Source organism: Hirundo rustica, chromosome 6 (assembly GCF_015227805.2).
Source record: "Hirundo rustica isolate bHirRus1 chromosome 6, bHirRus1.pri.v3, whole genome shotgun sequence".
Taxonomy (NCBI): Eukaryota; Metazoa; Chordata; class Aves; order Passeriformes; family Hirundinidae; genus Hirundo; species Hirundo rustica.
This window is the reverse complement of record NC_053455.1, coordinates 41,938,444-42,977,115: the sequence shown is the minus strand read 5'-3', so window position 1 is coordinate 42,977,115 and position 1,038,672 is coordinate 41,938,444. Positions and strand designations below refer to the sequence as shown.

The 1,038,672-nt window shown below is 37.2% G+C and overlaps 1 protein-coding gene and 1 long non-coding RNA gene across 9 annotated transcripts; both read right to left on the bottom strand.

Moving 5' to 3' along the window:
* Positions 1–79,546: 79,546 nt before the first annotated feature.
* Positions 79,547–587,928, bottom strand: LRRC4C (leucine rich repeat containing 4C). Of its 8 annotated transcripts, XM_058421147.1 has the most exons (9): positions 587,618–587,928; positions 578,642–578,736; positions 576,684–578,259; positions 369,711–369,800; positions 289,461–289,599; positions 176,622–176,707; positions 175,250–175,379; positions 129,845–129,977; positions 79,547–82,117 (listed from the first exon to the last, which is right to left on the bottom strand). In XM_058421147.1, the coding sequence occupies exon 9, from the start codon at positions 82,073–82,075 to the stop codon at positions 80,159–80,161; it is 1,917 nt and encodes a 638-aa protein (XP_058277130.1). In that variant the 5' UTR covers positions 82,076–82,117; positions 129,845–129,977; positions 175,250–175,379; positions 176,622–176,707; positions 289,461–289,599; positions 369,711–369,800; positions 576,684–578,259; positions 578,642–578,736; positions 587,618–587,928; the 3' UTR covers positions 79,547–80,158. The 8 variants fall into 8 exon arrangements, with proteins under 8 accessions (XP_058277130.1, XP_039924255.1, XP_039924258.1 ...); XM_040068321.2 differs by lacking the exons at positions 289,461–289,599; positions 576,684–578,259; positions 578,642–578,736; positions 587,618–587,928 and adding an exon at positions 377,084–377,126; XM_040068324.2 differs by lacking the exons at positions 289,461–289,599; positions 369,711–369,800; positions 576,684–578,259; positions 578,642–578,736; positions 587,618–587,928 and adding an exon at positions 303,783–303,797.
* Positions 587,929–905,254: 317,326 nt separating this feature from the next.
* Positions 905,255–909,860, bottom strand: LOC120754756 (uncharacterized). Its single transcript, XR_005701544.2, has 3 exons — positions 909,823–909,860; positions 908,980–909,126; positions 905,255–905,424 (listed from the first exon to the last, which is right to left on the bottom strand). It is a non-coding gene; the product is annotated as an uncharacterized LOC120754756 (long non-coding RNA).
* Between the last annotated feature and the right edge of the window lie 128,812 nt (positions 909,861–1,038,672).

Here is a 1,038,672-nt window from a genome sequence, read left to right as displayed (position 1 = left end):
TTTTACTGTAAGGTTGGAAAGACTTATCGGGCTGGGTTGCTAATCAAATTGGCAAATTCTTATTATCAACAGCCATTTCAGGATTTTGCCAAAGCTCCAGAAGCAAATATTTTTGGAGGTCAAAGGGAACTTTGTATTTCTTGCTAAATTTGCTTTTAAACAGTTGCAAAAGTATTCTCTTTCATATGCAAATTTGGCCTGAGCTTTGCATAAACCCTGAATCGCTTGTTGGGGGAAGGGGTCCCAATTACTGTGGACAGCACCCCCTCTTTTTGACTGTTGATATGTGAAAGGGGTGGCAGAAAAGATGGGATCGCTTCCTGCTCCCGGGTTCCCGGCTTCCCCCCGACCCCGGGGTGTGGGAACCGGGACTGTGGGCGGGGAAACCGTGGGAACCAGGGGCAGGGAGGGGCTGGAGGCTTGAGTCACACAGGGCGGAGTTGGAGGGCAGAGGTTTGAGGATTGGGGGCGGAGTCAGAGGAGAGGGCAGTGCCGGGGGTGGCACCGAAGGGAGGGAGGTGTCTGGGGAGAAGAAGAGATTGTGGGAAGGAGGGACAGACAAAGGGAGAGACTCCTTGTGGCTTGAGACCACATGGCTCCAGCCATTTTGGACAAAGGAATCCCCTCCATCTTGTGACTCCCCCACCTGGGGAGCACTGAGATGGGAGGTTTTGAGCACTCAAACTGCCTGCAAAGGTACAAGATGGGGAAAATTCACAAAGAACTGGCCTTTTTCCCTTTTCTTTTTGCTTTTGCAATGCAAACTTAATTTTTAAGCTATAAAAAGCAAAATTTGCATTTTCTTTATCATTAGAGGAGCCAGATTCAACCATTTTTTCGTTATAGCCTCCCAAAATTCTGGGGAGCTTATTTGCTCTAATGATACATGTGGAAACTGAGAAAACAGCCACAGAGTTAATTTTTTCAGCTGTTTCTTTGAACAATCGATCCCCCCATCATCCAAGGCACTTAAAATTTGGTAATAGACTCTTTTTTGAGACACAGACAGCCTAGCACCCATTTCTGGCTCAGATTTTAAGTTTTTGCATCCCCTTTAACTGTGATTGGGAAACTGAAAGTTAAAAAACTCTCCCTGTAGAAAAAAAAAAAAAAAAACAAAAAGGGGAAACAGTTTCCTTTTCCACCCCCCCAGGCAGCCAAAGGAATGTGCTATTAAAGCACTGAATCTGAAAACAAAAACCTTCCCCAAAAGGGATTTTCCCTGAGAATCAATGCCTCTTAAAATTTTTTTCCCCTTAGAAAACCGAAAGTGATACTCACCAAAAATCCAGCTTTCCTTTCCTTTCTTTCCCAATCACTCCTTTTGCCTGAGACTGACCCTTTTTGCCAGTCCTGGATCCCAGGGTCATCTTTCCACAAACATGTAGTCACTATCTCTGGGAGCAGCTTGCTATTAGGGGGCTTCTTTGCAGCATTCCGATGGGATTTTTGAGTCCAAAGGAGAAAACTGCAGCCCTGGCCTGTGGAATCCTGTGTTTCAGAGACTCCACAGCGAATGCCAAGCCTGATGGGTCTGTCTCTGCGTGGGTGGGCTACATTTCGTGACTCACGTACCTGCATGAGATTCCTCGGCCACGTGCTCCCCAAGTGGTTCTTCCAGCTTTTTGGGAACCTCTTGTGGCTTCGAGCCACACATTAGGCGCCAGATGTGGTATTTCTACATGAGACTAGACAACTGCCGATGGCAAAAGGAAAGAGTCTGCTCTCTCTCACCAGGTGGAATATAACAGCTTTATTCTCGAGTCCTGCCCTTCCTGGCTGGAGCCCTTCCCGGTGGCTCACCAGTGCCAGAGAGCCCTAGGCCCCACCCGTCCCAGGGCTTTTCCCCTGGGGGGAACGGCCTAGAGTCAGGGACAAGCCACTACTCCATCAGGGAGAAAGTGGGAGTGGAAGAGAGTTGGGTTACAGCTGAGCAAGGACAGACCACGTGATACAGATTACAAATCCGATGAAACACAATATAAACCCAATTAATGCATTACAACACACATGAGCTCTTCAAAAGAGAAATCCAAGTTTCAGTGTGATTGCTTGCTCTTTTGTACCAATTGTCTGGGAATATATACCTCTCCTCCAAGGGTTCTACTTGTTATAATAATAAACAATACATGCTGAGTGTATCACCTTGAATATAATTCATTTCTTTAAAACTTATAGCAAGAGTTCACTTTTGAAAGCTGGAAGTCCATATTCTTTCAGAGAAAGAGCAGAATATGGGGTTTTGGCCTCTGTATAAGTATTCCACACACACAGCTTCTGCTGTCTTCCATAGAAGAAAGAATCTTAATAAAAAAGTTCATTAGTAGAATTACCAATTGACTTGCAAACCAAAATTAAATTCTATAGCCTAGATAAAGACACTTTTTTAGGAAACAAAACTCTTTTTTGGTATTTCCTTGTTTTAGTGACTACTATTTTTGTGATTCTTATGCCTAGATATGAAGCACAACATGTGTGGCTTAATTATTAGAGTGTGTACTGAAAAGTAAGTGATATAGTATTCAATGTCTTGAAACACTTCCATAGACCTAATTTTCAGGTATCAGAAATTATTATTGTCTTCTGAACTATCAGATATTTCTTGTCATTCTTACAGTTTGAATATCAAGATGTACTATGTACTGCCTATAAAACTCCTTTAAAAAATGAACATTTATGGACTGACTATACATTATTTAGATCAGATTCCAGCAAAACATTAATAATTAATTAAAGCTGCTATCAAAGATGCCATGAAAGTGTTCTAATTTTTAATAATATAAATGAAGATATTATGCAACACATAATGCCCCTTTACAATGGTTTGTAAAGCACACACACTTATTTTCCAGAGAATCATCTGTCTCAAAGTGAAATTTGCATTTGTGTAGACAGGCAGCATAAGGCCTGTGAACTACTTATTTTAATTCAGTTACAAGCCTAAAATAAAATATAATTGGAATGTAAACATTGCATTGATCTTGTGTTGTTTCAAAAAACAATAGTAAATATCACACTTTTTAGTAAAAAAAACAGAAAGATTTTTCAGATAATTTGACTTACACTTGTCCACAGATTCTGTCTTATTATCTTCTACATTTAGGGGTCAACAGAAAAAGAAATCATGAGCTGTTGAAGACAGCAATTCAGAAGACAAAAATAAGTTTTTGTTTAACACCCTGCCAATGCTGCCATTGTGAACACTAGCAATCAGGAATCATCAGTGCCAGAGTCTGCAATGGATTCAGTCCAGGGCTCCAGATCCAAAATCAGTCTGTCATTGACTCTTTGTTAATATATAAATCATTTACTGAAGCATAGCCAGTCAAAACAGAATACCATTTGTGCGCACGTGAAGGTCTGGCTGTTCCTGCCAAGAGTGACTCATCTTTAAGGGCCACAAAGAAAATGAAGGCTCAAAATGCATATTTAAGGCCTGATTTTTTGTTGCTTGGAACATGTATCCACATTTTTACCTGTGCAAAATACTGCTTGGTTGTTCAGAAAGTGAAACATTTACTCACATAGAGGTAGAAATAATATCAATTGTAAAGGAATCTGCAAGTTCACAGATTATACCCTGAATGCATAAAAAACCCACAAAACCAATGCCTTATTAAATTATTAGGATATGTGAATGAGGTAAAAATGAATGATTTTTCATTATATTTTGTGTATATCATTGCAGAAGAAATACAGGGTTTATGAACTGACTCATATACTCATTGTTTTTCCTAGATGCTGTACTAACAGAAATGGAAGAGAGCAGAACAGAACTGCATTCTGTGAACATCACTTACACACTGGCAAATGCAACCCTTAGCTGTTTATCACATATAGCACTGTAATGAGCAAAAATACCTCTCAGAATCAGAGGTGTAATTGTTACAGCAGCTGTACATGCATAACAAAGACACTGCCTCTCTCTGTCTGAAGGATTATTGGCACCTTAGATGCAGATAGTTACAAACAATCTTCATATGTGTTTGTAAATCATTAATATGCCTGCAGCACTGAGACTATTCTGGGTGCTGAAGATGATTGTAAGGTTTCTGTGAGTACTCCAATAACATCAAAAAATCACAAATTAAAAGTGCACATTTTTCAACTATGACCCTGCATGCTAAAAGAAAATAATGCAGTTCTGGTGCTCTGGCAGCAAAGGGGTGGTTGTGCTCCACTGCAGCCTCAGTGGCATCTCATTAGGGCAAGCAGCACAGATGACAGACCAGAGATGCAGCAGAGAGCAGTCAGTAAAATCACTGCTGTATTTCAGGATGCCATCAGTAAAGGGCCTCAGGATGATTCTGTCTGGACTATGCTTTGGTCTTTAAGCCAGACAAAATCTAGGTCAGAGTTGTAAAGAGCAAAATCAAATGTAACACCTTACAGGCCTCCCTACATTGCCATGGCATTAAGACTTCCCCACCCCACCAAGTAACAATTCTGTGGTTGTTCAGGAAACCCAAAATATGAATGGGACCTTCTGGTCTTGTCAACAACTATTATTGACTCATACTGGTGTTGATCCTTAGTCTGTTCCAAGAACTAGAGGCAGAGCAGTTTTGCAATTAGGTGCCTGCAAAATTTACAGTGTACAGGCCTTGTTTATCTTGAATCAAGCCCTCTTTAAAGTCAAAATTGGGAAATTTTCCACAAATATTATTCTTCTTTTTGGGAAGAAAAATTCGTAAGATCAATATTCTTTATCCACCTAAACTTGAGCAAATATTTTATCACACTTCAATAAAGTTCATGACATGAACATGGAGATACAAACACTGACAGACAAGAATCTAAGAAAATTAATAAAAAATTAGGCAAAACTAGGAGTATTTTACTTCAGTTTGGGAAGTGCAAGGAGGGTAACCAGTGGAAACCAGTAGAAACCAGGAAGAAACTGTAAAAGAATTGAATGAAAATGGCTTTGAAATTTTGTAAAGTCATATGAAGGGATACAATCTATTAATTCACAGTCTTAATTTTGAGAATAAAAAGATTAACAAACACAAAAGAGAACATGATAATTTGCAAAGACGCCCCAAGAAAGGCAGACAACTGCTAATTTACTCCAAATTCAGTTCTGGTTGTGTGCTCCATAACTAGAATTAAGACTATCTCACTTCGATGCAGAGAAAGAATGACCAAATGAAAAACAAGGTATGGTTTATTTTAAGATTTGTTGTAGAGAAACACCTCTTGAAACCATATAATGATTTTTCTGACAAGAATCCTCAAACATCCAAATAGCATTCAATTTAGTTTTATATGACTGATTATATCAAGTCAATTCAAGGATTTTATTGAAAAAAAAATTAATATTTATAACTTCAATAAACTTAATATAGAAGTCAGGTGAAAACCTAAATGTGCTAATTTCCTATAATTTATCCATATCTGATTAAGTACAAACAATATACATATTTGTAGAATTTTCATGGTTTTAAGGTAGAAAGTAATGCAGTATATTTCAGGAATTCTGGAAAACTGAGACAACCTGTATTGGATTATAAAACACTGGACCATAACACAGCACAGAACTTCCAAAGAATTCCAGAACTGCAGAATGGTTTGAGTTGGAAGGGACTTTAAAAGTCATTCAGTTCCAACTCTCTTACCATGGACAGGGATGTCTTCCACTAGACCAAGTTGCTCAGAGCTCCACCCAATCTGGCGCTGAACACTTCCAGGGATTTACATATTCTATTAAACAGTCCTTTATGCAAATAACTCACATTATCCAATCTTCATCAAAATTTAATCTCTAAATAAAACAAAATGTTCCTGAAAAAATACTTTTTCTTTTTTTTTTCTTTATTCCCTAGAAAGAATTCCCATCATTCAATTAATGCATTTAACACTGAAAAGGACTGGTTTACTTTCTTTAGTATTACTTAAACATTAATTTAATAAGAAAGAATTTGCCATATCCTGTTTTTAAAAAATAGCCTTCTATTAATGCACTTTATGCTTGAGCATTTCATTAAGTGTAACTCATGAACAGACAGGTTGGATTAGTTATATATATATAAAGATATATTACAAGACATTTTTGGTTATCATGAAATAACTTTTAGACAGATGAAATGTGTCTGAGAATGTTAGCTAAGCAGCCATGAGAGTCAAGTCATAATTATATGTACTTTGTTCTTTGTTCTGCTGTACTACGTGTGATCTGGAATTTAGATGGGTGAAAACATTCCTTTTCCTTCCTCCCTGCGATACAAAGGGTGTCATTGCTAAAGTCAGAAAAATCATCAACAGCTTCACATTGTGATTCACTGTCAATTTTCAAACATTTGACAACAATTCATCTTTTTAATGCAGTTTCATTTCTGACTTGAAACTGCATGAATACACAATGGGTTATTTCTTTTTCATACCTGGTAACAAGCGGCTATTGAAAACATTTTGCTATTTCCATGACTTGAAGGAGGACTGCTTGCAGACAAAATACATTTCCTTTTAAAATAACAATTTTAAAAACGAAAAACAACCCAAAACCACACAACCAAGCAAACCATTAATAGCTTTCTTTGCTAAGGGATACATTTGTGTTATACTGGAAATTCATGGAATTTTTGAAATATCAACTAGTACCAAGATACTAGAAAAATGGAAATCAAGAGATCTAAGTGGATGATGTCTGATGAAATTGAAATATTTTTTTGTTGTTTTGTATTGGCCATCACCTCCTATATATTTCTAAATTGTCTCATTTTTAATAGCTAATATTTTTGAAGAATCCTATTCCTACAATCTACAGCAGAATATTTTTAAGATCATTGCATTTTCAGCCTTAGGCAAACAACAACTTATAAAACTTCTTTAACCTCTTCCCAGTGTTTTGACTAATTGTGGCTCTCCTTGATTGTGTCAGTGGCAAGATCTGATTGCAATACTACTTAGATTTCATAAGAACACTTTTAAAGTTTATTCCTTTCCCCAAATTTCTCACCTAGGCACTAAGAAACTCACACCTTTTTCCAACTCCACCAGAAATTTCAAGGCTGCACTCTGAAATCTCACTGACAGCTGAGAACAGATCAGCACTGCAATATAGCCAAGTCCCCTGCAGAAACTCCTCACCATCAATAAAGATTTCCTTACCAGGTGCTTCTGGTAAGCCACAGAGGTCATATCAGAATGAATTGATTTACATTATTGTTTGTAAAGTACTCCCTGTTTTTTTTCTCCCAAATAAAAACATTATTATCTCCATTTTGAAGGAAGTGACAATTACTTTTTTTTGTAATCAATATTGTTATAAACTGCCTTTCACAGTTTTGTTCCTTTTACATAGGTATATTGAAATATAAAATTCTAAATTTGAGTATAATATTTTTAACTGAGTGCAGATTTAACTATTTCAAACACTAAGATTAACATTGTTTTTAGTATTTAGTATTGTGTTTCTTTAAGTTTAACTTGACAGTAAAGCAAAACTTACTGCTTACAGACTTATGCTATATTCTGGCAGTTATGCTGTTGCTCTGTAAATATGTACTCAGTGGATTCAGTCTTCACTTTATTCACACAGTAAATTAATTAAATGAGTAATGCCTCTTTAATAAAGGGGAGGTTATCAGTCTGTTTGGACCAGAGAGGGAGTCGCTGGTGCTCAATCATGACTTCTGATGAATGCCAATTTGACACACATGGGACAGTCTTTCCATTGTGCCTTCTGGTCTGTTTCCTTTTCTCTGTAAGTTAATCCCTTTCCTGAAGGGAGAACAACCAAAGAATAAAAAGGACCTTAACAGACCATGAAGCAGTCATTTCTAGAAAAAAAAGCAGTGAGCCTAAATTTAATCTGTTTTGTGGTTCAGAGCTTCTATCTAGGGTTTATTACCATACCACAAGATCAAGAATTCTGTTTTCCTCCTTGTTTTGCTTGAACCTTGACCTCATTTTCTGCATTGAACAGTAACAGGATTGCATAAACATCCATGACCCTTTGGTCCAATTCCATCCAATTAAATTTACACAGTGCTAAAATGTTCTTGTTCAGATTTCAGTTGTCTATCTAAATTTAACAACATACTTTACCATCTTTTATGACATAAATATATGTCTACTGCCTGCATGGTGGTAATACAAACATAGCAAATCCTACAATCGTGTGATGCACCACCTTTTCCACATCTACAGCCTTTTATGCATATATCATAATAATTTAAACATCTGCCATTTTTAAGAAGCATTTTAAAAACTCTTATCTCAGTTGGCATGTATTAGGTTCCAAATGACCATAGCTCCTCACAAATATTAAATACATAACCAGTGATACTGGTGATGTATTTATTTTCATATATATATACATTGTTATGTACTGTCTAAAGCATGAAAATTCAGTAGATTATGACTCATCAAGAATAAAATCAGAATATCTATTGCAGTGGAAAACAAAAGCTCTGCCTTTCTCAAGGACAGAAAGAACAGGTACACAGTTTGTAAGTCAGTGGAGTATTCAGAACATTCTGTGATTCAAAGGTTTAAAAAGAGCCTTTAGATTATGGAAGATCATTATCATTATTCATGTTCACCTACGAAAAGGGCCAGAAGGAGCATCTAGGGTCTGTCAGTCTGGCTTTCTCTGGCTGAGAAAGATCATGGAGCAGATCATCCTGAGTACCATCATATGGCACGTGCAGGACAGCCAGGAGATTCAGCCCAGCCAGCACAGGCTTGGGAAAGGCAGGTCCTGCTTGATCAGCCTGGTCTCCTACGACAAGATGACTTGCTGAGTGGATGAGGGAAAGGCTGTGCATGTTTTGGAGGTTGTAGAGAGGCGGGTCTCCTTTCCCAAGCAACATGTGACAGTACAAAAGGAAACAGCCTCAAGCTGAGCCAGGAAAAGTTTAGACTGTGTATTAGGAAGAAATTATTCTCCAAAAGGGTTGTTACAGGTTTCTGAGGGAACTGATTGAGGTGCCATCCCTGGAGGAACTTAAAATGCGTGAAGATGTGGTGCTTAAGGACACAGTTTATAATTGTTGGACTTGACAGTGGTAGGTTTACAGCTGGACTTGATGATCTTAAGGTTTTTTTCCAACCTAGATGATATCATGGTTTGCTCCTTGATTCAGAGAATCCATGCTGTGACTCTGTAGGACTTCAAGACCCAGAAACTAATGTTGTACTCACAGAGAGAGAGAAGCACCTTGAAAAGCTCATTATTTTCATCATAGCTTTCACTAGGTTTTTTGACTGTAGCAGTGAAATATTGTAACTATGAAAGACACAGCAAATGACAGTGTTGGGTGTCAAACACCCTCACACAACACTAGAAAAACATAACCCTCTCACAAAGCTATTCTTTGAATTCATAGGTCATTCACTATCCATGTTTTAGTCCAATAGTAATTAGCAATGGAAGTATATACCAGCTAAATGTGTTCAACGAGTATTTATGTAATGTTTATGGTTTTCTTAATTATTTCAGAAGTAACATTTGGTAGATTAGAGTTTATTCTGAATAAATGCAAACCAAATAAATTCCTATCACTCAATGCATTTTAGGCACTTAATAGCAACATTTAACCACAGAAGAAAGTTGTTCTCTTCCATATTCCAAGGGATATCAGGGGATCAGGGGCAAGAGATGGGGGGGGTAGGGGGTGCGGCAGGGAAACGGGGACAGGAAGAATAGGGTGAGGAATGTAAACGTCTTGTACATTTTAATGCTTTCAGCAGATTTAACTAAATTTTTCCAGATTCTAAGCTATATCTCTATGGTTGAGCAAATCTCTGGCAGAGATAAAATTCTGCAATGTATCTGTTTCTTAAGAAAGGTATTTATCTAACCACTCAGTGCAAATATCTGTGAAATGCTAAGCTGTCTCAGCCTCCTTCCATGAAAATGAAGGCTACTCAGCACCTCAGAGAATGAGCCTCAAGCTAGTACAATTCATCACCCATTTCTTCTTACATTTCAATGTAATTCTTTAGATAAAAAAGAAAGAAAATCTTGAAGAAAACATGCAGTTGGTAACCCACTGCAAATATTTATGTTAAGTTCTTCATTTATCCAAAGATATGTGTATCTCACCTGCTCTTATTTGAAAAGACTAGAGGTAATTCATTATACCTCATATAGCTTTCCAAATTATATTTACGTTTATGAAAAGAAGAATTACCTGGATAAAATGGAAAAGCTGAGCATCAAACTCAAGCCTTTTCATATTCAATTATGTATTCATCCAAGAGTCATATTTTCTAGTTTCATTATAAAAACAAACAAACAAACAACAGAAACAAGTATAGGACATAATTATGCAGAAAAGAAGGCTTGACAGAAATTTCTAAATCAATAGCTCAAATCTAGGGAGAACAGAGAGTAATATTTAAGATGAGCTCAAAGTAGACTCAGAGTTATTGATTTTACTCCACTACAGCACATTTCCAGCACTTCTATTCTCTGCAAGTCTTATGGGTATAATTATTCTGTCCTTCAGGAACTATACTGGTTAAAGCAAAAATGACAAAACTGAATACATTTTGTCTTATATTTTTTAGTACCATATTGCCCTTTAATACTGCGTAGGAAGCTTTTTTTATCTGTCATTTTTACATACTTAAGAAAGAAGGAATGATTGAAAGTGGGTAGCTCTTGACAATTTTCAGGTAGGCTTATTCTTTCATAAGCTGTGCATCCAATGTTCTTATATAAACCTAGTACGCTTCCTGTTGTCAGGGCATCCCCAAAAATAAAGACAACAATGACTTCATTTTCTCCTGTCAGTTTTTCTACTTGTAAGAGAGGATAAAAATTATATCTACCAGCTAACAAACCTACCACACAAGATGTAGGGGAGGATGAACTTGTTGACAAGCTACATTCTGGAACCCTAGTAAAGATCAAACATCTATTTAAATTTGCAATGCATGTGGATTTCTATAAAATTGTATACATGTCAGTCCTCAGTTTTAATTTGAAAATAAATAGTTGCTCAAAGTTGAAATTCTCAGTCTTTGCTAAACACAAAAGTAGAGGCTTATGTTTCAGAGCCATTGAACAGCTGTGAAAATCAGGACACCCTGGGAGTGTGCAAGTCTGCTAATCCATGCAACACTAACATACATTCACAGGATGCACAGTGGCTGTCAGGACATTGCTCATTATACTGCTGATGGAGTGTGCTGGAAATTATACCACATTATGTGTGGTGTACTCATCCAACGATCAGAGGAATGTGTTTCATTCTTTTCGTAGGCCAAACAGCATCCAGCTGACACATTATTTTGTTTGCAGATGCTCTAACCACAAAACTATGGAAGATGATCTCCTCCTGATTTAGTTAATACACTTTCTCATGATATAAGACTAATAAGGCTAGTGACAGAAAATACAAGACAGCTTATGTTTCCTCTCTAAGGCCTACACAGAAGGCCTAATATGTATTTAAAAATATTGCAGTGTTAGTGTTTCTGATGGAGTTTTAGACTCCCTTGAGCTGCACCACATGTAGAAGAGTAGAAACATGAAGCAAATATGCAGTACAACATCAACAATTTTATACACTGGAAGTTCTCTGGGTTTTAATGGCTTATCCCTTGCTGTACTCCCTTGTGCTACTTATGGAATTCTCTGCACTCTGTATGATGTGCCGTGTGCTGTAAGATTTAAAGCGCACAATACACCAGACTAAGGCAAAAAACTTAGACACATCCTTTTTTGCAATTTTTACTAGGACATAAGTAAACTGAAATCTCCATCTCTATGTGAACCGTCTTTAGAAACCTTGTCAGAAATGTTATTCTTCTTGTCTGAAAGAAATTGAAAAGGATTTTCAAAGCAACGCAGTGAAAGTGCAGCATTCATTTTCCTTAAAAATAAATTCTCCTTCACCAAAGTAGACTCATAAGACATAAATATTCTGTAAGATTAATTTTTGGAGAAAAAAAAATCAGTAATTTTCTATGTATGTGTAAAAAGATGGAAAGCCCATATTCATAAACACATAGACATATATATATATTATATACCTAAAAATCTCGCAAAGACTGTATGAAGTAGAATATCATCAGGCAGGGAGCTAAGGGAGAGATTGAGATCTAGTGACTATTTCATACACATATAAATATATGCCAGTTTCCACATAGAATTGTTTCTTATCAGCATGCCATGATTTTGTATTCTGATGCATTATAAAAATTGGCTCAGTCTGTGGAATGTGTTAAATGGATTTTAGTTCCACATTAGTAATTATACACGTAAGTATGTCACTTGATAGAAAGACTGTTCAAGCTGGTTCTGCCAATTGAGATCATTTATGGCATACATCCCCACTATCTTAGTCCTCAATAATGAAAATGTTTGATTTGCTATTTATATTTTCAACCAATAAAACTCATTCTTGTGTTTTGGGAAATACTGATATTTTAGATGTCCACATTTGTTCAGAAGGCCTACTAAGCAGCATTTTTTAAATTATATTATCTTCGTATTATCCCCACTATCCAATTCCCATACCTCCTTAGCTAACTTCAGGGATAATTAATCAGTATTTCAAACAGGTTTTATTGAGAGTCATCTATCTGTTGGAAAGTTACAGTTTCTATGTGTTGCAAATACCCACACATTTGCCTCTCCTCATTAGGAAAGATCCCAATTCTGCTGTACCTCATAAGGACATATAAAATGATTCTACTAGCAGCTCAAATCACTTTAAATTTAATGATTCCAGAGACCTCGTTTTCTCTGAAGAGTCTAAACTACCATAAATCACAGGAATGACATGCCCTTTCCCATTTACCTCACTAGATCATAAAGTTAGTAAATCACAGTTGCCTGAAATGAGAATTTGCCATGGCTTTTTAAAGATGATTGAAAAGGGGGAAAATCCAATTAGTTTAGGCCGTAATGTAAACTTTATAAATATATAGAGAACTTCAGAAGAAATAACAATCTTACACTTCTCATACTCAATCCTTGCAATATTTAGATGTTTTCAGCTTCTGTATTTATACTTGCATCTTAGATATAGGGTTTCAAGATAAATGAGTGTTTCTTCTTTGAATTCAGCACAAAAACCATAAACTTGTTTGTAGGCATATACTTTAAAAATTAATAGGAGCATTATATTAAAAAAAAATTATTGGCATAATATGCAAAGACTTGAACCCTAGTATTTTCCATTCTTATTGAAATGTATTTTCTTAACATTCTCTTGGCAAGCAGTCATATATCACAAATTATTTTATTAAAAAATGCTCTAAAATGAAGTATGCATATAACTTTTAACAGAAATGACATATCACTGTAGAGAAATTAAAGTTTTTATCCGACGTCCCATGAAGTCAATACAGTAATTACATTCATAATGCACTTGTGGTGGCTATTTGAGTGTTAGACTGAGGAAAACTCTCTTCCAAAATGGCTTAGATTTGCTACAATAGACAGTTGCAAATGGAAGTGATTTTGAAAGAGAATGTAATTAACTTGATTTCTCAAACTTTGAGTCTTTTAGAAGTTATAGAAGTTAGATAAACTGATTTTATCTGAAGTCACTAGCAATGTATATGAGATAAAATAAGAATCATGTAGGAAACATTAAAGAAATTGTTTTTCAGAACTGGAAAATTAAACATTAGTAATGTGAGGACTCTTTTCATTGTACGAAAAAACATTCTTTTTTTATGTTTGTTCCAATATAAGCTTCTGAACTGGACATTTAGGGTCTATACCCTCCTTCAGGCTAGTAGCATACAAATATAGTTAAACTAGGTTTTTCTTTAGTTAGCATGTTTTAACCTTTGCCTGTATGTTTTTCTGTATCTGTGTCTCTCCTTGTTTTTCTTATGTTTAGAAATAATAAAAACACCAGTGTAGTTATTGCTATATAGGTTGAATACATTCTTTACAATTCCCACCTCTGTAATTTTTGTCCTTTATTTACCAGCTTCTTTAATTGGACTCAAGTAAAACTGCCTGCAAAAAGCTTTCTATCAAAGCCTGTGCATACTCAGTGCAGTAGTCTCGACCTCCATTTAGTTCCCATTCTTTTTCCTTTCCTCTTTCTGCCTGTTCCCTTGACAGCTGCTGGTTATTCTGCCTGGCTACTGTGTACTCTTACCTTCTCTCTGATTCTGCTGCAAGACGTGAGTGTTCATCACCTCCTTCCTGCCTGTGCAGAGGAGAGCACCCCACTGCTAGGACGAAGTTATGGAGTTCACTTTCTTCCTAGTAGCTGGTGTGGTTCTGTGCCCTGCGTTAATGACTTGAACAGGGCTGAGAACACATGTGGTTGATAACACAGCTCTGAGCAGTGCTGGCACAGCAGTGATGCCTCCTGTTTTGCTCTCTACCGCCTCTGCCTCCCCGGAGTGAGGAGGGCTTGGGGGAGGCAACTGTCAGGACAGCTGACCCCTACTGACCAAAGGGATATTCCACACCATTTGATACTGTGGTTAGCAGTAATAACTGGGGAGAAGATGGAGAAAGGAAGGGACGTTCATAGTTATAGCACTTTTTGTCTTCCCAAGCAGCCATTACATGTGCTGAGCCCCTTATTCCAAGAAAACAGCTGAGATCTGCCTGCTGATGGCAAGTAGGGAATCAATTCCTTATTTTCTTCACTTGCACACACAGTTTTTGCTTCTTTCATTAAAGTGTCATTGTCTCAACCCAAGTCCTTTTGCCTTCTTGAATTTTCTTTTCCTTCCCATATCCTGGGACAGAGGACTGATCTAAATAGTGGGAGTTTAGCTGCTGGCAAAGGGCAACTGACTGCATGGTCTGTTGTTTATCCAATCTAGATTTGTGTCACTTATTGTCACAATTTTATCTTCTGTTTCCATATTAAGTTATTCCCAAGAGTCCCAGTCTCTTTTTTTTTCTGTGCAGAAAAAAATCTCAAGACTTTAGTCATGAGTTTTCCTCATGGATGTCTGTTCGAACACAGCTAAGGTAATTCTCTGACTCTTCCCTTCCATGAAGCCTTACTTGTTACCATCTTAAATTGAAAACTCTGAACACCTGCAATATGTGCCCGTCTTTCAGGTTCATAAAAAGAACATTGACTTTGACTTCAGTGCTTCATGAATAAGCTATGCCAAAATCCTGATTTTTTTTTTTTTTTTTTAAGACGAATAAGATTAACCACTTTTTGTCCATTTTAACATCCATCTGAGTTATTATTACGCTTCAGCTACCATCACACACTTTCTCCAGAAAAATTCTGTCTTGACCCAGTTGTTTCCATGCTCATGCAAGGACCATTTTCCAAGAAAATTTACTGTACACTGTTTAAACACATAGAGTCTAATCTACGCAAAATACATTAGGCAGATCACAACTATAACAGAAATGCATTTAAGCATTCATTCAGCGAAGTACATATGGTCAGAAAGGCATTTAAGTGTATGTTTAGACAGACAGCAATTAATGAACTACTGAACCATACACAGCACAGTGACAGAATATTTGCCTATTTCTTCGACTGTCCCGAATGCCCACCTTAATAAATAATGAATCAGACAGCTATTATCTGATCTTCTGAAGAGATTGCAATATTTTAAAAAATGTCTTGCACTTTTGTCTCTCCTTCATGGTTCATTTTGATAAGAGAGCACTAAGTACGAATCTAGACCCAATAAGTTATGTGTTATGTACAGTAAGATAGATCAAGCAGCATGTTCACCATGAAGAGAACCTGAGAGTGAAACAGATAACTCTGGCAGGGAAACTAATTGCTAGAGCTGATTGAACATTGTAAAACATAGTGTATATATATTTATTTAATATCAAATTGCTGTCTGGTTCAACCATACACCTTGTTAAGTCTTATTCGTGCACATCTGTGGCGGGTAGTTTTAATTATCATAAACTTTTAAGAAAAGTTGCCCAGTATATAAGGTCTTATATTCACAGGTGACCAAAAGCATCTGTGGCACAAAAATTTTTCTTTTTATAAAAGATACTATTATCTGTACAGTCAGAAACCATGATGTAACAATGATTTAGAAGATAGGAGAGAGCCCACAATATTCAAATAGCATTTCTAGAGAAGAACATGTGTCACATGTCTACATTCCAGATAACAGATGAGATTAATGTCCACCTACTTATTGTCTAGAGATACTTCTAGACATGTAGAAGTGCTAGGAAACAGCTTATGATGGAAATACTTGTGGATTGTCTCTCTCACGGAGCCCTCCGACTCCGTTCTTGCCCTGGCTAGCTCGAGAGACAAACCACAGTTCACAGGAGTTTCCTCAGGGTCCCAAAACCCAGGACCGGCCGAGAACCTTTCTCCTAGCAGAGAGAGCGACACCCCATCGATGGCAAAGGAAGGTCTGCACTCGATCCGAGGGTGAAACCAGGGCTTTATTCATTCTTTCTTCTGTGGTCCTGCCCCAGTCCAGGTCAGGAGTCCCATCTCACTGCCTGAACCAGAAGGATGCCCAGGCACGCGGTCTGGGACTTATATCCAGGGAAGGGGCTAAAGGCGGAGACAAGCCACTACCCAATCAGGGATAAGGTGGGAGTAGAACAGGGTTGGATTATATTCAAGGAAGGAGACTGGGGAGATGGGCTGGGGGAAGGGCAGGGACAAACCGGGATATTACATTTTCCAGGGGAACAAGGGGTACAGAAGAAACCATTATAAAACCCAATATAAAAATGAAATACAATATGAAACCAAATAACACACAGCAACAAATACTTATACCTTAAATTTGTTCTTCTTTTTGTACAAGGGTAAATTGCTTCATCAACAAAAATGAATAAAGCATGTTCTCAAAGAAGACTAAAAGCATGCTCAATTCATGTTGAATATTCACTATGGCTATTTAGTTATCTCCTGTCTTCAGTGCAATACTCTGACCCCTTTTCAGTATCAGCCGCTTGCTCTTGTCTATTGCGAGTCCTTAATGGAGACAAAATCCAAACATTAATGGAAATAGAAAGCTCATCTATAATATGACACACACAGTCAACACTAGGTATCTTTCCTGACAGTAATGAATTTCCATTGCTGTAAAACACCATTCATGCACAGTAAGATGGAAGATCTTAGCACTTTTATGAGTCAAAGGAATAGAAAAAGGAATGAAATGGACTACCTGTAAGAGTCCTGCTTAGCTTTTTACATTATCTCTACTTAATTTTTAACATTATCTCTGCTCTCTCTATATAAATATATATACGTTTCTTTACTTCAGATATGCAAATGACTTGTGATTTGAAAAAATTATTTTGAGTCAGCAGAAATTCCATCTGTGCCTTGAGAGAAGAATAGCTCCTACTGTTTAGAGCTGATTCATTAACCATGTGCACAATACCGTGGGCAGATCTTTAATTGCATTAGGTTCTGATGAGAATCTGTGTCACTATTTCTTATAGTGATTACATTTTCTTTAACTTGCAAAATTTATGATGTGCTTATGTGTGCATTATGCACTTGTGGAAGGACATTTCAGGTTCAGAAGGTCACATGAAACTAGAATATCAACAACTTTCACTTCCTATTTCTCACCTGCCTCCCTGTTGGGGTATGTATACTTCCAATCTGGCTGCCCAGGATGCCCATAAAATGCATGGAGTGACTTAAATAAAAAGAAAACCAAACCAACAAACCTTGTCCCACACCCCACTGTGCAGCCCCCCCCACCCCTCCACAAAAAAAAAAAAAAAAAAGGTTTTCTACAATCCAGGAAGTCACAGGGAGTATTTCAAGAAAAGTAACAGTTCTTTGCCTCACTTTCTCAACCACTTACTGCCAGTTATTACATGGCCACATCTTTACTGGAGTTACCCACCTGAACTATACTTAGCTTATAAAAAGACAGCAATACTGCTGCTTCCTAAATGCTCAGCTAGGTCAGAACATAAGCAGATATAAGCTTTTACATGTACTGAGAAGTGTCACTTCCCTTGAAACTCTCCTACATTCTAAAAAATATTTAAATTATCATTGAACCACTTAGAATGGGGGAATACTCTGTCACCAATGAAGCAGACTTTCAGTCTGCTCCCTGCATCAGTGAGTATCTAAGTATAGCATAATCCCTGTGCTCTTTGCAAATTGTTTTTTTTCACAGCTGAACTTTTATTAGAATTAAGAAACTTTCTCTTTCTCATTTCCAACAAAAATGGACCATCCCAGGCCTTTTCAGTTTATTTCTGGTAAGCACAAATTTCAATAAGGTTGCTGGTGCTACTGTCTTGGTTTTGAAAGACAGTTGTCTGCCAAGGAAAGCTAGAGCCTCCCTTGGAATGGAGAATGTAAACCCCTTCCCTCCAAAGTATTATAATTTTGCAATTAGGGGCTCTCAGGTAAAGATATGGGAATAGTAATAAAAGTTCTTTACTAGGAATATTAAAAAAAAAAAAAAAAAAAAAAAAAAAAGGAAAATACAAATACAGTAGTACAAAAAAACCAAGCAAGGTAGCAAACAAAAAATCCTGGAAAACCCTGACAGGGTCAGGGATATGACCTGGCACCTTGGTGGTCAGGGTGTTGGAAGCAGCCCAAGTCCTCCTAGAGTAACAGATGTGGTTCTGTGGAGTAGAGATGGTCCTGTATAAAGTCCAGTGGTGACAAGATGGGTTCAGTCTTCCTCCAGGAATCCAGTGGGAAAACCGGATACCTTGTGTCCTTCAGTCCCAGTTTTTATCTAGCTGGGAACAGCTGGCTGCTCCCCCACTGCGTGGAGGATCTCACAACGGGATGATGGAATGTGTCATGTCATTGGTGGGCCCTAATGGCCCATTATCAGAAGATGTCCCCCTGGAGGATGGAGGGGTGGTGAAAGAGATAAGAAACACTGCCCCACCTGGTTTTAATGCCTGTGCCATTATCAGAAGGCATTCCCCCACCTCCCCCCTGGGAGGGTGAGAGAAGGATAAAACATCTCCCAAAAAAAAACCAGCTTTCAGCAGATGAAATAGAATACACATTTTTAGGTTACTTAATCCAATACAGCTACTCAGCAGGTTTCTACGATAATAAACACAGAACAAGGTGTTTCTAAGAAAAAGCAATTTTTTTTTTTAGTTCTTTTTTTATGGAACAATTTTCCAAATGTTAAGACTACAATCCTGTACTAATCATCTACTGCAAAACATTCAAAGGTCCATTCTGACTCCCAAATCCAATATTTATCATTAAAGTACCTATCTTTTCTAAATTGTGTCACATCCAGCTCCTCCAGAAGGATGAGCACACGTAGATACAAAAAGTCCACATTTTAATTTCAGAAACTCAGTTGACCCAGCAGCTAGAAATAAATCCTTGAAAAACTTTTATGCGATTCTTCCTTATTAAGAAAAAATAGTTCTGTGTGACCAAAAATGAGAAAAGACAGGAATTTGGCCACTTGTTTTCACCTACTGTATAAAACACAGAAATACTAACAAATAATATATGGGAGAATGTTTCCTCTGTGTGATCTTACACCATTATGGTGCCTGTGATAAGGAAGTAACCTATACTTTCTGAAATCTAGTGAATCGATTTCCTAAATTCAGGAATACATTGTCTTGTACAAATACAGAATCAAAAAACTTCACTAAAACTTGAGGGAGGCAGAGAGACTTTTTTTCTGGAAAGCAATAAAAAGTAAAATGGGATGATCCTTGTGCACAAGTAATTTGATGTTACAGTCTTTTGATCTCATTGGAGGTTTTGCCTATTTAAGATAAGAAGCATCTAAAATTGTGGCTTGTATCTGTTAATCTCTTGTTGTGTTTTAATTTGAGGGATTGATATTCCTTGTCTCTGTTATTATCTTTTTGTTTCTCAAGACTTTTCATATGTTTATAAAATCAAATACTTGTGTTTGTCATTTCACAAATACATAAACACCTGATTGCAGAAACTCTTGCTCATCTTGCGCAGACATATATCATAAATGGGGGAAAGAGGAACTGTTCTGACAATTCAACACCTTCAAAATTTAATGTTTTTTTCCTCTCTGAAGAAACTCCTGATTGCTTGACTTCTTGTGAGATGTTTCTGGGGGCTGAATCATCAGTAATACAGACTGCTACGCTCTGGGATTCAGACCCAAGAGGATTATTGTTGACTAAAATGAGACCTGAAGATGTTCTTCTCTGCAAAATATTCCAAAAGGGATCACTGTTGGCTAAGAGAAACCTGGAGATGCGCTCTACAAAAGATTGTGCCAACATGACTTGACAAATGTCTTGAGATTTCAGATGTTTATAGTCTAAAAATATTGAAAAGAATTATTACTGAAGCAAGAAATTTTAATTGTTTGTGTCATTGACAGGTTTTTGTGAAAACAGAGTCACTCAAGAGTATTGATTTTGCAGGAAAAAAAAATCTGGTAACAGGAATATAAAATAATATTCCTGCCAAGGAAGTATAAAATAGCCCTGATAGGAAGATGCATTATATTATTTCTTTACATGTACAGAGTTTCTGAAACAAAAATTAGTGGTAAAATATATATACATAAAAAAATAAAATAATTTTAAAATTTTTTTTCTCTGTTATTTAAGAATAAATATTCTGTAAGATAATATTAATATAGTCAGCTCTAAAGATCTTTAATTGTTTTGAATGGTTTAAGAAAATAGATAAAAACATATAAAAAGACTGTGTATAATGTCTAGTCCACTTGGAGCAGGTAATCCCAAAAGATACCATTAAGACCAAAATTCAGACTTTAAGAAAAGATTAAAAATTGAAGGTTTATATAGTTGGTAATACAAATTTTAAAAGGATGGTGGGGGGGCAAAAGTGTGAGAGATCGATTTTCAAGGGAATATATAGAAGTTAAATGTTTAATTCTCCCTAAAATCTGAGCTCCAGGTTTATATTTATTTTATACAGAAAGACATTAAAACTATGAAAAACCTTACAAAACTGGAAATTAAACACTCTGGAAATTAAATAACATATTGGCATGGTGTACTATGCATAGATAATCTACAGCATAAAGACTACTTCAAGCCATGTGTGAAAAAAGAATTAAGCTGAATCAGTCAACACCTCTCCAACACCAAGAAAACCAAGGAGGATAAAATTATTTCTATTATTTTTTCTCCTACTTCTTATTATCTCAATTCACAATTACTAATTTGACATGATCTAGAGGATAGCTTTATCAATTTTTACATTTGTATGTAATATTTCGAGATTAATTAAAAAAAAAAATCTTATGAAGAGGCAGAAAAAAACAGACCTAAGTTTGTTGCTAAAACGATCATATTTGTGAACAGCAAACAGCTCATATTTAAACTTTGAAGTGTAAATATGTACCCATAATTACATTTTAATAATTAATTAACATTCCAATCTGAAACATGAAACCCACTGATATATGATAAAAAGGGAGGGCAGGAGGGAGGACACAGGCTGGAAAGTCTGGGAATTGTAGGTGGATGATTGATTTTGACTGTGGGGAAGGTGAATACTAATGTGCAGCAAACTTTTGTCTCCTAGGACATTTAGTTAACAAGTCATTCCAACACTATTTTTGCAGAACAGGTACCTGCTTTGTGGTTTTCTTGCAGTGAAGTTGCCATGCATGACTTGGAATCTGATAGACTGAAGCTCTTCACCATGACTGACAAATCTAATAAAAAAATAGGAATATTGTCCTAATCCTGTTCCCAAAATTATTCTTTGTTTCATAGAAACAAGTGGCATGATTAGAATTTTTAGCTGTTTTCTAAGATCACAAAAAGAAGGCAAATTCACACTAATGGTGCTCAGTCTGTTTTTCAGGATTTGTGACCTCCATCTTGCACTTTTAGCCACTGTGAATACACAAAACCTCACATTTTGACCCAGTTTGATGGTTAGAGTCTATATGAGGATCATTAATGACATTTTCAAGAGGTCTGAAGAAGAGGTGCTCAGTTCTTGTGACCATAAACTTCAGCAGAAAAACAATCAAGTTTAATATCTTACACTCACCTACTAACATCTCTCTCTCAGTCGCCTCTTGGCAGTCAAAAATATTATGTGTTTTCATGAAAACTGTGCTCTCGGTAGGGCAAGCCTTTTAGGTCTGCCTTCAGTAAAAAAAATATTTAATTTGCATATGCTAATTTCAATTTGCGAGAGACAATCGCATAGTTATGACCCTGAAAAAGACAAATAAAAAGGGGGAAGTAAAAGTTCAGGAAGGATCACCTCCAGTTATAGAGATTACACCTTTGAATACTTTAAAATGAATTGTAACTATATTTTAAATCATCCTGTCATCCCTCTGGTGTTAATACAGGTTTAGCTACTCAGGGTGTCTTTTTATTAATGATTTCAAATTTCCCTTTGATCTGAGGAGCAACACAAATATTTCCTCATTATTCACTGTTCTTTCCATTCCTAAGATACTGGAAATTTTATTCTTGTCTTAAGTACCTTTGAAGAAAGATTCTCTTGAATGACAGAAATGAAGCAGCCCAGAAGAACAAGTAAGCACTGACAAACAAAGGAAATTTTCCTTTTTACTACCTATTTGATAAGTGTTTACTGCAACTTCTGTGTGTTTCAGGTTTTTTGCCCTACTGTGTGAGCATGACTCCCCCAGTTAAAAACAGCATCATGTTCTTTTGGCCCATGCCTCCTGTGTTACCTGTGTTACTACTCCTGGTGCGGCTTGTGCTATCATTCCAACACGAAAAAGAACAAACCCTGTTCCAGTGCTCTTGAGCAAAGGCTGAGAGCACTGTCTTGAAATTGTAGAACAGCTGAGCCTGAGGAAGGAAGAAGCAGAACACTGGAGCCTTGGCTTTAGATCTGAGTAGTCTAAATGACTTGTGAGGGTTTGGTGGGTTGGGTGACTTTTATTACTTCTACGATCAGAAGGTTTAGATCTACTGCCACAATGCATACCAAAAGTCAATGAGGCTCACCCAATAATTCCTGTGTGAGGCACGAGTGAAGAATGTAAGTTTACATCTTTTTACTGCAACAGATCTCACTTCCAATCTAAACTTACAGTGTTTACACTTCACTCTCCAGAGGTTCCATTTCTTGGTAAGTTAGAAAGCCATGAATTATTAGACAATTCTTTCTATCGCTTTGACTTTGTTTTAGATTAATAGAAAAGGGCTTCTTAACTCTAGAATTCAAAACTTTCTGTGCACACCAAAAAGTGATGCTATGTTTTCATCACAGATAGAGCAGATCATGACAGAATCACAGAAGTCCATAGAAATTAACATTTTAACAAGTGCCTGAAAGGTTTTTTAGAAGCAGTGAACCAATTAATGAGGGCCATAATGTCTGTGTTGTCCTTGACAATGAGAAATTGTAACATGATCTGGCAAGTTTTATGAAAAATGAATCTGCACATCATTCAAATACAAATATAAACCCATATGCATACTTGTAGAATTATAAACTTGGCTTACAGAAACGACCATGAAATTAAGGAGAGGTTTGAAAAGTAAATTCATTCTTTAAGTGAAAATAAGCATTCCCAAATACTTCTCTGTTATATTTGTGCAGCAAATTACTGCTCATTACTGCCCAGTTTTGATTCAGCAGTAGATTGCATTGTGATGTTACCACATTCAACTCAAATCTTACCCAAGCAGTTTTGCTTTTCTGTTTTCTTGCAAAGGAGTTTTTGATTATGTCACATAAACTGGGGAAATTTACTCTATTTTCATTATTGGAGAAGAAATAATCTCTTCAATTACATTATTGCAGATGTCCTAGGTGGACTTGTGTGGTCTTTTGTTTTCCTCCCCACACCTACCCTTTGGGTCACAATGCTTCATTTGGAAAAAGCTTCTCTCATTTTTATATGTGTCATTGCAGTGGAATGTGCCATCAAAACTAACAGTGTGAGGCTCACTTTTGGGGTTTACATCAAAACAGCTTATATCAGGTTTACTTTGGGGATTCACTTCTATTTATCAAAGTACTTGTTATTTAGATATACAGTTTAGTATTTTAAACATTCGTCAGTTTCTTACATATTCAAAATAAAACAAAGGCAGTTCAAAAATGCTAGCAGCACCAAGAGTAAAATTTAATTTTCCAACAAGCTGAAAATTTTGGGTTGCAAAATTTTGTGATGGAGACAGAGTAGGTGGAGAGTTGAGAGAGGTGAGCAAAGTGTGAGGGGAGAGGGGGAGGACATGGGGAGAGCATATGGGAAGGACCTTCTCTCTTTTAACATATTTCTTGTCTCCTCCTATCACCAGAGCTCCTGACAAAGTAAAACCTGCTGTTGTTAGTGTTGGGGGAAGAACAGTGGGCTAGATAGACCTTCAGTTCCCACCTAATAGAGCATTTGTCAGGTTCTCAGTTTTTCTCACTAGAAATCTAAAAAAAGGAAAATTTTCTGGTAAACATGGTAAAACAGTGAGAAATGTGCACACTTAAACACACATGTGTTACTTAGACAAGTATCATGCTCAAAGACTGAGAGTAAACCACAATGAAAAAAAGTTAAATTATCAGTCAAAACCAATGATTTATTCCAATGTCAACCTATTGCCACTACCAGATTTTAACCACATGATCCATGATCCCATGACTGTCTGTAGTCATTCTCTGATCTCCAGCACAGGACTATAATGACTGAGAAAACAGACAAAATAAAATAAGAAGGAAGTCGATAGCAAATCCTAAACTGGAATTAGCACAATTCAGGACATCTGTTCCTAAGTGAACATTCTCAAACAAGCAGTAACATCAGAAGTAGATTTTATTTGAACCTTCTTCCGTTGTCATTATTATTCCCAGCTAGAGCACAAGAATTGGATAAAGTATACCAATAGTAGTTATGTCAGCAAAGTACATAAATATAAAATTCTTGTACTTACTTTATCTAAACATGCATTAGTCCTCCCAAGTATAGTTTTGGAGCAAGGCCTGTGAGTCTCAGTTTAGCATCCCCTGCCTAGAAGACACTGATCACATTCCTGTTCTTTACAGACTCCTTTCTATTTGATAACAGTAAAATATTTTATTCAGTTATGCCAACTAATAAATAATCCAGATGGTTTTGTGCCAAAGACATGTCTTTCTTATTACTACTTCACAAAGTTCTGTATCACTTTTGAACTTTGTCACCTATTATTTGGTATGCCCCTTTCAAGCCATGGATATTAAATAGCACATAGGCAATGAGCAATTACTTTGTTCTCTCTCTAAAAATACAGCAACTCAGTTTGTGGTAAATTTTTCAGACCTATTACCTTGCTCCTTATTGTGTATTACATCGATTTTGTGTTAGTTTTTTCTGTAAGTTAAAAAGTAATATTATACCATACTAGTACTACTGTGAAAATTCTTTACTCTTAAAAAGTTTCTCAAAGGTCTGTCATTGAGGGGGGATTTTTCCTTCCTTTTATTAATTTTCCATGAAGTAGTTCTATTACCTTAAATGCTGTAATTTTCCTTTTTTTCTTGGTTAGCTATCCATTTCCTTCCATTTCTACTCTTAACCAATATATAGTTTAAAAAATATGAGTGTTTTCCACTTTTTTCTTTTATATAATAAAGTTGTTTTAACGTGACTCCCAGAAACCTTTCACCTTTTCCCTTCTGGTATTTTTTCTTTATATTATTAAGATCACAGTTCTTCTCCATAATGAAATCATACCTAATGAAAAGTTTTTCCTACACCTTGGACAGCCTGTTTTGACTGATGAATATGTAATCTATATTTTTTAGAAATTCTAATGATATTTCCCTTTTGGTAAATATTCTAGCAAGCCTCTCAGATTAAAATCTCCTGTGATAACCAAGGTGTGTCATTTTCTTTTTATTCCTAAAATAACAAATATGTCCTTAGGGAGCCAGTCATCATCTTTCAGCCTCACACAGAAAGAGACCTCTTGAATAAAATGTCTCCTGATTCTTTTCATCCTCTAACACAGCCCATCACCACTGATGCTATCATTCTAGTCATATGAATCACACGATCAAGCTTCATTAAAGGCAGGTTTCTCATATATGTGCTCATAGATGAGTAATTTCTCAGGCTCTGGACTACAGTCACCACAAGAATTCCACCAAAGAATTATGGTTCCAATTCATAAAATCTCTGTGTCAAAAAAATTTGAACTTAATCTTTCGTCTTTCACTTCTGCAAGCACTTCAATGTGAAACCACAGCTGGTAGAAAGAAGGCCCTGGCCAGTAATACCGTGCCACTCCTCTTTAATGCAGTTTAAGCAATGTTTTGCAATCTTCCCGTGGGATAATGGACTTCTCACTGGGCTTGCCCAGACTAAGCCCAGACTCATCTTTCTCTCTGAACCCATGTGTCATTTTCATGATTGCTAGTTATAGTAATCGTGTTTGGTTCCTGTGTTGGTTTTTATTTTTTTTTGCTGAGATGCCTACACAGTGCAATACTAAAAGCGCAAAAAGCATCGGAAACCCTGCTAATGGGATGCAAGATAAAATCATATTTTCTTCAGTTCATTTTCTCCAGAAGTACTTTTCCTTGCTTTCATATTTGTTTTGAGGCTTATAGTTTAACCTTTTTCGCACCGTGGCCTATACATTCATTTTCATGGCTCAAATCAGCCTATTTGCAGCCTATTTTCACCTTTCTGAATTGATCTAACCAAAAAGACATTTTCTTAGCAGTTGCACTCTGTCCTGTAAAGTCTGTGCAATCAGAGTGACAATTTTCAACCAAAGCCGAAGAGAATTCAACCAACCAATTATATCATCCTGAGCATAGATATTCATTTGATAAACTGTTCACTATGACAGTGAGGGGAAACAATGATCATTTTTATGTACCTTGCCAAGCTGTCTTAAGAACTTAATCATAAATCCTCAAATAATGACACAGTATGTCCTTTTTTTCATCCATTTATGTTTGGTGTAGTAATTATTAATGTGCTTCTGTAATAATTAAGTCAAATGCAAATTTGCCACCCTTATTAATTTCATAACTAACAATTTTCCATAGGATGATGATGGAAACTCTGCTGATTGCCTGGTCGCTCCATGCTGAATTCAATCACCTCTTTTAGGTAAACAGAATTACATGGGATTTGTTAATGCTCAAGGCATGGAGAATACTCCTGATGCAATAGCACCAATTAAAATATCGAATGTCTTTGGAAATAATATAGTTCTAACACTCTGTCCTCTGTAGCTGCAGAGATACTTGAAAGTGATGACTTGACATCATGATCTACTGGGAAAAATGGGATTTAGATTGTAAAGTCACTAAATTTTATTTTATTTTTATGAATTTTTCAGTCAATGTCTGTTTTTAATAAAAAATGTTTCCTCTTAAAAATTCTTTATAAAATTAAGGAGACTGTTTGCATAGGGAGAAGTAAAAAAGCCTCCAAAACTGTAAAGAAAGAAAATTTGCTGGATAGATATTAAGGTATAGACAACAGGTACATCGGAGCCTGACTTTGCAACAATACAGATCAGGATAGAAAAAGGACCTCAGGATCATGGGATGCTTCTAACCATCATTGTCAGAGAAGATATGTTCATCTCCTGATGCCTGCAGAAAGAAACTTGGATCTGCAATAACTCACAGTAAATTAATCATAAAACACAAAATATAATTCACTGCTCTCTTCTTAGTGACAAGCATAGCACCAAACGTCAATAAGTCAGGCCTTGATCCAACAAGATTCTTTAAAATTTTGATTAAACATACTCAATGTTTAACTGGTATTATCTTTGACTACTTTTTTTTTAATGTTGGAGGACATGATTGTGTGAATGTAATTGGATTTCTGTGGCTAAAAAGAAATTTTATATAATGATGAAAAATATTTACTTTTTATATCATTCTGTAAAATGCTCATATTTGGAGATGATAAAACGTGAAACAGAACAAGCTCTTCCAATCAGTAAGTGGCAATCAGGTTACCTGACATGTCAGAGATGACACAGTTCTTTAGAATATAAAAATAGAGAATTGTCTGTCTTCATCAGACTAAAAGGAAACTCTTACTATCCCATTCCTAATGGAATTGAACTTCTTCTGCCAAGACAAGGGCATTTAAAGCACCCTAGAGAAGAACTCAGAGAGGCTTATTCTAAGTACCCACCACCAATACAAAACCACACTGTCTTCACATTAGGTTCTCTCTTCCCTAAACAAAACCACAAATGAATAGCCACCAAATTTCCAGTCCTTCTAGACAGCTAGACTGTAGTAACTGAAGTTCATATCCAATCAATGTAAATGTTATTAGGTTGTGTGTTCCATCTTGCCTGTTTTAGCTGACTGGTTTGTTGAGTTAGTGCACAGAAAAGCAATGTACTTAGCTTTGCTTTCAAGGACTATGGATTACCAAGTGACAGAGTCATTAAAACTATTCCTAAGGAGAAAAAACCACAATTGACGCTAACATTAATCTTAAAAAAACCTCCATCAAATTAAGTTGGCCGGAGGCACTGACTGCATGTATTTTTAAAAATGATTATGAATAGTTCTTAGACTATTTAAAAATCACCCAGATAAGAAAGAAGGCAAGGAACAAAATAATATGTGCAAATGATGGAAAGCAGAAGAACATATACTCTATTTGGCAGAAGGTAAAACTACTATGAAATAGTAATGCTATCCGTATGGGGGCTGAACATAAAGGGAAGGGAAAGAGCAGCAATTTCAACTTTTCTGCAGAGAGGAACAAAAGACATTTTATAGGACAAGATTATAGAATTGAAAAGAAGTCCCCAGTTCTACCATGTATAGAGGAAGGAAATACAGGACAGGTTTGTATCAGACTGTCTATGATCCAGAGTTGTCTTTATACCAGCGTCCAGCAATGTGTGCAGATGCAGATTAAATGAGTCATTTCAGATTTCAAATCTATCATTTGCCAATCTGTTTTGTTTCATTTTACGTAGCTATGTACAGTTTCCCTGTTGGCCTTTCTGATGAGATTACCATAGGCCCTTATTTAAGACCATCACTACTAATAGTGTGTGCAGTGTCCAAAAAATAGAGAGACAATCCTTATATCAATACCTAAGGGATTCTGGCAGTACAACCATCATAACAAAATAGAAACAATGGCTATTTAAAATTAAAATGAGACTTCTGGACAGCTACTAAAAAGAATATTTTTAAATGGTACCTGTCTCTTCTAGTAACTTAATATCCAAGATCACACTGGGGATAATCTGAGATTTGAAGACAATTTTCTTTCAAATAAAAAGAAAAGAACGAAATATAGCACATGACCAGATAATAAAAATGTCTCTGGAAACAAATTATCCACCAACAATCCAATTACTTGTTGCTTGCAGAACTTCAATCTGTTAATTATCTCCATTCATTCTGAGTAACTTCTTCATTACTGAGATTCATTACAGGTCCATTCAGGTCCCTGAAACTATTTAACACCTTTTGTGTCCAAAAAAAGTACAGCATCATCAAGCTTTCAAACCTCAAAGTAGGGTTTTGTCCTTGGATATATTTATGTATTTCCTATTGCAGTCAAATAATTTGGAACACGATAACTGATCCAACAGGACTTTACTACTTTTTCACAACTTAAAAGATACTTCTTGCATTTTTATGATTTCTAATATCATCTGGAGATTAGAGACAGTTTGATCCCTGTCTGCCAGAAAAACCCCAAATCTAATATCCACATACAATGAGACCTTTCTGATTTCATCATATTGGCCCCCTCAATATGGTTCAGTACATCCAGGACAGTTAAGTTTTCACATAAGATTATTTTTTTGAGAATGTATCCATTTATCCATGGAACTATGTAAAGATTCTGATTTAAGTGGAGGTATTCTAACAGACACTCAGTATGAAAACTGCACTCAAAAGATTACAATCACCATTAGAATATAAACACAATGTAAAATTTAGCTATTGAGTGTCCTGAGGAGTTGTAGGATCTTTATTGCAACACAACAATTTGCAACAACAATTGGGCACTAAAAAAAAAAAAAAAAAAAAAAAAAAAAAAAAAAAAAAAAAAAAAAAAAAAAAAAAAAAAAAAAAAAAAAATCTATTCCCACAAAATAGCAAACTGAGCAGCTTTTTAGGAAATATTAAGGTTTGGGAGATGTTCGGATCATTCCTGTCAAAAACACTGAGAAAATACAACTGAAACTAGAAGTAGATGATATCTTTACTTGAAATTCACAAGAACTGAAAGAACTTTAATGATTTTGACTTTGATGAGAGAAGTGAAAATTAATGACCTTCACTACTTACACAAATATTAATTTGACAGTCATCAGGGATCAGGAAAATCAGGGTATTTACTTAGTAAAAGGGCAAGTCAATGCTTAATGGAAAGCTGAATGTGAGTCAGCAGTGCCCTGGCAGCCAGGAGTGCCATCTGTGTCTGGGAAGGCATCAGGCACATCATGGCCAGCCAGGCAAGGGAGGGGATTGTCCGCCTCTACTTGCTCAGCTTGAAGAAGAGGACACTGAGAGGAGACCTCACAGCAGCTTACAGCTTCCTCACTAGTGAGGTGACCAGTGCCAGGACCTACGATAATGGCCTGAAGTTGTGTGAGAGCAGGTTTATGTTGGATATTAGAAAAAGGTTCTTCTCCCAGAGGTGTTTGGGCACTGGAACAGGCTCCTCAGGGAAGCAGTCACAGCATCAAACTGACAGAGCTCAAGAAGTGTTGGACAATGCTCTCAGGCATAGGGTGGGATTCTTGGGGTGTCCTGTGTAGGGCCAGGAGTTGATATTTGGTGACCCCTCTGGGTCCTTCCAAATCAGATTATTCTATATTATATGATTTATGTGTGTATTATATATGATTTTATTGTCAAAACATGTATTAATCTTTTCTCTGTGTTTTTGAAGAAACATACCCTTCAAGTTGACTCTAGATTTAAAAAACTCTGAATTGTGTGAAAACATGTCACCCATGGTTGCATATTAACTCAAAATGGTTCATCTTACACAGCTAAGCACTGAAAAGAACCCATCATCACCCAACAGTTGGCATGGTTTTCTGAGAATTCTAATGTTGTAATCAAATTTGTCTCAGTACAAAAAGACAGATCTGAAATCCATTTGTTCATAACACGGAATTATTCTAAGCGTGGGGATGGAAGTTGCATGGAAAGGTAGATGTTGTCTCCCTCATCTGTGTGTTGTAAAGACACCCTTCTTTTGAGAAAGCAGACTTAGGAAAATTACTGAAGTATCTTAGATCCTAAGCCAAAAATACTTTATTCATAAAACACTCTTCCATCATGAAAATATCTCTGTACATTTTAATAAATAACCTCTTCATACACTCTATAATCTACACATCTGGAATTGTGTAGGCAATATAACCTACTCTGCAGTTGGATACTAACAGCAAAATTGATACTGTTATTTTCTAACAACTTAGAAAACAATAATGTAGGCAAAACAGACTTTTTCAGTACTGTAATTCTCTTATATCCCAGCTTTTAAAAGCACTGACTTTGTTATTCCAAAGGTGTCTGGATTTTTTTTTTTTTAAGCTAACTTATTTCACCTATTTTAGGCTGCATTTGAAATCAAGAAAGCTGAATTGCCATACTCTGTATCTTATGAACACCTATCGCAGTGTGTTACAGGTTAAACGAAGCCGAAATGACTAAGACAAGTTTTGCTTTTAGAAATGCAGTGTAGAATAGGGAAATTTATCTTTTTTACCAGTTTGTCTGCTTTATCTCAACTGACATCAGGTAAGTGGCTCTGCAATGCCCTCTGTGTATTTCAGTGTGAACTTTCACTTACAGCCCTGTTCACAACCTTTGCTCTAATAGATTGCCATATATTTTTTTAAGAGGTTAATAGATGGGAAAACTCACAACTTTTACTACATTTCAGGAGCTCAGAAGAGAAACATTTCTGTAGGAATTTTAACTTCATTAACAAAAAGATATTTAGAAGGTTTCCAGCTATGCATTCAGTATGCCTGATTTTTCCAAGATCACAATTGAAGGTTTTAGAATTAGTACCTTAGATTTCTCAAACATTCATTCTGCTAGAGAAATATGATTTTGCCCCTATTTTCATGTGGATTTTACTACTGAGAAAAGTGTTTGACTGTCTAGAGATCAAAGCCTTTTTTCCAATATGCAAAAGAGTGATATAAGTAACAGCAGTTGCAGCATATCTTCCTTAATACTCCTCATCGATACTACTGTGGTCTATAAGAGGACATTTTGGATTTCCTCCACTTCCAGGAGAATAAGAAGACTTGTGAAGACATTATGGAAACAGAATATGACCACTGAATCTTTAAAATCAACACACAAAACACCTAGTATGAGTAGCAGACCACGAAATACATTTGTAGACTTAAGACTCATGAAAAAAATTAACCACTTATAATTACTCAAGAAACAAAAGAACAGCAGATCCCTCCTTCCCTAGATAGTCTTCTGCCTATAAATTGAAGACATTTGGTCTGCAAGCTTTGGAACATACGGAAAAACCTCACATGACTCCCATAGCAGTTTTTATATTTTGGAATATTTACTCTCCCTTAGCGTGCAAAGCTACTGATTATCTCTGACACTGATTTCCACAAGAACCTGAGAAAACATCCAACCCAATATGGACTTGGTCTTTCCTGCAATACTGTCACCTAAAAAGCTGTAGAGTTAAAAAAGAATTTAAGTGCAACAGAGATACATTCATGCTGTGCTGACAGCCACAAAGATGCCTTTCCAGGACTCTCTTGCTACAGTAAGTTAGGAAGCAGAGCTTACATTTTGCACTTACATTACGGTTTGACAGTTATGATAATGGATCCTATTCCAGTGTTTATGAAAAACCTGCAACATGCCAAGGATGTCTTACAGCTTTGGTTGCATAACAGGCAGCTATGAGCTGTTAGTGTGAGTTATACAGAGTACATTCACAGAGTTAGACAGGTTACTTTAAAAATTAAAGTATTTATATGTAAGAAGTACTTTAAGATTGAGGAACTGCTAATACCAGATGGAAAAATGTTTACTGGAGCAAATGAATTATATTGATATGAGAACAAGCTTCTAAACTTAGCTCCCTGAAAAGGATGTAATTTCCAATAGCTGATCAAATAAAAACTATTTTGAGATATATTAGTCAGCCTTCTTGGAAGTCTATAATTACTGAATCATTAGTTGGGTTGTCATATGCAAAATCTGATGCTAAATAGTTTTTATTTCTTACTTTTAATTTTTTTTCTCTAAGTCATGCTAAGGAACAAAAAATGAAATAAATTACTGTATGTGGAATAAAAGACTCACTGAAGTTTCATATCACTATTTTCAGTGCCAAGAGAAGATAATTTCCAAATGGACATGTGTATATTTATTTAGGAAAAAGGACATGAATTCACAGGGTGGTAGTGTCAGCCAATAAAACTTAGGAAGAACACCCTATTAATCGTTTTCCAATTCTACCACAGTCCCAAATTCTTTAAGCCATTTACTTCAGCCTGCACAACTGATAGCTGCAGAACAGAGATTTGATGTTAAAGTCACTGCAGGTTAAAGGGTGGTAATTAGTCTGAGTAGAACATAAAAAAAGGGGTCAATGCAAGGTGTGTAAGGAGAGTTATTGTCAAAAAAGGGCCAATTTGTTTAAACTGTATAACCTCAGAGAATGTCAGTCTGAACTTTCTTCGTTTGTGTTGGTTGCCTTTGATAAATTCAGTGAGGAAGCCTGCCAGCCTCATACCAAGTTACTGGACTGAAGCCGTCCACTGAAGACAGCATAAATGAAAAGAGAAAATAAAGTAAAAAATCCAAATAAAAAATGAAGAATTTATCAACAATAGGTTAAAAAATATCTCTGGGAATCAATAAAAAGTTGAATGTTCAGTGTTATATCTTTTCCAGAGCATATTATTATCCTTGCCAACTTATTGTTAACAGAACAGCACCAAAGGCATGCACAAATATTACAAAAGATTTAAGGACTCTGTTTAAATTATAACCTTCCAAATTTATGGGGAGATGATATTGGCTGGGCATTTTATAAACTGCTAGGCCCTTATCAGTGAAAATCATTCATATGCATGCTCTTAACCTTGTGTGTATCAGCAGCCTCTGGCTGTGCTCAGTTTCAAAGGTCCATTGTCCTTCAAGTTACACGTTTGAGCATGCAAAGAGAGGCTCCAGGCTCACAAAGAAAGGCTCCAGGCTCACAAATAAAGGCTCCAGGCTCACAAGTTCTGTAGCTCACACCTGAATCTAGAACGGTCACATCTACTTATCTGATAGCAAAAGCTCCCCTGATTATTCCCAAGGAATGTTTGACCTTGCTGGCATAGATCAAACCCCACTCACACAACCTGCTAAGAGCTGTTCCCAGTTGTCACTTTGCATAGCAGAAACATCACTTTGGGAACAACAAGACAGTTTAGGAATGTAGACAAGAAAAGCCATACCATTTGACTCACAGCCAGCAAATACTTTCTGGCCTAATAATTGTCCTTTAGGAGACAGACTCTTCTAGCTCCATTAAACTAACTGAATTGTCACCCTTTTGCCTAACAATTGTTACAATTGCTGTCATAATAAGAAAGGTAAGAGAACATCATCCCCAAATACAACTGGAAAGATTATCTTGTATGTAGGTATAAATGTTTCCTAACTGTACACCAGAAGCAGAGTTGCACTTTCTTGCAAATTCCTGAGCTCCGGGGTGCAAGGAAAAGGGGTGGTTGAGTAGGACCATATGAGCATCTTATATAAGATGCTCATATATATGCATATAAGCATCTTGCTTAAAGTTGGGGTTTAGTGTTAGTTTATACAGTAGCACTTAAATATTTCATGCACTGTGGTGCCTTCCAGTTCCAAAAAATCCCTAAGAGAGAGTAGGCCTTAGTATTTTTTTTACTGAGACTACTCCAAAGTATTGCAAATGCATTGAGTCTCTACCAAATACTGGGTTTCCCTCAATTCCCCAAATTCCTGGTTTTCCAATAAGTGAATTGTGTAGGAATTCACTTATTCAAATTCATTCACCTTGCAGCCAGTAGAACTCTTCTATTAAAAAAAAGTTTATAGATTTAACAGGGAAAAAATGAATAACATATTTTGAGGTTCTCATTAATTTTACTCCAATCTTGGAGAGTGGCAGAAATGTATTCATTTTAGATTTATAAAAGGCACACTCTGGACACAGTGATGTAATTTACTTAATTGAAAAACAAACAGAATAAAGATCACTCTAAACCTTGTCCTCTCATTATGCTACCTCTGGTGTTAGAATCAAATGGAAATGATACATAAGATTTACAACACATAATGAATGTAAGGATTAACACACTCTGTCCTCCTCAGACCAACTAGAAAAGCTGATTCCAGTATTAATGACTCTAAAGCAGCATGCTTACCAATTTTACATACTTTCTTGGAATTAACTCCTAGATTCTTTTTGTTATCATTCAGTAAAGCGAACAAAACTGTGCTTCAGTGAAATTGGGCTAGCATAAGCAAAACAGGCAAGAGCCAGACCATAACTTGTTTTCCACTTGTAATTCAAGACTACAAACCCTCAAACTTTGCAGTATATGGAATATCTTCCAGCATTATCTGTACCCCTGCACTACCTGTCTCTAGAGATGCTTATAAATGTGATATATGAACTCATAAGGTGGCTGCTTCAGATCCAGTGCAGTTTAGGATCAGTGTTAATGTTGTATAAAGCAGACAGCAAGAATTTGGCAGTCACCCGCATGTGAATAATTTTTCAAATGAGGGTCAGCGGCGTAAAGTAGAAAAAAAAGTTATTAGATCATAGTTTCCAACTTAGTGAAATCTCTGTCCCTGTAACCTTCAGTCCTCAGATTGCTGAGCTGCATGAAGAACAGTGCTCCTATATGGCAAAATAAAATATTTTACTTCAAATACAATATATGCAGGATATTTCGGTGTAACTAAATTTAACAGAACAGAGCATGTTGGAAAACACAGAGCACCAGCTGTCAGCACCCAGAGCTGACATGGTTATTCTTTGTTCAGTTAATGATCTAGGTTGGTTCATTGCTGTATTGCAGCCTAATTAGAGTAGAAGTTATATGATCACTTCTTTCACCAAGCCTCTGGCTCTATGGGTCAAATCCTTTTTTCAGTAGCAAAATTCTCTCATTTCTATAAATGTTGAGCTCTAGGTTACAGAGGCAAGAACTAGGACTAATTTTCTCATTCTTGTTCATAATTCTAGTGACAGAATTTTTGGGGTTTTGCACTCTTTAAGACTACCATTTCATTTAAGGTCAACAAAGTTATATGATGTGGTAGAAGTGAAAAGTTACACCTTAGACTTCCTTCTAGACAACCAAATACTCTGAAGTACTTAGGTCCCAGGAAAGGAGAGATTTTGTAATTGCTTTTTTGAATGTAGAATCTAAGTAGCTCTTGACACAGCAATCACAGAGGGGATGGCCTCAAACATTTCTTTGAGTTTGTTCTCAACTGGAATAATATGTAACAGGCTCTTGAAATTTGACAGAGATAGGAAAGTTTTGACTCAATAGGATTAAATGAGGTTTTGTGTTATCAAAAGCCAACCCAACCCACACAGACCATTTTTTCTCTTCCTACTGAGCAGCAATGGAAATTTCATAAGAGACTCCACTAATGAAACAAGATAATAGTGAATATTATTAGGGAACAAAAAAACAAGTTCTCATAAATGCCAATTATGAGAAGTATATTTCATATACTCTGTATGGAGAGTCCCATCGTACATGTTGGTCATGTGGAACTATTAAACTGAAAGACACTGATTTTTCTTAGATAATTTGGGCTTTAATTAATCACTTTTTGCCTTCAGATTTCTGTCATTTTGTACAGATTTCAAGACAGTACTGACTGTACTTAGTCTGGAAAGTGCTGGGAAGAAAAATGAATGTGAATATACTGTGAAACAACTTTTGAGAAACATACTTACAAGGCACTTGCTACAAGTACTATGAACATTTTGAATGTTTAACAGAAAGGTCACACTTGCATCTAGTTTTACACGTGCAAAGAAATGCTACTGAGGCACCTTCGAAATTTGTGTTTTCCCTAATGAACTAAGAAAAAGCTTTACTACAGACACTTGTACTGACCTTCTCTCTAAAGTGTTACTGCACCACACATCAAGTAGTTATCTCCTCAATTTGTAATATAAAAGTCCATTTATAGCACAGAATAATGGGCATATTTCATTTCCAATTAAGATTATTCATCTGTTCACACCCACTAAGATTTCTACTGTGCTTTTAATTTAACATTGCTTACTTTAATGCACCCAGTTTAATCACACTAGCATCAGGAATCAGATCATTATAACCAGAGCTGTACCGAACTAATTTAATCTTCTTGGGGGTGAAAAAAGAGAGTGTGAGAGAACATTTTAGATTCAAAGTACTTGGGCTTTTCTTTTTGTAACATTACTTACATCTCACTTCATATTTCAAAATTGCTCAAAATGATGAGGCTGGCATGCCAGTTTGACTATGTTGGCTCCAAAAAAGCATCAGCTCTCCATCCAGAACCCTACAAAAGGAGGCAGATATAATAGAGAGAGTTGATTTGACACAGAGCTTGTAATCAACAACAACAACAAAAAGAATGTAAAAACAAGAATAAAGTTCATTAAAATTCTTTGGATTTGCACTTTTGCATATTTCAAAGGCACCACAGAATTTTTTTCAATGTCTGTGCATTTCTGGGCAAGAGAGATCCAGATCCCGGCCATGTGGAAGATTGGGACTGAGGTGTTCTGAGAAAGATGCCTCTGGAGTATAGGAAAGTTACTTTAGAAACTTGCTCAGGCTGAGATCAAAATGATTCATTGAAGAAGTAGAGAGCTACAGATAAGAATTACTACTGTTCGTGATACACAGGAGAGGTGAAGGAGCATGAGTCCTGACATTGCCAATACAGGAAGGGCTTAGGGCAGCAGTGAATCACGGTAGCAGCTGAAGGATCCCCTCTCACAATTTTCTGCTACAAAAGCATTTCCAGGACTTTAGTGTCATGGTTGAAAGATATGATTTTAGAAGTATACACAATTTAGGGTTAAAACTTTGCTGCTTGCTCATTTAACTTCAAACCTTTCACTCAAGGAAACAGAGGACTCAGGCTTGTTTTCTCGGTAAGAATTATTTTGCACCATGTGGAGGAGATTTATTCACTACAGCAGTTAGTCAGCAAAAACTTCAATCAGTACAGAAGAAAGAAAGGTTACTTTCCAAGGTGAAAGTTTTAGGCTGTGAATATCCCCTGGCCTAGGAGATGCACTGTTTATTGTACTGAACTACACCTTATCTGCCTACAGTGTTTCAGGTAAGTCCCAGGCAAGGAGCGCAGAGCAAAGAAATGTTATTATAACAACTCTTGACTCTGTACCCACTTTGAATGGCAGTCAGCATAAAGAAACACAAGCTTACCTGTGTAAAAATAACCACTGAAGAACAGAAAAATTGTAAACTGGGATGGGACGATATGCTGATCTCCATCAATACTGAAATTGTGAAACCTTAATATCAGGTCCAGCTTTATTTATATGCATCTCTGACAAAAAGTCCTAGCAAAGGAAGAATTTGAAGGAGCCACATGCATGAGCAACATGTCTCAAAGGCACAGAAATAAATTTCAGAAAGTGTTTCAAGTCAAGAACAAAATGCAGTGTTAGAAGAGGAGTTTTGAATATGAAACAACCCCCCCAAACAACTAAGGTATGCCACAAAATGTAGAAATGTCTATTCTCAAATACTTTCAGAGTCCACAGACAAAACAACGTGCACAAGAGTGCAACTCATGTCAGGAAATAAGGAACAAGTTCACATAAGCAATTTTCATTAGAAGAAATTGTATTTTCCTCACAGGCTTTGCGGCACTAGTTGCTTGCTATACATCAGCTTGTTGTTGTACGGGCAATGAAGCTTTTCCTGTCAAACCCAGTCAGCCTTCATTGTTTATGGTAATGAACAGCATAGTTTTATCATTTGTCTCTTCTTAATTTCAAATGCTACTGTACAGGAAGTGTTATACTTCTTGCTGTAAAGCACCTCTAATTTTCATGCTAGCTTGAAATACTTTTTCTTGTTCATCTGAAGCAGATTAATTTTATTTTTTTTTTATTATTTTCCTGCAGGTGCTTTACAAATAGCATTCTCTTTATGGGTAAAAGATTGTAGGAATATGGACATACATCCATCACTCCTACAAATAGTTATCACTAGCAATATATAAAATATCCCTATAAATCCTCAAATTATTTCTGTATAAATTTTGGAAAATTCCAAGGAACCACACACCTGATATAAAAGTGAATGCACTTTCAAATATTTTCTAAAAATATGTCTACCTTCTTACCAAATGCCTGTTAAGAGAGATTTCTTTTCCTTTCCTACAAAGGAGCCATTTCCTTTCCTACAGAGCCAACATGGTCTTTTTTATGTTAAATACATTGCAAGGGTTGAATGGTACCTTCCTGCACTCCAAACCCATAGTTATTCTAACAAAAGAGTTGACACTTGAAGTTTCCAGAGATACTGTGGAAAGGCAAATCCTAACCAAATACCACGGAAAGGAATTTGGAAGATCGAGAAAAGAATTACAAAAAAAAGAAGAATTTAAATAATTAAATTCAAGACAAATCAACATTCTGCAATAAACTGATTTTTCTACGTTAATTCTGCTTGAGGTTGGAGCACACTAGTAAGCACAAGGGTGGGGGGTTAGTTCAGTGCTGAATAGTGCTATGAATTAAGAGAACTTGATTCTGCAGAATTGTCAATCTGGCCTTTTCACAGAACATGAAGTTAATTAAATAACAAGATGAAAGCATTTCTCTGCCTCAAATTTTTTTCCCCCGAAAGTGATAGAATATAATTGTGCTCACATAGGTAAGAAACTCCTGTAAAAAACAAAATCTATTAATCAGTTAATCAGGCCACACTTCAATAAAACCTTTAATGCTGTGCATCCAGGGGTGCTTCACCAAAAGGCAAATTAGAGACTCAATTAATTATGAATTATTTTAATAAATTATTTGTAACCCTGGATTTAAAGGAGATATACATATGCCAATGTAACAAACCATCATGAGTACAGGAACTCCAAAGCTATCATGAGCTGCAGGTGGAAACTTCATAAATAGAGGAGGCTAAAGATTGGTTTAATCTGAATCTAGAAAAAATCTGAAAGTTCTGAATTTTGAAGATCCTAATAGAAATCTAACCCCACAAGTCAAAGAGGAGGAAGAAAATATAATGTATTAACTCTGCAAACTTTCTAGTGATTACCAGCATGCCAGATACTTTCAAAGTTTCAAAATTCACTATAAAAGAAAAGAAAAGAAAAGAAAAAAAAAAAAAAAAAAAAAAAAAAAAAAAAAAAAAAGGCTTAATGGCTATGAAAAAGAATACCTTACTGCAGGATTGAAGCTAATGAAGCTAAGTAGGTCACTTCATATATGCTCTAGTAGGAACACAGACTGAAGCCAAGTGCATGAATGAACATCAAAAACCCCGGCATCTTCCTTTCCAGCTATGTAATGTCCATGCCACACTGCCCTACTCAAAATGTGAAGGTGTTGCTGTGCCACATTCCTGTGAAGGACTGATGCAGAGATTTGAATGGCACCTACAGATTTATTAACAATTTGTTTTTATGTAAGCATACTGTGTTATCTTCAGTGTAATTAAAAAAAAAAAAAAAAAGTTTTAGGCTTTCTATTGCTTGAATAGTTGTAATTTACTAGAAGGTTTTTTTCATTTTACATGAGGGGGAAAAAAAAATTGTAAACTGCAGTCTTCAAAACTCCCTGAGGTACTCAAGACAGCTATGCAGTCAAGGCAATAAAATGTTGTACAATATCATTATTTATATGAGAATGAAAATAATTTTAATATCTGTGGTACTTGGGTATCATCAGCTTTGTGCCTTTTGGTTATATGGGCATCCTCAGCACCACACAATCTCACTCCTGTCAGCGCTGGTTTTAGCCCTCAGTGCCTCCTCACCCTTTCCAAGACAGTGAGCACTTACAAATGTCTCTGACACCTTCCCATTGCTCTGCTTTGTCTGATAAGATGGTGAAAGCTGCCCCAGGCATGTGACCAGACTTTCAGAACTCAGGAAAGGATGACTCAGGAGAGGTAACACCACCTTTGAAAAAGAAAATGTAGAATGGAGAAAAGGAAGGTGAGCAAAATCTGGGACATCTTAATATTTAGCGGGATGTCACAGAGGCATAGAGCCCTCTATGAGTATTTCTCATCTAAAATATTTTCAAGGGGAAAATTCTTACAGCAGCTTACATTAAAATATTAGTCTGTCATCTTCTCTGTAGACTGTAGACTCAAGTGAAAAATCATATATTGTCCCAAAATTGTCACATTGTTTTTGGAAAATATTTTTCCCAGATGCAAATTTTTTTTTTTCTGCCTAGGTAATTTCATAACATGATACACTACTGTTCTCAACTAAAAGATTTCAAATAACTACCAAGATAATTGTTTTATCATTGTAAGTCTGCTAGCCCTGTGTTGCATGTGAAACACATTTTCCTTTTCTACTTTCATTCATGTAATACCTTTTGGTTTTTTACTAACTACCTTACCAAAGGTACTTTCCTCATTTTTTTTTTACTTTTATCACCAAAATTGCCCATACAAAGTGGAAAAGATGAGTGAATTATGATCAAAAATCAGAAGTAAAATAGCAGGCTTTGTCAAAACAAACAGCAGCTGTAGTAGTCATGGTATATTGGTACCAGCCCATGAGAGAATTGTTACACTGTTGGAAAAATTCAAGGACTCAAGGGTAGGAGTAGAAAATGAAAACTGCTAGAGGGTGTGGAAAGAAAGCAGACGTGGGGATACCATAAAGTGAGTTACATTTGGAATTTATTATACCCAGCTGGAACAGGCTAAAGAAGAACCTAAGTCCTGAAAATTTCCACAGCTTCATTTACAGGACCATTTAAAGTTTAATTTAGCTCAGGCAATGGTTTTTAAATTGCAAATTAGAACAAGGCACTGATATTTTTAATTTGTCCCATTGCTTTGCACTCATCAAAAGTGGTATTAAATCTCCTGAGTCCTTCGCACAACACAAATACCACCATTTGCCTAGAGTATTTTTCAGAAACTTACACGTACTTCTGGTTTGTACCTGATAACATGAAAGATATGAGATGGATAACACAAAATGTAAACAAAAAACTGGATTTCATGCAAATCTCAGTCTAACCCAAAAATCTGCGGTAAGGGTGGTTATCCACTCCAGGCATTCAAACGTGGAGATAAAGCTTATTATAAGAACCAGAACTAATAGCATATACATTCCATCAAAGCACAAAAATATTTTACAGTATGGCTTAAAATCAACACCTAGTCAAGTTTGTTCTTTCAAAAGCCATTTCTGAGAGTTTTAACAGCTGATAAACTGTGGTGAACAAAGCATCCCCAGTGGAACACCTTAAAACACTCTGATGTCTCACCAATCTACTGTAAAATCTCTAATTCACTGGTTTTAGTCTGTTCTAGTTCATAAATGACATAATCAGCAGCTGCTGAACTGCAGTTCTAATAAGTCACTAGTGCTTGTAGCAAACTTTGTGCCAGACTTTACATAATTTAGCGACATTTAGTAGTTTCATTATTTATCATTATTATTATTCACTTATTTGTAACAGTATTTATTCTACCTTAACAAGGTACCATGCTGTTTAAGTCAAAGACAATTATAGCAGCATAGTTCCTATACCTGCTTTATATACAGTGAAATACACAAACAGGTGCATTTTGATCTTGAAGACCTGTGGTCATTTGTTGTCTAGAAACTCTCCTCAGCCTTTTGACTTCCCCTCACTGAGGTCCCCAGACATTAGACAGAATTTCGAAGTTTAGCATGCTACCAGTCCCTTACTGACAATGAGTTGCAGCAGGGAACCTCTCAGCCTCAAGGAGTGACCTTGGGAGGTGCCCCTACTCAAGGGAGATGCTGGCAGGCAGCCTGCTGACATTCAGGAGAGCTCAACAGGCCCTGGGCTGTCCACTGTTTATAAAGTAAGATGATTCATTTATATTTGCATAGAGGCAAGACATCTGGGTCACTGATCCAGATAGCCCTTGGCTGCCATGCTGCCACCTGCCCCCCAAAGTCCAGAGTTGGCTGGATGCAGCAGCCACCACTCCTATGGGTGGCTATGGCTTTAGCAGGGCAGTGGAAGGCAGGGAAGCCACACTTCCCTCTTCCTGTAATTACCCCGAGGATGAATGGGGTAATTACAATTTCAATGTCTAACTGAGACACAGCAAATGAGAGCTGATGAATGTGTGGGCCTACATCTGAGGAACAACGAGCTCTCAAGTGGGTGGGAAGCTCAGAACTTTTTTATTGTAACCAACATTTCTTATGAAATAGTTTGATAGCTATGTGAGGAACGGCTGGAATTTGTTGAGACCAATAGGCTAATAGTCCGGGGAGAAAAGCAACACAGAAACACAGATTCACCGGGGTCATGCTACCATGGTTCAACCCCAGACGGCAACTGAGCCCCACGCAGGCGCTTGCCTGCTCCTGCCCACCTCCAGTGCAATGAAGGAGAGAATTGCAAGAGTAAAAGTGAGAAAATTCATGGATTTAGATAGAAAGAATTTAATAGGTAAAGCCGAACAAGGAATTCACTCACCACTTCCCACAGACCGGCAGGTTTTCAGCCATTCCCAGGAAAGAGGATCACGCGTTCCTGGGGAAGACAAAGACAGAGTACTATTGCTCTTTCTGATCCAAGTCCATAGACTCACATCACAAAATCCATCGCAGTGTATATAAAAATGAGATTATTTGGCTTGTTTGTTTTCTATATGGTTTATGTTTTCACCTTGTACTATAATTGTTAATATCATAAATACATTTTCTTCACACTGAAAATAATAAATTTAAAAGAAAAAAGCCATTTGAGAATTAGGAAGTGTCAAAAAAGTTCAGAAATTCTATACAGTGCAAATAATAGTTCCAAATACAGGGACTAACAAGCAGTTCATTTCTGCAATGCATTTCTACTAAATCCAGTAATCTGAAGGATCCCTTTGACACCTGTTAAAATCAGTATGCATTGGCAAAACTAGCACAATGAAAGAATGCTTAAGTGGTCTAAGATCATACATGCTTTTTACTTTACTATAGAATTTTGTGAAGTATGAATATTTACCTAAGCAAACTGAAAGGTTGTTTTTTACCTTAACTATAGTACAGTTTGGAAAATGGTCACATGATCTTATCTGCAGAAAATGAGAAATCCTATTGAAAAACACTATAAGAAAAAACAACATTTTTTCTTATTTCAATACTGCAGGATTAAACTGTGTTACTCATTGACAATGGGAAGTTTATATAAAATGGGCTGAATGTTTTTTTTAAAAGTTAATGTTATCCTGAACTATAAGAATCAACTTCTAAAATTTTGGAAAGAAGATTAAACTTCAGAATTCCCTTTGATTTTACAAGCATCCAAAATGCTAAAAACAAAGACAAGAATGGATGTGGAAGTGCTACAGCTTTGTCTGAGACATTAGGTATTGGACATTATTGTATTCTTTTGACACTACACATACACACTCCCCCACACAAATAGAGCTTGGGTCTGTTTCAGCACCAGAAAAAATCCTTGGCTTCTTTTTACCTAAAATGGAAAATGCTTTTTACATTCACTTTAAATAGAAGTTGAGGAGAATTTGAGGCTATATAAAAGCAAAAAAGAATAGAATGACCAAGACTATTGTATAAAATATAATTTTTAAAATTTTCTGTATTTCTATTTTTCTTATATTTTGTGAGATATATATGCTTGCTATAAACATAGAAATTGTAATTAGGTATATTTAAAATAATAGGCATTTAAATTATCTTTTTAGAAGGGAAAAAGCTATTAAAAAATAGAGATGCCAGATAATTAAAGCAAAATAAATGGATCTGGGGTTGACTCTTCTTAATTAATTGCATTCTAGTTGGGTGCAATCTACTTGTATTCTCTTCAGGGTTGTAACTTAAGATGTGTCGTTGCAGTGCTGCTTACAAATAAGAACCTATGCTACCTTCTGATGGGCAGCACAACTTGTTATTAAACTTTCAGCTTAACTGCATATAACAAGTGATGGCCATTGATAGGATGAGCTCTGGCTGCCCATCCAGCTTGAAAGCATGCAGATTTCAGAGTTCTGAAATGTCTCTTCTCTAACTTCTGAAGCCTGAAACTGAAGAACACTATTTACTTTAGAAAACCGTCAGCCCTGAATAATGACTTCCACATCAGTGCTCCTCTGTAAAGCACAAAGATTTTTAATTTATATTCATTACATTAAAAATGTTATTTATCATCAGGTAATAAATAAAACAAATTCATAAACAGCAACTTATGTAAAATGAAAAAAATATGATTACTAGATTGGGAAGCACAAGTGCAAAACTGAAATAAACTTAATTTAGTTTTTCTCAGATTCCTTGTACTTTCTGTGGGTTTTTAAGCAGAGAGTTTTAAATTCTTGACTTATATTAAGGTGTTAAAGACATCAAATAATTCAGTAATGGCTTGATTTTCTTTATTGCTATATTTCTTGAAAAAAAATGAATAGATATCATTGAATAGAAAATCCTGCTTGAAGCTATGTACTGTGCACTCATCAAAAGATCATAGCTCTAGGAAAATAATCAGAAAAAACATTTTGTTCCCCACAGCAGCAAAATAAAAGCTTTTTTTTTTTTTTTTTTTTTTTTTTTTTTTTTTTTTACTTCCAAGACACTACTTATAAACAAAATATAAAAAGATTAATAGAACACAGTCTGTAGATACTTTCTTACTCAGAAACAACAAATACCTTGAAGTGTACTGTGGCTGTATCATTGCTATCATTTTCTTCATGTGTTTCAAGAACTTTATTTGCTCTCATTCAGCAGTGGAAATTGTCCATCTTGTCAGTCGAGAAATTTAGTGTTAGTGCTTGGCCTTAAAAAGTGCTGGGAACTGCAAAGATTAATACAAATGGAAATTATGAGTATACTCTAGCAGCTATAGATGAAATACAAAAAATGTATTTCCTTGATTCTCTCTTGTCCACGATGCCTTCAAAACAGATACCTTTCCCTCAAGGCAATAATTAATACTTACAAGGAACAGTGTCTATAATTCCATGAAAATAACAATTCTTTTTTATTCTACCCCCACTTTATGTGCTTGGAAAAAAAAAAAAATCCCTCAGAAGGACATAGCTAGCATAAAATCAATGAACTATAAAGCTGGATTTGTTTTTGTTGTTTATCACTGAATGTGAGAACACAGGTTCAGAGTCTACTTTTTATTTAGCTGGCATAAAGTCCTTGACAATCAACAAGAAACTACTGGAAATTACTCAACTTTTAAGAAATATATCAGCTTGTAAGACTAAACTAATTTTAATATTCACTAAATATGAAAGGCAATTATTTTATTTTTTAAAATTACTGTAACCCCACAACTTTCTAGATGGAAATAATTCAATCCATACAAGACTCTCTTACAATTTCTGAGCAAATCATACCTAATTCCTTGGTTAACTGCTGTTTTTCTAATTTTCAGCTAACTGATCATTCCAACATATATTCTGCCCCACTATCACCAAAACAAGGAACTTTTCACAAGTGATCTTAATAGAGTATTAAAAATGAAAGGAGAAAGAAATCTGGAATGTACTTTAACTATCTGTTATATAAAAGTGAGATAAAGGTGAGAAAGGATCTCTCCAACCATGGTTAGTAGATATCTCATTTTTCAGAAGTTTAATCTTATAATGCAGACTTTCCAGGAAGGGAAACAAAACAAAACAAAAACAAAAAACCCCACCAAACTAACAAAAAAACCCAAAAAACAAACAAACAAAAAACAAAACAAAACCAAAACAAAACAAAACAAACCCCCTCCAAAATAAAAAATCAAGCACCTGCATATGCAAAAAAAAAACCCAAAAAACCAACAAACCCAAGGCATTTGACTACCAGTGACTGTCACTTGTCTTTCATGGAGCTCCCTGGCTCCGTTTTGCCCTGGCTAGCTGGAGACAGCAACAAGATAAAGGAACTGCTTTGGGTCCTAAAAACCCAGGAGTCAGCCAAGGACTTTCCCTTTCCATGAGAGCGCAAGACCCGGTTGGCGGCAGAGGAAGGAGGAGTTGGACTTGATACAGGGGCAAAACTAAGGCTTTTTTTCAGTCTTTCTTTGGTCCAGCCCAGACCTCTGCCCCGTCCAGCTGCCTGAATCAAGTCATGCTGACCTCCTGTTCCAGGCTTATCTGCAGGGGAGGGGCTAAAGGAGGGGACAAACCATCACCCAGTGAGGGATAAGGTGGGAGTGGAACAGGGTTGGAGGGACATTCAAGGAAACCAATGGGGAACATAAAGGGAGGAACCTCCTTGGCTCTTGCCCTGTAATTCGATGTCTTTACCTGAGCTCTCCAGAAGCCAGGAGGAACAGCTGAATGACAGACAGGGCCCATAGGAGGGGACTGGGAGGAACATGGGAGGATGGACAGGGAAGGGCAGGGACAATCCTCGGGATACAACATTTTCCAGGAGAACAAGGGAGTACAGAACAAACCATTGTAACATAAAACCTAATATAAAAATGAAATACTACATGAAAACAAATAACACACAGCAACAAATTATAATGAAAATTCATGAAAGCTAGATATTTTAAAAATGAGTAGTAAAAAAAGCAGTTGAGTTGAGCTCATATCTAGGCCTGAGTAAGTCTATATTAGTACAGTCCTGATTACTTAATGCCATTTAATTCAGCAAACTTTACATAATTTTTTTCACCGATGTAAGATGTATTGAACTTATATAAGTTACTCTGAAACACACTTTGCTCCTGACTATACTGGTATAAATTAAGATCAACTTCAAAGAATTCAACACCAAGATCAGCTTTAGAGAAGTCAGCATCAAAATTATGAAGCTGTTATTAAGAGCAAAATCCTTTTAATTTGTTGCCATCATTTACCATTTAATGTTTGGATGTCATTTACATACAGAGCTGAGATGCTAAGATGTTCATCACCCTCTTTTTATTATTATATATTTAATTACATTTGCTTAGAGTTCCAGATGGATAGCATGGTTGAATTAAATTTCTTTATAATGAGATGGACATGTTTAAGTCCCCAAAAAGTTTAATGTCATCTGTAATTTATTGTTAAAATACAGGACACGTATAAGTTGAATCATTTTGTTTTCCAGTCTGGTACAAACGTTTATAGAAAAAAGAACCACAACACATTTTCGGGTAAAATCCTTGAAAGTTCTATGAAGATCAAAACTGTCTTTATCCTCTAAAGTAAAAGGATGGAAACCTGAAGGTCTCTGAGTGGCCATTTCACTTTGGCTCAGCCTTTGAGTGGTGACTTCCTTGTGGGTTCTCATTCATAAATAATTTAAGTTGAATCTTTAAGTCACTTATATAATTTAAAAGAAGCTTCATTCCAGCCTCCTTATGGGCTAAATTCACTCCTAGTCAGCTTATCTCCATTTATTCTAGTGCTTAAATTGTCCTTCAGCTTAAGCAGTTTTCTTCATCTCTGATGTTTATCTTGTGAGACATTCGTAGTGAACAATCCTCTCCCCTCTCAGTCTTAGCTTTACTTGGTTAAACCTCACTTTATTCTAGTCCATAAAACAGGTTCTCTCTTCTCTTGATAATTTTATTTGCTCTTGTCTTTACCTGCTCATCCTAGAATTTAGCAGCCATGGACACTTGCTCTGGATGCATGCTTACTAGTGATTTGTACAGTGGTATCATTATCTCTCTGCTGGATCTTAAACTATTTTTCCTGTTACAGTCTGAAACTATATTTGATTTTTGAAAGCAGCTTGCTCTTGGCCGGTTTTAGTCTTTTCTAACTGCGTTCCCCCATGTTGGAATACACATTGCGGAACAATCTGATCTATGATTAAAAAAGTAATAGGTCTGAAGCTGTATTAACACATGTTTAAACTTATGTAGTATATGAAGTTGTTAAACAGATTCTTTTTAGCAGAAAAATACTGTACATAAATTAAGGTGTTTATTATCAGTGAGACAAAATTTGCTCAACACACTTGGCACATCATGGAGTGTCCAGCCTCAGACAAAATTTTGAGTGGGCTTGTTTTATGATTTTTAAACAAATATTTTATGATATTGTTCTTTTCCATACGTTTTCAGCACTTCTGTTACGTACAGTAGTTTGGATCAAGGTATTGCAACATTTTTTAATAATGAACTGTTAACCTTAAAGGAAGCTTGAGCAATCATGGTGGTTTGCATCGTCTCAAATATTGTTCATGTGTAGAAAAATTTTGACACTCTATTTAGATGTATTTAAAACGGTGTTATTGCTCTGCTCTGTGTGATCTCATTAAGGCTCTCTAGCTAAGCTGGCAGAGCAAAACACTTGGTGCTGAGGACTCAGAGTCCACAGTGACATTACAAATGGGGTTAACTTTGGATTGGAAACACGGCAGGACAACTTGCACAACTGGAGTGCTGCAGTGGGTGGCTATAAATAGGGTGGAATGTTTATGGATGAGAATCAGGGGAAAGACCAGCAAAGCAGATATCCCACTGGGAATCTGTTACAGACTGCCCAACCAGGATGAAAAGACAGATGAAGTACTCTATAGGCAACTGGGAAAAAAACATCTCACCAGTCACTAGTCCTTGTTCTCATGGGGGACTTCAACTCACCAAATGTCTGCTGAAAGTACAAGATGGCAGGGAGAAAGCAGTCTGGGAGGTTCCTGGAGTATGTGGCAGACAATGTCCTGACAGCTGGTGAATGAGCCAGTTTGGGCAAAGGTGTCCCCTGGACCTGTTGTTTGTGAACATGGAAGGACGGCTGGGTGATGTGACAGTTGGAGGCAGTCTTGGAAGTCTGTTGAATTATAGACTTTTTCCAGACAGCAGACCTTGTCCTGTTTATGAGACTGGCTGAGAGAGTCCTTTGGGAGGCAGTCTTGAAGGGCAAAGGAGTCCAGGAAGGCTGGACATGTTTCAAGAAGGATATTTTGAAGGTACAGGAGCAAGCTGTCTACATGTTCCAGAAGACAAGTCAGTGGGCAAGAAGACCAACCTGTCATAACAAAGAACTTTGGCTAGAACTCAGAGAAAAAAAAAAAAAAAAAAAAAAAAAAAAAAAAAAAAAAGGGTTTATAACAGTTGGATAAAGGGGTAGGTAACTCAGGAAGAGTACAAGGATGTTGTGAGGTTGTGGTGGGCCAAAGCCCAGCTAGAATTTAATCTGGCTGCTGCCGTAAAGGAATTTTTTTTTTTTTTTTTTTTTTCCCGAATACATCAGCAGGAAAAGGAGGTCTAGAGAGAATTTCCATCCTTTATTGGATGAAGGGAAAAACCTAGTGACAAAGGATGAGGAAGAGGTTGAGGTACTTGATGTCTTCTTTGCCTCAGTTTTTAATGGCAAACCCAATTGTCTTCAGGTTCCCAGGCCCCTGAGCTGGGACAGAAGGTAGATACAGGGAACAGAATGAAACCCCCATAATCCAGGAGAAAATGGTCAGCAACCTGCAGCTCCACTTAAACACACGCAAGTATATGAAGCCAAATGGAATCCACCCAAAGGTACTGAGAGAGCTGGGGGAAGAGCTCACCAATCCACTTTCAATCATTTACCGGGAGTCCTGGCTCACCAGAGAGATCACAATTGAGTGGAAGTCAGAGAATGTGATGCCCATTTACGGGAGATGTTGGAAGGAGGATCCAGGGAACTATGAGCCTGTAAGCCTGACCTTGGTGCCAGGGAAGGCCATGGAGCAGATCATCCCGAGTGCCACCACATGGCATACACAGGACAGCTGGAGGATTAGGCCCAGCCAGTGCACGTTTGTGAAAGACAGGTCCTGCTTGAGCAGCCTGATCGCCTTATGAGAGGGTGACCCATTTAGTGGGTGAGGAAAAGGCTGTGGATGTTGTCTGCCTGGACTTCAGTAAAGCTTTTGACACCATTTCCTGAAGGAAATGGCTTCAAGTTTTTCCAGGGGAAGGCTAGACTTGGTATTATGAAAAAAATTGCTTCACTGAAGGGTGTAGAGGCAATGGAACAGGCTTCTCAGGGTAGTGGTGGAATTCCTGGAAAGATGCTTAAAAGACATGTAGATGTGACACTTAGGGACACAGTTTAGTAGTGAGCAGGGCACTGCTGGGTTAATGGTTGGACGTGATGATTTTAGAGGTCTTTTCCAAAATTAACAACTCTATCATTCTGTGACCTCAGCATTCCTGTATATGAAAAACTGCTTTTTCTGCTCCATCACACAAGCCCCAGAAAAGCTTTGATGATAACAGTGATTGACTTCAATAACTGTTAGTTAAAGCAACTGCTGTGTGTGCTGTAGAAACTCTTATATGACCTTCTCTGAATTGATTAAATATGCTACCGATTCAAACTGATCAGGATCCATATCCTTTTGCCTAACAGTTGCAGAAGAAAACAGACCTTCCTAGGAAGCCACAAAGCAGGCAAGCCAGGCTTTCCCTTACAAAGCATTTGCTTAATTTAAATCTGGGGTGAAAGTAAGGTTAATTGTCGTTATGCCAACATTTTGTTTATGTGTGCCTACACAAACAGATTGTGGTGTTTAATTGCACTGTACCTAATTTATTAAAAGCTTATCTAATAAAGGAACATGAAAAGGTTTTTTTCAGAGAATGGTTCTTGGTTCTTATCTCAGGAAGGACTGTCACATACAGATTCATATACACATATGTGTGTATATACTTTTAGTATTTAGGTGTAATATATACGTTTGGTAAACACACACATCTGTATTGACAGTTGAGGAAGTTGCCATAATCTTCTACCTTATTTAATCTTGAACTAAGAACACATGCAGTCTAAATCACTGATTTACAGTTATTTTCACCTCCCAAATCTCAGTTTGTCTGTCTGTAAAACTGCATTGGAGGCAGACATGGTCTTTCCACAACAACTAATGGAGCACTTGGGACCTATTTTAGCATCTGTAGCATCTATACTACCTATAAAACTTAGTAAATACATTTGAGGAGATGCTTCTGGGGGAGAAAATATTTACAGAATTGGACTGATGCATCAAGCATAATAAAACATAGCTGAGTAGTGAAATGGCAGATTGTTACAGCCTCCTAGTTTTAACACCTATTAAGAACAATCTCTGATGAATGCCAGAAAATACAGTGCAAAATACTAGGCAGTCTCCTGCCACATGAAGCCTGAGTACAAGGACACTGTTTATTAGTGAGCTCAAGCAGCTAAAGGCAAAGTGTTTTTGATAGTGTTGGCAAAACCAATCACTTTAAGCCGCTGTGTTCATATAGAATGACTCTGAAGACACCGATTATAGCCCAAATTATCACTGCTGGTATCCCTGTCATAACTGACTGAAAGATGCCAGCTATAAAAGGAATTCTAGCATTTTTTCCAAGGCTTCATTCCCTCACAGATAGGGAAATTATGGTAAAACCTTAGAGCCCAATTAAGTTAACAGACTTGGAGCACAGGAAGCAGAATAAGGGTTTGTTCAGAATGTAGCTCTCCATAGGATATCAGCAGTGGTTGCCACTGCCACATGGGTCCCTCTGTGCTACACAGTGCCACTGCCTCTATCATCACAATGAAGGCTCTACATGTAAAAATGAGCTGGGTAATTAATCACAAATCTTACTAAAACATTAACAAGAAAGAAAAGTTCTGGTGCCACTTCTCAAAAGTATTAGGCTGTGCCCATTTTATTCTACTTTTTCCTATCAATTATGAAGCAGTCATTATATAAAGATCTGGAATGAACTAAGTTGCCCTACTTCCCATGTATCTCGGTGTAATGCATTTGCTTTGGAAGTGGTTGATTACAAATTGTTAATCCTGAAACTATAGAAGAAGCTATTGTGGCTTTATTTTAAACACACAGTTTACTTTTTCATGTCTCTAAGTACTGTTCCATAATAATTTTCCCCCTCCCTGTGAATGAATTTCCTTATGCAATTTACAAGTCTCTTTGGTATATTAAACCCTATTAATCTAAGGTAAGCACAGATATTATCAAATCTATTGAAATAATGAAGTTGTGAGAGAAAAGAAAGGTACAGAGGATTTTTATCAATCAAAGACATTGAATATTAAAAGTCCATTCCCTGCACAGTAGGATCTCTCAGTTCACCCAAAGGAGCCTTTGGACTTTACAGAAGCCATTCATAATTAAAAGACAACCTATTGCTTACAGAGGAGGCAACAAGACTGAACCACTTGCTTAATCCAATCTTTACCTGCAGTATCGGTATAAAGTTACCAATTCTGATCTCATTGTCAGCTCTGTAACTCACCTTAACTCACCTCATCTTCAGAGAGAATGCTGACCGCTGCTTAAGGTTTCAGCTACAGACTGAAGGATGTCTGCCCAGCCAGCTTGTTGATCCATCTTGTGTTTTACTGAGATGTGCCTGGTCCTTCCTAACTTTCACCCAGGGCTGGAGGACAGTCAACCCACAGTACTGATTTCAGAAGCTTTAGGCAGTCAAAGCAATAGTCTGAGACCACAGTTTATATTTCTTGGCATTTTATACTTCTTCACAATAACATTTGTGAAGTGAGAGGATAATACTTCCCTGCTACAGGCATTATTTAGATGCTGTGATATGTCTGGTTCTATAATGATTACCACCATTAGGGCAGATAATTTGACACCAAGAAGCAGGCACCAGAGTTATTTTTGTTACAGGGTGAACTCAGTGCTCTAGAGAATGGTGTCTAGTGCAGAAGGACTTCAGAACTCTGACATGAGTGATTTAAAAGCAGACAAAGGAGCAAATGCATAATGCATTTTAATAGGTACTTATATGTTAAATAGTGGCAGTATATTATTCTGAGACATAGCTTTGAATTTATAAATTCTTTGGATTTATATACTTTTTAAAGCTTTTTGATCCTACTTTTTATAATTAAAGCAATGTGGCCTAAATGCATGTAATAGAAAGTGGCAGAACATTCCAACACACCTTTGGGAACATGATTGTGTGCTACTTCTCGCAGCTTTGTTTAGTCTCAGAAAATTAATGCTAACATTGATAAGCAACAGTCATAAATTCAGGTCAGATAGTGTTGCTTTGTTTCATTCAAAGAAAAAAGTCATTTCAACTGCTTACTCTGCTGTGCCCAAAAGCTTGAATAACACCCAGGGCACTCAGGCAATGGCCATCAGGGCTTCATCAGTGGATCATCAAATTAAGCTTTATTTTAATGGTAATTTATATGTGTACATGTAATTGTGGTGAGGAATGAGTACAGTTTCACTTGACATTTTGGTATCTGTAAATAATAAACGGATTTGTTTCTTGATAGCAGGATTGGTGACTTAAAAAAAAAAAAAAAATTCTTCCTTAAGAACTCACAGGGAGAAAATGTATAAATCTCTTATTTATTTTCAGGTCTATAAGGAGCAGAGCACACGTTTCAAGATAAATAAATTTTGAATAACAAATGGATCTGACTAGGTAAACTCCAGAGACCTCTAACAAGATACAGAGCATTTCACTCCTATGACTCTAGTTTGAAATTAGCCCAGGTGAACAGAGAGCAGGAGTCATTTTCATCTAACGTCTGTTCAGCAACCTACACAAAATGAGTTGCTGGGGTTTAATGCATGCATCTCCTTGGGGTCACACAGCTGCTTTTTATAAACCAACATTAATCAGTAGTCAGCCTGAATTATGAATATGCACAGACAAACCAGCAGTAGTATGCAAAGTAGTCCGCATGGGAAAGAGACTAACTAAACATACACAACACTCCAAAAGATCTGCTGCCATTCAGGAGAAAAATCTTGAAAAAATCAGTACTGGTATTTCTTTGAAATCATCAACTCAAAGCATGAAGCTCAAAAACAATCAGAAAGGCAAACATGTTCAAAGTTATCAGGAAATGTACAGAGATAACAGGAAGCATCTTCATTCCAATGATGTTAGTTCCACACCTGGAAAAATTATTTTCTTTTTTCATTGTCTCATCATAAAAATACTGGCGATCTAGAAGAGTTCTTAAAAACATTCCTAGAAAATACAAGGGAGCAATGATAATCTAATTTCACACTAATTGAAAATAGAGAAAAATTAGTAAGACAATTCCTCAGTCTGAAGCAGGGTCAATGAAGAGGACATATGAAAAAAAAAAATTATATCATGGATGGCATGAAGAAAGAGAATTGGCACGTTTATTCATTTTTTCCACATAAGAGAAAAACTAGGAGACATTAAATGAAATCACTAGGCAGCAGGTATAAAATAAACAGATGTGCTTTTCCATGCTATAGGTAATTACATTATGAAACACATTGACACAGGATGTTACAAACCCAAAATGTGTTTAGAAAGTGGCTAGAGAGGTCCGTGGAAGTAAGGGTCATCAAGGATAATTAACACAATGTAGTTGCAACCTCTTGTACTGGAATGCCCAAGCTGTGATTACAAGTAGTTTAGAATATAAGCTTGGAGAAGTGTATTTCTATGCTACCATTTCATTTTTATGGTTTCCAACAAGATATTTCTCCCAGGCATCTACCATTATCTGTGCCAAGAGAGGCTTCCAGGTTGAATAACATGGCTGTTTCTACAACAATCTAAAAAGTACTGCTTGCCTATTATTTTTGTAAATATATTCAAATCAAAGTAGCAATTGTTTATTGTGGCAAACATGCTTAAAAACTATCCAGCATATGACAAAAATGAGCATAGGAAGCAAATTATTCCTCAAGTGAAAAATACCTCTTAGAGGTTTGATTGGTTGGTTCGTTGGTTGTTGTTTGTTTCTTTGTTGTTTGTGCCTTTTTTTTTTTTTTTTTTTTTTTTGGCTGTGATGTGGGGGTACTAAATGCAGCTTTCTTCATCATTAATGCAAAGCTGCTATGACAATTGAATCTCTAAATATGCAAACTGAAAAATATATGGCGAACTTACTGGAGCAATAACATTGAGTTCAGAGGAAAATCTGTTTAGTACTTCAGGAAAAAACCAGAAAATATCTTCAGCATCTTGTACTTCATAGGAAAAATATTTGTTTCAAATTTAGCTCTACAAATGCCACTATTTTATAAAGTCTAAAAACTGAAAGCACTCATTTCAGATTATCTCCGGTAGTATCCATTATATTATAATTAAGAAATGGATAGGAAGTTCTATTCACACTGAAATTATCCTGTCCTTTATGTAAATTGGAATTGTGTTTTATAACTTTTTTTTACCCTGCATTTTCAAAATAATAATTTCTGCCTACATTTTTTATAGAGGAAGTTGCCATTTTCTGTCTTCATGAAACCAGCTATGTACATGCATATTATATATTCCTTCTGTACTTACTTTCCCTGGACTTTGTAGTTTATCAGAATTAAAAACCATGAAACCATGACAATTATTTTTATTCCTTTATGTGTTCTTGTACATAAGTCTATCATATATAAAAACTAACCATCCAGCATTTTCTTCTTTTAAATCAATAGGTTGTGTTTTCAAAGAATTTTCAAGCATCTGGCATAAAAATGTCTGCATTTTGCTTCAACAGAAAGGGCATTGCAACTAGAGTTGCATACGGGTCAAGACAATGGCGCACACACACACACACATATATATATATATATATGTATGTATGTATGTATGTGTGTATGTATGTATATGTATGTATGTACGTACGTGTGTGTGTGTGTGTGTGTATGTGTGTGTGTGTATATATATATATAAAAAACAATTTTTCTCAAAATCTTAAAAAATATAGAATAACAGCTCACATTGATTTTTATATCCAGAAGAATATTTAACTATCTATATGTTTAACTTAAGAATGTTTAAGTATCTATAGCCAAAATTTTCAAGGGAAAAGAAGGAAAAAATATAGCAGTTTCACATGCTGGCACTAGTAGAACAGTGCACCAGTAGAATTTGCCATTATTGTCGTAATCAAATTTGAATGTCTGGATCATTATCACACATAATGGATGGATTTTTTTTTTTTTTTTTTTTTAAGTACTATTTCTTTCTATTTGATTTGAAGTACTGTTATGCATCATGAAAAAGGATTTTTGAACCTGAAATCTGAACTCATCAGTCACTGGGAGCTGCTTATCCAGGCTATTAAAATAATTTTAAGTACATGTCTGGTTAAATTTGAAGCTAAAATGGAGATTTTAAATCTTTTAGCTGTCAAGTAACAAGGGAGCTTAAACATATTTATGAAAGCTCACAAAAAAATAGATGATCATTACCAAACTGAAGGCTCTTCCCATAACAATGAGAAGCCACTGACAACTGACAAAACCACTTTAAGGCTTCCACACTGGGAAATTAAGTCCTAGCTCAAGGGGAGTAGAAACTTTACGCTGACCCTAAATAGCTTAATGAACAAACATCAACACAATAGAGAATAGTTAAACAGCACTATTCCTTCTAAAATATGGAGATGGCTTCAGTTATCTTCCCAAACAGCTACCGGGATTAAATTGTTTTAGAAAATGATAAGATATGCTTGAACATTTTGTGCAATCTTCAAGGAAAATATCCAATCAGGTTGACAGTTTGAAAGTTAACTTCTACGGAAATGCCCTTTAAAACTCCAGTCACCAGAGGCTGCAGATCTTAAAAAAGAGAATGCAGAGGTTAATGATGTGAAGATGACAGACAACCTTAACCAACCGATAATCAATACTGAAACTATGAATATTGTACAAGAATAGACTCCCAAAAAAACACAAGTCTGTGTGGAACAGTTTTTTACTAGGCAATTTTCTACAATCACTGCCTCTCCTTTTGTGACCATGATCTCTCTCTCTCTCCAGCAATTATACCTATATTTGAAAACAAATCCCATTTTGTATTTACTTGTTTTCAATTAATTTGTATTTTCACTTGTGACAGGATAAACTTTTCTGGGTCTTCTGTTATGATCATATTTATCTAGCAGACTAACTGAATAATTCATATAAATAATGCAGCTTATTTTCTGTCTTTTCCTTTGCCTTTTGTAACACAGAAAATCTCACCTCATAGATTTTATGAAATTATGAAGATAGCAAAATGAAAGAAATATAAAACATCATTGTACCTCTAAATATAACCCTCTTGCTAGGGTGCTAGTGTACTCAATGAAGAGGAACATATAATGGGACAAGGAGGAACAGCTTTAAACTGAAAGATTAGATGCTGGGTTTAGGTTAGAAGTGTCCAGCGCCAGGTTGGACAGGGCTTTGAGCAACCTGGTGTAGTGGAAAATGTCCCTGTCCATGGCAGGGGGGGTGGAATTAGGTGACCTTTAAGGTCCCTTCCAACCCAAACCATTCTGTGATTCTCTGATAATACAGCTCTGGTTTTGAGACCTGCTTCTGAAAATGGACAAGGCAGCCCAACATCTGCACGCGTGACTGTGGAACTGCATCAGTATGCAAGTCTTCCTCTATTTCCATAATTTTTTTTTTTGCCTTCAGTTAATTAAGTTCTCCCTAGAATGTCTGACTATAGCAAGATAATCTCAACTTTGCAAAGATTAACCCCATTAATACCAATTAACAGATAACAAAGAAGGCTTTTAATGTTTTACAGTGGCGGGCTAAGGAGGACGGTTCTGAGGAGGATTAGAGGGGATCACTTGTATCTGTAGTTTATGACATCTCATTAAATAGTCTGTAATAACCATCAAACATTTTATAGTGATGAAGTTGTAAGTGTTTAAGCAGTGAGTTCCATTACCACAGTGAAGAGGAATTTCTCTCATACAGTTTAATACACCGGAAAGGAGGAAAATGACAGGTTCTACAGAAAGGCTCAAAGATGACATCAGAAGCATCACAGGTTTTCAGAATTAAATCTAGGCTTGTTTCCTTGTTTATAGTAAAAAAACCCAACAACCCACAAAAAAGCCACCCCCAAACTAACAACCTGCACCCACTTCAAAGCACTCCAAATTCAACAGAAAAGTTAGCTTTTTCCTGATTATGGATAATGACTGCACTGACTCAGTTTCTTTTTTTCATTTTATCCTAAAAAAATCTCTGACCACTGTCAATGAATTAATACATTTTTCAGGATTAGAACTTCAAGCATTTTGTATTTTTTTCTCTGAAAATATGAAGCATGTATTTTTAAATAACAATAATTTCAGTCTTCCTAACAATGAATTCTTATAAATTTTTACTTAATTGAGAATAATTTTCTTCTCTGATACAGATCTCTACAAAAAATAGTAAGGAAGGACCCCTGTCCTGAGACCTTTACAAGGGACATAAAGAAACAGATATTAAAATGAAACCTTATTATCCTATGTTTACTGAATGAATTTATGAACATTTAATATATTGTTTCCTCAAACTCTACTGTAATCATTTCTTTCTCCACTTTCCCATCAATATGCTCAAACTCACATTAGAAAATAATGTTATTGAACATATTAACATCAGAATTTATTTCATAAACAACATTCAAATCAGTAGTTTGTGGGGTTTGGTGGCTTTTTTTTTCCCCTTTCAGACACAGAAGTTAAAAATATGTCAGTGGAGGAATGCATATTAAAAACCTTGGGAAGCGTACTTAATATTTTTAGTGCAGACAGAAACTGCAAAAGTAATTTTTTTTCCTCTGTACAAGCCAGTACCTTTGCAGGGCATAAGAAAAATAGAACCTTGCATATTTGATAAGAGCCAATTAATCTCCAGTGTAATGCTCTCTTCTGCTTTGCCACCCTCCTCTTCTTTCTACTGATATTTTATTCTTCTTCCAAAGATCTGAGAATATAATGGGCATAGAAGATGCCACTCTGGCAGGTTCATGTGAGGAGATGCCACTGCCAGACCTTGTCACACCAGCAGTTATTGCATTTCAGTACCTATGTCAATTTAGCAGAGAAACCTATATAAATACAGCGACCTATATAGAGTCTGCTTTGCTGAATTGACACTATTGTTGCGTGCATTGCCTCAGAGCCCCCCTGCTCCCTCACTTCCTTCCTGCTTGTTGCTAGGTAACCAGAAGGATTTCATAAGCCAGCCCAAAGCAGGTTTTCGATTTTGGGCATAACTTGTTAACTAGCAAATACAGAAATCAGAATTCGCCATCAGACCCTGCTGGTAAAATTACATCTTGAGGTTGTGTGTGTATGTGCCCATTGCTGGGCCCCAAGGCAGTATTTTTGTCAGAACAGAGCCATGGTGCCTTTTCCACATATTCCACAGGGATATCAACTGTAACCATCTGCTAAAAAATTACATTATCTCCTATCTGAACATGATGTACCTTCTCAGAATTTTGAGTGGCCATTATGAATATTGTGCTATTCAATAACTGATATGTCAAGCATGCTTTAAAACTTCAGATGAAACAAAACATAAATAGATACATATATTTGTGTATATATTTTCTTCATATTTTCATGTAAGCATATCTCAGATTATTGTGGAAATAGAGAAATTACGCATGTGTATGATTTTTTTTCACTTCTAGCGAGATTCAGAAGCACCTTTGAGAAAACAAAATAAAAAGAAGCACATGTGCCCATCAACCTCCCACAACAAATCTGGTTACAGCATATTTTTGCCTTCATGGTATAGCCACAAAGTTATAATGGCAATGTCAGAGTGTATTAAACTATCTGTAATTGCAGAAAGGGATATTTTACAGCAATTTAATTTCTCAATTGGACAAGATAGACTTGTATCGTGCTTATTACCTTCTCCTTTACCACAGAAGCACTCCCTTCAAAACTAATTTCTGACTTTCCTTCTCCAGCACTTGCCATTGAACTTTCTATTTGACAGCCTGGAGACTCTTTTGTCTGCCCCAGTCTTCCAGGATCTGCTTCAGGCATTTCTTTTAAATGATAAATTTTCTAATAGACTAATAGTCCAAGGTTACCCCCTTACTCTTTCATAGAGAAACATTAGAAAATCATGTATCAGTGCAAATTAGACAGCTTCCTGCAAATCACAGATTTTCTGAGAGGTGATAACACTGTTCACTCAGTCACTGGCTTTTGCTACATCCTGTCACTTTAACATCACATCTCTTTATAAGAAATTCCCTTTGACTCCATTAGACCTCTTTTCTCTGTTACCTGAGAAGACCAGCAGTGACAGAATTCTTCCAAGCCACAAACAAGCACTCAAAACACAATAATCAGGAACTGGGGGAAAAAAATAATGATGCTCCACCTGAGTCCTCTGCATTGTTTGTATTATGTAAATTATAATGATGCCAAACAATAAGCAAGTGCTCTGCAAGTCCTGTGCTCAAGATGACATGCTTGCTTCCTGGCTGTTGAAATAGCTGTAAGGAGCTAAAATAATCCTCCTGCGCAACAGACAATAGCAAATATTTTCAACCCCCAGAAACCTGATCACAGGATTTATCATAAAAACTTACTTTACTTTTCAAAATATTGCATTTAAGTATGCCATAGCATGAATGATTTTATTGACTCTACCATCTTTAAGTCCTCAGTGTCTTTGAAATTAACATCAGGAACAGAATTCCCTGTTTACAGAGTTTTAATTGGAGGTCAGTAGATATACTCCAATTTGATTTTATGAGAATCTGTATGCAGAAATCTGTATCACCATCAAAATATCAGAGAGAACCACCATAACATTTAGAAAGCCCTTGTGCCAAGACATAGTGCCCATTGCTTCATTGTGAGCAGACTTGGTCATCTTCTAGTATTGCCTGTCTCAGCACGGATGAACCACCAAGCATCAAACACAGCTCCAGCGATTCCCAGGGGAAGTTTTTGCTCAAATGATGATGTGAGCAATGTGTTTGGGACTCACATCAGCACAGGTGTTTCTAACCCTAGAGCAGAAACCACAGAAATCGGTCAAGAAGATAGGAGAAGCTCTGTGTCAACATGGTAACCCCGTCATAGCTTGAGCTTCCATTTAAGAATTTCTTTCAAATGAAGAAGACCTGATCTAAATATGTCACTGATTCTTGTTTCCAGAAAATCCATGAATGTAAGTGATTGCACACCTCAGCCAAGGGTAATTCCAAAATATATGATCAAAAAGACACTAAACATTACATATTCAGCTGAAAAGGAGCCTGCATTTCTTTGGGCACAAATGCCATAATATCTCATAATTTTATCTTTATTTTATCTGTATTTTATTTCACTTAGCAGATTTCTGGAGAGAAAATATTAATCATTGTATTTAAATCATAAATCATGTATTATGCATAAACATTGTTATGTCCATATACTTGGAAATATTCAGGAGGTGAAATTCAAGATTAAATACTAGAACATATTTAAAGGGTAAATTGCACATAAATGACTGAAAAAAGTAACTGCTTCTAAATGACTACATTGTTCTTAGAGAACAGAATTAACCTTGAAGAAAAAGTTCATTAAATCAAAAGAGAGCAGCATTTTGTTTGCATGGTGAAGAACTGGAAAATCGATAAAATGGTCAAACCCTACTATAGCCAACAAAAAACTGCCAGCAAGTTCCAGTAAAACACTGATAGTACCTGTCATAGCTAGGAGACACGTTTGCAAAGTGCTGCATCCTCACGTACATTTTCTGAAAATGAATTTATGTAAGAGAAAATATTTTGCATCTTACATTAAGGGTTAAGCCCAAAAAATACATTCCTTTGAACTGAAGCCATTCACTTGTACAATTGTGCAGAAGAAAATAATAGGATTTGATTTAAGAACTCTTGATAGAAAAGGCTTGAAAACTGTTCAGTGGATTGTTCAAAAAGGAATACTTATTTGTTACTCAGTGAAAGTGACTCTAAGTAGTGGCAGAATTTGCCATCGAAAGCAAATATCCTGGGAGACAATTTCACATGCCTTTGTTTACTTTTTTCTGGTGTTGGCTCCACTGAAAAACTGTAAAAAGAACTGCTTTCCATTGACAAGAAAGAAATTAAACCAAAACAAATGATAAATAAATAAAACAAACAAACCACTAAAAAATCCTGATAAGCTTTATAAGAGTCAACATGGGATGAATTTTGCATGGGTCTCAATGTTTTCCTTTATGATATATGAAAAGGTTAGCACATCCTTCAGCATTATTCAGCTCTCCTCAGACCATTAAGATATATAAATATTACATCTATTTCATTGCTTCTCCCTAGAGTATGCTTTCAAAAAGAACAAATAAATAAGCCCAAGCTTCTTTTTTCTTTTTTTTTTTTTTTTTCATTTACTTTTAAAAGTTTGAGCTCACTTAATGATAAAGGACTACAGATTTTCCCCAAAAGCTTTATAGCCTTATTTAAAGAAAAATGTTATTCAGTGCACATGCTGCACATGAGAGAAAAGAATGTTGGTAAGACTGTTTTTGGTTTCATTGAAGGTATTCAGGAAAGCAGTTCCTCACACACATGTACATACTCACATTCAGCCTCCTCCAAAATGTGAAGCTTCTGGCTTCTTTTTCTCCTTGCCAAGGTCAGGATGAATACACGGGGAATGTAGGCTTTGAGTTCGGACTTGGATGTTTATTATTTCTTATCTATTTACAGACTCACGAGCCCTGAGCTCTAACTAGCAAGTTAGAGAAAAGAGGTAAAATGGAGTACTTCTCTATCTCTACCAGGTCTTTTCAAGGACAATCTGTCCAATTATGGAGTGACACCTAAATTATTTTTATTTTAAATCCAATAACTATCTACTTGAAGTCCGCAATGCGACTCCATTGGTGATGCAACTCTATCAACCAATTACAGAAAACCACCTAAATCCATGAAGAAGAAGGAAGAAGAAGGACGAAGAAGGAAGAAGAAGGAAGAAGAAGGAAGAAGAAGGAAGAAGAAGGTGAAAAAGAAGGAGAAGAAGAAGGACTCAGAGAACACAAAAATCCTCCATCTTAACTCATATGTATTACTATATACTAAAATCCCAAAATACAAGTTTCCAGAATTCCAACACTAAAACAGACTCAATCATCAACTTCAAATCAAAAAAACATATACTACAAGAAATCAAATATGTGTCAGTCCTCTTCATAACAGTACTCTTCATTAAAAACTCTAATATTAATAATTATGCTCACAAACTGACAACTAAATAAATAATAAAAAACCAACCAACCAACCAAACAAACAAAACAAAAAATAACAAAACACTTTGAAAGAAGTTTTTAAATTCCAGTATTGTGGGAGACAAATTCACATTGGCAATGAAAATCAACCCACCATTTATCTTCATTATGAAGCCAAACTTCCTAATAAGTTATTAATCTTATGTTAAACCAAAAAGTAATGGGTTTAGACCCACTATTTCAGTTTTAATCAGTTATATAGAAGATACCTCACTCCTCTGGAGATTGTGGGCTTCCATGTGCCTTTTATGCATATCCAAATTTTGGTTACTTGCTTTCTGGAAGAAGTGGGACACCTGACACAATTTCATGCTGTTTGATCTCAGCACCTTCTGCAGAACTACCCTCTCCCATATTGCAACTTCATACTGCAGAAAAATGGAGCTAAAAAATCACATACTTTTAAAAATTTTTGCTTGAGTACATTTTTACCCCAGTTCCTCTTCAAGGTTAGGTTAACAATCTGTCCATATTAACCACCTGTATGCAGCAGTCCTAGCAGGGCTTTCTTCCATCTGGCTGCTGTTTCCTGTTCTATTTCCTTATTACTTCCTTATATTATGCTGTTTTTCTATGTAATATATCATATTCATATTTGTTCTCACATACATATGGAAGCTGTGCTCTGTAGTCAACTTTCTAATCTGGGCAGGTCTAATCACAAACACTTCAAGTTATTTTAGCTTCAGGAAACTAAAGATGCACAAAGGCGAATATAAATATTCAAGAATACATACATATATATCTCTATTATTATATATATACACATATTCTTGTATATATATATTCTGGTATGTATATATAGCAAAACTGGGATTTGAGAGTGGGATGCATGGGAAAAAAACAAAACAACAAACATCCAAACACCAGTAACTTAAGGAACCAGAATCTTTTTTGCAACTCAAAGGTGTATGCTCTGTGGAACCACTCTTTTTTCTGCAATTCCTTATTTCTTAAGTTTATAATTAACAGATCAAACTATTAGAGAACAAACTGTAACCCATTTTCTGCAAAGGGTGCCAATATTCAAAGTTTGGGCTTTGAAAATTCCACACTTAAATACAATTTATTTTATGCCATTAAAGAATATTTTTTCTAAACTCTTTGTAGGTAACATTCCCATGCCAAATTGGCCGCCGGTAACCTTCCTGCAGACTACACAGTACCTGTGGAATATCAGAACAGCCCACATCACAGACCTCATCTGGCACTACTTTCCTTCAAATTCCAATTGCAAAGAGAGGAAAAGTAAATCGAAAACTCAGAAAGATGAAGGAGAGCCTGTTCCAATATAGAAGGCATGCATTTTATTACCTGGACTTGAAACTCACTCTGGTTTTATTGCTGGAAATTATTGTACAGCTATTATAAAAGAGAAGATCTAACACTCTTATGTATTCAAATAAAAGTACAGATTTAATTTACAGGATTTCAATGAGAAGTGAAAGTAGCTCTTTGCAACACAATTCAGAACCAGCACAGTTCAATTTTTTTTTTTTTTTTGTTATAAACATTCTCTGACAGGTGAGTTATGTTCTTTCTTCCACATTGCAGTGGAATTGATTCATTGGCAAAAGAGTGTAATTTAATCATTTCTAGTCTACATGACTTACAGCACAAAAGAGGGTTAATAATCTTAGAAGCTTGAATACATTTTAAATATAGTTTATTCAGAAGTGAGATTTCCAGTCTCTTGGGTATTGCCTCACAATTCCTGTTTATATCTTCAAATAATTACTGTCCAAAACACACTCAAAACTAGCTCAGTCTATTTCTTTATCTACTCTTTTTGACAGTCATTGCATTGAGGGATGCAACGTAATTGTGTTATTTCAGGCAATAAAACGGTCATCCCCCATAGACAAATAATCAAGCAATTTAAAATGTGGTCATGGTTGCCTGAGCAGCCAGTTTTTGATTTCAAAAGGCCTAGCTACATAACCCTGAGTACCTTGTGCTTTTTAAGGGAAAATCCTTTCACAAAATAAATATTACCCGGGGGCATGGAGGAAGGTATAGAGCATCTACTGTTTTTGTAAAAATCTTGTCTGTTCTCTGGATATAACAACACCAGAAATTCCTTAAACTTCAGTGTTTTGCGTCTCACACATACACACAGTTTCCTGTCTGCTTTTCATATACACACATACAGGTGTGGGGTACTTTTGGGTAGGTTGTTTTGTGTGGTTGATATATATATATATATATATATATATATATATATATATATATATATATATAAAATCTAAGACTTAGAGCTGGATATTTTGTTAATTTATTATGATACTATGAAAGCTATGCAATGAAGTTAATAAAGCCTACAGATGAGAAAGTCATTGGAGAAGGCTGGAAGACAGGTGATAGTTACAGTAAGAGGAGCATTGTTTTGATAGCATAAAACTTATTTATACAGCCTTCACAGTCAGTCCTGAGGCACTGAATTCAAGTTAAATTGACTGATGTCACATGTACCAGTTACCAAGTTAGAATGTGCAATTTCATCTACCCCATATTTGAGGTTCTTTGGTCGAGAATTAGCTTGGTCTTCTTGAAAAGTTTAAGCCAGAGCCAGCTGTAGCAGTTAACAGATGATAGCATTTTGGTTTGGACTCTTTTAAATGAAGTATCAATATCGTATCAGGTAGCACAATTCTATTGAGTGTATATAGCAAAGGACCCATAAGACAAAGGAAGAAGGGGCAGATCATGTCCTTCTCCTTTACTGATTTCTCTTTAACCTCAAATCTGATTTCCCTTAGGCCTTTTCTTTGTGGAGAGATCTATTTTCTAGCTTTTTAAGATGCGCATCCCACTCCATTCCAGGACCTGCTCTTGGTGTCTTTCCCTCAGCCACAGGATTCCTTCTCAGCATTCCCCTCAGCATCATTTACACCTCAGGGTATGCACAACTTCATTTGAAGGCAAAACCAATGTGACCCAACACCACAGCACTAGGCAACAACCAAGGAAAGGAAAAAAAAAAAAAAAAAGCAGGAGCTCAGACATTCACTGAACGGCTTTGGTATTGTTCCATATTATGAATCTCAAACTGTGATTCTGATAAAGTACAAATGCATCGTCCAGCACCAAGCAGTAAAGCAGCATGAACAGGGTGATTCCATCAGACTGGTGCTTAATGAGATCACCTATCCCAGCAGCCTACAGCCTGCAGCTCGTGGCCGCTCTCCCCTTTGCATCAGACCAGCTGCACAACTTGCTCTCAAATCCTTCCACAACATATTCTCTATGAGTTCCTCCAAGATAAGGCTTTCTCCTCAATTTTTTTAGTTGTAATGAAGTCCCCTTTTCTCACAGTTCAGACCACAGACAACTGACAACTGCTCAGTCTTCTTCATGGACAGCTTTTCATTACAAAGCTTTTTTTTTTTTTTTTTTTAATAATAATAAAAATCTGAATGCTCTTAAGTCAGCAAAATCCCCAGAAAACCATAACTAGGATGAAAATAAGTCCTCTCAGATATTTGATATTTTGTAAAATCATATGAAATGTTTCATTTATCTCAAGAAAGAAACACTGCAAAAGTAGATTCTATTCTTACTTACATTTGTTATTGACACTTCTCTCTTAACTCACATAGACAATGAAAACAACAAAACCATACTTGCTTATACGTTATTTTTCTAGACAATCATTCATGATGGCAAAAAAAATAAAAGTACTTTTTAACCATGTAACTCATTTCTCCTAAATTAAGACCTGAAACATGGATGCAAATACTTTGTTAGTAACTTTTTATCTGTTTCAAAATTATTTTTCTTCAATGACATTGTCCAGGAAATTTTATATGTTGCTTTGGGAAAATGATTTTAGAGCCAGGAAAATGTGCAGCACTTTGGAGAGCATCACTATCCCCCTGGTTTTTCCCTGGTTAGGCTTTTTGGGTTTTTTTGTTAGTGAAATAAGGAGCTACAGAATATAACTTCCCTTTCCCCTGTTCCCAGAAATGAACACTATTAGAAGACAGTAAGTCAAATTTCCCCCTCATATCCACGTCAGATTTTTATCATATGCTGGTCTGAGAGAATAAATCATTTTACTGTTGTCATGCAGTTGTTTGCCTCATTATATCTTCTTGATATTAGAAAATTTGCTGGCAGAAGCAATGAGACAAGGTTAATAATCAGGTAAAGAAATACACTTAAAATGTTTAAGCTCTGCTGTTTATGCAAGATTTACTCAGTGACTCTACTGCTGATAATAATTTATTATTAAACTAAGATTTAAGAAATATTTTAAATACAAATAACTTTCATAATCACTCATACTATTCAGTGTTTATACTGCTCTTTTATATTTAGCCATTCTACTTTGGAAAAAAAGAAAACAGTTTCTGTTTAGCTTTGCTCTGAGCCCACACTGAGCCCAAAGATCTTGAAAAATTATTAAAAATACAAAAATAAGAGACTTTTAAATATCTTTGCATATACTAAAATAATTTGTTTTCTAAACAGATAAAAGGGAAGAGAACTGATACTAGAATTATTTGCAGATCAATATCCCACCCCTTGCTCACTGTACCCTTCACTCAACTCACTGCCAGCTGCAAACTCCTCAACACCTCTGAGTTCCTAGGAAACCTAATTTTCCATCACGAAAGGGCACAGCTCAGTGCAACATCCCTGCAGGGTCTCAGCAGGCTTGTTTATCCTCCTATCCATGAGCTGCAAGGACCTCCCTTCCCAAAAGGTGCCCAAATATATGCTGGGGAAAAGCCCTGGCAGAGGAACCCCACGCCCCAGGTGTTCACCGCACTCACTTCACAGGGGAGGAAACAACCCAGACTCTGCAGCAACTTCCCTCTAACAGCTGAGGAGGGAAATTGTGAACAAATATTTGTAAATTGCCTGAAAGTCTCCAGTGGAAAGATTTAGTGAAGCAATGAATTACATCAATTCCTCCTTACCGTTATCAGCATGAATATCCCCTCTGTTTACAACATGGAGTTAAGTTCTAGCTTTAATGTGTTATTTCCTTTCCATAAAGGTTTTCTACCCTTTAGTTGAATCAATTTTCTTGAAGATGGAACACTTCACAGTCCATATTTAAGATAAGATTGAAACAGATAAGGCTGAATGTGCTCTTAAAGGTCAAAAAACACCCACAAACATCTGCAAAAGCTTACTTATTCAAGAGAAATCTTTTATTATGAAGAATAGAGAAGAAATATCCTACAACTTTTCCCAAATTAAATACATCCTCCCATCTCTGCATCTCTTCTGTTTTATGTATGTGTGCCTGTAGCTTTCTTGCACCCCTTCACTTTCTTCCTAGAGAATGGAATCACTGATTGCTTAGGCCTTTCTAGCAAAGCTGATGTTTGAGAAAGTTACAAGAGAAACAAGGGTGTTCCATTATTTGCTCACATCTCACTCCACATGACTGTACTGTCAATGCCTTTGACTGCTGTCACAGGTGCACAACAGGCACTAGCAATGCCATATTCTTTAAATACCATAAAATCCTGTGTTAGTTTTACTTGGAGACAATGACTCATTGACGCTTCCATTTGAAATTCTCAAAGAGAAGCATTTAATGCTTGAGAAACATAAAAGAAAAGAAAAATAGTCCAACCCTAGCAAAGAGAGCAACAGCAGTAATGAATAAACTTCACACTGCTTTTAGTGTCTGTGTTTCCCAATGCATTTTGCAAATGTGGATATTGCTACAAAAAGTGAAATTAAGAGTTTTTACATTACAAAGACCAGTGGTAAAACTAGAATTACTACAGAAAGAGATATTCACTTTCTTCCACTTTCAGATACAAAAACTTGAGTACTCCTTCCCACTGTCTATAAATAAGGAACCAGTGTCCCTTAAGAGAGTAGATCCTCCAGACTCACTGCACTGTATCCATGGAGTCAGCTCTTACCTCAGGGATAGGGGGACTCTGTCCACACCAGAACTTTTTGGTGAAAGCCTCTGTGTCCCATTTTCCTCCTCTGCCACAGATGCCAGTGGGCAGCCTAACCACACAAAGAAAAGTGCACTACATCTCCTCTGCATCTGCATTGCTTTCCACAGCAGACCTGATGAAAAGCATCAAAAGAGCGAACTCATGTGTGTGTATACATGTGTGTGTGTGTGTGTGTGTGTCTACAATAGAGAAATGAATGGATTTATATTTGTTTCTAATATTTTGTGTCTTCACTGATATATTTCTCGTAGTATTTTTTTCCACGGGCACTTTACTCAAACATTGTCTCTGCCTATGGAGCTAGATGATCTATAGGTCTAGATGATCTATAGGTCTAGATGATCTATAAATTCCCTTCCAACCCAGGCCATTCTTAGAGCAGACTCTATGCTTATCTGGATGCACATATGTTCTGGAAGTAAAATCACCAGCTCCTTTCTTCTTGCCATTACTTGTCCCATTCCTTGGAAACACCCTGAGAAATGAAATAGAATAAAAAGAATTAATCATGTCAATTAGGATTCCAGAGAAACAAGGTTAGTAGAAGTTTCCATAGGGGATGGAGAGAGAGCAGTATGTATCTAAACAATAGACATATAGTGATGCCACTTTGAATTTTGAGTAACTTACCCTGCAAAGACAGGCTGTCAGCTGTCAAACAATTTGCAGCTGCACTAAGATAGAGCCCTTGATGGAAACTTAAATGAAGATATCGAAATTTAACCCAAGGCCAAACTCAGAGGCAAGAGGTATCAATCCTTATTAACCCATAATGAATATCCTGTGGCCTATTTGCAATGTGTCTGGTATGTGTCTGATAGAATTTATATCTTAGAATAAATGCCAAGCAGAGAACTGCATTTGTCACAGAAGACTGCTTGGAAGAGATGAACACTTCTCATGTACTTCTGGTGAACCCTTAAAATCAAAGCTGCAACACTGTCACAGGTGAAGCAATGTGAAAAACTTGGTTCTCAGTCCATCAGTTCTCCTAGGACTTAATTAACATTTTAAAAGAACAAAATAATTTCCCCTACTGAACCAATATAGCAACACGTCAGATCACAACTTTAAAATTAAAGTAAAGCAGCAGAACACTACCAGTGGATTAGATGTGACAAATTTGCATAACTGTAAAATTTTGGCATCATTCTTAGCAATGTGCTTCCATAGCTGTGCTATCAGTATTTAAAAGGCATTTAAAAAAAGACCTATGATTATCTGTGATCAGCACAAGGAAAATCCATTTAGAAGTAGGCTGATCCAATTTTTCAGTGATATCAACTAAATGACAATCCTGTGGCACTTCCACCAACCATGCATGAAACATCGTTGCAGCAATCTAAACTTCCAATAGATTTCTGAAATTTTAAAATTTAAAAAAAGCTATTAAACAAAAAAAAAAAAAAACCAACCAAAACAAAACAAACAAACAAGCAAACAAAAAGAGCAAACCTCCAAACAAACAAAAAGCCAAACAGCTTTATATTCACTTGGGTTGTGTATTCAATCCTGTTTAGAGGAGACAGAGTATAATTCTTCTCGTCTTCAGAGGTAACATCTTCTTGTGTTAATGCACAAGAGATTAATTACCTCACTCCAGTCAGGCTGTTCTGCTGACATCCTGCAGCCAAACCACAACTGCCACAGAAACCTGGAAAGATTGAATTTACCACGTCGTGCTGCTGATCCTCAAAACAAGTGCTGGGCTGTCACACTGTGGGCCTGATATTTCTGGGTCTGAGAGATTTTAGCTCACTAGTAGCTGCTAAATTTTTCCCAAGGAAAAACTTCTCAAGAAAGCTTCTTCTCAAAACAATCTTGACAAACAACTACCCTTTCTCAAAACAATCTTTCTTTAGGTGGTGTTTTGCTGTTTCTCTAGTTTCACCAAAGGGATTGGAGAGGTGTTGTTCCTATTCACCAATCATGTTAAGTTTGTATCAGAACACCTTATAAAAGGTAGTAAGAATTAGACAATAAAGCTTTTTTTCTATGCTCTTTGCTTTCTGAAATATTTGGAGTCTCTCATCTTTCTTTTGTGTCCTATAATGACAGCCATACTGTTCTGCACTACTATTTACCATCAACACTTCCAAGTTTGTGTGGAGGGAAAATTCCTGATGACCATAGTGACGGACTCTCAGTTAGAGACAGAGAATGATACAACCAAAAAATGCTGTGAGGGTACTGAATGAGACCAGATACTATCAGGAAGTTTGGGATGAAACACAGCATCCTACAACCCTGCATGGAGAAAATACATAATAAAAAAACCCTCAGCTTTTTAATTAAAATAAAAGTTGAGTGAAAACTGGAGGTACAGAAAACCGTTGAAGCCGTAAACAGAGACAAAGGAAGAGGCTTCTAACCTGAAACATAATAAAATCCATTTAATATTAATTTGATAAGGGAAAGAAAATAGCATATTCATAACCTAATGAGTAATGAAAAAATTACAAATAAGACTTATTTGGGGGTCCTACCCTTTTTTTTTTTTTTTTTTTTTTTTTTTTTTTTTTTTTTTTTTTTTTTTTTTTGTCAGCAAATTAGAATGGAAATAAGAAACTAGTAGGGACATATAAATCTTGCATGAAAATAATAGGGATAACTTCCACCTTCCGGAATTTCATCATAGTGACAATTTTTCTATTTTATAATTTCCTTCTATCATTTTTTAAAGGCAATAAAAAGCAACCTAAAACAAAACAAACAAACAAAAGCATGCTACAAAATTACCACATTTCACAAGGCATTTTTCCTTTTCTTTTTTCCAAAATTCCAAGACAGCCTAAAATGTTATCCCCACTTGAGGAGATAAAGGGGAAAAAATGTAAGCCTCTTCTTAGTTCCTAATGAAAAATATTGTATTACTGAAAATAACTTCAAAAGATAAAAATGGAAATTCTAGTAAAATAATTACTTCACTACTGGCACCTTTGTTCATTCTATGCATTCTAGTGCTTCTTTCAGGTTGATTTTTATAAATCCAATTTTAAAATCAGCAGAAGGTAATGTTAAAACTATATGCAGATATTGTCAGTTGTACTCTCCCAGAATGCAAATTTCTACTTTTTCTTTTGGGAAATTATTTTCTACTTGAAAAGTATGAGCAGTTTATTTTTTAGAATTCCAGCTTAAGTCTCTAGCTACAGTAATCTTTAAGTGTCCTAGTAGAACATCCTAACAACCTAAATAGTTCCCTGTGATATTTTTGACCCACATAGGCCTAAGGAATGTTGCTTTTATTACTTTTAAAACAATCCATAAAAGAACTTCCAATGTGATGTACTTAAAACTAATTCATCAATGGGTTCATCTATGATCCAGCTATACCACGGAGCACAATGCACAAAATGAAAATAGCTTAATGCTCTTCTTCAACTTCCTTCATATTTTTAATGTATTTTTTCTCCTACTGTAATGTTATTTTCTCAGGACACTTCCCTCACCATTAGCACTGCATTTTATTTTATTCTTCGTTGCCTGGTTTAGCCCTTTTATATTTTATTGTTGTGCGAGGTGGACAAAAGCTTTTTCTGCAGTACAGAATTGATTGCTTCCCCACAGGAATGTCAGAAATCAGCAGGGAGTTGAAAACATAAACATCCAGAGCCAGTGTTTCTCCAGATAGAAACAGGAGGGGACAATATTTCCAACAATAATTACTTGTGTCCATCTTGATGGAAACACTACTGACACAGGAAATAGAATTTATTTTTAAAAAATGAAAATAGGAGAACAACAATCTCTGTCAGGGAAGTTTTAGCAAAAGCCATGGAAGTTGTCAGTTCCTCCTCTTTTTCAGTCTGTAAAGGTCATGATGACTTTGTTTAGGCATTTGCTTTCTACGAATATTACAGTATTGCAATTTTTTGCAAATGTCTTTTTGGTCTGGTTTTTTTTAATGTTGCTTTATTCAATTTGTAATCCTTTCATAGTCTTAATATTCAAAGGCATTGATAAGGCTTTCAGGTCTTTATAATTTGATCTAATTCTTAATTTTGATCTTTCTTCAGCAAAAAGAAACATATTCCAACAGGGAAAAAAAAAAAAAATTACCATGTAAGATAGTTAATTAATGCATGACATGTGACCAACAACCTTAATATTATATACAATACTCAAAACATATACATTATTATTGAAACTACTTTGTGTTATCAAATAGGAATGAGTTGCTTAGGAATTAGTGAACTTAAACACCGCGTACTGCAGAGGCTCTGCTTAGGAACACAACACTGACCTTTGTCTCACTGACCACTGGAATTCACTCCCAACACAGGCTGGGCAGGTGGGTGCCTCAGGAAGGCACTTTCAGAAAATGATAACTGAAGAGCTCAACAGAAATGTTGAGCCCAGGAGGGCAAGGAAAAGGAAAACCTGCTTGATACCACGTGGGTACTGAACAAAACCAGAACTCAGCTTTCCACCTCCTTTTTTTGGACAACTAACTGTCTTTTTCAGGAATTAAATGAGCAAATTGAATCAAATTGAATTACATCTTATGGAACTAAATTAGTTATAGGGGTTGGATTAATTCTCTGGTCCACTAACTCCAGTTCTGTTTTACTAGATTCTGTCTTGGCTCATTTATTCTCCCTAATTTTCTTTTCTTATACATTTCTTCCTTTATTTCTTTAATCTCACTTGTAAAATCACTTTTTAAATAATGCACATATACAGACCCATCTTCATGCAGAGCATTCCAAGATTTTTTTTTTTTTTTTTTTTTTTTTTTGTAATTTAGTTGCATTTAACTGAGCTACTGTGAAATGAACAGAAGTATTTTTTCAAGTCAATAGTATTTAAAACGTTTTACTAAAATAAAATACAATTGCAGTTTATATTTTAAATTTGATGAAAATATAATCCAAGCTTCTCCAAACTAAGACATTAATCATGTATTGCTCTAATAGCAGAGAATCGAAGAAACTGAGAATCTATCTCTCACTGCACAAGCCACTTCAAATAGATTGAAAAAAGCCCCAGAGAGCACCAGACATACACCTCCAATAAGGGGAGTTCGGATGATTTAAGAGAATTTGCTTTCATACTGTGTGTGAGAATTTGTTGTGCAGCTGGAAGTCCAGAATTTTATCATACATGTACTACAAATGAAAGAAGAAAACAGAAAAGTATGGATAAAGCAGTTAAAATCCTTGCAGAACCTGCAGGATACACAAAAAGTAACTAATTTTTGAGTTTGCAAATTGTGCTGTTAGAAAATACATAAACATTTTTCTAGTATATGTAACTCACTCTTCTTGCTCTAAACATTGCATCTTCCTCTTCCTTTCATTTCCAATAATACTCTAATTTATTCTGGCTTGTTGGAGTTATTTTTCCTGCAAAGAATTTCTATCTTAACAAAATATTTTTTCAAAGTTATCAAAAATTACAAACTATTTTTCTCTTTCTCATTTTATGAAAGATGACCATAAAATTATCTGATGATGGAATCAATTCAGTGTCTCCCCCTCATTCCAAAATTTCATACCTCGCTGGAGTTACACTACATGAAAGATTTGTCTCTTGTGAAACTCAGTCAGAATTCAGTGATTTGGCCCTTTGGAGAGCACTCTGGTTACCAGTCTGGGTGTATAATATAAACATGAGAGCAAGGAGTAAAACCAAGACAAATTAAACCAAATATTTCCTTACACATTTCTGACCTAACAAACTCATGTTTTATTCTTACTGAAATAAACAGCATGTATTAAGTACAGATCTCATTTGTCTAAATAGAGCTAATACTGAAAAACTACCCTAGAGTCAATCAAACCAAGATCCATATTTTTTCAAAACATGATTTTGCCATTTGTATATTTCTTACATTAATTTCCTTATTCTTCAAGTTTTCCATTGTTTAGTGTGCATTAAGCTTTACAACCTACTTGTGATTAGATGTGGTAAACACATAAAAAGGAATTTTGCTCATTTCTAATCAAACACTGCATGTCTGGACCCGAGCTATTAGGTGTTATGCTGATTACTTCTGCATCTGTGCTCTAAAGAGGGGAGCAGTCGATGAGGTTGTTCCTAACTCAAATCTCTTCTGACCTGCTGTGCTCTTCCAACCTAGACACAACCACAGTGTCTCCATGATGCACCACCATAAAGGAGGTTGCAGGGCCAACAGGAATTGCAGATTTACCTGGTAGGATTCCCAGCATTTCCCCAAGCCCATCCATCCCCTGCTGATGAACCTCCTCCATGACAATGATGGTGGCTCTATGTGTTAGCTCTTCATAATATTAATATACAATATCACCTCTGTAATAAAATATCCACCACCACCTTTGGACTAACTGCAGGTCAAATTTTAGAAATTAGATTTTTCTTGGCAACACCAGAACAAATGAGAAAAAGATAAAATAAATAGTCCTACTAAGAAAAATTAAATAGTTCTACTAAGAAAAAGAGAAATCCAGGCACTAAAGACTAACGGCCTTTATTAAATCTAGAAAATAAAGATAAATTACTTATTCTTTTGGTATGAAATTGCAAAGTAGCTCCTAACATTCCTTAGACTTTCACCTCCTGGGGTTTAAAAAAAAAAAAAAAAAAAAAAAAAAAAAAGTAAGAATTTCAAAAATTATGTATTTAGCTCATATAAAAATGGGATATAACCTTTAGAGAGTGGTGAAAATTTGAAGAGATTATTCCATTGAAAAGACTACACTAATGGTCATGCCTGACATAAAAGCTTGCAACAGCTGTTATGAAATATTTTCATAAGACTGTAAAGCTGGTATAACAAAGTACAATATTGATTTACTTGTCTTTTCTCTAATTCTGTGATCAATCTGTGATCAGTGGGGACAGGGAATCTTTAAATGATTAAATATGATTTTTAACGTCTTAGGATATTTTAGAAAAAAATACAATTATTCTATTGCTTTTCATATATTTAGCCCTTTTTGAAGGAAAATAGTGTCCATCTTCTATGATGAATTGAATGGAACTCACTTGGTTTTCTTTTCACATGTTATTTCTGTATATGGCATGATTCACAAGACTTGATGAAAATTCCAGAGAGAAAATGCTTTGCAGTTTCTATTTGTACAGGACAGCAGACAAACTTCTTCAAACTCCATCAAATGAGCTGAAGAATAATTCATCATTTCTCATGAGCCCACTAGAAAGCGATAGACCATAATCAAGAACACAATTTTTTTTGCACAATTGTTTTACATCACACAAAATGTGGTCCCCTGCAAGAGAAATTTCATTAGAGCTTTCTGTCAGTTATGCTCTGTCATACATTCCTTCATTCATACATACTCCTTCCTAACATTTTTGTCTCTGGACCAGTAACAGGAGGCATTGGCATGTGATTTGAACACCAAAACAAGAGCACAGCACTCCTCTCACTTTATTGCAGAGCCCAGTTCATAATTCAAACGATGATCTTCTCTAAATCTGGGATTTAATTCACCTGCAAAAGTACTGAGTATTTTGTGGAATTAGGAAGGAATCAGAAGTGATATCTGTGGCTCCAGGAAAAATAGGGAACATGATGGGAAAATCATAATAAGATTGACAGGTAACACATATATACTTACCCAACCAAACATAAACAAATGCTTTTCCTTTATGCTTATTATGAGCAAACAGAAATATCTGATTTTTTGATTTGCCAATAAAATCGGATTACACTCAATCAGAATGAATATATTATTTAAAACAGTCCCTGATAGTATTTTGTATCACTGCAGAAAGGATCAAAGATTGTCACTGATCCAGTGTTACACTTGACAATAACTATTCCTGTTTTCTTATAGGCCTCCTAATAACCAACTTTAGGGTTAGTAAAATACTTCATGTTTATAAAACCGTGTTGATCATAACTGCTTTTGCAAATATTTGTTAGAGTAGCCATAAATTGTTAACATAAATCCATTAATTACAGATTTAAATAGTCCAGATTTATGTTTCCTGAATGGAATTTTTTTCAATTTTCAGATTAGCATTGGCCATGGACTGACTGTAACTAGCCAGATGGGCAAGGAACACAAAAGAACATGCAACTGGAGTAGTTTTGTACAGAATCTACCACAATGCTTAAAAGAAATCACCAATGAAACACTTGATTGCACTCTGAAGAAGCAGGTAAACCTAGGAATCACAGCTGCAATATTTTACATTCAGGTCCATCTTTTCCCTCTATTAAAATTCCCTTTGAGTAGATATTATTCTTCATGCAGCATACCAAAGGATAATGCCTTTCCAAATGTTTCTTCAAGATTGTTATAGAACTTTGGGTTTCATTTGGTATTATACTTCTCAGACTCCTTGCAGGGTGTGATTCATTGTCACCTATCCCCATTGTGTCCTCTTTAAATCAGGCCTTTGTGCTACAACATTCACTTGCAACCTTGAGAAGTGAACGTCCAACAGGAGATGTTTACCTCCTCAACATATCGGAATTCCATCTTAAATTTACAGGATACAGGTATATTTTTCATTGGGATCTTCATCCTGCATGCTAGTTGTTCCACACTAGAAAGATCCAAACAGATTTTGCTAAGAATATTATTTACCCAGCACAAGACCCCCAAAACAACTCAGTAATGTGGCTAAGAAAGAAAACAGGTGAAAAGATGTTCAGAAATTTCTTTTTCTTCCTAATTGAAATCATCCTGAAATGCTTCTGTTCAGCTGCCAATGCACAAAAAATTTAAATTTGGCAGAACTTCTGCTTGGAAGAACACAGTGTCCTGAAGTGGGTTTTCTTATGGAAAGCCTTCCTTTTAGCTTTCAGTATGCACAATGTCCACCAGTGCTACACCAATAAGCTAAATCCAGATTATGTATATAAACAAAAAGGCAAATGGTGTGCATTTCCCATTGGTAAATAAGTCTGAGTTTAAATTAATGGAAACAGGGTACTATACAGGGAGTCTATTTGTCATGCAAATTACAATAACTTATAATATCTTATGATTTGTCTGACTTTGTTCTATTTTTTAAACCCAAATCCTCAAATTTCTTCCTGTGACTTACTTCATGAACAGCATTTTGATTTGATTTTGCACATAGGGATACAGCTCTTATTACAGGTATTATTATGGCTAAGCTTCTTTCATGTTTGTGCCCAGAAGTCCCAGATCAACTGAACTGGAAACCACTAGCTTTGCTATAAAGATGGATTTTCTTATTGACAGTTATAAATAATAAAAAACAGAAAAAAAGTTCTAAGTTTTGTCTAATAAATTCAGTGACAACTGAAGCTCCTTGGAAAACTTTTCTGGCATTGTGAAAAGCATCTTGTGGTGTAACAGATAATTCAAACACCATTAGAAGGAATGATCTCAATCTTGCATTAGAAATCAAACACCCTTATTTGCCAGTATGTTGTTTTCATAAACTAAAATGAAAACTGTGATATCCTTCAGTAATGATCCAAAATGTTTTAATTATTCTCTTTAAAGTGATTGTGTTTTGGACCATCAGAGCAGATTATCATAAGAATTTTAACAAACTTTTGATCTTTAAAGCCACACTAAGAATGAGCTATATCCAAGTACAGAAAAAAAACAATATTTTATTTATAATCTTAGTTTAGTGTTTGAACTACAAATTCTGGTTCTAGAATTGCTTAAAAGATCATGGGTTTTATAGGCTTTCACAAGTAAATTAATTTTTGGTTGGTTTTTTTTTTTCTTTTTTTTTTTACTTTTTTTTCCGTTTTTTTCACAGAATGGTGCTTTTGGTAGATACAGAGCAAATCATTACATGGAGCAAAAAAAGGTTTACTTGTTTTTCTCACTCTCAAAGTTACTGTTATTACTCCATTCTCTGCTGAATAATTTCAGAACGGGCATGAGAAAATAAAAGAAAAAAGAGAAAGTGACAAAATAGACCGAATCTCACCACTAGAATTCACCATAAAAATTCCCAAAGTGTAACAGAATTCTTACAAAATTTCCTAGATCAGTTCTTTTAGGGAATCAAGATCTCCTATGAAAAATATGGCAAATGGGAGTCAGGGTAGGTTGGGCAGGAAAACGGGAAGGAGGAGGGTAAATAACTGCAGCAAAAACAGGTTCTGAGGAATACACATAATTTTGTCTGCTTTAGATCACAATAGAATTTTTAATAAATAAATTTCTTTTTCTTTGTAAAGACACTTTTGAAACAGTAGATTTAGCCCAGTCATTTGTGTCATTTGTTTTATAAACCACCTTTTGTTGTCCCCCCACCCCACCCCTTAATGTCATAAATGTTTTAGATTTGAGTCTCTTGAACATTGTCTTTTGAGTTCATTCGGATCAATAACGGTTCATGCACTGAACTGTGTATTGAATTTATTGTGTTAACTGTTGTTGTGTGGTTGAAAGGAGATTTATAAGAGTTATAGTGATTTAAGTGCTCATGCTCTATTGCTGGCATGGGCAAATGACTCTCTATGGGTGTGTCACCTGTAAGCTCATCATCCACATTAATGATCTCTACAGTCCGTGTTGGAGCATGATGGTTCTGCCGGTGATGCTGCTTCCTCATTTTGTAGAAAATTACGAGCATCACAGCAGCCATGAGAGTGATAGCCACAAAACAACCAATTATGATTTTGGTAGTCTTCATAACCTCATCTATTCCTGGGATCCCATTGTTTGCGTCCGTCACAGGAATGGTGAATGTTTTTTCTGTTGATCTTGTGCTCTGTGGAGTGAGTGAGGTTGTCATGTTAATGGTTTCCCAGTTGGTAACTGGTGTGGGCCCAACCTGCTCTGTGGTCTGCGCCTCATCCTGAGAAGGTTCCACAGTCTCTACCGTGACGGTTGAAAAGTACGTGTAACCAGGGTTATCCAGGGCGGTCACATTCAGCGTGGCAGAAGCCGTGGTATTCCCAACAGAGTTACTCACCATGCACGTGTACAAACCCGTGTCTTGCACAGTTACTTTTGTAAAATTTAATGTGCCATCACTGAGCACAGCAATCCGAACTCTGTATGCCCCATGCGTCATTACAGATCCATTTGGAGTAATCCAAGATACGGAGGTCAGGGAGGTCGATGCCCGGCATTTCATCTCTGCAGCCATGCCTTCTGTGACGTTGAGGTCTGCTGGTGGCTCCACTATGACTGGAGCATAACATGTGAAGTAATTCAGGTCCAGCTCACCAATGTACCTTCCTTTTAAACTGGGAGGCGTGTGGCAACGGGCACAGCATGCAGTATTGGAGGGTGCCTTGTCTTTAATCCACCAGCTGAGCCAAAGGATATCACAGTTGCAGTTCCAAGGATTGTGATGCAAGTGGATCCTCTCTAGGCGGAGTGGTGTGAACAGGTCATGAGGCAGTAGTGTTAGATTGTTGTGTGCCAGGTTGATCTCTACAAGTGACTGAAGATTATCAAAAGCATTCCTTTCTATCACTTGAATCTGGGACTGTATCATCCACAATTTCTGAAGATGCATTAACCCTTGGAAAGAACCTGGCCGGATGGCAGTCAGGTGATTCCCAGAAAGATCTAACTCATCCAGTTTTACTAGTGGAGTAAGGTTAGGAATCTCTCGAAGATTGCACATGGCAAGGTTCAAATACCTCAAGTTGGACAGACCTTCAAAGGCACCTTCTGAGATGTATGAAAGCCTTTTCAATTCCCCCAAATCCAACCTCCGGAGAGAAGGGATTCTGTTAAAAGCATAAGAAGGGATGCTCTCAATGGGGTTGTTTCTCAACCACAGTTCCTTCAGTTTTGACAGGTATACAAAAGCCCCATTTGGGATAGTGGTCAGACGATTGTCAAAGAGTTCCAAAGTGTTGAGATTGGCCAGACCATTGAAAGCCCCTATTTCAATTGTTCTGATGTGATTCCTGCTGAGCTGCAGGATTTCTAGGTGCCTCAGATGTTTGAAGCTATTAACTTTAATGATTTGGATCTGGTTCTCATGGAGATTGAGTAGCCGGGTGTTGGTGGAGATGCCGTCTGGCACGTCTCTAAGATTTTTCCGTACACAAATCACCTTACTGAACTGGTTGCTGCAGGAGCAGACAGAAGGGCAAGTTTGAGCCCTTACTAGACCAGCCACCACAAGAAGCTGAAGAGCCAACAGCACCACAAGCAGGGGGTCAAATAGGGCCCTGTTAAACCTAGGACCTATCATTATCTGCTGTGGATGTAAGGTCATCTTGTTCAACATTCATAATTTATTTGGTGTTGGTCCTTCTGGAGTTTGAATCGTCTGAAAGAAAGGAAGAAAGGAGAAGGAGAACATTAAATTAATCTCAAATAATTGTGTTCCCTTAACAAAGGCTTCTCGAGTCCTTTCAGTCAACTCTATCAATTTCTTGAAATTCGATAGTGAGAGCAGGCATAGTTTCTAATATTATTTTTCTGTACAGATATGTATATCAGTTGCAACCGGCAGTGAGATAAGAAATAGCCATACATTATTTCTCCTGCACATTCCAATGTACAATGTACATAAGTGGATGGCAGATAAGAAGTTCAGCCACAATGAATACCTAAAAGCAATGTATCTCATGGGGGGAGTAGAAAGAAAGGACAAGCATCTCAAAAGGCAAAAGTTAGTAACATAGGAATCTATTAAGATAGGAACGATCAGAGTATTCAAGGTGCTAACCTTTTTTACACATTGCAAGACAAGACAACAGATAATATGAAAAGAAAGTGGAGACCTGTCTGGTATGGGTAAAAAATTTTATATAAACATGATTCCTGATTCAGAATTTAACTAGAAGTCTCCAAAACTGAGTGTCATGCAGATGACAGGGCAAGATCTTGCCTATCAGAATAATAATAATAATAATAAATAAGCATGCTGATGATCATCATCATCTAGTTTAATGATATGTCCTCTTGAATTCTTTTGTTTGGCACCAGCAGCAGAGAAACACCCATTAACAAATGTATACTGAACACAGAAAGGAGAATAGCCATTTATTTAAATGATGAAAAATATCCCTGTAGCTGCAGGGTTGGCAGCTACATTGGCACCTTGAAAAAACACTCAAAAAATTCTTACTGCAAAGGGGAAAAAAAACCTTTACACCACAAATGATCATTACCATTTTAAGAACTTCAGTACTGATTCATGTGTGGCAGTTTTTATAGTCCCCAGCCTTCGGTTCATTTTCAATCTGCTGCTCAGTTCAAGATTCCTCTGTTGCTGAGATTAATGAAATTTCTTATAAATCAGCCAAAAGTGTAGTCTTAGAAATTACAGCAAGCTTGAAGCGTATTTATAACCTAGAGCACCCAGATGGATAGTACATATATATTCAGTAAAATGAAATACCATAAGGCAATGGTTTTCCACTCCAGGCTCCAAATTGATTCATTTTGGGTAAAAAAAGAGATGTTTCTTAAAAAAAAACAACAAAACAAAACAACAAAAAAAACCACACCAAAACAAAACGAACAACAAAAACCCCACAAACAAACAAACAAACAAGCCATTTAAAAAAACAACAAAACAAAACAAAAAAAAAACACATTAAAAAAGCACCCCCTCAAAAACAAAAACAAAAACCCCACAAAAAGCAAACAACAAAAACAAACAAACAACAAAAAACCAAACCAAACCAACAAACAAAACCCCACCAAACTAAAACCCAAACCAGGAAAATATATTAACTTTCATCTCACAGAAATTCATTTAATGAAAGACTTTTTCTTTCCTAATTATATATTCAGACATTGTGTTTTTGAGAGTCCATTTCTGCATTTTTAAAAGACCTGCTATAACAGTTTAGAGCTAGCAAGTGTTCTCATCTAATTTTTAATAATTTACTGCAGAGAAAGCCAATATAATGGTAAAAAAAACTATGAGGGGAACTAGAAAGTCTGGGCTGCATCTATATGTTTGATCTCTCTGTATGTGCTATTTATAAAACATCACTCTTGTTATGAAAGATTCATGAAACTAATGTGTTTTGCAACCTTGAGCAAGTCACTCAACTTTTCTCTCTGCAGCTTACACTTCAGTCCCATGGCTCTGGAAAACCCTGTGGCTGTAGTGTTAGATGTTACTGCTACCACCCCTCCATCCCTTCCCTCTGCCAACATCTGTACTACTGAGAATCAGCTTCATGGGTTTAGGATAATGTGCTAGACTAGATGAGGAGTGGATGCTCTACACACCTTCCTTTTCACTTCAGGCTCACAGGGTCGCTTATCTCTTCAGAGGTGCTGAGCAGCATGTATGGAGAAGCTCTCTAAGCGCCAAAATTCACATTTGCTTGCAAAAGTCCAAGTGTAGTAAAACTATCTTCAAAAAGCATGTGCAAAGGCCATAGTGCCCATCTTTCTTACACAGTTATGAAGAAAAACCTATTGTGGTCAAAAGAACTCTGTTAGAGGCTGAAGTTTAATTTAAGGTCCTTAGTTAAGATCTGTGACCCACTAATTTTGATGCTGAATAGTAATTAACCATCATCTGTGATAGCTAATTTATTGTATTAGCATTTTTGTCACTTTTTTTTTTTTTTTTTTTCCCCAGTAATTTGTTTTTTCTTTCTCATTTTCAAAATTCTTCTAAAACTTTTAACCCAAGGACTTGGGCTGAATAATGAATTTCATTAGCAAGTAATAAAAGAGACACAGAAACACAACAAACCAAATATTTTACCATTGCATTGGTGCAATGTTTTTGTCTTCACTGAAACTGGGATGAGAACTCAGCCATCTATGTCTGCCTTCATAGCTCCCAGTTATCCTCGTGTATGAGGCTGGTGAGGCACAGGCAGCATGTGGGGCTTGCTGAGGTACAGGAATCTTCTTCTCAGACCAATTCACTACTAAAGGCCAGCTCTGTCATACAGTTTCTTTACCTTTATTTTTGTGACTGTCTGCTCTCAGTCCTTTATCCTGGATTACCTGAAGGACCAGGAAAACTACAGCATTTGTAGAAAAAAAGGGACAGAGAAATAAGAAAGGCCATGGGAGAGCAAGCACCCTCAACATCAGACTATGTCTGCACCAAGTCCCTCCGGCTGCTCTTTCCGAGCCTCCATAGAGCTGATGATCCTAAGCCATGCTGTAAGCACTCCAAGGCACTTTTCTCCTGTTCCAATTACTTGAACCTGATGGCATCTCCCAACATTTCCTTTACCTAGTTCTTCATCCAGCAAATCTTCCTTTTTCATCACTACACATACACTCCATGGGGAAAAAAAAAAAAAAATCATTTTACTTGAATGCAGTACATCATTACAACAAATAAATTATCCAGTTATGAGACTGATCAGTAAATGTTGTCTAACCCAAACCAAAATACTTCTGTGTCTCAGTTGCCAAAAGATTTTTGAAATAAATGCTTTTATCTTCGTAAGATAAATTCCCTATATCCTTCCCATTTTTGGTTATTGACTGACACAGTGAATCATTCACATAGAACAGCTTTTTCCTTGTACTGAAGGCCAAAATCGCCTGTGGCTTTTACATTTACTCTTCTCCCTAGTCCTGTGCTAGGGATGTCTCAATCAAACATATGCCTCAGTACAACGATCTGTCAAAGACCTCCAGGGAGATCTGACACTGTCAGGTTTCTGTAAAATTCAAATCTGTGCATACTTCAAATATAAGTTTGGTTACTGACTAAATGATAGCTTCTCTGAGTCTATAATTTTGAAGATAGGATCACAATTTTGTGATATGTGAATACAGAGTTCTAGATATGTTTTCCCATGTTTCACCTTTCTGTGTCTGTCTAAGACATAGATGGTTTAATACATAAGTACAGAATATCAATATTGCCATCCCTCTGCAAGATTTTCCTGGAGGCAATGACAGCAAACTTAGTTTTGCAGCCACCATTTTATTTAACTTTGGATTTATTTATATTACTTGACTTTCTCCCCTCTTTGGCAATACAAGAAGCAAAATGCACTTTTTAGGACAAGACCACACCAAGTGGACTTGGTGCTGCTAAAGTACAGGGGAGCTGATGATCCAATAAAAGTGACCATGACCAGCGAAAATATACTAGACAACACCTTGCTAGTCCTCACTTCCAGCTAGTGAGGTTTGCATGAGGCTGACATACGGCACTAAGATTCCTAGTGGCAGGAAGAACGTAGTAAAAAAACCCCTTTCTTTTATACTGGTGGCTTTCCAGAGCTCAGAGCTTAAATATTCAGGAAGTCTTGGTGCAGGTATTTCATATCAGGATAATTTTAAATCATAAATATCTTGGAAATAGCCTGGAAAAAAAATTAGCTAGCATAAAATCACAGTGGAAAATTAATTTAAAGCCTTGAAGGGTGTTATGGAAATATTTTAATGGGCTTTACATAAAGATCCATCTGGAGCTCCGTACAAGAGTAATTTACTATTCAATACCTATTTATGCTAGAGACACATGAAGGTTTAGATTTACAAACCCACACATGGAACACAGACCATCAACCAGCTTCTTTAGTCTTTGTTGACACCTCTTCGTCTTCTAAGTAATTTTTTTTCCCCATTTTTCTTGTACCAAAATAGCAACTCTATGGTCAATTCAATACCACGAGTGCCCTCTGCTGTACAGTCAAAACTTTAGCGTAAAATGTTAAGAATTTCCTTACTGCACAGTCGGTTTCCCAGACACAGTACAATTATCAAATGTGTTTCCAAACATGACCTTAAGTCCTTCTGTGGCACTGCTCTAATTACCAGAGCATATATCATCTGTTTTCTTAGCACAATAATGTATATTCTCTTTATGGCCATGGAGACATTTCCAGACATATATAGAGAGTTGTTTGGTTGGTTTTCTATTTGTACAGAAATAATTTCTTTTTTTCTGAAATTGACATTTGATATGCACGTTCTCCTCTGCACAGCTTATCTGACTCTTTGTTACTTGATGTGCTACTCATTTTCCTCTGAGCTAAAAAGAGTGCCCTCTTAAGATCCAGTGCAGAAGATGAAGCAAGGAATAACAGAGATAATCTACCTCTGCAGCGATGCACAGTGCAGCTTTCCTTAGGGACAGCTTGAAGGATGCTGTAGCTACCCTATTGAAATGTAACTTTGCCAAATGTGTATGCAGAGATACCTTCCTTATGGGCATTGTAATAGTACCTTTTTTTTTTTTTTTTTTTTTTTTTTAAATTAGGTCTTGGGCCTCATGTGCTTTGTTCTCCTTTTGCTATACCAGGAGAAAGTGACTATGCTCCCTCTGATTGCTAAAGGATTTTCCTGTAATGGGGGGCTTTGATAACAGAAGAGAACCTCAACACCATCTCCAAAGATCTGCCTAATGAGGTATGGCAGGTGTCAAAGATATTTCCCCAAGCTCCAGTGACCCTTAGCTGGATCACCGGCAGTTTAGTTGCGGTTGGCAACTCCTACTTTGCTTTCTGTCTTTTCTGTGGGTCTGTGAATAATGGTCCCAGCAGCAGAGATGTGCAGTGCAAAGACCATGGGTTTATCTCAATATATGGTGTAAGATACAGAATGATCTAGCACACTTTGGTTCATGCTGTACAGCTGCCATGAAAAAAAATGAGATGTGATGTTATATGTACTGTATTGAAAACATACACAGAATTTACTAAGTATCAGGTGCTAAACTATCACAGTAAAATTATGTCATCACAATACATCACAGTGAAGTCTCGGCTGAAGAACTATTAAATCACAAAAATTCTCCCTCAGCCATGTCCTAGAAAATTTCAGGATGAGAAGAATTCAAATCACTTTTTTCAAATTTTTTCAAGTTGAAAAATATGTGGATGCATTCAGAAAATGCATCTTTGCTTCACTCTGTATAGCACAGTTATGTATGCTGTATCTCACACCCTGTTAAAGAGGTTTTCTGAGAGAAAAACCTTTTGCAATGATATCTGCATTTTTTCAAAAAACAAGCCATGCTACAGTTGCAAATTAAACAGCAGATTTCCAAACATGTGAGGAGGAGCTAGGTGCATCAAGCAGCTAATTATGCTGGCAAGTCTCTTCCAGTAGCATCAGCAACAGAGAATTGAAAATAGTTTCTGTAGGGAACAGAGCTTGGAATACAGCAATAAAAGTAGGTCCAAATCCCAGGATGACCTTATGCAGAAGTAACTCTTTTGACTCTCTTTTCAGGAATTCTGAATGCTCCGAGGGCCTGAGACTGATCCCCTTTTGGCAGCAGTGCCAGCAGAAGCAGCCAAGGGAATTTCAGTGTAGAGACACGCACACAATATGCTTTAGCTGCACAAAGCACTGAAACACATGAGGGTTAACCTTCATCCCAGAACAGAGACTGAACTGTGGGCAGGGAGTTCCACTGGGGTCAGAAATCCTCTACCAACATCTGCTCTGCAAATGCTCCAGCAGCCTCATGTGTGTGTCCCCATATGGCTGTGCACGGTTGGGCCGATGGAACCACGCTGCCAGGGATTCACTCACCACAACCTCCTGCCCGCCTCACCTCCCCTCTTCTCTCTCTGGAAATACCTTTCCACCTGGCTGAACCCTCAAGGACTTGAGCTCTCAGTTCAAGAGCAGTGCAAACAGTTTGCGTGCTGTTCCCTGCCCCTACACAGTACAATGATACCATTCTCTTTATCCACGGGATGCTTTTGTCATCAAAAAAGGAGCGCATGCTATGCTCTCAACAGAGAACTACAATGCATCATCATGCAAAATCAGTGAAATGGTTTACAGTAGATCTCGTATCTTCCTCTTCCTAAAATGATTTTTTTATTTCTTCATGGATTGACTCCTGTCAGAGGTGTTTGGCTTTTTAAAAACAGATTGGTTTACAATGAAACCCTATGACTGTGATTATAGAACTGGATCTATGTTCTTAAAAATCAGTTTTCCTTTTTCACTGCTGTAGGACTTTAAAAGTCTCAACAACAGTTAAGGGAGCCATTGCAATAATGTCTAAAAACCTGGGAGGTTTCAAAGCCCAGCAGTTTTTATCTATTTGTTTTTTATTTTATTTTTAGTTAAATACGGTGGACGCCAAAGCAGGCTAAATAGACAGCCCTGCAATGCAAACTGATTACTCATGAGACCAGACAAATCAAAACACTCACAATGCAAATTATTCTCCTCTTTATACGTTCCATTGTTTTGTTCTGGGACATAGTTCCGTGGCCTCTTGAAGCATTTAAGTGTAGGAGGCAGAGTGGATATTGCTGTCCCTTAGACACTTCCCAGTTCTCTCTTGCAAGCCTTTTAAGACTCAGCTGAATCACTAGGACACTGATCTGAAAGACCTAAATGTGATTGGACACATTCAATCCTCCTGAATCACCATTGATTTCAGGGGAGTTCAATCAAGGGTGAGTTTGACCCAGTCTGCCTTTTCCTTCTTGTCTTTCATTTTGTTATACAGAAAACAGCTTTATTTCATCCACCTCATTTTCTAGCATGTTTTCTTGTTTCCGCTCTCATTTCTTCCAAATGTTTAAAGTTTTCTATTTAACATCAGGTAAAGGAAATTAACACAAAATAAAAATTTTAAAAATGAGAATTTGTGTGCATATTGGTCCAAGCAAAAATATTTTCATTTTAGCTAGAAATTCAGGTATTTCACAATGTTCGAATCACAATCAGTCTGGCATTTCTCTTAATTTATAAATATAACTTTACTCTTAAGTATAATTCATAGTTTGTATCCTCAATAGAACTAATTTCACAGGAAAATCATAGAAAACCTCAGATGATATGTAATGAATATTTCTTTAGGTCAAACAGATTTCTTAAGAGGAATTATATGACTTCTTTGTTGTCCTCTCCCTGGATGTCACTCCAGGGAGTCCCTCCAAGGGTGATGAGGACAAAACAATCCTAACCTCTCTGTTCAGACTGTTCACAGCAGTATAAATAGGAGCAATCTGCAAACTTTTCACTATGAACTAATATTCTTTCACAAAATCCACCACAATACAGCTTGGTTCTAGTGTACCCAGAAACATTCTAGAATTTTAATTGGAATTAACTTTTAAGTGAGTTAATTCTACTGCATTGAATATTAGTGTGGACATTCTTATTTAGAATTTAATTTCAGCTAAATTGAATCAAGGCCACTGTAACTTCAATTAAGAGTGTCCATAAAAGGATGTAATATAGTTTAGTTAGTCCCTTTTCAAAGTTAATTTGGATTCATTTTCTCGAGACCCCGTGTAGACATTAGTAACTTTTGTTCTGTATTGATTCGGGCTTGATTCAAACCAATTACATAAAGTTAAAAAGGTTTTCTACCTTATCACTGATCCCCCTGGGTTACTGAAGTTCCATTTTACTTCACTAATTTAGTTGGTAAAATACATTTTCTCTGTAATTTTGTTGTTTGTTTCATCTCATATCACCTTCTGGACAGATATTTATGTAGGGGAAAACAGGCAACTGAAAAATAGAAATTTTACAATAGCCTGATAATAAAATTCTCTTAATTACAGAAGTCTGTCACGGCACCTCAGGGGCCCACCATGATATAAGGGGAAGTCATACAAGCACCCTCAAGATTTCCCTCTCTTATGGCAGAAGTATCTCAGTGAGCAATAATTAAACTGCACTATTTCTATAACTGCGCTTTCTTATTCTTTTTTCATTTATTATCAAACTAAAATCACATATCCATTTTAGGAAGGCATCTGATAACCACAACAAAATTAGCATAACAACAACTCTTAATAAAAAATCATGTGCTGTTCTAAAGCACTGGTTCAAAACAGTGCAGGTTTTAGTCCTGTCAGACTGGGGTTATTTTCTTAAATATTTTAATATTTTTTGGTTATAGCAGTGATTTAACAACATTTATTTTAACACAGTACAATGATACTTTATTTCAAACAAACTAGTTTTGGTCTGGTAGAATATTATAATTTTTATACATGGAAACATTAATTTGTAAATTAATATCCTTTTCAAAAGTGTGTTAGAACATTTCAAATTGGCAGGTAAAAATCTGCACTCTAAGTATATGTAATATTAAAGTTTGTGTCTTTTCAAAGATGGAAAAGCTAAAGTGTGCAAGGCTCATGGAATCCAAGCTATTAGCCCTGAGTACTTCCAGAATTTTCTCACTACTCACAAATGATAAAAGCAGATGTGGGAGATGTCAGGTCAGAGCAACCTAAGAATGCATATACAATTGTAGCCAGTATAATGAAGAGAAAAAAACAAACAAACAAAAAAAACCACAAAAAAACAATTAGAGTACACACCTGTACTTAAGAAAGTTTCATCCTTACCCCAGAAAACTGGAACCTAGTTTTTAAAGTCCGAAACATAATTTCCTAAATTAAAATATTTGCACTTGTCTCCTGAATGTGCTAATGCTGAGTATTCTTGTCACCCATACACATCATGCTCTGAGCCTTAACGAGCTCTTGACCTCAGCAGATAACATAGACAAGTATACAAAAATATTTTAGTTTGATGAACAGGTTTTCTATACTTTCTATACTTCTCTATCTCTTGGCAACAGAGATACTCTAGTAAAATCCACAGTAATTTAAAAAGATTTGAAGATTACTTTGATATTAGCAAATCAGAGAATTGTCCATTTCAGTGGCATTAAAAGATCGAGTTTGTACCATAACAACTGCAGTTTTTCAAATCCACTTTCTATTAGGTAAAACAGAGGAGACTGAGGAATTAAAAGAAACTACATTAAAGCAGTATATGGAAAACCTGCATCAGTGTTTTTCTGGAGTATGATTTAAAATAGGTATCTGCCTAAATACTTCTATGCCATGATGATGTGTCAAGAATGGAGTTTTTCTATTTTCCTTTTTTAAGTGCTGAATTATTTCATGGTGAGTTGGAGAAGTGCTTGGTAGGTATTTCATAACCTTGATAACAATAGGCTATATTGCTGGTATGTATCATTTCAAAATACCTTCTGGGAAAAACATACCCAGCTAACAACACACTAAAACACCAGAGTCCATTTTGCGTCATTGCATTTGTAGCGGCTAACTGAGTCCGAATTACTCCCTCATTCTGTTAATAAACAAAGCAACAAAGAGAAAAAGAGGCGCGAGTTAAAAAGTTAAGGCTTCAAATAGCCTCGAGTCTGGCAAATGATGGTTAAACTTCTTGTCCTTGTAACTATGGAAACCCCTTAAGGTAAGAGTGGAATACAGGCACTTTGTGGTCTGCAATTTACAAGCTGTTTATTTAATTATGAAGGAATATGAAACTGTTAGGGGCAATGCAATTATCCTACTGTGATAGTGTTTTGAGAGAAAAAAATAGGTACAGAGAAATATAAGAAGTTAATTTTTTGGAAAATTACTTGTTTTAGGACTTCTGTGAAACTGCAGAACTGCAGCACATTGTTTTTTACTGAAATCTGTGATTTTTTTTTCCCCCAAAGAGAGTGAGGAGCCAGAATTAGTAATACGACACTTTGCCATAATACCCCTCAGTAGATTCATAGTAATTATGTCCATTCTATGCTTCATGAACAAAACCAATGTCAGGGTGTATTTCAATTAAACCCTAGGTGTTACCAAGGTGCAGTACAGCCAGAATAGCAAGCACATTATTACCAGATCTATCACTCCTGGGCAATGAACAGGTCACAGGTGCTCTTGTGCACAGCGTTTGTACACCTTTAAATATTACAAGTGGGAGAATGTTTCCATTCAATTTAGGAGGCAGCTAGTGAAATAAAATTAAGAGTGAAACTATGTGACTCAGGAGGACTATAACAACTACTTACAAGTATTTTCCTGGATCTGAACAACAAACTTTGACCTGAGAGTTCTGTTATTGGGAATCACATGAATGTGGCCCTTTGCACACAATGGGAGGTTTTGGTGTCAATCCGTCATTCACTGGATTGCCGTAATTAGAGGTCAAACATAAACACCCCACAAGGCCTCTGGAATAAAGACTAGTAGTATTATTCTCATTTACAGCTGAAGAAACTGAGGCAATAATGGACTAAATCAGTTGCCAAAATTTAGCATGTGTATATAAGACACTTTGCAAACATGAGATTCACCCTGCACACTGGCCAGATGCAATACATGTATTATCAACTGTCTGCTGCGAGTTATTGACACTCTAGATGGAAAATCTGAAGAAATACTTTGGGAGTTTGAAACTGCAATTTGTAATGCTATTCCTACTTGAAACTCATTGGTTGTCTCTTCTACCCAGAGAAAAAACCACAGACATCAGTCCAGATCACTTGAGACGCAGTCCAATCCTTGCAACAATGATAGTGATAAAATTATTACAATGATAAAAGTTGAAAGAAAATTCCTTCCATAGGACTGTATAACTGACAAAAGGTGGCATTCATTATAATTTGGGGCCAACTAAGGAGATGTAAGGCCCTTGAAGAAGAACAGCAGTGCACCTTCAAGGAACTAGCCTCAGTAGCTGAAGAAGGAAAGGGAAGACCAACTAGATTTAACTCCATTCAGCACCAGTCTTCATGCCCAGCCATCCAGTCAGGTTTTTACCCAACAAAGTGTTCACCTGTCTACACCATGGGAAGCTAGTTTCTCCAGGAAAATGCTGTGGAAGACAGCGTCAAAGGCTTTACTAAATTCCAGGAGGACAACATCCACAGCCCTTTCCACATCCACTAGGTGGATCACCTTGTCACAGAAGGAGAGCAGGCTAGTGGAGCAAGACCTGCCTTTCCTAAACCCATCCTGGCTGTGCCTGATCCCCTGGTTGTCCTGTATGTGTTGTACAATGGCACCCAAGGTAATCTGTTCCATGACCTTCCCTGGCATGAAGTCAGATGGATATAAACTCTACAAATCTCATTTTCATTAGCTGTATTCTCTCAAGCGTCAATTCCTCTCTAATAACATATGTTTCTGACTTGGTAAAGGACTGATGTTGTTTCATGTATTACAGTACTGTTGAAAGATAATGTTTCAGAAACAGTTTCACCCTAAAGTGACCAATTACTAAAGTTTTAATTTCTAGATTCCAATAATTAGTTCATTAACCCCCAAATATCTTTGTGTAAATCATAATCATAGGGTCACACATTCACGTATAAGACCACATTTGGATTTTACCTTGAAAGGGAATAAATATCCTTCTCCTTCAGCTAGCTTAGCTTAGTCAGGCACTGGAAACAAAAATAAAGAGACAGAACTGGGTCCAGTTTTATAACTGTGTCAACCACTTCAACATGGCAAAATAAAATAATTATCTATTTTTATTTTAACCAGTTTTAATTTTATTCAAATGGTAAATTAATTCTGGAGCAACTTAATATTGTGAGCATTGTGTTTCTACATGTGCTGAAATATGACACTTGCAAAATCCTGCACATCCATCCCAATGTGTTTTCTTGAGGCATCCAAGACATAGTGCAATATCTTTTCAGAATATGTCATCTGAGTCAAGAATTGATTGTATAGATCTGCCTAGCAGGTTATGATTAACAAAGAGAGCTTTGAATGCAGCTTGGTGAAAATCCAAGGCTTTAAAGGAATTTGTGAGAAAATGTGGCAAATTATATGAGTTATTCTCTCTTTCCAGACCACCTATAAATCCAAGAATAATAAATTATAAAGATAGAATAGATGTTATTTCTCTGGAACTTTATACTACAGTAAGCCTTATAGAGAAAAATAACAGATTACTTTTCACATAAACATGGTTTTAAAATTATTTATTTAACGGAATATTTTCTCTATGTAGGCTCTTTATAGGCTGCTTGTCAAAATCACTGGCCAAATCCAAAGTATTATTACACCAATGTGAAATTCATATCAGATCCAGGAAAGCTGGCTTATAATACTTTAGCAGATGACAATTTTCACCACGGTGCTGTACATATGCTCTAAGATACCAACAGGCTCTAATGCTGAGTATCAGTGGTGCTGCCGCTTGTTCAGCTCTTCAGACTCTTAAATGCTGATACTGTATTCTATGTTCATGAGCTCACCACACACTTGTATTTTTAAATAGGTCCATGAGAAACTATCACAGGTAAAAATTTACTCCTACAGAAACCAAAGGGAGTTTTGAATTTGGTTTCAGTGGAGTCAGGACTCTATGCCATATATCAATAAGAATTTGCTATATAGTGCCAATTGCAGATTATTGCTGATGTAAACACTAGGGCTTTGATGAAATTCTTTTAGGACAGTGTTCAGGGAGATGGAAATGTAATTTTCATTTAATTAAAACTGTCACAGAACACAAAAGGAAAAAAAATAGTAACTGAGACAGCTAAAAAAAGAGTTCCTATATATAAAAGTCAGCTATAAAAACCAGTAATATATGTCAATATATTAATGCAGCTGATTTAAAGCAGCTGTCATACCTTATGGTAACAAATAGCTTCCAGAAAAGGAGAACTTTACTGATAAAGACCCAAATACTGAATTTAGGTAATTGTTTTTTTTTCATTCTGTTCATTGAAAGTTACCATTGGCAACACATGATCTGGTCAACAGTTAAAGATAATAATAAAGCACAACATAACCAGTGAAGCTTTCATTCAAACTCATGCATTTCTACATGCATGGCTATACCTAACAGATCTAAAGATACCTCAAGATTATTTTTAAAGAGCCCTCATTTGTTTTCTATCAAGAAAATACTTTCTGAATTTTTGAATTCCAACTTGCTTTAATCTGAGCACATAAAAAATACTGTTGAAGGACAAAAGTGTTAATGAGTCTAGTTCTCTTTGGCTCAAAATTATTTTCTGGATTCTTATGTATACTTCCTACTCCAGAAAGATGCATGAGGACAAGAACATTAAATATTTCCAAGGTGTCATTAGCAGGCGTCCATGTAAGCACATATAGTGGACATAGATAATGCAGTGCTCCTGTGAAGTATCTGAAAGACTTTTGGCATAATCAGGCACTCTCTCACCAGAGTATTTCACACCAGTTCCATGTGGTTGTGAGCTACTAAACGCAGTGATAAATATAAGTGCTAATTTGCATTTAAATATCAATGATACCCAGTATTTATATCCCCAACACAGCAATGCCTTGCAGACCTGCATCACATAGTGGACTTGTTAGACTGGAAGATTACACAATTAACTGTAGACTGGATTTTGCTATCTGCCTATAGGCAAATATAGTTCTTTGCCTATTTCTAGATGTATCCATTTGTGCAAAAATGCCTAATGGCAGCTATTACCAAGTAATTGTCTGTCATTGTCTGCCTTTGATCCGCAAGAATGGTTTTAAAACTTGGGTTAAAGCATCTTCAGAAAAGCACCTTAATTTCTTTATTCATATTGCTGTTCATATGTTCAGTACTTAAGAAAGCTCAGAAAGCGACAAAATGTAATCACAGCAACTAGAACCAGCAAAGACTTCAGGGAGTTCTGTCTCACATTCTTCACATAGAAGCACAGAGATTTCCTTTACTAGACCTGATTTCTGAACTCGGATCTCAGAAGCATTTCATGGAAGACAGGACAGCTGCTGTGTATCAGAGATAAGGAACATGCACAGATTTAAGAATTTCCTCTAACACTGCAGCCTTAGATCTAAATCTAAACTATGACTAGCTGGGAGGGGATGATGGAAAAAAAAATTATATACAGAAAAGAAAGTGATATACATAACATTTTCCTGTGGCTGCTCTTTATAATTTTTTTTTCCTTTTCAGTAGAGTGAAGGCAACATTTTTCTTGGTAATTCTAAGAAATTGTCTGAACTTAGTCCAATTTCCCAGATGGGATAAACTGGAGTTGTTTCATTCAAGTCAAAGGAACCAGATGATTTTTATTCCAGTTGGAGTTAGTGATCCTTGGTACCATCTAATCTAAACTTATCCATTCTTGAAAAGTAAGATTTCCTGGAAGACCTTAGAGCAGCCTTCCAATACCTAAACGGGGCATACAAAAAAGCCGGAGAGAAGATTCTTACAAGGGTATGCAGTAATAGAATGTGAGGAAATGGCTTTAAAATGAAAGAAGGCAGATGTAGATCAGATATTAGGAAGAAATTCTTTACTGTGAGGCACTGGAACAGGTGGCTCAGAGAAGCTGTGGATGCCCCATCCCTAGAGTTGTTCAAGGCCAGACTGGATGGAGCTTTGAGTAACCTGGTCTAGTCAAAGATATCTCTGCCCACAGCAGAAGAGGTTGGACTGGATGATCCTTAAGGTCACAAAACCGTTAAGGTCCCAAACCATTCTATAATTTCATGGATTTATGAATATCAAGAGGTTCAGACACACAACTGCTGTGAAAATGGAGCTTTTTAAAAATAGGCTTAGAACGGTTAGACAAATTAGACAAAACTAACTGTTTTATTTTAACTGTGTAATAAAGAATACTGATTGCTGAGTGATGAAAATACAGTAATCATATCTTGAGTGGACCTAGTTTTAGTTCTCAAGAAATAAACTTTCCTTTTTCTGAATAATGAGATATTTATTTTCTTTTTCTCTTTTTTCTTCCTTAGTGCAATAAATTCTAGGGTTGCAATCAAAATTATGAAAAAAAAGAAAAAAGCACACATAATCCACACCAAGGAAAGACAGGCTCTTATCTCCTTCATTACAATGTTGTCTGGTGTACATGGAATTTAAGAGGTTTTATACTGACTAATAGATGGCAATCACTTAGAGTTAATATACTGACTTTTATCTAGGTGTTTCCCTGTGTGTTTTAAATCCTTCACTAAAAAAATAACATCTATCTATCTATCTATCTATCTATCTATCTATCTATCTATCTATCTATCTATCTAATCTATCACAGTTACTTTATTTCCCACTGAAAACGAAGTATTTCTGGAGAGATTCATAGCAGGTTTTTTATAGTTTACTATGTTATGATAAGAAATACTGAAGGCTGTTGTCTTCAACTGAAATCAAAGGCAAACTTTAGAAATGTGGGCTATATATCTATGCTCAAATTTGACACACAGTAATTAAGGTAAACTTCCCTAGTGTTTTGGAAAATAGATATTTGGAAAATGATTCGACTCCAAGTGGAGTGGATTTCTCATTCACCTCTATCATGTTAAAGAACAGTTATTTCTGTCAGAACAGCACTAGAGCACTGCTGTAGAATTAGCTTGGGAGAATAATCTGCTTTTATGAATTTGACAAAATAACTTCTTTTAACTTTCCATTTTGTTCAGCAGGTGCAACAGAGACACAAAGCTAGGCACCCAATGGGAAGAGACTGGTACCCTGCATCCTGTAGTTAACAGTAAGCTAAGCACACTGATAATCTTTCTATCAGTATTTGCAGAAGCATGTGCCAGACAGCATCTTTTCCCTGGCATTTGTCCTGAGTGAGACAGTGTGTGAGAGATTACTTGGGAAACAGCCATGAATTATCCTACCTCTTCCTCAGAGAGTAACCATCATTTGGTGGGACCTATAACATTCAGTATCTGCGGTCCAGACTGCCCTGGGCAACATTTCTTACATAAAACAGGTAACAAATTAATGTTCAGTGGCAAATGCCAGGATTTAAAGGTCACTCTATAGGCAACCACAAGAGGAGAACAAGGCTATATTAAAATCTTTTCATGATGCTTTATAGCTGTTTAAAGAGGGAATGTTTTCTGCAGCTCCACAATGAAGCCCAGCAAGACTTCAGTATACTGAAATCAGCAAAACAGATTCATAGTTTTTCCTTAATGTATAAAAGTAGCATAGTAAGGCACCTTTAAATTTAATTAAGGGTCTTCTAAGAACTGATGAAATTCATTTCTCCTTCTTAAAGAATACCAAATCCTTCTTTAAAATTTACTTACATTCTGGTATCCAAGTTGTCAGCAATTTATTTTTTTTCCTAAAATGTAGTACAAATTACTAAGTTCAAAATTATATAGCAGCAAAAAGAAAAGATTTTTTTCTTTTAATGGTTTGAGGTGCTTTTCTTCTCACCAGGATCCCTCACATTTATACTAAGTACAGCCTCATTTCTTAAAATGAAATTTAACAGGCCATACTTAAGAGTGAGAAATGCACTTAGTAGACCATATTCAATTTCTCTTTGATATTATTCTTTATCTCTAAATTTTTACTAAAAGGCAAAGTAGGAACATACTAGGAAATGAGAGGAATAATTTTATTAGTCATTGCTGAACAATACAAACAGAAAATGCAAAACCAGCAGACAGTGTACCTGGAAGCTGGTAAAGAGCTACTGCTGTCCTCATGAAATTCTGATTTTCAGACAATTGATTCAAGGATTTTGAACTGGTCTTGGCTTCACCTTCCTTGCAGACTGCAAGGAATAATGACCAATTCCATTTTCAGTCCAATGATCATTGGCCATGCCACTCTGCCCATTATATAGTGGCACAATCATCAAAAGCATGAATAACTTTCAAAGATCCATACTTCATACTACAACTAAAATGACCGGACTTTTTATGCCTCTGAGAAAAAGGTCCTTTTTTCCTGAACACATGCTGAATTTTGCTATTTTTGGAATGTTCTCTCAATGGGAAGTTTCAATATCAATTCAATGCATAGCGATCACTTCATTCAACACCAAATTAGTTATGGATGCTGAGCCAGTACTCTGTGTCATGAAGAATGCCTGTAGAAAGTCCTGACTGTGCTGTAATAGTGGTTACTGTCAAAAATAAAATTCACAGTCCAGATCCACAGCTTGTATAAATCAGTGCAGCTTCACTGGCACAGGCTCTGTCTCACTGCATCCATTTAAATAGTTTCTCAAACTCCTGATTCAACATTTTTATCCAAGTACTGGTTCAGGTAACTGTGGGCCAAAGTACATACACTTAAGAAAAGCAAGAACAACAAAGGATACCATCTCTCTCTGTTCACTGTTAATAAGCATTTGTACAAACAAGTCAGTCTTTCACGGATTTCTCCCCTCTATACCTGTCTACACGTAGCATCAGATACCTGAGGTATCTGAAAGATCAGTCTTCACAAGTTAATCTTAAACCTGTCATAGAAAAACAGAGTTAAAACTTGGTTTTTGTAAGCAGCGTAGGGATTTTTTACCCTGCCCCTTGATCATTCACACTAAAACTGAGTGGTGTATGGGACATTTGCCATTAGTTGCAACACTTAGTTGAAGAAAACTACGTCCTGTGCCACAGCTAATGGGGTAATTCCTGGAGTACATATAGCAGAACTTTTGTGTTGCAATACGGAGGATTATAAATTTACACACTGCCACTAAAAGATGCTGTTGAAGTCATTATTCAGTCTGAGCTAAAGCTGATTTGATCTTGAAGCTCAGCAGAGTAGCTTCCTGACTCAAGATCACAGAATTTTAGAGTTTTTCTTAATAAAGGGTCAGATTAAAAAAAAATAAATAAAAATAAATCAGGGGGTGTGCGGGGGAATCAAGAAGCTCATTTAAGCTAATTACTACCACCATATCTGGCTCATTAGCACCGCTAACTCATGTGGCATGAAAAACCAACTGAAAAGGTTACACACCATCAAACTAAACATGAAAAATACTCTTTTGTAATTAAAAATGAAATAGAATAATTGATTTATGGTCAGTTAGTCCTATTTACCTATTAGTGGTAAATAGATAAAAAAATGAAAAAAAAAAAAAACCCACAGAACTTGTGAGAAAAAAAAAAATTAGAAAATATATCTTCTTAATAAGCTACTTTTTTTTTTTTTTTTTTTAAACTTCATCTCCTCCCCTCATCCAAAACTATTGCCAAGAGAACTTACTGGACAATAGCCTGTTATGCAATACCATGAAATGTGCACAGTGGTTTTGATGATAATAAACTATTCAAAAGCCTGGAAATACTTTTAGCAGAGCCTGGAGATAAAATTCTAAAGAATTTAATTTATACAGGCTTTACAGGAGAGTTTTATCCATTCTACAAGATAACCTCCAACCACTATCTAAAATAAATAATTTTAGTTAGATTCTGGGGAGGAAATACTGGCCGCAGTAAAATAATTAGAAAAATATTTTCTTCCCACAAGGGGTTCACTACACTCCGTATGTTTTAAGAAGAAAAGAAATGCAGTCCTGTTCAATTTTTAGAAGATCTCTATTCTTTTCATACCTGTTAAATGCTACGTTGGGTCCTCTCTCATTCATATGTATTTTCTCGTGAGTTGTTTAGAGATAAGCACAAATGCACGCAGATTTAAAGGACTGAAGCCAGCATGCTTCTATATAATTAAATCTTTAATTAATAAAGTAGGAGTAAGGTACCTACCTAATTTTGAGGGTCTGAGCCAAAGGTAATCTTTGCATAGTTCGTAGTAATTTTCCTAGAGTTTTAAAAGCCTTCTGTTGGGTTCAGCTGAGTAATATATAGATCATCCATTTCTAAGCTAGAAAGGGAGCCGTGTTGTGATGTCCTCTATCCCTAATTTAGGGTCATCCACTCCTCTATCTGGAGTGTGTGCACTCCAGATAGAAATAAGAAAAAATTATGGAGTGGAGAAAGTGCAGAATTATAGTGTGCAGTAGATGTTTATGCAGAGGCTCTGAAACCATTACCAGTCCTTTGAGACAGTCCAGAGAGACTAGGATTCAACAACCTGAATATTGTGCCATGCAAATGAAACTGAATTGCTTCTGGGGAGAGGTAATGAAATGGGAAGATGAGTGTCTTCGTTACCATTTTCTATTTCATAGAATAATCATGCCTTTAAGCTGCTGAGACCAGTTCCTCAGATACTTGTTTGCGGTGTGGGGTTCCAGACAAATCACGACATTTGCAAGTGCTGTTTCATCCTGCCAAGGATATTAGCCCAACTGACTCTCTATTCTGTTGGTAGCTGAGAGGTGAATATATAAACATACCAAAACATATGTATTTCATAGATACGCACAATAAAAAAGAGATAGGGACTGGAATTAAAGTCTCAAAAGAGGACATTAACTCACTTGCCTACTGACTCACCCTAGCCTAGCCCTTGTTTGAGGATAGTCACAGGATCCATTAATTTGAAATCTAATTATGCTCTACTACTAAGCACAAATGCAGGGAACTGCACGTACCCAAGGAGACATTTCAAAGAGCTTTCCTCTGTGGAATGTCTGCCATACCTATTTTTAAATCAGGACCCAAGATTTTGCCTTCACTGAAATGAAGCTAATCTCTGCACAGTGAACCAAAAGAGCATTCCCTTAATTAGCGGTGTCTGTGTTGGGCCAGACACAAACATGAGAGAATTACATTCCAGTCCCCAGAATTACTCAAAATCTCCTTCAAATGTGTCTTGTTGAATTGGCAAATATATGTTCTTATGTGACTAAAAAACTCACTTTAAAAAGAAAGCTGATAGCTCAGTGTTTTAATTACATTAAATTTTCAGTTCTGGTTTATCCTTTGCGCTTAACAGCATAGGGAAACAAGTTTATCAACACAGGAACAGATCTGTGTAGTCTGTCTAAAATTCACCCCAACTTTTCTAATATGGATTCACACGGGAAATCTTCCTTCCTTTTTATAAAAACAGTTCTTATGGTGCAATTGGTACCCTTATATCCTTAAAAAATATTATAGGTGTTTCATTTGGAAACGCAACCAGCGGCATAACAGAGGTGTACAGATCACTGCAGCTGGGATTCATCATGCACTAAGACAAACTCCTAAAACTCTGCGTTATCAAAGATTTAATCTAAAAATTTGTCACCCATGGTTTTAGTCCTTCTGAAACCTTGAAAATCAAATTACATTAAACAGAACATTTTAGTCTTACTGTCAGCATAAACAATTCAATCAAAATTATCACAGCCAATAAAAATCAGCAGAGATCACAGGTTTTAAAAAATTACCTGATCACTAGACCAGGGAAATCACTATCAGTTTCTAAAAACAGATGTGGATGTGCTTTTATAACCCGTTAAAGGTATCTTAATTTGTTCAGTTATCAGGGTTCCCCTATTTCACGTTGGTGCTTTAGAGGAGTTTTATCTGAACACAGTGTTCCATACCAGCAGCCCTCAATCAGCAATAAAATATAATGAGCCAGTGTTAACAGCACAGTGTGCTAGGTCTAGCAGCATGTCAGTCAATGGTTTTGTTAGTTTGGCCAGGAAAATTCCTACTTGCTTTTAAATTCAGGTAGATAGAAAATACCTTTTTCACCAAATCTGTGCTGCAGATGTCATCTCTGGCTCTCACTATGTTTTTTCCCCAGACCAATTAAAGACAGCTTGTCATTATCGCTAAAGTATTCCTAAGTCCAGCTCCAGACACAGAAGGGAGTCATGGATTTATGGTTTATTAGGGAATTAGCTGGGTTTTCAGTTCCAAGGGCACCCAGAGCCAGTAAAATAAACTCTTCCCTTTTGGCACATAGAGTTCTCCAGTTACATTGTTAGGTGCTTTCAGCTTCATTTGAAACATCAGGTGCTGGTCATTGCTTAAAGCAAGATGCTAGATATCATGGATATGAGACCTGATCCAATATGGTAAAATCTCTCCCTGCAGGAAGCAGACATCTCTCTAGATAACTGCGGGTGCTGCCGTGGCGATCACCCTGCATGCAGTGCCGTGTCTGCAGGGGGAATTTATGGACGTGCTCTGAAGGCAAAGGAGGCTGGAAAGCTGGGGGCAGAGCAGCCGGAGTGTGGAAACATCGTGGATGGCCAGCAGTCCCCATCGGGCTGTACCGCAGCAGAAAATGAGAATGCGAGGGAGCTGCTGACAGCCCACACACTGGATGATGGGTTTCTTTCTGAAATGAGGAAAGTAAAACAACACTCAGCAGTGATGAAAAGACGTAAAAGAGCAGCCCTGAACTATCACTTCTTTCAGTGTTGCAGGGACTGGCTCTGTGCCCAAGGCAAAATTACATCTAAACTCTCACAGGCAGCTGAGCAGCTGAGAGGGAAATGGTGGTGTGTGCAGGGACTATCTGAGTTAAGTTCCCATTTCTAATTGATCCTAAAAGAAGCTGAAGATTCCAGCCTCAGGATTCAGCCTAAATGTTATGAATGTGGTGTTTTTTGGTTTTTTTTTTCATTTTTACAGTCTTGTGCAGCTAAATGTAGTGTTGTGAAGTGATACCAGAATGTCCCTATAGGACACGTGAAAGTTCTTATTCAGGAAAGCTGCAGCTCACAGAAACAGTTCCTCAGTGCTGTGCTCTCACATTTGCACTCCACTAAAACTAAGGAACCTCTACAAACACTGATGTCCCCCCCCAAAAAAGCAGCTGGTCTCTGCTATTCACCAAGAGGTATCACCAGGGTAGAGGCTTGTCTGGATTTAAATGTGGGGGTCAGGGGTGTTTGTTGGTATTGCGAATATCTCAAGAGTTTTAAACCCACAACTTTACTGAACTGAATAAAAGAGCTACAGAGCCCTGCAATTCAGAGCATGCATTGATATATTTATTGAGATGAATTTAAAAGAAAGCTCTGTTACACACAGGTTATTTTATAACTGCCATCTGTCAAGGAATTCTGTATTTTCCACTAGAGCATTTGTACAGCCCACTCTCAGGGATGGCAACAATGGAAGAAAATAATCTCTAGGTTGACCCTATAAGGCAGTTCCTCAACTGTTTCCCTGCATATGAGGGAATGTATGAGTGAAGCTACAGATGGGCCAGCTCCAAGACAGACAGCTATTTCATTTTTTAAATGACGAACAACAGAAAACATTGCCAGCCATCTAAAGCCGCATTGTTAGCTATTTTTTATGCTGAGTTAGGGTCACTGCCTGTGAAATCAGTTTGTCTGAGAATAATCAACATACTGTTCTCAACTATTTCCAGGGGAAACAGAGCTGGTTTTGTTTCCTGTAATTTCAAGTTTAATTTTCTCTTCTTAATCTGAGTTTTAAAGGATCTCACAGAAGTGTCAACTCTGTGTTGCTTGATGAAGGAATTTCATTAGTCTAAGGTGACATTTTAGGTTTTGTTTAAATCATTTCTAGTGTTATTGCTTCCTGCAGAGAAGGATTCTTTTAAATCACCAACACATTGCTGTGCAGAGTAGAGACCTCCCTTGGCAGGATATGAAAGAAAAATCACGTACTGATAGCTATTCATACTCTAAAAGTGGGCAGAGAGTGATGAGGAAAAAAGCAGTCAGAGAAACTCAGAGCATGGACAATTTTTGCAGAAAGAGTAGTTAGAGGACAAGGCATGTTCCAAAGTTGTTGACGAAAAGCTTTTCACATAAAGAAGCAATTAAAACTCCCGTGACCACAGTTCAAAAATAAATCTATGGCATTTCCTTCTGCACCACGCTTAAAACTAAGTATGTATATGCATAAGGATAAAATATGAGTGAACGCATTGCAACTTCATTTGCATCAGCAATATCCTTTAAAAAGAATTAGAAATATTCAGCAAAAAATTATATAGAAGAAAGGCAGAAAACTGTCACAAGATTCTTTAGACCACAGCTGTCAGTCTGTCTCTGTATTTTCCAAATTACCTAGCACTCCTACAAATTTACACTTACCCCAGCCAGCTTGGCTTCATTAAAATCAATGCCCAGTTCACAAATTCTATGCTATTAACTGTTCTAAAGTTGACTCTTAGAAAGCAAACTCAAGTGCCTGAACATAGCATGCTCAAAATGTATTTTAAAGTTATTTTACTGATGGGGGCTACAAACAAGATTTAAGCATTCAAAAATGTAGCAAGGTATAGAAATTTTTGACAAAACTATTTTTATATCTTCTAGCTCCCTGTCTTTTCAGCTCAAAGACAAAGCATTTTTTTTCATTACTTGTTTTCATAGATCTCTCTACAGCTTAAGATCTGTCTAAAATATAGTTTTTTCCTTCATTAAAAAATTAATTTTTGTTTATCAGAAAGATCTTGAAGAGCAATGTCAATATCAATAATGAGATTATCAAAGCCATTTGACACATCTCTAAATATGCGTTCTTTAGTTATTTATATTTTCCATTAAAGAAACAACTATTACAGGAATGCACGGTCATCATAAAATTTAATTTAAACCCAAGAGATTATTTGCCTCTTTTTCACATTTTTTTCTTTATATTTTAACATTTTCCTGCAGAGCTATGATCAAAATTAACAGCATTATGTTGGGACATGAACTGCAGAAACAAAATCTTATTGGTGTTTATTCATTGTCCGTGCTGAAGAAAGTGAAAAGCACACATGCATTAGCTATAAAAAATCTGTCTGCTTTAATAATTTATGCTGTTATTATTAACACTGTATGAGCAGGCATGTTTCCCAGGACTCTCTATACACAAAGCAGAGTTCAAAATTCATGTATGTCCTGTGGCCAGGCTTTATTATTGCATGAAAAGCAACAAATTAGCTTACTATTTAAAAATATGAATGTTTCTGTATAGAAGTCCTCAAACTCAGCTGCTGGTGTTTGTCCTTCCTCAGGATGCCTTAATCTCTTTTCTTTTTAACAGAGCCATTCCTACTTCTTTTCTATTTAGGTCATGATAATGAGTTACCTGCTTTGGTGAGTCATTGTGCTGCCATTGACAGTCCTTACAATTTATAATGACGTATTATTTTTAAGTGTCAAATTATTTTACCATCCTGCTGTCATACATGATACTTTCTGCTCTTTAAAATGACTACTGGCCACACATATATATTGGAATTTGCTGCAGAATTTGCTACAGTCCATGTGCAAATATCCACTGTTTTTTCTGTTTTTAATAAAATAAAGCCTGACTTCCCTGAGAGTTAATGGTCATCTCCTAGATTTGATTTTATGCTTAGTTGGCTGAATAATAAGATTGGTCAGGAATTTTACAAGACTTTTTTTTTTTTTTTTCCTTCACAAAATCCTTGGCAATAAAACAAATTTGCCAGAGTTTCCAGTGGAGTGGGAAGTCCAGAAAGTGTGTTGGCCCTATATAGAGATATTATCTAAGATCATCTCTCTCTCTGCTGCAGAGTGAGGGACCTGGTGGTCCTAGAGATTGATCCTTTGAAGTTCCGTAAATCTGGATTAAGACGATTCTCAAAAATTCTTCTTGCCCATATTTGCAGCTAAGCTTATGTAAGAAGGAATGCAGGTTTCCAGAGCATCTCAGGAATCTTTATGTTTTAGTTCTTTTTCTGGCTTCAGTTTGCTTGAAACAGTATCTTAGACTTCCTAGCATGCATGGAATTTTTGACGTTTATTCTGAAATTCGTTTTTCTCTCTTATTATTTCTTTTTGAGGTAATTACCTTCATCATCCATACAGTTTTACTGCAGAAAAGGGATAGGGACATGTACGAAGAACAGGATGGTCAGAGGACGGCAAAGACAATTCAAATAAATGCATCTTGTAATGCAGAGAAACAGCTGTGCAGAGGAAGACTGAGATGTAACAGTGGTTAACTCTACTAAAGCAATTTTATACCAGTCAAAAAAGCATTTTAACATGAGGAATTATTAGGGAAAGAATAGAAAACAAAAGCTTTGCCGTTCTCTCTTTAAATGCATTATTCCCACAAGGCTTTTGACACTGTTTCCTGTAATATTCTCATAGGTAAGCTCAGAAAGTGTGAGCTGAATGAGTGAAAAGTGAGGTGGGTTGAGAACCAGCTGAGTGGCAGATCCCAGAGTGTCGTGATCGGCAGCACAGGGTCTGGTTGGAGCCCTGTCACTGGTGGTGCCCCCCAGGGGTCAATACTGGACCCAGTCTTGTTTAACTAATTCATCAGTGACTTGGAGGAAGGGGCAGAGGCCTCCTCAGTAAATTCCCTGCTGACTCACAAGCCAGGAAGAGTGGCCCATAACCCAGAGGCTAAGTGAGAGACCTCCTACAGAAATGAAAAAGGGGCTAGGACACTGATATGAGAAGAAAATGGAAAGAAAAAACACCAAACAGACTCTTTTAGACATGGGGAGATTTACAATTTTGCTTTTCTGCAAGATTTTGGGACTTAAATATGAAGACAAGTGTATGACTAAAGAACAAAAAAGAAAATGCAGAACACATCCCACAAAGAATGAGCAATGTTCAAGAAAAAAAAAAAATCTTAAATACTAAGCATTGATGGCGTTTGGAGCCAAGAGAACATAATTAACCCTGTTCTTATTGGATTGATATCTGCATTTGGAGTTGACTGTAACCAGATAGTTACATTTATAATTTCCTTTTCTTAAGTCCAATATTTAAAAGAATAAGAGCCACAAACTTCAAGATATCTCTCTTAGTTCAAACACTGTATAAATTTGTTGTCAGTGGAGGTGTTTTCCAATAACAGAGCAAAATAATACGCAATTCTACAGATGGGCTAGAAGTCTGAAAGAAAAATTCTGTCAAGTATTTCCAGTGGAATTCTACTAGACAATACACTGTGCTCTACCACAGTACAAACAAAATACTTAAGTAATAGCAGGATTCCTCACTATTCACCAGGAATGCAGATAGAAATACTTCATTTTCCTGATTTTGAACAGTTTAAATACTGCCAATGCTACGCAGATTAGATGAATAGATGAATAGAAAACAGTGAATTCCTTTCCCTACTAAGTGGGCTTCAAAGTTAACACTCATGACAAGAAAATGCAACAAACAGAAATATTTGATGCAAGAATGCTATAGACACATATATGCCAACATGTGCACACATTTCTATGCACACATATAAATTTTTGTTTCCCATTCCCACACTGTCTAGATTGTTTCTACTGCCTAAATCACTTTGAGGAGACGAAAAAAGAAAAGAAAAAAATTGTGCTTTATACCTTGATTATGTATTTGACCAAAATTTTGGTGCCAGCAATGGAATTTGATCAGTTTTTTGAATCCTTGATACAGTTACTGTAGCTATTGAAGAACTGACATGTTAATTGCCACTGCAACTTTTTTTGTATTAAATATTAATTCTTTACTTATACCCCAAGATTCAATATGGTAGAACATCTTCCAGAAGCTGAAATTGCAAAGCACAAATACAGGAGCAAAGCAAAACCTAAAGATACAGAGAAGTCAATCCCTGAAAACAACTCACTTTTTCCTCCCTAGCATTTATTATTTTTGCATGGCATAATGTCGTCTGCTCATAATCTCACAAGCCAAGATAAACCTTGATCCATCCTTATTCCAAATTCCACATATTCAACACAGTTGAATTTGTGTTGTGAATTTGTGAAATCACAATTTCTGATTGTCTGAAGGCAAAGTTCCATCTCTTTCCAACCCACTGTGTCAGAATTTTGCTACTAAGTGTTTTCTAGTAAATAGTCATGGAGGTTTTTTTTGTTTCAGTTGGGTTTCTCTCTCTCTCTCTCTCTCTTTTTTTTTTTTTTTTTTTTTTTTTTTTTTTTTACCTAGTACTATTCATTACAAACTCGGGAGCATTTTATGAGAGTGCTGCATAAGCACTAAACTTCATTATATTTTGACTCAGTGTTAGCCTAACTCTGGTGTTAGAGAAATCAATGAAGTGGGTGCAAAGACACTTTCAAATATCTTTCTCCTATTCGTCATAGACATAATAAAATGACAACTCAATTGAAAGCCTTGGAGTTTACATTCATTGAACTGAATGTCTTCTATGTTTCGGAGTTCAAAGTATTTTTAGTTTCATGCTCCAGAGTCATATAGGCATTTTTGTGCACTCATATCTTAATTACATTGGTTTCTCCGCTTTTATTTCTCGAGGATCTGTCACAAAGACTAAAATTGTTGTTCAAAGCACATCTAAGGAAGAAGGTGACTTCAGGGTTCATTATTTAATTGATCAAACAGCCTGCTAATTAAATGTATCTGGGCCTTATCAAAGTAGAGACATGATGCAGCGACACAGTGAAACTCTCAGCATGGCGCATGAGACTCTCACCATCAAGGCGAATGGAGCTCACTATGCTGCTTAATTACATTAAAGCTAAGGTTTTCCAAGGAGCCTAGCTGAGAGAACTGGCTGTGGATCTTATGCTGCTCTGGATGTGTAAGACTGTGGTTTGGAAGTGCCTGAGTCTTAGCAATAAGCTCTCTTTCACATGATGGCTCTTGCCAAGCTGGCTTGACTCAGCACATTTGAGGCTAGTGTAAAATCTGGGCTGAATGACCTGAGTGAATGGCCTTCTTCATGGTTCCATAGTCAAAGCCAGACATATGGATCTCCCATATCTCCAGTGTTCAATAACCCCCCTTGTTTTCATTGTTTAAAAGTAATGAGCTGCAATGAGATCTACATAAACTGCCTTGTGCACTTCCTTAACTCTAAAGCCAGTAGTGTTTTCTTTTTCATTAAGGCCTATCCCCATTCTGAAAGTAAAAACAAATAGCTGACTAATCGCTATAAATCTGCTAATGGCAATGACTCATGTCAAAAGAAAAGATCGGGGAAAACTACTCTCCACGCTTTTTCCTACTATAAGAAAAAACAGCAACTGTATCCATTGAGGAAAGATTTAACAGTCTAGACTGATAACATGGGTTGGAGACAGATTAAATATGTTCTTAGATCTATCTGAATAATAGGTAAGGCTTACTGACTGAAGGCTAATCTACTCAATCAAGACTGATGTATACTTTACACCCAATGTTTCTTATGCAAAGGTAAACTATGATATTTTTCATCACAGGTATTGCATTTATTGCAGTAACATCTGGAACTGCAAATCATGGTGGTAATACTGAAAGAATCGTACCCCCAAATGAACTTAACAGTGAGGACAGAGGCAAGCTTACTTGTTTAATCCCATGAAAAAATCAAGAGCACATCTATGACCCAAGCTCTCCAGCATCAGTCTTCTGCTTGAACTTGTGGGCAAAACTCCAATTGTTTAATGATGTGGATAAAACTTCTAAAGCGTGGCTCTGCCTGGTGTCACTCTTGGTTAGTGAACAGTTGTATACTGCTGCAATATAGATTGCCCTGGAGCCAGCACAGTTTCCCTATTACTTTATAGAGTGGCATCTTCAAAATGGAAGAAATTAGCCACTGATTATGATCACACACTGCTGCCACATATCCCCTAATTGTTTGAGTATTTTCAAACTTCTCACTACTGTGAGAGATACATAGCAATAACCTCCAACCCAGAGAAATATCTTCTGCCAAAGAGGACATTTGCAGCCATTTGCTTGGGTAGAGATCTCCAGTTATAATTCATATGGAAGTGTTCCCCTAAGTCCAAGTATAATGGCTCTTACACTGTGCCTCTAAAGCCAAAACCAGAAATAGATAATATTGTTTTATAAATCTGAAATAAATAAAAGTAGGTGCCAAAGTAAAGATCGGATGAAATTCACTTCAATGTAAAGAGAATGGGAAGTAAGAATAGAAGAAAAAAGAAATATTAAAAGCCTATGTTTTTACACAGATTTTGCAGTCAAGTCAGACTTCAGGAGCTCTAACTACAATTATATTTGCAAAAATTGTAAATGTTCCTGGGAAGCATCAACTGGTTTTAAACCACCTCCCTTCTAAGATTAGTTCAACATGTTTACTACTATCTCCCCAAACTTGACTGACATACTCTGGTTTGAATCTTAACCATTATGGACATATCTAGCCACTGTATCTGAGTTTCCTGTCAAATCCAGTGTCATTTCATAAGCTCCAAAGGTTGTTACAGCAACAGAAATTACAACATAACCCCTTTGAATGAAAGCATTTTAGTAATCAACAAAATTTTTTGTTGAAAGTTCATATGCATGTCATGAAGAAAGCATGCACATAGAGTAATATAAGTTTGAACATATATATGAACTAAAATATGAAATTCCAGTTTTGTTATCAAAGAAATTTCGTATCTGACTTGCAGTTTTCAGAGGCAGCAGGCCATTAATCATCAGTGTTACTCAATTCCCAACAGCCTTTTCTGTTATTTAGTTTACTTTTGAGTTATTTGTACAAGGAGATGAACCAACTGGTTCTAGCAAAAAGGAGCATTAGTTCAGAGACAGAAGTTGCCTGCGGTTTCAAACAATTAGAAATTTCACTACTAGATGGTGTCAAGGACACAGATTTGGGGAAGGAGCCTCACTGGGTAAACCTGTAAAGTTTTAAAGTATTTAGACTGGCAGAAGCTGAGGGACCTGATGCAGATTCAGCCAAAGGACCCTGTGAGAATTCATCTTTACTTCACAATTAGGGCAGTCAAGGAAAATTCAGGGAATTGGAAGAGCATGTAAAATAGGCAGTAACACTAACATTATGAGTCAAGCAATAGTCTTCATACCCTAGAACTTGAACTACTTCTTTAGCAAGAACAATGGTTTAACTTTATAATGTTTTGCTGTATATGAGACAGAGGAAACATCTCTGTTTTTTCTGAATCCTCTAGTGTGCTTCTGCAGGCAATCAGCAACTTTACTTGTTCCAGGAACCTCTTTTGCAATGTTTAAAATCTTGAGTGTTCATTAGAAAAAAGCCAAAGCCAAAAATATTTTTTTCTCGTTTTGATTACAAAGGATTGCCATTTTGGGATTTCTATCTCCCTAGAGGCTTTGAATTTTATAACTTTCTTTTTAGAGATTTTGTAAGAGAAAAAACATTTAATCATCAAGTATTCCATAATATGCTGTTTATAATATTATCTTGAATAGAGGGAGAAAGCTTTTTGGTGTCTTTTTTAAGAGTTAATATAGACCCATGGGTGGCTGTTAACTAGTAAATAGGAAGTCTGAGAAGTTTCATTGAAGCTAACAACTTACCAAAGTCATTGTCTAATTAAAAGACTTCTGATTTGACTTTTTCTAAGCTTCCAATAACATACAGGAAATCTAGAAGGCAAGAGCAGGAGATTTGTTTCATGCTTGCATTCTATGCCTTTGCCAAAATGTCACCTTCCTTCCTGTTATGAAAAGAGACATCTAGCCCTCAAATTCTGTCTTTATTAGATTTCACAGCATTCAAGAGAGCACATGTATTTATTGCACCAACATGGCAAATGTCTAGCAGCCTGCAAGTACACAGAAAAAGTACATTTACAGAAGCAAGGCAACCCTCCTTACTCTCTGCTACTGAAATGTGGGTGCTGCAGAAGAACATTAATAGTGATATTTTAAAACATATTGGGCACGTTACAAAGGAAAATAACAATAAGAGTTCCTGGAGGTTGGAGGGAACACTTAAGGGATGGAAATAATACATTGTGACTTCAAAATTATTTACTTAGATGTTCTTTTGAAAGGGGTCATTGCCTCTCCTAGCCGAAGCTCACCTCAAGCAGGGAAAGGTGGGAGGCCTTGGCACAGGCACATCAGTGGCAAAACAGGGAGAGTTCAGATCTCTGACTTGCAGCTCGATTTATTTCCTCTACAGCAGATTCATCATTTACTAAATGAGGCGTTGATTCATCCAGATCAGTGAGTACTTGGATTCGTCTTATTCCAGCAACCTGTATTTCACTTTTTTTCACAGTTTTAACAAATACAGTGCAAAATGCTCAGCCAAATGAGAACAGTTTTCTTTCCTTTCGAAAAGCAAATGATCCTTGCATGATTTGCAGTTGCTGTATTAATTATGAAAAAAATCTATTTACTTATGATTTTTCTAAGCTACTCCAAAAGTAAAACCATTTAAATGTTGATTCAGTTTCAGTGCCCAAGAGAACTGCCCCCAAGGAATCCCAGCCACTGAATCACTTGAAAATGCCCTTGTAAATTAGCAAGCATTGCACAAACACTGCTGGCAAATTCAATCATTTCTGTGTCATGCTGCATTGTTAACTCCTGCTCACTTAGAGAGCTGAAGTTCACTCTGCCTTGATTCAATGTAGGCTGGTGAGATGATATGAATTACTTTGGTTAAGTAGCACTGACTCTATTAATATTTAAATACAGAGAATAATAAAACCAGAGCAGAGAGACTTAGAAATTAAACAACCGATTGCACGGTGTTTCCTCATGTTCTTTTCTTAATATCCATCATCTCTCCAACAGTATTTTTCCCTTTTAAAAATTCATTTGTATTTAATGCAGAGCTATTAGAAGAAAGAAATGCAAAAGATCAAGGTTCAAGCTACAGTATCTCTGATGTCTCTCAATACATATGGGGTTTCAAAGATTGACCAGGGTCAGAATTCTGAAAACAGATACTTTGCCTAAGCACAGATGTCAGCACCTTTTAGAGATGTTGCTATATAAGCATTTTCAGAAATCTGAGCCTTGATACAATAAAATCAATCTCTTGCTTATTCTTTGACTGATTGCTTCCTAAATTACAGGAAACTGAGAAAAATATTCAAAACTATAATATCACACATATCCCTCTAACAACAAAGGCAACAACAGTGTGTAAAGCTATCATATGAACCCCATGTCAAAAATAATTCCTACTATATTCCTATTATGAAACTCAATCACACCTTCAAGTAGCAATTTGTTAGTTGAGACCATACAGATAAAGGATAAAAAAGCTAGATTTTAGAACTTATTCTCATTTATTATAAAATGCTTCCTAAATTTTAGACTTCATGAAATCTTACTTATTTTGATCATGTTATAAACTCATCTCAGTGTTTTATATGGTTACATAAGTAAATTTTTAAAATGCCTGAGGTATTATTGCAAATTAAATATAAATACAGGAAAAAAGACTGTGTCCTAGTTGTCCCGGGGTTTTTCCAAGATTAGGAGACAGTGCAAGATTCTATAAAAATAATAAAAAAAAAACTTGCTACATGACTTTTCATTTCATCAGGGTTAAAAATGTTAACTCTCGGAGGAGCAGTGAGGATATAATTAAAGTTTGCAGATGCTGTGTTTCCAATATTTGTAAAGGCGTGTGAAAGACATGCAGAATAATTCTTACTATGGTATTACAAGTGTTATTATCTGACAGTCTATTAATGTTTTCCCCATTTTATTCCCTAAACTCAAGTAATGCTAATAGTGTTCTCAGGCATATTATAAAAGTTCGGCCTATTCTGTTCTTTTAGTTTTATAAACTCACATAAATTGGTATCAACTATATTTGTATAGATAAATAGAATTTAATCCTTTCTCTAACAATAAAAAAAGTGGTTAAGCAATAGCTGGGTAAAGAACTCTAGCCTCGATTGGCTGCTCCTCCTACAGCTAATATTTCAGCTGAGTAATGAAATTAGTCATCTTGCATTAGATATAACAGTGCCAGGCAAATCGTCAGTGATGCCAATAACTTGGCAACTTTCTGAAAAGCCACTTCAGCTGTTAAATCGTCCTAGTTCCTCATTCTCATGAACTTGCTAGAGGAATAATTTGAAAATAAGGTGATCTAAAAATCTATAAAATAGAAATAAAATGCAGTACTTTGCTCTAACACAGGATGAGGATGCTATTCTTGGGTCCTGATCTTAAAAGTACTTGATACAGCCATGTTTTTACTTATGTATGAGATGCACTTACATTGTGACATAAGATTCTTGTCACGTAAGAAACTGGAGTAGATTTTAATATAGAAAGGAAATTGAAACGGACAATTTACTGTGGAAGTGCTTCCATGTGAATCTCATGAAGTTTGAAAAGGCCAAGGGGAAGCTCCTACACCTGGGTCAAGGCAACCCCTGGTGTCAGTGCATGCTGGGGGATGAAGGGATTGAGAGCAGAGAAGTGCTGAGGGTAGTGGTGCATGAAAAGCTGAACGAGACCCAGCAAAGTGTGCTTGCAGCCCAGAAAGCCAAACGTGTCCTGGGCTGCATCCAAAGCAGCGTGACCAGCAGGGTAAGGGAGGGGATTCTGCCCCTCTGCTCTGCTCTTGTGAGAGCCCACCTGCAGGGCTGTGGAGTAATATTTTATGCTACCAAACAGTATTAATAATACTCCACATGTTCAGGCCTCTGTAAGACTCTCACTGCAGGGTATATCCCTCACCTGTAAACAGCACATTTTCACTGCATGCTTCTAAACTGCAGACAAGGTTGAAAGGAAAATAATCTACATTTTTCAAGGGGTTTACTTTAGAATGAAGGACTCCAGTGGTTCATATGGAGTATTTACAATAAATCTTTAAATTCTCTTTGATACATCTATGCCCAAGAAACAATCATTACTTAGAGGTGGATCTGAGAAGTGAAAGAACTTAGATATGACCCACAAAAGGAAGGTCTATGTGTGGGGAGAGTAAAACAAAGTAACATTTCCAAATCCATATGATACTGGGCTGAAACACAGGAAATGAAATAAATTGATTGCTATGACTATTGCATATTTATAAAGCACCTTATAAATGGGAACTTCAAAGGATTTTTCAAAGGATTCTTTAATTACATCACAATAATCCAGTGAATTAAGTATTATGGTATTCATTTTAAGAACCATTAAATTTAGGCAGCTTAAATGTCATACCCAAGAGCGTATATACAAAACAGTGGCAAAAAGAACAAATTGGGTCCCTCAGTTTTCTTGAAGACTATGGGCTGAGGCTTCAATTTTCTTTTATGAACATGACAGTAAGAAAAGTATATGTTCTATCCATGAAAGAGGGTTTTGACCATCGCAGATTTAAAAGTAAGCGCAATAAAACATCAAAACCCAGTGAGAAGCAATGAGCATACTGAGCCTGGAAAACTTGGTAAATAAATAACAAGTTTTACCTCTGATTTGTGATTTAGTTATCAACTGAGACAACAGCCTAACATGAACTATTTTCATAGTAGACATTTTCTGGATACTGACCTGATCATAAGAGGCAAAATGAGGTGGAGATGATAACTGAATTGCAAAACAGGCAGATTAAGAGATGGCATAGGTTGCAATCAGTGGCAGGTTTCAACAGCTGTCCAGATAAGTGCTGGAATCCATTACACTGGATTAAAAAAATGTCACCAGTGCAGCAGCCAGTCAGATTTAGTTATAGTAGTTTCAAATAGAGAAGAGGTCAGGTTTCATTAGGATTATTCCTGTTTCCTTTTAACATAGTTCCCAGAATATAATGGAAGAAGTTATACAGTGGTATAGTTCCAATTTTCACAACTTGTCATATTTCTTCAATGCACGCACCACTGTCATTTTAAATACTTATCTACAGCATATATTTCTGCTGCAGCTTTGCTTGCAGCAATGTAATTGCATCTCCCACACTGCATATATCACTTAAGAAAGCAGTTAAATTTAAAAATTCCAAATCTATAAAACTTGATTGCCACTGAGTTCTTCAACAAACAGTATCTACCAAAGCCTAGCTTGCTTGCTTCTGCTTGCCATCTTTCCCATTCTTTTCAATTCTAGATATTCACCATTGATAACTTGTTGCTTATTGTCCACACGTCTAGTCATAGCTCCTCTTCAAACCACCACACTTTTTGAAGACATGAATTGATGTAAGTTACCCCTGAAACCCCAGTATCAAATCAAAGTTTCCATATTAGTTTTCCTTGTTCCACCCGAAAGAAGAAAAAAAAAAAGTCAAATCATAGTATTTTTAAATACTACCTCTTAATTTTCCATCATTAATCTTAGAGGCTCTAGCTCCCCAATAGCCAGCTTTTTGCATATGAGGGTCATGAGTAAAGCAGCCCTACTGATTAACTTCTCAATTATATATATGTCCAGGTATTTTCTGAGCTCAGAGTGTAACAGGCACTAGAATCAGAGAGAATTAAATGTATTTGAAAAAAATATTTGAAAATAATTTTCTATAATCTTGGTTTCAAAATGCAGCTAGTTTTTCTCTTACAATTATAATATGCCAAATATCTACACCTTCAGACATAAAAGTTACGTATTGCAGCATCAAGCTAGAGATGAATTTTGAAAAGCACTGGTCACCCTAAAGCCTCACAACTTGAAACAACACATAAAAGTACTTAGACTCTCACTGTATTGGTTATTACTTGAAGTGGTACAACAAAACTCTGGGAATGCTCTGGAGCTCATAAAAAACCTGGTATTTAATGGAAAGGCACATGAACTCTTGCTAAAAGATGCGGGATGTGTTGGAGCAGTACAAAGTAAGCCCTGCAGGAGCTGACTTTGGTCTAAGGTTTAAACTTTCTGTCTTATTTTCTTGGGCTTCTCTCCTGTTCCCTCCAAGTTATATTGGAATACTTTCCACATCGTATGGATTGAAGTAGCCAAAATTGTCAAATTCAGTTGCTATGTGAACATATATTAATGAAAACAATGACAGAAAAGAAACCAGGAAATAAAACATAAGAAAAGAAGAACCCCTTGTATACTTTAGAATGGAGAAGGCAGACACTGCATGATTGAACTAATTTCCAATTATAGTCATATCATGCATGAAATTTTACCCTGTTATAAAATTGAAAAAAAAAAAAAAAAATCAGTGTATATACCTGATATTTTTTCATCATACCAAGCCCACACTCTGATATTGAGGGCTGTCTTGCAGCACCCAAAAAAGCTTAAAATTTACTAATAATTTAGTCTGATAAGCAATAACAGCAAGAACATTTAAGATGAAACCAGATTGGGATCGGTACCAAAAAGATGCTGAGAAAAAAATTAGGCATGCTTTTAAGCCTATATCCCTCAGTGGGTAATATAAGTAAAAACAAAGCAAAGCAAATCAACCAACCACAACAACAACAACAACAACAACAACAACAACAAAAGAGAGAAACTGCAGTCTTTTGTCCACTGATGGGGAAGAAAATCCATTCTCTGTAAGTAATATGATCCCAAACTCTAGATTGGAAACCAAGCCCAACAGTTTTCAGCACCTTACATCATCCTCCCCAAATATAGAATTCCTGACAATTCACAGTCCTTACAGTGGAAGAGGAGCCAGCTCCTCCCATAGCAACACAGGTTTGGCACAATTTTATGAAACACATATCTCTGTCAGTAAAACATAGTGTAAAGATAGCTAAGAGCAAGAACTAGGTAAGAGGGCACCATCTTTATGTCATCACTTGTCATTCCTTGTCCTGAGGTTCTGTCCGATTGGATCTCATGTCCTTGGCTTCCACCTACTTGTGCCTAGGTAACTTGAAGTGTTTAACAAGTTCTGTGCATGCATGGCTTCACATTCCTGCCACAAATCTCCTAGTGGTACCAGTACTCCATGTTGCATTTCTCCTGATGGTGTTCCAGAGGAGCAGAGGCATAAGAGCAGAGCAGACGACACATTTTATTCACAGAAAGGTGACATCTGAGACCAAGTAGGGCACTAGATTAGTACTGTTTTCCCTGACTGTGAGTCATAAATCCCTTGGAGGTCTCACAAAGGTTAAAAAAGAGAGCTATCAGTGAGCACCAGCTCAGTCCCTGCAGGGCTGTGAAATAAGAGACACTATTATTACTTACTTCAATTTTTACACTTCCCAGAAAACTCAAATTACCTTTAATTGCTGGAAACAGTTCAGCTCCTCCAAAATGAAGAAGTCAATAAGCACAGTTGTTTTTCACTCCTCTGTCCTGGAGGGACTTGTTAATACTGATTAGTGAAGATCACGCCAAAACAGATGAGCTGAGAGGGTCTTTAACTTTCAGAAAGTTAGCTAAATGTAATCAATAAAGTAAAAGATCTGAGGCGAGATGGCAAGGGAATAGACCATTGTTCCACAGCCATTTCTCTTGGCAACTGTCTTTCTCAGGAAGATCCTGCCTCCTGTGTCCCCAGCCAGGTTTCCATCCCCTGAACACACATTTGGTTGTGCTGGTACAATTGCACTCACTGCAGAGATTTCCGGGAAAGTGGTTTATAACTCTCAGGCTAATAACAAGCCTTCCTGTAAAAGCTGAATACTTTTAAAATAGATCTTTCTATTTCATCGAGCAACCCCATTAACAGTCATAGGGGCAAACAACAAGGGTGGAATAAACTTAAGCAAATTGCACTACTCTATCAGGATGGAATGGAAATAGAGCTAGAAGACACAAGGACAAGGACTTATTACTGACTAGAACACCAATCTGGAAGACAGAACGACAGAGGATGTCAGAAACCACTGTACATAACTGGAGTACAGAAGGACAGGGTGAGTCAGCAACATGAGAAATTAAAAAAAAAAAAAAAAAAAAAAAAAACTTCATTTTAATGCAGACAAAAATCAATGAGATGATGGTAGAATTGTTTCCAAGAAGAATTGTTTTCAGTGTTTTCCATGAGGTCTTAAAAAGGACTAAACATGATGAGGCTCGTGAAAATTGCAAGGATAGAACTACAAGACAAAGCAAATTCAGAAGCATTGATTAAATGCAGAATAAGAGTACATCAAAGGAAACCAAAAACATCTCTTCAGAACTGCAGGAGGAAAAAATTGGAAAGCTAATCAATTTTCCTTTTAGCTTATATAAACAATACCAAGTTAAACCAAATGACATATTATAAATGCATACCTCTTTCTTTTGGAGAGAAACTGACAGAGTGTAAAATATGCAAATAGCAGCACAAGTCAGGGCATCGGGAGTATTTAGTCCTTGACATCCCTTCTTTTTGTACTACCTACTGTCAGAGGGAAAAAAATCAGGTCTAAGGAAGAACCCTCCTTTCTCAGATGCACTGCTGAGCTGAACTCAATAGTCTGCTTCCTCCCTGTGTGCAGATCTCCAGCTGTTTATCCTGGGAATTCTGAGTATGCATTGAAAGAATTTTAAATTCCTAATAATGGCTAGGAAACGTGTGTTATATCTAAAACACAAGCAATGTGCTTTAACAAAAAACAAAACAAAACAACAACAAAAAAGGCAAAGACAAACATTCAAAAAAATATCCCAAAATGTCTTTGCAGTTCCTTTTTCAAGTCATCTTCTGCAACGAATGAGGCAAGGTCTGAATGAATGGTGAATGTAAAGGAAGGAATGACTAAAACATGATCACGCACTTGAGAATATACAATAATATTTATATTGATGTATGCAGTATAACCATTCTATCCCTCCCACATTTTACTGGAAATATAAAGGATTTTCTACTAGAGCAATTCTTACTACATCCCTTTTGAAGAGGGGAAACAAAGAAGGTGAAGTATGGCAAATTTCTGGCTCAGAAAATGAAGAAAGTAAAAAGTAGAGCTGTTAATGGATTGTGCATGCACACTTTTATAGGAGTAACACAGCAAAAATCATTAAAGAAAATTGAATAAAATAATAAAGCTAAGAAGTTCCAAATTAACTTACCATTAATAAATTTTACAAACCTCATAAATTTAGTTTCATTTTAATGCTCAAAATAATTAATAAAGATATATAGAGAGAAGGGTAAGAATCAACATAGTTGTCTACATATCCAGTTCAACATAATTACTTACATGCACTGAATTCATAGGCATGACTAGGGAATATGGAGCCTTTTCAAGTGAAGAACATAATGGACAATAATGAGACTGAATTTGTCCTTCTCATCTGCAGGGCACAGGAGGTAATAACTGTGCTGTCTTTGAAATGACAGCGTGGCAGGTATGGTTCTAAGCACCATATGTCAATGGTTTTGAAACTTCCCTTTGAACTGACATAATTTAATTTTTTTTTTTCCCCCCAAATAAAACCTAACTATTGTAGCAAAACCCCAGCTCTTCTGAATTCTAAATTAGCCGATCCTAAATTTCATTTCACTTGTTTACAACACTTCTGAAGCTTATGCTTTATCTATAGTAATGTGGAAATCATCAAGATCCATACATACAATTTCATCAACACTCAAGAATTTTCTGTCCAAGCTAGCATGAAAGCAAATTAAACAAAAATTCAAGTGTGTACATATCTTCATATGCCTGGATGGACAGGCAATATATTATAAAGCCAAAGCTCTATCATTCCTCTTGAAAGTCAGAGAGGGTCTTTCCATCAGAATTAAGAGGTTTTAGATCAGGCTGTGTTTACCATAGTCCATTCTGTTCTTAAAATATTCACTTTTTCCTCTTCCCCTTTTTCCTGTCATAACTTCAGAGATAAAAGTCGTAAATGCCCAGAACACATGCTAAAATCTCTTTCTGAAACTAAAAATGGAAGGTATATGTTTCATTACAATAACAAAATTTTCTCATCTGAACGATCCCTAAGTTAGTTTTCACATGTTCCTTGACTACATTAATAATTTGAAAACAGAGGGATTAATAATGTGATATCCTATGAGAACCTGTAATATATTTTTTTAAGGAAGTCAGTTCTAAGTTTGATGGAACAAAGTCTCCTTGTTATTTCTGTTGACAGCATAGCTTAAACTCAAAAATTCTCTGCAAATTCCACATTAGACTCTACTACAGGAAATTCTCTGTTCACACTTGGCTCAGGAATATATGAAAGTTTTGGCAAGTAAGGTAAGTAATGTCTAATATTCCATATCCATAAATGAAGGAAGCTGAAGAACACATTTAGCAAAGTGGAACAGAAGATGCATGCCAATAAGTTGAAGCAAAGCACTCCTAAATAGAAGATTAGCTTTATATTTCTCGCACATTCGATTAAACCCCATGAAAATCTGATTTCTCTTTTCACGTTATAAAACCTTATTCACGTCGTGTTTTTTAATCAAGCAAAAACAGAAAATAAAAAGATGAAAAATACATTGATTGTGAATGGTTGTACATCTTGTTTATTCAGATTTTCTTATTAAGCTTCAGCTGTTATTTGAATCTCATCAGCCTGTTATACTGGGACAGTGGAAAGGTCATCAGAAACACATTTCTAGTGGCATTTTGTCTGAACAGACCCATTAGAAGGAAAAAAGGCTGGGAGAGGTACAGAAGAAAACAGCAATGAAACCATACTTCACAAACATGGAGTGAAGAAAGGAGGCAAACCATCATTTGAGCTTGATCCACTGCTCAAGAGATTCATCAGTGAGCACTCTCTGATCACCTGACTCTGACATAGCAGAGGCACAGCCATGGTGGCATTGTTTTGCACCAATACCTAAACTCAGTGTATATTTTCTGCTCTTTTGCTGCTAATCAGGTAAATAAGAAGATTGATGTAAGCACGTGAACGATCATTGATTTCACTCTGCAACCACCCAGGATGCACAAAGTTTATATGCAGTTTGAATCTGTTATTGCTAATACAGATCAATCCAATTCAGCGTGCAAGCCTCATTTTTCACTTTTTTCTTTTTGGACCATGACTTTTTATTTTTTTTCCCCTTGAAACTGCATTTTTAAATGATCAGCAACTCAGTATGAAATGACAATTTCTACTTACAGAGCCCTTCTTCTTCATACCGGTAATTTTTAATTTAACTTTTATGTGCAGTAAAGGAATGGATTACAATGGCTCCCAGATTTGTCACTAGTGGATATTTGCCAACATTAATTATTATTATGGAACTCAGCAACTGGTTGCAATGATTAATATATACTTAGAAGAGATCAGGACAGGACAATTAGGAAGATCTCTTGCTTATAACTCAAAACATAGTGGGCTGTGTGGTACCAAAACTATAGTATTCCTAGCAAAACTAAATAGGGATACTTATGCAACTGAACAATATTTTCCAGTTTAGCTATTAATCCCTTGTTGTAAAAAGTGCTGCTTTAGTTTTCAAGCAGCATGTGGGACTGGAGACAGGACCATCCTTGCCTCTCTCTATGCAATGTCCATAACTAAGACAGCTTTTCTTTGTTTAGACATGTTAAGGTAATTTTCAATTGTAGTATCTCAGATCCTCAAAGGGCTATAAAGATATGCAATAATAAATTCAAAAGGGTAAGTGGAGCTTTCTGTGGGGAAAATAGCCCAGGTTTCCAGATCAAAGACAGTGGGGAAGAGGTTTTACCCCCCAACTTTCTTAATGCTGCATCTCTGTCTTTGTAAAATTGGAGTTATGATCAAACAGAAGTTGAAAAGATAAATTACCTACACGTTTTCACTTATACTGCTTCTAAACATGAAATTTTGCTATAGAATCAACATTCAGAGAAGCTGAGCATGCTTGTGCTGCTTGGTTATTAAATAAATTAACAAGTGTGCTTTTTTTTTTCTGATCTAGTGTGTTTTTCTGTATTCATCAGAGGCTCATTGTGTACAGTGTTACTTCATGTATCTAAACGACTGAATGACTCTTAAGTCAAATAGTCTTTGAGTATTCAGCCTAGTAAAAAAGTTTTAAAATAAATAGAAGTCAATAGCTGTAAATCAAGAGGATTAAATACATTGCTTCCCTCATTGCAGCATCTGAATGATATAGACCTCTCTTTTATTTTGTGCTCAAAAAGCTCATTTCATAAAATATCAAAGTCACTGTCATAACATAATAATGTTAGAAAACTATTAGAAATAATAGTATGACAAAGTATAGCAATCGACTTGGCCAATAAAAAGCAATGCTGTAATATATTAGAAATATATTCACAGTTTTGTTCTGTTAGCTGCTATGTTCCACGTTCTATAAAATCATCCTTGTTTGTACTGCTCATTTGCTTTACATAAAAAGTGCAGGGGTTACCCTCAAAATAATTTTGGGGTTTTTCCAAGTCAGTTAAAATATCTGTATGACTGAAATGAACAATGACTTACTGGATTAAAGCAGTTCCTCAGCCTGCAGAGGCACAGAATACCCATGTCTGCCTGGTGATGTGGGCTTCCTCTTTGCCATCTGCTTCTAAGCAGGAGGAACAGAGAACTGTTCTGCCAGAGGGAATTCCTTCCCAAAGGCTGATACTTGGCATTCATAGTTCCCATAACAATGCTTAACAGAGCAGCAGGAAGTGCTCTCAGCACCCATGTCTTGAGGTGCAGCTCCTTTTCCACTGCCCACATATTCTTCTGACCTTTACCCCCAGCCACGCTGACAGCCCTACTGTCTCGCTGTGATGCATCTTGCCTCCCAACACAAGACAGGCTTACACAGAAAAAAGTTATACCTAGCAAAATCTGAGATTAAGGCGTTAAGTAAAGCAAGCAAACGGAGAATTGTGAGATAAAAATAAACCCCCAAACCCACCCTAAAACACCTTTCTAATCTATGCTTACAAGTATGCTTCCTTCATATCCCTCTTGCACATTTCCTCCTACGTGCTCTTGCTCAAAGCCCACGTAGACACAAATTCTGTCTCTTCCCCTAACTTTATGAGGTTCTACAAGAACAACTTCCATCTCCAGATACTTTGTTATAGATTTAAATACCCTGGGAAGTTCTAGCTGCAGTCAGACACCTTGAGTATGTAAAGTGTATTCATTTGTTTTGTTAATAGTCACATTGCCTAATCCAGACTGTTCAAGCTTCAGTTCTTCACTGTTTCAGATTTCAATAACTTCATGATAAATATTACATCAGACACTGGCTATAAACAAAAGACGTTATGCATCTGATTTATGGTGTCTTAACAATTTCTCACAGAGATCTCACCTTCTACAGCAGATGCAAATGTCACCTCAGTAAAAAGTGATCTACTTGATGCATTTGAGAGTAAATTCTTTCCTTCCCCTTCACCCTGCTCTAATATGTTCTCTTTTGTAAGAAAAAGTTTAAAGCAGTTTGGAGCTGATTTTTTGTTATCTATCAATTTTATCTTGCCAAATCAACAACTAATGTTTTCCAAATCCCCAATATGTCAGGGGAACAAGGGAAAAAATAATTTCTATTTGGTATTCAGATCAACTCTTCCACACCCGGTTTTATTCTACTGTAGTCAAAGAAAAATTTCCACTAAAGGAAGTGTTAAAAATTTCAAGACATAATTCTAGAACAGTACGGGAACCACAACATTCAGAGGGAGGTACCTGAACATCCAGTCTTACAAAGAGTTAAAGCCACAAACTGTTCTCCTTCAGTATCAGATGACAATTTTTCTGCCACCTACCACAATAGAACTTGAGAAATGAAATGGGAAATAATAATTTATCAAAGAGGAGCATAATTGGAAAGAAATTAAATAATAACAGAGAAAAAGTAATAGGAAAAAATGGCAGATGAACAAAGTCCAACCCTGCAGAGATGAGGAAAAGAAAGAAGTAAATTGAGACACCGAATCATTGGCATTCTGACACACTAAGGGGACCAGCTTTTCAACCACTTTTTAATGAAAGAAGAATTTCACACAGGAAGTTTAAACAAAAAGAATATGAAGCATAAGAAATGTATTATAAACAGTGTTATTGGCTGTGGAGAAAGTAATTTAAATGGCATTCAGTAATGCAGGTGAAGGCTTTCTGGTAGCTCATCTTTCATATTTGATTTTTCAGATAATTTCAGAGATCCAATGGTCTATCCTTGTCATATCACAGTCTTTAGTCCTTTTGTGAAATATTGAAAGAATTGCTGCTGACTTGTCCTGTCTCTATTTGACTCTTAAGGGTTATTATTGACTTTGGTTCTAGGGGTTCTTTCTTCTAAGACAAAACCCTTGAGATCTCTTGGTGCTGTCTTGCCTGCTAGCAAGGGGCACTGCCAGTTTTGCATGCTCATGCTGTGTGACTGTAGTCTTATTAATCTCCAGCTGTGTAGAGCTAGTTTTGCCCACACAGACATTCAAGAGACAAGCTTTGTTCTAAACATGGCTTTGGGAATTGTTAGGTGAAAAGAACTTTTGTTTTGATTTGAATATCTCATTTCTTCTGTTTCAAACTCTGGGGCATGCCTCATTTTCAAATGGATATTTTCATTATGTTTAAGAACATCATTAATTCTGAAGCTGTATCCACTTCACTTAATTTGAAAGGTATGGGCTTTTCCGTAAATCATGGAAGACAACTCGTTTCTCAGCAGTTAAAAAACAGGAAACAAAACCAAATCCTGCATTGACTACTATGACTTTACTATGAATACCCTCAAAGGGGAACAGTGATTGAAAATTCAGAACCATTCATCTTAAATTTTACCAAAAGAAAATATTGATCATACAGACCAACAACGTGCAGCCACTTGTAAACTGACCAGCCAAAGAAACACAGAAAGAGCTATATTTGCTAGGACAGTGTGAAACATTTGTTATTCACACCAGAAGAGGAATCTGGTCAGAATTCAAGGATACATTCTTAGTATTGATAACAGATCAATATCACTAGAGCCCAATGAAGATGAAACTCTCTTAGTGAAAATATGCATTACCTTTTACCATCAAGATTTCAAGTTATATTAAAACAGCACTCTTATCATCCCCTAGCTTCAGTCAAAATGGCATTTCAAGAATAGTTCACATGAAACACAATTTAAGCAGGGGATCAGAGACTGAAACATCAATCCATTAGGCTTCCTATTCCTCATGAAATCTTAAGAGTCGAGAAGTTCAGACTTCACTTAATACGTTGCAGATGAAGATATCATAACGACGCCCCCTCTAATTTCAATTTCCTTCCTTGTTTTTCTTGAGGGCTTGTAACTTCTTTACCCAGTGTAATGCCTGAAATCCAAATTATTATCTATGGCATTGAGGCTGGATTCATAGAACCATAGAACCATTGGATTCATAGAACTGAATATCTCACAGGACTACCTAAAACTAAATCGTGTGACAAACAGCATCATCCGGATGCTCCTTGAACTCTCTCAAGCCCAGGGCCTGAACACTGCCATTGACTGGTTGTGAGGAACCTCCAACCTGAAGTTCCTCTGGGGCAGCTTTATTCCATTTCCTTGTGTCTTGTTGCCAGTCATTAGAGAGAGGAAATCAACACCTTGCTGCCCCGCCAGAGGAAGTTCCAGACTGCAGTGAGATCAGTCACCCCAGTCTTCTCAAGATGAAAACATCAAGTGACCTTAAATGCTCCTGATAAGTCTTGCTCTCAAGACCTTCGACCATGATGGTTGCCTGTGAACACAGACTAATAGTTGGATGTACTTCTTTTGCGGCCCCCAAAACTGCACTCAGTACTCAAGGTGGGGCTGCAGTTTAGGGTGGCACAATAATCTCCCTCAATCACAGTGATGCTGTGTTTGATGTACCCCAGGACACAGCTGGCTCTTGGTTACCCGGGCACTGAGTATTCAATTTGCCACTGACCCCGGTCCCCAGATCTCATTCTGCAGGGCTGTTTTCCAGACTCTTCCTCTGATTTGTACATACAAAAAACATTGACCTGCTCCTGCTGGAGAATACTGCACTTGTTCTTGTGACTCAAATTGCAGAAGTTTGTGGAGAACTGTTGCCTGTGGGATGGATTCACAATGGAGAAGCCATCTCCCTTGGGAGAGACCCCATGCTGGAGCAGGGGAAGGACTTCTTTCCCTGAGCATTGACAGAAACAACTTGGGATTAACTTATCATAACCCCCATTCCCTGTCTCCCTGTACTGCTGGATGGGGGGAGGTAGAGCTGGGAATGAGGGAGGGATGGGGAGACGGTGTTTTTGAGATTTATTTTACCTCTTGTTGTCCTGCTCTGATTTTGTTAGTAATAAGTTCAATTAATATCCCCAGTCTGAGCCTGTTTTGCCCATGATGGTAGCTGGGGAGTGATCTCTCCTTGTCCTTATCTCAACTTCTTAAATATTCTTTATATTTTCTTTCTTCTATCCAGTTGTGGAGCAGCTTTGGTAGGTGCCTGGCATCTGTCAACTCCACTACACTGCTCATGCTGTGTATATTCGTATAAAGGCATTTCAAATGTGCTCGGGTGTACTCGGCACACCACCGAGCACTCGGAAGCGCCTGCCAGCACACCATCCCACAAACACCCGCATGCTACTCCCAGGCTTTTCTCTTGTGAGCCTGGGTTTACCCCTTTCTCCCTTCAAATCTAATTGAAAGCTCTTTTAATGGCGCCTTAACTATTGGGAAAAGATCCTTTTTCCCCTTTGAGAATGGATTGTCGCTAAAGCATCAACAAAGGAACATTACAGAAGTTCCATGAGAGTCTGCCCACAGTGCAGGTAGAAAAATACAACCAAAAAGACATCTGAAACACAGTAAGGGATTGACACTGGATCCTCTGGATCTCAGACCTGTTCCAACCATAAGCAAGCTATTCCTCTCTTTTGTTTACAGTAAAGTACCTGAGACAAATTGGTGCAATTTTTTGCAAAGACTACTGGGCCCTCACTAAAAAAAGCCGTACAAACTCATTTCTACTAGATAATAGAAAAGCAAATTCAGTCTAGAGAAGCTAGGCTGAATTGATTAGCAGCAAGTTTGAGTGGAAGATTATTGAAAAGTAGATCATACACTGAAAACTATAAGCACATGTATAAATGCAGGAGTCAAGGCCTCCCTTTCCCGTATGAAACATTTCTTCTGTCACAAATTTGTGAATTGTAGCAGTGGATTATCTGAACTGTTTTAATGAATGGTTGCCAAGGAGCTGGAGGGAGGTCATCAGCAACAAAAAGGAAGGTATTTCCCAGACACATTTGAAAGCCTAACCTAGTATTCAACCAGCCAAAACATCTATACTGAGCAAAGAAAAAATATTTCCCCATTAAATGTTATTTTATGTTTTTTTGGTGTCTCATGAGATGTGGGAATAGATCCTTGCAAAAACTTTTCCGTCAAAAATCCCTTGCATTCTCTACCAGTGTGATTTTCCATTGTTATTTTTCTTGCACTCTGCATACATTAAGGTACATTAATAAAGGAAAGAAGCAAGGCAGTCTGTCAGATATTTCAGAATGTACCATGGGAAATTATCAGTTTAGGATGAGTGAACAAAATCTATTTGTTCAGCAAACTTAATTTTAGCTGAGAACCAAAAAATGAGTGTATAGCATGGACATATGATAAGTTAACTGGGCTTATAAATACACCTATAGCCAGGCTTTTGGGACAGCAGAAAGTGTTTTGATGCTCCATGGCTCAATTCTACTTTTTAACATGAAAGAGGAAGCATCACAGTTACTCTGAGGGATGAGAGATTTTTAGTTTGCACATTCTCTTGGACTTCTGAAATGCTAAGAACAAGAGCATCCATAGTTAAGGCTTCAGGGTAGGAAGAGAGTCTCCACAAACAAAGTAGCTAAGGTGAGACTGAAGGAATCAAATAAAACAAGATTATGTACTTTTAAAAATCAACTAGTAGCTCTCCCTGTGACAGAACATCTTACTCTGCTAAACTGTTATAGGGCTTATAAACTGGCATTTTCAGGGTTTTAATTCCTATAAGGAATTTCTTAGAAAGTTACTGTAAATTTGTGATTTGTATTCTTTAACAGGTCCACAGGAAAACAAGAAAACCCCTGTAAGATATAGCATCCAAATTCCCTCTCATACAAGGATGGGAATTGAAACTCAGCTCAGTTTAAGAAGCTCTGGAAAGATATTCAGGAGACACTGTATGAGCAGCCAGACAACAAGAAAGGTTTGTGCTCCCCTTCCCTACCAGTTTTCCGCCATGCATTCCAGCATATCCATGGAGCCTGAAAAGCTGACTTGCATACCAGTATCCTAACATGAATTACCTTTTCAGTAGGTTTACCGTCTCGGGAGGTGATGTTTCTCCTCGCTTCCCAAACTACCCCTGGACCTTCTCATCCTACTAGCCCACTGGAGACTGTTCCACAGAGCTGCCTGGACCCCCCCACAGCATCCACCCTGTGGAAGAAACACAGATTGAGAGACTGTGGTACAGCAATTAAATCATCGCTAGACATAAACTGAAGACATTGAGAGAGAATAACTGAGGTAGACTAAACCATGATCTAGAGTTGTCACACACCATCTGAGAAGGGAGGGGAGTTGTGGGATTGCAGTGTCCCCCCAGTGCATGTAGGCATGACAGAACTGCTGAAGGCACAGTTAATTTCAAGAAGGCTTTTAAGGCACAAATATAAACAGAGATTTCAAAGGCAGAGATTAGTCAATAATGTGATCACCTAATCTTGCAGATGACAATCTTGCCTGTTAGAAACGCCTGTATTTTTGCATGTGTAGCAGTAATAGGAAGGTGGTGTTTATTTCTGCATTTCTGCATTAAGGAGTAGCTTCATCATACACCACACAGGGCAAGGTGGTAGAAATTAGGTCTTTTCCTGTTATTACTGAGTGAAACATGTCTGTGTACACCTCTTGAGGGCAAGGCATTCCTTCCAGCATTGGAAACTTTCTTCTGCCAGTCTTATATGCACACCATGGTAAAAATTAAAATTGGAAAAAAGATTAAAAATCAATTAATTTGATAACTCTTTTTCAAGTTATAGCCTCTATATACTGCATCAAATTTCTGCATCAGCAATAAGCAAAGATCAGAAATAATAACCATGCATAAAATTTCATAGCTTCAAAATGCAGATAGGTACGAGATATAAAACAGACCTTTTAAATCAAAGCTTTTAAAAACATTATTCATTTGCTAAGGAAAAATAATTTCTACTGTCTCTTGTTTATGACAAAAGACAATTGAGTAAATGATGACTTCAGATAACCCATAAGTCACTGATTCTGTTTTTCAAAGACCTGCCTGCTTTCTCTTCCTTTGGCCTTGGCTGCCTAGCAACCTCCACAGAGCTTCCTTAGTCTATACTGATTCTGGAGAGTTTTCATTTATATATTTATTTATGAGAATGTCTATAAGGAGGATACAGAAACAAAGAGCTGTTTGTTCCTTCCTTCTAACATTGGATTCCAAACATGTCATGTCTGTCTAAGTGAAGGGCACAGTCCTGGGTTTTGCAGAGAGGTACCTGCCTCCTTGATTTTGCTTGGGAACTAAGCAAATCTCACTTTCTGTTAGACAAAAGCTTAGTCTCTGTAGGAAGCTACTGATGTAATAGGCACTGGTATTTCTTGCCCTCCCTGTTGGTTTGATTCATTGATAAGTTTTCTCACCCTGAAATTCTGGGTGTTTATGGAAGGTTACAGTGCTCATGCAGCCTGCAGCTCTTACTTAACATGAAGAGAGTTTGTGCTACTGCTCTGGGTCACCAACAGTTCCAGTGTCAGCCAAGTTCTAGAAGGAAATGGAGAATAAAGTTGATCTGCTGTATCTGAGACTCAAAACAGAACAATCTGGAAGATTTAGATGGGACTGCTTGTTAGTTAGAAACAGGATATGGACTGTCTTTCTCTGAGGCAGCCAACAACTTTGCATGGAAAAGACTATTTCCTCAGGGATTTTTTTTTTTTTTTCCTTCATTATAAGTGCAAAATTGAGGATGTCACAGAAAATATCCCTATGCTACATTAAGAAAATACTTATTCTCTTGCCAGTTCTATTCAATCAGCACTTTGTAAATACTCTATGTCCTTATCAACACAGCAATCTCCCCCAACAGAAAAAAAAAAAAAAAGAGAGAGAGAGTGGAAGAGATGGTCAAATATGTGCCCTGAAGAGCCTAACAAGCTCTCTCAAATGATGTGGTAAAGAAATGCCAGGTATTCATAGCCTGCAGTCACATGGTGGAGATGTGGGGCTTGTCTGTCACTATTTCCAGCCCTGAACTCAGATGGAAGAACTTTCATTTACTTCTGGATCAAACTGAAGCCTGAAACACAACAAATCAATATGTCTTAAGATATCTCAATATGCCTTAATCACTTAATTCCATTTTTCTTCTGATTAAGTTGACCTTTAGCTATGTTTTGTCCTTAAAGGATGTGCAGGGGATCTGTGACAGAACATAAATCTGAAATCAGATTTTCTAACTTCCATTCAATTTCTTACCAACAGAGATACATGCATAAAGATTAGGTTGTAGTAAGTTTGTAGGATTGTGGAAGCATTTTTAAACCTTGATGTTTACATATACTTACGCATCAGTAAAAAATTATTCCTAATTCAACTGTAGGAAAAGAATATATTTTTAAAAATCTCCTCGATATTGTTAGCAAGCAATAAAAAATTGTGTGTTGGGTGGTATATCAATGTCCAATGAAATAAAATAAGAGCAACAACATGAATGATATTTAAAAACAGCCAGCTGGTTAAAAGAGTGACATTTTGTAGATCAACTTATGAACAATGAAAATATCCATAGAAAATAAAATGGGCAAAATTATTCAATAAACAAGAAGAAGGAAGTTACTGGAAGGAAACAGAGGTCTGGGATTTCTTTTTTCTATTTGTAGGCTAACTATAAACAATTTTCTTAGTTCCTTTTCCTCTGTCATTCCACACGGCAATGTAACTTTGTAGTTAGCAGCAAATATCTCAATTTATACTCCTCTGAGTTATTGTAATACAAATAAACTCCAAATATAATCAAAAACTAAGTAGTTGCTTATTGGAAATGAATTTCCATATGTATGTTAATTTTTCACAGATCATGATTATTATAGCAAAACTTGAGCATGTTGTGTTTCCTCCCCTTAAAAAGTATGATCACAATTACATATGTTTTTAAATGTTAAGTCAAACTCTGAAAATAAACTTACTGAAGAGTACCAGAAGCACAGACTTATATGTCTGTTTTCCCACTTACTCTCATGAGAAGTCTGCTAAGTTGTTCAAGAACATGTAAACAGACAATAGAGAAAAATACTTTTTCATGCATCTTTATATATATAAATATATATATGTAATAGGGTTTTCTAAAGAATGAATACATTGAACCATGTCAAAGCAGATAGCAAAGGAAATTGAACCAGAGAAAATGAAGTTTCTCAAGTTATATGGAAAAATAAGTTGCAAGCAGCCCCAACCAAAATTTCAGAGACTATAATTAAGTACTGAATCTACTACATTTACACTGGAAAACCTCACCTGCCATGCACTCATGCACCCAAAAGAGTATAACAAAAAGAGAGATCCATCCTTCCTTCCCAAAAGAGTATACCAAAAAGAGAGTGAGTCCACCTGTCTGTCCATCCTTCCTTCCCTCCCTCCCTCCCTCCCTCCCTCCTTTCTTTCTTTCTTGAAAAGAGAGAGATGCAAGTTGCTCTCATTTTCTGGATATGGACTACAGAAAAATGAAATGCTAAGGAGGGTTTGGAAAAAGGTCATTACAAAAGAAATGAAGCTTTAGGGGGGAAAAGAGAACAAGAAAATTACTGTCAATATGAAAGTCAATCTTTGCTTGAATTACTAACTCACCAAGGACAATTGCAAGAAACCTTTTGAAAGCAATCAATAGTGTTATTCAAAAACACAGCTCCTCATTTCAAGGGCACTGATTTTACTTAAGACAGGCCAGTAACTGATCAAAATTTGGTCTAAAATATTTAAATATTTTCTAACAATTCATTATGGCAGTAAGTAAGAAAAACTCATTGAAGTTATAACCCAGCTTTTGTAACTGTTCTCAAAGCAGCTTTATTTTTATAGATTGCAAAGGGATGAAAAGAGCTGCAGTAAAAGGAAGATTTATTAAAGAAAGACTAAACGTAGTAACACACGCTACCATGATGACAGTAAAGAACATAAATAAGCAGAGGAGAAAACACAGTTACCCAGTTTCTTCTATTTTTAATAAATATCCCTAACAGAGAAACATTCAACTGCCAAAAGAAAGGACATTGTTGTACTTTGTTACTACTTCTCGCCCTGAGTTGCCCTTCTAGAAGAGCACAAGTTTCTTGTAGATTCAAGACCTTATCTGCCTGCTCCTGAAGTCTTGGATATCCTAGGATGTGTGAAATAGCATTAAATTCTGTTTATTATGAATCTGAATCACTTGCAGTCTGTTAGTAGAAATGTGTGTGAGCTCTGGGTACTTACATATTAAGTAACAAGAGTAAAATCAGTAAAACAGAAAATCATAGTGTGCTATGCTCACTTTCAGCTCAGGGTACAAAGAGAAAATACTAGAAAGTTCCTTAAAGAAAAGTGTCTGTATACAAATTCTTTACTAGCAGTAAATATGAAGAACTTAGAGTTAAATCTCACCTCTGACTGCTGACTCACTGCGCAGTAAAACAAGCTACTGGTGTTTCTTTGATGGTTAGAAAAGGTGTCCTTGATGGCTTTCATTCCCTTCAGGTTTTAGATATTCTGCTATTTCAGAGTTCTATTTTATTTAACATGCTTAACAGAATAGAAATTTTTTTAGATTTCAGAATTGGCCGAACCTCCATAAACCCTGATTATTTATGGCCAAGGTCATAGCTACATTTTCCCCTGATCTTTTAGCTTAGTTAAACCCTGAGTAAGGATTATTCTCCTGCATAAAACCTGTACTTTCTATATATACTGCAATTCTCCTTTTTCTTCTTTCAAGAATGCCAGATGGAAACAAACCAAAGAATAGTTGCATGCCTGGTATGCTAATATTTTTATACTTCTGCATTTGAGTTAAGCAGATGGGGATTAGATCATTCTGCATGGATATCTCTCCAAAACCAGTTTGGACAAGGTATACATTCTAAATTCTAAAATAATTTTCTCTGTGATCTGCTGCAGCAAAAATATTCATTTATCCACTATTGATTGAAAATGTTTTTGCACATCTAATCAATAAATGAGTTAATATGTGTTAAACCAATCTTCTAGACTATTTGTCTTGCTCAGCCTAACTACTACAAAGCTGTGAGTGATTCATTTCAGAGCAGCAGTACAGTGTGAAAACCAGGCTGGTGTCTTTTTAATGTGAGTGTCTGTGTGTGCTTATAAACACAAAATGTCATTAAAAATATTTTCCCCTGACAATATTTCCCCCATTTTAAGATCAGTTCTATTGACTTGTAGTAATGGTCTCTAGATACTCATCTGACAAATGGCTGTTTAATTCATTTTTTACTATAATAGATTTGACCTGGTTTGTTCACCTATAAATACACATTTTGGTGCTGTAGACAAAAATCTGCATTTGTTTTAGCTTTCATCCCTGCTGTGTTTGTATAACACAGTGTGATATTCACAAACAGAAAGAAAAGAGATTGAAGAACATTTGATAGTGTTGTCTAGCATTTTAAACACAGCAAAATAAATAAATTAGTGCCCACTTCATCAAGTGCTAAATTCAGTATGGCTGCAATGAAACAGAGGCTGGGCCAGAGAGAAAAAAAATCTTCATCTTTGGTGGAAAAACAACTCATGTTGTTAACAAAGGAATAGGATGAGTGCTACTGAGTCTACTGAACTGATAATTTTAAATCTATATTCACCTTCCCTACTAACATATCTGATGTAGCTCCAGCTTAGCAAAAATTATAAGGAATTTTGCCATACCAGAATGTAAAATCGTCAAAGGATGAGGATCTTTACTTCTAGAAAAAAGGAAGGTGACAGTCTTAAAAGATCTAGAGCCATAGAAAAATTCAGAGAGGAATTTTGAGTTCCATAGTCCTACTTTAATCACAGTAAGACACAAGTAATTATTTTTGAAATCTTTTCAAAATGAAAACTATAATTCTCTATTATTAGTAGTATTGGTATTATTTATGTGAATTATTCCTATTTTCTATTCCTCTGCTGGTGTATATGTTGCTTATGTCAAAATTCTGCGAATCTTTTACCTACTTAATACCATTTTATAGAGTTTTCAATCATTGATTAGAAATGAATTTATGTAAATCAGCTTCAGAAACAAAGCATGGAAGACAATTGGCTGTCACTAAATGACTCTAAAGATCTGTTCTAATCCAAACAATTTTATAATTCTGTCACATGAAAAGAATTACAGGATGATCCTTCTCACTAGTTCATGTGGATACTTCCTAGTCACTATTCATTTCCCACATCAAAGAGTTTTGAAATACAGAAAATTTCAATTATATTAATAATGCAAAATACCTACCCCCTTATTTAATCTATTTTCTGCCCTTTGTACCCTCAAGGTTTTGTGAAAGAAAGTGACATCATGTGCTGGTGTTGCACATGGGAAAAAACTTATTCTCCAAGTTATCAAAAGGAAAGATTTTGAAAGATGCCCGCTTTGTAGGTGAAGAACTCCTTTCAGAAGGATCTGAAGAACATGATTTATTTTACAATATATGTGCACAGTCACATATCATTGTTACTCTTGAGGTGAATGTGAGGTGGAGACTGACAAGCAGGTACTGAAACACAGCTAATATTATTTCTTGTAACATCCTGAGTAGAAATAGCTGAAGCTTGCACTGCTGGAAGGTGGTATGCACTGTTATGTGCAAAACAACAGGGGAAAATCTCCACATTGCTATTGAAAACTGAAAAAAACCAAAAAAAACACCAAACAATCGGTGTAGAGCCATTAGAGTTTGAAGATCCAAACATTTTCACTGAGTGCTATTGCAACAGTGTAGTCTACTAGTACAAAGCAAAGTAGTTAAAATATCAGTCATTTTCTTATCTGCAAATTGTTCATAAATTTGTGATGTATTTTTCTGCTAATAATGATGGTTTCAAAATTTTTCCAAAAATAAATATGTCTAAAAGCAATTAAAACCTAAAATTTAACAGATTGATGATGTGTGATTGGTTATATAGTACAATGTTGACGGTTCAGACTGGATGATCCAACTTTAACAGATAGAAACATGCAAGAAAAGTATTTTAACATCTTTGGGGAAAGAAACTGAGGCTTTTAACTTGAAAAGGACATAAAAATAATTTTCTCTCCTTCAAAAAGATGCTTTGGAAATTACGTTCAATTTAAAACTAGTTCTCCTCCTTCTGAAGAGTAAAAAGGGAATAGTCACCACATCTCTACCAGGAACATTTGCTTCCTGTTACACTGACTACCAAGATGTGAAAAATACCATCAGTTCCAGCTCAATACTCTAGTTTTCCAAAACTGTCAAAACCGTACTCATGCAAAAGAAATATTCACACAAGCATAATGAAACAAACTGATAGAAAATGGCACAAACGTAACCACAGGCAGTGGTGCCCAGCTTATGAACCCTCATTAAGATACATGGACTCAGCTTGTAAATTTCTCTCTCTGAAATATGCAGTGCCTATTTTCACATTGCAAATTTGGAATCAAATACAGTTAGCATCTAGTAGGCCTTATAACATCTCAGAGCAGACTTAGACTTTGCAAGCAGGTTATCTAGTTCAGCATTTTAGAAATATTTGCAAGCAGAATTTTATCATCTCAAGTATTAATTTATATGGTCTGGGAATCACAGTTGTACCTGCCTTATATATGCATTATTGACACCTTTTTATTGCAAATAAAGAATGGTGAAATTTGCAGAAATATCCCTTTTCATTTTTTCTTTTTTTTAATTCTACACTGAAATTTAGTCTACTTTTTTAGCTACAGTGCAGTACATGTGTAACAATACATAAAAATTTGTTTAACATAATTAAAAGTGTGTAGTACTCACATATCCTAGGGAAAAAAGGTTGGTTATTTAAAAGACCAGGAGTGCAAACTTTCTTCTTTTGCATATAATCTAGTAGGTAAAGTACTTGCAAGGAGCAAGGGATACTCAGTTCAATTTCTCCTTCAGTTTGAACTGAAGCTCTTCCAGAAAAGAAGTTTATTTCATAGCTTTAAGGTTGGAAAAGACCTCTATGATCACCAAGCCTAACTCTCAGCGAGCACCACCACAATGTCCACCCTAAAACCATGGCTTCAACTGCCACATCCGCACGTTTTTTGAACCCTTCCAGGAATGGTGACTTAACCATTGCCCTGGGCAGACTGATCCAATGCTTGACAACCCCTTCTGTGAAGAATTTTTTCCTAATAGTCAACCTAAACCTCCCCTGGCACATCTTGAGGCCGTTTCCTCTCTTCCTGCCACTAGTTACCTGTGAGAGGGGACAAACTCCACCTTCCTACACATCTTTTCAGGTGGTTGTAGAAGTGATAAGGTAGACTTCATGCACCTGAAGCAGAACTATGCTTGCTAGCCATGTAAAATTTCTGGGGACAGAAGGAAAAGAGGGCACACACAAGGTGGTGATCTGGACATGGAAAGATGGTATTCGGTTCTGATTCCTTTATTTGGGATTATGACTACAGTAACCAGACTATATAAAATGTACCTTCAAGATCAGTAATCCAAAACTGGTCTGGAATCAATTGTAGTCTTTGAAGACTACCTCAGACATTGTTCACCAGAGTATTACAAAGACCTTAATCTGTGGATATTAGATAAAACATATTGATTAATATCTTGGGATACACCCCAGAAAACAAGTTTGTGCTCCTTAGCTGCACACTCAAAGCATACAAACCTTTTGAACAGAGCTCAAGAGATTTCAGCTCAATTAAATCTACAGTAGACAAAACCTCTGTATGTATTCTTGCTTGCCTAGTCATATTTCAAGAAGGATGAAGACAACACCTCACTGACACCTATCATATATTCAGCCTCCTGAAAAAAAGACTGTTACAAGTTTTAAATTATTAAATTATTTTAAATTATTATAGGCTATAAACTTTATCACTTTTTGAATTTCTGTCTTAGACATCCATAACATTTTGTGTGAAAGGTCATTTTTATCCAAGATTAGATGAAGTAAAAAATGAGGGAATAAAAAAAATAATCACATCTTTTGTGACTGCAGTTGTCCCGGCCTGGACTGTACAGCAATTTGTGGGGCAATTTCTCCACAGAACAGCAAATTGTGCTGCACAACTTCTTAACTTGTCAAGCAGCAGCACACATTGACCAGGGGACCAAGTTCAGGACACGAGGTATAAAATAAAACTTGGACCATGTTTCATGCTTGTATTCAGTAACATAAGGAAATACACAACAGCTATACTGAACTCATAAGTAGAAACAAAAAAAAAATAAAAGAACACATCCAGAAACAAATAGTTAGGGAACTTTGCAAACATTTCAAACCACAAATTCAAATGACAATCTACATGCTTCAAAATTTCAGCAGGTATCAATATATTAAAGAAGGAACCTCTATTTTGCAAAAAACCAAAAACAAACAAACAAAAACAAAAAACAAACAAAACCTAACAAAAATAACAAGCCAAACTCTGTAAATTTGAAATTTGATAGCAAATTCTCATGATTTTCCCCCTTTCTTCAAATACTCTTCAGAAATAAAATTTAATTCTTGGCTGAGATCCAGTATAATCAGTCCAACTTTCAACTTGAGAAGCAGATATTGTACCCAAGTGACTAAAAACCCCAAGACAACCCACAAACCCAACAAATTATGATGCTATCAGACTTCAGAAACTGGAGTTCAGAGACCATCATATTTGTGACACATCTTTGTCTAAGATGGTGAGTTTAGTGGTTTAGAGAAATATTAAATTCTCTCATGAAGAATTTCAGATTTCTTTGCAGGTAATTCTCCACATTTTCCCTGATTTCACCAAGCCTGTGGCCAAAATCTCATAGTAGATGAGTACAGCACCCAAGCTCCTGACACAATCACATGGAGACAGTGATTCCAACATATCCAATTCTCCATTGATTCTCTTGCCAGGGGTTACATGTTATTATCTCCAAAGTCTGTGTTTTCTTCAATTTAAATAATGCATTACAGTCATGAGGTGAAAACTCATGTTTTGCTTACTTGTTAATTAAAAAGTAGATGGAATACTTGAGACATGTATTACTAAACTTTTTTTTTTTTTCTTTTTTGTTCCTGTCAAGAAGTTTAACACAATTTGTGAAAGCTTGGAAATGCTAGATGTTGCAATTTTACTCATATTTATTCATTAGAAAAATCAAAATTAAGCCAAGAAAATTGACATATAGTTCTGAAAGACAGTTCTAGAATGAGACAGAAACTTGCAATCCCCTTAATTTCTATGCTTAAAGAATAATCAGCACAGAGAAAGAATACCTAATTTACAAACATTCATTCAATTCTTTGCTTATCAGCTAAGGTAGTCAAGAGAAATGTCATTATACAAAACTGATGTTTGCCTCAGTAGCAGCGGGAATAAGAACAGAACACTCTATAAACACCTCCAAGGAATTGATAAGGAATGATTGCAGTTATCGGCATCAGAGGCATAGACAAGGCGCCTCTCACCCGTTGCTAATGCCACAGGCTACCCAATCACTCCACCTGTAATGACACCCACAGGAAAATATCTGGGACCATACCCTGCATACTTCCAAAACTTCCAGCATTGAGCATTTCTTCCTCCTAAATACATATTGCAAAAGATTTTCTATGGAACTATCAAATTAATTTATATACTCATAATTCAGTGGATTCCTGGCTGCTGGCTTCTTTCAATGTCTTAGAGTAGCTAGTAGCTAGAAAATTTATTTTACTTCAGGTGAAAGAGTTCTCTGTCTGTGTAAAAGGAGGATGCAAATTCTACATTGTATCTTATTAAGTTCCAGATGGCCACAGACAGAAGCACAGTGACAAACATAACCTTCCTGAGCAATCACAAATATGCTGTGAAGCACAGCATATACAGCATACCTGGACTGTTACCTTGACTGACTTTCTAAGTGTGAATTACTTCTTCAGAAATTAAATAATCGTTGAGTTAGCCCATGGGTTTATTGCTTTCCTGACTCACACATACAGATAATGGTTCCGATTCCCACCCTAAGAAATATGCATAGCACAGGAAGATTTTGCTGTACTGCAGCCACGGCAGGGCTGTTTAAGCAAATGAAAATGTCTCCTTAAGAGCTGGCTTCTTTCTGCGCTTGTTCGCATCTCAGAGAAATAGAGTTAATGCTACGCTCCTGTGAGTGCTTTATGCATTCTGACAATCCAAACGAGGTTTGTCAGGAGAGGCTCTAGGCAGCATGGAACTGCTGCAATTTTACATCTCATTGATTACCGCAGTGGGAATTGAAAATGGTTCTCTGCTTTCGACATGATATTAAAAACACTGTTGCAGATCTCAGAAAAATATGCAGGTCCTTCCTTCAATGAAGGGAAAACTTCGTACAGCATTATTTCCCCTTGAATTTGAGTCAGGCCCATCTGACCTTTATGAAGGCTAATAATAAAGCAATAAGGTGACACGCAGTAAAGCATGTCATTGTGTGAGTCGTTCTGCAAGAGGATACATGAAACAAAAGGGCAGTTCAATACCCTGAGGCTTTAGGTATGTGCTTGTTTTGTGGTGTGTGCACCCGGTATACTGCTGGCATTACAGAGTACACGGGAACTCACATGTCACAACAAACAATACTACAAGAACAAGGCCTAAAAACAACTGTAAGAAAATTAAGATTTATTATTACTGTCACACTGCCTTTGTCACTGGCTGGTTTGATGTGTTGGAGAGGTTTTCTATGAATTTTTCAGAAGAATGATTGTTGCTTTTACACAAAAATCTCGAATCTTTTCTGTTCCCATGTCTTCAGTGATTTATTTTTGCTGGATCTAGCAGTCCCCCTCTACAGAATGTTGCCATTTTATAAGGGACGGACTCACATTCTAAGCACAGCAAAACAACCCCAAAAAAACACAGAGAATAATCTACAGTGACAGCAGTAGAAGTTTGTTCTACTCAGAGATTGCAAATGACATATGTAGTACCATGTGCTAAGCAAGCTGCGATAGTCACTAACCCTTTGAGGTGCCTAGCAACCCTCAGCAGCGTTCAGGAGCAAGAGAAGATTTTCAGCACTCAACAGAATTAAATTCCTAATAAAATTGTTTACTCAGAATCCTAGCAGACCTCAATAGTTTCTAAAATCAGGTAGAAGAAAGTATACTTGGCACAAGACCATTAGTGCCCTGGTTTAGGGCAAATTTAGGAAGAAATTTACTGCAATCACAGCGTCAAACGAATTTAATTTAAAAAGGAACTATCTGTATTTAAAAATAATGTCAGGCTTACACAGCTTCCAGTAGGCTGGTCAGCAAACTAGGAATCAGAAGATCAAAGCTCTGAATTTCATCATATCTTACTGATATTTTTACTGTATTAGATCTACATACAAATACCTATACCAATTCTTTACGCTTACATACAATTCAGTTACATTTTCAGCACAAACACCATATAAACAATTGGTATAACAGGCAACCTAATCAATGGAGTTTGAAATGATGCAAAAATTGAAAACCAAGTTTCAGTAAATTATTGACATCTGTGGTATTCCCACCAGTAATATCCAATCACAGGAAGCTGGATGAAAAAATTAAACACAAGCCTTTCCAGTGACTCACATTAAGACATACTGGGATCCATGCATCAGCTAAAACTAAGTCTTTATGATAAAGAAACATGTCATTTAATTAAAAAAAAAGAAAAAAAAGAAAAAAAAAGAAAAAAGAAAAAAAAAAAGGCACTCAAGTGCTCAAATGGCACTCAAATACTACCAAGTAGTCAATAAGACCTAAGCTATATGTGATGACAACTGGTAGTTTGATCAGTAGAAGGGTTGGAATAGAAAATCCCTCTCACAGACCAAAGGTAGCTTTTGAAAATTCACAAGTATCTTGCCCTTGCTGGAGAATAATTTGATAGAGGCAAGAGTCTGCCTAGAAATCCAGTAAGTAACCTCAGTAATCATCTTAAGACATAAAAGAGTAAGAATACATTTGTACAAAAAATATTGTCTTGGATTTCTTGATCCTTTGATGTAAAGCAAGATAAAAACAAATGGAACAAAGCAAAATTATATGGTGATGGCACAAGCCTCCTGATTCCACTTGAAAAAACTGAGTTTTTTCAAGAACAGAAGTCATCTGCTAGCCAAATCCAGCAAAAATTTAATTTTTCTGTAATAAGAAACTCTTTCACGCAAAACTTTGTGATGTGTGCAATTGCCTTCGTGCCAGCTGTTCTCACCTATTGGTTATTGGTCTGCTGGAAAGGCATTAATATGAACTTTAATACTAGTGGAATCATTATCACCTTTGGGGTTTTTTTTATATATACATATATAACCTTACTAACCTATCACCTACAAGTTCATATGGTGATGGTGCTTCATAGAACAAAACCCACTGCAAACTTTTTGCTATACTAAACACAAAGAATAAGCTTTTCTATGTTTTTGGGGTTTTGTTTTGTTTTCTTTTTAATTTTTGTACATGCCATGTATCTATATATACTAAACATGTACGCATACTAAACATGTGTATATACATGTATATATACTAAACGTGTATCTATATATACTAAACATGTAAAAACCAAACTCAGAAATAAATAAGTACTTTATACATGTCAATTAATTATAACAGTTTCTAACACCAATAAAGAGTTTTAGATTTGTTATTCCTCAGTACAACTGGTTTCAGCTGTTCCAGAAGGTCATCAGCTGCTACGAAATGCCTGACCTGATGATAACAGTCCCTAAGAGTTCAGTAAAGAAAATAGTGAAATAGTGATTTCATTAGTATAGCTCCTACACAGAGAGTGTTGGAATACTATTGAATTATAGAATGTCTGAGGCTGGAAGGGACCTCTGTAAACTATCTGATACAAAACCCATTCTCAAGCCCCCAGATGCCTCTGGCCCTGCACCAGTGCAAGGGGTTGTTTCTCCTCAGGTACAGAACTTTGTATCTCCCCATGCTGAATTTCTTGTGGTTCCCCCATTTCTCCAGCCTTTCAAGATCCCTCTGGATGGCAGCACAACCCTCTGAATATGCATACGTAACACGTTCTTGGGTCACTTGTTTAATATACTGCTAATTTTGTGACTTCATATTTTTTTTTGTTTACTTCTTCCTACGAAATATAGAAACATTAACACTTTCCCCTTCTTTTTTTGCCATTTTCTGAATTGATAATGTATGCATTATGTGGCTTTTTAGCAGAGACTGAATTTCTTTCTTAATTTCTGGGAAGTATCTATCACATTACAAACGCTGCTACAGGAATAAAACACTGCAGCTTGGGCCTATTGGCCTCACAATGAATACTCTTCATCTGAATGCATTAAATCATATAAAAAATGTGATATAATAAATATCGCATTTTTTAATATGGTTTAATGCATTCAGATGTAATGGTGCTCTACTGAAAGTCGATGGGTCTAAAGATCTGAATTAAAGCCAAAAGAATTATTTTGTTCTTGTTCTTGTTTTGGCTGGTTGGGATTTTTTTTTTTTTTTTTTTTTTTTTTTTTTTTTTTAAAGGTACCCGGTGATGGAAACCTTAGGGCCTGAACTTCAGGGTTAATGAAGTCCAAGTGAATTTAATGTTAGGCATCATCAGCATTTTGTAAATTCAGATTTTGCAGGTACTTCAGCTTGGTTACTTGCATACCATCACATCCAACACAGAAAATTAAATAATGTACGGCAATCCACTCCTTTGAAAAGGATTATGTAATTTTAGCCACCTTTAAAAAAATGGAATGACTGTAATCAGTGAAAAACAATAAAGTATTTCATAAATTGAATTCTACATAATTTTTAATTTTTATTGCACCATTATTCACATTATTTTGCATTTAAATGAATAAAAATTAAATAAAACAGGTATGAAGCTTTGAACAACCTTGAAACATTAAACTACAAATGCATTGTTAATACAGATATACTGAATCTCATTTATGCTGTATTAGTGGCAGTCTCAGTATAAAGAAAATGTCTAGAAGAGTGTTTCAAAGGTAATTGACAAAAATACAAATTTTCTCTCAATTCTTCCTTTAGGGCAGAGGGAAACCAAAAACTTGTCCTTTGCCCCTGCTCTTTTCCACTGACAAGGAATGACAGCCTCTGAGGAGGAGATACTGCTGGTCATCACAGCCTTGATCATGTATATGACACCTGAAGGAATTTTGGATTCATAACATTATTGGATGACAAAGGAATTTTACCAGTATATCTTGAATCATTTTAGTCCATCATCTCCTTCATATACCTTCCACGAGTCTGATGCAATCACAGGTGCAAAGTCACCGTAAGTCTAAGCAATCTTGTAACCAGAATGATAATGACAAGCAGGATATTCAGAGATGAGAATGACCAGAAAATCTCATTTTATAAGTCCAACATGACTAAAATTAAAAAAAAAAAAAAAAAAAAAAAAAAAAAAAAAAAAAAAAAAAAGTTATTTTATGACTATCTGAAGGTTACAGATCTTGAGGAAGAAAATTTAGCGTGATACAGTGTGACTGAAAGGCCAATGAAACAATAGTATGAAATGAAGGTAATAAGCTGAATAGCAGCAAAACACTTCATGAGACTGAAATCTATCCAATAGAGACATAATTCTGTACAGCAGGAACATTTGGAAATAGAGTAGACAAAGCATGAGACAGTATGAAACAATTGTGTACTGATGACACAGAAGGCTAAATCATCTATATTTGCCTTTTTGTCTTTGAGATTACTTCTTCTAGTCAATCATTCTGGAGCACCACTACATTTAAACACCTCTTTCTTTCATTTTCTTTCTCCCTTCCTCTTCCTCTTGAAAGCACTATCAAAATAGATGTGACCTCATTTCCCTTCTTTTTCCTCTGGCTTTAAAGGAACAATCTGTATAATCACTATGTTTACCCGAATGTTTTCACATTTGGTTCTTTATATCTGAAAACCTATTTTGAGCAACATCTGGACACAGTGTTCAACATTCCTCTCTTAAAATGTAGTTTTCTGTAGTCACATGTTTTTTATAAGGTCACCTATCACAAAAGTCAGTGACCTTATAAAAAAGTAGATGAATGAGTGAGGAAAGATTTGGGCTGGAGAAAATGTTAAGTATCATGACTGTTTACCACAACCATATATCTATATACAAAGTTCATTCACAAAGAATAGACTAAGGCTCTTCCAAAGAGAGCAAAAAGCCTAGAAGCCTGCAAGCATTTTAGACAAAAGCTTTAATATTAATACAAGTCTAGAAAATAGTATTCAAAACTCTTGATGACAGAAGAAAATAAATGCTTCTGCCTCCTTGTTAAAAAAAAAACCAAAACCAAAACCAAAACAAACACACACACACACCCCCCCCAAAAAAAAAAAAAAAAAAAAAAAAAAAACCCCCCCCCCCCCAAACAAAAAAAAACCCCAACAACAACAAAAAAACCCCACCAACCAACCAACAAAAACAACAGTTTTGGCTTTACTGGGAAACTATTTTAAATACAAGAATATTTTTACATGTTTGTTGAAATGCTCTGTATCTTCTAAAGGGAATGTGGGGATGTGTAATGAATTTCTATGATGCTTTTAGTAATATTCAATTTTTTTCCAAGATTTTTTCAAACATTTTTAAATGTCAAAGAGAAAAGGAAAAAAAAACACAAAGAAAAATACATATAATAAAAAATGAGGCATAATTTAAACTCTTTGTTAAAATTCTCAGCAGCTCTTATCAACCTTCTCACTTCAACTCCAGAAAAAAATAACATATTTTGGCTGATAGTCTGAAAGTATGATGTAAACTCATATATTTCACACAGTCTATTAAATTAGTCTTAAATGCAGATGAAATTCAGCAATTGGCAGAATGCACTGAAGACACACAAGAATGGAATAAGGGATTCTGCATAACTGTGACTGTGTGGGGAAGAAGATGTGATAGAAAAGTTTACTAAATAAAATATTTAAAAGTAAACAGGTAATAAGTAAATACATAAATAAATAAATAATGAAGTAAGAATAAAGTAAGATTAAAATAAATAATAAATAAGTAATAACAAAGTAAAACATAAATAACTTGTGGTACTACAATCTTATGGCCCACTGATACTTTGTGTATGATAGAAACCTGCAGAGAGCAGGAACTCTAGACAGAAGAATGTACAAAAATTACTTGGAATGAAATTTAGCTTTGTATCCCTGAAAAACTATGCGTACTGAGTTAAGTTTGGAAAAAACACCCTACAGAACACTACTGAGGTATTACTGGTTCCCACTAAACACTAATCTGGTTTGAATTCAAAGAGATCTTAGAGTTTTTGTTCTCTTACTTATAATAAAATGAAAGGAAACTTTGAAATTAAAAGTCATTTCAAGCAGAACCACCCCCCCCAAAAAAAACCAAACCAAAACAAAAACCCCAAACAAAAACAAACAAACAAACAACTCTAATCCAATGACAATATTAATATTCATTTCTGATTAACAGGAAGAAATGTTAAGGCAGTCTATTGAAGTCAAGTAGGACCTGGTGAGGTTCTTGCTTTGGTAACCCTTACCACCTCTTGGGATAGATACTGTGAGACAAGTGGATGATTGCTTTGCAAAAACAAATGGTTTAGCCTAACTTGACTCCATCATTTGTAAAGGACAATTAAATAAGAAATTATTCCCTTCAACCAGGCTCATTTCTCATTTTAGGGCAATTACAGGGAGAACAATACACAGTGATAAGTCTATTATTTTCTGAACATTCCACATTTTAATATAGATTTTTTGTTGTTGTTGTTATCTTTACAGAACACTGAGAACAGCTAAAAAAAGCTGTTTTACATAAAGTCCCAACTTGACAGATTTTGGAGTTTTGTTCTGTTTGATCAGGTTATTCTCAATATGTTCTGGAAACCAGGAGCCAATCCTCTGAGCGAAGTATGACTGACAAAATTGAGTTATGATTGAAATCTAGCCTTGCTCTAATGGAGATACGGTGACAAATAACTGCAGCAGCACTTGGATCCTTTAGCTGCTATGTCCTGGGCCCAGGCGCTCACTTCTGGTTGAAAACCAGAAGGGTACCACAATATTTACCTCTGATGCTATGCTTATAGAATCATCAGTAATAAGAAAATACTGTATATTTATCATATATTTGCAAACCAGAAAAACTATGTGACTCTACCAAGGAACACAGAGAAAATAATATATTTTAAAAAGACAGTTATTCTTTTCTTTAATGAAAAGGGGAAGTGAACTCCAATTTCTTGAATCTGGAAAGAAGCAATCTAAACCCAGAACCGTATTTTTCAAATGCCGTTGCGTAGTTCATTTCCTGAAAGAGGGGGATTTTGAAAAACTTAAGGCCTGAGTCAACAGAAATATCTGAAAGTTCAAGGAGTGCAAATGCCTGCAGCCAGCACAGCTCAATACAGGCAGACTGACTGTTCAAGCAGAAACTCTGAGGGAGAGAACTGCGAGGTCCTACTGGATGCCAGGCTGAGCACAAGAATTTCCACTGAGTACTTTGGAAGGGCAAGTGGTCATGATGTTCTGTAATAGTCCTTTCCACACAATAATGTCCAGATTTTGTGTAATTATAAAATTAGCAAAACTTGCACAGATGCATTCACAAATATTTTCTCTTAAATACGCCATAAAATAGATTAACAACTTAAAATATGCAAGAATTAAGTAGAAGTTTAACAGTTTTATGTTGTTTGAAGGGTTTAGGCACTCAAATTTAGAAAAAAAAGTCCAGAAATCTCAGAAAAAAAATAGAAAAAAGTAAGTGTTTTGTTATCTAAACGTCCAACTTAACAGAAAAATACATAGGGGAAAAAACACCAATTTTTTTTTTTTTTTTTTTACATAATGGATATACTTTTAAAGGTGCCATAAATTTTATATGTTATATAATCCAATATTACGCACAATAATTAAAATTTTAAAATTAATAACCACTCTTTTGAAAGAACAGAATGCTTATTTCTAAACCCACTTTCATTTGTTTCCCAAGGCTCTAAAAGGTGTCGAACAACTCCAGCCTCTAATGGCTTTGTAATCCTATTTTGCACTTGGCTTATTACAGCAACTTGTTTTTCTCTTCAATCGCTCAGTCCTGCACGGTAGAGAGATCTAGTCCTAACCCAGCAAAGCACCCTGATTCCTGCAGGTTGTATCCAGATCTCAGTCTTCAAACACTTCCTTTTCAGTAAGGATGATAGAAGAAGTAGAAGGGAGAGTCTTAACACTGCTTTGCCAACACAGAAGAAAGCGGAAAAAGGCTTATGTAAAGAAGGTAATAAAATGAACAGATTGCAATAAATTGTTTTCTTTATGGATCAAGGCATTGTCTGATTTGGAACTGTAACTAAACCACAATTCCCTTCCTGAGATTCTTCTTGGATATTCCTTTCCCTAATGAAGGAGTTGAACAACTGTTCAGTCTAGCTTTTCATTTACTCTCATCTGTATTGTTTTCCCATGCACAACAAAATAACTTGAATTTTCAAGATGGGTTTTTCAGATACGTGTGAGTCTTATGTTCATGAACTGATTATACTTTTTAATACATTTCTTTGCTTTCATATTTGAGTTACCTAACCCCAGGTGTTGGGGGTTTTGTTACTCCATTTGTTATTAATTAATATGTTTATAATAATCTATAGTATTTACATATAACAGCTGCTAAATTTTGCTGCACTTACTCTGCCCTACACAAAAGCAAGTATAAATTTATTGCTTTTTAGAAAAAGGACTCCATTTTATGTTAATAAATTTTACGTTAATTCCAGAATGTTAATTCACTATGGAATTCCTTCAATCCATTTTACTTGTACTCAGAACAGTGGTAGGAGCATGGGAAAAAAAGTTATAGGAAATGACACTTTCTTTTAAGAATTAACACTGCATTAAATGTCTTTGGATGAAGGAGGGATGAAAAGGGGAGAAATGATTCTTTTAATGCCTGGGGCACTCTATTTGGACTTAGATAGGCTCTAATGCATCAACATGAACAATGAGAATAATTATTCAATGACTTTTGATTTAATTTTCTTGGCCAGCGCTGGGACACTGCAAAAGGAACCCAGATGTTCCTTGATTTCACATTTGATATTAAATGATGTTATATTTTCCTCAGTGCAACGCAGGGAGTTACTAAGACAGCAAGTTGGTTACTACCTATGTTCTCTGTAATACTCCGATCATAGCAAATCAAAAAGAGATTTTATAAAAGAATCAGGTGAGGAAGAAAGATAAAGCACACCATGGAAATGCTGTACATGCCACTCTGATATACATACAGCAGGACTGGACTTAGGGTACCTGTGTTGTACATACATAGAGATTGGATCTAGCAATAAATGCAATTGCACAGCTAAGTTAAACTACATTTATCAGTTCTATTTGATCAGTGTTTGTAGAGCCTGTACCATAGGACTGCGATCATTCATCTTCCAGTCTATTCAAGCACGCTGACATAATCTAACAACATAAGCTTTGAAAAGATAAACATAAAACCAAGATGCACTAATTCTTTTTTATTTGAAAGACAGGTCTGATTAAATACATTATTTATTTTATGTTACAAGTCAACAGTTTTTAATGGTATCATAGGAGCTGAAACCCATGAAAACTGAAGCTTTTAAGATTCTTTGACATGGGGAAACTACATATATAAAGTGTTCAGGTATAGGTTTAGCTGCCTTACCCAAGAACTAAAGTTTGAGGGCTTCAGTTTATACCCTCAGTTTATACTACAGATAATGGTGGTAGCTAATTCCCATGCCTTCTGCAATAGTGGTGATAAAGAAACTAGAAACACAAACTCCATAAAATTTAAATTGAGGATTCTTTGTCCCAAGGCACTAATGTTGTGTATGCTTGTTGTTTGAAGAGAATTTGCCCCAGACCATCACTTCTTGCTTTTTAGTCATGGTGCATAACACTGTCTCCCATTTACTCAAATTTCATTCACATTTATTCAAGAAAATTAAACTAAATAGGAATACCTATTTACACTGTTTGGTTAAGTCTGCTAGTAGTATGAGCCAAAATACAATGATCTTTAAAATTAATTTACACTTTAAAAAACAGGATTTATTTTTTATTTCAGTTCTATTAAAATATTGCAGATTAGTATTTTAAAAAATATTTCTACTTTTGCACCTACTGCCTGAAGAATGATAAATGCTCAGTTTCATTCATTTTCCATCTGGTAATAGGCATTACTTCCTTCTAAAGATGACTGATGTTCTGATCACATTTCAATGCAAGAAAGTATAACCAAATAAGGCCAGAAATTTCCATTCGCTTCTGTGGTATTTCGGCAATACTTGTTCTGAAGAATGTTCTAGTTTTTCACCCATATTTAGAAAACGTATTGTGTACCCTGGTGAGATAGTCTGATTCTTGCCAGATTTGAACAAAAAGGCAATACAACGTTAGATAATTTTAGTCATAATGATACTATTCAGTGGAATCACAGTTATGCAATGCTATGTTTTCACATCATTGTGGAGTTGTGTTAGGATACTAATTTCTTGGCATTATAGCCCATTTATTTTCATTTATGAACTCAGAGGGTGGAGGGAAATTTGCCATGCTAAAATTTGAAGCAGTCCTTTAGCTTCCTACTTTGAGTCCACTGTTGCACATACACTATTGCCATAATAGCGAAACAACTCTGCTATTTCAGAACAGGCAAATCAGATGGATTTAAAAAACAGAGGAACACTGTCAGGAATTTTTTGATGAATAGTAAAGGAGAGGAGTTTAATGTGCAGAAAAGTAATGTAAGAAGCAGATCTCCCTTGTGGAATGCAAGCCAAAGCAAAATCCAAAAATAAGTACCATTCTCTTCATCAGCTAAAACTTATGCAGACATCTCTTAACCTAACACCCACCACAAAAATAAAGAAAAATACAGTATGTTTGGGAGACAAAAGTGTCAATTATTTTCTTTAAATTCCTAGACAGTCATTGCTCTGACTCATCCAATTTTCTCAGTTTAATAAAATATGACCCAGTGGGAGTAGCCTGTTGCAAAATTTACCATAACTATCTTCTGTCTCCAATGTGAGAAATGAATTCTGAACATGTGGACAATTTCTCCTTTATTTGTTCAGTTAACTGTTGAGGTACCTCTGTAGAGGTAACTTCTATCCTGATAATTCTGGCAACATGGAAATCATGCAATGCACAAAACTTTGATAAAGATCTCTGAATTCACGTGAACTTTTCTGAGAACTTTAGAAGAGGATGAAATTAAGATGGAGGGGGGAGAGAAAACACTAGAATAGTTATGAATAGAAATAGAAAGCCCAGAATAATTATGAAATCAATAACAATTAAGCAATTCACAAAAGCTACTGAAAGTACCACAGCACCAAAAGACAAAGACTCTGTGTTAAACTCAATTCATAAAAGATACTTAATATGTCAAGCAGAGAGGCAAGCAAGCAGGCGATATCCATTTCCATGTTTCAATTGTGTTGTTACCTCCACAGACAGTCATAAATAAAAATAAAAATAAAAGGGAAATAAAGGAAGGAACTTAGTACTTCTACCCTCTCCCTAAGTCTGATAAAATTTTATTGTACTATATATGCAATTTATAAGCATTTTGTAAGTGATTTATGTATAAGCACAGTACACTGGAAACATTACATTCAGCCAAACTTATGATCTTGAAAACCCCTTCTGAAACAAACACTTTTTACTCATCAGAGTACTTCTGATTCAGTAGCAGACATGCCTTCCTGTGCAAACTCATGGCAACTGACAATGTGAGAAATCGAGACATCACCAAGCCCTTTGGCTGTGCTGGGAGCTTCCTGGGGGTAGGTTGGTCACAGTAAATTGTCCTTAGCTGTGAATTTCACTTTCCTCCCGAGACTCTAAATCTCTTGACCTCTGAGTCACATTTCAAAGTCCACATACTCTCCATCTGCTTGTTTGCAGAGAAAGGAGAGGATGAGCGCCTGCAGTACTAGAGAGAAGGTTGAAAGGAGATGATTTAATATCAGAGATTACGCTACCATTTCAATAACAATGCACAACACCAGTTGCTGACTTTATACCTTTCCATGCATGTTTGTTATAAATCAATAAGCAAATACTGTCATGACTAAATACCTCTGACAAAAGATAAGGTTATCTACATCAGGTCCTAGATAAGACAAGCAAAACTCTTACAGCCTCTTGCAGATATATTATACTTAGCAATTGGCTGTCTAGATCTTTGTCACTGATTTGATCCTAACCTTCCAGTAAGACAAAGTAAAGGAATCAGTGTCCTGGGTTCAAGGTAAAAAGGGACATCTCTATATTAGTGGGGTGCTATAGAAACTTCTCCTCCATCAGTAGGAAATGGTTCATCTGCTAAATGCATAACAAGTTGGCACATCATTTCAAATGGAAACAACCAATGTTATGAATTATGATAAAAAGAACTTTATAGCCTTAATGCTTGTGAACATTGAGAATTGGCAGAGTAGATAAAATTTCACAGTGTCCAGTAAAAAAAGAATATATGCTTTTCAACCGCTATAGTGTATGAGCTGAAAATAAATTAATAAGAATTTTGGTATAGAATATGTAACAAGCCTGATAAGGTTTTGCTTGAATGCTCCTTATTTACTTGTTTAGAGCTAGAATATTAAAATAATATTTAAATAAGCCTTGCAATTATGTACTCTTAAGATTAAGAATTTGTGAAGGCTTATGATTTTGCTTAATTTTAGGGAAGGAAATTTTTAGTGGCTTTTTTTTTTCTTTGTTTGTTTTGGGTTTTTTTGTGTAATTCACTTCATGCCCTGATTAAAGTAAGTTAATAGGAAAAATGTCACTAAGAGTCTGAATATAAAAAAAGGGTATGAAATTGTTGGTAGATCAGGAAAAACCTTTCTTATCAATGAAAAGACAAGAAAACAAAATTGATCCATGTATCCAAAATTATTTAATGAATGGAATATTTAAGATAAAAGATGTATGTATTTTTTTTGTTTTCATCTCTTACTCTATGCAGAAACACTGTTTTATTTATGGTCAGAGAGATTGCAATAAAAACTGTACTTACAAAATGTCTTTCATTTGAGTACCTTTCACAAAACTTAAATCCTATGTTCACAAAGTCTCTCCTTAATTCCCACTCCCACTTCTTAAACTACATTAAATTTGTTTTGGTATCTGAATTCTTATAAATAGAGTGTTGGTTGCATACATTGTGGAAGGATCTGTCCTGCAATATGAGAATATAATTTCTCGTAAGTTACAAAGTAAAAAGGAGCACATTGAGTCTGTGTTGTTTGTTTCAAACAAAGAGTAAGAGGCCACAGAAAGGTCAGAGTTAAGCAATCTCTAATAGTGCCCACTACGAGACTGACCATTCCACTATATTTAAATGTATCTCCTAATTGCATTCCTTTCAAAAGGTATAATTTGAAATGGTAAAGGGGAGAAAGATGTGAAATAAGATCGGTTTTCTTGCTTTTGGGAGATGGGTGATAGTTTCATTACTGGTTTTGGAAATAACACATTCTTAAACCTTTCAGAAAGCAGTTCCTTTTTTACCTAACTGCCATGTAGTTGATGTTATAAATCATCAGAGATCTAGATGACTAATGTGTGGAGATTTATATCCGACTCCTACAAAAAACAACAACAACAAAAAAGCGGGTACTTTGTTAAATATATATAAAAAACACTATTTCCCTGCGACTTTTCTACAATGCAACCACAGTTGCAAAAAATCATGACTTTAATATGTCATAAGGCCAAATGCACTCCAAGACTTTCAAGAGCAATCTATCCACTTAAACACACATACATACACTTATAGAAATATACAGCTTTAGGAGTGAAAGTAGTTCAGCTTATGCCAGTGAAATTAAACTGACAGCTCCTCTAGTACATTTCTGCCTCAATATAGAATCTGTTTTAGTTTCAGCGAGGCTTCATTTTGGTCCATAGCTCCATCTGTATGGAAAAGCTGACAAGAACAGTGTTGTATCTTGGAAGTTTTTTAACTTTTCATTAAACAGAGCTATAGAAAAGCTCAGAATCTGGCAGCAGTTCTCTTTCCTCCAGTCTCCTCACACAACTCTCCCCAGTGCCATGATCATTCAGTGATAGTTCTAGTCTTCCAGAGACCTCTGGCAGCAAAGTACTCATTGGAAGCACAAAAAAGAGAAAGAGCTTGGGAACACTGCTGCCACTGAGGAGAGAGGTGAGCTATTGACAGACAATATTCATAAGGACCTCTACTCAAAGATTAAGGAACAGCCCTATCACAGCTACATTTTCTAGTAAGCAAACCAATTCTGTGTTGGTCTCTGTAATCATGTGGCTGGTCCCAGGCTAGGTCAATGGTTTGAGAAGTAGTTACATGACTTTCTGACTAGAGAATTTGCAGAAGGGACTGGGAGGGAGGTAAGAGAAAACAACCACCCCAAACAGGATTTCAGTAGTAGGGAAATTTACTGGTTTCTGCTGTAAGGGAGCAGTAAAGGATATTCAGTCCTCTTCCTTGAAAATCCAGGACTACATTATATGGAACACATGTGGAATAATGCATAAGGATTAAGATGGGATATGAATCTTCAAAATGCTGATTACTACACTGACTACCTAGACAGATATTCTCAGCCATTAGTAACAGGGCTTCTGGATAATATAACTTAACATGCACCAGCTATGCCAGCAATCTTAGTGAAAGCTCAGTGTAGGTTAGTGATTTATACTCATGTGAGGCACGCTGTTTTCTCCTATAAACAAGCAAGTGAGATCACCCAACTCATTTTTATAATTCCTGTGAAAGCAATGTTATCTATCCAAAGGCAGGGTAAAGGGCGCAAAAAGGAGAATACAGAAAAGAGTAGCGAGGTAAGAACTGTCTCTAAACTCACGTGGAGCTTTCTAACATCAGGAATGTCCTTTGCTACCTCAGAGAATATCTTCTCACATTCCAGGACCTTTTGGACTAACCACTCAGCTCTAACAATCAAATGGTACAGCACTCCAGGAAGGCTCATGAATGGAGGAAGCCGAACTTATACGAAAAAATTGACTTGGACTACAGAATTCTAAACAGAGAAAGTGAACATCAACCTCATCAGTAAGTATGAAAGATGTATACTTATTTCAGATTTCCATCACCAATTTTTTTTAGAAATTTCCATCAGCAATTTTTAGTGCAAACAGTGTCCAAGGAAGGTCAAGAGTAGCTAGAAATATTATGATATAGCCCATTGAGACGGCATGTACTTTCAACCTACACTACCAAAAAGCTATTATGCAGAGATGCAGGGGAAAGTTCACTTAACTCTCTCTTCCTCTCTGTTTTCCCAAAACTTAGAGAGGAATTAGCAAAAGAAATAAATAAGTAAAATCAAGTCCACAAATGGAGTCATTTTATGAAGACAGAAATGCACATTTCTTGTCTGAAATATTTAGTAGCCATTCACAGCAAGAAAAGGGTATGTTCAAAGCAATCTTTAGTGTCCTGTAAGCAGAGAGCATGTTGGATGTATCATCTTTGACACCTCTATATTTAGTCAATTTCACGCCTGGAAAGTAGTCTGGCATCTATTGCAAAAGAGGTACCATCTGACCAACTATTGCAGAAATTCATATCTGGATTCATATCAGAAGCCTGGACTGGATACAAGCTCAGAGACAATCATTTTAGTGGTGTTTTTTTTTTTTTTTTTTAGTTAGATGTTGAACACCTAGATCAGCTTAAACAAATGGAATTCTTCAAGCTGGAGGCCCAGGTTGCTGAAAACAAAGTGTTTCAGAAGTACAATACCTAAAGCTTGCAAATCTCTATGCTACAAAGAGAAAACTCTGAAGGAGATAGAAGCTTGGTCACACAAAAAAAGTTTGTGGATCAGGTACCAAGTGAAAAAGTAAATACAAATGATTTTTGTTCACTCACAGCACAGCTTTCAAAATTCATCTTTATAGAACATTTCAGGTTTGACAAATTCACAGATTTCAAAGGACGTTTTTCCAACCAAGCAGAAGTCTGAGGCACTGAGTCAGAGTACAGTCATAAAGTGGCAGATGACCCCAAAACTTCTTTGGTGTTCTGATAACAATCTCAGCAGAGAGGGAATGATGGATTGCAGAGTGAAAATCCTTTGGGTTGTTTTGCTCATAGCAAGCTACACATATCTGTTGATGACAGGATTAGAAGCCTGGTTATAGATGCCTAGGCTACCTTCCTTCTACCTGCAGGTACAGGGACCTAAGAATCATCTACTCTGGCTTCCTGAATTATCAAAATATACAAAACACAATAAGGTACGCTTCACTACAACAGTCTTCCACAAAGACAAGGACCCCAATAGATAAAGAAAATGCTTCTCTGTGAATTTAAAAAATGGAAAATTATATACCCTTAATTTCTATTATGAATTTATGAGACCTCAGCTTCCATCTATTGTTTCTTCTTAGAACTTGGTATATCACAAAACATTTAAACATCTTTTTTTTTTTTCCTCTTAAATTAATCACATCAGTTCTTGAGCTTCTTAATGAATAGATTGATGTTAAAGTACTACATTTTTCCTTTTTATTCAGCACTGAATATTTGTGTGGCTCTATTCTTTTCAACAATTTTTTTAAAATGTGGACAAATTCAAATTCAAACACCATTCCAGTTTTCCCACTGACATTGGTAAAATCACTATTCTGTTTCTCTGGAATGTTATAATATTTTTTATCACTAGCACTGTGGGAGCCCATGTGGAAGTTCTTGCCTGTTGCAGTCTCATATTCTCTTCAGAGTTGGTTTTCCAGATGAGTGTCTCTCATTCAGAATTTGTCCTTCTTATATGTAACATTTTGTATACTATATTACTCAGAATGCCTGTCTTATCATGCTGCCTCACTTGGTCTCAAGGAAAAAATTCTCAATTCATGTGATTGAAATCACGTCACTATGGCCAACAACATTTAATTAACTGGCACGCTCTGCAAGCTCAGGAATAATAAAATGAATAAACCACCATACTAGACACTAAAAAAAGTCAATAAATATCTAATTTTTTTTTTTAAAAAAAAAACTCTAAAAAACATCACTCAGATATCCTCACAGGCAGTGCTGGTTATGAGCACATTCACACTCCTGGGAGTGCATACTTCCCTGCTTGCTCACTCTGCTTCTTGAGACACGGGTTTCCAACTCTGGGTGTTCCCATGCTGTCTGCCAATGGACAGGCTGGGAAGAAAACACTTCCCAGCCCATGCATGCTCTTACAAGGTGCAGCTGACCCCGTGCAGTCACTCCACCAGATGTGTGCTGGCTCCTCACAGTGCCCAGCACAGCTTGGTCAGACCAAGCCAAAGGTTGTGATGAAAGTGGTCAATGTCCAGCAGCATCACAGAAGTGTTTTTACTGTTTCTCTAACCTGTCCAGCCATTCATGCTTTAAAAGCTTCATACTTCTTTCAGACTCTTAGTCAAGATTTGTTTCATGGGTTTTTTTTTAATTATTTTTTTTATTATTGGAGGGGTGCTTGTGCTTTTTCCTAGTTTAGGGATTTGTTTCTGGTTTTTTGGGGTTTTTTTTTTTGTTTTGTTTTGGTTTTTTTTGTTTGGTTGGTTGGTTGGTTGGTTGTTGTTGTTTTTTAGTTCTCTTTAGCATTATCAGTTTTGGGAGATGTCCTCTCAGTTAGCTCAGTTAATCTTATTCACCCAATTTACCCTCATGTACCCATCATAACAGACATTCTTATCAAGGTCATTTTGCTAACTGTGGGCCCTACACTTACATAAAGTGTAAGTACATTAATTTTCTGTCAATGATTTGTCTAGAACATTGGTACATTTATTGTAAAAAGAGTTACAATATTTGTATAATGCATTAAAAAATATTTCCTCACAATACTTACTTTTAAACATCTTACAAGTGCTTCTAAGCTATTTAAATATCCTATGCTTTTTAAAGTTTGAGTGTACTTTATTTCCATGGTAACTTCTATTTGCCAGCCAGGCAGTGTAAAAGCACCAAGTTGTTTGCTTGATAGAAAATACTTCCCATAATACCATACTATTGACATTAAGATTTTCCCTGCCTTAAGTTTCTACAAGTTGAATTCTGTATTGTATTTTCAGTTACTTTGCCTAAAATATGTGTCTTGGGAAATGGTCAATGGTTGCCATGTCCCTATATGTTTCACTCATGCCATTAGAATATTTTCTAGATACATAGTCTAGACAACTTTTGTAAAAAAGTAAAACATTACTGTTGATTTAAGAATTATTTGTCCCGTAATAAATACTCCCCAAAAATCCTTTTTCTTCTTTTCTCTTTCCACAATAAAATTTTAATAATAATTTTTCCAGACAGAGAATAGAAATATTAATTGAATTATTCTGACAGTTATGCATCACTATTGCCACTTGCTCCTCACAGGATGTGGCCAATGAAAACAATGAGAAGAACAGCAATACTCCCTCATTTCTCCCAATTCTCCCTTATTTCTCCCTTGCAGCTAGGAAAACGAATAGAACAAGTGCCTGGATAATTTAATAAGACAATTTGCAAATCTTCTGACTTTTGTAATGCCCAATCAAAATATTGCCACTTTAAAGACGAGTAAATTACTGCAAAATCTTGGCCTGCTATAGTCAGCAATCTTGCTCTAGCTCTGATTATAATTTCAGCCATCATTTCCATTGTTGTAGAGATTGTTTTTGGTGACCTGTAAGGTAAAAAGACCCGTAAAAAGACTCATTCTATTATTAACAGACAACCTTTTGCAAAAGCAACCCATTGAAATATGAGACCATACAACTGCATCTTTTCTCCTTAGAAAACACCTTATTTCTGGTGTATTCTAAGACTACAACACAATCACAATTCTCTCCTATGACACCAATTGTAATCCTTTTATACCTTATTTTTTTTTAAGAGGTTGTTATATGATTTCCTCTTTTTTTCCCTTCTATGCACTAGTTTGTTTTGATTACCAGTATTGGTTTAGTTAATTTTTTTTTTTAACTTCCTTTTCCCTTGTTTTAGACAGACTCAAAGTCAAATATGAACTCTTTTACAAGTTGGTTTTTTCTATGGCAAAACAATATATTCCTAGAAACTGACCAGTTTATACTCACAGCCTTCTGTTTATTTGTCCTTCCAAATCAAATTTTCACATAATATTCCTCAGGTTTAGAAGACAGGTATTTATGAAGCAGCATCATTTTTATCTTTGACTTGCCATAGGCAGTCATCAACTTCATCTTCCTTTGCCACAAAAAAAAAAAAAAAAAAGTCTTATCTGGATGATATTTTAAATTAGATGCAGTACCTTTTTGTGATAGGAATTTATTATCTGTACTTCTTTGTAACTCTTAACGACATTCTACTACTGCTGCATTACATTTTCAAATACATCCTCAAAGCTGAAATTTCCTATTAGAAAATGTAATTTTTTTTTTTTTTTTTTTCCTCACATGTTATGGAAAGTTACCTAAGGACTAAGCCATCCTCCACAAGAGTTTGATTCAGTAGTCTTTAACAGATACCTCCAGGCCTTTACTTTATGTATGTAACTCAATCTTCAGGGTCAGACCACTCAGGAAAATGCACATTACAGAAAGAGGGATATCAACATGAGCATTCACTGAAGGTGAGGTTTTCTGACCTCTTTCTGGTTCAAAGGAGAAATCCATTATGGTTTTAATTCCCTGCACCATATACAGTCAAAATTCACACGGGCGTTAAATGCAATAAAATTCTTACTGAAGTAGTAGACTGTGCACTGCATATGAGCAACCTGAAAGGCTAATGGGGTCACCATCTTTCCCCTCTGGTAGCTGTGTCATCACCAACCTGAACAAAAATGAACCTCAGTTCCTCAAAGGATGTAACAAATACAAAAGCTTTCCTCCAGAAAAATAATATATAACCACTTGTAGAAGAAGCTGCCCATCCAATAAGAGCTCACAAACTGAGTAGGGGAAAAGAACATCCTTGAAAAACCCAACAGCTAAGAAAAGAACCCTTAACACAGCATGTATGCCCTTTGGCAAAGAAGCCCATGGAATTGAATATATTTGTACATATTTCATTTGAAACTTGCATGTATTGAGGAAGGGAAAAGTATGATTCCTTAACCCACTTCTTTCTGTCCCTGTACAACCTCTTCTAGCTCTTTAAAGGAAAAAGACAGCATTTTTTTTAAACTGATTATAACATGTCACAATATTCAGTTCTTGACATACATAATCAATACACAGAGATTACACCATTCTAAGGACTGAGAATTCAGACTTAAAAGAGGTCATTTAAAAAACAGTTGTTTTTGTTAATATAAGGTGAGGTTTTTCTGTGGCAGTGAGATTAATTCATCAATTATTCCATTACATGCAGATGAGAAAGATGCACTAACAACTGGAATGTCAGCAGTCATGGCAAAGGAATATGGAACCTTTGGAAATTTTGAAGCTTGTAGTGTATTAACTCAAAACGGGATTTGGATTATCTTTTTTATATCAGTAAATAGAAATATTTATTCTATTATTTATCTCTGGAAATAAAGAATAAAGAAAACAAAAACCTACAGAGCACGATCAGTCCTGCTGAAGTAATTACTGAATATCTGATTGAGATCAGTTGGAACAAAACTGGGTTTATGTTGGCACAATGACAGAAGAAAAAGAAACACAAAAGGAATTAAACTGGTTGCATGGAAATGCTTCTACAGAACTAACTTGCTCATACATTTTACAATGCTAAATGACAGCTAAAAATGGGCATTAGTGAATAAAAAAGCCCCAATTCTTTTAATTAATTCCTGCAGGAGAGAAACCTCACTTATACCAGTTCATGGAGAGACTGTCATCTTCTTCTCTTACATGAATGGTCCACTAATAGCTGTTTTTGGAGATTAACAAGAAAGTAAAACGTTGGCCTATACCTGCTGAAGATGAAGCTTTCATCCTCTACTCCCTACCATAATATGTTCCAATCAAGACACTGGAATCTGATGATCTTCAGCAATTTGATGAGTGGGCACAGTGCACGAGAAGTGAGGTGTGAGTAGCCCCCATCCCAGTCACAGATGGCCACCTCTTCACCATTGCAAAGATTCTGGGGTAAACTCAAAGTACATGAACAGAATTAGTGCCTGCTTAAGGTCTTAAAATAGTCTTTAGCTTAAGATCATGTTTAAGGTGTGATGATAAGCAGTGTGAGGAAACCTGCACTGTTATAACTCTTGCTGCCCCCCCGCCCCCAGACTGGTAACCAGGCTCTTTGTGTGCTTGGCTTTATTTCCCATGTAACATGGCATGGGAGGGAGGAGATTACTGCCATGAAAGCAAAGAAAGGCTCGTAAGCAAAACAAAAATGTGCTGCAGATCTGAAGGACACTAATACTTTCCGGAACTTACTACCACTGTTTTCCAGCATCAGGTCAGATCCTTTGGGCAATCATTCTTATATATATGGTGAAATAAAAGCACCAGTCCCCGTGCCTTCTAGAAGTCAGGTCATACTATACTGTCCATATAGATATGAAAGGAAATCACATCCCTATTTCTGAGGATTATTTTAATGCACAGGACTGTATGAATCCCATAATCCCATAGCTGTCAACTAACTGATTTCTCAAACACAAATAGCATTAATGAATGCTCTGAATTGCTGCTGGCTTGCAGAGAAAACATCATTTATTTAACTTATATTGCTGTGAAATTTCTGAGTAAGCTTTACCTAGCTGCACATGAAATAATTGTTGATGGAATCTTTTCCTTTGTTTTGAGGGTGGTTGGTTTCCTTTTTAATTCTGCTGGTTCCTGGTTATATTGCTCCCCCACAGTCCTGACATAACAAGTACAAGCTTGGCAGCAAAACTATGGTAGATTTTATTCAGTGGTCTGATGCTGCCTCTCTCCCTTTTACAGGCAGCAAAGGTAAATCTTGTCTTAGCACTGTGAAAACAGAATTTCAAGACTTATTGCAGTGGTGGTAGTATTTAAATTTACACAAGCTACGCTATATACCTGAAATGCATTTTAATATGCCCAAGGAACGGATTCAGTCCTGGAAAGTTCATTGTCGTTTCTTCTAATTGACAGCGACTGCTACACTTTGCTTGCCTGCAGCTATCCAATTAACATATCACCACTACAAAAAATATTGTAATATGCTCAATGTCCGACAACAACAACAAGTCTCACACTCCACTTCTATCCAGCAATTTCCTTCTAATTGGGTTTCCAACATATTAGTAAATATCAGTGAAGAGCATACAGGCAGTTATGCCATCAGATAATGCAGCCTGCAAACACCTTTTCCTATTGCTGTGCAAAGTTCTGCTGTGGAGAGATTCCTGGTAGTTTAGAATATCGAGAGAGACACGGAGAGGGAGAGGGAGGGAGAGAAGGAAAGCTCAACTCCAGAAGTGGAAAACATGTAACTTGTGCCCCAAGATATCGCTATGGCAACATTTAAACAATGAACAGAAAACCCTGCAGGATTCTGTTCTCGCTTCCTTGGATACCAAATGTAAATCCCGATTCTCCTTTATTGTGTGAATGCACAAGCGTCTGATTTTTGCCTTTTTTGCTAACAGATAGCAAAGTATCCAGGCCCCCTACCAGGAACTACGCATTAATTCACTTCCATGTACTGCAGCTTGTGAATATGCAACCGAAACACGCCACTGGCAAAATCATCTCCCCTCTTGTGGCCCCATTTCTACCCCTCAGGAAAAAAAAAAGAAAAATGACCATGATAGTACAGTTAAATAACAGGTACTCCCCCCCACCTTTTTTCCCCCGCCCCCCACTGGATAAAATCATTAAATAAACCACTCTAAATTGTCACAAGCCAATCCTCAATGTCTTCTGCCACGACAGGAAGTAGAGGCAGGATACTTTCTGAGGGCTACTTCTTCTCCAAGCTGCAAGACTCAAACATGCTTCAAGGCTGCCTTCCAGATCAGCATGACTGCTGCTATCCCTAAATCCTTCTCATTTGGGTTATCCTGTGGGAGCTGAAGGAGGCTTGTTTTGTTTTATGTTTTTTCACAGAGCAGCTGGCAATGGGATGAAAGGCCCCTGAGAACAGTAACCTGAAGTCCAGTCAGCTTCATTACTCTAGAAAATACTTAGTAGGTGCCAACTGCGTATCTTTAGAGTAACTTCATCCCAGGCTGAAAACAGCACTAATTCCATCAGCCTTCCCTCTCCCCTTGTTCCATCACCAGCTATCAGAAACAAAAGCATATCTCCAAGCCAACCTGAAGCCACTCTGGCAAGACTGAGATGGAGGCGCTCGCTCTCATGCTGCTGCTGTGCACAGTGCACTCCTTCACTGAATATACAACTTGCATAACCTGCCGTGGGATTTTTCACCAGCACCAAGCTCTCTCAAAATATGCTAAAATCCTGTCCTGAGCCTCATCTGAAATCTTCCTGCCTCATATTGCAACAGCAAGAATCTTCATGCTAAATGGGAGACAGCTTTTTGGGTCACAGGCAAGTAATTTTGAAGCCTACATATAGGAAGCCATAGCAACACCTCTGGAATCCCTTTGCTTTTCTCCAGTCCCACACAATTGCTTGTATTGGCTCACATTTATTCTTGGGTCTCACCTAATCTGAAAGCTCATTTTTCACTTGTCAGTGGCATCAGGCTGGGAGATATTGTGACACAATTTGCCGCTCCAGCAAACTGAACCTGCTTCATTTCTAGATCAGTACAAATCACTCCTGACATGAGAAAAGACACAGAGCAGCCACCCCTTGCATTAATAACTTACATTTTGCCTGAAGTTTGAGGTATGTGATCTCTGACCTTCTGGAAAACAATTAGACCAAACAGAGCAGGACCTCCCAATACAGCTTTATCTTTCCTCCTGTAAAAGCATTTAGTACATAACAGCTTCCTGTACTGTGCCAAAACCCCAGCTGCCTGGGGTCCCTACCAAAAGTATCATCCATGGTTTGAAGAGGAGACAGCCCTCAGGACCAGCATATGCCACCGAATGACACACCTGTGCTCACACACCTGTGAGGGAAATAGCAGAGACAGCCAGCTCCAGCCTCTGGTTGAGGAGAGATGTGGCTTCTCACTTAGCTGGATGTTTGGATGAATATGTTGGCTATTTATTTTATGGTCAGCCCTTCGGGCTCTGGATAAGGCTCAGCACAAATGCTGAGAAATGCTATACTCCTTCCCACTTTGATATTGAATGAGTTAAACTCTGGGTTGTTCCGTGTGTCTTTTGGCTACTGTATTAAGTGAATGATTCACTGAAGTGTGAAACTGTTGCCTCTTTGGAAGCAGACACACATCCCTAGCTTTTAAATGTTGACAAGGTTTGCCTATTTCAGCCCAAACCATTGGCTAAATTTTCCCAGTGCTTCCTTATCATGTCAAGGAAATACTCCTGCTAGTTATTGCACAAAATGAATGGGGCACCTATGACAGCTTTCTATTGTCCAAAACTGGAGTTGTTCCATCAAATTTTCTGTTTGTGTGTTCACTTGACAGCAATCCAGGGAAAAGCCTGGAGATGCCTTTTCCTTAGCCAGCTTCTTTTTCCTTCGGTAATTACTGAGCAGCAGCTTAACATAAATTTAGCTTTTCTATTACTGCAACTGCTGAAGTAAGTGTAGCCCACAACAGGGCACAGACTTATCATGATACATGAAGGAATGCACAGGAGAGAGTTTTGCGCTTATTTTCAGATGCTGACAAACTTATTACCCATTTAGTGTCCCACTAGGGAACACGGGTCCAGAGGAAAAAAAAGGAAGCTAAAGCATTTCACACTAAAATGATTTAGCTACATTGAGAAGGATGAGAGTAATTGGAGCTGGAAGGAACAATTTTTTCTGTTCCTGCTTTCTTCTTTTTCTGAGCGCAACTGCACAAAGGGTCTGATTTGTTTGCGTGGCCATACAAAAACTCCCAGAGATTTCCTTAGGAGCAGAATTGAACCCTAAATCTTAGTCCTTTTGAAGTAGCCAATGTTTTAGAGGCATGACCTCCAAACAGAAGCACATGGGACACATTTGAGAGGCAAAAGTTCTCATTTCCATTATGCCAAAAGATTCAGGACACTTACAGGAAATAACAGTAGTGATGTAAGTGAATGAAGAAGGGGGGGGGGGGGGGGGGGGGGAAGGAGGAGGCTAATAATGGTTTATGTATTTATCCAGGGAAGTCACAGCTCTGTTATTTGTTGTTTCATGCAGGCAGCTTATGAAGTGAGAAATGCTGCCAGAAATTAAGAGCTAAAATTTGGGTCTACCAACACTTCTTTCCTTCCTGACTACTCTCCCCTTCTCCAGAACACTGCTGCTAAAGAAAAGTAAAATGAGTGGCAAAAGCCAGTTCTGCACCTTACCTGCCCCAAAAAAAGAAAAAAAAAAAATCTAAAACAAAAACCTACCCATTCTTATTCATTGGCTCATTTAATTAGTTGTTTCCCTCTCTCATTCTGCATCAGTTTTGGCCTAATACCCTCAGTTGGAGCCTTAACATGTGAAGGCCTGGGTTGAAGAGGGCAGAGGTGAGGGAGGACAGAAGGGGAAGAAAAAGAAATAAAACTCCCTACCTATGAGCTCTGCAGTTATGCCAAGAGAGGGGACTATTTTAAAGGGAGGATATCAGGTTATCCTCCCTTTATTCCACACTCCCACACCACATTTCTCCAGGAAGGGAGAGATTTACTGCTCTGTTACACATAATTGCTAATTTGTGAACCCCACCATTTATAAGGCACTTTTTAATTATTTTCATTACCAGCATAATAAAAAAGAACAGTCTCTTGACACCTCAGAATCTGCTTACTGCTTGTCAATCAAAGTCAATCTCTTTCAACTGTCATGAAAGTCCAAAGAGACCCTGAAGAATTCACCACAAAACCACAAAGAATTTCCTCGGAGATCTGGAGGGCATGGGTGGCCAGTACAGCAGTTCTCTAAACTCCCCTTCAATAGAAGAATGTCCTCTCCCTGCCTGTTACTGTCCTTTCTTAGCAATGGAGTGTAAAACGTGACATTTCTCTCAGAGCTGCATCCTCAAAATCCATTAAAAGCTCCTGCCCCAACCCCTGCCCCCCCCCCACTCCCGCCAAAAGTCACCCTTCATCTCCCTGCTTGATTATAAAATGCCCCTGTTAACACACCATATTGATCTGCAATGTCAGACTGGACACCAGCATTCAAATTAGAGCCTTGAACTATTTTAAACACTTAGTAAAAAAATAAACAAACCTCCTCTGTGCATCTAATTCCATGCAACTTACATCCATTTGTAGAGACTGGGCAATCAGGCAGCACCCCCCACTCATTCCAAGGGCTTCCTCAAAAGGTTTCTTTGCTAGTGAACATTTACAGATGCTATAGAGACACACAGGCAGGTGTCTGCAACACCCTACCAAGGCTCGAGTTTTAGGAATTTGAGCTACTGTGAGAATTCAGTTCTATCCTCATTCCTCCCCTTCTCTCTTCCCACCCCCCTCTTCCCTCCAGCCATTATCAAAATACAGCCAGGTTCTTTATTCAGGTGGGGGGAAAGACAGAGAAAAGCGGAATAAGGATGAAAGATGAGGGGCAATGGGGCACGTTTCCTTTTCCAAAAAAAAAAAAAAAAAAAAAAAAGGAAAGTGTACTCACTGTATCTTCAAAGACTATCCAGCTGGAAATCCGAGTGATTATGAAAAACCAGGGTGGGGGAGGGGTTAGAAAACTATTTCATTTCAGCAACCAAAGCAAAATTAAAATCAAGAAAGGAAATAAAATAAAAAGGATATCCAATTGCAATTTCAGTCCATACAGGTGCCAATCCAACCCAACACTGCTGAACTCTCCCCCTGTGGCAATTTGCTTTCTTCTTCTCTGTCCTTTATTTTCTTTGTGGCTTGCAACTTTTCTGCTTAAAATTTCTGTAGTGGTAATGTTGACGGTAGCCTTCACTGAAGAATAATGGTTTAAAACAACAGGAAAAAAACAAAAATCCTTGAGGAGGATGAATGGTCCTTTTCCTTTCCGAAACTTTTCATTCCACTGTGGATTGTTTGCCTAGTTTCCTTTTTCTAAGGTTTTCTGCCTCTCTGGCTCCACTGCTCCCCATTTCTCTATCTGCTTTTTCTCTGGAGAGCAGGAATAACTGTATTTCCTTTTAAGCAATCCTCCATCTGTATTCTTCTAATGTAATTTTGTTGTGACACTTAAGATCCAGGTCTTCCCAGGCAATTTTCTTTTTCCCCCTTCTTTGCTGCACTATCAATTATCCAATCCATGTGTCTCCACATTAGAATGGGGATTCCCATTCTTCTTTTCCTCTATACCCCCACACTCCTTTAGAAAAGAATCTCCTTTTGCATTTAAATTTTTATTCCTGTCTGTCAAAACAATAAACTTTTAGTCTCTCTCCCCCCTCGCCAAAGATCTGATTAGATTTCCAATCACAACCCAGTGCGCAATTGGATTTTTGATTTCGGCAAGAAGCCAGCAATCCACAGCATCAGCACCCTCTCCTTGTTTCAAACTCCACGTTATATCCTTTTGCCTTCCCTCCAACTCCTCTGCATTTTCATAATTTCACATTAAATGAAATGAAGGAGGGAGGGAGTAGAGAGAAATGCAAGGTTCCCACCAGCTGTCAAGAATAAATCCATCACCTCGTTATTTTTTAAACACTTGGGATGGGTATTTTTAACGCCCACTCTCGCCTTTGCCCCCCCACTTCTCGAAATCCTTCAGACGTTAAAACTCCCCCGATGGGGCATAAAGAAACCCGAGAAGACGCGATTTGTCCTCTCAGCTGTAGATTTCAGAAGCGCACTTTGCTTTTCATTTTAGCTTCCTCTCCATCTTTTGTCCAGCAGCTACGTGAATCCAGAGGCACCGAGATGGATAAACTTCTATTTCTTCTTTGAGGAGAGAGAGGGAAAGAGAGACAGGAAGAAGGATGAAAGCTCTCCCGTCTCTGCCTCCCTTTCTGTGTTTCAATGCAGGTCTGATCTCATTTCCAAGCTGAGCCTGGTGTATTTCAGATGTACGAGTTGGATTTCCCCTCCGCACAGCAGTGAGTTAGTCTCCCATCTTCTTCCACATGCCAGCTATCTTCCCCCTTTTCTTCCTTCCTGCCTCCTTCCCTTCCAAGATGACACAGTCCCAGAAGCGCAGACGCTTCTTTCAGCTTTTAGTTTCATCCCTGACACGCATAGCCCTTCGCACAGCCGAAGCGCTTCCTTCCTCCTACGAGCTGCGGCTTGAATTCTCCCCGTGTGTGCATGTAGGGATGCATGTATGTGTATATCCAGCTCCTGACAGCTGCTGTCGTTGCTGGGAGTAGCTCCGCTTTCCAGCCGCTCTGGCTTTCTGCTACTCCCCACCTTTCAGCGGCACCCTAGGATTTGCAAATGTCCCAGGGCCGGTCTCTCTGGCTACACTCCTCCTTCTCCCCTTCCGTTCTCTCCCCTCTTCCTCCGTTGTGGTTTTTAGGGTTTTTTGGGTTTTTTTGTTTACTCCCCTCTCTCCTCTTCTTCTCTCCCCCCCGTTCCCTTTTTCTTTGCTTGTGATCAGTAAAATACAATTACCCAATTACCTCCCATCATCTTAGCACTGATTGGCCAATTGCATTAACACTTGATGTCGGGGAAAGGGGCCGGGAGCTGCTCCGACGTGGCATTGCTGCCACCTGCTTGACAGACGGGGAACAAACGCAGGGTTACCTTAAGAAATCTCCAACTCAGAAAGCAGTAATTGAAAAACAAGGGATCATCTGAAGGAAAGGAATGTCAAAACTCATTTTCTTAAAAGCCTGCCTGATTCTGACAGTTCAACCAGCGTTTTCAGGTTCCAGTCTAGCCGCGGAGGCAGAGTAAATGACGGCAAAATGAAATGAGGTATAAAGTTGTCTTTGCAAAAGAAGTACAGGGCAACCAGTATTCACAGGTACCAGCTCTGGCCACAGATGCACCGGCGTGTTAATAATGTGAAACAAGGTATAAAGTTATCTTTACAAAAACTGTAACAGTAGAAATAATTTGCATTGAAAGACCATCTGCTTTCCAATTACAGAAATCAATGTTTGTTTAAAACTTGTATGCAGACACAAATCACCTAAAACTATATTTTGGCAGCTGTTCAAGGGCAAAAGCTCTTTGAACAGCTTCAAGGTTTCAGTGAGTTTAGGTCCTATCTTCAGCAGGCTGTGACAGAAACGCAACAATGCAATGTCCAGGCTCACCTATTGAATCTGACACAGTTTGACTGGAATGACTTCTGACACGCATTTTGGTGTTTTGTGAACTGGCTCCCTAGTTTGGGTTACTGAAGTACTGGCATGTTTGCTATGCTCTTACCTGCTTACCCAGGCATATTAGATGTACTTTTCTTTTTTACTTAAACTGCTCAGAATTGGGCTTGTGTCTTGTTTCGGGGATCTAAGTCCAATGCAAATTTTACAGAAAATTTTGCATGTGTAAGGTCAGATACACTACTTGCTTCATGGAAACAGCATATGTATGTGCTGGCATTTGTCTCTCTCTAAATCAGAAAAACATTATTTCTAGATCTAACTCCTCCACACAACCCCAGAAAAGAATAAGTCAGGTGCTTCAATGGTGATTATAGCAAAATTCAAATATTAAGTAGTAACTCTGAGTTATCCTATACATAAACTAATATAAGTAGCTCTTTGCTAGTCCTCTCTCAAATAGTCAAGATGTGTTTGGTAACCTTATTTAGGCTTCAGCTTTCATGTGAAATTGACATACTTAAAAATAAAATAAAGTACTATGTCATATTAGCAGTTTTTCTAGAATTTTAAAATCCATAAGCTAGCTGAATTCAGTCAAGTAACACTTACTGAATCATTAACATTGACTTTCAGATTTATTCTACTGACTCAGCAGGCTTTCTGGTGAGAAGGTCCTACTAGTTACCTACTACTAGGCCCTAAGCAACTGGAACCAGGCACAATTAGCATCTGATCTTCCTGTCCCTGAAATCAGTGGCAAACTCAAGTTACCTGCAATGGGTGAAAGGCTGAGTGCATAGTAATAATAAATAACTCCAGCCTAGCAGCCTTTCAAAAACAAACAAAAAAAAAAAGTCTCTGCGGTGTTTTGGGGAAGGTTGCAAGTGTGGCAGGAGATGAAGTTGCTGACAAGTAACAATCTTTTTCTAAATTGGTGAGCTTATTTTGTTCCTGTCTTATTCACTGATGCTGCTGGTGTATTTTGGGTCTACAAACATCTTATGGGAGTCTTTTTCCTTTTACTCCTCAAAATTCAAAAAAACACAAGGTTTTTCTTTTTCCCAGAAGGATAAAAACATCACAGTCTAATAAGTTTCCTCCACTGTTTTCTCAAAAAGTTCCTGAAAATTTTCCAGCTACTATTAAATAATCTGTGAGTGAAAGGGAAGGTTTCTATAACAGAATAAAACAAATATATAGGTGTCAGGTGCAGAAGATACATAATTTTGGACATCCAATCAAAATCTAAGACACAAACTCTGCTATAGCTACAGTAACTCTGTTGATACAAAGTGATACTTATGATAGAAATGTGCACATTTTCAAATTACATCACAATACACATTTCTAACAGATTACAGCTTAAATAGATTACATATCTCTCTATATACAAAGATAATATATTTGCCGGCATACATGTGACTGAGCAAAAAACTATCAAAACTGCAACATGCTCTAGGCTATGATATGGTCTCACTTAAAGTTTATCTTTAATACATCAATTAGGCTTTATCACCTAATAAACATAGAAGATAGCATGATTAGCTTCTTAGAACATAACTTTAAAGCAATCTAGTTTGCAATATTTATAGGATGACATTCCACGCTACATGAAGAAGTAACTAAACAAAATTTTTAAAAAAATATGTTAATTGCATTATCAGTTTTACATGCATATATATCACATGTGTGTGAAACCCATTTAAACCAAAAATTTTGGTAACATCACAATAAATCATTCCTTAGTCAAATGTTAAAAGGCTATCAATAACTCTGGACAGAGCTGCTACATTTTTCCTGCAGCACATTATATGTTGTTGCCTTGCAAGAGAAATGTTTGTATATTGCCTTCAATCTTGCCCAATCCTGAGTATGGAAGGATAACAAAACTCAAATGTATGTACTGGCAAATCTTCACACAATAAACATGAACAACAGATTGCTATAAATATTGTTATATAGATTGTTTTCTTTTCCAGCAGACAAGGCCAGTTATAGAACTGTGTGCATGACTAACACTGGAAGAGATTAGTGGAAAAGACCAAATAGTCACAGTACTCAGTCATTTGGTGGAAGAGAAACATGGCTAAAGCTTAGGAGAAAAGGATTCTGACCATAAACAAAGGAGAACAGAAACATTATAATTGAATAAACATAACCAAATTTTGAGGAAAAAACAGTAAAACCAGACTGTTTTACTTGGACAAACTGAAAAGCAATTGCAACATTTTCCCAAGTCAGTTGACAGCCCTGCCTTCCTTTTAAATAAAAAATGAGGAAAACATAAAGAAAAATGTGGAACATAATATTCTTCTTATTTTATTTAGCTTTGCTGACAAGAATCTGCTTGCATATGGAGAGAGTACTTGAATTCTCTTATAGCTTAGTACTTTCAAAAGGAAATAAAAACTGCTGGCAAGCATACTTTTGACTGCACGGATCTAGGATCAAGCTCCTTAATCAATCTATGAATTCAATTGTGATCCTAAAAGTCTCAGACTATATAAAATATAGCATCTATTATCTAACAGGAAGAATGAATTTTCTATTGTAATTGGAGCCCACTGTACATAATTTCTTGTTTATGTGATTTCAGTGATGGTTGTTCAATTCTTTTAATATGACAAGCACTAAAATCAGGTGCATAACCATCAAAATTAGAAGCTGACTGATACTGCCTCATTTATTAATTTTATGGGGTTTTTTTCTGATGTTTACAGTTCTAGTGAGTTGGGGGTTTTGTTTATTTGTTTGTTTTCAGGTAATTTCTACTGGCTCATAGTGGCTTGGAAGAAGTAAAAGATATCTTCCAGGAGAATCTGGGTAAAACCACAGCAGAGGATCTTGGCACACAGATGTGTACATGACTGCTCAATAAATTCATCTCTTCATAATATCATAATAACAGCTATTTCTGGCAAAGATGGAACTGAACGGTGGAGTTTGTTGTTCACATTTGAAGGGAATCACATTCTCAAAACTTCTGTATGTTTATTGCATGTTCCTTGTGCAGTTAGATTAATAGGACAAATTTGGAGTTGTACATTTGTACAAATTTTCATTTTCCATGCTAACCATCCATGAGTGAAAGCAGCTTGCTGTTCAGAGAGACTTTCTAGGATTTCTCCTTACAGAACTGAGTCACATATTGTCAAAGTTTCCATTATGTGGAGACAAAACCAGTTCCCCAGGCTGATCAAGAGGCGTGCCCTTGCTCAAAGAGGTCTAATGGTATCCTGGGCTGTACCAGGCAAAGATTGCCAGCAGGTCGAGAGAGGTGATCCTTCCCCTCTGTTCAGCCCCAGAGAGGTCACACCTGGAGTGCTGTGTCAGATCAGTGCAAGAGAGACATGGACAGACTGGAGAGAGTGCAACAAAGCAGTATGAAGACAACAGACTGGAGAATCTTTCCTATGGGGAAAGGTTGGAAGAACTGAGACTGTCTAGCCTGGAGGAGGCTCGGGGGAATCTTACTAATGTCTACATGTGCATGGAGGGAGGGTGCAAAGAGGATGGGGCCAGTGGTGCCCTGTGACAGAACCAGAGGCAGTGGGCACAGACTGAAACACCAGAGATTCCCTCCCTCTGAATATCATAAAACACGTTTTACTCTGACAGTAAGTACTAGCACAGGTTGCCCAGGGAGGTTGTGGAGTCATCCTCCCTCGGTAATATTCAGAAGCCATCTGGACGTGGTCCCAGGAAATTTGCTCCAGGTGAGTCTGCTTGAGCAGTGGGGATGGACTACATGACCTTAGAAGGTCCCTTCCACCCTCAAGTATTCTATGATTCTGCAATTTAACAGTCCGTAGAAGTATTTACACAAAAGGAAAATAAGAAACCTCATACTTAACTGGTAAAAATATTTTTTTCTAAAGTGCTCTTAGTTTCCCTTATTCACTGTGGGTTTAGGAGAGTTATGTGTTTATGATTCTACTCTGCACTAGCAGAGGGTATCTTTCATTTTATAAAATGAATGATGCTTTGAGGAAAAAAAAATATGAGAAAGAAAAACTACTAACAGAAAAAAGGTAAATATTTCCTAATTTTGCTCCTGGAATTCTGTTACAGTTCTGACTAGGACATATAAATTTCAAGTGTTTTCACTCTGTAACAGTTCTGAGATTACCCAAATCCTATAATTTTCTTATGTCACTAATTTCAGGCTTAGAATTCAAATTGAAGAATTCTTTCCTTTCTAGGTCTGAGCGCCATTGACATTAAATTGTGGTGAATTCACTCCATAGGTAGGAATAACTCCTTTGATATCAATGGACCATCTCTGTATTAATGCAGGTGTGAATAAGAATAGAACATTCTTCATTTCATATCCATGGCCCATTTAATATGTATTTGGTTCTCTAAATCACACAATCATAAAATCATTGAGGTTGGAAAATATCAATAAAGTGAAAAAGAAGGACTATTTCTTTTAAATTGAAATTCTGAGAATGTAAAATTTAAGAATATAGAAAACTAAACTTGGGCAGGAATGAACCATCTGTTTGAAAAAGTATTTTTATAGTGTGACAGATTTTTTCCCTCTGTGAATATTAAATAGCAAAAATATGATACTTTGACACAGAGATTAATGTATCAGACAAGCTAATTTCTTCTCCTGTGGAGTTATTGTGACTGGAAAATAAAATTTCCACATATTGAGAATTAAATCCTAACCACATATGCTTCAAAACTTTAATGAGAGACAACCTAGCAGACATATTTTCCTACCTTGTTTAGCATATGTTTAGCATATGTTTAAAGTAAAATTCTGATACAGGGAAAAGATTTACAATTTAACTTCTGAGCCAAAGAAAAGGTAACATTCAAGATCTCTAAATTTTAATCATAAAAATCATAATGGTTTGCTTCAACCATGCAAAGAAAGTTACAGCTTTCCATAAATTGGGAAGAAAAAGAAATGTTGCACAGAGACGGCAAATTGTCAAAATGGAGAAAGTAAGAAAATTTTGTGGCATAAATAACATTTGCGAAGGAGATAACTTTAATTTTCAAGATCTCTTTTCAGGCACATATGAAATAAATTACTTCAACTAAATATCTTCAGCTTCTACTACGTCTATGTCCAACACTGGGGAATTGTCTTTACATGTGAAAAAAATTTCACTTCATCCCCATTTGTCAATATGAAAAAAAAACCAAACCTGAATTTTCATAGTGATTTTTTTTCTTTAAATTAATAATGGCTCATCCTTTTTTTTTTTTTTTTTTCCCTCCATTCTAGATTTGTCTGAATTCAAATAGATTGAAATACTACAATGCATATTACATAAGGACCTGATTTCTTACCGTTGGTACTTGCGGGACTGCTGCTAATGATGTGGACATCAAAAGTGCTATTGCCAGGAATGAATGGAATTGTATTTCCACAACCTTTGCATGACGGACTACTTGATTCTCTGCACGCCTGCCACTCTACCTGTAAAATGGAAATAACACTTACTGCATGTGTTAAACAGGAAGGACTCACTGTTATTTGGATTAGGGAGAGTAAAGATTTCCAGGAGCCTCAGTGCATGACCTAACCCCATAATCACCACATGATTATGGTGCACTACACCAGGCAAGGCAGATTGGAAAATATAAGGTAGCAAACAGGGTAAAAACTCACGCCTCTAAATAATTATCATTCTTTCCTGCACCCTAGAAGTCAATACCTGATATTAAATACTTTAAGATCCCTGAGTATGTAGTAATATAAATGTACATTGACAGATGTTGATTTAAACTAGATGGATGAGAAGTCAGGGAACAATTTAGGCTCTAGAAATGAACGAAGGCAAGAAGCATTGTGTTTATACTCAGAAATGTTCTGAACTATGGTATAGGTTACTTCAAAAATTACTCTGCAACCTTGATTTCTCTGGATTTTCTCATCAGGTGCTCAGCTCTCCCTTCTATCTCCACATACACATTAAAACTCTGCATCATTTAAAGAGCGGATGAAATACCAAATCATCTTTCAGTATCATCTTAGAGAGATGGGTGAAACATCACAGGACAATTATGAGCCTCTTGAAACTCTTCCGGAATTTACTGGGTAACTGCCAGTCCTGAACAGACCGATAGTCTGTCTAGTCCACTGTAGTGTCATTTTTAAAAAGAATACAAGACTATTCCATGATATATTGTTCCATAACTTTCACTTCACAAAGCAGTATAAGTGGAAAAATAGCCAGTTTTCACTGGATTTGCACTTAGGCCCTGGAAATGTTACAAGTGGAAAAGCTAACTCTGTATTTTGGAGACAATGAGAGGAAACAGGTTAATATGAATAAACATCTTTGTCCCCATCAGGGAAGGACCCTTTAAAAAGTTCTTAAAAAGTCTGTGGTTGAGAAATTTTCTCATCCTTTATTGGCCCCACCTTAGACATCCTAATAAGAAATTGCTGTCAGTCACAAGTGGTGAATGTGATGGAAAGAACAATTATTATTTAAAGTTTATTTTTTAATTTATTTTTTATTTTTTATTAATATAACATTTATTATTTATTGTATTTATTTTATTATTTTTTATTTTATAAATAAACAAGAATTTCTTTTTCCTTTTTCTTTTTTCTTTTTTTTTTTTAATTTAATGATAGTTTATGCTAAGTTTTCCTACAACTCTTTGAACTTCATTCCCAGGTGGAATGGCACAGTACTAAATCAAAACTCACCTTACTGAATCACATCTGATCTTCAAGTTCTAGGGAAGAGTTTCTTGTTAAAGGGATTACTTCTGGTGATGAACAGGATAAAACACCTGTAATGGATGAAACATTGTTTTAAGAAGCTGCACATCATGAATGTAATAATTGTTTGAGTGTGGGGGGAAAAAAAACCAAAACACAAGAGGTGATGCACGGAAGTCTGGATTTTATCCAAAGTTGTACTAAATGCTTTTCGGTTTTTCAGACCTTCTTCTATTTCTCTCTCCTTGCACTTTTGTCCTAACTTAGACTGAGACTGCATTTCCTTCGAACTTTATTTGCTTTACACTCCTTTGTGCATGTAGGTGGAAGTACAAAACATTAAAAAAATATATAATTTAAGAGCTGAGGAGCCCTATTGGCTTCAAAAATCACAGTACTGATAGTTTTTGAACAAGAGGAAGGGCTAATATTAAGAAAATTGGAATAAGAGCTGAAGACCACTTTTCCAAAAGTTCTTCAAAACTTAATGGAAAATACATTTTGTAAAAACAAGGAAGTCAAGGGATCTGACCTTTCACTTAAATTGTTTCAAGTGGACCTTATTTTCAAAAGCAGCACAGAAATATTTGCTAAATCCGGCTCCAGTTAAAATGTGTTCTCCAAAGATGAGCCATCTACCATGAGTCATTACTTTTGGAAAACACATTTAATAACTCCATACATGAAGGCATAGATCTAGAAGCAGGAGTTAACCATCTACAATCCTAAAGCACATACAGTAAAGTTTACTAACATTTCTTTTCTTGAAGAGAAATTTAGAAGAAAATATTAAGTTCAAAGAAAAATTTTAATACCATTTCTCTCAAAATTAAGGTTGCAAAGCTTTTTCAACTTCATATTAAAACCTGTCCCAAGAAATATTATAATTAAAGATGAATTAGTTTGTTTTCCTCTATTTAATGCTCCTACCCTCAGTTTTATTAGGAAAAACAAACAAACAAACAAACAAACAAACAAAAAAACCTATCAATTGTAATTTATTTATATTAAAATAAAAAAATATATAAATGGATATATATGGTTCAAAAGTGATATTTTTTAGAAAATTATTTTCCCTTAACATTTCATCAAGAATCCGTACAGTTTTTGAAAATCACAGAATTGTATGGAAATTGCTGTTTCTTTTCCTACATGACTACTGCAGACATAAGAATTGAAGATTGGTTTGTTTCTGCCTTTTTTAGAGATATATAATCTATGTTCAAAGATGTTTATCATGACAAATGTTAATGTTTAAATGCTTTAATGTTTAAATGTAATTGGCATAGGGGTTTTATGGTCATAAAGATTTAAGGAATAGACATTTATATAAAATAACATTTAAAAAATGTATGACAAATAATTGACAAATTTTAGATATATATTCAAAAATGAACTAGATTTTAGATATTAGAAAGTATATACTTTTAGAGAGATTGATGCAGATTGGTCCTTGAACTTGATAGTTTAGGATTTTCTGCTTGTTTGTAGGCAGAGCAGTATTGGCATTGTTCCCATTAAATTAATGTGTTTAAGATCAGAAATTCTTATTGTTCACACAAGAATTTGCACTGGCTGAAATTCTCCAATTTTAAATTTTCTGAGCAATGTCAGAACATCACAAAACCTGACTTTATTCTACAAACAAAATCTCTAAGAGATATTTTAAAAGGTGCTTAAGCATGTGGATTTGGAAAATTCTGCGATTTACAGATTTTGTCTAAGTGCATTAATCAGCTAACTCCCATATGTTTTCATTTTTAGAAGCCTTCCAGAAAAGAATTTTTTTTTCCTTGCTAATATAACAGAAATCAATAGGTTTTAAATGTTTTAAGGTCCATGCATAACCTTGCAGGGGTAAGGAGTATATCTTACTGGTAGTCAGCACCATCCAGGTCAATTTAATCACACTGATATTGATGACTATCCCATTTTTTGAAAGAGTTAATTTCCATTCCTTATCTCTTTCGAACAGAAGAAAACGAGCAGCTTGTCACTATGATATTAGGTGGGAGGCAGTGCATGGCAAGATATGAGTCAGTCATTAAGCCTGCTGGTCAGTTAAAAAAACCCAAAAAACTCAAAACTCAAACTACGACTTGTTATAATGACTGGGGCAATTCTATGCAGAGAGAATATGCATTAGGCAATTTATTCACAGATGGGAATTTATTTCCAGAATATGCTAATACTGAGACAGGGAAAACATTTGAGATACCTCTTCTGTAGGTTGCTGAAGAAAATTCCAAGTACCTGTACCTTAGACATTCCTACTTTAGCAAACTTATTGATGTTTTCTCTGGGCTAGTTCTGTGTTATACCCATGCCCCTCCTTGGGATTTGATTCTCTAAGTTATTTAAGCGGGATATTTATAGGGCAACCATGCTGATGAAGACCTTGTATGCTAGGCTCTAGAATGACAAGAATTTCTGCTTTGGTTAAATGAGAACAAGTATATAAATATATCTCAGCCCTTTGTCACAAAAGTGTGTGGGAGAGGCACATTAGGCAAGGTGCTAGAAGTGAGGGAAGCTCTAACTACTTGCAGCTATGACACATTATTTTTCATTGCATGGCGTGTCACTCAGACTGTCATAATGCACAGCAGAGAGCATGCACATTATCAGCGCTGAACAGCATCCAGAGGGGCTGCAGAAGCCCAGGTCATTTGGGGGAAATACTCTGTAACAATCCAGGCACAAGTTTGCTGCTCCTTGCGAAACGGATCCGGCAACACAAGCGAGGGGACCATCAACTGATTAGTAACAACCAACAAAAATAATCCATTACCAATGGAGACACACCTAAAAGGGCTTCCTGAGGTCAGAATTCTGTATGCAAAGTAGTCACTAAATATTTTCCAACAAGATATATCAGTCTTGGAGAAAGCTATATGAATAATGAATAGGTCAAATGCTCAAAAAGTTTCATGGGTACGAGTTTCAGCGCAGTGCTTTGCACTGAGGAAAAAAAGGTTAATCAAGAGTAAGTAGAATCTGCAGAGTCAGAGGAAGCACAAATAGAAAAACCTAAATTCACCCAAGAAAAATGAAAATAAATAAGTCAGCAAAGTAAGGAAATCAGATATAAGCATCAGTTTCAAACATATAGACGCAAAACAAATGAGTCAATTAGACATGGCGGTCTGAATTCCTTGAATATGAAATTATCAAGTTATAGATATTAAAAAAAATCAAACACAGTTTTATGTATTTGAAAATTAGCGCTCTTTTTTTTTTTTCCCCCCCCCCCAGAAAAAAAATTGCTTCTTTGAGTATTTGCAGACAATGAAATCACAATGGGCAAATTTATTTTCCAGGCCCATCTTTAAAATGGTTGCAGTATTGAGATAACTTCTTCAACTTTTCCGCTTTCTTCGTTTTTCTTTCCCCATATAGAGCAGTACTCACTGCTTAGGGATTTTGGTTTTGCTTGACTTTAAAGTCGGGCTTTGGCAGAAATTCAGAGAATCCTCAAACAGGCTTATCAGATCAGAAAGCATTAACTTAGTACCATCACAACCAGCCCTATGGCAGCTGGTATCAGCACTTCCACACCTTATCTATGCTCCATTCATGATATTTCTTCTAAAATACATTTGATAATATGACAGAAGTCATGCAGCAATCTCCCTTTTTAGACCATGAATTTGAGCAGTAATGACTGAGCATTTCCTCAGAAACTAGTAAGAGGAGGTAACTATCATGCTTCTCTATCAAGACTATCAATTGGTTAGTAACATTATAATATTTATCTATCTATAAAACCCTGTAAACTTATTACCTTTCAATTAACAAAACACCCGTACATTAAGTTGTATTGATGCAGGTCTTTTCATTGCACTGTGTCTACAATCTGTGTATAGGAATCATCTTACAGACCCACAAAACATACCAGCCTTGTAATTTCTGGTAGCTGATTTGCAGTAGTACCGCACAGAACGTTCACATCAAGAGCAAGAACTGGGATTTGCGTTCAATTTCTTTCAAAATTTTAGTACGCAAAAGACAATAATGCCACTATCATTTTTTAATCATTATTCAAAAGACACTGATGTCAAAGGACCTGAATAAAACTTTCTAACTTGATCAGGAATTTAATGGTCTAAGCAGTACAAAGCATGTTCCTCATTGTGTGACCATTCCCTAACTCACTGAACAATTTGAGACCAACAGTAAGCAAGCAATTTAGAATAACATGGCTGAGGGCAAAGGTGATATGGGAAGGTCAAGATGACTATAAAAGTGAAAACTAGAAAGGATTTATGTATTCATATCTTCATTAAAAAGTCAATTTCTTTCAATAAGCATTGCACCATGTATAATTAATTTTTCATAAGATTCGGAATTGTTATCTGATGACTTCTAGCAAAGTTTGTTATAAAAACCACCTCATCTTTCCACTTTTAATGGAAAAAACAAGCAAGTTAAAGACAAATAAAAGAGAGAAGAAATATACTGTTGCTGTATGTGATTCTCTTTCTAGAACCTTCTTGGTTTGGGATTTTGTTTTTTGGGGGGTTTCTTTTGTTTGTTATTATTTAAATAATATTTTCAAGGGACAAATTAAATTACAGTCATCGTTTTGAGAGGGAAAGAGTCATCCAGTCTATTGTCCTCAAAATATATCTGATTAGAGCAAGTGTCTCAAGGCACATCCAGCAGAGACATACAACACCTACAAGAGCTCACAATCTCTATGGCATATCTTACTGCTTTTTAACCACCCTAGAGTTTTAGGGGTTTTTTCCCCCTATTATTAATATGAAAAGTGGTAGCTACAGTGAGAGAGGATTTGCTTAGGAATGCTGCCCATGCTGTCCTGAGAGCTGAATTCATCATTGCAATGCTGGTAATCGATGTCTATTGAATAGGAACATACGACATGATTTACAGGAATAAATAGCACCTGCTATGGTAATCTATGCACTAGAAATGTTTCACAAAGAACAAAATATTATACTTTTAAACCTAGAATGAAAATATTAAAAAGGCAACCTTAAAACCAGAAGAGCGGGATCAAGGAATCAAGAATGAAGCGAGAACATCTGTATCTCCATTACTTCAACAAGTTTATTAGCTAAAGAAGTGATGATCTTTATGCAAAATTGTCAACAGGGCGTTGTGGGACATCTGGTTTGATTCTCTGAGTTTTACTTATATCCTGCCATTCCACGTGATACTCTGGTGTCCTGGACATATTCACTATTGAAAATCAAGTTAGAAGGAATTATCCAACATAAAAACGTTCATCACAAATCCCAGTCTTCCAAATATACAAAATATAACTGGTATACAATGTATAACTTTTACACAAATGTGTCAGAAGCAGCTGTGTTTTCGTTTCAAAACACACTGGATAATTCCAGATGAAACTGGTCTACTTTAGCCTACATAAATTTATACTATTATATATGGCAAATGTTTCTGAATTATTAGAAGTCAGACTAAGAAGACATTCCATGAAAGATAAAATGCAGCAAATCTTAAAATCTTGATTAGAAAGTATACAAAGATTTCTATAATACACTGATATGTAACCTTAAAGTAAGACATTTAATCACAATAACATTATATACAATACAAGATTTAGTCATAGATAATTTTAAGATATGAATATGCTAAGAAAGATATTTACCGAGATTATAAAAAGATCCTGCTGTTGAATGATACTTGAAAAAACTTAAATGGGAGGCCAAATGTTTACCAAGGATTTATTCTCAGATATTTCTCATGATTACCAACCAGTTCCTACTGGACCTGCTCAAGCAAGTTGTCCTAGGTTACAATGTAAGATGTGCCCAAAGTATGTATTCTATCACCATCTACATGAGCTGTTGAAACTAGGTTGGGCAGTGTTTCCCTTGCCCCCTTCCTCCAGACTATCTTCTGTTAATGGCCCATTAATCCCCTGCTGCATGACTCATAGGTAACTCCCTCCAGGAGCTATCTCTGTTTAATAGGCCATCAAGGACCCATTGCAAGACTGATACAATGATATCAGCCCATTGTGAGATGCCCCGCCCAGGGGGAGGAGCCAAGCATTCCCACCTGGATATAATCTGGGATTTGGGACAGCACAGGCAGCCTTACCCACTGGATTCCCAGAGGACAAGAGCTACCAGACCTTTCTGCGGGATCACTGCTTCGACAAGACCACCTCACCTGGACTGCTACCACCACGGTGTCCTGGTTGTATTCTGACTCTGTCAGGGATCTTTTGTACCATTGCATGTGTTTTATTTTATTTTACCTTTTTTTTCTCTCCTATTGTTTTTTCTGACTTGGAGTCTCTCGCTGGTTTTGCCTTCAAGCCAGCACACAAGTATACACAATGACTGCCAGAATTACCTTAATAAGAAAAGCTGAATTGCAGGGCCAGAAGTTGGACTTCAAAAACCCTTGTGGTTCCTTTCCAACTCAGAATATTCTGTGATTATATATTATTTATTCACCTATATAAAATGGTTGCCAGCTATTCTTGTTTTACACATACATACATATATGCGTATACATACACTTACTTTGTCTGCCCCATTCAAGCAGAGAAAAAGAAAAAAATTGTGTGCAAATATAGCTGTAGAGAAAATATCTTGGGGGTGTTAGTAAAATTTAACAGGTATCATATGAGGATAGAGAAAACTAAATTATCAGAAGACATGAAAAATCAACTAGGAATCAGTATATAAATTGAGGTATTTCCTGACAACTGTCATTCTTATGCCAAAGTTCAGATAACCTATGGAGATGTCTCACTCTAACAGTCCTTCTCTGCTGCCTGCCAGCACTATCAAAGTGCCAAGGCCTCTGAAACAAAACCAACTGATTAAAAAACTAGAGCAAAAGGAGACCAAATTGTTTCCTTATTATGTCATTACCTGTTCACAACAACTGTGTATTGCAAAGGAGATTTATGTAATGCTGTATCATCAAGGAACTTACTCCATACGGGTTTCAATAAAGGTGAGACTGATGCAGAATGCACTTCTGTCTTTGGATACCCTTCTTCCATGTATATATGGCAGGACCACAGACTTGTAAAGACTGTCTGGGAGACTGCAGAGAGATATTTTGACCTATGTCTACTGGGTTGCACATGAATTATACTAAAAATTATACTAAATAGGTTATTTAAAGAGTTGTGATGCATTGTCAACAACTCTTAAAATATCTGTTAGTAATCATAAAAAAAAAAAAAAAGAAGTCTTAAATAAAGCAAGAATGATTTCTAATTTTTATTCCCCAAAAATAAAAAATTAAAACTGTAAAAGACAATCCTGTACCTCCTCCAGAACACAGCTGGTAGGAGAAAATAAGCAAGACTAACTTGCAAGCTTATTATCACAAATCATTCTTGGCACCTCTATGAGTTGAAGCAAAAATGTAGCTTAATTTACAGCAACAGAAGAAAATTGGAAGAGTGGGGCGGGGGAAAAAACTTACTAGCTTTAATATGAAACTGCAACTTTCTCCAAACTGCACAGTAACCTTGATTGTGATTCTAGTTCCAAAATGTTCAAATTACCTAACAGAAATAAACAAACTTGTATGTTCCCTATTCCAGGTAAATTCAGCAATACATGAGTCAGCTCTCGATTTTCTGCTTGCCCTCAATAACCACTCTAACAATATTCAAATCTGTTGCTATGTAATGTCACTTCACAGGAAAAAGTGTTGCACACAGACTTTTCCAAACATTTGTATTTGTATGACCTTAAATTACAAAGCACATATTTTATGACTGCATTTTTCAGACTTATTTTAAATCCTGACACATGCGAATCTATTCATCCTTGAATAATTCTCAAGTTACTAGAAAAGTACAAGACAAAATGAAAACACTCTAAGGTCACTAGAATTTGCCAAAAACAGCCACCTTGCCACTAGAATTGGAGTAAAACCTCTGATTTCACACATCTACTTCTTGGATGCACCATGCTTTAATGGTCTGTATGAAGTAAGTACCAGGGGGAAAAATCAATTAATTTCCCTTAGCAAAAAATTCAGACTATTTAGCTCAGAGTGATTTTGTGATATTGTTGCACTTACTTCTCATGGACTGGCTCCCACATAACCATAAACAGTTTGTCTGCCTCTTGAAAGTCATTGTCATTATTTTAATGTTAATTAAATTAAATTTATTTCATTAATTATTTCAGTTAAATTAATTTATTTCATTATAGTTTCTGTTTGAGGAAAACAACTCATTCCTGCAATCTATGGGAAAATCACTGCTGTTTTGTACTCTGAAAGTCTGAAGAGAGGCTGTAAATAGCAAAAATATATTATGAATATTTTCAAGTGAGAGCAGTAGTACAAACCAATCTGTTAGCCATTTCAAAACTATGAAGAAGTTATTACTTTGAATACCAATACAAAAGAAACACTGAAATTTAGAAATAAAGTAATTTTATGAGTGTAGTGGTTTTATGTTCACTAAATTCTGGTCTTAGTACTCACTCTTTTTCTGTGGGAGAGAGACTAGGAGAAAAACAAAGCAGGCTCAACCTTAAAATTAACAAATAGTTTATTAACATACACTAAAAGAATAGAAAAAAAAAGAAAGTTGGAAAAAAACTAAAACAGAATGAAACTTCAAAAACACTCTTCCCTCCCCTCACAAACTGTTCCGTTTCCTACAAAACAACATAAGGAGACAAAACTTGTAATTTTCAGTCAGTTTCACTATCTGACAATAGTCTTTCATCAATTCTTTAGGGGAAGAGTCTCTCTTAGAGTCATGGATCCCCCTGACAGCTTAGAACAGTTCTCTTGTGGGTTTTAAACTGTCACAAAAACAACCGCCCGGAGAAACCTGCCTTTGTGACCCTCCCAGGAGCAGTTTCCCAAGCTGCTTATGGGTCATGGATCTTAGACTTTAGTGTACTGGGGTATCACCTTTTAAAAGAGGAATAACTCCAAAGCAAAGGATTCTTCACCTCAAGGTACAGAGATAACTTCTCACTTCTTCACTGGGGCAGGGGGCTTCTCATCTTTATCTCTGTTCAAGCATCTTATAGGATTGATATTACTCAGTCCATCACAAATCCACACACAAATCTAAACAATCGTCTCCCCAAATGCATATCTTTCCAATGATTTAAAGGAATGATCTAAATGTAGAGTTAATTTTCATGGCTCAAGTAAGAATAGAACAGCCAACTCTTCAACCCTCTGTCTCACTCTACTGACTTCATGCTGGTTTTTTTCTTTATGTTCACTCTGTCCTTTCTTACCCTCTCAGAGAAGGGCTAAGCTCTGGAAGCTTCATGTTGCCAGGAAAGGGTTAAACCTGCCCAGAGTATCTCCTCTCTCTCTGTAGCTCTTGGTGTTAGATGTTCAAGGCCGAGCTGGTGAGGAAGGAAGAACTCACAGAAACATCAGAGATTGGAGCACTCAGGCAGTCTGGAATCGTAAAAACCCAGGCAAGATCATAAATGCCTTCTCAGCCCACCCCTCAGTGTAAATCGGGGTGGCCTTAGCCTAAATGGTGCCCATAGCTCTTATCAGGGCCCAGCAGAGATCTCTCCCTGCTCCAGAGAAGTCTGAAGAAAGTAGCTGTTGTAAAGCAGCAACCTCTCCTTCCCCCCTTTCACCCGGGAGCCGATGGAATCCGGCCAGGCTTCAGGTCAGTTCCCCCCAAAAGTGGGGAGCTGCAGGTCCAGCTCGATGTTACCTGTCTCTCTCTGGCCAAAGGAAAGAAGGAAAAGGACCCACCTACAGGAAATCAAGGGCTTTTATATGGTACTTCCCAAAGTCGTAGCCAAAAGTTTTCAGTGGTCAGAACAGATGCCAATATTCCAACTAACCGTCTGATAGGTCCCTGTCTCTTCCAAAGCAATTCCCAGGTCCTGACCCGGAGAATTATTCTACATTCTTCTATAACTAAAAAACTAAACTGTACTAACCCATGACAATGAGGTTTGAGCATAAAAATAAATTTTACCTTGAATCTAGAAGCCATCTATCACATTTTATATTTAGAAAATTAGTTCTTTGAAGCAGGTAATGATTTTACTGCTCTACTTTCTCTCACAAGGTAGCCAGTTATCCTTTTTGATAAGCACTCTACATTTTTCAGGAAGAATTAAGTAATAGTTATTTTACTATCTTATGGTCAAATATTTCAGTGTCTATATTAGAATGAGATTTCCAATAACATGGAAAAACAGGTTACATCACAAACACATATCCTACAGAAACCATATCCTATATTATCCAACATATTCTGCCCATATTCAGCATGGATTGCCACTGTTTGCAACAACTTTTCATGTGCTGAAAACTTTTATTGTTCTCCAAATTCCATAACTCATTCTTTTCTTTCCAATGTCACTTGTTTCAGGTCTCTCTGAAATGCCAGCTTTTTAGACCTTCTTTCTCCTCATTGCCAAGATATGTAATAGCTCCTTTTAGAAGCTGAATTTCAAATTTCTTTAAAACCCTCAGAAATCCAAAGCAAAAAATCTACATACAAGATCAAACAATGTGTCTTTTGTTCTGAAATTATTTTTTCAAGATTGGTGTTAATAGAAAGAAAATGAGAGAAAATTTTGTTTTATTTTGACACCAGTATACTTTTTCTTTTTGATTTTGAATTTAAAAGGATTAGCTGGAAGATCATAACACATGCATGCACTCATAATTTTTGTCTTTCAAAATGAAGAAGTTTTACTCAAACTCAAAGGTTAAAATACCTTTAAATAATCTCAAATTTCTAATTATTAGCAAATACACAATCTGCCCTTAGGAAATAACTTGTTCATAAAAAATTGTTTTGCCAAGATTGCCACGTACACATTTAAAAACTATTTGTGAAAATATCAATTAGGTTATAAGTGTTTTGTCCATTTCGTCAAGTATTTCTGGGTTATTTTCTACACCATATTCTGCATTGCTTTGTGAGATTCAGTGTTAAGTAACTCCCAAATCATTCCAGTAACATAGCTATTATTTTGTTATGCAGATGGTTCTGTCTGTATTTAACATTATGATTTTCATCTAGTATTTGTTTGGTTTCCATTCGTTTTTCCCATCTGAATCTTCTGTATTAAACACAGTACCATGTCTCCGAAGGATGAAAGAGCACATACCAACAATTTAATCACCCTTCCTTAAATTCACATCTGAACAATACATTCCAGATACCCACATTTCTAGATATTTGTAATTTAGATCAGCAATTTAGGACAGAGAGAGAGAAAAAAAAAATAAATATTATAGCAAAAAATGAAGATGGGAAAATGTCACTGTATGTGACTCAGAGTGATGATTTTCAACTGTTCGTTCTACATTTGAAATGAGACAAAGTTGATGCATGACAGGGTACAAGAAACCATTGCATGCAGTGATATCTCTGTCATTCCCACAAAAATGCCTGTGTGGGCTGTAATAGGACAGAAAAACTACCCTCTGAAAATATCTTTAAGTATATTGCTGGGTTTAATAAGAGCATTAGTGCTGAGTATCATCCTACAGTGCTTTTTCAGCACTTACAATGCATGACTTTTTAAATCTTAGAATGAAGACCACATACTCTCTGTAACTGAATTTTAATGAATAAAAAGTCTGTGGAGAGAAAATGAAAAGTAAAAATACTCAACTCATCACATCATCACTGATCATAAAACTCGAAAACCTGAGTTTTGTAATGTAGGCCATACTATCTGAATAGGCATAAATAGAAAACTTATATGTCATGTTCAATTGCCTTCACACTGACTTTCTGATATTATAAAGAGAGAAGCCACATCTCTGCTTATGCAAGATTGAACTGTAATCTGTTTTCCATTTTGTAGATTCCTTTTAAGAACGAGTTAATGAAAATGAGTGTATTCTTGTAAACTTAATCATTCTAGGCTGTTCTGGGAAGTTACAAAAAGATTCTGACATGCATACTCACTGAGTGCTTGACATGAGAAGGAAGCAAGGACTAATTCCAAAAAAAAGCACGGAGGAAAAGAATTCTGAATATCTTATGTTCTATGCAATTCTCAAACCCACTACATTTTAAACAGTAACTTTTGGTACCTACAATCCTAACCAATGAATTAATTGCAAAATTATTGAGTTCATCTCAATGAATTTTTTGAATTATATTTCCAACCAGTAGTTAAAACTTCATAAATGGCAACTCATAAATCAAAGGTCAATCAGGGTCTTGGGGGCTGTGGTATTCAAAAATACCCCACAAGTTTGCAACCAAGGCTTGCACTTGGAAACCCTTCAGTGTCCTACTAAATCCCAGATTTCTTGAACTGCTCAAATGAATAATTTTTCCTTGTTCAGGTTCAGTCCCTTCTCCCATTGATGGACTTTCAACTGCAAATAAATTCTTTAAGGATTTCTCTTTCTTCAGTAAATACAGTAATGTTAACATGGCAGAGTCTTTTAAACTAAGAAGGAAAGTTTTTCTTCTGCTATTAGAAACCTTATTCTAAGTTTTACATTCTCTTGCATTTTACATACAATTAAATAAATTCACTGCAGAGTTTTAATACTGTGTGAGTCATACCTAATTGCAAATCTTTTGGAAGATCTAGTCCAAACACAACGAGATATTTATGTTCATAGCAGCTCTGTTTCATATTGAGAAAGATTTTTAGGGAAAATATTCTCATTAGCCGCATTTCCACACCAACGCCCCCCACAAAACACCAATAAACTGACCCACCCTCTGCAAAAAAACATGCCAAACTGAAAAAACTCCAAACAAAAAAAACCAACAAACCAAAAAAACAAACCAAACAATACTTAGGAGGATAATTAATAATCTCAGTGAAAAGCACTTAGATTCTGAAGTTCCAAAAAAGTTTGTGTGATAATTAGCTAATTCTCTAGTTTTAGGATGTCTGCTTTTTCTTTAATTTGAACACCAGAGTAATGAAGACAACTCTCTGCCATGTGCTGAAGACAGCTGCATGCTGAACACAGTTTGTATTTCAGTAACCACACAATACTCCTACTATCAAAGATCCTAATTCATAGGGATATGTAAAATACAATATACAGTTGTGTAGAGACCTATCAGAAGGCCTTAGCAACCACTTACAAACCACTTAACTTTAACTTGAGTCTATGGCTCTTGTGTGAATCTTTGCACAGTGACTACTTCATCTGCTAGGACAAAGCAGACCTCCTATATGTAAAGTTAATAGCAAGCTATAGGTAGGATAATTCCTATGTCTGAGTGATGTGTACATCAACCAACTAATTATAGTCTAATACTTAGTGACCACACCTAGAACATCTCATTAGGCAAGGGATGTTTATGTCTTTCAGAATCACCTCTCTGAAGCTCCACATCAGTCAGGTCCTAATCACTGAACTTTCAGGACATTTTTCTGATCTTGCCTGTACTTTGTCATTTATCAGTATTATTGTGTTTCAGCTTGGCTGCAGTGTGAAAAGAAGAACCATGAATAAACACCAACTAAATCTTGCTACAGAACCATTATCTCCACACAGCCTGCAACATTTCAACAACTAAGTCAGAAAGCCAAATTTACCATCTTAACCTGCAGTAATTTCACTCTTCGATCCCTTGAAAACTACCTATAAATAGACAAAATAAGTAGTGATAAGCTTGAGGGGCAGAAAAATCAAGTAAGTTGTTAATAAAATTTTATTATTTTAAATTAATCTATTCATTGGGTAACTTGAGGCATTTTTATTTTCTTCTTTAATTAAGAAATATTATATTCCATATAATGAGCAGAATAATTTTTAAAGCAGTACTGCTTACGAAAATAATAAACTGAAATTAGATTGTTTTAAGAGATTGAGGCACTTTCACTATGAAATTGCTGAAATATTCCAGAAGATCTAAATACTGAATTGATAAATCCAGTTGCCTTCATGAACAGTTTCTTTAGTGAATTATACTGGCATGCTTTCTATTTTACTAATTAGCTGATGGATAGCAGGAAAACTAGCAAATAGCAGTGGAAGAGATTCAAGAAATTTCTATATTTACAAAGGCAAAAAAAAAAAGGCATCAAATTCTGGCAAACCCTGTAATGAAGGATAGCATCAAGAAAAATTCAAAGTGAAAGATTTTTTTTTATATTCAATGCTCAAAGAAAAAATAAGTCAGGATTAGAACTCAATTTGTGTTGCTGCATCGGCATGCATAAGAGTGAGCATTACTCATTCAGCATTAAAGTACAGATGGACAGACCATCATGAAGCGATTTTGTTAAACTTCATGAAATCTATCTCAGCAACCATTAATAATAACTACTAGGCATATTTACTTGGGATCACCAGGTCACAAAGGGCATGATAAACATGGTGACACGTTCCTGGCACGACTGAGAAATGAGTTTTGGCCTGGCTGAGGTCTCCCATATGTGTCGTGTAAGCCCAGCTAATGAGGCAGGACAATCATTAAACTTGGGTGAATTAATATGACATGAATAGGAGAATCCACAGATGCAGTGACAGAGATGAAAGTAGGTCACATTCTCACAATTTAAATAGAAACAGTCTAGACAGCATTAGCATGAGCCTCGTAAGACTTGCACTGAAACCCTCAGCACAAATCTGTAACATCTATTATGGCTGACAATAAATATAAGAATAAAACAACAAAGAAAAAAATCACATATACATAAGATGAGAAAAAAAAAGAAAAACTGCTTCAGTTTCAGCTGTCATTCAGCATTCCCAATAAATAGGATTATATAAAAGCAATATAACAATTATTTTGAGGTAATTTCCCTTCAAATGCTGGTGAGTGTAACAAAAAATATACATCTCCCTGTTATTTTACCAGAGTATTGAAAAGGCTTGTTTTCTCTAAAGCTCTTGGCAGAACACACAATTTAGAAAATGAAAAAGGCCTCGAATAACCCACCAAAAAAGGTGCTGTATAAAGGAGTAAGAGCTCCTTGTTCCTTCTTTTCCTTCACCTTTACTCTTTGCTTATTTTAAGAGGATAAAATGGCAATGTGGAGTGGACACATGAAGCAGCAATGAATGCCTAACATGACAAAATGAGACAGGAAAAAATGTTCTCTGTTTAAATAAATGCAAGGATAATGCTTACACAAAAATAACAACTGTTTATGATTCAACATTTGTATAATATGTGTTCTGAGCACTTCCCAGGTAAAGCTTCTATTCAAAATTTTTTGTACCACAGAAACTTTTTCTGTATTGTGCACACCCCCCCTACCATGAAATGGAGTGATACAATAGCCAACTAATTTTCAAAGTCATGGATATTTCATAATGTGTTGTAACGAGAGGATATTTTTGCAGTAATAAATGGGTTATCTTTTTAGTGCCGGCTTGATCTGTGTCCCAGAAGTAGAAGTACTTACTAATAAAAAATGCTTTTCAAACTGCAGTATCTTCTATGAGAAAAGGTGTTAAGCTTTGTTGTATGGTCATGTTCCATTTTGGATAGTTATATTCCACCAAAAAACCTGTACTAGGCTACCCTATTTTTTTTTTTTTTTTCTCACTCTAACATTCTTTATGAGAAAAATAAGATAGAATGTAATGGTTAATAGTCACATTTTTTAGCATTTGCCCTTGATTTTTACATGTTCAAGAAACATAAGTCTGTGTACCTTATCTGTACTAGGTAAATACAGAAGTACCACAGGACTCAAACCTTGAGTATATAAGCAAAAGAATATATTGGAATCATACACCATTGAGTAATTTCATCTAAATCCACACATATTTCAAATATGTTTTAAGCAAACCCACATTTTATATATATGAAATAGTATTCATTTACCCACCAATTAAATTCTACAGTTGTTTCAAGCATAGAAATTAGACTTTTTTTCCTGTCATCCCCAAACAAACAACTATGCTTTTTTCAAGGAGATAGAAGCCCCTTTGTAACACAGTTAAGAAAACCAGAATTATTCTAAAATGGCAAAGGGAAATATTTCCGTCTAGAAACAAGGTAAATATTTCTACTTTAAAGTTTGTGTTTTTCCTTTGAACTACCATTAAAAAGGTAACAGTAATAATAGATATTGCCTGGTTTTTTTGTTTGTTTTTTTTCCCAGTGTCCATATTGTTTCTTATTAGAAATCTATTCAGTGTGTTTATCTAAGTACATGTATATATACCAGCTTTTCATTACTGCTTTTAGCTATCCTTTCAAGACACATGCACAATTTTGGTTTTGACAACTGCAAGGGTTGAAGCAGCAAGACTCAAAGGTGAAAAAAAAACAAATGCTGCCATAAATCTTGTGTCTTGAAGATCTCAAGATGCAACACAGAAATAAGTGATGCCTTCAAACTCTCCTTGGGCTCAGGAGAGCCCAAATTACTTGGAGAGTTCTGAGGAGTAGACTGACTTTATTATACACATCAATATCAAATGTTACGCAAGTTGAAGGGCATCTGTCTTGGGCTTATCTTTATATGATTCTTAGCCATGGGTTTAAACCAAGATTCTCCCAGGGAGATTAAACAGCTTAACAGCCAGATGCTGCAGAGCAGTAGTTGGCATACGTAGAGCTGATAAAGTTACTGACTCTGAAGTGAACAGAAGAAACTGCAAATGTTCCCAATACTTAAAATCAAAACAGCAGAATGTATAGGTAAAAACTTTTAGCTGAGTAGTGTGTGGATTAAAGCAGAAATAAATACCAACTGGTGCATGGACATTTAGACTATATGGGTTATTTTGATATCCAGCTGTTCCACTTCCAATTATTCCAAGTTACACCAGAGTAGACAGGAAAGTAGGCTTCTGCATTTAGGAAGAGTTGTTACTTCCAGTTGCTAAAGTCCTGAGAGCTCTCTAGATGGGCCAATAACAAAGCTTTCTGAAAATTTTACTGAGAAGTATTCTAAGTATACAGGAAGTTGAATCGTCTAGTCTCATAGACTGCCTTGATTCAAGCAGCACCATAAGGATGACCCAGATTGTTACTGGTGTCAATATATTTTTTAAAAATTATAACAGTTAATGTAAAATACTCTATTTTTATGAATTCTAATTAATATTCTATTCTAATGAATAATAATATGTCAGAAAGAAGGATCCTCCCATATTTCCATGGTCAGTGGCTGTACAACATGAACAGAAAAATTGTTTCTCAGACACTGCTACATTAACTTTGCAGATAACATAAAACTATGTTGATTTTCTGTTGGAGTCCAGGGCATTCCTTTGGTTGCCCTGGAGGGTCAGGGACCTGGGCAGGGGGGTCTGGGACCCCAGCCCAGAGCTCAGAGAGACACTGGCTTTGATTTCAGTCCATGGGAAAAACTTCCTACACTGAGAGAAGGTTTACAGGCCACAAGAATGTGAAAAAATAGTAGTTTAGCTTATCACAGGGTGAGAAAATAGTAATTTTAGGTTCCTAGCATTGAAGTGAATGGGGACAAGATGGAGAATCTGAGGCGTTGTCTCCTTCTCCTTCTCCTTCTCCTTCTCCTTCTCCTTCTCCTTCTCCTTCTCCTTCTCCTTCTCCTTCTCCTTCTCCTTCTCCTTCTCCTTCTCCTTCTCCTTCTCCTTCTCCTTCCCTCACTCCATTGCTGCATTGACGTGGCACAAAGTAGTTAGTGAGGATTGGGTCAAAGTAAAGATGACCTTTTTAGTAATAGTGATAGACATTGGTAAGAAATAGTAAACAAGAAATACATAGCAATTAGTATAAAAGATAAGGACAGCCCAGCTCGGGGGGAGACGTGAGGAATCCATGCAGCTGCGAACATCTTGTCGGACTCCGAGAAAATTGTAAAATAAGAAACAATAAACGAAGTATGCAACCTTGAAAAATCTAAACCTGAGAACTCCGTCTCTTCCTTCGGCTTAGCTCAGAGCTGTGCAGGGGAGAAAAAGACCCTGAAACCACCTGAATGTCGGGGAAAGCCCCCGACAATTTTCATTGCAAAGTAACTTTCTGGATGCATCTTTGCTATGGATAAGTGACATGAATAATGTCTTGATTTCCTCATCAAAATACTTCATTTTGTACTCAACAGTGCAGCCTGAAAAAATAGATCCTTCCTAATTTTCAGGAGGAGAAAAATTCAGCAAAACAAGGACAGCCATATTTTCAAAATTTCAAAAGTCCTCATTTGAAAAACCTCACCTGTGGTATTCGATAAATACTGCTGATTATTCTCGGTTCAGCAGTGCAGAATTTAATTAAAAACAAATCCAGAAAAAATTATTCCTGGAATACTCCCAACGCCTTTAACAAAATTTCAGGGAGCTGAAAGCTCCTTGCAGAAAAAGACCTAGAAGTTATTCTTTTTTTTTTTTTTTGAAGTCACCTGCAGCAAACAGGACAGCACTCATTTTTCCCCTCAGAATCACACCACCATGAATAACTTTTTCCCAAGCAAGTTACAGTAGGGACTGGCAGGCCAACAATTATGGTTTCATAGGTGAGGATATAGTATATGCACTGCTGTAGTGACAAAACTATAGAAAACCCTCTAATATTAAGCCAGTGGGAGGAAACACTCCGTCCATCTCAGCCAGAAGACAGCAGTTTTTACTGTCTATATGAAATAAATTAGCATGTTTCTCTTACCTCTCAAGGAAAAGATGCCAATGTCATAGGCAACACCAAATTTAGAGCACAGGCCAACATTTTTTGCAGCAAGACAGAGACTGTGACGCCCATAGAGGAAAAGGTTATGGTTCAACTCCTAGAAGCAATCCCTCTGGAGACCTCTTATGGGGTTTACTGAGTGGCAGAAGGTTTTACTGTTCCTGTCTGCTAGACTTTTGCTGCAGATAGACAGCAGGATTTCAGCATGCAGTTTGCCTCTTTCTATCAGCTTCTAAATTCTATTAAAAGTGCCTATGGCACTCCTCTGCTAGGAAACATTTAGCACTGTCACAGACACTCATTCCGAGAAGCCATTTCAAGGCACCAGAGTGCTTTTTAAAACCTCTGCTGTGTATGCATGAGCACCAGAGTCTGCCAGTACCTGCACACAGACACTATCAGAAAAAACTACTAATGACCTCCATACACTAACACAGAGGAAACAACAGAAGTGAAACCTTGCCCTCAGTTATTTTAGTTACAGTTCTGTTATTTTGAGAGAGCACTTCTGGCCACGTTCATATTTTATGCAAGACACTTTTTCCCCCAGGTCTGTTTTTTCTCCCTATATATACATCACGGTACCTCACAAGAAAAGGGAGCAGTCATATGTTCTACTCTGACAGTAACATCTTTCGTGAACATACAAGTACAACCTATCTGACATGCTATTTCAATTTCAAAGACTCATCTTGTCACTTCATAAGCAAGTCCACGGTCAAACCAAAGCAAACAAAATCAATGGATTTTGTGACAGTAAAGACCTCCAAACACTGGAGCAAAACAGTGCCATTCTGCTTGTCCCCGTATCTCCATTACTTACCCAAAAGTAAAACAGGATTTTAGGTCATCTACAGATTCCCCAAACAAGTGAATTGCAATCTGAATCAGGGCAAGGCAATGAGACTAAAGGCTTCAAATTTATGTGAAACTCCATTCTTTACACTTAGGGAAAAAAAAAAAAAAAAAAATATATATATATATATATATATGTATGTATGTAAGTATTTAAAATACAAATAATAAAATTCCAATGAGATACAAATTATCTTTTGCTGAATATTATTGTCATTAGCCCATATGATTTTTATATGAATATAATGCCTTAAATTTCTTCCCTAATTTGAATACAAACAATATCTTTCCAGGTCCAGTAAGTAGTTATTTGTCAGAGCTCTCTATTGAGATGATAGTAGTAAAACTGTAATTCTGATGTGTATGTGGAAGCTTTGCAAGATTTATGCATATTCTACCTTTATTTCCACTCAGAAAACTTCATAGGAACTGAAATCTCTTCATCTTTTTCACACTGAAGTTATTAGTTTAATTGGCAACAAAAGCTCCAATTTAATCTTTAATTAAAGGCAGAGAAATAACAACAAAAAAAAAACTACCGTAAACATTTCATCCCTCAAAACTTAATCAAGAAACAAAGCCAGAGTGGGACTGAACAGTAGATGTGAAATATAAACATTCATTTAGTTAACCCATTTGAAGGTGTTTTCCTCATTACATTCACAACCACCAGTCAGGTTGGAAGTTAAATTACTACCTGCTGGTGACTGTTTAGTAATTTACATCAAAATAGGTGGAGATCTCAACTTCATGATTTCCAAATTGTTTTGAGAGGTGTCTGGTATTTAGACAATTCAGCAAAGAAGCCATTGACAGGGACTTCTGACTCAGTTATTTCAGTAGAGAAGGAAGTTTTCTTTAGTTTGTAGTTTTCCACTCCAGTAGGTTTTAAAATATCTCTTATGATTCACATTAAAGAAAGAGGACATAGAAAAGAAAAATAATGCAAGATACAGAAATGGTTGAAAACACTGAGATTGTTGAAAGGGAAAACAGTGGTGCATAAACCCCTTCTTCTTTTCATTTTTCTTTTCTTTCAAGAAGAATGCTTTTATGATTGGAGCAGAATTTAATAATGTTATAACAGAAAACCCTGACCAATATTCAAATAGCATACTGAAATCTTGCAGAATTACCCTGACAATCAGATGAACATCCCCCAACTATTTTTCTGCATTGGCTAGCTGCACAATTCATATTTAAATGTATGATTGAGAGGATTAAGAAGAAAAATGCCATTTCAGACTATGAGAGCATTGTAGTCAATAGATTAATTTTATTTAGAAGACAATTTTGTTCCCAGGTGAAAACTGTTTATATCTTGCAGTAGTTTAAAGCAAATTACATTATATTGGGGGGGGGGGGGGGGGGGGGGGGGGTGGTGGGGTGGGGGGGGGGGAGGGGGGGGAAGGCAAAACAAAAAACAGGGGGGGAAAAAAAAACCAAACCAAACACTGGTAACAAAGGAAGTTTATTAGGTAGATACAAGTTTTAAAAGACAACCTACTTTTGCCAGTGTTATTAATTAGCCTATCCTTCTTACACAATCTTAAAAGCAGGATGTTCGAGTAAATGAAAGCTACTGTATTTACAAGTTTAAGAGGAATCCCAACAGTCCTCCATCCTTTCATGTGTAATTGCTGCTTGTGGAAGTAACTATTGAAGGCTGTGGCTGGGCTGAAGGCACCTGGCTGTGTTCCTAACTGCACTCAGATGAAATGAGGCAGAGATGAGAATTACTGAAAGTGAAATCTCTACTATGTTCTTCCCAAGCGTTATTTTGGTTTCTCTCATAAATCAAACCTATAAAGCTTCTCTGATTTTTCAGTGGTTGCCAATAGAAACTATTAGCCACTCATACTAGGTGGGAGGCCAATATGTAATAGGATGTAACCAAGAATACTATTTTCCTAGAAATAACCTGACATCTAGAAGAAAAAAAATAATTTCTTCCTGCTCCAAACACGCCTTATAATGTAACTGCATGAAATAAGGACGGGGGAAAACTTTCAGACCCAGGGCCTGACACATCCAATATTCCTGTCCCACTCCAATTATGCAGGAGGCTCACACCAGCGCTCCGGTGGTGGTTCGGTGGTAGTTCGCGGTGACAGAACAAACACCCGCTCACACGTCCGGGGAATGTGGGCGAAAGAAAAGAGGAATCAGTTAACTCATTGAAATCAATCCCTTTGTGCTCCTCTCTCAGCTCCAGAGCACTGCCATCCGCAGAGCTGGGAGACAGTCTGCTGTTCAGGCTTCCACAACTGCCTGACCTTTCCTCTAAGCACATGAGCCTACAGCAGATCCAGCCTCAGCAGTCCTTCGGGGCCCTGGACTTTGCTGAGTTTTATCCAACAATCAGTGTTCTGAGCCCCAGGCAAATCCTTCAGTGCTGCTCTTCTTATCACAAAGTAATTACCTGGCCTTTCTTATGGCTGGCTTGAATTCACAGGTTGAACTCACTGGAAAGGTTACAGAGTCAAAAAATAAAATTAGAACTTCTTTTCAGTCAGTTTTCCTGACTTCATACCAGATGGAGTCAGCAACTTGAGAAGTCTGACAGGCAACTTGACTGAGTCTATCAGATGGTCAACTGATCATTTTCATGTTTGCCAGAACGTTTAGGGATAAAAAGCAGAAGCATATTCTATTGACATTAAAATACATAGACTAGAGACAGATTTCTGAAATAACACAGTAAACCACTCCAGAGTGGGAGGCCTTTTTGCATAAGAATTGCAGACTTTCTCTCTAAGCAGAGTGACTGTTGTCTACGAACGCTAAACAGTTTCATGCAGAGTTTTAGTCAGGGCAAATGCTTTGTGAAACAGAAAAGAAGACATTTCTCTGAGGAGCTGATTTATTTGCTTTCCAAAGGACAGCATTTGACTAATTACCTACAGAAGCATGGACTAAGCCCTGGAATATCTGTATGCTATGCTTTGTGTTGTTCCAAGCATGCTTTTGTTAATAGAAAGCAAGACAAACACTGAAATCTGTGACATTTGCACACCACAACTGGATTAATTCCAAATAAATTCATATTCCTGGACTACCTGAATTTATTCAGTTGAGATGCTGTCATACCCAATACAGATCCAATAGGGTCCTTCAGCAGCCTTTCACTGAGGGCTATCCTGAGGGCCATCACCTTTCTTCTTACTAGACTAGAAGCTTAGAAAGAATATATACAAAACTATATACTGCCAATAATCTTTTTGTTAAATATATTGCAACTCTTAACATTTCTAGATAATACAATATAAAGCTACACAGTAAAAATAGCAAATACACATTGGATGCATTGATATTTATTCCATTTCACATTAAATGGATTTAAATTTAAAAATCAATGGCAATCCTCCCTGCCCATCTGTTATATATATCTCAAATTCTAAGACATAAAAGAAAATCAATGTTTCATATTTTGTTTTTTAGGCAAAAGCCCCCTTCTCATTACTTATGAAGGACCTTTTCTGAAAATATTATTTTGGTTAAAGTTATAGTAATTCCTATTAGTGGATGAAGATAATGTGTAACTAATTAAAGAAATGCTATGCATTTCATCTCCACCCATAACATTTTTGTATCAAGAAATAGTTAAAAATATTACATATAAGGTATTTTAATTTCCATTTTTCATAATGGGATCTATGTTATTTTAATACTTTGATAAAGATTTAAAATTGTGAAACAATACTTGTTATATTTATGACTGAGGGAAGCAGATTTACTTCTGAAAGCAAAAGCCCTCAGGAACAAAACATTTAAACATACACAGTTGTGGAGGGGGTTTAATTCCTCTATCATCACATGTAGTCCATATGTTGTAATTCACACCCAGACTCTGCATATATATACATATATATATTCACTACATATTGTCATGCATATAGAGTTGCCAGCATAATACATGTATGCAAAAAGTAGCAGATATGGCTACTTATTTTAGGACAGTAGTAGTTTACAACTCTCAGATTTTCCCACTTAAGGATTTTTTTTTTTTTTAATAAGCTAATTCAATATCCTATTTTTATACATCAAGCCAGTTGTCTTCCTCCTCCTCAGTAATATGTACTTTTTTGGACTGATTTATGTAGATTTAATATTGTACCTGTGCTATATAAGTAAATAACTTTAATTTGGCCATCTGCCCCATATAATATATCTCCAAGGCCATACTCAGGCTTGCACTCAGAGGCATCAGGGAGGATATCTAATGAAAGTTTATGAGAGCAGCAGATGTTCATTCATGCTGTTTGATGTCGGTGAGATCTGGAACTTTACCACTAAGAAATCCAAGAACAGAAGTCACAAACACACTACTACTCAGATCAGTATTAAAACTGGAAGGAATTTATGTGCAGGTAATTCCAGGAGCTTCTTTAGTAGTTTACTTCTCTTTGCTGTATTCCCTTCTCTTACTTGTAAACAGAACTCAGAACTCACCATTAGTCATACCCGTTTTAGGAGAGCTGTGCAAGGCTTTTGAGGCTTGGAGGTCTTAATATAATCAGAACCTTCTTACCATGAAGTATCTTCAACTAGAACATAGGAACTTAACTGTTTATATATGTTGTACTTAAAATTAACCGAGTAGAATGGTAGTTTCATTCATATGAAATGTAAAAGAAAATAAAAAAACCCCCACACATATATCTTTATCACATATTCAATAAGTGATAACAGAAAATTTTGTGTTTGTTTTTTAGCAATGAAATAGTATAAAAATATTCAAGGGCCTAAATTATTTAGAAGCATAAACTTTGTTTTCCATAGTGTAAATGGCACTCACAGACCTAAAACTAGTTGGTTTTAAATGGGTTTCTGGTTTCTACTTAGGTAATTAATTTATGATTAAGAGAATTAGGCTCCTAAGTCACCTAACAACCTTTAACAAGTTTTTATTAATTAATAATTAAATTCACAAGTATTAAATGAATACTTACATGACAAATCCACTGACGGATGAAAAATTATTAGAAAGGATTGATTGTCTGCTGATACACTTCCATTCTGGTCTCTGAACCATCATTTTCATAAAAAATATTCCCAACTATTAACCTTCCTAGGAATAAATATGAGTTTATCATATCAAGAGAATTTAAGACTATCTACTCAATACCTTACTATCAACTAATACCTTATTACTTATACTGTATTATTATGGCTTTTTCTTTGTAGTGGAGAAAGAAGATACAGGTAGGACAGTTTCAATGAAGGAAACTAGAGATCTAACATCTACTAAGATCCATATAGATTAAAATATAGATATAAATATTCAGAGAAAGAACCCCTCTCAGCAGGTAAAGTATTTTAGTTGCTAGATTTTTACCACATACATTAAAAATCTCATTGATTTCCATTACACAAGTGACTGTAACCTGAGAGGAAAGACAAATGGAAAAAAGAGTTTCACACACTTCACTGGGCTTTAGATTAAGTTTTTAGTGACCAACAGGTCAGAGAAAGTATAGAATGCATCATGTTAAAAAATCAGGCTCCCACGAACAATTATCCATTGTAAAAATATATTCACATGGTATTTGCAAAACTTCCTTTTCCATAGGTCATTTCAAAGGACATATACATATATACATTTTAAAAGGTTACATTAACTGGAAAACACACACAAGACAGAAGAATTTCCTAACTTTATTTTTCTATGGAAACACTGAGCTTCCTCCACAATCCATAACATTCAGTCAGAATATAATTATATGCAAGAGTGAATTAAAGGCACAGCAGAAGCAAATTATTCATGGCATTCCTAGAGGTGACAATAATAATTATAGAAGGTAAAATTCCTGTTCTTTTACATATTCACCCTTCTATGCATTTATATCTCATTTTCAAGGCATTTTGGTTTCTAGTAAAATGCTTCCAGTATTGTCAAGTTTTCATTTTTGTTGTGTTATGGCTTATTGTGGACAAGGCAGTACTAAAACAAAGTGAGCAACCAACCTACAGATAGATATGTGCAAAATTAACCTTTTTTCCACGGAGTCATGTCTTTTTGTCTTAGAAATTTTCTATCTTATTTGAGTGTTATGCTTAGTGTTTTGTACATCATGATCGAATAGGCAAGTCATTGAAGACCAGAAATGTTCTTTCTCATACCCAGATCCTAATTAGCCACCTTGAAATGCATTTTTTTTTAAATGAAAGAAAAAGATTGTGATGTTATTAAAAATAGAATCTTCCCAGAACATTGTTTTATCTGTTATAGTTGTTGTCTATCTGCTCCCCTTGACTTTATTCATCAAGGCATTTTTGGAAAACTGTTTTGCTGCATTGTGTGACATAATGAGGGGGTAGACACTCTTAAGGAGTCATGCCTCTTAATTTTTCTTGATGAATTATATTATGAATCCCTGCCCTGACTTTATTAGAATCCAAATGGACAGAAACAGCCTTAATGTCATAAATTAGGTAATACTTGCTAGATAAATGCAACAAAGACAGTGAGAAACTAACTAAACAACAACAACAAAAATCACTCTTTTAATTCACACATTAAAGCCTCAGTCTTTCAGTCTTCTAGATAAGTCCCCATAGCTTGTTGGTAAAATCTCCAAATCAACCCATTTGAAATTTTATCCGAGAAATGCTATGATGCAACAGAATTACCTTTTGGCTAGACCACTACTTCTCCTAAACTACAGAATCAAAACAGCATCTTCCAGGAGAAACCATGTGTCCGTACTGTGGCATTTAGTAACTAAGAGCATAAGTCAAATGAATAGACAGATTAGATAAAACTATGTTAAGGATAAATTAAGTATTGATAAACTTGATAAAACATGATATTACTCTGGTGTGCCACAACACAGAATGACATATGGCAGAACCAAATGTCAATTTAAAATGCTGCAATGTGCTACAGACTTGAAACAGCATGGCCATGTGACAAGAATCCTAAATAACAAAATAAAAAAAAATGTAAGAGTTGTCTCTAGTAATGAAAACTTCAAGCTTTCAGTTCTAGTTTAGCCAAATATAAGGCTCTAGAAAAACAAACAAACAAACAAACAAACAAAAACCACAACACACCAAAACTAAACCTAAAAACCAGTAAATGTGATTATTATCTCTTTAGTTAAACCTTATCTCAATAAAAAGACTTCTGTATTTGAACACTTGCTAAGAATGGGGCTCAGGACAAATTTCAAAGGAAAACTAGTAACCAACATTAAAATTGTTAATTTCACAGTTATGGTCATTGTCACTGATCCACTCCGGAAGACCAGTCCTGAAGAAATCTCATGTATGAATGTACATATAAACAATGAGAAAAGTTTTCTGCTTTAGAAACTGTACAAGAATAAGAACACATCACTGAGATTTTAAACTCCTGTATCCATAATACTACCGTGGTCCATTTACAAATCTTATTCCCAATCCACTGGATGTCTGTATGTTGGCAATTACAACAGCCTTTTAGTCCTTTAAAGAGATTTATTCTACAAACAAACCATGATCCTTTCTTAAATATTTTTTATATCAATAGAGATATTTAATCAAAATTAACTTCATACTTTTTTAATTATGGGCATGATTTCTCTGCTTCTAGCAGAAAAATAAGATTCAGAAGCATGGTAGAAGCAGACATGGCGTATGGTTGAGAGTAACACAACCATTTCATACATCATCTGCTGCAGTTGTGATACATGTTTTCATTCTCATGAGAACAGAACTATACTTTCTACCAAAATGTACGGTCTTCACAAATTGTCAGGATTTGACAAGGGACTCATCTAGGAAAGTATCAGAAAAAGAAAAAGAAATTATTTTTCCATCTAAGCACTTGGAATCTGGATCTCAATTGAAATACTCTGAGAAATGAAGATATCTGCACTACAGAGACAGTATCAGCTTCACTTTCACGCAAAGAGCAAGTAGGTGAAAATGTATTATTCAAAGAACTAAAAATAATAATAAAAAAATTAATAAGCGTGATTTTTACAGAAAAAAAAAGGTGGTGGTTAGGATGTAATACTATCTAAGCTGGCTGCCTAGAGACTGATATAATTTTCTTTAGCTAGAGTGCAGAGTGTCTCACAAGCTTTCCAATGAACTAAAACATGTAAGAACCATTTAAAGAGATGACAGGACATTAATTAATTTAAAAGCTCCTGAAAAGCCTGTTAGGAAGAACACTATATGAACAGAATTTTTATTGGAGCTGTGACAGATATATAACAGCTTTCACATTAGCTCCCCTATTTTACACAGTTCTCCCAACAATCACAACCACTTGCAAGCATTTCACTGCATAACACCCGACACCACTCCAGGCTCCAGAACGGGACTCAAAAATACAACCAACCAACAAGGTCCTTACTACTCTGATAGTGGGAAAAAATTCCTTACTAATCTCACTCACTGACTAATGATTGCTATAGTCCTGACACAGCTGATACCAGACTTCTATCACAAGCCATGTTTTTTCCATACATTTTATGCCAGACATTTTTTAAAAATTCAAAGAAAGGAAAATGCACTAGTTACTGTGTTCCTCCCACCTAAGACACCAGGTTAAAAAGAATGTGTGCGTATTTAAAATTTATGCTTGGGACCAAATAAATACAATGAAGGCATTGTGAATGGACAGCTATCACATCTTTTCAAGGACATCAGCTGTTCAAACTTTCATCAACTTAATATGTCATTAGAAGACAGGAGGAAAATAAAAATTATGACCAGTAAAAGGCCCAAACATGTTTTTAAGAAAGAGAATCAGGTTCTGTGAGATTTCATATGACCTACCTGTCAGGCAAGTGATCCTGTGAGCTCTAGGTGACGGTTAGATAAATATGTCAGGAATTAGTTACTATCATCATCTTATTTTTAAAGATGGAGGTAGCCTACTTGTCCTTTTCAGGTCTCTTTCAACAGAGTCCCACTCATCCTGAATGACTGATATACTACTCAGAGTAGGTTTCCTCGCTCTATAACACAGCAAAACCTATTTAGTAAGAGTTATTATCTTTTAAAATACTGAATTAAGAAAAACTATAAAGTAGCTAAAGGGAGAACTTATTATAAATCAGTGGAAATAAAGATCTTGGATGATCACCACTGAATTTCATAACTTAGGCAGGATAAATACTACACACAGTTTTGGCTACTAAATGTAAAAAGTAACTGTATTGGCCACTTCCTTGTATACTACTTCTAGCCATACATAGTGGTAGCACAGCAGAAAATAAAAAGCTTCACCTCATATTTAACTAACAAGTAATATGGAACCTATTTCCACAGCCTTGATGTCAATTTACATAATTGGCATTAGAGCTAATTGAATAAGATTCAGGGCAAAATAAGTGAATTTCTGGTTCATCTTTTCCATGCGAGTAACCTGAAGTTTGAGTTACAGTCGTCATATGTTAATGTAAAAATTAAATTCGTAGTTTTACAATAACAAAATAGCAAGCACTCTTAAACATATTTCTAAAACCTTTGATATTATAACAAAAATAATTGATCTAGACAAGAAGCAGCATGAGAGACATTATTATTTCTAGCTGAACAACAGACTGAGTTAGAGAAAAGCAAATGTAGACAATCTACCAGCTACGAACTTCTCTTTTTAAATGGCAGTACAAAAGAACGGATGGATTCAAGATAGATATTGGACAACTAGAATATAAAAAAAAATGGAGATCTGCTACTAGCCATCTGGAATAAGTTTCTTCTTACTTGCCTGAGTATCATGTTTTAAGAATTCAAGCTGCAGACACACTGAGGTAACCCAAAAATCATTTAACAACTTGACATACAGATAGAGAAAGAGCTGAGGCAGGAGCGATGTATGTGGTTCCCAGGAGGATAATCCACCTGAGCTATAGCATTTCCAAATGTGCTGCATAATGTAAGTATTAATAGGACACAGGTGCCTTTGCTGTTGCATAGAAACAGGTGCACTGAGGCGAATCAAGCTATTTTTAATAATTTCCATTTTAGACAACATAAAGTGGAGATACAAGAAATTGCATCCAAATTCTGAAGTGCCTCTTGCTGCCCACCAACACATGGGTCTCCATGCTTTGTGTTCATTATCATGTTGGATTAAACACCAGAACTGGAGAGAGGATAAAACCTTGGTGTCAAAAACTAGTCCAGGAAACACTACCATTCAAGCATATCTACCAAGAAAAAGATCTATAAAAGCAAAGAACTATGCCACTGGAAGTTTAACTGACATGCAAATTAACCAAATGAAGTTAATGTCATAAAAAGGAAGAGGAAAAAACAAAAGATCATTACATATGCTATAATAGTATCCTTAGCTTGCACTACAGCTTAAAATCTAAGTAATTTTGTAAAAACAATATGCTACCTTTACTGCAGACTGCTGTAATATTATTGCAATACAGTCTTAGGCTCTGATTGCAAAACAATGCTAGAGCAGGATTAACTGTACTTGGATAGAAACATCACAAAAAACATGGAGTATTTTTGAATGCAGTATCAGCAACTTATTAGCCAGGTTGGAATCCTTTTTCCAGAGAAACCGTCTAAGCTTGGCATGTAAATCCTCTGATGAACATAACCTTTTCATCCCAGATTCATCACTAGCCACAAAAAGTTATTGAAATGGCGTGCCTTTGGAGAAAATCTGGCTATCATTGGTTCTAGAGTCTTAAGAACTAATCATAGTCTGAGGATATTACCTACATTTTCAGCAGGATCTTCTCTGTTTCCTCACTTAAACTGTTCTAAAACATTGTTCAGTGTTAAGAAACAGCTATAGTATTCCAGCAGCGAAATAGCTCATTTAACTGCTAAGTACATGATAAATAGCTTCAATTATTTGCAGTCCAAAGGGGCAGTGTTTTATGCTGATTAAAGATTTGATACTTTAAAGTCAGAAGAATTTGCCCTAATAGCATTTTGGCTGCAGAAAGTAGCTACCTTTTTGTAATAGATATGATCCAAAAAATCCAATTCCTGGGATATGCCTCCCTATTTCTGCAGGATCCAGCAGCATCCCCATTGCAGCTCCAGTACATCTCCAGTCCAAATGAATGCAAAGCTTTTTAGGAGACTCTGAAGGTAAAAAATTCCATAAAAGAAATCATAATCACAGTCTATAAAACAGTAAAGCCTAAAGATAAAGGAGAAATAGAGATGAAAATGAGGATACAGATGGGTAATTAAAATTGTGGGTTTACATCTGTTATTACAAACCAAGACCTGCATTAACCCTGACCATGGGGGTAAAAAAAAAAAAAAAAAAAAAAAAAAAAACACAATGCTGAAAAGCATGAGAACCTTCCAGTACATAGTGAAATACCAGATACAGCCTACATCATGAATTTAATACAGAACAAGTGTCAAGAAATAGAAGACTTAGGGGATGGAAAATTTCAGGGTAATTTCTCATTTTCTATTGAAAAAAAATATAATATTTGTGAACAAAAAGAAATCAGCAAAGAAGGATTTTTTTTTAGTTAATAATTATTAAAAGAATTTGAAAAGGTAGCTTCAAGAGAACAACGAGCCAATCCTCAAGCAGGCAACCCTTGATAATTATGAGCCCTTCATTTTTCCATATATCAACAGCTTGTTATGATTTCTGGAGAGTTTATGCAAAAGTTCCCTACTTCAGATAATGCATCTTTCTTACAATGAATGGACAATTTTATATTAAAGAAACAGAGAGACTCATTTATGTTTCTATGTTTGCTGTTGATTTCCTGTGTAATTTTGTATTTAATTTCATTGTACATTTCCCCATCTGTTTTGAGAATGCTACGATACTACAATAATAGTAGAAGACCACGTAAGATAGTAGACATATGTATTGCAGCCTTCTTTAGCAACAGAAAATTCATGGCTTTTTTCTCCTTGGGAAGATAATAATGGATGTGCAATTTTAACGTCCTGAGAAGAAATATTTTTATCAGGGACAGTGTATGTTGATTAACTGCATAACTGTAGAATAAAAATAAATGTCAGCGCCATTAGGTGAGAGCTTGTAGCTTTTTTTAGTTCAAAACTTATAATCCAAAATTGTTAATGTATTATATATTAAAAAAATAATTAAATATGTCTGTATAGAGTCTACACAAATAATGCCTATACACAGAAAATACATTTGTAAGAAGAACATTCTCAAATTACATCCATCACACATTTGTGTGCCTAGCATAGGACATACTTAGCAATGTATGTCCTCATGGGATTAAGTTCTTGAGACGACAGAGGTTAATCTGTTCATATTCTCGAAAAAAGACAATTAATATTAAACATTTTAACCAAGATCAATCTAATTTTCTCAGTTTTTATATTATTTGTCGTTAGCCCTTTGCTTAATTCTATTCTGCACTAATCAGCAAGACCTCTAAAACTGCTTCTCTAAAATTCCCTAAGATTTTTTTTTTTCATTTCCTGTAAATATAGTCAATATGAAGAAAGGTATTTATACATTTTCTTAGGAAGGAATGCGGAATGAAATTAACAGTATCATAAAACAGAACTGACTGAATGTTGAAAATTGCAAACTGAGTCAAAAGAAAATCTAAATATTCCCAGAGTTAACTATTTTTCCTTCTACTTCAGGAATTTACATTGGTCCGCTTTGTTACTTTGCTTTCTCATAAACTGTATAATATTGTTCTTCCAACAAAAAGACCAAGACCAGTGCTTTGCACACTCTCCCATTTGCTTAACTCAGTCTGAACTGAACTGGATGAAATCTTTCAGCGTGTTGAATGGATGTTACTTTAAAGCACTGAGAGCACCTCAATCCTCAGGGATCCTGGTGTTAGAAAAGGTAGGTTTAAAGAAGGGCAAAGGCCATCCTCTCGGTCATTACCATTCTCAGACGCAAGCCTGTTGCTCAGCAGGGTAGCATTCATGGAAACTACACTCAGCAGCGTCAGCTCTTTGACAGATGGCTCCCCCCTTAAAGGGGGGCAGGCTTTTTGAGAAAGACTTTTCTCCTCATTTCTTCTGCCTAATACAGGAAAAGATGAAGGTACCTCTAAACACAAGGGAGGACTCGAACCTTGGTCTTTGAAATAATTTTATCCACTGCATAAGAGACTCTGAACTTTTTTTTTTTGGCACAGTGAGCAAGATAAACTGTAGATTTATATTTTTCTTTAGTGCAGACCAAGGTATGTCAGGGGAAAGAAATGGTATCTGTGTACTCACTTGACAGTTAATACAACATGATATCATTACTAATGTTAGGCATATATTAGTGCCTTAAGAACTTTCAGTGTTCACTCCCCAACTGATTTATGTTTTTTTAACTCAGCTCATTTGTTTTTTGGTTTTTTGGGTTTTGGGGTTTTTTCCACTGAATATAATCAATGTTAATAAATGAGCTCACTATCTGCAGCAGAGTATTTTCAATTCCTTCTATGTATTTACTCAGAGCAGAAGCTGAAATCAGGGACTTATAAAATAATTCTTTCATTGTAGTGGTGTGAGAGTTGTTTTATTAAGTTATTAAGTTATTTTTGTAATGGTTTAGTCCACTGTACCCCCCTGTGTTATGGAATAGTTTTCCCCCTTATGAGTTAGGTATTTAAGCAGACGTTTTCTGTCAATCATTCCTTCCCTGCACCTGTCCCTGTCAATTCCCCCCCCTCTCCTCGTGGTCGCCCTGTCTGTCACTTCGAGACCCTTCCCTGGATTCTGGAAAGATCCAGGAGAGGTGTCGTGTGGTAGGCTGGTGCCCAGGGAATCCCCTCCTACCCTCCTGTGATTTGTTAATGGTTCAGAAGTTGACACCCCATGTTACACCCCTGTGTTCCCTGGTTGGCTGACCCGTTGTCAGCCCTCCCCCGTTTATAAGTGGCCGCCAAGCTTTGATCTCTGCTCTCTCTGGGCAGCAGTGGTCTGAGGCAGAGCTCCTTGCCGGACTCCCCTTAATAAACTACCTTCTACCCTGCCTAAAGAGAGATGACTCTTTCTGTCGCCGCAGTCGCAACTCCATCAGGTCCGCTCGCTGGTGTGGGGAACGAAGAACTCACCGGGAGGAGGTTACTCGCCCTGCCTGTAACCCCGACCGATCCACGCTGCCGCAGTGCAGAACTGAGCTAGCCTGCGCGCCTGCCAGGCGTGAGAGGACACTGCTATATTTCATATTTAAAAATGCAAAAACACATATTAAGTTGCTGCTTCCTGAACTACAGAAGAATTATTACAGTAATTTAAACACCAAATTTTTGCAAATAACCAGTACATTGGAAGAAGATACCAATCTGATTTCAGACAAGTTAAAATGTGTTGAAAATAAAGCATTACTTACCCACTCAGTGTAATCACATTTTATCCATCTTTTATAAGTGTTCAGAGAAAATCACAGGAGCAAAACATAAATAAGACCTGTATGAAGAGGTTTATTATTGTGGCTTTTGAAAATAAATAAATAAATAAATAAATCAGTGTTTATCTCAGCAGGTAAATTGAGGTCTTCCAATCATGAATTAATTTGGAAGAGAATCATAAATTACACAGTGAAACATAACCTAATTCTTAAGTGACATAAATTTAAAATTCAATCCTTTTCTTCCAAAACTTTGGTAAAAATTTAAGATGAAACTTCATCCAGTTTTATACAGTACTAGAAGAAATAATATTTTAAACTAGATTAATTCATTAAATGTTTCTACCTTTTATTTTCCTACATGGGTCTCATACCCTGTCACTACCTTTCAAAGAAAGCAAGAATACACAGACAGAAAATTTTGTCCAAGCCTTGTGAGTCAAGATGTGAGTATGAATTTAAAAAAAAATCACAAATATTCTCATTAATACTTGAGACTAGAAAGGGCAGAGACTAAAGACATTTTACAGGTCACATGTGCAAGAAATCACGCGGAATTCACAACCAGTTCTTTCAAGCCAAATTAAAAATATTCAATAATTTTTTTAAAAAATAGTTCAGTCTATTCATCCAAATAAATAGCACAGAAATATAAAATTGACTAATAATCATTTAAAAAAAATAAATATAGAAGACTATGGGAAAGGGCGGTTTGTTGGTTTTTTTTTTTTTAATAGAGGTTTTGCAGTCTATAAACAAATACTTTGTAAATAAAAAGGAAATACTTATGTTCTTATAGTACACACTCTAGTGGGAAATTAATAGTGAATGTAGTCTGATGCAAGTTTTATCATCAGCATTCCTATACTTCAGACATTTGCGAAGGATGTCTCCACTTTTCCAGTGACAACAGGAAAGAAGATTATGAGACAAGATGAGGCATGGTCTTCTAAATAATGTCTTAAAACATATGAGCTTACTTACATTACTGAAAAAACAGTTTACATGCATACAAGACAAGGTTGCAACAGGATTACAACATGCCGGCTCACATGGCTTATCTGATACAATGGAAGTTCTGTAACATTTTCAAACCCAAAATATTTCACAAAAGGCATGGAAAATAAAAGCTTACCTAAAAAATAAAACCCTGTCTGAAAAGTAGTTCAAAAGACATAATAAAATCTAATTTTTCCTCCCATCTAGGTAGGAGCCATCATTGTTACCTAGATGAAAACTGTTGTATTAGTTATATATTGTCCTAATGCTGGCAACTCTGCAACATAAAGTATTGCAAATTACAAATTTCAGACTCTTGCCTCTAGACAGATGAAGAGATCAAGATTAGTTGTTTCCTTCTTATTTCTGGAAAGGTATGCACATGGAATTAGAGATGCACTTCAGATAATGGGTCTTGGATAGATTTATACTTTTGCCACTTCTTTGCAAAAGGTCTTTTCTCCCACCAGACATCTTAGATTATGACTTGATGTGCGTACAACTTTGATACAGATACTTTCAAAACAACATCTAGAGCAACATCTGCTCTAGATAGAAAGACAGACATTGTCACAGAGATTTCTGATGCTGTGAAGAAGTGAAGAAGTAGGTGATTGCTGTGAGAGCAATCACCTACTTCAATCAAGAGTAAAAAACAACAAAACCAAACAGCAGTCACCACCTCATAATCCACAGTCCATACAATTGGATAATTAGAGTGATTGCTGAAAATGCTGCAAGCCAAGATAAACTTGGGGATTTTAGTGAAGGCAAGCCCCAAGCCTATCATAATAGTTTTCCTGTTTGTCAGCATTTGAAAACAGCCTATCTATTTTCATTTCAGCTTGAGATATTTAAATTCCTTTGATTGGTTGAGGTGTGCAGCATTTATTTCCTGATTTCTTAACAGCTAAACTAATTCTTCAGGAATGAACCATTTTAGTGTGCTAGATTGAAGTAAGCCACTTCAACTCATCAATTTAAGGTAAACTAGTAAACTTTCATTTTTATTGGACGACTTCTCTTTCTACCAAAATTAATGCTAGTACTATAGCTTGACTCCAAAATGTATTTCTGCACTTGTTAGCAGCTAAAATCACATAAATTATTTAAGATTGATTTTTATTTCAATATTAAAGCTAAAAACTATTAGTAAGCACTACTTTATAATTTAAACATGACAACAATTCCATTGTGTAAACCAAATTATTACAGAGAATCCAGTAATAAAACAGGCCAATTAACTAGCCAGAACATTTTAAAAATATTGTTTTCTTACAATTAAATATGGTTTTAAAAGATTGTTCTCTTGAATTAAAGTTTAAAGTAAATATGCTGAAGTTTATTCAGTCATTGGAATTGAAAAGAAAATTTTTAAAAAATCATTTTCAAGCAAAGGTTCCAAAGGACACAGTGTTCTTGCAAGTAGTGTTGTTTAGGGATAAAAATATATATTGTAAAACATGACATAAATTTCTAATCATTATTCAGTTAGAGGAGCCAAAGTTCAAGCAATTACAACATATTTGAAGGTGGAAGAGGACTCTGGAGATCATCTCATCTGAGCTCCCTGCTCAAAGCAGGGTCAACTAGAGCAGGTTCCCCAGGATAACATTCCACAGCTTCTCTGAGCAACTTTTCACTGTATCACCATCCTGACAGTGTAATTTTTTCTTCCCAATGTATAAATGATATTTTGCAGAGGTAAAAACATGCTGTAGTGCAGAAAGTGGAAGAAAATTGGTCTTGATGGCTTTCAAAGGCTTCAGAAAATAAAGTAAGATGAAATGTTCAGCTCAAACAGTAATCAAATTCTAGATGAAAAATTCACATTTTGGCTGGATATTTAGAGGAATGATGTTTGGATAATTTTATAATAGGTATGGAAGAGGCTTTGAACCTGAAAGTTGACATAAAACTTCTGAACAAAAAATTTAGAATATTGAATTGAGATTCGCACGTTGACTCAGTTACATCCAGTTCCAAAGGATCCAGTAAATCAGTTCATCACAATTATGTTCCACTGTCAGGCTATTTGACAGTGGTACTTACCTACAATTTTTAGTGCTAAATTTGGGGCTGGTGTATGGGGCTGATTGTGCCTGCCTCATAAAAGAGAATGGCAGAAGAGTTGTCTGTATTCAAGTTAGCCAGTTCAAAAGGTCTGTTATAAATCACAAGTTACTTGTTGATCCCCTGATCATCATTAGATACTATATGATGCCTTCTTTTCCTAAAAGACAGGAAAACATCTTTCTTTTTATAACCCAAGCTCTGAAAATAATTCTTTGCATCGTCCTCATTGACTGACTAGCACACTGCAGCCATTGCACCCCCTTTAGAGGCGATTATAGAGCTCGCCCATTGATCCTTTTACCAAAACTCAATTCATTCTGCTAAACTATATCCTACATATCAGGTTCAAATAATCTTTACTTATAAATCCTCTGACCTTCTAATCATTTGCGTAGCTCTTATCCACACCTTAAAAATGTTTATCGGTATCTGACCTCAAAATTTTAGAGGTGGTAGGATCAAAGAATAAAGTTCAACTTATGGGGAAGTATGTCATCAATGTGAAGAAGAACACTGAAAAAATGCATAAATGTTAAGTGGAGATTGTTTTTCACCACTTCTACCATCTCCTTTGAGAATTACACCTAATCATAAAGACGTAGAAAATAAACAGAATAACAAGAAAGTAGAACAAAACCAAACCAAAACAAACAAAAAAAAAAATTAAACAAACAACAAATTAAAACAAAAAAACAAAACAAAACAGATTAGCCCTGTCTGAATTCTTTAATTTTCAGTAGAAAATATGGATTGGCATTAAATTTTTATAGTTGCTATGAAAAAGCCACCTGATAGATATCAATAAAATTTGAATGAGATTCCTTTCCTCTATAATCTAGTTCATAACTGCATTCCATTTGCAATCTAGCTTGTGTTTGTATCTCCTACTGATTAGAAGTTGCAGAGTATCATGAGGGGGGACTAATTTAATCTAAATACCTGACCTTTCAAGATGCTTTAAAAACCTTAGCAAATTTACATCTATTAGATCATGAACTTCTCAGAGGAGCTGATATATTTAAATATATATCTAGTAGAATTATTGCTAGTAACACACTAGGAGCAAAAACTAATGATTAGCATACCTTGCCATTATCTACTTTTTAAAAATAGATAGGCTGAATCACCATGTGCCAAGTGTATTTTTACATTAACAGAGTAATTTGTGGGAACAGATTTGTTCCCATGTACCATGTGGGTACTTTACACTCGGATCCTACCAAAAGAAGATTCACCACAGAGATGAAGATGCATGAAGATGTGATAGGCCCTACAAAAACTGTTCTCTGTGTCAGCTGGCTGGATGCAGGCTGTAACTTCTTATAAGGTAAACCAGAATTGTAAATCTAAAATAGCTGATTCTTCAGAATACTATTTCCCGTGAGCTATTAGGAAGCAATCAACCTTGCCTAATGACATCTTTCAGTAGTCAAATTCCAGCAAAGAGGACATACAGTGCAGTTATTAAAGACTAACAGTTAATTCAGACTAGTTTGGAAAATAAATATTTCAAGGGAATTTTGCAAGATATCATTTTCTGAAATAGCACCTCCCTTCAAAATATGCTGATAACTTTAAAGGTTTTGTTAGCTCTTTTAAGAAAAGTTAATCATTATAAAAGACTATAGGAATTCCAGAAACTGAGAACCTCTGGCCACAAGCAGGAATAAATGAAGATTTGTTCACTTTCATCTGGCATTCCTTGGGCAATTTCTGCATAAAATAAACTCAGCTTGAAGGAGAGAGATTGAAAAAACTGCTCAGGTGCCAGTCGTGACAGCAGCTGAAACTCTTTTTTCCCCTGCCCATGAAAACCCCTCAGTATGTAAAAGTTGGGTTACAAGGAACAGTCACACATAGGAACAGAACAATTTTTAAAACCAGAAAAACTGTTAAGGACACAAATAATTTCTTCAGAAATCAAGGATGAGAATAAAATGAACTCAATTGTCTACCACTCTGACTTGTTCAGAACTTAACATAAAAGACTATGCTTTGATTTGATGGTAATTATTTTCCTGTAATAGATGTGATGAACAAGGCATTCTTGATATGACTTTCAGAAAACGAGAACTGTAAATTCTTGTTGCATTTGAACAAACAAATTCAAAGGATGTTTTATGATATATTTTGATGTGATATTTTAATCAAAAATCAGTTAATTTTTTATGATTTTCCAACCTTATTGCTGAAATCTTAAATCAATTTTTAACATCCAGATTTTGCAAAACCAATTTATACATTTTCATAATAGCTTAAGAAAATAGCTATAAAATATGTCAGAGTTAATTTCAAAGAGAGAAAACCTGCAATTTTTATAATAAAAAAAATCTGCTAAAATAACTTTTAATCTTTCTGTTGCTCTAACTTCAGGAAAAATTCCTTTAAATGCATAAAAAACTCATCCATTTTCTGTATTTTCTCCCTCAAGCATATTTTTTCTTCCTAAAAGAGCACAAAATTTGAAATTGTATTCCGATTAATTATTGTTGTTTGTTTCTTCAATCTTATACATATCTACCCATAGTAATGAAAGGGCTGAAACCCAGCACAGGCAGCAAATCCATTTTCATAGTGTACAGAGATAATAATAAATCATCTTAAGGTCCAGGTTTATTAGAAATGACTGAAATACATTACAGGGCAGCAATAACTTCAATGGTTGGTTTGCCAACCAGTGGTGTGGAATTAAAAATGCATTAAAATTTATAGAAAAGAAAGTAAATAGCAGAGAGTTTAGATTGGTTTTGACATAGTTAAATGAAGCATTATTTCTCTTTGTGTGGTTAATAAAATAAAACTCTACAGAATGTGAGAAACATTTTCTTTTCAAAGTTGAAAGGTGAAAAAAAATCCATTATTAATTAAATTTAATGCTTATTCCCTCCACTGCATGTCAATGATGCATTTCAGAAGAGAAGTGCAATGAAAGGTTCTTCTCTTTTCTTCTCCCGAAGCCACTTCTATAGATTTTAACGTGTTCTGTTCCAACTTTGTAGGTACAAGTGTAAAACAAACACACATTTGCACAGGAAGACCTCTTGTAATAATAGCATTAGTAGTAGTAATAATAATAATACTAAAAAACCCAATTATATAGTTAACCTTACTCACACAAATTTCCCAAAATTTTCCAGAACATTGCCCATTTTTTTCCAGAGGAGCAGGAAAAAAATAGGAATGGAGACATAGGAACTACCTGTTTAAGATATACTCCCTGAATAAGGAAAACTCTTTGGGAACGGTGGGAATGGGAGTTAATTGTCTTAGGGCTCAGTTGTCCCAGGGAAACAGGGTCTGGCATTGTGGCTGAAGAGCCGTGCACTGTTGAGCTGAGTGCAGGAGTTTCAGAGCTCACAGAACCACGCTTGTTTTCACTTTCTATAGGAACAGGTAAAAAGGCCACTTACAGGGTGCTTTGTCCCATGCTAATGCTTTAGGAAGATATGAAACTGTCCTTCTATAGTCTGTCCCATATCCTAGAGGTGGCATAAGCCAACACATGTGCCTAAATTACCTAATAAGCACTAATGAGAACAAGCTATCAAAATGTACCTTTTTCATCAGCTGAGGCACTAGGCATGGCAGAAGCAGGTAAATGCCTTTAATTTTCAGGACTATTTCAGCTATTTCTGACTACGGTCATTCTTCATTAGCTTTCAAACTACAAAGACATGCCTATCAGATAGGGCAAAAGGAGGGAATAAATCTCTACTGGTGTTACTGCGAATTTTTATGCTCACTTTGCATTGACCAAGAAGACTGCTTGGAAAGAAAGAATGAAAAGAAAGAAAGAGGTCATTCATTGTAACCAATGGAGAGAGAATAATATAATTTCAGAGGTGAAATATAATTAACCAAATTGTATTTGATTATGACATGAAGGTTATCAAATTGATATTCATAGTGTCAAGAGTCTTATTTCATGGTTTTAACGTTGAGCATGGTCAAGGCTTTCTCTATCTGCATGTCTAGAAACACTAAATAAACATCCTGGAAATATTCCAGAAATATCCTTAGAAATAAGCTGAGAAATACCCTTACAACTTTCCCACCCCACCTCCCTATTGGCACGTGTTATTTTCACCTATTTTCCTGGTTCTGCCCGCTCAGCTTCACATTCTCATTAGGCCATTCATACTGTAGAAAAGTTATTGCAGTTGACTCTGTAAAAGTCACATCAACAAAAAATATCAGCTTTTTCTATGCTATAGACTGGCCTCTATCCCAGCTTATGGACAAGTCTGTGTTGTTTGGGTTTTTTAGGCAACATATTACTGAAATTCTTGGCAATATCCCTAATTTCAAGCAAGAGGTCTCCCGAATTCCCAATGATAATGTTTGTTGTGATCATACCAAATGGCAAATCATTAACTTCTTTACCAGTTCCAATGCTTTCTTTTAGCAAATAAGTCATTTGGAAAAATCATTCATGAAACAAGCTCCTAACTCTACTCTCACTGAAATAAAGGAAATAACATTTACAGGTACAATCAATATGTGAATACAAGACTGAAAGACAAGTGGTTTTACCTAAGTCAAGGAAAATAGAAGACTTTTCTCAATGAAAAATACATATATCTATGAACAGACATCAGATACATCATCATGAGAACTGCTTCTATGTATCATTAAAATAAACCCAGATTGAATCAACAAAAATTTATTTAAAAAAATGAAATTACCATCATACTTGCACCACAGTTTAAAAGATCTGTTTAAGAGTGGAAAATGCAAGGTTGGTATTATTAATTTTACTGCACAAACTGCACTGCAGATACAGTAAGAGAGCTGGAAATACTTAAATATGCTATAGGTAGTCAATCGATGCAAGTTGGATGCTTCAGGAATACAAAGTGCTAATCTCTGCTTGTCATAAAGAAGACTCTTTAGAGCAGCTGTGAATATTAGAAGTACACAACTCACAGTGATACATGCTGGATTTCTTGAATCTTATCTTCATCTGAAAAAAAAAACCCAAAAACAAACCAAACCAAACCAAACCAAACCAACACAACAAAACAAAACAAAACAAAACAAAACAAAACAAAACAAAAAAAAAAAAAAAAAAAACCAACCAACAAAAAAAAAAAACCAAAACCAAAACCAACCAACCAACCAACCAAATAAACAAACAAACAAAAACAACACCAACCCAAGAAAACAACACTTTGGATTTTTAAGATATTGGATTGGTCAGAAATATAAGGATGCTTTGTACCAGGTTATATCAGCAATTTTCATCCAGAAAAATAACTTTTTTCTTTTTTATTTTTTCCCTTAATTTTTGCTACAGTATTTAATAGGGATAAAGGAATTACTGACAAACATCCATAACAAACCATCCATAATCATCACAAACAAAGCAGATGTGTCCATACTCATTTTTTGTAAGACAAGGTGAAATGTGAGATGTGCCTATTTCCCATAACAATATTGTAATATGTCTAAGCAGGATCAGATTCCCACTTGCCTTTGTATTCCCTCAATTTCTCAAGGTTTCCAAGAAAAATGAACATTTACCCTTTGATATTAAACACAAGGTCAGACAGAATAAGTGGTTGCAAATGTCCATTACTTTCCTGTCATCTGCTCAATTAAGGTTTCCAGCTGTCAGTATCTAACATTGCCTCACCATTAAAAAATTAAGGGACATTCAGATGCATTGATCTGTATCAAAAGCATTTTAACAGGGAAGAAAAAAATAATAAAAAAAAAGGCAGAAATTATAATTTTCTGAAAGTGTCAAAATTATTAGATGAAAATGTCAGATGACAGAAAGGCACAGAGAGCTCCCTCAGAGCTGCTCAGATGTCAATTGGTGTAAATAAGTTAATTGTTGGTGCACTCACCATTACTACTCAGCTTTGATCAAGCAACTTAATTTGGTCAGAAAGGTAAGACATTTTAGAGTACACAAAGGGCATGTATATGTGGGTTTTCCACGCAAATACTTTTTAATTTTTATTTGACACTTCTAAAATAAAACTGACAAGATATGTATTGACCAATAAAAATATGTTAAATATACTGGAACCAAGGGCCATAGCACGGAATTAAATATTGTGATGGTAAAATATTCTGGATATAATGGCATTTGATTAACTTTTTATTCTCTTCTATTTTGGAAGTTTTACAATCAATTGAAACAAAATTACCCTTTTTTCTTTTATCACATCTAGAAAAATCTATTATTTCCCAAGCACAAATATATATATATAATAAGTGTAAAATAAAAATAAAAATGTTACCTCTAAATATTTATGCTACATCACTTTTGATGGGCTTTTTTGTTCTGCTTCCTATTTTTTAGTCTTTTAGAATCTCTTATTACAATTTAACAGAAGAAAAAATACATTTTCTGTATTAAGACAATGTCTAATATAAGACAGTCTTCAAGAAATAAATTGTTTGAAAGGCAGTAGCCACTATAAAAATGCAAATCAAAAGTTCTAGCATTTGAAAAACAACTATAAAAGAGAGAATAATGAACGACAGATTCATATATCAAACATATATGTTCAATATATTTTTTTGCAAACTGATTGTAATTAGTAGTTTATTGTTTCCTTAAAGCTGTTTCCTTAAGCTCCTACTAGTTCAAATTCATGGCAGGGTATGAGTAAAAATTTCAGATTTTCACTACACAAGGATCATATTTTCAAATTTATATAGTCAGATAAAACCAGACAGGAAGCCAGAGAGGTTTATGGAAGATCCAAAACAACCACTGTCTTTTGTTTAATACCCGGATGAAATAAATAATGTTGATTTTTGACTAATACTCTTTTCCTGGATTCCAAAAATCATTTGTATATCTGCTGAGTTGTTTTTAAAAATTGGAAACCTTTGGAAACTGAAATGTTGTTCCATTTGTCACCTCCAAAGAAACAGCAGCTATACAAGAGGATAGTCTGCCTGTTTTATGTAATTAAGGTGCATGCACCCTTAATTTCAAGTTCAGAGCAGAGGAATACTACCTGTACTAAGTTATGCAAACCTAGAGAACAACCATTCTTTCACATTTTGGTTTCTTGACTATTTGTCACCCTGGTGACAAACAGTAAATATTTGATTTTCTTCTTAAATTCAGATACAGTGGAAATCTGCTTTTATACAACACTGAAATTTTATGTTGGGATTTTTTCAAAGTGAGATGAGGGCAGCTGGGATAAAATCACTTTTAGATAACAGTCTAGACACTTTTAAATCATGTTGACTGTATGTGTATGTAAATATATATAAAAATTACTTTATAGAAATATTTCAAGCAATATTGAAGTCACTATGATAATTACTACCTCCTGCAATAGAAGATTTTCTTTTAAGCTGTTTTTTAAACTGAATATAGTGCTTTCAAAAACACAAGTCAGGCAACCTTGAGTCAAAGTCAAAAATCTTGTGGGTGGGACACACTGTTTATATATTTCATTTAGGCAACTAGTCTAATGCTGAACAACTCACTTCATCTTGCCAGATAATTAAAGGTTTGGAAAACATTTGGATGCAGTTGTTATATACATTATTAGAGATAGTTCAGTAGAATGTATAAAGATAGTAAAATACTACTGATCAAACTAAGTGTTGTAAAATGTTAAAGGAATCTGAGGAGTTAACATCAAATTAAGTTTCTATTAGTCCCAGGCTTAGATGCATGCCATGTGAGAAATGAAAGGTTTCCTAGATACCCAAACTCTTCTTTCTGCTTTTGTGGTGTGATGGGTTCGTTTTTGTGGCACAGTCTAGAGATATCCCTTCTGGTATAGGAGGTAGCCCTTACAGAAGGAACACAAAAATAAGAGTAATAATTGTTGATACAGTCACAGAAAAAAAATCAAACAAGATGAAATGACCTGTCTCAAGCTAGAGACTGGGACTGAACTCAACTCTGTGGCATAGATGGGAACAGAATTGAAACCATCCAAGCCTCACAATGCTGCTGGTCCTCTCCTGTGCTTCCTGACCTCAAGCAGCACCCTTAGCCATTGGATGGACATAGATCACCTTGGATCAATAGTGCTCCATGAAGGCAAATTACCATGAATATGCAGCCCAGAAAGCACTCTGCTGTGTAATAAGTACGCCTGGTGTTGCTGCTGTTTGTCTTCTAATTCTGTTCTATATTCACTCAGAGGCAAAGCTAGCCCATTGTTCTTGCTTCTCACAACGTGCTGAACATGCCATTTCACTTCTGTTTTCCAAGGTGCAGTGGAAACAACAGGCCGCTGTATTACTGTATTGTAATGCATTATACTGCATTTTCCTCCCTTCTGTTAAAGAGAAGCTGGTATTCAGAACAGATGATATGACACTGGCTGTCTCAGTAGCAGTATCTCCCCACAACTTCCCCCAAGTAAATTCAGAGAATAAACTGCACGATGCAGACATCTCCCTTTTAATCACCATACTGACTATAAAGCTTTCTCATTATCTAATGAATGTTTACTATCTTGTGGGTAGCATTGGAGGTAAAAAATACTCCACACTCTGATTTAAACACTACATTAAAAGAGGCAAGAAAAGGATGTTTCTGAGGTTATCTTTAAAGGCCAGTTCAAAATAGTGATTTGGTGGCATAACAATTAAGTTTGACATATATTGTACCCTTTATAAAATACATTCTGCTTTTACTAACTACGGAGAAATATGTAGATACTCAGGTAGTCTGAAACTAAAGCCAGAATTAGCTCAGTACGGATACACACAGACAGGAAATACTTTGGAAACTTTAAATTTTGGTGTCTTTAGGGAGAATTTCTGCCCTCTTTGAGAGCAAGTATAGAAATACTACCCTCTAAAATTCTGATTTCTTAGTTGGTGCACTGATTTTGTACTAATGCTGTGTTTAAGAATGACTGTCCACTTGCGCACCACATTTTATCAAAAAAGGAGTAGTAATAATTGCTCTCTTAACTATGAGGTGTATTTTTCTAAGTGTAAACGACCTTGATATTCATATACAGTAACATCTGTCTAAATGCCAAGTATAATCCTTTAAAAAAAGGCTTAACTATTGGTATACTTCAAGCCTGGAGTCTGGATACACTGTCCCACTGTTTGAGAACTGGAATCACAAAATACCCTCTTCTCTTTCCTCTTGGATTGGGAGCAAACCTCACTCCATCTGAACAGCAGAACCCACATTTCCAAAGCTCTATCCTAAAATATGCAGCTATGTGGTGAGGTAGCAAGGGGTGTTGTGCTCTCACTGCACAAACACTGATGGCTTAGATGGCAAAGCGGAGGAACAGAGTAACTGAATGCAGGGGGGTGGCTGGGTAGAGAATAGAGTAAACAGAGTTGAGCCACAAACGATTGCTTATTTCTTCATTGTTTAATTATTTTGATGAATACTTATCCTTCCATTATTGTGCAGCAATTCATATTTTCTGTTTTGCAAAAGAAAACCCTACACGCTGACAATAACCCCTTTGAACCCCTTAAGGCTTGAAACTAGCTGGAGAGTCAATTTCCTTTATGATAGGCTGGCACTGGGGTATTAGCTCATGTTCTCAGTGGTCAAGCAAGGGTCACTGAATTTTAGCATCACTGTGGCCTTCTACAGCCTTTTTGAAATGTACAGTGAGATGAGCCTGAGAGCTCACTGCAGCAATATGAGGGTCTGAATCTTCTCCCATTTTTTAAAAAAGCAAAGGTAGGTACTTGAGGCAGGAAGCTCTGTTTGTTGTTGTGATGAGAAAGTTGATTAATTTACTTGCTAGTTTACCACAGTGATTTTCTAGCAGACTTTTCTTTCCCCAGCACAGGCATGAGTACTAAACTATAGAGCTGTGCAGTACTTTGGAACAAATTCAGAGTTTAGAAGGGGCAGAGCCAACATAGTCCCCACAACCAGGAAGAGAGAATGCAGACAGATCACACAGGCAATTAAAAGAGCTAAAGTAATGGAATCTGGCTTCTAGCTATGCCTTATGGATACCAGCTTGAAACTGTAGCATCCATAAAATAATCCATATTTTATTAAGAGTGCTTAGCATTGCTGGGCAGACTAGTTTTGTCCCTGTCAGAGACAGAACCATTGGTCTTCTGGATGATCATTAATTTAAAAGAAATGACCATTAAGAGCTTCTAATCAGCATAAACTCCAGGCAGTAAGATGAATTTTAGTTATAGTCAATATATAAATTTCCAGCCATTCAGATAACATTTTATAATCAAAGTAAATGGCTTTTGTCATGGTTGACTGCATACTTGACCCTGATGCTCCTCCTGTCCCACATTTCTCCTGATTGTTGTACACTGACCTCTCATAATTTTTACAGTCCTGTAAGGTGATGAAGGAAAGATGAAAACTCATTTACACTGTCAAAGACAGAACTTTTCAGGGTCATGTGGCATATATCATCCTCGCTTCTCTGGGACCCCCGCAATTTAAGTCTGCCCTCACAGTCAGCTAGAAAAGTGAATACTTCAAAATGAGACACTGTTATCATTCAACAATTATTCATGATGGAATGCAAGCTCAATGAATCAGAGTGGATATAAAATACTATCAAACTGTATTATATTACTGTAGGTCACTCCCATACTGTCTTTTTAATGTCTTAATTTTAGCTTGCTTCAAATTCCTTCATAAAGTACAGAGCAAGACATCAAAGATTGTTGTGTTGATCAATGGAAAAATTTTAGTATTCACAGTACTAAAGCAAAGTAATTACAAATCAAAAATAAAGAAGAAACTCTCTAATTTGAAAAAATATAAGGAAAAGAACTTAAGAAATTAAAATACAGTATTAGCTACATTTGAATTTGAACAGCATCTGCCATTATTTATAACAACAAAAAAAAACACTACAAAAATTGCGCCGAAATATTAACAAACACAAGCAACTCCTTCTCCTTACAAAGGTTTGCTTTTAAATTTCAATGTAATATTTTCTATTAGCTTTAAAAGCAATCTCACAAAAACATAAGATAGGTATTTTCCAAGTAATATGGTATAGCAGGTATAAAAATAGTTTAACACTAAAGAAGACTATGAATTTTTCACAGCATCTCCTACAGTAACAGGATGAATTCAATCAGAAATAGATTAACTGTCTCAACTGCCCAAAACAAAACCCAACCAGAAAACAAAACGTAAAAATACCTGGAAATCCATAGCCATGTGTTGTGAGAAAACATCCAGACCCATCAATCACCACTGAGCTCTATTTACACATGGCTTTAATGGGCAAATTCAGTGTAACCATGCAGCAGACTAGCAGCATATGCTACCCAACTGCTACCACCTTCATGCCGTTATAGGAAGCAGCATGTGTACACTCATGCAAGCTGTGCTTGATCTAAAGATCAATGTGGACATCAAGTGATCCTCTGATTAAAAGCAACAGGATATCCCAAAGAACAGGCTCATCAGTTTTATGGAAACTGGATCCAAATATTTTTTTTAGTTACTTTTCACTACCTTCCATGAGAAAAGAGGAGAAAGGGATGAAAAAGCCAACTCTTAATTTATCTTTTGACCCTCAATATATAAAGGAGTGTAGATGATACATTTTCATGAAAAGGAATACCTATTCCTTTAATAGTTTCAGTCTTGTAATACGAAAAAACATAGTACCTGAAACCATGAAACCTGGTTTTATGGTCAACTTAGATCATTAATAACCAACCTCAAATTTTTTGAATGCTGTCATTTCTATAGAAGTGCATTTTCCTGGCCAAACAATCTATTTTCTGCTTCTTCGTCACTGTGAAAATACCTGATTCAGGAAAAACAGAGAATCAATAACAGGTTCAGCAACAACTATATTGTACATGCCACCATATTAAAATGAAAGGATATGGGAAGTCTGCATTTTCAGATTTTGAAGTATAGATTTTCAGTGAATATTGGTGAACAGATACCTCCTGGCTAACACCCATGCCAAAGGAACAAAATGCAGGAGAGTCATATTGTTGTTGAACAACTCCTTCATGGTATCTCTGCACCCCACATACATTACAGTGAATTAATCCAATCTTTGATTTACAGAAAATCTTTAGGTATAGAACAATATTCTACTTCATGTCAAACAGGCAGTTGATGTTTTTCACTCACATGATAGCTGTCTCAACTGCATTTTCCTATGCCACTCCAGCAAGGAATGCCTTCACAGGTCAACAATATTTCCTTAAGACTTGCAGTATATATATATACTGTGTCCTTCAAGCAGAAGGGATAGATAAAGTAAAATTGAAGCAGTGCATACAAAAACAGTATCCCACAAACCAAATTCCTATCTTAGAAAAAAAACAATTTAACTTAATTCAGTTCTAAATAAAACCAATTTTCAGGTGTAGGAATGGAAGAGGAAGAGTGGACTACCCTCTTAGAAAGCTAGAAAATCTGGAGGCCCTGAGTTCTGGATAACTACCCTTCAGAAGGATCTCACTTTTTATATAGTGTTCACTGTCTGATGATGATTCCAAAGATTTACCAAGTAGTTGGGGAGTTTTAGGAAGAGTTTATAAGCAGGAAATGTCAATGGTCCACTTATTTTGTTACTAGATGTTACTGGGCTGAGGACATATTGGGATGGCAACAAGGTAATGTTCATCATTAGCATCCTCTAGCAGGTGTGTTGGTCTTTTTTTCCTGTAGCTGAAATTCCTCAAAAGTTATGTCTCTCTTGTGCACCCATAAACTCATTATCTTGTGTAATAGATGTCTTTAGTCTTCAAAAGTTTCACAGGAAATCTCTCAGTTCCAGTCTGATGTCACCAGTAAATAGGAGAGTAAACTCTTGTCTAATCACTGTTCCCTACCATTCACTCCTCAGGCAGTAAATGCCATGTTTAAAAATCCATCCAAAATTTCCATTTTCTGTATGTAGAACTTGCTTTCAAAAGCTCCTCTTTGCACAATACCAGTGCTATCTTCAAAACTGAAATAAGAAGTGCACATCTGTACTTGCAGGGTATTTTTGGTCTCTGCTGGCCAATTCATTTTATCTGCAAATTTAAAGCAATGCAGTGAGAAATATTAATAAAGGAAACACTGATATTGATGGATAGCTAAAAGTACTGAATAACAAGAAGGGATATTCTCTCTTTTCAGCTGATCCCATTTCCACACTCCCTGATCCCCTTGTCCCACACTGCCTCTCATAATGTGTGACTATTTTTATAAATTTCTGAAGAAGTAACATACTTATTTAGTCTTTATAAAATTTTCCAGTATTAGGGACAGTGTTTAATCCTATTTTTTGTTCTTCTTTCACAGGGCTGGTAGAACTAGAATTTAAGGAGGAAGATGAGCAATAAAGATCATGTGTTGCATCCTGTAGCAGATGTCACGAATAACTGGGGTGGTGCATTTCTCCACCTCCTCAGGCTGCTCTAAAATCTCAGGAATTCTCATTAGTCCCCAGCTTTGAGCAATGAGTTAGGCAATACCTCTTCCCTTGACCTTATAAGAAACTCAAGATAATATGGGGTATATAGTAAGCAATAGAGTGAACCTTGCCATCAAACTTAGTCCTGCTGTTGCAAATTTGTATTTTACTGACTTTTGCTGATACTTTTTACCTCTCCCAGTGTTTCTTTAAGCGACCTAAACCAATCATTCATGACATATATGTGAGAAACTCTTATGAAGTAAAGACTACAAATATATTACACTGTATTATTTAAGGAACTTCCTAACATGAAAGATTAAATGCATTTTGGTAAAAAACATTATTACTCTAAAAGAAACCATGTTCTATATCTATCTTGGAGACTGTCATTTTATATAATCACCAGAGCTCCTGTGAACGAGTAGTTTAAATGAAAATGCATGATCACCTGCCATCTCTCTATCTATATGTTTTGTTATGTAGTACTCTGCATCGCAAGTTTTTCCTAGAGAAGCAGAAAAAAAGATAGACAAGTCAAGTTCTTATGGTTCCAGACAGTCCAGGATCCTCTTAATCCATATAAACCTTAAGGATGTGCTCTGGAATAATTTCAAGCAGATGTAGACGATAGCTTTATATTTCAATGTCCGCAAAGAATCGCTAACTGAATCTGGTTTGCTATTAGTCATAGGGTAAATGATGAAAATGAATGTGAGAAATTAATAGCAAGCACAGACAGACTTCATCCTAAACTGTCATAGCTATGACATATCAATATGACTCTTTCAGCTGCCATGTAACTTCTCTCCTGGAAAATGTGCAAATATATCTAAAATCTAACAGGCACAGATCCCAGTGTCCTTTATCTGAATTGAGTATCTCAGAATTGAATATCCATCAGTTCTCTGAAAGGCCATGGCTGCATTACCTTCTCCCAGAGACACATTTTGAAAAGAAGGCAGCTGTAGCTGATCCAGGTTGCAAATCCATCCTATAGAGTCAGGACGTTTCATTAACCTGGCTTTAGCTTGACCTAACTAGTTACAAGTTTGTTTTTTACTGAGACACATGCAAAGTAAGTGTTACTGTCCTGAAACATACACAAAATAAATATAAAAATACACAAAGATAACAGTGAACTTTTATGGTCATCAATGTCAACACTTTACAGTCAGCAATCAAATCCATACCAATCCTGAAAGATGCCCATAGTTTCTAATGACTAAGTCTTCCAATGCACACATGATAAGGAATGCAAAATTTCTCCCATGATGTCTTCAGTAAGTTCAAAGTGATATCCGGGATCTGAATACTAGAAATGTCACATGAACCCAGAAATATCTAGTCTATATTTACACTTAAATGAAAAAGCAACCAATAATTTGACCAAATTTGTTAGTCTGTAAGTTAATGTCTACTTTTACAACAAACTAATTTTCAATTCAAAATAAAGATATTCTTGAGATAAAATAGCTAGTTATGTCCCTTGGAAACTTACTTAAAGTATATCTTGTTTTCATTCACAGAAGTTTGCAGTAAAATTTATACAAATCCCTATTGCCGTTTCTGCCAGTCATGTTCAATTTCCCACACTCTGTCAACGTGTCAGGAAGAAAGCATTATGCCTTGTTAAATTACATTACAAGTAGAACCTTCATCCCAAACTGAAATTGCTATTGCATTTACATTTTTGCTACAAGTGCTTTGACCAGCACTTCCGTGGTGATACTCTGTGTAACAGTTCAGAAATATACACAAACTATAAATCTGAAACGATAATCAAAGATTTTAAAATAGATTTTGGATAGCCTTTATGCTTAATCTCCTGTTAGGTAGAAGATAATTTAAAAGGAATTTTTTTTTTTTTTTTTTTTCTGAACAGGTAGAGGGGATTCTAAAAGATTTGGGAAGTCACCTGCCTCCTGTGTCATATGAGAAGGTTATTTTACTTCTGCATAAAGCATTTGTTGCTTTTCTCCCACTAATTGGCATTGCATCTATCTCATTTCCATTGTAGTGCTTTCAAGTTACAGCCCTGAAGGTGTCATGTTTAATTTACTTAATGAATATATAATAATTTGTCTGTTCTGCTGCTTTATGGTGCATAAATTTCAGCTAGATTCTTCATCTGCAATTTGCTTTCAAGGAAAAGATATCCTAAACTTGCACAGCTTGAGGTAAATGACAGCACTTTGAAGAGCAAAGATTGACCAAAGGGTGGAGACACACGTCACCTGCTTTGTGACCTAATTCTATATTTTACTTGAACAAATAGATTCATAAAAAGGAAATATTCTCACTTCTAACTACTGAATTGTTAGTAGCATTTTAGTATTTTTGAAGAGTAGTTTGTTTGTAGTATTTTACTGGACAATGATAAAAAATACCCCAAACCCTCAAATTTAACTCAAAACTGTTTTTCTTAATTTTTCTGCTCTAAGAAATTCTGCAAAAAGTAACCATTTAAAATTTTTGTTCTTGGTTATAGAGAAGGGAATCTATTACGGGCATCATTCAGAGCTTGCTCTTGAGCTCAAAGTGTGAAAATAAATAATTTCTTATTTTATTATCAGGTTTGTTTGTTTGTTTTAAGGCAAGCCCTGCTGTCATTTACACTGATAAGAACCATAGTATTTGGAACAAGTCTTTCTGTCGCCCTAGCGCCAAACACATTACATATTTTTCCTCATTCTCTACCTTTAACTAAATACTTAAAACAAGATTTTCACAATAACTAATAAAGGTATACTCTAGCAACAACCAAACTGGTAGACTTCTTAAAACAGAAAGTCACTGAAAGAGGAGACATCGCGTAGAGGACCACAAAACTCATCTGACTGGCAAAAAAAATTCTACAAAGGTGGTGTGAATTCATCTTAGACATGAAAAGGATACTAATGGACCAGTGACAAAAATGGATTTGTAACTACTACTAATACTGTTGCTGGGTGTGGGAAGAAGTCAGGATCAAGAGTGCACAGCTGAAGGGTTTTCTGGCAACTCATTTGCAGAGAGTTCTGCTCTCCGAGCAGCTGGAAGAAATATCGCAGCTGTTACAGCCCTGACAATCAACATGCTCTGCTGAGGATGACTGCCATGCAAACAGTCCTTCGTGGCATACACAGCATACTCCATTGGCTGCTAAGTGGTAAACAAACCAGTCTGGGATTTCCTATGCAAGGAGTTGTCCTGCTGATACTGGAGAAAGCTGGTTCTAATCCCAGTTTTACAAGCCACACTTCATAATTAAAAATCAACATGAAGTGCTGCGGGGAAGATTTTAATTTTTTATCTGGACTCATTTAGTTGGCTCCAAATGTATAGTAAATGACAGAGAACTGCATAAGGTATAATCTTCTGTGCAAAGTCCTTTAAAGATCTCTACTCAGAGGAAAGTAAATCAGAACATACTGAATTAGCATATGGAAAAGCTCATAGCTTATCGAACACATATCCCCAAAAAGATAAGAAAGTCAGGAAGCAAAAAGCAAAGTAAGTTCCCAATGATAGTGGCAGGTCCCAGAATAAATGGGCATGCTAGACACATAAAGATCAGAAACATGATGCACAAGTGATTATTCTGGTTCAAGACATGTTCTCCTCCTGAAGTTATAACAGATGGGCCATAATGAACAGATTCCTCCAGTGGGAAAACTGGAAATTGAAGGTTGGCAAATGAATTACAGAATAAAAGACTTAAATATTATTTGAATGTAAAGGTGGTAAAGTCCTAAACCTATATTTATACAGTTGTTTCTCCCTTTAGGAATTGCAAGAAATTTTATTATAAAGGACTCCAGTTTAGAAAAGTATACCCTAGTATAGAAAAGTATCTTTATGAACAGCCAAAGTATAACTCTCTAAAAGAGAGAACAATTAAGAGGATTAAGGTTTTGGGGGTTGTTTGGGGGTTTTTGGCAGAGAAGAGGGTGGTGGGAAGGTAAGGTGTTTTGTTGTGTTTTTTTCTATATCAGTGCAATAGAGAGGCATCAGACAAATTTAATACAAAATACAATCATCAGGATTCAGAAGGAGGCTGAAATCTGAGGTTAATACTAGATTTATTGAAAAATTTGCTGGTTGAATTCATTCTATAAGGATCATAAACAGTCATTATTTTCCAGCTGCTAAATCTTCAAAAAGATGAGCAACAGCTATTGAGTCCTAACTTCTCAAAGTATCTGAAATCAATGTTCTTTTTGAAATATCCTTAATGATAAAAAATAACTGTCCCTCTCATATGACAGGACACATTATAATACTGTGCTTACAAAAAGGATTTATTTTGGTAAGGATTTTTTGAAGTACGAAGACCTGAAAATCCAAATTATTGTATTCAAGTGAGTTCTTTCCTGCTTATGGCTGATAGTATCAAATATCTCATAGTTACAGTCAATGACTGCTGTCCAACTGGAGATCAATGATGGTCCACATGTGTTCCTGAAATTGAGATTCCTCTGGACTTGGCATTGGGACCAGCACTGTTGGATACTTTTATTGATGACACTGACAGGGGCATTGAGCACATCCGCAGCACGTTTGCCGATGACACCAATTTGTGCGGTGCAGTTGGCACACTGGAGGGAAGGGATGCCATCCATAAGGACATTAACAGGCTTGAGAGGTGGGCCCATAAGTTCAACAAGGCCAAGTGGGAGGTCCCACACCTGATTCAGGAGAATCCCAATACAGACTGGTCCAAGAATGGATTAAGGAAGAGCATCCCTGAGGACTTGGGGTGAAGGTGAATGAGAGGCTGGACACAACTCAGCAATGTGCACTCACAGCTCAAAAAGTCAAATGTATCCTGGACTGCATCAAAAGCAGTGTGGCCAACTTCCCTTCTACTCTGCTCGTGTGAGACCTCACCTGGAATAACGCATCCAGTTCTGGTGTTCCCAATATAAGAAGAGCATGGACCTATTGGAGTGTGTCCAGCAGGCACACTGATGTTGGCCAGAGGGATGGAGCACCAACAGGAAAAGAGAGTTGAAACGATTGAGCCTGAAGAAGAAAAGGCTCTTGGGAGACCTCAGCATGGCCTTACTGTACCTAAAGAGGGTCTGCAAGAAAGACGGAGGGGGACTTTTCATAAGAGTATATAGTGTTAGGACAAGGAGGAATGGCTTTAAACTGAAAGAAAGTAGGATTAGATGAGACAGTAGGAAGAAATTCTTTACTGTGAGGGTGGCGAGGGCACTGGAACACATCATCCAGAAAACTTGTAGATGTCCCATTCCTAATAGTGTTCAAGGCAAGGTTGGATGGAGCTTTGAACAACCAGGTGTAGTGGAAGGTGTTCCTATACATGGGAGGGACATTGGAACTAGATGATCATTAAGGTCCTTGTCAACCCAAAACACTTTATGATTATATGGTTCTATAATTTCTCAGATGAAAAGTGAAACATTATAATTTTTAAATGATGGATTAAAAGAAAAATAATTTATCTTCAAACCGTTCCATATTATTTCTCATTAGAACAACACTAAGTTCAATATCAGGTACAAAATATTTTGTGAAAGCACGGTGGTCATAGTTCAAATCTTCCATTCAGAAAGTTCATTTAAATAATGAGCCTCTGTAGAATGTCAGCAATCTAAGAACACCCACATAAGTTCCACAAGATTTTGTGTTATTATATAGAATGTAAGAAGAATTATCACACCTAATTAAGTATTGCAGATACAAAGAGCTTTGTTTTGACCTTTCGGCAGCCTTTGAGTTTTGAAGCTTATCTTCAAACTAGCTATTTATATCAATAAACAAATAAGGTCTGATTTTTCACCACAGAAATTTCAGACCTTACTTTTTCAAACTGTTATAATCATCATAGCTAGAAAAAATGAAATGCGTGCAAGCTAGCTACAGCTGCAAGGTAGTAAAGAATTTGGGTCTTTGCAATATTAAATGCTCTATTTACATTCATTTTCCTTGGTATACATAGTAACAAAATATTTAGGGGAAAGCAAATTTGGATTAAGTGTGATCTAAATCCAGCTCCCAAAGATACCAGAACTTCCAGATTCAGAAACTTCTTGTAGAGAAATGAAACTAATAGTAATATCTACTTTACCTAAATATTACAAGTAATAATTTTTAAACATAGAAATTACTGAACACATAAATTTTTTCTCTTCTGTTCTCTTCATATCATTTAACTGGCATCCTAGACTTCTCAGTATGACCCATGGTTTGCTGTAGTTTCACCCTTGCATTAGAGCTCAAAACTACCCTGAAACAATTCTTTTTTATCAAAACAAGTGGCAGAGACTCAAGTACCTAAGGGGGACAAGTTTGGTGTTTTAGCCAGCTACATGTAACTGAATAATTTGTAGGTCATTCATTCACAGAGGAGGTGGGGTCACTCACTACCTTCCTTGGTTTACACTCAAACCACCTGTAGCTATGTCACTGAATAGATACTTTTTGTTAACTATTAATTTCAAAACACTACATCTACTCTGGAAATCACTTCTGGACTTTTTCTGCTGGATCTTCGTTTCTTGAAAACTGTCTAGTAGTAAGCGCAACAGGTATTCTGTAAACATGTGTTTCTAGGACAACTATATACCGATATTTGTATAATCTGACTAGATACACCAGATGGCTTAATTATAAAAACTAAATTTGCCAAATAAACATTACTTCTTGTTTTATACATGCATTTTCCTGTCAATAACTTGTCTTTCCAAGCAAAACACTTTTGTGTAATAGCTTATTATATTCCTTGAGAAACAAGAAATATTTAACCCTGCGGCATTTGGGCCATCATTATTTATCAACCAAATTTATTAAACTGACGAAATGACCTTTTGGACAATCAAAAGAGAAAAAAAAAATTACACTACAGAATAGCACATGTAGCATGCACATTATTTGTTAGTCATTACGATCTTCCATTTTAAGTCACACACGGAAGCAACTGAAATCAGGAAGTAGTATGCACAACACAATGTAGGCTGTGAATTCTGCCCCCATGCAATTCATGGAAAAGGATTAGCTAATTTCTTATTAATCTAGTGATCTCCCATACTGTGAGGCTGCAGAATTTATTAATTTTGGCTTTTAATAGCCTTTTACTCCCTGCTATGTTTTTCTAGGTATAACTTTAAAAGTAATCTCCAATATATATACAGTAAAAGATATATTGGAAAAATACTATTCAAAAGTATTAGAGAAGGCTTTTCACTCTCAGAAAAGGGACCCTAACCTGAAATGCTTATTGTCCACAAAACACAGATACACTGGTCACACAAAAAACGTACCACCTTATCTGTTTTACCTAAAGGATTAGAAGCTGGATCTGATCTGGGTGTGATTTCAGTCTATGGATATATTTGCATGGAATCTTCATTGATCTTCACATCTCTTTGCACACATCTTACCTCTAACATTCATACAATAAAGGGAAACTGGTTACCAGATTTACAATAATGAAATGGATAATTTTCCTTTTTATTTTTTTTCTTTTTATTACCCTTGATCTTTGATAGATGGAGCTTAAATAAAATACAAACCCATCACTAAAGAAGAGACACGCTTTGCAAACCACAAATTTAATCCAGAGCTGGAGAAGGTTCCAAAACTTGACTTAGTACCTTCATTCTCTTTAAGTATCTTCACACAACCTTTAAGTTCTCTGCCCACAACATCACAGCTTGCATATATGTTTTTACATAACTACTGAGGTATGCCTTTTTTTTTTTTTTTTTTTTAAAGGAAAAGATAACCATTCATTAAAAAAACCTAAATATATTCTTTCTGAATCTGGATAGTGGATAGTGAGATATGATGCAGTTGACTTCCAACATCACACTGCTCATAGGACATTCAATAGGCAAGAAACAAATATGTGGAGAAGCAGCCAGCCCAGAAGAGATAAGCATTCTCAAAGTATTTGGAGGAACTTTGCTTTCTCAGACACTCTCCCCATGTGAGAATACATCTCATTGCATTCCCTGGAGCATGGAAGCTGCCACAAAGGTGTTTTCATCTAGGATAGCTGTTTTTAAATCACCCTCATATCCCTTTCAGTTTTTATCTGGCTATTACATGAAAATGAGCCTTTCTGCATCACTTGCCTTAAAATTGTATTTCATTCTAGGTAAAAAGCAATCTTTAGAACTCCTCTACCAATGCTAAGGTTGTACCAAACAAATAGCACAACCAAAGGTATAGAGTCTTCATATGAATCATGATGTGTTTTACACTCTGAAGGCAGCAAGTGGTGTGAGGTAATTACAGCCAGCTGAATTATCTGGATGCTACACACAGAGTAGTTTTGTTGTGCTAGTGGAAAAACAAAATCAACACAAAACAACAGCAAACTCTGTTAACATATTACTTCTCTCCACCTACCTTCCAATCTTAACTATTTTTAAAAGAAATTTGTACACATCCCTGCCTCATACACACACTTTTGATGGAATCTGGAATGTGAATGAGAAAGCAATAGGATACAACCATAAAAGGCACATAACAAACACAATATGCAAATTTAGAGTAGACAATTACAATTTCTGAACCCCCAAACAATGTTTTCAGATCTAAATACAGTCTAATCATTTAGACTTTGTCAAAATGCTTATGCCTCCCTTCCAGGAAGGCACACAGGTGTACAGCTGCCAAGTCATTCCGCACAGGTGAGGCTTCACCCGGTAATCCAAATCAAAGAAAAATATCCTTGCTACTGTGTTCACCACACCTCTCTTCTTCTCAGCATGCTCTACAGCAGAGCATTTCACTGTGCTCTGCTGCACAGAGTGCTGGCACTGCACTGGAGCTCGGATCCAGCATCATGCTTAAACATGTACTTAATCTGAAATGTCAGAGACATCACAGAATACATGAATGGGTTGTGAAGGGAAGCCCAGAGTGCAGCCTGAAGGGCAAAGCAGTCACCTGCCAGCACTGCTCACTCCAGAAAAATCTACAGGGCTGATCTGGCATGTACATGTTCATATTTAAAAGAAGTAACAGTGGTTATTCTAAACGCTCACCTCGAAGTATGCAAACCAAATGCTGTGCATCCCCTAGCAAAACCATCTACTTCTGCAGCAGTAAATTCAGGATTTTAAAAAAATACTGTTTCTACTCATCAAAGTCTTTCTTACACTGAATTCTGAAAGAATTCTTAGGTCCCCAAATACAATTAATGATCAGGTTTGAAGTAATCTAATCTCAGTCTTAAGCATAGTCTGTCTGAAAGGACAGACTTTAGTACTAAGTATGGAGCTCAGATTGTGCAGCAGTTTTGATTTTAATAGTATTGTTCCTGTATACATGGTATACATATGTTCACAAGTTGTATTGTATAATGTTTTAAAATCACGCAGCTGAGGTTCTGTAGGAAATATGTTCCCTCACCCCCTCCCTGAACACACTGAACCAAGTGGAATCAGCGTCCTGGTTCTTAGTCATGTAGCAGTTTCATATGTGCACTGGGAGCAAACATATTGTGGGAATGACATCAACACTACAGAAAGGTTAACAAAACATTACCAAAGACAGACACTTCATCAAAACCCTCAAAAATTCACACAGACTTGCAATGAAACTATTCATATCTTTGAAAAATTTGCACGCTGAAAGAGCATTCAGCATATCCTAATTCCTTCTATTTCATTGGGAAGAAAAAATCTCTTTTTTCTGTAATCTTTGTATCAATTTCTCACTAAATAACACAATTTCTGCTTCAGCCTCATATGGTCTTCAACATTTTCACAGTTTTGCTTAAAAAATTGAAATTACTTCACCTGAATGTTTCTTTGTGAGTCTGTTTCCTTCGAAATAACCTTGTTCCAAACACGTATATTTTGCAGAACGAGACGCTGTTCAAACCAAAGCAAAGAAACAAAGAAAAAATTCTCTAAATCATTAAGTGAGAATACTTCTCAATCCACACAATTACTTCATTAATTAATTTAGCCATCAACAAGGGGGCTGGGGAGGGGGCAAATCTTACTTGAGGTCTTGTGAGCCCTTCCCTGACAAGATCTACTGACAAAGACTAAGCATGCAAATATGAAAGTGCAGGCTACATGAGAAAAGATTTTATGAGGAAGTGTCACCCTTAATCATTGTGTACCACGGCACCTTAGACAAAATATCGTGATGTATCTCACTCAGTGTTTTTGCACTACAGTTCTATTTCAGCTCTAGTTTGTATTTTAACAAAATATTTTCATTTTAGAACTGATTGATAATCACCGACTGTAGTGTAGTTACCTCTCAGTGTCATTTACAAATTTAGATCAAAAAGATTGTCCTGCCTCTACCTAGAATTCAGGATATCTAAACACTCATATCTACATGCATGTAGTCTGATTTCCAGGGCTGTTAAGCCTTGCTATTTAAGGAAATTATGACAGTTAACTATCAAGCACTTAAAATCTAAATCAAGACATCCAGGGATTCTTGATTTCACTACAAACTGTCTTGTAAATGTGAGTGACTGGAAGCTTGCGAAGAAGTCATGGAATCTTAGATCACTGTGTACAGTGACTCAGCTGGAGGCTGACATGGCGGTAGGTAAGCATCTCAGACTATATTAAAACACGCTAGAAGAGTCATGAGTATTATAATTTTTCCAGTGTGTTACAAAGAGTATTGCCAAGTCTCACAATCACCATTTTAGGAAGAAGTGCAGCTAGAGACAAAGGTTAAACCATCAAATATGAATGATTCACAGACACAGCTGTGGGCCAAAGAGGTTTTTTTCCTCTGTATCTTGAGAATATGAATTGGATTGATGGTCAGCAATCATACCTCTCGCATCTTTAAAAAACAAAAATGTTTTGAGTATGATCATGTGAGCCCACTAAATGGCAAGACATTCCTTCTCTCCCTGAGAGAATTCTGGCGCAGGTTAGACCAGGTGTGCTGTCTGACCTGGAGTATCCTGCCTTCTTACAGAGGCTACATCATCTGTGAGACATCAGACCTAAGAGCATAACACTGTTCACACTTCTTTCACTTCAACCCCCTTCCTCCCACTTACAGCCCTGTTCTAGGCATTGTTTTTCACACATGAATGTCAGAAGCATTATAAAACTCTTTCTAGAAACACCAACGATTATAAAAAAGTGTCTCATTCTTCCCACATAGGAGCTATGAAAATGGAATTAATGTGATACTCATTCTAAGACATCAAGCCTTTCTGAGAGTCAACGTACACTGACAGCAGTTTGGGCTGAATACCACACTGAGTTCACTTGGTTTACAATTAATGCTAATGCAATGAGCTTACTTTTGTCAGCCTGCAATGTCACAAATATCTATTTGATTTAAGGTGTTGCAACGGATACAGAAATGAGAAGTTTGTCACCACCACTTTCTGTCAACATTTCCAAGTTATTTTAGACTATTTTACCTTAGGTTCTAAGCAAGAATAATGGCAATTTTTTTCATCTCAGTACTAATTCAATACTCCATGTCAGAGGGTACAATTGTGATGACAGTAGCACTGATGTTCCCCTGCTATAGATCCATTTATTAACATTTCCATGTATAGATGAGATGAAATTGAGAAACACATCCAAAATAAAACTGTTTAAAAAAACATGCTCTTTCCAAAAACTATTTGCAAGAAAACTCCAGACTTCACGAATGTATTTGTTATGCAAATAATTATGGCTTTACTCCTGCTATATTAGCTCACTACAAATTATTTTCACAGTGCTTGGTTAGCATACAATTGATTATGCAATTGTGCAGCGTTTTCTTAGAGGGATTTTCTTTATCAGTTTGAGTTACTTAGATACTCTGTTTCCTTCCATCACAAAACTTTTTTTTATTCTGTCTCCTATTGAGAAGTATGACATATCAAAAAATGAATATACATTTTTTTATGATGCAGAATCCTAAATAATATATTTTTATCATTGCTATCATACTTTAACTTGTTCACTTATTGTGCTTTCTAGCATGGATTTTCAAACCATTAATACAGAACACAAAGAATATTATAAGCAAAGTGTGTTGTTGTTTTTTTTTCTCTCTCCAATTTTAGCACAGTCAGATGGACAAAATATTTTCAACAGGAAACTACTTTTCTTTGAGCTCCTTCAGGCCTTCATACTTAAATAAAACATAGATGGTTATTAAGTGTTCTTCAAAAGATATTGGAGACTGCCCAAATCCTTTTTCCTCTTAATATCATAACTCTCGATCATAATAAAAATATTTGGGTGGGTTTTTTGTTTGGGTGTGGGTTTTTATTTTGTTTTGTTTTGCTTTGTTTTGTTTGTTTGTTTTTGGGGTTATTTTTTATGTAGTTGTATTTACTAGATGTTGTTCTAGAAGATAACATATTTGGATTAATGCAGGATTTTTGCTTTTAAAAAACTTGCTAGTGGAGCATATATTAGCAAACTCTTACTATAGATGAAATGTAGAAATGTAAAAATCAAGGTCGGCTTTCAAAATGAAAAAAAAAAGCAAAAAGCACAACAATTCTATTTAAAAGTAAATAGTTTCAATTGCTGTGGAAATTGTTTATTTATTGGATTCTCAGACTTAAAGAACAGAATCACTTCTTCAAAATACAATGTATTTTGCTTAAGAATGGCATTAAGGATTGGTTTAAGAATATAAGTGAAATACTACCTGGTTTTAAAGTGTGAGTATCTTCACATAAAAGTACTTCATCTTATGCAAGTAAGATATTTTTTCTTCTGACATAATTTAAATGCTCTAAATCAACTTTTGGATACACTTGGATGATTCCAGGGACTGTATTAGAACTTAAATTTTAATACTTTGAGTCACATTAGAGTATATTAATTAGATGCCTGAGTAACCTAAAATTGATGGCAAGTATATACCCCTGAATATCAATTCCTCTCAATATGAAGAAATGAAAATAACTTTTTTTTTTCTAAGCTTGCTGAATAAAAGAAAAAAACAGTTCAGACTTGAGAATCTGAAAAATTTTGTCATGCATTAAAGACTATCAGCAGTCTATTACACAGCCATTAAGCAAAAATGCATATTTATTAAATGAGGATGTTACACTAATAAAATTAAGCAATAACATATTTAATCAAGCTTAGAACCAACTCTCTAGACTATAAATTTGAGTAATTCTCCAGGTAAAAGTATTCAACATAGTGTATGACACAAAGCATGCTTACCTAGCTCCCATTATTCCACAGTGAAGTTAATAATACTGCTTCTCTATCTTATTGAGGCAAAAAAAAACCTGAAAATCAGTCAAATTACTTTTCAGCAAAGCATTCTGATTCTTAATACAAACACAATATCAGACAAAAATTCCTATGAGTAAATATAAATCTGAATGAAATTCACACTAAATTCATATGCTATTGGAAGAATAACACTAGGATATTATTAGTGTGAACAAGAATCATAATCATAGAATGACTTAGATTGTAAGGGACCTTAAAAGCCAATTCTAACTCTTTCCTTCCCATAAGCACTTTCACTAGACCAAGTTGCTCAGAGTCCCATTCAATTGGGCCTTGAAAACTTTCAGGAGTGGGCATTCACAACTTCTCAAGGCAACTGGTTCCAGTGCCTCACCACCCTCAGTAAAGAATTTCTTCCTAATACCTAATCTAAACCTAGTCTCTTCCAGCTTAAAACCATTCCTCCTTGCCCTGTCACTCCATGCTCTTGTAAATAGTGTCTCTCTGTCTTTGTTGTATGTAAATATTCATCATATCACACTATTCTGGCAATTATTTTGAGGTCCTCTTTTCTATCTAGACTCCTCATTGTTAAAGTGAACTCTACTGAAGTGTTTTTGATAATACTCATTCCTGTATCTGAGAGTGAAGAGCTGGGTAGCTTACAACATTCCGTAAGTGTCTGCAAGGGCTCTTCTCTGAAAGAATTTCATAAATTCCACTGATCAGGAGGTCACTTACAAACATACCATGACCATATTTACATACGCATCTCATGCTTTTCTTTTATACATGTCTGTTCAGGACTCAGAAGTAGAGGAAGACAGAGACTTATTGGGTCTTAATTTACGCACCCTCTCACCCTCAGTTTCTGGTGACCACTGGGGAATCACTCTTAGTACAACATGGTACAATGTCTCAGCGCTCACTGTCCAGCCCTCAGGAAGTCTGAGAAACTTGCAGAGAAGTGATGGTGCAGCATTGGAAACCCAAATGATAACCAGGCTCCAGCAGGTTAAGTAGGGAGCAATGATCTATCCCAAGATGAAGCCACATTTTTTTAGTTCTATGATCATTATGCAACTCTTTCGTCAATGATGTATTCACTACAGTGATCTAATTCAAATCTATTTAAATCAAATATATGAATTGTTATTAGCAAAACTAAAATAGAACCACAACAGATTCACATACAGCTGAATTCAAACTAGAACTGATGAATCTGCTCTGTTTGATTTCCTAAAAATGAGTTCATAGTCCACCTCTAATTTAGATCATGAAGTTCACACAGAGAAATTTGGTAGCAATCAGGTGTGAACAAAGGATGTAGAAAATTATTGATCATCTAGTCTCACAATGTGGATGTCCTCTCTAACTGAGCCTTCATAGCAGCAAAATGTTTTAATATTTTTTATAATGAATGCTAGAGCTTTTCAAACACTTCCATACAAATGGAGAATGTAGGTTACTAAGATTCTGTGGTCTGATGAGAACACAGGCATAATATGTCAGAAAACTATGGTCAAGTCCAGCTCCACCTGAATTTGGGCATACACTTTCACCCCAGATCACTTCAAATCAGGCAGGACAGCATCTTTATCTCATCCCACTTTAAGTCCTTAGTTTTTTACTGCATATTTTTGCTTTCTTGAAGAACGTTTCATTAAAACCAATTTTTTTTCCACCGCAGATTTTGGCTGCAGTGAAAGAATACTAGACATGAATTCAATGGACAGGAAAGTGCTGACCTGACAAAGCACTTCATCAGGAATCCATTTATGTCTTTTGCACGTTACTGAAGATGTGGTCATTTGTGCCTGTATACAGAGGTAAAACCCTTATTTAAGATCTTTTGTTTCATCTCTCTTGATCACTGAGTTCTACAATCCTGATCCCTTGACGTTATGGCAATTAAATATGGACATTTTTTCAAATCTCACTCACAGCCTTTTGTCATGCTTATCTTTCCATTTTACCTCAAATCCCATCACTACACAGCATTAAAAAAATATTTTTCTTTCTTACATTAGAGCACCTAAAAAAAAAATTCTTTCAATATCTGAAGCTTTCTTGCTATGTTCCCCCGATCTTTCCACAAAGATGCTTTGTACAATAATGCTTCCCCATAAATAACTTCCAGAGCATTTTAAATTTGTATATATTTACACATATGTTTAGTTCCATCCCATTATTTTAAAAACTGTTTATAATCTTACCCATAGTCCAGACAGGCCACTAACCCTGGAATCATTCAGGTGATTAGCACCTGTTGCCACAGACACTGATGCTATCAGTAATCACGAGTTCCTCGCATGTTACTAATGGAGCTTCAATCCATTTCTTCTTTCCTATTTAGTCTCTTGCATATTTTATCTACAGCTGTGATTGGGAGTTCTTTTGGGGAGGGAACACCTTTGTTCTCTGTCTACCAGTACCTAGTATAATGAAGCCTTTTTTTTGAATTTGACTCTTCTATCAGTGGAAATAGTCATAATGCTGCAAAGAATTTTGTGTTGCTGATGGATGACTGCCTAATTCCAAATCATACTCAGGCACTCACGAAGGTGCCTGATTGCTCAGACCCATAATAGGATCTCAGGTGGGATGACATAACATGCAACAATTCTGCCAGACCACCAGCACCATAAAATCAAAAATTAGCATTCAAAAATGTTCTTTGAAGAAGCTTTAGAATGCACTCACACCTTACACTGCCACTTATTCCCTGTTTCAGTAGGACCTGGGGAGAAACAGTGAATTATCTTGCCTTCGTTTGTCATAAAAGTAGTTGAGCATCAAACAGGGAACCATACTGAAGATGTTCCTTTAGGGCTAGTCTATAACTCTTGTTTGCAGAAATGTTTTTTCCATTTCTGTTACAACATCTTTCCAAGTATAATTCAAAGAATTTCTTGTGTTTGCCCAGGAATTTTATGTGTTCAATTTAGTAGCAGGAAGTCGTAAGATATTTCTGGACATGCTGGAGACATCTGCTGTACATGTAGTTATATAATCTACGATTCATTCATAAGGATTTCAATGTTAATTGGGAAATCAGATTATTAGCCTTATTTCTGTCTTGGACACATTCAAGAAAACTGTATTTTTTAAACAATCTGGAATGGCTAAACCCCATAAGGCAATGGAAAAAAGTACTAGGTGCCAAATTACATGTTAGCACAGTGGTTCTGCAGCACCCAGTGATACAGACCACACATGAATTTTGCTGAAACAGGCACAGAAAGACAACAGTTGTAAACCTACATCTTTCTGTAATAATAAGAGAGACAAAGAGAGAGAGAAACTAAATTAAATCTTCACATAGAAAAGCACTGCTCAATAACAGAACATCGTAGGTGCATTTTTCTCTATTCCTTTCATCAGTGTTTGGCCAAACTCCCACAGATCTCCCAGTAGTTATTAGATAAAACATTCATCTGCCTTTTCACCACTCTTACAGCCAGAGGCATCACCTTAAATAAGCTGGAATTGAACATGACATTTAATGTCAAGCTCAGCGCTGCTAATACGATCACAATTGTCTCAGGAAGAACCTGTAGCATGACCCCTTTCCTGACGTATGTGAGCTGTGTATCCTTCTTTGTGTCCTATTCAATAGTCCTTGCCCAGACATTCTACACAGCTGATACTGAGTAGCTTTTTTTGCTCCATTTAATCCCCAAAGCAAGTTGTTAATGCCATTTCCTCATCACTACTACCTCTTCCTCCAGTATTCAACACACCCACAGCTGCAATCTCATATGAGGATGTAACAGTCAGTCACAGTTTTCTTCATGTAGCCAATGAGTGGTGCTGTTTGGTTTTTTTTTTCAATTTATAAGGGGAAAAAAGTAAATTTTATGCCCTTACTCATGAATGCTTAAAAAACTTTTGTCTGGCAATAGCAAAGAAGGTCTTTCCAGTACATGAGTTACATCAAGGCAGAGAAAAGGAAGTAGAAGACAATGAATAATGGCAACAGCTCTACAATTTCTGCTTCACCAGGACAAAAAAACCAAAACCAAAACAAAAACAAAAACAAAAAACACCACCTTTTTAAATGTTTATTGACATAGGATGTATTTGCATCAAATTATGAACTTATAAATCTACTGCATTGCAGATGGCAACAAGGGGAAACTGCAAAGCACTCTGTTGAAAGCCTGTCACAAAAAAGCTGCTTTGGGTTACCTGGTTTACTCATAATTCACCATCCTTAAATATCAGTGTCCTGGATTTTTTTTTTTTTTTTTTTTTTTTTTTTACTATTTATGGATCTGCAGAAATGATGAAATTCAAAGAAACCCATTAGAGTTCATTAAAAATAACACTGACTTTGGGGAGAAGGAATAGAATTCTATTCCCATTTCCAAGAAACAAATGCAAGACAGAAATCAAAAAAGACAGCTTGGAACTTTTAACAAAGTGCACACAGAAGGATGAGGTGGAGGCCAAGCAGGTAAGATCCTGGTCAATATTATTGTTTCATAGCTTTAAAAAGGTGGAAATCCCTTGGAATAACAGGCTGGCTTGTTAACAAGTACAGTGTTCATCATGGGGATATTAACATAACAGCTGGGATGTCTGATTGCCACTTCATCAAGTAAGGGACATTTCAGATGATTCTGTTGAAATTAGTACAAAAACCTCAAGAAACGTAGTCATTGTAAATAGTCCTTTGTATGATTTTCTGTTTTTCTAGTGATGAGTGTCTTGGTAAATATAGTTTAGAGACAGAAAACAAATTGCTAAAAACATACACATGTTTGGCCAATAGCAAAATATACTCAGAAACCTGATGAAATTATTCTCACTTACAGATGGCAGCAAACAAGTAGACAGCACTTTCTATAATAACTTAAACCTTTAGAGGGGGATTATTTTTTCACTCTATTTAAATACCATTTGGGGACTTACCTCTGATTTAGCACTTTGCTTGCCTGTGGAATTAAACAGATTTCACACTATTCTCTTGTGTTCTGATGTCCCATGAAACAACATAAAGAAATATGATCAAGATAACATATTAACTTCACCAAGGACAGAACCTTAATCTTATTCAACTATTTTGGTGTTTTATATTGCCACAATTAACCAACAAGAGCTTTAAACAGAAAAATCAATAGCTCCAGCAAAATCCCAGCATAGCTATAATATTCTTTATCCTACTGTAGGTTAAAACTCAGCTTGAAGGGATAATGCAATGAGGTTGAGACAAAAATGGTGGGTTGTTTTTTTTTTCTTTCTTTCTTTCTTTCTTTCTTTCTTTCTTTCTTTCTTTCTTTCTTTCTTTCTTTCTTTCTTTCTTTCTTTCTTTCTTTCTTTCTTTCTTTCTTTCTCTTGTCATTATCAGCAGTGCTAGATGGATAACTTAGAATAGAAAGGACAAGAATTGGTTTTTTCCAAATTATAATGGCAGACCAAATTCATCTGGACTCCAGTGGAAGCTAAACCTCTGACTACAAATATGTCTTGCAAAGTGGTTCACAGGGGCACCACAGAGAAACTCAGAGGGCCAAATTTGGTCTTCAATTGAATGAATATTGATTACTTTTAGAAATAAAGGATATGGTGGATATGACTTACTTGAGTCTGTGTCCTGACCTTGAATGACAACCAAAACTTTTTAAAAGTATAAAATTTACCATAATTAATGGTGTACCAAGGTTTTCATCTAAGCTTAGCAAGGAATAAAATGGGAAACTTGAATTTCAATACCTTCAATTAAGTCAGATTCTGACTTCTGTGAAAGCTAGGGACAACTTTCTCTCTTATTTGTGTTTTCTGTTTTTACCAGCACCTTACATGTTTCATCAATTTAAGCCAAATGCTATTTTTCAAGAAACTCACTTCTCGTAAACATTCTGTTTTGCCCTTAGTCACAACAAGTTATTGAATATATTTGTTAGATAATTTGGTCCAGTTCAGTGAACTACAGCATATTCTCAAGGGCCACTGGTTTGAAGCAATTCTTTTCTCACTTTTCTCACTTTTCTCACTTTTCTCACTTTTCTCAATTCTTTATTTAAGTTGTCTCAAACTTTTCTTCAAGTCAGTCTGCTTTTAAAAGAACATCACCTTTTCCTAAGACCTTTTTCTACAATCACTCTAACATTGTTGCTAAATATAGCACTAATAATCACACGAATTCTAAGGCTGGTTTTTTTAAAAAAAAAAAAAAAAAAAATCATCAAGGTACTTTATAATATTATTTACAAGTTATGGTGGGAGCAGCCTACAAGTAAGATGGAGAGGGATGGTTCTCAAGGGCATGTAGTTTTAAGACAAGAAGTAGTGGCTTTAAAATGAAAGAGGGTGGGTTTAGATTATGAGGAAGAAACACCTTTGAAGGTGGAGAAGTACAGGAACAGGCTGCCCAGAGAAGCAGTGGATGCTCCATCCCCAGAATGGTTCAAGGACAATTTGTGTGAGTCTTTCAACAACCAGGCAGAGTAGAAAGTGTCCATGGAACTGGATCTTTATAGGTCCCTTCCAACCTAAACCACTCTAAGGTCCTAAATCAAGCAGCAATGCATAACTGTGTTATATAGGATTTCTGAATGTTAGCACATGAAGCATCCAGTATTAGAATAAGTGGTCTCACTGGAACTCAGCAACAGCAAACTATGACACCTATCAGAAAATTTGGGCTGAAAAAATTATCATTTCAGAAGCTATTTTTAAGCAGGCTCAACACTCAAGACAACACCATTTCCCCTCCACCCCCTGAGTGATGGAGAAAATGAGATGTCAGCAATCAACACAGTCAACACAGATTCAATGCAGCATCTGACAGCATTTATGCTAATAACACTTTCTTGTCCCACGGTCCACAGAAATATGCTGTCAAAGCTCCACATGCAACTGGGACATCTCACTATGGTTTCTCTCACCCTCAGATGAGAATCTCCTGACAAAAATTTGAAGATACTGTTAAGCATTCTTGTTTACCAGCGTAAATTCAACATTTGAGGAATCCATGATCCAAACTTATGTAAGTAAAGATTTGTTTGCTACAACTTTTTTGAACCAGTTGGACATATGATGTTCTATTAAAATTTCCTAACAGCTGATCATGAGATATTTAAGGTTTGATCCCATTCTGCTTCACTGAGCATTAAACATTATATTTCTAGCCTCTTCAAAAGAAGTTTGTATTTCACAAAAGATATTTTAGACCACATCAAAAGATGGACAAGGAAAATATTTCTACTTATTTCAAAGTTTTTCACTTAAATGTCATAATTAGATGTCCAAATACTTGCAGATTTTTTTCTTCTTACCTTGTACAGTGGTACCAATTTTTTAGTCAGGAAGCAAATTTCTGTGGGGTCAGTCAACAGAAAAATATCCCCATTATATTCAATATAGGAAGTATGGTGAGATATGTTAAGCGATTCCTCTACAATGTGTGACTTTAAATACTACAGTGCATTCTTGTTAAGAGAAGGAAAGAGAATGGATATGAGAAGATCTGGTAATTTTTTTTTATTATTTGGACACTATGTTAATTCGACAGGAGAGAGGAGATATATTCACGTGAAAGTCAGCTGTTAATTTTCACTTCAAAATATACAAGAAATGTTTGAAAAACATAAGTATTTTTCAGATTCAGATTACAAATAGTTCTTATTTTGAAAGTATTTTCTATAGAAATTAGCCTGCATTCAAGGTCTAAATAGACAAGAAACATCTGGAAAACAAAGTGAAAAAAGTCAAGCTTGGTATTATTTTGATTTTCAGCTTGTTAAGAGGGCCAAAATCAGGAGTACTGAGTAATTCTGATTTGCAATTCTATTTAGATACTATATGCTAGAAAGTGCACTGTTAGAATCTCTACAAGAACACTGTGTCATGCACTTGAAATACCAAATCAGTGTTTACACTAACACTCAGGAGTTGTTTTAAATGTGTACTTCAGGATAGCACTATGCCTAAATCATGCCATACATCTATAGATAAATGAGTGCGTTGCTGTTTGCCACCCCTGTAATAGGCAGCTGCTTCACTTTCCAGGTCTAGGGGTCCCTTCCCTTGGATCTCAACAGAACTGGATCATTTTGCTACAGAGGAACCCCTACTAATACACTATTTTTCTTGCTTCAAAAGAATTTTAAACATACTGTCAGGAATTTCTCAACAAGCTCAGCTGAGGACAGCTAAAATACTTCATTTTGCAACCTTGATCTTATTTTTTGATTATTTTTTTTCAGAAAAATTTGCCAGTATTTCAAACTAAAAATCTGGTATTTAAAAAGAAAATAATTTTGAAACACGACATTTCAACACTTTTAGAAATCTTCTCCTTTCCATTCTATATATTATTTCAAGTTGATTGATTAATCAAAACTATTTCTGGTGTAAAGAATTTAGTTTCAGCAAAACAAAAAACAAAGTTTTGGCAAAGATGCAAAATGAGAGTAATTTTCTGCTTTTAAGAACAATCTTCTCACCACTAAGAAAGTAAGTTTACAATTTACTTGTTGATATAAAACCAGTAGTATCAGGCATTGTTTCTCAGGAAATTTCCATGCACCATATGACATATCAAGATGAACCTCTTAGACTCATCCATATTGCAGATAGCCACAACCAATACCAGCCTAAGTGATTTTTAAGTAAAACTTAGAATGGATAGACACAATGTTTGGAGGGTATTTTTAACATTTGGGAATACAGACACCATGGTAAACACTAGAAGTAGTGCTGCATCTGCAAGATTGCTCCATACTATCTGAATTTTGAGAAGATCAGACCCTGGGTTTAGAAATTAAAACATTTATTGAATTTTTTATTTAACATATTTTGTGTGTTCCAGATGACGTGGCAGCCTGGTGTAACTGATGACTGACAATATCTGGGATGTCTGTGTCTACTGGGCAAATGGACTGAGACAGCCTCTTAGAATATATTCCATTAGTTGTTCTCCTAGAAAGGATTTATTCTAGTGACTAAAAAACAAACAAACAAACAAAAAAACAAAACACACTTTTGTAATTCCTTGAGACACCAATCTCTATTATGATGCTATTCTGGATGCTGTCTCACAATAAGATTCTAACTAAATAGAGCAGGATTCCCTACCAGATTCCATGAGGAATCAAACTGCTGGAAGCTGAAGGTTTTGTGTATGCCTGCCTTTCACCTGAGTTTTGCCTTAAAACATTATAAGGCAGGAAGTAGGTTAATGGATTTTCTTTAGGATTAATGTAGCTAAATTAGCCCACTTCACTCCATGAAAATTCCCAGTGACTGCTGAGCCACTTACTAATGAATACAAGTATAGGTAATTACTCAAGTTGCTTGAGTCTAGACTGTCTGCTTCAGCAGTCAGTGACAACATGGCCAATGGGAGCATTAACCATATTTTACTATTCCATCCCTGTGGGAGATTAGGGACAGGCGGTCGGAAGATATCGCGTTGTACGGGTAGACAGAACCCCTCCCTCAACACTTAGTTGTTTAGCGTCCTTGATTAGCTAAGCAACACCTCGTTTGTAACGTAAGCAGACGGAAGTGATGTAGCAAACAGAAGTTTTATAAACCCATGTAACCAGTCAATAAACGCCATTTGCCCTCCACCACATTGGTGTCTGTGAGCTGATGGACTGAGCAGCCTGGGTGTGGCTGCCGTGTTGTTCCTGAACAAGGTCGCTACGCCTCAACGGAGGCAGCACATCCCAAGAGGAAAGGTCTTTCAAAAATGCCACGTCTTTTTGCACATTAATGGCTTCCTACACTCCATACATTTACAAACTGTGGTAGGTTGTGCTATAACAAAAGAGCAGTAAAGATGCTACGTGTAATAGCATAGAATCTCTTTCTCGAGTAAATAGTTTATGTGTCATACTAAATAAAGTGACAATAATTTTGTAAACACACTACATACGGTTGGAACAGGGAGTAGAAGATATATAACATAAAGTTGTATACATTTGTTTCTTTTGTTTTTGCACCTTAGCTTTACTAGGGTTTGGAAGGAAAAAGAGGAACAGATTGACTTCCTATACAAGAACACACAACCTTGGAAGTTGTTTAAAAATAAGAGAACTATAAGCTTTTAAAATCATTAACATGCAGAATAAAAAAGCTGTATTTTATCAGAGGAGAACAAAGCATGAAAATACTTAGAATATTATTTCATTTCCAGTTAGATTTGTCAGGGTCCATGTTGACTCATTGAGCTCTAGCAGGAAGAAAAGCAGAAAGAGAGGAAAGCCTGGAAGTGCCTTTTGGAAGGTTAGTCTCTGATCCTCATGTAAATGGTCAGATACTTATAGAAAAGGTACAACAGTTTAAAACACACCTTTTTTTCCAAATACTTTCATGTTAAACAAACATAGGTTTGCCATGATTAAATAATTTTATTATAGACTATCACAGTCATAATTCAAGGGGGAGAATTGTAAAGTGAGAACACAGATCAGACCTGCTGAATGATCTAAGCTGAAGAACACAACTGCATTCTATGGACTGTTTCTGCCACACGCACCAGATATTATTAGAGTGCTGAACTTGAGACTTCACATAGATAGTGAAAGTACCTATTTCAAGACTGCATGCAGTTTATGAAATTAGCAACCACATGAAAACTAAGTGAAATAATTCAGTATTATTCTACTAATTTATTACATGGCTGCTGAACCCATGAATCAAATGAAGTCAAAAAAGGCAAAGGCCTCAAAACTGTAACTCACTCCCTTATATGCTTTTTCATGTTTCTGTTGCACAAACCGCCCTTTATTTTGGGTTTAGTTTATTCTGGTGGCCTTGAGCAGAAAGTAAGAGAGCTCATCAAAGGTAATAAAAGAAGGAGCCAAGCACATCTGTATTTATTTGCCTGAACTAAATTAATGCAGTTTAATTTCTGTTGGGTTTTTTTTGCCCCTCAACTAAGTATATTTATAAGGCAACACAGAAATTGTCTCTGACAGTTTACCCTGCTTTTTCAGGGAGATGAATAAGATGCAAAAGGCCACTGTCTCAGTAGAGCACTCAGATTTCATTACTGATAAGGACAGGCATGTACAAAGGGCTGCCCTTACATAAACTTTGTCCATTTCAAATTATGTTGAGACCTATGTTGGGACCAGAAAGTTTCCAAATGCAGAGACTAGATTACAAGAGTACCAGCAGTGATCTGGATCCATGTGGAGAGTGTTTACTGTTTACATTTCAGTTTCTCTGCACTAGAGGCACAAGACAGATGCAGGGAAAAACAGCAGCTTTGCCATCCCACGTCTCTGCAACCAGCCTTATCACTGATTTACTTGTAATTTCCTTGTAAACATATTCAGAAATCATTTATACATTTTGCAAACATGCCTTCAAGTGTAACATATACAACCTGAATACCAAACAGCATTTGAATTCTAAAAACATGGCAAGAATTTTCTACTTACACTGTTATTCATGTAGATCAGAAATGCACAGACCTTGAAGTCAGTGCGGAAATGAGTCAACATGCTCAAAGCTTTAATGCCAGAGTGAACCATAAATATATTGTTTAGAGAAGTTCAATGCCACAGAAGTGCATGATGACAGGTGTTTTATACTTTCTTTAGGTGACACGTTTTATTTGTAAATTGTTGTGATCTCAATGCCACACTGATCTTTTTCATAGGCTTAAGTGAATATTTGGTAAATAAAACTGGTCAATAAAGATATTTTTGATAGAAATTCTGAAATACTCCAAGTGTATGAAACCACGATATTTGTCTTCAGTACTGATTAAATCAACTACAGCTAGATATTTGGATATGAAAGATGATTTGGTGCATGTAAACTACCTTTTATTGAAAGGTATCACACAGGATTAGCTATATTAATTTCAACTAAATAAAAAACACAAGAAAGAGAAAAACATAAGACAAATACTTCAAAAAAACAGTGATCAATAGATTTAAATACTAGCTTTTTCTTTGGATGAGTAGAAAAGTAACAGTTAAAAAGTAAATTTTTTGTTCGGATACTAATGATATCCTGTGAAATCTGATTTGCTTTCTCCAAATGACATTGAAGCTTAAACAAAACCATTGAGTACTGCACACAAGTCTCCCAAGACAGCCAATATTTCATATCAATCTGCTGATAATTCTTATGGAGTCCATCATAGTCATGAATATACTTTTAAGCTGTTATATTACCCCTTTATATTTCAAAAACGAGGCTACCATTAATTTCCCATTATTTTGAAGTACTGTGGTACTTCAGTTTTATCCAAGTCCTGCAATGCACAGGCCTGTCTTCTAAGACTGAATTACTACGAGAAAACAAAAATTTAGTCTGCTTCTTTTGCCCTTACTTAAAAAAAAAAAAAAAAAATTAAAAAAAAAATAATAATTGCTCTTTCATGGTATTTGTTGTTACCAATGAGGGTGACATTAAAAAAATACCTCAGACCCATAAACCTAATTGGATACCAATCACCTGTTATACCTTATAATATGATAAAAATTTCTACTGTCTACTAAAAATTAGAGAACACAGGAAAATTAAACAGAGCATAGTGTAAGAACACATCTATACAGACCTTTTAGGAATTTATTTGGAGATAAAACAGTACTGACATCATGCTTAGGGCTGCTTAACCTCTGTAAACTGAGTACTCAGCACCACAAAGTTATATTTCTAGAAACAGCCTGTCCCACTGAGGTCCTCTAGTCTCTGTAAAACAGGAATTCACTATTTTCACGAGAGCATAAGGAGCTCCCAATACTTAAGGAAAAGCCAAGTAATACTTTGCATGGAAACATATTTTTGTATAGTGAAACTGTTGGATTCCCAGTAAAGAACTGAGCTTATCAAAAAAAAGAAAGAAAAGCAAGCCAAAAATTCCAGAATTGCCTAAATATTACACCATTTTCTGAAATACTACACTCCAATATACTATCTACCTACCTGCAGAATGTTCAAATTGTTATCTGTCAAAGAAGTATTAAGAGTGGGAAGGACTCTGGAGATCTCCAGTCCAACACTCCTGTGTTTAATTCTATCTATAGATGCAGATATAAAAACACACATACACAAATATATGAAGGTTTTCACACGTATATATATATACACACACACACACATATATGTATATATAGGTTTCTACAGTTTCTATTTGTACCTCTTGTTATTTGGTTGTAGAAAGTTCCAACCATCCTTTGCTCTTAAGACAGCACAGGGGAAGGCTGAGAAAGCAATCACACCACCTTTTTTCAGGAAAATCTCAGCAAAGCTGTGCAATTGTCCATTAGCTGCTGACCATATGCCTCTGAAACCTTTTTTCAGCTACTCATCCTCTTATAAAAGGCATTGCACTTGAAATCCATATAGCTCCACACTAACTGATTCAAAACAGCTTTGCAGCCAACAAAATTATTTTAATTTCAATACTTCTGCAGCGGAAATATTATACTTTTATAACTGAGTAACAGGTGTACAACTCACTTACTCATGGAATACTTGAATGGCAAGGTGACAAACCATTAATCTTCACAAGCACTTTGCAAGTGTTTCACTATTCTTTGATTGCAAGTGCTTACTTAGCATCCTGGGTTCTTATGAGGAGGTACTCTGCTGTGTTTTGGTTTTCAAAGACGGCATAGAAGCTGCTCTAGGACAAACAGGCCTAGCTACACATAACTACAAATCTTCATTCTTACTATCTTTCCTTCTTCTACCTTAGTGTAGGTTCCTCAGAACCTTGACTGATACTTTTTCTTATACATGCAGATTTTCCCCAGGATTTTGAGAAAACACTACAGAAGAGAGGAACTGTTGTAATTAAAACCATCAGAGACCCATGTCTTACCCATATGGATACAGATAATCTCTGTCGTAAGTAATGTCAAACTCATACACCATAGCAGGTCTACCTTATAAAAACATTAAAATGCTCCCCTGGCAATATTAATTTTAATGCAAGTGTACTCCCAAACAAATAGAGTTTCTTTTGCAGCCTTGGAGATGTTTGAACATCTTACACCCACAGTTTTGTCAGTATCCTATATCACATCATCCATCACAGATACATAAAGCTACTAAGACAACTAAAGAGAAAGGCACCAGGAGCATGGCTGGAGGCTGTGCATTTACTTGCTCAAGCGTTTTGGTTGCTCACTGAACTCATATACCTTTTATGGTTGATTACTTTCGACAACTACCTATGGAAATTAAAAGAAAATGTTGGGGAAAAAAATGGGCTTTGTGGGAGATGAATAGACAAAACACGTACTGTGTCTCCAGTCAGTTATTACACCTGAAGTTATACCTTCTTTTTCCTTTACTTGCATTTCAATTTACACAGTTCCATTCTCAATGATGCATCATTATCTACGAAGCAAATTCCCCGGACAGTCATACACTTTTCAGAAGGTCTGTGCATCATCTAACCTGTAATTTCTCATTTTCAAAGCTGAATCTAACATATGGCTATATTGTTATATTTTTGATTTCGGCAATACTTGTCTGACTGTGGTATGATACAGACTGTAAAAGACAGATCATTGCTTCTGTTATGATAATATTTTGCCTTGATCAATATTTTGCCTTATTTGTACTGATTCTGGTGGAGCCCTGAGTGCTCTTGGTTGAGAAGAAGTCTGTCAAGGCTTAATTAAATAAAAATTATACCTGAAAAAATGCTTCAGTAGTGTCAGTCACTACATTACTATCTTCATTTGCTCTAGCTGAGTTAGATTTAGATAGCCTCAAAATTAAAAGATTTTAAACTATGTATAAACTTAAAATGTAGTAGAATTTCTAATATGGAATGACTTAACTCCACAAATGACAGAATAATGTTAAAACTATATTTTTTTAAGTGTGGAGAATGGAAAGCACATAAATTGTCGATGTCTTCATGAAGAAAATCACAGACCTGTGGCAGAGAAATACACTGTTACTTGACAAGGGCACTAATCACTCTGTACACATTTTCTGCCAGTAATGGATGTAACCGATTCTTCCTGCTTGTTACACTTCGTCTAGTAATCAAAAATTCATATACTGTAACATCCACCTTTTTGCTAAATAGACTCAAGCCCAGCTCATGGGAGCTGATGTTACCTTCTCCACAATTAATTTCTACGTTACTGCATGATGAAGTCAAAGGAAAATATTTTCTGAACTTCTTGTCCCACAGCCCTAGGTTTCATCTGGAAAAAGTTCTGCCAGAGCTACATGGATTACTGCCATAGTCAATTCAAATGCTGACTATTTTAACTTTTTAATCTAACTGGAATAAAAAAGCTTAGGCTATGGGACAGAAACTTCACACTTCAAATAATCAGAAATACTCTTTTAATGATGGGTATTTTATGGTGATTTCACATTTACAGGCAGCAGTGCTAATGTCATTCTTTGTGGAGAAAAGAGAAATGGCACAAAGCCGTAGGATCCAAGTTTTTCCTCCCTTTTTTTTTTTTTTTTTTTTTTTTTTTTTTTTTTTTTTTTTTTTTTTTTTCCTTTCTTTCTTTCTTTCTTTCTTTTCACTTTAGATGTCCAACAGGTGATTGTAGGAAAACCACTACTCTAATCTAATTATGCTCACTGAAATAAAATGCTAAGAGGCAGCTCTGGGGGGAGAATGACAAAACACATTTACATAGTTGGCACTACAGATTTTATTTAATTTAGGAAGAAAGGCCTGTGAGGCTTACTGCATTGTCAAAAACTGTAAGTATAAAAGTCCCTTCAGTATTTCCTAAAGTGCTAAGTAAAAAGTCCTTTGGATTCAGAGGTTATCTGACCGATGAAATCAGTCTTCATAGCCTTTCGAGCTGATCTTTGGAGGATAGATATGGTGTGGGCAAACTATATCATCTTGAAAAGGGTTTCAGTAGCTTCACTGGGAGAAAATCGCATTCAGCTCTAGAATTCCCCAGTACAACCACAAAAGACTTGTTCGTAAATTCTAAAATAAATATACACGCACAATAATTTTTGCCTTTCCATGAAAAGTTCTAAATGCTAACAAAAATAACTAGATTACCTTCTTCCAGATCTATAATGCATTGCAATGTGTTACATGCAGATAACGTACATGTGAAATAGTTCACCCAGTGTTTTCTCCTACCTGGCTGATCAAAGTATCTCACATCGATATGTATTCAAAGAGCTTTCTAGAATAGGCACATGGATTTAATCATCAAATTATCTAAATGCTTTTTAGAACAAACAGATTACCATGGATACTATCCAGACCTTACACGTGATTCCTAGACTCACTGAAGAAGATACGGAGCAAATGAAACAGCTTGAGAAGGAAGGCCAAAAAGCATGAAGGTGTTTACCTCATATGAGAAAGGATGGATTATGGTCTCCTTTTCTTGTACAAAACTCAAAAAGGATGAGACCAAAAACAAAGTGAAACTAGAAGTGCCTGCTAACTATCTACTAGCAACACAAAACTTCTTCATCTGTGGAGCAAAGAAAAGTGTCCCTTGGTGCAGTTGCCAGGTGGGTTTAATCCTGTGTCAAAATATATAATCTGTCTTTGAATATAGTATTTCAGGAGTAAAAATGCTTTTATACAAGTTGAAACTTCTTTTAGAGATATTTCTGTATACAATAAGCTTTTCAGCTAAGCAATGGTGTCATAGTTTTAATTTTAAACTGGGCAGAAACACCGATTAATGTAGTGGTTTCACGTTCACTAAATTTTGGTCTTGGTACTTACTCTTTCTGTGGGAGAGAGACTAGGAGAAAAACAAAGCAGGCTCAACCTTAAAATTAACAAATAGTTTATTAACATACACTAAAAGAATAGAAAAAAAAAAAGGAAGTTGGAAAAAAACTAAAACAGAATGAAACTTCAAAAACACTCTTCCCTCCCCTTAAAAACTGTTCACTTTCTTACAAAACAACATAAACTTGTAATTTTCAATCAGTTTCACTATTTGACAATAGTCTTTCAGCAATTCTTTAGGGGAAGAGTCTCTCTTAGAGTCATGGATCCCCCTGACAACTTAGAACAGTTCTCTTGTGGGTTTTAAACTGTCACAAAAACAACCGCCTGGAGAAACCTGCCTTTGTGACCCTCCCAGGAGCAGTTTCCCAACCTGCTTATGGGTCATGGGTCTTAGACTTTTGCATCCTGGGGTGTCACCTTTTAAAGATGAGTAACTCCAAAGCAAAGGATTCTCCACCTCAAGGTACAGAGATATCTTCTCACTTCTTCAGTGGTGCAGGGGGCTTCTCATCTTTATCTCTGTTCAAGCATCTTATAGGATATTACTTTGTTCATCACAAACACCTTTGCTTAAATCTACACACAAATTAAAACAATCATCTCCTCAAATGCATATCTTTCCAATGATTTAAAGGAATGATCTAAATACAGAGTTAATTTTCATGGCTCAAGTAAGAATAGAACAACTAACTCTTCAACCCTCTGGCCCAATAGTCTTTTCACTCTTGCTTTACTGACTTCATGCTGTCGTTCATTATGTTCACTCTGTCCTTTCTTACTCTCTCAGAGAAGGGCTGAGCTCTGGAAGCTTCATGTTGCCAGGAAAGGGTTAAATCTGCTCGGAGTCTTTGTCTCTCTCTCTGTAGCTCGTGGTGTTAGATGTTCAAGGCCTCGCTGGTGAGGGAGGAAAAACTCACACAGAAACATCAGAGATCGGAGCACTCAGGCAGTCCGGAATCATAAAAAAAACCAATCAAGATCATAAATGCCTTCTCAGCCCACCCCTTGGTGTAAATCAGGGTGGCCTCAGCCTAAATGGTGCCCATAGCTCTTATCAGGGGCCCAGCAGAGATCTCTCCCTGCTCCAGGGAAGTTTAGAGAAGGTAGTTGTTGTAAAGCAGCAACCTCTCCTTCCCCCCCTTCACCCGGGAGCCGATGGAATCCGGCCAAGCCTCAGGGCAGCTCCACCCCTGCCAAAAGCAGGGAGCAGCAGGCCCAGCTCGATGTTACCTGTCTCTCTCTGGCTAAAGGAAAGAAGGAAAAGGACCCACCTACAGGAAATCAAGGGCTTTTATATGGTACTTCCCAAAGTCGCAGCTAACAATTTCAGTGGTTAGAACAGATGCCAATATTCCAACTAAGTCTCTGATAGGTCCCTGTCTTTTCTAAACCAATTCCTAGGTCCTGACCTGGAGAATTATTCTACATTTTTCTGTAACTAAAAAACTAAACTGTACTAAGCCATGACAAATGGATAAACTCAACTTCATAAAATTTCTTACCGTTTCAAATATATTTCAAAAGCCTATTGTAGTCTTGTCCTTTATTCTAGCAACTCAATTTAACAGAAATTTTAATGTTACCAAAAACATTTTGTTAAGGTCCCTTTTTATAATCTGCACATTTGAAGTAGCTTTTTGTGCTAATGGAAAATCCATTACTTCTTTTTCATTTGACACTTGGAGAGGTTTCATTTTGAACATAATAAACAATGAAAAGCTTAAGCTCACTTTTTCTCCTTTTTAAAGGTGAGAATCATACATAGATGCATGAACTATAAACCATGAAGATAAGTGGCTCTACAGCTCAGAAACTAGAAATGAAAGATCCAAAATGGTCTGCATCCTTTTACAATTCATGTTCTAATCTCAATATTCTCATTTGTCTTCTTATGATATTTTCAAAGGGAACATTTCAGCTACTAAAAAAATGTAATAAACAGACATGTAATAAACTGAGAAAATGGTTCCCTTAAGCTTTGGAAACTTTTATCCAAAATCATGCAGTCGACAATTCCAACTAATATGGTATGCAGTATGATGCTTACAGTATCTGGTCTCTCAAATATAGCATAGGCATGACACCATTCTGATGAACAAAGTAATCCTTGTGTGATGAACACATATGCATTCACAAGCTGCTTTCAGATGTATTTAGTTATTTAAATATGTAGCTATCTAATGAAAATCAGTGTCTACACTACTCAGTATGCTATCTCCAACAAAATATTTTGCTGATTTCATCATTGACCATTTTAAAACTGTCTTATTTAGGTACTGGATGAATCAGGGGAACTTCAGAAGCATTGTAGGACTAATTATTTGAAAGAAAAAAGGAAGGAATAAGAAACATTCTCCTTCTAAAGGCATTTTAAAATCCAAACCATACTGAATTGACACAGCAAGCAGTCTGAAAAACATCATTACTGCCTTTTCTACAGTATTTCAACTTCAGGACACATCGTACCCTAGCTTTTGGTGGTGGAAAACCTTCAATCTAGCCTTCCAAACTTAGAACTGAACACTACAGAAAATAGACCAAGTCAGAAAGGATACTCAGTGATAATTTCACCAGTAAGAGTCTTGTCTCTTTTGCAAAGAAAAAAAAAAAAAGAAAAGAAAACAAAAACAAAACAAAACAAAAAAAAAAAAAAGAAAAACAAAAGAAACAAAACAAAACAAAACAAACAAACAACAAAAACCCACCAAAACCTTAGAATACAAAAACACTATAAATAGTTTTGAGGTGTACTTGTCTTACCAAATGGATGCAGCAATTGTGTGCCAGCTAGATCAGCCACTGGACAATTCAGAATTTTAAGATATGACCTGATTTAGGAAGGTGTGTATCTTTAACATATAGCTTACCATATATACTGTGCCATGAAGATATATCACATGCATATTATCAAAGTCTGTTTTTCTAGAACAAGATAATTTGTGGTTGACAGTCACTGTGAAGGTCAACAACTACAACAGTCATTAGCAAGAGCAGTAGCCTTGATTCAGTTAAGGCTATCCTAGGCTATCCTAGGCTATGTGTTAGAAACCTTGTACCAAGTGCAAAAAGATCTCAATTCAGTCGATAATTGTGTAATGCACTTAGAGTAGAAATGGAGAGCAAGTCCTATCTGCAGAATGCCATGGGGCCTTGCCATGAGATCCACTCTGATGAGAGCAAGAAAATCCCAGCAAGTACTTCCACCGAGAAATGACTACACTTTCAAGAACTCTTCCCCCAAATTCATAATCATTCTACCAGATGAACAGGTAAGCAAAGTTTTAGCATTTCTATTACTCACCAGATTTCTATTTCTCTATCCATGTTACAGAGCAGGATTTGGCACTAGCTAATATAGGTCTTATAAATTGTAATGAGAATGACAGGATTCTTTGCAATACTAGATCCAGGAACTACTCCCAGTGACATTCTCCAAACCTGAATAATACAATTGCTTAGCTGGCTTGGATACACTTGTGGAAGACCAACAATTTGTGGAAATGTTATTTGGTACTGTCTGGTCTCATGTCTGGTGTGATAAGCCAAAATTATTTCCACAGTAAAACATTCCTTAAGGCAATCAGAATCAACACACAGATAACAGACTGAACACAGCAATCAAGAGCATGACAGCAATCAGTGATATGCCTTTAGTCCATACTTGTCCCTTTTTCCAGTAACTGCACTTTGACTACTGATTGTGACCCAGTGGTGACAAAAAGTACTGCATGAAAATTTGGTTCCACAAGACAGGCCACTATTTATGGGTATTTTCAAACACTACTTACAAGTCAACTGCCAATTTGCAGCCCAGTTTCCAATATTAGAATGTCTTCCAAGACCAGTTTTTGTTTCAATCAAATTCTAAGTGTCCTAATACAGCCACACTTAATTTCTGTGGCTACTTTCAGAAGTGAACTTTTCCTTTCTTCTTATGTATCATGTCTGGCATGGTAGAAATGATACCACTCAGATATAAAGTCTGGTTTAACAATATTCTCAAGAGGGTTCTGAAATATGCCTATATTTTAAATATAGGCATATATTTTAAAAAAACCCAAATAACCCCTTTGCTTCCTCGCTCTGCTTTTGACAATCGTGTCACAAAGCATGAGGAGGCAGCTTTCACAGATAGTAATTCTCCCATCATTCCTCATCACAGGTCTGAACGCAGAATGATCATCTAACAGGTTAGCTGCTCCCTAAGTGACGAGGAGACAGAAGACAAATGAGATTAAAAAGGTGAGCAAGAGAGAGCCCCATCAGAGAAGTAGCAGAGATAATGGCCAAGTTCAGAGAAGAGTGCAGATCAACAGGGAGACGCATAGCCATAGAAAAGGACTTAGATGAAACCAGGAAAACAATCTGTGGGTCAGAGGCAATTATGGGAAATCAGGGTGAGATATTATCCAGAGGTCAGAGAGGAGGTTCAGAGGCACAGGACAAGGTCAAGGTAGGGATGGAATCTGTGTCTGGGCACACAAATGGCTGAGCCAGCCAGCAACCAACACTACCAGCACAGCTCAGAGAGCAGCTGAAGACTCCAGACTGAGCCAACACAGAGCTCTTTGGTTTACAGAGATGTGGACAGAGGCCAAAACTGAGGCTGGTCTGGGCCATTAGAGCTATTAGTACACTCAAGGCCCCAGCCTGGATGATCTTGGCCACCTGCTCATGATTTGGAGATAACCTAACAATCTGTGGGGATTACACAGTTTTGTGGACAATGCAAAAGAGATACTCCAAATTTGGCAACCCTCACTGGAAGATCTTCCTTGGACATTCTTATCCTTACCACTCAAAGAAGAGGGCAATATTTAATTTAAACCAAAAGCAGGATTTTTTTTTTTTTTTTTTTTTTAAGTTTAAAACAAAGCACCTTCAATATACAGTTTTAGCTGTGCTAAGATAGCACTCAAAACGAGATTAATAGGATTCAGATAAGCATTAGTCTTAATAGGCTTAATGAGAACATGTGAAATAGAATAATTTTAGAGAGAGATAAATCCTCAAGCTCCAAGGCATATTTCAACCAGGAAATGAGAGAAGCTAAAAAGTTCATTCCATTATGATTCACTTTTCAGAATAGTCATGATCAGAAAAGAGCACTTGAAAACAAAGAAAACAGACAGCCCTCTTCAGTTTTTAAAAGGAACAACTTATATGCAATACAAACTGTTCTCATACTGCAGGGCTTTTAAAGTTCCCTCTTCCTACAGTACTGTTAAAACTATGGATGTTTTTCCGATGGTGCAAATACACAAACTTTACCATTCAGATGCTGAATTCTGTAGCTAGTACAGGAGTCAGGAACTTGTTTTTGTGGATCTAGGATCTAGGATCTTAGCCTGTGTCTAATTTCCCCGTTTGTGCAAGATCATTAATAACATCTTTCTGGTTCACGGTATAATGAATATTTTAACAATTACAATAGATGAAGATATTAAAAAAAAATCAGGGCAGAGCCGACTAAGAGCTGGATTAGAATTCACCAAAACACATGCAAACCACCAATGATCAGCTTTCAACCATTACCTTACTCTCTTCTGTCCACCTACAAAACAGAAAATCTCAATTTTCAGCAAGGCTTTAAGATTGGGAAATCATGAAACATTCAACCCTAGGACAACACAAGTGCCTGGGAATTACACTAATTTGAGTGGGAGCATTCATCTGCTAGAGGTAGGAAGATTCTGCAGAGGGATGTGGAAAGGCTGGATAGATGGGCCAAGAACAACGGTATGAGGTTCAATAGGATTAAATGCTGGGTCCTGCACTTTTGGTGCAACAACCCCAGGCACCACTACAGGCTTGCAGAAGAGTGGCTGAAAAGATGCCCGGCACAAAAGGACCTGGGGGTGCTGAATGTGAGCCAGGGTGTGCCCAGGTGGACAAGAAGGCCAGTGGCATCCTGGCTTGTAGTGAGAATAGTGTGACCAGCAGGACCAGGCTGTACTCGGCACTGGTGATGCTCTACGTTGAACCTGGTGTTCAGTTTCAGGCCTGTCACTACAAGAAAGACATTGAGGTGCTGGAGCATGTCCAGAAAAAGGCTGGGGAAGGGTCTGGAGCACAAGTCTCATGAGGAACAGCTGAGGGAGCTGACGTTGTTTAGCCTGGAGAAAAGGAGGCTCAGGGGAGACCTTATCACCCTCTGAAGTCCCTGAAAAGAGGTTGTAGCCAGGCTTGGGGTTGGTCTCTTTTGTCAGGCAGCTAATAACAGGAGAGAGGTCATAGTCTCAAGTTGCGCCAGGGGAGGCTTACATTGGATATCAGGAGGAATTTCTTCACAGGAGGGGTTGTTAAGCACTGAAGTGGGCTGCCCAGGAAGATGGTGGAGTCACCATCCCTGGAGGTGTTCAACAAATGAATAGACATGGCACTTAGTGCTACTGTCTAGTTAAAAAGGTGAAGATAGGTCAGTGGTTGGACTTGTTGATTTTAGAGGTCTTTTCCAACCTAAAAGATTGATATCATTGATTTTGTGTGTGATTAGGCTGCAAAATGCCTTAAGAAATTGGTCTTTATCATGTGTTGACTCCATCAGCATCCTACATAGATAGGCTTTTAGTCAGTTCCTTGACTTATTTCATGACCAAGACTCCTGCAGGAATACACCTCACTCCTCCCTGGCACACTTCTCATAAGCTGTTAAAGTACATAGTTCTGATGATAAGATTTTCTCTGGCATTAGATTTTATTTATGTCTTCATACTTGAAAGTATGCTTTCTCAAAGCAAGCCTCTTAGCTACGAGAAACAGGATGAAGACTCTTTTTTTTTGCAATGCATTAGAACAAAGCGCCCCTTAATGGCTTGACAGCCTCCACACTAAACTGAGCCTTATTTGCGTAAGGAGAGAAGCAGGAAGTGCATGGAGACAGATGGGTGAATATTAATTAATGTTTATAAGGCTGAGGAAAATAAGCAGTTGAAAATTTGTAATACCCTCTTCCCAAACAACCTTGTCTTATTTACATTATAATGTAATACTGGAAGACAGAATGTACTAAATGCATAAGGAGCTACAAGCTTTATGTTAAGTATTTCTTGAAAGATAAGGACGGGAAGATGAACAGCTAAGACTATTCCAGCTCAGCTCCTCCAGACACTGACAGAGGGCAAAAGTAATTTCTTGCATGATAGAGATATAACCAGAAAACTATGTTATTAACTATGTTATTTAAACTTGCAGTTAGGTGGAGATCCCAACCAAAATTCACCAAAAAATAGAATTGTAATGCTATTAGTGAAAATCAGATCTGGTTGCTCATGAGACACCATAGATGGAGATATGAATACTAAAGGCTGGATGTCAGTATAAAGGCTTATTGCCCACTGTTTCCACATATTCTACCTTTCTGGCAAACAGCTACCATTACTGTGAAGCTCTTTCTCACTGTCAAATTAAGCACAGCACAGTAGCTGTGATGCTAAATGTATGCCATTCAGCATAACGTATGTATGCCATACGTTATCTCAGAACAGAGCTGATCAGGTACAACCAAACATCACATCTGCTTCAGCTCTGAAAATGACTGTGTGTCCCCGGACATAACCAGCACGGTATTGAATATATTGTGTAAGGAATGTGGCTGCACTTCCCCTACAAAGCCAGTCCATATGCTGAAAGACTGCACTAATTATGTCCATAAAGGGAATCTACTGTGCATTATGCATTAGATATTGGCACACTAATGTTTTGCTGATATTACTGCATTCTTGTACAATTTTTTTTTGATAAGCCTTCATTAAATACCTATTCATCACACTTCAGTATGAAAAGGGCAGCTTTTGCATGATTTGAAGATTATGGCAGTATAATAAGTTAGATGAAAGAACAGCCTTGAAGTGAGAATAAATTTTTCACAATTTTCAGGCTTCATTTCTTTTTTAGGCAGGAAGAACAGGATCTAAAATTGCATAACTGTATAAAAAAGCTATATCACTGATATACAATAGGATGTTATTTTGTTCACAACCAATAGCAACTCAATGGACCTGTTCACATGTAGATGAGGAAAGTCTAAAGTCCTATAAATTTTGCTGTGAATTAATTCACAATGTGCCAGCAATGACTCTGAAAAGTTGATAAATTGGAATTGTCCCTTCCAACTCAGCATATTCTATGATTCTATGATTAAGAGTCCACATCATTTCCACCACACAGACCTGCCACGGCTACTAAAAAGGTAAAATCTTAAAAAAGAAATGGGGAAAAAAATGTAATAAGAGGGAAAAGGAAGGAAAAAGTTAAGAGAAAAAAAAAAAAAAAAATTGAAAAAATTACCAAGATGAAGAAGGAAAAGGACAATAAAAGTTTCCATAGTATTCTAGTTAGGTAGATCCTTAACCTCAGGGAAATTGAGAGATTTCTATTGAATAGCAGCAACCATTTTAAAAACTGGAATTATATCTTTATGCAGTGTTTACTGCTCCTGCCAAAAATTGATACACACATTTTTTAGAAATACATTACTTCTTTCCTTTTAATTATGATCACCATTTTTTCATTATGCTAAAGCTGCATTTCCCCTTAAAAAGAATTAAGAATTGTTTTTTCTGGAAAGAATATATAGAGATACAAAAATTATATATTTGTGTGTGTGCATGTATTCATGCCTAGTATAAGCAAATATCCTCTAGGCCTATATTCAAGGTTCAATTAGAAATAAATAAAGAAAAATATTTAGACATGAAGCACAATAGATTACCTGAAATCTCATTAAAACCTTTATCAGAGTGGGAAATATTACGAAGCTTCATCCCCCTCTTTAGTGAAAAACCAGATGAGGCAGAGCTCCTAGACACCTGCATGGCTTTTTATTCTATACAGAAGTCTGTCCCCCACACTCTTGAGAAAATGCAAGAACTGGTCATTCAGGACTGTGCACCAAGGAAACATGGTCTCTGAGAAATGGCACAAAAAGGTTTGGCTGTGTCCTCTTGAAAGTTCATTGACCTCGAGGTGATTCTGTGATACTCTTCCAATTTCACTCCACAGAGGTTCCCAACAGAAAATGGTGATGCAAGAGTGGACGGTGAAACAACAAATGCCACTAGCTGAAACACCCAGATTTTCCTAAGTTCCAGACCCATGGGTGTTGGCTCACAGTATAACATTTCAGATAGAAATGTTTGTTTAAGGAAAGACATAGATTTTGGAAAGATCCTCTAACACTAGGCATCTTCAAGCTTTAAAACACAGAGAACTTTTACTTGACCAAAAGAAATAATAACATTTCATCTCTTGGATTCCCTAGTGACATTTAGATATCAACAGTATTATGGTAGTCATACTTACTCCAGTCACAGGCTGAGAAGCCTTTCTAAACTTTGTAGTCTTCATTTTTAGCTGCATTTCATTCTTCTTTAAGCACACCCCCTTCCCTCCCTCTTTTTTCATTTTTTTTCCTCTGAGCTCCCTCAGAAATCTTTCTCTACTAGACTTTTAGAGCCGTACATCAACAACTCATCTCTTCATTTTTTACTCCTTTAAAACAGTAATTCTTTGAACCTAGTCTGAATAAAAAAGGGTTGACATATAGTCATGCTATTTTTCTATTTAGACAACTGTCTTCCAAACTCCAGATCATGTAAACTGTTTAATATCTTCTGAGTACAAGACATAAGGAGAAAAAATATGATTAAAGAATAATAGAGGATTGACATATAATCACAGCAATAATTCACAGACTGTTCACAGATTGATTCCCAAGTTTATACCTCAATATAGAAAAAGGATGATGCAGACAAAAAACATTAATATGTTTTTGTACTTTGGCTTTATATGTAGAGAAAAAACCCAAACAAGACAATTTCAGACTGTTGAAAGCTATTGTACTTATTGAACGAGCCAAGACTTATTTACACTATATCCAATTTTATGACCCTCAGAAGATAACAGCAAAGCTATATACCATCTCTAGAGTAGATGGTTAGTGTTAAAATGGAATATAATACCAATCACCCCAGTGATTGGTACTAGCAGTCAGGTTTTTACACAAACTGTTTCTAATAATAAAGAAAATATAGATGTTTTACGTAGTGGGCAGAAAAACTAGAGAGAAAAGTGGAGGTAGAAAAGCAAAAGCATTAGAGATAGGAATAAATTCAAAATTGTTATGTAGTCACTGGAACACAAATGCAGGTCACCTAATATCAGGAAGATTATCAGTCATTTATCTGTCTCAAATGTTATAAATAACATGTAAAATATGTTTTGATTTGCCTCAGAAGACACTGCAGTCAAATGGGTCCCCTAGCAGCTGTAGCACCTGTGAGTATAAATCACAAGATGCCCAGTAAAATTAGGTTTTTAAATTAAGCTGGGACAGTTCAGAAAGGAACAGTCTAGTCAGCTCTTAGCTGTTTCAATCTGAGTGAATAGCACGGGGGAAGTAGAGGGAGGGGGAATAAAAACAAATTATCCAAACCACACAGAGAGGAGCTGCTTTTTCCCCTGTATTCCTTGATAATAAACTTAGAAGATTTTGTTTAACACTACTGCTATACCCTTCATAACAATTGAATGTGAGTGCCTATTTTACATCTTCATTCAGATTGCTCCCTATATGATTAACAGAGAAGCTGGAGAATTTGAGCTCATCAGTTGAAGAAATGAGAACTGCTGGATCATGTTTCAATATTTATCATGTGCTGGACAATCACGTATATAAATTTATAAAAGTGAACTCAAATCAGAATTTGAGTGTTTAGAATTATACTATAGCCATGCATAGTTTAGTGGTTTGATATCTCTCAGATGCATCTGTTAAACAAACACAGGTAAAATTGAAAACATGCTCTGCTAACAGAGTTTTGAAGACAAGCTTATCAATATGTAAACAATATGAGAAGGTCCTGAGCTGAAAGCTGCAACAGGAAAGCAAAAGGTTATTTTCTATAGAATTCCCCAATATATGCTGAGTCTTCAGATTCCAGTGTCGGCATAACATGCACATGACTTTTAGAACAGGTTGCACCATTTGCTTTCTCCTTACATAGGCAATCTAAAGAACTGTCATCCTGAAGGAGCAGAAAATTTGAGCATTTCACTTTATTCCAGTGTAGAGATGAATGCATATCTAAAGATAAAATAATAAATGTTGTACACAGTAGCCCTTAGGTACCCTCAAGGGATAAAAGGTTGTATGTAAAAGTGAAGAATTGTTTTGGTTGTTTGAAACGAGCCAAGATAGATAATTACTGGTCCAATTTAGAGAATGAGATGAGAAAAACGGAAGGGCTTTGGATGATGAGAGTTCTAATTCTAGCTTCTGCTATTACAGCCTTTTATGATTGAATTGCTACTATTTGATGAAGCATTTACTCCTAAATGACACTGCTGAAGACACTAATGAAGCAGGAGACCTAGTGAGTTAAATTAACATTTTTAACTTTAAAAAGTTATCATCATTAATACTAATTATGACACAGAAGGTATAATAATTACGACAAAACTATCTAGACTAACACGAAATTTCATGGTTGTTCATTTGAATGACCGTGAGGCAAAGAAACATTGGGAAAATGTCTTTGTCTATGCCCAGTCAATTTGCATAATAGCAAATTTTAGTCATTCATCCATTCAAAAATCAGCCCTCTCAGCTTGCTGAACCTGATTGTGAGGGTTGGTTCTGAGAAAGCTCTTATTTATGTAAAATTGTTAAAATGAAAGCCTTTTAAAGCCTCTGTTCACACACGCACAAAAAATTAAGTTTTATCATAAAAGAAAACACAGGGTTATATTAAAATCCAAAATTATTATGAACACCTGATGTGGTGGTGCAAAAGTTATTTTATTAGGTTTTTAAGTGTTTTATATAATTAATTTACAGGTTTTTATAAGGAGTTTTGTAAAATGGTTTGTTCCCTGTACCCCCGTTCCTCCCAATGGTTCTTACCCCTTATATTGCTGTCAGTCCCCTCTCTCTCTCTCCTTGGGCGCCCTGTCTGTCACTTCGGGACCCCTCCCTGAATTCTGGAAAGTTCCAGGGAGGGTGTCAAGTGATTGGCTGGTGCTTGGGGAATCCCCTTTCCCCCATCGCAGATTGGTTCTCCTGTTGAATGTCTACATCCCTAGTTCCACCCTGAGTTAACCTGGTTGGTTAATCTGTTGTTACCACCTCTTGTTTCTCCCCCATTTAAAAGTTACTGCCCGACCATTGTACGGGGTCCCTCTTGAGCAGCAGTGGTCAGGTGTGGAGCTCCCGTTTGGTCTCCCCCTTGATAAAACCCTGTTAATCCTACTCAGAGAGTCGCCTTTCTATCCATCGCCGTGGTCGTGACTACCAACAAGTCCGTCGCAGGGTGTGGGGAACCAAGATCCTGCAGGGGGGAGGGAGCTAGTCGAACTAGCGAATCTGACCTAAAGCACGTGTGCCGCGGTGAGGAACTGAGCTAGCCCGTGAGCCTGCGCTTCCACGTGCACAGCGGACACCACGACAACCTGATTAAGTTGCCACACAGATTCTTATTCAAAATTAACTTTCATTCTCCTAATGGCCACTTGTTTATTTAACGGATTAAAATAAAATTTTATTTCCTTTTTTTGCCAGCACTTGCTTTTACATTTATCCTGTTTTGTACCACAGCCAAAATACTTCTAAAGAATGGAAACGCCTATGAATTTCCCAAAGAATTGACAGAAGTTAATGTCCTTGCATTCTAAATCTAACCCAGAAAATTGTAATTTCAAAACCATGAATGATAATACTAATCAATAATAAGTAACTGAAATCAGTATATATTTGTGCAGCTACTGTAACACCTTATCCCATTTAATTGCTGATACCACAAAAGTATAAACACCTGGGAAGTCACGCCTGTTACATAGCATTAGTAATTTAAGACCACAGTAGATCAGAATGGGAAGACAAGTTCCTACACTCATATTTGCATGTATTATTTTTACATTTCTATTCATTCACACAAGTGGTATGTGTTAAATACATAGGACAGAACTGTTGCCATCAATGTAAAAATTCAGAATCCCTGGAAAATTAAAATAATCTGATATTTGAATTTAGAGGTTATAGTGAGTCAATCAAACACTTTTAATATAGAGATAACTTTGCTATATTTTAAAATGTTCTCTCACTATACTTTGATGATAGAAACTAAAGATGGAATATATTATTTGATTGCTTGTAAATTTTGAAGAGGAGGCAGAGTTCACTCTAAAACCAAAAAAATTATTTTACCTATAAAAGATTCTAGACCAGTTTTATATAATAAACGTCAATCATATAAATGAGAAAATTTAGAAACTATCACTATATTTGATTTGTTGTGTGATGATAAGGTGGAGTTTTTTTATTAATCTACTCTTCTCAGAAGCTTCGGTGTCACTTAGAGTACTCTGTGTATTTTATTCTGCAATTCTAACTACTAGCTATTTTTAACACATGTAAGACTTGCATTCTCTACCATGACTGTGACACTAAGGAAAACCAATAAATACCCTAAAATTTTCAATATGAGAGAGTCACAACATACAGAATGACTTCCACAAAGCAAGTCCTTATCCTGACTAGATCAGATTTTCTGCAGCCTTTTGTCCCTGAAGTAGTGAAAATCAAGGGAAAGCACATACAAGGCCAAAAAACTGCTACAAAGCAGATGCTACCACACTGTCCCCAGTCCTGGCCTGCCCAATACAATGATGTTACCCATTCACACTTCAGTACCTAAGCATCCACTGCTCCTGACACTCTTTAAAAAACTAGAGTAAACTCATTTTTTTTCATGAAATGGCATGGAAATAAATGTTCTCTGCCTTGTAAATGAGCAATGAAATTATAAATTAATGGTAAAATCCAAAAACATGGCAGCCAAAATGATCATCGTCCATGCCCAAAGCCTCCCACTCTCTCTACATCTTCTCAGCTTGACAAATTGCTTTCTCTGCCTAAGTAACCCAAAGATTTCATTCTGGTTGGAGCATTCAGTTAACATTTAAGTCCTTTATTTAACACTCCATCCCCTCCTGATTTTTAGTTTCAAGACTACTCATCTGTGCGAGCATATTGCTTAAATGTCAGCTTCACAACCCCTTCAGGTTACAGCAACACTATCAACACTTCGGCACGTCTTCCACTTGTTGTACAGTGCAAGGATCTCATACACAGTTTTTACCCCAGACCATTCTCACTCTTCACATGACCCTAGGAGAGCTTCTTGGAGTAATTTCTAAGTCAAAATAACAGCTGCCTATAAGATTACAAAACCCTAAGTACTCACATTCCTTTTAAGCAGGAAGTATTCTCAGGGAGAAGGGAAATTCAGTTCTGATGCACAAATAATAAAGAAAACCAATAATATCTAGACTATGCAATTATTGAAACACAAGTCTTTGCACAGACAGCAGCTGTTACTCTTTGTATGTATAAATTATAAATAGGGGCTCCACAAAGTGTAGTGTCCAAAAGAGGCCCATGTAGATGGTGAGGGCCTGTAGGGGAAGTCATAGGAGGAATGGCTGAGGTCACTTGGTCTGTTCAGCCTGGAGGACACTGACAGAAGACTTCATCACAGTCTATAATGTTTTTGTGAGAAGAAAAGGAGGGAGACACATCTCTATCTGGTGACTGGTTCTGATAGAAACCAAAGGAGCAGAACGAAGATGAGTCATCGGAGGTTTTGGTTGGATATTAGGAAAAGGTTTTTCCCCCAGAGGGTAGTAGGGCACAGGAGCAGGCTCCCCAGAAAAGTTATGTCAGCATCAAATCTATCAGAATTTATAAAAGATTTGGACAATGCACTCAGGCACATGATGAAGTTCTTGGAGTTGTCCTGTGTGGGGCCAGGAGTTGGACTTGATCCTTATAGGTCCCTTTACACTCAGGATAATATTCTATGATTCCAAGCACAATTGTTATATGCTTTGTCTACTGGCATGAGTTGATTCTGAGAACACCCATGAAGACCCACAGATGTTCTGAAAGTGGAATAGCTTCTCTGAGGTTTACAGTTTTTCATCTTTCTTTATGGTTCTTGAAAGAAAATTTCTTACATATCAGAGCTCTCTCTTTCAATCTGGCCCTTTACATGGGCTCATACAACTGCCATTTTACTTTGTACAGACAAAACTGAGAGAACTTATTTTGTCTTCATCCAATTATTTTTTTTGCACTGAAGAATTGATATTGCTGAAAATTCCTCCAGCAGCTTGTAAGTCCACATATACTCCACATATATTAAAATATCAATCTTACATTGGGGGGGAGCGAGAAAAAGAAAAGAAAAGAAAAAAAAAAGGGCATTTTTGTCAGAATTATTTCTCAGATTTCTGTAATTCTTTGCTAGGGTTGTTTGGCCACCCATGTGTAACAGCAAGAGATTGAATTCCATAACTATAATGAGCCACAAAAAAAGAGCAGAAGACATCAAAGACAATTGTAATATCATATCGTATGAGAGCAAGGAATTCCTTTCATACAGTTTCCAGATCACCCTAGAAAATGGAACTATGCATCCCCAGGAATGAGAAGAAAAAAAGAAATCTTCAAAATACCATCACAATTTAAAAAAAAGGACAGAACAATAAAAGACAGCTATACTAACATACTAACCTGATAGCCATAGTAACTTGAATGGATGAGATTACATTTTATTCTGATCCTAAATATGGAGAATAACTTAAAACTAAATTTACAACAACAAAACCTAAGGACATACCAACAAAACAGGACAAATTAACTCCTGTGTAACTTGTTACTATATTACCTTCCACGAGTTTTGGTTCTAATAATTTAAAACCTGAATTGTGCAACTGCAGAAGAGAAAGAAGAAAAAAACTCCAAACCTTGACCTCAATAAATGACCAGGAAAGCTTTGAAGTTTAAAATTAACACAAATAAAAGTGTAAATTAGAGGCTGCCAAGACTACTTTCAACATCCTTTAGATAAAATGGAACATCAGATATCAATATGTTCCGACTTATGGCAGGAATAGTTGGACGTATTTACATGACCCTTATTTCAAACCTCACCTTAAAACCATTTAGTATCTCCGACTCTACTTGGAAATCATTTTAGAACTTCACTTCATGACTTATTACAGACATTCTTCAGTTTATAATTGGTTAATAATAACTTATACCATTTTAATATTGCCTTTTAACATAGTTATTCTCCCTCTCCAATATGTTTAGAGAAAACCACATTCTCTCAGCTTCAGCTGGACTACAATACACAGACCATATTGTTGCATGTTCTCTAAACTGCCATATCACTCTCCCTACTCTGAATGTACTCAAAATCACATTATTTCTTAATATATGTATCTGATGTGTCACACTACATATTACCCATCAAAAGATGACACTAGTATTCCTCTAAGGCTGCTAACAATTCCCCATGAATGCCTTCTAGAACCTTTGTCATTTCCCTGCTACCTAAAGATGCCAGCAATCATTCTCTGACCAATATGTTCAGATTCCCTCCTTCTCCCATCATCTCCAACTGGTAAATCCCCAGATTATACCTACATTCCTAGTAGAGGTGTTCTCATGCCAGACCTTGCCAGACTTTATTACTGGATTTCAATTTAGAGCAATTACTCAGAACAAGATCTCCCTGGTTTTCACTGTTGAATGATACCATCAATCTGTGCCTAATTACAGCTCTCACACTTTTGAGTGCAGCCTTGTCTAAGAAATAATTTATCATACAAAAAAGATATGCAGTTGTATTTTTACCTCTGAATCAGAAAAAAATATACAAGTTTTATGTTTTTTTTCTTTCCATTATGTTTATGTGCCTTTTACTAACAAATCAGTATTCTTTCTTACTAGAACTACTGGCAAATCCATATATATTCATTTATTTATATTTATTTATATATGCATATTAATATACAAGTATTTTTAAGAAGTATAAAATATTGTTTTCACCTTACTCTGTAATCAATGCCTTTTTTGTTCATGTAAGTATCTGGGGAATTATTAAGAAGTCATCAAAATATTCTGAATCATTCACCAAATATTAGATCAGCATCAAGGTAGAAAATTCAATAAATATTTCCATAACATTTCCAATAGAAATTAATGCAAACAGTGTATCTATGGATAAGGCTGAAACAAAACAAAACAATGAACAAACAAACAAACAAACAAAAGCCCAAAGCAGCAGTTCCTTTCTAAGGTGCTGTTTAGATTAATGACCTTTTTTCTATGAAAAAAAATCCTTTCTAAAGCAATCAGCTCTAGAGAGTATAGAAACAGAAATACATTTAGAATGACTGGGAACTAATCAATCAGTCTGAGTGCACAGAAAAATGACATGCTACATGATCTTGACACAGATGACATTGCTTTGTAAGCAAAAACATTCAATGGGCTTAGTCCAGTTGATGAGATTGGGGGACTGGCTGCTTTCCTGTCTGTGTGACACATCCAAAGCAGGGCTATATTCCTATGACATTTACTGAAGAGTCACTCTCTGTTCTTTATTCAGAAGCACACAGATATGAAAACTAAATTTCCAGAAGCCTTATATGCATGATCTGAAAAATCTATGGTTATTTGGTACCAGATTCATGCTTCACATCCTCTCCTAACAAATCAGGTTCATAATAGATAATTTATTATTACTCTAGAGAGTCTTACCAAATAGGGTATGATGTTTGAATCAAAGTGGGGTGCTGAACATGTGCCAAGGAAGGCAGCAAAAAAAACTACTTCATCATTTCAGCACTTCAGCCTTCTATTATGATTGCATTGGCACCTGTCCTAATGCATAAGTGAATTTAATCAGCAGCAGTGCTATACGGAAGGTGTGCTGTATGAACCTTGAATTTAAATGTAAAACATTCTGGATAATTTTCCACACACTATATGGAAATTAGTGAAGTTCACACACTTGGCTGCCTCTAAATCTGAAAATGTCACAGATCTGCACGAAGAGTTGAGCAATTCTGAAAATTAATGACTGTCGCATATGGCCATAAGATATTCCTAGTGAGTTAGTGACTTCAGGTTAGTGACTTCAGCTACAGGAGATGTTTAACTCTGCAGCAAACCTACAGTTCTTCTTTTCAAAGTTACCTAATACCCAATGCTCAAGAGAAGCAATACCGCATAACTACAAAGGCAAGATTATTCCACCTTCCCTTACTTAGTCCACTGCTTTTCAACAAAATGACCAATGGAACATTAAGGCTTAACTCTCACTTTCCTCTGTATGACCTGTTTCAGCTTCGCCCTCTCTTCTTATGAAGACTAGAAGAGCCTGTGAGGGTAAGGGAAAATTAGCACTTCAAAAGCTGTAATACAATTACTTGGTTGTAATCACTCTCATTTTACAATGTCTATAATTTTCTTCCTATCCCTCTGCCCCCATCACGGTCTTCCTTATATCCTCTTATATGCTCACTCTTTTGTATCATAGTTGGGTTATCATCTATGTTACAAACAACATGATAGCCCTATGAATAAAAAATATTTAATAATTCTTTAGATAACATTTAAAATGCATAGAGGACCAAACTTCCTATCCTAGCACCCTAGCTCACATCATCCTAAAGTTAATAAGTTATTAACAGGTAAGTTGGTGTAATAACAGATAAATAGAAAACTACATAAAACTAAATCTTCTGTAAATAAATTGTTTCACTTCACCCAAGATCAACAACTTCGCCATTGTTTCAGTCTCCAGTTGCCCCGTCACCACAGCCCCTCTGCCCACACCACATAGCTGATTTATGTACATTCCTCTCAAGCTGCCACACGACCAGTTTTGCAAAACATTTCATCTCCACAGTTTTCAGTGGATTGCAGCATTCAGGAGCCCTCTCTTGGCTGGAAGCTCAGTGGGTATCTCAGACTGCCGTTACATCTCCAGAAATGGAAAATCAGTGGAGTCACTTATCAGTCTTAGTTTCCAAGGCAAGGTTTTCACTAGCAACTCTCCAAAACAGAACTACATACACAGCAGAGGTACAACCCTCCTGTAATTCTTTCCATCCTAACAAAATACAATCCTGAGAGATGACTCAACTTGCATAGAAGATAGCGGGTATGATTCTTGAGCTACCTTACGACCTGTTAAGATCCAGCTTGATGGGTTAGTTCTATCATTTCACAAGCACATCTTTAAATATTTCATCAGCAAAGGAAGAAAAAATTAAAAATGGAAAGACTTTTGTTGTTGGGGTTGGTTTCTTTTTTATTTTCTTCTACATGAAACAGCCAGCATTTTAACAAAAGAAGCCAGTACTGAAATATGCGTATATGTCTGTACATAAAGAAAGCAAATCATAGGTTATCAGCTTGGATATGCCACGCTTCATCTGATCATAGCTAGATGTGAGCAATGAAAACAGAGTTAATGTTCCATGGAGAAAGCAGAAGTGACAGTAATGCCCAGGAATGGACTTTTACACAAAGAAGTCACTGGAAAAGCTCAAATGTCAAGTGTAACAGAAGTTTACATTACTTCAGGTTTTTGACTCATGGCCCATGCTTCCTTTTTTCCTCTCCATACAAACCTACACAGTAACACAACTTAAAATCCAGTTTAGCATAGCGCTTTGTTTTTAAGCATTATCTGCAGAGTGAATAATCAGGACTCCCAATGTGTGTGAAAATTCCTTGGAGAAAATAACTTATTCTCTCACCTTCATGGGTAGTATGTGTCTCGAGGATGGACAGATCATAGCACCGGCAAAATTCAATTGGACCTGATATTGTTAATGCTTCTTGCTTGAACTAGAAAGGGGGTAAATTCCAAAGTAGTTTTCAAGCCTTTGCCTACTCCCTGCTGGAAAAGAATTTGTATTTAAAGCTTCAGCAGATCCTCACAGCAAAACTTGTTCTCAGTTTCCCCAAACATTTCACAGGTATTATCCAGCTTGTCCTGGGATCTGTAAAAAACATGGTCAATCATAACACAGAAAATGTATCTGAAAGCACATATGTCTTCATAATTAAACTAGAATGAGAAAAGGGCGGAAAAACCAAACCAAACCAAACCAACAACAAAAAACCCAAACAAACAAACAAACAAAAAAAACACACTAAAGCCACCAAAAACCAACATAAAAAACAAAATCAGGATTCTCCATAAGCTTAATTATAGCTGTTTACCACACACAGTTCTGTAACTATGGCTAAGGTGGTGGGCTCACGGGCTTCAAAACATAGCAGAATTTAATCCTTCTTTTATAAATGCCTATGACTTATTCGAAATCATGGGCCTGATTTTCAGAGATACTGAGCCTGTCTCCCATTTACTTTACCCTGAGATGTGTGTGCTCAGTCAGCTCTCCTGAAAATCAAAATCCAGTAACTTCACATGATATTAATGGCCAGATTCTCTGTCTTCAAATAAAGTACACTGATTTATATTGGCTGAGGCTGTTTCTTGGGCTGCGTTTCTGGATACTACAGCCTCTCTGCTTACAGTTAAACAGAAATAAGATAAATAAAAAATACAGAGATAAGACAGATAAATGAGATAAATCAAACAATAGATTAAAATATACATATTAGACTATCACAGGACTGTTCCCTCCCAGAGACTCCTCTCTATCCTCTCCTGAAGCTCATGCTGCTGCCTTCTTCACTTGCCTTTGGCAAGCTGCTACTGCCAACTCCTTCTTACTCCCTGGTTTCCAAATGCAGTCAGCCTGACTGGACACAAGCTGACTGCAGGACATTCAAAGCCTTTGCACTGAAATTCTCAGTTCCTTGATCTAGACACACATATGCAGACTGGCAGTAAACAGAATCAGCTATATCAGCTATACTGTATCACAAAAATTTATTACTTGACTTCATGATACTAAATACCAGATTTTCAAAGGTCACTGTTCATATAAATCTTCATAATATTCAGCCAATTTACATGAGAAGAATATTTCCCTGTCTCACATGGTTTGAATATACACAGCAATTTTTCCTTTTGGAGTTACACACCCAATCAGTACTTTGTAGTTTTACCTTTTGGCTTATGAAAATTTGCCTCAGAATTATATAGCATGATGTGGAAGCAATTAAGATTGTCCACTCAATGTCTACCAGAGGTTTTCCAGCATCTGCTAATGAGCTGACGTGATTGAATGACTGTAAGAGACTATTTAAGGACATGCAATTTTGGTGCGACGTACTTGGATCTCAGACTGAGAGTTTGGGACATTCCCCACAGTATCACAAGGGACACTATGCTGTACACATGACCTCTTGAAAAACTCAATTCTCTATTTACATGAGCTTTATTAATTAAAAAAAAAAAAAAAAAAAAAAGGCACTTAATTCTGGAAAGATGAAATGTCAGCTGTGTAGGTAAGAAGTTTTAATCTTAGTTCTAATGTACTGTGTTGAAGTGAGATGGATGCAGACACAAATTCCTGAAAAACTATGCCAGGAAAAGCTGAAAAGCTGTTTCTCCTGCAATTCAGAATATGAGTGTGCTTATGCGCTGGTGTGAGATTTGTTTTGTTTGGTCAGACATTCACTTATTCCAGTAGATTGGTTCTGCAGGGGCCCAGAGGAATTGTGTGCGGCAGTGACACATGGAGCTCCTCTGTAAAAATAATGTTTTTCAACTTAATACCTGTTTCAATGAAAGAGAAGATGCATTGTTTTCTGTTTTCCCCAACTTGACATTACTGGTCAAAAGAAAAAAATCTCAATTTGTCACATCTGTAAACTATTTCCCCCTTCTGTATAGAAAGAAGATACAGAATCAGAAGACTTCCATGACCAACAAACCAAGTCTGAATTCTCTGTTTTTTCTCTGTTAGACTCATCTCTCTCATCCATGAAGAAGACTCCTGAACTTTCAGGGAGGTACCCGCCTCATCTTGCTGACACATTCATGTTGCCCAGCCCCTCTAAAAATTGCTGCTGGTTGTTATGGATTTTTGTTTCCGGCCACCACACTTCCCACTTGAGCTGCTAAAATAATCTTCAAACAGTATTAATAACCAGCACCTGGACATCAATATAGTTTTAATTTTTCACTATGCAGATCCTATACCTGCCATCATAAACCACCAATATATCTGCCTCATTTATTTAACACCTAGCTTCTATGTCCAATTTCTCTTCATTATCTCATTTTTCAGGATTTCACTCCCCCACAGTGAATGCTTATATACATAAGGATTTAAATTGATTGAATTAACTGAGCTAATTTCTGTTTGGTACCACCTATCTATTTAACTCACACAGTTGTAAAATGAAAAAACTCTGTATTTTAACTACATAAATAAAAACAGATCAAAAAACCCCACAGACATGATTTTGGTTCAATTCCTTCAGTGTTATATAAACAGACAAGGGTTTTACTTAAAGGCTATGTGAAATTATAAAACTGCTTGTTATTGGATTTATATTTTTTTCCCATGCTAAAGTATTTAGACCCACATTCATATCAAAAAATTACTTAACCCCTTTTTAGGTCTGCAGAGCTCATGATTTTAACAACTTGGATCTCCAGACTTGAGAAGATATCTCTCCTCAGCATGGATATACTTATAGCCATGTGAGTTTTAGCAGTTGGTCTTTAGTGCTGTTTCAGCGGATGATTCATTTATTCTGTAGGTAGAAATAAGTATAGCTAATGAGATCACAGAAACATTCTGACAGCTTTGATGTGAATACAATCCCTATATTAAGAGCAGTGTGTGGAGGAGTAAAGGGTGGGATGTTCTCACTTGTAATTTGAAATAAGTTTGGTGGATCTCAGCACAGTGCATAGCAGACTGATGTTCAGAAAAATCAGCAGTCAAACTAAAATGGGCACCATTCTTAGCAACAGCAGCAAAAAATAATGATTAAATGGGCACAGTAAGATCAAAACAGACTTGCCATGCATTTGCTTAAGGGAAAGTGTCTTCAGAAATTTGATGCCAATCCCATCTGTACAATGAAATGACGGTTAAGCCAACATCTTAATGAAAAAAAAAAAAAAAATAGTTTCTAAAATATAAGTAATAGATTTTCAGATGGCTTAAATCTGTTCTGCTCTACTGACTTCAGGAAAGCTGTGCTATTTTCCAGAAAGTTTTAAAAAAATATTAGTAGTTACCTATCACCTAAAGATTTTATTTCTTCTTGTATAGCTATGCTAATTTAATGGTGTTTTTCTCTCAGAGGAAAACCCCTAAGAAGCTGTTATGATCCTCCACCCATGAACTACCCTGCTAATGCCAGTTTTCTAGGGTATGCAGTATACATCTTGCAGCTCTCAGACACTGAAACATTTTGGCACAGGTAGTACTGAGATCAGAAATTTTGTGATTCTTTTTGTAGAATAAAATAAAAAACATACATTTTATGTAACCATTATCTTCCTCCACAAAACAAGTGAGCAGCACATTGGCTGTATGAAAACTCCTTCTCATATCTGAATGGAAAGGAAACTAAAGGTAGAAAAAAGCATTACTATTTTACCCTCCACACACTTAAAAAAAAAACCAGTAACAATATGAAAATTTTAATGTATGCAAACATTTCATAAATTTATACTATTAAAGCAAATTTCCTTCTGTAAGCTTATCGCCTGTCCATCTTTCTATAGAACAGCCTTGGAGAGAGGGGAGATAACTATGTTTTCTTGTGTGCAGAATCTGGGGGTTTCTAGATTCGATTTCTGGGGGAATCATGATTCGATTTCTTTATCTGTACACAGGAACAATGAGTCTAAAATACTTTACATCTTCAGTGAGAAGCTAGGAGGCAGAAACCTTCTAAGCTCCCTCTGGAATAATAGGAATGGGAATAGGACTGAAGACACCTCGGGCAAATGAAACAGACACACTGATCAGCCCCAAACAAGTTGTGACTACCCTCGTACTCCTCTTCATCGCATTTGGATCCACTTTGATGGCATGATATCAAAAAGCCATTACAACACTATGACAAAACGTGGAGTTTTGTTATCTTCCTCTCATGTTTTGTCTTTTCCTTTAAAACACTCTGATTCCCTGTTATTACAAATATAGGAACTTTTCAGCCGCCAGTGAATTGCATAAAAATCTAGTGACATTGGACTAAACTTGCCCTTGATAGGACATCTAACCTGCATTTGTGATTGAAAACAAAAACAACGCCCCCAAAACAAACAAAAACACAAACAAACAAAAAAAGCAAAGCCTGCTGTTTTAGGGGAGTGTAATGAACCTAAATCTTGCTTGGTAAAATTATATAGGAAGCACAGGTTGTTTGTAAGGCTAGGGTTCCATAAAGCCAATCCTTAATTTACATCTATTAAATTTTTATGTATCTAACAAAAAAGAGCATAAGAGCATGCAAATGCAAAAGCTGAACAAAAGCATGAATTTCTCCCCAAGATCCCACTTGCTCATTACTCTGAAAGGAGTTCTAATGTTAAAAAGCTGCACACAGCCTCCCACTAATTAGACTCAGTTTTGCAGGCAATCTTTATTTCCTTGTATCACCGGAGGCTAAAGGATTGAAGGTAGCCTAATTCAATGAGAGGGCAATTCCTCAGAGCACTAAAAAGATAATAATTAAAGGATACTGGCTTGAACTAGGTCCACACACTGTCTTTATACACCTCATACATCTGTTGTGGAGGACAGAGAGTGAGGAGCTGGATGCCATATGATGAAATGTGAGTGAATACAGTGCTGCTTTTCACAAAACCACAGTGAAATTACTTTCCTTCACTCTTTTCTCCACTCTGCTATTTTAGTTTTTTATTGTTTTGATATATAAGGTATTCACTTTGCTAGATCTATAGCTCTGTATAATTGGTGGAATAATCTCATGAGTGATTTTACCAGTAGTATTGGCAGTAATCCAGAAAAAGCACTACAGCAAACACTATGGTTTTAATTTCCTTATTTATTTTACACAGGTTTTTACAAAACCAAAGTTCTTATGCCCCAAATCTGTAAGGCTATAAGAATCTAAGAGTTTCCTATTAATACATTTGCTAGAGAAACATAGATTTATCTAATGCTATCCACTATTGCTAACAAAGAATCCTAACCGTACTGAGCAAGCTCTCATTTGTCAAGAAATAGGAAGAGACAGATTAATAATAATACTAAAATATAATAAAGCACTGTATTTTGATATTAGCACGAAATACAAGAGTATTTCTCAAGTAATCTCATACAGATTATTTAGACATAAAAAATGTAGTGGATTAAAATCTTACATCTGGAAACAGAACAAATAGATTACTAAAATATTTTTTTAGAGTTCAGTATTTTTCCAGGCATATACATTTCACATAATTCAAATCAGTAATTTGTTATTTTTAAATTCAATTTGTTGCTGTTAGCCATATGTCTAAAAAATGCAAACCTGTAACTTTCATAAATGAGTCCCATAGTGAAAAAATCCATCATAAAGCCTGATGGATTACACTGGATAGTTAAACTGTAGTTTAGTGAATTCAAGTTAAAGTAAGTTAAACCATATAAAAAGAGACTGAGTTTTGAAACAAAGGTATTAACAAGCTTATCTGTCATAAGTCATCAAATTTCCCAAATCAATGCAGTTTATAAAAAAATTAGAAACACAAAAATCTCTATCAGCAGTGAATGACGAACAATGATACTAATCCTGGTAACAACCATGGTAAGATGTTGTTCCTGTACTTCAGGTGCAGATACAAGCTGCATCATGCTAACATTTTATAAATACAGATGAACTGGACAGTAAATGCTGAGGAACAGTAACACAGCAACAGAGCAGCCAAAGCACAGGAAGCTACCAATCTAAAGGACAATGGACCTCTGTCCACCAGCAGTCTGCACATCAAAGAAAACCATTCCATGTCCCATGAAAAAAAAAGCTGTAAAGAGAACTTTTGAAGAAGTCAGCTATAAAGAAATTTGTGACAAATTCACCGAAAATGTAAAGGTTGGTCTGGGAGGAAAACCTGAATGAGCCAAAAAAGAAACAAACAGGAGGCAACTTCACACTAATGAAAAAATAGTTGTATTTTCAAATGCACTGTATTATATTTGGTAAGGTAGGGGCAATTTTTTTTCCAAATACAAACAAGCAGAAGTTTGATAGAGTAGCACAATACAGTAACTGAATTCCAAATAAAGGCTAGTAAGGCTAATCAAATAAATTGCCAGAATTATCATTACATGCAGTCTTCAAACTATTTTCTTTCCATAAATCTCAGCATATCACAAATGTTTTCATATTTCTTTATATAGTTGCATGGGTTACACATAAATTAATATATACTTCTGAAGTCAAATACAACCGAGAAACAAGTGGGCCAGTAACTGTTAGATCACAAAGACATAATTGAAAATCTGGATTTCTCCATGTGCAAAATAGTTAATAGTCATCCTAACTCCTGATATACTTTCTTCTGCTTACATGCCTTAACACTTATCCAGTTGCATCAATAACATGACTTAATTTCTATTCCCTGCTTCTGAACATAGTCCTAAAAGTCATGCCATTTGCACTTTGAGGTAATTTGTTGACAAAAATAACTTTTGCCATATGAATATCCATCATTCAGAAGCTGGAGTTATCACCACTACCATTAAAACGAAAAAACACAAACAAAAAAACCAAAAAGCCCCACAATCCATTATTTTTCATAATTCATTATATGACATGAATAGAGTAATATAGAAGGAAAAAACTGAGTTTCTGGTCACTTCAGAACATTAATTTGAAATATGCTTTTATATAGTAAATGAAATATACAGAAATATATTTTATTTATCCATAACAGTATCCATATATAAAACTATAGGAACCGATTTCCTGAAATGCTTACTGCCTTAGCTTCCACTGACTGGATTTTCAGGAAATCAACAGAACTGGAAATCAGGTCAATGGCTCCAAAGCACACTCTCCTAAAACTAATATATCCCCCTAGAAGAAATAGGCGTTGGCTCAGGGTAGAAAGAAGTTTTTTTCTCTACATCACTCACAAGCTCTTACATTCCCAGATCCAAACTGAATTGGGTTTTTTTTACAGTTAAAGAAATACATGAGCCTACTGAGGTTTTACTGACCCAGTAGGCTCTAAAAAAATTCCCTGATGCTTTCTTGGCACTTGCAATCACTTGTGACCTTTATTTTCTAAGAAGAATCATTATTACCGCCTTGCATTCTATGGTTCCCTACAGGATACCACCAGCCATATGTCAGCCTTGCTCAGGGGGTTCTCATATACAACTCAAAGAATTTTACACCTATTTTCTACTGTTCACTGAAAAATATGCTTCTTTTATTCCATATTAATTCCTATTGTTTCAATTAAATGAGGACTTCTAATGTACAGTTAAACACACAATAACTTATATAAATTAAACACACAATAACTTATATAAAATACAGAGACCTGTCAGTATCAGTAATTTAAAAGCACTTAATTTTCATTAAATCGCATACATGAAGCCAGATATGTGAATCAAGACAGCAGAAGATAATATTTTAAAGACCTTTCTAGCCTTGCAACTAATCACTTGATCATATACCATTTTGTGTGATGTTCCCATGATAATGCACTTAACCATAAACTTTGATCTTCCCTCATACTCTCCACTTTGCTCATTAATTCACCTTCACAGTCTATGATACTGTCTCATAAGCCATGACAGAGACTCATATTCTTTATATTTTTTCAGTAATCTTCACTCCTGTGATGTGGGAAATTTTCACTCCTGAGTCTCTAAATTTTGGTATCTCATAATTTTGCAGCATTGGAAATATGAAGGGTCATGGGTAAAAATAAAAAAAAAAAAAAGGAAAGAAGGAATATAAGAGATGTATGTAGGAAAGAGAAAGAAGTTATCCATTCAAATGGTATGGATCTCAAGATGTAAAACAACAATATTCAGACCAATAAAAGAAACAAAAGTCATAAGATTATTTTGTTACTTAATTGTTACAGTCCAAGATGGTTTCTGTTATCCTATCTAGGGTGAATCACATGGCTATCTTCTTATTGGTTTGGTTTGTTTTTTTAAACTGTGGTGAAGGAGTTGTGGATTAAAGAAATGGGATATTATTAAGACCGGTAAAAGTTCTAAACTTGTATCAGTGACTTCAGTAGCTTTAGCATTTCCTAAGCATGATAATTTCCTAAGCAATGTTATTTGTTTCCTGGCGAATAGACACTTGAGAGGAGTCTTCAATAATAAGTGTCATGTCCTTCCACAGGGAATTTAGACTGTAGGAGATTTTAAGTGCAATGTTTGATCAGCAACATAATGACATAGCTTCACATGAAAACTACCTGGGATGGCAACAGGAAGAGTGAAGAGGAATGGTCATTTAAGTCCCAAAGTTACTCTCACAACACAGGCAGTGTAGTGCGTAGAATAGTCCAGGAAATACAGTCCACACCTTGAATCCCAAGTAGAGCTGGCCACACACTTCATTTGCCTCAGGGAACACAGAATACGCACAGATATATGCTAAATATTTTAGACATTCTAAGAAACGAGAAACATGATCCTCGTGTATTTCAACTGGAATTGTGTTCAGTTTTCACTAGTGAAAATGCCCTCTTTGACGACATTAAAAATACAATATAAAGAAAAGAAGATGGATATAAAACACTGGTGCTTATAATATTTCCATCACTCTAATTATTTTCTTCCAAAATAATTAATTTTACTATTTACAAGACTATCCATAATTCAACATATTTTTACATATTCAGAGGCATTTCTGTTATCTTTTAAATACAGTTATAATAGCCCAATTATTAATTAAAAATAAGTTAAAAATTCAAATACCCTGGAACATTTCAGAATTCCTCTGCTTTCACATTCCATTATAATTCACATACAGCCCAAGTTTTCTAGAGATTTTTAAACCATGCTGAGAGACATGGATTCAATGGCAAATGATACCTCTAAAAAGGAGGAAAACCCATGGGAAAAGCTTTAATCACAAATATAGGCTGTCCTGTGGACTGGGATAAAGTTTTACTGTTCTTAAATGCTACTAGAAAAGTGTTCAAGAGAACATAATCCCACAGTCACGTCAGTGAAATGTGCCAGCAGAAGCAGTGAGCCAGTCCCCGAGTAGAAAGTAGGTTCACCTTTCTGCAGATGAACAGTAAGAAGCAGGTGTCATCAGCTACTAGCTGCAAGAATTTATATTATTTTCCAAAATACCTTCACCTGCTGATGTCAGGTCAGTTCTTTGAGGGCTAACTGAGCACTTTCAGCCAGTTGTTCACATTCTGGAATAACAACTGGAATAATATTCCTCTTGAATGTCACATAAGGTGACACAAAAGTGTTTCAAATATTTTAAAATATATTTGCTTTAGCTTTTTGCTTTTGACATTTGGACTTCTGTACTTTTACTATTTTTGCCCTTTCCCTTTGGTCACACAGTAATTAGTTTCTTCCTTCTTCTAAGTATGAGAATGTTAAGAGTACCAGTAACCATTAATACTGAAGTTTTTAACATTTCTCACCTAAGAATAGAAGCTGTTCCTAAAATAGCTGTTGCTTTGAAATTCAGGCAGTCAGAAAACCTTATGCAGGAAGGACTAATCTCCAAGTTGAGGATATATGAATTTATGATTGCAAGGCTACCATTTCACAGATTTTTCAAGCATCAGTCTTTAAGTATAGTACATTGATGGTCAATCTGATCCTTTGGAGGACATTAAAGCCTAAATATTGACAATATTTTTCATACTTTCTCACAGAGGATTTTGAGGGCTATACAATCTGGATTACAAAGTCACAAAGTTGCAAAGTATTGAGCCATTATTTTCAATTGCTTTTTTTAACATGAAGCCTGCAGAACCTTGAAGCATTGTATCTGCTTTTTTGACAGTGCATTGGTTCTCATTCTTTTCCTGGGGAAAAGCTCCAAGGAAATTTTGCTGATGCAGATGACAAACTGTGAGAGGACAAAGCTTCATCAGGTCCAATTAATTACCCAATATGAGTATGAAATTTTGAATATAAATGCTATTGATACATCATCTGTTGATGGGTTATAGCAGCCATTATTTGGAATGTTTGCCTTCTCTTCCCTCAATAAAGGTTAGTTGTCAAGACTTTGAGCTGCATTCTGAAATTTGACCCATAACAACACAATTACTAAGGTACTTCTATTTATCTCCTAAGTGATGGAAGGCATAGCTGAGCCTAAGGGCATCCTGAGACATATTTAAAAAGATTTGGTCCATTGTAAATAAATTGTAGATAAGCCAAGTCATTCAGAAAGGAAATTAGTTTTACATATGCCCATTGCTGTTCAAAAGATAGGAAAATTTTTGAGTTTATCTTCTTGTAATTTATTTTCAAGTTTATCGCCTTGTAACTTATTCTTCAAGTTACACCAGCTGAAGAAGATAAAGTTGCTTGTTACTTTTAAGATTTTTATAAGGAATTGTTCCTACAGTACACATAATGTACCTGATTTATTTACATTAAAATCTGCCATAAATTCCAATTTCTGTGTCCATCACAATAAAGTATGTTTAAACACAGACATTATTTAAAGCTAAGGCACCCATGGAAAAAAATGGCAATATCATAACAAATGTATTTAGTGCACAGTGTTTTAAATGCTAGAGGCTTTTGGAATTTATGTCCAGTATTAGATAATAAGTTTGGCTGATCCTGTAGAATCTGCAAACCTACTATTTGAGATGGGGAGAGAAAAAAAAAAAAAACAAAACCAGGATTACTGCTGTAATACATCCCTGCATTATCATGGCAAGCTGCATTGTGTTGACCCTGGCTGGATATCAGCTGTCCCTGAAGCCCTTCTATCCTCAGCTGGGCAAGTGGATCTGCTCTACCACAGGGAAATCTCTGCTCTGGTGCCTGGAACATCTCTTCCTTCTCATTCTTCACTGACCTTGGTGTCTGCTGAGCTGTTTGCTTCATGTATTCTCTCTTGTCACTGTTGCTGCCTGTTGTACAGGTGTGGTTTTTGGGGATTTTTTTATCCCTTTCTTAAAAATTTTATCTCAGAGGCATTTCCACCATCGCTGATGGGTCAGTGGTGAGTCCATACTGGAGCCTGACGGCATGGGCTCCATCAGACACAAAGGAGGTCTCTGGCAGCTCCCCACAGAAACCCCTCCTGCAGCCCTCCAACTACCACAACCTCACTGTGCAAACACAATACACAGCCTGGGAATTTCTAAGTTTATTCAGAAGATAACAGTATGGGTAATTAGATAATATAAACACCATATATGCCACTTGTGCTTCCTCAAGTATTATAAAAACCAATACATTTCAAGCAGAGGTTCATGGAATGTTAATTTTAATCCATAAACAACAGTTCTCTTCTGCAGCACAAAAAAAGCAATCCCAGAATGTATTTTAAAAAATATTTCTGTAAATAAAAGACTGACAGTGTTACTACCAGACATATGAATTGAGTAATTTTATATAGTAGATAAAAAAGTTCCTGGTATGACTATTCAGCAAATATTATTAAAAATAAAAAAATAAGCCCACCAAAACAGAAAAACCAAAACCAACCAGTCAACCAAAAATACCCACCAAACAACAAAACCCTGAAGCTCTAAGAAATATAAAAATAAATAAGCAGAATTCCACCCTGCATATGGTAAACAGATTGGAGATAGGAATTCTCATGGACAAGTGGCAGTAATGGAACAAATACTTATAGTGCTGTGATAGCTTTAACTCTTTTTTTCCTACAGGGAAGGGAACAAAGGACTAAATATCAATTCAGACAGATCTACATCCATGACACTTTCACATTTTGAAAATTTACAGTTTCAATATTTTTAAAATTTGCCCTTAAATTAATACAAACCAATGAAAAGGAATTCTAATTTAGTTCATCACCATCATTACAAGTTCTCCAAACACACCAAAATCTTTTCAAAACCACCTCTCAGTAGTCTCCAAAACATGACAGTCACCACTGCCCATTAATTTCTGGTAGTGTTATTAGAAAAGATACTAACATTCCACTAGAAGGCATACTAAAAATTGCACTTCAGGAAAATGATTTTCCATACATTTTAAAATACTAAAAAGAAAATTAATTATTCTTTAGAAGAGAACAATGTTCTTTTTTGATTTATACAGATTGTCTTTCTTTGGGGGGAAAGAAAGAGAATTGAAAAAATACTGATATTCTTATAATATCATTATTTCTAATTTTTTTAGGATTGATGTTGAATCATGAAGGCTTTTAAGTCTGGATGGTTATGGAACTCAAAACACAAAATAATTCTCACTTAAACAGCACATTCATGTGTAGGATAAAGCCTCAAAAAGTGCTAATACAAGGAAAAAAAGAAAAATCAAAACTGATTCTTAACCTCCAAAAATCTATTTACTATATGAAAAATGAAAATGTAAAATTCCCATTCCAGTGCTAGTAGCCATCAGAATTCCCTTTTCACAATCATGGCTGCACAAAAAAAGACAACAAAGTGAAAAACCGGATTGAAAGATGTTCTGTACCCTAAATTTCTCTCATGATTCAGTATTCCTCTGTACAAATACATAGTAAAGGACTGTGCTCAGTCAACATACACTAATGTTCTAATAAAAAGCTCTCTCCTTATTACATCCCAAATCCCTTGGACTGCATGCAGACTTCTCTGACTGGTAATGATTAATGCTTAGCTCTATTTTATACATTAAGCACAAACAAATGACTACAAGACTGACACAGATGAGTCACAACAAATTCATTCCCTATAATTTGTGTCTGCTATCAGTGCAGGAGCTACAGTTACAAACTTAAAAGTCACTTTGAGATCTGTCGCAAACACTGATCACCAATCACCCATTTATACATTTTTTTCCTTATAAAACCTTGTGTGAATAAGGGAAAAGTTATAAATGAACAGGCAAGAACAAAGTTTGGACAAAAGGTAACAGCAGGCCTTAACAGACACACAATATTAAGGAATGAAAGAATGGAAGGAAAGTAATTTTCAGTTTACCTGTCCTCAGTAATTCATGGCACTGTTAATTGTCCTTCATGTCAAAGTGTTGTGTATTTATTTTCACAAAAGGTACGCTGTGTCTTAGGATATGTTCGTATTAATAACCTCCACTGCACATTCCTGTTTTTCTGGCAACCTGTGCATTTTGAGGGGGGAGAAAAGACATTTTGTGGTGTGGTGTCTCTCATACTAGCAGAACATGAGATTATCATGTGCTTCATTATGAACATAAAAATCTGGTGAATAATTATGAAACAGAAACACCTCTAAAGTTCAAGCAGTTGAAATTTCTTAGGCGAACCACCTAAAACATACAACCCATAAACAAAGACAATGAAAGAGAAATCATCTAGTTTTGACTAGGAGTTATGATTCTGTTCTGCTTCTCTTAATCAACAATAATTTTAATAATAATGTGGAACCTGTTCTTGAGACACCACAAAGTGGGCAGTCAATGCTACACTCATTATCCCACTTACCAGACAAATATTTGCTAATTCACACCAGAACTCAATGGCAAAGAAAAGTCACTATTCTTTTCTTAACAGCACACATTGAAATGCAGCTAGTTATTTTATTGTGGGTTGGGTATATCCAATCTTTATAGCATTTTACAGTATTCGGCAGGAGAGCTGTACATTCAAGGCCGAATGTATAATGCTAGGGAACACCTGAGAACTTGGGAATTCTCTGTGCACACACTGTCTCTGGCAGGAATTAAATGCCTGGTATCATCACCATGACACACATAAATCTTCCCTACTAGCTGCAGATCTGAACAGTTTGGGGTTTTTTTTATCCCCTAGGACAAGGTTTTCATCATTCTGATTCCATTGCAGTTTTATATATGTGTGACAGTCAGTAATGGTTACTTATATATTTTATTAATCTGGAGCTACTTTATAGTAGCTATAGTAACTATTGCTTTATAGTAGTAGTTACTGTGCCAAGGAAAACAAAATTCTAAGGCAGCTATGTACTATATTAATTTTGCACAATGTAGCTATTCAAATACCTGGAAATGTAATTTTTCCTTTGAAGTAAAAAAAAAAAAAAAAAAAAAAAAAATCTGTTAGTGACTAGGGTGATCTGTAATTAATCAACAGATCACAGACATACCTGACAAGTTCATGCTAAACATCAAACACTTCCACAGAAAATATGAAATCACTCAAATACCAGAGGACTCATTTCTTCTGCATTCAGATGCAATGAGTGAAGGAAAAGTGAGGGATAAAAATACAGTAACATTCCTTAATTTGAGATATTATAATATTTGAAGTTTCTCCCATGTATCATACTTGTTACATAAATAATACTTCTGTATTACTAAAATTGATGTATCTACTTAAAAGGCAGTGTGGAAACAAATGTTTTGAACACTTCTACCTCGTTTTCTCTTACAAGTGATTTTCTATCATGTTGCTGTGTGTTATTTGGCTTCATATTGTATTTCATTTTTACGTTGGGTTTTATAATTTTCCTGTTCCCCTGGAAAATGTAACATCCCGAAGTTTATCCCTGCCCTTCCACCAGCCCACCTCCCACATGGTTCCCTTCCTGGAATGTAATCCAACTCTGTTCTACTCCCATCTTGTCCCTGAATGGGTAGTGGCTTGTCCCCTCCCAGAGCCCCTCCCCTGGATATAAGTCCCACACCACATGGCCCTCGCACTCTTGGTTCGGGCAGTGAGATGAGGCTCCTGACCCAGGATGGAGCAGGAGCACAGAAGAAAAAATGAATAAAGCCCTGGTTTCACCCTCGGATGAAGTGGAGACCTTCCTTTGCCATCGATGGGGTCTCGCTCTCTCTGCTAAGGGAAAGGTTCTCGGCTGCTCCTGGGTTTTGGGACTCTGAGGAAACTCCTGTGAACTGTGGTTTGTCTCTCGAGCTAGCCGGGGTGAGAACGGAGCCGGAGGGCTCCGTGAGAGAGACAAACCACACTATCCCAAAGACATATTATCACTTGTTTTTATTAGCTTATTGTGATCCAGTGGGTTTATTAATTAACTGTAAATTGTCTCTGTTGACTGTTTTATATGTATATAAGAAAGATTAGCTGCAGTACCTAGAAAAGCAAAATCATTATTTAAAACTTAAATGGAGGGGTCTAATAGTCTCTTATCATCAGAAAGAATTTTTATTTGGGCACAGAGGTTAATTTTTTTTTTTCCATATATATGAAATATAGAATAGAAATAGAAACATACTGAATCTTATACAAAAAAATATAATAATACAATATATAGGAAATAGAATATAAAAGTAAAAAGGTGTTACTCTTAAAGAAGGGGGGAAAAAAGCTTTATACATACACCTACACCACTGATATATTATTCATCTTCCATAATAAATTAGAATAATCAGGGGACAAAAATAGACACAAGAGAGAAAAACCCATCAGACATTCACAGTCACAGATTATACCACAGCCTAATTTACTATTATATAAGGGAAAACTAAAAAAACCACAGCTGTTCTGAAACTTAATCACCAGGATCATTTGAAAACTTCATAGTAGAAAGTCATTTTTTTTCTCTTGTGCTGCAAGATCAGAATTTGGCATAATTCCATTAGAACAATGAGAACCACTCTGTCAAAAAACAGGTTGTCAGGAGGTACCTATCAACTATTACAAATTAAAAATTACTAGATTTTAAATTAACCTCAAATATTTCATCTGCCATCAGTAGTTTATCTTTCCCAAGGATGCCATGTTATCTTTGGCAACAGTAGATTAAGGGATCAGATGACATTCAAGTCTGCAAACTAGATCACATACTTTCCTTCTTTGTAAAGAGGCAGTGAACATTATAGATTACTCCATAATCACATGTAACAACTACCTCATAACAAACTGTTAAGGTAACTAACTCTTTAATAAAAAAAATTTCTTGATCTGTTTTGTATTTTTTAATATAGCACAAAATCAATTAGCACCTAATATTAATCCAACTTTGCCAGTAGTTTGCTGAGTTATTTCAACAACCACAGACTTCAAACACAATTCAGGGAAACGGATGTTGGAACAAGTACTGGTGACAGAGGGACTCAGACTGCAGAGTTTCTGTTTCTAATTTACCCATATGTTTAAAGTGGGTCAGCAAGAGTAGAAATGGGCATTATTCGGAGAAAAGCACTGAGCATAAGGATTTTATCTTTTGGCCTATGTTTTCAATCTGTAAAATGACAATAGTAATTCACTGTATACTTTATATTTGTATGTGTAAACAATAGACAGAACTATTCATAAAATGCATATAACTGATGACAACCTCAGACATGTTCTCATAATAAAAGTAATAACAGCAGTAATCAATAATCCTTCTATTGTTAAACAAGTACTGTATTATGCTATAATTGCCACTGAGGAACTGCCTGGAGTATAACTACAATTACACATTATGATTTGTTACTGAACATTTTCATTCTGTGTTTGGGAATCACTAAGAATCTTAGAGGTTGGAAGGAGTCTGTGAAGACCATCTAATACAAGGTCTAAAAAGCATGTAATATTTTGAGGATGTGCTAAAGTAAGCATCAGTTTATTTGTTTCTCACCCTGCCTCTAACATCAGAGATTCCTATTTCCTCATCATTTTCCTAACATACAGTGGCTACTGAAGAAAAAGACTGATCTTTCATCTACTAGTAGCAGAGTATTTGTTGTTTAAATATTACAGAATCACAGAATCATTAGGTTGGAAGAGACCTCCAAGATCATCAAGTCCAACCCAACACGAACCTCAACTAAATCATGGCACCAAGAGCCACATCTAGTCTCTTCTATTCTACTATATTTCAGCAACCTGCTAGTGCCTCTAATTGCCTCTAATTAAAGTGACCCTTTAATTTCAAATTATAATTAGGTTTTGCTTTCTGATAGTTTGTCAGTGTACATATCAGTACACTCCATTTTCTCTTTTAAAAATACTATTTCTCAGTCTGATGTGATTTCTCTGTTTCCACAGCAAAGATTGCATTGTTATGAAAGGACAAATTCTCTCACCATATTGTATTTAAATAAAGCCTTACTTTCACAGTCCTTCTCCTCCCTCACAGAAATTGCAAGGTCAAATTATTTCACATTACAAATATGTAAATTAGGAAAACCCATAGTGTTCCCTGATGAGTGATGACCTAAGACTAAGTTGTTTGGATTCTCTTTCTCATTGCATAATGATGTGGGAGAAAAAAAAAAAAAAAAAAAAAAAATCTGTAAGCTCATATAGCTATCACAACTTTCTAAAGGATGTAAACTTTCAGTACCTCATTCAGGGCTATTCGCTTGTTTCATGATGGTTCCATGCTGAAAAGAATCTGACTCCCAAATAGATAAGTCAACATACCACATTGTAGAAGTCTTGGTTGGATTTATACTTGGGATTTTATGGAAGTGAGTCAATTGTTCCTACTAAGCCAATAAATCCTACAATTTGTTGGCACAGTCTGAATGTAACAAACAATGTGGACATCTATTTCTCTTACTAATGGCCTAGGGAAAATAAATTAAAATGTTTTTGATACTCCAATTCTGAGAGAGACTTCTGGGACACCCAGTGAAGTACATTGACTAAGAACTCAGCCATAATGTTTTGAAAAAGGATTATTGCTTTCTTTCTTGAAAAACATTCATGTATCACAGAAAAATTCTTGCATGCATGAACGACCATAGAGCTTTTGGAGATACAGTTTACAGCCATGTAAAATGGATTAATTAATGACAGGTTGATAAACCATTTCTTTGCCACTGCATAGGGAGTAGGTCACAGTTTAGCCACTTTTTATAAAGATACTGTCTTATTCCATCTTTGCTTTAAACAGACATTTCTTTTGATGGGGTATTTCTCCACTCCAAATGATAATTTCATTTCCCTCCTCCATAAAAACTTCTCTATTTCTCCATTCTTAACAAATTTAAAAGTGCGAGCAACACAACAGAAAATAACTTTCACTGCCATGAACCACCTTTTTCAACCCATTTGCTGGTGTCTGGCTTTGAACGGACTCAATAATACTTGTGCAGAATTAAAACTACACGAGGCACGTGGCAAGCAAAACAGAAAAGTTTTATAACCACCTCACGCAGGTGTGAAAGATTGCACATGTTGCAAAATGGGGTGAAAATGGTTATATTTAATTATGGGGATATTCAATCACGGCCCAGGATGGCTTCGCTTTCAAAAGATAACAGGAGGAGAGCCTCCCCCTCATCTTTGCAAAGGAAGCTGCACGGTTCAAAACAAAACTGTGAAGGAGCACCACCAGCTGATTCAGAGTGCCCTCTCCCAGGCACAAAAGGTTTCCAGAGAGGAAAGTCTTCTCACATTGTGTTCAAATGTGTTCCTTCAACTCCTAAATGTAACAGAAACAGCTTGAGGTGCGATTGGTTTGAGATAGACTGGGAAATGGGAAAGTGCAGTAGAAGTTTTTGCTGGTTGTAAAGCTTTTAAATGATGTCTTCTGTATACAGTTTGCATGAAGTTTCAGAGTAAATACTACTGATATTTTAAGCTTCTGTGTAAACACTGCTAACTTTAACACTGCATTATATTGATTTAAGTAATTTTTAGCTGGCTTAAACTAAATCAAGATATGACACATTCTGAAACATGAATGTCTACACTGGCGTTTACACTGAAAGAACTGAAGCTATGAGTCATTACAGGGTTTCAGCACAAATTGTATCTGGACTTAAGTCATCTTCATATACCCAGTGAAAGATGCTACTCAGTTAGGAAAGTTATTATAGAATTGCCTTACCACAAAGAGGAAAACCAACCTATGGACACAGGGAATAATCATATCATAACTACTATTTATGTATGCAGATAGTGCAACTATTTTCCACACCATGACTGGCAAATTTCAATTATTTAATTTATCAAGACAGGACAGGATTTAGCTTTAATTAGAAAATTAAAATTTGCTAAACAAGAAAAATTTTGCATTTACATTGTTAGAAAAAAGGTCTTGTTTATTCATCAGCAACTGAAAAACATAAATCACAGAATTTATTGGTATACACCTAGAATTCACAGACATCTAAAAACTTTAGTCCATATGTAATTAAGGTCAAAAAGGGACAGTCCTATTCTCAGAAATATAAGGATATAAATAATTGCTATATAACTAAGCAACTGTCATGGGTTAATACAGTTTAGTTTTTTAGTTATAGAAAAATGTAGAATAATTCTCCAGGTCAGGACCTCGGAATTGGTTTAGAAAAGACAGAGACCTATCAGAGACTTAGTTGGAATATTGGCATCTGTTCTGACCACTGAAAATTGTTAGCTGCAACTTTGGGAAGTACCATATAAAACCCTGTGAATTTCCCGTCGGTGGGTCCTTTTCCTTCTTTCCTTTGGCCAGAGAGAGACAGGTAACATCGAGCTGGGCCTGCTGCTCCCTGCTTTTGGGGGGAGCTGCCCTGAGACCTGGCCGGATTCCATCGGCTCCTGGGTGAAGGGGCGGGGAAGGAGAGGTTGCTGCTTTACAACAGCTACTTTCTTCAGACTTCTCTGGAGCAGGGAGAGATCTCTGCTGGGCTCCTGATAAGAGCTATGGGCTTTATTTGGGCTGAAGCCACCCCGATTTACACTGAGGGGTGGGCTGAGAAGGCATTTATGATACTGCCTGGCTTTTTTTATGATTCCGGACTGCCTGAGTGCTCCGATATCTGATGTTTCTGTGAGTTCTTCCTCCCTCACCAGTGCGGCCTTGAACATCTAACACCACGAGCTACAGAGGGAGAGACAAAGACTCCGAGCAGATTTAACTTTTTCTTAGCAACATGAAGCTTCCAGAGCTTGGCCCTTCTCTGAGAGAGTAAGAAAGGACAGAGTGAACATAAAGAACAAACATCATGAAGTCAGTAGAGCAAGAGTGAAAAGACTATTGGGCCAGAGGGTTGAAGAGTTGGTTGTTCTATTCTTATTTGAGCCATGGAAATGAACTCTATGTTTAGGTCATTCCTTTCAATCATGGGAAAGATATGCATTTGGGGAAATGGTTGTTTTCATTTGTGTGTGGATTCGAGCAAAAGTGTTTGTAATGAACGAAGTAATATCCTATAAGATGCTTGAACAGAGATAAAGATGAGAAGCCCCCTGCACCAGTGAAGAAGTGAGAAGTTATCTCTGTACCTTGAGGTGAAGAATCCTTTGCTTTGGAGTTATTCATCTTTAAAAGGTGACACCCCAGTATGCAAAGTCTGAGACCTATGACCCATAAGCAGCTTGGGAAACTGCTCCTGGGAGGGTCACAAAGGCAGGTTTTCTCCGGGTGGTTGTTCTTGTGACAGTTTAAAACCCACAAGAGAACTGTTCTAAGCTGTCAGTGGGATCCATGACTCTAGAAGATACTCTTCCCCTAATGAATTGATGAAAGACTATTGTCAAATAGTGAAACTGATTGAAAATTACAAGTTTTATCTCTTTATGTTATTTTGTAAAAAAGTGAACAGTTTGTGAGGGGAGGGAAGAGTGTTTTTGAAGTTTCATTCCATTTTAGGTTTTTTTCCAACTTTCTTTTTTTCTATTCTTTTAGTGCATGTTAATAAAACTATTTGTTAATTTTAAGGTTGACCCTGCTTTGTTTTTCTCCTAGTCTTTCTCCCACAGAAAGAGTAAGTACTAAACCCAAAATTTATTAAATGTGAAACCACCCCATTAATCGGTGTTTCTTCCTGGTTTGAAATTAAAACTATAACAGCAACATCTTACAATCAGATTAACTTAAGTTTTTGGCATCGATATTATGTTTTACAAATACCTTGGAACCAGAATTTGAGCTTTATTATAGTAAGATGGTATTGTAAAAAGTATCTTATTTTCCCTTCCTTACTGTGTGCTCAGAATTAAAGACAAACTGATACACATACTGCAATTTATGAATGTAAGACAGGTTCTTATCTCTGAGAAAGTCAAAATAAACTATTCCATCATTATTAGTCAAATACAACTGAAAAGAAAAATGAAGCAAGCAAGCAAACAAAAAAACACCTGAAAACCTATAACCTAAATTTTTACAGAAATATATATTTCTTATTGTTCTTTGCAGGTTTACAGATTTAGTTCTTGATATTTTCTAGTAAAATTAATTCATACGTACTAGAAATAGCATAGATCAAGCAAACATCAGTCTAAATGTCAATTTTCTCAAAAACCTTTGATCCAAACAGAGGTTTCTAACTGGATAGAGCCAATATATCTTATCTTCTCTAGGATCCTTTAACATGCAGCATTAAACAGAGAGTTGCCATGGTGTTCTTTTTATGTTCAGTATAATTTGATATATTTCATTATATGCAGTTCAGAATGGTATATCAAGGCACTTGTAAATATTGCTTTAGGTAATTTCATCCTCCAGCGATTAATTTCAATTAAAATACATTCTTCACATCATAAAATAATAGCAAACACTTTTGGTGGAAAACCCAAGTTGGGGGTTTTTTTAAGTAGTATTTACTTATTTCAGCAAAATGGCATGCCTGTAGGTACATACTAAGCTAAATAGAAGACAGAAGTTTTGCTTTTTTCCTGAGAACCTACTGATTTGCAATTTCTTCCATCTCTGCCCAGATCCATCTATGAACAGAACCTCCCCTCCGAGTGTGTGAAAACATATATATGACCACCATTAACAAATTAAAAAGATAAAAGTTACCAGACCAATAAAAATAAAACAAGAATTAGTATACAAGCCTTCACATCTACTACAATATTCATAAAGGAAAGATGAAAGTTTTTATCACTCCTCTGTCCATGATTTTCCCCATGTGTGAATTATTATTTCAACAGCTTGCAACCAATTTATGCTTTTCTGCTCCTTACCCCACCCCACCAGTGAGGAGCTGTACACACGAATTTGGGAGGGGACACAGCCAGGACAGCTGTCCCCAGCTGATCAAAGGGACATTCCACACCGTATGGCATCATGCTCAGTATCTTAGGGCAGAAGGAAGCGGCTGGGTGTGGAACATGATCAGAGTGATGGCATTTGTCTTCCCAAGTAAGCTCTATGGCTGTAGAACCCCAGGAAGTGGTGAATGAATTCCTTGTTTTGGTTTATTGCATGCATAATTTTTGTTTTATCTATTCAATTGTCTTTATGCCAACAAGTATTGTCGCTGTTGGGATTCTCTTCCCACCCCACAGTGGCATTGTGGTGAGGGAGGGTGTGAGCAGCACCGTGGTACTTGGCTGCTGGCTGGGGTTAAACCATGCTGTGAGAATTACATATAACTGCCCTTGGGAAAATGAACCTGGGAAAAGATTGGCACACACTGCATTGATCCCTGCAGCAATCAGCAGAAAATGAACACACATTGACCAATGAGTGGAATAATGGCTTTGTTGACAATCTCAGTGAAGTTCAACCTCTACAACTAAGTGGATAGAGAGCTAAAAACACAGACATGATAAAAATAATCTATAATCTCTGTTTACTGTTTTATAAGATCATCTCCCATTAGTCACATCCATGTCCAGATGGCCATGGATCAAGGATCATATGTCACTTCTGATCCCAGTAGTTTCTTTGCCCTGAAAACATTCCACTCATCAGAAAATTATTTCTACTTTGTAAAATGTTAAAACCACTTATTGTAATATTATTATTATTATTATTATTAATTATTCACCCCTCTTTACCTCTTAATTAAATTCAGAAGAAGTCAGCAAATCCACAGCGGACTTATGGTCCCAATTTATACTTGCAAATATTGTGAGGTCCCATGAGTATTATATAACCGCTGATACATCAGTTGCACATGACTTTTCTAAATGCATACATTGCATAAGAAAGAAAACAAAAGAAAAATAAATCACTATCTCGGATGCAAAGATGCAAATCAAGAAAGTATTACATATCCATCTAGAGACTAGATGGAAGAAGAGACAAAGATTATTTTTTTCCTGCTTAAATAAACTTGAATTAACCTTAAAGGTAACATTGGTAGAACACTAGAAATTTTATGAACTGTATTAAAGCATAACAATTTTGAAAGATAATAAAAGTAGCCAATTTTATTTGTTTTTTTAAATCCATAACAAACAATCAATAATGCAGTGACATGATCTTTAAATCACTGTATTACTGAAAAAACAAGGGTGAAGATGTGTTTACAACAGTGGAAAGCAAAATAGTCCCATTGAAAATAAAAAAAATTAACTGCTCATTGCTTCTTTGCAGAGATTCCATTAATCAGGCATGTAAGTGGCAGGGATATTTGGCACTGAAGTGGCTGGGCTGTTCAGTCTGGATATCCTGCATTATCTTTTGATGCCAAGAAATACGATTATTCAGTCCTCTTCATTCAGGCTTTTTAGAAATGTAAGTAGATTCAGCTGGAAAACCATAACTTTCTTTTGTGATAATTGCTATAATTTCTAATTTCAGCATAGCAAAAGCCAAGGTCTCAGGAAAATAAAGAGGAAAAGAAGAAAGACCAAAGATTTTTATACAATTTACCAGCACAGACATATCTATATACACACATATATACATATGTATATATAAACATACATATACATGTATATACACATATATACATATACGTATATATACACATATATACATATGTATATGATTATATTTTATTATAGCGGAATAAATATTAAAGTTACTCAAAAGCAGTGGGAGAAGTGCTCCCAAGAACTGCACATCTTGGAATTTTCAGGAAAAAAAATCATAAGATAGAAGATGCAGATATATGTGAAATGTAATACAAAGAAATGTAGTTTGACTGAAGGTAATTATCCAACCCTACTTTGACAAATATTTTAAACAAGAAAATACCTAGGGTTTTTTATGCTTATAAAGTGTAATTTTTTTATCTGCATTTATTAAATATCTGAAAATGGAGAAAATAAATTGGATGACATTTACTAGTATATACAAGGTCTTTCACTCACTGAGTAAAATTGATTTACATTAAATAGTGCAGTCTTATAAACTATATATGGAAGGACTAAGGTGAAAAAGTTTAATGCTACTAGAAGTTACTGGACAACCAAGAAAACACGATCATAATCAATCAGCTGGAATTGTTCCACTTTTAATGCAACTATACAAAACCTAGTCTGACCTCAGTAGATCACAATGCATGTGCAAGGAATATTAATTCAAGCTGCAGAAGATAACACGATCATCATTGAAAGAACAGAATCCAGTCTAATAAGAGGAACTGGAAAATGCTTAGTTCATTCACTCTAGAAAAATGAAGGTTAAGAGACAGTCTGTAAATGTATTGGCTTGTTAAAATTAGAAAGATACAGAGAACTTTTAATGTAAAAGGCAGTGTCATAAAATCACATATGCATACCCTAATGCATTCCTTAATAAAAACAGAAGAAGACTTCTGAACCTTAAGATGGTGGATTTTCTGTAACAGGCTTGCACTCTGAGAAGTGAGGACAGCTGTCCTTTCAAATCTACAGTCAACTAAATTCAGGGAAATTTGTTTCTGAAGATAGGCTGAATTGATTTTAAGAAGGGAAAGACACGATCTGGTGGTCTTGTAGAAGAGAGACCCAGAGTCAGTAAGGCGCATTACAACAACAAAAGCAGTTTTAATTGGTTTTAGTCTCTAGTTAGCTGTATTCTCACACAGGAAATATGTTGACCATATTCACATACTTATTCTCCAGAGATAATTTCCAAAAAACACACATTTCTTCAGTTTGAAAAGCAGTCAGTGACGTAAGCCACTTAGCATGATCTATTATGATGCCCACAAATATCCTTAAAATACAGCATTTATTTTGGAAATCAAAAATCTTTATGACACTTACCTTTCAGAAGATAAACAATGGTGGTACTTTAGGCATACATAAAATATAAAAGGTCTCAAAACCAACCAGAAATCCATGCAAAAATTGAGTTCTACAATTATTCCTACTTGTATGACTGTTTACTTCAGTACCTCCTACAATTAATCATTCCTCATCACCCCGGCTTTACTGACGGATTTGTTATGGGTGGATAAAATGATGTGCATGCACATCGAGGAGGTGTTGCAATATTCCAGACATTTTCTGTTACTGATTACACAACAGTGGAAGTTGAACACAGAAACAAATTCTTACTAGAATTTTTTTGTTGAGGCTTTGTTTTCTCCTCTTTTTTTTTCTTATAAATGTTTCAACATAGTGGTGCAGCTGAACTATATGAGCAACTCCAACACAAACTAAAAAAGACCTCAAGATTAGCATTCTGCAGAATAACAAATGCGTTGAGAGAGAAAACAGACTGGAGCTGGAAACCTTTTCAGATCTGCAGTCAAAACTTTGTGAGCACTAGATACAGACAAGCCACGTATCAACATTCAACAACTTACTGATTTATCCAGCTGAATATTTCTCCTCAGGTAAAATTGTGAGGGTCATATTAGTAACTCTTCAGAGACAACATACAAATAGAAATAAAGGTTCTATTTCCCTTCCTCTGTTGGAATCATTTTATATCCTATATCAGAACTTCATCTTACTGATTTTGCAAAAAGAAATACCTACTCCTGACTGAATCCAACACCCAAATGTAAAAGAACTTTTGATTGATATAATTGTGAATATAAAAATATAAGAATATAAAAACTTCTTTTGGGGGAAAAAGGCTAAATGAAAACACATATAATAAACTAGATGAGAAGTAACTCACTTTTAAACAGTAATAAGATTTAACACCAAAGTATAGCAACACTGTCAAACTCCTCTGTTTCTTATGCCTTCACCTATATAGGGCCTGTATCTTGGTTAAATACCACGTGGGAAAGAGTTGTCTGAAGCAGATTACCCAAAAATACAGTATATTCACTTTCTGAATCTTTATTGATTGCCGTGAGCAAAAGAGAGGTGATTAAGCGTCTCAAGACTTTTCATGTCATGGAAGACTACAGGAAAATAAGAATGTGAACTAGAATGATAGGGTGGCAGAGTCTGTAGACCTTCAAGGAACAAAACAGACTGAGATGTCAAAAAGTCCTGCTGTGTCAAGGATAGCTGAATTAAAGTTTTCTCACTGCCCCAACAAATACTGGAACAACAGTCCCTGGAAACAGTTGCATTATAAGACCACCATCCCCAGTTATTTGACAACAAAAAGCCAACAGCAGTAAGGAAAATTTCTCTTTGCCAGTACCAAAATTCAAGATAAAAATAACCAGGATCAGATCTGTTCTTTATAATTTATAACCCAGTTTGGGGATAAATAACACAACTTACAGATACAATTCTTGAAATTCCAGTGACAAAATATAATTGCACATTTGTTTTTCCTCCTAAAGACAGCAAAACTAGGGAAAATAAAGGGTGTCAGCTTTTTTACCATACGAGTTTCTCATCCATTTTTCTGAAATGTGGTTGCAGGAAATTAGGGAGTACAGAGACTATCATAAAGAAAGAGTATGTCATAAACACCTGTGTAACAGCTAAACCATTAATTTGTTCTATTTCCCTCGTACTTGTTGAAATAATCATTCCTATTAGATGTTTCTACATAGTTTCTGGAGGACACATTTATGACACAATATTAATATCAGATACCATTCCTTGATAGGTAACTCATAAACCTCTTCCCTAGAAGAAATACGCTCATTGTTTTGATGGGCTTTTTCTGTGTTAACCTTAAATCACAAGTCCTCGCCTCTTGCTCTCAGAATTTCTAAAATGACCATGTACCTTCCCTTGACAAGAATTCTCTACAGAGTGAACTGAAAGTCAAACCAATTTTGTATTTTAAACTTACTCTGCCTACCAAGTCAGCTCAGAGATACGATAGGAAGTTAGGAAGTTTGGAATTAATTAGTTTTTTGGTACTGAGGCCCGACACATACAGTAGGACAGGACATGGCAAGTCTACATGGTTTTTAACATTTAATTAATAACAAGTTGTCATAAGTATATTATGAAAAATTAAAAAAAAGGATAGAAATGCATTATCAAGAGGAAGCTTAAATTATGATCAACATAGTAACAGAAGATAAATACTAAACTGATTAGTATGGTAAATGGATGTTATAATTATTATTCTAAAATAATCTCCTAAATTTGTAGAGGAATCCAGCACTAAAATCTAAGAATGTCAGATTGTATATGCTTAGATTTTAACTCATCTACAGGAATCATGTATTATTGTATGCTTATACACAACGGACAAACAACTTTGAAGCTTAAAAAAGATGTGGAGGACTACTACAAGATTTCAAGATTTGCGCATGAATAAGGTTTGCAAGGTACAATTTTCTGATGACAGGAAATAGAAACAATGTGCTAAACAGTAAGGGAAAAGCATTTAATATAGTTTATGTCGGGGGCTTACCCTAACATTGAGGTGGTTTTAGGGTCCTTGCTCCTTTGCACAGCTTCGAGTCGAGCTGAAGGAAGAGACGGAGTTCTCAGGTTTAGATTTTTCAATGTTGCATACTTCGTTTATTGTTTCTTATTTTACAATTTTCTCGGAGTCCGACAAGATGTTCGCAGCTGCATGGATTCCTCACATCTCCCCCCGAGCTGGGCTGTCCTTATCTTTTATACTAATTACTACGTATTTCTTGTTCACTATTTCTTACCAATGTCTATCACTATTACTAAAAAGGTCATCTTTACTTTGACCTAATCCTCACTAACTACTTTGTGCCACGTCAATGCAGCAATGGAGTGAGGGAAGGAGAAGGAGAAGAAGAAGGAGACAATGCCCCAGATTCTCCATCTTGTCCCCATTCACTTCTATGCTAGGAACCTAAAACTACTATTTTCTCATTCCGTGATAAGCTAAACTACTATTTTTCACATTCTTGTGGCCTGTAAACCTTCTCTCAGTGTAGGAAGTTTTTCCCATGGACTGAAATCAAAGCCAGTGTCTCTCTGAGCTCTGGGCTGGGGTCCCAGACCCCCCTGCCCAGGTCCCTGACCCTCCAGGGCAACCAAAGGAATGCCCTGGACTCCAACAAGTTTATTCTCCATTATTGCTCTTTAACATATTCCTCTGGGGAAAGAAAAAAAAACCACAACAACCAACCAATAGCAAATTTTTCCACATACTACTGAGAATACTCATCAGTGTTTAGCATTTTAAACTCACAGCATCAATGCTGACAATATCATTGAATCAAATATTATGGCTAGATATCTGAATGCTTAATGACTGCATGACTAAATACATCTGTGTTCATTAAGGCTAAATCAATGATAATCAAAATTCTTGTTTGTGCCGCAAACAAACTGCTACTAGAATTATGGAGAATTTTAGATCTTCACAAGTTCTTCTGTTTTCATACAGCATTATGTGTTATCAGTTCTGTTGCAGGACTTGTTTTGGGAGATCAGATATGATGAGTGGAACTGAGTCAGACTGAGACATGAATCTGTGTCTGAAATGACAACCACACACTCTTGTTATATTTTCTTGGTGGATTTTTTTTTTTTTTAATATGAAGATAATGAGCAGAAATTGAAATCTAATTACCTAAACTTGAATCATTGATTTTATATATCTATAAATACTGCTATAAAATGACAAAAAAAAAAAAAAAGCATAACAAGTGCATCTCCAGTATCACACTGAAACACTTTGGCTAGATCTAACCTATTATCTATTTATTGCACATATCCTTATGTATCACAGAATGACTCATAGAGCTAAAATAATAATTTTAAAAATATCTAAATTTCATGCTGGATTGACAGCCCTGAAGACTTAAATTTTTTCCTCATCCACAGTGCAGAAACAGTGTCAGTATCTGTACTACTAGCTCATCACCACCCACTTGGAAGAGGCTATTGTTAAAGGTAAAAGATTTCTTAACTTTACATGACAATGCCTACAGCTTTGAGTCATATATGGCCTCTTTTGAAGGGTTGATAAGCACCTGCATTTCAAACTGACTTTCAAAGAAATTAAGGGCAACTTGAGTCTATGGAAAGTGGAATGACAAAGTGTGCTGAAGTCATGCACCTCAGATTCTAGGATCCTAAATTAGCAGTTATCTTGCAAATAAAAATAAATCCTTTGTTTCTTAAATAAGATCACAAAACAAATTCAGTCAAGTAATTGCTACAGCTGTGCTAGAGCACACCATTCAGTTAAGCAAATAACCCAGTATCATTCTCTTAAAATTGTGGACAAAAATAAAAATATTGAATAAAAATATCTTTCCTTTATCTCAAGAACAGGAACTGCATTAGTACTAAAATTTTCATAGAGAAAGTGCTGCTGTATTTATCTGTTTTAAGATTAAACTTTGATTAATATAAGTATTTCCAAAGTATACACCTATATAAATGCAAATATATACGGCATTAGTCTTCTGTGAAAAGGTCTTACTAAGATGGCAATTGTTCCTGTGTAAATGTAAAATGATTTAATTATAATCCATATAATCTAAATTGAATAGTTTCTGTTTCAAAGACTCACTTGCGTGGTGCTAAGAAGCTTGGTAATTTCAATTAGAAATAATATACAGCTGTCATGCTTTCTTTCTGAAACACACTATTATAATGAAGTTCTTAGATTATTTTCCTGTAGGGCATTATTAGTACCACATATCACACAAAAGAAAAGCTTAAAACAGGCTTAAAGACCTACTTACCTTTTACCACATTTTCATACATTTAGTCTCAAAGAAACATTAATGGAAACACTACGATATCTTAGCAATATTCAAAACAAAAGAACTTATGATTAAAAAAAAAAAAAGAAATATGCAATAATTGTTAAAAAATCAAAAACTGTCAACAGATATATGAATGTTAACAATTCAGAAGAATGTTCCTACCAAACAAAAATTGAATCTATAATGATTTTCTGGCAAGCGTTGACATTTTTATGACGACCACTGTACATAAACAGGATTCATTTAACGTCAAAGAGCTGTAGCAGCCTAAATTCATTGTGCATCATTTAAATAAGACTTTAAGCTAGACTCATATGCCTCACAGGAAGAAACATTAAGTCCTCTTGTAACAGTTATGTCCCTATAAGCTTGTGTTCACTCGCCTAGAGAAATACAGTTTCACATGTACAAGTTTGCATTACACTGACAGAGAAGCCTGTGAGACTTCGGTCACTCCTAGTGGCTGAGCCCCTGAAGCAGAAGTGAAAATACATGAGAATGGAACGTTATTAATTCACCAAATACTGCCACGTGTTTGTATTTGAAGTTACACCTTGACTCAGAAAAACTTGAGTCAATATTATGTGTTGATAGATAGCGTAGAAAGGTCAAAGAAGATCTGACAACTCAATGGTACCCATTTGGCACCTCCAAAATGTAACCTGGAAGTGCGGATCATTCCTTTTGGATTCCAGATGCCAAGCACAGCTGACTGACTGCTGTGTGATAGCACTCAAAGTAGTGTCAGTAGGAATTCCCATGAGCAGCTTTCTACAGTCATCTTCCAAGGTCTTCTCTCCAGCTACATGAAGCATAAATGTCCTATGTGTTAGAATAAAAAAGTAGTTGAGGTGCCTGAGAAAGGACTGGTGGAATGAATATTTATTACAATAGACCAGTATCTGGAATTAAATCTGGGATTCCTTGCAATGCACTTATTGTATAGAAAGACCTGAGACTCCATCAGTGTCCTGCTTTCTTGGGTTCTGAAGAGCGTGCTGGAAGGGCTATTACTGGTAAAACATTGCAAGGAAGGTATAGATGAAAACTGACTACTTGAAAACCTATGAGATTGTTAGTTTGTTATCCATACCTGAGAGAGTTAAGAGAGTTTTTGGCCTTCCACTTTTTTTTTTTTTTTTTTTTTTTTTGGTGGTGGTGGTGGAAGAGGGGCTTTAAGGGCAATGAGGCAAGGGAGGGATGTTTGATAGTGACAGAAGGGCTGATCCTCCAGTGAAGAAAATAGAAAATATAATAAATATGACTAATTATGATTAAGAAATCTGCTAGTCAAATGAGACAGAAACACATGAACATGGTTACTTGAGTCAGAGATGCTCAAAACTGCTTTGGGGCACAGGACTAAGAGAATTCAGGCCCCAGTCCATGCTTACATTTCAGGGGAAGGAGCAGGAGGAAAGGAAAGATATGCACACATAGAATAAAGTAAACTTCATCTGACACATGCTGTTAATTTTTACTGTCGTTATTGTTGTGACATGGTCTATTGAACAACTAAAAAACCACACATGTCTGGGGTCAAGTTGTATGAGGCATTGTTCTAGCACAGCCTCAATGTTTGATTCATAAATGATCTGTAGAGGGAAGAGCACCACCTACTGAATTACATCTGCCACTAATAAATAGATTTTAGTTCTCTTTAAAGTTTCATCATCCAATGTGGTTCAGTTTCTTTGCAAAAGCTACTAATACACAATTTATTTTGTTCCAAAACACATGAAATTTGATCTAGTTCACGTCATGCAATTCAGTCCACAGCACTTTCTTTATAGTCTTTTCACTTCCTGTTTGTTTCCCTGTTCTTCCTGCATTCAGTTAACCGAATTTGTGAAGTTATGAAGTTAATTTTCACATGAACGAAAATTCTAACATTTATTTGGTTTTAGAAGTTGATATGACTTTATAAACTTCTCAGGAACATGCATCTGAGGTGTAAGTCTAGAGGGCGGGCTTGCCCAGCCATGAGTTTACGACAGAGAGGAAAAGCTCTAGACTTGCAAACAAACTTCTCAATATATTAAGAGGAAAGACAGGTGATCCTGGAGATACCTATAGTATATACTTCACCTTCACAACCCATCAGCTGATGCAGCTGTGAAAATGAAGGATGAAACAATTTTTTTTTTTTTTTTTTTTTTTTTAGGAAGTCAAACAATGTCACTCATGTCCTGGTTTCTTCTCTATATATCCTTGGATGAGTCCTCTGTGAAACTACTGACCAAGCACATTATTAGTGCAATGTTTATGAGAAGGACGTTTAGGGGCTCATGGAGTCCTGGCAGCTGTTTGTTACAAGCTTAGGGAAAAATATTTCTGGATGGATTCCAAAAGCAGAGCGTAAAACATTTTGAATTTCACACGCCCCCCTCCCCCCCAAGCAGACACATTAGAGTCAACACAAGAGCATTACACTGTGACAAGCAGGTCATGGCTGGATGAGGGACTGAAGAGTTTTGCATCTTCCTACAAACTCAGTGGTTAATTTCCCAATCACCTTTCTTCTTCAGCCACTTCTTTCAGTTCCTGATACTGGTTCAAAATTGAGAGGGAAGAGTATGCTAAGAAGTATTGAGGAAACACTCAATGGATGAGACGTGTAGAGTTGAAAATGGAAGACAAGGAAAAGACACTGCCCCTGTTATAGTACTCTGGAAATCAGAAGGGAAACATGCAAAACAGAAGTTTCATCCTGGTCAGCCCAACTGCAAACCTCTGTTTATAAATGTATCAACCCATTTTTTACTATAACCTAAGTTTATGTTCATGTTACTTTTCTCTGACTCTTCAAGAATATTAAACATTTTTGGAATCCTGCCTCTAAAAATTAGATTAGCTCTTGGGAAAAAAGGTTACCTTTTTATTAGTTAAATGAGCTACAAACTGTATATCTAAAAAAAAACCCAAAATACATGGACATCATCTTTGAACAAGCAGCAGTACATATTAAGTACATATCAAAATAAAAGTATTATTAATAATTTTAAATGCAGTTAAGTGGAGTAATTGCTGAAAAAACTCAGGAATTAACATTTAGAGGCTTAAGAGGAAATTTTAGGCCTTGTTAGTTTAACACTAAGACTAGTATTGGCTCAATGGAATGAAGACCACTTCAGGTTTAAGTTGTAGCTCAGTTCCCTGAAATTAGAAAATAAATCTCTATTTCTCTCTGGAGGGGTTAATTTTTATGTTACTCCATACTAGTTTTGACTAGTGCACAACATTGGCTAAGACTTTTAAGAAACCCATTACTTTACAAGAAGAAAAGATGACATACTACATAGCCTATAGTCAAGTATGACATGAAAGGTATAACTGCAGAGGGAGGTAAAATAGAGAAGACAAGAACTGTGAAGCAGCTCAGGATTCAAGAGAAAAAACACTGGTGTGATAAAATGTATAAATATCTAAGGGGGAAAACAAAGCTAAAACATGGCAATACAGGAACGTCACAGACCGTCCCATTCCAAAGTGCGGCAGCAGCTGATCCTGACCCATCCCCAAGGGCCTCATTGGGGGTGATGAAGCATGTTAGTGGTCAGCCTAAGCTTATTACTAATTCTAGTTACTTCCTTCATGCCTCAGTCAACAAATTACTGCTTTTTACTTTTAAATGGAGCGTATCCTGCCCGCACATCCTGCTCGCACTCTCTTTCTGTAGAGCAGAAGCCATCCAGACTGGTCCAGAGAGTGCAACGCTGTTTTCAATGGACCTTTACCTGTTTTCTTGTCACAAATTATACCAACCTCCTCATATAATGCCATACGTGGCAAACGTTTTAATCACACATAATTCCATCCCAATTTTTTTTACAGTAACTGTGCTACATTTGATGAAAATTGTAGCATAATTTTTGTAGATTAATTAATTTAAGTTCTTGTAGAATAAATACCTAATGAAACTGATTTTCATTATTTCAGCCAATACAAGCTCAATGGTGCAACATTAAACATACAAGAATAACAATGTAAAAATAATTTTTCTACCACTACATTGTTAATTTTCTTTTTGGCTTGAATTACTAGAGGAACAGTTGGAAAGGAAGGACAACAATGGATGTTTGCCTTTACTCTAAAACATAATTCAATAATATTTTTTAAAGTGTGAGTCTATTTTTCATGCTGTTCTTCCTTTACACTGAAACTACACAAAAGACATTGTGAAAACTCAAATATGGATCACTTATTTGGATAAAGCACATATTTAAATGGTCAGTAATTCTCTTCTACTGTCAGAAGACAAAGGATTACAATTTTCTTTCATATAATACCTTTTAAATTGTGAGACTGTCATCATGCTCTTTAAAGGGCAGGAGAGAAAGGGCCAGGGAGCACATAATTCCAGTGCTATACCCCAGCACTGAAATGGATTTCTGCCAACTGTAAACATACTTAATTCATGTCTTGTTATACGAGAAGATGAAGGCCAGTTGTTAGATTCATTTATGGTACCATACAAATGTTGGCAGCATTTTATAGTGCTGTCACATTCAGAAAAGCGATAACAGAAAATATGACATTTAATACAATTGCTCCTTTCCTATCTACAGAGAAATATCTCAACCACTTTTAACAGTAATTTTCTGATTCTCTGAACTTTGCATAGCAAATATCAGTACTGGAGAGTAAAGTCTGTTGTACTGAGCTTCCTCTCCTGAAATCATCCACACTATTGTGAACTAAGTTGGGAAAATAGTTCTGTGAGCAGAATAGTGGGATGGGGGCTGGCAGGGAGCAGTGAACATTAAGAAAGCATGGTCTGATAACTGAAAGTGATGAAACATTGGTACTTCCACAATACACAGAACAGAGATAAGAAGTACACAATGATTCCTGAACTTAAACACTCATTTAAAATTTCAATCAAAATATATGAAAATGTCTAACAGTATTTTACAGAGATTCTAGCTAAGTATAAACAATAGCTTTTTTTTTTTTTTTCTTTCCCCATCTTCATATCATAACCTACATTAAAAACCCATTGGAATCTTCACAGGAGTTTGACCAACATCTGTGTAGCTCTTGGTTGCCATTTAAAGCCAATACACATGAAAACAAAACAAAACAAAACACAAAACAGAACAGAACACAACAAAACAAAACAAAACAAAACAAAACAAAACTGTGCTGGTTTTGGCTGGGGCAGAGTTAGTTTTCTTCCAAGTGGTTGATATGGGGTTGTGTTTTGGATTTGTGCTGAACAGAGGGTTGGTAATACAGAGACATTTTTGTTATTGCTGAGTGGGACTTTCACAGTTTCAAGGCCTTTTCTGCTTCTCCCCAGCAAGGAGGCTGGGGATGCATAACAAGTGGGGAGGGGACACAGCTGGGACAGCTGACTCCAAATGACCACAGGAATACTCCAGATCATTTGATGTCATGCTCAGAATATAAATCTGGGAAAAGAGGAAGGCAGTGGTGGGACGTTTAGAGTGATAGTGTTTGTTTTCCCCAGTAACCATTGCATGTGACGGGGCCCGGGCTTTCATGGGTATGGCTGAACACCTGCCCATGAGAACAGCGAATTAATTCCTTGTTTTGCTTTGCTTGGGAGCACAGCTTCTGCTTTACCTGATAAATTGTCTTTATCTCAACCTACAATCGTATTCTCTTTTATTCTTCTAAATCTCTCCCACATCCCCTTGTGCAGGGCTTAGTTGCCAGTTGGAGCGAAACCACAACCTAAACACGCAAAAAAGCCCAAACAACAACCCCAACCAAGAAAAAGAAACAAGCACAAGTGAACTGCCATTGCCTGATGCTACTGACCATTGACTACAGCTACTCAAGTCTCAATTAATCTGCTATTTAAGGAATGCATGGTTTTTTGTGCTGGAGCCTTCAGGTTTTATTAAATATAATAACAGAAAAATCACCAGCATCCATGATTATATGATGTAATGTCACAGAAATCCCAAATAAAATATGTATTATAAAGTACTTAGCACTTTCATAGACCAACACACTTCAGGATAATCTGAAAATTCCCTACAGAAATTTTTAATGAAATAATTGTTTCTTTTTTTCAGCTTATATAAATCTTTTATTATTCATAATTTGGAAACTACAAATCTACTTCCTTCCTGCCAGGATCAAACTATTTACTCTAATTTTGCTCTAGGAACAATAATTACGTTACTATAGCTATATATAATGCGTAGCCCAGACTTCACTCTAATGTACTGCCTCTTTAATGGGAAAAACAAAATATTGCATCAGTCAAAGGAAAGCCTCTAACCTGCCCCTCTCATGTAATAGTGGACAAAAATGTTCCATAAGTAAAATACTGTACCCCATAGGGGTTTGTTTGGGTTTTTTCCTTGAATGATTTAGAGGTACATACTGTATAGAAGTGACCTTTCACCATCAAAAAAACACCTTAATCTTGACATGAATTTAGATTATGAAAATTCAATAAAATAACTTGGACTTTTTGGCAGATTGGCACTTTTTGAGATCAAAAATCTGCTAAAAAAGACATTATTCATGAATGTGATCAAATGTATTTTTTGAATAACAACATTACCATGTTTTTGTGAACAAAACCAACGTGATGCTTTTTCAATAACGTAATCATTTAATTAAATTAGAATAATTTATGTTTAATGCTTTAACTTGAGAGTTGCAGTACTTTCTGCAGGCCACATAAACACTTTAAGAAGATGAGAGCCTATACAGCTTTTCTTGTCTTTCAAGGTAACAGTGAATTCAATTGCAACAAGCAAATCCATACCACATATGGTCAGAACTGTGCCTCATTAGCTCATACTCTTAGAAATGTTGTGATGATTAGAAATGGTCATACTCCACTCTGCAATGTGAGTTTCATTTCAATGCAAACTTGCATCTCACATCAAATGTCTGATTAAACATATATGATTCATAATTTTGATTACCATTCTCATAATCACCATCTCTCAGTATAAATTACTGTGCCAACAGCAGGATAAACCAGCAGTTAGGTATATGAAAAATTTTACTCATTATTTTGAAATGTTTCATCATCCTGCTTCTGACTCATCCGTTTATACCATCAGATGGTAATTCACTAACATTACCAGATGTAAAGATTGTACAAGCTTCATTTTTCATCTGGACCTTCCCCTGTCCTTTTTATGAAATAGGTTTTTATATAGTGCATCCTCTCTTCCATTTTTGTTCTCCTTTCTTTCTGACCTTCATACTTCTCAAATCTTTTTATCAGTTTGAATGGAGTGACTTTTCGAGCCTTTTTCAGTAGAGCTCAAATACAGTCCCTCTTGAACACAAGTTCAATAGCTTACAACTGGCAGTCCAACTCTGCACAAAGGTTATTGTCTCTTATGAAAACTGCGCTGCATCTCTTGCATAGTAACATCTCAACAAAAAATATCACTATAGACATAATAAAACATTTTGCATTAAAAAAAATATTTAGCAGTAGCTAAGTGACTTTTTCTTAATGGACAATGTGTAACTAAAATCCATCATTTCATTATTACTGAATGAAAGGGACTTTGAGACTTTCATTAGTACTGTTTTAGCAGATGCAGCTCACAGCAAAGTTCTTTCAGAAACCTGCTTGACAAGTTTTCTTTCATATAATTTGCTTTAAAATCAATCAAATACCTTGCTAAAAAAATCCTTTTTTTTTTTTTCTTTTTTCTTTTTTTTTTTTTTTTTTAAATATAGGCAGGTGGGTAGAAGGGAAAAAAAAAATATAAAAAAGACAGCAAAGACAGCAAGCCACATACATGTTACATACAACTCAGCAATGAATAATATGCTTATTGGTGCCCAAATATAAAAATGCTCACTTGGAAGCAAACACTGATAAAAGACCACAGAGCATAAACTATGCGAAACTATTCATACATTGTATTTGACGCGATAGTCACCAGTTTGACATATGATTGGCAATAGAAAGGAATAAAAAAGGAAAGAGAGAAAGAAGGAAAGAAACTAACATGTTTTTATGAAGGTCAATTATTTTAATAAGAAGACACAAATTGATGGTTAGAGAGGGATTTTAAAACATTACTAGAAAAGCCAAAGGAGAAATGGGTCGCCTAAAGAGTGTTTTCCACGTTTGAAGAAAATGCCAAACCACAAATTCAAAGTCTGGCTTAAAAATAGTTTTTTTTCCCACAGTTTACTTCAGTTTCCCAGTTTGGATAAAGTGCAAAGCAGACTTAAGAGACTGAACCACAACTCCATTTCAATCCAAGGCAAAGCTTCTACTGAGAGCAATATTTCTGTCAAGTTTAAATATTCTGAAATACCTTAATGAAACTTTCTTCTGCTTCAGACAGACAATTCAGAATCTGTTTTTTTTTACAGAGAGATGAAGAATTGTCTTCTGAAGTCTGTCTTGCAAAGTATAGGTATAGACCCTTGAAATATTTCAATGTGTGTGCAAGCAGGAAAGAAGCACCTTTAAGGTAAAAATTGTCAGTTGTTAAGTCTTATTTTGTGAGTAGACACTTTAACTTCCAGATTAAATACTCTGCATGACATGAATGTACCCTTTATCGCATTATGTACCTAAGTTCATGAAAACGTTAGAGTTGCGGTGGATGAATCACTACTGTCCAGTGTGACATCAATTAAGTTAGGCTGAGTGGGGCAACAGCTTCTTTGATTGAGGTTAAAATGGTTGCAAAATATCCATTCAAAATAAAACTGGCAACATTAATGCCATTAGATACTCCTTTTATTTAGTGCTCCTTTTATTTCAGTGTGTAAAACTAATAGATGCAAAAGAAGGAACTGAAGTATTAATGAAAAACATATGGTACAATATTTGTTTGTGGCAGAAGCAATGCTTAATTAATTTCCTATTACTCACTATTACCAGTATAACACACTTGTAAAATGACATGGATTTTGATGAAAAATCATGCCCTTAGAAATGAAATAGCATGTTAATTAATCTAGATCAGAAAAAGTCACTTCAGTCTGCAAATATTCACCTCAGGATTCAATCTTCACAGTACAAATAGTTTTATAGATAGCTGTACTTACAGATACAATTACCTAAACATGTCACGGTACTTAAATATGAATCGACTTTTTAATTTAAATCAAAAGAGGTTGAAATCTGGCTTTGGTCAAACAATTGCAAAAAGCCCCTACAACTGTGTATCTTTCTGTTTTCCACCCTAACAACCTCCTTGCTACAGCTTTCCACCTAACAACAGAAGTAACATGTAGGTAACGCTCCTCTGCTGTCAGCGAATGCTGTTGCATGGAAGGATATCGTGTGTTTTATCAAACCCACACAAACTACGTTAAACTGCTTCTGAGAGTCACTGAAAAATCTGTCCTATGGCCCAAGAGATGAGAGGACAGAGTGTGGTCAGAAACACAGTTTAAAGCATCAACACCTTAACTGAAGTTCCTGTTAGGTTCTGCAGCCATCACTTGGCCACCATCCACTTGTCTTTATGATCTAGTAATAACTCTGGCTGACCATTATGCACCACATGATAACTACATACAGCAAAACAATTTAAAATGTATTAGATTTAACAATCAAATATATTCTTTAAATATTCACTTATTATTTATGCTATCTAAATAACAATTACAAAAAATAACATCATTTACATGGAACAATTTAAACAATCAATGATAAATTAATATTATTTAATTTAAATAATTAATATTAGTTGATAATATTATAGAAAATTATTTGCATATGATGGAGAGACCCATAGAATAACCTGAGTCAAAAGGGACCCACAAAGACCATCAGGTCCAACCCCTGACCCAGCACAGGACACCCCAAGAGTCACACCATGTACCTGAGAGCATTGTCCAAACACTTCGGAACTCCATCAGGCTGGTGCTGTGACCCCTTCCTGTTCCAGTGCCCAGCCACAATCTATGTGGGAAACCTCCTTAATATCCCCTGACACAATTCATCATCACCAGAGGGAGCAGATTAGTATCTGCCCCTCCAATTTCCGTTGTGAGGAAGCTTCAGGCCACAATGAGGTGTCCCCTCAGTCTCCTTTTCTTCAGGTTGAATGGACCAAATGATTTCAACTCCTCATATTCTTTACCCTCCAGACCCTTCACCACCATTCACCAAGTTACCAGCCACTAAAAATGATCTCTGATACATAAGGTAAGAACATCAGTTACTTGACACCACATTACCTGTTCTTAATACTACTTTGCATAGCTTTTTCTCTTCAAAACTGTTTTGGCACTATGCAATACATTTGATTAATACTGAAGGGATTCAGGCCTGTAAGCAAACGTCATGCAACAAACCCTGCTTTAATTCAGATACAATAAAAGTAATATATTAGACATTGTGTGCAGCAAATAATTTTCATTCTTCAAGGTGACACATTTTACTTGTTCTAAGGTTTGACAGGCAATAATGCAGTTACCAAAGCAAGTGCACCTTTTCATACTGGTACACTTCAACAAAATGCTATAATGTCACACAACACAACATTTTATTTTAGTCCCACTTAAAAACAATGTATTATTAATTATGATACATTTTAAAAACAGCTAAAAATGTAGCATCACTCCAGTAAAATCACTACAGTCAATATGGAAGAAGTATTTCCACCAGCTTTAAAAAATATCTATTATCTCAAGAAATGCAGTACATAGAGATATAAAATTCAGTACGGTCATATACCAATGTGACATATATCTTCAGTATATAGAGGAAACGATAATGCACAAGAGAGGTAACCAGGAGTGAGTTATAAGTCTCTTGATAGACAAAGATTAATGTCTCAGAGCTAACATGTATTATAATGGTATAAAAATAACAATAGTTCCTATTGCTATGCTGTCTTTTATCTCTGGAGCTCAGAGCACTTCACAAGCACTAATTGAAACAACACATACCTGAGAGGTGGGTACATTTTATTGTCTGGGTACTACAAGTTGGAACATGAAGGCACAAATAATTAAAACAGCTTGCCCCAGGTCACAGGGCAAGCCAACAGCTAAACCAGAAATACAGCTTTCAAATGGAAGTTCCCAGTTTTAATTCCTCTTTAATCCAGTACACACAACAGTAATTTAAAAAAAAACCAAAAAAACTCCTAATTAAGCACCTGCTTCTATCATTGTAAATCAATAGCAGTACTGCTGCTTTCACTGGTGGAACTTCAATTGCATCACTTAAATACCAAAATTATGCTAACATCTTAACATATAAGATGGACAGTCTCCAGATGGCTCCTGAATGTCTCCTAAGAGGGAGACTCTGTGATGTCCTTTTCTAGTGCTTCAACCTATCCCAGTGCTCTTTCTGATATTCTTGGGGAACTTTCTGTGTTCCAGTTTGTATCCCTTGCTCTGGTCCTCTTACTGGGCAATGCTGAAAAGAGTATGTATCTGTCTTCTTTACAGTATCCTTTAAGGTATTAATAGTAATAGGCATTAATAAATTTCCCTCCTGAAGTTTCTGTTCTCCAGGCTAAACAGTCCCAACTCTCTCAGCCTTGGATTTTTTTTTTTTTTTTTTTTTTTTTTTTCCCCCCCGGGAAAATTGATGAATGAATAATCAAAAACTCAAAACTGCAGAGGACTAGATCCCAAATCCATGGATAAAGGAATTAGGCATATAATATATTTTAGAAATAATTAAATACCCAAACTCCAATTGTCTGAATGCAAACTATTTAGACAATATAACAGTGACCCCCATTATTTCCACCAATCATTAGATTATCCAATCTAACTTCCTCCAATATTTTACATGACAGCAGAGCAGCTGTCTACCACATATTAAGCAGATTTATTCTGTTTGTAGAATGGAACAGGTTATTATTATTTTAATATCTACTTTGAAAAAATGTTAATAGAAATATTTATTTCAAAGACTTCTAATTTTTTGCTAATATAAACTTGGTTTTATCTTCTCAGAACCATTTTTTTTTTCATGTGCTCACTACAAAAATTATAGACATTCTTGTTAAAAACATAAAAAAATAGGAATGTTTTGAATAAAGTTAAAATGGAAGCCTTGTATAATTTTTGGTTGAGTCATCTTTTATTTATCCTGAGAAACAAAATTATTCATAAAACCCAGCTGCTGTCCTGAAGTATATGCTTTAATATACCAGTAAACATAGGGTACATCGGGTTTTTCTTTTCTAAATAAAATACTTTAGAAGTAGGTAAGAGGAAAAACCATCAAAAACGTCTTAAAGAAAATGATCATTGTAGCATAAAGGAAATTAGGGAAGAAGGAGAGACAAAGAACCTCTGCCTACAGAATTTTTTCCTATGGTATAGATATAGGAGCTATTGCATTCTGAATATTCCAATCAATTCTGATTATTTCAACTCCTACATGTAAAGCATCAGCAGCACAGAGTATAATGGGAATAGCACGCAGCTAAAAGCAAGGGACAGGACCAAAAAAAAAGCACTGAGCTATTTCTTCTCTACAAGAAAAAGAATTTACTGTACTGGAAAACACAGAAGTGCCTGTAAACAGATATGCCCATTAAATCAGTTAGTCAGCAAGGTCCCTTTCAAAAGAGCAACATGGAAAACATCTTCTCAGGTTTTACTTAACTTTCTGTTCAAAGGATGGATGTTGAGCCTCAGGGATCAGCTGGTGACATGAAAATCTATCTTCCAAATCACTCGGGTGTTTTTCAGTAATGAGTTCCCACTTCCCTATCCCGGAAAGGCATGGCAAATGGAGTCATAGATCAAAGCAGCACATAGCTGGGTGGGTACAGCTATGGAAGCTAAAATGGCAAGGGCTGCTGTGTGGTAATGAAAAGGGCCATCACTAAAGATTTACTCTAGAATTCAAAACTGTCACTTTCAATTTGAAACAAGGGATCCATTAGCTTAGTGCACTTTTTATTGTTATTGATTTGCAATCTTTTACTTTCTTTTAATTTCAAACTGTCATTGAATGCATAACTGCTTTTTACCTCACGGAATAAGCCTTGATGATTTTGCTTTCAAATAATTATTCTCAAACCGCGTTTTCTTCCTGCATCAGCTTCTTAATGAGTTTCATTAATATAGGTTTCCATTTACCTTAATTATATTTTTGGCAGATTTGCTTTTAGCCACGTCTCACCTTACCACGGTAGTGTTTTGTCACATCCTCTGGTTAAGCCAGAGTGGCCCTGAACAATTACTTTTTCTGCTAAAGTGTGTGGGCAGGGGGCTAAAGTGCATGAACACTCTTATTCACACCTGATAAAGAAAGCCAACCTGCTATTCTCCCACGTAACTTAAGTTGCAAGGAAATCAGCTACTTTCCCCCTTGGTAAGGAGAAACTACTCAAAACAATACAACTGAAAGCATCAGAGGAATTCAAGAACTGCAAACCCCAAATATAAAAACTATGACAATAATCTGAGACGAATGTCATACGGAACTATATTTACACAGTACCCTACCAGACAGCAGTAATTCTGATATTTGATCAACATCTTTGCCCCAGCACACTCAGCCAAGCAAAACAATACATATTTTTATCTCAATCCAGTGCGGGTCTCATATATACACCTAAATTTCAATTAAAAACTAAATTAAGGAGGTTATTCATATAAATTAAATACATCCTTATAGATTTCACTGCATCAGGATCATAGCTCTCTGCAAGACTGAAGCCAATGTCACTAACCCTTAATCTGAGAAATCAACTTAGCATTGCTTGAGATAAAAATATGGACACTTTAAATGGGTTATGACCATTCACTAGCATTAATACTACTAGAATGATACAAATATAATCACAGAATCACAAAATGTGTCCAGTTGGAAGTCACCACGGTAGGTCATCTAGTCCAACCTTCCTGCTCAAACAGGGTCATCCTACTGCACAGGATGGTATCCAGAGAGATCCTGAGTATCTCCATTAAGGGAGACTCCCCACCCTCTCTGGGCAATCTGTTCCAGTGCTCGTTCACCCACACAGTAAAGTGGTTCTTCTTCGTGTTCAGGTGGAACTTCTATGCATCTGTTTCTGCCCATTGCCTCTTGTCCTACTGCTTGGCACCACCCTCCTAGACACTGATAGACATTGATGAGGACCCCTCTCAGTCTTCTGTTCTTGAGACTGAACTGGCGCAGGTCTCTCAACCATTCCTTGTAAGTGGGATGTTCCAGTCCCTTAACCACTTTTGTTGCCTGACTTGGTCTAGGAGCTTCATGTCTCTCTTTTCCTGAGGAGCCCAGAACTGGACACAGCACTCCAGATGTGCCTCATTCACCAGGGCCAAGTAGAGGGACAGGATCACCTCTTGTGAGCTGCTGGCAATGCTATTCCTAATACACCCCAGGATTCCATTGGCCTTCTTGCCCACTGCTGGCTCATGGACAGCTTATTTTCCTCCAGGAACCCCAGGTCCTTCTCTGCTTTCCAAGAGCTCAGCCCCCAGCCTATGCTGGTGCAGGGATTATTCTTCCCCAGGAGCAGGACACTGCACTTGCCTTTGCTGAATTTCTGATGGTTCTTCTCTTCCCATCCCTCCAAACTTTCAAGGCCATTCTGAAGGGTTGCACAACCCTCTGGGTTATGAGCCACTCCTCCCAGGTTTGTGTTTGCAGGCAACTCTGCCCCTTCCTCCAAGTCAGTGATGAATTATTTAAACAACAGTGGGCCCAGAATGGAACCCTGGTGGACAGCACCAATTGCAGAGCTCCCACCATACCATGTGCTGTTGATTACATCCTTCTGGAATCTGCCACTCAGCCAGTTCACAATCCACCTCACTGTCCTCTCATCCAATCCACACTTCCTGAGTTTGCCTAAAAGAATGTTGCATTCTGCTGGAATGGTGTATTCTTGCTTCCCCTATATTTCATGTGTTAATGGTTTACCTCAGATTTTGTATACTCCCTTTTTGTTCCCTATATAGTTATTCCACACTGTTTGTTCCAGCACCTTCCTTGTCCATCACCTAAACCCTGACTAAACTCCCTGTCAGTTACTGTAAAACCTATCCCTTTTACCCAGAAAGTTCTATGTCCGTTATGCATCCTCTGAAACCCACTGGACTCTAACACAATCCCTCCCACAGAATAACCCTATTGGTTTTCCCAAATGTACTATCCTCCCCTCTACTCTCCCTAGTTGTATCCCATTGGTTAATTGTTTATGTCAACCCCTGTTACAACCCCTGCATAAAACCCCGTGCACAGAAATGCTCCGGGCCTTTCCTTCCCTCGTGACCCATTCACAATGAACACATGGATTTACCCAAGAGAAGAAGGTCTCCTTGAATCCTTTGTCCTGGTCCTTGTGGACTCCAAAGGCTCAAGGAGTGTGCCTCTGCTCCGACAGGTTCTGTGCATCCTAAGGCTTTGCTGCGGGAGCACGGTTCCCCACTCCTGTGGCAGCACCGGGATGCTGAGCTAGCCTATTCACCCCCGGAAGCCAAGAAGGAATCCACACAAGAAAGTTGTGAAAGACACTGCCAACAGCCCAGCTGAAGCTGAGACTGACAATATCCACTGCTATCCCCTGATCCATCCAGGTAGTTGTTTTCGTTGTAGAAGGGATTCAGATTGCTCAAGCATGATTTACTTTCAATTATGCTGACTACTCCCCGTCATCATCTTGTAATCCCTGTGGTTAGAGATGGCCTCCAGAATGAGCTGGTCATTACTTGATCCAGGGAATGAGTTGAGACTGAGTGGACAGTAGTTCCCTGGGTCCTCCTTCTTGCCATTTTTGAAGACTGGAGCAAGTTCCACTTTCTTCCAGTTGTCAAACACATCTCTCAATCACCATGACCTTTCAAAGATGACCATAAAGTGTCGTCATTACTGTGTCCACCAGTTCTCTCAGCACTAATGGATGCATCCCCTCGGATGGACTTGTAGATGACAAATTTGTCCTCTAACCCAATCCTGTTTGATCAAAGGTAAGTCTTGTAACATTCCTTTACCGTTCTAGGTCAGAGATTCCCAAGGGCTGATCTTATCAATGAAGACCAATGCAAAGAAGGTTTATTCTTACTTTTTCATTTTGCTATTGGCGTATTTAAAGCAGCCCATCTTGCTATCCTCGACATCCCTGGCCTGATTTAATTCCAGATAAGCCTTGGGCTTATCCCATTTCCACTTTCTCTGGAAACCTTTCTATGTTCATCCTAGTGGCCCCACCATGTATCCAACTCCTGTGTATTTCCTGCTTCTGCTTGAGGAATAACAAAAGTTCTTTATTCACGCATGCAGACCTCTTCCCCTCTTTGCCCAGTTTCTTGCTTATTAGGATGCATTCTTCTTCAGCCTGGAGGAAGTGATCCTTGAATATCAACCAACTCTCTGGGACCCCTCTTCCCTGCACAACCTGTTTGTATGTGATTCTTCCAAGAAGACCCCTGAAGAAGCTAAAGTTAGCTCTCCTGAAGTCCATGGTTGCAATATTACTTATTTTCCTCCCTCCTCTTCAGCCTATAGTGAAATCCACAATCTCATGGTCACTACAGCTGAGGATCCGCCTAAACTTTATAATATGAAATTTTGTTTACCTGACTTGTAAATATATTTTATGATATAGTGGCACATTAATCTTTTCCCTTTAAAGCAAAACTAATGAAACAAACCCAGAAGCATTTTGCAGTATCATAGGTCTTTCTGTATCATCATAATATGCCTGCAGCACCACCTTTTATTTTGTCATGACAAAACATCCAAACAGTTAAGCAGAACAGTTCAGTTTTTATTTCCAAAGTTCTCTTGTACTGGGTTTCTGTAGCTGATCCTTGGATACAGAAATTCCTGTCAAATATGCAATACTTTATCTGCAGATAATTTAGTTGATCTGCAAAGTTTGTGTACTTCCAATATACAGCTTTTATGTTGATAAGAGAGATGCAACCTGAAACCTAAACCCAGCTGCTGACCACAAACAAAAGCTCTAGTTTAGATGGAATTTCTGAGTTCCTGACCCTGAACAGCCATAAAAGTTCTCATCCCTGGAACTGCTCAAGGTCAGGTTCAATGGATTTCTGGGCAACATGATGTAGCTGAAGATATACCTGCTCATTACAGCAAGGTTGGGCCAGATGACCTTTAGAAGTTCCTTCAAACCCAAACCATTCTAGGATTCTATGAAACTCACTGACATACACCTTCAATTATTTTACTGTGTTCCTATCTTTAACCTTATTTAGAAACTTAACTGAAACATGAGTATTCAGATTCTCTTTATAATCCACAGAAGACAGATACTTAGGCAGATCTCAAAGAGTGATTTTATAAAATTAATTGTAACAACAAAACATACCATTAAATCTTCACCTCAAAAAAGGTAACAAGTTAAAAAAAGGTTAAAAGTTATTTTTCTAAAGACTGATTTTTTAATTTTTTTTTTCTTTAACAAAAACAAGAAAGTATATAAAAGTACCTGGTTTTGTCAAGTAAGTAACATTTCTCTGTTGCAATATAACTCTTATTCAATAGTATACTTTTTATTTTCCAATAGTTGTAACCAATGTTCAATGATATTTAGGACTCAGGATGACTGCATTTTTTCAATTTCTCTAGCATGAAAATTAGCTCTGTAAAAATTTGTGCCGATATTTAGACCATACCAAACTATCCTCTCATTATGTTTACTTTCTTAATGTTCTTTCTCACTTCATTGTAATCTGTATTTTTAGATGAGGAACAACATTTGAACAGAGATATTGTAGTGCAGCAGAACAAATACAATCAACCACATAAGTTTTCTTTTTACTTGTTCTCTGGTAAACTAGAATAATTAAGGTAGACAGTCTTTCATGAAAATATTCCAATTAGGAGTTAAATGAGGACTGCTGAATTTTTGCACAGAGTTTTCTCATATGATTCATTTGATAAATTATTTTTTCTGTCTTTCATTTTCAGCACTTCCTTTAAACATATATAAACCCCAAACAAAAAGAATCCTAGATTAAAAACAATCATTAGGAATGCACATTTTATAAATAACTGGGCTAATGAGGTAAAATGCATTACACAAAGAATTATTTTACAAAAATAAGCATATTACCCTCTGATTTACCAGAAACCATACAAGGAGTGAAATAAAAGGTCCTGTCTTGAAGCATTTCTGTGTTTTTTCAAAGCTGAAAATTAAATTCACTTATGTGAAAAATTACAAAGGTGCAAAAAAGCAAGTAAGATGCCTCATATTTTCCCAAATTAACTTTTTTTCTCTCTCAGGTATTAATTTAAAATTCCAGACACAGGTAATGCCTGGAATCTCACCTAATCAGAAAACTGTAAAGTAATCAAATGACAAAGCTGTCAAAAATATCAGCCCTTGATACCTCACTTCTAATCCAACAGTTATTAAAAAAAAAAAAAAAAAAAAAAGTATTAACTGAGTAATTTATGTCTCAGTATTCTGAGGATGTTCAGGTATCTTTTCCTTTGTTTGCCAAAGATATTTTAATGCACATTCCAGATCATAAGACCTAGTGTTAAGATATTACCTATGTAAAATGACAACTCATATGCATTCACTGCTTAGTAAATATACACCTGATCATTCTCTCTAATGCTTTCCAGTGCCCAAATTTTCTTTTGAATCTCCTCACACTTTCTGCCCTTAATATCGCAAACAGATTTTCCAGAAATACATCCTCTGCCAGTTAGCAAACAGTATTCAGGAAATTCCAACACACTCTAGCAAATTAAAAATATTCTTTCAAAACCCTCAGATACTTGGCTAGTCTTGGACTTAATACAACATTAAGTTCAGCATGGATTGGGACATGGATCCTTCTCCCACAATATGAGAGACTCATGTACCAGAACTTTTGATTCTACAGTCAGGGCAAACCTATGAACCACCTTCAAAGACATAGACCAGAAACTAAAATTCATGCAGTCTCATTAGAGGTGCTTAATTCTATGGAACATTATAGTTTCTGCCCACTAAGGAAATCCTTTTTGTGCCCTAGGCTTTTCTACTATATAGATAACCACACTTTTTTAAATGAATATATCCTGAAAATTTATTTGTTTCAGTTTAAGAAAGCTCTTTAGAAGTCTTATTAATAACATAAAATGTTAATATAATGTGTATGTTTCTCTCATTACACAGTACACAACTGAGGCATAAGCAAAATCCTGAGATAGCTAACCAAGAGTCACACTTTCACTTCATCCTCTGCAGTAGTTATTTTTAGATAAATATACTGTATTCATGAACATACATGTCTAGGAACTGGCTCTAGGTAAAGATATTAATATAAATATTTGATTAGTGATAGCCAAAAGTTCAGTTTAAAGGATAACCGTGCTTAGAAGTACTTTGTGTTTAAATTACTATTAAAATAGTACAAAAATAGCTAGTCATATGCAACACTATAGCAAAATTAATTTTTTATCTTTGAATTGGAACTATTTTAAAGTATATTTGGTAACAGTCAACAACTTAAGTTTATTAGTCAAAATTATTAATGTTATATAAAAAATATTTACAGTGATTAAGTTTTAGAATTCCTTAACTATCCATCAACCTGGATGGGTATCACGTAATGCAAGGGAAAGGGTGCTGCTTGCAGAAGAGGAATACCCATAGAAAAACAGTCTAAGAGATAAAAGGCTAAATAATATCATTTTACCTGTCAGCTGAGTTTTCTAAATACCATTTTCTGGGAGGATAATAGATGTGTCATCTGCACAATCATTACTTGCTCTGTTCAAGTTTTCAGGCAATTTAGGAATTTATTTCAAAAACTTCAACTCCCCTGCTTTTGGAAAAAAAGCAAAACACAACAAAAAACACAACCACCAAAAAAACCACCCAAACCAAAACAAACAACAACAAAACAAAACAAAAACCACACTACAAAAACAAAACATCTGAAATTAAGCATTTCTCATGCATCCATTAAACCTGACAATGACAAATGAAAAAATTTCTTGTTGGAAAAACCCAACCCATTTAATTTATGTTTAATTTCACTTTGGGTACAACACAAAGAATTAAATTATGTGAATAAATTATCTGCATAGGTCAACGTGTTATTGAGTCGAAATGTGAGCTAATGTAGAGCAATCTTCAATTGGGGGCAGTTGATGTGCACCAGCTGAATATCACACTGTAAAATGCTATTGCATAAAAGAGATTTTGAGGGTGAGGGTCATTTCAATTGAGCTAAATAAACCAGTAGTTTATTTTTCTAGAGCAGGAGACAGCTACTTGATAAAATATAATCAAATTTGATAGTTACTGATCAAAATTAACAAACAAGTGCTGCTTGATAGCAAACAGAGCAGGTTTATATTCTGTTAAAATTTCCCCTTTAAGATCTCACAAGATTACGGGTGCTGCAAGTCTTTGGAAAAAAATCAAATCTATTTCTAATTTTGACTAATAAATGAACAGACTTACAATTTAAATGTTTGTTGCACTTGATACCTTTCGAAAGTAATTCCATGAGAACAAGAAGTAAAAAAGTAAAAAGACATTTTTGGTTGATTTCAAGCAAATTTTATGAGTTTTTGAAGTACCGAATCGGTAACTTAAGCATAGGAAGAAGTCAAGAAAATATTGCTAGAACTCATAATTCTGAAAACAACTTCTCATATGCAAACTTGATATAAGGTCGTGCTGAAAAGATGGCAAAGATGCTTCAGGGAAAAGATGTTTTCTCCATTTATCTCAATGGAGCCGTTCACATTAACAATCATCTCTACAACATAAGAGTCAATTTTAATAAGTTACTGGAGAAATATGATAGGAAAGTCACAAGCCTATCTTCACACTTCACTGATGCTGAGAATAAGAACCTTGCAGAATACACAGAAGCTCGTTTGCACTTAAAGTACTGCATTATCTGCAACTTCAAATGGTGAGGGTTGTAAAGGCAGCTTTACTTGAGTAGAATAAATTGTGTATAGGAAAGTCCTGAGGGAACATAACTCAGTGCAGCTCTATTTCAGTAACTGCTTCAGAGAGCAGATTAACTATCTTCAGAAACTTGCCTAGTTTAGCTTGCAAAAAACTGCCACATCCACTCGGAATCTGGCATACTGTCTAAACATCTGTATTTTTCTGATGTCATAAAGATACTGCTTGTTACTGAAATGTCAGCCTCTCCAATGTGACTTTCTTTTAATTGTTTTTAGATACTCAGAGCCCCTAAAACACTGAATTCCATCACAAAAAAGTGAACTTTATTATCATTATGGCTTATAAACTTGCTGTCAAACCAGGCCAATGCATATATTTTAGTTCTTTTCATTTAAGCATATAAGTCTTCTTTATTCGTAGAAGTGCAATATGTCAAATAAAAAAGTTTTTTGGTTTTTTTTTTTTTTTTCCCCTGTTTGGAATAATTTTAGATTTATGCATTTTATAATCAAGTAAAAATAAGATTGAATCAATAAGAAACTTCAAAAGTATATAGAAGACTCAGCTGAGTTAACCAGTGTTTGGTTTTGGTTTTGGGGGGGGTTGGGGGTTTTTTTTGGTGGTTGTTGTTGTTGTTGTGGTTTGTTTGGGTTTTTGTTGTTGTTGGGGTTTGTTTTGGCTTGTTTTTGTTTTTGTTTTGTTTTTGTTTTTGTTTTTGTTTTTGTTTTGTTGTTAATAAGACCCTGAAGAAGCAGTTGAGGAATATTCACAGCATGGTCCTCACCAGAACAGAAGTAGTAAGAACTAGCAGGTACTTTACTCTTTCTGTTTCTATGCTCTTCCCTTGTTATTTGGATTTCAATGTTAGATTAGTACATTTACAAAATTATAAAATAACCAGGCATTTAAAAAAAAAAAAAAAAAAAAGGAAAAGCTCTGAAAAGTCTGGAGAAGCTTACTTTCTTCCAGTAAACATGCTGGTTTCCTGCCAAACAATTAAAAGTCACTGTTCAGTTGTAAAGAAAACTTTTCAGAGTAGAGAGGAAATGATCATCCTCTAGACTCTTGTCTAGTCAGAGGAAAGCTCAGAAATATACAGCTTCACAGCTCACTGATCTGACACTGAAACATGATCAACAGAAAAAACATCACAATCTAGATAAATAAATATGATCGTGTATCCTGGGGTTTCTTGATGGGTATATACTTCTCTTAGAAAAGGAGTGGGTTTATCTCTGTGGACACACGTTGGTAGCCAGAAGAAAAGTCAAGACATTCTAATATATTTTAAGTAAAACAGAACAGCAGTACCGACAGGAAATATTCAGTTTCTGTCTTAGGGAGGTCTGCAGCCTCAGAGACCTAAGCCCCTAAGAAACTGGCTCATGCCATTCCTGATTGCGCTTTTACTCTATACAAGTTTTATTAGAAAACTGCTTTGAGACTGCTTTCTTAAAATTAACACTGGCACAGAAAGGCTCACAAATGCTAATATATGAACTGTCTTTCATTAAAATGAAAATTAATTAGATATAATGACCAAACTCACCAATCATTTTGGACAAGGCAGATTATTTGAAAAGAGCTTTAAATCATTAGTACTGCTGACAGGTCCTATTGTTTTAGCATATTTTGTTATGCTGGGTTTATCTTTAAAACACTACTCCAAGAATGAATCTGTTTTGCAAAATCATAATTTTCATGTTTTTCACAGTAGCCAGATTTTAATGCCGCATGCGTTAAAAGGTGAAAGAAAACAAAAAACACCAAACCCTCACAAAGAATCCTCCCTAAAAAGCCAAATAGCCAAACAACCAAATCACAAAACTTCTGCTATCTAAATACTTAGAGATTCAGAAAATATGGGAGTGGAGGTTTTTAGGATCTGATTCAGGGGTTTAAATGCTTTAAATGGTGAGAATGTTCAATTGTGTTAATTCAGTTGAGCAAAGACTGTAATGTTCTGCATACTCAAATAACATCTAAAGAATAATATGCCAGGAAGGAGTTCTTGAAACAATTTAATATATGTTCTGAAATGTTTAATTACTGGAATATTTTGCCACTGTATCCTAGAATCAACAGTGGCTTTTTGCATGAATTATCACAAAGAATATAGTTTATAGTAGCTTATTTTTCAGCAGTGACTTAATTCCTATTACTCTAAGTAAGCTTCATTAAACTAATTGACTTAGCTGGAACCACTCACAGTAGTTAAGGTTTGCAGAACTGCAAGAATTAGCTGTACTGGAAAAGATGAGAATAACAGAAGTATTTCTGCCTAGAGTGAATAAAACTAGTGAGTTATTTGATTTATGATGCATCAAACAACAACAACAAAAAGCTAAAAAACCATAACTGTCATAGTTTTTTAATGGCAGCTCACACAGAAAAAGAATATCAAGATTTATATTTTCTGAGTTTGCTGAAAAAAATCGGTAAGTGAATTTGTGACAATTCCATTTTCTTATCTGAAACCTCCAACAAGACAGATATATTTCTACTCAGATCCATTACTTACAAGGAGGAAGGATGGTCTTGTGCTTGTGGTCCAGTCATAAAACTCCTCCACAACTCTATTCCAGACTATTCATGCAACCTTAGGCAAGTGACGTCATTATAGGGGGCCTCAGTTTCCTCAGATCCTCTCCATACTAAAGCAGTAATTTGCTCCTGCAAGAATTTTGCTGGGTTTGGATTGCTGAACATTTCAGAGCAACTTCAATATATAATACAGCTGCTCAATATATACACTCTAAATACACAATTGGGTTTTCAAAAGGTCTTCATAGTTAAAATGTAATAAATAATAAATTATCATAAATAATAAAATAAAATAAAATAAATAGACAGCTGTTAAGGCCCGTCTACTCAATTTTTGTCTCAGTTACTTCTAAGTAAACAGATGTACAGTATTTTATTAAATCATAACTTCATTATGAGGTTACATTTACTAACATTGAGCAGAATATGAGGCAGGTACTCCAGAATATGAGGTAGGAAAGAAATCACAGGAATGTCAGCCCCTTCATTGATAAACCTGCTTCTCTGAATAGGTTTCCTTTCAAGACTTAATTTTAATTACCATTAAATCAGGCTTCAGATTTTCCATCAAAAATCACTACTTTGACATCATTATTTGCTCATGTAGCTGTAAACACAAAATGGATATCACAGTTATGGGATGAGACAGACCTTGACACCATTCAAGGTGATTTGCCATGCATGAGGATAAATAGGAAATGTCAACCAAAATTCAGAAAAGCCCATCTCTGATTCTTCTTCAGAGGAATATCCTTGACAATAATCAGCTTCTAAAGAAATGTCATCCCAAACTAGTGACAATGTCCCTGCCATCTGTTACTTTCATTTTGAAGGACTTGTGAGTGCCATCAGTAGGAAATCACCTTTCTTTGTTTGCCAAAACTGCTTTAGATCCTCTGTACATCCCTTTATGTCTCCTTCTTCTTGTATGACTAATTTATGATCTATATCCTTCAGTTGCAGCTCCAGCCTCATTAAAACTGACTCCTGTTGCCTTGGCTGAGTGTTGCGTCAATGAGAAAGCAACATCTGAGTGCACTGGTTGACCTGAAACTTACTCTTTAACTCCAGCCCAATCAGTTGTCAGAATTTTATCAAAAATGAGATACATTGTAAAAAGGGAAAGCTTTATCCATATTACTTAATTAGATATGTTTTAATAAAGACATGACCTACTGCCTCTCTTCCCACCTGCAACAACTATAATAGAAGTTTCTCAACAGAACAGCAAGCTATTTCTATTCTCTCGCCATTTTTAAAAGTTGAATACAATTCTGCAGGAACTTGAGGAGTGAAAAAGGAAAATATGTCAATCCTAGTACTATGATTTTTTTTTTTTTTCGTGGATGCACAGTTAAACACTTAAAACAATAAACAAACAAAGGTAGCAGGTATTCTAGAAGTTCTGTTTGGCACCTTGTTTTTTTTCCTCTAGTCAGTAGAAACATTTGTTGTGTAGAAGCGCTGAAAATCAACATGCATTTGTTTTTTCGCCACATATGGGTACTCAGGGTCCTTAACCATCAAAACCATCTGGACTTTTCACAAGTTGTAAACACATAATGGCTCTTACTTTCACCAAAGTGTGTAAAAAAAAAATAATAAATTCATTATTCAGTGATGGTTTTAGGTAGTAATCTAGGTTTATGGATCTGTTTGAATTGACAAAACAACTAACATGAAAAAAAAAAACAACCCTCTAAATGAATATGAATTTTATCTAAACCTCATTTTGTAGTGTTTCTATTCCAGAAAATAACTACCAGTGAATAACTTTAAGAAAATTCAAAATGTTGCAACACTGTTGCTAGAGGACACGAAAAGAATAATACTCACACAGTAAGTCATCAGGGCAAAACAAAGGCAAGTTTATTTTCTTGACCTCGCTTATATAGGTTCTGGACAATGACCAGGAATTGGAGGATGAGGTTGCCACCTCTCCGACCACATTGGTCAAACTAGAAGTCCATTAATTGTCCCTTCTCAGAAAGGAATGCGAAAACAAGCACTTTGTTTATGTTACAGTTCATGAGAAAACTCCACTACAAAAATGTAAACTCAGAAGGCTAGAAGAATAGGACAACACAAAACTCATATTCCAACTTTGAAAATTATAAAATAATTAAATTCTCAAAATTGATTTCATTTACCAAATTCAACATGTTCGATAAATCCTTGAAATGCCACATTGGGACAATAATCGATTCACAAACGCAGACAAAGCAAAATGAATGAGTAACCTTATCCTAAAACTGAGAATCTCTGCTGTAGTTTATAGTTGATATGCAGGGGACCTGAATTGGATATGTGAGAGTCCAGAAGCATAAGGAATATAGCAAAAACTAATGTCTCTAGTATAGGAGGTTAATAAGTTTAATACCAGACAGGCCTTTGTTTTATCCTTAGCATTATTTGAGGAGACCAAAAATCAGTGGGTTTCAAAGAAAGAATTTGAACTTCATACCCATTTACTGACAAGCTACATGAAAGACAATGATGAGATCAAGACAACCAAAAAAATAACATGTTATGAAAAGCCAGGGGCAGGTTGATACTCTCAGCACGTTGAAGGAAAAACATCCCTAAGTCAGGGAGTGAAGGTGTTTCAAATGAAGTGCTGTAAAACAGTGTGCTTTAGCAGACTGTGTCTAAAGGCTCAGCACACAGCCAGCATTCACAGCAGCAGTCAATATCCCACTTTAAGCAAAACAGTTCCTGGTAACTGAAACACTTCACAGTAAGCTTAGTAAGCTTAAAATCTCACACATAGAAGAACTGTTGAGACTTCCATCACATTTCTGAGCATAAAACCTAATCTTATCCAGATGCACCAACAGATGAAAAAACATGTTTTCAATGGTTAAATAATTGCAACTGAACTTACTGACCTGTAAACATCAATGGAAAATGGAATATTGTAGGTCAGAAAGTGACCTCAAGTCAGAATAAGCAGGCTTAATGAAAAAAGTAATTATGCAGCCTTAAAGCATAGACTAGAAATTGTCTGTGAGACAAAGGAAATTGTGTTTTTTAGCCTACTCTGCCCTGGAAAAGTTTCAATTCAAAATTATCTCTGCAATGGGAAGTCACGCTTCTAGACAGTGAACAGTGAGCTAGCATCTGTACTCTGTGACAGCAAATAAAACAAATAGCTGTTATTCAGTTTAGAGAAGACACAACTGAGGGATGTAAAAGACCACTGCAAAGACATTAAGCTATTCTCCATTAAGAATTCTGGGTAGTTCAACAAGAAATATTATGTAATTATCACAAAGAAAACATATTTTAGGGTAATTTCTATGAGCCAGCATTAGAACACTTACTCTGGATCACAAATGTTCTAAAATTCAGTTAGATTATGTTTCAAGAGGTGTACACTGCAGGTCACTGTGGTCTTCTAGTGGACAAGGACAGAAATATCCAAAGATGGGCTGGAGGACCTTCTCATATCTTTCTGTACATTTTGTACACCATTTTCTGATGTTTAAAATCTTATTTAAATAGTAATTTTTATTTGACTATATATCATTTCAGCAGGCTCAGACAAAAACTGAAATTTAGTATCATCATTGGTGCAGATTTTTTTCCTCTCTTCTCTGTTACTATACTCTCTTACAAAAGGCCCCTCATTTTTGCTGAAATTACACTACTAATTCTAAGAAGCATACATTTCTTTTAAAAACCTTTTCCCTTGAAAAAAAAATTAGGGCTCTTAATTAATGCTTTCACTTCTTCACTCTGTGAAAACAGTGTAAGGAATTCAGGATTTCTTATGGGATTTCAGTTTTATTTCATCTTTAGATTTACTTAGTCCAATTATAACAATAAATGGGCAGAAGCATTAAATGAAGAGCTTGTGTACAAAATCCAATGAGATAAGGATGAGGTGTGGCTGACTTTATCCTTCACTGCTAACCTTGCTGTTCTCCATTTCTCATGAAAGATAAGCCCTTGCATTAGTACACTATTGGAATTGATTTATTTTCAGTAATATCCCTGCTAAGTATTTGCCAGCATTACAAGAGGAAGGAAACACAGCTTCTTCTACAAGTACTGAAAACAGTGACACATCCCTGGTAATGAAGAGCAGTAACACTCCCTTTCAAAAGTAGTCAACGGAAACCTATCCAAAGAACTGAACCAGCCCTGCAAAAGTTTGTCTCATGGAATAGCTGGATGCTCACATGAGTCTATCCCAGAAAAAAGCTTTACAAAGGACAAAATATAACAGAGCAGCACTATTTCAAAGGGTTCTTCCACTCCAAGAGCAACATAACACTGGCCTTTCTGTAGCAAAACACACAATAGGAATGTTCACACTCAATCCTTCAAGGGATAGCACAATTTACTATGTTAAACAAAGATACTAGTTCAGACTCCAAATGGTTCAATCTATTTGGAAACAGGGCGGTAAAGAGTTATGTGAATTCATATTTGTATATTGAGTTATTTTGGGGAAGTCCAGACCTGCAAATATATCCAGAAGACAAAAACCATATTGGCTGTAAAAATCTAAATCAAATCCTAATCCAAAATCAACCTTCAGCAAAGCTAACCACTACTGTGTTAGCAGCTAGTGTCGTCATTTTTCATGTAAAATATATGGTGGTGTCAGTATGGCAGGTCAAAAAAGGCATTCCTTTACTGAGCTGCCCCTTGCACTTGCTCCTACAAGTGGTCCTTTGCAAACCAAAATAAAAGTGATCATTCCAAATAACTGCAGATAGAATTCTAACCAAATGAAGCTGTAAGATGTTTTCCTTGCAATTATCCACCTCTTCATTCGTCGTCTTTCTTGAGCATTAGGTTGTCAGCTATGAGTCCCTGGAGTGTTTCAGTTGCTGTTTAGAGTAGCAACTTGTGGAAACTCGCTTTTTGGTGTTTGGTCTAGCCTCCCAGCTATGATTAGTTGTGAGTGGCCATATTTCATCACCAAGGTTTCCTTTAGTGTGATGAGTTAGGATACCTGAGTAAAATAACTTCAACCCAGTAATTCTTTAAAGCAGCCTTGAGAATTTCCACCTACGTACCATAATAGGAAGACATTGGCATCAAGGTGGTCTCATTGCCTTTACCTATTTGTAAACTCTAAATGACAGTGGTGGGATGACCCTGACTGCATGACAGGTGTCCAGCAAGCTTTTCTATCACTCCCCTTTCTCATCTGGGCAGGGGACAGTAAATATAACAAAAGACTCATGAGTCAAACTAAGGACAGGGGAGATCACCCACAATTACTAACATGGGAAAGACAGACTCAGAAAATTAATTTAATTTATTGCCAGTGAAGTCACTTCAGGATAATAAGAAATAAAAACTCAACCTTCAAACACCTTCCTCTCACTCCCTTCTTGTTCCTGGGCTGTCTCACTCCCACAGTTTTTTCTCCATCCTCCCATGACAATGGCACAGCGGGACATAGAAGGGGCATTACAGTCTGTTCATCATGTTTCCCCTGATCTTTTCTCCCCAGGGAGAGGACTCGTCTTCTGCTTCGGCATGGGGTACGTCCCACAAGAGACAGTTCTCCATGAACGACTCCAACACAACTCCTTCCCATAGGCTGCAGCTCATTAACTGCTCTAACATGGTTTTCCTCCATAGGGTGCAGTCCTTCAGGACCAGACTGATCCAGCCTGAGTTCCCTGTGGAGTCACAAATCCTGTAGGAGCCTGCTCCAGCATGGGTCTCCCACAAGTCTATGGGTCCTGCCAGGAGACTGCACAAGTGAGGGCTTCCCATGGGGTACCAGCCTCCTTTGGACATCCACCCACTCCAGCACAGGTTCCTCCATGGTCTGAAATTAATTTGTCCCACCCTGGACCTTCAGGGGCTGCAGGGGCACAGCTTGACTCCACATGGGCTGTACCAGAGGCTGCAGGGGAATCTCTGCTCTGGAACACTTCCTGCCCCTCCTTCTGCATTGACCTTGGTGTCCGCAGGGCTGTTTTTCTCGCATATTCTCACTCTGGCTGCTGTTTTACAGCAGAGATTTCTCCCCTTATTTTTGAATAAAGTACCACAGGGTGCTACTACTATTGCTGATGTGCTCAGCTGTGTTCAGCGGCTCTGAAGGTTCCATATGTGAAGGTTCCAGCAGCCTCTTACTGAAGTTGGCTCCTATATTCTCCAATCTCAAAACTTTGCCACTCAAACCCAATACAATGATTATCCTCTTTAATTTCTATCAGATTAGCCATTGAGACCATGAAGGAGATAGCATTTATTTTCACTAGTGTACACTCTATTGTTTAGCACATTCACTGCAACATAGAAGAATAGCAAATAGTTCAGCTTGCAAGACCTTAGGCCAAAGCACGAGCTCTCTTTGTTCTGTGATTAGTTTGGATAATAGCCCATAGCCCTGGTACTGTATCATTGTTAACAGTGTTCAGTGCTGAGCAGCCTTTAAACATTATTACAAAGCAAACAGTTTCAGCTAGAAGGTACAAAAGGTACTCTGTTGGCATCATTCTCTTATGACTATTTGTATTTTCTAAGCAGAATCATGTGCTATTTAAAATAATGGGTTGCTTTCATTTATGGGATACATTCAAAAGGAAACTATCAGCTTCTGTCACAGAAAATGTTATCTTCTATCTATGAAAATGTCTAACCAGGGAGTATTTTCATTATGCTTAGAAAACTCTCCTTCCTTAACACTCACATTACCACAGAGAAGCATTAGAACAAGAGTGACAAATGTAGGATTTCAGGCCATGTTTTTCAGCATGCACCCCAACAACATAACCATGCCAGATCTGGAAAAGAGGGCCTGCTTAGCCACCACAAAAATGTCCTGAGTCTCTGTCAGGTATGGTCAGGCTCTTTCTGATGGGCTGCATTATCAAGGTACTCTCAGGACAGTGAAAGCTGGGTTTTTTCCACTGTATTTGAATGAAGATACAATAACACCTATTTTTAGCACACAGCAAGAAGCAGATAGTTTTATCCACTACTAGTATCCACTGTTTTGTCTTTGAAACTAAATACACTTGAAAAGAGACATATTTCATAGAACAAGTTAAGCACATTGTAATACATCTTTATGCATTGATTTTTTTTCTTGCCATGCATATTTTACCCATTTTTCACTTTCATTTTTAACTCTGAGTAGTATTATTTTCTAATTTTTGGTGCATAGCATATATATATATCGAGGAATCATAACTGATAACATCTTAATACATTTCAAAACACTAGTGGCAAAACTTCCTGCTGTCATACTGCTTAAGAAGAAAACTTTCTCAGAATAGCAGAAAAACTGAAGACTCCTTTTCTGTCTCTGAGCTAGACTCCACAGAGCACATAGCATCCCTTTAAAAGAGACAGTGAAAACTACTGGCATTTCTTGACAATTTTATTTTGATACATAAAACAAAGATAAGATACAACAGTGGACAGAGTCAGAATTCTACTGCTAAGGATGGCACACACTGATGAAAGGGAGATCAGAAATTCTTACAAAGACAGAAGAAGATAAGAAATATCTAAAAGGGTATTACTAACAATATTAGAAAAGTTTATTTCGTTAGGTTTTATTATACACACAAGGACCTGTAATGTAACTAAAAACAGCAATCTCAGCATCATTAATATATATATATGGGGATTGAACATTTATTGAACATGAGTATTTTTCAAAAGGAAAGTGACAATTAGGAAATATAGCAACCACTATTTTATTTCATATATATTTAATAAAGAGGTTGAAGAGAATAGCTCATATCTAGATGATACTCAAGAGTTTAAAAACAGTTCTATGGCACCTATGCTGTAACATTTTATACATCTCAGACAAAAGGGACTTTTTAGTGCAAATTCTCTTTTTCAAAGAGAAAAACTCATGGAGATCAAAAATTAAAATTTTCTGGTGATGTATTTATCAAAAAATCTGTATTTTCGTTTGAATCATGGCTTAAAACCTGTTATCTCTCTAAATTCTCTTCTTCCTCCAAGAAGTGGAACCACAATTTCTCCACAAGCCTCTCCCATACCTAAATTCTGAGGCAGGATATGTCCTATACTGGCTTCTGAACACAGTTCGGCAACTGAGAATATCAAGTACACGAAGTCATATCTTCATAAATATATTAAATCTGTGCTGACTAGCCAGCTTTTAATTTTCTGTTGAATTGTGTGTGACTTTACACAAACTGTAAGTAAATAATTTGTCACATGCCTCTCTAAGTGAAACAACAGGTAGCCTCAGAAGTTATCACTGGCAGTGATTGTGTGGGCTAATGGATGAAAATTGACACCCTTAAGCAGTAAGATATATGGAAAAATGGAGGAAGAAGGCTCAGTGATTTGACCAAGGACAGATATGATGAAGCAATAAAGGTCAGTTAGATTTATAGGAGAGTAAAAAAAAAAAAAAAAAAAAAAAAAAAAAAAAAAAAAAAAAAAAAAAAAAAAATTGTTATGTATTTAAGCTGGATGTTCAATATATTTATCATCTTACTAATCTTTCATCTGTTGGGTAAACTAGAGATAGGATTTTTTTTTTAATTACTCTATTACTATATGCCGCATGCTATTATAGCACCAAAACTAATCTACAATTAAGAAATTAGACCAAGTAAAACCCTTATCTTGAATTTTCTCATCAACATCATTCTCTCACAGTCCCATCTTCTACAATTATTTCAAATATAAATAAAGTCCTAAAATCAAGATGCACTTGAGCTGCTGTCTAGTTTTGCAGATTTAGTTAAGTTAAAGAGACCAGCAGCTATTTTGCTTCTATAGGATTTATGCAACTAAACTCCAACCCTTTAGAGCTATTTCAAGCCCTAGATATTTCTGCTCTCTTCCAGAGAAGAATAATCTCAAATGGTTTTCCCAGGGAGAGTGAGGAGAAGTAGATTATTGAAGCCACTTTAGAGACATTATCACCTTCTTCCCAAACAGGGTAATTCAGCAGGATGATAGGCTTGTATTCCATTGCACCTCTAGCATGTCCTTGGAGAAGGAATGAGAGATTGCATTTTCTGTCAAATACACTTTATTGTAAGAGATGGTGAAGGAAGTGTTAGACCATTTGGAGGGCTCTGAAAGCAGTGTTTCACATTCAGACAAAGAAGGAAATCTTGACCCTCCACTGACCCTAATGTTTACTCTAGTCAGTGCAATAATATTTGCCACAATTCACCTGCTAAATCATCAGACAGAGCAATGGAAAGAACAGGTTTTCTTAATGTCACTCTGGTGATTGGTCTATCTTGTAATTACTTTTGACACTAAAAATGAACAGATTAAGTAGCAGGAAATGACAGAGTAGCCAAATTCCAAACACTTGCTGCCCATTTCAGCTGGATTGATGAACCCCTCCCGAATCACACATCTGCAATATATGCAATGTCCAAAGAATCACTGATTCTGAAAAACAGAATTTCTGTTTTACCTGATATTCTACTATGTTGTTGGGACTTTTTTCCCCTAAAGCAAAAACTAAGCCTTTAGCAAAATAAAGAATCACTCATGCAGGAATTTTAGGGTCAATGTCCAAACATATCTCCAATCCCTTTTCTCTGTAAAATTATCTCCAGGGAAAATCCTCCCTAGTTACTAGCAGTACAAGGCCTATAAGGTGCAGCTAAGCAGTGTCCATTTAGTGTGATAAATTTATGAGATATATATATACCATTTAACTCAAAAGGAAGCAGTAAGGAAACATTCATATTATTGCTGTGTTTTCCACAGTGGCTAACCTGTGGCTAAAATAAGAATTTAACTCTCTGTAAAACTGTATTTATAAGTTTATTAGAAAAATAACTTTCAGATAATAGACTAGAAGAGCTCCATTGGGAATGTTATTAATTGAGTATAAAGAAGGCAAACCAATCAGTAATACTAAATTATGATATACCTGCACATTTAGTGGGAAAAAAAAAAAAACCCACCAAAACAACAACTATTTTTCTACTGTTCTTTCATACGAATTTCAGGATCTATGATAAAAATCTTTTTTTTTTTTTTTTTTTCAAATGACTGTATCAAACACATAAGATAGAGAAAAGATCTTTATCAACAACAGTCTATTTCTAGATATCCCTTGCACTATCTGCTAAGTGTAAAATGTAGCTTGCATCTATCTCTAAGTCATATTGTATAATGCATTCCCATTTACCATGCCTCTTTGCAGGCTGGCCAGACTTCTCCTTGGACAGCATCTCCTATACTTCAGCTTGAAATCTCGTCTTTTCCACCATTCCAATATACACTGCACACTTTGAGTTTATACACAGCATCTTCCCCAGTCACTTAGATTTTCAGGCTGAGCAACAGAAGAGCAGGACTGATTAGGGTAGACTGCAAAAAACAGTGGAGATGATGTTCAGTGAAAGAAATACCAGAATTACAGATTTTTCATTGCTGGTATCTTTTAACTTTCCACTCCCAGCACACAACCTAAGGATTTGTGCTGACTTTTGCTCAGTAGAGCTTCTGTCACTCCTAACATCACAGAGAAGATTATTACTGAAATGTCAGAGAAGCTGGTAGTAAAAACAGTAGTGACAACATAGAGGGCAGTAAGATTTTTCACTGCTTCATACTCATATTGTATGTCCTATGGTAAAAGCATGAAGAAAATTTGAGGTAAAGTGACAGTTTGTGTGCAATTACATAAAGGAAATGAAATTTAGAGGCAATAGGTATGCATTTGTCATAGAAAGAACAAGGTTTGAGTTTAAAATAAGGGATTTTTTTTTTTTTTAAGCCATAGTTTAAGGAAGAGGAAATAATTGCATTTTTTAAATATTTTTAATATGTCAAATAATCTCTTAGAAAAATTAACACTACCCTAGAATACACCAAGGGAAGGCACAATATTATTTTATCTTTTTGACTCTAAACTGTTTGATTGTATATATCTGCTCCTCTTTACCTTCTAAACATTGTTCATACTAAATAATCTTTGAGTTGCCTTCCAACCCAAACCATTCCATGATGTTCATGGGGGTTTGGGGGGATTTGGTGAGGGTTTTTTGTTTGTTTGGGTTTGTTTTGTTGTTTTGGTTTGGGTGTTTTTTTGAGATGAATAAAATGATATTTGGATTCCATAACTGTGTTCATAGGGTACTTCTACAGAATATACTCACTGGGATAAAGAAAATATCATCACCAATTTTTACCATTCCTAGTGGCTGATCTCATAGATCTTAAATCACACTGAAGGAAGAATGTGAATCTTCAAACTTGTTTCTGGAAGCTGAGGGTGTGGTGGGGGTGGGGCATGTCTTTCCTTTGACATTTGAAGACAGAGCAACAGATTGCTCCTATCAAAACCAAGCAAAGAATTGATTTGCTTAAGTGATCTATGACCACTAAGTTCCACTAAAAAAAGAAAACCCTAGGGCAACAAACCTCATAGTACACATGAGCATAACTATGCATTTGAGTGGCACTATTAAAACCAGCACTCCTAACACTAAATATAAAATTTAAGGATGAAGGGACATTTGCAGTGCAGAGAGTGAGAATTCATAAGGGTGTTCCTATAGTTTCCATATGTGGGTGTATATGGGGGAAGTGTGTTTTATTTAAATGCATACTGACAGTGAAAATGTAGCAAAAACATTTACATGTGTTTTTGGAAATGTTTTTTCTTAATTTCTAACTATTTTCAAACTAAGAAAATGCTCTAGGACTATATTCAATCCCAAGGGAATAATGTAAGCACTACCTCCTGCTTATCCTTCACATGAAAAGCCAATTATGTGAAAGAGTACTTATTCCTGTATGAGGCAGGTAGTAGAAACAATCTAACGCTTTACCAGAAATAGGGTTGGCTGCAAATATTTGCTTTCCCAGGCTGAAAAACTAAAATATAGATGTTCTAAGAAAACAACTGGTGCCTAACATCAGGCTTAGTCTTAGAAATTATTCTCTTCAGGTTTTCAGTCACTGTTATTTTATTTTAGTGCTTTGCAGACAATCTCCTTTTTCAGTCTTATGTGACATGCAACAAACAATAATCTCAAATTGGGGAATTTCTACTTGGTTTAATTTACTGCTGATTAATGCAGTAAGGCAAAGGAGACATGGGGCAGAAAAAGAACGCGATCAGGCAAACACTTGGATGTCAGGGTACTATACACAAAGGTTTCCCTCAAGAGCTTCGTTCTTCCTGCTATACCTTCCCACACCTTGTGCTTTTTGCCCCTTTTCTCAGATACGCTTTGCTCCCTCAGTTTTTCCTGTAGTTCTTTCTTAGCATTCTTGCTACAGCCACAGCCCTTCAAGGCTATTCCTGCCCAATATGCTGCCTCCTTCCAAAAGTGTATCTCCAGTCAGATGCTCCCACACCCTCAGCTGCCTCTTTCTTTCCTAAACATTTTTCTGCAGTGATGCCAGCAAAGCAGATAACTCTGTGGTTACTTTTGTGCCACCAAAACAACATTTACATGTTGTTATTTACTCAAAGGAGCAGGAGAAATCCTGTGTTCTGTTTTCTCTGTGGTGCATTGCAACGGTTGCTACCGCCAGGAATGATGAGAGGCTTCTGGAATGACCAGTCCACATTTCTTGAGCTGCTTTGCACTGAATAACTACAAAAAAAAAAGCATCTCAACACATCATTGTGAGATTTACTGAACTACATGCAAAATAGATTTCTATAAGTTAACCCAGAGTGGTGATAGAAAGACACTTTTCAGAGCTATAGGGGAACCCAAAGTCCATATGGCTTACCAAGTTGATTGAGAGAATGGAATATGATCCCACTCTAGCTTTCACTCAGTGGGGTTATTGCCAGCTTCAAACAGAATCTAAGCCCAAATTTACAGGGGAAAAAGAGAGAGAGAGAGAGGAAAAAAAAAAAAAAAAAAAAAAAAAAAAAAAAAGAGAGAGAGAGAGAGAGAGAGAGAGAATTTCCAGATATTCAAAACTATTCATTTGATGCAAATTTTCCCTCTGAAAAGACACTGTGTACCTAGCCATTTCCAGATCAGGGGGAGCAAAATCAATAACAATTCCTATTGAATGCTGTATGTGCATTTTGTAATCAAAAATGCGCGTATGTTATGACAAACCAGTGCTGACACTTGTGGGCTTTGTAGATAGTAGTGTCTTTGGGGTTTTTTGCATTAATCTCAGGGTTCCAGCTAAACTGTGACCCATAGTTCATGTACTATTGAAATCTTTTCACAACCAGCAGTTCTCAGGATTTTAAATTGGAATAGGGGAAGAGGGGACCTATTCAAAATTCACACACACATGTTTTCCTTTATGTTTGTCAAGAGATTTCGAAATGGCTTTTGCTAACTGAAATAACAGCTAGAAATATACTTGACATTTCACTTATTTTTGAGTATTTTTAACCTTGGTGCAAATGTTTCATCTCCTATATTATCCTGTATACTGGGATGCAGTTCATGAAAAATTTATCTTCCATGTGGCATCCAATATTTGGAGATTATACCACCTGGAATCTATTTATTCAAACACACCTGGTGCTGTCTTCTCTTTTTAGACTGTATTACAACTTAGCCTTGCCACTACCATGAATCATAATTTCTGGGCTGTAGATAAGCCTGTTTACTTCTTTCCCAATAAGTTACATACATTTTGTAAAATGACTAAAAATGTAATAATTCTCAGTGCCATTCTACTGGAGTTTCTCTACCAGATTGAAGAGCAATTTTGTTTTTATTTTGTAACTTTTTATGTTTGTTTCATAAATACCAGCAAGAAGAAAAGGACTTAGGCACTCTTAGCATCAGAAGCCAAAATATTGTTACCCCAAAACATATTTATTGCTTTGTTTTCTGTTTAGTTTCACTATTCTCCAAACAATTCCTCATCAGTGCATTCCCAGAAGAAACCACAAGCCCTGAAATGAAAGATTTTTTTCTACAGTTACACGACAGAAAGTACTTAAAACTCTGTACACCTTAATGCAAGTCTTTGACAGTTCATAGAAATTCCCTCTGCTAGGGCCTGAACGTCAAAAGAAATATTTTATATGAGTTCATAGTAGATTTTTCACATGAATTAAATTACTGTTTGAAAGCTAAATACCATAAAAATTTCAATTCCTATATTTTGCAATGACTATAATGTACAACATTAGAAGCAACATTAATTCATTTCATCTTTGCCCTTCATTTTACAATAGCAAACAATCTATGTTTCTTTTCCAATATTCTGGCACTGTAAAGATGAGGCTACAATATTTTATCAGCCTGCTTTTGCCAAGTCAATTGTTTTTTCAGATCACTGGGTAAAGAAGCAAGTTTATTTCAAAACTGTCAGATATTTAGTATTAAATAAGAGTTCAAGGAATAAAAATGCCCTCACTGCTACTGTCTGAAAATAAACCTTTTACATACTATTTTTTAATCACTCTCTCTGTAATTTACTTCTATTTGTTATTGCATCTCTCTGATATTGGTTTGTCTTGAAAAAAAAATTTAAATCCTGACATTTTTGTCCCCATTTTATTCATGAAGAATTAACAAAATGTAATAAGTGTTTTTCAATCATTCACCTTGAAGCAAGTACAGGGATATTCCCTTAAGGGTCTGTGTGGGGGGGAGGTTTCCTTTTCCCATTTGTATAAATAATGGAGTTCCAAAGCAATTTGTGAGAACATTTCAGTGTTAGTTATTCGTGGCTAGCCTTCCCAAAATACCTCTGTCCTCATTTATCTGATATTTTTATAACTTTTAGTAAAAATAAAACAAACAAACATTAAAAAACTAATGGAAATCAAGATTCCGGCAGATCACATACTACACCAATCTCCAGCACCCACCTACAGTATCATCAAACAAAGAAAACTCTTAGTACCAACCTACAGAATTTTAGTATCTGTTTTCTCAGTGTGTCTGACTGTCACACAATTCAAGCATGGTGAGTTACTAGAACTTAAAATACACAGAATTCCATTGTTTCTGCTCCCACCAGACTCAAGTCTGACGAACCATGTCTTCCTTATTTGGCCCTAGCAGGTCTACTGGATCATCTTCCCTGGTCAGCTTCCTCATTGCCTGTATCAAGATGCTCAAAAGACACCTGGACTCTAAAGGTGTCTTTGCAGATGTTCAGGTGCACTCTAAAGGTTAGTGTCTGTGTCACTTACACTTTCTCTTGTTCTCCAGAATGAAACTGGATCTACACTCTTGATCAGGTTGTCTATAGCAGATAACCATCAAAATGCCACACTTGCTGATCTGGTCCTTGCTCTTAAGTTCCCAAAGGGCTCCTGGTCTTTCCTGAGACACAGCTACAGGCTCCTCACTGGACAAAGCACATCTCCTCTACCTTCCAATCCGGATCCTCTCAGCAGCATGCACACATCCAAAACAGCCCTGTAATTATGTAACCTATCCTTTACTACTTCGTGATTCCAATGAGATCATAGCTCTGTGACTCCACATCGACTTCTCATTCCTCCTGTGAGATTCCCATGCTGCAGGCATTCATGCACAGCATAAATGAAGCTTAATAAAGGAAAAATGCAATCTTCTTGCATTTAGAGTAGAACAACCTGTGCAAAAGGATTCTCTGGAGAGAAAGAAGCATAGCAGCGATATGTCCTTGTTACAAAGATGACCTAAACCATACCAAACTATGCACAGTAAGAGAGCTTGAGGTCAGTAAGTTAACATAAGTGATCATTACCCTCCATTCTGTATCTCTAGCACTACATCTTCAATATTATGCTTTCATTTTGAGCTTCTAAGTATAAGAAAGATACTGTCATGTCAGAATGGAAAACCATTCTTGTAAATTCAGCAAAGGGTCAGTAAGATATCTAGGGTACTGGAGAACCCAATGTGCCAGAAAATGCTAAGATAACTGCCTTATTTTTATTCATATATATATATATATATATATATATATATAAAATGTGTAATCTTATTGCCACAATGAACTGTTTAGTGAGAAGGGAAAGACAGATGCTCCAGAATTATCTGGAGGGACACAGTGCCAGGGTGAGAGGCAACAGACACAAGATGCTTGAAGGGAAATTCTAATTAGATATAAGGGAAAAACCCTTTCACATTGACAGTGGTCAAATACTAAAACAGGTGCCCAGAGAAGCTGACAAATTCACATTTTTGGACATGTTCAGAATTTAACCAAACAAGCTTCAAGAACATCTTCATCCAAACTAAGCTGTTTCTGCTTCAAGTGTGTAGCCAAACAAAACAGCCTCCAAAGGCCCCTTCCAACCTAAATTATTCTTGGATGATTTCACTGTTGAGGTCACTAAAACATGTCAGATAGACTATTTTTTTTCTAGTTTTTAGTGTTGTGAAAAGCGTTGAATTTTCTTCCTACAAAAGAGTGAAAAAGACATATAAATTTCCTCAAATCCTAATGGAAAGACATACAATGATGCATTAATTCCTCATCTGCTTGAATATTAAAAGAAGAAAATAGGAGCTGAAACCTAGAAAAAAATTCAGGTGAATATATTTCATTGGAACTCTTGGAATACCTATTATGTATTTCTAAAAAAAAGGCGACTGGAAAATTCTGCGTAAAATTTCTTCCTCAGGATTTTTGTTTCCTGCAAAATTAAAAAAGTGGTAGTAATAATAATGACAATTACAACATATAGTTTAGAATTTTTTCTCTAAGACCATAAAGTGGTTGAGATATTTACCTATTTGGCAAGTAGTCACAAGATGTTATACATCCTGACAGACCTCAAAGCACTTCTCAACTCTATAACAATAGACTAATTCCATTTACTACTGAAGTGCAGCCAACTACGAGACAGAACACAGCAGTGGTTTAACAGCACAGATGAACGCTGTCAGCCCTTTAGATTAGTAGGTAGATGTAAATATCTTATCCATTTAAAAACCATAGGGTGCCTTGAGACAGAGTAGAATTAGCCAAACTTCTAAATAGCAAAGAAACCAGAAGTAATATCACTGGGTTTTTTTGAGATATATTCCTTTTCTCTTTTTGTATTTTCATTCTTTTGTTTGTTTGTTTGTTTGTTTAGTTTTTTTTTTTTGGGGGGGGGGGGTTGTTGTTGTTTTTATGTAGAATGATTAGAATGCCTTACTTGGGATAGCTAGAAGCCCCATTCCAAATGAATGCCAAATTGGACCTGAGTCTAGAAAAAATTAATTTAATCTATGGAACTCATACAAATGCCTCCTTTGATGGCCCGCAGTTAAATCCTGACTGACAATGAACTAAACAACTGAGTTTGTTCTGATCCCAGCTCAGAAACGCTTTACTTTTCCACAATGCTTCTTGAAGTCCCTCAGTAAAGCTTAATGTCATATACTCTTGGTATTTAACCATACAGGGCTCAATCTGTTGCTTAAATATAAATGTCTAATGCTATTTATCATGCTCCAGGATTATGTGAGACATTGTCAGGAGTCTGGCAGATATAACAGGATCTATGGGAGACTCATGCCCATCTGGAAAGGCAGCTGGAGGCTAGATTTAGGCAACTAAATCAAGCCTCCACTGCAAATTTAAAAAGCATCAAGCTGGTGCTACACACACCCCTCTTCCTACAGTTTCTGCTTATTTTATCTGGTGATAACAATTATTACGGAAGTGCCAAAATAATTCTTTTCTTGTTTTTAGAAACCATAAGGGCTTCTTACAACTGTATCATTTAAAAATTACAGATTTCACTGGCAAAGAAAGTGTGTCTGGTTCTGTCTAGTTGGGAAGTGTGTCCTTAACAAATTAAATCACAAGAATCTGAGGCGGAGTTATCATTAACAAGACAGAGTTCTATAATTAGTAGGAATAGTTTAATATTGTACCTACATTTGTCACTTAACAGAGGCTATAAGCTTTAATTGGTGAGCTAATCTGGCCAATGTCGCTGTTCAGAATTGAGTGCAACGAGACTGAAGACATGTAGTCGTAAGGACCGATTTTTCAATTTTTTTCATTCTGAAAAGATAATTGAAGATTAATTGCAGCAAATAAGAGAAATAAAATTAATATTCTCTTATTTTGGACATTTTAAGAGTTTTAAGAGTTAAATGTTTCTAATCTGAAGTCAGTAAGTACTGGAGAAGTATTAGCAGTAAATTTTTCAGCCATATAGCCTATGTCCTTAGGTTCAATATGGTGTGAAGAATGAAATAAAAAGTAGTTTACGTCTAATTTAGATGGCTACAAAAGATTTTTTTTTTTCCTTCCTTTTCAGCATCTTAGAAGAGCTAATTTGTCTGAGTCATTCAGGACTTGTTTTCTCTCTGATTTTTTTATTTTCTATGTCCCTATCTTTCCCTTAATTTCAGCACATATTTAATGAACCCTGATATTCTGAGAAGAAGGTTAAGAGGTCTGCCTCCAGCTCCTGTGTAAGTATGCAGAATAAATAATGTTACAGAAAGTCAAAAAGGCACAATAAAAACTTCTTGCCATGGACTCATTATACAGTGTACCATATGAACTCTATCTGTAAAAAACTTATTTTGTTATGTCAGACTTAAGATGTGACTTTTTTAATGTGGGTATGAAATAATTTCATAGTTCTTTAATGTGTAATACTTCTTTAATGAAATAATTTCAGACTTCTTCAATGTGAAATTATAAGCCTTATAATTTAAAATTAGATGAAAATACAGTTTTTACAGTAATGTCTTAATTTTGAAATGGATTCATGGACTGGATAAAAGATAGAAAACATGAAGTTGCCTTCATTCAAAAATTATTGTCAAATATTCACATAGCCACCAGTCCTTAGGCAAATTATCTCCAAACTGTAGGGGGTTTGATTTTTTTTCATTTGCCAAAAGGTCATAAAACAACTTACTTTCCTTCTACAGGCTATCTTAATTGACCATAGTTGTACAAGAAATTGCTTAAAAGGCTCTCTCTTTAAAAGTTATATATGTGCTGAGTAAAAATATTGTCCAGTAAGTGATCTTTGATGCAGTTCCATCTCAGCAAGTTACATATGATTTTGAGCTTGATTTTTACCTTACTCTTCGATGGAATACAAACAAACAAACAAACAAAAAACTCCCACAAGCATATTTTCATTCATATGCATGAGTGTATTTGGTCATTTTATACTAGGGTATTGGCAACCAAAGATGATATCCATTCCCTCTGCAAAGTCTTACCAAACACCTCAGCATCACAGCACCTCAACTGTGCTATTTGAAAATGAAAAGAACTATGACGTTAAGCTACTTTATTAACTTTGGATAGTATTTGAAGTGCAAAATGTTTCAAATTGATCACAAATCTAACACAGCAGCTATGAACATTATCTCTGGTTGGTCAATATCTCTTATTCGGGTTTCTTGTAAGAACATGTACAAACAAGTAACCTGGGCTGCTTTCTGTAGAAGGCAACACATCCTAAACACATCACATTTTTAGGATGCAACACAGCATCTAACTAAAAGAACTAAAAAACTCAAGAGTATATATTTTTCCTTTCAAACATGAATGTTGTATCATGCTCTTTAAAACGGCACAGAAACTTGGGCTAAATTTGATGTGGTGCAGAGAATGAAACAACAGTCAAGCAAGTAAATCAAAACAACAACCTACCACCAAAGACAAATTCTCTGGTTTGGATAAATTTTTAATTAGGAGAGATTTCACTGCTGGAGCTGGACACCAGCAGAATACAAAGCACCATAAAAAGTTCCAGATAAACTGCAATTTTTTTCAGTAGAGACCTACTGTTGTAGAGCAGCAGGAGAGTTGATTCTTCCATTCCCTGGTTCCCCTCAATGCAGTGTGCACTGTTTAGAGGGACCACAAAACCTCTTTCCTAAGAATTGCATCTGTGTCAACAGATTTTGTCCTTCTGCACAAACAAAGACACAGAGTGAACCTTCCTATAATTTGTCCCAGTCTTAAGAGAGTTAAATGTTTTCTAAAAACTTACTGTTACTTTTTCATTCCTTGTTGCAGTTTGTCTTCAGGTAAACATAAAGTCACTGCAAATATTTTCCATTTAGAAACTTCTTCTCCAGAAATATTCTATGGATTATTAGATTATTTGGTCTACAAATCATTTATGCTGTGCTGTTCTTTCTTTTTTTTTGTAAAGGAATTGAATATTGTGGTTTTATTACTATTAATTAGGAAGGCTTTTCCTTCTGGGTACAGTATTAATGCAGAAAAGAAAGTGCTGCTTTGTGTATAAACTGTTTTCAAGGTCTAAAATACATTTCAGAATTAGAGGAAAAAAAAATCTTATTTTTTCACTTAAAAAAAAAAAAAAAAAAAAAAAAAAAGAAGCTGGCTAAAATGTCTTTAAGTATAATTCTTCCTACACTGGGCCATATCTGACTTTCCATTAAATTAACCATTAAATAATCATTAATTTTTATAACTTTGTGAGCATTCAAAATAACTAAAAAATTACTTGAAATGAAGCAGTCAGCCACTATGAGTTACATTAAAACACCGCTTTACCAGTGATATTTTGGTATCATTGAATTTTCTTGTTTGAACTCAGCATAAGATGCAAATTCAACTACAGTGCAAACCAGTACAAGAGTGATCTAAATATTATATACAAAAAAGAGGCATATTTTGAATTTGAATTGGTGTCAACATTTTGAATGGTTAGGCATAGCACAAAGTTACAAGGGTCAAGGATGTGTGTGTTTTTTAAACCAATAAAACCCACGACAAAGTCTGATTTGGTGAAAACCTAAAAGCTAAACTTAGATCAACCCTCCAAAGGACAGTACAAATGGTCAAGCACAGTGAAGTATTAGAAGAGTATCATCAATTCACCGAAGAGGTCTGGGCAGTCTATCAGCTGTTTACCTCTTCGTTTCCTCAGTTATATGGAACAAGCTAAAGTAACCAGCTGGTGATGGCAGAGCTGCTTTAATAGAAGAATCAGAAGGATGAAAAACTCCTATAAAATCTATAATGAATAGGTTGTGGAGAGAGGGCTGCTCCAGGTTTTAAACAAGGTTTCAATGCTTAAGGCTTGAGGGGAAATGACAGCTTCAAAAAGTCATTTATCTCTATACTAATCTCCAATAAAAGATTATAATCTTCAGGGCTGTCGATTCATACCCTTCACCAGCACAGAAGTCACCATAAAAGAAGGATAATTACAGAACTACTGTATCTAATGAAAGAGAGAAAATTGGAAAGCACACCCATCTGTGGCAGTGACTAAAGGAAGGATCACTTGTTCATGTTGTGAGCATGAACACAGGCCACCTCCTTCCTCTGCACCGAGCAGCCTGTTCTGCACACTCCGGTATTTCAAGATCCTAAACAGAGGATCTTCTTTTTCAATCACAGAGAAACTACTATGAAAAGTAGTTTGGAAAGGAAACTTTGCTTCTGCCTTCACAAATTGGATAAAACCAGTCAAAAATTTCATTCTTAGGTACTGCTGAATTCAAACACCTTTTTTTTTTTTTTTTTTTCTTTTAGCAGACTTCAAATTAGCTGAAGTTTGATAAACATGAGCAAGGCAGAACATGAAGTCTTCTCCATACAGGATCTGCTCGTACACACAGCTTTCAATATTCTAGCATTCCAAGGGAAACACAAACAAGGACAACCATAATACACACTGCTGACACTCAAAAATGTCCTTTTCTGCTTCAAAATCCAAAAATTCAACAGCTATCAAAAGAGTTATTGATGAAGACTAAAATTAGCTGTAAAAAGTTCATTCCATCACAGACCTTTTCAAGTGTATTCTGAACTGAATTATTAGCAGATGGAATTTGAATTTCAGCATTTGTAAAATAATTCAGCCCTGTGAACAATGGGTTCTCTGAGGATTTCTTCAGTTCTTCTTATTAACCTCTGCCAGTAGAAGTAAAGAAAAAAGTTCTGTATCATCTGAATGTTTTTTCTCTTTTATATACCTACTGCAGTGGTAACTATATGGTTACAGCCCTATCCTTTTAATCTCTTTTTACTCTCCAGTGTTTGCATGTGCTACTGAATAGCTGCCATACATCACCTCAGAGGAAGGGTTGTGTTTCAGTTTTGGATAATGGATTTGCTGTACCATAATAGTTTTTTACAGTGATTTACCTTATCAGCAAAGTGCTTAAAGACTGATCTCTTCTGTAATTCAAGACTTTTACATGGTATCGACTTGTTACATCCATTTCTACTATTAATCTCTTCAGTTTAATAGTTTTACTTAAGGTAACTTGAAAACATGAAGAATGAAAGAAAGCTATTAAAATGTGATACCCACTGGGTGGTGCCCATATGGAATAGAGATCCACTCTTTCACAGGTTTCACCACATTCCCTTTTCAAACCAATCAGGCTTCTCCACATTCCCTTTTCAAACCATTCCCTGTTGGCCAAACCCACAAAGGACTGTACAGACCTTTTACATTTGCCTACAGCAACTACCAAGACCTTCTCCTGGAATCAAGACACATTTTGAAGCTGGTTCCAACTGCTCTGCCATTTTCAATGAAAGCACTCAGCAGAACAGCTGGTTTTACTCATGTTTTTAGTCTTCGTTTTGTAGTTCTCTAAGGCAAGACCTACTAACTAAAGGGAAAGAAATGAAAAAAGTTTTTTTTTTTTTTCTCAGAAAAGTACATAGGCATCCAAAGACAGAAGATTTTGCATACTGATAAAGGGAGAAAAATTGAAAACAAAAATATACCTGAGAATTTAGACATCACTGGGTCCAAATTCTTGCTGCCAAGATAACACAGTCATGATTATGAGAAGCTGTCAAGCATTGTGATAAGAATTCTCCCTTTTCCCAGAAAGTTAGCTCTTTTCTAGCTAGACTATAGAATGCTTTTTAAAATACTCCACCAAAATGTATTCATGTCTAATTTCTCCATTTACCTCTCTGCCAGCACCGGATTTTAATAGATTCTTCCTGCTCTGGAACTTACTTGTGTCTTCATGCATTTAGAGAAAATAAACACAGTCTCCTCTCACTTCTCATTTTTCTACATTAATTATCTCATGCTCCTCCAGATCTTCCTCATAAAGGAAGCCACTATTCCTCTGAGTATTGTAGATGTTATTGTTTACTGTAATTTGAAATCATTGTCTGAATATGGAACAGATAAAAGAGACGTTTACAGTATAAATTTATGACTGAATTTTTCTCTATCTCTGCTGGAAATTCCTCCTTCACTTCTCGGAAGAACAATGTGTTGGACACACATTTTCTGACTCCTCCTGGGAAGAGTTTAAGATTCAATTTGCCTTGGGTGATCTTGTAATGATTGAGCCCCACTCAATGAAGTGGCAATTTTGAAAGCTGCTGCTCTATCATACATATTGATATCGGCCACAAAAAGAAAGAACAACAAAGAAAAACAAACAAACAAAAAAATTATACCCTTATAAAACATAACTAGTCATACTTAAGTATATAACTTTAATGCTGACTCCTGGAAAAGTATGTGTGCACTTTTCTGTATGTCAAGCAATTGCCTACCTCTACAAAAACTGAATTAAATTCTGATAAATTAAAAAGAAATATTGGATAACAATTACCTGACATAGCTAATATTCAAAAGATGACACTAAGAATATTAAAAATATCCCTAAATGAGGATTTTTAAAATTACATTATAAAAATTATACTATGAAATAAAACTTCTATTCAGCAAAGAGGGGAAAGTTAGCTACTGTAACCTACAGCCAATATAGGTTGCAAGAGAAAAAGCACCTGATTCAGGAATTAGAGAGATGTGAATCACTAGACTACCGCTCTTTAGGTCTGTTTTGGCTAAAGGATGGTATTTTTATGCATTTTTAGCTATTTTGGTGAAATGTCTTTCAGGATAGCATGTACATCCCTAATGGACAGATATTTGAATAGGATGACCATCAAAGCAGTGTATCACAAATAGCATGAGGTTCATTTCCTTGTCTGTGCAGACATAACAAAATGTGAAACCTAGAAATGTATTTATATAAAATTTCCTCCAATTACAAAATCACCACCACAGCTAAGCACCTCTGACATAAAGTGGTTGGGAAAGCTTGAAGCCGTGCTTTGCATGTCTCCAGGGCTCCTAATAAAACAACTTTGGAAGCAAAGGACCCCCTTGAAGCAGAAAGTAGATACAATCTAAAGTAAATAATGCAATAATAATTAAAAAAACAAAGAAAGAATATGTATGAGTTATCTCAGAAACTCCCTCCTCAAATCTGTTAACAGCATTAGGTTTTTTGATCCCTGTACTTTACAAATTCATAGTTTTGTTAACAAAATGAAATCAACTGTTACACAGAACCACGTGAGTAGTACCAACAGATGGCACTGAAGGCAGATTCAAACCCAACAAGACAAGCCTTTAAATAAAACTTAAATCTGATCACATTCTTTGCACACCTCACATGTATTGCACCACGGACAAGGGCAGTCTGTCCTCTCTAGTCTGCATGGGACACAGCAAGAAACAAGGAAGCCACTGGGAAGCTGCCATTGTAGCATCAGTTTTCCTCGGAATCAACACAGGGTTTTTAGTATGTTCCAGTTTTGCTTGGAAAAGGGAAGATGCCGTGAGTATTTCTCTGATCAAGTCTTTTAAGTGAAAGACAAGGTGGGATGGGCAAAAGAAGGCTGCTGGTGATCTGGAAATGAAAGTAAGGGGGATGTACTTCCTCAACCTGTAAATGGCATAAAATAACCCTTTTATGGTCCTCTGGTTTAAACCAAAGGAACTGAACAATCAGTGGCTCAATTTTGCCATCTTATGCATCCACATAGACTTTCAACTGCAGTACTTGTCAGAGCCACAAAAAAACCAAACTATGTGAAACACAACAAAGATATTTCAAAGCATATACAATAATCATAATATAACTTCTCATTTTTCCTGTATTTTTTCTCCTCCTACAGTAAAAAGAAGTATCAGCAAAACATGTATTTATTGAGAATGCAACTCATCATCAGATGATATATCACTGATACATAACTTTGCTTGATGTTTGATAAATCAAGGGGTGCTGATTCCAGAAAGTAGCCTTTTCTTAGAAATGATATTCAGGAGAATGATCTGGAACAACAATACCAGCTTTGACAGAGAGCAATATACTCCATGATATAGTCCTGCTTGTTCAGAAGCAAAACCATGTCTCATTTAAATTTTGAAAATAAGACATACTGCTTTTCCTTTTGCAACTCCTTTCCAGTTGCATAATCAAGTACCTTCACAGCCCTGAATGGTTTCAATGTAGTCCAACAAGCACAGTTTCTTTCCCTCAGGGAGGAGCATATCTACAGTGGAATGTTCTGCAGGCACATTTCCAGACTGCTTGCTATCCAAAGCCTGGTTTGGATTTCTCATGTGCTAACAGGATTTCCTTCTTGACCTTGAAAACACTCAGTCACTCCTGACTGAGAAGCAACCATGGTAAATTTTGGGTGACAGAGGACCACCCTTCCCCTTCAGTACTAGGCCAACGCCTCAGATCATTTGGAGAGTGAAACACCAATACAATTGCAGCCTCATCATCTTCCTGCTGCTGTTCTACAACTTTGCCAGCCACTGACACGAATCAAGATGTTTCTCCCCATTCTTCAAAGGTGTTTAATGAGTGATGAAAGTTGATAATAGAAATAATTGTTATGTATACTGCTCCAAAACTGACAGAAGAAACACCTACGAGTATTATAATCCTATACTCTTTCCCAGAAATAAAAAAGATATAGAAGGTTGTTTAACTGTGCTCAACTATCATCTTCCTTTCAGCATAAAAACGGTTGTGTATCTCTATAATTAAAGATAATTACAGACCATAAAATTTGTACAGCGATTAAGCAAAAACAAGATGCTGCCAAGACAAAGACATCCGTCATTGAAGTTTCTCCCTGTCATATTTGGAATTTCCCCCCATTCTATTTCTGTTGCCTTCAGCATTACAGTATATCTATAACTCAAAATAAATCCCTTATTTTCAAGGTGCCATGTTAGGTCTGAGTTGTTCCATTATTTTAACCTTAATAGAATAGTGAAATGAGACTTTTATAATTATACTTTAGCCAAAGAAGTACATTTATCTCTAATACCAAGAATGCGTGGAATGTATGTCCTGGAATAATAAATACTATAATCCTTACAGATATGTTCTTCACTAATGCCATTGCAGATAGTCTCATTATTAACTCTACACACCTAATCCCTTTCTGAATACCTGATTTCTGTAATTTCTATAATTGTATAGATTACTCAGACTAGCTAGGCACCAAATATAATGGTATTTCCTTCTTAATGCTATTTCTCCATTCACTTCAATATCCATTACTAGCATGGCACATTTATTTCTTCTGATGTGAAATTTTCAACAGACATTTTGGATATATTCCATTGAGGCAAAAAACCCCAGACTTACTATCAAGGTTTTCCATGTAGTGACAAGAACATGCACAAATGAGCTTACTATTTAACAAAGAATAATTTAGAATTCTAAATATCTGCTTTGTGTTAAATACTTGTACCTACATGTACTTTACATCTGCAAAGAGATAAAATATAAAGCCCATAGTACCAAAAGAAACATTTCATAAAGCAACAAAAGATGTAAGCACACTAATTGTATTGCCATTCTAATTTGTATGCATTTTTATTTAATGAAATTTAGTGCAATTTGCCTTTTTTTTTTTTCCTAAAATGTGGATTTCCTATATATTTGGTTGAGAAATAAAAGCAGAATATCATTAAGTGAGGCCAGAAGATCAACCATTACCCTATCTTCTGTTTGTATTGAGGGTTAAAATCCATGACCTACAACTGGTTTTCATGTAATTAAACAACATTTCCACTGTATAACATAACCACAGATATGCCACTGTCTTGATGGGTTTCAATTTGGAATCATATTTCTTTTTCTTTGGCAGGAAGCATTAGGAATTTCTCATTTTCTCTAGGGCTGTTTGGCCTAAATTCAAAGGATTTTTTGGATGCACTGTCATCATGAAATTGTGTTATTTATATTTAAATTTCCAGCCCCTCCATGGAGAATGCTACTGAACATTTCATTCATTCCATTTTCACTGGAAAAGTGCACACTGCCTATTTTTCTTCTCTGTGACTGGAAAAGAAAAAGGACACTTTTTAGTGATTTATCTATTTTCTTTACAGATTTATTGAACAACTTTTATCTAATAGATCAGTCAGCATTTTCTATTTCTGGTATTTATGGCTTTCCCCTCATGTACTTAAGACTGACTCCATAGGTCTTATGGCACTTTATCCTCATTGGAAAAATAAGAACAGAAAGAATTCTAATCTCAGTGAAGGAATTATTCATTAACATCCCATGTCTACTTTGTTAAAGCAAACTTATTTCTCCTTTGTTTCTAATTTTTCACAAGAGCACTTATTTGAAGGGAACAGAAATACCAGTGAAACACATTAGCAAACTTCATGTGTAAAAATAAATACTTTTGATGACATGTTTGTCCATTTTGACTACTGGAAAAAATCAGTAGATTAAGTTACTCAAAACATTTTTAAGGGAATAAAATTCCATTTATTTTCACTTTGCCTGAAGAAAGGAAGAGAAAATGCTAAGTTTATGTTGAAATGGAGAAACCTGGTCATTTTCACTATTTTTTTTCAAGATGAAGGATAAAAAGGGTCACTTATTTCACACTGCTATCTCTTGAACTTCTCAAAAATAAAACAAATGTGGCTGCAGTCCAAGAAGCTCAAGCAGTCATCCAAGAAACTGACAGCATCTTTCAGGAATGAAAAATGACTGTCAGCATGAGAGACAGTTCTTAGTTTGCCTGTCATTATTTACTTCTAAGGTCTGACTAGTCTGGGGAGATGTCAAGGGAGCATCTGTCAGACTGAAGGCAAAAGAATTGGGAAAACAACCTAAACTTATATTTGAATCATGACTGATCATAACTTGTACTATGCAATCAGATAAGCATCATAAGGAGACAAAACAAAAAACAAGAAGTTCTGCTGTTTAAGTTAAAATATTAGCAGTAGTATAAACTGATGGTTTAATTTATAGTTGCTCAGAAATATTCTACAGAAATGAAGACTCATGGAAAAATAATGATTTGGTGAATTTAAGGCCTCTTAAAGTACATAAGAAACAATAAAAAAACAAACTTATTTATATTCATAACTGGTTCGGTTATCTGCACTTTTTGCCAAAGAGGAACAAAGCACAAGAATTACTTGAAACATACTTATCAAATTTTCATTTTTCTCTACAATTCATCTCAAAGTATCTAATAAATAATCAGTAAGTATAACATTCATTTTTAAAGCTGAGGGAAGTAAAGGGACTCATGTAACAAACATCACAAACCCACTAACAAAATCCACTGGTGAGCTGAGAAAGTGTTAAGCTTTTCTAGCTCACAGTCCAAGAGTGGATTATACTTTTTATTGTGATTTTTTGTGTCTGAGCTATCAGTTAATGATGTATCACTTCCTTCAGAGTGGAGCTGACTTCAATTTATCAACTCAGTTGATTTCTGCCATCTAAAACAGATTAAGCTTTTATTATCTGGGATTTTAAACTGGTGGTTAATTCAAATAGTACAGATCAAGAACTTTGTATTCCTAAAATAAATCTGGCATATCAGAAATTTGGTTTTTGAGCATACACAAAATACATTCTGACATTTTGAAGAAGATCTTTAGAACCATGATATAACTGTTGAATGCTGCTTTTTCAGTGTAATAATCTTGAAGGGTTTGTATTTGACAACTTTCTGCACCACTGCAGAAATTTAAGTAAAGTAGAATAATTAATTTGTAAACATCAGGATTTCTTTTTTCATTGCATTAGCAAAACATGAACATTTCAAAGAGAAAATGAAAATGTCTTCTGAAATTAAGTGTTAGTATCTCAAAGCTTTACATAAAAAGCTAAATTAAGAAATAAAAAAATTATAAAAGTGTACATCATGATTTACCTGTTCCTGTGTCTTACTGCCTACCATTATTCTAATTGCTACTTTTTGCTGCATCTAGGCTTCTCTCTCTCTCTCTCTAAAGGAGTGTACATCCCTTTCTTTTTCCTTTTTCACAAGAACATATAGCCTGCATATATATTCATTACCAGACATCCATTACCAGAATGTCAATTTCACCTTGTAAAGGCGATGTAAGGGTGGTGCAGCTTTACTGATACACTATAAACCTTCCTGAGTATGTGCAAAGATAATAGGTTGAGTATTCATAAAATCTGTAAACAAATTGCTGTTATGTATAGTAAGTTGTGCTGGGTTTGGCTGGTGTGGAGTTAATTTCCTAGTAGTATGTTCTGACAGCATGGGGCTGGTTTAGATTTCTACAATGTAAATATAGCTTGTTATTAGCAGAACCAGTTTGTTATTGCAAGAACTCATCTAAACTTTCACGGTTTCACTGCAATGAGCCAGCAGCCCCCAGTTTTTGGTTCCTTCAGGAATTATTTTTGAAATCACAAGGTATATATAAGCATTGGACAGTTTATCCCATCAGTAGAAAAACAATATTACTGTTTTCACTTAGATTCTATGGCAGGTTTTGGTTTAATTTTGGAGCTTCTCTTACAATTCACCTGCAACAGATTAACACTTGCTCACAAGTACCAAGAAAAGAAAAGAAATATTTAATCTCCAGACATTTTATCGATAACACAAGCAACAAACAGCCACTCTCGGAATTGTTCTAACCATTAAATACTGTCATCTCTATCAGATTAGTCTTGGTAGCATAATCAACATTAAAGCAAGTAATTCATCTGGCAAATGCATCAGGATAAATTACTTGGAATGTATCGGAAATGAAAAATGATCTCAGAAAATCGGACTGACCGTTCCCAGGGATTAAATTGTAGTAGAAAACTTCCTAAATTTTAGGTATTAATGCTGATATTACACTTCCTATGTGTTTCAGGGTCCACATTAAAAGGAATCATGCCTATCAATGTAAGCTTTCAGAAAGACAAAGTAATAACAAATGAGAAGTTACTTAACTTTTTTTCCGTAAAACCTTTAACTGCAAAGCATTGCATGTACAATTTCCACCAGAGGTACTGGGAAGAATTTTTCTTCCCGAAATCTGCCAGTCACTCAAAAAACTATACAATGCTGAAACTGTTCTCTACTTATTTATTCTGCTTAATTTTACAATGAAGGAACTCTGATTTACAAACAGTAAATTCTTGTATTGCCTTAATCTCTGTGACTCTCAGGGAGGCTCTTACTGACAGCACCCCTTTTCATTTTACTCTCTTTGACCTATAAAACAGCATAAGTGAAGTTTGCTAAAATGTTTGTATTCAGTAAAACAGTTTTTCTTATGGGCTCAGAAGCTACACACTATGAAGCACAGGGGAAAAGTTCTCAAGAGGGAGAAATTAAATTTTATGGATTTTTCCCTACAGTAGCTAACAAGACTTATACCTGTCCTGGGAAAAATCAGCATCCTCTTCAATAGCTTCTGTCTGAGAAACAAAAGTTCTCCTAAGGGTAAGGCTCTGGAGCTCAGCAAGTCTTATCAGGAAAGAAACTCTACTGTCAGCTCTTCCTTCAATTATTCATTTCAAAAGTAATATTATCCCTCTTGGTAAAAACAAACACAAGGAAAAACTGCAAAGCATTTGTCATACACTATTTCTTCAGAGAATGTAGCATGTCTTACAAAAAGTCTTTGTTACTATATCCTTTCTTGCCATATTCTTCAAGCTTTCATTTGAAATTTTATTTACGCAACCTTCTTATTTTCATAAGGTGTTTTTTTGTTTTGTTTTGTTTTGGTTTGTGGTTTTGTGGTTTTGGGTGTGGGGGTTTTTTGGTTGGTTGGTTGGTTTTTTGTGTTTTTTTTTTGTTGTTTGTTTGGTTGTTGTTGTTGTTGTTTTGTTGGTTTTTTTGTTGTTTTGTTTTGTTTTGTTTTTTGTGAAAGTCCTCTGCACACACCCTGATCTGAAAAATCAAGAGATGGGACAGCTGAATTTATTAGTATATATAATGATCTTATTATTTCTATATTATAGCAATTCTTCCCCTTATATATATTTAATTACTTCTACCATCCCATTCATCAGGTTTCCTTGAACCTTCCTGTACGTATGGCAGACTTCTCTGGGTTTGTAGCTTCTTACTTTATACACATACATAAATATATATATATATATATTTATACACACACTGCATTTTTTTTTTTTAATCTAAAAAAAATCATCCATTCCTCAGTTCACTAACTTACCTTAATTAAGGGTGTTTAGGCTGATATGAAGACTTCCTTTAATAAAGGAATATTATACACAGTGATCATGCATCTCTCTTCCTATGCTGTATACAAGCAAATGGGGCAGGTTTCTGCCAGCAGAAGTAAAAACATTTGGAGGATGGGATCCCCAATACAAAATCAGGATATTCCATCAGCAGTCCTTCCTTGCCTTCAACCAGCACCTAACTCTTAACAGAATTGCCAACTGTGAGCTGCAGAAACAAACGTAGAATCATTTACATCGGAAAAGTCCAACTGCAACAAGCTCAACAAGCCACATTTACATTCAACAAATGCTGAAGCTCATAATTTATGGATAAGCACACATAGCCTATTACATGTTCAAAAGGAACATTTGAATGCTTTTAAAGGTGTTCTCTGAGGTTTTATTCTATGTGAAGTAATCACTTTCTGTGTTTTAGCAGCAAAAGAATGCACATAAAATGTAGCAAAAGGTAAACCCTATAATGTCATCATGGCAAGAAGCATAATGCCTTCTTTGGACAATACCAAGCATCTGATAGTGTTTAACAAATAATTATCACCTGGCAAGTATTACACAAAACAGGAATAATTGTCAGTAAAGACATGGGGCTAACTCTCCGTAAAACATGTCTGATCTGTTCCGCAAAGCTTAAATATTTTTCAGGAATTTGTTATTATGTTTTGTTTTCTAAAGAGAGTAAGAATAGCATAGATGTAAACATCAACAGAACAAAAGATTACAAAGGTTACTTTCCATTAGTGAAAACACTATTGCTGCTCATATTTCTGATCTCTTTTCCATGTCTCTGGCTAAATGCTTCCATGGAAATTTGAAAAGTGGCTCAAAATGGACTAATACAGTGAAAGGGAAACAAAAGGTGCTGTCCTTAATATTTTCTATTTTCTATTTTTCATATATACACCACTATTTTTACCAATTGTTTTACTAAGATACTAGCAGTAAAAATATGTACAGTAATTGGATCATGAAAAATAGCCATTTATCCAGGTTAACAACATTTGGAATAGAAAATCATCTAAGTATTTTCTAATAAAAATGCCAAGAGTATGAATCTTGTGTAAAATCCCATCTTTTGGTAAGTAATAGCTTTGTCTAATAGTACTCATAGTACTCTGAAAAAGAAATATCCCCTTAGGAGAAATCACAGCACCCTCAAAGACATTTCTTTGACACCCACTTTTCTGAAGTTACTTTAAGTGGGTTTTTTTGTTTTGTTTTGTTTTGTTTTGTTTTAAATCAAACTACCTAAAACTCACAGAAGCACAGTTGTCTCAAGCTGAGAAGAAAACAAGAGAGGAATATAAGTATACCTAATAGCTATCATCTAGGATTATACCTTCATTCAGATGTCTGCCTCCCATAACTCAGGTCAGGATAGTAGAACAGATTATTCAGTATCTCCAGAACTGTTACAATCATAGTTTTGGTCAGCTCTTTCACTTAATGTAGCTCTCCATACCTAAAATAGTATTCCTATCGTGTCCTGTGATGTGAAAATGTAATCTGTCCTTGCATTATTATTGACTCACTCAAAGCTCACAGGATGATTGAAAAGGGCTGTTGCAGACCCTTACAGAAAGTCCTACCAATGTTTTCTACTCTGGGTCTGCCAAGGAGCTTTCCAAGAATTATACCCTCAGAGCCTTGAGACAGCTTGTGGAAGATCTCTCATTCTGTTGTTGAGACATTTTGACTGTGTTCTGGAGAACAGGAGTGATCCATCTTCAGGTTCATGGTGTGCATCAGCAGGGACATTTAAAGCTACACTGCTGCTCTGATTCAGCTCAGATGTATTTAGGGTGACAGTAGCTGAATTTTTCACATTGCCTGGTAGCATTTATAGATTACTGCAGCCACAGGTCCCCCCATGACTTAAGATCTGTAGCATATCAAGTATAAAACAATGAAGAGTTTAATGTGATCTAAGCTTATGTAGGTGACAGCAACAGAACTGGGGTGACTGTTCAATAAAATGTCTGCTTAATAAAACAATTCATACCATTTAATTCTAATTCTTTTGTGCTGATCACCTTGTGAAATTTCAGATGTTTCCTATTTTAATGCACCTTTGCCTTTCTCTGTGTATTTACACTTTTCATTTATGAAGATAAGTGCAAGAAGATGAGCTAGAGAAATATGTGCTTTATTTATCAATTGTACTCATCCTCATTAGACAACTGTCAGTGATTTACCATGTATTTTTAGCTACATCACCTAGTAAAGAAAGCTTCTTCACCAGAAATTATTTTACTATTTCAAATGACATTAAGTAGCTGATATTTCTCATAAACATGCATTTTCACTCACTCTTCTTTTCCCCTCCTACTATTCTCATTACAGTTGGAATCAAGGTGAGGAAAGCATATGGCTTCTTCAGGTAGAAGCAAATGGTCATAGCCAAATAATAAGTAACAGCATTGTTTTCTCAACTGTCAAGGCATGTTGCCTCAAAAACACATATAGACCACCCAAATGAATGAGAACGAATTAACACAGACATTTTTAAATGCAGACAGTATCTGTCCTCCAAAATAACAAAACAGAATTAGGTAGCAAACACAAGTAAGTGACTATGTGTGGGGTGGATAGGATATTGGTAAATTAATATTCCAGAACTCTGAATGGATTTGGAATTTAATTTAGTGAAGAAAGAAATTTGTTTAGTTTTATATTAGCCAAACAGCATTATCCAAAGTTATTTACTCTTCCCCAATGCTTGAAGTATTTCCATTAACAGAAGTGACAATTCTCTAAAAATGGCAATGAATACCAGAACTGAAGTGATACATCTTCTCTTTGGCATCGATATTTAGATTATTTAGACAGACACTTATATAAATCACAGACTGACATCTTATCTTTGAGGGAAGAAGATCTTCTAGAAAAACAACTGTACACAGCAAGTGTAAAACTATACTACCATATATTTACCTTTTTTTTTTTTTTTTTAAATGAGAAAAAATATTAGCGATATTTACTATGGTCACAACAAAGATGCATCTGTAGAGCTGGAATTTATTTTCAGGTATAATGCAGTTTCCAGATATAAGAAAGAGAACTGAAATTCTTGGTATCCGTTTTTCACACCACAGATACAACTCTCCCATATCAATTCTTCCCCTTTGCTAAAAAACAAATGCAGGGTATACTTCATAAGAATCACTAGAGTATCCAGCTTTTCTTTTAATAAAGCAGTTTGAAACATTTATCAAACAGAAGAATTGTAACAGAATGAAACTTCAACAAAGACAAGGACTGTCAGGATGCCAGTAAAACAGCAGCAGCAAAGAAGTACCCAACAGCGGTTTTGATATCAATACCTCAAAACTAGGGAATTTCAAACATCACTTTTCAGAACTAGGGAGAAGTGCAACTCTCTCACACCTCTTTGGTGTACCAAGTTCAAAGTGCTGTAAGACTTCTATCAAAATCTTCCTTCAAAACAGAATCATTTCATCACATAACTGCTCTTGGAAGGCGTCTCACTTCCAAACCCAACCGCAACCTCTCAGCTAGCACCTGGTGCATGGACAGCTGCTCCCTGTGTTAGGGCCAAGCAGCCAGCTGTGTGACAGCAGCCCTGCACCTCTGCAGCAGCCAGGCCAAATAACAGCTCTGGAAACAAGAGAAAACTCTCTAGCAAAGCAGCATCCCTGAGTCTGCACCAAGGAAACTTCCCTCTGTTTAGCAGAAAAAGAGTCCATAACCAGCACATACAAAACCATAATATTTTCCTATTTTTCAGTCACCTCTGAGAGCTTTGGATTCTTTGGCTTAAAAGATTACAGGACCATATAACAAAAAGTGTTTAAGACCTAAACAATCCTTCAAACTTTTCTGCAAAACCAAGAACACTCCAATTTGGTAAATTCAAATCTAGAATTGTTGTCCTGGCATTTTAAAGGACAGTCATGAAGAAAAACAACAGATATCATATTTGCTTAATTTTTCATCTTCAGAAGCTCTTTATATGTAGATATATCAAAGCTCGAAGGACACTGGGAGGTGGGGGGAAGAATCATTTGTCAACATTTAGGGTATAACTTAAGAAGATTCAGCTAACTGATCGGTATCAATCAAGCCATATCTACCAGAAATATTTTAAATGGCAAGACCACAAAATTATGATACACAGGACATAATCTTATTTCTGTTCCAAAGAGATTTTGGTGACAAAACAATTTTGTAGTGATTTCACTGTCAGCCAGATCTGCAGTCTGAAAACTGAAAACCTGTGAGTCAGTAGAGTTTGGGAAAAAGGTTGTATTTAACATGTGATACATAGTATAAATAACAGTCTACTGAGTTGCACAGGATGAAAGTATCTAAGCAATGAAAATATGTTTAATTAATGGAAATAAAGTAAATGTCATTTAAACACATAAACAATATACATGTGTTCAATATACATGAAGGTTTATGACAACTAGATTGAACTGCATATTGTTTTGAAGTACTCTAATCAAAGCCTCCTTTTTATTCTCTCACTTTCTGCCCTAGGTGAGTGGAAGCAGCTCGGATACGTAATAATATTAGCTACACTTTCTCACAGACATTAATGCTTGAAACATTTCAAATCAATTTTTTATAAGCCCAGTACCTCAGCAGTCTGAGAAAGACTGAAAAAATGATGACAGCCTCAAAGCAACTATGGTGTATGTGTGGGAGGGGGGAGATCAAGTTCAGCAAAGGTGGAATGGTGCTCTGTCCCCACCCCATTCCCTTTGGAGCCTCTAGTGCACCTGTCAGTCACTGGTACACTGGAAGCAATGTCCCACCCCTGCTCTGGAGCCCCAGTAGAGCCCAGTATAGCCCCAGAGTGGCTATCAGAGCAGAAGCCCCACCTGGGGGAGGATGGCCACAGGAGGCCAGAGCGGATTAAAAACATGGCACAAAGATGCACCTGGTTGTGTCCCTTATTACTTGGAGGAGGCATTGAAGGAAGCATTTTCCTGATTTTTCTATCACAGCCTGTCCTTCGTATGATTTAAACAGAAAAATAGCTTCTTGGAATTGGACACAGGTCCATGAGGAAGTCCTAAAGCTGTTGGGTTTTGAGACAGGAATATATCAAGTTCTTGGCCCCATTAACCCAGAGGACCCTTTGCAGGTTGAGTGGAGTTTTCCTGTCCATGGGCTGTCAGTTCATGTGTGGAAGCATGGACCAGAGGATCCCACTCATCCAATCCAATTTCACTCACACACCTTTAAGGATGCTGGAAAGCAAAACTCTGTATGTGAAAAGGCTTTGTGATGAAATCTGCCCTACAAGAAGCAGCAAGATTGTAAGAGAGCAGAAAATAATCCCCCTTTACGGGCCTTAAGACAAGACTTTTGGGCACCCCTTTTGGGGTGGCAAAAAGGGAGAGTATCAGAGAGTGGTATGCTCAGATAGAGCCCTATAGCCACATTCACAGAGGGGAATTGTTTCCTCTCCCCCCCTCAAAAGGGCATTTTTAAAAGGGGATATTAGGTAGCTAAGATTTGCTAGACTAAAAGCAGCAGAAGAAACTAAGAAATATTACTAAATTAGCAATAACTTTGCAACATCTTTGACAGTAATTCTTTTGTTCTTCATGCTGGCCCTAGAAATCGAAAAGGTAATCACAGTAGCCCACCAAAAGTCTTCCATAAGTGTCTTTTTCTGTATCACAAAAAATGTCTGATAGAATGCAGCGGCATAAATGTGCAGTTGAGACTCTAATAGCAACCTTACCTATATGAGAGTTCTGCTATGCAGAATGCACACAGAAATGTTTGCTTGGGTGCACACACTACAAATTCCTCACCTTCAGACAGTAATTGAAACTGATAAAACATCAAAGATTTATAACTACTTGAAACACCACTGCTGCCCCAAAAGAAAAAGTTAACCTCAGGCCTTCAACCCTCCAAATTAATAACCAGTCCTTAGAACTTAAGGTCTTTATTAGGTCTTCAAATTTAGTGTTCTTACTATACCTCCTACAGTTCCCTCACAAATTTGCTTAAATAAGAAGAATTATTTCATTTCTAACAATAAACTTGGACCAAAATAAAAGAACAACATTGTGCACATTTACAAGTATGCGTCAATACATTAGCAGCAAGGAAACATATTATTATTACAAAATGCATGCTTGAAATTACAAGGCTTCAAAAACATTTTTATTTCAAATCAGTTGTTAAAGAGTGTGATTTGTCTAACATGTTATTAGGACCTCTTCCGATGAAAGGAGAAAAATGGATTAATAACAAAGAACATACTGATTGAAATCTAATTTCTATTATCACAGCTAAATGATGTTTTTGCATGCAAGCTGAAGCTGTGTATTTTGAGATATACAGTCCCTTAACACAATGTCACTCATTCCTCTGCTCTTACTTAGAGCCATTTCCTGTTGAATTGAAAATAATAGTGCCTCAAGTAACTACACAGTATAAAATGCTTCCAGTTTGAAGCCAAGTCTCTAACTAGAGAAAAGAATTAAATCAATTATTCCCAAACAGTGTTTTCAGCTGAAGAATAATATCCACATAAAACCACTTAAAAATATTATGTACCTGGAGTATTATCAGCACTACTCAGATGATTAATTTTCACCCCCCAAATCACACAGCAATAAAACTCCTAACAGGATTTCTATTCTATCAAATAATGATTTTTTTTACAAAACACAGAACAAATTGGATCAGGAAGAACTCTAGCAAATGAAAGAGGTTAAAGCACTACAAAAACAAAAGAAACATATCATGAGCTGCCCCAGGTTCACAGATCCTCAATCTGCTGTCAAGTACTCAAAAATCCCATAAACTGATCTGAAGGGTAGGAGTTAATTTAACCCCAGAAGCGAAGCCCCCTGAGCCAGACAAGCCTTTTAAAAGCACAGAGAGCTTCAGCCCCAACCCCATCTTCCAAGACTTCAGAGTCCCTAGGAGCTACTTCTAGCACCAAAACACCCCAGCTAGGAGCTCAGCCCAGTTTTTACCTTCCAGGCTTTGTGGCAGATAGCTTCCATGAGAGAACCATGTTTAATTTCCTTCTAGTGCAAAAGCACTGCTATTCCTAAAGGTTATCAGGGAGCCAATTGGGATGAAAGGCTGAGGACACACATTTTAGTGTCCATTAATCTGCATTTTCTGATGTGGAAAAAAAAAAAAAAAAGAAATCTCGCAAAAGGTAGATCAGTTCTCACCAGTACTGACACCACCCTGCGGCTGCCAGGATACCTTTGGTCGCTGAACGTGCTGAGAACGAAACACCCGCAGCACGTGTGTTCAGTTATCTTGTTAGCTCCTAGACTGACGGGGATGTGTGCATAAATTAGTACTGTGTGCAGCACAGCTTTTGCTAACCTTTCACAACAACTGGGACCAGGAGTCTTCCGAAGAACAAAGAGAAAGAAGAGGCATCATAAAATTATAAGTGCAGTAATAGGAGAAAATATAAAAGATAGGATGTCACATATGGAAAGCTGAGGTTTTCCTGATCGGCTACAGCCAATAGCTACACAGTTATTTTAGGCCAACTATAACCTAACCTTTAACCTGGAAAATAAAATGGTACTAAGACATTCATTTTTTTATTTCAAATTGATGGCTTCTATCACAAAATCTAATGAGCATATCAAATAAAAGATTTTGTCAACAAAATGACGAATTTTTTTTTTTTTTCCCAAGCAATGAAAACCTTGATCTTATATCCTCTGATCATGACACTGAAAGTATTTATGAAGAAGGAAAAAAAGACTATCTAGATTTTGATAAAGGGATGCCCAGTGATTTTATTTTTCTATCAGTCTAATCCTGCAGGAAGCTACAAACATCTGTGTCAGCTGCTCAGCTAAAACAAGAATTTTGACAGCACACCTTCACCTTTTTTGTGCAGAGGACCTATTCTGCAGCTTCTTGTTTTCAGTCTTTCAGCAGAGAACACAGACACGCTGCAGTTTCCATTGCATAGCTTTTATATCCCAGTCTGAGAAACCCCGTCTATAGTGGAACACATTCAAACTACTCTTTCCTTCAACTGATAACTTATTTGCAAAAATACCATCTTATATTAACTAATTTATTTTTTAGAGTTGTTGGAAAATTCACCTGAACAAAGACAAGTGTCAAACCTCACATTTAAGTTCTGACTAGTCACTAGATACAGCACATCACCTCAGCCAGTGACATCTCTTCTACTTCTGGACTGGAGCATTTCTAAAAACAGTGACAGAAATCATACTAAAAACACTGAAAACCAGGATGCTCAAAATCCTCTTTCTGTGGGAGTGTATGACTTTTTGGATGACAGATATTCAGTCTCCCAACTCTGGAGCCCATGGATTGTCCCCACAAATGTCTATGCACAGAAAAGATAAAAACATCATCCTGAACAAAGCTGAATAATTGAATCTTTTAAAAGTCATACAAATAACAGAGATCCAACATGAACCTCAAGATCTGTGCCTTTATCAGGTGGGAAATGCTTATGGCAATGAAATCAAACATCGACAGAAGAAAAGTTAAGATTGTTGTTCCACTAGCAACACCAGAAACAACGCTGCTACTGAGCAGTGATGATGCTCTGCACGCATTGCCCTGGGAAAGAACAAATGGCCCTTTTAGCCTCCCTTTCTGTACTTGTGCATTAAGCCAGAGAAGGTCATTAATATTAATTAGCATCTCCACCAAACTGAATATTTTAATCAGAGTTTACACTTCTGTCAGCCATAGTGTAGTTATGTTTTTGCAGTTCCTACCAGAAAAGGTCACAATACTGCTATTTTGGGAGGAAGTTAACTAACAAAGGCATTTATCTGGTGCCAGGTCATTTTGCTGATGAGGCAGGCCCTGTATAATTATTTTTTAGAGTGTTTCTTATCAATTAGGATTGATTTTAACCTGTGTTGCTATGAACCATCCTATGTTAAGCTTAAAAATGATTAGTAGGACCTGATGAATATTAATATGCAGAGTAAAAAAAGGGGACAAAAATATCTTCCAAAAGATATTACCTCAGACAATCTGCCACTGTACCTTAGCTGCTGCTGTGATTAAAGAAACACATTAAGAAGCATCCCTAACCAAAGGTTTCTTTGCTAAAATCAAATAATAATCACTACATAAATTGAAGACATAATCAGTGTTACTGTAAACTTATTACACTTACATGTTGTTCAGAACACCCAAGAGAACATCAGCCGGATTTCTTTCTGAATCAATAAATAATCACAATTTCTTCCAATAAAGGAATTCATTTCTGAAAGACAAAACAAACAAACAAAACGTGAGGTTAATTTGTTCACAGGTTTTTTAGCAGCCACATTTTGATAATACATGAAAATACATTCCCACCGCTGGGACATTTACAGGAACATTCTACAATTTAATAAAAAAACCCTGCATAATTAAATATTTATTTGTAAGGGTAAGGATACTATAAATATGTTATAATACTCAAAATCTGCTTCATATATAGGTTAGTGCTACTTGAGCTGCAGGGACTTTAATACCTCTGTTTTATTTTGTACCACCAGGAACTAAGGTTTTATTTTCAGGAAGCAAGTATTTGCAATTTCTATCAAAAGTGCCTTTAACAAATAGTCTAAGAGAGAATGGAATCATGTGCAAAAAAACCCTAACATTTTTCTTATGTAAAAAATATCAGATTTTCCTTGAATATTAATGGAAAAAGGATTGGAAGAAAATCCTGCATATTATATCCCAGAGTACCTCTCTTTATCCCTTTTCAATATGCATTAATGAGAAGACATGAAGACAAGAAACAGGTAGGCTGAATAATAGACTCTTGCAGTAAAATCAGACAAAGAATGGAATAGGCTGGCAAGAAAATGAAGACTATACGTATACACATGTGTATACACTCTATAAGCAGTTCATTTCTACTGCTCTAACAGAAGTTTAAGAGGGCATAACTTTCCCTCCAGTAGGAAATTAAACTGAATTTAAAAATTTTGCCTCATGCACCCGTAAACAAGCCCTAGTTAGCATGTTTTATTTCTTATCCTAAAATAACAAAACATGGTAAGATTTCCATCAGGGTTGTGGAACTTGCTCTCAATAGGGAATTTCAATTATTTTTGACAAATGAATGTATTCCTTCAGATTCTTGAATTACTTTTTTTTTTTTGTTTTAACTGAATAACTAAATTATTAGGTTTGTTCCTTACTGTTTATGACCCCTGTGAACCAGTCTTCAGCCATCCTACAGACGAGGACACTAAATAACAAGGAAAATATTACTTAGAAGCTTTTAGTAATTTTTAACCTTTCAAGACAGAGAAAATATTACCGAGGGTAAACTGCAGTGAGAGAATATGTTAGGTTGTATCTAATTACTCACCATCTAAAGCTTCATCAAATTCTTAAAAAGAAACAAGTGAAGGCATGCAGGTGCTCATGGAATGAATGCTGGTAGCATGATGCAGCTTTCCAGTTTTGTCAGCCTTTCATGGAGCAGTGATTCTGACATCCTGCATTTATCTAGCCATGAAGAAATACAGACTGGCTACAAGCAACTTGATTTAGTGGACGTTGTCCCTGCCCACAACAGAGGGGTTGAACCAGATGACCTTTAAAAGGGCCCTTCCGACTCGAGCTATCCAATGATTCTTTTATTCCCAATAGCTCCTTGCCTGGTTTGACGACTTTCACTCGTTCAAAAGTCATGTATGTCTTCACAGAGAGTAAACAAAATATTAACATGGTAAAATGATCTTTACATGTCAAACTTGGGTATCTGCAGCCTTTCCCTCACCAAACTATGACTCTTACAAGAAAAAATTGCCAAAGATTCATTCATGTGCAGCTCACCTGCCTCGACTCTCATAGAAACTATTCCACAGGACCAGTTAAAAGATAACTTATTCCTGCCTAAGAATGCAGCAGTTCAGTGCAGCCTCTCTGCCTCAGATAATGTAGTGAAGCATTGTTTCACACCCATGTGTGTAGCCACTTAATATTAGGATGGCCACCTAAGAGTATAAGTGTGATTAGGGCCTGCAGTGACCACATAGAAATACCTAGCCCCTGGTACCATGGTTTATGGTGAATATACAGTGCATGGAAGCAAAGAGCATTAGAGTAAACACATTGGAAATCTTCGTGAGAAAAAAATGAAACCAGAGAAATGTAATTTTTGGGGGGGAAAAAATCTGTTTAATGACATTTAAGAAGTCATTGGTAAGGCACATCACAGAAAATAATTCGAGGAAGAGTATAATAGTTTTATGAAAAAGTAAAAAGTATGAAGTCCTTTAAAATAGTTTGTCTCACAGTCCATTTGCAAATAGTTACCAAAACTATCACTATTAAACATGAAGAGCTGAAACCAATTATCTTCTCATGCAAAAACATATTATGTTTTAATAAGCACGACTGAAAGTTTAGCACTGTTGAGTTTAAGGGAGAAAAAGTACAAAGAGAAGAAAGTAAATTAAGATGAGATGCTCAAAATATGAAACCACATTTAATCAACAGGATGCAATATTGATGCAATTATAAAATTTTACACAAACATTAGTCAGGGGTGTTATAATTAGTGTTGTCTACACCGCAGAGGGTCTTGAGCTTGAAACATTGTAGCTAAGAGAATGATAATGATTAAACATGGCAAGTTGAAAGACAGTAAAATGCTTAAGATGTTTTCAGCATCCACACCCCCAGAGCAGTGTCACTTACTTTTATTTATTAATATCTTCCAAATGCAGGACTTCAGAAGAATTCAACTAATCAACTAGCACACACACACTAATTTACTGAAATAGAATCAAGGATGTTCAGACAGCCTTCTGCCTGCTTGCCCTCTAGTTACTTTGAGAAACTATTAACAAAAAGCATCCACGACAGTATTTTTCCAGAGTTCTGTTATCCTTAATATCATATTCCCACTGAAAGTAAAAACCACAACTTGTCTCTCCTGCAGTGAAAAGGAAAACAACTGCTCTCACTCTTCAGTGTAAAAACGCACACTACAAACCTTTGGGAATTTCACCAGCTTTTTTCCTACTATCACAATTTTTGTATTTATCAAAACTTCTCCAGCACCCAAATGTAAACAAAATGCCCCACCCACAGTTAAGTGAAGCAGAACTATTACTACGTCATACGTACATTTCTAATGATTTCTACTTTTTAGATTTTTACTTACTGCTTCAGCAGCAGGATAATGTGTTAAATGTACTTTATAGTCCTCTAAAAACACCACCTAGGTGTAATGCTGACTCTTTTCGAGCTGTCTGTCCTGCAAGTCCTCCAACTAACAGTTTCTAGTTACTTAACTACTTCCAAGATATCACAATACAATAAATAAACAACTTATATATATATCTGTATTTCCATTATTCCTACCTGTACTTCATTATTAAAAATAGGCTTGCATTTAACTTTTTTTCATGAATATTCACTGAAAAACTCTTCTTTTCAGGTATTTGTTATATGCTCACTTACCGCAATAAATTATGCAATACCTTTAATATTTTCTTAAAACTAATGCTTTTCTAAAACCTTTCCCTTATGAAGCCTTTTAACTCTTTTTGTACTTATAGGTCACATTTTGACCCAGCCATTCCAAAGTTATCCTTATACAGACATTTCTTCTGCACATAACCACATCTCTGTGTTGCTTTTCTACCACACTTTTTTGGTTTGGTTTTGGGGGGATTTTGCCACAAAGGCAACTCATAACACTACCGTGCAAAGTAAATGAAGTTTTCTCCATGACACAAAGAACAGCAGAGTGCACGCAAGGCCAGCCAATTAACCCACAGTAAAACATGTTCATTGCTAGTCAGTCCCTTTAAATTAACTTAGAGGAGCATAACATAGTAGTGTAGAGGGGACTAAAACAATGCTTATAATGAGTGAAACAGGAAGAAAATGTAACAACAGACCTTTTTTTTCTGAAGAGAAAAAAAAAAAAAAAGACTGAATTGTGCTTAATTTTGCTAGTGTTGGGTAAACAGAAGGGCCAATTAAGGACTTTGCTTCACGTTCAATTTTCATCCTGAAAATGTGTTAGCGTACCTGAAGCTTATGTAACATAGCTCTTACATTTCAAATTATTTATTTTCCTTAAAAACATTAGAATGCAAATACTGCAGTGCCATGGACAACTACTCAATCAAAATCCCTCTGAGAATTCAGAACACAGCAGTCTAAGAAACCAACACAAGTGCAGTTCAGAAAAATTCAAGTTACTGCTGGTGTTATTAAAACAGAAATTTCAGAAGTTATACAGCTACACTGAATTAACTGGAAGAGCTCAAGCTCTGGTCAGTATTTCTACTGCTCAAAAGCCAAGCAGTAAGTAATGTAACTACTACAGGAAATCTTGGGTATAGTTTTATGCTTCATCCATAAGGAAAGGTGATAGTTTCAAACTATCTTTCTAAGGCACAAGTTCCATTCAGAGCCATTATGGTACAGTAGTGCCTGCAATTCACAATTCTCTCCTTACAGCTTTGTGTTAAAACTGCGGCACAAGGAACAATCAGTGAAAGCTGCTCATAGGAAGTGAATTGAGCAGCACTTTGGGCTTCCAGGAGTCACACAGAGCTTGTGAGAAATTATTCAATTTATTGCAAAACGTGCCGTCTGTGGCTGCAGGAACCTTTATGACATCAGGTGGTGTTGTTTTGGGGTTTAAGAGTTACACTGCATCTCACAACAAAGACTTTGGAATTTTTCTTTTGCAATGCCACTAGAGAGATTTACTCTTTCCTAGAACACCCTCCTGCCCTCTTTCCTTAACCTTAATAGATGCATCAAACAGTGCCAAGTACTGCCCAGACACAACATTATTTTAACCAACCTACTTTCACAATTTATTAACATTACGAAAAAATGCAGAATCTTTTCAGAACCCAGAAAAGGTCTGTTGCCTCCTGAAGAGAGGAGAAATAAATATGTTGTAGGCATTAGATCAGCTAGTGTTTCATCTGTTTTACAAATGCTTTACAATTCTATTTTGAGCATTATTCCTCCCATATAGTGCAGGACCAAATCTCTGGAGGAAAAAGGAAGACACAAAAAGCAAATTCTACTTCATTTCTGGCAGTCCGTGTGTTACTGGGGGAAAAAAACACAGAGAGTCAGGTGGGGTATTTGTAAATCCTGGTCACTCACAGAACTGAGATGTTTGAAATCAACGGATTTTAAGGTGTCCTGATAAGAGACACTCAAAATTTACAGGTTAATGCATCCAAGATTCACTTCATTTCCCATATCTTCCTCGTGAATTTTGCCAGGTTATTTCATCTTCAAGTTTAGTAAAGGGGAAGTTAAAGTTTCTTGAGATTACTGAGGAACACAGGTACATGGCTCAGAAAAAAATAAGGTCAGTGCCTAAGTTTAAAAGGCCTGAAATTGAAGCTCTGCATGTAGAGAAACTAAAGTCAGTCTGGTCGCTGTATTTCTACACTCTCAAAAGTGAGCAGAAGGAGGAACATATCAGTTAAAACAGAAATGAGAAAACAATTCATGCTACATTTCAATTCTGAGACAGTCTCGTAATTAAAATATAAGATGTTACTTAACCTTCTTCATTGTGTTTATAAACACACAATCGAGTTCTTGGCAATTTCTTAGCATTTTGTGAATTGAGCAAAGCGCTTCTTTTCCAACAGGTGTTCAAACACGGTTGCCTGCTTAAAATCTAAATGCTTGCATGAAAATACAAACATCATCAAAACAGTAGGAAACCTAAAAGCAGTCCAGACAATGCCATGCGAACCCAATGTCATTCACATAAATTTGACGGAGTATTTAAAAAAACAGAAACATAACGAAAGAACTGCATAAAATAATAATGAACTGTCAGTCATAATAAGAGCAGAAATCATAAGTGAGACAGCAGGCAATAACACTGATTTTTTACCAGACCTCATGGGTTGTTGGTTTCCACGTGACTATCATTAAACACATAGATAAGAAAAATACAAAATATTTTCACAAGTTCCTGCCAGTTGCCAAGACTTCTCAATATAATATCTAAAATATAATATCTAAAAGGTTGTGACATTGATGAAAACAATTACCAAACAGTAATGAAGTCCTATTACACAATATTTTCAATGGTTTGACTTATTTATACTCATGCCCCTACCTGTACATAGGAAATTTTTTGTCATAACAGAATATAGACATCTGTTAAAGTTAAAATTTATCCTAAGATATAATTGAAATTTTGCTTATAATCACTGCTTTAAAACAGAATTAAAATCTTAATGTTTTATTCAGAATAGAAATAGTCGTATGAATGCATATAAGAGCTTTTAGTGTAAGTTATGTAAGAAGACCTAGAGGAAAGGCACAATGTTGTACTAAAATACAGATCCTAGGTGGCTTCCCAAAGCAGTTACATATGAAAATAGAGGCTTTCTGAAAATTGTCATATTTACAGATGTTGATTTGCCCTCATTTAAATATTCCCTTAATCTTTTTACTTAAATTGGTATTGGTCAAATGATGCCTCATTTTTGAGGGTGTTTTAGATCAGTATTATTGGGAAAGAACCTAGTCACTATGAATAAATTCAAAAGCAAATATTAGAATATATACTGAAATAAATTAAAAATCACTTCAAAAATATAAAGAATTTAAGTGACACCAACCCACCTCCTTTAATACATAATTCAAAATTTTCAGTACCATTGACTGGTTGCATAACCTTTCAACAGAAAAATAAAACTACGGAACTATTTGAAACTAATCAAAATTTAACACATGGTAGCCATGAGCTTCAAAGTATTTGTGAAATGTCTATATATTAACTTTAGGAACATGAAATAAAAAAAAACATATTAGCAATATTAAGCAATTATCAACTTGTTAATCAAAAATGGGTTCACATTTTGACTTATGTATTAAAAAAGAGCCAGTTATTCACCTGTAGTTTCAGAAAACTACACTGTTGTATTACCAGCAAATTCATTACAAAGGCCTGCTTAAACCCTTGTAGCAACATGTAAGCAAAATCCTGACTAATCCAGTCCAACAGCCAAACAAATAAAGCAAATAAAGTAACACTTATCAGCATATTTTTGTCCTCATTTTTTAATTTAGAGTTTAAACAAGAATCAGTGTATTGCTAGCTTAAGTCACAACAGCTGGAGAGCACCCCACACTGTAAGTCTCTGAAAAAGAGTCTGTAAGGAAAGTTTGAAAGATAAGCAGAAGAAAGGAAAATTAATGCAAGCTGGAGGTCATTCCAATGGCTAAAGGAAGTAGGAGAGAAGGCATAGAGCTGAAAGTGAAAGAAATAAAGGAAGGAAATTATGTGTAGCATTGAATGAATACTGCCTTTTAAACCCACTAAGCATCTGAACACACACAACTGCCTGCTTACTTTTCACTGTGCTGTGTGAGAGAGCATTGCAATGCTAAAACTGTGAAAAGTCATGTGTTGGAATAGTTTAATATAACAAAAAAAAAAAAGTGTATGTCTTTTCCACACCCTACAAAAATAAATAAAATAACCCCCCCCCAAAAATATTAAAACATCTAACTAAACTCATTGCTCACCACCAATGTTCAGCCAGTTCCTAGGCAAGAGCAGCACCTGCAGATTTTCTCCCTGTCACTGTTTCATTGCTGAGCATGACACATTATGGTCTGTAATATTCCTTTTGATGGCTGGGCTCAGCTGTCCTGGCTGTGTCCCTTCCCAACCCCTTTGCAGATCCAGCCTGCTCACTGCTGGGCAGTGGGGGATGAAGAACAAGTCTTGTTTTTGTGTAAGCACTGCTCAGCAGAAACAAAAAACATTCTTGTGTTATCAACACTGTTTTCAGCACAAATCCACACAAGCTACTCCAAAGAAAATTAATGCTATTCCATCCAATATGGGTACAAAAGTTTCAGAGGGTAAGACCTAAAGATCTCAGCACTGAAGAAAAAAGTTAAGAATTGCAAAGGACTCTGAAGGTGAACTTCAGGTTGTATAAGGCTAGAGATCAGAGGGGATTTGAGACAGATGTGAAGTGAATTCAGTAAAACAATAAGGGAAGTGATTCCAGTATATACCCTGGAGAGATCGACTGGTTATGAAGGGAATTAGCTAGCAATACGCTAGAAGAATATCAGCTAATATCAATATCTTCATAGAATGCAGCTAGTATGTCGGGAAGATGCCTTGATGTTTGTTTTGATTTCTGTCCATAATTCTTGCACATCAAACAGTCTGCGAATCTTTCAGATTCACTCAGAAGTGCTCCCATCCTTCTCTCCTGCTCTACCACTAAGGCATAATGGCCATCCTCTTTTCATATTGTTTCTCTTGAGTCATGATCTCAGGCTGAATAACATAGTCCATTTCCCCATTCATTGTTGAAGCAGTTTTGGGAATATACCTACATAAAATTGTAGAGAAATCTATATAAAACGACATTTTTCCCAGGTCTGAAATCTCATTCCATTTGAAGCAGGTTGCTCTTGGTGCAGAGAAAGCCTTTAGTGCAAGATCTACTTAGAGATATATTAAATTCTTTCTTGCATTTATACTTTCTAAGAAGTAACTTATCATCTCAAAGTAATTTAATAACCATTATTTCATGTATTTCTTCTCCATTGTTAATATCAACAAATCCTGGCCACCTTTCTCTTTTCTGCTTAAACATTCCTATGAAAATATTTATTAACTCCAGTCTCACAACTAGGATTATGAATTTTTAGACCAGCTTCCCCAGACACAGAGAGCACCTGAAGGCAAGGATGAGAGATAAAAAGACTGTGTTATTAGTAAAGGAGAACCTTTCTCCTGGTTCTCAGTTCCCAGGCAGCGTTCATCTCAAGGATGAGACCTTGAAGTGATAGAAACACAGACCCAGAAAACTATTTCACATCAATACCCAAGACTCACTTATATTCTATTTTCCTCTGTCCTTTGAAGGAGCTGAGAAAAACTTTCAGACAAATAAGACACTTTTAAAATATGTATAGTAGGCATATTTTAAAAGGGGAAAATGAGATATAGATTCCAGGATTATAATGATGATGATGATGATTAAATGAAAGAACAATTCAAATGAAGGATTCAAATAATGCTGATCGCTCAAGCAGGAAAATAGAAATGAACTGGTATTTTTTTAATAATTGGTTTAAAATTCAAGAAACGCTTACATCAGAAGCATTTATGCTTATTAGTGTTGATGGATTTCTTATGGTGGGTAAAGAAGGGAACTCTGAAAATTAAAGGAAAAAAATAAATCAGAGCTCAGATCTCCCTATACCCACTGCATTCTATCCTGAATATCTTACAGATGAGAGAGGCCTCAAGAATATTTTTAGGAAATAATTGTATATCCTCAACATATATCAGTTTCTGTACCCTATTTCTTTTCCTTCTTACTGCTGCAAGGGGACAGACTGGAGGAACACAAGTAAAAATAATAGGAATTTCCAGCAAATTTCAAGACTGTAAGTTAGTGTCAGTTGTGTTTTCTCAGGAGTCACACATTGAACCACTTCAGGTTTGAATACTGCTTTCTTACAAGTTTGTTATGATGACAGTAGCAAATGTCAGGCCATGAATCTACTAACAATGCAATAATTATAGCACAAGGACTCAGACAGCCAAATGTTCTAAACTCTGCACCACTTTAAGTAATTTACAGTACACTGGTAATTCTCAGCACCGGCACTGCAAGAATTATCTATTCTTAGGAATATTTTTACAATGACTAACCTGTATTCCTGACAGTAGCAACCCACAAAAGAAAACTGATTTCCTAAGCCTTGCTCAGTCAAACTCCTTGAGTAGAAGTAATCAGTAAGAAGACCTTGATCAGGAGCATCCTGATTCAAAGCTCAGGTACCATGGCACAGCACAAAGGCTCTAAAAACATTAGTGACTAACTTCCCACGCACAATAGAGCTCCAAGTGTACCAGTTGTTACGTACAACAAGGTCAATCCCGAGACTTTAATTCCCTAACTCATCCTTGGAGCTAGTCTTTTAAAAGCTTACACAGAAGACCAATGCTCTACTCTTATCTCTACCTGATCATTATAAAAGCACTCTCAATATGAAATCTGAAGGTTTTAGGTACTAAGAATAGGCATAAAGATGCACATGACAGGTGCTGCATGGTCCTGATGCCTTAAGTTTCAGCTTTCATGTTTTCAGATTCTGTGCTGCCTAGGAGTGTAGTTCTGAGCCTCATATTAAGTGTCAGTAAGCTCTCTTCACAGAGTAGGTAGACAAAACAAATCCTTTTCCTGCTGAAGACCAAGGACAACTTTCAGACCCAAAAGCAGAAACAACAGTGGACTGAAGGAGGATGAGACCTCACAACCTGAAGCTGTAACTGGACAATTAAACCCCAATATGCAAATGAACCAAAACTTATAAAGCGTGAGACCTTGTGACCGGTCAGGCATTTTGTGACCATTGAGCCCCAGTCAGGCTCCTGTCCTGCCCAAGATGGACCCTCAAAGCCTTTCAATAAATACCTACTTTATTCTCCAGCTCTGTCCAGTCTCTGTTCCCAGTCAACCTTCCCAAGGCATCAGTCCCAAGCAGGACAGCTGCACTCTTGCCGCATCAGGATACTGTCAGCCCTGTTCTTACAAACTTTGCTGGGTCATAGCTGCAAACCTAACTGAGATTAAACCATCAGCTTTGCATGTATTCCAGCTTTGCATGTATTTTACTGCCATCTCATTCTGTTAGCTTCCTATATCCATGTCTAAACATCTATATTTACTTGTTTTTTGTAGATTATAGATAGAATATATGAGTCACACAGAGAAAATACATTACATAACAACTACCTCAATTTTCCAGCATTTTTAATTTCTGAATTCTCATGTTACTTTAATTTTTACAGTATTGGAGGCATCTGATCTGAGTACAGCACAGGGTACCTTCATGGTCAGATTATTGCTAAGAATACTTTGTCACTGAATGTGTTTCTGTTGAAAGAAAATGCAGAAATTCAGAATCTCATTTATTCCTTCAAAGAGAAAATATAACTTTTATAGCTGCATACTCTGACCTGAAAATGGTGAAGTATGAAAAACAGCTCTTTCCTAAAGACATAGAACTTGTACCTTCAAACAACCACACAGAAAATTGATGAATGTTCACTCAAACTAGCAAAGACTACATTGAGTGAGCATTTAAATATACCGGTGATCAGAGTAGCATAATTTCCTTATCTCCTCCTGTCTGACACGTGACTTATTCCAGAAATAGAAAGCATAAAACACTGAGAAGAAAACGCTCTCCAAAACAGCCTGTGGAAGATGGCCACTAGATGCTTTGGAAACAAGTATCAGCCAAATAATGTACCCATGCTTTCAGTAGATTATGTTTATTTTCTCACACTAAGTATCATGATATGAAGAGAGACCAAAAATTTCTAAAAATAGGTCTTTGTAGAGTTGTAATAGAAGCTTGTGGCAAGTATCAAAGAATTTAATAAGATACCAAAACCTTCATGTTTCAAGACTGTTCTAGTATTTAATTTTTAAGGTCTCTGGGAAAGGGCACATCATTGACAGCCATTCTTGAATGCTAGTTTCAGGAACTTTTACTTAACGCCTTTCAAAGCTCTATTGGATAATGTACTGAATAAATGACTAGGCAATATTCTGAAAAATCAGTTTTGGGCAGCAAAAAATATGTATTATTCAAAATAAAAAGTTTCTATGATTTTCTAGATAAATATTAAAAATACCTGCAACTTTATATCAGAATACCTCATTTACCAGGATTTCAATTTAAATCATCATAATAAACTTCTTAAGTAGAATCAAAACAAAAACACCAAAGAGCAAAAATATTCCACATTCTCTTGAGTCAACACAACTGGGCACAGAAGCAGTAAATAGAGATGTTTCCTTTTGGGAGGGATTATTTACATGATGCAGCGCAGCATACAAGAAAATGGATGAGCTGGATGGCACAGTAGGGAGGTCATTACTCCTGGAAATTGACTGAACTTTTCCGGTATTCAGAGATCTCACACATAAGATGACTTAAACTGCTGAGCAGTGCAGCAACAGGTAATTCATTACAGAAGATTAGGACATAGACACACAAGGTCAACTGACTAATTCAACTTCTGTGCTTCTATCTTATTTTGGTCAATGTTGTCTCTAAGAATATATTTTCTTGTCTGTTGACCAGTGCAGTGTTAGGATAAATATGAAAGTTATGAGAAATTTCAATGTCCTGCAACCTCATAAGTATCACCATTGCTAAGATTGTTCTTGAGTCTGCCTAAATTCATCATTTTTTAATTTATTTCCACAAAATACATCAACTGCGGTTTTACTGGAAGCTAGTAACACCAGCCTGTTTGAAGGTCAGGGGGAAAAAAGATTCCTTCAGTTTAATTTTATATGTCCTAGAAACAGTTTCTTAGCCAGCTACAATGATGATGGAAATTGGCAATTTTCAGAAAGATGAATTTTCATTTCTGCAGCTCTCTGTGAAACACCTTTTAATGTAAAGATTAATTGGAGCAGAAATAGCTCTGACTATACCACTTTAGCTCCTGTCAAAACTATTTTGCAAGAGAATTTGAAAGAATCCCCCCCGCCCCAGAAAAGCATATGATTCAGAATTAACATAGTGGTATGGGAACAGTATATATTATTAAGGACATTTCTGAACATGCCACATCTCTAAGGGAATCCAAAAAATGGATTTTAAGAAGGGAAGAAAAAATGAGGGTTTCTCTGCAAGTGAAAAGGGAAAAAAAGGCAGAGTATGAGAAGCAGAAGAGGAAGAGTTTCCAGGATGCTTTGAAGATGTGTTGAACATGAAGACATGGTATGTGCCATACAGAGAGTCAGAGAGGTGAATACCTGGTTGAGGGTGAGTTTGCTCTCGGGTCAGCAAAGAAAAGCAGACAATCACTCCTGACAGAAAAACTCTAAGTAAACTGTACTGTGGAGTTTGTCATACAATGCTGAAAGCTGTCTTTTTCTTGTGTACTGATTGTCACCTCCACATTGTGCACAAGATGCTTAATGCTGTCTAAACCTTTATTTTCCATTCCACAGCACAGGTCCACACTCTACAATTCAAGGCAATAAATATGCAAGGAAAAGTTTCTACCTAATTTCCTATAATTAACATAGGGGGTTTTGTGGGTTTTTTTGTTTTGTTTTGATTTGTTTTGGGGTTTTTTTGTTTGTTTGTTTGTTTTTTGGGTTTTTTTTTAAACCTTACAGGTTAAGTAAAAATTGCTCATGAAATTACAGAGCAGAAGTTGCTCAAAATGTAAGACAGTTTCTGAGTAGGGCAGAAAAAGCAGTCAAAGAAAGAAGCAAACAGCACCCTGTATATCCTTTGTCTGTGGAACAGAGTAACACAGTTATTTTTCAGCAGAGAGGTACATTTACTTAAAAATTACAGTTGTGTCACTGAACTGCATTGTCACTCACTTGATATAAGCAGCTCACTCAGTGGATCTACTCTGCATCTTTCCTGCATTCAAGGTTACTACTACAGTGCAGCTGAAGGAAAAAAAAAAAAAAAAAAAAAAAAAAAAAAAAAAAAAAAAATCCTTTATTAGCCATTTTCAGTGCAGCTTTAAGACAGGCTGAGTTATTTCACTAACATGGCCATGGTTTTATAACCTCAAGTCATACCACAGGTATAGAGGAGGGAAATAAACTCCAGCAGAGGCTGTCACTCAAGCACAGCCAATTTCCTTAAGTGAGGATAGACAACTAATGTGCAGATTTGAGGCAGATATCACGATGTCATCCTACAGAAAATGGAACAAAAACAGTATCCAAGAATATACCATCAGCAGTTAAATATTAATACAGGAAAACAAAGAGTAAATTCCGTTCAAAGACTTGGACTTTTAATTACAGACACTGTTTAAAGGTGAAATGCTGTGGCAAATCACAGTGATTAAAATGCTAGTCTGATACTTCATAAAGCTTTATTCTTGGCTCTAGTATGTATTCACCATGCACAGTAATTCTCTGTCCTCAAAAGTTAAAGAGACACAAGAAAGATATATATATACAGATATATAGATATATCTATATATAGATATATATATAGATATTTTGACACCTAAGGGAATTAGGAACTTCAATGGCTTTTAATGAAAAATATTCTAAAGTCATATAAACACATTATGGAATTTAAAAGAGAGGAAAAGAAAAATAAATAGAAACTTCATTCTGATGTTTCTAAAACTATTTTCCTAGAAAAATTTAACAAAATTGATTCAATTTTATACAAACGTCACTTTGTATTTCAAGAGAAAATTGTTCTGCCAAGGGAATGTACAAATAAAGAGAAAGGTTTGATTTGGCAAGGACAAAAACAAAAACCAAAACACCTTCCTTTGTGAGTTGTTCAACTCATATTACCTCAGTTTCACTGACTATAAAACTCTTTGCATTACATGAATTACATGCAAGACAGGAATAAAATCAAATACTTCTCCTGAAGAATCTATGAAGCAATGCAGCAGCCTGCTGAACTCAAAATACCTTTTGCTAAGAGCATCATCAGATGTGCTGAAAGTATTGAAGCAGGTTGCTGGAAGCTAACATCTTTAAGGAGCGGACAATCAAACCCTGTCCCTGAAATCACAGCAGCTAAAAGAATTTTATCTGAAAGGATGCACCAATTTATCATTACCCACACCACAGCATATTCCACAATATATCGGAGCAAATTTGAAATGCATAGTACAAACTGGCAAAAAAAATCAACTATGAGGACAAAAGTATAAAAGACCAAATTCAAAAGCAGTGCTGTCTGTAACAATAACTTGGTCACTTTGACAACTGACACCCCTCAGTGGGAAACTAAATAACACTGTACCAATGGTGACTTTAGTTCATCAAAAATTTGTCCATCCCAATACTAAGATTTCTGGAACAGGACAGGGACAAAAAACACAGCATAATACAATGCACAATTCAGAGTTTCATGATGTTTTTCTGTATAAAACATTTTTCATTAAATTTAATTTGGATAAAGTTCCAGTGAACACTAAATAGAGTTTTCTGATATCCTTGCATGAATACAGTGATTTCTTGAGGGTAAAGGTCTCAGTTTAATAAAACAATATGCATTTCAGTTCATTGTAGAATATCTCACAGATAATGCTACAGATATAATTTCTTAACAGTTCAGGAGGAGAGGATAGATGTTGTTTTTCAACGCAGTTAGAGGAAGAGCTTTATTGTTGCTACGGTAACAAATATATCTTTTTACTTTCTTTTGTCATACTATACAATTGGCAGGCTTTAAGCATTCAGACTGGACAACCAAGCTTCCTCTCTTCTGCATCAACAACTTTCCATAAATAAGGGGAAAAAATGGAGCTGCAATCACATCAAAATAAATTTGCTTGAAACTAGGTGAATATTAAGCTTTCACAGGGCAAACCACAGTAGCTAACTGGATTGCAGAGGGAAGTGTTTCTGAAGTCCTGAGTAAACAAAAATTGTGATCTAAATAGTCTCTAAGGAAAAATTTCCTTACTCCAAGGGGAAAAGAAAAAAAAAAAAAAAAAAAAAAAAGGCACATGGCAGGATTTCCAGTGGAGAGAAGGGCGAGGTATTTTCTGTGTTGTCCTTTTTATCTTCCATTCTGAGATGTCCCAAGAAAACTGAGATGAGGCAAACTGCCAAATCTGGCAGGAAGCTTTATGACTCTACTGAGAAGCAATGTGTCCCCAAAGAATTATGGGACAGAACAACTCAAAATATAGTTATAAGAGAACTTTTACACAAAAGCTGGGGGTTTTTAGCATTTAATTACTGAAAACAACACATCATTTTCTCTCTCAATACAGAAAAGGATGAGGATAAACAGAATCAAGTCCAGCAAAGGGCCACTGAGAAGGGCTACATTCACTTGTCCTGCGAGGGAGAAAATGAGAGAGCTGGGATTGTTCAGAACAAACAACATGTAGGGCTAGGAGGTGGCAGTGACAGTTTCCACAGGAAGATCGCTTCAGAGTGGTGTAAGGAAGGAAGTGGAGAAAGAACGCACGAGTTAAAAGAAGAGAGGTTCTCACTTCTCTGTCATAAGAATAATCAAGCTTTAAATGAGGCTGCTCACAGAAACTGCAGTCCTGGTGTCCCTGGAGATTTTCAAGACTCATCTGGGTAAGGCCATGAGCAGCCTGTCCTGGCTGTGAGCAGCAGGCTTGACCACCAACCTCAACTATCTTATAATGCTTTATACATCTGAAAATTTTCTATATTAAATATTTTATACCAATATGTGTGTATTGTGAGTTATACAAGTCCATTCCTTTAATCGTTTAGCTGAAGCAGTCTGAGAACTTTAGATGTCCCACTTCTGTGATCAGAAGTAGGCAAATCTTAAGACAGGACGAAGGATTCTTTTTGGAGAAAGATTTGGACATAGATTCATTACTTACAGGTTTTTTTGTCTTTTCTCTTATAGAGTTCTGTTCTAAAACTTTATCCAGTAACAATTGCATTATGCATGCTTAGTGTGTGTGTGAGATCACATTCTGTTTTGGATTTAAAGACCAGGTAGTTCTGTCTAGGTGCAAGCACCCCACCTTCAACTTACACCTACAAGCCAACATGAGCTGTTTTCCTAAAAAGACTTTTTCACTTTGATAATAGCATAGTATGAATAATCCTTTGTAGTAGATTCTACCAATTCTTTCAAGCCTATCTTTTTTCTGAGAAGTTGGAATCTTCCCACTAAGAAGTAGTTGTACTTCAGTAGATTTAAGACATTTCTAAAAACACTTTTTTTTTTTTTTTTTTTGTTTAACTTTGTAGTTTGTGGTAATAATTAGAATATTCTGTGTATTACACTGATATCTTCTCTTAATGAGTTCTGCTACATTATCTTCTGAATACTACTTAAACATTGTCTTAAATGAAAGTTTAAGCTGCTGGCAAAAGACTGAAATCTTGCTACTGAAGGACTCTCATCTGCATTGCAAATTAGCAGCTAAGAACATGTCTGCTTGGAAATTATGCAGCATAGGTATGGATATCTCTCAAGATCTAGGATGAGGTTATTCTTCCATAAAATCCATGAACCTGAGACATAAGCATAGCTTTATTCCAAACTAATATTCTCATTACTTTCACAGGCTTACTAAATATTATATGATGTTAAAAGAATATATTTCAAGGCCCAAGTCTCATTTCATTTTTGAAATTGTGTCCATGGTGCTTTATAACTGCAAATTTAATAATATTTCAGTGATAAAATGGGCCTATGTATCCAGGAGCTATTAGAATTCACATGCAGAAATATGGGACCAAGCTCAGAAACCACCTTGGTTACATCACAGACCATCTCAATTGTTTCTTTTTCTAGACAAAAATCCCTTAGCAACTTGCTTGGATCAGATTCAAACACCTATTTTTTAATTAAGGATACATTTAAAAATATATGCTTAAAATTGACTAAAACTGCTTTTGTTAAATTCCGTTCTCAACAAAAGAAACATTTACAATATATTTAGATAAAAATTGGCCTGAACACACTTCATTACTGCAAAACAACTCAAAAAAAAATCCTAGGAAGAAAAGCTTTATTGCCCTACACTTAGTGCTTGCTTGACTAAATCAGTCTCTAACTTGCCTAAATAATGTTACAGCTCAGTTCTAGCTACTGAAATTAGTTTGGCACTTCCGCTGCAGTTTCTGTTGTGTCGGGGTAATCAGTCTGGATGACAGCTCTGCCATTGGTAGGGTGGACAAGTAATGATGACAAACAACTATATTTTCCACTACCATGCAGGATTCACAAAATACAACGTGATCATATCTTACATTGGCTGTACGGGCTATGCTTCTAAATGTCATCAAGCCAAACCAGCCATCTCCCTGGATATTTTCTTTTTTCACCTCCTCACAGCAGTAATGGCTGGACAGAACAATCAGATTGCCAGCATCTCCCCATCCCGTTTTGGGGGTTTTTATTTGTTAAAGAAGGCTGGAGATTCAAATCTGACAAAACAAATCAGTTTGGTGGCTGCAGTTCAGACCTCATTCTGGTAGCAACAGAGTCAATAAAACCACCCAAATTCAGAAGTGCGGTCTTTTTCTTAGAAGACTGCATTAAGTAAATAAAAAAAGCAGATCCTTGCTCTCCTGCTGCGGTTCCTTCACTTCACATCATTGTAACACATCAATAAATCTGTCTGAGCACCTGCCTGTTGTTATTGGCTATAAATCCCACAGTATTACTAACCACTCCAATTTCATTTTAGCAAATGTCTGCTACTGATTTAATGCCCTTTGCTTCAGAGAGTTGCATCTTCAGTTCAAGTTGTATGGAAACAGTAAAGCTAACAAATCAGGTCCTGCAAAGGATTAGAGACAGTTTTTGCCTTGAAAGTGCTACTTTACATTCAGTAATGCTACTGACATCCACAAAACATAATTGTCGTAAATGGGAGACTGGAATCTCTGGGTCTTCTTCTCATGTTCCTTGGAGGGAATAGCACTAGTAAAGAAAGAGGAAATTCTACTCTGCCATATTATTGGGGTTTTTTTGATTGTTTGTTTTATTTTTTATCCTTTTTATTTCTAAACTCATTTTGTTTCATATATGAATGGTAAGACCACATTCACAACTTGGATAAAGAACAATCTATGTATAATCTCTCCCTTAAGAACATACTTGAAAGCTATTCTGAGATCATCTCTCAATCAACACTTTGATAAATTTAGCAGATTGAATTTCTCAAGTCTTTCACTGGTAATGGTTCCCAAATCATAGACCTTTCTTGAAACTCTTCTTTGAATTCATCTCAGCAATTTACATTCACATAACAGGACAGCCAATTTCGACATTAATATATAGAGCAGTTACACTGATGTACAGAAAAACAGTATCACCTTTTCATGATCTTGCTAGATGTTTGCCTTCTAACTCAAAAACATTTTTGGGATTGAGGATATTTAAATGCTCCTGAGAAGGCAGCACAAGATCACATGAAGTAAAACATGAGGCAAACAACTTTTAACTACTCAAATATTGCTACAAAAAAAATCAAGAATTCAGACATTAACATGATTTATATTTTCTGCTTCATCTAATGTTGGAACACACAAAACTCATTTAATTCTTCACTGCAGCACTTTGTTACTATTTCTACCAGAAATCATCTAACTCTACTTACACTGTCAATTAACAAAAGTACATGATGTACATTATCATCCTCTCTATTATCTTTTTGTTTAAATTTGGCAGACTTTAAAATGTCATGTGAGAAGTTTGCTATTAGAGTAAAACTGGGATCAAGTATAATGTGGTTGCCTGCCTGTTTTCGATATATTAAATATGAACAGTGGAAGACATGCAGAGATGGTCTCACAAATACTGTTATTAGGTGACTTGCATTAAATTTGAGAATTTCCTCAGCAATTACTGCATGTAATCATACACAGAGTGTAGGTTTTATCTCAACAGGGTTTTACCTTGACCCTATTTTTTTAAGGTATGACTGTTTCTTTTCTTCAATTATCTTTGCTGTTCGGGGTTTATATTCATCTATGAGGTTCCACTTCAATGCCTTTAACTTACTTCACTTAGTCCCCACCTCCCGCCTGCATCTCTCGTAATTTTTTTTAAATTTCCTATGGCGTATCTGACACATATAGTGTTAATTTCCTCTACCTTCACAGAATGTACATGGATGTCGTCATTACAATTGGATGCTTCTATTTCCCCCTTTAAGGCCTTTATCTGATGAGGTCTCTTATGTAAAACTGTACGTAATTAAAAAATGTCTCTGCAATACAAATATCTACTGAATTTCAATTCTGACCTAGCCTGACTTGCCACATTAATTGAATTAAAGTGGTTTCCTGGAAGGACATTGCTTATTGATGAGATGACCTAATCAAAGTTATCTTGGCAGGTATCCATAGTCAATATGGAGCCATATAGAATCTGAGGTGTAAAAGCAATCAGACTGAAATTTGCTTTACAGTTCTTTTTGAAATTGGGGTATTTCAATTCTTAAAGCATTCCTAATAAAACTACACTAAGCCCTGGGAGATATTATGTCATTTAGAAGTTGTATCTGAAAATTTTCCTCTAAAGTTACTGAATTGTGTTGGTGAATACAAAGAAATGATACAGATACTGCTATTGCCGGGGGACTTCTCTAAGAGAACAAAAGGTGTCTATAAAGGAAAGTAGTGGTTTAAGGGTTGACATCATCAGATTTTGGGTTTTCAGTACTTTCAGGCAAATCTACAGGGAGAAAGCAGATGCAAAGACAATGTGTGCTTGGGCAGAGGTGGTTCCAGATGTATTTCATAGCAACATGATACAGCCCAGATAGATTAAAATACATTTTGCTTACCAAATTAGAGGTGTCTTCACAATTGAGGGGAGACAGTAACAGAAGCCCATAGAGAGGTAGAAAAATTATGAATAACCCTAAAAATTTATGTAGCAGAAAAATCACAGCAAGGAACAAAGGAGGGTCCCAGGATATGCATGCCAAGCATCTAAATTAACCACATGACAATCTAGGTATTACAAAGGTGTGCAGATCTACAGCAGGACCTGCTCACCTTAGTCCCATCATATAAATATGAAAACTAAGCAAACAGAAAGAATTTGGCCTCAGATAATTAGAAATTTAACTAAATAGCTGTCTATTGGGAAAAGAATATTTTGTGAAGAAGACCTCTTAGCAGGATATACAGTGTCCTGTGACAATTTTCTGACACTTGGCATGTTGTTTGATAACAATATTTCTCTACAGCACAGCGGCAGAACCAAAGGAGGGCAAAAACTTTCTACACTTGGGAACAAAACGCAGCTGGGGAGTTTTGAGGGTTTTAACTAAATTTAAGCTCTCAGGAGAATAATGGGAGAAAAAAAGGAAGCCATCAAAACAATCAAATGCAAAAAAACTAGTAATTTCTTTCTACTACAACATAAAAGGTTTTATGATGTTTTCGTAAGCTAGCACATGAATTCAGGGTTTTGACACCGCCCCATCTGATATAAACAGGAGGAAAAGCACAACGTAGAGGAAAACAGATTACAACAGAGGCAAAGTTGCTCAGAGAAAAATTTCAAAAGGTATTATCAGTGCCATTTCATCAAATGAAACAAATAAATTTGTTGAAGTTTCCTCATGATTCAGGCCCACTCAGTGTTTTCATTAATGATGAGGATACTGAAAGATAAAACATAACTTTCAGTTCTAAGCTTCCAAGTCATCTTGACAATGTTTAACTATGATTTAAAGAACCAAACCGAACCAAGAAAAATTATCCCTAGTGGACAATATTTTGAATTTAGTGCCATCACCCTCCTACGCAAGTGGGGAAAAATGGTTTCACAGAAAAGGATTTGTAGGTTTTTATGGTTCAGGAGCTAAACCTAATTTTATGCTGTTGTAAAAGCTGTAAATTGTATTTGGGATGTACCTGCAAATACACAGCCGTTAAAAGGCTGGAAATGATCCGCTACAGTACTTCTCAAGGATAAAGGTTCACACAGACTATCACATCAAATTTCAGGCATTTCAATGAAGATTAGGGTCAACTACAGATAGTCCAGAGGAAATAAGAAAAATTACAAAGAGATTAAGAGCTGTGAAAAAGGAGGAGGAAAGAAAACAACAAAAGAGTAATAGAAGGTTATGATAAGTTTCCAAATACCTAAAGAGCTGCGAAAAAGGATAGCAAGAATTCATTTTCCATGCCTGGGGATTACATGACCGAAAGAAACAGATTTAAACTGCACCAAATGGAAGAACCAAGTTAGTCCTAAGGGGGGGAAAAAAAAAAGAAAAAAAAAAAATCTATGTGGAAGATGCAATAAAATAGAATATGGAAATTGTGATGCCTCTGTCCCCACAATCAGTCCCTTCATAGGCACTTTGGCCTTCCACAGACATGGGCTGACAGAGACCTAATGAAGTCTGACAAGGGCAAATGCAAAGTCCTGCCGCTGGGATGGAGGAACCCATGCCAGTCGCACACAGGGCTACATCAGCGAAGTGACAGCCAGCAGATTGAGGAAAGTGATTATTTCCCTCTACAGCACTTGTGAGACTCAACTGCTGTCCACAGGTACTTTACGTATAAAACAGATTACAAGACATGTTGAGGTACTGAACTGCAGCCAGTATGAGTTAGAGCCTGATGAACATGATGGATAAGGAGTACTGAAAAATGAGGCTGGTTAGTCTTCAGAAAAGAAAGTTAATGGGCTATCTTACCTTAATGCCTAATGGGAAACTGTCAAGAATACCCCCCTCAATAGTGCCAGTGACACATGAAAGGAGATTAACACAAACTGCAACAAGAGTAATTGTCTTAAACTTGCATTTGTTTAAATAAAAAAAAAAAAAATCACCTTGAAAGCTGTCAGGTATTCAGCTGGCTTCTCAGAAAGATGTCTATGTCCATCTTTGGTAATATCAAAAATCTGGATGAGTAAAGTCCTCAAATACCTCATCTCATCTGGCCAGACCCCTAAGTAGCAGCTGCACTAAAGGATCTCCACAGCTGCTGTCCAAGAAATCAAATCCTCCTGAAAAAGGACTATCAGGAATGACATAAGCATACTTGACTGTATTCTATATCACAGCTGCATCACCGTGGGCTATTCTATCAGTTCTATAACTCTGGAATTTTCCATCTTGTGGGGGTATTTTGAGGATAGGTCAGCTGACAACAGAGGATCTATCAGCAGACAGTTTCACAGAAGGACAGAACAGTTGAAGTTGGGGGTACCTCTGAAGATCACCTAAGTCCAATCTTTGTGTCAAAACTCAAGTCAGTTAGAGCAGGGGGCTCAGGACAATGTGTATCTGGATATAGGTATTATCAAGAACACAAGACTGCTGGTGACCAGTTTAGCTTCCGGTTTTGCAAGTTTGGGTCTCATATAGTAAGTCAAGTCTGCATGGTACATATTCTTATCAGACCCACAGACATTTGAAGATGCCATATAAAAGTGTCACTGGAAAAATGGACCTACTTGTAAATCAGAAAAATGCTTGCAACAACCTTGATACATTTTTATTACCTTGTTTTTACCATCATCAGCATCACTTACAAGAATAGTGCAGGGAATCTGCTATCATTCCTCAGCACAGCTGGAAAATTTAACTCAATTTTGCCTTACACCACCCCTTTCCCATGTACTCTGCATGCAGTTATTTGTCATAAACAAATAAATTAGCCTTAACTGTTATGAGCAAGCAGAATGCTTTCAATTAGAGGTAGCACCTTCAGACTGTTCACTCAGCAGCAGGAGGACAGGAAAATGTTTCTGTTATTGAACTCCTTGGCACTGTCTTGCTCGAGGATATTTATTTTAATAAACACAAGGTCGTTATGCTGGCATGAGGACACCACAGGTTCTCCCTAAGTGTTACTATCTGATTACACGTTATCTATCTTGCTGTTGTATCTATAGCTGAATACTGCCAGCGACAACTGAGCAGCTCCTGTTAAAATTAGAAAAAAACCTCAAGGGAGGGCAGTCTCATAAACAGAGGACTCTAATTCTAGACAGACAGCTCCAGTTCCTTTGTGCTGCTTGCTCTGTCAAGCACCTGTCACCTCACAGAAAGCTGCAAGAATTGCATCTATCTCTGCATACTGAGGACAAGGTTGTTGATGTCTTACTTACCTGTTTTATTTCATATGCAGAATAGAATGTAGCAATGGAGGTGTTGATCATTAAGAAGCTTTTTGAAAGTTAGAGGTGTTTGGATATTATCCTGAGTCTAGAAGGAACAATTGCATCTCTGACCCTTCTCTGTTGTAGACTAATTATACTGTCAGATCAGCTAATGCCACTCAGTTTTATGGATGTTTTAGTCCACTTCTGCTTCCATAAAGCATCAATTTGCCACAATAGAGAGCAGCAAAAGCACTGTGATTAAAACTCACTTGTGGTCCTGAAAAATCTTCTAAAAACGATCAGTGTGCCTCCAGTGAGGATAGTCTCATTGTTACTTCTTCTCTGTGACAATGAATGGAGAAATAAATGCTCTTGGAAAATATTTGAGAGATGTAGTACTGTTCTCTGTCAGTGGTGAAATGACCAAATAGTCTTATCTAATATTTGGAATGAAGAGGGAAGAGAATTAAAAGATCATTCAAGGGGGAGGGACCAAAAACCTAAACTCTCAAGCATTCACTTCCGTTTACTCATCACTTATCAGTGATTGAGCTTTTCCTGAATCAAAATATAGAGACCACACTTCACCCTCTATCATCCTTTACATTGAAAAACATAAGGAAAACACCTTGTTGGAATTCTGTTGACTTAACATATACAGCAGTTACTAAGTGAATGTGGAATGGGGGCAGAGGGAATTTCTTTTTTACTTATTCTAACCCAAGGAAAATTTGGAAAAGAAATTATTTCAAGCTAAAATAAAAAATATAACACAGTATATGTCTCACTTAATTCCTGAACTAATAGAAAAGGATGTGCTTTTTTTAAGATTTAATTTATTAGAGTATCTTTTTTCTAAAATCACAATGAAACTTCAAATGATCATAGCAAACATATAGCTTAGAAAGTTGCATCTGTGACTTACTATTGCATTTGAAAATCATTAATATACTGTGTATCCATTTTCTCAGGCTCAGAGAATGGTAAAAACATTCTCAACAGTCATAGTAATGTATAAGAGTAGAAATACTTTTGTTCTTCCTTCAAAAATGGATAAAAATTTGGCTGCTGCCAAGAGCAATTAATCTTCCTGCTAACTCTGCCATTTATAACAAAACTTGTAATTCAAGAAGCATTTTTAATTATCTTTCACTTTCAGGCTGTCAGCCACTATCGTGATACATTATATATTCTTTGTTAGCAATGATCTCTAGGATATCTGGTTTCTTAAACATTTTCTAGCACTTCAGTTTCCTCAGGAAAAATAACTTGCTCTGTGTTTTGGTGAAGAAAAGCAACCAAGTTCTCACTTTCAAATCCCATAATTTTTCCTACACACACTCTTAAAAAAAAAAAAAAAAAAAAAGGCCTTCTACACCTGGAAGATTTAATGACAATTGAGCCACAGAAAGGATTTCTTAGAGCTCTGTGTTCAGAAGATGCTTATAAAACAAGTTTCAGTGCACTTCTTTCAATACCGAGTATGACCATTTAACTATACTTGCCGGAACGCTTTGCAGTTGCCAAAGCATCACCCAGAGCAAATACAATCCTGTGTCACGTTTGTCATCCACTATTACTTCCACCTGGTACATTTGGTACATTGATTTCACTCCCTTCCTAAACTTTAGGCACCCTAGGTACAAACGGTCTTCTCAGTAATCCTCACCACCCAAACTGTTTTATAGTCTGCCTTTTTAAAATTTACTCTGTTGTGAATGTTCCTCTTTCTGCTATTATTCATTATTAACCCTCTCTTCTGACTCACTACACATGGTAAATCACAACTGCCTCAGCTTTCTGTCTTTTTGTGCCTATTTTGCATGTACTCCCTCTCTACTACATATTACTATGCACATCCAGATCCATTCAATCCATTATTGGCCTTGCAGCTCCCACAGGTGATTCAATGTTTTGTAAAATAGATGTCAGAAACACATATTCATAACTATTATTGTTATTATTGCTGCTGTTATTGTTATTATTATTACATTACATTATTATTACAGTAATAATAAAGGGAAGAAAGCATTGATGTAAAAGCTGAGGTTTTAGATGCAAACATATCTCTTCCTTGGTTCGTTACAATCTTTACTGAAAACCTTTTGCTACACAGATGTTGAACCTGTCTGGAATCAAACATACTTCTTGCAGACCTGCTGCTTGGCAGCTGAATTGTCCCCCAGGAAGTAAGTGTCCTGCTTTGAGTTCTGATTACTACTTGTGGGGAAGGGAGTAAAGAATAGAAGAACTTTATAGTAACTTTTAACGTACTGGTGTACTACAAAGAAGTAAATAAGAAGCATAATAAGGATTATAAATTAAAAGAATATGTTAAACTGTTCAAGACTTATTCAGGAAAACATTGGAAATTTCAACTCATTAATAGCCCACAACTATTTTTTCAACTCATTAATAACCAATAAATATTACTTAATATTTGCAAAAGAGATAAAAACTCCTTGCTTGATTTCAGACCACAAGATTCAAAGGTGGAATTCAGACCTGACAGTGCCTTTGTTGAAGTGCATCTCTCTTTACACTGAAAATCTCCTTCTCAAAAAGAAGTATTCCACTTTTGGCCACCCTCCTATTGTACCGCATCACTCAGTCTTAACTAATGTCCACACTTAGTCACTGATATCACGCCTTTTCTTTGAGCAGATTTGCCCCAGGGATTAATTTAACCAAATTTGGAAAATACTTTAACATCACCTAACACAAGGTGTTGCATGAAGGAAGGAAGGAGGACACCTATTGTTTAATACAAGTTAGAGATTTAATAAAGAAATCCTCCAAGTTATCACATATTCTTGAATACTGCTGTGCGTTTTCATTTAATAGCTCCAAAACTAATTATTATGTAGCTACCTCAGTGTTTTGAGAAACATAACATGCAGTTATTTTGTGATTGCGTGTTATTTTTTCATATCAACCTTGTCAATTCAAGAGGACTTAAAAATATAATTAAAATATCAGAGATCCTATGATTAAGCTGAAGAGAGACTTGTGCTTTGAAAATTCATCATTCAGCTACACCATTTAATGGGTCTTCAGAAAATTTTAGATTAAAAGACATTAAATAATACGTATTTAATCAGGCAGCAGAAAGAACAGTTCCTATTTCATAAGGTATGTCATTACACTCAGCCATCAAGAACAACCTCTTTTGGGGCTTCTCTGTAAGCTGCTGTAAATGGTGATTCAATATGCTTAAAAAAAAAAAAAATTAAGTTGGACATTTTCTGCAAGTGGGGCAGGCAAGTACCAACCCATTCATAAAGCCAAGGAAGCAAGACTCAAGAAAACTGTCTATTCATTAGGCCATTCATTGCTCTCCCACAGAAAGGATTGCAGGCACAATGCATACAATAAGAAGTAGCTCAAAATTAGGATTTCACTGAAAAATCTAGATGATAGATTGCTCTCATAACACATGCTCTCATAATAGTAAGAGACTTATTTTGTGATTCTAACTCATACAGTTTTTCTAAGTTATATATTCTAACATGAAATGAAAGTCTGCATTAAAGTGGTAGAACAACTCCACTAATTTTCAATGACGCTGGCCAGGATATGAAAAGAGTATGTCAAAATAAATATGGCATGGAGCTGGAATTCACTTCCCCTTTTCCCAGACACACAAAGCCCCACTAAAATCCACCTGGGCTCCTCTACCTCAATCCAAAGTCAAATCAGTAACCAAAAAATAAGGTGGTTTCAACCCAAAGTAGTATTTTTTCATTATCAGCAGTCTTGAAAATAATTTCAGGAATGAACTACAGGCCTTTGGAAAATACTAAATTGATTACTCAACTCAGCACTTCTCCATCAAGATGTGGTTGTCTAAATTTCAGATGTTTACTGGAGCATCTTTTCAAGTTGTTGAATTTGTATAACTCTGAAGTTCACTTGATAGGACAACAAAGATTTCAAGCTTCATGTCAGTAAAGACATCCCTATCATCTAATAACCGGTAATCATATAATATCCTGAGTCGGAGGGGACTCACAAGGATCATCATGTCCAACTCCTGGCCCTGCACAGGGCACCCCAAGGATCCCCTCCAGTGCCTGAGTAAATTGTCCAAACACTTCTTGAACTCTTTCAGGCTGGTGCTGTGAGCACTCCCCTGGAGAGCCTGTTCTAGTGCCCAGCCACCTCTGTGGGTAGAATCTTTTCCTGATATCCAGCCTAAATCTTCCTGAGCTTTGTGCAACTGCCTTGGGTCCTGCCACTGGTTACCAAGGAGAAGAGATCTGCTCCTCCTCTTCCCTTCATGAGGATGCTGTAGATCCCAATGAGGTCTCCCCTCAGTAAAAATTATGTACAAACCATATTAGAGAACCCAACATAAGCAGGGTCAGATTTCTAATACTTAAAGAGTCTTAGTAGCATATTATGTGTTGCATACTAACATTCTTCTCAGCAAGAAAGAGGAAAGGCAACAATCCACTTGAAAGATCAGAGTACCGGAAAATGTGTATCTAATGGCCTGAATTTTTACAATAACTTCAGTCTGGTTTACACCTGCAAATAATTTATCTGAAAATTGTTTCCCCTCCTAGAATCACATTATGGACATTATCATGTATAATTTTAAATATTTGAAGTTTTCAATGGGATAAGATCATCATGGGATAAGCAGTTAGCAACTCACACCTGAATTCAGAATATACTGTTAATTAAAGTAGAGAGAAAAGATAAACTCAATGCTCAAGATTGTAGATCTTGTAGATTTAAAAAATAATAAATACTGTAACAAAAAGAATGGATTATACAACTTTAGATTTACTATGTTCTTACCACAGCTGGTGGTTGAAAATACTGTCAAGGGTCAAAATGAGAAACTAAGAGTTTACTGGATATCAGGTAGCCTATAACTACAGGCCCATTCAGCTCACACTATTCAGCTTCTGATGGTTAATTTTCTAGCTTCATTTTTTAAAAATATATCTCTAATAGGAAGTAAAAGCACACAGCAATAAGAACCTTTAAAATATCTCAAATTATAGAAGACTGCACAATGAGTACAGGAATGTAAAAAAAGGCTATAAACCAAATGTCTTCATTACTCCTACTGGGAACTGTAGATTGCTAATTTCTCTTAAAAATCCAGCAGCTATATAAAATAACTATCACATAACATTCTCAGTTTGAAGACTGTGTGTGACTGAGAACTTCTGGTTAGCTTGCTCAAGGTATTTTTGCAGATCTAATGTTTGCTGAAATGAACACTAACACATGAACCAAAGCTCAAGTAACAACACCTTGAGGTGGCTAAAACAGTAACTGTCAGATGGAGGGGGGGGTTTTTCCGGTTTTAAAATTTCTGCCAAATGCATGGAGACATGAGTAGGGATTTCCAAATGCATGCTACAGAACCCATAGGTTTCACAAGGCATTTTTGTGATTTCCCAATGCCCCATGTGATGCACCAGCATACTTTTTATCTTCCTACAGAGATAAAGACTAGGTAAGAATCTAGACCTGTTTTCCCTATCCATGAGAATATTTCTATTTCCTTAACATGACCAGGTTTTACTTGTCCTGACTGCTTTCACAAATGTGTAATTTATCTCAAATAGAGGAAAAAATATTACAGATTTGTCTATTTCAAGCATTTAATAGTTAAATGATGCCTTAAAATGACTTGAAAATAATTTGCGGAAACAAATGGAGGGGTAAGGTATAGGAAGTTTTTGGTCAGCTCCACCTTCATTTTGTGAAAAAACAATTTCACACATAGCTAAATTGGTAGGAAATGACAAATCTACCACCCAAAATGAACTGACATTAGTCAGAAGTGGGATGATAGTGCTCATACCCTTCTTATTAGCCTCCTCTAACAGTAGCTAGATAATGAGCTCGAAGTTAGAATGCCATATAATAGTGGCAGAGGACACTTAACCGTGGATGCAAAATCTAGTGAATCAGTGTGGACATGTGAAATGCACAATGTATAATCAGAAAGATGTTATTCTGAAAAGCTTGAGCTGTAACTCTTGCTGTCAGCAACTGGCCCTCACTATGCAAAATGTTACTGATGTTAACTAGCAAGGATACAACAGAGACTTTATGGTGTAAGGAAATACCATTCTCACTTTACACTTGTAAACTGAGCAACAACAGATTAGAGTCTAGCTATAGCAATATCAGTATGTATGCACTATTGAAATCAAGTCAAATTAATCAAAAAAAGATACATGCTCCTAAAGTTAATAGAGTTGCAATGGAGTGTTTTAGCTGTCTGCAGAAGAGGAAAGATACATCTAAAAGATGCCATGTGAAAAGTGACCTGTTTCATTTGACTTATTTACAAGGTCTGAGGTAGGGGGAAAAGCAGAAATCTTCAGCGGCGAGAGGTATGAATCACTGCAAGGACAAGAGGACACCCACGGTGCTGCAGACAACTTGAATGAAGGGAGGGAGCCCAGATGGCTTTCAAGTAAATACGAGTTCATTTCTGGCTACCCTAGCTTACTTATCAATAGCAAGGCATAGAGGAGTGAGCAAGCCTACTGCACATCCATCATTCACATTTCTCCGTTTCATTATAGACAGAAAATGCACTTGCGGCATGTAAAGCTGAAATAGCTCTTGGCATGAGTCAGAGAAGAAAAACCATAAAAGATCAGCCAGGAGGAAATGCAAAATTGTTTAAAACTGGTGAAGTGTTTGTTTCTCCCAGTCTCTGTAAAAGGAGACTGCTTAATTTTGCAGAAAACCAACTCAAAAAAAAAAAAAAAATCTTATTTCCTGATTATTGTGAAAAGTATTATGATTTTTTAGCTTCCATTCCTCCTTATTATCCTCTCAGAGGAGGATAGACATACAGAAAAAAATAACTATTTTCTAGAATATATCTTCTCCTTTTTCCTTTCATATTTTTTTTCCCTAGGATTATCATATTTTACTTACACCAAAGACATTAATGCTCAGACAGTATTTAAAAAATGTTGCTTAATATATTTACTGGGTTTAGTCATCCTTTACTATGTCAAGAGGCTGAAGTACATAAAGGCTTTGCCTACACTGTATGCTAAGTGTGCTCTAATATACTGAAACTCTCTTCCCCTAGATAGTGTGAACACCAGTGAAGAATCCTGCTGCTTTTCTTCTGTCTACACTCTACTACCTCCTTCTGATGGAAAACCAACACACTGGTCTCCTTTCACAATGCAGATGGAGGTAAATTCAGTCACCTCCCCATTGCTGAAACCATGTCCTGTTGTCATCAAATGATAAAATCAATGTAAAAATCTTGATGCATTTATTTTATCTTTATCACTTCTTCTTTTGCTTCAGTAAAAGGACAGTCAAACAATGTTATAAGGGAAAAGAAAAGCATTTACTATACAGCATGAATCAAAAGCCAGGAAAAAACACAAAATCAATAAATTAACCATTTTGAGGGTAATGAGAGAATGTAAAAAAGTTGGAAAATAAAACTTTCTGTGCAATACAACCACATCATGGACAGCAGCAGTCCATACTTTCTCTAATATCGCTGCCTACAGTAGGTGAGGGCTCACAGCCACCAACACTAATTACTCACAAATACTCACCCACTGCTATAGGGATCAACAGGCCAGACCAAATGATCTTATAACTGACCCACTACCAAAAGGTATATAAACAAATATATAAAAATATATGGTAAATAATAAATAAATAAATAAATAAATAAATAAATAAATAAATTGACAGTCACCTGAACATGAGCCATCAGTGTGCCCAGGTGGCCAAGCAGGCCAATGGCAATCCTGGCCTGAATCAGAAATAGTGTGGCCAGCAGGACCAGGGCAGTGCTGAGGAAACTTGGTGTGACTGTGTGAATCTGGGGTGTGCAGCTGTGAAAGAGCCTCGGCCCCAGCTCAGGTGGGAAGAGTGTGACTGCCAGAGTGGCTCCTGGATGATCAGGCAGAAAAGTTTCCTTACCAGAGACCTTATCATTCCCTACAAGTACCTGAAAGGAGGTTGTTGCAAGGTGAGGCTTGGTCTCTTCTCCCAGGTAACAAGCAGCAGGACAAGAGCAAATGGCCTCAAATTGTGCTAAAAGAGACTTAGATTGGATATTAGGAAAAAAATTCTGCACTGAAAGGGTTACTAAACATAAGGACAGGCTTCCCAGGGAAGTGGTGGAACCACTGTCCTTGGAAGAGTGGAAAAAATGTGTAGATGTAGTGCTTAGGGACATGGTTTATATTATATATTTTTGATCCAATGCATTAAACAACCACTACTCTAACCATCAAATGCTCATTTCTACTACCTGTCAGGAGGGCACCTGCACCCAGCCCTTCCCTATCCCTCCCATACACAAAGGAAGGCAGAATAGGCAACAATCTGTGACTAGAGTACTAGTAAAAATATGAGTACAGCATTGGTAAGTTTCTCTTAAACATTCCTCTCCATGGAAATCTCCATTAATCATATATCTGTTAAAAATAAAATTTTTAAAAAAAAAAAAATCCCCAAAGTAAACCTTAAAGTCTCTAGCACCCTACATCCACAAAACATTAAAGTTCACAAGCTATGAAACAACCCAGCTCATAGGTGTGTCCTGCTTTTTGGTTATACACAAAACCAGACAATGAAGAAACAACCCACGAAAAAAGGTTTTTCATCTTTCTCTGCTTGAAGAAGTGTGTGCCAGGCATGTGTCAGATGTTAGTCACTATTGCTTAAGGCACATGTACAGAGACATGCAAATGAGGAGAGAATATTCTATCAGACTGAAAAAGTCAAGTTTCTGGATTGGTCAACAAATCCCTAAACTCTCAAACTGAACTCATAAAATAAAACCTTAGGAAAGAGAAAAAGAATGTTTCTGCATGCTTTGGAATTTTACATTAAGATTTTTTTTAGACGGCTTGTGATCATACCACTTCTCACAAGCAGTAGGTTGTGAGAATCAACACAGAACCATTTCCTATACAGTAACAGAACTACTAATCTTCTTCATCCTTTCCTTACAGGAAAAAGAAATAGAATTTTAACATTGATATTTTCACTTCTTAATACAGTTTGTTACTGCTATCTCACTATTTTTGTGATCACTAATTAAACCTTTGCAGTTTCAGTGCTGGTCAATATCCAAAGAATTTAAGATCCCGATCTGATCACAAAGAAATGTTATCAACTGTAGTGCAAGTTAAGTTACTCTTTTAGACAAGCTGTTTTTATATTACTGGCATACATAGCTCACTATTTTCATATTTCAAAGTCCTAGTCTTTTACATATACAGGTGTTGATTGACAAAGCTCTTTCGTGTAAAAAACTCAAATTCTGGATTTTCAGGAGGATAGAAGAACATATTAACTTTGCCTAATATTAGCTAATGAAGTTGGGAGCCTTGACTCCCTTGGGGCTGTACATAATCCACAGTGAGCAAGAGAATTCTTTCAAGAAAAATTCAGACCTCTCCATCAGACTTCTGGTCATGGTCACCTGATAAAAGATCCTCTTTGTCCTGTTTAGATTTAGAAGACTTCTTAGAGATTAAACTAACATACCTTTAAGAAATGAACATTTTCACCTAAAACAAAGAAGAACAAATAATATTTCTTTTCTAACAGTTTAAACAATGCTCATATTGGTTCTTGTAAAAGAAAAAGATTGGTACAAGAACTGAAAGTCAAGACTCGGACATCAAAATTCAAGTAAAGAAACCCTCATCTAGTACAAGAGTATTAGGAGTTCACTACCAAGTCAAATTTCTAAATTGGTCATTGATTAGCTATCACATGGAAAGTAATTTGAATTCTTTGGACATGATTTCAGACATACCAAAATAACTCATTTTGGTTTATTTCTCCATTTGTAAGTGGATATCTTCAGGTTTAGGTTACATCTGTCACTGCAACATACATATGAAGGGACAGAAGTACACCCAAGCGGCCTTCACACTAATTGCTTAATAATCAAAAAGCACCTTCAGGACATGAAGTATGTATTAAGTATTGTAAGCTCCTGCCTCTTCTCAAAAGAAAGTTACTAGTGCTTGCAAAAGCAAAAATGACTCTGTGTAATTAAACAACCAAGACTCCTGCCAAGTCTGCAGTGTACAAGCCTGTACCCCAGTCAGAAGCCAGAACACTCAGGACCAATCCTGCTGAGCTGTCCTCATTACAACAGGGCAAACAAAGATGTTTTCTTTATGTTCCCTCAATAATTGCATTTGATCTGCCTCACTGAGGATCTCCTGCTAGCAAGGAAAAGTATGAAGTGTTTCAATGGGTCAGTCTCTAGCTGTTTTATTTTCATTTCAAACATAGCAGATACTTCCTATTTATAATTTCCAAGGCAATAACCAGTGTACGTTCCCATCTTAAGCCCTTCCAGTGATGATGAGCCAATTACACATCAACTGCAAGCTCAGCTAGCAATTTATCCTAATTTGCCAAAGAGCACGAAGTAAAATGGGCTTTTTCTAACACTTCAGATGTTCTGTGACCAAAGCCACTTTGAAGGTTCATCAAAGTTACTTCAATGACTTATATCTTTTTTCTTCTTGCTTAATTTTCAATATATTTTTGCCTCACAGACTGGTTGATTGAAAAGATTAAGGTGAATCCCTTAACACGGATGCAAAAATAAATCCTTAACATGGGTTTATATGGACTTAAAACAACATACACTACCAAGCATTGTGACCAGTTACTTGCTCTGAAAAATCAGAATAAATTGTCATTGAATGGACAACACTTTCAAGTACAGAATGTATCTAAGCAATTTTTCATACAGTAAAAGCAGGTAAAAGAACAAATAGCCCAGTCTTAAATTCACACAGAAGGTCTGGATTGGAGAAAAGCAACTCAAGTTTGTCAAGATCTGGAATTTGTTCCACATGCGATTTCTGATATAATTATGCAACTCTTCTCTGAAACAAACCACAAATTCCGTAAAAAAGACCCCCATAAATTAGGACAGAAACCTATTTCTGAAACAAAAAGCTTTTGCTCCAGCTCATTACATTTTAATTCCTCAGAGAAGGAGGGTGCTCACATTTCAAAATAAAGCTATTTTAGTTAAAAAAAAAAAAAAAAAAAAAAAAAAAAAACCACACCAGGGAGAAAACTTGTAAATTGCATTGCTTGGTATTGCATAAATACTTATAATACAGTTTATGAAGACTCTGATGCCCAAATCCTTTTCCAAAACTATGAATAAAAGGGAAAATTGAGGAAATTGTGTAGAAAAAAGATATTAACAGAATTTTAATTTTTCACACGCTAAATTTTAGACCATACAACAATTATCACTGTTGCCTTTGCACAAGTGGGAAGGCAAAATAATTCCCAGTAGATCATATCAATTATTTGAAACTGTAGATTTTAAGTGAAAATAGATAAAACTCACATTTCAATATTCTTTCTGAGCTCCCTGTTGACAATCTGCTGAATCCTTCCAGAGGGTTCTCTTGCTGAAGAGGAGCAAGTTCACTCCACGATAAAATATAAAACTTGAAGCCAGAAGAAAACAAGCAGGATTTTCCAAAGCAGATTTAAAGTAAGACAAGACAAGATGATTAGGCAGGTCATTTCATTGCTTCCTGTAAGAATTAGTGAAGACTCATAGAGCTTGTTTAAACTATATCTAAACAATTATTTCATAGCCTTTTAGTACAGCTTCCAGCTTAATACGACCCAGCCTACTTGAATCCTTGCCTGTTCAATGTCTTCCCTAGACAGTTCCAGGAACTGAGCCTTAGCTTAGATTCCAGTGATCATATTTCAGCAGTGGGATGAGCATCCCTGAGCCCATGCATAGTCCAAGGGTACTGTCATAAATGAAACTTTCCCTACCAGCATGAATCTCTTCAGGCTCATCTTGTACGCTCACAGCCAGTGAAGGGTGGCTTTGAGAAGTGATAAGGCAGTACACCTTCTCAGAGCAAAAGTTGCCTAAGCAGCTATGCACAGAATAATACCTTTGTTCGCCCACCACAGGCAGAGACAGATTGCAAGGCATGGTAAAAACAACTCTACCCACCAAGCCTTTGGCATCACGTCAACAAAGAAAGTTACCACCACCACAAGCGTGCGTTTGACCTTGAGAAAAACTTAGTATTAACCGGTACCAAAGGGATTAGTAAACAAACAATTTTCCCAACAAGTTTCCAATCACTTTGATGAGCAATTAAAATGATAATTAAAAAACAATCCAAAACTCGGTGCTCAGAATGTTATTAAATAATAAGCTCTTGTACACTTGCTGCATTGGAAGCACTAAGGTCACAATTCAGCTGGAGCAAAGAGGTGTAAAAGAGAGGAACTCTATCATACTTGGGGTTGTTTGTTTATTTAAAGAGAAAAGTGTACCTTAAATACAGCTGGCAATGTGTTTTCTGAGTTAGACCAAAGATTTATATAAACTTGGCAGTTAGCGGCTTCAGGCAGAAACTGTAACTCATCTAGTATAGGAAAAGAAGCCCCTCCACTTCTCAAGAAGTTCACAGTTCATCAGCCAAATTCTAAAATAATCATGAATTGTTTAAATAATAAGGAGATTTTTTTTTTTTTTAATGGCTAAAGTTTGGGCATACTTCCTTTCAGCTATCAAGCTCACATCTGCCATCAAGAGAATTAGAAACTGGCTTCTATTTCAACTTCCTGCTGTGATTCACATGCAACTGTAGAAATTTAGAACTTTGCATCTGAAGAAACTCCCTAATTACTGTGAATTTAAAAAAAAAAAAAAAAAATTTGAAAGCTAGTAGTACTGTCTCCTTCACTATGTAGCAGTTAGGAGGGTGGAGTGGTTCACCTGTTCCTCCAAAGCTACCAACTGAGATCTTGGACATTTACTACGTCATGTTTTCCAACATATCTATAAATATTTGCTAGCAAAAGACCCCAATCCCCCTCCTCCACCACCTCCCCCACCCAAAAAAAAAAAAAAAAAACACAAAAAACCAAAACCCTGAACCAAACAACAAACCTTAAAGTGTTTGGGGTTTTTTTTGTTTGTTTGGGTTTTTTTGGATTTTTTGGGGGGTTTTTTGTTTTGTTTTGTTTTTTGTTGGTTTTTTTTAACACTGCCAAGTTGCGTTTCAAGGTAGGAAACCAACCTCCTTGTCACTATGCATTGACCTTATCATGGATGCTGCAACGAAGTGATTTTCCCTTATGGTCTCAAAGACAAAGTGCATTGTCATTAAAATTAAAAAAAAAAAGAAGTAAGGTAACCTCAGCCTTCTAGCATCTTCAAAAAGTCACTGTGGTTCACTAAAAGTGAACAAAAATGTTTCTTAGAAAGCACAGGTTTTTGCCATCTATTCAATAGCTGTTGTGTCATGTGATTGTTATCCAATTTTGAGGTTAAAGGTGGAGATCTTTTGCATTCTTGAAAACAACTGTGGCTGTTTTCATATGAAATTGTATTAATTTGTTTTTCTATCCTGTAAAATCATACTTATGGAAATATGCAGACTAAATTGCCCATGTCTTACACATCAGTTTGTCCACTGGTATTTAAAAACAAACGAAATAGCAGAGAAAATACTAACAAGGAGTCAAAGAGCAGAAGGTACAAGAAAAATATTTATACCACAAAATATAACTCAGATTTTATCTCAGAATTTAAATTCTTTTTCTAGTGATATAGCTCCTGAAAATGCAATGGACTGCATGGTTTCACTGACCAAGCCACAAGGCCAGAAAAATAATTTCATAAGTAGTCTCACTGAAGTAAGCCATATATATACTAGGCTATAAAACCAGTTTAATTTAACCCTGCTGCCTAGAACATGTTAGTAAAAAAAAACAAAAAACAAAACAAAAAAAACCAAAACAAAACAAAACAAAAAAAAAAAAAGAAATTCTTTGCTTTACAGACTGTAAAGCATAAAAAGTTTTTATTGAAAGGTTTGGGTTTTTTACTATTAATAACATTAATCTACAAAATAATCTGAAAATTAAAAAATAAATCCTTGAATTACATCTTCCACTTCAGTATTTTACTAATATTCTTTCTGATTAATAAATCTCCAGGGCTGTACTTGACAGCTGTTAAGAGACTCTAGTAATGCTGCAGGAAAAAAATAAAACAATTCTCTCCATTGGAATCTGCCAGGTGAAACTTGATCTGCTAACTGTAATTAACATGAGTGGATTTTGGCCAAGACCTTGTAAAGATTAACACTTCAAATTATAATATAGATCAAATTCACATTTCAAAGAAACATTACTATAACCATACCATTAATTTTATTTGGATACATCTTCTGGAAAAAAAAAAGTCTACTTTTCAACATTATTAGAAGTATTTTACTAAACACTGAACACTGAAATGTTCAAATGTGTGGTATCAGAATAAAAATAAATAAATAAATAAATATTTTTTTAAAAAAAGCTGCAATGTTTTGGGTTGTTTGTTTTGGTTTGTTTTTTTGGTGTTTTTTTTTTTTTTTGGTGGGGGGAAGGGGGGTGGGCAGGAAGTCCATAACATGTTAGCTTTCCCTTTATTCATTATAAATCCCCTTAAGTCTGCTAATTCAACTTCCTTTCTCCCGCATCATTTACGCTTTGTGAATTTCCCAGTAAGTTCTGGCAGTTCCAGGTATTTTACTTAGCAGAGTGTCAGAGGATTCTCACATTTTCTCTATGCCACAAAATCCTTGTAATGCCACCTAAATAGTATTGTGGTACATGCTAGAAAGATCACATTTCTTAGCTGACAAAGTAGATGTAGTCTTACCCTAATGCAAGAGAATCAAATATAAAAGATTATATTATTAGCATATTTAAGGAAACTTGGTGGTTTCACCAGCTTTGACTGTGACTTCCTAATACTAGTGCCAATAAAGAGCGTAGAAGAAAGTCACTGAAGGGAACAGACCAACATTCACACTTTTAATTTATGTTTTCATTACATATATTAAGGAATGAGAGCCCTGAAGATAAACAGGTGAGTGAAGCATCTCCCCTTTCCTACAAGGAAAATCTTAAAGAAATGGGGTTCTTAGGACTGGAGAACAGAAGACTCAGAGGAGAACTTATAACATCTTCCAGTACCTAAAGGGGGGCCACAAGAAGGCTGGAGAGGGTCTTTTTACAAGGGCATGCAGTGATAGGACAAGGATGAATGGCTTTAAACTGAAAGAGGAAGGTTTTTTAGATATTAGGAAGGAATTCTTTATTGTGAGAGTGGTGAGGCACTGGAACAGACTGCCCAGAGAAGACGTGGATGCCGTATCCTTGACCAGGTTGCCTGGGGCCTTGAGAAACCCGCTTCTAGTGGAAGGTTTTCTGACCATGGCAAGGGGATTGGAACTTGATATTTAAGGGCCCTTCCATCCCAAACCACTCTTTTTCTATCACACTATTCAAGAGAGCAATCGTTTGTGGCACTGGGGAAGAATACTCAACACAAACTGCTTGACAGTACTAAGAATTGAACCAATTCCACTGTTCCATAAAACTTAAGCCAAACAAGGAAGAGTACCAATAGATTAATATCTAAAACCCAGTGATGAACAGTTTGTGTCTCTAGAAAGTCAAGGGCAGTTTCTGCCTAAGTGCAGCTATTTTGTTAACTACAGTTTATTTAGGTTTCCATTGAATACAAAAGCATTATGCTATTTCTCTTAAGATCCACGGTTGGTTTAAGGGTGCTGCAAATGTGTTCACCTTTTCTCTTCCTTTTCTTTGTGCTTACATGGAATTAGCTGTCCTTTTCAATTATCATCCCAATACCATATAAAACTGTTAATATGTAGATTCTTACAAAGTGCAGCTCTCAACCTAGGTCCACAGTTTCAAGCACATCTGAAACAAGACAAGAAAAATTCATGAAAGGGAAGAGGAACGATCACAACAATAATAGAAAGTGTAGTTATGGAACCCATGAGTCTGACAGAACTGAAAGCTTTTCAGAACAGACTATAAAACAGCACATATCAGAGAAAAGGAGCATGCAGGGGTTTCTTCACCTTCCAAAATGTAAAGCTGAGTAATGGTTTACTCTTAGAGATGGGTTGAAATTTACTTTTCTGCAGTCTGCTACTAATATTGTTTCAGTTCCTTTGTGCTACAGTAAAAAAAATAAAAATTCTGACATAATTACTATTTAATCTCGATTTTAAACATAAATCACAATTTATCCTGCAAACCATATCTATATGGTCTATATATCCAAAATTCAGAGGCCTGATGCTCAGGTTTGAAGCCTACAGTTGTCATGTGGATTAATGTTACATAATGTTCTTTTTCTACACCTCCCCCCCCCCATAAATATCTCAAAGGTTCTGCTGAGATACCCTGAACACAAATGACAGTTTGTTTGGGGTTCTTTGCATAAAAAAAACAAAATAAGAGGAGTCACAGCAGAGAAGTCATGACCTATGAGAAGAGATGGAGAGGTAAAACTAGTTGAAGGTAGAAAAAAACAAAAGAGAGAAGCATGACAGAATGGTTTCAGTACTTCACCTTTCCTGTTTCCTTTTTACTATAGGAAAATAACTGACAAATAAAATACAGGCATTTCTATCTGTTGGGGCAGATTTACTTTCCTGCTTTATTTGCTTCAGCTGATTGCTGTTCTCATTCAAAAGTGCTTTATTCTGGGAATACATAACATGTGACTTCATGTGCCATTTAATTTGTGTTCCTTTGGTTTTCTCTTCTCCCCTCCCCAAGAAATATATTTTTCTTTCCTTCCTAACATTCTCCTCAATATCATTCTGTTTCAACTGCTGATATTTTTATATTGGATTCCGTGAGCCAGGCTGTAATTTTTTACAGCCAAAATATTTCAGTTAACAGTATAAAAGACAGATGGCAGAATTTGCAGTGTTTTAGTAGTGATGGTCCTTTACAAAGAGTCATTACAAGGAGAAAACAAAAGGTTGCTGAAACTTTTTCCCAAAAACTTTCGGAAATATGTGGAAACACTAGGAAATCCTGGAAAGTGTTTGGAAACTCCCCTGTTGAAAAACTCAAAGTTGCAGATAGGGTTCTCAAAACTGCAAATTCGTGAAAGGAAGATAATAGATCTTCTTTAGGCGAGAGGGTAAAATCTGCGTCCACTACAGTCATTGGCAGCAACTCCAGAACCCACTACATCTTTTCTACAAGAGAAGCTCATGGTCAAAAGTTGCTCTTTGTTTACAACTTGAAGGCCATTCCTGCATGTTTTTACTACTTTACTACCATTTCTGATTAAGTGGATAAAGAAGGGATATTAAATTTAGCTGTGTTCTGTAGGACATAAATAAAAATGCGCAATACTCAAGGGCAGAAAGATTTGAAAGTTAACCTTCTATCCAAAGTGTCTGCAGGAACTACAGAACTACAGCTTGCAGAGGACAGCCTGACAATTTTTATTTTTTTTTTTCAGTTCTATCCTCATGAATACTCCTTTTCTCTCAAGAAAGTATGAAGGCCAAAAAAAAAAAAAAAAAAAAAAAAAAAAAAAAAAAAAAAGAGGATAACAACCACGCAGTATCACCATAAGGAGAGTAGATGGAAATATTGAAATAGAGACATTTATTTTATAATGTGTATTTCCCCACTGCACCTCTCAGATTTACCCATCTTTTCATTCTAATATTTCTGTGCAGTCACCCACCTAATTTATTGCTGTGTTCTTCAGTGCATAAACGAAGCCTCCAGTTTGCAAATGGAGAACACAATTGTACCAGAAATTGCATGTTGACCCATAATTTAATGTGAATCTGCACATAAAAAATAGCAAACTTTGTTGCTGCTACTGCCTCTTTTGGAGCTTCCCAAGCTTTAAAAAGAAATAAAATTGAAAAACAAAACAAAACAAAGCAAAGGGGGGAAAACAAAACAAAACAAAACAAACAAAAAAAAATCACCACCACCACCCTGTGCTAATTTAGCATGGACTGGTAATTTTCAGTGAGCTTGACACAATTACTTACAAACTGCATGTTGCGGGGTTTGAACCTTTTGCATTGCAATGAGCTGCTGCTACCTGTCTCAGAGTCCTCGCTTCAGAGCCATTGGAAGTCACAGCACAGCACTTCCAATCAAAACACCAAAAAAAAGAAGAAAGAGAAAAAATAACACACTGAAAGAATAAAGGAGAGGATTAGCACTGAGTTTTCTGTTTGATCCAGCAGTGTTCTTCCCTCACCCTTCCCTGGACTGAGCAGCATGCCAACATCCAGCCAAAGATGTGAGAGGATTCACAGTTCCTTCAGTGAGTTAGCACATGGCTCCAGGTCTAATGGGACCAGGTCTAAGTCCCCTTACTCTGCATTTTGGTAGAAAAGTGAAATCTCACTTCCCATCTAATCCTAGATTTGCAGTTACAACATGGACCATCTCAAGAGCAGTAGCAGAAGATCCTGTTACATCTGTATATGGCTTCCTCTCCACAAGCCAAGGGACTGCACAACTCTCCAGAGAATGTTATTATGCACAAACTCCTCTTCTTATCAGAAATATTCTCTCTAAATTAGACCCATTTTAACTTTAACAATAGCCTTCTGCTATTTGATCACATTTGCCAGTTTCAATTAACATCTGAAAATCTTCTCCATTCACACTCCGGAGCTTTAAAATGGCTTAATATCCCATTAGCTTTTGCACACATAAACTTAACATTAAAATTTAAAAAAAAAAAAAAAAAAAAAAAAAACCACACAACCACTAGCTTGCTGGGATGCTTGAATAGGAGGCAAAAGTACAAGACTGCTTCAAATGCAAATGAAATCTCACTAAGACATTCACCTTTAACATTACCATCTATCAAAATAATAGGAATATGGATGAAAGATGCAGATCAAAGCAACCTTTCAAAATTGTCGATTAACATGGCTATTGCAGGACATCATTTTTTACGCTTCTTTGGGCTGTCTATAAATTATGGATAGTTACTACTTGCATAGTAGTAATTTTATTTAGATCTCATTTCCTTAGTTTGCTTCTGAATGTCATGGATTTTTGTTTCTTTAATTTTTTTGGTCAGTAACTGATTTTCTTCTCAAAAGGCATCTGATGATGCAATACTGATCTCTATTTTTTATCTTTCTTCCGCAGCAGAGAAGGAATCATTTATCATTTTACCATAATGTCTCTCAAATCACCAAAAGCTCTTGTGCTGTAAGTTAGTTTTCCAGGACACCTGTAGAAGTGGTCCTCTCTGTTACATACCTTAGTGACAGCAGCAGAAAAGAAACAAATCTCTTTCCCTTTCTAAATCAAACAGATATTCTACCAAATCTTGCAATTATCATATTCCAGATAAAGTAAATTAGCAGAGTTAGTGAGCAAGGAGCTGCTAAGTCTAACTCTCATTTTCCTAACAAGTATTTAGTAAATGATAACATCATTGAAAAGAAAATGTAAGTCAGGGAAGGTAGAAGAAAAGATCAAACACAGCATTTTATATAGATATTCTTGATATGATTTAGCAGCATTGCAGGGACTAGTGCAAATCCACTAGACGTAAAATACAAACTCAGATGTTAAAATAAATCTCCATAGTCGAAAACATGAGTTCTTGTCATTCTGTAGGATTCCCTTGGTGGAAGGGCTGCCCTGCATGTACTTCTCCCAGTCGTAACTCCTCTATTCCTCAGAAGTGATCTTCCCTACCACTTACCTACTTATCTGCCACTGTAGAACTGTGCATCTCCAGGTTTTTTTACATTTGCATTTAAACTGGATAACTTAAAAAAAAAATATGCTAATAAAAATAAGTGAAAAATGCTGGAAAACAGAATAAGAGTCAACTGCATATCACTATTCTCTAAATTTAAAAAATCATTATTCTAATGAATAACTTCAGTCATTTATGATAAAATAATAACACATTACGTGCAGACCAGCTATACCCCAAGCGGTAAATAACAAATAACAGAAGCAAATTAATTGCTCATTTTCAATGGTTCATTTCATGCCATTAGTTGTTGAAAATCATTTTCTAAAAATAGATTATATTTATGAATGACTATTACAATCACAGAAACAGGGATGTATTAAAAGGTAAGGAGAACAAGAGACTGCATTTGTAATTAACAGAAGTGACAATTAATACTTTAAGTAGTCTGATCTGTCATGCATTTTATTTCCAAGTGACCAGACTTGCTGAGTCTGAAATTATCTGAAATTATGATTCCATGCCTTACAGTAGAAAATGAAAACAGATCAGGAAACAGCAGATTTTACAGGGCATGCAGAAGGTTCTAGTGTTTGTAACCATCTAAGGTGAAAGGTGCGCTGAGGTGACAGATGGGTCTCAGTCCTGTCGATATCTGCATTACACCTGATTTCTCCATTCCTTTGCTCACACAGGAGATACAGCTACAGAAAAGTGTTGTTGCTCTAAACCTGATGTTATTGCTTTAAACCTGATGTTATTGCTACATGTTGTTTTCTTGATGCCTCTCTTAGCAAACCGGCTGCACACTGGATCAAAAATCTCCTTCTGGAAAAGCATCTGCTTTTTTTGTCATTACTCTTCAATTTCTAAACAGGCAGATCTCAGTAGACACCTGATGAAACCTCCGACCTTCCCTCCTGTCCTGCTTTCAAAGTGCTGAGCACTTCAAAGGATGTTTTCTGTTAGTGTGATGGAGATACCAAAAGCATGATGCTAAAAACAATGAAAAAAATGAGAAAATAGGGAATAAAAATAGGGTTTTTTACTACTTACATGGTCACAAACTAGAATAAAATACTTCTAGATTTGAAGCAAAATTTTATGAGTAAAATACAGCATCTTTTTAGACATGGCCACTTGTTAGAAAAGTTCCCAGTTCCAAGATATTAAATTCTATTGTGTGTGAAAATGAAGTGTTAAAGAACAGACAAAGCACATATGCTAAAGAGAAACTAATTTTCTCATGGACTGCAGGGGAAAAAAAAAAAAAAAAAAAAGTCAGGTGATATTTTATCTATTCTACTGTACCATAAGAGAAAGCAGCAAGATTTGTCATATTCTTTTATCCCTAATGCTCCATCGTAGTTCAGGCAGTAGCCAAAAGTTGTCCTCATCAGAATGCAAGTCTTAAGCAACCATGTCATATCTCCCAAACTCGAGCTATTGGTATCTATATGTGAAGATATTAAAGATTTAATTAATATGGGGATAACTAAATAAGGGTAAACCTTGGATTTACAGTGATGCAGGTTATCTGTTTTCTAATTATTTCTTTCAGTTAGTTTGTTTTTTCAATTTTTTTGATTTGCTACTGGATACTAAATTGATACCATTATGGACTTTTTGCTGTATATACTCACAAATCTTTCTTCTGACTACTAAAAGTCATCTCAGCTTTCATCATTTGATATGTAACATCGAAATTTACATTTTTCATGTGGAAAATTTAGCCTTTACCTGCACCAAATTTCATTTGCCACTTTATTATGCATCTACTGAATTGTGTAACGTTCTCCTTCAGTCCTCCTATTTAACTTTAGTATTTCTATTTACAGCAATCAAGAAGCTTTCTTACTCTACCAGCTGTAGATTGTTCCATATGCTAGGTAGCTCTTGTCCCAGAACAAACATCTTTCAGTTCTGGTGTCTTAGGGAGCTGATCCTTTGTTCCTTCCCTGTGTTTCCCATGGTTAAATCACTGATTCACCCATTCAAGGAGCTCCCTTCTTATTCTCTCACTCTTTGCTTTGTACAGTGGGATTCACTTCACAGAAGTTATGCTGCCCTTTCCTCCATGTATTTATCCACAAGGCCTTTTGCTTTTCGTACAGATTTTAGCAATTTGCCACGTACAGTTGTCCAAATCTTCCTGAAGCTCTCTTTAGAACTTATATTTTGCACCTTGCAGCCTTGAAGTGTCTGGGCAGCAGGAAGCAAGAGGACACAAACTACATTTATTGGTTATGTGTAGTGTAGTTTTACTAATCCATCTTCACTTTCCTTTTGAAACCTTTTTTGGTCCTACCCTCTTTCTCTCATCTCTTGGTTGCACAGCCTCTACTGCTGACAATGCTTACTCTCTGAAATGACTTTGATCCATTGTATGACCTCAAAAGCTGTAATTAATGTGGGCAAACCAAGCAAGGAAACATTGCTTGTCCTCTGTAACCCCATTTTTAGATTGTATTATCATAAGTGTTTAAAACTGATCACATCATGCCCTGAAATATGAACAAAAGCTTCTCTGCAGGGACAGAGTATCAGTAATTGGTGTTTCTCTTTTCAGATTCACATGCCAAAGTTCTTCAATTATGTTTTGTACAGCTGCTAATGAAGCCAGGAAGATCCAGAAGGACACTCATTCTCAGCAAATTCATATGGAGAGAACAAAAAAAAACAACAAAAAAAAAAACCCACCACCACCAAAATCAAACTTATTAATCTGTCCTTCTTCCAGAATATCTTTAACTACTTTTTTTAATATTCAGTATAATAATTTCGTTTTCATATACTTTAGTTTTAACATTCCATATATTTGCAAATATGTAACTTAGTCTTAGACATGCATTCTCCAGAAGTGGAAAAAAAACTCAGCCTAATAAAAGAGAGGTCGCAGACACCCAAGATACTATTTCATTGGTCTGGATAGTTTTCTGGATAGCTGTTGCAAATCTGTTTTGATCTATGGGAAATTCAGGCACAGAATATTAAAACTGATCTTCTGGAATTCAAATTCCTTTGAGGTAGATGTAAAAGGGATGATGCACTGAACAGCATGCTTCGAAGGACTGACAAAAGCTCAGATTCATAATTATATCCATTCCTTTACAGATCACATTTACTTACTAAAAAAAAATAAAAAAAAATAAAAAAGCTAAGCTGAATCATTAGCAGAACTAGCAAAATAGCTTTGCAGATATGAAAAGCCAAGAATTTGCATGGACAAAATCACTCACCATAAAGGCACTTCCCTGTTACTATGCCAATGCTCTCAGGTTTGTTGGATGTCAGCTGCTTAATCCATGTTTTATCTCACCTTCTTCCCCTCCTAATTTTCTATTATCTCTTGAAATTCAAAGTAGTGCATGGAATAAATGTAATCTCACATATTATTACCCTGTTTTTTTCATGCAAAAGAAGACATTTTGGTAAATATTAGTAGACCTTCCAGTTTTCCCCTCCTCCTACTCAGTGGTAGAATAAATACTTCACATTAATCCTTAATATAACAGAAGCTGTTGGAATGGTTTATGGTCTTGGAACCAGGACATATATTTCACATTGAAAATAAAATGCTGACCCAAGAAGGAAGACTACAGATTTCGCATTGTAGGAAAGGATGAAATCAAGGAAAAGAAAGGGACATAATTTAACAAGCTAGATGACTAAATCCATCCTTTAAATAGCTCTACTGAAAGCAATGGGGCTATTTCCAGCAAGGATGAATTCATGCCAGAAATATCAGTTATTGGATTGCATTAGCAAACAGTTTTGCAGCAGCAAAAAATTCCTTGGATCCATAGCTGTGAACAGAAATGAAATAAATGTCTTCTGAGGCCGCTGCCTCAGCCTTCTGTGATGAACTTGGGATATGTTGTGCCTACACTGTTCCTGCTGGAGTCACTGCCATCACCTGTGTGGGTAAATTAAGCAAGGGAAAGGATGGAGTGTACTGTAAGAAATCAAGTGATAGAATTAAGAGAGATGTGGGAAAATTGAGTACTCCTAGCTAGGCAATCCAACATACAAAAGTTCAGTTAAAAACTCAAACACATTGACCTTCTCCCCAGTTACAGCAGGATGTGGTGAGAAACAGATGAGTGGCCACATTCAAGGAATAATAAAGAAAGTGTTTTAAAAAAAAAAAATCACAAAAAGTCAGTATGTGTTATATAACTCCTCACTGCAATGTCCCAGTAAGTTCAACAGCAATTATATCACCACTATGAATATATCTCAAATCAACCCCTGGTAAAACTACATTGAAAAGTATGATTTATCATTACCATTTTTAAGGATCTAACAATACTTGTTGTGCAGAACAAAGAAGAATAGATGTTCTAAACTGACAACGGAAGCATGTAGATATTAGACAGTGATTTGAGTGGAATAAAATCTCTAAGAAATATTTACATACAGAAACAGTAACTCAATAGCCACCAACTCTTACATAAAGCCAAATTAGAATAAGATCTAATTATTTTGGAAATCAAATCAGTTCTTCAATTAATAACCAGAGATCAAAATAGATTACTCTTTGATAAAAATCTAAAACCTCACAAATTAAAGAGACTTTTTGTCACTAAAAGATAAAGCCCTAAAAGATAGAAAATATCTGTTTCTAACAACACTTACTATTAGCTAGAAGCAGCAGGCAGAAAGAAATCCTAAGAAGCACTGAAAGTATTATACTTCCATTTGATATCAAAAGGTGTATGTCCTTTTTGACTTCTCTACATAGAAATACTTTGAAAACAAGGTAATTAGCATTTTAAATATTTGCTGTTTCCTAGACCTTCACTGATATCCATGGCCTTATGCTGCATAATCTGTGCACAGCTTGTAAACCCAATGTGAAATATACTACCAATATACATCTACAATATAAATCATAACAGCTACTCACTGTACTAACAAAGTGCAGGTATTGAGCATAGAGTGGCTTTAAGCACAATTCAGTGCACAACTATCCTTCTCCAGCACATGCCACTTTTTTTTTGTTCCGTGACTGTTGTAAGAAATAGTTGTAAATCCATGAATCTGGAAAGTATCTCTTAGAATCTTAATGCTAAACTGGGTGAACCCCACTACATTCACACAAGCGAACACTTGTATATGAGAAAACAAGGGTGACTATGCAATCTAGGGAGGGTTTTCAGCTCCTGCTGCATGGTGGTGTGTCCTGGCCACAGAGAATCAGGACATGGATGCAGCGTGGTACCTGAGTTCAGCATTAATGGGTTCAGCCACTTAGACCAAAGAGTAACTGAAAGGACTCTGATTTAGGAGGAAGAGCAAAATGAGCCCTTATAGCTGGCACTCTGAGCAAGTCATAGGACTTTACCCTACAAAAGTAGGCTGCTTATTTAGTGTCTAAACCAGAGTAATAAGCCAACACCAATGGTTGTTACTAATTAGACTTTTAAAGAGCTCACTGGGAATTTGTAGCTAAAAGTTACTGTGCCAAACCCCAAAGAGCTGGCCATATTTTAACTGCTTGACTGTGGCTAAAGCAGACAGAAATAGTCTTAAAATGTGGCATAATTATTCAGCTGTGTTACTTGCTAGTAGTCAATGTTAATTATGCATTAAAAGCCAAGAATGTTATTTATGGCTGTCCAGGGTAATATTTATTTATAATGTGTACTCAGGATTTTTGACAGACGGCTGTCTTATATGTTATCATAGTTTTAATTTCAAACCAGGAAGAAACACCAATTAATGGGGTGGTTTCACGTTCACCAAATTTTGGTCTTGGTACTTACTCTTTCTGTGGGAGAGAGACTAGGAGAAAAACAAAGCAGGCTCAACCTTAAAATTAACAAATAGTTTTATTAACATATACTAAAAGAATAGAAAAAAGAAAATTGGAAAAAAAACCCTAAAATAGAATGAAACTTCAAAAACACTCTTCCTTCCCCTCACAAACTGTTCACTTTTTTACAAAACAACATAAAGAGACAAAACTTGTACTTTTCAGTCAGTTTCACTATCTGACAATAGTCTTTCATCAATTCATTTGGGGAAGAGTATCTTCTAGAGTCATGGATCCCACTGACAACTTAGAACAGTTCTCTTGTGGGTTTTAAACTGTCACAAAAACAACCGCCCGGAGAAACCTGCCTTTGTGACCCTCCCAGGAGCAGTTTCCTAAGCTGCTTAGGGGTCATGGGTCTTAGACTTTTGCATACTGGGGTGTCACTTTTAAAAGAGGAATAACTCCAAAGCAAAGGATTCTTCACCTCAAGGTACAGAGATAACTTCTCACTTCTTCACTGGTGCAGAGAGCTTCTCATCTTTATCTCTGTTCAAGCATCTTATAGGATTAATATTACTTAGTCCACCACAGGAAACTTTGCTCAAATCCACACACAAATGAAAACAATCATCTCCCCAAATGCATATTTTTCCCATGATTTAAAGGAATGACTTAAATATAGAGCTCATTTCCATGGCTCAAGTAAGAATAGAACAACCAACTCTTCAACCCTATGTCCTAATAATCTTTTCACTCTTGCTTTACTGACTTCATCCTGTTGTTCTTTATGTTCACTCTGTCCTTTCTTACTATCTCAGAGAAGGGCTAAGCTCTGGAAGCTTCATGTTGCCAGGAAAGGGTTAAATCTGCCCAGAGTCTTTGTCTCTCTCTCTGTAGCTCCTGGTGTTAGATGTTCAAGGCCGCGCTGGTGAGGGAGGAAGAACTCACAAGAAACATCAGAGATCAGAGCCCTCAGGCAGTCTGGAATCACAAAAACCAGGCAGGATCATAAATGCCTTCTCAGCCCACCCCTCAGTGTAAATCGGGGTGGCTTCGGCCCAAATGGTGCCTATAGCTCTTATCAGGGGCTCAGCAGAGATCTCTCCCTGCTCCAGAGAAGTCTGAAGAAAGTAGCTGATACAAAACAGCAACCTCTCCTTCTCCCCCCACACCCAGGAGCCGATGGAATCCGGCCAGGCCTCAGGGCAGCTCCCCCACAAAATGGGGGGAAACAGCAGACCCAGCTCGATGTTACCTGTCTCTCGCTGGCCAAAGGAAAGGAGAAAAAGGACCCACCTACGGGGTTTTATATGGTACTTCCCAAAGTCGCAGCCAACAATTTCAGTGGTTAGAACAGATGCCAGTATTCCAACTAACTCTCTGATAGGTCCCTGTCTCTTCCAAAGCAATTCCCAGGTCCTGACCCGGAGAATTATTCTACATTCTTCTATAACTAAAAAACTCGAACTGTACTAACCCATGACATATGTGCTTCATGATTCAAGAGAAGGAGCAGGAAAGAGGGTCCCAGATTTCGTTTTATATATATGGCACTCAGCTCTTCCTGTATGGTAAATTGTAAGCAGCCACTCAAACTCATTTTTGGATTTAAAATATTATCAGTAACCAATTAAAAAGAGAAATTTGACATGTAAATCTGCTATGCAACTGAAACCAACTTTAAACACTCCTAACTAAGAAAAGAGTATGTATGAAACATCTCCAACACTTTCCCCCTCACTGAGCTTCACAGAAAATTACATGATGCTCTGCAATGAATTCAATGCAGCAATCAGTCAACTCATCTTCTCACAAGGTGATTTCACAAAAGACAGGGCTTTAACAAACTAAAGCAGGTAAGTAGTTTGATATTTATTTATTATTTATTTATTTATTTATTTAAAACCAGGGAGTAGTCCAGATCACTGTGAGCCGTTCCTAAACCACAGCTAAATTTCTTTTTCCTGGATTTAGGAAACTCCCTTAAATGTAAACCACACAGATTTTGCTACAATGAAGAACTGCTAAAACTAAAACCTGCTTTCCAGCCCACACTAACACAGTAACAGAAAGCAATGTCACTTAAGAAGCACAAATTCAGTATGAGGCTTGCTCTTGTGAACTAAGGTCAGAAAGTAGCATAACAGCTTAACACATGGCAAAGTCTATTGGCTACTTTTGAAATTAAATTTAACACAATGGTGTTCCAGGGGGATTTTTGGGAGAGACAGCAGAGAAGGGGAGAATCCAAAGATTGCAAAGACTAACAGATGTGAACATTTGAGAGCAAATATGTTCAGTGCCATATTCAAGGGCACTGCATCAAAATTAATGTGTTGTAATCCAGAAGAAAAAATTTGGGCAGGAAGTATGAAATTTGGACTTATATAAAATACAGTTGTAAATTGGCCAAATTGTACTCACTACTAAATTTCTATGCATGCTTTCAAGAGCAGATAGCTTATAAATATTTTAGAATAAATGCAAATTAACTAAAAATAAATCTTTAGATTTGTTCTACACAGGAAAGGAAGGGATTTAAATCAGAATTCAAATGGTTTCAGATTTTTGCAGGCCACTACTTTTGAACTTATGAAATCCAACAAATAAGCTTTGAAAAAATAACAACAAAGCCCTATTTCTTTTTGCTTTGCCATAAACCCACACAGTGCATTGAGAATTGAGAGAAGGGCTCCTGATTTTCAACCAGTTTTCAGTTACAAGTGTTTGTGGTCGTTTCTCTGTTACTCAACCATGCTTATCTTTGTCTACTCCTCCAGGACATATACACCTTCAGGAACAACTACTGTTATTTGTGTAGTTCTTGATAGAAAATCAGTAGGGAAAAGGACAGCACATCCCTTCCTGTTTTTTCTTCAAAACAGAATGCTGCACTTTAACATTATTAAAATCTGTTCGCATCTTAATGCTTCTACCTATGGTTGCCTTCCACTGTCAGAATGGGTTAAAGATCTGTCAAAGGGCAATGAACTCCACTGTTCTGGTGCTCCAAACTTTCCGAAACTACCCAGATTTGGGGTTGCTAAGGTCATTCTGAAAGGATAGGGAAAAGTTTATAAAAGTTTAGCCTTTTTTTTTCATCATGTTATTGTTTTCATGATTAATATAGCCATTGCCTCTATCTTACTGTGAAATCTTCTAAGCAGTGGCTGTGATGGGACAGCTAAGATAGCACTCTTTATTTTCTCGTGCCAAAATATAAATTGTAAGGGCTCAAACTTGCTTGCAATACAGAAGGAAAGTATATTATTGCATCAAACCCTATCACGAAGTAGTAGATTAGGAATGCTGGAAAATATGCTAACTTGAAATCCTTGCTGGCTATTTCATTTCCCACAGGATTTTAGAGGCAGTTCAGAGGAAGCTGCCATCCTTGCAGTCTCCAAAACCTCTTCCTGTAATAATTTTCTTCTCAGGAAGATTAGCAGGTTTTTGCTAATAATTATGTAAAAATCCCTGAAGAACCACAGGCTCTCGTCTATCACACCTCAGCCTGCATTTACAGTATGTATGCCCTCTTTTTCATGTTTAAATGAAATACTCCTTTACTCCCGGCACAGATTCACAGGAAAGATTTCAGTGTCATTTGCATACTACAAAACGGAGTGATACCACCTCCAAATGAGATATTGTGAACTTACAGAAAATAAGGATGTAAAAAATGTAAGTCTGAATATGAGATGTATGATAAATGCAACTTGCATAGCCAGTTAAGAACCTGGCTTTGAATAGGGGCTGCAAATGCAACACACATTAGATATGGCTGGACCTTTGAATGGTCAGCCTCATAAAGCAAAGTCACAGAGGTTTAAAAGAAGAGTCACTAAAATGTCAATAGAAATGCACTATCCAAGTTCCTGATCCTAACAGAGATGGATAACTGACAGTACCACACACATCACTGACATCAGGTAATGTACGAATAAAAAGTCATTCAAAAATCCTTCCAAGTGTACTCTTTTAAAAGCAGGCTTCCAAACACAGAGCATCTGCTGTGGGGAACGAAATTATTTTTCCACTTTGCAAGATGTAAAACATGCAAAGCATTAAGATTAAAATACTTGTGCATTTGGATTGTGTCTCCCCACTCTTTCGGGTTGCAAATGTTGTCAAAAGGCACAAAACATTACTCCACCACCAGCCCTATAAAACTTTTATGGTAGCAATAATATATAAATCACTACATTAATATGACCATAGATTTGTGTAATTTATACCTATGCTTTACCAGACATTCAAATTCTAATTCACAAACACAGGTGGATTGAATTCTATCACTTGGCTAATCCTCCTGCTCAGACTTTCAAAGTAGAAATGGTTGTTCTGACCTATAGTTCCAGAGGTCTCCATGAATTTTTCCAAAGCTGGACATCACTAAAAATCTTCAGTCCAACAAATAGGACAGCAAACATGCACAGGCATAGGACAAATGGCATCTTTGCATCAAAGCAGTGGAGAAACACACCAATTGTGCAGCACTTAGAATAAGCCCATTATTGTTTGAGAGACGCTCAAAAATTACATACTTGACAAACATTTTCAGAGAAATAAAACATTCAGCATTTCTGAAAGCCATGTTCACCTGAAACACAGTGGTCCCTTTGATAAAAATCAAAGGCAGCCCTGCTATCCCAGCACTTCTGCTCTCTCTCTCCTGGTCTTTTCCATGTCAAAAGCCACCGAAGCTCCCTTCCTGAGTGATACAGGATAAGCAACATGGGCCCATACGAAAAAATGGAAGGGCCCTAACGCTGTCCATACAATTACTCATTTCCTTTTTCCTGTGCTCTATGCGTGACCTCATACACCTGTGTTACTCATAGCTATGATAACTGCCTAGCCTTTTGTTCATGACAGAGGAAGCCCCCAATTTCTCTAAACCCTGTATTTCTCTGCAGATATCTTGTGCTTCACTCTCAACCCTATTTATTTTTATCCTTAGCCATCACCATACTGCTGATGCCACTAATGTCCCTTTTTCCCAAAACAGGAATATCCTTTATCCCCAAAAATGCAAGAAGATGCATCAGTTTCTCAGTTTGTCCTCTGCTGCACTTCTAAACTTCCCTTTTTCATTCTCCATTATACAATCTTCATTTCTGAATTATCACAGCCTTCATCTTGTTCTCCCATTAACTGACTCCCAGTCCCTAACAGGTTTCCCTGTGGTTTCCTTTTCCCTTCAGTAGGATTATGGTCTCTTAAGTATCAGAACAGCAGAGTCTGTATTCCAATGGTAGATTCATCACTGTTCTGCAAGGCTTTCTGAGCACAATGCCAGTTTTCTCTTTCCGAATTCTTATTATTAGCGGTCAGAAAACTAAAACATTCAGCTGTCAAACAAAACTTTTAGAGAGTAAGAAGAAATAATTAATGTGAATGCTGTAATGGTCACAGAGAACTCCAAGTGCAAGCAAATGCTAAGGTGATTTAGCAGATAACTGCTATGATTACAGCTATTTCTCTCCTATTTTCTCTGACTTAATTTTCTGTGTTTGTAGTTATTTAAAGTTTTGGATATGAGGAAACATGATTTTTTTTTAGTTTTCTGGCATGGTTAAAAGAATAAGAAAATATCTGATAAAGCTCTAAAAATTAATCCAGATATTAACAATCAAGGAACTAAACAGAGGAAGAGTAGGTAAGGCAATTTTTTTTTTTCAAAAGAGACAAAGGTTTATTTATAATTATCTCCAAAGACGTGATGAAAATTAACATCAAGATTCTGAAGTAACCTGGAAAGATCCTCAAGGGTTAAAAAGACATCATTGCAGGGGGGCATAGGTTCATTGGAACTCCATTTACCTACCCACAGCAGTCACTAATACCCTAACCTCAGCCTAACCTCATCACCAGGGGCGATCAAGACCAGATAAAATGTAGGAGAAGCAATGCTGGGGCCTTGACAGGATGGCCTGGGCATACCTTTTCCACCCCTAGAGCTCCTGAAGGTGTAGGCTCTTGGACTCCCTGAACCCTAACCCTAACCCTAACCACAAACATTTCCAATACAAACAAGTCACTCAGGAAAAAAAGGGAAAAGCTACAGTCCACTGACAAAAGATGTATTTCCTCTTCCTTCACAGAAGGGAACCTAACTGTTACTAAGCACATTCTCATGTAAAGGAAAATTAATCAAGAGAGCAGCAACAGGGGACTAGAGGGTAACTTACCAGCAGAAGAACAGATCTTCTAGCACAGCCCTTACATCAGCTGTTTTTCCTGTTCTAATTCAGAACCATATTAACCAACTGTATTTTAATGCTAAGTAGACAAGCTTTATAGAGCTGGCTTGCTAAACATTCTCTCCCAATGTCAACCCATCAGCTGGCTTCACTTGTTATCATATTAAACCTGTTCAAAATTAATAAATTAACAGCAATATAAAAATATAATTATTTTTCATCTAAGGCATGATCTCTTCAAATTCTATTTTAACAAAGTAGCCTTCTCATTCATACTGGGGTTCTATTCCTCATCGCAACTTACTGCTTTTCTAAAAAACTCAGACTCAAACTTGCAAAATGCCGACTTCAATGAGCAGAAGCTCTCCAGCCCGTATCCCAGACCTCTTGAGCCCTAGATCCTGGTATTGACAGATACCATTTCCACCGAATCTGTCCTAGAAAACTCCCAGATTCTAGTACCAGCCTTGAAACTTTGTGAATCATGACAAAGGGGGTATATGTATGAGGGTTTGATTTACTCAACTGCATCCTTTAAAATCAGGCAAACTGATGAACTTAGCAAGGTAGGGCCAAAAAACCAAATTCATTTGAATTAAATTTCTAGAGGGACAGTGAGAGAAGAGTATATCGAGACATTCAGCTAGGCCCATCCTTATTTTTTTTCTTTGGCCTTCAGAATTTCAGTACTTATCTAAACAATATTATTTCTGTACATCTCCAATGTCCTCCTGAAGGTCTCTCTACTGAGGGGCTCTGGGATTTTTTTTAAAGCACAAAGTTGATCTCTACCTCTTGATCTGTTTACCAAAACTAATGCACAATTAAATGGACTTCAGAGATATAAAATGCAAGAACAGACTGATTTTATCATAACAATTGTGGTTATGCTCCTAACAGGAGCAACCTTTTTCCTAAACACAGTCATTACCATATTACTGACAAGCTAGGTAGGACATAAATGAAAGTTGTTCGTCCTACCTAGGGACTTAACTAACAATCCAGCCATTAATTCCTGGTAACAACATGTTATTGAGGATTACTGCTGCACAAATCTTTTGTCATAAAACACATAGTAGTTAGACATACCACTGCACTTTTGCTATGATGAGATGTTTATATCATGACACTGATAACACCTTGCTTGTACCAATCCTTTCATAGGGAAAGAGCCCAGATGCCACAGTATATGATGTCATTGGCATCTCTTCACACACATGCTGACTTTTTCATTCCATTCACGTGCACAGGCTCATCCCCTTGGGAAAACTACAAACTTGTGCCAACACATGTAGGTGATTATGCTTAGCTGCCTGAAAAAACAACTGGAAATCAATGATATAGTATTATTATTAAAATAAAATATTAAGCTAAGTTAGGTTGCTTACAGAAGAAGAACAAAAATGTTAAGAAATGTTTCAAGTTTCAATGTGAGTCAAATAATAGAAAAAAATAAATTTTCCAAGGGCTCAAAATAAATCACAGAGATTGAAATTCACACACCACCTTCACTGCAGTTTTTCTGTCCTTGACCTATTTAACATTAAAAATGTTAAGCACAGGCACCATTTCTAGAGAAAGACACATTACTAGAGCAATCAAAAGTACTTACAGGTCCTTTGGGACAGAACAGGGTACAGCACCACAGCTTTCATTAAACTGCCTGGGTCAAAGAATCCAATAGCTTTGGATGTTCAGGAGAAGCTGTAATGTAGGATTTTCTATGCTGTCACTTCCCACACCCTCTAAAGAAATAATGAGTGTTTTGTGATTGGTTTTATCAAAAACTTGTTGAGAAAGGGAGGGGGGGAAAAGACAGCCTATAGTGTCTTGCATGAAAGTCTAACTTGCAACAACAAAGAAACTGAAATGCTGAAAATTCTTCATAAAAATAATAATAAAACAGAGTTTATTCTGAAGATCAATCCCTAAATATAACCCAAATAAAATGAAAACAACAGGCCACAGGCTACAGACAAAATACAATGCAAATCAGATAGGCCGTGTGAGATGCTGAGCTTTCCATGAGAGTTAAAAAAGCAGCATGTACCTTCTGGGAACACAGCTAAGCAGTCAGAGAGCTGGTGTATTTTGGCCAGCAAATAGATAGGTGCTGACAGGGGAGCCAGATGGCATCAACCTAGTCCAAGTGGCTGGCTGCCTCTTGGCTGGCCACTTCATGATGTTTCTATCCCTAAAGCAGATACGCTGGGCTGTGGGTTATTTGCAAGATTCTGTCTTGGAGCCTTGCTTCATTTAGTGGGGAGTCAATGGCAGACTGCATGTCAAGAGAAAAAGAATAAAATGGAAATCTTGGGAGACACAATTCAATACAGGGAACAAGGTAAGAAGAATGGAGAGGAGTATGTGCTGTAGGAGAAAGGTAAAGCCTGTCACCTAGATCAGATGGGGTATTTAGCAGCTCACCTCTGCATTTGAGAGGAGAACTTTGGCAACAGGGGCTATATTGACATTACAGGACTTAATGGCTCTACCAAGTGCATTTAGAGTATGATACTTGACAAGGAAACGGGTAATTCTCTCTCCTGTCCTTCCCCTGAAACTGCCAGAACTAAAGCTGTCATTTCTAAGCAGTCAGTAAAACAAGACCTTTTTAAAAGGTTTTTTAGTATCAGATCAGAACTCAAACCTTTTTTTTTTTTTTTTTCCCCTGCAGTTCACAATTGTACTTTTTTTTCCAGTTCTCACTGGGGAATCAAATTACTAGATAGTCCTGGAGACTAACACAAGGATCTGTGATTGATAAAAAATGTACTCTGGTGGCTTGCAAACAAATAAATAATAAATAAATAAATTTCCTGAGAAGGAAAATATTATTCTGTCTGCTATTTCACCTCTCTATGATCAGAAGCAATTGTAGCCACGGCATTCTTGTTTTGAACATGATGATGATTAAATCCTTAAAATACTCTTTGCTTTCATTTTTAGGATTAGTGACATTAATATTAGTTCTTACTTTTCCAAAGACATGATAAAAGCAAACTGGTAGCACTGCTTGCTGCTCTCCAATGAGGATTAGCCAAAAGATCACCTCACCATCACCACTTGAGCTGATAACACTCACTTGTGGTAGATTATATTCTGTAAGGACCACCAGCCCTACTGCCTCTGAAGGAAGTTTTCTGGTTGTCTCGGTTTGCAATGCAAGATGTATTCTATTCCCAATCTGTTGAAACCAGTTGAGGAGGTGGTTTTCTTTAACTCCTCAAAGAGTTAAAGAAGGGGGGAGGGGGGGGCTGTCTTTCTGTTAATGGGTCAGCTGTTAAAACCAAGTGGGGCAGTATTCCTTTTCTTTCATTAGGGAGGGCGATGTAGTCAATCTGCCAGACCTCCCCGTACTTATACTTGGACCATCGCCCGCCATACCACAGGGCCTTCACCCGCTTGGCCAGCTTGATGGCAGCACACGTCTCACAGTCATGGATAACCTGAGAAATACTGTCCATGGTTAGATCCACCCCTCGGTCTCGTGCCCACTTATAGGTGGCATCTCTGCCCTGATGGCCTGAGGCATCATGGGCCCATCGAGCTAGGAACAACTCTCCCTTGTGTTGCCAATCTAAGTCCATCTTTGACACCTCTATCTTTGCAGCCCGATCTACCTGCTCGTTGTTTTGGTGCTCCTCATTAGTCTGACTCTTGGGGACATGGGCATCTACATGACGGACTTTGACAGGTAGCTTCTCTACCCAAGTGGCAATGTCCTTCCCCTCATCTGCAGCCCAGATTGGCTTTCCCCTACACTGCCAATTGGCCTTTTTCCACCTGTCCAGCCAGCCCCACAGAGCATTGGCCACCATCCACGAATCAGTGCAGAGGTAGAGCTTTGGCCACTTCTCTCTTTCAGCAATGTCCAGGGCCAGTTGAACAGCTTTGAGTTCAGCAAGTTGGCTTGACCCACCTTCTCCTTCAGTGGCTTGCGCAACCTGTCGTGTGGGGCTCCACACGGCTGCTTTCCACTGGATTCCCAGAGGATGGCTGGACCCCTCTCGCTACCACCCTTCTACAGGGTCATCCCTCCTCCAACAGAACCACATCCACCACTCCAGGAGGACTTATTTGGACTGCTTCCCTGACCCTGACCAACAGTGTGTCAGGTTGTATTCTGACTCTGTCAGTGTTTCTAGCACTTTTTTGTTTGCTTGAAGTTTTTTTTTTTTTTTTTTTTTGTATTACTACATTTGTATTTTTAATATTCCTAGTAAAGAACAGGTTTTCCTATTCCCATATCTTTGTCTGAAAGCACCTAATTGCAATATTATAATAATTTGGAGGGAGGAGGGGTTACACTCTCCATCCCAAGGGAAGCTCCAGCTTCCCCTTGGCAGACACCTGTCTTTCCAAACCAAGACACTGGTTTAACTTAGATGATTCAACACCATACACCAGAGCCCCTCAAAAAACAGTTCCGCCCTCTCAACTGAGAAACTATTGAGCAACAACTACAGAAAACACAACTACACTTAGAAATAACACTGGCATTTGCTTCCTTGAGTGACTATCACATGAGTATAGAGCAATGTAAAATCAAGTACGTAGCGCTTTCCTTTCTTCCCTCAAATGGTAGTGTCAGGCAGTTTTGGAATTCAAATCTAGCTAAACCCTCACACAGATATATACAGAGTACCCTGACAATATTGAGTTTGAAAATGCCACTTCCTGCCCTGACCTCAGCAGACTTTCATTTGTCCTGCAGCCTGGATATCTTTTCTTTTCCACTTGCTGAGGAGACACAACCTCTGTTTCAACTGTTTTTCATGTGAAATAACTTGAATCTACAGTACATTAAAATTTCTCTTCATTATAGCTCCTTTCCCAAATCAGTTATTTCATACTGAGTGTTTCTCACTCAGTTGAAGAGATCAGAAGTTTTGCAGTATTTCTAGCATTTCACCCATCACCGTTCATACAGTGAATATTGACTCAATGGTGGTTTTATATTTTATACTTCATTGTTCTAAGTTTCTGAAGTAATGGTTTCGATCATGGCTGATGAAGACCTGCAAAGTTCTCCTACTCAGGATTTGCCTCAGCACTATGCACTCTGTGGATCAGTTTACTGGCTTCACATCTGAGTTGTTCTGGTTTAACCATCCTGGTCAGGCTCTCAAATGAAGTATCTTCCACTGACCTGGTGTAGCACCTCTAACCTTCTTTTCTGTTCCTACAATAACTATAAATGCATGGTTTGATGCTCAGGTTTATTTTTTTCATTAAAGCAAACCCATTAAAAATTCTTTCTCTTCTTATGCTGTGCACACAAAACAAAAACATAGCTTCCATTCCATATTTGATCAAGATTTAATCACTTGAACAGTAATGGGGAAAAAGCAGAAAACACTTCCAAATAATTAAAATTTACTCACAAATACTCATGTGAAACACTGTGATTCTGTTTTTAAAAGTTTGTCTTTGTACTAAGTTGCTCTCAAACCCTTTCTCTCTGACAAAGCTGCTATGATTCCAGTTCCATTAAAGCCAAACCCTATATGGTTGTATGAGGTGTCGGGATGGGATAAAAAAAAGGAGTGAAGTACTTTAGTGGCATATGTGACAACCACTTCAAAGCCATAAATCCTACAAAAGTACCTCAGAGAATAATGATCAGTCAAGACTTTAATCATTGGCAAAAGTGAGCTGAGAGAATAAGGAGGGCCCTAAGGGTAATAGCTGTAAAATGAAAGTGTCCACCGAGCGCATTTTTCTCATTACAGACAATTGAGCCATTTCTCAACCTTGTTTATCTTTAGCTTTTCCTGTTAGACCAGAGGGAGAGAAAGGAATATTATACCCAGCTTCTTCCAGTGAAGTAGAAAGAAAAATGCCAGAAATGCTTTAAGAAAAACAATGCTACTTTCAGAGATCTGGTTATGTGCCCTTTTTGGGGGCAGGCTTTCAGGCTGAGTTCCAACCCCTGGTGCCTTGAACATCCAGCATCTGGCTGGAATCCAGACTCTGTTCTTGGTCCAGGATACACAGAAGACTTTGGGTATCCTAGCAAGAACTTCTGAGTACTGAGACACATAATCCCATTACTCCAACAGTCCCATTGTCTCCTGAGCCTTCATCGGATCCTTCATGCAGTCTTCTGGCTTAAATTCACCCAGTCTCAGAAGACCTGGGAGATGTGACAGACATGTAGATTTCTGTAATATGGATAAGTTTTGCTCCAACTTTGAAAATCTTGTCACTCTTTACTTAGCACTAGGTAGAGATAAAAAAATTGAAAAAGATAATCTGGAGATTTACTTTTCACTAGAGCCTGAAATTTTATCTGAAACAACTGAGCAGCATTTGGTTTCCTCTTCCTTTTTCCTGACAGTTTTTGCATCATAAATACCCTTGAATTTTTTCTCTAAATTATGCAGAAGTCAAACAGCTGACATTATAATATCTACATCTTTAGCAAAATTATCAAAATGACAAATACAAGCAGAGTTTTTATAAACCAAGACACTAAAAATTTCATTTACCCTGCTTGACTGTTAGCTTTTAATTAGAGGTTGAATTAATATCTAGAAGACAAATTCAACTCAATTCAACTCTGTCCATATATTGATTACAAATATAAAAGACCAAAACTGATCAACAATCTGGAAGGATGTATTACCAACATTTTGCAGAATCTCAGAATATTCTGGGTTGGAAGGGACCCCCAAGAATCATTTGCATTATAGTTTAATTGCAGCTGAAAGGATCAGTATACAGCATGCAGTATATGGTTACACTATAGCTGTATTTCTGGAATGTGTCTTAATCCCATTTATTTATTTTAGAGACAAACACTAAGCATGAAACAAAATTAATATTCTACCTAATAGAATATTCTTACTAATATTCTTACTCAAGGAAAAAAAATAAATACATTATAAACTCTTTCTGGATGACTATAAGCTTTTATGTGTGTTTTAAGTAAATTGGAAAGCCAAAGGCTAATATAAATTTAGGCTACTCTTCTGACAGAAGAACTAAACAGAACAAATGACTGAAACATACCTAAAAAGCTAAGATTAAAATAGACACCTAATTGAGCATCCCTGATTAATGTAAAACAGCCTAGGAATAGTTACAATTTTTCAATCATCTCTGTGTACTACTGATATGCGAAGTTGTTGAAAAGTGCACACTTACATCAGATTCCACGTTAAGTTCATGCCTTTTAAAAAGTATGAAACAATAGGATACTTGCATAACAAACCATTGCATTACTAATTTTTTCAGCAAAATAAATATTGATTGAAAAACTCATTAGCACTGATTATAGTCTTAACTTCTGAAAATATTGTTTGCAACATTAGAAAATGTATATTTATTACTATAACACACAGTTATCAGTTAGTTTTGCAGCAATGAAGGATCTCAGTGGAGTTATAAACTTCTCAGTATCACCAAAAAATAAGACAGAGAGCAGAAAAGCCCAACCAAAATATTAATACAGCCTTTTTAACCACAACTTCCTAGTCCATCAACAATGGGTCACTATGGGAAGCTCCTCCTTCTCCTGCCACCCAGTTGCATATCCCTATTATGCCCCTGCAAAGCTTTCCAATTCTTCAGGTGTGCAAAGAGATCAGTTTACAAGATTGCAACCTATTAGAACGTGGAAAGCCATGTGGTGGAAACCACCTGCAGCAGGATATGAGTGAGTGATTGAAAAATAAGCAAGGGAGCTGTAGGGCTCTTTTAAATTATAAACCAGCTATATTTAATAAAAATGGCAGATCACAAGCTGATACAGTTGGCTGTGATAACACATGGCCAGAGTGTTATGAGCCTTGTGTAAATGTATCAATCTCTGAAGTTCTGCACTTCTCAGAATGGCTTAAAACAATTTTGGAGGATGGCTCTTCAGGTGTGTTTTGTAAAGCAAAAGGTTTAATAAAGACAAAATAACAAACAATATAGAAACAAAAGAAAAACTGAGCACGGGTGTCAGAGAAGCCCCTGACACTTTGCTAAAACACCCCCAAAAGCACTTGAGCTTCTTTGTGCACTTTTATAAATAATGGTTTAAGAGAGAAAGCTTGGCTTGTTGCCAATAGAAGCAGCCACAGCTGTTGAGAGACATTTCCAAAGCCCAGCCAGTGCCCCTGTGACGGCCCTGGACCAACCACAGTGAGAGTACCACAGAATATTCTAGTCCATTTTCCTTTTAAGTTTGAAGGTAAACAAACTCTTTTCCTGATATAGAAACACCTGCTTGGGTGTGGGAGTGCACTACTACAACAAGCCCTCTACTTTTTAACATCTAGTTAAAAGGAGCCACTGGGCAATCAACTCACCCAAAGGGAACTCTTTTCATCTTTAGGAAATACAAAGAATTAAATCTTCAAAGAACAGAGAAAAATTGGTAATTTTTTTAAAGCCTCCACTGTCTCGTAGGGTCTCCACTTCCTTTTGCTCTCCTCCCTTGCACAACACACAGAAAACTCAATTCGCTAAGCGACAAATTATTGCAGTTTATAAAATATTAGGTAAAATGCAACAGAAGCATAAGAGCACTCAAAGAAATTTAGATGTAGGAAATAATTTGGGAAGGGCTTGAGAAGTGGTTTTTCAGGTGTGAGAATCTCAGCAAGCAAAACATTTCACAACCACCCTGGCTTTGACATGAGATGGAAATCTTCAGGGATCACCCTTCTCAGATCATATTTTGCCATCTAGCAAGACTTCAGATATATCTAGGTCACATACAACACCCCATCCACCACCCCATACACCTCGGCTGGCCCGACAATGGTAAATATTTTATCACAGAGCTTTAAGTCCTGGCCTATTTCTTCAGGGTATTTGGAACATTAAATAATCATTTGGCAGTAAACAACTTCTAATAAACATTTTCCCCTCACTTTAGCACTGTTGGCTGTTTCAGGGCAGAATATTGGATCTTTTTTCTGTCTCTGGGCCAAATGGAGAATTTCCTAATTTTAAAAGGTCTGTTTCCTCCCTGCTACTAAAGCAAGCTATAGAAAGTTATTGACAAATCCCACTGGCTACCAAATATTCTCTTAGCAGCATTAATTTGATTTTCTCATTCCCACTATGTTTATCTTTGATTTCAAATATTCAGTGTAAATACCTATAACTGCTGGTTGCTCAGTTGGCCACATGTCCCACTAGAGAGCAGTGCACTTGGAGCACATCATTCCCTTTTTGTGTGCCAGTCAGGGAAGCTGCAGGTAACCCTGCCATGGCAGAACCACACAGAGAAAAGACACTAAGCAAGAGTGTGGAGGGGAAGAGCACAAATCCAGACCCTCTCTTCTAGCAATTAGTCACAGAAAGAGCAAATAAAACACTTTGTTTGTATGTATTTTCAAGATATCTGGAGTATGATTTTTAGCCAGTGATCCTTGTGGGTGTGAGAATTCACCCTTATGAGAGCAGGAAAAGTACTCAGCTCAGAGAACTCAATGGAAACATTTAAGATGCAATTCACACAGCAGATGGAGGAATTCCTATAAATGATGAAGGGACCTTCGGATTGTTCATATTATTATTCGTATATAAATTTCAGCAGCAAATTTTCTTCCAAGACATTGGTGTACACATAATGGCTATTTAAGGAACAGCACAAAAGTCCTATGCAACTATTCACAAATCCAACATATTCCCTTGTTTCTCAGCTGATGGGTACACATTAAACAAAGATGATGGATTTACTTCTTTCCGTAGTGCAAGGTGCGTGTCAAACATTCAAGATGACAAGATCCACAAGTTGTTCCCTGTGCAGAGATATAAGAAATAGCTCATCATTATGAGTGACGTTTCAGTCCTTATTTTGTTTTCTTTCTCTCTTTATGACCAAAGAAAGTACCAGATGCCAATGATGTAACAAAATATGATCGCAAACAAGCTGCATTAAAAAAATTTGAAAAGGTTTTTTTCTCTCTTCCTTCATGAACTGGACGATATTTTAGGCAAGATGGACAAAACAAACAAACAAACAAACAAACAAACCCCACCAACATAAGGTCACCATAAGGTTATGTGCAAAATAAAGGAATAAAGCATGTTGCCGTGGCAACCAGGGGGGTCACATCATTGTCTTGTAGCAAGAAGAGACTGAAATGCTTATCTCCCTCTACTGCTTCATCAGATAGATGACTAATAGGAACTCAAGGGGCAGTCATAACAGGCAGCACCCTAGGTAGAGCCTGTCTGTCACCTGAACAGGCGTGAAAGCAAGCAGAATGCCCCTTTCTGATGTCTCAGACTTCTTTTGCCTGCAGGGCAAAGCTGAGATAAAACTGAGAAATCTCAGTGTTCTGATACTTGTGGAATAAAGATGAGCTCAGAAATAGACTTGCAGTTTCTGTAACTGTTTGCTTAACTTGAAGCACAATATAACACAGAACCACCAAGAAATAGAAAATTTTCTTTCAACGTGTCTATAAAACTGAGTTTTAAAGTAAAGGGAACCTAAACCTCAAAGGAAAGAGAAATTCATTGTAATGTTGAGAAATTCACTGTAATGTTGCAGGTAGCCCCTCCTACTCCCTTCCCTCCCAGAGCACACTCTTCTCCCACCACAAGGCTGTGGAAGTGAAAGCTGTGGAAGCTTTGAAACTACAGATGAGGTTCAAGTTAAGGCTCAAAAATATACACTGCCTATACTTCCTCACAGCCTGAAATAGCTTTCTACAGGGAACTTAATTATCTGCATGGCTGCTATGGCAATGCTTCCCTAACACACAAACATCCATAGAAGAAGAAATTATTAGAGTCTGAGAAATATTTAGTCAGTGAGTCTTTGATTGTACTCCTAGTTTATAAACAAAACAGACCATATGAAAGGCAGGTTCACTTCTTTGTAAGAAATCAGATACAGATGCACAAAATTATTATAGCATAAGTTCCATTCCTCACATCTGTAGTCCAGAGATTCCCCTGAACTCCTTAAGACAGCCTGTTTTGAAAGAAAACAAACTCCCCCTTCAAAGTAAAAATGACATGATGTCACATTATTCACTAGATTGCATGCAGTCTAGATTGAATTGGCCTTCCTTGGTGATGCAAGAAAAACAAGATAAAATAAAAAAGAACCTGTTAAAGGAAGAAAAACCTTGATCAATGCAAAATCACTTGGCAGATAAGAATACAGTTTTTGCTGCTATCAGATTGGATGGGGTGGGAGGGGGAGAAGGGCATTTGGATTTTTTTGTTTGTGTATTTTGTTGTGGGGGTGGGTGTCTACATTGTTGGCTTGTGGGTTTGCTTTTTTATTTTTAATTCTGCTGCTGCTACTCAGAAAGATTGACAGTCTAATAAGATCTGCCTAGAACTGGATTGTAAGTTTACATTACACAGCATGTGTTCTGTCATTATTACACTGTTTGGTAGGATAATGGTCTTAATACACAGTGCCAGAGGCAGAAGAGGTTTCTGAAAATCACTTAGGAATCAACACTGCAGAAAATAATCTGATTTTTTTTTTTTTTTTTTTTTTTTTTTTTTTTTTTTTTTTTTTTTTTTACTATTACTAACTATGAAAACACAAATTCAAAATTATTATACAATGAGAGAAGTTATAACCAGCAACTGCTTACATCTGGAAGTGAGTCAGTGCAACAAGCTGCTGCTTCAGAAATACAGCACATCAGTCCCTTAAGAGGGCATTGAATTTAAGGGAAATAAAAAATATGAGACAAAGCTTGTATCCATTATCTACAGGTGGTGACATAATACTCCTCAGGTCTCAAGGTGAAACAGTTTTCACTTATGATGATAAAACAGTGTGAAATAAATTCCAACCCAAAAACTAGAACAGAATGAATGAAACCAGGACTTATAAAGGATAAACCAAAAGTACCTGAAATAAGGAGAAAAAAAAAAAAAGACTCATTTTTAGGAAAGGAATTGGTTCTAATAGGGCCAAGCTTTTAGAATGCATGAGAAACTAACAAAAAAATTTATTACATTAAATATCTGATTTCTGCTAATGAAAAAAAAAAAAAAAGAGCATTGAAAAGGGAGGGACTATGAAGGGTATTTCTACAAAATTATTTATCTTTGATTCTTTAACCAAAAGTCATACTCAGCACCACAGAAGAAATGATTAAACATGCCACACCTATTTTAAATATTGGTCACCTAAAAGAAAATAATGTGTTTATTCATTCAAAAAGTATATTGATGCCATAGCGGTAACATGATTTTAGCTTTACGGAAGACCAAAAATTACTAGGCATTGATATGCCTAGGAACAAGAGAAATCTATCTCTCTTTACTCTAGCACCCCAAATTCTAAATGAGGGGCCAAGTACAGGAGTAGGGGGGCACTGAAACATCCGGCTTTGGGGGTGCTCTCCCCCTCCCCAGGGTTCTCATGTCTCTGAACCCTTTCAGAGACAAATAGCAGGACAGATTGACCATTGCTCTTCAGGCCCTAGAGGACATTTGCTTTAATTCTCCCCTAAGTAGCTTTTACAGTCTATTTAGGCAATTGCAGAAAAGCCTCCCAGCCACAAGAATAAGAGAACATGTAATTTAGGAAAAACTTGCCTGGTTTCTGTGATACAACGCAGCTTGTCTTGTCTGACCGTTGGCTTTGAGCTAACAAGGTGCCTTCTGTAGGTCCTGTGTTTCCCTCATGCACTTCCACATCAGAAACATTGGTGCTTACAGAAGAGGGAAGGGAGAAATAATTTCTCTAACCCTCCTCAGGTGTTCTGTAAATTTAATTTCAACAGCCTACCTACTCAATCTGCTTGAAAACCTAATGCAGCAGGAAACTACTGAGTCACTGAGGAAGATGACGGCATTGACCTCTCATCACCATAAAAGTCTGGTGTAAGATTCATATCAAATTCCAGTCTTCAAAAGTAAGGTTATGTGTCTTCCTTACATTCAACCATCATGTGAGTTTTCAATACTGTATTTGAAAGTGCTTTTCATAAATTTCTTAGCTTGATGTCATCAAACAAATTCACTTTATTTGAGTAGCTTACTCTCAAGAAAACATAAAATAAAGTTCACTAGCAAAATTACACTCTTTGGTTTTATATCAAGCTCTGCCAGTAAGAACATTCTTTGCTATTTCCTTTACCGAAATAATCACTGTTAGAAAACCTCAGACAGCAGCTCTCATTTAATTTGTAATATCCGGCTTGATCCTAGACATTATATTGCTTAAAGGGCACATACTGGAAATTACATGTAATTGATTATGGCTGACTGTAATCAAGGTAAATGTTTTGATAAAACCAAAGATATCATCATTGTTCTGCACCAGACTTGGCATTCCATTTTCCTCCCTCTAATATCAGAATAATAAAAAGAACTAATCTTTCAGGAGAAAATACAACTTCTGAAATGGAAGCAGCAGTCATAAATGTTGCTCTGAAGATGGAAATATTTACCATCTATTGGCTCTGGAATTTAGCTCCCTTCAAAACAAGCAAGCACGTTGAGGATTGTAATGCATTTAATACTCGACAGAAGTGGTGTGCTGAATTACTGTGAATTAATGTTGGAATTTTCAAGGTAAGAGCTAACTATATCAAGGATGTATCACAGAATGCAAAATGCAACACTGCTGTAACCCTTCTTAATTAATGTTTTGCCCGTTTGCCTGAGCTATTTGCCTTTTCCTTTCCATTGGTAGTAAAGCAAAAAGGAAGTTTGAAAATTTTCTTTAGAAAAAACATGTTAAAAAGTAGCTATTTAGGTCAATTTGTCAGGTAAGAACAAAGGGTTACGCTTACAAGGAACTAAAACTTATCTGATACAAAAAAAAAAACCCTACAACTTCAGCTAAGCATTTGATAAAAATGGATATCCAACATGGATACACTGATGCATGCCAGTGAATTACTAATCACTCAGAACTTGCTACATGTGGTTCAAGGTTTTTGGATTTAGTACATTAAACAACTGAACACTTTCCCATAGTTTATCAGAGTAACACACACAAGCTTCTCTTGTCTAAGAAAAGGGTGGATTGTGCAGGGACAACATAGCACTAATGTTCTGGAAAGAGATAATACACATTGTGTCACCAGCTCACCTTCCTTGGATCACGTTAACTTCAGGGCTTCCTGAATCACAAATTCCTGTTAATAGTCTGCTGCCACTGTACTGAAACTGGTACTGCCATTAAATCAATCAGTTTTACTTCAACATATTATCATGTCCTCACACTCAGTGTTATAGATCTGCTCCTTAGATTAGACACAACCTGGAGCAGAAACCATCTCTGCCCTGTTTAAGTAGTACGGGGTAGAACTGGGTTAAGACTTCTACCATCTCACAGCTGACAAATGGAGTTTTAGGTTTCAACTCAACTGCAACGTAAGCTCTTAAACAAATACTCATTTCTGAAATTACTTGAAAGTAAAAATATGCAAAATTTTGGGGTAATGGGAATAAGAGACTGCACAACATCAGAATTCAATTGAATTTGCCAATACAGAAACAAATTCTGTGATTCTGGTGTACTACTACTATTCTAATAAACATAAACCAGGAGAATTCCAAGTTCAGCAGAACTCTTCTCCAGATATGGGCAAGTAACGTTAATTACAAACAAGGCCTCACTCTAATTCAAAAACATCACACCCAAGGTTCATATTCTGTACATTTCTTTCCAGCTAGGTATTCTGCTGAATAGCTTTATTCCTGAAAACATTTGCCAAGATTATGTTTGAACTCATTTAATTAAAGTTTGTAAAGTGCTCTATGATCTATCAGCAGAGTCATGCTACAGCAGTAAAGTATTATGTCAGAGCTACAAAATTATGAACTTACCCATTCATCAACTGAATGACGTTTCTCTCACTAATTGCAATAGGCTTTGAATATTATCTAATTTCCCACAAGTATTGTATTTTGCTTAGAAACTACATAAGTAAAGACTAGTACACCCTATATCTGCCACTAATTTAATTGCAATACCAGCTGAGGAATCTCTCCTTTTGTACATGGATTTAAAGATATCTGTTGTTTTCATACGCAAGTCAAAGTTCACCTTCAAAGTATTAAGACTTCATCCAAGCTTAAGACTCTTTCTGTTGTCTTAGCTGAGATAATTGATTTTCTTACTTCCTTTTCCAGAAAGAATTCAGTATAATAATGAGTTCCCAAGGAATGCTCCTGCCAAAGCTAGAAATATTGAAAAATAATTGGAGAGATGGCTTATTTTTCTGAAACACAGTGTTATAATTTAGAGTTCAGTGGGCCTTTCTAAATGCATATAGAAAATGTGACATGGCCTAAACTGACAGCAGCAAAGGCTAATAGAAAGAGCTAGTAGTCTGAAAAGGAGAACAAAATAACACTTCAAAGATGGGTGTACTCAATTCTTTGTAATTCCAGATATCAAATGCTACTAGATTGGTAAGTACTAAAGAAGCCATGCGCTGGGACTGATCATCCCACTGTCCCTTTGGATTTGAACCTTGTGGCATTTGAAAAGTGTAGCCTGCTTATGGAGTAGAGCCTGGGCTGATTAGGGAATAAGAAGGGTGGTTTTTTGTTTGTTTGTTTGTTTTGGTTTGTGGGGGGTTTTTTTTGTTTTGTTTTGTTTTGTTTTTGTTTTTCTTTCCTTGTTTCTTAAGACGCAAGGAGCCTTTCAAATAGCTGTGTTTATCCCTGCTGGAAGGAATCCCCGTAAATAAATCTGTTCTTTTACCCTGAATTTCTGCCTGATATGGGACTTCCTTAACCTCCTATTTCAAACCCGATGCCTTTGTTGCTCAACCCTCATTATCATTATTCCCTGTCCTGTCCGCCAATCTCTGTGACTGCACAAAATTTTCATTTTCTTCTCATATTCTTGCTAGTAATTTCTCCTCCAATCTAACATTTTACAAACTCTACCTCTGTACTGTATTTAATACCACCTCATTTCTGCACTTCATTTGCTTACCTTCACATTTAATATAGGACTAAATATATAATAAACCATCTTCATGGCTATAAAAACCATCTTTTGAAATTGTTTCTCATCAATGAGGCAGAAAGGAAAAATTGGCAAATAATTTACAGAAGAAAAAGAAGAGAGGGACTGACGACAAAACAGAGCTACAATACAGTTAGCTTTAAAAATATAAGAATGTTTATATATTTTTAAGCTGTTTGCACTAATTCAACATGAAATTTTGACAAACATAAAAGGTACACAATAGTTTATAAACTCATTACTACCTGTCCTCTATGTGCACTAAAATTGTGTTCTCTCTTCCAGTCCTGAATATATGTAAAATATACATTCAGCTACAGAATTTTCCTTTTCCAACTTCAGCTATTCTGTGATTCTGTGAAATGCTGTTATTTAAAAGTTCTTTAAGGGCCATATTTTTACACAGTAAGCAATATTAAAAATAGATGTTATTTACCTTCATACCAAATGATTTAAACCCCTACCATATGCATTTCATGGAATCATAGAATATCCTGATTTGGAAGGGACCATCAGGATCATCGAGTCCAACTCTTGGCCCTGCACAGGGCATGACGAGAGTCACACCATGTGCCTGAGAGTGTTGTCCAAACACTTTTTGAACCCCGACAGGCTGGTGCTGTGACCCCTTCCCGGGGAGCCTGTTCCAGAGCTTGACCATCCTCTGGATAGAACACCCTTTCCTGATACACAGCCTAAACCTCCCCTGACACCACTTCAGGACATTCCCTCGGGTCCTGCCACTGCTCACCACAGAGGAGAGATCAGTGCCTGCCACTCCTCTGCCCCTCAGGAGGGAGCTGTAACTGCGATGGGATCTCCCCTCAGTCTCCTCCAGGCTGAACAGACCAAGTGACCTCAGCTGCTCCTTGTATAGCTTCTCTCAAGGACCTTCACCATCCTCATGGCCCTCCCCTAATCTTTTAATGTCTTTCTTATATTGTGGCACTCTGAAGACAATATTCAAGGTGAGGCCGCCCCAGTGCAGAGCAGAGGGGACAGTCCCCTCCCTGCCTGGCTGTGATGCTGTGCCTGACACCCCAGGACAGGGTTGGCCCTCCTGGCTGCCAGGGCACTGCTGGCTCAGATCCATCAACCCATGGATTCCTGAGGCCCTTTCTACAGTGCTTCTTTCCAGCATCTCATTCCCAAGCCAACACACACAACCACACCTGAACTTAAATCAATTTGTTCATTTGTTTTATGCTCCTGAGCAGTCACTAGAGAGATTTGAAAACACCTGAGGTTTAGTTCTCAGTAGGCAAGGCCCTTTTTCAAAACGGTTTACCTTCTTATAACTGAACGTTTCATTTTAAGACTCAATACAGAATTTTACCTTAAAATGAAAATCCTACTCTCTGGGAACTGAGATCACACATTTATACATTTGCATCAGCAAGTAAGGGTATTCTGTGTGGGAGAGGTTGGAAATTTTAAAAAATACAAGGTAATTCTTCACTGAAAATTAAACAGATTAAATTACTCTTTTAATTGGAAATTACACAAATAGAAAATTGCATGGTTGTGGCTTTTTGTTTGTTTCTTTCCTGGCTTCAGAGACAAGCTCATATTCTGTCTTTACCCAGATAAAACCATTACTATGTAGACTATGGCAATAAACAGACAAAATTGTTCCACCAACAGTACTAGATTAATATATTACTTTTTTGTGATGACCAAGTTACTAAAGTGAGGAGACCTTGTTCCAGAAAAGAAAGATAAACACAATACACTTCATAAACAGGGAATTCTAACAAACTTTCATTTCTTCACCTTTGTATACACAGTTTCTAATCTTCCACTGAAGGTCCAATCAAGATGTCTAGTCCTTTTGTTCACCCTTTAGCAGTTCCATTATTTATTATGAACGTCAAAGACCATTCATCTCAAGCATTCAAAGTAAAGGCTTCAAGTTTTGGGGTTTTTTTCAGTATCTTGCAAATTATTTTCCTCCATGAAGAAAACTGTAATTGTATAGTCATTTATCCATTTGATGATCCACAATGATTTTTCACTTGGTATGTGTTGTACCCATGAAACAAATGTTCACAGAACATGCCCTCAAATTAAAAGTACAACCTACTAGCAGACCAAAAGTTACGCAGTTCTTCAGACAGTGCTGAATTGGGATGCAGGAGATCATTTTCGTGCCCTTCAGCAGCTATTTGTACGTAAGTATGTGAGAGTTAACACATTCTTTTTAACAGGCAAATTACACTGAGATCGTTGTTTAGCAGACTTCTTTGAACAAACACTCCATTGTCAAGAAACTGATAAAGTGTTATACATTTTTGAAGCATCTCTGGCAAGTGGCATAAAAATATGGACTCCATTCATAATCTTTAATAAAAGTGTAACTTCACAGGACTACAGAATAGTCATTCAAAAAATGAATTTCTGTCTCAAACCCCAAACCAAAAAATGTACTTTCATTTTTTCGTAATTACAACCATTTACATGTTTTCAGGGGAACAGCATGACGTTGCCTTACCGAACAAGAGTAGAGAAAATTGAGAAAATTAAAGTTAATTTCTATTTAAAAATTTTAAAAAAGGAAAGACCTTCTCAAAATCATAATCAATTTCTGCTAAAAACTTGCATGTCTGTTGTGACTGCCCCCTCATTTACCTTTCAGGCCAGGAAAAAAAAAAGCAAAATACACAATAACACCACATAAGTATAAGTATACACCACATAAGTATTGCATTCTTGTCCACATTCTGACAGGAGCTGTGGTTACCACTTTCATTCCATGAAAAGTGCCACAGTATCCACTCTGAACTACCTTAGCATTTACCTGGTTTTCAGAGGTCAGATTCCTCTGAAGGTTGGAGCTAAGTATCAAGTGATGATCAGCAGATTTACCATCCAATTTTTTGATCGGTACACTGCTTTCCAGAGCACAGGTGATTAGGGATGCACTAAAGTATTGACTGCTTTGTTAAATCTTTCAGATTTAGTCTTTTTTAGCATTATTGATCCAAGGCTGAGAATAGTATGCAGACCTCGGCAACGAGGCCAAAAATAGGGGCTAAAGGCTACTGAGCCCAAGACGAACAGCTACTGCCTGAACTGATACAAGATTTCACCATGAGGATAATTGATGTCTCCAAGTGGATCTGAAAATAATGCCATTTCAAATTTCCTGAAGTTTACAGCGTGCACATGGAACCCCTGCCTTTCCAGAGGAATACATGCAGTATGGAATAGATAACAGTTGGTGCTACCAAATGCAAGAAATATTGAAGCAAAAAAATTAAGGGTATCTACTAAACTCCCATTCATTACATTTTTAATGGATGCAAGAACTCTGAAGACAGCAAAACAATAATTACTAACAATACATTTGTAACATGCTAATCAATTACAGATGTACACAAAAAGGGAAAAGCAGTCCTCTCTGTTATCTCTTGAGGGCTATCAAGGGAACACAAAATGTAAATATTCAATTCTAACAGATTTCAGACCTCATGAATATATCAATTTTCATCCCTGAACAGATATTTTTAACAGCCCAGAGGGAGTGTACACATTCAAAAAAATCTACATGTTCCAAAATAAGGAACAGTTCTTATTTGTAAGAGGACCACTACATTAGAAAGATTACTAAAAGAAAATACTCATGGGAGAAGTCAAGCTTTCCTTTGTAATATAAACTTTATTTGAAACTGAAACAAAAGGCTTCCTTAAAGAGATGCTTGTAAAGCTCTCAGAACAGTTTTCACTCCTAACAGCCATGCAAGACTTAGAAAACAATTATAATATTTGATGTTGTTCAACAGCAGAGAACTATTTTGGTTCTTCCTTTCCAGAAAAAAATTAAAAATAATAATAATAAAAAATCAGTGTAATAAGACAAACAAAAGAAAAAACCCTTTCCATTTTAGAAATGGTTTGAGCTTTTACTCTCACTCATGTGAGCCACCATATTATCATCTTCTATTCAGCCATCCACAAAGAATTTTTTAAAGAAAAGGTAAAAAATTCTGCTTTGTGTATTATCAATTAGGCTGACAGCAAAAAAACAGTGATACATCAGTTTTCTCTTTGTTCTACACAGAGGCTTTCACAAACCTGTTCTCCAAAAGAAATTTTAAGAATACTCTTTCTATAAACTTGTTAAATACATTGTTTGTGTGCAACATGCTAATACAGAAAATACTCAAATTTCTAGCATTCCAAAATCTTTTTCCTAAATTTATCACAACTTCTTCTGAACTTGTTTTGGAGGGGTAAAAGGTGTTTCTGGAATTTCTGATTTTTTTTCCCCGCTATTTTCAACCCACAAATATTTGAAAATTAGTTTCAGAACAAGACTTAAGAATTCTTTTTATGGATGGATTAACTTGCTGCTCTAGGGAAAACTGACAGAGGAACAATCAAATGAAATGGATGAAAAGAAAGCTCCGGCCCAGCAGGAAAAATGTAGAGAAGATCTTTTTCAAACTTATGGATAAAAAGTTACAAAGTAAAAAGATTAATCTAAAGCAGAGAAACCAAGCACAATTTCAGCCTCAGTACTTGAACTTCAGCCAGATGTGAGAGACAGTAAAATGCCAAAACACAGCAAAAAAAGTACTTGCTATAGTTATCATTTCACTTCTGAAGTTCTCATCAGGGAATCAGAAGTGCTTGAAATGAGCAATAACTGGAAGGAGAAAGATTTGTGGATGCCTCTGCCTGTTGTAATATCATGACCTAGTTAAGAAGAATTATGAAAAATGTGATACCGAGGACTTCTGTTCTAATTTCCTGTAAAGGTCTAGCCAAAGTGAACAAACTTCTTTCTTTTTTTTTTTTTTTTTTTTTTTTTTTTTTTTTTTTTTAATTCATACTGTACAGTCAGCAGAAAAACGTTATCAAAGAAACAACAGAAAAGCAGTGAGAGACAATAATTTCTCATTAGCAGATGAAAACTCAATTAAACAAAATTAATATTACAAATCAAGACAATTATTCATATATTAAAATTCTCAAGGAGAAAAGAGAAAACTTGTAGCCAAATATTTTGTGCTCAGACTCAACATCAGCACAAAACTTTGAACAAACTGCCAATTATGGAATCATATTTCAGGATGGTATATGAATAGTGGTCTGGAGACCCACCTGGGTAGGTAATAAGGATTAGATATAATTTCATGATATGAAAAGAGAACAAATAAAAGAATCATATGACACACAGTGTAATATTGCAAGTCCTTTTTGGATTCATCTATCACCTTCAAAAACTTCACCCTAAATCTCCCATTCCCTGCAAACTGAGACTTCATTAATCTGATTTTAGCAATATGTGTATGCACCAAAGTATCCCACAGGTACACACATGAGAAATCATGGTCTAGATACATCCAGCTGCCATCCCAAACAATGCTCTTCAAGAACCACACAAATATTCAAATACTACTACTAATATACTCAACTGGAAATCTGAATTTTAGCAACTCAAGTAAAATAAAGCAGGCAGGCAAGCAGTAATAAACAAAGGTCATTTCTACTATCACTACCACAAGTGAAAAGAAAACTTTCAAAGTCAAACATTAGAAAAAAATATTCACTGAATTTTAAATTTACATATGGAATTCAAACACTTAGAATTTCCTTTCATGTGACAAATACTGGCTATACAGAATACAGAAGAGTTCCTACAAAAGCCAAGCTTTAAAAACTGTAAGATCCTAAAGTTAAAGATCAAAACTTCCCTTATAAGTCACCACCTACTCCCACATAAGCAACATGATTACCGTAAGAAAAAACAATATATTATCGGTTTCCAGTGCAATTTAAAGTAAGTGTAAGAATTCCTTAAGAAGAAAAATTACCTCACACAGGAAAAATATTGTGGGAAATGATCTGCACTGCAAAAGGTGCAAACGAAAGAGAGACCAGTGAAGACTTTGGGATTTGCCTTGAAATTACTTGCAGCTGAAATGAATGAAAAAGCCTGTTAGAGTACGATTTTTTTCCTGAATGTGAAGAAAGAACAGAGAATAGAAAATGACAGAAGAATAAGGATTTTAATGATATACTGGAAATTTTCTTTTCCTATTTTACTCTCTCCTTCCAGACACAAAAAGAACTAACCATTTCAGCAGAAGAAACTTAAGCAAAAAAAAAAATTCTCCCTCACAGATTGCAGAAACTCAAAAACTGGTGTTTCAGTGAATCTTTAGTGTTTCTCTAGCTTCAAAAAGGTGGGGCAAAATGAAGAAACTTCTCTGAAAACAAAGGCAAACTTTTGTTCTGACAGAAGAATACAGACAAAAATACATCCTCTCAAACCTCCAAACCAAACTTTAGTTAAATTTCCTAAAATTTGTACTTTTTCCCCCAGCCAAAAATTCCAGAATTAGCATTCAAAATGGGTCACTTCGGTTTTCTGAAAAGCACGTCAGACCTTTGGCTCAAATAGTGCCCATACACACACATTCCTTTTGAGTTCACCTGTTTTTTCTTAACATAATTCTAAGCCTCACGAACACTAAAAATGGCTTTAAATTTCAAACTAATCTGACTGATGCAGAAATATATGATAAAATCTTGAAGTAAGTGTCAGATATCAGGATTTATTCTTCTCAGGAATTTAAAAAAAAAAATCTGAATTGGTTTTGACATTTCCAATTTTAATTTCTTCAATTCAACTGCTTTTAATTAAAGAAAAGCAAGAGAAAAGCTAACCTTGCACTAGTCACAGACATAGCAGTGAAACATGGATGCATGCACTGCTTTTCTTACCAAGATATGACTCTCTTTACAGCAGCGTTTTCTTACAGTGATGTGCAAAGTCCATTAACCAAAATGCATGAATGGCTCCATGATTTTTTTTTAAACATGTATCAATATATATCTACCCAAATGTGCAGATGCAGATGCAGAAATGCACACATGTATGGAGTCAAACACATACTGAGAACCCTTCTGTTCTTCAGAACTGCATTTCTTGCATATGAATGGGAAAAAACAATCAAAACAAAAAGCATCTTTTCAATATATGTGGGAAGAAATGCAAAAATAAGAACTGAACTCACTCAGTAAGCATCAAAACAAGTCAGGATTAAAATGTAGATACCTACAATCCCGTAACAGTCCAATATCTTAATTTGTTAATGCTGCTCTGACTACTGTTTTGTTTTCCCTATAGCCTTAGGTTATATCATGCACCTGTACAACAGATGGCAAAGCCGTGGGCCACTGCCTTAAAGACCCAGCACAGGGACCTGCAGCCTTCTCCAGACATCTGTATAACTACCAAGGGAATTTCCACCAGAAACCTAGGAACTGATTGTCTAACTCTCTGAAAAGGAGCATTTTTTCAGTATGTTTTCAGTGGAAGATGAAGGAAAAACTGTAGGTTCATCTTATCATCTTAGAAAGCAATTAGGGATATTTTAACAGTGAAGCATTTTCTGTGGCTACTTTGGCAAGAATAACTTCCCAAGGGAAAAGAATTAGAAGCAAATGATACAAGATGAATAAGGGCATGTGCAGATCACAGAGGAGATAAGAAAACAATCGAGTAAAGAAACACTGTAAATCTTATACTGGTCTCAACTCACCTTTCAGTATGTTCCAATTTATTTAAATTTTCTTATAATTCATGAAACTTTGAATTATTCTGATTCACTTAGAAAAGAAACCAGAAATTTATATATAATTTTCCATTTTTATAATGTTATCCACAGAACAGACCTACCCCTTTACTGGGTTTCACTTGGCAAAGAAGCCATATTTCAACAACAGCTCAATCCAAGCCTGCTATGGTGCCAGATAGTGATTCTGTAGCACATTTTGTGTCAAAGCGAAAAAATGCTTACAGTCTGAAAATTTTGTGCTTCTATACTTATAACAGGTGAAAAGGAGGAACAATAAAAAGCTGTTCAAAGAGCAAAACACTCTTTGCTTGCATCTGGTATTTACCAGGAGATCGCTCAGTAAAATGTAATAAACCCAACGTGTCCGTTTTTTTTACTTTTATATACATCTTGTCAGGTTAAGAGATTTCTTACTCCATTGCATCTTCTAGCACCTCTTCAAAGGATCAGTGTTTGTGGGATCCTAGACCTATACCAATAAGAATATAGCAGTGCTGTTAGCCAAAATCTATGATACTGAGCATTTTAAATCAAGGTTTTGTAGTATTAAAGATAAACATTTATCCCAAAATTACATTGATTCTTTCTCATTGTAAAAACGTAACATTTTCGCCTATTTTAATTTTCCTTCATATGTTTCTTTGCCTACTGCTCTATATACATGAAAAACATGTGAAAAAAGAAGCCAGATGAAAGGAAACTGCAGCAGTAGAGAAAGAAGAAAACGCACCAGAAAATCTCTTTATTTTTTTTTATTTCCTTCTCAGTAAGAGAAAATCTGTGAAAAATTGGAGCAAAACTAAATTCAGTTCATATTTTGTAGCTTAAAATACTATTTCCATAAGCGTTACTTCAGGCCATAGTAACAGGTTAAATCAGTTCAAACTGTGCTGAAGCAGCAGTAGAGAATTAACCAAGGGTAAGAAAAACTGTACAATGATTATCATTATTTTATGATTTAATACTCAAAAGAAGACCTACTTTTTCCTCAGTGTTGTTTACAATTACAACACCAGACAAAGCTTGTAACATTATTAATGACTAAGCAGCTGAAAGGGGAACTTTTGAAATCAGACACAGACCTCCAAAAGAGTCTGTAAAAGAGAAACTTCAAAATAATTGACCAGTATGTTAAATCATTTTTATAGAATGCCTCAGGATACATGATTTTGCTTAACAACATGATAACACCCAAGCAAAGTGGAAGAAAAACTGAAAGAAAGCATACCAAGAACCTTCTTTTATATACAGACAGAAAAAACTTCATAGTGCAAAAATGAGTAAAGATACAGAGTGTGCTGGGGTGACTTTATGATGCTGGTATCCCCAATTATCTGTTCTGTTTATGCTGGATATTACATTCTACACCTTTAAGACTGGTTCTGAGAGCAAAGGAGGAGAGAAAAAGCGCATCGTTTGTTTTCAGAAACTGCACTTGCTCCTCTGCATTCCTTCTCATGGACTGTGCTCCCTTTTGCGCTTTTTTTTTTTTTTTTTTTTTTTTTTTTTTTTTTTTTTTTTTTTTCTTTTTCTTTTTCTTTTTTTTTTCTGGGAACTGATGAGCCTTGTGCTGGACTGAAAACCAAGAAAAACATCAGGACCTCACACCTGCGGCTCACCAGGGCCCAGGAGGTAGCAATTCCAGTGCCAGAGGGACTGATAAGAGACAGAGCGAGCCGAGCTACACCCCAGGCAAGGACTGTCTGAATTCGCCATCTCTTCAGAACAGTGAGAGGTTTTATTGTTTCATATTATTAATTTTTTATGCTTGTGAATACTTTGCTTGTTAAATAAACAATTTTTTCTACTTCTCTCTGAGGAAATCTTTTCCCAAACCAGTTGGGGGAGGGGCTGTTTGAATCCACTTTCTAGTTTCCTCCCAAATTTACCCTAAACCAGGACAAATACATTCTTAGAAGTCCCGGGCAGAAACACCAATTAAGTGTAGAGGTTTTGGTTTGCCAGTCCAAGTCAACATTCAAAACTAGCCAGCTGATTGGTTCTGTCAGGTCCAAAGGAGGCGGCCAAGGTCCTTGCAGAGAATCACTTCCATAGCTCATGGATAATTCCTTAACAAAAACCAAACTATTTTAAACCACAACACAGGCTTTCTCCTATGAATGGTATTTCCTCACATAACCAGATGCTCATAACCAGTCCCCAAAACTGAGCACCAGTAAGGTATTTTTCTTTATTATTTGCACAAATAATTATCTAACTATTAAGCAACTTCACCTACATTCTAGAAATACAGTATTTTGACATCACCTCTGAAATAAAACATTCTACATAATGTACCGTCTATAACCCGTATCCAACATATACAACCAAGGCTATCCAAATAAATTTGGAATTAAAAAGCAATCTGCTTAGTGACTCAACAAGCTGGCGGAAGGCAAAGTTGTCTGAGTCACAGAAAAGATTCAAAACTGTGCAGGCAGGTTTTGTTTTATTGTCCAGAACTGTGTAGGATTTAATGATCTGAATGAACCCTCTCTTTATGAAATGAACTCAAAATCTTCCTAAAGCGAGAACATACACACATCTGTCAAATATAATCAGGAGAGTACATGCACTGTGCATTTGCACATAGTACCCGTATTCTGACAAGTAACAAAAAATCCAAAAGCTATATACATGGATTCATAGGGTAGAGGATCCCATTGTGTACCTGTCCTCACTTGAGATACATCAAATCAGAAGAAAGAGCATAAAGAGAGTGTACCAAAATATATATATATATATATATATATATATATATATATATATATAGTTTAGAGGGAATGTCCGTAACAAGGCGCTTGTGGTCACTTTGGCATCACTGAATTTAACCAGGTAGACAGGACAATGGTTTCACTGAAGAGTTACAATTCAAGACATTTTACAAAGAGTAGTGCTTGTATTCTTCATGGATATAATTTCAATGACCTTGGGGGTTTTTTTTCTTTGCTGATTGAGAATATGTTAAAAACAAGTCTGCTTATTTCTAAACTCTAGACAAAAGTCCACGCAGCTACATGCAGGGTCTTCCCACCTCCTTAAACAAAGGATTTTTCTTTTAGAGAAAATCATAATACAAATAATTTGATGGTTTTAATAAATTAAAGACTTACAACAATCACTTAGAAACTACAGTTCTTAACCTGATGTCGATGTCAAATTCATGATTCCTGATGAAAATATATGGAGGACTGCTGCAGCTTTCTCATCTTGTCGATAAACTGCACCTCTTACCCAAAACTACATTTCCAGTATAGCAGTTACTCATAATGCAAACACAGCAAAGGTACTATGATTTGACATGGAAAGTTGCAAAAACAGGACAAGAAAACTCATTATCACAAAAAAGAAAGTCTTCCAATCATGATTCTAGACTGAGTCTCAAAAAACTTATGTCACACGTATGCCACAGGATTTATTTCCTATGCTGCCGTCCTCTGTCCTGAACAGTTGCTCTGTGTCTGTTCCTAACCAAGGAGAAAGAGTAATATTTTTTCCATTAGCGGTCTCCAGCTCAAAAGACCTTCTTGGAAGAAGGGATCAAAAATAGAACACAATTTTTGAGTACAGTCATAACCTCCTCTAGTGGCTCAATGCATCAGAGAAATGAGACTTCTTTTAATATAGTGTAACCTAGTACCATACAAAACATTCCCCCAATTCTTTTCACAAGAAAACAAAGCATTAAAACCTACCTAATATTTCCCACTTAATCACACAGGAATTCCCCCAGTGAAGGACAGTGGACAACCATAACGAAGCCTACATCACCTGGGACAATGAAAGCCTAGCTACATTTCTCCAGATTCTCTAACAAGATAATTTTGACTGTGCTAACTTCAACCATATTGCAGCCTCTCCGAGTTTGTTATTACTTGACTTTTGCCTAAAATGCCAACAGCTTTTGACTTAAACTTCTGTCACTTCTGAGAGGTCTAAGAGGAAGTAAACACCTTTGCTCCACCCATATTAAATAAAGGAAGCAAGAATAAACAGCTAAAAAAGTTATGGTTATGGAAGCAAGAATAAACAGCTAAAAAAGTTATGGTTATGTTAAAATACATTACCAAACACTACTTACGTAATCATAATATTTGGTAATTTAACATCTCAAAAGAAAATTAATACAAAATCAGTAGAAGTCAAGAGACAGATAAGGCAAAATTCTTATATGAATATAAAATTTTAAAGAATGGATGAAAGAGATTATTAAGAGATTATTTTTCTTCTTCCAGGTAGAAGACTAATTACGAGCAGTTACACTAGCAGCCTTCCTCCCTCCAAATCACTCTTGCACTAGGTTGATCTAGGTTGATTAGATCCTTTCAACGAGGCAGATATCACCATGAACAATCCTGTCACTCTGAGTAGAGTTGTGTGAATATCAACAATTTTGGTAAATAAATCAGCAGGGAAAATGTACCAGGAAATCTGTAAATTGCTACTACTTCAACTTACTGTATGGCAACAGCTATAAGCATACAAATAGACACACACTGTAGGTTTATCTGATGGTATCATTTCCTTTCTTAGTGCAGATAGGTGATCCAAGTCACAAAAAATCACAGCACTCATTAGCATTTTGTGGTGGCAAGTTTTTTTAAATTTTGTGCATGGAACAGTGAAATGTAATACAATAGCAGTGGAAGTATTTTTCTTATCAGAGTAAAAAAATGTGAGCATCCACCCATATTTCTTTAGGTAAAAAGTTACGTTTACGTGGGAGAAGCCTTGCGGTTCTTTTGCACCTCAAAGAAAGAGAACCACATTATAAGAAAAGCTTCACTGAAGCGTCTCTGCTAAATGAACAAACCAGTCCTTGGTGCTCCACAGGTAGCATGTTAATCACCTGTTGCAAGCTCAGGCTGAGCAGCTCTGATCGATTCTTCTCGGGAGCACACTCCCAGGCATGGACGGCGCTATAAAATATGCGACAGCATTGCTCGTGGGTTGCTCCAAGGCACATTTTCAACATTCAAAATCCCAGCTATTTCTCTTGATGAGACTGGTTTACAATAAATGAAATAGAAAAACAATAAAGGCAGAACAAAGGATGAATGAGAGCAATTATTACTAAGCAAAAAATGATGACTCAGATTAGCTTGTTGATGAATGACAAAAGCTTGATAACTAAACTCATTGTGTCTTCACTTTGTTCAGTGAATTTGCCACAGTTATGGGGCTATTCATCCCAAATCAATTTGTTAGGAGATGAACTTTAATTATTTGTTTAAAATCAATGCAACTTCAAAGATGATTCTAAAAGCTTTTTGGTATGCTAGTGAGAAAAAGATGAAAAACTCTATACTGCTAATAGGTCTACTAACTCACAAACCACAAATATAAGGAGAGTTCTTAAAAAGTATGTGTTTCTGGAAGCCCCCAGACAATTTCTATGTGAGACACTGTGATATGCAAGAGAATTACATAGGCATCCACAAACACAAGGTATCATTAATAGAAACACGTTGTCAAGCCCAGGATCAAGCATAAGTTGTCAAAGCCCATTATCTGCCAATAAAAGGGCTCAGCTGGAAAACTTTGGAGAAATAGACCTTCAAAGTGTAACTCCAGCAGGTCAACTAAGATACAAGGCAGAATGCATTTCAAAAAGTATCAGTAACCCACCAAAAATGTCCCTTGAAAACAATCAGACTTGCAACAGGTGATGAGAGGAAATTGTACCCACCCCAAAACTACAAAATAACCAAAAATCACAAAATAGCATGCCATAAAATATTGATATTTTTGTACCTGCTAACTTTTGCTTGTTAGCCAAGGAGGCTCTTAAAACACAGTTTGTAAACCCATTGTATATCTGTACTCTGGATCCAGTTATAACCACCAATATTGTGTCCTACACAACATTCATCTTTCACTTTGTCCTCTATTTCACAGAAAAACTTCTATTTGTAATAACTCTAAGCTTCATCTCTGAAGTAATACTTAACTTGCTAAAGGACAGCAGTTTTGGAAATTAGTATTGCAGTGGTTGCAAATAAGTTCAGCTGAAACACAAAAAAAGGATCTTTTTCTTGTGTTCCTTGGCACCAATGAAAAATTAATTATTAGTTCTCTTCCTGGGAATATGAATAATCAAAGTTAAAGGGCAGAAAATCTTTGCCTAAGCATCCCTTCAATTTAACCTCTGTTCAAGTTTGTAATGGAAGTAGGTTTGCTTAAAAAAACCCTTCCTCCCAGCAACTAGAGTTTTTGTGAAGCCTCCACCCACCTCACTGAAACAAAAACAAAAAAAATCATTGCAAAGGAAGCAGTAAAAATATTTTCTTTATTTTCCTTCAATTTCCAGTAACAATAACCTCTTCATTACAAAATCTTTTCTAAATATTAACTGAAAAATATCCCTCCTCCTCTCCCATCCTGCCTCTCTCATTTTCTCCATCTCGTAATGCAGTTACTCTACATGATTCATAGCTATCCTGTGATTATTTTAATATCTATAAGAACTGAGTTGTACTAAGAAGCAATCCACTTAAGAGATCTGGTTTTTTGCTGTCTACTGTTTCCTGTGTCATTTTCTCTGTCACAGAATTAGGACTGCATGATCAGATCATGAACCTGTAAGTAGGTTTGAAAAAAGTAACTAATATCTTGTCCCTAACCATGCAGGGTCATTGCTCCTTTTACATCACTCCTTTCCCCACATACATAAAGGAAAATGGAGTTGAAAGATTCACTGTTGTCATATATAATCTTTGTCCTCTGTTGAATTTTGCTTATAAGGCTCCGGCTCTGTCCCAGATTGGCAGGTAGCACATAATGTATCAGTGGGCAAGAGGTTTGTGCCTAAGAAACTAATAGTACTTTAAAAGTATTCATCAGATTTTATGCTACCTTGGAGAAAAATTTCACATTTCACAGATGGAGAAATCAAGAATGACTGATCGAATCACTTGTCCAAAGTAACTCAGTGGCAAATTCAAGAACAGAATGCAAATTCTTTGCTACATCCATTAGGCAACACACTTCAAATCAACAGTCAGTATCAACAGAAATTCCTTTTGCTACTCCTCCTGTTTAATGAATCTTTCTGATCAAGCCTGATACTGAGATGTCCCATTACAGAAAGAAGAAATTATTTCTTCTGTGCTAATGAACGGCAATCTTGATCTGAAATGACAGTACTTCATGAACAGTCAGGGTTTGGATTGTTTGCCATCTGTTCATTTATGCATTATTTCACAGGGAAAATCAAAAACTAATCTAAATTACCAATTTTGTGATTTGAGCCCTGCAGGTCTTTTATCTCTGAAGATTTAAGAAACTCTGGCTACAGTCACCATCACACTTTCATTATCAAATACACGTTATAAGGAAATTTTATTTTCATTACAAAGTTTCAAATACTAAGAACCACAGACATTTGTCACTAAATAGCTACAGCTCCCACTGATTTCACAGGAGCAGAGAGTAGCCAAAATCTTCTGACTTTTTAGAAAGATTAAAGCAAGAGCAACAAATCAAGTAACAGTCTGGTAAGCCAATGATCTGCTCAGGATTTTGTGAGGTAACTATGTTTTTTTCAGAATTTTACCTGCTCACTTTTTTTGCTCCATTTATTATCTGATTCTAGGAATATTTTTTTTTTTTTTTTGTATAGGCATTATTTAAAGAGGTTTAAAAACAAGAAAAGAAGTGATAAATATTTTGTATTTGCCCTACTGTTTGATATTCTGTTCTTTCACTCTTGCTTCATGAGTTACAAAAGTAACATTTTTTTAAAAGGCAAGAAATGAAACATCTACTATTCGAAAAAATTTCTCAAAAAAGGACCCTGCTTGTGAGTATTCAAATAGTATAGATAGTCCAGCACATATTGATTCTGGCTTTATGATTAATGGGAGCTCTGAAATGTAATTGCAATAGTTAGAAAACAGTAGGATGGTATTATTCTCCTGGAAGCTGCTGACATTAGTAGGCCATGATTCTAACAGGAAAAGGTTAGGGCAGTAAGAAATATTACACATTTATTGATACTTTTTGGTTTGTCAATCCACTTTGAATAAGAGATGTAGAAGTGACACTTATTCAGTAACCACTACAACCTGAAATAAAGTTACTGACCAAAGAGAAATTTAAACTTGGGAGAATAACCCCATAGCTTTCAGTCCTAGTTCTCTAGAACCAAGTAATATTTAGAGAAAAGGGCCTGAAGAAAGCACTGCAAGAGTTATTCTAGCACTAATATTTTGATCTGCCTATAGGAAATTAAAATACAGGAGTCATAAATCAATCTTGAACTGATCAGCACAGCAGCAGTTAGGATGCTTCACTTTGTTCTGTTTCAAAATTTAGTTCCAGAAATTAAGTGGCACTCAAGAATTTAGTAGAGCCAGATAAATCTAATTCCTGTGTTGGGAAAAGAAAAAGACATTAAGTGAAAGTATTCAGAATTCCAATTGATCAAAGAATTCATTGTGACTTCTAGGACTGGTGTAAAATGGTGGGAATTTGTAGTTCTAACCAGTTTGACAATTAGCTCACCTTTGTGAAAATGTGCTTTTGTTATCTGAAGGTCAGGACCTTGCTTAGTGACTCTGGATATTGAGCTAAGCTTGCTATCCTGGAGAAGGTCGCCAATGACAATGGAAATTGCTTCCTTAGTTGGCATATTAGTTTGCAAAGGCTGAAGCATGCCACAGAGTAAGCAACCGGTCTTTCATACAGGTTTTGGAAATAGCTTAGGCTATCCAGAGTTCAATCATGCTGCCCAGAAGCTGAAATTCAGACATGCCTAGATCTGGTGGTTTAATTCAGAACTAACACGGCTCACAAAATCAGAGATAATATAGAAATAAATTCTGTAAATCAATTGGCAATGAAGATAAAATGGAAAGGGCATGCAGGCAGTTTCATTTAATGGAGAGAATGAAGGGACAACTTGTTTAATAGTGTTTCTGTTTTCCCTTTACCTTAGAAGCCTTAACCTAGAAGCTCATATTCATTACATTTCCGCTTTATTATTATAGCCTGACATCTTTGACCATTAAAAGACATTTATCATTAGGAATTGTGAAATGATGCAAAATGAAGCAATGATCCATTTCCAACTTGATAAAAAGAACAGCTGGAAGAAGAAATGATAGTCAAGACTGCTGTTGAAATCTGTCAGTCTTTCATGCTTAAAGTAGAATGTTATTCCCTTTAACTGGGCTTGCCATTCTTCTCTTTGGGTAGTTAGGGATGAGCACTTAAAAGTGCATTGGATTCACTTACAAAACGTAAAGCAACCAAAACATGAAGTTGCTACTTAACCCTACTGTTCATAACACACTCTGTTACCTCCTTTCTTTTCTTTAAGAAACAAAAGCAGAAGTATGTGTTTTTTCAGTGCTTTGATACATAAACTTATTTATAAAATTGAAATGTATGTGTCAGATTTCATACATCCAAATGGAGAAAAGCAGAGGAAGTTCCCTTCTTCAGATAAAGAAATTTGTACCAACATACATTCAGATTCTGACACACCTCACTGCAATAAAAGTACTGTGGAGAAACTGCTCATTCCCTATATTGTTTTTTAACATGAGATTTCCTATACACTATATTGCTTTTTAATATGAGCTTTTCCTTATCCTCACCTATCTCTGATTTTTTTTTTTCTTTTACCCTTACAAGTCATTAATCAGTAATCAGATCTGTATTAAAAAAAAAAAAAAAAAAAAAAAAAAAAAAAAAGGTATGTAACTATTTTTATCAGGTGCTTTGGGGGTTTTTGGGGTTTTTTTAAATTAAACACTCTGGATATATTATAATGGACAATGAGTATATTATAATGGACAATGAGAACAAACTGAAATAAGCATTCACTTTCCATTCTTACACGAGTACAAGAGTAGGTTATTTTCCCCACATTTGTTCTAATTCCAATCAAGTCCTCTTAAAATCCCTGCTTCCTAATCATTCATTTCCTTTTCCAAGCTTTCTAAGCAGAACATTTAATTCAAGTGACACCCATGTGTTGCAGTTGTTTTAATTTTTACTGAGTTTTGACACAGGCAGTACTGGATTATAAATGTAAAGTGCTACATAAAGGCATAGAACATCATATTTCTGTTGTTTGCATATTTTATCTGCATTTCATTTAAAGTTATGGAGCATTAGCATCTACATTGATTTTCAATGAATGTAAAGCTATTGCCAAGAAAGCAGGATTTCTGGCAACTCAACAGGACATGATTTTCTCAATATCCAAACAATTTCTACTCAGGGAAACATCTTTTCGTTTTTGTCAGTATACTACAGGTTTTTCTTCTATGTTTTTCTTTTGAGACCATGCTACACCCATCATCACGTGTGACATATCTCCTCAAAGCATAGATCTCTACTGAAATCCAAGTAACATTGTAAAAAGTGAGCAAAAAATCTTCCAAAGCACCTTCCTTATGCTAACATCTATCCAGTGTACCTTTTACAGGGTGTCATGCTGCAGGAAGGCAGCCGCTGGCAATTTTCCTAGTTAAATGAGAAATGTAGTGTCTGCAGTTCATAGAGAGAGAAGTATGTACATTCTTTCTTGTTTCTTCTTAACATTGTACAATATGCCAGGGAAGGATGGAGTTTCTTTTTGTCAAGGACACACCACATCTTCACAAACCTCAAACATTATGTTCCAGATCAGTTGATAGCATTTTCAGGCTAGGGATGGGAAATTCTTCCCAGAATGAGACTTCTAGAACTACCAATCCAAGCATTCCAAACCAGATTCTCTACCTTGACTAGAGACTACCCCTCGGTCAGCAGTAGTCTTGGTAAAAGCAGTCATGATGCAATTCCTTGGTCTCTGACAGGAGACCACAATAGGGATACTCTAAAGGAAGCATTCCTGAAATAAAACAGATTGAAGGAACTGGTAAAAACAGTTTTTTATTTGGATACAGTACCCTCTTCTGATGTCAAGGACTTCATATAGTAAGTTTAGACTAGTCTTTACTTGGAAAAGCAAGATATAAAACATCAAACTGCAAGATCCACAAAAATAACTTTAGAAAATGCTTATTCCAAAATGCTTATTCAAAGATCTTATTCCACCTATTCAAAGATAGAGATGTGGACACTGCATTCTGCAGATGCAGTATTTCCTTACTTGATTATGAATTTACTTCTAAGCTAGTGATGGTTTTCACATTTCACCTTCTACCTCCTCAAAAAAATAGCCCACGTTTTAATAAGTATGCTCATAACCAAGGAGCTTCCAGAATACTTCATCCAATATGATTTTTTTTTTTTTTTTTTTTTTTTTTTTTTTTTTTTTTTTTTTTTTAGTCATGGGTGCTCCCAGCACACCCTGAGGGCTTCCCAGCTCAGGAAACCTCCCCAGAAGCAAGTGATCCACCACTCATTTGTAGGAGAGACTGGCACTAGAGCAGTTCAATTGGGTGAGTGAAGGTATCGGCAAAGGGTCTTTCTGAGCTAGCAAATACTTAGGCACCTTCTAGATTTTAATGTGAGACATCATGATAACATACTAATGACCATACAAGGGGAATAGGATTTGCTTAACTTAAAGAATTTCAAAATAATTTTCAAACTCCAGTTATTGAGGCAACTTGAAAATAAAAAGGTCAGCTTTTTAATTTAACCTTCCATATGTGATATTTGTGTTCCTCATTTCTGGGGGAAAGAATCCAAACAAAACTAGTATCCAGCTGCTCGATTTCTCTCAGTCATTAGAAGTAGAGCAGACACTTTGCTTGCTGGCAAAGAAAGTCTTTCAACTTTCATGGCAGACACAAAATACTGGACTATTGTCACTTTATGTTACTTCTTCCCAATGAGCCAAAATAGTTTATAAGATCCTTAGATCAGGATTTGTAGTTTAATACTAAATGTCACACAGAATTATAGTCTGACATACAAATGTTAATATAACAACAATTGACCCTGTAGGCATCTACAAATTCTGATCTATCAATGGCTGTCAACAATGAGTCAGTAATAACAGCACACTTGGCATAAGAAATATTTTACAATTTTTTCAGCAGATTAAAAAATACTGCTTTTCCCATTTCTCTTCTTTTTTTATGGCTCTAGGTTCCCCCATCCTATTTACACCTAATTTTAGAAAGCATCTACAGGGATTTCTTCTTGAATTTCTAAGCCTACTTACTCCCATGGGTAAGTTTAATCCAATTTTGCACTGAAGTCTGTCTGCATGAGTTCTATACTGAGGTCTTATGTAGTCACACATCTCTATGGCAATGCTCACAAACAAAAGGCAAATTCTTCTCAACAAGTACAAGAGACAGTTTAAGCAAATGACTAAAATACTTGCCAAACTAATGTACCAGCCTTGCTGGATTAAAACCAGAAAAAATTAAGCGTAATGAATGTACCCAACAGAGATTAAAAGACCTTGTTTATGAGCATGTCAATGTCTGTAAGCTTTCTACGGGTCTAATCCTACTGTTTAAACCGTGTATTATCTTCTTCATCCAAAAAGACAGTAGGAATTTCCCATCAAGTTGAAAAATCAGCTTGAGGCTTTCCTGTGTGAAGAATGAAATATTTTGAAAATGACCAGAGAGTGTTTCAATCAAAATAAATTCTTCAAAAGCCAGGCTAGCAGATATGGTTGATAAACCCCCTATATTTCCATAGAAGAAGACCTTAGCTGTGAGTATTTCAGGCCAAAAAGTGCAATTATTCTTGGAGATTGTTTTGCTTCAGTTTTATATTTAAGAAAAAAATTACTTTAGAGGACTGGTAGCATCAGAAAACAAAGCTGTTTCTAGTGCAAAGGTTTTATAGGAAAAAATACTTCTATTGCACTTTGTACTATATTTATTTTACTTTATGGATTTGTAGAAAAGTTTATAGTTTTTTCATTAAACAGATTCTTTTTCAGTGACAAAGCATTAGGAATAAAGAATGAATTTTTCATGAGAAAACACTGCTAAGGTTATGACAGGGTCAAACTCTTCCCCTTGAGCTCTGCCAATGTACCTTAAAATTTTCCTCAAATCTTGATATTCCGTGCAGAAATATTCAAACTGTTCCTCAAATGTTTTACCCTGATGGATGTTGAGAAAGTTCTACTCATATGTGCAGGAACAGAGCCAAACATCTTTAAATGCTCTACAATATCTATCAAACAATCTCTTCTTTTGTCATTATTTCTTTCCTGTTATGTTCTGAAAGCCTCAAAAAAGGTTCAACCATCCCAACAAGTACTTAATTTTCTTAAAAGTGTCTGAAGGGAAAAAAATCATAAACCTTTTATCTAAATCACTGGGGTTTTTCAGTGCCAAAGATCCAGAGGAGATTTTTAGATATGTCAGACACAAAAAGATAAACATATCTTGCTTCAAGCTTTTGGACAGCTTACAAATTTTTTTCCCTCTAACATATATTTTTTAAATAGATTTGAATTCAAGCCTGCCTTCTAGCAGGAGCAATTCAAGATTTATATTACTTACTAAAGACATTGCAATTACTAAAGACTATCTAAGAGGTGAATGATGGGCTTTAGACCATTTAATAAAATGCAAATACATTCCCCATTGGTGATTTCAGCAGTGAGCCCAAGGACTCCATTTACCACCTACTTGGGTACCAGTACTTTTCCAAGTCAGCAGAAAATATCTCATTGAGGCATAGATAAAGGAATTTTCCAGCTATGTTTCTGGACAATCTTTTCCTGCTCAAAGCTTAGAATGCGGTTTCCACTCTCATCCTGCTTAGTCTACCAGCCCCCTAAAGATTTTTTTGTCCAAACTTTTGCATCCTTTTTTGGTTTTAGTCCTATTGATTCAGAATTCCTGTCCTCCTTTTACAGTTTTCTGTTCATTTCTTCATCAAGTTGTCATTCACCTACAGTGCTCACTAGGATTTCTGTAGACACTTTATCCATAAGTAAAAACCATTGTCTACCTCTATTTCAAATTTGACTTCCCTCCAAGAGGAAATCTTGCCCAGTCTGAGTAATGTGTAAGTATGACCAACAAATGGAGCTCAACACAGCTCAAGTGGTGTTTCTAGTTAATTCTCTTTCCCCACCATTACCTGAAGTCTCTCCTCCTGGCCCTTCAGATTACTGGACCCCGCTTCAAACCTAGAACCAGACATTATGAAGACACAACTTGTTACAGAACATGAGGGCAGTGATTTGTCACGTAACCAGTAACACATAATGCCACGTGCTTCATGTTTGTCATCTTTCCTCTCACTGCCTCTGGTTTCACACTCTATGAAGAGGCTGTCTCCCTGCTAGAGCTGACCAAATTTATCACTTTTCTAACTGTGCCTATTAATCATTTTTCACAAGTTGTCCTTCTTCCTTTTGGAGAATATTCATCAGAAAAGTTCCCTACATCACTTCATTAGCAAAATGAACAGTCCTCTTTAAAAAAGTCAACTCTGACATCCACTAATTCCTTTTGCCAAAAAAAAAAAAAAAAAAAAAACAAAAACAAAAAACAAAACCAAAACACCAAACCAAAAACAAAAAACAAAACAAAAAAAAAAAAAAAACACAAAACAAAAAAAAAAACATTGTTAGTGTGGAGCCCCCATCCCTCTCAGTGTTCAAGGCCAGGCTGGATGGAGCTCTGAGCAACCTGTTCTAGTGGAAGGTGTCCCTGCCCATGGAAGATGAGGTGGAACTGAATGATCTTTAAGGCCATTTTCAACCCAGGCTGTCTTATGATTCTATTATACCAGGCCAGAGTATGTTTATATATAATGGACAGACCAACAGCAATCAGTATTTTCTCTGTTTTTCATCACAGGCAATTACATTTATAATATAAAATCTTCATGCTAGGGACAAACCAATTTTTAATGGGCTATTTTGTAATGGGGCACTGAATCTGGCCTCTAGAAAGACTTCTATTTTATAGAAGAAAATATTTAAGATTTATGTTTTAAAGATAGTAGTAGTAGTAGTAGTAAAAGATTTTCTGGACTTGATAAAAATAATTGTATGCCATTATTTTGTCTCAAATACGAGAGACTGAACACTAAATAATCAAAATGTTCAGCTTCAATTTGGTTTTCTAAACTTTTTCATGTTACATCCCCCCTCAATCTATTCAAGTAGGCATGGAGCTGTAAGAGGTGGCATTGTTAAATCATTTCTTTCTGCCTGTTTTCTGGCCTTTATAACTACATAGCCATGTAACTTGGAGTTGAAATGCAACTTCAGCTTTTGACCCCAGCGGTCAAGTAACTTAAACCCTGCCACAGTCTTTTCATTATGGTATTTATTTTGATCTTAATTATAAGCTGGAGATCTGCTGATAAGCAGCACATCTATTAATGAGCTTGGAAACTGAAACTCTGATCCATATCCCAAGAATATTTTTGGCTAAGATACTTTTATAGGGGAAAAAAATGTAACTCAACATAAATTACAGTTTTAAGTCATTCCTCTTTTAAACACTCCAGTGTTACACAATCAAGTTAGGAAGCAAACCAGGCTGTCCACCTCCCATTAAAGCTGTTCCTGGATATACTGTGTCTGGCTGAGAAGGAGTTCACCTTTCCCATGTTAGCCCCCATAGCGCTGCGCCTTAGTAGTGGCAAAGGTGTTGGTAACACACCAGAGTTTTGGCTACATCCTGGCACTACTGGCTCAGCTTCAGAGCTGTTTCCTCCAACATTCTGCCCCCCATCAGGAGCCTGGGGGTGGGTAAGATCTTGGGAGGGGACACAACCAGGACAACTGAGCCAAATTGACCAGAAGGGGAGATTCCATACCATACGGCATCAGCTCAGATACAGAAGCTAAGAAAAGAAGGAAGAAGAAGAGGCATTTGTCAGTTATGTTTGCCTTACAGGGCAACAACTGCATGTGGTGAAGCCCTGCTTCCTGGGAAGCAGGCAGACACCACTTGCTGATGGCAAATAGAAAATAAAATCCTTGGGTTCTTTATTTGCTTTTGCTTGTCGTGCACATAGTCTTTCACTTCTGCTTTGGTAAACTGACTTAACCTAGAATTTGTTTTCATTTTTAATTTCTCTCCCCTATCCAGATGAAGAATGGGAAAGATAGAGCGACTTGGTGGGGACAATGGCATCCAGTCACAGTCTGCACACCACACTGGATCCCACTATTTAAGTAGCTAAAAATCCAAAAGTATCTCTAGTTTTATCAATTTATTAAATATCAAGAACATAATCGGAAATCTGCATTTTCTGTTTCCTTCCCACAGCAGATATTTTGCACGTCTTGCTTGTGATTTACACTAGAGGAAGCCCACATCAGAAGTAAATTGGTGGCTTATGGTCCTTCCTATCTCAAAATATTAAACTGTCCCCATCATTTTCTTGCCAAAATGAGCAAAGTTCAAAGGTCACATCCATATTTTACTTATGTTGAGTGGTAGATTCTCCTCAAGTAGTTTCGTTTATTAAACTAGAACAGCATTATTATCTGTAATACTTTCTTAATTTCAATTTTTTTGTGAAATTAAGGAGAAGAAGGCAAGAGCAATACATAAATCACAGGACTGTAGGTAAATAGCACAACATGAACAAAGATTCAGGAAAGGAACTCAGATAACTGACTCTATTTACAAGATGGCTTGGACCCCTTATAATCCCGCTCAGGTCTTGTGATGCTTCCCTTTATCCTGAGTGAAAGCAGCAATTCTGGCAAGAAAACCAGTTTGCTTGACTGCAGCCTCAAGTGCTTGTTTCACTGCCTTCCTAGCCTTAAAGGCAGATCCTAAAACTGTCCTGTGAATGTCCATCCTGTGAGTACAACAATGATGAAAGAGTCAAGAACATAATTCTCAAAGCCTTGTGTTACTTTATCATTGACAATGCATCACAAAGTGCACTGACCAGAAATGACCATTTTGTGGAGCTGTTGGGAAGTACTTAACTATTCTGGCTCAGCACCATCATTTCAGTATCGACTTTCTTTCTTGCATGTTTTGTATTCTTTAGCTTCTACCTTCAACCCCAGAAAAAGCAAACTCCTTTCAGATTCCCCAGAGCCAAGTGAAAGGCTTTATAGCTTAATAGCCTTCCAACTTGTCTCTACAAGAGGTATTGTCTCATTTGTCATACATGCATTCAAAAATTGGAGTTATTAGGTAATAGTGCAGACCTCAGAAAACACAGAGAAGGGGAAAGAAAGGGGAAAAAAAAAAAAAAAAAAAAAAAAAAAAAAAAAAAAAAAAAAAAAAAGGGAACAAAATTATTAATAGCTTTCTTCCAGGTGCCAGAGCATTTCATGGTCCAATCAATTTCAGCAGAACTTATGAAAATTCAGCACTTTAAAAAGGCAATAAAATATTTGATGGTAATTGAAAACTTGTCTACATCTGTGTGGCCAGCACACAGGGATTCCTAATCAGTTTACTGAACTCAATCACTTTTAAGGGAAAGTGCAAAAACCTTTTTACAGTTTTTGTAAATTTATGTAAGGAGAAGAAACTTTGTAGGATGCATTGTAAGGACATATCAAATACTTTTGATTGTATGTCTGGCTGTGCTATGGATCGAGTGCACAACCCTTATTAACATGTATAAACGAATGTTTAAATCTTTGGCATGAAAGTACACAGCAGCTTCACTTTTACACAACAAAAGTTATGATGCTCAAGAATCGTGAATCTCAAATTCCTTTTTGTTCCTAATATGATTTTAAATAGTCTAGTGAGAAATGCCATAGGAAATTCTGTATTTAGAAGAGGTGAAAAGGAAAAACAATTTTAGGACTTTTAGAAGACAATTCTCTGAAATGTAAATTCAGCCTATGGGAACAAATTCAGTCTTGAGCAAAGATGAAGCAAAAAAAGAGAAACAGAAAAAATAAGAGAAAGAGGATGAGTTTTGGAAGTAATAAAATTGTAGGAGTTGAATAGATTAACTTTTGTCATTAATACACAAAAGGTGCATACAGAAAACTAAATTCTTTCTATTGGAGTGGGAGGGATGTTAATGTGTAAATGAAATCCCTCAACCTGTACAGCACAAGCCGCAGCAATTTTAAACACTAGCTGTAAATAAATAAGAGTTTTCTTATTCATTTAGTGACAATTATAGGTACTAGGTTAGCAGCATTAAGAAATCAGATAACCTAAACAGGCTTAGCCTGGCCAATGGCAGGACAAAATGAAATGTCAGGAAACAATGTCCTACATATTTCAGCAGTTTAAACCACTGTGAGGTATCATGTTCACTGCTGTTAAAAGCAATTTTCATAGACGTAATTCCTCTGTCTTCCACTTGATTTGTAAAGAAATTCTGATGTGAAAAATTGGGGGGTTTTGTGTTTTGTTTTTTTTTTTTTAAATTCTCTCCACAGTAGCGATTCCCTTCCTACCCTCCTTTTTTTGGTTTTCATTATCATCCTCTATGATAGGGATTTGCTGATAAGCATCCTAACTATTAAAAAAAAGTCTTGGGGAAAAAAAGATTAATCTTAATTCAATTCATAAGTATTCAATTCAAAACGCAATATTTTGAGATAAAAAAGGATCATTTAAAATACTGATTAATGTCTTCTTTACAAAAGAAACTTTTAGACACCATATTATTTAAAATTATTTTTTTAGGTTTTAAATAATATATTTTATTCAAAACATAACTTTTTTATTGAAAATTATCCAATTTAGAAGAAAAAAATAGTTAAAATGAGTAGCTAAAAATATTTTTTTTAAATTAATTGACACAACATGTCTCAGTTCAGGTGTGAGGGAAGAACTGTTTTGGCTGATCCTGAAAGAATCTTTTCCTTTCCATTAGTTTTCAGTTCTGCCTTCAAACTGAATGTATTATTTTCTTCCTCTTCTACTATACTGTGCTTATCTGATTTTCCAAATTGCAGCAGGGGAGCTACCCAGAGAATATTTATTTGAGCAAGCTATTAGCCAAAGAGAAGAAAATGGTAAAAAGCTGAAATAACATCAAATACAACAAAATTATGCTGTTATTCCTGCCCAGAGATTTTTCAATTTCATATCAATACTTTCTTAAATGTAGTAATTATCTCTCTCAGCTAATGATGGGATTACTACGCCTAAATAAAATTTGAAATCTGCTTCTGTTGTATGGTAGCAGATGCCCTTTATTCTAGACATTGGATTTCCTGATCACAAAGTGAGCGGTTCCACCACATTTCTCATGCACATTTCCTGTACAGGGCTTGACATATCTTCAGTGCACTGAAATGGCTGTGCACACATGGTAGAGTTGATTTGCATAGATACACAATTCTGAAATTATTTTCAGAAAAAAATAGCAGACTATTATATATGAAACCTGTGGACCTGATATTGTTGCTTATGAGGAATCACACTTTCAGCAGGATTTGCTAAGAGTCATCCAGAATGATTGTGGTAGACATGTTCTACAGCACAGCTCATTAGAACCAAGGTCATACCCTTTGTTTGTTCTCATTACTGAACCATAGCACCAAGAGCAAAAGACTGCCTGAAAGAAGGACGGGAGGGGTTGGTAGTCCTGGCAGACAATGAAGCTTCTCTATGGCCAGGACAGCTGAAGAACATTTAGCAGTGTTAAAGCCAGGCAAGAAGGACAGTGAAACCAACTGTGAGTTTTGCACTTAATGTAAAAGGCAGGAAAGGGAATGTGAGGGTTATATGAAAGAACAAAAAAGATAGCAGTTTATAAATTTTATAAGGGTAAGGAGCAACCTTACTATTTTCAAAAACTGAGATTAGCTTAAAATACTAGATCGAAACTGCAAATAAAAATTCAGGAAGAAACTGTTGAAAAAGTACTGAATAAGCCATCAACAAACCAATAGCATTCAGCTAAGCAGAGAAAGTCACCCAGTTCTAACTGTAACTTATACAGGATAGATTACAACCTGTCATGGTAGAGAATTCAAAATTGAGCTAGAAAAACACCTAGACAGAAAATTTGTGAAGCCCAGAAGTCAAAGTCCATACAAAGAACACAAGGAACTACAAATGCTATGACAATGCCAATGAAACCAATGCTTTTCTGTGCAAAAGCAGACAACCAACCCACTCACCTTGTGCTTGATAAACATTATTCCCACCCCCATCACTTAGATATGAGAGCCCTAAACTAGCATGTGTTATCAAACTTCTTTTCATTGATCTTCCAAGGAATATCTCCCTCCTCCTCTAAATCTGTTTTCTCATCTCTCAGTCTTGCCAACAGTCACACAAAAAATATTTATCTACGTCATGAATCTCAATCGTTTTATGATAGATATGTTGGTTTAATTTTCTCTTAAATTGCATATTTTCCATAATTTCAACTCACACAATTTCCCACAAACTGATTTTTTTTTTTTGTATTATGGTTATCTTGGTAACTGTAACTGCACTAGGACCAATAGCCTATCAGCCAAATACACAGGAGAAAACTTTATTGTGCTTATGGTTAAACCTATGCAATCAAGATCTGTTTTGTAATAGGTCATTACCATGCCTACCACTTCTATAACTAAAGTGAGACTTGGCTCCAGTGTATGCCCAAAAACATTGAGTCAAATCATGGAAACTAATCATCTTAACAGAGCAAGAAGAAATTTGCAGTTTGCAAAACACTGTGCTCCAGCTCCAAAACATGGAAGTGTTTACTTGAATAACTGATGTTTTTATGGGAAAAAAAAAACCCCAACCATGTTGTACAGATGTCTGTCATAAAGGTGACATAAAACTTGGAGGGTGGGATACACAGAGAAAGATATCTAGCTTCAAGGGTACATCACTGAATGCTTTCTGGACATGGAGAAAAATCCTTTTCTGAAGCCTTCCACAAATACCTTATCCACTTGATCCCTCAGGAAATTAAAGTCTTAAAGTGAAATATTTTTGCTTAAAATTTCTTTATATAAACATATTGTTTTAAAATATTCTGCTAGTCTGTGGTTTTTCATGGTGTTTACCTTCATGATAAAACAACCTTGCAGTCTCAGAGGACAGAGCAAAATGTTCTAAAATCCGTAATATTTTTCTACACACCAATCTACTGAATAGAACATACATTTTTGTGATGGCTTTGAGCTTCTCTTAAGCATCCCTTGTCCCCAACCCTAAAACAGTTTTAATTCCTAGGGATACTTAAGATAATATGAATCATTCAATTTTTTTCTTTTCTTTCTATTTCTTTACTTTAAAAGAGAAAAAATAGATTTTTTTTAAAAAACAATTTGCTTTTTTTTTATCCATCAGGAATACATTCAGCTTTTTAGGCCACTATCAAAGTATTAAAGAGAACAGAATCCTCTAAAAGAATTGAACAGTCATGAGTGGAAGAGGGGTAAGATTAGAGATGACAATCTCTTCCCTCAGTCCCCACTGCAGCTTTTCCTGCAATATCCTGGCAAAAGTATCATATTCTGTATCACTTTAGTTTGTGTATATGTAGACAAGGGAAAATTGCAATGATAGACATAAATTTATATCAATCAGTCGAGGCACATTAGAAAATAGAACTCCAAACTCACATAGCGTATAGTAAGTTCATATAAATATAGTTCATGTAAGATCACAACCAAAATCTACCTGTAATTAAAATGCTCCAAAAAAGTCTAATGTCTCCTACAGAATACTTACAAGGAAAAAAAAAAAAAAAAAGTCTTGTATGAGCTGTATGAGAATCTTTAAAGTAGCTTTCCTTCTTTGAGAGAGGGAAACATAATTAAGCCATATTTCCTACCTGCCAGAATCAAAAACTGATGCATATTTTCTTTACCTGTATTCCAGTTTCATGCCTTATCATTCCCAGGTGTACTAAACTTTAAGTTACAGAAATCGCTATTTCCCCACTTTTCCTACCAATACTCTGTTATTCTTGCCCTAGTCCAGCAGCTCATAAAAGCAACTGTCACTTCCCAGGCTGAGATTACACTTCTACTGTTTTCCTTCCTAAAGTCCATCAGAAAATTACAAACATACTGACTCTGTTCAAAGGGTTGACTTCTAAACCAAAACTGAGGAAATCTAGGAAATTTTCTAGTAGGTACTGAGACCGTAAGAAGGAATAAGTTATTGTTGTTTCTCCACACTTAGTGAAACAATTCAGTCCATAACTGAAATCCCGACGGTCTCAGTGAGGACCACTGAGGGAAGACTCCTGGCCACAAAGGGCCCAGCAAGGAAAACCCTGGGTCTAAACACATCATACATGCAGTGTGACGTACATGTGACAGCAGTGGTGTTTTGTACCTTACAGTACAAGCAGTATTATAATCATTCAACCTCCTCCAGATCAACAACAGAGAAACAAACTCCTAATAACTGGCTTTACAGGTAATTGTCCTTAGGTATTTGCAGCGCATAGCCCATGATAAAACTCATTAATTCCATTTCGTGAAGACATGCTCTGTGAAACAAGGACACACCAATGTCAAAAAATCCCCAAGAAAAAGACTGTTAAAATACAGGTTCGGACCCTCATTTCTGAGTAAATATCTAGCAGAAGATAAACCCCTGAAGAGATGAGCACTGTGACAAGACTCAGAGAAATGTGACATTTGAATGTCTTCTCAAAGTTCATTCAGACTATGCAAACCCCTTCTATTTAAACAGTTTGTTCCAAAGCGAACTTCACCACAGACAAGGTGTCTGGCAAACAGAACCTTTCATTTTCTTTGCCTACAATTAATTAGATTTTAGTAGCAAATAAATTACAGTGAGCACTTTCAAAATTCAGAGGACTTGCACTAATCATGGTATCCTAAATAGAAGATATGAAAGAAGAAGGAAAATTTTTGTCCTAAAAGATTTATGGGCTGGGGTTTTTTTTCCAACTGGAAATCTAGTTTAGGGTACATATCTAAAAGCAGTTGCATTTCTCAGTAGAGTAAAACAACCCATCATTGTTTCTAAAGAGAATTAAGACCTTGAGGCATATCAGTATTATATATTAGTAGTATCTGTGACTCGTAATAGCTAAAAATAACTCTCCTAACTGAACACTGACTCTGATAACTATAAATTCAGTGGTCTTTCTGACTCATTTTTCACCTGTACCTGGAGAGCCACCCAAATCAGAGCTGTGAAATTATCTATGTTGTCAGGTTTATTTGTTTTTAATAAAGGCTCATACAAGGTTGCAGATGGGATAGAGTTAATTTTCTTCCTAGTAGTAGAAAAAGCGCTGGCATTTTGCACTTAGTATGAGTACAATGATGAAAACACACTGATGTTTTAGTCATTGCTTAAGAGCGCTCACACTAAGTCAAGGACTTTTCAGTCTCCTAATGCAAAAAAATGGGAGGGAGAATAGTGGGGCAGCTGACTCGAACTACCCAAAGACATAGGCCATAATATAGAATATTATGCCCAATATATCAGCTTGGAGGAGTGGGCTGGGAGGTGCTGATTGGTTCTTGAGAGCAAGCTGAGCATCAGTCAGTGGGTGGTAAGCAATTGTATTGTTCCTCACTTGTCTATCCAGGGTTTTATTTTTCTTTCTACCTCTTTCCGTTTTCTCTTTTCATCACTAGTATTAATAAAATTATATTTTATCATAGTTTGACTATTAAAATGTTTCTTATCCCACAGGTTTTACCTTTTTCCAATTGTCCTCCCTACCCCACTAGGGGGCTGGGGTGTGAGCAAGGAAGTGTATGGTGCATAGTCACCATCTGGGGTTCAAACAGGATTGCTAGTGAAGGGTAAATTATTGGCAGAGCTTAGTAGCTAGGAATGAGCTGGTAGAGAAAGCAGCAGCAAATAAAGGTTTGACTGACTGATGAAGATCCACGTGAGCATCATCCAATGTGGCTAAATAAGATTACAACACACACACAGGTACTCAATTGAATATACTAAAATTTCTTTACTAGAAATGCAATACTTGTTTTTTGTATGTTTTAGAAATTTTATGATGGAATTATAGAATGGTTTGTGTTGGAAAGAAACTTCAATGACCATTCCCCTGGAAACCCAAGAGCAAGGAATGTTTGATACTCCCTTTGTTTAAAGAGAGAAGACTATGGTCAACACCATGCCTTTAATCAATATTATGGAAAAAAAATCCATGAAAACATAAATTATTCTTGAGTTGTTTCCCTCTTTCAAAAGGTTGAAACTGGGCTTATGCACATTCTTTACCTCCTATAAAACTTGCTTTCAGTTTGTTAGGAGAAATCACAAACAGCCAGAATACGAGATAATACGACCTTTCCAATGACCGACAGCTAAAAAATTAATTAATAGAAAATTAGTTAAGTGAATCATTATTCAGTCTGTCTCTTCATTCTTTAAGCTAAGAAAGAACATGCTGATAAGCAGCTTTTCTTTTCTACTATTAATATGGATAGTGGCACAATATTTAACTTTTCATTAGCCCAGTACTGTATTTGCGTAATTGGATCTACAGCATAAATCAGATTTGCCATGGTACATGTTTATGGTTTTGGGTTCATTTTTTTTCTTAAGCAAGTTAAATTCTATGGTGAAAAAATTCTACACAGGAGTTTTTAAAGCAGAAAAAAAAAACTAGCCTTAAAATGAGCTCTGAAATCCACAATTAATGTAACTAGAAAACACTTGAATTTTGTAATTATGAGGAGCATTAAGTCTCCTATATCAGCAGCTACTAAATTTTAGATGCTAGGCCAAATACCTGTCCAAAAAGCGATGCCAGGCACTTTTAAAATCTGTCACATTGCAATACCATTAATTACCACTCACTTGCACAGATATCCTTCATTAAAGCAGAGAACTCATTAACTGTGCTTGTCCAGCATTAGTTGTCTGTCCAAAGGAAGATGATTACAAATCCCATGTTACCACTTTCCTGAAGAACACAAACTGTATGGATGTAGGGCTAACTGTCAATGTTCATCCTCAATAACAAGAGAAGGAACAAATATCAGTTTAAGGCATTATCAATAATACAATCCCATATATACACTCTTGGGGATAGGGAAAATATATTTTTTTTTTCCCCCTAAGGTGAAATTTCAAAGATGGAACAGTCCTTACCAATTATTAATCAGGCAGTATAAAAATAGTCTAAGTTAAAAACAAACATTATACGCAACACCGTATTAAATTTCAATTTTATTCATATCTAAGAGGTTTATGTGTTTTTAATGAAAACTCTCTACAGCTGTCAAGATTGACAGAAATGGAAGCCCAGGCTGGCAGACACCTGGTGATCCAGAAAAGTGTCCAGTCACCAAGCTACTCAAGGAGCTGTTCTTTTATCTCAATATACTGACATATTGTTGGAGCTAAAAATAGTCTTCAGTGGTGGTAATGGCAAATTTTTTGAGAATTTTATTTTCATTATATCTCAGCATAGCCAGAATTAAAATGTAGTGTATGACACAGTTTCTGCAGCTATGTTCTTGTCCTATATCAAGAAAGTACTGTGCAGATCTCAGTTTCAAATCATTAACTTTATTGGAATGAAAATATCTTAAAGCCTTAACCTCACCCCTATATTTCATCCAGGGCTAACCCTCCCTTCCTTATCTTCAAGACAGCAAAAATATGCTTTCCTATGAGTTCTTAATATTCCAAACATCCTCTCCAAGTTGCCTGCATCTCTTCACTGTTTTATGGGAATTTTATGAGGCCCCATTCCCCCACTGCCAGACAAAGCCTAACCACCCCATAAGTCTTCCATAAACACTACGAGATTTGACTATCCTGCAATAGCGAAATATTTCCTGTTTTTCTATAGAATCTTGTTTCCTGAAATTCCCTATGTGCTTCTGAATGCTGCACTGCATAATCTCTTATGTATTTTTTAACATATGTGTGTGTTTTCCTTTACTTGTAGCACTTTTTTATCTTCATGCAATTTTGTATGTTTTCTTTTTAGGTCATTTCTCCCCAGGAGTCATGAAAATATTGCGTTCTAACACTGTCTTCCCAAGCATCTCCCAGTCCACCCAAGATGCTGTCTCGCACAAATATATTCATTACTACTTCGCACACATTCTTAATGAAAATACCAAATCAAAGGAATAAGAAATCCTTCTGCTTCTTTAATTGCCGGTAATAAACTTTTCACCACCATGTTGACTAGTCACAAAGAACTCAAATTAGCGTCTCACTGTGCTAAGCACTATGCAACAATCCAGCAGCCCTTGGAATAAAGCATTTGTTGATAGATACACACCAAGACAACAAATGGATACAGATTAACCGTCAAAAAGGATATTTGAAAGTATAACTAAAAACATGTTTTGTATCTCAGCACCTCTGAGATAACAGAATTCACAGATAAACAGCAGAAACCCAGGAGAACCCATTTTGTGAACTTGCAGCATATGTGCTGCCACACTGCATTGGCCTATATATACTATCCTTTTTTTGTGGAAAAACTTCTAAGGAAGTCTGCTTCATATTCATAAACAGAGAATTCAGGTGGGAGACTAAGACCCAGCAGTTTCGCAACAGAAAAAAAACATAATTTTTGTGATGGATGGCACACCTCTCCTAACATAGATACACCAGAGTCTGTGAGGCACAAACATCACGCTGATGGACAGATACTGTATAATATGTTATCTTGTAAGCAGCTAAACACCCTTTCACCTCTGGTCAGTTCAAGCTTTTCCTACTAAGGCTGTTGTTCATGATACCGGAAATGTCAGAGGCAAGTTTGTGTGCATGGAAATGTTTACATACACACCCAAGTTATACTTCAATTTCCAGCACAGAAACTGCTGCTGGAGGGAGAAGTACCATAAATCAATTTCAGAACAGTGAGAAATTCTTCCCAGTACCTGAATGGACATATTTGGCCATGTGCAAGCTTGGAACAAAACAGTAGGTTTGATAGATTCAAAAGATAGAATCCTTATAACCTGCTAGACTTACAGCATATGATGTAAAGAAAGAGGGATTATTTTTCCCCTTCGTGAAAGAAAAAGCCACAAACTAAAAAAAACCTATTCAAAGTTCTTTGCTATCTGACAAAGCCTATGATCACAACGTTTAACATAATGTATTACGGTTTTATTTCTTATGGTTTTGTTTGGTGGGTTGTTTTGCAGGTGTTCGCATTGTTTTGTTGGTGGGGGTTTTATTCTCTTGTTTTGTGGGGTTGGGGGTTTTTGCCTGTTTTTTAGGTATTCCCAGCGATGGCTCACTAGGCAGACTGAAAACACCCAAAAGCACAGAATAGTTGAGGCTGGAAGTCACCTCTGGAGATCATCTAAATTCAACTGCCCTGCTCCAGGAGGATCACATCCAGGTCGTTTTCCAGTATGTCCGAGGATTTTGTACAATCTCTCTGACCAGCACCTAGGGCAATTAATCACTGCACAGAAGTTTTTCCTTTTGCAAAACTAGAAATTCCAGTTTTTCAAATTTGTGCCTCCTTCCTCTTCCCCTTTCATTGGGAATCTGATTAATCTGTTTTCCCTTCCATCAAGTATTTACACGTATTGGTACAATGCCAATCTTAAGGAACTGCTAAGAAATGTTACAAGAGTGAAGTACAGAAAAAAACCACAGTACGGCAGGCTTATTAAAAAACAGCAAAATCAAACATTGCCCCCATCATGTTTTTGTATTCTCAATTACGTATTATAAAACTAATTTCAATACATAGAAAGTTCAGTGTTTGACATTGTGTTCGGTGCTTGTGAAACCAAAGTCTTCCTTCAAGGGCCCTTCTTTGTAAAAAACTGCATTATGCTCAGGTGGCTGGTTGTTTGGGTGTTCTTCTCTCTTTTTTTTGGCTCATTTGAGATTTATATGATAGAAACACCGGAGGAGGATTAAAAAATGTCATATGTTTTTCCCCCCATATTACCAAGCACACCCACGTGAAGCTATTTTAACCCATTTTCCTAAGCAGGTGCGTGTGACTTGAGGATCTGCAAGAGATCTGATAGATGAAAGAGGAAATGTCCGGCACCTGTGGTGGCTTTAGGTTCTGTGCCACCGACCCTTCTCACACGATGTGTGAAGGTTTCAGATACACGGGGTAGGCACAGGGCTATTACAGCCCGCAAAATCAGCCATTTTAGGTACTGAAATACATACAGGAGGATCCCATTCCTTCACCCACTACCTCTGAGCATGTGCTTTGAGAGATGATCCCAGCATGACACCTAGTGGCAGCAGCATTTTTAATACCGTCGTTGCCTTTTCAGACGTGCATTCAAAAGATTCACACCTATTTTTAAGTTTGTTCGGTTGTACATAAAACATCTTAAATTCACGAAAGAAGTAAAAACCAGAGTATTCTCAAAATCATGAAACTGCTTTGTTTCCTCACCTCAAAGCCAAAGATTACTGAGAAATATCAGGACCCTTTGTAAACTACTGATAACCAGAGACAAGCAAATATCCAGTCACTATTTATTTTTTCATAACTTCTTTTAACTCTGCTTCTGATAAAATTCTCAGGAACGGGAATTGCTCAACTTAATGGTCTTAATGAGGCTGTAATACTCATTTTATGTTGAAGTTTAGCAGTACAAAGTAACTTTGTTCCCATAGCTAGACATGAGATCTATTGAAAATATTTAAGCAACTGATTGCTCCTGCCTCACTAAATCCAGAGACCCTGACATGCAGCCTGGAATATATCACACTGTTTTATGTATATAAACTATAATTTATAGCGATGGGTGTTATAGGTGTTATGTCTAGCATAATCTCTGTTAGAGAGATTAATGATAATGGCCAGAGTATACACACACTCTCAAGGTTGCAACCTTTTAAACAACAGTAATAATATTGCCTTGTATGGGCCAATAGCTGCTCTGTTCCCCAGCTGGTATTTTGATATTAATTTTTAATCCTCTCATTGAAAAGTAGTTTATGGAAACAATCATCTCTAAGTTTACTATAAATTTGGAATGACCACAAATTATAAGGAAAATAAAGTTTTACTTAAAAAATATCAGGTTCCTCTTATTTGACATAAAGTGAGCCGTGCTGCCTAATTGTGCTGCCCGTTGTATTGGATTTACATGGCAAGGTTTTGGTAGTGAGGGGACTTAGAGGGATGGCTTCTCTGAGAAGCCGCCAGCAGCTTTCCCCATGCCTGACAGAGCTGACTCCAGCCAGATCCAACATGAAGCCACTGCTGGCCGAGCCCAAGCCCATCAGTGACTGTGGAAGCACCACTGTCATAACACATTTAAAGAAGAAGGAGGGGAGGGAAAAAAAAAAAAAATAAAAAAATTTAAAAAAAAAAAAAAAAAAACAAAAAAAAAAAAATAAAAAAAAAAAAAAAAAAAAAAACAGCAGAGAAAGACGTAAATATGTGAGAAAAAGAGCACAGATACCCAGGGCAGTGAATAAGGAGGTGCTCCAGGCAGTGGAGCAGAGACTCCCCTGCAGCCCATGGAGGTCCAAGGCATAGCACCTGGATGCCGACAGGAGGCATCACTGGGACCTGACGGGAAGCCTGCGCTCAAGCAGGCTCCTGGCAGGATGTGTGACCTGCAGGAAACCCACGCTGGAGCAGCAGGACTGCGCCCCTTGAAAGGGATCCTTCCTGGAGCAGTTCATGAAGAGCTGCAGCCTGCTGGAAGGACTGCTGTTGGAGAAGTTCATGGAGGACAGCCTCCTGTGGAAGGGAACCCAGGCTGGACCGGGGAAGTGTGAAGAGTCCTCCCTTTGAGAAGAAAGGAGAAGCACAGACAACATGTGTTGAACTGACTGCAGTTCCCACTCCCTGTATCCCTGCACTGCTCGAGGTGAGGAGGCACAGCATTTGAGCATAATTTTAAGCCCAGGAGCAAGGGCTAGGTGGGGGAAAGGTATTTTAAGATTTCATTTCATTTCTCATTACCTCACTCAGAATTTGATGGGCAATAAATTCAATTCAAGTCCCCAAGTCAAGTCTGTTTGGTTCATGACAGTAATTTGTGAGTGATCTCTCCCTGTCCTTAACTCAACTCATGAGCCTTTCATTATGTTTTTCTCTCCCCTGTGCAGCTGAAAAGGGAAGTGACAGAGTGGCATTGAGAGCGCCCAGTGTCCAGTCTATGATCGGAGAAACGTTGCTTCCCTCAGCTATATGGACAAGCGAAAGGCTATTGCAGAGATAATTTCCTTGCCCTTCAAATAAAATTTTCTAAAAAATTTTAAAAGGACAACAGTACCAAAAAACCCCAACAAACCACAGCAGCACTAAAGCAAGACTCATTCATTTCATTGAATTTGCAAGTGAGAAGAGGATCTCATAATATCACTCTTTCTACAGCAGGCCAGAACTTAATATAGAAAAACAATTTCAAACAACACATTTTCAGATTTGGAGAATTGTATTTTAGGATTGCAGTTTTGTCCTTGAGGCTTAGTGTTCCTTATTAATATATGCAAATACGCTTACAGAGTAGAAACAAAAATATAAATTTAAAATATTTCCTAAAAGAACAGCACTTTGGTATTTTCATATTATTCTTTACCAACACCCCAAACACTAAATTACTAAATCCAAAAAATAAACCAGGTGATCTTTTTTGTTAGTTTCTTTGTTTTATTTTTATTGAAAGGGTGAAGGGTGGAAGAAAATGCATGTTTGTGGAGCTGGTGGTATTTTTTTCTTAGAACGTTACAATTACAAATCACTTAAAAATACCTGCACACGATTGTGGGTAACAGTCTTATTTATCTTAATTTGTGACATGTAGGAGTAACAGGTTCAGAGGAGCCCTGTGTCTCATCAGACTGGTTCGATTCTGGTGTTCATGTGGTTTCAATATCTAGGTAGCAGTGTGTTGCCTTCCAGGGCATCTCATATACACTTATTTCTACAGTCTTTGAGAAAAGCTTAAGGCAGGAACACAGTTTGCTAATGGTCACGTTATACACAAAACCAGCAAACACTTGGATTTATAATGACTTTTCAAGGAAAACAAGGAAAGGCACAAAAAAATCTCTACAGCTGGAAGTAGCAGTCAGTAGAATTCTAACCAAAACAAACAAACAAACAAACAAAGCAACAATGCAAATTGGTGGTAGTGGCAAGTGAAACTACATTGAGGCAGATGACCAGGGAAATAACAAATCCTTCCCCATGAGTCTTTAAGGGAAGGCTGGCTGTCTTTCTAAATAAGTTAGGCATACAACATACAATCACCAAACAATTCTAAAAATTGCAAAGAGGATGTGATATTAAAAATGGAGTTTAATCATGAGAGAAATTATGTTCTATAACAAACTTTCAGCAGAAAGACTGGTGCCTCACATTTTGGGTTTTTTTTTAATATAGATACAAAAATTATTTTCAAAATCTAGGCCTGATCTTCCTGATTCAAAACATCCCCCTCCTTGTCATATAGCAATTATTTCAAATTTATTATTTTCCTTTTCTTGAGAAATTACAAAAAGAAGTATTATAAAGAAGTATTAATTTTGGTGTTATGAATATTCCTTGAGGTTCAAACGAGTATCAAAGCCCCCAGTGCGAAATACTCTTCACAAGCAGCATCCTCTTTGAATATATACAGACTACATTAAAAAAAAAAAAAAAAAAAAAAAAAAAAAAAAAAAAAAAAGTTAGTGGGGACAGAGAAAAACAGATAAATCAGGAGTACAAAACAGCAATACAAATCTGTCGCTTTAGGTCACATATTAAGAATATGAGAACAGCTATATGTACTCTTTGTCCTATCTCTTAATAACCAATGTCTAAAGAAGAAAACCCAAAACCTGAATGATTGTTCCCCTGTTTGTTCTCCAAGAGAGAAAAAGGAAAGAAGAAGCAGAACACAAATATATTCACTCTTGACCAAAATTATCAAGAACAAGGTCTGTATGATGCATAATGGGTTTTGCCCACCAGCACTGACAAAACTCAATTAAGTAACATATCAAATTGTATTTTAGCTACCAAAGAATACAGTCCTTAATTTCAAATCTAAGAACCAAGCAAAAAGAAAATTAAATTTTATTTACTTTCATATACTTTACAGATACCATCTAGGGAAAGTGTAAAAAAAGTTAAAGACAATCAAATTAATGATTTCAGTATTAACACAGGTACAATGCAGTTCAATTTTCATGCTTCGCAGCAGAAACTAAACACGGTTTTCAGAAAGAAATTTTTCCAAGATCAATAACTTCCTGTCTTGGAGTGGCCTGAACATTTTGAAAAACACCAAATATTGTTTGGCCTCAAGAAAAAAGTAGGTAGATCTGTCACTACTCTGACAAAATGCGGTAGTTCCTAGATATTCTCTTAACTTAAATCTGGTTGAGTAACCATAAACAGGAGGAGACTTGCCATTGTTTCTTTCTGCCACTTGCCTAGGGCAGCATGGAACAGGGGAAGGAGTTATTGATGAGGTTGCTTGAGGAAAGCTTGTTTCAATCACATTTCACTGTAACCACTGTTGTTAAGTTATAGAGCTCCAGCAGACAAAAATTGCTGACCTCATTTACAAGGGACTTCTCAGACCATGGAGGAGGACATTGTCAGCACAGTGACAAAGGAAGATTGAATTATTATAGCCCCATTAAAACTGGCTTCAAGATAAAAGAATTATGACCAAATCCCACTGAGGTGACTTTTTATAAGCACGTGTTACACACAGTACACGCAGATCTAGATCATTTGGATGCCACACTGTACATGTCATCTAATAAAGTTGTACTATACATGGCTGTTACCAGGAAGAGCCAAGCTTCTCAAACACTCTTAAAAGCCAGGCTGGTTTCTTCTATGTTTGTAGACGGCAACAATTAAATTACCTTTTTTTTTTTTTTTTTTTTTTTTAAGCATTTTCATTGCTCAGGTAAGGCACTGAGGCAGCATTAAAGATGAAAGCTTAATAGAAGTAATTATTAATAATGATATGTAAACATTTTAAAGTCAGCCTTTTGATCCATGTAATATAGTAGTCATTAATAGATACAATTGAAATAATTAGCTTAATTTATTAGCATCTTTAATGAGATTATTTTTTTTACTTGAGATAGCATATACACATTAAAACGCCTCAAAGGTGAATTGTTTCACTATGAGCATTTGCTCAGAGTAGGAGGTTTATTAAGTTTGACTAGTATATGCTGTGAAGATACAGTAGCGTAGAACCTCTGTTGAAAAGTTCAGATGCAACAATGACAAAGTGGAGAATTGGAGTGGGTGTGAAGATAAGGAACTTTGGCCAGTTGTGACATTTTATGTGAAATTTCAAGATTATCCTCCTCTTTGGGTTTAAAATCTACTGAGATGAGAGAATATTTTATATCTTAAACTCAGAACTGGGATAACCTCAGAACTGCAAAGAGAATCCAGACTCAGAGCTCATGAACAAGATGGTGGAATCATTGGGGTATCAAATCCTCACCACTCCCTACTAGCTAATGAGCTGAGGGGCCCAGACCTGAGACCCTGGGCTACAGGGAGTCTCTCCATGCTTCGAGTCCTGCCAGGTGACAGGACTATGGAGACCCAGACTCAGTACTGCCAGAGGATCTGCTGCAGAAGCAGGAGCCAGGATTCCTGCCCACAGCTGAATTCTTAGACCACCAGGTTCACCTGCCAGTGCAGCAGAAAAGGTTTGATAGTGAGAAATGAGAAAACACACAATACCACACTAAGGGACTATGGTTTTCTCACCACCAGTGTCCTATATATTCTAGTGTCCATCTTGGGCCTTAAAAGCCTTGAAAGACCATACATGGATTTCTAGGCTAAAGTGTCCTGACATCTCAACAAACTAAAGAATTTTTTTGTTTTACTGCTTCCCCCAACCCAGAAATACTGAAGTCTGGCTAGTTTCAGAGTTGGAATCAGTCCAGGCAGCAGAGCAGTCTGCGCCTTCTGACCCTGCCCTTTACCAGATGGGAAGCAAACCAAACAGATCTCATTGCACAATTTAAATCATACATTTAACAAACTGTATTTCTATGAAATACAAAAATCTGTAGCTCTTTTCTAAAGGCCTTAAAGTGGAGAATGCTTAAACTCAATAACAACCCTGCTAAAAAACACCATTCAGAAAACATCAACAGAACAACAACGAAAATGGGAGTGAAACTCCCAATTCAACTGAATAGGAACAAAAAGAATGTGGACAGGATACCTTTGGAGGAAAAGCTAAAGGAACATCCAGTTCCTATCACTGCCTCAGGGCAAAACTATAGGACAAGGCGCAGGAACTTGAAGAGGGTCTGGAACTTCACAACTTGAAGAGAGTCTGGAAGTACCCCAAGCCTACAGATTGGGAGTCTAGAAGCTACAGGGTCAAGTCTAGAAGCAAAAGCCAAGCTCAGAGCCTACAGAAGCTACACTGAGTGACCTAATTTTACTAGAACGAAAAAGAAGCCAAAGATCCAAACAGATAGATGTCCAGAAATTTTGAAGACACAGAGAGCCTATTGTAAAAATAATTGCTATGATCCCTACATATGGATAAAGGGCACATAAGAGAAAAGATTGAATACTGAAGGTGTCACCTTCCCTGAGAATATCAGCCAGGACTGTACTCTGATTTTAATTTTAGACTACCTGCACCATGATCCACCTTATGCTTATGCTTTCTGTGCTTACAGCCTGAAAGAACTATTTAACACCTGTGTCCAAAACAATAAGATCCAGATTAAAATTCAGGTAAAGAATTTCATCCAAATAGATTTCGTTCACACCATCTCTCAATGTTATGCTATTGAATGTGTTCGTTCTTGGTTTTCTTCTCTGACAAGTATCTTCATGTCTGGATTTCAGTCAGAACTCTGTGGGTTTTCATACAGGATTCATCACTATAGTAACCAAGAACAAATCATCAAGTGTGAGGGATTTTCTGTTTCCCTCTTTTTTCTGCTTTTGTTTTTGGTTGTGGGGGGGTTTTGTTTGTTTGTTTGTTTGTGTTTGTTTGTTTGTTTGTTTGTTTTTTTAAACTGACAGTGAAGTGGGACACTGTGAAATGGTTGAGATTGCCAGAAGCTTCCACAGAATTCCAGTAACATTTGGGATTATAAGCCCTCTAGAATCCAGCAGAAATCCCTTCATAAATAAAATTATGTGAGAATATTCTCAGTGCTTTTATCCCGTGACTACAATAGAAGTAAATGGTCTTAATAATTTTATTAATAGGGAGAACAGTGTAGATGAAAATTGTACTTGCGAGTTTTCTAGCCTCATCTTCCAGGCAAAAAATTTGGATGATTTTGAGATTATTCACAAAGCATATCAAAGTTAAACAGATGATAAAAAGCCTGAGGCAAACAATTTGAATGAAATCCTGGGACAAATATGACCTGTCCTTTGCAATCATTTTGATAAAGCATTTTAAGCAAAACAAGAGCTCTTTTTTCCACAGAAATATTCCTAAGTGCAATGTTATTCAAATATTGCATAAACTAAGCAATTGAAAACAGTATTCAAGAAAAGGTATTAACTAAAAGATCAATTTGTACGTGCACATCTGTATGTATGTACGTCTATAAATAAATTTGTAATAAGACACATTAAGATCTCAGGCTCTTCTGCAAACATCAGAAAGCAATTGCCTAAGTTTCTCACAATGTTACCACAGCATTACTTAGCTTTTCTATTTATCTGCCAGCAGTGTTTATTTTAATTCTGTTTCTCTTAAAAAGAACTACAGACATGGACATCCTGTAAAATTATTGTGAAGTGTACAATATATTGAACAGAGCTCGTTTCTAGCTAAGCTCCTAATAACATACATTGCACTGAAGTGCTGGAGCAGGTATCAGGAGTGTGCTGCAATCAGACACAGATTTCTAACCGTGAATTGCAGCTCTAGGAACATGTGACATAATGTAGTCCAAGAAATGAATGACCAAACTATGCTTAACAAGCCCCCCAAGTCTGAATCATAGAAATCAATTTCAAAAATGAAAAACAGCATCAATGAAATGGGTGTCTGATGATCAAATTTCAGTCGACAACTATTATCAGCTAACACTGCACATACACAGGTGTAGGGAAACGACATTTGAACAGTCATAATGACTAAGTTTCATCCTGAATGAAAGTTAAGTTGAACCTACACACATAGTCATTAATCATACCTGTTTAAAATGCAAATGTCACGAACTGCTTAATCCCATTATACAATTTCCACCCTTTACAAATTAAAATGTTTTCTTCCTGCAACCTTATCAGCACAGGAAAAACTTATCAGGGTAGGAGGGCTTGTACATTTACTTGTGCAGGCAAGTTAAACCCAGAACAAGATGACTGCATTAGTAGAAACGATCATAAATAGAGACAGAGCAGCTCAGGTTCAGTTGGCTTAGTCCAGTACTGTTTCAAGCAGCAAAATGTTTTAGGAATTTCACTACTATTAGCTCATTCATAATGAAATTACTTTGCCATATCTGGTTGCTTCAAGAAAACAGCTATATGCATTCTGAAAAAAATCATCATATGCAACGTCAGATTCTGCTTACAGGAATGAGACCTGAAGTGGAAAGACAGGATTCAGTAAAAGAAGGGCATCCAAGGGTCCTAATAAAGTGACAGCACAGCAGTAAAGCCACAGTGCCTTTTGCTCGCAGCCTGCAAGTTCGCTTTAAGGAGTTGCTATAGAAATGTGGAGATAGAGTCCTACATTCAGCTCTATCACTTTTCTCTCAGTTGTCACAAATTTTTACGCAAGCCAGCTATGAAAACAAGTATACTAAAATACTATTTATGGTCAGTTTCATCTAGTGGTTTATGTAATAAATAGAAGGAAAAAGAGGGAAAACTACACTGTTATTGATTTATCAAAGCTGAGGATGAAGTGAGCATTCTGCATAATCCAACTTCTGGCTGTCAATACTTTGCCCTTACACGGAATTTAATGCATTTAATAAAAGTTGCACTTAATGAAACTTTAACCTGGATTTGGCTAAGGCATGTTTTCTAAGAGTGACAGAAATGGCATCAAAAGATAAGAAAAAATTAATTCCATGACAGTTTATTTTAGCAGTTTATTTTAGCAGTTTATTTTAGCATGTTCATTCATGCTAAAAAGTACTCATTTCTACCTTAAATTTGGCTGGCCTGAACCTTCTAGGGTAATTATCTTCTTTTATCTCCATATAAAATGAGAAAGCAGTTGTTCCCTTTCCCAGCTTGATTAGAAAGCCCCACAGTATTTTGTAGCAAGACATTTCTAACCATAGGATAGTTCAGGATTTGCTTCTCCCCTCCCGGGGAAAATTTCTGACTATCACAGTACTGATTCTATTAACTTAAAGAGAGATATAAAAGACCAAAATACAATGACATGACAAATACAATAAGAATGATGAAGGACTCAAAATACACCCAAATAGTACATAGAAAATGCTTATTTGTCTAGTTGGCCAATATGATTAAGTACTAGCCAAATAAACACTTCCTAGGATGAGCAGATGTAGGGGATGAGCAGATGTAGCATCCAGAGGTTACCTGAGACGGCCTCTGTTCTAAAAATGTCCCTTAGAGAGTGTTTGAAAAGAAAAAAAATAAGCCACATATGAATAAGTTTCAGAGCACATGAGGACACAAAGACAGAACCACTGCTTCCCTACTAAGAAAACAATATATTTGTTGAAATGCCTTGCAAGAAACTGCTGAAAAAAGCAGCTTAAGAGCCTGCATTCAGTTTCCCAAAGGCAGCAATTGGCTAAGATGACACTTGCTGATTAAAATGGATTCTCTACTTTATGCACAGAACAGCTACAGAAAGAGGAGATTAGGGTATAAGACTAATGGGGAAAAAACAACTACAGCTATGAAAAAAACTACATGGCTGAATTATCACCTAAAGGACCAACCCATAAGGATGAAGAGTTTGGGCACTCTAAAATCTGCATTCTGTCATATGAGTTTACCACCTTGTATTTCTGCCATCAGCATTTGTTGAATTTAAAAAAAAAAAAAAAAAAAAAATCTTTTCCTGAGTAGCATCTTGGGGAAAAAAAAACCCAACCAGCTTTACTCAGCATTAGAATATATAACAAGAAGAAATTAATGAAAACATTGACTCCATTAACAGGCATTCTGCTCCTGTAAATAGGAAGAATTGCACAAGAAAATCTCTCACATATGGAAAATGTCAGATTAACAACCACCACCCCTGAAAGAAAGCACCTAACTAATGAGGATAGGTCTAATTTATGTCCACATTGACAGCTGTCTTAGAAACAGATTCATGGATTCCTGATAACATTCTTTCAAACCAGTTTCCGTAGCAACTGCCACCCCATACTCCTTTCCCTAAGGCACAAAAATCTAATAAAATAATAATAATAGCAACAATAACAACAACAATACTATCTACTTCCACAATGTCTATCAGGAGAATAGGTTAGATTTCTGCTAAGAAACGAGGGTGACACAGTGGAGATGCAATCTATTGCAAACACATTATAATGTATTTTTTATTGTTTATTTTGTTTTGCAAAATGGAAAACAGAAATACACAACTCTCTAGAATCAGAGTGAGCTGTCCTTTCATTCAAAATATTTGCTACTGGTGATAATGAATTTCAGGAAGGAAAGCAGAGAAATATATAAAAGAGAAAAAGAAAACACAGCAAGAACAATCGAATATGCTATAATTTTAACTTCTGGTCAGGTTCTGTCCATTATGAATTGATTTAGGCAGTCGTCCTGACAGGTGTTGAAAGAACCGGGGAAACCTGTTAACTTTTCAAGTAAGTGATGCTCGCTATCAAGATCAGTGACATCTATTCTTTCTTTGGCAGCAGTGATAAAGGAGCGTAGTATTTTCTGGAGCTCAGAAAATTCCAGGAGAGTTGCAAAAACAGATTTTTTGCTACAACTACTCCAGCAGAGGATGAGAATTTAACCAAACAATACATCTGGTATAAAGCCTGGCAGAAACACCAGCGTATGATACCATAATAGTACCTTATATATCCTCTCTATTCCCTCATGGGTGGTTCATGACTCATATATGCTTCCTGATGACGGTAAAACTGCTGAAAACCTATGCAATTATTCTTTCACATTAGATAAATTAAACAGATACACACATGTCCTACCTATGAGTGGGCAGATATTCTTGAGTTATTCCAGAATCTGGTATTTTGATTGTTGAACCTTTGACAAAAAACATATTCAAGTGTGTTCTCAGGACAACATGCAGACCAGCAGAACAGCAGCAATGAGAATAGGTACATTAACACAGAGATCAAAATATCAAAATTCAATTAACAACCTACACACCCCCCCCCCCCCCACATTTTTTAATACAACCTAGCATTAGAGAATGGGTTCAAATTTCTGATGAGCAGCGTAGTTTTACTCGAAGTTGTACACTCAGACATTTAAGGTCACCACATCATGAGTATGTAAATGAACCCTAATAAGAGTGGAAGTGGTCTTAGTTTGGTGCTGGTTTGGTTGGCACTTCTCATATTCAATTCTTTTGGTCCAAAAGCAGACTAAGAAGTAGTCTCAGATTTCTGCAGACAGACTTATTCACAGAAAATATACATATGGAAACAAGGAAAACCCCATTTGGACGTCTTCTGTTGTTATTAGTAAGGCATAATTGAAAAAAAAAAAAAAAAAAAAAAAAAAAATCTTGAAACAAATTTCAATTTCCTACAAATTAGGGAACCAACAGTGAAATAGTCTAAGAGGTGAAGAAAAAGAGTCCTACCATTTCCTGTTCCCAGAATCCAGGGACTTAACCATCATCCTGTGAATATGCTTCCTAGAAAGAGTTCCCAGCTTGTTTTTAAGAGAGAAAAATGCATATGCAGAGTAGTCTCTTCCATGCTTGGGATCAGTGAATCAGTTCTTGAACATCTCCAGTAAGTGAGACTCCACAACCTCTCCAGACAACCTCTTCTGGTGATTGGTCACATGCACAGTGGGGAATTTCTTCCTGCTGGTGGGACTTCCTGTGCAACAGTTTCTGCCCATTGCCTCTTGCCCTATTGCTTGGCACCACTGAGAGGAGCCTAGATCCAACTTCTTGACACCCTCCCTTCAGATACTGATAGATGTTGATGAGGTCACCTCTCAATCTATTGTTCTTGAGACAGAACGGGCACAGCTCTCTCAACCTTTCCTCGTAGGGGAGATGCTCCAGTCCCTTAATCATCCTTGTAGCCCTCCACTGAACCTGTTCCAGGAGCCCCATGTCTCTCCTGTCCTGAGGAGCTCAGAACTGGACACAGCACTCCAGACGTGCCTCACTCACTAGGACTGAGTAGAGAGGCTGGATCACCTGCCCCAACCTGCTGGCAATGCTCTTCTAATGCACCCCAGGACACCATTGGCCTCCTTAATCAGACATTCCAATCCTAATCCCTTCCTACTTCAAAAGAAACAACTTCTTTGAAATACCACACAGTTAAAACAGAACAGCACAATGCAAATTTTTAAGTGACTTTGCAAAGAGGCAGCCCAGATAATACTATGGGTAAAATATAACCTTGTAAATTTTCTACTTAATCAGGTGCAGAGAACAAAACTAAAGAGAGCAGCGATAAAGAGTGGTGAGGGGGATGCAGTCTGAGGGAATAAACTGGCAAGCTTGGAACAGGTCCCCTCAATATGATTCCCTGCACACTAACCATTTAAAAATTCAGAGGATCAAATTTTCATGTTCAGCCAAGGGAGCAACAATAAATGAGCATTACAGTGATTGTAAATGAGCTGTTCCTTAGGGAGGTGTGAGCGTCTCTAAAGCCGAATGCTTCAGCCGGCAGACTGACCACATCAGTGTGTTGCTTGCTTTGAGGGCACAGTTATGTTTTGTTTCAACAGGATGCAACTATGGGTTCCTGACACTTAGTGCCCCTCCAGGAGGCTAAGCCTAGGCTAGACATCTCCAGCACAACTGCTTACAGAGAGCAGTAGATGCTGTGGTGAGGTTCTTCTCCATCACTGACAACAGCACACATGCATGATTACACACAAACACATACAGTAAACATGAGCTGCACTTTAACCTACACTACCATTGATATTGGTGCTTCTTATAACATTGCAGATTTCCTCCCTGAGACTGCACTGGTTCCCCGTGTTACATCTATGCAAACCTAGCGCTGGTATCTGAGCAGTCTGAGTAAATTCTGAAGTTACTAATCCTCTCTTTTTCCACTCAGCCTCCCTCTCCTAATTACTGTGCAAGAAAGAAAAGAGACTGAGATTACAAGAAACAGGTTCTTTAAGGATTCACTTTCCAGACATTATCCAGCCTCTCTATACAAAAGCACTAACAGTGCCTGCATGCTAGCCTGTTCTTTCTCTACCACTGATTTATTATAAACCCTTGGGTAAGTAATTTACATCCCTGTGACTTCTACTGTCTCCAAAATTAAATACTAAAGCTTACATTAATGCTAATCCTTAATTATTACTAATATTAGTTCTTATATTAAAACTAAGACACTTTTCCAATAAAAATTTACTAATCTGCTGTGAAGATACTTTAGTTAATAATGATTAAGACAACAAAACTTTGCTCTAAAATAGACAAAATTGGCAACAAGTGATGATATATCCCTCTTTTCTTATCTTTCTTGTGCTTAAACACCTTATTCCCTTAATAAGATAAACTTCACAGATCCATTTTTTAATAGCTGAGATACAATAAGAGAACAATAAAATTAACAACAGGTTGCAGTGCCATTTCACTCCATTTTAACACCAAAGCAGTAATCTGTTGCAAGATCATTGTTGTTATTTCTTCTTGAATAGATTCATTATCTCAGTCGCCCCATCAGCTACGGCAGAATTTTATTGCTTTCAAAGCAAGAAAGGCAGAAATAATGTCCCTGTGCAGTCCATGGGACACGCTGGATCTCATTTTGAAGCTCGTGCAGAAGGAAATGCAAAGGAGAGGGCTGGCTGGTGGCTCTCGCGTGTGCCGTTTCAGCTGGAGGAGACGCACGGCAGCTCCGTGCAGCTCCAGCCCCGTGCGCTGCGTGTTCTCCTAACCGAGGGAGCATCTCTGCAGGCTCCCGTGGCAGGCTGCCTAGCCGGGGCGAGGCTGGCTCCTGGCCGGTGACAAAGTGCTCTCACTCCCCGGCTCACCAGGCTGCAAGGGCACTGCTGCTGCCGAGAGAGCCGGGGGAAAACGGGGGGAGCGCCGAGGAGTGCAGGAGGAAGAGCAAAATTCCAGCTGCACTCGCTCACAGAAGAGCTCCCTGTTAAACAGCCTTGGAAACAGCCACAGCACCAAGTTCAGAGGAAGCCTGCACGGTGCCAAGTTGGCACCTGCTGGGGAGGAGAGGAAGCTACTGGGGAAAAATAGCTAGAAAGATAAAAGAGTGAGGAGTCACTAGAAAGATGTTAAATATTTAAAAGAAGTATGGAAAATGGGTATTAGGTGCTGCTTTTGCACTAAAACTACAGTTTGGCTGGAAATCCTAAGTTAAATAAAAAAGCTGGGAAAAATACAGGCAATACTGTCTCAGGTATTTGTCTTGCAAAAGTAAGTAAGCTGGGCAAAGCACAATCTGGTGGGCTGCTATGCAAGGCAGATGGAAGGTTAAATTGAATTTCAGGAAGCCATGCAAAGATGAACATGGTGTTCTCCACTTCATAAAAGAAAGTAATTTCACTGGGAAATTTATCTTTTGGTATAGGTATAAAACAGAATTAAAACTCTCTCTATTTATTAAAATGTTTAAGTTGTCTTCCCTAGTGCCCTAAACCAATTTAAGCCCTGCAACTGCAATTTGCCTACTGAAAATTCACCAGTGATTACATGAGTGTAGAGTACTTCTGGTCCTGTAGTCTCAGAGGTAACTCACATTACAATTCCATCACAATGGTTTTCACTCTGGTACCCAAAAGTTTTGTATTTATAATCATTAAAATTAAAAACTCAGATATCACCACACACAAAAAAAGTACTTTAAGAAGTGTTTTTTAACACTTGAGCTAAGTAAATACTGCCTACTTTTTAAATAATGAAAACACACACCACAATTATCAAAGCTTAACACCTGTAACAAACACACTGTAGGACAGAACAGGGGGAAGAGGTTATACTAATGGGGTCAGCAGAAAATTCTAATGTCAGGCTATTCCTCTAAACTTTAGCAATCCCTAACAGAGCAAGTTTAAGAATATTTCAGGCTGTATTCTAAGTATTCCACAAACACTATAATTTAGCCGGCATGATCATTTGGACATTTTGCTAATTTGGTCCGCAGGTTTTTCTTAACCAACCCTTGAAGAAGAGAAAACTTCTGATCTTTGATGGATACAGCCACAAAATTCTCATTATAAGTAGAAAATAAGATGTGTTCCACTTAGTCATTTTATTCTGCCCTGCAAGATGCCTCTTCAGTTATTTTCTGGAGTTTTCTAAATATTGTCCTGACTTGGAGGCTTCTATCTGCTTCTTACCACTATGAACAAAATTGCTAATATAATGTAAAATTATGAACCTAGAGTAATAGAAAATTTTTCTGGGGAGGTATTTAAAAATGGTGTTACTCTGCTTCCAAAGCAAGCAATTTCACTCACATAAAAGGACAGTAAATAGAGAAAAGGAGGGACTGGGATTTTTCAAAAGGACCTTGAATACAGACATAGGTATCAAGCGAGTTTCAGGTAAGTGCTGTCTGAGTAAACAGAAACCAATAAACTAAGTAGTGGTTACTTTGAACATTTAACCTCATTTTCTCTTCACCTGAGAGCTGTTATAACAGTGAAACAGGGACACTTGGAAAAATCACCAAATGAATCATAAGCCTCATCAAGTAAGGAAAAACTTTTTCCCAAGTGAAAAAAATATCCACACAATTTTTGATGCAAAAAAAGGGCTATATCACAGCAGAAATTTAGGGAATATAAATAGAGTGGTGAAATGGCCCTGATGAGATAGAGGAACTGGTGGGAGAGAAGAAAGCACAAGGAGAATTTAGTATTGTTCTCATCGCCCAAACTATCCGGTAATTTCACAGCAACAACAAAAACCACAAGCTTGAAATGGTGGGAGGAAAGGTCCCTTAGTTTTATAGAAGGAAAGAAGGCAGGAAGAAAGGGACACTCCCTTTATTCAGGATCCCAGAACTGCTTTGTACTAAATGCACAATTCAAGTTACTTGCATGTGAAGGTCGAACTTGGTGCCATGCAAAAGCAGTGTTCATGAAAACCTTTCATTGCTTTTAACAATAACAAAATGAAAAATTAATGTATCTACTGAATTAATCCTGATGTGGTTAAAAATGGAATCCATTCTGGTTTCAATTTTATTAATTCATAGCTCTTATTTTTAATTTTAATATTTTAATAATTTCCTACTACACCAAGACAGAAGAAGCTTAAAATGCATTAACTTAGTTAAACAAAGCCTGATCTTATGATGCAAATGTCAGTCTTCACAGTTCAGTAAGTTCTTTTCTATGTTACATGACTTGTCTACATTACTGCAGCTGACAGGGATTTTTAATAGCCCCTTTTTTCAGTAGGTACCAGGGTCCCTGATTCTGCCACCCACAGCCATGCTGATCCAAACCTTACCTGCAGTTAAGCACGGTTGTTTCACAAGCATCTCCTAGTCTGCAGGATGACACATGGTCACCTTCATGTTCGGAGCAGCTCACAGGAGAAATCCTGCCCAGCCCTCATGGAGAGCACATTTTATTCCTCATACATACACACTTAGCAGGTACAGCCAAGCCCCTACATTCTGAGTCATTATATGTCAACAGCTCCATGTATTTGTTTCCTGTTTGGAAAATAAGGCACCACGAATTACATCACTTCTTCCTTTTCTTTACTAGCTGAGGTTAAAGAAAAATAGCTTCATACATAGATTAACTTGCCTGATTTTTCACTGGCTCAAAAAAAGCAAGCTAATGAATTAATCAACGTCGGGAAAAATCTTTTTAAATTACTGGGAGAATATATGTAAACAATGAAGAAATGAATTATTCAAAGGTAGTGAGTCATATGAACCAAATACTGTATTTTAGAGACACTCTGACAGGAACTAAGAGTCACAAAAACTTCAGGCAGATATACTAATCCAGGTATTGGGAAGGGAACTGGAAAAACTGCCCCATTGAAATGCTGATAATCCCTGTGAGAATGTATTTAAAGTAGCTCCTAATAAAGAGAAGTCCTCCACTTTCAGCCACACCAGCACAGTTTAACCCTTTAACATCTTATTCAGTGACACAAGAATTCAAATAATTTTTCTTTCATTGCAAGAAAAGCAGAGGGATTTAACTTTGCTGTAACACAAGTAATAAAAGAGGAGGCTATACTTAATCATGTCATCATGAAGCAAGACTCAATGCCTTAGCAATGCCGCAGTCCAGCATAGGCAACCAGCAAACAGATTACTTTAAATGGCACAACACAAATAAACAACTTATTGAAAAAGGCACTTTATGAAGACTAGGTATGTCCCATGTCCATCTTGTATATCAGTCTCAAAGAACAATTAATTACTGGTCACATGAAGCAAAAAGTAGCATCCTGTGTCCAAGCTATGCATGGAAGTGTAAGGCAAATACTTATATGTACAGTTGTGAAATGGAAAAACAAGACACACATAAGCAACAGGAGAGGAAAGAAGCTCACTGGGTTGTGCTTCTGGGGAAGGATTCCCTTTTACCTCTTCCACACTAGGTGATCCTAAGTCTACTTGCTCTTGCTCAAGCCCCCTCAGAAAGGTTGTCTAAGTGATGGAGTATTAATAATAGTACAAACATAATCAGGATATTACATATTAAACTAAGCTGTACACAAATGCCACATGTGCATAGCTTTTTCACCAGAAATTGAAGAAAGCCATGTGAGGAATTTTTTTTGCTAGAATTCAGAGTAGTTTGAAGATAAAACTTTCAGATTGCAGCTCTTTCCTGGCCTACTTATTCATTCTGAGTTTGCAGCTTTGGAAAATTGTCCGTAACAATCAACTCCATCGATTCTCTGTGGAGTGGAGCAAGTGTCACTACATACAGCTAAAGATGGAGTACAGATGGGCAACAACTTTATTATGATGGGGAATTAAGTAAATTCCATAATCATATCATTAAATAAACTTATGAGTATTTTTAACCTGAGAACAGAGAGAAAATAAAAATCATATGACTTCCAAAAAAGCCTAAATTTCCATTACCTCTTCCCATTTGAGTGGCCCTCTCATGAATGCAGAGAGCTCAGTTACCATCAACACTTCTCTTGAGGCAAATCACTACAAAACCATTACTAGCCAGGGATGACAGAGGGACAGAGGGATGACAGGTGGATCTCCACCACAACTTCTATTCCTTCAGCCTTTGTTGTATTTCCCTCCTGCCCTGAGCTGGACGATACGGACCTCAGCAGCCGGCAGAGCCCTGCAGCAATGCCAGAGGAGAGGCGCAGCCGGGAGCTGCGTCTGTGGGACAGCCCTCGCATGGGAGCCCCGCCAGCAATGCTGCAGTGCAACTGGCACTGCCAATTATGTCTGCTTCTCATACGGGAAAGCTCTTCTCCTTGGCAAAAGTTATCCTAAGCTTACCAAGTCTTTACATTTCACATGATGTGGCCACATTTCCTCAATTATTACTCCAATCCAATTCTTTCTTTTTCTAACATACAGACATCCCATCATTAAAAGAAATTAATCTCAAGTGCTACATTTAATCTGAAAGTTTCTCATCTCATCGGCTAAAATTTTCAAATAACTATAATGCACTTTTATCACTTTTGAAAGTACAAAACTATGCAAATATTATGTATAATTAACATGGTGCCAGGATGTACTTGTTCTCAATTCTGACTTTCTTGGGATAGTAATGTCCTAAATTATCCAGAAAGTCTAACAACAAGAAACCCCCTGCCCCAAAAAAATAAATCTCCCAAAAAATCAAAGTAGATTAAAAGTAATACTTCCTGTTCTTTGAGAAAATCCAACAATTTAAATTACATTTTCATTTTCCATTGAGATTACTATTTACATACAGTCACAATGCTTAGGAATGCAGGGACAGAGATTTTTGGATCAAAGTGAAGATTTTCCCATTCTCAAGGAGCACCACCTGTATAAGCCTGATTTTGGACTGTATGGAGTCTACCTGAGTCCCTGTAGGGCTCTATGATTTTTTCCCCTCTGCTGGTCATCCTACCTTTGAGCTGTTTGTCCTAAAATATGACAAAGTGGTTCATCCAAAAGTTTAACTCTCACACGTAATTATGGATGTCAGTCAGAAGGTCTAGTCCCTGCACATATTTAAGGAATCATGGCAGTTTAGAGGAAACAAATCAACAAACAAGTCAGCAAGCCAACCCAGTTGATTCGAATTCAATTAAAATGTTGTGATTCAGGTCTACTATGCCCATAATTGTTTTTATGGCTTCTCAGTGGAGGGGAGGAGGAAAAGAAGTTTATTTCCAACATGTATAGAAATAACACAACAAGCCACCTACCAAAGCTTTCAGCTAGAAAAGCTAAGTAGCAACTCAATATCTTAGTATTTTCATTCAATACATGTGGAACTTCAGATACTATAATAGGAATCTTGTGCAGCATCTGACACTCAAGTATGCTGTAATTAAATCTGTATCCTTCCTGAAATATATATTTTCATCAAAACATCAATTTTGGTCAAAATATATGTGATCAGACTTACAGAAGCAAGAAGGTAAACTCAATAAAGTAGACATTTACATTAGGTGAAGCACTGCATAGGTTTTTACACATTGTATTTTTTGCTCCTAGAGAATATGATAATTTTGGTGTTCCTTAAGTAGATCTTTTATCTAATGCATACAGTGGGATTTTTTTTGGAATCAGAGTGGAGGCTAGCTGCAACTCTTCACCTCAACAGTGTCATTGGAAAGCATCCCCATCTTCAAGATGGAAAGTTGATCAACTATATTAAACAGCAAGCAATTATCTATATTATTGCCAGCAACTCTGAAATTTTGAAGCCTTGGTTTTTAGTATTTCCAAATCACTTTAAGCAAATAAAGCAGCCTGAATATCTTATGGAAGAAACTGACAAAAAGTGCCGTACTAATATATATCTAGTAGCTAAAAATCTCCTCAAAGTGCAGAAAGTTCCATCAGTGATACCCTACTAGAAAAGCATTAGGATGAGTAACTCAGTGAATGTTGGATTGAAGCAAAAAGCATAGACAGTTTTTTGAGCTAAATCTACAAAAAAGCAGCCTGGCATTTTTAAACTAGTCTTGTTTCTTCTGTGGCTAACTGAAATTACCAGTCGTCTTACACTGGTAAATAACAAATACGGAATTGTAACTGGAGACTATAATGTGGAAGCTGAAAGTGAACTGTATTTCGGTAGAAGCGTAGCAATTCATTTCAACATGGAGTTGTAAAAATTAAGCAAAGAGGTAATACAAATGCAAGGCTTATCAAGACCGTATACGACTTTTTAACACTTCTCATGTTTCCCTTAAAAGATTTTACTCCAGATGTTAATCACTCAGACCTAACAGGAAGAAATGTTCAGACATTTACACCATAAAAACACAGTGATTCTGAAGAACCTCAAACATTGCTTCTGGGATGTGCCCACCACCATCTTTCTCCTTTGGCTGGTTTATATCCCTTTATCTTAGCATAAATATACTATTCTTTAGGGCCCCTTTTCAAACTCTCTACTAATGGCTTGTACTGGGTGCATGTAGCAGAGGTAGTGGGAGACACTGAGGTCAGACAGTTCTTTCTATGCCACCTCCTAACGTGTACTAAACAGTTGGAGTAGAAATGCAAATTCCTAATCACTGCCATTGACTTTGTAAACGTATTCATTGCAGACAAAATGAGCTCTTGTGACTTAGGAGCCTGTAAAAAAGGGAACTCATATGAGCTCATTTGCTGTATATTCTGAGTTCTGCTGATATACTGCTTTTTCCTTAAGCAGCATCTTGCATAAATAACATTGTCATATTCATATTTATGCCACAGAACTAGAGGCCAGCTGAAACCAATATCTGAAGCATAGGCTAGAGTATTCTATGTGGCAATTTTTCATTGTATTATCTCATAGTAAACACAAAAGGGACAAAAGATATATTTCTTTTAGAAAATTTTGTCTCTCAAGACAGCTTATGCCCAAATAGTGAAAAGTATGTGTTGGAAGAAAGCAATCTGACAGCCTCTGACTCTGCATAACAAATATGCCAGTGCACTTGAGACACTACTGTGAAAATCTTTATGACATTCATAAGGAAGTTTTGTAAAAACACACTGAAAAACAGCAAGCTGCTGTTTATCTGCCAATTTATTAGATGTGCTCATTAGTAGCAAGCTATCATAACTTAAGCCATCCAAAATACCTCACTTAAAAATATTTCCCACAGTCCATTAAATATTCTGCATAAGTATCTACCCATGAAGGTCACATTACAGACAAAACACCTGTTCTGTCAAAAGGTTGGTTTATAGTTCATAAAGACTACCGTAAAAGTTCTCTACCTAAAGATTACAACCAATTTTCAAAGACATTACAGATAGAAGAAGTACAGAATTATGGTTCTGAAAAGGTTGACAAAGGAAGAAGGAAGAGATTCAGAAGCCTGTAAAAACACAGAAAATAAGGCATAGAAGAAGAACAAATATATTCATTTGCAGAAGGCACAAGTGTCTTAAAATAGCTTAAATGCTTTCGGCATAAAGCCTGAGCTGAACTTGTTTGACCAGACTAAAGGGAAAGCTGAGCAGAAATTTAACAACAGAGTACAACTATTGGAATGGGAGTTAAAATTTGTGTCAGTCAGAGATGCCTCTCTCCATAATGCCTAAAGCTACAACTATAACCTGCTGTCACTGCTCTCAGCTGGGAAGGTTCTGAATAGAGAAAAGTTAATCAGGAGAGTGGGGCATCTAAGGGACAGCTGATGAAACCTCCGCCCTCAGATTTTCAGCTGGGCAGCTGCACTGATATAGAAGAGATTGAGAGAGATCCCTTTTAAACTAATTTTTAACAATCTACGGAACAGGAAGAATATGAATGGTAGAAAGCAAATACAGCTGATGTGTATATGTGCCGTGGTGCTAAGACATAAATTTAAAATTATGAAAATGACACCAGGAAAAAAAAAAAAAAAAAAAAATTTCAAGAAACCAAAACCTTTTTTGAACTCTCTGCTTTATCACATATATGAAACTAAATGACTCTCCCATCCCATGTCCATAGCTATCTTCTTTCCCCTTTAACACTAAAATGCCAATCTAAAGAAGAATTTACAAAAAAAATCTAAAGCATGAACTGAAGAAAGTTGTGAAATAATATGACAAACATATTATCATTTATAATTAATAAACGGAGGTGAGAAAATAACAGTGAAATTGTTCTAATTTTGAAGGACACCATAATATATTGGTGTTACATATAATATGAATAGCCTAACATCAGTATTGACCTAAGACAGCTGATTTCATTGGGGCTACTGACCCATTACACACAGCAGCTCAGAGCTTTGCTCTGTGTAATCAGATCTAATAGACAGAAGCATTTTATCCATCATTTATTCTTCAGAACCTGTTTGCTCTTGACGTTCTGAGGTTTATTTTTAAAATTCAGCTTTATATACAACGTATCCTTCATGATACATCCCTAATCCCAGTATACATTCCAACCGAACAGGGAGGTGGGTTCAAGAGCACGATGTCTCACTGGCATCCCAGCGCACTCTTGCTGAAAATGTTATATCAAGGTGCAAGGAAATACATGAGCCAAGACCACAAAAGACTTGAAAAAGTCAAAGATATGATAATGGAAAATTGGCCTGTTTCAAGGAAAAATAAAGGCTGACTTCCTCATATCCCTGAGGGCTGCTGACCAGAAAAGGCTTATCAACTGCCCCATCAGAGTCAGTAAGGCAAATAATGTTGCCTATTGATTGTTCCTGATAAACAATACATACCTGCTGATGTTTTCTACATCCTGTCCTTTTCCCAGTGATAAAAAGGATATTACCAAGACTGACATGAACAGGAAAGGGGTTATATCAGCATACACTGACATTTCAAAGGCCACATGGTTGCGCTCATATGAGTTGCAATTGCTCATTGCCCTCCAGAGGACATACATGAGAACCAGTCTCTGTACATAGTAGCTTTACAAAATTATTCTATTAGGGATCAAAATAAAAGGCTCTTGTGAGATAATATGAAAAAAAAAATTAAAAATTGTGGGAAAATTATTTAAACTGATTTAGACTATTCAACAGTTAAGTGACAAAGTGCTTGGGTTCAAAGCATGGCATTTCTCATTTTGTATTTTCTAACTTAAAGCGTGATTAACAAGATTGCAGCATTTAACCTCTGAAAGACAGATGACATGTCCCTATTCTTAGTATTCATGCACAGAATAAAGGCTGTAATACCGGAGTGCATGTACACAAAATCAGAAAACCTATCACGTTTAAGTGAAATTCAAATACAATTAAGGCATAAAAGCAAGTAAGGTCTTAGTATGAGTAGCTTTATACTTACAAGTATTAATATCTAATTCCAGATATATCTGGTAAGTCCCATTTCAGGCAGCAGTATTTGGAAGGATTTGGTACAAAGAGGAAAGAAATGGTCCTAAAGTAAGGAGGCCAGTGGTCTGCCTTGATGCTCCAGGTCTTTGCACACTTGCAGGAAACAGTCAGGAACAGCTTTTTCAGAAGGGTTTCAGAGGCTCCCAGTACCTAAACCTTGTCTCAAGCACACCTTGCAGGGCCACATTTTGCTTCCCTCTGGGAACTAGGCCACTCAGAAAACCAATTTCCAATAGATCCAATAGATAATTAAATTATATTTTAAGTATTTGTTCCACAAAATGCTCACATTGTCCATTTTGCAGTTTTTCCACCTAAGCCTAAATGCCAATTCACAGGTGTCCCACACTAGTCTTTAATGATAACCGTTTGTAACTATCATCACCTTTTTGATGACACACACAATATTAGATTGATGTTCTTGAAAACTCTAAAGAGGCAGAGTTCAGGCTCTCTCTACATGGAGTTTAGCTGACACACAAAGTGCTGTAATCACAATCTGTTTTAAATTGACATGCCACCAATTGCATTGGCAGTCTTATTTACTTCTGGAACTTCAGTAGTTCTTTGTTTTAATAAAAGTTCTTTACCATAGACTGTCTAATTCAGAAATTTAAGAACAACATAGGAATACCAATCAGACCTTAAAACGTGAATAAAGTGTAAATACTCCAAGTCATTATGCTTTCCACAGCATAATTTTTTGTGATGCAAGAAATATGGAAATAAGTAACATAACTAAGCACTTTATAAGCATACAACAAAGTCAACATTCACTGGGTGCTTATAGCTTTTTGAGAACATGCTGAGGGCAGTTTAGTTCTTTAAATTCATACAGCAAGTCAGTACAGCCCTGTTTCTCAGCTGCAGTAATCACAGGGAACTGCTTTTGTAAGATTTTTAAACTCAAAAACTTTCTTTGTTTAATGTAATGCTAGAGTTCTCAACGTACAGATACTAATTTGGTCTTTGACTTCTCTCAGCAAAAGTATGACAAAAGAGGGAGAAAAATAAAGTGTCTGGCTCCTGGTAATCAAATAGTTTTTCATGTAAGCTGACTTGCACCTCAGACAGCCTTGGACTGATTAACCAATCGTTAAGCAAGAGTTCAGGTACTCCTGAAATATCCCTGAAATTATATGCAGTGAACCATTCATCTGTGGAGATTAAAGGTTAGGGATAATGGTTATATTCAGGGGTAATCATTATATCTAGAAAAAGGGAAAAGCTAAATTCTCCAAAAGCACTTCTTACTGTACGGGCAGTACATTTGCTGAATAGAGCTAGGGACAGAAAATAAAGAAATCTTGCATATTCTGCTATTGGAAACTGGCAAATACCTACCTACAAAATATGAAACATTCTGTACCCTAACATGAACATTTTATTGAGTATCATTCATTGGATTAATCATCTAGAAATCTAAGCAAGTACTTATATCAGATTATTATAATTGTAAAAACAACCATGGGACACAAGAAATAAAATGCTGAAAAAGAAGAATGGACATTGTTAAAGGACAGGATTAAACTGATTAAATGGAAATTTTGAAAAGGCAAGACATTCTGAATAGCTTTTCCAGTCTTGTAGTTCCTGTTATCAGGGCTCTCAACTTCAGACTGACTTTAATTTTCATAGTTGTTCTTCCTCTACAGACACTTTCCTTATTTACAAATTCGCAGATTCAGCCCATACTGTCTTTCTGTGCAAAAGTAGTTATACATCACAAAATCCTATGTAAAGAGAAAAGTTGTGCTATCATATCCCATTAACAACATTAATACCCAAAATCTACCAAGAACCTACCTTTAAAATTCAAAAATAACATTAAGATCATATTCAAACACACACGCAAAGTACAGAAAAGCTGGTACGTATCACAGCAGGAATATACTAATGTTCTTTATCAACTTATGAAAATTCTGCCTATTTTTGAAAACAGGGATATTTTCCTTTCTCATTGAAATTGAGAATTTACACATGGTTGACATCAGGTAGCCCCTTTTCCATGCAACACAAGCAATATATTGTTTAAGAACAAATTTCATAGTATGCTCATTCAAACCAATTGCTTTTGGTTTGGTCAGCAGCAGTGATGTGTACTAAACTACCTGGCAGATAGAGCAAAGAATCAGTGCTGAACATTAAATTGCAAACATCACTGACAATTGGAATTTGAAAGGGTAAAATGAGCATTTATTTCTGTGAAATGGAAGAGACAGAAAACAGTCATTTCTGCCTAATGCAGGACCAGGGTGTGCGATGACAACAACGGCTGCATTCAAACTCCAGGGATTTAACAGGCAGAAGCTGCTGATGTCCTACTCCACCCCCATGGCCCTGCCCAGCCATCCTGAAGCAGTATCTGACTCTGGTTCACATCACCAAACCTGACCCTAAACCTCACCCAAGGGCCAGCATCCCAGCCCAACCTTTGCCTGTCCCACGGAGATGTCTGATGTCCCAGGGCTGGGGCTGCCCAGCCTATGCCCCAGTCCCACTCCCTGGACAGGGAAGCCCCACAGACTGCAGCAATTTCCTCAAAAGTGGAACTCAGGTGATCTGATTGATACTCAAATACTCTAGAAATCTCAAAACTCATTCTTTCATTAGGAATATTAAACAAGTTCCTCCAACATTTAATTAAAATATAAGCTTTTTGGAGAAATTTTCCTCAATTAGAAAAGGTGCTTTGATAAAAGTTATCCTTTATTTTTTCTCATCAAGTACACTCAAAACATTAGGTGCTTTCATAGTGTATTATTCTGCTGGGAAAAAAATAAAATAAAAAATTTAAAAAAACAGAAGTCCATTAGCCTTAAGTAACTTGTGAGGATGTTTTTCTTTCACATTAATAAATTTAATTAGTAATGTGGGTGGCAGAGTTCAATTACTCTCTACCTTCTTCTTATTTTAAATATTGCCCAACTGAAATATAAACCTTTAAGCAGTGCTCTACTCTTCAGAAAAGACAGACATATGATCCAAGGCAATCATTAGAAAAATGGGTGCAGCCACAGACAATATAAGTCAACCTATGTAATTGTAATGTACAAAATATCTGGAGCCAGCTGTCGTACCCATCAGATACCTTGGGAATGCTATGCTGCTTCTTCCGGGTTTAAAGTTACAAGAGTTACTGAAAGTTGAGAATATTATTAGAGAAGTAAAAAAGGGCCTCTTTTGGCACAGTGCTTTGCAGCTTATATCAGCAGGAAAAGTCATTGTCTTCTCTATTTGCTTTTCTCCAAGCAGCTGCATTCACCATAAAAAGATTAACCAAGCTTATTCTAGCCAAAAAGACAAAAAAATTAAACTGTCTGCAGTAGGACGCTTGTATCGACATTGTGTAGCACCTTTCATTCCTCCCATGAAAACACTTCACACAAAACCTCCTTAGATGATTTATATTGTTAATGATTCTAATTACAGATAAAAAAATTTGTTCTCTCTTCATAGTTCACAAGGAAAATAGCTCTTTTTTTTCTCTGGCATTTTAGCCAGAACACATTTGAAGTTTTTTTTTTTTTTAGCCAGATGTAGCATGAGCCTAAATCTGATCTCAAAAGCCACTGGGCATGCCTTGTGCTGGCCTGTATATAAAAGTCAGCCTAGAGGTACAGTCATCCTCCTCTTAGATTGTGCCACATGAGCATGTAATTTAAACATTCTTTTAAAAGCTGCAGTATCTTTTAAGGGAAAAAATAATTCTATAAAATTTGAGAAACAGGTGCATTCATGTGCATCTGTACACTATATTAAAAAAAAAATTAAGTAGAAAGTGGACCTACCCCTCCCAATTCTGACAATTCTTTGGCCAGCCAAAGAACTCAGGTTCTAATTGAGGGTGAAAAACTCTACAAGATTTCCAGCAGAAAAGGCCTTAATAGGAATTATCAAGTGACTATTGCAAAGAACACAGGGGAACATATCTTCATAAGACATCCCTCTGGTGAGATATGACTTGATTTATATTTTATCATCTTTGGAATAAACAGTAGAGTTGTTTGTGGTTTTGTTTGTATACATCTACATATATATGTGAGTTTATAAAGTTAGTGTAAAAAATTAGGCCAAAGACCAAAACCCTTCAAGACTCTCCCAAAAGCCATAAATTCAGTTCTGATTTCAATATTCAACTTGTGTGTCTGAAGCACGCATTTCTTGACTGCTACATGAAAACCAAATTTGGGCTTCCTGAATTTACAATGCTTAGGTACCTACCTTTGATCAGAATTGATTTTGCCATTAAGTTTTCCTTTCTCCTTTCCTTACTGACATGAACATAAGAACATAAAAATAAATGATGAAGTCTTAAGCAAGACAAAAGGCTCTGCAACATCAGTCATAGTGAATTGATTCCTCTATAGTTATTCCCTGACTGGGGTAGTGAAAGTCCCTTCCAACCCAATCCATTCTATGATTCTAGGAAAATTATATATATTTTCTCTAACAGTTGATAGCACAGGAATTTCCAAAAATGTCTCACAATCTGAACAGGGCTGCAGCGAGCTCATGGATTATGCCATTTTTAAATAACTAACAGACTGGTCAGCCCAGGAGTTTGAACTGCAAGACGCCCAAAAATATTGGCTCTAAATGCTACTTTCTAGGGCATTAGTCATGCATTAAGCCTAACATGGACATTTCATGGACACTGAAAGTCTACAAAGACAGTAGCAATTAGGATCTCGTTAGATTTGTTCACTCAGTCTTAACAGCCATGATTTCACAGATCCAACAATTATAATTTCAGAGCTTTTTGTTTACTTGAATATCTTGAGAAACATCTCTCTCATGTCCTGGAAAACTGACCACAGTAAGAGCGTGCTAAGCCAACAGGGTTTTGCTCTACTGGATGCAATCACTTCCAGCAGTGGCTGCACACCTCTCTGGGGAAAAACAAAGTTCAATGAATGTATAGAATACATTTTCAGTCAATATGCTCCCAACTTTGCACTAATTTCACCTCAGGCAGCTCCTGAAATTCATATGCTGCCAATGTATTAAGCAGTGTTCATTTAACTATCATCCATGAACTCATAATCTGCAACTGAATTTCCTAATATTATTATAAGATCACAAACCAGACTGGCCCCAAAGGAGACCAATGGGCCAATTTTACAGCAACCATGCAGAGTGTTTACCTTGGAATGAAAATGCAAATGTTGGAAACTCATCGAAGCTTCGTCATTTTTCAGATTTTGAAGATGCCTCTTTTCATGAAAGTGAGGATTTTTAATCGGTCCTAAGGTCTCTGTCTTCTAGACTAAAAATATCTATCATTTTCCCCTTACTGATTATGAGTTACATGATAGTAGAAAACACACAAGAAATGTGCACAGATAAACAAAATCTGATTCAACTCTCCACTGTTTTGGGTAGTAAGAATCACCATAGCTTATTTGCCAGATAAGCTATTAACATTCTGAAGATGTTTTTTCTGCATACTAATAAACACTCCCTGCTAAATCCACAATATTTGAAAGCTACAAATGAGGGCAGTACAAAACAAGGAGAAAAGTTACACCTTTTAATAACACTTGAATATAGCTTGAAAACTTTTTTGAGACCTTCTTGAAAATAAGGACTCCCCCAGGAGACAGGACATAAGTCATATCTTCCACAGAGAGCAAAAAGCATATTGTGTAACTGTGGACTATTCTCCCGGTTTACCATGATTCTGCAGTCCTACCCTCTGCTTTCCAAGCCCACCGCAGTCTGTGGAGAAGATTGGCAGATTATACAAGCTTAGGATACTCCACCTCATAAGAGGGATCGAGTGTGAAAGGAAGCACTACTGACTAACTACAGAACCCACTATTCCAGGTAGATATGAGGAGGCTAGTGGTGATAAGCTACATTATACTGCCAAAACCTGTGCCTTCTCAGATTAATCCAGTTTGTCTTCAAATGAATTCAGAAAAGGTACAAGAAATCTGTGAATAGGTTTAATAAAAAAAAAAAAAAACCAAACAAACCAATAATTAAAAGATCCAACATGATACAGTGATTTGAAAATGATAGGAGGTTTTACAGTCTGTGCAAATAACAAAGGGTTACATTAAGATCAAAGACATGCTAATCCACTGTTCTTCAGCATATTACCTGGACATAGCATATATTGCTCAATAAAGTAATACCCAAGATAAATATAATGAGCAAACAAGGCAGCAAAAAAAATTCAGTCATGGAGATGGAGAGGAAGAAATCTATTCAATGCTCTCCATTCTGATCTGTTATTGGTTAGGTCATGGTTGACTTTGCTTCTAAAATGCAGTTTTTCATTCACAAGATCAATATAAAAGAATATAAAAGATTTTCTCATGCAGTTATGTATCATTTTGCATCATGTAGAAATGCTGAATGCTGGCTGGTTTTCATATGTAACATTACCTTTAAAACATTTTCTTTGTTACATATTAAAGTAGGAAGATTATCAGAATAGCTTTCCTACAGCTATGACATCTCCATAAATTTCTATTATAAACTATTCATCAGCACTTTTATACTTAGGCAAAATGCTCCAAGAAGCTAATAAGAGCAGAAATACATTATCACATATCTGGATCTGACATTTCCCCTAATGATGCTCTGTTGTGTAAAAGAAAGGGAAAAAAAAAAAAAAAAAAAAAAAAAAAAAAAAAAAAAAAAAAAAAAAAAAAAAAAGTAGATCAGAGTGACCATACCAAGATGATTCTTAAAGAGCAATGGTCACACAAAACTTTTCTCATTTGTTAATGTTTTTTTCTTTAGCTTTCCTTCTGTTTACTAACCAGCAGAACCAATTTTTTAGAAATGCATGACTGTGATAAATCAACCTGGCATCAAGTTTTAAGCTTCAGGGTGCAATAGGCAGAACACAATGAGTCACTGAAGTAAAGCAAAAGCAGAGAAAAAATTGTAAAATGGAATCCAAGCCCAGACAGGGAAGAGAAAAAAGGTTAAGAGTTTGAGTTCATTATAATGGTATAATTTCTAAGCTAGATATGTAAGTTGATCTTTACTGCACTATAGTCTAGACATTTCTATACAAAGTGGAACTAACAGAAAGACAGACAGCTTCTGGAAACAGTGCAGTTTATTGCCAGAGAGAAACAAAACAAGTGAAAGACCGGAATTTAAGTGGTGCATTTATAAATACTCTCACAGGTTTTACACACTGGCCTAGGAATAAACCAAAAGGCCTCCACAAAAAGTAATAAAACATAAACCCCCAGTGTTATGGAGTGTTATACATCTGGCTGAAGTGAATGTGGACTGCGTCCTTTAAATCATTAGGTCAAGAAGAAATTGAATATTTGATTTCTGCTAGTAACACACACACTGTTCTCTCTGACTCACTACTTTCATTCATATCATTGTTTTCAAATTTATAGAGATGCAGAAAAAGTATAAATATTCATGCCATATATGAAAACAAACCATGTGGCTTTCCCTCTTAGTTAGGAAAGCATCAAATGTGAAATAGTACTACAGGTAAGTTCTGAAAAGGATACAGTTGACATGTCAGTGAAAGCTAAAATAACAAATGGTGTGTTTAAATTTAGAAAATGAAGTGCTTGACTTGTACAGAAACAAAACAGGATAAAACCATTTCAATAAATACCCTGAAAACTCTCACACTTGGAAGAGGTAAATAGCATTACTAATCTTAACCACAGCTAAACACTTCACAGGATCAGATCCTAGGAAGCTGAAAATTCATATGTCATAAGGCAGTTGGAGATATATATAATTTTCTGTAAAATCACAAACAATGTCAAGAACCCTGGCTTATGTTGCTTAACAACTACCATTAAGCTGTGATAAATTAGATGGCTGATAAAAATATGACATTAGAAAACTCCTTTAAAAGGCCTGTAATTCTAGGGAGAAATGTATCATAAAAACCTAAAGATGCATCTTGAGCTTGTCAGCAGAGGTGTCACTTATGCAGATCCTTGAAATGAAAGTATAGCACAAATATAGTGAACAAAATTCAGTGTTTACATGATATTCTGGATTTGATAGTATTTAAAACCACTTACAATTTTCAAACACAAAGTCTTAATTCTAGTTTGGCCTAAAAATTGGAAGAGAGGAAGAGAGTCATAACTACAGTTATTATCCACTTTAAATAAAATTAGTTTGACTTGCCTAAAGTTAACTTTTCTTGAAAATTCTCTTTGTCTGAACTCTAGAACCTCAGACTTGAAGGATTCTCTGTGTTTTTCTATCGACGCTAATTACTTCATGACTTGAGTGCTGATCTATTTCACTGACAGTCCGTTTCACTGACAAATTTTTTAAAATACTTTGTGTGGGGTTTCTTTGGTTGGTTAGTTGTGGAGTTGGTTTGGGATTTTTCTGTTGTTTTATTGTGGAGGGGTTTTTTTTGGTATTGTTGGTGTTTGTTTTGTTTTGGTTTGGTTTTTTTTTTTTTAATATAGCAAGAAAAAATATTAAAACTTGTCTAAATAAAACTTTCTAGATTTTTTTTTCCCATGAAATGGAAACATTCTGTATTCTTTTCCATTAAGATACTACATAGCTTTGGCAAATTTACCTCCAAGCCTCTTAGAAAAGTAATGAAAGCCAAGGTTGATCCAAGATGTTGCATCACAGGTATAAAATCAAAGAACCTGTTCTGAGTAAGAAGACTTGATTAATTCATTCAGACTCAATGTATAGTCTTCAAAGAAATATGTAGTAAATTACATCAGAAGCAGCCTTGTGCCTGGCTTATCCAAATAGTCTAAAAAACCATTCTTGGCACCTTATAAAAAATAATCACCTTCACTGAAAAACACATAAAAACCCAAATCTCTCTATTACAAGGCAAACAATTTCTTAAAATCTTAAACTTAAACTAACATGTCTAAAGATGCATTACGCATCGGACTACTTCCCAGTAAAGAAGTACTTGGAAGAAATCAGGGCTTTGGAAGTGAAAAACCTGATGAAAATTTCTGGTTTCCTTCTGTTACCTCCCATCACTAAGACATCAGTAAAAGTAAAAGCCACTTTGAAATCTTTCCAAAATTAACGCTCAAATGTTTATTTCATTCTGTAGTTTAAATAATGCTTTAAAGAGTGCATACAACAAATAGCAGGATTGGTTTTGATGATGCTTTTTTTTTTTTCTTCATTACACAAAAATTATTCCCCCTTTCCTTTCACATCTACTGAGACATTACCATGTCTGTTCCCCTCCACTCAGTTTCACCGCTCAACAGATCATTCTTCATTTCCTCTCTTATTCCATTTACATGATTCAGACTGCTTCCTTTTTGCAATTACTGTTCCAAGCCTTTAGCTGGTGGCTTAAGAGCTCTACTATCTCATAACTGAAATAATTTTGTAGTAAGAAATATTTTTAGAATTAAAACCAAAAGCACAACAGCCTGTAAACTTATTAAAGGCAGAGTCTCTCATACTAGCATATTTTACTCTGCATCACAAAAACACATTTGAGATCCTGTAGGGTCTTTCCACCAGGCTTTTTAGAGCTAAGTATCTACAACTGTGACTCCTTTCACTCAGTGATATATAGATACATATATATCTCTATGATCAACATTCAGTGTTAACAGTCCCCTCTTCTAAACTGATTTTCTGATGGTTTGTATCAAAATTTTCTTCCTTTCTTTTCCTAGATTACTATAAAGATAAATGTGTGTGCAGGTATATAAATATATACATACATAACACATGCCTATTTAGGAAGTGAGTAGACTGACTTCCTTTGCTGTCACATACACTCACTGCCTGTTTTTGAGCTATGAGCACACACTGCTGTTAGCAGAGACAACTAAGTTCAATTGTTATATTACTGGGACTCAAGAATTTCTACCTGCATGCTCTGTTACTCCTCAATTATATTACTTCCCTTCCACATGATTTACACACCAGGTGTTTATAGACTTTTATTTTACTTTCCCCAGATAAAATATATGCAAAACTTTTTTTTTTTTTTTTTTTTTTTTTTTAATTGTACAGTAGCAATTCAATTAGTTTTCCAGGGTCTGTGAAGTGGTTTTGCTAAAGACCCCCAAGAAGGAAATACAAATCATCTCTGTGCCTTCTGGTGTTGGTTACCATCTCTACAGGCAACCCAAGGAATGAGATCCACCTGTACCCTAAGTTGAGAATGACATGGCAGATGGACCAAGGGAGTGTCAGTGCCCTGGAGGACCTGGAGGACCATGACTGCGAGATGGATCAGCCCCCAGTTGACCCTGAACTTGTGTAGGATCTGCTGTTCCATCTGGATCCCTACAAATCTATGTGGTCTAATGAGATTCATCTGAATTCTCAAGGTGCTAGTTAATATCATCACTAAGTCTCTCAATAGTTTTTGAGCCATCTTGGGAATCCACAGTGATCCCAGCTAACTGGAAGCTGGCCAACATTACCTTGATTCTTGAAAAGGGCAAGAAGGACAACCCCAGAAAATACAGGCCACTGTCAGTCTCACTTCAATGCCTGATAAAAGTATGAAAAATATTATTCTGGGAGGTATTGAAAAACCCCTTGAGGACAACACAGTCACTGAGCACAGCCAGCACGGCTTCATGAGAGGAAAGTCTTACTTGTTGAACCTGATTTTCTTGTAGGACAGGATAACCCACCCAGCTGATCTAGGAAAAACAATAGATGTAATCTTTTTGGACTTCAGTTTTTGGTACTGTCTCTCACAGTATCCTTCCGGATGAAACATCCAGCACACAACTGGATAAACACATCCTATAATGGGTGAGCAACTGGCTCTCACAGGGCAGGCACAAAGACTTACAGGGAATAGGGTGACATCAGACTGGCATTTGGTCACTGGTGGGGTTCCACTGGGCTCCATGCCTGGCCCAGTTCTCCTCAACATCATTAACAACTTGAATGCAAGACTTGAAGGAATACCAAGTAAGTCTACCAACAACATTAAATTGGAAGGAGCTGTCAACTCCCTTGAAGGCAGAGAAGCCCTGCAGAGGGACCTGACGGATTGGAGAGATGGGCATTCACCAACCATGTGAAATTTAACAAGGGCATGTGCTGGATTCTGCACCTGGGATAGGACAACCCTGGATGTGTGGACAGATTAGGAAATGAGAGGAGCTGTGGAGCAGTGCTGCAGGAAAGGGACATGAGGGTCCTGGTTGACAGAAAGTGCATTAGGAGTCGGCAGTGCTCTGGCAGCCAGGAGGGCCAAGCATGTCCAGGGGTGCATCAGGCCCAGCATGACCAGCTGGGCAAGAGAGGGGACTGTCCTGCTCCGCTCTGCATGGGGATGGCCTCACCTGCAGTGCTGGGGGCAGCTTGGGGTGCCACAATATAAGAAAGACGTAAAGCTATTAGAGAGTGTCCAAAGGAGGGCCATGAGGATGGTGAAGGGTCTTGAGGGAAAGCTGTATGGGAGCTGCTGAGGTCACCTGGTCTGTTCAGCCTGGAGGAGAGGAGACTGAGGGGAGATCTCACTGTGGTCCTCAACGTCCTCATGAGGATGGAGAGGGGAAGATACTGATCCTTTCACTCTCATGACCAGTGACAGGACTCAAGGAAATGCCATGAAGTTTAGGTCAGATATCAGGAAAATCTTCACCCAGAGAGTGGTTGGGCACTGGAACAGCCTCCCCAGGGAAGTCACACCACCAAGTCAGAGTTCAAAAATGAACAATGCTCTCAGATATATGGTGACATTCTTGAGATTGTCCTGGGCAGGACCAGGAGTTGGGCTCAATCATCCTGATGGGTCTCTTCCAATACAGTATATTCTATGATTCTAGGATTTTAAGACAGGAAAATACAGAAGAATGGAACATCTGAGAAACTGGTAAGGACAAGTATCAAGTTTACTTGTGGTCCAGGCTGAAGTCCAGCATTTGGGTATCTCTTGTTGTGAGGAGTGCTCAATGAGTTTATATTTCTGAAATATGTATCATAGATTCCTGTCACTAAAGCAAAAACAGCTGAAAATGCAAAGTGCCTCAGAACTATTATTAGAATCCAATATATTTTTTCAATTAAAATCAATTTATAATAGCCAGATTAAATGACAAGTTCTTTAAATCTTTGAGTCATCCTCCTCTTCCTGGGAAGTTTAAAGGCTCACACAGTGAATCTTTTTGCCTTGTCATCATTTTATTTAGATTAATAGCTGCATTTGTCTTGGTTTTAGTTCCAGGTATTATTCAGAAAACAACAGAAAAAAATGAGAACAGTGACACTTACCACAGGGATTTCTCATTTGTGCCAAACAAGAGCAAATCCACAGCATTCCTGCTCAGTTTTCAATGTAACACATTGAAAAACCCTCTCATAAATGCAGATAACTACAGGCACCTAGCCTTGGATAAACTGCCAGCTGCCCAATTCGAATCTGCCTCGCCTTAGAGTCAGCAAGGAGGAGCAAAAGAAGGACAATCGTTATATATGCTCTGGTAGCAGCCTGCTGCCCATCCAAATCACACAGGATGTGCTTTAGGGAAGGTCAAACAGACTTCAGGTATTCAGATCCAATACATTTCACATCAACAATGGTTCAGTCACAGGGGTCATTACTTCCCTTACACCGCAGCAACCCACCACACTCAGTGGTGTGTACTGAAAAAGAGATTGAATTCCAACACCAAGTTAAGGTTATGAGCCTAAAAGTTACTATTTATGGTCCTATCACTGTAGCCTGCTTTCTCACTTTTGAGAAGTCAGGACAAATTTATCTGTTCAGTCAAGGAACCATTTGAGGCAGCTATTTCTCCTTCCACACATGGCAGTACAATGTTGCACTGCAAAAAGACATGGATTTTTCTAAATTACACAAGATAGTTTAATAACACAAATTAGACTAGATCAATACCCCATCAGATCACTTGTTAATGAAAGTCACGAGCCCACCTGCAGTCCAGCGGAAAAACAATGAAACATTGCATAATGTAAAAAGAACACACAAACAAAAACGAACACAAAAAAACTCCCCCAAACACCCATCCACCCACAAAGAAGATATGTCCGTATTGGAATGATTAACTTCAGAACTCACTCTGTCACTTTTAACATCAATACTTTTTTTGTTGTTATATGTAATGCATTTTGTCAAATAGTTCTGCTGGTAATCATATGAATGCTATTTCTTAGCACACCTCTCTTCCACCTTCTTAATAGTGGAGGCTACAGTGTTCCATTTTTCATTTGGGCCTCTGTGTGTGTCAAGGGCAACCAAACAACACACAAAAGCACAGCATGATCCGTGGGTATTTACTGTGGTACATGCTCTGTTATTCATCCTAATATAATTACTACAGCACAGAATAGAACCACTGAGGTTCAAGGTAATTGAGCTGATATGTCATTGTGTACTAATTTTAAAAGGGTATTTGTAGTGGTGAATAGTTCATTCAATAGGCTCACATTTGAATCTTCTACAAGACACACATAATTGAAGATCTGCAGTGGGGTTGCTTGTGAAGTTATTGAGCTTGGAATAGATGGGGGCGTGTCTCCCACCAATTTTTCAGGATGGGCTGACTCACGAGACAGGTTAAGATTTCTGGCCACAGAAGCACAAACTGCTACTTGTTCAAAAAACAGCCCTCTCAAGATTTAGACTAATGGCTTAACCTTTGACTCAGTCTACCTCTCAGTAAAACAAAGAAAACTGATCACCTGGTTACAAATAATTCGTTACCAGCACATATGGCTAAGCACTATGAATATAAAGAACATAATTACCTAATCACCAGTCACATGACAGCCAGCAGTCAAGTACAATCATTCACTCCTCCACTCCCATTGAGATGAGGGAGAGAATCGGAAGGATAAAAGCTGGAATACTCTTGGGTTGAGAAAAACACAGTTCAATAGAAAAAGCATAAACTAGGCCTACAAGCAAAGCAAACCAAGGAATTAATTAATTCACTATTTCCCATGGACAAGCAGGCATTCAGTCAGGGGAGCTGAGCCCCACCATACGTAACCACTACTTGTAAAAAACCACCATCATTCCAAACATCTCTTACTTCCTCTTTCTTCTACCCACTACAAATATTGCGCATGATGCTGTGTAGTCTGGAATATCCCTTTGGTCAGCTGGGATCACCTGTCCTGGCTGTGTCTCCTCCCACCCTCCCAGGCATCCCCAGCTTCCTCACCACCGTGGCAGCATGGAAAGCAGAAAAAGCCTTGGCTCTGTGTGAGCCCTGCTCAGCCATGACAAAAACATCTCTATTATCAGCCCTGTGCTCAGCACAAATCCAAAACACAGCCCCATACCAGCCTCTGTGAAAGATATTAACTCCATCCCAGCTGTGTGCCTCTTTTTTTTTAATTATTTTTATTTTTTTTTATTTTGAGAACAAATTAATAAGGAATGAGTTGTCAAAGACTTAGAGGAAACTTGGCAACACTAGAGTTACTTTGTTTTCTTCCCTTTTCTCCTCATTTCTAGAATATTCTGGCTTAAATTCCACATTTCCATTCTGATTTTTATGCACTTAGAGGAGCTATTGCCAAAATGAGTGGCCTGTGTCTAATACTGATCAGCAGCGACAAGAAAATGCTAAGTCTGGCACACATGTGGCATATTCCATTACTGATTTCCTGCTATCCATCAGATCCAAAACATTACTTAAATATCTCTTTCAAAAATCATATTAAAACAGAATACCATTTAAAATATTTTAATGCCATTTGTGGAAAGCTAACGTGCAAGTGGAGAAAGCAATTGAAATTAATATTGTATTAGAATTGCTTTTGCAACACTAAGAACAGTGGTCAAACTTGAATTGGGAAATTTATGCTCTTGCTTCATAGGAGTCTGTCACAAAAAAGACATCCTACTGCTATATTCATAATCTTTGTCAAACAATCTACAGAAAAAGTAGTTGCTCTCTTAATTTCTGTCATGATTAATTTTAATAAATTATCATAGTCAGTATAAGCCCCATTATTTCTATTTCTGGTCAGTTCCACAAAGTTTTCCAATAATTCTAATTTTTTTTTTTTTTTAAACTTAAGCAGAAAATAAAGTCAGCAATTTGTTTTACCAATGTCAATGCTACAGTCACTGTCTTCAAATTCTGTTCCAAATACACACATGCTCCCTAGAGAATCCATTATTTAGTTATCACAACTTTGGTCTCCTCTTTCAGTGAGCAAATCCAGAAAACAAATGATTTAAAAATGAGAATTAATTTAAGAACGTGTCCCAAGACCAAGCCACAACGCAGGCTTTTGAAACAAAATAAATGTGTTTGTTCTTTGGCTTTAACAAGAGTAGTTACACTTGTAATTTCCCAATAACTTTATATTTAAACATGTTCAGAAAAAGCCTGGTTTCTCCTCAAGGACAACTGCTGCTCTGGCAAGGAAATGAAGCAAATCAAACCTTTCAGAGGCAGGTGCATTTTAGAGAGTGCAGAGCAAGGGCAACTGGGACCCTCACATGCAGGCAGAGGTGTGGAAAGTTGACAATGCAGAAAAACCCTGAGATTTTATTTAACCAAAAACTAAAGCATCAGATTCTGTTTGCAAACTGAAAGCATCTCGTTAAAAAGCATGACACGTCCAAGGCTTTATGAAAACATTTTCTTGTATTTGCAGTGAGGACAAGTCAAGTTATCTCAGATTACCCTCTGCTGAATGAACCAAGTCATTAAACTGGCATTTGCATTGAAAGGCTTTTCACAGGGTTTTCTGTCAGGCCTTTCAAACAGGGATGAAATGAATGAGGGCCAGCTTACAAATGATGCATTGTTGAATGTATGTGGGAGCAAACAGCCACCATTGTGAGTGCAGGTGGGAAAGAAAAATGAATAGACAAGGAAGCTCATGGAGACGAAGTCCCTCATTATTGATGGGCTATGTGCATGTCTTTAATGAAGCTTACCCAATAAAAGATAAATTTTCCCCCTATCGTTCTCTTTAAAAATTAATTATCCTGAGAAATATACAATGGTGAAACATCTCAGATTATACATACTTTTCTTTTATCATTACACTACTAATTTAGCTCTAGAAGTATCTTCCTAAAAGTATCTCACAGCATTTAAGTATTTCAAAACTCAACTCAATCTCTTACAGAAATACCCTCACAGCCTTCTGTTCAGATGAGGAAACTGAGGCATGTTACCAATAGGATGCAAGAATGACAACTTAAAATGTAGCACTTTTTAACTCCAATACTTCACCTAAGGAATTAAACATCAGCTTTCATTTTATCCTTTCTCAAGTAGGATGAAACCACATGCCCTAATGCCAAATGTTTATACAAAAAAGAACAAAACCAGAAGCACAGATGCAAAACACTGCATTCAAAATATTATCTTCCTGTCACAACCTCATTCTCTGTGAATAGTCTCAAATAGTCTTCTGCCGTATTTTTCACAGCAGCTTCATTAATTTTCTCTCATGTTGCCTGGTGGCAGCTTTCACCCATGTTTTCCTCTCTGAAAAGACACTTCAAATTTTATTTGAAAAGATTTCTTTCCTATTCTGTTGTCTTCTCCCAGTTTTTATAGTACAGTAGAACACGCTTAGGCAGTATTTTTGCACTGTCATTTCTGGATCATCTACCATTACAGTGTCTAAACATTTAATTTAGCAACTTAGGTGTATTTACAGGGGAAATGCTTAATTCTACTGATTTTCAACTCATAAATTGTATCTTGGCTTCCTAAGAATATCAATACCTTCACTCGATTCTTGAAAACTATGTATTTTACTCCATGTCACCAGAGATCTTAACCACTGTATAGTTTTCCTCCAAGTTAATAACATTAAACAGTGTGAGGCGAGGAGCAGATTCCCAAGGAATTTTAGCAGAAAAACAATACCAAGACACCTGAGCAACTGCCATCAGAAGCCAAAAGTCCCATCTTCACTACATCAACATGTGTATACAATACATCCTACAAGGAGAAATAAACACTTTACTGAACTTTTACTTCCAGTAGAAGAACCTACTGATCCTTGAACTTAAGGGTCTAACACAAAACTGAAGTCAAGAGAGCACAGAGTGTGAATTCCAACCTCACTCAGCTAAGGTCTCTAAAATGCCAGGATTCAGGCACAGCTCTGCCTGAATACCTTGCACAACTCTTAACTTTGTATTAATTACAAATCTCATTTGCTGCAGATCATGATGCATTCCAGAGAGATTATGTAAGTCTCATCTGAGACTAATGAGTGAGTATGAGATTTTGAACTGAAAAGGCTCTAACTTAAAGTAATATCAGATACACTTGGAATTTAATTAAAAATAAAAAGTTACCCTGATAAAGCTTTTAAAAAACATTTTACTGATTAGAAATAATTGTATTACTTTTTACACTTAAAATGCAGGTCTTAGGTTGAACATTCATCCATTCTTCATTCTTTTTAATCACTGATACAACACAATCAACCTTCCTTTGGCATTTCTCTAATGCTCCAAGATTTAGGCTATACCAATGTTACAGATGAGTTGTGCAGATTTAAAATATCTGCCAGGAATTCAATCCAAATATCCTGATGGAAATCAAAGATTAAAAATATTCTGCTTCAACAAAGACTACTAGCAAAAGGGAAAATTATCAGTTAGCTATATAAATTAGTACTTTTCCAAAACAAAAACAAGGCTTTTTATCATTCCTGAACTATTGGTAGTACCACTGGTTCTATGTTGTTAGATTTATATCTTCTTATACTTCTTTTTTTTCCCCCGAAGATATATATCCTTGTTTATAAAAATATGAAACATATTCTATTAATATTATACATATATTTTAAACACAAACTCTATACATCATCCTTTTGTCTATTACCCTGAGGAACCTCACTGTGTTATTTTATGTTTCCATTTGTAGTTACTAAAAAAAGTACAAGTGATTATGATTTTTTTTTAAGTTTAATTTTCTCTACAAACTTTGTTTTGACCCATGAATCATGATTTTGAAGATCATAAGCATAAAACATTCTGAAAACACTTCCTAATCATCAGTTAGTCTTGTCTCCAAATCCCCTCTCCTAGTTCTCATATGTTTTCAGCATTGAGAATCCAATATGATTTGGAGCTTTCTTTTTGCACATAAGTCAAAATCCTATTACAACATACACTTTTTAGTTCTGTTCTGTTTTAGTCCATCTGATTTATGCGCACTATAAAGCTCTTTACATTGTATGTAAGGGGTTTGAACATGGAATTTAATGTCCACACGAGTGCTGAAGTTGTTTGGGCTGGGAGGGCAGGGGACACCGTGCGCAACTGGCAACATAACATCTCTAACATATGGACATAGAAGTTGAAACCGTCAATGGTAAAGCATTTTGCGCTCATCAATTTATAGATAACAAAGAACTGAATAATGTGTTTTCTTGTGTGATTCAGCAACTAATAGGAAGTGTTAACTATGCTTACATTTTACATTGTGAACATGCAAATATTCCAGAACACTTGCTCCTACTTACCAGGAATTTGGAAAAATTTTACATGACTGCAACTTCATTACTTTTTCACCAACTTAGTCCTTTTTAACGAGGTTATAAATATTTTTTTCCACATTTCAAATCCAGGGACCGAATTAGCCATATTTTAGTTACCACTTAGTCAAGATTAAATTTAGAAATGAGTAATTTCAATAATCTTAAAAATAGGAAGAAGAATAATTGGGCTCCTAACACTGAGTTTAGCAGTTACATGATTTCTTTTCATATTCTGGCAGGATGATGATTGCCTTTCTTCTTTTTGACTCCATGCTCTAGCCCAGTCCATAGATCCTCAGTACTGAAGTCATGATTTTAGAGAGGTTCTGATGTCTCTAGAAGACTCATTTTTTGAGCACAATTTCCCTCTATGCTTGGCAGAAATCACAAGCTGTACAGCACCATTCTTCTACAAAAGAGGAACCAAAATACATTAGCACCCTGTGTGCACCTGCTTTGTCAGTGATTCACATCAAGTGTCATCCTCTATTCATTGAGCAGAAAAGAGATCCAAAATATTTGGGACAATTTTCATGTTTCCTCTGGGGTCTCTTGAGTGATCCATTTATCTATAAATGTTAAGGGCAGGGGGCTGTTGAGTTTTTAGAGAGTTATTTGGCTTTTTACTGTTACTCATTAAATCTCACCTGCAAGTCACAGGCAATCTGTTCTCTGAGATGCTTCACATCCATCAGAACAACTTCTCCTATCATCACTCTCCTGGAAAAGACTTCTTGTATTTACTTAAATATAAAATTCAAGTGAGGATTATGTGTTTTCTGGGCATATATCCTGGCATGATAGGTCTGAAAGAGGAACCCTACATACAATACCATTATACAGTACATCAATTATTTGAGTATCTTCAGTTTCTGTAAAAAAAAAAAACAACCAACCAACCAAAAAAAAACCCCCCAAAAAAACCAAACCAAACCAAACCAAACCAAAAACCAAAAACCAAAAACCAAAAACCAAAAACCAAAAACCAAAAACCAAACCAAACCAAACAAAAACAAAACAAAAAAAACCCCAACCAACCAACCAAAAAAAAAAAAAAAAAAACAAAAACCAAAAAAACACCACCAAACCCACACCTGCCACCACTTCCCATATTCCCCACAAACCAAGAAATACGGCACAAACTACAAACAGAAGCCATGCCCTAGATTTATTCTAGAACTGCACTGAGCACAAGCCTGCATCCAAACAAGCCTCTCAGACCTTTCAAACATCCTTCAGCCTGATTTCCTGCAAATCATGTTGGCTAGCTACACTCAAAAACAGCCACTTCAGTACACCTAGTTTCAGCCAACACTGTTGGCACCAAGATGTAAACACTACTGTTTTGTCTGTACTCTTCAAGGTCGGTAAGCCTTCAGCAAGGTCCAACTTCAAAGAGTGAATCTTTAACACTTTGTAAACCAGATGCAATATTTTAATAACCTAATCAGTATTTGATAAAATTAAGCTGGAAAAAAAATTAAGTTCATTTTCTTGAATACACATCAGAACTTCTAGGCTTTTCAGTTCCAAGCTCATAAACAGCCCTGTTTTGCTTGCCATTGAACTATCATGCATTTCAGATAGACATGACTCACAGATTTTATTATGCTCCTTCAGACCGTGTACACACACATCCCCTTTATCTGTAACCTCTGTGGTCAGGAATTCACTATGAATTATTTGTTTGATACTACAGCTTAAATGAGAAGTGTTATTTCATTACTATGCACAGTCCAGATTGTTTTTAAAAAATCTTAAAGTCTTTAATATGCATATCATAAGATCTCTAATGTATGCCACCCACCTCAGAATCACTGGGAGCAGCTGAGAAAAAGAGAGAATGAATTACTAAATGAAATGTTGAGCACTCTTGTCAGATTAAAAAGCAACTAAACTAAAGTGTGAAGATCCAACAGCACAAGAGTGTGGAGCTTCTCTTCAACACAAGTTAACATGAAATATATGGAAGTGACACTCAGGAACCCATAAACTTGACAGTAGGTGACAAAAAATAGAAAGGATTTTGTTACCAAGTCTGCCATCTGTTTTTATAGCTTCCTATGTCATTTACATAAGCAGCAGATAAGACATTTCAATCAGAACTTCATTGGATTGCATGTTAGTGATGCACCAGGCACTCACCATATCGGTGATATCAGTGACTCACTGGGATGAAGTACCTGGCATTAGGTGAGGGGAGTAAGGCAGCAGTCAAACATCAACAGCTCTTTGTCAGTCCTAGCACCAAAAGTTATTAACCTCTCCTAGGTGTAACCATTTCTTCCAAAGCCTGCATTGCAAAATTAAAACAGAAATGAGATGCAAGTTGTCTTTAAAAATGGGTTCATAATTACCTTGGATCAACAAATCATATACTTAGTAGGTTAGTACTTAACTGCAAGCTAAACATTAACAATGCAGAGACATGCAAGTTCAATTTTGCTAGATTAATCCACTACTGGATTAGAAAATATTTGGTTATTTTGTACAGCTACATAAACTAAAAAAACAAACATCACCACCCTACACACACATACATAAAAAGCAACACTAGAAACAAGTAGAAGCAAAGGAAAAATCAGGCCTGCTCTTCAACAGCATGTCAGTCTTAGCTCAACAGTGCAATCACTGTAGTTCATTGCTTTAAGCTGAAAAAACCTGTCAAGTGGCAATCAACCCATTGCTTCTACCCTACCAACTCCCGTGCATCTTTCAGATGCTGAAACAAACTCATCTGAGTTAACCAAGCAAAGCAAAATATTTTACATGCCACGTCTGCTCCCTAATCTTGTTCAACTAGTGGACACACAGCTCCCCTTACTTGCGGGCGGAATGGCTCACAAGGATACGTTAATTTTCCACTCACTCTCCTTCCATTTCTTTTACCATGTGAACACACAAAGAACCGCAGACAGCGCTGAAAAACTCAAGCATCAAGTTATCATGGTGGTTCTTGTGAGGAGACACTACACAGACTTGGCCATAAATACAGCGCAATTGTTTGAAAAACAAACTAAACAAAACCATAAAGAAACCCACCATAATATCAACAAAAAGAAGAGCATTTCTCTTATGACCTTCCTTCCTGAACATCGTGAATGCATTCGTCTGTTGAATGGGATGCTTTCAGCATTATAAACACTATGGTTCATTATAGTTTCCATGATCCCTGTCCCATAATTAACCTCGGTTACATTTCCAGTGTACAGGACTAATCATTGTTTTTAGTAAAGAAGCCTGTTGTTATTCAGGATAAAATAGGGCTACCTTCATAACTGAAAAACAATAATGTCTCTGCATAAAATTTTCCCATCACATTTATGTCATTTGTTTCAAACATTGTTTCATAATTTGTCCTTGTCAGTATACAAAATGAGATAAGGATCATTTCAGCTAATATAATAAGGCACTTCAGAAGATGAAAACAGCCAGACACTAGCAAATGCACATGAAAGCACAAAGTAGTGGAGTTCTTCTAAACATTTTTATCACCATTATTGTTTACGTAGACTTCAGAAAAAGGGATACAGCCCTTTGTTTTGTATTTTTTTCTATCCTGAACCAAAGAAACATATTCACAAGAACATGCATCGTATTTCTTTATACATTAAAAACTTCAAAACAGTTTAATAGCAAAAGTAATAATTTTAAAAAATGTTTTAAAATATTAGGTATTTGCTCTGAACTTTGATTTGAATTCCTATTTTCCAAGGATTCAATGCAGCTGATTCTCTAAGTTCTTCAACTTAAATTCACTACCACAAGTACACCACTTGATATCGCTGGGACCAATCAATTGCAAATTCAGTCACAGCAATTTTGTGGAGAATGAAGTTATCTGCAACATTACACTGTTATGCTACAAGTGGTAAGTTTCTTGTTGATGGAAATGGCCACTTTACTAGCACTCACATAGAACAGTAGTGTTGAGACTCATTTGCATGTACTAAAAGATGGCAAAGTCATTGGTTTTTTTACCTGCTTAGGTTAGTAAGTTGGGGTTTATATATATTTAAACATACAGCTTAAGCTGAGCAATTTGTCACACATTCTGAAATATCAAAACACCAGCATTAGGCTTCTTTTCTGCTTAAATTACTATATTTAACAGAGCAGTTCCATGTTCTAAGAAAGATGTAGATTAGAATAATTTATGATTCTTTGCAGGATTTACTCTTGAATAAGCCAAAGAGGCAATGTACAGAAAGACCTGGAAATGTCTACATTACACCACTTTCACAGAGTAGAAGAGAAAGTAAATTCATCACATGGGGTCATCTGCCTCATTAGCACTACAATTTTTCTGTGTTTATTCCATCTGGAGTACAGCAATACCTGCTCCTTTCCTATTCTGCAGCATATTACCAGTGTCTAAATTATGTTGTCAGACGTTTGCAGGTGGCTGTCATTGGCATCAGTAGACACAAGCTTTCATCCGAAGGAAACACTGATTTTGATGAACAGCAAATAAACTACATTCTTTACTCTTAATTTAGCAGACAGGTGTGGCTTTCATCAGCATTCAGTAACACCTACCTTGCAAAATATAAACAGAATAAATTTCATGAAAAAGAACACGTACAAGCTTGTGCTTCATTTATGTACTGGAACAAGCAGAAAAGCAAAGCAATCGCCAGAACTGCTTCCAGCTACAGTGAGATTCTCAGCTGATGCAAACTGCAGTAAGTCCAGCTAAGTCAAAGTAATTAGTCGCTCAATGCAGCAACAGAAACTTACTGCAGCTGTTAATATGACCATTTATAATGTTGTCTGAAGTTGGTCAGTAGTACTTTCAAAAAAGTTCAAAGTACAATTAATGGAATGTGTTTGGTTGGGTGTTTTTTTTGTGGGGCTTTTTTTGTTTGTTTGGTTGGGGTTTTTTTGTGTGTGTTTTTATTTTGTTGTTGTTGTTGTTTCGTTTTTTGTTTGGGTTTTTTGGGGGGTTTTTTGGGGTTTTTTTGTATGTTATACTGGCATTGGGAAAAATTCAGATCCACTAGCATGGCTGAGAAAGAGCAGTCAAAATGAAAAAGTAATATATCAGAACCTGCAGATCTGAAAGTGCACAGTTGCGGGGTGGACAGAAGAGTTCGAGTAAATGACCTAGTAGAGCCTGAAGTTACCGCCGCCTTTTGGAAATCAATCTTTGAAAGCACTTTTACATTAACTTTTTGAATACCCCAAAGCATCTACCAAAAAAGCTTCCTGTATCCCTCCAGTTACTGTGTCACAGAGACACAGCCTGACACAGAAAAATTCCATAAAAACTCTCAACACTAGACTGGAATGTGACTTGCCCATCTATTGCAGCTGGATAGAACAGGCACTGGACTACAGAAGAACACTGCCCTCTGGGCAGGAGAGATTAAGCAGGTTTTCAAGGTGGGAGGTACATTATAGCAAAGACCTTGCAAAAGAATATTAATCTAGATTTGGAACATTTGCCATTGTTATGTGCTTGAGAGGAACTCAATTTGCCAGTATGAATTTTGCCCTGTAAAATCTAATCTGCAAAAACCACAGAAATTCCATCTCTTCCTCACTTCTGAGGAAGATTGCATTTCTTAGCAGCAGAAGACCAGACTTCAGTGTCACTTCTGTATTACAACAGCAACTGCACAAAGATTTGTAAATATGGGGTTCAAATACAGCTTAAAAAACAAGAACAGAAACAAGAACTTGCCCTTTTTATGTGCTGCTCAAGTTATTTACTAAATCTTGCCTAAGCTCTCATAGAGATAACACTCAAGACTTGCAAAGCATAAACTGAAAATCTGACTAGTCTGCTTATACTTTACATATCAAAAGTCAGTAGTCTCACTCAAATTTCATACATATATACACACATACAGTATGGCATCGCAACATGCTCAGATTATAGCAAGGGCGTGAAATCCATTGCATGCAGCAACCTTGTCAGTGTGCAGATCCCAAGGATTATTATTTACGACTGCAGAGGCCAACAGCAGAAGGAGATAAAGTGGACTATTTAATCAGGTCAAAAGTAACAGACCTCATTCAATTACACAGATACACACAACCGCCTTTTCTTCTCCCTATACCTTGTTTATTCTTTTTTATGAAATCATATTCTGGGACAATACAGTATGTTCACTTCATGACATATGCACCAATCGTATTTTATTTTTTAGAAGTAGGGCTAATCTTTCTGAATTTTCCAATAACTCAGCAGCTGCATTACAGAAGATGCCTGTACCCAGCATGCCTCAAAACAAAACAGAACCCCACATCCAACATTCCCATCCAACTCTTGCTGGCACCAAATATACTGAGAAGTCATGGACAGATGCACTCCATTGCTATATCATGCATTACAGAAGATACTTTATTCCTTATTCCTTCACTAGGCCATGATGACAACAACAGGATCCATCTTGATTTCCACATAGAAATTCAGGGAAATTCACACAGAAATTCTTGTCTTCATAACTGGAACATCAGCACTTTGTTTTGCTGGTTTTTTTGCTTGTTTGTCCCTCTACAGGTAAATTTTGTAGTCAAAAATGGTGATAGACCCAGCTAAGAATGGACCATAATAAAGGCAAAGACCACAGAATATAACCTTGAGCTCTTCACCGTTCTTTTAATATATCCAAAACCCACAATCTGATACACCAGCCTTGGCATTATATTGGCACAGCGTCCAGCATGAAGTGTGTCCATGTACATTTCCCCTTCATCATACTTCCACTATCCTTATTTTTGGTACTCCCTAACAGTAGACCCAGCAAGTTCTGCCCATCCCAACTCTAGAATACAAATATTTTAAATACAAAATGCAACATGTACCTGATATCTGCTTTATCATCTGTACTCCTTTCTTAATAGCGGTTGCAAGAAAATGTTGATGTGAACACAGATGAAGAGCAATGCGTATCATTTTCCCTCCCCACACCCTCAAATTATTCCCCATTTCTCCCCAAGGAAAATGAGGGAAGGTTACAATAACAGCCCACCGAATTAAAACACAGTTTATACATTGCTCTTACCACCACCACAAGCAAGCAGATTTTTCACTGGTTTGTAGAAAGAATAAGGAATATGATAAATATACAGCAATTTTAGCATTGCAGGAACAAGGACCGTACTCCTTTTTCATCAAAGCAGGTGATTTTCTTTTTGGACTGGAGATTTTCTGCCTTCCATTGAATTATCTTTTTTTGGTTTTCCTGACCATTGCTGCCCATACACTAAAAATACAGAAGAAATCCATTCTACAATGCTTCCCCAACAAAATATCTTCACAAATAAGTCCCTTGTTCTTCTCCCCGTCTCCTAAACACTCATGTCCTTTATTTGGCCTCTTCTATTTTAAAGTCTCTAGTAGACACAAACACAGTAGTAGATTTTTAATTTGCATTAACCATGTAGCAAAAATAAAAGTAAAATTTTTAAAAATATCTATTCCAATTGTTTATTAACACTACCTCCTCTAGAATCACCACAGTAAAGAACAAGCCTGGCTGGCAAAAGGAAAAAAAAAAAAAAAAAAAAATTCTTTAATACAGTCGAACACTCAGTAGAATTAACTACTGTGTAGTACGAAATGGGGCTAAAACACCAACTTCCTTTCCTTTAGAAGCTGGCCTAAACATACAGAAGAGTAAATACCAAAGTCCTTTCCTGTTTTGACTCTCATATACAGGAGCCTTCTAATCAAACCTACATTTGTTATCTTTTTTATACCTAATGCAAAATAGGGAAACCAGACCTTGAATCCTATTCATCCAGCTGCTGAGATAATTGAGCAAAGACAGTCAAGTGATGAACAGGAAGCATCGTCAACAGTTACATTTTGTCCAGTGCTATTTATGCAAGGAATAGATAGTAGCAAAACGAGCATTTTTCTGTCCTCACTAGTGGAACAAAAGTGATGTGATGAGAAGTCAATGAGCAACTCATTAGGGTTCATAATATGCTTTAAACAGCACTGCATCAAAGCATTATGATCCATTCTTCACATTAATTCAATGTCCAAGAGAAGGTTTTAATATAAAAGGAAAAAATATTAAAAAATGGTTGTTCTTAATGAGCAGAGTCTCCACTAATGAATTTGTTGACAAGAGCTTCTATTGGTTTCATTGCTGTTAGCTCTACAATCAAGTGAGCCAGCTGGACTCTGTTCTGACTCATGCAGCTTCATATCTAATTAAGTTTCATTTATGGAATCAAACTCCAGTGGTTATAACCTTGCTGCAGACAAAGGGTCATTAACTTGCAAAAAAACTTTTTATGTGTACATGTGATAAACAAAAAAACCTACTTTTACTGTCACTTTTCAAAGCAAATATGCAGTTCTAGGTCATTCAACGCAGTCATTCTGCGATCTGAATTATTCTTTAATAATTGTATAGCTCTATATAGCTCTTTCCCAGATATTTATTTTGGCACTGTAGTAGGCCCTTGCTTTATATATTAAGCAGCTGTTATTCTGATAATTGAAGAGTTAATGAAAGCCATTAATGAAAGAGGTAAAGGTGCATTAATTTTCTGAAATCTTGTGAAAAGGTCCTAGTTCTCAATTCAACAGAAATAAAAAGGTAAAAAATTATATATATTTGCACTATAATCTGTACAAATCAGCTTTCATTTATATTTCTGTAGTCAGTATTGGAAAAGTAGTTTTAAATTCTAACTTGAAACTTTTATTGTCAATTTGTGATTACAAGCAAATGGATATATTCCTAATGAAAATAGTTCTTTTTTTCCCCCTCAAATAAGTGAGTGATAATCACAATAATAATACAACATTTACTAGCTTTTTGATTGTCATTCCTGAATTTCTTAGCCAGGAAACAGTAGAAAAATAATTGATGGCTAAATGTGCACATAATTTTCTGTGAAAATAAATTATTTCTGAAATCTCTCAGAAAAATAAGAGGCAGGTAATAAGGAATGGTAAAAAGTCAATGAGATCTCATTTTGAAATAAATTTTATCAAGTTATCCACAGTCTCTGGTGTGCTGCCATTTTCAATATTGCATTGGGAAAATTACATGATGGACAACTGCAGAGTTCTCAAGTTTCTAGAATTATCAATTAAGGAAGACAGAAAAAAAAAAAAAGAGAGGGAAAAAAAAAAAAACAACAAACCCCACACACAACAGGAAAACCAAGTTCACCATGGATTTAACTTAGAACCTGTTTTAAAGTTCTTTTGTCCACAAAATCAGTAACTAGGTCAACTATCAAAGATTTTGATTTTTAATAAATTTCAACAGTAGTTTAAAAAATCACTAAATTGCTGAATTTTGAGCCTTCCAATGCCCTTGCTGATGAAGTTTTTCACAGATAAAGTATTTCCTCTCTTTTAATTTTGTCTTCAAAATTAAGGTGCCTACACCAAAGTACAACTGTTGTGAAGATAAATTAATATAGAAAGAACTTCAAAGACCCAGGGTTCCAGATTCCTCTTGAAACATCTTACTAGATTATTTTGCCATGTTTTCCTAACTATGTGTCAAATTTAAAAAAAAAAAAAATAAAATTGAAAGAAATTTTGATAAAGGATAGATTTCTTTATTATTATTATTATTTAATTCCTTCCAGAGTATGAGCTGAAGATCAAATATAATTTGTGGCAATAAGAGAACTTAATTTCAAAACCATTTACTTTACATTTTATCAGCATAATCCTTTTATATCCCAGGCTATACATAGACATTAAAGTCATCTACTAATTAATCACACATTAATGACAACACACATATCTAACTGAGCTGAAAGACCGGCCAATATAGTCACACATTCTTTATCACCTTTTTGCAGTCAGCTCCAAGTAACACAGACTTTTGCTAAGATAGGGAGAAGTTTAATATAAAAGCTACATCCTATGAATGACAAGTGATAATACTACATCCAAGTGCATTAATAATTTCTTTTTGATAAGCTTTGGATGAGTCATGGCATGATATGTCTTCATGCAAGAAGTATGAACTGAATCCAGAATCTGGAGTACACCTGGCTTTTATGCATTTCTATTTTAATTAATATTATCGCCATTTCACTATTTCCTCTCAAGGTAGCCTGTCCCTCTTTCCTACAGCTTGGTGCAGACTAATTAGACCAAGTACCCACTTTAATACTTCAAATAAGCAGCTACATCTTATGGTTTAGTGATAAGAAATATCCAGAGGCACTAAAACTGTTCTTACAATTGCAACAGAGCTGTTTGTACACGCGCCAATTTACTTGCTTCTCTTATGTCTCTGAACAAGTCTGCTTTTTGTTTCATGATTTTTCTCTTTTATAACAGGGCCTTCCTTCTCCACAAGGTAGGACATTATGAAAGTATCTTTTTAAATGTATATTTAAACTATTAGTACTCTTAACACTTGCATATTTTCTTAATGCAATGTTGAACAACCCTTGTCTTAAATCATATACTATGATAGCAAAAACTACTAAGCATACCACAGTACAGGAATTAGGGTGAGAAATACATATACTGGGAAAGGTTAGCAATAGATTAGCTACAGAAAGGAAAGATGATCTAACTAGAGATAGGGACTACAAAGATCTGTATTTAATGGCAATGCTGCTTTGAAGATAATTTAACCATGAACTGACAGTTTGAACTTTGAGAAATTACTCTAAAGATAGAATCGCTGACACCAAGAATAGTCCAGAAATACTCTTCCTACACAGGGCTCTTGGGAGAGGGCTGTGTTCTGCCCAGACTGCTAGGAGGGCTGCATGGGCTCCTTCTAAGCACCCAGGAACCAAGTGGCTGAAGATTCCAACATCTGTAGCTTGGGAATATGGCTAAGCTAGATGAGAAGCTGGAAGTACAGAGGGTTCTGCATTTGGGAAGGGACGTGGGCATTATCACCAGCAGAACACACAAGGCTCTGGTGTGTACATGTTTCAAGAGACCGATAGGCTGAGTAGGAGTGAAGCATTACTCAAGGCACTGCCAGAACACAGTCCATCAAAATCACTGGCCATGAGGATTGCAGGATGAGGCCAGGTTCTTCACTAGCTCATTATGTTACAATTGCCAGAAATCACAGACACTCAGTTTTAATCTTTAGTCCAGTACAAGTTTATTAACCAAGTGAATGAAGTAGCTGACAAGGTGAGGCTGAAGCAATTCTTCCAAATTTGTTATAGGCCAAGGCACAATATTACCAGCAGTGAGCGTATTTCAGGAAGGGACCAGCTGTTGAAGTTGCAATCCTGTAGTGTTGAAAGTCAGGTTTTTTCCAGACATTCTTTATTAACGCTGCTGTTAGGGGTTCTGCATTCCAAAAACTGTAGAATGATATAAATTTCTATTTCCCATCAACTGCATGGCAACAAGTCAGTTACCCATATGACAGCAGCAGTGATCATTTAGGTAACCTGGTCTGAGGTTACTGGTGAGACAAGGGATGGTAAGGTGAGTTATTGACTAGGTCATCATACACTAGAAATCATTGGATAAGCTTTTTTTAGGAATGCAATAATTCCCTAATTAAGGCATCTTAAATTTCTGATAGCCAGAGTCAACATTCTAAGTGAGGAATCCCAAAATACTCTGATCTGTTTACACCACCAAGTGAGAGAGAAGAATAAATAAGCAACATTGACATCTGTGTGACAAATGCAAACACTTCAAAAGGCTCTTTTTGCCAGCGCCAACAGAGAACTATTGGTGCTTCTGAAGCAGAGAAACCTGTTGCACTCAAAGTAAAATCAAACTCAGCAAGACATAATTAATATTCAAATGCTTTGAGCACAAGCATAAGGAAACAAAAACAACATAACCAGCAAGAACTGATAAGTACTGTGTGACACTGTTACACCACTAATTACATAACCAGCAGCTAGCATTTCTAACCAAGCTAAACATAAATAGAATTAATTGCAAAGGGGCAAACAGAGACTTGTTATGGAGTTACACAAATAAGATAGAGTAAGATATGTGAAAGTAGCAAAATCTGAAAGGCAACAGAAGATGTTAGACAGGAAAGACATTCTGCTCAACTATTTTGGATTTCCTGTACACACAGGCAAGACCTTTAGTGAAGCTAGCCAATGAGACTATATTCTCATTTTGGGAAGATATATTTGTTTTTCTAGCCATTCCCACTGCAGCACTGTGACAGGCACATTCTCAACACCAGGACTTGTTTTAATGCAGAAATTCCTGATAAGGTGTGAACTCCTCCACTAAGAAACACAGCATAAAAAAAGCATCAAACTGAATGGAAAAGAAGAAAGTAAAGAGAGTTAAGAAATCACTTATTCTGGACTGAACAACATTCATCTTTATTTGTGCCTCCAAATGATCAAGTGTAAAGGAAAAATACACACTCTATTGTCTGACAAATAATAAAGTCTGCCGTGATCAGGCTGTGACAGATCCAGATTCAAAGTGCTGCTTTGTCTTAATCAGACTAAAGATTGCCTGGATTCTCTCAGATATCTCAAGTCAATAAACTAGACTATGAAAACACAGACTTTGTATTCCTCTCAAAGATGTTGACAATGAAGTAAAAAAAGACCTCCATCAAAAGTTTTTACTTAACCAAAAAGTCTTATAGAAAAAGGTTTTGTAATTTCTAAATGAAAGCACTAAAAAAAAAAAAAAAAAAAAAAAAAAAAAAGTAACCAATTCACAGAGGTCACTCAGTGCAAATGGATAGAACAAAAAGCTTCAGACCACTTACAGTGTGAGTTTTCCTAAACTGAAGCTTCTCTCATCCAAAGCCTGTGCAGTATATTTAGTGTGCTTGAAAACAAGTGATACTCAATAAATAGTTATACATTGAGAGATAATTAGGTAGACAGTTTACTGATTTTTTTTTTTTTAATTTAAATGTAGTTAGAATTTAACAATCTCTCAGGACAACTGCACAAATTAACTTAAATGTGACAAGCTCCTTTCTCATCCTTTACGTATGCAATAAATTCCCAATTAATTCAAAAGAGAATCAGTATTGAAAAGGATTAAAGTGCGAATTAGTACTAAAAGTGGAAAATGTTTTCTTATAAAGGATGAAACTGTACTGAAATGCAGGAAAAAAAAATCTGTTCTTCATTTGCTATGATCTAAATTTTGTGACCTGGCCTAAACCTGCAGAACAATAGAACTTGACAAAACACATCAAGCAGATTGTCAAACCACCTCTCACTCCAGTGAGAGAAATTGGCCTGAGTCCCAACACAAGGATAACTAAGGCAGTGATGCTGTACAGGTCTATAAGGATAACTTATAACTTTAAACCTATTAATTCACCTTAAACACTGGAACACCAAGGGGTTGGTTATTTTCTCCTATGAATTTTGCAAGGACAAGACACTTTGAGGACCATTTTTAGAATATATTTTTCTAAGGCAAAACCATCACACAGTGAGCATACCAAGCCACTGGGGCTGCCAACATCTATGCTCATCTCTCATCAGGTGTAGTTTGGAGGGAAACCGGTAAGCAGACACTGGTAAAGAAAACCCTTGTGCACTTCAATGAATATTCATTACATCCTCTAATTTATTATCATGTTTACAGCCAAAACTGCAGAGCAAATTACATTCTACATAAGGTCCCGAGGGGGTTTTCATTTCCACAGCTTGGACTGGTACCAAAATAAAGCACATTAGAGAGAAATTGCAAAGAGAGCCATTAATATTTAATGGACTACTAACAGCAGTGTTCCTCATGACAAAGTCACAGGGCAGAGGAGGGAAGGATCATTCAGAACTTTGCTCCACAAAATTCTTCTCATTAAGCAAACTGAATTCAAACAGACAAACAGGTGGCTTTCTAAACAAAAACAAACAAGTGAACCACAAGAAACTCCATCTACCAATAACAAAAAAAATTAAAATCCCCACACAAAAAAAATGAAAGAACAACCACTCAGCATTAAGTAGAAATAAACCAGAAAAATTTGACCAAAGGGATAACAGACAGTGCAAAGAAAAAATTAGCTTATTACAGGAGCAAATCAAAATTTGAAATGCACAGAGAGGAAGCATCATATGGAGAAAACCCAAAATAATCAGTTGCTGGCAAATGTAAACAAGTCATAAATATGACAACTCTGAAATTTCCATTTCCTAGCACAGAAAAAGCTTCAGCCTGCCCATCCAAGAGAATAGAATTAAAGCACACTGACAAACAAGTGCCGGCAACCAGCAGAACCTTCATAGCATTAGTACAGGTAATGTAAACTTCTAACATATTCAAGCAGGATAGCTGCAGCAGCACAGTCACTGTAGATAGCGTGACAGATAAGGATACTCGCACTGGTCTAGATTAATTTTCAAAACTGAAAGCAGATACTTAAGGTCACTTAATCCAGCCATTTGTTCTCTTACTGCTCCTTGAAGCCAATAAGGAAATCCCAATTACTGTTCCTCTAACACCTGGTAAAGTAATAGTCATGCTAATACCGTTTTGCTTTCAGATCCCAACTACAGCTCCAGTGTAGCCTCAGAACGCTGACCAACAACTGCTCTTCATCACCTACTGGACAACCTCCCTTTCCACAGAAAAATTCTTTGGCCTTATTCCATTACTCCTGCACTGGGTATTTTAAAAACCTTGATCCTTCTGACTCCTTGACCCTACAAAAAAACAGACTCAGGCATGCTTTTTTTCATACCAGTTTAATTCAATCTTCCAATTATTCTATTCAAATTACTTTCGAGATATCATTACCAGTTTTCATCAACAGTTCCTTATCTCTTTCCATCTACTTTTTACTTTTCTGAGGAAAGAATGAGACTGGGAACAGCACAAAACATTCTAAATTGAGTCAATCTGAATAGCAATTAAGTGAAAATATCTTCCAGGCACAGATCAGACTTTGCATTGTGTTTCTGTCTCAGATGTTTAATATTTTCTCTAGGATGGAGTTTTCCAGACTGTATATGGTTTAGGTACCAACTGCTACAGCTGCCATGGGAACTAAAAAAGATGTCTACAAAATAAAGACACAGAGGTCAACACCAATTAAGCAATATTGATCCTTGTCTTTTTTGTCATACCTTTTTCTGACCACACTATAAAACCATAACTTGTGTGAAAGAGCATTAACCGTGAGGGCATTTGTCACATAAACCTTTCCACTGAAGGTTCCAAAGCATTATGCTATTTCGTTCTTGAAGTGTTCTTCAAAAAGGAATTTAATCTCATAAATGTTTTTAAATTCTGATCTATGTTGTGTTAAAATAACAAAATAAATCCCAAAACAATGTTGAAGTTTTTTAGTCACATTACAGAAGTGTGTTTTATTATTAAAAATAATTGCTCTTAAAAGAAAACAATATAAATAGCAAAATAAAGGTTGCAAAATCACTTGAAGTAATTTGGTTTTAGATTTACAAAAAGCACCAGGTGGAGTCAGGAGAAAAGTCCTATCAACTTTCAGCACTGAGGTACTAACAGAGACAACTTTATTGGGTCCCCAAAATTCTGGCTTTCAATTTTTAAATTACAGCGGCCTTGCAGTGAACTCTACCCTTTATTATCAACTTTGGAGCAATAAGGACCTTTTACTGAGGGTACTTTTACAGCAGTTTCTCAGTTGAAACTGTCTTTTTTCACCCAAACCCCAGAAGTCTAAGAGTGTTTCTCTGGCCAGAGGAGCTAATACAGACTAGAGTCTGAAGAGTTGCTAACTCAAGCAGCAACAAGAAAATCCCAGTTTAAAATACTACAGTGTTTTTCTTCAGAAGAGCTGGGGGTAAATGAGCAATTTTGCCAAGCAGGAATGCTTCAGCATTAAGAAGTAAGAGGTGACAGACAAAAGTAGTTCATCCCTAGGGAGAGGAGATTAAACTCCCCAAGTTCCCTGGGGATTATAGACACAAGGCAGTAGAGCTGCCTGTGTTCATGACAAGTCAGAAAACTTCCTTGCTCCACAGACTTTAAAAGCACATGGCATGGAGCCAATTAAAAGATACAAGAGATACAAACCTGTAACTCCCCTAAATCATGAGCTGGAGAACGGGTGCACACCTGAGATATTCTCCTGGAAAGAAACAGGTGGCAGTGGACAGACAGCAGCCAGCAGGGGAATCAGCATTCCGCTTGTGCTTCCCACACTGAGCCAAAAAACATGAATAATGTAGGAAAATGAGAAAATTCAGGACAGCGGATTAGACCATTCATCTTCAACCTTGTAATTATCTTTCCTTCAGAATAATAATTTTTTGGAAGGGAAAAGAACTAGTGAACAAGTACACCCAGCTCCTCAGACAGCCTCGGGTAAGTGAGATGCAAGTAACTAACTTAAATCTTCAGGAGTGATCTTTGTGTAAATGCAAAGTTGTGGTGAAGATAAACTGGTCTCAGTAGAAGAGATATCAGATATCATTGGATCTGATTAGAAGACATTTTGAGCAAGTTATGAGGAACACGACTTCTGGAAATAAACTGGTTTCCCATTAAAATACTAGTATGTTAAATTCTCAGATAACACACCAGCAGTAAGTTAATACATAGAAATATAATCCTTCAGAGTAAGAATGTCATTTGCTGTTCACTTTAGATAAGTATAGCACACATGAGGAATGTTCGTGTACAAGGTGTTGTTCTTAGACAAATTCTTGGGAGAGCTACACAAATTTAGGTCAAGGTTAAGAGTTAGAAAAGTGTTTGGAAACAGATAAAGAATACAGGTCTTTCCCAGCTCCACATTTCACTGTGATTGAAAACAGTCTGATGTAGCCGGACTGTTGATGCAGTGAGTGGAATTTGATATTGAATCACAGATAGTTGTACAGGGAAGGCTCACGGTGCTCAACCCCAGCTGAGTACTTGTGGAGGACAAACTGTGATTAATGCCCAAAGTCAAAGCTGACAGCAGCTATTACAGAGTGGATTACACAGCAACCTAACGTAATATTGCCAGACATCACCCTCAATCAAGCCTCTCTCCTGAACAAAGTGATCAACACTAATCCCATTGCCATGCTATTATATTAGTAGACTCATAAGCTTTCCATTCCCCCACACCATTTAAAAGTACAAAGATGATGGCTCCTGGCCATTTGGAACACCAAAATTCAGACTTGCCTGAACCTTGCTAAAGGTTCTAAAGATTTATTCTCTCGGAAAAATCTTAGCTAACAATATATCCCTCAACACCTACAGCTGAGAAGCCATGCAGATGTCAGCAATGGACGCCCTGAGCTAGCACATCCTTGTGCATCAATGTGACAACTGCATTATAAACACTATTTTTTACATCACACATGCTTAAGCAAGCAAAATGATTACAGATTACAGCCACATCACTCAATTGGCTAAATCTAAAGGAGAATTAATGCAAACAAGCTTTGACAAAGAGATTTTATTCTGAACTCCCAAATGGAAGTTTTATTATTTTGCCTGGTCATATGCCAAAACACGTCACAAAATATATGTAAAACACATGAAAAATGTTCTGCAGCTAATATTGCCTAATGAGAGCTTGAATCAAATGTACCCAGTTTCCAAATGCAAAATATCTATAACCAATAGGCTTGTTTTGTTGATTTTTTTTCTCTTTTGATTTGTTTTAAACCATAAGATTACCATTTCAATTACATTTAAGTACAATACAGAAGCAGCATTTACTAAGATCAAAATCTTTTCCTTGTTTTTCTTCAGTTGTTTGGGCCACAGCTAGGAGCATATATACTTAGAGCCTGGAATTCTTTCTTTTTTTTTTCAACTTTTCAGATTTTTTTGGCTTTTGAAACCACCCAATGAACATTAGAAAATTAAATTTAGAATTATTTTTATGATGTATTTTAGAAAGAAAAGGGGGAGGTTAATACCAAACAGTTAATAGATGTCGTACTAGATATTTATGCTCATATCTTTACAAAAGCAATTGCAAGACACCAGCTGGCCTGCATATGAAGATCAGTTTAGAATCATTTAACTTTATTAGGTTAGACAACTACATTTTCCAACATATTTTAACTAATCAATTTAAGGAAATATCTACTTCCATAAATATGATTCACCATACTCTAAAATTAGATGTGTAAAAGATCTAAACAGTATAAATTTGAGAGAAACCATATTTTCTCTTCCTTGACTCCATAAGGATAGGGGAAGGGATAGCACTACAATTTAGACCAGATGCTAAATTTGAACTAGACATATTAAATGGCACTAATCACACCCTGCACAGTAATGATTCCAGTACTGATTGTCAGCTTCAGTCTTCAGACCTTCTGCATCGCAACCACCATGTCATATGTGTGTAATATTATCCACAGGGTTACAGTACTTCAGTCACATAAGCAAAGTACAGTGAGTTTGAAATTAACCTAACTGAAGTAAACAGCTTAAGTAACTGGCACTTATTTCAAAGATTTATCCCTAACTGCGTTAAGGAAAACAGTGAGAGGCATTAACACATTCTCTGCCATAAGTATGTTAGAAAAAACCCTTGTGATGCAGTATCAGCTGTGCTGAACATGCACTTAAATCAGTCTTTCACAATGTAGTTACTCCATAACATCATCACCAGGCACAAGAACCTCTTTGTCACAGCAATTTATCAGCTTCCAGCAGACCCCTCCTTCCCAAGACAGCAAAGCCCAGAGCCCAAACTGCTGCCAAGTGCACAAGCACCTGCCTCAGCTGGGCTCTCCAAGGCAGGCTCAGCCCTCGTTCAGGCTGAGCGTCAGTTTGCCAAATGGATCCTGACATCTTGCCAGAGGGGAGGGCTCTGACATGCTCGCTTACATGCCATCTCTTCTCCCACATCTGCAAAACCTGCAGTTAGCCTAATGTCTCCAGCTGCTCCTACCTTTACCCCTCTCACCAGCACTCAAGCACCCAGAGGGCACCTACTACGTCTGAACACATTTAATCAGAGCAAATGCAGTTCAAGTCACTGCAGACAAAAAGGCATTCAAAACTCATTGGCTTCCAACAAATACTGGATCATCATTATGAAACGGGAAAAGAGCTAGGAGTTACAGGAGTCTGCTACCCCTATTGCTGCACTACCTCCTCTCCTTGGAGTAAATGCCCTTGGGACTTTTATATCACCTCTACCACTATTTTTAGAGCCTACAATAGCTGGATAACTTTAAAACCCTAATAAAGGCTAAATATCCTTCTAACACAATCCTGGCCAATATGCTGTAAGCTATCCAAAATTAAGTTCCTCTTGTTAGTTTCCCCTAATTTATTACAAGGCAGCTTCTACGGGTTTGAGACCCTTAAAATTCAGGGTTTCCTAGCCATTCACTGTTTCCCAGAACAGTTTCCATAAGCACGCCCATATTCACACCAACAATATGACGTGGGAAAAATGTAGAAGACACTGTTCCACAGATGAAGAGGAGATCTGGTAAAGATCCTCTTATTCCAGTTAATTATATTGATAATAGTTAGAGTTTTAAATCCTTGAAGTTTTAACAATGAATGACGGGACACAGAGTAGTTTTCTGTACTGCCAGCATTTAGTTTATTCAGACTATGATGAATGTTGGCCCACTCTCACTTCCCATGTCAGAAGAGAGTGAGTTTGCTGCTGATGTGTGGCTAGGATGGACACCACCACTGTAGCACTCCAGTTGCTTTCACTACCTTCAGCAGTCCAGAAAGGAACTTCTATAAATTTACACTGATTAAGCCAAAAGACTTGTTTGGAACAGACTTTCCTCAGCTGTCAAGCATGGATGGGTATAAATATTTATGAGGGCAGAAAAGCATACCAAAACCTAGTGGAGCTGTGAGACAAGCTTAAACAATGCCATTTACAACCCATTAACATAGGCTGTGCTGTCTTTCTCAACCCAGTAGGTACAAAAAGCTACCGGTATAATTTCACTGTGGTACAACAAAAGCATCAAAGAAAGTTAATATGAGTTACATAAGCATGCACATCTTCCTTTACTGGAAGGTTTAAAATGCATGTAAGTAGAGACATTGCCCCAAGGCATTTAGTTTTGTTTTAGTAGAATTGAAAATGGTGCTGCAACTGCACTTGTGCTCTTTATATAAAGATCCACCAGCTGGTGCTTGAAAATTATTCAAAAGTTGTAGGTAACAAGAACAGTGTTTGAGGGGGATTTTGTTATTTTGTGGTGTTCTGAATACCTTGCTAAGGAATACACAGTTAGCATTCCGGTTTTCCTCCAGAAATTTCCCAAACTTGGCAGGATATTTAAACAAGAACACAAACAGGTTTCACCTATGCTCTAAATATGATCAATTTCAAAAAGAAAACCTGAATATATTTAGGGCACGCAAGTATTAAAGACTACAAGTAAATACAAAGGTCCTGTATGAGAAAATTTAAGGTAAAAAGATCAAGTCATTCAGGAGTCTAATTGGACCATACACTGACTATCTAAATTAAAAGGGAATATCAGAGATGATAAAGAGCCCTTTCTAGTAATTGCAAGACTCCAGCAGTTTCAGACAAAATTAATTTTTTCTCAATATGAGATGAAACCTAGTTGAAACTTCAAGAATTTAAAGATTTTCCTGTGATTCTGAGAAACGTTTAAAAAAATTAGGATGTTTCATATAAAAAAACAACACTCGTATGTTTGAGACCACTGGACGAACATCATCAAAGCAATCTTAAGTGGATTTGCTTTCCACTTTAGAAAGTAAGCATGATAAAATAATGTTCTGCTGTTGAACAATCCTTTTAATACATAGAAGTTTCGGCTGGTTTTGTAAATAGTTACTTTAAAACAACAAAACTTTTCACATAATCTAATTTCAGTGTTCCCTCATCCCCATCGGTATGATAAATTTTAGTGCCGCAGTAACACCATATTGTTCAGCCCTGAGGAATTTTGGGAAACAGGCCTTGCATGAAAAATACTTTATACAGTATGTTACACTGACTTCACCAGCTCCTGCTTAGCTTGCAAAAAATTATAGCAAATAGCACACTGTGGCTGCTGAAGTCAAAGTATTCTTAAAAAAAAAAAAAAATATATATATATATAAATAAAAAAAAAATCCATTTGATTCCCTCACCCAAAATGTTTTTGATTTTCCAGCAGCTTCAGTTCTATGGGATTACTACAGAGATGCAGAGTAGCTGCTCCCTTAACCTTCCTAGCTCAGCTGGTTTCATGACTTTTTCAGATGCTGATACCCTTACAAAATCCAGCAACCATCAGAGATTATCCACCTGCAAATTTTAAGTAAACCCAGCTCTTATTTTCACTCAAATATTAGAAGCAGATGGGCTTGAGGGATTATTCTCCCCATTGACCAAAGCATTAGAGAGTATACCAGAAAAAAAATACTATCTTAAAATCACCTAAGTAAGCTAGGCTGATGTTAAGGTTCTCTGCTATGGTTTAACAACATTATACCAAGATTAAAAATATTCAAAACACATATTTGGAATGGGAAATCAATTGCCAGGATTTTTCCCTCAAAGTTGCTGCCACATATCCAATTAAGAGAGAACTAGTCAATTAAAATTGCACAAAAGAAACACTGAAGAATAGCAGAGGAAGTGTGAGACAAAAGGAGGCAAATGACAAGTCAGCAATCAGAAATTAACAGTAAAAATAAAACGGAAGTGAAAATCAGATCTTTGCCACTTAAAAACAAAAGTAAACCCAAAGTATAACACAGCTCGGAGAAAAACACCTTCCATCCACACATTACAAAAACAGACGTGCAGTGATCATTAGGTCTGTTCAGATCTAACTCACCCTTAGTGATCACGATATCTTCTGCTACAGGAGTCAGTAACCTACAGCTTTTGTGCCAAAAGCTATGGATATACTGGCAAATAGTTCTGTTACCAAGTAGGAACTACAGCTCAGCAGGAGCAACTCATCATTCAAACGGTACATGTGCTGAGGACATACTTCTGATTGCCCCCGGTCTGAGCCCGGGAACCAAACACTACTTCAGTGCTGGAACACAGGAGATGACCTTGCCTCAAACAGGCTCATCTAAAAGTCGGGGTTTTTGTTCCACAACCAACTTATGTGACAAGCCAAAACAAGGCAAGCACAGACGCTGGGGCGACAATCCCAAAATCAGTCCTGGTGTAAGTCAGTTCACTAGTGTAAACCCATTCCTTGCAGAAAACATGAGTGCAGCTTCTGACTGACATCTGGCCAGTTTGTGTAGGGCTAGAAGACAGAGCATCACAAACTGGATGCTCTCCAGAGCAAAAGGCTTATGCAAGTTACTGGCAGTATCTCAGATTCCTCAGCCACTGAAATATCAAATTACATACGTATGGTGTGCTTCAGAAATAAATGACAAAATAAATCTGACTTAGCAGTATCTATCAATGTGCCACAAGGCCATTGAAATTCAAAACATAATAGAAAAGGATCAATGAAAGGGTATTCAAATCATCCAAATTAGAGAGAATATCCTCAACATTTCTGTTACCATGTTCAAGGAGTCAAATGAAAAGTTATCTGGGTCAAAGAAAACTGTTATATTGAAGAGGCAATAGAAAAGCTGGAAAAGTATATGAGCAATAACCTAGGTAGCTGAATCTGAATTTGTTTTCTCTGACGGCCTAGAACCTGATGTTATTTACTGAAACCAGGAACAAAGCAGTTGCGATGAAATGACTTCAGTAATGCCTGGCTATAATGATATTAAATCCATGTTGTTCTAATTATTCGCAGTGTGTAATTTGCTTCTCTCCTCAGTCTTGCTGTCTAAAAGCAGCTGGGCTTCCTCCATTCCAGCAGAGCAGAGCACGAAGACAGAAGTCCCCTTTCATGTCGTTCACTAGGTCACTGAACAGAAGGATATCTTTGGGCACAATGGGAGAAATCACAAGGCAAGTACTTTGCCTCTCTGAGTGTAAAAAACTATTTTGAAGCATTACCTGCAGCACTGTGCCACAATGAGCACAGCAACAACACACAGGAAATACTAAGCAAGAAAACAAGACAGCTTACCTCGGGAATAGAGAAGACTGAAGTCACCAAGGCAAGCAGACTGACATGTTAAAGGATTTAACAAAATATTTTGTGACAGAGCACTCTTACAGATTCAAACAATACACAAAAAAAACCCTTACATAGTGTCAGGATGCCTATCCCTAATAACTCCCAAGTTTTGGACAAAGCTTCCCCTCCCAGAAATATAGAAATAATTACACATTTTGTGGTTAGATTTCTTGTACATAATATGTTATGCTTCCATCAATACTCGAGTTTTTCTTCAGTTTGAATTCACCTGCACATCTACTCATTTTAATTACATTTTAATTTTAAAAAATCTATTAACTAGTACCTTTGACTTCTCTTGCTGTCTATATTCAATTAATACCAGTGGTGGCCAATGGAATGACTGAAAAGTAGAGACATGCAGACAAGAAAAGGAAGATTGTATACTTGCCCTAGGAAACAAGGCTTAAGAAAAATTACAGTTAATTCTCTTTTAGGAAGTCTACTGGAACAAAGTTGCACCACATTGTTTCAGTTCTGACTAAGGTCCAAGAAACCACGAGGAGACAACAGAGCAATAGATTCCATACTCCATTCTCCTCATAAAGCAGGACAACACACGGCAGGGTCAGAGGCGACATGGAGCCAAAACCAACATAAAAGAAACAAATGTTTGAGGAATTGTAATGAAATGGGGAGTAGAACTCATAAAAAGATACAAAGAGGAGGAGAAAAAAAAAAAAACCAAAAAAAAAACACACACAAAAAAACACACCAGAGGAATGTGATTTAAGAAAAAATGCTTCCAATAGAAATGGGTACCCATTGGCTCAAATCAGTGCTGCACTTAGATGTTCTTGATAGTGCAAGAAATACAACTTCCACAAAAAAAAAAAAAAAAAAAAAAAAAAAAAAAAAAAAAAAATGAAAAAAAAAAAAAAAAAAAAAAAAAAAAAAACCAAAAACACTACTATATAGTATTCCAATTAGCTATATCATAAATAAAAAGGAATCTGATTAAAAAAATAAGAAAGGCTACAGGTCCATAAAGAGAGCTCCTTACTTCAACATATTGTCACATATTATGGTGTAAATTACACCCCCCCCCATCCTGTAAGTAGGCTGCTTTTATTTTAAAATTACAACTTTCCTCTAAAAATATACACAACACTTTATAATTCATACATCAGTTTGTATTACTTGTCCTCTTCACAAACAAACAAACAAACAAACAAAAGAGTCTATAGAAACCTCAAAAATAGAAGGAATTAGAGGGCTTGAACTGAGAACCTCCACAGGGACTTGCATGATTGCTGACTTTCAGTAATTTAATTCTGAGGCCAACTTCTCAATTAATACAAATATTTGTATTTAATATGAAATGCACTTTTTGTGAGCTTCAGTATATACTTCCTACATCTGCTACCAATAAATCCATGGTTTATTACATAACTGCACATTTTTACTTGATTCTAACAGAGGAATACCGGGGCTAAATACTCTCCCTGAACTAGAAAGTGTTAAAGAACAGACCTTCAATAATTTAGACATTATCATGAGCAAGTAAATGCAGAATATGAAGGATGTATACAGCCTCCCATGCTGCCCAATGGGGCAGTGTGTTCAAGATTATAGCAACTCTTATAACAGTAAGGATCTATTTCACTTCGATACAATCATTTGAGTGGCTTGAGCGTTCTGAAAGGATTGCCTTCAGCTTCCAGGCAGAGACCCACATGGGTGCTTAACTTCCTAGGCACTTTTTAAAAAGCAGTCAGTTTTTAATTCCTACAAAGTAGTGATAGCATTTCAAGAGACAAAATAGTAAATATACCCTCTTCCTGTAAAAATTATATGTTTAGTGAGGAATTGCATCTCCCTGTTGACTACATGTGAATCTTTCTTGCAAACTAACCTCAAGCATCACTCTAGAAAAAAAAGAAAAATCTGAAGAATCAAGGTCACCATAAATCAATTTGATATCCAGTCTCATCTAATGTTTTGTACATTGATCCAGTTCAAATCAGAGATGGTGCTTTAGGAAAAGTATTGCAGATGAGATGTCTTAGCAGCACACAAAAGTATCTATCAAACTTCACACCATTAAGTTTAAATTTCTAGCACCTGAGCTTTATAAGACTAATGTTTTAATCAAACAAATTGAACAAGACTTGGAAGGATTACTGATGTCACTTCTCAAGCTGAACCCATCTTTCCTGAAGAGCAACTGGACCGGAAGTTGCCTATGGGAGAGGTACCATTAAAGAATCCAGCACTAACATCTGTGAGTATCATCTATAACAGCACATTGTACTCATGAGAAATTTCAACTTCAAATGTCTACTGGAAATACAACACAGCAGAGAGGAAGCTACCTAGGAGGTTGCCAGAGGATGTGGAAGGCAACTTCCTAACACAACAGATAAATGAGCCTACCAGGGGAGGGGCCCTGCTAGACCTGTTATAGGGCACTGGTTGACAGAATCCCTTGGGAGTCAGTCCTGAAGAGCAAAGGAGCCCAGGAAAGCAGGATGTGCTTTAAAAAATAATCAGTAAATATTCAGGAGCAGGCTGATCCCAGGTGGAGAAAGACAAGTTGTCAGGGAAGAAGACCAGCTTGGTTAAACAGAGAACTTAGGGGAAAAAAAAAAGGAATCCATCTCCTCTGGAAGGAAGGTCAGGTAATTTGGTAGGAGTATAAGGATGTTGTAAGATCACTTCAAATTGCAGATTTTGCAAAGGTTCACCCACATCAGGCAGGTGCAGACATCTCCCATTGCATACAACTCCACAGTATCCCCAATTAAAGAGTAATTGGAGTCTCTTAAATCTGAGTGGGCAGGAAAGCTAATTCTCAGCACCTGCTGGGTGTACATCATCATCCTGACACAAACATTGTGAATAGATTGCACCAAGAATTTTTCTGGTTATGGTCAGGGAGCAATTCTAGTTTCATTCTATTCCTATGGATGTACTTGTACTTTTCTTTTGGGTAAGATATTAGGATAATGCAGGGTAGCAGGATAAGGCCACAAGAGTTCTGACTTGATAATAGCTATTGTCTAACATGAATCTGCCTTCTAAATGATCATGAACATAGCCAAAGATATTCACACTCGTCTTCATCAAAACTGATGCTTTCAATAAAGCATGCCAGATAAATGGTTGTCTTGTAAGTTAAAAATTATGACTTTAGAGGTCATCTTACCATCAAGCTCAGAATTAAACCAAGTATGATTCAGAAAAAACACCTACAAAGAACATGCCATCAGATATACGGCAGTAAATTTGGTGTTCCATTTCCAAGGAGGTTAAAAAACCATTTTTTTAAAAACCCCAAGAGCTACTGTCCTCTATGATCTTTGCTTCTGAAGCTCTAACATTGCCTTCCCATAAGTCATTTATGGACTGTAAACATAAATAATTCATTAAGTATAAATATTATTTGCCTTCAACTGTGTTTATGTTAAATTTATTCATAAACTCATATGCAGAATATATGTATCTACAACTACAATGAGCAAAAAATATTCTAAAGTCTCAAGTGATTGTACATACCACTTTATTTTCACAATGATTAACACACAAGTATTTGCTCATTGACCAACATGGCAGATAGATTTCAAAAACATCATGTACTTGTGTGTCTAGAGAAAAGATTTTCAGGTAGTTCTCTTTATAAATCATTCACAGGAAACCATATGTTTTTCTAGTCTATTTAGGTGCAGTAATAAAAATATTGGGTTGATCATGCTCTTGTGGACAAGTGCTTTTAAGAATGATATGTTATATAGATAACTTCACCAGGACTTTAAACATAGAAATACAAGGAATTACCACCTTCCTAGGAAAAATAAAAATTTCGTGACAGGTAACTGGGGCAGGAGAACAACAGTGAAACAATTAGCACCCAAATATACACTGGAAAGTTGAAGTAATTACTTTTCTCTAGCTGTTGCCCATGATGTTGAACCCTGAGCAGTCATATTCTGTAATCACACATGCAGAGGGACGATTAATTGGAAACACTAATTTGCTAGAGTACAACAGTTAACACTGAGTGTTATTTTGAACATCTCTAATTGTGCTAAATACCAACATAAATACTTCAGTCAACTAAAGTATATTTTTAAAATTAGCATGTGTCCTATGTTATATTGTGTTCATGACCAGAAACATTTTAATGTAGGCTTATGAACTATTGAGTTATGCAAACATGCACCAATAATAAAGAGTGAACCCTGCTTGCTTTTTGCATTTTAAAGTTGTATTTTTCTAAGCATGTTATTAGGGAGCTATAGAGAACCTCTGGTCCCATCTTATTCCATCAGACCCCCTTTAGTACACCTATGTATTGTGCTCTCTCTGAGTTTCCCAGTCCTTCTGAGATGTGAATAATAAAGGTGAGAATACCTTCTAAATAGTCAGAGGCAATAAAAAAACTTGACAATTATGGCAGAAAAATTCATATAACAGGAAAGAATTTTAAAATGCTATAGGAACCCTGCAGAGAAATCTTCTCTCTATGGCAGTTTTGTTTTGCACTGCACATTCTTCATTCATGTCCTTTTCCAGCTGAGGATTTTTCTTTGGTTGGGGTGTATGTTTGAGTACTATTTCCATAGTACTGAAGTGCAGAGACTAGGAAAATTCATGTATAAAATCACCAAAAATATACTGCCATTCTTTGTCATGGATGCATCATTGGACAAAAAGAATTGGACAAAAAGAATTAATATACAGCGTCCACATGTATCAAGTGAAAAGTGACGCCTGAAACCAAATTGTAATTTTCCTTTATAATGTTTGACATAGAAATATTAACACAATCATTAAAAAAAAAAAAAAAAAAAAAAGTATTTCATATTAACCTAACCATTAGCATATCCCTAAGATTATCACTTCATCTTTACAATACTTCTTTGGGAAAGGAATACTCTCCCATAAACTGAGAAAAAGAATTGGTAGTGTAGGGAGAATCAAAGCCACCAATTATTCTAATGAAAGCATCATTCTTCTTGCAAGTATAATCCATTCTAATGACTTTTTCTAAAACTGTCTAGTGCTTTTCCTCTACGTGGTTTGTGTCAAGTACTAAAAATCAAGGAAGATTAAAACCTGTTCCTACCTAAAGATCTACGATCCTATTTAACAGTCTTAACAGAAAAATCGATAACATTTTTTCCATCCCAGTGCTGAACTAGTTAAATTAGTCCCAGAGAGCCTTTCCAGGATAACCTGTGCTTGTACCAGGTGAATTCAGAGGCTTGAGCTACTACTGGTTTTGCAGATCAGCTTCTGCACAGAGAAGAGCTCAAGATTCAGGGTTTTCAATATTTTCAGGACAACCTAACTTTTCTTCAAAGAGAAAGGAGGAAAAAGAAAATCCCAAAGATAAATGAGAATATTTTATCTAAAACATTTCAAAGGTACAAGTGCATACAAGCACGTGTAACAGTCACAGTGCCCATAAGTGAAACAAACCCTGCTACAGAGGGAAAAAAAAAAAAAAACAAAAAAAAACAAAAAAAAAACAAAAAAAAAAAAAAAAAAAAAAAAAAAAACCACATAAAAATCCCCACTATATTCACTATCTGGCAGAAGGCATACTGCTAACACTGTCAAGAAAACAAATCAGTATTCTCACACTTCATATTCAAGAAAGCATTAACAGAGTTTTATACTGCTGACACAGTCCATTTCCAGTCATTTCAACACCTATAATACACACAGCTGAAACTCAGTTACCCTGTACCCTGAAGACCACAGTTCCTAGCAGACAGCCAGTACACACTCCTGTTGTGTGCTAAACTCATTATAGAGAATAATGGAGCACGTTATTTTTAAAATTCTGTTGCCTCAGGCCACTCATATCATAAACCATAGGAGTTGTGTCACCAATGCCTGAAACAGAAATGAAGCCATAATTTATGCATATTTTAAGACACAGGAGCCCCTTTTTTCACTTTACAGTCTTTTAAATAGCCCTGCAGTTCTAAGATGCCCCATTATGTTCAGTAGTTCTGTAGTTTCTTCAGTATTTTATGTATAAGGCCATCTTTTTAGGTCATGGCACAACAGTTAGAAAGATATAATTGAGGCAAAGGATACTAGATTAAAATTTTATAAGCAATCATCACCATACCCACTGATGTCTGAGATGTGGCCTCACCTGATCCAAGAGCAACAAGACCACTAAGATTAAAGCACAGGTAGGTTGCAGATCTGAAGGTGCCTTCCTTTAGGAAAGGTATGTGCAATAGTCAGCAGTCGACACATATTTGGAAGCACAAAAATTGGTATGGCACAGCTTTTTTATAGTCCAATCCTCATTAAAAAAAAAAAAAAATCAATTTTCTCTAGTTCTCCAGTTTCAAGAAAAATTGGCTCATTTATTCTCTTTGAGAAGATTGGTGAGAGAGATACAAGATATTTCCCACCCTATTTTCTTCATTTTCTTTTTGTTGTTCTCAGGAAAAGGTTTGCAGTCAACCTGAAATTCTGCAACTATTTATGCATCAAGAGCAAATAAAACTAACTTTTCCACAAGTGCTCCTTGAAAATACTATTCTTTCCACTCTCCTCATTAAATAATATGTCATCCCTACTTGTCCAAAAGCAGGAATCAATAAATCTAGATGACGGCCTTTATTATTTAACTTCTCTTAATTTAGTAACATCTTAAAAACCCTTATAAGCCCAGCATTCTTGTCATCTTTATTCATCTCTATTTAAAATGTTCACAATTCCCCCACAAATTATTGTATACTCCTGCAGTCAATGGAAACTTTTCCACAAAGACCAGAGGAAAAAAAAAAAAATCAGAGTTTTTTATTTCTTTCTAATATTTTCTTCCTAACCCTGCCCCCTCTGTTCTTTCTTCCACAAAATGGAGGGGGAAAAAAAATCCTCTGCTGAAACAGCAGCATTATATATTTCTAGTATATTCTCATCCCTTTCTTGTTCGAAAACTATTGTTAAGAGTAATTTTTAGTAATTTTGACCGTATTCAAGCACTAAACAGATATTTTCAGTAATCCAATAACAAAGCCAATTGGGTGAATGAAAAGCAACATTTGACTTAGAACCCATCAGTGGGTTTGAACATTTCAAACTGCTTTCTAAAGTTTGTTACCTTGCAGTTCACTGTACAGAATTAGCTTTGTAACAACTTCACAAGCTCTTTAAAAGCCACTTTGAACTTTAAAAAAGAAATCTCAAATGTAACAATTTTTCCATCCCTCAAAGCTTTGCCAATTCAGATGCCTTTCCTCACCCTATGTCCTTCCATCCATTTTCCGAAATTCAGAATATCACAACAAAATAACAGGAGTTTGGCTTTGCTTTCTTGAGTTTTGTAAGTTCTTACTGGAAATAAAAGTGTCAGTTTCAATTTTTTTTCCTGTTTTGCAAACATTGAGGAGTGAGATAAATAATTAGAAATAGCTATTAATATTTCCATAGCAGCTTGTTGATCTAGGGGTATGATTCTCACATAAGGTACGAGAGATCTCAGGTTCAAATCCTGGATGAACCTGACTTCAATGCCAGGAAAAGTCACAGAACAACTCATCTGGAGTGCAGCACAGCTAGGAAATAAGGCCCTCATAAGCATGAGATTGGGAAAGGTAGATCCTGCATGATTGACTTGATCTCCTATGACAAGGCAACCCATTTAACAGATGAGGAAAAGTCTGTGGTTATTGTCTACCTGCACTTCAGTAAAGTCCTTGAAAATTTCCCACATCATTCTCCTGGAGAAGGTGGCTTCCCATGGTGTGATGGATGTGTACCCTTCACTGGGTAAAAACTGTCTGAATGGCTGAGCCCATGGTGGTGAACAGCCCTAAATTCAGCTGGTGGCTGGTCACAGGTTGTTACAGTCTGTTAATTTGGTTTATATTGTGTTTCATTTTTATATTGGGCTTTGTAATGTTTTCTTCCCTGTTCCCCTTGGAAACTATCACGTGGTTTGTCCCTGCTCAGCCACGCCATCCCCCACACTGGAATGTAACCCAACTCTGTTCCACTCCCACTTTACCCCTGATTGGGCAGTGGCTCGTCCCTGCCTCTGTGACCGTCCCCCCTGGGAAAAAGCCCCAGGACGCCCTGGGCCTCCCTCTCTGGCACCGGTGTGGATGAGGAAGGAGCTAAAGGAGCTCTGGACCAAATAAAGATATAATTTCCCCCCATCCAGACAAAGAGCAAGCTCTGTGCCTTTTGCTATCCACGGTCATCTGGGTCTCTCTAAAGAACCACCACAACAGGTGGTGCTCCCTGGGACTGAATACTGGGGCAAGTCCTGTTTAACATCAGTGATCTGGGCAAAGGGATTGAGTGCACCTTCTGTCAAGTTCACAAACAACACCAAGCTGGGTGGGAGTTCTTACCTGCTGGAGGGCAGGAAGGCTCTGCAGAGGGATCTGGACAGGCTGGATTGTTGGGCTGAAGCCAGCTGTGTCAGGTTCAACAAGGCAGAGTGCTGGGTCCTGCACTTGGGTCACAGCAACCCCATGCACTGCTACAGGCTGGGGAAGAGTGGCTGGAAAAGTGCCCAGTGGAAAAGGACCTGGGCGTGCTGCTCTACGCTCAGCTGAACAGGAGCCAGTGTGTGGCCAGGTGGCCAAGAAGGCCAATGGCATCCTGGCCTGGATCAACAACAATATGGTCAGCAGGACCAGGGCAGTGACTGTCCCCCTGTACTCAGCACTGGTGGGGCTGCGCCTCAAGTCTTGTGTCCAGTTTTGAGCCCTTCATGATGAAAAGGACATTGAGGTATTGTCCAGAGAAGGGCAACAGAGGTGGTGAAGGGTCTGGAGTACAAGTCCTGTGAGAAATGCATGAGGGAGCTAGGGGTGTTTAGCCTGGAGAAAAGGTGGTTCAGGGGAAAGCTTAGCACTTCTACAACTACTGGAAAGGAATGCACAGCCAGGTGGGGCCTACTTTCTTCTCCCAGGTAACAAGTGACAGGATGAGAGGAAATGGCCTTGAGCTGTGCCAGGGAGGTTCCAATGGAAAATTAGGAAAAATTTATTGATCAAAAAGATAATCAAGTACTGGAACAGGCTGGCCAGGGAAGCAGTTGAGTCACTGTCCCTGGAAGCATTCAAAGAGAACATGTGGTTGAGGCACTTGATGACATCATTAAGCGGTGAACACAGTGGTGCTGGGTTAATGGTTGGACTCAATGATTTTAGACTTCTTTTCAAAACAGTGATTCTATGACTTCAGTAACGTGCCTCATTATATTACATAATTCAGAGACAAGATTCTGCAAGCTGCTTTTTCTTGGTTTATGGAAAACAATTGCCAACATTTTCTCAGTCAGCTCTGATCAATATACCTTCCATGTGAAGGTAATTTACTTCCCCTAATAAACCTTTGTAGAGAACATATTTTGAAAATACTTAGTCCAAAATATAACACCCAATTCTGCTTTCATTAGTATTGATTCTGATAGAAATATCATAATGGGCTTGTGTTGGGGGTTAAGTTTTCCTGTGGAATTTTCCCCCCCGTAAGTTGCTAGGAGATTTAATATTGATAGTTAAAGGGTGCTTGAGTCAGACAAAAGGGAGCTGATCATTTAGTTTAGGGGGAAGGAAAGGCTCCCGGGAGCTGAGGGGTGGGGGGGGGTTGGTGGGTTTTTTTCGGCTCTCAGTTTTCTGGGAGAAGGATGGTCGAGCGACGTGTGGCTGCGTTGGATTCCACGGTTAACAGAGGGATTCGGTCCTGAGAATTTCTATCCTCTGTTGGAGCGCCCAGGAATTCAGAGGTTATTTTCACCTGCCCTGCTGAATTTTGGGTCAGCCCAGGTCCAGCCGCTGCGAGTTCTCTGGCATTGCTCACTTTGCCTGCCAGGGCACCCCCCTGCCTGCCAAGGACAATCCACTGCTTCCACCCATCAGCACCGGAGCTTCCACCGTTTGCCCCTCAAGGTACTTAGTTTTGTTTTACTGCTATTATAATTGCTGTTGTTGTTTGTCTGTCCTGTTATATTTACTAGTAAAGGACTGTTATTCCTTTCCCCATAGCTCTGACTGAAAAGCTTTTGTTTTTTTTAATCTCCCAAATTATAATAACACGGAAGGATTTGAATTCCCCATTCCTAGAGAGGCCTGCCTCTCCCTAGCAGACACCTGTCTTTTCAAACCAAGACAGCTTGACAGAGTATTTTCCTGACACAAACCATACCAGTTGATTTGGATCAGGTTCAATTAATACAACGCCTTCTTTACATCCCATAACGGTTAAAAAAATGTATTGTTGGTCAACAAATGCATCAGTGCTCCCTGAGGAAGAAAGAAATAGTGCTTTGTTCTTCTGTTCTACTACCAGGGACTCTTAAAATTTGCTGACCTTAAGCACACAAATTCAGTTCTACACAGAAGTCACCTTTTAATATTTAGAAACAAGGCAACACAGCCACAAAAAGATTAAGAGACAAAAAACCAGAAGTCTGAAATCATTACAAAGCTAAGAACAGAACCTAGCCTGAAATTTTCTATAGCATCTTTAACCAATATATTTTACAAATTCTTCAGCATACTGAAGGAGCAGGCGGCAGTCTAATAAATCAACACCTTTGTAACATCTAGTTAGGCTATATAATGCCATGAACTTTACAATTTTGAGGATTGCATAGATTGAAACTAGATTGAAACTTCTGTGCACTTCAACTTTCCAATGCAGTGAAACAGAATCCTATGGAGTGAGCCAGCATCAAACCTACCTTAAGCTCACTTAAGTCTTGATCAGAAGACAGCCCTGCAAACATGTGGTCATACATATATCCATTTATAGTACTCAAGTGGGATTAAATTTACCATATAGAAAAGTAAATTTCACAGTCATTGTAAGAAGGGAAACAGCAGAAGTGAACCTTTCTATATTATTCTTGTGATGCCTAGAAGCTGGAAAAGAAAATTTCAATATGCACTCTGACCTGCTGCAATTTCAGACAAAATTACATTTGAGAAGTGTTAGATAAACTTTGGTAGGCAATTCTGGTTGTTGGAAAAAAGAAAACACAAAGGTACAGCCATCTCAGCAAGAGGCCACTGGTGAGACTTGTGACACAATGTTCAGATTTGGGACCTTATTTTGCTCAATTCAGGTCAGCAGCTTTCATCTGCCAAATTACTTTGCAGGAATCAAAACCTTCATCCCAAGCTCCCACACTCTACAGCAATACCCTAATCCCACGCAGACAGCAAAAAAAGGCACAAGCATTTCACGGTTTTTGCTTTTATTGTAAATTGCTGTGTAATAGATTTTCTGTTGGTCAGCTCTATGCAATACCAGCTTTTAGTTATCTACGCAAAAGCTTAGATTTGATTCTTTGTTATGGTAACAACAGTAACGCATGTAGGGAGGTAACACACCGCATATGGGGGCGTGTACTGGAACAAGAACATGAGTTACAGTACATTGGAAAGGAAAAAAATTGCCCTTAGGCAAACAAGCTATCCTTCAAGAGGAAAAACCAGATAATTTATGCCTACAGAGGTACTGTAAGGCTCATACTTTTGCAGACAAAATTTCTCATAAAAATATAGCTGAGGCCCAACAGGAAGTATCTATTAATCCTCTGTGTACTCCACTATTGTTTATTCAGAAAAAAAAAAAGATATAAAACATTAATGCCATTTTCTCACTCAAGGTTTTTTCACTCGAAAAATTGAGGAGCTCTGCTGATCAGATTGAGCATTGAGAGACTGGGAGAACAGATGGCAGACATGCAGTGAATAATTTTTGCATCAAGCAAACCTTCACTGTTCAATACAATCTATGCAGAAGACCATGCTCCTTTTAAAGCATCCCACTGGGCAGGTAAGAGTGAAGGATCAGACTCAATTAAACAAATGTGCTTTCTATTGGCATCCACAAAGTTATGTCTACTCCGTCACCAGCCATAAAGCCTGAGCCAAGTGTGTACTGCTGAATACAAAAAGCCCATTTCCATCTCTGAACTGGGTCAAAGTAACACAGGTAAACAGCAACTGGAGGAACTGCATGACAATACGCCAATTTTTGAAAAAAACTCGTTTCTGTGTGTTGGTATCCTTAGAGGTGGGAAGGTTAAAGAAGGCCACACATCCTGCTAAAAAGCAAGGCATGTCTCTATTGTCAGATTAGTGAATGGTGGTTTTGCTCCAGTTCTTTACACAACTGAAGGTCTGCAAAATGCTATGGGATTCACATTAATCTCAGAAGTCTTGTGTTTACATCAGCCTTCCTGAGTTGAAAGAAATCACTTCAGTGCTGAAGCTTTAAACTAAAAAGATTGTGCAAGATTACTATAGTTAATACTCTTCTTCCAAAAGTTATCATTATGTCTTTCTCCAAAACTTCATTAAGACTTCAATGGCATCAATACTGCCCCTTTTAGTGGAAGAATAAACATTCAGAACAAGATTTTTCTTTGGCACAAAGTGTCATCAGCTTTCATATCTGTACCTGTTGGGGCAGAAAGGACTGAAACGCTTGTCTCCGTATTTGTCTCTATTGCTTTTGGAATTATTTAGAAAAAGCCAACCATTCACAAATGGCTCATTTTGTTGAAATTAGAACAGCATTTTCATAAAACAAAACCCTTGGAGTTCCCTAACTTGCCTTTAAAATTCTCTAAATGCTGTGGAACCTTTCTACAAGGACACTGCTATGACACGGCTCAGAGGAAACTGTTCAGCAGTTTGAACCCAGATTTGTCTCTATCATAAGATAGGAAGGTGGCTGTGAATCTTAGAAGCAATCAAGTGAGCCATTTTTGAATACTCTCCCATTTTTCAACCACACTGCAGTAGGGTCATAAGAAGCAGTGCACTAACAGCACAAACAGTAAGAAATGTAACTCTAGATTTAAAAGCAACTACTGCCTGAACATCCCCTCTCTGCCACATGTAAAAGATAACCTGCTGACAGTTGTTCCAGGTATTTAAAGCTGGAAACCATATTTTTGAAGTGAGAAGAAATAGATGTGTTGACTACAGCCCTGGATGACTAGAAAGCAATTTTCTTTCCTGAGGTAAGAAATTCACTTCATAATCACTTTGCTTTCTTGAGTGTCTGGCCCTTACAGTAGAGCACTCTACAGTGTCCTGTGACTGGATGGATATTTTAAAAATAATCATAAACATATACGTAAGTCCTAGCAGTTTTGGTGTCTCAAAAATAATGACCCAAATCTCACCATAAAACTCCATATATATACTTCTAAAATTTAAAATCAGTTAGGTCTTGTATTCACCATGCAACAGGAATAAAGTATTTTTAAGAAAATCTGTTTTACATCAATTTTACATTCATTCTCTGTTTCTGCCTTTAAAAGGATTAAATATCATATTGCTGTTTGTGTTTCTCAAGGGAAGCAGTCTGAGATTGTACCTAACCATTGAGAAGAAAACCAGAAGAAAACAAGCAACAAGTCTCATTTCCTAGACATACAAATTTACTATGACAAAGCCAAGGAAACATGTTTGAATGATTCTCAGAGATTTTTTTTGGGAAGACAAATGTCTCCATGCTATTGTTGCTCCCGTAAAACATGGGAGGGAAACAACAGCAAAAAATGTATAACAACAACTCAGAAAAAATATGCCAGACAGTGACAAATAAGTGATTAATTTAAATTGGACAGCTCCGGTTATTGGCAGAAACTTGAAAACATTTTTGTTTTTAAACACGGAGTAAGTGGAAGCATGGTCTGAATACAAGTTTTAACTAACATGGACTTCTAGGCTGTGTCAGTCAGTGTTCAGGTTTGTTACACTGCCCACTTCCCTTGACCTCCAGTATACTTATTTGATGTGCAAAAGAGGATGAAACAGAGCATTGCCAAAAGGGAAATTATGGTTGCCTGAGCTCTTAACCTATTGTAAGTGCCTCTCTTTCAAAGCCAAGCTATGAATACATATACAGCACTTCTGTAACACTGATAAAAGATTCCGGGTGCATCATGAAGATGAAAAATGATTCTCAGTCAAGAGGGAAATTGCCAGAGGTGTCAGAAGACATGTTGCAGTGACGCAAACAGTGACACAGACATTAATTCCAATAATTTGACAGTTAAACAGTGCACACCTGAGATGCCTAATTCTTTACAATCTTCATTTTTTCATAAAAAGATTTGGTCATTTAAGTTCTTCAACAGCTATATCTCTATCTTGCCCTAAACTCCTCCCTCCCCCTCTTTTACTCCCCCAAAGGTAGATAACATTTCATTTCAGCAGGGAGATTTTCATTAATTACACTAAACGGAGCGATGATCTGGAAAGGTCACCCCAGCCTTTCAGCATGCCCTCTCTCCCAGCTAAGTACTTCCCAGCTTCAATTGATTACCTTGTCTTTTAGGCTTGCATCATTCATTCCATCAAGAGCAGCATGTGCGGCACCAATAGCATTATTGATATTGTGATGAGCCACATCCCAGCCTAATATGGCCTCCACCACATGTTCCAGGTGCTAAACTCTGGTAGAGGTTGAAGCCTTCAGAGTGACACCCCAGAAAGGAAGACCTTCTGAGGAGACCTAGCACAATAATGGGTATCCCCATGACTCAGTGATGTAGCATAACAAAGAATACCCCTCAATGAGGGCTAATTGCTCTCCAAGTTTCTCTTCTTACGTGCTTTAAATCCTTGTTGATGTATGCATGTTACAGCCATTAAAAAAAAAAAAAAAAAAAAAAAAACACTAAGTTACTAAAATGTAATAGTCAAGAGAGTTTTTGGATGTGTCCTTTGGTCATCTGCTTTAAAAGAAAGGATTCCCAAGTGAAAGATATTCACACACTGATATGTTAATAAAGCCACATGCATGCTTTAGCATATATGCTCACCTCTTATTCAAGAACAGTGAGATCTTTCAAACAGCTGTAGCTATCCCAGCACGTATTTTATGCATTTTATCAGATCCCCAACTACTAGAGACTGGTTATAGTATAGGCTACTTGTATGTTATTACCAGTGACAACAGCTCCCCACCTGATACCACACCAAAACCTTCCTGTTGTGTATCTGCCCAAAACAGTAGCCCATTTGCCCATGACTATTTCCCATATCAAACATGTAGCAAACAAATGACTTTGGGGAGGAAAAAACAGGCACATGGGTGCCTATATACAGAAAAGAGCCAAAGATTCAGCTCTCCCTCACTGCCAGGTTAGCAGGGGACACAGACAGATGGTCACCTTGCAGTGAGGTAGCTCAGAAAATGCTTTTTCAAGTATGAATATAAATGGGTGTTGTCACTTTTAAAGTCTGAAATATTCCACTGGTGTCAGTTCAGCTGCCTCTTAGTTAAGAGATTTTTGTACAATAAATAAATTTGCAAAAGTGCTAGGTAAAAAAAAAAAAAAAAAAAAAAAAAAAAAAAAAAAAAAAAAAAGCCCAGTCAGCTTCTTCTGCCCCCATTTTTCTCATCATTACAATGCACTCTTGGAACTTTCAACTTCAGGGAAATGCAAATTCTTCAACGATGAATTATGCAAGAGGAATGAAATACATGTGGGTATAGATATGACAGAAAAATGTTTTGCAGCACATACGGGGTGACAAGGTACAGAGACACTGCTCTTCACTCTCCTGCAACTGAAGAGAGAATAGTTAAATTATACCTGTAGTGATATTTTATATACAGCCTTAAGCAACTCCTCTTACAGCATCAACACTGCAGAAAGCCACACGTGACTTCTGAGCCCTTGGTTACAGGAAGACAGAAAGCAACCTGGATACACGGACACAAATCCCACTTAAGGTTACATTTGTCCTTTGCTGCAGACCCTACCAATCTGCTATGTCCTACTTCACAACTGGTGAAACACGAACACTTGTACCCTGCCTGTTCAATACCCAGCATAAATCAAGTCACTAATCATCGCTGGAGCTGTGTGTTCTGACCAGGCTTTTTTACCACTGGCCCACACCAGATTGCAAAACTGGTTCTTTGCTCTGCATAGTGTAAAGTCACAAGCAAGGGGCAAGAGGTGGTGGGTATTGAAATAGCAGAATATATTTCAGACCAAAATAATAATCAAACATCTACAGAGTTGCAAAACATTCCATAAAAGCATCAGCATAAAATGGGAAGTGGGTAAGAGACAAGGTACCTCAGCTGAAAGGTGGAAAAACAGAGGAGATGCAGTACCTGGCAACATCCAGTAGTACTGGTGGCATTTGAGATTCACATCCTCACCTCTATCATGAATATTCCAGCATACACACAACATTTCACAAGCGTTTTCCATGGAAGGTACACAGGTCGATAGTAACAAGTCAATTTTTACCCTGGGTCACACTAAAAAGATTTTTAAAATTAGCATAAAAAGAGTGCTCGCAGATTCTGCCAGAGTACAGAGGAAAATTTTGTTTTGCAGTATCAAGAACTTGGCCGGAAGGTAAAAGGAAAACAAGCAAGCCACGCAAAGCAACTTATTTACTCCTACTGTTCTTCAGTGCCAGCAGCTCCCTCAGGATCAAGACACTGCAATACAGTTATACAAGAAAATTGGAAGGGCAGAGAAGCCCTGTTGAGAACTCATTGCAAGCGTGACACAAACCAGCAGCCACACGGCTAAGAAGGTAAATACAGCACGCCAAAATAAAAGGAGGTCAGCAAGTGGAACCGAGCAAAGACACGGTCAACGCTCACCGCGGTGCAGCTGCGGCGCCGGTCCCATTCTTTGCCGAGGATAAAGAGGGAAAAAGGAGCTATTTGTTTCCCTGCTGTTACCACTAGGGACTCCAAAGCTCCTCTCCGGCTGCCGCCAGCATCCTGGAAGCCGAGAGCCGGGAGCGAGTGCCGCAGCGGCCGGGAGCGCGGCGGCGGGGCGGCCGGCTCGGCGGGAGCGGCATCCCGGGGCGGCCCGCGCCGCTCGGCTCCTGCCGCCGAGCCGAGAGGCGGGGAAGGGCTTTGGGCCGGTGATCGGCGCAACGAGGGCCGCGAAGGTGCTCTCGGGGCTCCCGCAGCCTCCCCAGGCCTTTTCGTTCAAAGAGCACCTTCTCCGGGAGCTGACTGCTAGATCACGTCAGGTGATGCGGCTTTAATCTACCTCTTAGAAAGGTGTTCAAAGAGCTATAAATAGAGAACCTGACTCTTAAAACAGATTTTTTTTTCTTTTTGCCTACGTCATGTTTAATATACTAAGAACCTTTCACGCACTATAATTTCTTCTCTGAGTCTGAACAATCTTTGCCCCCCAGCTCACACATGAAAGCATAGAATCCTGCAGGGAGAAATCAGCTCTCTCCTACATTTGCGCAGCAAGTAGCACAATAGAAACACATTCTGGAGAGCCTAAGAACCAATGTAATAAAGTAGCAAGTAAAAACATCAAATAAAATAGCAAGTTAACGCATGACGTATGAAACAGGCAACTCAACAGCCACAAAACAAAAATAAGGATTCGGCAAAGGGGAAAGGAATACTTTCAATTATATTTTCAAAAATCCAAACAAAAAAGTCTAGAAACAACATCTATTAACTAGGATTCACATCAGAAAAAACCCACAGCTGGATAATAAAAAATAAAACTTTTAATAGTGACATGAAAAGTAGACATGACAAAATGTTTTGTACTGTAACAGCTTACACCAATGTCTCCAACCACTTTCAAACCAAGAAACATATCTTCGGACAGACAAAGACTGGTGAATATTTCATTTACAGAGCCAACTTTCTATAAAGTTGCTTGGGGTTTCCATTTTTTTTTCTTTTGCTGGGTGATGACTCACCAATCAGTGAGTAACACACCAAAATTTCCATTTCTAGCCCCAAACTAAGACCACTGGACTGCATTTCTCTCCACAGTCAAAGTTTTGACACTGACTTGGTTCATCTTAGAGGCAATTACACCAACTCAGTGCTCTAAAAAGGAAAGTTATCAACATGCAATCACATTATGCAGACTTTATAAATCTTAGCAAGCAAGCACTGCAAGCAGCTAAACACATATGGGAGATAAAATTGGACAGCACACGTGGAGAAAAACAAGGAGACTGCTCAGCCCCAGATCCTTGAGCAAGGCTTGTTTTCCACAACTGGAACTATCCTCACCTTGTCCCATCTCTGTTCCTCCTGTCAGTACTCTGAGACTGACTCTGGCCATGGGAGACCAGTTCTTCAGTGTCCTTCCACCCAGCTGCTTCCTAGGTCAAGAGCTCTGCCATGGTTCTTTGTCTATGAAGCAAAGGGAGGACTTGCCTCTAGCTGAAAACTGAGCAAAGTAGCAGAAGCAGCATGAGAAGGTACAAGCTAAAGATGAAATGCTAAGTATACAAAGACAGCTCAGAGCATGCTTATGCACAGTATTCTTTGATTCATTTCCCCCTCTCAAGTAACTTCTTTAGCTGTTTTCCTCTGATAATGACAGTGCCATCTGCTCTTACCATTTATCTGGTAATCCCTACCTTTTGGATATAGAAACATCCCTACTCACACAAAGCATTATCAAATCAATTATGTTCTGTTTATGAAAATATACTCAGTTGCTGGAGGGAAGATGACATACTTATAAGCAAAGTGGCTCCAGATAGCAAGCCACAAGATACTAGGAAGAAACAAAATCCTACACGCTTCTTCACACAACTGTCATTAGCAGCTGTCTCTTTACTCAGTCAGGTTCCAGAAGAAATGCCTGCAATCCCCCCAGAACCAGGCCCAAATAAAACCAAACCCCCAGGTTTCCCAACAATAGTCTGGCAGAACACACAAAGTGCACCGGCTCTGGGAATGTTAATCTCTGGCAGAATTTGCCATGCTATAGTTAAAGGACTAAGTAAAGTCATCCAGCACATGCCAATGGGAATACAGAAAAGCATATTGGTGTACAGAGGAGGGCCCTGACTGCATTAATAGTTGTACTTATAACATCGAAACTCTACAGCCAACTTCTCAGTAACAGCTCACTAGCTTCACATAAGGGAGAAGTGTGCCTAGGGAGTCAGTGTAGTCTTCATCAGTCTTTAAAAATAAATTAGACATCTGCCAAAAATTATACAAGTACAGCTGATCATTCCGTGAACAGACACCATTGACATCCTTTCAAACTCACCCCTAAAGAAGCTTATCCTTTAATCTATCCTAATCTGGAGCCTCCCAGTAGGTTGGCCTCTCCCTTCTTATGCTCCATTTAACCAGAAATCATTCCCAAAATGAATATAACACCTAGCAATATGACACACCACAAAAAAGTTATGTCGACAGAAATCCTATAAAACACACCCAGAAGCTTTGTGTATTTAGGGTTTGTGAATCACCCTAACAATACTAATCAGGGTTAGTTTGGACAATTTCATCAAAAGAGTGGCTGTAAATTGGGGACTAAGGCTCACAGGAAGTTAGCAAACCCACAGAAAGGTCAATGATCTTCTCTATAATTATTTATCAGCGCCTCAGGACTTGAAAGAAAAACATCTGGCCAGCTAAAAAGTCAGCCCAGAGTGACAGGGACTACAATTTCCCAGCAATGTCAGTGAGCAGCTGGAGTCTCATGATCATCAGCAATGTTTTGTCCAAAGCTGCAGATATATAAAGGGGGGAGTGAAAAGGTGTCAATCTACAATATGATAATGGAATGTTAACAACACCAGAGTGAACAAAGAATTTTTAAAAGCTCAATTCTGATTTATGAATCCAAATAAATGTCAAATTATGAAGAGTCAACTACTACACATACAAGCCTTCTGAAACAAATGTGGCTATTATTACCACACTAAGAATTAGTAACCGTGGAGAACTTTTCCAAGTAATTTCTGCTTGCTTATGCAAAAGGAACACACAAGATCTAAGAAAACGCATTTTTGAGATCTCTTGATAACTGCTCTCAAGCCTAAAAGGCTCAAATATGTCACATGTTTTAAAGCTCTGTACAGCTGGTCTGAACATACTCCAGTTAACTAGGAATAATAATCAGCTAAACATTCTTTCATAATTCTTTGCAATGATTTATATAAATGCCCAAACAGCAAATTACGCGGTTTATGATGCTTTGAAATTAATGTATTGAAATTCACGTTCTATCACCTTTCTCCAAACCATAAGAGAAATTTATGTAGGTATTTCTTTCTAACCCAAACTAGCAGGATGACCAATACAAAGATGCTTCCCCAAACACAATGTTCTCTCAAAAACTTGAGGAAAAGAGCTTCATATTTCCAGCACCTATTTAGCTACATTATGATTTCTAGTTTCCTTCATCGTGCACATGAAATACATCAGTAAGGTATTGTCTCATTCTCCAGGTACACTGAACAGAGCTGGCAAAACCCACACTTTCTTTTCCTAACATATGGCCCAATTTCCATTTAGGGTACTATGCAGTAATCTTTTTATCAATTAGCACAAATAGTCACTAGAGCCTAGGCTCAAGTACTTTTCTGATTACCTATCTGCCCAGAGTTTTCTGCATAATAAAGTACAATATACTCGATGTAGGACAGGAATCTCTTGCTTGTTACACATCCCATGCTTGGCTAGCTAAGAAACATTAGAAGACACATGACAGTTATGTTAAGCCCAAGGAAGCTGTGCTTTGCTTTGCTGAATTTTTCTTTGCAGAACAACCATCTCTAGCAACTTGTGTGATAAAAGAGGCCACCTCTAAAAACTAAGGGACTATAAGGTTCAGTAATACAAATTCAATTATACAACTTGTGGGTCATGGTGGTTGTATTGCAAATACTGCACATTTGTAACTCCAAAAGTAATTTTGTTTTCCCAAAAATTCCTGGAAGTTCTTACTTGTAGCAGCTTCCAGCACCCTCAGTAAGGTGATCCGTGCTGCTTCACCTTGATTTCAGAGCCACACCCGTGCTGCCTTGTCTTACCAGAGTAGAAAAGCTTTATATGTTTTGATTCAATGATAGTCAAGGTTTTTTCCAACCTTAAAAATTCATTGATAGTTACTGAATTCTCACAGGTTATATGGAAATGTGAAACCAAGTCTGAAAGGCCCAAGCAAAACTTCAGCAAAAGAGTCATCCTTAACTACAAGGGCCATGTCTCCATCTCTTGCTTGTCATTATGAACCTAAACACCCACAAGTTGTACAATATAAGCTGTTATTTACTTCCCCTAAATCTAGGGACCTACAGACAGCCTCTGATGCACTCAGTCAACATCCGTAAGTACTTTGATAATAAAAAGCAACATAATATGCCAAGTATTACTATTGAGTAACCAGCAGCTCAAAAGCATCTTGCCAAAGTACAGCAATAAGCTTGTCCTTTTAAACCCGTTCATAATAATTATAGCTGTTAACAACAGATATTGTTCAGCTGAATGAACATGGTGAGACTTCAGCAAACAGTTCTCATCAATCTGACATTCTTACAAACATCCCTTGCTAAATGTCAAGAGAGATTTCCAGAGGGAAAGAAAAGTGTCTTTCTTCCCAGGAAAGGACAAAGTTTACACAGATAAGAACAGAAAGTGAGACAGAAGTGGAAGCAAATTACTGTTTTCAAAAGAGCTCTAAAATTACTGACAACTATACAAACTAATAATAAATGTCTTGTTTTACACAGGAGAAAGAATCATTTACAGTGCAGAAAACTGCTTCTTTTGGACACTGGTATTACTCTTCATAGCTGAAGAAGAAACTAAGAAAGCAGTTATTCTTAATTTTTTTTTTTTTTTTTTTTTTTTACTTCCTACTTCTGTTCTTGTCCTTTGAAGAGTGATTTGCAAGTAGCTTGCCATGTGTTCATTCATTCCAAATTAAAAGATAAATAACTTAACTTGTGTCACAGAATAAACCATGGTACATTTCATTATAATTTTATGGTATTTGCACAATTTCAATATGCAAGTGGATTTTTCTGAAAGAATGTTTATAATATCTTATTGACTGGCATACCCAAGGCTGCACTGGACTTCCACCAACAGGATAGCCCAATTTGTTGACCCACGTAAGAACAGAATGAATAAGTAAGCATTAGCTAAATGGCAAGATGCTCTTAAAGGGCTACTCCAACACAAACACACCTAAATTACCAATATTTCAGTATTGTTTTCTGTTTGTCTTGAGGTTGGTTTTTTTTGGTGGGGTGTTTTTGGTGGTGGATTTTTGGGGGTTTTTTGTTTGTTTTTTTTTTTGGGGGGGGGGAGGTTTGTTGTTTGTTTGTTTGTTTTTTAAATCAAAAGTATGCTGAAACGTTTATAATGGTGGGCTTTAAAGAGATAAATCTCTATCATGACTTACTATGAGCACCTCACTTGTATATTAGAATAATTTCTATCCTGTGACTGTAGTTTATTACCAATAACACATGTATTACAGTCCTCTATGTGTGTTTGATTTGTTCCCCAGCCTTTCACGTTAAGTCCCAGCATCACCCGCCATTTAACAGGCTGCCACAAGGGGTAACATTTTCAGAAAAGGCTGGTGGTTCTCAAAGAAATTTTGATAGTGGAAAGAAACACAGAAGAATAGCCCTACTTCCAAAATGCTTTTTGAAATAGCCCCGAAAGGCTTCAAGAACAGTTTTCTTTCCAAGCTTACAAAATTTCTTGGACACTTCCATTTAACAGATGCAGATTTTTTTAATGGGGAGGGGGGAAAAAAGGGCCACTTTGTATTTCCAGGTTGAATGTAAAATTTATCATGCATACACACTTAGAATAAGTAGGATTGCAAGATTTTTTTCCCCATTGATGTATTCATATTTATTAATGACTTATGAAATTACTTATCTCATCTGTAAAACAAGCCACTGAATTTCCTACTGCTAGACTAGTTCTAAGTGGCAAACCAGAATAACATATTGTACTTCAAGAGTCAAGTGGATTAACAGGAAAATTGAAATAACAGTTATTTGAATTCAGTCACACATATTGGTAATGAGGTTCACTTTCCAAGTCATTAGAGTCTGGACAGAGACTAGAAAACAGTCATGGTTTTCTGACAGTCATAGGTTTCATTTTCATAGTCATAGCTTCTATTTGGGCCAGTTTGAAATTGTGATAATTTACAGAAACTTCAGTATTTTGCAGCTTTGGACTTTGCACAAGTTTTAGCTGTTGGCCACAGCACTTTGCTGAAAAGCTTTCATCTAGGGTAGAATTGAAGATTTCAGGTCTTCCAGATTTAGGACCTTGGGACTTAAAAGCTACCTTAAAATCTGACTAAGCTAAAAGTAATGTGATTGTGCACATCTAAATCTACATGAATCATGAAACAAGTTCTGAACACTTTCCATTTTTCTGAATGGGATTTTACGCAAAAATTCCTAAAGATCACTCTAAGCCTACCAGCTACTCTTGCACATAAGCACCAGTCTCCCTCTTTCAAGGGAAAATAGTCGTTGTTCATTTAGGAGCTAAACAAGTACTTTGTAAATCCAAAGTCTGTCATTTACTTTCTGACACTCGACACTAACCAAATCCAACCTGGATAAAGAACACCGCACCAAAGAAATAAAAAATTAAAAAGTATAACGGAGAGGGGTATGGAGCATTTGTGAACTTCTGTCTAGGAAAGAAATGGGTTAAAATTGTCATTGTTCCAGGGTGCAAACAACCATTATTCATTATAGTTAAAAGATTGTTTTAGTCTCCTTCATCAAGCCAAGAATCTTATACACCAATCCCTGCATCCCTGCCAGGGCTGAATGACTAGTGGTCACATTAGCCAGTCCAGTTTCATTAAAAAAAAAAAAAAAAGAATCAGAGGGGGTGATCACAACAAGTACATCACAAACAAAAGTTGCCAATTTCTTTCTCTAAACATTAAAGCCTTAGGGAAAAAAAAAAAACAAAAAAAAAAAAAAAAAAAAAAACAAAAAAAAACAACTGTTAAAAACTTTTAAAAAAAATCAGTGTCTGAAGTAAGCTAAGTAAGCTTAGGTCATTGTTCTGTTGCTCAGTTCCTTCCCTACTCAATGAACAGGTTCAGCATCTTAAATTACGGTCATCAACATAGCTTCTTAACACAGTACGCAATGCTCTGAGCCTTAGCTAGCTTTTCAGATAAAAGCAGTTAACAAATAAATGATATACCTGTATCAGAGAAGCTACTGTTAGGAGAAGAAGGAGCGGGGAGATTAGGACAGGTAATAAGGTCATTTCACCTAGTTTTTATTGGATTTACATGCTTGGAATAAGCATATTAAGTCACAACAATACCCGCAGCTAATGAACTAAGGAGTTCTTAGCACTGCCTCCGCTTGTTTGGTTAGCGGCACGATGCTCTAACGCGGTCAGCCCGGCTCTTCCCCTTCCCGATGCAATTAGGCAGGAAGAGGCTGGAGCGGTGCTCCACGAGTCCTGCTGGTGACTGTTCCCAAGGCTTGTGCTGCACCACAATACAGAGAATTTAGAAGAGGTGCTTGTTCAAGAGCTACACTTTAAGCACCTCCAGGTCACCAAGAAAACAAACTGATTTTAAACTACTTTCAATCGTGATAAAACTCAGTAAGGAATCCAAATAAAACAGCAAAGAGAAGAGATTAAAAGATTTGAAGTAGAGATAGGGCTCGCTTAAATGGTCTTTTAATGCTGGGCTCCAGTTTTTCTAAAGGCTTTCAGAGGAAGCTCCTATGGGAGAGGATACAAATGGCCATGGTTAGTGAAACACAAAACTAATGTTTGGAGACAAGGCAGGGGGACACTGGCCCCAAGACCAGCTGAAGCTTAATCTTCTTTCCACAGGCTAAAACAAAAAGAAAAAGTCATCTAAAAAGTTTCTGATAGTTGTTCTCCTCACAAGTACAAAAAGTTTTAATATTTTGGACAGAAGATCAGCTTCTGTTGTAGCAGAAGTGATTACGGCAGAAGCACTTGAAGCTTCTGAAATAGATGAGTGTATATGCTCACATACATACTATTTCTAGCTATATACATGAGAACAGGAATGGATTTCTAAATAAATACTGTGTTACACTGAATAAAGTCTAAAACTGTTTGCGTCATGCAGTGTTAAGAGAAAAATGAAGGTAGCAGAGACAAGGGGGGTATCTGTATTTATGAAGATTTGAAGTCAAAAGGCAAAGTCATTTCATAAAGGAAACTAGCCCAAAGTATTTTGTTACAGACACAACCTCATTCTGACAGTGACAGGACATCATAACAAGACTAGAGTGTTATTAATTGTATTGTTTAAGTCATAGTTGCATTTATGCAGAGGATGGCAGCAACTGTCTTGAAGGACTCAATGGTTTTTCTTATTCAAATTTGGGATTTTAAATTATTTGTAAGCTTTCAAGGGGAAGACTATACATATGTAATAATGAATGCAAGCATATTGTTTAAATTTTGTCTGTCATGTTCAAGGACTGAAAATTTAAACCCCACATAGCTTCATCATCTCTTATGAATTTGCAAGTTCTTAATGCATTAATTTCCAAAATCAGAACTCAAAGCCACCCTTTTTATGAGCCATTTTAAACAAATCTTCTGAAGCACAATAGATGTAAAATGAGTAAAATGTTACAGTGCGGTCCTGTGCTTCAACAGTAAATCAGAGCCTAAAACTAAATATATTTGCTCAGTAAATGAATACATACTAAGATGGGTGAAGGTGAAAACCTGCCTTTTAATAATAGTTTTCTATTTTTGGATCCTCAAATCAAGTTTAATAGAAAATATCATCCCAAACATTAAGTGCTATGGGATAATTCAACAGGAATATGCTGTATTAAACTTTTATTACATTCCATAAATTTATGAGTAATCACCACAATCATATTACTTTTTGATGGAAGCCTATAATCTTCATATTCATTAAACAACATATGGATCATCTTCAGGGGGCAGCAATCCCTCTAAATTTGCAATCAGGTTCAAGGCACCATAACCTTAACTTTGTTAAAACTCTTGCTACAGGTATTATTTTACCAAGCACTGCAGTCAGAGCCTTTGCTGGGAGCAGCTGGCTGCACTGCTGTAGGTTTTCCAAGCCCTGGAGCTGCTGCATGGTCCAGCTGGTCTGAGTTCCACTGGTCAGTGTCCTCAGAGCTATATCTGTCCTCAAGTTTCCCTGTGCGGCTACTAAGCAATTAAAGCAGCTCGACACCTGTATGGGGGTTTTGTAATATTCATCTCTATTATTCAAACTGATCTCACAGCCCTATTTTGTTGTTTCTACCCTCAGGGGAAACAGAATCAACCCTTCAGTTCCAGAGCAGGATGTGTAACATGATGTATGAGCACAAGCTGGTGTACAGACTGTGGTTGGATCTTCACACCCACTGTGAATGGGGGCTATGCAAAACAATGGAAAGTGAGACACAATCCCCAGCACAGCAAGTCAGAACTTCATGGTTGATTTAGTGACTCAGCTCTTGCTTAATCCTTCTCAAATTATTCTTGAGCCGATGGGGAAGGGAATGAGTCAGAAGTTGCTTGCATATTTCATCTCCATCCTTACCAGCAAAGGGCATACAGGCAAGCAAAGGACAAGACTGAATTTATTACAGCAATATTTACAAACAAAGCCAAAACTAACCTTGCTAATAACACAAAAAGTTGCCCACTATCCTGACATGGTGATCGGCTTTTATTGCCCTCATCCAATGTGAATAGCAGTTGCATCAGTCCCAGCTAGGGCTTGTTGCAGGTAGTTCAGATGCAGGCATCTCCAACTTGATGCATTTCTCCATCTGTCTTGCACTACTGCAGGGCAGTTTAAACCTACTTAACCAATGAAGGTAATGCAAAAGGCAACAGCAAGGCAACCCCGGTTCACTGATCCTCACTCCTGCCTGAGGATGAGCAGCTTAATATAATAATTTTGGCACGAAAGGTCACAGGTAGCAAGAGACCAAATATCTGAACAACAGTCTTGTCCACAATGCATTGCTTGGACATTCCATTTTGTTCCAGTTCAGCCAATATAAATATTATGATCTCTAAAGGGAAGTATTGCTTTCGTTCACAAAATTACTGCATTTTATCAGCTATTCAACAACAAATCCAAAAAATTACTGCTTGCTGAGTGCCTACAAGTAGAAATCGAAAGCCTAAGTGAGTAAAAGCATTTCCTCATTTGATGAAACTTGGGGCATCATATGTGTAATGAAATGCCATTAAAGATATTTGTTACTGTAATGCAGAGAAGGCAAGTTACTTAGAAACAGCACGAGTGTCAGAAGGACACAAGGTGGTGGCAGGGAAGTTCCTCATTTTTGTCCAGAGGGGTAGTAACCATGCAGTGGGGGAGCAATTACCGGAATAATGCAATCACTCAATAGCAGTTTTAGTAGTCTATACAGTACATAGATCTATACACTCTTGACACTACAAGAAAAGTGGTCACAGAGAAAGCAAAAGTGAGCAAGACAGATCACAAAAAAGCTGCATACACCAGTAGTAGATCAAATAAGTCTACTCTTTCTGACCATACCTACTTGAACTTTGTTAAAGTCAACAGGCACAGAAAAGGAGCCTGCTCCCTCTAACAGGGCCAGAGCACTAGCCTAGATTTAAAGGCATATTTAAGTGCCATGTTTCCAATACTATTGGGGATTATCATGTCTAATGGGTAGGGCAAAAAGACAATCGAGATGTATTATTTTCTTTTGTCTACTACAACGACATAATCCAAAAGACTTGCAATCTGGGACAAAAGCAAGGACAAAACACATTAGTTTCATCTCATATCACCCACACATCAACTCCTCCTCAATTATAACATCAAATCATAAAAATAAAAACGAGACTCTTGAGAACTGGAAAAAAAATCCCAACCGCTCAAGTAGCAGCCTTTAAAATGTGATGTTAAAAGAAAACCAAACCACCATAGTATTACACTAGTAGTCATGCTCAAAGCATTTTTAGTGCAGGAGCATACTCATGATTTGTTTCAGGAAAGGAAACAATTAAAGCATTTCTTTTGTTTGTAATATTAAAAATTCAAACAGTATTACACTAACAAAAGGCAATTTCCAGTCTCATTACTAACAGTGGTAAAAAGCCCATGTAACCTTAAATTCTTAATGTTTCCTAATGTCTGTGTTATCATACTAAAATCCAGTGGAACATCAGGGTCTTTTGTAGAAGACACGCTCTTGCTCTAGTGACCTTTTCTCCACTGCTTCTTGTAGTGCTCACCGCGCAGCTTAAATAATTAAACACATCTCAGCCTGAAGTGACTCCAGAAATGCACCTACACTTGAAAAGTACTATTTAGACAATAATTTGTAAAACAACTGGAGGTCAAATGTCTATTCTCATAAACTGATATCCTTATCGGAAATACCTACTCATTTCTGTTGCCCGAGGGCCTGGACAAGATCAGGCAAGCAGCCTTCTAATGCCAATTACAGTTAAACAATATGGAAAGAAAGACTACCATCAACAATGTTCAGAAGTAAAAGAATTTAATTGTTAAAAGCTCAGGCATGGTTTCTATTTAAACAAAGAACACTCTCATTGTTTAAAAGACATTAAACTAGGACAAAATAAACTTAAGAACTAATTTCTCATGGTATATGTAGAAATGTATGTCATTTTCCTCGATATTCATAGATTTAGAAAGCACATTTCAGCCAGTCATGACTTTGCTCCTCCCTCAATAATAACAAAATTCATTTCTACCAACAAAGTAAACATTTATGAATATCAGATCAGTAACTTTATCCATCTCTACTTCCTCTGTATTCTTAAGGCCATGACTTTATACAGTGTCCTACGTTCTCCTACAGATCCCCTTCTCATATGCAAAAACATGAAGAAAATTGTGGTTTGGGGGACGCTTGTTTCCTGCTGATATCAACAAACATTTCAAGCTGGCTCATTCCTAGACAGAGACAAAGAAGTAGGTTTATGTCACAAAGAGATAAGAGATAAGGAAGTTACACTTCTCCACAGCTCGATCAGAATCTTCCATTACATTCCAGATGGAAAAATCAGTGAAATGTTCATGTTTCAAAGCAAGGTTTTTATTTCAAATAGGAAAATACATTACATAAAAATAAAGGGTTTGGAAAGACATTTTGGAAAGACATTTTGCTAAGTTTCTCCTCTTTAAATTCTAGGACATATAAACCATAATATCATAAAAATATAATATTCAGTGAGACAGGTGTGAAACTTCTCTATTAATCTAAATGAAAAGAAAGATTGCGCATCTCCACCTACTTCAGAAAAAGAATATAGTAAGAAGAATTAAGGCAGATTAAAAGACACTTTTAGGCAGCTTAAAACCCTTAAGCACACACTCCCAAGCCAAGTATTTATAATACAAGAAGTCTCCTAGTTACCTCTCTCAACTGTCACTCTTGTCAGTATTGCATAAAGCTGCTTAAACTATAAAGCTGATTGTCAAGGGAATCCCAGTCTGAGGGGATCTTTTGTGGTCTGAAAGGGTAGTGACTTCAGTAAAAGGAGGGCATCGGGTTACCGCAGCAAGCCTTGAATATCAATGACAAAGGAGGAGAAGGAAAGCTCTCAAGTCAGGCTGCACTGTCTCTCCCTTACGGCTCACCTAAATCACGCGGTGGCTGCAGGGCAGCGCAGAGCCAAGGCGGACCCTGCTCCCCGAGGCCGCTCTGCTCTCCGGGAGGAGCGCAGACACTCTCCGGCCGGTCACAGGAACGCCTCTGAGCAGCGCTGCCCCACGGAGACACTTCGCTGCAAGCACTCCCCGCAGATTTCAGAGGCAAAAAACCACGTGGAACAGGTGTGATATGAAACATGAAGAGGAGAAAGAAAAGTGTTTACTTCCTAATGACACAGGTTACAGGAATCCTGCCATACATTAACTCAGCCACACTCCTCTGCATATTCTACAGCTGATAATATAAAGCTGTATAAAACAGAAATAATTTTTTAGTTGCTGAAGAAGGTGAAAGCTTTCACACTTCCGGTGCATATTTTTCATGGAAGACATGGCTGCTTACGTAAAAACTGCCATTGTCAAATATACTGAGGTCTATTCAACTGATAATAACATTGACTCTTTTTAGTTAATGAGAGGAATGATTTTATATCTGAATAGATAAAGAACATGACTTTAATATTTACAATCCAATTGCAATACAATAACTGGTGGGGCAGCACAAAGTTCTGTTCTGACCTGAGTTTTATTTTTATGTAATGTACGTTCCTTTATTTAAGGAACTGTAGCTCAGATTTCCTAGACAAGTCCAAACCTTAAGTTCTCAGAGTTTTCAAGAGAGCTCCAAATCCCTTATGGAGTTTTTATAATGCCACTTCTGTTATTAGCCTTATTCAAAATAAAAATGGAGACTTGAGGTCTGACTTATTTCTGAAGAATGTGCTTTAAATGTTTAAAAGAGCACTCTCCAACCCATTTTCTCCCAGCCAAATTGCCAAAATACACTTTGTGTGCAAAATGAAAACTTTCTTCCAAATGCAGTCTTGAGCAATGTAATCCCCATTTCTACTCTTGCAAAAATAGGAAACCACTTTTGCCTTTGAGGTGAATTTCGGAGTTCACCCTATTCCACCCTCTTTTTCTCTCCAGCTTTTCCGATTGAGCTTTTTGCTTTCCAGACAGCAGCTGCTCTTGGAGGTTTTAAGTAGGTAGGTCATTTAGTTTCAAAGTGCATAATTTTCTTCCTGAAATAACCAACAGTGTAGTGAAGATTTATAGGTTTACATGAAGTCCACCATTATCATGAGCAGCTCCAGAGGAAAAGAAAAAAAAAATTTTGAAACTAATGCAGCCCCAACATGACAATCTCTGTAGAAAGGCCTAAGCCTCAGAACATTCATCTTTGCTTTGTCCCTTCATCAAGTAACTACTAATGATGCTTTCAAGTTTCAGTTCAACTGATGAACAGTAAGTGGGGAGGGGGATATCACACAGATGCAGAGGTGCTATCCCTGGATTTACATAATCATACCAAAATGGTGTCTATAATGTGTTAAATAAGCTAGTGATGCACCACAATTAGTATAGAAGCATTGCTTTTCTTTCTCATGTGTCAATTTATTGCTGGGACACCAGAAAACACAGTAAAGTTTATACACTGGTAGACAAATTTCAAAAAGTAGGCAAAGATTCTATAAAAAATATGCCCACTTCTTGGTAGCCCCATGTCATATTTTCTCCTACAATTAAACAAGAGAGAGGGCCTTTATTGCTCCCACAGGAAGTTAAATGAAATTAAGCAAACATTTCCAAAAAAGAGTTATTTCCCTCACACCCCACTTGTCATCTTTTCTTCATACCAAATTATCTGTTTCAGAGAAGCTAAACAGAGCCTGATATAAAGTCTGTTCTTGCTATTGTAAGCAGGGCAGACAGTGGGACCAGAACATTCTCTGTCATTACTTGTACATGCTGGACTTCATGGGTCCCTGACATAAATTTAACCTACCAAACCATCATCTAAAATTACCAAAGAGGTTAGAAAGGGCCTCATGGAAAAATCTGCTGGCCGCAGGTTGCAAGCTCAAAGATGTGTAAAAAATGCAGGAAGAGAAGCCCTTCACAATTGCAGTTAGGACCTTCAACAAAGCATGTTTTTGTTTCACACCTTTCTGTTCATCTCTGCAAGTCACAGAATACAAACAAAGAATACTTACCACTGATGGCCAGCTGAGTAACAAAATTTTGGCAAATTACGAATCAATTGTCTGTGCAAAAAGTTGCTTCAATACACACTGGAAAGAAACCTAGATTTCTTGCTACAGTTCTGCCTCTGCAGTATCTGTTCTAAGAAAGTCTCCAGTTTCTGAAGAAATCTCTGCCCACCACCCTCCCCCAGGATCAATAGGATTCTACCTTATGTAACCACTCTAAGTTTGGCAGCAAGAGCTCTTACACAGCAGCATCTTGCAGATTGTGAGAACACCAAAACGCTAAGTTCCCTCCTTAGCAATATGAAATAGCCGTAGAAAACTGAGCACACCACTGTGTTCATTTGATCTTCACTTTGAGAATTTCACCATCATTATCTTGGCAACATGAGAAGTAAGATCATCTAGAAGCAGATACCCACCTATATACATTAAAAATGCTCTCAACACTACTCTTTTGGACCACTCCTGAAAGCTATAATGTCTAAATAAATATATTCTCTCATTTTTTAAATTTTTGTTATACAACTCAAAAGTGCATTAACTCCTGCACTGATTTGAAAAAAATATAAGGAACTATTACTATTAAAGGATGCCTTTTAGCTACCTCAATCCGTGAAAAGACAAATAACACCACAATGGGCATCTTCCCTAAGCAACCCAATCAACTGTCTTTTTGAAAAACTAGGAAATTAAACAAATCTCCCAAACAAACCTGACTTTCACACTTCCAACTAGGAATACTGAAACTGGTTTTAGAAATCAAAATTAACTGGGATTAGATTCAAGACTTTTTAGCAGCATAATACCTACCATGTTTGCTTGCTAGCCTAAGAAAAGGGAATTTTGGAGTCTCCTTCTCTCCTAAACCTTGTCCCTTGACACAGAATGAGAAGAAATGGGAAGGAGAGTAATACCAAAAGGGGGGGTGGGGTGGGGGGTGTGAACTGCCATTTACTTCATTCACCTAACTTGTCAGTTCAAAGGATGTATTTGTAACTTTGTTATTCTTCAAGTGGCAAAAAATAAATTTTACATGCTAGTAATATTTTCAAAGTTAAGAACCATAACTCCACCTGCATGAATTTCCAGTGATCAGACCATCTGTCAAAGTAGTGCACATTCATAAACAATGTGTTCCTGATAAACTACTCATTTCTACCTCCTTATTTCAAAACCAGGCCAGTGTCATCTTAGTGTAAGATAATATTGCAGACCAACACAATGAGTCAGCAACCGAAATGATGTGTTCTGCCATCCCACTGAACCTGTTCTTTTGGTTTAAGTCCTGGAGTTGCTGGTACATCTCTCTGCCATCCTCCCCTTACTTTTACACCACTGCACTGCTTCAAGATTGCCTTACCAGTTGTCAGCCCAGCTTGTTTCAGAAGAAAGAAAGAATTCATGTGTAAAGTACCCTGGGTCTTAGAAACACAGAAACATGTGCTGGAGAAGGTTAGCGCCTGGTTGACTGACTTCAGCAACAAGAAAAGGAAGCTGCTCAATTAACTGGAACTAAGTAAAAAAGAAATTCCAGTTATCTTCCACTTATTCTTAAAACAACATTTAGACAATTCAGCTCATGAGAACCTCGTTGTACCCGTGTCCCTACTGAGACACTTTATCTATAACACACTTACTGCAAGACGTGTGCCGGCCTTCCTGCCATATTCCAGCAAGATGCACAAAGCGCAGTGGATTGAGCTCGCACAGGCAGCCAAAGAGCACAGAGGAGAAAGCATTTTACATATTAGGTGAGACTGAAGGCATATGGGGCATTACACTATGACATGCAATTGAAATTCAAGGATTACTAAAATGAAACAAGATTCCTTTTACAGATTGACTACTGGTTTGTTTTTTTAAAAAACAAAATCCCCACGTGGTCCAACTGGTGCTAAAGCCTTGTTCCCACATAAAACCTGGTAAAACTGAGTATTATTCATTTCCATTCTCACCATAAGAAAAACAACAGTATTAGAAAACAAAATTGATCTTGTGTTAACATATTATGTTGCATACAATATCATGTATAAGATACAAAAATAACCCCCAAAACAGCAAGTATGACAGCATAAGAAATCAGAATCAAAATTCTAGAGAAGTTCTAATAAAAATCTACTAAACCAACACAATTGGGGGAACATGGGAAGAGAAGTACAAGGTTTCCTCTTCAGTGAGCCTGTTTAAATACCAAATAACCACCATTTGCTTTAGTCTGCAATGTAAGGAGATAATGAAAAAGCATGACTACATAAAACCCAGAAGATTAATAACAGCTGGGCACCATAAAGAGTGATGACATGCTTCTTTTCCAGCATGCAGGTGACTGCTCTTCCACTCAGTTTAATGTAACACTACTAAATTTTATTCCATATATCAGAATATATAGACATGGAAGTGAAGAAAAATGTGTCGTCTTTTTCACCAGAACATGAAAGTTTCATCTCCAGGCAGAACATTTGTCCCTTGCTTTCATCCAGTCACCATCTCTGCTTTAATAGTCTCATTCAATACTTCAATTCTAAAACCAGGGTAAGGCTCTAGAAATCATGAGTTTTCATCTCTTCTCACACACACTTTTTTTTTTTTTTAGCCTGATTACACAGAGGTTGTTCCCCATAGTTAAAAGAAAACACAGCTCATTGCCTGTGAAATAAGATTCCTGTGCAACACACAACTGGGGCTTGGGGAAAGTACAGTGAGGGAAAACTATGGCAAACTGCATCCTGCCCAGAAAGAGATCTGGTTGACATAATCATAATACAGTAAATGCACATGCAACACAGAAGCATCACTTCCAGAAAATGAGGGGAAACACACCTATAACTAGTTCTCCTTTCTTCCTTAATCCATCTTTAAAGCTATTATGCAAAACCAGTGGGAAATACAGGGGCTGACTGACAGGATGCAATAATATGAAGTGATTTGATTACTCCGAAGCAGAGCCTTTTCATTAAGTTTTTAGCTTTACAACACAGGATCTATTACAAGGGACATTATAGTTCTTTGTACCAAATAGATCATCTTATTTGATGTGTCCTCATATTTAAAAATCTGATGTAATTCCCCTTTTCATGCATTACATTTGTATACATACATATAGAAACCCTGAGTGTCTGTTTATTCAGTAGAACTCTATTTGATCCCTGTCTTTTTACAGTACGTATCCAGCTATGCAGTATTTCAAAGAGATACCATATTCTTCAATATTGGTCATTCATATTCATATGATTGCAAAGGCATGAGTACCTAGCAATTGCACTTGGAGAACGAAGCATCTTTGAAATGTATTTACAGACGGTTTGCTTACCTCCTTGGGAATGCTAAGTACTATCAGTGCAGCAATAAAAAAAAAAAAAAAAGCTCAACTAGAAGAGCTCTGATTCTATTGCAGTGCAATGGTATTTTATTTTTATTATTTAATGGAACGATGGGAAAGGGCTACAACAGTCATTCTGTAACAGTAGAAACTGCATTGGTGGAAGGGGGTGCAGGGGGAGGAAAAGTGCCAGGTTTAAATACTGAGTAGCATCAGACTGATGTAGCAGATAGATCTCCAGAAATTCTGAAGTGCCATGAACCACACTGGTGAAGCATTTACTTTGGTCACCTGAGTGCTTAGTAGCACCCCCAACTCAGAAATTAATGGCCGAGAAGAACCCATTTGTGATTGGCACTTCATACCACAAGAGTTATTACTGTTAGATCCTACATATTGCATAAAGTCTGTAACAAAAAAAAAAAAAAAAAACAAAAAAAACACACACACCCACACTGAAAGCAGCATTCAAAAGGTTAATAAGAAGCAAGCAGATGAACTTCACATAAGTGGATGCACAAATCCACACATTTCTATTCTGCTACCTTCTCCTTTGGCTAACAGCAGCAGAAACAGCTTTGTACTTACATATTCATCATTCCAGAGCTGACTGAAATGCAGAGGAAAAAAAAACTAGACAAGACTTATGAAAATATGGAGGCTTCTATTGAAGATATTGTATGAGCTATATGTCTTGTCCATTCAAGATACTTCCCAAATATTTTAGCTTGTTTAATCAAAAGATTTCTCTTTCTAGAAATTCTAATAACTTTGAAATAAAAGGAGCTTTATAATGCTATTTAACTAACATTTTCCAGGAGCCCTATAGATTATTATTTTGCAAGCATTTTTACTGTGCAAATGGCAGGGGAAGGAGGGGGGTGGAAAATGAAAAGGACGTAAAAATGGGATGCAAATTACAAGCACAGACTTTACAACCGCCACACTCCGTGGTGCAGCCAACACTAACGTTTTTGCCTTTTCCCCCTACTTTAACCAAGCAAGCAGGAAACAAACAAGGAAACAGAAGGGGTAGATAATCCCCTGGACTTACCTTTTGTACAGTCCCTCTATAAACTTCTCCGAGAGAAATTTAAATTCCTCCAAGTGGATGTGATTCTTTTAGCTTTTTTCTTTCTCGAGTCACACAGAAGCAAAACAATTAGTTTTCAGAGGTTCCATTTACTGCTCTTCCATCCCCAGCAAAACGTGTCCAGGAGACTATGCCAAAAGTAAGCCCAGAACTCAAAAGCAATTGGAAAGGGAGCGTAGGGGGTTGCTGAAGGACCAGATTGTGAAATTCAGTAGCTTGAGCACAGAAATATCCTACTGTACAATATACCTGGCTTCTTGCTCACCAAAAAATGTAGTGCAAACTGTCAGTAGTAGCCTCCAATAGCTGCTGTGTGTGCTGCAGATGGTATGTCTCACTGTTACCTTCCCAGATGGGTAGAGGATTCAGAGAGCAGCAAAACCAGGGGGTCGCCTCCAAACCAGGTGGATTGCCAGCCACTCATTCACTCAGTCCAATTAATCAAGACAAGAACAGCTCAGTCACCGGAGGTATCTCCTTCCAGGGTGCACAGGATTATGGCAAGGTTATTAATCTTGCTTTGCTGCATCCCCCCCACCCCCTACATTCAGCAGCCTGCACCGAGATGATTGCCAGCTCTGTCTCTGTCCCCGTTCTACTGCATTTTGCTCAGCCCTCTGTTGCTGCAAGTGAAACACAGAGGAGGGAGGAATACTAATAAGGTGGTTAGCTACAGTTTCTTTAAGGCATTCTACATACTGCGTGCGCTTGTGTGTACGTGCATGTGTTGTGTGCATTTTCCGTGGGGCAATCTGGATCTCTTGGCAGCTGAAATAGGACTTGTTCCTACATCAAAGTCTGAATTAATCTGGATTATCACCTAAAGAATATCAGAGCCAGCAATTGTATTTTACTTAGGATAAGAGGAGGGTACTAAATGGTCTAGAAGATTAGGACAGCAGCAGCGGTTATAGGGGGAGGGAGTGGGGGGTTGGTGGTGTAGAAACAACACTACAGCCAGAAGAGCATAATCAGTTAGAAATTTTGTTCCAAACAGATGATTTTAGCAATGTTTTAAAAGTCATTCTTATACCCTGAACCAGTTGGGATTTTAAAATCAGCACTATATTATCCAGCTTTAGATTAGGCAGCAATATGCAGAGTCAAGTAAATATTTTTAGAAAAGAAAAGATTTCTGGCAGGAAAAGAAAAAAAATAGAATGTCAGTGGAGGCAGACATCCAACACTGCATTTATGAAGGTGCTTGAAATTCCCTCCTTCAGTGAGAATTGCTTTGCCAAAAGCTTTCACTTATGAAATGAGTTTTGAGTTCTCAGTCCAAGAACCAAAACGGATTTTCCATGTATTGCCTAAATATCTGACCTTCATGAACATGAGTATTCTGCTGTGATAAGTACAAGTCCTAGCTGTAATTCACACATTAAATATGAAAACAGTCATATTGCCTTTGCTTTCCCACAGGTAATTCAGACCCTCTGCATCAGGTTCAGGATGCAAACGCTGCTGTCTCACTTGTCATCCATAACTTCAGCTTTTTGCAGCAGATGACACTTCAGGAGCCAGAAGACTGAGACTCCTTCAGAAACATGAAAGAAAAAAAAAAAAAAAAAAACCACATTCCTCAGAAGCAGCTCTGGGATTACTACAGTAAATTATAACTATGAGGGACTGTTAAGGAACCAGTTCATGGGTCTGAGCAACAAAATACACTTGACAGAGCTCCCTAAAGAATGAGCTACATTAAGTAAGTTTGGTGCTTCACATCACAGAAAGTTTTAGCAACCAAACTGTAATAGAACACGGTGGAAGTGCTTTGGGGAGTTTTAGATACACCAGCCACGGGATAGCTGGCAAAGCAGCCTGGATGCACTGACCGTGGCAATTGTTATTGTTACTGTAGCACAAAGGACTGCAGTGTAACATCCATAAGCACTGTGGCCACAATATTTAGTACTAACATGGAGTATGTGTCTTCTACTGTTAAGTAAACCCTGCAGTTTTAACAGACAGTGAACTTGCAAAGCCACACAGCATGAGAAGGAGGCTGTGGTACCTGGAAAGAGAAATGTAGGACACAGTTTCAGAAGGTGGAAGACCCACAGTGTTTCACAAATCACACATAACCACTTGGGCTTTTGTTCACTTTTTCAGTTTAAATTGCTGTATAACTTAAAGTCCACTGAAGCAACAGGAGAATTTGTAAATTGTACTTGTTTTTAGTTTGTTGCAATTATTTTGCTTCTCCACCCCGTCCTTTCTTCACCCTCCATCCTATTCCAAAACACTGCATGACATCTTATGTAGCTGCTTTCTTGGCTTGTGGGTCTTGGAGCGGATTCTTTCTCACCCCCAAACATGAACATGCCTATCCACACAGGAACACGAGCAGCCACAGCAGTTGGACTGAAGATCCATCTAGCCAAAGTTTTGCCGGTGTTGGTCACAGGCAACCCTCTGATCAAGGGAAGCAAATGGTGGTGTTTCCCAAGTACACTGTGCCAGCCTTTAACTATCTGTGCCACAAGGAGTTGCAGTCAGAGACAGGAACGCTCTGCGCACTTTAGTATGCCACTCACAGATTCACAGTCTTCTATCATAAGCAGCCTGGACTCACTTCCTCATGCTGAGAAGTCCTGATGCATTTACCTGCCCTTCATATTGATTTTGCTCTATTCAGACAAACACTCTTCACTAACTTTTTCACCTCATATAGTGACCAAAATGCCACAGGAGTATAGCATTATGGTATTGACACTTTCTACTTGGAGAACATATCATCCCAGAGCACATGTTAATGACGCTAATGGCATGTTCTGTTTTCTAAGACCGCAGTATGAGTAATTTTGCTACTCTCAGATTAACAACATCAGGGATAACATTTACAGTTCTAACTAGTAAGCTGAAGTTTCATAAAGCAGACCTCATGTCTCGACCAAAGTCCAGTGTGAACAGCTTTTTCCACAACCTTTTTCTAGGTGCAGCCTGAATTGCTTGAGTATATTAAAAAAGCTCCAGAACTAATTAAATCTATTCATAAATCTAATATTTGCAATCCATGGGACTGGAACAACAACAAAAGTAATTAAACTGACTTGCATTCTAGTTTCCATGACACAGAATACATGTTAAAGAAGGGGGGGGGGGGGTTGTGGAGAGAAGAAATATCAAATGTTATGCAAGAATAAGTTACTGTTGCTGTTTTCCAAATATTCTTCACCATAATCCCAAAGATACAGGCAAGGACTTTTGTCCTACCTCACCTACATAATTTTAAAACCATACCACCAGCTAATTACTTCCACATTAATCAAAAAGAAAAAAAACATTCTTTGCACTTCCAGGGTTTTTTTTGCTTTTTGACTTTGTTTTTACCCAAAACAGGCTGCACTTTGGACATCTCATCACTTCCTTGATCACGACAGTCTTACAAGCATCTTTGTTCACATGCCCTCATTATGGTGAAAACAAAGGCAGTTTATTATGCAATATAAACAGGACAGATATGCTAACTCCCTCCCCTCATTCCACCTCACAAAGGGGGGAAAAAAAAAACAAACTTGACTTCAGCTCCATCTCAGTCTGGCCCTCACCTCATTCAGCTGAATTTGATGACCTGTCAGTTAATATCAATGTCACTCCTCTGAAAACTTCTGAAATTCAGCACAAGTGAAGCACACAAACTTATTGCTCAGCAAAGCCCTCAACAGAGAAAGTACTGACCCAGCACACATGCTCCCACACAAAAAACTTCCAAAAGTCCCTCAAACATTTTTGCAATATTTCACTTTCTAAATTAAATTATGTCAATATAATAAAAGAGGCCCAAATTCCATACACTATTTGCAACCTTGTTACCTCTTAATTTTTAGCTTCTTTATGAAGAAATAGTAATATTTATGAATATGATTTCCATCCTAAGAAAGCATTAGCAGGACCATAGCGGGGTGAAAGATGACCCAAGAGGCCCCTGTAGACAGCTGGGGCTGGCAGCCAGTACGACCCAGCACCTCTGGCTGATGAAGTTTGAAGAGTTACAGCTGCCAGAGTGCACACTACCCCCAGGGAGCACCCTAGTGACAATCATCAGAGGAAAATATACCCCAGTTTCTCATCCACCCCTTGGCTTGGTGCAGTCCTAACTTGAAGCCAGGATCAATGGGTGCTGTAAATTTATATATCAGCCTCAAAACTACAGGGACTGTGAAGCAGCACATGTGGCTTCTCTTGCCTCTGCTAGAGGGCAGTGGCAGCTGTTCCTAAGGAAGCCCAACACCCACTGCCACTGCTGGACTTCAGACCTGAACTGAACAATACTGACATTTTTGGAAAAATGATCACAGTGATCTTTCTCCTGGGAGCTGTGAAACCTATTGTTAACCACAAAGATTTTTCAGGAGACTAACAGTGAAAGAAAGTGGAAAAGCAAACAAGAAAATATATTACCTGGAGAAAAATTAATTGCCAGCTAACTTGTGAAATATTTGCAAAGTTTATGTTCAAGACCAGTGGTAAACACATTTCTACTGTTATGAGAATTTTGTAGACAATATTCTGTCAAGGTATATGCATTACAGTTGCAATAAACATATGAGTAATAATAATAACTCTTTCATCCAATACCTCTCCTCCAGGGAAAGATGCAACAGCAAAACTGCAGCAAACAGGTTCTCCACATCCTTTATACCTTAAAACTCTCGGTCATGGTTGTGAGCAACACAACTGAGTTCCTCAAAATCTGAGAAACACACTAAGAACTATGTTTCATTATTAACGGCCCTAAAATAAAACAGGCTTTTCACATAAATCAGGCTTTTCAGTTTGCTTTTTTCTAATCAACTACTTTGAAAGATTGAGTAGTTTACATTGTGGGTATTTTTAGTTCCAGCAGACTTACCATCAGATTCCAGCCTTCCACCTAAAAACTTAAATTCATTGTCTCAAGCTTCTAATTTCAAATTAATTCTGCAATGCTGAAATACAAATCCTAATCACCTTGATTTTGTGCTATTTGGATGCTATTATTAAAAGACAGATTTTCCAACCCTAATATCTTAGGCAAAAAAACCCAATTTGATAAAAAGTCAGAAGTAAAAACTTTACATCTTTACCTTTCTTCCTTCAAAGAAAAGAAAATTTTAAAAAGAAGAGTTACAAAACCTTGTTTGAAAGCATGAAAAACAAAGGCTGTTTTAGAAGTTCAGCTCAGGAGCTTAAATAAATATATATATATATATATATATATAAATCAAAAACCTATGCCCACAGACTCCAAAGCCTAAAACCTTACATTGCTGTTATATTCTGATATATACCTGTACCCCACAATACTTTCACCCCCTTTTTCAAAGGAAATTACATTTTTTACTCTCTGGTCAACAGAGCAAGTAAAGTACTTTCTTCTCCCTCCTCCTTTCTGTCTTTCAGCAGCCACTGCTGCAAGGAGAATAGTCCAGTACACAGACCCTCAGCCTGAGCTCATATGAGCATTCTTTTTACATTTGCTTGCATTTCTCTGTGATCATTATATCTCTTCCTCCCTCTAGAGAGATGGGCTGCAAGAATTAAAGTGTGCAGTATGTCTTTTAGTGAAAAGAAACTTAAAGTAATTGTCTAGACTTTATTCTCACATCATTGAGCACTTGCTAAAAACATCTGGATTGTTGGCATATACTAGTAGCCTTAAATAGTGATCACTGTTTAAGAAACAAAATGAAAGTCACTAAACTAAAGCTAAACACCTTGGATTTATTTATCCTGTACTAAAGAAATACTGATATCAAAAAGATCAGGGTATTGCACTAATACATTTAAGTTCCCAACAAGATTTTTCTTTTCTAAGCAGCAAGAATATTTTAATTTGATTTTTTGATTTGGCCATAAATCTTTTCATGACCTTTAACTTAGCATATATTCAGGTTAAATAAATAAATAAATAAATAAACCAGAAAAATTGGAAGCTGTGATTACCACATGTATCTTGAACTACTATTTCAATTCTCAAATGCTTTAATTGTCCAGGAGCTTTGACTAACCTCTCTGTATTTCTTGCACCCATCAGCAGTTTTTTATTTACACTGACTCAAGTTTTCTGACTTCAATTAGGAATGCCTGAGGTATGGTTTCATCAACATTCCTGTTCTCCAGAGAATGTCATTTTCCCCCTAGCCCCAGCTCCAGGTTTTCTTTCAAGTCTCACTTGTCTGCACGAGAATTCTGCAAACCAGCTTAAGCAGCAGTGGGACTAGCATTGCTAAACAAGGGAAATATAAAGATGAGTGTAAAATTCATTCTCTTCGGTCACAAAGGTGTTCTTTTTACGTTTATCAGAACATTGTAGCAGATTACCAAGATGATTGGGAGAGTTCAAAATGCCTTCTGGTAGGTTTGTGACTACGCAGTGTTTTGGACAGTTGCTTTAGAATGTTTACAAAGTTGCAAGCCGATACTTCAGTCATAAACTTTGTTGGCAGGCAGAAACAACATATAGTGAATTAAAAAAAACAAGCAAACAAATAATTCAGGATTCCAAGAAAGGACAAAGACTCCAGCCTTTGTGAGTTTTGCTTATATTCAGAAGAATTTTGTGACAACAAGCCTGTTCTTTCACATATCAAAATAATTTCAAAAAATGGTATTTTATCCCTTTCTAGCTTAACCCAAGTTGGTCCTGAAATAAGACATTTCACTTCACAGTGGAGACAAAAGCTTGTGAGCTCTTAAGAGACTAACAGCTACTGCAAAATTTGCAAATAAAAGCTATTTTCACTTCAAAACAGAGATGCTTAAACTATTGGTACAGACATTAAACCTTATACAGAAGAGTAGTTGTAAGATTTTAAGGGTTAGTACTGTGCTCCATGACAAATGAAGCTGGCACATTAGTGTGGAAAGCCTGAAGAACAAAATAGTTACATATTTAGGCCGATCAAGGAATGAGATCTATTATCTCTATTTCTCAACCAAGTAAACCTCTGAGTTGCTGTGCTCTAATGTACGTTCGCCAGCTTGCAGTCTAATTGTAAAGTTTGAGCAATGGGGTCTCCACTACTTTCAAGAGAGACAGTTCCAGAGCCTAAGAGATCTCAGAGTTAACACTGTAAAGAGTCACTGAATGAGCAGAGTTTTATTTCCTCAAAAATGCATATTCTGATAGAGGCTGTCTGACTTAGATGACTCATTTTCCCATTAATCAATTTTCATCAGCCATTACAGCCATGTCCGTCACGTGCAGTAAAACATTTAATTGCACAAGATTTTCCTTTCCTCTTTATACTAACACCCACATATCACCATGGGCAACAGACAGCAAAAGACATGTTTTCTTATGCTAAATTTTAAGCTTACAGATTAGCGATCATTTTGGATTTAAGGCCAGCTTGCTTTTTTCTTTCTTATCAGTCTCACAAAAAATAGCATTTAACTACCCTTAAAGTCCTTTCACTTGTGGTCTTACACCTACACACAAGTTTGTTCTCTCAGATGCCCTTTAATAGCCACCGTTTGCAAGAGTTCATAGCTCAGGGCACTATAATTTCTTTGATTTTACGTTCCTCTATTTTGGAGTAGAGGACCAAACTCTCCCAAGCCCAGAAGTGAGTAGTTCAGAGAGATTAATTTCATGTAGGTGCTTGTGTTTGGCATTAGCAGATTGTTAACAACAATTAACCTGCCATCACATTACAGAAAGTACCCTGCCATATATACTGCCACGAAAATACATAAGATCCATATAAAATCTGAAGGATTCAATGACCTGCTGGTGACAACCATGAGACAAAACATTATCTTTGAAGTATAACGCTAGCATTTTAAAAAGTTAATTGCCTGTTCTTAATGCTACCTCCATATTCTTTGTCGGTCTTAGAGCAGGAAGATGATGTGTTCTGCTTGACAACTTTTGATCTGTACCTACTTCATCTGGATGGCACAGAGATAAAGTATTCCCTGTACTGCAGTCAATACAAAGACTCATATCCTATTTCTGTCTTGATTCCCTGTGATAGAAAAGATGTGTGCTAATGTCTACAAATAATTTGAGGGGTGAATGTCGTTGTAGACACAGTCACGATATATGGAATGACACAGTACCACATTTTCAGAAGGTTCAGAAGGCTCTTTAATATGGCCATACGCTGTCTTTTATAGAGTTTTTACAGACCTCAAGGGCAACTTCTGATTGGTTAACTGCCTTCTTGTTACTTATTCTATTGGTTAGTAAAAGACATTTTACTTGTCTATCAAATCTACCTACTCTTGGATTGTTTACATATTTTCTTTACTGATTCTCCTGGGACAAATCCCTCATTATTACAGGTGCACTTACTTTTCACCCTCAAAACAGATTGCTGTGTTAAAGGAACTTCTCATTCTCAAAACAGCTTCATATGAGAATTTACACATTACTTATTAGCTGCACTTAGAAGAAATGACAGACTAGCTTTTTACCCTATTCCCAAAGGTGAAGGTGTGGGTGTCCACATCTTTGAAATGGGTCCGAATGTCTCTCCTAGCTTTGGGCACCCGGTTTGTTGCAGAGCCCAGAAGCTCGGCTCCTGACACAGACATGGCTCTGCACAGCCTGAATTTCGGAGCTTTGGGGTGGAATGGCAGGTTCAAGGGGGAATACGTGGAAGGCAGAGGGGGAAGGCTGTGCCTTCTGAGACCTCAGCCAGTGGGGGAAGGAAGGGGGCACCCTGCGGCCGGGAGTTCGGGATAAAAGGATGCTGCGCCCTCCCAAACCCCGAGAGAAAACCCCGTGGGTGTGTGTCCGGGGGGACTCCCTTTATTCAAATGAAGTTGAGGACTCCTCTGTCTCCCTTTGGACATAAACCTCTGGCATTTGTGGATTTTCCTGATACCTGCTTGCCCTGGAGTCAGCTGCAATTACTGAAAGCATAATTAAGAGAGCCTGAAAGGGTCCATCAAATATATTTTGGACATGCAGTGGAAATTCATGGAAATGGATATGAGCTACCTCCCACCTGCCATTTTTGTGAACCTGTTCTCTCTACCATGGGTGAGAGAAAATGAAGAGAACAAGGGGTAGGAAGTAAGAAGCGGTTGCAGAAAAACCTCTCCCCAGGTTCTGTGAAATTAGAGTAATGCTACCTTTGAATGAACACAAAAACACCCAAAAGCACTGACTGGAGTGGTAGTGTAGGACAGAAAAACAAAATTGGAAAATGTTGGGGGAGGTGGAAGTGGGTAGTGTAAGGAGAGACGGGACTGGGACAAGTGTAGAAATTTGTGACTAAAAGTGAAACCCCAATAAAACGAAAACAAATGCTGCTTTCACATGACTAAAACACTGAAGAATTGAGCAAGAAAAAAACCACCACTGAAGGCTTCACAAGCTACTAAACAAGAGAGGAAGTCAAAATCTCAGGGAAAACTTGTAGAAATATCCCTGTTTAGAATACCTCAAAACAATCCAACCAAAACTCACTTCCTTCAATACTTTATTATATATACTACACCACATAATAACGTTTATCAAAAGCAACTCACATGCATTCAAAGACTCAGCAGGGTCCAGTGGTTGCCAGTTGCTACCACTGGCAGTTTGCTACAGGACTTTGGCTCGAGAACAAATTAATACAAGCTATTCATAATTTAACCCAAACTGCAAATAATTTGTGTGAGACAAAGCATGTGCTAAATTGCCTGAATTATTCCAGAGTAAGAAGAGGAAAGCTTCTTAAATATTGACTTTATTTAGGTCGTTTGGATGGAAAAAAAAGGCTGGCAGCAAACATAACTCTTAGAAACATATGTAAACACATAGAAACAAAATAAACATACCCTGACTTCTAATCCCGAACTGAAAGTTACTTTACATTAAAAAAAAAAAACTTTCACTAAGAAATGTTAGATGAAATTAAAGTAAATAAAAGTTTAGATTGTAAAACAGAAAACTATGCATGATAATCAGCTTTGGAATAATTTTCAGCTTTGGAAATGTCATTCAGAGGAAACAGCCTAAATCCTAGAATAGGCCTCACTAGAAATGAAACAGGACATGGACAAAATAAGAGTACAACAGGGAATAATCTCAGGCAAGCGAGGGGCATTAGGTGACCTAATGAACTGACTTTTTCCCACTGCTAGCTTCCATGATGCAACAGAGAAAACCCAGCTGGTGGGATTTTTCAAACAGGCATGAATAAAGAAGAAAAACAAGGATTTTGTTGCCACTTGGAATATTAAGGAAAGACTCCAACAAGTAAGCATTCGTTTTTATTTTCCTTTTCAAAAGGATTATGCACCAAGCTATTAAAAAGATGTTGATTTTACCATGCATAATAAAGGTTATTTGGCTAAAACATTCACTCCAAACAAGAGTAAAAAACATTAAAAATACTTTCTCATTGACAGCTGAGAATTTTACAAAACTGTAGCACTTTTGGATTATACATATCCTGTCAAGTACCTCCTTCAGGCTAAACAGTTCAGAAGAATTAATTCAAGAACTTCAGAAAGCAAAAACTATGGTAAAATTGCTTTGATTTGCTAAGCACAGTGTAACAGGTAATCGACTGAATTTTTCTAGGTTTTTTTTTTTTTCTTAGCAAGCAGCTCTCCCCAGCATCAGAAAGTTTCTGTCCATATTTTGAAAACATCGCAAACTTGTAAGACAAAAGGGCAAAACCTAAATACACCATGTTCACACCCCTTCAACTGAGCACTGCTTTGAGCCACAGCCGGGCCACCAAAGGGTGGAGGCTAAATTGGCTGAAATACAGGAGGGCAAAAAGGACCAAAAATTACAGGAACATTGAGCTGAACTTGTACTAAGTAATAAAAAGGAAAGAAACTGCAAGCGTCAGAGAAATGCAAAAGGACTATATTAGCTATCAATTTTCATGCCTAGTCACTGATTGGTTTTGCTATACCTTCCTCAGGAGAAATACTTTTTGCTAAACCACCGCACTTACCTTCAGAAAAGAGCTGAAAGCCACATAAATGTTCCCTGAGCATAGTCACTTTAGGTGCTTGAAGGGAAGGAAGAATTTTATACACCCATCTTTTTCATTTCTGCGCATCATTCCATAATCAGTACTTTCCTTATGGTACATAAAGGCAATTTGAACACAACATTATGCCTTATTCACCAGTCCTATGTTCAGATTCCTTAGGTGCTTCTCAGCAGTTTTCCCAAAAAGTACCTTTCCCAAAATCAGAAGTCTTTCCCCAAAAAATACAATCCTACTAATAGGTCTAACCAAGACAGAGGCCCACAAACACACAGGAGGGACTCAAAACCATTTTATGTTGCCTCAAACTCCTTTTATCACTGCAAGTTCCTAAGGCTCCTCCCAGGCTGCACCTGAAAACCTGCACCTACCCCAACCCAGCTGAGCATTGATTGTCCCAAGTACAGTCAAATAGCTGTGTTCCACCAGCCTGGCACTGATCCCTCACAGCTGCTGGTAGTTAGGAGGTGCCAAAGAGCATGAAATCCAAAATCCTGGTCTCCTGGTATTATGGCTCTGATTTTTTAACATGAAATGTCCTGAACTTTTGTTCCATGTGTAAAATAGGCATCATAATAGTCACCTCCTCATAAGACAAAAACAGGGGAAAATAACAGTGGAATATTATTAGTCATTAAGCTTTCAGATGTCTAAGGATAAATCCCACAGAAAACCCTTTTGCTTTGTGATTCTGTTCCCAGGAAGTCACCCGAAACAGTTGTAGTGAATAAGGCACAAGGGCAGGCATAGCAAAACTGCAAGTTTAGCAGCATTTAGAATAAAAAAGTCATGCAGCCACCAACATAAAAAACACTCAAAGGTTATTCCTACAGCTCCTACTAAACCACAGGAAATCTGTAAAGGCCTGGGGCTCTAGAGTGGCTCATCACTTGTGGCTTAGTGGGCAAGATTTTTGTGCCTTCTTCTTCCCCCGTTGTGAGGCATTAAGTCTTCAAAACCTGTATGTGCCTCAGTTAGGCATATGTTACCTAATGAGGTATTCTCAGAATTCTTGTATTTCTGTTCTTTTAGGAGATCAGCGTTTGCATGACCTCACTACCTTAGGGAAGTTCCCAGTAAAACTTTCGCTTCTGCTATTTGTGCGCACACACAAACCTGCACTGGCTCCTCGTATAACACACTGGCTGCTGTAAGGTACAGTCTACTGATAAGCTGGTGCAAGCTTTGTTTTTGCCTCTAATACTTACTGATATAAAATTATATTTATCAGCTATTTCTGTGAACCTACATATAAACACATTAATTCCCACACATCTGGAGCCACGTAAGATTAATCCTGTGACTACATTGGCTTGATTGTTATCCTATAAATATGAGCACCTGGACTGAGCTGCTCAGAGCAGGAAGCCACCGAGGGCTTAGAGTCGTGGAGGTGTTTCCACATTTTAATGAGATACTCAGTGAAGCTGAGCAGAAATATTTTACCCCCTTGCAAATGAAAGGTAGAATACCCTAGCCCAAATAACTTCTGCAGGCAGTTGTGCTAAAATAATTTATTTTTTGCATCCGCTGCCTTCTGCTAAGGCACAATACAGTTGTGTATACGCAAGTCCAATACAGCACTGAGGGCAAATTACCTTAAAAAAATAAAATGTAATCTTAGTTCAAGATTTCAGAAAAAATTCATAATCAAAATGTCACTGTAGAAATCAGTGTAATATATAAAATCTTAGGACTGTTGGAGGGTTTTATACGGATAGTGAGGGAAGGAATGTTCTTTTATACATCAAGGGATTTAATTGAAGAATATTCCTGAATGCAAAAGTATTAGCATAATTTTTTTTGTTTTTCTCTAATCCAAGTAAAGGTGTTTATTTGTTGCTACATGTTATAAAATGAAAATAAAATCTTTGTATAACTGTCTAAAAGTAGGATAGCAACTGGGGAGAATGGGAGGAAGGGGAACCCTAAACACCCAGCTGAAAAATTCAAGTTCAGAAAGATTGTGTTTCTCATTAACAAGGGAAATATACTTATCATTTCTCAGAATAAAAATACGGCTTATATGTGTTTCACCTCAGGCTTTTAAAATAGCCATTTCAGCAAACTGTTGTCTCATATGTACTGGCCTTGATCCTGATCCTAGGGTCTCCATCAGCATCTCCTTTGTATTCATTAGGATTTCAGGGTATTTGTCCAAATTTAATTTGTGATGGACAATGCAGCTCAAGTAGCTGTTCTGAAAAAGACATGAGGAGGAACTAAAAGTAACCAAATCTTCAGAGTAAACATTGCCACCTGCAGCTGCAGCTTTACCATCCTTACTCTCAAAAAAACCAAAATGAGATCTTTAACAAGATATTATCTTCCAGTCACAACCTGTATCTGTCCAGGAAGCCACACCTCCCATTGCACACCTAAATGCCTTTTCATGCACTGATGCAGAAAGAATCTCACTATTAGCAAGTGACTGAAACTTGACGTTTCACCCCTTCTTAGTGTTTTGCTGTTGTTTAGCTACCCTATGTAGCAGGGTTTTAATTTCTTGATTAAATTTTCTGAAATTCTACCGGATGCCGATTAAAAAAAAAAAAAAAAAAAAAAAAAAAAAAAAAAAAAAAAAAAAAAAAAAAAGAAGAAGTCAGCTCCTGTTAAAGTCTAGAAGAGCATATTGTGCCTGAACCGGTTTAAGCAGTAGGAGCTGCAGCACCGCCCAGAGGAGACATGAACTGCTCCAGGCCAGTCACAACCAATTCCAGATGGCTGCAGTGCTGGTGTAAACAACTTACTGACCCCAAAATCTCAGCAGAGGGTGACCTGCCCTGGGACAGAGACAGCCCTGAGGGACCCCAGCTGGGGGTCACCAGAGGAGAAGCAGATAGGAATGATTCTATGCTAATCCTGGACGCTGTGCTTCCCATCTCCTCTCCAAAGGAATTGGGGAGGACTGGATGACACATGCGAATAAAACTGAGGAAAGCTGAGCGTAGAAAGTGGGGTGGAGCAGTGTTTGACTTAAGCTGAACCTCAGGAAAGCAAGGGCCAAGTCTTTTCCTCAGGGTTTGGTTTGTTCACATTTTCCTTCTCTCTGAATACTCAAATCAACAACTAGAAAATTGGTTTTGTTGGCAACAAGATACAGTAAAAATTCTTCAAGTTGATTCTGTTTTGTTCATGAGAGAATCCATAAAACTGCATGTACCTCACTACCAGTTAAACTAACCCATCTGCACTTTGCTGGTAGTTGGCTACTGGGATCATAGCTCACGCATGCATCAACAACATGAATCATACAGACAATATATTCCTTGAAAAGGAGACACAGAGGCATATTTTTTCTGAGAAGGCTCATAAATTGCATTTTTTAAACCTGCATTTACTGGATTTTTACTGAATTTACTAAAATTAAACAATCACCTGCATTTCTGAAATTAGTCCACACCTACAATTCAATGGTTTCATTGAGCTAGTCCAGGTTTAGAAGAGGGAGCTGGTTTCTCATTTGTCATTCATCATCACCATTAAATTCTATTTGAGCATCTTCATTGATTCCATATCTGGAATTCTGCATACTAAGTAAATTTTATTATGCAATCAGGTTCTGCTCCCCAGTGTAGCCATGAGAAAATTGCACATAAGAGGCAAGGAAACCATTTTAGCTGTAGACTCCAGTAATAAAATTGAAAGTCTCACAGCCTTCTTGGGGAATCATTGCTTAGACCATGTGCGTTTTGGCAGACTTGTACATCTAAATACCCCCAAAAGAACCAAAATCTCCATTCAAACACACTTCTCACTATCTGGAGCAAGAAATAGGAGACAAAAAGAAAGTTTCAAAGAGATCCATTTTCAGTCTGGACTTGTGGAATGCAGTATAGAGGGTATTTGTATTACTGAGACAAACGTTTGGATAGTCATGAAAACAGATCTTTACTATACCTTAACCCAAAAAAGGGTTTTGCTTCCCTTCCTGATCAAGAAAAGTGTGTTTATGCACTGTATAGAAATTAAATGGAAATATATAAAATTCATAGCTATCTGCATCTTTTTTTCACCTTGCTATTAATTTGTAGTTATCTGATCCTATATTTCCACAAACATCTTGATAATGTTGCCCATATTGTGTCTTGAAAAGAGACAGATATTGGTAACTGGAAGTGCCTAGAGAAGAGCTGAGATCTGCTGCATCTGAGTAACTTCACCAAGTTGAAGAATACTTTGTAGGGCATATAAAAAGAAAAGGCCTTGGACTATCTAAGGTCCAATTCCTTGCATATGTACAAAACCATCCACACTGTAACTTCACTCTGTTGCAGTACTATCAGCAGCATAGCATCTGTTTGCAGAAATAAAGGCCTACCTTATCAAAGGTTTTCAGGCATGTACCTTCTAATTAGTTGTCTAACTCTCAATGAAATTAATAGGATATAAACACCTAAAGAATACAAGGTATTTTACCTACAGCCAACTCCCTAAAGAATCCAAGAACAAAGAGCAGTCATTATAATTACCAGTCGAATGATGTACGCCCGGGCAGGAAACACAGGATAAATTATTTTCTTTAAGTACACCTTATGTGAGTGAAGAAAATGCATGTATGTTGCAGTAAAGTGTAGCCACAGCTATGAAAACTTTTCTTATTAACCTGTGATTGAAAGCAGCCTGGTTTAACGCAGTAATAGCAAACAGTCTAGGCTCTTCTATGCCTGCCGGCCACCTTGCCCCTCTCTCCACTAACTAGGGGCACAATATTAGGAGGATCCATTTCCCTGAACAAGCACAGGTATTCTTGGGTTCTGTGTTTTCTTTCAGCATTTGACACTCCAATCTACATGGGCATTCCCATCCTCTTCAGAGTCTATACTAAGGTCCAAAGGAGAGTTCACTTAAAGAAGATTTCAGCAGTGACAGGTACTTAAGGCATGAGATTTCCAGAGGAAGTTGACTGAAAGTCTCTACGGTACATTCCCATGTTTATTATTATTATTATTATTATAGCTAAAACTGAACTGTTGCGGTTAACTTTGATTAAATTCCAAGTCATCTTAAAAAAGATCACAGCATTCAGGCTTACGCTGCATTTTTTGCCAGTGTTTTTCATGAATCTTTGTAACACCCGCCTTTGCAGACACCAAATTGTATTTTTTCCTCTATATTTCTCCCCTGTCAAAAGCTTCTCATTTACAAATGGCAAGCTCTCTGCAAGGCAGCGGGCGCAAGCTTGGCAAATTGTCATCCTTCAGGTTATCCTCGACTCTCTGACACTAAGTTCTTACCTTCATCAGAGAGCTTTCAATTTCCTCCTTACTTACGGGAGATAAAGGCCCTTATATTCCTCCCAACAACAGGTTTTCATCTTCTTTATGTGCACAATAGATTCCAGCTTTCTTCCCCCCAGCCTTGCCAATTTCCCTAATTATCTGTCAGTGATGCCAAGAGCTCCCATATCTATCATTCCACAGTATCACTCCATAGTCACTGCCACAGTTCAGCATCACCGCATCAGCTATCTGCACTCCAAACAGTTTTACGGCGCTGACATGGGGAACCGCCTCTTACAGCCGAGAGTATCACTAAATAACCCTCTTTCTTCTCTTTCTAAGCAGCTCCTGCTTGTCACTTCCAGCTGTCCTCCTCTGTTGTCATAGTCCTGCTACTACAGAATTTATTTCTACACTCCTCAAATTGTTGGTATGAAATATCATTCAAACAGTTTAGCAAATCTTGATAACTTCAAAACATGTTTCTCCATTCTTTTCTTCAGTGTTGTTTTATACTTGCTGCGCAAATTCAGTTGCATCTGTAATCAGTATGATTTTAAAAAGTCACAGTACCTTTATGAAAGTTACAGGTGAATTTGAAACACTCTAAACTTTTAATTTGATGCATTATTCAGACAAGCATTTACATGTATGACTTTAGTATATGCACTCTGTGAATGATTAAAGGAGGAGGTGTAAAGAGTCCCTGCAAATCCCTGGAATAACTCTTGTACATAAAGTTACTCATGGATGTAATGATTTGTAGAAAGAAGACCATATTTTATAGATTAGGACTGTTCCATAGAATGCCTGAAACTGTTTTGAACCACGGGATATTAAACTATGTCAATATGCCATTGTTTTTTAAACAGTTGAAAAGAGAAGAAAATTACTTTAAATCAAATAAAATGTTACTGAAAGCCATTATTTTAAACTTATTTGACCACTGAATCAGATAATTCTACCAGGATGTTGAGTAGAAAGCTTTCTTTTTCAGGCTGTCCTTAATGTTTTACAGCTATTTCCAAGTAAATTGTTTTAAATAACCAAATATTGTTTCCCCAAGACAAACAGTGATTTTTATTCTTCAAGATGGTCAATAAAAAATGATGAGTTACATTTAGTGAAAGAGTTGGAGTCTTTGCTATTTCTTTTACATTCTTCTGCAAACTGAAGTCCAACAGATTAAGTTTGTTCTATACTGCTGCATTTAGTACTCTCAGTACTCTTCTAATACTAGAAATGTTTACTAATTTCTGTACAGTGCCTCAAGGGCTTAAAATGAATGTGACTTCTGACTGGTAAAATATCTGAGGTACATGACATAAGACCAAAAATATTTTTCAGTTCTATTCAGTGTTATTATATCAGAGTGTGTAACTTAAGTATCTCTTCTACTTTTGCCTTTCCCCAGTCATATTTTACTTCACTGGGGTGCTGATAGAGTTAATTCTTTAAGCCTCGATCCAAAGACCACGGAATTCTGTGGAAAGAATCCATTCAACTTCAGTGTGTACTCAGTGGATACAATGCTTTCTAAAAAGTGCTTTGCGATCCTTTAGTTGATAAATTATATTTAAACAAAAATGTTTTAATTTATTTATTTTCCCTTACTTGTTATTGATGTTTCATGCTACATATCAAAGAATGAACTCACACACCAAAGGAATTTTTTTTACAAAAAGGGAAGTACAAGTCTAGAATCTATTGCTTTCTCTAGACATGTCAGCATTAAATCACAGAGGGAATGCAGCAATTATATTAGCAAAGGACTGATTCTGGCTTCTTACACAAGAGATGTCTTGATAGTTTGACAGTTAGCTTCGCAGTGTCTATGGACCATTCTAATATTTACTTAAATATTAAGTAAATATGTAGCAAGGTCAGAATAATTTTTATTATATCAGAAAACACTGAGAAAATATTTAGGCAAGAGAATACTGTATTGTATGCTAAGAAGTAGTCTGAGATCAATAATATCGAAAGCAGTCATCCTTCTTGAGACTTTCATAATGCAGTGTTTGCAACGGGGAAACTGTAACACAGTGGACACATGGATCAGTGTAACTAGGAATAATTTATATGTATGAGTTTTTAAAGTATTACCATCAAACACAGCCTAGTGTCAGAGTTAGGGTTAGGGGCAAGAGGCCAGGTGGCAACCTGCACACGCATTTGGGTATTTCTGGAAATAGAGATAGCTGCACAGTTTCATAGCCACACCCATCTGCGTTAGGACAGCATTCCCATCTGCATGCCATCCTGATGGGTCTCGGCAGACTTGAGAGCTGGGCCTATGCAGATCCCAAGTTCAACAAGGCCAAGCGCAAGGCCCCAAACCTGGGTCAGGGCAATTCCAATCATGGATAAATGAAAGAAGCCCTGAGAGCAAAGGCTGTCTTGGTGGGCAGTGGTGTATGTGAAGCTCAACATGACCCAGCAATGTCAGCCGGGAAACGTCTGTGTCCTTGGCTGCATCAAAAGCAGCATGGCCAAAGGACAAGGGGAGGGGTTGTTCCCCTCCCCGCTGCTCTCCTGATATCCCATCTGGAGTGATGCATCCAGCTCTGGAGTCCCCAGCATAAGAAGGATTGGGGCCTGCTGAAGTGAGCCCAAAGGAGGCCACAAAGGTGATCAGGGGGCTGTAGCACCTCTGCTGTGAAGACAGGACAGGCTGAGAGAGTTGGACTTGTTCAGCCTGGATACAGGCTGTTCAGCCAGGGAGACTGTGGAGTGCCTTCCAGTACCTAAAGGGGACCTAAAAGAGAGCTGGAGAGGGACTTTTCATGGGGGGATCTAGTGATAGGACAGGGGGATGTCTTTAAGCTGAAGGAGAGTAGACATATATTAGATATTAGGAAGAAATTCTTCACTGTGAGGATGGTGAAACACTGGAACATCTTGCCCAGAGATGTGGTGGATGCCCCATTCCGGGAACTGTTGAAGGCTGCATGGAGCTTTGAGCAACATAATCTAGTTGAAGGTTCCCTGCCTATTGGCAACTGTGTTGGAACAGGTGATCTTTAAAGTCCCTTCCAACCCAAACCATTCTATGACCGTGTTTCTGTGATTTCTTCCTGTCATACAGCTTTCCAACTGCCTTCAGACTTCTCTTTCTGGCTGCAAAATTTCTGCAGTTGAGAAATAATCTTTCTTTTTATTTCTGGAGAAACTGCTACTTTGGGTTTTATAAACACCAAAGTCCCATATATTCTCTGTGGTGAATATTTCTTCTAAAAGCAGAAGCTTTTGACATGACAGCTGCACTAAAGAAAATCTACATGAAATCTATTGCACACTGAGAAAAATATCATTACTGCTTGATAGACAAAACTGTAAGAATTCAGATTTTGTAGTCTTTTACCTTTGGAAAAAAACACTGATTTAGCATTGTATATTTTGTTGATGCAGTCCTGTTTATTTGCAGAGGCCATGAGCCAGAAAGAAACAAACTACAGACTATATTTTCACTCCCTCTTTCAGAAGTTCTTTTACTTTACCACTTGACCTTTTCTGGGCCAAATTACCATCCTTCTGTTACTCTGTCCATGGTTCTTTGCTGTGTTTTCTGTTTGCTTCACCCTATTGCTGTTAGAGCATCACCAAAGGTCATCGGAAGTCTCCTTTTATGTGCAATTTATTATACAGAAAAGAAGAACAGATATTCTTGATATAAACTTTTTTTAATATGTCTATGTGTCGATGCCACAGAACCTTGGGTTTTCAGTTTTCAAGAACACTAAACTTGTGTTCAACTCAATTTCTTGTTCATTAAATCTACCTAGAAGGCAGGTACTTTTCTAGCTCTGAAAATATTCCACCTCATATATAGGCTCTTGATGGGATTAGAAACCTGGGCCTATTCCAAAACCTAGATGCTAAAGGAAAAAATAAATTTCCACTGTTACTTAATTCTATCTATTAGAGTGTCTACTCACCGTGATTTACTTGCCTGATGTAGCTTCTACAGTTATTCAGTGTCTTCTAACATTAGTATATTTTTACAAAATGTTTCCTGATATATTATTTAAGCCTTAACCATATACTTATTGCAGGTTTTTAACCTTCCCTTAACTTTACTTATGCCTAGCACCTATTGTTTTGTTTTCTCTGAAATTTGTCTTTTGCCCTTCTGACAAAATTGTGTTCTGCTGCCTGTTTCCTGAAAATATGGTGTTAATATAATTTTTGCAATGTTTCTCTAGCCATGGAACAATTCCCATTTTAAGTTTTTTGTTGTTTTGGATTTTTTTTTAACTACTTTGTCAAATTTTTAGATCAGTTTTAAATAACTGTAGCTGCAGTGCTACAGAGATAGGCATAAGCAGACAAACATTTTTGGGATTTAACAGTATGAAATTTTTCTCCGAGTGATGTTTTAAGTTTAGAAATTAAAACTCATTTTAGAAGTAGAAAAGATATTAAGTTTAAATTTTGGGGGTGGGTTTGTTTTTTCATAAGTTTGTCTCTGTCACTTAGTTTCACAAGTCTACAATATGATCAGGGAATTCATGGAGCGTTATTCACTGTCAAGACTCTGGATTAGAGCTCTGCTCCAATTTTCAGAGAAAAAGAGGTTGACATTTCAACTTTCGTTCCACACAAGATTAAAATGTTTACTTCTAGACGCAGAGAAGATAAATTAGTTTGAAAATTCAAGAATGAGGTAGACATTATTTTCAGCAAAACCTCCACATAATCAAAAAAATTTAAATTCACTTTGCCTGTAAATGTTTCTCTTATATTACATATCATTTTCTATTAAGGAGTATGGGTCCTATAAAGAAAGACATACAAAAGCAAGAGCTATTATTGCAGTATTGTTTTGTATAATCTCCAGCTGAACAAATGTTTCTGATGTTCGGTCTATATCCTTATTCTTTAAAATCTTGATTGTCACAAAGCAAGAACAGAACTTTCTCTGCTCTTTTCTGGAACATCTTTAATCACTTGCAAATTTTAATGGGGTCTTATCACACTTCTCTTATTGTACCTCTTTGTGAAAACTTATAAAAGGAAAAGGAGTTTGCTGTATTTTTAAAATGGACCCATATGTGCACTTCCTACAGCCAAATACATAAATCTCTACAAGCCTTTTTAAGATAAAGGCAAGGGATCTTATCTTAAACATGGAGATGATCATGGAAACTCCTATTAAAACAATCTAAGAGTGTTCATTCTCGCCTATTACCATGGCTCATGAAAGCATAAGATGTCTAGTTCATACCTTTGGCCAATTAGATAATAAGTTCTCTACTACTTTCCATAGGTTATTGGAATAACAATGTAGAAATACAGCTGTTCTGTCATTGTTACATACCATAAGCTTTTTTTTTGTTTGGTGCCTCTTTTTTCTCAGAGCAGCTCTATAACACTGGGAATAACAAAAAAAGCACAGGTAGCACAAAACAAAATACATGAGATGAGGTCTCAGAAAAGGAACGAAAAGGTTTTTTTTCCCTGGGCTGTCGATCTGACCATTAGCTGCAAAACGCTTTTGTAGCATTTGCAGTTCTGCTCATTCCCACCAGAGGGGGGACCGAAGCTGCGCTGTTTCAATACATTTGCATATAAAATCTAGTGTGATGTGCTGTATAGGGGCAAGAGAGAGTTGGTTAGAATAAAAATTCAGACCTGGGGCATGAAATTCTTGTACTTGCATTTTTCTATATAAAATTTGCCTTAGTTGAACGGAAAATATTATAACTTTGGTCAAGTAGGCGCAGAACTGAAAAGCTGGCATATATGTCTAGGAACATGAAATAAATATTTTAAAGCTACTAGCAGAAATGAATTGCTTATGAATACTGAACAGTCATCAAGTTCTACTGAGCTATGCAGCAGTACTTTATCCATGTATGTCTTTTCGCCTGACAATATAGTTCCAAACTTTTTCTTTTCCCCTCTTTAAATTAAATTTCTCTTGCATCACACATATGAAGTTTTTGGTCTTAGACTAAAGTCTTTCTGTAACCCATCTGAATCATAACATCCATTGCTTTCATGCTTTCTTCCTTTCAAATCCATTAATCATTCAACAGCCCTGCTTTACTTCGGCCCAGGGTACCTTGAGATATTAATCAGAAAATGTGTCAGGTTGGAAGTGACCACAGTAGGTCATCTGGTACAACCTCCCTGCTCAAACAGGGTCATCCTATGGCTCATTGCACCAGGCTGTGTCCAGATGTCCTGAATATTTCCAATGTGGGAGACTCCATACCCTCTCTGGGGAATTTGTTCCAGTGCGTGGGTGACCGCGCATTGGAACAGTAAAGAAGTTTTTCTTCATATTCAGATGGAATTTCCTGTGCATCAGTTCCTACTTTTTTCCTCTTGTCCTATTTCTCTGCACCATGAAGAAGATCCTGATCCATCCTCTTGATACCCTCCCTTCATATAACATTGATGAGGCCCCTCTCAGTCATCTCTTCTGGAGGCTGAACTGGCACAGGTCCCTCAGCCTGTCCTCCTGAGCTCCAGCCCCCTCATCATCTTCATAGACCTCCACTGGACCCGCTCCAGGAGCTCCATGTCTCTCTTGTACTTAGGAGCTCAGAACTGGAGACAGCTAAGGCCTCACCAGAGCTGAGTAGAGGGGCAGGATCACCTCCCATGACCTACTGCAAAGCTCTTCCTAATGCAGCTCAGGATCCCATTGTCCTTGGCTACAAGGACAATGCTGGTCATGGACAGCTTGTTGTCACCAGGACCCTCAGGTCCTTTTCCACAGAGCTGCTTCCCAACAGGTTCCCCTCAGCCTGTGCTGGTGCCTGGGGTTATTCCTCCCCAGGAATGCAAGGCCCTGCATTTGTCTTTGTTGAATTTCAGAAGTTCCCTCCCTGCCCCATCTCTCCAGCCTGTCAGGTTCCCTCTGAAGGGCTGCACAGCCCGCTGGGGTATGGGCCACTCCTCCTGGCTCTGTGTTACTAGCAATATTCATTCCAAGCGGTCTGACCCTGTTTTCATCTCCTGTCTATTTCTTATGCTTGAGTAATGACAGGAGTGAGCTGGCTCCCATCTCTCCCTCTCAACTGCCAGCAGACAGGGTCCCATGGTTATAGAAACAAAGCCCCTGTCACCACCACCAGCAATGTCAGTGTTGGCGACACCTACACCAGTCATTTTTTTGGGAAATCAGTTTTTCTCTAAACATTTACCATAACTGGTAGTATCAAGGAAAAAATGACCTCACTGCACAGACCATTGTCCAGTGTCCCCAGAGCAATGAAACCATGTATGATGGTTTCAAATTTACCCTCATTTTCATCAATGCCTATATGAAAGACATACGGGGGGTAATAGCGAGATGTGTTGAGAAGCCTTGGCAGTCTTTCCGTGACATCTCTGATTTGAGGTCCTGGCAGGCAACAAACTTCTCAGGACAGAGGTGAGGTGGGCAGGTGGGCTTTGCTTCTTCCAGGTGATCCTGTGTGGCTCAGGGTCTGGTGACTGAGTCTCTCAGTTGCTGCTCAGCTTCCCTGCCTCCAGGCACTCCCTGCCCAGCTCGTTCTAGTGCTCAGAATTTACTGTAGCCACTGTTGGAGATGTTGTTGTTGCCTTTGTCAACACTCACCTCACTGACTGACTCGAATTCTTCTAATCCTTTTACCAAGCTTTGTTATTTAGGTTTTAAATTCCCCAAGGCTGTTCTAAACATGTAGTGGAACCTGTGCAAAACTTCCAGAATAATTATTCATGGAGGTTCCCTGAGCTATATGTATTTTTTGAGTAGATGAGGAAAAGTGTGTCCCTGATTCCAGGTCTGTAATAACTGCATTACTTCAATGTTCAAGACAAATATATTGCTCTTAAATTTTCATATTTTCTTTTTGCTCAATCACAATTATATTCTGTGTCTCTCCTGCACTATGATTTAATTCTGAATATGGAATACTGTGGCAAAATTTCCACTGTTCCATTCCCACTCCCTGAACATGCACAAAAGGTTATCCCAAACACAATACATGATGCAACACTTGAGTTTCAGCAGCTAGAGTCTGATGTGAACCATGTGTGGTCACATAAGCTCTCCTAAACACATCTAGGTTAATGCATTGAAATCCTGACCTGTGGCAAAGTCAATGCATTGAATTCCTGACCTGTAACAAGATTAAAAATATCATATTCACATCCAATTTGAAGACTTAAAATCAGGTGACTAAACAGAAAATGTGCCATGATTTTTAATATTTCTTAGGTATAGAGACATTCTGTATCATCTAAACTAAGGAAAATGTTTCATTTTTGTTAACCAGGTAATACACATCTGGGCACATAAAGAAATTCAAGTTTCTGTATCTGGTCTCCTGGCAAACCTTAAATGCATGCATGCACATGACACCACACAGCCTGAAAATCAGCCACTTTTAATATTTTCAGCAGGGTTCACTCCAGGAACCCTGAAAGGTAAATTGGCTCCCCACTCCCTTCCAGAACTCCTGCTATTCTTCAAGCAAGTTCAAGGCCTCATACTGTCAAAAGGCAATTGTCACATATGGTAACACCTATTATCTTTCCAACATCCATATGAGTATGCTCACCTTTAACAATGAGAAATGTCTAAAACAGAGTGAGAGAAAAATATATATCCTCTTCCAAGCTAAAGAAAGATGAAAATATATGGGACAGAAACAAGTTTGTTCTTAAAAATACTGATCATTTAAACAGGCAACAGCGTTGTCTCCCTCCTATTTTCTCTTCTAATTTTTTGATGGAGTCCTTTCCTTCAGTTTGTAATTAGTACTTGTATTTGGGGATTTAATCACAAGATTCTTCCTTTCTTAGCTGAGTCTTTGGGTTATAGTCCTGTGATGCCAGTTTATATCAAGCTCAGCAAGTCTGATTTAATTTGTTCTCTGCAAACCTGTTCCCTTCAGGACCACACAATAGTAATCTGGCCAAATTGTCCCCAGTCTAGGTAAAATATTTTCTGCTTAGAACAAAAGCATTTCTGGGGATAAAAGTTAAAACTCTCTACAATAGTCTAGATTGTGAAGAGTACCATCCTTTGGATACAGAAGTCTGAAATTCTTTAGATTTTTCTCTGCGAAATTTGTCTTGGTCAGCATGTTTTTCAGACAGCATCAAATATCTCACCTCATTTTGTAAGGCTTGTGGCTCTTTAGCATTCAAAGAGAGCTGTCCTCAGGCTTGCAAGGCAAACCCGCAATGCAATTTTCACTGAAGGTTGGAAGGTACAATTGTGGCCATTCTGACTTCTCATAACCTCTCAAAATGACAGGTCAATAAAGACAACATACAGTAACTTTCTTCTCTGATGCAGTCACACAAAAGCAAAAATACTCATAAAAATTGCTTTCAGTATTCTTAATGCTATTACATATATCTCTGAAAAGTACATGTGTATATTCCATTGCCTCTAGGCAGAACCTTTTGTTAGCACCAGGTGGCTCTTTTAACTTCAGGTAGTTTGAATCACTCAGTAGAGCAGAGATCATAACAAAGAAACATTTACATTTTTTAGTAATATCTTAAAAAGCAAGCAACCAGAAAGGTTTCTAGGTATCTTGCAAGTGGTAAGTTATCTTGTCACTGTCCTTTCCAAGTAACTCATTTTACCATTTATTTTCCTGGTATGGACATAGTGGGGTAAGTCTAGCATCCCACAGAATCACACTGGAAATCTCTCTAGGTTTGCATCCCTCTACACTTTCTCATATCCTTAAGTGCTAAGATATCTTATGCCAGTCTGCTCACTGAACATTTGGCATATGAAATCATCCCTACTTTTTCCTGGATAACTTCTCTGTCATCAGGCTGGGTTACTTGAGAACCAAGTAATCTAAGTCCTTACTTGCAGGAGTATGAAGCAGGTCTGAATTCATAATCTGTCACAGATAAATGGTGACAAGTAAGCCCCAGCACCATAGTAAAAGTTGTATTTCCTTCCCAAAACCTGTATATTGTATGAGGAATACTATGTACAGAGTTAATATGGTCCCATCAGCAGCTTTTGTCTCTGTCCTAGAAACAGAACACGCTAGCAGCTCTCTTCACTTTCAAGAGAGTCCTAAAATAAATATTATAGCTGGCAGGTAAACGCCTCTCTCCTTAAAGCTGTATCTTTCCACCTCCTGCTATATGTGCCTTCATCACAGAAAGCCATGAACCGCCTCCCTGATAGTGTTGCTGAGATTGTGCAGCCTGGTAGCAGGAACATCACCAAACAGCATTGTGTAAACACCCAAGTGCATGCTCATGTAGTTATTTCTTCAGGTAACAATGAAGGTTGTTGTCACATTCTGTGAGTTTTGTGAGATGTTTACAGTTCTGTAGCTGAGTTCTCACGTTTGTACCATAAACAATTGTTGGTTTTCACATTCCTTTCTGATGAGAGTCAACGGATTGACTTCTAACCTGGCCAGTGGGATGGGGAGGTGGTAACCTTGTTCTCCAATCCCTGGTCATTGTTCGGAATCTATAAATAATAAAGCTTTTTCTTAAACCTTCTTCTTGGAGTCAAAAGTGTGTGAGTATTCATTTTCTCTTTGTGTCCTCTAGTGACAGAAGGTCTTGTGAGACTGGTGAGGAAGGGTGCTGTGTTTGTGCTAAAAATCTCCTTGCAATGGGGCCCAAAGGCAAGTCATACAGTTTGTCAGAATTTGTTTGTCATCAGGTGCAGTGCAGACATGCTAAAGGTAAAATAAAAGCTATGGTGTGGACAGCCCTTACACAAAACACTCTGTAAATTGAATTTGGAAAGAATTTTCAGACAGGCCACTGTATTGCTCAAATTTAGCTGCTTAACTGCCATGGCTGAGCATACTAAATGTTACCATACTTTTGTAATACTTTGATGCAACTAGAACTAGAGAAAGACAGGCAGAATCTGACCCAGTGGAAGCACTGGACAGATCTCAGGGAGTTAATAATCAGACTTGGTCAATGAGGGTTTAAAAATTGAAACAGCTTTCATTTTCATTGACATCTAGCCTGTTAGGAAGAGGGGATGAACTAATATGTATAAAACCTAGTTTCTTCCCTCTCAGTACTTCTAACATAAACTATGCATATAGAATTGTATTAAAAGTTATCATTTTTCACATAATCTTTTAAGAAACAAGCTATTTCACAGCTTCTACTTCCAATGAAGTTACAATTTTGAAGTGGGTTGCTGTTTATTACAGTTAAGTTATAGTATTTAAACCTTCAAACAAACAAACAAACAAACAAACAAAAAACAACAAACAAACAAAAAACACCAACCACCCAATACTGCACTGAATTCCAGAAATAGAGGCGCTTTTCCCATTGGATCACTACCCCTGGCTTTCAAGGAAAAGCATGGCTTTCGCTTTTTGAGACAGTGCAACACCCTGCTGCATGGAGATCAAAGGTGATCTTAATAACACAACATGGATCTCTAGGGGTCCAAAGTGCACCAGCATGGAGGACAACTCATATTCAACAAAAGTGCATCATCTCTAACATCTTCAGAGATTTTCATCTCTGTCCTTTGAAAAATATGAAAAAACAGTTAAATGTAATGAAACAGACTGAAAGAGTCTGGAATGTAAGCAGTCTTTACAATGGTTCAGTGGTCCCTGTCTTTCAGCATAATCTCTACTGTAAATGGGACCAGCTACAAATCAAGAGAAATTAGTGAAATACAGTATGCAAATATTGGTAATACCTATTTCTTGGTATAAAGCATCGAGCAAATGTACCATTTTTCTCTAGCCAAACCCTGCAAGCGAAACAAATGTTATTATGCCAGTTTTATACAACAGTTTCAGATAGTATTAGCATAGAATTGTAATAAAACACATTATCCTTCACAATAATCTTTAAAGAAATAGGTTTTTAAATGAAAGTATTTGATAACAGAACATTAAATTTTGAAATTTGTTTTCATTGGTGAAATTAAGTAGAATGTTTTCATCCTTTAAAATTAAGTGCACAAAAAATCTTTATCACCAACTGTGATCATGTTAACAGCAATGGAAATGATGAAATAAGACACATAATTTTAATTCATGAGCCTACCTCTTGTTCTTCAATTTCCCTGCTGCACTCTTAACTGGCTAAAACACTTTTACAGATACTGCCATGACATTCGTTTCCTGGATAACCAGCCCTACAGTGTCCTTTTATGACACTTGTAGGTACACCAATGCTGGAAAAAAAACTGAAAAGAGATATAATAAAATATGCAGCATAACTAGCTACTGGGGAAAATTTCAAATCGTATTTCTGTGCATTTTAGAATTATTAGGTTTGTATACATATAGAAAGACCAATTAACTTAGACACTATGAGTCAGTGAAAATACCCTATGTAAATATAATGAATGAATTCTGTAAGCCAATGCCTCTGTGAAATAAATTATTCAACGGTTTTGGCAGACAAATTGTCCTTTATCTAATGCTTCAGTAAAAAGCAGAAGAAAATGCAACTGGAGTAGCCTTGTAACATAACATATGTAAATCTTTTCTGAGCTATTTGGTGGCAATTTAAATGCCCTTAAGCATGCAGGCTGATGGTCTCGGTAATTGTTTTCCCAGTCATTTGGGAATCTTCTAATCATTCCTTAAATTTTGCATCAGTAACACCTGTACTCTCCCATCAGCTCACACTTCTGTGCTGCTTTTGGGACTGTGGGCAGAACTAGCTGCTGATATAACTCCAAATTTCACTGCAAAAAACGCATGTGCAGACAGCTCTTTATTCAGTGGAGATGTTATCTATGTGTGAACAGTGAATATTAACAAGTCTCTTCCCGCCGTGCAGATTTAGGTCGAGTTGTTTTGTACTGCTAAAGAAATGTCAGTATTTTCTGTCTCTCATTTATATATCCATTGAGTGAATCTGAATGGCACTTAGGGAATACACATTTGGATGAAAGGGGATATAGAAATTGAGCTAATGCAGTGAATCTAAGTACAAATTAATTCATTTATCATGATACAGGTATTTTAACAGGTGAATATTTTCCTATATCCTACTCAGCCTTTTTTCACATATTGCTATTTTTATAAGAGACGAGATAAATCCCAGAAACTTTATCAGTTAGGAAATTTTATCCATGTGAATGACAAAGAGAGAATCAACTGTTCTTTGTAAAGCTCTTAAGAACAGTCTGCAGCCTTCCAGCTGTTTTATTCATGTGTATGAGCATCAGCCAACTATGACCCTTCTGTTATTAATAAAATTTAATTAAATTTCAATGTCTGTTTTCAGTTTATATATTCAACACTGTAGAAATGACCACCACCATACACACCTATTTCTTCACAGATTAGTCACACTCATAACAAATATCTTCAATGCTGTCAGATCTGGAATGCCCTTAGTTGCAATGGCCCCAGTGGCTCGTTGACTCCAGAAAAGTTGTCATTGACTATGAAGAAACAGATCTAACTTTCCATTAGGGAAAGCTTTACTGTCTTTTCTTCTGTGGGATCCATTCAAAATGTTGCAGTCTGCACACTTTGGATAAGTGGCTGCAGCAAATCAGCACAAAAGTTATCCAGCCTGGCATCCTGCTATGGGAGATGGCCATATGTGAATGCCTGTCCACAGGTCACAGAGGGGTGACTCTCTCGTACGCTTTCCCAGCCGCAGGGGATTGTGGCTTAGTGATTTCCTGAACCAAAAGTGTTATCCCTGTAGTTAATATTACCCTCATGGATCTATTTTCCATTCTAAATTGTCTAATTGCTTTTTGACACTATGTAAATGTTTAAGCATCCACAGTGCCCTGTTGCAAGCAATGCTTCAGCTTAATTGCGCATTGTGGGAACACAGAAAGCCTGATCTGCAAAGGGCAGGCATGGCTCCTGAGAGACTTCGCAGTTAGCCTGGCCTTTGGAAAGGATTTAGGATGAATTTACTGTAATGGGCTCCTAATGATTAGAAATGCCATCTTGTATGTTAACTCAGGCTAGATATCTGCAAACTTTCTGAATAAGAGCCATGGAGCATAAATATGCTCCCACTTTGGATTTAGCTGCTTCCTTAATGGACAGTCTAGGTGAAGGGAAGAACCACCAAGAGCAAGGGATGCCTGGGGCTGAGCAGAGGGCAAAGCATGGCAAGAAGAACCTGAGCTGGCAGTGTTATTTGAGAAAACTGAAACTGAACTTGGCTTCATATTGCAGACTAGTATTAATCATCTGTGAAGAGGGGTAGAAGCTACTAGCATACAAGCTCTAATGGGAACAAACTTTATATTTGTTGATATTTGTGAACGTTTGCCACCTTTCTCTCTCTCTCTTTTTTTTTTTTCTTTTTTTTTTTTTTTCCCCACTGAAAAGACTATGTTAAGTAATGAATGTCCGCCTCACAGAAGAGCCAGAAAAATGATCTCATATAAATGGATTAATGTAATGTATTTAAAAATTAAAAGGATTAAGCTCTTACTAAATTATTTAAGTCTGCTTATGAATATACAAGCAAGCATAGACAGAGGTTTTCCTTTTATTTTTTACTTGAAGACTGATTATCTTTTAAGAATAATAAATTTAAAAAGCTCATATCAAATAAGGATGAAATTGAAATCCTCTTTTATTTAACTAAACCTTCATTCTGTAAACAAATTTGACCCCTGTTTTGCATGGATAGCATTAAAGATGTTGATTTCTGCACTCAGACCCAGACATTTTTTCACCTGAGTTACAGGGAAAAAGATTGAAACGTGTCCTCAGATAAAAATCTGAGGATTGAAACTCCAATTCAAACACACTGTAAGGATGCCTGGATTTTCCCCAAGGCACAACTGTGTCAGGTGTATACATTAACACATCCCAAGCTCATAGTCAAGATCTGAGCCTGCAGAATTTCAGACTAAGCGATGCATAAACATAACACAAGAAAGATAGGAGGCCAGTGACAACCAAAATTATATTTGGAAAGGGCTTCGTTCTAACTTCATGATTCAACCATTCAAATCCCTCAAATACTAACTTTAGTGACTGAAATATTAATTTTAGCAGGTTTAACATGACAGCTGAAATATCCAAACAGGACCTATACAGCCTGTTAGGATACTGGCTGAATAGGAACGTTAAAAGAAAATTAATGCAACTTGGTCATCATGAAAAAATTGTCTCAATATTGTTCTTACCAGTTTAAATGATGAAGCATCAGTATTTCTGAAGGTGAAACACAGAGGAACAATCTTCACTGAATATGTATTCATATGTGTTCTAATTCAAATCCATACAACAGAAAACAGACCAAAAATTGTCTTACATGGCACACATACAAAAAATCAATATGGTACAACCTGACATCTTGTAACAAAAAATGTTGCATTTTAACCAGCATCTTATATGTTGATTTATGACACTTTCTCTATCATAAATTGTAACGCATTTAGGCAATATTATTTTGGTACCAGATAAAGACATCAAAGAACCTCCTACACTGGCATTCCTATATGTTATTTCAGAAATATAACTTATGCTAAACCTGACACAAAGCAAGAGAAATTCTGAAGTGATATTTACTTTATACTCCAATAGAGAAGTGTTAGCCTCTCTTGCTACAACCAATCAACCCTCCATGCAGCCACACCTGAAGACAGCTAAGCTACTGAGCTAGACAGAAGACTTCAGCTTCATTCACTGACAATGCATGGAAAACATGTGGTACAGAAGCAAGTGATCCAAATATTCAGTGTTCATTTTGTTCATAAATTGTGTCAATTTTTTGGTCAGGCAAGAGATGAAAATTACAAAGATTTTCATGTAGTGACTGAAAATAAAAAAGTGAGTATCCTTTTGTAACAAATGCTATCTAAACTTCAGCAAGATACAGTTTGAGAAACCCCAAGTCTTGCAAGACATTTTATAAAGCCTCAAAGCTTAAGGACTTATCAGTTTTCCTAATCTCATTGTCCCTGTCCTTTTCTGGAAGTTTAAACTTCAAGTCTCAAAGAAACCATCAAAGTTTGACCAATCATTCTATTCTAGCTCCAGTGTGTGGTATTTCTGCTCTAAATCCCACTCCTCATGAAACCAACTTCATGATGAAGTATCTTGGCTTACCATAGCATCATACTGTGAATATGAAAAAAGGGAAAGCTTCAGCACATCACCCAGCCAAGCAGAATAGATGTTCTTTCATATAACTGTTTCAGAAAAAGAAATCACTGTGAGGATATAATGCAATATCTGTCTTGGAGATTTCCCAGAGCTAAGTGAACAAAACCTTAAAGAACATGGTTTATGCCCAGGGTTATACTGCTCGGAACAGAAGGGTTGTCTTGAGACCTCAGGAGGTCCCTTCCAACCTAAAGAAGTGCCTGATTATGAAAACTTGTTTGGTGCTCATAATTTTGAATATGGGGGAAAAAAGGGATTCTCTTAACTTTTGTCTCTTAAACAGTACTAGTAATATACATGTGATTTGGTTTGAACTCAGAATTGAAATTCTTCTTTTTAATGGATGAAGAAAGCAGTGTCAAGACCAGCTCTCTTGAAATCAATGGCATGAACCATGAGTAATGTCAGAGTTAAGACTTCAGTTAATCTGTGACTTTGATAAGCAATTACCATAGAAGCACAAGCTGTTCCTATCCAAGTACGAAACATCACTGTACATCAAAAGATTGCCAGAACTGAGCTACCAATCTGGTAAGGAAATATGTTCTCATCCATAGCACTGACTTTGGAGCTATTAGGAAACCAAAGAACTCTGTTTAGTCACCAGAACTTTAGATGCCTCAATTTGGAAATATTTGTCCTATGCTGAGATTCAATTTATGGATTTGCAAAATAACCATATTATGAAGGCTACAGAAATAATTTTCAGACACAGATGTTACATAAAATTATAAGACTCATCTTTACAACATTTCTAGTCTTCACATTGTATATGGGAGCTCAGAGTGCAATTTCTTCATAAAGGTGATGCTGAAAAAAGAGAGAAGTATTGGCCTTTTTCTAACTTCTCCTATCAGAGTCCACCATGGGCATAAGTTTGGGGGTTTCTTCTGGAAAACTGAATACAGGAATTCAGTCTGAAACTACTAGATAACTATCTGATTTTTAATAGTCATCTATATTAAAATAAAAAACCTTCAGATAGTCTTTAGAATATATATCAGCAAGCTGTCATTAAAATAGAATTTGACCTTCAAATATTTCAAGCTGAAACAAGAAAATTTTTTCTGTTTATGTTTGTAGCTATATTAGTATAAATTTTGGGCTGATTGCATTTGAAATTTTTCAAATATTCTGTGTATTTCAGGTCCTCATCCTCTGCTATCACAAATGTTATGAAAAGGCATTTGAAGTCTGAATAATTATACTATGTTTAAAAGAAAATGCAAATGAGATTTTCATAAACTCATTTTAAAAGCAACAGTTCACATACATTAAATCAGCCTGACTCATTCAAGAAAAAGAAATAACATCTTGTATGAATTTTTGAATGGGATACAAACAACAAGCTATTGGCCATCATTCATTTCAAAGTCTGTTTAAAATTTTTATTGATCTTTTCAATTATTGTTTACATATATTTCAAAATTATCTGGTGAATATTATTTGCAATTATGAGAACATCAATGAGGAAATTATTTTCTAGCATGAAAAATGTATAAAAAAGTTTTTAGATAAATATAGTTAAGCATTTTGCTATCTCTTAAAACAACCCATTGAAAGATGGTGACCATTCTTTATTTAGCTATTACATTATTTTTATTGTACAAGAGTTTTTAGGAAAATGATATAGAGTGGCTACAAAAAATAGTGTCCGGTTTGGACAATGCTGTTTCATGGGAAAGACTATTTTGCAATAATGTGCACATGCTGGAAACGTTCCAAAACAGTTCCTTAAAATATTCAAACATATAATGCAGGATTGAATTCAGTATTGTTTCATCCTGTTGACTCCTCATCTGTTTATATTATTTGGTGTGTTTTGTCTACACAATTGAAACAAAGTACTTCAACATTTGTGGGTTTTTCTTCAAAAAAAACCCCAAAATCCTGTCTATGAAATATTTTGAAATGTCAGCTTTTCCACTTGGTTGAAGATGAAAATGATTTTCAAAATATGAGAACTTTAAGACAAGTAGAATTTCTGGTTTCCTGCCAAAGCTAGCTATAAAATCCAGTGTTCACAACAGTTTAAGATGCTAATGTTGGGATCTTTTTCTGCTCATTCTTCCATGCTGTCATGACCAGGAACTGATCATGAAGTAATCACTTCAGCAAACAAGTCAGTGTCTCCAAATGAAGAGAAGCCATCAAATGCTGGCAACTTTCCAGACATCGTTTTCTCTACTGGTCAAAATGGTTAGAACTTCCTTGAAAAAAGTTTTGTATCACTAAGATTCCCGTGCCCCCCCCGCCCCCATCTCTACTTTTACCTCACCAAAATCTTGTAAAGCATTTCCCCACCCCACCCCTGCCCTGGAACTTGTCAGATCTTTAATCACTTTTCTAATGTATTCCATTCCTATTTCTGCCACCAGGTTACAATGTATCAGCTGTCAAATCTTTTTTCTTTGAAAGTGCTGTATTTTATTTGCAATGTCAGGAACATTATCTAAATTCAGTGTAAAAATTAATTTGCTGCTTTTTGTATTAGAAAGTATTCCCTAACAGGACTTGATTTCTGAAATAAGAACGCTTATTTTATTGGTTATTGTTATTGCTAACATACGCTGTGGATGTTGCTGTTCTATAATAATCCAATGATTATTCCCTATTTGCTTGTATGCAAATTTTCATCCCATGTTATGCACAAGATATATAAAAAAAGGGGCTATGAAGAACCTGTTTCTCAAGTTCTGGCAGCATTGTATGAAACAGAAAAAGTTGGTGTCCGACTGTTGAAGGCAATTTCTCAGAATCTGTAGGTTTTCCTGTGGATGCTGTACTCTTCCTGATGCTTTCACCTCCTGGTTACACTACAGAGACAAGGTGCCGATGATTCGTGGCTCCATTCATGTTCAAGACTCATGCTTGGTAAGAAGATGCATTGCTTGGTGGAGTTCAAGCCTTTTGTGATACTTAAAGGGCATTTCTTAGAAGTGGAATTAATAATTTGGTTTGCAATGCTCAACAGAGACATTTATTCCTTGCTCACAAAAATAACACAGGTACAGACAAAATTAATGGCACACACAGTTTATGTTTTTCCCGCTTTCTTAATTCTCTTTCTTAAATTTCTTCCCTTTGTCCTAACTTCTAGGTACCATAATAGTCCAAGCTCATTCTAAATCAAACAAATATTATACCTGTTTTCTCCAACCTATGGGTTATGTGTCCTCTCTTGTTTCCATAATGCTGTCTGTCTAATCATGAATGAGTTTATTTCAATAGAGTCAGACTGGCAAAACTCTGCAAAGAGAAAGCAGAAGTGCTCCACTGTGTGAGACACAGAAGGATGGTACTGCCAGGCCAGCTTTTAAAATTTTATCCCAATTAAAAAGGAAGATTTAAAAGTTGTACTTAATTTCAAACTCATTTTTTTCACTTGCACTTTTTAGGTTTTACTGACTGTGAGTAAATAATCCAGGCAGTAGTTATAATGGAAAGTTCTGAGTAGCTTTTTGAAAAATCAACTGCAATCTGTTGAATGAGCAAGAGCTTAAAGTGCTAACAGGACTGAGTACACTGAGATTTTATTTAGAGACGTTTACTCTTTTTTTTTTTTTCAAGTTCTCTCAGTAGCTACCCAGTCTTGGTTATTTGATATTTTAGAAAGGAAAAAAAGCTAAACCCAACCTGACATGTTGCTTAAACACAGAGCATTCATTCTACATGCTAACGACCTAGCAATGATAAATTACTTTTTCTTCATTTCACATGGACCAATAACAGATATGGAGAACTGTAATAATGCAGTTAAAACTGAAGTTAGGTATTATCTCAACCAAGCCAACAAAGCCAGCAAAAATACCTAGAAGAATGACCTCATCTTAAGAATCAGATGAACACAGAAAGAGTCAGAGCACTCTAGCAACTCAATACAACTGCATACTAGTATGCAGTTTTGTCAAATTGGAAATTAAAATCCCTGAATAAATGAACAAGCTTCAGTGGGCACAAGAAAAGTATGCTTCCATGTGACTGATGAAATAAAAAACAGAAAATCACATGTATTCATTTTCTCAAGCATTTAGAAAAGTTAAAAGGGTGGAGAAAAGACCCTCAGAAATTACACAAGGATAACAGAAATGCTTTACATTTACTATGTTAAAAAATTCAATCTGTTTATCTTATCAAACAAAGTTGAAGAGATAATGATAGTGTAGAAGTGCTTTTTTGATTATTGACAGAATATAACTATATTTTTCATTCAGTCATTAATATATCTGTAAATCCTCCACATTTGCAGCCATTTGCACAGCCCTGCTAGTAATCTACAGGGCAGATATAAAAAATTTAGAAGGGATGTTTTCCATTTGGATATTCCTTTACTACTAGTTTGTTAATGATGCTGTTCCTTGGACTCAGAAAAAGAACTCAGACTGAGAGTTTGAGGAAGATGGAGACAGTTTCAATGACAGCCTGGAAAGGGTGAGGAATTAATGACATAGGTGAACCGAATTTGTATTTCTATTTTTAAATTCTTCCATTAGACTATCTCAGGAAAATGTGTAATTAACAGCAAAACAATGATCAGGATTCAAAATCACTTATAGCAAATGACTAAAAAGATCAACTTCTCAGCAGAGCAAGCAGTCATTTCAGAAGTACTGTAAACTGCTTTGCCTCAGATCAATTTATATTTTAACTGCAAAAGCTTAATAGGCTGCATTCGTGCTGATACTAGTAACTGTACAGTCACTCAGTGGTTCTATTGTGGAAGTTTTTATTTGAGGCCTTCTTTGCAGTTTCTCTGCATTGCTGATACATAAATAAAAGATATTATACTAATTAATATCCAGTCAAGTCTTGTTAGACAGACATATTTTATTCTATACTTCATTTCTCTAAAACCGGTCTGTTAATCTGATGCATTCATTTAGGAGATTTTATCTAGATTTTGCAAACACCATCTATCCCATGTTCAGCTTAAAACATAATTTTGTGAGGGGTGTAGGCTAAATTATCTGCTGTTTTGCCATTTGTAATCTACCTCTATACAGACAGTCTATGATTTTGCCATAGGTAGAACAGCTGTATTTCATATCTACTTTTCACTTACTGATTGCAAATAAAGGTCTAAGCAGTAGTAGAGAAACAAACTATAGGTGGTCCAAGTAAGAATCATAACAGAATTAATTTGTGTAACTCACTGTTACCTCCAGTACCGCCAAGATGTACTTTTGTGGTGAAAACATGCACAGCTGAACTGTTTCAAAGAATTGATCTGTTGTGATATCTTAGTGTCTGGCTTGCCTGTGCTTTCATTGCAGTTGTTCTGCAATTCTTTCTTTGCAGCATTGAACTATTAATTTGCCTGAAACAGAGAAACCATGAGTGTATTGAATAAGTTTCCCATGTAGGAAAAAGCTCTGACCCCAAGGTGAAGCGGTTCCGCCTTTCAGAGTAATGTTCAAGAGACCTTGGAAGAACCAGATATGAAATTTCTGCTCATTCATGTCAACTTATGTCCCAAAGTATTAAAAAAAACTATGAACATGTCAACAACATTTTATTCCAAACCTCCGCTTCTGTAATTTTTGAACGTCTCATTTTTTTCATTATAGGAAGAAAAATGAACATCTCCCATAAGATCAGAAGAACTGACGGTAACCTTTTAGAAACAAATGCAGAAGGTGCCTGTTGCATTCCAATTTCATTCGGCAATATGCAATCTGCAAAATATAAACTTTCAATAATATCTTTAGTGCAAGACTGGGTACAGATGGGCAGTAATAAAAAGGTAACTCCCAAATTGGTAGTGAAATCACCTCAGCATAATGTACACCATGATGTGCTGAGCACCTTTTAGACATATTTTAAACAAGAGCTGGGTGAGACCCAAAAATGTCATGTGGAGGTTGTTTATGATTTGAATGAAAGCGCTTTAAAGAGAGAAATTAGTTTTCTTTACATCAACAGACCAGAGCTTCACTTCCTAAGAACCAAAATATATTTTTAAAAAAAGGTACAAGCCCTCAAACTTCCACAGATTTGGACCATATTATATTACATCACTTTGCATAACACCTAACGTGCCTGAAGCAGAGGGGTTGTGTGGGGCACCAGTTAGGGATTTCAAAGTTAGAAGCAGTCCCTTGTGAAAGAAATACGGCTGTTGGTACTCAGCCAGTGTATTCACTGGGCTTTGGCAGCATTAGCAAAATTATAGAGGAGCTGTCAACTGAAATGGGGTCAGTGGTGATAAGACAAAAAAAGTGAAGGAAGCAAAAAAAGCCCCTGATACCAAAAGAGACATCTGAACTCCAATAATTAGCAACTGTTCTTTTATTAGAAAAATATGGGAATGGTAAAATAACAGTGATTCAAATCACTCAATGAAAGTTCCATTTAAATTTAAGAAACGAGACAATCCACAAAAACTTGATTTAGACAAGTATCTCAACATATGCCTGAACATCTGAGCAGCTTCATCAGATTGACATGGGATTTTCATAACTGTAGGATTTCTCCTAATTCATGTATATTTGTCTGCTGTAGTATTCACAACAGCCTTTCAGAAATAATTTTGATACAGCTCTTGAACATGTTTTGAAAAGTAAAGATACAATTCTTACTTCATACAATGAGAAATGAAAAGTAACCTTCTTGAGTCTCCATGAGTTCTACAGATGTCAAACTTGCAGTAGAACAGATTGGACATCTGTAAAGAAAATTTAATACATAATCAGAAATAAGTGTCTAGCAACATCAGAATGTCCATTGCCAATCTAGAGTCAAATCAGATATAGTTCTCAAAGAACTTTTGTTAAATAAGGGGTTTTTTTTAGTGATGTTTAACATTTAATAAGCAGATTTTCTTTAGATTAATGTGAATTTATGAAGATTTATTTCTAAGTGTATATTTTGATTTATTTAAAAAAAAAGTCTCTCGAGGTGAATTTATTTTGCTATTAGATTCCACTCAAATTTATACTGCCAGCAACTGCCTGCAAAGAAAGGGAATGTAAATTTATAACTGTAAACCCATGCTATAACAACTTAAACACAAGGGTAACATTCAACCCATTATATTAGGAAGGCTATGAAAAAACCTCATCACAGCTGATGTGCAACCATCAAAAGACAATGAACAGATGGGCTTTCCACAGCCCCACAGAGGTTAGCACAGTCTGAAGCTCATGCTGGGATTTGGGAAGGCTGGACATCAGCAACACCTTATGGCCAAATCTCCCGTGGAAAGCATTGAGGCAGAGAACAAAAATGTCCTTTGGCCCAAGATCACTGAAACACCATTGTATAATACCTGAGATGGTCATACCCAGAGCAGGCCTTGGTGTGTAACTGGGCATCAAGGCTTGTTGCTGAAACACAGTTTCCATTAAGGCTATCTTCTGTTGTAATATTCCCTGTTTGTCCATCCGGCACTTGTAATTCTGAAATGTGAAATCTAATTATCAGTCGTACCACAACTTTTATTCACAAACTTTAGAGAACTCTCTTTAACGGAGACTTCATCCCTTGGATTTCATGTATGAAGATGGGCAAAACTCTAATATTAAAAATCAATTTTCTGTTTGCCAGCCATGCCTAGAACTGGATAAGGTACAGTATTTTATGGAAAGCCTTAGTTATGATCACAAAACTGCAAGTTTTGACATTTGACCCCAAGCCATTGCCCAATGTGCCCGAATGCTCTAGAAGCAAGCTGCTAAAGAAGTTTTCATTTGAATTTGTTCATTAGGCATGTTTTCTACTGGGACTGATCCATAGCTCAGTCAAATTATTTTAATGCTATGTGTCAGGGGAGAATCAAGTGACACAAACACAAACCATAAAAACTTTAGAGGTTAAAATACAAGTTCAGTGCCAGAAATTATACACACACACACACACACACACACACACGTATATGTGTGTGTGTATGAGTATATCTATATATACATATACATATAAATATAAAATCATGTCTTTCCTAATTAAGCTTTTCTGTGGTCTTAGGGACAGAAAACTGTCAGCTGGTTATTTCCCACTGAAAAATAATCTTCTGGTAATGTGCTTATAGTGCAAGAGTATGGGATCAAATTCAGAAAAATAAAACAAGCAAATTATTATTTTTTAAATGAATTTGTCAAAGGTCTTAATTCCCCAGCCTTCAAAATATTACCTCTCTGATCCTTTCACACTGTGTTCAAGTATTTCTGATGGATTATGACACTTTAATTAATAAGCAGCTTGCCTTAGGCAGAATTATGAAACTGCATCCTCTATTGTTTTTCGGCTTCTTAAAGAATCCCAGCTAAAGCTGGAAGGAGATCCAGGACTGTGGTCCATATTGTCCATTATCAATTATAAGGAAGACTCTGCAAACTATTTTTCATAGGTCATGATGGGAGTTATAAACTATTCAGTATGTTTGAGTAGACTGGACATCTAAAACATTGTCTCCTTTAGGAGAGTAAAATCCCTGCCTCAGAGTTGAAAAATACCTTCTAGTAGCTTAAGTCAACAAATAACTCCATTTTGTTCAGTCTTCTCCTCTTTGCACTGTGGTATCGATAGGAGTTTCCTTGCCGGGAAAGAGTCAAATAAAAGAAACCCATCAAATATCAAGACCTCAAACCTTGCATTCCTCCTGACCATTTATTTTGATTCCATGGGAGTGAAATGCTGAAAGACTCTAGTGTTTTTTGTCATGGAATTTATAACTATAATTCCAAAGGCTTTGGACTACACATGGATCAATACGGTTATAAGGACAAAAAATGTTCAGTCTCCAAACTTGAAATCCCACACAGTTATTGGAAGATGCTTTTTAGAACAAAAAAAAAAAAAAAAAAGGCAGGGAGGAAATCCATTTATATCACACATTCTCATACCATGGCTTTGAGTAAGATGTCATATAGAAATACAGGGAGAGGGCAGGGATGGACTGCTGTATTTTAATGCTGCCTTTTAATTTATTTGTATTATATTGAAATATATATAAAACATTCTAATATTTTTCAGTATTTTACAACAGTGAGATTCAAAAACATAATGCTAAATATTAAAAAAAATTTTTTTTACAAACTTTTATTACAGACTCATACACAAAGCTTCTAACCCAGCAAAAAATATTCCCTAGAGACAGTAGGACCAGTGAGAAGTGTAAGTACTGTGCCCAAAACTAGCAGTTTACTGATCTGCATGAAGTCACAATAGAAGTTTGACATCAATACTAAATTAGTCACATCATGTATTCTGAGAATCTTTGAGATGTACATGCAAATCATAATATGTTAGATCCTGATGAATCCACAAACTGAAACCAGAGCATTTGGACAAATCATATTAAGAGAAGGATGTATTTGTTGTTCTACTTTCTTGTTTCGAAAATGTAAAAAATGCATTTTTAGTCCTGGGGGTTTTGGGAGGTTTTTTTGGGTTTTTTTTGTTTAATGGAATTACACTCCTCTCAATATATGTAAAGGCAAAATAAATACCAAATAATACGAAGTGTTCAAGTCTTCATGCCAGTGATGTGATTAGTTATAAACTGATAGAAACACAACTCTTTTTAAAACAACATTAAAAAAAACATTCCAGTTATAACATGTAAAAGACTTCAAATGAGTTTCAGGTCCTATACTGGCTGTAAGTCCCACTGAAAATCTCATTAACTACATTTTCAATGAATTTGATCCATGAAGACTGTTATAAATAGGTCCAGCGAAGTAATTTTCAGATGAAAGTATTTCTCTTGATGTGATTAATTTTTAAGATGGGCCTCTCTAAGTGCAAAGCTTTCAAGTTACCAGAATCTTCTACAGCACACATTCCACTCCACATTTCCAAAGATTTATTTATTTTAAATTCTTTATCCTTTCTTCCTAGCAGGTTACATTTTCATCACTAAAAGCTACTTTAAAGTCATACTTAAAAGAGTCAAAGTCCTGTCTTTCTAGTGACTCTTTTTCTGTCTGATATATTGTATTAAACAGCACACTGGGAACACTTCAAATCATTTAGGAACACAGAAATCATTTTGTCAGTGAGGAGTTAACACTGTTCAAGTTTTTACGGAAAATTTAAAAAGCGTCAAAATTCTTTACCTAACCCCAAAATTTTTTTTCCTGAAGTACTCAAAAGTACCTTTCTTATGTCTTTTCTAATGATTGTTTACATTATATTGCAATCACTCAATTTTCTTCTGGTTTCTATAATTACAACATGTAGAAATTGACACTCACAATCTAATCTTAATTACAATGTGTTTACAAATATGCTGACAGATATTTTGCATTTATAACAATTAGCTAAATTTGTCTTTATTGAAGACCTCCCAAGACCAGCATTTTCATCCTCCGCTCACCATTGAGTCACATTTCTTCCTGAATTTCACCCTTTTCTACTCAGTTCAACAGTGTCTCACAGCAACACCAAGCAGCCTTTCTCAGCCCAGACACACTCCCTTTCCAGCCATCTGTATCTAAGGAAAAGGAGGGCTTTGATTCAGGGAAACCAACATCAGGTAGAACTATAGAAAAGAGGAGATATTTACACTCTGCCTCTACCCTTCACTTTTAATGAGGAAATGCTCTCAGGAGCCTTTGTGGACACATACAGAGTAGGAGTTATTTTAACTTGTCTCTTGTATGACAGATGAGAAGATGTTACTCCTTCCCATGGCAGGGCACTCACTGTTAATTGTCTAGCTTGTTAGGATGCAGCCAAAGGCTACATACAAAACTTCCTTTTCCTCAAGCCTCTCTCCTCCACCATGTCTTTCCATAATGAAGCAGCCCATCTCGCTCCTGCCAGCTCTGGTGCTCAGCTACAACCGCCTCTGCACTGAACACAGGGGACCCTTGCTTTGCTGCACAAACAACTTTGATGTATTTTCAACAATTGTTTTAAAACCTTTCTGCCTGTTCTGTCTGATTTTACATTTACTCTTTATGAAATAGGCGTGAATCTGCACAGAAAATGTGCAGAGAAATATCTTCCTTCTCCAAAAAGTACATGGAAAATGTGCATGTCTGTAATCTCAGCAATTTGTACTCTCAGCAAAAAGGAAGATCTGCTTTTGAGAGGAGGAAATCAACCTAGGAGTTGCATAAGTGCTCCTTATTCTTCTTGAGTACAGATAAGCCAGAATGGGAGAGAATATCTCTAAATTTTAGTGAATACTATCTCTACTGAACTTTTATACCTTGTCTGAGGGGGTTGAAGAGGACAGCTATGATCTATGAAGGTTCTCTCCCCTGGTGCTTGCTTTGCCCTCCAACACTAACATCTGCATATGCCTAACTGAGAAGTATGGGGAAACTAAGCTGCTTCAATACATGTGGTTTTGCTGGAGGAAGAAAGAAATCCTATGGCAGCCACTTCCATGCCCTTACAGTCTGTAAGCCTATACTATACGTATTTTTTGGGTAGCTGAACTCTTTCAAGCTGTTTCCCATGTCTGAGAAAAAAATGACAAGAAAAATTCTTTTAGTGAGGTTGGGAAGACCTGCAGTCATTTGAAGGAAGGAGAAAGATCTCCAGCTCCAAACCTTGAATAGAAACCTTGAAAAAAAAATATAGTAGAGAAAAACCTTCACTTTTTAATGTTACTACCTCAACAGGTTTTTGGTTTATTTGTGACAAACTAATAAACTGATCTATTTCATTTTTCCACAATTTCTGCACAGCATATATAGCCAGAGATCTCTAATCTGAAGGTATGAACAATAGCTAGTGGTCATTTGATCCACTCAGGCATGACTTATTCTCTTCTTTGTCTCCTCAAGTAAATTCAGTTTCCTCACCTGGGCTGTAGCCTCCAGCTTTGCCCCAGCACTTGAGGAGTTAGAAAAATCAAAGATTTCATTTTGGAGACTGGTTTCACTAAGCAGTTAGTCACTATGAGTCAAGTCAGAAACCTTTTTAGAGGGAGAGACAGCAGGCAGACCTTTTGCTGCTAGGCTGACTGTCCACTTGCAGAGAAGAAAGAAGTGTCTCATCTCCTTATACTCCTCAGGTGGTAAGTTACCACTGAGAGGATGTGAAGAGATGAAACTCTCTTTTCCTGATCTTTGGCTTTATTCAGGATACAGGTGAAGAAGAAGAGCTACAGCAAAACTTCCATAAATCATACATAAGTCCCTTCAAAAAGGTCAGGTAACAGAATGTGAAGGGGGTAAAACAGAGGGGATGCGGTGGATTTCTGATAATTTCTCAGAAGACTGGACTAAGTGGTGGCAAGGCAGGCACAGGATGTGATGTTGTATTTTTATATTAAAAGACAGAAGGAAGTCATTCTGGTTGTGAGGAAGGTCTGATATTAGTGATGTGTTTCTCTCCAAAACCATCTCAGTTTAATTGTTAAATTCAGGTCTGAGAGTTTCTTTTTTTCATCATCACTGCTTGTGTTCACATAACTAATCTTTAAATAAAACTTACTATTAACTTTAAAAATCTGGAAGGTTATTTAAGTCATTAAATTCTGTACAAAAGTTTAATCGATTTCTAAATAATAAATCAACTCTGGTGCTCTTAATAATCTCGGTGTAACACATTTCAATCCAGAAGCACTACAAAGTATTTATCTTTAATGAATAATAAATGAGACATTGGTATTGACTGAACAAATGATTAAATATTCAATCAGTTAGAGAACATGGGAATAATTTTTAATTATTAATAAACTACAGATTTTGCTTGTCAAAGTGCTATCATCTTTTTGCATGAATGACTTCTCTTAGCTGTCATCATAGGGCAGATGAGTACAGGAGCTCATACTGGCCACCACCTGTCTCTGAGAAAGAAGAGAGGTTTCAAAAGATACTAGGGGTCTTACAAACTCTCCTTTTTTTTTTTTTTTTCCTTTCCTCTTTTTTTTTCTTTTTTTTTTTTTTTTTTTTTTTTTTTTTTTTTTTTTTTTTTTTTTTTCCCCGTGTAGTCTTTGGTTCTGAAATCCTGCTCTAGTACATATTCATATTTGATAGAAAAAGACAGTCACTGGGAGCCATGAAAACTGATGGTCAGCTGGCCAGCATGAGAGAAAGTTTGATCTCCTGTGTTTCTTCTGAAGCTTTTTCACTGGCTGGAGTTCTTATGGTTCCTTAGAGAATTTTTCACAGTAAGACTTCATGAGAAGTTCTGAAACTGCCTGAAGCAAGGCTATCACAAAAAATATCCCTAAATAAGGGGTTTTTTTTTTTTCCTCTACGGCTACCATGAGGCCAATAAAGTCACCAATGAGCTACTTGAGTAGAGCACAGCAGTCTTTGTTTATATCTAAACCAATGGACCTTGTGAAATAGCCCTTCCTCATGTTCTCCCAAAGCCGTATTGTGGCACCAACAAGTCCAAAACCCACGCTGGCACTCGTGCTGCCCCTTCTCTTCTACCAAAGAAAAGGTGGGGTTGTTTTGGTTTGGGTTTTTTTTTCATTTAGGCAAGGGAAAAAAAGCGTCTGCATGTTCAGGACTGACACCTTCAGCTGTGGATGAGCAAAGGCCCCGCACCATGAGCTGTATCATAATAAACAGCTGTCCCTCAATGCACCTGGGTCCCTAGTGGGCAATGGCAAATCTCTGCCTACTGTAAAGAAAGAGTTTGTATGTGCCTGTTCATAACATGCTGTCTCTTTCACTCGGTTATAACAAGTAATGAATATACATTTGTTCCTTTATATCATGCTGCAGTGTCATGTAGCACAATCTGAGAATTGTATAAAAACCACCATCTGAAATGAGATTATTCTGACAACCCCAGTCTACAGCAACATTTTTGCTCAGCTGAACTGTTAAGAGTTCTGTAACTGGTAGCTGTCCTGGAGAGTAATCTGAAAGTAGATTTATGGTTAAAAGCAAGCTTGTGCAAAACAGCTATTCCTTATCTTTGTACATCCTTGCTAGAATATGTTTGATTCATCTGACTTTGTGACTGAACAAGTTTCCTTCTGTTAGATTTGAAGGGCACAGCCACTAAGCAACAATTAACTGGGTCTTATTTTATCTTATGAATTATTGAATTTTCTATCCATGTCTCAAACACAAAACCTTCATTAAATCTGGTGAAATATATTTTTTTTTACTTCTAGAAAATACTTTCTTTGTTAAAAACCCCCAACCTTTAACACGAATATGCCAATTTGATTGGCACTTTCTTAAGGAAAAGTGAAAAAAACACTCTTCACAAGGGAAATTGTTTAATTTAAATCTTTTTGGAACAAGAGTTTTCCATTATTATTTTTTTTTTAATATTGAGGTGACCTTTGATTTAAGGTGTAATGTTAAGAGAAGTAAAAAGTAAACAAACTTTATAATGAAAAATGTCTTTGAAATTGATTTTTTCCCCTGTTTCTTGCAATTAGTAATGGAAGACAGATTACTAAAAGAGAAAATAACTGTATCACATGGTTCTAGCACTCTACTCTGCTTATAATTACAATCTGAAAGGTCTCACCCACTGTTCCTTGAGCACCAAAAGCCTGGGAACACTACAGAGCATGCAAGGAGAGGCAATATTGTCACAGGGATCACACATGGGAAAATTTGGTTCTGTTCCCAGGCCTGTCATTGTCTCTTAGCCTGACTATAGGGAGGTCAGATGACTTCCTACATTTCCACAAATCCAACACAGAATTACTGGTATTACTCTACTTTTAAGAAATATTTTTGCTTTATACATATGTCAGAACTCTAATAAGTCTGCTGTGAATTTTATCAAATGAGATGCACTAAAATTCATTTTATTTTACCAAGTGTGATTTAGTTAAGCATCCACAATTAAGCACTGTACCAAGAGGCATGATTTGTGCTGTCTTCAAGGATTTTTGCGAAAATAATTATGAGCTATGGGGCTGATGACATCCTGGAATTCACTTGTAGTTATACAGAACAGAGGTAAAAGGAAGAAGGCCATCACATCTCAGAAACCCTAAGAACTTTTTGGGATTTTTATGAAATAGAGACTGCAGAGAATGGGAAAGCTGCAGAGAAAGATACATTAAAAATGAACCTTCACCTCCATTTTCATTCTTCTTGGAGTTTTCACAAAAATCGGTCCATTGAACTTGTGCCAGAAAAATGGATTCATGAAACTTGAGTCTCATTTTAAATCCTCATTCGTAAGGATTTATTTTTCTATACTTGTGTAAATGTAGAACCAACAAGGGTGAAGAACTGAACTTAAACTCTTCTTTGAAGTGTCATTCAAAGAAGATGTGGGCCAGTGAGCTTCCAAGCTGACTCTTCCCACAGTTTCAGATCAATGGCACCAGTTCAAAAGTCAAGAGCTATTCCTTTGTGAAGGCCACAGGAGCTACATGTCATTGCTTATCTCTCTTTACCTCTCCAAATTTAAGGAGTAACCTAAAGATATTGGGTGAAGTTGATTTGGGGGAAGTGTCATCTTGACAACGCACTTCAAATCATTTGGCAAATCTGGTTGTTTTCTTTGGTGAAGTGAAATTCTACAAGCCCTTTTATAGAGTTCTGTGCTAGGACGGGACTCAGTCAAACAAAGTGGAACTTCCTTTATCTGCTCAGGGCAACTAAAGCAGAGCTTAACATTTTTTGTGCAACATTTTGGTTCTGTGTGTCTCATATATAATAAATCTTTCCTGATGTATCCACTGGAACTACATACAAAAAGCATAAGGAATGATTCTGTTGTAGACAATGTTTTGGTAGCCAATCTCCTGATGATCTATCACAATCTTTCTGCAACAATAACATACCAGAATTAATATGGGAAAACTGAGAGAAAAAAACTTGAATGCATTCATCAGGTAAAATTAAGTTCAATCATTAAATATGTCATAATGTTTCCTTTGATAAGCCTTTCTGAATATTAGACTTAGGAAGCAGATATCTGGAAATATAATAATAATTTGGCAATATTGATTTCTCATATATACATTTCCAATAAACTAAGTATATGACTGCAATGACTGCAAAAGACTGCAGGTTATATATATATTTATATGTAGCACTTAAAATGCTACAAAAGAGACTACTTCCATAAAGTTTATCTCCACAGATTTTATCTTTGCTAATACTGTGTTTCTGTATTGGAAAAATATAACCCATGAAATACAATTCCATGGCCAAACTAAATGTTTGTAGCAGTCCAGTTCTTTGCTAATAGCATCCATAGTCTTTTGGTTTGGTTAGGTTTTTGAGAATCAAGGAGGTTCAGTTGTTATTTTATTAATGTTTTGCAGTTTCAGCTTAAAAAACTTAACACAATATCAAGTTGGCTAACAAGCACAATAGTTTGAGTAAATATTGAGCTATTTTTTCTACACAAAGTGTCTGCTTCAGAAATTACATTTTATTCATGATAACCTTCTGGATTAGTTCTATTTATCAAATAAAATATTGGAAAGTGCTCTGTCAGATGATAATGAGGTAAAACAATATTTTTTCTTCAGTCTCTGATATTTTAATTATTGTAGATATGCCTTGTTTAAAATAATAAAAAAGGTAAACTGTCAGATTTTTCTGCTCTTGAGAAAAGGAAAAAAGAACCACAAAAAAACAAACAAAAAACAAACAAACAAACAAACAAACAAACAAAAACTCAGACCTGGAGTACAAGAAAGACAATTTCTAGGAAATTACATAAATTGTAATAGGGTCATAAAGAAAGGATGTTAAAAGACAAATATAAAGCTGATGAAAGGAGAAATTTTTTAAACATGGTACGTCATTAACCTGTGGAACTTGCTGCCACAGGATATAATTGAGGTTAGGAGCTTGAATGGAATTAATAAAGAATTATACATTTACATGGATAATGAGAACCTAGACATGATAAAAATTTACTAGAATGTAAACCTTCATACCTCAGGGCAGAAGTTAACTACTAAAAGGTAGCAGCCTGAATGCTTCTTGCAGTGTTCTATGACAAATGTATTGTGATTAAAATGTAGGCTTTTATCTTGTTTGTTCTATTGGTATACTACACTGACTTTCCTTTGTATTTGTCTGCACTTTTATTCTGCTACTTGTGCCATTGCTTTCCAGGGAGTGGTAAACCTTCAGTAATCCTAGTTTCTCCTAATAGCCCTCTTGGCATGCAGGGAAAGAGAGAGCTCATTTTAATATACACTTTCAAATCTAATTCGTAGCACTTTTGGAGTCCCTGCTGTATCATCATAGTGATATCTAAATCTAATGCACACTTGAGAAAGGAGGTGTAAGGAGCTGATAACAGCAGAGGGCAAGGTGGAACAGTGACATGGCCAGACAAAAGACAGAAATGGAAAGTGACAAAAATGGGACAGGAATGCTATTTTTGGACGAGAGGAGATAAAACAGGAGATAAAACAGAGATAAAACAGTGGGGACAACATTAAATGGATACTGGTATAACAGGAAACATATGTGAAGTTCTGGAGTCATGGATGCCTCAAAAGCAATCTTAGACTAAATGAAAGAAGATGGGAATACTTGTAGACAAAAATCTGAACAACGAAAAGATGAAAAATTTTAAAGCTGTTCGTCCCCTTTCTGAAAATATTTGTATGAAAGCATTAATAAAGCTGCATAGACCAGGTACTACCCTTGTTTTGTCAAGGATTATAGCCTGCAAGATGCATTCACTAACAGGCTTTGGACAGTTGTTATTGCTAAAATAAAGTAAAAAATCAATACATCTGTTTGTCCAGACAAAAAATTGAGAACCTACCTGACGTAAAACTAGGAGGTCCTTAGCCAAGTCAAGTCAGGCCCTGATGGATCTGGAGAAGCAGATCCTAGAATATGTCTGTGCTCTGTGAAAGAGGAAGAATTGTATGTCATGTAGTGATGATTCCTGGAAGCCTTGCAGTTGAAAATTTAGGTTAGTGTTCCCAGAAGATATGGCAAATATTAAGTGCTACATTGTTAAACTACTTATTGCTAGCAAGGAAGTACTCGTAGTCATCTAGCAAACTTACTTTGTCGGGAATTTTCTAAATAAACTCAGATCTGTTTTATCTCCATATAGCACATTAAAGGCAGTTCAAGCAGAGGAGGGTGAAGACCTCACTCACGACGTTGTGACTAGAAATTCTGCATGATTACAAAGCAAAGGAGTTGGGATGAAAACAGGCCTCTGAACACCTTGCTGGAGAGTTAGGAACTGCAGCCATGGTGAATCCAATACAACTCAGCCATGCCTGCTGGGCAGGGGTGTCCCCAGAGGGAGTTAGATGGTGCCTGAAACATCTGGTCAGGAGAGAATGTCATTACAAAGGGGAAGACATCCTATGGAAGTTTAGATACTGAGTATTGGAAAACTGTCTGCAATGCAGAATATTAGTATTTAAAGATGTTATCTACATTTTTCACATTTGTCACTTGCCATTAATTTAAATTCCCTTTATGCATCTGTTCAGGAAATAATTAGAATTTTATGCTGCTGTAAATATGCTTGTTCATCCATTAGTGCAAAGTAGAAGATTAATTGCAGTACAATGGGAATTAGGACTACCGCATTCGGAGTTACAGCAACAAGGGTGACAGCTGTGCTGCCCACATACTTTGCCTCACTAAGCTTCAAAGCTTCAAACCCAAGTACAGATGAGAAAATAATTAAACTCCTGACAAGGTAGGGCTATCCTTGTGCTTGTCTGTGCAACCAGAGAGACAACCAGCAGAACAACAAAAGATCATACGGAAATTAACAAAATAACACTGTCCCAAAAGTTCTGTTAATCAGTTATTCAGCTATTTTTACACACATTGTTTTTATACAGAGATTCATTGTTTGTATCAATCATTGCATTCTATAGAAAAATAACCTGAGCTGTCTTTAAATATCTGTGGTAAAAATCCAAAATGTACTAAGATATCATAAGGCTATATTAATTTGGCAATAAAACCCTAGAAGGCTGAAAAAAAATCCTAACTGCCACTAGCTGAAAATGACACTGTAAAATTAAAGCCAAGACCAAAGAAAATGAGCTGGAGAAAAGAGTTGTGGGCAACAGAAAAACATTCTAAAACTCGTCCTGCCTCAGCGTGTCTGGCTCAAGACAATGGAACAGTGCGCTGATGGACATACCCCCACGCCACTCTTCAGTCCTAAGGTGCCTATGAACATTGTCCTGAGTATACAAAACAAAAAAACTTGAGATTACTCCTTTCCCCAAAGAAAATATCAATCACTTACCCAAAAGCATGCCCTAAATGAGGATCTTTGTAATGGCATTTGTTTGTGGAGATTGACTAAACCCACTGATAAATCCAAGGAGAATGTTTAATCCCAACACACCAACCATATGTGATTAGCCAGGGAGGCTGTGCAATTAAAAACCCAGTTTTGTAACTGGGTGATTCATATCATTCTACTGCATTATAACAAATAATCTATGGATGAGGTGAGTTTTGGCTTACGAAAAGTTAGGATTTTTAGAGACATTCTGTGATATTCATAATGAGTAAAAATAAAATATAAATTGGCAGAAATCTTAAAGGCTTGGCAACTGGAAATCAGCTGTTAGACTCAAAGTACATTCAGTCTTTTGTGGCTGCTTAGTGGCCTGATTGCCCTGACTGAAGATAAAGCATTTTTACTGCCACAACTTGCTTGAATAACTTTTTGCAGACCATGCAAAATCCTCTTTATTTAAATTTGTTGGTTGACTCACTTTGTGGCATGTAGCTGGGGACAAGAGCAAAGAAGGTACTGCTCAAATTCAAAAGTAGCTATATGCCTTGCTTTTAAAGTGGATTAATGTTTCAGAGATGGGTACAACTGTCAAAAGGAGATTCAAGTTATTTCATGTCTAGCATTTCTCTGGTTGATATTTTTTTAAGGATGCTATGTGCTTGACACATTCGTCTATGCTACTAATCTAATGCAACTATCAGAGACAAAAAAAAAAAAAAAATAAATATGTAAAAAGAGCACTGAAACCACCTAATCCAATTGATGTTGTTGTGGTAAACTCAAGTCTAAACAAGAATTTACTTTATGTGAATAAAAGACTCTAGATATAGATTGCTCTGAAGAACTTGCACAACAGAACATGAAAAATGTGATCCTAACGAAAACATTTCATGCCTAGAATAGAGCAAAACAATTTACAAAAGAAATCACAGAAGGATAAGTAATTGTCTATCAGGGCTCCTAGGCTGGAAACCAAATTTGACCCTCTTGATGAGGACTGGTATTACAGATGCCCATTGAACTGCTGGGCAACAAGATCTGCCCCAAAAGGACACTTGACCATTCCAGATTATATCCTTATTCCTGTGCTGTAGTTGCTCATTCATTCTGTAAATTATGTTTTGCCATAACTCATCTTCAATAACTGCTATCAGAAAAAATGGATTTTCTTTTCCAGGGTGTGTTGCAGTGTTTAAATCTCTTTGGTCAATCTCTGTATTATTATTCAGGATGGTAATATTGGCTGATCTTTCTCTATTTGATTATCTTTATTTATAAGTCATCTCTCTCCCCCTCTCACAACAAATGAAATTAGGAATGCCTTTTTTCTCCTCCTATAACTATTTATGAGCATCACAGATAGATTTCTGTGGGACTTAAGCAGAAGCAATCTTTTGCACCCACATGCAGCACCTCCCACCCTAAATTTGTGTTACCATGTGTAACTTCTTATAACCATTTCTAAAGTAGCCGTGCAAAAAGAAGGGTGAGGAGACAGAGTATATCTATTTAAAACAGAGAGTTCTTTTGTATTGCAAATAGAGTTATCTAACAGATCAGTTGGCATGAAAATGCACCACAATTCCATGTGTTTTGTGGGAAGATGCAGCCTGGAGGAATGTTATTAGAAGCAAATATTACTGTTTCACACATGAAGTGAAGTACTCAGCGCTTTACCCTTCCGACAACTCCTTCCCCTGTAATGTTGCCAGAGTAAAGCTGTGAATTAATAAGGACTGCCCACAAATTGTGGGCCTAGTGACTGAAAACACTACACTTAATTCCAGTACATTAGGTTTGGCTGCAAACAACTATTTCCAAGAGCAATCTAGAACTGTTATATGTAATGAAGAAATAGATATGACAACTCCCAAAGTTGTGACCATATGGAGACAGGCAGAAGAAGCAATAGAAGAGAATGTTCCTTTTGCACTACATTATTCTGACACTCTTTCTCGCTATGAGGGTTCCTTATAACACAGACAAATCAGATTTGCATGATTAGTTTTCTTTCTATTACTTAGGGCTTAAAATTATAACCCTTTTATTGATTTTTAACACCAGTAAAATGCAGTTTTATTATCTGAATTTTGTACCTTCTGTCTAATGGCCCAGAGAATTCCATCCAATCACTCTTGATTGCAAGACTATAATTTGTGCCTTCATCAAAGAGATAAAGAATGGATGATTTTCCAAAGTAATATTTTGCAATGGTTAATTACCCTTACAGATAAAGATGCAGGCCGTATCTCCAACTTTAATTCTTAAAATTATAGACATAATTTCTTGCTACATATATCTTCACTATACTTTAGACCTTCTTCAATATCTAATAGTTTTTTTGTTAGTGAAGATATTTATTTTTTTTTTCTAATAAGATAAACAAATGAGCACATTTACTCTATTCTTTTCATTCTTCAGGTTCTGTATTTCCTTCACTCTTTCTAGCTGCCTTTCTTTTAAAAAGATGTTTCATGAGTTGTAAGCACTTGTAAGTATAAATAGCGAAAGAATTAATTTTCCTCAATTAATTATTCTTTTGTACATATCCAAAATTTATGTTTTCCCTTTTGTGCAATAACCTTACAGTAAGAAACATTCTAAGAGCCAAAACAAATTTAAATTGCTGATTTCTGTCACTATTGGTATGAACAGTTATAGATACTAAACATATTGTCACAACCTCCGTCACATCTTAAACTCTTTTGAGAGTGCAGAAAGGGACCAAAAATAATTAGAGAGAGAGTATTGGCTAAAATGCCATAATAGAACTAAACTGTGCTTTTTATGAGCAACCAGCAGGATATCTGGCACTGCTCAAAGCATCTTTGATGATTTGTACTGCAGAAATTGAGGGAAAAAAGCGAGGTAAATGTATTGCATAATGGTATTTTGCTGGAAATTATTCCTGTTCCACAAATTTACATGTGATCCTGATGGGAATGTTCTCTCCAAAATTGCTTTCTGAAAAGCTGATTGACAAAGCTGATTTGTTTTCTTTGATTTCATTTTCACCACAGGGAGTATTGGCTACTAATGGAAAGAAAATCTGTATGTCCAGTCACAGGCTGTGATTCCTGTGGGAAAAGAATTGTATGGAAGAATTGTTAACATCCCTAAAATAAAATACTTGCATACTGCTAGAAGAGTAGGTTGTGGTTTTATGTTAATGTTTTGCTCAGTTGCCTGAGCAAAATTATTAAGAAACATGTCTCAGAATGACCTTGTGGGACTTCACTGTATTATGGAAGAGGGCCTGAGCTTGCTGGAAATGTTCTGATCAGCCCAGTACTCTCTAATTCACAGATATGCCATCTGACTTTCAATATATTTTTGTGTCCTTTCCTCTACTCTTCCTTTTTCTTTATTTTCTTCTCCCTAGTTATTGTTCAGTGTTCTACCCACCTTTGCGATGTGGGGTTATTTGTCACTATGTACTGAAGAGTCACCTGCTTGACCCACATGGAAAAATGTCTCCAGTCCCTCTTATAGCCATCTCCCTTGAATGAGTCATTCCTAGTTCCAATGTAGCCTGAACTGACAAGAAGAAATTATAATTTGTCACTTAACTGACAGAATTGAAATGCAGCATCTAGTCTGTGAGTCTTCCCTTGTCTCCATCTTCTACACCATGACTTTATTATGAACAGTTCAGCATCTTGTCTAATGGGACTACTTTGCCTTGTTGAATTCAAGATCAGGTCAAGATGACTGCACAGAGACAGATTCAGATTTCTCTATGTAGGAAAACACTTTTATACAAAGCCTTACCAGTCATGAAATAGTTTCAGGATCTGCACGGCTCATGCACTAAACTATGCTCAGGTATTCAGTTTTGGTTAACATAATTCCACAGAGTTGCCATTCACATCAGGTCTCAAAGTCCATAATTACAAACCCCACATTACATCACTGCATTTATCTAGTGCCTTTTACACACTACAGCAGGAAGGTCTACCATTAAATATCACGTTAACTGTTTTGAAAAGGAATTCTGAGGTAGATGCAAAGTCATTTTTTTAATTTACTGCTCACTAACACGATATTACTGTTAATGTGTTTGTAATCAACCTTGTTAAAGATAGGAGTTCTCCCCTTCTATAGATTGGTATTACATCTTCTCTTTCAGAGGCTGTCAGTGACAAGAAGAGAGAAGAATGGAATTAGGGGATATTTATCTCCTGCCTCCATTGCCTTGTGTTTTGCCATGGCACTTCAGTCCTAGTCAAAGACAAGACAGTTTGCAATCTCACATGTAATTCTGATGGATTGTAACACTGCAAGAAATGTTACATTATCAATAATGGTTCCTGTAAAAGTTTATTTGAGGATTTTTAATTTCAAACATCAAAAAGTATTACAATAAAGTGTCATTTTCCATACTATAGTCAGAGCCACTAGATGGTGGTATGCGCCAGACCTGAGGAGAAGTACACAAAAGAACTGATTAATGTGCTCTTCTACTGTCTGAGCAGGAAATTTTTCATGCCTCACTTTCCAGTCTTCTTCCAGCCAACCTTTTTCCTATCGGTTGTTTATTTAGAAGGGTGATTGTGACAATTATAAATAGCAGCTGAAGTTTTTCCCCAGTTTATTGACTGAGTTTGCATGACAATAAGATCTCATTTTGAGATAAATCGAAAAAAACAAGAAGATGATGAAAGGTCAGAGACAACTCGCATGCAGTGAAAAGAATAAGAAATAATTATGTGCAGCTTGGCTTATGAAAACTCTAGTAAGTGTCATTAGATATAAATGTTTTCTACGGTTTTCATGATAAAAACTGGATATTAAGTACAGATGATTCAGTAACCCATCCTTTTAATGAGCAGGAGAGGATGAATATATTCAACATTTTAAGAATTTATGTTTACAAACTTCTTCAAATTTAGCTTGTATGTTTCTTCAAACATACTTGTATGTTCTTCAAAGTTATGATAGAGAAAACTATCTATAGCTGGCAAACATCTTTCATTTGGCACATGGATTTTGGTCACCTCTCCTCCAGTCTGAATTGTAAAGGAGATGTGTAAAATTAAAATCTAGGATACCTTTTCAACCATCACCCAGTTGGAGTTTAGGTACATCAGTGGTAGAATAAGAAATTTCAGGACTGAATCCCCAGGTACCACAGGTACATGGTGATGTTATGTTTCCTCAGTCCTTATTTGTCTTTTCCTGCTGCCTATTTTTCCTAGTTCCATCTTTGTTTCTGTCAGCCTCCATCTAGCTGTCTTTGATCTGCTATTTGACTTTGCCAACCCATGTAACATCTCTATACAGCTTAATAACAGACCCCAGGTTAGAAGTCTGAACCGCAGAGGAAAGCTGTATGCTATCACAGCAGTATAAGAAAATATAGAGATCCACAGTATAATGCACTTTCAACTTCAGAGAGCCATAACACAAGATAATAAGATGATGAGAAAAATGAAATAAATCATCATTCTATTTTTAGGAAATGCAATGATAGAAAATCGATAATACATTGAAACACATTAGACAAATGCCTTGTAATAGTAATCCTGTTGAAGAATAAGTGTCATTTATGCAACTATTTTTAATTACTATTTTCAATCTCAGATGAATTATTTCAAATTAGCAAGATACAAATCAATTGCTGTAAATGACATTTGAAAAATGAGGAGCAAGTCTTAATGGGAACAAAAAGCTTTTATATTAATATAAAGATGATTAAGATCCTTAACCTATTCCACACTATTTGGGAAAAAAAGCATGTTTGGCATTCAGCCACAAAACATAACTTGTATGAGACACATCTTCCAGAAAATGGAAGAAAGAAGAAAGATCAACATGGGAAGAAAGAAAACCGTTTATGTGATGTTGTTGCAGCATAAGTGATGAACTCGCTTGAACTTTTGTTACCTGTATATTCTTTGATTCTATGGAATAGATTTCTTTGCCCATCTCTCCATTTTAATGATGAGCACTGCCTGGCTGTTAGCTGTATTTTGACAGCTATTGATTTGTGGGAAACTGATGGAGCATTGTAGCAACAAGGTGGCAAAGTTCAATAAGCAATATCATAGCAAGAGAGGATAATTTCATTTTTTTTATCAAAACTGATTTCACTAACTACCACAGACATATTTATACCTACTTACTTCCAACACTAGGCATGTGCATCCAAGTAGCATTACCAGCAATCATGAAGCCAAAATTTTATCCAAGTAATCTTTACAGCATTTCTTGTGGTAGAACAGGTGGCAGTGGATGCCAACTAGTAAAACAATTTATGTTCTATTTTTAGACTTATTGCTCCCTAATTAAGGGGTCATTGGTCTCTCTGCTGCTATGAGTCACCAGTGTTCCTCACCTGCCTTTCCCCACCCCTCTCCTACCCCTCCCTGCACTGGCATCCTGATGACTGCTAATGTTGGGACCATCAAGACCTGCTACTCTTGTTAGCTTCTCTCTGCTACTGTTTTCTTCAGGACCTTCCACAGCCAGCTTTTCCCATTCTCCCTTCATACTTATCCAAGGCTTCTGTTACAGTTGTCCTCAGAACAACAGGCTGGGGAACATCAGACTGCCAGGAGGCTGACAGAAAGGAGTGATGAAGAGGGGCAATAACACACACAGACATGTTAAGGCTGATGGAAAGTTCTTAATGGACATCAATCCATCCTGATGTTCATGGAGAATAACTGTTTCACTTAGGTGAATCAGAGGCATAGCAGTATTGTGGTAGATCTACAAGGCTTCGTGCAACCTCTTGCAGTATCAAGAGCGTAAACTCTCAGGAGTTTCTAAATGTGAGTTGATTGAACTCTTACCACTCATAGGTAAGAGTCATGGGTATAATTAACTACGGTGGAATGATGTATAAAAGCTAACTTCATAAAAATAAATGGGTTTGTACAGTTTCAGTGTATAATCCCTTTGACATAAACCCTCCATAGTTTTATAATGAATGCAGCATATAATTGTTCACATTTCTTTTCAGTATTTCTCAATGGGAAAAAGGAGTTAGACTGTCATTGGACTACGATGAGTAGTTGTATAACCTTCACGTTGCCCTTCTGTAAGAAACCTTATTCCACACTAAGTATGACAAGCATTCGCTGTTTTCCTGTCCTGGAAATCCATGCTGTAGTCACAGTTTTTCCAAATGCCATAAAAATATGGGTTTGGATTATGTTTTCTCCTTGAAATATCAGAATATGCCATGAGGAGCAAAAATGAATCTACCCTTCTTCTTCTCCTGCCTCTTGCTTAACATCACATAATTAACCCACTATATAATGAGGAACTAAAGGTCAGCCAGGACACATCCATCCATCTGTTTACATCACCAGAATACTATACATGGTAGAATGGGAAACTCAGAACCTTGTTCATGATAGAGTAGTAAACTCAGATCATGCTTCCCTTGTTCAAAAAAAATATGACACATCTGTAATGCTAGTTGGAGACAGCCTGACATTGGGTATTTAATACTAAAAGAAAAATATTTTTGTTCAGTCGTCAAAATAGGGAGACTGGGACTGGGTTTAGCAAGAATTGTTACCTGAAAAATTTCTTCTGCACCTATGAAATTGAGAGAGAAGATATTTGAGCAATTATTATTGGAAAATGTGGATAAATTAGTGTCTATATTTTGCATATTGGTGATGATTAAACTCAGATTACTCTTTGTTTATATGAGCATAAAAAATAAATAAAGGCTTAAGGGAAATAAAAAGGTCATTTTCTTCAACAGTGCGAATTAAGGAGGAAAGAATAAAATTTTGAAGTAGGTACTGGGGCAATAATGGGAAAAATGAAGTTCTAATGAATTACAGCAATTTCAATTAGGAGTTAGCTGGAATGGTTAATAAATCAAATTATAATCTCTAGGATGAGGATGCAATTTTTCTCAAGGAACTAGTTCTGTTGACCCATACAGAAAGCTGAAATATTCAGAAACCTGAAAATGTACATTTACAAGTCCTTTTTGAACACTTTGCCACCACCCCCTCTTCCTCATCTCAACTAATGGCATGGATGGACAGCATGAATTATTAAATTGGAATTTGGCTTGTTAAGTAACTGTGTTGTGTTTTTTTCATTTTTATCTCATTTTGTAAATGTTTCCCTAGAGTCCTTATTTGGGGGATGTATTTTGAAAGACTTTTATGCTCAGTCAAGCTGTGGAAGGCATTTTAATTAAACATAAATCACTTTTGCTTGTATGTATTTGTATCAGCTGTGTGGATGAAGATCTCTCTGTGTCAAAACAGGTATAGAAAAAGTATCATAAAGTAGTAAGGCTTGCCCACTTAGCACTGTCTGACAAGGTGCTACTCCACTACCTCTTCAGGGGCAAGCTGTAAAAGCCTGATTAGCTCCTCAAAATTGTTCACTGACTGCCAAGGTCACCAAGGTATGAGGGCAATTGCAGTAGCAAAAGGGCGGCCGTTGAAAACAACACGACAACCATTCAGGAACAATAGGAAGCAGATAGGGTCGGGATTAATATGAAATACTGAAGTCAGTATGATACATGTGCAGTACAGAGTGGATAAGACAAGATGATTTTGTGAACTCAAGCACGAAGACACATTGAAAGCATTTGTAGAAATGAGAAATCAACAATAATTACAATCATATTTTCTGATATATAGAAAATGTTTTCATATAACTTTATAGCTGCTTATGTTGTCCTGGCTACTTGTGAATGTCCAGTCCTGGTCCACCTGTTCTCCAGTGGACTATTCCAGAGTCTAAGAAAACTAAGTGTGTAATTTTTCTATGCAAACAATTATATAAAATATATAAGATCTCCAGTAATCAAATTCAATTAAGTCATCCTACACATAGTTGCATGCAAATTTTCATTAAGTAAAGATGATATTTATTATGTTTGGCTTCTTAAACAACATGTCCCTGTAATTTACTGTTACTTATTTTAATTAAAGTGTAAACCTTTGATAAAGACATTTGAAAAAGTGAGCTCTAGTTGAGAATCACTCTGGTTTTCCAGCAAATTAGTGGGTGACTTTGTTTGGTCAAAGATTTTTGATGCCTGTTTAGAAGACCAGAATTATCTCATTGAAAAGAAAATTAAGAAAATAAAATGAGAAGGTGAGAACCATTAGTTAGATTTTTTTTTTTTTTTTTTTTTTTTTTTTTTTTAAATGACTGAAGCATAGATAAAGTGGTAAGGGGATCTGGTTTTATGCTTGGCTGAGCTTCCCACAAGCCCTAGCAAATATTATTTAAAGAAGCTTTCTATTTCTTGGGCATTATGAGATTAAGTTCATCAGGGATTGCAATGCCTTTTGAGATCATATGATTTATAACTTTATAAAAGTGAAAAGTATAATTAGAACTTCCAAAGATTTTTGAAGTGAAAATAAAACACCTTTTCTCATGCTAAGCCTTTTGACTATGAATTTAAAATATTCAGTGTTAAGGATGTAGCCTCAGCAGGCACTTGCAGGATTAGATCCAACCTCATTGTACTTTGATGGGGATACCTCTTTTTTCCCATGGTTCACATTTCTATGAGGTTCTGTAGGGTTATAAATACTGACATTTATAACCAGTTAGCAGAGACTAACTTGACTTGAACTGAGGCTGTACATCCAATGATTCCATTTTATGTGGTAAACCACGAGAAAAATAATATTTGTTTCAATTATGATATTCACATAGCATGCTGTTAGGGGTTAAGTTTGCTTTTGTTTTGGTTTTTTTTTTCCTTTCCCTATAGAATTTATCCCCCCAAAAGTTGCTAAGAGACTAAATACTGATGCTTAAAGGGTACTTGACCCACAGAAAAGAAGTGGATCACTGAGTTTGAGGGGGGAGGGAAAGGCTCAGGGGCTCCGGGAGCTGAGGGTGGTCTCTTCTGCCCTCGGTCTCGGAGAGGACGGTCGGGCGACTGCTGGCTGCGTGAGGAGTCCACTGCTAACAGAGAGTCCGGTCCTGGGAATTCTATCATCTGCCAGAGTGCCCAGGAATTCGGAGCTTTTTCACCTGCCCTGCTGGATTTTGGGTCGGCCCGGGTCCAGCCGCTGCGGCTTCTCCAGCACTGCTCACTTTGCCTGCCGGGACACTCCCTGCCTGCCGAGGACAAATCCACTGTTTCCAGCCATCAGCACCGGGGTTTCCACCGTTTCGGCTTGGTGCTCTCGGGGTCCCAAGGGATCAGACTGCCCGGGACTTGTGAGACAAAGCCCCTCAGGGTTCTTGGTTCTGTTTATTATTATTATAATTGCTGTTGTTGTTTGTCTGTCGTGTTATATTTACTAGTAAAGGACTATTATTCCTTTCCCCATAGCTCTGACTGAAAAGCTTTTTTAATCTTCCAGATTATAATAACATGGAGGGAACGGGTTGGAATTCCCCATTCCTAGAGAGGCCTGCCTCTCCCTAGCAGATACCTGTCTTTTCAAACCAAGACACCTGCTCTCAGGAAAACATTGGATGTGTCACTCTACTCTAAAATACCCAGCTCATACTTCTGTCTCCAAATAGAAGAGAAGATTTTAAACACAAATTTATGTAGCATTTCAATGGCTTCTGTAAATATACTGGGCTTCTATTAAAAGAAAAATCACCTTGAACTACAGCTACAGGTCCAGTTCAGAGGCAGTCTTGCTTAAAGAATTCCACCCTGTGAAAAGCAGTGCGTTGAGTAATTATGCTGAGAAAAATTACTGGAAAGGCTTTACTTAACCTATTAATCATACAGTCAATTGCAGCCAAGTTCTCCAGTTTTTCTAATCCCTCCAGCTCTGCTTACATAGTGCATTCATATGCTTGGGATATTGCCTCTGTGATCTGAAAGTATGCCATCCCTGGTGTGTGCATGCGTGCAAGTGCATTCTGGCTTCTGTTCTAAACATTTTGGCAAGATCATAAAAGTTAATATTGCATGAGCAGTAGCAGCCTTGGAGGCTGATGACTATTACAGGGCAAAAGCAGGTGGAGTAGGAAAAAGCCCTTATGTACATAGCAGGTGATAAATAATAAAATACAACAAAAATCATAGGAATACTTTGTACGACATTAATGCTTTTTCCTCTTCCTTCTGCCAAATCCACAAGCCCATATGGGCAAAACCAGTCAAGTAAGCTTGGAATTGCCATCAGAGTCCCCTCTGAACTCTCCCACAAGTATCCTTATTACGATAATTTTTATAGCTGAAGGAAATCTCTGCTTTAATGTGTCACTCCCTAACTAGGTTTCCTCTCATGCTTCTGTAAGAAGTTTTAGGATACTGCAAAAAAAATGTGAGTAATAGTCAAATTCTGAATGTTTCTACTTTTTTCATCTTTACAAGAAAATTTATTTACAGTAAAAATAAATGTTTATTTTTGGAAGGAATTTTTATACAGCATGTACAGCTCTCTTGAAATGTTATCTCCATTTAAATTACCAAAAGACAGGACAACTGATGCTGTTCCAGAATCAAATGGGCACTTCTTAATCACCATGTGATATAGGAACTTTTTTTATTTACCTTTTTTTTCAATTTCCCCCCCATATGTATGCTCCCTTAAAAAACTAACCTGAACTTCTCTGGGAATCATAATATTTGAAAACTTGGGTTCATATACATTAAAATAAAAGCACTGTTTAGTAATTGTTGACATTGAGAATGTCAATATTGACCTTAAGAATCCTTTCTGATATTTGAAAGTAGTGGAGAGCAGTTCCCACAAATAATTTCAGCAGCTATTGCCCTAGAGGATGACTTCTGAGAGCAAGAATGGATTAAAATATTGCTTTGGGTAATTCATTTAGAGGTTTCACCTAGAGCCAAATGACCATTCAGAAACTGAGTGAGAAAATAACCTGAGGTAAGCACCTTCCCCGAAATATCTGAACACCTACCTGCCTTGTGCTTCAGATCAGATGAATCATATGAAACATAGCTTTTGATAGAAACTGCAGGAGAGGCAGAGAGAGAGAGGAAACCATACACCAGCACCAGAGAAAAGAGATTTAGGAAAGTACTGCAGCGAATGTGCTATGTGTCTGCCAGGAATCTGGCAAAAAGGCATTTTTGCTTAGCACTGTTGCTTCTCTGTCCAGATGACCAATAAATGCCACTTTGCATAAAAATATATAATGTCCAGATGATATCTAAGGGTCTGTGAATGCTTCTGTTTTCTTTGCAGAGCTTGGAGGGATCACCAAATTCAGGAGCTCAGGTCTCGGATTTCGATAAAGTGAATGGGGGGGTGACTCAGGGAAATGTTGAACAGTTTGTGACTAGAGCAAAACACACAGAGGTACAAGTCTCTGACCGTCCATGATGCACAGGAGGAAATAGTCATCTCATGTCTGCCTTTGGCTTCAGGATCATTCTTGGATTCTATGGGTGAGCTCCTCAGGAAGCCTGATAATAAATCTAGGACAGCTTCACATTAGGGCTTTTTTCTCTAGACGCATTGACCTTTTACAGTGTGAACCTGCACATTAATTTCATCATTATGACACAGTGAGAAGAGTCATAAGGGAAATCAGTGCCAGTCAGGAAAAAAAAATGCATTATTACTTAGGCGCAGTTTTATTCCTCTGTTGCTTGTTGCCAATTTCTGAAATGTAAATCCAATTTGACTGTTTTTCCAGTTAGAGAAACAAACTAGTACTTTAACCTTTAAGTTAAATATTTTTTCTTCACACAATTCCTCACTAACAATATCAAAAAGTGAGCATGCCTTAGCACCAAGAACCCAGTCTCAAATCTAGAGGGGGACTGATCATGAAGTAGAATAGTACAGGAAGTCTTACTTTTCCTATGATTGATTATACACCTTCTTCAGTAATAACATTCTAGTCATAGACCATCATGTACTCTGCCAGAGAGCACATGCATTTTATAAATTAAGTGGTCAGTATTCAACAAATAAAAGCAAAGCATGATTTAAAAAAAAAAATTACAATCAGGGTAAGATGTAAGATTTATTTTTCATCACACACTGAAACCTGAACGTGTACTGAGAAATGCAATGCACTCTTGTGGTGGTAGGTAAAACAATGCAGACTGATAATTTCATTGTAGGTATCTATGATTTATAACTTTTGGGTTTAAGAGTGGGCAGACACAATATTGCACATTGCTGTTTTTCTTCCACTTCTGTCAGGAATACTAACAAATTACACCCTTCTGTCTACAAATTTTAGCTAGGTTTGTAAGGAGCAGATACATGAACACAAAATGGAAAAAGATAAGATGGGCTGTCATTTCTTCCATTTTGGATGTACTGTCAATGTGGGTATTCAGATCCTGAGAGCCTAGGAAAGATGACCTTATGTTGAGAGTGTTCCTGACTGGGTTTTTGGTGGACTAATTAACCTCTAGAGGCCCCTTTTCCCTGATCCCGTGATGCAGTTCTGTCACTGACTTTCCAGGATATATTTTCTTATCAAAATTGCAAGTAAGCAGGCAAGGCTTACAATAAGTCCCATTTAATAGGACTAAATAACAAAAATTGTTCCAAAACAAAAAAACTTTGGAATGTATTGTCTTCTCACACTTCTTGAAATAACTGTCTTACTTTGTTCTCTTCTGTTTAAAGTTGTTTTGGATGGGAAGGCCTGGGCAAAAGAGCTAAGAGAAATAGATCATCAATGTCAGTTAATCTTTATCACATGACTGTCTGCCAGCAGAAAGAATGCTGGCAAGTGGCCACTTAGAATATGAAAAGAGGAAAAAAGAGAACTTCAGCTGAGATGCAGAATTTCATCTGTGGATAACTTGAAATACAAACTGGGGCTTAGTTGTAGCAAAACTTCTCTAAATATTTTTAAAAGAATACATGTAGTCCAAATATTTTCTAAAAGCTTTAGAAAGCTGGGGTGAAGTGTTTATTCTGGAGTCCAGAAACAGCAGGGTGAGTACAGATGTCTGTTTAGTTTACTCTGTCACTGAGCTCCCGGATGCTGGGCTCAATCAGTGACCATCCTTGATGGATCAGTTAGCTGATCACTTAGTGTTAGAGGATAAATCATCATCTAATCTCCTGCAGGGTATGAAAGTAGGGATTCAGAGGGGTCACAGAGAGGGACCAGCAGTTTATACAGAAGGTTGTGTAAGAAGGGCTGTGCATCTTGTAGATCCACAGGGATCTATCTGTAGGTAAATCTGTAGAGCCCAGTGAAGTGTTCTATTCTCTGCCAGGATGGTGGGCAAGTAAACTTGTGTCAGAGAAAAAACAAGTGTTTCTACAGAGAAAGCCCCTGAGATGTCTGATGCTTCCACCCACACTGGACTGGAAACGAAGGATACTTCAGTACAGATGGTAGGTTGCAATGAATCTTTGGTCCTTTTTTCTGGAGAAAATCAGTACCTTAAAAAGATGTGCACAGGTTGATGATGTGTTTCAGGATCTGTTTAAATGCTGCACAGCATTAGAGCAGCTGAGGAAATGGATCAGTGGTTACAGAACTTTGCTCCTGTGGCAGACACCACAGAGAATGAGGCACTTTAGACCCTGGTCACCTACAAAATGAGTCCTTCAGTCTATACCCTCCAGCATCACAACCAAAGCCAGATCTGAAGCTTTAACAGCTACAGGCAACCCAAAAAAAAAAAAAAAAAGGAACTGCAAGAACAAACTGTACCAGCAGCCCTCAATGGATACAGCAGGAAAAAAACAAGGAGTGCTGGCAGTGAGTGACTGTTAAGGGACACTGAAGTGCCCATGTGCCACCCTGATGGGGCTGGGAGAGGTGCTGTCCTTGGGGAGCGGAGGCTGTGGTAATGCTGAGAGGGTGTCACCACATTGCCAGGATAGCAGACTGCTCTCCACTGCTGCTCTTTGCTGTGGGCAGGAATGACACTGCAAGCCAGAACCCAGAAATGTAGAATCAAGGAAGAATACAAAGCCCTGGGGTTTCAAGTGAAAAATGCTGGTGCCCAAGTTATTTTTTCTACCATCTTACCAGTCAAAGCAAAGGGTGCAGCCAGAAACTGATGTATAGTGCAAATCAGCTTCTGGCTTTGTGGCTTATGCCATCATGAGAGTTTTGAATTCTATGTTTCTATGAAAATGACTGGGATCAGAATATTCCCTTTTTCTTGAATAATACAGTTCTAAAGGCTCAAAGATGGGTGTTAGAATAGGTCTGGTTTTGTCATAAGCCGCTGTTTTAGCTTTTGTCATTTCTGGCCAAGATAAACTTAGAATATCTTTAGTCCTTACACAAAACTGTTTGCTCATTTAAGTGTATCCTTCATGTTTTAGACTTAATGATTCTGAGTTTAAAATATGATTGGCCCATTATGAAGTTTAGCTGTCATGAATACAGAACCATAATAGGTGGCTCCTGTATATATCAGTGCATTTATCCTTTTAAATGGCATGTGAGGAAAAGTAAATTGAAAAGTCCATTCTATGTATGTAGACTCTTTCCAAGTTGCTGTTGTATTTTAGTGATATAGAGGAACAAAAGAAAGCAGAGTAAGATGAAACTTCCTGCTTGTGTTTGGTTATTTAATGTATTACCTCCCATTCTGTTTTTAATATACTAATTCAGAATATACTGAGGAAGTTAAATGGGAGAAAAACATACACAAAAACTTAAAGTTGGAGAAGGAGCATGCATTACTAAAATTAATATAATTTTTTCAATTTCTTTTGATACTTTATTTTCAGTTTCTTTCTGAGGTGTTCCTTTTATTGACCAGATAACACCTGGAAAAAAGTATTATGGTATTGTCTTTTTGCGTAAAGAAGAAAAAAAAAACAGTTACAGTACCTGATTTAAAAGACTAAAATAATTAATAATACATTTTAAGTGCTCTTGAAAATATCAGTTAGAAGAAAAAAATGTTATGTTCCGCCATAAAGAGAACTCAATAAATCTGCAGAGGTTTTCCTTGTTGCACTGTAATTTACTCTGTGTTTGAGTGTATGAGTGTGCCACTGCAAGGGAGCTATTCATTCTATTATTTCATTAAAGGATCAGGCAGAGGGAGAGGATTTCAGACATAGCAAGAGTTTCAACATTTCAAATTTTAGATATTTTGTTTCAGATATCTTGTGCCCAGTTTTACCATGATTCTAAATTTCCCATGATCCCTAATACTTTAAATCTTCTCTTAGCTATTTCTTGACATTTTCCTGTAAGTAAATTTATCTGAACTGAAGTGCTGGAAAAATCTCACAAGTACCTCTTCTAGGGGAAGACTTATACCAAATAATGGTTTTACATATGAATCTCTGGGTCAGGTCTCTTTTCACTCTTGCAAAATGCCCTTTGGTATTTTCCAAGAAGATTTAGATTGTCCTTAGACCACAGCCTATGGTCAGAATTAGTGAGATATAATCTCACAGTCACTTATTCTCAAAGATGCTAAAGAAAATGAAGATCAAGGTGAAGGTTAACTATGCTATTTAAAAAAACCAAAACATTATAAAGGATGCTGGGCAGTGGAGTCACCTATACATCTTTCTCTTCATTAGAAACAGTCTGGAATATCCTTGAAGCAGCCAAATACAAAATTCTTAGCTACAATGTAGTGCTATGCAACGCAGTGCCATGTGCCATGAAAAGAAAATAAAGAATAAATTGCAAATATAAGAGCATGCTGCAGTTTTCAAGGGTTTCTTGCACAGGCATTTATGGACTTACAAGGCTCTCTTCATTCTAGTACACAGAACACAGGAGTGGAAAGCAACAGAATTATCTATTAAGTTATTTAAATTTATACAAGATATTAAGATTTTGCAAGTTAGCCTTCCATACCTTTTCCTCAGCTCTGTTAGATAACTCATTGTGTGTGGTGCCTTGGGATCACTCTCAGGAGAGGTTTTGAAACCCCTGGTGTGACAGTGCCTAGGAAGCTGCACAGTGCACTATGGTGAAAGGAGTGCCACAGCTGCGTGCAACAGCACGGAGGGAAGCGGTGAAAACTCTGTCCTCCTGCTTCCCTTTGAGAAGAGGTCTCTGCAAATTCATTATCTGACTGGGAATGCTTCCTTGTCTATTTCATGTCAAGGAAGTGATCATGCTGTTGAATAAAGGGTAAGATGAGAGTCCTGAGCATGTTGTTCTTGGGAGAAATAGCTCAAATCTTTTGTCCCTCTATCCCATAGGATTTAACTAGAAGGTTTTTATATGGCTTCACAAATATGATTGAATTTTTTTCTGTATGAAAAATATCCAAACTGAGCAAAAAATAAGGGGTAAAAATATATTTTTTAAAACTATACAGCAAAGCTTGATCCTGAAACATTTATGTATTCATGCATATATATATATATATATACACACACACACACACACATATATATACAAACATATATATACACATTTGTGCACACATGAAAAAGGCACATAGACCTAGGTTTAATTTTGGGAGCTTGAGTCCTCTAATCACTTGACTATTTGCTGTGTGAATCTACAATAAAAAACTTTTTAAATTTATTAAGGAGTTAAAGCAAGTGTCTTACAGGGAAGCACTGTGTTTTACATGGTTCAGCACATCAACTAAGTTGTAAAAATGCACATTCCAGTTCAGAAAAAATATTTCAGTTACTTGGTTTGTAGCTGGGCAAAGGCAAACTTGCATTTTTTCTCTATGTCTTTCCAAGCAGAGGTTTCAGCTGAGATCAAAGAGCTGCCAGATTAACAAGTTTCAGAACTATCTGAAAGTTTATTATTCAGGTTTGCAATTTCCCACCAAAGCTTGCTACACATAGGAATTTGTAGATGCTTATCCCACTCCATAGCATCCATCAGCTTATATAACGGTTATGAATGTTTTGGATGTCTTAGAAGTGGCAGACCAATCTTTTGCATAACCGTATCTTATATAAAATTAATTATATAATTAGGTTTGTGGCAATTTTTTAATTACAAATTAATTAGCTCCATCTGGTCTGTAATTTTCCACTTAGCAGGTAATAACTTTTAAAGCATCTGTTGCTTCTGAAACAGATAAGACAGTATTGAGTACAGCAATTCTTATCTGTCAATGTTATCTGGTTAGACAGTGGTGATCTTGATTTTTTGAGAGTTTTTTTATATGAGATCTTCTCTGTACTGAATTCTAAATGTCTTCTGGCTCATTACTTGCTGCTCTACTTGCTGTTGATTAATGCAAGACATTTTCGAAGCTGGAAATGTGTGATTATTAAATGTTTAATCTAAAATAGACTGACTGATAAACCTGTTTATATATATACATATATATTTCCTGTTGATGGAGTATCACTACTACTGTACCTGATATTGAGACACAGTTGGGGGGGGTGGGGGGGTGGGGGAAACGTATTTCCTTAACATAAATGTATTCATTCACAAACAGGAAGGTTAAATTTTACAGCAAGGTCTCATGAAGGACATTGTAGAGCTCCTGAAGAGAAGAAAAATTTTGTGTAAATTAAAAGAAAGCAGATTTCTCCTTTGACTTAATCAACATAAGACTCTGAGATTCTTCAAGACTCTGAGAAAAATTCAGATCTTCAGTAATCAAGTTTATCAATTCTCTCCAAAATCACGTTGATTTTCTGTGGTTTAGAGATATCTTGTTTTTCCATCTCTTTTTTGAATGTATTGAAAAGCACGTCCTAGTGGAGTGTTTAATGCTGTTATATATGACTGCTGTGGTGTAGGAATGGTAGTCCTCAATTTAGGGCTTCCACTGAGACTCTCCAAATCACGCTCCCACCCCCTCCATTGCCCTGTGAGTAGCCTGAGAGGAGAACGGGAGGTGCAAAAGGTAAAGATCATGAGTTGAGATGAGGACAATTTACTGGAAACAGCAGTGACATAAGAAAATGAACAGCGGTAATGACAGGGTACAAGAGAGGGGTGGGTGAATCTCTCTCTTCTCTCAGGAACCGCCCCTCCCAGCATAGAAAATACCTGACTGCTCTCTCCTTCAGGCTATGCTGAAGAGATCCCTTCCCTTCAGAGGAGACTCCCTCTCCACCGCCCTTAGCAGTGACATCAGGGGTGGTATCCATGCCCCCTCCTGGCTACTGCAGAAATGAACTATGCTCTGGCCAGGACCAGGACGATGGCAATGTATCCTTTGACTGGAAATTCTGCAAAAGGTTATGCCTCCATATTTGTGGTAAGCAAATCTGGGTGCATATTAATTTTATAATTTTAGATGTAGATTTTTTTGAACAAATGTTTAGAAGTTCTTCCTGAAGTATACTAAAACTTGAATTTATGGAGGCATATTTTCTGTAAGTCTGGTGAATATCCCTATTTTCTGTCATACATATCTCCTACCACTTATTTGATCATGTTTTCAAATATACCACAAATTACTTCATTCTAACAACTGCTCCTATTCACAAAGATGATTTTTTCTTGAGGTTTGTGACACTAGATTCAATTGGTTTACCTGATGGCTTCTCTCTTGCAAAGAAAATAGCTTTCTCAAATTGACATTTGCACCAAGATGAAAGTGTTCTTTCTGTTTTTTTGAGTATCAGAGGCTGGCATTATCCTGGCCGTAATAAAATGTATCATGAAACTCCAGTGCTTTGACATACAGCAGAAGAGGTATTAATTTATGTCTGTGCTCACTATGTGGTATTAAGAACCTTGGAAATCCAGACTGACAGTTTAGGTGTTGGATAACCAAGTTTCCTATTTACACATATACAAGACTTAGTTAGAGGTGTACACTGGTGCACTGCAATAGAAGGTGCCACCAAGGAAACTGAGAAATGTTTTTCTCTGACAAATTCCTTTACCGGTGGCTTGATTTCCACATTTAGCATACAGTTCTTTTCTGATGACTTATAAGAAGTTTGGTCAGAAGCAAAACTGTACTTAATCTCACATATTTGAACTGGATGCATGATACAGAGCATGTTTTTGTCACAAGTCCTTGACCCTTGTGGTCACTCTTATCACTCATTTTTCATCTCACAAATCTGAACAAAAGTGTGCTGCATCCATATCTTGGACTAGGGACACCTTTGTCTTAACTGGCATTACTTGGTTTCTCTAATATCATTCATCAGTGTGATTTAGGATTAAAATCACATTCAATTCCTTTCACATCTTGTGAAAGTGTTTCTACCTCCACAGGATGTGGCACTTTGGAGAAGCTCGTACTTTATCTTCTCACGCTGTTTGCTTTGACCTTATTAATACTCCTGAAGCAGTTACAGTTCAGCACAGCCAGAATGTAGCCCATGTCAGATCTTCCGTTTAGCAGCATTTTAAAGCTGGTCTGGACATTTTTCTCTAATATGCGTCACTGCTCTTTCCATCAAAAACCTTTAGCTCCAGTAAAATGCCAAGAGTTAGTTTGTAGTGAGCTGGATGGTGTCTGTATCCAACACTGCCACCTTAAGCATGGATAAAGCTCTGTTAGGTGTTTGTGAGTCTTTCTTAGAGCAGTCTGAGTCTTGCAAAGATGATGCAAAATTTTACCAGTAGTGAGAGCTGATGAAATTCTACTTGTCCAATTTGGTGAAAAAACCCTAGAGCACAAAACCCAATAATGTTTCTTGTCTTGTACATATTTAATGAACTGTTGGTTAAAATATGTCACACTTGTGAGAAATCATGGAAAATAAATTTATGGAAAAGACCACATAAATGTCACATGACAAATTATTTCCATTAAATATTACAATTTCTTTTGTCAACACTATGCACAGCTGAACAACTGATTTTCAGAAAAAAGTACCTGTGAACTCAGAATCCAAACAGAATCACGATATGACAGATGGACGCAAAATTCTAAGGATAGGGTTTTCTGCACTGGAAAAAAGACCAACCAAGCAATCAACCAGCCAACAAAACAACCAAAAAAATCCATAAACAAACAAGCAAACAAACAAAACAAAGCAAAACAAAAAACCAAACAAAAACAAAGAAACCATCCCCAGGGAAAAAAAAAAAAAAAAAAAAAAAAAGCCCCAAACCAAAACAAGAATCTCAACCCAACAAAAACCCACACCACATTTGAGTCTGGCCAGGAAACATAAAATTAGGAATTTGAATGCAAACATTTCAGGTAGGAACTTTCCTGTCCACATAATTGCTCTGAATATACAGAATTCTCAGGGCTCAAAACTCAGACTACGTATCTTGTCAAATAGCTGTAGGAGTCTCTTAGTTTTAGTGAAAGTAATACATAGAGCAATATTCACTCGGATAATTCCAAAATGCTCTCCAAACGTCCATGCTGTCTGGGCATGGATCTATTAAAGACCATTTCCCAACCATAAGAATTATCTACCTGAAATATGATGGAATTGCCCACAGAACACATTTAAGCAATGCACTTCGACAAAATGTTTCTAAACTTGCTAAAAGCTGAAAAATAACTTAAAATTGTTCTAGAAATACTTTTTTTTTTTCCAATTCAACTACTTGTAACAAGGAAAAAAAAAAAAAGGAAAGGAAAGGAAAAAGGAAAAAAACCCTTCTATTTGTGAATAATTTGCAGATAACAATATGAAATGGGAAAAACAACATTTTTGCCAAGGCAAGAAAAAGTTTGTTTCCTTTAGAAATATTCATAAATCAGCCTTTGTCAGGGGAAAACCAATAATCATAATTTCTATGGTAATGTAAATCTGGGAAGTACCTGAAATGAAAGGAAATTTGTATCTTGCCTCTCAAGAGATAACTGACTAATATGTGTGGGAAAAAACAACAACAACAACAAAACCACACCCACCTTTTTCTTTCTTTCTTTCTTTCTTTCTTTCTTTTTTTCTTTTTTTTTTTTTTTTCCCTGGGGAATACTCTTTATAAAGAAAATGTCTCAGACATTCAGTTATTCTGTGGGGTTTTTTTTTTAATTTTTAAAGATGACTCTGTTTTTCACATGTCTTCTTAGATAAATCACATTATCTGATGCTTGTAAAACTCTTCCTCCTCCAATTGTCTGCTTTATTGACTTCTATTATTTCTGTTGTATAATGTGTGAAAACAGGCTTCAGCCTGTCCCTCAAAGCACAACCAGTTCCATAGGATTCAGTTGGATTTGCCCTTTAGGACAAAAAAACAGCCTCCCCGCTGCACTTTCAAACAAGTGTTTGGGGTGCTGTTCTATTGACTGAAAGTATACAGTTTGCTCTAAGAAAAATAGAGCATATAAGAGTGAATAAAGCAAGATTCCTTAAACAGCAACATCATTTATTTTCTGTAGAAAGGCCTGGCTTTTCACCAGACTGAACTAGGACAATAGGAGTGCAGTTCTGAGTTTCCACTGATGAACTCAACTACCAGGGAAGTTACCAGTAAACATTACTGCTGGATCTTCTTTCCATTCAATTTAAATCCCCCCTTCTATTCCCAGTTAATATCTTACTGCTTTTACCAATGTTCTTTTCCTTTGGAAAGAAGCCTTTTCCTTTGGACCCTGCAAAGGCTTCAGTTTCTCCTTTGGAGATTTTTCTTTGTTAATAGAGAGATAGCCTTAGCCACTCTAGGATTTTAGCTCCTTTTGAAGTACACTATCTTCAGCTCCCTTAATACCTCTGGCTGAATGACTGAGCAGTTTGTCATGTCTCATCTAATGATTACTCACACTGAATGCAAGGTAACGCTGCACTGAGCTCTTAAACAAAACTCAACCAGCAGTCATATCCTGCATTTCAAGCTGTGATATTCAGCAGACCTTGAGGCTAATGTATTCATAACTGATTGTTTTCTGGTGTATACTGGATGTCCAAAATGTCCTGAGGAGCCCTAGGGGCTGTCAGATTGGAAGATAAGGTAGCTGGGTGACATGTTCAGGGTGCAGTTCAGCATGCATTCCTGAGATGAAGGCAAATTACTCCGGTTATTATACAAAGAATGCTGTTACCATTGTGAACAAATATCTCTCCAAACCACAGGTAATGGCTAGAAACTGGAACTTTTGCAAACAATCTATCAGATCTGGATCTCTTTAAAGAACAATTTATCTTAGATAGAACTGAGCACCATGGCTGGTGGATTTTCTATGAAGCAGTTCTCAAACCCTAGGGTAGGTTGTAAGACTGTACTCCATAAATATCAAAAAAATTTTTCATGAAAGTTTTGGAGTTCAATAAAGTAACTGCAGTTCTTGTAGCTCTGCTTAAACATGAAATTCTTACAGAATCTGAGGGCATCTCAGCAGAAGCACGCTGTACTATGCAAATCTATTTAAAGCCCATGGCAAAATCCTGAGTACCTTCTCTGAGTGTATAAAAACTTTATAATCTATGTTTTTTCTCAAAACAGTTCATCTTTTTGAAGACAAAGGCACCTTGAAGCAGTCTGAGATGCTTATCCTTCCAAAGCATTTCTCTGGGGACTGAAATGCTTTGCTTCAGGAAAACTGGCAGAGGTGACAAAGCTGTCTCTTATGCCAGTTGCCTCTCAGAGTAGATGAGATAGTGAGCAGAATGCTTCTGTATTTTGATTTTCTGCATGAAAAGGTCTTTTTTCCTCTGGAATTTAACAGAACACAAATGTTGTCTGCCTGGCCCTCAAGGTGTTTGGCACTAGGATTAGCTCACAACAGTCATCATTTTGCTTCCTGTCCACTCAGAGCAAAGGCTCAAGGAGCATTAGCTTCAGAGGTCAATTCAGATGGAATAGACAAGGGGCATGAGTTGTAGAATTAAGCCATAGACACGCGAAGCAGCTTTTTGAACATCATAGACAAAGCAGCTGTGGTAGCCCAAAGAGTGGAAGAATTCAAAGAGACTAAAAAGAATAACTTATAAACTGTGCATTAGAAAGATTGTCTTTAGTGCTTATGTCAAGGAAACAAGCAGGTGAGAAGTTGAAAGTAAGCTGGGATAAAAGATAAAGACAATCTGTCAAGACAGGGGAGCTTCATCATCACCAGAAAATTTATCTATATACATTCTTTCTGAGGTTATCGACAAAAGAAGCACCGTAAATTTGCTTCATTTCTGAAGAAAATGATATTTGCTGTCAACAAAGGCAGTTTTACACTTCCCTTTAACAAATGCGATTGACTCCCCAGTATGCAACAGAACATGTCATTATAAACCACCATTGCTTCCAAGGTGAAAGTTTCTTCCATTTTGTTAGTATACTGGAGAGCACATTTCAAGAACTAAAGAAAACTGTAGATTTCTTTGAAGTCTGCTTCCATTCCTCCAACATGAAGACTCTGTACAAGTCAGTCGCAAATAAAAGCTGCTTGGAAAATCCCCAGAACCCAAAGGTGACTTAAAGAAACCGACATTCAGCAAAAACAAAACAACTCAGTCGTCCCCTTTGATCACTCCAGCCAGCTGCCCTAGGCAAGTCTGGAGCTGTACGAAGCTGCCTGGAGACCTCAGCCAATACACCAGATGTCACCCAGAGACAGAAGAGAGAAGATAGATGGGGGAGGAGAGAAATTTTCAAGCTGAATTTTTGACATTCTACAGAGGAACATTTGAGGGTATAAAACTCATTATCTTTGCCTATAGGAACAGAAAGTGAAGGAAAGAGAAAGGGACAAAGCACTCACTGAGACAGCTGAGAGCCTCAAGAGAAAGACTGTTTCTGCAAATAGCCCCTTAATGTTTGGTTTATGTCTAGGTCAGGAGAGTAACCATTAAATGTCACCTTGTCACCATCTGCAGTCATCACAGAAGTTGTAAGGGAGTATTTGGACCCATTCACAATTGCCTTGCTCCCTTCCTGGGCAAGATTTCGTGTTCTTTAACTCACATTTTATTTTCGCTTTCCTGCATTCATTTAATTTCAGTGTCACTGCATTTATTCTCTACCATCCTCTTTCCTCAATAATTAATTCCTCATATCCACTGCCTTGTAGCTACAGCCACAGTGGTTTCAGCTGAGAAACAAAATCAGGTAATTATGAAAACCACAACATTTCTGATTAAAAATAAAAGAACAAATGCCCGGGAGACAGATAGAAGAACTGTCACTTTCCCACTCTCTTCCTATATCTTCTTCTTCAGAAAAAGTTTTCATAACATGTGTCATGATCTAAAAGCAAAAGCAGACTCAAATATCATGGCTGAAAATAACATTTCAAAGAAGTAATACTTGCACTGGAACAATTTCTACCATCTCTAATGTGTTTGATTCCATGTTTAGGGTAATCTATATCTAGACAATGATATCTAAGATTTTTAAGTGTATTTTTAGATGACAGCAGTATAGCAAACAGTATAACTTTCTATGCTTTGTAGTTGAGATGATGTGAAATACGTGGAGTCTCCCCTTCCTACCAAGACCAAGCAGAAGGTCCAGGAATTGTTTTGGTAGGTGGGTTAAAAAGGGACTAAAAGGGCAAATCAGGACAAGGAGTCTTTACCGTGAGAACAGTTTTCATGCAGGGAGTTCTATAATTCTGCACTACAAAAATTTCCTGCCAGTTTAGATGCTATCATCACATCATCAAACTGGTCCTTGGCAGCCCTAGAACTGGAGGGAAGCAAGGCTATCTGGTTTTTTCCCTGGTCTTTACAATAGAATATACCCTTGATTCTTCCTGTATTCAGTCTTGAAACTGCAGCAAATCGGGCCTCTTAGAGATATTTGTTAACTTTACAGTGAAGAAATTGAGAGTTGTGAAATAGCTCTACTGCTTTAAAAATTCTTCAATCCAAAAAAAGGATAGTAAGTAGAATTAAGCTTTTGAGAAATCACACTTAGATACGTAGAAATATAATAGATCTTCAGCAGTCCTAAATGGTATATCTGTTATCTGATTAGCAAAAATTTCATATTTCCACCAGCTTGGATTGGCCAAGCCAAAACTTCAGTCATCTAATTTTAAGATATTTCACAGAGGATTTATTTGTCCATCTGGATAAAACCTTTACCAGTGAAGAAGTTCCAGAAAAATTTTGTTAAAGGTATAAACTCGTGTCCCACTTCATTGCTGTACATTTTGGATTATTTGATCTTGTTTTTCCTTGCTTGTTATTTTAACTGGATAGCAGCCACAGAAGCAGCAATGTGATTTCAGGAGCAGGCTCTTGCTGGTATATTATGTCACCTCAGCCAGTGGGCTATTAGGGTGACTCACTGAGAAGTGCTGGTACTGCCTACGAGTATGTGTTGCCTTCTAATTTCCCCACATGGGACTCCAACAATGAGCAAGAACTCAGATTTCCCTCTCTGATCCCCAATGGCATTGTGTGGATGATGCAGTGTTTAAAAGGACCCTGATGGTGCTAATTGCTAATCCCACTAGATTTTCTTATTGAACTTGCTACAAAGGATTTTTTACTTATGCTTCATAATTAAAGACAGCACAGAATCTTTTGTTTCCAGCCCCTGTCTGACTCTGTTCCGTCCCTCAAACTGTCGTTTTGGTTTAATGGCTTTAGATGTGTGTTTCCATGCTAGCCTAAATCAGTGTTGCTTGGGTTACATTCTTTAAAAAGTGATGTGACCTATAAAACAGGTCCAATTTCTTCTTACAAAGGATTACAACAATGCCCTGATGTGACTAGCAATTCATGTTGCCAGCCTTATTGCTAAGTGGCTTGAGTAAAAGTGAGTCTGTTCCTGGAATTTCTCTTCCTGTTCACTGGAGTCTATAAGAGGAGATTTATAGAGGGCAGATAATAAAAGGAGGGGCAGAAAATCTGAAATGGAGAGTAAACTCCTCACTTCTGCAAGACTATGGGTTTTCTTAAAAAAAATTCAATTTTAATTGTGCTGATGGCCATTTTGTTTCCTACATGTCTCTACCCCTAAGTTCCTTCTACTGCTCTCAGCTTTTTGCATTTCTCTTGCTTCTCACTTAGTGGTCCCTCCTCAGCCAGTTGAAACTCTCGAGTCTAAAACACATGCAAGCTCCAAAAGAGCCTTTAATTTCTGATATGGAAAGCAGAGCTTGCTGCAGACAATGTGTACCCAATCAGGCCACCTTATTTGAATACTGCTTTCAGGTCACAGACATAGTGTCTTGGTTTTGAAAGAGAGTTTTCTGCTAGGGAAAGCTAGAACTTCCCTTGGAATGGAGAATTCCCTTGGAACGGAGAATTCCCCTTCCCTCTAAATTATTATAATTTTGCAATTAGGGGCTTCTAGGCAAAGATGTGGGAATAGGAGTAACAGTCCTTTACTAGGAATACTTTTTTTTAAAAAAAGGAAAAGACAAATGTAGTAAAAAAAAACAAGCAAGGAAGTAAACAAAGATCCTGGAAAAACCCTGACAGAGTCAGGTATATGACCTGGCACCCTGGAGGTCAGGGTGTTGGAAGCAGTCTAATGAAGTCCTCCTGTAGTAACAGATGTGGTTCCGTAGAGCAGGGATGGTCCTGTAGAAAGTCCAATAGCAACAAGATGGGTCCAATCTTCCTCCAGGAATCCAGTGGAAAAACCGGATACCTTGTGTCCTTCAGTCCTAGTTTTTATCTAGATAGGAACAGCTGGCTCCTCCCCCACTGTGTGGAGCATCTCACAACGGGATGATGGAATGTGTCATGTCATTGGTGGGCCCTAATGGCCCATTATCAGAAGATGTCCCCCTGGAGGATGGAGGGGTGATGAAAGAGATAAGAAACACTGCCCCACCTGAGTTTAATGCCTGGGCCATAATCAGAAGGCATCCTCCTCCCTCCCCCCTGGGGTAAGAGGGATAAAACTTTTCCTAAAAAACAGCTTTCAACAGACGAAATAGAATACACATTTTTGGGTTACATAATCCAAGACACATAGCCTTTCAACAGTCCTCTCTTATCTGAGTTCCCAAGTTGTCAGCTCCTACCCACAGCAAAGGCATATAAGCCCTGAAAGTACTGATGACTGGGTGGAAAAAGAAAGTTAGAAATGTAGTAGTAAGAGTTCTGTCCTGGAGTCACTGAATCTTGTTAAAATAGGCTTTCTGGGATTCACTGTGTCAATTTGAATTGAGAAGTGCCCTCTTTCACTTCTTTATTATGCCATCCATCTTACAGGCAGTGATGTGTAGTTACATCTTGTAATAGATACTTCCAGCAGATTTTGCTGATGTGAACATGGCTTTGCTTTTCCCCTGAAGAGCCACAGTAGCTGTACCAGCCTGTGTCATTTGTAGTATAATTCAACAGAATGATCCTCATGGAGGAAAAATCATTTTCATACAGAGGAAATCTGTCCTAGGCATGACCATACAACAGGCAACAAGTAACTGACGATTGTGGTGAGGGCACATTGACTGGCCAAATTCACCCATCTTGGCATGACCCACATTTGTGTTTGTTCTTTACTTTTAACTGCACTTACATCAAGAGTATGTCAGGGATAGTAGAAGCCGTAGCTATCCCTAAGGAAGTTCACCGCGATCTCTTGACTTTGGAGGAATGGTGACGGAATGTGCTTGGAGCTATAATCTTCATTAGAGACAATCACATGTAGAGCAAATGTGTCTATATGCCATAGCTTCTGTGAAGCTCTTTTGTGTGAAGTGGATGAAATAACAGTGCACGTAATAGCTTTCAGCTATTCTTTAATCCAAATTGTTCCTTACAGACTCTTCACATTTCTTAAGTTTTCATTCTAACTAACTACCTTCTATTGTTATTTCCTACCACTGTCAAAAAACAGGTGTTTTTAGCAAATTTAAGAGTGGCACAGCCTTATGTCTTCTTTTTCTCCCACTCTTTCTTGGTAATCACTCCCTTTGTGGTGGTTTTCCAGTGCCAGGTGGCAAACCAGCTGAACATTTTGGAGGAGCGGGGTATATATGAAAGACTCTTTCAATAATACACTCCACCAAGCCAGCTCCATTTCATCACAATTGATGTATGAATTCATATAGGTAAACGAAAAGTCAGTTTAAACTTTTTTTTTTTTTAAATCTGCAGTTTTCTTTCTAAAAATTAATTTTAAACTATGAGGAATGAAGAACTCCTCTTCAAGGAGTCAGAAAGTATCTTTCACTGGTTCTTTTCAGCTGCCAAGGCTCTGCCCCAGACCATCTAAAATATTTGTTTTCTTGCTGTAAGAAATGTGATACTAAATTAATCTCTCACATTTATACACAATCTTCCATCTTTTTAGGAAGCCAAAGTACACTGAAAAAAATATAGGGACTTCATTTTGGACTTGTGGCAGCCTGGGACTTCAGAATATTGAACTTACACCTCCTCTTCTTGTTCTCAGAGAACATTTCCCTGTAGCAGACAATGAAAAAGAGATCTGAAGAGAGTGAGTGGGTGAAACATATGACTGCATTCACTGATGCAATGCATCCATTTAATGTGGCAGGCAGAAGGCAGCTGCTCTTTAATTTCTTGCAACTACTCTGAGCAGCTGATTTGAATGGGAAGTGACTAAATCTGTGTCTGGCCAAATGAAGGTCAATGTAAAAAGAATACAATTGCCCAACGCTTTGACATTATATGCATACAAAGATAACTACGATATTGCTTAATTTACAAAACCACTATTTAATAAGTCATATATATCTACTGGTAACTACTAGCATTTGTAATGGTTACCATAATATTAGGTGGCACAGTTTCTTTTGAACTGTTCTATTTTCTGTAAGAGGAATGGCATATGAAAGTGTTTGAGTCTTTTCTTGGGAAATTTTGTACTACAGGGATTGTCTGATGATTCAAGGCCATTTGTGATACAGAGACAAGAGCACCAGTAACTAGACAAATACGTGAGTCTAAATTTTGAATTGAAATGACAGTTGAAAAAATTAAACTGTCACCATCATATATATAATTTCTCACTTAGCTTCTTAGCTTGTTTTTTTTGCTAATGATGTTATTATCTTAAAAAAAAAAATATATAAAGTCTGACATATGTAGAAGTTTTTAACTCCTTAGAGTCTTAAATTTACCAAGATTTCCTATCCCATCTACCTGGCTTTTTGCAAGGCCTGCTTCTTTTTTGTTCACACTCATACACTGTATAAATTGTTGTATATATAATGCCTTCTTTTGAAAGATATTGTTTACACTAAGAAACTCATAAATTTAAAATATTTTTGTGCTATAGCTGATAATTAGGATCTAGAATGATAATGAGCACTAAAAATAGGAAGAAAGCACAAAATACTACATTACCCTAAAGTTTTGATCATGGATCATTCCTTTTCAATATTAATAGAATTCATGATTGCAGTTATAATTAAGAGTATTAAAATTTTTATACTTATCAACTGTGAGACTCGATGTCAGGTCAGGAACATTAAAGGATTATTTTTACCTTCTTCTTTGGTCTAGAGGCAGCTTCCAGCTCAGGAAATCGGGCTGGGAACTGTGTTTCAATGGACAGCTCATACAGCTACGCTGTGTGTTTCTTCCTAAATATTCTGAAATAAATGTTCTGCTGGTCTTCCTCTGAGAGAGGATCATGGTCTAGCCCAGTATGATAACCTATGCTCTTCTGAAGGATTTGGCATTAGGAGGTGCAGAGAGTGAAACAGCAGTAACCATTAGGTTGACAAAACCTTTGTTATTACTATAGAGGATGTGAGAGCAAAACAGAAGAAACTGGTTTTGTATAGATGACTCTATTAGACACAGTTTAGAACACTGTTTGTTCATCCTGAAATTATGTATGGAAAACACTGCTAAATAATTCTATTTGTTATTCCACCAATATAGTGTTTTTCTCTTAAGTGTTTCCACATTTAAATAACCTTATGAAATGCATCTACCTTTCACAAAAAATAGATTTGTGAATATTTTTTCTGCTCTGGTGTCCTATTAAAGCCCCAAGGGATGAGGCTTCTGCTTCTTCTCCTCACAGTCAAAAATGTTTCCCTTTTAGGAAAATTCTGCAATTATTCAACTTAGATCTTTCTTTTCTCAATCTAATACCTACACTTAGACACTCAGACATTTATAACTCATTTTTGTTGTTGTTCTTTATACTACTGAAATACTTGATCTAGCTCCCTCATAAGGAGCCAGGAAGCAGACTGGTGTATATGTTGAAGAATCCATATGGGCAATGGGGCTCGGGATTAAGGGAGGAGAAGTATATTGAAAGCACAAACACATTTTCTGCTTAACACTGGGCTCATCACTGTACCATCTGAATTAAACATTCATTCTAAAGCAAACTAAAGGCCATCAGCCTGTTGCCTATACCCAGTTTCTAGCTTAATTCATTCTGTTTATAAACTGTAGCCTCATGGTTTACAAGCAGAGAGTGTGTTAAATAAGCCTGATCTGTTCTCAATTTTTCTACCACTCAGGAAAACTTTTTTATTAAAATAAAGAAGCAAACTACTCACTTCACTTTGGATTATATTTTTGAGTAAATGCAATAGTCATGCAGAAGCATCTTTTAAACAAACGATTTAGTATCACTATTGCCAGCTTGTAACTCAACAGCGATATGTTTGTGTTTCTCAGGATACAGAACTTTCCTACTATTCTGGTGTCTGATTGAATTTGTCATGAGACGCTGAAGAAGAATCATTAATGTTCAGTGCAGCAAAAAGGAAACAGTTTGTGGTTACAAAGTAAAAACCTTTTTCTAATCAACTCGAAACCTGAACACCTCCAGAGTGCCCCAAGCTGTTTCTGGGAGAAATTAATGTCATCTGAGAAGCCAGGATATATGGTCACTTAGCTAGACTGAACTCTGAGACACTTCAGCTGAGCAGCCTGAGAATACTTTGCTATCTTTTTCCGCTACCTTGAGGCTTCCTTCAATAAAAAATCGATTTCAGTTTTTAAGTCTGTCAGCACATAGTTCTTTTATTTAGCAATGAAATGCACATAGTGATCTTTAAACTATTCTCATAAGGAATTTGGGGCTCACAGGCCTAAGCATCTCCCTACTAAAGGAAAACAGAATCCTGAAGTTATAGATTATATTTTTATAGTGTCAGATGGAATCTTTATTATTATTAGAAAAAGCAATTATTACAAACCAGTTGGAAATCACTTATCTACACAGTTTACTGCTGCTAAAGCAGCAAACAAGCTGTTAATTTTAAAATCTTGTAACTGTACAACATAAATACAGGGGATGTTTATATACTGCATAATTTTACTTTCCTTGATGTAAGTTTCCTTTTTCTTTTTTTAATCTGTTGTTCCTCATGACACAAAATAATTCCTCAGAATGAAGGTTACAATCTTTATGTGTATTTGGAGAGACAATGATTACAGTTAAACCTATCAGCTAGGTTGATAACAATGGCTGCAGGTAGTACTTCTGAATGACAAATTCAGAGGGCAGTCCTGGAGCCAAGTATAGCTCTGCTGAATCCCTTTACACTAAACAAGGCCATGCAGTGTCTTATATTATATTTCAACTATGATTAAACCATTGTGCATTTTGGTAAAGGATCCTCTGACTAAAATAACCTTTCCAGGTATTAGGAGACTTTGATTTTCTTTCTTTTACTAATGCTCCATTAACCTCCAACATCTGTTCTCTCTGTGCACAGTCAGCAGGTCCACTAATATCTCCCTGCTCTTCTGTTCTAGAAGGAGTAGTCATTTTTAATAAAGTTGCTATCCTCTCTCTCTCTGTCTCTCCCCTCTACAACACCATCCTGGTGTATGAGTTCATGTCGTGCCACAGGGCATCAGTAGTGCTGTCTAGGCACTGCTTTCACTTTGTTTCAGCACTTCGTGAAGCTGAAACTACAGGTCCATTAGAAACTTTCAGTGTGAACAGATGCCTCCAGCACTGAATGTGAAACGCTTTGGTTGCAGCCTAAGGCCATGGTCATGGATATTTGGCCAGATTTGTTAGTAAGTGGTAGTAGAAGTCAGAGACTTAGAAGCTCTTAAAAGTACTTTGTCTTATAAGTTGCATATTTCTTTCCTGATGATTCCTAGACTGCTGACAAAGTCATGCAAAAGTATTACCTCATCTGCTACCTAAGTAGTTTTTCCTTGAAGCTTAAGGCAACAGTTAACAGTTCACAGAACCACTGTGCACTGCATGAAAAATTGAAGGACATAATGATAATGAAGTCTGTGTGCTGGCAAATCTCAGATCTTTTGCATTCTGTGTGAGAAACAAGAGGCCTGGCTATGCTATTTGGCATGCTATGTTGTTGCTATTTCCAGAGCTGTATACTCTGTTGATGGTTTTAATTGCCTGTACTACCGTAATGATGACTGTACTACTAATACAATAGATTATTTGTATTCATGAAACTAAATAGCATCCATGGAAAATATACTCATATAAGTTACATTTTTCTCAGTTCTGAGGTAGATCATTCTCCAAGGATGGAAGCACAAACCATTCGGAGGAACTTCATAATTTCTAGTAAAATTTCATTTCATATTCTTGCTGTCCTGCTGTCATGGGTTAGTACAGTTTGGTTTTTTAGTTATAGAAGAATGTAGAATAATTCTCCAGGTCAGGACCTGGGAATTGCTTTAGAAAAGACAGGGACCTATCAGAGAGTTGGTTGGAATATTGGCATCTGTTCTGACCACTGCAAATTGTTGGCTACGACTTTGGGAAGTACCATATAAAAGCCCTTGATTTCCTGTAGGTGGGTCCTTTTCCTTCTTTCCTTTGGCCAGCGAGAGACAGGTAACATCGAGCTGGGCCTACTGCTCCCCCCTTTTGGAGGGGGAGCTGGCCTGAGGCCTGGCCGGATTCCATCGGCTCCCGGGTGAAGGGGGGGAAGGAGAGGTTGCTGCTTTACAACAACTACCTTCTCTAAACTTCCCTGGAGCAGGGAGAGATCTCTGCTGGACCCCTGATAAGAGCTATGGGCACCATTTAGGCTGAGGCCACCCTGATTTACACCGAGGGGTGGGCTGAGAAGGCATTTATGATCCTGCCTGGTTTTTTATGATTCCGGACTGCCTGAGTGCTCCAATCTCTGATATTTCTGTGAGTTCTTCCTCCCTCACCAGCAAGGCCTTGAACATTTAACACCACAAGCTACAGAGAGAGAGACAAAGACTCCGAGCAGATTTAACCCTTTCCTGGCAACATGAAGCTTCCAGAGCTTAGCCCTTCTCTGAGAGAGTAAGAAAGGACAGAGTGAACATAAAGAAAAAAAAGAGTATGAAGTCAGTAGAGCAAGAGTAAAAAGACTATTGAGACAGAGGGTTGAAGAGTTGGTTGTTCCATTCTTACTTGAGCCATGGAAATGAACTCTATATTTAGATCATTCTTTTAAATCACGGGAAAGATATGCATTTGGAGAGATGATTGTTTTCATTTGTGTGTGGATTTGAGCAAAGGTGTTTGTGATGGACTAAGTAATATTAATCTTATAAGATGCTTGAACAGAGATAAAGATGAGAAGCTCTCTGCCACCAGTGAAGAACTGAGAAGATATCTCTGTACCTTGAGGTGAAGAATCCTTTGCTTTGGAGTTATTCATCTTTAAAAGGTGACACCCCAGTATGCAAAAGTCTAAAACCTATGACCCATAAGCAGCTTGGGGACCTGCTAATGGGGGAGTCACAAAGGCAGGTTTCTCCGGGCAGTTGTTTTTGTGACAGTTTAAAACCCACAAGAGAACTGTTCTAGGTTGTCAGTGGGATCCATGACTCTTAAGAGAGACTCTTCCCCTAAAGAATTGATGAAAGACTATTGTCAGATAGTGAAACTGACTGAAAAGTACAAGTTTTGTCTCTTTATATTGTTTTGTAGGAAAGTTTACAGTTTGTAAAAAGAGGGAAGAATGTTTTTGGAGTTTCATTCTGTTTTGTTTTAATTCTTTTTTTCCAACTTTCTTTTTCTATTATTTTCGTGTGTGTTAATAAAACTGTTTGTTCATTTTTAAGGTTGAACCTGCTTTGTTTTTTTCCTAGTCTCTCTCCCACAGAAAGAGTAAGTACTAAGACCAGAATTTAGTGAACGTGAAACCACTACATTAATTGGTGTTTCTGCCTGGTTTCAAAATTAAAACTATTACACCTGCCCTCATTAGTTGCAATAAACCACAGTTCCTTAATGCCTATGAGAAGTTAGGGCTGTCTTTTAACATCTCATCTAATATCATCTAGGGAAATAGAGACTTAAAAAGACTTTCCTGCGACTCTGTTCTTTCAAGTGTCTTTTTTCCTCATAGTCTTGCACAAACATCTTCAGTTATTTTTTGGATGGTTGTCTATTAGCTATAAACTAGATTTTGACAACAGTTGACCGCAGATTCATCCAATTCCCTGTACTCTCTGGGTGATTTAGAGAGAAGATGAGATACCGGTGTAGAATTTTCTGAAGAAGTAATAAAAGAGAAATTAATCTGCCAGGTGAAAATTCTTTATTGTCAGCATTTCTCTGAACTAAAGGATTAAATGTATGCTGAATTTTAAATGGAAAATATGTTTACACAGTGCTGTGATTAACGACCACAGCAGTGCTCCATACTGTGTGCAGCTATGTGCAGCAGGCCATTTTTAAAGGATTCCAATAACCGTAGGCAACCCAGAGTTCAAATCTGACATCCAAACTTTGGGGTCCTTTGAGATCTGTATATAAAACAAATCTATATTCTTGAAAGGCCTTCTCTTTTTATAAGAGATCAAAAAAATACATATGTGATCCTGTAGGTAAACCACAGTACTCTGAGTTCAGTCAATTAGAATTTATTTCTGTTTCCTCTACAAAATTTCTGGATTACCCAAGGCAAATAATTTTTTTGTTTTCCAGTTGCCTAATGGTTAAAACAAGAAGATAGCATCTCTGTTTAATAGATGCCTTCTGAGATACTGTATCGACACACGGACTGTATGCAGTTGTTATCCAGGGCAGCAGTGATTGCCCTTGGATTCAGCCACGCTCCAGGTGCACATGGAGAAGGCGGCTTTGGCCAGTCTGGCAGCACCTAGTTGTAGGGCAAGGCAGGCAACTTGCTGGGCTGCTGGAGACAGCACTTCAGGGAGGGCTGTTGCCTGGAAACACCCAGGTGCCTGGACTGCTGTGCGACATCAGCATGCTGATCCTGCTTAGGGCACACCGTGGAACAACCTTAATTGCTACATGGATAATCCACCTAAAGCTAGCTTCTAATGCAAAAACAAGGACCAGTTCCAAATATACCTTGTAGTTTTAATATAACCTTAGAGTTAAATAGGCAGATTCACAAAATGAAGGTACATTGACTGGGAGACTTCTTTAAGCAAAAGACAGGAAAGTGAACATCCATATATGTGAAGATTGTCAGAGTCAGTGTTTAGCAGCTGATGAACCAGTCCAGGTGCAACCTCTGGCATGGGTGGAGGATGAGTAGGATTTTTGATGTATTTTCAGTATTTGATACAGTACTCCCACAAAAACGCAATTGTCTTTGAACTTGTTCCTTCTAAAGACCTGGAAGTATTTCTGGGAAGAAGTTTCTATGACTGAAAACAGTCTTCAATGGGGGATGCTGTTTTGCCAGATGGGGCATTGGCACTGCTCTGACTGATAATGCTGAGACCCTTAACAGATCTGCACTGCACATAGCCAGTGGCCAGCATCAATGTAAATCTAGATCATGCTTTCCACAATAAGTGCAGTTGTGGTTTTGTTGATTGCTACATTCTTCATGCATCCTACTGTTGCCCTACTCTTTTCAGCCTTCTGATGTTTTGCATTTTTGTAGTGGAGTTTCTCTTGGATTGTAACATAAACAAAGAAATGGTTTTCGCATTCCTCCCTGGAGGAGGGACAATTGATAGAGTTTTAGTTTGACCAGTGGGGTCGGAGAGGTGGCAACCTCATTCTCCAATCCCTGGCTATTGTCCAGAATCTATATAAATTTAGGTCGAGAAATAAATGCACCTTTTTGCTCTTTTGCTTTGACAACCTGACTATGTGAGTGTCGTTCTTTGTGTGTCTGTCTAGCGACATCCTACCTTAAGGATTCATTAAGGATTCTCCAGGGTGGGAAAAGTTCAGACAAAAAAGTACTGTTTGGTATAGCTTTTCAGGAAGAGTTGTGAAAATAATTGATTTTTTAATTCAGTAACTAAACTTTAAAACTCCACAACTTCTGATCTGAACCAAATGTGGCATGTTTTCTTTTTCTTATTTTCACTTAGACAGCTCCTGCCCTCTCTCTTGTTAGGAATTCCAGTCTATTTAGAATAAAAATATTTTATCTTTACAGTTGGCAACCAAAATCCAAACACTTCCAATTTCATTACCCTCTCTTCCATTAGCATTACTTTGTAATCAGATCAAATGCCATGGGGGAACACATTTTGACATTGCAAATAGTCTGGGGATGCTGAGTCCAGAAAGTTTGCTATTTCCAAAAAAAGAGGAAAAAAGAAGATAAAACAAATCCCCAAATCACTTAGCTCTTTTTAGAGTAGAAACTGTGAAATGCCTCTGTTGTACAGAGGAGAGAAAAAAAAAAAAAAAAAAAAAAAAAAAAAAAAGGAAAAAAAAAAAGCTGCAAATAAGTCTCAGGGATGAGCCTATACATCTGTCCTGTGTGCCCTTATCAAAATGCTGATGGTATGCTCCAGATATGCATCCTTTTCCTTCACAAGAATGCAAGTTCTGAAGACACCGAATAGATCTGAATCATCAGGGAATAAGTGTGATGAGAAAACAGGAAATAAACCAATTTTTTTAAGTTTTGTCTATCTCATCTCAGTAGCATTTTTAAGTCAGAATAGTCAGAAGAAAAATTCACATTGTTTTTAATAAAGTTTCCCCTGCCAACCTGCTTGTTTTCAAAGAACTAAGCAGAGTAATAGCAGTGACGAAAATTGGTTCCAGCAGTTTGTTATATCATAGCTTCCTTTGTTCAGGATGAAGAAATGGAAAAGGCACTAGCAGGAATGTCCTGCTTTCACTTCCCAATCCCTGGAAGTGGTTCTGCTCTTCCATCTGTTACAGTAGGTGTTTTCTGCTTGTTACATATGGATAGTACCTGACACCAGGCTCTTGGCAGCAATGCTTGGAGAATGGAGTTGACAAAGTGTCTTTGTAGCTGCTGAGGGATTGCAGACCAGAGGCAATGGTGAGCTGCAATCTAGCAAAATGACCTAGCACCAGGGCTCTAATTCTGCCTTTGCACATCTTTTACCCTTTTCTTTAATACTGCCTGTGGTGTAAATTTTTAATTTGGAAAGCTAGAATCATAAGCCTGGCAAATCCATGTACTAGATTCTTCAGAATAATTTTTCTTTGAGAAGGAGGAGTTTTCCAGAAAATGAAAATTGCTCTGTTGATCAGCAACCTTTACTTAAAAATATGCTTTTATTGCTAAGTTACTGCAAAACTCTTTAATTACTCTGGTATTAAAAAAATATAATAAACAAAAAAATTACTTCCAGTTATCAAGATTTTCCTCATGCCCTGAAAACAGCTTTCATAACCAAGTAAGACAAAATGATAAGTGAAGCAGCAGAATTCAGAACTAATTGTCTCCTAATTTTCCATAAGAGAAATGTTGGGATTTTTAAAATTTTTTCAGAAGGGAAGTGAGTGGTTAGACTCCAGGAAGTTATAAATACCTTCCAGGAAGAACTGCTTATTCAAGTAAATAGCTAATATTCTTCAGAAGAAACAGATGAATTGGTTACTGAATGTGCATTTATTAGGAGAATGTGCATTGATTAGGAGAACAACATAGGAGACATTCATTGCCCAAACCAGAAACAATCACTGCACACAGGATGAAAAAACAAACTGTCCTGCAAACGTGGTGATCTAACATAACGTAACACAATAATCAGAGAATGAATGAGTCTGTAATTCAGTTATACATGGATCCAAAGGCAAATCACTTTAGTCACTTGCCTATTCCTTCTTTTGTCACGGTATGACTAATTACTTTTGCTTATAAGAGGATTATCATTTGTAGACATTACTACTAGCAATCATTAAAAAAAAACCCAAAAAAACCCAAAAAAAACCCTAAAACTTTCCAGCAACATTGACATTATCATCCTCCAAGTCAAGCAACAGAGGGAAACAACATGTACAAGAGGTTTTCAAAGAAACTTCTAAACCTGAGGGATTAAAAACATACATAAAGGGAGGAGATACGTTCCCATTTTTATAGTTCATCTGATTTCAGGGCTTCTCTGCCTTTACAGGAGATCTGAACTTAGTCATAAAACTTTCTAGAAGCATGCTAATATTATGATTTCTCTGCTGCTTGCAGAATAGGGATATTTTTTAATTTTTTTTTCCCCAAAAAACAAAAAACAAAAAAACCCCAACCATATATACATATATATATATATAGTAGAAGAAAGTCCTCCTGGAAAGGCTCAAGTTGTATTTTCATATAGTACAGTTGATAAAATGCCTCATGTTTCACTTTCATTCTGATTTAAAACAACCAAACTTAAGAGTGGAACTGTTGGACACAAGGGTCCTTGTGGGTCCCTTCCAACTCATAATATTCTGTGATTCTATGGATTGCCAAAACATAAGTTTCTAAAAAGTTGCTTTAAAATATTTTTTTTAAATATATAGAAATAATATATACCTTTTTTTTTTTTTTTTTCCTAACAGCTTTCCAATTGAAAGATCTCTATGGTTAATTAGTATTTAGATAAATACAATATTCATTTCCATTACCTGATCTTCAGCTGGTAAAAGAGTATCTAGTTAGAATAAGGTCAGATGAAACTTGTAGAGGATGCTGCTCTCATCTATAAACAGTTTAGCCCACAGGTCTTTCCATAGTCCTGTTGGATGTAGGTACTAACATGCCTGTGATGCAAACAGCAGGAAGGAGATACAGGCACTTAAGCTGCACAAGGCGTGAGAAGAATTCTCAAAGTCCACTCCTGCACTGCTTTTAGAGAGAGAGGAGAAACAGGGAACAGAAAAATGTTTAATTATTTCACATTTAATTAAAAATGTTGTGATTTTACTTTGATTGACTTTTCAGACTGGTTCCTGTTTCCCAACCACTCTCACTCATTCACAGCAGATCAACTCCTGGCCTTGGTCCACACAAAGCTTGTCTGAAGTCAGTGTCACACTCTCTGTTGACTGTGGTGGGTTTTCTCATCCATACCTCTAAGAAACTGGTTTGTTTGACTCTTTGAAGGTTGTCATTCTTTGCAAGACAAAATATGAATGTCATCATGAGGACAACCTCCCTCATTTCTAAAATGAGAGACTGATAATATATGCTTCCAGAGATGACCGCTAGTAAGGCATCTAAAAGCAGGAATAAAGTCTAGGAAGATTTCATTTTCATTGCTTTTATTTATTCTTGAGGGGCAGAAAGAAATCCTTCAGCCTTTGAAAAGATCGGGGCAGATTGATGGATCAGGACTGAGGTAATTCTTCCTGAATAGGAAAAACAATGTCTGAACTGTTCTCTGGAGTATCTATTGTAAATGCTTAAAAATTAAGCACTTTTTTGAAGAATGATCTTAAAAGTTTATCTTTATCTCTCTTTCTTCTCATAATCTGCTGTCTATTTTTCATGCTTAGACTGAATCCCAAGGGCTTACTATATATATTCAGTTCACAGGAAATTTCATTTTCTTTCAATGCTAGACATCCCATCCCATTGTTTTGCCAGCAACACAGGCTACTTCTGTAAGATTCTGTATAGTATGGAATTTCCTACTGCTGTATGTGCATGAATCATTCAAACAGGAGAATATAGCAGTTCCTCCTGTGGCTCATTTATTTACACAAGTCAGAGTTTTGTATACCAGCAATACAGTGTATTATGTGCCTGGGAAAAAATCTTGGCAGAAGTGAATTACAAAAGCCATCCAAACCAGGGAAGTTTCTGTTCAGCACTTTGAAATGTGAACTCTCTGTGATCTACTCAATTTGTTCCAAGACTGAAATGCTTTCAAATGAAAAAAAAAAAACCTGCAAATGGAGCTCCAATCACTGTAAGTGGCAGCAGAGAATCATTAAGAATGATAAGTGGCGTATTTTTACAGTATATTTAGAGAATTCTTGAAAAAGCACAATACTTCTCAGCCTCCTTTATCTCCCATATAACTGCCAAGTCTTGCTGATGAGATTGCATGCTTTGCTATTCCTCCCTAGTGCAGTACTTTCAATGAAACAGCTTGAAAGTTTTTCTTCTACTTTGGATGTTGCCTGGGTAGAGCAGCAGCAGAGCTGTGACTACTGGGCAAACACGAAAAGGCACTTAGCTGTACGCTGGAGTTTCTCATCTGCTCACACTGGTCACATATGTCAGCACTGTATTGCCACGATCAAGCTAAAGTGAGGTTCCTTGGGATCTTCATGGAATAACTGACTGAACAGGCAGCAAGGGAGCTCCTGTGAGCCCTGGGATTGTGCACTGAGCTACAGTACTGGGTATTAGACCTTACAGACCATTTGTGAGGTAGCACACTAACACAGGATGTCCCACAAGACTGAGAAAGTTGCAGTAAAATGTACACCAGCCACAAAATAGACATTAATAAGATGAAATGAGCTGTAGGACTGCTAGACAGTAACACCTGGAAAGATGTTCACAGAACAGCGTTTACCATTGTAAATCCATATAAAAACCAAATATGTGAGCAAGCGATATACACTTCAAAAAAAAAAAAAAAAAAAAAAAAAGGAGAATCTGTTAAACATAACATCTCTCATAATTTGCTAATCTGTCTAACATTCTGTAGATGGCAGTGTGGGTAAACCATCTCTGAATTTATAATATTGCAGTGCTTGGCTTCTGTGCATATGTAAGACAGCAATATCTAAGCCAGCAGATAGACTTTGTCAGTAAGAAAACACAGGGCATTTTTGGAAACAGAAATCAACCCAGCACTCATATAGGAAAGACCTCCTGGGACATAACTGTTTTTTTAACTCCAGCTAGCTTAGATCCCAGTTGATTAGATCCCAGTTCTCACTTCCCCTTTTACAAATCATAACAAACCTAATTTTAAGTTGTCTGGGATACATCTAAAATTAATACTTGTACTTCTATGATGGCTTACAATGTTGCATCAAGCTGTAACTGTAGAATGGTTTCTGATAGCTGCTGCTCCCTTCCCATTGCTTGGGATCAAATTCAAGGCACAGCTCCTGAACTGTCTCTTTACATTTCTGATCTTGGGAATATTCAGCCACAGTTCATGGCCAGAGATCAAGTCCTCTCTTAGCAGTGGAGCTGGGATTTGCAGACACATCCATGGGATTCATAGACATACAGCTGGTGGGTCAGCCTAGACCTGACCAGATCCAGCACAGAAAAGAAAAATAAGTAGCTTTTGTTGAGTTTCTTTTCAGAACAATTCTGAGATCCTAAAGTATTGCCCTACACCGCTTTCCTTTCTGTACTGGGTTTAGCACTGACATGACAAAATGAAGAAACCTGATGCACACCATATATACAGACAGACATCAGGAGTCTGAAGTGAATGATTTAAAACCCTTTCTGTAATGTGCCTATATGCTTCAATAAACATAGACATTTTGAAAAGTCTAGAGACTTTTAAGCCTATCACCAAAATATGTATCTGAGGCAGAGACCAAGGGCTTGTTCTTAACTTCTTTCATCTGCCAAGTAAGAATCCTCATATATTTTGGGAGCAGCTCTTTGGACCCTAATCTTTAAAGATTGTGAAAATCTCAGATATATTTAGGGTCTAGACCAGGAGTCCAGGACCAGGCACTGGTCCAGCTATGAGGCAGTGGGAATGGGATCTTCAGTGGCCTTCAGCACTAGATGCTCATCCTAGGTGAGTTTCCATTGAATGGGGCTCAGCTCTGTCAGTGCTTCAGAGCCCCACAGCAGGAGGGGAACAGCTTTGGGTTGTGCTGGCCTGGACCCTGCTGCCAGGCCCCCAAGAAAATGTGCTCAGGGCCCTGCCCCTCAGGTGCATTTCTGGAAAAAGTCAATCCTAAGGTAGTCCTTATTTTAAATTAATGCTGACCTGATGTTGATTTATCAATAAGAGCAATAATTCTCATCCACCAAGCCATCATTGATGGAACTCAGTGTAAAACATCCTCTTTTGCAATATAAACACAGATTATGAAATCCTTTTAGAGGAGAACACATTCATAACATGCAGTATGTGTGCCTGCAATGAATTGATCTATAATATTTAGCAATGATGATTGATTTGTACCCAGAGGCAGGAGACAATTCATCAGTTTTTGTATTGCCTTATGTAGCACCTCCATCCTATTCATGTCAAATTGTCAGACAGAATAAAAATGAGAACTTTTGGTGCTCAAAAGATAGAAATACTTTCCATTGCCTGAATGCTGTTTTCTTTACTGATTCTTTTTTTAAAATGGACAAGCTCATATATTTAAAATGAAATGGTGAGCTGAGGATTTTGAACTTCAGCAAATGGAACAGCTATTAGAACTGGCATATGCTACCTACAAAAGCAGGATCCAAGTTCCCCAAAAAGAGTCATAACCTGAGACATGAGGCTTATGCTCTTATCTAATGAAAAACATTAAGGTGACAGCACAATCCAGACTTCCACTTTCCATTTTGATTTAAAGTTGGCATATTCATCAACCCAATGTACCTTGTGCATTTATCCCTCACTGACATTCATTTCATTCTAAGGAAATTACACATTTCACAAAAGTCAAACCAGATCCACCAACACTTCACATGGCATTTGCTTTTACTACACAAAACCTGCATCCAAAGTTGACCTCGGTTATAATGGATCCTTGGCAGGTCAAACTTACTTGTTCCATGGGGAATGGACGCTGCTTTTCCTACAGTCCAGTAGTAGGACTGTAATTGAATTTAGCTGCTACGTTTCTACTCTTTATTGAATTAAACCTCATTAATATCACATGCTTTTTTATTGTTTGCAATATTTAATTTTTGTGGTAAGTATTCATCTAATAAAAAAAAAAGTTACAAATTTGTCTCAAGTTATTTATCTTCAATATCCAGCAGCAAAGGTTTTCAAGTATGTTCAAAGAACAACTCAGAACACAAACCTACTCAACAGGATATTTTAGAATAAAGATCTATATATATACCAACCTCTTCCTGTTAGACATTCATTACATGAACTGTTTATCAGAAAATCCATTCCTTTTCCCACGTGATTTTCCCATGATCCATCCATCTGCCCTTTTTCCTTCAGCAAACTTCCTAGCCCTATCCTACAAATTTTTTGTACTTATTTTCTTAAAACATTCTCTGGTTTATCTAGGTGTTATTTTGGTTACTAGGTATCTAGTTGCTCACCTCTTCATACCTGCCTGACCACATGGAGTTTTGCAAAGGGGAAGTACCAGAGCGGTGACTTACTGCAGTGGGGGTCTTCTGCCCACTTCTGGATAGGTTATGTCATGCCAAGATGTCCCCTCCTCTCACTTCAGCTCATGGCAGACTGACCAGAGGTATACTTGTACACTCCCTGCTTTGATTCCAGGTAGGGTTGTCTCAGGCACCTAACATGGTCCAAATTCAAAGTAGGTTTGCTCTTCAGCACACACCTGTTCAGAGGGAAGGTGTCTGATCGGATGAATCTCTAACGTCAGCTGAAGGCTTAAGTCAAACTTGTTTGTGATGCCTCTGTTCTTTTAAATATAAGTAGAAATTAAAAATACAATTAATTTTGTTATGCTCAGAAGTTAACTCAGCAGGAAAATATTGTAGGTATTTTAGTAAATTCTTAGTCATTCCTTCTGAGCATCAAGATCTGTATCTCCACACTGTGCTTGCTTGGCTGTGACTGACACTCAGCTCACAGACCCTGGAACTGGCTCCTGGTAAGCATTAAAAAGAAAAAAAAAAACCAACACATTTTTTTTCTATATTCAGATAAGATTTTAGTCTTGCTGTCTTTAATTTTCTAATAGCCATCTGCTCATAGGACTTGTTGAAATTGCTGGGTCAATCATAAGTACAACTAACGGGTTGTTTTTTTTTTTTTCTTTTAAAGACACACACACAAAAAATAAATCAGTAAATTGACAGTTTAATGAGATTTACACTGATGCCCTCTTCATTTCCTGTACAGAAAGGAATTTTAATGACACCTGCTAAGGCTCTATGCCAGAGTTAATCAATACTAAATATACAAGTAGAAAATAAAAACAGGTCCTAAAATTTTCAGTTAACATCATGCAAAGTGCAATGCGAACAGAAGCCTTACCTCATTATTTTAAAGCTGAAACTTAACTTCTGACTACTCAGATATTTAAAGACTGTGGAGATCTATCCTGTGGATAGATTCCCAGTGAAAATATCAAATGAATAGTTAGTTTTGATGTGATAAATAATGACTTTGAAAAGTAATACTATGAGATATATGAAAAGTAATACCATAGTTCATATGGAAAGTAATATGGGTTTTCTTCTCAAAATAAACAACAGAATTTATCTAAAGAAAATTTCTGTTACCTAGTGACATTCCTTTTATATTCAAGTATTTGTTGAATACTTGAAGTTTCTAATGACTTTGAGAAGGAGTGGGGATGTAGCCCCACTGTCCTTTATTTGATTTAACTGTATTTAATGGTGCTTGTTTAGCACAATTACTGAAAGTGTGGTTGTAATTAAATTAATTATACACACCCAGAATGTGTGCATTTTAAAAACAGAATTTGTTTTTCTTTAGAGTGAATATTTTATTGGTTTTGAAACATGGCAATGATATGATACATAAAACTGTTACTAATGAGTGTTTGAGATCTCTTGATCACTTTAAAAAATAAATAAATAAACAACCAGGCAGGACATCACTAAAAACCAGATGTAATATAAACAGCACAATAGAGTTCATTGGCAAGGTTCACTGTACTGCTTACTAGGTGGTTAAGGCACACCAAGGAAAAAAGGTGTTACAAACAAAATCCAATCAATCAATCCAAACTGAAATTAACTGAGAACCCTGTGTATGTGTGTGTGTGTGTGCATGACAAAAGGATAGGAAAGGCAAGGATTAAAAAGGAATACAGCCTAAAAGCTTTGCAGCACTCAAACTTAAAGTACTTAAGCTTAACAATTTAGCAAATGAACCAGACTTACCAGCATTTCACTTAGCTGATAACTTAAATTAAACGTTTTTTCAGGCCTAACTTACTTAGATAGCTAAAGTGCTTAAACATCTAAGAGAGCAGCATTTCTCCCATATTTGGCATAGCATTTGCACACTTGTATGCACACAGACATAAAAAGTCAGTGCAAGGTTCCTGTGACAAATTCCCCTGGACGGCAGGGCAATGCTCACCTTGGATGCCTTTGTGTCCCCTGAAGGGCCGAAGGGTTGGGCCTCGAGGAGTGGGGGTTTCAGCCCAGGGTCCATCGTCGTTCAGCAGCCTCTGGGTACAGCAAACAAGAGCTCTCTGGCTCGAGGAGGTGACCCCTCAGAGGGACGGGGTTGGTCACCCACACTGCCGTCCAGGAGAGCTCCAAGGGGCTCATTTTGGATCACTGTCCATAGGCCGCAAGCCAGGGCCTGAATCATAACAATGTTTCATCCTGGCCACGGTTTGGGCACCTTTCTTTAGTGCAAGAACAAAGATGTTACGCCATTCAGGCAAGAAAAGGAGTTTCCGAGGCTGTTCATAATAAAAATCCCCAGGAGCTCGTTAGGCAGCAGCAGTTTTTGGGAGCAGACACGGGTGTTTCTCAGAAGCTCAGAGCGCTGAGCCCAGGCGCTGCTCGCCAAGGCCGAGGCCTAACGAGCGCTTCTGAGATCCTGGTGCGGCCCGGAAGGGGAGGGGTGATGCACCACCATAAAAACAAAACCTTCTGTAGCAAGTTGCAAATATGTCTGACTGGAGTTTATTTCTAGCTACTTACACTAACAATTTAGCTGCCTTTTACTGTTTACTTTAGAAGAAAGCAAGTATAGATTGTCTGCGGGGATGGGGAATATATGATTGTAAGTACCTGGAAAAGTACCTATTAATTTTTTATGATTGTAGTAAAAATTTGGATTCTACTTATATTTCTCCTGATTGATTTACAAGAAAACTAGTTCATAGATGCATGTTTATATCACTGCATGCTCTGTTGTAAGTTTTTTAATTAATGTGAAAACTGTCCCTAGCTAGGTTCAAATCCATTCTAAACTGACTTCTATCAACAAATAGTTCCTCTTATTTGTTCTCTGTAAATAGTTCTTTCATAATGGCAATGACTATAAGATTGACTTGGATAAACCATTAGATCTAGAGCACGCATAGAAGGTAGCTCTGTGATAAAATTCCATGGATTTATTCAGAAAGGCTTCAGATATTTAATAAGGATACAAGTTCTCAAAAACTTGTAAACACTTGTATGCAAATCTGATGTACTGATTTTTCACTTGTTACAAGTGAAAAATCAGTACATCAGACTTGCATACAAACTGGAAATTGGTTCTATAATTATTAGTTCTTACTTTTCTTATACTCATGCATTTTTTTAAGCCTGGAAATTCATCTAAGTACAGCTAGTGACCACAGAAATCAAGGCTTAGGACCAGGCTGACCCAACTTTCATACATCAAAGAGGAAACAGATAACTAAGGTTCAAAGATGCCAACAAATGACTGAATAACTTGTCCTTTTGTGGTGAAGTTGGGATAAACTGCCCAGTACATCTCACATTGTAAGCAATCTTTTTCTTCCAAGATTATATCATTAAGCCATACAGAAAAATTTAATTTTTCATTCACAGCAAGTCATATTTGGTAAGCATTGTACAAGACATAGTCCATACAGTCATTTCCTCTGGTTCAATCTTCTGCTACTTTTTAGTCCAGAATGATAACAAGTTGTTTACATCAACTAGAAGAAATATACCCATTATGCATATACAATATACATATTACCCATGCAGGGCTGGCGCTTCCTGAGTTAAGTCTTGCAATTTATATCATGTTCTGGGTTTTTTTCACAAATAACATCTTCCATCAAACTGACAAGTCCTTTTCTTTAACTCTCTTCCATAATAAATATCCCATCTCTTAAATCTGTTTTCATTAGCAAAAACATGGGTCAGAGAGAAAGCGCTTCTATGTGGGCAGAAGACACTATCATTTTCTTTAGCTGTTATTGAAAGTTTTTATTTGTGTTTTTTACATCACTTCAGCATATTGCATCTTATTATGACTGACAGGTCTGTAATGGGATCTTTTGCTGTCGTCATCAGGTTTCAGAAAAAAAAGACACGTTTTACTTATTTTTACCTGTAAGCATTTGTCAACATTGGACTTACAAATTATTGTGTATCTTTCAGCTACCAGTTTCTTGCTAGACATAAGTAACTATTGTCTACCTTGTAACTGATCCAGTCTGGATTGTTCAGTTTTCTGAAATTATTTTATCTGTTTAAATCTTTAGTGAAATTCCTGATTATCTGCCTGGAAATTTCCACTTACACAAGGAGTATGGTGTAAGGTTTGTTTTAACTAACTCCAGGTTTTACTTTCTTTGAAATTATATGAAGAACATTAAATGTTCTCCTTTCTAAATTTTCATGTCTTCAAGCAGAGAACAATGTATTAGGTATAAGACAAAGGTATTTTAAAATTTTATATTCAATTAATAGAACCAGCAAAATAGTGTAAAAGCAACAAGACCTTTTGCTTTAAACAGTGTAATTAAAAGTTAATTACCTGACAAATAGTAAGTGATGTCAAAGAATAATAATATATTAAATGACAAAGCACAATATCCAATTACTAGAAAGCAGTTAACCCTGTTAGATAATAATTGTAATCAAACACACAAGTGGTGTTTTATCAAAAAATTTTAAAAAAAAAATTTAAAAAAAAAAACCCACACAAGTTAATTTCAAACACTATCTCAAAAGACTACTTTTGCAGACTGGAGAGAAAAAGGCAGGTGACATACACTGCACTGAAAAGTGTCATTGTAAATACACAGACAGCAGGCTGTATTACCATACAGAACACTTCAAGTGAGTAGATGTGAAATCAGCTGGGAAAGAGCTGAGTATACTGTGCATTTCCAAAAAGATAAAAAATATCAGAATCCTTGCATTTTTGTCAAAAGTGAGAAGAAAAAAAAAAAAAAAAAAAAAAAAAAAAACAACAAAAAAACTTAACTACTGGAGAAAGATAAAGCAGAGAACAGGCACACATAATTCTACCTTATTTACTTTCTTCTATGTGAGCTAAAACTCTTCAACTTGGTTTTGGATTAGATTTTGTAAGCAAAAGAAACAGGATCAACTATTTGGTCAATGTTTTATACGTCAGGCTACTCTAATGCTCTGAAAAGAAGTGAGTCCCCACCTGTCATCAAGACTTGATATGAGGCTGAGAAGCTCTCCAGACCCTTTTAGACAGCCAATGCTAATGGCAGTGGGATTACAACCGCAACCTGCTCTCCCTTTTTCTCCCTAGAAATATATGTTTACTGTTGAGTACAGCTTGCATGTTCATTTTCAGGCACTAATGACTTCTGAAACAAAGCTAAGATTTTGCATGCAGTTGATATTTGTAGTTTTGTTCAAGGGGAATAAAAACATATTTAAAGAAACCTTGGCCCACCTCAAAATTTACAAGGTGATTGCTTGGATGGGTAAATTTACCCAGGAATGTAAAGGTTTGAAAATAAATTCAATTTTTTATGCATATGATATAATAATGTAAATGCTTTGTAGTGTAAATGCTTTGTAATAAAAATGCTTTGTAAGGTAAATGTTTTGCTTATAAAAATATGCTCATGTAAATGGTTTTTCCTTACTTTTGACAGTGGTTGGTTACATAATCCTCCCAAAGGCTTTTTTTTTGCCACATTATATGCACAGGAAAGACTTCTGGGGCTGACATGCACAGTGAAAGGCTCCCTCAGCTTAAAGGTAATAGTACAAATATAACCATAAGATTGAAAATCTTTCTGTTATAGCCCTTTGATTAGATAAGATTTTAAATTAAACTAGAATATAAAGGTTGCTTGTTTCCACAAAAAAAAAATCCCAACCAAATAACCAAACAAAACTTCCACCAATATATGTGTCTTTTCCATACCATCTCATTCCCAGTTCATTCTAGTAAAAATTTATTTTTGGATAAACTTGCTGAACTGGTAGGTTCAGCTGACAGTGATAAAAATATCAAAAAAGAATACAGGTGCTAGAAACTAATATAATAAATGAAAATAGAAGATAAAACCCTGTTTCATGGTACATGTTTACTATTTTGAAAAATCACAGTTAAACAAGCAGCATGTGGGATTATCTGGGGGAAGCCAGGAAGCCACAATTAATATTGTGTTAACGCTGTTAAATGAGAAGTGTTTGTCTCCTGCGTCTTTCCTACAACTCAAAAGCTTTTATAGCTCATGTAATGTTCAATTAAATATCAAAACACAACAGTTCATGCTGTATTTTGAAATCACTTACTTCAGGTACTTTGATAATGTATTATGTCATATGATGGTGCAAAATGTCTGAAATTATTTTTCTCAGGAACAAAGATTTTTTTTTTTTTTTAATTACAGAAAATTTTGAAATTATTTAACTCTGACATATGTTCAAGTGTGACTTCTGAGGAATAGAATTTCACCTCCTCACAGCCTTTACCCCTTGAGTGATGAACCTAAGGTACGTTATTTTAGCATGTGTTGTTCCATCTGACTGGTTAGATTTTAACTAAGTTCAGAACTGTTTTGCCCATACCAGCTATCTACCTATCATTGCTGAATAAATAAACACTAGAAAGACATATATAATCTGAAGGTGGCTGGCTGACTACCCCTTTAAGCTTCTTGTTTAGAAGGGCAAATCCATTTCCACCTGGATGTGCTGATTGACACTAAGCTGGCTTCTGAAACATTTAACAAACTAAATTATTATTTCTGATCAGTGTTGCAGGTGTGACCAAACCTTACAAGTATCTTGCATCTCGAGACAAATCTCCATGAATTACAATTTAGACTTTAATCTAGAACTACAAAACCAGATGTATAAAATCTTCTGTCAATTCAGATTATTTTTTCTTCATATGGCATAAAATCTCCCTTTCCCAGAGAATCCTGTCAAACTAGGAATGTGAAAAACTATTTTGTACTGTTTAATTGATTTGATACTTCACCAAATTAGTTCCTGTTATTCCTTAATTAAAATGGATAAAATCTCTTTATGTAGGTTTCTGTAAAAGTGACATGAAGAGCTTGACAAAACTCAAGATGAATTTGTTAGCTATTTCAGTGTTAAAGCTCTCCTGAGGAAGCTGCCAGGAGCCAGCAGCTCATGTGACAGTGGCTGATGAGACCTGGGCAGGACCAGGAGTGATAGGAGCCATGGCCCCTCACAGAGCTAAAAGAAGCCCATAGGCAGCGTTAGTGACTAGTGTTAAATCCAGCTGGCAGACAGTCACAATGGTGTTCCCTGGGGCTCAGTACTGGGGACGGTCCTGTTTAATATCTTTATCAATTACCTGGACAAGAGGGCTGTGTGCACCCTCAGCCAGTTCACAGATGACCACGTGGGGCAGGAGTACTGATCTGCTGGAGGGCAGGAAGGCTCTGCAGAGGGATCTGGACAGGCTGGATGGTTGGGCTGAGGCCAGCTGTGTCAGGTTCAACAAGGTGAAGTGCTGGGTCCTGCACTTGAGTCACAACAACCCCATGCACTGCTACAGGCTGGGGAAGAGTGGCTGGAAAAGTGCCCAGTGGAAAAGGACCTGGGCGTGCTGCTCTACGCTCAGCTGAACAGGAGCCAGTGTGTGGCCAGGTGGCCAAGAAGGCCAATGGCATCCTGGCCTGGATCAACAACAATATGATCAGCAGGACCAGGGCAGTGACTGTCCCCCTGTACTCAGCACTGGTGAGGCTGCGCCTCAAGTCTTGTGTCCAGTTTTGAGCCCTTCATGACAAGAAGGACATTGAGGTGTTGAAGCATTTTCAGAGGAGGGCAGTGGAGCTGGAGAAGGGTCTTGAGCACAAGACTTAGGAGAAGCAGCTGAAGCCGGGGATGTTTAAAGTGGGAAAAAGGAGGCTGAGGGGAGATATTATCACTCTACAACTGCCTGAAAGGATGCCATGTTGAGGTGGGGGTTGGTCTCTTCTCCTGTGGAAATGCCTTGGCTTTCGGGGTGAATAGGGTAGCTCAGCATCCCAGCGCTGCCACAGGAGTGGGGAACTGTGCTCCTGCAGCAAAGCCTTAGGGTGCAGAACCTGTAGGAGCGGAGGCACACTCCTTGAGCCTTTGGAGTCCACAAGGACCAGGACCAAGGATTCGAGGAGACCTTCTTCTCTCGGGTAAATCCATGTGTTCATTGTGAATGGATCCACAAGGGAAGGAAAGACCCGGAGCACTAATGTGCAAAGGGTTTTTATGCAGGGGGTGTAACAGGGGTAGATACAAACAATTAACCATTGGGATACAGCTAGGGAGGAGGAGAGGAGAGGAGAGTACAATTTGGGAAACCAATAGGGTTATTCTATGGGAGGGATTGTGTTTAGAGTCTGGTGGGGTTTCAGAGGATACATAACAGACATAGAACTTTCTGGGTAAAAGGGATAGGTTTTACAGTAACTGACAGGGAGTTTAGTCAGGGTTTAGGTGATGGACAAGGAAGGTGCTGGAACAAAGGGTGTGGAATAACTATATAGGGAGCAAAAAGGGAGTATACAAAATCTGGGGTAAGCCATTAACACATGAAATATAGGGGAAGCAAGAACAAACCATTCCAACAGAATACAACATTCTCCCAGGCAAAAAAAAAAAAAAATATATAGGATAAGAGAAAATGGCCTCGAGTTGCACCAGGGGGGATTTAGATTGAATAGCAGGAAAAAAATCTTCAAGGAAAGGGTTGTCAAGTATTGGTACAGGCTGCCCAGGGAAGGAGTGGAGTCACCATTCCTGGAGATATTTAAAGACTTGTAGACGTGGCACTTAGAGACATGATTTAGTGGTGGACTTGGCAGTGTTGGGCTAATGGTTGCAGTTCATTATTTTAGAAGTATTTTCCAACTTAAATAATAAGATTTGTTGAAGAATACATTTAATGCATGTAGACTTCAGTGTGCTTAGACTGCATACATTACAAGAGGGTATACAATCCCAGGGATTGCATTGTTTGAGGCTGCTCCTCAGAGGCATCAGCTCAAGCTGCTTCTGTGTTACTACTCTGTGAATAAAATGATTTAAGGAATGTGACGTCTGAGATCCTGTTATGGGAACCCGAAAGCTGAGCTGGTAAGGCAGTCTTGTTTGACTGTGTGAGTGTGGGCTGTGCAGGGAGGGACTCAAGCAGGGCTCCTGTCAGGTCACTGGAGCCACCTGCTGCAAAGGGGCTTCAGTCCCAGCAGTGAATGTGTCTGGTGGTGGAGTGTGACCGCTCTTGAGTGCTCCAAAGTGCTCCTGAATGGCCAGACAGAGAATTCCTTCACAGATCCTTTGATGCAGGACCGATACCACTGCTTCATTTCATACTTGGGGTGATTCTCATCACATGTCCAAGGTAAGCATATAAAGCTTACGCAACCTAGTACAGTTTTGATTTTTGAAATCGACTGCTCTGTTCCAAAGCTGAATGTTATTTTAAATTTGGGAATGCTGCACACTCCTCCAGGAGTAACACAAGAGTGTTGTGTTTTCTCACATAGATTTTACTTTCACCATCATCACATTTGTAGTGCTTAAACTAAAATAAGTATGATATGTTTGAAAACACAGGTAGAAATCAAAGCAATCTACCAATGTAGAAAAGGATAAAACATGATAAAAGAGACCTAGGAGCACTATCTGTCATTCACTGGAGCACTGAACATTAAAACACCCATTAAATTCACACTGCATCATGACAGCAGGTGGCCTTCATTGGTAAATCTTGGTCTTACTTCTTTTCTCAGTTAACGTGCTTTTGTTTCTCCTAGTTCACTAAGTCATTCAGGATGACAGGAAGTAAAATTCTAACTGGTTTCATTCAAGATATATAAAATTCAATCAGAAGACTAAGAAACTATTCTCAGTTTAAATGAATTGTCTTGTATATTGTTTTTAGGAAGCCAGGTTTTTTAGAAGCCATCTTTACCATTTCTAGAACTTGGAAGTCTCTACCTTTTTTTTTGTATTTAATCTGAAATATCTTTAAGTGAATTTTTTGGAACTTGCCTGAGTTTCCTTCCAGTTGCCAATGTTCCCCTACCTCCAACATGAACAGCCACATAATCTCAACATAGTTTTTCTTTTACCATTGGTTTCTGGATTTGCAAAGTTCTAAGAGTCAATAAATGAACATCCATAAAATCTTTATGTGGGAGGAGTTATATAAAAATGTAGCAATACATATCTGTTTTACATAGTGAAAGGTATGATCATAAACATTAACATTCATCTAAGATGCAGATAAAGTGAATAATAAAAATAGAACATCCTAATTCTGTACACAAAAATGGAACAGTTCTGGAAAATGTTCCTGGCATTGGGTTATTAACTTAATATCAAAATTATTCACACTTTAATAAGATGATTAGTATTTTCAAGCAGAAGCAGGTTGCTACGTAACAATTCTTCACACAAACAATCTTACTTGCAGAAAAATACATTATTATTTCTGCCAACTCCTTTGCAGAACAAGGTTAGTAATTACTTTTTATCTACAGTGATCCACAGAAACATGAAAATTAATGACTTTTTATTCTGCCATTTACTTTGAAAACTCTATATAATTGCAAAGATTACAGGATATTTTTGCTCTGCAACAGGATCTGAAATCTGCTGTTCCCAAGGACCACTCACTGTTTCTGTTTAATGCAGGATGGGAAGAACAAAGCATCACAAAGACTTTTCTGTTCTTCTTTTTTTTTCTTTTTTTTCTTTTTTTTCCTTCTTTTTCAAAAACATTTGACTCATGTCCTTGATGTAAATTGACACTTTTAACTTGCTTCATGTTACAATTATGTCAGCATTTTTATCATAACAAATGCTTACCAATGTATTGGAAACAGCTCTCCAAGTTTTAGCAAACCAGCTGACAGCTGCTGCATGTGTGGTTCTGACTGATAACCAGGTCCCTGCATTTCCCCAAGCCAGATGCAAGCAACAATAAACAGGTGGAGTAGATGGTCACCAGACAGAGGGAAATATGGAACTTGTTTTGATATTTCTGCTAGAATTTTACAGTGAAATTCTTTTGGGGTACCTAACAGAAAGGCTCTGCTTTTTCATTCCCCAAAAATTGTGTGCACACAGGCATGAACACACATAAGGTGGAACAGTAAAGTGCAAGAAGGGAATTTGACTGACATTCCCTTTGGGAAAGCTACCATGTTCTATGATAGCTGTCAGCTATACCAGCAAGCTTTGAGCTTACAGTGTCATTACTAGAATAATTGTGATTACTGGCACACAAAACAAAATCTTCAGAAAAGAAGCACAAAAATCTAAGTGCTTTACTGTAAGATGATGATAGGTCTTGCACATCTGTGGAGAAATTTGCTGCAGATGAACATGGTTACAATGCCTTTTGTGTGTGAGTGTTTTCTAACATTGTTAGAATTTATTTTCATAAATTCTTCATTCATAGATGAAAAAAAAACAGTTAAAAAATGCATAAGAGTACTATTGCATTTTTACCTTTTCTGTTTTACAGACATGCAACTTGAGGCAGGATGGTTAAACAACCCCCTTGGGTTTAACCCCTAACAACAGGGGGCTAAAAATAAAATTCTCAAAAGTCCTAGCAGGAATGTCCTACAGCATGAACTGTGCATCAAACAGAGGATCTATATTGGTGCCAAATGGACTGGTCTGTGAAGTCTGACTAAAGGCCTCAGAAACTCCTTTCTAAGATACAGAGTTAGTTGACATGGAGATATATTGCTTCAAGGCTGCAGGGCAGTTTCTCTGCATGGTCTCATATTGTGGCTTGCTTCATGTTGACTGAGTTATCACAGATAACTCAGGAGACCATAGTGAATTGTGTTAGGTGGACATATTTTAAGATACAGCTTTTGAGACTAAGTTCATCAACAACAGGGAAAAATGAATCAGGAACCCCTTTGCAAAAGGAAGTGAGGCTTTCAGTTCTCTAGGAAAACCTGTGACTTTGCTGTTTTTTTACAGTACACCTTTAAATGTTATTTGAAATGCACTGAATTTTAATCCTAAAACCTTAGAAACTTTAGATTATTTCACACTCACCAAAAGCTCTTACCTAGATGATGAAAGAAACCCCATAATGTTACTCGCTCACAAAATTGAATGGTAAATGGAAAAAATCTTTAATGTTCAGAAATAATGATCATTAGCACTTTGCCGATGAAACCCTCACATGCATTTATACTTACGTACAGCTCCCTCAGTACACACTCACAGGTTCAGGCACATGACTAAGGAGCTTCTGAAAAACATCAGTACTAAACATGTAAACATGATGTGCACATTCTGTCTGTGACACATCATATTGGAGGTTTTGCTTTACTACACCTGCCTGTAGACATCTAGATGTACATACATTCGTCTCAACAATATTTGCCTTAGAGCTTCCAAATGTATGAAAAAGATGTTTGACAAGCCAGTCAAAAAAGAATGGGAGGGGGCATATGTTCTCTTGTAAATAATTCATGGATTTTCTTCCTCCTGTTCTTCAGCTAATTTGGAGTTGTTTGGAGAATTTTCCCTGCTATTGAAAAAGAATAAATACCTTGCAAATCATCTCAGATATTGCAGTACCTGGAACCATGCCAAAGAATCACAAACTAAAGTTCATCCGCCTGCTGATCAATAATCTTAGGATAAAGATGATAGGAAATCAAGGATTACACATAATAGTCTTTTGGCACCTTGACTTGCTCAGGGATATCAGCTAATGAGCTGAGATGCTTAATTCCACTGAGCACAGAGTCTGTGATTGGTGGATAAAGTTAGAAATGGTTAATTACCACAGAAGATCTTACTGAGAGCTTACAGCCACTGATTTTCGTGGCAAGAGCCCAAGGGATCTACGATATTGCTTCTTGCACTTGCTTCTAAGCACATAAATTTATCAGTCCCTACCAAGTACTAAAAGTCTTGGTGCTTTCGGGACTGTTTGAACAATGTTACAGTAAGAGGCAAGATGCAAGCAGCTCTCCCATTTGTTTTGAGTGTAGTAACAGCAGTGGAGAGAGAGCTATACATTTTAGTTGTGGTTACCACCCTTTAACACTGCAAAGTACAATGTTAAACTCAGAAAAACAGAAAAGCGCCCTAAGAACTTTCTGTCAAAATTCTAATTGCATATGATATGTTGATATTCTAATTGCATGTTCAAGGTATTTACATGAACACTGACAGCAAACCAACGGCTGGAACATCAGACTAGTTTTGAAACATAGGGAACTTTGACTGCAAAGAATACTTGGAGGCCATGTGGTCTCCAGTTAGCTCAGAAAACTGAAGAAGCAAAAATGGATTCTCTAGACATTCTTAAAGCCAAACACTACCTGGTGTCCTTTCCCCTTGCATTTCTTGAAAGGATGCACTGCCAAACATTCCACTAAAGAATCTCAGCCTTTGTGGAAAGTGGCCCTTGTGACAGAACCTGGACTTTTATAAAGTACATGGAATAGCAGATTGGAGGGGAAAACGCTGACTTGACTTAGTTCTGAAAATTTGGAACCCTCCATTTGGTGCACTGAGCTTTTAATATCTTAGAGGCATAACACAAAACTCAAAGCTTTTAAACCTATCCAGGAATTACTTGGTTTTAGGAGTGCTAATATGGATCAAGCTTCTCATCCTAAATATTGCCCTAACCAGTTAGTTAATACAGCATTAGAGAAGTTGTGGTAGAACAAAAGCATTTTTACTTTGTGGCAATTAGTTGTGGTTTAGCTAACAACTACTTAATTTTTTAGATAGTAATATAGAAACCTTATATTCAGAATAGAAATTCGCAGAGGTAAATTATAATGTTGCAGTCCCAAAGGAGTTTAATGGCCTCTTTAAATATACACATCATTTAGGACTTCAGAAGTGATAAATACAAGTGATAAATATTCTCATTTTATCTCCTGCCAAAATCTTTTCTGTTCTAGAAAAACCAATCAGCCATCCAGTAAACAGAATTCACAGAACCTCTAAAGTATACATCCTGACTTGTATCAGCAGCAGTGTGGCCAGCAGGACCGGGGCAGTGACCACCCCCCTAGACCTGGCACTGGTGAGGCCAAATCTCCAATACTGTGTCCAGTTTTTGGCTCAACAAGAAGGACATTGTGTTGGAGGAACAAGCTCATAAAGGATTTGGAGCACAAATCTTATGAAGAGTTTGTGAGGGAGCTGAGGCTGTTTCACCTGAAGAAAAGTCTCAGTGGAGATCTGAAAGGAAGTTGTACCCAAAAGGGATTCAGTCTTTCTCCCAAGTAACAGGGGAGAGAAAATGGCCTCAAGTTGCACCAGGGAAGGTTTAGATTGGATATTAGGAAAACATGTTTCACTGGAAAGGTTATCAAGTGTTGGTACAGGCTGCCCAGAGAAGTAGCTGAGTCCTCATTCCTGAAGGTATTTAAAAGATGTGTAGGTGTAGCACTTTGGGGGCATGGTTAAGTGGTGGACTTGGCTGTTCTGGTTAACAGTTAACTTATGATGAGCTTAGAGGTCTTTTCCAACCTAAAGAATTCCATGATTTGATGGATTTTTTCTTTATTAAAAACAAACAAACAACAACATTGAGAGCAATACAAATTTAATAATAAAAATGTGAAGCAATAGAATTAGAAGAGATATCTACAGAGCAGTGAAAGGAATGAAAAAGCGTTGCATATTTTAATTGGGAAGAACAGGAGTGAAGCTTTCTGCTTCTATCTACCAGCAGCAAACAAATTGGTAGAGTCCCCAAAGCTCACTTATAGGGGCATGTAAGGAAGAGTCTTCTCTTCCCAGAAAAGAAAATTTCAGCCCATACAATTGAATTAAGCAAATAATGAGAAAGCAAATAAGTGTTCAGGAATTCAACAGAGCTCCAGCAGGAGGAAATACTTAACTGAACAAAGGATGCCTCTGCATCTCAACTCCTTAAGTGGTTATTATGTTCAGCTCACCAGTCAGTTAATACTGTCTGTGCTGGCCCCAGGGTGTGTGAAGGCACTGCAAACTGGGAAGCTGAGCTGCACTTGGTGTAGTGAAAAGACAGGTCTTCAACAGACGGGAACAAACAGTGAGAGATAGAAAACCCAAAGTATAAATATTAATAGCACAACATTGGCTCTTTTTCTGCATACTCTGCAAGAATTTCACTACTAAACTTGGATCTGAAGTGCAGCTGCTGACCAAGTCTTCATGAGACAGGAGCTGGAAAAAATTTGCATCCACTGGGAAAACAAGCAAGACACGTCCCTACTTGAATAGCATTGTCAGCACGGCATCAATGTCATGATGGTACTGTCATTTTACTACAGCACAAACAACACAAGATATGATTCGTTATGAGTCACAACAGTAAGCCCAAACCCTGATCTCTTCAAAACATAATCTAACTCTGCATAATCTTGGATAACTCTGCAATATACCTTGGTTTTACCCATGTACTTAATAAGGAAAAAATAATACTCATTTGCTTGACACCTAGGGCCTCTGAGACTAAAGGTTATATTTGAGATACTTTGTTTCAACATATTTTGCCTTTAAAGTCAACCCCCGAGGCAAGACTGTTTCAACTAATCATCCAATCCCAGAACTCTGGTGGGAAGGGGCCTGCCTTGTCTCATTACCCCTGCTTCAGCCCTCAGAGCCCCCTAAAGGTGGATTTCACAGCTCCAGCGTGCATCACAAGAAATAGTTCCCTGCCCTCATGGGGCTCTGAAGGATGGTGATAAAAGCCATGTTAGAACAGGCAGTCATACATTGGGATGCCTACTGGTAGCTGTCCCTGCTGTAACAAAGGGAGAGTGAAAAAGCGATAAGCTAACAACTACCAGAAAGTTTCTCTCTTTGATGTTCAGTAGCTTTAGGACACATTAATTGTTGCCTTTAGATTTCCCCAGATGCTGGCTTAGCATTCCAATTAACCTGCAGCAACTTTTAATGATTGTACCATATGATAGAATGTAAAGTCTAGTTATGTGTTTTCAGCTGTCTCAAAACCTTGAGGGTGGGCATAAAAACTCAAGCTTTTTTGTCCCTTTATGACTTTATTTCTCTCTGTAGCAAGGTGGTTTATGTTACAGTCCATTATTTCATAAGCAGCACTGTTTCAGGGCTCAAATACCTTTCCTGGAGTACCAGGGAGAGAAGCTTGTGGCACTCACAGTCATTTTCAGATATTAGAAACTTTCAGATCATCACTTTCAGATATTAGAAACTGCACCATTCTCTGGGTCCTCTTGGATTGAATGTCGTTGATTTTGTTCAGTTCCTGCCTCTAATCTTTGTATATCCTCATGTTTCAATGATATGTCAAAAAAGTTCCCAACAGGATATAGAACTGGGCCTCCTTGCGGAGCTTTCAATAAACTTTTCATCTGTAAAGATAAATGCAGAAAGAGAAGACAGTTAGGACAAAATTTAGGCTCTACAAGATAAATACACAATAAAGCTGTTTATCTCTAGTATCCACTAGGCATCTTATCAACTCGATTGGCTTATATCCTTGCTAATCTACTTTGAAATGATAGGGATTTTTCAAAGCTAAATATTTTTAAAAATCTGTCTTTTTCTGTCCTTGACATTTCTGGTCAAGGACTTCCTTTATAGATAGATGTCCCAGTACTCCAGATCTCTTCACTTATGCTCTGTAGAGGAGGGAAGAAGAAAGAGGCCAGTTGTTTGTACACACTGCTGAAACAGTAAATTTGACTGTGCATATTAGGATTCTTTCAAGATGCCAGTTTTCTGCATCAGAGTCTGTGCAGCAGGGAGGCCACAAGCTGTTGTATTGGCACCTGTGCTCAGAAACTCTTTAGTGAGAACGTAGAAGACAATTTCTTCAAGCTATGCAAAAATCCTGTTAGCACAGTCAATTGACCACACTAATGTTAAATCAGAAATTAAGCCTGACGAAACAGTGTCAGTACCTGTATTGTCAAGGCAGTCACTCTAATGGAGGAAAGATACTAATTTTTGTCAAAGTGGAATGGCATTTGTTAAGGACAACCTGACATAAGACCAGAATACCCAAAAAGACTCTGCTGCACTTTTGTTGGCTTCTTTTAAAGCCAGTAGAAATGGTTTCAAATCTGCATAAGCCTTTAATTGAGGTAAATAAAATAAAGGGTATAATCAAAATAAATGTGTCTCTAATAATTGCACATGTTAATCCATTCAGAGGAACTAACTTTGTTCCTGACTGACTAACTTTGCTAAATAAGAACTTGCCAGCTATTTCACACCCAGCTGATGCATATTCATTCCTGTGACCAAGACAGCCCCTGGTTTTCAACAACAGTTATACCCTCTGGCACAGAGAAGCACTGGAAATGGAGTTGTGAAAAGGCACTAAAGGCACCTATTTGCACATCTTATTTTACCATACTCCCAAATTCTGACCCATTCTGTAGTAAAATGGAGTTAACTTTTAGTGTAAGGAAAGTTCTCACATTTTTTAACTTCCAAAACCAATATGCAACTGAGAGGCTGAGCTAGCAGTTTGTGAACTGTGCTGTTTTAACCATGCACAATTGGAAGCCTTCTTTTTGTCTTGTTTGCATAGATATGACAGAATTTACAAAATCCATGTATACACCATTTGTCCTGCAATGTGGTCTTTACACTTGATTTTGACTGACAGGTTAAAAAAAAAAAGTATATAATTGTGAAACAAAAGAAGGAAAATCTCATCATGAAATGAATGAATAACATGACCTACTTTCCAAGTGTATAAAAATGGGGAGATTAACATTTTTCCACCTTCCTGAGGTGTTCTCAGGTTTTATAAATCAAGAATGTGCTATGGAAATATCAAATATTGTGTGGGATGCTGCAATCTAGATAAAGCTACCCTGTTAGTTATAGATATCTGCAGACTCTTGTGTTTCCTTATCTTAGAGTTTCTGAGATTTTTGTATCTGAAGCAAAATCTGCCCACATATGACTTCTACAAACCAGTGAGACCTTTCAGAAGTGTATAAACTATTTCTGAAGATTTTTCTTTAACAAATGCAAGGTTTTGTTACTTTAAAAAAATACTGTGTTTTTTAACCTCTGGAACTGACATATGTGAGATACAAACACAGTAAAGACAATGCACTTTAGTTTTCCCAGAAAGTAAAATCAGCAAGGTCAATCTATGGATAGGGGGAAAAACAAATCTATATTAACAGAAAAGATAAGCTCTAAGCTTCTTATTTGAGAAAATTTTACACTGGAGTGAAAGTACCTTCATTATAACCTTGAAGAGTCAATGTTTGTATTATTTAGTGATGTTGACTAACTCTTCAGCTATGTACATTCAGAAGCTAGTGCCCAAAATTCATGGGTGCATACCAAATGTCTATTTAAAAATCAAGTTAATTTGAGTTGCAGAAAATCCAGAAAGATCAACGCAACTCTTAGCTTTTAAAACAATCTTTTTAATGACTTAAGATCAATTTAGTTGTAACAGGATACAACTTGAAGAAAAATCTTGGAACTTATAATTAAATTTTCTGAGGGAATATTGATAGATTTGAGTAATCTTCACATACCTGTCAAATGAAGCTCTTTACTTACATGTGCTTTTTCCATGAACGGGCTCATTTGGAATTCCTGGAGAAAAAGAAAATTAGTCTTTATGCTTTCCCACTTCTTCAGTAGGATACTATTAACTTTGGAGTGCTAGAAAAAAAGATCTTATTTAAAAACTGCTAAATCATTTGTCCAGCCATGTTAGTTAGTGATTAATGTTGGGGTCAAAGATAAGCCCAAGAATGCTTTGCTAACTAGGAGTTCACACACAGAAATAGGGCCCCAGTCATACCAGCTGCTGACCAGTTATTGTTGTGTCAAATATGCACATTCCATCTAATTGTGTAAATATGTATATTCCTACTTTCTAAAAGTTAAAAAGCATAACTCAGGTAGAACTCTTAAGTTGTGCAACAGGAAAATTCAGCATACACTCAAATCTCAGAATGAAAAAGCTCATTAAGGACATTTGAATGTTCTGTAAAAAAAGTGAGTTTATTCACTTGGCTTGTTATTGAAATAGACTGACAGGATCTGTGTAGTCAATAGTTTCCCTTCCAGGTAATCAATTACCTGCATCAAGTCTCCTGAATTCCTCACAGACCCAAGGCCTTCGTGAATCTATTTGACTGTTGTGCATATTTTAGTTTCCTAATCTATTGACCAGCATAGTAGCATTAATTTGCCTATGCAATTTTCTGTTGACTTGATTCACATCTGCCTTGTAACCCCTGAAAAAAAGGCTTTTTTTTTTTTTAATGAATATAAGACATCATCAATTTTCTAAAGCACACAGTTAAATTCTTCCAAGATTCACTTCTTTATTTTCTGTATCAGCACCCATTTAGAGAAATATTTTTAACTCTTCCAGGACTGATCTACATTAATCTCCTTAGTACACCTTAATTCAGAGAACTTTCTGACTCTGTCCAAAAAGCTAAAGCAAACCAAAGGCTTTCAGCTGTACCTTAACATTATAAAAGTACAAACAAAACCCAAATCCTACCTTTAGTCCTCAGCCCATTTAGGCTATTTTCCTCTGCCTCCCCTTTAAACCTTCTAGGCCTTGAAAATTCCACTAGGAATACTCATAAAAGGAAGAAAGGAGAAAAGCTTTGTTAACTCCTTCTTGGCCCAAAGACATATAATGAAATGATTTAGGTAGGAAGTGACCTTAAAGATCATCTGGTTTCTACACCCCTGCCATGAGCATGTCCTGGGGTGACTGTGTATCCCCAATCGTCTGTTGGGTGCAGGGGGGAGGGCAAGCGCAGTTTGTTTTTCCCCAGGAAAACTCTGCTCATCGGAGTGACCTTGAAGCGGGGGAGCTGGAACACGGCAAGACGAAAGAAGCTCTGTTGTTTTTTCCCCAGCAGTTAGTTAGTTTAGTGCTAGCGTAGTTAGATGCTGTAGAATAGCTGAAGCTTTTTGCTTTTTTTTTCTTTTTCTTTTTTTTGTCCTTTTTCCCTTCCTTTTTGCTTTTTTTGTCCTCTCCTCGGAACTGTTCCAACCTCTCCGGACTAAGGACCTGGGGAAGCACCGGGGGCCTCCACAGGGGATCCACCCCACCAAGACCAGCCCTGCACATCTCCTTTTCTCCCAGCGTCAGCAGAGACGGAGCGGTGGAGCACAGTGACGACCCTCGAGGAGACTTTCTTTAAGTTTGTTATCCCTCCGTAAGCGGCACGAAGCTCTTGTCATCGGGTATTGTGCTGGGAGTGCTTTGCCTGTTTAATAAACAGGTTTTTTCCACTTCTCTCTGAGGAAATCTTTTTTCCTGAACCAGTTGGAGGAGGGGAGGGGGGCCGCATGGGAGGGTTTCTCCCAAAATCTGCCTGAAACCACCACAAACATATTGGCGCCCAACGTGGGGCTCGAGAGAGTGGAAAAACCCTGTACTGATTAGTATTTAGCAGTCGGTAACTATGCTGTTTGACCTCATGTCTCTTGGGGTGGGGGCCTTGCTGTGTTTTGGATCCTTAGGCTTCTTTGAGGTCTTAATACCTTTGTGGTCCTTAGGTTTATTTGCATATCCAGAGATAGCCCCAATATTGTCATTAATACGCAGTTTTTACAGCAGAGGGACACGGATTAGAGTAGCTATTGGCCTTGGTTTAATCATAATCATTTGTAGGAAGTTTGTAAAGGTGCTGAGATCTTCTCCTACTATGTATGGGTCATGGTTATGGTTATTCACCCTGTTTGTGGGAGGAGGAGCAGAGGATGAAGCGTTGCAGTCTTTCGTTTCCTTCTTCTCCTCTGAAACGGTTAAATCATTGTTGGAGAATGTTGAGTTTCCCCTGAGTGTTAAAGAGACCATCTTTCTGGTATGTCATCTGGTAAGCCTCCTCTATACAGTCTGCAGCTTCTCTAGAATATGGGCTGAGATTTCTAGAGGGGCTGATAAAACTCCTGACCCAGGCAGAGGAAATCCTGAGTGGTGTGGAGAATGGGAGGATATGGGCCAACTCCTCAAGGAATTCTCTGACCCTGTAGTCTGGGATTTTCCACGGGAACAAATTCAGAATCCAGTGGAGTTGGGGAAATACCTGAAAGAGAGGTACCATGATGGCTCTAAGGGGGAGAAGATGGCTGCAGTAAGCTGGGCCCTGGCATATGCTTATCGCACGTTGCTAGAGACTGTAGGGCAGCAGACAGAGGCAGGGGGGAAGGGATACAAATCAACAGCCACCCCAGTCACTCAGGCTACAGTCAACACCCCAGTTATGAAGCCAGCAGCTAGACTAGAACCTGAGCCTGAGTTGGCAGCTAAAGCAGACAGTAAGCCAAAGCCCCTGGCAGTTGCTCCGGCAAAGAAGCACACAGTCAAAACCGATCGACCAGTGGACGATGATGACCCAAGAGAAGGACCCTCACCAAAATCAGAAGCCAAAGCTTCTAGCACAGGATCAGAAGCAAATATTGATTCCTTTTCCCTGAAGGACCTTCGGGGCCTAAGAAAAGATTACCGGCGACAACCTGATGAATCTATAATTAGTTGGTTAGTCCGTCTTTGGGATGCTGCAGGCGAGGCTACAATTCTAGACGGCACTGAAGCGAGGCATCTGGGATCCCTGTCACATGATCCAGTCATCGACCAGGAGATGATGAGAGAGGCTAGTCCTTGCAGTCTCTGGATACGGGTCCTAGGAAGCGTGGCAGAAAGATACTTGTGTGCAGATGATCTCTATATGCAGCAAACCCCATGGAAGACCATAGAACAAGGGATTCAACGCTTGAGAGAAATGGCAGTGGCAGAGATGGTTTTCTCAGATGATATAAACACTAGGAACCCAGACTTGGTATCATGTACATCTGTGATGTGGCGAAAACTTATACGACTCAGGCCATTAGAATACGCTTCTGCTTTAGCAGTAATGAAGCGGGAGGACATGGAGGAGACGGTGCTTGATATGGCGAAGAAGCTCCGAGCATATGCAGATGCTGTGCATGGCCCAACACACGCCAGGATCGCAGCTGTAGAAACACGTCTACAGAAACTAGAGGATAAGATAGATGAAAATCATAAGATACTCAGGGAGGAGATTAGAGAGGACCTTCTCCAAATCTCAGCAGTGCAGATCAGAGGTTCTGGTACCCAATGTAGACGCTCCCCGGCTAGGGAGAGAGGATACACTCCACGTGCTGAGCTGTGGTTCTTCCTGCGGGATTGCGGAGAAAATATGAACAGATGGGATGGAAAATCTACGGCTGCCCTGGCACAACGGGTGCGTGAATTGAAGGAAGTCAAGACTCAAAGAGGGAGTTCCACCAAAAGGGAAGCGGCTCCAGTTGCCCATAGCCGAACTGCCAGGTATGATGACGATGACATGTCCGACCCCCTTGAAGGAACCTCTAAGATATATGCTCAAGGAAAGAAGGATAACCAGGCTTAGAGGGGCCCTGCCTCTAGCCAGGTAGAGGCTAGGGAAAACCGTGTATTTTGGACTGTGTGGATTCGTTGGCCTGGCACATCAGAACCACAAAAATACGAGGCCTTGGTTGATACTGGTGCGCAGTGCACATTAATGCCATCAAGACATGTGGGGGAAGAATCTGTTTCCATTGCTGGGGTGACAGGGGGTTCACAAGATTTTACTTTGGTGGAAGCTGATGTGAGCCTGACTGGAAATGAGTGGAAGAGACACCCTATTGTGACTGGCCCAGAAGCTCCATGCATTTTGGGCATAGACTTCCTCCGAAATGGGTATTTCAAAGACCCAAAGGGATTTAGGTGGGCATTCGGGATAGCAGCTGTAGAGACAGAGGGTGTTAAGCAGTTGAATACCTTGCCTGGACTATCAGAGAACCCATCTGCTGTAGGTCTTCTGAAGGTGGAAGAGCAACAAGTGCCTATTGCCACTTCAATAGTGCATCGCCGACAGTACAGAACAACTCGAGATGCTGTGATCCCCATCCACAAGATGATCCGTGAGCTGGAGACCCAAGGGGTGGTCAGCAAAACCCACTCACCCTTCAACAGCCCCATCTGGCCTGTGCACAAGTCTGACGGAGAATGGAGATTGACTGTGGACTACCGTGCCTTGAACGAAGTGACTCCACCGTTGAGCGCTGCTGTGACGGACATGCTGGAACTCCAGTACGAGCTGGAGTCCAAGGCAGCAAAGTGGTACGCCACAATTGACATTGCTACTGCATTTTTCTCCATTCCTCTGGCTGCAGAATGCAGGCCTCAGTTTGCTTTCACCTGGGGGGGCGTGCAGTACACCTGGAACCGACTACCCCAGGGGTGGAAACACAGCCCCACCATCTGCCATGGACTGATCCAGGCTGCACTGGAAAAGGGTGAGGCTCCGTAACATCTACAGTACATCGATGACATCATTGTGTGGGGGAACACAGCAGCAGAAGTGTTTGAGAAGGGAAAGAAAATCATCCAGATCCTCCTGGAAGCTGGTTTCGCTATCAAGAAGAGTAAAGTTAAGGGACCAGCTCATGAGATCCAGTTCCTGGGAATAAAGTGGCGAGATGGACGGCGGCAGATTCCCACTGAGGTCATCAACAAGATTACAGCGACGTCCCCACCAACCAATAAGAAGGAGACGCAAGCTTTCCTAGGTGCTATAGGTTTCTGGAGGATGCATATTCCTGAGTATAGTCAGATTGTGAGCCCTCTCTACCTGGTCACCCGCAAGAAGAACGATTTCCACTGGGGCCCTGAGCAGCAACAAGCCTTTGCCCAGATCAAGCAGGAGATCGCTCATGCGGTAACTCTTGGCCCAGTGAGGACGGGACCAGATGTGAAGAACGTGCTCTACTCAGCAGCCGGGAACAATGGCCTGTCCTGGAGCCTTTGGCAGAAGGTGCCTGGGGAGACTCGGGGCCGACCACTGGGATTCTGGAGCCGAAGTTACAGAGGGTCTGAAGCCAATTACACCCCAACTGAGAAGGAAATCTTAGCAGCCTATGAAGGAGTTCAAGCCGCTTCGGAGGTGATTGGTACAGAGACGCAACTCCTCCTGGCACCTCGACTGCCCGTGCTAGGGTGGATGTTCAAAGGGGAGGTTCCCTCCACCCATCATGCCACTGATGCCACATGGAGCAAATGGATTGCTCTTATTACGCAGCGCGCCCGTATGGGTAAACTGAATCGCCCTGGGATTTTGGAAATAATTACCAATTGGCCTGAGGGTGAAAACTTTGGCCTCACAGATGAAGAACAAGAGCAAGTGACACGGGCTGAAGAGGCTCCACCATACAACCAATTGCCAGCAGAAAAGACGCATTATGCCCTTTTCACTGATGGTTCCTGTCGTATTGTAGGGATGAACCGGAAGTGGAAAGCAGCCGTGAGGAGCCCCACACAACAGGCTGCTGAGGCCACTGAAGGAGAGGGTGGATCAAGTCAACTTGCAGAACTCAAGGCTGTTCAATTGGCCTTGGATATTGCTGAAAGAGAGGGGTGGCCGAGGCTCTACCTCTATACCGATTCATGGATGGTAGCCAATGCTCTGTGGGGATGGCTGAAGAGGTGGAAAGAGGCTAATTGGCAGCGTGGAGGGAAACCAATTTGGGCTGCTAAGGAGTGGAAAGACATTGCTACCAGGGTAGAGAGACTACCTGTGAAAGTTCGCCACGTAGATGCCCACATCCCCAAGAGTAGAGCTAATGAGGAGCATCGAAACAACGAGCAGGTAGATCGGGCAGCAAAAATAGAGGTCTCAAAGATTGATTTAGATTGGGAACACAAGGGAGAGTTGTTTTTAGCTCGATGGGCCCATGATGCCTCAGGCCATCAGGGCAGAGATGCCACCTATAAGTGGGCCCGAGACCGAGGGGTGGATCTAACCATGGACAGTATTTCTCAGGTTATCCATGACTGTGAGACGTGTGCTGCCATCAAGCAGGCCAAGCGGGTGAAGCCCCTGTGGTATGGCGGGCGATGGTCCAAGTATAAGTACGGGGAAGCCTGGCAGATTGACTACATCACCCTTCCCCAAACCCGCCAAGGCAAGCGCTACGTGCTCACAATGGTGGAAGCCACCACGGGGTGGCTGGAGACCTACCCTGTGCCCCATGCTACTGCCCGAAACACCATCCTGGGCCTTGAAAAGCAAGTCCTGTGGAGGCATGGTACCCCCGAGAGAATTGAGTCAGACAACGGGACTCATTTCAAGAACAGCCTTATTAACACCTGGGCTAGGGAACATGGCATTGAGTGGGTGTACCATATTCCCTACCATGCACCTGCTGCAGGCAAAGTGGAGAGGCACAATGCATTGTTAAAAACCCAGTTGAAAGCATTGGGTGGGGGATCTTTCAAGAATTGGGAGCAGCATTTGGCAAAGGCCACCTGGTTGGTCAACACCCGAGGCTCCACCAACCGAGCAGGCCCTGCGCAGGCTGAGCCTCTGCATACAATAGATGGAGATAAAGTCCCAGTGGTGCATGCCAGAGGTCTGTTAGGGAAGACAGTGTGGATCAAGTCTGCCTCAAGTTCAGACAAACCCATTCGTGGGGTTGTCTTTGCTCAGGGACCAGGTTGCACATGGTGGATAATGCAGAAAGATGGAACAACACGATGTGTACCTCAGGGAGATCTGATTGTTGGGTGAGAATCATTTACAAACATCACTGTCTGCTGAATGTTATTGCCATTGTCTGTACATTAAACCACGCAGAATGAAATAGAAGGAAATGTGTAAGTGAGAGGGTATGTGTTAAGTGTTGAAAATATGAGCAAGTGTTGAAGGTATGAGTAAGTGAGAGAGGAATCCTGCTGCCCTGCAGCCTGGGGCCTGGATTTAGTGGCTCAGTGTGGAACGTGACAGGAGCATGATGGGTATTGCTTGTATTCTTTTTTTCTGTGGGGAGAATGGATGGAAGTTTTATGTGGAATATATATTGGTTCTGTCTGTAAGTCAACGATATGGGGATAAGGGGTGGAAGATGTCCTGGGGTGACTGTGTATCCCCAATCGTCTGTTGGGTGCAGGGGGGAGGGCAAGCGCAGTTTGTTTTTCCCCAGGAAAACTCTGCTCATCGGAGTGACCTTGAAGCGGGGGAGCTGGAACACGGCAAGACGAAAGAAGCTCTGTTGTTTTTTCCCCAGCAGTTAGTTAGTTTAGTGCTAGCGTAGTTAGACGCTGTAGAATAGCTGAAGCCTTTTGCTTTTTTTTTTTCTTTTTCTTTTTTTTGTCCTTTTTTCCTTCCTTTTTGCTTTTTTTGTCCTCTCCTCGGAACTGTTCCAACCTCTCCGGACTAAGGACCTGGGGAAGCACCGGGGGCCTCCACAGGGGATCCACCCCACCAAGACCAGCCCTGCACATCTCCTTTTCTCCCAGCGTCAGCAGAGACGGAGCGGTGGAGCACAGTGACGACCCTCGAGGAGACTTTCTTTAAGTTTGTTATCCCTCCGTAAGCGGCACGAAGCTCTTGTCATCGGGTATTGTGCTGGGAGTGCTTTGCCTGTTTAATAAACAGGTTTTTTCCACTTCTCTCTGAGGAAATCTTTTTTCCCGAACCAGTTGGAGGAGGGGAGGGGGCCCCGTGGGAGGGTTTCTCCCAAAATCTGCCTGAAACCACCACAAGCTGCTACTAGAGTTTGATCATTATAAAAGAATAAATAATAAAAGCTCACCAATTCTTGCTGTCACTCCAGCTACTGGTTCTAATGCTTTTTTCACCTAATCGTGTAGTGTTAGTTATCAGGCTTTGGTGTTATCAGCCTTTAGTGCAGCACCTCAAAGGGTGACTCTAATAGTTCCACTTTATAGCATCCTCTCAACGACTGAAAGGGTAGTGACACAGGTGTTTTATGAAGAGTTATTAGGCAACCTACAACAGATAACAGCAGTAGAACAATTAGCTACATTCATCAAGATCACCTGAGCAAGGAACAGCATGTCAGACACATTTGTATCTGCTTCAAAAGAGAATATAAATCTCAATATGTAAGTTTAGAAGACTTATTAGGCTTTCATGCCTTGACAAGTGTTTTATTTTCATTTCATTCTACAGTGTGATGAGTTGCTGACATGCAGTTATTTCTTTCAGTCATGGAATTGAGCCAGGCTTTTTTTCAGCCATGTGCCTCCTGGCCTAGTGATAGAAAAGAGGATTTCTATAATAGTGTTCTAGAAAGGGGTGAAAAATGCAGGTACACTCAAGAGAAACTGTTGCATACGACACCTGACAGAGATCAGTTAAGAAAGTTTGTTATTTATTAATGTTGTGAGTCTCCAGATTTTTTGAATCCTCCCTTTCTGAAAAACATGGTTAGGAAGAGAAAATTAGCATCAGCCTTTCCAAGCTTTGGTTCATCCTGTAGGATTGAAATAATTGACCACTTTTACATCACACACAATTAAAGGTAGATTAATACACTGGAATACACTTAATGCTAGAAGCAATTTTTAAGGGCACCTGCACTTACTGGAGTGAGACACTGAGATAAAAAAGTATTATGCAATCTATGTTGAGGTCCTTGTTTATCACAAACTACCTGTAACACTGAGGAAATCACTTTGAACTAATATTGTTTCCAAGAGTGCTTATTTCATGAGGTAGCTAAGCAAGCTTGAAGTAGGATGCTCAACAATTCCAGTGGGTTTAGTATGATTTGTAGAAATAAATTTAAACATCTCAAAGCTTAGTCTCTGTAGGGTTTTTTAGCAATGTCCAAAGCTACCAATTCAAGTAGCAATTACTTGTCATAGACTTCCTCAGATCACTTACCAAACCAGTGTCAGAAATTATAAAACAACTCAAAGATGGCTGATCTGACTACAGTCTAGTGATATTTCATAAAACAGGGTAAACCTTACAAAGCTACACAAGTAAATTAAGGGCACAGATACCTTCCTTATCATAAGGGAGAAATAGGTGACACAAAATATCAATCTGAAATAAAGAAAGCACCACAGAGACATTAATGAGTACAATTTACTTTAATTAGTGAGTGGCTATCTGCTGTTCTAACAAAAAAGACACTACAGCAAAATAGAATGAACCTGCATGACTCCCTTGGCAAATGCAGAGCAAAATAACTCTCATTGAAAGGATATAAAATTCAGCAGAAAAAAGCCAAAGACAAATAAGATAAGAAATGCACCCTCAACAAAATATTCAAGTAAACTACAAGACGAATACTGTACAAATGCAGTAATTTGAGAATACAAACACTTTCTCCACATCATCATCAATATCATAGCTGGGAAGTGCTTATTAATGTTGCAGATGACATACCTTTCATTAAAAATTTTAAAATAGTTTTTAATATTTTAAACAACAAATGTTGTTTACAGTTAACAACAGTTATTTAACTGTTAAAAGGAAAACTGTTTTGCTTGCTAAGAACTTCAGGTAATTGTACTGGCCATATAATCTAATTCTCTGAAAATTATTAATTTATCTTTATTCTCAATATCTTTCCTTATGATTTTGTCGTACAGGAAACATCATACTGCTGGAGGAAGTACTGCTCTACCTATGTACTAAACAGCTCCAATTCCAGTGTAGCCACAGATCAGTGACTTCCTTTCAATATGGAACTTGCCTGCCAGTCCAAGACACACCAGTTTTAGGGCCTTTTCCGCCTACAGCACCACATCAAAAGTGCTTACTCACTTGCTTTAGAACTTCTCACTTATATATTCTGTTTTTAGTCTTTGCTTTTCTCAAGTAAGTTGAGTCAAGTAAGAACTCCAGTGGTTCAATTTACAGTTCTGTAGGGAATGTTCACATCCTTTTAAATTTTTTCCTGATTGGTTATCTTTTAAAATATAAACATGTACTACAATACAAATCACTGTCTTGTTTCCCACAGTAGATTCTGTTTGTGCTTGGATAAAACAACAAAATTGGACTGTTATCTCCTTAGAGGGTGTAGTCCAAATGTTCAAATTTCAATGAAATGTCTATAGACATCAATTTGATGTAAACCCTTGAACTTCATCCAGACATTACAAAGGGGAGAGATGAGCAGAGCAGTCACTGGGGATAATCTTTACTGAGTTACATGATTTACTTCTATATGCATAGGTATCCCTGCCAGTAGGATTGGAGACTTGGGAAGAACCTGTCAGGAAAAAATGAAAAAAACCAAACAAGCCAACCACACAAAAAAAGCCCAAAACCAAGGAAAGAGCTGGCCCCAGATTGACTCATGCAATTTTCCAAATTTTAAGCAAGACTGAAACAGTGAGTAAACATAAGGAAACTGAAAACAAATAAGTACAATTACATTCCTTCTTTTAGGATGAGGGAGAAGTTCCTGCCTCATTCCAGAGGAAATAAGAGAATGTAATAATGCCTTAGTGGCAAAAGGTACCCTCAAAACCCTAAGACAGTTGCTCAGAACTTTCTAACTGGCGCCTGATTAAAAAGAAACTGTAAAAATCTTGGCATAATTAGGAAAGCACATTCATTTTTCTAATTTAGATCTTTTCTAGTTCCTTGGGTTCTGGAGTTTTTGTTTGCTTCTTTTATTTTTGCTTTGGTTTTTTTTTTTTTTTTTGTGGGGTTTTTTGGGTTTGTTTTGTTTTGTTTTGTTTTGTTTTTTTAATACACCTTTCAATATCTCAAAAAATCTCCCATTTCAGCCCTTGCAGGAAATGTTAGTCTTTCTTCAAGGCAAACAGAGAATGAGATGCAAAGGGCTGTATACATACAGAGAAATCGGAGATGAGTTATTACAATATTAAAATATTTTACAAGCATTTATTAGTTTGCTACAGCTTAAAAGGAGAGAATAGACTTAACTTGAATGAGTCTTCCAGATCTGGAGAAAAGAACCTTGAAGCCTCTTATTTGCACTGAATTTTTTAAGCCCAGATTGCTAGCAAAGATGAACTATAGGTACTTTATCCAGATGACTGGTATGACCAGTTACATCAGTCTCTTAGATGTCCAGATGTTATCGTGTACTTCCTTCTCCATCCACCCCTTGTCTATGTCCAACAAAATCTGTTTTCTTCTGCTTATCCCCTTTCAATATGAACAAGGATGCCTAACTTCCAGACAATGTAGTAAACGTGGATTTTGTCAGAATGGATCACTGATGCTCCTGTGCAGCTCTATGTATATCTTCCTACAGGTATTGTATTATTGCATATATATATATGCATTGTATTATTCCTAACTAATAAATGTCACCAGAAATATCACCCATGAAGCAGAACACCTCTTGCACAAAGTCATTTGTCAGCCTGCACAAAGCCTGTGACAAAGCTCTGGTCAGCTAAGAGCAACTCAGATCTCTGTAGTAACATCTGCAACAGAAATTCACCTTTCCCAAACCAGTTTACCTGTGGCAATGACACCTTTCACATAGTCGCTATTTTTTGGCCATCATAATTCTCCTCCTTCACTGTGCTCCAGAAGCAAAGAGACTGTCCTAATTTTCAGTGAAACAGATTTATGATAGGCAGCACCACACTTCGGTTCAGCAGAAAAAGAATACACAGACTTGCCAGTTTGACCCAACTTGCTGTTTATTCTAGCAACAGTGCTGACAAATATTGAAAAAACACTGACGTAAGTCAAATCAAAAATTATATAAAGTCATCACAAGTTTTTATTTCCTGAAAGTGACAAATCTCTTTGGAGCTTTCACTTTGCCATTATGAAAAGGAGAATACCCCTCTCCTCACAGTTACACTGTTTTACTTTTGACCTAGGGAAATTATACTGTCAAGAATTACAGAGGATGACATGACAGCACTTCGCCTCTGTTGTATCTGGGGAGTGGAAAAGGGAAAGGAGCAAAGAAAAGAAGGTATGCACGAAAACAAAAATGCAGATCTAGCTAGGAGAGCACTTGCAAACAGATTATTGTACTGCAAGGCTTGCGTTGCTGCTGTCCAAAGATTTGATTCTGTTTGTTGGGTTGCAGTAAAGGAAGAGGTGAATGTTATGCTTGGTTTTTGAGCACATTCACCACACAATAGCAGACTCTCCTGTCACCTACTATGGGATATATTGAATCCAAATGACACAGCTGACAAAAAGAGTTATGTAGCTCCATGAGCTTGTGTACTTTATTGCTTACATTAGCTCCTGGGAAGAGAAAAAGGGATCTCAATGGGCTGTAAATCTTCACTGAAGCTCCTCATGACATTGCCTCCTTGCATTAGGGAAAGTGAAGGTGACATGTGGTACCTGCCTATCATGAGTATGGCCAACATGAGATGTTTCTGATGCTCAGCTGTCTGACACCTCTCACAGAAAACAGCCAGAGTCCAAGCATGGACCAATGGGAATAAAATTGCCAATACATCTTTTCGGAGACAAGTTTCACTTCTCATTATCCACATGGCTGTACGAAGTCTTCAGAGAAATATTTATAACTCTTTGCAGATTCATATGAAAAACAAAGGGTTTGTACCGAAAAAAGTCAAAACATTTACCTTATTGTCCTTCTCTTTGATAAAGCAATCTGCAAATGTTGCTGACAAAGCCTTACAATATTTAATTTACTGTTCAGTTGCAGACCTAACAGCTGCCAAGTCACAGCACTGTCTCCTAACAACTGCCTTGTTGTCAGTGAGTAAGAAGATGTAACTTAGAGTATTTTAGTCACAATGGGGACATCAGGAAGGCATCCAGCCACCAGTATAAGTCTTGTGGCTAGACTGGGCACGTTAGCTGGAAGAAAAATATCCCCGTTTTTTAGCCCTCTGAGTCACAATTAGTAGTCAGCATTTGGATGGTTTTGACATTTTCTGATTTCCTTTGGAACTCCTGCAGTCTGATTCCATCAATCCCAGCTGGCTGCAAAACTTAGGCAAATTGAAAAAACCAACAAGAATTAAGTACAAAAAGCACATTTCACCATCAGTAAGTTCTGACAATTATCTGTCATAAGCCAGTGTCTCTGATGGCACAGAAGATAATTTTTCCTCTGTATCCACATTGACAGACCATCATAGCTCTGTTTGTGGTCTCTGGTGTCCTGACTTATTAGCTTAGAGTCATTCAGACCGAGTAACTGTGGTATTACTCAAACTCCTTTTCACAACTACCAGGGTCAGCATCTTCCTGTTATCTGTAGGTTTGAGGGGAATAAGACTTTTTCTTCCTTGCTAAAGGAAAGACTTGGAAACATGTCTTTCTTCTTATGATGATGCATGCTTTTACTGGTAAGACTTAGAAAAACAGGAAATGAAGAGGGCTGAAACTGTGTAGCCCCGTTCTGTCATGTGAGATGGGATTGATCTAAAGCGATTGGCCTCTTACACATTCCTCTTACCAATTTTGTTATTTCCACTTTATGATGTCTGACTGCTGTGTTACTAATGGCATTAGCTCTGCTGCTGGAGCATGCTGCCATGCATGTCATAAACTTTCATACACGTGTGGCATTACAAGCATGACAATTTGACATGTGCTCAGTTTAAAGCATATTTACAAGAGATTACACAAACCAGGAGAATTTATCCATCTTTCTTTCAGAGATTAGCTTTGGTAGGCAAAGCCAAGAATAAATGCATTCTATGAATAGGGAAAGACTGTCACTCGTTTCAGCAAATCAACCTAAGACTTGTTTCCTAACAGTACTCTGCTTAAGCTGCGGCTGTATAAAGCTGCTGAAGACAAACCAGATGGCTAATTCTGCACTGTGTGCAGTGCAGAATTCTCATCTAGAACATACAGCATCAAAGTAAGAGAAACTTTGTACTACAGTGCTTTATATAACTAAGTTTTGGAATGATAATGAGGCCAAGGGGAACAGTGCACAGTATTCCTTTGCTCAGTTCATACTCATCAATTAATCTCTCCCCAAGAAACAGTCACATACACTGTGTTGTTCTAACTCTCACCACAGTTTGGAGTACTTAGCAATTTTCAGGAAAATCTTTGCCTGTTGTGTGCTTGATCTGCAATTTGAAATATGACAGAGCATATTGAAGGCATCATTTCAACACACTCACCCAAGCTCTGCTTTGTACAGTTACTGCATTTTTTTTTTAATGTACATATATAGATATAGAGTGGTGAGTAATTCAAAGAGAAGGATACACTTAGTACTAGGGAGACACAATGTGCTCATTTGATCTGCTTTGGTAAAGCTATTTTCCATCACAAAATTTGTAGAATTGATGTTCACTTAAATATTTAATAGCATGCAGAGACATCAGCATGTATTTTCCTTTGAAAAATACTGAAGTATATCAGTTTGTATACTTAATAATATATAGTTTTAAATGATGAAACTAAAGCTAAAGCTCTTAAAATTAGGTTTAACATGGGTAAGGAAGTTTTGAGAAAATTAATGCTTTTTCACCATCCTGCGAACTCTATGCACTGAACTCTGAAGTGCAAAACCCTGCTATAAAACCCAGTCCATAAAAAAAACATCATGAAGCTCTGTTTCCCCAAAGAGCCTATGTACAATTTAGCTGAATTTAGAAGTCATAAAATTTGCATAGACATACACACATGCACAGATACTATAACTAACTTCGCTGCAAATTCTCTATAATCACTTGGTTCTTTCTTCTTCTGTCATCACTTCCCTCTTTAGCAAAACAACAGCAAAATGGAACACTATTTTATTGATAATTGTATAACAGGAGGTGAAACAGCTGGGTCCCTAACCTGGAATTAAAATTCCGTGATTTTGATATCAGTATTTGTTACATTAATTAGTACCTACATTCTGTAATCCGATTGGACTTTCAAGAACTTCTAAAGACAGAGGGTTTGTGAGGTGTGTGCACATGAGTGAATTCTTTCTATTTGCATTTCCAGCTGGCTAATGTGAGTCAGTTCTGGCTGGTCCAGAAGCCACATACAGCCATATTATCAGACCACTGTGGCCAGAATATGCATTTCCTCTGTTGCATTCTAACCGGGTCCTTAAAGACTGTAAATAAGATATTTGCTCACACACTTTACTACAGAGAACTCCAGCATGAGAGTTAGGTTACCCCTATTCACTTTGGTGTTTGAGCAGAAGAAAATAAGGCAGGTGTATTTGTCAATGCAAATTTGCATGGAGTTTCATAGGACCATATCAAAAGTGTCATTATATTCCTGTAATATGACTGTGTAATAGAGAAAATAGAGTTTTTTAAGTGTTTGCTACTTCATTCATATATATTTTGGGTACATGATAGGGAATATTTTTGGGATGCTGACTAGTTTTAGTCTAAAAAAAGGAAAAACCCAGTTTCTACCAGAAATCAAAAGAATAATCTCCTCCCTGTGTCGAAGTTTAACAAAAGTTATGAGTGCTTTTGAGAGAAGCTGTCAAACTGATGCCTTAAGTTTTAGCTTTCATATTTCCCAGATTCTGTACTGCACTGGTATTCATATAAAGTGTTAGCAAGTTCTCTTAACAGTTTAGTTGGACAAAATAATCCTTTTCTAGCCCAAGAACCAAGGACACTGTTGCAGCTTCAGGCCCAAAAAGTACCAACAACAGCAGATTGAGGAGAGCAAACTGGGAGGATGGGATTTCATAACCTGAAGCTGTAATTGGACAATTGACTCCAATATGTAAATGGAGCAAAACTAAAAGGGTGAGAACACGTGACCCATCATCCATCTTGGGTGTAGCCATGGCTCGGCTCTTGTACTACTCAAGGTGTATCCTTTCAAGGCCTTTTTTAATAAATATCTGCTTTATTCCTTTAACCCTGTCTAGCCGCTGTTCTAGCCTCTGAAGACATCAATACAAGGCATTCTGCTTGGTCAGATTCTCCACCACCACAGTAAAGACTACATCCATGTAGCACCTGGTACTTGATAGAATATGACAAGCAACCGTGACTGTTCACGCGATCCCCAGCATCTACAACTCTTCCACTGTACCTTTTGTGTCTTAACCTGTGCTGTGTAAGCACAAACCCTTCCTTTCTTCCCAGCTATTGCAAACCCAGTAAAACTGTTGTCCTAGGTTACAATGTAAAATGTGCCCAAAGTATGTATTCTATCACCATCTACATGAAATGTTGTTGTGCACCACTGTTTCCCGTGCCCCCTCCCTCCAGACTATCTTCTGTTAATGGCCCATCAATACCGTCCTGCATGACTCATAGATAACTCTCCCCAGGAGCTATCTCTGTTTAATAGGCAATCAAGGACCCATTGCAAAACTGATAAAATGATATCAGTCCATTGTGAGATGCTCCGCCCAGGGGGAGGAGCCAAGCATTCCCACCTAGATAAAATCGGGGCCTTGGGACAGCACAGGCAGCCTTACCCACTGGATTCCCAGAGGACAAGTGCTACCAGACCTTTCTGCAAGAACACTGCTTCAACAAGACCACTTCATCTGGACTGCCACCACCACGGTTTCAGGTTGTATTCTGACTCTGTCAGCGATCTTTTGTACCATTGCATGTGTTTTATTTTATTTTACTTTTTTTCCCTCTCCTATTAAATTGTTTTTCTGACTTGGAGTCTCTCGCTGGTTTTGCCTTCAAGCCAGCACATATATTTTGGTGCCCAACGTGGGGCAGGAGGTACTGAGAAAAGTCAGAATTACAATTTTGTAGTGAGGAAAAAAGAAACAGCTGTCCGCTATGATGCTCAACATGCTTTCATATATCTTATACCTAGCTCTCTACATTTTCCCACACATGGGGCAGTATTTGCCGGTCTTAATGCTCATGTGTAGACCAGGGTATGGTACCAGAATTGCTGTATTGGTCTATTATGTTTATTGTATGATAACCTCTGAGGCAATGAGCATCATTCGGAATATATACTCTATTTTGTGTTCTTGTCCTGGTCCAGAATGCTACATCTGGGCTCTCAATAATCGCACCCAGCCCCTGTGGGGAGGGGTAAAGAATGATTTTTTCCAGTCTTTTAGGTATGGCACAGCAGTTTTCAAAAGTATTGAGTTCCCTCTAGGTGCCAAGGACAGCATAATATTGTTATTAGTTCTGCTTTGCCTTCTCTGCACGGCCTGCACCATGTTTAGAAATCAAACACTACATGGGGTGGTGCAGCGTCTCCTTGAGGAGGAGGGAAAAAGAAACAAATGCAAAACAACGGCATCCGTGTCTACACAAACTGTCGTAGCGGAAACAGGAACCGCATCTATGCAGACTGTCACAGAAGAGAAAAGAACCAAAAACAGGGCAACAGTTTCTGCATCTACTCAGACCATCACAGAAGAGAAAGGAACCAAAAACAAAGCAACAGTTTCTGCATCTACTCAGACCATCACAGAGGAGAAAGGAACCAAAAACAAAGCAACAGTGTCAGTGTCTACACAAGCTGTCACAGAGGAGAAAGAAACCAAAAGTGCCATCAGCATCTCCACACAAACTGTCACCGAAGCAGAACAACCTAAACCAGTGGCAGTTGCCCCTGTTCAGAAGAAGAAATCAAAGAGCAAATCAGTCCGCATAATGACTGATGAGGATGTGGCAGGACCTTCGCACCCAGCAGAAGAGACAGAGCCAGAGATCATCACCCGCTCTCTATCCCTGGGTGAACTGCGTGACCTGCGGAGGGAATTCACCCGCCAGACAAACGAGTCCATCCTAACCTGGCTGCTCCGCATCTGGGACGCTGCAGCCAATGACACCATTCTGGATGGAAGTGAGGCCAGGCAACTGGGATCGCTGTCTCGGGATGTGGTCATTGACCAGGGGATCGGGAGAACCCAACAAACTCTCAGCCTCTGGCGGCGACTGCTAACAAGTGTGAGGGACAGATACCTTTGTAAAGAAGACCTCCAGGTGCACCAAGGAAAATGGAGCACAATGGAACAAGGTACCCGATGCCTGAGGGAATTGGCTGTGCTGGAGATCATTTTCTCAGAAGACGAGAGATTTCCTAAAAGCCCAGATGATGTCCAGTGCACATCGCAGATGTGGTTGAGATTTGCACGGCTTGGACCAGAGATGTACTCCCGTTACCTGGCAACGCTGCAATGGAGGGAAGGTGAGGACAAGGTGGGCGTCTTGGTCAATAAACTAAGAATTTACGAGGATACTGTCACTGCCCCCATTTCGTACCCATGTCTCATCCGTGGAAACAAGGCTGGCTGAGCAAGTCCGGAGCTTGATTGAAGAGGGCCATCAGAAACTAAAAAAGGAACTTAAGGAAGAAATTTACCACATCTCGCCAGAACCAACAAGAGTCTCTGCCATTAGGAGCAGGTACCCACCAGCCAGGGAGAGAGGATACACTCCACGGGGTAACCTCTGGTCTTTTCTTCGGGAACATGGAGAAGACATGAGGAATTGGGATGGAAAACCCACCTCCTCCTTAGCAGCCCGGGTACGTGAACTGAAGAGAGAGACACCTACCACGAAGAGCTCATCTAGAGCCAACACTGCTCCAGTCTCAAAGGCACAGAACTCCAGACAGTATAAGAAGAATGATATGACTGATCCACTTGAAGGGACCTCAGGAACATATTTACAGGAAGAAAGCAACGTGTACCATGACCAGGAATAGGGGGGCCCTGCCTCTAGCCAGGTAGAGGAAAGGGACAATCGGATCTATTGGACTGTGTGGATCCGATGGCCTGGCACATCTGACCCACAAAAATATACGGCTTTGGTTGACACTGGTGCCCAATGTACCCTGATGCCATCAAGGTATGTAGGAACAGAATCCATTTCTATTTCTGGAGTGACAGGAGGGTCCCAGCAGCTGACTGTATTGGAGGCCGAAGTGAGTTTAACCGGGAATGGATGGCAAAAACACCCCATCGTGACTGGCCCGAGGCCCCATGCATCCTTGGCATAGACTACCTCAGAAATGGATACTTCAAAGATCCAAAAGGATATCGCTGGGCTTTTGGGATAGCTGCTGTAGAGACAGAAGACATCAGACAACTGAGTACCTTGCCTGGTCTCTCAGATGACTCCTGTGCTGTGGGACTACTAAGAGTTGAAGAACAACAGGTACCAATCGCCACAACAACAGTACACCGACGGCAATACCGCACCGACAGAGACTCTGTGACTCCTATCCATGAGATGATTCGGAAACTGGAGAGCCAAGGGGTGGTCAGCAAGGCTCGTTCACCTTTCAACAGCCCTATATGGCCAGTGCGTAAGTCCAGTGGAGAATGGAGACTGACTGTGGATTACCGTGCTCTGAATGAAGTCACCCCACCACTAAGTGCTGCTGTGCCAGACATGTTGGAGCTTCAGTACGAGCTAGAGTCCAAGGCAGCAAAGTGGTATGCGACCATTGATATTGCCAATGCCTTCTTCTCCATTCCTTTGGCAGCAGAGTGCAGGGCCCAGTTTGCCTTCACCTGGAAGGGCGTACAGTACACCTGGAACCGACTGCCCCAGGGGTGGAAACACAGCCCCACCATCTGCCATGGACTGATCCAGACTGCACTGGAAAAAGGTGAGGCTCCTGAACATTTACAGTACATTGATGACATCATTGTATGGGGGAACACAGCAGGGGAAGTCTTTGAGAAAGGAGAAAAGATCATCCAGATTCTGCTGAAAGCTGGTTTTGCCATTAAGCGAAGTAAAGTGAAGGGACCGGCCCAAGAAATCCAGTTTCTGGGAGTAAAGTGGCAAGATGGACGGCGGCAGATTCCCACTGAGGTCATCAATAAGATCATCGCCATGTCCCCCCCGACCAGCAAGAAGGAGACACAAGCTTTCCTAGGCGCCATAGGTTTCTGGAGGATGCACATTCCTGAGTACAGCCAGATTGTGAGCCCTCTCTACCTGGTCACCCGCAAGAAGAACGATTTCCACTGGGGCCCTGAACAGCAGCAAGCCTTTGCCCAGATCAAGCAGGAGATCGCTCATGCGGTAGCCCTTGGCCCAGTGAGGACGGGACCAGATGTGAAGAACGTGCTCTACTCAGCAGCCGGGAACAATGGCCTGTCTTGGAGTCTTTGGCAGAAGGTGCCTGGGGAGACTCGGGGCCGACCACTGGGATTCTGGAGCCGAAGCTACAGAGGATCTGAAGCCAACTACACTCCCACAGAGAAGGAAATCTTAGCCGCCTATGAAGGACTTCAAGCTGCCTCGGAAGTAATTGGCACTGAAACGCAGCTGCTTTTGGCACCTCGACTACCAGTGCTGGGATGGATGTTCAAGGGAAAGGTTCCTTCCACGCATCATGCCACTGACACTACATGGAGCAAATGGATTGCCCTCATTACACAGCGCGCCCGTATTGGAAACCCGAATCGCCCTGGGATTCTAGAAATTATAACTAACTGGCCTGAAGGTGAGACTTTTGGATTATCTTTTGAAGAAGAGGAAGAACAAGTGACACGTGCCGAGGAAGCCCCACCGTATAACGAGCTACCGGAGACTGAAAGACAATATGCCCTTTTCACTGACGGTTCCTGTCGAATTGTAGGCGCTAACCGGAAATGGAAGGCTGCAGTATGGAGCCCCACACGACGAGTTGCACAAGCTACTGAAGGACAAGGTGGATCAAGTCAAATTGCAGAACTTAAAGCCATCCAGCTAGCTTTAGATATTGCCGAACGAGAGAAGTGGCCAAGACTCTATCTCTACACCGACTCGTGGATGGTAGCTAATGCTCTGTGGGGATGGCTGAACCGCTGGAAAAAGGCCAATTGGCAGCGCAGAGGGAAACCCATCTGGGCTGCTGAGATTTGGCAAGACATCGCCGCCCGAGTAGAGAAGCTGACCGTTAAGGTTCGACACGTGGACGCACATGTGTCCAAGAGTCAGGCTAATGAAGAGCATCACAACAACGAGCAGGTGGACAAAGCCGCCGAGGTGAAAGTATCACAGGTGGATCTAGACTGGCAACACAAGGGAGAAGTATTCTTAGCCCGTTGGGCCCATGATGCGTCTGGTCATCAGGGGAGAGATGCAACATACCGATGGGCCCATGACCGAGGGGTGGACCTTACTATGGACAACATCTCACAGGTCATCCACAACTGTGAGACCTGCGCTGCAATCAAACAGGCCAAGCGGGTAAAGCCTCTGTGGTACGGTGGACGATGGTTGAAGTACAGGTATGGGGAGGCCTGGCAGATTGACTACATCACCCTTCCCCAAACCCGCCAAGGCAAGCGCTATGTGCTAACTATGGTGGAAGCCACCACTGGATGGTTAGAGACCTACCCTGTACCTCATGCTACTGCTCGGAATACTATCTTAGGCCTTGAAAAGCAGGTCTTGTGGAGACATGGCACTCCTGAGAGAATCGAGTCAGACAATGGGACCCATTTCAAGAACGGCCTTATAAACACCTGGGCTAGAGAACATGGCATTGAATGGATATATCACATCCCTTATCATGCACCAGCTGCCGGGAAAGTTGAACGGTGCAATGGGTTACTTAAGACTACCCTGAAGGCGCTTGGTGGGGGGACTTTCAAAAACTGGGAACTGAACTTAGCAAAGGCCACCTGGATGGTCAACACTCGAGGGTCAGTCAATCGAGCTGGTCCTGCCCAGTCTGAACCCTTGCACACAGTGGATGGAGATAAAGTCCCTGTGGTACACATGAAAGGCATCTTAGGAAAAACTGTTTGGATTAATCCCACATCAAGCAAAGGCAGACCCATCCGTGGGATTGTTTTTGCTCAAGGACCTGGTTCCACTTGGTGGGTAATGCAGAAAGATGGGGAAACCCGTTGTGTACCACAGGGAGACCTAATTTTAAGTGAGAACTGAGTGTAGGGTTTCATTCTGTATATGTGTATATTTATCTATCTAGCTGTAAGAATGTATTAATTTAGGTATAATGTAGATGGTCATAGAATAAGGGGTGGATTATGTCCTAGGTTACAATGTAAAATGTGCCCAAAGTATGTATTCTATCACCATCTACATGAAATGTTGTTGTGCACCACTGTTTCCCGTGCCCCCTCCCTCCAGACTATCTTCTGTTAATGGCCCATCAATACCGTCCTGCATGACTCATAGATAACTCTCCCCAGGAGCTATCTCTGTTTAATAGGCAATCAAGGACCCATTGCAAAACTGATAAAATGATATCAGTCCATTGTGAGATGCTCCGCCCAGGGGGAGGAGCCAAGCATTCCCACCTAGATATAATCGGGGCCTTGGGACAGCACAGGCAGCCTTACCCACTGGATTCCCAGAGGACAAGTGCTACCAGACCTTTCTGCAAGAACACTGCTTCAACAAGACCACTTCATCTGGACTGCCACCACCACGGTTTCAGGTTGTATTCTGACTCTGTCAGTGATCTTTTGTACCATTGCATGTGTTTTATTTTATTTTACTTTTTTTCCCTCTCCTATTAAATTGTTTTTCTGACTTGGAGTCTCTCGCTGGTTTTGCCTTCAAGCCAGCACAACTGTGTATCAGAACACATGAAATCTTTGAATATAGTGCAGCTGAGTGAAATGGTTGCGGACTCACCACAGCAGTCCAGTACACTCATGAACAGCCCTCTAGCACACTGGGGTCACCAATATTCCAGGAACCATAACCTAGGACATGCATGAAAAGCACCCTTGAAAATTACCACATGCTTGTAAACAACCTAAAAACTAAATACAAAAGGTGTTGTTAAAGGCCATATCATTTTTCCTAAGCATAAGAAGAAATTGTTCCCAAAATTACAGTGTCTATTGTTATCTGATTTTAAAAGGCCACAGAGACAAAAAACTTAATGGTTTTGACAACTAAAAAATTTCTGTGATTAGAAAGGTTACTTGATATACAGGCTAGATCTCTTTCCTAACTCTCTATTACTGCTAGCAAAACCTTATTAAACCTCAACAGATAATTCTTCATCTACTTTGGTGTACAAAGTGTTTGTATATAGCTTATCTTTTAACCAGTCCATTTATTATAGTGTTCTTTTCTCCTTCTTTCTCAATCTCATGCTACCATTCCACATTTTCTATACAACACTGACAGAACAGACCACAATTGAAAAGTATTGAAAAGTATTTATATTGATGTATCAGGGATGTGGTTTAGGTGCATGCTATTTCTCAGCAAATATGAAACAATTACACTTTTCTGTCAGTATAATCTATTTTCCAGCTGAGTCCCAAAATGATTGTTCTTTCTAAAGAACATGTGGGAAAGGTCATCAAGAATATAAGCTCTCTATGGGATGCTTCCACTTTGCCTCATAATTAAATCTTTTGAGCTCTGATACTTCATTGAAATTAATGTTGGGGGAAAAAAAACACAAAAAAAACAAAAAAAAAACCACCAGACCTTTATACCAGACCTTGGCTTAAAAAAAAACAATAAAAAAAATCACAATCTTGTTTTGTTCTTCAAGAAGTGCAGACAACATGCTTTTGCAAATTGACACTCACTGTCAAAAACCATTCTCATGAGGCAAGATCAAAACAATACAGCTAGATATATGTACCTGAGCTACAAATGGAGTATCCAGGCATTGTATAGATAAAGAAAGCAATTTCTAAGTAGCAGAATGTCATATTAAATCTTGGAAATCATTACAGTTTATCCCTTCCCTCCGGAAAAAAAAAAAAAAAAAAATTATTTCTGAAACATTGACGCACCTAGTTGAACATTTGTTTCTAGGAGAGGAGCACTGTAAAACCTACATTACCCAAGGAAGCCAAAGGAGCTGGCAGTGAACACGGCTGCCCAGAGCCAGGGTTCTGCCCTTCTCCCCTTGGTGCCTGCACTGCCCTGGGCCCATGCACCCCCGTGAGGCAGCAACCCAAGACTGGCCCCACTGCTCCCCACTGGGCCCTCATCCTCACCCACTCTGGCCCCTGCTGCGACCCCAGGGAAGTGACAGCACCCTGGACACAGCTGTGGTGCAGCCACAGTGCTGGCAGTGACAATGCCCAAGGCCCTGAAGCCCTCCACTCTTTGTTGTTACCCCAGTCAATGCTCCTGTCCAGCAGGCAACCAAACTCAGCTGGCCTCAGAACCACGGGCAAGTTGCTCTCACTAATTAGCAAATCAAAAATTGTCCTTACTCTGTTGTACATGAATAAACACCTGGCTAAAAGTCCTTTCTTCATTATATTTTTTATTGTAGTACCAGACATTTTCATTTCATTTCACTCCCCAAGGATATATAATTTAGCCACTTCTACTGGGAGAAGCTGAAAATTACCAGCAAAGAGCAGAATGATTCCACAAGTAGTGAAAAGACAATTAGGTGAAAAATAGTTAGAGAGGACTCCATTAGCTCTAAGAAAAAAAGAAAAAAAGAAAAAAAGAAAAAAAAAAGTTTCAAAATCCCCCTAATTTTCCTGCTATAATCTGACTGAGATGATACTTGCTTTAGTCTTTCATCATCATTCAGGCAGGCTGAGAATCTTAAATCTCTTCTTATCTTTACATTTAACATTACAGGTGAAGATAATCAAGTAAGTATATGAGCAAAAATATTACTGAACAAAGTTAATTAAAATCTCTTCTACCTTTAAAACTCTCTGTGTAAATGAAAAATATGGCAGAAAGTTAATCCTTGTGACTTCTGTTGCCTGGCTCTTCTAATGAGCACATAGGCCATAATCAACTACTGTCTCAGTAAATCTGTGGGATAAAATATATTTATTATTTCTGCCTCATAAAACTACACAGAATTTATTTTGTAGAAATGTGGGGTAATTATGTTTGGTGATTCCTGGTTGGGAGACCAGTCCTTTCACAATTCCATAATGCATGCCCCCTGCAACAGTCTGCATCTCCACAGCACAACCTATGTTAGCAGCTGGAAAACTGGTCAAAAATCTACACTTCCTTTTCAGACCATTAATGAGGCCTCCGTCCTGTCCTTGCATAGTGCTGCTGTAAAAATGGCAATTTCAAGGGCCTCAAATCATGCAGAGCCATTGAAAAGATTCCAGTCAGTTAGAATAACAAAAGTTGTGGGAGTGAAAGATGCTGCATCAGTCCCTCACAACATGACAGGGTCGATTTTCATATTTCATTTTTCATTTATGCAGGTGAAGCAAATGTTACCCTGTGGGAAATGTGTCATTAAATAAGGTACATTCAGTAAAAATTTTAGAAGTACCAGATGGTACCAGAAGGTACCAGTCACTCAACAGTATCACACAATGAGGACATATCTTGTTCTAAACCGCCCCACCAGTGGTTTTATTCCTAACCCAAATTCAGGCAACTCCTCAAGAAATGAGATGAAGTTTTTTACTAATATGGCTGGTTTTGGCAGATGTAGGGCTTCCACTCTAAATCTCAAGAAAAATGTAGTGGGTTTTTTGAATTGTTATTATTTTAGCAAAAAGTTAAAAAGAAAGAAGGCAGCCAAGAAGGAAAGAAGAATTTGATGCGAAACAGCTGATGGAGAACACTGAGGATCAGAAGACCATTTCAAAATTGAGACTTCCATCCCTGTAAGTGAAAAACCAGACACCAAACATAAATACATCAACTGAAAAACAGACGGGGGGGTGTTAGATTAATTTTTCTGCTAAGCTCCATCACCACATTTGCACATCTGTGCAGAAGAGAGAAACACTTGAGAGTATAGAAAAAAAAAAAAAAAAAAAAAAAAAAAAAAAAAAAAAAAAAGAAGGAGAAACAATTCATTTTTAAAGACCTATTTACCACTGGCAAGAAAAAAAGCAACAAGTACAGGTATCTTGGTCACGGAAAATTTAGAGCTACGGTACATTTTTTTTCTGGTGAGAGGTAACCAAGAAGGATAATTAAACCTCAGAGGCATTTTTTTGTCTTGTGCAATCTTTCTTTGAGTAAAAAACAAGCTTTGAGGCTGCCCCAAGACACTCTTAGGTTTGCTATAGCCACAAATGCACACAACAAATGAAGACATTGCATTGATTTGCTCCTGTTTCATGAAGGGAGGCACCTTAATATTCACTAGGGACGAAGCACTGCCAAAAAAAGAAAAGAAAAAGGAAAGAAAACACTGGCAATTCTATACTTAATGGAGTAAGAAAGAACATCTTCAGGAAATGCAGGGGTTTATTTTAAGTCATCAGCTGAAGCAGCCTGCCTTGCCTATAACCAAGTGTATTTGCATGAATAGCAGCTGCTTGCTAGCTTTCATGTGAGGAAAAAGCAGAAGAAAAGTATGTCATGTAGAAATTATTTTTTTTTAAATGGTGTAAATTCTTGGTCCTGAAATCAGCAGCAGTACAACAGAAATGTTTTTCTGTATAGAGTTAATTTCAGTGCATTTGGGGTGGTCATCACACCTCACAGTTTACAACGCCTTCCAAGAACCTACGTCAAAGTGATGTTCACATATTTAAGTCTCATGTTGTAAAGCTTTTCTTGTTACACACATCCACAGAAATTAGACTCCAAATTATCCACTCCCCTTCCCACCACCCCTGCCAGCAAGAGAGGGACAAGGGGAGAGAGAGACTCTGGGTTGGGATAACAATTCACCAAAAACAAACACAGATAGAATAAGGAATGCACAGTAACAGCAATAATATTAAGAACAAAAGTACACAAAAAGACGATGTTCTTTCCGAAAAAAGTTGTTCAGTTCACCACCTGAACTTAGCTCCATGTGGTGACTGGGACAAAGACAGGATTGTTGCTGTTCCCACCACAAGTATTTCCCATCCCCAAGCCCAAGCCATCAGAAAACAGTGACAGCCAAAACCCCCAAAAAAGATTGTCTGCATCATCACTTTTCCAGATAGATGTGGAGGCAGTGTTCAGCTTGGCTCAGTTTCCCATGCCTTGTTCCACCACTGCTTCATTTCTTGCACCTGCTCCTGGTCCGCCATTCCTCCATTCCCAGTCCTTTTACTTAGAACACTTTTGGACATGAATCTTGTCCTTTTTCCTTTAACAGGTGTTTGAACATTTCTGAAAATGGTGATAAATAGAATCAGTTTTGAAGTCAAGACAAATGGCAGATTTGAAAAGTTCTCTCTCTTTGCAACAATAAAAGGGATTTTATACAAAATATTTCTGATTTTCAAAGATGTCAAGCAAATAAAAATCCATCTTCAGAAAGAACCATATGTGTTACTCTAGTTTTTCTAAGTTTCTTTATTAGCTTTTTGATTTTCATAAATGGAGTGAGATCTTTTAGTTACTGTAGAATATTAAAGCAGTTTTCTATCTTTCCTACAGAAGTAATATAAATAAATCCTTTGTTTTTCATTCTCTGTCCTTTGTTTGCATATTTCTAACCTGAAAACAATTGTAACTGACAATTCGTCTGGCCACTGAGGCTGAGGGGTAGAAACCCCAAAAAGCCAATCTCCTGCTAGACCCACAAATGTATAAAAAGTAAGAAAATAAACAAAGGGGCTCTTCTTCTCTCGGCTCTCAGCTGTGAGCTGAGATCAGAAAGACCTCTGCCTTGCGAAATCTCTTGTCTGCGTGTGACTGCTTTGTGTGTCTCAGTGACACATATGGATGCAGAATTTCAGGAAAGCAGGAATAATAAATCCTGAATTTTGAAGTGCGTCTTGATTATCTTCAGAGGTTTAGTGTAGTTATACACAGATAGAAGAGAATCCGTGGGACAGTATTCTCCATTTGTTATTCTCTTGTAACCTTTAAACTATCTTTTTTGCTTTTGTTACGGCCAAAAAATGCAGTAATTAATGTTGGGTTTGGTTTTATTTTATTAATTCTTATTTCATTAGTTAGTTTTCTCCAGGAAGCAGAATACCAACTTTTGGAAGTACAAAGATAGTCCGGGGATTCTTTCAGCTGTGCACAGCCCCAGCATCAAAAGGATATTATCACAGAATAAAGTTGCCAGGAGGCAAATACTATTTATGAATCCTCTGGTCCTATAGTTCTGTAATGATAAGAAATGTCACTGTGGCATATTGTGCTGAATAACAAATGCTCCTTACCTACCCACTTTAGAAGTGCAGGGAGCTGAAAATGCTGGCTATCATTATAAAGCGAAAAGATATTCTGGCTTTTCTTCTCGAAATTGCACCAAAAACTTTCCTGTTAATTATGTCTGTGGTGGAGAAAAGAGTAGAAAGTTCTGAAAATGTCTACAGTAGGCACATGAAATATAGTTTGGCTATTTTAATTAAATTAAGTTCTAAATATAACTAACTTTAATCTCAGAGAATAATTAAAAATGTAATTAGTTAACATTACTGTGACATCATTCACTAATTCTTTCATGGAAAAATGCATGAGGATACATGCATGAAAAATGCATGGTGTGTTTACTGGGATCCTTCTCTGCTATTAATGATCAGCAATACGATGGTGTTCTGTGTAAATAAATATACCCACTGGAAAACTTTTGGACATTTTCAGGGTTTAATTGCATATGTAAAAGGTTACAAACCCATAAAGCAGAGAGGTGATAAAGTCCTTGAATTAACTTGATAAAACTTTTGCTTCATCTAGTATGTCTTTTTTTCCCCCTAGTTTAACTTGCACTTGTTTGGGAAAGCCCTTAGCTGAACTAACGTGAAGTGCCTGTACAGAGGGCGAAACCAGCTGTGAGTGACACACTGATTCTGCAGTGGAGTACACACCATGTGAAATTAGGCCACAGTTAATAGCTGCTGCTATCATCACACCAGTCACTGCGTCACACATTCATGCCTTGTGTCTGCAATACAATTCCTGTGCTATCATCTCATGAGTCTTCTATGATTTTGCTAATACTGTTTTTTTCAAGTGGTCTGATTTGTGACTGCAGCTCTTTTCCTTACCTGTTTATCTGCACTGAGCTATCATCTGCCTAATCTCTCTACTCTAGCAGTGCTTCTCTCCCTGCCCGGGAGACAGCTGGTGGATTTGAACAGGGTAAGGGATTGTTGTAGGACCTCACATGGAGGATGGAGAAGAGACATCTTAAAGCTGCCTCAAAAATGGGGTTGGATGGAGCTCAATTATGCCAGTTTAACATCTCCTAAATACAAACCCTGGCCTCAGTTACAGAATCACAGAATATTCTGAATTGGAAGGGACCCACAAAGATTGTTAATTCCAATTCTTAATTGAATGGCCCAGTATAGGGATCAAACCTGTGCCATTATTAGCACCATACTCTCACTCACTAAGCAAGTCTCAGCTGCTGCCAGTATCTGTCTTTTTCTATTGTTGGTTTGGTTTTTTTTCTTCATTTGCCTTTTTACATCTGTCCAAAGACAGCACCATAGAGCAAGCTTTCTTTATTAAATTTACTTATACAAATTCCTTTTTCTACAAGCAGGATATGAAAGCTACTGATTACAAAAAAATTCGACAGGGTGCATATATGTAAAATAAAGATACGTTCATTGTTCTTTGCAGTATTGTAGCTTAGTCTGCTCAGGGATTATACAAACATTTGTACAAGCAATAGCTCCACAGTCAATGCAATTTTCTGCTTCTATATATTGTTGCATGCACAACTTGGAAATTAACATTTCTTCAGTTTAATTACACAAATGTATGCAGAAGAAAGCTCAAGAGGAGAAAGCACATCAATATATGAATCCATCTGAAAATATGGATGAAATTTGAGGGAAATTTTTATGCATTACGACTGAGAAAATCGTAACTCTGTGAGGAAATGTACAGAAGACTATCCCAGTGATTACTCAAATGGTTCATCATTTGAGTTCCTAGCACAGGTGAAAAAAACTTTTGAACTCTGTTAATTGGTCAGGGAACATAATAAAACTAAGAATAGAAGTGAAAGTAGAGAAAACCAAGAAACTTGCACAGACAAAGAATAATGAAGAAACTGGTATTTCCGAAGAAAAACATCGCTGCTTAGAGTTGTTCTATCGGAAAGCAAATTTGGGGTATTTGAACAGACATGAACAGATGATCTTAAGAGGTTCATTTTAAATGAAACGATTCTGTGGTTCAGCAGCTTTGATCCTTCTCTGTGGACATGCATTTTGCTTGGCAGATTCAGTAGGACACGCCAGTGTATCATGGAGAGTGAGTTATAGTAATTTAGTCACAGGAGAATTAAACATTGACATACATCTCTATCTAACTGCTCATGCGTGAAAGAAGACTATAAATAGCCATCAAAGAATTAAAATCAGAACTTAGGTGAATCTTAAGCAATATTTAAATTTATTACAGAAATAAAAGTCACAGTAGCTCATTTTATTTTCCCTCATTTCTAGGGATAAATAGATGGATGAAGCATAGGAAGCTGCTGATTTAGGTTTATTGCCCATCTTTGTAAGTAGTCAAACTACGTTTTGACACACATTTGAGATATCAAAGTGCTGGGTGCACCAACAGTGTCTAATTGCCCTGACCAGCCTGTGTGCACCTTCTTTTCCAGCCTTCTTGTGCAACCTCTCCCCTCTTCCACTGCAGGTCTGCTCTGCTACAGTGCACCTTGTGCCAGGATTCCGTGGAAGCAGCTAAGCTGTGAGAAAAATCTGAGAGATGCCCCACCCTGAACCTCCATCTGTGCACCCTACACCCTTTGTCTCCCAAGCCGCAGCTGAGCTCATGCCCTGGCCCCTGGTCTTTGAGCTGCACCGTGGGTGTGCCATGCCCGCCTTGTACCTTTGCCAGTCCTGAGCCCTCTTTCTTGACTTGATTCCCTGCCTTGACTCTGGACCCCCATAAGATGGAGTCCTTGTCAGAGGGGTTCCTGTGCTGCCTTGCTGTCAGCTCACCTTCCCTCGAGGAGCAGCCCGCTTGCTGCTCACTTGGTAGTTTTGTAGTGAGAGCAGAGAACACAAAAGAAATCTAGAATCTAGACACCTGTGATTCAAAAAGGCGCATTTTCATAACAGTTAAGGTTCATTGCTTTTGATGATGTTGTCCAAAGTGATGTGCTTCAATCCCAAATTTTTGGCCAACATTTTCAAAATAGGGAGTTGGTTTTTTTTTTTTTTCTCCATTCCTGTTCTATGCTATAACCCATATTCTTTCTAGCTAAACAGATGGCAGTTTTATGTTTTTGCAAGTTCTAGTCAGGGTCTAAAATAACTTATCATAGGATCATAGAATATTTGGGGTTGAAAGGTAGCTTTAAAATTCCTCTGGTCCACCCCGTCTGCAATGAACAGGAACATCTTCAACTAGATCAGGTTGCTCAGAGCCTTGTCCAACCTGCCACTGAATGTTCCCAGAGACAGGACGTCCACCACCTCTCTGAACAACCTGTGCCAATGTTTCACCATTCTTGTTAAGAAGAAACTTAAATCTAAACTAAATATTTTCTCTTTTAATTTTAAACCATTAGTCGTTGTCCTATTGTGACAGGTCCTGCTAAAAAGTTTTTCCCCATTTTTCTCATAGGGCCCCTTTGAGTGCTACATAGCTGCAATAAAGTATCCCCTGAGCTTTCTTTTCTCCGGGCTGAACAACCCCAACTCTCTCAGCCTGTACTTGTAAGAGAGGCGCCCCAGCTTTCTGACCATCTTCATGGGCATCCTCTGGACTGCTTCAGTACGTCCAGGTTCTTCTTCTATTGAGGATCCCAGAGATGGATGTAGCACTCCGGAGCAGAGAAGCAGAGTCACCTCCCTTGGACCTTCTAGCCTCGCTGCTTTTGATGAGTTTGGCTTTCCGGCCTGCAAGCACGCATGACCACGTCATGTCCAGCCTCTCATCCACCAACACCCCCAAGGCTGCTCTTGATCTGCTCATCCCCCAGACGGTGTTGAAACCCATGGCTTCCCTGGCTCAGATGCAGCACTTTGTCTTATTAAATCTCGTGAGATTCCCGTGGTCCCACTTCTTGATCTTGTTCAGGTTCTTCTGGATGGCCTTCCATCCCTCAGGTGTGTCAACAGCACCACTAAACTTGGTGCCATCTTCATGGAAAGTAAATAAGTATCTTCAATGTCCACAGAGTCAAAAAGGAATCACGTAAGTGGAATGTCATTATCACAGCCACTAAAGAACTATGTAGAAGATCCATAGTTTCATCTCTTTTTTCAAGAAACCTCAAGGCATTCCTTCTAAATTTGATTGACTGTTTTAATTATGTATTACTCTGAGAGGTTTTATTATTTCTGATGTATTTTAACTGCACAATTGTGAGGTAATTAGAATGTTTTGTTGAACAACTGCATAAAAATTAAATGAATTTTTATTAAGCTGTTACCTCTAGTGCTATCTACTGTAAGCTTGATGGGATCTTTTCATGAATCTCCCTGCAGGCTTCTAATTGACAGTGAATAACAGTGTTATTTCCTCAGTTAAAAGATGCCTGCAAATTTCCATTGCTTTGTAGCAGATATTACTGTGGTCATCACATTCCTGTGAATAAACCGCCAGCCTTAGGAAATAGTAATGCTTTGTTGTATCACACCTTCCATGACATCATGCATGGTTTCTCTCTTACTATTCATTTTTTGAGGTAAATTACTCAGTGTTTTGGGGATCTTTTACTGTAAAAAGGCCACAAACAGGATGTAGGCATACTGTAGGGAGAATGAGGAACTGAGTTGAATGACCATCATCCCTATAGAGATTAATAGCATTAAAAAAACACTCTCTCCACCTTTAGAGTAGTATTTTTTTTTCCTGACATTTCTCCAGGTAGAAAATGTAATACATGAAACACATATATATATATTTCAGTATTTAGAAATATTCCTCAAGTGTGAGCAAATTCCAATTTTATCTGCTGTGACAAAAAAAAAAAAAAAAAAAAAAAAAAAAAAAAAAAAAAAAAAAAAAAAAAAAGCTGTTTTTAAGCATGATAAATAGTTCTTTTCCTTTAAGACAGACTATCTTCCAGGAAGAAAATATTCATTTAATTTCTCTTTTGGTGTTTCTTCCTGCCCTCCTGTCAGCAAGGCAAACTTTGCTTTCTCCCAAGGAAATACACATGAGAGAAATCCACCACACAACCTGCAGTTCCTTACAGGCAGATCCTGTCAATATGTGTGTAGGTCTCTTCCCTTTCATGTTCTTTTTCCACAGATGCTTGTGTCTGCTGCATTTGCAGGATTTGCTGTGTTCTCTATCTTTCCTCACACTGGTTCTTCTTACATTGCAAATCATCACAAGAGCAGGGTGAAATACAGATCATTTGGTGCCCAATTTGGTTCAAACCAGGATATGAAAGAAAAGCTTTCCTGCCATGTCTTGCCTACATATCATTACAGTGCAGGTAACTACTGCAGCAACCTCCTGGCACCTGTGGGCCAAATAAATTTTATTCATATGTAACTCATAAACAAGGTTACACACTCGCTAAAGAGCAAAAATGTATTTTGTGGTTTTATTTACCCACAATTAAGACAGCAAATGCAAATGCACACTTTTGTGATAGTAGAAAAAGACAACATAGGAAAATGTTATATGAAATATCTGTTCTGTTTCTGGCAGCTTTTATCAGATTGGTTTCATATAGAATGTGCATCTTGATATGCATATGCAGAGTATCTATTCTCCTACAGTCACCTTCTGGGGAAGAGCCAGGTTTATTCTCTGAATCTCTCTGGGAGTAAAGGTAGAAGGCATTTGGACCTGATACCCCTTCTGTGTGGTGCACAGCACACCATGTAGCTAAAGAAATCCCATTTGTTAAATAAATATGATATAGACTAATGACAGGAGAAATAGAAGTACTAGAAAAGAAGTTGATTCAAATTTTCCAGTTGTACCACTAACTAGACAGCAAGGTCTCTCAAACTTGGTAAATCATAGCCTGAAATATTTATTGGTGGGCAAAGAATAACTATACAACTATTCATTAAATTGTAATGTTTTCAGATCTAATAATTCTCCTAATCTGTTGTCCTCTCCCCTCTGCTGTCTGTAAAGGTCCTGTTAGTATGCCTGTTCTGAAAGAGAGGCTTGTAGATAGTAGCATACGAAAGCACGTCCTGATTGATCCCACCTGTTGCGTGGGAATGAAATTGCTTGAATGAGGAAATTTATGGATTTGGCCAAATTTAGCTGCTTTGCTGCGTATACCTGATACAGAGGTGATCACCCTCATCCACCCCTTCCTTCCTGTGTTTCAATGCAAGATGGATGGAAATTATATAGAAAAAGGTGTGCTCATCCCTCACATGAAAGCAAAGAGATTTCAGGGGAGCACTGAAAAATTAAACTTGTACCTACCAGGATTCAGTCTTCTCCTTGCTCCTTGCAACAGTGCTAGAAGTGATCCAATGAAATTTAGTTTTTATAATAAGAAACCTTGTCATGCAGTAAACCATCATCAGCTGTGCTCACTAAAATATACAGATATTTTCATACCCTTGATATAATCTGTATGACCTCTGAATCCTCTGCTTTTTTGATCTGAACCTTTCTGATGCATATTAAGCAAACATTACCGTTAACATAATCAGGAGCAGGGTTTTTGTTTTTTCTCTTCTGAGGGTCAAAGTTCTGAAAATTGGCTGTATGGAGGAAATTGAATCCCCCTCAGTCTAAATCTGAACCTGATGTCACTCTCAATTATTCATGCATGTAATTTAACGGGCTCACTCATGACATACAAGCAGCATTTAGCTCAGCTCTAATATATTAGATATACCAACTTAAATAGAATCGGGATTATCACAGATACAGTTTTAAAAATAAAGAAACTGAAATAGAGGTGCGATCATCTAATCACGTGGCAAAAATAGAATTCATGTTTACTGAGCAGAGGTCATTGAATGGTGGTCTGGCCTGAAAGAAAAGTCGATCTTCTAGCGGGAAAAAAAAAAAAAAAAAAAAAAAAAAAAGACAACAAACAAACAACAACAACAACAACAACAACAACAACAAAACACCAACCAACCACCACCACAGCTGTCTTTGTTTTGGGGAAAAAACAAAACCAACAGGCAAAAAGAATAAGAATGTCTAAATATGGAGAAATAAAATAATAGAAATGTAGAAATGTTGCACTTTGCTTAAACAAAGGAGTGTAGGAATCTAAAGCCTAGGGCCTCCAGTTTCAACTAAAAGTCCCAATGCTTCTAATTTCTAAGCTATTCCCCAAACCTAGCAGAAGGCAAAAGGAGCAAAAACCCTGCAACAAGTCTCAAGATGGTGGCTGAGTTACAAATGAGCTACGGTATTTGATAATCTTGAGTTACCAGCTCCAGAGTGAGACACGTCCTTCTTGTCCATCCCAAGATACAGCTCAGATCACGAAGACAGAAAACCTGGAAAAACTACATAACTTGAAGATCCTCACCTCAGGCAGATCTCTGATCACCTCTAGGTGTTTTATCAAGGACCCTGGACCCCTAATCCATACCTACAGCTTAAGTTTTACAGATGGATATGTAAGTCACAGGCCACAGAACCCCAGCTGCAGCAGGAACCAGACACCCATACAAATATCTAGGAACCAAGCACTGCTCTTTCAACTGTCTTTTTACAAACAAAAATTTCTAATTAAAATGTATTTGGTCATAAAGGAACTACCTATATCTACTCTTGATTCCTAGTTCTTTCGATGCTGGATCATCCCTTACATGGTCCTAAACGTGAAGACTAACAGTGTTTCCTAGTTTTTGAATATAGATTTCATTGAGGAAGGTCTAAAATTAGTAATTTGTACTACATTTAAACTGCCTTTGTGGCAAAATCTTCACTACATATGTCTCTCTCTCTCCCCCCTCACCTGCCTCATTTCCTTCTTTCATGCAAAACTACTTTGGGATCATACTAAGTATGACATAAAAACAGTTGGGGATAGAGGACAACATTGGCAGTTCCTAGTCCATCTTACAGGCTTGTACAAGGAGTATCTGAAGGATTTCACTGAAGGAGAACTGTATAAAGAAAAAGGGATCCACAAAGACACAGGAGACCTCTAGAAGCAGAAACTTTCTTTGTTTTAAGACTGCTTTAAACAGAGCATCAATGCCCCATAAAAATGGTGTCGTGTTCAGAAACCATGAGAAGAGCTTAAAGGTTAGAACTAAAACTTATTTTCATGCTTCATCTCCTAATTTCAGATGTTGAAAAGTCAACTACAACATGCCATGCACCTGTGCCTCTCAAACTAATCTTTAAAATCAAGGGAATGAGCAAGCTCTTTTTGCTTTTAATAAATATTAAGTTTTCTTTTTAAATGGTGAACTACTCATATATTCAGCTGACAGGACTTTCCAGAGCCAAAGCATTAACATCATAATAAACAACAAAAATCATAAAATGTCAAGAACTGAGACTATAAAAATTATTTTGACTCAGAAGTCTCTGTTCTAAACTGTTGTGTTCCTCTGAGGAATGGTTTTTCCCCTCAGAGTCCCCTGAAACCTGTGTCAGGTAGTTTAACCCTTCTTCCCTATCATACCTACTCCTGACCCTATTGGCTCAGGGCCAATATCTTTCCTTGCCCCAAAACTAGATAAACCCCTGTCTCTTCCTGTTCGCTCTCTCTCTCTTCACTCTCCTGGAACATCACATCGAGAATAAAGCTTGGATGGAAGCCAGGGGGTGAAAGCCACTTTTTTGAAATCTTTATTCTGCATCTATGAAATATATTTCCCTAAAACCCCTGAACAACTGAGCGAGAGCCAGGTGCGGGGTGGCAAGAGGGACTATATTTTCACTAAACTGCAGGGGAAGATCATGGAATTGGGAGAGAAGTTCTTGATTTTAATTTTTTTTTTTTCTTTTCCCAGCTGATAGAAGTACACTGAAAAAAACATGCTGTCACTGGTAGTTTTCCAAAGGAGAAATATAACAGTTCATACTCACTTTTCTTTCATAGTACGTAGGAATATTACCCAAAATTGATATGCAATAAATGACAAATTAGGAAAAAAATTCTCTTCATCTACATCCTTTTCAATATTAACAGTAATCTTCTTTTTTGTCTGTTTATGGGAATTTTTCTTTGGTTTTTTTTGTTTGTTTGTTTGTTTGTTTAGCTAACCAGAAGCCTTTCTATTTTTATTGCATATATCCAGCTTCAAGCTCATTCTGCACTTGGCTCACAGAGGCCTTAGGTAAAAAAACCTTTGTGCCAACTGTAAATGAATAGGAGCCTTGGCCCCCAGCTGTATATGCCAATGCTCTAGCCAGTAGATAACATAAATATCTACCTATTGTTGACAATGTGAAACTGAGACTTTGCTTCTGAATAGATATGTCAGCAAAATCCTGCTTTTTGAAAACATTCTCAAAAGCTCTTTTCAGTTCTGCTGTGGAACAAAGGGAACAAAATTGAAGACATTGTCACAAAATGAAATTGTCAGCTTTGGTTAGCAGATGTATATTTCATCTCCTCGTGCCCATCATTAGTAGCTCTTTGTAAGAGTAGAAAATGAGCCTCTATTCACATGGCACTTTGGAAAGCATGTAAATGTTATCTTTTATGGGAATAAAAAGAGTTTCTGAGTCCAGTTTAAAATGAACACACTATTGTTATGAAAAAAAACTTCAGTAGTGGGGACGTAATGACTGTAAGTCTGCAGCAAATTTATCATTAGGAAAAAATGTGCCCACTTTTCTCCATAATTCTCTTTCATTAAGGCAATCTTTGGCTGCTTTACCTTCATGAATCTACCTAGGTTTCCCACTTTCACAAATCTTGTTCCCCCAAGACAGCTCAGTAATGAGAGTGAAGTGTTTTTATTATTGCTTTTGTTAATCATGCTTCCCGCATACTGCAAAGTGCCTCTTACTCTAAACTGTGCCAGAATTATTGGGGAATTAATCAATAGTTGTTACTGGTCATGATCACAGCTGTTAATCACAGCTGTAATTACCAATTGATTAATTAGTGCAGCCCTGTTCAAAAGTCAGGAGTCATTAAATTTCCAGTACACGTAACTTTAAATTCAGCCCAATATCCACAAAGCTATGGAATTACATTTCAAGCCACCATAATTTATTAAAAAAAAGCTTTTTATTAATAACTTTTAAGTATTACGGTGGTTTCCAGTAACCCAAACTGAATTCTTAGTCTATATATAGTTTCTCACTGCATACCTACTCTAACTATAATAATTCAAAGAAAACCCAACCAGCACAGGTTTAGGGTCCTTGCTTTGAATTACCCTTTCATTGTAATAGATGCCTTAGCTAAAGAACAACATTTGGGTGTATTCCAGAGGCTGATGCACTGAAATTATTTAATTTCTTCTGTGAGTGAATGCAATTTATATTAGCAAAACAGCATTTCATTGTATTAACTTAGGTACTGGCTGATTTGTACTAGACAGTGTGTATCATCTAAGTCTTAATTCATTGACCCCTTTTCTCCATAGATCCAAGCAGAAGAATCTGAATCCATTGCTTGAAGTTTTAACAGAATAAAAGGAGGTAAGTTAACCTGTTACAAGATAAATATATTTCTTTTGCTTTCTAGTTACTTAGAAAATTCATAATATTTTCTGTAAAATCACCAGTCTGCCTTTGCTCTCAAAAATCCATTAAAATAACTTAGATTAAAATTCAAAGATCAGTCCTTGATTTAAAACATAAAAATAAAACATAAAAATAAAAAGTTCTTCATTTGAAAGAGTACAAACCCCAGACAGCTGTAAGATTACTAAACATAATCTACTTCATTGTCTTATAACTTGTGTTCATATGTGAATTTTGGAATACAGTTTTGTTTGGCAGCATATGCTCAACCCACTGCTTTTCTGCCTATGACATCTGTCTACTCCTCAGTCAGTTTTTCTTTCTCCTATTTCCTCTTCCTGTCCTCCTCTCCTCTTTCCTTTATAATCAGCAGCTCCTTTCTGTCATCAGATGCAATTAGTGATCTCTTACCTGAATGCCACACTCTGGGAAGGTTTAGACATGAGAAACTGATATGCTATTGATCATAATCATCTTTTTCTGAAAGACTGTAGTATTTGAATGTACCACTACCTGTTGTACATCTCATGTTTTATTATTCTCAAGCAAAGCACAAGGATTTTTCCTATCATCTCCTATGACTTTCCAGTGACAGACAAGAATATTGGGGAAATTAGTCCCTAATAAATTAGTGTCACAAATTTCCTGATCAAGTGACACATAGACATATCTGCCTGCCTTAATCACCCCAAGAAATCAAAAAGGGTTCAGCTAATAAGTAAATACAAAATGTTTTCATCGAGTATACTGCTGTAAAATTAAACATTTAAATTGAGCCAGAAAAAAATATTATTTAAGTTTCATATGCTGTACATTTCCAATGTGTTAAATACCATGTTATTTCAACATCTAATGAACACCAATATGAAATACATTTGCTTTAAGAATATTAGTAATTCCTAAGTATTTTAGCTAGAGCAAAACAGTTATATATTTTAGCCTGGTTTAAAGATATTTAATGGTAGCTCAGCTTTATTTTTCTATGTACATCTGCTCATACAAAAATATATCTACTGACTGGCACTGCTGTACCACTAGGCCAGAGATAGTGGGGCTTTTCATTCCAGATGTAGTTACATTATCACACAGCATGGTTTTCTCTTACCTCTCAACTAGATAAAGTATAGTAACGAAAATAGAAAGTACTGAAAACATAATGGTTGGATCTCTTGGATTTCTTGATAGTGTTACACATTATATCCATATTAAAAGCAAATAGCTTTAGCAAGGATAATGGTGTCTTACAAAGAATATCCCAGGAATTAGAGGCTATTACCCAGTGGCTGAACATCTCTGTAATATCTCTGCAAGTTCTGAAGCTGGGCTATGTTTACTCTTCTCACTGGATATCTATTGATGCTACTGAAGTCCATCTTAAGTGCTGTCATTACAGCTTGCAAATTGCTAAGCCATGCAAATTCAATGCTCCTGGGAGCAGAATAATAAAAGTTATGCATTGTTAAATGTGTCAGCGATTCAACTCCCATTTCCCTCAGCACTGTTTTATAATGGATGCCCATTCAGCCTCACAGGGACAAATAAAAAGGGGTATTTTCAAGCAATATCCATCTAAAGGATGAGGTGTCATGGTCTCTTGGCAAGTGACTACTTGGATGGCAGAGCACTTTGATTTGCAACAGTTATAAAACAGCTATTTCTGACCCTAGAGCGTAGCAGAGTTAATTACGGTAGTAAGCTGTTTGGAGCAACTAATTTATATTGTGATGCCTTAGCTGGCACAAGAAAGAAGAGATTTGTCAAAATATACTAAGACAGCTCCCCCAAACCTTTCTTTGTTTTGTAACCCAACAATAAAAATCTTGTTTTGTTATGACAGAGACAGAATATAATCAAGGGAAGGTGCATCTTTCTTGTCCTTAAGGCTGTATTTTCAGTTCCAAAGAGTGTTAGCTGACAGGCTAAACATGTTGTGTAGACTCTTCCAGAAAAAGAAAAATGTTGGAGTTTTTCTTGTTTTCACAAGAACTACAAGTTACAGAGTGACAGCCTTTTGGCTAGGCTAGGCTAAACTTTCAAGGCTAACTGCGTAACAAATGAAACACCCAGTCTTCCACCTGCTGCTTACTTCGTCTCTTGCCATCAGACTGAAGAGGTACTCGTGACTTAAGACAGCTTTGCCATCATTCTCTGCCATTCAACCCTGCTGAATAGTTAGATAAGAAGGAAATGTCATTTGTGTGTTTATGCTTTAAAATGGATTATTGGAGAAAATTGAATCTTGAAGGACAGAGAACTACAAATATTGGGTTCTAGAAATATTTTCAGCAACTCACTTTCTCCATCCTTGCTTCCATTTCACAGTTTCCACAGGAGCTGTTATCCACAGGCTGGGAAAATTAATCTGAGCTGTATTAAGACATCATCAGGATGAATCTCTGCGCTGTTTATTAGGCCTTTGTCTGGAAGTCTCCACTCTGTGTCTTCAACTAAGATCTTTCAAGTCTGGATAGATCATTATCTATTGTCTTCATTTGGTACCCATCTGACAGATGAGCAAAGAAAAAGAGTATTCAGGGCAGCAAACTAAACATTTGTTTCTATCAGGTCACACCTATAAGACCAGATAACAGAAATGGGAAATGGGAAACTAATTCTCTTTTTGTTTTCTGTATGCCAACTCTCCCTCTTCCCTCTCTTCTGTTCCAGAAGTCTAGAGACATCATTCTTTTGGACCTCACCTACTCCTCATAGTACCATGTTGTGCATGATCTTGGTTCTAAGAGGCAGAGATTTCTGCACACACATTATTAAGAAGTCTGAAGGCACCATGAAATTCCTACCAGTGAATAAAGCATCATGAACTTCAGTTCATGAACCAAGCTTCCCTGTGGGTCTTGTTTGATGTATGCCTAGTGGAGTAAGTTATGGGAGAGAAGAACAACCTTTCTCATTTTCCTGTTTAATAGCTTTTTTTCCAGAGCAGTGGAATATCAATAAAAAGTTATTTTATCTCTATTATTTACTGGACCATGGCACTTTCTGCTTTGCTAATCTGTAAGACTCAGTTTTGACACAGCTTATCAGCTCTTATCAACAATCAAGATCAACAAGATCCACAATCTCACATATTTCACCAAAGAGAATAAAGGATCCAGATGCCAAAATCTTAACCCCAGTTAGTGGGAAAAATTGTTATTATTAATAGACAAAAATTAGGATACAGACTTTGTCTCCATTTGAGAACACACGGTCTGCACAATGTATGTGCAGATTTAACATAATTCTGATCATCTTCCTTTTACATTGATTCCAAATGATTAATTGGATCTGTGAAAATGAGGCAAAAGGTCATCCCTCTGGCAGCTAGGCTGTGAAAGTCACTAACTACTTTGGTAAATATGGGCTCTGATGACTTCCCAAGGCTGCCTTCAGCCCATCAGATATTCCTATACATATTCAAAAATGTAATTTAACATCTCATATGCTTTATTTTTAGTCTTGTCTGTTCCTACAAACAGAAGGATGTAAACAGAGAAAGGAGTATTTTAGAACTAAAGTATCATAGGTTTATATCAGAGAAGATCTGTTATGCGTTTTTTAAATCAGAGAGGTTGAGGAGGACTTGCATGCCAGAATGTGCAATTTTAGAACATGTGGCTTGATTGCCTGTCCTAGTTTTTGTCAGGAGAGAGTTAATTTTCTTTTTAGTAGCTGGTACAGTGCTTGTTATGCCTTGGTTTTAGTATGACAATAATATTGACAACACATTGAGGTTTTGGTTGTAAGTAGCGCTTCTAAGTTAAGAATTTTCCACTTCCAGGCTCTGACAAGAAGCAGGTGCACAAGAAGCTGGGAGAGAGTATAGCCAGGACAGCTGACTTGAACTGGCCAAAGGGATTTTCCACACCATAGGATGCCACACCCAGCATGTAAACTGGACTGAGGGACACTCAGCTGGTGATGAGCAACTGAAATGTGCAATTCTTGTTTCTCTCAGGTGTTATTCCTGTCTTTCTCTCATTTCCATTAAAGTTATTACTATTATTGTCATTGCAATATTTTGATTTGTTTCAACTACTAAGCTGTTCTTATCTCAATGCACATGACTTCCATTCTCCCAATTCTTCTCCTTGCCATGACAGAACAAGACTGAGCAAATGCCTGTGTTGCACTTAGTTGCTGGCTGAGACAATGAGACAATGACTATACTAAGGTGAGAAGAGGAATTTTTGTTAAGCCTGTTGAAGTTTCACAGACCTACAGAAGTAAAAGATATATAGTGGTTAGATTTGGAATGAATGATGGAACACCTCATTAATATAATTTTGCTCTGACAAATGTTGCAATATCTATACTGTCAGAGCTCTGACATCTGTAAGGATGTGCTTGGTATTCACACTATTGTGATTTTTACAGGAATAAAAATTGTACTGTTTGATTCCTGGAAAATTATGTCCAGTAAACCAGTGATCTTTAGGAGCAGAATAATCAGACATTTGCAGTTGGTGTAAGCATAACTTAGAGACTGACTAAAGAAATAAAGTCATTCCCATAAAACCTTCACAAGGATTTTATCATGACCAGGTAAGCAAACAAGGTCATAATTATATAATCGTTTTCCCTTAGTAGGGTTTCTAAGACATTCTAAGGCATGAAAGGGCTCAGTGGATGTTCTTTCTCTTAATCTGATGGTAAAAACTGTTTCCAAGTCACAGGCATGGAAAACTGAGCACTGTGTGTGCCTTGGTATGCTATCATATTATCCTCCAGAATGATCCCCCATAACAGGGCTCTGTTCAACTGCTTTCTGACAGAAGACACTTGAGTAGAGAAGAAAAATAGTCTGTATGAGTTTTAACTTACAGAAGTCAAAAAAAATATTATGGTTGAATGACTATAATTGTCTTACCAAACTACTCCAAAACTGTTTAATTTGTGTGTACAAAACACAACTTTTAATTTCCTGTGAGGAACTGAAGTTGGAATTATTTGTACAAAGCATGCTTGCTTGCTTCTCAGCAGTTTCTGCTCTCTTCTCTCCACGGTGTCATGCCAAAGCATGGCCAATTAATAATGTCTCTGGGAGAGGGAGAGTGGTCTTTTCCAACTCAATGTAATGGAGTCTTTTCTGTAAAGAATTGGCAAGTACATCCCTCCTAAGAGAGACTTATCTGGAACCTAAAGGCTTGTAGTAAGTATCAAAACAGGCTGCTGCAAATTTCTAAGGGATATGACATTTTTAAACCAGACTGAAGAAGTCAATGACCTGTGTGCTTCTATGCACGACATGGCTGTCAAGACCTTTCTTAGAAATGTTCTTATATATTCGGTGAAGCTCCCCATGGAAGAACTGAAGGCTGTGTCTGCAACAGAGATTCTACTTGTGAAAAAAAAAAAGGAGGTAATATAGAATTTGGGAAGAACTTTTATGCCTAAAAATTTTTCCTTTAAAGTCCAAAAGCACCAGAAAACTGGTTTCTGCAATAGATGGAATCAAAACCTATTATAATGAAGTAAAATCTGAACTCTATCAAACACTAACAAACTCCTATGGGGAATCAATACCTCCCAGTGAAAATGAAGTATTGGCAATATATCACATTATCAGTGCAGAAAATGTGTTATTGGCCCAATATTTAATATAGTGGATACTAGCTGAGATAAAGTTTCCCATGTCTCTGTGCAGCTGTACCAACAAGAGGAATATGATCTCATTATATTCATTTATAGAGTTTTGGTCCAGGAAAAAATTTCCATTTCCCATCATCTTGGTTATATCTTCTCTAAGTGCTGGCCACTGGAAATGGGGAGGCCTGAATAGGTGAATATATTATACCTGATAAAATAAATTAGAGTAAGGGAAGGAATGTGAGTCTCCCATCCTTAACTCATCTTTCTGAAGCACAATGGACTTGCAGACAGCGTAGGGAACTGATGGAACTACAAACTCCCTTACCTGTATTTTCCAAGATAAGCTGGGGTTGAAAAGTAATTTGTGACCTTTGTGGTTCATAGTCTCTCTTGTGACAGGTCCATGAAATATCCTGGGTAATGCTAAGTAATGCTGTCTCTACAGGTCAGTACTGTACAGTTCTTAGAACAGCCTATGCTGTCCAGTTCAGCTGCATTTTGCAGTTCTTTGGCTACTCCAGGGAAATGTATTAGGATGACAGTCTCCTAATATTCCATTGAACAAGGGCATTGGAAGAGAGGACTTGATTTCAGTCATGGAACTTGAAAAAATCCCTTTCTCATGCAAAATGAAAATAAAGACTGTAACAAAATTTATTGGCAAAAAAAAAAATAATAATATAGACAGTATATTACAAGATTTTATCAGGATATGAACATCAGAAAAGTATGAAAAGACATTTTTAACCTTCTTCAAAGTTGAAGTATACAATGTGTCTTCCTCTTTTTATGCAGTTGGCAAGCTATAGCTGAAATGTCTTGCAGAGCCCATTCTCGGGAAATAAGAGTTAGCTATAGAGGCATGGCAGCTCATGAACGCCCACTCTTGTCTGATATCTGCTGGTTCAGTCTTTCAAGAATCAGAAGTGAGGATGAATATGGTGTGACTGACTCACCATCTGTTTATGATGCGGCATGACATATCACTTCATCAGAGACTCTTGAGAAACCTTATTCCTCTGCATGCTTCCCAGCAAGTGCTATAATCTGATCCCTTAGAAAAGCCCATCATACTTGCAGCTTGCTTATCATATGAACACATTTTATGAAGCTTCACTGTTAAATGCAGCCCAGGTCACTTTCTGACAAATGGCCATTCTGTACAAAGAAAGGAGCAATCTCTGATAATAAGAGGCAAACTATTAACACTTCTTTTGTTATTCACTATCACATCATAGATCACAATGAATATTCCTTAGACCTCATTCATGTACAGTAATTAATATTTACCCCTACGGGAGAAAGCTTGGTGACACTTAGTATATGTGTATTTTTTAAGGTCCCCCCAAAATGCATCTCAGACATGGCCTGCCTCGTTAAGGAAAGAGGAAGAGACGATAGTACAGAAAATCCTAGGGCAAGTGCTAATCCAGTACTAAAAAGTAACCTCTCATTCTTGTTTGTCCATCATTAAAACCCTGAGGTCAAATGGACTGTTCAACATGCACAGATGCTGCATGTTCTTCTCTAGTAACATCACCTGCATATCTCAGTTTGCTCACCTGTAGAACAGACCCAATAACTTGCCAGGTGTACTGCAGTCAGTGGGATTGGTGAGCTGTCTATCTGAATGATAGTGGGTTTGTTGACCCATCACGCTCTTGCATCCTCCTTGAAAGAAATGACAAGTCCTTAAAAGTTAAACAAGTCACCTAGGGCATATTCTACATCTCTACATAATTCTTTGTATTTGAATGCACATATACTTAGCAGTTAGGTGCTCTGCTGCTTAAAGAAGATGAAAGTACATAGCTCTTTTTATATACAGGGCTCCCTGCAGTTCCACATTAGTCAATGAAAAGGATATAACTGAATGATAAAGGACCTGCAGTCACTGCTCGAATTATTTATAAGTCATTCATTCATCTTTATGTATAGGACTGTCAGGGTTTTTCCACTCACATAGAAGGAAAGAAAAACCAAGGCTTGGTACTTGCTCTTCCAAAGAACTCTGCAAACATTAACCAAGACCAGGTGGAAAATAATGATAGAAGGAAAAGGCCACACAAAAATTAAGTTTTAATGCAGATTTAAATATAGCTTGTTATAAAGAAAGTATAGGAAGATTAGAAAGACATTTGCACCAAGACCCTCAATTTAGCCTCAATTTATCATTTACTCTCTTGCAAAGTGTAAATGTATATGAGAAATATGCTTTTGATCTGCTGGCATTATGCTCACCCTTTCCACTGGTGTAAAGTAGCAAAGGATTAGACAATATTGAGTTCAGGTCAACATTCTGAGAGATATGGTGAGTAGAAACACCATTTCTAAGAGAGATAAAACTGAGCTGGATATCCTTCTAGTGCCTAACACCCAGAAAATAGGATGAATCCATAACAGGAGAGGGATTTTTTACCTTGTTTCTCTGTTGTTTTCAAACTCAAGCTGCAGCAGAAATGTTTGTACACAACTTTTTTAATAAAAAGTCCAAGATTCAGGAAACAACCATTGACTATTAAGCAATACAATGAAGTCTTCCTCTTCAAAAGCAGGTCAGAGAAGCAGAGAAATATGCAAGTTGCCACAGTTGGCAAAGAGCCCTCTGTCATATCCGTCTCTTTTTGTTTACTTTTTTTTGTGAAAGCACTTCTGGCACCACCTTGGTTGTGATGAAATCATTGTCATAATTCCATGTGTTCAAATTTTCTATTATTTTTTTCCTTTGGACAAAAGACAAGGTGGAATCAACTTCTGAAGCATCTGGAGCATCATCTTATCAATAAAACTATTTCATTAACATGACATAACTAAGTTTCAGAGTCTTGAGTTTTGAAAATCTGATTCTAGCTTTAAGTCCAGCTGGCTGCTCAGGCCATCCTTTGTTAAAAAAATGATTTGGAGACAGAACCTTGGCTGTCAGGATGACTTCCTCTGTTGTGTGCTTAGCAGTACTGGGAAAAAATTTGCTGCTTTGCACAACTTCTCAGTACCAAATAGACTCTCACAGTACCCCAGGGAAGCTGTTGAGTTTGTTAATATTGCATCATTGACAAAGACAGATAAACCTCTTTCATTCTTTTCTATTTTTGGCAACTAATTTAGAACACCATCTTCCAACTCTATGAATCATGCCTTCAAATATATTTCAAATATACATTCACCTGTCTAGAAGAGGAAAGGGAATCTCAGGCAGCAGTCTGGCCAGCTTGGTGAAGCAGACTTTAAACTGAAGGACTCAGGGTAGGGGTCTAAAGAGACAATGTTCACCACATCACATCCAGCTGGGGAATAAGCCAAACCCACCAGAGCAGTGACAAACATTCCTTATCTGCCTCCCAAGATAAGACCCAGAAGGCAAACTACCTGGATGGTGTGTATGGCTGTGGCAGGGCCTCTTGCACCCTTTCTGGGAAATCTGCACACCTGATACCTCTCTGAAATGCCTGTACACCAATGCACACAGCATGGGGAATAAACAGGAATAATGAGAGACCTGTGTGAAGTCACAGGGCCACAATCTCACTGCAGTTACAGAGACGTGGTGGGACAGCTCAGATGACTGGAATGCTGTCATGGATGGCTACATCCTTTTTAGGAAAGACAGGCCAGCAATGTGAGTTGGGGGAACTGCTCTTCATGTGTGAGAGCAACTGGGATGTATTGAGCTCTACCTAGGGCTGTGTGAAAAACAAGAAAAGAGATGATGGGTAAGAATTCAGGAGCAGGCAACATGGGTGACACTGCTGGGCGTGTTTGCTACAAGGCACCCCATCAGGAAGAGAAAGTCACATTTCTACAGTCAGCTGGAGCAAGCCTGTCCTACAGGCTCTGGTGTTTGTGGGGAGCTTCAGCCACACTGTTTTCTGCTGGAAAGACAGCCAGGCACACACTGCCCAGGAGGTTCCTGCAGAGCATGGATGATAAATGACTTGGATCCAGGACTTGAAAGTAGACTAAGTAAATGTGCCAACAAAAATAAATTGGGATGAGATGTTGACTCCCTCGAAGGCAGAGAGACCTTGACAAATTAGAGAGTTGGGCAATCAAAAACCATGCAAATTTTAACAAGGGCAAGTGCCAGATTCTGCATCTGGGACAGGGCAACCCTGGATGTATGCACAGACTGGGGAAGGAGAGGCTGGAGAGTAGCCCTGTGGAAAGAGACCTGACATTCCTGGTTGATGGCAAATTAAGTGTAAGTCAGCAGTGCCCTGGCAACCAGGAGGGCCAGCCCTGTCCTGGGGGCATCAGGCACAGCATAACAGCCAGGCAAGGGAGGGGACTGTCCCCTCTGCTCTGCACTGGGGCAGCCTCAGCTCCAGTGCTGAGGGCAGCTTTGGGTGCCACAATATAAAAGGGACATAAAGCTATAAAGAGTGTCCAAAGGAGGGCAGTGAAGATGGTGAAGGGCCTTAGGAGCAGCTGAGGTCACTTGGTCTGTTCAGGCTGGAGGAGAGGAGACTGAAGGGAGACCTCATAACAGCCTACAGTTTCCTCACAGAGGGGAGGCATTAGGATAGGAACTGATCTCCTTTCTCTGGTGACCAGTGACAGGCTGTGTCAGGGGAGGGTTAGGTTGTATATTAGAAGAAAGATTTTCACACGGAGAGGGCACTGGAACAGGCTCCCCGGGAAAATGGTCACAGCACCAAGTCTGATAGAGTTCAAGAAGTATTTGGACAATGCTCTCAGGCACATGCTCAGATTCTTGGGCTCATCCTTTGGCAGGGTCAGGAGTTAAACTTCAATGATTCCTTGTGGGTCTCTTCCAACTCAGGATATTATATGATTCTATGATTCTGTGGTGAGTATTTTTTTTAAGGTTAAAAATTTCAAATAATTTTATTTCTGAAAGGGAAAAAAAAAAAAAAAAAAAAAAAAGTGCAGAGGATGCCACAAAACTGAGAGCTAGAACTGCTATTTTCAGAAATTTGGCTAAGGGTGCATGTTCTCTCTTCAAAAGAAAACCTTCACCATTTACTGTAACTGTTTAAAGAGCATGTTCTAAAGAGAGCAGAAGAGTCAGCAAACTTATGGCTGCACAAGGCTCACTCAGGCAAATATCTGGAGCACATCTTTTATTTAGCAAGGAAAGGTAGAATGATTCTACCATGTTCTGACTTTTCAGATACATACTACAAGTGTTACAAGGCCCATTGCAAATTACTATTTTCACATTCATATAATCTTCTATTATCTCTGCTCAGTCATTGTGAGGCAGCCTAATCTATACCTTACCATACAGGCAATTTTTTTCTAACCACTAAATAGCGTTTCCCATTTGGATTCTGATATCCAGCAATGGGCTCATTTGTTTAAAGACGGTTTCTCCATACCCTACTAAAAATGTCATTTTGCATCCAGGGAGTTTAAATGCTTTCCCAACCTGTAAGTTTAACCCATTGGTTGTGTGTGTATGTGTGTGTATCAAATTTTTATTTGATTCAATGGCATAAATGACAATTACAAAATATTGCAGGGACTGTATGATGGGATGTTATAATAATGATTGTGGTGGTGTGAGAATTGCTTTTATTAAGTTATTAAGTTATTTTTGTAAGATTTTTAAGTTATTTTTATAATGGTTTAGTTCACTGTATACCCCTGTGTTCTGCATTGGTTTTCCCTTATGAGTTAGGTTGTTTTGTCTACTGTAAAACCAGACGTTTTCTGTCATTCATTCCTTCCCTGCACCTGTCGCTGTCAATCCCCCCCCCCCCCCCCACCCCTGCCGTGGTCGCCCTGTCTGTCACTTGGAGACCCTTCCCTGGCTTCTAGAAAACTCCGGGAGGGGTGTCGAGTGCTAGGCTGGGGCCCGGGAGACCCCCTCCCATCATTTCGTGGTTGGTCCCCAGTTTTAGGGTTCACACCTCCAGTTAACCCCCCGATTCCTGTGACTGGCTGACCGGTTGTTGCCACCCCGTTTCCACCCCCCCCTTAAAAACTGCTGCGCGCCTGGCCTCAGGGTCTCTTCTGGGCAGCAGGTGCAGCGTGCAGAGCCTCACACTCCCTCTGCCTCAATAAACCTACGTTACATCCTGCTCGGGAGAGTCTGCCTTTCTCTTAGCTGCCGGGGTTGCTTACGTCATCTACGTGCCCGTCGCTGGCGGTGGGATCCAAGTTCCCACAGGGAGGAAGCGGCACACTTTGTCCGCCGCTCAGACCATACCACGCTGCCACAGTGAGACACTGAGCTAGCCTGTGGCCACGCCGGTCAGCGCGAACTGGACACTGTGACAAATTATTTCAAGATTATTTTTACAGCTGCATTACTAGTAAAAATCCATTTATGAGCCCTAAGCTGGAAAACACTTACACAGCTGTATTCAGTGGGAATGATCTAGAACTAACCTAGTTGAATATTAGTATTAGATAGCAGTGAGGTAGTGATGGCTAGCACAGTTTTCTCTCATATGAGGCCATAAGGATAATGTGAGAACACCTAGAAAATTGTCAGTCAAAAAACCCCAACCAACTATCACTTACTATCACTTGCAGTAGTGAGGTGAATGAATAAAGGGACTGTCTTATTTCTTATTACCATACTTACACTTTTTGAGAACTTGTATTTGCAGGTGTTAGTTGCTCAGTCTTATGCATGACCTCTCATTGACATCTGACTTCGCACCTCATTTTTAAACATGTCTGCAGCCCGTTTGGATGTTCCTAAATAAATGTAGTACCTCACATGGATACACAAATGTGAACATAGAAACAAGCTTGTAAGGAGACCATATATAATGATGACTTGCTGAAATCAGGACAGATATTTACTGTAAATATAAGGAATAGCCAGTTCTCCATAACAACAGTGATTTCATGGAAAATGTAGGCCTCCACAAGGTGAAAACATTGCAAAATTTGGAAACTGATCACTTCTTGATCAGGAAAGCAAAACATAATTTTTGTTTTGGGGATGGTCTACCTTCAGGCTGTTTATTGATCTAAGTAGTCACAGTGCCCCTGGGAAATCTCTCTATTTCTGACCCAATTTCCATACTTCCCTGAAGAAGGACTTACAATTAGACTAACATGGCAACTCAGCTTAATGTTATGGGAAAAGAGATATATTAATGTTATCAATTAAAAATCTAAACAGTTATATGTTTCACAAGAAATTCTGGTATTTTAGCTTGATTTTTGATTAAAACAAATCTGAAAAATCAAAATTTCCCATGGGAGAGAGAGAGAATTTTACCTTTTTGTTTCTTAGCTGTCCTTAGCTGAGTTAAACAGGAAGGGAACCCTTGGAAGTGTGATTTAGCATTATGTTCTGTGCTGTCCACAAAATGAGCACCTACTCTAACACTACGTAGGTTATATGAGTTATATGATATTACAGGAGGTCAGCTAGGTCTACTTACCTGATCCTCCACCTGCTCTTGAGAGCTGTTTTCCTTGAGATGGCCTTCTGGCAAAACACTTTAGCTAGATAAATTATTCTGATGGCGGCAGGCTGATATTGGCTGCTTTTTCATCATTCTGAGCTGCACTGCTCATGCGCTACACACTTTCAAGTGCTCTCATAAGTCTCTGGGGGAAAATGGTGGTGAAGAAAAGGCCAGTTATCACTGTCAGAACCATGAACACATGAATCCTTCTGCTTGACTTTCAAATTGCCTGTGGGCCAGAGAACAGCTGGAAGTGCAAACCATCCCTGTTGGAGGAAGACACCAGTTATCCTTCTTCCTAGGACAACTATACGGCAATTTGTGTTACAACATTTAGGTATGAGAGGAAAGGAGGTTGTAATAAGGTGAAAATTTGTCCCTTCTCCCAGATAACAAGTGACAGAATATGGCCTCAAGTTGTGCCAGGGGTGTTTAAACTAGACATTAGGAAAAAAAATCTTCCCTAAAAGGGAAGTTAGGCATCAGAATAGCCTGCCCAGGGCAGTGTTTGGGACATCATCTCTGGAGGTTTTAAAAAAAACATGTAGATGTGACAGTAAGGGACATCATTTAGTGGAGGACTTCAATTGCCTCGAAAATTTTACTGCACATATTGCATGATGAGGCTTTTGCAGCTAAAATTAGTAGTAGAACATTTGAAGGTTTAGGCTTCTTCACTGGAGCTTTACAGTATTTATCAGCAAATAAATCAATTTCCATGTAACTGAAGCCTAAACAAAAGGTATTTATGAGTGCCCAAACTGTCTTATACAAAGTTCTAAAAGTACTACTAATTGCACTGGAAAGAGTGTGTTGGTAAAATGTGTGTGCCTTGCATATGTCACCTTGCTATCAGATATATCCCTAAATCCAGGAGTGCAAACCTTTTCAAGCAAGAAGTCAGCCAATGTGGAAAAGTGACGTCTGATTCTAGATGACTCTGGGGCAATACTTTTCTCGTATTACAGTGCTGGTTTTCCTGGCAAAAATCTTAAAACCAGGAAATGATGAGGTAGACCTTTTCACTTTTCTTTGCATGATGTCTTCCTTAGATGTTATTAAATGTATGGTAACTTCACCAACAGAACCTAAATCATTAGTTTTGAGGTGTTATTTGGTCTTCCCAGGTCTTCTTACATTAGAAATGACTGCTTAGTTTTAAAGATAGGTTTTTCATAACTGATGTATGCCTCCAATTGCTTTGTCCATAAATGATTTTATAGAAATAATTGAGCAAACAGAAACTCCTTGGGTTTTTTTAATTAAAATTTCTTTGAAGACTTTAGGAGCAGATCATCTGCCCAAGAGTGCATTGCTTGATTTTAATTTCTTTTTGATGAGTAGAAAGTGAAAGAACTGACATACTCTCCCAAGAAACAAGACCTTCTGAGCAAATGTTCTTTTGTAGGGAAGATGATTTGCAAAAACCAGTGATCCAACTAAAATTCCTCCAGTTAGAATTTACTTTGAAAATATTTATCATCAAAGAAAGCACAGAATGCTTGTTTTAAACTATATTTCAATCTTCCGTTAGTTTTCCAGCTTTACATGATCGTGTGTTAATACCTCCCACATGTTAAAAATACTAGGCACTTTTTTTCCGATATTTTATGCCTCATTTGTAAAGTCAAGCACAAAAGAGAAGTAGAGTTGATATAATAATCAAAATAAACAACAACAGTACTCAAAAGGACACATACAGGACGTCAGAGTTACCAGTTCTCGGAGGTGAAGGGAGCAAGTACGTGTCACTGCACAGGTTGGATTGAGCTGACTTAGGCATGCTCAGCTGCGCTTTCTGAAGCTTTAGCACGCAACCCAGAGGCACAATGGCCTTGGCCTTTATTAACAAATGACAGGAAACTCAGTCTGCTAAAGCATGGCATGGAATTATATCTTAAAAAAATTACAAGTTACTGTTTCAAAAACAGGAAAAGGGAAGCCTGATGGTAGACAGATGAAGTTATGCATCACTTTGGGGGTAAACTGCTGAATTGGTTATGTGAAGGGAAAAAGAAGACCTATCTTCCTTTTTCACAGAATTATCTTTCTCTAGGAAAGATGGAATTATTTTTGAAAACGCCAAGAGTTGATAGCCTCTTTTGGAGTGCTCTAGTGATAAGCTCATTGGAATACATGTTCTTGTGAGCATTGTGGAGGGCCAAAGCTAATTTTTTTTTTTTTTTTTTTTTAAATTCAGAGCAGTGCAAAGTCAAAAAGTGTTAATGCAGCATTGCAACAGGCATCTCATTTTTATATGGCATTGTCTATATTGTTAATCATAGTATTCATATTGGATTCCTCAAAGTGGAACATGAGAGCTTTAGGCACTGATTCATGCTCTTCCCTGAAATCATTACAGTGGAAATTTCATATCAACTTTAGTCCCAAGAGGGCTGGAAGTTCAGCAAAAGCATGGAAGACTCAGTCAAAAAGCTGCAGAAAGAAATAGCAAAGAAATAGCCAATAGTTGAAAAAGGCAAGCAGCACTTCTGCCTTAAAAAGGGCTTTAAAAGATAGAGTCAAGGACTTGTATGCTCCTTAAAAGGTTTCTTTCATCTGAGTGAACAAAAATCCAAGTCAAAGGAAAAGTGTAAAAAATCATTCCATTACACTTTTTTTTTTTAATAACCTATTGCTTTTCCTTTGGTAGATGCTATGTTCAGAAATAGTTTGAAACACCTGGAACAAGTGGAAATTAATAATTTTGCCTAGGCTGCAATAAATGTTTGTTGCATGCTTACATAAATGAAAGATTAGAGAAAAATTTTATAATGTAGCAGTACAATATATATGTATTTTAGACTCATGACTATTTGAATTGAACATTTGTGACTGAGGAAGCAGTCTGTAATCTAGGTCTCCTGATACTTCTTTCAGTAACTGTCGAGTTTTGATGCCTACCTCTACAAGGAAGTAAATCTGCCAAGAATTTTATTCTTATATGAAAAATAGATACATTTAATGAGCAAAAGACACGAAGCAGAATTAGGATTTTATCCTGAGGAAGAACTATGGGATAAGATCTAAAAATGTGAATTGCTCTTGTATCTGCAGTGCCATTGGGTTTCTATTACATGCCATGAATACTTTAAGATGCTTACCTGTTGCCATAATGCAAAACCAGCACACATAACAAAAGTGAAAGGAAGAGAAGAGAGAAAGAGCGGAAAGGCAGGCAGGAATGCACCCGACCCTATGTATACTAATGGCAATGGAAAGTGATCCAACATTTGGGGTGCTTACTTGAATGAATTGTGGGTGTTCTGAATTAAACAGATCATTAAATTCCCGACAAATTGATAGTTGTAGTCTTTGGCACAATGATTTATAACATATTCAGGCTAAAAAAATGAATTCTGTCATATGTAAAATGCAACCTATGGAGCTATAAATACAGCTGCATTAATATTGCGTAGATAGGGGCTTTTTTCTCAATATAGAAAAACAGCTGGTAGAGCTAGAGAAACTTCTCTGTTAGAAGCTAGTTTTGAGGGTGAGGTGCTAAGCTTGTATTTTCTTAAAAGAAAATGAGGAGAGGTGGACTACAGAAATACATAAAAAAGTGGCATTATAGAGTCCATTTTTCCTAGAACTGATATTTAGAAAATGAAAAAGGAAATAATATTAGTCTGATGTTTTCTCTGATCACTGAACTTATGAGGATTAAATTATTCCTTTAACTGAAAATAAGATCCTTCAGCATTTTAACCTCATCCTCTTACTTTTAATCTGCATTTTTCAAAGTTTTAACATGGAGGTAATTGCCTGTCACTACTGAGTAAAGTAACATACAGACAGAAAAAAAACGTTCCCCTTTTGGCCAGAAAGTAGCAGTATTGGGACTGGACAATTTAACAATTATATTTTAGGTTTAGAAGTTAACACCCTGCTGAGGTAGTTATATTTCTCCAGGCACTTGCCCAGAAAGACATTGCTGCAGCAGGTTATAACTGACTTACAAAACAAAGCTTTTTTTTTTGCAGTCTATGGCCTTGATCTGTAATCAAGCAACTAAAAGCAACTCTTAGTACTTGATTCTGAATCACAAGACAGTCTCCAAAACCAGCTAATTCCCCAGACTGCCTTTTACCAGCCTACTTTGGGGGAAAGAAAAAAAAAAAAAAAAAAAAAAAAAGTGCTTTGATTTTTCACAGATTTTAAGGCAGTGGAGAAATCAAAGTGTACTCAAGAAAAATATTTACTGCAGCTGAGATTTTGCTAGAAATCAACAACTCTATAAGAGGTGACAGTACCAGTATGATGATAATGAGTTGCCAGATCATGTGATTTAAGTTACAAATTAATACACTATTATTGAAACATCTTTACAATAACCACATTGCCCATAAAATCTGAACTGCTTCAGCAAAGCCTTTGAAAATGCTGGAAACTTCTTCTTGGGGGAATTCGTAGCATCACGTTAATGCTTTGAGCAGGACAGATCTATGTCACACAGGCACTGCTGAAATCTTTGACTGCAGAAGCCCCCATATTTCTCCTATTTCGAGTGATAATTTTTCTTACTGCATTCTACAGAAGGCAAAGTCATGCACTGTTGTGCTTGAAAAGCCATGAATGTGGTTTCTCTTGAGTGTAATTAGAAAGATACCAACGAGGAAACTCTCAGATTCAGAAGGCCAGTTTTTCTTTATATTCATTCATATATATGTATTTAAATATATAGTGTATATAATTGTATATCATAGTAAAGTATTCAAAGAAACAGATGAGTTTCTCTCTCTTTTTTTTAACTTACATATTTTGAAATTATTCTAAAATATAACAAGAATCACGAAAGTGAAAATAATCTCTCTTTCTATACAGAGAAACAAGTGATTTGTGGTTCTAAGCATACAATTGAAACTGCAGATATCTACTTTCTTGATTCTGATTATGATAAATTTTAGAATTGATATTTTGACAAAAGTTTGGGCAATAAGTTAAATGGAAGATTTGCTCTTTATATTTATGGATTTTTAAGAACCTGATAACCCAAGGAAGGGCAGTAACTTCCTCTTGGTTGGGGGGGGAACTTCAGCAGAATCTCACAACCAGCCTATCTGCAGAGGCCCTCTATGACAGATCATGGTCAGCCTCTTTTATGTCTCTTTCAAAGCAAAATCTTCTAAAAAATTCATATGATTTGGTGATACCAACAATGAAGCAATGCATAAAGATTGTCACAGAAAAAGAGAGTATTTGTTGTTTAATGGTAATTGAATAACATTAAGTGATTAGTAGAGCAGATTCATACTGGACACATTAAATTTGAATACCATAAGTGAGCCTTACTTTACTTGACAGCATTTGACAGCAGTTAGGTTTTGCTAGTAAAGACTACTTGTTTTCTCCCAATTTGAAACAAAACTTTCAGAAAGCTCCAAATAGTGAGGGTATTTATTGTAAACTAGCAGCTTGTTCTCAAGAGAGCTTGTCAGTGTTCCTCTATTTGTACAATCCATTTACATCCATGCTTGCATGTTTTAACACTACAGACAGGAGGAAAAAAAAAAAAAAAAAAATCAGCATTTTGTATTAAAGCACATCTACAAGAGGAAATCACTGCCCATTATTTTACCTATAATATTTCTAGCTTGGATTTTTCTCCTCTTTTCTTTTTTTAATGAGAGAAAATAAACAAAAAATATTGCCACATATTTCAAACTGGAAGCTTTAAAAAAGCATCATTATCTTTTTTTTCTCTCCAGTTACAGGAGCAGAACGGCCCACAGGTGCTGTGTAGGGTATTTTGTAGCCTCATTTTTTTAGAAATTAATTTCACCTGGCAAAGTAAAAACTATTTGCTATTCCCAGCAGTGATGACCTAAAAAGTCAGCATTAAACAGTATTTGTTAGAAATTTTATAATGTAATCAGGCCTCTTTATTGATGCTTACTGCTGAGAAGGACATAAAGGTTCTCCCAGAGAAAGCAGTGGAAACCCAGTTTCAGCAAATCACTTAAGCAGGTGCTTATTTAAATGTGTGTTTCAATTTAAGCAGGTGCTTATATTCCATCAAAGTAAACTAGTCTCAAAAATGTACTTCAGTGCTCTTCTAAAGCCGGGCTAGCACCTCGATTAAAGCCTAAATTTGCAAACACTTACATTTCTGGCTTTTCTCTAAAGCTCTTTGAGAATTTCAGAGCCCCAGCTTAGGTGTTACGCATCTGCAATGAGCAAGAACATTTCCTTCCTTGAAATCTCACCAGCTGATGAAGAAAATATAGTTTAACATTAAAAAAGAGAAATCAGAAGTAAAGTTTTATCTCTCCTGTATTAAAAAATGCTAGGTCAGAATGAGCTTTCATTCCTCTAGCAAGGTGAATAATGCTTGTAAAGTAGATCAGTTGTCTAGAAATGCAGTGCTCTTACCAGTGAGTCACAGCTGAGCCAGAAAACAGATTCCTCATTTTTTGGGATCTGCCAAGGCCCCTCAACCTTTTCATAAGAGCTGTGTCTCAGTTACATACCTGGCCGCGATGTCACCATCAGTAGCCACATTTGCCCTGATAAAATAGCCTATTTCTTCAGTCATTTCAATCTAGAAAAGTATCTTGTTGATATAGTTTCTTAAGCTCTGTGCTGGCTCAGAGTTACCATAGTTCATAACATGAAGAAGGCCTGTTTAATTAATTCTTATTTTTAAATGTGTCAGATAACCTGATGGGAGTTATTCCTGTGTGGTGATGGTAGAATTAATACTGGTAAAAATGTATAACAAATACATACACTGATCCATGCCTCTGCTACAAGGAGTTTTGTACATTTACATGTGAGTAACCGGGTAAAGGAAAATTATATTTATGAAAGAAATGCAAAGAGGGAGGAAAGAAAAGAAATGCCCTTACAAAGTACATTTCTTTGAACATTTTTGTCCCAATTAAAGTGTTTGAGGCTTTGGGAATATGGCTTGCACACGTGGTTTTATTCCTGATGTCTAAATGCTTTTTTTGAGGCTGAGTAATTTAACTTCTGAAATCAATGTGTGATTCTGGATAAAGTCTGCAGGGTCATCAGACAAGCAGATGTTAAAAAAGCAATACTCTTTCTGTCTCAGACATCCTTCATCAAGGATTTGCATATGCCCATAAAGATCAAATTTCTAATTTGTAGAGTATTTAGGGATTTTTGGAGATGAAAGGCAACATTCAAATGTTAGCTATTACCATTGCAGGAGGCAATCTTTACCATCACAGTAGGTGTAAGTGCTATAATTAGTGCCAGATAGCGTTGCCACTGTTTTTTCATTTATATTACTGGCAGTTCTGAAATTATCTTGTGGGGAAAAGCAGAAATTATTTGAGAACCTATTCCTGACACTGATCCCTAATTAATTGAATGTATTATCCCTTAGAGACATATACTCTTTTACCTGAAATATTACATTACTTAATGTTAGCCTGAATGACAGTATATTGCTCTTTATGTGCCATGGGACACTGAATATGATATCGTACAATTTTAAAATTTTACTTTGCTTTGAACTTCCAAGTTCAAGCTGCTACTCATCCACAACTGTTCTGATCTGCTGAGCAGGGTAGCAGTCATTATTAAGGCAACATAATTAAGAGGCTTGAAAATATTTAACATAATTTGAAAAACTCGGTTTACTTTTTCATCTCTTCTTTTTTTTCCAAGATAGTGGTGTATATGGCTTTTTAACTTGTAAATTAAATTTGGCATCACTGTGTTTATTTACCTGCACTCTACAATATCATATTTATTTTAATAGCAGAAATGCTCACCACATTGAAGGAAAATTTCTCCTCTTCACTAAAGCATTGAAAAAGACCTCAGTATGACATAGACAACCAGTAACAAAACTGCAGTAAAATTAGTGTAACTGGCAGCTTAAGGTTTTTTCATGTGTGTAGAGAACATTCAACAACATATTCAGCAAATATATTATTTACTGTGACAAACAGCAGCAGGCTCTTACAGTCAATTATTTTTGATAACTTGTAAGAATATAATCCAGTGGACACTTTCTCACTTATTGGCCCTACAGCACTAAGAGCAGTTAAACTATTTTGGCAGCAGCCCACCAGGTTCTTATGATCTCTAAGAAACATCTGTTTTTCATGGAATCACAGAACGGCCTGAGTTAGGAGGGACCTTAAAGATCATTTAGTTCCAAACTCCCTGCCATGGACACAGACATCTTCCTGTAGACGCTCAGAGCCCCATCTAACCTGGCCTTGAACACTTCCATAGTGACATTTCTGAGGAGCATGTGAATCAATATTAGGCACAGTATGCACTGTACTGTAATGACAGAATCACAGATCCAAGCTGAAGGAATATCTTAGGTGAATCTTTCCTATGAAGTATGTGACTGTTTCCTATTTAACTTCCGACAAATCATTTAAACTGCTTTGATGCTTGTCATACAGTATTTCAAGATAAAATTTATTTCAAATTTATGAAAGTTGAAAATACAAATTGTGTGTGTGGCTTCAGTGAAACATTTTGAAAACACATACTTTAATATCTTTAATGTACCAGATATTGTAAGATATCAATGGATAAAAATATTGATAATATTTATAGAAACAGGGGAAGTTCTGTAAGTCCCTCCTAACTCACTGAGCTATATTTATAACTTGAAGGACTGTTACTTCCCTGTCATTATTTGTCAAATTTAGCTTTTACTGTGCCAGATGATATAAATACCCTATTTAATCATGAGATATACTGTCCCATGTAAGAAACATTTTTGTCAAGGCCTTAGACCATATATCCATACAGAACATGCAAGCAAAACATCGCTTCCAAAACTTATGTGGCTGACACAGAAACTGGCCATCTCTCATTTAAAAGCACTAATGGAAATTTAGTCATAATTTTTATACTTCTGACATAAGTAAGACATCCTTGGCTCTGTGAACTGTTTGCATACCTACTTGTCTTTGCACTTGTGCAGATTCCTTGGAATAATTTGGTAACTTTTGACTTTGTATTCAGGCTATGTCTTATTATGCAAGTATCATATCCATTTTTGAAACCATTTACTCCACCATGAGTCTGATGGTGTGCACATATTGAAGGTAGGGGTCCTATGGCACCATAGACTTGTAGATAAAATCTTCCTGCCATGTAGTAGGATGTATGTATGTATGTATGTATGTATGTACATATGTGCAGCCAAAAATACATCCATATTCATTGTAAAATAAATTTCAACAGGCTCTTCTATCACAGTCTAGTATTTAAGGTTCATGATTCTCAGGTTTTTCTCTCCAACTGAAGCCATATTTTTAGGTATATTTCATATACATGTTATATTTATCTATGTCTCAGGAATTGTTAAACTTCTGTTCGTTTTGTAGTGAAGAGAGCAAAATTGTAGCACATGCCTTTCACAGACTGATTCTAAATTAAATTTTCATTCCTATTCCTAGGCTTTTCAGGTGTCTTAATATATTTTGAGAAGGCTTGCAACTTCACGAAGTCATCAGTAGCAGTGAATTTCATTAATAATGTTACCCTTTGGTTCAGGTTATTAACGAGGATGTTTAATAAGAACAGGCACAAGATTCTGCACTATCCTGTTATTAATAACATTAATATATTTAATACTTGGAAACCACTCTGCTTTTTTTATGACAAACTATATCTTCTCCATTAGACTGCTGCACTTCTGTTGTGCAGCAAGCAATTGAATTTGGAACTGCGTATTTTGATTTGTGCTAACACCCCTGTACACTAATCTTACTAATACGCCTTACATTTATTTATGCCATAAATCAAGCTGCTCTTGCATCCTTACAGTTTGCAAAATATATTCATATGTCATTGCTTCTGTATCATGAGTGGAGATTCATTTGGGGTTGATTTTTCTGCTGGTCTAGCAAAATTATAGTTTTTGCAAGGAACTGTAAACATCTTCTTTCACGACATATCCGTTATGACAAATGTTGAAAACGCTTTGCTATGAAGTGTACCTAATTTTTAATTCAATTTTATTACATACAGTGTTCTCTGGAACTCTCTAGAAATTTAAAGTACCTGGTAAATTCTGTAACAGCCACACCCACATGGACAGCCAAAGGTCTTTTTTTTTGCATTTAACAATGCACCTTCATTTTAATCAGAGCTCTGTGAAATTCTCAGAACAATTAATGGATTTCCATCATGGAAATTTACTCCTATTTTAGCATGGGAGTAAACTGAAGCTCAAAGTGCTTTAGAGCAGCCCTGCAGAGAAGCACTTGGGCATGGTGGTTGATGAAAAACCCACCATGACCCGGCACTCACAGCCCAGAAAGCCAAACCAATCCTAGGCTGCATCCAAAGGAGCGTGACCAGCAGGGTGAAGGAGGGGATTCTCCCCCTCTATTCTGCTCACGTGAGTTCCCACCTGAGCGCTGCATCCAGCTCTGGTGTCCCCATTATAAGAATGATGTAGAAATGTTGGAGGCCACAAAGTTGGTAAGAGGGCTGGAGCACCTCCCCTACAAAGACAGGCTGAGAAAATAACCCTGTTCAGCCTGGAGAAGAAAAGGTTGCAAGGAGACATAATTGCAACCTTCCACTATCTGAAGGGGGCCTGCAGGGAAGCTGAGGAGGGATTCTATATCAGGAACTGTAGGGATAGGAAAAGATGTAATGGGTACAAACTGAAAGAAGGAAAATATAAGTTAGATGTTAGGAAGAAATTCCTTACTGTGAGAGTGGTGAGACACTGGAACTGTGTGGCTGCTGAGACCAGGTGGCCCAGGGAGGATGTGGATGCCCCAACCCCGGCAGTGCTCAAAGCCAGGCTGGATAAGGCCTTGAGTGACTGGTGAGTGGGAGGTGTTCCTGCCCATCGTGGGGCTGACTGGGGCTGGATGAACTTTATGGGCCATTCCAGCCCTTAACATTCTATGATTCTCTGATACATGCCAAGAATCCTGTAGTGAGCTGGTAATAAATCTGTTAAAATAACTGGGAAATCCCCCCAGATACACACGGTGCCTCCTGATCTTATCTGCTTAACCTGTTACAGTGTTACTCTGGCTAATAACCTTCATCCAACAAAAATTCTTGTCTGTATATGCAATTATTTCAACCACTTGCTCAGTGACCAAAAGTTCTTAGTATTTACCTGCAGAGGCTGATTTTCCAGAAAGTACAGCAACAGCTGACCTCTGTGTAGCCATTTATAGTGTAGCATTTGCATGAGCAAAAAGAAAGAGAGAAAGGCCAAAGGAATACATTTTCTTGTGCCATTCTTTGTAGCTGATTTAGCCACTGCTTGAAAGAAGTTTATCGTCTCTCTGTATTAACGCGGCTGAGTGCTAGCTGTGCACGTAGTAGTCTTTGCATGATGCAGCTAAGGTCACAGGATTGCTTCCTCTCTTGAGTTTCTGGACTGTCAGGTCATCCAAAAAGGCTGAGAAACAGGTAAAGAAAAATTCTGTTGGGTAGCAGTGATGTTGGAAATGTTTCCAAAAGTGGCTAGCCTATGACACGCCTATGAGCCTGCTGCGCAATGACCTCTACCTCCATGCTAAGAGCTCTGTCTGTCACGGGAGGCTCTGCCAGCTCTCGCAGAGGGCGGTTCACGATCAATGGTTGTCTCCTGTTGGGGTCTGGACTGCAATTCCCTGCCATTTTAGGTATCAGCAACCAATTTCTGTCTTGCCAGAGCTAAAGAGCCACATCAGCTATTCAGTTGAAGGACTTCATGCTGCTAGCTATTTACTTGCAGAGTGCTGAGACATTTGGAGCTGACTGTGAGAATGTCTCTCTCCTTTAATGCTCTGAAGAGTCTGACTGTCACACACTGCAAATTCAGAATACTCATGCACACTGAGAGACCAACCACCTTGGCATGAAAACAGCACAGGTTCACTTGTCCATGCAACAAAATAGAGTTAAACATTTTGTTGCAATTTTTTATGTGAAAAATTGTAATGATGACAAAATAAAAATGTGTTTAAGTAATGCCATAAAACTCATACCGATTACCTATGGATTAAAATCTATCAGTAAAAATCTATATTTCAAATTATAAGACATTATATTATTACAAGTTCAGTATTAGTTTTATTAAGGAACTGGATGACATTTTTCTTAATGAGTGTAAAATACCTGAAATATCTCTGCTTATCAGAGATTTAAAAATTAATAACCCTCTATATTAGTCTCTCAAAAATCAACACCTTACGTTTAAGAAACCTTCGGCTCACATGCAACAAAAAAACATACGGAAGCATTTTAAGGCACAATATTGAGTGTATATTCCCTTGCTTTTTAGAGCATATTAGTGTTAAAAGTGATCAGTTGAACTTCTGTCTACTGAATATTAGTTAAGTAGTTCTAATCCATGTGGGAAATACAGAAATCAGTCTAACAACTGGGTTATCTAATGGAAGTTTCATCTTCAAAGAAGCACAAAATCAGAATAGCTTCAAGAGTTGTATTATAGAATAAGACACTGCACTTGTGGAAAAGAAGCCAAAGATTTTATGTTCTAGTAGGAGAGATGTCCTGTGATTGGGATACGCAAAGCAATCACACAGAGACGAGAGATTTCACAGGGCAGAGTTGTTCCTCCGAGCAAGCTCAAGGCTGAGCCAAGCCCAGAGCCCCTGTGCCTGTTTATTTCTTACTTTTTATACATTTGTGGGTCTGGCTGTGGATTGGCTTCCGGAGCTATCACCTCCCAGCCGAATGGCCAGACCAACTGTCAGTTACATTTGTTTTCAGGTTAGAAACATGCAAACAAAGGACAGAGAATGAAAAACAAAGTATTTGTTTATGTTACATGTGTGAGAAAGGCAGAAAACGGCTCCTAATATTGTACAATAGCTAAAAAGTCTGACTCCATTTTATGAACAATCAAAAGGCTTTAAAAAACTCAGAAAAACCAGGGTGACAATGTCCCTTATTAGTCCTCTTCCACCAAACTCTTCTAATTCCCCATTGTTTCCTCATCACAAAACCTGAAAATTACTAAGTACCTTTTCTTCATAGTTGTGAATCTTGATCTTTTGGAAATAAAAACAAGATACAGTGTTCTGAAAACAAGATCTGTCTGATTTCAAAACATCCTAAGACTGTTTCTAAATCAACTTAAAATGGGTAAAAATGATAACACTTTAAACATTGTTAGAAAGGCCCACCATTCCTCCAGCTGCATAGGAACAACTATCAAGAAAGTTTTTGGTTTTTTCAGGATCGAGGCTTTGCCTTCTCTGAGATTTTCACATGCTTTTGTGACATGACCATAGAGGGAAGTACTCCCCCAGTTTCTTTTTCTGGGGTTGTTTTGTTGGTGTGTGCTGCGGGTTCAGTTTCATGGCTGACGGGATTAGTGAACACCAATCTTCTGAGAGGGGCCTTAGGAACATCCCACAAACTGTGTGGCAGATGGGAAAACAGTTTTTGGCAGCACTGGCTTTCTAATTACTGCAAAAAGAACCTAGCATCATGTCTCTGCCTCAAGCAGCTGTACTTTAATTTGCTATGGAAAAAATCCAATCAGATCTGCTTTTCCCCCCTCTCTTGACTTAATCCTGTCTTTTTTAATGTGATCATGTTATTTATTTGGTTTAATTTTTTAAAGTTTCCTTGGTTGTTTTTTGTTTTGTTTTTTTTTGTTTTTTAATGAGTGACTGCCAAGAATTTCCCTGTGATGGGATTATTTAGAGATTAGTCACTGTCAAGGACTTTCCTTTAATGTGATAAGATTATTTAGGGAACAACTGTTGCCATGTTCCATCACCAAGAACTGGGATTCCAGGTGCAAGCCAAACTGTTCAAGCTGTAAAGATGTAAGTGTTCCAGGGAAGGCTCAAAGTGAGAGCAACACAAAAGAAACTGATATTTCAGGGTAGTCAGTAGGTAAAAGTATGTACTATCTCAGCAGAAAGCATCAAACTCTCTCTCCAATTTATCATTATATTAAATTAATATACATATAAAACAAATCAGAAGTCTTAGGTCTCTGGCAAGTAGACAAGCTGATGATTCCTTTCCCGAGTTGTAACTACCACCACAGTTCCCATGATCTTAATTTGATTTCTTTTAGACTTATCTTGCAGTCAGACAGCAGTTAACTTAGATATCCCCATGCATCCCAAAACACCACTAACAAATAAAAATGGCTCTTCTTGCCATTTTCATATTAACCATATGCTCTCCTAGCTTCTTGTCCTGGTTCCAGTCAGGACAGTCTTAATTTTTGCAGTACCCAGGAGGGGACATGGCCAGGACACTGTACTACCTCCTGTCATTGCCAATGCTGGGCTTCCTGTGACAAACAAATAATATATGTATTTGTGCTTTTGGGTAAGAATCTAAGAGTTTCATTTAGGTACAGCAGCAGTTGCAGTTGTTATTTGTAAAGCGCCAATCAGAACAACGTGTTAAGAACCATTTTACTTAGTATATTATGTTGTAGAAGTAGAATTTATTGCATAGACTCAATTTCTTCACTTGTTATATCCACATCGATTAGAAAAAGGCCAGATTTTAAGCACCCATCACCAGTGTAAACAAGCCCAGCAGAGTTCTGATGTAAATTTTCACATTAACGTGAAGTTAAAACTCATTTTCTCTTAGAAGTTAAGAGGTTTAGAATTTTCTTTTAGATTTAACATTATGAGTTCTTAATGATTATTTCACAATATGCTATTAGTTCATAAGGAGGCATATGCTGCCACAAAATCTATTTTCTACTGGAAAAGTTGGCTGTAAAACAAAAAGAATGTTGTGAATAGATTTTCTGTGTGACCTACAAAGTGGCATAGAGTTTAACTTTTAATTAGATGAAATTTATGTATGTATTCTATTGTCTTTTCTTTTTCAAAGAATCACAGCGCTTTTAAGACGACAGAGAAAACAGACAGAAGACCCCTGCCATCCATTCTGGCTTCCAGTACACTTTCCTAGCCCTTTCACCAAACTCATTTTTATTAAAACACAGTATTTCATCAAAAGCAGTTTAATATACACTGTTTTTTGACTTAGAAGGACAGTGAGAACTCTCATTGTTTAAGATCATAATATATCTAGGGCTTGAATAGCTTTGTTATTGCAATACCCGGGTAGTTCTGAAGCAAAGGTTCACCCACCCTGACCTTTGTCTTAAATAGACCTATACAAGCACTGATTACAAGACAGCAAGTATTTCACATATTAATTCTCTACTAAGCAGTTTATATTAACAGAAAAAAAAAGCATATTTAGGGCTTATTTCTTAAAATAAAAGTTGGGGAATTTTTTTTAATTATCGACTAGAGACAGAGACTTTATTTAAACATATCATTAGTTTCGGACCACTACTATCATTCACTATTATTGTCCTGTTTTACAAAATGGAAAGTGACTTAAATAAAGACAAAGCCAAGATACAAGTAATATCTACCACAAGGCTGAAATTTGAAGTCCTGAAATACAGACTCAAGCATAGACTAAAACCAGACTGAAGCATAGGCTAAAAACAGACTTAAAATGTCCAAACAAATCTTGTGCTGAGTCACAGCTGATGAGCTACTTTCAATTCAGTAAAAAGAGTTCCAAATTTTCACCACCATTCCTAAATCCATATATGTTCTTCTCTACATCAGCTGAATTGCTAACAAGAATGGCTAATAAGGAGTATTATAAAAATCATAGGAAATCATTTTAAATAACTGAAAGTTAAGACAACTCATATTCCTCATATAAAGGATTTTGCTGTATAAGAACCCATTAGGAAATAATTTCTTTCAGTATTAATTCTAGTTCACAAATCATGTGATTGATGTCAATAACATTGCCTCTGTTATAACTAAAAGCAATGTATTTGCAAAGCACATTCTGACAAGAAAGTAAAAAAAGAAATTACTATTATTTATTGTGCCATAACACCCTTCCAGCTCGAAGAAATTAGGACTAAACCTGCATTATATTTCTTTTAAACCTTTTCTTAATGAACTTTCAAACAGTGTCAAAATCCATCCCCAGGCAATGATTTGCCTGTGTGTGGCAGCAATTTTTCTTCTTCCTTCTCAAACTTGGTATTTTGTTTTATTTGAAAGTTCTCAGCAGAAGTAAATGGGAGCAGGTGTGGGCTCATATCATTAGCTCTCTAAATATTTGGGATGTGTGATGACTGTTTAGTTTCATAAAGAGTGAAACAAATTTAAATATTAAAAAAAAGAATCTGTTTTATCTCTGGCTTTTATGGTCTTTTTATAGTCTAAATATAAATATTTACAGACCTTGATTTTAAGAATCTGCAGTGATAGAATAGTGTTTTCCTGAGAGCATACACAACATCCTGTTCTATTCTCATGACATTGACCACTCGTCATCAGTGAGGAAAAGGTAAAAGTATGCTGATGTATATCTGTTAACATCTGTTATATTTGCTTTATATGTGAGAATAAAATATACATCTTTCATCAATTCTGCCCAATCTCTTATGAGATCACTCCCTCACTCATTCAGCAATATGAATGTTGGATGCAGCACATAGTGCACCTAAGGTGTTACAGCTGTGTAACACGTGAAAAGCACACTCACAGAGACACCATCATCTCATGAATCTGACTAGGAGAGGAACCTTAGCCCTAAGATTAACCATTATTATACAAGATCAGGTGCAGCATGCCCCTAGGAACATACAACATAATAAATGGCAGCTTCTGAGGTACCTGAAACTCATATTTGACAAGCATTGATTTACAGAGAACTGCGAACTACAAAGATTTCCAGCTGGCAATTACTGACTGTTATGTCTCCCCTCTGTGCCAGATATCTATCACAAAGCCTGATAAGACAGTAGGAAGACTAAGGAAAATAATGGTGCTGAATCCACAAATTATATCTATGGACCACAGACAACTATACTAAAAATCTCAAAACAGAGAAATAGTCTAAACCAAGTATTAACCACACTACAGTAATTCTGAATTTGCACCACAGTAATCATTGTTTAAACTTGACGGGAAGAGTCCCTGACCTCTAAACCATGATTTTGTGAGTGTGATTGCACTGGCTTCAAGACCAACCTGACTCTGCAAAGTCATCAAACCAAAGTGCAATTGAAACTGTCACACAGCAAGATGTATAATATATATATGAAATGGTACAGGGAATTTCAAAATAGCAAATCAGCTAAAAATTAAAAAAAAAAAAAAAAAAAAAAAAAAAAGGGGCTTTTTTCACCTGACTACTGGTCAAAATTGTTCATCATATCCACGTCACTGAAAAGATCCTTTCTGATAAAAAAAGGCTCTTTCTTGCAGGCACGGAGTAAACTATCCAATGCCACAATGCAAAAAACAGTTCCCAAATTAGAAAAGAACTCCCTCAAACCAGTTATGAAGCTTCACCAGTAGGAAGTATCAATTTAAACATTCATCCTTCCTCTGGTCCCCACTGAGTGGCACACAGGCATATGCAGACTCCATGAGACCTGTGACAATACTGGCACATACAGAAGGCGTTCTTAGAAGGCAAACACCTCTGCAGAAGAGTGTGGCTTCTTCAACTGAGACATGTCTCAAAAAATGTTGAAATTCAACAGTAGGAAAGAGACCAAGGGAAAATAAATACTTCTCACATCTGGAGATTTCTCTTTTGTCATTTTTGTTTCCAGTGTTATTAAGTAGAAGATAACTTACTGTTTTTCTGTAGATACAATTTTTTTTCACTAATTAAATCCTTCATTGTGAGTGGTCACAGATAAATCAGACAGAATGAAGGGTTTGCAAGTATCAATGTCTTTTGATGTGCAGGTCAGTCCTGTCCTCTTCTAGAAATATAAAACATTGATAGAAAGAGATGGGCAATAAGGAATTTACATTTTTAAAGTGTGTGTTCAGGAAAAAGGAAAAGTTACAAGGAAAAAGGGTAATTTCTTAACTCAAAATAAAAACATGACACAAGACGCCTTTCATGAGGGATGTTTGAATAGGCATAAAAATATTTTTATTCAGCAATCATTTCATGATGTTTTAAAGTTTTCCTTGGCTTCTTAATAGACCATATTAATTCTTAGATGGACAAACCAAGGTATTGAAATGGAGTCTTTCCTTAAACTCTCTTATATATTTAATCTACTTCAGAAGTTACATATATTACTAAAAGTTCAGAGCCTGGGAAGAAAAACTATTTTTTTTCTTTAGGCTTATTTGCATTTTCCACTACCCTGCTCCTTTTCCATTTTATATTCTATATTAATTTCTGATTAAATGCTTTGAGATCTATTTCTTGATTCAAATCTCTGCTTTGTAATGTTACTCTAGTTAGGAAACATTTGTGGCAGGGAAACAATAGCTGAGAGTAACTTTAGATTTAATATAAGCCCACAATATAAAAATAAATTACACTCAAGTCAAATTATAGTAAGTCTCTAGGAAATATAACAAATATTTTAAAGTTGTTACCTCGTAGAAGAAGGAAATATGTAAGACATTAGAGGAGTATGCACAAGTGTCTATCATTCTAAATAATTTAAAATGCATACTATATAAGAAAAGTCAGAATAAGAAAAAGGAAATACAAAATCCTAAAAGCAGCCTTACAGAGATATTATTTACTAAGCACAATACCCAGAACTTCAGAACTAACTCCTATTTAATATAATATGTTTCCTATATAATATTAAATCAATATTTATAAATGTCTTCAGTGAATATTAGTTATAGACAAACAGGAATAGAATAATCTCTTGAAAGAGGAATCCTTTATGATTACCCAGGATTTGCAAATAACTTGTAGCAACATCCTACTGGGTGGTTTGATGAAGTTTCCCTTGAGGCTGATGTAGCGTGGGGCTGCTTAATAAATGTAAAACTTTTCTATCAAGTAAGAAAATCAATCCCTCCATATGTATATTGCAGCAGATCTGTGCTTCAGCTATTTATTGCATCACAACATATATTGAAATTTGGAGTCAAATATGATGACAGAAATAGCTTCAAATCAAATTAAAGAGAAGATAAGAAATACTACTTAGAATTATTTTTTTATTTTCCCAAGACACTGGTCTGTACTCTTTATGAAAATGCAACAAGAGTAATTTTATGATCACAGGGGTCAAGCCTCTAGCTGTTCATTAGATGGTTTTGTTACTGACTGCACGTTATTTATCTAGGTAATGCTCACTGAGACAGCAGATGACTGTATTTACCAGAATAAAGTAAATCCTCTAGATTTTCCTATCAGTTGTTGACTACACTATATTCTTCAGGTCTATACTAATTTTTCTAATTAGAATACATTCAAGTAGCCCCATGTAAAATGCTAAGCAGACTGTCTGATGATTGTTCAAACTTATACTCTTTGAAAATTATCTCACTTATAATGAAGCAGTCTGTGCAATTTGAAATGCAAGAATTTTCAAATGTAGTTATGACTCTTTTGGGAGATAATAGAAACTTTACCAGGATCTTCTCTTTGTCTCTGCTGAATTGCTAAAATAATACTCACTACTACAATATTTGATTTTAGGTATAAATAAAAAACTTGTCCAAAATCAAAACAGATTTGTTTGGAATGAAACATTATTTGACTGTAGGAAAGAAAGGCCGGAGGTTCACTATTAACAAGTATACAGTGCTTTAAGTCTTACCTATCTCAGCATGCATGGTTCAATAGATGAAACCTTTCTTTTTTACTGTCTTTAAAACCAAAATATAATCAATATCATGACTGTTATTGATCACATTTGATGCCTGTCTGACACTTGTTTCATGGACATTTTCCAGTAGGGGTGACAGTAGCAGGAAGAAGTTTTCCATTTACATTTCCCTTTCTAAGAGTCATTATTAAGCTGTTTCTGCTTCCTATTTTTTGGTGCTATATCACTGCAAATAATAAACATTAAACTTGTTCTAAATTAATTCTTAGAGGAATTAATTGCTAAGCAGTCAGAATCCCTTTTCTATTTAGCTTCAAAAGTATTTTGTAAATACATCAAATTTAAGAGGAAAAAGCTGTAGAGATTAAGGGCACTAGTTAGGCAACAAAGACTGGCTGTCAAAGCCAATGCAAGGCAATGTATCATTCTGCAGTGTGAGCATTAGTGAATGGCACTGCTAGCAGAGGGTATGATTCATAGCACAGTATTAATAGTTGTTAACATCTTTCTACAGCTAGGTATTCACTTGCAAAGGTTGATATTTATCCCTCAAACCTGTCCAGATTTTCTGACCAAAACTCTTTGAACTCCGCCTCCATTTTCCCAGCACCCTCTGCAGGATGCTACAGTTTTAACTAAGCAAAACATGGAAGATTGCACAAGAATCAGGAAAAGTGATAGCTAGTGCTCCTCCTAACATCTGATAGTAAAATTCAAACAGAGAGCAATGTTCACAGGTCATCTAATTCTTCCACTTGTTGAAAAATCAGTATGCTTATATTATTCTTCCTCAGTGCTTTTCTAATCTGGTCCTAATAGTATGTTGCAAGGAAGACTCCAGGATCTCCCCAGACCATTTACCGCATGTATTGCTGTCCACAGAGCTAGAAAAAGAAAATGTTTTATCTCGAAATACTGACTACAGTTTAAGGACAAACTGTCATTTTCTCCTACAACACTGCCTCACCACAGTATCTCCACTCTCTTTTTTTCTTCTAGACTATTTTAGGGCATGTGCTTTACCTGTGGTATTAGTCTCTTTCAAACAAAGATAATATTTAGAGATAATATTTACTCTAATTAGACTAAATATACTACTGAATTATAATTGCTCTAGAAAATGAAGATTGGGAGATAAGAGAGATGAACAAGAAAGTAGAAAAAAGATTGACCAACACGAAATGTATACAGCAAAATAGAATTGTGTGATAATAAACCTTGTGATAGGAGTTGTTCCTTAACAGGGTTTGACAAGTGCCTTCACCTTCCTTTAAATCTTTTCTAAAAATCAACTTGATCTGACCCCCATATTTGCTAAATAAATGTTATTTAATTGTAAGTAGATTATAAGATTTTCAGATTCCATTTTGCTTTGATATTAATTTTTGCTAGGTTCCTAGTAGTGATGGTATAGAGATTAATTATTACATTCAAAACAATTTCTTATCTTTCCTAAAAGGTAGTTTCTTATTTCAAATAACAATGTGCCTAATTATATTTTTTATATATAATATTAACAAAAGAAAATAATACAATCTTTTATCTGAGCTATTTCATTAATGATTTAACCCCAGTATCTCCTAATATTAGAGTGGTACTTATTTTGTATAGGAATTTTTCACAAATAATTTTACAGCTATATACTTCAAGCATCTGCAATAAACAGGAAAGGAAAATAATATTTTTGGAGTCTTTTCAGAGAGGGATTATTTTTGACTGCTGTGACTTAAACTGTTTGTAGAATTATGTTATTATGTATGTATGTATGTATGTGTGTATATAACAAACCAATTAGGACATGATTTGATTGTCATAGCATGAAGAAGAGAGTAAATATCTAGATGTAATTATCTACTGCAATTAGAGACATCTTGAACATTTCTCCAGGATAATGAAAAAAAAGTCACAGTTTATCACACCCCATCAACTAAGTTGAAGAGAAATTCCTGTCAATTTATTTGTCACCCATGTTCCACCCATTTGCAGATTGGAATCTCTAATTTTCAGAATATTTTTATCCCATACATACAATTGCATTGGTAGCAAACTGCTGTTGTACAGGACTATTGGTTCATACAGAAAGTGGTTTCAGATGAAGCACTTAGATCTTCTTCTACCTCTGCATGCATATAGCAATTACTTTTTTAAAGTTACCCCTCAACTTATAACTGTGAAAAAAAATTTACTTCTGATTTGGGGTGGAGACTGTTGCAGGAAAACAAAGTTATCACTTCTCACCTCCTTGAAAGCTCAGTGTAAACAGTTATGCATACCTCAGCTTGGTTTCTGAATATGAAAATCTTGAAATAAAAGGAATCCTACCCACAGAAGCTGAGAAAGAGCAACTCTGTGAACTGTAATTTCTTGGTTCTTGCAGCACGAACCTGCATAACTGGCATATTTGAACTAGGGTTTCTTCAAATTTTATTGAAAGAAATAAGATTTTTAATCTGTTTCTATAAAATGATGTGTTCACAACAGATAATTATTTTATTCAATCAAAATCATCACTTCCTTTACTGTGAGATGTGCAACACACTGCAACTCTGCAAAGAATTCTTTACAACTGGGGTCTGGAACTCTCTTAGCAGACAGCTATTGGGTGATTTAAGCATGTGCTAGAGCAGTTCCTGTGGGTTTGAGAGGTTCTTTAGAATTAGCCTGGTGCCTTACTTCAATTGTTCTGTTCAGGATTCTAATTATCCATTAGGTAATGAAGTGGCTTAAATTTGGCAGAGGTTGTTAAATTTAGATATTTCCTAACTGAAATAGAAACACATTGCTCCTATCCTTATGCAAACATATTCAAGGATAAGAAAATCTAGACAGAACGATTTGACTTGAATACTTGGTAAAAGGTGAATGTGACTGAGACATTATCTCTGGATGAGAAAAAGACCACATAGAAAGAAAGAACATTGCAATCCAGCCTGAACTATGCATATGACTTTGTAGGGAAGATAGAAAACCCAACCACCAAAAAACCCCACCAAAAACCCCAAACCAAAGCAAAAACCAACCAACCAAAGACAACCAAGCAAACAATAAGAACAACAACAACCCCAAAATAAAACAAAGCAAACAAAACCTATGACAACAGCAACAACACTTCCCTCCAAAACAACAAACAAATGAACAAACAAACCCCCAAAAATATAATAAAAACCTCAAACCCTGGGAATGGATTTTGGGACAAAATGCTGATCGACATTTTGATGCTGTAAGCCCAATGAGCTTTTCCACTATTCTGCTAAATAGAACTTGAATCCAAGTGCCCAGCTGTGAATTATTCTCTAAAATGGAAAGGTCAAGAGCATCCCATCATAATTCTCTCAGTCTAAGATTAGCTAAAGACCACTTCAGAAATGAATTTCACTGGATTTCATTATAAGCACATTAAAAAAGCACAGCAATTCTGTTATGCAGAGTAGGGTGGGAAGAGACTTATAGAGGAAAAACACATGAGGTGAAGGATTACTCCTAGACCCCAGAAGCACATGAGAAATAAAAAAGGAGGAAAGGCTCAGTGTAGGAATACTTTGCCAGTGAGACAGCAGAAAATCTGCTGAGGTCAGACAAACATGTTGGCCTAGACTGACAGTAGAGACAAGGATGGCCTAAGTTTGGAATGACAGATGAAGATGATCTAATGCAGCTTAAGGAATCTTTTCTGTCCAAGCTTGAATCTACTGTCGGTGCCCATCTTCACTTACTGAAGCGAGACACCACTGACAGGGGCATTACTGGATAAAATTCACCACAGCTGTACAGTTCACCTTTAATCTTAACAAACAGAAGGAAAATCCAAGTTGTAGGACCTTTCTATATCAAAGGCAACATATATGATCAAGGACTGTTGGGTTGTTTTTTGTTGTGGTGGTTGTTTTGGGGGGGGGGGGGTTGTTTGTTTGTTTGTTTGTTTGTTTTGTTTTGTCGGGTTTTTTCCCTGTGAGCCAGTTGATTACATTTCAACAGATAAACAGCTGTCATGCAAAATTGTCAGAAGCTGTTCCTTTCACTTGCTACAACACACATGTCAAATACTTAATGTTCATGATCAATAATTATGAGTAAATTGCAGTTGAAAAAAAACTTTGCAGCAGCCTAATACCTGAAATTAATTGGTAAAATGGTTTTCACTGAAAAGACAAAAGTTTGCTTGGAATATCAGCTTTTTTTTTTTTTTTTTTATTCTGCTAAAACACATATATTTAACATTATGTGAATGTAGTCAGCTGAATCATATCAGGCATACCACACTAGGTCTACAGACAACTCAATATGAAATAAGTTGATGGGTTGCAGAGTACTTTGGCAGCAATAGTGGCATAAAAAATCCATTGGCAGTGTCTCTGTGAAATGGCCTTTCAGTGTGTTTTCATCAGAGACTGTATTCTCGATGCTCAGTGCTGTGGTGCTGATAGCTGCTTTCTCTTCTATTCCTCTGTGACAGAAACAACTGCCGTGTCATAGATGCTGGAAATTAGATGTCAGGATTACAAAATGAAGAAGAGGAAAGTCAGAACAATACATGCATATTTTAATAGTATGCATTAATAACTTAGTTACTAAGTGACAGAAGATATTGTTACCAGAGACCTTACATATCACTATTGTATCCTTAATGTCCCTGGCATGCGTGAAGTAATACCACTGATATTGGTTTTATATTTTGTTTTGTTTTAGCAGAAAGACTTTAGAAATGAACATTTTCCTTTCTAACACTTATGAAAGGTTTCTATATACAGATATTACTTATGAGAGGTTTCTATATACAGATATTAAAAAACGTACTCTCAAAGAAACAGCAAACAAAACGCTAGAAAATGTCAAAAGATTAACTGTAGCAGGACACTTCTGTAACCTATCAAAAATAAATCACACAATTTCTTAAACAGACATTTTAAATTGAATATAAAACAGTGGAAGAGAGCCTTTTAAAATCTTATGCTTACAATGGAATTTGAAGAATGGGAAGTATTGATTTGTGTACTATCTTCTTTCATATTACCAAAGCATGTCAGTATTTCTACTAAAACGACCCATTTTGAGTAGTATAACAATTTTACTTACATTGTCATTAAGCTTCAGACTTAACATCTCAATTACATCACAGCAGCCCTTCACAAAGTCATAAAGTCCATAAGCTATTTGCACAGACTAAGGAGGGCAATGAAATAAAAGAAAGGATACATTTTCACAATGGTAGGTCCTTGCTTTTTAAATTCCCATGTGGCTAGCAAAGTGACTAGTTTTAAAATAAGTGACCAAATGTAACATCACTTTATAAGTAGCTTTAATTCTGAAAAAATTGGTCTGATTTTTCAAGTCATAGCATTTTTAGGAAGAAAGCTCTAACAAAGCAGAACATTGGACTGGATATGTTTTTACATGATTTTTCTATATGCCAAGTATTCGTTCAGTTCCGGTATGTCATCTTAAAAACTATTGTGAAAACAAAGATGACAGAGGTGAGGATAATAAGAACTCTGATAGGAAAAAGCTACCCTACAAGGAATAACTAAATAAAGCTTTTCAATTTGGAAAAGAGACAGCTGGAATGGGCTGTGTCCTAGATGTCTACAAATCATAAAAGGGAAGCAGAAAATAAAACAGCAGCACAGGAACTACTCTTCTAATAGTCATATAAATAGAACCTTAATTACTCCAGCTATATTTCAGTCTACAGTTTTGTTGAGTGTTTTTTAAGATGAAAATAATATAGAATTTATAAATAAATCTCTAACTGTTAACCTTGTGTAAATATTATTGAAAATATACTTCTGATGCAAAAGAAGATAGGTCAGATTAAATACAGGGTATAGACATGGTTTGCTAGAGAAAGGCATTTTCACATACTTAATTCTCTAATCAGAATGGCAATTAAAAATGCCCTTTTTCAATGTCTGTATTTAAGATTAACCCAGCATGATCATCTTGAAAATTTAGTGTACATGCTGGCGCACTTTTTTAACACATTCTTTTTGTTGTGATACTTCAAGCAGGATTGCATCATAAAGGGTTTCTAGCTTCACCATAATAAAATCCTTAATTAATTCAGAGGATGTCTCAGTTGGCTTAACTGTCATTTTAGTGTCTTTTTCTTGGTCATACTTACATCTTCTGCAACATATTTTTCCTGAATGTATCCACACTCTTGCAGTCCCACTGCAGTGCTTCCACTTATATAATGTAAATGCAGAAGAGTTCCATGTCAGCTTGTTAACAGCCTTCATATCTGGAGGCTATTGCCATATACATGTTCCTAAAACACTTATGAGTTTGCAGCTTAGCTAAGGATAGAAAAATAACTGGTAAAATGTTTTTATTTTCTTCAAATAAAACTGACTTAATTAACTAAGTGAACAGTAGGGCTGAAGGCAAAATATGATTTAAATGTGCTGATTCTATCCTTTTCTCATTTCTTGTTAAGACTGTAAAACATACAGGGTTCCTTGGGGCAAGAGACATGTCTCTGTTTATTCTGTAAAATGCTTAGTACAGGAGGAACCTCAAAAACAAAATTACAGCTTACAGTTCTTCTCAAGCAATTCCTTCATTGTGTTTATACTGACATTTTAAGAATATTTCATTCTCTCAGTCTTGCAGGTTTTCAGTAATTCCTAAAATTTAGGAAAGGAACAGATGCACACAAATTCAGTGAGTGCCTGGGAGAGGCTCGTAAACCTGTGACAAGAAAGGTGCCTAGAATTTTCAGAAGCTTGACTTTTCCCAGTATGGTTAGAAAACCACACAACATTAATGCACAAACAGCTTTAGATTTTAAACAAATGAAAACACATTTGGCATGGCAAATAACAAGACTGCAAAAATTGTGTCCTGTGGGATGCCGACAGCAAGCTGCTCTGTTATGGGAGCCCAAAAGCCATGCTCAGTGGAGCCTGGGTAAAGTTGCAAAACTCCAATTCTGCCTGAGTCCTCACTTTGGCATGCACTGCTGGGATGTGCTGTCCTCAATTTGCCTAAGAAACAAATTATGTTATAGACCTGCACATTCAGAGTTTCCCTTGACAGCCACCTCGCATAAACTCCAGGAACGTGTGCAGTGTGGAACATGGTGAATTTCTTTAGAATCACTTGTCTCAGAGAACAGGAATTACTCATCTAACTCTGACATACCCTTCTTTAACAACCTTGGCAGACATTTTCGGTATCAATATTATTCACACAAACAGTTGTTCCATTGATATTTTGCAAAACATGGTGTCAGTTTTAGAAGTCCAGAGAAGGAAAAAGAGTTTTTGTTGTGCACGCATCTGTCTATCTGTGCTTTTTATCTTCTTTCAAAGGTAACAAGACTCACATTACAGGAATCTTTAAAAGTAACTGTCAAATATGTAAGTTCTTTCTATATTTGGCTGCAATGCTTGAGGGTAAGTTTTACATGTTTCTTAGTCTTGACCTGTCCTGTCAACACTGTCTGTTGCCTCCTGGTTCAGAGCTGTACAAGCATGTATGGAAACTGCTGCATCTGCTTCCTTAAACCTTGAGGTGGCACGCAGAGATTATATCATTCAGGCAGAAGAAATAAAGAACCCAGTAGCATTTGGTTTGTATTTTTTTATCCTTTTGAAGCAAATGAAAAAAAAAAAAAAAGGGGATCAAAAAGAGTTCAATTCCATATGTTTTGAAAAACAAAAACCCCTAAGCAGTAAAATTAATCGAAAGGCCTGCATTTATTGCTTGTGTTGTCCATGTCTCAAGTGGAAAAATATTAAATTAGTAGAAATTTTGCCTGTAGCAACCAATTTTTGCAATTTTTCACTTGAAATTGCTCTTATAAACAGATTATATATAGCAATACAATTTGGGAAGTGTTTTAAATAAAAAGGTTTAAGTGCCATTACAACCTATTCACAGTCACCAGGAAAATAAGTTATGTTCCCTTCTAGTCCCCGTGTCATTGTAAAAGTAACTTGTTTCTTCTTGATTAATATATAGACATCTTCTTCCAAGTTCCACAAATATCTTAAAAAATAGAGAAGAAGTTTTAATATCATTTCAGTAAGAACTGAAGAGCTTTTTAAGATTATATTTGACTTACGCGGAAAGGCTTTTGTAGGAGGGGTGCAGTGAGGCAGCCAGGGTGGCTTCAGTGCTTTCTGTGCATCAGTCAGGGTCAGTTCCCCTATTTAGGTTTTCAAAACTGAGCCTATCAGTGATGCTGGTGGCACCTCAGTGATAACATATTTAAGAAAGGGTAAAAAAAAACTGCCCAGCAGTTGTGGGAGAAAGAAATGAGAAAAATATGAGAGAAACAGCCCTGCAGACACCAAGTTAGTGAAGGAGAAAAAGGAAGAGGTGCTTCAGGTGCTAGAACAATGATTCCCCAGCAGCCCGTGGAGAAGACTGTGGTGAGGACAGAATGATGATGAAGCCCACATCAAAACAGGTTTCTGGAATTGACTGCAGCCCACGGAGAGGAGCCCAGAGAGCTCTCTGGCCTAGAGAGCATCCATGCTGGAAGAGAGCATTGCTGATAAACAGTACTTCATGGAAAGGAGTCATGCTAGTGCAGTTCTTGAAGAAAGATCCACACTGGAGCAGTCTGTGAAGGACTGAGTCCTGTGGGAGGGACTCTGAGCTGAGCAGGGAAGAGCACATGGAAGAAAGAACAGCAAAGAGTGTTAGGAACTAACCCTAGCCCCTATTCCCATACCACTGTGACACTTGGGGCTTGAGGAAACAGAAGAGTCAGGAATAAAGAAGTGAAGTTGAAACCTAGGGAAAAGAAGGGAAAAGAGTGTATTTAGTTTTCTTTTTTTCTCACTATCCTACTACATTTTTAAATGTCAATAAATTGAACTGATTTTCCCCAAGTCAAGTCTGTTTAACCTAGGCAAGTGTTTACTGATCTCACTGCCCTTATCACGAACAATGAGCTTTTTTGGGCTTTTTCTTATTTTATTCCCCTCCTGTTGAGGAGGAGTGAGAAAGTGGCGGGGGGCAGGGGGGACGGGGTGGGGAGGGGTGGTGTCTGGCATCCAACCAAGGTTAACCACTACAAAGAACAAAAATTTAACTTTGTTTTCCTAAAGTTTGATGCCATAAAACCTGGTCCTGCTATAATTTTTATTTAGGCTAATACATCCCTCATCTGCCTCCCACTGTTTACATTTATTTACTCCCCAGACTATGAACTGACTTCATCCATCCCATGCCTCTTCTGCTGTAGACTCAGAGAAGACAGAGAACAACCATTAAAGCAGCACTTTACATTGACAGCCAAATAAATACTTGTCATTGCAAAACTGCATGGCCTTTGCACTGCTGTTCCCTTTGACTCTATCTCCATTTTATCCACACTGCCCATGAAAAAGATCTAAAATATTGTGTCTAGACTGAGCCATGAGAAAGATTTAACAGGAGGAAAAGTTTCTGCTCGCAAGAATCTTCTCTGTCAATGACTTATCATTCTCAGTAGGCTGCTGCAGAAAATCAAGGAAGGAATTACTAAACCTCTGTATTTAGAAAATCACCTTTACTTTTAAGCTCTGGAATGTTTGGAACATGATAGCATTAAAAATGCCAGGAAGAGCAGCAGAAATAATAAGCTGCTGCAAAGACGAACACAAGGGTTGACAAATTTCATATTTCTATCAGAAGTCTTTAAGACAGACTTTGCAATAAAGTGATCAAAGAAGTATACCGGTTTTCTTTTTATGATCCAGAGTAATGATCTAGCTCAAAAAAAGAAAGGGGAAATGTGATTTTATTTTTCAAAATAATATATTTTCAAAATGATATTGTAATTTCTTCATATTGTTATAGACAGTACTAGATCTGAGGTAAGGAAATGGTAAAAAAAGTACCTATTTAATTTGACAAGACACTGGATGAAATTCAAATCACCTTGAAGCTTATTGTTTGTAAGAAAAGAGTAAGTAGTAAACTGGATGCAGTCAATGACACCTAGTTCAAATATCTTCAGGAAAAAAGGCCCAGCAACAGTGTTATCTGTGAGATTCTAACACAAGTGGAATACTGCTTTCTTGGCACAAATTTAACTTGATAGCCTTTTTCCCTTGCTATGCTTCATGCCCCATCTGGTCTCTGGATAACCTTCCTCTTTCTTATTTCTTTATTTCTGTGTGCTACACAAAGCATCCTCAAAATCAGGTAGTGTTAAATGAGCTCTTAGTTCTTTCCTCAATATAGTATTTTCATTTGTACTGCCTCCTTAATTTATGCTTCAGTTAATCTGTTCTGAGTGCTTACATTCCTTCCTGTCACATGTATTTACTATCCCAGCCTTTGGCAGCTAACTGCAACCACAATCATGTCTACTGACTATGGTACCACATGTTACTGCCTACAAGTGATTTACAATCAAGCTGACCTCTCACACAGAGCATGCAACACTGAAAAAACTCTGTCCTTCAATTATATCTTTCTCTTCTAGGAAGAACACTAAATATAAGTATGAAGTGATCAGGTTAGTTCATCAAAAGAGAGTCTGAGCCGCTTCTGTCTTTGCGTATATAGGAAATGCTTCTCATTTCAGTTCTTGATCTGACAACTTGAAAACTCAATGCCTCTATGTCAAATTGTTTTTAAAGTACAGCCCTATTAGTTCCATGTTTCTCCCAGTTTTACAGTACTTCTGTACAGAGAAGGTTTTCTTTATATCCCTGCATGAGGATGGATTATAAGAGAATAGGGATAGTACTGAAGGCAATCTCTCCTGATGAATTGCAGCTGTACTGATTGCCAAAGAGTGGGAAGAGCCTTACCCCTAATGAGTTCACAGTCTAGGTCCAAGGAGAATGGGTGTGATAAAAGAGTGGGTTGGCTGCTCAAGGCTCAGTTGGAGTCTGCTGGCCATGCTGTGAAAAGGAAGGGTCAAGAGGTCATGCAAGGGGCAGATAAGTTAAGATCCTCAAGGAGGGGCAAACAGGGTTAGGTGGTTGTGTGAGGTACAGGAAGGAAAAGACTTAGGAAAGGGCGCAGAGAAGGAGTCTATGTTGTGGGGAGCTGCCCACAGGAAGGGTACAGAGAAAAGGTCATTGCGGTAGGAAGTTTGTAACTAGCTGGTGCCTGGAACATTCTTTGATCAGTCATACCTCCACCGTCAATACCCCCACCATTTCTGTACAAAAGTCATTATCAAAGAATTTGAAGAAACTAGTTGATTCCCAAAGCTAAATATTTATTGAAACATATATTAATCCTTTGAAATGGATCAGCAAGGATTTAGGCATTAAGTCTTGACTGGTATCTTAAGGAAACCTATTTGATGTTTGTTCCTCCCATAAACACTACCAAGGTAGCCACCAAAAGGCAAGCAATTAAGGGGTTTTTTTACAGCCTGACAATGCATTCTGAAAACAGAAGTGTGCGACACATAGTACAGCGTGTTTCAGCTAATGCTATTGAAGAGGGACTAGGTAGGCAGGAATTCCATAGAAACAATGCATGGATTATAATGGTTCAGATATGAACTATGGGCCAACAATATCATGATACTGCAAAGTCCAACAATTCTACTATGAAGTTTAAACATAGATCATATGTTACATGTATGAAGCAATGATTTGAACCTTCTCTCTACTTGTAAACCTGTCCTTTCCAAGAGTCCTGACTAATTCTGCATAACAGATTTTAAGAAGAAAGTAGATATGGGGAGAAAACAAAGGTCATTGAAAATAATCTTAAGCACAGTAGTTGAATCTGTGACTCGAGAAATGGAATCTGAGCTTCTCACTGAGCGTGACTGTACATAAATGTTAACGTGGCTATGTTGGTGATAGATGTTTCAATGGTAAGGATAGTGAGCACTAGTGTGTCTGCTTGCAGAGCATGAGAGGCTTCAAATAACAAGTAGAAGAATGGGTCTCAGGAGTGATATAGACCCTGCCTTCTGACAGTGAGGAGAGACAAAATTCTCCAAGGTGCTTACGATCTCTTTCCTATGATCTATCTCATTTTCACAGAACAAGTTCTTTATTTATTAATGCATTCCATTATTAACTTATTTACCACATTGGTTTCCTTTGTATTCTAAAGAATATACTGGGTCATCTCAGTGCTGCCTATTTTGTTGCCAATGCATACTAGGTATTTCTATTCCTTAGACATGTAAACTGACTCTTGAAGAAGAGCTGCTCTGGTTCTGCTTCAAGTTCTTCCTCTTGTAAGATCAATAAGTGTTATGTTAACAAGTAATTTTTAATGAAAAATTAGACTTCTTTAGTCTCTACACATCTGCACATCTGCACTAATGCTCCATTTTTCATTTGCACGTTTTGATGATTCAGTGCTTAAATATGTTACCATATTTCTTCAGCCAAAGTGGCTTCTTATGCCAGACAAGGGTTGGTGTACTAGTTCTCTTCTGATAGATGTTAAGCCACACTCTGCTGAACCTCCTAATTGATTTGGTGAAACAACTGAAGTGCAGCTGCTGACTTTGAAAAAGCATGAATTCAGTTTCTAAGAATACCCATGAGAGGGCAATTCTATTACCAATCTGACTGCAATTAAAATTCTTTGATGTATCTCTCTGTATTTTTGACTTTATAGTTTAGGTTTTCAGAAGAATATCAGCAATACTAAAAAGGTTTGACACCTCAACCAGTCTGCACCCTCAATCCATTGATCCTTCCATTATCGACAAATCCATCTACTAGTGTGAGATATTAATGTTCTGTCAGCTACCACATTAATAAACAAAACTGCTGGGATAAGGAAGCAATCCAAATAAGGAAATAAATCAAACCTGGATTTTCTATGAAGCTGGATAGCTCAAGCTTTTACTGCTTTGCAGAGACTTTACAGATCAAGATTAGCAGGCAAAAAAAAAATGTGGATCCAGTTGCAGTGAGTATCTGCTAAAGACTTCCTGATCAAGAAAAAAAAAAAATTAAAAAATAAATACCTTTTTAAAAGTTCTCCAGCTGTGTATTTGTTTGTGAGTCATTAAAATATTCACTGTCTCTCATGGCAATTCCCACTGGAAATATGGTCAGTAGGCCAGCTGGATCAGAAATTAAATTTAGTCAATTTAATTTTTATGCAGTCAGCATGGGTATATGAAGGGGAAATCATACTTAAGTGAACAGGGTAAAGAAGTGCTCTACAGCAGATTACTCCCTAAATACACTAAATCTCTTCAGTTTAATCAAACCATAATCTGTGTGTATAGGTTGTGGTGTTTATAAATTATATCAGCAACCATTTGCTAGTGCCATCAACAGTGTAGAAAGTAAATGTCAGAGTAGTTCAAATATGTCCATTGAGCTTTTACGTTTAAAAACAAAATCTGCATTCTATCTTCTTGAAATTTTAGTTACAAGAAAAGCTTAAGTTATCTCTTCTCTGCTACACTCAATTGGTCGTTTGAATCTCAGCTGGAGAACTCAAATTTTGTATCAATTCTACTGAAAACCTGTGACAAATATGCAAAATAATAATTTTAGGTCGAGCAGAAGTTTCTATTTAAATTTTCTTTATTTAAATTAAACTTATTTTATCAATAGAAAATCTGATATGCTAAAACCACCTATAAAAATATTTCTTGAAAGAAAAGTAGCTTTAAAATGTTATATATATACTTAATATAATATAATATAATATAATATAAATATTTAATTATTTATATCATGCCAGAATCAGGAAATTAAATATTCAGTGAGATGGAGCTGGCCAAATACACTATGTATATTCTGTTTCACTTTCAGACAAGTTTTTAAGACTACTAAAATTTGATTCAAAGTGAAGCAAGAAGTTAAAAATCTCCTTACTTTTATTCATGGTTCAAGCAAAGTGGGAAGCATTTCAATTTATAATGGATTTTGTGAGCAATGGCCCACATCTTCATTTATTTTTTAACATGAGTCAGAATTTCGGTGGTTACATTTCTTGACAGAATTCTTTTAAAGATTCATGTACTTTAGTGCACTGAGAATTCTTCAGTTAAATCAGTGTCCTGCCTTGAATACTCAAAAATCAGTCAATGGGTTATATATTACAGGAATGTATTGGTAATTTTTAGAGAGGAATAATCTATATTCTGTGCTATGTGATGTCCTTCTAGATAACATGACTCTGCCTCTGCTAATACATTCAAATCCATAAAAGTAGTCAGAGATCTCTTGAAAAGATCTGTCAGCGATCTTTTTAGTAGTTTACATGAAATGAACTAGTTCCTCAGGCATTCTCATAAAAATTGCTACCAAAAGTGACATCCTTATGAATGTGCACTACTGCTTCTTAGAGCAGATCCCTGAAGGCTGAAAGTTCAGACAAACGGTGCTGCAGTTCAAATGAAGCCTTCAGTAATTCTGTCTGTTCTGTGATGTTCAGCAAAGGAGTGCTTAGAGCTTGGAGTTTTCAAGGTCATCGGTTTGGCACCATTAGGACAGAACTGAAAAACGTTATACTATATTCATAAGAAGTCACAATTGTAATGTCCTGTAGGTATGGAAAATATTCTCCATACCTGTCAGACTTTTAAAATCTTTATATAATCTGTATTAAAAATTTTGCTTGTAATATTTCAGATAAAGAGATCAATATCTCCTATCATGGACACAAGGTTATTTCACAGCTTCTCAGTGTCTTTGAGGTTTATTGAGTGCCCAAGACCATACATGATCTGTTACCATCAACTGATGAATGTTAATATCCTCTTACTGAAAGTGTTATCTTACTATAGATTGTAATAGCTGTAGATTTACTCTTGTCTCCTATCTGGAAGAAACTTTTTTCCCTTGGTAAGAGGAAATCAGATTATCAGATCATTATTTGATCTCATTTACAGTGTTTTTTGCAAAGACTGATAAAAACTTAACACAAGTGTCATATGATGTTATTGACTTGCCTTCTAAGAGATTGTTTATTTCACTTCGAATCACTCAGAATTTATTTAGGATTTTACTCAGAATTACAGCTTCAGGCATGCATTGTGTAGGCAAAGATGACACATTTTTTCTCAAGCACACTAACAGTGAATTATCACTGGCTCTATTAGAAACACCTCCCAGAAAACATGGTACAAAGTCATCTTACTGCATCTTGGCTTCATCCTATTCTATTATTGCGGGTTCTGCATTCCCTCAACAGCTGACTGTTGCTCTTTGGAATCAGTTGTCATTATGCCTTGACTATGACTATGGTTTCTGACAGAAGGCCATTCATTCCTTAGATTAGCAGTGGTTAACAGATAAGAATTAGAAAGGATGAATCAAAGATAATTTTCAGTGAAAGAAAGGAAAGAACTGTCAACGTTTCACTCACTAGTTGTAGCAGTGGTGATTATAAGACCTTCAGGCTTGGCCTTAGAAAATACCATACAACAGAAATATCTATGAAACAATGAACAGAAAATATTTCAGTATCTTCATTTTAGTACCTTCTTTTAGCATAAAAAGGAAGACTGTGTGTGTATACCAGGGAGTAGACTGCTAGGAATTGCACTTGTGAAGCAAAAAGGAAGTCCAGCACTTTTAAAGCAAAATAATAGTCTTGTTTGCTTCCAAGCAAAGCTGTTGGAGGCATGAGTGAAGAAAGATCTATCATTTGGAATTACATTCTTTCAGTACCAAATTATTCCTTATCTCCTTCTTTCAATGCTAAATTAATCCTTCTGTGATTGTTGCAGTTCTACTTGGGATGCAAGTTTATAATGCAATAAAGAATCACTGACCTGCCTATCCACTCGTGCTTAGTAAAGGTGATATGTCCTTTTCTTCACTACATGCATTTTACTACATGTACATTTACTAATGCAGGACATTCAGAAAAACAGGAGTAGAACAAAAGTAAATTTCTCTGCAGTTTCTGTCCTTGTCTGAAATTACAATGCAGCATAACCCTTCTATTTAAGACATTAAATAACACTTATATACTAGAAATGGCTAAACTTCCCTGAGAATTAATATGTTATTCACACCATGTTGTTTCTGAAGATTATCTTCTTGGGTTTTAGCAGACACTATATAGCAAAGATTAGTAGCAATCGAATCTAGTAATGAAAGCCTCATTATTGTTTATGAACAGTTTCTTTCAAAACATTTTTTTACTCCTTGATTAACACTTATTCACATAATCATTGCAGCAGTATTACTTGTGTAAATAAATTATCATAAAAGGTGTCTAATACATGTCTAGAATTGCAATTCAGCCTGTTGGATTTACAATCATCAGCTTTAAAATTTGATATAAAATCTCTTGTGTTTGGATTTTTTTTTTTTTTCTTCATTCTAATAGCAGTTTAAATCAGACTGGAGTGGTGATAGCTCTAAATTATTTCCCAAATTGGAAATCTTAGTGTGTCCCATAGTTTTAACAAATAATAATAGGGGTTTTTTGGTTTTTTTGGTTTTTTGTTTGTTTGGTTGTTTGTTGTTGTTGTTGTTGTTGTTGTTGTTTTTTAATCACAAAAAACCCCCACACCCCTAGGCCTATTGCCAAGCATATTCTGCTCTGTAATTGGCCTCTAACATTTTTGCAATTGCTGCAGACCAAATTAAAAGTAGCTGGCCAGAAAGGGCAAATCACAGGGAGACCTGGTGTCATTAATAATCAGAGGTGATGATTAGTGAGAATGGCAGAGGAGACACTAAGTGCTTTGTGATTAAAGAGAAACACATGGACACTGAAATGTGGGCAGTGCAGGAAAGAAAAAAAAACCAAAAACAACAAGTAAAGCCCGAATGATACTAAAAATATTTTGACCTGTAGCATCTGTGTGTGAAGATCATCTTATGATTAAAACCCTGTCAGGTAAGTAACCAGTGCATTGGAATTATTTTCCCTATTTCAAGTGCTTTCTTCTCCCATTCTCATTATTTTCCAAAATGTTTTCTTTTTACCTGCTTCTTTTACTTACATCCTTTCTTTTGACTTGGGAAGTGTGAGATTGATAGATACAGTGACCACAGTCTATATGACTCCTTCCAAGAGGCACAACACAAGCCATAAGTGAACAAAATTTGTCCTTGCTATTGCTTGCCAGCCTGTTCCATCTGTGTTGCAGCCAAGCCAAATATCTTAGAAAGTGAGGAAGTTCCACACAATTGGTCTAGCTAATTCTTTCAGCCTCTGCAAAGGAAGGCAGAATATGTACTGTAAATATGGTAATAACCTGTGTTTTCAGGATCCCTGTCATAGAAAGAGATCAGGACCTGCCTTTCATAAATACATGCTGGCTGGACCTGATCCCCAGGTTGTTCTGCCTGTGCCAAGTGATGACACTAAAGATAATCTGTTCCTTAACCTTTCTGGGCACCAAGGTGAGGCTGACAGGCCTGCAGTTCCCTGGATCCTCCTTCCAACCTTGCTTGTAGATGAATGTCAGATTTTCAGGCAGCTGGAACCTTTCAGTTAGCCAGGAGAGCCAGTAAATGATTGAATAGTGGTAGACTGCTCATCCTGTAATGTTGTGATGCAGGTTGGTAAACGTGAAATTAAGATCCCTTTGTTTCATGGCTTTCTTTTATTGTTGGTGTTTTTCTTCCTTATAGAAGATTCCACATAAGTAATTACTACCTGGGTACATTAAAAGATGATATAACAAAAGCAGTTTAGTATGAAAAGCTCGATTATAGGAAAATTGAGATGTGATCTGTGATGTACACAAACTATAATAACATGAACACTTCCAGAGACTCTCTTGGACCTCTTCTGGGGAAAAAAGTTCCCCCTCTAAAACAGAATACCCAGATTTATAGTTTTTCTTGATAAACAGGAGTGTAAATAAATAAGACTGTAAAATAATTTATAATATCAGCATAGTGCTCATCTAAATTATGGATAACTGGAATGACTGAGGGACACAAAATCAATGCATTCACAACTCATAGATTTCTTGCCTTCTTCATTCTTTAAAGTCTGTGAAATACACCATTTTTGAAGAATATATGCACAGCTGATAGCTTTTAAGTCATGAAGATAAACATCAAGAAGAGAAAATGTACTGTAATATTTAGATAAATATATTTTTCCATATCTAGGCCTTTAAAAGATACACAAAGAAGAAAGGAATCATGATATACAATACCTCAAGGATGAACTCTTGCCTTGGGAATTTTCTGGGAGAAAATATTTCATCCACAGGAATCTTGATTTCAAAACCCTTTCATACTCAGTGGGTAGGCAGAGATATTGTGTTTTGGCTTGTTTTACACATTAAAATCTCTTTCTTTTTAGATCTTTTAATTTCTCTTCTCTTCATCCTCTCCAACTTTATTTGCCCAAACAAAAAGCAAAACTTTTTCTTTGACATGATATTGAATGGCCTCTCCCACACACCAACTTTTGCACTAACCAATGCAGACATACGGGATGAAATATGGCCAAACAAGCCCTCTCCCAAGCGACACAGAAAGCCCAAAATAGCACCTGCCATTCGAGGTAAGATTATTAGATGCAAGTTATATGCATCATTTAAAATCATTAGCATAAAATCAATAGCTCTAGGAAATAATTACAGTTTTCACCATGACCTTGTCCCTCGTGGTAATTCATCCTTAAGGGTTATTTAATTAAGGCACAAGAAGGATGGCTTTCCTTACTGATTATGCATGAAATTTAACTGACATAGTGATATGGAAAGAATCCCTCTCCTCCATTCTCAAAAGCCCTTTACTCCCTTATTTTTGATTCCAGTGAAGCAGTAGAATGAAAAACTTCCAAGACAGACTAGAAAGGATGTGAAATTTCCTTTGCTAACTGTTTAAGAATAAACTTGACTGTTCATTATGTAGTGCAGTTTTATCTATTTTGCATTGTTCAAGATGAATGAACTGAATGACATCTTGAAGTTCATTCCAACACTGTCTTTGGACCATTTATCTTTAAGAAATAAATAAATAGCTTTCTGTAATCAGCTAATCCAAATCTATTCAGTTGCCTCCCTGCAACTGCAGTGTGCATCCAAAATATGTGAAAATCAAACCTGTTCTTCTGTTCTTCTCTCACTTCCAGATTTATAAACTTCCTTTATGACACAAAATGCACGCATTTTCCTTTTTTCCTATGCACCAAAATTTGCAATAAAACCTCTGGATTTGGATCTTAGCTGAGACTGGATGATCATCTATTTACCATTTGAGTTCAAAAGCTCTCACTGACATGGCTTTCTAAGGCCCTCTTCTCAGAACAGATGGACTATAACTAAGGTCTAGTTTAGAGAACTAAGATATGCACATTTATTTCTAGTGCTAAAATTAGGACAGATTCATTTTGTGTCCTTGATAAAATCTCCTAAGGTTTTTAAGCTCAGTTTCCCCCAAAAATACAATTGACATTTCCTTTTTCATGGACATAATAAGTATACTGTTGAGAGACAGAACAGGAATTTTTCAGCAGTATATTTGCTGTCACAGAGGATTTGCTATTACCAGATTTCTAGCAAAAGTTTGTCAATTAAAAAGACTTGAAAAGTTTAAGGAACTCAAGACCCTTCTAAAAGAGGCGCTGCTATGAGACATAGAATTAGAGCCAAATGACCAAAATTGTTAAAAATTTTCAAGAGGAAATATTTGGAAATTTGAAACTATAGGAACACAATGGAATTTTGAGCAACTGTTGAAAACATTTAGGAGGTTAAGAAAAGTGATGGTTGAAACAGTTGAAACTGGAGGCAGGACTGGATGCAAAAGAAGGACTTTTTAAAGACTGCAGCTGTCTCTCTCCATATGCCATTGTGAATCAATTGATGTGGGATGACCTGAGAGAACTTAAGGAATAACAGCTGTTTCATTAATGGTACACCATACCATTTTTACAGAAGCATCATCTAAGATAAAACTTGCTCAAGGGAATAGTCTTAGAAAAGAGGAAGATAAGATAGAAGCCATCAGTGTTAGTATGCAGAGGCAAAAAGAAAAGTCACATAGGTCAATTTTTGGTGCTTGGGGTTCTCCTGGGATAAGAGCTCTGGAGGCAGAGCACTGCTTCCCAAAAGCATAAGCCCAGGGCTGCAGTAGACAATGACTGCAGAAATGTTTTCCAGAAAAAAATTCTCATTCCTCTCTTAAATGGTCATTTTGTCTTTTTATCCGTATGGTCTGATTCCACAAGCTTTCAGAGGGAAGGGGAATTATGAGGTTGCCTCTCAGGAGAGGGAACTATGAGGTTCAAATGAGAGTAATATAATAAAAAATAAGAAATTGTGGAACATATTTCAATTTTCAGCAGCTATCTTGCCATTGTTTTAGAGATCATCCAAATTGTTCAGCAGCATTTAAATTAAAACTAGTCTTCAGTGGGAAATATAGCATAAAGCTGGCTACTACCTCTTTCTATTTAATTCAGGCTGTCACCAGTGAGGCTGATTGCTCTGCTCTGCTCTGTTTTTGCAACGAGATTTAATAAATATTGACAGCAATTACACAGGAATAAAACTTTAAACAGGTTCCATTCAATCCTCAGAATGGACAAGATGCATAATGAATATCTGCACCCATTAGACAGGAGGCTGATTCTGATGGGCTGTCTCAGCAGAAAGTTAGGACACTTTAGATACTTTCAATACTGTGACAAAATTTCTTCACTGAAATTCTTGCCCTTGACTGTACCCAAATTGCAGCCTTTACATTCTGGTTCATGACAACTACAGTATGAGCTGGTATGTGCTGTGCTGGAAGCAGCAGACCCTTTACACTTCCTGTGGATTCCTTCATTTTCAGGAAATTCAGAGTCAGGCATCTATCTTTCTAGACACTTTTTACCACCAGAGACACTGATCACTTATGGGATCTCAGTAGGGAAACCTTCATGGGAAAGAGGGGAGATACCTCAAATCTCCATAAGTGTTGTTTTCAGGCATTTTTTGGTATGGTTACAAATATTAATAATGCCGCATACCTTGCTTGAAAAATAGGTACAGTTGTACACGTGAATGGGATGATTCTGCATGTACAATAGAAAAATACACGTGTTGGGTAATTTTCGTAAGTACTTCTATTGAATTCTTAGCTATATCTTTGAGCATTTAAATTAGGTACACAATTGCACACTCATTATCTGAATTATCATATCTTTTGTTTATAGAGAATATTATCAGTAACATAGAAAAAAACTTTAATTACTAATCCTTAAGAACATTTCATGGCTATCAAGAAACAGACAAATTAAGTCAAGTGGAATGCACTGAAGCCTGGGGAACTGCTGGAGACTAACACTAAGCAGCACACATGATAATATAAATATGAAGTAATAACCCCAACTCACCTTCAATCTACTGATAATTCAATCTGACAGGAATATTCTGGTATGGCTGGCAAGGAAACTGATTAACTTTAGGAACAGAACCTGAACTCATGATTTAGGGCTGCATTGAATTTAGACTTTTGTTATTAAACAAAGGGAGCAGGGACAAGTAAGAACTCACTTTTATAGTTAACTGAGACATGGTTGATATTGCCTAAACCCATGAATTGTAGAAGTCATTAAAAAAAAAAAAAAAAAACAAACAGTGGGAGGCTTATTACTTGAATGCTCAAGCAACCCAAGTAACAAAATTTCATAGCATAGATAAAATAGCAAGTAAACAAAGAAACTGAAAGCAATGAGAAATGTCAAAAAGAGGAGACATTTTTCACAGGAAAGGCTGAAATAAAGAAATCCTCATATAGAAAAACAGAAAAGTAAGAAATGCTGGTATTAAATCTGGCAAACTTTTTGAAGTCTATGTCTGTTAGTGTATAAATTGCTTTCCTTGTAATTACGTTTGAGTGACAAATTTTGCTGAGCATTTCTCAAACGAATTAGACTGCCTAGCAGGTAGACAAACTTCACTGAAGGAAAAAAAGCAATTCCTCATGAAGTGTACATCTGAACAAAAAAGAGAATCCATTCAAAATTGTTCAGTGGAAATATTTTCAGGGAGAAATTATTTGTCTGAAAATTATTCTTATAATAAGTTTAATATTTTTAATCTATATTTTCTGAAAACTTTTCTATTCACAGAATACCTTTCACTGGTAAAAAAGTGTTTCTTATACTAGAATTTTTAAGAATAAGAGAGAGAAGTTCTGATCTATGACTACATCTATTTTTCAGGGTCTATTTTTCATACTCTTGATTTGGTTGAACCCTTCAGTAACTACATTTCAGTGGCATTTTTCCATTCTTACATCAGTTAGCAGGGAGGAAAGTAAAGTTCTGTATGTTCTCACACTGTGCGTCAATATAAATGGGTCTCATAAAATTTAAGCAATATTCACATATGTGAATAGCAACAAATATGTGTATGTACACATATAGACATATATACACACACCTACCTAACAATCACAACCTCACATTGTTGTGCATTAATAAATCTTTATCTATTATGATGATACCTTAATGTTAAATTAGTAATTAATTTATTAATTAATTTAAACTAATTAATATAGTCAACTATTAAAATTTTCAATTATTTTGATACACAATTTAATATTACTCTAATATACATTTCACATGCTCTGCCTTTACTGCCTGAACAAGAGCTAGGCATATGCATAAACCTCTATTTTCCTAGGGTTATTTGCCCTGTCCAAAAGAGCAAAGCACCTCAGTTTGCAAGCTTTTTTATGGCACCAGTAGACACCTCACCAGCATGTATTTTGGGACAGTCTCTCACCACAGCCTCTTCTAAAGATCTCAAAGCCACCGGGATTTGTGTAGTATGCTAAGTCCTTAACGCAAGCCAGAAGCTGTGTCAGCACCAATTCTAGTTACTCTCTTTGGGGCCATTAGATACACATGGTGAGACTTCATTCCCATCATGTTTAGAATTTCAGCATTGCCTACGGGGATTATAAAAACTAGTCATGTCTATGTGAATCTTGTGGCTTAGCTCAAGGAATATCCCTGAACTCAAGGAAATAACGGGTTATCTTCTCCCCCCCGCTCCCCCCCGCCTCTGGCTACATAAACACTTTGGTATTTAAATATAATTTGCAGTATATAGATGTTGAATGAGAGAGAAAGAGAGAATTTCACTCAGTGTGATTGCAAATAGAAACACAAAAAAAGAATAAAAAGATTACCATGTTACACCTTGCTCCTCCCTTATTTGAAATTTGTGGAAATTGTCAAGCTTTGAGAACTACAGAGGTTCTCCCAGAGATGGTAGCCCCTGAGAGGGAGGCAGATTAATTTCTGAGCATGAAGGCATCTGGAACTCTTGGGTTAAGAAAGGAAGACTGAGAGTTTAGGATGACCTGGAAGTGGCAAGGTGGTACAAGACAGGATTTTATATTTCCTCTTCAGTTTTAAAGTGCAGTTCCTGACATAGATACTGTTAGGCATGAGTAATGGTATCACTGTTTATACTGTAAGTGTGGAAACATCATTAGGTGGCATTTAAACAATCCAGCTGGCCATTCAATTCTTTTGTTACAAGCGATTGAGCATAATGTTAACAAAACAGCAAAAGGTACAGTCTAGCAACTGCAATAGATATATTCTGACTTTGAAAACACCTTCTTCACACTTTACCAAAGACTTTGTGGTTGTTTCTATTAAAACCTAGAAAGGGTTTTGGCAACTCTTTCTGTTTCATCTATTGGGAAACAGTAATTACAAACTCTTTTTAAAATTTGAGCAATATGACAGGGAAAATTGGAGGGGATTTTCTTTATGAATATGGCTCTTGAGTGAGAAAAATCAGGAAAATATTCCTAATTTTTTTATTATTATATAATTTTGCTATATGGGCTAAATACATTCTTACACAACACCTAGCGATTTACAACCTTAACCATTATATTGGCAACTAAATGTTGCCAAAGGATAAACATTTTGATATATCTATTTCACACCAGTGTAAAACTTGAGCATTTTTCACACACAGGACATCTAAGGTAATTTTTTTTTTTTTTTTAAATTTCTGTTTAACACTTGATTTTAAAGAAAAATATTTATTTTGAAACATAACTGAAATAGCTGTCATTGGATCTTCAAAATGACAGTAATCTATTTTTAAATATCCCACCTTTGTATTTCTTGACATTGTAGATGAAAAGTTGTATCTAAATCTAGTATCTTTTAAGAGGAAAAAAAAAAAAAAAAAAAGACTCTTTTCATTAAGCATCCTATTTCTGACTATTTTGCATTCTAACAAACATGTGGCCACCAAGGATTTTAAGGCTGTCACTGCAGCACTTTGTGATCACCTGGAGTTTCATTAACAGCAACAAGAACCAGATACTTGTGCTCCAAAACCACAAATAATTGTTACTGCGTATAAAGAAACAATGCTGCTAATGTTACAAGCAAAGGAGCAAGAAAACAGTGACAGATCTGAATAGTCTTGTGTGCATCTAATCATGGCGAAAACCTACATTAGACTTATTGTTGAATTAAATGGAATTTTATATACTAATAATAATATTGTAACAAAGAGCTTGAGATTTTAAGATGTCATTTAAGAGGAGGATTTGTCTTGCTTTTAGTAATCCTGAGGCCTACAAAAAGGATTTGAATTGATTTTATTCAACATATTTCCATCTTGCAGCCCAAAGCTATACTATTGCGTAGTCAGGACGTGTGATTTAAATCCTCTGACAGAGGGAATCAACTGTGGTAAAGAATCTTGATTAAACATTTTTGTGGCTAGGTAGGACACCCCACAAAATAACTGACAGTCAGAAACCTTCAAATTATGTCAAACCTAATTTTGTTTTGCAAATCAATTTTGTAATGCTTAATCAGCCCTCTGGTAAGCAACTATTGATTTAAATTAAATCAGAAAAGTTTACATGCAAATCAAAACTGAATTAGTTGGCTGTTTAGAGATAACTTTCTTCTCTACTCACAAAAATGGTAATTAGAAAGTGAGAAAGAAAAAATAATGAAAAAAAGATGCGAGACATATTTTACTTGCTTGCAAAGTTACAAAGCAGTTGTTTTGGTTGATATAAATTCCTGCCTTCTTTTATAATCTGCAATGCATTTACTGTACCAGCCACTTCTGCATAACTTAACAAGACCCTCAGATTGGAGGAGAGATGCCCAGTCCAAATGACTGTGTATGAAATAGGCATGAATACACAAAGTTAATTACAGAAAATTGGAGGAGGTTGCTGATTTCGGATGGATGGATGGATGGATGGATGGATGGATGGATGGATGGATGGATGGATGGATGGATGGATGGTCAGTCTAAGGTCATTTGACAAAAACCCCACGTGTAGTTTCCTTGTGGATATGCATGAATTCATACATGTAGGTGAAAGAGAATAAAACAGGAAGTCCTTCATCTTGTCAGGACTGTTTTCCAGTTTGTGCTCCATTAATTTAGGGAACAATAAAACCCATTTATTTGTTTTTCTTGAACACTCTTATCCAGTCCATGCTGAACAGTGCTCTTTATTTTCTGCAAAACACACATGGTAAAACTCGACCTAGTCACAATGTATGTAAAACCAGACTCTAAATGAACCCAATCATATTCATTAACCCCCCCTTATAGATGAAGAACATATTCTAATTTTTTCCATTTGAATTCTCCTCTAAGAGTGTAGTTGTCCCAAAAGGGAGCATTTCAGCTTCTGTCTACAGCTAAAATTGTAAACTCTTAACATGGTTTCTTGTGCTTCTGAACTGACAGTCTTAAACAATGGATTCTCTGTACAAAATCCAGAATCACTACAAGTTGTTTTTTTTTTCCTAAGCAGCTACTTCAGAAATACCATGGTCTAAAAGTAGGATCTCTGCAGGTTATGTATAGGATTACCTGATTTTTTAAGCTATTTCCCTCCCCAGTCTTTTATCTTACAATGCTAAAGTGGGTAACAATCAGTTTTAGTTTCCCTAGTGTGGTCTGAAAGTCAAACATTTTCTTCTAAGAAACTGGTTTCAAAACTATCAAATCCTGCCCTAAAGAATCATCCAGGGGCATCTTTCTGATTCTTTTTGATCTGAGCTTATTTAAATTGATGATCAAGCTGAAATCTGCTTCACATTCCTGACTGCAGATATAAAGGTACAGGATTCATTTTATTTTATTGATCTTTTTATTTCTGAGATATGTCAAATTCTCACACACATGCAATAAATTAATGTTGCATCTACTCACAGGTATGGAAGAACTTAAACACATGCAAATTCAACCTAAAATTTCCCATGATTCTATAGAATAAGTTAAAGGAAAGTCTTTCTGTCTTTTCTATTTTCCTACTGTTTATATCACTAATTGATAACATACATAAGGTTCAATACCCACTGTCACCGAGACACACAAAGCAACCACACGCAGACAAGAGGTTTCGCAGAGCAGAGGTTCCTCCGTCCAGCTCAAGGCTGAGACAGGGCGGAAAGAGCCTCCTTGTTTGTTTCTTATTTTATATACATTTGTGGGTCTAGCAGAAGATTGGCTTTTAGAGTTTTCACCTCTCAAGCCAACTGGCCAGACCAGCCATCAGTTACAATTGTTTTCAGGCTAGAAATATGCAAACAAAGGACAGAGAATGAAAAACAAAGGATTTGCTTATGTTACATATGTGGGAAAAAGGTAGAACTGCTTTTAATATTGTACAGTAACTAAAAAGATCTGACTCCATTTTATGAAAAATCAAAAGGCTATAAAAAACTCAGAAAAGCCAGGGTAACAACCCACAGAGGAGATATTAAAAAGCAGATAACCAGTTTTATCAAACCCAAATTTTAATACAACACCTTGCATCTCATCTGGTGTTGTATGAAATGCCTCAAAAAGCAGCACATCTCAGAGTCAATCTTTTTCTGCTTTGAGGAGTTTGACTTTGAAACATACTACCTTTGGTACATATTTTGTTCTTTGGGTTTTTTCCCAGATAAAAAATTATCATCTGTCCTTTATACTATGCTGATATTCAAATAATCAATATTAAAAAATAGTCCCTAAAAAATGGATCCTAGTGCATGGCCCATTTCTTACAAGAAAAACCACAAAGAATATAATGATAAATTGACAAGATAGTATTTGAACCTATCAATGTATAAAAAACTCCATATTTAAAACTTTAAGTATTTATCCAGATACTTATCTGATTTGCATTTTGTCATATTGTATATTTTTTACTATATAAAATTTTGAAGTTGTTCTATACTGCATTTTTTTTAAACACACATCATCACAGAGCCTTAATTAAACCCTCCTTCTTATTTTTGCTACACTGAGAGATATTAAATACAAATTCAAGTCCCAATGAGCTTTATTTTGGCTACTCATTTCAATTTAGCGAAATCATACTGTCTATAAACACAGCAAATCACTGTGCCACAACAAGAAATGAGAGATGAGAGGATTCCTTAAGAGCTTTCTCAAACCAAAGCATTATCCAGACAAGACAAATGGGTGTATTTGCACGTAAAGACTAGGATGAAAGAACTGTAATACAACATAGTTATACCTTTGTCTATTGTAGCTTTGCAAAGGCATTTCATTCCTGATTGTCATTGTCCTCTGTTTTTCTGCACCATGGCTCCCAGGCAGCTGGGTACCATAGTGCTGACTTACTGAATGTGCCTTCAAAGCAAAATCCACCACTCATACTGAATGCTGCACAACAAAGGATAGTAGTAGGAAAGGTCACAAAATCCATTTTCTCTAACGATGTAGGTATTCATCCAAATATGAAAGAATGCTGCATTTGATTTGCTCCTCAGGTATTTTTAGCTGTTTTTTCTTCCACCAAAAAGGCTAAATAATCACATCACTAAACCATTCATACTGACACATCTTTAATAAATACATACAGATGAGAGGACAAATGGCAGATAAGAGATTTAGGAAAATACATTTTGAAGAAACACAATTTATTTTATAGTCTTTGAAAAGCATCTGACAGCAATCCACAATGCCTTGCAAGCCTAAGCAGCAGTGTAAAGAGACCAAAGTGGTGCTGCAAATATAACTGGAGCTGTAAACTTACAAAGCTTAACCTTTAGCTAGTAGATTCAGTCCCAGTGCCAAAACATAGTTAATTACAGACCTTTACAAGAACTTCAGTAAAAGTGGTTCATCCATTTCTTCACAAAAATACGTAAACATATTTGCAATTGCAATGGCAGGTGAAGAAACCTTAGACCTTTGATTATCCAGCAATGACGGAACAAAAAATATCTCTTAAAAGGCATTCCTTCATAAAGAAAAATCATATTTTAGTAGGGTAGATGTGTGCATCTGTTTCTCCTTATATTAGGTTATAAATCAAATATGATTCCTGTCCCCCAAAATTTTAGTGCTCTTCTTGTTCTACCAAATAAATTTTTGGGGTTTGTGCAGGCTTTTTTAACATAGAGCCACAACATTCTATGATAGCATTCTGGACAGCAAAACCTCTAGAAAATTGCATAAGGATTTATTATCACTACACTGAAGATTCTGTATATTACCTGAGAAAGAATAGAAGGCAAAACAACTGAACTCTGCTTAGAATACATAAGAAGTCAGGATATAGGCTGGATTCAAAAGTAATCAGTCTTCACTTTGTCACCTTGACCCTTTTAGTCAAAAGATTTTACTTACTACTGCAAATTAGTGCTGCACTGCTGTCAACAATCAGCTCCTTAAAAAGAGACAGGGACATTTAAAAAAAAAAAAAAAAAAAAAAATCTACATTTTGAAAGAAATCCGGAGATGCTTATTCCTGTAACCAGTAATTCATTGTCTTCAAAACTACATTTACACACACCCAAATACACCCAGCAGGCAAGGGGCAGGCAGTAGGTGTCAGCTGGTGATAGACTGTGATTTGGGAGCATATTGTTCACCAACCTTTAAGTTCCTAATAACAACAGCTTTTAATTCCTGGGTTATTATGAGTGGCAGTGGATTGTATTGGTCATCGGGTTTAGACCCCTCAGCAATGCTATGGGATTTGCTGAGTGAGTTGGGGTTTTATTCTGCTTACTAGGTGTCTCTCAAGTCATCAGCCAGATACTTCCTGGCACTGTTCCCTCAACAGGGATAATGAATCATGACAGTTCATCTCCAATTGCCCAGCTCAAACATTTAAATGTCTGCCACAATCTACCAATGAACCCATCTGAGTGCCATTGGGGATCAGTGGAAGAAACTTATTAATACACATGGGGTTTGGCAGCATGTCAGACTTAATATATCACAACAGCTAAGATAATACAGTTGTGCCTTACACTCCCCTGTCCTGTGGTGAGAGAAGAGAATACCGCCAGTGCGATATCACCAGGGAGTGCAGTGGTGCCATCCTGCACCATTTGCAACATCTCACTTTGTATTCATCTACTTCCTCGTGTGGCATTTTAAAGTAAACTGATTTTTTCTTCAGTAGAAAAGTTTTAAGCTTTGCACGAAGTGAAATGAACGTTTTAAAAGTATCTTTCAGAGGTATTTAGGAAATCTGTAGCATTCTGATTAATAAACTGAATACCCATCTGATTCCCTCTTCTATACTAGAACCATGAGAGACCAACATGAACTCATAACAAGCCAATAGCTCAATTTGCTAATGTAATTTTTTTATTCAGTCTACCTTAAGTATTACCAACATGAAGTAGTTGAAGGACAAATAGCAACTCTTAATAGGTAGCTCCAATTGGCTACATACTTTCTCCTGAAAGCCTTGAGAAGCAATTTGAGATAAAGAAGATTTTTCATTTTGGAAGAGCATTACTGTGCCTTTGGTGCTGCCTATAGTTGCTATACTATCAACTGTTACAAATAATTGAAGATACATGCTTTATTTCCAATCCAACTGAAAAGAAAATCAAACAACAAAAAACTGCTTTTCTCGGAAGAAGTTACTGTGACCAAACAAAATTCACTTCTTCACCCTATGGTAGGGGTAATACCCAGTAAAGAGAAACTTTTTGATAACAGTAATGTCTCTGGAGACACATAATGGGAAAGAAGGCATGTTACAGCTCATTTACTTATATCATTTATTTGTTAAATTCCAGGTGAACTAAAATAGAATATAATTCTTCGGAAGAGACAGCAGTGAAAGGATTTGGAAACCCATCCCAATCAAATTCCTCTTTGGCTTAATATTTTATGGCTCAGTAGTGAAAGAATTATCTCCATTATTGATCCTGCCTATGTGGTATGGGCATCCAAACAGAACCTGGTAATGTTCTTAGTTTTCTCCACAAGACTAAAACTTGGAGCAGATTTCTTTAACATGTTATTCACAGAAGATTATGAAGAGGATTTCTTCAACCAGCTTGCAATTCATTTTCTCCTATGTCAGCAACTGTACAAAAGCTGGAAAAACGTTGTCAAAATGAGAAAACATTTGTGTAAATTTATTTGCTGTTATCAGCCCCTTTTTTCAGTTATTCTTTCAACAAAAGTCATAACTTTGATATTCAGAGACAGAACAGAAAGTGTCTTAGTGTAGTGGTAGTATGTTTTTGAAATAAAACTCTCACTTAACCCAGTTTGTCTTGCGTTGGTCTTTTTGCAGAAAATGTCTAATACATATTAAGCAGATTCTTTTGAGAAGGAACTAAGCAAAATTCTCTGGTTTGAGTGTGCACCATATTTTCCAGCCCTTCCTAGGGACAGAAGAGTTGCAACTGAAGACTTGTGTTTTGGATAGCTGCAACCTTTTTGCATACTGAGGATGACTGATCCATCAAAAAGAATAGATCTAGTCACAAATAAGAATGCTAAACTGCCTGTAATGTTGTTGTAGGGGCCTCAACACCTTTTTTTGTCTATTTCCACCACACTAAATTGCCCGCTACTGTTGATCTCACCACCAGAAGTTACTTTTTTACAACCCATAGCAAAGTATAATGAAGTGCTGCTGTCGTATGGAAAGATATCAGGAAAGCACTCATTTTCAGACACAGATCCAGCTGCTCTTAAGGAACTTTATTTCTCACAAAGAAGGATAGCTTTAATGGGAGGGCAAAGGGAACAGTAATGAAAGAACTCCTGACCTAGACTTGTATTTGAAAGCATTTGAAAGCTGTTTCAGCATATGGGAAACTCCACTGCCTTACTGAACTTTTTTTTATCCTTTTCCTTTACTTTTTTTCCTCTAATTTTCCTCTAATTTCTCTTATCTCCAGATTGTCTTGTTTTCTCAAAGAGCGGGAAAGTTCTGCCTGTTTTTCCTTTTCTCCCTCGTCCTGAGTGTGATCTTACAGAATGCTCATTACAGTTGAATCACTGTATTAACAGAAATATTTACACACTGCCTTGAAGCATCAATAATCCAACAACTTTTGTTCCTAACCAAGCCTAATAGACTGCACATGTCTGAATGTGCATTAATGTTATTCAACTTCTTTTGTTGTAAGCACTGAAAACTATCTGAGCCACTATTCCAGTGGGCTCATTTACCATAATACTCTAACACAAGCAAGCATGTCTTGAAATTCCTTTAAAGACAACAGAGTTATTTTTTAAACAAAGAATTAGCGAACTTTCATTAGCACAACTAAAACCAACTAGATAGTTATACATTTTTAAAGAAGACAGGTTTTGCTTTCAATGACTATTAAGAACAAAGGAAGGGAATGCAAGAAAAATAATTGGTAGTTAAGTTTACATGCAAATAGCAGTCAAGCAGAGAGGATATTTGTCTCAGCATAATCAAAACTTAAGGAAACAAATCAATAGACATTACTGTGTGAGAATAAACTAATTAAATTTTGTGTAAAGAAAGATGAAAATACATGTAACTCCATAGATAAAGGGCAAAGGCATGAGCAGATGCAAAACTGGGGTTCTCCTCAACATGTAAACTGATAAAAGGTCAAAAATCCAAACAGAACAACACTTACATAGGGAGCTGACCAATTCAGCTGCAAGACAGAGGAAACCACTCTGGCTTTAGTGCATAATCTATTAATGAATAAAGTAGCTCACAAGCAGAAAAAATATGAAACAGGCAAATATACAACACTTACATATATCATACACTTGTATGTATGCACATATATCCTTCCCAATTGAAGAAATTATTTTGCTTTCAGAATAGAATCACATGAATTATTTACTTCTTGCAAGCAAATAAATAAATAAATCTGCATTTTCTCAGCTTTTGATTGTATATAGAATTGTTGCAAAACCGTTCAAAGAGGTAGTAGCTCAATTTTTTACCACATCTTGTCAGAAACCGAGTTATTTTCATAGCTCCTTTAAAAATCTGGTGGTCTACTTCGTGTAAAAGAGTTAGCTTGCTGTTTTTAGTAAAGCAATTATAATGTATAGAGATATCAACAAGATTTTTAATGCCCAGTGATCTCTCTATATGAAATTACTTGCTGTAAATTCTGTGGTACCACTTGTCTTTTCTGGGTTCCCGGCCCAGAATGGGTTCTGATTCCTCTTACTGCTATGAGGCTCCTGTGTTCACTCTGAGACTGCCACTTTCTTTTCCAGATCCACAAGTAAGCCTTTGTATGGCTCATTGCAGCTGCAATTCTGGCACCATATCAGAATGCCTACCCTCACTGGTGAAAGTTAAGAGCCATAATTACTCATATAGATACCTACAGAAAAGGGACAACATTTTCAGAAACCTGAATGCACAGGTTCCTTCAGAAAACAAAACAAAACAAAACAAAACAAAACAAAACAAAACAAAAAAGGAAAAGAAGAAGAAAAGAGAAGGAAAAAAAAGAAAAAAGGAAAAAAAAGGAAAAAAAGAAAAAAAAGAAAAAAGAAAAAAGTAAGAAAAAAGTGGACAAAAACTGCTTTCTATGGTCCCAGCTTGTTTCTGTATCAAATCATGAGAACAAGCTCCTGTTGGTATTCATTTAATTCCAGTACTTATATACCTCACTCATAATGGCTGGCTACCATTCTCTTGCTCCTCCAGGAAGGAAGAGCTTCATTTCATATCCCAATAATGAAAGCTCAAAACCATTTAATTCAATTCTCCACTGAGGCCAGAGAAATGTTTGAATAATGTATGTGCCTTTAATCCATGGCCCCTTTGCTCCTCCAGTTCTGTCTCTGTCTTGCTCTTGTTTTCCTGTAGCATTTTGAATCAGAATGGATTATGCACAAGGGACCTTCATGCACTGCAAGCTATTTGGGAATTTAAACAAAGTCCTCTAGCTTAATTAGCCTTCTCCTAAGGTGATAAATGCCATTTTTTGATGTTGCAAAGGAGGTTTATGGCCAAGCTAATAACTGACACTTAACCATATATTTCCTGAGCTGCAGTGGTAAATATATCATTTCCCTGGCATCACTAATATAACCAAGTGTTAATTCACAGTACAGACCCTGAAGGAAATGTTAAGAGAGGAAAAACAGCTTTGCTGCATTTGCATACTCAGGACGAACAGTAATGACTATGAGTATTAAAGCTTGTTACAGCTTCTTCAAGACTGTAAACAGGGAACATCTTAAACTGATAGAACACCTAAGAAAGTCTTAACAGTGCTACTCTGCTTGGAATGAAAATCTATCACGAGAAAGCAATTTTAAAAGTAGGGGGCAGATGAATAATTCAGTAAAAAGCTGTCAGTCACTGAAGAGACAACAGAAAAACTACAGCTTTTTGTTATCATTAGAGAGGCATGAACAGAGGTCACATCAGCCTCACACAAAATAATAAACTGTTTTAGATAAATTAAAATGGGAACCCTATTGACATAGTACAAGGACAATATATTTTAAAATGACAAAATAAAAATCTTTCTCAGATGGGAGTTATCCTGTGAAGTTTCAGGCTACAAAAATTGCTGAGACATAAGGTTTTTAAGCCTAAAAATATGTAGTAATCAGATTTACACCACAATTGTTAAACCAATTAAGGAAACCAATTAGGAAAGGTCCACTTTAACTACACTAAACTAGTCAGGCAAAGTGTCTATGTGTGCACGTGCATGCATGCGCAGATTTACACACACATGTATAGTGGGATATAAAGGGAAAGGTAAGAGAATGGCATTAATGGTATACCCTTGATCTTGACTACTCTGTTATGTTCTTTTATCTCATCCTTCCAATATTCTGCAGTCTGGAGAGAGGGGTTGATTTATCTAGGCAGTTTAGCTTTTCGGAATACAGAATACATTTTCTTAAAATGATGTTTCACAACATATTTCTCTTATAGAAGAAATCAGAGAGAAATATATCCCATGGTTCCTCCCTTGTAGCTTTACTTCTGATTCTGCTCCCTCTGACCTTTTCTCAATTGTTTGTCCTCCATCTTTGGGAATTTATCTTTCTAATATTAAAGAGTGAAATGGGCCCACAGAAAAAGGATGAATTACTAATTCTAGAAGTGAAAACCAGTTATATTACCACTGCCAAAATCTTTTAACAAATGTAAGTGTTATTTTTACTTTTCCAGGGAATATTTAATGAGCATCAAATATTCATAGAGGATAGATAATATTTAAATGACACCTTTAAAGGATTAAAAATGTGCAACTCTCTCACAGTGGTTACTACATTAAGGCCTACAATATATTTTCATTAGGCACAAACTGTCTCCAACAAGATAGCAAGAAAAGAAGATTTCAGAATTTTCAGTACTATTTGTATGGAAGCTCATATCCAAACCTCTGTCTTGGATAGCCTTCAATGTTAGCCTCTCTCCCTGTAATCCAAAGCAGCTATTCACATTCTCACTCATGATTTTGTTCCATGGTCTGGACACCATTTGTAAACAAGAACACAGGTAATGGTAAAGAAGACCTAATGAAGACTGTTTGATTATATAATATTTTAAGATGTTAAGACAATACAACTATGTTTAAGATATCTTTCAGTAAAACATAATGTTGTGGGGTTTTCTGAAGAAAAGTATTTTGCCAACCACTCCAACAAGAGGAATAGAAATTTTCCTCTTCTTTTTATGTTTCTTCTTTCTGTCAAACAAATGTTTTAAATACCTCTGGAATGTTATTGTGCATACTGGGAAAGAACTGCCATGCTTCCAAGCATACAAAGTTTTTAAAGGTACAACTACAAAAATCAGAAGTCCAGGGGATGTAATGTGTAGTACAGAAAAATGCAAAAATGCTTCTTTATAGAATAAATATCTCAAAATTTGATATCAACTGCTGAAGGATGCCATTCTCTCAATTTACCTTTCAGGATTACTACAGTTTTTGTGAAAAAATAAAGAAACAAGAGACCACAATTGGGGTAAAACACTCTACACAAAAGTTAAGATGGTTGAGAAGTAAGAAGAAAATTAAATACCTGAAATAATAGATTAAAACAAAAGCAGGTGTACAAAATACCAACTTCCCAAATACCCAATAAAATCCCAAAATTTCTAGGAAGCTTCTTACACCGTTCATTTTTTTTCCTGTTTCCTTCTTATAAATCTAAAATAGAGGAAGCACTGAGATTCATGACAGCTAATGCTGACTTTGTCTTACTTAACCAGTGCTCAGTCAAATTATTCTATCTCCTCCTCTATCATGTCTATATGTTGCTAAAGTAAGGATAGCAATCTTTAATGCTTGTAAACATTTATTTTTAAAGGGAGAAGGGAATGTTTGGACTATTCAACTAATTTTCTCTGCTTCACTTAGAAGTTCTGAATGGAATCAGACTAGAAGATTTAGTTGAGAGTTTTGTGAATTGTTAGAGCATAGAACAGAGATACCCTGGCTATCCTGAAAGCGTTTACTTTTGTTTGCTCAGTAAGCCAAAATTCATAAAGCAATGAGGAAGAAGATACAGTCTCCAAAGTGCCCTGCCAGAGCTGATTTTGCTATTACTGGAGATGCTGAGAAAAATTTTCATAGGACAAAGCCATGGAAGAGCATTTAGTCAGCCTTTTTCTTTTGATCTACTTTTATCTCCAGCTGTCAGGGGCACAGAGGGGGACAACAAAGAGCAAGGCCAGAGTTCTTGCCCAAGAATATTCTCTCCTCCTGATGTTTTGGGTGACAAGAGTAGAAGTCCTGAAAACACCTTCGGTAAGCACTTGTTCTGTAAGTGTGAGAGACTGAGAGTGGAAACAGAACAGGTGAGAAAAAATCCCCAGAGTAGACTCTTAAGTACATACTTCACTGACAAATTTCATTTTACAAAACATGGGCAAGTCATTTTACAACACTTCTCTTTTCACCTGCTGCTAGTAACTTATCTGAGATGATACAGAGTGCAATCATTTTGGAGAAACAACTGTGGTTTTTTCCTCCCATGAGGGATAGAAATGTGAGAGGGGAGAAGAGAAAGGTAAAGCAGCAAAAAGAAAGAGAAAAGATGATGGTTTCAAGAGACCACAATAAGGATCTTCCTGTTTGAGCACACTGTAGAAAATGAAATTGTTCTTTGGTTTCTCTCCTTGGCAATGGTTCTTGTTCTGTATTTCCAACCTATTCCTAATGAGGTAAAAACTTCAGGAACTAACTACTATGCAGAGGAATAATGACAAAGAGATTTACCTTAATATCAGGAAGGTTAGCTATGGAATAGTAAACATTACAATTTCTCTAGTTTACCTGAAACATCCTGCATTTATAGAGCCACTTGGACGTATAGAATTGAGACACGGTGTTTTCCAAGCCTGTATATTAAGGACATTGCCATTTTTATTGAAGAGGCTCTTGTTTACCCTCTTACATTCCACAACAGGAAATCTTGGCAGGAGGATAAAAGATTTGTGGTTGTCACATTCAGTGAAATACAGTCAAGGGATCTGCTACTGTAAGGACTTTGGTTAGAACTACCAATGAGGCATAACTAAAATAGAGGTTTTGGCTACCCACATAAAGTCTTTCCTTTCCTTATGCACATGTATATATATAATTCTATAATTCATGCATATATGCAATATATCATTCAGATGTTATCATATAGCATCAGCCTTCCAACAAGCACAAAGTGCTAAGTGATGACACTCAGTGAATAGGTCGGGCACATGCTGAGATATCCATGATTTTCCACCTATGCAAGAGGAAGTTTCCAATTTTAGAGCCCAGCTACTACCAGCTGTAATAACTGTGTGTTTATTTGAGATGTTCCAGGCAAATTATAGAGTATATTGACTTTCACAATATGCATTGTGAGTCTTGTCATGTGCTAAGATTGTTGGGACACTTTGATTACGTGGACTTAACATTTTAACCACACAAAGACAATAAATTGGCTAATTTTAAGTTTTTCTTTAACAAGTTTTAAGTGTCTTTGAATCAATAATTTCCTTGCTAAATTGCCAGAAGGCTGGTAAATTCCCAGAATGGTCTGCCATTGGAATAGTCCAATGTTTTATAGGGAGAGATCTGTATTTCAAAGGGAGGGAAAAGGGAAGGACAAATGCATCCACAGACAGGGAAGCTACTGAATGTTTATAGCCTAAGATACAACATAAATGATCAGGGGGAAAGCAATTTTGAATTTCCCTATCAACACTTTTATTAAAAACAGCTAATAAAAAACTGCACTGATCAAACTAATCCATGCAATGGGACAGAAACCTCCTTATGCCTGGAATAATCATCGAAAATAGTTCTCTTTCTGCTAGGAGCAGGATTATTGTTTTGCCATTAACCTCCTATGGAGGTAGCTGAAGAGCTGCCAGTTACAGATATTTATTTACTCATCACCACGTGCTAAGTCATTATTCTGTAGACTGTTTGAATTTGACCAAGACCCATAGATTTCTTAAATAGGCATTCAATGCTTGAGTTATGCAGCTCACTCATAATATGGCTGCTTTTCTCCTACATTCTTTTGCAGTATATGTTGGACTTCTAGCAGAATAAAATCACCCTGTTGACTTTCCAGGGACAGAAGATCTCCTAGAAAAGCAAGATGTGGAAGTAGTGGCTGTTCATACTGTCCAATCCACATGGTTAGTAGAGCCAGCTGGCACAGACAAGAAAATGGAGCAAGCCTGCCAAAAAAGCAATTCTTCTGCAGCTGAAATGCTAAAAAGCACTTGATGTGAGGCATGTAATGAAAAGAAGCTTTCTTCTTGCCGTGCTTATCAAGCAGGGTGAATTATGCTGAAAGTATTCGTACTTTCACAGGTACTTTTCCTCTTACCTAAGCCACGAACCTGTTCTAACTACAGAGAAGAGTTGGAAAACGATACTTGCCTCTGTCAGTCTGCTTATGTTTTTGGAGAATATCTATGACAAGGGTGCTATTTTACCTTGGATAGTTTTGAAGAATGTATTGCATTACCTTTGGGTTATGGCAATTTCTAGTTCAAAAAATCCCAGATTCCACTGCAGCAATCTTACCTTCAAAGTGTGCTATTTAGCTCAACCATTGGAAATCGGGCAAATTAGATATTGCTACACAGTGCCCAAATGTAGGTGAAAAAGGAGGCTTTTCTATTTTACTGGTGTTGTAAATGCTTTTGACCCATCTTATTCATTGATGTCATCTCATAGATGATTGCAGAGAAAAATGTTACACCTAAAAATGACTGCATAACTTTCGAGTATAATGGAAATATGGAATGGATTTCTCTAATTCTTCTGGACATGACCAAGGTTCTAATCACATCACTTGAACAGCTCCCTCAGGCATAATGCGAAGGCCAGTGGTTTTACACTGCAAACCTCCAGTCATCTGTCTTGGATTCCTGTTCATATTGGTATTACTGGCAAGTTGATAAAGTCAGAATCATCTTATGACACCAGACAATGTGTATGCCTCTGACACAGACATTATAGACTTTTATGATATATTACAGATCCCAGAAGATCTCAACACCCTCAGCAGCACAAATCAGAGTGAAAACATTAACGTTTATCATCCAGTCTATTACTGTCAAACTCTGCCTCCAGCTATGCAAGTATCACAACATTAGCAGTAGCATTTACATCTGGCAGTTGTGTGAGGTCTTTGTATGTGTCCTCAAGCAGTTTGGAATATAAAGAAACCTTGATCCATGCCAGGGGATTCTGTGCTGACATACAGGATCACATGATATGAAACAAATAAGACCGAGTACACACACTGATATCTTTTCAGATAAAATCTTATTAAGGAAATTTCCTAAATATAAGGGATGTTTATTGGGTTTTAGTTCAGGCAATTATTCATTTTAGAGCTCTTAGCTCTTCTATAGTTGTTATTTTTTTATTGATTAAATATAATTAAATTATCTTTACAAAGACAGATTACAACTTATATATGATACTAGATATTACAAAATTGTCATCTCCTGCTGAGTGGAATCCTGAGTAGGGAAACTCTTCCTTCACTTTCATGCATCGATTTCTCTGATTCTCCCACTCTGAGTAAACTAAGATTCCATGAGAGAGACAAGTACTTACATTCAGAAATGTAGTAAAATTATTTGGCAAGGCTCCTAACCTAGATGTTAAATGTTCTCTGCTGTTTGCAAAGTACCTTTCATTGAAAACAGATAGCTCTTACATTCCATTGCCTTTCGATTTGGCAATTGGTGTAAAGCTAAGATACCACTAATGTGAGAGGCAAAAAAAAAAAAAAAGCAGCTCTTCTGTGCAGCAGATGCAGTTCTAAAACCATGCAGTTAACCTGCCAGGGAAGAAACACCCAACTAAACAGCAGGAATTAGTGTACACTTTAAATAATTGGAAAGGTTTGATTTCTTGTGCTTCAGAAAACCAATCTTTTTCGTGCTCCCATCAGCAGTGTAGGTATACAATGAGAAAATTAAATTGTTGATTATATTAATATTATCCCTTTATCCTGATTTCTAGTTGTGTATTAAATATCTGATAGAAACTTATCTGCAGATGTCTGCTGTTCCATCTTTGTTCACCTCTTGAGACAGCTACTTATCAGAGACAACTTTCTTAGAGATTTGGTGGCTGCTGAGACACAGGGTCACACCCCTAAGTTAATCCTGACATGAATTTTAGCTTAATATTTCACTAGAGAATATTAAAAAACCCTCTGCCCTTTGGTCTCTGATAACAGAAATTGTTTTTCACCATTCACACTGTTGATTTTGAGTAAAATATATGTTCCATATTCATATCTGAGACATGTAACAAAGAGACTTGCATTCTGTGAGCAGCAAGGTCACAGGGATGTTTAGTTGATAAATGCTCTGTTTTGATGCTTTGAGTTCTTAGTTCTGATGCTTTGTCTCTAATCCACTTTTGAATCTGGGCTGCTGGGGGAAAAAGCTGCTATTTCTGTTCTGGGAAGGTCAGACAAGTGGATTAACATGAGAAAAAAAATATCAGTAATCTCTTGATTTTTCCGTTTACCAATTTATCACATACCAGGGGAAATATTGTAACTAATCTTTTAACCTTTTAATGGGACTAAAGATGCAAGTAGCTCAGATGCAACACCACTCAGAGTGGCTATCACATACTCTTTGGGTTGTTTATCTGGGTTTTTGTTGTGTTGTTTGTTTTGTTTTTTTTTTCCCCTCTGGGAAACGTTTAATCATTACATTTGGTGCAACTTTGCTTTTGGTGGATCAAGTCCTGCCTATCTGAACAAGTGCATTGGTTAAGAAGTCTTTACAGCCAAGTTCCTGACTGACAGTTTTCCACTCTACTTTAAAGCACTTCGGTGCCATAGTTCTTCTGATGGGTTCTGTGAGCTGGCAATTACCCTGATTAAAAACCCATCAGAGAGTTTCTAAGGTGACAGCTTAAAGTTTTAATGCTCCCTGTGATTTGTGAAAAGGCATGCACACTGTTCTCAAAACACGAGAAGTTATTTAAGATATGGCAAGCCCAACTATCTAAATACAAGAATGCCAAAGGAAGAATTTGTGCTCTCCAAATATTCTTGGCAGAAAACAGAATGCTCAATGTCAGTAAAGAACATTCACTGTTGTGAATGTTGTTATGTTCACAGTAACAAAATGATGGCTATGAACATACTCAGAACATCAGATTATATTTGTATAGCTCGAACTCTTGCAGGCCTAGACCTGCAGGAGCCACTTCTGTACATTAGAGCAGACCAAAGGTTTGTTATAATTTTGTTGGAGATATATGGTCATTCAGAAGCTGTCTAGAAGGTAGGGTTTTGATAGAGCACATATTATGGAAATGTTCCATCCCCATCTCTGTTGTTTCTGAACCCAGTCTCAGTCTTGACTCTAAGTAGGCCTCGCTCTGGGGTGATTGAATTCTCCTGTAGTAAGAAAATCTCTAATCCTCTTGTTTGACTCTTCATTTTCTGGTGGCCTAAAGGCAGCATATGCTGCTAAGATGATAAAAGGAAAACATTTTTGATTACTTAACCCCTGAGAACATGCTCAGGTTATTCATTTATGCTAAATGCTGAAAATCAAGCTGGGAAAACTGAGAGAAAAACTGACAACCAAGTCCTTTATCTGAAGTGGGATGAAGTGCACCTTGGGAGGCACTTTTTTGTGGTATATTTTCAAATGGATTATAATACTTAGAGAAGAGTTTTATACTAATTAGGAAATTACCTACATAATAAAAAGAGATGTTATTAAAGGAAGTAAAAACAAATAAATTGCAATTTTGTTGTACCATAGAAGTACTGGAAAGTTAAGATAACAACCCATCAACCAGATTTTATTGCTTACCTTTCTTCCAAGTCTTTTTTCTTTTTTTCAGCACAAGAGATTGAAAAGAATCAGGATATCAATCCAAATAGAGTACAATGGTCACCTGTGAAAAAAAATTTTTGCACTACATAGCCAACCTTAATTTGCAGACAGTAAAGACCAATCAAAAAGATGAATAAATATTTTTTCTAAAGTTAAGCTGGTAGAGATTCTTGTCTTACTGTAATTCTCCTTATCTCTGTCTCATTTCAAGAAAGCAGAACAAATGGCATCGTTAAATTTCTTTGCCTATTTTGTCCAAAGAAACTTAATATTTGGGGGCAGGGGGATGTCTGTTTTTTCCCCCTGTGCTTCCTTTCATTATTTTCATTCTTTTCTCTGCTTCTAAGATAAACACTTGTCACAAAAGACTAAGGGTGTCATTAATTGCAAAGAGGAGCAATCCAAAACATCCTAAATATTGGACGCACCTTTTTCTACTTTTTTAAAATCAGAACCGTCCAAGAACTTTTACTGTTGTTCAAACTTTACCTAAAATTAATTTTAAAAGTCAAAACCTGCTGACAAAAGCTCTTTTCTAGTCATGAGGAAGACTGCTATTGCACTTTAAAGATGAGCTATGTAAATTCATTCTCTCTATATTCCAATAGGAAAAATAAATAAATAGCCTTCTAAATAAAGGCAAGAGAAGAGTGTAGAAGGGAATGGAAATTCACCAAACCAATGAATAACAAATATGGCAGCAGCATTTTAAAAGACTTATGTATTTTCTAAATAATATTCTAAAAATCAATTTGTCAGAAAGCTGTACCTCAGGAAAAGAAGCACTCCTTTTGCTTTGTACATAAAAACGGAACATGTTACCTCTCATATGTTTATATCACATTAATTAGTCCAAACAATATAAACTTGTGCTACTTGTACTATCTGCAGACCTATAGAAATTAATTGCTAGTTAAAACTAACTATTCAAAGTACTAAAGGTTTATTATGTGTCCAGTATAGTTTATGTTAGCATAGAATTCTATCTTATCCAGCTATACTATAGAAATATATGTAATAATACTATGTGTAAAATAATACTATATATATATATGCTCTCTCTATACACATATCTATAATACTGTTAAGAAAATGTCTTGCATTACTGCACAAAAATCAGTTGAACCCTAGAAATGTTGGCAAAATGCTATAGAGCAAAAGGAGAGAATTTTCTCTTTCAGTTCATTGTGGCCATCTACAACTAATATTTAACAAATAATATACATATAAACTTACATTCAACAAAATTAAAAGAATAATTATGTAAGCTTCGAGTCAAGTATGGAAAAATCCTATTTCTGATCATAAAAAATAATTCTATATGGCAAAACTAAGAAAATTTCATTCTTAGCTGCTAGTAAGAGAAAATGGGTATTAATTTTTTTCATTTAGGAAGCAGTTACGTGCAAATCAAACTAATTTCAGACACATTCTCTATGTTTTCCCATATTTACTCAGATTGTCTCCCTCTCAAATACTCAGACAAACACATGGACAAAGCTGTAAACACTTTCCAGAAAAACCAAAAACACAAAGGAAGACAGAAAACACAGGATAAAAGAATGAAAGACATGATCCAGTTAGATGTAAACTAACCAGCTGACCTCAAAGAGTTTAGGTCACGTCTTCAAAAATACTACTAAACTGACATATACTTCTATCCTTACGCGCTCTGTGTCCCTCAAAACCCTAAATATAAATGACAGCATGAACAATAGTCTTAGAGGACAAGTAGGTTTGGGAAGACAATCACCATACTCAAAGAATCCCTTCTTCTTCCTTTTTCTCTACACTTTATATACTGAGCAAGATGTCATTTGGTCTGGAATATCCCTTTGGTCATCTTGGTCAAGGCTGAAGCATGCAGCCAAGTTCAGATGCAAGGCGACTGCTAACTATGTCGGAAGAAAGCTTTATTCAGCTTACATGCACTCAATAAACAAGCCTTTTTCTACCCCACAGACTACGCCCATTTTTATGAACAACTTACTAGACATACAAAACCACATGAGCTTTCTTTTAATCTCTTTATCCGTTCTATTATCTAATATTTAGTCCTTGTACCTAAATCAATATTATTGTGGTAGCACGAGAAATTTTTGCCACATTGATTTCCCATAGTACTGCAATGTCACATTAGCTCAAGGTGAAGAAGCCAGTAGGATGAGAGCAATAATTAGAATAATAATGGAAGAACTATAAACCAAATTGCATGCAAGAAAATGAAATGTTTTGTTTGGTTTCTTGGGTTATCATAAACTTCAAGATCAAAACAAAACCAGTTGTTAACATCAAAGGCATCAAATCATCCATTTTTTGACAAAAATCAACATCCCTAAACATGTTAGTGTATGAAATATGTGTTGGAACCAAACAAACTATTTTTACTGGCATCAGCTGAGTCTCCTAATGTTATGCATGATATTTTTATTCCAATGTTCTTATTCTTTCCAATTAGAGATAATTGTATGTGGCTGGTTGGAGTAGAGAAGGAGTGTCTCTTAATACTTCAAACATGAATATCCTGAATCAGTTCATATGTCTGACAGTGTCTAAAATGAAAGGTAAAAGCTTCCATTATTAATGACCAAGTGCTTCTTTGGTATATAACATCAGGTTTATATCTATGGTTTAAACCATGAGATCGTCAAAGTAAAAGCAATCTTGTTACTGGTTATAAGGAGTGTGGCTTTACTATCAGGTTAACTCACAGTCAAGCTTGCACAGAAGTCTTTATCTAATTATTCCCACTGCAATATTATCTTGAAAACTAGCTTCAATTTATGTACTGGCTTGAAGGCAAAACCAGCAAGAGATTCCAAGTCAGAAAAAACAATTTAATAGGAGAGAAAAAAAAAAAAAAGTAAAATAAAACAAAACACATGCAATAGTACAAAAGATCACTGACAGAGTCAGAATACAACCTGAAGCCGTGGTGGTAGCAGTCCAGATGAAGTGGTCTAGTTGAAACAGTGTTCCCACAGAAAGGTCTGGTAGCTCTTGTCCTCTGGGAATCCAGTGGGTAAAGCTGCCTTTGCTGTCCCAAATCCCAGATTATATCCAGGTAGGAATGCTTGGCTCCTCCCCTGGGGCGGAGCATCTCACAATGGGCTGATATCATTTTATGAGACTTACAATGGGTCCTTGATTGCCCATTAAACAGAGATAACTCCCGGAGGGAGTTACCTATGAGTCATGCAGGAAGGCATTGATGGGCCATTAATAGAGGATAGTCTGGAGGGAGGGGGCAAGGGAAACACTGCCCAACCTAGTTTCAACAGCTCATGTAGATGGTGATAGAATACATACTTTGGGCACATCTTACATTGTAACCTAGGACAACTTAGAAGAGCCTGAACATTGGCTCTTCTAAGAGCTGTCAAAATGCAAGTCCATGGAACCTATGAGACAAACTCTAGCCAACAACCTTCTTCTTCACCAGTGTAAGGCTGGCCACATGCTGCTGCTCCTATCATGAGGGCAACATTTTGCAGAGGTGGTTGTTCTAACACAAATTTTTTTCAACATTTGTGTCATCATGGACAGTCACAAGAATCATTTAGGTAGTTAAAACACCTGAACTTATCAGTTCCAAAAGTCTCAAACAGAGAGCTATTGCATTATATTGTCAGGACTGATGAACTTAAGGTCAAAGTAACATTAATTAGACAGCATGCACAGGGCCAAAATTTCTCTTGGCTATTTAAAAGGCTCAGTATTTCTTGATTATATTAATGACTCCAGTGGTGACTTGTGCTTATGCTGTTTTTGATTGCTTAATCTAAATAATTCTGCATGTGAATTAATCTGAATATTCAAAGATTACCCAACATCATAAATATGGGGAAGTACTGGGGAAAATTAATGCATAATCTAATTTTCTGTCAGGTTCTCCATAATGGTATAAGAATAAGTCAATAAAAGTTTTATTTCCTGTTATACACTCACTACCCAAGAAGTTGTTAAACCATGTTTTGTTACCTATTTCTTTACTAATGATTTCTAATATTGTATTGCTTTTTCACAATTGCTACATACTGAACTGATACTTTGACAGAGCTGTGAGTCATAACCCCATAATCTCACTCCTGAGTGGTAATGGAAAGCTCTGATACCATGATTTTACATATGAAAATAAGTCTTATTTTGTTTGACAGTATTTGATATTTATCTACACTAAATATATATATATATATATATATATATAAAATTTTATTACCCACTGAGTTTTATAAAGTGTATCATTCTGTGACAATTGTCCTCATCTACATTACTATGAAAGTGTCACAAACAAATTTAATCACCTTAAAATTCACATTCCTTTCCAGGTCATTTGCAAGAACATAGAGTGAGGCCCGCTTAAATCAGTGTTCTTCGAACAAAATAATCTACAGTATTCTGGAGAGAGCATAAAAATTAAAGCATTAAGAGAAGGAACACTTCAAATATTCTTCCAGAATCCAGTAGCATATAATTTGAGGACTTGAGCAACTAGAGGTGAAGATTTTGTATTTAGAAATTCAAGATTAATATTTCTTCTAATAATTTGTTTGCTTACCAAATCCATCTAAATTTTCACCATCTACCTTATTTAAAAAGCCCAGAGTGCAATCACTTCTCCATATTTAAAAAAAAAATAATAAAAAAAAATATTAATTGATCAAATTTTACCTGTCAGTGATCAAAGAATATTTTCCTTTGTACTATGGCACTTCAAATGATTCACTGATATAACAAACTCTTTTCTGTTTTCCCTGGTGCAAAATCAAACTGGGTTTTGGAGAGTTAAATTTAAAAAGCTGTGCTGTGTTGTTCCAGTGGAAAGCATTTATTTGAATGTTTTGTGTTTTGATAGTATGTCCATATGTTTCATGGTAAGGATAATGGTCCTTGTAATAGTATAATTTGACATCCTATTGACATTCATTTATTGTTAGTAACTTAGCGAGTATTCAACTCCACTATGTGTGTCAGGTAATATGAAAGACATGGCACATGTGCATACATGTGAGTATAATCACTGCAGTAAGGAATTTAATTTCAATAAGTTAACCACAAAAATTCACAAAAAAAATACAAAAGCCCAGCATTTCTCTTTCACATCCCAGCATCTTCAGGACTGATGAAAACAACATGCAAATGGCTATAAATAATAGGGTAAATAGTTGTTAAAATAATTGCACCTGACTTCAGAAACTAAAGTAAAGTTAAACAATCCACATGAAGTCATAGGATTTGACTCTGCAGCTGAATTCTACTTTCTGATGCTGTCATGCCCCCTATAATTATTATTATTGCTACTGTGTCAGAAAAAAAGGGTACTGAACACTGAAAAATTTTTAAACTTTGTTGGTTGATATCTTAATATAAATAATAGCTTCCAAAGTAAAATAATCAAGTATGATTGTCTTGAAACTGTCTGCTGTAGACAGCAGAGAGAAAATGGGGCCTTGATATGTGCTCTGTTCTTAGTCATGCTGGAGTCATAAGAGGGAAAGAGGGAAACAGATGAGAAATAGTTCTGAAATGAACTCAATTGACCTTGGCAACAGGAGCACTAATGGCTCTGGGAGTGGAGAGCAGGGCAGGCTACTTAATCCTCAGTGTCAGAATGCAATTAAATCTGCTAATTACCAAATTATGTGTTCAAATGCTCAAAGGCAAGCATAAGCAGTAATGATTAACCATTTTGCAAAGAAATTCTTCCCTCTCTCTCTCCAACTGTTCCTGGGTATTCCCAAAAGATAACATTTTCACACAGGAGCAACTTCAGCTAAGTTAATGTCACACTGAATGACAATGATAGCCTTTGCTTTCTCCTTGGAGATGGTACATTTATGATTCCCAGGTATCAGGCTGTGAGACTGGACACTGTGTTTAACACAGTCATAACTATGATGGTAATGAAATTTATATAAGTGAATTTCCACTGCCACTGGGGAATGGGGATGTAGAGCAATTTCTAGAATCTTGCTTTTCAAAGTCAAAGAGGGGAAAAAAAATAAAAGTTGAAAACTATTTCCTCATGTAACTGATAAAATAAACTAGTAAATCTTGGGATATGGCAACAGCAAAAGACCCTATAGTGTCAGAATAAATGTTAGTGAGTTTTCACCTTCAAAGAGGATGTCATTTTTGCCAGAAAGTTTTTGCTATACTCTATACAAAGATAATTAAAGAAAAACTAAAGTATTCCCTGGGAGTTTTTTCTGACATCTTTCCCTAAGCTCTAAGAACTCAGCCTGCTGAATCAAGCACATGAAGAGGTTATTGTAAAAGTCCAGCTGACAAGAATAAACCTGGGTTATTTATATGAAAGTTAATCTCTAAGTGTCAATAACTGGTCAATGCAGCATCACCAGAACAAACTCAGCTGCATTCTTTCCAAGTAATGCTGTTCCCTAGCAGATTTATTATCCTCTCATACATCACACCCGCAGGCTGCTGGAAAGAGGAAGAGAAAGGGCTGCCCTAGAAACATTTGATTAGCCTTTAATTAACTTCTACTTTGCTATGGAGCATTCATGTAATCAGAGAGAAAGCATAAAGGAAAAGCACAAAGGAACACAACTGAGGAATAGCCCCTGCACATATGTCAGCCTTCCACTTTGCATATTCCTTTGAACCCTATGCTTTTGGGGTTAAAATGAAGAAAAATTAAATTTCCTGACTTTTACCAAGTTTTTTTGTTTTGTATGTGGGGGTTTTTTTGTTTGTTGGTTTGGTTTGGTTTGGTTTGGTTTGGTTTGGTTTGGTTTTTTGGTGGGTTTTTTGGGGGTTTTTTTGCAACTAGAGGCATAATAAGTTGTTCAAAAATGACGGGTCAAAACAGTTGAAATAATTTTGCAAATTAAGAGTGCTGAACTACTGTGGTTTGACTACTGCATTGAAATTCATCTCCTGTGTTCCTTGTGTCTGTTACTGTTAGTTCAGCAAGTGTTGACAGTTCAGAGTCTGTAGGACTTGGTATGCAGATGCGTGAAACATCATTGTATGAAGCATAATTTTAAAAGAAAACCATTATCGCTACTGTGAAATATCCTGCCAGCTTGAGCAGGTTTTTCTATTTATTCTTAGTTTCAAGGTTTTTGGAATAGTGTTTTTCAACACTCTGAAAAATTTACTGTATGAAGAAAAAGGCTACAGCGAAATACCATTTTTCATTACACTTAAGCCTCTATCACTCTATCAACTCGATCACCTCTATCACTCCTGTCCACACAGCATACATCTATTCTCTGCAGCCTGTCTTTGCACTGCAGTTCAAAACACACATTAAGTTCAAGTGGGTCTGCTGTGTTATCTCTGGTTTTCAAAGATACCTAGATATGTATTACACTTATAAATAGGTGCCATTAATCCTTTGAGACAAAACTGTAAAAACTAGAATATCTTTTCTCTGAATTTGTGCTTCCTTTTTTTCTGCCTAGAGTTTGCTGAATCTAAAATGGTTTTTCAAAGGACACAAAGTCACAGGTGCTTGAAATCATAATGACTGAATGAAAAACATAGCTTCATTACATTGTTTCTTGATTTTTTAATGTAAATGCTTGATTGCTTTTTCAAAAATATGGCAAAATAATCACTGCTGGGAGCACATACCAGAGAAACACAGAATCATAGAATGGCCTGGGTTGAAAGGGACTTTAAAGATTACCTAGTTCTAACTCCATTCCATGGACACCTTTCCCTAGACCAGGTTACTCAGGGCTTCATCCAGCCTGGCGTCAAACACTTCTAGGGATGGGGCATCCACAACCTCTGTACACAATAAATCATGCATGTAATATGCAATACTAGAATGCAATGTATTGTGGAGTCATATAAGAAAGTCATGTTTCATTTTTACCTCACAACAAGCTTCTGCCATCTGCAAGTTTCTACAGGACTTACTTCTCCAACATTCAGGTCTTGAGTAACTTCTATCTGCTCGGTGACACAACACAGCATCTTATTCCTCTTCTTCACATCCATGATGGAGCTTCCTACAACAGTAATAGATGGGAAGACTCAAGATTCAGTAATATTATCTGTACTTAAAAATTATGGATCTTTATTGACTATTTCATAACCTTTGTAGTGTTGGGGATTTTTAGGGTTTTTTTTTTCCATGCCAAAAAGTGACCTCTTATTACACAATTAAATGAAATTTTAAAGAAGGTTGAGAATCTCTGGAACACAAGATAGCTATAAAAAAATAATTGATGAAACCCAAATTTTAATTGAGCATTTTAAAATTAACATGCTTTGATGATTTAATGGGTTTGTTTAAGTATACAAGTTTATTTTGGGAGATGCAAAATTTGTAAGTGGGCTATCTATGAAAATATCCCTTCAGAATATTTAATAATTCTTAACATTTTTTTATATTTATAGATTAGTTTTTAAGTTCCATTAAGACTGTCAAGACACATGCAGGTAATTCTGAGACAGCCTTACTTGTTTACTTATTTTTCTAAATTTATAGTGTAAGAAGCAAATTTTGAACTTCTTGACTTCCTCAAGATCTCACCTGATAAATAACTGGTTTTTAGTAATTCATATGGACTACGGTTGTAGCAAGATAACATTCAGTGAAAGGAGTTAATAAATGACCCTGCATATGAACTTTTAAATATTATACCTGGAATAAGTAACAAGTCATCACTTGGATCATCACTAACAGCTTAAAGAGTTTATCTGTGACTTTACCATTTTTGTGTAATAAAGTTCATATATGTGCATTTTTCATATATTCATCCACATATATGTGCCAGTGCCTTGTTTTCTACCCTCACCTAACCATTTCCAGAATTTCCTCCCTATTTTCTCCATTTTTCAAAATGCAATTTAAAATAGGTTTCACAGGCAATAGGAGAATTATGTAGTATTTGAGAAGTATCTAGATATAAAATTCTTGGGTACATTGCTGTATCATCCTTGTATACAAGGATGTATACATCCTTGTATCTCCACTAATACAGACAGTTGCATTGACACGGTCCTCTGTAGCATTTTTAAGTATCCAAAAGGAACAAAAGCACTTTTCCAAAAAACATTCAACCCTCCAGCTTCTGCAAGTCTAGCCTCACTCACTTATGATATTACTGCAAAAAGCATTAGCATAATCAGTGGATTGAAAACTTCTAAAATTGGCTGGAAATACCACATAATCCTTTTCCCAGTTTAATGGAAAAGGGGAGCACTGAAGAGATTGTCCAGACTGAACTCGGCAAAAGCAGAGAGCGGATCCTTGGCAATGGACTGCATTTCTTAAACAGAGAGAAAGAAAATGGGTTTTCATTCTCTAAATGTTTAGATGATAAAGATATTCAGAGTATTTGAAATTAGCTCCTGCAAGTATTTTGCTCTATGAGTCAGTAGAACTCCACAGAAGTTTTGCTGCTGCACAGTGAGGTGCCACAACAATGTATATTGTCTTTCAGTTAAGTGTGTATTCTTCCTCTCAATGTGAAATATTATGAGACAGTGGTGGGCTCATTTTATCTGGGCTATCCTGCAGTTGCCTTCTAATTCTCATTTTATTAGCTATGCAGAGAAGATGCCATTTAAAACTTTAATTGCCAGAGAGGGTTGTGAAATATTCGTTGAGATTTACTGCTTTCCCTTTGTGATGTACCTTCACAGCAAAGTGACCCTGGTGGTTAGGAAGCATATTGTATAAATGGCAATTTAATGAGGGCTTGGAGACTATGAGGTCCCCAAAGAACACTTCATTCTGAAATTTTCTTGTTATGGAGTATTTTATGAAGAAATCCTGGCAGGAATTCCAATGAAGATAACATGGGTCTTTAGCCAGAGACATTGCAAAAAATGGAACAAAACTCTTCGTTAATGCTGTAAAGACAAGCAAACTGCATATTTATGAAGTCCAATTCTTATTTTTAAACTAAACTGATGAAGAGAGGCACTGACATGAAAAAATATTTCAGTTTTTAAGATGTAAATAACCTGCATATTTTTTGATCTATTGGCAAGAAATCTAATCACAGTATTCATGATTCGCAGTAAGAATAATTGTTCAGAACATAACAAGTATGTTGATAGCTTTTCTGTTTTCAAGAACAGCATAATGCATAGTAGATATATTACTTTAATACACAGATTTTCAAAAAAATCTGAATTCTGCTGCTAATCTATTGCATTTTCTGCAAGGCAGCTAAACTGTTTCATTCATTTTATTGCTCGTTAAATTTAAAATGACCACTTATATGTTAATGTTGAGTATTTCACTACTGATCATTTTTTAGAAAGAACTTATTTTAATATGCTCAGGTCCAATCCTGTGTTGATTCCACTGTTTACTGAGCTGTTAAAGTGCTGTACTTCTTTTAAAACAGCTTCTGTTGTGGGTTAAACCTAGGAGGCAGCCAAGCTCCACACAGTCCCTTCAGTGGGAAGGTGAAGAGAAGCATAAAAGTAAAAAAAAAAAAAAAACAAACCAAAACTGGTGTGTTGAGTTAAAGACAGTGTAATAGACAAAGCAAAAGCTTCACAAAAAAGCAAAGCAAAATAAGGGTTTCATTCACCATGTCTCATCAGCAAGCATTATGTTTAACCATTTCCAAAGAATGCAGGGCTACATCCCTGTGCAATAGTTGCTGGTGAAGGCAAAAGCAATAATTCCAAAAGTCTCTTACTTCTTCCTTCTTTTCCCTGGCTTTTATTGCTGGACATGAAATCATATGATAAGAAACAACCCTTTGGTCATCTGGGGCTAGCTATGCTGGCTGTATCTCCTCCCAGATTCTTGTGCATCCCCAGGCTACTCACTGGCAAGATTTTATAAACTAACAAATTGTATTTACTAATATAGAAGAAATCTAGTTCTGAAATGAGGTTCTTCAAAGAAAGGGAATGATGTATAGTGAGTGACTGTATATGCCACATGCCCTGAATATACTAAAACTTGTAATAGGCTGTCACACATAGTATTTGATCATTAGTGTCACAGAAACTACCGTGAAAACTCTGCAAGAGAATTAAATGCAGAACATAGTTTGAAAGGTTAAATGACAAAATTATCTGTATATGAAAACCAGAGAGTTAGTTCATAAAGATTTTTAGCCTTTGACACTGTTAGTGACCAAGAGCTGAGAGAACAGGTGTCCCCTTCAGCTGCTGACAAATCCTCAGACTAAGTCAGGTCACTTCAACAGTCCTTTCACTTTGTTCTTGAGATGGTGATGATTGAACATTCAGGCAAGCATCACCAGAGGTGAGAACCTAATTGGGATTGGAATTCTGCCAGCAAAATGAAAGTATGCAATGTCCAAAAAACCCCAAACCAATCTACAAAAACCGAATCAAATTAAAATAGCTGCTGTGCCTGTCTCTGTAAGACATTTAACAATAAACATACGCAAGTAAGGCCAGTGAGTGCATATACATTTCTACTGCAATAATAAATTCTTTGCTGGACTGGATGTATAAAATTCAACAGAATAATCATCATTTCTAACGGCAGCTACAAGTGAAGTAAATAAATGACTTGTTAAAATGTCACCGCAAGGAGTGACAAACATTCACCCCTACTCCCTCTCAGAATCCTCAAGCATATGCTCCAGGAAATATGGTGCTGCTGCTCTTGCACGCTGTTTCTTCGGCAGGTCAGCAGCTCCTGCCTGTCACCGCCGCGGTGTGTCAGGCTCCCAGGGTAGCTGGAAGCAATCCCAGATGGACAGCCACAAGCTGCTCGTATCCGGCAGCCCCATGAGCGCCAGGAACCGGGACTATCCGTCCCTCACAGGCCCCCGCAGCAGCCGGACTCCCCCAGCCCTCTCTCACCTCCACCTGGTATGACACTGGCTCCCATGGGATTCACATATCCATTACTGGAGCCAGCGCTCCTCAGCACTGCTGGGAGCCCCCTCGTGAGGCTGCTCGGCGCTGCCCACAGGCTGCGGCCCCCCAGAGCTGCCCGAGTGGGGAGGCGGTGGGCCCAGGAGAGAGCTCTGCGGGCCGCCGCTGGCACGTTGTGTGGGAGCAGCGACTGGGCGCAAAACATGGTGCCTGAGGGAGGCAACACTCAGTGAAAAATAACCCTGCACACCTGGGCATTTGAGAACTTTCTGTTCAAAACAGCTCCGAAGAAAAGGAGACAAGTGTTCCAGCAGGCAGCAAACTGTTGGTGAGCCAGCAGTGCACCCTGGCAGCAAAGGAAAGCACGTCCAGAGAAACCATCCTTCTAGCAAAGTGATCCTTCTACTCTGCGACTGAGAAGACCGGGCCTGTGTCCAGGTTTGGGCTCCTTGAGCCACAGCGCAGCTTTGTGAGACTCCACACGTAATCAACAACTCCATTCTTCATTTCTTCCTCAAAGGTGTTTTTTGATCATTGATATCCTGTCCCAAGACTGACCTTGGTTATGGGCTCACAAGAGTCTGCAGTGGCAGACCTGACAGGATGATAACTGTTATAAATAAAATCGACCAAATTCAAAGTATCAAAATTTAGAATTTTATTTTGAGACAAAATATCAGTCTCGGAAAGCCACAATTTAAAAGGACAGCGCCGAGCCCGGGATCGGTGCCGGGTGAACACGGATAACAAGCTCTGTCAGCCTGGTATCCCCCCAAGTTCACAATTTCTGGTCTCCGGCTGTCCCTTTTTATACACAAGATCGCGGAGTGAAGTCCGAAATTCTGACGTTATCCTCTCCGAGGCGTCTTCATTAATTATTCAAGTCCTGGTATCGGAGGTCTGAATAGACCGGTAGGGTGGAACAATGCTGTTGATGACCGGGCCCGGGTGTGTCGTGTATATGTTAATTTCGGCGGAGACGAGTAGAGATATCCATCTGAAGTGATTATCTTGGTCTCCGGACTTGTATCTTCTTCTTCCGTGGTTCTTTGTTTCCTTTCAGGGATTCCCGGCAGCAATAGTTTCAAGGCCCCCTCTCTGGTAATTCCAATCATACTTTCCTCGTGTCCCTCCTGTGCTTCCCAAGCCAGGAAATTTTCTAATTTTTAGTTTCTACATTTTACCTTCACTTTATGTACATTTGAGTACATTTCTAACATTCATATTTTATACAGTTCAACATTTACCATGTATAATTTGATAACACGAATTAACTTTAACACATTTATCACAATCCCCCCTCTTCCAAATTCACCAATTTAATTCGTGTTCTGGTTATAGTCTTTTTTCTCTGTCAAGATAAAAAAGCCTCTTAACCATTATTCTGTTAACCTTTCCCCTGTCGTTTTGTTCCAATATGTTCTCTCTATGTTTCCTTCCTGTATCTGGGCTTCAAATTTTTCCAATACCTGAGCAGCAGTACTTTTTTCCTCGGTTAAATTCATAATTTTTGAGGTGGCTTTTCCTTTGGCTAATCCCCCTGAAGCTAATTCCGGGTCCATAGGAAGGGCTGCTATTTGCATTCCCTGGACCACAGTGTGAATTAGTCTTATTAGGCAAGGTATTAAACAAGGTAAGAACACTAACCCAGCCACTGAGCACAGGATAAAGAACCCCACCTTCTTCCACCAATCTCCTGTTCCAAATATTTGATCCCACCATGATGCTTTTAGGATCGAATTCCATTTCTGCACTGGGACGTGCGCCACTTTTTTAATTTCTGCAGCCAAATCTCTAATAGTTTCTCCATAGTCATTGATTTCGATACAGCATTCTGAGTCATTAAACTTCCCACACACACCCCCTTCCTCTGCTAGTAAATAGTCTAGAGCTATTCGATTTTGGTATACGAAAGCTCTCATCTGTGAGTGTTGTTTGGCTAACAATTCCAGGGCGTCTGAGGTGTGGTTAGATACTATTTCTACTACAGCCTGTAACCTGATTAGCCGGTTCAATAAGTATACTGGGGTTCTGTAACCCCAACTTCCATCCTGTGCCCAGGTGGCTGGACCATAGTATTCTATGATGCGCTCTGCAGGCCATTCTTCCTCTCCCCATTTCTGATTCCCTCCCACTTGTGGGAGTCCTTTCTTTACCTCTCGCTTTCTCCTGCTGAGGGTTTCATACAAAGGAGCCCCTAGTAAATTGCTACCAGTTCTGGGGAGTGTAAAGAAAGAGGGTCTAATCATACCTAGGGTACAGGACCCTTTCCATTTCCGGGGCAATTCACTGTATGCTCTTTTCCCACAGATCCAATAAATCCCGCTGGGAGCTTTCCATTTAATGTCTATATTTTCCGGTTTGTCCCAAAATTCCACCAGTTCAGTTAAGGAGTAATACGGGTTAGCGTTAGTGAGTTCATGCCAACAGAGTTTAATTTCCTCTACCCAATTACACTTTCCTTGCTTCTCTTTTCCCCAGTACCCATTTGGGGTTCTGGTTGCCACATTTTGGATCTGTTGTTGGAATTTACAGCTAGAGTGGATAGACAAGGGGTGTATCCCACTACATCACTGTACACATTCCCTTCTCTACTAATACAGATTGTCCCTATTACTCGTTCATCCAGTGTCCACCCTCCTGGCCGGGTTAAAGTGTTTAAGATTTTATTATCCCATTTTAGCAACTGCTCAGGAGTTAAACTCTCACCTTTCCATGGCCATCTTTCTGCGGATTTTAATCCTCCGCAGATCCAACAATTAGTCAGCCCTAACTCGGTAGCAATCTCCTGTACCAAATCCAGGAAAAGGTTTTTGCTGGAAGTAGCCAGACTCCAATCATTAGACTGTTTTTCCAATTGTTCATATTGTTCACTTAATGTCCTCATTCTTTCCTGCTCCATTCTCTTTTTCTTAGCTGCCAATTCTTGTCGTTTAAATTCCAGGGCTACCTTTTGTATCTTGTTCTCAGGGTCTAGCCCTTCCTCGTCCTTGGAAAAGCAAAAAACTTTATCCATTCTTAAACAAACCCTTTCATCGTTCTCCCCCAACATATCGAGTAATATAGGTCCATTAGCTAAAGCAGCTGTTTGTAATTTCTCATTTTGTCCCACCCAATATGTTTTCCCGTTCAAGGCACACATCTTCAGTTTCCTCTTATCATAACATAAAGGGTTAACTTGGAGATATCCCACAAAGGTACTCTCCCTTTTCCCTCCAATCCACACAGTTTTGTTACATTCTTTGCATGTTGTGATCAAAGGAAGACTGCTTACCTCCCTCCTTTTCCTAGCCGTTGCCATCGGGTGATTGGATTTGTTCAATTTAACCCCTTCATTCCACTGGCGATTCTCCCCCCTTTTTGGTGTAAACCAGTCTACTCGTACCCTGGATTCCAAAACTCTGTTCCAGGTAAGGTTTGGAGGGACCGTGGGGAGACTAGTTTCCATCCCCATTCCCTCTTGGGGTTCGTGGAGGCCATTCGTGGGGCACATGGCTTGACTCAGGATCACCAGGGTTACCCATAGACCTATCCCTCTGCTCCACCCTTCGCCCGTTGGGTTGCCACCAGCGGCGGGGTAATCCATCTTCTTGGCAGCAGGGATATTCTTCCGGGTCCCTGCCGGTGCTTCTCTGAGCGTATCGCCTCTTGTACTGCTCCCACCTCGTTCTCCTTATTTGATCTCCTCTACAGGGTACTTTCAACGTTCTCCTGCACTCAATTACGAGTGGATCCGCCCTTTTATTTAATCCTCCCCTTAACCCTTTAGTGTAATAGTGGAACCACTCAGGAGAATCCAATTCGAACAATCCCGATTCTGTGGCAACGTATAGGAATAGATTGGTAAGCCTGACCTCCTCCTCGTAACAAGGTACACACAAATTCCAAGGTCTAGCTCCCCGGACACAATGAGTTACCCAAACTTGTTCACAATACCCGCACTTAAAATGAACAAAAGGATAGCAGGGACATCCTGCCTGAGTGCAACTTATCCGATAAGCGCTGGTCATTGGGTGTCTCGGTGAATTCTTAGCTTTAAATCTCCAGGCGCTGAGGTGATTTTCCACTGCGGAGAGCTGCTGTGTTGTTCCACCTTTTTCACTCGGGAGCAATGGGTCCAGCCTTTCTCTGCTGTTCTCACGGCAGTATCTGTTGTGAGGAGGACGAGGAAAGGTCCCTCCCAATGCGATGACAGCGGCGCTTCTTTCCACGCTCTGATCAACACTCGATCACCCGGCTGGATCTTGTGGATAGCAAACCCCAGCGGGGTGCTTTGTGCTATTAATCCACGCTTCCGGAGTTCCTGTAAATTTTTGTTAATCACAACAATATAAGACTGGATCTGACAATCCTCCACCCGGGGATGTCCAACTGGCATTCCATGCTCATAAGGCATTCCATACAGCATCTCGAATGGAGATAATCCTGAACCGGAATGAGGTTGTGTCCTGATATTTAGGAGGGCTAGAGGAAGGCATTTTATCCAAGTCATCCTAGTTTCTAGCATAAGTTTTGACAATTGTGCCTTCAGAGTTTGATTCATTCTCTCTACTTGACCTGAGCTCTGAGGATGCCAAGGGGTATGATATTCCCATCTGATTCCCAGAGCTTCTGCTAAGCTTTTTATGACCTTGGATGTAAAATGGGTTCCCTGATCTGAATCAATGGAATCAGGGATTCCATATCTGGGAATTACTTCCTCCAATAATCTCCGTGCTACTGTTTGAGCTGTAGCCCTAGGGCTAGGGAATGCCTCCACCCAATGTGTTAATTGGTCTACTATCACTAGCAGATATCTATATCTACCTATTTTTGGTAACTCTGTGAAATCCACTTGTATTCTCCCAAAGGGGCGATATGCTAAAGGACGTCCCCCTAATGCATTGTGTTTGACCTTTGATTTATTAATTTTCTGGCATACCAAGCAACTCTGAACCTCCTGCTTGGCTAACTCAAAGATACCCTTGCATCCAAAAAATTTCAAAAATTGTTCTGCTAAAGCTTGAGTTCCCCAATGAGTTTGTGCATGCAATCTTTTTAATATGATCCTTGCATAAGCCTTTGGGATCAATTCTCGACCGTCAGTCAATTTCCATTTACCATTTATTAAATTTCCCCCCATTTTCTTGAAATCCTCAATCTCTTTTTCTGTGGGATGAGGAGAAACTTCTCCAAAATTTTCTGTCCTGCTTTCCGGGGTGTCCAGGGTTAGGAGAGCTGCTTTCCTGGCTTCCTGATCAGCCAGATTATTCCCACGTATTCTGAACTGTAGTCCAGCCTGGTGACTCTTTACATATACCACTGCAATAGCTTTTGGTTCCCTTACTGCCTTGAGAATTTGCTTTATTAGATCCTCATGTATTAACCCTTTTCCTCTAGTGTTCACCAGTCCTCTTTCCTCCCAGATTTTCCCAAAGGTATGCACTACCCCAAAAGCATACTTTGAGTCAGTGAAAATAGTCCCTATTTTTCCTTTAAGTCCTTTGAGAGCTTGCAACACAGCATACAATTCACACGCCTGAGCTGACCATGAAGTGCCCAAGGGGCCTGACTTTATCACTTCCCCAGTTTTCCCATCTATAATTGCATATCCTGATTTTCTTTTCCCTTCTATAACCCTGGCTGACCCATCTACAAACCATTTTTCCCCTTCTTCGAGCTCCTCGTCCTCCAGATCTTCCCTAATTTTTGTTTGTAATTCTACTAGGTCTATACAGTTGTGTATAGGCTCAGATGAAGCTTCCCCAAACAGGAACCCAGCAGGATTACTTGCCTGCGTTGTCCTTAATTCTAATTCTGGAGCATGAAGGAGAATGGCCTCATACTTCAACAATCTGGCATCCGTGAGCCATTTTTCAGCTTTTTGTTGTAAAATTGTTCTTACGTTATGTGGAGTATAAACTGTGATGGGAGCCCCAAAAGTAATCTTTTTGGCTTCTTCTACCAATAAGGCAACTGCTACTATCGCCTGTAAACATGTAGGCCACCCCCTGCTTACAGGGTCCAACAGTTTGGAAAGGTAACCTACAGGCTTCCTATCCCCAGCCCATTCTTGTGTCAACACCCCATGTGCTGTGTGGTTTCCTACATTTACAAATAATTGGAATTTCTTATTGATATCAGGGAGGTTCAATACTGGGGCAGTCACCAAAGCACCCTTTAATTGCTCTAATTCCTTATCATCCTGTTCTGTCCATTTTATCTTCTCTGCAGTTAATTTTTCATACAAAAATTTAGCTTTTTCACTATATCCTTCTATCCACTGTCTACAATAACCTAACAGCCCCAATAGCTGACGTACTTGTCTTTTGGTTTTAGGGGGGGGCAGTTCTATGATTCCAGCTACCCTTGCAGGGTCCAATTTCTTTTTCCCTTTTACTAACCAATGCCCTAAGTATTTCACCCCAGATTCTGTGAACTGTAACTTTTGTTTTGCTACCTTTAATCCCTTTTCCCCTAAAAAATTTAACAAATCAATAGTGCATTCTCTTACACCTTCCTCTGTTTCACCAGCCACCAATAGATCATCTACATATTGTAAGATCTTGGTCCCTTTCCTAGGGGAGAACTGACTTAGCAACTTTTCCAATGCTTGTCCAAATAAATTTGGGGAGTCCACGAATCCTTGGGGAAGTGAGGCCCACCTTAACTGTTGTTTCCGGTTAGTGTCTGGATCCTCCCATTGGAATGCAAAAAAATCCCTGCTGCCTTCAGCTAAAGGGCAGGTCCAAAATGCATCCTTTAGGTCTATAACACTGTACCAAGTATCTTTCGGGGAGATCCTATTCAGAAGGGTGTAGGGGTTAGCCACTACAGGGAACCGAGTTCTTGTTCTTTCATTTATGGCTCTTAAATCTTGCACTAACCTATAATTCCCATCTCCCTTTTTAACAGCCAGTATTGGGGTATTGTGTCTGGACATACACGGCTCCAATATGCCCTTTTTGATTAAATCCTCTATTATAGGTTTCAGCCCCCGCCTCCCTTCTAAAGGGATTGGGTACTGCCTGATCCTTATGGGATCCTCAGGCTTTTCAATCTCAATTGATATAGGTTCCATAGCCAATTTCCCGGCTTCCTTCCCTGTGTGCCATACCTTGGGATTAATTTTGTCCTCATCTTCACAGGTTAGTTTATATATGCTAACCGTAATCTGTGAATTCCTTATGATGAGGTTGATCCCCAGTGCAACCATCAAATCCCTACCCAGCAGGTTGTAATCAGCCTCTTCTACTAGCAACATATCTCCCAAACAAATTTTATTCTCTGATTCTATTTCCACGTTCTTAACTATGGGTACCTTGAATGGCTCCCCTTTAGCTCCTATAACTACCATAGAATCTTTACTTACTCGGCATCCCGGGGGCAACTGTTTGAATGTACTTTTCTCAGCCCCTGAATCTACCAAAAAATCCATTTTTGTTCCCTGGGGTCCTATTTTCAATGTTATCAAGGGCTCTCCTGATGTTATGGACCCCAAAAGATAGAGCCCCTGACTTCCCTAGTCCTCCCGGAACATCTTCTCATCTCTTATCTTCTTTGGACAATCTTTTTTCATATGTCCCTTCTTTTTACAATAGAAACATTCCATTCCTTCCATCCATTTTCCTGAAGTCCCCTTTTGCGAGCGTGTGGCTCCCCTCGGAGGTGCTTTCCTTAAGGGTTTCTCCGAAGCTTGTGGGCGTTCCTGTTTCTGGGCTTCCCTTACTGCAGCTACTAACACCCTAGCCTGTATTTTCTGTTTTTCCTCATCCCTTCTCATGTAGACCTTCTGGGCTTCCCGCAGTAATTCCTGCAATCCCTTCTCCTGCCACCCCTCAATCTTTTCCAGCTTTTTCCTGATGTCCTCCCATGATTTTGCTACAAACTGGGTTTTTAAGAGTACCTCCCCCACGGGAGAATCAGGGTCTGTTCCAGAGTATATCTGGAGGCTTTTTCTCAACCTTTCCAACCATTCTGTGGGAGTCTCATCTTTCCCTTGACATTCCCCAAAGACCTTGCTCAGATTTTTGTCCCCGGGGCACGGCCTCTCTAATTCCCTGTATGATGATGTTTCTCATATCAATCATACTTCTCCTACCCTCCTCAGTTTGAGCATTCCATCGGGGATCTTGGCTTGGCCATTTCTGATCTCCAGGAGTGCTCTGAGGATTCCTCCGTTCCCATTCCCGTATCCCCGCTTGTCTGATCATTTCCCTTTCCTCCGTATTGAACAAGGATCTGAGAATAGCTGTGAGATCTTCATACGAATAGATGCTAGTTCCCAAGAATTCGTCCAGCCTTTCGGAGACCCCTAAAGGGTCATCCATAAGTTTTCCCATCTCCTTCTTAAAGGCTCTCACATCACTGGTATTAATCGGGACGTTTACGTACCCGATAATTCCTGGAGCAGTGGGAATTTCCCTTAAGGGGAAAAGATTTGCTCTTTCACCCTCCCCTTCACTCTCCGTCTCATTCATCCTCTTTAGCTGTCTCCTAGTCCTCCTAGCGGGAGGTGAGTGTTTTGCTTCTGCCCAACCCTGCTGTGTGTTTTCAGGAGAATTAAAGAAAGCCGCCAGATCTAGATCAGGCAACAGGTCATCCCGGGTTGGTGCAGGGGTGTCTGTACTCTGTGTACCCCTTCCCAGTGGCTGAGTGGCTTGTACAGGTTCTAGCGGGGGAGGGAGCCCGACCGGTGGGACCGGAGCCACTGTCTGTGACTCCAACGGAGGGGCAGAGGGGAGAGACGGGGATATAGGGATCCTCCGTCCCAGAGGGGGTCCCAATCTCCCCGGGTTCTGTGGATTGTTTTGCTCAGGGAGGGGAGGGGGTGAGGGTACTATGTAAGGTGGAGGCAAGTTGTCTAAAGGCTCCCACTTATCCCCGGAAACATCGGCAGGGTCCTTTATCCTTATGGGTAGTAATTTTGCATCAATTCTACCCCAGACCCCAGCATATTCCCGTTCTTCCGCAGTTCCCTTTTCTCCGACATAACGTACCAGTGCCTTACATATCCATTCTTCAAATGTTCCAAACACGGGCCAAATTACGTGATCCCGTATTTCTACCCCACCCCATACTTCTATGCAAAAATGCACCATCCGTTTCTTGGATTTTCTCTCCCTTATGGGGCATTCTTCCCAATGTTCTAACATCCATCCCAGCGGGCTCTCAACTGGGATTTCAGGGATTCCTTTACCGGTTCCCCGCTTTGGTTTCCTAAGATTCCTTTTGCTAGCTTTGCTTTTTGTCTGTCCCATGGTGTGAGTTTACCAGATACTTGCCCTTTGTGGGTGATCGCTCCCCCCCCGGGTTTCCTCTGGTGTGTGCGAGCTCTCTTCTCCTTACTTCCTTCCCGGACCGTCCCTGGTCCAAGGCTGAAAGGTTTACCAGTCCCCGGAACTCTTGTAAGGACGTAACCTTCCCTCCCAGCCTTCCTGTGACCGACCCCCCTTTCCGAAAACTCCCCGAGTTTTCAGGGCTTAACGTGTGAGGTGCGTTTTACCCCCGAAACTTTCGCTTCCCCCGCAACCGACCACGCCCCTCGCGGGACTATGGAACTGCGATTTTGGGGTCCCACTCGCTTCGTGATAAAATCACGTCTCACTCACACGCTCGGTCACTCCCCACTCAACCACGCAATACTTACGATCCTTTTCCTGCGTGGATTCTTCGTGCACGTAGATTTTTATGAGTAGATTTCTTCGCCGCGGCTCCGGAGGTTCTGCTTCCAAAGAAAAACCTCCCCGAGTTCCCCGAGAGCTCTGACCTCGCCTATCTCCCTTTTAAATGTGGCTTTTGCCGTTTTGTTCGTCGTGTGGTTGATCGGTTCCTCCCGGATACCCCAGTTCTGCCAGGCCGCTGAATTCAGCAGTGCGCCTCCTGGTCAGAGACGGGGGTCCCTCGGGGGTCCCGGTATCACTCCAATCACGTCGGGGTCACCAGAATTGTTATAAATAAAATCGACCAAATTCAAAGTATCAAAATTTAGAATTTTATTTTGAGACAAAATATCAGTCTCGGAAAGCCACAATTTAAAAGGACAGCGCCGAGCCCGGGATCGGTGCCGGGTGAACACGGATAACAAGCTCTGTCAGCCTGGTATCCCCCCAAGTTCACAATTTCTGGTCTCCGGCTGTCCCTTTTTATACACAAGATCGCGGAGTGAAGTCCGAAATTCTGACGTTATCCTCTCCGAGGCGTCTTCATTAATTATTCAAGTCCTGGTATCGGAGGTCTGAATAGACCGGTAGGGTGGAACAATGCTGTTGATGACCGGGCCCGGGTGTGTCGTGTATATGTTAATTTCGGCGGAGACGAGTAGAGATATCCATCTGAAGTGATTATCTTGGTCTCCGGACTTGTATCTTCTTCTTCCGTGGTTCTTTGTTTCCTTTCAGGGATTCCCGGCAGCAATAGTTTCAAGGCCCCCTCTCTGGTAATTCCAATCATACTTTCCTCGTGTCCCTCCTGTGCTTCCCAAGCCAGGAAATTTTCTAATTTTTAGTTTCTACATTTTACCTTCACTTTATGTACATTTGAGTACATTTCTAACATTCATATTTTATACAGTTCAACATTTACCATGTATAATTTGATAACACGAATTAACTTTAACACATTTATCACAATAACACTTATCACACTGGGAATGCAGCAGTGGTAGCTGCAGATCCAGCCTGTTGTCTCCAGGAGCTCTGAAAAGAGCTTGGCTTCTTATGGCTCTTTCCAAAATTTGTTGGTGAGAAATGTAGCAGGTGAGGGCAGACAGATGGTCAGTGTGCCGTGCTGAAGTTCACTTGCATTAAGTAGGCACAGCAGATTATGGAATATGTTCCCAGCCAGCGATGCTCCAAGTGCTATGCAGTGTAGATAAGAAAATTGGTTTTAGAAAGGGCTAGCTAGCCATGAGTGGGGAGGATGCACACTGCTCCAGATTAGCAGGGCCAATAATTCAGCAATTATTCCCTGAAGCAGGTCACAAGAACAATAATAGATGTAGACTAAAGAATGCAAAACTCATTCATTTAGCTGTGGGCTAGCTGAGATTGATTATTCCTTCATTTGAGTTATATATTCTAAAATATCTTTAGACAGCCTTCTAAAAATGTCTTTAGGTTTTCTAGAAGAGCATATTTTGATTCAAACTCCAGATTGTATCTAAACATTTTTCATCCCTTTTCTCAGTTTGGGTAAAAATATATTAGAGTCAATGTTAAAACCATCAGCTTGACTTGAATGTCTTCTCTCCCAGTAGTTGCCAAAATGACGATCAAAACTTCTAGTAACCTCACATTGAATTTCAGGGATATATTTAATTCAGATTCAAATGAAGATTAATTTTGGATTATATATTATCATTTTCAGAAATAAATACATTTTATTTGAGGACCATATTTCATGTCCCTGAGTATCACATGGAGAAGCAAAAAACATGACCTGTATAAACAATGATTTTAATAATGGAGATGATTTAATGTATTTAATACTCATGTCAATATTTAGTAAAAAGAACATGAAGGCCAAGAAGTGAAGGGAAAAGAAAGGTAGAATTGGAGGTTTTCCCTGACCAATGGCAATATTTTGAGTTTATTCTATTAAGATTGTATCATTAGAGCAGTCATAAGTGACAAGCACAAATTTAATGAAAGGGGAAGTCTGAATGATTTTTTTTTTCTTCTTTTTTTAAAATATGGGTTGCAATTATTTGTTCAGGTGTGTTCAGGCCTTTTTGGTCCTGTGGAAATCTCAAGAGAGGCAGATTATCACTGAAGAGGTTTTCTACAAAAAATTTTTCTTTTAATTGCCTGAGTTTAGAGATCAATGCAGTGTGTATAACTGTAATTAAAGAAGATGTTGAATATCAATGCCATTGTTGTATTTTCCATGGAATTATTTTAATAAACTCAGTGCACCTGTCAAGTGTACGGTAAAAGGCCTGAAGAATATCCTGTTCTTATTTAGACTGAGAAATTTCTGCTAAAGGATTTGTTTCAGCTGTAGGATTTTCTTTTTCTGGTTGAAAATTACGTGCTTTTGTATTAAAAAAAAAAAAAAATCACAATGTAAACATTAAAAAATAAAAAGGCTGGGGAATGAAAAAACACTAATTTTTGTAGCATATTAAAAATACAGATATTATTCTGAAAACTAAAAACATATGTGTTTTTTTCCATTTTGAGGAAGAGGACAAAGGATATATGGGTAGATATTGGAACTGCCAATTGGAAACCACTGTTGGAAACCTTATATCTTTAAAGATTCTTGGCCTAATTTAAACTTCAAATCCTGTGTCAGATAAAATGAAATCTCTATAAACAACTGTTTTTCAAAATCCAGTCACTGAAGTAAAGCATCAGAATTAAACTAAACAAATGAGGAGTGGTTCAGCAGACTAGTTTTGTCATTCTGGATAAATAATCTGTACAGATTTATCTGAGAATGAAGAATAATTATATTCAAGTGTTCTTTGGGGCCTTAGAGGCGGAGGGAAATTAAGCTTTGTAAGTATGCATCAAATTTTTACTCCATACAGACTTTATGTCCAAGTTAGAAACAATGTTGAAGTATTTATATATTATTAGCAGTGTCAAAGAAATTAGATTTTTTTTTTTTTATCTTGAAAGACAAGAGGCTATATAAAACAACCTGGTCACAAGTCACTAAGTGTTCGCAGCAATACCTCACCTTAGCTGGAGACATAGTTTGTTTAGCCAGAAATATATGAATGAAGAGAGAATAAATCACATGAATTTAAAGTGTTTTGACTTAAAGACTGGGAAGACTAGGTATTTTCAACACAATGAATCAAGGTCAGAACCATAAAACTTCAATATAAGGAGTTTTGATGATCCTGGTAGATTTTAATTATTAAGTCACAGAATAAAAGAAATGCATAAAAACTTGTCTATTATGTATAGATGGGAGATGAGAACTAGTTGAAATTATCAAAACTGTGGCATTCCAGTAGCTGAAGGGAGCCTACAAGAAAGACAGAGAGGGACATTCTACAAGGGCATGGAGAGACAGGACAAAGGGGAGTGGTTTCAGACTGAAAGAGGGGAGGTTTAGATTAGATATTAGGGAGAAATCCTTTTCTGAGAGGAAGGGGAGGCATTGGAACAGGTTTCCCAGATTTGGGGATGCCTCATCCCTGGAAGTGTAGAAGGCCAGGGTGAATGTAGTTCTGAGCATCCTGGTCTGGTGAAGTATGTCCCTGGCAGGAGGGTTATAACTAGATGACCTTTCAGGTTCCTTCTAACCCAAACCATTCTATGATTCTGAGATTCTACGATTTTATCATTGTATGATTTTGAGTCTTCTCATACATTCATCATGTTAAATTTCAAAGTAAGAGGTAAATTCATTAGGTAAATGCATTTTGAACATAATTTCTTGAAATGAGTGAAAGTTTTTTTTTCATATCTGAAAATACAGAACTGAAATTTGGGCCCGTTCTTGGGGTTTGGATTGAGAATTAAATAGCACTGAAAAACATTATTTTAATTTGAAGAATCTTAAAGTATCATTTGTTCATTAACCACAAAAAGAAGGTTATGATTTAAGATTAGATTTCTTTTAACTGTTAGTTTATTGTAGACTTTAAAATTGTCCTCTGGCCTACAACAGCCAGTACATCCAGTTGGCTGAGAACTAACAATGTGGCATGGCATTTGAAATATATCAACAGATGAGAAAATCTCTTGTAACACACTGAGCTTTAGGATGGTTAGTCTGAGCACTTCAAAACAAAGATCTTGCTTAATAAAAGTCTTTATTGTTAAGGAAGTTTCTTAGTATAGAGCTTTTGAATAACAGAGATAGTACCTTTCATGGCTTGTTTTGTTAAAATTCTTTATAAGTTTTATTCTAGAATTTAAAATACTTATGCTTTATGTTGCTTGTATGCAAAGATTTTCTTTTTTTTCTTTCATTTTTTTGATCCATGCAGTGAATGAGAGTGCAAGTATCACAGATTTTCTGACAGAGACAATATTTAGCCCACTAAGAAGCTTTTCTATTCAAAACTAGAAATAAAGTTTCAGGGCTAAAAAGATGCTCTGCAACTTGATTTTGTTCCCTGCTTCAATTTGTCCTCTGACCTTAGAATGTCTTGATCTCTCTCTGTTCCTGTCAAATGCCATAGGATATCAGACAGAAAAGCTAATACAAAGTGTTACTGCAGCTCCTCTTGAGTTCTTCTATGCTTGTACATCGTAGTGCTTCACCTCTATCAGGATTTCAGATAGCAATTTGTCTGTGAAGTCTCTTGTGCTTTAGCTACTATCATATAGATTTGTATTCCACTTCAATCAATCTACACATCTGTGTAGAAATGTATGGGAGTCATTCATATGTGTATATATGCACCCAAACATGGATACGTTCTGGCAAATAAATCCCCTGAGACTTTAGGATTGAGCACTTAGTTCAATCTCAGTTTCTCTTATCTCTCTGGAGAAGGGATTAAAACATATATGTTCTCAGTTTTGTAAGAAGATTGGAATTCTATTTCCTTTTTATTAATGTATAAGCACTTCTAGTATGCCCAGAACTACTGGCAAAGATATAGAGACCGTTCTTCTGAAATTCTTGCGATCTGGAAATAATCACAGTGGAGGTAACCTACAGAAAAAGAGGACAAAACTGGAATGGCTTCATTTAATTTCATGTGTAAAGAATTGGATGGAAAATTAACTAATAAAGAGTCCATGTAGCTGACAGACAAACTAAAACAGTTCCCCAGTCTGATTCCGACATGATCAGAAGTGATAGTTTTTACAAAAAGTTTTCAAAGTGTGAAAAAGTGAGGGAAAGCCTAGGGAAACATGGGAACTCTGTAGATGGAATTACATGAAAGAACTGTTGAAGAAAAATATTAAATTATATATTGTCTTCTATTTTTTAAAGTATAAAGATGTGAGAAGACTTAATTGGAGTAGACTGCATAGTAGTGGTAGGGACACTAAATCTTGATGTTGTTACTAATCGAGAGTCCACAGATGTGTTACCTATAAAAAGGCATGGCATTGCAAGTGATGGGAGGAAAATCAGTGAAGAGAGATTTTAAACTCTGTTCTTTTGCTGAACTTTTACCACTGTAGGTCTTATAAAGCTTTCATCAAATAATACGTCTATGGTTCTCATAGGTTAACTACAGACAGAAATAAAGCACTTGAAAATGTTTTTTAAAAATACCCACACAGCACCTTCCTTCTAAGTTATAGATTTCTTAAAATCTGCCTGGTTTTAAGAATTGTTTTGCTATATTTTACAAACTTTTACTGCAGTTTTAAATGCATTTAGCAAAACCCCATTGTCATAATGCAAATGTACTTTGCAATATGCAAACAATTCCAACACAAACATTTTTGGTGACATTTGTTCCCTGAAGTTTTCCTCTCAGCATGAAACATGTATTGATTCTGGCCTCAAGAGATGCATTCCATTCTTCCTCCATTTTAGCAGGTGATAAATCAAAGGTGACAAAGTAAAAGCTAACAAGTGGGACTCCAGGGAGAGACGTAAGGTAGTCTCTTCTAGCTGGCTGGAAAAAAACAGCTTCCAAACAACTGAATTTCAGACTTAAGAAAGTTATTCAGCGTTAAGGAGAAGATTGAAAGAAGATGTGGTGCTTTCCAAATGTCATATTTTCTCAAGAAATTAGCTTCTTTATTAATTGGGGTTTTTTCCCCCTCTGATTTACTTCTGTTCGATAGTCTTTCAATTGATTCTTTGAAGACCTTCTCTTCCGTATCTGCCTCTTTTTATCATAGCACATTAATAAAGACATGAAAATTACTTATCTTATTCTAATCCTTTCCTCTGCCTCCTACTGGACTTCTGAGGAGTTGTTCATCAGAGGACTGTCTGAAGTTGCCTTTTTTAACTCCTGGGAGAACAGAAGAGGAAAATAAATGCTGTGCATTTCTGACTTTGCATTCAACTGAAAACTGAAACCCACAGAATCCCTCCTAGCAAGGTTTCCTCTTTGCATTTATTCTTTTAAATCTTTAGCTTCCAATGCAGTAGTTTCTTACTACTTCTTAGCAGTTTGTTTCTGGGGCTGTGCTCCCTCTGACATAATTCCCACAGTATTATTTTAATCACCTATGCAGCTTAAAAGTTTTTGACCTACCTTTTCCTTTTACCTTCTGTCTCATAATTCCCCAGGCAAAATACCTATTGGTGTTTTTTCCTATTACCTTGAATGTCCAGGGAACTATGTACACCATAGTTCATGACAAGATGTATCTTCAGATTTACCACTTCTTGATTTTATCTGTGTCTTATCCTCATAGGCTTTCTGCCATTACCAGTTATTTATTGGAATAATGGACTAATGTATTTTTATTTACATATTTTAATAGACCTGTTGCAAATGTATAACATGAAGACACTAAATACTTTGGTTAAAAGTTGTTTTCAGTGACCTGTTTCGTGATTGTACAGATTATTAGAAAAAGTTTAATTACAAGATTGAGAAGTTGTCTGTGAGAAACAGGAGATTCTTCCTGCTCTGATCTTAACTGTGAATAAAAGCAACTACATTAATCATTCATTTCATCCAGGTTCCTAGATTATTAAGGGATTAAACCTCTTTGAAATAAATTTCACTGTCGAAAGTACAGAGTACTTGATGTAATATGAGTAATTGTCTTTGCATGTTGCTATAATCATTGACTAGAGAGGGAGGATTCAGGACTTGGCAAGGTTCTATTTTTCCTAAATATATTATCGTGACTAAATTGTATACACATATTCCTGCTTTTGAACGGAGTGTCTTATATTATATCTTTATAAAGAACACTAAAATTACCATTGCCCTTCACCTCAAGAGAGAGGACTACTCCTCCTTGATATTTTTATCATACCTGAAAATCTTGGAAATTTATTTCACAAGTCTTTTTGTTTTGGAAAATAGTTTGAGTTCTACAATTTAAGATTACTTGGTGTTGTGTTATATTTTAAAAGAATAAAATAAAGTTTCACTCATGACTAGAAAGGAGCTGCTAATATAGTGAAGGGAGGAGCAGCGCAACAGCATGTAGTAACTTCATGAATACTTCAATCTACGAATTGAGAAATTAAAACTACTAAGGGAACTTAGAGAGGCAAAATAGAATTAGATGTTTACAGTTAATGTTTCTAATCATGACTAACAAATAAAACCCAACTCCCTAATACATGAGATTTTGATTTGGGAACACGAGAAAGGCCAACACCTGCAGTTCTGGGGTATTGGTAGTTCTATATACACAATGGAGAGAGATGTTTTTAAGCAAATAATCACACAGAGTTACAGATAATAACAGAACATTACTCTGCCATGGCAAGCCAGATTTCTTGCAGAACCTCTTGACACTTTTGTACTGCTACTTCTTCAACCTTGCACTGTACAAGGGAGCTCATCCCCAACTGTAAGTTTCAAGGTCTAATTTCTCTGAGGCTGGAGAAATTCTTTCAGCTCTTCTGTGTTGCTTTTTGGCATAAAATAATAGAGGAAATCAATACAGAAATAATAAAATTGTTATCTCCTGAAGCACATAATTTAGCCAGGGTTCAGTAGCTGACTTTTTTTGTACTGTATCATGTACCATCCATCTGGAATTTCAACACAGAAACATTACTTCTGCTTTGAATTTTTGTGAACAGAAGATAAAATTCATTCATTTCTCTGAGATATCAGGCAGCAAAATTAAGGCAGAGCTTCCTGTCATTCAGAAATCGGGGTATAAATCATCTCTGCATGCACTGAATCAACAGTCACCATACTGAGATCTGGGCTGACGGTCTTACTATGGAAATAGTACATGTTGTCCACTTATTTGTCTGCACTGAAATCTTAGGACAAAAACATAAATATACCATCTTCAAAACTGTGTCAATGTCTTAAAAACATTCTCAGAAAGGGGATTCTTTTTCTGTTGCCTACAGAATGAGATTATTTGTCTTTACTAGATAAATCAATCTGCAAGATTGTGTCTCTGATATGAGATATTTTTTCTTGAACTACAATGCAATTATATAATGGATGTTTTTGCATTGGTATTTGCCACTAATTCATGTAGGGAGGTTAACTACAGAAGTGAATTCATCATCATCTCATGAGTTTCATACTCAGTACATGGCAGTGTCATTATTCTGAACTAATATGTTTTGCTACTTGTACTGAATATACACTTCTGTAGTCTTAAGGTTAATTGCCTGGTTTACAATTTTTATCACTGTAATTGCAGAGTAATTATGTTGTGTTCAGTAGACTAACAATAAATTTTAAAGGTAACAAAAAAAAGTTTAGTATAATGGAAGTCAAATAAAATTGGCTGTTCTAAAGAAATAACTACAGTCTTGGAATAGTAGTTTAGGACTTGGGATGGAATACTTCTCAAATCCAGCCCACTCCTTTATTTTTTTTAAAGACCCAAGTTCTGTCACACATATGTCATTCTCAAGGACTATTTAGAGCTCACTTTTTCAAGATAGGGCTGACTTTTTGGGGGTGTCTCTTGTAAAGTGACATGGAAAGAATCCCATCCAGTCTCTTACCAGCAGTTGTTGCCAGGGGAGCCTTGTTCACATCAAAACAAATGAGACAAGTGTACAGAATGAAATACAGATGGCACAATTTTTTTCCCTGAGAGAAGTAAAGCAAAGCTGACCTAAAAATGTTCCTGACTTAGGAGATGTATCCAGCTCTTCTTACTTAAAGGGAGGCAGATGCAATATACAGAATTTTCCCTAAGGAAGAGGAAATACATATAAAAGTAGTGGAATGCAATGGGGACATTAATATTCCTCACAAAACTATCAAAATGTATCAGCTATTAATTTCTTTTCAAAAATAACAGAAACATCATTTTGTTAAAGAGAGATTCCCAAACCCCTAGACCCTCATATTATGCCATTGATCTGCATCTTCTTAAGTTAATTTCCAGTATTCCAGTATCGTTGACCGGAGTATTTATTTGTTCTCTGTGTGTTTGTGTGTATTTGGCAGCTGCTAAATGGGTTGACACTTTTACCCACAAGCACCAGAGGGGAGTTGAACCCTCGGTTAATTGGCATGGTGACAATTATAAAAGTGCTGTTCTTGTGGAAGAAACAGATAGTTTGATTTAAAGACAATTAAAGCCCTGATCGAGCTGGGGCTCATCCTCCTCTATATTCATTATTTAGATAGTGAGTTGGCAATGATTATTGTCTTTAACAGAGGAAGGAAAAAGAGAAAAGAAACCACCTGTGCAGAAGAAAGGAAGTTTGTTAATGGAGCTTGAGGAAGTGATAGAGTAATCTGGACAGTAGAATCACTAGCGATTACAGGGACAAATGATGTCAATTCAAGTGGCATGTCAGCCTTCATTAATTCCAATGCACTGTCAATATGCTAACTAACAAATTCTTTATCCTGTGGAACGACCCTGATGGATCATAAAGCTTTTGTCTTCCTGGCATTATGTTTCTATACAAAACCCTCCAGCTACAGATCTGCACATTCCCACAGATGGGCAAGGCACGCATTAACAAAGAGAGACATTTCAGCTGTCACTGAGTGAATTGCCTTTCCAAAGCTGGATGTGACTCTGTGGTGTGGGATTGTTTATTTATTATTCACAAGGGCAACTCTACAGATTTTGTAACTTTCTTTGGAAACAACAATCTTTCAGGGAATCAGGAAGAATAACAACAGTTCTTTTACACTGAGAAAACAGATTGATTAATTTTATCTGATTCTGAAAGTACTTAAACGTGGTGGATGGGGTAGCTTGATTTCAAATTGTAAAGTTTGTGTTCCATCTAGTAAGTTTAGGTGACAGATGGGAACTGAACACAGTGGAGAAAATGAAAAGGTAAAAATTAAGCATCTAAGGAATTAGAAGATTGAAAATTAATTTGATAACATAGAAATCTAAATAGTAAATAGAGTGGATGGTATGCATAAATCAGTCTCTGTTTTTAGGTGGAACACAACAATATCAAAATCAGAACAAAGTTGTTTATGTAAGTTTAATATATAATCAACCCACTCAAGCTCTATCTTGTGGGGATTAAAAAATTCCTAATAGTCCTTTCACCAGGAGAATGCAGTGATAGAAGGAGCCTCTAACAGTAAATTAGCTCAGAAACCTGTTTAAATATGCTCACTTACACTACCCTGGGCTGCAATGCAGTCTTCCTGCTTCCTACAGAATCCTGCAGGCATGGATAAAACACTAGGTCAACTTCTCACCCCTCTTCCAGTGACAGCAGGAAGATCAGGAAGCCATCTACCATAAATGGAAGAATGTCCCTTGACAGAGGAACATTCTTTCATGCCTTAAAGCCAAAATAAGCAAAATAATCCTGGAAGATGGCAGGGAAACTCTGGTTGTTAACATATGCCAGGTCATATGGCTTCTGCAGGGATCAGACACAATTCAGGCAGAAAAATAGATGTTGGACAACGGTTCCTTTCTTCACTTTCCTTTTGGTACCACTAAAATGTTGGGCCAATTATTATTTAAGAACCTGATTCTGATCAAATGACATTTTAAATGGATGACAAGACATCCAAGAGCAATTTCAGACTGTGGAACTAAACTACTGGATTAGGTAGATTTTAAAAAATAAAATACTGCCATAAACAATAAATATATAATAACTATAAAAAGGGCTCACATCTAAAATGAGAACAGCACAAGGTTGTGATGGCAGTGGGAGGTCCACAGATTAGACCCTTTTCCTTCCATTCTGTCCCCTGCCTAAAGATACATTGAGGAAATGTCTAAGAAGGAAAATGAGGCAAGGATTGCATAAAGGGGCCATGGAGTCTGAGAGATGGAACAAATCCATGAAGATATTATCCAAAGGAAATTAACTATAGCCTATAAAACAGTAGTGAAAAGTAGATCACTAGTAAGAACACTTGCAGATGACTTTTTGAAAATTAAAACAATCTAGTTGGTAAAGAAAAAATTATTATCTGTTCTTAGAATAAATTATTTTCTGCACTTGTCACTACTTTGGTTGTATAGCTTCAAATATAAAAATATTCTGATAAAATCCATTTTTTTAAATTTAGAAGTCATGTTAAAATCAACACACTTCAGCTTGACATGCACTCGCCGTCTTCCTCCACCCTGTCTTGTGTTGTTCTGCTGTTCTTTTACTGCAACCCCTCTGTGAGGAAAAAAATCCTTTTTTTTTGGTGGTAACTTGTCTTTTACATGTGTCAGAGACACTTACCTTGGTTTTTTGGGTATATTTATAAGAAATTACAGTGCTTCACTAAGTAAACATAAACATAAATATAAATATGATACGTATATTTTGGACTGTTGTCTCAAGCACTATAAACATTTTTTAATTTAAAAACAAAAAACAGTAACCATGGCAGTTTCATTATTTTGAATATTTTTCCTTATGTGAATATTTTGTAATGAATACAGTGCAACTGAATCCTAATTTTTGAACACTCTTGTGAGGACAGTCAGAACTAGATTTTCAGCACTTTAGTCTTCCCACAATCCTATTAGTTTTGATTTCCATAATACAATTTAGTATACATTGAGATGACACTATGCTCTTAGTATAGCTGGTTACAGGTTTGACTCAGATCATATATTTCATTATTTTAAGGGAAACAGATTTAGCGCTTCCTATATAATGCTTAGTGGGACAGAAAGGCGGCCAACCCTGTTACACAACATCTTGGTTGTTCAGGTATTCAGTCATAATAATGAGACCTGTTAAATTCTCAGTTTGCAAATCCTGAACTAGCATTTCTTCTTGTGTATGACTCAGAGGAGCGTGTCAATTTTGTACCCTGGTAAGTGCTAAATTATTTAGCACCACTGAAATAGCCCCACAGGAGAGACTGAGAAAAACAAAACATTTGTCTCCTTAAACCAAAAGCTCTGAGCTGCACGTGCAGCACTGGACTTTCAAGCTCCTGCTTTGGATTCCTCAAGCGGCATTCCTGTAGCGCTGCAGCCATTGCAGGCAATCAATCTTTCCGTGTTATCCCACTTGCTTTTGTGCACTGATGAGGCTGGGTTTGTGTGTTAGAATTACACAATTTGTTTCCTCAGCCGCTTAATACACTGTCTTTAAGCACGTCCTACAGGAAGTCCCATGAAGGTTCAAGGGATACATTAGGTGGGGTAAGGGCTTCACACCTTCCTTGTGCCAGCTGCCTACTCACAGTAGAGGGTGTCAAATGCACTGCATTTTTTACCAATGAGTCCTTTTGTCATTGAGAAGAGTAATTCTGCAGACACACCTTCAGAGATGAATGCCTTCTTGTTTAAAGCGCTTGTACGGCACAAGCGTGTCCTTTTACTAGATCCTATATAAGAAGTCAATTTCATGCCACATGTTCTGCTTAGATGACAACTTGTTTTCCACTGGACATAGTTAGGTGTCCTTGAAAGTAACAATTTTACTTATTCATTGTCAAGACTGACTTTAAATCAAGATCTAGATGTGGCCCTGTAACCCTAACATCTCGCTAAACCAGTGAGTTCACAGCACTGGATTAAGATTGATAAATACAACCATTCCAAGCCATCTCTGATGAATACCTTCATATTGCTTCCAATAATATCATTTCCCTCTGTGGACCACAGGAAATGAGCCACCACTAAAAGCTGATTTAAAAAAACCCACCATTCCTTCAATTCAAAACCTTAAAGGCATCCAGCAGCAGTGCTGGATTTAGTTTCCCTAAAATCCTAATTACAGTGAATTAAATTACTAAAATGCTACTAATTACTTTTTAATTTCAGGAGAGATGTTTACAAAGCACAGTATAATGAGTAATACAGTACTTCAAATGATTACTAATGTTGCCATTTTGTCTGACTTAATCTCAATTAGTATAAATCACAATGTCATCATTGCTAATTGCTATTCCTTTTGAGCAAAATGCTAATTTCTCTTTACAATCATACAATTGCTGTTTGTTTTTCCCTTAAATTATTCCATTTAAGAGGCCCTGATAAAACGAGTGTTCAGAATATTTATTTTCTAAAGCTCAAGAAGAGGAAAGCACGAACTGAGGCTTTTAGGGTTTATTTTTCAGTAGTTTTGTCTTTTAAGTTCAATTTTTCCTATAATAAAAAAAAAGCTTTCATCTCTCAAATGAGTCATCAAGCAAGATGTAAATTCCTATCAAACTGTATTTTCAAGGGATTTTGCTTCCTTTACTGTCAGAAATTGACTTTATTATCCATCTCTGAAAGGAAGATTTGAATCTTTTTTTCATGAGTAAAATGCTGCACACTTGACTGTAGCTGTGTTCTTACAAGGTTCTCACTGTACCTGTGAAAAGCTGAATATCAACAGAGAAAGTTAAAGTGATTTGTCTAAGGTCAGAGAATGCAAAAAGGGAGTGGCACAGCTGAAACCACCATGGAGCTCGTTATCCTGCTTAGTGCACTAAGTAGTAGTTTGTGCTCCTGCCCTCTAAAATTCTCACAGAATTGGATGTCAAATGTTTGGATCTCCTGAACAGGCGTTGCATTGCAACGCCAATTTCTATTCCGGTGCTGTATAAATGAATGGGACAGCACACAGGACTTTGCTCCTGTTATCTTCACCATTGTTAAGTGAGGTCAACTCCCAGCCTTGAGCCATCAGAAGTTATTAAAGCTCCATTTGTTTTCTTATGGCCTTGGTCTGTCTTCAGGTGGGATCAGATTCAGTCATGTCATAGCATTTCCTCATCTTTTTCTCTCTCTGTATCATTATGGGAGTAATTTGATCAGCAGGGCCCATTAGACTGAATGGAGCTGGAAAGAGATGCTGGAGAGTGCCAGACTATGTTATTGCTTACTATAGGACATCTTCATGCCATTAGATCAAAATTAATAGTCCAAGATCTAGTCCACTATACTACACTTATTACTACAAATATGTGTGAAAGATTCACCTCTCTGTTCTGAGAGATGATGGAGCTGAATAGGTCTAATAAGTTTGTACACCTTTCAACAGGCTTTTATTAAGAAATCTGTGAAACGAGTCTTCTGGACTGTGCCCTTTCACTCCTAGTATAGACACGCACAAGTCCTTGGAAAAGCTGGATGTTGTACAGGGCCCAGTATTTCTCTTCCATTAAATCATTTCATTAAATCTTGGATGCTGAGGTGTAAAAATTGTAATAATTTTCAAGGCACATTTCAGGTCACAACTCCTCTGTCTTTCAGGAATGCACAAAGGATTAATTTCTTATTTCCTCCATATTTATGTTTTAGGTAGAAAACATACCAGTGAAAGTACAAGTAGTATATTTTTCCCTATGATTTGCTTCTCATCTCTGCTTCAGAGGTATTGTTAATACTGAAATTTCTATCTTGAGGGGAGTGACAGGTCAGGAAGGCATATTGTCCTTATGGCATTTTTAAGAATTCATTTCCCAAAGTAGCCCAAAAGAGAAACAAAAGGGATGAAAAACACATTATTTGCCTCTCTGTTGACCAACTGTTGATCCTAAATCACCAGTGTTGGTAGGATTTCCAAGGCAATTGATGAGAATTTTAATCTAGTTTCCAGGTAAGAGTGCATTTGATTCATTAGTCTGGATGAAGAATAGCTGTAACCAGACCTTTGATAGATGCTGTCACAAACATGGTCATACAGGAGTCCTACTTTTTTTTTAACAAAATCTCTTGATAGTCAAAACCCAGTATAGCCAGCTGACCCTTAGGTAAGAAGGGAAAACAGAACTCCAGATTATGTCAACATAAGTACTCCTGTACCTGTGAAAATCAAATGGGCAAAATTTAAGGCAGTCCCCTTATTATAAGTAATTACTTCAGGGAAATTCCAGTCTTGGACAGAATTTACAAATACGGAGAGTTTTGTCCCTCTCTTCAGTTTGAGCAGGCTGGGGTGCAAAGGGCATTGTAGTTGATCTACATAGCAATATCCTCTGCATTAAGCAGCCTTTTTTCCCTCTCATGTAAAACTACCTTGTAAACTTAGTGAGACACTGTGAAGGTAGAAAGCTTCATTTTTTTTCCCACCCCTCATTATAATGCAGTCAAATTGTCCTTCAAGATTACTTTCCATGCTGGCAGCTGAACTTCAACTTTCACACTAGCACAGGCAATACCAGAAGGACTCCGGCACAGTTGATGAAAAGAGCGGGATTTAAAAAAATTGCTGCGTCTAATCATTTTGCATTTTTCAAGTTTGCACAATAAATAGACTAATCAATCTTCTAAGAAAACATGCCCCAGAAAGAACTGCACTGCAGAATAAATAACACAGGTTTTATTAGCCTTGTATTCTACTTACTAATCACCTATCTGTAGCAAGTATCTGAAGGGCACAGCAGAGGTGACTAGCTACTCTCTTAGATTCTTTACCTGCATTTTGATAGACTTTTTCCCTCAGGTATTTTCAGAGTTTGGGGGGAGTGAGTGAACATCAAGATATTAGAGAGAAAACTGTGTATTATTTTTATTTTATTTTGCAAAAATGCTTCCATCTCTCCCTGTTTTGTTTTGAGCTTAAACCAAATACGTAAACCTGGTATTCCTATGACAAACTGGCAGTGGAATTATTAGCAGAAGAATATTTTTTGTCATTCTGTTTTCACATTGTATCCGTCATTGGAAAACCTAACTGTCACACAGAACTCAAATTTTATGTTGTATTTCTGTTTTCATATAAATGAGGAACTGGAATTGTTGTTTTGCTGTGTGGTAAATATATGCTTTGATTCCTTCAGTAAAAACCCTGGTAGGTTTGTATATAGATGAACTTTTTACATTGAACTACTTTGTAGCACTAAATGACTTAACTAAGTCATTAGATTTTCATGTATAATGAGGTATCAAAACACTGAACCTCGGATAAAAAATATAGTACTTAAATGGTTTCCAAGTAGGTGGTATTCAGCACAGGGACTCTGCCACTGTTGAATACTTAAATGAAAAAGTCATTTTTGAAGGTCAAATCAGGACTAAGATCCATATTCTAAATTCTGAGATTTATTTGAATATGCCTATGTTGCTTATATTCAGCTCTAGCAGAAGACATTCACTTAGGAGATTTTGCTTTTAGAGGTGCCTGAAGATGTTGGAAGAATTAACGGCTTTACAAGATATTGAAACATCTCTTTGGAAAGCAAAGGAGCAAGTAGCAACTGTATAATTGCAAAAGGAATCTGTTTTCCTGGGGAAACCTTTGTTTGAAACCAATCTCACAATGAATTAACCAAATAAAATTTCCCCAAAAGTCTTTAATTAGAATGCTTTCTATCTGGGTAGGAACAAAAAGCAAATCCATCAAATTTAGGAGGCAGGCAGAATCTTAAGAAAAGTATTGCTTTCTGTGAACTCTGCTCCTGTCTCAGTGATCCTGAAGACCTCAATATTGCACCTGTGAGAATTTCAGTGTAGTATCTTCAGTTCATAAAGGCAGCAAATCTGTCGAATATAGTCATTACATGGTTGCCTATGATAACAAGGATTAGATGAAATGAGCAAGAAAGTCTGCCTTTTACTTATGTTCCTAAGAAGCAGATATTGCCTCGACCATTTTGAGGATTCCCCGAAGGTTGGTGCAGTCTTGTCCTAGTTTAGGCTGGGATAGAGTTAATTTTCTTATTAATTTTCCTATTTCTTATTTGCAGTGTATGCTCCCTGTTGGAATTTACCATCTGTGGGAGCAGGGCTAAGGTTATTATGCTGCTGTACTTTGTAACACTGGCTTATGATATGATAGAACTGCTGGTGATGAAACCAGTCTGGTACTGAGAATTGCTGTAGTCTCCATACTTTGGGAGTCATCAGTCTGAAACTATTAAAAACTACACTTTTAAACTTTTCTCCTCAGAGGTTCAACCTATGGAGGAGACATCTCACCACATTTTCCTCTTTCCCACAATTTTAGTGGGAAAGGGGAAGCACCATTTGAGAACTTGGAAGTTTTTTAATATCATTCAGTTATTGAAACCAACATGAACCTATTGCTAGGAACTAAGATGTTTTGCTGAATGAGTTCCAGAGCTTTTCTAAGGTTTAATAACTGTTTAAGAATATCACCTAGAGATCCGCCCTAGGTTGGGTAACTATGAAAGGCAGTGGGCAAGGGATAGAACAGGCATGTCCCTAGGGCTGGATGCCTTCAATTTTTTGGAACTCTACCCCTGAACAAATCCAGAATCTGAAAAAACTAGTAAAATATTTGAAAAAAATATGCTGTCACCCTGGAAATTCTGGGGAGACACAAATCACTGCAAGGTGCTGACCTATGCCCGTCAAGCCTTCTTCAATACTCTTCAATACCATCAAGTAGAAAAGGAGAACGAGGCAGAGCAAGAGGTAGCTGCTTGATCTCTATCCTGAGTGAATACAACTCAAAAAGATTTCAGCCATCATCCAGGTGGGCTCATTATGTATATATTGTATTTCCATTATTAAACATTCTTATCAAAACCCGCAGGTTTTGCCTTCTTTCTAGTCATCCTCCCCTTCCCACCTGGGCATGTGTTTCTATCAGTGAGAGAGACTGTCTTAGCCACTTAGCTGCCATCTGAAGTTAAATCACAAATCCCTACAAAATTCCAAGACTAGTATGAGATCGAGAAAGTCCCATTAGAACCCTACAATTTCCCGAGCGTATGGTAATGAACACTAAGAAGGAAAGTATATTTTCATAATTCCTTAATTATGAAAATTAAATACTTGCAAAAAATCTGTTTGAAAATGACCTCTGAAAAGTTTTAGAGTCCAGCTACTCGTGTAAATCTCTAGATTGGTTTAGCAATGGTTTGTTCAGCAGGGTCTTGAAGATCTCTAGGAAGGGAATTATGCATTCTCTCCGGGTAGATTCTCCCCTTGCAATCCAGCTTCCTGATTATTTCTTTCGTCCCAGTGGCTAAATGCATAAATGCTAAAGTGGCTTTTGCTCCTCTTTATACTGGCTTTAGTGAGAAGAGTTGGGCTTCATTCTCTTTGGAACTCCTCCATACCTCCACACTTCCACATCACTCCTGAAGTGGAGAACCAAAAGTAACCACAGTATTTCAGGTATGGTATCAGCAATGCTGAGTGAAGAAAGCTGATATTTTCCTCTGGCCTGCCTGCCATACAGTCCCCATATCACAAAAGTCCCCTCATAGTCTAGTGTGTGGTTTTGTTTACTCAGACAAGACTGCTGTGTTGATATTTAACCCTATGTCCACCATCAGCCCCACATTCTTTACAGCAGGGCTGATACTGAGCCAGTTGGTTTTCAGCCCACAGTGATGCAGAGAGTTACCCTGAACACGTAATTTTCCACTTCTCCTTCTTGAAGTTCAAGAGGTTTCTACTGGCACAATCCCTGTTTTACAAGGAATTATGGATTTATTCTCTGCTTTTTATGCCAGCTACTTCCCCTACCAGCTGGTAGCTCATTGCTATTGGCATCCCTCAGGGGTCAGTAGTGGAACTGAGAGTGTTTATCATCTTTTTTACTCATCTTGGTGATGAGATGGCTGTATCATCAGCATGTCCATGAATTGTGGGCAGGTGTTAATGCACAGAAGAGTACAGCAGCTACTCGGAGATCTCAACAGACTGGAGTCATGAGCAGACAGGAGCCACATAAAGTCCATAAAAAGAAAACGCAGAATCCTGTACATGAGGTGTAGGCAACAGGCAACAAGCAACAGGCAAGTTGCTATATAGCAGCTGTGCAGAATTGGGCAGAGGGCTGTTCATGAAGAACAGGCTGAATGTGAGTTAGGAGTAACTTAGATAAAGAAGGCCAGCCACATACCAAGTGGGTTTAGCAAGCCTGTAGTTTGAGGGGAGGGATTACTCCCTTCTATTCAGCACATGTGGGACCACACTTGCATTACTGTGTCCAGGTTTTCTCTATATTTAAAGGATGTTGTGTGCACAGGGATTTTCCAGATCACATGAGACTAATTGATCCAGTTTGTTGAAGCAACGGGAGAATTAACAAGGCAGAACACCCAGATCAGCCAGCTAAACACATTTACACCCCCTTTAACCCTGACTCTCTCTCTGGTGCTGTTTTCTCAATACAGCAGAAAGATCCCTCCAGACAGAACCAAGGACATGGTTTTGACATTGAATAACAAGTTGTCGATATGAATCTATTACTGTTACTGGAAATTGCTCCTCAGTCAATATTAGCAGACATTAGTGTCATATCTCATCAGACTGTGTAGTTTCAGAAGTAGAGGGAGACAGATGTTACATTTTAAGTCTTTATTTTAGTTTTATTTAATTCTCACCCTCAGTGGGTGCAAGTGTTGATATCTAAAAAGATGCAAATGTTTTGTGTGCTGTTCCCTAGCCTACATAATAGTTGAGCCTTAAGAATATTTTGCAATTCATTTTGACAAAACAAGACATATAAGCTCCCATGTCTTGTGGGTTCTGTTAAATAGGGAATCATAACAACAATATCATTATTTCAATTACCAGAACTGAAAATTCCTCCACAGGAAAGAGGAAAAATGGTCACTGGAACTTTTTAGCACCAGAATTCCTCTGCTCTGCACTGCTTCAGTATTTTAAGACAGGTGCTTTAATTGGAAGCAGTAGCATAACCACAAACATCACATACTTACAGGGTACTACTCCTATTATTTGATGGTTCTTATTGCCTTTTTCTGCTCATTTGTTTCTTTGCTTGTTGTGATAAAGGGATAGTACAATTGAAAAGAAATGTTATGCAGGTACAACTGAATGGATAACTAAAGCTCTTGATTTGCTTCTTCATTTTCCCAGTCACTAGAATGTAACTGACTAAGACTGACATTTTATCAGAACTGAGTACCTTAATAAACACTTGGAATATATAAGTTCTTGTGCATGGTCCTATCACTGAACTATCAAATTTTAGGTTTCTTTCATCGCCACTGGCAATAGTTGCTCTCATGTTCTAATGAAAGGTCCTTTTTCTTCAACTGACCACTTTTCACCTGTAAATATAGACTGATACATGAGGTTTTATCACCTGTTTTAGGTGCTCTGGTTATAAATGACAGAATTATTAACATCTGTAAAATCAGTGAGTACCCTTTAAAATATAACCAGAGTAGAAGAACTAAAGAATTTGAAGCAGGCAGCTGTAGAGAGGATTAAGGCCTCCCCTGAGCCTCCTCATAATGCTTGTGCTCCAGCCCCTTCAGTATCTCCATCGCCCATCTCTGTGTCTTTCTTATTGTGAGGGGCCTGAAACTGGGCACAGCACTCGAGGCATGACCTCAACAGTTCCGAGTACAGGGGAGCAATCCCTGCCCTGGTCATGCCGGCCACACTATTGTTGACACAGGCCAGGCCATTGGCATTTTTGGCCACCTTGGGCACCGCTGGCTGATGTTCAGCCAGCTGTCAACCAACATTCATAAACACTCTTTAAACCATGAAATTGTTTTCTTTCCAAAAATATTTCTTAGTAACATACTTAGGTGGACCATAGATGTTCTAAGCAGTGGTAAAACTGTGCGTCTCTAATGCAGGTAGCATTAATACTTCTAAAGGTCTGTAGATAATTGAATGAAAAAAGATCTTTGTTATCTAAAGGTATGTACAGTAGTGTATGAGATACACTTAGAGAACAGGACTTTGCAACATATTTCTCTGTGCTAGAGTTTTATGGTTGTCACTAAAATGTCAACCATTGATCCAGTGGCTGTATTATCTGAGATTCAATTACAGTGGATCAATGTTGGCTTTTTAACAATAATAACCTTTGTAACATGTTGAACAGGGCTGGAATTGTATCTTACACCACATACCTAGTACCAATCCACAGCAATGGTACTGCTAATATGTACAGATGAGAAAAGAATAAAACATTTAAGAATCAACTTTCAAATGGCTAAGAAACTTTGAGTACTAAAGTTCTGTCCCAAAGAAATAAATGAAAAAAAAAAAAAATTTAGTTTGAAAAGTTCTCAAACAGTTTCCCATATATTTTCCTTTCCATTCATATCAATCACCCACAGAAAGACCCTGATTTTTAAATGGAAAACAAATCTTTTTATTCAGCCAGGCCTTGATGTTACAATGATTTTTTTTTCTTCTAGCAGTTCTCTTGGAAGAAGTCTAATTACTCCAAGGAACACAATTCAGTATTTTCACAATTTTAGTTGCAGGTTTATTTATTTCTTGATCTGACTGGAAAAACTGATCACAGCATTAAGACTTGCATTCAGTTTTCGTGGCAGCGTTGAATGACTGATGATAGAAAAATGAATTCTTTTCTTTCAAAGAGGAATAGTTACAGGGTTTTACACTAGTCATTTATGTCCACCTGTGATTTTGGGCACAGACTGTAGGTTATCAATAGCCAGTACTGGAAACAAAGTCCTTATTTCAAGTCCCAGGCACTGAAGTATCATTATGAAGAAAATTTGAAAATTCTCATGGTTTCAGAGGGAACTTGACCCAGGTTTAAAAGAGAAATGCCAGAGCATATTGGCTTTTCCTGATTGGTGGTTTTTCACAAAGCTTTGATGGGTCTATTAATTTTGTTGTTTATTTTTATTTGTGAAAGTTTTCTGCACTACCTAAATAGGGTCTACTGCACTTTCCTATTCTCATGTCCTGCTGTGTTCATCCCTGAATAGCTATGAAAGATAAGAAATAGGAAAATTTAAAAAGAAGCGTTTGTTGTGAGAACCTCCCATGTATTTTGGATTGTTTAATTTTGGAATTTAAAGGTGTGAGTGTTATAGCATCTTAACTTATTTGTATGTGTTTATGCCATCGTACACCATTCAAGGCAAGGCTGCAATTGTTGCATACTCAGAGCCTTCTTCCTCTTGACTCTTACTCTTTGTGACTGATACTGACATAACATTGTTATAGAAATAATAACTCTGCAGTCCCTTTTTACAATAATGGTTAGATCAATGAGAGGAAGATGATTAAAAGTTTTCCAAAGCTTTTTATAATCAGAGATCACCCCTCCTTTCTATCCTTTCCTATGGGTGTTTAAACAAAGCCACCACAACTATGCTGTTCTCTTTGTCTTAAATTACTCAAAAATAAAAGAATAGCACTTCATTATACGTGTCAAGCTGTACAGCTGTACCTGAGCACCCCTATAATACCTGATATATATTAAAGATAATGTAAAATGAGGACAAGGTCAATATTGACGGTGGTGGGCAGGTGTCATCGGGAACAAAACACAATAGGATTTATGGATTGCATGTCGGCCCTTGGGCTTAAGCAGAATTGTCTCCGCCTTTTCTCACTGGGATATCATTCATCTTCAGATTAAGATACTACCTTCTGACTCTAAACTTCTCCACAAATCAGGACACAGTGGTCAGTAAGTGCTTGTACGCACTTTCCCACAGTGCTGCAGAGTGACAGCAGCCACAGGTGAACACAACTATGCAGGCTCAGGGGAAGGCCCTGTATTTACACAGAAAGGCTGTGCCAGTGTATCATGTGGAAATAATTCTTTCTCTCTCTGAAATGTGAAGTAAATAAGAAAGCTAAAAGTGAACAGTCCAAAGAATACAAGGATTTCCAGGGAATTTGTTTTATGTAAATACTGTGGCAGACTGAGACAAACTGGGGCAAAGAACCCCTAGTATTTCATTCAAGTTTGCTTTCGTTTCCAGTGAGAAGGCTTTCATTATTATGCTGGTGTAGTACCTAGCATTTGTGAGTGTAGTCATCAGTGCAACTTTAAAATTGTCTTATTTGTCAGAGGAGTACCCAAGGGCTACAAATCAAGGATAAAATCATATTTTCTCATTTCACCCAATTAAAAAGGATAAAAAAGATGGAGTAGAGAGTTTTCAATGGCCTCCTTTGGGGTCTGTTCAATTCTATGAGCATAACCTGAATTCCAGGATGATTTAAAGGTGCTTTCACTTCCCCTGCCACAGAAGTCACAGCTGAAAGGTCATGCAAACCTGGGCCACAGAGCAAGGCCAACTATAGCTGGGCATTCCAGGGAGAGTGGGAAATTTCAGCATCTTCTCCTCAGGCTTCAGAGACTTCCATCTCTTCTTTCCTCAGAGACTCTCAGACTGCTGGGAAAGCAACTTGTGTAAGAAAGTACTGCAGAGCTAAAAGAATGTGTTTGAGTCTTCTGCTGCCAAAATGAAGATACGCCTCTGAATCCAGGGGGTATATCTCCTAGTGATCTGTGTCTTAAATCATGCAGGCCATTCCTTCTCAGGAAGGAATAAATTAACTTCTTCCCTCCTTCAAGTACTCAAGTGAAGAGAAAACCTTTAATCTGGTTGGAAATCTACATGGAAACAGTGATGTGTTTGGGAATATAATATTGATATTATTAAATACTAAATAACTAAAGTGTACACAGAGATATTTCTCTCACTAAATTTAGACAGCTGAAATTCTACAAACAGACTTTACTGGTATAAAAGTTTGGAATTGAGCCCAACATCTTTCCTCTCACCATACAAGTTACGAATTTGACAATAATGACCAGGATAACCAGCACTCACAATTTAATATTAATCTGTTATTTATGTCTATGTAGATATCTTATTTTTTACTGTACAAGCAAATGGGAGAGTTATATCTCTAAATGTCTAGTCTGAGACATATGGCCTCAGCCAAAATGACATATAATTCAAGCATCATGCATCACCGACACTGCTCACAGCGTGCAATGGTACTCAGTTTATGAAAAGACAAGCAAATCTACAGATATAGTCCTCTCATATTATCTAAATCCATAAACTGAGCTCATCATAAAAAAAAAAAAAAACAACCCCACAACCCCAAACCAACCTGTGCCCTGGAGATTCCTGCAACCTTTAACGAATACACTAAAGACAAGTAAACTACTTCAAAGTAGTCACACTTAAGGCTACTGTTTGCTTCCAATTTCTAGCTATCTGCAAGAATGCTAATCTAATTAACAATTTGATTTGATGTCTTACTCTCCATCTCTCTTCTTCCTTCCTCTCACCATCAATACCACCACCCCCCAGGAGAGGGTTTACTAGGAAGAAGAATCATTCTAAATTGTTCATTTCTGGGTAAAATTTACGCTTGTGCTACTTACAGATGGAGTACTCTCTTGTGCTTGAAGAAGCCAAACTTGACACGGAAAAATCAAAGTTTCCTGCCAGTGAGTTCTTAGGTTAACTTGGTCAAGTCATTAAGCTTTTCTTGCAGAGAATGTTGAGACAGAGATTGTTGGAGTGCAAGTCCAAGACAGGAGACGTCTTCTTTACTATGCTCATCCTAGTAGATATTGGTTTCAAAATTTCACAAGATCAAATGGATCTCAGTGACAGCTCTGCTGCAAACGTACATCAAGAGCAGACCTATTTACCTTTTACTTGTAAGTCTATCCAAACTACCTCTTACTTGGTCTGTGGAATGTTTCTTTTCTTAGTCATTACTTAATTAGGTGTAAAAAGATTGCAGTTAAAAAAAATATTGCCATAAAATAAAGTGCTGTAAATACTTAGTAGGAGTTTCTACATCACTCTTGTAGAAAAACTACAAAGAAACACAAGAACCCACATCTAAAACTAATATGCACTGCTCTGACAAGATGTATTTAGAGGATTTCTCTCGTGTTTCATTAAACACCACTTTAATTTTCACAGTGGAAGGAGAATTATGCTTTTTGCAGGCTAAGTGGAAAAGGGTGATGTCACTCGTAAAAGGCAGCATGAAACCAACAATAATTACTCATCTTTGTGCCATGATTCAGCCTTCTTTCCAAACACACTTCATTTTAAATCAAAGACACAAACAATGCTGTATGTACATCTTAAATCAGAGCTTCTTTATCTAAAACATACACAATGTAAACTTCCTCTGGCCATTGGTAAGAAATCTCATGGATTTTCAAAAGCAGGTGAAAGAAAAATTGTATGCATACTTAATTTTATTCACAGTACTTAATCAGGAGCTTTATTAAGTGAGGTATACATTTTTTGTAGTTCCCTTGGGCACAGTAGTGTGTTTCTGGGGATATTAATAAGGGTCAGAATGTCTTTTCTTCATCAGATGTTAATAAATTACTTTCTCTTGCTTAGTTAAAACTCTACATTCTTTATTATAGGAAAACACAGATTTTTAAACTTTCTATGCCAAATGACAGAATCTTAACTTTTTCCATTAGGAGAACTGAACTTCAACCACTGCCTCATACATATTAGCTGTAATATCAGATTTCATTCAAAAAACTTATCTTGCCAATCATAATATAGTCACTGGAGTCAAACACAAAAAGAGACAAAATTGATGTGAGATCCCAGAGTTCAGCAGAAGTTATGTCTATAGCAGGATTCTTTCGGCCTTGTTTCCTCATTCTATAAAATTATGTATATAAATACTTAATGCCCTTAAGGAATGTTGTAAACGTCTGTATTTGAAGAAGCTATGATGTGCTACATCTGGTTTCGAATTAATTTTAAATTTAAATATTAATATCCAGCTCCTTGTAGAATGTGCAAACAAATATAGTTGTTATTCTTATCTACAGACCTTATGTGTAGTTGCTAACAAATTATCTAACAAAGTTTACTTGCAAATGAGCATCAAGATATTTCTATTTAAATTTCAAGACATGTTTTTGCTATTATATGAGATTTTTTAATGCCTGATTTTATGTAAATGCAGCAATCAGATACATTCAGGATAACAGGAGCATGACAATTACAAAGGCAGTGCAGAAATGTGGGGATTTTCAACATAATCTAGAGATTCCTTCCTCAGCATGTATTTCCAGTTACAATATATTGTTGTGAATATATGCCACGTTTTTAAGCTTTATAGTAGTTAATTTTCTGGCAAAGAAACCTAGCTGCTAGCAATTGCCAATTTTTCTATTAAAGGTGCAGTATTTTTACCAACATATTCTACAAGATTTGGTGGAAGTTTGGTCTTACACTTGCAAGCACTGCAAGTTTGAGATGGACACTTTTATGGGGTTTCAAAAAGGCTCAAAATTCAGGAAGAAATGTGACCTTGTGATTATAAAAAGGGTTGAGGGTTAGCAGGAGGATTTCATAACATTTATTTACTAGAACAGAATGTACAAAAACAAGAACATATTTGCAAAAATTTACCTGACGGTTCTTTTCCCAGTAGAATTAATTGAAATACTAATGCATTTTCAATGTGGGAAAAAAATCAGCCAATGATATTGCACTGGTTGATTGTCAGTGATTGTCAGTCACTATAGGTAATTAAACATACATTGTACTTACAGACATCAAAATGTGAAGAAAGTGCTGAGAAAACTCTAACAGAAGCAATGACATCTACCCCAGATGTGGTAATGTGTAATGCTGCTCACTGGAGTGGTTTTAGACACAATTCAGTCCCTTTTAGTTCATCTTACAAATGAAGAAAAACACTATTTATTTATTCCTGAATATGTTTTGTTCTTGTTTTCAGTAAATAGCTTTTCTTGAATCTTAAAAAGTTGTAAGTAGTCAATTCAATCACTTTTGGTTTCCTTTGCTTTGATATGAGACTCTGTATCAGAGTTTGCTGGCAGAGGACATGTTGCAACTACTTTTTAAAATGTAAGGCTAAAGACCAGGGTTTGATGACATTTTTTCCCAAACAGAAAACTGAAATCCCAGTTTCCCAGAAACTACAAAATTCAGGCAAAGCTCTGTGAATATTTTCACCTCCAATAGAAGGGGAAATTGTATTAAAAATATGGGAGTATTAATTTTTTTCTAGATGACTGAAATGCTTTGATGATCATTTGACGACAAAACCTCAACAATTGATAGCAAAAACGAATTTTCAAAATTACAAGCTATTTCATATTGGATAAAAAAAATGTCAGAAAGGTGACCTGAAGAAAGCTGTCTGCTTTATTTGGTAGATATTCTTTTCTGCAAATATTTCTACTCTCTACACTTTTTTTTTTTTTTTTTTTTTTTTTATTAAGCATGAGGTGTTTTCCAGAGCTTTTCAATTTGTCTCTTGCACCAAAGGCCATTTTTGGCTGGCCACCACAGTATTCTCCTCCTGTGTTTAGAGAGCCTGTAAGAACACAGCCAGACGTGAGGCTTCAAGGACAAACACAGTACTGTTTCACCCAGAGGTACTTTTTAACATATCTGAGACGGAGCTCATAGCATTTGGATTTCAGTCTCAGATGCCCTTGGATTCTGTTCTCAAAATTTTGTTCCTAACATGGTGAAAAGTCCTAAATACATAAATAAAACACAAAGGGGAAAAAAAAAAAAAAAAAAAAAGTCTGCTACGAAATCTTTTAATAGCAGAAACACTGTTAGGCTTCCAAAGCTTTTTTCATTACTGGTGTTTCCCTTTGCAATTCTGTCATATTGATACATTTTCAGATGCCTCTATATTTACTACAGTCATTTGTTTTGCTAGGCTAAAAGTTAGGTTGTTTGTTTAGCTGCTTTTAGCAATTCTCAAAAAATTAAAATTCTCCTCATTTTTAAATTAATAAAAGTCTGGTTTATGACTACTAATATTAATGTTAAATCTTTTAGATGGCTGAATAGCTCTTTATGAGGAAAGTTGATATGGTGCAATTCCCTCTTCTTTAAAAGAAGATAATTGGAAACTATTTCCTTTTATGTATTCTGAATTTTTTTTGCTAACTTTTTGGCAGCAAAATACAATAGTCAGACTAATTTTCAGTTGAAGATTGCTGTAAAATAAAAATAGTTTAGACATAAAAACAGCAGGTTCTGGAATTAGATGTTTTGGGTTGGGTTTTTAACTTTTTTTTTTTTTTTTTTTTTTTTAAAATAAAAATCTGAGGCAGGTATCATTCAAAAATACAAGTTCTAAAGTAAAAGTTTTACCAGCAAGTTTTTAACTATGTGTAACTTTAATGAGCACTGTGTTGATAAATTGTATTTTTGAGAGTAAAACATGAATATGTTCTTTGAAAAAAAGGCAAGGCCTGAAGGCAGATTTCCTTCACTGTGTCCTGCGGTTACACCAGAGCACTAACAACCAGTAATACACCTCCTGAAGAAGAATTCCCCACGCCTTTAAGGGAAATCGCATGAAAATGGAAAGAACCTAAATTTGTGTCTCACCTCTGAAACTCTGAAAATTTTCTTCAATCAGGAATTTCATGACTTTTTTTCTTCTCAGAACCATCCCCAAATCTGAAGTTCAACACAAATAAAAACTAAGAGCTCCTGAGACAGAACTTTTTCTATCCTTATATATGTCAAAAAGGAACACCCTGTATGTAATTAAGACAAGAAATCATGGAGAGGAAGAGAGAAACATACAAACCCAGTGCAAAACTTCTCAAGAGCACAAGGGGACTGCTCACTTTATCTGCAGAAATCTGCAGATTTTGAATCTGAACGGCAAAATATAATAATACTAGCTCAAATTTTCATTTTGTGTTCTTCTTCAGTCACGTTTGTGATGCATTACTTTTATTTTCTTGGATTACAGTGCATTATAATACTATATATTTCATTAGGATGCTTTCCTCTATCGAGAATTTCTATACAATATAAAGAGGACCAGCATGGGGAATGTGATTTAGATACCCTAATAAAACCATTTCTGTTCTTCTAATAGTGAAGTCCTAAGAGCCAGTGTAGAACTTGAGAAAAGAAAACTACTTGAGTGAAGAGCTTTGCCTTTGAGTGAGTCTTTTCATTTGTGTGAGCTGTTAGATGTTGTTCCAAACCCCTTTCCCTGCAGGATACAAGGCTAAGAAGGATTACTCAGTCTTCAAAACCTTACTGGCTCCGCTTATGATACAGAATCCTCTAAATTCACTAAGAAAGCAGATGCTTCTGAGGTGCTTCAGGCCCAGTTTTAGTCTCTCTTGGTATTTCAGTTGGCAAAAATTCTGACAAAGGTGAGCTCTACAACCAAAGAGGCAGTGGAATTATGAAATATTGCCAACAGCTGATTGAACCCAAAATCAGAAGTTATAGTTAGGCTAATTTCATTAAATATAAACTCCGCAGTTTTCTTTTCTCACATAGGGATCTCTGTGCCACTGAAATTCTTCAGAGTCAAGCAGCGGAGTGATGGGCTCTTTTTCACATAAAAAGTAGCATTGTCCCATGATTTCAGTGAAAGTCAAGGTTTTTTGTTTCTTCGTTTGTAAAATCAGAAATAATCCTACTTAATCAAATAGGAGTTTCTTGACTAATAATGTTTTCAAAGCAATACTTTTCAAAAGAGGAAAAAAAGTATCATTATTTTAAAAACTGCTGATTTCATAGGTGTTGATTTCTTCTTTACTGAGATCATTGATCATTTCAACTTCTGTCTTTATTCTCAGAGAAAATGCTGGATCTGCCACAGAATTAGCTTCACTTTTAAAGAGGCAATGTCCTCATTCTCTTTACTGGGAAAATGCATTATCATGGGTAATATGCAATAATTTCTGATGTACTTCTTATAATTATTTATGTCAGCCCACAAATTGCCTATAAACAATGTTACAGGGCTTTCCTATCAGCTCTATGAATTGAATCACTCAGCACTCACGCTGGGACTTCAAGCTACTAGCACATGTACAGACCAGTGACAAACAAAGTCTACTCTGGTATATCTAAGTAGTGACTAGAAGGAAATAAGCTTTAGAAAATGCACATCTCATTCAGTGGGTGTAAGGTAGAAGCAGAAATCATAAAATTTACCCACAAAGATTGGGATCAAGCCAGGAATTACACTTGCAAACCTGAATGATAGTTCCACTAGTACATCTGCTCTCACCTTTCACCTCACAACACCTGCCCATAAAGAGACAGAAAGTGGAATGTAAGACCAGACACGATGGAATACCATATAGAACACACAACATAAACAGGCGTGTTTTTTAGTGGAGACATCAACTGATTACATTGTAAGATTGAATGCAAAAGTTTCTTTCCTGCTCAGTAGTAATTTCAGGTTTCTACTATCTTCCTGCTGTAACCATTATACAATAACTGTACCCTCTAATATTACTATAATTAATATAGATAAAGAAAGGAAATGTTCAGTAGTTCCAGTTTAGGCCTTGGCTACGTTTCCCTACAATATTTGTGAATGTCGTAAAAGCACCACACCATCCTTGTGCCTCACTTAGATTCCCTTTAGCACCCCCAAACAAGATTTGATTGCTTAAGTTTTGTTCTGATCCTCCGTGTATAGCTGAATTTCATCCTAGTGCAGGACTGCTGCTGACAAAACAATCTCCTCCACTTTGTCCAATTTGGCCGCAAATGACTAAATCAATGTGACCTTCAGAAAAATCTCTGAGATGATTATTCTGTAGCCTTGACTGCCAATATGAAGCACTTCCCATTTACCAGAATGCTTCACAAAAAGCAATTCACTAATTGAACAACATTTCAGTGTTGGGGAAACTGAGAGAGTTCCTGATACAAGACAACAGAGAAAAACAGTTACTATGAAATTTAATATACTGTTACAGTCATGCTCAGGCTGCCTGGTCCTGCCAGAACCTAGACTGTGCGAAATCCTGTTTTTCTTCTTGGTTGCTCTGCCACTCTGCACCTTTATATCCATTTCATTATTCTTATCCTCTAATTCAGTTATGGCAAAAAGCTTTCCAAAGCTCTGAACTTTCAAAGACCTCAGGCTTGGCCTACAAACATACACATTTGATTTATTTTTATTTTTTTTTTTAATAAATAGACCCACTGTAAGTATAGAAAATAAGGGAATATTTAACATTACATTTAAATATTGGGGTAAAAATATTGGGGTAAAAATAGATTAATATCTTAGTACTTCAATTAATTTTATAAACTTTAAGCTGCATACTTTGGGACATAAACCTATTTTTATCTAGACTCAGATTAGAGCAGAATTTTGCACTATATACATGTACCATAGTGTGCAGTCTTTGAACGAGTATCCTTCACAATGACTGTGTTGAGGAACAGAGAAGCTGTGGATGTCCCACCCCTGGAAGTGTTTAAGGCTAGGATGGATGGGGCTTTGAGTAACCAGTGCCCCTGCCCATTGCAGTGGGATTCAAACAAGCTGATTTTTAGGGTCCCTTCCAATCTGAACCATTCTACGATCCTGTGGTGCATCTGTTACTGATCATTGCAGAAAAGGAGACAGAAAAACTGGAATGTGACATTGAAACAAGTATTGCAGCTCCTATGCTCCTGCTGACTTTAGTGGTAAAGGATATTTTGGGTAGGTTTTACTGTCCAAATCTAAATGACCACTCTGGCCATGAAGATAGGCAAAAGTTTTTTCAGAGAGACCTACTGCCCCACAGGACTTAGATAGACAGATGGTTTTGGGCAATGGAAAAAGAAATATTTCCTAGTTTTCCTAAAGAACCCTCAAACATTTAATTTAACATTTAATTTCAGATTGTGATTTCTTCTTTTGGTGCATCATTACATATAATTTCTAAAGGCAACTCAGTAGATGACACACATTACACACCTTACTAATTTAATCATTTTTTTGAATATTTTTCATTTCCATTCATCTTCTTTTCTTTCCTAACACACTCTCCCCAAAACCACTAACCTCTACACAGAGAGAGAACATTCTCATCATTATCTTTTGATGTGCTTTTCCCAACAAGCTGACTGAATCCACAATGCTCTCCTTTCCCCCTTTTTTCCCCATCTCAAAAATTTCTAGTCATTCCTTCATCAAGCCATGTTGGTAGATTTTCATCCCAGGATAAAGAGCTGAGCAAGTAATTTTCAATAACTAATGCATTCAAACAAAGATTTTTTTTTTTTTCCCCCCTTCTCAGGGACTGCCTGCCAGAAGATCTTGACTTGAATTTGTTAAACAGTACAACATTTTGATATAATTTAAATTTTATTAATCTCTGCTTCATCACAAATGTTTATGCTACCTATTTTGTGACAAATTGGAAAAATGTCATGGAGCGGTGACTGTTTCATATGATTTTATGTGGAAAAAATGGAGGTCTTAGATGCAGAAAAAGTGGACGAAAGTATGTGTGAAAATATTAATTTGCAAATCTCAAAAAATTCACAGATAGAGATATATGTGTGTGTGTGTGTGTGTATATATGTGTATATATATATATATATATTTCTCTCCGTCACTCTAATCCATCCACACTCACCTTAACCAGAACTTCAGCTTATGGTAGCTTCCATCACAACGCTTTCTTACGATACCATAAGTCTCTCCCTCTGCAGCCATGCATTTGAATCTTTATACCAGTTCTCCTTGCTCAATCTGTTTCTAGTTGATTTGGAGAGCAATAACATCGCAGGAGCCCAGACAACATTCTTCACAGGCTACATATCAAAGCAATTTCCAAATGACCTGTTACAACATGCTATTATATTTCCTCTGTTCTCCAGGAGTGAGACCACTGCAAAAAGTCAGGAAAGAAAAGAGAAAAAAAAAAAAAATGGCAGCAAAATTACTACTGTACAATTATCGTGTTCTTGATAAACTGAAAGATATTTCACCACTTTCTTCTTAATCAAATCACTTGCATTTTGCCAGTTTTCCAGTTTTGCCATCTTTGAGAGCCTCAAGCCTTGGAAGTTTTGGTAAGGCTATTCTGTTTCAAGAATCTGAACTGCCTCCATATTATAGTAACGAAGAGTCTTCATCTACAGCATTGTTATTTAGGAGTGAAAGAAGCATTTGAAAGTGAAATAAAGTATCTGGAAAGACAGTGAGAATACAAAGAAATCATTGATGTCCACACATAGAGTTCCTCATACAGGGAACAATTTTGATGAGGGAAATGCAGTCTTTCCATCTGAGAAATGTAGTTGATCATCATTGCTCAATGAGTGTTTTTATCACTGGGACCTGAAACAGCATTCTGCCTGCAGTTTTTGAGATTTAATTCTACTTGAAAATCAGTTTTTCTTGTGTAGTCTGATGACTAAATCTAGGTAAAGAGGAGAAGAAACAAAATGGAAAGGTGATGATTCTGTGTCCCAGTCCCTGTTCTGCTACTGAGCAGCATCATGACTTTGGACAAGACATTTAAAATCCATGACTTACTGCTTCAATGGCCAAATTAGGCAAGGCTGACCTGCCTTTGAGGGGGCTGTGAGCTTCAATTTTTAACATCTTGGTGCAGAACCACTCAAAACTGCAAAATAGAGGCTTTTGTTGTTGTAGCTAAAAAAATTGAGACTTCAGCTCAGTAGAAATTAAAAATCAGCGCTTTCTTCTTGTAACCCTGGGGATGATGACATAGATCCACTTGAGTAAGCGCAGAAAGATTCTGAGAGATGGGCAGAATAACAAATCACAGAATAAATGAATGAACAGAAATATCCAGCACAAGTTTTCCTAGCTGTCCTCACCTCTGCTACTTTGATTAATAGGGAACAATGAAGTAAACAGTGCTGGAGGACAAACTAAGCAGCAAAGAATTGTAACTGACAATTTGCTGCTAAAATACATAGCCCCTTGTAAAACCTATTGATTAATGAAGTCTCTCTACCAGCATATTAAAAAAAAAAAAAAAAAAAAAAAAAAAAAAAAAACAAAAAAAAAACACCACACAAGAGGGGGAAGCAAACTCGAGTAAATACTCTCACTTAGAAAACTCAGCATCATGCAGCATTTAATCTGTGTGCTATTCAATAACAGTAGCACATACAAGTAACTTTTGTCTTTTGTTATTACTCACCTGGAGCTATTAATCATCAGACTACAAACAACAGATCAAAAGGAGGGAGGAGAAGTGAAGAGCCTATTTCTCCACTGATGCGGCTCAGAGGTGTGCATTGAACCCCTGGAGGGGTGCAGAGCAGCCTCCCAGCCCTGGCAGAGGGGGACTGCAGCAGGGCTGTGCACGCAGCAGAGAAGAGGTTCTCTCTTCTTGCAGCAGAGATAGAGGGTGCCATCAGCAGGACCCTGAAGTCACCTTCCTTGCCAGCCAAAGTTTTTAGTCCAACACTGCCATCTATTGCCTTAAAGTCCAGATTAGAAGGAGGCTGGATATTACAGAGTGATCTGTCTTGTGAGATGGTCCCAGATCTGAGAACATAGGCGGCACCCCACTAGCCAAACACTGCAGAAGTTACAACGTGGACACATCTTTGCCCTTTCAGCCCAAGTTTACTGTCATGACAGGTTGCCAGGTCAAGGCTTTGTAAGGGGAGAGAAGGTGAGCAGGCTGGACATTTGCAGATAATGCAATATAATAAAAAGGAGAGGTGCTCTAAGTGTTCCGTTCCAACTAAACCCTTCTGAATCATCCTGCATTAACCTTTTGATTATCACACTGAACTGGAGATTTATCCAGAAGATGTACAACGAAGGACCCAGACGAGCTCACTTCAGATGGCTGTCTTGTCAGGGCAATGCTAAATAATCCAAAGGTCAAAGGATAAAGAGAACTTCTTGTACAAACTACTGTCTAATTAATAGAGTATTAAATCACCCTAAAGCAATACTTTAGCTGAGTGTAAATGCAGACAAGTGTGTTTGCTTCTTTTCAAAAAAGCCTGCTTGTAAAATTCATTCACTGCTTTCTGTTCAGGCTGGAATGTACATTTCTGAACTCATTTTTGCACGCTATTATACAGCTAGGTAAACATAGATATGCAGAAATAAAACAGTGTTGCTTCCAGATAGAGAAAAAGGTTTTGGGGCTGGTCAAGGAACACAGACCCGGATGCAGTTTGATTAAGCCTTCAAGTTTCACTTTTGAAAAAAAAGAATAAGTTGTATACATCAATCTCCTGGGGAAACAGATTTAATTATACTAATATGAAGAGAGACAAAAGAGAATTAGACTTTTTTATTGACAAGGAGTGGACCAGAACACAAAAACGTGTATCATTAACAATACTGAATTTTTTATCCACAGAAAGGCCAGGTTCCAAAAGTATAAAAAATTCAACTGAAATATACCCATTTTTACCTTTCTCAGACTTCAGGCTGTACTGTCCTATCAATGTTATTAAAAGTCCTACATTAGATTTAACTATTTTATAAGGTTTTGCCTTTTGAAATGGGCTTCTTTAAATCTGTCTTCTGACCTGCACTAGCTACCCACATGAGCTCAGTCCTATGAGAAAACACATTAACTCTGGAAAAAAGGCCCTGGAGTTAGAGATAACTGATAGGATATTCTAGGCCACATGAAGTCATACCTAATCTGTCTGGAAATTCTGGAGATACACTAGAGAATTGTCACTAGGATAATTTGCAAAAAATGCCACCCAAATATTTTTATGGCAAAGGAGTAAAGGCTTTTCACAGAGGCAACCAGCTCCACATCTCCTCAGCTCACCTTCCCCCTTAGTCATTCTGTTTCATATTTGAATTTTTCCTCTATATTTTCTACATGAAAATTCTTCTACAATCCACCTTCCTCACAAAAAAACCCCAGATTGTTTCCTTGATTTTAATTCTGCTGTGAGGGCCCTTCCTACAATTGTTTCAATTTTATTATTTTTAAAAATTGAGGAGGAATGTAGAGGACCAACAAAACGGGGGAAAAGCATTGGAAAAGTGAGAAGAATAGGAAGAGACACTTTGTAGTGGCAGAAAATATTTTTTTTTAAAATGTAGGGTAAATTGATGAAATGTTAAAACAGCTGAAATTCCTATGTACCCTAGGTCAATAAAATATAGTGTGAGTTCAAACTTCTTCCGGCTCAGGATATTAACAAAATTACTCTCTCTGGGCTCCATTACTATACTAGCACAGTGAGGATTTATCTACTTTTTATGTGTATTCCTTAGGGAAACTTCTGTATTCTATTCTATATGGGGATTTCTGTCATCAAAGATACTATAATGTCCTTGTTTGGAGTTATTGACATTTGATCTTAAGTATTCATCCGGAACTCTCACAGCCCCAGCTGATGTTGGGTGTGTAGGACCCAGCTGACTACAAATGAGTTGCCTTTATTAAAAAATCACTGCTCTCCCACATGACTTCCCCAAAGGAATAATTCTAAGAGAGCTTCCACTAACCACCCTTCATGTACTGTCATCTCTGTTGTGAAAAGTAAGAGTGCATTCAATTAAACTATGATTTGACAGTCTAAGCCAACCCAGTATTATCCCAAATATAGATGTTCATATGTAAACATTTCAACCATAAAGTTACTCATTGACTTGCCTTGTCAGAAAAGCCTTTTCAGTTTTGCCTGCGTGTGTCTTACTGTTTCCAGGTATTCAATCCAATAGCTTCACACTACCTGAAAGTGAAGGAAGGAAAATGAAAAGATACCGAAAATTTTAGGAAATGCAAAGCACAGAGAAAGACCTCTTGTGGTAATTTTTAAGGTTAGAATGCTTACATGATTAAAGCAAATGAGGGGAAAAAAGAAGATTCCAGAGGCTTTTAGTTGCTGTTGATTTTGTGAAGGGGACACATCCAAATGCTGATTTCTGTCAGCTAAGAGGATAATTCCCATCCTCTTTTCTTCCAGTACCCAAAAGATCTGGGGTAATTTTCTTTCTAATGCTTTGGAAGCTGAAACCCAAATATACTCAAACATTTCAGTTTTCCATGAAATTTTGGTAAATGTGTTTAACCTTTTGACCAAGGGTATAATTTCCTCAGTTTTAACAACCAAAGGAAGTAATTTAGTTACAGAGATTCAGCTGTTTGCACCACTTTGTGTGTTTCTGTAGGAAGCCTGGAATCTAGGGAATTGCAGTCGCAACTTTTGCAGGTGCAAAAATTGTCCAAAAGCCACCCACATCTTGGGCAATCTCTTGTCATTAGGTGAAGTATGCAATGAGATGAAGATGGATACTCCTTCCCTCAGGGACTATTGGTTTCAGAAAGAGGGAAGACTGAGCTTTGCAGCCCAGGTGACAATAATATCCCTTAGCTCCAAGTGTTACCTGGACTCTAAGAGAGGATGCCAAAGGCTTTTTATCTCAACAATATCCAGGTTCTGTCAAACCCCACAGCAGTGCTTTTCAGGGTGTCTAGTTCTAGTCTGTACTGTAAGCACCTCAATCAGTTTGTAAACAAAACACAATGAGAAAAAAAAGAACATTGAAGTGGTTAGACATGAATCAACATGACTAACTCTGTGACAGTTTCTGCCTTATGAGAAAAAAACAATCAGATGGGGCATATTCATAGCCTCTATTCCTAATGTTTCTACGGCAATTTTGGCAGCTGGTCTTGTAGAATTCATTTCTTCCAAGTCAGCTTGTTCTCACACTCTGGCAGTTTTGATCTGTAGCCTAGATTAATGCAGCATAAACAACTTCAATTATCACAGCTCACATCAAAAGCTTTTAGAGTAAGGATAATTGAGTCAAACTGTGCCACTGAGAGAGACATACACAGTGGCACCAGGGTGGTATTTGAAAGTCTCCCAAAAATCACCACATATGACTAGAAAACACAATATATTTAATTTTAAAGGTATTCTGACTGCTTTTGATTCTTTTCAAATACTCTGTCTGTCAGTCAATAGAAAAACTGTAGATTTTTTGTGGTTGATTCAAATGAAAAAATTTTTTGTTGTTGTTCTGGGTATTTTAAAAATACATGTGGAACATAATTCTATTCCAGTAAAAATACATTTTCTGTGAAATAGATAAGAAATTCAAAGTTCATCCAAAGCAAGTAGTGAGAAAATATCTGAACCCAAAGGATAAATATCCGCAGAACAATATGTCTTCATCTATTATAAAATTTTTAAAATCTGCTTGAAATTATATTACTTCTGGAAACCTTAAGAATATTTCTCGTCACCAAAATTTTTCAGTATGTAGAACAGCAAAACAACACAACATTACGTAGATAATCTTAGAGAACTCATCACATTCTGTGGTGGGTTTGGTTTTCTCATTGAGTAGATCCACATAAATTTTCCAATTTGTGATATGACTAACACAATAAGGGCCAAAGCAGCAGCACAGCCAAAACAAATGACAAAGGAGTGGATCCCTGAATGTGAAATGTCAAAGGCAAAAGAACGTTGTTTATCTGTGATTCTGCAAGAATATTTATCTGCTGAAGTACAGAACATTTGAAGAACATTCCTTTTTTTTACCAGAAAAATAGTCCTCATTGGGATCTACACCTGAAATATGGCCTGCACTGTCTTAACTGTTGCTGGCTTTCCTTTGGCTAATGCTTTTGGCTTTTCCACTCCTGAAGAGAAAGAAACCTAGCTGTGATTCCTTTCAGGAAGCTGAAAGTCCAAATAGGTAGAGAAGAACAGTAGCCACTGTGTGACAGTGAATATATTATCCTAGAAAGTAGAAATACATCCACTAGTTTATCTGAATAATCTATATAGTTCCCAACAGGAGTGACATGGAATACAGTATATTTGTACAGTGAAATAAGTGAGCTAAGACACTTAGTAATTTAGAAGTTATTATTTTCTACTGCAGCCATGAGAACAGCATCATGATGGAATAATCAAGAGGCATTTTCATTGCAGTTTACAAAAATAAAATGTCTAGTGCCAGTTTTAAATAAAGTTGAAAGAAAAGGGAACAGCACTTTGTCCTGCCTTCAGTGGAAATGCTATAGAGAGAGGTCATCAGCAATGTAGCTTTTCTATTATATATAGCACATTTCAAAGGTCTGTACAATAGCCTGGATTGGATAGCAGATTGTTTCACTATACAGCAAAAGAGAACTAGAATTTCTTACTAAATGCTCGGGGGCAAAATTATGCCCAAATAAAGGACTCCAGAACACCTGGTTTTATGACATTCCAGTTCCCCATACATGTGCATGTCCACCACTGGTACTACTGGCCTACATTGTAAAGTTTTTACATTTTCAAACACTCTGACAAAGTTCTTGGTAACATTTGGTGTACTACAGTAATTGCTATGCTAAGCCAGAAACTAAAACATGTAATGATAAGTGTGTAACTAGAAATGCCAATGTGCCTCCAGGGGGCCATAGCAGATCTGAAATGTGTCCCTTCAAAAGCACTAAGCTTAAAGAGAAACATCAGATCTCCTCCATCTACCTGATCAACACGCAGCAGATGGGCTTTTCTTCTGTCTCATTTTATTTCTGTCTGTCTCAGATATAAAGCAAAAGGTCCACAGCCATCAATACCTTAGGTCTTCTCCTGTCACTAAGCAGCAAGACCCATGTCAGACAGGAGAAGCCTTTAGAGTTTTCTTACTTGTTCTGTGCTTTCCAGAATCTATTGCCTGGTCACAGTTCTTTTTGTAAATTCTGGGGCTTGATAAAGAATTATGTCTCTGCTCCTTTAGCAAAATTCTAATCTCTTCAGCGTTTGTTATGCTGTCTCCAATGTTCCTCTGCTGAGCATGGTTTGCAGCAGAACTGGGAATTATAGGGTCTAATTCAATACTGCTCTGCACTACAGCATTTATTATTTCTTCAGGCTTTTCCTTTCTTCTCCATTAAGTGGAGGGAATATTAAATCATAAGGTATATGACTATGAAGCATTTTCAGATTCAAACTTCATATTATGCTGCTTTTCAGAAAAGAATCTTGAGGCAGGAAAGCATCTTCATGACATCCTGCATTTTGCCAAAACTCTGGCATCCTTCATTTTGCCAAAACTCTGGCATCCTTCATTTTGCCATTCATTTTAGGAAATTTTTTATCCTTGAAGAGAAGCCAGCTCACATTTCATCTCCTAGCTGGTGGAAGAGAGCTGGATGATTGTTGAGATCAAGAACTGAAAGTGTAGCTTCTACTTAGAGAAATGCAACTGCCGTGTGTGCGTTAAGATGTGAACTGCTTTATTACCTCAGATTACCAGCTTACCTTTCTCCTAGTTAAAGGATACAGGTATTTGGGAAAAGTGAGAACTAGAAGCCCTTTTAGGGGGCTTTACTTTGACCCCATTGCCCAGCTGTGATTTTGAGCTCTGAAGGATATGTCAACAAATAATAGATTAGGGGGTTCTCTCCTGTCCACCTATGCTAGATAGAAGCTTTTCTGTTTCTGCTACATATTTACCAAGAAATTAAATTATTTTTCTTTTGTTCGTCTCAGTAATGGGGTTTGAACTGGGACATAGTCACACTACACCAGTGTGTTGAATCTCTCCTCCATGAGTGCTAAAACTCTTAGTTTTCTTTTGGGCTAAGTTCCTTCGATCTAGGAACCAATGGCACTGGGACCATTCATTCATGTTATAGGATTTATTACCTATGGTTACCTGGTTGGATCATTTATCTGCATGCTGAAATGGAGCATAATTGGGCTGTTTCTCATAATAAATGGAGTGTGCTTGTACAGAAGGATGTTGGTCTGCATCAGGTTTTGCCTCACTATTTTTAATAGCTTCAGCAGAGAATGGGTTTCACTTCTCTGTTGGGGGTCTTTCCAGACTAATGTTTTTCCTCTTTAGTGTCACAAAAGTTGGTCTCTGCCATATTTTTATGAGAGGCAAAGTGTAAGTCCTGGTCATTTTTGCATTGCTTCACAAGATAAACAAGAAATATTATTGTAAGGATATCTGGGTTTATTCATTTTAACACAAAACCAGATCGCAATTCCTGGGAGACATTCCAGCCTGATAGTTCCTTATTAACATAACATAACATATAACATAACATAACATAACATAACATAACATAACATAACATAACATAACATAACATAACATAACAATAATAATAATATGCAGTTCTGCAATATATTAATGTCTTATTTAAAATTGATATCTCCAGTAAAACAAGAATTCATGCAGCTTGGTTGATGAATAAATTCAGCATAACAAGACTACTCTTTTAGTAGCCTGGGATGCCTAAGTTTTTTATTTTTCTTATTATGTGGTATATATCAGAGGCATGCTACAACAGAAAAGAAACATTTAGAACTTTTAATTTAAACCAATTAAAATCTTCCTCTTTGAGCATGTGCTTTTGTTTGGGTTATGTTTTCCTGGTGATTCTTTGATTCACAGCTAAGGAAGGGTCAGACACACAGCAGGACAGGCAATGTCTTTATTCGTGTAAGCCATTACTCTCAAATAAGCTACTGAGTAGATGTGAGAGACCGAGCACCACAGTAGCAATCAAATCTGCTTCCCAGCATATTTTTGTGCTAGGCGTCAGATAAGGAACACAGATGTTCACTTTACACACTCTCTGGGCTGGACCTTTGGCAGAGGCGTCTTCACGTCTTCATGAAAAATGAGTGATTATTATAACACAAAATGAGACCGGCAGAAGTTCAAAATACAACCCTTTACCAGGCACTGTGAAAACAATTAATTCTACCCCAGCCATAAGTAGTACAAAGAGATACTAGTATCTACTGTGCTTTTCCCTCTGAGAGCATAGAGGAAGCCAAAATCAGGAATGTTTCCAAAAAGGGATCACGGAACTGCACTGAGGATAAGCCAAGAGCAAAAAACCACAGAACCGTTTGGGTACAGAGTCTGGCACTTGGAGTCTTCGGGAAGATTCTCCCCTTCCACTCCACCTCACCTGAAGTTCTGCATCCACCTTTTGGGGCCCCAGCGCAAGAAGGATATAGACCTGTTGGAGCAAGACCAGAAGAGAGCCACACACAGCGATGCCCAGAGGGCTGCGACACCCCTGTCAAGACAGGCTGAGAGAGTTTATGTTCAGCCTGGAGAAGAGAAGGCTCTGGGGAGATCATGGAGCAGCCTTCCAGTATCTAAACAAATCCTACAGGAAAGTTAAAGAGGGGCATTTTATGGCATAGGACAAGGGAGAATGGCTTTAAACTGAAAGAGGAAACATTTAAATTAAATATTAGAACTAAATTCTCCACTGTGAGGGGGTAAGGCACTGGAACGGATTGTCTGGAAAACTTGGTGCTCCATCCCTGGAAGGTTCAGTGGGGCATTGAGAAACCTGGCCTAATGGGTGGCATCCCTGACCATGGCAGGGGGTTTGGAACTGCATGATCATTAAGGTCCCTCCAACCCATTCCATTCTACAATTATTTGGATTATTGACTGTCAAAAGCTGGGAGGATGTATCAAGGAAAGTGCATCAGACCAGTTGTTCCTTGGAATAGTCCAACATGGATATCAAAGTTTATAAAGTCAGTCTGTAACCCAGCTTCCCTCTTGCTGTATCAGCCTTATAGTTGGAGAAGGATCTCCTTTAAGGAAGAAGATATTTCAAGGAAAAGATATTGGGACAAAAGAGCACCAAGGTTCATTCAATGAATGATAACTCTAAAGATTGTCTGTATATGTTTCCCTCTAGCTCTTTTTGTTGTAGCCAATCCAAAAGTAAAAAAAAAAAAAAAAAAAAAAAAAAAAAAAAAAAAAAAAAAAAAAAAAAAAAAAAAAAGAGCTGTAGGTGTTCACATGTTTTGTTTTAGCTGCACAGATAAATTATAGCAGGGAAATAGAGGCACAAGGAAGGAAAGTGGCTTCTCCCCATATGTCAATGGCAGAACTAGACTAACACTAACACTTCCACTTCCTAGTCTATTATCTCTTTTTAGCTTGTCCATTTGTTACACCCTAGTGAGATCTATTGTATGGAAAAAAGGATGGCTTGCAGTTTATCCTGAACATCACTGGATTGGTAACTGATAGTCAGGATGCATCCCTGAGGACTCATTTATGGATGACCCTTTAAAACCAGGGTATGCTAGCATGGTCACTGATTGCACCTGTGACAATACTGCAAAGTCCTGCTGGTCTTCAGATTTGAAGCCACAAGAGTTTTTATAGGTCAAAGCCAATCATTTGTATTGCACTTCACAAATAGCACCCATGTTTCAGCTCACTGCTTCCTGCACCAGCTCTCCTTCTAATATGAGTTATACTATATTTCCATGCACGGTGTATTGCAGTAATCCAATTCCCCAGTAAGTTAGGCATGGGTAGTAGCAGCAGTGTACTCACATCTGCAAATACAAAAGTAATTTTGGCATAGAAAGGTATAAGCATGTCTAGAAGTCTTACAGCCCTTCATCTTCAGTCCTACATCAGATAGAGAAAATATAGAGCACTACATTGATTATCTGAAGAATTGCTAAAAGCAAAGAAATGCACTACTGCATTGTTCATTTTTTCCCCTAACAATACAATGAATGCAGGATTGAGAGATGCTGCCCTTTAATTAGGTTAAAAATTGCATATTACAAGAGCTAAGCCTGATTTTTGATTTTTTTTCTCCCTTACTTATAAAAATTATAGTTGTAATTACTTGCACTGAGAACAAACTTAAGTGTCTAACTTCCCAGAGATGTAGCCAAGCTATATCACATCTTTGCATTAATGCTGTCTAATAAATAGGTTTCAGGAACACATTAGTTAAAATTAGAAATGCTTTCAAAAATTAATCTAGCTCCAAATTTGCTTGTTCCAGCTGATATGGTTTATAATACTTAAATATGCACAGCATGCTTATTTCTGTCCAGCATTTCTTTTGGTGGAAACAGTTCATAGAAATAATTTCAAAAAGTTATTCTTTTACAAAAGAAACCCCACAGCTTTGCATTCTTAAGGATGAGATCTACTCTTCCTTTACATCAGCTTATATTTCCCTGACTTTAACAATGCTTCTCCTTATTTTCACCAGTCTAAAGGAGTTCTGAAACAGGCCTTAAATTTGTATTCATTTGTATAAATGCATACCTAGGTATGATGTAGACTAACAGAATATGGCACACCACTCATCATGTATTTCTCAGACAGTTTTTTGCTGTTGTGTATTTATTACAAGCCCTGCAATTTTGGGTGGGATTTTTTTCCTTTTGAAATCTCTGTTTACAGAGTTATATTATTTTACAAGAAATCCAGCTTCCAGTTTTCTTTTCAGAAAATAAGCTTCAAGTTCTCATGGCTGCTAGGAGACATTTGGAAAGGTTAATCTGAAAGGATCAAACACTAGAAGGCAAATAATATAAAGATCCCAAGGGATATTAGTTTTAAAATCTCATGATTTTTAAATCAGTTTTATGGGATTAATATTGCAGCTGGGGAGATTGAGGTTAGACATTAAGGAACCCTTCTGCTGTAAGGATAGTTAAGTAGTAGGACAATTTGTCTAGAGAGCTTGTGATGTTATACCAGTGAAGGTTTTTACGAGCAAACTGGACAGGTTATTATGCAGGAATGTTTAAGCTCTCATTGATTCTTCTTTAAGATGTGGAATAGTAAGAAGCAGTTCATCTCTTGCCCCATTTTCCAGAGTAATAATTTATGTAGCCTGATTTACCATTTTTAACATGTTGGGTTAGCAATGATAAGTGCAAAATTGCTACATCCAAACCACCAGCAATCATTGCTTCTAATGCATTTCTTATCAATACTGCTAATAAAAATATTTCTTAGAAATCAATTAGTAGGAAAAAAGCTTTTAAAGAAAAAGCTGGAGTTTTCCCACAAAGTCCCTTCTGTATATATTCTAAAGGATCTCTACTCAGGATATTTTATCAGTCCCAATGGACAGGCTTGTTTTCCTTTTCATTGTTTCTATTCTCAGCTTATCTTCTTACTTTGTTATTATACTATTATAACTTTATTTCTAGAATGTTCATTTAAAAAAAATAATAATTCAGCTGTGGCTTTTACAAGTTCTGTTGGATAGTAGCCCAGCTGACACTTAAGGTAGCAGCTTTCTTATATGAAAATAAGTTTACCTTGTTAGCAACTGAAAAAACCCAGGTCAATAAAAACTTTGGCGATGCCTTTTGAGGTGATTTGCTCTGTGCGGACTCACAGCTCTTAGCACAGAATGCATGCAGTGTTCAGCATGTATAATATGTGCCCTTGGTATAAGAAATCCTCAGAAATTTGCTGGCTATGTAAGAGAGAAGGGTCTAGAGGATTCAAGATATTGTTTCCTGCCCCACAGCCTGCGGTCACGGCACACGGCTGAACGCCTTGGAGTGCAGGAGATACTCCAATAGATACTCCAGTAACTGGATAGGTATCCTGTATATCTAATATGAATTGCAGAAAAATTACATGAGAAGCATTTTTTTTCAAGTAGATAAATCAAGAATCTTTATGGAAGGAAACCTCAGAAACATGTGTAATGCTGAATCTGTAAAGCTCTGCACTCACTCTGGATATTGAAATGAGCCAAAGGTCCTACATAGAAAAAAACGTATATCAAAGCGTCTGATAAAATGCATACCTATGCATACCTATAACACAAAGGAAAGTTGAAGCTATCTTTCCCCAAGCAAATCAAATACTAGCTTGCCATCAAGCATTGCTTTGCTTCACATTATTAGCCTAAACAAGTTGCACTGAAAATGTCTCCAGGAAAGAAAAATATGCACAACTCTTAGCATCCCCCTCCCAATAGGATGCCATCAGGATTTTGCTATCAATCTTCAAAATAGACCTTTGTCCTTGGAGCTCACTTATGGTTTATTTGATTTGAAGAAGGCTTTTTATTTTTGCGGTTACGGTTATTGTTTCTGAATTGCTAGAAAGTTACTTGCACTTGGTCTGCCATACATGAGGGAGTGCAGTGAACCAAGTTATGTTTCTGCATCTCAAAAGCTGATGGATTCCTAACATATTGTGTGATCTGTAGGCAGAGGAAACTATCCACCATGACCCAAGGATTGGTCAGAAGAACTCCTAGAGAGGACCTTCTGAGGCCTTTTGCTGACTCCTGGCAATTCTGTTCTTTCTATGCCTGCTAATAAAATTGCCTCAGCAAATCTTATGCATTTCTAATGCTGTCCTGCTGGTGCTTTGGGTTGGGCACAGGTGTTTGGTACACAAAAATACATATTTGTAAAACAAATATACAAAAAAGGCAATACCTGAAACTGCAAATGCAATATATTTTGTCCCAGCCTTAATTATTAGAGAACTTGGGGGTCTCAGCTTTTAAACAAAAGGAATGAAGTATTCAATCTCTTGCACTTGTCCTATTTCTACCTTAGAAGACCCAAACCAGAGACTGAAGAATCCAAATGTATTAATACAATTTCAGTTTGTCAGTTTACGGTACTCCATTCACTAAAGAGTGGATCAAAGTGAAAGGACCCATTCATTACTAGTCATAAAATACGGCTTTTGTTTTAGTTAGTTGTTTTTATTCCCAGAGGGTGAAAAAGTTACTGAGAATCAACAGAACTACTTTTTCTTATGCAATAACAAAACTAATGCTGTTCAATGGAAAATGATGCAGTCCTTCAGAAATGCCTTTCTCAATGTCGCTCTTCTGGAACTTCTCACACTCTCTTGAGATTTGTAAAACGTCAGCCAAAGTATAAATAAATATGTATTGTTCTTAGGAAGGGTTATAAAAATGAATCAAAACAATATGCCTTTTGTTCCTACAGCAAATAGATTAAAAGTGCAATCTTGCTCATAAAAGTGTAATTTTTTAGGTACACAAAAGAGACAAAGATCCAAAACCTGATGCTGGTTAAACCTATCTAAGTCTGAGTAGCCACTTTGTCATTCAAAACCCTCAGATTCAGATAGTGGAATTGAGAGAATATATTGAATGAAAACAAAACCTGTAGTTTAAAATTCTCCCTCTCTATGCAATGTAAATCCCTGCCGGTGCCATTAAGTCAATGGATTTCCTGTGAATATAATGTAACATATAATTTCCCTTCCTTATCTCTGAATACATTTAACATAACAACAAAGCCTAAATTCTTTTGGGGGAGAAGAGGTGAATCTATTTCTGAGCATTTTGGATAGTTTTAAGGTAAAGAGAAGAATTAGTTCACAAAATATTTGTGACATTCTAAATGTGAATAAGCCTTAATGGAGATGAAGAGTAGAAAAGCCCAGAGTTGATGCAGATCTTAAACAATGCATCAAGGTAAAAGCAGGGCTTAAGTCAAGACTAGAGCAAGGAAGAAATTTGATGAAAAGAAAGAACAGAAAGAAGCCTTGAGTAGGCATTCTGAGACACCCAGAGCTGAAAGATAAAAGATGACCCCTCTCAGAAAGCTGAAACAGGCCTCTTTCAGAGCCATTCCTCTGGTGTAATGATGTTGTGGGAGTGACAATGGCCTTTGCTCATAGACTTTGCTCAACCTGGTGGCAAAAAAGTGACACCATGACCCCCATTTCTCACCATGAGTTCTGATGCTATCATGTCATTGGTCAACTCCAGGCAGACAAGCATGCAAGAATGCCTTTTTTGTAAAATAGATCTTAATGTCATGTACAATTGCTGGCCTGATTCCAGTCTATCTCTCTCCAAAAATGCTGAATTATAAACAGCCTGTGTTTTGTACTGCTCTTGGTGTGCATGCGCAAAGTCACGTTGAAATACAAGCTCAAGTCCACAACCTGTTTCAGTTCTAGAATTGTCTGAAGGTGACAGAATAGCATTAACATCTTCTTTGCTAAAGTGATTAATAGATTAATAGTGGTAGCTGAGTGCTCATAGTGATTTATTTGACAAGCCAGTTAATCATCCAGGTATAATAGTACAGAATTAGGAGCATGCACTTCAGAGAAGGGTCAAAATTAGAGATCAGAAAGTCATTTAGCTACCATTGGAGAAGATGACGAATACAAAAGGTGAAAGGAAAAGAACATCTCAAAATATCAGAACACTGGGAAATAACTTCTCATATTTTTCTTCTAAACTTTAATTGAATTTTGAGAGCTTTGAGAGCTTTGAGAAGCATGATGATTCTGCATGGTAAAAGTCTCTAATCCTTTATTTTTCTTTAGAACACCTTGTGTGCACTTCTCCTTCCCAGCACAGCAGCATAATTTGTATCTTATTGTGAAAAATGTGCATAAATCATATAACCCCAAATACCAATATTTGGAGAACCCAAGTACTGCTATGTAAAAACAGTTAAATTTGTATCTTTCAGGCTATTTGATACTAAACACTGCATTGTGTCTGAAGAAAATAAATTGTAAAGAGAATTATACTGAGTGAAACACAAAGCTGTTGGAATTTTTAGAGCTGAATTTTTCTGGAATATAGTGACAAGAGCCTTGAAACTGTATCAACAAGAAATGGGCTTGTAGAAGACCTTTAATAGATTGTATTATTTATGTCACTAACAAGTTCACTCTGTGTGTGAAATTTCTTCTTGTTACTCCAGAGAAGTTCTTCTCATGATGAGTATTTAAGTATTTATTTCAGTATAAAAGCAAGTATTTATTTACATAGAATAGAATAGAATAGAATAGAATAGAATAGAATAGAATAGAATAGAATAGAATAGAATAGAATAGAATACCTTCAGTTGGAAGGGACATACAAAGATTTAGTCCAGCTGCTTAGCCAAAAGTTAAGGAATATTGTTAAAGACATTTTCCAAACAGTAACTGGCTTGGGGCCCTGCTCACCTCTCTGGGAAGCCTGTTCTAGTGTTTGACCACCCTCTCAGTTAAAAAATGCTTGCTAATACCTAAACCTTCCATGGTGTAGCTTTGAACTATTCATGCACATCCTATCACTGGATACCAGGGAGAAATGTCACATAATTAAGTCTTTAGGAGGTTTTGACCCTAAAGACATGCACACTATGCAGCCAGAAACAAGATGGTGCTGAAAGAACCCAGGAGTGGGAAAATAAGAGTAAAAATTTTGGTCATACAGGGGCCAGCTTGCCCCTGTTACACCATAAGCACAATGTAGGATTTAGCTGCATACAATTGCAGGTGAGCTGGAGGTGGGCTTTCAGAGAACAGGGATACTCTTAATGAAATAAAAGAGTAAAGTCAGAAAAGAACATCCAATATACCATTTCTGTCCTGAGTTTTCTCTGCCTGAACGTTGAGGGCTGAGAGAAACTAAAGAGGTTTCCTGACTTGGAAATAGACGAACTAACAGAGAAATTATTAATGCAAAGGAAGAAACTAACAGAACACTCTGACTGTACAGAGACCGAAAAGTACTGAATGAACATATAAAAAAGAAAACATGTTTCAATAACCAACCAAGGAATAAAATTTAGGCCATATGACTGATGCCAAACAGCTACCTAAAACAGACCCATCAGCCTCTGCCCTTATACCATCTTTATACCTTATTCCTTATAGATGTTTAGAGTACTCCTTTAGGCGTTAATACTCCTTTAGAAGCTTAGCGAAGACTGCTATTTTGATTTGCTTTGGGATGTGAGCTTTTTCTGTAGAATATAAAATATTTTAGTGCTATTGAGATGAATAAGATTTAATGATATTTTTTATGTGGGAGAAAACCAAAATCTGGAGAATCCTGGCAAGTCTTGAGGGAGAGGAAGAAGTATTGGATTAAAGATTTTAAAAAACCCAAACAACTCCAAACCAGAGGAAAGAGTAGGGAAAAGTATACCCTGGAGTTAATGCTGAGAACTGCACAAACAAATCCTAATAATTCTGAGATCATCATCAATATCATCCTTACAAACAAGAAAAAGAGACAGGGGTGAGAAATTCATACTTAACTGAAAATAGCCACGTGGAAAGATGCCAAATTTAACTGTGAGTTGAAAACCACAGGTCAGGTTGAAAATGTTCAGGAGATGATGTAAGTAAGCTATTGGCTGCACAGATTGGTTGGTCATTTATGAAATCAAAGTTCCAGCCCTATATGATATCGTGCTTTTATCATGATACACTACTTACGGGAGCAAACTAATGAAAAAGGATCTCGTAGGTCATTAAGGGACTAAAAAAAGAGAGAAGTTTAGATTCCATTAGGTACACTGAGAGTAGAAATGGTGAAACCTGGTTGATCATTCATTGAACTGGTAATCTTTATAATAATCTTTATAATCTTAGAAACTAGATATAAGGAAGGATTTTCCTTGATAAAAGAAGGAATTTTTTTTTTTTACATTGAAAGTGGTGGAACACTGAGATAGGTTGCCCAGAGAGGTGGTAGATGCCCCACCTCTGGGGGCATTTAAGGTTGGGTTGGGTGGGGCTCTGAGCAAACTGATCTATTAAGTTTTGACTGAGAAGAGAGAATGTGCTTAGACTTCATCATAGAAGTAAACCCCTAACTATCCACATTAAAAGAAAAAAAAAAAAAAAATGCAATAAGAATCATCCCTTTTTCAGGCCTTACAGCTACTGCATCCCCAATGTCTTCTGAGTGACCAGGTTAAATTACAGGCTGGGGTCTCTCTGACCTGGTGTGTGGATTCCAGAAGGGCATCCTGAACTCACCCAGACAAGACGTGATCTCTATAGGCTGGCTGATGTGACCGTCACTCCTGCTACTGTCACTAAGCCGTCTATGGCTCTGACTGCAACAGCCCATTCAGGCTGATGCAGTCTGTACTGTAGATCAAAGCTCTTCTTATCAGCCCCTGTCATCAACAGGACCTGGAGCCTGCCCCCTACCCATGTGGGGCAGGGGCAGAAGAACACCCATTTCTGTAACTGTGACAGCTCTGAAGATTTGCTTGGGGATTCTGAAATATACCTTGGCTTGAGCTCCAGCTGTGATTAAACTTGTTTCCAGCAGAGAGAAACTTAATATAGAACTATTCTTGCAAGAATAGTTCTATAAGAAATATTCTTGCAAGAATAAAGCAAGGATTTTGACAAGGTGTCATCCGAAAGATTTTTCCAGCACACAGGGAGGCTGTTGGAGATTTTTCAGTATAATTCCTAATATGACAGGGACTAAAGCTGAACCCTTGGTCATTCATTTTAAATTTAAAGCTTCCTGGGTCACTATGCTAAAACCAGTCAGGATAATTTTTAACACAGGAGTCAAAGAAGGGATCAATGTAATTTAACTTGAAAACCCAGCCTGCAAAATCAAGAATCAATTCTGAGAGGTGGACAGCATCAAAATGTCCTCTGATGAACATTGAAGAAGTCATATAAATAAAGTCATAGCAAAGACTGGTCAGTGGAATTTTATTTTACAGAAAGCAGAACATGTTACAAATTCTTACCTTAATTTTCCAAGTATTTGGAGACAGATTTGTCATGTTGAAATCATAAAGTGATGCTGTAATCATTGTTTTAATAAACTAGTGCATGCTTAACAGACTGAATTTTCAATTCTTCTTAGACATGATATGGAACAATTTTCAGATGGAAATTCTCTTTCACTTAGCAGAGATAGGAATAAAAAAAAAAGAGTAGTAAGGGGGTAATTCTGCCAATATGTGTGTTGACCTAAGTTAAATACTTCATAGTTGTAGAGAATTCAAATGAAAATTAAGAGTCTCAGTAGTCTTCCAGAATATGATATTCTGTCTTCAACTGTTGGAAAAATACAGGAGATTCCCAATTATAAACTCAGTGAACCCAAACTGAGCACCAAGATGACACAGAAATAATATAGTGTTTGAGAGTTAATGTGCAATATTATGCATAATGAAGCATCTAAGGTGAAAAAGGAAGTAATGTTTTATAGTAAAGGAATTGAAAATTATATAAAATCAAAAAGACAATTACGAAAGTCATCAACAATTTAAATTCTATTATGAGTAATCTTTAGTGTGAAGGTCATTGTATCTTCAAGGTACTAATTTTCACTTTTGCTATCTTTCTCACATGAAGAAGAAAAGTAAGCAAAATGTGACTCAGTTCTTGCTCAAAAATAGGGCAAACTGATTGCCCAGAAATAGAATTTTTATAGAACCATGAAACATAATATTCATGTATCTTTCATTTATGTCCAACTACCCTTTGTCCAAGTCAAATACCTTGATTTGAGGTTTGTTCAATGCAACCAGTCAGTGGTGACACTGTTGTAATGGGTAACTTGTTCCATTGCAGGTTCTTCAAACATCTGTTTTCTCTAGAAAAAATGAAATATAATTTGGAATTTAAAAAATTGCAATGCATTGACTCATCTTGAAGGGTTTTAAAAATTCTTTTTAGGCTCTGCTTTTCTTAGAACATAAAAGGGTTTGAGTGTATCATATACATCAAAATAAACATTGTATATGATACAGTCATAGTTCAGAAATGCACAGCATTATGATGAATGCATGACTGACTGAATGAATGTATGAATGCATGAATGCAGACTTTCAGGCACAATGACCATGTATCCCATACTCTCAGAGAAGGTGGAAAAAAGCCCATGAAGAGAAGGTCGTTATACCAGGTACTGAGATAAGCCTGATCTCCACATTTTCAAATGGAGTGGACTGTTATGTTTAATATGACATATTTAATTATTTGTCTAAATAATTGTCATGGTTTGAAAGACAGGTATCTGCTAGGGAGGGGCGGAGCCTCTCTACGAATGGGGAATTCCAATCCCTTCCCTCCAAATTATTATAATTTAGAAGATTAAAGAGGCTTTTCAGACAGAGCTATGGGGAAGGGAGTAACAGTTCTTTACTAGTAAGTATAACAAGGCAAACAAGCAACAATAACTACAGCAATAATAATAATAAACAGAACCAGGAACCTCGAGGGGCTTTGTTTCACAAAGCCCAGGGCAGTCTGATCTCTTGGGACTCCAAAGAAGCCACGGCTCCCGGGCAGGGCTGGCCCAGCTCCAACAGAGCAGGCGGAGGAGCTCAGAATTCCTGGGCACATGAGCAGATGATGATGGTAGATCTCCCAGAGCCGGACTTTCTGTTGACAGTGGACTCCTCCCGCAGCAAGAAGCAGTCTGGCCATCCTCTCCGATGCCCAGAGCAAAACCGTCCCACCGCCCCTCCCAGCTCCCCCAGCCATGTCCTTTTCCTGCCCTAAAACTCGCATGATCTTCCCCCTCCTTTGTGTTAGTCAAGTACCATCCAAGTACCAGCACTTCGTTTCTTAGCATCTAATGTGGAAAAATTCCTTAAGAAAAAAGGAACAAACCTAACCCCCAACAATAATACATGCCTCTTTCAGATCCCGTGGGGATTGTTATCTGCCACTGAAATTGTTGGTTCATTAAAGCAAAAACGTCCAAAATATGTAAGCATGAAATCATATGTATTTAATGCAAAAAGACCCAACATCTGAATCAATTCAAGATGTCACTAATTTGCTCAAAGTATCTGTTGGTCATGGATACAACTTTGCTAATGCCTTTCAGTGGTGTCATTTTGACTGCAGATTGAGACAAACAGTCTGCATATAGTAATGTCAGTGGTCTGTTTGCAGACCTATCTCCAAACTGCATCATTGAATCTCCATTATAGCATCTGAGAGGTGTCTGTGACCTCCTGCTAAAGTAAATGGATTAATTGAAGCCAGTGGTAAAAAATATTTCCTGTTCTTTTCAAGGCTGGATTATTACCTGGGAATTACGGATTGGGTCGCTGTGATGCAGCCTGTTTGGATTCACTTTGTTGAGGGCCAAAATGAACCTGAGGGAAGTATATGTAGAGGATAAATATTACCTACACAGGAAATTTTCCTGTCAAATTCTCCTTAAACCGGTGCGGTTTTTAATCTGTTCTTATGTAATCGGACTCAATCATATTACTGAAAAAGCAAGGCCCTTCAAAATCAGGGAATTTTCTGCTATTGCTTAAGATGTTTATTTTGTTGAGCCATGACTGTCATAAGATAAACCAGCTGTACAATACAAGGCTGAGTATAGTCCCAGTGCTAACTGATGAGTCTTTAGCCCACTGACCAGGTGATGCCGCAGCATTGGTTGCATGCTGTGGACACATTCCCTTACGGTGCCTCACTAGGCTGGGATATGATTATATGAGGCTTCCAGAGTCAGTCAGTAGGTCTTGATGTTAATGCGCACCTCTTCAGCTCTCTCACCTTTCACTGGCATGTTGCAGCAGGTGGTGGTAGAGGAGTGCCGCAACCTCCAGGCAGCATCTCCGTGGGGGAGTTGCTCAGCAGCGCAGGTACAAATTCACACACACACAAACACACCAGATGTTTGTAATCAACTCAGGAGCCAGAAAGGGAAGGGTTTTCGTTCAGGGTTCCACAGAGGGGCCTTTATTCCAACTGCTAGTGAAGGGATCCAGGGTCAAAGACAGGGCACATGTGAGGAACCAGGGTTTATAGATGGGGTAGCAGGGGCGGAGTTTGGAACAGTGTCCAGTGGGTGAGGGAGAAAGTGGTGCAGAGGTGGGGTAAGAGGTGAGGAGAGCCAGTGGAGGAACAGGGGCAGATCAAGGGCAGAGGATTGCACCAAACAAGGACCAATGGGGCTCCGAGGAAGGGAGAACATTCTAGGTCCAGGATATATAAGGGAAAAAAGAGGCAGGGACACCAACGGGCCAGCTGGGGAAATAGAACTGGGGTACATTTACTTATCAACAAAGGAACTCTGGGAGAAGGCTTATTGTTTTACTCTAACTTGAAGGAACTTCCCTGATCTAGGGAACGCCCCTCCAAGGAGTCATCAGGGCCCCTTGCCAAACAAGCTTACTGGCTTCCACACTGGCATACCTAAGCACGCATATGCACAAAGAGTATAGCCGTGAAACAAACTGATGCATGAAATGCATCATTTTTGCAGCTACAGATAAGTATTTGGTCCTGTCAGCAGAGACTGTAACAGAAGGTAAACAGCAGTTCTACTGAATATTCAATTTGTCCCATAACATGTCAGTAAAAATAACAAAGATCTCTTTTGCTATAAATAATACAGATTACTCTTTCAGAATTTCATCACTTCAGCAAGGCTGTCAGAGGTACGTAAGGCAAAATGCCCTGCCATATCAGTATTTCATATGTCGCGTTGATACTCTCCACAGCTTTTTCTTTAGGCCTCAGTGGTTAGAGTGAAGATAGGTGAGGTGGCATTAACTCACTCAAGTGCTTTACTGCCAGCTTTCATTTCAGATGAACTTATTCAGGGACAGCCTCTTCCTCTGACCTAACATTGTACAGTAGCCAGCTCTTATCTCTCAGCTGCTACCAAGTACCTGAGGGAACAAAATAATTCATACTTAATTTTGAAAAAGTTGTTTTGGAGCAACTTTTAATCAGCAACTAATCACAGGTTTCTGGAACAAAAGGGCTCATATCTACTAAACAGACTTCAAATAGCCACATTAGAATGGGTAAGAAATGGGATTTTCGTGTTCATACCTTTCTCGTGTCTTCATTGCATGACAGGATGACCAAGGCAAAATGCCTTTGTGCATTTGAGTTCCTAATATTGTATTATAACACATCTCCCTAGCAACACAGGCTACTGAAAGCACATCAAATTTGTCCTCTCCTCACTAAAATTTCTTTCTATAAAATACTGAATTGAGTTCAAAGTCACAACTTCCCCTAGAACCATTCAATTATATGGACCTGGCATATCTGAAGTTTGAGCAGGAATGCCAGCTTGGACCTTGAACTCTTCTCAGTGATAAGAAAGTTCATGCGTGCAGATGAAATTGCCCTAGAAATTAGTGTAAAGTTGTCATTGAACTCTCCCAGCAGTAAATGGCCATCACAAATCTCATTTTTCCCAGCCAAAATGCAAGGTTTATTTCTTTGATTTGTCTTTTCTAATGTATTTATCTTCTGTAACAGATATTGAAGAAAAGTAATACACCATTCAAAATAAGACATTCTGGACTTTGGCTTCCTTCTACAGAAGAAGAGCAATACTACAAGATACATATTGCAAAGGCCAATGCATTGTCTAATCCTTCTAATTTATTGGCATGAGTGAGATCAAAGGCCATTTCTAGGGCAGCTGGTCCACATGAACTTCCCCATTCTTCTCAAGCCCTTGGGGGTAATCTTGGATTGGATTCTACAGATGTAGAAGGCACAAGATAAAGCAAAAGTGTGAAAAATGGTTTAGAGAGAAAAATAATGAGTCAATGAACAATCAGGAGGGCAGATTGTCGACACAGCTCCTGCATGCTCTAACTGCATGCAGCAGCAGCAGCTGTTTGCTCTGTGCTTAAAAGCAACAGCTCTTCTGACAACATAAATTCCACTAAAGATTTTTAGTTATTTAAAAGGTGATAATAAGATTGTAGTAATTTATTCAGGTTTTTTACAATGTTTTTTTTTTTTTTTCCCTTAGGGATCCTAAAGAGTTGTTATAATTTCTGATAAAGCACTTCTACTCCCAATAACCAATATCAATTTTAATACACCATATTATTGCTTAGATTTATATTTTTGTTTTGTGTGGGATTTAGATATTAATATAATTAAAAAGAAATGAGATAGAGTGCTCTGCTTGGAAGTTTCACATTAAAAATAACTAGCTTTTCCTCTCATTTCCAGATGATACAGAAATTTTTGCACTAAGCTATTTATATTGAATACATTTCTTCTGTTCTTCTGAATTTAAGAGATTTAATAAATAAGGGATAACATGGTCTTTCTTTTGGGAACATCCAGGTAAAAATAAAGGTTCTCATCCAGCTGGGGTGGGAATTAGGCCCTTCAGAAATTTAAGGAGATACCCAGTTCACTTCCAATGTGCTATCACATGTTAATCAAAACCAGTTAAATAATTCAAGCAATAAATCTTTGACCAAAGCCATTTTGTTTGTGAGAACTTTTATGCTAATCTTTTGTGGTAACCCCTCCCTCCCACATAATTAAGTAACCTGTTTTTTGCCAAACCTATATGTTTGCTAATTCAGTTATGTCCCATAGCTCCCACTTAGATTTATCTGCCCAGAGAGTTTTTACCACATTCTGCACAAAAACCCCCAAACCCTTGGCACAGAATCTCCTACAGAGTACTTTGCAGGCTCTTCTGTTCTGTGCCCTGCAGGGATATATTTTACATATCAGAAAGAGATGGCAAAGAAAGAGAAGCATTTTTCAAAAAGAAATTCAGCCTTTTACTTTCCATGCATCTGAGGGCAAATAATATTTTTGCAGAAGATTTCCTTTTAAAATAAGAATTATAGGAAATGTAGCACCCTATCCTCTGCAACTAGCTCATCTGATCTGTAATTACTGCACAGACAGAAGTAATCAGACTGAAAGAAGCAGAGATTTGTTTTTCTCTCTTGGAAGAATTGGTATGTGCTTCAATGTGATGTGCATTTTGAGTTTTTTAAAAAGCTGTATACTAGATTAAAATTAACTTACTTCTATACTGTGAATGGGTAGGGACACCAGCTGGAACCCAATGTTGCAATTAAACCCACTTTGCACCTTTACTTTATAAACAATCTGGAAAGCATCTCAAAAATCAAGAAATTATAATGTCTTTATCCTTTGCCGTTTATATAGTCCTATTTGCGCAATTAATTCATAGTTTTCCAAAGCACTTTCAAATGATACATTGAGAAGTTACTTTAAAAAGCATCAGGAAACAGCCATTTCAAGTATGGGATATGGAGGAAATTAATGGTGAACACAGTAGTAGATGTCAAGACAAGGAACGCAAAATAATACTCAGCCCTTTTACACTGCATAAAGCAATGAGGACTAGATCTGAGGGGAAGTATCAAAGACACTCTAACAGTCGCAGTGAATACCAATAAAGTTATAACATTCTGTCATGGTTTAAGCTCAACTGGCAGCTAAGCACCACACAGCTACTCTCACTCTCCTGTGACCAGTGGGATTGCAAGGAGAACCAGAAAAAGCTAAAACCCATGGGCTGAGATAAGAAGAGTCTAAGAACTGAAATAAATTAAAATTTAATAATAATAATAATGAAAAGGAAAAAGAGATAGAGGACTAAAACCCAAATAAGATGAGTGAAGCACAAGACGACTGCTCACCAACCACTGACCAATGCCCAGCCCAACCCCAAATAGTGGTTGGTCCCTCCTGGCCAACTGTCCCCAGTTTAGAGGCTGAAAACTGCAGTTCCAGCCCAAATCATGAGACATTCTCTTTCAGAATTGTAAGAAAAGTGAAAAAAAAAATGTATAGCAACTTCCTCTTCATGAAATTATGCGCTATATTTTACAAGAGTTCCATTTTAATCACATATCATTATATAACAAAGACACCATGTAATAGAAGCAGGCTGATGCTCTTGAAAATCTCCTGACTATAAGCCAAAATGTTAATAAAACTCCAAAGTACTTGGAAATATGATCTTCCAGGTCATTTCCAATCTAAGCACTAAGAGGCCTGATCCTTCACAGAGAACTCAAGTACAGAATTCATGCCTTCCTCATTGCTCTGTCAAGGGAGAGAAGGCTATGTTATCAAAAGGACTTCACTAATTAAAGAGGAATTAAATCACAGTTCTATCAGTCTGTTCATATACTGAAATTTACAGGAACAGGAGGACCTCATCCAATTTATTTTTTTTTTAATATACTGTAAATATATCCAGTCACTTCACTGAGGCTTAGACAATGCTTTAAGTAAGTAGGAGTAGGTTGTACGTAACTCAATGGCACACTTTGACTTATGACAGCAAATCACCCTCCCAGAATAGACTTCTGAATCATGAATGAACATTGAATGCCAAATTGCCATGGATTTATCACACAAATTCCCATTTATTCTACAGGAAAGCATGACAGAGGAGTATCATAAGGGAATCATAACTCAGCATGCATTACTCTTGGGAGCTTTGCAGCCAAGCCTTCCTCTGGTATTTGCATCTCTGGGTGTTCTTTCCAGGGGAGACAATAGTATAGAGGCTACACTTGCACTTCTTGGTAAATGACCCTTAATTAAAAAAAGTCTCTGAACAGTCCAAATCACCACTTACTCTATTCTCACTCAGGTTTATGGACCAAAATGTATTATCTTTCCCTTGTAAGTCATTACAAAGTATATAGAAAGTTACCACAGCAAAACTCCGGTTAATTAGCAAACAGGATGTTTATTCAGATGATCCAAGGCCAGGCAGTGAACTCACTGCTGGGAACTATGGTTTACAATAATATGGTTTGTTTCCAATTAGAAATCTAGAGACCTGATATTCCTGTTTATAACTTGGTTTTGGCATCTATTAATAATTTATTAATTGCTAAGTAATTATTAAAAGATGCACATTTAATACAGAATTTGAACTCCTATTTAAAATACTACTATGTACAGTCCACTTAACAGCCAAATAATTAAGTTCTACCTATCTAGCTAATCGAGCCAGCTAATTACTTATGTGACAGTATCTCAAGAAAATGAATAGTACCAGTCTGCACTAAGTTTCTCTTCCTTACACTGTTGTTCTGCAACATAATCAGTTGGCTTTTTAACTCTAACCTTATTGTAGCAAGTGCTATCACTTCATCTATGTTCTGCAATGTTCCAACCATGTTATTGATTTGCAGTAGATGAGCACAACTCATGGGACTTCTATAGGCCCTTACTCACGGTACACTCTTTACCAGGCCACTATGGTGTCACTTTCCATGGCTTGTGAGAGTCACCAGGGCATTTCATAGATCATACTCTGAAATAAACTGTCAGTCACATAGAAACGAATGAAGATATTCCAGCACCAAAAAAACCACCCAAATTAAAAAAAAAAAAAAAACGTTATTCATCCAAGGAGAACTGTTTTCATTTACAAAAGACCCAGGGCATTGAGCAATAGCACCTTTCTAAAATATTAATCTCTCTTAATTTAGACTGCAGCAGTGGCAAAACTAGAAGGGAATGTGATAATGGAAGCTGGTTGTAAACACTAGTAAAGTGCCCAGTGGGTCTCATGGTGTATTCCATCTGCTACAATCTACAGTTCTACAAGTGAGTAGAGAAACAGAGCCCGAAACCTATTTTCTATTGTAACAAGGGAGGACTGTTTTCCTAGGGCTGTATATCCTAAAGGCTTCTAAACATAGAAACCCTGTGCTTGTGTCCAGTACCCAGACTAGACAGGATTTTTTTTTTCTTTCAAAGGCCACCATAGCATCCCCCAACACAAAGGGATATTTACTTTATAGAAAATGAGTTCTTCCTTAAGATGTTTGTATTTGAAGTTAGAAACATCACTGTACAAGTTGTTTCCAGTCCAATAATTGATCTAATTTTATTTTTGTGACAAATTAGCTATTGAATCAAAATATTTTTTTTCTTGGTGGTGAGAGAAATTCTATTTATAATTTAATAAAAACTTATGTTGCTGTTTTCACTGTATCCAAACATGCACCAAAATACTCACCCCTGTGAATTGCACATCTGCTCAAAAACATTTACCTTCTGAATATTCAGGTTTTGTAGGTTTTGGTGAAACTCATGATGAATGACACAATGGCACAACACTTGGGAGAAATTGCTTATAAAATCCTAATGCTTTCAGGATGCATGAAAATTTTTGCTAGTGAAATACAATTTGAATTGTGACAGGTTTAAGATATAATCTATCCCAATAGAGAGCAGCTGAGTTAACTCACATTTATTTCGGACAATGATTCATTTTACCTGCCTAGGCACTATGAAGACACTGCTAGCCAGCCATACAGCTATGCCTATGTGACTTCCATGACTAACTTGCTATTGCTGATATGTTTTGGCCTGGTTTTCTTGTATGTTAAGACAAATGTGACGTGCTATTCTCCCAAAGCTTAAAAAATTATCTACACTTACACTTGCAGTGCTTGCTACTCGCTAGAACTGGTGTGTGGCAGCGCCTTGGCTCTACGGGGCAGACAGGCTGGCACGGCACCACAGAGCTGCCACAGGAGTGGGGAACCGTGTTCCCGCAGCAGAGCCTAAGGAAACATGGAACCTGCTGGAGCACAGGTGAACTCCTGCAGCCTTGGAGCTGTCTACGAGGACCGGGATAAAGGATTGGAGGAGATGTTTTATCTGGGATAAGACCACAGGGATTATAGGTGAAGGGATCCACAGGAAAAAGGCAGGGAGCACGAATGTGCACGGGGGTTTATATGGGGGAGGAGGGGGAGGGAGGGTAGCAGGGGTGGATACAAACATTTAACCAATGGGATACAACTGGGGAGGAGTAAAGGGGAGGAGAGTACAACAGGGGAACCAGTTGTGTGGGAAGGATTGTGTTACAAAGTCCAATGGGGCTTCGAAGGAAACGTGACAAACACAGAACTTTCCAGATAAGGAGGATAGGGTTTACGGTGACTGACAGGGAGGATGCGCAGGGTTTAGGTGATGGACAGGGAAAAGGGAGTATACAAAATCTGGGGTAAACCATTAACGTATAAAACATAGGGGAAACCAGAACAAACCGTTTTAACAGAGTACAGCACTGGTGGCTGGAGATTCTGGGCCTTAAAATGCAGTGTGAATGGCACAAAGGAACTACAAGTGTTACTCCCATCAAACACCTCCCTCTGTAGTAATTTGTAACATGATTCCTTATTTTCTTGTCTCCAAGTGCAATTATAAATTTGAAAGTAATCTTATAGAAGATTATACCCAGAAGCTGGATAAAAAGAAAGGAACTTAAATTCTGCTTTCACAGTTAATTTGGCAGACTATTATGCTCTTCTAACTATTCTGTAATAGGCAGGGAAAAGAATAATTTTTATTGCAGAAATGCATTAGTATGAATAAAACAAATGATATCTCAGATGCATTAGATGGTTGGTTATTCTTTAGCACTTCTCATCATAACCTTAAATCTAATAGAATAAAATTATCATATTTTCCTTTCACTCTTTAAAAAAGGAGGCCAAAAGAAGCAAGAATGAACTTCAGAGAGTTAGATTATAAAAAACAAAGATAAGTCCATAAATCTTTGTTTCAATCTACACTATGTATAGATGGCTTTTTACATAATATTTTTCTACACAGGTTGAGTTAAGCCTCACTGAAGGGAGTGCAAAACAGAATGAAAAATACAGTAGAGTAGGGTCTTTGTTAGCCTTGCAACAGAGACTTACTGCTCTTTTGATGTGTTAGCAATTGCTATTGTTCCTACAGACCAGAACACTTGTGGGTTAACCAATGTATTGAGCAATGGAATTGACTTTAAAAATGTAACAAGAGCCTTTTACTCGCTAGATGGATTTTTTAAAAAAAAATCAGGCCTAGGATGTCAGTAGCCAGAGCGGTCACAATCTGACAGCTTTATACATGAACACCAGCAAACAGGCTGGTGATATGACCATGCCACAATTTAGTATGATGTATCTGTCATTCACTGGCTTCTTATATGTGGATTATAACTAAGACTCTGTGCCTAAACTATGATTGGAAATGAAATGCTCTCTTATATTAGTTGTGATTTCCCTTCTGATTGACAGAGGCAAGTATGAGGAAAAGAGTTGGGTCTTGATTTAATAGAATAAATCCAGACTGATGGAAGGGTGTTTTTTAATAAGCATCCATGTTGTACAAAGAAGAGTTAATTGTTGTCTGGTAGCAGATGTAAAATTCTTTGCAGCAGTGATCTGGTGCCGGCTTTGCTTTTCATTAAGGGCATGACTGAGGAGTACAGTGTTCATCTCAGTAGAGAAGTGTATTTATATCAGAACAAAATAACCCCATCTGTCTCCATTTTACAAACACTTTCCCCCATCTATTCAAAAAGATTATATTTTTATTTTCTAAATGTCCAAACTTTTATTCAGCTTCTTATGGACAACTTGGCAAATTGAAGGCTGAATAAAATTTTACACCAAAACACAGAACTATTATACTTTTAAAAATATTTTTTACTAGATTTTTTTATTTACTGAGAAAAAAAAAACTACTATCATACTACACTCTCCCTTTATTTAATGTTCTAATAAAATTAATTTGGGGAAAAGGTACTGTTCACAGTTTAGAAGAACTCAGATGAAGTTGCTAATCTACTGTAATATCTACAGTAGAATATAAAGAAGAAAAAAGTTCTTTTTTATCTGTGTTCCATTAGAACTCACTTCTGTTGCCTGGGAGGCAGAAGTGGATGAGAAGAAGCAAATTACAGCAGAGGTTACAAACTATTTCCAGTATAATCTTGGAAGATTTTTTTCTCCTTCTTTCCTTGATGAACAGTCCAGCCTTTGTGAGAGATGTAGATGTATGAAGAAGGCACACGTTTCAAAGTGTTGCGTATGTGGCAGCTTTATAAATATCTATGATAAGAGAATTGGTACAATATCTGAAGAACAGGCACAATTCATTCTGTTTAAGGTAGAGTCCAAACAATATGATGTGGGTAACTATAGGGACTATTCTTACCATAAACTATAGAGCAAATGGTGAAGGAAAACTAATTAAAACCATTAAAAGAAAACTGAATAAAATGCAACATTGGTTTACTAAAGCCAGACCACTTCCAGCTGTTTCCTTTTTTTTTTTTGGCAAAACCTCTGATGCATTCATCACAGTTCACCCCCTACAAAGAAACCACACTAGATTTCTGTGTTACAAAGAAGAGACATTCATTTCCCATTCAGATAAAACTTCCCACAACCTCTTGCATTTCATATACAGTCTTCATGTTTTCTCCATGCTCTCCTTCTAAATTTTACTGTGCAGGATTTTTTCTGAGTTTAAAACACCCATGTTTTCTCTGGTAACAGAGGTAACAATGATTGGTAAATGTTGAAATGTAAAGAATTCTTCTCTAGGTTTTTGGATATTCAAACAAAAGGCTGCTTATACTGTGAATACAATATATGTTAAATAGATCACCTGAGTAGTGGAAGCAATGCATTGCCAGTCACAAGAGATAATAATAAAGTAAATGTACAGATCTGTTCCCTAAAGTAGTGAGGAGCGTGGAATGACTGACTGAGTTGTTTACAAGGATCTGCTCCCATATGTATCTTTCAATTAAAAGAAAGATACAGTGTTGGTTATTTACAGGTTATATATAAACTCACTAAAAGCCTATGGTGGCTGACAGCATAAAATCCTGTGGTGGCTGACAGCAAACCAAACCAGTTTAAACAAATCTTTTTGTATCAATAACTAATTACATCCTTGTTCTGCCTCAGTAACGCAGATTGATAGTTCCATTATAGTGTTTAATTAGAATTGTTTCTAATTTATCCTTTAGAAGTAGTCTAATTGGTGAAGGAACAGATGTTATAGGTCACATGGCACCAGCATGACAGTGCTGGTACAGAATGGCCAACTGGGCTGTGAATGTCTTCCAGAATCTCTTTCAAACCCAGTGGTGGAGGGGAGTTTGCAGCATCTGGTTTCATTTGCAGATATTACCTGCAAAACCCATGAGGTTCAATCTCCTGCTGGGATGAACTATAAACTTATTGACTCGGAGGAACAGTCCATAACTATTTTTCATTATCATTTCTTTGGCAGCTGGTAAACACAACAGATTCAGGACAGCAGGCAAACAGGACTCTATTTAGGTCTCTTTCTATGCAGTTTTGCTTTCTGTCCTAAGCATCTGACAGAAAAGGCTTGGGTTTTTTTGGAACCATGCTCTATTAGCAGTGACTCGCAAGAGAGACAGAGCATTAGGTATTTGACATAACTCATGGATTACAAGTATGATTTCAGGGAGATGGAGTGACATTTATGTTTGGAGGAGTTTTTACACCAAACCTTCTGAATGCCAAATAGCTCAACAGAGTCTTGAGCCTGTCTCAAAACTGAACTAAACAGGAAGGGGAGCTCTCAATTTTTTAATTTCAGATCAGAAAGAACTAGAATTTCAAAGCAACATAAAAATCCTCGAAGTTATGTTCCCAGAGAGGAAACAATTATGAAGAGGTTTAGCATGCAGAAAAAACAGTCATTTGGCATGGATAATTTCTATCCATTTTATAGTCAATTTTGTTAAAAGCAAAATGCAATTAGAAAGGTATTGCTTGATAATTATAAGAGAAGCAGCATAAAATGAAATGTTCAAAAGGCAGGACAGCTCTCACTCAAATATCCCTGTAGTAAAACTCTGATTTATCATGTCACCATCATCCCAAAAGATGCCAATTGCTCACAATAAAGTAAATGATGTAAATATGTCTGAAGTAACTACTGAACAGACACTGTTGAAAAGCAGCTACTGCAGAGTGCAATGCAGCAGCTATTGAGCTGTGTCTGCCAATCAACCATTCTGAAAAGGGGAGCAAACAGAATCCTGAATGCAGCAGAAATATTGGGAGAGTTTATGTCAAATAGTGTGATTACTCTGGTGATTGCAGAAAACAGCATTACACAGTGATTTCAAAGGCAGAAGAGGTATGTCTCATTCAAAAGGATGCCAGGCTGTTATTAGTTAGAATGGGTCTTTGATCTAATAAATGATGGGTTTTTTCTCTATATGCATCACAGTTTTATTCTACCAGCCTCCTGACTGTTGAATTTGTTGGTGGCAAAGTGGGAAACTAAATGTACCTGAGACTTTTTCACTGCTGCCTAAGACCCTGCTGGCCAGAGACACTCTCTCACATGGTGTAAGCAAGTCTCTCCTAATTCTGACTGGAAAATATATATCAAATGTTAGGTTTATGCCAAAATGTGAGTTTATTTGCCTCAGTCCTGGAGATCATTTTAGTTGCTGAACCTAATATGCAAATGCTGTTGTATCACAAATGATCCTTCATGAATTGGAATGACTTTTCAATATCCCTCTAACTATGAACTGTTTTCATATATTAATAATCTTCCCATAGTTAACTGGAGCATGACATTGACCAGCAGGAAATGAAGCAGAAATCAAACACATAAGCTGATTCTCTGGCACCTATCTTACAAATACTTTTGAGACCATCCATTTGCTGTATACTTGCAATTAGATTGTATTTTTTAGAACTGGGGTTTTAATCTCTTGGAGACCTCAGCCAAAGCTTAGCCTAATTAACACCCAAGTAATATCTGAAGCAGGACTTCAGTAGTTCAATGATCTTCATGAAATAGAAAAGCACTGTAATTCTTTTCTCAATAGATTTACATGAAGCTGGACTTAAAATTATCATTTTCAACTAGGAAATACAAAATTTACCTCTCAGGAGAACAATTTTTTTTTTTTTTTTTTTTTTTTTTTTTTTACGTATTTGAATGTATTTTGAGATTACAGAAAGCAAAAGTATATGTCATCCACTAAGCAGTGCATGCCATCTCAGAGAAATTTCACTAAATAAAAATTTCTGTAGAGAACGGAACAATGCATATCTTTGTCTCGATGCACATAAACCTTCCATTTTATTACCTGCAGGTGACTCTCACTTGCAGTATATAATGACATGTCTGCTTCCCCATTAAAAAGTGATACACTTCAATTTTTTAAGACATTTCACTCAAACTCTGTTTAGCATGACCACAATATCACAATCATCTATTAGTAGGGAAAATGTAACTGTCATTTAATAACTCCAGATTTGCCAAAACTGCCCATGGTTCAAGAGGTGGAAATAGTAGATAAAAGCTTTTATTCGAGGAAAGAAAGACAATTAGCTGAGTGGGTTGTGGCATCCACCATAGCAGCTACAATAATCAAGGACTTCAGTGATTAACAGAGTGCTGCTAGAATTTTCTGCATTTTTTGCCTGCCATTGTGAGCCAATTGTAGTGGAGAAGCAGAGAAGATATAAGCATTGAGCATTTGATAGATTTGACAGGCATATGAAACAATGCAAGATGGTAGCAGCTCAGCCTGAAAAAGCAATTTCTTGATATCGTTCCCTCAGAAAAATATATATTGTCTCAGTAAGCAGTACCAAAGAAATACCAATGACACCAAACAGACTAGTGCAAGTGCAGAGGCCTGTGCATCATTGTCTATTTTAGCATTTATCCATGAGGACCTGAGTGCATTAGCAGAAGAACAGCATATCTGGCTGGCACTCCGATAGACAGAGAAAAGTGAAATTAAAATGCTATTTCCACACACAAAGGATTGTCACAATTAACTAGCAAATCATTCTACTGAAGTACTGTGCTCCAAGTTTTGATCTCAAATGTTCATATGTTACTTGCACTGACTCTGCAACTGGAAGTAATCCTGACAGTTGATGTTTTCCTTTGTCTAACTTATTTACGTCAAATAATGCAAAGAAGAGGTTCCTGTCAAAATGTATACATATATGCAGTATGAGGGTCCTTCTCACTACTCCCTTAACAAGTTTGTCTCTTTTGCCTGTGAATTCTACAGAAAACCTCCAATGTTTTCTCCTTTCTCTGCAGTTGACTCCATTGCAGAGCAAAATATTTCAAGCCTTTATACATCCACATTAAAAAATAAGATGATAATTAATATTTTTGTCATTTTAACTGTCACTGAGAAATCATCATGAAATTGTTTCCCAATCAGTAAGGCAGCAGCAAGCTCATTGACACAGCAACTATGTGACTTGTGATCTGTCTGTGGACAGTACCAAGTTTATTGTAAAATACTCTTATTCGCAAAATCTTTCATTCTGACAGATTTTGTCACTCAGTTTTACAGAACCATGAAGAAGCAGGAGCTTAAAGAAACCCTCAAGATATGGGGGAAATATTCTAATGTTTTTCTCCCTTCCCTGCATTTTCTTTCTACTGTGTCCTCAAAGTAAAAAAAAAAAAAAAAAAAAAAAAAAAAAAAAAAAAAAAAAAAAAAAATTAGTTATTAGACCCTTTTAGAACAAACTTAAATCTTAAATTTTGGAGAAACGTCTTCATTTCAGTTGTGTTATAAACATAATTAATAAAATTGTCTCCATTTTATTGTCTGCCAGATAAGACATTCTTCATTTTGGAGAAGATAAAATTAGATTATAAAGATTCATAAAGGGTTTGGGCATCACCTTTGTACATGATTTATGGCACATCTATCACAGTACAACACTTCCATAAGGAACTGATTGAGTTATATTTTCTTTGGAATCTGGATTAATAGCTCATCTGTGTTATAGAGAAGAGCAGTTCAAACAGTAATTAAATTTGTTTCATTAAGGTAAGGGCAGGGGCACAGACACCTCTTTTCACAAACACCAGTAGGCAGAATTGGCTGAGAGTCTTGTTACCTTCACTAGACTCTTTTCTTCCAGGGGATTTTAGTCACCTCTCAAAGAGCTCCTAAACTACTCCTGGCAACGGTCTGTTTTGCTGTGGTGATGGTCTGTATCTCTAATTCTTTCTCTGGTGATTAGACAATGGGTTTTCTTCCCTTCCCCAAATACCTTTGCATGTAATTGGAGCAACAAATTTCTCCTCATGTCTGTGCTATGGTAAACTGTGATGGAGAAGTTGTCTGTTAAGCTGGTTTGTGCATGGATGACTATTCTTTCTCAGCTGTCCAGCTTCACCAGCAGCTTGAGATGCACAGAATAACATTTGTGTGCATGTCTGGGGGTAGGGGAGTGTATATCTTGGCAGTAATTAGTTTCCCATAAACAATGCTTCCTGCTTCATCTGCAGAGTAGCAGTCAGGTAGATTACAGTTTAGTGAATTACACCCTAGGGCTCTGTCTAACCTTCAAATGAGCTCCCATATTATTTCATTTTCAGACAGTTTAATACAGTTCCTGATCATTAATATGATTTTAATATCTGACAGTGCAAAAGGGTAATAATGTTGTGGGGCTTAGAAAGCAGAAAGAATAAAACAGTTGTCACCACCAGTGATTCACTGCTGGCATGTCATGTCTAGAAAATATATTTTATTGCCCTGGTATGTCTGCGCAGCTCAGAGAAAGAATCAGTCATTCTGCTTTCAGACCTGTAAAAATTATTTTAATTCTGTTTCTATTTGTTTTCACCCTTAGCTGTTCTCCAGGGACTATGCCAGATGCTCTCTGTGACCAGCAGGTCCTACTCAGCCTCACACCTGCAGGCAACTCTCACTGGCTGCAAGCTTTCCTCAGGAATGTGACCGAGAGCTATAGCAGGTACCTGGAGAATTTGGGGCTGAGGGACAGTGACTGATAACAAACCAACTCCATATTTTGCTCAGGTGTTTCAAAAGTATGACTCCACAAAAGCATGCCATTTTTCTGGAGCCTTTTTTTGGTTTCTTCATAGTTTTCATCCTAGTTTGCCCTGTGTTTCCTTTTACATTTTTGATTTTTACTGATATATAAATATATAGTGGTTCCTAGGTAATCACACTGGTTCCCAGACTTGGGCATCTCTGCCTTCTGTTCCCTCAAGATCTGTCAGTTTTAAGTGTAGTGGGAGTTGGTACAGGGATCCTGTGCTGCCACAGGATCAAATGCTATATAACTATGCCACCATGGCATCGCACCTTCACAAATGAATTGCAGCCAATGAGCAGGACAGGTTGGTCTATATGCAAAGTCACATTGATACCCCAAAGTTGCTTTCAGGATTTAAGATAACATCTGTATGGGATTGTAGTAGTCTCCACTTGCAGTTCAGTTTGTTTAAGCGTCAGCTCAGGAAACTCTGTTTTGGACAATAATGGCTCAACATCAGACTTGCAAGCTCTCTCAGGGAAAAATCTGCCTTTTCTCTTGTGTTTTAATTGCCAAAGGGTGCAGGACAAAGAAAAATTGATTGGGTGACCTCATTCTTCTACTATCAACACTGACCATTCCTTCCCACTTTTTTAATATTTGAAATAGTTAATTAACTCTATGGTGACCTTTGCTTCTACCTACCTGGTTAAGTCAAGAACCCATTAAAAAAGGAACTTGTTCACTTACTTTGAAAAAACAGAAAAATCAATTTCCCAAATTATTCTTTCACACCCACAGCCAGTGAATCCTTCAGAGGATGGAAACCAGTATGCAAGCTCTGAGTACATTTGGCATGTTTTTTGAAAAGCAGTGTACCATATTTAATTAGGCTATGTACTTAAAATTGCTTCTTCCAGTTTGCTTGATAGAATAATCTGATTTATTTGTCCTTCCTGAAAGTCTTAAACTCAGAATAGCTAGGAAACCCATGATTTTAAATTGTGGTAGGAAGGCGTTCTGAGAAGATCCCTATGAATGTCTGCTGTGTAGTAGCAACTCACAGCTTTATCTAAGATGAAGCTTCTGCCTTCTGACAGATTCTGCTTCAGTTTCAACCATCTTGGCACAAGTCAATATACAAAATTACTGTTCCACAGCCCTGGTTCCTGCACACAGCTCAAAGATTTAGGGTTACAAACTTGACTCCCTTGACTGCCTCAGTTGTTTCACCTCACATCACTTTCCTGTTTGGTGGTGATAAATTAGATGATCATTACAAGCAAGAGGATTATGAACATAATTAACAAATGAGGTTGTTGAAGGATTTATTGCTCTGGCCTGGTTCTTCACTAGTTTCCCTAAAAAAAAGCATCATCCATCTCATATTTCCCAGTAATTAGCTTTGTCTTTATAGCATTGTAAATACTGCTTTAATTACTGCACTATTTAGCTTAGATGAGATTCAATAGCAGTAACTTAAATGGGATTCTTGCACTATCATTTTTTTCCTTCCCTTAATTCGTTTTATTCTTAACTCCTTTTAAGATAAATACACAGCAAAGATTGGCAAAGACATCTGGATATGTTTTCATGATTAAAACCTAAGAAGAAATGAACTCTGTTACTAGACAAAAAAAAAAAAAAAAAAAATTCTCCCACAAGAGACAGCCACAAAAGACCTGTGCTGCTCTGTGGCTATTTTCTATTATTTCACAAGCATAAAGTGGCAGGCACTCAGCCACAGAACTCGAGCAGAAAATTTCTTTGGCTTACAGCAGCTCCTACCTCTGTATATGCTTTGTACCACCCCCACTGCGTCTCTATCCATCCATACTCAATGAAAAGATGTAATTTCAGTCTAGTAAATGTCATCAACCTGAAATTCATATGAGCTTTTGGAGTTTCACATGTACACAAGTTTAAGCAAATGAAAGTAGCACAGGAGAATAATGCTGATGTTCCTCACTCTTTACATTTTGTTAATGCAGAATTCATATGGGAGCCCCATGCAGTGGAGCAATAAAAAGTGTCAAAAAACATGTTCTTCTGATTTGGGAATATAAATTCACCAAGAGTTCCTACTCCCTGTATCCAGTGACAGACATGATATGCCCAAATTAACTTTTCCCTGTCTCTGAATAAGCTTACTAAAAGTTGTCTGTTTCACTAAAAGAGAATGGTTGTATGCTCACCATAAGAACTGGGGGGGCCTATTCTGCTGGTAGAGTAAATGCTGCTTTGTCCTGACGCATTGCAAGGCATTGTGATAACTTTAAGAGTGCAAGAAAGCATGTCTATTTATCTGATGCTCAGAGAAACAGATAAAAGCACAGCCACTCCTCTTTTTCTCTCTTTGTCTAAGCAAAGGGTAGCTATACAGTTTGGGGCTGGAATAAGAGATATTTCCTATCAGAGGTATTTATTAGGTTCTGATTGTTTTAAAGAAGAAATGTGTGAAACCTCTTTTCTTAAAACAGTTGTTTAAAAATAGACTAGACAAAGCCCTGAATTTTCCTTTATGGAAGACAGCGGCAGGAAAAATTCTTTAGCTCTTACTGGCATTGTTAAGTCATGAGAGACCAAGTGTGTTTAGTGTTTATAATGGTTCAGAAGTACTAATAAGCATTTTTTTTTCCAGAACTTAGAGAAAAAAGAAGTAACTGAAATTGGATTGGAATTGTAGCTAGGTTTTGGACAACACAATAAATAATTACGCTGATTATTTTCCTAAATGAAGCCTTATTTCAGGTATTACTCTCAGACACAGCGTAGCATGCTAACTCCATTCTCTTAAAAGATCAAAGTATACAAATTAAGTTGGACCAGTTAATAGGAAACTTGAAAACATTAGGAAGAATGAAAGAGAATAATTTATAGTTGCATTTTCCTATTATGTCAACATTGCCTATGAAACTCTGCAGGCTACTTGATACTCCTCCTTAAAAAAAGAAAAGGAAAAAAAAAAAAAAAAAAAAGAGAGAGAGAGAAGACTGTTACAAAACTCTGCAAATTACGTTTCATTAACTAATTACGTTTTGTCCATTTCCTCCCGCAGCTGACTGTATGCCTTCACTTTCAGTCCTAGACTGCTGCAACTTTTGTTCTTTACAGAACAATCTGAAGTAACCCTTCTCATCAACAGCCAGTCAACTTACTAAAAAGATGTGTGAATGAGACATGAAAAGTACTATTTTCACTCTAATGGCACTTACAGTGAGGAGTACCCTTTGAAGTGCACCACTGACATGCCCCCAGATTCCTCACTGTTGAAAAGAGCATAGGATACCCCTGTATCCCTACATACTCCACTACAAAGCCTTTGCAGAGTTCTTTTCTGGCTGTGCTCCAGCTATGACAGAAGCAGCATTCATTTGTAGAAAATCTATTTAGTTATTTTGAGAATTCCAGATCAAAGCCTCTATATAAAATTGTGGCCCTATGAAATATAAAGGAGCCTTCTTGGAAAGCAGGCCTGACAGATTGAATATATTTGACTGAATGCTTCATACAAGGATACCGTGCCATAGTTCAGCTGGGAAACATCGAGGGTTTAATCCTCCTTACCTCCATCACAGACTTTGTGCCACATATTCTATATTATCCCCTTGCCCCCATTCCTCTTCTAACAAATGCATTTACCTTCCGAGCAGCAGAAGGCTGGAGGTGGATAAAAAATGTGCTTGCACAGCCAGGAGTGCTCCGATGCCATTGTAATGTGGGCATAAAAATCAAGGAACATATGTAGAGGCAGCTGTTCGCAGTTGTGAAGGCATGTTAAAAATATGGGACTGTTGGAAAACTTCAATAGATTTTATAACTGGGGAACTATGTGTTTTTATTGTATACTATATGAACCCACAAAAAGTGATGCTTTCTTTAGCACATTTATTCATAGCTCATTTACAACTGAGTAATTCTTTCACAAAACAAACTAGAAGGTTTATGCCTAGTCTTTTGTCAAAGAACTGTAAGTTTGTTGCACTAAATTTCTCTGACAGAGAAGCCAGACAATGACAAGGACTATATCATTACAGGGAAGGTTAAAAGGAGCTCTTTCTTATGGTAAATCATTGGCCATATTTCAGTTCCCCATGAACGGCTTCTTAAAGGAAAGAGGAGAAATTGTTTTGGTGTCTGGGGTTGGAATCCTAGAGCGCATTGTTTAAAGGAAGAAGAGAAACTAAGTTTGAGGTTCTCCTCTGAAACTGAGTACGCATCCAGTCCTCCTGGATTATCTTCCAAACATTATTTTCTTCATTATCTTCTTCATTTAGAGAAGATACATATATCCTACAGACCTTCAGATAATTGTCCTCCTAATTTATGGATGAGATTGCTGTCTCTGAATGAGATTTTGTTTAAACAAAGTGAGTGTTACAACAGAAAAGACAAGACGGAGAATATTGCTGAATTTACCACAATTTGAACCTTCCAATTTCAAAGAAATCCAGGGATTTTAACAGAATATATGCTAGAATAGCCAAAGACTAGGAAAGGAGAAACTACACACCTCATAAGCCACTTTATAGGGAAACAGTGCAAAACTTCCTTGCAAGGGAAAACATTACTTTTTTTTGAGTCAGACTTACCTTGTAATGTCACTGGCTCTGGAAACTTAAGTATTAATTTCAGTGTGGCCCCCAATACATACCCTCAACTTGTGTAAGGCCATTGGAAAGGCATCCAATTTTGTCAGTCTCTTGATGTACAAAATGAGTAAACAAAGTGAAATCATTACCTTGTAGAGATACTGGAAGGATCACCTATCTAACACGATCAAAGCACTTGTAAAGTGTATAAACTTTCATTATAAACTAATTGAGCCCTTCCAGGGAGAGGAAAAATAGGATGTAATTATTATTTCTATGCCTTTAACTCATGTTCTAACTTGTTAATTGATATAAAATATGAGATGGGGAAACTCAACCACTGTCTAACTGGGAAGAGTTAACATTGCAGTAGCTGTATGCACTAATTGTATGGTTTTAGTGATAAAGCAGATGAGAATCAAGGCAGAGAAAGATATGACAATAGGAATCCAAGGAGTTTCTGGCAATGGTTCTACATCAGATTGTGATAGTATTTGCACCATCAGCATGTGCTCCACTAAAAATCACTGGTGTAATTAGTATGGATTTAATTGACCTATAGGACGAAAGCAGAACATGTTAAGAAAGAGTTTCTTCATTCAGAGGTGTAAATCTCTGCTTTTGACATCAAATTTATCTTATTGAAAAGTTTATAGGTGCATGCAAATACAGATAATTTTCTTAAAGCAGAAGGAATAGTCACTCAGAGAAGTCATGCACATTGGTAAACAACTAGCAAGCAAATGTTCTCTACTAACAGTTATCTTCTCCCACCTGTAACAATACAGAATAGCAGAAATAGATGGGCACAGAATTTTACCCCCTGATTATTGATTTGGGGTTCAGACCAGATGAAGCAAATGCTATCTGGATGAACTATGCAGAATATTTAGACAGTCTCAGTCTAATTCCAAGCCACTGCCATTGGTAGTTTCATAAGAAACAGAAAATTAATACAGAATGTATATGACTTCTAAGAAAAACACACAAAGGAAAACTAATTGTTAGTAATGTACAATGTGATTTTATACTATATTCTGTGGGAAATTTGGGGTCTTCAGTCACTAAGAATAAAATTCCCATCACTTTTATAAATGTTGTAAGTCCTTTGGCTTCTTTTTCAAAAGTAGTCTATAAGAGCCTGGTAGAAATTCTATTATATTTCCTTCTCACCCTTATTTCTTCAGATCCTATCAGCAAGAACTAACCTGAAAACATGACAGACTTTTCTTATCAGTGTTATGTTTTACCTGGTCCTTGAGACTAAATCAGAAAAACATATGGCGCACTCATACGCTGCTGCTGATATAATTCTGATCTTTCCAATCCTTCTCTCTTCATCCTTCTTGCTATCAAAATGATACCAGTTAATTTGTGTCCAAAGAGCACCTTGAAGATGTAAAAGTACAAATGCTAAGTATTTAGCACACAACAAAATAAGCCTAGTTAAGCATTCAACAATATCATTGAAAGTCAGCGGCTGAAATGGAGATGGCAAGTACCGTATCTCCACAGTCTAAGCAGGCTAATGCCCCTGTCCTCCAGTAGCCTCATAATTCAACGTCTACTACTTTTGGTGAAATCTCTACTTGTCTCCAAAGTCAGGAGGCTGTTGCTGTCTTCCTCACCACATCACCATTCTCTCAAATGCCCTGCATACAGGAATAATTCTGGCTTTTCAGAAAATTGGGAATATGAATAAGGGCATTAACTTCTTATTCAGTGACATCAGGGTCTGGGAGTAAGAATTACTCAGATCCAACCTCTCAGTGTCACGTGTAAACCCCTTTCTCAGCCATTCAGGGTTCCAGAGTGGCAGCACAAGACTGTTGGTCAAAACGGGGGAAGCAGCCAATTGTGAACAATGCAGCAGAGCTGTGCTTGGCACCAGACGAGATTGTCCTGTCCTGGTCCCAAAGACAGCAGGAGGGCCAGGGTTTCTCCAGTCTAGTACTTGCCAGGGAGCAGCAAGGGGTAGCTGTCTGTGATTAGGGGGTCATGGCAGGAGCCATTGTGAGCCCTGCACAGACTCTGTGCTCACCAGCTGGTACTGTCCTGTGGGGGCTGAGTCAGGCGCAGATAGGGCCCTGCAACAGCCCAGCATGGCAAGACTTTGCTTCCTCTGGGCAGTGCTTGCAAATCTGCAGGAGACAGCTGTGCTGTGAGGCTGAGGGATACAGGCAGAATTGGAAACAAGCACATCCAGCACAACCCAAGGAAGGGATGAAAGTCCTGACCTGAAATAGAGCCCCTGGTCCCGACAGCAGCAAAGGAGGAGAGTGGGTGGAGGTCCCAGCTGACACTGTTCATAGATGTTAAGTCTTGTGAGTGCCCTCGGGGATGTGACACCTGTGCTGACCTTACCTCAGCCTAGAACAAGGGAAAAATCAGTGATACTTTCAAAAATATCCACTAACTCTGAGGAAACAAATGTAAGGATTTTGCAGTTTTGCATGAGTGCCCAAATATCTGCATTATTCATCTGGCCCTCATCACTGCACTGAGCTCTAGGGAAACTTTACAATACTGTCAAAATGCATTACCTGCTGTATCTGTATGTTTTGTGGGTCAAACCATTGTCCCTGTTTTACAGGTGGGATTTGAAGGTTCAGGCAGACTGCTGGCAGGTCTGCACAGTGCAGTGGAGTGTGAAGCATGCCTCCTTGAGAGAGCAATGCTCATGGCTGCTTCCAAACCAGAAGCAGCAAAATTTCAGCACAGCCTCTGAACAAATACACTGCAGTGATGAAGGACTGAACTTTATAAGTCTGGCATAGCAATGTCAAATGTCAGACTGCTTTCAGATCTCATGATTCTCCCCCTTACTAAACGATGCCGTGCGAACACTTCAGTTTCCAATCTCCATGCTGTACTTGACTGTGTGTCGCAGGAATAGCCCAAGGAATGCCCCTGCAAGTCTTAAGGGAGTTGATGGCAGAACAGGAACTTGGGTTTGGAGGTTTCCATCTACATTAGCACTGGCTAATGCTGGATAGAAGACCTCTCCTGAAGTCACTGAGGGACCATGGGAGTAACTTCAGAAAAGTGAGTGTGTTGGAGGTGAACAAGAGGTGAGCCAAACGTTATGAACAATTGTGTAAATTTTCCTGTTTGGTTTGAAAGATAAACCTCTCTTAGGTCTCATTCAGATAAGTAAGTAAAGTTGTAAGGACAACTGGAGATGTGCAAGTTTACTTGTGCTGGCTTTACAGTGGTGTTTTTGAGACTTACTGAATGCACTCCTTTATTTGCTATATTATACTTTTTATATAGCACCAAGCCATCTTGGAAAGGAATAAAGTGAGCTAAGGATCTCATTTTTTCATGGTTTTTTTTTATTTCTTTTTCAGTAGGACAGTGAAATGTGCACCACTCATAGCATAGTATTTCAATAGAGTTATTTTGTCCTGGAAGAAATAAATAAAGAAAAAACCCGTGGGTAAAGTCTGGCCTTTCATTTGAGGACTCTGTTCTTTTTGGGTAAATTACAAACTTGAGAACCTTAAGGCTTGAGCATAAAACAATAGCTTTCCATTTCTAGAAAAAAATTCATTAGAATCTTTCCCCAGTATTTGAATCTATTAGTAGACTTCCGTGTAGTGTGAAGTAATGAATAATTCTGTAATGAAATGCAGGGCTGACTTTCTTTGATTTGTATTGGTAGCCTGTCAGTGTTAGCATAAAATGTCCAGGTCAATGAATTGTTATAAATCAGCATAGATTATCAATGACAATGATGACAGTCATTCAATTGAATTCATTTACACCAACTGGAAAAAAAGTCAGTGGTTGCACCCTGTACTATCAAACCAAACACTGCTTACAATATGTATTATCTATATATTATATCTCAATTTTTACTTAGCTTGCATTTTTTAGTGCCTAAATTGGATTGTCTTTGGAGAATTGATAAAATCAAAGTCATAGAAGGGCAAAAAGATTCTAAAACATTCATTGCTCAGATCTTGATTTTGAACACAAGATACAAAAATCTGAATTTGTAGCCAAAATCACTTGCAAGGTCCAGATGGTGTGACATTTAGCCTTGCTGTGTTCCCCAACTGTGCTCACTGACATCAAAGGCATGGATCTGGGAAGAACACTGTATTTCACAGCACAATAGCAAAAATAAAAATAAATGTAATTTAGTTTTAAATAGTGTAGCAGTTTTTTACCAGAACTTTACTTGGCTCATAATCTGTTACATGCTTTTTCTGAAAAGTCGTCTGGGCATGTATTAAATTGCTGCAATGCAAGATATGTCACTTTTCATACCACTAAAGGTTTTTTTTACCATCAGAATCCCTAGAACTCATTCTCTGAGCTTTTTTTTGGAATGTATTTTTATATGTCCTCAGAGCAAAACATTGCAAATGAAATGAAATAGTTGTGATTAATATCCTGTGTATAGGGGTGTCTGAAATTGAACCTTAGGAGTTTTCAGATTTGTCTCTGCAAAAGAATCCAAAATACTGGTCACTGGTTTGTGGCCGTAGAGGTATTTCACGATCAGACAGGGTTTATTTTCAGGGTATGTTTGTTTTTTTTAAGAAAAACAGCGAGAAAATTTCCCATATACTAAAATGGATAGCTTGGATAACACAAGTTAATCTGAGAGCATACAGGGAGCTAGATGTTCATTACAGGATACAAGAATCCTTCTTCCACTAATAGCTTATCAGAACTAGCCCTGTGTTGTCCTTGTGTCATCATGTCTTGGCCTAATCTAAGAACAGGAGCAGTATCAAAAATAAAAATGCACATTTTCCATGTAACTAACACAGCAATTTATGTCTGCTACTGCTAATATTCAGCATGCAATTCATGCAAGGCTGTCCCATGTATAAAGAATGCCTGCTCCTGGCACCTGCTATTTCACACAGCCAGAACACTGGCATAGAAAAATATCACCTATATATGCCTGTGCCTGGGATATGCAAGCACTATGGGAAATTCTGCACTATGAAAAATACAGAACAGTGGCAGGAAAAAGACCAATGAAATGGAATTTAAATGTTTGCACTCCTTCTAAGGACAGTACTAATAGGGAAGTAGAGAGAAAGAGGGAGCAGTGTTGTCCTCAGTGGTTTTGTTTAGAGAAATATTTCAACCAACAGAAAAAATAATATGGTAGACTAGAATTAAGCACACTCTATATTTCTGTTACTTGCAACTATCCAGTTTTTAAAAAGCATTTCTCTAAAAGCCAGGAGAGGAATCTGAGCGTAGAGTTTTATGGACACAGGTATACTAAATAGCCATTACACGAACTAATTGGAAGGAGCCCATCTTCCAGAAGATGCACCTCAGGGTGACATCTCTTCATTGCACTGGGTGGCTGCATGTCATGCTGTTTTATGCATTGTTTTATGGTGAGGATTCCGCCACTGACCTCACCAAGAGTTTAGGATTGTTCGTTTAGACTGGGTATATTATTGTGGCAATTTGCACTTGGCTTTGTTAAACTGCATTCTGTTATTTCAGACCATTCCCCCAGTATGCCAGGAAAGTTTTGAAGCCTCATCTGATTGTTGTCATGATGCAGTACTGTGTACAAACTGAAATAAGGATTTTCTCTGGTCACTCACTCAGGTGCAACATACTAGACAAGACAATACAGTCAGACGCTTCTCCCTAACACCAAAGTCTAGCTGTGTAAATTCTGGTACTTTCCTCTTATTCTTAAATCCTACTGTCTTTTTAGACATTGCGCGTATGTGCGATTTAATGTATTCATGATGTGCTTAGTTGCTGTCATTCACCTCCTGACAAAAATTCCAATGTTCATAAATACTATTTTTTGATTCTTTATTCAAGTACTTTATGAACTTGAGAGTAAGCTGCTGGCTGTGTCATCGAGCTTCCTTTTTCTTGCTTAAAAATGTGTCCTTTCTAGGCTTCCAATGCCTTATCTGCCTTGCATGAGTTATCAGATAACAGCTAAAAATTTGAGGCTGTTTCAGCCTCAGGTTATTTATTGTAAAATTCAACACCATGAGTCAACTTCTGAAGAGAAAGTAGAAAAACACCAAACATAAAAATCTATTGCTTATATTTTACCTTTCATTTAGCTTTCACCCTGAAGTTATGCAGACCCATGTAGAGTTTCTTAAAGTTTGCGTTTTGCTTTGCATCCTTTCCTTGTGGCTGGAAAATACAATCACTTTATCTTTTTCACAGGCTTAATCCTACCTTCACGTATCTCTTCCTTTACAGTCAAAAAATTATTAGAACAGCTTGTTCTAATAATTTAGAAGAACTTGTTGAATCTCTTGTATGTGGATTGCTAGACAAAGCAATAATATCCCAAACTGAGGTGTTCTGAATAGCCCCAAGGAAATTCTTATATTAAATTTAGGTAAATACCCTACTCCCATCCTCTATCCTGCCATTTTTCTTTCCTAGGCTATATGTGTGTATTTGAAATCTCTTGTTACCATATGATCTTTTGCTATAAATAACCTGCTAACCACAAAAGGCGTCATCTATAATACTATTTTGGTTTACCAATCCATAGTATCCCACTGCTGCAAGACCCATTGTTTTAGTCTCCTAAAGACTTTTATCATGTCTCAAGTAAGAATCGTTGATGTACAAGGTGCAATTGCTTCATTTTTGTATCTAACCCTTATTAATCAGTCATTATGTTTGCATTGATATTGCAGCTTGCCAATTATTCTGTCAAATCTCCTCTTCCTAAAGGAAATGGTAACATTGATCATATCTTAAGAATACACGTTCTTCTTTGTTCCTTACATCCTTTGAAGACATCTTTAAGTCATAATTTCTCCTGCTATTTTATGATCTGTTATCAGCAACTGCATTCCTCTTTCTCTGTCTCCCCAAACAGCGATTTTATATATATGTCAAGGTCATTTCTAGACATCTATCACAAACCTTTTCCCATATTACTTTAGAGTCCCTTTGAGTTGAACAATGATCTTTTTTTCTCTTTTTAATCCATATTTCAGTATAAATACTTCAACTTTTTCTCTATATGTAATGGAATTTAGATTTGAAACATGCCAATTGGGAAGACACCTATTTAACACGGTTTATATTCTGAGAAAAAAAATGGTGATTTAGGCCAGGATCTGACTTCACTCTAGGTTACAGCTGTTGAGTACTAATTAAACCCTATACAGGCATATTTTGACTGTAAATTGTGATGATGGTAAATTGTGAATAAGTGTTGAAATGGAGTTGATTTACACACACAGGATGAAATGCATAAAATACTACGTTGATTTCAATGCCCTAATTTCATATCTATGCCAGCAAACAGGAGATATATATAACTACATACTTGGGAGATTGATATATCTTCATATATGGAAGAGAAAGCTGGGTGTTCTGACAATAGAGCGTCGATCTTTTGAAACATAACCCCTTTCTAAATGTAGATGTCCCTTTACTCAGAAGAGGTAATGTGAGAAGATATTTTATGAGTTGGCTTTTTTTTAGTTTTGTTTTTTAAATATGTATACATACATATGCAATGTATGAAATCAGTTTGGCCTCTTACTGTTTTAATCTTAGTTAGCTCTTCTTTATCTGAATGCACAATCCTTTGTTTCCCAAAGGATTGCTGCTTACCAGGTCTGATTTACTGTCCTTTTGAAGAGGAGTAGGATAATGGTATCCCAAAGGTGTTAGATAAGGAAATCGGGAAGCAGCCCTCATATTAGATAATACAATTGTGGCAATTATTCTGATTCGTTAACATGAACTAGAACCACACTGAGATATGCAATAGAAAAAAAATTATATTCATGCTGGTGAAAGATGCATAAACTTTGTTAAATGCAAAACTTCATTTCTTCTGGATTTTCTTTTTAAAGAGTCCTGCACCCATCTGATGTATTTTTTCTGTGCGATGAAAACAAATGGTTCTTTTTTCTTCACTCCAATCATACACCTCCTCAGGGATTTAGATTTGCAGCTGTTCTTTCTCTGTAAGAATGGAACAATGACTACTCTAGAGATTCTTCAGCCATCGAAGAAACAACTTGACAATTGTTAAAGGTAGAATTAAGATGGATTTATTTGCATTTTCAAGAGCCTTATAGAAAAGGAAGGGAACAGTAGCATCACATGATGATCTATTTTGTGGCATTAACTAGGCTCTTTTTCCTCTTGGTATGAGTTTCCTAATAAATAAGAATCCATTTCCTAACAGCACTAGTAAGAAAAAGTCAGAGAAATCTAGAGCAGGAAACATAGCAGAATATTGCCCACAGGGACTTTTTAAAGGAAATTCTCAAAAAGCCAGCAATATAAAATACAAACTTCTTGCAGTATTTGGGACATTCAAAGTGCTTTATAAGCTGCTTAGCAGTATTTAAAAAAAAATAAATCTAGGCTTTATCTTTGAAGAAACAGATTACTATTTGTTGACAAATGAAATGAGTTGGGGGGTCTTATCATTCAAAGCATGAGTTTAGTGGGACAGGCTTTTTGAGAAAAGTTAGTAGGCTTTGACATGTACATTCATCTCTACTGGTTTCTTGTCTGTAAAATAAAATACAGAAGATGTCTATTAAAAACCCAGAATCCTATAGGTCTTTGGTAATACAGAAAAGGGTATACCTGGATTCACTAAACTTCTAGCTTACATGCCATTAATGTCATTGTCCTAAAATTGCAAGTGATAGCAAATGTGAGTGGAATTAGACATGCAAAAGCAATAGAACTGTAGTGAGGGGGAGAGGGCAGAAGTTCTCTACTGCGCCCTTTTCTTTAATTCATTTCAATAAAACAAAACAAGAAAAATGCAAGCAAAGAAACAAACAAAAAAAAGAGATACCAATTTTACTGATTTACTCAGCCAAGACAAAGATTAGAGGACAAATGAAAGTAGTAAAGATGCTTCAAGCAGTCATTCAAAGAACCTGATCTGGAATTATACAGAGTATAAGTTTTTTTGCTGCAGATAAGGAAAGAAAACTAATTTAGTTATTAGAGCCTCTAGACAATGGTCATGGGGGACAGAAAAGTATTTTGGCTTGCTTTCCTTATGTAGTATCTAACTTTGAAAGCAGTGGTGACTACTTTTACTGGAGTATCTTTCTCTAACTTCACTTGTTAAAAGTCCTTCCAAATATTTCCTTGTGTTTCTCTAGACAGCACAAAAACCATAAACTGATGTCACATCATTTTTCCAGATTTTCTGGAAAACATAATTCATATTCACATTATGGAACTTATTCATTGGAAAGTGCTGCTTGATTCATATATCTTTCACTACTGTTAATTCTCAGTTGGGAATTTGTAGTTTTAATCTTGAAATAGATATCATATCTGCTCTGATGAACCACTAACATGCACATTTCCAGCATGGATATGGTTTAGGATAGTAGTTCTCACTTTGGTGAGAAATCCACAGCAAAAGGATTGCACTGTTCTGCTGATGATGAACAATACTGACATCAAAACACAATTAACTTTAGTAATTCTTGACTTCTGGATCAGGGGTGTTTTTTCTTTATCAGGATTGCCCAGCAAATTTCAGCAGATGTTCAAATTAAAATAAATAGCACTCTGGTAGTGCAAAATCTGCTCTAAATCTTTTAATTAGAAACACAAATGTTGTCCCTCAAAAAGGGAAGAAAAAAAGGCTTTGATTTCTGCAAATTGTATCTCCCCCCCCCCCCCCCCCCCAACCTTCCTTCCATTTTAGAACAGTGGTCCCATTCCCAAAATTAAATCCAAACAATGTCCACGGTGGACCTGACGTCCTATGGGTCTAATCTCTCTATGACCTTACTGGAGTATGGACCTTAATCAGGACCCAAAGTGATACAGGAAAGAAATGCAGATTAGTGGCAATCCCATGACATGAGAGCAGGGTTAGCTCTGTAAATGTTTAGCTACTGCTTAGGTATACAGGTGGTGTGAGGAGAAAGTGAATCAGAAAAGCAATTTAGTGAATGTATGGGTAGCACATTAAGGATATTAAAACTATAGGAACTTACATAAGAGGTTGAGACCTAATAATCAATACAAAAAGCAAAGAGTGAACACTACGGAAAAAGTCATTATTTTCCTGCTTCTGTGTCATGCAAGATTTATTGTTCCTCACTACCATCACTGCAGAATTCCTCCCTTTTTTTCTTCATTGTGGCCCTTTCAGTTTAAGTCTGTTGACTGTGTTTCAGGTGAACATTTATTGCTGGAAATCAGCAAATTATGGCAGTTGGTCTGACAATCTTTCAGCTCATGTCTGTCATCTCAATTTACAGTGAGGATATAGTGCAAGAATTAGGTTTAGAATGGAATAAAAAGTGATTATATTTTCCCTGAAGGAAATATACCCACAGCTTCTCTAACAGCTAGGTTCTCTGCACTGATAAAAGGCTTTGGAAGTAATTACATATAGGACACAGTCCACAGCATTTTATTTTCATATGCTATAAATAAGCCAGAATCAATAGTGAGTAGTAATAAAAAAGGCAGCATGTATTAATTTTACACAGTATAATATATTTTAGGAGATGTGCAAGCTGATAACAAAGTCATTGCTCTGCAGGGGGGGAAAGCTTCTTGAACACTGACTCATGAGTCATGCAGTACTCTATGCAGAAGCAGCATTCTCTATGTGTATGTCAAAGGTGTTTTCCTTAACAGTTTCTCTCTTCATGGAAATTACTGGGTTTAACTGTGCATCTTTGGAAAGAAATCTTGACCTTCATTTCCAGCAGCCTCATGAACTAATCCTCCCTCTTACTCAGTTGCCCATCACGTCTCAGTTACAGCTCCCAAATTCTGTATGATTGACTCAGTATAAAAACGCTCAAGCACCTGATGCAGAAAGGCAAGGCTCTTTGTTCCTGCCTTTTACAGACGGGGAGCAGAGTCTCAGATAAATTAAATACCTCAGGCCTCATCAGCAAGTAATTCAGAAGGACAAGCGAATATTCTAAACCTAAGATAAGAAGACTGAAATGAGATTTTGTTTTAAACTAGGCATGTTGTTTGCAGAAAACTGCTGCTTCAGCTTGAGAAAGTTGCACTGAAGGTCATGGGGTTTTCACAGCTTCCTAAATGTCTGCATGCATGCATACACACACACACACACACAAAACACCCCTTCTCATTTATACCATGAACTCCAAATTAGATCATAGCCTATGTTTAAAACAACTGTACACAGGATGATTAATAACTAAAATGTTAGGGATGGGGAAGGGAATTCTGGCTCATTTAATCTTGAAGTTCATTCAAAGTCATTAGAAAAAAATCCCATAGAAGTAGAAACTAATCTACCAAAATTCTCTGTCTATCCAAAGTCAAGGCTATGCTTCATTAACATAGGATAGTAACGTAAGGAAAAGTTTGTAAAGGATAAAGAGCCTGAGGTCTAAATCCAAAAAGAGAACATTGGTAAATCCTCCTAACTTGTCTCAAACCAGGACCATCAACAATATGTGTTTTTATTTACACAGTGTTTTTCATCAACATCACATCTAGGAAACACACACCTTTGTGATTGGATTCAGATTTAGTTACCTGGACATGGACACCTCTGCTAGGTCAGACTGCTCAAAGCCCCATCCAACCTGGCCTTGAACACTTCCAGGAATGGGACATAATGCCTCTTGGCAAGAAGACTCCTCTGCACCCTAAGAAGACTGGAGCAAGGAAGTCTGGGCAGACCTGAAAGAACGAAAAATGAGATGGAGTTCCTTTTGCTATTCAGAAGGAAAGTTTGTCTTTGCTGTCTCATGTCAATTGTTAGATTGTCACTGGGTGGCACACACTTGCAAATTCATTGATTTGTACAAAGAAATGAACAGTAACAATTAATTACACACTCCGTGAATACAACTCAGTTGGAAGGCAGAAGCTGTGCAGACTTGCACAGCCCCCCTACCCCCTATCATCCCTGCTGTGTGATCAGGATCCTTATTAACTCAACAGGCAATCTTTGGTGATTCCTCCCAGCTATTTTTTCTTACTCTTTTAATCATGAGCATAGGGCCTGGCTGAGTTCAATGAAGCCATCCAGCAGCCTGACTGCATGCAGCCTTTGGGGAAAAGTTACTAGTGTTATTAGATGTGCCCCATATGAAATTCTTGCACTTTATATTGTCTGGATAAATTGTTTCTCAACTTCATCAGACGACCTGATGAACATACAGATATAGATATAGACGCACAGATATACAGATATGTAGTATCTAATATACGTAACTTAGGTAACATATTAAGTACATGCGTAATATATATGCCATCAGACATATGGAAAGCTCTATTCTGATCTCTAAATTGATGCTCTCAGCTCCCACATGAAAGAAATTGAAATGGTTAGGTCAAGCTTTTAGACAAGAAATTTCAAATCTCTTGACATACCTCGTCAGCTCTCAGACTCTAAGGACAGAGGCTGCTTTCCATCTAGGTAACTTCTGAAGGGAGGGTAACCTTTATGGTCAAACCAAAGGGCTTGCAGGTGTGATGAAAGATATAAGTGACTAACTAGGAGTTCCTGCAAGATGCTCTGAATGCTTTGAAGCAGTTTGAGAGCTAAGAACTAGACAGAGAAAGCACGTGCCCTGTATAACTCTTGGAGAAAAGGCTTGAGGGAATTTTGTTGCATTCTTTGCTGCTGACTTCAGAGACAGCTGGAAAGGAGCATGAGAAAAAATAGATGGGAAGGTGTTGAGGAGAGGCCAGACTTAACAAAAGCAGGGCATCAAGATAATTTTATATAATAAAAGTTCAACATTCTTCACATATAAAAGATCAGAAGCTGTCAGTGAACCTATTTTTTCAACCTGCCCACACTACTTGGAGGCTCAGTTATTCTGCTTGGTGTTCTGGTTCAGCTGGGACAGAGTTAATTTTCTTCCTAGTACCTGGTATGATAGACTATGTTTTGGATTTTTGCTGGAAACAGAGCTGATAATACTGGCATGGTTTTTGTTACTGCTGAGCAGCACTTCCATACAGTCAAGGCCTTTTCTGCCTCTCACATCATCCCACCAGTGAGCAGGCTTGGAGGCACTAAGAGCTGGGAGTGGACACAGCCAGAACAGCTGAGCCCAAGTGACCAAAGAGATATTAGACTATATGGTGTCATGCTCAGCATATAAAGCTGAGGGTAGAACAAAAAGAAAGGGACTTTCAGAGAGATGGCATTTGTTTTCCCCAGTAACCATTAGGAGTGGTGAAGCCCTGCTGTCCTGGGGATTGCTGAACATCTGTCTGCCCATGGGAAGCAGTGAATTAATACCTTGTTTTGTTTTGCTTGTGTGTGTGGCTTTTGCTTTACCTATTGAACTGTCTTTGTGTCAAACCATGACTTTTCCTAATTTTACTCTTCCCATTCTCTCTGCATCCCACCAGGAGGGAGAGCGTGGCTGAGTTGCCACCTAGGTTTAAACCACAGCCCTGGGTTGTGGAAACTCCAGTTTTATTTAAAGCAGCGATAACTATTCTGATGATCCCTCCCGTATCCCAAGCTCAACACTCAGAACATGAGCTGCAATTCACCTGTTTAATTTTAATTATATTCCTTACATAAATTGGGACACCTATAGTATGACAATCTTTCAATCACGACGCTTCATGATTTAAGTTCAGTGATGGGGTAGATTACTGCAGCTTACCTTATTTTTTGTTGGATAATGTATTCATCTTCTGTCTGAACCTGTCAAAAGTAGTTTGAAAAAATAAAATGCAGTAACTGGCTGAAGTCTAAAAAGCTCTCCCTTATGAATTGTGGTATTTTGCCATCTGATGAATGATTTTATTTGTATTCAGTTCATTTTTTGTTATCTCTGCTATCTTTTACCTGCAGTGTTTATTGTGCTTAAGGCACCAGTAGAATGTTCATGAAAATATTCAGCTATAACTCTATTCAGTCAATAGAGGTGTTTTTTTCCTTCCCATTACCTACCACAGTGCTGACATTTTATTGCTTGCTGAGATAGGAGACAACAAGAGGGAAAAATTGAGTCATTTAATTCCCATATCTAAAAATAAAACTCCCAAGAACGCTTTGCAGAAGGACAAGTAATTGCTGCAGAATTCACAGGCTCTATTGTTCATTGAAGGGAGAATATTCTGGAGAAGAAATATTTGGAAATTAATAACTGTTTGTGATGTTACAGGTATGTTGAAATGCATAAACCTTCCTATGTCCTTTCTATCAAAGGATGTCTGATGTCAGTTAGATAGGTATATAAATGTACTCTGACATTTTAAGTGCTTTTATCATTGTAGTTGTAGAAATCGTCACATGCAATAACAATTAACAAATTTTCCAGCAACCTGAAAGGTAGGGAAGTGTCTCCCATCACAAACAGGAATGAAGGAGCAGTAGATTGAACAGCTTGGTCAAGGTCACACAGTAAGTCTGTGGCCATACCAGATCAACCCAGATCTCTTGATCACTCAAAGAACAAAACAAAACTCTTCTCTATACAATGAGACAAATTACATACTTTGCCAAGTCTAAAGCCATAATTATGCAACACAAAGATCATTGTGCTCTGAAATACAGACTTCTACTACACCTTCAGTCAGCCTTACCATGTTTTGAAAGGAGAGCTGTAAAGCTGGTGTACCCACCAGTTGCCATGGTGAGTAAGGAGCAAAGATTGTCATACGGCTTCTAAAAATATGTTTGCAATGAGCAGGGAGAAAACCAGAAAAGTAGAAAAATAGAGACAAAATGGCTGTTAAATATTATTGTGTAAACCCTAGGCCCTTCTCTTGAGCAATTAGAAGTTAAAAATACTAAGATCCTCTTTTATATTCAGTCGTTACTGGGACTACATTATCTGAAAAAGAGGGTGGGTGGGGTTTTGGCTTTTTGGGGGTTTTTTTGTTTGTTTGTTTTTGATTTTGGGGGTTTTTTTTGTTTGTTTGTTTTGGGGGGGTTTTGTGGGGTTTTTTGTTGTTGTTGTTTTGTGTTGGTTGGTTGGTTGGTTGGTTGGTTGGTTGGTTGGTTTTTTAGTCAGATTTATGCTGACTCTCAAAGTTAGGAACAGTCTTGGGGTACCTCTAAAGTCTGGGAGCTCTGAGAAGCCCTATTGGAAGCCCTATTGAAATCCTTGTGAAAATGGGAGGTGGCTGGATAAGAGGTAGATTAAAAGAGCTGTACAGTGAAAATCATTTGAAGTGCACCCTTACAAAACCCAGGATTTTGCTGCAGTCTTGAGCACCATCTACTGGACCTCTATTTGCTGACTCATTGTTGCTTACATGTCAATACAGGACAGCATCAGGGCTATTTCTCTTTGAGATTTTGCCCTGCCCCCAGTGTGTCCCTCAAATCAGGCAGGTGAAGAAGTGAAGAAAGCCACTTTTGCTGCACTGGCAAGATGCAAGCAGTATCTTCTCTCTTGAGTTAGTGAGGTGAAACAAATGCAGCATGGTGGAATACAGGATCTGTCCCACAATGTAGTAATGAACTCTTCATGGATTGTTAATCCTGAACTTTTGTTGTCTATTTTCTTCCACATACCCAAAATGTCAGGCAGAACAGACAGAACAAACTTCATTTTCTGTCCTCTCAGGTTTCTGCCAAGACAAAAGAACTGTTGCAAGAAAAAAATTTTTGCAAGATTGTAGAGTCATATGGATTGAGAATCAGGTTGGGAATCAGGTTGACTGTGATTTCGTTGAAAGTTCTGCTGGGTTTCATGGCTGAGTTTTTCTTCGGGTTTTGTTTGTTTTGGTTTTTTGGGGGTTTTTTCCCTCTTTCCTTTCTCCCCAGGGTAGTTTCTGGACATAAAAGAATCTTTTCCTCTAACCAGTATTATTTCTTTAAAGACCTTTATGACCTTTGTTTTCTAGGAAGCAAGGAAAAATTTTAAACACTGATAAATCCTGAATCTGTGTTTGCTCATGCATCCAGCAATGTGCTAATATAGAAGTGGCTTTTCACTTAGTATTTTTCTTATGAGCTCGCTACAATTTTCTTTATCCACAACCGCCATACACGACTAACTATTGTTTTGAGAAAAACAGTGATATCTGTGCAGACATTCAATCTAGTTTAAGCTCACAAGTTACCTTATATACGTGACAACACACAGCATCTTAGGCTCTGCTTTCCAAAACCTTTAATCCTTAGTGAGAATATTCGGATCTGCAGGAAGAGCATTTCTTCTCCCTCCATTTCAAGGGATAGTTCCACAAAATGAAAAGAAGTGCAGACAGGATTAATTCCTCTGGGAGGACATAAAAAGTGGAGCACTGGGCTCTTCTTTCAATGTACCAGTTTCCTTATTGCTTCAACCCACAGAAGTGCACTTAAAATGTGGTTTTCTGGAAGCAACGTGAAATTACAAAGTAGGAGATTAATGTGCCTCCCAGATGAATACAGCTCCTTTGTCCCAGGAACCACCATCATCATTCATGAGCACATTAATTCTTGTTTCTGGACCACAGTGACATTTTCTCATTTATTTGAAACAACTATTCACTGATTTGCCACTCTACGTCCCCTATCAAAAGAGAAACCCACCACCAAAAAAAGGAACAAATGGAAAAACTCTACCCAGAGAAGGGACATCAGGAGCTGTTCTGAATTCTGTGTTTGAATGCTACTGTTGCTTATACACACAAATCACACATGGTAGCAGTAAGCCCGGACACTTCAAGATCTATACCATTCTATATTGTCTCCATTTACTTGTTGCTTTAAAGGAGGGATAAGAGGAGTTGTTATCTTCCCAAATGGGAGGTACAGGCTGCAATTTAGCAGAGATAACTAAAATTAGAGCATCAAAGAGAAATAAGGAGATTTCTGTCTTTCCCATTAATCCCTAATCATTTTGCCTCTTATCGGTTATTTAACCAATGAATTTATGTTCCAGGTTTGAGCAGCTGCAAGGAGCAAGGGCTGGGAAAGGAGAGTGTTTGAAAGTGGCATCTGTCTGTTAGTGGTAATTAAGCCAAAATATGCAAAGTTTTAGAGTTCTAACTGCTCCCGTTAAGCTGTTGATGAGCAGTAAAATCTCTGATTAAATTTTAAGCATAGGGAAATGGGCCAGGCTCCTGACATGGGGAGGCTGCCAGAGTGGAGTGTGGGCAATTACACGTGCTGCCTGCCTGTGCTAGAGTGGAGACAATGTGCTAGGGGGACTGACTGTCCCAGCCAGCATCTTCCCACTGCTCCAAGGCTCCATTCTGTGTGATTGACAGCCCCCAAAACAACAGCCATTTTTACACCATGGGGTTGAATGACTTTTGCGCAGCTTTATTTTTCCAATATACATGCATATCACAACCAGGGATTTTTTTTTTCTTCTTTTTTTTCTTTTTTCTTTTTTTTTTTCTTTTCCTCACTGTCTCAAATCATGTGGATTTCTTGGACAAATCATAGTGTACTGGTGGATATTCACCCATTTCAGAATGGTAATTTTGAAGGTTAATTAACGCTTTCATAGCACTCTGAAAGCCCTAAAATGCTGCTTAAAATCAGTTAATTGTTATCCCAGTTTATATCAACATTTATTATCATTATCTCACTTAGCCCTCCTCCTCCAGCACTCCTGTCTGGCTCCCATCCCTTCTGTCCTGACCATTCACCTCCTGGAATGAACTAGAGGCATCATTCCCTAACATGTGATGTGTCACGAAGCTCTGTGAGTAATGAATGAGCCCATTACAACTTCACAGTAGAGGAAACAGGTTAATCCTTTGTCAAATCAGTGCACACAGTGTCCTCCTTCCTTGTTACAATTACTCAAGGGGAGATGGCAGTTTCTCATCCACAGCCTTTCAGGTAACCACTGATGCATGTTTAGGACAGAGATAGGTACGACTGCACACAGGCCTTCACATCCTGTCTCAGGGGAACTAAGATGACAGAAGCTGACAGCAGTGACTAATGCTGTGACCTAACTTTCTTTGAAACAAATGTTTAGAAAAACACAAACTGAAACAAACAACAACTTAAAAAAATACTTGTTTCCAGTTCTGAATAATTCATTTAATTAAGTATAAAAACTTAAGTATCCAAAGGTCATTGTTTCTTGAGACTGTTCTCTGTACTGAGACTGATGTACATTCGCACAATCTGTCATCCTGTGGATTCCCATCATATTACATGATATTGATCTGAAGAGTAGCCACCACAGAAGTGAAAAATTATGGGTTTTTATTACAGCAAAGAGCATGTAACCACACTATAGAAAAGGTAGGAAGCAGAGTATTGTACTGAGCAGACACTGCAAGGGAAAGGTCTTTTCAAGAAAGCATTTCTAGAGGATGTCAGAGCATCATCAGCTCGGTGTGAGTTAATGGAGGAGCCATAACTGGATAAGACCTTGGATGCCTTCTTCCAGAAGGCTTGTATTATGGTCTTTGAGACACTCTGCTTGTCAGAGGACAGAAGGAAACAGAAATTTTAATTCTGTCTTGGCAGTCCTTACTACCAGTGAGGGGTGAAGAAAAATGGACACTGTTTTAAGAGGGAGATGAGAACAGGCCTATTAAGGAGCTATGTTTCCTGCAGAAGTCTCAGCAAGAAGGATGGATTTGAATCATGTGTTACAGAGATGGTGACCAGCTGGAATAATTTCTAGATAGCCATTTTTAACTAGAGCTGTAGCTGAAGAAAATGCAGGCTGTGCCAGCTCCCCTAGCTCTAGATTTACCTAGTTTCACAATGGTCAGAGTTTTCACCAAAACAGACAGACCCTCCACATCTTACATGAAATCAGTATTGTCAGCCTTTCACATACAATAGTAGTTAAGGAGTCTTTACAATGCCCAGGATTTAGCCTGCACGATATTGCAAATGTTTCTATAAGCAAAAAATGGCACTGTCTACTTCCTTGGATCACTTCAAGTGGATGGATTGAATTGTATTTTTCTTAACTATAGGATATTATGGGGTAGGCTGTGAGCCTTATATGAGCTTTTTAGTTAGATACCTGTGCAGCAAGAGACAATATTCCTATATAGGTGAATACTAGTGGGAAGAAGAAAGTTCTTTATGTGAGGACTGCTGAAAAGCAGGAATCCTACTATGAGGAAGGAGAAATAGGTCAGTGGAAAGCTCCCTCCTCTGAAACTTAATGACTGCTAAGGGCACAGAAAGTTTCTTTAGCAGAAACATGTTGTCACTATATCCATTCTTCTGGAATTGCTGTGACTGTGAAGTTATCCAGGCTGTGCAGGAAGAATTTCCTGTTCTCAGCTCACAGTGAGATGGTGGATATTATAAGAAACAACAGCAGTCTTTGTGGACGGTAGAGAAGGATACAGATTTTGGGTATGTTCTTATAAAAAGGTTTTTGTCTGGATGTTAATTAAAGATTTAATAGAGCTCATTATCCTAATAAATTGAAGGTAGGCTTAGCTAACTGTCACAGGCTTAGCAGCAGCTTAGTGTATTGATGGTCCAGTACCATGTCTTCCAAGAGGAGTGTTTGGACATTCTCAGAGAGGTAGTAGCTAGGTGTAGCTGTAACAGCACTAATCTGAAGAGCATGGGATTTCTACATCGGTGTCAGAATCCAATCATCTGGGTTATGTTGTGTTTGGAAGATGATTTTTTGCCCTCTGGCTTGACTATATTTGAGCCCAAGAACTTACCAGGGGTGAACAGAAACAGTGGCAAATACTCTTCTTGCTGCTCTCTTTTTAGTTTTTCCTCACTTCTTTCTCCTTTTTGCACTGGAACACCCTTTGAAGCCTATTTGCATGCTAGAATCCTGGTCACCTTTCCAAACACTATGCCAACAAACCAAATTAATTGGCACTGATATTTGCCACAAGCTAGCGCAAAAAGCACCCTACTGTATGTTGGTAGCTGTAATAGAATTAAAATGTACACAGAGTTCTAGAAAATCTGGAGTGGGACGCCTAATCAGATTCTTATCAGAATTCCTTCCAAAGCACTTTACAGAAATTCTTTATTTCTCTTTCACAGGAAAATATATAGCTTTCGGTTCAGCTGGCTCAGTCTTCAGATAGTGATTGAAATGAATTCTTGTGAGCTGGAAGTGAAATGCACTGTTTAGGCATAGATGAGTGAATGCTCTGCAGGATGAAGCTGAAGAGCTTATTTTCTAAATAAGAGAAAATGAAACATTGATTTTGTATGGGCCTAATGCTGTCAGGAGAATTCTGTGCTCTTTGCTCTCAAGTGTATTCAGGGTCTTAAGACTGACAAAACTAGGACACTGACTGGAAAGAATAGTGCTTATTTTGGAAGTGGATCATTTGCTTTTTGTATTATAAAGTGTGTTTTCCTACATGTGCTGTAGGGTAGCACGAGCAAAACGTCATCTGTTAGTTGTGTAAGACCAGACCTCAGATACTTAGGAAGGGAGAAGATCAAGCAGAGGAAGAAGAGGTCTCCTCAGCTTTGGGATTTGCTCTTTTACTGTCCCAGGCTACAAAATTTTACCATACTAAATATTCTGTGCAGTAAGGTAGCATTTCTGTCTTGTCTGTTTTCTTGCCCTTGTATTTAAAATGAATTTTGAGATGGATTGGTTTGGTGAATGAGGTTTGTTATCTGCTCAAATACTTTGCATTTCGGCCATTGAGTTGATCTGTTGGACAAGTTGCTACGTTTCTGAGCCTTTGTTTTGGTGTACTAAAAAGCTTTCCAAAAGATCCTGGAGCTCTTGGGTACAGGAGATTTAGGATAATAATAATTTTTAAAAAGATGCATCTGAAACTTTTCTCTCTCCTGTTAAAAATAAAATAAAATAAATAGAATAAAATAAAATAAAATAAAAACAGCAGGCCAAAAGGATAGTATCTGCTTTCATAAAAATTAAATATTATTAAGAAAAGAACCAGCCAAACAGAAGAAAGAAAGACAAATTTGGTACACCCATTTGGACACAGGCATTCTGCTCCAATACACTATCTTGATCTCTTCTGAACATATTTTAACATACCTGATTTCTGGATTGGAATGTAATTAATTTTATGAAAAATAATATTGAGCTTGAGGGTGAAATATAAAAATTATTTGTACAAATGGAACAAAACAGGTCGGCATCATCAGCTTTTATTGCAAATATTCAATACACAGTAAAATAGCATATTAAAGAGAATCTGTAAATGGTTTAAGCTACTTTTTATAAATAAATCAGTGGCTGCCCTGGGCACCATTGTTTAAAGGCCTGATGAATCTTTGAGTTCTAGTCCCACATCTGACACTTATTTGATAGATTGCCTTGGAGAAATCATGTCCACACATTATGTTTCATCCCCTTAATCTGCAAAATCAGAATGAAAATATTTACTCCCTAGGCTGTTGTGGAAATTAATTAACATTTCCGTAGTTTTTTAAAGATGTAAAGTGCCAAGTAGCATTATTATAATGTTGCCTCAGCCTATGATTTTTTCAGATGTCACAACATGGGTCAGTAGTTAGATGCAAACTTCCAGTGAAATTTAAGGGGTTTGCATGATGTAGTTCTGCAGTATTAAATAGTAACAATTTCCACTCCAAGTTAATAATAAAGAGCGCTCCAATATATTTTATGAGGCATTGTGTTGCCAGGTGTCATTTTTCAATTTGAAAGTAAAATCAAGAAACCCCCCAATATTCTGTGGTTATTAAATACTAATGGAATTTTTCCCATTGATAGAGGGGAGGGTGGTGTTTTAAATGGTTTTCATGATGGGATGCTGTATTTAGTTTCCATTATTTTTGCTTTTCATGGCAGAAACCATTCTTCATTCTCCATCATTCTCCTGTTTGCCACTTGAGTGTTTGTTCTCAGAAGTGGCAACATTTTGGTGGAAGGTGATGTCATTTTCTCTCCCTGCTTTCTTAACTGTCTTCAATGTCCTTCGTGGTTAGAGGCACTGTAGCAGGGTAAGCCATTACTAGATATTACCCAAAACTGCTGTTTCTCTTTCTTCTCACACATTCCACAACATATGCACAAAGGAGTATTATCTTACAAAATAGAATGGACTTGTTGAAAATGTGCTTAACTGAAAGTGATCCAGTAAAAACATAATTTAGTGAGATAATGGCTGTGGTGCTTATTCTTTCAAATAGAGGAAGTTTTAAATTCTTATCTGCTGAGTCAGTTGATGAGCTACCCCAGGAAATACTTTATTGACACAATTGCCGCTTACAAGGGTCTGTTGGGTCTCCTTAACCTTGTGGATAGGCTGCGAGTAACACATTTTCCTCTCATCCAGAAGTCATTTATAGAACTTCATTTTTATGTCTGACCGATTGTGGCTTCAGTTCACAGTGTCAGCTGACTCAACTTGCTTGCCAGGGCTGGAGTTCAAGCCTCCAGGTTGGAGCTCAAACTTCATCTATAGCCTGCCAGCTATATGACTTTGTCCAGACGTGAGCTGGCATGGAAGCCCTGGGGAGTCTGGACTTGAGACACAGCTCCCACTCCTAAGACAGTGCAACTGTGCTATGGGAAGTTTCCACTTCCAACACCTTTCCAACTGCAGGACTTATTTGCTCTTGAGAACTGGCTAGCAAGGAACACCGTATTGGCAAACCTAGAGCTGTAGTTTGCTTTGATTTATTAATTAGCTAGATTTGCATGCTATCATTCCCTCTGGATAAGATAAAAGCTTGCTAAAATTTCATTATCTCCCATCAAAATGCCTGCCACTTTTGATAAAGTAGTAAAGAGAAAAATTAAGAATAAATTAAGGAAAATAAAGGATCATTTGAAGGATTTCCATCAGCAGTTGTTTGGAGCAGTGGAATACTTTTCTTACAGAAACCAGACACCCAAAAAGATAGATTATTTAAAATTCACAATTGAACATAATACTGTTGAGCATGCAATGGAAAATTATCCTACAGTACCAAGGGAATTAATTAGACACAGCTTCCATCCTGATATGACAGTGTTTTGAACTCAGTCTGCACTTGTTTTGCACAAATCTGGATACAGAGTAAAGCTTGTCTTTGCCTATAAACACATAACAAAACCACAGCCAAGCCAAAAATTAGGGCTGAAATTCTGTAGGTATCTACAGCTCCTAAATTTCCCTGGTGTCTTTTGTTTTCAATTTCAGTGTACAATCTCTGTTTTCTATTTAAATCCAGACGTTTCTAATGAAAAGCAGATGTAAGTTAGCATTGCCATGATCCTGTCCTTAATCCCAGATCTGTGTTTTTGTCTCCAGACAATCACACTTGCCTAATCTCCTGGACCAGCCCAAGTGCTAAGTTCATATTGCAAAATTATCCAATACAGGGAATGAAACTTATGGAAAGCTACTTTTTCAGTTGTCATTTGGGGTTTTTTGGTTTGGGTTTCTCTTCTCTAAAAATAGTTTTCTCCCAGTTTGACTCATTGAACACATTCACTGGAGGGGCCCATGATCATCATAGCTGGAACACAGGAGGAGGAGGAAATAATTTGCCAAGGATTTGAATTTATCTCAATTTAAATCATCATGAAATTAAAGCCTGGTAAAGACCTTCATAGCCAGAGATTTCCTTCTATGACTAGTGAAAAGGTAAAAGTAGCCTAGATTACTTTATATATCACCCTATATAGGATTTGATTTTTCTTTATTCTTTATGGAGAGATTTTGGACATACAATTCTCCCAACACAGATCCTAGAGTCATGTTATGGACTAAGTCAAACAAGTAAATATTGGAATAAATTAGAGTTTTAAATCCAGCTTTTTTAAGTGCAGATGTTATGATATTTCTTCTTCCCAGATCCAGTATTCCTTAACAGAAACATAACTGTGCTCAGGGATGCATGTGGCAATGTCTGTGTTTCTCATATACAAAAGTGCCAAATATTTCAATTTTCCTTCCATTCTGACTCTGATAGCATGATGACTAAATACATATATTATCATATCTTCTGTGTATAACCAAACATTAATATAAACCTACTTGATTCATTCATTGTACTGAGAAAAGGCCAAGAAACTTACTAATATAATGTTATCTTGCACAAGAGTATGCCATTATACGGGGGAAATTACCATTAAGTAGTCCTTTTTATTTAAAGATTTCTAGTGCTTTGCAAAGGAAAATACAGCACAGTCACATAAGGGGTAGCTGACATTTATAAGATTAAATAACTATTCCACTTGCCTCTATGTAATGTAGCATCTGAAAAAGTCATAATTGAGGTATCCTTTATTCCACTCACTCAGACTGCTGTCTTGCATAGGATTGAGTGACTTTGCACTTAGGACAGCACAGTGTGCATCCAGAATAGTGTTATGGATACTGTGACAGTACTGAAATAGCCTGTCCTGTCTGTCATCTGCCATCCTCTGGCCGGACTGCACCAATTTAAACTCTGCAGTGGGTAGGTTTCAAAACCAGTGGGGTTTTTTCAGAAGTGCGAATGAGTACTGTACCCAGAGGATTTCTCCCTCACAATCCTGTAGACAGCAGTAGGATTCAGAGACAGACTCACAGGCAAATTGATGCTGCCTAAATGCAACACAGGACTTAAAGGCATATATTTCAAATGTTCGGGAAGACTGGTATGCGTGCTGTGTTACCCACACCCATGGGGTTGGAACCTGATACTTCAGCTGTGGCGTGCCTCTACCAGCCTTACCAGCTTTCTTCTGTCTCTACTGCTCTGTCAGCCTGATCTGCCAGGAAAACAGTGCACAGATTTATTTCTCTAGCACCCTGTAACTCAGCCATGGTACAATATCACATCTCAGATTTTCAGTGGTACGAAAAAGTAATCAGAGGCTAAAGAGGCCACTTGTCAATGAGGAGGAGCATTCCCCGCCTCCCTTTCCGGGCCGCACCAGGATCTCAGAAGCGCTCGTTAGGCCTCGGCCTTGGCGAGCAGCGCCTGGGCTCAGCGCTCTGAGCTTCTGAGAAACACCCGTGTCTGCTCCCAAAAACTGCTGCTGCCTAACGAGCTCCTGGGGATTTTTATTATGAACAGCCTCGGAAACTCCTTTTCCTGCCTGAATGGCGTAACATCTTTGTTCTTGCACTAAAGAAAGGTGCCCAAACCGTGGCCAGGATGAAACATTGTTATGATTCAGGCCCTGGCTTGCGGCCTATGAGACAGCGATCCAAAATGAGCCCCTTGGAGCTCTCCTGGACGGCAGTGCGGGTGACCAACACCGTCCCTCTGAGGGGTCACCTCCTCGAGCCAGAGAGGTGCTGTACCCAGAGGCTGCTGAACGACGATGGACCCTGGGCTGAAACCCCCACTCCTCGAGGCCCAACCCTTCGGCCCTTCAGGGGACACAAAGGCATCCAAGGTGAGCATTGCCCTGCCGTCCAGGGGAATTTGTCACAGGAACCTTACACTGACTTTTTATGTCTGTGTGCATACAAGCGTGCAAATGCTATGGCAAATATGGGAGAAATGCTTAGATGTTTAAGACTTTAGCTATCTAAGTAAGTTAGGCCTGAAAACAAATTATCAGCTAATGCTGGTAAGTCTTGTTCCTTTGCTAAATTGTTAAGCTTAAGATATGTTTAAGTATTTTAAGTTTGAGTACTGTAAAGCCTTTAGGCTGTATTCCTTTTTAATCCTTGCCTTTCCTATCCTTTTGTCATACACACTCAGTTCTCGGTTAATTTCAGTTTGAATTGATTGACTGGATTTTGTTTGTAGCTCTTTTTCTCCTTGGTGAGCCTTAACCACCTAGTAAGCAGCACAGTGAACCTTGCCAATGAACTCTGTTGTGCTGTTGCTTGATATTAAATCTGTTTTTTACTGATACCTTTGCTGGTGATTCTTTAAGAAATCTCAAACACTCTTTTATAACTGTTAAGGCTAGAATACACCTGACCGGGTGATGTTTGCCTTACTTTCCTGAAAGCATCTCTCCAACAAGCAGTTATGTGTTAGCCTCACAAGAAAGAAAGACTACTATGGACTATGCATAATCTTCATATAAATTAGTAATATGTAGTCTTCATACAAATTAGTACTTCCAATATTCCATCAGAAAAATTCTTTACAAATTTCCCTGTATTTTTAATGCCAATTGCTGTTTTAATCAGAAATCTAAATTTATCCTGGTTCTTTACATGGCACTAAGATCATTTTTACACCAGAGATACTATTAGCTTGTGACATTTTATAGGAGAACTGCGGTGGTTTGTGCTCATCTAGCCTAAGAGGCACATCTAGCTCAAAGTGATAAAACCTCCATATAAATCAATGTTTTTTTCATTTTACTATCACATGTAAATTGTGGTCTTGCAAAGTACTTAAGGAAAAGCATCCTAATGATAACATTTTATCAATTTTTTCTCTCTTGGGAGTTAGTAGAATCATGTAGATTCTAATGCTTATGTTTATTGCATCAGTGGTTTGTATTCCCCTGGAAAGACATTATAAACTCACCACTGGTCTGAACATATCTCTTCCAGATGGTCAAGTGGTCTCATATTACCAAGTATTAATAACTTTTGTAAAGCATTGCTCTACGTTTCATTGATGCACACTGCAGGTATCATAAGTAACTCTGATGTTGGGGGGGTTAAAATTGTGGTATGACAGAAGTGGTGCTTCATTGTCATATTCAAGAAAATGGTCTTGACCATAGTCTGATAATGACAAAGTGATGGTGAATTGGGATCTTTAGGCCACAGTGCTGATAGGATTTAGGCCTAAACAACATATGACTGAATTAGACATTTTGGGAATGCAGTAGCCTTCAGGATAGTCTAAACAGGTACTGTCAGGCTGGTGGCTTGCAGGCCAAATCTCACCTTGGCATACTTCATCCAGTGTCTTGTCTTTTCCTCAGAGGAAGGAGGGAAAAGCTTTATGTCTAACATTAATATTTTCTCCTGTGATAACCACCATTTCTGTGTCACTCTGAATTGGGACTGAGTTTCCAGTGTCAAGCACCAGTCCCTGTGTCTGTCAAGCCTGGCCCACCTTGTCAGTAGGTGATATTTTAGAGCTCAGCAGTAGTCCAGTATGGAGAGAACATAAGCGATATTTACCTCCTTTCAGTGCCTGGCTGTAGCGGTGGGCACAGCCTTTAGTACTGGCACATAATTTCACAGCCCAATTACGTGGTGACTCAAGGGAATATGACTAGCAAGTGTGATGTTTGCTATTTGGCCTATCTGTCAAAGTCCTATAGATATTTCTTGGCATTTGTCCAGTTGCCTCTGTAATGTCGTATGGCATGTGTTCCCAAAGAGGCTGGATTGCATGTTTACATCTCCCTAGCCAGAAAATGAGCACCAAAGCAGATATTCCAAAACTGAGTTTATTAAGTGATGCAAGCCAAATAGTTTAGAAATCATTTCATTTCCATGCCTTGTTTTCTTTACAATTTCTCTTTTATGATGCACAGTGCCTGCTTTAAACAGGTGCAGAACTGCCAAGGGACCAGGAAGACTGCAGTCCCTCATTAACACACCCAGTGCATCAGGCATTCTAGCTACATCTTATGGTAGTAAATGTTATGTGAGCAGGAATATTCCCAGATTTTGATGCCAAATGGCAAAGGATGTCCCATGCCTATGTTGGCTTATTCTGTGAGCTTCTGAAACAAGGTGCTGCATACAAACTGCTTATTGAGAATAAGTAAAGCCCAATTATAATTTGGAAAACTGCTGTTTGGCATGGGCCAAACCAAGCAACCAAGCTTCAATGCCCATGGAATTTACCAGGATTTATTAGCAGAGACAGTTTTTAAGAAGAGCTTGCAACATTTCATAGTTTCTCATTTCATTATCCCAAAAGTTCTGCCTCCAGCTCTACCGGTGAAAGGAGATCTCAATTAAAGGCCAGGGTGATGTAGCCATGTACATCTATAGATCTGCACAGTAGAAAGCACTTTGCATTTCTGTATTACCTCTCTTCTTCAGCATCTCCAAAAAGTATCAGTGTAGCAACAGGAAGTTGCTGCATCTTGTTTGTCCTACCTTACATAATGGATAGCTGTTCTTAATGCACATGTGAGAGCAGTATCAGCATTAAGTTTCAGTTTGCCATAATGTACTCATAGCCACAGCCCTTTCCCATGAGAAAAAAATTGTATCAGGCAAGTATGGCTTGGTCATGAGAGTCAGTCTGGTTTATGTATTTTGAACATGCAGGTATGTAAAGAGCACGTGTTGAAAACATGAAAAGTACTTGCTTAGGCGCAAAAAATAAATTCCATTGAAGAGACTTTCCAGTCTTCATTTTAAGTGACTCAGTGCATAAGGAGTCCATTTAAATTAATAGCTAAAGTCAGAAAATCAAAATGAAAACAAAATTAGGTACTACAGCCTCATTTACAGGATGTTTTTGATTGCCTCTGTGGAGGACCTTTTCTGAACAGGCAGGTTATAGGGCCATGCATTTCTATTTAGATTCTAAGAGCATAGGTATGATTTAAGAGGTCATTGTATAAAGCAAAGAATTAAAAATGTTGCAGGACATATTTACATAGAAATAACTTCATTATTCCATCAAATACAGGAAGTAAGCACTTCAGTTAGTACTGTCTGATTTTTTCCCTTTTACATTGCTGTCAAACTACACTGAAACTTGAAATACAAAAGGAGTCATTTCTTGGGGTGTCATTTCTTGGGGATCAGTTTTTGTGAGAGTAGCTTCTTACCCGTTAGTTTCTTGGGGAGTGGCTTCTTAGGGAGAATTTTCCCACCCAGTTGTTTCTGGCCCAATCGTTTCTTGGGAGTGTTTTCCCTCCCAGTAGTTTCCAGGGGAGTAGTTTCTTGCCCAGTAGTTTCTTGAGGAATAGTTTCTTGGGGAGTAGTTTCTAGCCCAATAGTTCTGGCTCTCTTCTATGATTTCTGCACCCCTGATCCTGGTGCATCTAAGACCTGTAACCCTAGGGTCCTGTTCATGATGTAGCTTTTCAAGCCAGATTCATTTTAGCATTAAAGAATTCTTCATATTTTTAACTTGCTAGAGCAATGTGCTGTCTACCAAGTCAATCAGCTGCTGTTCCTTGCTGCTGCTAATTCACTGAGTAGGGGTGGATTCATCATATGGGGTCCTGTGAGCCCCAGGCCAAAGATATGAGCAAAGGAGGCTGTGGGTGAGAACAGTAGACCACTGAGAGCAGCAAATAGTCACATTCCAGCTGTTTACTTTGCAATGCCTTTTGTCAGCTTCACAATTGATTTCTGATGCCAGCAGTAGGATTGGATGACATTTAGAGGTAGTGGTGTTGCATGGAGTATTCCTTCCCAGCAGCACCAGTAATTACTGTACTCCAGCAGCTCTAAGAGCAATTCACTCACCACAGCTCTCAGCCCTAACTTACACAGCCCACTCTCCTCTTCCCATGCCTGCAGCATCCCAGCTGCTCACTGTGGAAGCAGCAAAAATAAATAATGGCATTATTAAGTAATGACAATGGAAGTAGTGGCATGGCTGAGAAACTCTTCCTCTCTGCCAGCAGGCAGCAATATATGTAATGGAAAAGAAACCACTTGGTAGTTGCTTTCAAAGCCATTTCACTGTTTCAAGCTGCTTTGAATTTGGATGTTTGCAAGATATATTCTTCATAAAACACTCAAGAAACACAGGCATTGTGCCTGTTGCACATTATATATGATTAATGCCGAGGCCAGTTTTACTATGTGCACAAGGGAAACCAAACCACTGTGCTGATCCCCAGTGCTGCATTGAAGGTGACTGGTTTGAGCTAGAGTCTCATTCTCAGCAAGTCAGTCTATTTGTCTCTTCTCACATACTTTCTCGTGGGATTCCCAATTTGTTTCCCCTCTAATAAGAAAAGTGTAAAAGAAAAATTAGTACGAGTGATGTTTTTCCAGATTGCTTAATTAATAACTATATTTGTATAGAAGAAAGTAATGTGACAAAAATTAATACGCTTTTTATATCATTTCACTTTGGGGGAAGTTTGGGCTGAGTTTCTGATCTGTGCTCTGAGCACTGAAATGGTTAAGTAACTAAAAAGATATGAGTAGATTTCAGACACTTCAGACTGAATTCATTTTACAGTGATTATTAAGTATGTTTGCCAAAAACCTTGCTTTGCCCTCCAAACTCATGCATCCTATTATACCTGCAGTCAGTAACTACTCTTTCTAAAGCCGTGAATGCAGGAATCACCCCTGACAAATGGTGACAGATCGTTCCCATGAGGCGATCAAGAACTCTGACTGGAATCGGTCTTTCACAGCCCTGTCACTGAAAGACAAAAATTGTTCACAGTTCCTGACTTCTGTCTCAGCTCTCCTGGACAAAAGGAACAGCAGGATGAAGTATGGTTTTTTGTATTTATTATTGCTTTGATTTACAGAAAAGCCCCTTTTCTCTGCTCCGACTATTTCCACAATAACTGAAAATGACACTGTATCAAGATGAATCTGCGAACCAGAAAAAAATGCAGTGTAATAAGAGACAACAGGCACTACATTTAATTACGCAGTCACATCATAATCTAAAGCAGAAATCAAAGCAGCCCAGTGAGGAAGTCTAACTGCTTTGCATACTAAAGATTAAATATTGTTCATAAGATGTTAAATAGGATACTGGTGGCTTTTCTGAAGTAGACAGCTGTCCGTGGAGAGTAGGATTGTAACTACCAGGCTCATTGTACATCAAAATTTAGTGACAATTTGGTGATAGTGGCTGCAATCTGTGGTGAAGTGATGATGACTCAGGGTTTTTTTTCCAAATTCTGTCTGCAATCAGACTGGGGTATAAACAATCGCCTTTTATTTTGGTTAATAGGAAAAATTTTTCCAGTCACTAAGTAGATAGGGGTTTTGGAGAATGGATGATAAAACACAGAGCAGAAAGCTTTCAGGAAAATGGGAAGTTTCTATCCAAGGAACAGGTAGAAAATAAGAAACTATTTTTAATACATATGAAACCAAGAGGCTTTTATACGCCTGAGTTATTATTGAAATCTGCCTGGATGTGATTACAGGGAGCTGTTGTTTCATGAATGATTTTTAATCCTGTTGGCAGAGTCAGACAGGGTGTAAATTTGCAAGTCGATTTGTATGCAGATCACCCTACTGCCTTGGTATTGATTTGAAATATGCAGGAGGAATGTTCCCTGCTTTATAAGGAAATCGACTGAAAAGGAAAAAAAGGTGCTCTGAGTCCCAAGAGCTTTTGTTAAAAACTGCTAGAGGAGATACTGTATGTCATTCCAGGAACTGGAAGAAACTGTATCCAAGATGCTTCAGCTTAAATGTAGAGCTGCTGACATCTGCTATGATGGTTATGGATGCAAAGGGCACTAGACTAATCTGTTTCGTTTTCACCTTTGAGGGCATTGGTTTGACCCACAGTGCCTGTCACAGTGTAATGACCCAAATGAATGCTCTTTCTGAGATCACTTTTAGCCACTTCATCTAGCAGCACCTCTTTTAAAACCTCAGCACAATATCACAGAAATGTAGGCTCTCAGTGTCTCAGAGTGAAATGACAGAGGCTGAGTTCTCTGGCAAAAAATGAAATGCACTGGCTGATGTCACGGAGCCAACAATACCAGAGGAGTAGAACCGTTAGTTCTCCTGGTTCAGAGCAGGAGTACAGCTTGCTGAAGTATCAGGGAGATGCTGACTCTCCCAATCCTTTCCCTTAACCAGATTTTAACAAACTTTTACTTTTGTAAAATGTATAATTGTCACACATATTCCATAAAAAATGAGAACTAAAAAGAACTATAATTCTGATAAATTTGCTCACATCCAGGATTTACTATTTTTTTCTCCACCTCCAAGGCTGCATAGTGTGCATGGTAGAAGGGCCTTGGACTACTTTAAGAGCTCAGGTGTCCTCAGTGATACCCCTTTAAAGCAAATAGACCTGTTCAGGTACAGACAATCCAGTATCTGAACAAAGTGCCTAAATATTTCCAGACATGTATGACTGACTTCAGAAAAACCCTGGTCCAAACTTAGACAGGTTAACCACAGCAGCAACTTTAATAAAATGATTAAAAATAGACAATGGGGATTTTTCCATCTGTGTAAATAGGCCAAAGACACAGTGAAAGCTAAAATAATGCAAAGAACAAAAATAAAATAATAGAGACTGAAAGTATATGTTTCATGCAAAGTGCCCATTTCATGCATGAGATCACAAACAAAATTGTAGTCACAAGACAAAGATTAAGAAAAAATTCTGACGCAATGAGCTGTGCAAAGGAGGCAATTCCAGTACCTCTAGGTTTTTGGTTTTTGGAGGTTTTTTTGCTACAGATCCACACACACACACAAAAAAAAAAAATTATTAAAAATAAACCTATTGAAAATTCAGAAGATAATTTTTAAAGAGGTAACAAAGAAATTTGGTTTTAACCCAGAGTACATGGGGAAGTCATAGGCACTGAATATTAGTCCCGTTGTGTAGTATTTAAAAAGAATCAGCCATTTAGGCAAATAACGTAGTTCCTCTTACGTTAGATTAGATATGATGTTATGAGGAATAGTAAAGATTTCTCTACTGAAAATTATTGCAGATTCAGTGAATTTAAGATGTTGAGCTCAGAGCACAGCACAAGGATAGTATCTGTACCCTGTCTGTCCTTCTAGAGAGAAACAGATCATAGTAGAGGTTGCAAGACAGCTGCCAGTAAAAAACTAGCTGCTAAACAGTTGGAAAAAAAATTTAGATAATGTGTGAGTATTGGGGTTTCCAACCTCCGAGGGTCCAGCCCTGTTCAGAGAAATGGCTTAAATCACGTAGCAAGGCAACTTCCCTGGACATGCTTTGTAAAATAAAGTGTTTTAATGATTGATGAAAATTATAAACATAGACAACGAAATGCAGGTCGAACTCAGTGCAGAGAGCATCCTGACACTGTTAAGGCAGTCCTGAAAAGCCCTTTAAGTTCTTTTGTGTAGTCCCTTTGGTACTTAATAGCCTAGATGGGTTCCCCTGGCAAACTGCCAATAAGGAAAGGTACAGACTTTGAAGGACTGTGACAAGGTCCAACAGGTGCTTTTCTCTTGGCATTGAGCCAATTACAAAGAGAAAGACACAGAACTTTCTATTTTGGTTTCTTTAAATGTTTCAGGTAAGCTGAAACCCTTTTCCTTATACAGAAATACCCACTCAGGGATGGGGAGTGCATTACAAAATGTTAGCACCTTTTTTAGCACCCATCACCAAATCATTTTGTTGCTTGAATTACTCTTTCATGCCAAAGTAAGCTCTGATGCAGCTTGCATGTCTATCAGTGGGTCAAATATATACAAATATATCAAATATTTGTATATATTGTATGGACTTGCTAAAATCAAAGAGTTCCTTTCCTCAGCTTTGCATTTGCACTACTACCTGTGCTGTTGATGGACAGGATGATTACTTCTTCTCCTGTTGCAACTAGAACACATCCTTTAGCACACTGCAGCCCAGTCCAGATTGTCTACTGATATCTTGCAAAACACAGGGTTCTCAGGTTATCCATGCCCAATGTAAATGCAAGACTAGAAGTATTAATGAACTGTTCAAACTTGCCAGCCTATACAGTATTCAAGCAGGTGGATAATGGCTCTTTCTGGAGGTGTTAGTAACACAAAAAATGGGCCGTTTTCAGAGGTCAGGAAGAAGGACTTCTGGTTAGACATTTATCAGGATAGACGGGACAGTTATTAGATCCTTAGCAATCCATCAGATGCATGTCATTGCATTAAGAGTAATCTGTTGCTCTTTTCTGCATACAGAATTTCCTGTAGATAGTTTTTTTCTAAGTTCATTGTTCAACTGAGATGAGATCTTTAATTGTGCCTATCCTCAGAAAACTGTCTGCGTAAAGCAGCCTATGGCTTCAGGATAATCTCTGGGAGGGCAAGAATTCCTGCTCTGTATATAATTTTCAGAATTTTCAATAGCACAAAATTCTTTGCAAGAGGCTGTACCCAGTTGTAAAGATTTGTCACAGTCACTGATGCTGATGCAGTTGGTCTTCCATCTTATATGCAACCCAAATGAAGCAATGATGTCATTGTAAAAGTTTTTAAACCATTGAAAACATGCTGTGGAGATGTCTTCGCTATCTCTCCCTTTACAATTTGCAGAAATTTTCTGTGGTTTCAGTGCCCTTGTATGTTTTGGTTCCAAATTGTTCCCTCTCGGCTGCATTTCTGCTCAGAATATTTAATATTTAATATTTATTTACTACCCACACTGAAGTGCGAATTTCAGGGATATTGGGGGTACCACTAGAAATTATCCCTGAATTTCCACATCTTCTCCTTAGAGATGCATTGTTTGACATGCATATAGGCTGCCATAATTCTATATGACACACCAAATCATCCCATGTAGCTTTCACAGCCACATTAACTCTCTAATTTTCAACACTGCCTAACTCTTCACCTTTAGGGATGCAAATTAATTAAACTCTTTTAAACTTTCCCCCTTGCTATTTCCATAGGTAAAATTCACACAAGTTCTTCCAATAGATGTTATCCTTCAGATGATCCAAACCATAAGTGACAGTTGTCTCATTCTCTGTGCAAATTGTATTGAGCCTAGTACAAGAGCTCAGTTTAATACAGACACTGGCAGATAAAAGGGTTTGGATTATAATAGCATAGAAGCAAGAGAGAAAGAAGGAAGAAAAATTCCTCTAAGCCAGATCTTATTTGTTTTCAAACAACAAATGAACGTAATTAAGATTATGAAAAAATGCAGAATCTACCTTAGTAGAATAATGCACTATGACTATATCCTGTATATGTTTGAGGATCAAGTCCTAGTATTCTCACACATGGTAAATAATGTGTCCCTCACTTGTGTGCCTTGGAAATCACGGCAACTAAGGGTTCACATGTGTTAGTTCTACCAGTGTTCATAGCTCTTGGATTAGACATCACTCTCTTCTAGTCATCTACAGGTTGAGCACTCCCACAGGATTTTCATAGGTATTGGCCTAATATCCCCAGAGCCTGAAGCTGTCTATGTGTTCACAGTCAACAATTTCGTTATATGCAACTTTGTCATAGCTCCTTCACCTGCCTGCAGTGAAATAGAGTGAAAAGGAGCCAGGGGAGTATGAGAATAAAGCACACCCTGATGGGGTGGAAATCGTCTCTCAGTTCCATTTTTCTGGATTTCTTCTTGTCTGTGCAACTGTTTGTAAGAGTTTTGTATGTAGTTCGCCATCCCTCTCATTAATTTTGTCTGCCATGCATCTTTTCCTCCTTTTTGGTCACTAGCACTCATCTTCTTTCCAAACACAAGCAAGTGATATTTTGAGATCTAGGGGAGGAAAAAAAAAAATTTAGTCATTTTAGCCATGTCCTGTAAACCATAATCCAGCAGAATTAAGTCAGTCACTTTCATGTAGACTATTATACCTCTATGGAGTGATGCGTCAGCAAAATCTCAGTCACTCAGCCTTGAAAGCAGTCACCAAAGCAAAAACTGTCTTAGTTGTTAAAAAATGAAGCTATTATTAATTTCATCTGTCCCTAATTTGTTTTCATGACTGCATCACAGCAACATTAAAAACCCAGAATCCAGGCTATGATAACCAGTCAATGCAGATAGAAGTTTGTGATAAATGTCACATGGTAATTAAGTTTATGCATTAATAATTTGCTATGTCATCTGCGGGGACTGGCATTTTTTGGATGACACGTAAAATTAAGTCCTGGCCATCTCACAGTTCTATTCACAAATATCTAGCTGTGGTCTTTAGGCAAACTTCTGACGGTTCCTTCTCTCATGGCATCCTAAGCTTTTGTGGCAATTTCAGCTGGGTGCAAAATTGTTTTGCAGATTCCAGCCATCAGCTTCTATTACTGTATGTCACTAAAAACAGAGCAGAAGATCCTTCTGCAGACAAGTGGGTAATTTTTTTCAGGATTTTTTGTGGGTATTTTATGTAGGGCTTGGTTTTGATCTCACAAGATGTATTTTTAACTCTTCTGTTTAGAGTATCTTCTCCTCTCCATTTTCCCAAGTGAGGTCACACAAAATTTATAAAGCATTTAAGTATTTTTTAATGAAATTTAAATTTAAAAAATATTTTTGAGGTTAAATTATTCTCAAACAAGTTTTGCTTAATCAGTAATGATATGCTTTGTTTTACCCAGTGTGTTACAGTGGTGGGTTTCATTCAGCATGACTAAATGCAGCCAAGTCAGTCCCCACACTGCCTGTTCAGCAAACAGACAGATAGATATACAGTAGCTGTTTGTGATTCCACAGCTGGTATCAGTGTGTTAAAATTCCTATTTAACTGAAAGAAAATTGATATCGACCTGTATTAGCCTGATTGCATGTCAGGTTCTGCACTCAGTTTGAATTATTAGGAAATAGCCAAGGAAGACTGATTGTGTTTTAAAAGTCCTGTGAAAAGTTTTAGATCTGTGCATTAGGAAATGGTGTCAAGCAAATAAAAACTAATAATTTTCAGCAGCATTAGTAATCATCCATTCTGCCTTGCCTCTTCAAAGCACACTAATTTTCTCTGAATAGGTACAATAAACAAAAGTTTCAGAGTGCTGGTAGCTGTTATGTAGGATTCACAGCAAGACACAACAGATTTTTTTCCAACTCAAGACATCTGTACTACAGATCTCAAGACCAAGGATATTGGAATCTATGTATTACAAAACTGGTCATGAGCCAGACATGAGCACCAAATTCCTAATACTGGAAAAATTGCAGTGGAAAATCAATGTGGTGGTCCCCAGTCGTGAATTACAAAAGAGCAAAATCCCTATGCCATCCTTCAGCACTGAGCCATAGATGTCCTGGCAGGGCCAAACAAATGCCAAGCCCTGCCACAGCTGTGGCTGCTGGAGGACTCGCAGGCTGCAATGCAGCATCATAGTACCAGGACCACATTTTCCAGGCTGGTACCAGCACCCTAGGCCAGACAACTAAGTTTTGTAGAAGGGTCTTGTGATACTAAGCAACTGGTTTATAACACAGCAAATTAAATTAAACTGAAAAAAAAACCCGAAGTAATGTGTAAGAGAAAACAATGCATGATGACTGTCTCTAAACTATTGTTTTCCTTAACATTTAGGGAAGAGACACTGGAATTGTTGCAGATATATGTCTGAAAGTATCAGCTTAATGCCCAGCAAGAGTTTAAAATAAACTGTGAAATAGGATTAAATATAAAAAGAAAAAAATATATAACTTTTATATTAAGAAAACATAGAGAAGAAAAAATAATTTTGTTTCACCATGCATAAATCCTTTTCCACACATACCTTGGGTGCAGTTTTGATCACCATATCTTGAACAGACTGTAATACAGCAGCTCAGAGAAGAGCAAGGATGCCTGGAGTTATTGGAAGGCTCGTATATATTTAGTAAAAGAGCTCTTCAGTGTGGAGAACAGATAACACAAAAATGGCAAGATACAGAAGGGAAAATACTGTTCTTAACTGGCTATACTCTTATATTCTTTCTTTAACTCATCTTCCCCCATTGGCCACTGCCAGGGGCAATAATGATGAGCTTAGTGAGCTTAGGAGACTTTTTCTCTGTCTTGCTAATAAGGACAGAGATGATTTTTTTAATGCTCTTTTGTTATTTTACACTTTTACCTGTCTCGAGGTAATTAAAATTGTCTCTAGCTTAAAGATCCTGGCAAACTGAGGCAGGTTCTTGAGTATTCAGAGGCAAATTCTGGATATTTTTGAAAATGTCATAGTTTTCTCCTCTGCCATGTTCAACAACAACAACAAAAATGTAGCCCCTTGGTTTTAACTCTGATGTCTACATTGCTATTCATGCCAGAGGAAAAAAGCCTGTCTGGTCAGCAAAACTGTCCCTCAAACTACAGCCATATGTCATTCACAAAAAGTTTGAGGAATAGCTCATATACAATCAGAGTTATATACAGAGGAACGCAAATTTCTTATCACTGTTTCCTAGCATTTGCCAAGAGGCAGCATGTCAAATAAATAATTTAGTCTGGCTGAGGCACCACAGGAAAACAAAGCCATCAGTCATCTCAGCTACATTATTGATCACCAATAACAAGATACTTGCTAAGACAAATGGTTCTGTTATTATACTAGTGAATTTTAGCCTACCCTGACTAAATAAATTATATTGAACTGTTTGTTGTTTTAAGATGTCCAAACATTTCTGTAATAATTTTTACCTTTCATTCTATTCAACAATCTATAGAGTATCTCTATATATCTGTTGTTTGTCTACAGTCTGTTTTGTCTTTTTCCAAATGCACCTGTGTATTTGTGTTATAAAGTTAGGTAAGGAATTTCAGGTCTGTATATGCAATTTTTATATCTACAAAATCTTCTAGTTAGTTTGGTTGCAGAGGAAAACGTGAACAAGGTGATTATGCACATCAAGCACTCTGTCAGCTCTCAATAAAAAAGGTTTTTCTGCTCTCTTATGTTAATGGAGCTTGTAGGCTCTTGTATTCAGTGTTATAATTATTTTTACTTTACATATAGCCTTTCTCCATTATCAACATGTGGCTGTAATAACAGCAAGGCCCAGGGGTCCACAAAAGTGCTTCAGTATCTCAGCAATACGCTCCTTCCTCTCACTTTCCATAGGGTATCTGATAGCTCAGAATTTGACAGACCTATGAGGACTGCTGTGTGCTCCTCTCAGCTGCTCAGATCACGCTCTGTGGGAAGGTGAAAGCTGAGGGTTCCCTTTCCTCAGTGAATCTAACCATTTCCAAAGATACCAGGGGAGGACTTGATCCTGAGCCTCTCAAGGGTCAAATGCTGTTTGCAAGATGTTGTTCTCTCACAGCAACCAAGAGAAAAGTTCTCCACATCTTGTGGATGTGAGAAGTTAAATTTGTTGCCAAAGCATCGGCTGAGAATGGCACGTGCAAATCCCAAGCCCCTGAGCTTTCTACGTATTTTTTTTCCCTAAGGTTTTATAAAATCTGGGACTAATCTTCACCCAAATTTTTTATTTCATGTAAAATCATGCCAGTTAGCTTGGAATAACTAAGTATTTTAAAGCTTTATTTTAGGCATTCTTCAGTCATTTCATCAAAACTAAAGGTATATGTGGGCTAATTTAAAATTAAGGGCAGCAAGTTCCAAATATGTTCCTAGGAGAAATGCAATCTAAGAAAGAAAGTGAATACACTTTCAAGTAAGAAAATATGTTGGGCAAAAGAATAACAAAAATATTTCTATAGCTGAAGGCATCATCTGTGTTTTGCTGACTTTTTATTGTGCAGAAAACTGCAAACAAGACTTCCGTTATACATGCCATGGAGACTTACAGAGATATAGAGAGACAAATGAAAACATTCTGAGTATAATTTGGGGCCTTGAAAACTACAATTACCTCAGGGCCTTTTGCCATGCCACTCCCTCATGGGAAATAGTAGTCACAAATAGTATAGGTGTCAAAAGAATCCACACTGTGATCTAAAGAGATTGCACCTTGGATGGTTGTATATAAACAGCAAAACTAAAGGCACTAGGTCCAAAATCCTTGCAGTGAAAAGCTGAAATGGATGAGTTGATAGAGATTGAGAACACCAAGCCCCAGGGTGTTCTTATCCACAATGAAGGCTCTCACAACCATGTGACGCTACAACACTGTTTTGGGGGACACTCTTGGCATTTCTGAGCCTAATTATATCAGGCATATAGTTAAACCTCCCTAGTTATAAGCTCATCCATGTCATGTTGATAATCACTGTTTTGTCAAGTTTGGCTGAAGAAAGAAGATGTACATGTCTGCATCTGAAGGTTCTCGTAGAAGCCAGTTGTCATTTCATTCAAGAGTTCAGCTTAGCAATGCTAATGATTCACAATTTAGGCTCTTGATAAAGCAGGTAACTGTTCAAAATACTAATTTCCAGGAAGGGAAGCTTATGCTAGGATCTTTTTTTCATTGAATTCTCTGTACAGCAAAACTTAGGGTACATGCTGGTCTGAATTGGTAGAACATGATCTAATTAGGAATTTTTTGCCCTCTCAACTGATTTATACAGATATCAGCCTGGTTTCTTACTATTGAGAGTCACATAGCTGTCAGTCATGGTGGCTCTGTGGAGGTACAGACACTTAAAACCAGCTGAAAACATACTTGTTTGAAAGTCAGGAGGTGAGTCCCTGAAACTAGAAATACAAACTGAATAGCAATACAGAGCACATTTTAAGTGCTTCCAGAAGTTAATGAATGCCATTACAGTGTTAAAAGCTGATGTCTGTAAATTTTAACAGTATTTTGAGTTTTCTTAGGACTCCAAATTCTCTTTTATGTATCAAAATGAAGAAGCACTGTTATAGATGATACCTGATTTTTAATTTGTTTTAAATGGATGTGCTCTTATCCTCTAGGTGACCCAGGCTGAGCAGTTCCTTTTTATTTCTTCTCATTAGAAATCCCTATGAAAATCAGTAAGATTGCTACAAACAAAAGAAAACCTTTGCCTGAAAAATCTCTCCAGGTTTCCTTTCATATCTCCATCTAAAGCATCCTTGGTGGTCTTTTAGCGCTCTTGAAGTCAATGACTCATTTCACACTGATTTCAGTGAACCTAGTGCTGCTAATTGATATTCCTGAAAGACGTCCTTTATCTATGAGTTCTTTTTCCTGCTTTTGCTTGCTGACCTTCAATTTCTAACAATTTCAAGAACAAATCCCTTTAGTGAAACCAGAAACACAGAACTAAAGAGAGGAATTACAAGATCTCTGATTAAAGAATAGTTAAAATGTGAGTAACATAAGGAGTTAAGACTCCTAAGGAGTATAAATATGAGTTTATCATACTTGTTACTATCCCCATCATACAGACAACAGTAAAAGAAAGTGATTGGGAGGCCTAACACCCATCAGGCAGCTCTTTGAGGAGGTTTGGGGGGTTTCTGATATTTGTATCATGAGTATTTGCTACCCTGTGCAAAAATCAAGCCCAGCTGTTATACCTAGAACTCAGCATGCTAATGTATCCATTGAACCTGTCTAAAGTTTTCTCTTGTCATGGCCAAGCCCTTACACTCATCCACCACTCCGTTCAAGCCTTGGAAAAACATTCTTCTCATATTTTCTTCTCTTTTTCTTCATCTCCATCATCTCCATACAACTCTGCACTTCCAAGAGAAGAATTCAGGGTCAAATTATCCTGACAGTTTCAAGCAAATACTTTGACCCACCCTGATGAAGTAGATTTAAAAAAAAAAAAAAAAAAAAAAAAAAAAAAAAAAAAAAAAAAAAAAAAAAAAAAAGGGTGAATAGGTAGATACTATAACCTGCAGCTACCTCAGGCAAATAAACTATGCCACCTGCTCTAATCAAAGCTCAGATAACCAGATGTGGGAGGGAATGGAAGATGAAAATCCACAAATTCCCACCTACTACTTAAAAAAAAGCATATTTTCATCTCAGACAAGAAAAATAATTCCCTCTTTTTAGAACAGATTATTTTTCTATGTGTCATGGTTCAATACCAGCCAGCAACCAAGCAGAAAAGGCCTTGGCTCTGTGTGAGCTCTGCTCAGGCAGTCATAAACACATCTTTGTATTACCAATGTTGTTTTCAGCACAAGTCCAAAACACCGCCCCACACCAGTCACTGTGAAGAAAATTAAGTCTGCCCCAGCCAAACCCAGCACACTCTGCCACACAGTCTTATGAGTTCTCAGCCTAACACGCAATCTGTGAAGCATGGGCATTGCATGTATTCTACTGGCTGCATTTCTCAATGGGCTTGCTGAGAACTTGCTGGCAAATCATCAACCCAAGTGATTCTGACTCTAGCAGGCTTCCACCTTCTTCTGCAAGCAGGCAAACTGCTTCAGTGCCATATGGAAAGAGACTGAATTGCAATGAGAACTTTCAGGATATAGTAAGACAACCAAAATTTGAAATTCTGTTAATATAGGTTGCCTAATTTAGAGATTAAAGACAATGCATAAATCAAACCTAAACACTGGTTCAGGAAAGTGGTTGATGTTGTCATTTGAAAGATAAACCCCCAGAAAGGAAGACACAGTCTTCAAATCTTACTAGCATAAAAAGAAATGCTACTTTTTGTTTCTCAGCGTCCTGGAGCAGAGCTGCATTTTGCTCCTAGTACCGATGTCCAAAATGACATGAAAATTATCAGCAGGGGTTGCTTATATCTACAGAAATCAATCATAATAATGCCTATAGAAACACATTTATCTCTATTTCTTTATTTATATTTGCTAGCACTTTTCAAAACTGATGGACAATTTGGCTTAGCAATCACTGTCCCTGCTCAGTGTGTCTTAATGGAGGCTGACAGTTGAAGTGATTTAGCTTTTGTTGCAGCATAAAGGCATTTCTTTGTTTCCTTTTCCTTCGAGGGGATAATAGACCTTGTCATAATCTATTATATCTTTTGATTGCAAGAAAAATAAATATACCACTACCCCTCTCCCTTTTTCTTTGACACAATCAATAGTTACAGGTCATACATACCTTGGAGGACACTTCTGGGTTTCACAAGCTCATGCAGACAATACTTAAGCTCTCTGATGTAAATCTAGCACTCTGGAAAAGAAAAGAGGAAGTAGTCAGGTGAGATCTTTTTCAGAGATGACCAAACTTGTGGTTGCACTGTTTTCCCCCTGTTTAGCACCAAAAAGGCAGGCAAGATAGATTGGTCCTGGGTAATCTTTTTATTATTTTTTATTTATTACTTCAGGAATTGTGTGTCTCCAGACCAGTCATACTAAGGACTTCTCTTGTCTGAATTGCACTGCTTCATCTACATATTTTCTGCTTTTTGAGTCAGCCACCAATAAAGACTCTCAGGTACTTGTAACTTTTAACTTCTATTTTTGGAATTGAAATTCCCTGTTAGTACAAAGGGAGACCAGATATTTTCTAAAGTTCAGAAACAGTAAACAGTTCTCAGATCATATAGTCCATTACCTTCTCTATACTATGCCACTGCAATGTGTAAAATACTTCTCATGGGACAATTTGGGTTGGACAATCTTATGCCTCAGTTTAGGAAATTGAAGCTCCTCTGCTTAGAGGTCTTCTGGAACTCATGGAAAAAGCTGTTGCTACTGCTACAGCTGAATATTTAAGGATTGTATACTTCCTACTTTTTTTGACCATACCTACTCAAATTCTCTGTCCAACACACTCGCCTATCCTGCTTGTTTAGTATATTTTACAAGTTTCTCACATCTCTATTACTAGATGAAGGCAATTACCAGAGATCCTGGTTTATACAATATCTAGGGTATTCTTAAAATTCTGTCATTAACAGAATTTTAATGCAATCAATAGAGAATAGTTTCCGTAATACTGTATTATCTCCTCCAGGTCTTATTAAATGGTATGAAGATTCCAACTTTAAATTACAAATTTATCTTGTGAAGGGAAAGGAGTTATAATAATACAATTAAAGAAAGCTAACTCCTGAATTAATTTAAAAGAGCGCAATAAAACCTCAGTTTTCAAAATTAAAAGCTGATATGTGTATATGGATTATTACTTGGTCATAAATTCTGAGATCATAGGTTGCCTTAACAATTCCTTTACTGTACTTGGCTAAGGTTGCAGAAATTGTGTTATGTAGGCTCAAAAAGACAATTAAGCTTTATTTGGAACAAGCTTTAATATCTGCAATGGTGCATTAGCAATTATGTATCTTCTGAGACTGGAGTAGGTAGACGAGCTTTACATTGCACTTAGCCTGATGCTGCGGTGTGATATTCCATCCCTAGCCTTTCCTAGAGGGAGGCTTTGCTACAGGTGGTCATTAGCTCTCTTTAATGACCCTCATCTAATAATATCATGTGTCTACTTGTCAACTTCAGCCAAAGAAAATAAAAAATCCACATAGGATGATTTAATGTGCTCATTTCTCACTGTAGTCTAGTAATCATGATAAGAGTGGATTAACATCTTGCCTTATGACTCTTGTTAGTCTTGACATGAATTTTTTTTTACAGAATTTTAGTGGAAGATAGATACTTTCTGTCTTCCCAGAGCACAACCACTGTTCTTTGAAAAAATCTTTCTATAGTTAAAACCTAGCTTTTATACATGTGCTTTCATGACAAATGGTATAATATGTGCAGAGAAGCATTAAATGAATACATACCATTAACAATAGTCCTCATATATCTTCATTCTACCTGATCATGGAAAGAAAGGGATACATGACTGGCATTCTTCTCTCTTCTCTGTTGCCTCTGCTTGTGAGGACTAAAATAAAAACTCACTGAAATAGTGACAGCAGTTCAAAAGATCTTTCCAGATCTTCATATTTCTCAGTAAACTCCCTGAAAAGGCTGTTCCTATGGACAAGACCATAAACGCTTTTGCAATGTGCCTTGTGTATATTTAATCAAAATGAAGCAAGCACTTGGAGAAGCTGCCAGTTAGAGAATTAAATACAATGTTAGCAAATAGGGTGGTACAGTAGGAGTGGATATTAGAAGAGTAATAAACAGTAAACATTAACAATACAATTGCAATAAACAGTACTAGAATTCTGTTCCCTTACCAGCACTATTCCCTTACCAGCAATTCCACTTCAAACTAGTTGTATCTAGTTTTTTCTGATAGCCCGAGTGCCCAGTTGTAGCTGAAGCCCAGTAGATATTCTGCTAGAGCACATAGTATGGTTTACCTCTGTCTGACAGGAAGCCATTTAATCAGCTATAAATAAAAATGCAGTAAGTGAGGAGACCCACTAGATATGAACCAAAACCTTATTCTGACTGGAACTAAAGAAATGGCTTTGAAGCACCCCTGGTTCTTCAGTTAACACTGTCACAGTTTGTGCTATTTACAATTATACTAATTTCCTAGGAAAAATTAGAATCTTGTCCTTCTAATAGCGTGACAACTGCTTAATTCATAATGTTCTCCCACTTTTTGGATTTTGGATTGGACATGGATAAATGGCATTTTCTTCCAAGTAATGTCCTTATTGGAAATCCTCTATGTTGTCCATTCTCAAAAAGTAAGCATGGGCAGGCCAAAGCAGTCCTAGAAGACAACTTGTCCATTCAGTAAGCAATGTCCTTCCTTCAGATTTAATAAAAAGCAGATATTTCTTCCAAGGAAAATGCCATTCAACTGTGACAGATGCAAACACCTAGAAGCTATAAGTGGAATCTTAAAGTATTTCACCCAATATTATTTTTCATTTGTCCTTTAATATCTGACCAGTTCTAGACAACCTATTAAAATTAGCTTCATAATAAAGATCAGCATTTGCTAAAGAGACAGAGAGCTATCTCAAAGCACGATTTCTGTATCTGTGTTTTGGCAGTCTTAATGCATCAGAGTCAACTTCAGCTCTTTTGCAGATGTTTGTACAAGCAAGATGTTTTGTGTTCACAAGCACAAAGCTACTGATATAAGTAGAAAATAATATTTTTCTTTGCTGAAGACATGTCAGCTAAGGCCCATTTTCAAAGCTTTTAGTGACCTCCAAGTTTACTAAAACAGGCAAACTTTTCTAGATAGCTGCCCAGTTGAAATGGGAGTAACCGAGTCAAGAAACCACACTCAATTTGAACAGCACTGATGTTTCAGACCATGGCTATCTTACAAGATAGGATACCAAGTGCTAGGTTTGCAATGTCTCCCCAGACAAGAAGTGAAAGTCTCACTTTCCCTTGGCAAACAGCTGCATGTTTGTTGGAGTCCAGGGCATTCCTTTGGTTGCCCTGGAGGGTCAGGGACCTGGACAGGGGGGTCTGGGACACCAGCCCAGAGCCCAGAGCTCAGAGAGACACTGGATTTGATTTGAGTCCATGGGAGAGGCTTCTTGCACTGCAGGAAGCATTGCAGGCCACAAGAGTGTAAAAATAGTAGTTTAGTATATCACAGGGTGTAAAAACAGTGAGTTTGGGATTCTTGGCATTGAAGTGAATGGGGCAAGATGGAGAATTTAGGGCGTTGTCCCTTTCTTCTTCCTTCTTGTTCCCTCACTCCATTTCTGCAGTGACGTTGGCACAAAGTAGTTAGTGAGGATTGGGTCAGAGTAAAGATGACCTTTTTAGTAATAGTGATAGACATTGGTAATAAATAGTAAATAAAGAATACCTAGCAATTAGTATAAAAGATAAGGACAGCCCAGAGACAAGGGGAGTCACCAGATGTCCGAGACGCGGCAAACATCTTTTGGACACTGAGAAAATTGTAACATAAGAACTAATAAACGAAGCATGTAACCTTGAAGACTCCGTCTTTTCCTGCGTTTGGCACAGAGCTTTGCAGAGGGCCAGGACTCTAAAACCACCTGAATGCCGGGGAATTTAAGCTCCTAAAAAGGAGCCCCCGACAACTGCCATCCCTGGGATGGGCAGAAACAACTGCCGTCCCCCAGATGGGACAGAAACACATGTTGAACTACTTGGGATTTTCCTCTGTGATCCAGAATGGTACTACATGATCAGTTAGTAAAAATTGAGGTGTAAAAATTTTTGCTGGTACACCAGTTAATGTTGAAGTGGTGCCTTGTGGTGTTCTTCTAGTTCAACTGTTGCAAATATTTTTGAGCTACCATTATATAGTTGTAACTGTTGTCTATGATGGACATGCTGGGAAATCCAGTTGAGATAAAGTGAACATCTCCATCACTTTGGTAATTTCCATTTCTCCTCTCTGATTCCTTGAGGCAATTCTTGCTCAAAGACTTTTGCAAATTCACTTGTCTATGCTTATTTTTCAGAGCGTACATATAAGTTTTGTGCTTCTTTTATTTTGACCCCCACACAAAAACCAAAAATGATCCCTGACATTGTAAACAAATTACTTACTGATCTATGAATTGTGGTATATGATTTCAGCTAATGCAACAGGCTTCAGAACAAGTAGAAAGATAGCAAATTTGTGTCAGTGTTGTATAAATTCAGAAAGATAAATTATAGCAATTCTATGGATAATGGCCAAAACAGGAATTTAATGTTTGAAAATCTACCACAAGTTGATGATGAAGGGTGAAATTACCTTGTAAAAGAGAGACAAAAGACACAGAACAAATAATATTGCTCTGAATAGGAAGACAGTTCCACACAGAACCCTGAAGCTCTGTAGCTTACTAGCAGTAAAACTGTCAGAATGTTCTTGATTTCATGGTAGATCATAGGCCTGTTGGGGTTCTGCAGGTGAGGAGGAATATTATTTTGTTTGGGTCTGCATCCTCTGCTTGTCATGACAGTTTTACATCTTGCATCTTGTTGATTTAATAACAATCTCACCTGCATCTGTGTGTTAAAACTCATTCAAATTCTGATTTCATTTTTGCTGTCTCTGTGTAATCCTAACATTGTTGGAATTCCTGTTAAAAAAAGGAACACGTGAATAAGCTAGGTGTTTTCATACTTTTTTAGGCAGAAAATCTTATTCCAAAATAAAATCACTTATTTATGGCCACAGCAAGTCACCCTTGGAGCTAGACGATCAACTTTATCTAGAAACAGACAAAATGGATGAAATTCTAGCACGACCAAGAATTTGGATTTATAGGACAGATCTTTATCTGCAGTCAGTGGAGCTGCAACAATTCATAGACTAAAATTGTCTGAATTTCTGCTTCTGCCACTAGACTTTGACTTGTAAATAATGAATATTCCCACGACACTAAGTCAAGTTTTAATAGACGCTTTAATGAAAAAAGCTGCCAGGAGTATAAGTTTTTGATTCAGCTGAAAACTACAAATTAGTTTTGTACATGCAAATAAACAGTGAAAGTGATAGTAGGGTTGTCTGTACACTTTCTCCAGTGGGAGAAACATTGTATCTAAAAATCACAGAGAAAAAACAAAAACAAGTACTCTTGCAAAGATATTTGCATATTGTTATTAAACAGCCAACCTTTACATAATGAAGGGCATATTTACAGTGCTACTCAAATTGAATGCTCTAAGGCTGTTTTATGATATTAAAATATTTATAAATAGGCTTTAATTCAGCTTTGCCTGTGTCAGAAATTCAATGGAAATCCTAATTACCATTTCTCTGTGCAGATGAAAGGCAATCATATGTATGTATTGACATTCAGCTAACACCATTCACTAAAAGGTTCAGTGGTTTAGCACGACTGCCAAATCATTAAATAAGGGCATAGGCCGGTTTTATAAATAATGCTGACTGTATTCAGAGTGTTATAGGACACACTTGAGTTGTTCTACGTAGCTAAATGAAATTGCCTCTACCCTCTCTCTGACTGGCAGGCTTGAGATCAAATAGAATGATAGAAATTAATTTTTAGGCTTGCCATCCAGGATATCTTTCACAATCCTTAGCTTCAGTAAATATGAATATATTCATAATTTAAACACAGTATTCCCTGATGCTATTGGTTAAGCTGCCCTCAAAACATCATTCAGGTCTTTCTCTTTAATTCATTGAAACATTCTATGCACTTACCTTAGAAAATGAATAATCATATTGTGAGCCTGATGGGCAACGAGACACACTGACAAATTTAATTTCCTCATGCATCCAATCTTTTGTGTCTGCTAGGCATGTCTCATTTTGCTATGTTTGCAGTCAAAAAAACCTTTGCACACTTACTACTAGGCCTGCATTTTATGGAAAAGGAAAGAGGAAAATGCACAATGGAGAATTTTCATAAACCATCTTTTGGGATCCATACAGCCAGAGAAGAAAAAAGGAATCCTACCATCCCTTGTGTTCTCATAATTGCTTCATCGCCTCAGGCCAATAATCTCTTGGATATTCAGAACTTCCCCAAAAATCACTTGCTAAGCTTCTTACAAAGCTAGCATGCTATAAGCTGTTACAAGTCCTTGAGGTGATCTGTACAACAGTGTTTTACTTTGTTTTATTGTGCTTTTTACACTGACTGAATTAATTCAAAGAGATTGAAATTACAGGATTTTGATCATTTTCAAATCAGTTAGTAGATAATTTGCTTTAAACTTCTTAAATTCTATTTCTACCAGTGCATTCCAGTTTTTCCTATTTTGTGTGTGTGTATATATGTATATATGTATGTGTATATATATATATATATATATATATATATATATATATATATAAAATTACCTATTTTCTTAGGGCATTTCTTGTATATGGCATTTGTCTTTGCTGATGCAGGAGGACAGGATAAGTATAATGTAAATCATTTAGAAAGCTGACTCTATAGCCATTAAAGTCCTTAATTATCACATCATTTTTTAAAATTATTCTACATTTTTATTTATTATGTAATGATTATCTTAAAAATTATGGTAAGCTGCATTTGAAAGAAAATTGAAAAACTACCAAAATCTTGGGTTTATTTTTCATTTTCTTCTAAATCTAAGCAAAGTTACTTTAGGCCCAACATCATGCAAGTCTTTCCAAACCACCAAGAGAGGCCTCTAAGTAGAAAAAGAAAAAATATTTATTATTAATATATTAAAGAGACTTTTTCCTCAAATCCTTTCTCCTTCTAAAACTAGTTCATTGTCTCCTTTTAATACTGAGATTTTATTCAGGGCTACAAGAGGAAACAATTTTTCACCTTTTTATCAAGTTTTTTCAATTTTCTCCCCTTTAAGTGGAATCTGTAATTAAAAAAAAAAAAAAAAAAGAGTAATGGCTTATTTTCTGTACCATAGGAAGAGATTGCAGCCAGTTTGATTGTCTTCTCAAGTCAATGAAGTGAATATTTGGAATTTGCTTCTACCAGCTTGGTAATTTGATATGCATTAACACTATTACAGCAAGCATACTACATTTTCTATTAGTATTTAATACATATGTTTTTAGTACAGCAGTAAATTAAGTCATCATACAGGTTTTCATAACTTCTTGATTAAATAGGAAATATTTTTATTTTTTAAAAAAATCTAAGAGTTTTTTAATAGTTACATTCCATCTTCTTGAAGAACTTACTGGGGGTTTTTGCAAAAAAATCCACAGAACTTTGGAAATAGTTCACAAAAAGAATGGCACAGATTTGGTGCCAGAGTCCTCAATAAGGTTTCAGAGAGACAGAAACTTCCTTTTACTTTCCCTGCCAAGACAATACAAATATAGGAGAGCAAATTAATTTTCTTTCATATTTCTTCCATTCTCACATATCATCAGTCAGTAATACACAAAACGGAATTAATCCACGTAGGATTTGGAATCTAGCCTGGTCACAAAGACCTGACAGAAAAAATATTCTGTCTCTTGAAGTGAGCCAATTTGTTCTGACCTCCTTGACAGAGAGCAGATTTGATACCCCACAATCTCACTGTGGTTGTTACCTTCCATCCGTACCCACCCGTAAGTTTCCACTGCCATCAGTTTTGAAATACGGTGCTGTGAGAACAATTTACAGTATTTGACAGGGTGCCACAAGCCATTGTAGCCTCTTTTCAGATTTGCAGTTCAGAGGAAATGAGTTCTTAGCACTGTTACCGCACTGTAAAAACCTTGCTTTGAAGGACAAAAGCATGTCAAAATTCCGTGAGAATCCGTGAGCTCTTACACAAGAGAAAAGAACCGTGGGTCTCGAAGCCAAGTGGGCAGCCTGTGACCCAGACAGCGTCTGAGGGCACTTCAGAGAAGCACCTGAAAATTCAGTGGATTAGAGATACTGTGGAGTTCAGATTAAAACGCTTCTCTTTTTGCTAAAGGCTCTTCCCCCGCTTTTTAAGAGTATTAACCTTCCAAAGGTATAAGGAAGAAGAATATTAAAATTTACTAATCAAGAAATTATTTTAACTTTTTCAGAGGGGAGAGTTATTTATTGATCAAACTACTTTGAAGCATTAAAAGACAAGCTTGAAATCTTGGTGAAATGGCTGAGGTCTGCACTGATTGGGTGTTTATTCCCTGTCTGAAACTCAGAGTTACTGAGCTACAGATTTTGAAAATAAGAGTTCAGAGTTACAGAACCTGAAAATAAGCAGTATAGAAAAGAAGGTTAGTATACGTATTTCACAATATAAAGAGCAGACTCCTGCCAAGGACAGGACAAGGACTCAGACAGACCTTTGGGTTTTGAGGGATAGGAGTGTTTGCATAGCACTGCAGCAGCAGTGAAGACATCTTAGTGGCAGCAGTCTCTGGCTCATGGAAGGAGAAACTAGGGAAACCAGAAAAGAGGGAAAGCATTTGTCTAAACAAAGAATCATAAACCAAAGGTAATCATATATTTTGAAGTTATATCCCAACAAATACTTCTGTGTCAGATCACAGCTGAAGGGAACAGAAGGTAGCTTTACTTGGTACACACCAAACAGAGTCATCATGAAAATCTGAGAAAGCTTTCTGATTTTTCCACCGGTTCAGTCTGAGATGTTGGAAAAACTATTTACAGACTGCTCGCAGAAAAGGGCAACAGTATCAACTGCTACATGTGGCTCTCCTGATTACCTCTCAGTTTATGAAGCACTTTGAGATAACACTCAGTTGAAAGATGTTCCAGAAAGAAAAAAAATGTGTAAAATACGTAAGACTTCAGTGTATTTGTCCTAGATTTTCAGTAATTAAAACTGGCAGTAAATTTAATATATGGGCATTGATAGAACTACTCCTGCATATAATTGAAAAGGAAGGAGAAGCAACTTTGCCTGACAAATGCTGTAATAAGTTGCTTTCATTCCACACTGTGCCTGATTTGTAATGTCTATCATTACAACGTAAGTAACTAATTGGTATCTGTGCAGAGATGTCTCTATTGGCACATTAGACCTCTAGAAGAAAATATCCTATTTGCAAAAAAACAATAAAAATATCAATGAAAAGGCTTGTTTTTAATACCATACTGAATGTAGGCTGAACAAATGAAGAGTCTTGATGTGATTTAGTATTATGCCAAGAGTGAACACAACTGTAAATTATTTTTGCAACCTGCTCTCAGAGTCCCAAATTGCCTTTTTACTGTCTGCATTCCTAATGATGGTTGATACATCCCAGGGAAAAGAGAATACTGATGTCTTTTATCTTGATTTAGCTGTTGGGCTGGGTTCTTTATATATTCAGGGGCAACAATAACAAAAAAAATATATATTCTGCTTTTCCAATGTCAAAATGCAAATACATTCTAGAAAAACAGAAACCACTGATCATGAGTAGAAAGTTTTTATAGTGGCAATTTAACCTGACTGTTATTTACACTATAAAACTGTCCCTGTGTCTGAAGTTGTGTTTACTAGAAAGATCAGACAAGATTTCTTGCCATTTAGTTGGCTTTAAGGAAAGCAAACTGACAAACTGACAAACTCACAAACTCTGCTGTGCATAGAACAGAAATGCTAAAATTTTTAAATTACTTGTGAATTTGTAATGTTAAGGTATTCATTTTCATTTCCCAATGTAGAATTTTGAAGAAATAAATAATATTATTCACAAAGAGACTAGAACAACAGTAGTCTCTGTCAATTTGCTGACCTAAAATTTGTTCATTTACATAATGATCAACTCTGCAATATGCGGTGCCCGTTGTGCCTTGTAGATATCTATCATAGTGTTCTAAATGTCTGGTGTGGGAAGAATGTGATGAACACTTATATTTTGCACATCATAATATACAGATTTGTAGGATTTGAACTGGAATTTAGCAGTAACAGCTGAGAGACATGCACTATAACTTTTTTTCTTTTTTTTTTTTTTTAATCACAATTGGTTAAAGGCATATTTTCAGCTGGCTAAGTGACATTTTGTGATGGAATTTGCCTCGGACTGCAGACAAAAGCAGTCTGAGCTGCTTGCATGAAGCAGGGAACCATTCTGGAGACAACCCCCTGCTAAATATACTGGTGTACCCACATAATGCAACACACTCTAAGCAAAGATACTAGCTCTGATGTACTATGAGTAGATCACTACAGTACTACATGGGAGCTACTTCTCCTTTCTTTGTATAAATAATGTGATTTCAGCACTGAAACAAGACAGGCCTACTGCAATCCAGGTCTCTCTCTGAAATGTTTGGATGGTGATGTTTGATTCTATGACTTTCCTCAGCAGTAGATGAATGTTCTGGGAGAAGTGAACATGATGTAGGTTGCACTGCACCCTGTATAGCTTTTTCTGCATATAGCTTCATCAATCTGACTTAAATTTTGAGATGAGTTCTTGCTAGCAAGGTCTCACTTCTGGACATGGAGAAGCATAGCTGTCAAACCAAGAGGACACAGTCCTAAATGATGCTTTTATGTCATGGTTCAGTGATAATATTGATATGATTATTCATGTTAGGAATCTACTTCCAGGTTCTGCATAGCAGAAGCCTTGAAAGTCAGCTCTGCAGCTGAGCTGAACCTTTGGGTAAGATTTCCCTCAGACTGTGTCACCTTCAGAGAACCTCTGGGAGGAACCATGTCAGTGATGCAATGCAAAGACTTCCCTGGCTAGTAACCAGAGCCCTTGGCTGCAAGCCTTTCCACATTTGCTTAAGATAATGTCCTGCCTCACAGCAGAGAGAATAGCAACATGTGTAACAGTGAGCTGCCCCAGGGCAGAAGTGGATTGAGGCAGTGCTGAGATGTGATCTTGAAAGAGATCTTTAAGATTCTATGAGGCATTTTCTCCTTCTGTGTCAAAACAAGGTCATTCTCATTCATACATTTTCCAGTGTCTACTTCTAAAATTTGTTGAGTAATGGGGCTTTTCACCGAAAGAAACTTTTCTTTCAACAGCTGCACTTAAAGAATGGGCCTAAGCCCTCTTACTTCTTATTGTTATTCTGACGGTGTTCAGTATGTCTGCTTAGGGTATGTCACTCTCCTTTGTGATTTCAAAGATATTTTACCATTCACTGATGCCCTTGACAATAAAATTCCTCCCCTCAGAAGCTGAGTGAAGCACAGTTTAGTATAAAGGACTGCAAATATTGTATATATGACATATTTTCTGAAAATTACATTAACAATAAATCAAGTTTAAAAAAACTAACACTCTGAAGTTAGGAGATGCCAGAATTAATGTTTCCAATTCAACCTTTATTCAGATCCCCTCTGTTTATGCCTTTCTGACAGTCTTTAATTACAAGATTAAATGTTTCCCATGGGTGTCCTGCCTCATTTAGTGCACCAGTTGGATAGTCCTTACTGAATGCTAGCCTTTCAATTGTGCCTTTCATCTTTAGCCTTTATTGCACAGACTCCCATGGCTTATTTACTAAATGCCATCTAATGCTTTCACTGAATATAGAATTAAAGACCAATCTACTGTCTTCATAATGCTGTGTCATAGTTCTTAGCAAAGACATTATTTCCATCACTCTGTGAAAAGAGTTACAGTTCTGTTTTTACACACAGAAAGCAAAGGTACAGATGTACTATTCTGAATTAGCCTTGGGTGTTTAACTCAAGAAACAAAGTGGTATTCCAGAACATTTAATGTTTGATATCAATTTATCTGTCACTGTCACCTGATGTAGTTGTTAGTAAACCACTCTTCAGCACATCAGTGAGCCCAGTTGGTTAGAGCATGGTGCTAGGAACATCAAGGTTTGATCCCTGAATGGACTATTCACTTAAGAGATGGACTAGATGATCCTGATGTATTCCTTCCAGCTCAGAATACTCTGTTCAAAGAGACCCTTTGCAAAGAGTCAGAGTATTAAACTAGGTATCCTTAAACTGAGGGTGCATTTGTAAGAGAGGGAAACTTTCTTTAAAGCATAAAGAGTCCAGCTGACCTGCGAATAGTCAAGTCTCCTTCCCAGAGGTAATCATCACAATGAAATGTCAGACAGCCCATGTTGATAAATCATGCCAAGAGGGAGGGAGGAAGGGAGGAACAAAGGGAAGGGAAGCAGGAACAAAGGAAGGGCAAAAGAAATGTCTGTGTGAAGATCTTCTAGCCTATAAAGGAACCAAAAAAAAGAATTATCATAGGGATTTCAATTTAGGATAAGGGATAGGGAAATTTGTAAAAGTACATAAATTTCTTTTCATATAGTTTGCATACAATGAGAAAAATCACATTATTTTCCTTCTGTTACAAGATAAGGATTCCGTGTCAGAAAAATTGTGAAACTTCAAGGATACATGCATGAGGACCTATTGATTTTCTTTTGAAGTAGTTGGGCAAAATAATGTCATAAAGGCTTCAAAGAGGGAGGGAAGGTGTGGCAGTGCATCACCCCCACCCTCGGGCCACACTATGACCTCAGATGAGGAGCTAAAAATCTGAGACATCATGAAGGAAATCAGAATGATAATTGTAGTCATGAAATGAGGATAATTTTTTAAACATCATTGAAGAGTGTGATTGAAGACAGTGATGAAATTGTTCTTGTTTTGCATCCAATCACAGTTTAAAGATGCAGCTTGTCTGAATTCATGTCTGACTGGTCTGCCCACCTGCATGTCTTTCCCTTTCTACCTTAAATGTACAGTGAATGGTGTGACCTCAGAAAGCTATTTAGAATTATTGGCTAATCTAACAGCAGGTTCAAAGCATAACATGGGATTTGGCACCACAAAAATTTATTCATCTCTCTCTTGTGTGGTACCACCCAATGTTTAGTGATTATAAAATGAAATTTGACTTCCTAGCAATCTCATCTTCACTCTGTGTTCTTGACAATACTCTAAAATTCTGGTGCTCAGTTTTTCATTCGTGGAGGCTCCCTTTCTTTGGCTACAAGCCAGGTGGTAGGTCTCAATGAGATCAAAGTAAATCTTCAAAGCAACTGACTCCTGATTTTTTTCAAGAATTGGTAAACGAGACTGTATGATATTGTTCACTGTGTAGCCTGTTTGCCACAGGTTTAACTGGATCTATAATTCTCTGTGATCATATATAAATCAATGTGATAGCACTTAAAATGTGACAATACACTACTGTAGACATGTTGTATCATTGCCATTCACAGATATACTTGAGGTTTTGGTCTTAAAAACCAAAGACAAAATTAACAGTTAATGTGAACATTTGTGCCATTTTATATATGGAATGTTGTAAAAGGTGAGGGCCAGAATATTTTAACTCTCCATTGTGAAGTGTTCAATTCAATACTGAGCCCATCACTCCTGCAAGGGAATGTTCCCATAGCTGCACTGCATGTTTTCCTCTGCAATGGATGCCTACAGAGACCAAAGCAGAGCTTGCTCTGGAATCAGCTCCTGCAGTCAAATTGAAAATTATCTGCCTCAGCCCTAGCGAATAGATTGACACTTCCTATATCCTTGGAGTACATTTAATCTTTTTGTCAATGATGAATAAACCGTGATAGCCACTGTCAAGGGGAGGGGAAAACAGTAGAGAGATGTTAATTGAAAGGTGTAGTGAAATGTGATTAAACACTAACCTTAGGTTCTTCAATCTCCCTTAGCCAGGACTCAGTCATTTGTGTGAACTGAAACAGGCATACAAGGTTAAGAATGCAGCAGAACCACATCTGTTCGCGTATCAAAAATTAATCTAGTAGTGAAGTTTCCTTACTTGTTCCAATCTAAAGAAACATTTTTGCCTTTCAGGGTGTCCTAGGTTACAATGTAAGATGTGCCCAAAGTATGTATTCTATCACCATCTACATGAGCTGTTGAAACTAGGTAGGGCAGTGTTTCCCTTGCCCCCTCCCTCCAGACTATCTTCTGTTAATGACCCATCAATGCCGTCCTGCATGACTCATAGATAACTCCCTCCAGGAGCTATCTCTGTTTAATGGGCAATCAAGGACCCTTTGTAAGTCTCATAAAATGATATCAGCCCATTGTGAGATGCTCCGCCCAGGGGGAGGAGACAAAAATTCCCACCTGGATATAATCTGGGATTTGGGACAGCACAGGCAGCCTTACCCACTGGATTCCCAGAGGACAAGAGCTACCAGACCTTTCTGCGGGATCACTGCTTCGACAAGACCACTTCATCTGGACTGCTACCACCACGGTTTCAGGTTGTATTCTGACTCTCTCAGTGATCATTTGTACTACTGCATGTGTTTTATTTTATTTTACCTTTTTTTCTCTCCTATTAAATTGTTTTTTCTGACTTGGAGTCTCTCACTGGTTTTGCCTTCAAGCCAGCACACAGGGACAGCAAAAAGGTAGCATTTTCTACAGTTTCTAAAGATATATAACTTTATTTTTGATAAAGTTCCCATATTTGCATTGTGGATGTACTTTTAAATTCTTTTCCAGTGCTTGCCACATTTCCTAAATCTGTTTCTTCTTTTAGGCTACTATAAAATGTGTATACTTTTAGCTGGTTTTAGTCTCAGTGAATGAACAGGTAAAAAATGTGACTTGCTAAAACTGAAGTTAAAGATATGGATGAAAGGAAATGTAAAGGGCAGGAAGAAATTAAGTACACGCAAAGTGCATCTAGTTGTTAGTTACAATATGCTCTTGATACTTAGGCTTCATCAGAATTTCCCCAGGCCTTTTATTTTTTGAGTCACTTCTGGGTAAATTACAAAACATGTGTCTTGCATTTACATGAGCAAAATAGTAGCATTCAATATAAAAGTGCATACATGCATGATGATTTGATGGTTTTTACATTTCAATATTGAGTGTTTCCATAGGGATACATTACGAAACATATTTTGCAGGAGAAAATACCAAATGCTTACTTAAAATCAAACCCCTTGAAAGAATTTCAGATACACCCCAAGGCTGGAAGCAGTGCTAGTACCTACCTACTTTGCAAATGAAGGACATTCTGCATATCTTTCCAATGGAGGCATGAAGTGATTAATGTTTGTGAAATGCTCAGAGAGCATATTTTCCTGTACTCTTATAGACAAAGCTGACTTTTATCCAAGACTAAAAAAAAAAGCACATCATTACACTTCAGTGTATGTTGAGTGTACCCCCAAGGCACGAATACATCATTTCAGCAGCATTCCATTTTCATTCAAAAAATGAAATGAGATTGAATTATGCAGTCAGATCCCAGAGTTCTTGGTAACTTTTCTCTTAGAAGTGCTTTCTTTTATTCAGAACCTTGTCTTTTCATGATTAAATAATACAGTCATTTGTAGCCATCGGATGCCTGGCTTCAGGGACACAGCAGAGTAACTACAATAGTTTCACCAGCTACCAAACCTAAATACATCTGTGCTGGGAAAAAAAATTGCTGCACACTTGAGCTGTAACAGACAGAACAAATGTTTCCTAATTTTCTGTTGGAAGATTTGCAGTTTTTCCACTTGAGATGATGACGCTGAAATGAGGATTTTCACTTTTTGAATATGACATAATTTATGAGGAGGACATGCAGTAAATATTTCAGCTGGAGTAGGTTTAAAATTAGCCCAAGATCAAAAGGTTTAAAAAGTAGCTTCTGTCTTTTTGGAAATTGTTTAAACTGTGTGGGTTTGGATGTGTCAGTGAAGAATGAATGACTACCTTGAAAAACAGCTTTGGGAAAGGGCCTTGTATGGGAAAAGAATGCTTTTTCCTCTGATCAGAAAGGATCTGATCTATGTTGTTTACAGTGTGACTACCAAAGGGCAGATATTTGTCAGGAACTTGCGGGATTAAAAGTCTAGGATCAGCTCTTAGCAACCAAATGTGTATATCCTCTGCAATGTCATTTTAAAGGGTTGGAGGGATTTTTCATAGCAGAAAGCTTTACGAGAAAGAACAGTAACAAGGAACTCACAGACCATGAAGCTGTTTACCTAAATTCTGTTTAATGACCTCCAAGATTGTACCCATTGTACAAGCTGAGGACAAGGCTAACATTACCTCAGTTTCTAGAGAAAAATCCCATCTTTTACAGACAACAGGTAAAAAGGTGAGCTGTTATGGGGTATTTGTTTTCTCCTTGGAGATACCTACTGACATTGTGTTATCTCCATGAGATGATCTCCAGCAGTCGGGCAGGGGTGACCTTAGCAGAACAGTAGACAACAGATCAGAAGTGACTCATTGATTTTACGAAGCACTTCCTTTCCCAGCTGTGACCCATCAGCATAGAATCTTATTAAAAAAAAAAAAAAAAAAAAAAGAAAATTGAATTAATTTTTCAAGACAGTCAGATGATAGAAAGCTCCCTGCCTCTCCTGGTTAAAATGTGATATATTCTACAACCCATTTAGAATATCACACAACATTCAAGAAGAAGTTCGCTTTTTAAAAAAATTATTTTATATGAAACAAAAAGAGTTGAAAGCTAGATTAAGTGAAATTAACAGTTGTCAGATACCATGACAATGTGAAAAACAGACAAACGGAGTAGAAGCTTACCAGAATATTAGGTAGAATCAGTTTCTAAGAAAAATAAATAATAAATAAGTTTAATAAAACTACTGGATCATCTCTGAAGAGCCTCTTAAAAGCTATGGCTTTCATAAGGATACTACATCTAACAACTGACATGTGTGATCATACAGCTTTTCTGGACCTGTAAGCACTCCAGATGAGTCACAAACCATGGTTTATTGTTTTGTTTTGTTGGTTTTTTGTTGTTTTTTTTTTTTCCTTGAGTATTTAAATATTGAACAACTAAAAGTGTGAAAACTGTGAGTTATTTTCATTAGTGCTCGGGAGGGAGATCTTCCTCTGATCTTCCTTACTCAACTAGTATATTGTTAGCATAAATATTAGAGTAAACTGTATAATGCTATGCCTCTAAATGTATAATCTGTTAGTTACTGGTGTATGGAAGCCTGTAAATTAACAGTTACTGAGGCAGACTGTAGGTATAAACAGTAATTATGTTCTGTGCATGAAAGTATACTCTTCACTGTGGTGGCCCCTAGGCCATCCACAGAGGACATTCCTCGTCCATGGAGAGTGGGCAGTCTTTAAGATGATTCAAGTTGCAGTCATCTCCCCCCCAACGGGGAGTCTCCTTGAGAGACTTCTCTGGCTCAGGGTGACTAAAGCACGTCAAAACCAAGGGCCTTTGCAATGTTATGTTAATTTGTTACTTCTTATTCATTAGTTCCCCAGTTTCTGGATTTAACCCTTGTGATTGGTTCTTTTTGGATCCTTTCCCTGATTGGGCCCTTTCTCAATCCCTTTCCCTGTTGGCCAAGTTGTAAAACCCCATCCCCTAGCTACCCTATATAATCCCGGTCCCCCTGAGCTATTGGGTTCTTCCCCTTTGGATGTCCTGGAATAAAGAAGGCTTTTGAAGGGTAGAAGACCCTGTCTCACTGCCTTATTCCTGCATTGCCCAAAGTGGCAAGCATGGACCTGCTACTCAGGCAGCCCCACAAAAGTGCAAATGACTCAATGCCTGAGAGTGCCTGAGCCTGCGTCACATAGGGTGTGCTTTTAAAGACACTTCTGATAAGGAAGGTTGCGGCACCTTTACTACTGAACCAGACTGCGACACTTCACCTCAGAACAAAGGACTATCCCAACAGGACAGAAACCAGAACTGAGAGGATATGGTATATTCTGGGTTATTGTAAAGACTGTGAAAGATGCTCTTGTGAGCATTTTTCCCTTTAGCCAAGTGATTGTCCTACTCCCCAAGAAGGCCCTACCCACAGTTTCCCATATATCAACTATTTCAATATCTCTCACTTCAGTTTGGAGAATGCAATTCTCCTTTCATCTAGCAAAGTGATGGCAGTAACAACCTATCAAAAGCTGGGTGTTACTCACTTCCAAGACTTATGTGAAAACTTGCCTTTAAAATGCTAAACCAATCTGAAGGTTTGCATATCTGCCCTAAAATTTATCATCTCGTAAATCTGAAAAAGTCTCTGTGGGTGAGCCTTATTTCTCCCTGACAGGATGTGCCAAATAACTCTTCTGATTCTTCTGATAAAGAATTTCAATTGCATTCCTATATAACAGCTGCATAAGCAAAGGTATGGTAACTTCTGCATAGTGGCTGCATCTTTGCTAGCATTCAGAATATCATCATAACCTGGTTTTCTTAAATTAAGAGTTCCTATCTGTCATTGCTTATTCTTGTGCTGTCATAGACAAGTCACACAGTGGCTTTAGAAAGCTGTGACAGATTTGAAAATACTGGTGAGATTCTGCTGTGACACCATTTTTGAAAGGACTCTGTTCCGAGTCAGTGCTTTCTTCCTCCAGGGTTGCCTAGCATCAGTGCAGGAATCCTTCTGCCTCCCTGTTAGGTAGCAGGCAGATTTTTAGGATTCTTTTTATTATGCTCTTGCATCTGAAAAAAATAATAGATGTGGGTTTTTCCATTCCATGAATTAGAGCACAGTTAACTGGTTTATAAACTTCCAGTATATGTTTAAAGGCTATTTGGATACCATAGTCATCCTTGAAGACAATGGGCCAACACTCTAAACTTCACTTGTTCTGTGTTTTGTTAGGGAGGGGAGTCCATTTTTTCTTATGCTAAATATAAAGGTACTATAATTACTATACAGTTAAATCTTCATTATATATGGTATTAATAAATGTGCTACTAGGACAGTCTGTTAAATAACTTTTAATTTTTAATCTTAACACATTTTACTGGATTTATACTGTAGAGGAAAATCTCTGGAGAAAGCAGTGAAACTATCTAATGCAGAGAATCCAGATTTATTGTTATCTCTGAATTTGCAACACAGAGAAAGGGGCCAAAAAATGTAAAGGAGAAGAATTTGCATCAGAATGATTGTAGTGAGTTCTGTCATTGGTAATGCAGGTGATCCTTTCTGGATTCTTCCAGCATCCCCTGTTTCTAAAGAATTTTTATTTCATTGTAGTTTCAACATGAATCCCCCATTATAAAAAAACCTCATTTTTAAATGTTAGCAAATATGCATTGACATTTGAGGAGTATAAGGAGTGTTTCCGTGCTACATGTCACGTGCTGTCCCTATCACCCCTTAAAGACATTTGTTGTGCCCCTGATCTCCTCCAGGTGTCTGCCAGGACACAGAGAAAGGACTGTTAAAGGTCTGTGCAGGGAGGTCCTGCAAAATGCAAGGTGGTTCCCATACATGGAGGAGAGATGACGGACGTGTTGAAATTCCTGTGTATACTGAGACTTCAGTTGAGGATCTTGGTATTGAAAGGTGAATTTCTATTGCTTTGAACTGCTAGAAAATGTATTGTTAATGTTTGGTTTTCCCAGACATTCATGTGCAACAGAGACAAATTTCTTTGTTTACTATGAGCTCTGTACATCCATGTGCTCCCAGATCTGATCTGCTCAGGTTACATTACAGCTGCAGATTGTATTCAGTATACACTCGTACAAAACATTAGTTGGCCGCTTAAGCACATTACTTGTCACCAGATCACAAAGCAGGTCTCTACTGCTTCAGCCGGGACAAAATTTATGTTACAGTAGTTGTTTCCTGTTGTTAAATCTTCTTTATGTATTTCTAGATATCAGTGAATTCCACTAATGCCAGGACTGATCAGACAGGTGTTACTGCAGCAAAGAACTCATGGCTTCAAATTGCTAAATTTCAGCAACCTTAGAACCCAAAGACAAACATTTATTCATATTCTAAGAAAATGGCTTCTGTCTTGCCACTGCTTCTTTTTTCACTCCATTTCTCCTTTATCCTTCCATTTCATATTGCCGGCTTTGCATGAAACACTGAAGCCTGTTTTCCCACAGGTGAAGATGTCCCCATAATCCACAACTCACAGTTCTGCAACCAAGCAGCCTTTTCTCTGCAACCAGCTTAACAATGCTGAAGTTCTCTAGTAACCTCTGCATGTCTGTGCACCTAGGGACTTAAAGACTGAGCACATCACCCATGGAATTTGAACCATTCAACAAATGAGTTCAAGTGAAAAGAAAGGGCAACAAAAACAAAGAAGAAAAGGAATATTTAAATACATAAGAAGTTCAAGATGTATAGATTTGACAGGGTGGACTAATTTTTGGCTACATTAGTATCAATAAGTTTAATTTAACACATATTTGTATTAGAATGATCTGTTCTTTCTCAGAATCAGATTTCAGTATCATGTGGAAATTTAAACCGAATATACTTGCTTTGACTTTAGCCAAAATCTCTTTGCAGCAATGAGAGAGTCTTTCATGCAAGGCTGTTGTTGTTACCTGTGTATAACAAGGAAATACCAGTATATTGGTGTCTCTGCTGCTTACTTCAGAACAAAAAATAAGGCCATTTGAAGATTTGTATCTGTCATCCTCCACTGACTCACAAACCTCTAAAGCGTTTCACTTTCTAAACAGGAAAAAAAAAGCAGAGCTCTCCCATCAGTTTTAACCTTCAGAAACCAGCTTTGCTCAATAGCATTACTTCTGTTAAACCTAACCTAGTTTTGCAACAGGGAGTAGCTAACAATGCATACTAGCAGACTTTATTGATCCCATTCTTGAGTGTTCTTTTGATATCACCTGCTTACTGAAGTACAGGCTGAGAACACTTTGAAAGGCCCCTGGGGACAGATTGGGGAGATCATGTGGAGGCAGATAGGGAGACTGCATTAATCGCAAAATTAGAATTCATTGTACATGAATGGCATAATCCATTTTAGTAGTGATTGTCTCATTGAGGTCTCAATGTATTTCATATATTTCAACAGGAAATTACAATATTTGAACTGAATATTACAATTAATTAGAAACAAAATACATACTCCTAGCCATTTAGATCTCAGAATCCTCCTAGTGTACATGACCTATCCTGGAGTCATGTGTTAGACAAAAAGGAAAGATTAAGCATCCCAGGCTTTAATATTCTGAGATTGACCTCCTCATACTTATTACCTACTTAATGGATAATCTCTCTAGGATACTAGCTTGTCAGGTGATTGAAGAGACGGGGTCTTCATGGTTTGCATCATGAAGCCCGTTTTAATGAACGCACTGATGGTTTATATACCTTTCAAGTTTAAAACAATATCTGCATTTCTTAGTAGCATTGCTTAACTGTGGGCTAGCACAGACTTGTGCAGGTCTGTAGTGTCTTGCATACAGACAGACAAACATACACCCTGATCTTTTCCTCCTTCAAGGTCTTGCCTCGACTTACCAGGGCTTGTAGCCCTCTAGCACATCTACTTCTGTAGTGAGTTCAGCAGTACTTTCCTTCTTACAACCTGTATTCTCACATTTCCCCCTTATTTTTTCACTATTAAGATCTTTTTTTTAGACTATCAATTAGTCTCTGAATACTTTGCAAGGCACAGGGCAAACCAGTCATTATAAGCAGCAATATAGTTAAAACATAATTTCTTCTTTTAACCAAATGCTTAAGTTAACCAGTAAGCCCCTACCTCCAAAGTATGTGTCTAAGCCAATTGCTATCATTTACAATCTTTAATTTGGTAACATTCCCTTGGAAGGCCTGTATGCTAGCATGAATAGATTGAGAGTGGTCAGACAGATTCATGGAACACAAGCCTTCAAAGTCTTTACAGCCATGTCTTGGCAGTCCTACTTCTGTTCTTGTCTTGGTCACGAGGGTTGATTGACAATTAGGTAATTTTTCCTTTTTTGGGGCCTCATTGTCTTGGAGGCAATTGATGTTTGTCCAAACAAGCAGGTAACTACTTTGGACCTGTTGGTGATAAAACACATGCATACCTTCTCCCTGGGTTAGTAAATTAGCTAGACCTAATTAAAGATCTCTACATAAAATCTTTTAAGAATTGCCTCTGCGCATTCAAATCTTTAAAGCAGTATTGCTCTGCTAGGGATCACATTTGATTTGCTTTGATTTGTCTTTAAAAATTTTATTGTAAATATTAACATAAACATTTTTTAAAAGCTATACTCCCTTTCTTTTTTTCTTTTTTTCTTTTTTTTTTTTTTTTTAACAATATGTGTGTCTTTCATTATAAGCATAAAGGTAATATAAAAAGTAAAACAATATGTGTCAAAACAAACTTACACTAAGCAGAAAGAAATCAAATAATGTATACAATTAGTAGTATATGTAAAATAAAATGGTGGTTTAAAAAAATGCATTATCAATTCCCTAAGTACTATACCATTTCCCAGAGTCTGCAATAGCTAGTAAGCTTCATTTTAGAGTGAGGGCTTGGAGAACCATTCCCGGGTAGAGTTTTCCAAGTTCACTTCAAAAGGAGGTCTAGCTATTATGGCTCCAATTTGGCAAATCAAAATGACCTGAGTACAGTTTTGGCACAGAAAATGCTGGGGTTAATTGGCATACTTCTCAATCAGCTAAGGCTAGGGCTTGCCCATGGTCCAGGCTTTAAGTGGAAGCCTTTTAATAGTAGTAGCAGTAAGGAAAGTTTCTTAAAATAATTATATTTTAAGAAATATTCTAAAAGGCTTTTAATAGTAATAGTAGTTAGGAAAGTTTCTTAAAATAATATGTATCTTGTAAATAGCTATGCGACATGTGAATGTGAAGGTTTGTAAAGCAGCCAGCTTTATCACTTATCTTTAGCTAAGTAGTAATAAAGCAAAAAAAAAGGCATTAAACGGCTGACAACTACTAACAATCATAAATTGAATTGTTACTTATTCCTCAGTGCTATCTATGAAAAATAAAACAGTAAAAATTATTCTTATGTCTATAACAAAATAGTTGTATCTAATAATTTAAATAAACAAATTTTAACAAAAAATCATTTATGCTTTATGTCATTCAGTTGTATAGCAAAAGAATTATATCTTATCATTTAAACAAATATATTTTAACAAAATTTAAAATCAACTTTACTAAAACGTAACTTCACTAAAACATAACAGAAAATATGTCTAAAAGAATTTAAATTTAACATTATTAAAACCAACAAAAATTAATCTTAACAAAAATTAACTTATTTAAACTCTATTATTACAAAAAAGTTACCAGAAATTTGTCATACAACAGTTAAACCTCAAGGTAAAAAACATATAGTTAAACAATTATACCAAAAGAGTAGCAACATAAATTTATCAGAGGAATTAAACTGCTGCAGCTTTTTAAGGTCTCTGACCCTCCAGGGCAGTCAAAGGAATGCCCTGGACTCCAACAGTTGCCTATACAATAGATTAGAGTTTGGCCTAATAAAAGTAATGGGATATAAATATTAAAGGTTAAACCAATAAAAAATTATATTTTAGTGCCATAAGTTTTACACTAGTAACTTGGTTATGGTATTGGGTTTGTAAAACTAATACTTGCATATAAACAGGTACAAAGTTGTGGGTTCCAAATATTCTAAAAAATAAGCTACTATATATTGTATTTGTGTTCCATCAATATACTTAAACTGTTTTAATATCAAATCTAATTTTAATTTAAATGTGGCAAGGAAAAATAGTTATACTTAAATCACAAAATAGCTGTACCAAAAAATTCACAATAAAATTACCTTGTTAAAATTATGGAGTAAAAAGCGAACAACTGGTAAAGCTGACAGTGGAGTTGCATGTACTAATTATACATAAGTCTCAAATAACTACCACAAATAAGGTTCAAAGTTTGTCTTGAATGTAAGCAAAAGAATGTTAAATTTATGATTTAGCCAATTACTCCCAGTGAATCATGCAGTCTTGCTATGTTACCGATATGTAAGAAAACACCACATCCACACAAACACCTTTGAATATTTCCAGTGATAATCCTGTTAAAAATCATAAATCACAGGTTAAATTTTAACAGAGTTTTAGTCAGTCCGTAGTGTCGGTTGGTATTTTGATGTGCTATAGCTTCAGCATGCTATGCAGGCCACGGCCGTACTGGCCGGTGCCAGGCAGAGGGGTCGCTCCCCCTGCAGCAGCAGCAGCAGCAGGGGCAGTCACGGTTCCTGGCAGGCACCATGCAGGGGGACAAAGATCTGGTTCTTTTTCAGGATCGGCAGGTCCAGGGACAGAGGGGTGCTCTCGGTCACCATTGCTGTCATTCGGGCAGTAGCCAGCAGCGAATGTTCCTCACAAGGGGACCCTCTCCCTCGTAAGAGGAAGGGCTGTGGGCTGTGTAGAGAGCAATGCAGTCTTTCCAGATCATAAAGAACGCTGAAGCTCCACTGCAAAGGGAAGGAAGGAGACATTCCCTTTATCTTTAGCACAGGAGTTTTCTTGGGCTTTCAGGACCTCAAAAATCACCCACCAGGAGGGGAGCATTTCTGCAACTGTTTTGTTCTCCTTGGTTGCACAATCCCACGGTTTTACTCTCACTTTGTCTTACAAATCTGTTGTAAAGATTGTGGACTCAGTAACTCCCAGTAACTTAACTGCTGTCCATTTCAATAGAGCTTTCAAGTTGTGTGAAGGCGAAGATTTACCATGCTGTTGTAACAGCTTGGTCATTAGTTCAAAAACGTCTCTTCCCTGAGCAGACATCCCATGCCCCATCACCCCCTGCAGCTCACCTATTTTCCAGGTGGGATTTAGTTGTCGCTAGCCAGTTTCCCCCTTCCTCTCAGGGGTACTTATTCCTGCAGGGCTCGCCGACAGCCGCTCAACCAGGCAGACATCGCTATCATCACAGAGGGCACCAAATGACTGGCGATTGAAGACAGGGTCTCCATGGTTTGCATCATGAAGCCAATTTTATTGAACACACTGATGGTTTGTATACTTTTCAAGCATAACAACAATATCAGTGTTTCTTAGTAAAATTGCTTAACTATGGGATAGTACAGACTTGTACATGACAGTACTGTCTTGCATACATACATACACCCTGATATTTTCCTCCTTCAAGGTCTTGCATTGACTTACCACGGCTTGTAGCCCTCTAGCACATCTACATCTGTAATGAGTTCAGCAGTACTTTGAGTACTACTTCCAAGCTGTATTCCCACACCAGCTCTGCCTTTCTATTGTAAACACAGCTAGAATCATGCAGAAGTTATGGCAAAGTAGGGTACTTTTCAATGCCCCTCATTTCATCTTTGGTTCCACTAACTCCATTTCCAGATTTTGTTGGTTTTTTTCCCATTGCACTGTTTTTGATCATATCTCCTTTCCAGAGCCTTTGTTAGAGCCTTGGTTCTAAGATTTCAGTATTTCATTCCCTTTCCTGAAAGGAACTTCTTCCTTTCAGGAAAGGGAATGAAATCTTGTGATTTCAATGAGGATTCATTGGGCAAACTTTGGTCCCTTTCCCTGCGCTTCCCTTCACATATCTCCTTTTCAGATCACTTGTTAGTTTTTGTCAAACAAATAATTTTCCTGAATATTTGGTTCAATATTGTATCAGTTGTTGGGCTTAAAATCTTAGCTCTTTCCTAGGTCACCTTTCCCTATGCTTTCTGAGTTTCAAAGTTGCTGGCATGGTATTCTGTTTAGAGGTTGGAAATTACAGAACCACATTTTTTTGTATTTTTATTAGAACATGAAACAGCTTTTCAATAAAGGTTACTTTTTATCTGCTATTCTGCAGAAGAGGTAATTAGGACTGTCAAAACCCATCGTATTTCCCCCATTCTCAATAACGTTTTTTACACATCCTTTTCTAACATGAAATTACTCTGCTAAAAATAAAGTAGGCATGAATCTTATTTGGGTTTCAGAAAGGTCTGAATCATTCATACCTGAATTAATTTCTGAAAAGGCTTATAAGCAGCCTATTGGTATTATTTGTGTTTGGATCTTCCAGTTGGCCCACAACTGAAAATAAGTATTAGTTTTATTATAAAGACTGTAACGTTCACAGATAAAAATCATTCAATCAAAATCTGGAATATCCTTGAGAATGTCTATCTTGAATGGAACACAGCTGATAAATGGCCAGATAATTCAATTAGCCAAAACTGCCTAAGACATTTCCCAACTACTGATTCAAAAACTGATTCTGCATTCCTCATACAACATTCTGAAGTCCTGGTTTTGTTGGGTTTTTTTTCTCATTCTATAAAGTCATGGAAAAGTGGGAGGAAAAAATGTTGCCTCACATGAAACCTCCATAAGTGCCAACAAGCTGTTAATTTGTGTCCATTACATTTCCACAGGACTGTAGATGGCTTGATATTCCCCACTTGGGGTCCACTTTTCCACAAGCAGTGAACAAATTTCAAACCAATTTGGATTATCTTGAGAACTGTGAGTAAATTCTGCAGATGACCCAGTAACAAAAACAACACCTCTGAGGTCCCTCAGTAGAATCCAGTCAAAGACTAGCAAGGATACAAGATGGAAACATGGATTGGGATGTGCCTAGAACACTTGTCTTCCAGGGAAACAATCTTACTGTTATTTTTCTTCCTTCCACATTCTCTTCTCAAGCAGAATGTAGCCCTGCAGAACACGAGACCAGAGGAAGTTCTGCCATTTCTGGAAAAGGTAGTTCTGAGCTGCTTCTGACTGAGCAAAAATTGATTCCTGGGAGCATCATATTTCATTTGACCTGTCGTGCTCCCACCATCCTAGTCTTACAAGACTCAGCCCAAACTTAAATATGAGAAGATAAATAAAATCAAAGGGAAAGAATAAGCATTGACAAAAGAGTTCTGTAAAGTCAGAAATGTGTATGTCAGGCAAGCATCTCTTACAAGATATTCTTGTAGTTCCTGTAGTTCCTGGTCAGAATCTGTATTTTGTGAGTCATGGCAATTTCTAAATTTCTCACTTAATAAAAAAGTAATTGCATAAGATGCTAAGGCAACCAAGACAGTTCCGGGCTGTCCTCAGGCACTCACACTCCTGGACGGTGTGCTTTTACTCTTAAATGATTTTTAGCAGTTATCTGCATTTTAGATGTTTTCTATGTTCCTTACTACATAGAACTACTGTTCTGCTCTCTTTTAGGTTACAAACTTCAGGAGAAGTTGCATAGCCAAAGGGCTTTTTCACAATTTCAGAGTAATATATTTTGCCCATGAAGAATGCATTCACACTTTGATGAACTAAATTACAATGAAATTCTATATAATTGGAGTATAACCTATAATGTATTTGTACTGGTGAGAAATTCTGGAAAATTAAGACAGTAGAACATTGTGTAACACTTAGAGGAGTATTTGAAAGCTTTTAAGTTCAGTATCATTTTAAACAGATTTTTATTACAGATTTTCCTTTTTTATTACATGTTAAGATCTCTAAGAGCATAATTTTCAAAAATAGTCAAGAATAAACTACATTCAGACCTACATATAAGCACATTTGTTGGCACAGACAAATGAAAACTGTGATTGCTGACATCTCTTTGAATAAGATTTTTTTTTCCCATCCCAGCCCTTGTTTTATTTCTTATGGCTCTGCAGTTTTGTTGGGGGTTTTTTTGTTTTTTTTTTTGTTGTTGTTGTTGTTGTTTTGTTGTTGTTGTTGGTTTTTTTTATTTGTTTGTTTGTTTTGTTTTGTTTTTTGGGTTTTTGTTTTGTTTTGTTGGTTTGGTTTTTTGGTTTTTTTTTTTTTTTTTTTATTTATCCTAAGGAAAAGAAGGAGTGGAGGGAAACAGATTCTTGTTTTCCAACTGAGACAGTGAAATGCATTCCAAAGCTGCTTTTGTGCTTTTGTTTTTAATTTACAGAAGCCCTAATGTCTAATCTACTAAGCCAGCAAATAATCTGTTTGCCAGGTTTTACATGAGTCACAAAATTGCACACAGTTGCTAATTTTATTCTTTTTTAGGGTACAGATTAATTCTCTGCCATAAACTTGAAAAGATCACTTTGGAGAACTTTTCACAGTGAATTCAGTGAATTTATTTTTAACTATGCATTTTGTTTCCCAGGAGGTATTTTATTTTTACCCACTGACTCCAGTATCTTTAGTTCTATTTCTTAATAAAAACAAAATCCATTTGTTGCCTTATCTAAAAGATAAAATAGCAAACCCCTCTGCCTTTGTTCATGAAAGCAGCTGTTTAAAAGAAAAAGAAAAAAAAAATTTAAAAAAGAGTATTGAGAAAAATGTTCCCTTCTAGTTCTTTCAGAATAACCATATATCCTACATGTCCCAATATTGAAGGTGAATTTGAGTATTTAAAAACTTAATGTGTATCCTGAGAGCCGCCAAAACATTTCAGGACAGTAACCCAAAACTGTAGTGTCTCTACACCTCTGTAGATGTCTTCTGAGAAATCCGTGTATACAGGCAAGACAGGAGCAGACAGGACCTCCTCCAGAGGTCCTCCCTCTCCTTCTCTTAAACAACGGCAATATGACTTGAGATGGGCTGAAGAAAATTAAAAAAAAAAAAAAAAAAAAAAAAAAAAAAAAAAAACCACTTCAAATAGACATAAAACAATATCCGGGACATTTTAATGCCCTATATACAGGAATAAAAATCTGAAAATAGTGCAGAAGTATTACTAACAATTTAATTGTTGCATCTAACATCCATGTTGCTTGTAAATGCAACATGGATGTTAGATGTAAGAGGGATGTTCAGAGTCCCAGCCCTTGGGAAGCAGTCAGTAACTTGCAACATTTTGAAAAAAAGTTATCCATGTCTACCAGCTGTAGGTTACAGGCTTTGGCCTCAGCTCTTACTGCAGAATTGTTGGTGTAGCCAAATACAGCATTCTTAAGTGCAGAATAAGTGAAATTTCCTTACATTTCTTCAAAGGCACACTAGTAAATAGAGCTTTCACAGCTAGTGTTGATTTTAGATACATTGCAGATTATCCATTTATTTGTATGGCCATGAATTCTCATTTCCTTCAAGGGGTTTATTTTATCTAATGCCTTTAATCTACTTGATCCATGTTGAGTTCTGTATTACTGTGCAAGTCAGCCTGCTCTTGGGTTAGTCAGAATATAAGGAGATAATCTGTGCTAGTGAATTCCAGAATTCAGATTTTCATAATTTTATTTAAACCATCACAAAACATGCAGATTTTCAAAATTGTCCAAATTGTTAACCAATATCCTGGGGGGGGAGGGAGGGGGGGGGGGGGTGGATCAGAAGAACTTTTTTTCTTAATTTATGCTCATAATTTACTTTTCCTTGAATAGATTTATAATCTGTATTCACTAGTTCCTTCTTGGAGAGCCATCATAAAATAACTCCTTTATAAAACCTTCACCTCTCAAACACCTTCCTTATCTCTCTTGACTGAAATAAGGAGATACAAATTCCTCCTCAGCCCCACTTTTTTACTGTGGAGGAAAACCACCATTCAAAGTAATTTGCACCTAGGACAGCATGGAGTCAGGACATGGGGTTGGGTACCCACCTCCTTTACTCTGTGTAGTTTGCCTTCATAATAGAGCAACGCCAAACAATGCTCATGGCTCTGGCACAAAAGAAATGGGAACAAATTCTCTCGGTGAGGAACTGTGGTGCAGGGAGAGCCAAGCTATAAGTTTAACATGAACAACTCAAATGCATGGCATTGCCCCCATTCCTAACAAGTACTTTTACTGAGAGGACTTGTATTGTCCCACAGCTCCCTGTAATACAGATCATTACATCTTTCTGCCAATGTAATGTAGTAAGATTAGATGGAATGATTACAAGAATTTGGTTTGCAGAAAAAAATTAATTTTCTATTGCATGCTGCCACTGACAATGCATTTGACTGTGTTCAGCAGCTCCCAGGCCACATTTATAGCCAAAGAATTTAGGGAAATAATGCAGCCTCCCCCCTCCCTCCTGCAGCTCCTGGTCAGGCTGCTGTGCCTTTTTTTTTTTTTTTTTTTTTTTTTTTTTTTTTTTTTTTTTTTTTTTTTTTTTTTTTTTTTTTTATGTCCTGCCTTTTCAAACCCCTTGAGGCACATGTTCTCAAAAGTGAGAACCACTCAAATATCATTTACATTACCCCACAGAACACTATAAAGAGGCAAGAATCTTGTCAATTGACAAGATTCACGCAAAAATGATTTTGTAAACTCTCAGAGATGGTGTCACAACAAACCCAGAGGAAAAATTTCACTTCCTCAGCAGCCAGTAATGGACAAGGTAACAGGAGAGCAGAAAGAGAAAATGAAGACTCCCACAATGCACTTGGGACACTTTTCATATCCTCAGCTTTGTCTGTACTTAGGCTGCTAGATGATTTTTGATCACCAGTCTGTATTGCCAGTGCAGCTGTTCACTTTAACTCTGTGTGCTCCTTGGTGGGCTGGGTACATTTTCACAGATGTTATCATCACACTTTAACTGCAATAATCCCGTTGTATTTGTGCTGTTACTATACCACACTACAGACCAGCTCTTCTACAGTGGGATGTCCAGTGCTGATGAACATGGCACAACTGCCTGAAATCAAGCCTAGAGACTCCTTTCTTAAAATGTTTCTTAAATGTTTCTTCATAGGGAGTGATTATGCCCAAAATCTTATGAGTGGAAACATGATGGAAAGAATATTTGCAAAAAAAGGTGGCAAATAAGGGTATAGACAAACAACTGCAAAACTACAGTTAGCACAGCTCAGCAATTTCCCCACCTACAACCTGACTTGAATTAATAGATCACAGCACACTTCTGATTCAGTGCTACTGTAAGGAAAAATAGATTATTTTAACCAAGTTGCTAGTTCAAATCAAGATATTCTAATATGGAATACCTCTTACCTTGGAATTACAGTTAGAAGCACACACACACAAGCAATGAGCAGCAATTCCCTGTGATGTGAAAGCTCAGTTATTTGCCTCTCCCTGTTCTCTAAATTTCTACAACATTTGTTGCAACCAGTGCTGAACCATAATTTCCACTGTCCTAAAAGCACTGACAGCTCTCCTATGCACTTTATGCAAATAAACAGTAACGTAATATCAAATTTCCAGCTCTGAGCTGGCATCCACAACAGTCACTGGGATCCTCAGCAGTTCCTGCTTGATGAGTCTAAAGGCCACAATCCTGTGTCTGTGCTTAGGCCAGCCTCCCCAGCTGTCCAAACTTTTTTATCCCCAGGGACCAACCAGACCTTCCTCCTTCCTTGTGCACCTGTTGGAACTCTGGAGGCTGAAAATTTCAGGCTTTCTGTTCTAAAAGGTACTAACCCTCAAGCGAGCACTGCATTTGACTTGAGGCCATGGAACAGGCTTCTGAAGTTGAGTGATAACACTGGGGCTGTGTATGTGTAGTTTGAATAGTATTGTGTGATCTCACAGGGTGAAAAATTTAGATTTGGGATTTTAGTATATCGCAATATGTATGGGGTAAGATGGAGGATTTGGGGCATTGTCTAAGTCCTTCTTCTTCACTTTCTTCTTCTCGGTTTCCCATGGTTTTTCTAAATAGGTGAAAAATGTCTGCATTGCGGGCCTTGAGTGGTCATTATTGGGTCAAAAATATACGTAATATAGGCGGCATCTTGTTATTAATTAATTAGTATTTAAATAACCTTGGAAAGAATTAGAGAGACCTCCATTTTACCTCCATTTTCTAACTTGATAGTTAGAGCTCACGACTCGTGAGGCTGTAATATAGATAAGAATTAACAAACACTGAGTCTGAACACGAAACTGTGACTCCTATATATTAATCCCAGCTCTAACATGAAGAAAATAAAATAAGAAAACTAACATGCACCAAATTCCCTTTGCAGAGAAAACCCAGGTGCATGAGGGGACAGCTTTCTGGAACACAGAAATAGCCAGCAGTATCTTGAAAAAAAACTAGGCAATGTATTCAAGATTTTGAGGTTTTTTAACGAATGTGGGCAACTGCAAGCTCAGGATGAAGATTAACACACAGAATCATAGAATGGTTTAGGTTGGAAGGGATCTTGAAGACCCTGTAATTCCAAGCCCTCTGTCATAGGAAGGGACACTTTTCACTAGATCAGAATTCTCAGAGCACCATCCAGCCTGCCCTTGAACTTCTCCAGGTATGAGCAATCCACAACTTCTCTGGGCAGTCTCTTCCAGTGTCTCACCACCCTCACAGCAAAGAATTTGTTCCTAATACCTAATCTAAACCTGCTCTCTTTCAGTTTGAAACCATTCTCCCCTTGTCCTGTCACTACACACCCTGGTAGAAAGTCCCTCTCCATTTTTCCTCTAGGTTTCCTTAAGGTGCTGGAAGGCCATATTTACCTGTTTTTTAAAACCTTTTGTCCACTCTTCACTCAGGATAATTTTACAAATTCTTATCTCCCATGGAATTTTCTTTATCTCACTTCAGAGTTTAACCAATTGATGACATTTTACCACACTTTGAAACACAGATGTTATTGTCCAGGGACTTTTTTAGAAATGTTTTCTTAATGTATTTGTATAAGAAGTTTCTTCATAGCAATTCAAAAATTTACAGCAGCTTGAAATCATCTTTCAAATACAGAATTTATAGCCTGTGGACACTGGCAGGACAAACTCTTTCATTCTGCTCTCACTTGCTGTTTATCCTTCCATGTTTTTATATGCTGGTTTCTCCCCTGAAAGCTATAATGCAAAAAACTCTTCTGAGAAGCTCATGATTCTGCATAAACAATCAAATGTTCACCATCACCAGAAAAAAAAGTTATTGAGGATCCTAGTCCCCTATGTGAAAATTCATCCTGATTGAGTCAATGAGCTGTCCTGTCTTGACTTGGACTGAAACTACCAAATTGGAACAAATGGTTATGATTATTGATGTTACACTGGGTAACATCAAAAGGGCCTAGAAAATTAGCAGATGAGGCAGATACTCTACAACACATCAGAAGGCGAACAGTGTAAGCTAAACAATATACACTGAGTCAGGTTCTCACAAGTATTTTCCTTGTTTTAAAATCAGAATCACTGCTGTCTTTTTAACCATATGAAAGTTTTAGGGGCATGATACTCTTTGACACTTAATGGGAAGCCAACTGCTTTCTTAGCTCAGACAAGAATGGTGCTGCAGTGCAACCACTTGCGAAAGCTTTAAGCAAGGCACAGAGGAATCAGCCTTCCCACTTTGTGTACACCATTTCCATCAACAAAAGCATCTGGAGCTAGTCTGGTACTAAAATATGATGAAGGGGAGATCACACTGCCGATGTAGCCCTAAGTAGTTCTGTACCACCTTTGTTTCAGAGCTGTCAAGAAGTCCCAGAAAAAGGAAAAAGGGAAAAAAAAAAAAAAAAAAAAAAAAAAAACACACACACACACACCCCAAAAAAAACCCCATCCCTACACTTAAATTCCTCCTCCCTCACCCTTAGTCATCAGCTACCACCTTGCCAGTGGTGCATTACAACTGCTTAGTAGAGTAGATCACTGAAGAGATCTTGCTTAAAACAGCTGGATTGACACAGAGATGGGTAGTTGCTTTCTTTGCTTCTTTTGTTGAGGACCAACCTAATTTATAGCACGGTCACACAAAGATGCATTGACACAGCTTCACTAAGGGCAAATACTTCCTGACCAGTCTGGCAGCCACCTATGATGGAGTGATGACAACAGATGACAAGGGAAGACGACTGACGTCATCTACCTAGACTTCTGAAAGGCCTTTGACAGAGCAACAGACAGCATCCTTATCTCCATGCTGGAGAGGCATGGATTTTGAAGATAGAATATATATTGGATAACTTTTCCTTGGGGATAGCACTGTAGGTTTCAAGAAAGGATAGAAGTAGATACTCTAACTTAACATGAGCATCTCTCCTTACAGTTTTTAAAGTGTTCCCCTTTTTTGTTTTCATGCAAGCTTAGACATCTCACTTATTACTGAAACTCTGTGGCACCACAAAACATTGAAAATGTCCTTTGGTGTATTCCTTGCTTTCATCCATTTTCTATTAGTCTTTTAGACTCTGAAGTAAACTCTTGAAAAAGAACAACCTGTTCTCTGCTCTTTTCACACATTTAGGTCATCCAGAGTCTCGATTTTGCCCTTGTTAAACTCTCCTATCAATCAGCAGTATGTTCTTTTTAAAAGTGAGTCTAATGCCAGCTTGAGTGGTAGGCTGACAGCCCTGGAGACTGATATCCATTGTTTATGTTCAGAGAAGTCTGAGCAGGGGCACTGCCACACACATTTCTCTCTGCAGACCTTCCTCGTCTCTGATGCAGGGAGAACACCTCCAGGCAGAGAGATACTCTGGTCTCTATGGCCATTCACTGCCTGGCATTGAAGGCACACGTTGGCAGGATTGTATGGATGAAACTTTTTTGCAAAGGAATTCAGAGCTGCTTGGTTGGTTCCTTTTGCTTCCCAATAAATACCCTTTTGAATTCAAAAGCCAAAAACTGCTGATAATATGACCTTGTTTTTATTGTGTGGTGAACAGGAGTGCACTCAACAACTTCTTCAGCCTTGTACCAGAATACAAAACTTACATTCTGTTGCTTTCTTGTTGAATTACTAGCATTGCAAATACATTCAGGTCTTATATAAAAACCACCTTTTTCATCTTTGGAAGTTGTGTAATTCCTTCTTCTTAGGAGATCATAGCATGCACTTCAAATATCTGTTTGACTTAGTAAAGTGACAGAGAACGCACAAAATATACCAGTGCTTGTTACTGACTTCAGACAGCACTTATTACTGAAAGTGCCTGTGTCATGTGTCAGGTTATGAAAACTTTCTTTTTTAATGATTTTGGCAATTCCTAGTATAAACTATGGCTTTGTAAATTAATATTGGAACTGCAGTGGATGAAAAGGTGCTCTGTCAGCTGACATCTTGATTAGCAAAGAGCAATCCATTACTCCTTATACAGCCTACCAAAGTATTTCCGACACTGTCTTCTCTGACAGTAAAAGGAACACAACCTAGCCTATCTCCACTCCCTTTGCATAAATTCAAAGCTTTACAGCCCATGTAAAGAAATACAAAGTGACAGCAAATGCATGGATAAGTCATAGGATGGGAATTCTGAAGATTGGGATTCTTAGCTTGGCTCTTCTCAAGATTTCCTGTGTCATATTACATAAATCAATTTTAATTCTATATAGCTCATTGCTACAGCCAAGTTAAATTTGTCAAGTACCTTAAGGTACGTAGGCTAAATCCAAGAGTGCCTATAATGTAAGATGGAAAGTTCTTTGCATTTGTAAAGTATTGATTTTCTTCTATCCATTTATGTTGAGAGAGCATTTTATATATATCTTTTACTATAGCATGAAATAAAAGCTTTGAAATACCAAAGGTGGGGGGGAAGGGGGGGGGGTGGTGCGCAGAGGGGAGCGAGAGAGGGTATTTCATTATGGTCTACTGAAAAATGCATGTATTGTGTTTCTTTGTTATTAATAACATAATTGATGAGATTTGCAGAGATGTAGAATTCCACTTCATAGACAATACTTTGAAATGTCATTTGGGGTTGATTCAGGACAAAAATCCAAGTTGTTTAAATTCTCTGGTAAATGGACTAGAGATCCGACCCCCATGGTCTTCACAGCACGTATTCCCTGGGGTGTGCAACCTGTGGAAGTGCTCTGTGGGTTAGGCTGTCCCAGAAGTTGGGACCCCAGACTGACAAGCAGCCCAGGGTTGGATGCCAAGCTGCTTGTACTCTCAACTCTGATCACCCCAGCAGATGAGATGCTGAGGTGTTTAGGTACCAGAGCACCAGACTGAAGATCTGACAGTGTCCTGGTGGCTTCACAACTCTGTAAAAACCAAACCACTTCTTTTGAATGTTTCAGTTTCAGATAACTGCTAGATTTTTACAGTTACTTCAAGTTTCTGTGAATGTAGCACGTATCAGTCACGTCCTTGTTTGTTCTCCTGGGCACAGATATATATAAGTTACAATGATAAATAAGAGGGAAATGACAGAAGGATACTGTGAAAAGGAGTTTTACAGATACTAATTTATATGTTGCAGCAACTTCCTATTAGTTATAAGGGTTTACTCAGCGGGGACATAGAACTGGACAGAAGATAGTCCTGATAGTGGTTAGTTTAGTAGAAAAAGTGATTTTTCTCTGTTCAAGCTGGCTAAGGCATTAGAAAGACTTCTGACAAATCTGGGTCTGTCATCATATGTGAATTGTTTTGGTCTTGGAAAGTTTTTTGTTTTACTGATAAAACTGTTCCCCCCCTGGCTGCCTGGCAGAGAGGCTGTGGGGCTGTGGGCACCCAGCTTGTCTGCTGCAGGAGTTGCAGGATGCTTACTAACATTACCTTACCAGTCTAACAAACTAGCACAGCACCGAAGAATGGAAATTACAAGGGTAAAAAAGATGGGGGTGAACTTTATGCTAGATATACAGTGGGTTTGGTTTGTTTTGATTTTTTTTTTAAAAAAAAGCCTTAATCATGCCTTATCAAAAGGTAAAGATTTGTATACCAGTCACAAATTTATGAGTGCTGGCTTCTTCCTGGGTTCCTGGGGCTGTTAAAATATCCAGTAATAGACAGAATTACTCTTGAGAAAATAATTCTAGTTTTTAAATATTGGTGACACTCATTAGATTTCACAGAAATAAAATATAGTGTTAATTCAATTTTATAATGACTGGACCTTAGCTGGGTGACATTACTGGAACTGCATGAAAGTCTGGTTAACATAACTGGAGTTTCTAAAGCCTAACACTGTGTAAAATAGAGGTAGAGGGGCATTCCAGAAATTATTTCTGATGTTTTTATTGATGTGTTTTTCCAGATCATAGGCTGAAATAACTCAATGAGAGGTCTGAAGTCTTCTGACTAGTTTAAAACATTTGTGCCTAACTTCTCCATGTAAAAAGAAACTGTAAAAAAACAATCATCATACCAGAAGGTTATGTGACAGTTTGAAATCAGGACATCTAAAACTGAAATTTCTAGAAAAAGGAATTGCCATTGAAAAGCAAAATATTTCCAGAGGGAAAATAAAATATCAATTTGATGAAATATTGATTCCCTTAGCTGTTAAAAAATAAAAAAGCTCAGATGTACTAGGACAGCAGGTAGTGGGAACATATGGAAGAAGCATATTTTACTCTTGCAAAGTGAACCCTTCACTTTATATCATGATGAGGTCAAGACATGACAAAGGTTGGTACTGCTAAGCTCAACAGCATGTGCAGGACTAGACAGGCCAGTGGGTGAGCTGGCACAGGAGTAGCTGAGAGACAGGCCTGGGCCAGTTTCACAAGGGAATTAAACTGCCAAGGATTGGGAGGTTTTTTAAATGTGTACACTCCAAGTCATACTAAATATCTGTGCTTGTAACTCAGAAAATTAGAGTTTGGTTTGGTTTTGTTTTGAGTGGGGTTTTTTTGTTGTTCTTTGGGGGGGGGGGGGGGGGTTTGGTTTTTTGGTTGTTGGTTGGGTTTTTTTGTTGTTGTTGTTGGTTGGGTGTGGTGGTTTTTTTTTTTTGTTTGTTTTTTTTTTTGTTTTTGTTACATTAAGAACAAAACTAGCTCATGTTTAAATTAGGAGATTACTTTCCCTACAATGTTTTTCAGGGTTTATGAATTTGTCATCAAGATTTCATGGCTGCTGTGATGAATTGCCGTTAAGACATTATCCTCAAAAGAACAATGAAGAGCTTTCTTTGCTGAGCAATTTTGGAAATAATAGGAGCATTTCACTAAAGTGAAATGCCTGCTAGAGGGATATTTCTTACTGTGTCCAGACATATTTTTTTGCTAAATATTTTAAAGATTTCCTTTCCCTTTGACACAGAAATGAAGATATTACTCTGCATGTAGTGCACATGACATTGCAGCCTTTAGTCACAGAGATCTGTGTATTCCTACACATGTCCCAGGCCTGAGGCAATGTCATATTTAAAAACAAGCATGAGTCTGTAAGGATGGATCTCTCTCTTCCAATGTAGCTTCAGCTTGAACATTTATTCTTTTTTGTGGTTTGGCTCTACTCATCACCATTTGTGACTGCACTTGTGGTGCATTTTCCTCAGCAATAAACTGAGAATTGTATGACTGATGGATATCTAAACCACTATTAGTTAATGTCTGAAAAGACAATGCTCACACCAGCATTACATGCTGTTCATACCAATATTGCAGCTTCATGGTAAAAAAAAAAAAAAGCAGCTAGATCATAAAGGAGTAGCAGGTTTTTATGGAATTTAGTAAGTATGGTGTGAAATATTATTTTAGTCCTGTGAAGGATGAATAAGCAGTTGTTTAGTAGTCAGGACTGTCCAGTCCTGATCCAAACAGAGAAGTAATGGCAGCATTCTGTGAGAGATCAGCTGGCTTTATAGCTCCCAGTTATTATTTTCAGCATTTCTTGTTTCATGCCTCTTATTGGAGGAGACAAAAAGACATTCTGAGATACACAGAATTATAGAACAGGACAAAACAGGATTATACTGACATGGAAATAGGGGCTATTTCATTTTCTGTATTTACTGGATCACTCAGGTTGTTGTTAGCAATAAATGGACAACATTGCCACTTTAGCTCTATAGATGAAGTTATGCAGGAATTCTAGCTGAGCCATACTGAGATAGCCTTTTGTTTTCTAAAAATAGTCAGTTTGCTAAACTGAATCATATTTGTGATTGCCACAAAATCTTGTGTAGAAATCTTCTCACAGTCACAAAAAAAAAAAAAAAAAAAAAAAAAAAAAAAAAAAAAAAAAAAAGTTGGTTGTTTTGTGTAAAATCACTATTGACATAAAATCATCACTGGGCATTGTTTTTAATCTGATATATGTGATTCTCACAACCATGGACCACAGCTGAGTAAAAAAAAGCTTAGTTGGTAATCAAGTGCCTTGATTACTTACCAGAAGATAATGAAGTTTGTGAACAGCTCATGAGTTCATTCCTACTGTTATTTAAAAATAGTATACATACATAGAAAAAAATAACAGTAGAGATAATCAGGAATGGTGTAGAACATAAATTAGTTTGTTACTGAGATGCTGCTTTTAGGTATTTGCATCCAAGTGTGTATGTGGGATACTCAGAACTGCTGAAAAGGGGAGTGCATTGATAACATTATTATTACCATACAATTCCTGCTGTACTATTAAGAGATATAAATCTGAGTCAGGTTCTTCTGGGCTTGTTGCTATTCAGATGTAGGTTTACAGTTCACTAAGAGGTATAGTTGCTTGTCAGATACAGAATTAGATACATTTTGTGATTTAATGTGTTCATATTGCTTATTAATTCAGAGCTTCATGCTAATTATTTGCTAGTTGAAAAGTTTGCTGTTGATGGCTCAAGTGTGGTCACTGGCTCTTTTATTTAGAAGAATGTTAAATAAAAATTTAAAAAGAGAAGACAAAGAATGAAACTAATTGTATAGTTTTCCAGGGATCCAAGCTGAAAAATAGCAAGAAAAATATTATTCAAGCAAGAAGACAAAACCAGTTGTGCTCACAACGTTTGATTACAATGTCCTACAGCTTGACCCATTTAATTTAATACTCTTTAACTGGGGAAAAGGAAAGATATTCATAACAATATTATGCATGGAAATTGTCTTTGCATTACTTTCAAATAATCAATACTGAGAGGAGAAGGGATAAAGGAGAGAAGACAGTCCAGACTGTTTACATCATTTGTTTTGTTAATGTAGTGCTTCTAAAACAGGAAGAGAAAAGAAGACAAAGAAAACAGACAATTTCTCTGGATTTCAAGTAAGAAAATCCCAAGACTCTGTGCTCTGTCACAACAGCTGTTACACCGATAGGCTCCCTTGATCAAAGTCTGTGTCAAGGTGGAGAGATTACCTTGACTACCTGTGTTGGGAGATAACCACTGCCAGAAGCAATGGTGACAGAAGCAAAGAGAGAGAGAGCAAGTGCAAGGACAATAAGCTATGTGTATGTGGAGAAATTTCATCTTTCTACGCATAGGAAATGAGTTTGCTCTTTATCTCCCTGTGCATTTCTCTCTCTCGTCCAGAGGAGCAACCCTGCATTCCCAGTTGCCTGCAACATGTCTTACAGAAAGCCTTGTGATATCAAAGTAAGGGAACAGCCCATGGAGTCTCAGAGGCACACAGACGTCAGGCCACTCTGAACGCTCACTGGTACAGCGAATCTTCCCAATTTCTTGCCATTATCCTTGGAAGCAGAAGGGCTACAAGGATCAGTATAATTATCTGTTCTGTTCCAGGAGACCCATAGTTTCCACTTGTTCTATATTGCTTTTTTTTTTTTTTTTTTTTTTGTGGCGGAAATTTAATAGCAATTACAGATTTTTAAAATTCATTTGTGTGGTAGATAAATGAGAGAGAATGAGACAGAAAGGGAAATAACATGGAAAGCAGGTGGACGGCAGCAGCCTATTATCTGGGTATCTGTAGAGCCAGGAATACTGCTCCAATCTAGGCAGCTTTCTCCTGTAAGGTTTCCCATCACCACTAGCCCTTGGCAATGGCTGATGGAAAGCTGGGCAGAGTGTACCTTCCAGCATTTTCTCAGTAGGTCTTAGAACTAGGTCTTCAGAACACCACCCCCTGGTCTATGCTTATAGGACTCTTTTGCCACCTGGCATTAAAGCAGAATTTTATGGCAGGAATTTTAAACTAAAGCCAAAACATTAAAACAGGACATCTAAGAGCATCGCAACAAATCTAGCCTTCTCTCTGGTAGCAAAATTCCTATGGAAAACTGATAATTTCACCTACGTAAACATCGTATAGGTCAGGGAAGAGAATAATAAAGATGCATAGACATACTGATGTGGACATATAGGTGAAAAGCTAATATGCACATCTACTTTTCCAAGAAGAAAGACAGGCTGTACAGGAAAAAAAACATACTGTGATATAAATTTACATTTCTGTCCTGCTAATAAATGGGGCAATGAAACAGCTGACTTCTCCCCTAGTGCAGGTGTGGGAGTTATTTACTTTCTAATCTTTTCTCTTTTAGCTCTGACTGGACACGAATGAGAATTCCTGGCATTAGGTTTGAGAAGAGATGGAAAAAGCACAGGAACCAATTTACAGGGTTTCACTTGACTAGCTTTCTTCATTTGACTCCTATTAGCTCTGATAATGTATCCTCACCATTAATCAGTTAGGGAGAGAAGAGGTGATGCCTGTTTTTTCACGTGCATAGGAAGATGTATGTACACCACAGCAATCTCACTGGAAAAAGTTCAGTGCCTCAAAGTGTCTCCTTCAGGACTTACAAAGCACAGAGACAGTGACCCTAAGCATGAGGACAGCCTTTAGCAGGCATACAAGTTTTGGGAGGAATGTCTGAAATAAATATTTGAGATAGTGTTACCTTCAGCATAAACTCTATAGAACAAATTTATGCCTGACATAATCCCGGTAGAAATAGTGGGACCAAAGGATTGCAGAGGCAGTTGATATTGTTAGATGGGAACTTCTTCCAAGGAGTGAAATTCCCATCACAGAACTGATGCCTTGGGAAGGCCGACCTGGAACAGAGACTGGACAGAGCTGGAGAATAAAGTAGGTATTTATTGAAAGGCCTTGAGGGCCCACCTTGGGCAGGACAGGAACCTGACCAGGGCTACACCCAAGGTGGACTAAGAATGGTCACAAAATGCCTGACCAGTCACAAGGTCTCACACTTTTACAAGTTTTGGTCCCTTTGCATACTGGGGTTTAATTTTCCAGTTACAGCTTCAGGTTGTGAGATCTCATCCTTCTTGTTTCTCCCTTCAGTCCACCACTGTTTGTGCTTTTGGGCCTGAAAGTTGTCCTCGTTCTTCAGCAGGAAAAGGATCTGCCTATCTACTCTGTGAAGAGAGCTTACTGGCACTTAATATGAGGCTCAGAACTACACCCCTAGGCAGCACAGAATCTGAAAGCATGAAAACTAAAACTTAAGGCATCAGAACCACAGTGACAGCAGTCTAATAGCTGCTGGGGTGATAACAAGAGCTTCTTCTGGAGAGCACATGTTCTGCCTCTTCCTGGCAGTTCCTGAGGAGAGGAAACAGGCTCTGAGCTGAACAGCCCTGGAGTCTTCACCTCCTGTGTTTTGCACTGTAAAAACAAAACTGTTTGTCCTGATGGCCCTATACAGGTACCAGAACTTCATCAGTATGGAGCTTGTAAAATGTTTCCACATGTTATGCCAGTCACTAGTCAAGCCTGACAGCTCCTCATTGCTGGATCATTACACAGAAGTGTAAAAAAAATACAAAAGATGTTGGTCGATTTCTATGATGTTTGATGTAAATGCATCAACACTAATATATTTTTAAAGTTAGACAGTAAATTGCAGCAGTTGATTTCCACAGCAATGTTATCCACAGTAATGCTAGTGACATCTGAGATTCTGTCACAAAAAAATATTTATGTGCATAATGAGTGAGAACAACCGTCCAGCCAAATCAGTATCTCCAACAGTGTCCTAGACAGATGCCTAGGGCAGAATATAAGAGTAGGGGAGTGCCATGTGATGAGTACCAGCTATGGGGGATCAATACCCATGGGTCTGCAGCTCAGAAACTCTCTGAATTGAGGTGGTTTCTTTGTTTTCAATGGTCTTTGATGGATTTTTCTTCCAAGAGTTTATTCTATTGCTTTCTAAGTCTATTTAATCTTCTTCACCACCTGTTTCTCTTTGTGCCACATCCCTCCACTTCAGGAATCATTACCAATAGATACATATCAGGAAAGAGATAGGTAAGCCAAACTCAAGTCTGTTCCAAGATTTCTAGGACCACACTTAGCTTTTGCTAGCAGTTAAAACCTGACATGACAGACTTGCCAGAAATTCATATCTCTGATTATTAATTAAACTATGATCAATCAGACCTGAACTAGAGCAGACCAAATACTCCCCATGAGCTAACTCATGGGAATATTCTGTATTTGGATTATTTTCAGCAGTTCTAAGCCCCTTGAAGAGAAACAAATAATTTTTCATGTTAAGATGAACACTGACAATGAACAGAACTTCCACCTTGCCCATATCTATCTGATTTTAACAGGGCATTACACCTTCTCTGCTTCATTCCTGCTACCCTGTACACCTGAACCAATTTGAAAGGAGGTTATAGAACAGAATCTGGTGTCTGCATCTAATTCAATGTTTGCTTTCTATCCCTTACTAAATATGTTTAATGAAGACCCCACATTTGTTCCTGACTATTTAGAGAAAAAATTGTTTATTCACTCAATGCATTTTAATCAGGGGAAGTATCTATGAACCATATAGAGCCTGTAAGATGGGATAGAAAGATCCTAAATTTAAATACTTCATAATATGTTAATCAGAAGCAAAAAACAAAACAAGGAAAAGGAAAAGGAAATGGAAAAGGAAAAGGAAATGGTCCACAAAAAAAAAAAAAAAAAAAAAAAAAAAATTGCTCTTCCCAATTAGGAAATAGTTCTCTTTAAGGGAAAATGTCCCAGCAGATTGTGAATCTGGCCCTCACTCTGCTGGAGTAGGCAGCTGAACCTGTGTAACTTCACTATATTCTCGCTGAAAAACACATTCTGGAACTGCATCAGGTTTTCCCATCAAATCTGATTTGGGAACGTGTTCATAGCGAGTCATTCAATGTGTTCTTTCTGTACTTTGCTCATATTCATCTCTGTTAATGGTGATCATCCAGCAAAGAGTCCACAAATCAAACTGCTATGCCCTGCAAGGATTCACTGTTTGCAGTGGGTTTTATAATCTAAATTACCTGGAATGTTACCTGTTTCTGAGTGAGTGGCTTCATAGTCTTTAATGAGTGAATGAATAATAAAAAAACAAATATAAAGTTATGAAAACACATCAGGTATTCTTATTTCCCTGCACTCATCCTCTCTCATCTACCAGTTTGGCCTGCATACAAGGAAGCTTATCCTAAAATACACCAGTAAACAGTCCTGTGTGATGCATAATATATGAAGATTTCAGTCTCAGAAAACATTTCAGTAAAACATTTGTGTGACTGCAGTATGTTAAAGCCACAGCTATTTTACTACTCCAGCAGTTTGATTTGAGAGGAGATCATAGGAATAGATGGTTGGATAGAACTTTCGGAACATCTGGATAGCTGATGTTGGGAAGCAAGCTCACATAGTTTTGCTCAATTATCATCCTTTGTTTCAGTTAACTCTAGACATGTGTGTCACAGGTGAAGTGGAAGCTTCAGGCAAAGGTTACAATCCCTGCTGTCTGCCTTTTCCTGGTTATTGAGTGTTTACTGAGGAAACAGGGCAGGCTCTCTAAGATTAGCCACAGTACCACTGCTTTAATGTGCTCCATCTGAGATCATTGTGATTGTTCATGAGAAAAAAAGATTTTTTCAAAGTTACTGCACAAGCCTGGGTCTTCAAGCATCTTCACTGTGACTACCTGCAATTCACTGTGCTTCCTGATAGATAAAGCTTCTATTTTCAGTAGCACTGGGTGAATATATATATTTCAACTGTTTTGTGCTCAGATAGCACAGCAGCAAGACTAGATAAATAACTACCGTAAAGAGAGGCAAAGCCTTCTCCATTTTTGCCTCACCACATTAATTCCTTCCATGTTGCTGCAAAGATTGTTATGATGACTTAGGTTGTGTTGCCTGTAAGAGATAATGTTTGGGGCGGCTCTTCTTAACTTACCGCTCTGATTTTATAACTTTGTCCTTTTAAAGATTTTCAGATTTATTTCAGGTTTTGGAGAGACTGACATACAGCTACAGACAAAGGACATCAAGTTAATTGCTCCCTGCACTGTCTATAGACATCCCAAAACTATAGAGCATTCTGTAAGGATATCAGTTTTTTGTTTCTGTTTCTGTTCCATTCAAAGGCAAACAACTGAATCAAATTAAAAAAAAAAAAAAATCCCCACCAAAACCAAACACAGAAGCATACATGATACATTATTAAGTCTATGTTCAAAAGTCTATTAATCACAAATCACAAAAGTGTGATTAATAGAAGTGGAAATTGTTCAACACTTAGGTCTCAGTGTCCTTGTGAGTAAGCAGCAATAAAATCATTCTGCTTTTATGATGCACTGAAGGATACAACAGGTCTAGTGCAAAAGGCTTTGAATTTTTTTTTTTTTTCTATTGGATAAGAAATTGCTGCTGTGATTGATTTAGCCAATTGGAAACATTGTATGGCTTTAAATACTTATTTTCTGTTAAGTTTTTCTCAGCCATCGTGTTTTCTTAAAACTGTTTAGTGCAGGGAGCTGCTGAAACTGAGCTGTGCAAAAGGTACTGAATGTCTTACCTTTGGATAGCTGGTTTTGCTTTGAGACTGATCACCAAAATTAAGGTGACACCTACATTGTTGATTCAGGTTGAGAATTAGTTGCACAATCCTAATGTCATCCTTAGATCCCTTAGATCCCCAGAAGATGAGAAATGGAGGATTTTTAGGGGTCAGTAACACTTTGGAAGGTTTAGGCATATGGGGAGTATTTGGCTGGCAGTGGTACTTACAGGACTGGGGTGAGGTGTATTGTCAAAGCAAATACAACAGCAGCATCTGTGAGTTCTGAGAGTGAGAACAGCAGTGAGCTGGGGCACAGCCAATTCTACAACACATAATAAATAATGGCTACAAATCAGAATTTAATTTCAGAAAACTGCAAATAATTATTCACACTGCAGCTATTGCAGTCTCTTTTCAAAGAATTGCCAGGAATTCAGGAAATGTATTATCAAATTCCACTTACATTTCGGCAGGCTACTTACAGTCTGGTATTTAAGATCTGAGGTTTGACACATGCAGATGCAAATAGGTCTCCCACTGTGCATCCTGTCTATTTAAATTGTAAACTTCTCAGGGTTGGAAATATGTCTTGTCATATGATTTTATACTACCTGGCAAAAGTTTTCTAATTTTCATTGAAATCTCCAGGCATTATTGTAATGAAAATAACTATAATTATCTCCAATGGGACAAAATCCAAGTGTCAAATTGAAATTGAAATACTAGAATGGACACAGACAGGTGCCTACAGTGCACTAGAAGCCCTTTGTATCACAAACACTTTAAAACCATTAAATTCTCCATCATCATTTTCCTGAATTATCCAAAGAAATAATTCTACAGCTAACAGTCAATACATCCTTGTATCAGGTTTTATGCAGTTTGTAAATTGAAATAACCAAAATCCACATAAATGCAGAAGAACTTTCTTGGAGCAAGTTTCTACACCCCTAATTTATAAACCCTCAGCCCCAAAAGAAGTTACTTGTCAAGATGTAGGAAGAAAATTTCAGTGAAAAACAGCTGTGATGTGGAAGCCAACCAAGGCAATGAATCCTGGAACCAAAAATCTTCCCATCCATTTATGGTCTTCTCACCACTCAGGCCTCAAAGGTGCTAACAATATTTCTATTTATTGATAAAATGCTACTGAGAATATTAAAAAGCTTAATTTTCCATAGTTAGTCAAAGTTGTGCTAGAAACTAACACACACCAATGCAGCTGTACATTGATTTCCCAACAGTGCAATCCTCAGGGCCTTCTGGAGATAAAAGAATAACAGGAAAAAAGTAGAGAGGGGGGAATGGGAACAGGAGTTCTCTCCTTGTGTCTTTGGGTGAACCCATGAGATCAAATTCATGTTTAGGAACAGAAAGAACAACAACAACAACAAAAATTAGACTATCAAAATAAAAGAACAGTTTTAGCAGATCTTCTCCTTCAGGGGTTAATTCTGCTTCTAGAAGGAATGATGCCAAGCAGACAACCAGGATTGGTCTCGTGCTCACAGAACGTTTCTGAGCCATATCAACAGATTTTCCAGGAATTTTTCCCACCTTTATTTCCACTACTTGTTTGTATTGCATCTCTTTACTCTGTTTCCACTATCTTTGATCACTTTTGTAGATTCCTGTCCTCATCTTCCCATTCTTCCATTCATGACATTTTGAAGATAAATAAGGCTTATTAAAGGTTTTCTTTCAATAAAGAATAATGAATATTTGCTTAGTTAGACACAACCCCTTACCAAAATCACATTTGTTTCTTTCCACAAAATTTTTGTTTTCATTCCGATTCTTCAATATTCTGTTTATGTTTTATAAAAAACAGTCACTCTACCACAATTTTTAGCATGCACTGCTTTCTCAGGAAGCTTAAGTTACTTTATTAGTCAGTATAACACCAAGGTTCTGTTATCATGCATTAGAAATTACTTAAATTGTTATAGTTCTAAAATAGAAATACTTTTTTAACCAGAGTATATAGTTATATACAGTTTCACTGTAGGATCTTTGGGGGTTTTCAGGATTGTTGGAGCATTTTACAAGATATTTAAGCATTAAGACCCCTAGCTAAAAGGCATGAGAGATGGTAAAAACTGTAGAGTAATGCTTTGGGATGGGAGATCTGAAAAGCTTGCTGGTTTGAGCACACTAATAGCTGGGATAAAACCACTAAGTTTACTTTGTGCAAATCTGTTACCAGCTGGTAACAACAAGGGTCCACTAGAATGAGGAAAACCATTTTTTACTGGCATGGAGAGCTGTGAGATGCAATATTCAAAATGAGCATGTAAAAATGCACATATATTTTCTAAGTGACTTCGATACAAGACATTAATTGTACTGTAGTTCTGCCTGAGTAATGTAGACAATAGTCTGCATTATTACTTTTAATAAAAACTGGGTTTAATTGTATTAAACACAATTGTATTATAGTTCTGCCTGAGCAATGCAGACAATGGAATTCATTATTACATTTAAGAAAAAATGTATTTAATTTTCTAGCAAGCAATCTCATTGCAATTGAAGTAGTCTACTAAAATATTTTCAAAAAACAAATTATCTGAGGCTGTAATATTTTTGCAAAAATACAGCTGTCCATATTCAATTAATTTAATTTCCTTTTAGGCCAAACTGCAGTAAGAAGTGATTTTCTTCTAATTTTATGTGGAACAGTTTCACATTCATTCTAAACATTACCTGTGTTTCATGCTCCAGTTATGAGCTTTCTCTATAATAAGAAAAAGCAGGAGCATCCATGTACATATGGAGATATATTTACCAAATTGCTCAATCAGCCAGTTCAGTAAGGAAACAACATTTTTCTATGGTTGGGCTCCTTTCCAGGATAAGAAGGCAACAGAAAAGAATAAAAGTGCATCCCAGGTGTCATATGTGTCATATGAGTCTGAATGTGGCCAGAATAAATGCCTAGATCCAAACTTCCAGAGGGTCCAGGAATCAGAGTATCTCCCAAATCCTGTAGATTAGACACTAGCTGCTAAGAGCCATAGATATATTTAAATTCAACATGAGGGGGAAAAAAAAAATGAATAGGCTGATTTAAAGACAGGTTATTTACAGGCAGTAACTGGGATAAAACCACTGCTCATGTACACAGAGGCAAATGTGCTTGCTGTTGCATGGGTCTGGTCACAATATCCACATGAATTAAGATGTTTATTTGTGACTAGAACAGAGCACATTTTAACCCATGGTCTTGTGGCTGCTGCTGGGTTACGGAGTCACCCTCTCTGTTCTAGGTGGACAGCCCACTATTGAAGTAAATCAGGCAAAGAATAGCTTGAAGGTAACATGACCATGGCTGGTTTTCCATTTTTGATCTCAGCAGGAACTCTGCTCTCTGCTGAACCTTTTCTTTTTTTTTTTTCCACTTTCTTTCTACACATCCCACTTCTCCTCCCAGTGTTTCAGATGCTTCTTAGAAAGAGAAAGGAAAGGTAGAGGGAACAGATTTTCAGTTAAAAGTAACAAAAAAGATGAAATTCAAAAATATAAATTCCAATAAAAATTTCAGTAACAAACAATGTATTTTTTTTGGTAGCTCTCACACGGGTACTTTGCAAACAAATTCAGAACAGCATGTTCCTCATGCTTAGATTAAAAACTGGACAAAGAATGATTTATAAAAAGGTTTTATAATTATTTTATTTATTGTTTGGTAAAATCAAGGACTTTCTGATGTGAATTGGGACCTCATCATTGTAAGCACAGAAAAAAAGCTGATCTGCTCCTCGTGGAATTTATTATCACTGTTAAATTTTGGCAATAGAAAAATGAATCTAACTTGGAAAAGCAGCTTTTGCTAACTTATATGCTACATCCTTTTTTCTTGGGACCTAATGATAACCATCCATTGTGAATCATTACAGCTATTTTTCTTTTTTCCCATTGTCAAAGTAAACTTACTGGGTTGGCATGCTTTTTATGAGCAGCAAAGGTTAGCAGTGAGGTTTGTTGGGGGCCAGAAAAGTGGGACATTTCTAGTTAAAATTCACATCTTGCTTCTGCTTGCATTGCAGTTCTCAGGACTTCATGTGCCATCAGATTTATTGTTGGGAATCTGACTCAAACTTGATCTTAATAAAAAACTATTCTAATTACATATTAAAAAAAAATCTAAACAGCTCAGCTTACTTCTTCCTGCCAAGCAACCCATGAAGCAGCAAATTACTTTGGATGGTGCTGCATGTTCATAGCCTAGCATTTATATTTGTCTTAAACCTTAAAAAAGTGGTAATGTGTAGGCATCCTTGGCTTCAGGACCTAAGGAAATTTCTTTTTTGTCATGAGATACAGTCAGGCTGAAATTTTTTTTTCTCTGAAACCAGGCGAAATTTTGCAAATTATCCTGGAAGGAAGGGAGGAAGAGAACAGGGTCAGTAGCAGTCCTCCTCCACAAATCAGCTGTATAAATCCAGTGTTGAAGGGAGAGAAAGAATTTTACTTGTAGGCATGAAATGGCATAAAGGAAAATGGCATGTGAAATTTAGGTAGCCACTGAAGTTTTAGTAATGGGACCATTAAAGAACACACTATGGTTAGTAACACTGGTGCAGTTAGAAAGTCTTGGAATGCCAGATGACATTTGTGTCATTTTATGGTAAATGAGTGCCATCTACTTAACAGCAGAAGGAAAGTAAAGTCTGAGATAAGAAAAATCCTGAAAGAGCTTTCAGCTCTACTCTTCTCCTATGACCCCACCACCATGGAGATCCATGGATGTACAATTCAGCAATTACCTTTCATGATTGATGGGCTCTTGGGGCTCCATTCTCTTAGTAACTCTGAGCCCTGGGCTGTGGCAGTGAAGAGTCCATTAGTGTGACCCTGAGGACCTGTATCTTCTCCGCTTGCCCAGGAGGGTTGGAAATGCTTTCACTCTGTTTCTGATCCCTCATCTCAGCAGAGATGAGACTCCATGCAGAGACAAAATGCAAGTCCAGTCTATCTTTCTGCAGCTCTCACTTCACACTGTATGCTGGTCTCCAGCTCCTCCATTCCTCCCATCTGCCTGACTGTGGATGTCTCAAAAAGGAGATAAAAACTAGAGTTCAGTCCAAGAGCCTTTGAGGGAAAGATGCACAGCAGAATACAGCTGCCAGCACTCCCAGGTAAAGGGAATTTGAAAAACAAGTATCAGAAACTTGGCTATAGTACTTGAAAGGATTACAGAAGTATGGAAAGAGTCCTGAAGTCAGTGTCAGGTAGGAGAAATCCCAGATCTCACTCCCACACACTTGCAGTTATGGTGAGGCACTGAAACTGGTGGTAGGCACAGCTCTTGGCCTCCCGTATCACAGCTTCCTACTCAGCAGAATAACCAGCCCTTTTTTGAATGAGAGTTAAACCAGTTCCCAAAGTTTTGCACCACAGCAGAGATTCTGAAGCAAATCCAAACTCCACAAAACTGAGAAACACATTTCTTGTCATCCCCAGGATAATGTGACTCCAGGGTAGTTTCAGAGTGGCATAGCCCTCAGCGCATCCAAGGGTACAGAAGAAGAGAGGGCAGAAGAGATGACAGACACCATGGGACCAGGAAGTATTGTTGTGTATTATTTCGGTTTATACTGTGTTCATTTTTATATTGGGTTTTGTGATGGTTTCTTCTGTAGTCCTCTGTTCCCCTGGAAAATGTATCATCCTGAAATTTGTCCCTGCCCCTTTTCCCTGCCCATTCTCCCACATTGTTCCCTTCCTGGAATGTAATCCAACTCTATTCCACTCCCACCTTATCCCTGATTGGGTAGTGGCTTGTCCCCGCGTTTAGCCCCTTCCCCTGGATATAAGCCCAAAAAGCACGTGGAAAGCTCTCTTGGCTTGGGGACAGGGAAGGGGCTCCTGACCCAGGCTGGGGCAGGGCCACAGAAGAAAGACTGAATAAAGCCCTGATTTCCCCTGGATCAAGTGCAGACCTTCCTTTGCCATCGATGGGGACCTGTTCACTCTAAAGGAAAAGGTTCACAGCTACTCCTGGGTTTTTTGGGGCCCTGAGGAAAAATCCTTCCAACCGTGGTTTGTCTCTCAAGCTAGCCAAGGCAAAAATGGAGCCGGGGCTCCGAGGGAGAGACTAGCCACGAGGAAAGATTCCAAGCAAGGCACAGAATTCCTGATCACCCTGTCATATTTCAGTTTCTCTTTGCTTTGGCAGCACTGTTATTAATGGCAGACCATTCTAAAATTTCTCTGTTCGAACTTCAGTCAGTGTGCAGTAAAGGTTTTGAAACAGTTTCTTACAACAGAAACAGTCTGTCCTGTTGTCCTTGGCTGTAATTTTTTCTCTCTCTACATTTTCTGCTAGTGCAGCATTTTAGTGCTGCAGTTGTATTAACATAGTCTGCAAAGCATTTCAGTACCATTCAGGTTGAGAAGAGCCATATTAATGTAAAATATTCTTCAAAGAGTAAGTTAAACAGAAAACATTGTATTGATTCAATGCCTCACAAGGTCTTACAAGAATTAATTCAGATAGGCTTGGATGTAAGCCTTTTTTGCACAGACTGAAAAGTGGCTGAAGGCTTGTAAACAAATTGCAAAGATTAATGACACTGCAACTTGCTAGGAGCCTTCTCAAACACATTTTCTGGGTGCCTTGAAACACTAAGTACTTATGCTAACAACACTCTTGAAGTCAGGACTTACTGTGGGAGGTCACCCAATTTTGCAGATGGGAAACAGAGGAGCCTGGAGAGTCTTTGCAATGCATCAGCCAGGATTTTGGTAGTTCAAATCCAGTCTAATACTCTAGTTGCAGGACCACCCTTTCTGATTTTTTTTCCCACATATCTTTAGAGATACAGATACTAAATCATTTCTATTTGTGTTTGAATTAACATATTTCTCAAGCTTTAATATCAGTTAAACCAAAAATTAGTGGTAGTCTGTCTCCACATTTCCATCACTTTCTCTGCTCTTTTGAGTCATACAATATTTAATGTTACTGTATTAGATGCATCTTATAAAGTCTGTTTTCCATACTGACATCTAGAGGAACATCAAAAAGAATAGCAGCAAGGGGCAGTATCTTCTCTCTAACACAGATCAGAAAATTATGCTTATGGAAAGAACATGAAAGGAGACCTATACCAGCCCATTGTATATAGACCAAAGGTCAACTCAGTGTTTAAATACACATTTTGTGTTAATAGCTTATGGTGTGCCTGCACTTTATCAGTTTTTATAGTCACTTTTTAAACCTTGTAATGATTTTGGGTTCTTCATTCCATGACTGCAAGTTCAACGGTTTAATTGTCCATTGAGTAAGAAGCTGTGGAGTTTTATTCCAAGTTTGTTAAGCTGCTTCAGTTAATAATCACAGTTCCTTGTGTTATAAAATCAGTGCATAATCATTCCTTATTTACCTTCTTCAAGTTATTTGTGATCTTATATGTTTGTCATACTCTCTCAGTCTCTCTTTTTATGAGACTATGTTCTTTTAAGACCAACAGAGTTTTGGACAAGAGCGTGATCAAAAGTGTTTTGGAAATCAAAATGCATTACGTCAAAAGAATGAGACATGCCCAGTGATCTCAAGAACTGTTGCTTTACTGACTCTGCCTGAGAATGTCACATTTATCCACATCTGTTCTTTTTATTCTTTATCACAGATTCTGTCCATTTGTTTGATAAGAAAAACAGACTCTTTTTGTTCATAGGTTTCACAGCTTGCTTATTCCCCACCCACACAGATGCCAGGGGTCCTTTAAAAATGGGCATTCTGCTTGCCACTGGCTCTTTCTCTGGAATAAACACTAATTTATTCAGGAGTTCACTCAGAGCAGTTAGTAGTTCAGCAACAACTTTGAGAACTCATGGGTTAATACCATCTGTTTCTTATGGTGTTTGTTATTATACATTTTATTGATCTGTTCTAAAACCCCTTCTGCTGACACTTCACTTTGAGGCAGTTTTTCGGACTCATTTCCTGTAAGTAAAGGCAGAAATGTCTCTAAGCTCCATGTGGATAACACTAATGTAAGCAGTTCTCTCAGCCTTTCTGCTATGGCCAGAGAATCTTCCAGTGCTTTTTCCATGGCTCAGCCATCTGTCAGCCCTACAGACTTGGGAAGGATGCTTGGTTTTCATGTGTTTTAGGGAGACTGTATTAGCAGTTTCCATGCCTTTAGCAGATTACTTCTTGGAATCAGTTTTAATATAAGTTATTGTGTTTTCACATTTTGCATATCAGAATTTTTACACATTTTCTGTTTTGCACCTTTGGATACAAATTCTGCCTTTTGAGGGATGTCACTTTTCTTATATGTCTCTTTCTTTTCTTAAATGCCTCTTTCTCTCTGTTGCTTAACCACATTCTCTATTTTTTGTCATTTAGATTATTTTTATACAAATAAACATTTATGTTGAGGATGATGCCTTTAAAAGTTCTTGAATATATTTTACCCTTTTTATTACTCCCCTTCATCCTATAAAAAGGTTTCCTGGTTACCACAGTTTCCATTCTGAAGTTAAATTTTACTGTAGTGTTTTTTTTCACTTCTATAAGGTTGCTGAATCTGAGGTAACTGTTCTTCCTTTTGAAGATAGTAACTTCAAGGGACACTCAGCAGTGATTTTTAAGAATTTAACTATTGCATGGTGTTTTACCTTGACACTTATCTATGTTAGGTCTTCAGGCACAAATGGGACAGGCTACTGCTAGGCGTCCCTCAAACTTTATTGCAGCATCAGTCTCATAACAGGATTTTACATAGCTAAAGGATGGATGGCAACAGGTCACATCTGCCATCAGCAGCCAAAGATTTCTTTGTTACAGAGCATCTTGAAAGTTTTCCAGCCAAGAACATATTGCTAAAGCTTACAGGTAATTATTCTAACCAATCATGGAAAGCACACATACACCTGCTTCAAACAATGCTTACTTGTATGCTTTCTATTAGCAATAAACAATATTCCATTATTAAGCTTAAAACTTTCTACTATCTTGCTAAGCATATTTTTCTGCAGCCATAAAATCTATTGTAGCCAAACCTAAGACTCAGATTATTGTTTTATGTCCTTGCTTGCTGTATTATTGTAACTTTTACTACTTTCAAACTTTGCAGTTGCAGCTAATTCTAAATTCTTCAGCTCTTTCTGTTTCTGGGGCCTGCCTTCACGGATTTCTAAAAGCCTTATTATCTTTAATATTTCCGACACTTAGCTAACATTAATGGGAGAGGTCTCATTGAGATGTGTTTTCAGCCCTTGCAGGTTCTCTTTTCTCTGAAAGTAGTGCATAACCAGCATTCTCCTCCTGATTATGAAGTCAAGACAACTCATAGTATTCTCCCCATTTAAGCAGGAAATTTTAATGTGAAGAATTTCTGTGGTGCAAATTTAGAGATTTTATTTTTTAATGTCAATTATATTAACCATGTTCACCAATAATGCAGACTTTCTGTCCCTGTGTTTTCTTCAGCATAAAGCTTTGTTCTCTAATTTGCTCTTTGATTTTCTAGAGTTCCACTATTTATTGCCCTTCCATGAAGTGCCTGAGATTTATGTCATGCCAACTGTCTCACTCATAGATTTTCCCCATAACTCCACTGTTACTTTTCCCAGTGCTGCTGTTAACCACATGAACATTCCCCAACAGCTCCAGAAAAACATTCTCTAGGTAATTGTCCAGATGGCTCATGAAATTTGCCACTTCCGCACCTGGCAGGAAAGTCATCATGCATAATGCACTTATGTGGAGGGACTTTTTATAAAACATATAGTTTTATAAATAAATAAATTAGTAACTATAACTGGGGGGTTTTGCCAGATGCTATTGTTACAGAGAGTGTTTATAAGTTGTTTCCTAAGAGGCACGGAACAAAGAGTATTGACTCAAGAACCCAAGGATGAGCATTTACAAAGCTACTTAATTGTCTTCATACAAGTGTTCCTTCGAAGCTATCATTTGCCATATGTTCATAGTAGTTAACAATTGGTAAGCTGTGAATATGTGATCACTTTATAACAACCTAGCGTGCCAATGGTTTCTTTGCTTCAGACTAGATTTCTGTGTGTCCAGTCTCTTGCCTTTGACCTGATAGCCACATTTCAGGTCTTGGGGACAGAGATACAAAGCTTCCATTTTATTCTGTAATTTTTGAGTTCCTATTCAAATCCAGTCATAATCCACAATTACCAATTCTACACAGGCTGCACCTTCATCCTGCCTGCCTGTGCCAGATGGATGGCCCCTCTTCACAACACAATCAGCACATTCCTGCTCAGAGAGCTGAGTCTGCAGGGAGTTCCTGCAGTAGACAGAGAGTTCCCGTAGTAGGTAGGGAGTGGTACAATTTTACACACACACATGCACACACATGCCCCTTGCAAGAGTGAACTTACTGTGTGATAAATGCACAGAACATCGTTCATAACGGAAGTACTAAACTTCCATGATGCGGTGCCAAGCCTCCGGTAGGGACTGCTATAAAAGCTAGTACACTGCAGTCAGAGAGACCATAGTCAATACAAACCTTACATTATTATCTGGTATGCAGCTTTAGAATAATAAATTCAAACACCTTCCAAACACAAGATATCACATTTACATAGAACTTTATATTCAATGTTCTGATTATTATTAACATCATTATTATGGTGTCTAGTGGTTTTATGTACAGTGTCTTGGTCTTTCTTTAGGTAGTTGAATGTATAAGGTAACAAGTCACTTAGCACAGGAAGAATCTCTGTTGTTGCACTGGCATTGACAGATCTCCTGAGTGGGATGGTAACAACCAGAGGCAAACACTGTCATAAACAGTGATTTTACAGGGCTTATAGAAACTCACAAACAATTCAATCAGTCCTGTAGCATTAGTAAAACTCTTTCACCAGCAGGAAAAATGCACCTTCTCACATGCATTTGGAGACTGTAACACAGAGTTCCAGTCTAAGATCATTTAAACTTTCATTCCTCTGATTTCTTGCATCTATGTCTATGCAGCCTTGGCTTGTGTGTTCCTTACTCCATCATTCTGTGTTCCTGAGCAGCCCCCTTGCTTCCTTCATGCTACTTTTTTCTATCACAGAAGATAGGAATTCCCTTTTGCTTTGAATCACTTGCTGTGAGAAAAAGGAATTTTCAGACTTGACTGCAGCCTTGCTCCATTCTAAGGCATAAACCCACATAAAAGATTAAGGACGATGACTCATGTCTGGATAAATTTATTGGTCTACAGAGACCTAATAATTCTCTCAGCAAAGGTATTGGAAATCTGGTTGGAAACTAAGTTTTAGAGAAAGATGGATTATACCATGCCAGAAAGAAAAGGGCTGCATGGTGACCCAGCATGCCCTGGAAATAATTTCCTGTAAACTATCAGAAAAGCTGCACTTTCAGGCTATGCTAAAGCCCCTCCTTCATTTTCTTCTAGTGTATCTTCTGGAGTACATACAGTAAGTAAATGCATATGAAGGCATTAGAGATGTTTCTGGGCCTTTGCTGTACACTTCAAAGGTACAACTGTAGAATTTACAGACAAAACCAGGCAGGGTACAGTAATGGAGAGGATAATATTGCAAACATATAGGGTCTCGGTCATTCCTTCATTTGTCTTCCATCAGCTTGATGGAAGAAGGTCTACAATAAGTGAAGGATGGTCCTGCTGTAATGAAGCTGTCAGCAGTAACGAAAGTCGTTTGTGCATGGCCTACCACACTAAATTACTACTGACTGCCCTCGGCACAGCTCTCATCAATCCAAACACACCTGCTGCGCAAGGCAACGTGGACCATGGGGGAAGATATCATTATTCTCTCAGGGATGCCTCTGCTGGTTCTTCATCATCTCCCATCCCTCCTCTACATAAGTTATCATTGATCAAGTCCTGTTATTTTTTCAGGTATAGAGCCATGGTACATACAGTAACACCATTACTCTTCCCTGCAATTCACAGACACCTCTAAATTATTTCTTGCCCTTCCAAATGAGTTATTGTCCAGCATCTAAGCATCTAGGCTCTTCTTGTTTTCCACTTGTGCCCTGAATATCAATGTTGAAAATAAAAAGTAATATTCCACTTAAATCCATACTTCCTAGAATTAAGTCAATCACTGAATCTTCTGTAAAACAGATCATTGGACTATTTCTAATTAGCTTTCATTAGTGGTTGTTCAAATTTCCTGCAGAGTGGGCCCTGAACAAAAAACACATCCATATGTTTCCAGCCTGAATGCATGGGCAACCATCCATGTCAAAAAATAAGGGTGGTCATGTGGGTATCAGAAAAATAAATTAAATCAACTTATCCCTTGGCTGTAAACGTTGAAAAAAATCACTGACAGAGAGGAGCATTTGTTCAAAATTAATTCTGTGGAATTAATTTTTCCATACAGGAGAGAGGGATGGTATTTTGTTTACATAATCATCACTCTCTAATTATATTCTTTTTGACTAACTCGTCACACCTTGACATTTATTTTACATCACTTGTACTGTATCAGTCTCAAAATTAAACCAGCACTGAAATGTTTACACCTGAATTTCTCTCTCAAGGATTTGCCTGGTCCCAGGATTGTTTCTTCTGTAAAGCTTTAAATGGTATAAATTCTGTTGCACAGCATAGTGAGAGGATTCACATTTCTAGTCCTTTCTAAGTAAACTTATGTACAGTACTGTTGGAACATCAGCTATAACTTTCACTCTATATAAAGACTGGCCACTCCATCTCAACTCCAAACTATCCATCCCTCAACCTGTGCTCCCATCCTCAGGTTCTGTGCAGACACTACATCCTGCCTGTGAGCCATACAAGGTTCTGGATTAAAACAATAGCAAAATGATTCTATGTCTGTGAAGTCCCTGTTTCTTACTTATATATTTTCCACAACTTCCTATGAATTTGTTCAGAGCTGCATTCAATGGATAAACCCCCATTTGTCAAAGGTTAAGTACATCAGTGTAAGTTGCACAGCAAAGTTGAACTTTCTGGTTCTGGTGAAACCTGAAGTGAACATTCCATAAGACATCCTGAAAAGCTGCCCTTTAACAGGAATCAGAACAGCAGTAAGGTAATTTTGGTTGCTTCTCTTAAAACCTGTCATAAGTCAATGGCTTTCTTAAGATATTCGCAGAGCATGGAATACCCAGATCTACATCTTATATCTGTATCCTATTTTTTAATGCAAAATAAGCACTGTCTTCTATATAGAAGTGATTCACCCTCAATATTTTGTGTGATGGCACTCTGTTTTACAATATCCATCACTTTTAACTTGCTGCATTGTTAGCTTCTGTTTAAAATGGCTTTGTTACCTATATCGAATTTGTTTTTAGGGTCCAGCACTAGAAGTTATTAGCATCCTAAAAAAGCCAACACTTTTCATTTGAAAATGTAAACCTGGCTCTATCATAAAAAGCAATGAAAGGAATATATCAGGGAGAAATATGGGAAACTGCCAGGTTAATAATTTAGAGTATTGGGATGAAAATGTATCTGGAAAAATATATTTGGTTACTTACAAGAAGTCATTCTTTTACCTATTAATATTTTTAATTATTTAGCCTTTAGATTTATACTCAGGTATATGTCACTAGACACAAAATCTACATTTACAGTTGTTGTGGACAATCAATAGACAATTTTAATATAAAGTAATTTTATTTTGCCATTTTAAAAATAACAATCTGAAATAACCACAATAAAGAAGACAACCTCAATCCTGGGTTATCGAAGTTGGGTGAACATAGAGACGGTCACGAATGAACCAGTCTTCCCCTATTCACTATTGCCTAGATCCAGTGGTCAGGTTTTATACAGTCTTTTCTCCCCTGAGGCACTTTTATTGTTGGTTCGTATCTGCAACACATATTCATGTGTTTTCTTTCTCTGGCCGCTTGGTCCGGAATGCTCCTTCCCGGCAGAGTTGGACATCTGAATGAGGTTCCGAGAAGTCGGTATTGGGATGCTGATGGTGACATTTCTGGGTCTTCCTCTTCTAGATTGATATCATGTGTTAATCACCGGAGGAGGCAGGTGGCTCTTCCTTGATGGATGGGACATCTTCTGCTCGGCCATTCCTTTTGGTTGCTAATCTGGGCTTCGCCCTGCTATTGTCTGGAGTCTCTATGATAGCAAATCAGTCTTGGCAAGCAGGAGAGTTTCCACAGTTTGGTGGAAACCCTCTGCTTGTAATACAGTTTATAGTTTATAACATATAGAACACAAATTTATCTCAAAATACTCAACACACTGTTATGAACCAGGTTGGATGCTGAAATGTCATCAGAAGAATGCAGAAAAACAAAAGAAAGATATAGAAAATGTAAAATAGATTCTGCTCTGTGATTGTGTCTGTTTATGACAGGATGTGTGTATCTAATAATATATGTACATCAAAATTAAATTATTGCATGCACAATTTTAAGAATTTTATCAAAGTTTCAAGGGTAACAATTGACAATTAGGAAATGACAGGACTAAGGGAGTACCTGCAAAGCTAGTTTAGCCTCTGGTATGTATGCATCATGATACATCTCTTAGCTCCATGATCACTCACTTCCATTTACTGAGAACTGGTATCTCAATCAGCACTCAAAATCCACAGAACATACCTAATGAACGGGTCTTTAATATTTGATTTTCTTCTTACTGTTCAGTGTGTGCTGTTAGTTCTTATTTACTGCATTACATTCAAACCCTGCCCTGAATACACAACTGTTCATTTCCTTGTGGACTCTTCTGTGCTGCTGATGACTAATATCTAAGTGCTTTGCAAACATTAATGAATTTATCTTCTCCAACCCAGGTGAGGTGAAGGCTGTCATTATCCTCTTATTGCAGACCTAAAACACTGAGGAGTTCAAGTCAAACACAGCCACTAACACCAAGCACACTATCTGAGATAGTAGCACCTCCTTATTCAGAGTATTTAGCGATTGATTTGACTTTGTACGCTGAGAGCACATCCCTGATTGACTGCAGCTATAGTTGTGAGGATTTTACACTCCTGCCAATCAGGGAAAAGAGTCTCATGCTGGACACCCTGGGAGCAAGGGACAAACTGTTAATGACCTCATCTGAAAATCCCACTTGGATTTGAAGTCACTTGCTAAGCAACCCATCAGAATTCATCAGAAAAGATAAGACCTAATTCTTGAGTTCAGCAAATAACTGCTTTAACTGTGAGACTTTGTCTTCTTGAAATTCCTGCCTCAAAAAACAAGCAACTTCTAAAAAAGCACAACAAAGAAGGAAAATCCCATGCAAGTTACTGGCACTATCGATAGGGTTTTCCCCTACTTGATTCTTCAAAAACAGTCCATGTGTTTTATCTTAAGTCATAGTTTAAATTACAGACATCTGGAAGTCAATTTAAGACAGGCCCAGTCAAGTCTTTTGACTTGATGTAGTCTAATTAGAAAGTCATTGTTGTGGAGGGAAAGACAGGTGTATCACCTGGATAATGGAAGCTGACTGGAGTCTCTTATCTTATAAGCAGTTACAGACATGTTTAGTTTTCTGTCCCTTTTGCATCTGTGACCTCAGAAGCACATCCTTGTCTCCTATGACAGATGGAAATATGCAAAGAGTCTCTGCCATGTAACATCAGCTCTTTTATCATAGAATCAAAAAGTAATTGAGGTTAAAAGGGTTATCAACCTTTGCCATTTTAAGAATGTCCTTAACTTGTAGCGAATTAGAACCTTGTTACTACTAATTTCTGATTCTATTGAGGACGCATTCTCTGGCCTGCTCATTACCAAATGAACAAGCAATATTATCTGTCCATTTTCTATCTAAATGCCTTAAGTGTCTGGATTATCTAGCTAAAGACAGGCCCACATAAATAACCTGCACCTACAGCTTTATTGCGCAACACAGAGCACCACTAAACCTCCAGAGTCAGAGCGAATTATCAGTAAATGACATGGACGGTTTTTCTAGGGCTTACGATAATGTTAAGTATGGTTAAATATAAAATATGGCATAAAACTAGAACAAGTATTAGTACAGCTTCCAGATGAAACAAGGGGATTTGGTGCTACTAATACAAGTCTAATAAAGAACAGTCAATGGAACAAAGCAGAGGAAATTTTCCAAATTACTATTTTAATGTCACTTAGTAGATTAAAAACAAAAGGCGGCATGCTTAGTTTTGGAAGGAAAAATATAAGTAATTTCTAACACTCCATTGATTGCAATTCTTTATGCCACTTCAAGGAGTAGTCAGAGTGAGCATCTGAATTATTATAAACAATATACAAGATAAATCGATCTATTTCTTTATTTATCTTGATCATAATAATGCTGGTCAGTAATTTTTGCTGACGAACAGAACACAGTAAACACTGTGAACACACCCTGGAAAAGCTAAGAGGTACAGCAGCTTAATGAAATAGAGCAGAGACTGAATGATCCTGCAAATAAAATTACCTGAGGTGTCAACTGTAATTTCAAACCTGGGTTTTCTTTTAGTTTTTTCTCTTGGTCTTTCTTCTCCAATTTTGCCCTACTCCATCTACTCTTGCTTTCTTTTACTGCTAAAATACTGCTTATTTAGAAAATACCCAAGGCAAATATTTCAGAGACAAGTCCTGTTATTTCAGTGATGAGATAAGGTAGTTTCTAGCCTGAGACAGTCACACAAATGAGTATATAGGTACTTAATGACCATCCTACAGAATCAAAATGTTCATTATGGACCAGAATGACTTTCTGTATCTTCTATGTCCACTGGATTCATTTGGTCTGGGAACAAAGGTATTGCAGTGCTCTGAGTTTCTTTGTTTCCCCCCATGCTTTCTTTACTCTTTTATCCTCTTCCTTTCTCTGTTGTGTTTTCATTTCTCTTAAATATTTTCTCCCAAATTTCATTGCTTTTCTAGTCTTCCCATTTATTCTTTCTTTTCCAGGTCCTTTCTCACCTTCATTTTTTCCTTTTCTTTCTTTCTGGTCTGTCTCTTATTTTAAAACTTTTTTTGCTCTGTACCCACTTCTACCCTCCTGTAACCTCAGTCTCTCAAGTCCCCATTCCCATCTCTTTTTCAGTATAACCTTCCTTCTAGATATATTCCATTCTTTCTCTTGTAGTTTTTTCTGTCTTTATTCTCTGTGATCCTACAGGCTAGTGGCCAGAGAAACAGCTAAATGCCAAATATTTACTATCTTCCTTTCCTAAGTGAACCAGATTCTATTTATGAATATTATTTGTATTTTAAAAGAAATGAGACACCCTAAGTGATCCCAAAGGCCTGGAGGGCTAGGAATAATGCACTTAGGATATTACATCTAGGAATAATACATTAAGAAACAGTGCTCATGTGACACAACTTTCAGTCAAGTAAACAAGACCTGCAACAAGAGAGAGATTTTAGAGAGACCAGATGTAAGTGATTTCAAAATTATTTTTTGGAAGCCTAGGGAAGAACTCTGCCAAATTTTGACTGGACTCAGATGTCCTAACCCTTGATCCCAATACCTTGAATATAAGGCCATATCTGTCAGTCTGCTATGATTTGCTCTGTCTACTTCTCCTTCAGTTTGGATTATATTCTTTCTAATGGCCTCTGTTTGTTTCTGTTACAAGGAAGAGCAGGATCTGTCTTTCTGTTTTCTCATATGAATCTCCATTCTTTAAAGAAGCAAGGATCAAGAAGTTCCCATGAAGAAGTCTGCACACAGCACAAAGAAGGAAACTGTTTTCTTGTGTTTGCGTTTTAATTGAAACCTAAAAGTGATGAGAATAAAAGAAGTGGCATGTGTAGTTCGTGGTTAAGAATTTACAGCTAACCGAGATAACCGCAGCAAAACTCAAGAGAGTGAGTTCTTTCCCCGGAATGCCTGACCTTCTAAGTCAAACACTTGCTCTCTAGTCCTTCCTTCTATAGCAGATGAATACAAACTTTACTGCAGAGACTTTACTGCAGTAACTACTGACTAGGGAGAATGGCAATTTGTGATGAGGAATGAAAGACACTTCTGTGCTTACATGGAAACAGTCAATAACTTTTTCTTCTATCATCAAATAGCAATTAAACAAAGCTGCTTCTCTTGCCCCCAGTTTTTCAACAGAACTTCACTGGTACAAAAATAAAATGAAACAACATAAAATGAATTAAATATATGCAATCACCTTTAAGACCTAATAATAATTTCTAACCTGGTGTAGAACTCATCCTTCATCAACAGAAATAGTCATTATTTAAGGATACAATTGCAACGTCAATTCAAATTGAGCTTTCAATTGCTCAAGTACATCTTAAAGAATGTGGTAAAGCTATTTAAAAAAAAAAAAAACAGTAATAATATTCATTTTAATGTAGTTTTATATTAGCAGAAAGCAAAGAACAGCTCACAGACTATAAGCATCCCTTCTCAAGCAGCTATACCCATTCAAACTAAAGATCCACACCTTTGCTTTGGGTGCAAATTACCAAAACTTTACTGGATCCAATTCTCCCCTGCAGTTTTCTAACACTACCTGTAACATTATATAAACATAAACGTGATCCTAGCTGCAGGAGCAGCCACTGTTCTGTGAGATATTTAATGTAACAATTCAGCTTGTGTTCAGACATTCTCTGCAGTTACAGAGGGATAAGACATTACTAAACCTCATCTAGTTTGATACCATACCTCTGTTGTACCCCACAGCAAGGCCAGCAGAAGGAAAGGAACCTGTTTTGTGAGTGATCCTCATCTACAGCAGCACGAGGAAAGCATTATAGTTGAAAACACCAGTGAAGGCTGTCTGTGCTGTGCCAGCTGACTTTGCCCTGGAATAGAAGAATAACAATAAGAGGCTGGGAGCCTGTAACAGCTCTCATTATGCACTGAGCTGTGCAGTGCAGATGATCGCAGAGGGAAGAGATGTATGCTGACTTCTTGTTTTCTCTTCTGGATTTCATTGTCCCCGTGACTAAACTGAGATCTTGTTCAGAATGAAACCACCAACGTGCTTTAAATGCAAGAAAAATATAATGCATAGATGACCTTGAAATTGTGTATGTGCAGACTGTGGTTTGTACTTCAGAAATTGCTTTGAAAAGTTAGTTGAATGCATTGCAATCTTGGGTAAAATGTCAATTAGGCCTCTATACTATTGAAATACTTTTGTGAGCACTTTGTTTTATCCCCTGGTAATAGAACTTCTAAAAGACAGTAGCAACCTTGACAGGTTTCCAAGATGTCAGCCTGCCCTGTATAAGAATTCAAACTAACATACTGCCTGTGTCAAACTGATCAGTGCCACCTGCACCCAGTCCCAAGTTAATGATTAAAAATTAGAAAATGCATAGCATAAGCAGTGTATCTTGTTTTCTCTTATTCCCTTTCCTGCTCTACCTTAACACAATTTAGTCTGCACAAACTCTCCTCTGAAATCACATTGTGAGGGGTTTTGATAAGATATCACTCTGTTAAGACATCTCTCCAGGGAGGGCCTGAGGGAAAGGCACAAAGGGTTTGCATTAATGCATACGAATTCAATAATGTATAGAGTTGCCTTTCTCTGAGGATGTAAAAATTCAAACAAAGCAGGCACGGCTGATGTGACTGGAGCTCACAAATTGTAGCTAAGATCCCAAAGCCTTGGCAGCTTTCCTTTACTAGTAGGTGTATGGGATTATTTCTGGGACTGAAAGGGGGTCTTGCCCCTCTCCATTTTATTCATCAAACTTAAAGTGCTGAGTTCTGGACATTGCTGTTGAGAGGTGTCACTACTGTGATCAAATTTCCAGTTTTTAATTTTACTGTTTGCAAATTGTTTCTGCATTGAAGATAGTTCATAGAAAGATGCATTTTTGTATATGAATAGTAAAGGGCTGTAAGCAGCTAGAAGGAATTGTTTTAATAAGATTTTCACTCTTTACTGTGCTCAGCTGAAGAGAAAACATGACTGAGAAATCCATTGTCTGGCCCCTTCTCCAGGCTATCCAATAAAATCACCTGGTTCCATATTTTCCAAATTCAGTGTCTGCCAGGGGAGATTCGGCACCGGATTTTCCTAAGCAGCTGCATATTTGCAACTGCCCATGAAATCAGTGTCTGTGGTGTATTGGAAAAAGTGCCCAAGATTAGAGGATCTTTTGAAAAGTCAGAAAATTACTTAATTTCCTTGTGAGATGGAAAAGGAAAGCAAGCATAATGATACAAATACCTCTCCTTTATTCTAAGATAAGCAGCTTATATTTTAGTAAAAGAACCATGAGCATTTCAGATGAAGTGTAATAGTGAAATTCATTGGCTTTTGCTCTTTAGGGCCTAGTTTCCTTCATTGTTACATTAGCAAATTCACCTCAGCTGCAAAAGACCTGTGTTTTTTCTCATGGAAATTCTGTTGTGACTGGATAATTCTCAAATGACAGGACAGATAACTGGGTACAGATGACACAGCAGTCAAACTAAGGCCAGTTATTTCCTTTATCTAGCCTAAATAATTTCATTTGTCATTTATCACACAGGCATGCTTCTGGATCCAAATGATCCTGAGATGCAGGCTCATAGTGTTGATGTTTTGTAGCTTGAGAATCTTTTTCGGAGTGCCTACTCAGTGAAAGTAGAGATATTTAGGGATAATGCTATCTGAAATGTCAAGTAAACAGTTTATTCTTCCTATGTCTATGCAGAAAAAAATGTGCTTATGGCATTTGTTTAAGTTATGTCTATCCTATAAATTATAATTGAGGAAATACCCACAAAACTAAGAGCATAGGATGTGGTTTTGTCTTGCATCTGGGTACCACATACCATCTTGATGGTTTATGAAGCCACAAATGAAATTCAGAAGGTCATTTCCGAGGTAGAAAATTTACTTCAGGAAGAACAGGGCTTAAGCTGCTTCCTTTGTAATTTTTCAGTAGCTCCAGGGTCAAAGGTGGAAGCGGTTGGCTTTGCACGCAGACCTTCAAGAGAGATTGCAGTTGTACTGCGGCGCATCAGTATCCTTCCCCACACATTACACCTCCGGATGTCAGGTCCAGTCTTCAACAGTGTGGCTTTCATGTCACTCCTCATAAGAATAGAGATGCAAATCTATCTGGCCAAAATCCAACCTGTACAATAACTGTTTATTGAGTAATCCGTATTTGACTTTCAACATTTTTCATCATTATTTTTCTTCAAGACTGAGTGTCTTTGAATGGTGTTGAAGTTGCTGTCACATTCAGCACTAGAAGTGGCAACTTAGTAATTTAAAAAAGCAATTTCACTGAGCTAAGTAGTGAAGTGCCAAAACCACCCAAGGGCTTCAATGGAATCAGCCTAAAACCAGTGTAAAGCTGAAAAGCAGAGAGTAATTTATAAAGGCAGAGCAATTATCAGAGACAGGATTCCATCAAGGGCATAGCAGCACAACAACTCGATTTGTATGGTAAATTGCAAGACTATCTTTAATGACCACAAAAGGTTGGGACCCTTGTTCTATATTTCTGGAAATCTGGAATTCTGGCAGAGCAGCAGCTGCTTGGTGCCACCACACTTAGTTAAGATAGATCAGAGTGATTCCTGTGGTAAAAAGACATTGAAAAGATAGAAAGAAACGAGGCACACAAAATAGCTTATGCAAATTGCCTCTGGTGATGCTTCAAAATGCAGCCTGGGTGGATTAATCAGCATTAAAAGAAATAGCCAGCAAAATAAAAAAATACTGTGATGTGTCTAGACTTCTCTTCAGGGAAAGACTTTTTTGGTCCTGGGCCATATCTCTTGATTTGTTTATGGAGTTACAGGATCAAGTATCATTAAGCACTGTTAAAAGATGAAAAGCTCAGTTTGGAAGCTGGGAGCTTGAATCTGGAATGATGAGTAGTGGCAGGTTGCTGGATTTCTGGAGCCAGTTTTCAACAGCATCTGGAGTATGTCATTAAATTTATCCCATGTGGACAGCTGTTTGCATCAACCTAATAGTGATGACTATATCCCTGTGGTTTGGTACACCTGACTGAGATATGCTTGCATTAAGTATTATCTGATAGCAATGAGAACTTAATATTCATGGGATAAGACTAGTATAAGACAGTGTCCTTTACCCTGCTCCTGTTGGTGCCATATGTTTCATGTAACAATTTGATTAATTGATATGTATGAAACAGCAGCTCTGACATGACTATAATTAAAACAGCAATATGGGACAGATTCTCATTTGGCACAAGTGGGTACTGTTCTGTTGACTTCACAAAAGTCATCCCCTATTCATACAAGAGCAGCATTCAATCTCACAGTGGGATTGGAGCAAAAAGCCAGAATAAATTGGGTCAGCCTACTGTGTCTCAATCCAGAGGCCACCTGTGAAATAGTAACAAAGCCCTGAGAGCACAAATGTATGGCATTCCCAGATGGTGTTATATGCTCAGCCAGGTAGCATATGATCCTGCCATCAGCTAAGAAAAGTATATTTTCTACCCAGTTGATATTCCTATTTTTTCAATAGCTAGATTTAATGGAAACAAATATATCCAAATTAATGTTATTACTGTGTTAACACTGTAAGTAATAATAACAATGCATAAACGGTGATTTTTTTTTTTTTTTTTATTTTTTTTTTTTTCACTTGAAGAAAAGGTAGTTCAGGCCCATGGGGAAAATACTGTAAGCTTTTCATCTTATGTTACTGGAGCAGCACTGAGGTATGTCAGTTCTTGCCATTTGATAAATGATTTAGAGACTGCAGAAAATCAGTGATCAGCTAGTAATCTTGTCAAGTGAAAAACTGTTTTTCTTGAACCTTCTTATGTTTGATCAGTGTGCCAGTGCCCATAGATGATGAGGCCCTTGTGGCTGATCAGTCTGTCCATGCCCTGTTACCGGGACTCCACTGAACAGCTCACTGTATTGGAGGCCAGTTCAACTGACTTGTTCTGAGACACGCACCAACAGCGCATCAGAGATAAATCCTTTATTGCAACTTAGGAAGAGAGGTCCCTTTCCTGGATCTCCCCACTCCTAGCTGAGTATGTTATCCACTGCCAGGAATTGATAGCACCCTTAAAGGATGGAATAACACACTTTATTAATAAATACACCGACAATACAAAACTGTGCTATCTTGAGATAATCATTTAGTGTACACAGAGTAAGGTTCTTAACCAATAGGCATCTCTGTGGAAGAGAATACATATTCAGCCTGTTGGATTTCCTGAAGTTATCATGGAGTCTTACCTTGGAGGCAGGTAACTTTGGCTTTTACTCCAGGGATTCAGGTGTGCATTGATATTGCAGTGAGATTACAGTGAAGCAAATTAATCCCAGGGCAGTAATTTTGCCACAATTGCTGATTCAACAGCAAGACATGTCCCATGTACCTTAGCTGACAGCTATTATGCGATTTATCAACAACATGGGTTGCCATCCCTGGAAAGACTGCAACAGAGTCTGGCCATGGTGTTTCCATCCCACTCCACCCTCCATTTCATTCGTCTTAGCACATATTAAGGTTGCAGGTTGTGGGGGGCAGAGGGAATCATTGTTGAAGAGATTTTCTGCATGCCAACCACATTCCATCCAGGAAGTAGCTGCTGCATTTTACTATAACTTCTGTGCTCCTATAACTTTTGTTAGAATGTGAATTTAGCTTCCCAGTTTTCTCTAATTTTACCCCAAATTGTCTTCCCACAAATCTCATTGCATTTCTACAAATCTCTGGATCATGTCAGAAAAATCAGTGTTGAATAAATCTATATTAAGTGAGTCTCTAACAGGAAGCCTTGCAAGGAATAAGATCTGCTGCAAAGTTAAACTCTTATGTCACCTTAAGGTCTTGGAGTAAATTGGTCATGGCCTGATTCGGATTAAGTCTGAAGTGTCATATGTATTTGTGCTCCACTGGGAAACCAGCTTGAGACAAGCCAGATGACAATGACATCTACTACTAAAAACCCTGCAGTTTGTAGGGGTAAAAATTATTTGATAATATCTCTTAAGAAAGTGGAAAGGGCTGTTATAAAGTTGTAACTATTCCAGATACAGACAAAGTGTATCTGGTTGAGCTTAAATAAAAAGTTTGGGAATACTGCATTGAGATCACAGAATCACAGAATCACAGAATGTGTAGGTTGGAAGAGACCTTCAAGATCTTTGAGTCCATCCCATGCCCCAACAACTCAACTAGATTATGGCATCGAGTGCCACATCCAGTCTTTTTTTTAAAAACATCCAGGGATGGTGACTCCACCACCTCCCTGGGCAGACGATTCCAGTACCTTATCACCCTTTCCATGAAAAACTTTTTCCTAATGTCCAGTCTCTATTTCCCTTGACACAGCCTGAGACTGTGTCCTCTCATTCTATCAGTTGCTGCCTGGAGAAAGAGACCAACCCCCAGCTGTCTACAACCACCCTTCAGGAAGTTGTAGAGAGTGATAAGATCACTTCTGAGTCTCCCTTTCTCCAGGCTAAACAACCCCAGCTCCCTCAGTCGTTCCTCACAGTCTTGTGTTCCAAGTCCTTCACCAGTCTTGTTGCCCTTCTCTGGACACGCTCAAGCATCCCAACGTCCTTCCTAAACTGAGGGGCCCAGAACTGGACACAGCACTCGAGGTGTGGCCTGACCAGTACCGAATATAGGGGCAAAATGACCTCCCTGCTCCTGCTGGCCACATCATTCCTGATCCAGGCCAGGTGCCATCAGCACTCTTGGCCACCTGAGCACACTGCTGGCTCACGTTCAGCTGCTGGCACCAGCACCCCCAGGTCCCTTTCCTCCAGGGCACTGTCCAGCCACACCGTCCCCAGCCTATAACGCTGCAGGGGGTTATTGTGGCCAAAGGGCAGGACTTGGCACTTGGACTTGTTAAACTTCATCTTGTTAGACTCTGCCCATCCATCCAGCCATTCCAGATCTCTCTGCAGAGCCATCTATCTTCCAACAGATCAACACACGCTCACAGCTTAGTGTCATCCGCAAATTTACTAATCAAAGATTCAATACCTTCATCCACGTCATCAATAAAAATATTGAACAGAGCTGGCCCCAGCACAGACCCCTGAGGGACACCACTGAAAACTGGCCACTAGCTGGATGCAGCACCGTTCACGACCACTCTCTGGGCCCGGCCATCCAGCCAGTTCCTAACCCAGCACAGAGTGCTCTTGTCCAAGCCACGGGCTACCAGCTTTTCCAGGAGTATGCTGTGGGAAACAGTGTCAAAAGTCTTGCTGAATCCAAATACACAACATCCACAGCCCTTCCTGCATCCACCAGGTGAGTCACCTGGTCATAAAAGGAGATCAAGTTGGTCAAACATGATCTACCTCTCCTAAACCCATGCTGGCTGGGCCTGAGACTCTGGCCATCCTGTAAATTCTGTGTGATGATGCTCAGTATAAACTGTTCCATTATCTTGCCAGGTACTGAGGTCTGGCTGACTGGTCTATAATTACTAGGATCATTCCTCCCACCCTTTTTGTGAATGGGTGTCACATTGGCCAGTTTCCAGATATATGGAACCTCGCCAGTGAGCCAGGACTGTTGGTAAATGGTGGAGAGTGGCTTTGCAAGCTCATCTGCCAGCTCCCTCATCTCCCTGGGATAGATCCCATCTGGGCCCATATGAGTGTCCAAGCACCTCAGCAGTTCTGTGACTGCCTCCTTTTGCATAATGGGGGGACCATTCTGTTCCCTAGCACCATCAACCAACCCAAGAGAACAGCTGTCTTGAAGGCAAGTTGTCTTCCCACTGAAAACTGAGGCAAAGAAGGCACTAAGCACTTCTGCTTTCTCCTCATCTGCAGGTCCTATGTTCCCTCCCTCATCCAATAGAAAACAAAGGTCAACCTTACCTTTCCTTTTACCCTTAATATATTTGTAGAAACAATTTTTATTATCCTTTACAGAAATTGCCGTTTTAAGTTCAAACTGAGTTTTGGCCTTCCTAATTTTTTCCTACATGCTCTAGCAGCCCCCTTAAATACTTCCTGAGAGACCTGACCCTCCTTCCAAAGATGATACATCCTCTTTTTATTTCTAAGTTCCTCCAAAACCTCCTTGCCCATCCAGGCTGGACATTTACCTCATCGACTCATCTTTCGGCCCCCAGGGACAGTCTGTTCCTGTACCCTCAAAATTTGTTTTGAAGCATGCTCAGCTTTCGTGAACTCCTTTGTTTTTAAGGGCTGTTTCCCAAGGAACTCTCTGAATAAGTCTCCTAAATAGTCCAAAGTCTGCCCTCCAGAAATCAAATGTAAGAGTCTTATTGGTGCTCCTCCTGATTTCACCAAACATTGAGAACTCTATAATTTTATGATCACTCTGCCCCAGCTGGTCTCCAACCACCACATCTCCCGCCAGCCCATCTCTATATGCAGACAACAGATCTAACATAGTCCTTCCCCTGGTGGGCTCATCCACCAGCTGCGACAAAAAGTTGTCCTCCATGCACTCTAAAAATTTCCTGGACTGCCTCTTTTCTGCTGTATTAAGTTCCCAGCAGATGTCTGGCAGGTTGAAGTCACCTACAAGAACAAGGGCTGATGATCCTGAAACATTCTCCAGCAGCTTATAGAATAAGTTGTCCACCTCTTCCTCCTGGTTGGGTGGATGAAAACAGGCTCCCAGTAGGATGTCAGCCTTGTTGGCTTTCCCCTTAATTCTTACCCATAGACATTCAACTCCATCTTCATTAGTTTCAATACTTTTGGGGTTGAAAGCCTCCCTAATATAAAGGGCCACCCCTCCACCTCCCTTTCCTGTCTCTTCTGAAGAGCTTGTAGCCATCAAGTGCAGTGCTTCAGCTATGTGACTCATCCCACCACGTTTCTGTGATGGGGACTACATCATAGCTCTGCTGTTGCACCATGGCCTCCAGCTCTTCCTGTTTGTTACCCATGCTGTGTGCATTGGTATACATGCACTTCAGCTGGGTTACTGATTTCACCCCTGACTCAGGCTTACCACCCTTGGGCCTGCTTCCAGAGAGCTCAGCTGCATCCCCTACCCCCTTTAAACCTAGTTTAAAGCCCTCTCAACGAGGTCTGCCAGTTCATGAGCTAAGAACCTTCTGCCCTTAACAGAGAGATGTATCCCATCTGATTCCAACAGAGCAGGTGCCGTAAAAGTTGACCCATGATCAAAGAATACAAAATTTTGTCGATTACATCAACCCTTAAGCCACTTGTTAATGATGTGAGATTGCAAGCTAAAATATTTTCTCTCATTTTTAATGAAAAAGATTAAGGTCTAGATCTAGACCTAGATAAATATAGTTAGGATAAGCTGAACTGGGATACCTTGTTCGGTTTGTGTTCAGACACATCCACATCTTCATCCTCACTTAAAGTCAGTAAAGCAATTCAAGAAAAATCTGCCAACTTGTGGCTTGTGGTCATTAGACTTGGCTTTGTTGAACACTGATCAACATCCTATAGAACAAATTACATTTGCAGAAAATCAGTTCAATTTCTCTTCAAGACTGCTCAGTTGTTGTAGTTGTTGCACAACCCTAGTTTTGTCCATTTTTATGACTTAGCTATGCATCAAGGTCATAGCAGTAAATTTACCCCATGGTAAGCTTCATTTCCTGTTTCCATGTCAAGTACAAGAAGGTCATCACGGAAGGAAATGAAACGTGGGTGAAAGCAGAATCTCATTCTTCATTACAGTGTTACAAAGATGTTATTTTTCATTCTTATTTTCTCTAGGCAACACTTCTAAATGCAAGCAGTTCTGCTTGATGGCTACAGTGAAGAGATTCAAGATGGCAGCTTGAAAAAGAAATCCCTATGTCATACACCCTCACAACAAATTTGCATTTGCTTTTTGTTTTTCTCTGGTTTTCTTTGAAGTAAAGCAAAATTATTTAGACTGAATGTACTAGTTTCTTTTCAATATAGAATATGAAACTCAGAAATGCAGAATAGGTGCTGTCAAGAAAGTTCATGTTTTAAAATTACTCCAGACAAGTTTGCAGAGGTATGAAAATCTCTCTTGTGTAAAATTGTTAGATTACATGTTATAGTTAGTGTGACTGCAAAATATTGAAGCTCTTCATATGTTGCCCCCTGCCTATATCCAGGGACATTTAGAAGTATGCTACAGTTTTTCTGAATTCATTGTTTATCCTTGGATGAATTTGATTTGAGGAAATTGTCTGAGAGTAAAATCTAGCCATCCCTGACCTTCCAAGGAAGCATATCTTTGTTCCAAAATAAAATCCTAATTAAACAAGACTTGTTACAAAAGCACAGCTTGTAGAACCTACTGGGGGCAGGGCAGGGGGGGGGGGGGGGGGGGGGGAGGAAGAAGAAATCCTTCTAAGTCGCCTATGATAAGGCTGATTCAAGGAAGGTTAAAAAGACAGTTACGGGGTCATAACTGAAAAACTTCCATTCTCATCTTCTTATACAAGTTTTGAATCAGTGTAATTGCACCTTACCAAGGCTAGACTAAACCTGATGTAAATAATTAAGAACCAAGTTTGATAAAATCTTGGCATGTGTCCAGAGCAGAATGAGACACATGAAGATTTTTCAAGTCTCTGAGGGTGTCCAGCACCAGTTCTTCTCAGAATAGCTTAAAATAATAATGAGACAACTTCTCTGGACATGCTTTGTAAAATAAAAGGTTTTAATAAAAAAAGAAAATAATAAACAAAGAAATGTAAGTCAAACACAGTGTACAGATCACTCTGACACTGGTAAGGCAGTCCAAAAAAGCAACTGAGCTTTTTGTGCAGTCCCTTTAGTACCTGATGATCTAGGTGGGCTATTTGTCACCTTGCCCAATGAAATTGGCAACAGGCTTTGAGGTACACTTTCAAAGCCCAATCAGTGCTCCTGTGCTGACACTGAGCCAATTACAATGAGAAGGCTATGGAAAGTTCAACTTCCTTATATGTTCCAAGTTAAGCTGAAACTTTTTCCCTTTTATAGAAACACCTGCTTGGATGTGGGGAGTGCACTCCTACACAAGTTTAAATTGCTTCAAGATGCCACAGATGATAGGTACACCACAGGTGCCAAAGTGATGTACCAACAGTTGCCTATTGCAAGATGGAGGACAGAGTTAATTTTAAGGGTTTTGCTGTGAGAGTTCCCTGTGTGTATAGACACACAAACATCTGCCTACACACTTCAAATTGCAAACAGAAAAAGAAGCTTCAGAAAAGAGTACCTAGGGTAGGTGTAGGAGAATGTTGGGATGGCGACAAGAGATCTCTGGAGTCCAGAGCAGCTCTTGAAACATGTGGTTTATTGCATAGATCATAGGTACAAGAGCTTTGCTTAAGCTGCCAGCCACAGCTAAAAGTGTGCCCAAAAAGAGAGCTAAGTTTTTGCTACAATACATTATATCTCCTATGTTGAATATTCTAGTTTACACTAACCAACCGGTACAAGACACAAATCCTACAGAATTTACAAACAGCCTATAGGAACTACTACATTACCATATCCCACCACATTCCAAACCCTAAAAGCTAGTTTCTAGACACCTTTTCCCTGTCACATTGGCGGGGCCCCTCGTCCTTGGACCCTTGGCATCCTTTTTTTTGCTAGGGACATTGCTCAATCAACAGAGATCTTGCCTTCAGCTAACTCAATCACTGTCTTCCGGCTTGGCATCCTACATCTTAAAGCTTGCTTTCATTTCTATTTTGCTTATAGGTTTTATACTCTTAGAATCTTTTGCCAGGCAATCGTATTTGTAAGGCTTTTCTGTTTCATCTTCACCAACAGGTAGGGACTGGTGGATGTTGCCTATTGGGTCCTGTAACTAGCTGTGACACTGCTTTGTAACAGGTTTGTTCTGGAGGTATCAGCCCAGGTGGCAGCAAAGGGGAAGGTGCTGATGCCCACAGGCCGGGGAGGAAGGGAATCTGCCTTTTGCTCCTGTCCCAAGTGAGAGCTCTGCAGGCTAGCACCAAGGAGCACAGAGGCACCCTGTGGGCTGTGCCCCATGCAAGAATTATAAGGGGACACAGCTGTAGCTGTATTTCTTTAAGAATATTTAGGGCTAAATGTTTTTAGGGAGAGAAAGATGAATGCAGCAGGCTGATTTGCAGTATTTATGAAGTACTCATAATGGCATCAGAGTGAAGGCAGCTGCAGATTCTGTGTCCTCAGCCAGGTAGCGTGACAAAGTCATTCCTCTGCGTGCCATTTTCCATGGATCATTAGGGTAGGCTAGACTAGACAGAAATCCCAAGAAGCCATGGCTACTACCAGAGTTCAGTTATGATGAGAAGAAAAAGTAGACCAAGATTTTAATCCAAGTAGAGACTGCTGAAGAAAATAATGTGGAAAAAACCAGAAATCTTTGACCAGCTCTTGAACACTCTATTAACTTAATAGAAAAAAAACCGAGGGCATTAATTCTTGTGAAAGGAGATAGTACCAGTCCTTTAGGAATGCTGGACTAAGTGCATGTAGCTTCTCCCTTTTGTTTGCAGGTAAGTGTCAACCAATACAAAGACATGAAAAATCAGGTATTGCTGATGCACTTCATGAATGAGATCATTGCAGTCAATGGCGGGGGGGGCGGGGGGGGAAGGCAGCTCTCCAGGGGCATTGCTGGTTTTTTTCCAGATAACCCAGAGGTCATTCCTTTTACCCCTCCTGTGTCTTGAATGGTGAAATAGGATGCTTGCACAAGGGGCTGAACAAGCCAAGTCTTCTGATGTTCCTCTTTCCACATTAATTTCTCATTCTCCAGAAGGGATGCAAATGTGCTTTGTGGGCAAACTGAAAATGCAAAAGTGTTTGCATTTGACTCTTGGAAAAAACCCTTTTAAAAATTATAACAAATACCATGAGACTGGGAAGATGGGAGAAGGAAGAGTGAGGAAGGAGAAACACCTTATATTGAGACTTTTTATTAAGAGAGGTGTGAAAACACTTTCCCTGTGGACAAGATCCTTCAATCACCAGACTCACCAAACTCCTTTTGAACACTGTGTTTTATCAGCTTTGGAAATAATGCTTCAGGAATATCCAATACAGGTGATGTAATCAGAACTAGATAAACCTTCTCAAATACCACTTGCATTATTGCAACAATTGTATAGTAAGAATGGGGCTACAAGCAAAGATTTAGGCAGCAGGGCTTGCCCACCCCTTCTCCAACCTAGATTCATCCATTCTGGCAGTCTGATCTGCAGCAGCCAGAGCAACTCTGGTGGTGTTGCTTCACCAGCCTTCAGCTTGTGTCCCTCTCCAAGGACCAAAAGGATAGGCAGTCTTTTGTCCTTTCTGTGTTAAAGCTACTGGCAGAAAGCTACTCCCGCACCTCTCAATTTCTACCTGCTGTCACAGAAAAATGTCATAAAGGAAACAGTCACTTTTGCCTTCTGCCTCATACTTGAGGGAAGAAGGGATATTCCCTCTGCTCTTTTTTATCGTAAGAAAACATTTCCCCTGTCTCCCTACATGTAAAAATTGGACTTTTTATTCACTACTATATGTAGAAATGTAATATTTCTGTTTGCAATTCCAATTTCACAGTTGAGCAGGATCTGCAGAGACAGAGAATTCTAATAAAATTGCAGAAACATTTAATGAAATGACTGGCAGATGGGGAAAGGGTTTGTGGCAGCTCCATTTTTCTGATTATGTTAACAAAACGTGGCATGTGCTTTTCTAATACATAGACAACAATTCAATTTACAATTTGAATCTGATGACTGAAACTCATCAGGTGACTTTTTTGAGAACGTGTTTATCACCTGAATGATATATGATAATAACGCAGAAGTAGTGGTTTTTCTTCCCTCAAATTAATGTTCCAGATTTGAAGTTTAATGAAGTTATATGAGATAATTTCAAATATTGTCTAAGTGCAACAATGCAATTTCAGTAAATTATTTATGAATACTTGATTCAGCAATTAGAAGACAGCAGCCTATAGTGATCCACACTAGGAAGCTGTTTAAATACAGATAGGTTCAGTGCACTAATCTAGTAGGGGGTAGTACTAATAGAAAAGATGGACAATCTCTGCAAAGTCAACTACATGAGGTAATATATAAAGTTTTCAAAATTTGTTCCAAACTGTTGTTTAATAGGAAACTAGTCTGAAAGTCTGAACATCTGCATAAAATCTGCCTAGCTAACATCTCTTATAAACCTAGTATCTCTTATAAACCTACAGTTTATAGTTAAATCCTGGATGAAATATTCCCAGTTCTTCCAATTCTTGAATATGGACGTCTCAAATGTCGCCTGTCCAATGTGTCAGGTGCTCATTTACCATGTTTTCAGATTTGCTGGAATTGGAAGTATATATATCATATCCATATGCCATATTGGGGCAGTCCGGTTGCCCCAAAATTTACATCTTTTAAGACAAGATTTTAATTATTAATTAGGGAAAATTATCAAATATGATTGGGAGAGGACCTGCAGAAGGCGCTGAAAGTCGGGCTACACTGGATCAGGCAAATGCAGACCTCAGAGGGAACATATGCATGTTGTTTTTTGCTTGTTTTGCTTTGTGTTCTTTGCCTTCTCCAGCTGAATCAAAGCTAATTTTTAATGCATGTTTAGAAACCAAGTGAAAATTACTTCAGCTGACTTTAGCTGACCCCGATGAGTCTCAATTATTTAAGGCTGCAAGAGAGTTATCACGTGATTTGCCATGTGATTTACTCCTATAAATTATCATGAGGTCTCCAAATGACTGAAAATGTGAAGATAGTCCTTGAGGCACAGTTTAATTGGTGGTGCTGAAAGTCTGTGTTATGATCCCTCTCATTTATAATCTCATCCTTTCTCCCTCTCATTCCCAAATAAAACCACTGCAGCTGTGGTGAAGCTGGCTAAAGTCTAGGAGCATTATCTTCTATCTCTAATTAGTGGCCTTTTAATGATAGCACAGAGGAGTTAAGGGAAGTTTGCCTCACCTTTTATTCAATCTGGCCCCGTCCTAGGCTTACATATCAGACTTCTGTTTTTAGCACTTCCAAGCCTTACATGAAAAGCGTTTGAAACTATATACCTGTTACCAAGGAAATGCCTTACTGAAAATAGGTCCTGAAACACCACAGACCACTAATGCAATCAAAATAAAAGCAGAAATCATCATCAGTGACTCACAGGCCCTCAACATTTTCCTAGAGAGGGCTTTTTCACCACACCCCCTCTCCGTTGGTTTGCCAGCAGGGCCACGCTGGAGTCACAAAGCAGTGAGATGTACCTTCTGATGCCGTCCTTAATCCTCCCTGCCTTTTTCTTTCCCAGTGTGACACTCTCAGGCAACTCTTCATTTCTCCTCTGTAATCATGGTTCTGTTCACTTTCTGTGTCTGTCTCCCCTTATTATGAATCAGTCCTGCTGTCCTCCCAACCACCACAGTGCAGCACCCAGGGCTGGCTCCTGTGACACTTTGGTTCCTCACTGAGCACAGATCAAGTTGATGCACTCTTTGTCTTTCCTGGCCTCCACATGTTATCCAGAAAAGTAGCTATCTAAAGACTGCACCTTCTAATCCAGCAAATCTGCTCCCTGTGGAGAAAATGTAAGGGTGTGTTGCAGCAATTTATGCCAGCAGCTGAGGAGGTCAGCTAGCAGCGCTGGCATAAACTGGCAGCGAAATAGGCTTGAATGCTCTAAGGCAAAAAGCCAATCCTGACTGATGAGGAATCTGTACAGCCAGTTTTAAGGCCATAACAGCCCTCCCTGGGAGTCTTTTGTACAGTGTGACAATCAGGAATTAGCGTGGTTTGGGTGTTTGTGCGTGCCAAGCAGGCTCAAATGTCAGAAGGTTCACCCCAGACTGCCTAGAGTCAGAGGGGAGTGCTGTCCCCTCCTTCAGGGTCTGTGCTGAGCACAAGCACAATGGGGATCTCCTGCTGGGCTGTGGAGTCCTGTCACTGCACTCCTCTGTGCATGTTCTTCCAGTCCTATTGATCACATGATGACAAGGGAGGAAAGTCAGAGAGATTTATGGTGGTGGGTTTTCTGTGAATGTGGGGAATATTTGCATACCAGCAGTCAGAAGTCAGGAAATCTTTTGGCTTGGGAACAGAATGATTCTGAGAGAAAGCACTGATGAAGGAGAGATGTGGTACCAGGGATGTTGCCTCTAGAGTCACTTTGCAGATCAGAATAAAACTGACATTTAAAACTGACAAAGCCTGCCTTTAAACTGACGTCCAAGGCTTGCAGGTCTGAAAAATTGTTTAGAGCTGACTGTGAACTGATACTGCAGGTTTTCACTGTGCACAGTAAAACAATGAGATAAATATCAGCAGCACAGCAGCCCTATGGGAAATGTTGCAGCTCACACATAGAATAGGATATATGATTTTTTTTTTTTTTTCTTTCTGGAAGAGGGAGGTTTCATAATATCCTCCTTTAAAAAATAAATAAATAGAAAAAAAGTAAGTAGGATGCATCTATGCTAAACATGAAGAGGTTTTTTAATGAGGACAAATTTGCAAATTTCTTTATCTTTCAAATTGATGAAAATAGGTTCCAGTGTGTGATATAAAATTATATAGGGTTACCATGCATGGGGGAAATTGCATAATACATGATAAAGTCTTTAAAACATTGCAATCTGATCTTATAAGGCTTCCAGACAAAAAAAAAATCAATATAAATAAAAATAAATTAAAGAATACTTTCTGCTGCAAACATTTATTTTCACCTTTTTTGTGTGCTGTTTTTCTTTCTGTTTGGGCTTTTGGGTTAATTTTTTCATCATGGTGGTGTTGGTTTTTTGTTTTGGATTTTTTTTTTTACTTCCCTAGCATTAGCAATACTAGAAATATCACAGGATTTTGTGTTTATGAATTTTTCATTGTTCTCAGGTAGGCAGTTCAGATATCTCTCAGCTCTTGAATTGGACTGAACTAGACCTTTTGAGCACACCGTATAATTCTGCATGAAATGATACAACTAGCTCCTAGTTCCAAAGACATTTTGAGCCATGGACTGCCCTGTTAGTACTTTCCCCAGCCTTTCCAAAGTAAGGCTGAAGTAAGAATACTCTTTCTTGATTTATATTCTTCTTAGGTGTTTACCCTCTTCCTAGATAATCTGTGTTTCTTATCAGCCTTGCATAAAGGTGTTGATAATCAAGGCTTCTGACCATGCCCATTTAAATGTAGCACTTCTGTAGCATTTACCCTGAGTCAGTGTATAAAGACAAGTTTTCTCCACCTCAGAAATATTTTATGGGTTTTCTAAAAGGGAGGGGGAATGTGATTTTGAAATGTATTGTTTTCATCTTATGCAAAGTTCACCCTGACACTCGGCTGGTAAGGATCAAAGTTTCATATGGCATGTTGAAAGGTCAAAGCGTGTATTAAATTGTGCACTGGAAAATCAAAGCTTTGTAATTTACAGGCAATAGCTCAGAAATTCATACTTGAGGAGCAGGGTCAAAAGAAAGCTCTTATCCCTCTTAATTCTCTTGGCAGCACAGTTCCTTTCCGTGTCTTAGCAGTGCCTCCTGCTGCTGCTGCTGCCATGCAGGTCTGTTGATGTTTCTCCTAAAGATGTCAGGGCATGTAAGGTTCTGTGCTCATGGTCTGCCTCCTGCTATGGCACACCTGTTTCAGGACTTCAGAAAAAAGTACTTTTGGAAATATTTGATAGAAGTTTTTCTGTAGGTCAATATCCTCCTGATAAAAGGGATAAAATATTATCCACAACATGAAACATGTAAGGATTTGTGTTTGCAAAGAAACTGCTGCATTTTTAGAGATGTCTTTGTGAAAAATCTCAGTTATATACTTACTTTATCCATGTATAAAATAAATACATCAGAAACAGTAGAAGTTCTAAATTTAAAAAAAAAAAACCACTTCAAGTTATACTGATTTGCTGCAAAAATATCTTCCAGCTTAATTGTAAAAATTTGAGAGGTAATGGGTTATTGCATCCTTGATGATACAGAAGAGTTGCATAGCTTTGGTTACAATGTAGGCATGGGTATGGATTTAGTTAAATTGTTCCATATCCCATATGAATATGTTTGGTTTATAACTGATTTATATGAATTTGTCTCAGTTCAGTTATTGAATTAACTGGATCCATAAAGGATTTGTATTACTTTTAACTACATCAATTAAAAAAAAAAATAACCTGAATTAAACTTGTGCAATGTGCTTTTTTAGACAAGGCCCAAGAATAGGAAAATTAACTTTTCTTTTATCCTGCTTGGGACTTTGGTCTTAGCTCACTTTCACATACTCTCCTGTCCATGAAAGATAATTTCAAAAGGTCTGCAGAGCCATAGGGTAAGAGCTCAAAAATCAGTCTATTAGCCAGATGATCTCTCTCCTACTATTGTTTTTAGTACTAAATGTAGTGCTTATTAATGCAAAGCCTTAGTGATGAACTGGTTAGGGACCCTCTGAGGGAGTGGACATGTTTGTCTTCCTTAGTCACCCTCAGAAATGCAGAAGTGCTTCATCATGAGGCTGTTACCTTGCATCCCTGCTCTGTACCTAGTTACTCAGTACTTTTGTCCACCAGAGTTCCATTTCTGTCCTGTCACAATATGGAGGTGTCCGCAAGCTCTTGATATTCCTGGCGGAGTGTAGACTATTGGAGACAAACCAGAGGAAAGCTGTAAAAACAGGAGCAGAAAACTGAAAGAGAGCAGGCTTGGGTTACACATAGGGAGTGTGGCAGAGTGCACTTATTATTCAAGCTCTTCTGTAGTCATGCTACAAAATTTCAAGGTGCTTCACTGGATGTAAAAGGAAAACCTCTTAGTGGTTTTAGGTACAGCAGTATCATTTTAAAATTAATGTCCTGCATGTTCATCCTCACAATGTTCATTGAAATTAATATACCTTTTCTGAGTATTAAATGAATTCTGAAACAAATTATAGTCCACCAAGGGTTTCAGAGTCGTCACTAACCAACTTAACTGAGAGGACAATGAGGAAAATCACTTTATCTCTGAGCTGTGGAAGGCCCACAGGAGAAGTGAATAGCTTTGACTGAGTTAGGCAGAAGGGAGCTGTGAATGCAAAGTCTGATCAATTTATTATACCATTAGGCTTACATGGTTCCCATATTTATCCTGCTCCTGTAGGGAGAATGCGCTTTGAGTGAAACACTGTGAGATTTGTAATCACCCCTGCTATTTTGGTGTCACAGCAGAGAAGCCAAGCACAACATGGATGCTCAGATTTGAACACCATCCCTAATCCCTCCTCAGCTAGATTTGAAACCCGCTGAAGTTATGGACAAGCCTGCACACTGCTATCTGTACCCTGCCCGCCTCCAATTAAGCAAAGCTTTATGCCGCTGAGGTTGTCCCAACACCATGTCATTTCCAGATCACCCTCATTCACAAAAACATTGCAAATTTCTTTCAGAATGAATAGAAGGAGGCATGGCCCCAAAAGCTATATAGTAATACCAAGAATATTTTCCAGTAACAGACAGAAATAATGGAGCAGAGGATGGAAGGGGTTTCTGTAGGTAGCAGTCATTTCGAAAATAATTTCAGGGCACATTCTTCTTGGCGATTTCTACTTAAGCTCAGGAGCCAAAGGATTTAGCTCAGAGGTGAACTTAATAACAATTCCTGAAGATACTGTTCCAGACTACAGTGCCTACCAATTAGCTATTATGAATTGAGAAAAGGAAATAAGCTGCCATTTTTTCTAGTGAAAGAAATGAGGGGCTGAAGCAACCATTTTTATTGCTTGACTTACATGAATAATATCAACATAAGGCAGTCAAAGTGAAGACAATTATCTCTTCATTTTCAATCACCAACTGTACAATGTCCTTGGGTTTTAACATCTGACTCAATCCTATTTCACTATTGCAAACATGAACTAGATACCAATTGATTTTTAAAATGAATGTGCTGCAATTCAACAATAGCTGCAGGGCAGCGAATCAAAACTACTCACATGCTTGTGACTGTCTCAGTAGAGGCTGAATCCCTGCAAAGAAGCTATCTGCTCTAATAATGCACAGCTGATCCAGGTTTTGTGTAGATACCTCTGTGTGTCCCAAACTCACCCTCATCATATCTGAATTCCCATGGTGGACAGAGACCACAGGTTAGCAGCAAGACAGGTTGTCTGTTTTGATGAACTGATAGATGAGATCTGTATAAAAAACATGATAGTAATTAAAGCTGCAGATCAGAGCAGGAAGATCTTCAAGTCTTCCTAAAGGACCTAAACATTTTTTGGGACAGAAAAAAATCCCTCCAAACTTACACTTTACCACTAATATGGCAAAAGACTTTACATTCCTCATGCCAGAAAAGGCTTTCAGAACAGTAAGAGTGGACCTTAAATTACAGGCTTTTTACTGCATCTCAGCTCAGCATGTCCTTGTGCAATTTCTTCTCAGCAGCCCTCTGTCGCTTCCTTTAAAATAACAGCCTGGAGCTGTTCTGTGAAATTGTTCAGCCTTTCAGAAACATGATGGTACAGACAGCTGCTTCTCCTCTGTCCTGTGTGAACCTGCCCCACTCTGCCTCTCCCCATCTCAACAAGCACTGCAGGACCAAGTCTCCTACAATTTCACTGGAACTGGCCTTAAGTCATTTGCATGTAACATAAAGTAAATTGGATGGGGAAGACTTTATAGCTGCATTTTCTGTTTCTATTCCAAAGGATTCAGAAAGAATAGGTACCATATTTCTTTCAATGGATGAAATTCACTTCTGAATTCACCTAAGTTATTTCCCCTGTGACAGGACTGAATTTAGCCCAAAACATACTTTCTTCTTACTTTACTTTCAGTCAGATGTATTATGACTTAACACTTGCATAGAGAAATGAATTATACCTGCTTGACTTTTTTTCTAAATTCACGTACTCCACACAAGTATATAGAAAAGAAGCTTTCTGTTCATTTCTGTGCTGCTTGTGGCTCTTTAGCTCCACTGCCTGGTGGTGATTTAAAATTTTATACAGACAAGTAAAATCATTTATTTTCTAATCTAAGTAAGATGTCAGTGTTATGCTTCACAAGACAAGGGTATTTAAGGTGCCTGGGTGGTATAGCTGGCTGTCAGTTATAGTAGATGAAAAACACATACTGATGTTAAATGCTTCTTTGCTCTTGAATTAAGCATGTCTAACATTTTACTTGTTATATTAATTGGAAATTAACTCAAGTCATAGAACTCAGATCTATTACTTCAAGGACTTTGTGTATTATGAATCAAAATCCTGGTTTGTTCCATTTAAGAAGAGGAACATTCAGAAATTTGAGTGATGCCTTTAAGTATTTCCTTGGCCTGCCTCTGCTTTTCTGTCCTTCAGAGAATTATCATGAGCTCATAAATAAACAATTTGTTAGAAATTAGTTCTATTCCTTTTTCCATCCCCCTATTGTTTATCTTCTTTTGATGGGGGTTGATACTTTTTTAGTGCTTGCTCCAAGCAAGTGCCAATATGTATTCTGGGAGGTGGTGAAAGACAGCAAAAGAAAGAAGGTTTTAACTTTCTTCTTTAGATATCATGGTGCTCAAGGTATCATGGTGAGAACCCTGGTACACACGGTTAGGCAGGTGGGCAGACAGAAATCAACTGAGTAAGCAGACAGCCAAGAGTCCTGAGAAATACATTTTCTTTCAAACCAGCACTGCTGGCTTTGAAAGAAGTACTAGGCATCTACACAGTCTTTACTGTAGAAAAGACTCAAAGCCAAGGCATGCCCTGTTGACTTTCTTCTATCAGAGGACGTGATGAAAAGGCACAGTCTGAGTTTGATTCACATGCACCCAGTATAACAGCTTCAACCCACAGACATGGCAAAAACATCACCTGCCTTCTTGCAGCACTTGCCAATGTTGTCTTCAGGCTCTGCAGAGACCATCTGCATTTCTCAAGCCATGACCTCAGTTGATTTGAAATCTGGGGAATGTAGAGTAAAATTTTTTGAATGTTTTCTACAAAGATAAAAAGCAAATATACAAGGCATGCAATATCATCCCTTGTAACTCTGTCCACCTCCTACTCCCATACTATATTACCTGTCACTTTGCCCTTGAGCTTTTGTTACACCAGGTCTAAATACATTAGAATGCCTCAGCTAAATGATGAGCATGTCTTCCTATTTATTTGCTACCTGTTTATTTGCTAGAGTTCAATAAAAAGAGAAACGTTAGGCTTGGAGGAAACTAGAGGGACTAAATTAAATTTGACAGAGATACCACCACTAAATTAAAATTGTTACAGGAAAGTCCTCTTGTATTTTCATAAGCAGTCTTCCTGGACTTAGGTGTAGTAAGATAAATACAAAGATTGTTTTTGTTTTGTTTTAAATTGTGGGCTAAAAGATTCAACAGGAGCATTTTTCAAAATCAGTCTTCTCTAGAAGGACTTACATGGGGATAATATTTATTTTCTTTCTTAACAGAATATTCTTAGAAAAGTAAACTCATATTTGTAAAAAAGCATTTCAGTCTGATATGTTGTAGCTATAGATAGGATTATTCACATGCAATTTCATTATATTTTCAGGAAAGAGTTCCATTATTCAATGCATAACTGCTGGTTTGCTCTAATCTGTAGAATAGTTCCTCACCCTTCACATTTGCCAATTAGTTTTAACTGTGGGGTTTGGTGTGGTGTGGAATCTCCTGTGCAAGATGTCCAGCCTCTCATTACTGCATTAATTGAATGTCTTGGTGTCCCGTCCTCAGACCCTGCTACTCTCAAATGCCATTCTCTCTTTTGAAGCTGACAGCTGCCTACCAATAAGAGACAGGTTTGATTTTTCAGATGAAGATATCAGATTCAGGCTACAGGTTCTTCTCCTCGCTGCCACATTCCTACACTTCTCCACAGATTTGGGGCACCTCTGACTGTTGGTCATGGCTATGCTCTGTGCTCACCTGGAAGGTGCTGCTATGCCCTCAACACTGGGCTGTGTTTCATCCTTCACCTGCTGAGCGAGGTGTGCACAAAGTAGCTGTTGTTCCTGTCTCTCCTGCTTCTCTTCCAGACTTCCCTCCACATCTTTCAGCTCCAAAGTCCAAAGAGGAGGACTATGCCAACACACCCTGACAAGTGTTCATGAATTTGTTTCTCTGACACCTCAGGAGATACTCAACTTACATCTCATTTTCTCCAAACGAAAGAACGAAAAAGCTAGGAAATCTGAAGACATTTATTTATGCCTATAAGAATCATTGAGCACAGCATTTACAGCTAATTTTTTGAGCTACCTTCTGATCTCTGCCTGAAGTTAGGACTTCAAGGGTTAAACTGGGAATGAGTTTCAACCTCGAAGTCTGTTCTGTTCATAGGTCATTTTAAAATGTCAGCACTCAAACTGCTAACTTATTAAATCTCATCTTAAACAACCTAGTGCTTCTCAGTTTTAAAGTGGGCCTTGCAGTTCACCTACAAAATATGCATTTTTTTCCTGACAGATGAATAATAAGCACACGGGAAAAAATAGCTTTTATAACTGACTGGTTGAACTTGAAAGTGTATGTTTTGTATGCATAAAAATGTACACAGGCCGGCAGTGTCAAAGCCTTAAAAGGAATTCTTAAAATGTCTTCTGCTAAATGCAGCTATGCTGCTAAATTGTCTGTGATCCTAGAGAGCAAATCTTGCAAGAATAATCTATGTTTTCCTACTCAGTGGTAAAAGTCAGGTTCCCTTGAACACAGTCTTCCTACAGCACTCCCATCTCCATTACCTGACATGCAGGTTTTCAAATATTAAAGCACTTTTACAAACTTTTTGTTGCCACGAAACAACGGCGAATCTGTGTAAAATACAAGGATCATAAAAAGCAAACTAAATGGAAATGCAAACCAGGAAATATTCTATCTATGCAGACCATGTCAAACAACATCAGACACACAGCAATTAAGACTTATTATATAAGCAAGTTTTAACACATTCCTACTAGGCTGTTTTGAGAGTTGTTAAGACTGAACCACTGCGTGGAAGATGTGATCTGTTACCTGATTACAGCCTGAGCTTTCCTTCCAAGTATTTTTACAAGGCAACTTTATTGGAAATGGGGCAAGGAGCCTTCCAGCCCCATATGAACAAATACCTCTGGAGAATCATAGATATAAATCAATATCAAATATATTTGATCATATATCAAATGAATTTTACTGACTGATGGTTGCCTGCTGGTAGCCTAATTTTTGCTTTTCAACAGAAACTGTTGGGGTTTAGTCCATGATATTAGAAGGCAAATATCCAGCACTCCAATGCTACGTGGCCAGTCGTTCAGTCTTAGGAAAGACACTGAAATTGTCATGAGTACAGGAATTAATTCTCTTTCATCCTGTAGGCTGTCAAGGCTGATGCTGAGCCAATACCATGCAGCACCAAGTCTAACTTTTGGCACCCAGACATAATCTTTATCCTGTCACTTAATAATCACTGTAGGCCTTCTTCTCGGCATGAAGACATCTATTCATTTGATTTACAGACCAGGATATTAAAAACATAGCTCCATGAAACACTAGCATTTGTTGCAAAATGACTCAAGTGTTTAAAACAATGTTTTGCTGGCTAGCTTTTTTTTTTTTAACTTGGAACATTTTAGTGATCAGATTTATGGAGGACCCCAAAATAACAGGTTTACTATTAGAATGAGGGGTGGAAAAGCAAGACATGGCTGCCACAAGGCAAGAATGAGTGGGTAGGGGCAGAAAAAACTGAAGACTGCTTCCTATTAGTAGGAAACATCTATTTTGGAACAGATTCACAATTCATGTTTCCTGAATTTCCATCTTGTTCTGAAAGTTGTTTTTCAGAAACAGTCAAAACCAAATGCTATTACAATTTTATTTGACAGACTGGAAAGTAGATGGATTTCGATGACAGATGCATGATGAATGAACTTGGGACAAGAAAATTAAAATAACAAAGTCCAATATATTGCTTATTTCTCAGAAGATAGATGCTTGCGGTCATTTATATTCAAAATTTGTAGGCAGCAAATATCCTTAACTATTTAAATGAATTTTTGTCTATTTTAAGCTTTCAAGCAAGTTGTGTACTAAAAATCGACCTAAACATTAGATTTGGATAAGTTTTACAATACCCAAGGACCCACCTGCACAGGAAAGAATCCTACTTAGTTAAACAAAAAGCTGCTTTGTTTTATTTTTTTTTTAATCCGTACTTATGAGATTTTCTGAGTCACAAAGTTTTAAACAAACTAGAATCTGTTATTTCAAAATTCTAACTTATAATATAAATGCAAATTACATCACAATCAGAGGGATGAATTCATCACAAACAGTGTCTTTATGGAAAATGTTGAAGAAGAACACTGCAGATAAAGGAAGAAAATCTCATTATGCCACTTTGAGAGTATGTGATTGTAATAGTTCTTGACATCAACCAGCTATAGATCTTATGGAAAACCACACAGGGAGTAAACACAGAATCTCTCATCAGAAGCAAATTGATACTTAAAACTCTTGCAAGAAGCACTCAGGACAAGTGTCTTGAAGATGCTGTTTGAGAAGTTGTGGAAAGGAGCCCACAGTGTTCTAAAGGCAGGGACCGGACAGGGAACACATTTTCATATCATAATCTGTTTTCCTGTCAGTACCAGAGCCACTGCAGGTAGACCCTCGGCCTCCTGCCTTCATTGTAGCTGTTCTGACAAGCATTTTCCTCTTTTCCTCTCTTCTTCACACAGAGAGGATGAGCCAAAACAATACAGAGGAGAGATTTACAGTCTCAGAACAACAGGAGAGGTTTTGCACCCTGATATATATATACCTATACCTATACCTATACCTATACCTATACCTATACCTATACATATACAGTTCCTGGGACCAAAACCATGACCTGAGAGGTCAGAAGAGCCTTCTCCTGTCCCATGCATGTTACAGAGGAGCCCGCCCTGCCTCAGTGGGTCACCTCACAGGGACAGAAGTGACCAGAGCACAAGTTGCACAAGTTTGCCTGACTTTCCTTTCAGAGTAATTCTTCCGTTCAAGAGAAGGTGAGAATATTTCAGACATAAAACTTGTTGAGGTAAAAGAGCAAACCACAGAGATCAGGAGTCCCCTCAGTATAACAGGAGTATGCAAGATACTGGAAATCCCAGTTTTGAGGTATTGTGTCAGAAGGATCATGGTTAGGGATGCTGGAGAAGTCCAGCTTGATGTTTCATTTGATGTTAGAATCTGCTTGAGTTTTGTTTTGTTTTATTTTCAATTTTGTTCTCTCTCTCAACAGACTTGTTGACTTGCTTTCCCTTAAAGGAAAAAATATTGACTGCTGGAAAGATTTGTATTCAATGAATAGATAAAACTCTATACTGAGGAAAGATCTATGCTCCTACCTGAAACACCTGGGTTATCTATAACTCCTTCATCTATTAAAAAAGGTGAGACCTTACACAGCTAATGTTTTCCTCAGTATGTCTGCTTGTGTCCCAAAACCAAGGTGATAACACCCTGATCTATTCTTCCAGTTTGCTCCTCACACTGCAGTAATCCAGCCCCAGTGCTGAGTGGTTTGGGCTGTCTGTATGTTAGAGTATGCTTGGGAGGTTTGTCACTGTCCACAGCATTTTCCTCGAGTATTCAGATTTCCAGACCACAAACGTATTCATCAACTGTTGTGGAATATATGATAGTCATTATATGATGTATAATAATGTTAAAAATGGAAAGTCTTGGCCATTGTCTGTCCAGCTGTACAGGGAATAACCCATCCAGTTTATATATAAACAAAAAAAAATCAGCTCTGGTTTATAATCTAGCATTTTCCTCCATTGAAGACTATCCTGCACAAGATATTTGAAACAGTCCAAAAAAAAAAAAAATTAAAATAAGTTATAGAAAGCTACCAGAAAAACTGGGCAAAAGCATTTATAAACATCAAGTAAAAACCAAAATTTCCCATTATTATATTTAGCACCTGGAATTAAAAATTTTTCAGGCTTCTGCCAAAAATTATTAGTTCCTAAATAAATATTGTCGGGATGTATTTAAAGACACCATTTGCAATTCTCATCTGATTTACTTTCTAATTAAACAGTGCTCAGAAAAGTAGTAATAATGAAATGCAAAATTCATCCGCTACTAATACTCAGAGTGATACAATGTCTTCGCTTTTACTACTTATATCCAGAGCATTTATGAAATTCTGAGCCTCCAACAGCGTTTCTCACATTATATTCAAATTGGTTGAAGGAGGGTAAGGCATTAGTATTTGTGAAACAATAGCATCGATTTAAAGGGTCTTTGTGAAATTATTTTAGTAAATTTGATTCATTGTTTAGAACAGACAAAGTTCATGAGTAAAGGAAGCTCTATTAGAAAGGTTTACTTGAGGAGCCATGCAGTAAATTTCTAATATAGAAAATATCTCTTTAAATGTCATATATACCTGCCAGAAACTCACTCTTAAACCCTTTTCCAGACCTTATCCAGCTGAAACTGCACATAGGATGCAGGACAAAAGTACAATGTTCATTTTAGAAACAGTGCCTCAGAAAGTTGAAACATATGATCTTGATGGGATTTGAAAGTGCTTTGTAGCAGTTTTATCATCCCCGGGGTCTTTGCACACCAGTTGGTAAAAGTTCAATAGAATTTGGTTATTATTTCTACTAACCACTTAGCATAAGTGTTAATAATTAAAAAGGTTGATATTTTAAGCTCAAATCTCTCTTCTGATTTGGAATGCATATGTGAAACAAATACACTGAACAAAGAGAACAAAACAGACACTTAAAAATTATTTGGACACATTGTTTGAATAAAATCTATTATTCCTATTTTTTTAGGATCTGTGAAGTACTTGCATAGGAATTATTAACTACTTACATGGCTTTTTTATGCTCACAAAACTATTTCTAGAAAGGAAGGGTCATAGGTATACACATACACATTCTATGACATTTATGCAACTGGCTAGAAAACATTGTGTGGGTTTGTGGAAAGAAACAGCCAACAGCTGTGACTGACACTTTTTAGTAGCCAAGAAACTAAACTGCATAAATAAACCACTGAATTTGTTTCAAGACATAAGTAAGAAGGAAGTCAGTTCAGAGATGAAATTATATTGAAAACAACTCGAATTCTGGTTGGATTCACCTATGTTCACATTTTTCATATTCATAAAGCCTAGGAGGTAATCTAGGTAGCAAAGTCAAAACACTTATTTCAGCCTGCTGTGAGGCAGGGACCTTGTTCATCCAGTCAGGTGAACAGCAGCTAAAGTATTTGATTACAAGTCAGGCTCAAAATTGAAAATTCATTGCAAAGCCATCTTATTTCATTATTTTCCTTTATATTCCCTTGTGATATTAGCTGGATATTTTCAGGCACAAATATATTCCCCAAACCAGGTCAAGGACACTGCTGAGAGAACCTAGGATCTGGCAAATTCTGTTTGACCAGCTCTGCAGATTTGAACAAATCCAAGTCTGTTCATGAATAATCTGCAAATACAGAAGGAGGCTAAATTTGTCAAACAAATTCTTAATTCCACAGTGTTTGCCCAAAACTAGTTCCTTGTTCCAAATGCCCGTTAGTCTCAGCTGGTGAGAATATATGTACTCACTATAGGAAAAAATCCATACTGGGAATAATTGAGGTGCTATGAACTTTGGAGGAAAGAAGCTTAGTCCAAGCTTCTGTGCTTGTAGACATGGATTTGACTGTGGTGAAATGCTGGTGCTTCTGCAGTCTATCACCTTTACACAACAGAAACAGTTTCACTTGAACAAAGGGAAGTCACTGAAACAAAGAGGTCTCAGCCCCCTGTGGCTCAGCAAGCCTCGGACTATTCCCTTACCCTCAGACCCAAAGGCCAGTCAGGCAAGCCAAGCACGCCCTCTCCATATCCCGATATGTGCTGCCATGTCCCACATGTGTGTAAGTGTGCAAAGTCACCCATGTTTCAACTGGCTTCTCCAGGTACTGTCTTATGATGGAAAGAAAGTATCCATCAGCCTACATCTGGCAGCTGAGGGGAGACACAGACCACAAGCGTCCTTATGTTGGTCCCTATAGTGATTGAAACATAATATACGACAGTCACTATTCTTGTTTCTTGCTTTTATTTTTTTTTTTTTTTCCCATTTTGCTCATGCTTGACAGGCAGTAGGAAAACTAATATTTTTATTATTTACTGCTATGGAGCTCTCCAATACAGCAGAGCTGCAATTTTAAGTTGGAAATGTATTGCTTCAACTTTAGCAGTGAGTATATAATCCATCTCTTCTTTTTCTTACTGTGTTTCTCATTTAGATATGATGTGGCTCTAATTTTGGGTAGCTTCCTTGCCTTCTGTGATGCCTGGATAACGTCTTTAATTTGGGTATTAGACTGATCTGGTTAATTGATCATAGAATACTCTCAAAGCCTCACTAAATCTTTCATGGACTTCTTACATAGTACTTAGCATAACTCTTCAACTGGCAGAAAGAAAGTCTTATCTTCTCTCCCCAGAGGTAGCTAATCTAGCCTTTAAATCTAGTAAAACTTGCAGCAACTACTGAAAAACTACACAGAATGTCATAAGATCCACAAGAAAACTTTTCCCTGCTAGTTTTCAGTTACTGATTAAGCCTTGTTTTCTATTTTTTTTTTTTTTTCAGTAACAAATGGTGACTGATGAAAGCTTTTCACTGCAAATCAAAGGCATTCATCCTGTTTTCTGTAAAAATTGGGGTAGTGACAAATCCACAAATGCTTTGCCTGAATCTGTGCTTTGGAAGAACTACAGCTTGGCCCAATGTATGTGTTTGAACACCATAATATATTTTATCTACTGCTTGACACTAAAAACTATTGCAGGAAGAAGTTTAGCCTAGTGCTTAAGCAGACTAGACCCCTGCTTTCTCTGGTTTGGCTCTGCCACTGAGATTTCAAAGGTAATTTACAATTTTTGGAGGCATTCATTGTTTAAAACCTAAAGGGTCCCTGTGTTTGGAAAGCAGAATATAAAATGCACATGAAGTTAAAGATCAAATTTTAAGGCTGCTCTAAAGCTCTTTCAAAGCACTGCCACTGATTTCAGCAATCTTTGTGTCATTTTCTCAGGCTGTTACTTTTGTGCCTATCAGTTGGTAGCAGAAGACAGATGAAACGAATGCTTTGGACAGGCAGCACAGTTAAGTGGAGCTACAGGTCAGAAAATTTATGTTCTGACCCTGCATCTGCCACCGATGCGAGCCCTGACAAATCGCTACATCCCTCTCCATCTCAGAGGTAAAATGGGATGATACTTACCCACCTTTTAAGGCACTGCACTTTGTGCTCCACCAGCAGTAATCATTCTATGACTAGGAGGCTCAATTATTTGAAATACTTTGAGATGTAAGATGGGCTGAAAGTATGAAGTGTTATCATTAATAATGATAATGAAAGTGAAAAAAAAAAAAAAAAATTTCCAGTAAATTAACACAGAACCACAAATCAGTTCCAATCTTTTGGGTTTTAAGCATAGTGTTTTTTCCAAGGGCTACAGTATGATCTTTCTCCCTTCATTCATTTCAACCAACAGTTAGGTTCAGATTGCTTTTTAAATATTTAATAACTGCCTGGGACATTTTATTTTATGGTGATTCCACATCATGCATCCCTAGGCTTCTTAATTCAGCACCATATTTTAGAACAAACAAAGTCAGTTAATTCCTATCTGTGTAGATCAGACAACCAACCCTCCCTTGGAGTTTCCTGAAGGTCAAGTGAAACATCCAAAGGAGATTTTTTTCATTTTTCACACCCTTCTTTCCACCCACCATCAAATCAAGCAAAGTTTCTCTTAATCATTATCAGGGAGACAAAAAGTTATAGTGCAGAGCAATGGACCGGAATTTCACACTCCATTTGCACAATAACTCTGAGGGCTGCTAATGTGCTGTTTGCTTTTTAGCAGGCATCTCTGCAGTCATCACTGAAATGCATTTTGGCGCTGCTCCCAGGGCAACTTAACTATTTATGACAGCTTGTCTTGAAGTGCCTACATGAACATTAGGATGTCCATGGCAATCTGCAAATTGACCCATCCACATGGCATTTGAGATCAGATGGAAAGAGCTTTAATAATGTAATGAAAGTTAGGGTAGACATCATTTTTAATTCATCTTTTTTAACTTTCTCTCCGATTTTCCATCCCATCTTTTGGCCAGGATATGTCAAATTATTAAATCCTCCCATATTAACAGATGCTAATGATCTCTTTCTCACTTGGACTGTCTTTTATTACACATTCAGTCAGACAATAAAGGGGAAATATAAACTCTCACCCTATGTAAACCATTTTCCTCCAGGGAGTGAACCTGCTCCACCAGACCCAGCTGTTTGCTTATTGTCCAAGTTGAGCGATGCATGAGTAATTTAAAAAGCAGACATTCTTCCTGACAGCTTTCATTTTCATGCTGTTCCAGAGTTCAGAGGTGGATTTTATTCTTCAACCTTTATTTCAGCTTTTTATTCTCTCATAGAAGCAAAGCTGCCTAATAAAACAACATTTTCAGACACATCTAATAATGGAGAAGAAAAGAACCCCATTTAACTGAGATCCAGCTTCAGCCTCCAGCAGGAATGAGGAGCTATGTCTGGAAAGTTCACCAGGATCAGAGAGGTCACAGCTCCTAACTCTGTTGATGATTTATTCACAGGGCAGCTGCAGTTAAGCCACCTCAGCTCATCAGGCTATACAGTCTTTCTTAAAGATGTGTATCAGGAGCTGTGAGAGAGGCAATTTGCTACAGAAAGTTACAGCAGAGGAAGATAGAGAAAAAGAATGAGTTACTTCCCATCTTTGCACCTTTGTTTCCTTTAACATGGTTTGACTATAAATATTTTCTGTAGGTATTGGCTTTAAATACATGGCTGTGTAGTGCACATTGTAATTTACTCCATGACCCATCTCCTGAAGTGATAATTATCTTCCTCTCTCTCTCCCACAGGGTTAACAGTATTCTCACATCTCTCTTTGCTAGGACCTTTCTTTCCATGGATACCAGTCACCTTTTCCCTCCAATTCTCAATCTGATTAGCCTAATTAAATTACATTAGAGTTGCTGATCCCAGCTTGCTCTCTGAAGTTTGTTGGTTTTGTTCTAATGAAAAAAGGGGGTTGCGTATTGCAAAATTGTCCATTTTTGTTGTTATCAGGAGATTCTTACAAAACGCAGTTTCTTGTAATATAATCATAAACCACAAACACATGTTTAAATCTGTATATATATGTTTTCACAAGGGTCCACCATCCACCATCCATTTCACAACCATCCACCAAAATGTGACCTCAGCTTCTGTAAGATCTCCATGTCCAACAGTGCTGCAAAAAATGCTCACAACATGAGAAATACAAAGGCTTTCAGGAATAAAGGGAATTTTATTAGGTCCCTTTACAATAGCCCCCTGTATATTTCAAGGTGTGAGCGGTTTCCAAGTTAAGGTGTAGGTCTGTGAAAGAAAAGTAGAAGAGCCGTGTGCTCTGAGAAGGTGCCCGTCTAGACAAGTTGCCTTAACTTGTTCTTCCACTGCTGTCACTGGTGCCACTCCACCATTGCTAACATCACCTGCAACACAAATGGGTTTCATGTGACTGACAAGTGTTGGTTTAGGGACTGCTGTGGTTAAAACACTGACCGTAAGTCAGATCTGTTTTTTTCTTGTTCTTGTGGTGACAAGGTTTGCACCAGTAATTGCAGGGGCTGCGAGAATTCAGGGAAAGAGGTTGCAGTGTTTTCGAAACACTACTGCAGAGTAGCATGGCAGTTTGCTGTGCATGACTTGAAAAAACTGCCAGAAAGCTGACTTTATGGTAACAAAAATTATACATTAAAAAAAAGTATTCTTTTTCCTCTTCAGAGAGAAACAATTGAATTTTATTTGCTGTGGAAAGCTTAATTTATTCCTGGTTGTATGTGCACTACAGAAGGCTAAGCAATACACGGCTCCTCATGCCTGAAGAAAGATGGCAGAAATTCACAGATAAAACCTCAGCTGAAGGTGGCTGAGGTGACAAGAGCCTTGGGAGGTTAGGGCCCCTTGCTGCCACTGGGTAGGATCAACTCTCATCAGCACTTTACAGCTTTGTACGACTAAAGATGCTCTTATACAACTGCTAAGACAGTGGTCTTGTTTTTTGAACAGTAAAGTGTTAGTCTCTTCAGCCTTGTCTTAAAGCTATAGGTATAAGCTGTGACCATTAATTTGACACAAATTTCTTGCATAAAGTGTCTTTTTGTAAAGTTTCACTGCATTCAATATCTAGGAAAATACACTTCTGAAAAGCAGTATTGGTCTGGAGAAGATCATCCTGAAAAGGTTTTGTTGGATGTTTGCTTCATTTTTCTTTGGTTTTGCTTGCTTGTTTGTTTAAAGACAGATGGACAAAGAACAAGAAACAGAGTTAAGAAAAGGAAATTGTTGTTGCCTTAATCTCAGACTTTCGACAAGAGGCAGCGTTTCCCATGATTTAGTATGGCAGAGGGAATTGTATCTTCTGAGAGAGAGTATAGATTACAAAACCTTTCTTCCTTGTGGCTGCAGACATTAGTCAGCCCCAGCTTACTCAAGACAGCAGCAGGGATTCATTCCACAACTGTAATAATTCACAAAATAAAATGTTTGTTGGTTTGGGTTTGTTTTTTTTTTTTTTTTTTTCCCCAAAGACCTGATCTAGTGTCAATAGTCTCAGCAATAAAGCTCTCATTGCCTATGGAGTTGTGTATGAAGCAACAGCTACAAAGAATTCATCCCATTCCTGTCTTCCTGGACTGACAAATACGAGATGTATTGTGTCTGAACAGCATTCTTGAACTTAGCAATGTGAGTTGTAGTGGCTAGTCAATTTGCCTTGGTTGCTTTCGGTCCATTTTAAAGGGAAGTGTGGCCTGATGGATTTTATTTGGTTTAACTTTGGGGGTTTTGCTACTGAGTCCTTGCTGCTCCAGAGAAATCACTCCAGCAAGCCATCTGGGAGCTCTCAGCTCACTGACTAGTCTTTTATATGATGTCCAAAATAACAGAGAAGATAAAGGTAGAAGAAATAGGGAAGATTGTTGCTCACATCTGAATAGAGTTTTAGTTGCAAAGTTTACATCTCCATCACATGAAGAACCATTTTCCTTGGAGAGTTTATAGCCTGCCAGCTGGTACATCATTAAGACAACTCTTAGATCATCTCTTGGAAGACAAGGCGAGCTGGCCTGTGTTCACCATCTCTGTGACACTCATGGTTCTATAGTCTTCAAGTCATCTCTTTTCCAGGCTCAAAGAGCCCCTGGACTCACAGTCACTCATCAGGTGAAAACAAATCCTGACCATTTTCCGAATCTTTTCTAGGCCTATTATATCCTTTTTAATATGATCAGAACAGGGCTGCGCACCACACAACTGCAGCATGGATTTCTAGAATGGTATAATGCTGCTCCCTATTTCATTCACTCACTTGGCCCTAACAACTAGAATATATTTAAGACTGTTGCTCAGCACTGCCATAGTTTTCCCAAAATTTCTTCTTCTGAAGAAAGAACACCTCAATCTTGCATGATCACAATAACCTTAAAGCTGATCATTTTGTATAAATCAATATTAACCATATAAATAATTAATTTTATGTTATGAAAGGAGCTATATAAATGAGAAGCTTTGTCATCTCTCTGATGCCTACCCATAGCTTCAGCTTAAACATGCTACAACATGCTCTCATGTTTTGATCCATTACTTGAAGGTCATTCTCATGGGATGGAAAGTGTGTATATGTGTAAATAAATAATAAACAAATACTTTAAAAATTCTTTTTTTAGCCTTACGTAGCATTCATGGGGAGTAAGGGCTGACAGTTCTGAGTGAAGATAAAGACTACTACTTACAGAATAGAAATAGAGCAAACCTACACAGCCTGCCCTCAATTAGAGCTGGGTCAATATTACAAAGAAAGTGTTTCGGGTTCCAGTCTTACTTTTTCATCTCTAGCAAAAGGACCTGATACCTGTTAAAGACCTTCACGACATCTCTGGGACACCAAGCTGACCCAAATGTCTGCTGCTTGGTTGGGCTAACATTTAACAAGCTCAAAATAATGTCATCTCCTCTTTTCTGTATGCATATTTTCATTAGAAAGTTGTGGTTATCTTGCAAGCTCAAATTCCTGTTTTTGTCCATGTGGAATTAGAAAAATAAAATCTTTTGGAAGCCCACTCCATTCCATCTTCATGTTATCAAAGCTGGAGGTCGCCAGCTATAATGCTGATTTTCCACCTGTAGACTTTCACAAGTCCACCTTTACACATGCACAGCCTTTTGTCTATCTTTCCTGCACCCCTCTTTGTATTTCCCAAAACATGTAGTATGCATCAGGCTTCCCTCACATCTAGGTTGGAAGAAAAGCCTGCTCTGATCCTATGAGTCTATTTTTGTGGGAACAATTCCCATGGCCAGCTGATGGTGGTCTCCATCCACTGCTCCGAGTGCCTCAGGGAAGCCAAGAGGTGCCCCATCATCGAGCTAAGCCCTTAATGTCTCCCTTCGACCTTGGTGACTCTTGAGAAGATAGGACTGCTTGCTTCTGCATATCATTTTAAAATTCTTTTTAATCCTGAAGGCAGAAATAAAATTAATAAAATTCTCTCAATTTTTTATAAGTACAGATAAAACGCTTCATTGTGTAGGTGTGCATTTACTGTGCACAATTTCACAATTTAAATTTTCTATTAAAAAATCGATATGTTTTCTGATTTTTGAAATTAACAATGTCAAAATGTGCATGATGAAAAGCATGAAGGCTCTATCTATATATATCCAGAACTGAATATAAAAACAGCTGTGACAAATATGTGAGTATAAATGTTAAACAAACCATTCCAATGCCCAATTTCATAGTACAATTTTGTCAACTCACATTTCATCCTTCCTCAATTCATGCAAAAACTTCCTTGCATTTTATAATCTAAAATCCAAGACGTGATGGCATCTCATTGAAAAAAAAAGCCA

Excerpts from the sequence above, each read along its gene's own strand:
- LRRC4C (XM_058421147.1), bottom strand. The coding sequence starts at position 82,075 with ATGTTGAACAAGATGACCTTACATCCACAGCAGATAATGATAGGTCCT.